The following is a 1132025-nucleotide window of genomic DNA, read 5'->3' on the forward strand; positions in this document are numbered from 1 at the left end:
ATTATTGTATTTTAAGGAAATCTTAGGACTAGCTCTACTGAAACTACAGTTTTACACTACCTCTGCATTATCTTAGCCTGGTCTTCTTTCTAGGATTGTCATAGCATACATTTGCATCAGAATGGGTAGGGGTAATATGAGGCATCCTTGTCACAGCTGTTACTGTACTTTCAAGGATTTATCAAAGACAGACAATGAACTAAGCAAAAAATTCATATCAGTGCTGTATACATGCCATCGCAATTCACTTATGTTCATTCCGTCTGCCTGTTCTTCACTTAGCAATATTAAGCATGAGCTAGTTACCATCTTCTGCAGCATCTTTCTCAGCTTTATCTTGAATCTTTACAACTGGCTTCTAAACACTTTTTTTTACTCTTTTATTTTTTTCTTAACCAAGCATCATTTAATACTTGCCTTCTCTTGGTCACTCATCTTGTTTCTGATTTATATTTAAGTAGCTGCCTCATGAAAGGCTCTTACTATCCCTACCTCTTTCATTTCCGTTTGTGTCTACCTCAATTGCCTGTCTTTCAGTTATAGGAAGTAAGTTCTGCTGGCCTTCAACTTAATTATTTTCCCTTCCTTTGTTTCTTTTCTAGGCATTTCCCCAATCTCTCTGTTATAATCAACTTCATTTTTTTGTACACCTCCTTGAAAAATTCCATTTTTAATCAGCTTTACCCTAACTTCCATACACATATTGGTCATATCAACTTCTCCACACAGTTCTTTGGCACTGACTTTATTATTGAGTTCCAGCCATGCAGTGTTTTCCTGTCAAATCCAATATTATCTTTCAAACCTGATGTTATAGTGTTTAACTCTAGGTCAAGTTTTCTCTAAAACACTATTTCATGATGCAGTGGGAAAATCATTATGACACACATACAAAAAAAGAAAAGATGCTGACATTTATCAACCTCGTCACCAGATAAGGTCTTATTTACTGTAATTAAGGTCAGACTATACTGAAAATGAATGTTTAAAATATAGGGGATGTACTTGACTATTAATACCAAACATCCAGAGCACTGCTGCAGTCAGCAATGTGAATTTAGGTGTTTCAAGCTACTGTGAACAGAAAAGATTTATGGGCAATAAAAGAAAATGTAGTCAAAATTCACAACTGGCCTGTGAGGCCAAGGCTCCGCTTTGGAGCAATAGGACAGTTCATTAGTTTCACTAAATAGCCCTGGAATTGAAACAGAATGGTCAGCCATCACTAATGTGATTAAGACTCTTAATTTCATGCTTTAAAAAGATAGATAGATAGATAGATAGATAGATAGATAGATAGATAGATAGATTAGTTGACCTAAATGTGATTTCAAAACTTTCTTTGTGTATGCATCAGGTGTCAATAACCAGTTGTTGACAACCTTAAAACGTTATCAAGAATGGAAGTCTAGAACTCAAAGGAAGGATTTGTGTGCTTATTTTTCCTCCACACTGAAAATAGAAGTTTCAAAAGCACATTTAAAACAATTGTCTAAAATGATGAAATAAGTCTATTTGGAAAAGGTAACCAATGTTAATATTTACATAGTGACTCACCATCTTCTCTCTTTCTTTTTTGAATGTTCGATGAGGCAAATAAATTTAATGAATGTGTCCAAGTGAAACATTTTACCATGCATTTTGCAACATTAGGATATGTTTGTGAAAGTGAAAGTGTTAGTCGCTCAGTTGTGTCCAACTCTTTACGACCCGCATGGACTGCAGCAGTCCAGGCTCCTCTGTCCATGGAGCCCTCCAGGCAAGAAAACTGGAGTGAATTGCCATTCCCTTCTCCAGGAGATCTTCCCAACCCAGGTATCAAACATTAGTCTCTTGCATTGTAGGCAGAGTTTTTACCATCTGAGCCACCAGGGAAGCCCAAGATATGTTTAACATATGGAAAACTTTGAATCTCACTGAACATTTTGGTTTTCTTTTTTATAAACTGCATAATAATTTCTTACATTCTATTAATATTTCTACTAATTTTCTTTTTTTTCTTTCATTTATTTTTATTAGTAGGAGGCTAATTACCTTACAATATTGTAGTGGTTTTTGTCATACATTGACATGAATTAGCCAAGGATTTACATGTATTCTCCATCCCGATCCCCCCTCCCACATCCTTCTCCACCCAATCCCTCTGGGTCTTCCCAGCGCACCAGGTCCGAGCACTTGACTCATACATCCAACCTGGGCTGCTGATCTGTTTCACCCTAGATAATACACATGTTTCGATGCTGTTCTCTCGAAACATCCCACCCTCACCTTCTCCCACAGAGTCCAAAAGTCTTCTATACATCTGTGTCTCTTTTTCTGTTTTGCATATAGGGTTATCATTACCATCTTTCTAAATTCCATATATATGTGTTAGTATACTGTAGTGGTCTTTATCTTTCTGGCTTACTTCACTCTGTATCATGGGCTCCAGTTTCATCCATCTCATTAGAACTGATTCAGAGGAATTCTTTTTAATGGCTGAGTAATACTCCATGATGTATATGTACCACAGCTTCCTTATCCACTCATCTGCTGATGGGCATCTAGGTTGCTTCCATGTCCTGGCTATTATGAATAGTGCTGCGATGAACATTGGGGTGCATGTGTCTCTTTCAGATCTGGTTTCCTCAGTGTGTATGCCCAGAAGTGGGATTGCTGGGTCATATGGCAGTTCTATTTCCAGTTTTTTAAGAAATCTCCACACTGTTTTCCATAGCAGCTGTACTAGTTTGCATTCCCACCAAGAGTGTAAGAGGGTTCCCTTTTCTCCACACCCCTCCAGCATTTATTGCTTGTAGACTTTTGGATAGCAGCCATCCTGACTGGCGTGCAATGGTACCTCATTGTGGTTTTGATTTGCATTTCTCTGATAATGAGTGATGTTGAGCATCTTTTCATGTGTTTGTTAGCCATCTGGATGTCTTCCTTAGAGAAATGTCTGTTTAGTTCTTTGGCCCATTTTTTGATTGGGTCATTTATTTTTCTGGAATTGAGCTTCAGGAGTTGCTTGTATATTTTTTAGATTAATCCTTTGTCTGTTGCTTCGTTTGCTATTATTTTCTCCCAATCTGAGGGCTGTCTTTTCACCTTGCTTATAGTTTCCTTTGTTGTGCAAAAGCTTTTAAGTTTCATTAGGTCCCATTTGTTTATTTTTGCTTTTGTTTCTAATCTTCTGAGATGTGGGTCATAGAGGATCCTGCTGTGATTTATGTTGAAGAGTGTTTTGCCTATGTTCTCCTCTAGGAGTTTTATAGTTTCTGGTCTTATGTTTAGATTTGTAATCCATTTTGAGTTTATTTTTGTGTATGGTGTTAGAAAGTGTTCTGGTTTCATTCTTTTACAGGTGGTTGACCAGTTTTCCCAGCACCACTTGTTAAAGAGGTTGTATTTTATCCATTGTATATCCTTGCCTCCTTTGTCGAAGATAAGGTGACCATAGGTTTGTGGATTTATCTCTGGGCTTTCTATTCTGTTCCATTGATCTATATTTCTGTCTTTGTGCCAGTACCATACTGTCTTGATGACTGTGGCTTTGTAGTAGAGTCTGAAGTCAGGCAGGTTGATTCCTCCAGTTCCATTCTTCTTTCTCAAGATTACTTTGGCTATTCGAGGTTTTTTGTATTTCCATACAAATTGTGAAATTATTTGTTCTAGTTCTGTGAAAAATACCATTGGTAGCTTGATAGGGATTGCATTGAATCTATAGATTGCTTTGGGTAGTATAGCCATTTTGACAATATTGATTCTTCCAATCCATGAACATGGTATATTTATCTATCTGTTTGTGTCCTCTTTGATTTCTTTCATCAGTGATTTATAGTTTCCTATGTGTAAGTCTTTTGTTTCTTTATGTATATTTACTCCTAAGTATTTTATTCTTTTTGTTGCAATGGTGAATGGTATTGTTTCCTTAATTTCTCTTTCTGTTTTCTCATTGTTAGTGTATAAGAATGCAAGAGATTTCTGTGTGTTAACTTTATATCCTGCAACTTTACTATATTTATTGATTAGCTCTAGTAATTTTCTGGCAGATTCTTTAGGGTTTTCTATGTAGAGGATCATGTCATCTACAAACAGAGAGAATTTCACTTCTTCTTTTCCTATCTGGATTCCTTTTACTTCTTTTTCTGCCCTGATTGCTGTGGCCAACACTTCCAAAACTATGTTGAATAGTAGTGGTGAGAGTGGGCAACCTTGTCTTGTTCCTGATTTTAGGGGAAATGCTTTCAGTTTTTCACCATTGAGGGTAATGCTTGCTGTAGGTTTGTCATATATAGCTTTTATTATGTTGAGGTATGTTCCTTCTATTCCTGTTTTCTGGAGAGTTTTAATCATAAATGGATGTTGAATTTTGTCAAAGGCTTTTTCTGCATCTATTGAGATAATCATATGGTTTTTATCTTTCAATTTGTTAATGTGGTGTATTACATTGATTGATTTGCAGATATTAAAGAATCCTTGCATTCCTGGGATAAAGCCCACTTGGTCATGGTGTATGATTTTTTTAATATGTTGTTGGATTCTGTTTGCTAGAATTTTGTTAAGGATTTTTGCATCTATGTTCATCAGTGATATTGGCCTGTAGTTTTCTTTTTTTGTGGCATCTTTGTCTGCTCTTGGAATTAGGGTGATGGTGGCCTCATAGAATGAGTTTGGAAGTTTACTTTCTTCTGCAGTTTTCTGGAAGAGTTTGAGTAAGATAGGTGTTACCTCTTCTCTAAATTTTTGGTAGAATTAAGCTGTGAAGCCATCTGGTCCTGGGCTTTTGTTTGCTGGAAGATTTCTGATTACAGTTTCGATTTCCTTGCTTGTGATGGGTTTGTTAAGATCTTATATTTCTTCCTGGTTCAGTTTTGGAAAGTTATACTTCTCTAAGAACTTGTCCATTTCTTCCACACTGTCCATTTTATTGGCATAGAGCTGCTGGTAGTAGTTTCTTATGATCCTTTGTATTTCAGTGTTGTCTGTTGTGATCTCTCCATTTTCGTTTCTAATTTTGTTAATTTGGTTCTTCTCCTTTTGTTTCTTAATGAGTCTTGCTAATGGTTTGTCAATTTTGTTTATTTTTTTCAAAAAACCAACTTTTAGCTTTGTTGATTTTTGCTATGGTCCCTTTTGTTTCTTTTGCATTTATTTCTGCCCTAATTTTTTTTTTCCATTTACTTTTATTAGTTGGAGGCTAATTACTTTACAACATTGCAGGGGTTCTTATCATACATTGAAATGAATTAGCCATGGATTTACATGTATTCCCATCCTGGTCCCCCCTCCCACCTCCCTCTCCACCCGATCCCTCTGGGTCTTCCCAGTGCACCAAGAGAACAGCATCGAAACATGTATATTATCTAGGGTGAAACAGATCACCTGTCCTAATTTTTAAGATTTCTTTCCTTCTACTAACCCTGGGGCTCTTCATTTCTTCCTTCTCTAGTTGCTTTAGGTGTAGAGTTAGGTTATTTATTTGACTTTTTTCTTGTTTCTTGAGGTAGGCCTGTAATGCTATGAATCTTCCCCTTAGCACTGCTCTTACAGTGTCCCATAGGTTTTGGGTTGTTGTGTTTTCATTTTCATTCATTTCTATGCACATTTTGATTTCTTTTTTGATTTCTTATATGATTTGTTGGTTATTCAAAAGCGTGTTGTTTAGCCTCCATATGTTTGAGTTTTTAATAATTTTTTTCCTTCAATTGAGATCTAATCTTACTGCACTGTGGTCAGAAAAGATGACTGAAATGATTTCAATTTTTTTGAATTTACCAAGACTAAATTTATGGCCCAGGATGTGATCTATTCTGGAGAAGGTTCCGTGTGCACTTGAGAAAAAGGTGAAGTTGATTGTTTTGGGGTGAAACGTCTTATAGATGTCAATAAGGTCTAGCTGGTCCATTGTGTCCTTTAAAGTTTGTGTTTCCTTGTTCATTTTCTGTTTAGTTTATGTATCCATAGTTGTGAGTGGGGTATTGAAGTCTCCCACTATTACTGTGTTACTATTAATTTCCTCTTTCATAAACGTTAGCGTCTGCCTTACGTATTGTGGTGCTCCTATGTTGGGTGCATATATGTTTATAATTGTTATATCTTCTTCTTGGATTGATCCTTTGATCATTATGTAGTGTCCTTATTTGTCTCTTTTCACAGCCTTTATTTGAAAGTCTATTTTATCTGATATGAGTATTGCGACTCCTGCTTTCTTTTGGTCTCGGTTTGCATGAAATATTTTTTTCCAGCCCTTCACTTTCAGTCTGTATGTGTCCCTTGTTTTGAGGTGGGTCTCTTGTAGACAACATATATAGGGGTATTGTTTCTGTATCCATTCAGCCAGCCTTTGTCTTTTGGTTGGGGCATTCAACCCATTTACATTTAAGGTAACTATTGATAGGTATGGTCCCATTGCCATTTACTTTGTTGTTTGGGTTCACCTTTATACAACCTTTCTGTGTTTCCTATCTAGAGAAGATCCTTTAGCATTTGTTGAAGAGCTGGTTTGGTGGTGCTGAATTCTCTCAGCTTTTGCTTGTCTGTAAAGCTTTTGAGTTCTCCTTCATATCTGAATGAGATCCCTGCTGGGTACAGTAATCTAGGTTGTAGATTATTCTCTTTCATTACTTTAAGTATGTCCTGCCATTCCCTTCTGGCCTGAAGGGTTTCTATTGATAGATCGGCTGTTATCCTTATGGGAATCCCTTTGTGTGGTATTTGTTGTTTCTCCCTTCCAGCTTTTAATATTTGTTATTTGTGTTTGATCTTTGTTAATTTGATTAATATGTGTCTTGGGGTGTTTTGCCTTGGGTTTATCCTATTTGGGACTCTCTGGGTTTCGTGGACTTGGGTGGCTATTTCCTTCACCATTTTAGGGAAATTTTCAGCTATTATCTACTCGAGTAACTTCTCATGGCCTTTCTTGTTGTCTTCTTCTTCTGGGACTCCTATGATTCGAATGTTGGGGCGTTTCACATTGTCCCAGAGGTCCCTAAGGTTGTCCTCATTTCTTTTGATTCTTTTTTCTTTTTTCCTCTCTGCTTCATTTATTTCCACCATTTTATCTTCTACCTCACTTATCCTATCTTCTGTCTCCGTTATTCTACTCATGGTTCCCTCCAGAGTGTTTTTGATCTCATTTATTGCATTATTCATTTTTACTTGACTCTATTTTATTTCTTCTAGGTCATTGTTAAACATTTCTTGCATCTTCTCAATCTTTGTCTCCAGACTATTTATCTGTAACTCCATTTTGTTTTCAAGATTTTGGATCATTTTTATTATCATTATTCTAAATTCTTTTTCAGGTAGATTCCCTATCTCCTCCTCTTTTGTTTGATTTGGTGGGCATTTTTCATGTTCCTTTACCTGTTGAGTATTTCTCTGCCTTGCCTTTACATCTTGCTTAGATTGCTGTGTCTGGAGTGGGCTTTCTGTATTCTGGTGACCTGTGGTTCCTTTTTATTGTGGAGGTTTCACCCAGTGGGTGGCTTTGGTCGATTGGTTTGTCAAGGTTTCCTTGTCAGGGAAGCTTGTGTCAGTGTTCTGGTGCATGGAATTGGATTTCCTCTCACTGGAGTGCAATGGAGTCTCCAGTAATGAGTTTTGTGATGGGTCTATGTGTTAGATGTGACTTTGAGCAGCCTGTATGTTGACACTCAGGTCTATGTTCCTGCGTTGCTAAAGAATTTGCATGGTATGTCTTGTTCTGGAGCTTATTGGCTCTTGGGTGGTGGTTGGTTTTGGTGTAGGTATGGAGGCTTTTGGATGGTCTCTTATTCCTTAATGTTCCGTGTAGTCAGGAGTTTTCTGGTTTTCTCAGGTTTTGGGCTTAAGTCTCCTGCCTCTGGATTTCAGTTTTATTCTTCCAGTAGTCTCAAGACTTCTCCAACTATACAGCACTGATAATAAAACTTCTAGGTTAATGGTGAAAAGATTCTCCACTGTGAGAGACAACCAGAGAGGTTCACAGAGTTACATGAAGAATAGGAGAGGGAGGAAGGAGACAGAGCTGAGCAGGAGGAGGAAAAGGGGGACTCAAGAGGAGAGAGACAGATCTACGCAGTTATCTGTTCCCAAAGTGTTCTCCGTAGCCCAGACACCCACAAAGATTCACAGAATTGGATTGGGAAGAGAAGGGGAAAGGAGGAAATAGAAGTGTTCTGAGGTAGAAAACAGAGAGTCAAATGTGGGAGAGAGTAATCAACACACTCCTGAATAGAAATGGGAACTGAATATTGGATTCTTAAATGTCCAAAATTTATATCACATACTGAAAAACAAAGATTAAAAATCTAGCATAGAGGTTAGACTCTTTGAAATACAATATTTAAAAACAAAAACAAAAACACACAAAAAATTTAGAAATATATATGAAGTTCAGTTTATGTGTTTTTTTTTTAAATGTGGTTTTTTGTTTGTTTGTTTGTTTTTAAGTTCAGTTTAAAAATAGGGATTCTCTCTCTTTTTTTTTGCAAGGTTATAGTGAAATGAAAATGAAAATTAAGGAATAATAGAGGAGTATTAGAGGACTTTAAAAGGAAATAGGAGAGAAAAACAGGAAAAAGAAAAAAAAGAAAAAAAAAAGAAAAAAAATTTTTTTCCTTAATTAAAAAAATCGTAAAAAATATATGAAAATGAAAGTTGAGGAGTAATGGGGGAGTAATAGGGAATTTTAAAAGAAAACAAAACAGGAAAAATTTAAAAAAGGAAAGAAAAAAATTTTTTTTAATTAAAAAAAATATATGCATATATATCTAGGAATTTCTCTGGAGCTGTTGCGGTCAGTGTAGGTTCAGTTCAATTTCAGATAGCTCCTCTTTCCAGCTTACACTTCTCGATATCTATAGGCCCCTTCTGGTGTAGTCAGTGTTACCTTCAGGGATTTTAATCTGTTGCACCGGTCCTTTCTGAAGCGGTTCCCTTTGTTTATTTGGCTTTTGTTTGCCGTCTCTTCGGTGTCTAATTTCCGTCATGACACAGGCGGGTGGAGGTGATCTCTTATTTTAGGTTCGCTAGTTCAGTTCAGTCCTGCTACAGGGAGGGCAGGGCGCTGCAGACATATATCGCTGTGTGTGAATAGCACTCACCATGTTCCGGCCACACTGGGTTTGCCCCGCTCAGTGGGTGTCTGTGCTTTCCCCGTCTACACTGCTCATGCTCCCGGCTGCTCTATATGGAGCGGGCCCTGCGTTAAGTGTGGTTCCAGTTTTCGGGTACTCCACAAAAGCGCAGATTTGGTTGCGCCTGCGTTTTGTGCCTTCCCTGGCCTGAGCAGTTCTGGCAGCCAGGGGCTTGGGCGCACTCTCCCCGGGTATGGCGCGAATTTTCCCTCCGCATCCCCAGCGCGTGAAGGTCGGGTGCCTGTAGCTTGTGTTTGTTCTCAGGAGCTGCCCTCTAGCCGCGACCCTCCTGGTGGCAGATGTCGACCATCCAGAATCTCAGGAAGTCTTTAGATAGAAACCGGAGGCCTATTTGCAGTGTGGGAGGGAGTGGCTTCTCTGGGGCTGAGTTGGCCCCTTTCCCCTCCCCCCTGCCTCCTACCTCCAGCGGGGATGGCCTGGCTCTTCTCTGGAGTTTCTCAGTCCCTTTGTTTTGCAAACGGCCAGCAGTGTGTTTGGGCCAGTTAATTTTCTCCCTTGCTATCCCACAGTTTAAAAGAGCTCCCTCCGATTGCTCTCAGGGCCTTTGGGCCCGGGCATCTGGGGTACTTTTCTGCTGGGAGTTGCTTTTAGGCACGTAATCTGTGGGCCTTATTTAATTTTTCCTCCCAGTTAGGTTGCCCTCCGAGATTTGAAAACTTCCCCCAGACCAGCCAGTGCGAGGGTTTCCTGGTGATTGGAAACTTTCTCTATTAAGACTCCCTTGCCGGGATGGGTCTCCGTCCCTAGCTCTTTTGTCTCTCTTTTTATCTTTTATATTTTGTCCTACCTCCCTTCGAAGACAATGGGTTGCTTTTCTGGGCGCCTGATGTCCTCTGCTAGTGATCAGAAGTTGTTTTGTGAAATTTGCTCAGCGTTCAATTGTTCTTTCTATGAATTTGTAGGGGAGAAAGTGGTCTCCCCGTCCTATTGCTCCACCATCTTGGCTCCTCCCCTCCTTCTACTAATTTTCAATGATCAGAACTATAAGTCATGATTACAACATATGTATACTTCAGTTCAATTCAGTTGCTCAGTCGTGTCAGACTCTTTGCGACCCCATGAATTGCAGCACACCAGGCCTCCCTGTCCATCACCAACTTCCGGAGTTTACTCAAACCCATGTCTATTGAGTCAGTGATGCCATCCAACCATCTCATCCTCTGTCATCCCCTTCTCCTCCTGCCCCCAATCCCTCACAGCATCAGGGTCTTTTCCATTGAGTCAACTCTTTGCATGAGGTGGCCAAAGTACTGGAATTTCAGCTTCAGCATCAGTCCTTCCAATGAATCCTTGCTATTTACTAACTGAACACTTGTTAGGACACAGGTAAGATTTCCATAGGTTACTAGAGAATTTAACCAACAATTACCTGGTGATAACCTGTGCTTTGCCTCTTTCCCTTCAAATTTGTATTGGAGATGAGATATGATAAAAATCAGTCTTCTAGAATTTGAATATAATGTATAAACCAGCCTGTGTAATATGTTATAGTAAATTCTCACAAAGAATTTATTCTATACTCCCAAAAGAAAAACTACCTATTATTTCAATTTTTAAATATATCTATTTTGCATAGCATGCCTATAAATGAGAAAATTCATCCATTCATTTTAATTTGCAGGAAAAAAATATGTGATCTTATACAACTGGCTCAGAGTTGTCTGAGGGAAAACCAGAGTGAGTGGACAATATAAGCTCACATGACAATCAGTGGCAGTGGTGGAAGTAGAAGACAAGACCCCATAATCTAGTCTTGTTGGTTTTAACTACAGTCACAGATCCTTTTTCCTTTTATGTAACATTTTTAGTAGAACTTTGACCATCACTTTAATAACAGCTCTTTTGATTCTTTGAAAGTAATGAAATATGCTGTAATTTGCAGTATTGTTTCTGTTTTGGGGCAGATTTAAAGTTGTTCATGTGGTGGGATTCTATGCATAAGGAATCACCATGTAGTGTAAGAGGACACCTCATCACACATGATTTTAGAAAAATTCCAGTACCTACTTCTTTGTAGAGTTCTGGACTTTCCTACTAATCACTTTTCATTCAACTACTTCCAGAAGAAGCCTTGCATATATTATTTTAATAATTGGATTCCAAAAGAAGCATAAAATGATAATATTAATTAAGGTAATAACAATACAAAGGAAGGGGTATTTTCTAAAAAAAAAAAAAAAACTAAATAAATAAATATAAATTTGGGCTCAGTTAAAATTTGCTATGGATAATTATATGTTGCTAATGAAAAATTAGAACAATGCAGCCACTCTTGAAAATTTTTTAGCTCCAATAAAACAAAACATGCAACTGTCACATTAACCTAATAATTGTGTTTTTGAGTATTTATCTAAGATAAATGAAAACTTTTATACAACACAGAAATCTGTATACAAATGTCCATAGCAGTTTTATTTTTAACAGTCAGAAATTGAAAAGAGCCAGATGTCCTTTAACAGACTATTGATTAAATAAAGAGTGTTACATCCAAATCTCAGAAAACTACTGAGCTATAAAAGTGAAAGGATTATTGATACATTCAACAATTTGGCTGCATCTCCGGAGAACTGTGACTAGTAAAAAATACTCCAGTCTCAAAAGGTTACCTACCGTATAGCTCCATTTGTATCACAGTTTAGGGATAATAGAGTTTCACTAGTGGAGAATGTAATGGATGTCATGCATTACAGATGAGAGTAAGAGGGGGAGACAGAAAGAAGTGTAGCTGTTATAAAAGAGAAATGCAAGGGATTCTTAGAGTGATGGAATTGTTGGTATTTTGACTTACAGTAGACACAAAAATATTCAGGTCAGTTCAGCCACTCAGTCGTGAGTGGTCTTTATGACCCATGGAATTCAGCATGCCAGGTCTCCCTGTCCATAACCAATTCCCGGAGATTACTCGACATCATGTCCACGGAGTCAGTGATGCCATCCAACCATCTCATCCTCTGTCATCCCCTTCTCCTCCTGACCTCAATCTTTCCCAGCATCAGGAACTTTTCAAATGAACCAGTTCTTCACATCAGGCAGCCAAAGTGTCAGGAGTTTCAGCTTCAAAACCAGTCCTTCCAATGAATATTCAGGACTGATTTCCTTTACTATTGACTGGTTGGTCTCCTTGCAGCCCAAGGGATTATCAAGAGTCTTCTCCAACACCACAGTTCAAAAGCATCAATTCTTCTCTACTCAGCTTTTTTTATAGTCCAAGTCTCACATCTGCACATGACTACTGGAAAAAACCATAGCTTTGACTAGATGGACCTTTGTCAGCAAAGTAGTGTCTCTGCTTTTTAATATGCTGTCTAGGTTGGTCATACCTCTTCCTCCAAGGAGCAAGCGCCTTTTAATATTATGGCTTGCAATCATTATCTGTAATGATTTTGGAGCCCAAAAAGCTAAATTCTTTCACTGTTTCCCCATTTCTTTGCTATGAAGTTATGGGATCAGATGCCATGATCTTATTTATCTGAATGCTGAGTTTTAAGCCAACTTTTTCACTCTCCTCTCTCACTTTCACCAAGAGGCTCTTTAGTTCTTCTTCACTTTCTGTCATAAGGGTGGTATCATCTGCATATCTGAAGTTATTGCTATTTCTCCCCCAAATCTTGATTCCAGCTTCTGCTTCACCCAACCTGGCATTTTGCATGAGGTACTGTGCATATAAGTTAAATAAGCAGGGTGACAATATACAGCCTTGATGTATTCCTTCCCTGATTTGCTGAAGCCTGACATGGAGAATTTTGAGCATTACTTCACTAGCGTGTGAGATGAGTGCAATTGTGTGGTAGTTTGAACATTCTTTGGCATTGACTTTCTTTGGGGTGGTAATGAAAACTGACCTTTTCCAGTCCTGTGGCCACTGCTTTGACTTCACATCCCAGGATGTCTAGTTCTAGGTGAGTGAGCACACCATTGTGATTGTCTGGGTCATGAAGATATTTTTTGTATAGTTCTTCTGTGTATTCTTGCCACCTCTTCTTAATATCTTCTGCTCCTGTTAGATCCATATCATTTCTGTCCTTTATCCTGCCTATCTTTGCATGAAATTTTCCCTTGGTATCTCCAATTTTCTTGAAGAGATCTCTAGTCTTTCTCATTCTAATATTTTCCTCTATTTATTTGCATTGATCACTGAGGAAGGCTTTCTTATCTCTCCTTGCTTTTCTTTGGAACTCTGCATTAAAATGGGTATATCTTTCCTTTTTGCCTTGTCTTTCACTTCTCTTCTTTTCTCAGCTATTTGTAAGGTCTCCTCAGACAACCATTTAAGCTTTTTATGTTACTTTTTCTTGGAGATGGTCTCAATTACTGTCTCCTGTCATGAATGTCATGAATCTCAGTCCATCGTTCTTCAGGCATTCTGTCTATCAGATCTAATCCCTTTAATGTATTTGTCATGCCCACTGTAAAATCACAAGGAATTTTATTTAGGTCATACCTGAATGGACTGTTGGTTTTCTCCACTTTCTTCCATTTAAGTCGGAGTTTGGTAATACGGAGTTCATGATCTAAGCCACAGTCAGCTTCCAGTCTATATATGTGCTAAAAATTATATAGAATAAAATATGCACATGTGTGTATACATACACAAATTATTACAAGTAAAGTTGAGTAAACCTGAATAACTTCAGTGAGTTATGTCAATGTCAAAATAAAGGTCATTATATTGTTCTATTATTTTGCAAATGATACTGTGAGAAATTGTAAAAAGTATACATGGTACCATTTTCATTATTTCTTATATAACTGTATGATAATTTATAATTATTTCAATAATAAATTTCACTTAAGATCGCTTGAAATGTTGATTTGCTGAAGTTATCTATGGTTATGTTTCTGCTATAAGTAAATATAATTATTTAATATATGTTTAATGAATATAATTAAATAATTTAAAAAGTGATTTCCAAAATTATTTTAATGAGAACAATACAATCTAGAACAATACAGATATACTGAAGTAGTGAATTTGTGAGTGAGAATCAGTAATAGTTTCAGGAAGCATGCCTCAAAAAATACTCAATTACAGCACAGGTCCTGATAGTTCAAGATGATGACAATAAGGAGTTAGGAAAGTCATGTCTGTATTAGAGCCCTAAGCAGTCTGGTTGATTATCATTCTAAATTGATGTTCTTAAGTCCACAGATTGGAAACAATCAACTCAATGACTAGTAAAAATCACAGCCAGTTGGAGCTTAAATGAGACCACTAAACTTGTGCAGAGAAACCATACAGATAGAGTTGACAGCGGTCGATAAGAAGTCCAGGGTCCCCAAGGAGGAGAAAATGGTCTGGAACTCTCCAGGAAGAGATAGGGTTTTAGAATTCTCAAGGAGGAGGAAAGGACAAACTTTTTTTTTTCCCTATGTTCCTTAATCTTAGTCACATAAAAGTTTTTTTTTTCTTTTTTTCTTTCCCTTTTTCAACTACTTTCAACTCTGTACTAAGGATTATATGACAACAAGGTATCCTGCTGAGGACAGTTTCTCCTCCTCGAAAACCTTCTGACTAAGATAACATCTTAAAATGTATATTATGGGAGTGGATCTGGTAAGATCTTTCTATTATTAGTTCTAATCCTGTCATCTTAAAATGTAAGTCTGAGAGTGGGTATAGTAAGACCTTTACAACCCTGAGACATTCTTTTGATTGATTGTAATAACCAATTTTAAAAGTATACAATTCCCTTGTTAAGATGAGTGAGGGGACACTCTCCATTCCCTTTCTGATGTCTGTGTCAGATACTTTCTCTGTCCCTTTTCATACTCTAATAAATCTCTGCTACACAAAAACTCTTGAGTGACCAAGCCTGGTCCCTGGTCCCGAAGTTAAATCTTCTGCTTCCAAGATCATGAATCTGACACCATTCACCATAAGCTATCATTTGTAAAATTGTTTCGTTTCTTTAAAAGGAAACTACTATTACATGTTAAGAAATTTCTAGTCAATAATTTGTTTCAGCGAAGCAGAGAAGAACTGTCCATGATGGCAGTGTTATAAAATTTAAGTCAGTAATTTGATTTAAGATATGAAATTTCCCAGAACTCATGTAAACCAAGATAAAAAACCCAAATATGCCATCATTAAAAAGTCTGCAAATAACAAATTGCTGAGAGAGGGTGGAGAAAAGGGAACCCTCCTGCACTGTGGGAATATAAATTGGTGCAGCCACTATGGAAAACAGAAGTTATACTTCCACTTATTTGTGGAAGTTAAAATATGATACAAATTAACTTACTTACAAATCAGAAACAGATTCACTGACATAGAAAACAAACTTAGAGTTACCAAAGGGAAAAGGGGGTAGTGAGAACAAATTAAGGCTCTGGTATTAGCAGATTCTGTAATAAACCAGAGCGGAAAAGAAAATGGATATAGATAAATATATAAATATATAGATATATACATATAAAGTATATAAAAGTGACCAAGTCACTTCGATGTGCACCAGAAACTAGTACAACATTGCAAATCCATTATATTTTACTCCAAAAGAAAAACAAATAAACAAACAAAAAACCTCAAGTTGTCTCCTCCTTCCTTTAGGTGAATCCTTGGAAAAATTTTCTAGACATGAAAAGTGCAATTTGCCTATCTGTGTCTCTCCAATCTAACTTAATAGAACACAGGGTAGGCAAGAGACATATTATTTAGCATAATAACGCCCAAAAGTCATCGTAGGAGGTGTCATAAATCTTTATACAAAACAGAAATAGAATTACTGGTAAACAATAAACTCCTTCAGTGAAATCTATCTGAGTTACTAAAATATCTTGACTCTAAAACTACACTTTCATAATATAGTGTTTGACATTACCTACAATTAATAAAATAAAAACACAGGAAGTACATAAAAATATTTCAACAGAAAGAGTATGTGTAGCAATATGTTTATATGTTGACAGAGATCAATAGTTTATACATCAAGTGTGTACAAATAATTAGAAAGTTTTCCCTACATAATTAGACAATAAAGTTTGGAGGATGAAGCAATTTTCATGCTCACTAGCAATCAATAACCAATATATGAGCAAAAACATAAGAGATAAATATGATCTTACTAATTACAGTGGTGGAACAACTAGGATATTATAAATTTGCTGTATGAAATCTTCCTTCAGGGCTACTTCAAACTGGTTGAACTTTTTGGAAAAGCAATTTGGTAATATGTCCAAACTGTTATGCATGACATTCACCCCAAAGTTTGTCTGTTAGCATCTCAACACAGAGAACTACAATGGAGCACATTGTCTGGTAACGTTTGATTATAGTCTATAGTTGGTAATAGTGACTTTATTTTTCGGGGCTCCAAAATCGTTGCAGATGGTGATTGCATCCATGAAATTAAAAGACACTTACTCCTTGGAAGGAAAGTTATGACCAACCTAGATAGCATATTAAAAAAGAGAGACATTACTTTGCCAACAAAGGTCCGTCAAGTCAAGGCTGTTTTTCCAGTGGTCATGTATGGATGTGAGAGTTGGATTGTGAAGAAAGTTGAGCACCAAAAAATTGATGCTTTTGAAATATGATGTTGGAGAAGACTCTTGAGAGTCCCTTGGAGAGATCCAACCAGTCCATCCTAAAGGAGATCAGTCCCGGGTGTTCACTGGAAGGACTGATGCTGAAGCTGAAACTCCAGTACTTTGGCCACCTCATGTGAAGAGTTGACTCATTGGAAAAGACCCTGATGCTGGGAGGGATTAGGGGAAGGAGGAGAAAGGGATGACAGAGGATGAGATGGCTGGATGGAATCACTGACTCGATGGACATGAGTTTGAGTAAACTCTGGGAGTTGATGATGGACAGGGAGGCCTGGCGTGTTGCGATTCATGGGGTCGCAAAGAGTCGGACACGACTGAGTGACTCAACTGAACTGACTAAATGTTCATTTCCTGATTCTGATAGTAATATTATGACTGTATGAGATATAAACACTTAAAAAAACTTGGATGAAGGACGCCTGGGAATTCTGTGTACTATTTTTTTTGTCTAATTTTTGAGTTTAATTATTTCAAAATAAAAACTTAAATAAAGAAAGAAAATCTAGACACAAGAAAGTAAAATAAATAAATAAAACAAGTGACAAATAAATATGGAAGATGAAGATTTTGTTATTTAAATACTAAGCTTTGTTGTTAAAGCAGTAAAATATATGAAGAGAGGAAAATATCCTTATTTGCAGACATGTTTCCTCATATAAAACCAAGAATTAGCAACTATATTTTAGTTGAAGTGACAGTTAACAGTAATGTGTAGATGTGAAATGAATAACCCCAAATAAAGAGTTTTCCTTGATATAAAAATGACAAATTGGAGACTTATGGGTGGTGGATGATCTGATTTCTAACAGAAACCAAAATAAAACAAAATAAAATGCCTAAGTATAGTATTAACAAAAAATTTAATGTGTATGAAAAATATAAAACAATGTACATGACAAATAAAATCATCAAATATTTGATCATATATCTATGATGAAAAAATATAAAGCAAATGAGCAAGATATTTTTTGATATGAAAACAAGTAAAGAACTCAACAGAAATTTGAGTAACTTAATTCATTAAAAATGCTTAATGGATATATAGTAAAATCTATGATATTATCAACAAAAGAAGCATGAACCTTCCCTCACTGAATCTTATGCTAATTTAGTACAAGACACAAATACAATTGTAATGCTTTATAGCATTAAAAAATTTTGGGGGCAAAATTAATAAAGGGCCTATGTTAATCTGTGTCCTTTAATTTGGAAGTGCCACAAATCCAGTTCCAAATTGCTTAAGACAAGAAGAAAATGATTAGCTCGTGTTGAAAATAAATAAGCCTTTACCGACACTAAGCAGTGTTATCAGGACTTACTCTCCACCATTAAATTTTGTTCCTCTCTTTGCAGGCTTTGTGGACTTCTCAGGTGGCTCAGCAGTAAAGTATCTGCCTGCAATGAAGGAGACACAGGATATGTGGGTTCAATCCCTGGGTTGGGAAGATCCCCTGGAGGAGGAAATGGCAACCCATTCGGTATTCTTGTATGGAAAATCCCATGGACAAAGGAGCCTGATGGGCTGCAGTCTTTGGAATTTCAAAGAATTAGACATGATTGAGCACTCATAGTTGATTTTTTGTGGGCTTTCTTATCATATTGAATGTCTGTGGTGGTAGGATAAAGAGCTCTAGAAAATCCAGTTTACATCCTACTGACATCAAATTCATGGCAAAAGCATTTTTATTTTCAATGGTTCGAAATAAAGGTAAGAAAGTGCATCTATGGGACAACTGGCATTGCCTCAGCTGCATGTCCATCCATTTTGTTCTTTGAAAACAATAATTTTCTGATTGACCATATCTAGGACATGAATATCTTGTAGCTGTGGAGTCAGTTCTACTGAAACCACATGGATTGAAATCATGTAAATACTAGAAAAGTGAAGAGCTAATACTAGACTGAATAGAAATTGATGTTTCACAAGTACAAACAGATTAAAAAATAACCACTATAGGAACTAATTTATTTTGGGATTGTAGGAAAGGATTTTGTCAATAAATCATGTATTCAATTGATCGAACAGATGAGTAAGTCTTAACTATATTTAATTAGCCAATCTTAACAAACATAAGGGAAGATTTAGAGGAATGAATTATTTAGGTCATATACTTTATCTTTGTTGAGTTTGTGGTATTTCTGTTTTTTATGGAATTACTACATTTATTCTAAGTCAATGAGTCATAAGTGTAAAGTTTTCAAATATCCCAATGTCTATCTGGCGGTTAATAACATATCATTTCTTTTAATTTTTCCAAGTTTACCAGAGGTTTTACTTTTTATTATAGTTTATTATAAAGTATTGAATATAGTTCCTGTGCTACGCAGTAGGACATTGCTGTTTATCTGTGTTATTGGCATACACACTGAGGAAACCAGATCTGAAAGGGATATGTGCACCCCAATGTTCATCGCAGCACTGTTTATAATAGCCAGGACATGGAAGCAACCTAGATGCCCATCAGCAGACGAATGGATAAGGAAGCTGTGGTACATATACACCATGGAATATTACTCAGCCATTAAAAAGAATTCATTTGAATCAGTTCTAATGAGATGGATGAAACTGGAGCCCATGATACAGAGTGAAGTAAGCCAGAAAGATAAAGACCACTACAGTATACTAACACATATATATGGAATTTAGAAAGGTGGCAATGATAACCCTATATGCAAAACAGAAAAAGAGACACAGATGTATAGAACAGACTTTGGGACTCTGTGGGAGAAGGCGAGGGTGGGATGTTTCGAGAGAACAGCATCAAAACATGTATATTATCTAGGGTGAAACAGATCACCAGCCCAGGTTGGATGCATGAGACAAGTGCTCGGACCTGGCGGACTGGGAAGACCCAGAGGGATTGGGTGGAGAGAGAGGTGGGAGGGGGGATCGGGATGGGGAAAGCATGTAAATCTATGGCTAATTCATGTCAATGTATGACAAAAACCACTACAATATTGTAAAATAATTAGCCTTCAACTAATAAAAATAAATGAAAAAAAAATTGTGTTATATATAGAAGTTTATATCTACTAACCACAAATCTAACTTTTCCCCCATCACATATGCCCCCCCACCCCCAAATCATTCATTTATCTTTGGTAACTGTAAGTTTGTTTTTTATGTCTGTGAGTCTATTTCTGCCTTATGAATAAGATCACTAGTATCATATTTTAGATTTCATGTGCAAATGATAGCATATGGTACCTGTCCTTTCTGTTTCACTTATTTCACCTAGATGGTAATCCACAAGTCCATCTACATTGCTGCAAATGGCATTATTTCATTCCCTTTTAAAGGTTGACTATCATTACAATGTGTATATATACAACAAATTCTTTATCATTTCATCTGTTGGTGGACATTTAAGTTGCTTTCAGGTCTTGGCTATTATAAATAATGCTTCAGTGAACATTGGGGTGCATATACATTGTTTCTGGTTATGTGCACAACAGTGGCATGGCTGGATAATAAAAAACATATTTGAAAAGCAGAGATAACACTTTGCTTAGAAAGGTCTGTATAGTCAAAACTATGTTTTTTCCAGTAGTCATGTATGGATGTGAGGGTTGGGTGGTTATGAAGGCTGAGTACCAAAGAAGAGATGATTTCAAACTGCGGTGCTGGAGAAGGCTTTGAGTGTCCCTTGGACTCCAAGGAGATCAAACCAGTCAATACTAAAGGAAATTAACCCTGAATATACATGGAAGGACTGATGCTGAAGCTCCAATAGTTTGGCCACTTGATGCAAAGAGCCAGCTCTTTGGAAAATAACCTGAGGGTGGGAAATATTGAAGGCAAAGGAGAAGGGAACAACAAATAGCATCATTGATGCTATGTGCATCACTGATTCAGTGGACAATAATTTGAACAAACTGTGGGAGATAGTGAAAGACTGGGAAGCCTGGTGTGCTGTAGTCCATGTGGTCACAATTTGACGATTTAGCAACTAAACAGTAATAATTGCAACTCTATTTTTACTTCTCATGGAGCCTCCCTACTATTTTCCATGGTGGATGCAACAATTTATATTCCCACCCACAGTATGGAAGGATTCCTTTTTCTCCATACCCTCGCTAACATTTAATATTTGTAGATTTTTTTAATGATACACATTCGGAGAGTCTGAAGAAATTCCTCATTCTAGATTTGATTTTTTTCACTAATAATGAGTGATGCTGAGCATCTTTGCATTTGCTTTTTGGCCATATGTAGTCTTCTTTGAAAAAAAAAATCTATTTAGGTCTTCTGTCCATTTTTGAGTGAATCTTTGTTGTTGTTGTTTTTTTTTTTTAATTGAGTTGTATGACCTGTATATTTTGGAAATTAAATCCTTACCAGTCACAATATTTGAAAATATTTTCTCCCTCTCTGTTGTCTCTCTTTTAGTTTTGTTTATGGTTTGCTTTGTTGTGCAAAAACTTTTGATTTTGATTAGTTTCAGTTAGGTTAAGTTCAGTCACTCATTCGTGTCCGACTCTTTGCAACTCCATGAATCGCAGCACACTAGGCCTCCCTGTCCATCACCAACTTCCAGAGTTTACTCAAACTCATGTCCATCGAGTCAGTGATGCCATCCAGGCATCTCATCTTCTGTTGTCCCCTTATCCTCCTTCCCCTAATCCCTCCCAGCATCAGGGTCTTTTCCAATGAGTCAGCTCTTTGCATGAGGTGGCCAAAGTACTGGAGTTTCAGCTTCAGCATCAGTCCTTCCAATGAACACCCAGGAATTATTTCCTTCAGGATGGACTGGTTGGATCTCCTTGCAGTCCAAGGGACTCTCAAGAGTCTTCTCCAACATCACAGTTCAAAAGCATCAATTTTTCGTCACTCAACTTTCTTCACAGTCCAACTCTCACATCCATACATGACCACTGGAATTTGTTTATTTTTGCTTTTATTTCCACTGCCTTGGTAGACCGACTTAAGAAAATCTTGCTACAAATTATTTCAAATTATTTTGCCTATGTTCTCTCCTAGCTAGCTCTCTTAGAAGTTTTATACAGTTATGCATTATAAGTCTTTAAGCCATTTTGAGTATATTTTTGTGTATGGTGTGAGGGAGTTCTGATGTCATTGATTAGACTGTCCTTTCCCAACATGAATTCTTGAAGAGATAACTATTTTTCCTCCACTGTATATTCTTGCCTCCTTTGTTGAAGATTAATCAATTGTAGATGTGTGGGCTTATATGTGGGCTTTCTCTTCTGTTCCATTGTTCCCTGTGACTGTTTTTTTATGTCAGTACCATGCTGTTTGATGGTTGTAGCTTTGTAGTATTATCTGAAGTCTGCAGGGTTATGCATACTGTTTTGATCTTTTTCCTCCAGATTGCTTTGGCAATTGCTTTTGGCAATTTGTTCCCATACAAATTTTGCAATTATATACTTTATATCTGTGAAAAATATCATGGTCAATTTGATATAGATTGCATTAAATCATAGATTGATTGGGTAGCATGCTATTTTTTTCAACCTAATAACAGAAGACATCTTTCCATTTCTTTAAATCATCTTCAACTTCCTTTATCAATGTTTTATAGTTCTCAGAATATGTCTCATTTCCTTAGTAGGTTTATTTTTGACTATTTTTCAATTACTTTTAATTTTTAATTGAAGTATAGTTGACTTGCAATATTGTGGTAATTTCTGCTGTACAGAAAAGTATTTCAGTTATACCTATATGTATACACTTTAAAAATATATTTTTCATTATGGCTTATCACAAGAGACTGAATATAGGTCTCTGTGCTATACAGCAGGACCTTGTTGTTCACTCATTCAATATATAAAGTAGCTTACATCTGCTAACTTCAGCCTTCCACTCCATCCCACACATGGCAACCACATGTCCCTTTTCTGTCCTTGAGTCTGTTTATGTTTCTTGAGTCATATTTTAAGTTCTACATATAAACAGTATCATATGTTTATCTTTCTCTTTAGGACTTACTCCATTTAGTATGTAATTGTGTCCACGTTGCTGGAAATGGGATTATTTTATTTTTTTTATGGTTAAGAAAATTTCCATTGTATAGATGCACCACATCTTCTTTCTTCATCTATCTCTTGATGAACATTTAGGTTGTTTCCATGTTTTGGCTATTGTGAATAATGCTGCTGTGAACATGGAGATACATGTATTTTTAGAATTAGAGATTTGTCTGGATATATGTCGAGGGGTGAGATTACTGGATCATATTTTTAGTATGCTCTATTTTTAGTTTTCTGAGGAACCTCATACTATTTTCTATAGTGACTGTACCAACAGTGTAGGGAGTTTTCCTTTTCTACACATCCTTACCAGAATTTGTTATTTGTAAAGTGTTCAATGATGGCCATTCTGACTGGTATGAGCTGATACTTCATTGTAGTTTTTATTTGAATTTCTCTAGTAATTCATAACACGAAGCATATTTTTGTGTGTTTATTGGCCATATTATTTTTTCTTTAGAGAAATGTCTAATTTTATCTTCCTTCTTTCAATGTTTGTTGTTGTTGAATTGTATATTTTTTATATTTTGGAATTTAAACCTTTTTATTGTTGTTGTTGCAACATTTGTAAATATTTTCTCACAATTTGGAAGTTGTTCCTTTTGTTGTTTTATTTTGTTTTATGTCTGGTTTCCTCTGCTGTGCAAAAGCTTTTAAATTTGATTAGGTCTCATTTTTATTTTGGTTTTTATTTCTATTGCTTTGGGAGAGTGATCTAAGAAAATATTGGAAAGATTTATGCCAGATAAATTTTATAGGATTTTTATAGTTTTGTGACTTATATTTAAGTCTTTAAGTCATTTTCTATTTATTTTTGTGTATGACAAGAGTGTGTGTTCTAATCTCTTTGATGTTCTAACTTCTTTACATGTGGCTGTCCAATTTTCCCAACACCACTTGCTGAATATAATTTTGTTTTCCCAATTGTATATTATTGGCTCCTTTTTCAAAGATTAACTGACTGTGTGGGTTTATTTGTGGGCTCTTTTCTGTTCCATTGATCAATATGTCTCTTTTTATGTCATTACCACAATGTTTTACAACTGTAGCTTTATAGTAGTGTCTGAAGTCTAGGAAGGTTGTGCTTTCTCCTTTGCTCTTTTTATTCAAAGTTCCTTTTGAAATTCTGTATTTTTTATAATTACATGTAAATGATAAGATGATTTATTTGAGTTCTGTGAAAAATATCATGGGTAATTTGATAAAGATCACATTAAATCTGTAGATTCCTTTGGGTAGTATGCCTATTTTAATAATATTAATTCTTCCTATTCAAGATCATGGGGTTTCTTTCCACTTCTCTGAATCATCATCACTTTCCTTTATTAACAATTTATAGTTCACACTGTATAAGTTTTTTACCTCTTTGGTCACATATATTCCTAAGTATTTTATTTTGAAGGGTGCAGTTTTAAGGGAGAAGGCAAAGGCAGCCCACTCCAGTGTTCTTGCCTGGAGAATCCCAGGGACGGGGGAGCCTGTTGGCTGCCATCTTTGGGGTTGCACAGAGTCGGGCATGACTAAAAAGACTTAGCAGCAGCAACAGCAGAAGCAGCAATTTTAATAGGTATTCTTTTCTTTTTACATTCTCTTTCTGATAGTTCATTGTTCGTGTAGAGAACTGATTTCTGGATGTTAATCTTATTTCCTGCTACCTTGCTAACATTTAAGTTAATTTTTGATAGACATGTATTTATTGCCACTGTAAACACAGTTTTCACATTGATTTGATACTTCTTTGTCCTTTTGCTTTTCCTTTCATTGTTTGATGATTTTTTGTCATAGTACAGTTATTGGCTTTTTCTTGTTTGTTTGTTTGTTTTTGTTTTTGTGAATGTATTGTGTTTTTTATTTCTCATTATTTTCTTTTTCAAATATGCTAATTTCTTCCTCTGTCTCCTTACCGTAGTCTGTCAGTCGTATGCTGCTGCTGCTAAGTGACCCCATAGACGGCAGCCCACTGGGCTCCCCCGTCCCTGGGATTTTCCAGGCAAGAGCACTGGAGTGGGTTGTTATTGCCTTCTCCGAATTCCTATTATGCTTTTCATTTATTATTTTATTGCCCTACCCATTTATGTGGATATGTTCTTGTCCTTTCAGAAGTCTGAGATCTTTTGCCAGCAATAAGTAGATATTCTGTGAGGATTGTTTCCCATGTACATGTATTTTTGTTATATTTGTGGGAAGAAGTGAGTCTCACAATCTATTATTCTGCCGTCTTAATTACTCCCTTCATAAGTATTGTATCTTTTGATGAGATTTTAAAATTCTTTTTTTTTTTCTCCTGTCCCTTTATATTATTTCATTGTTAGGGTAAAAAAATGAAACAGATTCCCTTATATTAATGTTGTATCCTGCTCCCTTGTTGAATTCATTCATCTGTTTAACAGTTTTCATGTGGAGTCTTTAGGGTTTTCTATACATAGATCATATCATCTGCATATAATGATAATTTTACCTCTTTCCTTATCATTTGGTTATACTTTATTTATTTTTCTCCTCTGATTGTCATGGCTAGGTCTTCCTTTACTATGTTGAATAGACATGGTTAGAGTGGGCATACTACTCTTGTTCCAGATCTTAGCAGGAAGCCTTTCAGCTTTCCACAGTTGAGTATCATATTGACTGTAGGTTTGTCTTAATAGTTGATATGATATTGGATATGGTCTTTTTATACACAATTTGGTAAAAGTTTTTTTTTTTTCTAAGTCACAAAGAGATGTTGAATTAGATCAAATACTTTTTCTGAGTCTACTGAGATTATCTTGTTTTTTGTCTTTCCTTTTATGAATGGGAGGTATCACATTGATTGATTTACATGTATCAAACTACCCTTTTGAACCTGAGGTGAATCCAACTCAGTCATGTCATATGATCATTTTTTATGTGTCATTTGAATCAGTCCACTAATATTTTGTTGATAAAATTTTGCATCTATATTCATTAAAAATATTTGCCTGTAACTTTTTTTTTTTTTTTTTTTTTTGGCTTTGCCTTTGTCTAGTTTTGTTATCAGAGTTATGGTTGCTTCCTAGAATGACTTTTGGAGTATTTCCTTCTCTTTAACATTTTGGGAAAGCTTCAAAAGGCTCAATAAATGGTCTTCTTTGTATGTTTAGTAGAATTTCCCAATGAAATAATCTGGTCCTGGAATTTTGTTTACAAGAAATTTATTTTAATTACAGATTATACTTTGCTTCTAGTGATTTTTCTGTCAAATTATCTGTTTCTTCTTGATTCAGCATTTGTGAACTGTATGCTTTTTGTCCTTTTCTAGTATACAATTTACCATAGTATTCTATTATTATTATTATTATTATTATTTTTAATTTAGGCAACTTTATTATCTCATCACTTTCATTTATTATTTAATTGTTTGGGTCCTCTCTCTTCTATTTTTGGTGATCCTGGCCCTGGGTGTGTCAATTTTGTTTATCTTTCAGAAAAAGAAAAAAAAAAATCCTAGTTTTAGTGATTTTTGCACTATTTAAAAAAAAACTCAACTGTATTTATTTCCTCTCTGATTTTATCATTTCCTTCCTTCTGCTGACTTTAGGTTTAATTTGTTCCTCTTTTTTTCACTCCTTTAAGTGGTAGTTTAGGTTGTTAAGGGAGCTTCCCTGGTGGTTCAGACAGTAAAATATCTGCCTGCAATGCAGGAGACTTGGGTTCAATCCATAAGTCAGGAAGATCCCTTGGAGAAGGTAATGGTTACCCACTCCAGTATTCTTGCCTGGAAAATTCCATGCACAAAGTACAGTCCATGGGGTTACAAAGAGTTGTATATGACTTGAGTGACTAACACTTTCACTTTCACTTAGGTTGTTTATTTGCCACTTTTCTTGTACATTTATGAAAGACTTTTTGCTATGAACTTCCCTTTAAGACTGCTCTTTCTGTTTCCCACTGACTTTGTATGGTTTTGTTTTGCTTTAATTTATCTCAAAATATATACAAAAAAATAAAATAAAATCAATGGGTCAGCAATAAAATAAAAAAGAATACAAATGAATACATACAATATGTGTATATATATATATATGAATTTATTTTCTTTTTTATTTTATTGCTGACTTTATTTTATTTATTTATTTATTTATTTATTTTAGTAACATGTTGCTTAGTTTCCATGTGGTCATTTATTTTTTTCCCTTCTCATTTATCTTTCTGTGGTTGATTTCTAGTTTCATGACATTGTGACCTGAAAAAGATGTTTAAAAAATTGTGTATCTTTTTAAATTCATTGGAAATTGTTTTGTGCCCTAGTATATGGTCAATCCTATAGACTGCACTTTTGAAAAGAATGCATATTAAGCTTTTTTTAATGCAATGTTTTAAAAATATAAACAAGATATATTCTGTCCTTTAGCATCTCTGCTGCCTTTTTGATCTTCTGTCTGGAAGAGCAGCTCATTGATGTCAGTGGGGTGTTAAAGTCTCCTAGTTTCATTGTATTTCCATTAATTTCTCCTTTTATATCAGTTAATATTTGTTTTATATATTTTAGTGCTCCTATATTGGATGCATTAGGTTAATAAATGTAATATCCTCTTTTTGTATTGATTTTTTATCATTGTATAATGTCCTTTATTTTTCTTTATTGCCTTTGTTTTAAAGTCTATTTTGTCCAATATGAGTATTGCTACCCCACTTTAATTTCTATTTGCATGAAATATCTCTTCTAGTCCTATAACTTTCAATCCATATTTGTCCTTTGTTCTAAAGTGGGTCAGTTTCATTAAAAAATAATAATAATCTATAGCCTGACTTAAGTGATTTATTTTCCTTTTTTTTCTTTCTTATTAATTCTTGCTTCTTTTTCACTTAAAAAACACCTTTCATCATTTATTTTAGGATATATTTAATATTGTTGTATTCTTTCAGTTTTTGCATCTATGAGAAATGCTCTATATTTCTTTCTACTCTAAATGATAACTTTGCTAGGTAGAATATCCTTGGTTGAAAGTTTTTCCTTTCAGGACTTTGAGTATATCTTGCCACCCCATACTAGCCTGGACTGTCTCTGCAGCAAAATAAATAAATAAATAAATAAATGCTTATAGACTTATGGGGATTCCTTAGTAACTAACCCTATGTTTTACCCTTGCTTATTTTAGAGATTTCTATCTTTTGCCATTTGAATTATGATATGTCTTAGCATAGGTTTGTTTGTGCTTATTTTGTTTGGGATCTTCTTGCTTCCTGTACCTGGATATCTGTTTCCTATATTTTAGGTTTGGAACGTTTTCATCCATAATTTCTTAAAGTACATTTTGACCCTTACATTTTCTCTTACTTTCCCTTCTGGAATACTTATTATACATAGGGATATGCTTTATGCTATTCCATAGGTCTCTTATATTGCTTTCTATTTTTCTTCATTTGGCTTTCTGTCCATTATCTGGATTGGATACTTACCATTATTTTATCTTCCAGATCACTTATTCATTTTATGCATTATTTACTTTACTACTTACAGCCTTTATGTCAGCTTTTGTCACAGCAAATGTTTTTTAAATATAATTGTCTCCTCTTTACAGTCACTATTTTTATAGTGATCTGTATTTCAATGAATAAACTTTCTTAATTCCTTCACTATTTTTATTACTTCAATTTTGAATTTGGGATCTAGTTTCATTGCTTGTTCTTTCAAAGGATTTATATTGTATTTAATTAGAAATGGTTCCTCTGCTTCTTCATTTTACTTGTGTTCTTTGGTTTTACAGGTTTAGGAAAAACAGTTACCTATTATGGTCTTGAAAGACTCTGATTATGTAGGACCATCTTTAAGTAACCTTTCCCAGGTGGTTCACTGGTGAAGAGTCCACCTAACAATGGAGGAGACACAAGAGATACAGGTTTGATTCCTGGGTCAGAAAGATACCCTGGAGTAGGAAATGACAACCTGCTCCAGTATTCTTTCCTGGAAAATTCCATGGACAGAGGAGACTGGCATAGCTTTTGCCTGTGGGGTCACAGAGTCAGACATGAATGAGTATAGCATTCATATCCCTGAGTAGACTGTGTGAGGCCAATATTTTTGGTGTGGGCTATTTTTAGCATGGATGACTAGAGTGTCTTTCCTCAGTATGTGTTGGCAAATTCATGAGTAGTGTGATTGGTGGTGTTGTGGCCAGAAACGCTACTAGATGTTAAACAGACTCTCTTCACTCTGTGGCTGTCACACCTTTGTTGGGAGCAGGGTCTTCTGCCCAGTTGTTGGAATAGATCCCCGAGATCTGTTTCTGAGGTCTGACATTGAGTAGGAAGGACTGGAATATTTCTGGTGGGAGAGGAGACTCTGAGTATTCCTCCATAGCAACTGCCCACAAGGAACTGCACTCTGTGGTATCATCTGTCACCTGTTCACATGATATACTGTTGTCAGCACTGTTCTCAGAACTTCCTCACCTGTGAGAATCCCAAGAATCACCCTAGATATCCCTCAGGTGCTGGCTCCACCTCTGCACACATGGACCCACAAAGTCTGCAGCTTCTAACTCAGTACCCACTCAAACCAGGGAAGCACCAGTAATCCACTGGGATGTCCCACAGACAATAATTTCTCAAAGTTGCTGAACATGGCTCTGATTTTAGCCCAGTTTCCAAAATCACATGACTTCTGGGGATCAGCTCTATTGCAACCTTGCCTCCTTCAGTATGTGGTCAACTACTCAGGCTTTTGTGCTCCCAGACCTGGTAAAAGGACATCAAGAATGAGTTTGCTATGGCTGGATACTGTCCCTCCTTTAACATGTGTGTTAACAATGGGATTTTTATTGCAGCCTTTGGTCTCCATCTTTCAAACAGTCTCAGCTACAAAGCATCCAACACTTCAGCCCCTCCAGGCTGTCTCTGTGTCTCTATGCCTTTCCTTAAATCTGTCAGCCAAAGTCTGACTTTCAACAGCCAGCTCCTGTGCTGGTTGAACACATGTGCATCTCAGGTTGTGGAGTGCAACAGGGTGACTAGGACCATCTATACTAGTTACTCTTTGTTCTGCCTGCACCAAGTGTATTTTACATTTTCCTTTGAGCCTCTGAATCTCCCTTTCTGACCCAGCAGATCTTCCCATAGGGAATCTTTCCTCTTTCATAGCTCCCTCCTGAGGGTGTAGGTCCTATCTTGATTCCTTTATTAAAAAATTTTGTCCTACCCAGTTGTAGGGTGACTTTTCTTACATTTTGGTTGTATGAGGTCTTCTGCCCATGTAGTAGGTATTCCATGAAAATTGTTCCACATGAAGAAGTATTTTTGATATATTTATGGGAGTATGTGTGCTCCATTTCTTTTTATTCCACTAGCTTAACCTCTCCCCTCTGTCAACTTTCTTGACTTTTGTATTAAGGACTAGTTTTTCTTGTTTGTTTCATTGACTTTATCTGTGGTTTTCCTATTTTTAATGTTGCCAAATTCTGCTTTTAACTTTTCTTTCTGCTTGTCATTTGTTTTCATTGTTCTTTTTTAATCTTTGCTTGAATTGGGAGCATAGATCATTCATATGAGGTATTTTCTTTTCTCTTAATGTTAGCATTCAGTGCTGTGCATTTCCCTTACAACACTGGTTTGGCTGAAACCCATATATTTTGATATTTTGTTTTTCCTTTATAATTTAATTATATTTTTTATTTCCTCAATCATTCTTTTAGATGCATGGATTATTTAGAAAGGTAAAATTTAACAGAGATATTCCCTCTGTTCTTATGTTATTAAATTATAGTTTCATTTCATTTTGCTCAGGGAATATGCTTTGAGCTAAGCTTTTTTTTGTTTGTTTGTTTTTTAGTATTTCAAGCTTGTTTCTGCAACTAAATATATGTTCCATGTTGGTGAACTTTCATGAGTATTTGAAAACAAAAGTTCATTTGCCAATATTGGGTGGAATGTTTATCATGTGTTATATCCCATTGGTCAATTGTATTTTTCAGATCTATGTTCCTCCTGAATTTCCACCTCTTCAAGCTCTTTCAGTTCTGACAAGAGATGTTAAAATTTCTAACTACAATTTTAGATTTGCATATATTCCTCTTGAATCTATTCATTTTTGTTTCATGTACTTTGACACTCTCTTGTTTGGTTTATATAAATTTATAGTTTTCATGGTTTGTTAATCCTTTGATCAGTGTGCAATCCCCCTTTTGTTTCTAGCAATTTTTCTTTCCTCAAAAGTGTATTATATCAGATATTAATATAACCACTTTTTTAAATTAATATTTTCATGGTGTATGTTTTCATCTTTTTACTCTCAACCTATCCATATAATTGAATTTGAATCACATTTCTTATAAAAAATATAGTTTTGCCACAATTGTATCTCTTCTTCCAATCTATGCCTTCTATGTGGCATATTTAGACTATTTGCAATCAAGTAAATTATTGATAAGTGTGTCTGTTTCTTCATCCTATTCACCTCACAAACCGGTAAAGATAGACAGTTATTTTTTCAGCACGTTGAAAATATTGTGTCCCTTCATTCTGGTTTCTGTGGTTTTCGATAAGAACTATGCTGTCACTTGAATTCATGTTCCTGTAGAGGTAATATATCATTTATCTCTAGGTACTTTCAAGGCTTTTCAATGGCTTTAGGTTTCAGAAGTTTAATTATATCTTGGGATAGATTTGTGGGGGTTGTTTCTCACTGTATTTTCTCTGCTTCGTCAATATGTTTATAATTTTTGACAAATGGGAAAAAAATGTCTAACTTTTATTTTTAAAATAATATTTCAATCCCACTCTCTTTATCCTTTTCTTCTAGTATCCAATGATATAAATGATGAAACTATCATTATTAGATCCCTAGAGATCTCTTTATTTACATTTCTATTAAACTGAGTAAATTCATTTCACTTCTCCTTCAATTCACTTAATTACTTTCTCTGTCACTCAACACTTGAGTTCATCCAGTGAGCTTTTATTAATTTATATTGTTATATTTTTCAGTTTTATAATTCTCATTTGATTCTTTACTATAGCTTTTAATTATCTGGAGTTAATTATTTGTAGTTCTATATTTTAAAAATTTGTTTAATAAGAATTTTAGCTATTTGGATGGTTTTCATAGTAACTTTATTATCCTTTGCACAGTTACATTATGATCCTTTGCACATAGCTACTTTATAATCCTTTTCACATAAATCCTACATCTCATTGTTTGTGTCACTTAATCTTCTCTTCCCATTTAAACTGTTTTCCTGGTTCCTTGTATAAGGTTTTTTTTTCTTTTTTTTTTAACTCTAGATATTTTAGCGTTATGTTAGGAACACTGCGAAAGTGAAAGTGTTAGTCCCTCAGTTATGTCGAACTCTTTGTGACCCCATGGACTGTAACCCACAAGATTCCTCTGTCCATGGACTTCTTCAGGCAAGAATACACAGAGTTCTATGCAATTTTGTTGATGTTGTTATTGCTGTTGTTATTTTAGCTTGCAATTCCCCTGCTTAGCTGTAAAATACAGGTCTTGAGCTTCTTTTGTGAACTTTTTTTAGTCTTTGTACTACCATGTTGGTCTTCTTCATTTATCTCATGTCACTGGGGTTCCTATTGTTCCTTTCTGGGTGCTGCATGAGAAATAGAGTTTTCCCAGTCTGGGAAAGCTGATATCTCTTGGTGGTAAAACTGAATATCCGACCCATGAATATAAGTTATTCCTAAGCAAGTACTGGTGTTGCAGGCTGCTGTTGTCTAGGCAGAGGTGGGTAATTTCAGGCCCAGAAGGACAAAGAAGTTCTCTACTTAATTTTGTTTGTTTTAGATTCCTCCCTGTAGCTTTCTCCCACCCACTTTCCCCCAGCCAACAGCTGACAAGTAACTCAGGTGGAGAAAGAGAACTTCAGGCCCATCAGGAGAGGACAGCATTTATAGAAAATAGCTCCTTATTGTAGCAAAATCTTATTTCTGGTCCCCCAACCACATATGTCCTTGAGTCAGGGAGGAAAGTTGTCTATAATTTTGCAATAAATAATATGTTTCTTACCAAAAAAAGAATAGAATCTTCATGTAACAGAAATAATTTTAATAAAAATCTCCAAAGAGTTGGCTACAATTTTAATAGGAGAAGAAATTTTGGCTTTTATAACTATCATCACAATGCTTTTTGTTTATGATTATTTTTCCTGGCATGTCTAAAGTTTTTAAATAGTCTGTTTTTTATAATTAAATCTGTTATACATATTTTCACCTGGCATACTGAAGTTTATAGAATTTCTTACTGGGAAACCACAACATATATTCAAGTTCTTACCAGAATTGTTTAGGGAAAACTGTAATTAAATGGTATGAATTTAAACTAGCTATTACAGGTGATGCTTCCTGTGTATGTTAGATAATTTGCATCTAACAAGCTTCTGTGCCTCCTGAAAGTTAAAACCCACAGGATTTTTCTGTCACTTTTAGTGTATAATTATACCAAAAAGAGCTGATCATGTGAAACCAGTATTCCAAACAGCTCAGTGGCAAAATAAATGACTAACAGCAACAACAACAACAACGAAAGAGCCTTATTCTTGTGGTTGCTACTGTAGTTTGTGATGTGGTACAATGACTTAAGACCTTACCAGTGCACATAAAAACTTACACAATTGAATTACAATTTGTTGAGTTTTTTTTTTTTTTTTTTTTTTCAGTATCTTAACTATAACATTACAGATACATCACACATTAAGACTAAAGTCAGGGGGCAGAACAAGATGGTGGAGGAGTAGGTGGATTACATCTCTCTCCACAGATACATCAGGGATATGTCTTCAACACAGAAGTGCATGCAGAACACCAGCTGAGAGCAGTCAGAAGTACCTGACCAATAGAAAAGAATACATAAAACCATGCAAAACTCGATAGGACGAAGGAACCAGGGGGAAAACAGGAGTGAGTAAGACTGGACCTGCCCTTGGCAGGTGGGGGAACTGAAGCAGGGGTCTGATCCCCACAACAGGGCAATTTTCTGAGTCAGAGAAAGAAATATTTAAGGCTGAAAGTGAAACAGCTGATCTGTGGCAGCGTAAATTGAATGAGAATCAGACAGACCTTGTTGCAGCCATACGTACCCCAGGCAGGGATGCAGGTCCCCTAGAACATGCAATGGTTGGGAGCTGTAACATAGGGACTGTGGAGCAATCCCAGGGTGAGGGCTCCTGTTGACTGTGGAAAGACAGACAGAGAGGATGTGAGGGAGACTGTGGTGGGAAATGCCTGTGGAGGAAAGCCAGGCAGCCATGGAAGCAAGGTGATACTGCTGAGTCATGCATAGTGGGTGGAGCCATCACCATAGCCTCTCTCTCCCCATGGGCCAGGAGCTGAACAATAGAGAGGCTGGCCCATCAGGCGCTGCTGAGAAAGACTGGCCAAAGAGACCGACTCATCTCCAGCTACGAGAGGGTCTAAAAAGACTCTGATAGGGGCATAGCTTCTGCTCTGAGACAGTCCATGTCCCTGCACACGTGGCACCACCAGGGTTCCTGCCACCAGAACAGCTGCACCACCTCCAGGCTTAACCTTTACGGGAGGAGAGCTGCCACAGGCAGAAAAAGAAAAGAGCCTCGCATCTATCCACCCTGCATGCTTCAGTCATGCACAACTCTTTGTGACCCTGTGAGCTGTGGCCTGCCAGGTTTCTCTGTCAGGGGGCTTCTCCAGGCAAGAATACTGGATTGTATTGGCCAATACTCATTGCCATACCCTTCTAGAGCACTGTTTCCTGCTTCCCTAGCTGTCAACTCCCCTGAGTACGTAGTGCTGCTAGAACCCTGCAACCCAAGCAACTGCACAATCTCCACACCTGGCCTCACCGGGGCAGACCCATGTCCTCCAGAGAAGGCTCATAGAAAACCCCAGTGGGTGACACGCATGCAGAGGTGGAAATAAAGCCACAGAGGAAACCCAGGGGCAGTGTGGCTAAGGAAGAAGACCCAAATCCTTCCCATCAGCTGTACAAGCTGTAGATAAAATCCACATGATCAACTAGGTAGACTCTGTCTATGGAATATATAAAACAACATTGAGGGCTCCCACAAAACAAACCACACTAGCTCTGATAGCTGTGGACCTGGAGGCAAGAATACACAGGAGTAGGAACAGATTAGAGTCTGAGCCACCCCCACAGCAGGTCCAGAGACCAGCACAGTGTTGGAGGGCATCCTAGGGACGTGACGTGGACTGTGACTCCCATCGAGGGAAAGGACCCTGACATCAGTGACTCAAGACAAACATTTATGGTTCTTATGTTCTGACTTCTTCTGTAGTTTATTTTGGATTTTTATTTTTTATTTTATTTTTCATTTTCCTTCCCCTCCTCTGTTGTAGTTGACAACCTTACTTCACTGTGAAGTCTAATTAAGCTTTTGAGTTTTTTCTTTTCTTTTCAATCACTTTTTATTGTTGTTATAAACCTCTGTCTCTCCATCAGGCTTTTGTAGTCCTGGGGAGTTTTCCTTTCTTTCTTTCTTCTTCTTCTTTTTTTTTTCTTTTCTTTTATCTTTTTCTTTAATTTTAATTTTTTAAACATTATTATTTATTCTCTTGTTTTCATTTCCTACTGTTCTTTTCCCCTTGGAGGTGATTTTAAGATATATAAATCTTTATCTACCTCTGTTTAACTTTGCATATCTATTCTTTCTTTCTTTTATTTCTTCCCTTCCCTCTCAACAAATTTGTTAGTTTTGTTTTCATTCCTTTATTTTCCACCTGGCACCTTGTTTTAGTTTTCTTTTCCATTTTGTGCTTTAGTTAGTTTTGTTCTCAGCTGGTAGACATAATTTTTGGTTTCCTTTGTTCTCCAGGTCAATCTGTTGTACTTTATTTTTGTCGCTTTTCTTCTGGATGTATATTCTTTTATACTAATTATCATTTGCCTGGTTTTGTAACTGCCATTTGTCTGGGGTTCATCTTTGGTTTCTCATTTTGGGGTATTATTTTAATCTCATTTATTGCCATAAAAACACATTTATGAAATCTTCATTCCTAACCAGAGATCAAGCCCTGAGCCTTTTGAGTGGGAGCACTGAATCCAAGACCCTAGACTACCACAGAACTTACCCTGCTGCTGCTGCTGCTGCTAAGTCGCTTCAGTCGTGTCCGACTCTGTGCAACCCCATAGATGGCAGCCCACCAGGCTCCCCCGTCCCTGGGATTCTCCAGGCAAGAACAGTGGAGTGGGCTGCCATTTCCTTGTCCAGTGCATGAAAGTGAAAAGTCAAAGTGAAGTCGCTCAGTCATGTCTGACTCTTAGTGACCCATGGACTGCAGCCCACCAGGCTCCTCTGTCCATGGGATTTTCCAGGCAAGAGGACTGGAGTGGGGTGCCATTGCCTTCTCCAGAACTTACCCTAGGGAGTATCACATAGTGAGAATTCCCACAAAGGAAATCACTTGAATACAAGACCCAGCATCACTCAACCACCAGTAGCCTCCAAACAGCAAACAAAGAAAAAATGCAAACACAATCATCGGCAGAGAGGATTACCACCTCACTCAGCCTTGCACATCAGATGAAAAAAAAAAAAAAAAAAAACTCAGCACAAATCTCACCCTATACAAACCTTACACAAACCAGTGGACCAATATTAGGAGGGCAGAAACCAAAAGCAAGATAGAACTCAGCCTTGATGCCTGGGAAAAGGAGACCTCAAACACAATAAGTTTAAACAAAATAGTGAAAAAGGAGAGAAATAGTCCACAAATGAAGGAACAAACTAGAAACACAGAAGTCCACATAAATGAAGAGGAAATAGTCAAACTACCTGAAAAAGAATTCAGAATAATGATAGAGGAGATGATCAAAAACCTTGAAGACAGATTGGAGAAAATGAAAAAAAAAAAAAAAAACAATTAACAAAGACCTAGAAGAATTAAAGAATAAACAAACAGAGACAAATAACACAATTACTGAAATTAAAAATACTCTAGGAGGAATCAATAGCATCAATATCTGAAGAAGAACAAATTAGTGAGTTGGAAGACAAAATGGTGGAAATAATTTATGAAGAGCAGAATAAAGTAAAAAGAATGAAAAGAACTGAGGATAGTTTCAGAGACCTCTGAGATAATATCAAATGCAACAACATTTGAATTATAGGGATCCCAGAAGAAGAAGAGAAAAAGAAAGTGCATGAGAAAATTTTTGAAGAGATTATAGTTGAAAACTGCCCCAACATGCTAAAGGAAATAGTCAATCAAGTCCAAGAGGCACAAAGAGTCCCATACAGGATAAATCCAAGGAGAAACCCATCAAGACACATACTAATCAAACCAACAAAGGATAAACACAAAGAAAGAATATTAAATACAGCAAGGGAAAAGCAACAAGTAACATACAAGGGAAACCCCATACATTTAACAGCTGATCTTAAGAAGAAACTCTGCAGACCAGAAAGGAATGGCAGGGTATATTTAAAGTGCTGATAGGGAAAAATCTACAACCAAGACTACTGCACCAGGCAAGGATCTCATTCAAAACTGATGGAGAAATCAAAATCTTTTCAGACAAGCAAGTTCAGTACAGTTCAGTCATTTGGTCGCATCGAATCTTTGCATGCGACCCCATGGACTGCAGCACACCAGGCCTCCCTGTCCATCACCAACTAAATGGTGCCTACTCAGACTCATGTCCATTGAGTCGGTGATGCCATCCAACCATCTCATCCTCTGTCATCCCCGTTTTGTCCTGCCTTCAATCTTTCCCAGCATCAGGGTCTTTTCAAATGAGTCAGTTCTTCACATCTTGTGGCCAAAGTATTGGAGTTTTAGCTTTGACATCAGTCCTTCAGGACTGATTTCCTTTAGGATGGACTGGTTGGATTTCCTTGCACTTCAAGGGACTCTCAAGAGTCTTTTCCAACACCACCGTTCAAAAGCATCAATTCTTTGGTACTCAGCTTTTTTTATGGTCCAACTCTCACATCCATACATAACTACTAGAAAAACAAAAGCTTTGATTAGATGGAGATTTTTCTTTGGCAAAAGAATGTCTGTGCTTTTAAATATGTTGTCTAGATTGGCCATAACTTTTTTTCCAAGGAACAAGCATCTTTTAATGTCATGGCTGCAGTCACCATCTGCAGTGATTTTGGAGCCCCACAAAATAAAGTCTGTCATATTTCCATTTTTTCCACATCTATTTCCAATGAAGTGATGGGATCAATGCCATGATCTTAGTTTTCTGAATGTTGAGCTTTAAGCCAACTTTTTCACTCTCTTCTTTCACTCTCATCAAAAGGCTCTTTTGTTCTTCTTCACTTTCTGTTCATAGGGGTGATGTCATCTGCATACCTCCCCCGGCAATCTTGATTTCAGTTTGTGCTTCATCTAGCCCAGCATTTCTCATGGTGTATTCTGCATAGAAGTCAAATAAGCAGGGCGACAATAGACATCCTTGACATATTCCCTTCACTAATTGGAACCAGTCTGTTGTTCCATATCCAGTTCTAACTGTTGCATCCTGACTTGCATACAGATTTCTCAAGAGGCAGGTCAGGTGGTCTGGTATTCCCATCTCTTGAAGAATTTTCCACAGTTTGCTGTGATCCACACAGTCAAAGACTCTGGCTAGTTAGTAAAGCAGGAGATTTTTTTTCTGGAACTCTCTTACTTTTTCGATGATCCAACCAATGTTTGAAATTTGATCTCTGGTTCCTCTGCCTTTTCTAAATCCAGTTTGAACACCTGGAAGTTCACAGTTTACAAACTCTTGAAGCCTGGCTTGGATAATTTTGAGTATTACTTTGCTAGCATGTGAGATGAGTGCAATTGTGTGGTCGTTAGAGCATTCTTTGGCATTGCCTTTCTTTGGAATTGGAAGGAACACTGAAATTTTCCAGTCCTGTGTCCACTGTTTAGTTTTCCAAATTTGCTGGCATATTGAGTGCAGCACTTGCATAGCATCATCTTTTTGGATTTGAAATAGCTCAACTGGAATTTCCATCACTTCCACAAGCTTTGTTAGTAGTGATGCTTCCTAAAGCCAATTTCTCTTTGCATTCCAGGATATCTGGCTTTAGGTGGGTGATCACACCTTCGAGGTTGTTTGGGTCATGAAGATCTTTTTTGTATAGTTTGTCTGTGTATTCTTACTACATCTTCTTAATATCTTTTGCTTCTCTTAGGTCCATACCATTTCTGTCCTTTATTGTGCCCACCTTTGCATGAAATGTTCCCTTAGTATCTCTAATTTTCTTGAAGAGATCTCTAGTCTTTCCTATTCAATTGTTTTCTTCTATTTCTTTGCACTGATTGCTGAGGGAGGCTTTCTTATCTCTCCTTGCTATTATTTGTAACTCTGCATTCAAATGGGTCTGTCTTTCCTTTTCTCCTTTGCTTTTTGCTTCTCTTCTTTTCACAGCTATTTATAAGTCCTCCTTAGACAGCCAGTTTGCTTTTTTGCATTTCTTTTTCTTAAAGTTAAGAGAATCCAGTACCACCAATCCAGCTTTACAAAAATGTTAAAGGGATTTATATAGTCAGGAAATACAAGAAAAGAAAAAAAAACTACAAAATCAACCCCCAAACAATTAAGAAAATGGCAATATTAACATGTTTATAAACAATTACTTTAAATGTAAATGGGTTAATGCTCCAACCAAAAGACACAGACTGGCTGAATGGATACAAACACACAGGACCCATATATATATATGCTCTCTATAACAAACCTACTTCAGACCTAAAGATACATATAAACTGCAAGTGAGAGGATGGAAAATATATATTCTATATAAATGGAAAGCAAAAAAAAAAAAAAAAAAAAAAACTGGAATAGTAATCCTCAGAGCAGACAAAATGGACATTAAAATAAAGAATATTACAAGTGATAAGGAAGGACACTACATAATGATCAAGGGATCAATACAAGACGAAGACATAGCAATTGTAAATATCTATGCACCCAACATAGGAGCACCTCACTACATAAGACAAACACTTACAAATATAAAAGGAGAAATTGACCATAATACAATAATAGTAAAAACTTTAACACCCCAATTACACCAATAGACAAATCACCAAATGAGATAATTAATAAGGAAACAAAAGTCTTAAATGATACATTAGATGAGATGGATCTCATTGATAACTTCAGGATATTCCATCCAAATGCAGGAGAATACAGCTTCTTCTCATGTGCACATGGAGCATTCTCCAGGATAGACCACATCATGTCTCAGAAATCAAACCTCAGTAAATTTTTAAAAAAAATTAAAATCATATCAGACATCTTTTCCCACCGCAATGCAATGAAACTAGATATCAGTTACAAGGGGGAAAAAAAACTGTAAAAAATAAAAACACATGGAGATTAACCAATACATTTCTAAATAAACAACAGGTTACTGAAGAAATCAAAAGGAAAATTTAAAAAAAATTCTAGAAACAAATGACAATGAAAACACAACAACTCAAAACCCATGAGATGCAACAGAAGCAGTTCTAAGAGGGAAATTTACAGCAATACAATCATATCAGGAGACAAGAAAAATATCAAATAGACAACCTAACTTTACACCTAAAACATCTGGAAATAGAAGGACAAAAACACTCCAAAATTAACAGAAGGAAAGAAATGATAAAGATTAGAACAGAAATAAATGCAAAAGAAAAAAATATGAAAAATTAATAAATCTAAAAGCTGGTTTTCAGATAAGGTAAACAAAATTGACCAATCTTTAGCCAGTTTCATCAAGAAAAAAAGAGAAAATAATCAAATCAACAAAATAGAAATGACAAAGGAGAGGTTACAGTAGACAATGTAGAAATAAAAAGGATTATAAGAAACTATTATGAACCACTATGTGGCAATAAAATGGATATCCTGGAAGAAATGAAAAGATACTTAGAGGAGTTCAATCTTCCAAGGCTGAACCAGGAAGAAATGGAAATTATGAACAAACCAATTAAAAACACTGAAATTGAAGCTGTGATCAAAAATTTTCCAAAAAACAAAAGCCCAGGACCAGATGGCTTCACAAGAGAATTCTATCAAACATTTAGAGGAGTTAATGCTTATACTTCTAGAACACTTTCAAAAAACTGCAGAGGAAGGAACACTTTCAAACTCATTCTACAAGGCCACCATCACCCTGAGAGCAAAACCAGGCAGTTCAGTTCAGTTCAGTTGCTCAGTCGTGTCCGACTTTTTGCGACCCCATGAACCACAGCACGCCAGGCCTCCCTGTCCATCACCAGCTCCCAGAGCCCACCCAAACCCATGTCCATTGAGTAGGTGATGCCATACAACCATCTCATCCTCTGTCATCCCCTTCTTCTCCTGCCCTCAATCTTTCCCAGCATCAGGGTCTTTTCAAATGAATCAGCTCTTCGCATCAGGTGGCCAAAGTATTGGAGTTGCAGCTTCAACATCAGTCCCTCTAATGAACACCCAGGACTGATCTCCTTTAGGATGGACTGGTTGGATCTCCTTGCAGTCCAAGGGATTCTCAAGAGTCTTCTCCAACACCACACAAAGACAGTATAATAAAAAAGGAAACTACAGGCCAATATCACTGATGAAGATAAATGCAAAAATCCTCAACAGAGTTTTAGCAAACAGAATTCAATAACACATTATAAAGCTCATACACCATGATCAAGTTATGTTTATTCCAGGAACGCATGGATTCTTCAATATACACACATCAATGAATGTGATACACCATATTAACAAATTGAAAGATACAAACCATGTGATAATCTCAATAGGTGCAGAAAAAACCACTGACAAATTTCAACACCCATTTATGATTAAAACTCTTCAAGAAATGGGCATAGAAGGAACTTACCTTAACATAGTAAATGTCATATAATAAGCCTACAGCAAACATTATTCTCAATGGTGAAAAAACTGAAAACATTTCCCCTAAGATCAGGAACAAAACAAGGGTGTCCACTTTCATCATTATTATTCAAGTTTTGGAAGTTTTAGCTACAGCATAAGAAAAAAACAAATATAAGAAACATAAGGAAAAAAAAAAATAAAAGGAATCCAGATCAGAAAAGATGTAAAACTCTCATTGTTGCAAATGACATGATACTGTATGTAGAAAACCCTAAAGATACTATCAGAAAATTACTAGAGCTAATCAGTGAATTTAGCAAAGTCACAGGATACAAAATCAATACAGAGAAATCACGTGCATTTCTATATACTAACAATGAAAAATCAGAAAGATGAATTAAGGAATTCCCATCACCATTGCAACAAAAAGAATATAATATCTAGGAATAAACTTACTTAAGGAGATAAAATAGAACTGTACATAGAAAACTATGAGACACTAAGGAAAGAAATCAAAGATGACAGAAAGAGATGGAGAGATATTCCACCTTCCTGGTAAGAAGAATCAATATTGTGAAAGTGACTATACTGCCAAATTCAATCTACAGATTCAATGCAATTTCTTTCAAATTACCAATGGCATTTTTCACAGAATTAGAATGAAAAAATTTACAATTCATTTGGAAACACAAAAGACCCTGAAAAGTCAAAGCAGTCTTGAGAAAGAAAAATGGAGCTAGAGGAATCAACCTTCCTGACTTCAGATTATACTACAAACCTACAGTCATCAAGACAGTATGGTACTGGCACAAAAACAGAAATATAGATCAATGGAACAGATAGAAAGCCCAGAAAAAAACCCATGCACCTATGACCTTGTTTTTGACAAAGGAGGCAACAATATACAACGGGCACAGACAGCCTCTTCAATAAATGGTGCTGGAAAAACTGGACAGCTACATGTAAAAGAATGAAATTAGAACACTTCCTAACACCATAGGCAAAGATAAATTCAAAATGGATAAGACTTAAATGTGAGACCAGAGACTGTAAAACTCTTAAGAGGAAAAGGGCAGAAAACTCAATGACACAAATCAAAGCAAGATCCTCTATGACTCACCTCCTAGAGTAATGGAAATGAAAATAAAATTAAGCAACTGGACCTGATTAAGCTTAAAAACTTTTGTACTGCAAAGGAAACTATAACCAAGGTGAAAAGACAGCATTCAGAATGGGAGAAAATAATAACAAATGAAACAATTGACAAAGGATTAATTTCCTAAATATAGAAGCAAAGAATAAAACGTTGACCTAGCAACCAGGGAGTTTGCATTACAGAAAGAGCAGTTCACCACACTGAATAGATTTGAGCTCTTACATCCTTTAATCCTCACAACAGCCCATACTGCTGCTCTTGCGAGTTTATAGAAGAGAAAATCTAGGTCCAATAAATGATTCAGATCTCAGCCACGTTCTTGCTTATAAAGCAACTTCTGAATTCCTTTGGGTTTTAGTCTATAAGCACGGTGACCTAAATGGGATGAACTCCAAAAAAAGAGGGGATATATGTATACAGGCAGCTGATTCACTTTGTGTACAGTAGAAACTAACACAACATTGTAAAGCAACTATACTCCAATTAAAAAAAAATAAAATTAAAAAAAAAAAGATCACAAGTAACAAATATTGGTGAGAATGTGGAATAAAGGGTAGCCTAGTACACTGTTAGTAGAAATGTGAATTATTGCAGTCACTGTAAAAAATATTGTAAGTTTCCTCAAGATATTTAAAATAGAACAATCCCTTGATCCAGAAATTCTATTCTTGGGTATCAGTTCAGTTCAGTTCAGTTTCTCAGTCATGTCCGACTCTTTGCGACCCCATGAACCACAGTACGCCAGACCTCCCTGTCCGTCACCAACTCTCGGAGTCCACCCAAACCCATGTCTATTGAGTCGGTGATGCCACCTCATCCACTCAACCATCTCATCCTCTGTCATCCCTTTCTCCTCCTGCCCTCAATCTTTCACAGCATCAAGGTCTTTTCCAATGAGCCAGCTCTTCGCATCAGGTGGCCAAAGTATTGGAGTGTCAGCTTCAACATCAGTCCTTCCAATGAACACCCCGGACTGATCTCTTTTAGGATGGACTCTTTGGATCTCCTTGCAGTCCAAAGGACTCTTGTGTATATATCCCCCCAAAATGAAAACTCTAATTGGAAAAGATACATGCACTCTAATGTTCTTAGCAGCATCATTTACTATTTTCAAAATATGAAAGCATCCTAAGTGACTATCAACCAGTGAATCTATAAAGATATGATATGTAAAGATATATTTATTACTCATATAAAAATGAATACAATTTTACTATTTGCATCAATATGGATTAACCTAAAGTGTATTAACTTAGTGAAGTAAGTCGAACAAAGAAAGACAAATGCTGAAAATTACCATTTAACTGTGGAATCTAAAAAAAAAAAAAAAAAAAAAGCAGAGCAAATATAACAAAACAGAAATAGACAGATACAGAGAACAAAATAGTGGTTACCTATGTGAAGAGGGAAAGGGAGAGGGGCAAGGTTGTGTTAGGCTATTAAGAAGTACAATGTACCAAGTATAAAATAAATGACTGCAGGGTGATATGTATATTTATTGTACAGCACAGGATGAAAAAGAAGGGTGAAAAAACTGGCTTGAAGCTCAACATTAGACAACTAAGATCATGGTATCTGGCCCCACTACTTCATGGCAATAGATGAGGGAAAAGTGGAAGCAGTGACAGATTTTTAATTTCTTAGGCTCCAAAATCACTGTGGATGGTGACTGGAGCCATGAAATTGTGACTTGCTCCTTGGAAGGAAAGCTACAACAAACATAGCATATTAAAAAGCAGAGACATATAAAAAGCAGGTCTGTATAGCCAAAGCTATTGATTTTCTAGTAGTCATGCATGGGGGTGAGAGTTGTGCCATAAATAAGTCTGAGCCCTGAAGAATTCATGCTTTCAAATTGTGGTGCTGGAGAAGACTCTTGAGAGACCCTTGGACTGCAAAGAGATCAAACCTGTCCATATTAAATGAAATCAACCCTGAGTATTCATTGGAAGGACTGATGCTGAAGCTGAAACTCCAATATTTTGGCCACCTGATAAGAGCTGACTCATTGGAAGAGACCCTGATGCTGGAAAAGACTGAAGGCAAAAGGAGAAGAGGATGGCAGAGGATGAGAAGGTTAGATAATATTACCGACTCAATGGACATGAATTTGAGTGAACTCTGTGAGACAGGAAAGCACAGGAAAGCCTGGTGTGCTGCAATCCGTTGGGTCCCAAAGAGTGGGACATGATTTAGCAACTGAATAACAACAACAAAAACAACAGGGAAAAGCCAATATTTTGTAATAACTTTAAATGTATTATAATCTATAAGAATATTGAATTACCAAGTTGTACCTCTAAAACTAACATATGATTGTAAATCAATTATACTTCAACAAAAAATACATATTTATGCAAGAGCACAAGACACAGCATTTAAGAAAACATAATTGTCTTTTCAGTGCAGCCTTTTGGAATCCATATCCTAATCCAAGTGATTCTTTCTAATAATACAATTTTAGTCAAATTTGCAGGTAATAAAACCGATCCTTTTGGACAGGGAGATATTTACTCTCCCTCAAACACATTTTCTTGCATAATTATTCACAGGAATATTTTTAAATTATAATGCATATTTTAAGTACTGATTTGCATTTAAAATTATAGAGAAAATCTGATAAGTAAATTACAATGCCTTATTTATTTTACTTTGTCAGTGAAATGATCCCATCCTGAGAATTTTGAATTCATTGGCAAATTTATTTTTTCTTACATTTAAATTTATCATTTAATATAGCAGGAAAGGTACAATCAACTCACCTGGCAGTAGGTACTGTAATATTTTTAATAGCATTTTATAGAAATGTCATGGTCAATTAGTGGTTTCACCATGCCACCTCAATAATTTGTGAACTAATCTATTAAATGCCAATAAAAATCACATCAAGGGATTTTTTTTCATCAGCCATTTAGAAGTTATTAATACACTGTCAAGTTTAGAACTCAAGCTGAATTCAAAGCAAATCCATGATCTTCAGATTTGCTCAGTGACTTTATAAACCAGTGACTATAAGTGAAAGACTCTATTTTCTTATTCCCTTTTATCTAAATTATAATCTTCTCATTTTTTCTGTGTCTCCACTGTTCTTCCTACATGACTAGAATCACGAGTTGTATTGGCACTGAACTGAGTCTCCTACTCAACTAGGCTTCTGCCTATTTCTATATCCAGTTAGATTATGGATTTGGCTGGAATTTCAAAGGCAGAATACGCCACTAATGTTGATTTTTTGTAATCTGTAATAGGATATTATGGTGACATCATTTCATTGAAATTTTAAATAGGTGTATTAATAAAAAACATATTATTCAGAAATACTGTATGATATTCATATGTTTTCATATATCAAAACTATATTGTGCTTTGTTCTCTCATTTGCCTTTTAAATTTTTTTCTCTTGTAATATGCAAATTTCAGGCAATTCCTGGTTGTTGCTTTTCATAAATTTCAAGATAAAACTAAGGACTGCTTTTCCTAGGACAGTATTTCAGAATAATTGCTTAGATATGTCCCTGCCACTAGTATATAAATTAAGCTATTTATTAACCAACCAATATTTTAAAGTGTCTACTTTAAGAAGAACTTAACGGAACACAGAGATGCCCACATTTTGTCCTTAAAGAGCTTACAATTTAGGTTAGAAGGAAATGCTCAGTCAAATGAAAAATCAATTAATAATAATGAGTTAATTTGGAATGCAATATTGGTTCAAAAGGTGTAACTCAATACTATACGACTGTTAAATGACTAGTGAAAATAGAATTTCTGTGGTCCAGTTAAACTTCAAAGCACTTTAGCTAGAGTTTGAAGGACAGCGTTAAAATTTAGAGATTTTTGTAGAGAATCCAGTCCTAGCTTCAAAATCAACACATAATTAAATAAACGTGATTCCCTCTTGGGATCATCTTACTTTAACTTGCCCTTAACTGACAATTCCAGGATACTAAACATCTGCAGGGAGCATAGACAATCCCTAATCCTGGCATGAGTAGCCACACCCAAGATGAACTACTCTATTGTTTCAGGTTTCACTGGCCTATTTTGCCCTTAAACTTCAATTCAAATTAAGCAAAGGCTATCTGTCAAAGTTTATGATGAGTCTTTCAAGGTTATAAAAATGAATATTATAGGTTGTTGTTTATATTTTCATGGGAAAGATAGTCACTCAGATTTCTCTTCTCTTTATAAAATGGCATTTGATGGAGAAAGTATGGGTTTAAATGACTTTGGGGATTTACTGGAAAAGGGATTCTCATAATCACAAGGCTCTTCAGGAACTCCACAGTATTTGAGTAGGTTGTCTGAGTGAAAGCTGAACTAGTAACAGAACTGAACCAGTGATTGATGAGCTGCAACTGGTTCTACTTGGCTCTTTTGGAGAATTAAATATTATTGCTACTACCTACTACAGTGGTTCTGATGATTTCTTCCTGATCTTAAAGCTCAAAACTTTATCAGCTTTTCATCTTGATCTACATTTCTGCCTTTATACACATACTCTCAAGCCAGACAGGAATTCCTTGGATTACTGTATAATAACTATGGATAACCAAAACCTCTGTTCCAGGACCGCCTGTTTGGATGCCTATCAATGAGTCTGTAAATAACCTCTTTTAAGAATGTCCCCAGAAATTTACTTACTAGTGTCCGAAGTAAAGTGTGAAACAAGTCCTTATGTTCTTGAACTACCCATCCCTCCCATCCCTCAATGACTAAAACACACCATTTCCTAAGTAGAACACTTGAGGGTCAGACAAGAAAAGTTATTCATAAGCATGTTTCTTTATCATATATTGTTGATACTCTTGAATAGAAAACTTCAATACAACTATGGGCAAAATGAATTTCTTATCTACACCTATAGAAGAAATTCTGTAACCTAAGCCTTTAGACGTGGTTATTATTATTGTTTTAAAAGATTTGGGGGACTCCTCTGATGTTTCAGTGGGTAAGAGTCTGCCAGTCAAAGCAGGGAACATGGGTTTGATCACTGGCCTGGGAAGATCCACATGCCTCAGAGCAACTAGGACCATGCACCACAAAATTTGAGCCCATGCTCTAGAGTTCATGCTCCACAACATGGGAAACCACTGCACTGCAGTGAAGAGTAGACCAGTTTGTCACAACTAGAGAAAGCCTGCATGTAGAAATGAAGACTCAGTGCAACCAAAAATAAATAAATAAGAATAAACATTTTGTAAAATTGTTTTGCTTATTGTCTAAACCTAATGATAATCTTGGTGTTTTGCCACAAACACGTCAGGTGCTTACAGTTGGCTCTGTCTGATTTATTACTTTTTTGTTTTAATTGCGCAATCATATCTGACTCTTGTCGACCCTGTAGACTGTAGCCCGCCAGGTTTTTCTCTCCATGAGATTTTCTGGGCAAGAATACTGGAGTGGATTGCCATTTCCTTCTCCAGGGGTCTTCCAGACCCAGGGATTGAACCCGGGTCTCCTACGTTGCAGGTAGATTCTCACCGGGAAAGTCCGTTACTTTTGAAATGATCCCAATTAATGAACATCTCCATCTATCCACTTGTGTAGATAAATCAAGCTGGTTACAGATGAAGTCTTGCATGCAAAAATGTAAATAAGAAATTAAAGTAATATTTTGCAAAATATTGCTCCAATTAAACTCTGGAAAAAGGTGATAAGGATACATATCAGTCAGAGTTCTATCAAATAGAACCCATAAGAAATTATGATCACCATAGTATGTAACAGACAGAGATATTACCAGGCTGGAATAGGAACTGTAGGGTAAGAGCTGATGCTTCAGTCCATCAACCAGCAGAATTTCTTGTTCTCTGTGGAAACTTGTTTTGCAATTGAAGATTTTTCAAATAGCTGGTTAATCTCTCATTTACTTAATACCAACTGATTGTAGATATAAGCACCATCTATAAAATAATTACATAATGTCTATATTAGTGTTTGATTGCATAAATGACTACCATAGTATAGTATAGTTAAAAAAAAAACACGAAAAAAACAAAAGGCAAAAATTATTGTTGTTTCTGTTATTCTGTCACTAAATCCTGTCTGACTCTTTGTGACCCCATGGACTCAGCACATCAAGTTTACCTGTCCTCTACTATCTCACATCTCATGAGTTGGTGATGCTATCTAATCATCTCATCTGCTGCCCTCTTCTTTTGCCCTCAATTTTTCCCAGTATCAGGGTAGTTTCCAGTGAATCAGTTCTTTGCATCAGGTGGGCAAAGTACTGGAGCTTCAGCTTCAGCATGTCCTTTCAATGCATATGCAGCATTGCTTTCCATTAGGAAAAAAATTGCTTTTTAAGAATATATAAAAGAATATCTTTATGACCTCATGGCTTGCTAAGTTATCTTTGACAGTAACACAAATGCACACACACAATTGTACATTGACCATTGATAAACTGGTCTCTCTCAAAATGAACAAATTCTGCTCATTAAAAGCCATCATGAAAAATAATCAAGCTATAGCATAGGTTAAATATTCACAAAACAAATGTTTAACAAGACACATATGTAGATGTGAAAAGCTCTTAAAACCAATTTTAAAAATCAAATAACCCAAGTAAATAGTGAACAAAGAGTTGGATATTTCACAAAGCAAATATACAACTAGACAGTAAGCAAATTAAAATGTGCTACAACTGCCATTAGAGAAAGAAAATTATCTGATACCACCACTACACTCTAACTAACATTGCAAAAATATAAAGAAATGAAAGCATGAATATCTGTGAGTTTCTGATGCAACCAGAAATTTCATTCATTGACAATGAAAATATGAAATAGAACCAAGTTAGAAAACCATTTGATAGCTTCTTATAAATTTCAATATGAACTTTCTATGACTCAGGAATTCCATTTTGTATTTATTGTTGCAAGAGAAATTAAAACAGGTATCCACAAAAAAATTAGTACAAGAATGTTCAAAGCTCTAAATATTTCCAACAAACTGGAAGCTTCTCAGCTGTCTGTAAACAGATGAATAATTTAAAAATGTATATATACACAATGTAACACTATTCTACAATTAAAATTAGTTTGCAACTCATATCCTCAACATAACAGATTAAAGAAAAAACAGTACGTAAAACAAAAGAAGATTTATGCAGAAGAGATCATTTGTGTGATTTGATTTATATAAACTTTAAGAAAAGGCAAACAAATTTGTGATGATAAAAATTAGATCTGATATCTCTTGTTGTAGGAGCATTGATTGGAAAAGGACATGAAAAAACTTTCTGGGATGATAAAAGAGTTCTAAATCTTGATTGTGATATTTGTTACACAAGTTTATGTATTTGTCAAAATATACTAAACTAATAAGGGAGATCTACATGCAAATTATACATTATAAAAATAAAAATAAAGTACTAGGATCTCTCAGTTTACTTAGCAGATGGCAGTGAGTGAGGAAGTGTTTATCAGATATTGGAAACATGCCAATTATTATAAAGGATAGTTATTTTGTAAAATCGTTTCCTTTGAAAATCTGGATAGCTGCAGAAGAAACGGTTATTCAGCAGACTATCAGTTATGTGTGCTGTTTTTAAAGCGACACAGTAAAGCATTGCTGAAAACAAAGAACTAAATAAAAAGAGAGATGAGCCTCAGGAAGAATTCGGTAGTTTGAAAGCAGAAGTGAATTTAAAGAAGAAATAAGAAAAATCTGAGACTTGTAGACTGAAAAAGTCAACTGCTTCTAGATCCCCACCTAGGAGAGGCTTACCTAGATCTTTTTGCTGAACAAAGGACTTAGATATAGGCAGAAGCTGAACTGTGGGGAGAACTGAACAACAGGGTTCAAATCATATGTCATTAATTTCAGAGGGAATGAAAAAAAAAAATCAAGGAGGTAAGACTCAAATAGATAGATCAAGCTAGATAATTAACATCTAGCAGAAAATTTGAGTATAGATTCAAATACGTGGTACTGACCAAGGTGATTAGATTCACTTATTCACTATTATCAAATAAACCATCAGTTCAGTTCAGTTCATTTGCTCCGTCGTGTCCTGACTCTTTGTGACCCCATGAATCGCAGCACGCCAGGCCTCCCTGTCCATCACCAACTCCCGGAGTTTACTCAAATCCATGTCCATTGAGACGGTGATGCCGTCCAACCATCTCATCCTCTGTCGTCCACTTCTCCTCCTGCTCCCAATCCCTCCCAGCATCAGGGTCTTTTCCAATGAGTCAACTCTTCACATGAGGTGGCCAAAGTATTGGAGTTTCAGCATCAGTCCTTCCAATGAGCACCCAGGACTGATCTGTTTTAAAATGGACTGGTTGGATCTCCTTGCAGTCCAAGGGACTCTCAAGAGTCTTCTCCAACACCACAGTTCAAAAGCAGCAATTTTTTGGCGCTCAGTTTTCTTCACAGTCCAACTCTCACATCCACACATGACCACTGGAAAAACCAGAGCCTTGACTAGACGGACCTTTGTTGGCAAAGTAATGTCTCTGCTTTTGAATATGCTATCTAGTTTGGTAATAACTTTCCTTCCAAGGAATAAGTGTCTTTTAATTTCATGGCTGCAATCACCATCTGCAGTGATTTTGAAGCCCTCAAAAATAAAGTCTGCCACTGTTTCCACTGTTTCCCCATCTATTTGCCATGAAGTGATGGGACCAGATGCCATGATCTTAGTTTTCCGAATGTTGAGCTTTAAGGCAACTTTTTCACTCTCCTCTTTCACTTTCATCAAGAGGGTTTTTAGTTCCTCTTCACTTTCTACCACAAGGGTGGTGTCAAATAAACCATAGGCCTGACCTAAAAATTATTTTACTTGCAGGATATGGCTATAAAATATGAATTCTCCAAGAAGGAACACTCCCTAATGCCCATTACAAATGTTGCCATGGATTGGGGGGGTGGGGGTGGGGGGAAGGGGAGACATTGAGAAAAGATTTGTTCCTAGAGAACAGAGTGAAAGTCTACTTAAATAACTTTCTCTGTTACCAGGGCAGAGAGTCCTTATAAAGTCAGTCCTGTGGGTTTTCATCATTGCTATGACTTTCCCACTCTTCACTCCCAAAATGAGACTTTCAGTGAAGTTTTCATTCCTCCCTGCTTCAGGGAAGGCATTTCACCTGTCTTTTCCATCGATTTTCAGAGTAGGATGACATACCCAATGAAGAGGACTGCACAACACCCACAAAACCCCCCTGGACTTTGAACTGACTATTTCCCGGGTGAGCGAGTGATGTTTAATGAGGCTTGAAGGCAGATTATGCAGAAATTTTTAGACAAACTCAGTGAATTTAACTTAAAGCAATGGTCAGCTGTTGGAGGGTTTTAGTGAACATTGCATGACCTGATGCATGTTTTGAGAATGTCTCTCTAGCTATAGGTAATATGTTGAGTGGATTAAAAGTGGATCTGAATGAAAAATAGGCAGCAAATTAGGTTTTACAGCAATTAAAGTAAAAGATGATGACAGCTTGTAATAAGCTTGTGGCAGAGGAGATTTAGGAGCATGAGTCAATCAGAAATATTTAAAAGATAGCTAATTGAAATTGGTGATGCATTAGTAATAAGTGAGAGAAGGCTGAGAGCAAGACAGTCTTTTTAAATTTGACATAAAAGTTTAGTTATATCATGGTGTTATTTGTTGGGTAAACAACTAAAAAATAACCAGGTTTGAAGGAAATATATTGAAATTGGACGGGTTGGATAAGGGGTGGTAATAGTCACCTGGAACTATCTAATTCCTTGAATTCAGGAGTGACATGATCTTTGAATACTCATCTAGGAATAAGTAAGATATAAAAGATGATTAAGAATCTTGCTTTAAATTAGTCTAGGAAGAAACTGTGGGCTTCCATCATAGTTCAGTTGGTAAAGAATCTGCCTGCAATGCAGGAGACCCTGGTTCAATTCCTGGGTCAGGAAGATCCATTGGAGAAGCTATAGGCTACCCACTCGAGTATTCTTGGGCTTCCTTATGGGTCAGCTGGTAAAGAATCTCCCTGCAATGCGGGAGACCTGGGTTCTATCCCTGGCTTGGGAAGATCCCCTGGAGAAGGGAAAGGCTACCCACTCCAGTATTCTGGTCTGAAGAATTCCATGGACTGTATAGTCCATAGGGTTGCAAAGAGTCAGACACTACTGAGTGACTTTCACTTTCAGGAAGAAACTGTAGAATAAAAAGACAAGACAGCCTAAGTCAATGGAAGGGGCAGCTTCATGAAATAATTATGTCTAATGAAAGCTTGGTAGCATTTAGATTAAGTTCAAGTTGAATTCCAAATACTTATCATATTCTACAACTCAATGGAATATGCTGCAGAAGCAAGAATTTGAGTCAAAATATCATTTTGTCACTTAATAGTTGTTGACATTCATCTAATAATTTAACCAGCCCAGGGTTCAGTTTGCTCATGGGAAAAGTAGGATAGAGACTGATTTGAAGAACTGTTGTGGAGGATTATAATTATTTTAAAAAGGTAAAGCACTTGATATGTATTGTGAGTTCAAAACAAAAGTATTTCTATATTGTCAACTCTGTGACCTTAGAAATATTGAAAAACTGCTACAATATTGTAAAGTAATTAGCCTCCAACTAATAAAAATAAATGAAAAAAAAAGAAATATTGGGAAAAAAACATATCCCTGTTTAAAATTTTACATGTGAATTCTTCTGTAAAAAATAATGTACTAGTAATTAGTATATAAAAGAATTATCAAAAATCTTCAAATTAATATTCCATATTAATTATTTATAATCACCATAGATTGAAAGTTTACTTTAAAATTTAATTGAAGAAAAGTGTGTTATTTTTATATCAGAGATAAAGAGGGAAATGCTCATGACTTTGCTGTGGCAATAATGGGACAACAGTAATATTAAGATGACTTTTTTCAGTACTTATCAGTATCACTTTTGCTCTCACATTATTTCCAAGATAAGAGAAAATTAGCAACTCTCAACCACAGTTACTCTGAAACATTTCATTAATGTGGCTCATATTATTTATATGTTTAATCATTCTCATTTTTCCCCTTTTGAAGATGAGTAATTAATCTGTTTTCTGGGCAAGGACTTAACAGATAGCAAATACTCACAAGGAGAAAAAGTTTTTGTAGCTCCTTTCAGTTTCTTTATTGCCATGTTAGAAAATAAACTTTTTGAGGGTATAGAAGTCTTTTATTCATTACAAAGTTTCTTTTCTAAAGAGATCTCTACCTAAAAACTCCTTTACATCAGTGAATATGTAATAAAGATTGCTGATTAAAACCAGAAAAAGGAATATAAAAGCACTTAGATATTTGATCATTTTATTTTCTAGTATTTTAGTTATGCTGCATCTACAAAGTTCTATGTATGAAATTTAATTTTGCAGAATTTTCCTGAAATTGCCTGTGGTGTGGACGTAAGGGAGAGGATCAGGTTGGAAACAGACTTAAGAATATGTAATGTGCTATTCATTAGCAGAGAGAAATATATTTAAAATTAACAATTGCTAGTTTATCATCGGAGCAGATTCAAGGGAAAGGGAAAGTTCATGGGAGCAAAGCTTCAGGCAAACTATGAAATCAAAAGCACTAATATTCTTGTCAAACAAGCAGCTACAGTCACCACTATGTGATCAACTTGAGAAAAAGATGCAAGGTTATTTTTCTAGCATTTTCACAAAAAAATCACTTTTTGTGCAAAGCAATAACTTCAAGCATGGCTGTGTGCTTAGATCAGAATTGGGTTTCATTACTTTCACTTTGAAATATCCAAGGATTTTCAATCTGATTCTGCCCTTCAGGACTCCCACCATTTCTAGACTGGTCACTAAAAGCATGGATTGCACTTTTTTTTTTTTTCCCAACAGGAGAAAGCAGCTTTATATGAATTTTATCTTGTCAAAGAATAAAGGATCACTAAATAAGTAGCAATTAGAACAGTTTAGGAGTGTCAATTATTCATTTTATATATTTTAATGTACATATATATTCACAAATATTTGTGTTTTCAGTTACTCTATTTTCTCCCCAGATTTGTTTACAAAAATTGGGAAGAGTGAACTTAGTTCCCATTTGCATTCTTATAGAAGAAAATAAAAAGATTAGAATAGCCCTGATTTTTACATTCTTTATATATATATGTGTGTGTGTGTGTGTGTGTGTGTGTGTTCAATTTAGATTTGTCAATTCTGGCTTTAAGAATTTTAATATTAAGATTGAAAAGTTTTCATTTCACTCTCTGTCTTAGGCTTTTTTATTAGGTTTTATTATCATTTTCTTATCCTCCTTTCAAATTCTAAATTCTTCTCAAACTGTGTTTGTCTGATTTAATCATCCACTTTGTTATTTCTTTGTTTGTTGTTCTTGTGGTGTCCCACTCTTTGTGACCCCATGGACTGCAGCATGCGAGGCTTCCCTGTCCTTCACCATCACCCAGAATTTTCTGAAACTCATGTCCACTGAGTCGGTGATGCCATCCAACCATCTCATCCTCTGTTGTCCGTTTCTCCTCTTGCCTTTGATCTTTCCCAGCATCAGGGTCTTTCCCAGTGAGTAGGCTCTTCACATCAGGTGGCCAAAGTGTTGGCACTTCAGCTTCAGCCTCAGTCCTTCCAATGAATATTCAGGACTGATTTTCTTTCTTTCTTTTTAATTTATTTATTCATTTATTTTTTCATTTATTTTTATTAGTTGGAGGCTAATTACTTTAAAATATTGTAGTGTTTTTTGCTATACATTGATATGAATCAGCCATGGATTTACACGTGTTCCCCACCTTGAACCCCTCTCCCACATCCCTTCCCATCTCTTCCCTCTGGGTCATCCCAGTGCACCAGCCCTGAGTACTAGCTTCATTTAGAATTGACTGTTTGGATCTCCTTACTTGTCCAAGGGACTCTCGAGTCTTCTCCAGCACTACAGTTTAAGGCCATCAATTCTTCAGCATTCAGCCCTTTTTTTTTTGTTGTTGTTGTTGTTCAGTTCTCATATCGATACATGACTACTGGAAAAAACATACTTTTGGATATACTGACCTTTGTAGGCAAAATGATGTCTCTGCTTTTTAACACACTATTTAGGTTTGTCACAGCTTTTCCTCCAAGGAGCAAGCACCTTTTAATTTAATGACTGCTGTCACTGTCCACAGTGATTTGGGGGTTTGAGAAAATAAAGTCTGTCACAGTTTGAATTCTTTCCCCATCTGTTTGCCATGAAGTGATGGAAAATGATGCCATTATCTTTGCTTTTTGAATGTTGAGTTTTAAGCCAGCTTTCTCACTTTCCTCTTTCACCTTCTTCAAGAAGCTGTTTCATTCCTATTCACTTTCTGCCATAGGGTGATATATTCTTCATATCTGAGGTTACTGATATTTCTCCCCACAATCTTAATTCCAGCTTGTGTGTCAATTCACATGATGTGCTCCGTGTCAATTCTATTCAGTGCAGTTGCTCAGTCATGTCTGATTCTTTGTGACCCCATGGACTGCAGCACTCCAGGCTTCCCTGTTCATGACCAACTCCAAAAGCTTGCTCAAACTCATGTCCATTGAGTTGGTGATGCCATCCAACCATCTCATCCTCTGTCATCCCCTTCTCCCACCTTCAATCTTGCCCAGAATCAGGGTCTTTACAAATGACTCCATTCTTTGCAGCAGGTGGCCAAAGTATTGGAGTTTCAGCTTTAGCACCAGTCCTTCCAATGAATATTCAGGACTGATTTTCTTTAGGATTGGCTGGTTTGTTCTCCTTGCCATTCAAGGGACTCTCAAGCGTCTTCTCCAACATCACAGTTCAAAAGAATCAATTCTTTGGCACTAGGCTTTCCTTATGGTCCAACTCTCACATCTGTATATGATTACTGGAAAAACCATAGCATTGTCTAGATGGACCTTCATTGTCAAAGTAATGCCTCTGCTTTTTAATATGCTCTTGAAGTTGGTCATAGCTTTACTTCCAAGGAGCAAGGGTCTTTTGGTTTCATGGCTGTAGTCACCATCTGCAGTGATTTTGGAACCCCCCAAAATAAAGTCTCACACTGTTTCCATTGCTTCCCCATCTATTTGTCATGAAATGATGGGACAGGATTCCATGGTCTTAGTTATCTGAATTTTGAGCTTTAAGCCAACTTTTTCAGTCTACTCTTTCACTTTCACCAAGAGGCTCTTTAGTTCTTCATTTTCTGCCATAAGGGTGGTATCATCTGCATATCTGAGGTTATTTATACTTCTCTGGGCAATCTTAATTCCAGCTTGTTCTTTATGCAGCCAAGCATTTCACATGATGTACTCTGCATATAAGTTAAATAATCAGGGTGACAAGATACTGTCTGAAGTACTTTCCTGATTTGGAACCAGTCTGTTGTCCCATGTCCAGTTCTAACTGTTGCTTCTTGACCTGCATACAGGCTTCTCAGGAGGCAGTATGGTGGTATGAAATTCTCATCTTTCTAAGAATTTTCCATAGTTTTTTGTGATATACACAGCCCAAGGATTTAAGGTAGTCAGTGAAGCAGTAGTAGATATTTTTCTGTTTACTGTGGTCCTAATTTTAATGAGGCATCCATGGTGGCTCAAATGTTAAAGAATCCATGTGCAGTGCAGGAGACCTGGGTTCAACCCCTGGATTGGGAAGTTCCCCTGGCGAAGGAAATGACTACCCACTACAGTATTCTGGCCTGGAAAATGAACAGAGGAGCCTGGCGGGCTTCAGTCCACCGGGTCACAAAGAGTTGGGCATGACTGAACATCTTCACTTTTATGTTTCACTTTCAATATTAATATAATTGGTTAAGATCAATTAGGCTATTCAGGCTTTTTATCTTCAGTGACATCATTGTATCCAGGAGATTTAACTCATAAAACTGAAACCAACTTATCACTTTTTTTTTTTCTCAATTCCCTGCTCCTTCCACACAGGAGATTCTTCCAGTGTTCATCAAGGCTGGCTGAATCCAGCTGGCTGTGTTGAGTTTTCAGAGTGGCTTGGGCACTGGGGACAATCTGGCTCATTTATTAGTATCTGAATTTTTGGTCCAAAGAACAATATCTCATAAACAGCACTTATAAAAGTCTCAGTTTTTCAGGATGTCAAGTTCTGTGCAAACCATCTTCTTGGAAAAGATATATTGTTTTTCCCTAGTCCACCTACCTATATTTTTACAACATTACATTTTGGAAAGAATATCTGTGGAATTTAGTTGAAAAACTAACAAAAAAAGCAAAACAAAACAAAAAACCCAAACCCCAAATGATCCAAATGGGAGTGGCACATGTGTGCTAAGTTACTTCAGTTTTGTCTGACTCTGCAACCCTATGGCCCATAGCCTTCCAGGTTCCTCTGTCCATGGAATTCTCCAGGCAAGAATACTGGAATGGGTTGCTATGCCCTCTTCCAGAGGCTACTCCTGACCCAGGGGATCAAACTGCTTCTCTTAAGTCTCCTGCCTTGATAGGCTTATTCTTTACCATTAGTGCTACCTGGGAAGCCCAAATGGGAGTGGAGATAGGATTAAACCAGCAAATCACTCAATTTCAACATCTACTTCCCATATAAAATTTTATAAAGTATATGCTGTGCAATTCCTATGTATTTAATGAAGTTGGATTTTGCTCTCACTAAAATTATAAACAAACAACAAACAAACAAAACAAAACAAAACAAAAACAAATATCCACTGGTTTAAATTCTAATTCTAGGTTGGCAAGAGGGCTTTGTGTTAAGAAAAATCTATTGCAGCTCAAATGCAAAAGATTATTTCCCTAAACTTTACACATAATTGCAGTGACAATAAGCTATGATTAAGCAATTTGAAGTGAAGTGAAGTGAAGTAAAAGTCACTCAGTCATGTCTGACTCTTTGCCACCCCATTGACTGTACAGTCCATGGAATTCTCCAGACCAGAATACTGGAGTGGGTAGCTCTTCCCTTTTCCAGGGAGTCTTCCCAACCCGGGGACCAAACCCAGGTCTCCTGCATTGCAGGCAGATTCTTCACCAGCTGAGCCACCAGGGAAGCCCAAGAATACTAGAGTGGGTAGCCTACCCCCTCTCCAATGGATCTTCCCAACGCAAAAATTGAACTGAGGTTTCCTGCATTGAAGCAGATTCTTTACCAGCTGAGCTACAAGGGATGCCCTTAAACAATGTAATAGCTTTCAAATATTGTTCCACGAAACACACGTTTCTTTCTTCATTGTTAAAAGGGTAAGACACAGTTCAAGTAGGTTGAAATAGAGATGGTATAGTGGTTATATCCAAAGCTTACTCGATGTAATTATTACTTAAAAGCTCCAAGGTGGGTATAGCAAGGCATAATTCAGGAGCCCAAGAGACCAGCTCTGAGTCAGCAGCAAATAAATACAGACACAGACATAGTATATTCCAGGGTCAAAACAGAGTTAAACAGCATATACCAACCGAAAGACAGAAAGTCCAAAAAAATAAGGTGACAAAGTATAGACCTGAATGACTAAATCAATAACCAGAAAGGTAAATGGGGTAGCAGAAGATGAGGCTCTCCAAAAGGAAAGCCAGATAGTACTGAAAAGTTGTTGCTGAACGATAAGACGCCGGGATTCTTCGCCTTCGGAGGAGGCGAATTCAATCCGGGGCCAGAGACGAGGCTGGACCGCGCAGAGCTTTTGTGTAATAAAGTTTTATTAAAGTATAAAGGAGATAGAGAAAGCTTCTGACATACGCATCAGAAGGGGGCAAAAGAGTACCCCCCTCCTAGTCTTTAGCTGTATGTTATATAGTCACTCACAGTCTGTTAATGAAAAGAAAGGAGTGTCATAAAATTTAGAATGGCACCAGATAATTCATCCCTGGCCATAAAACGATTGACTTGAATCTTGTAGAAGGGCAGGATACCAGCAAATAGTTTCATTTACATAGATTAGGGGAACAATACCTGAGTAAGAAAGTTAGGCCCTTTGGCAGAACCATCTTGAAGATAGAGTCTGGGGTACATTAACATAGCTTAAGACAACATTTCCATTAAAAAAAAAAAAAAAAAAAAAAAGAAATGTATTAGTTAACTCAAGGTTTGAGAGTAGTTAGCTTCAGGTGAAACCAGGTGTCTTGGCAACACAGCATTTTAGGAGTAACCTTCTTTTAAATTTGTAAAGAGAAGAAAAAATACCGCTGTTTTTTTTTTTTTTTTTTTCCTCCTGCTGCTTAAGAGAGATAAAAATGTCTGGCACCTGCAGCCTCTTTCCTCCATTTGGAGACCCCTGGCCTTCCTGCCTGTTATCCTCTCATTCCCCCCTTTTCTTTTAGGAGAATTATGTTGCCTAAGGAAAAGGGACGTCATTCTCATTCTATAACTGTTTCTGAGCTAAGAAGGGTCGTTGTCCCTAAATTGGTGAGGCAACATATTCTCCTAACCCTCATACTGAGGATTTCTGATCTAGGGGCCCCAAGTAGTAGTTGGAAGAAGCTGCAGCAGTAGCAAGAGTTTGAGCAACCATTTGTAACTTAAAAGCTTTTATGTGACTAGAAACAAATCTAGTTACACAGTTACAGATGCAGGGAGCATACAACAAAAACAAAACAATCAGAATTATTATAATTAAGATAGTTTTCCACCATGGGGAACTAGTTAATGTCTCCCAAAGTGAGGCAATTGAGGCTTCAGGAGTATCCATGGCCCCAATCATCTTGTTCATGTGTTTAGTAAAATGAGTAACAAGAGTGCTCATATCAGGTATATATGTACAGCATTGAGCATGAATGGTGGCACAAGTTCCTCCTTGTGCAGCTGTCAGAATATCTAAAGCCAATCTGTTTTGTAAAACCACCTTTCTAATTTGTGCTTGTTCAGCATTAAGAACTGAAATAGCTTTATGAGAATCTTGTAATGCCTGTTGAGTAAAATTAGTCAAAGCATCTACTCGTAGCATAACATCTGTAGTTTCCAAAGATGGGACAAACACTGCAGCCAAATAATCATACCAGTGAAATACAGACCTTGCCCACCGAGTTTTAAGGTGGGGTAAATTAGCAGACTTTTCTGGAAGCTCTGAATATATAAAGCCGTGAGTAAAGGTTAGACCCTGGGTGCATCTCCCTATCCAGCCAGGGGGAAGCCAAGCCCATAGGTAAGAGCCACATATCCAATAAGTCGTGTTTGGAGCAAGCCAGCGTGACTGAGCTATCCAGCCCCAATTAGTGTCTAGCCAGACAAAGGGAGATCTTGAACTGGGGTTAGAAAACACGGGAATGATTACGCTACATATTTCTTGAGGCAAAAATCCCAATTGTTTCCAATCATTGTAATTAAGTTGTTGGCTAACTTTGGGGGATGGCTCTGTTTGTTTCCAGCATATAGGGGCAGTAGATATTAGACATCCCTTTTCAGGAGTTAGCCATATAACCGTATCCCATATTTGATAAACGTCAGGTAAAAAACCATCAGATCTAGACCTATTTGTCTTGTGTGCAGCAAAATAGTCATTAAACTGAGACAGTGCATAATCAAAATTAAAAGTCATGTTATGTCCATAGTTAAGGTACAAAGTATTGCACCAGTCCATTCTAGGGTTGTTAGATGTCATCAGACGAAGAAGAGGCATCACATGTGATTGTTGTCAAAGGTATTTGCAGACTTGGAGAAAGTCTTTTCCTTAAAGTGGAGATGTCCACCACGGGAAGCCTTCCACTGATGAAGAGGGGAGTGTTCCGCAGACCCAGCAGTTAGACCCATTGTGGAATGCAGCATAGGAGTGAGTCTAGGACAGGAAGGCATTGTCTTGAGCATCAAATGGCAGACTCAGGATTTTTGGAATCAGCAGAAGTAGGCTCACATAGATTATCAGGCCCATTTGAAACATACAAAGTCAGAGCATAGAAAGTAAAGACATAAAATGACATCACTTAGTTTTGGTCAGGGTGCCATCTCTTGACTCGAGTGTGATGCACCCATGAATCAATTCCTGGCACTTTGACAGCTGTAGGAGAAGAAAGAATAACCTGGTAAGGGCCTTCCCAGAGGGGCTCGAGGGATAAGCCCCCAGATCCCAGTGTTTTTATGAGGACCTCAGTTCCTGGCTCAAATAGAGGCTTGCTGGATTCAGAGGCTGGGTCAGGAATCATCTCCTGGAGTTTTGTTAATGCCTGTTGAAAAGCTGAGAGCTGAGTTACATAATTAGTTAACTCCAAGGCTTCAGGATCTATAACAATGTCTGTGCTTTAAGAAAGGCCTTCTATAAATACATTTAAAGGGGGACTACCCCTCCTTTTTTGGGGCAGTTCGAGTCTTCATTAAAGCTATAGGTAGGACTTTGATCTAATTGTCTTGCGTTTTTTGAGTTAATTTGCGCAGATGTCTTTTGATAATGTCATTAGCTTTTTCAACCTTTCCTGAGGATTGGGGTCTCCAGGAACAGTGTAAGTGATACTCTATTCCTAGAGCTTTAGACACCCCCTGAGTTACAGCAGCTTTAAAGGCGGAGCCATTGTCACTCTGAAGGCTCCGTGGCAGCCCAAACCTGGGGATAATTTCATGGATTAAAATCTTTATAACCTCTTTAGCTTGTTCACTACGACAGGGGAAAGGTTCAGTCCATCTAGTAAAAGTATCCACCCAAACTTATAAGCAGGAATATCTATTAGCTTCTGGCATATGAGTAAAATCAATTTCCCAGTCCTCTCCAGGATACTTTCCCTTTCGTTGTAATCCAGATTTTGCTAGCTTTTCAGTCTTTGGGTTATTTTTTTGACAAACCTCACACCGTTTGATAAGGTTCTTTAAAGTTTTCATTACATTTTTACCTTCAAACAAATGAGAAGCCATCTGGTAAGTACTTTCTACACCCAAATGAAAACTGATGTAAACCCTTAAGAATTTTTCATTGAGCATTTTCAGGAATTATTAATCATCCATCCTAGGACTGTAACCATCCTCTCTCAGTAATCTTTGCTCTTCTTTTTTATATTTTTCTAATTTTTCTTCAGTATATTGTGGTTTTTCTTGTTCCACAGGACCTGTCCAGATCAAAGGCGTCTGTAGGGAGGGGTAAAGTGCCGCTTTTTTGGCTTGAGAGTCAGCTAACAGGTTACCAGCGGTTACTTTACTCCCATCCCTGCTGTGTCCTTTGCAATGCATAACAGCTACTTCTTTAGGACAGTAGATAGCAGTTAAAAGCCTCTTAATCTCTCTGAAATGCTTAATAGGTTATCCTGTTGCTGTTTTAAACTTTATTTCCATATTGCATCATGAGCATGTAAAGTTAAATAAGCATACTTAGAATCCGTGTAGATATTCACTCGCTGTCCTTTGCTTAACTCTAGAGCTCGGGTCAGAGCCACTAACTGGGCACTGGTTCTCTGGGGGAGAGATTTTGCTTCTAAAACCTGTTCAGCAGTCACCACAGCATAACCTGCTTTACGCTTTCTATCCCGAACAAAAGAACTGCCATCTGTAAATATTTCCATGTCAGGATTGTCTAATGGGGTATCCATTAGATCTTCCCGAGCTGCATAGTTTAAAGTTAGGAATTGGGAACAATCGTGATCAGGTGTTTTATTTTCTTTCTCAGGAAGGAAAGTAGCAGGATTTAAATTTCTACAAACTTTAAGCTTAGGTACGGGTCCTTCTAACAACAATGACTGGTATTTAAGAAGCCTACTGTCTGTCATCCAAATATTAACCTTAGAATTTAAGATTCTACTCACATCATGAGAAGTCAGTACAGTAAGGTTTTGTCCATTAATTATTTTTAAAGCTTCAGGTGCTAATAAAGCCGTGGCCCCAATTACTCTTGGGCAGTGGGGGCACCCATGTAATTACATCTAATTCTTTGCATAGACAAGCAATAGGTTGTTGGTGAGGCCCTCGGGGTTGTGTCAAAACCCCCAAGGCCATACCTTTTCTTTCAGGGACAAACAAGTTAAATTCTGACCCTGTGGGCAAACTCAAAGCCGGAGCTTGCAGAAGAGCAGTCTTAAGAACCTTAAAAGCCTTTTGAGTATCTGGAGACCAAATCAGTTTGTCGGTTTGGGCCTGCTGAGTTTTAGCTATAAGTTTATATAAAGGCCAGGCAAGTTCCCCATAGCCCAGAATCTAAATATGACAGTAGCCTGGGATTCCCAAAAATCCTCTCAATTGTCTTAAAGTCATAGGTAGGGGATGGTTTAGTATAGGTTTAATTCTCTCAGGGCCTATGGCCCTAGTCCCTTCTGATATGATTAGGCCCAGATATCTACCAGATTATTGACAAAGCTGAGCCTTTTCTCTTGATGCCTTGTAACCGCAGCCTGCCAGAAAGTTTAAGAAATCTTCTGAGGCTCGTGAACAAGCTTCCTCTGTCTCAGCACAGAGCAAAACATCATCTACATATTGTAATACTACCGCTTCAGAGCTATTAAAGTTTTATAGATCCCATGACAAACTTTGTCCAAATAAGTGAGGACTGTCACGAAATCCCTGGGGCAAGACTGTCCAGGTTAACTGAGAAGCTGGCTGCGTGGGGTCTTCAAAGGCAAATAGAAATTGACTTTCCTCCGCCAAAGGCACTGAATAGAAGGCATCTTTTAAATCAATTACTGAAAAATATTTGGCTCTTTCAGGAATTTCAGACAATAGAGTATAAGGATTAGGCACCACGGGGTGTAAAGGAGCCACAGCCTCATTTATTATTTGTAAATCTTGAACTAATCTCTTTTTATCATTTGATTTTTTTATACCCAAAATAGGAGTGTTGTATGGACTGTTACAGGGAACTAATAGTCCTTGCTCTTTAAAATTTTTAGTGATGGGTTTTAACCCTTCCTTAACCTCAGGTTTCAGTGGATACTGTTTCTTATGTGGAAACAATAGCAGGTCTTCGAGCTTGACAACTACAGGAATAGCATTTTGTGCTTGACCCACAGATTTTCCATCAATCCATACTCTAGGATTCACATTTTGTTCCACTAAAGGGAGAGAAAGGGAGGGCTCTATATTCATGAAAACAGAGGCATGGACCTTGCTCAGTATATCCCTCCCCAAAAGGGGTGAGGGTGATTCTGGCACGATAAGAAACTCGTGTGAAAATAGCACAGAATCCCAGTTGTAAGATAGAGAATAACTGAAATAATACCTTTTGGCTAGTCTAGACAGTCCCATTATGGAAGCGGATCAGGAAGAAAGTGGGCCAGGGGCTTCAGTAAGCACAGAGTAAATTGTCCCAGCATCTAAAAGGAAATTGACGGATTGGCCTCCCACCGCTATCAATACCCGGGGTTCCTCAGGTGTAATTAGGACGGAAGCTTGTGTGGGGCCCCCCGGGCACCTTCAGCCCTGATTGTCTTGAGAGTCAGACCCCTGAGACCTCCGCCTCTGGGGGCAGTCTCTCCTCCAGTGTGGTCCCTTGTAGATCGGACGTGGAGCCAGGGGCGGCTTAGATGCCTGAGGGCAATCTCACTTGAGATGCCCCTCCTTTCCACAGCAATAGCAAGCCCATCCCTTTCACCTGGGTCCCTCTGGGCATTTTTCTCAGGCTGTTTAACAACGGTTTTTATAGCCTTTTCGAGGGCTTCTGCCTTTTCTTCTGTCTTTCTCTGTCTTTCTTTTTCTTCCTCATATTCTGTACCATAATAGACTGTCTGATCCAGTTGTAATAGATTATCTAAAGACTGATTTGGTCTATACACCCGTTTTGATAACTTACGGCGAATATGTGGAGTCGACTGAGTGAGAAATCTATCCTTTAAGATTACTTTTTTCTCTTCACTTTCGGGATCAATCTCAGTGAATCTGCGAAGGGCTTCTCTCAGTCTATCTAGGAATTTACCAGTAGCTTCCTTCTCTTCCTGTTCTATGTCTGCCAGTTTGCCATAGTTTAAAGGCTTAGGACGTGCCTGTCTGAGTCCTTCAAGAATACATCTGACAAAATGACTCTGATCTCATCTTCTTTTAGCAGTGTTATAGTCCCAGTCTGGTTCTGTAGCTGGGACCGCCTGACTCCTAGTGGGGAGGGCAGTTATCTTGTCCTCCCTCTTTTTTACTGATTTATTACCAAGCAATTTATCTCTATAAGCAACCACTTTTCCCAAAACTCGAGCTTTTGAGTCGGGAGTCAACGTTTGTCCCAAGATATACATCACATCCTTTCAGGTAAGGTCATAATGCAGAGTAACACCTTTAAAAGCTCTAATATATTTTTCTGGGTCTTCTAAATAGTCTCCCAGATCCTCTTTAATTTTTTGTATCTCTTGATAAGAAAAAGGCTTATTAACTCTCATAGACTGATAATTTTTCCCGGTGGGTACTTCATGAAGAGGCAACAGCATGAGTGGCTGTCCCTCAGTCTCTCTGTCTGTTTTGCGCATATCTCAGGGATAGATTGGAGAAACCTGCTTTTCTTTATCTCTTTGTCTCCTGTCCTCCCTCTCTTACTTTGATGGTCTGAGTTTCTACTGAAACCAGAGTAGTCTGAAGTCATACTGAGACAGGAGTTGTTTGGACCTCTTCGTGAGCAGTTCAAGTCTCAATTTGGGTTCCCATTGAGACCGAGGCAGTTTGAATCTCAGCTTGTATTTCCACTGAGACCAAAGCAGTTTGAACCTCAGCTTGGAGCCCTGGATATGGGGACAAAGTAGGAGGACAGGGGGGAGCTGAAGGTTTTACACCCAAATCTACACACTTAGGACATAAGTCTGGCACATTTCGCAGAGAGAAAAGGGGCAACACATACGCTACTTCTACCCATTTCTGCTTTTTACAGAACCGGTCTAATTGTAAAACAGTATTTTAAGAGACCCTCCAACTGGCCACCGCTCGCCGTCTTCCTGTGGGTACCGTGGCCATGCAGTATCACAGAGGAAAACCAGGTGTGTCTTCTTTAAGCCCTGGGGATCAAATCTATCTCAGTTTTTCAGGATACAGTTCAAAGGAGTGAGGCTGGAATTGTTAGCTCCCATCTGTAAGAGAGAAAAAAAGCGACCAGCGCCATTTTTTCTACCAGAGGCGTCCCTCTCTGGTCTAGATGGGGGTGTAGACAGATGTTACACCAAAAGCTTTTCTTTCCTGGTCAGACTTAGTCTGTCCCTTACCGACGCAGGCGTCACACTCGTCCCTCCCGGTTCTACCACCGAGATGGGGTGGGGATGCACCAGGGGTAGACCTGATGGCATCCCTGACTGACGTCCAGCTCTTCACCTCGCTTGCCTCTGATGCCACCTGGGGTGAAATCAGAGTAACCTTCCGGAATGCTTCCCAAGCTAAGACCCCTGGGGGACACATTCGTCACCTGAGTGCCTGTGCACGACCCTGAGTATATTCCTGACCACAGTAAGACCAATGCAAACATGAAACTGAGATGTTCCTTCTAAGAGTCACCACATCGGTATAAGAGCCTCCTCTGGTCCACTGAGAGCCAGTGTTACCAGAGGAAAAAAACACTTCAGCTCCAATCCGAGTAACCTTTAACCTCAGAGATGCTCTTGGAGTTAGAGCCCCATCTAGCTTCCAAACTTTCCGTGCCTAGCGAGGCTAGGCACTTCCTGACTACCAATCTGAGTTTGAGACCTAGGCCACAGTAGAGTAGCAACATAGATCACAAGTCCCTTGAAAGCCTATGATCCGATAGATTAGGTTAGTACTTCTAATTCCCAAGGAGTTATGAAATGGTCAAAGAGACCGAAAAGTTTGACCGAGAAAGGAGAGTTTGGTCCACACGCTTTGCCCGTTTCTGGTCGGTTCCTGAAGGAGACATTGGTTGCCTTTTGGCATTAGCAGGTCGGTAAAAACCCCCAACAGGTTTTTGTGATAAGCCTTATGAGGTCGCCGCGGAACCACAGAGCAGGGCTCTTCACTTGCTTCTCACAGGGTGTTTTATTTATTTACACAAGTACACTGTAGAGTTGGTAAAGTACAGTGGAAAACATGTTCACTAGGAGAACAAAGAACTAGAGCTCCAAGCATCCTTACCTTGTCCTGAAGAATCCCAGATGAGCCCCCAAGATGAAAGGTTGTTGCTGAACGACAAGACGCCGGGATTCTTGGCCTCCAAAGGAGACGAATTCAATCCGGGGCCAGAGAGGAGGCTGGACCGCTCAGAGCTTTTGTGTAATAAAGTTTTATTAAAGTATAAAGGAGATAGAGAAAGCTTCTGACATACGCATCAGAAGGGGGCAAAAGAGTACCCCCCTCCTAGTCTTTAGCTTTATGTTATATAGTCACTCACAGTCTGTTAATGAAAAGAAAGGAGTGTCATAAAATTTAGAATGGCACCAGATAATTCATCCCTGGCCATAGAATGATTGACTTGAATCTTGTAGAAGGGCATAATACCAGCAAATAGTTTCATTTACATAGATTAGGGGAACAATACCTGAGTAAGAAAGTTAGGCCCTTTGGCAGAACCATCTTGAAGATAGAGTCTGGGGTACATTAACATAGCTTAAGAAAACATTTCCATAAAAAAGAGGAATGCATTGGTTAACTCAAGGTTTGAGAGTTGTTAGCTTCAGGTGAGACCAAGTGTCATGGCAACACAGCATTTTAGGAGAAACCTTCTTTTAAATTTGTATAGAGAAGAAAAAATATCGCTGTTTTTTTCCCTCCTGCCGCTTAAGAGAGATAAAAATGTCTGGCACTTGCAGCCTCTTTCCTCTGTTTGGAGACCCCCGGCCTTCCTGCCTGTTACCCTCTCAGTACTTGATTCTAGTAGACAAAGTTCTGACTCACGGTTTCTATCTAAAAACTGTATTTCTATCTAAACACTGGCTTTGAAGACAAACAGTTGAAACTTTAATGCCAAATGAGTATTCTCGTCAATGAATTGTCCTGAAGATTCAGTGGGTGCATGCTAAGTCACTTCAATCATGTCTGTCTCTTTTTGCACCTATGAACTGTAGCCCATCAGGCTTCTCTGTCCATGGGCTTCTCCAGGCAGGAATACTGGAGTGGGTGGCCATGCTCTCCTCCAGGATACCATCTCGACCCAGGGTCAAACCACATCTCTATGTCTCCTGCAATGGCAGGCAGACTCTTTACCACTAGCACTACCCCAGAAGCCCAGCCATCAAATTAATTTCAACACCTGAGTGTTCGTATGTATACGTTACTAGACGGTACTTAAAAATAATGTTAGATATTTATCTATTTTTTTTTATAACCTGCTACTAGAGTGGAATAAAAAAAGCATCCTTTTCTATCATGTTCATGGATATATGCCCAGCAGATAGCTTAAAATGGGCATGTATCAGTTGCTTTATAAATATTTGATGAATGAGTCATTAATAGTTTTTTTTCTTTTACCTTAATGCTCCTTTTTTAAAATTATGAATCTTGTCTCATGACATTCTTTTTCATACAGTTTCAATCTCTGTTTTATTGCATATGAAAATTGAAATCTTTACTATGTAGATATATTGACACTGCTCAGCAGCAACAGAAGTTAATGCCAAATACCATTTTCTGTTGGAAAGACATCCAAAATTCTAGGAGCTTATAAAACTGAAACAGTGTCATATGGTGTGATAAGATTAAGGAGGACAGAAGTATTCATAATATCATCTCTTTAAAAAAAAAAAACAGAGAAAACAGTATTTTGAGAAGAAACATATTTATCATAAAACATAATAAATGTATAGTACTAACAACATTTATTAGTTGGTAATATAATTTCTATCAATTACAAAGACTACTGCTTTAGCATACTTACCTTGCAATTTCTAGAAGATTATATATTTTGGAAAAACCTATTATATAATGAGCAAATAATACACATGACAAATCTGGGATTTAATATTTGCTTTTATTTTGTTCCATGTTACCTTATTATAAAGTAGAGAACTTCTTAAAGAAGTTCTGTGAGAGTTGACTATTGCCTATGTTAGGGCAGATTCCCAAACCTGTCTTCAAACTGGAAACCAAATCAGTCTAGCTGTGTGTTGTCATGGGGTTAGATCATATGATGCAAAACATGACAAAGGAATCACTGTCTCTCTAACAAGGCTGAGAAGCAGTTCCCTTCCTAGGGGACAGATCAGAATGTCCCCATAGACAGACCCTGCCATCTAAGAAAGTTTAGATGGAACTTAAAAATTCATCATAATTTTTCCAGAAATGAGATGTGAGAGTCGGACCATAAAGAAGGATGAATGACAAAGAACTGAGGCTTTAAAACTATAGTGCTAGAGAAGACTCTTGTGAGTCCTTTGGACAGCAAAAAGATCAAACCAGTCGATCTGAAAAGAAATCAACCCTGAATATTCACTGGAAGGACTAATGCTGAAGCTCCAATACTTTGGCCACCTGATAAGAAGAGTCAACTCGTTGGAAAAGACTCTGATGCTAGAAGAAATTGAGGGTATGAGGAGAAGTGGGTGACAAAGGATGAGATGCTTGGATGGCATCATCAGCTCAATGGCATGAGTGTTAGTGAACTGCAGGAGATAGTGAAGAACAGGGACACCTGGCATGCTGCAGTCCATGGGATCACAGAGAGTCAGACACAACTGAATGACTGAACAACAACAAAAACTCCCCATTGTACACTCCACTGTGTGTGTTTTTATAATTGGTAATAACTTCCTTATTTTCTTGACAAATGTAGAAATAATTGAGAGACCCAGGAATCACACAAATGGAAATCAAAATGCCAGAGTCAGATAAGACTGTTTGAGGAGCTTGGCCTAGCTATATGGCAACAGTGGGCCTCTTAAATGCTGTACTCCAAAATTAAATTTATCCTTCTAATTAAACATGCTCAAATACTCCAGAGTTCATTCAAAGTGGCTGTGCCTCTAAAGCCAATGAAATGTAGAAGCAAAGAAAACCAACTGGCAATGTGTAAGAATAAACCATTCATTTTCCCAAATCGATCATACACCTAGATCTATCGCTAACCAAGGGAGGAGGAGAGATGGAAAGGGCGCAGGGAGAGGGGTCAGGATTACCCTAGAGAGTCCTTCCTCACGAGAGGCCAAGCGGTTGAAACTTAGCATCGCTCTCTGACACCATTATTCCTTTAGTCTTTTTTTTTTTTTTTTTAGTTGGAGGCTAATTACTTTACATCATTACAGTAGTTTTTGTTATACATTGAAATGAATTAGCCATGGATTTACATGTATTCCCCATCCCAGTCCCCCCTCCCACCTCCCTTAGTCTTGCATGCGAGTGTCCTGTCCTAATAGATGCCTGTTAATATATGTTTCTACAGATTAATTCTTCCTTTTTTGCAACTTTACTCTTTTTTCACTCTTTCTTTTCTATCTCTTTCATTGTTTTTTTTCTTTTTACAATATAAACTGTATTATTAAATAACTATTCAAAAATAAATCTGCTATTTATGGAAATACATTAGGATACTTTCCATCACAAATGTCTCAATCAAAGGAAAATTGGGAAAAAAAAGCAAAACCACTTATAGTCTAGTGAAAGCAGAGAGGTTTCATTAAATGTTAACATGAATTGAATTGTCGTGGAGGGCAGAAGTATATGAAGAGCGACAAAGAGTTTACTGGGAAAACAGATGATAAGTAAACACAGAAAAAGAGCTTTCCCCTAAACACCAGTCTTGGTATTACAGTCAGGAACATAAAAAATGTATGATCAAGGATAATGAAGGCTATTTATGCCTAACTCTAATGGGATATTTCAGAAATGTAGTTCTTCATTTTTTCAGGCAGAATATATTTCAATAGAATAAAGCATTAGACATAGAAAGTGTGTAGCTTTGTAAAATTTTATTAGTAAATATTTCAAGTAATAAGAAATCATCTAAGAATAACAACTGAAAATATCAAGAAAAAATTGATTCTACTGTAAAACAGAACCTCATCTCCTACACATTTCTTGCAAAATATGATTTAAGTAATTGTGATTTTCTTATAATTTATGCAAAAGACAAATTTGCTTACTGACCATATAACACGTTTATCTTTGAAGACTTAGCCATCAGACAATAAACAAAATGTATACTACTCCAGCTATGCTAGATACCAAATTATACACTGTAAGAAGAAATGACCTCAAAAATTCTTCACCTCAATTCAGAAGTAGCAGGAGGCTTTTCCACTTGATATAAATATAAAAATCCAATTTCACTTTTATACTCAAATCCTGAAGAATAAATTAATAAATCTGGTCAGGAGTCAAACTGGGCAGAAACTCGGACTGAAAATTAACCAGCTAATGGTTAAGGACTTCAGCAGGTCATAAACAGTTAGAGATCTGGACCTCAAGTCCCTGAAATGGAAGTTATACAATTTCAGTTCTGACTAGTCTTAAGAAAGCTGAAAACATGAAAACAGGAATACATCAGGAGAGGATAGAAAGAGGTCAAGGCAGGCAGATGTCAGCAAATATGAAATAGCCTATATCCCAAGAAAACTAAAATCGCAAGTGTGACTAACTCTGATTAGATTGGATTGTTTAATCACTTCGTTGTGTCTGACTCTCTTGCAACCCCAAGGACTATAGCCACAGACAGAGGAGCCAGGCTCTCTGTCCATGGGATTTCCCAGTCAAGAATATTGGAGAGGATTGCCATTTCCTTCTCCAGGGGATCTTCCAGACCCAGGGATCACACCTGCATCTCCTGCATTGGCAGACAGATTCTTTTACATGTGAGGCACAGGGATGCCCATGACTGATTCCATATCTAGGCTTTTTCTTTGATTATTTTAATATATTTTTTTCAAGCGCAGGAGCCTATGACTTATGAATAACTATGAGAAATTTTTATTTCCTGGTTAAAGGAAATGTCAGCAATTCCACAAAACTGTCTAACCAATATCTTTCTTTAACCAACCAACAGACACACAGGCACATCTCTGATTTGTAGCTCCATTTTTTCAGAAATTAATGGAATATTCAATTGTAATTCTGGTACTCATTTTTTTCAATGTGTTTTACTGCATTTGTGGTCTCTGGATCTTCTAACTTTGATTCATTTTTGGTGTCAGATTTGAAAATAGCATCCAGATTTCTATAGTAGCTTGCCAGGACCACAAGGAAGTATCACAAAGTTGAGTGACTTAAACAATAGAATTTTATTATCTCACAGTTCTGGAGGCTAAGTTTGAGATCAAGGCGCTGACTGAGTTGGTTCCTTCTAAGAGTTGTAAGAAAGAATCTGTTCCACGCTGTTCTCCTAGCAATCATTAGCATTGGTTGAACTGTAGGTGCAACAATTTACTTCTGATTCATGTTTACATGGACTTAGCCTGCCTATCTGTGTCCAAATTTTGCCTTTTTGTAGCAACATCAATTCTGTTGGCTTAGGGGTATACCCACTTCAGTATGACCTCATCTTAACTAATTTACTGCAATAATTTTACTTCCAATAAGATCACATTCTGAGGTACTGGTAAGTACCTCAATGTATTAATTTTGGAAGAATAGAACCAATCTATAACAGTGCTTCTGATCATACTGATTGCATGCAAACCTTGTGTGTTAACCTTGTTTTAGACCTGCTCCTTCAAAGAGTTGTGATTGTTATAGTCACTAGGGAAAAATAGTATGAAGGTTCTTCAAAAGAAAAAATGGAACTGCCATATGGTATAGCAATCCCATATCTATGTATATATCTGAAGAAATTAAAATCACTATCTCAAAGAGGTAGATGCACCTTCACCTTTGGTGCAATATTATTGACAGTATCCAGACATAGAGACAGTGTAAGTATCCACAGAAGGATGAAAGCATTTTTTAAATGTAGTATATATTTACAGTGGAATAACATTTAGACCCCCAAATAAAGGAAAGCCTGCTATTTGTGTCCACATAAATAAACCTTGAGGACTTCCCAGGTGGCAAGGTAAAGAACTTGCCTGCCAGTGCAAAAATGGATCCCTGGGTCAGGAAGATCCCCTGAAGGAGGAAGTGGCAGCCCCCTCCAGTATTCTCGCCCGGGAAATCCCATGGACAGAGGAGCCTGGCAAGCTACAGTCCATAGGATCACAAGGAGTCAGATATGACTGAAACGACTTGACATGCACACATATAAACAGACCTTGGGAGCAATATGCTAAGTGAAATAAATCAGACAGGAAAACGAAAATACTGTATGATATCATATATGGTGGTGGTTTAGTCATTAAATCATGTCCGACTCTTGTGACCCCATGGCTCCTCTATCCATGGGATTCTCCAGGCAAGAATACTGAAGTGGGTTATCATTTCCTTCTCCAGGGAATCTTTCTGACCCAGGAGTCGAACTTGGGCCTCCAGCACTGTGGGCAGATTCTTTACCAATCGAACTACAAGGGAAGCCCATATATGAAATAATAAGAAACTCATAAAAAGAGAATAGAACAGTGCTTGCTAAAGGAAATGCTGATCAAAGGGTACAAACTTCTAGTTATAAGATTAATAAATTCTGATAATCTAATGTACAGCATGGTGACTATAGTAAAAATACTGTATGGTATTCTTGAAAGTTGTTAAGAGAGTAGATATTAAGTGTTTTAACTACACACATGCACACATACACAAACACATATTAACTATGTTAATTAACCTTATGGTGGCAATCCATTTTCTCAATATATATATACAAATCAAAACATATATGAAGCTATATGTCAAAATACTTTGATAAAGCTCAAAAATCTTACAACAAATAAACAAAATAAGAATTGATTGTGAAGATGAATAGAGAGCACTGAGTCAGTTAGATATGTTACTGGACAAGTTGTGTTATGGGGCTTCCCTTGTAGCTCAGTTGGTAAAGAATCTGCCTGCAATATAAGAAACCCAGGTTTGATTGCTGGGTTGGGAAGATTCCCTGGGGAAGGAAATGACAACACACTCCAGTATTCTTGCCTGGAGAATCCTATGGACAGAGAAGCCTGGAGGGCTACAGTCCATGGGGTTGCAAGAGTCGGACACAACCTAGCTACTAAACCACCAGCAAAGTTGTGTTATAACCAACAAAGCTTATTTCTTTAAAATAGTACTTTTTACTATTTCCATTTTTTTTTTTTTTTTATCACCTGCTGTCTCTCTACTCACTTTTTCCTGGCTTTATACTTAGCATTCACATAATAGTGATCACTTGAAGATTGCCTTCATGTAACTCTAAAATCTCCAAATTGAAAATTCTATTCTTTCCTCCAGTTCCATTCTTCTTTCTCAAGATTGCTTTGGCTATTCAAGGCTTTTTGTATTTCCATACAAACTGTGAAGTTATTTGTTCTTGTTCTGTGAAAAATACCGTTGATAGCTTGATAGGAACTGCATTGAATCTACAGACTGCTTTAGGTAGTATAGCCATTTTCACAATACTGAGTCTTCCAATCCATGAACACGGTATATTTCTCCATCTGTTTGTGTCCTCTTTGATTTCTTTCAACAGTGTTTTATAGTTTTCTACATATAGGTCTTTCGTTTCTTTAAGTAGATATACTCCTAAGTATTTTATTCTTTATGTTGCAATGGTGAATGGTATTGTTTCCTTAATTTCTCTTTCTGTTTTCTCATTATTAGTGTATAGGAATGCAAGGGATTTCTCTGTGGTAATTTTATATCCTGCGACGTAACTGTATTCACTGATTAGCTGTAGTAATTTTCTGGTAGAGTCTTTAGGGTTTTGTATGTAGAGGATCATGTCATCTGCAAACAGTGAGAGTTTTACTTCTTCTTTTCTTATATGGATTCCCTTCATTTCTTTTTCTTCTCTGACTGCTGTGGCCAACACTTCCAAAACTATGTTGAATAGTAGTGGTGAGAGTGGACACCCTTGTCTTGTTCCTAACTTTAAGGGAAATGCTTTCAATTTTTCACCATTGAGGATAATGTTTGCTGTGGGTTTGTCGTATATAGCTTTTATTATGGTGAAGTATGTTCCTTCTATGCCTGCTTTCTGGAGAGTTTTTCTCACAAATGGATGTTGAATTTTTTCAAAGGCTTTTTCTGCATCTATTAAGATAATCATATGGTTTTTATCTTTCGATTTGTTAATGTGGTGTATTACATTGATTGATTTGCAGATATTAAAGAATCCTTGCATTCCTGGGATAAAGCCTACTTGGTCATGATGTATGAATCAACCTGCCTGACTTCAGGCTCTACTACAAAGCCACAGTCTTCAAGACAGTGTGGTACTGGCACAAAGACAGAAATATAGATCAATGGAACAGAATAGAAAGCCCAGAGATAAATCCACGAACCTATGGACACCTTATCTTTGACAAAGGAGGCAAGGATATAAAATGGAAAAAAGACAGCCTCTTTAACAAGTGGTGCTGGGAAAGCTGGTCAACCACTTGTAAAAGAGTGAAACTAGAACACCTTCTAACATCACACACAAAAATAGACTCAAAACGGAATAAAGATCTAAATGTAAGACCAGAAACTATAAAACTCCTAGAGGAGAACATAGGCAAAACACTCTCTGACATAAATCACAGCAGGATTCTCTATGACCCACATCCCAGAATATTGGAAATAAAAGGAAAAATAAACAAATGGGACCTAATTAAACTTAAAAGCTTTTGCACAACAAAGGAAACTATAAGCAAGGTGAAAAGACAGCTCTCAGAATGGGAGAAAATAATAGCAAATGAAGCAACAGACAAAGGATTAATCTCAGAAATATACAAGCAACTCCTGAAGCTCAATTCCAGAAAAATAAATGACCCAATCAAAAAATGGGCCAAAGAACTAAACAGACATTACTCCAAAGAAGACATACAGATGGCTAACAAACACATGAAAAGATGCTCAACATCACTCATTATCAGAGAAATGCAAATAAACACCACAACAAGGTACCATCACACGGCAGTCAGGATGGCTGCTATCCAAAAGTCTATAAGCAATAAATGCTGGAGAAGGTGTGGAGAAAAGGGAACCCTCTTACATGGGAATGCAAACTAGTACAGCCACTATGGAGAACAGTGTGGAGATTCCTTCAAAAACTGGAAATAGAACTACCATATGACCCAGCAATCCCACTGCTGGGCATACACACGGAGGAAACCAGATCTGAAAGAGATACGTGCACCCCAGTGTTCATCGCAGCACTGTTTATAATTGCCATGACATGGAAGCAACCTAGATGCCCATCAGCAGACGAATGGATAAGAAAGCTGTGGTACATATACACCATGGAATATTACTCAGCCATTAAAAAAAATTCATTTGAATCAGTTCTAATGAGGTGGGTGAAACTGGAGCCAATTATACACAGTGAAGTAAGCCAGAAAGTAAAACACCAATACTGTATACTGACGCATGTATATGGAATTTAGAAAGGTGGTAACGATAACCCTATATGCAAGACAGAAAAAGAGACACAGATGTACAGAACAGATTTTGGGACTCTGGGAGAAGGCGAGGGTGGGATGTTCTGAGAGAATAGCATTGAAACAAGTATTCTATCAAGGGTGAAACAGATCACCAACCCAGGTTGGATGCATGAGACAAGTGCTTGGGGCTGGTGCACTGGGAAGACCCAGAGGGATGGGATGGGGAGGGAGGAGGGAGGGGGAATCTGGATGGGGAACACATGTAATCTATGGCTGATTCATGTCAATGTATGGCAAAAGCCACTACAATATTGTAAAGTAATTAGCCTTCAACTAATAAAAATAAATTAAAAAAAAAAAAGGAAGAAAATTCTATCCTTGATCTCAGGCTCCTCTGAACTGCAGTAATTTTCATTACAGCCATAGTCAGACTCTCTCTTCTACAGGATTTAATTAGATCCAATATCTGGCCTCTTACATCATGTCTCTGAACCACATTCTTTTTATTGTATTGTCTATCTCTCCATCTTTCTGCTGTTTTTATGAATATTTGCTGAATAATTGAGTGCACAGAAAAATGGATGAATGGACAGGTGGACAAATGAACAAATTTTGGGCTTATAGGAGATGGAAAGTTTTAATTAAGGGAATTTCACAACTAGATGTATACTTCCTTTCAAACAAAGAAATTATATTTTTGATAAGGTAAACATAACAATACAAATACCAAGTGAAATGATACCATATTCAACTTACGATATCATCCCTTCACATGGTTAACATTTTTTGTGTGTGATAAAAGTACATGAAATCTACCCTCTTGGCTATTTCCCATATGAAATACAGTATTTTTAGCTACAGTTATCATGGTGTACACTGAATCTCTAGATTTATTCATCTCTCATAACTTCAACTTTATAAACTTTGACAAGCATCCTTCAATTTTCCCCACCTCTTCACCCATGATAACCACCATTTTACTCTCTGTTTCTCTACATTCAACATCTTAGAAGCAAAATACAAGGGATAATATTGTTGCTGTTGTTTTTTTCTTTCTCTGTTTGATTGATTTCACTTAGCACATTTCTTGATGATGTTCCCATATTTTTTTCCCTAACTTCATTTTCCCCAACAGTTCTTTGTCAATTTACTATTTGCAAAAACTACCTTTATCTAGGACATCATTGGAATTAGTTATCTAATGAGTGATAATAATAAATACATTACTCCAGATTGAGGTCTTTTAATTTTCCATCAGCCCCACTCCCCACCATTTTCATGTAGGTGCTCTAAGATAGTTATCAAGTATTTCCAAAGCCTATATATTTTTAAATTTCTGAGATATTGCAACTACCACTCACTCTGCCTGGAACATCTTTTGGAAATGGATTATCCACTTATGTGTTAATGAAATTACCTTTAAATGTGTTATCAACTATTTCCTGGGGATTTTTTTTTTTTTTTTTTTTTTGCATATTATCTGACAGTTTTGTTTCCCAGAAGTGGAAAAGTCTTTTATTTTATTCTGGAAATTTCTCAGATTATAATTCTTCTTACAATTATTGAGAAGGATTAATATTACTTCTATTTCTCAGAACTTCTATGGCTGTTCATTGTATACTGATAGTCACATAGAACTTTACTTGTAAAGGTTATAGAATTCTATGATTTTAAATCGGTTCTATTTCTGGCTTACCTCGATTTTGCTACTCTTAGGTCAAGAGGAATTAATGTACATTAGGTTTATTTTTATAAATATTGTTTACTTGAAAATAATGAAAATGTTTAGATAATCAGCTCATACAAAGTTGCATAAGAGATCAAAGTCATTTTATTTTTAGTATGTTTCTGGACAGCATATTAAAAAGCAGAGACACTACTTTGCCAATAAAGGTCCATCTAGTCAAAGTTATGGTTTTTCCAGTAGTCATGTACGGATGTGAGAGTTAGACTATAAAGAAAGATGAGCACAGAAGAATTGATGCTTTTGAACTGAACTGTGGTGTTGGAGAGGACTCTTGAAAGTCCTTTAGACTTCAAGGAGTTCCAAGCAGTCAATCCTAAAGGGAATCAACCCTGAATATCCACTGGAAGGACTGATGCTGAAACTGAAACTCCAGTATTTTGGTCACCTGATGCAAAGAACTGACTCATTGGAAAAGCCTCTGATGCTGGGAAAGGTAAAAGACAGGAGGAGAAGGGGACGATAGATGGTTGGATGGCTTCACCGACTTGATGGACATGAGTTTGAGTAAGCTCCAGGAGTTGGTGATGGACACGGAAGCCTGGCGTGTTGCAGTCAATGGGATCGCAAAGGGATGGATATAACTGAGAGACTAAACTGAACTGAGGTTTATTATAGAAGAAGCTAGAAATTTAAATAGAAGAAAATTCATTTTCTTCAGTAATTTCTATTCTACCTTGTCTTGAAATGACCTGTTTCTATTAAGCCAATATCATTGTTCTTGGTTCCACTAACAAACTAAGAATACTGAGAATTCTTGTGCATAAAGTTCACTGTTACTCGTCCTTGAAAGCAGACCTTAAAATATCTTGAGAAAAGAAATTGTAACATTAAAATTACAGGAAAAAAAAAAAAACTCTCATTAAAGTTGTTTTTAAAAATTGCTAGACTTTCTCTCACATGTTGCTTATTGGAAAATATCCTCTGGATACAGGGCATCTGTAACTATATATTTTCAAAGAATACACACTAATTGAGGTTTATATTGATTTTTAGTACTGTGGAATTTGCCATAATCAAGAAATCCACAGATAAATTTTAAATGAAAATTTTTATTTTAGAGCAGTTTTGGATTTACAGAAAAATATCTAGTAGAAGTTACATTCTCAATTTCTCCTCTATATAATGTCTTACACTAGCATGCTATATTTGTTGCAATTAACAAACTAATTTTATACATTATTATGAACTTAAGGCTATAGTTTACTATTATTCCCTTTGTTTTTGCCTAATCTCCTTTTTCTTTTCCAATATAGCATGTTACATTTTATTGTCATATCCTCTTGGACTCCTCTTTACTGTGGCAGTTTCTCAGACTTTCCTTGCTTTTCATGGACTAGGAGTCATTTGAGGATGACCAAACAAGTACTTTGTGAAATGTGTTGCAGTTTTGATCTGTCAGATAGTTTTCTCATGGTCAGATTGAGTTATGGATTTGTGAGAAGAGGATCACAGAAGTGCTGTCTTAACCACATCACATCGAGGGTATGTATGATTAATAGGACTTACAATTATAATGTTGTCCTTGCTCACTTAGCTGAGGTGGAACCAGTTTTTCAGAATTTCTGCTACTTCTCCTCAACTCTGCTTTTTCATACTGTACTCTTTGGAAGAAATTCTCTATGCACAGCCCACAGTTAAGAAGGGGGGAGTTATATTCCACCTTGTTAAAGGTAGAGTGTCTACATAAATAATTTTAGATTTTTCTGCATGGAGTATTGGAATATTCTCCATCATTTATATATGTAGTCATTTATTTCTGTTGGTACAAACTCATGAATATTGATCATTTACTTTAGATTGTAATCTAATGATATTATGTTTTTTATTATTGTTGCTCCGAATATTCCAGGTTAGAAAACTGGGTGCTTTAGTTGTCTCCTGTGTACCTTTGATATACCTTATGCTTATTGTTTTTGGTTTTAGCTTTTCCCTACTTTTTGGCATGTTACAAAATCATCTTTTATATTTTCTGCCTTGAGCCCAGAATGAGCCATTTTTTCCCAAGTAGCCATGGTTCCTATTATGAAAGAATGACATTAGAAACCAAGATCTGGGTTTTATATGTGCTTACTTATTGCTATTAGGGCATTATGGCTTCTAGGATATCTTAGCTGACAAAGCAAGATTTCACACGTGCATATACAACCTATGTATATATACATATATGTGTGTATGTGAACTAAGTGGCTAAGTGGTAAAAGGATCCAGCTGCCATACAGGAGATGCAGGAGACTCACATTTAATCTCTGGGTAAGGAAGATCCCCTGGAGGAGGAAATGGCAACCCACTACAGTATTCTAGCCCAGAAAGTCCCATGGACAGAGGAGCTTGGCAGGCTACACTCCACAGGTTTACAAAGAGTCAGACATGACTGACAGGGTGTAAATATATATGGTATATATATACCATATATATATACACACACACACACATTCAAAAATGTGTCAGTGTGTAAACATGTATATGTATATTAACCTATACATGAGTTCATACTAGTGTCTTCCACCATAATCTCTTGTCACCTCGATTTTCATAGCATCCTCCTCTTGCTTTTCTGTAACCTTCCAATTCAGCAGTGAGAAATCTAAGTCCCACCATCTGTCATTTATTTATTTAATTCCAGGGTATAGGTACAGCAGTATCAGAATTTTTAACCAGTATCTTCATGGGAACAAGTTTTATACATCAGATTACCAGTCTCTGTACAGTTTTTCTGCCTTTAGTCTTAACAGACTTCAGTCATTTCCAAAACTACTTAGGTCAACAGCGGATCTCATCATACCCCTTCTGTGAAGTCATTTTATATATTTGTAAAACAGTTAGATTCTCTCATAGAGTCTATATTCTATCTTATATCCCACAATGCTCACATGATTTTTATAAATTTACATATGTTTAAGCTTAATATGTGTGTTGTAAAGTTCTATGGACTTATACAAATCCTTAGTGTCATGGTATCATATATAACAATTTTATCTCTATTTAAAAAACTCATGCTTTAACTCCAAAAAATTGCCTCCAAGTTTCTAGCAACCACATATATTTTACCGATTTTAGAGTTTTGTCTCTTTTCAGACGTAGTTTTCAAATTGGATTCTTTCACTTTTTGTTGTTCAGTCGCTCAGTCATGTCAAACTCTTTGTGACCCCATGGACTGCAGCACACCATGCTTCCATGTCCTTCACTATCTCCCAGAGCTTGCTCAAACTCATGTCGATTGAGTCAGTGCTGCTATCCAACCATCTCATCCTCTGTCGTCCCCTTCTCCTTCTGCCTTCAATCATTCCCAGCATTGGGGTCTTTTTTAATGAGCTGGATCTTTGCATCAGGTGGTGAAAGTATTGTAGCTTCAGCTTTAGCATCAGTCCTTCCAAAGGATATTCAACATTGATTCCCTTTGGGATTGACTAGTTTGACCTCCTCACAGTCCAAGGGACTCTCAAAAGTCTCCTCCAACACCACAGTTCAAAAGCATCAGTTCTTTGGTGCTCAGCTTTCTTTATAGTCCAACTCTCACGTCCATACATGACTGCTGGAAAAACCATAACCTTGACTAGATGGACCTTAGTTGACAAAGTAATGTCTCTGCGTTTTAATATGTCACCTACATTTGTCATAACTTTTCTTCCAAGGAGCAAGCGCTTTTAATTTCTTGAATTCAGTCTTGATTTTGGAGCACAAGAAAATAAAATCTGTCACTTTTTCCATTGTTTCCCTATCTACTTGCCATGAAGTGATAGGATCTGATGCCATGATCTTAGTTTTCTGAATGTTGAGTTTTAAGCCAGTGTTTTCACTTTTCTCTTTCACCCTCATCAAAAGGCTCTTTATTTCTTCTTTGCTTTCTGCCATAAGTATGGTGTCATTTGTATGTCTCAGGTTATTGATATTTCTCCTGGCACTCTTTATTCCAGCGTGTGCTTCACCCAGCCCAGCATTTTGCATGATGTACTCTGCATAGAAGTTCCATAAGCAGGGTGACAATATACAACCTCGATATACTCCTTTCACAATTTGGAAACAATCCATTGTCCCATGTTCAGTTCTAACTATTGCTTCTTAACCTGCATACAGATTTCTCAGGAGGCATTATAAGGTGGTCTGGTATTCCCATCACTTTGAGAAGTTTCCACAGTTTGCTGTGATCCACACAGTCAAAGGCTTTAGAGCAGTCAGTGAAGCAGAAGTAGATGCATTTCTGGAACTCTCTTGCTTTTTCAATGATCCAGCAGTTGTTGGCAATTTGATCTCTGGCTCCTCTGCATTTTTAAAATCCAGCTTGAACATCTGGAAGTTCTTGGTTCAAATACTGTTGAAGTCTATCTTTGAGAATGTTGAGCATTACTTTACTAGCTTGTGAGATGAGTGCAATTGTGTGGTAGTTTGAACATTCTTTGACATTGCCTTTCTTTGGGATTGGAATGAAAATTGACCTTTTCCAGTCCTGTGGCCACTGCTAAGTTTTCCAAATTTGCTGGCATATTGAGTGCAGCACTTTCACAGCACCATCTTTTAGGATTTGAAATATCTCAACTAGAATTTCATTACCTCCACTAATTTTGTTCAAAGTGATAGTTCCTAAGGCCCACTTGACTATACACTCCAAAATGTCTGGTTCTAGGTGAGTGATCACTCCATCGTAATTATCTTGGTCATTAAGAACCTTTGTGTATGGTTCTTCTGTGTATTCTTGCCACCTCTTCTTCATATCTTCTGCTTGTTTCTCGTAGGAATATGCATTTAGCTCTCTTCACATTTTTCTCTAGCTAAATATGTTTCATTGTACAGATGTTCTAGAGTGTAGGGTGTTTTGTTTGTTTCTTTCTTTAGCTAATTTTCTTTGGAGTATAGCGGCCTTACATATTGTCTTAGTTTCTACTGTATATGGCAGCATGTGTTTAATCCATTCATCTACTGAGGATAAATTAGATTTCTTTTTAATCTAATTTATCCTCAGTAGGTGAATGAAATGAAAATAAAGCTACTCTGAATGTGCAGATTTTTGTGTGAACATAAATTTTCAATGTGTTTGGGCAAATGGCAAAGAATATAATTGCTGGATTTTATTGTATGATTATATTTAGCTTCGTAAGAAATTGCCAATCTGTTTTCAAAGTGACTCTATCATTTTGCATTCCCACCAGCAATGAATGAGCATACCTGTTGCTCTTCATTCTCTCCAGCAATTGGTACTGTCATTTTATTTTTAATTCAGCCATTTAAATGGGTATTTTTTGGTATCTCATTGTTGTTTTAATTTGTAATTACCTGATGACAAATCCTTTTGAGCGACTGTCATACTGTCACATGCTTACTTCACATCTCTAGATCTTTTTTGAGAAAGTGTTCAGATTTCTTTTCTTCATTTTTTAGTTTCGCTTGTTTTCTTATTCCTGAAGATAAAGTGCTCTTTATATGACTGTGGCTGATCTTTTCACAACTTTAATATCATATGTGCAGAAGATTTTAATTGTAAAAAACCCAAATTATCAATTCATGAACATGTTTTCAGTTTTGTTTGTAAAAATTCATCACCAACATAAGACCACATAGCTTTCCCCCATGTTTTCTTCTAGAAGTTTTAGTTACACAGTTTTTATATTTAGGTCTATTTTTAGGTTTGTGATCCATTTTGAGCCAATTTTTATGAAAAGAGCAAGGTCTGTGTCTAGCTTTTTTTTTTCCTTAATGGAGTTCAGTTATTCCAGTTCTTTTGCTGAAGAAAAATGTCTTTTCTGTATTACATTGTTTTAATTTCTTTGTCAAATATCAATTGACTATATTGTGTGGGTCAAGTTTGTCCATCTATTCTGTTACAATGTTATGTTGTCTTGATTAACATAGCTTGATAATAGTTCCTAAAAGAACACAAATGAATCACCCAGCTTTGATTTTTTTCATTATTTTACTGGCTATCTTGGGATTTTACTTCTTATATAAATTTAGAATTAGTAATTTTATATCTAAAAGTAGTTTGTAAGGATTTTCACAGAAATTGAAATGAAACTATAAAGTTAAGATTAGCCTCTTAAAAATAGTGCCATTTAGACTATAAAATATCTCCACTTATTTTGATCTTCTTTGATTTATTTCATCAGAAGTCTATAGTTTTTTTTTATTTTGTACATTTTCCTTTAACATCATTAGTACAACATTTTTATTCTATTTATCTTAAAAAAAATCAAATGTCAGTGGTTTACTGGTATATAGGAAAGCAATTGACCATCTCTACATTCACCTTATGTCCTGCAAATTTACTATAGTCGCTAGTCAGTTACCAAAAGTTTTGGTCAATTCTCTGAGATAGTCTATGATAGACATATCATCTGCAACTAAAGATAGTTTTATTTATTCTATTACAATATTTTATTTTTTCTATTAAAATCTTTTTTTGGTCTTTTATTTTCAGTTTTATTGAAATCTCTTTGATAAATATCAATTTTATATATTTAAGATATGCAGTACAATGTTTTGCTGTATAGATACATTATAAAATTGTTGTCCCAATTAAACTAAATAGCATGTCCATCACCTCACATATTTAGCATTGGTGTGGATGTGGGGGCAAGGAGCTGAGGACATCTGATAGCTATTCTTTTAGCAAATTTCAAGTACATAAAACAGTATTAACTTTAGTCACCACCCTATAGATTAAATCTCCAGAACTTATTGTAGTAAGTTTATTACTTAAGCTTTAAAGCTTGTACCAATATCATTCCTTGTTCCCCATACCCCAACCTCTAGTAAGTACCATTCTATTCTCTCTTCTATAATGTGTTTCTTCTTCTTTCATTTATTTATTTATTTATTTATTAAGAATTTCCATGTAAGTGACAAGGCTTCCCAGGTGACACAGTGATAAAGAATCTGTCTGCCAATGCAGGAGATTCAAGAGACACAGCTTCTATCCCTGGGTTGAGAAGATGTCCTGGAGAAGGAAATGGCAACCCACTTCAGTCTTCTTGCCTGGAAAATTCCATGGACAGAGGAACCTGGAGGGCTACAGTCTATAGAGTCACAGAGTTGGACGTGATTGAGTGCACACACACACATATACAAGTGACACCATTCAGTATTTGTCTTTTTGTATTTGGCTTATTTATCTTTCAACAGTGTTCATCATTTTCATCTACATTACCTCAAGTGGCAGATTTTTCTTCTTTAAAAAAAATAAATTTCATTAAATTTATATTTATTGTTTTTATTCCTACTAAAAATGCTCATGGTTGGAGTTACTGGATATCATATGCTTTCAGATATTGATTAACATTTGCTGAGGAGGCAACACAGCACAGGGTTACACAGATTCTCAGGCCCTTTAAATCATACCTTTTGTATGGTTAGGAATTCATACAGCACAGTAGGAATGACTTCTTTTTACTCTAAAACATCTGGGACTTCAACTGGGAGACTCAATGGCTGGGAGCTTGTGTCATCTGAAGATGAATTGGATCATAAGACAGCATCTGAATTGACTCTCATTACCTAGCCTTAGAAACCCTCAGCACCATGATGCACTCCATTGGTTACAAGCCTATTAGTAAAGTCAGCCTGCATTCTGGAGAGACATATATTTTGAAGAGTGATAAAAAATCTGGAAATGTTGACAAATATAAACAATGACTTTAATAGACTTCTGAAAACTGACAGGATAAATGCCATCATTACATTTCATTGCTTAGAATTCCTCTATTCTGCTGTTCTCTTAAAATAGCTTAATTACAAAGCAATAATGCTCAAAGTTTAAAAACCTATAAAAATATGAGAATAGTTGTCACTGATCTTTATCTCATAGAGGATTAAAAGCAACAGGTTTCTTGTAGTCTTTTTTACATACCTTTTTCATTTCTTTAAACTTTTATTTTAATTGTGGTCTACTTGTCCTTTTAAAAATTTACTTTGATTTTTTTTCCATTTAATATTATCCTGCCAGAGATTTTAGCACCATCACAATGATTCCATGTGAAATATTCAGGAGGTATTTAAAGTCCATTTTATGAAAATAATATAATTTTTGAATTATCCCCGTGTTGTTGAAAATTTAGGTTATTTTCATTTCTGATAAGTAGATAAAGTGTTTTCCAAAATGTGTTTTATTACCTTGAAAGTTGGGTTCCATTTTTATATGAAAATTATATTTCATATAATGACTTTATTTATATGTTGTTTTCTAAGCACTATTCTAAACTTAGAAAACCTTCCCATATCATTTTTTAAATATGAATTAAAATTTTCAAGCTTTACATCTGAATATTTGCTATTTTTATTCTTTTGAGAGGAAAAGTACTAAGATGTATTTCTTAAGTCAGGAAGATCTAAGGTTATTGCAAGAAAATTGTCTCCATCATTTTTTTCTGTTTATTCAAGGAAAGCCATAAATCTTCTTTGCAATCAATATTGATTTTATCATCAAATAAAAATCCACAGAAGACTGAATCCTGTTGTCTCAATTAACATAAGTACAACTCAGAAAATTCAGAGCTCAAACTAATAATACTATATGAAAATTATAAATATAGACCTTGTAATGCTTAGGGAAAACAATCCTTTTACTTCTTTATTTAAAAGAATTTTATTGGAATAGCTGACTTAGTGCACAATATTGTGTTAATTACAGGCGTAGAGTAAAGTGACTCAGTCATCCAAATACATATATCAACTCTTTTTATAGATTCTTTTCCCATACATGTCATTACAAAGAACTGAGTAGGGGGTGGTCCTAAGATGGTGGAGGAATAGGACGGGGAGACCACTTTCTCTCCCACAAATTCATCGAAAGAACATTTGAACACTGAGGAAATTCCACAAAACAACTTCTGAATGCTGTCAGAGGACATCAGGCACCCAGAAAGGCAGCCCACTGTCTTCAAAAGGAGGTAGGAAAAAATATAGAAGATAAAAAGAGAGACAAAAGAGGTAGGGATGGAGATCTGTCCTGGGAAGGGAGTCTTCAAAAACAGAGAAGTTTCCAAACACCAGGAAACACTCTCACCGGCGAATCTGTGGCTAGCCTTGGAACCTCAAAGGGCAACATAACTGGGAGGAAAAATAAATAAATAATTAAAACCTAAAGATTATGTGCCTAAAGGCAACTCCCAGCGGAGAAGCAGTGCAGACGCTTGCATCCGCCACTAGCAAGCCGGGACTTGACAGGGAGATGCATTGCTTAGTGTAAGGACCAGGCCTGAATGCCACAAGGGCAATCTGAGGGAACTAACTAGAGATAGCAACCTAGACTGTGGGATAGCTCTCCCGTGAAAGGCCCTAACCTAAGACACCACCAGGCCTGTTCAGAGAACAAAGGACTGAGCAGAGCTAGCCGACAGTGGTCCATCCCCCACGGGAGACAGGCAGGCGAGAGAAGCCAGAGCCGGAAGGGGGCAATCAGCCCCACAGAGGCATCCTATACCAAACTGCAAGCAGACTTCTCTGCTAACCAAGACTTCTTGGGATTCTGGACGATCCACATCTGCCGAGAGGGTCGCAGCCAGAGACCAGCTCCCCAGAATTGACATGCGGCACACCTGAGAAGGCATGCCCATTTTCCACCCAGGAAACTGAGCGGCTGGGACGGGGACGTGATAAGCCGCAGCCCCAACTGGGGGCGACTGCACTCGCCAAGCACCTGGTCACCTGAGCGGCTTGGACGGGGGAAGGGCACAAAACGCAGGCCCAACCAAGTCTGAACCTCTGTGGAGAACCCGAGAACCTGAACCTGAGTGGCTTAGACCAGGGACGTGCACTCAACCCAGGGCCCGCCTCAGACAGTTCCCGGCAGAGCAACCTAGAGCTTGAGCAGTGTAGACCATGAAAGCACACATGCCATGAGCGGGGGCAAACCCAGTGTGGCCCAGACACTGCGAGCACACCCCACACACGCCAGTGATATTTGTTTGCAGTGTTCCTCCCTCCCCACAGCACGACTGAACAAGTGAGCCTAAAAAAAAAAAGTGAGCACTACCGCTCCCCTTGTTTCAGGGTGGAAATTAGACACTTAAGAGGCCAGCAAACAGAAGAAGCTAAAGTAAGCAGAGGGAACTGCTTTGGCAGTGACAAGTGCAATAGATTAAAACCCTGCAGTTAGCATGAACTACAAAAGAATGGGCCTATAGATCTTGAGAAGTGTAAGCCAGATCAAGGAACTATCTAAAAATGAACTGACCCCACACTGTCCACAACAACACCAGAGAAAGTCCTAGATATATTTTTACTATCATCATTTTTAAATTTATTTTTTATTTTTAAGTCCTCTATTACTCCTTTAATTTTCATTTTTATAACCTACTATTACTTGGGGAAAAAAAAGAAAGAAAAGAAAGACCCTATTTTTAAAGCAAACTTTATATATATATAAAGATTTTGTGACTTTGTTTTTTTTCTTTAATATTGTATTTCTGAGAATTTAACCTCTACTCTAGATTTTTATTCTTTGCTTTTTGGTGTTGTTATCAATTTTGTACTTTTAAGAACCCAATCTTCAGTACCCATTTTTACTTGGGAGCTAGATTACTGGCTAGATTGCTCTCTCCCGCTTTCAACTCTCCTTTTTCTCCACCAGATGTCCTCTACCTCCTCCCTCCCCCTTCTCTTCTCTACCCAAATCTGTGAATCTATTTGTGTGTTCCGGGTTGTGGAGAACACTTAGGGAACTGATTACTGACTGGATCAGTCTCTCTCCTTTTGATTCCCCTTTTATCCTCCTGGCCACCTCTGTCTCCTTCCTCCCTCTTCTCTTCTCTGTGTAACTCTGTGAACATCTCTGAGGGATCCAGACTGTGGAGAGCACATAGGGAAGTGATTACTGGCTAGCTTGCTCTCTCCCCTTTTGATTCCCCCTCTTCTCCTCCTGGTCACCTCTATCTCTCTCCTGCCTCTTCCCTTCTCCATGTAACTCTGGGTACCTATCCGGGTGTCCCTCACTGTGAAGAAACTTTTCATCATTAACCTAGATGTTATATCATCAGTGCTGTATAGATGTAGAAGTCTTGAGGCTACTGTAAGAATAAGACTGAAAACCAGAGGCAGGAAGCTTAAGTCCAAATCCTGAGAACACCAGAGAACTCCTACATCCAAAGAACATTAATCAATAGGAGCTCATCAAACGTCTCCATACCTACACTGAAACCAAGCACCACCCAAGGGCCAACAAGTTCCAGAGAAATACATACCATGCAAATTCTCCAGCAATACAAGAACATAGCCCTGAACTTCAATATACAGTCTGCCAAAGGTCACACCAAACCCACTGACATCTCAATACTCATTAATGGACACTTCAGTGCACCCCAGAGAGAAGAAATCCAACTCCACCCACCAGAACACTGACACAAGCTTCCCTAACCAGGAAACCTTAACAAGCCACACGTCCAACCCCACCCACAGCAAGGAATCTCCACAATAAAGAGGAACCAAAAACTGCCAGAATAAGGAATGGCCACCCAAACACAACAATATAAACAAGAAGAAAAGGCAGAGAAATACCCAGCAGGTAAGGAACAGGATAAATACCCACCAAACCAAAGAGGAAGAGATATGGATAAAGAATTATCCTGATAAAGAATTACAAAAAATGATAGTGAAATGATCCAAAATCTTGAAAACAAAATGGAGTTAAAGATAAACAGCCTGGAGACAAGGCTTGAGAAGATGCAAGAAATGTTTAACAAGGACCTAGAAGAAATAAAAAGGAGTCAATATATAATGAATAATGCATTAAATGAGATCAAAAACAATCTGGAGGGAACCAACAGTAGAATAATGGAGGCAGAAGATAGGATTAGTGAGGTAGAATATAGAATGGTAGAAATAAATGAGACAGAGAAGAAAAGAGAAAAAAGAAGAGAAATGAGGACAACTTCAGAGACCTCTAGGACAGTGGTAAATGGCCCAACATTCGAATCATAGTAGTCCTAGAAGAAAAGACAAAAAAGAAAGGCCATGAGAAAATACTTGAGGAGATAATAGCTGAAAACTTCCCTAAAATGAGGAAGGAAATAGTCACCCAAGTCCAAGAAACCCAGAGAGTCCCAAACAGGATAAATCCAAGGTGAAACACTGCAAGGCATATATTAATCAAATTAACAAAGGTCAAACACAAAAAAACAAATATTAAAAGCAGCAAGGGAAAAACAACAAGCAATAAAAAAGGGCATTCCCATAAGGATGACAGCTAATCCTTCAATAGAAACTCTTCAGGCCAGAAGGGAATGGCAGGTCATACTTTAAGTGATGAAAGAAAATAACCTACAACCCAGATTACTGTACCCAGCAAGGATCTCATTCAGATATGAAGGAGAATTCAAAAAGTTGACAGACAAGCAAAAGCTGAGAGAATTCAGCACTACAAAACCAGCTCTCCAACAAATGCTAAAGGATCTTCCCTAGACAGGAAACACAGAAAGGGTGTATAAACTCTAACCCAAAGCAATAAAGTAAAAGGCAACAGGGTTATACTTATCAATAATTATCTTAAATATAAAAGGGTTGAACACCTCAACCAAAAGACAAAGACTGGCTGAGTGTATACACACACACACACAAAACAAAAAAACAAAAACAAAAAAACAACCCTATATATGTTGTCTACAAGACACCCACCTCAAAACAAGGGACACATACAGACGAAAGTGAAGGGCTGGAAAAAGATATTTCACACAAATAAAGACCAAAAGAAAGTAGGAGTAGCAATACTCATATCATATAAAATAGACTTTAAAACAAAGGCTGTGAAAAGAGACAAAGAAGGACACTACATAATGATCAAAGGATCAATCAAAGAAGAAGATATAACAAATATAAATTTATATGCACCCAACATAGTAGTACCACAATATGTAAGACAAATGCTAACAGGTATGAAAGGGGAATTTAATAATAACACAAAAATAGTGGAGACTTTAACCACACTCACACCTCTGGATAGATCAACTAAACAGAAAACTAACAAGGAAACACAAACTTTCAATGATATACAATAGACCAGCTAGACCTAATTGATATCTATAGGACATTTCACCCCAAAACAATGAATTTCACCTTTTCCTCAAATGCACATGGAACCTTCTCCAGGATTGATCACATCCTGGGCCGTAAATCTAGCCTTGGTAAATTAAAAAAAAAAAAAAAGAAAGAAAAATCATTCCAAGCATCTTTTCTGACCACAATGCAGTAAGATTAGATGTCAATTACAGGAGAAAAATTATTAAAAATTCCAACATATGGAAACTGAACAACATGCTGCTGAATAACCAAAAAATCACAGAAGAAATAAAAAATGAAATCAAAATATGCATATAAATGAGTGAAAATGAAAACACTACAACCCAAAACCTATGGGACACTGTAAAAGCAGTGCTAAGAGGAAGGCTCATAGCAATACACTTACCTCAAGAAACAAGAAAAAAGTCAACTAAATAATCTAACTCTACACCTAAAGCAACAAGAAAAGGAAGAAATGAAGAACCCCAGGGTTAGTAGAAGGAAAGAAATCTTAAACATTAGGGCAGAAATAAATGCAAAAGAAATAAAAGAGACCATAGCAAAAATCAATAAAGCCAAAAGCTGGTTCTTTGAGAAGAAAAATAAAATTGACAAAACATTAGCCAGACTCATCAAGAAACAATGGAAGAAAAATCAAATCAACAAAATTAGAAATGAAAATGGAGAGATCACAATAGACAACACAGAAATACAAGGATCATAATAGACTACTATCAGCAACTATATGCCAATAAAATGGACAACTTGGAAAAAATGGACAAATTCTTAGAAAAGTACAACTTTCCAAAACTGAACCAGGATGAAATGGAAAATCTTAACAGACCCATCACAAGCATGGAAATTGGAACTGTAATCATACATCTTCTAACAAACAAAAGCCCAGGACCAGATGGCTTCACAGCTGAATTCTACCAGAAATTTAGAGAAGAGCTAACACCTATCCTCTCAAATTCTTCCAGAAAATTGCAGAGGAAGGTAAACTTCCAAACTCATTCTATGAGGCCATCATCACCCTAATACCAAAACCTGACAAAGATGCCACACAAAAAAAGAAAACTACAGGCCAATATCACTGATGAACATAGACACAAAAATCCTTAACAAAATTCTAGCAAACAGAATCCAACAACATATTAAAAAGATCATACATTATGACAAAGTGGGCTTTATCCCAGGGAAGCAAGTATTCTTCAATATCCGCAAATCAATCAATGTATTACACCACATTAACGAATTGAAAAATTAAAAAAACAGCAAAAACATATGATTGTCTCAAAGGCAGAGAAAGCCTTTGACAAAATTCAACATCCATTTATAATTTTAAAAAACCCTGCAAAAAGCAAGGATAGAAGGAACATACCTTAACATAATAAAAGCTATATATGACAAACCCTCAGCAAACAGTATCCTCAATGGTGAAAAATTGAAAGCATTTCCCCTAACGTAAGGAACAAGACAAGGGTGCCTGCTCTCACCACTACTATTCAACATAGTTTTGGAAGTTTTGGCCACAGCAGTCAGAGCAGAAAAAGAAATAAAAGCAATCCAGATTGGTAAAGAAGAAGTGAAACTCTCACTGTTTGCAGATGAAATGATCCCCTACATAGAAAACCCTAAAGACTCCACCAGAAAATTACAAGAGCTAATCAACGAATATAGTAAAGTTGCAGGATATAAAATCAACACACGGAAATCCCTTGTATTCCTATGCACTAACAATGAGAAAACAGAAAAAGAAATTAAGGAATTAATTCCATTCACCATTGCAACAAAAAGAATGAAATACTTAGGGGTGTATCTACCTAAAGAAACGAAAGAATTATATATATATATATATATATATATATATATATATATAACTATAAACCGCTGGTGAAAGAAATCAAAGAAGACAGAAATATATGGAGAAATATACTATGTCCATGGATCAGAAGAATCAATATAGTGAAAATGAGTATACTACGCAAAGCAATCTATAGATTCAATGCAATCCCTACCAAGCGACCAACGGTATTTTTCAGAGAACTAGAACAAATAATTTCACAATTTGCATGGAAATAGAAAAAACCTCCAATAGCCAAAACAATATTGAGAAAGAAGAATGACTTGTAGCAATCACCCTGCCTGATTCCAGACTATACTATAGGCTATACTATGGAGCAATATTCATCAAGGCAGTATGGTACTGGCACAAAGCCAGAAATATAGATCAATGGAACAAAATAGAAATCCCAGAGATAAATTCACGCAACTATGGACATCTTATCTTCAACAAAGAAGGCAAGAATATACAATGGAGAAAAGACAATCTCTTTAACAAGTGGTGCTGGGAAAACTGGTCAACGACTTGTAGGGAAAAAAAAAGAAAGAAACTAGAACATTTTCTAACACCATACACAAAAAATAAACTAAAAATGGATTAAAGATCTAAACATAGGCCAGAAACCATAAAACCCCTAGGGGAAAACATAGGCAAAACACTCTCCGAAATAAATCACAACAGGATCCTCTATGATCCACCTCCTAGAATATTGGGAATAAAAGCAAAAATAAACAAATGGGGAAAAAAGGGACCTAATTAAAATTAAAAGTTGTTGCACAACAAAGGAAAATATAAGCAAGGTGAAAAGACAGCTCTCAGAATGGGAGAAAATAATAGCAAACAAAGCAACTGACAAATAATTAATCTCTAAAATACACAAGTAACTCCTGCAGCTCAATTTCAGAAAAATAAATGACCCAATAAAAAATTAGACCAAAGAACTAAACAGACATTTTTCCAAAGAAGACATACAGATGGCTAACAAACACATGATAAGATGCTCAACATCACTCATTATTAGAGAAATGCAAATCAAAACCACAATGAGGTACCATTTCACACCAGTCAGAATGGCTGCTATCCAAAGTCTACAAACAATAAATGCTGGAGAGGATGTGGATAAAAGGGAACCCTCTTATACTATTGGTGAGAATGCAAACTAGTATAGCCACTATGGAAAACAGTGTGGAGATTCCTAAAAAAACTAGAAATAGAACTACCATATGACCCAGCAATCCTGCTGCTGGACATACACATCAAGGAAACCAGAATTGAAAGAGACACGTGTACCCCAATGTTCTTCACAGCACTGTTTATAATAACCAGGACATGAAGCAACCTAGATGTTCCATCAGCAGACAAATGGATAAGAAAACTGGTACATATGCACAATGGAATATTACTGAGCCATTAAAGAATACATTTGAATCAGTTCTAATGAGGTGGATGAAACTGGAGCCCTTTTACAGAGTGAAGAAAGCCAGAAAGAAAAACATTAATACAGTATACTAACGTATATATATGAAATTAAAAAGATGCTAATTATAAACCTGCATGTGAGACAGCAAAAGAGACACAGATATATAGAACAGTGTTTTGGACTCTGTGGGAGAGGGTGAGGGTGGGATGGTTTGGGAGAATGGCATTGAAACATGTATATTATCATATGTGAAAAGGATCAACAATCCAGGTTTGATGCATGAGACAGGGTGCTCAGGGTTGGTGCACTGGGATGACCCAGAGGGATGGGATGGAGAGGGAGGTGGCAGTGGGATTCAGGATGGGGAACACATGTACACTTGTGGTGGATTCATGTCAGTCAAGGGCAAAACCAATGCAATATTGTAAAGTAATTAGCCTCCAAAAAAAAAAAAAAAAAACTGAGTAGAGTTTCCTGTGCTATACAGTAGATCCTTATTAGTTATCTATTTTATATATGAGCCTTCTCAGGTGTCTCAATGGTAAGAAATCTGTCTGCCAATGCAGGAGAGGCAGGAGGCAAGGATTTCATTTCTGAGTTGGGAAGATTCCTTGGAGGAGGAAATGGCAACATACTCTAATATTCTTGTGGGGAATGCCATCGACAAAGAATCCTGCTGGGCTAAAATCCTGGTGCTGCAGAGTCGAACACAACTTAGTGACTGAGCATGCATGCATATTTTATATACCATAGTTGTATATGTCAATCCCAACCTCCCAATTTATCTCTCCTCACCTTTCACCCTTGACAATCATAAGTTCCTCATCTACATCTGTGACACTATTTTTATTTTGTAAATAAGTCCATCTGTACCTTTTTTTTTTTTTTTTTTGTAGATTCCATCTAGCATCACCAACTCAATGGACATGAATTTGAGAAAAATCTGAGAGGTAGTGAAGGATAGGGAAACCTGGTATGATGTAGTCTGTGAGTTCGCAAAAAATGGGACAAGACTTAGTAACTGAACAACAAAATGTGATATCACATGATATTTGTCTTTCTCTGTCTGACATACTACACTCAGTATGACAATCTTTAGCTACATTCATATTGCTGCAAATGGAACTATTTCATCTTTTATGACTGGATAATGTCCCATTATATACGCATCTCATCTTCTTTATCCATCCATCTCTTGATGGATGTTTAGATTGATTCCAGTTCAGTTCAGTTCAGTCGCTCAGTCGTGTCCGACTCTTTGCGGCCCCATGAATCACAGCACGACAGGCCTCCCTGTCCATCACCAGCACCCGGAGTTTACTCAAACTCATGCCCATCGAGTTGGTGATGTCATCCAGCCATCTCCTCCTCTGCCGTACCCTTCTCCTCCTGCCCCCAATCCTTTCCAGCATCAGGGTCTTTTTCAATGAGTCAACTCTTCGCATGAGGTGGCCAAAGTATTGGAGCTTCAGCCTCAGCATCAGTTCATCCAATGAACACCCAGGACTGATCTCCTTTAGGATAGACTGGTTGGATCTCCTTGCAGTCCAAGCGACTCTCAAGAGTCTTCTCCAACACTGCAGTTTAAAAGCACCAATTTTTCGGCTCTCAGCTTTCTTCATAGTCCAACTCTCACATCTCACACTGGAAAAACCATAACCTTGACTTTATTGGCAAAATAATGTCTCTGCTTTTTAATATGCTATCTAGGTTGGTCATAACTTTCCTTCCAAGGAGTAAGCGTCTTTTAATTTCATGGCTGCAGTCACCATCTGCAGTGGTTTTGGAGCCCAAAAAAATAAAGTCTGACACTATTTACACTGTCTCCCCATCTATTTCCCATGAAGTGATGGGACCAGATGCCATGATCTTAGTTTTCTGAATGTTAAGCTTTAAGCCAACTTTTTCACTCTCCTCTTTCACTTTCATCAAGGGGCTTTTCAGTTCCTCTTCACTCTCTGCCATAAGGGTGGTGTCATCTGCATAGCTGAAGTTATTGATATTTCTCCCGGCAATCTTGATTCCAGCTTGTGCTTCTTCCAGCCCAGCATTTTTCATGATGTACTCTGGATATAAGTTAAATAAGCAGGGTGACAGTATAGAGTCTTGACGTGCTCCTTTTCCTATTTGGAACCAGTCTGTTGTTCCATGCCCGATTCTAACTGTTGCTTCCTGACCTGCATAGAGGTTTCTCAAAAGGCAGGTCAGGTAATCTGGTATTGCCATCTCTTTCAGAATTTTCCATTTCTTGGCTACTGCCAAAAGTGTTGCAATGAACACTGGGGTGCACATATCCTTTCAAACTGTGCTTTCTCTGGGTAGAGGCCCAGGAGTGTTGCTGGATCATTTGCTAGCTCTATTTTTAGTTTTTTGTTGTTGTTGTTGTCACTGTTTTGTCTTGTTTTTAAGGACTCTCTGTACTGTTCCCCATAGTAGCTGTTATCAATTTACATTCTCACAACAGTGTTAGGAGGGTTCCCTTTTCTTCACACTCTCTCCAGAATTATGTTGTTGCTCTTCAATTTCTAGGTTGTGTCTCACTCTTTGCAATCCCATAGACTATAGCACACCAGGCTCCTCTGTCCTCCACTAATTAATGGAGTTTACTCAAATTCATGTTCTTTGAGTTGGTGATGCTATCTAACCATTTCATCCCCTAATGCCCCATTCTCCTATTCTTTCAATCTTTCCCAGCACCAGGATCTTTTCCAATGAGTTGGCTTTTGGAACCAGGTGACAAAAGTATTTCTCTCTAGCATCTATTGTTTGTCAATTTTATCATTTTTTTTTTCAAAATTCTGACTGCTATGAGGTGATACTTCATTGTAGGTTTGATTTTCGTTTCTAGCACAGGAGTGGTGGCCGAGAGGAGCTTCCCCACGTCCGAGGTCAGGGGCAGCAGCCGAGAGGAGCTACCACACACCTGAGGGCAGTGGCGGTGGCCAAGAGGAACAACCCAACCTCCAAACAGAGGCTGCTGCTGGGTGCAGGAGGACTGAGAGGACCTACTCCACGTTCAAAGTCAGGAGGGGCAGCTGTGAGAAGATACCCCTCCTCCAAGGTAAGGAGCAGAGGCTTATCTTTGCTGAAGCAGCCGTGAAGAGATACCCCACATCCGAGGTAAGAGAAACCCAAGTAAGACGGGAGGTGTTGCAAGAGGGCCTCAGAGGGCAGACACACTAAAACCATAATCACAGAAAACTAGACAATCTGATCACAGGACTGTAGTCGTGCCTAACTAAATGAAACAGCCATGCCATGTGGGGCCACCCAAGACGGTCGGGTCATGGTGGAGAGGTCTGACAGAATGTGGTCCACTGGAGAAGTGAATGGCAAAACACTTCAATATTCTTGCCTCGAGAACCCCATGAACAGTATGAAAAGGCAAAATGATAGGATACTGAAAGAGGAACTCCCCAGGTCAGTAGGTGCCCAATATGCTACTGGAGTTCAGTGGAGAAATAACTCCAGAAAGAATGAAGGGATAGAGCCAAAGCAAAAACAATACCCAGTTGTGGATGGGAGTGGTGATAGAAGCAACGTCTGATGCTGTAAAGAGCAATATTGCATAGGAACCTGGAATGTTAGGTCCATGAATCAAGGAAAATTGGAAGTGGTCAAACAGGAGATGGCAAGAGTGAATGTCGACATTCTAGGAATCAGCAAACTAAAATGGACTGGAATGGGTGAATTTAACTCAGATGACCAGTATATCTACTACTGTGGGCAGGAATCCCTTAGAAGAAATGGAGTAGCCATCATAGTCAACAAAAGAGTCCGAAATGCAGTACTTGGATGCAATCTCAAAAATGACAGAATGATCTTTGTTCGTTTCCAAGGCAAACCATTAAATATCACGGTAATCCAAGCGTTATGGCCCAACCAGTAGTGCTGAAGAAGCTGAAGTTGAATGGTTCTATGAAGACCCACAAGACCTTTTAGAACTAACACCCTAAAAAGATGTCCTTTTCATTATAGGGGACTGGAATACAAGAGTAGGAAGTCAAGAAACACCTGGAATAACAGGCAAGTTTGGCCTTGGAGTATGGAATGAAGCAGGGCAAAGGCTATTAGAGTTTTGCCAAGAGAACGCACTGCTCATAGCAAACACGCTGTTTCAACAACAAAAGAGAATACTCTACACATGGACATCACCAGATGGTCAACACCAAAGTCAGATTGATTATATTTTTTGCAGCCAAAGATGGAGAAGCTCTATACAGTCAGCAAAAGCAAGACCAGGAGTTGACTATGGCTCATAGTTATGGATCATAAACTCCTTATTGCCAAATTCAGACTTAAACTGAAGAAAGCAGGGAAAACCACTGGACCATTCAGGTATGGACTAAATCAAATTCGTTATGACTATACAGTGGAAGTGAGAAATAGATTTAAGGGACTAGATCTGATAGACAGAGAGCCTGATGAACTATGGACTTAGGTTCATGATTGTATAGAAGACAGGGATCAAGACCATCCCCATGGAAAAGAAATGCAAAAAGGCAAAATGGTTGCCTAAGGAGGCTTTACAAATAGCTGTGAAAAGAAGAGAAGCAAAAAGCAAAGGAGAAAGGAAAAGATATTCCCATTTGAATGCAGGGATCCAAAGAATAGCCAGGAGAGGTAAGAAAGCCTTCCTCAGTGATCAATGCAAAGAAATAGAGGAAAACAACAGAATGGGGAAGACTAGAGTACTCTTCAAGAAAATTAGAAATATCAAGGGAACATTTCATGCAAAGATGGGTTCGATAAAGGACAGAAATGGTATGGACCTAACAGAAGCAGAAGATATTAAGAAAAGGTGGCAAGAATACACAGAACTGTACAATAAAGATCTTCATGAGCCAGATAATCACAAAGGTGTGACCTGTCACCTACAGTCAGACATCCTGGAATGTAAAGTCAAGTGGGCCTTAGAAAGCATCACTACAAACAAAGCTAGTGGTGTGATGGAATTCCACTTGAGCTATTTCAAATCCTGAAAGATGACGCTGTGAAAGTGCTGCACTCAATATGCCAGCAAATTTGGAAAACTCAGCAGTGGCCACAGGACTGGAAAATGTCAGTTTTCATTCCAATCCCTAAGAAAGGCAGTCCGAAAGAATGCTCAAACTACCACACAATTGCACTCATCTCACAGGCTAGTAATGTAATGCTCAAAATTCTCCAAGCCAGGCTTCAGCAGTACGTGACCGGAGAACTTCCAGATGTTCAAGCTAGTTTTAGAAAAGGCAGAAGAACCAGAGCTCAAATTGCCAATAACCGCTGGATCATCGAAAAAGCAAGAGAGTTCCAGAAAAACATCTATTTCTGCTTTATTGACTACGCTAAAGCCTTCGACTGTGTGGATCACAATAAACTGTGGAAAGACATGGGAATACCAGACTACCTAACCTACCTCTTGAGAAACCTGTATGCAGGTCAGGAAGCAACAGTTAGAACTAGACATGGAACAACAGACTGGTTCCAAATAGGAAAAGGAGCACGTCAAGGCTCTATATTGTCACCCTGCTTATTTAACTTATATCCAGAGTACATCATGAGAAAAAGTTGGCTTAAAGCTCAACATTCAGAAAACTAAGATCATGGCATCTGGTCCCATCACCTCATGGGAAATAGATGGGGAGACAGTGGAAACAGTGTCAGACTTTATTTTTTTGGGCTCCAAAATCACCATAGACGGTGACTGCAGCCATGAAATTAAAAGACGCTTACTCCTTGGAAGGAAAGTTATGACCAACCTAGATAGCATATTAAAAAGCAGAGACATTACTTTGCCAACAAAGTCAAGGCTATGGTTTTTCCAGTGGTCATGTATGGATGTGAGAGTTGGGCTGTTAAGAAAGCTGAGTGCCGAAAAACTGATGCTTTTGAAATGTGGTGCTGGAGAAGACTCTTGAGAGTTCCTTGGAGTTGCAAGGAGATCCAACCAGTCCATCCTAAAGCAGATCAGTTCTAGGTGTTCATTGGAAGGACTGATGCTGAAGCTGAAACTGCAGTACTTTGGCCACCTCATGCGAAGAGTTGACTCATTGGAAAAGACCCTGATGCTGGGAGGGATTGGGGGAAGGAGGAGAAGGGTACGACAGAGGAAGAGATGGCTGGATGGCATCACCGACTCAATGGACATGTGTCTGAGTAAACTCTGGGATTTTGTGATGGACAGGGAGGCCTGGCGTGCTGTGATTCAAGGGTTTGCAAAGAGTCGGACACGACTGAGCCAGTGAACGTCACTGAACTGAACTGAGTGATTAGTGATGTTTAGTAACTTTTCATTTGCTTTATGTCCATCTGTGTGTCTTCTTTGGAGAGATGTCTATTTAGATCACATGTTCATTCTTTGATTTTTTTTTTTTATATTGACTTGCATGAGCTGTTTGTATATTTCGGAGATTACTCCCTTGCTGGTCGCTTCATATGCAAATATTTTCTCCGATTTTGTGGCTTGTCTTTTCATATTCTTTACGGCTTCCTTTGTTATGCAAAGGCATTTAAGTTTAATTAGGCTTCATTTTTAATTTTTTTTAATTCATTACTCTAGATGGTGGATCAAAGAATATCCTCCTGAAATTGTTATCTTAGTACATTCTTCACATTTTTTCCCTGAGAACTATATAGTATCAGCCTTATATTTAGGCCTTTAATTCATTTGTAAAGCAATTTTGTGTACAGTATCAGGGAGTGTTCTAGTTTCATCCTTTTACATGCTGCTGTCCAGTTTTCCCAATATCACTTATTGAAGAAACCATTTTCTCTACATTGTATGTTCTTGCTTCCTTTGTCATAGCTTAGGTGACCATAGGTGCTTGGGCTTATCTCTGGACTTTCTCTCCTGCTCTATTTATCTGCATTTCTGGTTGTTGTTGTTATTGTTGTTGTTTTGTGCCAGTATCATTCTGTTTTGATTACTGTAGCTTTGTAGTATAGAATGAAGTCAGCAAACCTGATTCACCTAGCTCCATTTTTCTTTCTCAGGATTCCTTTGTCTATTTAGGGTCTTTTGTGCTTTCATGTGAATTATAAAATATTTCTTCTAATTCAGTAAAAAAAAAAATAATACTATTGTTAATTTGAAAGAGATTGCATTGACTCTGTAGATTACTTTAGATACTATAGTCATTTTCCCAATATCAAGTTTTCCAATCCAAAAACACAGTATATCTCTCCATCTGATTATGACATGTTTAATTGCCATTATTAGTACCTTATTCTTTTCTAAATGCAGCTATTTGCCTCTTATTTATTTCTATATATTTTATTATTTTTGATGTTATGGTAAATGGGACTGTTTCCTTCATTTCTGCTTCTGATATTTCATTGTTAGTGTATAGTAATGCAAGAGATTTCTGTGTATTAATTTTGCATTATACAACTTTAACAAATATATTGGTGAACTCTAATAGGATATCTCTTGACTTAAAGATTTTACTGTTGAGGTTAACTTAAAAGAGATGGCTTTAATGAAGATGAAAGATATATGATGAAGTTAACCATACATGCTTAAATGAACTCTTATTCTTAATTTTTTGGTCTTTAAATTTTGAGGTAAAGTATTTGAAGAATTGATTCCACAGACAAGTTAGGTAAAGTCTTGGTAGCTTTGTGATTAGTTTTTCCAAGAGGAGTATTTCTTAGTGCTTGTAACTAAGACATGAATAAGTGCAAAATTATGCTTTAGTATTGGCCATTGTAATCAGAGAGGTTAATAAATTATATTTTTCCCCTTAAATGTGTGAGCTTCCAGAGCTGAAGATAGAATTTATCAATATATAATACAGAGCAATAGTTCTGGCCAGCTAAATTCAAGAAAAATATGTTTCAAAGGGGATAACTCTTCTTCTTCCCTGAGAGAGACATTTTATCTTCTTCCAATTAAAGAAAGGTGGATTTGAGATGATCTAGGGAATTTATAAAATATTTTAAAACATATGACACTAAACCTAAATGTGTAAATACATATGACATTATAAAACTATTACAGCTTTGGCCCCAAAGAAGCGTGAAATGTATTTAAAATACAGAGCACAGTGTAACTTTGGAGAGAGTAAAGAGTTGCATTCATCTAAATGATATAAATAGCTGCATTCATGTAAATGAGGCTATGAAATTAGCTTAGTTCTAGATCTTGAAGATCTTATCATATATTAGAGAAAAATTACACTAAGTCATAAGTATGAATGAACACAAATCTGGTCACTTTCTGTTAGAACTATCTCTATTGATTGCAGAGCCTATAAAAATGGTACAAATGGAGCTCACAAACCATAAGTCAAAATATTTAAAATTTATAAATTACTTTTTAAATTGATAAAATATCTCAAAAGTTCACTAAATAAAATGTCTAATCTTCTTCCCTAACAAAAATAAATTTGTTATGATGTACAAAGTCTTGACTAAGGAGAAATAGCTAAACCAGCCCCTGGTGCCCTAGTTCTGTTTTCCACTCACTTCTTTTTCTACCCCTGAATCTATCCTTCACTATAAGAGGCTAACTCAAATCCATATACACAAAAATAAACTTAAAATAAATTAAAGACCTAAATGCAAGGCCTGATATTATACAATTCTTAGAAGAAAACATAGGCAGAGCACGCTTGAACATAAATCACAGCCATATTTTTTTTGACCCACCTCATAGAGTAATAGAAATGAAAACAAAAGTAAACAGTGGAGCCTAATTAAATGTAAAAACTTAAGCACAACAGAGGAAACAATAAACAAGACAAAAAGATAATCCTAAGAATAGAAGGAAATATTTGCAAGTTAAGTAACTGAAAAGGGATTAATCTCCAAATATACAAATAGTTCATGCAGCTCAATATCAAACAACAAACACCCCAATCATAAAACTTGTGGAAGACGTAAATGTCTTCTTTTCTCTGAAGAAGACATACATGTGGCCAAGAGGCATATGAAAAGATGTTCAACATCACTAGTTACTAGAAAACTGCAAAACAAAACTCCACTAAGGTACCACTTCATACTGGTCAGAACGACCATCATTAAAAAAAAAAAATACAAACTATAAGTGCTGGGGAGGAATTGGAGATAATGGAACCCTGTTACATTGCTGTGTAATCTAAATTGATACAGCCACTATGGAGAACAGTTTGGAGATTCTTTAAAAAACTAAAAATAGAACTACTACATGACCTAGCAATCCCACTCCTGGGCATGTACTCAGAGAATACCATAATTCCAAAAGATTAATGCATCCCAACATTCGTTGCAGCACTATTTACAATGGCCAAGTCATGGAAACAACTAAAATGGCCATTAACAAAGGAAGAGATATAGAAGATGTAGCACATGTATACAAGGGAATATTACTCAACCATAAAAAATATTAAACTGTGCCATTTGCAAAGACATGAATGGACCTAGAGACTGTCATACAGAGTGAAGTAAGTCAGCAAGAGTAAAACAAATATCTTATATTAAGGCATATGTGTGCAATCTAGAAAAATGATACAGATAAGCCTATTTGGCAGAAAGGCAGAAATTGAGACACAGACCTAGAGGACAAATGTTAGGACACCAAGGGGGACAGAGTGATGGTAGGATGGGTTGGGAGATTGGGATTGACATGTGTACACTATGATGTATAATGTAGATGGCTGATGAGGGCTTACTGTATAACATAGGGGAAAAGTAAGAAAAACAATGTTTTTAGGACATATGTTAAAGTAACCTTAAAAATGCATTCCAATGTACCCTAGATGCAGACAAATACTGTTTGAGTCCACTTATATAAGGTACCTAAAATAGTCAAATTCACAGAGTCAGAAAGTACATTGGTAGATGCCAGAGGCTGAGGGGTGGGGGTCGGAAGGTGGGGTGGGTAGTTAGTGTTCAGTGGGACAGAATTTCAGTTTAGAAAGATGAAAAACTCAGGAGATGGATGATAGTGAGAGTTGCACAACAGTGTGAATGTACTTAATGCCACTGAACTATAGAGCTAAATAAATATGGTTAAATATCATGTTCAATATTATGTGACTTTTACCACAATAGGATTTTTTTTTTTTAATCTTGTGGGCACAGATGTATCAATTTCATCAGTTTCCTTTTAGAGGCACCATTTGGTCGCATTCTCTGTAAGCTTAGGGTTGATGCAGTGGTTATACTGTCTATTCTTAGAAGGACAAACCAAGAAGTGTTGAAGATGCTAGAAGGAGGTTCAGTTCAGTTCAGTTCAGTTGCTCAGTCATGTCCGACTCTTTGTGACCCCATGAACCACACAACTCCAAGCCTCCCTGTCCATCACCAACTCCCAGAGTTTACCCAAAGCCATGTCCACTGAGTTGGTGATGCCATCTAACCATCTCATCCTCTGTCATCCCCTTCTCCTCCTGCCCTCAATCTTTCCCAACATCAGGGTCTTTTCAAATGGGTCAGCTCTTTGCATCAGGTGGCCAAAATATTGGAGTTTCAGCTTCAACATCAGTCCTTCCAATGAACACCCAGGACTGATTTCCTTTAGGATGAACTGGTTGGATCTCCTTGCAGTCCAAGGAACTCTCAAGAGTCTTCTCCAGCACCACAGCTTAAAAGCATCAATTATCCTGTGCTCAGCTTTCTTTATAGTCCAACTGTCCCATCCATACATGACTACTGGGAAAAAAAACCATGGCCTTGACTAGATGGACCTTTGTTAACAAAGCAATGTCTCTGCTTTTTAATATGCTGTCCAGGTTGGTCAGACAAAGGTTAGGGTTGTTCAAACCAGAAATCCAGTTACCCAGAATGTTGTATCAAGGAAAAATGTAGAATCCATATGCTTCCATCTGTTGACCCTATAAACTCCTAGTCATGGGTTAAGGGATAATATCATGACCAGAGCAAGCTATCAGAAACATGACGTCCACTGCAGCAGGCCTCACCTGCCAGGATTTTTAAGGATTATGCTGCTTTCCATAAAGGAAACCAAGCAGACCCTTTGAATACATAAACACTTCATAACTATGTATTACTTTTAGTGAGTGTGAACAGATTTAATGGAAAGGTAAAATAATATCTCAAGCATATTTTCAATGTAGAATGCATATGAATTTTATATATGCCAATGTTTTATAGCTTTAGCAACATCAAAATGTATATAAATTCTGTTTTCAGTGTCGTGAATTATTATTTTATGACTTCTGTGAGGTTCCAAGCATTTTGCTAATCACTGTGGATACAAAATTGAACAAGACAGAAAAAACCTCAATAGACTTGGTGGGGTGGACAGATACTAATGTGTGTAATAATCATATTAATAAGAGGTAGGCCCCTGTGAAGCAGTGGATGCAGGTTTGGCAATTAAGGGAAATCCTCTAAGAAATGGGATTTGTAAGTTGCAATCTATGGGATAAGTAGAAATTAGCCAGACAGATAGAACCTATGAAAATTGCAAAGATTAGAGAAAATAAGGCAAATTCCAGGAATTAAAAGAAATTCACGATTCTATATAATTTGGGTAAGGATATGTGTCAGAGCTAAATCTGGAAAAGCATATTTGGACCATATCTTGAAGGTTTCTGTGTAACCAGATAACAGTGTAGACAGACTTGAGCATGATAAAAATAACGAATCATTGAACAATTTTAAAAGAGAATTACAAGATGAGATTAGATTTGTTTGTTTCTCTTTATAGTTCATTTTATCTTCAATACAGGAAAATGGACAGATTGATAAAAGACTGAATATAGGGATTTAGGTGAGAGAGTAAGTTGGGACTAGAGTAGTGTTTGTGATGATAAAGAGAAGTGAAGAGATGTAAGGGATATCTAGAAGATATACTGACAAGGCTACTGAATCATTTAGTATAGGCAATGGGAGAAAGAAGTAATCAAAGATGATAAATGTTAAATATAAATAAAAGGTGTCTGTTAGTGTCACTCACTGAGAATAGAACATAAGAGAGAAAAAAATCCCAGTAGTCATGTGTGAGGAACTGCCCTGTCCTTAACATGTGTGCGACCCACTATAAAAGTATCAATGGGCCCTTATTACATATGTCTGCACACATGAAAGTTATGAAGCAAGCAACAATTGGTTTAATAAAGGTGTTCTACTCCCTCACCTACATAACCAGTTACAAGTTTAGAACTCAAACTTTCCAAAATTTTGCCCTAGGATATGGTGACAGAAATAGCGTCATCCTTACCTTCTCTCTCTTCTACCAGTGACCCTTATCCTTTATTTGAAGCCTGCAGCCTACATATCCACATCCCCTGGAAACAGACATCCATTGAACCAAACTCCTTTACTGCAATGTCAGCATACCTGTAGGAGAGGCCTGCTTTCAAGAGGACAATCCTTGAGGAGAAAATCATGCAAGCTCAAGGGAGGGAATATTAATGTCCTGCAATAAGAACTATGGCTCAAAGGTAAGGATCCAGTCCCCAAAGACCACATCATTAGTCCTGCAATCTGTCAGCCTGGAAAAAAAAAAAAAAAAAAAAGGTTCAGCTGGAGAGTAACCAGAGAGGAGTCCTTTAAAGCTCAGGGCCCAAGGCATGCTATCTTATAGACTGTCTGTTTGGAAGATGATGTGGTGGAAGTTGGATGCAGACAAGAAGTAAAATGAGTTCATTCTGAGACAAGTTTATCTAAAATTGCTGGTAGAATATCTAAGCAATAATATTTAACAGTCAGTTAAAGTACAGGTACACATTTCTAGAAAACCAACTTATTAGTTTGCCAGTACTGCCATAATAAAACTACCACAGACTAGGTGGCTAAAACAAAAAAAAAAAAAAAAAAATCATTTCGTCATGGTTCTGGGAACTGAAAGTCTAAGATTAAGATGCCAGCTGGTGTTTCTTCCTCTGAGGCCTAATTCTTTGTCTTGCCAATGGCCACCTTTTTGCTTTGTCCTCACATAAATGACCCTCTGTGAACATGAGCCCAAGGTATTTCTTTGTGTGTTCAAATAACCTCTTCAAAGAACTTATTTGGTCATATTAGATTAGTATCCACCCTGATAGTCTTATTTTAAATTTAGCCTAATCTTTTAATTTCTTTAAAAGCCCTATCTCTAAATACAAGTTCCTATTTCAAAATATGAATTTGAGGGGGGAATATAATTCAAATCCCCAAAGTGCAGAGGCTGCGACGGACCACGCAGAAGCTCGGCTGCTGCAACAGAACACCCAGAAGCACAGCCTAGAGGAGCTGCCCCTCGCCCAAGGTCGGGGCGGAGGCCGAGAGGAGTAACCCCACGTCCAAGGAGTGGCAGCTGCACAGGCACAGGAGGGCCGAGATCAGCTACTCCACATTCAAGGTCAGGAGGGGCTGCTGAGAGAAGATACCCCTCTTCCAAGATAAGAGAAACCCAAGTAAGATGGTAGGTGTAGCGAGAGGGCATCAGAGGGCAGACAGACTGAAACCACAATCACAGAAAACCAGCCAATCTGATCACAGGACCGCAGTTTTGTCTGACTCAGTGAAATTAAGCCATGCCATGTGGGGCCACCCAAGACGGACAGGTCATGGTCGAGAGGTCTGACAGTATGTGGTCCACTGGAGAAGGGAACGGCAAACCACTTAAGTATTCTTGTCTTGAGAACCCCATGAACAGTATGAAAAGGCAAAATGATAGGATACTGAAAGAGGAACTCCCCAGGTCGGTAGGTGCCCAATATGCTACTGGAGATCAGTGTAGAAATAACTTCAGAAAGAATGAAGGAATGGAGCCAAAGCAAAAAAAAAAAAAAAATACCCGATTATAGATGTGACTGGTGATAGAAGCAAGGTCCGATGCACTAAAGAGCAATATTGCATAGGAATGTTGCATAGCAATATTGCATAGGAACCTGGAATATTAGGATCATGAATCAAGGCAAATTGGAAGTGGTCAAACAGGAGATGGCAAGAGTGAATGTTGACATTCTAGGGATCAGCAAACTAAAATGGACTGGAATGGGTGAATTTAACTGATGACCATTATATCTACTACTGTGGGCAGGAATCCCTTAGAAGAAATGGAGTAGCCATCATGGTCAACAAAAGAGTCTGAAATGCAGTACTTGGATGCAATCTCAAAAACGACAGAATGATCTTTGTTCGTTTCCAAGGCAAACCATTCAATATCACGGTAATCCAAGCCCCAACCAGTAATGCTGAAGAGGCTGAGGTTGAACGGTTCTATGAAGACCTACAAGAACTTTTATTTATTTACTTTTTATTATTTGTTAAGGCTGCATTTATTTTGTATTATTTTTTCATTTGTTTTTATTAGTTGGAGGCTAATTACTTTATAATATTGTAGTGTTTTTTGCCATACATTGACATGAATCAGCCATGGATTTACATGTGTTCCCCATCCTGATCCTCCCCTCCAACCTCCCTTCCCCCCAAAAAGATGTCATTTTCATTATAGGGGACCGGAATGCAAAAATAGGAAGTCAAGAAACACCTGGAGTAACAGGCAAATTTGGCCTCGGAGTATGGAATGAAGCAGGGCAAAGGCTAATAGAGTTTTGCCAAGAGAACGCACTGGTCATAGCAAACACCCTCTTCCAACAACATAAGAGAAGACTCTACACATGGATGTCACCAGATGGTCAACACTGAAATCAGATTGACTACATTCTTTACAGCCAAAGATGGAGAAGCTCTAAACAGCCAGCAAAAACAAGACTGGGAGCAAACTGTGGCTCAGACCATGAACTTCTTGCCAAATTCAGACTTAAACTGAAGAAAGTATGGAAAACCACTAGACCATTCAGGTATACCCTAAGCCAAATCGTTCATGACTATACAGTGGAAGTGTAAAACAGATTTAAGGGACTAGATCTGATAGACAGAGTGCCTGATAACTATGGACGGAGGTTCGTGACATTGTACAGAAGACAGGGATTGAGACCATCCCCATGGAAAAGAAATGAAAAAAGGCAAAACGGTTTTCTGAGGAGGCCTTACAAATAGCTGTGAAAAGAAGAGAAGTGAAAAGCAACAGAAAAAGGAAAGAGATTCCCATTTGAATGCAGAGTTCCAAAGAATAGCAAGGAGAGATAAGAAAGCCTTCCTGAGTGATCAATGCAAAGAAATAGAGGAAAACAACAGAATGGGAAAGGCTAGAGATCTCTTAGATATATCAAGGGAACATTTCATGCAAAGATGGGTTCGATAAAGGACAGAAATGGTATGGACCTAACAGAAGCAGAAGATATTAAGAAGAGGGGGCAAGAATACACAGAAGAACTGTACAAAAAAAGATCTTCACTACCCAGAAAATCACAATGGTGTGATTACTTATCTAGAGTCAGACATCCTGGAATGTGAAGTCAAATGGGCCTTAGAAAGCATCACTATGAGCAAAGCTAGTGGGTGTGATGGAATTCCAGTTGAGCTATTTCAAATCCTGAAAGATGATGCTGTGAAAGTGCTGCACTCAATATGCCATCAAATTTGGAAAACTCAGCAGTGGCCACAGGACTGGAAAATGTCAATTTTCCTTCCCATCCCAAAGAATGCTCAAACTACCACACGACTGCACTCATCTCACACGCTGGTAAAGTAATGCTCAAAATTCCCCAAGCCAGGCTTCAGCAATACGTGAACCATGAACTTCCAGATGTTCAAGCTGGTTTTAGAAAAGGCAGAGGAACCAGAGGTCAAATTGTCAACATCCGCTGGATCAGCAAAAAAGCAAGAGAGTTCCATTAAAAAAAAACATCTATTTCTGCTTTATTGACTACGCCAAAGCCTTTGACTGTGTGGATCACAATAAACTGTGAAAAAATTCTGAAAGACATGGGAATACCAGACTACCTGACCTGCCTCTTGAGAAACCTGTATGCAGGTCAGGAAGCAACAGTTAGAACTGGACGTGGAAACAGACTGGTTCCAAATAGGATAAGGAGTACCTCAGGCTGTAAATTGTCACCTTGCTTATGTAACTTATTATGCAGACTACATCATGAGAAACCCTGGGCTGGAAGACACACAAGCTGGAACCAAGATTGCCGGGAGAAATATCAATAACCTCAGATATGCAAATGAGACAACCCTTATGGCAGAAAGTGAAGAAGAACTAAAAGGCCTCTTGATGAAAGTGAAAAAGGAGAGTGAAATTTTGGCTTAAAGCTCAACATTCAGAAAACTAAGATCATGGCATCTGGTCCCATCACTTAATGGGAAATAGATGGGGAAACAATGGAAATAGTGTCAGACTTTATTTTGGGGGGGCTCCAAAATCACTGCAGATGTTGACTGCAGCCATGAAATTAAAAGACACTTATTCCTTGGAAGGAAATTTGTGACCAACCTAGATAGCATATTCAAAAGCAGAGATATTACTTTGCCAACAAAGGTCCGTCTGGTCAAGGCTATGGTTTTTCCAGTGGCCATGTGTGGACGTGAGAGTTGGACTATGAAGAAAGCTGAATGCTGAAAAATTGAAGCTTTCAAACTGTAGTGTTGGAGAAGACTCGCAACAGTTCCTTGGACTGCAAGGAGATCCAACCAGTCTATCCTAAAGGAGATGAGTCCTGGGTGTTGATTGGAAGGACTGATGCTAAAGCTGAAACTTTGGCCACCTCATGAAAAAAGCTGACTCATTGTAAAAGTCCCTGATGCTGAGAGGGATTGAGGGCAGAAGAAGGGGATGACAGAGAATGAAATGGCTGGGTGGCATCACCGACTCGATGGACATGAGTTAGTAAACTCTGGGAGTTGGTGATGGACAGGGAGGCCTGGCGTGCTGCGATTCATGGGGTCTCAAAGAGTTGGATATGACGGAGTGACTGAACTGAACTGATAATTCAAATCATGATAGTGATTGTGGCTAAAATATAGGTTTGAATGCTGTCAATCACTATGAGCTCAATTGTGTCCATTGAAAATTCATATATTGAAGTTCTGTTTCCCAATGTGACAGTATTTGGAGCTGGAGCCATTGAGAGAAATTAGATTTAGATAAGATCATCAACATAGGTCCCTCAAGAATTAATGCTCATGTAAGAAAACATACCAAAGAGCTTGCTCATTTTCTCTCTCTGCCAAGTGATGGCACAGTAAAACTTCAACCATTACCAATCGAGAAGAGAGGTCTCTCCAGAAACTGACCTTACTTATATATTGGCCTCAGACTTCCTGCATCCAAGACTGTGAGGAAATAATTTCTGCTGTTTAAGTCTCCCAAATGTATCATATTTTCTTTTTATAATGTAGTTAGACTGAAACATCAATGAAAGATAGATGAAGCCACATGGATAATGAGATTACCTGGGAGAGAAGGTTCAGGGAAGAACTGTGAGGAACACCACAAGGGGAAGCAGAGGAGATTATAACCAGAAAAATAAGACTGAAAAGGGAGAAAATTATTTCACTCAATGATAGTGGATTGAATAATTATGAATTTAAAAAAACTAAATATATAGAAAATTAATCTGTGATAGCTAATTTTGTGTATTAACTTGACTGGGTCATGGGGTGCCCAGATGTTTAGTCAAACATCTTTCTGAGTATGTCTTGAAGGTGTTTCTGGGTAAGTAACACTTCAAACCGTAGATTAAATTAAGGGGATCACACTCCACAAAGCAGGTGAGCCTTATCCAATCAGCTGAAAGCTTAAATAGCATAAAAGACTGACCTTCCCATGAGTAGGAGGAAATACCCTCTTATTTAACTGCTTTGAGTTGGGACACTGGATTTGCTTTGTTTTTGTTGTATATGTTTGTCTGTGCATCAGTCACTCAGTCGTGTCCAACTCTTTGTGATTCAATGGACTGTAGCCTGCTAGGCTCCTCTGTACATGAAATTCTCCAGGCAAAAACATTGGAGCCATGAAATTAAAAGATGCTTGCTATTAGGAAGAAAAGCTATGACCAACCTAGATAGCATATTTAAAAGCAGACATTACTTTTCCAACAAAGGTCCATCTAGTCAATGCTATGGTTTCTCCAGTAGTCATGTATGGATGTGAGAGTTGGGGACATAAAAAAAGCTGAGCACTGAAGAATTGATGCTTTTGAACTGTGGTGTTGGAGGAGACTCTGAGAGTCCCTTGAACTGCAAGGAAATCAAACCAGTCAATCCTAAAGGAAATCAGTCCTGAATATTCATTGGAAGGACTGATGTTGAAGCTGTAACTCCAATACCTTGGCCACCTGATGGGAGGAATTGACTCCTTGGAAAAGACCCTGAAGTTGGGAAAGATTGAGGGCAGGAAGAGAAGGGGACAATAGAGGATGAGATGGTTGGATGGCATCGCTGACTCTATGGACTTGAGTTTGAGCAAGCTCCAGGAGTTGGTGATGGACAGGGAAGCCTGGAGTGCTGCTGTCCACGGTGTCACAAAAAGTCAGACATGACGGAGCGAGTGAACTGAACTGAAAAATACTGGAATGAGTTGCTGCCATTCCCTTCTCTGGTGTTGTTTCCCTGAAAAATCCTAAAACTAAAAAATAGCTAATGTAAGTTAATACAACATTAATGACCAATACCCAAGTATTCCTAAACAGTAGGAAATTTCAGTAATAATTTTAAATGCATCCATTTTGTGGAAATCAGAAACAGTCACAAATTTAAAGAAGTTCTATTATCACAGTATCAAAGAAAATTTTAAAAGTCCATGGGAAAATATGAAGTAAATATGCATATATACACTATACTTTGGAAAATCTATCAAAATTTAGGAGAACATACTATTGACAGGATAACAGGCAGGAAGGCCAGGGGTCTCCAAATGGAGTAAATAAGCTGCAAGTGTCAGACATTTTTATCTCTCTTAAGCAACAGGAGGAAACAAACTAGAGATTTTTTTTTTCCTTCGCTATACAAATTTAAAAGGAGGTCTCTCTTAAAATACTGTGTTGCCATGACACCTGGTTTCACCTGAAGCTAACTATTCTCAAGCCTTGAGTTAACCAATACATTTTTCTTATGGAAATGTTGGTCTTATACTATGTTAATGTACTATGCACTTACCCCAGACCCTGTCTTCAAGTCGGTTCTGCCTAATGGCTCAGAACCTACTTGTCAAACCATTATGATATACTCAGATATTGTTCCCCTAATATATGTAAATGAACCTATTTGTTTGGTAATTTGCCCTTCTACAAGATTCAAGTCAATCATTTTATGGCATGGAATGCATCATCTTGTGCCAAGATTATCCCAAAATGCATCTTATGGATGAGGGGCCTGGTTCCATTCTGAGTTTTAAGACATTCCTTTCTTTGCATTAACAGACTGCTAGTAACTATATAACATCCAGCTGAAGACTATCAGGGGGGTACTCTTTCTGCCCCCTTCTGATGCCTATGTCAGGAGATTTCTCTATCTCCTTTATACTTTAAAAAACTTTATTACACAAAAGCTCTGAGCGATCCAGCCTCGTCTCTGGCCCCGGATTGAATTTCTCTCCTCTAGAGGCCAAGAATCCAGGCGTCTTATTGTTCAGCAACAACCTTTCACTATGATGCATAAACAGCTGTAAGTTTAACTTTACTGATTAATTAGTTCTGACAGAAGTAATTTCCTATAAAAGAAAAAATAATTTCTTAAAATTTTTCTTTAAACATAAATAAAATAAGAATAACAGAGAATATAGCTTATTCAGTATATTAATTCAGTTCGGTCGCTCAGTCGTGTCCAACTCTTTGCGAGTATATTAATTATTTAGTTCTAACCTAAGCCAGTCATTGTGCTGTTTGGTATCTCTGCAGAGAAGCAGGAGACATGCAGGAGAAGGAATATATATTATTAAATATACATGTGTTACTGTTTTAAACAACACTTAAGCACTTATTTTTTAACTCTTATCATACCTATATATCTACAATTATATATATGTATATAATATTTTAGTAATGAATAAATGTGTCTGTGTGCTTAGCTGTTCAGTCATGTCTGACTCTTTTGTGACCCCATGGATTATAGTTCTGCATAAAGAATGAAGTACCAATCAATATTTGTTGTCATTTACAAATATTAAGAGCTAAGTATTTTTAATGGAAGGAGAGTATTATCCTCTGTGTTATCATGACTCATTCTCCTATTCCATTTTGTATGATTATCTGAAAAAATTCCTTTGAATAATTTTCCTGTATAGATACACCTCACAATGATGATTAGCAGTTATCCTCCTAAACATTACAGTGAGGGTTGCAATTTTCATTTATAATATTCTATGTGCTGATTGATAATTATGCATTTATATGGGGGGGAATTCACAGTTTTCTATTAAAAGTTTATAACTTTATTCTCTTCACATTGAAATGAGTTACAGTTCAGAAACTGCCTTTTCTCTTTATCTATAGCTAGAATATCACCTTAGTCCTGTAATTTGACAGCTCAGAGAACTGTGTTTTGGTATTAAAAGGAAGCCAGCCTCTTTCTCATTTTTGTGCTTTACTGATACATATTAACGTCTTTCCTGACTTTCTCTCTTCAGAACTGACACTAATAGTCTGCCCAAATTCTGAGTCCCCAGAATGGGAAACATGATTGGCCTAGCAGAGGCAAAATATATAATCCTGATTAAAAGAGCTGGAACTAAGGATATAGATTTACATAATAGAATAAAAAGATTGTATGACCAGTGTGTAGTACATTCTTGACACTTCTGCAAATTAAATTAATAAATATTTAATTCATTGAGCATCTGTTTTGCAACTAGTTAATGTGTAGTCAAAATATTTAGCAAGATAAAGCTTAATTTAGACATTTTACAAATATTTTAAAAGTTTATTTTAGTCAAACATAATATTCTGGAAAAGACATTATAAAAATCCTTATAATTAAACTGAACACAAAACTAGCAAAACATTTCATCAGAGCAAAGTAAATAATAACAAGACCAGTCTGATCATAGGTAATTGTTGAACATAAATTTTAACATAATCCTTTATAGAACAATTTGTCAGAGCTACTCATATTATCCTCCTCATTTTTTACAGATGAGAAACTGAGAACAAAACTTTCTAAAAAACTATTTCCCAACTAGAGATTGATGGGGAAGAAACTGAACCCAGTCAGTTTTTCATCAGCATCTGGTCTCTAAAGCAATTTATTTAAGAAATAAACTCTATATAAATATTCAATTTAAAATGAATAATCCATATTGTTGAGATAATTAGTCAAGCTCAATGAAAAGTTTTCAAATATTTTTCTTTCTAAAGATTAAAATGAATGTCAAATTAATTTTAAAGTTAAATTCTATGAAAATATATATGAAAATAAAACCATAAATATTTAAATAAGATATATACATATATATAAATAGTGATTAAACCTGAGAAGAGAAAGATCCCTAAATTCTGAAGCAAAGGAATATCATAAAGTATGAGATGATCATATTTCAATATCATAAAAAACTGAAATCCTTTACAATGATGCTTTAATGATTAAAATGATGCTTTAATGAGTAAAAACAAATAATGAATACATTTGCAATAAATGCAAAAATCAAAAGCTACAATTTATTCCTAAAGAAGGTTTATAGGTTTAATCCAAAAGTCTAAATAATTAATATAGCTATCTATAAAAAGTGGAACAGAGCATTTGAATTGTGAAAGAAATGCTCAATACTTAAATAGGAAAGAGGAATAAATGCAAAACTGACAAAAAGATAAATAAAATAGGCTTAAAACCATAGAAAAATATCAACTTCCTTTTATGGTACCAGCATTATAAATTAATATATTATTTTCATCATTTAAGTTAACAAATATTTTAAAGACATTCAATGCTGCAAAAAATGAAATAAAAAAGATACTCTTAGCTACTGCTCATAAGAGTAGGAATTTAATATCAGATATTATCAGTAGCTTTATAATGTACATAGATTATGACAAAGAGATTTTCATTCATGGTAGCAGTCAATGGAAAAACCATTAGGAATAGAAGACCATGCACATGATAAAAGCTGAAAATAGTCTATCTAATTATTTGGTTTAGAATGTACCTATTCAGAGGAATGTTAGATAGCTCATCCTTTATATATAATATTATCTATTCAGTCACTCAGTCATGTCCAACTCTTTGCAACCCCATGAATTGCAGCACGCCAGGCTTCCCTGTCCATCACCAACTCCAGAGCTTACTCAAACTCATGTCCATAGAGTCGGTGATGCCATCCAACCATCTCAACCTCTGTCGTCCCCTTCTCCTCCTGCCTTCAATCATTCCCAGCATCAGGGTCTTTTCAAATGAGTCAGTTCTTCACATCAGGTGGCCAAAGTATCAGAGTTTCAGCTTCAGCATCAGTCCGTTCAATGAATATTCAGGACTGACTTCCTTTAAGATTGACTGGGTGGATCTCCTTGCAGTCCAAGTGACTCTCAAGAGTCTTCTCCAACACCGCATTTCAAAAGCATCAATTCTTCAGTTCTCAGGTTTCTTTATAGTCCAACTCTCACATCCATACATGACTACTGGAAAAACTATAGCTTTGACTAGATGGATCTTTATATAATATTATAGATATGTTGATATAATGTTAAATGGAAAGTACAGGGCATAATACTAAAAATTTACTACAAAAATGTTTGGTCTTCAAGACAAGGAGCCCTCTCTCACCATTCTTATTTATCACAGGTCTTGTTGTTGTTGCTTATTCACTAGGTCATGTCTAATTCTTTGCAATCCTATGGATTGCAGCAAGCCAGCCTAGTCCTAGCCAGAGCAATTAGACAAGGAAAAGAAATAAAAGGCATTCAAATTGAAAAAGAAAAAGTAAAACTGTCTTTTTTCCTCTCCTTAGAGATATTTGGTAGAAACAATCTCAATGCTCTGAAGCAGAGTTATAATGACTTTTTTAAATTAATTAATTAATTATTTATATTTTTTAATTGAAAGATAATTGCTTTAGAGAATCTTGTTATTTTCTGTCAAACCTATAGCTGATTCATGCTGACCTTTATTAATTTTTTAACTTATTTTATATTTTGTATTGGAATATAGCCAGAAAGGACATGGGATTAGTCTATATCAATGATTGGGTTGCACACACACACACACACAAAAGTAATAATAATAAAGAAAGAAAATGTAAAACTGTCATTGTTTTCAGCTAACATGATTTTACATTTATATTACTGTAAATATCCTACCAAAAACTACTAAAAATAATACACAAATACAATAAAGTTGCATTGTACAAAACCAATATACAAAAATGTGTTGCATTTTTACGTACTAACAAAAAATTAGCAGAAATAGAAATAAAGAAAATCAGTTCAGTTCAGTCACTAAGTCATGTCTGACTCTTTACGACCCCATGAATCACAGCAGGCCAGGCCTCCCTGTCCATCACCAACTCCCAGAGTTTACTCAAACTCATGTCCATCGAGTTGGTGACGCCATCCAACCATCTCATCCTCTGTCGTTCCCTTCTCTTCCTGCCCCCAATCCTTCCTAGCATCAGGGTCTTTTCCAATGAGTCAACTCTTCGCATGAGGTGGCCAATGTACTGGAGTTTCAGCTCCAGCATCAGTCCTTCCAATGAACACCCAGGACTGATCTCCTTTAGGATGGACTGGTTGGATCTCCTTGCAGTCCAAGGGACTCTCAAGAGTCTTCTCCAGTACCACAGTTCAAAAGCATCAATCTTTCTGCCCTCAGCTCTTTAGAGTCCAACTCTCACATTCACACATAATCCCATTTAAATTTCAATAAGCAAAGAATAAAACACCTAGATATAAATCTAGGTGAGGTAAAAGATGTATACTAAGAAAACTATAATATATTGTTGAAATAAATTAAAGAAGACAAAAAGAAATGAAAAGATATTTTGTGCTCAAGATTGGCAAAAACTAACATTCATAAAATGTCCATATTACCTAAAACAATCTACAGGTTAAATGCCATCCCTATTGAAATCCCAGCAACATTTTTCACAGATATAGAACAAATATTCTAAAATTTATTTGGAACCACAAAAGAGTATGGATAGCCAAAGCAATCCAGAGGAAAATAAAAGAACTAAGTTACAGGTATCATTGCCCCTGATTTCAACCTGTATTACAAAGCTTAGTAATCAGAACAACATGATACAGGTAGAAAAATAGACACATGGATTAATGGAACAAAGATGAGGGCACAGAAATAATCTCTCACATGGACAATTAATTTATGACAAAGGAGCAAAGAACATACAATGGAAAAACAAGAGTCTTTTCAGTCAACAACACTGTGAAAAGTAGACAGCTACATCAAAAGAATCAAACTAGGCCACCCACACCATTAACAAACATCAACTGAAAATGAATTAAATACTTGAATATACAAGCTTAAAGCATAAAATTGCTAGAAGAGAAAAAAAAAGTACAACTTTTGACATTGGTCTTAGCAAATCTTTCTGGATGTCTCTTCAGGCAAGGGCAACAAAGGCAAAAGTAGACAAATGGAACTTCATTGAACTAAAAAGTTTCTTCACAGCAACAGAAACCATGAACAAAATGAAAAGACAATTTACTGATTGGGAGAAGATATTTGCAAGTCATATATTTGAAAAGGGTTAATATTTAAAATATATAAAGAATACATATAACTCAACAATAAAAAACAAGCTGATTAATATATGGACAGAAAAGCTGAATAGACATTTTCGTAAAGAAGGCATACGAATGGCTAAAAGACGTATGAAAAATTTAAAACTACAATGTAATATCACCTCATGCCAATTAGAATGGCTATTACAAAAATGGAAAGAAATTACAAATGTTAGAGTGTGGAGAAAAAAGAATCCTCATACACTGTTGGTGAGAATGTAAATTGATGCAGCCACTATGAAAAACAGTATGGAAATTACTTTTAAAATTAAGACTAGAACCATAAGATCCAGCTATTTCACATCTTGTTATTTATTTAGAAACTATGAAAACTCTAATTCAAAAATATATGTGTACCATGAGAAAAACACAATTCAAAAAGACACATGTACTCCAGTGTTCACTGCAGCACTATTTACAATAGCCAGGACATGGAAGCAACCTAGATGTCCACCAGCAGATAAATGGATAAAGAAGTTTTGATGCAAATATACAAAGGAATATTACTCAGCCATAGAAAGGAATGAATTTGAGTCACTTGCAGTGAGGTAGAATGTCAGAAAGAGAATAAGAAGCATAGTATATTAAAGCATATATATGTAATCTAGAAAAATGGTACTAATGAACCTATTTGCAAGGAATGAGTGAAGGCACAGATGTAGAGAACAGACTTGTAGACCCAGTGGGGAAAGGAGAGGATGGGACAATTGAGAAGGTAGCACTGACCTACACACACTACCATGTATATAATAGATAGGTAGTGGGAAGCTGCTACATAACACAGGGAGCCCAGCTTTGCACTCTGTGACAACCTAAAGTGTCAGGATGGGGGTGCAAGGTAGAGAGGCTCAAGAGGGATATGTATATATATATATAGATAGATAGATAGATAGATAGTTATGACTGATTCACAATGTTGTACAGCAGAAACCAACACATAACAAAGCAATTACACTATAATTAAAAATGAAAAACTCAATTGAACAGAATAAAGATATATGCACCATTATGTTAATCACAGAGTTATTTACAATAAGCAAGATATGGAAGCAACCTAAGTGCCCAGTGATGGATGGATATAGTATATATACTACATACAAGGATGTACTATGTCTATATATGTACTATATATATGGATAAGCTATATCCATCCATCAATACACACACACACACACACATCTGTATATATCTTCCTAGGTGGCTCAGTGGGTAAGAAAGCAGGAGACAATGATTCAGTTCCTGGGTTTGGAAGATCCCCTGGAGGAGGGCATGGCAACCCACTCCAGTACTCTTGCCTGGAAAATTCCATGGACAGAGAAGCCTGGCTGTCTACAGTCCATAAGGGTCACAGAGTCAGACATGACTGAAATGACTGAGCATTCATGCATGTGAATCTCTGAATCATCATATATATTCACATGATATATATGAAGCTATATATCTATATCTATATAGATATATACATTGAAACTATATATATATATTTATATATAGATATATACATTGTATACATACATATATAATATATATATACAAATATATATATTGATATATACATTGAAACTATATCCAGCCACACAAAAAGAAGACAATTAAATATTGCCATTTGCAATAATATAGATGGACATTGAGGATATCATGCTAAGTTAAATAAGTCAGAAGGAAAAAAAGAGTGCATGATTTCACACATTTGTGGAATATAAAAATAGATATATAACAAATAAATAATAGACAACGAAGCAAAACAAAACAAACAGAAAACATGTAAATACAGAGAACAGAGTAGTGATTATGAGAGTAGTGAGTTGTTCAGTCGCTCAGGTGTGTCCTACTCTTTGCGACCCCATGGAGTGCAACATGCCAACCTTCCCTGTGCTACACCATCTCCCAGAGCTTGCTCAAACTCATGTCCACCGAGTTGGTGATGCCATCCAACCATCTCATCCACTGTTGTTCCCTTCTCCTCCTGCCTTGGATCTTTTCCAGCATCAGGGCCTTTTCTAATAAGTTAGCTCTTCGCATCAGGTGGCCAGAGTATTGGAGCTTCAGCTTCAGCATCAGTCCTTCCAATGAACATTCAGGATTGATTTCCATTAGGATGGACTGATTGGATCTCCTTTCAGTTCTAGAGACTCCCAAGAGTCTTCTCCAACACCAAAGTTCTAAAGCATCAATTCTTCAATACTCAGCTTTCTTCATGATCCAAGTCTCACATCCATATGTGACTGCTGGAAAAATCTTTGATTATGGTAATGGGTAATGGGAATTAACTGCATGGTGACAGATGGAAACCAAATTTTTGATAGTGAACATGCTATGAAGTATACAGAAGTCAAAATATAATCTTGTAAACATATAATTTATGTTATAAACCTATGTTATGTCAATAAAAATATACTCTTATGTATGTCAATGGTTATTTACCAAGATATAGATAAAAGCATGTACCTCTGTTTCTGTGTGTGTGTGTTTGTATATACAGAGAGGAAGAACCTGAAACAAAGTTGACCAAAATACTAAGTAATTTTTGTGAGTGACATTTCTGAATTTCTGGAACACATTTGATAACTATGAATTACCTTTACAGTGAGAAGGAGAAAAGTTACTAAAACAACAGAAATGGGTAGTGAAGTATCAAAAAGCTTCCTAATGAGATATTATAATTTAAAATGCATATTGTAATTTTCTCTAATACTTTGTCACTTTTGCATATGAAATATTTTACAGAGACAGTGAGTTTGGGGAAAATGCCAGCATAAGACCATAACTACTTTTCATCCTTTAGGAATCTGTTTTTCAGATGATCAAAAAAGAAGTTTAGTTTTAGTTTGCTTTTGTAAACTACTTCTTTAAACTGAAACAAAATCTTCAGGTCACAATTCAGTGATAAAAAATCTGAGAACACTCACCTGATTTGAAAATTAAATTCTTGGGGAATCAGTTCAGTTCAGTTCAGTCACACAGTCATGTCTGACTCTTTGTGACCCCATGAATCGCAGCACGCCAGGCCTCCCTGATCATCACCAACTCCCGGAGTTTACTCAAACCCATGTTCATCAAGTCGGTGATCCCATCCAGCCATCCCATCCTATGTAGTCCCCTTCTCCTCCTTCTCTCAATATTTCCCAGCATCAGGGTCTTTTCCAATGAGTCAACTCTTCGCATGAGGTGGCCAAAGTATTGGAGTTTCAGCTTCAGCATCAGTCCTTCCAATGAACAGTCAGGACTGATCTCCTTTAGGATGGACTGGTTGGATCTCCTTGCAGTCCAAGGGACTCTTAAGTGTCTTCTCCAACACCATGAATAATGGGTAATAAAGTCATCAAATTTTATTACCTATTAATAATAAGTCTGGTCAAGGCTATGGTTTTTCCAGTGGTCATGTATGGATGTGAGAGTTGGACTGTGAAGAAAGCTGAGCGCTGAAGAATTGATGCTTTTGAACTGTGGTGTTGGAGAAGACTCTTGAGAGTCCCTTGGATTGCAAGGTGATCCAACCAGTCCATCCTAAAGGAGATCAGTCCTGGGTGTTCATTGGACGGACTGATGCTGAAGCTGAAACTCCAATACTTTGGCCGCCTCATGCGAAGAGTTGACTTATTGGATAAGACCCTGATGCTGGGAGGGACTGGGGGCAGGAGGAGAAGGAGATGACAGAGGATGAGATGGCTTGATGGCATCACCGACTTGATGGGCATGAGTTTGAATAAACTCCAGGAGCTGGTGATGGACAGGGAGGCCTGGCCTGCTGCGATTCATGGGGTCACAAAGAGTCGGACACAACTGAGCAACTGAACTGAATTAAGTTATACTCCTGGAATTCTACCCTTTCCTTGAACTGTTTCCATTTCACAGTTATCCCCGTGAGGAAAAAGATGACAGTCATAATTATCCCATTGTAGGGCAGCATGTTTTCCAGAGATCAAGAGCAATGTGACAACTTTTGAAAACAGCAAACCTCTCTAGAGCCAAATAGCCTATGAATTCCAAGAGACAACAAGCTAATAGATTTGGGGGGAATTCCCTGGTGAACTAGTGGTTAGGACTCTCCACTTTTGCTACCAAGAGCCAGTGTTCAATCCCTGATTGTTAATCAGATCCCATAAGCTACATGACATGCGCCCCCCCAAAAAAGATTTTTTTTTCATATACTTCTCAAATTGACAACTATATTATAATATATTATTTTTAACCAAATTCTATTAAAGAATAATTCTGACAAATATTGTAAAGCCAACATTTTTTCTCTACCTTAGAATTTAAAAGTCAAGGAGCTGACTTCATAGTTAGGATGATTTTTAACTTTAAATGATTTTATTAATTTGGCTTTGCTCTAAGGTAAGATAAGAAGCTAAGGTACATTTATTTACCAAGGCACAATTTAGTAGTATATTAGTAATCTGTATTCTTTGAGCAAGTAGAGTTAAATCTAAAATGACATTTTTATAGAAACAGAAACAAAAAATAAAATCTTAACATGATAGGCAAAAGCAAAGGTAATTCATTCTTCCATTTTTAGGGTATTTCAGATAATTCTCATTTCAGGAAGCCTTAACATTTTTTCTCCCTTTTAAAGAATTTGGTGAGACTTCTGTCCTTTCTTCCTATACATTTCTAATCAACCTTTTTTCCACATTCCCATTAAAATTGCTAAATTACTTAATTTAGCAATAGTTTCATTCATTATCCCTATAACCATGAATTTCAGAGTCTTGGGCCATAAGTATGACAAATATGCCTATTTTGATGTAACTCCTGAAAGTATATTTTGTCCCACAAATTTCTTGAAAAGTGAATGATAGTTGCTTTTGTTTTGTTCTTTTTTCTTTCTTTCACCTTCTCATGGCCTTTTACATTTCTTGGGTGTAATTCTGTTTAACAGTTTAAGGTCCAAATATATATGTATATATATCACTGAAGTTGTTTCATACTATATAATGTATAATAAATATACCTTCTAATGATGTTAGAAGTTACTGTTTTAAGTTAACTCCATTAGCAGCCATTGTAAATGGCAATTCATTAGGTGCTAATTGAATATATATTTTAAAATATATCAACAAATTTTCCATTGTCATGTTACTATGACTGATTTCTTCAAGCTTGAAGTCACTTTGAAAATGCACATAGTTATCTTTTCAAAGTTTTAAGTGTTTCATATAAATAGGAAGTTAATATTTTTTGCAAAAACTATGTTAATTTTCTACTTTCATTGACTTTAAAATATAATAAAGTTAATCTTAGCCATACCATATGTTAAGGCCAAAATTATACAATGCAATTAAATGAGAAAACAATGGAAGTTAAAAAAATAGAGTTGACAATGATCCAGGTTGATAATTCAAAAATCACTGTACTATGTAGAAGGAAAAGAAAAAAAACAAAAACACAGATTTTAGAGTAAGTTTTCCCTTCTCCTTACTAGTAGTGAAAATTTTAAATTTATTCTATAGAACCCATTACATAGAGTACCAAATTTATTCTCTATAAAGGTGATAAGAAATGCAAAATACATACAATTTCCTCAAGTTTATAAGAATAACTCAATTTTAAAATCTTCATTGATATAATATTTTCATGATTTCCCCTAATTGAGTATTAAAGATGTTGAATTTCAACGTTGTGTAAGCAACACAGGTAGCTGATTATGTATATAGTTGGACAAACAATAAGAAAAACTCAAATACAACTACTAGCATATAAATTGCTAAAATTATATGTTGCCATTCATTTATTGGTTCATTTTATTGTTTTTAATTTTTTTCCAATTTTTATTGAGAAATAATTGATAGACATCTCTGTATCAGCTTAAGGCATAGAGCCTGATGGTTTGACTTGTATATACTGTGAAATAATTACCACACTAGATTCAGCTAACATCCATCTTCTCATATAGACACAATAAAAAGAAAAAAGAAAAGAATAAAGTAAAAAAAAAAAAATTCTCCTTGTGATGAGAACTCTTAGGATTTACTCTCTTAACTTTTCTAAATACAATATAGCAGTGTTAGTTATAGATGTCATGTTACCCGTGACATTCCTAGCACTTAATTTGTTTTTATAACTGGACATTTGTACCTTCTTCCAATTTTCTCTCCTCTTACCCACCCCAACAAACTTTTAAACAGTTCCCCTATCTTGCAATCAAGTATTTTCTATATATTCTTTCTCTTTTTAGCCATGACATGTATTTTCTATTAATGATCTGAGTGAAACGATGGGATGGGATGGAGAGGAAGGTGGGAGGGGGGATCGGGATGGGGAACACATGTAAATCCATGGCTGATTCATGTCAATGTATGGCAAAAACCACTACAATAGTGTAAAGTAATTAGCCTACAACTAATATTGGGTCATTTTAATGTATTTATTCAAAATCAACTCCAAACCTGGCACTAAATAATTGTAAATGTCTGTGGATGAAACAATCATCTCTGTCTTCATGGAGCATATGTTATTGGGTGGGGTCAGAAAAAGAATAAACATACTAAATAAGTAAATTAAACAGTATGCTTGAAGGTGACAAGTAATTTGGAAAATAGAAACAACAACAAGAAAATAATATGAGCATCTAAATTAGGAATAGGTTATGTTTGTCATTTTAATGAGATATTCAAGGTAGTCTAATTCAGGAAATGGCATTTGAGTAAAACTTGAAGTTGGGAATTCACTACACAGATACAGGCAGTGGGGAGAATGTTTCAAGCAGAGGAAGAACCAGTGTGAAGGTCTTAATAAGGGAGCATTTTTGTATACAAGGCACTGGAAGTAGGCTGATATGGTTGGATTGAGTAAAGGAGAAGCAAAAAATAACGGAAGATGAGGCTTAGGGAGGTTCATCTCATGGAGGACTTTGTTATAGAGGATTTGGCTATTGCTATGAATGAAATGCAAAATCATTGGAAGGCTTTGAACAGAGAAGTGATATAAGCTAATGAATCACTTAGATACTGTGAAAGGTAAAATAATGGCTGCTCAGAGATGTCTACATCTTAATACCTGGAATATACAAATGGTACCTTATATGGCAAAAGGGAATTTACAGATGTGATTAAGTGGTTCCAATTTGATCACCAAAGTGAAGAAATTTGGAAATAGAAGAGGAAGGTAGAAGGCTGCATCAGAGATGCAACATGAAAAGGGCTCTAATTGCCATTGGTAGGTTTGAAGATAATGAAAGGGAGCTATCAATTAAAGAATGTGGTAGCCTCAAGAAACTAGGAGTTGCTCTCAAGTTATAGCCAGGAAGATAATGGAGGCCTCAGCCCCCAAAAGACAAGGAACTGAATTCTTCCAATGGCTGGAATAAACAGTAGACATATTCTCCACTAGTGTTCCCAGAAAGGAAGAGTCTATCAACACCTGGATTTTTATAAAGAGGACTTTGCTAGGCTTCTGATCTATAGAACTATAAAATAACAATTCATTATTTTATACCACTAAGTCTATGGAAACCTGTTATAAGAGCAACAAAAAACTAATTCAATTACTGTGTTGATAAACTGCTTTGAAAGGTGGGGAGGAATGGTGAAACCAAGAAAGGTTAGGAAGATACTGCAGTAATCAGATTAAAAATGATAATTTGGATAAAGTTGTAGCCAAGAATGTGAAAAAGGATCCAATTCTAGCTATCTTCTGAGGTAGAGCCAACAAGATTTCCTGATCAAGTGGATGTGGAGGATGCTGCTGCTGCTGCTGCTAAGTCTCTTCAGTCAAGTCCGACTCTGTGAGACCCCATAGACAGAAGCCCACCAGGCTCCCCCGTCCCTGGGATTCTCCAGGCAAGAACACTGGAGTGGGTTGCCATTTCCTTCTCCAATGCATGAAAGTGAAAAGTGAAAGGGAAGTCACTTAGTTGTGTCCGACACTTAGCGACCCCATGGACTACAGCCTACCAGGCTCCTCCATCCATGGGATTTCCCAGGCAAGAGTACTGGAGTAGGGTGTAGAGGATGAAGAAGAATTAAATACAGTCTTACTAACTGAAAGGATACAGCTGTCATCAGTTAAGACTGAGATGTCTATAAGAGGGCCGGTTTTGAGGAAAGCCCAAGAGATCAATTGAAGTGTATATTAAATATCTGAGTAAAGTTTGAAAGTAAGATGTTGGCTATGCAATACTTAACACTTGAGAAAGGACTGGGCTGATTATAAAATTTGGGTGTAGATAGTACACAAACTGCTATTAAGATGTAGACTGAAAGGAAAAAATGTTGATAGAGCTCCATTTGGCTAAATATTATTTTCAAAAAATATTAAATTAAAAAATGTACATTTATTATCTAGGCCAATTGTCTGTGATAGCCTAAATAGGAAAATAATTTGAAAAAGAAAGATGCATATATATATATATATATATATATATATATATATTACTGGATCACTTTGTGGTACATCTGAAAATAGCACACTGTTAATCAACTGTGTTCTAATATAAAGTAGTCTATGGTATATTTGGAGAAGTCATCCTTTCAAGCTTTTCTTTTTTTTTTTTTCCCCCATCACAGGAAGTATACAAGACCCATTGAGTGTGTAGTTTTAAAACAGGGTATTTAGTGTAGATATAGAAGATACTGATCTAGACAGAAGCATATGTACATGCTTAGTCACACAGTCATGTCTGCTTCTTTGAGACCCCATGGACTGTAGTCTGCCTGGCTCCTCTGTCTACAGGATTATCCCAGCAAGAATAATGGAATGGGTTGCTATTTCATCCTAAAGGGCATCTTCTCGACCCAGGGATCAAATCTGTGTCTTCTGTTTGTCTCCAGCATTCGCAGGTGGATTCTTTACCACGGAGCCACCTGGGAAGCCTATCTAGACAGAAGAGGCAAAAAACAAAATTTTCTCACTAGGTTATTCTTCCTAATTCCTTCTCTAATTACATAAGCACATTTTTAAAAATTCTGACAACAGTCCATATTAGAAACTCTGTCATGCTCAGTATATTAATCTCTGGGCCATTGCTTGATTTGCCTTTGGAAAAAAGTGGCTGCATTACTTTGTCAGACTCTTCATTTCTTCAAATGCTACAATCCCTTAAGAAAGACTGACAATAGGTAAACTTTAAATAGGAAAGTCAATATGAAACAGAAATAAACAGACTCAGATGTCTGTCTTTCCCACAGAAAAAATGCCCACCTCACAAAAAAATGCTCATCCCACAAAAACGCTCAGAATGTGCCGGATGCCATGCTAAATGCTCTGCATATGTTATTTCACTTAACTCTTCACAACAATCTCATGAGGTGGCTCTATAATTATAGGTGAAGTGAATAAATTTTGGGGAGATTAGTAAACTTGTCAAGTATCATTCACTGAGTTAGATAATTTTACAATGAGAGTTCAAATACAAGTAACACCACCTCTAACAATTACTCTTGCAGTTTTCATGTTATTTATTAGTCAGTCACACATAATTCTACGTCTAATATTATCTTTAAATCTTCCCATTATCTCCATACCTACCATTAATGCTTATCTCATGCCCTCTTTATTTAATGCTATTTTATTTATGTTCCTTAATTTATATCACAATGCTTTGCTTCTCTTGCTCCTACTTCTGTTTTCTTCCAAAAGAGTCTCAATGAACTACCAGATTTATCTATCTCAAAACCAACTTTTTTACAATTATCTTGCCTAAAATGCTTTTGTGGTTGTTTCCTATATCTTATAAGATGAAGTGTATCATCTTTGTTTTGCTATAGAAACTCTTTGTTTTATATTTCCAACCTCACATATCACAAGCTTTACTGCCTGGCTTGTTATGTTCCAGTCATACCAACAAAATATACATCCCTGAATAACCCCTAAGCATCCAGCAACTCTTCCACAAACATGACCCAATGCTCCCTTGAATAACTTCTATTTAGCATTAAAACACTGTTGGAGTCTTTACATCTTTATAGTAATTTCCTTCTACAAAAAAAAACAAAAACAAAAACAAAAACACATTTATTGAGCATTTACTCTGTGCCACACACTATGTTAGACATTCTTGAATTTATAGATAGAGAATATGACTATTCTTAAAAAAAAAAAACTATAGCATATCTAGGAGAAAACCACATGAACAAAATGTGAATGTGATATTCAAAACAATAAGAGAGTTGAGCCTGGGAAATTCTAAATACACTCAGTAATCCTTTCTGCCCTCAAAAATGTATTATTATATCACTTTAAAATTACCTGTGAATGATTCTAAAGACAATATTATTTTAAATGATAAAGTGTTATATTTTTGATATGCTATTACTATCACACCAGAACTCATTTGAAATAAGTTTAAATTCATGTGTTGATTTACATAGGAAATCTGATTTCCCTTTATGAAAAGAATGTTCTTATACTATACATATAAAATTAAGAGTAAATATAACAAGCAAAATAATAATATAGTGAATATAAAGATTTGTATACAATATTTGTTAACATTTAAAATTTAAAAATAAATATGTCTAAAGCAAAGTGTTATTTTGGATCAATGCATATGGTTTGGACTTTTTGATAACATTTTTGTGAGTGTTATAAACACAACAGTTGACTCTACATATGGACTTCGCTAAATACCAAAATCAGACTGGTTGTATTCTTTGTAGCCAAAGATATAGAAGCTCTATACAGTCAGCAAAAACAAGACCTGGATCTGACTATGGCTCAGATCAACTTCTTATTACAAAATTCAGGCTTAATTGAAGAAAGTAGGGAAAACCACTACACCATTCAGGCATGACCTAAATCTAGTGTCTTAAGATTATACAGTGTATGTGACTAACAGATTTAAGGGATTAAATCTAGCAGACAAAGTGCCTGGAAACTATGGACAGAGGTTCATAATATTGTACAGTAAGTGGTGAACAAAGCCATTCCCAGGAAATGCAACAAGGCAAAATGGTTATTGGAAGAGGACTTAAGCAACTGAGAAAAGAAGAGAAGTGAAAAAGCAAAACAGAAAAGGAAAGATATATCCACTGAATGTAAAATTCCAGAGAAGAGCGTGAAGAGATAAGAAGGCATTCTTAAATGATCAAAACAAAGAAGTAGAGGAAAACAATAGAATAGGAAAGACTAGAGACTCTTCAAGAAACTTGAAGAGACAAAGAAAACATTTCATGTGAGGATGGGCACAATAAAAGACAGAGAAAATAAGGACCTGAGAGAAGCAAAAGAGATTAAGAATAAGTGGCAAGAATACACAAAAGAACTATATGAAAAAAGGTCTTAATGACATGGATAACCATGATGGTGTGCTTAATCACCTAGAGCCATATATCCTGGAATGTGAAGACAAGTGGGTGTTAGGAAGTATTACTACAAACAAAGCTAGTGGAGGTGGTGGAATTTCAGCTTAGCTATTTAAAATCTTTAAAAATGATGCTGTTAAAATGCTGTACTCAATATACCAGCAAATTTGGAAAAACTCTATAGTGGTCACATGACTGGAAAATGTCAGTTTTCATTCCAACCCCAAAGATGGGCAATGGCAAAAATGTTCCAGCTACTGAACAATTGCACTCATTTCACATGCTAGCCAGATTATGCTCAAAATTCTTCAAGGTAGGCTTCAGTAGTATGTGAACCAAGAACTTCCAGATGTACAAGCTAAGTTTTGAAGAGGCAGTGGAACCACAGATCAAATAATTGTCAACATTCATTGGGTCATGGAGAAGGCAAGGAGGTTCAGAAAAACATCTACTTCTGCTTCATTGCCTATGCTAAAGTCCTTAAATGTGTGGACTACAAAACACTGTGGAAAATTCTTAAAGAGATGGAGTATCATACTGCTTTACCTGTCTCCTGAGAAATTTGTGTGTGGGTCAAGAAGCAACAGTTAGAACTGGACATACAATAACTGAAAAGTTCAAAATTGGGAAAGAGTTTGACAAGGCTGCTTATTGTTATCCTGTATAGAAATAGCCTATACTTATAACTTTTATGCAGAGTACATTATTTTGACCTTCAGAACAAAAAACATAATCACAGAAAACTAACCAAAATGATCACAAGGATCACTGTGGTCTTGAAACTCAATGAAGCTTGACAGTGGTCTTGAAACTCAATGAAGCTAGACAGATGGGTCATGATATGGACAGTTTTGACAAACGTGGTCCACTGGAAAAGGGAATAACAAGCCACTTCAGTGTTCTTGCTTGATAACACCATGAACAGCATGAAAAGGCATAAAGATATGACACTGGAATATAAGTCACCAGGCCGGTAGGTATTCAATAAGCTAAGGGGGGAGAGCAGAGAAATAGCTCCAGGAAGAATGAAGAGACTGAGCCAAAGCAGAAACAGTGCCAAATTTTCAATGTGTCTGTCTGCTGGCGAAAGTCAAGTCCAATGCTGTTAAGAAAAATATTTCATAGGAACCTGGAATGTAAGGTCCATGAATCAAGGTAAATTGGAAGTGGTCAAACAACAGATGGCAAGAGTGAACATCAACACTTTAGGAATCAGTGAACAAAAATGATGGGAATGGGTGAATTTAATTTAGAATATCATTATACCTAGTACTGTGGACAAGAATCCCTTAGAAAAATGGAGTAGCTTTCATAGTCAACAGGAGTCCAAAATGCAGTACTTGGGTGTAAACTCAAAAACAACAGAGAGATCTCAGTTTGTTTCCAAGGCAAAGCATTCAACATTACAGTAACCCAAGTCTGTATATTATGTACAATAACTCTGTACAGTATGATAAGGCTGTATACTGTCACCCTGTTTTTTTAACTGATATGCAGAGTACATCAAGCAAAATGCCAGCCTGGATGAATCACAGGCTGGAATCCAGATTGCCAGGAGAAATATCAAAACTCAGATAGAGTGAAAAAGTTGGCTTAAAATTCAACATTCAAAAAACTAAGATCATGGCATCTGGTCCCATCATTTAATGGCAAATAGATGGGGGAAAAAATGGAAACCATGGTAGATTTTATTTTTTTGGACTTCATAATCATGGCAGACACTGCCTGGAGCCATGAAATTAAGAGACACTTGCTCCTTGCAAGGAAAGCTATGGCAAAACTAGTTAGCATAGTAAAAACTAGAAACATCACATTGTGACAAAGGTCTGTATAGTTAAAGCTATGATTTTTCAAGTGGTAATGTACAGATTGAGAGTTGGACTGTAAAGTAGGCTGAGCACTGAAGAATTGATGCTTTCAACTGTGGTGCTGTAGAAGACTATCAAGAGTCCCTTGGATTGCAAGGAGATCAAACCCGTCGATCCTAAAGGAAATCAATGCTGAAAAGTCTTTGGAAGGACTGATACTGAAGCTAAAGCTCCAATACTTTGGCTAGCTGACAGGAAGGGCTGATTCATTGGAAAAAACCCTAATGCTGGGAAAGATTGAAGGCAGGAGATGGAGGAGGCAGAGGATGAGATGGTTGGATTATATCACTGACTCAATGTACCATGCTATTTATAATCACACTTCTATATTCCCAATATATATTCTATATATTTTCATATATTGTATATTTTCAAATAATGTATTCTATACCCATATTATCTTTATGTAACAATTCTATACACATTTTATATATTTGAATTTAATATTGTAAGGACTCATGGCTCAGAAATTTTGAAAACCTTTCTCAGACTTCAGAGCTAACAAATAGAACTGGAATTCTGTTCTAAGGTTTATCTGACACCAAATGATTCTTTGATCCTGATAAAATGCATTAATAGCTCAAAGGATTTTCCCACATGTTAGTTATTTCTTAATATTGCCACCTTGATCAGAAACCTAGTTTCTTAATATTCTACTCTAGTTTTTTTTTTTTTTTTTTGTACTAATATGTTGACAAAATGGTACCTATTGATCAATTCTAGATTCCAGTAACATGAATGACTGAATTGTCATAGAACTCCTTCTCATTTTTAAAAATAAAATTCTTGAGAAAACACGATGCTTATAAAATAATAATACAGAGTCAGGTAATACAAAGATAACCTCCTATAACCAGAATAAAGCAGGAACTAAAATTCACACTGGTGAAAGTGATATAATACTAACATTGGTATCAGATCTGAAAAAGAGTCTCAGAAAACAGTACCTAGTATTTTAGCAGTAACACAGAGAAATAATACACAACTTTGGACTTGGTCAAATTCAGAATTGGAATTGAGAAAACCGCATCAACCTGGGGCCAAAATAGGCTATGCAGCCATGAAAAGTGCCTAAAGCATTAAAAAAAAAAAAGTTTGCTTTTTCTGGGACCTCTGGTAAAAAGAAGAAGGAGAAGAAACACAATCTTCTGTGAGAAATTAGGACCTCAAGCATATGAGTTATGCAAGTATGAAGTTAAATTTCCCTGAAGATATGAGACTCTTAAGATAAATGAAGTGACACACACATACACAAAAAAAGGTTTAGGACCCAAGAAAAATTGGTTTAGGTTCCAGAAGAAAAAAAATTAAAATAATGCCACTTCAATACCACCAATGCATGAGATTCTTGAAATATAAAATCAAACTCTCCCCAAAGGGGAGTTTTCAACAAACATTTCAAACAAATGTGGAAATCAGGATTAGAGAAAATTACCCAGCACAATCATAAGAAAACTGGGACATTAAGAACTAGAAATTACGAACTTGTCTATGGTACATTTAAAGTGTTGTAAGAGATATAAGGGAAATCACAATGAACACGAATACTGGGGGGAGTGGGGGAAGGATATTTGAAAATTTTATGAATATAACATCTTAAATATAAAAGCTAATGTAACAAATAAAAGTAGATTTTAAGTGGATAAAAAAGTAGATAACTTCTAACTGGATAACTAGACGATGCAGCTCAGGAAATTGCCCAAAAGAGAGAGAAAAGAAATAAAAAGATTGATCATATAAAAGTAAGATTACAAAATTTTGAAGACAAAAGTTGCAACATTTGTCTAATAAAAGTTTCAGTGAGGAACAATAAAAATAATGAAGGAAATGTGATACTTGGAAAGGCAGTACCCTGGATCTTCTACTTCCAGCAATAATAAATTAACATAATTTGACTATTAAGTATTATTGAGGGAAGCCACCATAACAGGGCAAAATACTTTTTAAAAATTATCTTTCAGGCAGAATACAAATAAAAAAGTAAATAATGAAGTCTATGGAGAGGTTCTGAAATTCTGAGAATGAAGACTGCATTTTGAAATGCTACTCCCTGGGAATGTTTGGTATAGCTTTGAGCAGTATATTTGAAAGACTCGGGTCTTGGAAATAAAGCTGGGATCTAGTTACTTGCAAAACCAAAAACGTGACCCTCTTCCTATCTGAAGGGCTATATGCTTGAAGTAAAGATAAACTAAACATAGCTCAGGAGTTGTCCAATTTTGGGCAAATACATTTCTAACTCAAAAAATCTGACTTTCTGAATTCAGGTTAAAGTGCTTCTAGATTGCTGGTGCCAACAAGTACTGTGATTAAAAAAATAAAATCCTTTCTTAAATAAATGATTCCTAGGACTCAAGTTATTACAACAATTATATTTCCAAATAGAAGAGATAATAGCTTAGACATTTCTTTTAAAATCCATAAAGTACAAGAAACCATGAATTAAAGAAGCCCTAAGATCCCTAAGAATGAAAAATGTAAAAAGAAATTTAACATAGAAACATCACAAGAAAGTTTCTGAAAACCAAAGTTAATGAGGATAAAGACATAATTCTTTTAAAGGAAAAGCAATAAAACTAACAGTTAACTTCTCACCAGAAAAAAGAGAAGCAAAGAGACAAATAACATTTTCAGTTCTTGGTTTCATACACAGCAAACAAAATAGAAATAAAAATTTCAGAAAAGAGTGAAAAAATATTTTTTTCAGAAATTAACAAGCAATAAATGAAATACCGAGTTAGTTCCTTTGGCCTAAAGAAAGCTAATTCAATATGTAAGATAAAAAATTAAAGAAGAAAAGTGTAGCAAACAATACAATGATAAATACATGGATAGATGAGTTTATTTTTTCAAGCAATATTTCTTGAAAAATGTTTTATTTTCATAATTGCATTGAGTCAATACTTGGGAAAAATCAGATGACTGTATTTGTGCTTGTTTATTTATTGATTCTATTGATTTTTTAATTTATTTTTTCTATTTATTTATTCCATTCTTCCACTATTTTGTCTCTCTATTCTAATACCATACTCTATTGGTTCCTGTTATTTTCAGCAAGTCATTAAAGTTTCCTCCCTTCAAATTGTTTTTATTTCAGGTAAAATTGAGCACTGTGTCAGTTTTAACCTACTGTCGTTAAAAAATTGTTTGAAGCTTTTATTATGATTGTATTCAATTTAAAGATCTTATGGAAATACTTGGTAACTTTAAAAATCCATAACAAGAATGTTTTATCTTAAGACTCTCTTTCATTTATTTTGGAAATTTTTGTTTTCAGTGTATAGATATTTAAACAATTTTATTTATTTCTAAGCATTTTAGGACTCTAATTTTGCTCAGGGAAAAAAAAATTTGCAATTTTCACCTTAGAGATCTTGGATTTCATTATTTGAAATATTTTGTATATTCTGATTTTATTAAAATGGCATTGCTTATGTCTTTTTCTAAGTGTTTGTTACTGATACATAAAAATAAGTATTTTTGTATGTTGGCCTGTGTTTAAAAAAACAGTTTTGGAAAATTTTTAATACCTTATATAGTATTTTTTAAATATACAGAATAAAAATCTTTCTTTGAAGAAAGATTACTCTCTTTCCAAACATTGTCTTTTATTTGAGTATGTCATAAGACTTTGAGAGTCTTTGGAGAAGACTGAGAGTCCCTTGGACTGCAAGGAGATCAATCCAGTCAATCCTAAAGGAAATCAACTCTGAATATTCTTTGGAAGGACTGATGCTGAAGCTGAAGTTTCAATACTTTGGCCACCTGATATGAAGAAGAGCCGATTCACTGGAAATGACCCTGATGGGAAAGATTGTAAGCAAAAGGAGAAGGGGGCAGCAGAGGATGAAATGGTTAGAAAGCATCACCAATTCAATGGACATGAATTTGAGCAAACTCTGGGAAACAGTGAAGGACAGAGAAAGCTGGCATGCTGCAGTCTGTGAGATCTCAAAGAGCAGGACATGACTTAGCAAGTGAACAACAACAACAACAAAGGTGGAGAGAAAGCAAGTTACTTAAGCATATATATATATATATATATATATATGTATATATATATATATATATGTAGTTCAACAATTCAAATTCTTCTGTATAAAATATTAGAAGAATAAAAATAGTTGCTTTACATATTAGCACATATTAAGCAAAATTAAAAGAATGAAAAAAAGTATTATGAGTAGCAGTTACCTATGTGGAAGAAGGGTGGTAATAAGATCAGTAAGAGTACATATTCATTGGAAGGACTGATTTTGAAGTTGAAACTCCTATACTTTGGTCACCTGATTCGAAGAGCTGACACTCATTTGAAAAGACCCTGATGCTGGGAAAAACTGAAGGCGGGAGGAGAAGGGGATGACAGAGGATGAATGGTTGGATGGCATCACTGACTAAATGGACATGAGTTTGAGTAGACTCCAGGAGTTGATGATGGCAGGGAGGCCTGACGTGCTGCAGTCCTTGGGGTCGCAAAGAGTCAGACATGGCTGATCGACTGAGCTGAACTGAACTGAAGGGTATAGTTCAATACAAGCTGGCTTTAATAAGAGTGTTGCAGTTTTAATCAACTGTAATAAATGGTAAGCATAGGCATGTTCATTATATTGCTATTGTTATATAAAAATTTTTTGCACTTAACTATATATATTCTTTAGTAGGTGTAACATTTCACAATAAAATAAATAAATAATGAAAATTAATATATTTTGAGAAGAGTAGATTTCAAAAGATATATAAATCATGATGACATTTAGGCATATTTCAAAAAATAAATGAAAATACTGTATTTCGGGATACATATATTAAAACATTGTGCAAGATTACATACATTTCTGCGTTTTTAGTGCTGTGTAACAAATCACCCTAAAACTTAATGACTTGAATAATTTATTTATTTTTTTTTGTCATGCTCTGTGAGTCAATTGGGCTCATTTAGATTGTTTATGCTTGGAGTTTTCTCAGAGCAAGGACGGCAGCTAGGTTGAAGTCACTAGAAAATTCTGTGCCTTGATAGTCCTTGGTCTTTTTTCTTCACCTTGTGACTCGTCCTCTAGGATCTCTCCATGGAATTTCACCTCCCACAACATGGCAATCTCAATTGTGCCAGACTTCTTACATGGTGGGCTTCAATTGTGGCTCAGCTGGTAAGAATCTGCCTGCAATGCAGAAGACCTGGGTTTGATCCCTGAGTTGGGACGATCCCATGGAGAAGGGAGAGGCTACCCACTCCAGTATTTTTGCCCTGGAGAATTCCATGGACTGTATAGGCCATAGGGTCGCAAAGACTCGAACACGACTGAGCAACTTTCACTTTCGCTGCTTTCACTTTCTTACATGGTTGCTTGCTCTTAAGAGTCAGGAAACAGAAACTGAAAGCCAGTGAAGACTGATCAGAACTGACCTAGCATCAAATCTGCCTTTGGTCAAAGTAGTTTCAGTTATTGCTCTGATTTAAGGGGAAGGAGCAATACGCTCCTTCTCTTAGCTGCAAGATTTCCACAGCTACATTGAGAAGCACATGTGAGATGTTGAACGCTCCTGCGGCCAGTTTTGGAAAATACATTCAGCGACAACACTTATTTCAGGCTAATGGTAAGCATTGTAGAGGCAGGAAGAGAAGGAATGAAACAGATAATGTTACAGAGAGAACTTTAGTCCCACCTGCATTGTTTCATCTCTTTAAAAAGGAATTATCTGAAGTCAATATGACAAATCAGCTTGTGAATACCCAGATATTTATGATGTTATTCTGTGAACTTCCTTAAGTTTAGAGTATTAAAGCATTTTGTAATTTTGAACAAAGTATATAATATTTCAGGGAAAAAATAATTCTAGCTTTCAGAAGATGGAAGAAACCTGTTACGTATTAATTTGTCCTGTATCTAAGCTGTCACAAGTCAGACATTTTAGTTTTGGATAGTTTTTAAACATTTTGGTTCTAGATTATCTTTTTGAAGAAGCTAAAATATCATTTTATATTCAAAATTATTTAAAATTTATACCTAAATTATTTCTTGAAGTTATGTTAAAAGTACTTTGACATCTCTATAAGATTTATAGATGGAAAAAATCACAGCCTTATACTTTTGTTATAAAAATAGAACTGCAATTTAAACATGTTCTGATTTAGAACACTAACAAACTGATTTTACTGTTTTCTAATTCTTTCATTCACTAATCACTCCAAGAATCTGAAGAACATTACAATTCTATGAGAAATGAAAAATCATATGTGTCATAAAATATGGAGTGCATTTTCATATAGTTTTGGTTTGGTAAAATTCTAAAACTAATTCGGTCTAAAATACTATGAATGTCACTAATTACAAGGGAAAGATTTAGTCATTTTATAAGCTATTTTTCTGATATTCACTGCTATGCTTTATTTGCCACATAAGCGAGAGTCAGTCTTATGGACACAAAGTATGGTTTTTGTGTCAGGCATACACAGTCCTGAGAACCCTGGTCAAAGAGGGATATGTGTTGGTCACCATTTCCCTTCTCATAGCCTTCTTCAAATAGATATACTACACTTAATTGTCAAATACAAATAGAATGTTTTGCTTCCATACAGGGAAATCCCTCATAGCTACTTACATATAGTCAGAAGACTTTTTAACAAAGACACAAAATTAGCAGCAGCATTTTGTCTTTTAGCACTATAATTTTCTCAGCCTTGAAATTTGATTTAAGCCAATATATGAACTTTAATTTGAGAAAGAAGCAAAGTAATAGCATAAACAAATAAATATTGCATTTTAAATTAAAAGATAAAGATTATGAAAACTTTCTCATAAAATGAGAATATCATCCATTTTCTCTACAATTTTATTCACAAATTCAAATGAGCAGGAAATCAAGGGCATTCTTCTGATGTAAATTCATTTCAATTTTAAGAGCTGTTTGTTAGAAGGAACTTGAATCTCATTCAGTTTCCATCTCTACTTTCCTCTGCCTTTGCTTAAATTTTAGTGGTCTTTACACAGAGCTGAGGTATTGGAGGAGGAGTCATTTTACATTCAAGTTCTTCATACTCAAAGGTATCTATAGAGATACCTGTCCTCCCATCTGAACTGGGATATTTACAGATTGTTTCTGTGATGCCCCTCATTTTCATAAATATCCTTCAGGTCTGGAAGATCTTATATACATTTCTTCATCACTGAGAGCTAGAACTTCCTCTGGTGCTTCTTTCCTTTGTTTTGGACCATGGATATCTCTGTGAGATCATCTATTGTCTTCATCTGCCTAGACTCATAGAGACAGAACCTATACCCAACAAATAGACAAAGAAATCCTATAAATTAGAAAAATATAGATAAAGCAGTACAAAATTGAACAAAAGCCTTCAAAAGAGGATGTTTAATGAAACATGTGCTGACATATTATTTATTGGAAAAATACAAGTTAAAATTATGAGATACTATTGCATGCATAAGATTTCCAGGTGGCTGAGTGCTAAGGAATCTGCCTGCCACTGCAGGAGATGCAAAAATTTCAGGTTTGAGCCCTGGGTCAGGAAGATCCCTCTGGAGGTGGAAATGGAAACCTGCTCCAGTATTCTTGTCAGAGAAATCCTATGAACAGAGGAACCTGGAGGAATATAGTCAATAGAGTCTCAAAGAGTCAGACACGACTGAGTGAGTACATAAGCATCACATATATACTGTAGACAATGTTTTTAATGTAAAAGCCATTGCATGTATAAAACCACCAACTTTCCTTTGACTGGTAGAAATACAGATTAGTGGTACTGTTTTTAAGATTAGGGACAATATCATCTATGAATAAATATATGCATAAACCATGCCACTGTGATTTTTATTTATTTACTAATCTATCTACTCATCCTAGCATACCCAAGCACATGTACACATGATCAGATATGTGTTATTCATAATATCCAAATTTTTATCAGGATTATAATAAACAAAATGTAGGCACATTCACAGAATATAGTACTATAGATGAATGAGCTTCAAAATGTAATTACTGGGTCAACAGTATCAGTAACAACTGAGACTCATAACAATTGATATAACTGAGAATTCTTAGTCCTCACAACAAATCTACTGATTTGAGGACTCTAGAGGTGGGGCTACAATTTTCAGTTTCTGACAAATGCTCCAGGTGGTTTGGATGCACGTCTAGCTTAGGAAACACTATTCTAAATGCAAATATGTATGTATAATATGTATGTATGTATATAGTATTCCTGCTTAGTAGCTCAGCCATGTTCAACTCTTTGCAACCTATGGACTATAGCCAGACAGGCTCCTCTGTAAATGGGATTTTCCAGGCAAGAATACTGCAGTGGGATGCCATTCCCTCCTCCAGTGTATCTTCCTGACCCAGGGATCAAACCCCTGTCTCCCTCATTGACAGGTGGATTCTTTACCACTAAGCCACCTGGGAAGCCCTCATCAGATGGTATTCAGGCATGCTCAGTCGTGTCCAACTCTTTATGACCCTATAGACTTTGGCCTCCAGGCTCCTCTTTCCATGAGATTTCCCAGACAAGAATACTGGAGTGGGTTGCCATTTCCCCCTCTAGGGGATCTTCCCAACCAAGGGATTAAACCTGAATCTCCTGGGTCTCCAGCACTGGCAGCCAGATTCTTTACCTTTGAGCCACCTGGGAACCCCACATCAGATGATACTGATGGCTTTATTTGTTGATCACTAAGGACAAACCTACAGAAGGTGATAGAATTCCAACTGAGCTATTTAAAATTCTAAAATGTGATGCTGTTAAATGCTGCACTCAATGTACCAGCAAATTTGGAAAACTCAGCAGTGGCCACAGAACTGGAAATGGTCAGTTTTCATTATAATCCCAAATATGGGGAATGGCAAAGAATGTTCCAACTACTGAATAATTGCACTTACTTCATATGCTAACAAAGTTATGCTTAAAATTCAAAGTAGGCTTCAGTGGTACATTAACTGAAAAATTCCAGATATACAAGCTGGGTTTTGAAGAGGCAGTGGAGCTAGGAATCAAATTACAAACATTTGTTGGGTCATGGAGAAAGCAAGGGAGTTCCAGGAAAACATCTACTTTTGATTCACTGACAATGCTAAAGTCTGACTCTGTGGATCACAACCAGACCACCTTACCTGTCTCTTGAGAAGCAACAATTAGAACTGGACATGGAACAACTGACTCATTCAAAATTGAGAAAGATAAAAGCTGTATATTGTCCCCCTGCTTATTTAACTTGCGTGCAAGAGTACTTTGTGCAAAGTACTGGGCTGGATGAATAACAAGCTGGAATCAAAATTTCCAGGAGAAATATCAACAACCTCAGATATGCAAATCACATCATTCTAATGGCAGAAACTGAAGAGAAACTAAAGAGCTTCTTGATGAGGGTGAAAGAGAAGAAAGAAAAAGCTGGCTTGAAACTCAATATCAGAAAAACAAAAAAAAACAAAAAAAAAAACTTAGAAGATGGCATCCAGTCCCATCACTTCAAAGTAAATAGAAGGGAAAAATTTGGAAACAGTGGCAGATTTTTTTCTTGAGCTCCAAAATCAATACTGATGGTGACTGCATCCATGAAATTAAAAGACGTTTGTTCCTTGGAAGGAAAACTTTGATAAACCTAGGCAGAATACTAAAATCAGAGACACTTTGTTGACAATGATCCATATAGTCAAAGCTATGATTTATCCAGAAGTCATGTAGGGATTTGAGAGTTATAATATAAAGAAGGCTGAGTGCTGAAGAACTGATGCCTTTGAACTGTGGTGCTGGAGAAGACTCTTGAGAATCCCTTGGACTGCAAGGAGATCAAACCAGTCAATCCTAATGAATATAATACTTTGACCAAAAAGCTGACTATTGGAAAAGACCCTTATGCTGGAAAAGATTAAAGGCAAAAGGAGAAGAGAGTGGCAGAAGATGAGGTGGTTATATAGCATCCCCAACTCAATGGACAGGAGTCTGTGCAAACATTGGGAGTTAATGTAGGACAGAGGACCTACAGCCCATGGGGTCTCAAAGAGTCAGATGTGACCTAGGACCTGAACAACAATAACAACCATATAGTAGGTACTTCACATATATCACTTTAGTAAACCTTGCTATGAAATAAAAACATTCTTATTTTGGAGATAAAAGTTCTGAGGCCTAGAGAAACTGCATAATTTCTTCAAAAAATAAGTGGCGAACCCAGGATTAGAAATCAAGTGTGGGCAGAGAGAAAATTAGCCAAGATAGCATGTTCAGGCTCTCTTGCCCCATGTTTTGTAAATAAAGGCCATGCAACGGCTGAGATCATTTATAGCACAGTGCATGTGCATCATGAGGTACTCATTTGGTCATGGGCTATGTGCTGTACACATATCTGAGATCCATCTCCAAAGTGGCACTATTACTGCTGTGTCCCAGCTGTGTCTGTTGAGTCAGCCACAAGAGGTGAGGATATTCATGTCTGCTGCTGTGGCTGCTGCACCAGACAGGAGAGAATAAACACATCTGCAGTTCCTACATCTCTCAAGTCTCCTTCCAGCCTCTTAGCTCATGCCTTTCCTTCTCCTGAGTTCAGCAAACAGTGTGAACAGTGAGACAATTGATGTCACAAACAGGATCAGTAATACATCATTTATCTAATTTCAAGTTCATAATTCTTCTACAGTATTATATGGTAATATCACAACAATAGCAGAGATTATTACATTGCCAGTAGATGCACAAAACAATTATTCAATCTACCTGGTATATGATTATGGGAAAGGCAAATGAGATTGATAATGCTAGGAACATCATAATATGTTTCTTTCTCCCTTAAAGCCAGTGGTTACAATTCTGCTTATTTTAGTGGTATGAAAAAGTTTATTTATATGACAGAATATCAAGCATTCAAAGAAGTCATATTTTTATTTATTTATTTATTTTGTTCCCTGAGTCTACTCTTTGTTTGGTCCCTCCTGCTTTTTTCAGTATTACCTGCTTTTTGTGTCACTTCATGATCTTACTCTTCCCCTTCTGACTGTTTCAATTTGTTTTATATATTTTTAAAAGAGTGGTCATACTTAGGTGTTGTCTAAGAAGCAAAGCAGAGCAGTAACACTACATTTATCTCTTTTGAAGTCTCAAGTGTTTTTCATTACACCAGAGAATTCTAAGAACTGAAAGGGCAGAAACTACCTATTTTTGTTTAATATATACTTCAGTTTAGATCAGGTCCTTGTAAGAGCTTAAGCAGAGGAAAGATTTTAATAATTATAACTGTAGTGGATAGAACTGCCTCATCCTCCGTTGTGCAAAGCAGTTTTATCAGAGTAATGAGATTATCCAGTATGACCCATATTAGATTCATAGATAGAATGCCTGACAGTTAATGTGTGTACTGGATAATTGTTTTCCCTTCTTTAAGTGAGTGTTCTTACTAACAGTGAGGTAACATCTCACTCTGGTGAGAATGGTCATCATCAAAAAGCCTACAAACAATAAATACTAGAGAGGGTATGAAGAAAAGGGCACCCTTTTACTCTGATGGTGGGAATGCAAACTGGTACAGCCACTATGGAGAACAGTGTGGAGATTCCTTTAAAAACTGAGACCACAACTGCCATACAAACCAGCAATCCCACTGCTGAGCATACACCCTGAGGAAACCAGAATTGAAAGAGACACATGTACCTCAATGCTCATTGCAACACTATTTACAATAGCTAGGCCATGGAAATAACCTAGATGTCCATTGGCATATGAATGGATAAGGAAATTGTGGTACATACACACAATGGAATATTACTCATTTATCAAAAGGAATGCATTTTAATCAGTTCTAATGAAGTGGATAAACCTGGCATCCATTATACAGAGTGAAGTCAGTGAAAAAGAGAAAGACAAACAATGTATATTAATGTGTATTAATTAATTACTGTGTTAATTAATTACTGTATATTAATATATGGAATTTAGAAAGACAGTAAGGATGATCTTACATGCAGGGTAGCAAAGGAAACACAGATGTAAAGAACAGACTTTTGGACTTTAGGAGAAGGCAAGAATAATATGATTTGAGAGAATAGCATTGAAACATTTACATTATCATATGTAAAATAGATGACCAGTGCAAGTTCAATGCATGAAGCAAGGCACCACGGACTGGAGCTCTGGAACAATCCTGAGGGACAGGGTGGGGAGGGAGATGGGAAGAGAGATCAGGATGGGGGGACACATGTATACCTATGGCCAATTCATTCCGATGTGTGGCAAAAGCCTTCAGAGTAAAGTAATTATCCTCCAGTTAGATCAATTAATTAAAAATAAAATATACAGCTTCTTAAATAAAAAAATTAAGGGATATCAATTATTTACTAATGTAGGAACCATAAATCTATAATTGGTCAGAACTATGTCAAATATACTCTCTCCTATCAAGTAAGAAAATAAAAATAATATAACTTAACTTATGATGAATATAACATTAAATAGATTGTCTGAACAAAAAGAAATGGCTTGAGTGGACTAAGTGGAAAAAAATTATGAAAGTGGTAGTGCTTAATACAATAGCTTCATTTATCTTTTCCACAGTTCCCAAAAAGACATAGAAATATAGGACTAGCTTATTCAAATGGCAAACATCATTACAACTATCATAACCATCACAGCCATACCTTTATCTTCATTATCACACATATTTGTTACATGCTCACAGTGTGCCAGACACTTTCACAGTCCTTTGCATACTTTATCTCATTTTATTAAACTCTTACATTAATCTCCTGCAGTAACTCTATGTATTATTCCTATTGTACACTTGAGGAAACTAAGGCACAGAAAAGTTAATAACAAAATGTCATTGTTTATACCAACATAGTAAATGACAATGTACAGTTCTATACTACAGATTCTAAGACCTTTGTGATTAAAAAAAAAAACATTAAATCTGTATCTTTATTAACAATATATTTGGTCATGCATGCTCACTTTTAATCAAAGACTTATGGACCACATTGCCATGGGCCAAGTATTTAATAAATTTCTTTAATAAATAAACAGCACTATGAAAAACTCATTTTTCTATGGAATTTGAACCTTAGAGGTGACAAAAATAGTGCAGTTGAACCAAAGAGCAAAAGGAAATTGAAAAGTGCTATGATATATCCTGAAAAATATTAGAAAGCTCATAGAAGGAGTTAATAATCAAGAATGGTTAAGAGACAAGTCTTTCCAAGAGGAAAAAAAAAAACCCATAAAACACAAATACCTATAACCTAGCAAAAATTTCAGATTTTAAGTAAGTTTTAAATTAATTTTATGTATATAAAATATAGAATTTTTTAACCCCCCCTCCCACATGTGATGAATATGGAAAGATATTTAGGGTTCAAATCTAGACATAATGCTTATAAGTTTTAGACTTATCCTAAAAGTGATGCAGAACTTAAAAAGATTTTTGTCATGGGTATAATGTAAGTAGTCTGAGGTTTTAGACAGTCTTTCAGACAGTGTTGTGGGAAAGAATGAAGAGAGAGAGAAAAAAAAATGAGAAAAGTGGTCTCAAAAAAGAATTAGTAATCAGTGGAATTTCTGCAAATTAAAAAAAAAAAAAGTGTGAGGCACTAAAGATGGAGGGTAGAGAAAAGGGGGCCAGAATGAGATATATTAACAAAAATGAACCAGTAAGACATGGTGTATGTGTTTGTGTGTGCATGTATGTGTGTATTTGAGGTGTGAGGGGGTGAAAAAAAATGGGAAAAAACAAAAAACAGAAATGAGTCTCATTTTGTTAAAATGCATCTCTCTTGATATGCCTTTAATCTTGTTTCCCTTCTTAAACGTAATAGCATATAGATATTAGCAGCCGTTGCTTTAATTTCCCCTATTTCTGTTTGTCTTCTTTCAAAGATTAAACTGCTTTTTTCCTACCTGAGTTTTACTGACTTTCAGAATAATTCCCCAATTTCCAGAATAAAACAAATTAGAGAAGGGAAATATTTAAGCAACATCAGACTCCAATTTAGGTCACTTTCCCATGCATACAGAATGTAAGTAAATTTATTAATAAAATCTCCATTATCCAAAAATGAACTGTATTTCCTGGGTCAACACCCTAGCAGGCTAACGGGGGACACCAGACCCCAGGACTCATCAGCGGGCTTTAGGAATTTTATCTCATTCCCTCAAACTTGGAGCACAGCCATTGCTGACCAACAACTTCTCTCAGGTCACACTTTTCATCTTTATGCTTTTATTCAGATAACGAGGTTCCTATACCTAAGATCAAGTACTTATGTTCACACATAATTCTTACTACTTGATTTTGATTTTGGCTCCTTTTCCCAGATGCTTATGTTTGTAACCTGCTTAGTATTTCAAACCTCTCCTAAAACAGTCACAGTTCTGCTATATTCACACCCTGGGAACTAAAACACTGCCAGTAATTTGTCATTTTGGAGTAAAGAATTAGTTACCTATTTTTCACATGTCTGCAAAACTATCTTTTCTGGAGCTCTTTATATATTCTGATTGCCTTTTCATTGATCTTCTTTTCCTGATGAAGTATCTTGGTATGCTTCCACTCCGTGATGCTGACCAAAGAATGAAATACCTAATTTAGAATTAGAACGTTCCAGGGACACAACATTGTCCATTGGCTGCTGACCTAGAATTTAGCCCTAGGTTCTTATCTTATACTGTTTCATCACCTTGTGACCATGTAGTCATGTCCCATCAATCCATTCTGAAATGTAGTAGGCATCATTCATAAATTTTCCTTCTTTTATGATAGGATATCAAACACATAGAATGTCTCTGAATTATAAAAAAGGAATAATGTTACTTGAATATATTACAGATAAAAATATTCCGTCACAAGAATCAGTAATAGCATTGTTATACTCTGCTTCTCTGCACTTATCTTAAAGGAAATTAACTTCATAAAACAGCTACAGTAAAGAGGGTTTGTTTTCAAAATAGTCCATTTTAAATGTAAATTTGAATTTCTCTATTATGTAATCTGAAAAAAAAATCCTATCCCTTCTCTCTTCTAAAACACATTCATTGATACGTCCAAAAATATGCTAGAGTAGAAAGGATATGGAGACGCTGGAACCATTATACATAGCTGATGGTAATGTAAAATGTTGCAGCTGCTTTGGGAAACAGTCTGGCAGTTCCTCAGAAAGTTAAGCATAGAGTTAAATAATCCTCAAATCTACACCTAAAAAGCCAATATTTACACAAAGACTCATGTGTTTTCATAGCAGCATTATTTATCATAGCCAAAAAAGAGGAGAAATTCAAATGCCCATTAGCATCTTAGTAGATAAGTATTAATCAAATGTCATATTCATACAATGGAATATTATTCAACCAAAAGGAATTGAATACATACATGCTACAATGTAGACAAAACTTGAAATCTTCATGCTAAGTGAAAGAAGCCAAGGCAAAGAAGAGGCACATGTTGTATAATTCCATTTATATTAAATGTTCATAATAGAGAAATCCATAGTAATTGAAAGTCAATTAATGTTTGTTCATGTATAGGATAAAGGGAGAGGAGAGTAACTGTCAAAAGGCACAAGGTTTATTTGGGGATTGATGAAAATATTCTAGAATTAAATAATGGTTATGATTGCACAAATTTGTAAATATCCTAAAATCAGTGAATTTATATTTCAAAATGGTGAATTGTTTATACATCAAATATCTGGAAATGCAATAAAAAAATCCACTTGATTAGAGAATTTAAAAAAAAAAATGGATACAAATTGGGCCATAAAGCCCTAAATCAGAATGTATTAGAATTCTCTGCTTTTCTTTTTTCTTTATAATCATATTATTTACTGAAACCTTAAAAGTAATTGCAAATTCCTAGAGATTCCAGAACATTTCAGAACTTCCTCATCTGAAAGATAATTTAAAAATTTAAAGACCACAGTGGTCCTACTTACTTTGTATTCATTTCTTTTTGCTGGATTTGAATTGCTGCTTTGATCTATAGGAATTTTCAGAGATGAAAAAAAAAGTACAATAATGCTATCCAATCCTTTTCTTAAAATGATAAACTAATATCTATCTTTGTTAACTGAGCTGCTGTCTACTAGTATAAGTTTAGCTAGTAGCACAACTAAATTGTGGCACTAAATCACAGTGAATTATTATATCATTCTTTAAGGCATAAGAAATATTTCCTACCTTTGGAAAGGCTAAAATTTGATAATCATTTATTAAAAGTTTTCTTCCAACTCCACCCACTGGGAGAAACCTCCACAATAAAAAAGGAACCACAGTCTACCAGAATACAGAAAGGCCACCCCAAACACAGCAATCTAAATAACATGAAAAGGCAGAGAAATACCCAGCAGGTAAAGGAACATGAAAAATGTCCACCAAGTCAAACAAAAGAGGAGGAAATAGGGAAACTACCTGGAAAAGAATTTAGAATAATGATAATAAAAATGATCCAAAATCTTGAAAACAAAATGGAGTTACAGATAGACTGGAAACAAGGATTGAGAAAATTCAAGAAATGTTTAACAAGGACCTAGAAGAAATAAAAAAAGAGTCAATTAAAAATGAATAATATAATAACTGAGATCAAATACACTCTGGAGAGAAGCAACAGTAGAATAACGGAGACAGAAGATAGGATAAGTGAGATAGAAGATAAAATGGTGGTAATAAATGAAGCAGAGAGGAAAAAAGAAGAAAGGATTAAAAGAAATGAGGACAACCTCAGGGACCTCTGGGACAATGTGAAACACCCCAAATTTCGAATCATAGGAGTCCCAGAAGAAGAAGACAAAAAGAAAGGCCATGAGAAAATACTCGAGGAGATAATAGCTGAAAACTTCCACAAAATGGGGAAGGAAATAGTGATGCAAGTCCAAGAAACCCAGAGAGTCCCAACAGGGTAAACCCAAGGCAAAATACCCCAAGACACATATTAGTCAAATTAACAAAGATCAAACACAAAGAACAAATATTAAAAGCAGCAAGGGAGAAACAACATATAAACACACAAGGGGATCCCCATAAGGATAACAGCTGATCTATCAATAGAAATTCTTCAGGCCAGAAGGGAATGGCAGGACATACTTAAAGTAATGAAAGAGAATAACCTACAACCCAGATTACTATACCCAGAAAGGACCTCATTCAGATATGAAGGAGAATTCAAAAGCTTTACAGACAAACAAAAGTTGAGAGAATTCAGCACCACCAAACCAACTCTTTAACATATGCTACAGGATCTTCTCTAGACAGAAAACACAGGGTTCATGAACGTGAACACAAAACAACAAAGCAAATGGCAACAGGACCATTCTTATCAAAGATTACTTTAAATGTAAATGGGTTTAATGCCCCAACCAAAAGACAAATACTGGCTGAATGGATACAAAAGCAAGACCCCTATATATGGTGTCCAAGAGACCCACCTCAAAACAAGGGACACATATGGACTGAAAGTGAAGGTCTGGAAAAAAATATTTCACGCAAACGGAGCCCCCCAAAAAGCAGGAGTTGCAATACTCATATCAGATAAAATAGACTTTAAAATAGAGGCTGTGAAAAGAGACAAAGAAAGACACTACATAATGATCAAAGGATCAATCCAAGAAGAAGATATACCAATTATAAATACATATGCAGCCAACGTAGGAGCACCGCAATATGCAAGGCAATTGCTAACAAGTATGAAAGGGGAAATTAACAATAACACAATAATAGTGGGTGACTTTAATACTGCACTCCCACCTATGGATAGATCAACTAAACAGAAAATTAACAAGGAAACACAAACTTTAAATGACACAATGGACCAGCTAGCCCTAACTGATATCTATAGGACATTTCACCCCAAAACAATCAATTTCACCTTTTTCTCAAGTGCACATGGAACCTTCTCCAGAATAGATCATATCTTGGGCCATAAATCTAGCCTTGGTAAACTCAAAAAAAATTGAAATCATTCCACTGATCTTCTCTGACGACAATGCAGTAAGATTAGATCTCAATTCCGGGGTCGGGGGGGGGAACTACTAAAAAATCCAACATATGGAGGATAAATAATACGCTTCTGAATAACCAACAAAACAGAGAAGAAATCAAAAAAGAAACCAAAATAGGCATAGAAAGGAATGAAAATGAAAACACAACAATCCAAAACCTATGGGACACTGTAACAGCAATACTAAGGAGAAGGTTCATAGTATTACAGGCATACCTCAAGAAACAATAAAAAAGTCAAATAAATAACCTAACTCTACACAAAAAGCAACTAGAGAAGGAAGAAATGAAGAACCCCAGGGTTAGTAGAAGGAAAGAAATCTTAAAAAATTAGGGTTTGTACTTTGCTGATGGGCATCTAAGTTGCTTCCATGTCCTGGCTATTACAAACAGTGCTGCGATGAACATTGGGGTGCACATGTCTCTTTCAGATCTGGTCTCCTTAGTGTGTATGCCCAGAAGTGGACTTGAAAAAATAAAGCTGCATTTCCTTAAAAATTAAAAAAAAAAAAAATAGGGTAGAAATAAATGCAAAAGAAACAAAAGAGACCATAGCAAAAATCAACAAAGCTAAAAGCTGGTTTTTTTGAAAAGGTAAACAAAATTGACAAATTTTAGCCAGACTCATCAAAAAACAAAGGGAGAAGAACCAAATCAACAAAATTAGAAACGAAAATGGAGAGGTCACAACAAACACTGAAAAACAAAGGATCATAAGAGACTACTACCAGCAGCTATATGCCAATAAAATGGACAACTTGGAAGAAATGGACAAATTCTTAGAAAAGTATAACTTTCCAAAACTGAACCAGGAAGAAATAGAAGATCTTAGCAGACCCATCACAAACATGGAAATCAAAACTGTAATCAGAAATCTTCCAGCAAACAAAAGCCCAGGACCAGATGGCTTCACAGCTGAATTCTACCAAAAACTTAGAGAAGAGCTAACATCTGTCTTTCTCAAACTCTTCCAGGAAACTGCAGAAGAAGGCAAATTTCCAAACTCATTAAGTGAGGCCACCATCATCCTAATACCAAAACCAGGCAAAGATGCCACAAGGAAAAAAAAAAAAAAAAAGAAAGAAAGAAAGAAAAGAAAGACGAAAGAAAGAAAAGAAAATTACAGGCCAATATCACTGATGAACATAGATGCAAAAATCCTTAAGAAACTTCTAGCAAACTGAATCCAACGACATATTAAAAAGATCATACATCATGACCAAGTGGGCTTTAACCCAGGAATGCAAGGATTCTTTAAAATCCACAAATCAATCAATGTAACACACCATTTAACTAATTGAAAAATAAAAACCATATAATTAGAAAAAATATGATTATCTCAAAAGATGCAGAAAAAGCCTTTGATAAAATTCAACATCCATTTATGATAAAAACTCTCCAGAAAGCAGGCATAGAAGGAACATATCTCAACATAATAAAAGCTATATATGACAAACCCACGGCAAACAGTATCCTCAATGGTGAAAAATTGAAACCATTTCCCTTAAAGGCAGGAAAAATACAAGGGTGCCCACTCTCACCACTACTGTTCAACATAGTTTTGGAAGTGTTGGCCACAGCAGTCAGAGCAGAAAAAGAAATAAAAGGAATCCAGATAGGAAAAGAAGAAATAAAACTCTCACTGTTTGCAGATGACATGATCCTCTACATAGAAAACCTTAAAGACTCTACCAGAAAATTATTAGAGCTAATTAATGCATACAGTAATGTTTCAGGATATAAAATTAACACACTGAAATCCCTTGCATTCCTATACACTAGCAATGAGAAAACAAAAAGAGAAATTAAGGAAACAATAGCATTCATCATTGCAACTAAAAGAATAAAATACTTAGGAGTATATCTACCTAAAGAAACCAAAGACCTATATATAGAAAACTATAAAACACTGAAGAAAGAAATCAAAGAGGACACAAACAGATGGAGAAATATACCGTGTTCATGGATTGGAAGAATCAATATTGTGAAAATGACTGTACTACCCAAAGCAATCTATAGATTCAATGCAATCCCTATCAAGCTACCAATGGTGTTTTTCACAAAGCTAGAACAAATAATTTCACAATTTGTATGGAAATACAAAAGCCTCGAATAGCCAAAGCAATCTTGAGAAAGAAGAATGAAACTGGAGGAATCAACCTGCTTGACTTCAGGCTCTACTACAAAGTCACATTCATCAAGACAGTATGGTACTGGCACAAAGACAGAAATACAGATCAATGGAACAAAATAGAAAGCTCAGAGATAAATCCATGTACCTATGGACACCTTATCTTTGACAAAGGAGGCAAGGATATACAATGGAAAAAAGATAACCTCTTTAACAAGTGGTGCTGGGAAAACTGGTCAACCACTTGTAAAAGAATGAAACTAGAACACTTTCTAACACCATACACAAAAATAAACTCAAAATGGATTAAAGATCTAAATGTAAGACCAGAAACTATAAAACTCCTAGAGGAGAACATAGGCAATACACTCTCTGACATAAATCACAGCAAGATCCTCTATGACTCACATCCCAGAATATTGGAAATAAAAGCAAAAATAAACAAATGAGACCTAATTAAACTTAAACGCTTTTGCACAACAAAGGAAACTATGAGCAAGGTGGAAAGACAGCCCTCAAATTGGGAGAAAATAATAGCAAATGAAGCAACAAAGGATTAATCTCAAAAATATACAAGCAACTCCTGCCGCTCAATTCCAGAAAAATAAATGACCCAACCAAAAAGTGGGCCAAAGAACTAAACAGACATTTCTCCAAAGAAGTCATACAGATGACTAACAAACACATGAAAAGACGCTCAGCTTCACTCATTATTAGAGAAATGTAAATCAAAACCACAATGAGGTACCATTACACGCCAATCAGAATGGCTGCTATCCAAAAGTCTACAAGCAATAAATTCTGGAGAGGGTGTGGAGAAAAGGGAACCCTCTTACACTGCTGGTGGGAATGCAAACTAGTACAGCCACTATGGAGAACAGTGTGGAGATTCCTTCAAAAACTGGAAATAGAACTGCCATATGACCCAGCAATCCCACTCCTGGGCATACACACAGAGGAAACCAGATCTGAAAGAGGCACGTACACCCCAATGTTCATCGCAGCACTGTTTATAATAGCCAGGACATGGAAGCAACCTAGATGCCCATCAGCAGAGGAATGGATAAGGAAGTTATGATACATATACACTCAGCCATTAAAAACATTTCATTTGAATCAGTTCTAATGAAATGGATGAAACTTGAGCCCATTATACAGAGTGAAGCCAGAAAGATAAAGACCAATACAGTATACTAACGCATATACATGGAATTTTAAAAAGATGGTAACGATAACCCTATATGCAAAACAGAAAAAGAGACACAGATGTATAGAACAGACTTTGGGACTCTGTGGGAGAAGGCAAGGGTGGGATGTTCTGAGAGGATAGCTTTGAAACAAGTATACTATCAAGGGTGAAACAGATCACCAGCCCAGGTTGGATACATGAGACAAGTGCTCAGGGCTGGTGCACTGGGAAGGCCCAGAAGGAGGGACGTGGGAGGGGGAATTGGGATGGGGAACACATGTAAATCCATGGCTGATTCATGTCAATGTATGGAAAAAACCACTACAATATTATAAAGTAATTAGACTCCAACTAATAAAAATAAATGAAAAAAAAATTTCTTATCCTAAGTTATTAATTAAATATTTATAGTTAGGTCAAATATTCCAGGATGGGGTCACTGAACATGCTCTGGCCTCTGTCCAGTTCTCTGACCTTCTCCACTGGTATTCTCCCCCTCACTCATCCTCCGGCCCACATTGGCCTTCAGTTTATCTTCTGGTATCTATTCATTTTCTACCATAGAAACTTAGAAACTATTTCTACTTAGAAACTATGAATTTAATATTTCATCCATCTGAAAAGTTGCTTGCCTAGAACTGTGTGCAGTGTTCATATCATCCATATCATCCATAGGCCTATTCAGAGGCCCTCTATGACCACCTAACTAAATTCAGTCCTTATCATTCAGAAACCTAATATTACCTGAAATGTTTTACATTTATCTGAAGGGGTGCTTTAGACTGGAGGATAATTGCTTCACAATGTTGTATTGGTTTCTGCTGCACAACAACCATCCATAAGCACACCCATCCCCCAGCCCTCTTAGGCTCCTTCCCCTCCACTCCCTAGCCCTCTAGGTCAGCATATAGCACTGAGCTGAGTTTGCTCTGCTCTGTAACTGCTTCCTGCTACTAGCTATCTATTTTACACACGGTAGTATATACATATCAATGCTAATCTCTCAATACACCTCACCTCTCTTTCCCTCACTGTGCCCACAAGTTCAATCTCTATGTCTGAGTCTCTCTTCCTGCCCTGCAAATAGGTTAGTCAGTAATATTTTTTCAGATTCACTATTTGTTTTTTCATTCTGGCTTATTTCACTCTGTATAAGAGGTTATAGGTTCATCCACCTGACATCAACTGACTTAGATTCATTCCTTTTTATGACTAATAATCCATTTTATACACACATACACACACACACACACACACACACATAATCATTTTTTAATACATTCATCTGTTGATGGACAACTAGGTTGCCTCCATGCCCTAGCTGATGTAAATAGTGCTACTGTGAACATTGGGGTGCCTGTGTCTATTTTACTTGGTTTTCTGAGGGTACATGCCCAGTAATGCTATTGCTAGGTTATATGGTAGTTCAATCTTCCTTACTTTAGGCTATACTACAAAGCTACAATTAATCAAGACCATATAAAATTGGCCAAAAAAAAAAAAAAAAAAAAGCTAGAAAGCCCAGAGGTAAACCCTTGCACCTATAGGCACCTTCTCTTTGACAAAGGCAAGAACAAACAATGGAGGAAAAGCATCCTCTTCAGTAAGTTGTGGTGGGAAAACTGGAGAACTTCATGAAAATGAATGAAACCATACACAAAAAGAATCTCAAAATGTATTAAAGACCTAAATCTAAGGCCAGAAACTATAAAAATCTCAGAAGAAAATGTATGCAGAACACTCTTTGACAGAAACCACAGCAAGATTCTTTTTGACCCACCTCCTAGAATAATGGAAATGAAAATAAAAATAAGCAAATGGGATCTAATTAAAATTAAAATCGTTTGGACAGCAAATAAAACTATAAACAAGACGAAAGGACAACCGTCACAACAAGATAAAATAATTGCAAATGAAACAACTGACAAAGGATTAATTTTCAAAATATAAAAGCAGCCCATTAAACTCAATATCAGAAAAATAACAACTCAATCAAAAAATGGGCAGAAGACCTCAACAGACATTTCTCCAAAATATATATATATATATATATGTATATATACATATACATATATACATATATATAGATGGCAAACAAACACATGAAAAGATGTTCAGCCTCACTCATAATTACAGAAATACAAATCAAAACTACAATGAGATATATAATTATTTTGTGCTATAAATTTAGTTTGTCGTTTCCATTCTGAAAGGGCAAGAAAAGAAAAGGCACTTAGGTTACGATCAAGATTTATTTTGTTTTGTTTTGTTTTTAAGAATTGGAAAGAGTTTTATTTGAGCCAAAGTGAGGAATATAGCCTGGGAGAGAGATTCAAGAAGCACTTGAATTTTGTCCGCCAGACTATAAAAATGGGGGAAGCTTATAAAGGCAAAAAAAAAAAAAAAAAAAAAAAGATAAAAGAAAACACCATGAAATCGCATAAGTTAATTGTGAATAATTGGGATTCTGGCAAGAAGTAAAAGTACTTCTTTTTTTTTTTTTTTTCTTGTGTTTGTCACACACATGCCCACTTTCTGTTGTGCTGAGAAAGAAAAGTACTTCTTTTTTATTGCTTTTTAATTTATTTATTTTTAATGGAAAGATAATTGCTTTACACTGTTGTGTTGGTTTCTGTCATGCAACAATGTGATCAGCCATAAATACAAGTATGTCCGCTCCCTCTTGAAACTCCCTCCTTCTCCCCCTCCCCATTCCACCCTTTAGGTTGTCAAAGAGTACCCAGTTGAGCTCCCTGCATTATTCAAAATTTACACTGGCTATCTATTTTACATATGTATATATGTCAATACTACTCTCTCAATTCATCCCACCCTCTCTTTTCTGCACTGTGTCCACAAGTCTATTCTCTCTGCACATGTTCTCACTGCCACACTGCAAACAGTTTCATCAGTACTATTTTTCTAGATTCCATATATATGCATTACTATATGATATTGTTTTTCTCTTTCTGACATACTTCACTCTGTATAAAAAGCTCTAGGTTCATCACTTCACTGGAACTGACTCAAACTTTTTTTTTTTTTTAATGGCTGAGTGATATTATAATGTATATATGTACCACAACTTCTTTATCCATTTACCTGTTGATGGACATCTGGGATGTTTTCATGTCCTGGCTTTTGTAAAAAGTGCTGCAATGAACAGTGAAGTACATGTGTCTTTTTGAGTTGTGGTTTTCTCAAGGTATATGCCCAGTAGTGAGACTGCTGGATCACATGGTAGTTATATTCCTAGATATTTAAAGAAATCTCCAAACTCCCTGTACAGATTAACATTCCCACCAATAGTGCAAGAGGGTTCCTTTTTCTCCACATTTGTCTACTGCACTTATTCTCTGTAGGTATTTTGATAATGACCATTCTGACCAGTGTGAGGTGATATACCATTGTAACTTTGATTTGCATTTCTCTAATAAAAAGTGATGTTGAGCACTTTTTTCACATGTGTATTAGACATGGTGGGTCATAGAGGATCCTGCTGTGGTTTATGTCAGAGAGTGCTTTGCCTATATTCTACTCTAGTAGTTTTATAGTTTCTGGTCTTATATTTAGATCTTGAATCCATTTTGAGTTTATTTTTGTGTATGGTGTTAGAAAGTGTTCTAGTTTCATTCTTTTACAAGTGATTGACCAGTTTTCCCAGCACCACTTGTTAAAGAGGTTGTCTTTTTTTTTTTTTTTTTAATTGTATATCCTTGCCTCCTTTGTCAAAGATAAGATGTCCATAGGTACGTGGATATATCTCTGGGCTTTCTATTTTGTTCCATTGATCTATATTTCTGTCTTTGTGCCAGTACCATACTGTCTTGATGACTGTGGCTTTGTAGTGGAACCTGAAGTCAGGCAGGTTGATTCATACATCATGACCAAGTGGGCTTTAGTCAAGGAATGCAAGGATTCTTTAATATCTGCAAATCAATCAATGTAATACACCACATTAACAAATTGAAAGATAAAAACCATATGATTATCTCAATAGATGCAGAAAAAGCCTTTGACAAAATTCAACATCAGTGTTTTATAGTTTTCTATATGTAGGTCTTTGGTTTCTTTAGGTAGATATACTCCTAAGTATTTTATTCTTTTTGTTGCAATGGTGAATGGTATTGTTTCCTTAATTTCTCTTTTATTTTTCTCATTATTAGTGTATAGGAATGCAAGGGATTTCTGTGTGTTAATTTTATATCCTGAAACATTACTGTATGCATTGATTAGCTCTAATAATTTTCTGGTACAGTCTTTAAGGTTTTCTATGTAGAGGATCATGTCGTCTGCAAACAGTGAGAGTTTTATTTCTTCTTTTCCTATCTGGATTCCTTTTATTTCTTTTTCTGCTCTGACTGCAGTGGCCAACACTTCCAAAACTATGTTGAACAGTAGTGGTGAGAGTGGGCACCCTTGTCTTGTTCCTGACCTTAAGAGAAATGGTTTCAATTTTTCACCATTGAGGATATTGTTTGCCGTGGGTTTGTCATATATAGCTTTTATTATGTTGAGGTATGTTCTTTCTATGCCTGCTTTCTGGAGAGTTTTTATCATAAATGGATGTTGAATTTTGTCAAAGCCTTTTTCTGCATCTTTTGAGATAATCATATTTTTTTTCTAATTATATGGTTTTTATTTTTCAATTAGTTAAATGGTGTGTTACATTGATTGATTTGTGGATTTTAAAGAATCCTTGCATTCCTGGGTTAAAGCCCAGTTGGTCATGATGTATGATCTTTTTAATATGTTGTTGGATTCTGTTTGCTAGAAGTTTCTTAAGGATTTGTGTGTCTATGTTCATCAGTAATATTAGCCTGTAGTTTTCTTTCTTTGTGTCATCTTTGCCTGGTTTTGGTATTAGGGTGATGGTAGCCTCATATAATGAGTTTGGAAGTTTACCTTCTGCACTTTTCTGGGAGAGTTTGAGAAAGACAGATGTTAGCTCTTCTCTAAGTTTTTGGTAGAATTCAGCTGTGAAGCCATCTGGTCCTGGGCTTTTGTTTGCTGGAAGTTTTCTGATTACAGTTTCTATTTCCATGCTTGTGATGGGTCTGCTAAGATCTTCTATTTCTTCCTGGTTCAGTTTTGGAAAGTTATACTTTTCTAAGAATTTGTCCATTTCTTCCAAGTTGTCCATTTTATTGGCATATAGCTGCTGGTAGTAGTCTCTTATGATCCTTTGTATTTCAGTGTTCTCTGTTGTGATCTCTCCATTTTCATTTCTAATTTTGTTGATTTGGTTCTTCTCCCTTTGTTTTTTGATGAGTCTGGCTAAAAGTTTGTCAATTTTGTTTACCTTTTCAAAAAACCAGCTTTTAGCTTTGTTGATTTTTGCTATGGTCTCTTTTGTTTCTTTCACATTTATTTCTGCCCTGATTTTTAAAGATTTCTTTCCTTCTATTAATCCTGGGGTTCTTCATTTCTTCCTTCTCTAGTTACTTTAGATGTAGAGTTAGGTTATTTATTTGACTTTTTTCTTGTTTCTTGAGGTGCCCTGTTATGCTAAGAACCTTCTCCTTAGCACTGCTTTTACAGTGTCCCATAGGTTTTGAGTTTTTGTGTTTTCATTTTCATTCATTTCTATGCATATTTTGATTTCTTTTTTGATTTCTTCTATGATTTGTTGATTATTCAGAAGCATATTATTTATCCTCTATATTTTGGATTTTTTAGTAGTTTTTTTTTTTTTTTTTTTTTTCCCCTGTAATTGAGATCTAATCTTACTGCATTGTGGTCAGAAAAGATGAATGGAATGATCCTTTCTTTTTTTTTTTTTTGAGTTCACAAAGGCTAGGTTTATGGCCCAGGATGTGATCTATTCTGGAGAAGGTTCCGTGTGCATTTGAGAAAAAGGTGAAATTGATTGTTTTGGGGTGAAATGTCCTATAGATATCAGTTAGGTCTAGCTGCCCCATTGTGTCATTTAAGGTTTGTGTTTCCTTGTTAATTTTCTGTTTATTTGATCTATCCATAGGTGTGAGTGCGGTAATAAAGTCACCCACTATTATTGTATTATTGTTAATTTCCCCTTTCATACTTGTCAGCAATTGCTTTGCATATTGTGGTGCTCCTATGTTGGCTGCATATGTATTTATAATTGGTATATCTTCTTCTTGGATTGATCATTTGATCATTATGTAGTGTCCTTCTTTGTCTCTCTCTCTCTTTTTTTTTTTTTTTTCATTTATTTTTATTAGTTGGAGGCTAATTAATTTACAATATTGTAGTGGGTTTTGTCATACATTGACATGAATCAGCCATGGTTTTACATGTATTCCCCATCCCGATCACCCCTCCCACCTCCCTCTCTACCCGCTCCCTCTGGGTCTTCCCAGTGTACCAGGCCCGAGCACTTGTCTCATGCATCCAACCTGGGATGGTGATCTGTTTCACCCTAGATAATATACATGTTTTGATGCTGTTCTCTCTAGGCAAAACACTCTCCGAAATAAATTCAGCAGGATCTTCTATGACCCACTTCCCAGAATATTGGAAATAAAAGCCCTCTTTGTCTCTTTTCACAGCCTTTATTTTAAAGTCTATTTTATCTGATATGAGTATTGCAACTCCTGCTTTCTTTTGGGCTCCATTTGCGTGAAATATTTTTTTCCAGCCCTTCACTTTCAGTCAGTATGTGTCTCTTGTTTTGAGGTGGGTCTCTTGGTGAGAACATATATAGGAGTCTTTTATTATTATTATTTTTAATCCATTCAGCCAGTCTTTGTCTTTTGATTGGTGTATTCAACCCATTTACATTTAAAGTAGTTATTGATAAGTATGGTTCCATTGCCATTTTCTTTGTTGTTTTGGGTTTGTGTTCATACAACCTTTCTGTGTTGCCTGTCTAGAAAAGATCCTTTAGCATTTGTTGAAGAGCTTGTTTGGTGGTGCTGAATTCTTTCAGCGTTTGTTTGTCTGTAAAGCTTTTGAATTCTCCTTCATATCTGAATGAAGTCCTTTCTGGGTATAGTAATCTGGGTTGTAGGTTATTCTCTTTCATTACTTTAATTATGTCCTGCCATTCCCTTCTGGCCTGAAGAGTTTCTATTGAAAGATCAGCTGTTATCCTTATGGGAATCACCTTGTGTGTTATATGTTGTTTCTCCCTTGCTGCTTTTAATATCTGTTCTTTGTGTTTGATTTTTGTTAATTTGATTAATATGTGTCTCGGGGTGTTTCACTTTGGGTTTATCTTGTTTGAGACTCTCTGGGTTTCTTGGACTGCTGTGACTATTTCCTTCCCCATTTTAGGGAAGTTTTCAGCTATTATCTCCTCAAGTATTTTCTCATGGCCTTTCTTTTTTGTCTTTTCTTCTGGGACTCCTATGATTTGAATGTTTGGGCATTTCACATTTTCCCAGAGGTCCCTGAGGTTGTATTCATTTCTTTTAATTCTTTTTGCTTTTTTCCTCTCTGCTTCATTTATTTCCACCATTTTATCTTCTACCTCACTTATCCTATCTTCTGCCTCCGTTATTCTACTGTCGCTTCCCTCCAGAGAGCTTTTTATCTCATTTATTGCATTATTCATTTTTAATTGACTCTTTTTTTTATTTCTTCTAGGTCCTTGTTAAACATTTCTTGCATTTTCTCAATCCTTGTTTCCAGTCTATCTTTCTGTAACTCCATTTTGTTTTCAAGATTTTGGATCATTTTTATTATCATTATTCTAAATTCTTTTTCAGGTAGATTTCCTCTCCTCTCCTCTTTTGTTTGGCTTGGTGGGCATTCTTCATGTTCCTTTAGCTGCTGAGTGTTTCTCTGCCTTTTCATCTTGTTTAGATTACTGTGTTTCGGGTGACGTTTCTGTATTCTGGTAGTCTGTGGTTCCTTTTTATTGTGGAGGTTTCTCCCAGTGGGTGGGGTTGGACAATTGGCTTGTCAAGGTTTCCTGGTTAGGGAAGCTTGCGTCGGTGTTCTGGTGGGTGGAGCTGGATTTCTTTTCTCTGGAGTGCAATGGAGTGTCCATAGTGAGTTTTGAGATGGGTCTATGGGTTTGATGTGACTTTGCACAACCTATGTAGTGACCCTCAGGGCTTTGTTCCTGGGTTGCTGGAGAATTTGCATGGTATGTCTTGCTCTGGAACTAATTGGCTCTTGGGTGGTGGTTGGTTTCAGTGTAGGTATGGAGGCTTTTAGATGATCTCTTATTAATTAATGTTCCCTGTAGTTAGGAGTTCTCTGATGTTCTCAGGTATTGGGCTTAAACCTCTTGCCTCTGGATTTCAGTCTTATTCTCCAGTAGCCTCAAGACTTCTCCATCCATACAGCACTCATAATAAAACTTATAGGTTAATGGTGAAAAGATTATCCACAGTGAGGGACATCCAGAGAGGTTCACAGAGTTACAGGAAGTAGAGGAGAGGGAGGAAGGAGATAGAGGTGAGCAGGAGTAGAAAAGGAGGGATTCAAGAGAAGAGAGACAGTTCTAGGCAGTACTCTGTTCCTCAAGTGTTCTCCACAGCCCAGAACACCCACAGAGATTCACAGAATTGAATTGAAAAGAGAGGGGCGAGGGAGGAAATAGAGGTGATCTGGGGGAGAAAAAGGAGAGTCAAAAGGGGGAGAGAGTAATAAAACCAGGAGTCACACTGCTGATTGGTGTGATGGGTGCAGATGGGTACTGAATGTTGGATTCTTAAATGTCCAAAATTGGTATCAAATACTGAAAAACAAAGATTAAAAACCTAGAGTAGACATTAGACTCTTAAAAATATAATATTGAAAAAAAGACAAAAACACAAAAAAATTAAGAAATATATATGAAATTTGCTTTAAAAATAGGATCCCCCCTTTTTTTTGCAAGGTTATAGTTTGTTATAAACACAAAATTAAAGAGTAATAGAGGACTTAAAAAAAAAAAAGAAAAAATAATTAAAAAATAATAATAATGGTAAAAATATATCTAGGAATTTCTCTAGAGCTGTTGTGGGCAGTGTGGGTTCAGTTCAGTTTCAGATAGCTCCTTGTTTCAGCTTACACTTCTCGATATCTATAGGCCCCTTCCAGTGTAGTTGGTGTTAATTCCAGGGGTTTTAATCTGTTGCACTTGTCATTTCTAAAGCGGTTCCCTTTGTTTATTTGGCTTCTCTTTGCAGGCCTCTACAGTGTCTAATTTCCACCCTGACACAAGTGGGCGGATGGTCTCTTGTCTAGGTTGGCTTGTTCAGTCGTGCTGTGGGGAGGGAAGGGTGCTGCAGACAAATATCACTGGCCTGTGTGGGGAGCACTTGCAGTGTTCCGGCCACACTGGATTTGTGCCCGCTCATGGCACCTGTGCTTTCCCAGTCTACACTGCTCAGTCTCCAGGCTGCTTTACAGGGAGTGGGCCCTGAGTTGCGTGGACTTTCCAGGCCTAAGCCGCTGAGGTTCCAGTTTTCAGGTACTCCACAAAGACGCAGACTCAGTTGGGACTGCGTTTTGTGCCTTCCCCAGCCCAAGCAGCTCAGGCAACCAGGAGCTTGACAAGCGCATTCTCCCTGGGTGCAGTGCACCTTATCCCCTCCAAGGTCCCAGCCTCAGTTTCCAGGTGTGCCGATCTGGTGCGCCTTGTGTCTCTTCTGGGGAGCTGATCTCTGGCTGTGACCCTCCTGGTGGATGTTAACCATCCAGAATCTCAGGAAGTCTTTGGTTAGAGACTGGAAGCCTGTTTGTAGTTTGGTAGGGGATGCTGTCTCTGGGGCTGAGTTTGCCCCTTTCCCCTCCCCTCTGCCTCCTGCCTCTGGTGGGGTACGGGTGGGTGTGCAGCCGGCTGGCTCTTCTCTGGAATTGCTCAGTCCTGCCTTTGTTCTGCAAATGGCCATCAGTGCCTTTGTTTAGGACTTTTTGTAGGTTAATTCTCTCTCTCTCTCTCTCTCTCTCTCTCTCTCTCTCTCTCTCTCTCTCGCTATCCCACAGTTTAAGTTGCTATCTCATTGTTAGCTCCCTCCGATTGCCCTCAGGGCATTCAGGCCAGGTCCTTACCCTAAGCAATGCTGCCCGCTCCTCTCCGTTCAGCCCCCACTTGCTGGTGACAGATGTGCGTTTCTGGGGTACTTTTCTGCTGAAAGTTGCTTTTAGGCATGTAATCTGTGGGTTTTATTTATTTTTCCTCCCAGTTAGGTTGCTCTCTGAGATTCGAAAACTTCCCCTAGACCCGCCGGTGATAGGCTTTCCTGGTGTTTGGTGACTTCCTCTATTAGGACTCCCTTCCCAGGATGGATCTCCATCCCTAACTCTTTTGTCTCTCTTTTTATCCTTTATATTTTGTCCTTCCTCCTTTCAAAGACAATGGGCTGATTTTCTGGGTGCCTGATGTCCTCTGCTAATGATCAGAAGTTGTTTTGTGGAGGTTGCTCAGCGTTCAAATGTTCTTTCGATGGATTTGTGGGGGAGAAAGTGGCCTCCCTGTCCTATTCCTCTGCCATCTTAGCTCCTCCTCCAGACCCTTTCTTTTACGCTTCTTCTGAGCCCTCATAATTTGAATGCTAGTGAATTGAATTTTGTCCCATAGATCTCTGAAACTATCCTCAGTTCCTGTCATTCTTTTGTCTTCATTCTACTATTCAACAGTTGTTTCCACCATTCTATCTTCCAGCTCACCTATTTGTTTTTCTTGTAGTTATTTTATTGACTTCTAGATTATTTTTCATTTCATTATTTGTGTTGTTCATCACTGTTTACTTATTCTTATTCCTTTTAGGTCCATGTTAAATGTGTTAAATGATGTTTGCATTTTATCCATTTTATTTTCAAGATTTTGGATCATCTTTACTAACATTACTCTTAATTCTTTTTCAGCTAGTTTGCCTATTTCCACTGCATTTACTTGGTCTTGTGTGTTTTACCTTTTTTCCTTCATGTGCACAATATTTTTTCTGTCTTTCATTTTATGTGACATACTGCGTTTGAAGTCTCCTTTCCTAGGGGTATATGACAGTAGTTCCTGTTGCTTTTGGTCTCTGTCCTTGGTCACTGAGGTTGGCCCAGGGGTTTCTGTAAGATTCTCGTCAGGAGGGACTCGTGCCTGTGTTCTAGTGAGAGGAGGTGAGTTTTACCCCCTAATAGCCAGGGTTGTGTGAGAGGGTGTGTTTTGAGGTGTCCGTAGGAAGTCTGCCTGCTGATGAATGGGTCTGTGTTCTTCTCTTGGTTGCTGTTTGGGTGATTTGTCTTTCTATGCTGGCCTTGGATACTGGTGCCAGTCTTCACTGGAGTTCTCACTAGTTAATACTCCTTCAGGTCAGGAGTTCTCTGGCAGTCTTGCATCTTGGACTCAGCCCTCCCACACCAGAAGCCCAGGCCTGATCCCTGGTCAAGGAACCAAGATGACACAAGTTGTTGGTATGATAAGAAAGGGGATTAAAACATACACATGAAACAAACAAACAAAAACAAACAAACAAAAGGAAACAAAAAATGAATCCCAGACAAATGGTAAATGAAAAATCAGACAAATAGAAATAAAAACAATGGTACACACACACACACACACAGACACACACACACATGCATATATATACACAAAACCCAAACATTCCAAGACAATTAAGTACAAGAGAGTAACCTGGTGGAAAAATGAAACCAAAAATGATATCAACCAATTAAAAACAAAATTAACTAAAACACAAACCAGGAAACAAGCCCAAAGCAGAGAGCTAACCGAGGAATAAAGCAAAGCAAACAAAACAAACTGAGAAATATACTGAAAAGAGAAAAAAGAAGAAGAAGAAGGTTTAAAAAATATATATTAAAACATTTAAATATCTTAAAGAATATTTATAGCAAGAAAATAAAAACAAAGGAAAAAAGAGAGCCAAAAAGAAAGAAACAAATGAACAAAAAAACAACAATAACACAGAACCGCAAAAAAGCCAGCATAAAAATAGAAGTATATAAAGGACATTGAAAGTGTGATTTAAAAATAAATTATCAAAGTATTAAATTGAAGTAATAATAACAACAACATAAAAAACAAGAAGAGAAAAAAATCTAGAACCAACCTCAGAATGAATCAAAGAACAACTGCTTCTCTAAGGTCTCAGTTGCCAGCATCCTTTCCCCCACTGTGAGCCACAGCCCCTCACCACTTCCCTAACAGACCCTCCGATACTGTGAGGGAGGAAGTGGTTTCATCTCTGGACCTGATGTGGGGACAGACCAGACTCTAATGTGACTCTGCTCTTCATTTTTGTGCCTTCAATGTCCACAGCTGCCTGAGTTACGGCATTTTCTTTTGTGCAAAAACTCGTCTTTTGATATATTCCATAGACAGAGTCTACCTAGTTGAACGTGTGGATTTAATCTGAAGCTTGCACAGCTTGTGGGAAGTTTTTTAACCCTCTTCCTTAACCACTCCACCCTTGGAATTCAACTGTGATCTTATTCCCACCTCTGCATGTGGGTCATCCACAACTTTGCTCCTAAGTCTGTCCTGGAAACTTGGGTCTGTCCCAGTGAGAACCAAGCATGTAGGTGGTGTGGCTGCTAGGATCATATGGACCCTGGTGGCATCAGGTGCACAAGGAAGCTGAGGGGCTTAGGTACAGGAGATATGGCATTATCATGACTCTTTTCTAGCTTCTTGCAGCTCTGTCCCAGTGAGAACAAAGCCTGGAGGTGGCATGACTGCTTGGATCACAGAAATCTCAGTGATACCAGCTGCACAGTGAAGCAGAAGATATGGTGCTCCTAGGATATTTTTATAGCCTCTGGCAGCTGGCATTCAAAGAACATCCCTGGCTGGTCCTTTTCTACTGCTCTGTTCATCAGGCACTCAAAGGTCCACCCTCTCTGGGGTCTTTCTCTGTTGATCATCTGCTGGTACCAGCATCAGGGGAGAGAGAGGCTACAGTGATGGTTGCATCTGTTGTGCATGACTCTGAAGTAGCACCCTACCTTCATTGCTGTCTAGCTTTCCTCCAAAGGCATTCCCCACCAATGTCTCCTTCCTCCTGTCCCCTCATGCTGCCTTCCTGCAGTCAACAGCTATCCTCACACTAGGATTTTTCTCCCATCTTCACACTATAGCTCCCAAATGCTGCACATCCGGTGGACTTTCATCCCTGTCCAGGGTGCATAGGAGTGATAATTGCTCAGTCATGCCTGACTCTTTGCAACCCCATGGACTGTAAGCCTACCAGGCTCCTCTGTCCATGGAATTTTCCAGGCAAGATTACTGGAGTGGGGGTACATATTTGTTTGGTTCTTCCTCCATTCAGACTGCCACAGATTAGCTACTTCACTGTCTGACAGTCTCAAATGCTTCCTCTCTGGCAACAAATTGCCCTGATGTGGGGATCTTACCTCTCTTCATCTCCCACACAACCCATGTGCAGATCTGGTCCCTCTTACACACCTCTCTTTTGACCTTCCTTTATAGGTCCTACCAAGTTTTGCTTGGATATATATTTCTTTCTTAAAATCAGGGACTCCTGCCATCTCTCAACTGGTGCTCTATGAGATCTTCTGCAGCTGAAGATATATTCCTGATGCAGCCTTGGAGTGAAATGCACTCCATATCCACCAAGTCTTCCATCACCTTGTCCCTCTATTTTGTTAATGTTTATTTAAAATTGAAACATGGTTGTTACCAATGTGTTAGTTTTAGGTGTATAACACAGTGATTTAATTATATATAAATACATGTGTCTATTCTTCTTCAAATGGTTTTCCCATTAGATTTTTACAAAATATTGAGCAGTGTTCCCTGACCTGTACAATAGGTCCTTGATTTTACAATAGGTCCTTTATTTTAAATATACCAGTGAGTACATATCAGTCCCATACTCCCAATATACCCTTCTCCCCAACCCTTCTTTATCCTGGAACAAATAAAACATTCCTGGGGTCTATTTTGTTTTGTAAATAAATTCACTTGTATCATTTTTTTTATTCCACATATTAAGTGATATCATATGATATTTGCCTTTCCCTATGTGACTTACATAGTGTGTTAATTTCCTGGTCCATCTATGTTGCTTCAAATGCTATTATTTCATTCTTTTTAAGGGCTGAGTAGCATTCCTTTGTGTATATGTATACACAATGGGATATATATATATAATATATATATACATACATATATTCTTTATCCATTCATCTGTCAATGGACATTTAGGCTGCTTCCATGTTTTCATTATTGTGAACAATACTGCAATGAACTTTGGGATGCATGTATCATTTTGAATTATGGTTTTCTCTGGGTACATACCCAGGAGTGGGATTGCTGGGTCATATTATGGTCCTATTTTAATTTTTAAAGAACTTCCATACTGTTCTCCATAGTAGATGTACCAATTTACATTTACAAAACAATGTCAGACAGTTCACTTTTATTATTCTTTTTGTTTTTTTTTTCATTTATTTTTATTAGGTGGAGGCTAATTACTTTACAATATTGCAGTGGCTTTTGCCACATCCTCTCCAACATTTATTGCTTGACAATATTTTGATGATGGTCATTCTGGCTGCTTGTAGGTGATAAGTCATTGCAGTTTTGATTTGCATTTCTCTAATAATTGACACTGTTGATCATCTCACATGCCTGATAGCTATCTGTAGGTCTTCTTTGAAGAAATATCTCTTCCTTCAAATATTTTTATTTGTTTTTGGCTTCCCTGGTGGCTCAGACAGTAAAGAATCTGCCTGAAATACAGGAGACCCGGGTTCAACCCCTGGGTTGGGAAGATCCCCTGGAAAAGGACATGGCTACCCACTCCAGTACTCTTGCCTGGAGAAGTCCATGGACAGAAGAGCCTGATGGGCTATAGTCCATGGGGTCAGAAAGAGTCAGACATGACTATATGACTAACAATTTATATTTAGGTTTTCTGTGCATTTTTTATTAGGCTGTTTGTTTTGTTTTTCATATTGAGCTGCATGAGTTATTTGTCACATCCTTTGCAAATATTTTCTCCCATTTTGTGGATTTGACTTTTCATTTTCTTTATGATTTCCTTAACACTTTTGAGTTTAATTAGGGGTCATTTGTTTATTTTGTTTTTATTCCCATTATTCTAGAAGATAGCTTGGAAAGGATGTTGCTGTGATTTAAAGACTGTCCTGACTATGTTTTCCTCTAAGAGTTTTATATTCAGTTTTATGTTTAGATCATTCATTCATTTGGAGTGTATTGTTGTGTATGATGTTAAAGAATGGTTTATTTGCATTCATTTGCATTTATCTGTCCAGTTTTCCTAGCATCAATTGTTGATTAGACGGCATTGCCTCCATTGTAACCTTTCTCATAGATTAATTGACCATAGGTGTGTGTGTTTATTTCTAGGCTTTCAATATCATTCCATTAATCTATATTTCTGTTTTTGTGCCTGTTTCATACTGTTTTGATTACTTTAACTTTGTAGTATAATCTGAGGTCAGGGAGCCTGATTCCTTTCTTAAGATTGCTTTGACTATTTGGGGTCTTTTGTTTCTCCATACATATTTTAAGATTGGTTTTGCTCTAGTTGTATGAAAAATGCCATTGCCAGCTTAATAAGTATTCTATTGAATCCATAAATTGCCATGGGTAGTATAAACATTTTGACAATATTGATTGGATGTGACAATTTAAGAACATACTATATTTTTCCATCAGTTTATAATATCTTCACTCCTTCCATCAGCAAATTATAGTTTTCAGGTACAGGCTTTTCTCTTATCCTTGGGTATGTTTATCCCTAGGTATTTATTCTTTTAGATATGACAGTAAGTGGAATTGCTTCCTTACTTTCACTTTATGATCATTTTAATTTTTTTTCTTTTTTGCCTTAGAAGATGTAGCTACTTTTTATACAGGTAAAGATGTTCTTACAACTATATATTGAGTATGCTCCTGCTCCCCTCATTCTACCACTCTAGGTCATATCAGAGGGCCATGCATATTCCCTGTGTTATATAGAAGTTTCACACTATATAAAACACACAGCAGTTTATATATGCCAATTCAATGCTACATTCTCAATTCATCCTATCCTCTCCTCCCCTCAATGTGTCCACACATCTGTTCTCTATATCTGTATCTCCATTCATGTCCTACAAATAGATTTATCAGTACCATTTTTCTAGATTCCATATAAATGTGTTAATATATAATACTTGTTTTTCTCTTTTTAGCTTATTTCGCTATGCATAACAGGCTATAGTTTAAACCACCTGACTTTAACTGACTCACTTTCATTCCTTTATGTGGCCAAGTAATATTCCATTGCATACATGTACCACTTCTTTTTTATCCATTTTTCTGTTGATGGATATTTAGGTTGCTTCCAAGTCCTGGTTAATGTAAACAGTGCTTTGCATTGAGGCATATGTACTTTATATGAGCTATGGTTTTCTCAGCATAGCTGAGATGGATGCCTCAGCAGTAAAGAATCTGCATGCAGTTCAGTAGCCGCAGGAGATGTGGGTTCATTCCCTGGGTAGAGAAGATCCCCTGGAGGAGAGTATGGAAACCCACTCCAGTATTCTTGCCTGGAGAAACCCATGGACAGAGGAGCCTGGAGGATTACAGTCCATAGGATCAAAAAGAGTCAGACACAACTGAAGCAATTTAGCACACACATGCATGCATGCCAAGAATGAAATTACACTGTCATATGATAGTTGTATTTCTAGTTTTTAAAAGAAATTTCTATAATGTTCTCCATAGGCTGTATAGATTTATATTCCCTAAATCAAGGAAGATAGTCTTCTTATTTCTACATCCTTTCCAGCATTTACTGTTTGTAGATTTTTTGGATGATGGTCATTCTGATTGGTGTAAAATGATACCTCATTGTACTTTTGATTTGCATTTCTCTGGTAAAGAGCAATGCTGAGCATATTTCCATGTGTTTGTGGCCATCTGTATGTCTTCTTTGGAGAAACTTCTGTTTAGGTCTTTCTCCTAATTTTTGATTGGGTTGTTTTTCTGATATTCAGCTGCATGAAATATTTATTTACTCTGGAAATTAATCCTTTCTCAGTTGTTTCAGTTTCCATTATTTTCTCCCAATCTGAGTCTACTTTTTCATCTTGCTAATATTTTCCCTTGTTGTGCAAAAGCTTTTAAGTTTAATTAGGTCTGACTTGTTTATTTATTTTAAAATTTATTTATTTTGACTGGAGGCTAATTACTTCACAATATTGTGGTGATTTTGCCATACATTGACATGATTCAGCCATGGATGTACATGTGTTATAATTCCATCACTCTAGGAGATGGATCATAGAGGATATTAGTGCAATTTTTTTCACAGTATTCGGCCTGTTTTCCACTACAAGTTTTATTGTTTCTCGACTTTAAGTTTCTAATCCATTTTGAGTTTATTTTTGTGTATCGTATTAGGGAGTATTCTGATTTCATTCTTTTACATGTAGCTGTCCAGTTTTTCCAGCACTACTTACTGACAAACTGTCCTCTTCATTGTTTACTCTTTCCTCCTTCATCAAATTTAAGATGCCTATAGGTGCATAGATTTACCTCTGGGCTTTCTAATTGTTCTCTTGTGCCAGCACCATACTGTCTTGATTACTGGAACTTTACAGTGTAGTGTGAAGACTGGAAGGCTAACTTCTCTAGCTCTGTTTCTCTTTCTCAAGATGTCTATGGCTATTTGGGGTCTTTTGTGTTTCAATACAAATAGTATAATTTTTTTTGTTCCAGTTCTGTGAAAAAATGTCATCGATAATTTGATAGGGCTTACTTTGAATCTCTAGATTGCTTTGTATAGTATAGTCATTTTCAGAATATCCATTCTTCCAATTCAAGTACGTGGTGTATCTTGCCATATGTTTATATGATCTTTAATTTCTTTCATCAATGTCTTATGGTTTTCTGCATACAGATCTTTGATCTCTTTAGGTAGGTTTATTCCTTTATATTTTATTCTATTTTTTGTAATGGTGAATGATATTGTTTCATTAATTTCTTTTTCTGAATTTTCATTGTTAGTGTAAAGGAATACAATGTATTTATGTTCATTAATTTTGTATCTTGTGACTTCACAAAATCAATTGATTAGCTCTAGTAATTTCCTGGTAACATCCTTAGGGTTTTCTGTGTTTAGTATCATGACATCTTCAAATAGTGACAGTTTGACTTCTTTTCCAAAATATATTCCTTTTATTTATTTTTCTTTTCTTATTGCTGTAGTTAGGACTTCCAAAAGTATAATGAATAATAGTGGTGAGAGTGAGCACATTTATCTTGTTCCTGATCTTAGAGGAAAAGCTTTCAATGTTTCACCATTGAGAATAATGTTTGTTGTGGGTTTGTCTTATACGTCCTTTATTATATTGAAGTAGGTTTCTTCTATGCCCATTTTCTAGAGAATGTCTTTTATCACAAATGTTTTTTTTTTTTTTTTAATTTTTTGGAGAGCTTTCTCTGTATCTAATGAGATATCAAAAGGTTTTTATCTTTCAAATTGTTAATATGATGTGTCATGCTGACTGGTTTGCATAAGTTGAAGAATCTTTGCACCTCTGGGATAAAACCCACTTGGTCTGGTATATGGTCCTTTTAATGTTTTGTTCAATTCTGTTTGCTAGAATTTCGCTGATGATTTTTAACTCTATGTTTATCAATGGTTTTGGCCTGTAATATTCTTTATTTGTGATAGCTTCGTGTTTTTGGTTTCAGGACGATGGCGATCTTATAATATCAGTTTGGGAGTATTCATCCTTCTGCAATTTTTTTAGAGTGAAAGAGTTTGAGTTGGATAGGTATTAGTTCTTTTCTAAATGTTTGATAAAATTCACCTACAATGCCATCTGGCCCTGGGATTTTGTTTGTTCCAAGAACTTTGATCACAGTTTCAATCCAATGCTTGTGATTGGTATGTCCATATCTTTCTTACTGTTTTAGTCTTGGAAGGTTATACTTTTCTAAAAACGTGTCTATCTCTTCCACATTGTCCATTTTATTGGTGCATGGTTGCTTACAGTAGGTTTTTTTTTTTTACAATAGTTTCTTATGATTCTTTGTATTTCTATGTTGTCTGCTGTAACTTCTTTTCCATTTCAAATTTTGTTGATTTGAGTCCTCTTCTTTTATTTATTTATTTATTTTTCTTGAAGAGTCTGGCTAATTGTTTGTCTATTTTGTTTATCTTCTCAGAGAACTAGCTTTTAGTTTTATTGACCTTTGCTACTGTTTCCTTCATTTCTTTCTCTTTTATTTCTCTTCTGATATTAATGATATCTTTCCTCCTACTCACTTTGGGGGTTTTGTTCATCTTTTTGTAACTGATTTTTAGGTGGAAGTTTAGGCTGTTTATTTTATGTTTTCCTTGTTTCTTGAGGTAGGCTTATTGCTATAAACTTCCCTCTTAGTACCTCTTGTTGGCTATGATAGATTTTGGGTTATCATGCTTTAGTTGTCATTTGTTTCTAGGTAATTTTTAATTTCCTCTTTGATTTCTTCAGTGTCCTCCTAGTTATGTAGTAGTGCATCATATTGTTTAGCCTCCACATATTTAAGATATTTACAGTTCTTTTTTCCTGTAATTGATATCTAATCTTTAAAGTTTTTGTCAGAAAAGATGCTTGCTATAATTTCAGTTTTCTTAAACTTATCAAGGATTATTTTATGACCCAAGATTTTATTTATCCTGGAGATTTTCTGTTTGCATTTAAGAAGAATTTGTATTCTGTCACTTTTGTGTGGAATGTCCTTTAAATAATACACTAAGCCTATTTGCTCTATTGTGTTAATTAAGGCTTGTGTTTTCTTTTTTTATTTTCTATCTGCATTATCTGTCCATGGGTCTAAGTGGGATGTTATAGTTCTCCACTATTATAGTGTAACTGTGGATTTCCCCTTTTATTTGTGTTAGCATTTGCCTTATATATTGCGGTGCTCCTATGTTGTGTGCATATGTTCTGATAATTGCTATATCTTCTGCTTAAATTGAGCCCTTTATCATTATGCAGTATCCTTCCTTGTCTCTTGTAACAGTCTTTATTTTGAAGTCAATTTCATATGAATAACTATCACTACTCAAGACTTCTTCTGATTTCCATTTGCATGGAATATATGTTTGTCCATTCCTGTACTTTCAGTCTTAATGTTTCCCTAGGTCTCAAGTGATCTTTAGTAGACAGCATGTGTATGGGTCTTGTTTTGTTTGGTATCCATTCATCCAGTCTATGCCTTTTGGTTGGGGCATTTAATCTATTTACATTTAAGGTAATCATTGATATATATGGCCTATACCCATTTACTTAATTGTTTGAGATTTATTTTTGTAAGTCCTTTCCTTCTCTTTCGTTTCTTATCTACAGAAATTCCTTTAGCATTTGTCATAAACTGATCTGGTGGTGCTGAATTCTCTTAACTTTTGCTTATCTGTTAAGCTTCTAATTTCTCCATCTAATCTGAATGAGATCCTTGGTTGTAAGTTTTTTCCTTTCACAATATAAGTATATCCTCTCACTCCCTTCTGGCCTGTATAATTTCTGCTGAAAAATCAGCTGTTAACCTTATTGGAATTCCCTTGATGTTATTTCTTGCTTTTCCCTCTGTTTATTCATCCTGATGAACTTCCTGAAATGTGGCTTTTGTTCTAGCTGCTGTGAGGTTGTGGATCTTATTGCTTCTTCTATCTACACTCTGATGCATGAGGATAAGGGGCATGTGCAAGCTTCCTGATGGGAGGGACCGGAGTTCAGAAAAACTGGATCTTGCCCTGGTGGGCAAGGCTGTGCTGAGTAATTGTCTGCTGATGAATGGGGTTGTGTGCCCTTCCTGTTAGTTTAGTCTGAGGTGACCTAGCCCTGGAGTCTGTGGGCTCTATGGCAGGGATAGCAGTGACCTCCAAGAGGACTTTCACCAAGAGGTCCCTTCCAGGACTGCTGTTTCCAGTGCCCCCACCCCCACAGCAAGTCACTGCTGACCAATACCTCCACAGGATACTCTCCAATACTAGCAGGTAGATCTGGTTCAATCTTCTGTAGGTTCACTGCTGCTTTCCTGGGTCTTGGTGCACACAAGATTTTATTTGTGCCCTCCAGGAGTGGAATCTGTTTACCCCAGTCTTGCGGAAGTCCTATAGTCAAATCCTGCTGGCCTTCAATGTCAGATTCCGTGGGGATACCCAGTTTGTTTGTTGAATCCCCATGCTGGAAAGTCTTATGTGGGGCTCAGAACCTTCACAAGAGTAGGAGAACTTCTTTGGTATTACTGTTCTCCAGCTTGTGCATCACCTATGCAGCACTTATTCTGCTTTTGGTTCTCTCTAGTGCATTTTTTTTTTCTTTCAGCTATTGTGTTGTTTATTGATGATGCCTGTCCTTTATTTCTTCTAGAGAAGTGAAGTCACTCAGTCATGTCCAACTCTTTGCGATCCCATGGACAGCAGCTTCCCAGGCTCCTCCATCCATGGGATTTTCCAGACAAGAATACTGGAGTGGGTTGTCATTTTCTTCTCCAGGGGATCTTTCTGACTCAGGGATTGAACACAGGTCTCCCACATTGCAGGCAGACACTCTAGGTCCTCTTTAAATATTTGCTGTATCTTTTCAATCTGTGTCTTCATTATCTTTATCTGTACATCCACTATATTTTTGAGTGTTTGGATCACCTTTACTATCATTATTCTAAATTATTTTTCAGGTAGACTGCTGATTTCCTCTTCATTTGTTTGGTCTTATAGATTTTTACCTTGCTCTTTCATTTGATGCATGTTTCTCTCTCTTTTCATTTTGTTTAACTTACTGTGTTTGGGGTATCCTTTCTTTAGGCTGCAGGGTCACAATATCTCTTACTTTTGGATTCTGCCTCCAGTGGGTGGTGGGTGGGATTCAATCTGGTGGATGGAGCTGGATCTTGTCTCTCTGATGGGCAGTGTCACATCCACTGTTGCATTTTGGGGTGTATGTGAGCTCCTTATGGCTTTAGGTGACCTATCTATTAATGGGTGGGATTTTCTTTTCCTATTTTGCTATGGCATGAGACATCAAGCACTGGAACTTGTTGAGTAGAGCCATGTCTTAGCATTGAGATGGAGGCCTTTGGGAGAGCGCTCACCAATTAATATCCATGGGGTTGGGAGTTCTCTAGTGGTCCATCATCTTGGACTCTGGTATATACCACCTTGGAGGTTTTGGCCTGACCCCTGGCTGAACCACCAGGACTCTACAAATTACATGACACAGAAGAGAATTTTAACAAGGGAATAAGAAAAACAAAAAAATAACATGTTGACAGAACCCTAAGACACATGGTAAAAGTAAAACTAAACAGACTAAAGCACACAAAGAAACTCACAGACTCACAATCACAAAGAGAAAACAAGAGGAAAAAAAAAGAAGAAACTAAAACTAAGAGAATACTCAAACCAGTATGAAAATAGACACTGAAAACTAAACTAGCAAAAACACAAAACTGAGATTAAGTTGAATGCAGAAAACAAACTAATAAAAGTTTAAAACAAATACGCTCAGGTGATCACAAGAGTACAAAAAGTAAAAACAAAAGAGAGATGAAAGCAAAATAAAAAATATAAAATAATAACTGAAGTAAAAATATACAAACATCAAATATAGTCAAAAGTAAGATAAAAACAAAAGGAAAAGCAAAAACTTGTAAAAAGGCAACATAATGAAAAAAGCACAGTAGAAATACGTAAAATAAATTTATTTTTAAAAAGCATGAAAAAATAAAACAAAAATAGTAAAACAGAACAAAAGAAAAGCAAAACAAAATATATTCATATTGAGTTTAAATAAATATACTATATATATAAAATATGATTATAAATTATATATTTGAATCATTATATATCATAATTATATGTATAATTTATATATTATAAACTGTATAATTTATATATATAATGTTTTATTAAAATTATATATTTATTAAAATTTTCTATATTTATTAAAAATATAGAATTTATATATTATGTAGCATATACCATAATTTATGGTATACATGGTATAGTGGTATATATATGGTATATATGGTATAGTATGTATATATACTATATAATATATAAATATATATATTTCAATTAAATATATTTTATATTTTAAATATGTATTTCATATTTAATATATTTATATAAATATATTTATATATTAAATATAAAATAATTAAGTGGTAAATATTTATTAAATATTTATTTAATATTAAATATATTTAATATATTTGTATTTATATATTTTAAATATAGCAGAGAATATATATAATATATCTATATATAATATAATATATACTGAATATATATTAATATAAAATATATATTAAATATTAACATATAATTATTTATATATTATAAAAAATGTACTATAATTATATTAAAAACTATGTAATGCAATATAGTTATGATTAATATACATTATATATGTATATGTATATGTATATACTATAATTATATTATATATACTACTATATAATAGATAGTAATACATTATATGTAATATGATTATATATAAAGTATTATATATAATTATATACAATATATAATTAATACATATAGTTAAATATATAATCTATTTATATATCACAATTATAAAAATAATTACTAATTGTATAATTTATAATTATATTAACAGTTTATACTTATATAATTATAAATGTAACATATAAAAATGTGATTATATGAATTCATAGTACAATTACTATGTAATTATTTTAAAATATTATCAATATAAATATACAATTATATAATCACTATTATATAATTATATAATTATTTATCATTATGATTATATAATACTCTATATAATTATACACTTTGTGCAATTATGCAAATAATTATATAATTAACTATCTAAATCATATAAATAATTTATTATTATTTAAGTACTTTATATAATCATATCATTTATATAAATAATTTAATATCTAATTATATATACAACATATTATATCAGCATAATTACATATACCATATAATATATAATACAATATTATTAATACTAATAACATATAATATTAATTATTATTAATAGTATTATATAATACAATGTCATATGTAATATATATGTATATAATATATATATTTATATTTAATTTTTTATATTTTAAAATTGTTTACGTTATATTTTAATTTTATATGAACATTTTATATTTTATAAAGTTTTACATTAATAAAATATTATATAAATTTATAAAATTTATTAAAAATTCATTAAAAATCTCATACTAAAATCAAATTTTATATTTATTTATTATTTTTTTTTCCATTTATTTTTATTAGTTGGAGGCTAATTACTTTACATCATTACAGTAGTTTCTGTCATACATTGAAATGAATTAGCCATGGATTTACATGTATTCCCCATCCCGGTCCCCCCTCCCACCTCCCTCTCCACCCGATCCCTCTGGGTCTTCCCAGTGCACCAGGCCCGAGCACTTGTCTCATTTGAATCAGTTCTAATGAGATGGATGAAACTGGAGCCCATTATACAGAGCGAAGTAAGCCAGAAAGATAAAGACCATTACAGTATACTAACACATATATATGGAATTTAGAAAGATGGTAACGATAACTCTATATGCAAAACAGAAAAAGAGACTCAGATGTATAGAACAAATTTTATATTTAAAATTCAAATTTATATTTTATATTTTATAAAATTATACCATTGTAATTTTTTTGATTTATAAATTTATATAAAGTTGATATATATTTCATTTTATATAAAAATTTTATATTTTATATTTTAAAATTTTATATATATTGTATTTCATTTAAATATATATTTAAATATATAAATAAATATATGATTAACATATAACATATATGTATTATATATTATATATGTATTTATATATGTATATATTATATATACAATATAATATACAATTTATATTATAATATATAACATAGTTATAAATTATAAATTTATATTCTACATAATATAATATATTCATATATAAGATATATATAAACTGATTATTATGTTGGTACTATGTGATATTTGATATTCATTTAATATTTATTTAAACTATATTTAAATATATTTAAAATGTTTTTAATTTTTAGCAAAAAGAATATTTTCCTGTGGCCTTCGCTTTCAGTGTCCTTGGCCCCAGCATGAGCTGCAGCTATTCTGCCTACTCAGGCAGTACTTCAGTCTTTCTAGAAAAGTCTCTGGACCTGAGGTGGGCACTGTGGTCCCGGTTCAGATTCTGATGTGGCCTTACTTCAGCTTGTAAGTTGCTTCCAAAGTCTGCAGTTGCTTACAAATCCCACAGTCTCAAATATAGGAACACTCATCATCTCCTCAGATACTTCACAAATACAGAATTCACCAAGTCAATTTCAGGAATTATTCCACTGGTCCTGCGGCTACATGAGCGACTCCCCCTCCTCTTCTCTGGTCACCCGGTCCCCAGTGCTTAACTCTGGTTTCACCCCACCTCTGTGCGCTGCCCTCCTGCATTGCTTCCCACACAGACAGGGGGTGAATTAGACAGCGGCTGATTAGGGCTCGGGGAACCGGGGAGGGGAGGGAATGGCAGACACATTTGAGAAGGCTCAGGGAGTGCCCGCAGTGGCAGCGGGTGGCAGGGAGCTGCTGCAGCCTGAGTCAGGCTCCGTGTCTCCCAGGGGAGTTGGCCCCAGGTGGTGGGTCCCTTGGCAGTGCCAGGGTGCGGGGGCTGCTGGGAAGGTATGAACAGTGACTGGCGTTTGCTTACAGCTTGTGGGCAGCAGCTGTCCTGTCCCCTCTGGGGCTGGATATAGCAGCTACAGTTTGCACTGCCTCTGGAGCCCACTAAGGCAGCGCCATGCCACATTTGAGCACATGGATTCAGAGGATATTTTGCTTGTCTGCCCTTCTCCTCACATACCCCAAGACAATGATCTCTTACCTCACTGGTAAGCCCAGATTTTTCCCTGGACTCCTACAACTTTATTGTGCTGTCCCTCTCAGACTATCTTTGTAGCAGTCAACCACAGTCTTCTCCCTGGATTTTGACCCCCAAAGCCGTAGCCTCAGTGCCCAGCCTGCACCCACCCTAGCAGGTCTGCAAACTTCTCAGACTAGAGGGTGCTGGTCAGCACTGATTCTGTGAAGAATTACTCTGCTTTGCTCTCTGCACATCTGTAGCTACACTCCTCTGAGGCTTCAAAGCCTCCCTCTGTCCCTAGCAATAAGGGTTTTCCCAGGTGTGTGGAAATTTTTCCTTCTTCACAACTCCCTCCCAGAGGCTCAGATCCCATTCTAATTCCTTTGTCTCTGTCTTTTCTTTTCTTTCCTTTCTTTTCTTTTTTTTTTTTTTTTGCTTATTTATTTTGCCAAACCCATTATGTGGAGATTATCTTGCTTTTTTGGAAGTCTAATGTCCTCCGCCAGCATTCAGTAGGCATTCTGTAGGAGCTGTTCCACATGCAGTTATGTTTTTGATGCATTTATGGGGAGAAAGATGATCTCCATGTCTTATTCCTCTGCCATCTTGAAAGTCCCCCCTGATCTTTTGGTTTAGTGTATAGGAATGCAAGACATTTCTGCATATTAATTTTGTATCCTGAAATTTTGCCAGATTTATTTATGAACTCTAGTAATTTTCTGGTAGTCTCTTTAAGATTTTTGTGTATTAGTATCATGTCATCTGCTAACAATGACAATTTTACTTCTTTTCCAATTTGCATTTCTTTAATTTCTTTTTCTTTTCTAATTGTCATGGTTAGGGTTTCCAAAACTATGTAAAATAAAAGTGTCAAGAGTGGCCACCCTTATATTTTTCCTTATCTTAAAGGAAATTATTTTAGGTTTTTGTTGTTGTTGTTGCTGTTGTTGTTAACCGAATGTGATGGTTTTATATCCATTGAATGTGATGAGTGAAGATCCAGGAGATTTTTGATGGTTGAACTTCAAAATGACTACTGAGAGCTGTTGTGGTGTGCAAATGTTCATGCCTATATCAGAAGTCTACTTGTAGGCTTCTTAGTTTGATAAATATGTTTATTATCTGATAAGACCATGCTTTCAAATGTCCCTTCCATGCTGTTAATTTAGTATATGTACTTTGATTCTTTCCCATAAATTAATGTGAGAGATAATGAAGCTGTTAGACACAAAAATAGTGCTTGATAAGTACAATTAAGAGTAAACCAAAATTCACCTTATTAAAGCATTTTATTATTCTCAGGTTTTTCCATAATGCAAATATGTCAAATGCTAAGTAGAGCTACTATTTCCTTATTGCTCAGTTGTCTCAGCCATGGTAATTTTACTGTTTATACGGAGCAGCAGGCTATACAATCTTTCTGTCAGTTTTTACCATGAGTGACTAAATGGACTATTTTTTTGGTTAAAATTAATTTATTCTCTAGTCTGTTCCAACTGAGTGTGTTTTAAATAAATATGCAAGCATTTATTTTGTATTACAAAGAGATTTTTTTTTCTCCCTGCAAAATTTGCCTTGAAATATTTCTTTAAAACCTGAGGTCTTGATCAATACTTCAGTACTGATCATAATTTTTACTTGAATTGGTTGAGTATTAGCAGAAATATCTTTTTCACAAAAAATGTCTTGACAATCACTGACACTGACAATTCTTAAAAATAAAATTTTTCAGATGATCTTTTTAAAATGCAAATTTCCTAAAATAGCTTGTTATAAATTAGTAGCTCATAATTCTCAAATGAGATATTCAGATTGTGTTAACAATTGGATACCTGTGGGCATAATGTCACTATGAAATTTGGAAATGGAAACAATGTTACTACCACATTAATTTTCCAGAGCTGCCATACCAAAATATCACAAATAGGTGGCTCATAAAAAAGTAAATTTATTGTCTCACAATTCTGAAGAATAAAAATTTGAAATCAAGGTTTTGTTTATTTCTGAGACCTTTGATAGAAGGGTTTGTTCTAGGCCACTCTTTTTGGCTTAAGTGTGGTTATTTTTTCTCTACATCTCTTAATATCATTTTCCCTCTACCATGTGCCCACCTCTAATTTTTTTTTTTTCTTTTTAATGAGAGCACCAGTTTATTGGATTAGGGGCCTACTCTAACTCAGTATGATTTTTTCTTAACTATTCACATCTGCAACAACCCTATTACCAAATAAAGTCACATCCCAAGTATAGGGGGATACATATGAATTTTGAGGAAACACAATTCAACTTATAACAACTACTAATAGTAATCACATCTTTTGTGCATAGTGTTATATTTAACCCTTTATAAGATAGATGGTATTAATACCATTGCTGTAGACGAGGCTAAAAGGGTGATTTTTTTAAAGAGTTTATTATAATCTGAGTTTGGAATTACTTCTGACTCCAAATTTATTGCTGGACACTTTTACTGAGTTTGACCATTTTGGCTATGGCCCCTTGTTGAACAAACTGATATTAAAAAAAAAAGTAATAATAAAGTGATGACTTATAATGTATTGAATTATTTACTTTTACTTTACTTTTGTGAAGCTACCCTAAAACCTAGATACTTAAATAGCCATTTTTTTTTTATTATAGCTCATGATTTGGGGGATACTCATATGGCTGGTTATTTTGTTCTACATGATGTCAACTGTATTTACTCAATAGTATTTAGCTGAAAGCTGGTCTGATCTGGAGGATCCAAGAAGACTCCACTCACATAGCTAGGATCTTAGTGGAGACAACTTGTAGCCTGAGTTCAGGACTTTCTGGTCCTCAGAAATTCTGTTCATCAAGTAGCTGAACTTCTATGATGCTCAAAGTTCCAACAGTGAGTATAACAAAAAGCTTTTCTTGAATGGCATTCAATTTGTTAAAAGTGACTGACTCAGAATTAGAGAATAGAAATACAAATTTTCTTGGAAGTATAGTTCCCTTGGAAGCCCCATTTGAAGATGACTAAAATATTAAGGACTTAAAAACCACCAAATTTAGTTTTCAATCTTGTTAAATACATCAGCAAATGAAAGTTTTATTTTTTTCATATTTGTGGCGTTAAAATATTATTATAAATTACAATAATTATTTGATAATAAACTCAATAATAGTTCATCTGCTCTTATATTCTAGTATTTATGGTTATATAATTAACAAATAAGAACTTGCTCCACAATCACTTATTTTTATTTCAGTAAACTAAAACATATTTATCTATTTGATTACAGTCTTCAAAAACAAAACTATTAGATACCAGCCATCTTCTAAAAGCATAGAGGAAAAAAGGTGGGTAATTTCTATTCCCAAATCTTGGTTTTGAGATATCTGAGGCAGGCCTGAAAGATGACATGATTTCTCAAAGATCACCTCTAGTCTAAAGAGTAGACCTCATAACTCCTAGATTGGTTCTTAATCAAACAGTATTGCTCTCTCTTGCTGCTTCAGTAGTAAATTTTGCGGAAAACAACCTTGTATAGTAGTTAAGCATAGGCATAAGATCACAAATATTTAGGTTCATAATTCTGGTTGTGGTCATTCAAAGTTAAGTTACTTTATATTCAGTACTATATATTTGGCATTATATAAGGTTAACATTAATATATCTTTTAAGGAGATGTGAGAATTTAGAGTAAATAAATGAAAAGCATTTAAACCAGTCTAGGACATGGTAAGTATTACATAAATGCTTACTAACATTATTGCTATGGTTGTTCAGTCTCTACGTTGTGTCTGACACCTTATGACCCTATGGACTATAGCAGGCCAGGCTCTTCTGTCCTTCACCGTCTCCTGGAGTTTGCTCAAATTCATATCTTTTGAGTAGTAATCTTATCTAACCATTTCATTCTCTACCACCCCCATCTCCTTTTGCCTTCAATCTTTCCAAGAGTCAGGGTCTTTTCCAATGAGTCAGTTCTTTACATCAGGTGGCCAAAATACTGGTGTTTCAGCTTCAACATCAATCCTTCCAGTGAATATTCAGGGTTGCTATCCTTTAGGATTGACTGGTTTTATCTCCTTGCTGTTCAAGGGACTCTCAAGACTCTTCTCCAGCATCATGACTCGAAAGCATCAATTCTTTGGTGCTCAGTCTTCTTTATGGCCCAATTCTCATTAATACATGACTACTGAGAAAACCATAGCATTGACTGTATGGACCTTTGTAAGCAAAGTGATGCTTCTGCTTTCTAATATGCTGTCTAGTTTTGTCAAAGCTTTTCTTTCAAGGATCAAGCATCTTTTAATTTTATGGCTACAGTCACTGTCAGCAGTGATTTTTGAGCCCAAGAAAATGAATCTGTCACTGTTTCCAATTTTTCCCTTTCTATCTGCCATGAAGTGGTGGCGCCAGATGCCACGATCATAGTTTCATCATAGTTTATTTAATGATGTTTCAAGCCAGCTTTTTCACTCTCTTCTTTCACCCTCAACAAGAAGCTCTTTAGTTTCTCTTCTCTTTCTTCCATTAGAGTAGTATTACCTGCATATCCACAGATATATACAGAGTGATATTATCTACATATCTACAGACACATATAGAGGAGCCTGTTAGGCCACAGTCCATGGGGTCACAAAAAGTAGGCTCTGATTGAGCAACTGACACACACACATCTGCATATCTGAAGTTTGTTGATATTTCTTCCAGCAATCTTTATCCCCATCTGTGATTCATCCAGTCTGACATTTCACAAGATGTTCTCTGCATATAAGCCAATTAACCAGTGTGACAATATTGTATTCTATACAAATTTTGAACCAGTCAGCTGTTTCATATCAGATTCTGTTGCTTCTTGACCCATATACAGCATCATTCCATTCACAAAAAAAGTAGTAATCATTGACACATGAATAGAAAGCATGTGTCTTTTCTTTTATACTTGATCTTAGAAAAAGTTGACATTTAAAATTATTTAATAATATTAATTAGGCAACTTTAATATGTAATGTAGTTTATATCCTTGATTTTTTTTTAAAATCTTAAAGATGATAACATATACCTGGAACCATGGACTTGCATGCATTCTAATAATAGCATTATTATTATTGGTATCACTTCAGTCATTCCCCACTGTTTGAGACCCTACAGACTGTAACTTGCCAGCCTCCTCTGTCCATGGGATTCTCCAGGCAAGAATACTGGAATGGGCTGCTGTGCCCTCCTCCAGGGCATCTACCTGACCAAGGGATCGAATGTGAGTCTCTGGCATCTCCTGCATTGACAGACTAGTTCCTTACCGCTATAGACCCTTTTAATTCTAGAACAACTTTTTTTTTTGTTTCTCCACTGACCAACACGATTTCCCTTTCACCCATTTCTTCAGCCTTGATCTGCCCCCATCTCTTTCTCTTCTACCTAACTATCTCAGTCATATTGGGCTCTATTTATTCAACCATCCCACACCCTACCCAATCTTCAGTCTTAATTCATCCTAGCTTTCCTGTCTAGAATGCTCTTCCTTCCCAGTTTTCATTAAATAAATTCTTTAGACCTGAGCCTGTTTATCAGCTACTTTAGGAATTGATTCTTTTGAACTGTGGTGCTAGAGAAGACTCTTGAGATTCCCTTGAAGTGCAAGGAGATCAAACCAGACAATCTTAAAGGAAATCAGTCCTGAATATTCATTGGAAGGACTGATGCTGAAGCTGAAACTCCAATATTTTGGCCACCTGATGCGAAGAATTAACTCATTGGAAGAGACCCTGATGCTCGGAAACATTGAAAGCAGGAGGAGAAGGGGACGAAAGAGGATGAAATGATTGGATGGCATCACCAACTCAATGGACATGAGTTTAAGAAGCTCTAGGAGTTCTTGATAGACAGGGAAGTTGGTGCATTGCAGTCCACAGTGTGACAAAGAGTCAGACATGACCGAGAGACTGAAATGAACTGAGAATGTTAAAGGGATAAACTGTTTTGAAGATTTCTGTTCCACTTTGACTCACATCCCTATAAACTATGACAAAGGATAAGGCTAAAGCTTGCTAAATCTCAATCTTTTTTTCTATAAAATGAAACAAGGGAAGAGTACCTTCTTCATAGAGATCAAATTGCCAATGCCTAACACAAACTACAAAATAGAAATGAGCCTAAAAACACCCCACCATATTCCTAGCTGTCATATGAAGTAGGAAGCAGAATAATTGCATGAAAAATAAAGTTAGGAAATTGCAAGAGTATTGACTGTGGTTAAATGTAGGGAATATCAGTTGAGTTCAGTCACTCAGTCATGTCCAACTATTTCTGACCCCTTGTACTGCAGCATGTCAGGCTACCCTGTCCACCAAGAACTCCCAAAGCTTGCTCAAACTCTTGTCCATTTAGTTGGTGATGTCATCCAACCATCTCTTGCTCTTTTGTCCCCTTATCCTCCTGCCTCAATCTTTCCTAGCATCAGGGTCTCTTCCAATGAGTCAGTTCTTCACATTGGATGGTCAAAATACTGGAGTTTCAATATCGTTCATCATTGCAACAAAAAGAATAAAATACTTAGGAGTATATCTACCTAAAGAAACAAAAGACCTATACATAGAAATCTACAAAACACTGATGAAAGAAATAAAAGAGGACACAAACAGATGGAAAAACATACCATGTTCATGGATTGGAAGAATCAATATTGTCAAAATGGCTATTCTACCCAAAGCAATCTATAGATTCAATGCAATCCCTATCAAGCTACCAATGGTATTTTTCACAGAACTAGAACAAATAATTTCACAATTTGTATGGAAATACAAAAAACTTTGAACAGCCAAAGTAATCTTGAGAAAGAAGAATGGAACTGGAGGAATCAACCTGCCTGACTTCAGACTATACTACAAAGCCACAGTCATCAAGACAGTATGGTACTGGCACAAAGACAGAAATATAGATCAATGGAACAGAATAGAAAGCCCAGAGATAAATCCACGAGCCTATGGACACCTTATCTTTGACAAAGAAGGCAAGGATATACAATGGAAAAAAGACAACCTCTTTAACAAGTGGTACTGGGAAACTGGTCGACCACTTGTAAAAGAATGAAACTAGAACACTTTCTAACACCATACACAAAAATAAACTCAAAATGGATTCAAGATCTAAATGTAAGACCAGAAACTATAAAAGTCCTAGAGAAGAACATAGGCAAAACACTCTCCGACATAAATCACAGCAGGATACTCTACGACCCACCTCCCAGAATATTGGAAATAAAAGCAAAAATAAACAAATGGGACCTAATGAAACTTAAAAGCTTTTGCACAACAAAGGAAACTATAAGTAAGGTGAAAAGACAGCCCTCAGACTGGGAGAAAATAATAGCAAATGAAGCAACAGACAAAGGATTAATCTCAAAAAACATGCAAGCATCTCCTGCAGCTCAATTCCAGAAAAATAAACGACCCAATCAAAAAATGGGCCAAAGAAGTAAACAGACATTTCTCCAAAGAAGACATACAGATTGCTAACAAACATGAAAAGATGCTTAACATCACTCATTATCAGAGAAATGCAAATCAAAACCACAATGAGGTACCATTACACACCAGTCAGGATGGCTGCTATCCAAAAGTCTATAAGCAATAAATGCTGGAGAGGGTGTGAAAAGGGAACCCTCTTACACTGTTGGTGGGAATGCAAACTAGTACAGCCACTATGGAAACAGTGTGGAGATTTCTTTAAAAACTGGAAATAGAACTGCCATATGACCCAGCAATACCACTTCTGGGCATACACACTGAGGAAACCAGATCTGAAAGAGACACGTGTACCCCAATGTTCATCGCAGCACTGTTTATAATAGCCAGGACATGGAAGCAACCGAGATGCCCACCAGCAGATGAATGGATAAAGAAGCCGTGGTACATATACACCATGGAATATTACTCAGCCGTTAGAAAAGAATTCATTTGAATCAGTTCTAATGAGATGGATGGAACTGGAGCCCATTATACAGAGTGAAGTAAGCCGGAAAGATAAAGAACATTACAGCATACTAATACATGTATATGGAATTTAGAAAGATGGTAATGATAACCCTATATGCAAAACAGAAAAAGAGACACAGATGTACAGAACAGACTTTTGGACTCTGTGGGAGAAGGCAAGGGTGGGATGTTTCGAAAGAACAGCATGTATATTATCTATAGTGAAACAGATCACCAGCCCAGGTGGGATGCATGAGACAAGTGCTTGGGCCTGGTGCACTGGGAAGACCCAGAGGAATCAGGTGGAGAGGGAGGTGGGAGGGGGGATCGGGATGTGGAATACATGTAACTTCATGGCTGATTCATGTCAATGTATGACAAAACCCACTGAAACGTTGTGAAGTAATTAGCCTCCAACTAATAAAAATAAATGAAAAAAAAAAAAAAAAAAAAAACTGGAGTTTCAGCTTCAGCATTAGTCTTTCCAATGAATGTTCAGGACTAATTTCCTTTAGGATTGACTGGTTTGATCTCCTCGCACTCCAAGGGATTTTTAAGAGTCTTCTCCAACACCACAGTTCAAAAGCATCAGTTTTTCAGTGATCATCTTTCTTTAGAGTCCAACTCTCACATCCATACATGACGACTGGAAAAGCCATAGCTTTGACTAGATTGACCTTTGTTGGCAAAGTGATGTCTCTGCTTTTTAATATGCTGTCAAGGTTTGTCATAGCTTTTCTTCAAAGGAGCACACATCTTTTAATTTCATGGCTGCAGTAACCAACTGCCAGGACTATGAAGCCCAAAAAATAAAGTCTGCCACTGTTTCCATTGCTTTCCCATTGATTTGCCATGAAGTGATGGGGCCATATGCCATGATCTTAGTTTTTTTGAATGTTGAGTTTTCAGCCAATTTTTTCACTCTCCTCTTTCACTTTCATCAAGAGGCTCTTTTGTTCTTCTTCCCTTTCTGCCATAAAGGTGGTGTCATCTGCATATCAGAGGTTATTGATATTTCTCCCAGCAACCTTGATTCCAGCTTGTGCTTCATCCAGCCCAGTGTTTCTCATGATGTACTCTGCATATAAGTTAAATAAACAGGTGATAACATACAACCTCGATGCTCTCCTTTCCCTATTTAGAGTCAGTCTGTTGTTCATGTCCAATTCTAACTGTTGCTCCTTGAGAGGCATGCAGATTTCTCAGGGATCAGTTTAGGTGGTCTGGTATTACCATCTCTTGAAGAATTTTCCACAGTTTGTTGTGATCTATACAGTCAAAGGCTTTGGTTTCATCAATAACGCAGAAATATATGTTTTTCTGGACTCTTGCTTTTTTGATGACCCAACAGATGTTGGCAAATTGATCTCTGGTTCCTCTACCTTTAGTAAATCCAGCTTGAACATTTGGAAGTTCTCAGCTGATGTACTGTTGAAGTTTGGCTTGGACAATTTTGATCATTACTTTCCTAGCATGTGAGATGAGTGCAATTGTGTGGTAGTTTGAAAATTATTTGGCATTGTCTTTCTTTGAGATTGGAATGAAAACTGACCTTTTCCAGTTCATCGTTTAGCATTTGAAATAGCTCAACTGGAATTTCATCACCTCCACTAGCTTTGGTCTTAGTGATGCTTCATTAAGTCCATTTGACTTCACATTCCAGGATGTCTGAGTCTAGATGAGTGATCATACCACTGTGGCTCTCTGGGTCATGAAATTTTTTTGTATAGGTCCTCTGTGTATTCTTTCCACCTCTTCTTAGTATCTTCCACTTCTGTCAGAGCCATACTATTTCTCTCCTTTATTGTGCACATCTTTGCATGAAATATTCCCTTGGTATCTCTAATTTTCTTGGAAAGATCTCTAGTCTTCCCCATTCTAATATTTTCCTCCATCTTTTTGCACTGATCACTGAGTAAAACTTTTTTATCTCTTGGCACTATTCTTTGGAACTCTGCATTCAAATGAATATATCTTTCTTTCTTTCTTTCTTTTTTTCTTTGCCTTTAGCATTTCTTCTTTTCTCAGCTACTTGTAAGGCCTCCTCTCAGAACCATTTTGCATTTTTTAATTTCTTTATCTTATGTATGGTCTTGATCACTGCCTCCTGTATAATGTCATGAACCTGTCAGTCCATAGTTCTTCAGTAATTCTGTCTATCAGGTATAACCCCTTGAATCTATTTGTTACTTCCACTGTATAAGCATAAGGGATTTGATTTAGGTCATATCTAAATGGTCTAGGGCTTCCCTGTTAACTCAGTTGGTAAAAAATCCACCTGCAATGCAGGAGACACTGGTTCGATTCTTGGGATGGGAAGATCCGCTGGAGAAGGGATAGGTTACCCCTTTCATTATTCTTGTGCTTACATTTTGGCTCAGCTGGTAAAGAATCCACCTGCAATGCTGGAGACCTGGGTTCAATCCCTGCTTTTGGACGATCCTCTGGAGAAGGGAAAGGCTATCCACTCCAGTATTCTAGCATGGATAATTCCATGAACTATACAGCATCTGGGGTCACAAAGAGTCCAACATGACTGAGAGGTGTTGACTTTCACTTTCATAATTAATGGGCTAGTGGTTTTCCCTCCTTTCTTCAATTTAACTCTGAATTTTGCAATAAGGAGTTCATGATGTGAGCCACAGTCAGCTCCCAGTATTGTTTTTGCTGACTGTATAGAGCTTCTCCATCTTTGGATGGAGAGAATCTAATCAATCTGACTTTGGTGTTGACCATCTGGTGATGTCCAGTTGTAGAGTCTTCTGTGCTGTTGGAAAAGAGTGTTTGCTGTCACCAGTGTGTCCTCTTGGCAAAACTGAGTGGTCTAGAACTTCCTTGATAGCTCAGTTTGTAAAGAATCTGCCTTCCCTGCTTCATTTTGTACTCCAAAGCCAAATTTTTGTGTTACTCCAGGCATTTCTTGATTTCCTACTTTTGCATTCCATTCACCTATGATGAAAAAGACATCATTTTGGGGTGTTAGTTCTAGAAGGTCTCGTAGGTCTTCATAGAACAGTTCAAATTCAGCTTCTTCAGCATTACTGGTTGAGGCATAGACTTGGATTACTGTGATATTAAATGGTTTGCCTTGGAAATGAACAGAGATCATTCTGTCATTTTTGAGATTGCACCCAAGTTCTGCATTTTGGGCCCTTTTGTTGAATATGAGGGCTACTCCATTTCTTCTAAGGGATTCTTGCCCACAGTAGTAGATATAATGGTCATCTGAATTAAATTATTCCATTCCAATCCATTTTAGTTCACTAATTCCTAAAATGTCAGTGTTCACTCTTGGCATCTCCTGTTTGACCACTTCCAACTTGCCTTGATTCATGGACCTAATATTCCAGGTTCCTAGGCAATATTATTCTTTTACAGCATCAGACTTTACTTCCACCACCAGTCACATCCACAGCTGGGCATTGTTTTTGCTTTGGTTTCGTCTCTTCATTCTTTTTGGAGTTATTTCTCCACTCTTCTCCAGTAGCATATCGGGCACCTACCAACCTGGGGAGTTCATCTTTCAGTGTCCTATCTTTTTGCCTTTTCATACTGTTCATGGGGTTCTCAAGGCAAGAATACTGAAGTGGTTTTCCTTTCCCTTCTCCAGTTGACCACATATTGTGAAAACTCTCCACCATGACCCATCCATCTTGGGTGACCCTACATGGTATGTCTCATAGCTTCACTGAGTTAGGCAAGATTGTACTCTATGTGATCAGTTTGATTAGCTTTCTGTGTTTGTGATTTTCATCCTGTCTGCCCTCTCATAAGGACAAGAGGCTTCTTTAAGCTTCCTGATGTGAGAGACTGACTGTGGGGAAAACTGGGTCTTGTTCTGATGGTCAGGGCCATGCTCAGTAAATCTGTAATCCAATTTCTGTTGATGGATGCGGCTGTTTTCCCTCCCTGTTGTTTGACCTGAGAGGAAACTATGGTGGAGGTAAGGAAGATAATGGCGACCTCCTTCAAAATGTCCTGTGCACTCACTACTGCATGCACTGCCCCGACCCTACACCAGGTCTCCATCCAGCCATGGCTCCACTGGAGACTCTGGGAGACTCACAGGCAAGTCTAGATCTGTCTTTTGTGGGATCACTGCTCCTTTCTCCTGGGTACTTGTTCCAAGAAACTCTCCACTATCACAGCTTGATACAATCAATTCTTCAGTGCTAAGCCTTCTTTATGACCTTTTCTCACATCTGTACATGACCACTGGTGTGCACAAGGTTTTGTTTGTGCCCTCCAAGTGTCTGTTTCCCCAGTTCTGTGTAAGTTATGTAATCAAGTCCCACTGACCTCCAAAGTCAAATCCCCTGAGGGTTCTCAGTTCCTTTGCCAGATTCCCAGATTGGGAAATCTGTTGTGGGTCCTAGAACTTTCTTAACAGTGTGAGAATTTCTTTGGTGTAATTGTTCTGCAGTTTGTGGGTCTTCTGCTTAGCGGCTCTATGGTGGGGTTAATGGCAACCTCCTCCAAGAGGGCTCATGACAAACGTTGTGTGACCTAGATCTGCTGCACCAAGAGCCCCGTCCCTGTGGTAGGCCACTGCCTACCCATACCTCCACAGGAGACACTCAAACACTCAAAGGCAGGTCTGGCTCAGTCTCTGTGGGGTCTCTGGGTCCTGGTCTGCACAAGGTTCTGTTTGAGCCCTCCAAGCATCTCTGGTGGAAATGGGGTTTGACTCTAAACTTGATTTTGCCCCTCCTACCATCTTGCTGGGGCTCCTCCTTTGCCCCTGAACATGGGGTATATTTTTTTTGGTGGGATCCAACATTCTCCTTATCAATGGTTGTTCAGCAGCGAGTTGTAATTTTGGAGTTCTCCCACAAGATGAGCACACATCCATCTACTCCACCATCCCTCGCCTGAGTCTGAGAAACTGTTACCAAGAGTAAATATTAAGCCTGGAAAGATTTATCAAGAGTAAATATTAAGGACCAGTGTTTCTCATTGTTTGTTCCATAAATAAATCATATTACCTGTATCAGAATTACGAGGAATATTTATTTACAGTTCAAATGTATCAGCTTTCCCCAAGAACTATTGGATAATTCTAGAACACAGGCTGTGCCTAGATGCTCAGTCATGTCTGGCTTTTTGTGACCCCATGGACTGTATAGTCTGCCAGGCTCCTCTGTTCCTGGGGATTCTCCAGGCAAGAATACTGGAGTGGATTGCTATGACCTTCTTCAGGAGAATACAGGCTAGAGACATTCATTTTTGCAAATATCCCCATGAATTTTACAAACACTAAGGTTATGAAATTCACTGTAATAAAACATGGCTGTGGACAATACATGAGAACATAAGAAAACAGATTGTTTTTAAAGCATGATTCATATGGCCAGGTTTCTTAGATAAAGTAGTAACTAAAACATCTTTATGTGATAATTTTGAGCTGAAAACATTATTTTGGAGGCACATAATTCCAGTTGTCATGTACAGATGTGAGAGTTGGGCCATAAAGAAGGGTTAGCACTGAAGAGTTGATTGTATCAAACTGTGGCCCTGGAGAAGACTCTTGAGAGTTCCTTGGTGAATAAGGAGATCAAACCAGTCAGTCAATCTTAAAGAAAATCAACCCTAAATATTCCTTGGAAGAACTGACGATGAAGCTGAAGCTCCAATATTTTGGTGAAGAGCCACCAATGTGAAGAGTTGGCTCATTAGAAAAGACCCTGATGCTGGGAAAGATTGAGGGCAGGAGGAAAAGGGGGTGACAGAGGATTAGGTGTTTCAATGGCATCACTGATTCAATGGACATGAATTTGAGCAAACTCAGGGGGATAGTGAAGGGCAGGGGAGCCTAGCATGCTGCTGCTTATGGGGTTACAAAGAATCAGACATGGCTGAGAGACTGAGCAACAACAGAAATATTGTGATACCAGCAAAGTAGAGGTTTTTCTGGACAAGAGATAGTGTAGGGTGAGAGGGTCTGTCATCGGAGGGATTAAGTATTAATTCAAATAGAAAGAATGAAGAGACAGGGAAGTTTCAAAGGAGTGCTTGCTACTTCTAAAAGCCATCAAGTTTAACTTAAAATTTAAGCTTTGTTGAAAATTTAGTCTATGTTTATTAAAAATGCTATATTAACATAATCTTTAATCATTTATTGTTACTGAATCAACACCAAAATCATTGTTATATTAAAGCCTATTTTTTTCAGAAATTAAAATTTTTCTCAACTCAACTCAGTGTCCATATTCAGGTGTGTTTTATAAAAATATAAACATAGATGGATATTGATGATTAGCTAGATAAATGATAGATAGGAGGGAGGACTACTTTTCTTTGTGTGTTGCTATTTGTAGAATTATTTCTTTCAGTTTAGTTCAGTTCAGTCACTCAGTCATGTCCAACTTTTTGCAATCCCAAGGACTGCAGCACACCAGGCCTCCCTGTCCATCACCAACTCCCAGAGCCTGCTCCTTCTTTTTAAATGCATGTAGAAAATGATGAATTTTATAGAGAAGTAGGAGTCACATCTGGCAAGCTATTTTTGTGATTTACTGAACTTGGAATAGATGCAAAAATATGTTATCTTACAAATTTGTATAATCAATCATTTGTTGCTTTCTTTGCACACAAAATTTAGTTTTATATTACTAAGCTTTCTCTCCATTATATAGCATTAATATAGGCCACAAAGCAATTCAATTCCATTTTAAATTCAATAAAATTAAGAATATAATTATGAGTAGCAGTTCTCTGCTAATGCCATTCTAATATATATACATAGAGTAGCCAAGCCCAAGTCTTTAACCACCACAAGCTCTTAACTCTTAACAAGCTCTTTACTCTTCCCCAAGTAAAATAAGAAATTATGGAGCAACAAAAGAGAGAATTCTAGCATTTGAAGGGAAAGAAAACTTTTGTAAAGGTTCAAAATTGGAAGGCAGCACTCAATATTGGTAGCAAGATCCAAAGGGAGCTTCATATTAAAGATGGACACATGACTTAAGTTTGGATAGACTTTGAATAATTTTTCACTACTTCCATGGCAAAAAATGTTTGAAAGCTGAAATGAGTGTGATTATGCAGGGATCAGTGAAGGGGTAGTTTATGATTTAGACCTTTGAATCCCAGACTTTTATATATGCCAGCTACTTAGTAAGAATGTAAGCCCTTTGATCATAAGGATTAGGGAGGTAAAATTGATAATGGAAAGGTTATAAACTATGGAGTCATAAAAACCTCACTTCTCAATCTTGTCAATAATCAGCAAGGTTATATCTGGAAAATTTACTGGCATTCTTTGAGCTTGGGATTGGCTTTTTTTTTTTTTTTTAATAAAAGTGGGAATGTGTGTTTTTTTGTTCAATCGTGTCTGACTCTTTGCGACCCCATGGACCACACCAAGGTCCTCTGTTCACGGGATTTTCCAGGCAAGAATACTGGAGTGGGTAGCCATTCCCTTCTCCAGGGGATCTTCCCCACCCAGGGATCAAATCCAGGTCTCCTGCACTGCAGGCAGATTCTTTACTATCTCTGACACTGGGAAAGTCAATGGGAATAATTAACCTTTTCTTGAAGGACTGTAGTAAAGATTTAATAAGAGTAATACTGTACAACAAATAATGAGTAAATATATATGAACTTTCTTGGTGTAAGTATGTATCATGAACATAATAAGGTTTCACTATGTGTGATGTGCCTTATAGAAAGATGATTCTGTAGGTAGTGGAACATCATTATATAATTTTTTCAAGAATGTTAGGTACTTAAATCATTAAAATGGATAAATTTTTATCACCAAGGGCTAACCATGGCTCAGATCATGAACTCCTTATTGCAAAATTCAGACCCAAAATGAAGAAAGTAGGGAAAGCCACTAGACCATTCAGGTATGACCTAAATCAAATCTCTTATGATTATACAGTGAAAGTGACAAATAGATTCAAGGGATTAAATCTGATAGACAGTGTACCTGAAGAACTGTGGACTGAGAGTTCCTGAAATTGTACAGGAGGCAGTGATCAAGACCGTCCCCAAGAAAATGAAATGCAAAAAGGTTGTTTGAGGAGGCCTTACAAATAGCTGAGTAAGGAAGAGAAGTGAAAGGCAAAAAAGAAAAGGAAAGATATACCAATCTGAATGCAGAAAAACCTGTCTTAAAACTCTACACTCAAAAAAAAAATTAAATCATAAAAATGGATAAAATTACACAAGGAGAACATGTGGAGGAAAATAGATTGAGGATAGAAACATGGAAAGAATCACAATTACAGGTTGGGAAGAGGAGGAAATTTTCAGGAAAAAATATAGAATAAGCGGTCAAAAGTATACAACTACATGTTCAGGAGGGCATGGAAATAGTGAAGGCAACAGAATAGAAAATACCAAAACATATAAGATGCTCAATATAGTCTAATGTGTTAGAGAAACTTGAAGTTGTAAACACTGAAAAGTTTCCATTTGGATGGAAACCATCATTAAATCTTCATGAGAGCAGGTTCACCTGTGTGGCTGGGGAGAGAGATCAAACTTCAGGAGGCTAAAGAAGGAAGGAAAGCAGAGGAAATACAGTGAAGTTCCTCTGCTTTTCAAGACTTTGCTGACAATAGAAGAGAAAAAGCCAGGTAATTAGAAGGGATGCTGTGTTAAAGGTGAAAGGAGAGTCAGGAGCTTGAAACAGAAGTGTGGAGCAAAAACTGGCCTCCTTGGAGTGAGCTGAGAATGTTTAGAGAGAATGAAGTAAAAAATGAATTGAGATATTTACAATCTGCATTGTTTAGTGGTAGGAAGTACATAAGATCTTTACCACTAACCACTCGAACTTTGATAAAATTTTATTAGACAAACCATGATCGTGGAGGCATGTAGGAAGAAAAGGAAAGAGGAAGAGAGAGATGCAGCTTGTATTCTTTGTTGGAATAAATACCAGCAAAAAAAATGTATTACATTGAGATTAATTGTAAATACAGACTATATTAAAATATTTAGTGCCTGCATAGTATCCATAGAAAAAAAATTAAAAATAAAATGGGAAAAGGAGGGAAATCAAGATGGAGAAATAAGAGGATCTGGAGCTCACTGTTCCCTACAAACCCACAAATACATAAAAGGCTCATCTATATGTGGAAAAAAAATCTCATAGAATATTAACGAAACTGACAGAAGAATTCCTGCAAAATCAAGTCTGTAAAAACTCCCACTTCCAGGTAATCTGGTAGGATGGGGGGTGGATCTAGTTGGGAACAGTCCCCTGGGAGGGGACTGCTGCTGCTGCTGCTGCTGCTGCTGGGTCGCTTCAGTCGTGTCCAACTTTGTGCGACCTCATAGACGGCAGCCCACCAGGCTCCCACGTCCCTGGCATTCTCCAGGCAAGAACACTGGAGTGGGTTGCCATTTCCTTCTCCAATGCATGAAAGTGAAAAGTGAAAGTGAAGTCGCTCAGTCGTATCCAACTCTTAGCGACCCCATGGATGCAGCCTACCAGGCTTCTCCATCCATGGGGTTTTCCAGGCCAGAGTACTGGAGTGGGTTGTCATTGCCTTCTCCTGGGAGGGGACTAAGAGGAAAAAGAAGATGACCTGGGAAGAGTAGGCAGGTCAAACCACAGACTGAGTTTCCCCGTCCTGGAGGTCCTAAGCAGAGTAGAGAAGATCCTGTGGCAGTTTGGAGAATGCTAGGGCACAGAGAAAGCCTGGAGAGGAGGAATATATGGGTGCTTGCTTGCTTGCCACCAAACAGGATAGAGAAAAAGCCTGCCCCAGTAGCTGCAGCCCTACTGCACTCCCCAAAGCAACCTGAGTAAATACTCAGATCTCACTCATTCCACACTACAGCTTCACACTGTATCTAGAAAGGCCGGCTCCTGGGAATAAGTTCAATCTAAAAATACAGAGGTTACCGCTGGGACCTGAGGGTTCTAGGTGGGATGAAGGTGGCTATTTTGGGTAATTACCAAAACAGTGTCTCAGAAGCCCAGACTTTTGAGGTGTCTCTTCAATTCCCATGAAAACAAAGCTCTGACTCACAGTTACAGCCAAGAAAATGCTCCAGCCCCACCTGCTCCATGACATAGCCTTGCCCTAGGTCTCAGAGGGACAGCAGGGGAATAGATGCAACCTTGGCCTGTGTCTGCGAGGAGCCACGGGTACCTAATTCAAACCTTTAAGTATATGAGCCACGCTTCAGCGCCCTCCTCCATTAGGTCAAGGTTCCAGTGTGCAAAGGATGGAAGGCACACACTTAAAGGGAACAGAGTCACCTTGAGCCTGAACCTAAGGGGTTCTTCTCCAGTAATATGGGCACAGAACCCACATGAGACAAGGCTGTGGCTGTCACTGAACAGAGAGCAAGTCTCACCTCACACACTGCGCAGGCTCTAGTTTCTTCAACACTGGACACACTCCCATCCAGGCAATGTGGCTACCAGTCACATCTTTTCTCAGGGTATGCTAGCCACTGTCACCTCTGTTGTCCCCTTCTTCTCCTGTCTTCAATCTTTTCCAGAAGCAGGGTCTTTTCTCATGAGTCAGCTCTTCCCATAAGGTGGTCAAAGCATTGGAGCTTCAGTTTCAGCATCCGTCCTTCCAATGGATATTCAGGATTGATTTTATTTAGGTTTGACTGGACTTGCTGACCAAGGGACTCTCAAGAGTATTACCCAAACAGTATGTTGAACTGTATGACCCCACAGTTCAAAAGGGTCAATTCTTCAGCACTCAGCTTTCTTTATGGTCAAGCTCTCACGTCCATAAATGACTACTGGAAAAACCATAGCTTTGGCTAGACAAACGCCTGTTGGCAAAGTAATGTCTCTGTTTTTAATACACTGTCTAGGTTGGTCATAAGTTTTCTTCCAAGGAGCAAGTGTCTTTTAATTTCATGTCTGCAGTCACTATCTGCAGTGATTTTGGAGCCCCCAAAAATGAAGCATGTCACTATTTCTATTGTTTCCCCATCTATCTACCATGAAGTGATGGGACCAGATGCCATGATCTTCATTTTCGAATGCTGAGCTTTAATCCAGCTTCTTCACTCTCCTCTTTCATTTTCATCAATGGAACTCTTTAGTTCTTCTTCACTTTCTGCCATAAGGGTGGTGTCATCTGCAAATCTGAGGTTGTTGATATTTCCCCTGGCAATCTTGATTCCAGCTTCTGCTTCATCTAGCCTGGCATTTCACATGATGTACTCTGCATGTAAATTAAATAAGCAGGGTGACAATATACAGCCTTGACATACTCCTTTCCCAATTTGGAATACAAGGATATTCCCACATAAAAATACACTTTCAAGATCACAATAGGTAACTACTTCACCTAAATTGACAAAGATAGAGAAAATTAAGTAAAATAAAAGGTAGAAGAGCTACTTTCAATTGAAAAAGCAAGAGAAAAAATAAACAAACAGATAATCAGTGTATAGACAATGAGTTCAAACTTCGGTAATAAAAATGCTAACATAATTAAGAGAGATAATTGATCTAAACACATATTTTAAAATGATTTTCCATTATGATGTATTATAGGATATTGAATATAGTCCCTTGTGTTATACAATAGGACCATGCTGTTTATCTGTTCTATATATGCAGTACTTTGCATGTGCTAGACCCAAACTCATAATCTAATGCTTCCCTAAATCCTTCTCCCCACTGGAAATAATATTCTCTATGTGTGTGTGAGTTTGTGTCTGTTTTTGAGGTAAGTTTTCATTTCTGTCATATTTTAGATTCCACATATAAGTGATATCATATGATATTAACCTTTCTCTTTCTGCCTTACTTTATTCAGTATAATTTCTAGGTCCATTCATGTAGCTGAAAATGGCATTACTTCATTCTTTTTTATGGCTGAATAATATTCTATTGTTTATAATATAATTATACATATTCTCTCTCTATATATATATGTGTGTGTATATATATTTGGCATCTTTATCCATTCAACAGTTAATGGACATTTAGGTTGTGTTTATGTCTTAGTTGAGTTCAGTTCAGTCGCTCAGTCATGTCCAACTCTTTGCGACCCCATGAACTACAGCACACCAGGCATCCCTGTCCATCACCAACTCCCAGAGTTCACCCAAACTCATGTCCAGTGAATCGGTGAGGCTACTATAAATTGTGTCTCTATGAACATTGGGGTGCAGGTAATTTTTTGAATTAGTTTTTATCTTTCCAGATAAATGCCCAGGAGAGAGACCACCAGATTATATGAACTCTTTTTCTTATTTTTTTAAAGGAACCTAGATACTATTCTCCATAGCAGTTGTACCAGTTTATATTCCATCAACAGTGTAGGAGCATTCCCTTTTCTTCACACCCTCTTCAACAGTTGTTACTGATAGATTTATAATGATAGGCATTCTATCCAATGCGAGGTGATACCTGAATGTAGTTTTAATTTGCATTTCTGTACTAATTACAATAATAGTCATCTTTTTGTATGCCTTTTGGCAATCTCTATGTTTTCTTTGGATCGATTAAACATAAATATTTTAACGTGGAATTAGAAACTATAAAGAAGACCCAATCAAAAATAGATAATTCAATTTCTGAGATAAAAGGCACTTTAGAAACAATGCTGCTCCTGCTAAGTCGCCTCAGTCATGTCCGACTCTGTGCAACCCCATAGACGGCAGCCCACCAGGCTCCCCCATCTCTGGGATTATCCAGGCAAGAATACTGGAATGGGTTGCCATTTTCTTCTCCAATGCATGAAAGTGAAAATGACGTCGCTCAGTTGTATTCAACTCCTAGCGACTCCAAGGACTGCAGCCTACCAGGCTCTTCCATCTATGGGATTTTCCAGGCTAATAGTGCTGGAATGGGTTGCCATTGCTTTCTCACTTAGAAACAATGAGTAATCAACTAAATGACACAGAATACATACTGGAGGACAGAATAATGGGAACCATCTAATCAGAACAGCAAACAAAAAGACAAATTAAAAATGAAAGCAACATAGGAGATCTATAGGATAATATAAAGTGTGCTAAACACATTATAAGAATTCCAGAGGAGGAGAGAGAGAAAGAAAGGAATAAAAAATGTATTTGAATAAATGATGGTTAAAAACTTCCCCAACATAATGAAGGAAACAGATAATCAGTTGCAGGACACACAAAACATATATTTTGGTCAGTCTCACCAAGAAGAACAAAGAGAGTACCCAAATAAGCAATATAAGGAATGAAAGAGGAGAAATAATAACTGATACCATGGAACTATAAAAATCATAAGAGAAAATTATAGTTATATGCCAATAAATTGAACAACCTAGAAGAAATGCACAGATTTCTAAAAGCATATAGCCAGTCAAGACTGAGTCAAAGAGCAGTAGAAATCACTAAAAGTGAAATAGAATCTGTAATTTAAAACTCTCTGCAAACAAATGACCGCTGGGGGAGGAAATGGCAACCCATTCCAGTATTCTTGCCAAGAGAATCTCATGGACTGAGGAGTCTAGATGGCCACAGTTCATAGGGTCATAAGGAGTCAAACATCACTGATTGAGCACACATGGAAACAAATGACCAGAACTAGATGGCTTCCTTGAGGAATACTACCAAACATGAAGAAGAATTTATGCCAATCCTTCTCAAACTGTTCCCAAAAATTTAAGCAGAAGAAAAACTAGCAAACTAATTTTATGAGTCCACTATTACCCTGATACCAAAGACATTACCAAAAAGAATATTACAGGTCAAATCTTTGGTGAATATATATGTAAAAACCCTCAACAAAATATTAGCATACCAAATCCAACAATACTTTAAAAGATCATATACCATAACCAAGTTGGATTAACTTCATGGTAACAAGGGTGGTTCAATATATATAGATTAAACAATGTGATACATGACACTAGCAAAAGGAAAGACAAAAACCACATGATAATCTCAATAGGAACAGAAAAACATTTTGACAAAATTGATGATAAAAACTCTTATCAAAGTGGGAATACAGGGAGCATACCATAATATAATGAACACACACAAATAAGTGCAGTCATTCAGTAGCATCTCACTCTTTGCTACCCGTGACTGTAACCTGCCAGGCTTCTCTGTCCATGGAGTTTTCCAGCAAGAATACTGGAGTGGATAGTCATTCCCTTCTACAGAGGATCTTCCTGACCCAGGGATCAAACTCGTGTTTTCTGCACTGCAGGCAGATTCTTTACCATCTGAGCCACCAGGTATGATACAATAAACCCAGAGCCAACATACTACTCAACAGTGAAAAGTTGAAAACCTCCCCACTAGATTTCAGAACAAGACAGAAAAACCCACTTGCAAAGCTTCTATTTAATGAAGTCCTAGCCATAGCACTCATGTTAAGAAAAAAAAAAAAAGCATTCATATTGGAAGGGGAGAGATAAAATTATCACTATTTGTAGATGGCATGACACTCTATAAAGAGAACTAGAAAATCTCCACCTAAAACTAAAAACTTGTAGAATTAAAAAAATTTCAGGAAGCTAGCAGGATATAAAATTAACATGCAGAATTTTTTTTTGCATTTCTATACATAATAATAAAATATCAGAAAGAGAATTCCAGTTACACTTTGTACCATTCATTCTCTCCCAGGGAAAAGGATTTTAAATGTTTTTGTGTATCTTATGTTGCCTGACATTTCCATGTAGTTCATTTAATCACTAATCTTATGAAAACATTTTGAATATGATATTAATAATCCCTTGGCCTATGGATTAAAAGTGTTGGTTTTAAAGCAGATTTCTGGATTCAAACTCTATCTTCATCATTAACTAGTATTATGACTGGGCAAATTAGCTTCATTATACTTCTATCTTCTCATTTATAAGGTGAAAGTAATAAAAAAAATCTATTCACAGAGATATTGTGTATTTAAAGTAATTTGTAACTTTATACCACTTAAAAGAGTAGTTGGTATTTTGTAAGCTTTTAATTCATGTTAGCTATCATATTGTATACATTATTTATTTTCTAAAATAAAATGCTTAAAGAGAATTTCTTCCCTATCCCAACCTTGAATACTTAAAAAAAATAACAAAAGAGAGTAGTTTAAAATTTTTTACAAAAATGGATGAACCTAAAAGCCATCATGCTAAGTGAAAAAAGTAAGTCATGACTACATGTCATGAAACTACATGCTCTGATCCCATTTATATGAAGTGTCTAAAAGAGACAGATTTACAGACAGAAAGCAGAACAGTGGTTTCCTAAGGCTCTGAGTAAGACAAAAACTAACAAAGTGGAAATGATGAAAATGTTCTAAAATTGTTTTATGGTGATGATTACATGACTCCATAAATTGAATTGTACACATATAAAGCTTATTTAAAGGAACATATTCAGAACATTTACTTTAATAAAACTTTAATCAGAATGGGTAAAATCTGATTAAACTCTCATATTTGAATATAGTAAAAAATTCAGCAATATACCATCATGTGTGGGTGGCAGAAATTATGTTTTATGTTAATTGGGAGAAAGCTGATTTTATTAAAACTTGTGTTCAAGAATACAGTATATCTTTTTAATTAAAAACTACAACTGGAGAAAGGGAGTTCAGTTCATTTCAGTCACTCAATTGTATCCAATACTTCAACCCCATGGATTGCAGCACACCGGGCTTTCCTGTCCTTCACCAACTCCTGGAGCTTACTCAAACTCATGCCCAATGAGCTGACAATGCCATCCAACCATCTCATCCTCTGTCATCCCATTCTCCTCCTGCCTTCAATCTTTCCCAGCATCAGGGTTTTTCCATTGAGTCAGTCGTTCATATCAGGTGGTCAAAGTACTGGAGTTTCAGCTTCAGCATCAGTCATTCCAATGAATATTCAGGGTTGATTTCCTTTAGTATTGACTGGTTTGATCTTCTTGCAGTCCAAGAGACTCTCAAGAGACTTATCCAACATCAGAGTTCAAAAGCACCAATTACTCAGCTATAAAAAAGAATGCATTTGAGTCCGTTCTAAAGAGGTGATGAAACTGGAGCCTATTATAGAGACTGAAGTAAGTCAGAAAAGAGAAACACCATTACAGTATATTAATACATATATATGGAATTGAGGAGGATGGTGACAATGATCCTATATGCAATGCAGAAAAAGAAACACAGATGTAAAGAACAGACTTTTGTACTATATGAGAGAAGGCAAGGATGGGATGATTTGAGAGAATAGCATTGAAACATGTATGTTACCATATATAAAATAGATGACCAGTGCAAGTTTGATGCATGAAGCAGGGCACTCAAAACTGGGACAACCCAGAGGGACAGGGTGGGGAGGGAGTTGGGGAGAGGAGTTCAGGATGGGGGATATATGTGCACCCATGACTGATTCATGTCGATGTAAGGCAAAAAATACCACAAACTCCTAAGGTATTTATCCTCCAATTAATTTTTTTTTAAAGCAACAATTTTTGGCACTGAGTTTTCTTTATGGTCCAAGCCTCATATCGATGCATGACTACTAGCTTTGACTAGACAGACCTTTGTTGGCAAAGTAATGGCTCTGTTTTTAATATATTGTCTAGGTATGTCATAGCTTTTCTGCCAAGTAACAAGCGTCTTTTAATTTCATGGCTGCACCCACAATCTGCAGTGATGTTGGAGCCCAAGAAAATAAAGCCTGTCACTGTTTCCATTATTTCCCCATATATTTGCCATAAAGGGGTGGGACCAGATGCCATGATCTTAGTTTTATGAAAGTTGAATTTTAAGCCAGCTTCTCACTCTCCTCTTTTGCTTTCATCAAGAGGCTCTTTAGTTCCTCTTCACTTTCTGCCATAATGGTGGTGTCATCTGCATATCTGAAGTCATTAATATTTCTCCCTACAATCTTGATTTTGTACTTCATGCAGCCTAGCATTTCCCATGGTATAGTCTGTATATGAGTTAAATATTCAGAGTGATAATGTACAGCATGACATACTCCTTTCCCAATTTGGAACCAGTCTGCTTTTCCATGTCCAATTCTAACTGTTGCTTCTTGACCTGCATACAGTTTCTCAGAAGGCAGGTACAGTAGTCTGCTATTCCCATCTCTTGAAGAATTTTCCACAATTTGATGAGATCCACACAGTCAAGTGCTTTGACATAGTCAATAAAGCAGAAGTAGATGTTTTCTGAAATTCTCTTGCTTTTTCTATGATCTACCAAATGTTGGCAACATGATATCTGGTTCCTCTTTTCTAAATCCATCTTGAACATCTGGAATTTCTTGATTTATGTACTGCTGAAGCCTAGTTTGGAGAATTTTGAGCATTACTTTGCTGCCATGTGAGAAGAGGACACTTGTGCAGTAGTTTGAACATTCTTTGGCCTTGCTCTTATTTGGGATTAGAATGAAAAGTAACATTTTCCAGTCCTATGGCCACTGCTGAGTTTTCCAAATTTTCTGGCATATTGAGTGCAGCACTTTCATATCATCATCTTTTAGGATTTGCAATAACTCAGCTCAAATTCATCCCCTCCACTAGCTTTGTTCATAGTGATGGTTCTGAAGACCCACTTGACTTCACATTTCAGGATGTCTGGCTCTAGGTAAGTGATCACACCATCATGGTTATCTGGGTCATAAAGATCTTTTTGTGTAGTTCTTCTGTGTATTCTTGCCACCTGTTCTTAATATCTTCTCTTTCTATTAGTTCCTTAGTGTTTCTGTCTTTTTATTGTGTCCATCTTTGCCTGAAATATTCTCTTGGTATCTCTAATTTTCTGGAAGAGATATTTAGTCTTTTCCATTCTATTATTTTCCTCTACTTCTTTGTATTGATCACTGAGGAAGGCTTTCTCATCTATACTTGGTATTCATTGGAACTCTGCATTCAGATGGATATACCTTTCTTTTTATCCATTTTCTTTTGCTTCTCTTCTTTTCTCAATTATTTGTAAGGCCTCGTCAGACAACCATTTTGCCTTTTTGCATTTCTTCTTCCTGGGATTGGTTTCAATCATGTCCTCCTGTACAATATCATGAACCTCTGTCCATAGCTCTTTAGGAACTCTGTCTGTCAGATCTAGTCCCTTGAATCTATCTGTCACTTTCACTGTATAATCACAAGGGATTTGATTTAGGTCATACCTGAATGGTCTAGTGGTTTTCCCTAATTTCTTCAATTTGAGTCTGAATTTTAAAAAAGGAAGTGTACTATTTGAGTTTAAATGAGACTAAATATTTTTTTTAATTATATGCTCTACTTCTCTACTCAACTAAGTTTACAAGATTAAAAACCCTGTCATCCAGGGAAGAACTATTACAGTATAGTTTTGAGGGAAAAAAAAAAAAAACTTTAGGTACAGTGACAAAATGATATATTACCTAAGATAATTTATATAGAAAGAGCTGTGAAACATAGAATTCTATTCTCTGAATGCTAAAATACACACACAAATCAAAATTCTGAAATAAAACAAGAGAAGTAAAATAATCATCACATTTGTAACTTCTCTCATATAAATTACAAAACAGACTTTCTTACCATTCATTTCTATTAAAGATCCAACTTCTTTTTTAGAAACAACTTTGACCCTGGACCTTGGGCAAGATTACACTTGGTTGATTACAGTCTGCTTTCCCATACACTAACTTTTATAAAAGTTCTTCACTTTCTGACATATCATGTTTTTCAGTATTTTGATACTCATTTGGAAATAGTTATTTTCCTACTGAAAAGTTGTTGCTGATTCTTGGCAACACCAGGATTCTTGGCCTCCTGAGGAGAAAAATTCAATGTGGGGCCAATGGTGAGGCTCAGTCACTCAGAGCTTTTGTGTAATAAACTTTTATTAAAGTATAAAAGAGATACAGAATGCTTCTGACATAGACATCAGAAGGGGGCAGAAAGAGTGCCCTCCTGCTAGTCTTTAGCAGGAAGTTATACAGCTACTAGCAGGCTGCTAATTACAAAGAGTAAATGTCTCAAAATTCAGAGAGTGGTCCCAGGCCCCTCATCCACAACGTGTATTTTGAGATAATATTGGCACAAGGTGAGTCATCCAGGCCATGAAACAATTGACATGAATCTTGAAGAAAGGTAGGTTTCCAAGCAAATACATAGTATCATTAACATAGTTTAAGAGACCATTTGCATGAATAAAATGTACTGGTTTGTTGAGTAAAACACACTGGTTTGTCAAGTCAGTTCTGAGTCTTAAGAGGAACTTGAAGAAAGAGTGTAAAGTAAATACATAGTTGTTTTTAACATAGCTTAAGGAAAACATGTCCATAAGAAAACTGCATTGGTTAGCTCAAGGTTTTGAGAAAAGTTAAGTTCAGGTGGAACCAAGAGTTGTCATGGCAACACATAATTTTAAAAGAAACCTGTTAATTTTGTATAGAGAAGGGAACAAAAACTGACAGTCATAATTTACTTCCTCCTGTCACTTAAGAGAGAGATAAAAAAAAAAAATGTCTGACACTTGCAGCCTACTTCCTCTGTTTGGGTTCCTCTAGCCTGCCTGTCTGTTATGCTCTCACTGGATTCTAATGACCTCTAATCCAGCAGCTGAAAGCTCACTGAAAATACAGCGAATGTGTATGGGCAGTACAAAATTCTTCAAACTACGGCTGCTGCTTAATTGGCAATTTTGCTGTCATATAGTATGACCAGTGCATTATTTAAAAATCTGAATTCCACAAATATGTAGATTTTTAAGAGTTTGTTAGAGTATTTTCATGTGAATTGAATAAAAAAGTTCATGTATTTGAGGGAAAAAAATCTGACTTAATTTTAATATTACTTTCTTAAACTACTTGAGCAGTCTTACAAGCTGGTTAAGTGTATCAGTACAGGAGTTAGAAATGGATAAGAATTCTGGTTACACATCTTGGAAAGTCATGTGATCTTAGACAAGATTTTTAAGCCATCTGAGCTTAGTTTTTCTATAAATAAAATGGGGATGATTAAAATATATAACTCTTGGGTTGCTTAAAGTTTAAAGGAAAAGATAAATAGTGATCACTCAGCACAGTGGCTATTAGATAGCAAGTTCTCAGTGAAGTCTAGCTACTATAAGTCAATGGCATGAAAAGGTTTTGGGTTTCTTAATGCTACATGTTATAAATAATAAATATTATTGAATTTAATTTTATCTCTTTAAAATGTACTTCAACTGATTTTAATGCCAGCTTAGAATAAAATGTATAAGTTTGATCTTTTCTCTTTTTGCATAAAATATTTGTGCAAATGGTTTTGTGCCTGGCTTCAGAATCCCTCTATTCCCTCTATAGATATAATTTGCAATCAGTTCTTTCTCTCCTTCCTTCCACACTGACTCCTCTTTGAACCTCTGTGGATACAAAGATGCTGATGGTGGTCAGGGTTTTTAGAAGCAGGAGCATTCACAACATTTCCTCAAGCAGTGGAATAATCACCATTTTTTTTTTTTATCTTATCTGCTACCACAAAACTGTCATGGTTTGATATTATTTTACTAGTCTAATCAAGATGTCAGTGCCACCACTGATGCTCTTTTCCTAACTAGGAGTTCACATGATTAGCTAATACTCACAAAAACGATAGTCAGAAATTATGACAATTACTAGTCATCCCCTGACAGAATTGTATTTTTCATCCAGCTGTTAAGACTTGATGAACCATGTTACCCCTTGGAATTTCTAGTGACTACTGTTCAATACTTGGAATCTCAGTAATCCTCAATATCTGTCTCTGAACTTTAAAAGTACAAATCTTCAACAATGACCCCACATCAACATCACCACACACACTATTGTTATCTTCACTATGGCAAAAGAAGAAATATGGAAAATGAAATGGATTGAAATGAGTATCCTCATTTGCTTAACCATAAAGGGATGAAAATCCACATTATTTGCTGATATAGAGCCCATCTAAGCCAGACATCAAGAACAAACCCCACAAGTTAATACAAAACTTGGCAGAATTTCCCAGATTTGCCTGTTATGTCTCATGATCTTAGGACCATTCTCATCATAAAAATTGTTGTGATTTTCAAAGAAATCAGAAAGACTGAGAAGCCATTTTCTATGTCTAGTGGAGGGAGAAAAGCTCACTTGAAGACTCATTCTAATACTAAGAAGGATAGATAATCATCTAATCCACCCCCCCCCATAAATGTTTGGTCCATATCACCTAAAACTCTAGAGGTATCTAGATGAAGATTAAAACTCTATGTTGAAAGTGAAAGTCACTCAGTCGTGTCTGACTCTTTGCGACCCCATGGACTATACAAGCCATGGAATTCTCTAGGCCAGAATACTGGAGTGGGTAACCTTTCCCTTCTCCAGGGGATCTCCCCAACCCAGAGATTGAACCCAGGTCCCCACATCACAGGAAGATTCTCCCCCCCCCCACAGGAAGATTCTTTACCAGCTGAGCCACAAGGGAAGCCCAAGAGTACTGGAGTGGGCAGCCTATCTCTTTTCCAGCAGATCTTCCTGACCCAGGAATCAAACCAGGGTCTCCTGCACTGCAGCAGATTCTTTACCAACTGAGCTATCAAGGAAGCCCAAACTCTATGTTAAGAAAGAAATAAGAGCTAATATATTGATCCCAAGCAAAGGGTGAGGGTTGCTGAACAGAAGGTCTGTGCTCAAATTTTCTGTCACCCAGAGTGTTTCTCAAGACTCTGCTTAGCTTCAAGAATAACAGTGTTTATCTTCTCTATAAAATTTTTATATGCAAGACAGCAGAAGAGATCCAGATGTAAACAACAAACTGTTGGACTGTGAGAGGTGAGGGTGAGATGATTTGAGAGAATAGCATTGAAACATGTATATTATCATATGTGAATCAGATTGCCAGTCCAGGTTCAATGCATGAGGCAGGGTGCTTGGGACTCTTGCACTGTGATGACTCTGAGGGATGGAATGGGGAGGGAGATGAGAGGGAGGGTCAGGATGGGGAACACATGTACACCCATAGCTGATTCTTGTCACTGTATGTCAAAAACCACCACAATATTGTAAAATAATTAGCCTCCAATTAAAATTTTAAAAAAAGAAAGCAAAAAAAAAAAAAACTGAATAAATAAATATATAAAACTTGACATCAGAGAAGAATAGAGGGAAAATGAGGGTAGAAATTATGTACATTGGATTTAGATCCTAAAAGCACTGTGTTTATTGACAATGGTTAAAAGATCAATTTATAACTATAATTACAAATTAATGGTGGGTAGGTGGAGAGAGAGATTGATTATTATTGCTGGAATAATTGGAAGTTTTCTTTATTTATTTATTTTTTAATTTTTACATTAAAAAATTTTCCAAAGTGTAAATTTGCATGTTTGTGCATCATTTTACAAAACGATAGATGACACTCTTCATGAACAAGCTTGAAAATCTCTTAACTGAGTGCTGTATTCCTACAACTGTCACCAGATAACATTACAAATAACACATGCAAAATTAAATCCTTTACAATATTCCCTTGAATACTATATGATACTCTAGCATGATTCTGAGTTTATTACATGTGATATTTGACCTTTTGAGATGTGAGAGTTATTTTTATGGAAATTTATATTATTTATTGTATTTATATTATTTCTTTTTAATATTTATTATTTAAGATTTATTTCAATTTTGATTTATATTATTTTTAAAGAAATAATAATAATTTTAAAGTCTTTATTGAATTTATTACAGTACTGCTTCTGTTCTATGTTTTTGTTTCACAACCACAAGGCATGCCAGATGCTAACTCCTCCACCAGGGATCAAACCCACAGCCCCTGTCACTGGAAGACTAAGTCTCAATCACTGGTCCACTGGGGAAGTCTCCTATATTGTTGCTTAACCTTTTCATATGAAGTCTTACTGCAGATGATGTACAAAAGCAGTTAACCTCACCTTTTTACACAAAATTACTTGACTTTATCCAAAAAAAATTCTTTAGAGCAATTAGCATTGTAAAACTTCTAGAGTTTACCCTATTGGTTACCCTCTACAGTCCCATGCTTTCCCTACTCTTTTCTAAAATACCCAGATTTTACTCAACTATCCAGCCCTTTATCAATATGAAAAGAAAGACCCCATTTAAAATATAATTGACCTGTTTCTTCTTTTTTTAGTTTTAATTACTTTATTTCTTTCTTTAAATTTTTTTAATGATAAAAGTATGATAATGCATTTACAGGAGACTTGGAAAATACAGAACAAAATTACATATAATTCCACAATATATTGCAATTATTTTTAAGTAGATAAATTAAATTTAATATTTAGTCAAAATGCAAATATCAAACTTTCAAAAACTAATAGAATGAATATATAGAAAAGTAGAAGGATATAGTAGATCTGAAAAGCACTACAAATCAATTCAACATAATTAAGACCATGCAATTTTCACACAAAGATAGTATACAAATTCTATTCAAGTGCCATAGACTATAAACTAGGAGACACTGGAACATATCAAGGGACATAAAATAAAGTGCAAACATTTCATGATTTAAGGTTATTGAAATCATACAGAGTCTGTTCTTTTATCACTGTGGAATTATGTTAGAAATGAATATCAAAAGATACTTGAAAATAATCCACATATTTTCAAGTGCAAAGTGACATTTACCAAGAGATATCTTTGATTAAGCATTGAAAACCTCAATAAAGCTAAAAGACTGAAAAACACAGAGGCTGATTCCTGAGAAGTATTTAAATGAGAAATTAATATCAAAGACACTTAAAAAAAAAAGCCCATGTATTTGGAAATGAAATCCCCACTTTTAAATGATGACTCAAAGAAGATAAAACAAGGAAAACTGGAATATTTTGAACGATAATAAAAAGTAAAACAGAATTTACCAGAATTTGTTGAATGCAGTTGAAACTGCTCAGTGCAACTAAATACAATGTGGAATCTTGAATAAGGGATGAAAACAAGTCATAGACATTAGCATAAAATTTTGTGAAATTTGGACAAGATCTGCACTTTACTTAATAATAGTGTACCAGATGCTAATTTCCTGTTTTTTAGACAATATGCTATTTCCTTGTATTATTAGAATTTAATTAAAAATCTAAAGCCACATTCACATATTTTAAAATCACTAATATAATAAGCTTTCAAGATTTTTAGCAGTAATGCCAGATGCCAGTAAAAAAAGGAGACACATGGAAATTTTGAGTGAATATAAATCAGAAATCTAGCATTAATTTCATATTTAATCAAACAAGTGGAATTAAACTGTCATAAATATTTTGGGCAAAAATTTGTCAGTTTTCTAAAGCACCTTACCTTCCTCCTGAGAAACCTGTATGCAGGTCAAGAAGAAACAGTTAGAACTGGGCGTGGAAGAATGGACTGGTTCCAAATTGGGAAAGGAGTATGTCAAGGCTTTAAATTGTCACCCTGCTTATTTAAATATTATTTACATCATATTTAACATGATGCAAAGTGTATCATGAAAAATACTTGGCTGGATGAATCACAAGCTGGAATCAAGATTGAAGAGAGAAATATCAATAATCTCAGAAAAGTAAATGACACCACCCTTATGGCAGAAAGCCAAGAGGAACTAAAGAGCCTCTTGATGAAAGTGAGAGGAGAGTGAAAAAGCTGGCATAAACTTAGCATTCAAAAATGAAGATCATGGCATCTGGTTCCATCACTTCATGGCAAATAGATGAGGAAATAATGGAAACAGTGAGAGACTATTTGAGGGGGGCTCAAAAATCACTGCAGATGGTGACTGCAGCCATGAAATTAAAAGATGCGTGTTCCCTGAAAGAAAAATTATGACAAATCTAGACAGCGTATTAAAAAGAAGCAGAGACATTACTCTGCCAACAAAAGTCCATCAAGTCAAAGCTATGCTTTTTCCAGGGTTTCCCTCATAGCTCAGTTGGTAAAGAATCCTCCTGCAATGCAGGAGACTCCGGTTCGATTCCTGGGTCAGGGAGATCCACTGGAAAAGGGATAGGTTACCCCCTCCAGTATCTTGGCCTGGAGAATTCCATGGACTGTATAGTTCTTGGGGTCACAAAGATTCGGACACAACAGAGTGACTTTTGCTTTTGCTTATGTATGGATGGGAGAGTTGGGCCATAAAGACAGCTGAGTGCCAAAGAATGGATGCTTTTGAACTGTGGTATTGGAGAAGACTCTTGAGAGGCCCTTGGACTGCAAGGATATCAAACCTCAATCTTAAAGGAAATCAACCCTGAATATTCATTAGGACTGATACTGAAACTGAAGCTCCAATACTTTGGCTTCCTGATGTGAAGAGCCAGCTCATTAGAAAAGACCTTGATGCTGGGAAAAATTGCTGGGAAAAATTGAGGGCAGGAGGAAAAGGGGATGACAGAAGATGAGATGGTTGGATGGCATTATTGACTCAATGGACACGAATTTGAGCAAGCTCCAGGAGATGGTGAAGGACAGAAAAGCATGGGATACTGCCGGCCATGGGGTCGCAAAGAGTTGGACAAGACTGAGTGACAAAAGAAATGTTTATGTATATATATATATATATACATACAAATAAAACAATTTTATATATTTGATTTATAAATTTTTAATACATATATTTATTTAATACATATATTAAGCATTTATATATTTGGTAAAAGACTGAGTGACAAAAGAAATGTTTATGTATATATATATACATACAAATACAAAAACATTTATATATTTGATAAAAGCTTGAGAAAGAACAATATCAAAAAAGAAAGAAGTTGGAAAATATGAAATGATATGGGAACACTGAATATGAAATAGAAAAAGTCTAACAAGCTAGTTAAAATTAAAATATCATCATATAGTCTAGTTTGTTTTAAACATGGCTGCTCATTAAAATCACATCTGGAGATTTCAAGAAAACAATACCTTAGCATTTGTATTTTTCAAAAAATTCCAGGATAAGTCTAGTGAACATCTAGATTTTAAAAAGTGATTACAGGTTTTTCTATTAAATTGTAGTTCTAGTGATATAGAATACTATTATTTTCTGTTGACCAATTCTAATACAATGGTATTAAAATCAGTAATAGTTACATAATCACAATCGTAAAAGATGTTGATCAGTTTTCACAATCAACAGCCAGACAAAAACTAAAAGATAATTACAAATGTAAGCCATAATGGAACCATGATTAATCTATCAATATCAAATAATTACATGAACTTTGGGGGGTTAAGTAGAGCCCCATGCGGTAAGTGGAAGCACATACATATGCTTGTTTTCATACACCCAGATATTCTGTGTCTCTTTGCTGTTGCATTTAATCCATTTCCCTGGGTCAGGAAAATCCTTGGAGTAGGAAATGGCAACCTGCTGCTGTATTCTTGCCTGGAAAACAACAGAACCTGGCAAGCCACAGTCTGTGAGGTCACCAAGATCTGGACATGATTGAGAAACTGAGAGCATGTGCACACACACACACACACACACACACACATGATTTAATTACCATTTTCTTAATTGTTTTGGGTTCATCCTTTGTAGGTCTTTTCCTTTTCTTGTGTATCCTATCTAGAGAAGTGTCTTTAGCATTTGTTGCAAAACTGACTTAATGGTGCTGAATTCTCTTAACTTTTGCTTGTCCGGAAAGCTTTTGATTTCTCTATCAAATGTAATCCTATATGCAAAACAGAAAAAGAGACACAGATGTACAGAACAGACTTTTGGACTCTGGGGGAGAAGGCGAGGGTGGGATGTTTCGAGAGAACAGCATCGAAACATGTATATTATCTATAGTGAAACAGATCACCAGCCCAGGTTGGATGCATGAGACAAGTGCTCGGGCCTGGTGCACCAGGAAGACCCAGAGGGATTGGGTAGAGAGGGAAGTGGGAGGGGGGATCGGGAAGGGGAATACATGTAAATCCATGGCTGATTTATGTCAATGTATGACAAAACCCACTACAATATTGTAAAGTAATTAGCCTCCAAATAATAAAAATAAATGGAAAAAAAAATCTGAATGAGAGTCTTGTTAGGTAGAGTATTCTTGCTTGGATGTAGGTTCTCTTCTTTCATCACTTTAAATATATTGCACTGTTCCCTCTGGCTTGTAGAGTTTCTGTTGAGAAATCAGCTGATAACCCTATAGGAGTTCCCTCATATGTTAAGCTGAACAACTAACCCACTACCACCATAACCACCTGATGGATATGGGATTTGAATTTTATGGTGATTACCTCTCTCCTACCATTTTGTAAAATTTAAAACTAATTCTTTTGGCCCTTAATAATGCAGTGGAATTATTAAAGATGGAAGACAAACTGGATTATGGAAGTAAGCATTAGCTATAATTAAGAATTTAAAGCACATTTAGCAAATTCAGTATAGCTACAATTTTTAAGTATTTATATCACTTTGAGGAGAAGGAAATGGCAACCCACTCCAGTACTCTTGCCTGGAAAATCCCATGGGTGGAAGAGCCTGGTGGGCTACAGTCCATGGGGTCGTGAAGAGTCAGACATGACCAAGCGACTTCATTTGCACTTTTAACTTTCATGCATTGGAGAAGGAAATGACAACCCACTCCAGTGTTCTTGCCTGGAGAATCCCAGGGACAGGGAAGCCTGGTGGACTGCCATCTATGGGGTCGCACAGGGTCGGACACTACTGAAGCAACTTAGCAGCAGAAGCAGAACTTCACTTTGATTTCAAGTTAGAAGTTAAAAAGCTACAGGAACACCTATATTGAGGTGCAGTCATGATAATAGATTATTGTATTATATTTATTAATTAAAATTTATTGTAGCTTCTGTTTTATATTTGGATGTGGGGTACTTTTGCTGTTGTTGTTTGTTTGTTTGTTTGTTTTTTGGTGAGTTCCAGCAACCTCCTGTCAAACGCTGTTCAACTGTTGCAATTTTGGTGCTCTCATATGAGAAGATGAGTGCATGTCCTTCTACTCCACCAAGTTGAATCAATCCCTCCAGAGAGTGGATTTTTATGAGGCCAAGAAAATTGTGGTAATCTCATTGCCCTCTGCAGCAATCAATTAATTGATATAGGTTTGAGTATGTCATTCTGATCAATGAGACAGAAGGGCATATTTATTAAGGTAAAATAAAAAGGTGTACTTCCTACTTAATAGAGAAGTAAAATATTAGAAAAACCTTCATTGTACATTGTTTATTATGCTATTTAGATGTGACACCTGAAACTGCTGAAATTAGTTAAGAAGAAAGCCATCTAATCAACACCAAAATCAGACTGATTATATTCTTTGCAGCCAAAGATGGAGGAAGTCTACACAGTCAGCAAAAACAAGACTGGGAGCTGACTGTAACTCATATCAGGAAATCGTTATTGCCAAATTCAGACATAAATTAAAGAAAGTAGGGGAAAACACCGGACCATTCAGAAATGACCAAAATCAAACCACTTACGATTATACAGTGGAAGTGACAAATATATTTAAGGGATTAGATCTGATAGACATAGTTCCTGAAGAACTATGGACAGAGGTTTGTGACATTGTCCAGGAGACATTGATCAAGAGCATCTCCAAGAAAAAGAGAAGCAAAAAGGCAAAAGGGTTGGCTGATGAGGCCTTACAAATAGCTGAGAAAAGAAGAGAACCTAAAGGCAAAGGAGAAAAGGAAAGATACACCCATTTGAATGCAGAGTTCCAAAGAATAACAAGTAGAGATAAGAAAGCCTTCCTCAGTGATCAATGCAAAGAAATAGAGAAAAACAATAGAATGGGAAAGACTAGAGATCTCTTCAAGAAACTTAGAGATATCAAGGGAATATTTCACACAAAGATGGCACAATTAAGGACAGAAAAGGTATGGACCTAAGATAAGCAGAAAATATTAAGAAGAGGTGCCAAGAATACACAGAAAAACTGTACAAAAAAGGTCTTGATGACCCAGATAACCATGATGGTGTGGTCACTCACCTAGAGCCAGATCCTGGAGTGTGAAGTCAAATGTAGCTTAGGAAGCATCACTCTGAACGAAGCTAGTGGAGATAATTGAAATCCAGTTGAGCTATATCAAATCCTAAAAGATGATGCTGTGAAAGTGCTGCACTCAATATGTCAGCAAATTTGGAAAACTCACCAGTGGCCACAGGACTGAAAAAGGTCAGTTTTCATTCCAATCTCAAAGAAAGACAATGCCAAGGCATGTTCAAACTATTGCACAATTGCACTCATTTCACACACTAGCAAAGTAATGCTCAAACTTCTCCAAGCCAGACTTCAACAGTACATGAACCGTGAACTTCCAGATGTTCAAGCTGGATTTAGAAAAGGCAGAGGAGCCAGAGATTAAATTGCCAACATCCATTGAATCATTGAAAAACCAAGAGAGTTTGAGAAAAACATCTACTTCTGTTTTATTGATGACACCAAAGCCTTTGCCTATGTGAATCACAACAAACTATGGAAAATTCTTAAAGAGGGGGGAACACCACAGCACCTGACTTGCCTTCTGAGCAGTCTGTATGCAGGGCAAGAAGCAGCAGTTAGAACCGGACATGGAATAAGAGATTGCTTCCAAATTGGTAAAGGAATATGTAAAGGCTATATGTTGTCACCTGCTTATTTAACTTAAACATAGAGCACACCATGCAAAAGGCCAGGCTGGGTGAAGCACAAGCTGGAATCGAGACAGCAGGGAAAATATCAATAAACTCAGATATACAGATGACATCACCTTTATGGCAGAAAGTGAAGAACTAAAATGCTTCTTGATGAAAGTGAAAGAGGAGAGTGAAAAAGTTGGCTTAAAACTCAACATTCAGACAACTAAGATCATGACATCCGGTCCCTTCACTTCATGGCAAATAGATGGGGAAATAATGGAAACAGTGAGAATATTTTGGGGGGCTCCAAAATCAATGCAGTTGGTGACTATAGCCATGAAATTAAAAGACACTTGCTCCTTGGAAGAAAAGCTATGACCAACCTAGACAGCATATTAAAAAGCAGAGACATTACTTTGCCAATAAAGGTCTGTCTAGTCAAAGCTATGGTTTTTGCGGTCATGTATGGATGTGAGAGTTGGACTATAAAGAAAGCAAGCGCCAAAGAATTGATGCTTTGAAACTGTGGTGTTGGAGAAGACCGAGAGTCCCCTGTACAACAAGGAAATCCAACTGGTCAATCCTAAAGGAAATCAGTCCTGAATATTGATTGGAAGGACTGGTGCTGAAGTTGAAACTTCAGTACTTTGGCCACCTGATGTGAAGAATTGTCTCACTGAAAAGATCCTGATGCTGGAAAAGATTGAAGGAGTGAGGAGAAGTAGACAACAGAAAATGTTTGGATGGTATCACCAACTCGATGGACATGAGTTTGAATAAGCTCCAGGAATTGGTGATGAACAGGGACACCTGGTGTGCTGCAGTCCATGGGGTCACAAAGAGTTGGACATGACTGAGTGACTGAACTGAGCTGAAAGCCATCTAATAGAGGAGTGATCTCCGATGTGCTGGACCTGGGACTCATATGTCTTCTTATATGAGATAACAAATTTTGGCATTACTTAAATCAGTTTCAAATGGGCTTTTGTTATAATTAAAAACCCCAATTCTTTGAGATTTAATAATTCAGTGAAAAAGCTGCTCAAATTGCAAGCACTAAAGAGTTTACATTTAGGTTAGCTGTAGCATAAAACAAATTGGATTATGAAAGTGAACATTAGCTATAATTAGGAACTCAAGGCACATTTGGCAAATTCAGTATAACTACAATTTGTAAGTGTTTACATCACTTTGACTTGAAGTTAAATGGTAAAAATCTACTGGAACATCTATATTGTGATATGGTGATGATAATAGGTTATTTTTTATATTCATTAACTAACTTTAGTCAAATCTTATTAAAAAGTTAAATAAGATTGGATTTATCACTCAGATATAAATTTAAGCATATTTAGACTATACATATCTATCATCATGAACCTGTAATCTTAGAAAACTTGCAAACCATTCATTTAACACAACAACAAATAAAATGCCATCGGACTATAATTACTCAAAGATGTGTCAATAAAAGTTATGGGAATACAAGATTTTCAACGAGAGATGTAGAACTCTCTGAACATGCCTGTCATGAACAGATATTAGACACTGCAAAGTGAAGCACTCACTGTAATTTGTGATACATGATAGAAAATATCTCAAGGGGTAGGAGTGTTTCTTATCAGTTTCTTTAAGCAAAACCAATATTTTCCCAGTCATACAGGCTGGGAGTCACTTCTCTCTTTCCTTAGTTTACTACAGCCAGTTTACTGAATTGTTCCAATCTTCTCCTGTGGTATCTTTAATTCTTCCTCTTTGTTTTCACAACAGATATTTCTGTTACAGAAAACTTACTAACTAGTATCAATGTTTTCACTCTAAATGGATTCTTCTGGTTACTTAAAATAAGTATTTCCAAAGTACTGATGTCATGCTGTCATGAGCTTGAGTAAACTCCGGGAATTGGTGTGCTGCAGTCTATGGAGTCTCAAAGAGTCGGACACAACTGAGCAACTAAACTGACTGACTGACTTATGTCACCTTATTTCTTTCTCCTCAAATCCCTGTATAGTCTCTATTGTCTTCAGGAAGGAATAAAGAAATGAAAAAACTTACCCCTTCTATTAAATTCTTCATACTGTGGTAGAAAATTACAGGAAAACATAAACATAAGTACAATAAATTATTAAAGAATTTCTGATAGAAGCTTGCTCTTAGTAGAAAATATCTGTATGGTTGATCAAATTAAAATCTTTATCCAGACAAAACTACTCAAAGTAATTTATACTTCTTCATCACCACATCTTTCCATAAAACATTTCTCTTGTCTGGAAAATTCATTGTACCTAATTTGTTCATTAATCCATAAATATCCCTCAAGGCTTATTTAGAATTTAGCTTTCTCACCATTTTATAAGCTTTTATTCTTTATGTGGATTCCACAAGCCTCTTTCTAGCCATTCTCTGTGGTGCAGAGCATTGTACTTTAGAGAACAGCATGTTCTATTTATAAACTGTGTGAATTATCAGCAAAAACTTGTTTAAAAGGAACAAAAATGTACTTTTTTCTGTCATTTTTAATAGAATACTATAATGCAGCATTAAAGAAAATATTTTTCTCTCATATATAACAATCATTTAAATATATGAAAATATTATCATGGCATCACTATATTTTCTCTTTTCTAGGAAAGCTATCAATAACAGATATGTTTCTCCAATATGTTATTTCTAGACATTCACCATTTTATTGATTTTATTTTAGGAATTAATTATTGAATTGTTAAAAATAAAATAAGAGTCCAGGATATCTGCTTCTGACTATGGTAAATGAGCTTATATTGCCACAATTGCTCCAAACATAAAAAGTAGGAAAACACAAAAATGTAATTTATTTGCCATATTTCAAGAATTCTGTTTCCTAAGAATGCAAAGAACTTAAGAGAAAAAATCAAAGACAGAAAGTAAATATAAAAAGATGAGCCAAAACTTTCCAGGGTCGTTACTCACCAAGGAAGATGTCAGTACAAATACAAGAAGTCAAAAGCTGAACAAAGGAAAAGACTTTTTGTAGCAACATGGTTGGACCTAGAGATTGCCATATTAAGTAAAGTAAATCAGAGAAAGATAAATATCATATGCTATCTCTTATCTGTGGAATCTATAAAATTGTTGTTGTTTTTCAGTTGCTAAATCATGTCCAACTCTTTGACCCCATGCACTGTAAGATGTCAGCCTCCTCTGTCCTCCACTGTCTCCCGGAGTTGCTCAGATTCAGATCCACTGAGTGGGTCATGCTATCTAACTATCTCATCCTCTGCCATCCCCTTCTCCTTTGGCCTTTAATCATTTCCAGCATCAGGGTCTTTTCCACTGAGTCAACTCTTCCCATCAGGTAGCCAAAGTATTGGAGTATCAGCTTTAGCAACAGTCCTTCCAATGTATATTCAGGGTTGATTTCCTTTAGTATTGACTCGCTTGATCTCCTTGCTGTCCAAGGGACTCTAAAGAGTCTTCTCCAGCACCACAATTTGAAAGTACCAATTTTTTTGGCATTCATCCTTCTTTATAGTCAAACTCTCACATCAGTACAGGACTACTGGGAAAAAAAAAAAAAAAAAATTGCTTTGACTATACACAGGTTTGTTGGCAAAGTGATTGTGGGGAGAGCAAATTATCCAAGATGTCATGGTCAGGTTCTCTCACCACACATTTTGTAAATACTGACTGTGTAACAGCTGAGATCACTTAGAGCACTCTGCAGGCATATCCCAAGACATTCACTTGGTCATGGGCTACTTTGTGCTGTAGGGATATGAGTTCCATAGAGAAAGTAGTGGCATCACTCCTGCACCGTGGCTGTGTCTGTTGAGTAAGAGGAGAGACTATAGCATTAACTACTGCCACAGCAGCTGCATGACTCAGGAGAGAACACTGTTACGGCTTCTGTGTCAGCCAGGAGAAAATAAATGTGTCTGCAGTTCCTACGGCTCCTTGAGTCTCCTTCCAGCCTCTTAGCTCATGCCTTGCCTACCCTGGGTTCAGTAAACAGTGTGAACAGTGAGACAACTGTCATCATGAGCAGGATCAGCAATACAGTGATGTTTCTGCTTTTTAATATGCTGTCTAGGTTTATTAGGGTTTCCCTGGTAGCTTAACGGTAAAGAATCTGCCTGCAATGCAGAAGACATGGGTTCAGTCCCTGGACCACGAAGATTCCCTGGAGAAGGAAATTGCAACCTACTCCAGTATTCTTGCCTGGGAAATCCCATGGCAGAAGAGTTGGACAAAACTTGGCAAAACAAGAACAAAAACAACTAGGTTTGACATAGCTTTCCTTCCAAGGAGCAAATGTCTCTGAATTTCAGGGCTGCAGTCATTGTCCAAAGTGATTTGGGAGACTAAAAAATGAAATCTAACAATTTCCCCTATCTATTTGACTTGAAGTGATAAGACTGGATGCCATGATGTTAGTTTTTTGAATGTTGAGTTTCATGTCAGCTTTTTCCTTCTCATCTTTCACCCTCATCAAGAGGCTTTTTAGTTCCTCTTCATTTTCTGCCATTAGAGCAATATCATCTGCACATATGATGTTATTGGTATTTGTCCTGGCAATCTCGATCCTAACATGTTTCATCCAGTCCAGTATTTTGTATGATGTAGTCTGCATATAAGTTAAATCAGAACAGTGACAATATACTGCCCTGTCATACTCCTTTCCTACTTATGAACCAGTCAGTTGTTCCATGTACAATGAACTTATTTGCAAAATAAGAAGTAGACTTACAGACATACAATGCAAATGCTTGAGTACTAAAGGGGATAGCAGCAGGTAGGAGGGAGATAAATATGGTGTTTGAGATTAATATACACATACTATTATATATAAAATAGGCCAAAAAAATGACCCATGTATATCTCAGGGAACTGCACTCAATATTTTGTAATAACCTGTAATGAAAAAGGAGTTCCCAGGTGACTCAGCAATAAATAATCTACCTGCAATACAGGAGATGTGAGCTTGATACCTGGGCTGGGAAGATCCCCTGGAAAAGGAAATGGCAACCTACTCCAGTACTCTTATCTGGAAAATCCCATGAACAGAAGAGCCTGGTGGGCTACAGTGCATGGGGTTGCAAAAGAGTTGGACAGAACTTAGTGATTAAACAACAAACAAAACACAATAATGAAAAGGAATGTGAAAAAAATGTATATACACATACATATATGTATATGTATATATGTATATGTATATATATATATATATACACACACACACACACACACACACATATATATGAGACTGCTAAGAGAAATGGAGTTTAGAATTAGCCAAGGAGGGGAGGTCTTGGTAAAATGCCAGTCTCTCACTTGAGACATCTAAAGGTTCACAAACAATAGTAATAACAGTTTAAATAGTCTGACTCTCACAAAAACTGAAATAAATAACCCCAATATAAACATGCTTTATAGTGATCTGCCTCTTCCTTAATAGACTTCTAAGAAGAAGAAATAAAACTAAAAAAAAAAAATTTAAATAAAACATAATAGCAAGACTAAAAGAATAGCAGACTAGCTCTCTAAATTTTCACAACAAATGGCTGACAATTAATAAAAAATAAAAATCACCAAGTATACCAAAAGACATAATTATGAAAAACTAAGAGGAAAAATATAAAATAGAAACATAAGATTATACATAAGATTAAATATATTTTTATAACTAGAAACAGACTTTAAAATAAAGTTGATCATTTTTTTCCAGATAAAGAATTACACTGTGAAAAGTTTAAGCAGAAAAATAAAACCTATTTAAAAAATAGACAATGAAAATACTAAAATAAAAATATAATGCCTTTTAAAATTAGTCAGGAACTCAAAATATTGTATAAAATATGTACAGTACTTGTATGCTGATTCATTATAAATGCTGATCAAGGAAATCAAAGAAAAGGTGGATATACGGAGAGGCACACTATGTTCATGGATTGAAAGACTCCACATGGAGAAATCATCTGTTGACTGCCAAGTTTTATACATTTAATGCAATTCCTACCAAAATATCAGCCCATCTTTGTAGGTACAGGCAAGATTATTTTATAATTTATTTTTAAAGTCAAAGGAACCAAAATAGTTAAAACAGTTTTGAAAAAGAAATGGTAAGAAGGAAGAAAAGTATTCTATCAAATTTAAAATTTTATTACACAACTACAATATCCAAGACCACATGCTATTGTTAAAGGAATAGACATATTAGTCAATGGAACCATAAAAAGAAATCAGATTCAACCACATATGTCCAACTGACTTTAGCAACGGCAAAGAAACAATTCAATGGAGGAAATGTAACTTTTCAACAAATAGTGCTGTTAGACATGGGCATCCATAGACAAAAAAACTGAACCTCAATCTAAGCCTCATACCGTCTAAAAAAGACTTAAAATAGAGCACAGGAATTAAATGTAAAACTATAAATCAGTATAAAAACGGGAGAAAATATTTGAGCTCTAGGTCTAGCTCAAGTCTAATTAGACTTGATATCAAAAGCATAGTTCATAAAAGGAAAAAAAAAAGAAAAAGAAAAAGAACTTGGACTTCAAGAAAGTCAAAAACTGTTGCTCAGGAAATACACTGTAAGAGTATGAAAAGACAAGCAGCAAACAGAAAAAAAAAAACAAAAAGCTGCAAAACACATCCAACAAAGTACCAATTTCTAAACTATAAAATAATTCTCACGCTAACAGGTAAAAAAATCAAATTAGAAAATGGGCAAAAGACATACAAAGACATTTCCTTGAAGAGAATATACTGATGGTAAGTAAACACATGAATAGATGCTCAACATCAGCAGCCATTAGAGAAATGCAAGTTATAAGCAAAATAAGGGTCTACTCTATAGCAGAGCAAACTCTACTCAATAATCTATAATAATCTATATGGGAAAAGAATCAGGAAAGGAACTAATATATGTGCATGTATAAATGAATCACTTTGCTATACACATGAAACTAACACAATACTGCTAATCAACTATTTTGTTGTTGTTGTTCACTAAGGCACGCTCCACTCTTTCGTGACTTCATGAACTGTCACCCACCTGTCTCCTCTGCCCATGGGATTTTCCAGGCAAGACTACTGGAGGGGGTTGCCATTTCCTTCTCCAGGGGATCTTTCAGACCTAGGCATGAAATCTGTGTCTCTGGCTTGGCAGGCGCAATCTTTACCACTGAGCCACCTGGGAAGCCCTATACTCCAATATAATTTTTTTTTAATTAAATTAAGAAAAAGAAAGTAAACAACAGCTTAAAAGCTTTAAACTGTTTTAAAGTAATGACCAATCTAGGAAGCATATTAACAAGAAGAGACATTACTTTGCCAACAAAAGTCCATCTAGTCAAAGCTCTGGTTTTTCCAGTAGTCATGTATGGATGTGAGAGATGGACTATAAAGGAAGTTGAACGCTGAAGAATTGATGCTTTTGAACTGTGGTGTTGGACAAGACTCTTGAGAGTCCCTTGGATTGCAAGGAGGTCAGACCAGTCCATCCTAAAGAAAATCAGTCCTGAATTTTTATTGGAAGGGCTGATGCTGAAGCTGAGGCTCCAATACTATGTCCACCTAATATGAAGAACTGACTCACTGGAAAAGACCCTGATGCTGGGAAAGATTGGAGGTGGGAGAAGGGGACGACAGAGAATGAGATGGTTGGATGGCATCACTGACTCAATGGGCATGAGTTTGAGTCAGCTCCGGGAGCTGGTGATGGACAGGGAGGCCTGGCGAGATGCAGGCCATGGAGTTGCAAAGAGTCGGACACGACTGATCTACTGAACTGAACTGACTGAAACAACAGCTTGCCAATTTATATACATAAGTGTATATTTCATGAATGAGAATGACTTTCATTTTAAAAAGAGCAGAATAAGTTGTCACTACACATTTATTCAAATGGCTAAAATTAAAAATAGAGACAACACTAAATCCTGGAGAGGATATAAGAAAAATGGAACATTAATACATTTCAGTAAGGATGTAAAATAGTGCAGCCATTCTGGAAAACAACTTGGCAGTTTCACAGAAAGTGACATACTGTATTGCTCCATTGGTTAACATTCTTGAGATGAGAATTTATAGAAATGGGGACCATATTACTGGTTGCCAGGAGTGGAAGGGATTGAGGTGGGAGAAAAGTGGATATGGCTACAAAAGGACAATATGAGACATTCTTGTATTGATGGAAATATTCTGTAACTTAATTTTATCATTTTCAATATTGTGGTTGTGATATTATACTATTGTGTTACAATATATAACCATGGGGAAAACTGGGCAACAGTACATTAGATTTAGTGTACAATAACAATTTATGTGAATCTATGATTGTCTCAAAGTAAACCTTTACAAAAGATAAGTACACTAATATTAATATAATTTAACAAGACATAAGATGTTACTTGAGATAAATATGATTATGAAGGGGAAATGCAGCATTCCTAATGGTCCATGATTCTATTTGACTAGTCTCAAAATACATGAAGTAAAAATTGAGATACTAGTAGGAGAAATAACTAACTCACTGTCACTGCAGATTTAACATGTAGTTCTCAATAACTGATAGACAAAGTAGACAAAAAAAAAAAGAATGTAAAATACTATATGATTAAAAATATAACATAATTGACATATAGTACACTACATAGGTGAACTACAGAAAACAATTTTTTCTCAAATGCATATGAAATATTTGTGAAAGACTATAGTATGGTGCCATAAAATGTCCCAATAAAAGTTATAAAATTACACAGAATGTGTTCTTGGATCATAAAAGAATTATTTTAGAAATTAATAAAAAATGAAACTATATAAAAAAATATAACCAGTAACTTCTAAGTATCTCATCATTCAAATAAGACAGCACAAAATATATAGTAAATATTTTGGATGGATGATACAAAAATAGAAATATTGAAATTCTTAGGATGCAGTAAAACTCTTTACAGAGGAATATTTTTCTGATTAAAATTATATATTTAAAAAAGAAAATCAGTGATTTAATGTCCACCTTAAGAATTTGAGTAGTACATTTAATGTAGTCACTGATGACAGAAATGTAGAAGAATCAGCAAAGCCAAAAATTACATTATTTGAAAAGGTTGATAAAATTGATAAACTCCTGACAAAGTAATTCACAAAAAATGAGAAAGAATAACTTGTTAGTTTTTCCTCTGTGTGGATCACAATAAACCGTGGAAAAATCTGAAAGAGATAGTAATACCAGACCACCTGACCTGCCTATTGAGAAACCTGTATGCAGATCAGGAAGCAATAGTTAGAACTGGACATGAAATAACAGACTGATTCCAGATAAGAAAAGGAGTATGTCAAGGCTGTATGTTGTCACCCTGCTTATTTAACTTATATGCAGAGTACATCATGAGAAATGCTGGGCTGGAGGAATCACAGCTGGAATCAAGATTGCTGGGAGAAATATCAATAACCTCAGATATGCAGATGACACCACCCTTATGGCAGAAAGTGAAGAAGAACCAAAGAGCCTATTGATGAAAGTGAAAGAGATGAGTGAAAATGTTAGCTTAAAGCTCAACATTCAGAAAGCTAAGATCATGGGATCTGGTCCCATTGCTTCATGGTGAATAGATGGGGAATCAGTGGCTGACTTTATTTTCTTGGGCTCCAAAATCACTGCAGATGGTGACTGCAGCCATGAAATTAGAAGACGCTTCCATGGAGTTACATGTACTCCCCATCCCGATACCCCCTCCCACCTCCCTCTCCACCCGATTCCTCTGGGTCTTCCCAGTGCACCAGGCCAGAGCACTTGTCTCATGCATCAAACCTGGGTTGTTGATCTGTTTCACCATAGATAATATACATGTTTCGATGCTGTTCTCTCAAAACATCTGACCCTCACTTTCTCCCACAGAGTCCAAAAATCTGTTCTGTACATCTGTGTCTCTTTTTCTGTTTTGCACACAGGGTTATCATTACCATCTTTCTAAATTCCATATATATGTGTTAGTATGCTGTAAAGTAATTAGCCTCCAACTAATAAAAATAAATGAAAAAAAAAAAAAAAAGACACTTCCTCCTTGGAAGGAATGTTATGACCAACCTAGATAGCATATTAAAAAGCAAAGACATTCCTTTGCCAACAAAGATCCATCTAGTCAAGGCTATGGTTTTTCCAGTAGTCAAGTATGGATGTGAGAGTTGGACTGTAAAGAAAGCTGAGGGCAGAAAAATTGATGCTTTTGAATTGCAGTATTGGAGAAGACTCTTGAGAGTCACTTGGACTGCAAGGAGATCCATCAGTCAATGCTAAAGGAAATCACTCCTGAATATTCATTGGAAGGACTGATGCTGAAGCTGAAACTACAATACTTTGGCCACCTGATACAAAGAGCTGACTCATTTGAAAAGACCCTGACGCTGGGAAAGATTGAGGGCAGGAGGAGAAGGGGATGGTAGAGAATGAGATGGCTGGATGGCATCACCAACTCAATGGACATGAGTTTGAGTAAACTCCAGGAGCTGGTTATGGACAGGGAGACCTGGCGTGCTGCGATTCATGGGGTCGCAAAGAGTCAGACATGACTGAGCGACTGAACTGAACTGAACTGATCCCAAGGAAAGCTACCCGTTCAATGCAAGAACGATGAAGTTTCCCATGGTATATTTCAAAGAACTAGATTTTTTTTTAACTCAAACTCAAAGGACCCAAAATAGCCAAAGCAATCTTGAGAAAGAAAAGTGGAACTGGAGGAATCAGGCTCCTTGACTTTAGACATATGATAAAGCTACAGTAATCAAAACAGTATGGGGCTGACACAAAACAAGCTTATAGATCAATGGAGCAGGATAGAAAACCCAGAAATAAACCTGGCCATATACAGTCAATTAATTTACAACAAAGGGGGCAAGAATATGCAATGGAGAAAAGGTAATCCCTTCAATTAGTGTGGTGCTGGGAAAACTGGACAGTTATATTTGAAAGAATGAAGTAGACCATTCTCTGTCACCATATACAAAAATAAACTCAAAATGGGCTAAAGACCTGATTTTAAAACTGGGTACTATAAAATCCATAGAGGGAAGCATAGGCAAAACAATTTTTGACATAAATCTCCATAATATCTTTTGAATCCGTGTCCTAGTGTAATGGAAATTAAAACAAAAATTAAAATATGAGATATAGTTCAACTTAAAATCTATTGGACAGAAAAGAAAGAAAGCCATAAACAAAACAAAAAGACATCTTACACAATGGGAGAAAAATATTTACAAATGATGTGATTGACAAAGGATTAATCTCCAAAATATACAAATAGCTCACATAGCTCAATATCAAAAAGAAAAACAATCCTATAAAAAAATGTGCAGATGACCTAAAAAGACATTACTCCAGAGAAATCTTCAGTTCAGTTCAGTTCAGTCACTCAGTTGTGTCTGACTTTTTACGACCCCATGAATCACAGCACGCCAGGCCTCCCTGTCCATCACAAACTCCTGGAGTTTACTCAAACTCATGCCCATCGAGTCGGTGATGCCATCCAGCCATCTCATCCTCTGTTGTCCCCTTCTCCTCCTGCCCCCAATTCCTCCCAGCATCAGGGTCTTTTCCAATGAGTCAACTCTTCACATGAGGTGGCCAAAGTATTGGAGTTTCAGCTTCAGCATCAGTCCTTCCAATAAACACCCAGGACTTATCTCCTTCAGAATGGACTGGTTGGATCTCCTTGCAGTCCAAGGGACTCTCAAGAGTCTTCTCCAACACCACAGTTACCAAAAGCATCAGTTTTTCTGGGCTCAACTTTCCTCACATTCCAACTCTCACATCTATACATGACCACTGGAAAAACCATAGCCTTGACCAGATGGACCTTTGTTGGCAAAGGAATGTTTCTGCTTCTTAATATGCTATTTAGGTTAGTCATAACCTTCCTTGCAAGGAGTAAGCATCTTTTAATTTCATGGCTGCAATCACCATCTGCAGTGATTTTGGAGCCCAAAATATAAAGTCTGACACTGTTTCCACTGTCTCCCCATCTATTTCCCATGAGGTGATGGGACCAGATGCCATGATCTTAGTTTTCTGTATGTTGAGCTTTAAGCCAACTTTTTCACTCTCCTCTTTCACTTTCATCAAGAGGCTTTTCAGTTCCTCTTCACTCTCTGCCATAAGGGTGGTGTCATCTGCATATCTGAGGTTATTGATATTTCTCCTGGCAATCTTGATTTCAGCTTGTGCATCTTCCAGCCCAGCATTTCTCATGATGTACTCTGCATATAAGTTAAATAAGCAGGGTGACAATATAGAGCCTTGGCATACTCCTTTTCCTATTTGGAACCAGAGATAACCAAATGTACATTTTAAGATGTTCCACATCATCAATAATTATAGAAATGAAAGACAAAATTTCAATGGTGTATCACCTTACACTGGCCAGAAAGTCATCATTAAAAGGTCAACAAATGATAAATGCTGGAGAGGGTGTGGAGGAAAGGAAGCCCTCCTACGTTGTTGGTGGGAATGTATAGTGCTGCAGTCACTATGGAAAACAGTATAGAATTCCTCAGAACACTACATATAGAAGTGCCATACAATCCAGCAAAACCACTCCTGGGAATATATCTGAAAAATACCATACTTCTTAAAGATACATGCTTTTCAAAGATCATAGCAGCACTGCTTACAATAGCCAATACATGGAAGCAACTTAAATGCCCATTGATAGATAAATGGATGAAGAAGATGGAGTTATTTGCATCCCCAATGTCTTTATACATATATATGGCATCTTTATATACATATATATATATATATATATATACACACACACACATACATATATATATATATATGTATTTACATATATATGTATACACACACATAGGATATATAATTTGTATATATAATTTATATTTATATGCATTTATATTTATATATTTTATACATTTATATTTCTTTATTTATAAATATATATAATATAATATATAATATAATATATATAATTTGTATATATATATAAAATTTGTTGTTATTGTTGTTCAGTCACTAAGTTATGTCTGACTCAGCAGGGCCATGAACTGCAGCAACCAGGCTTCCCTGCCCTTCACTATCTTCCTGAACTTGCTCAAACTCATGTCCATGGAATCAGGGATGCCATCCAACCATCTCATCCTCTACTGCCCCCTTCTACTCTTGCCCTTAATCTTTCCTGACATCAGTGTCTTTTCCAATGAGTTGGTTCTTTGCATCAGGTGACCAAAGGATTAAAACTTTAGCTTCAGCCTCAGTCCTTCCAATGAATATTCAGGATTGATTTCCTTTAGGATTGACTGGTTTGATCCACTACTGTCCAAGGGACTCTCAAGAGTCTTCTACAGCACCACAGTTCAGAAACATCCATTCTTCAGAACTCAGCCTTTTTTATGGTCCAATTCTCACATCCATATATGACAACTGAAAAGAAACATAGCTTTGCCTATTTAGATCTTCATCAGCAAAGTGATGCCTCTGCTTTTTGATATGCTGTCTAGGTTTCTTATAGTGGTTCTTTCAATGAGCAAGCACCTTTCAATTTCATGGCTGCAGTCACCATCTGCAGTGATTTGGGAGTCCCCATAAATAAATTATCTCACTGTTCCCATTGTTTTCCCATCTATTTGCCATGAAATGATGAGACCGAATGCCATTATCTTCATTTTTTGAATGTTGAGTTTTAAGGCAGCTTTTTCACTCTCCTCTTTCACCTTCATCAAGAGGCTCTTTAGTTCCTCTTCACTCTCTACCTTAATGGTGATGTCGTCTTGAGAAGGTAACAGGCAGGAAGGCTATTTTCGCCACATAAAGAGGGAATAGACTGCTAATGTCAGATGTCTTCTATCTCTCTGTTAAGCAGCAGGAGGAAACAAACTACAACTGTCAGATTTTTTTTTTTCCCTTCTCTATATAAATTAAAAGGAGGTTTCTTTTAAAATTCTATGTTGGAGCACCTTGTTCCACATGAACTTAACTTTTCTCAAACCTTGAGCTAGCCAATGCACTTTTTTTATGGAAATGTTTGTGTGAAGCTACGTTAGTAAACTATGTGCTTACTTTAGACCCTGTCTTCAAGTCAGTTCTGGTTCTGTCTAAGACTTGACAAATCAGTATGCCTACTCAACAAACCAGTATATTTTACTCATGTGAATGTTCTCTTAAGCTTTGTTAATGAGACTGTGTATTTGCTTGGAAACATGCCTTTCTTCAAGATTCATGTCAATCGTTTTGTGGCCTGGGATGACTCACCTGGTGCCAATGTTATCTCAAAATGCATGTTTTTGGTGAGGGGCCTGGTGCCACTCTGAGTTTTGAGACATTTCCTTCTCTAATCAGCAGTCTGCTAATAGCTATATAACTTCCTGCTTTAGACTAGCGGGGGTGGGGGGGAGGGGTAGGAGAGGGAGGAACTCTTTCTGCCCCCTTCTGATGTCTATGTCAGAAGCTTTCTCTATCTCTTTTATACTTTAATAAAACTTTATTACACAAAAGCTCTAAGCGATCAAGCCACATCACTAGCTCTGGATTGAATTCTTCTCCTCTGGAGGCCAAGAATCCCAGCGTCTTTCTTGGCTCAGCAACAACCTTTCAATCTGCAAATCTGAGGTTATTGATATTTCCCCCAACAATCTTGATTCTAGCTTGCACTTCATCCAGCTTAGCATTTCTCATGATGTATTCTGCATATACATTAAATAAGCAGGGTGACAGTATACAGTCTTGATGTACTCCTTGCCCAATTTTGAACCAATCTGTTGTTCTATGTCCAGTTCTAACTGTTGCTTCTTGTCCTACATACAGATTACTCAGGAGGCAGGTAAAGTGGTCTGGTATTCCCATCTCATTAAGAATATTCTATTGTTTGTTGTGATCCACAAAGTCAAAGGCTTTATCATAGTCAATGAAGCAGAAGCAGATTTTTTTGAGGGGATTCCCTTGCTTTTTTTTATGATCCAGTGTATACTCACAATTTGATCTCTGGTTTCTCTGCCTTTTCTAAATTCAGCTTATGTATAAATATATATGGAAGTTCTCAGCTCATGTACTGCTGAAACTTAGCTTGAAGGATTTTGAGCATAATCTTGCTAACATGTGAAATGAGTGCATTTGTACAGTAATTTGAACATTCCTTAGCATTGCCTTTTTTGGTATTACTGAGCCATAAAACAATGAAATAATGCCATCTGCAGTGACATGAATGGAGATAAAATATCATATGAAATTCAAATATATGATCTAATATATATGCTTAGAATCTAAAAAAAATACAAAGATGAGTGAACTTAATTATAAAACATAAGTAGGCTAACAGACATACAAAACAAATATATGGTTATCAAGACTTTGGCTACCTTATGCAAATAGCTGACTCATTAGAAAAGACCCTGATGCTGGGAAAGATTAAGGGCAGGAGGAGAAGGGGACGACAGAGGACGAGATGGTTGTATGACATCACCAACCCAATGGACATGAGTTTGAGCATGTTCTGGAAGATGGTGAAGGACATAGAAGCCTGGCATGCTGCATTACATGTTGTCACAAAGAGTTGGACATGACTGAGCAACTGAACAACAACATAGTTACCAAAGGAGGGGAGAGATAAATTGGGAGTTTAGAATGAAAATAGACACACTACCATACATAAAATATATAGTAAATATATAGTAGGTAGACAGAAAAATAGATAACCAATAAGGACCTACTGTATGTCACAGGAAACTACACAAAACACCTTTCAATAATCTACAATGAAAGAGAATGAAAAAACTTTTATATATATGTATACACACACACACACACACACACACACATATACATATATGTATAACTGAATAATTTGCTGTACTCTTGAAACTAATGCAACATTGTAAATCAATCATATTTCAACTAAAAAATGTAAAATAAAAACCATATGGTAATGACCCAAAAGCAGACATATAGATTAATGGAACAGAAGAGAGTGTCCAGAAATGAACTTTCACTTAAATAGTTATGGAAGGTTTCCCATTTGGCTCAGAGTTAAAAAACCCACCTGCCAATGCAGGAGAAACAAGCTCAATTCATGGGCTGGGATGACGCCTGAGAAAGGAGTTGGCAACCTACTCCAGTATTCTTGCCTAGGAAATCTCATTGATAGAGGAGACTGATAGGTTAAGTCCATGTGGTTACAAAAAAGTCAGACACGACTTAATGATGAAACAGCAACAACAAATCTATGATAAAACACCAGAAATAGACAATATGGAAATGAGAATCTCTTTTTAGCAATTTGTGTTGGAAAACTAAGCAACTGCACACAAAAAAATTAAACTGGACTACTTTCTCATATCATATGCAAAAATAAACTCAAAATGGAGCAAAGATTTAATTGCAAGAACTAAAACCATAAAACTTCTGAAAGAAAACATAGGCAGTACATTCTTTGAAATGGTTGTAGCAACATTGTTTGGACTATCTCTCACCATGCAATGGAAACAAAAGGGAAAATCAGCAAATTGGATTGCATCAAAGTCAACAGCTATCAATAAACAGAAAAGGCTGAGCACTGAATGGTAGAAAATATTTTCAATGTCTAATAAAGAGTTAATGTCTATACAGATGGCTAACAAACACATGAAAAGATTCTCAACATCACTCATCATCAGAAAAATGAAAATCAAAATCACAGTGAGGTACCTTTCCACGCCAGTCAGAATGGCTACTATCCAAAAGTCTACAAGCAATAAATGCTGGACAGGATGTAGAGAAAAGGGAACCCTCTTACACTGTTGGTGAGAATGCAAACTAGTAGAGCCACTATGGAGAACAGTGTAGAGATTCCTTAAAAAACTGGAAATAGAACTGCCATATGACCCAGCACTCCCGCTGCTGGGCATACACACTGAGGAAGCCAGAACTGAAAGAGACATGTGTACCCCAATGTTCATCACAGAACTGTTTATAATAGCCAGGACGTGGAAGCAACCTAGATGTCCATCAGGAGATGAATGGATAAGAAAGCTGTGGTACGTATGCAGAATGGAATATTACTCAGCCATTAAAAAGAATACATTTGAATCCGTTATAATGAGGTGGTTGAAATTGGAGCCTATTATACAGAGTGAAGTAAGTCAGAAAGAAAAACACCAATACAGTATACTAATGCATATATATGGAATTTAGAAAGATGGTAATGATAACCCTGTATGTGAGACAGCAAGAGAGACACAGATGTATTGAACAGTCTTTTGGACTCTGTGGGAGAGGGCGAGGGTGGGATGGTATGGGAGAGTGGCATTGAAACGTGTAAATTATCATATATGAAACGAATCTCCAGTCCAGGTTTGATACATGATAAGGATGCTTGGGGCTGGTGCACTGGGATAACCCAGAGTGATGGGATGGGGAAGGAGGTGGGAGGGGGGTTCAGGATGGGGAACACATGTGCACCCATGGTGGATTCAAGTCAATGTATGGCAAAACCAATACAATGTTGTAAAGTAAAATTAATTAATTAATTAATTTTAAAAAAATCTTGAGAAAGAAGTAAAGACATTTTCCTTAATAAAAACATAAATAAATAAATAAAGCCAGAAATGATGCTATCAACTGTTTCTCCTTTGCCTTAGATATCACTGTCTTCAAAATATAATGTACTAATTTGAAAAGCAAGAAACAATATGAATTTTATGATTTGTATTTCTTTGGTTATTAGTGATAATAAAACATTCTGTGCCTTACAAAAAAAAAAGTTAATTTCTAAAGTAGACTAAGAACTCACTCAACTGAACATCAAAAAACAAAAAAGATTAAAAATGTGTAGAGGATACAAATAGACATTTTTTCTAAAAAAGTGATACTGTCAACCAAAAGACACATTAAAAATTGCTTAACATGAATGATCATCAGGGAAATGCAAAACAAAATCACAATGAGATAGCACCTCATGCATGTCAAAATGACAACAGATAACATGAATTGGCAATAATGTGGGGAAAAAGGGAACCACTGTGTACTGTTAGTAGGAATGCACATTGATGCAGCCACTATGTAAAATAGTATCAAGATTCCTCAAAAATTATATATATATATATATATGATATATATATGATCCAGCAATCCCACTCCTGGGTAACTTATCCAAAGAAAACTCTAATTCAAAAATATATGTGTGCCCTCATGTTTATAACAGCATTATTGACAACAGCCTAGACATAGAAAAAGCCCAAGTACATCCAATAATAGATGAATACATAAAGATGATAAGCTATATATACACAATGGTATATTACTCAGCAAGAAAAAAAAAGAGAGAGAGAGAATTAAATATTGACAAATGTGACAACTTAGATGGACCCAGAGGGCATCATGCTAAATGAAATGTCAGGCATAAAAAGACATATACTGCATGATTTCTCTTATATATGGACTACAACAAGCAAAACAAATGAATAAATGTTATGAAATAGAAAGCTATAGATACAGAAAAAAATTAGATGGTTGCCAGAGCAGAGAGGTTGTTAGGGGGGAAAAAAATGGTAAGGAGATTAAGAAATTCACACAAAAATAAATGAGTCACAAGTATGCAGTTTACAGTGTGTGAAATATAATCAATAATTATGTAATATTTTTTATGGTGACATAATACAGTTAGAATTTTTGTGGTGATAATTTTGAAATGTATAGAAATGTCAAATCACTATGTTGTTTATCAGGAACTAGAAAAGTGATAAGATTTGTGGTTACCAAAGGCTAATGATGAGAGAAGTTTAAAATGAAGGTAGTCAAAATGTACAAACTTCTAGTTGTAATTATGTACTAGGGAAGTAATGTACACTCTAATAAATACAATCAACACATATACTATCTTATCTATGCAGTCTGTTAAGAATAAATCTTGAGTTTTCTCACATTTATTTTTTCTCTATTTTAAAACTATCATGTTAGTTTTTTGTGTGATAATAATTTCAAGACATAAGTCAAACTACCATACACATCTTAAACTGATACAGTGCTCTATGTCAATTATATCTAAATAAACTGGAAGAAACAATAAAATTAATTTTATTTCAAAAATGTAAGGTCCAAGAATAGCCAAAATGTTCTTTAAGAGAAAAAGAAAAAAGAAAGACGAACAATACTGAATGGAAACAATTGGTATAAAACTGTAATAATTAATATAATATGGTATTAGTACAAAGCTAGAGTAGAACCCAGAAACCCTAATAAGGATATACACATACAGATACTACATATGATAAAGATATCATTCTTGAGCAGCAGTTGAAGATCAATCTTTTTTTTTTTCAATTTTATTTCATATTGAAGTATAGTTGATTAACAATATTGTGTTAGTTTTTGGGTGGACAGCAAAGCGATTCAGTTATAGATTACTTGTATCAATTCTTTTGCAGATTCTTTTCCCATTTGCATTTTACAGAATATTCAGCAGAGTTCCCTGTGCTATCAGTAGGTCTTTGTTGGTTATCTATTTTAAATATATAGCAGTGTGTATATGTCAGTCCTAATCGTTCTGGGTTAATTCGCTGCCCATGCTGAAAACATATTTTCCAATATTTCACACAACAGAGAATAATCAATTCTAGGTGCATTGCAGATCCAAATGACAATGGTAAATAAGTCAAACTTTTAGAAGATAATTTTTTTAAAATCCTCAGTATTTCAAGGTAGGCATATATTTATTAAGCACTAATCATAAAAGAAAAGCTTGATAAATTGGGCAACATTAATACTAAGAACTTGCAAGACTAAGTAAAAATAAAAATGAAGGCCACTGATTGCTAAAGATATTTGCTATATATTTAATGAGGAACTCTTTTCCAGTATATAAATTTAAAAATTCGCCCAAGTTAATTTTTCTAAAAAAAGAAAAAAAAATCCATTTCCATTAGAAATGTAAAAAAAAAAAAAAAAAAAAAAGACTTAATACTTAACAAAAGAAAATCTCCATACATCCAATGAACAGGGAATCCATACATCCTAATTTTCCTGAAATAGTGCTGGTTTGCCTCTATTGACATTGTTTCCAATTATTGCCCCTTTCATTCTCTAAAGATATACATTATAGTATCTTAATATTATAATAAAATTTAGGGTCACTGATAGAGTGTTTTAAATGCTAGCAATACTTCCTATCCTTTCACTCACATGTCATTGAAATGTGACTTCAATTCCTCCTTTGAGTAGGAGCCATAGCCTTATTACCTATTACTTCATTTATCCCTTTGAATTTATCTGGATTTGTAACTGCAGTTGATAATTAAAATGCAACAGAAGTCACTTCAGAGGAGTGCTAGTGAAAAACCGAAGCTAGTCCCTATGAAAATGAAATACCACATAAAGAGAGAAGGCCCAGCTGACACCACAGACAAGACACTTTAGTGCTGCCATCTTAGATATCCAGCTCAAGCTGAGCTACAAAATGCTAATAGCAACAGGACCAGCCCCATGATGGAACATCTGATTACTGGCTGCTGGTTGCATAGTTCTGCTCAACTTTTGAAAATTCATTCAGCTCAACCATTATTATTTTTTTTTCTATTTATGTTATAATTCAATGAGTTTATTTTACAAATATAGCCCTGAAATCCAAATTCAAAATTCTTATAAGATGTAGTCATTCTAGTGTAACTATTATCTTCACTGTTTTGGACAAAGTCCTCATAAAATTCATATTAAAATTTATTTGATTTTAAGTAGCCAACCCATTGTTTCACTTTGCAGTCACTTTAAGGCACTTAAATTTTACCTGAACTACTACATAATGACTTTTTTCTTTCTAATTCTATGTTGACAAGGTTTTCTTTTTAGGCCCAAGTGTAACATATCCCTGTTAAGGGTCATTTGGTTACTTTTATGATTTAAGAATTATTTTAACTTCTGAAGGTACATTTAAATTTTCTTTCATAGTCAAAAATCAAGGGAAAGAACAAGATGGAGGAGGAGTACGTGAGCATGGCATGTATCTCTCTCCACAGATACATCAGAAATACACCTTCAGATGCAGTAGATCTTGCAGAACACCAGCTGAGAGCAGGCAGGAGTATCTGACCATCTGAAAGAATATGTAGAACCACACAAAACTCGGTAGGAAGAAGGAAGTAGGGAGAAAAAGGAGGGTTAACAGAACTGGACCTGTGTGTGTGTGTGTGTGTGTGTGTGTGTGTGTGTGTGTGTTGCGAGTCGGGGGGCGGGTTGGGGAACTGAAGCAGGGGTCTGATCTACATATCAGGGCAATTGTTTGGGACAAAGGAGAAACATTTGAGGCTGTGAGTGAAGCAGCTGACCTGTTACAGTCCAAACGGAACAAGAATCACACAGACAATCCTTGCTGCAGCCATGAATACCCCAGACAGGGATGCAAGTCCCCTAGAAGACACAGAGGCTGGGAGCTGGAGCGCAGGGATTGAGGAGTAACCCCAGGGAGAGGTCTGCTGTTGACTGTAGGGAGACAGCCCAAGGGGACATGAGGGAGGGGACTGTGGTGGGACAGGCGTGTGAAGGAATACCAGGCAGGCACGGAGGCAAGGCAATACTGCTGAGTCACGGGTAGGGGGTGGGGCCATCATTGTAGCCTGTCTCTGCCCACATTCCAGCAATGGCTGCTGAACAATAGAGAGCCTGGCCCTTTAAGCACCTGACACTGAACAACAGAATAGGACCCAAGCCGGAGAGCCCCTTTAAGAGCCCCAAAGCAACAAAGTAGAACCCTCGCCAGTGGAGCACTTTAAGTGCCTGAACGGGCAGAACAACACAGAAGGACCAGACAAAGAGACCCTCTGATCGCCAGCTGCCAGAGGCCAGTAAAAGACTACTAGGCCCATGGCTCCTGAGGCTGAGGAAATCAGTCAGTCAATTCAGTCACTCAGGGCATGTCCAACTCTTTGCAATCTCATGGACTGCAGCATTCCAGGCTTTCCTGTCCATCACCAACTCCCAGAGCTTGCTCAAATGCATGTCCTTAAAGTCAGGGACACCATCCAACAATCTCATCTTCTGTTGTCCCCTTCTCTTGCTTTCCATCTTTCCCAGCATTAGGATATTTTCTAATGAGCCAGCTCTTCACATCAGGTGGCCAAAGGATTGGAGCTTCAGCTTCAGCATCAACCTCCCAATGAATATTCAGGATTGATCTCATTTAGGATTGACTGGTTTAATCTCCTTGCAGTCCAAGGGACCCTCGAGAGTTTTTTTTTCCCAAAGCCACAGTTCAAAAGAATCAATTCTTCATTGCTCAGCTTTCTCAGCACTGTAAGGTCCAACTGTCACGTCCCTAAACGACTACTGGAAAAACTATAGATTTGACTAGATGGACCTTGGTTGGCAGAGTAATGTCTCTGCTTTTTAATATGCTATCTAGAGTTGCCATAGCTTTTCTTCCAAGGAGCAAGCGTATTTTAATTTCATGACTGCAGTCACCATCTGCAGTGATTTTAGAGCCTAAAACAATGAAGTCTATCAGTGTTTCCATTTTTTTTCCCACCTATTGGCCATGACATGATGGGACCAGATGCCATGATCTACATTTTTTTAATGTTAAAATTTAAGTCAACTTTTTCACTCTCCTCTTTCATTTTCATCAAGAGGCTTTTGAGTTCCTCTTCATTCTCTGCCATAATGGTGGTGTCATCTGCAAATCTGAGGTTATTGATATTTCTCCCAGCCATCTTGATTCTAGTTTGTTCTTCATCCAGCTCAGCATTTCACATGATGTACTTTGCATAAAAGTTAAATAAGCAGGGTGACAATATACAGTCTTGGCATACTCCTTTTCCAATTTTGAACCAACCTGAGGCAGTCAGTGTCCCTGTACTGTTAGCACCATCAGGGGCCCCAGGACCCAAGCAGCTGTTCCACTTTCATCCTCAATCTTCACTGGGACAGAGATGCCAAGGACAGAAAAAAGCCCTAATAATGCCATATCTCCTGTGACAATAGCTGCCAGTGCCCCTGCATAGCTGGCATTGCTAGGGTCCCCTTGATACAAGCAACCATGCCACTTCCATCCAGGATCACCACTGGGACAGAGCTTCCAGAGGCTAGAAAAATTCCTATGGACCTGTAGGTGAGGTCGCTTCAGTCATGTCCAATGCTTTGCGACCCTGTGGACTGTAGCCTGCCAGGATTCTCTGTCTGTGGGATTCTCCAAGTGGGAATACTGGAGTGGGTTGCCATGCCCTTCTAGAGAACCATATTTTCTGTTGGCCTAGCCACAGGCTCCCCTGAGTACCTGTTGCTTCCAGGCCCCTACAACCCAAGCAGCAGTGCCACCTTCACACCTGGTCCTCACTGGGGCAAACCCAAGTCCTTCAGGGCAGGCACAGGAACAAACTCATTTGGACGACTCACATGGAGAGACAGAGATAAAACCAGAGTTGAAAACCAGGGGCTGTGCGGCTAAGGAAGAGGACACAAAACCTCCTCACCAGCTGCACAAGCTGCAGATTAAATCCATATAATCAACTAGACAGACACTGTGTCTATGGAATACGTAAAAGGGCAATGAAAGTTCCCCAAAAGAAAATTCACTAGTTCTGATAGTTGTGAACATTGGAGGCAAGAGCACACAGAAGTAGGACCAGATTAGAGCCTAAGCTGCCCCCACAGTAAGTTCAGAGACCCACGCAGTAATGGTGGACATACTGGGGAGGCAAGTTGGACTGTGACTCCCGGGGAGGGAAAGGACACAGATCAAGAAAATCATTTATTATTCTTATATTTTACCTTATTCTACAGTTGCTTCTGGATTATTTTTTTCTTCTTTTCCCCTCCATTGTTATAGTTGTTGATTTCATTAGTGCTATCAAATCCATTAAGCTTTTGACATTTTTTTTAATGACACATTTTATTTCTTTATATATTTCTGCCTCTATGTTGAACTTTTGTGTTTCTGTGGGGTTTTCCTATTTTTTCTCCCTCTTATTTTACTTTAAATTTTTTAAATTCATTGCTATTCTTTCTATGTTTATTCTTTTGCCTGTTTTTCTTTTTTTTTCCATTTATTTTTCTTAGTTGGAGGCTAATTACTTTACAACATTGCAGTGGTTTTTGTCATACATTGAAATGAATTAGCCATGGATTTACATGTATTCCCCATCCCGGTCCCCCCTCCCACCTCCCTCTCCACCCGATCCCTCTGGGTCTTCCCAGTGCACCAGGCCCGAACACTTGTCTCATGCATCCAACCTGGGCTGGTGATCTGTTTCACCCTAGATAACATACATGTTTCGATGCTGTTCTCTTGAAACATCCCACCCTCGCCTTCTCCCATAGAGTCCAAAAGTCTGTTCTATACATCTGAGTCTCTTTTTCTGTTTTGCATATAGGGTTATCGTTACCATCTTTCTAAATTCCACATATATGTGTTAGTATACTGTAATGGTCTTTATCTTTCTGGCTTACTTTGCTCTGTATAATGGGCTCCAGTTTCATCCATCTCATTAGAACTGATGCAAATGAATTCTTTTTAATGGCTGAGTAATATTCCATGGTGTATATGTACCACAGCTTCCTCATCCATTCGTCTGCTGATGGGCATCTAGGTTGCTTCCATGTCCTGGCTATTATAAACAGTGCTGCGATGAACATTGGGGTGCACGTGTCTCTTTCAGATCTGGTTTCCTTGGTGTGTATGCCCAGAAGTGGGATTGCTGGGTCATATGGCAGTTCTATTTGCAGGTTTTTAAGAAATCCCCACACTGTTTTCCATAGTGGCTGTACTAATTTGCATTCCCACCAACAGTGTAAGAGGGTTCCCTTTTCTCCACACCCTCTCCAGCATTTATTGCTTGTCGACTTTTGGATAGCAGCCATCCTGACTTTGCCTGTTTTTCTGACTGTACTTTTCCTTATGTAGTTATTCTTTAATACATATAAATCTTCTTTATCTACCACTATTTAACTTTGCATTTCTATTCTTTCTTTCCTTTCTTCCTTTTTTTTTTTTCTTTTTCTCACAGTGATTGTTAGTTTGTTTTATTTTCATTGCTTTACCCCCCAGTTACCACGTGGATTTAGTTTTATTTTTCAGTTTGTGTTTTAGTTAGCTTCATTTTTAACTGGTTGATAAAAAAATTTTAACTGGTTGATATTTTGTTTCCTTTGTTTGCTAGGTCAATCTGTTGCACTTTATTTATTTTGGATTGCTTTGGTTTTGTTTATGGGTGTATACGTATGTGCATATATGCTGTTATTTTAGTTATTATTTGCCTGATTTTGTAAGTGCCATTTGTCTGGGCTGCCTCTTCTGGTTCTTGTGTCTGTGTGTTTGCTTTAATCCCATTTAATGCTATTTTAAACAAAGAAAAAAAATAAAAGTCTTTGTGGAATCTGTTTCCAGAGCCTTTGGAGTGGGAGCACTGACCCCAAACCCCTAGACTACCAGAGAACTCCAAACCCTAGGGTATATCAATTAGTTAGGGCTCCCACAAAGCCAGCCACCTGTATACAAGACCCAGCATCAACCAATTGCCATCAGCTCCCTGTGCAGGATGCCTCATGCAAACAACAAACAAGACAAAAATGCAAACTCAATCATCAGTAGATAGGATTACCAACTCATACAGCCCTGCCCATCAGAGGGAAAGAAAATAATAATAACATCCTCCCACAACAATGCAAGCACAACTCACACCCAACACAAAGCTGAGGCAAGCCACTGGTCCAACCTTACCCACCAAGGGCAGAAACTAAGACAAACAAAGAATTCAACCTCAAAGCCTGGGAAAAGGAGACCTCAAACAGAATAAGTTAAGGAAAAAAAAAAAAAAAAATACAGAAAAGGCAGAGAAATACGGAACAAAGAGGAAGGAACAACCTAGAAACACAAAACTCCAAATAAATTAAGAGGAAATAGGCAAACTCCCTGAAAAAGAATTCAGCATAATGATAGTAAAGATGATCCAAAACCTCAAAAATAGAATATAGAAAATGCAAGAATCAATTAACACATTTAACAAAGACCTAGAAGAAATAAAGAATAAACAAATACAGACAAACAACATAATTACTGAAATTAAAAATTAAAAAAAAAATACTCTAGAAGGAATCAATAGAAGTTCTGAGGCACAAGGACATGCAAGCGATCTGGAAGACAGAATGGTGGAAATAACTGCTGACTAGCAGAACTAAGTAAAAAGAGTATAAGAACTGAGGATAATCTGAGAGACCTCTAGGATAATATTAAATGCATCAGCATTCGAATTATATGGCCAAGAAGAAAAGAAAAAAAGGGGGGGTATGAGAAAATTTTTGAAGAGATTATAGTGAACTTTCCCCACATTGGTAAAGGAAATAGTCAATCAAGTCCAAGAAGTGCAGAGTATCATACAGGCTAAACTCAAGGAGAAAAATGCTAAGACATACTAATCAATCTGGCAAAGACTAAACACAAAGAAATAGTAAAATCAGGAAGGAAAAGCAACAAGTAATATACAAGGGAAACCCCATATATGTAACAGCTGATCTTTCAACAGAAACTTTGCAGGCCAGAAGAGAATGGCAGAATATATAAAGTACTGAAAGGAAAAATTCTGCAATGAAGATTGCTCTACCCAGAAAGGATCTCATTCAAAATTGATAGAGAAATCAAAAGCTTTAACTTTTAACACAAGCAAAAGTTAAGAGAATTTAGTACTAAAAAGTCAGTTTTACAAAAAAAGAAAACAAAAAGAAAAAAGTTAAGAGGACTGATATATACAGGAAATACAAGAAAAGAAATACAACAACAACAAAAACCACAAACAATTAAGAAAATAGGAATATATATCAATTCACTCACTCAGTCATGTCCAAATCTTTGCGACCCTATGAACCGCAGCAGGCCAGGCCTCCCTGTCCATCACCAACTCCCAGAGTTTACTCAAACTCATGTCCACTGAGTTGATGATGCCATCCAGCTATCTCATCCTCTGTCGTCCCCTTCTCCTCCTGCCCCCAATCCCTCCCAGCATCAGGGTCTTTTCCAATGAGTCAACTCTTCCCATGAGATGGCCAAAGTATTGGAGTTTCAGCTTCAGCATCAGTCCTTCCAATGAACACCCAGGACTGATCTCCTTTAGGATGGACTGGCTGGATCTCCTTTCAGTTCAAGGGATTCTCGAGAGTCTTCTCCAACACCACAATTCAAAAGCATCAATTCTTCAGTGCTGAGCTTTCTTCATAGTCCAACTCACATCCATACATGACTACTGGAAAAAACCATAGCCTTGACTAGACGGACCATTGTTGACAAAGTAATGTCTCTTCTTTTTAATATGCTGTCTAGGTTGGTCATAACTTTCCTTCCAAGGAGTAAGCATATTTTAATTTCATGGCTGCAGTCACAATCTGCAGTGATTTTGGAACCCAAAAAAATAAAGTCTGACACTGTTTCCACTATTCCCCCATCTATTTGCCAGGAATTGATGGAACCAGATGCCATGATCTTAGTTTTCTGAATGTTGAGCTTTAAGCCAACTTTTTCACTCTCCTCTTTCACTTTCTTTTTTATTTTTTTTACCTAACCTCTCTGTGCTTCCATATCTGAGCTTGGTGATCTTAGGCAAGTTGCCTGACATCTCTGTGCTTTCATGTTTAAGTTGTGTGATCTTAGGCAAGTTGTCTAAGCTCTCTGTGTTTCCACTTCTGAGCTCTGTGATCTTAGTCAAGTTGAGTGACATCTCTGTGCTTTCATATCTTAGCTGTGTGATCTTGTGCAAGTTGCCTGACTTCTCTGTGCTTCCACTTCCAATCTATGTGATCATAGGCAAGTTGCAAGAACTCTGTTTTTCCACCTAGGAGCTGTGTGATCATAGGCAAACTTGCCTAACCTCTCTGTGCTTCCACTTCTGAGCTCGGTCATCTTAGGCAAGTTTCCAACTTCTCTGGGCTTCAACATGTGAGCTGTGTGATCAGAGACAAGTCGCCTGACCTCTCTGTGCTCCCATGTAGGAGCTGTGTGGTCTTAGGCACATTGCCTGATATCTCTGTGCTTCCAATTCTCATCTGTTCAATCTTAGGCAAGTTGCCAGACCTCTCCGTTTTTCCACCTCTATGCTGTGTGATCTTAGGCAAGCTGCCTGACCTCTCTGTGCTTCCACTTCTGAACTGTGTGATCTTAGGCACATTGCCTGACTTCCCTATGCTTCCACATTTGAGCTGTGTAATCTTAGGCACATTGCCTGACTTCCCTATGCTTCCACATTTGAGCTCTGTGTCTTAGGCATATTGCCTGACTTCCCTATGCTTCCACATTTGAGCTGTGTGGTCTTAGGCAAGTTGTCTGACCTCTCTTTGCTTCCACTTCTGAGATTTGTTATTTTAGTCAAGTTGCCTGACTTATCTTTTTAGTTCCTCTTCACTTTCTGCCATAAGGGTGGTTCCATCTGCATATCTGAGGTTATTAATATTACTCAACCATAAAAAGGAGTGTATTTGTGTCAGTTCTTATGAAGTGGATAATCCTAGAGCCTATTATACAGAGTTATGTAAGTCAGAAATAGAAAATAAACATCATATATTAATGTATGTATATATGGAATCTGGAAGGATGGTACTGATGAAATCATTTGCAAGGCAGCAGTGGAGACATAGACATAGAGAACAGACTCATGGACATGAGGTGGGGAGCAGTATGGAGACCGTGGGATGTATGGAAAGAGTAACATGGAAACTTACATTACCATGTTGAAAATAGAAAACCAATGGGGATTTTCTGTATGACCCAGGAAACTCATGATGGAACATTGTAGCGAGCTAGAGGGGCAGGATGGGGAGATGGGAGGGAGGTTCCAGAGGGAGGAAACATATGTATACCTATAACTTATTCATGTTGCTGTTTGGCAGAAATCAACACAATTTTGTAAAGCAATTACTCTTCAAATAAAAAATAACTAAATTTAAAATACAAACAAAACAAAAAACAAAACACCATCCCAAGGAAACCAGAATTAAAAGAGACACATGTAGCCCAATGTCCATTGCAGCAGTGATTACAATAGCTAGAAGATGAAAACAACCTACATGTCCATCGCAGATGAATGGATAAGGAAGTTGTGATACATATACACAATGGAATATTATTCAGCTATAAAAATGAATGCATTTGAGTCAGTTCTAGTGAGGTGGATGAACCTGGAGTATATTATACAGAGTGAAGTAAATCAAAAAGAGAAACACAAATGCTGTATATGAATGCATGTATATGGACTTTAAAAAGAAGGTAACAATAATCATATATGCAGGGCAGAAAAAGAGACACAGATGTAAAAATCAGATTTTTCAACTCTGTGGGAGAAGATGAGTGTGGGATGACTTGAGAGAAAAGCATTGAAACATGTATATTACCATATGTAAAATAGATGACCAGTGCAAGTTTGATGCAGTGTTCTGAGACAACCCAGAGGGATGAGATGGCGAGGGACGTGGGAGAGGGGTTCAGGATGGGGGACACATGTGCCTGCCACTGATTCATTTCAATGTATGTCAAAAATCATCACAATATTATAAAGTAATTATCCTCCAATTAACACAAATAAAATGATAAAAGATCAAGCATAATTTCCTTTGAAATTGCTAATTTTCTGAGTTTACTTCTTACAATTGAGTAATCTGGAAATTTTATAAATATGTGTTAAAATGCTGGATGAAAAGTTATGTGAGATTACTGTAAATTGAATATTTCCAATGATATGATTTGATTTATATATAATGCATATATTGATAGGAAATGAGTTGATATACAAATGCAAATATGAAATAATTACTTATCTTTGCATATTTCTACTGAATGGCAATACAATGTAGAGATTAAGAAGTTTATATTTGGAACAAGACTAAGGTGATTTAAAACAATACCTGTGCTACCTCCACACCACAAGACATGAGGTAAGTTACTTAACATTTCCATGCCTAGGTAAAGGGAGAAAATGACAGTACCAGAAGTACCAGAGAAGATGACAGTACCATACACCATATAGGAATGTGAGAGTTAGACCATAAATAAGGCTGAGCACCGAAGAATTGATGCTTTTGAATTGTGGTGCTGGAGAAGACTCTTCAGAGCCCCTTGAACTCCAAGGACATCAAATCCTAAAGGAATCAACTCTGAATGTTGACTGGAAGGACTGATACTGAAGCTCCAATATTTTGGCCACTTACTGCAAAGAGCTGACCCATTGGAAAACACCCTGATGCTGGGAAAGATTGAAAGCAAAAGGGGAGGGGACAGCAGAGGATGAGATGGTTAGATAGCATCATCAGCTGAATGTACATGAATCTGAGCAAACTCTGGGAGATAACGGAGGACAGAGAAGCCTGGAGTATTGCAGTCCTTGGGGTTGCAGAATACGACACTACTTACCAACCAAACAACAATACATGCTTCAAACACCTTTTGTGATGATTAAAGGGTCTAATACATATAGATCACTCAGAGTACAATTGTGCAGTATAGCAGTTCTGCCTTAATACAGTAAATGCTCAATGATTGCTGCTGCTGCTAAGTCGCTTCAGTCATGTCCAACTCTGTGCGACCCCATAGACGGCAGCCTACCAGGCTCCTCCGTCCCTGGGATTCTCCAGGCAAGAACAGTGGAGTGAGTTGCCATTTCCGTCTCCCAATGATTGCTAGTTAGTAATTTTTATTTGGTGACATTATTGAGATGAAAATCAAAGCTGCTGAAACAAGAGGACTCAATCACATCGTGGCTCAAATAATATAAAATTGAATTCTTTTTTGCACTACTTTTCCAAGGTGAATGGTCCAAACTCAGGATATTCAGTGCCTCAAGTTCTTTCCACCAGGTGTTGCTTTGCCACCTCTCCTTAATTTTATCTACAAGATCACACAAAACCTCAGAAACGCCCATGCTCCAGGTGATGGGAGGGAAAGCATGCATGGAGCCCTGCATGTTCAAGGCCTTACGGTTCATGCTGCTGCTGCTGCTAATGCTTTGGTCATGTCCGACTCTGTGCGACCCCCATGGGCGACAGCCCACCAGGCTCCCCTGTCCCTGGGATTCTCCAGGCAAGAACACTGGAGTGGGTTGCCGTTTCCTTCTCCAATGCATGAAAGTGAAAAGTGAAAGTGAAGTCGCTCAGTCCTGACTCTTAGCGACCCATGGACTGCAGCCTACCAGGCTCCTCCATCCATGGGATTTTCCAGGCAAGAGTACTAGAGCGGGGTGCCATTGCCTTCTCCACTTATGGCTCATAATTTTATGTAATTTCCATTCACATCCCATGGTCAAAAAATATAGTTGCATCACTACATCTAGCTCTAGAGGAGTGTACTAAATGCAGTCTATTATTATTTGCTTACTCTGGAAAAAGGGGAAAGTGAAAAAGTAAAATGGTGGATTACAGTGACCTGGATAATACTTGATATTTGACATATGAGGTTGTTGCCTGTGAATGGTTACAATGGGTAGCTTTGATCAACACAATAAGAAAATGTCTCTTTAAATGGGTGTTTCCTAAATCATTGATATTAATGAACACTTCATATAGATGAAAGAAATACAGCAGAGATGCAGCCCAAGGTCAAATGCAACTTGCTCAATCTGTGCACAGTAGTATACTGACAATTAGAAAAATTCCTGCCATATAGAAAAACCATAGTATGTATCCATATAACAGTTTAAGTACAACTTTCTCAATTTTTTGTAAGTATAAAACCTTTCTCCAAAATGTAGGTCTAGAATTAGGACTTTGTAGAATGTTTTGGAAAATACACCTCTGGTTACTGCCTTGCTTCCAAATGTGCTTTATTTAGGTATAGTTTCTTAGAGATTTTAAATAAAAATTTTCTTTTATTTTTAGAAATATAGATTGCCAGGAAAAATATTAATAACTTTGCATATGCAGATGACACCACCCTTATGGCAGAAAGCAAAGAGGAACTAATGAGTATCTTGATAAAGATGAAAGAGAATATTGAAAAAACTGATTTAAAAGAACATTCAAAAAAGAAGATCATGGCATCCAGTCCCATCATTTCATGGCAAATAGTTGGAGAAACAGTGGAAATAGTGACAGACTTTATTTTTTTGGTCTCCAAAATCACTGCAGATGGTGACTGCAGCCATAAAATTAAGACACTTAGTCTTTGGAAGAAAAGCTATGACAAACTTAGTGTATTCAAAGCAGAGACATTATTTTGCTGACAAAGGTCCAAATATTCAAAACTATGTTTTTTTTTCAGTAATCATGTATGTATGTGAGAGTTGGACCATAGAAAAGTCTGAGCACTGAAGAATGGACACTTTCAAACTATGGTGATGGAGAAGACTCTTGAGAGTCCCTTGAACTGCAAGGAAATCCAACCAGTCAATTTTGAAAGAAATCAACCCTGAAAATTCATTGGAAGGACTGATGCTGAAACTGAAGCTCCAATACTTTGGTCCCCCGCTGTGAAGCATCAGCTCATTAGTAAAGACCCTCATACTGGGAAAGACTGAAGGCAGGAGGATAAGGAGATGACAGAGGAAGAGATGAATGGATGACATCACTTACTCAATGAATATGAGTTTGCGAAAACTCTGGGAGATGGTGAAGGACAGAGAAGCCTGGTGTGCTAGGGTTGTAAATGGTTGGACATGACTGAGTGACAGAGCAAGAACAATTGTGAAAATTTAAAGTGTAAAATATGTTAACTCGATATATAATATAATATGACTACCATATATACTTAATATATACCTATTTGCTGTATATATTTTGCTGCATTTGAATATATGGATACATCTGTAATACCATCATAGTCAGAGTGACAAATACAGCTATCATATTCAATAGAGTTCTTGCATCCCCTTGCTTGGTTTATTTATTTTGGTGGTAATGAGGCTGGGATCTGGGACCTGGGAACCTTTGCTATAGTGCTTGCATCTGGACAATCATCTCCTCAAGAAATAAAATACAAAGAACTATAATGGACTAAAAATAACTACTTGCATGCACAATTGAGGAAAATTATGGACAATAAGATACAAAAAGACAAAGAAAAAAAAAAAAAAAAAAACCCTGCCACTTCTAAATAGTTGAGAGCAAGAACAGTGCTTTGGGAACAAAATCAGGATGTTTTGCATGCCCCTGCATTCAACACCAGCCAAGTCACCATTCTAGCATGACCCCTTGACACAGCCCTAACTCAAGCCATGTAAGAAACAGGTTTGCCTTCCTTTAAGGAACAAACAGGGGAAACTTTACTCATTTTCACAGTGGAAGCACCAGGAAAGCCTAAATTTTTGGTTTGGCTTCTTTTCAATTTCTATTTGTTGGGGAAGGCTAAGAACCCTGGTTGGTTTCAGACTTAGTGGTACTCAACAGGGGATAGCTGTCTCCTCCGTGGAGGATCTGGTCACCTCCAAGACTATCAAATGCAGCATCCCCATGGGTGACAAATGACCATCTGAACCTCTTGTTTTAGTATCACCACATTTGGTAAGTCTGCTTTTCTGGCCCCGAGGAGCCACAGCACTCTCATTCAGGCAATATTTCTCTTCTCTCCGTAGTCTCTTTTCCTGTCCTGACATCTCTCTACTTCTCAGTTGTATCCTCCATGAGATGTCAGGCAGCTATAGTATCATTCCTCTAAGCATGTGAAAATATGCTCCCTGTGATCAGTTTTCACCCATCTCATTTTGATGGGTGAAAAACAGAGGTGGGAAAGGCTCACATTATACTGTGCAGACCCTGGTCCAGTAGGTTCAGGAGGTTTCTGAAAATGATAGAGGTTTAAAGCTCATTTTATCAGTTGACTAGAAATACTATCATCCCAGTTTTCTCACCTTTATTTTGTGCTTACACTTTATCTTTTCTCAATAACCTTCCTCCTATTTCACTCCTGAACCTTGTAACTTCACTCCCATCTTGTTTATGCTGAAACTTCTTGTGTCTTTGAGTCTTGGTCATTGCTGTCGTTGCTTTATGTAGTTTTTTGTTGTTGTTGTTTGTTTGTCTTCCTGTGCAACTGCTCCTGCAAGTCTCTGCTGAAATTGTAGGCATGGTGGAACACTTAAGCCTTTAAATACAAACACAGCAAACAGCCCATGCTGCCTGAGATTTCAGCCTTCGGTTACTTAGCAGGATTTTAAACAGGGAAAAAGGAGAGGAGCTTGCATCTCCTATGTCTTTTCATTGCAATTCACCTACTTGGGCTCAAGGAGCTTACATTTCTCTCCTTTGTCTTTGCAATGCAATTATCTTGCCTGCACTCTCAGGAACTATCTGATTCATCTATAGTTCCACAGACTGAGAGAAAAAAAAGAGAGAGAAACTTTCTTAAATTCAAGTTGGAAAACTATGAGATCTCTGGTTCTGTCTTTACATAATATTTAGTTTGTAATTTAGCTACATTTAATTGGCTTTAAAAAATTAAGTGCTTATACACATTATCAGAAATATAAAATAAACGCACCAAGATGTATTTCAGGTTCATGTGATCTGGGAGATATTCAATATTGAATTAATATCAGGTATTAAAGCTAGCTTAAGTTTGTAGATTAATTAATACAGACATATCTTTAGAATCATCAACACTAAGTATGGTGATTTTATTGTACTGATGGTTAGTGAAAGTCAGTAAGCACATGTTGTTTCTGTTATAAAATCTGGCAACAGAGAAAATAACCTGATGTGATCAAACTTTTAAGTAAATGTAACAGATAGCTTTTTGGTAAACTCAGTAGGAGTAATTATGTCTTGGAAATGTCCATCTAAAATAGTCCCTCCAAATTTTGGTGGCTTGAAGCAAAATTTAGTTAAATGATAGAAATGCACTGAACATCCAGGCCATTTCAACTAAGATGAAATACTTGAACATTTATTGCTAAACATATAAATTTACCTACATTTGTTTTCTTATGATAGAGAAATTAAAGATGTGTAGGTATATTAGACACAAGTCTGGTCCCACATACCATGTTAAGGAAAGAAATTGTGCTTTGGAAAGAAGCATGTTTCTAGAGGTTATGGGATATTCCAATCAGGGAATGCTAATGTAAAAGATAGTTTATGGATTTACTTACAGAAGGTAGGATGTAGATTTTCAGTAAAAGAAGATATGCAAAATGGAAATATATTTCATTAAAGGAAAAAGGGTGATTTTGCCTTAAAGATTATTTCTGAATAGAGGAAAATTGTATGGCTTCAGAAAGTTGCAAAAGGTCTGTGGAAAAGGAACACTGGGAAAAGAATTTTGTATGTGGTCAGGACTTTTTTTTTAAGATTGGATTACATTTAATTAGATAAGTAGATTTTATCAAGCATGTTTTCCTAGAATTCTGCTTTTGACAACATCATGTGAGTTTCTGTGTCTTAACTGATTTGTGTTTACTTTTGTAATCCTTTTTTCACCCTAGCGTGAGGATAAGTATTGTTTCATAGCGACCTATGATCTTATCTGACTTGATGTTTTAAAAATTTTTGAAATTTTTGACAGTCTTTACAAATATCAAATTTTAACTAAAGTTATTTTGATCACCATCTATCTTTGGGGTGTTTCAAAGGGCTCATGGAGCATCCAAAAGAGAGATCCTAAGTTAATTGTGCTCACGTGGTACATTAACTTACATGCAACGCACTGTTTAAATTCACTGTTGTTTTTATCAGATGAAATCATTGGGTTCGCTTCCTTTTTATTGTACTTGCCAAACAGATAGGGGAAATGGGTTTGGGCTCTACTGCTACCTAGTCACTTACCTTACTCTATGTACAAAAGTCCCCTGTGGGAATACGCCCACTGCTAGGTCTTCAGATCCTGACCTTCATGGGATCCTCCATTGAGCCCAGCTCCAATTCTTTCAGGAGTTTCTTTTTGAATCTCCAGGACCCCGTTCACTTCAGGACTTGGCAGTCCAAACAGTGTTGCAGAATACCAATTGGGCTGGCCACTTCAAAGCAGCATACATTCTAGGCTTTATAGATGCTCAATCTTGAGGAATACATCCCAACAGGGAAACTCATTGTAGGACATAAGCTTTATAGACAACAGATCCCCATCGAGGAGAGTCTTGGCAATGAACTGCTTCAAACTGCCCCTCCTGGGGACCCATTGGGCAATTGACTTTGTTGACCAGAGATGTCTGGTTATGTGATGGGAGAGTAGAGGACACTGAAAATCCCATTAAGTAAGAAGGGAATTTGGAGAACACTCCAACCCTCTTTCAGACAAAAGTCTCCTGGTAAATGTCTTTGGGATACCAGATTTCATTTCTAGGAACATTCTCAGTTGCAAGTTATTCAGTATGGGAGAATTCTCTTCTAAGTCAGAAGAAACCCCTCTGGAATGTATCCATAAAATTTGGAAATTTTTAAACATAGATAGGCTGAAAGGGAAAAATATAAACTTTAGTGTAAGAGTGCCTAGCTTTTATGTAATTTGGGGTATGGAGGGGGAAAAAAAAAAAAAAGCCCTGGAAATGGGTCTCTAAATTACAATCAGTTCAGTTCAGTTCAGTCGCTCAGTCGTGTCCGACTCTTTGCAACCCCATGAATCGCAGCACGCCAGGCCTCCCTGTCCATCACCAACTCCCAGAGTTTACTCAAACTCATGTCCATCGAGTCAGTGATGCCATCCAGCCATCTCATCCTCTGTCATCTCCTTCTCCTCCTGCCCCCAGTCCCTCCCAGCATCAGGGTCTTTTCCAATAAGTCAACCCTTCGCATGAGGTGGCCAAAGTATTGTAGTTTCAGCTTCAGAATCAGTCCTTCCATTGAACACCCAGTACTGATCTCCTTTAGGAAGGACTGGGTGGAGCTCCTTGCAGTCCAAGGAACTCCTGAGAGTCTTCTCCAACACAGCAGTTCAAAAGCATCAATTATTCGGTACTCAGCTTTCTTCACAGTCCAACTCTCACATCCATACATGACCACTGGAAAAGCCATAGCCTTGACTAGATGGACCTTTGTTGGCAAAGTAATGTCCCTGCTTTTTAATATAATATCCAGGTTGGTCATAACTTTCCTTCCAAGGAGGAAGCATCTTTTAATTTCACGGCTGCAATCACCATCTGCAGTGATTTTGGAGCCCAAGAAAATAAAGTCTGACATTGTTTCCATTGTCTCCCCATCTATTTGCCATGAAGTGATGGACCAGATGCCATGATCTTAGTTTTCTGAGTGTTGAGCTTTAAGCAAATATTTCACTCTCCTCTTTCACTTTCATCAAGAGGCTTTTTAGTTCTTCTTCACTGTCTGCCATAAGGGTGGTGTTATCTGCATATCTGAGGTAATTGATATTTCTCCTCGCAATCTTGATTCCAGCTTGTGCTTCTTCCAGCCCAGCATTTCTCATGATGTATTCTGCATATAAGTTAAATAAACAGGGTGACAGTATATAGTATACTTTTCCTATCTGGAACCAGTCTGTTGTTCCATGTCCAGTTCTAACTGTTGCTTCCTGACCTGCATACAGGTTTCTCAAGAAGCAGGTCAGGTACCATCTTGCAATTTGATCTTTTCTGTCACAAGATAGGAAAATAAGCTGAAGTTCCCTATGTTCAAGCCTTCATAGTCCTTTACCAAAATCCCACTCTATGTGGCACATATAATCAAAAGTTTGGGGAACCAGAAAACACTCCTGATGTTTTAGATGACCCCTTTGTAATCTTTTCCATCTCTCAGGGTGGAAACGAAGTTTCATCTGCTTCTCCAGAGTCACTTACTTTTCCAGAGATATCTACTCCCTGAAATCCTTCTGACAGATTCCAAACTCTGCCTTCCTATGTCACCATATAGCCTCTGCTACCCCACGAAGTGGAGGCTAGTCCCCTCATGGTAACTCATGTTGGAACTTGGATCAGAGAAGATGTTCCCTCTTAGTGAAGAGGTAAATTAGGGCACATGTGCCCTTCTCCTTAACCAATGTAGACAGACTGGGCTAATTTTCTGAAGACCTTAGTAAGTTAGCTGAAGAGTTGCAGGCCCTAAATCTTGCCTTTGATTTAACTTAGAAAGATGTCTACATAATTCAATCTACTTTGCTGTACCATTGAGGAAAAATAAATAATTTGGACATCATCCCAGCAGTACAGCAACCAGCTTTCTAGGGACCCAAACACAACATTTTGCTTTGGATGGAGTCACAGTCCCAAATCAGGAACTCCATTGGAATTATAATTCTCAGAAAGGAACAGAAGGAAGGAACCACATGATTCAGGGCATATTAGCAGGGGTGAGAAACTGTATCAAAACACCAGTTAACTATAAAAAGGCTAAAGCAATTCCCCAAGAAGAAGAAGAAGAAGAAGAAGAAAAAAGCCATCCCTTTCTCTGGGACAGATTATAGAAGCTTTTAGAAAATTGATCCTGAGGGTCAATGCCCTCTGGCATAGCATTTTATCAACCAGTCCACCCTTGATACTAGGAGTAAATTCCAAAAGTTACAATTAGGCCTCCAAACCTTCATGCCCCAACTCTTAGAGGTGGCCTTGGGAATATTTAATAATGGAAGTCAAACTGAGGAGGAAGGCAGAACTCAACATGAAAATAAACAGGCCAGAGCTCATACTAAACATGGCCATTGAAGTCAGCCATGCCTTGAAACCTCAGGACAACCCAAGGGGCTCAAGGAAATTTAACCACCCACATGGGGGTAAAGCCAGCAGGGGGGAATGCTTCAAGCACAAGTAAGCTAGCCACTGGGCCCATAAGTGCTAGAAAGATCCCCTAGTTCATAAGCAGTTTGAAAATGAACAGTTTATTGGACTGGGACTGTCTACAGTTCTAAAGAGTAAGAGGGGACTCCCATTCCTGATATGCCTATGCTAAACAACTGAGGTAGCCTGGGGATTCTGGCATCTTCCCTCCCCATTCCCCACCATGAACTGTCTCTCTCCTTCAAGGCGTGTCAAGTGGTCCTTGACATAGTAAGTAAGAAAATCAATTTTTCAATTGATTCAGAAGTAATTTACTCTGTCTTGATCTCTTATGCTGGGTTTCTCTCTCCTCTAAAAGTTCTATAACGATCAACGTCAACAGAAAGCCTCATACCTGTTACTTCACTGGGCCTCTCACTTGTCAATTTGAACAGTGTCAGGGAACATCACAGGCCTTTTTAGCTGTGCCTGAGTGCTCTGGAGAGATCTTCTGGGCTCCTCTGGGGCCATATTATGATTAGGAGACCCGAGAAGCCTCTTTTCCTGACTCTAAGAAATCAGCTAGAGGAACAAGAGTCTATTACCAGTCACATTCTGTACATAATAAACCCTGCAGTCTGGAACAAAGGAATCTCTGGGAGGGCTATAAATGTTCAATGTACAAAAATTAACATTAAGCCAGAAGTCATGCATCCTAGCAAGAGAGAATACCCCATAACTTTGGAAGCAAAAAAAGAAAGGGTTTGCAACCTCTCATAGATAAATTCTTAAAATATGGTCTCTTAATACACTTTCAGTCTCCATGCAATAACCCTTTTCTGCTAAATTTTCAGTCAAATGGAGGATATCAAATGGTATAAGACATTAGAGCAGTAAATGATGCAGTGATCCTTATATATCCCCTTCTGACCAATCCTTATATTAGCCTAGGTTCCTGGAGATGCCAGTTTACTATTCTCACCTTCTTTTGCATCCAACTTCATCTTTCATCACAATATCTGTCTCCCTTCAAAGGGACTGTCACCATTTGGGGCCAAATGTAACAATATACCTGTGCAGTGTTATTTCAGGATAGCCCACACTTATTGGTCCAGGACCTAGGAAAATGATTAAAAGGAATACACTTAAAAGAAGGAGCAATTCTACATGATATAGATGATTTATCAACTTGTAGCCCCACCATGGAGGCCTCAGATCAGAACCACTGTGGTTCTTAATTTCCTTGGGACCCAGGGCTATAGGATCTCTCAGAAAAAAAGTGCACATCTCAAAAAGTCAAATTAAATACTTGAGATATCTTGTAAACCCTGGAAGTAGACAATTATCTCCAGATAGAAAGCAAACTATGGTAGACGTAAGCACCTTAAAAACAAAGAAACATCTTCTCAGGCATGGAAGGATCTTGAAGAATTTGGTTTCCAGGATTTAGACTAATGACTAAGCTTCTATATGAAGCCACTAGAGGCCCAGATACAGAAACATTTCTTTGGACTAGGAAATAAGAGAAGATTTTATTCTATCAAACAGGGCTTAATCAGATCTCCTGCTCTGGGTCTCCCCAACTTAAAAAAAAGAGTAATTTTTCTTATACCTAGCTGAAAAGCAAGGGCAGCTCTGAGAATCCTCATACAAAAACTGAGAGAAGCTCCTCAACCTATAGGCTATTTTTCCAAAATTATATTTTATGACCCAAGTTTAGTCTCACTGTCTCTGGGTGGTAGCTGTCATCTCTTTACTAGTGGAAGATACTAAAAAGCTTACCTTTGAACAACCACTTGAGGAAGTATGGACTTAAGGAAGTCCAGACTCCTCATCAATGACAAGGAATTCTGGAGATTAAAGTCCACCACTGGGTAACTGGAGGCTGCCTTAACAAGTACCAGGTACTTAACAAGTACCAAGTACGCCTTGACTCCCCCAAGGTAATCCTCAAAATTTACCATATCCTTTATACCTGTCCATTCATTTGCTCAGTTGTGTCTGATTTTGCAACCCCATGGACTGCTGCCTGCCAGGCTTCCTTGCCCATCACCAACTCCTGGAGCTTGCTCAAACTCATGTTCATTGAGTTGGTCATGCCATCCAACCATCTTGTCCTCTGTCATCCCCTTCTGCCCCTTCCTTCAGTCTTTCCTAGTATCAGGGTCTTTTCTAATGAATCAGTTCTTCTCATCAGGTGGCCAAAGTATTGAAGTTTCAGTATCAGTCCTTCCAGTGAATATTCAGGATTGATTTCCTTTAGGATTGACTAGTTTGATCTCTTTCATTCCAAGTGACTCTTGAGAGTCTTCTCCAACACCATAGTTCAAAAGTCTGATCTATTAGGCCAGACCACAGAAAATCTTGAGGAGGAATGGTTTACTGATGGCAATCATTGTGTTAAGATAGGGTCATGAAGGCAGGTTATACTATTGTGAGCACACACAGTGTCATAGACGCAAAGCCTTTTCCACCCAACAAATCAGCCCAGAAGGCTAAACTAATGGCCCTAACCTGAGCCTTAACATTAGGGGAAAGAAAAATTAGAAATGTATACACAGACTCAAAATATAACTTCCTTCTTTTATATGCCCACACAGCTATCTGAAATGAAAGAGGATTTTTTTTTTTTTTTAATTAAAGGAGCATTGCTTTACAATGTTGTATTGGTTTCTGAAAGAGGACTTTTAAATGTAAAAAACTTCCCTGTAAAATATACAGCTGAGAGTTCACATCTAAGAGAAGCAGTTCAAAACCCAAAACAAACACAATTAACCACAATTCTCGATATTGAATATGGGTGGGGAAATTGAAAACAGGTCTCTAGTTTGTTCTCTTGGATTGCACAATATAAAAACTTTCTAGCAGGAGTTTTTCATTTACCCATAATAACCCTTTTCTTTTCAGTCATATTGATTGATGCTGTATTTTGTCTAGTACTCCATTGTTTCCCCTATCATTGTAAAACTGTGACTAAGACATTTTGATCCAAGAAGGAGACTTGGGACAAACTGGTCCAGTTCTTTCTGAAAATAGAAAAACATGTTAAGTTTTAAGCCTGAGGTTAACAAACATGAGTGTATCTCAAGACGAATGACTTCTTGGCAGAGGTGACATAGCCTCCTGTGTCTGGTCAGCCATAATGAAAACTCTCCCAAAATTAACTTGGTTGTTCCCTTTCTAGGCCCTTTAGTGGTTACTGTGGTTCCTTTCCTTTTTGATTCTCATTTCTTTAAGCTTTTGGTTAAGATTATGTCTTCCAGGCTCTGATAATTTGAAGTAAGGCTCATGATGGCTCTAGGAATTCAACCCCTTCCAGTTGAGAGTTGCCCAGGTTTCTACAAGTCCTTGGAAGTGTCAACAAGGAACTTGACTCTAGGATAGGCTATACCTCCAGGGTAGGCTAAGGTCTTCAGCCCCTGTCCAGCAAGAAGAAGGTTCAGATGAAGAAACTTTAGCCCCATACCCCATAGGAATAAGGGTACAGAATCTCTCAAAGGGAGATGAGATAGGCTGGAATCCAGTACCAGGGTTTGCACGTGGACACACCTCTCCTCAAGCAACAAAACAGAGGGAAAGTATGAAGAACTAAACAAACAAACAAAAAACTAAAAACTAAAAATAATTGCATACAAGCACAGTTGAGGCAAATTATGGACAATAAGATACAAAAAGATGAAAAGAAGCCAAATGTCATTTCTGAAGAGCCAGGTCAAAAACAGAATGTCAGGAGAAAAAGCAGGATACTGCATACATCCCCTGGACTTAACACCACAAAAAGCGTGGGAAAACCACCCAAGCCATTCCTCTGGCCTGACCCCTTGACATACCCTTAGCATCACCCTGTATAAAGGAAATATTTTCCCCTCCTTGGGGAGCAAGCAGGGGAACCTGGTACTTATTTTCACTTCTCCATGCTGCAGCAGGGTCCCGAATAAAGGCTTCCCTAGATTTTTGGTCTGGGCTTATCAATTTGTATTGATTAGGGATGATCAAGAACTCTGGTTAATATTGGTAACACTACTTAATGTAAGACTTACTGTCTTAAGAAGTTTAAAGTTTTAAAGTGCATCACATTGAATTGTTCACTATAGACACTATGCTGTATTGCTGATCTCTAGAACTTACTCATCACACATGACAGTAAATTTATACTCATTGAAAAATAAATTCTCAGTCCTTTACATTTAATGTTTCCTAGAATTCTAACCACCAAGCAGGGAACACACATAAGTAAACCCTTACAGGTTAATGGCTGGCTGCAGCAAACAGTGGTTTGTTATATTTTGTACCTGCCAGAGAAAGAGTTGGTGGAGAGTTCTGACAAAGTGTGATCCACTGGAGAGGGGAATGATAAACCACTTAAGTATTCTTGCCTTGAGAAACCCATGAACAGTGTGAAAAGGTAAAAAGATAGGACACTGAAAGATGAACTACCCAGGTGGGTAGGTGCCCAACGTGCTACTGGAGATCCCTGGAGAATTAGCTTCAGAAAGAATGAAAAGATGGAGCGAAAGCAAATACAGCACCTAGTTGTGGATGTGACTGGTGATGAAAGCAAAGTCTGATGCTGTAAAGAACAATATTGCATAAGAACCTGGAATGTAAGGCCCATGAATCAAGACAAATTGGAAGTGATCAAACAGGAAATGGCAAGAGTAAACATCAACATTTTAGGAATTAGCAAACTTAAATGGACTGGAATGGGTGACTTTAACTCAGATGACCATTATATCTACTCTTGAGGGCAATAATCCCTTAGAAGAAATGGAGAAGCCATCATAGTCAACAAGAGAGTCCAAAATGCAGTATTTGGATGCAATCTCAGAAACGACAGAATGATCTCTGTTCATTTCAAAGGCAAACCATTCAATATCACAGTAGTCCAAGTCTATGCCCCTATGGTAATGTTGAAGAAGTTGAAGTTGAACAGTTCTATGAAGACTTATAAGAACTTCCAATACTAACACCCAAAAAAGGTGTCCTTTTCTTTATAGAGGACTGGAATGCAAAAGTAGGAAGTCATGAAACACCTGGGGTTACAGGCAAACTTGGCTTTGGAGTACAGAATGAAGCAGGGCAAAGGCTAATAGAGTTTTGCCAAGAGAATGCACTGAATATAGCAAACACACAGTCCCAACAACACAAGAAGAGACTCTACATATGGACATAACAAGATGGTCAATACCAAAATTAGATCGATTATATTCTTTGCAGCCAGAGATGGAGAAGCTCTATACAAGAAGCAAAAGCAAGACCAGGAGCTGACTGTGGCTCAGCTCATGAACTCCTTATTGCCAAATGTAGACTTAAAGAAAGTGGGCAAAACCACAAGACCATTTAGGTATGACTTAAATCAAATCCCTTATGATTATACAGTGGAAGTGAGAAATAGATTCAAGGGATTAGATTTGATAGACAGAGTGCCTGAAGAACTACGGATGGAGATTTGTGACCTTGTACAGGAGACAGGGATCAAGACCATCCCTAAGAAAAAGAAACGCAAAAAAGCAAAACGGCTGTCAGAGGAGGCCTTACAAATAGCTGTGAAAAGAAGAGATGCAAAAAGCAAAGGAGAAAAGGAAATATATACCCATCTGAATGCAGAGTTCCAAAACTAGCAAGGAGAGATAAGAAAGCCTTCCTCAGTGATCAATGCAAAGAAATAGAGGAAAACAACAGAATGGTAAAGACAACAGATCTCTTCAAGAAAATTATACATACCAAGGGAATATTTTATGCAAAGATGAGCTCAATAAAGGACAGAAATGGTAGGGACCTAACAGAAGCAGAAGATACTAAGAAGAGGTGACAATAATACACAGAAGAACTGTACAAAAGAAATCTTCATGACCCAGATAATCACGATGATGTAATTGCTCACCTAGAGCCAGACATCCTGGAATGTGAAGTCAAGTGGGCCTTAGGAGCATCACTACGAACAAAACTAGTGGAGGTGATGGAATTCCAGTTGTGCTATTTCAAATCCTAAAAGATGATGCTGTGAAAGTGCTACACTCAATATGCAAACAAATTTGGAAAACTCAGCAGTGGCCACAGGACTGGAAAATGTCAGTTCTTTCCAATCCCAAAGAAGAGCAATACCAAATAATGCTCAAACTACTGCACAATTGCACTCATCTCACATGCTAGTAAAGTAATGCTCAAAATTATTCAAGCCAGGCTACAAAAGTATGTGAACCAAAAACTTCCAGATGTTCAAGCTGGATTTAGAAAAAGCAGAGGACCCAGAGATCAAATTGCCAACATCCCCTGGATCATCAAAAATGCAAGAGAATTCTGGAAAAAAAAAAAATCTACTTATGCTTTATTTATGACAAAGTCTTTGACTGTGTCGATCACCACAAACTGTGGAAAACTCTTAAAGAGATGGGAATACCAGACCGCCTGACCTGACTCTTGAGAAACTTGTATGCAGGTTAGGAAGCAATAGTTAGAACTGGACATGGAACAGCAGACTGTTTCCAAATAGCAGTACGTCGAGGCTGTATACTGTCACTCTGCTTATTTAACTTATATGCAGAGCACATCATGCAAAATGCTGGGCTGAATGAAGCACAAGCTGGAATCAAGTTTGTCAGGAGAAATATCAATAACCTCAGATATGCAGATGACACCACCCTTGTTGCTGAAAGTGAAGAACTAAAGAACATCTTGATGAAAGTGAAAGAGATTTGCACTTCTCTGATAATGAGTGATATTGAGCATCTTTTCATGTGTTTTTTAGCCATCTGTATGTCTTCCTTGGAGAAATGTCTGTTTAGTTCTTTGGCCCATTTTTTGATTGGGTCATTTATTTTTCTGGAGTTGAGCGGCAGGAGTTGCTTGTATATTTTTGAGATTAATCCTTTGTCTGTTGCTTCTTTGCCTATTATTTTCTCCCAATCTGAGGGCTGTCTTTTCACCTTGCTTATAGTTTCCTTTGTTGTGCAAAAGCTTTTAAGTTTCATTAGGTCCCATTTGTTTATTTTTGCTTTTGTTTCTAATATTCTGGGATGCGGGTCATAGAGGATCCAGCTGTGATTTATGTCGGAGAGTGTTTTGCCTATGTTCTCCTCTAGTTTTATAGTTTCTGGTCTTATATTTAGATCTTTAATCCATTTTGAGTTTATTTTTGTGTATGGTGTTAGAAAGTGTTCTAGTTTCATTCTTTTACAAGTGGTCGACCAGTTTCCCAGTACCACTTGTTAAAGAGGTTGTCTTTTTTCCATTGTATATCCTTGCCTCCTTTGTCAAAGATAAGGTGACCATAGGTTCGTGGATTTATCTCTGGGCTTTCTATTCTGTTCCATTGATCTATATTCCTGTCTTTGTGCCAATACCATACTGTCTTGATGACTGTGACTTTGTAGTAGAGTCTGAAGTTAGGCAGTTTGATTCCTCCAGTTCCATTCTTCTTTCTCAAGATTACTTTGGCTATTTGAGGTTTTTTGTACTTCCATACAAATTGTGAAATTATTTGTTCTAGTTATGTGAAAAATACTGTTGGTTACTTGATAGGGATTGCATTGAATCTATAGATTGCTTTGGGTAGTATAGCCATTTTGACAATATTGATTCTTCCAATCCATGAACACGGTATATTTCTCCATCTGTTTGTGTCCTCTTTGATTTCTTTCGTCAGTGATTTATAGTTTTCTATGTATAAGTCTTTTGTTTCTTTAGGTAGATATGCTCCTAAGTATTTTATTCTTTTTGTTGCAATGGTGAATGGTATTGTTTCCTTAATTTCTCTTTCTGTTTTCTCATTGTTAGTGTATAAGAATGCAAGAGATTTCTGTGTGTTAATTTTATATCCTGCAACTTTACTATATTTGTTGATACATGCCAGTCAGGATGGCTGCTATCCAAAAGTCTACAAGCAATAAATGCTGGAGAGGGTGTGGAGAAAAGGGAACCCTCTTACACTCTTGGTGGGAATTTTAACTAGTACAGCCACTATGGAGAACAGTGTGGAGATTTCTTAAAAAACTGGAAATAGAACTGCCATATGACCCAGCAATCCCACTTCTGGGCATACACACCAAGGAAACCAGATCTGTAAGAGACACGTGCACCCCAATGTTCATTGCAGCACTGTTTATAATAGCCAGGACATGGAAGCAACCTAGATGCCCATCAGCAGACAAATGGATGAGGAAGCTGTGGTACATATACACCATGGAATATTACTCAGCCATTAAAAAGAATTCATTTGAATCAGTTCTAATGAGATGGATGAAACTGGAGCCCATTATACAGAGTGAAGTAAGCCGGAAAGATAAAGACCATTACAGTATACTAACACATATATATGGAATTTAGAAAGATGGTAACGATAACCCTATATGCAAAACAGAAAAAGAGACACAGATGTATAGAACAGACTTTTGGACCCTGTGGGAGAAGGCGAGGGTGGGATGTTTCGAGAGAACAGCATTGAAACATGTATATTATCTAGGGTGAAACAGATCACCAGCCCAGGCTGGATGCATGAGACAAGTGCTCAGACCTGGTGCACTGGGAAAACACAGAGGGATCGGGCGGAGAGGGAGGTGGGAGGGGGGATCGGGATGGGGAACACATGTAAATCCATGGCTGATTCATGTCAATGTATGACAAAACCCACTACAGTATTGTGAAGTAATTAGCCTCCAACTAATAAAAAAAAATAATATAAAATAATTTAAAAAAATAAATAAATATGTATTATTTTTGAAAAAAAAAAAAAAAGAAAGTGAAAGAGAAGAGTGAAAAATTTGGCTGAAAACTCACCACTCAAAAAACTAAAATCATGGCATTTGGTCCCATCACTTCATTACAATTAGATGGAGAAACAGTAGAAACAATAACAGACTTGATTTTCTTGGTCTCCAAAATCACTGCAGATTATAGCTGCAGCCATGGAATTAAAAGATGCTTGTTCCTTGTAGAAAACCTATGACCAACTTGGACAGCATATTTAAAAGCAGAGACATTACTTTTCCAACAAAGGTCCCTCTAGTCAAAGCTATGGTTTTTCCAGTAGTTATGTATTGATGTGAGAGTTAGACCATAAAGAAATCTGAGCACCAAAGAATTGATATTTTGAACTGTGGTGTTGGAGAAAACTCTTGAGATTCCCTTAGAGTGCAAGGAGATCATTCCAGTCAATCCTAAAGAAAATCAGTCCTGATATTCATTGGAAGTGAGAGAGTCAATTCCTAGGCATGTTCATAAGAAGTCCAATGGTTCCCGAGGAGATAGGGGTCTGGATCCTCAAGCAGGAATAAGGGAAAAATGTGTTTTTGTTTTTGTTTTTCTCTACATCCCTTAGTCTTAGTCACATAAAACTTTTTTTTCTTTCTTTCTTTCTTTTTTTTTAATCCAGGAACTGATGGTTACACAACAAACAACTAAGTTTAAACTCTGTATTGGGATTATATAGAAACAATGTATCATGCTTGAGGACAGTTTCTCCTTCCTGAAAACCTGATTAATCTTGATATCTTAGAATATATTTTATGGGAGTGGGTCTGGTAGGATCTCTCTATTGTTAAATTCTAATCCTGTTATACTAGAATATAAATTTTATGGGAATGGATCTGGCAAACTTTTTATAACCTTGAATCATTCTTTTGATTTATTGTGATAACTAATTTTAAAAGTATACAGCTCCCTTCCTAAAGACTAGTGAGTGGGGTACTCTCCTTCTGATGTCTAAGTCATAAGTTCTCTCTGTCCCTTTTCTTACTTTAATAAAACTGCCACACAAAAGCTCTTGAGTGATCAGGTCTGGTCCCTGATCCCAAAGCTAAATCTTCTTCTGAAATCACGAATCCAGCATCGTTCACTGTAAGCTATCAGAAAGGCTGATGCTGAAGCTGAAACTACAATAGTTTGACCACCTGGTGTGAATAATTGACTCCTTGGAAAAGATCCTCATGCTGGGAAAGATTGAAGGGGGGAAGAGAAGGGGAAAACTGAGGATAACATCGTTGGATGGTATCACCGACTCGATGGATGTGAGTTTGAAAAAGCTTTGGGAGTTGCTCATGTACAGGGATGCCTGGCATGCTGCAGTTCATCGGGTCACAAAGAGTTGGACATGACTGAGTGACTGAACTGAAATTGATTCAATGCGCAGATTTAGAGCATTCCATTTAAGAGGTTGATTTTAGTGATATTTTCAGTTGTTTTAGAAATCTCTAGATACTTGGAATTTTCCAGAGAAGCAGCAAAAGAAGATCAGTTTCCTTTCTTATGTTAAAACTTCTGTGTCCCAAAACTTAGGAAACACCATGAGTGATCAGCACAAATTGTCACAAAACATTCATCTTCAATTTGATAAAATAAAATTTGTATTTTAAACCATGAGAAGATAAATTCAAACATGAAAATCTATTTTTAGGCATGATCATTCCCTCCCTCCCTTGTTTGCAGTGTTTCTGCTTTATATATTAAACCGAGCTCCTCAATGATGTTAGCTTACTGACTGCTTGAGCCTAAAGAACATATTTATTTATTTATTTATTTATTCTTCTGACTAGCAATGGAACTTAAAAAATAAAAAAATAGCAATCTTTCCCAACTCATATAGGGAATCATGATGATTTCTTTTCTTGCTTTCTATGTGCTTACATGGACTATATATCTTTGTTGAAATTTATGTAAAATTTCAGTACTTCATCCTGATGTAAAATCATTTGTATCAAAATGGATATGACTCTGCCCTTGACTTCTAAAAAATAGAACAGTTGGTGATTTTGATAGTCTGTCTCTCAGGTTGTATTGTTCAGGTTGGTTAGAAATAAATTTTCCTTTATTTTTTTCTTCTTAACATGTCTATTTCTGCTTTATTGACTATGCCAAAGCCTTTCACTGTGTGGATCATAATAAACAGTGGACAATTCTGAAAGAGATGGGAATACAGGACCACCAGACCTGCTTCTTGGGAAATGTGTATGCAGGTCAGGCGCTGTGCTTATTTAACAAATATGCAGAGTATATCATGAGAAACGCTGGGTTGGATGAAGCACAAGCTAGAATCAAGATTGCTGGGAGAAATATCAATAACTTCAGATATGCAGATGACACCACCCTATTGCAGAAAGTGAAGAAGAACCAAAGAGCCTATTGATGAAAGTGAAAGAGGAGAGTGAAAAAATTGGCTTAAAGCTCAACACTCAGAAAACAAAGATCATGGCATCCGGTCCCATTACTTCATGGCAAACGAATGGAGAAAGTAGAAAAAGTGGCAGACTTTATTTTTCTGGGCTCCAAAATCACTGCAGATGGTGACTGCAGCCATCAAATTAAAAGATGCTTACTCCTTGGAAGAAAAGTTATGATTAACTTGGACAGCATATTAAAAAGCAGAGACATTACTTTGTCAACAAAGGTCCTTCTAGTCAAGGCTATGGTTTTTCCAGTAGTCATGTATGGATATGAGAGTTTGACTATAAAGAAAGTTGAGAGCTGAAGAATTGGTGCCTTAGCACTGTGGTATTGGAGAGTCACTTGGACTGCAAGGACATCCAACCAGTCCATCTTTAAGAAAATCAGTCCTGAATATTCATTGAAAGGACTGATGCTGAAACTGAAATTTCCAATACTTTGGCCACCTGATGTGAAGAACTGACTCATTGAAAAGGACTCTGATGTTGGGAAAGATTGAAGGCAGGAGGAGAAGGGGACAACAGAGGATGAGATGGTTGGGTGGCATCACCGACTTGCTGGACATGAGTTTGAGTAAACTCCAGGAGTTGATGATGGACATGCCTGGTGTGGCGAGTCCATGGGTCACAAAGAGTTGGACATGATTGAAGGACTGAACTGAACTGATAAGCACATGAAAATACTCAACATCATTAAGCATGCTATTTATTAAAATAGAAATTGTAATGAGTCACTCCTAAGTTATAATTATCAAAATTCTGATAATATCAAAGCCAAAAGCTATCCTAGGTTGTGACAGTGGTAAAGAACTTGCCTGCCGATGCAGAAGGCACAAGAAATGTGGATTTGAGCCCTGGGTTGGGAAGATCCTTTGGAGGAGGAAATGGCATCCATGCCAGTATTCTCGCCCAGACAATTCCATGGGCAGAGCAATCTGAGCAGCTACAGTCCATAATGTCACAAAGAGCAACTTAGCTCTGTGAAGCAACTGATCATGTACAAAGTTTGTAGAGAAACGAATTCTTCCCCTGCTGGTCAGACTAGAAATGGTATATCTACTTTAATGTGTCTGTGTGGATGTGTGTGTTGGAGTTGGGCTTCCGTTGTTGTGGCTCAGATGGTAAAGAGTCTGCCCATAATGCAGGCGACCTGGGTTTGATTCCTGGATCAGGAAACTCCCCTAAAGAAGGGAATGGCTATCCACTCCAGTATTCTTGCCTGGAGAATTTCATGTACAGAGGAACCTGGTGGGATACATTCCATGAAGTTGCAAAAAGTCGGACAGCACTGAGCAACTAACACTTTCACTTTCACTTTTCATAGTTTATTTACAATGTTGTATTAGGTTCAAGTGTCAAACACAGTAATTTAGTTATACCTATATGCATACATATTCTTTTTCAGATTTTTTCCCCATATAGTTTATTACAGGATATTGAGTACGGTTCCCTGTGCTGTACGTTAGGTCATTGTTGATTTCCATCGATAGCAGTGTGTATATGTTAATCACAATCTCTAATTTATCCCTCCCCCAATCTTTCCTTTTTGGTAACTATAAATTTGTTTTCTAAGTTTGTTTTAGTTTTGCAAATAAGTTCATTTGTATCATTTTTGAATCATACATATAAGTGATATCATATAGTATTTGTCTTTCTCTGTCATACTTACTTTACTCAGTATAATAATCTCTAGTTCCATTCCTGTTACTGTATATGGAATTAAGTCATTCACTTTCTAGGTGTGAATTATATTCTGCTGCATATATGTACCACCTCTGCTTTGTCCATTCATCTGTCAATGTATACTTAAGATACTTCCATGTCTTACTCACTGTACATAGTGCTGCTATGAATACTGGGATGCATGAATCTTTTTAAGGAATGGTTTCTCCAAATATATGTCCTGGAGTGGGATTGTTCAGTAGCTTTACTTTTAACTTTTTGAATAACTATTCTCCATAATGTCTGCACAAGGCTGCATTCCAACTAACAGGATAAGAGATTTACCCCTTCTCCACACTCTCCCCAGCATTTATTGTTTGTAGACTTTTTGATAATGGTCTTTCTGACCAATGTGAAGTGGTACCTCGTTGCACTTTTGATTTTCATTTTGCTCTTAGTTATGTTGAGCATATTTTCATATGCTTTTGAGCCATCTGTATATCTTCTTTGAAGAAGTATCTATTTACATTTTCTGAATTTTTTTTTTTTTAGTTGCTCTTTTGATATTGAGCTGCATATGCTGTTTGTAATTTTGGAGATTAATCTCTTGTGGGTTGACTTGTTTCTAAGTATTTTCTCACATTCTATAGACTGTCTTTTTGTTTACTTATGGTTCCCATTGTTGTGCAAAGTTTTTCAACTCAGTTAAGTTTGATTTGTATATTTTTGTTTTTATTTTCATTACTCTAAGAGGTAGCTCCAAAAAGATATTACTGCTATTTATGTCAGAGAGTGTTCTATGTTTTACTCTAAGAATTTTATGTTATCCAATCTTACATTTAGATCTTTAATCCATTTTGAGTTTATTTTTGTGTAAGGGATTAAGGAATATTCTAATTTTATTTTTTGCATGTAGCCGTCCAGTTTTCCCAGCACCACTAATTGAAGAGAGTATCTTTTTTCCATTGCATATTATTGCCTCCTTTAATGTAGGTTAATTGACCGTAAGTGCCTGGGTTTATTTCTGGGTTTCCTTCCTGTTCTATTGATCTATAAGCCTGTATGTGTTCCGGCACCACCCTGTTTAGGTTACTGTGGCTTTATTAGATAGTCTGAAGTCAGGGAAACTGATTCCTTCAGCTCTGGTTTTCTTTCTCTAGATTGTTTTCGATATTTGGGGTCTTCTGTGCTTCCATACAGGTTTGCCACGTGGCAATAGTGGCAAAAAAAATCTTGCTTTCCAGTGCAGGAGACATAAGAGATACAAATTTGATCCCTGGGTGGAGAAGATCCCCTGGAGGAGGGCACAGCGACCCACTCCAGTATTCTTGCCTGGAGAATACCATGGAAAGAAGAGCCTGGCAGGCAACAGTCCATGGGATCACAAAGTACTGGACAAGAATGAAGTGACTTAGCACACATATTAATCCTAAATGAAAGTGAAAATGAAAGTAGCTCAGTTGTATCCAACTCTCTGTGACCCCATAGACTATACAGTCTATGGAATTCTCAAGGCCAGAATACTGAAATGAGTATCCTTTCCCTTCTCAAGGGGATCTTCCCAACCCAGGGATCAAACTCAGGTCTCCTGCATTGTAGGCAGATTCTTTACCAGCTGAGCCTCAAGGGAAGCCCAAGAATGATGGAGAGGGTAGCCTATTCCTTCTCCAGTGGATATGCCCAACCCAGGAATTGAACCAGGGTCTCCTGCATTGCAGATGGATTCTTTATGAACTGAGTTATCAGGGAAGCTAATTTTAAATGAGCATGTCATAAATAACATACCTTCAAATACATGAAGAAAATTTGATACATGGAGATTTATGACCACGTTCTCAGTAACTGGCAAAACAAATACAAATAAATAAAATTAATGGATAAACAACATCTGATCAACATTTTTGATGAACACTTTTAATCTTATTGGCAGGAGAGTGTGCATCATACCATAGAATGCAAATTATTTTCACATGAAACATTTACCAAGATATTTGAAACTATTGAGGGTATTGTATAAAATACCTGATCAGTATTCCTAAATATTATAAAGGTGATCAATAACAAAGAAAGTGTGAGAAGCTGAAGTTAGCTTAAAGATAAATGAATGTTAAAGGTAAGGAGGTATCCTGAAACAGGAAAGAAGACTAGGAAAATACTAATGATATCTGAATGAATTATAGACTTCAGTTAATAATAATGTACCACTATAAGCTCATTAATTATAACAACTGTAGCATACTAGTGTAAGACATTATAAGGGAGGAACTGAGTACAGGACATATGGGACTTTGTGTAGTAATCTTTGTGATTTTTCTATAAATTCAAAAATGTTACCAAAAGTATGAAATATTAAAATATACCCCCAAAAAAATACTAATGAACATCAACACATTGATTTTTTTAAAACTTGAAAATGACTAAAAAGAGTTAAAAAAATATTTTCTGTAATCTCACCACCCCAATTATAACCACTGCTAAGTTATGACCAACTTAGACAGCATATTACAAAGCAGAGACATTACTTTGCCAATAATGGTCCATTTAGTCAAGGCTATGGTTTTTCCAGTGGTCATGTATGGATGTGAGAGATGGGCTATAAAGAAAGCTGAGCATAGAAGAATTTAAACTGTGGTGTTGTAGCAGACTCTTGAGAGTCCCTTGGACTGCAAGGAGATCCAACCAGTTCATGCTAAAGGAGATCAGTCCTGGGTGTTCATTGGAAGGACTGATGCTGAAGCTGAAGCTCCAATGCTTTGGCCACCTGATGTGAAGAGCTGACTCATTTGAAAAGACCCTGATGCTGGGAAAGATTGAGGGCAGGAGGAGAAAGGGACGACAGAGGATGAGATGGTTAGACGGCATCACCAACTCGATGGACATGGGTTTGGGTAGACTCCGGGAGTTGGTGATGGACAGGGAGGCCTGGTATGCTGAGGTTCATAAGGTCAGAAAGAGTCAGACTCGACTGAGCAACTGAACTGAACTGAGTGGTCTAATGCATTTCTTTCACAATAATTTATTTTTAAAGAAGCATATATATTTTTGCCCAATTTAGATCTTGAATCCAAAACTTAATACTGTTTTGCCATCTTGCCTTTGCACCTAACTTCATAATCTAAATATTTTATCATGCCATTGCAGTCTTTAAAGCAAAATAAGTGCATAACATGAATTGAGTTCATGTATTATAGTCAATTTGTTTTTTAAAATAATATCAGACAATATATTTTTATTTTGATTAATTTTTAAGAGGATAATTATTATTCTAGTGGGGATTCCCAGGTAGTTCAGTGTTAAAAGAATCTCCTGTCAATGCAGGAGATGCAGGAGACACAGGTTCAATCCCTGTGTTGGGAAGATCCCCTGGAGGAGGAAATGGCAATGCACTGCAGTATTCTTGCCTGGGAAATCCCATGGACAGAGGAGCCTGATAAGCTGCAGTCCACGGGGTCTCAAAGAGTTGGACACGACTAAGCCCACAAACACATTATTTTGCTACATAGATATTTAAAATTACAATTATTTCTCCAGTACAAATTCTGGCAGTGTGTTACTACACCAGAGAGTAATAACATTATTTAGACACTTGATAGTTATTGTCAAGTTGCTTTATAGAAGATTTATTTCTACATTTACTCTTGCAGTTTATGAGCATTGTATAATTCTGTATGTTTTGCTAATGAGATCAATAATAATAACATCTATAGGTTCAATTTTCTTTCTTTGTTTAATGTTGATATATTTTTCATGCATGTATTTGTTTCCTCTGTAGAAACCCTTTGTTCTTTGTTCCTTGTGCTTTAACTAGAAACAGGCATCTTTCTTTGGGACTTTAATAATCATTCATATATTAGAGAATTTAACTCCTAGAAAGTCAAATATATTTCTAGTATTTCTATGAGTATTTTATTGTATGTAGTCAAATCTAAAAATGTTTTCCACTACCATGATATCCACTATTTGTGTGTTAATAAAACAGTTAATAAAATAGTTTTGTGTTGATAAAGTAGCAATGGCCAAAGGACGGGGAAAGGTCAGTTTTCATCCCAGTTCCAAAGAAAGGCAATATCAAAGAATGTTCAAACTACCACACAATTGCAATCATCTCACATGCTAGCAAAGTAATGCTCAAATTCCCCAATCCAGGCTTCAACAGTATGTGAACTGTGAACTTCCAGATGTTCAAGCTGGATTTAGAAAAAGCAGATGAACCAGAGATCAAATTGCCAACATCCCCTGGATCATCGAAAAAGCGAGAGAATTCGGGCGGGGGGGAATCTACTTCCACTTTATTGATTATGACAAAGTCTTTGAACGTGTAGATCAGAAAATACTGTGGAAAATTATTTAAGAGATGGGAATACAGACCACCTCACCTGCCTCTTGAGAAATCTGTGTGCAGGTTAAGAAGCAATAGTAAGTAACAGACATGGAGCAACAGACTGGTTCCAAATTGGGAAAAGAGTATGTTTAGGCTGTATATTGTTTATTTAAATTATATTCAGAGTACATTAGGCAAAATGCTGGACTGGATGAAGCACAAGTTGGAATCAAGATTGCCATGGGAAATATCAATAACCTCAGATACATAGATGACACCACTCTTATGGCAGAAAGTGAAGAGGAACTAAAGAGCCTCTTGATGAAAGAGAAAGAGGAGATTGAAAAAGTTGGCTTAAAACTCAACATTCAAAAAACTAAAATCAAGGCATCTGATCCCATCGCTTCATGGCAAATAGATGGGAAGACAATGGAAATGGTGACAGACTTTATTTTCTTGGGCTCCAAAATCACTACAGATGGTGAATGCAGCCATGAAATTAAAAGACTCTTGCTCCTTCGAAGAAAAGCTGTGACCAACCTAGACAGCATATTAAAAAGCAGAGACATTATTGCCAACAAAGATCTGTCTAGTCAGAGCTATGATTTTTCCAGTAGTCATATATGGATGTGGAAGTTGTAATATAAATACAGTTGAGCACCAAAGATTTGATGCTTTTGAAGTGTTATGTTGGAGAATACTCTTGAAAGTCCCATGGACAGCAAGAAGATCAAACCAGTCAATCCTAAAGGAAATCAGTTTTGAATATTCATTGAAAGAACTGATGCTGAAGCTGAAACTCCAATACTTTGGCCACCTGATATAAAGACCTGCCTCAATGGAAAAGACCCTGATGTTGGGAAAGGTTGAAGGCAGAAGGAGAAGGGGATGACAGAGGATGAGATGGTTGGATGGCATCACTGACTCAATGGACACAAGTTTGAGTAAACTCTGGGAGTTGGCAATGGACAAGGAAGCCTGGCGTGCTGCAATCCATGGGGTTGCAAAGAGTTGGACAAGAATGAGCAACTGAACTGAACTGAATTGTCTTTACAGTTCTTGTATTACATATGCATCCAATGTTGTATTCATCATATTGTGTTATACTTTATAACTTTATACATCTGTATCTTGTCTAAAACTAAGGACATTGTAAGGAAAAGCACTATGCCAGCTTTCCCTAATTATCTGTCAGGTTTAATACATTTTTGAAGTATCCTAGGTGTCACATTTTTCCACTAGGTAAGGAATCTCAGGATAAGAAGTTGTAAATCAGAAAGTCCATTTTTATGAAAACAGAAAAGTTGGAGTCTCTTCAAGACAGAACTTTCATTCATCCAAAATCACCCAAGCTGGTCATCTAGTTCTTTCTGAAAAGTTTTGAATAAGCTGACATAATTCCTCTATCTGTAAGGTTGTAATTTTCAAAACTTTAACAGACCCCCACCTGCAATCTGGCAAATTATTATCTCAGGAATATATTTACAAGTTAATTTATACACTTGTAGAGGTTTATTTTTGTAAATGTTTCATCCTTTTTCTTTACATACAGCCATTGTGTTAAAGAAATTCTACTATCTGGATTATACTAAGAAATATTTTGGTCTTCAGACTAAATTTAGAAATAACGTTTTTCTTTTCTTTTTTGTTGCACTGGGTCTTTGTTTCTGCATGTGGGTTTTTCTCTAGTTGTGGGGAGTGGGGCCTACTCTTCCTTGTGGTGCTTGGGCTTCTCATTGTGGGGGCCTTTCTTGCTGTGGAGCAAAGGCTCTAGGCACATGGGCTTCAATAGTTGTAGCACGTGGGCTCAGTAGATGCAATGGGCAGCTCTAGGGCCACAGGCTTCTCCTTCTGCAGCACACGGGCTCAGTAGGTCGTGGCTCCTGATCTCAAGAGCACGGACTCAGATATTGTGACACTTAGGATTAGTTGCTCTGTGGCATGTGAAATCTTCCTAGACCTGAGATCAAACCCATGGCCCCTGCATTTTCAGGTGGATTCTCATCCACTATGCCACCAAGGCAGTCCTTACCTCAGTAACAGAGGCTTGTTATTAAGTATGAACATGCATAAGTTATATATTTATTGTGTTTTCTTTTTCTTATTGTTAGGGAAATGTTTATTTTAGAATGTTGCAAAAGACAAAAATTTTATGACTCAGAAAAAAAATAAACACCCATAGACTCATCACTTCGACCAACTCTTTTAATGTACTCATAGTCTTTAATTCCTGTCTCTCTTTTCTTAGGTACTTTATTTGTGATCTGTAAAATTATTTGTTCTAAAATAAAAATATATGACAAAACTAGACAGCATATTAAAAAGCAGAGACATCACTTTGCTGACAAAGATCCATATAGTCAAAGCTATGGTTTTTTCAATAGTCATGTATGGATGTGACAGTTGGACCATAAAGAAGGTTGAGTGCCAAAGAATGGACGCTTTTGAACTGTGGTGTTGGAGAAGACTCTTGAGAATTCCTTGGACTGCAAGATCAAACCAGTCAATCATAAACAAAACCAATCCTGAATATTCATTAGAAGGACTGATGCTGAAACTGAAGCTCCAATACCTTAACCAGCTGATGCGAAGAGCCAACCCATTAGAAAAGACCCTGATGCTGGGAAAGATTGAAGGCAGGAGACGAAGGGGATGGCAGAGGATGAGATGGTTAGATGACATCACTGACTCGATGGACATGAGTTTGAGCAAGCTCCGGGAAATATTGAAGAACCTGAAAGACTGGTGTGCTGCATTCCATGGGTTCTCAAAGAGTTAGACATGACTGAGTGACCGGAAAACAATAGCAATATTCTTACATGGCTTCCCTTGTGGCTCAGACAGTAAAGAATCTGCCTGCAATGCAGGAGACCTGGGTTTGATCCCTGGGTTGGGAAGATCCCCTGGAGGAAGGAATGGCAACCCATTCCAGTATATTTGCTGGAGAAAACCATAGACAGAGGAGTCTGGCAGGCTACAGTCCATGGGGTAGCAAAGAGTTGGACACAGCTGAGAGACTAACACTTTCACTTTCATATTCCTACTAACAACCTAAGTTTATAAATTACATTTTACAAAAAATCAAATTTGGCTTATACCTACAAGGAAAGAAATGAATAATAGGAGCATGGTATTAGAATGACATAAATATAGTTTGGTTTACTATTAGTGAATGGCAATTTATTTTATTCTATTTTATATTTATTGAGTAGAATTGATGTACAATATTATATTAGTTACTATAGAGTGATTCAATTTTTTATAAATTAAAATCCACATATTTATTACAAAACAACTGTCATATTTCCCTGTTCTTTAGAATATATCCCTATAGCTTTTGTATTTTAAATAAAGTTTTGTACCTCTTAGGCCTATATCTCTACCTTGCCCCACCCCTATTTCTTCTCCCCACTAGGAGTTTGTTTCTGTATCTGTGAAGTCTCTTGTTTTATTTCTGGGCGCTCTATTCTGTTACATTGATTTTTGTGACATTAGCTTTTGATTCAGAGAAGGCACTGGCACCCCACTCCAGTTCTCTTGCCTGGAAAATCCCATGGACGGAGGAGCCTGGTGGGCTGCAGTCCATGGGGTTGCTAAGAGTTGGACACAACTGAGCGACTTCACTTTCAGTTTTCATGCTCATGCACAGGAGAAGGAAATGGCAACCCACTCCAGTGTTCTTGCCTGGAGAATCCCAGGGACGGGGGAGCCTGGTGGGCTGCCGTCTATGGGGTCGCACAGAGTTGGACACGACTGAAGCGACTTAGCAGCAGCAGCAGTAGCTTTTGATTACTGTATCTTTGTAGCATAGCTTGAAGTCAGAGAGAATAATGCCTCCAGTTTAGCCACTTTTTACTCACAATTGTCTTGGCAATTTTTATTTCTTTGTATCATTTTCATACTTCTTCATCAATGTTTTGTAGCAGCAGTTGGCAACTTTAACATATAGCCCATGCATGCAAATAACACAGACTATGCTTTTTCTGAACCTATATATATTAAAAATTTAAATAACACATTTAGAAGTATTTATTCTTCATTTATTCTCTTTGATAAGAAGAATTAAGATAAAGTATTCTTTAATTTTTTCATAGACTTTACCTAAAAAATTATCTCATTTTGAACTTTTTTGGGGAGAATTTTTTTAATTACTGATTAACCTCCTTGATAATTCTTGATCTGTTTAAATTTTTTATTACATCATGATTCAGTTTTGATGAGCTGAATAGTTTTAGGAATTTATTTTTTCTAAGTTATCTAATTTTCTGGCTAATAACCAATCATAACATACTCTCATGATCCTCTGTATTTCTGTGCCATCACTTGTTTATAATTTTATTAATTTGAGAAGTGTATCTTTTTCTTAACCTAGTTAGCACTTTGTCAATTGTATTTATCTTTTAAAAAACAACTGTCAGTTTATTGATCTTTTTTATTTTATGTCTTTGTTTCTATTTCTCTTATTTCAGCACAAATATTTATTATTTCCTTCCTCTACAAATGTACTCTTAGATTGTTCTTCCTTTCTTCATTTCTTCTGGAGTAAAGATGCTTCCTTTTTGAGGGTTTTTTTTTTTTTTTTCTTAATAAAGGCATTTATAAACTTTATTTTGCTTAGGACTGATTTTGCTGAATCCCAAAAGTTTTGCTTTATTGGATTCCATTTGTTCATGTCTCAAAATTCTTTTTATCTTCCTTTTGCTTTCTTTTCGTGACACATTGGTTGTACAGAAGTACACTGCTTAATTTTGATGTATTTATGAATTTGCCAGATTTCCTAACATATCAATTTCCATTATGGTTGAAAAATTAAATTAATTTAATCATAACAAACATATGTTTGATAAAACTTCAAGTATCTTCAGCTCAGTTCAGTTCAGTTCAGTCACTCAGTGATTTCTGGTTCCTCTACCTTTTCTAAATACAACTTGAACATCTGGAATTTCAGTTTGTGTACTGTTGAAACCTGGCTTGTAGAATTTTGACCATTAATTTCCTAGTGTGTGAGATGAGTACAATTGTGTGGTAGTGTGAATCTTCTTTGGCATTGCCTTTCTTTTAGATTAGAATGAAAACTGACTGTTTCCAGTCCTGTGGACACTGTTGAGTTTTCCAAATTTGCTGGTATATTGAGTGCGGCACTTCCACAGCATCATCTTTTAGCATTTGAAATAGCTCAACTGGAATCCCAAGCTTTGCTTATAGTGTGATGCTTCCTAAGGCCCACTTGACTTCACATTTCAGGATATCTGGCTCTAGGTGAGTGATCACACCATCGTGGCTATCTGGGTCATAAATATCTTGCCACCTCTTTTGAATATCTTATGTTTCTGTTATTTCCACACCAATTATGTCCTTAATTGTGCCATCTTTGCATGAAATGTTCCCTTGATAGCTCTAATTTTCTTGAAGATATCTCTGGTCTTTCCCATTCTATTGTTTTCCTCTCTTTCTCTGCATTGATCACTGAGGAAGACTTTCTTATCTCTCCTTGCTATTCTTTGGGACTCTACATTCAAAGGGGTATATCTTTCCTTTTCTTCTTAGTTTTTTTGCTTCTCTTCTTCCCTCAGCTATTTGTAAGGCCTCCTCAGACAACCATTTTGCCTTTTTGCATTTCTTTTTTTTTTTTTGGAAAGTGGCTTGATCACTGTCTCCTGTCCAGTGTTATGAACCTCTATCCATAGTTCTTCAGGCACTCTGTCTATCAGATCTAATCCCTTGAATCTATTTCTCACTTTCACTGTATAATCATAAGGGATTTGTTTTAGGTCATACCTGAATGGTCTGTTGATTTTTCTCCATTTTCTTCAATTTAAGTATGAGTTTTGTAATGAGGAGTTCATGATCTGAGCCGCAGTCAACTCCCAGTCTTATTTTTTGCTGACTGTATAGAGTTTCTCCATCTTTGGGTACAATCTGATTTCAGCATTGACCATCAGGTGATGTCCATGTGTAGAGTCATCTCTTGTGTTATTGGAAGAATGTGTTTGCTATGCCCAGTGCATTCTCTTGGCAAAACTCTGTTAGCCTTTGCCTTGCTTCATTTTGTACTACAAGACCAAATTTGGCTGTTACTACAGGTATCCATGGAGAAGGCGATGGCACCCCACTCCAGTGCTCTCGCCTGGAAGATCCCATGGACGGAGGAGCCTGGTAGGCTGCAGTCCATGGGGTTGCTGAGAGTTGGACACAACTTAGCGACTTCACTTTCACTTTTCACTTTCATGCATTGGAGAAGGAAATGGCAACCCACTCCAGTGTTCTTGCCTGGAGAATCCCAGGGACGGGGAAGCCTGGTGGGCTGCCATCTAATGGGGTCTCGAAGAGTTGAACATGACTGAAGTGACTTAGCAGCAGCAGCCAGTATCTACTGACTTCCTACTTTTGCATTCCATTCTGCTATGATGAAAAGGACATCTTTTGGGGCATTAGAACCAGAAGATATTGTATGTCTTCATATAACTGTTCAACTTCAGTCTTCGGCATTACTGGTTGAGGCATAGACTTGGGTTACTGATGTTGAATGGTTTGCCTTGGAAAGGAACAGAGATCATTATGTCATTTTTGAAATTGTACTCAAGTACTGCATTTCAGACTTGTTGACTATGAGGGCTACTCCATTTTTTCTAAAGGATTCTTGCCCACAGTAGTAAACATAATGGTCATCTGAATTAAATTCACCCATTCCAGTCCATTGATTCCTAAAATGTCAATGTTTACCTTTGCCATCTCCTGTTTGACCACTTTCAATTTACCTTGATTCATGGATCTAACATTCCAGGTTTCTATACAATATTGTTCTTTACAACATCAGATTTTAGTTCTATCACCAGTCTCATGCACAACTGGGCATTGTTTTTGCTTTGGCTCTGTCTCTTCATTCTTTCTGGAGTTATTTCTCCACTTTTCTCCAGTAGCATATTGGGCATCTACAGACCTGGAGAGTTCATCTTTCAGTGTCATATACTTTTGCCTTTTCATACTGTTCATGGGGTTCTCAGGGAAAGAATACAGAACTGGCTTGCCAGTTCCTTCTCCAGTGGACCACGTTTTGTCAGAACTCTCCACTGTAACCAGTCCATCTTGAGTGTCCCTACATAGCATGGCTCATAGTTTCATTGAGTTAGACAAGGCTGTGGTCCATTCGATTAGTTTGATTAGTTCTCTGTGAATGTGGTTTTCAGTCTGTCTGCCTGCTGAAGCACAAGGAAAAGAGGCTTATGGAGCTTCCTGATGGGAGAGACTGACTGTGGGGGAAACTGGGTCTTATTCTGATAGGCGGGGTCCTGCTCATTAAATCTTTAATCCAATTTTCTTTTGATGGGCTGGGCTGTTTTCCCTCCCTGTTGTTTGACATGAGACCAAGCTAAAAGAAGGGTAATGAAGGTAATGGTGACCTCCTTCAAAAGGTCGTGTGTATGCACTGTTGTATTCAGTGACCCTTACCCTTCAGCAGGCTACTGTCGACATACTTCTCCACTAGAGACTCCTGGACACTCACAGGCAAGCCTGGGTCAGTCTTTTATCGGGTCACTGCTCCTTTCTCCTGGGTTCTGGTGCACACAAGGTTTTTTTTTTTGTTCGTTTGTTTTTGTTTTTGTTTTTTTTTATTTTGATACCCTCCAAGAGTCTGTTTCCACAGTCCTATATAACTTCTGTAGTTAAATCCAACTGGCCTCCAAAGTCAAATTCCCTGGGGGTTTTCAGTCCCTTTGCCAAATCCCCAGATTGGGAAATTTATTGTGTTTCCTAGAACATTCTTAACAGTATGAGAATTTATTAGGTATTGTTGTTTTGCAGTTTATGGAATCATTTTACATTTGTTAATACTTATTTTTTGATTTAGATCTATCCTTAGAAGGTGCACTTTGGAAAAAAAATACAACTGTGTATTCTGCAGTTGTTGGATGGAATACTCTGCACGTGGCAGTTAAATCCATTTGTTCTAATCAATTTTTTTTTCCTATTGATATTCTGTCTGAATACACTATCTATTGTTTAGAGTGGAGCTTTGAGATGCTTACTATTATTTCATTACTGTCTATTTTTGCCTTCACATATAGCTCATTTTACAAGCCCAACATTACCCTGATAGTAAAACCAGATAAATACACAAGAGGAGAAAAGATATAGGCTAATATCCTTGATGAACATATATGCAAATATCCTCAATAAAGTACTAACAAACTGAATTCAAGAGCAAATTAAAAAGATTATGCATTATGATGAAGGGGCTTCATCCTTAATGCAAGGATCAGCTTATATATGCAAATCATTCAATGTGATTGATATACCACATTAACAAAAAAAAAAATGATAAGGTCATATCAGTCTTGTCCAACTTTTTGTGACCCCATGGACTATACAGTCCATGGAATTCTCCAGGCCAGAAAACTGGAGTGGGTAGACTTTCCCTTCTCCAGGGGAGCTTCCCAACCCAGGAATCAAACTGGGGTCTCCTGCATTGCAGGCGGATTCTTTACCAACTGAGCTAGGAGGGAAGCCCAGTCATCACAATAGATCCAGAAAAATCATTAGACAGAATACAACATTGTTTCATGATTAAAAACTCCCAAGAAATTGGATATAGAAAGAATGTGCCCAAATATAATAAAAGTCATATATGACAACTAATATCAAACTTATTAGTGAAAAGTAAAAATCTTTTCCTCTAAGATCAGGAATAATACATGGATGTCCATGCTCACCAATTCTATTGAGCATAGTACTGATAGTCTGAGCCATAGCAATCAGGCAAGGGGAAAAAAAAAGGCATCCATATTGAAAAGGAAGAAGCAAAATTATTTCTGTTTGCAGAATATGCAATCATATATATGGAAAATTATTGCAACTTTTTTAAAAAAACTGTTGAAATTACTAAGTGAATTCAGTAACGTTGTAGGTTACAAAGTTATCATACAATAATCAATTGTGTTTCTATATATTAACAGTGAGAAATGAATAAGCCAATCCTACTCACAATGGCATTAAAAAAATAAAATGCTTGAGAGTAAATTTACTCAAAGTGATGAAAGACTTTACACTGAAAAACATAATAGCTTGATCAAAGAAATTAAAGGAGAAACAAATAAATTGAAATATGTCCCATGTTCTTTAAAGGAAGAATCCATGTTTTGAAAATGTATATAGAACCCAAAGTGATCTATAGATTCAGTATAATCCTTATCAAAATTCTAATGGCATTTTTCACAGAAATAGAAAACAACTATACCAAAATGTGTACAGAAGCACAAAAGACCCCAAATAACCAAACCAATCTTAAGAAAGAAGGACAAACTCAGAGGCATCATGCTTCCTTGATTTTAAGCAGTATTACAAAGCAATTGAAACAGTGTGGTATTGACATAAAAATAGAAGCAGACCAGTGGAACAGAAGAGAGCTTATTTATATACCAATGTATATAAGGGAATTTAATTTTGACAAGGATGCCAAGAAAACATGCTTGAAGAATAATAATCTCTTCAATAAATGTTGCTGGGAAAACTGGTGACCAACATACAAGATAATGAAGTTAGACCCCTATTTTACACTACTCAAAAAGGTTAACTTGAAGTGAATCAAGACTTAAATGTAAGAAGCTATAAAATTCCTAGAAGATAAGTTAGGGAAACAGCTACATGGTATAGATCTTGACAATGATTTCTTAGATAAGACACATAATCACAGGCAACAAAAGCTAAAACAAGTAAATGGGACTACATCAAACTGAAAAGCTCCTGTACAGCAAAAGGAACAATAAATAAATTGAAAATGTGACTTACAGAATGGTAGAAAATATCTGCCACCCATATATCTTGATAAAGGGTTAAGATACTAAATAGATAATGAACTCATGCAAGTCAATAGCAAAAATGCAAATAATCCAATTAAAAGATGAAAATGATGAATCAGCCAGTTCAGTTCAGTTCAGTTGCCCAGTCATGTCCAACTCTCTGTGACCCCATGGACTGCAGCACGCCAGGCCTCTCTGTCCGTCATCAACTCCAGGAGTTTAATCAAAGCCATGTACATTGAATCGGTGATGCCATCCAACCATCTCATCCTCTGTAATCCATAGAAAACCCTAAAGACACCACCAGAAAACTACTAGAGCTAATCAATGAATATAGTAAAGTTGCAGGATATAAAATTAATACAAAGAAATACCTTGCATTCTTATACACTAGTAATGAGAAAACAGGGAAATTAAGGAAACAATTCATTTACCATTGCAACAAAAAGAATAAAATACTTAGGAATAAATTTACCTAAAGAAATCAAAGACCTGTGTGTAGAAAGCTATAAATACTGATGAACGAAATCAAAGATGACACAAATGGGAAAATATATCATGTTTATGGATTGGAAGAATCAGCATAGTGAAAATGAGTATATTCCCCAAAGCAACCTATAGATTAAACATAATCCTTATCAAGCTACCAATGGTACTTTTCACAGAACTAGAACAAATAATTTCACAATTTGTATGGAAACACAAAAAACCCTCAAATAGCCAAAGCAATCTTGGGAAAGAAGAATGAAACTGGAGGAATCAACCTGCCTGACTTCAGACTATGCTACAAAGCTACAGTCATCAAATATTATGCTACTGGCACAAAGACAGAAATATAGATCAATGGAACAAAATAGAAAGCCCAGAGAGAAATCCAAGCACCTATGGACACCTTACATTTGACAAAGGAGGAAAAAATATACAATGGAGAAAATACTATATCTTTAACAAGTAGTGGTGGGGAAACTGGTCAATCACATGTAAAAGAACGAAAATAGAACACTTTCTAAGACAATACACAAAAATAAATTCAAAATGGATTAAAGATCTAAATGTAAGACCAGAAACTACAAAACTTCTAGAGGAAAACATAGGCAGAACACTCTCTGAAATAAATCACAGCAAGATCCCTCCAGAGTAATGGAAATAAAAACAAAAATAAACAAATAGAACATGATTAAACTTAAAAGCTTTTGCACAATGAAGAAAACTAATAAGCAAGATAAAAAGGCATCCTTCAGAATGGGAAAAAAATAATAGCCAATGAAACAACTGACGAAGAATTAATCTCCAAAATATACAAGCGGCTATGAAGGTTAATACTGAAAAATAAAGAACCCAATCAAAACATGGGCCAAAGAACTTAAACAGACATTTCTCCAAATAAGACATACAGATGGCTAATAAACACATGAAAAGATGCTCAACATCCTCATTATCAGATAAATGCAAATCAAAATCACAATGAAGTATCCTCTCACACCGGTCAGAATGGCTGTCATCAAAAAGTCTAAAAGTGATAAACGCTGGAGAGGGTGTGGAAAAAAGGGAATCCTCTTAAAGTGTTGATGGGAATGCAAATTAGTACAGCCACTATGGAGAACAGTGTGGAGATTCCTTAAAAAACTGGAAATAGAACTGCCATATGACCCAGCAATTCCACTGCCGGGCATATACACCAAGGAAACCAGAACTGAAAGAGACACATGTACCTCAATGTTGATTGAAGCACTGTTTACAATAGTCAGGACATGGAAGCAACCTAGATGTCCATCCACAGATGAATGGATAATGACATTGTATATATACACAATGAAATATTACTCAGTGGAACACCTTACAGTCAGTTCTAATGAGATGGATGAAACTGGAACTTATTATACAGAGTGAAGTAAGCCAGAAAGAGAAATATCAATACAGTACACATATGTATGGAATTTAGAAAAATGGTAATGACAAATCTATATGCAAGACAGCAAAAGAGACACAGATGTTAAAACAAACTTTTGGATTATGTGATAGAAGGAGAGGGTGGGAAGATATAAGAGAAAAGCATTGAAACATGTATATTACCGTATGTGAAATAGATGATCAGTGCAAGTTCATTATAAAGCAGAGCACTCAAAGCTTGTGCTCTGGGACAACCCAGAGGGATGGCATGGGGAGGAAGTTGGGAGGGAGGTTTTGGGTTGGTGGGACACATGCACTCCCATGGCTGACTCATGTCAATGTATGGCAAAAACCACCACAATATTGTAAAGTATTTGCCTCTGATTAAAATAAATAAATCAATTTAAAAATATTAAAACCAACAAAGGAGCAGCAACAAATAATTTACAAGGAAATTTCTGTAAGGTTATCAGCTAATTTCTCAGCAGAAGCTCTGCAAGTCAGAAGGGAGTGGCACGATATATTTAAGTAATGAAAGGGAAGAATCTACAACCAAGAATGTCCTAAATAGCAAAGCTCACATTCTGATTTGATAGAAAAATCAGAAACTACAGACAAGCAATAGCTAAGAAAATTAAGCACCACCAAACCAGCTTTACAAGAAATGTTGAAGACATTTCTCTAGGTAGGAGGTAGAAAAAGGTCACAAGAAAACACGAAAAACACAAATGGGGAATCTCATTGGTGAAAGCAAAAATAGAGTAAAAGCAGGAAACGGTCCATACACAAGGCTATCAAAACCAGCAACTGTCACAAGAGAAGAGTACAAGTACAGGAAATGGGAATTTACTTTTGAAATTAAGAGACCAGCAACTGACCACAACTGTGTGTGTGTGTGTGTGTAATTATATTTATACATAGAGAGAGAGGGATTGCTATATCAAAACCTGGTGGAAAATGCAAACCAAAAAATACAATAGATAAACAAAAAAAGAAACAGCAATCCACTAAAGATGGTCATTTAACAAGAGAAGAGAACAAAAGAGGAAAGGAAGAAGAAAGAACTTAAAAAAGGAAAAAAAAAAAAACTCAAAACCATTAAAATGGCATAATTTCCTTAAATGTAAATAGATTAAATGCTCCAAGCAAAAGACATAGACTGGCTGAATGAATACAAAACAAGACCCATATATATGCTCTCTAGAAGAGATCCACTTCAGATCTAGGGACACATATGAACTGAAAGTGAGGGCATGGGAAAAGATATTCAATGCAAATGGAAAGTGAAAAAAGGTGGAGTGACAATACTTTTATCAGAAAAAAACAGACTGTGAAATGAAGACTGTTAAACGAGACAAGGAAGGACACTACATAGTGATCAAGGGATCAATCTAGGGAGAAGATACAACAATTGTAAATATGAATGTGCCAACATAAGAGCAGTTTAACATATAAGGCAAATGCTAACAGTCAAAAAAGGGGAAATTTACAGTAACACAATAATAGTGGGAGAATTTAACACCTCACATTCACCAGTGGACAGATCTTCCAGACAGAAAATTAATAAGGAAATAAACATCTTAAATGATAAATTATACTGGATAGACTTGATTGGTATTTATAAGGCATTCCATCCAAAAGTAGCAGAATACAATTTCTTCTCAAGCACACATGGAACATTCTCCAGCACAAATGACATATTGGGCCACAAATTAAACCTTAATACATTTAAGAAAACTGAAATCTAGTATCATTTTGGACCACAATGCTGTAAGATTAAAAATTAATTACAGGGAAAGAAAACTATAAAAACTTCAAACACATGGAAGCTAAGCATTATATTGGTAAATAACCATTTGATCATTGAAAAACTAAAAGAGAAAGCTAAAAAAACCCTAGAAACAAATCACAATGAAAATGTAACAATACAAAAACCTATGGGATGCAGCAGAAACAATTGTTTTGGAAATTGGGAAAAAGAAAGGAAAAGTTTATAAAAATAAAATCTTATCTCAATAAATAAGAAAAATCCCCAATAAAGGAACTCACCATATGTCTAAGGGAAATAGAAAAAGAAGAACAAATAAACCCAAAATTAGCAGAAGGAATGAAATCATTTAGACTGGAGCATAAAGTAAATGAAATAGTAACAAAGAAAACAATAGCAAAGATCAATGAAACTAAAAGTTCTTTGGGAAGATAAACAAAACTGATAAACCTTAAGCTGGACTCATCAATAAAAAAAATGGCAGAAGATTCAAATCAATAAAATTAAAAATGAAAAAGGAGATGTTACACTGACTTCACAAAAATACATAAGATCATAAGACACTACTACAAGTAACTATAACCAATAAAATAGGCAACAAAGAAAAAATAGAGAAATTCTTAGAAAGGTACAACCTTCCAAGACTGAACCAGGAAGAAATAGAAAATACAAAGAGACCAATCACAAGTACAGAAATTGAAAGTGTGATTAAGAAATTTCCAACAAACAAAGTCTAGCACCACCTGGCTTCACAAGGTATTCATATTAAACATTTAGAGAAGAGTTAAAACCTATACTTCTGAAACTATTCCAAAAAGTTTCAGAGGAAAAAATACTCCATAGTTCATTCTACAGGGCCAGTAACACCCTGATATCAAAACAAGACAAAAGTACCACAAAAAAGAGAAAATTATAGGCCAATATCACTGATGAACATAGAATCCAGCAACAGCAAACAGAATCTAGCAACACATTGAAAGGATCATACATCATGGTCAAGTATGATGTATCCCTGGAATGCAAGGATTCTTCAATATATGTAAATCAATCACCATGATACATCATGCTAGCAAATTGAATAAAAGTCATATGATAATGACAAAATTCAGCACCCATTTGTGATAAAAACTGTACAGAAAGTGGGTATAGAGTGAACCTACTTCAATATAATATAGGCCATATATAACAAACCCATAGCAAATATTCTTAATGCTGAAAAACTGAAAACATTTCCTGTAAGATCTGGAATAAGATAGGTTGTCCACTCTTGCCACCTTTCTTCACCACAATCTTAGAAGTCCTAGACATGTAAATAAGAGAAGAAAAATATATAAAAGGAATCCAATTTGGAAAATAAGAAATAAAATTTCACTCTTTGCAGATGATATATTTTATACAGGAAATCCTAAAAATGATACCAGAAAATTACTAGAGCTCATCAATGAATTTGGTAAATATGTAGGATACAAAATTAATACACAGAAATCTCTTGTATTTCTATACACTATCAATGAAATATTATAAATTGAAATTAAGGAAACAATCCCATTTTTCATCCCAGCAAAAGGAATAAGATATCTATGGAATCTATGAATAAAATGACTTAAGGCTGCAAAAGACCTGTAGTCAGAATACTGTAAGATATTGATGAAAAAAAAAAAATGACACAGATGGAGAGATATACCATGTACTTGGATTGGAAGAATCAATATTGTGAAAAAGATTGTACTATCCAAAGCAGCAGCAGATTAAGTGTAATCTGTATCAAAGTATCAGTGGAATTTTGCACAGAATTAGAACAAAACATTTTACAGTTTTTATGGAACTATAAAAGACCCCCAATAGCCAAAGCATACTTGAGAAAGAAAAATGGAGCCTGAAGAGATCAGGCTTCCTGACTTAAGATTATACTACAAAGCTACAGTAATCAAGACATTATGGAACTGGCTCAAAAACAGAAATATAGACCAATGGAATAGAACAGAAATTTCAGAGTTACTCTCAAGCACATATGGTCACCATAAGACAAAGGAGGCAACAATGGGCAAAAGGCAATCTCTTCAGTAAATGGTTCTGGGGAAACTGAACAGCTACATGTAAAAAAATGCATTTAGAAGACTCCCTGAAACCATACACAAAAATAAATTCAAAATGAATTAAAGACCTAAATATAAAGCCAGATAGCATAAGGACTTTAGTAGAAGATATAGGCAGAACATTCTCTGGCATAAATTGCAGCGAGATATGTTTTGATCCATCTCCTAGAGTGATGAAAATAAAAACAACAGTAAACAAGAGGGACCTAATTAAACTTAAAACCTTTTGCATAGAAATGGAAATAAAAAACAAAACAGAAAGACAATCCTTAGAATAAGAAAAAATACCTGCAAACCATACAATGGACAAACAGTTGATATCCAAAATATACAAACAGCTCATGCAGTTTTGATACCAGAAAAACAAATAACCCAATCCAAAAATGGCAGAAATAAACAAATATTTCCCCAAAGAAGATATACAGATGGCCAAAAAGCATAGGGGAAAAAAATGCTCAGCATCATTAATTAGTAGAAAAATGCAAATCAAACTACACTGAGATGTAATCTCACACCACTAAGAAGAGCCATCATAAAAAAAGTCTGCAAACAGTAAGTACTGTAGAGAGTGTGGAGAAATGGGAACCCTCCTACACTGTTGGTCAGAATTTAAAATGGTATAGCCACTATGGAGAATAGTATGACTGTTTCTTAAAAAATAGAGCTACCATATAATCATGCAATCCCTATTTTAGGTATATATCCAGAGAACACCATAATTCGAAATGATACATGCACCCCAATTTTCAACAATAGGTATGGAACATATGAATTTCTTTACAAAACAGAAATAGAGTCACAGATATAACAATAAATGTATGTTTACCAGAGGAAAAAAGTGGCAGGGGAAGAGAGGATAAACTAGGATGGATGGATATGTTGTGATGGATATGTGCACACTGCTGCTGCTGCTGCACTACTATATACAAAATAGATAACTAAAAAAATCTACAGTATAAGACTGGGAACTCAGTACTCTGTAATGACCAATGTGGGAAAAGAATCTTAAAAGAGCATGTTTGTGTATATGCACAACTGATTAATTTTGCTCTATAGCAGAAACTAACATATCATTTCAAGTCAACTGCACTCCAATACAAATTTTTTTAAAGAAAAATCATATGATTATCTCAACAGATGGGAAAAAAAAAAAAAGCTTTTGACGAAGTTCGGCATCCATTTATAATAAAGGCACTCAACTGAGTTCAGAGGGAACATACTTCAGGATAATAAAAACCAAATAACACAAACACACAACTATCATACTCAGTAGTGAAAAACTGGAAATATTTCCTATAAGATCAGGAATGAAACTAGGATGCTATTCTTTGTCATATCGCTTTGAAAGTCCTAGCTCCAGCCATCAGAAAAGAAAGAGAAATAAATAGAATGCAGGTTAGGAAGGAAGGAAGAAGTATTAATATAACTATTTTTTGCATGTGATATCATACTATATTTAAGAAATGCCAAAAACATCACCCAAAGCTCCTAGAATTCATCAATGAATTCAGTAAAACTCTAGCACTCAAGATTAATATATCTGCTGCATTTCTATACTTTCACAAGAAACTATAAGAAATGAAAATTAACAAAATAATATCATTTGCAATCACATCAACAAGAATAAAATACCTGGGAATAAGTCTCACTTAGAAGGTAAAAGACAGGTACTCAAAAGACACATTGGCAAAAGAAATTGAAGATTACACAAATAGATGGAAAATTATACTGTGTTCATGGATTGGAAGAATTAGTATTTTTAATATCAGTATACTTCCAAAGGCAATCTACAGGTGTCATGTAATGTTTACCAAAATAAAATTACTCTCCCCCACCCCGCGCCGGGACTAAAACAAATAGTTTTATGGAATCACAAAAGCATCTGAATAGCCAAAACAATTTTGAGAAAGATAAATAAAGCTGGAAATATCAGGCTCCCTGACTCCAAACTATTCTACAAAGTTACAATAATAAAACAAATATGATACTTGCACAAAACCAGACAGATAATCAATGGAACAGAATAGGAGCTCAGAAATAAATATATGAGAAAGATATCCTCTTAAGTGAATGTTGTTGGGAAAACTGGACAGTTACATGCAAAAGAATCTAACTGGACTACTCTCTGACACCATGCACACAAATCAATTTGAAGTAGAATAAAGACTTAAATGTGACATTTGAGATCATAAAACTTCTGGAAGAAAACATAAGCAGTACACTTTTTTATATTGGCCTTGCTAATAATTATGGATATATCTCCCCAGTCAAGGGAGACAGAAACAAAAGTAAACAAATGGAGCTACATCAAATTAAGAAGACTTTGTAGAGCAAAACAAGCTATCAATAGAAAGGAAAGGTCACCTACTGAATTCGAGAAGATATTTACCAACAATATATCCCATAAGGCATTAATATTCAAAGTATACGAAGAACTCACATCAGTCAACACGGAAAAGAAAACCTATTAAAAAGTGGAAAGAAGACCTTAATAGACTTTTTTTTTCCAGAAAATGCATGCAGATGGCCAAGAGGCATATGAAGAGACAGTTAATGCCACTAATCATAAGGGAAATCAAATAATCAAAACCACTATGAGATATCATCTCACACCTGGTAGAATTTCTATTATCAAAAAGACCACAAATAACTAGTATTGTTATAAAATGTACAGCATGAAGAATATAGTCAATAATCATGTAACATCTTTATTTGGTGACATTTCATAAATAGGCTTATCATAACCAAGTGGTCATTTTGAAATACATAGAAATATTAAAGCACTATATTATGTACCAGGAACTGGCATAGTACTTTAGGTTAATTTTACCAAAAAACAAACAAACCAACTCAGAATAAGATCAGATTTTCAGATACTAGAGGAGGGGATCAAGGGGAGGGGAAACTGAATGAAGGCAATCAAAAGTATAAACTTCCAGTGTCAAGATAATTAAGTACTAGGGATGTAATACATAACATGATAAATGCAAGTAACATTGCTCTGTGTTGTATGCGAAAACTGTTAAGAGGATAAATACTAAGAGTTCTCATAAAAAGAAAATTAAATGCAAGGTTTCAACACACAGAGTTTGAATAATTTGTTGGTTGGATCAATCAAAAAATAAATATGATGGGTGGATACAGTAAATAATACAGTAAACTTGTCCCATTTAGATCTGTATACATTTATTTTCAACTTTGCTGGCCATTAGAACCAGTACCAAAACAAACCAAAATTATAACCAGATCTTCAAATGCCTGTATCTCAAAGAATGAAAGCAAAATTTCAAAACTAATGAAATGTATTTGATCAAACTGCTCTCTCACAAGCAATTAATAAATAAAAACATGCTGGAAGATACAGAACATGCTACTAGATTTTATTAATTAATTACAAAAACATTATTTTAGGGAAAAATTAAAAGATTTTCCTCATGAAAAAATTAAATCAAAATATTCTTTATTTTCTGCTTTTTAATATCCAAATTTCCATGGTTTACCTAAGAATTGACATACACTCTGCTATTAGAAAATATGCAATCATTCTCTCACACATTGGCTTAGTCTGTGTGTTGCTCAAATTTCTCTACCCATCTGATATGTTCTTTCTCTGTCTTACCTGTCTTACCATGAATTTCACTTATTGGATATGGATTCTACTCCAACAAAGATATTCTATATATTTTTATGCTTCTTCTAGAAGTACTTGGTCCATTTCAATTATATACATTTTATTTCTTCCAATTACAAAGGAAGTTCAACAACTTTTTCCACTAATTGGTTTAATGTCCATATATATTAAACTAATAATATATAGCTAATGTTCAATCATATTTTGGGTCATAATAAATGCAAATTATTATAAATATCACTAAATTTACATTAGAATATGTTTTCTTTTTTTATTAATAGAAGAATGAAGAAAAATTTGGATACCACTATGATCACAGTATTAAAAGTCTTTCATAATACAACCATGTCCACAGGATGCTATGTGGTTCCTTTGTCTACCATCTGTCTGACCTATATCCTAGCTTTCTTTATATGTATAGAATAAACAACCTAAGAATGGATACAAAGCTCATATACAGAAATATTCACTAACAGCAAAGTATCAAAAACATAATACAATCTCATTTATAACTACATTGAAAGAATAAAATAAGGAATTAATCTAAGAAGGTATTATAAAAGAATTTTACTCAACAAACTATAAGACACTGGACAAAAGTAAGTTGAAGATGACATGAACAGATGGTAAGATAAAGCATGTTCAAGGACTGGAAAAACTGATTATTAAAATGACCATATTACCTCAGGCAATCTACAAATCAATGCAATCTCTATCAAAATACCAATGGCATTTTCCACAGAATTAGAACAAATATATCTACAGTTTGCATGGGATCACAAAAGACCCTGAATAACCAGAGCAATCTAGAGAAATAAGAACAGAGCTATAGGTGGTATGTGCTCTGACTTCAGACTATACTACAAAGCTATAGAAATAAAAAGAGTGTGGTATTAGCCCCCCCCCAAAAAAACCCATGTAGACCAATAAAACAGAGTAGAGAGACCAGAAATAAACCTGTGCACTTATACTTACAGTCAATTAATCTATGATAAAAGAGTTAAGAATATACAGTAGGGGAAAGATAATCTCTCCAGTAAGTGCTGCTGGGAAACCTGTGCATCTACATATAAAAGGAGGAGATTAGAACATTTTCTCATACCACATACAAAAATAAACTCATAATGGATTAAATGTAAGACTAAAATCATTAAAACTTCTAGAAGTAAGGATAGGCAGAACACTCTTTGATATTCAGTTCAGTTCAGTTCAGTCACTTAGCCATGTGTGACTCTTTGTGGCTTCATGGACTGAAGCATGCCAGGCCTCCCTGTCCATATGAATCAGCAATATTTTTTGGAACTGTTTCCTAAGGCAAAAGAAACAAAAGCAAAATTTAAAATGGGGCTTAATTTAACTTAAAAGCTTTTACACAGCAAAGGAAACCATCCAGAAAACATAAAGACAACCTACTGAGTGGGAAGAAATATTTGCAAATTACATGAATGGCAAGGGGTCATTATCCAAAATATATGAGCAGTTCATATAACTTAATATCAAAAACAACAATCCAATTGAAAAACGGGCAGAAGACAACAATGCTTTTCTTTTTTTTTTTTAAGAAGAGATAGATATGGCCAACAAGCATGTGAAAATATGCTCACCATTGCTATGCACAAGGAACCTACAAATCAAAACAAAAATGAGATATCACCTCACACCGGTCAGAATGGCTGTTATCAAAAAGAACACAAATAAAAAATATTGGTGAGTATATGGAGAAAAGGGAACCCTGTACACTGTTGATGGGAATGGTAGTTGGTATAGTAACTGTGGAAAACAATGTGGAGTTTCTTAAGAAGAGTAAAAATAGAACTAGTATATAATTCAACAATTCTACTCTGGTTACATATCCAAAGAAAATGAAACTAATTGGAAAATAGACATGCACCCCAAAATTCATAGCAACATAATTTTCATAAGCCAAGATATGGAAGAAACTTAAGTGTCCATCAACAAATGAGCAACATAATTTCCATAAGCCAAGATATGGAAGAAACTTAAGTGTCCATCAACAAATGAATAAATAAATAAGATGCAGCATACATGCAATGGAATCTTATGCAGCTTTAAAAAAGAATGAAAATTTGCCATTTGCAACAGCATGAATGACTAAGTAGGTATTAAATTGAGTGAAATAAATCAGCAGAGAAAGACAAATACTGTATGTTATAACTTAAATGTGGAATTAAAAGGGAAAAAAAAAAACCATGAATTTAATAAAAGAGAAGCAGACTCACAGACACAGGGAAGAAGCAATTGGTTACTAGTAGGAACAGGTAAGAGGGAAGGATGCAAGATGAGGGGAGGGGCTTAAGAGGTACAAACTACTATGTATAAAATAAATAAGGCACAAGGATATGTTGCACAGCAGTAGAATCTAATAAATGTTTTATAAAATTTTAAATGGAGTACAACCTACAAAAATGTTGAATCACTATGTTGTATACTGGAAATTGATATAATACTGTAAATCAACCATACCTCACTAAATCAATACAGACTAATTTAGAATATTTTGAAAGTATGTAAAATGTGTAAAAGAAGGTTAAAAATACTTATGATACCACATCCCCCAAATAACCATTAATAATGTTTTCTTTGGCTTCAAGTTAGATGACAGAGTAGAAGAATGCTGTTTGGGAGTCTTGGGGAGACGCGTGGGTTCACAGTGGCTTGCTGTGGGATCAGGACCACTGCCAGCAGCATTCCTAGGGAATGCAGTGTGCTGGCATAAGTCCTCTTGGAAGAGGTCGCCATTAGGCCTAACAAAGACTATAGCACTTCCATGAAGAGTACAAGACTCCAGGACTCGGCTGCCTCAGGACAAACTACAGGGAGGGAGCAAGCCCCGCTCATGAGCAGAAAATCGTATTAAAGATTTGTTGAGCATGGCTCTGTCCACCAGAGCAAGAACCCAGTTTTCCCCACAGCCAGACCCTCCCATAAGGAAGTTGGCACAAGCCTCTTATCCTCATCCGAGGGCAGACAGTATGGAAACCACAATCACAGAAAACTAACTAAAATTATTACATTGATCACAGCCTGTGTAACTCAATGAAATGGTAAGTCATGCAATGTAGGGCCACCCAATTTGGACAGGTCATGGTTGGAGACTTCTGACAAAACGTGGGTGACTTGAGAAGGAAAAGGCAAACCACTCAGCATTCTTGCCTTGGGAACATCATGAACAATATGAAAAGGCAAAAATATAAGACACTGAAAGATAGCGCCCCAGGTCAGGAGGTATCCAATATGTTACTGAAAAAGACGAGAAATAACTCCAGAAAGAATGAAGAGTGTGAACCAAAGTGGATACGATGCCCTCTTGTGGATGTGTCTGATGGTGAAAGTAAAGTCTGATGCTGTAAAAAAAAAAAAAATATTGCATAGGAACCTGGAAGATTAGGTCCATGAATCAAAGTGAATAGGATGTGGTCAAACAGAATATGGCAATAATGAGCATAGACATTTTAGGAATCAGAGAACAAAACTGGACGGGAATGGGCAAATTTAATTCATATGATCGTTGTATCTACTACACGAGGCAAAAATCCCTTAGAAGAAAAGTAGTATGGACTTAACAGAAACGTAAGACATTAAGAAGAGATGGCAAGAATACACAGAAGAATTATACAAAAAAAGATCTTAGTGACCCAGATAACCACGATGGTGTGATCACACACCTCCAGCCAGACATCTTAGAGTGCAAAGTCAAGTGGGCCTTAGGAAGCATTACTATGAACAAAGCTAGTGGAGGAGAAGGAATTCCAGCCAAGCTATTTCAAACCTTAAAAGATGATGCTGTAAAAGTGATTCACTCAATATGCCAGCAAATTTGGAAAACTCAGCAGTGACCACAGGACTGGAAAAAGTCATTTTTCATTTCAATCCCACAGAAGGGAAATGTCAAAAATGTTCAAACTACCACACAATTGTGCTCATTTCACATGTTAGCAACATAATGTTCAAAATCCTTTAAGATATGCTTCTAAAATGCATGAACTGAGAAATTCCAGATACAAGTTGGATTTAGAAAAGACAGAGTAACCAGAGATCAGAATGCCCATCAGCAAACGAATGGATAAGGAAGCTGTGGTATATATACACCATCGAATATTACTCAGCCATTAAAAAGAATTCATTTGAATCAGTTCTAATGAGATGGATGAAACTGGAGCCCATTATACAGAGTGAAGTAAGCCAGGAAGATAAAGACCAATACAGTATACTAGCATATATATATATGGAATTTAGAAAGATATTAATGATAACCCTATATGCAAAACAGAAAAAGAGACACAGATATACAGAACAGACTTTTGGACTCTGTGGGAGAAGACGAGGGTGGGATGTTTTGAGAGAACAACATAGAAACATGTATATTATCTAGGGTGAAACAGATCATCAGCCCAGGTTGGATGCATGAGACAAGTGCTCCGGCCTGGTGCACTGGGAAGACCCAGAGGGATCAGGTGGAGAGGAAGGTGGGAAGGGAGGTTAGGATGGGAATACATGTAAATCCATGGCTGATTCATGTCAATGTATGACAAAAACCACTACAGTATTGTAAAGTAATTAGCCTCCAACTAATAAAAATAAATGGAAAAAAAAATTCAACATCCATAGGATCATAGAAAAAGCAAGGGAATCCTAAGGGGAAAAACTACTTCCACTTCATTGACTATGCTAACACCTCTGACAGTGTGGATCACAACAAACTGTGGAAAACTCTTAAAGAGGTAGGAATACCAGACAACCTTACCTGCCCCCTGACAAATCTTTATGAAAGTCAAAAAGCAACAGGCAAGAATACTGGAGTAGGTATCCATTCTCTGCTCCAAGGGATCTTCCTGACCTAGGGATTGAACCAGAGTCTCCTCATTGAAGGCATATTCTTTACCATCTGAGACACCAGGGAAGCCCCAGAATAGGCATGTGGTGGTGCAGTCACCAAGTGGTGTCTGGTTCTTGTGACCCCATGGACAGTTGCCTGCCAGGCTCCTCTCTCCGTGGGATTTCCAAGGCAAGAATACAGGAGTGGGTTGCCATTTCCTTCTCCAGGGTATCTTCCAAGCCAGGGATCAAACCTGGGTCTTCTGCACTGCAGGCAGATTCTTTACCAACTGAGGTACCAGGGAACTCACAATAAGCATGGGAATATTCAGAAAACAAAAAGATGGTGTCATAACAATAGCTCCAAATGTCCAAAGATGGACTGATGTAAGCAAAAAACAATACACAAAAGGACTAAGCAAAAGAGATCTTCATGACCTAGATAACCACAATGGTGTTATCACTCAGCTAGAGCCAGACATCCTAGAATGTGAAGTCAAGTGGACCTTAGGAAGTATCACTATGAACAAAGCTAGTGGAGGTGATGGTAATCCAATTGATTCATTTCAAATCCTAAAACATGATGCTGTTAAAGTGTTGCACACAATATGCCAGCAAATTTGGAAAACTCAGCAGTGCCCACAGGACCAGAAAAGGTCAGTGTTCATTGCAATTTCAAAGAAAGACAATGCCAAGGAATGTTAAAACTCCACACAGTTGCACTCATATCACACACTAACAAAGTAATGCTCAAAATTCTCCAAGTCAGGCTTCAACATTATGTGAACTGAGAACTTCCAGATGTTCAAGCTGGATTTAGAAAAGGCAGAGGAACCAGAGATCAAATTGTCAACATCTGTTGAATCATTGAAGAAGCAAGAGAGTTCCAGAAAAACACCTACTTCTGCTTTATTGAATATGCCAAAGCCTTTGACTGTGTGGCTCACAACAAACTGTGGAAAATTCTTCAAGAGATGGGGATACCAGACCACTACACCTGCCTCCTGAGAAATCTGTATGCAAGTCAAGAAGCAACAGAACTGGACATGGAACAACAGACTGGTTCTACATCGGGAAAAGAGTATGTCAAGGCTGTATATTTTTACCCTGCTTATTTAACTTCTATGCAAAGTACATCATGCAAAATGCTGGACTGGAATCAAGATTGCCAGGAGAAATATCAATAACCTCAGATGCACAGATGGCAGAAAGCTTATGGCAGAAAGTGAAGAAGAACTAAAGAGCCTTTTGATGAAGGTGAAAGAGGAGAGTGAAAAAGTTGGCTTAAAACTCAACATTCAAAAAACTTAAGATCATGGCATATGGTCCCATCACTTCATGGCAAATATATGGGGAAACAATAGGAACAGTGACAGACTTTATTTTCTTGGGCTCCAAAATCACTGCAGGTGGTGACTTCAGCCATGAAATCAAGACATTTGCTCCTTGGAAGAAAAGCTATGACCAACCTACACAGTGTATTAAAAAGCAGAGACATTGCTTTGCCAACAAAGTACTGTCTAGTCAAAGCTATGGTTTTTCCAACAGTCATGTTTGTATATGAGAGTTGGACCATAAAGAAAAGCTGATAGTCAAAGAATGGTGCTTTTGAACCGTAGTGTTGTAGAAAACTCTTGAGAGTCTCTTGGACTGCAAGGAGATCAAACCAGTCCATCTTAAAGGAAATCAGTCCTGAATATTCATTCGACTGAGTGATGCTGAAGCTGAAATGCCAATACTTTGGCCACCTGATGCAAAGAACTCACTCCTGATGCTGGGAACAAATGAAGGTGGGAGGAGAAGGGAATGAGAGAGGATAAGATGGTTGGATGGCATTGCCAACTTGATGGAAATGAGTTTGAGCAAGCTCTGAGAGTTGGTGATAGACAGGGAGACCTGGCATGCTGCAGTCCAAGGGGTCGCAAAGAGTTGGACATGAATGAGCGACTCAACTGAACTGAACTGAAATAACAAAATAATTAGTAAATAATTTAATTTTTGATTGTAGCCCAAAGTATAAAATGAATATATCACTCAGCTGATAAAGAATCTGCTTGCAAGGTGGGAGATCCAGTTTGATTCCTGGGTTGGAAAGGTCTGCTGTAGAAGGAATAGGCTACACACTGCAGTATTCTTGGGCTTCTCTGGTTACTCAGAGACCCGGATTTGATACCTGAGTTAGGAGGATCCCCTGGAGAAGATAACAGCTATCCACTCCAGTATTCTGGTCACAAAGACTCAAACATGACTGAGTGACTTTCACTTTCACTTTTCTTCATATTTATTTAACAAAAAAAAAATTAAATTTAAGAATGAAGATATAAGAGACAAATCTTTTCTACAAAATTCCAAGTAATACATGTAGATATCCTCTCATCCTGGAGAGTGAACCATACTTCATGACTCATTTCTTTGGACTAGATTAAGGAATGGAAAGACTGTAACCTTACAGTGGAGAAACCTTGCAAACACTTTACCTGTCAGCAATTTTTTTTTTTTTTTTTACCATCCAATCTTATTTTATTTCAATAAAATAAATTTAGACAAAAAAAGAAGACATGCACTATGATTTGTTTTCTTTGGAAATTGACAAGAAGTACATAAAATTTGGGGAGTTTTTAACATGAAGAATTTCTGTGCTCAGGGAGATACATATATGTAATATTGTCATACAAGTGAAGGGACTTTGAGCTTTAATAACAGAGGCAATAGGAGCCTCTAAATTAAAGAACTGAAAAAAGTGTGAAGGTACTACTAAATAATGAATTAGTACTACTAATAATGAAAAGTACTACTAATAATGAGTTTTTCCTATGCATATGTATATGTGACAGTAGTGATCATAGATACTATTTTTTTAATTTTATTGAAGTATAGTTGACTTACAGCTTATTTTATTTTTTTAATTGATTACCTCATTTATTATATCACTGCATTACATATCAAAGTTACATATACATGAAATTTCAACTTTGCCTAAGAACAATCACAATGCAACAGTCTGCTAATACTTTTAACATTTTTACTGAGGAAGATAAACACGTCAAATAGAGTTTATAACATAGAAGACAAATATATATTGTTCACAAGCATGAATTTGAATCTATACCTTTTGATCTTTTTTTTTTAATGGCTTGGGTTTGTTTGTTTGTTTGTTTTTTTCCCAATTATTTTCATTAGTTGAAGGCTAATTACTTTACAATATTGTAGTGGTTTTTGCCATACATTGACATGAATCAGCCATGGATTTACATGTGTTCCCCATCCTGATCCTCCCTCCCACCTCCCTCCCCACCCCATCCCTCTGGGTCATCTCAGTGCACCAGCCCTGAGCACTTGTCTCGTGGAAGCAACCTAGATGCCCATCAGCAGACGAATGGATAAGAAAGCTGTGGTACGTATACGTAATGGAATATTACTCAGGCATTAAAAAGAATTCATTTGAATCAGTTCTAACGAGGTGGATGAAACTGGAGCCCATTATACAGAGTGAAGTAAGCCAGAAAGAAAAACACCAATACAGTATACTAACGCATATATATGGAATTTAGAAAGATGGTAACGATAACCCTATATGCAAGACAGAAAAAGGGACACAGATGTATAAAACAGACTTTTGGACTCTATGGGAGAAGGCGAGGGTGGGATGAACTGAGAGAACAGCATCAAAACATGTATGTTATCAAGTGTGAAACAGATTGCCAGTCCAGGTTGGATGCATGAGACAAGTGCAAACAATTTCACCAGATGATGAAGATTATCACTAGCTATTTAAATGGGAATAGCATGGAACCCTGGTATGATGTGATAAGAAGGGCACTTCAATTCTATGGTATTCTTACCAAAATTCTATAGTCTCAATTAGCATGAAAAAAGCATCAAATCCAAACTGGAGGACACTCTACAAAACACGTTTTGTATTCATCCTAACGTTGAGGTCATGAGAAACAAAGATGATGAAACTTGCAGAGCAGCAGAGACACAAAGAATCTCCCTGCAATGCAGGAGACCCGGGTTCAACTAAATGCATTGAAGTATTCTGAATTGACTTATGCAGCAGAGTAAAACAGTAATGGAAAAACTAGTAAAATACAAAGTCTGGATTTTTTTTTTAACAGTAACATGCTAGTGTCAGTTTCTTAGTTTGGATAAATGTACCAAAGTAATGTAATCTAACATTATGTTAAATAAAACAAACTAAGTGAGAGGTATAGGGAAACTCTCCATAGTACCTCTCCAACTCTTCTATAAATCAAATATCATGCTAAAATGAAAAGTTTATGTTAAAAATTTACCTTATAAAGTAGACCAATAAAGCCTCTATCTCTTTTTAAAATTATCACTATGATGCCATGTATTTAACAGTGATGTATTGTAATATACCTTTTGATATCCAAATTATCACATATTCAACAAATGGAAAGATCTTCCAGTTAGCTGCTGAAAACGCTCATCATGAACTCAGTAACTATAATATCTTCATTTCTTTCTGATACAACACATTATTTCAAGTGCATTTGTGCTGTTTCTTCCATAGACCTGAAATGAGTCATTCCCTACACTTGAAATGTCTTTTAGGTAGGTATAGTATTAGATACCATAAAATGTGCACAAGAAATGCTGATTTTTATAGATTAGTCATTGTTTCTAAGTCTTTAGTATGTGGAACTAGAAAATACATATTTCATTGAAAATATAAAATAAGTCATTAATCCATGCAGACATTTCCAGTTCTAAACTGCCAGGTGTTTTACTTACTCTCTTTGATCTTAAGTAATTAGTCTCCAATTAAAATAAATTAATTAACTTTTTAAAGTTACAAAAAAAAATCATCTTTCTCTAATGCTTTTTACAAGAACACCAGCATAATAATTCATTTGCTTTGTGTAACAATATATACAAAACATTTTCCGAACTGTGATATCAGTATTGGCATCAACAATGTGTGTAAATCAATCATCAACAATTAGTGAAAGTAGTGCAAATTTTTGTATTTAGGAGATATCCCACTACAGAAAATGCCAGAATTATCTGCTTTTAAATAAATTAAAATAATGAAAACCCGAGTACCCATAGAAGGTTTATTGCTTCTTCCTCTTCACCTTGACTTCCTGTCCCTATAGTAAATACTCCTTCTTTTAGATAAATGGTAGTGTGCATATATGTGTCTCTGCCTTCCTTTCTCTCACATAATATATCCTTGAGGTCACTCCACAGAGGTATATAGAGGCACTTCTATTTCACTGAATAACTCACAGCACACCAATGTTTAGCACACCAATGGTACAAACTCATACCATAGTTTGTAAAATAGTCTCCTCTCAAAGGACATTTGGGTTGCTTTGGGTTTTGCTATGATAAACAGTACATAGCTTTGTACCTGCAACTTTTGTAACTCTGTTAGTGTATATCTGGGTTTCCCTGGTGACTCAGTGATAAAGAATCTGCCTGTCAATGCAGGAGACACAGGTTTGATCCCTGGGTCGGGAAGAGTCCCTGAAGAAGTAAATGCCAACCCACTTCAGTGTTCTTTCCTGGGAAATCCCATTGGCTGAGGAGTCTGGTTGGTTATAGCCCATGGGGTTAAAAAGAGTTGGACATGACTTAGACACTGAAAAACAACATATTAATATTTGGGGCAGAAACCTAAAATATGATTTCAGGTAAATTGAATTGTGATTAGCTTTAGTTACACAATCATTTTTTCACCTAGACTATTTCTACAGCTTTCAAGTTGGAGCTTGTTGCCTCCAGCTTCATCATATAGCATTGCTACACATTTCAAGATTTTAGATTTGGGGATCTAAAATGCAAATCTGATCATTTTATACCCTTACTGACAACTTGGTTTCTCTATCTCTACGAGATTCAGACAAACTACTGAATGAAACATTTCATGACTATCCTTTGCTTTGCTTTCCAACCTTACTTCCAGTACTAATCCCAATCCAACCTTACGTCCAGTAATACCTAGATTCTAGTAGTTTATAGAAAGGCCCGTGCCTACTCATGTCTTGCATATAATCTTTTCTCTATACCTAATCCATAAAACACACCCATAAAAACTCAGTTCAAATTATCTTTCTTTGTGAGTTCTTCCCTGATTCCCTCAAAGTCAGAATTAGACCTCCTATTTGCTCACACGGTACTCTATGCCTCCCTCTATTAGAACTTAGATCACATATTTTTTTGATAATTCCTTATTAATGAGAACTGCCAGAACTGTAAACAGTTCTTTATTAATGAGGTCTGTGCCAGAACTGTGCTGGAAATTTACATATATTCTATCAGAATAGAAAGTTAAGTAGTGTATCTATACTAATGCAACCATGACACTAGTCTCCTAAAATCTCAACCCACTTGCTTTACTCTAAAAGCCTGAGGTCTCTGAACTCATTACCACATTACTTTTAATGTAGATATACTACATTACTTTTCTAAATATTACATTACTTTTCTAAATATTGTGGATTCTTCCAATTTACTTTTTATCTTCCAGACCCCTTTTTGCACCTTAACTTTCACCTTAGCTCATTAACTCAGCAGGTTTTAATGAGGAAAATATGGTCTATGAAATTAAACAGATCTGAGCTTTATCCCTAACTCTTGGTTTTGTCAGTTACTAGAAAAATAAACTTGTGTCAGAATTTTAATCTTTAGACAGGTTTTCTAATCAGTTTAATAATATCTAAATTTTTCTGTAGATCAAATTATATATGTAAGGCAGGAAGAAAAGAGGACAACAGAGGATGATATGGTTATATGGCATTACCGACTCGATGGACATGAGTTTGAGCAAGTTCCAAGCATTGATGATGGACAGGAAAGCCTGGCATTCTGCTGTTCATGGAAGAGTCAGACATCAATGAGCGACTGAACTGAACTGAATTGAGGTTCACAAATATTAGGAATCTTACAGTAATAGCCAGAATTTTGTTTGTTTATCATTATATCTCAAGAACTTACATATCCTAGGTACTCAATATATAACTATTTTAGCATGAATTGTTTAATAAAAAGACTATTTCCCAGAAAACTTGCCTTTCTTTTAAGTTCCTTTTCTCAACTGAAAACCTGCTGAAAAACTTTTTAGAATAATCAGGTTTCAAACTTGAGGTTACCTTTGATCCTAACTCTTAAATATGTGCCACACTCCCATGACTCCCCAGCAGGTGACGAGTGTGCCCTGTCAGTTTTATCTTGGCAGTAACTTTTCTACTTTGTTTATCCTGTTTCTTTTTATGGTTTTATTCCAGATATTTGAGCCATTTCACTTTATTTTCTGAAAGGGCTGCCTATAAACTAAACTACTCTCAGCTTCTGCCTTTCCCATTTTTACATCACCAAACCACTTCACTATCACCAATGTCCCCTTTCTATATGTGTACATTCTAGACACCGCCTCATAGAATATATTAAGTACTTCCTTCCATATGCTCTCTTTAATGGTCCAACCTGACTTTCTGTCTTATCATCCTCTATAACCCCAAATATGTACCTCAAAACCACTCAGCAGTGTGTGTTTTATACCATCAGGCCTTGGCCACCATTTTTTTTTTTTACTTAGAAAGCTATACCTATCTATCAATATATATTTCTTCTCACTGGAAGTTCTCTACAAAAGCTTCACTGATACATTCTAGGTGCTATTTCTCCTCTCCTCTTTGACAGTGATTCACTGATTCTATGTGATCACATTCTGCACACCAAGTGAATGTTGTTGCTGTTTCTATTTTTAAAATATTTTTTTAAAATTTACAATGTTGTGTTGGTTTCTGCTACACAACAATGCAAATTAGTCATAATTATACATATATCCCCTCCCTCTCTATCACCTCTCCCTTCTCCTCATCCCATCCCTCCAGGTCATCACAGAGTGCCAGATTGGGCTCCCTGTGCTACACAGCAACTTCTCACCAGCAATCCATCTTACACCTGACAGGGTGTGTATGTTGATTCTATTTTATCCATTTGTACCACTCTCTCCTTCCCCCATAGGTCCACAGGTCCATTCTCTACATCTTTGTCCCCATCGCTTGAGTATGAGGTTGTGGTACATTAATCCATGGATTGCCCACAACATCAGGGCATTTCCCACAGTAGAACTGTCCAAATCCTGGCTGAATGGACATCTTAAGATAAAAGATTTGAGTAACTATAAGAAATTTTAGAAATCTTCAGGCTTGATACCTTCTTTTAATATATTAGTAAATTGTATTTCAGAAACTGAAAATATTTACTTAGAATAACCGCAAAGCAATAAAGTCAAAACATATGTATGTTTGATTTTCTCAGCTAGCAGCAACACTTTGAAATTTTGGTAGTGATATAGCAGGACCTTTTACCTCTGTTACAAAGAGAGGATCAAGAAATTGTTTTCTATACATAAATACGTACCTGCAATAAAAGGAGCTGTGTGACAAAATTTATGACAATGTTTGTTGTTGCTCAATCTCTCAGTCATGTCCAATTCTTCGCAAGCCCATGGACTGTAGCACGCCATACTTCCCTGTCCTTCACCATCTGCCAGAACTTGCTCAAACTCATGTCCCTTGAGTTGGCGATGCCATCCAAAAATTTTATCCTCTGTCACCTTGTTCTCCTTTTTCCTTCAATCATTAGTGTGTTTTGTTGTTGTTGTTGTTGTTGTTGTTTTTAATGAGTCAGCTCTTCGCATCAGGTGAGCAAAGTACTGGAGCTTCAGCTTCAGCATCAGTCCTTCTGATGAATATTCAGGGTTGATTTCCTTTAGGATTTACTGGTTTGTTCTTCCTGTAGTCCAAGGGACTCTCAAGAGTCTTCTCCAACACCACAGTTCAAAAGCAGCAATTCTTAAATGCTCGGCTTTTTTATGGTCCAACTCTCACATCCATACATGACTACTGGAAAAACCATAGCTTTGCCAAGACAGACCTTAGTTGGCAAAGTAACATACCTGCTTTTTACTATGCTTTCTAGGTTGATGATAGCTTTTCTTTCAGGGAACAAGCAGCTTTTAATTGCATGGCTGTAGTCACCATCTGCAGTTATTTTGGAGCCCAAGAATATAAAGTCTGTCACGGATTCCATTATTTCCCCATCTTTTCACCATGAAAGGACGGGACTGGATGCCATGATGTTCATTTTCTGAACATTGAGTTTTAGGCTGGCTTTTTCAGTAAGCAGGGTGACAATAAACAGCCTTGACAAACTCCTGTCCCAATTTTGAATCAGTCTGTTGTTCCATGTCTGGTTCTAACTGTTGCTTCCTGACATCCATACAGATTTTTTAGGAGGCAGGTAAGGTGGTCTGGTATTCCCATCTTTTGAAGAAGTTTCCACAGTTTGTTGTGATCCACACAGTCAAAGGCTTTAACACCATCAATGAAACAGAAGTAGATGTTTTTCTGAAACTCTATTGCTTTTTCTATGATACAATGGATGTTGGAAATTTGATCTCTGGTTCCTCTGCCTTTTCTAAATCCAGCTTGAATATTGTAAGTTATCGATGCATGTAATGTTGAAACTTGGAGAATTTTGAGCATTACTTTGGGCTTCCCTGGTAGCTCAGTTGTTACAGAATCCACCTGCAATGCAGGAGGCCTGGGTTCAATTCTTGGGTGGGGAAGATCTGTTAGAGAATGATAGGGTACCCACTCCAGTATTCTTGAGCTTCCCTTCTGACTCAGTTGGTAAAGAATCTGCATGAATTGAGGGAAACCTGGGTTCGCTCTCAGGGTTGGGAAGATTCCCCTGGAGAAAGGAAAGGCTACCCACTCCAGTATTTTTGCCTAGAGAATTCCATGGACTGTATAGTCTATGGGGTCACAAAGAGTTGGACACCACTGAGCAACTTTCAATTTCACTTTCACTTTGTTAGCATATGAGATGATTCTTTGGGATTGGAATGTAAACTGACCTTTTCTAGTCTTCTGGCCACTGATGAGTTTTCCAAGTTTTCTGGCATTTTGAGTGCAGGACTTTGACATCATCCACTTTTAGGAACTGACATAGCTCAGCTGGAATTCCATCTCTTCTGCTAGCTTTGTTCACAGTGATGCTTCCTAAGGCCTACTTGATCTCCCACTCTAGAATGTCTGGCTCTAGGTGAGTTATCACATCATAATGGTTATCTGAGTCATTAAGACCTTTTTTTGTTATAGTTATTATGGGTATTCTTGCCACCTCTTCTTAATATCTTATGTTTCTATTAGGTCCATACCATTTTTGTCCTTTATTGTGCCCATCTTTGCATGAAATATTCCCTTGGCATCTCTAATTTTCTTGAAGAGACCTCTAGTCTTTCCCATTCTATGGTTTGCCTCTATTTCTTTGCATTGATAACTTAGGAAAGCTTTCCTCTCTCTCCTTGCTATGGTATGGAACTCTGCATCCAGATGCTATTCATACAAAACTAACCATAGTGATCACATGGATCACAGCCTTGTCTAACTCAGTGAAAAAATTAACTATGCCATGTAGGGCCACACAAGATGGACAGGTCATTGTCGAGAGCTCTGACAAAATGTGGTCCACTGGAGAAGAGAATGGCAAATCCCTTCAGTATGTATGACACTGAAAGATGAATTCCCCAGGTCAGTCAATGCCCAGTATGCTACTGGAGAAGAGTGGAGAAATAGCTCAGGGAAAAGTGAAGAGACAGAGCCAAAGCAAAAGCAAAAACCTTCTGTGGATGTGACTAGTAAAGTCCAGTGCTGTAAAGAACAACATTGCATAGGAATCTGGAATGTTAGATCCATTCATCAAGGTAAATTGGAAGTAGTCAAACAGGAAATGGCAAGAGTGAACGTAGACATATTTGGAATCAGTAAACTAAATGGATGGGAATGGGAAAAATTTAATTCAGATGACCATTACATCTACTACTGTGGGCAAGAATCCCTTAGAAGAAATGGACTAGCTCTCATAGTCAACAGAGTCCAAAAGGCAGTACTTGGATACAATCTCAAAAATGACAGAATGATCTCTGTGTGTTTCCAAGGCAAACCATTCAATATCACAGTGATCCAAGTCTATTCCCCAACCAGTAATACCAAAGAAGCTGAAGCTGAATAGTTCTATGAAGACCTACATGACCTTCTAGAATGAAAACCAATATATATATATATATATATATATATATATATATATATATATATCCTTTTCATCATAGGGAACTGGAATGCAAAATTAGGAAGTCAAGAGGTTCCTTGAGTAACTGGCCTGTCTGGCCTTGGAGTACAAAATGAAGCAGAGCAAAGGCTAAAATTTTTGCCAAGAGAATGCACTGGTCATAGCAAACACACTCTTCAAACAACACAAGAGACAACTCTACACATGGACTTCACTAGATGGTCAATATGGAAATCAGATTGATTATATTTTTTGCAGCTGAAGATGAAGAAGCTCTATACAGTCAGCAAAAACAAGACTGGGAGCTGACTGTGGCTCAGATCATGAACTCCTTATTGCCAAATACAGATTTAAATTGGAGAAAGTATGGAACATCACTAGACCACGTATGACCTAAATGAAACTACTTATGATTATACAGTGGAAGTGACAAATAGATTCAAGGGATTAGACCTGATAGAGTGCTTGAAGAACTATGGATGGAGGTTAGGAACATTGTACAGAAGGCTGTGATCAAAACCATCCCAAAGAAAAAGAAATGCAAAAAGGTAAAAAGGTTGTCTGAGGAGGCCTTAAAAATAGCTGAGAAAAGAAAAGAAGCAAAAGACAAAGAAGAAAAGGAAAGATATAGCCATATGAATGCAGAGTTCCAAGCAATAGTAAGGAGAGATAAGAAAGCTTCCCTAAATGATCAATGAAAAGAAATAGAGGCAAAAAAATAGAATGAGGAAGACTAGAGATCTCTTCAAGAAAATTAGAGATATCAAGGGAAGATTTCATGCCAAGATGTGCACAATAAAAGACAGAAATGGTATGGACCTAACAGAAGCATAAGATATTAAGAAGAGGTGGTAAGAATACCCAGAAGAACTATTTAAAAAGATGTTGATGATCCAGATAACCACGATGGCGTGATCATTAACTAAAGCCAGACATCCTGGAGTGTGAGGTCAAGTGGATCTTAGGAAGCATCACTACGGACAAAGCTAGTGGAGGTGATGGAATTCCAGTTGATCTATTTCAATTCCTAAAACATAATGTTGTGAAAGTGCTACACTCAATATGCCAGCAAATTTGGAAAACTCAGCAGTGGCCATAGGACTGGAAAAGGTCAGTTTTCATTCCAATCCCAAAGAAAGGCAATACCAAAGAATGTTCAAACTACTATTCAATTGCACTCATCTCACACACTAGCAAAGTAATGCTCAAAGTTCATCAAGCTAAGCTTCAGTATTATGTGAACTGAGAACTTCCAGATGCTCAAGCTGGATTTAGAAGAACCAGAGATCAAATTGCCAAAATCTACTGGATCATAGGAAAAGCAAAAGAATTCCAGAAAAACATCTACTCCTGTTTCATTGGTGATGCTAAAGCCTTTGACTATGTGGATCACAGCAAGCTGTGGAAACTTCTTCAAGAGATTGGAATACCAGATCACCTTACCTGCCTCCTGAAAACCCTGTATGCAGGTCAAGAAGCAACAGTTAGAACCAGACATGGAAAAACAGACTGATTCAAATTTGGGACAGGAGTACATCAAGGCTGTATATTGTCACTCTGCTTACTTAACTTAATATGCAGAGTACATCATGTGAAATTCTGGGCTGGATGAAGCACAAACTGGAATCAAGATTGCCTGGAGAATATCAGTAATCTCGGATATGCAGATGACACCACCCATGGCAGAAAGTGAAGAGAAACTAAAAGCCTCTTGAGGAGAGTGAAAAAGACAGCTTAAAACTCAACATTCAAAAAATGAAGATCATGGCATCCAGTCCCACCACTCCATGCAAATAGATAGGGAAAACATGGAAACAGTGACAGGCTTTATTCTCTTGGGTTTCAAAATCACTGCAGAGGTGATTGCAGCCATGAAATTAAAAGTCAATTGTTCCTTGGAAGAAAAGCTATCACCAGCCTAGAAAACATAGTAAAAGGCAGAGCACTACTTTACCAACAAAGGTCTGTCTAGTCAAAGCTATAGTTTTTCCAGTATTCATGTATATGTGTGAGAATTCACCATAAAGAAAGCTGAGCAATGAAGAATTGATGCTTGAACTGTGATGTTGGAGAATAATTTTGAGAGTCCCTTGGACTGCAAGGAGATCCAACCAGTCCATCCTAAAGGAAATCAGTCCTGAGTATTCATCAGAAGGACTGATGCTGAAGCTGAAACTCCAATACTTTGGCCACCTGATGTGAAAAACTGACTCATTTGAAAAGGCCCTGATGCTGGGAAAGATAAAAGTCAGGAGAAGGGGATAACAGAGGATGAGATGGTTGGTAACATCACCAACTCCATGGACATGAATTTGAGCAAACTCTGGGAGTTGGTGATGGACAGGGAAGCCTGGGGTTGCAAGCAGTTGAACATGAATGAGCACCTGAACTGAACTGAACTGATTCAGATGTGTATATCTTTCTTTTTCTCCTTTGCCTTTCACTTCTCTTCTTTTCTCAGCTATTTGTAGCTCAGTTGGTAAAGAATCTACCTGCAATACAGAGACCAAGGTTTGATTCTTGGGCTGGGAATATTCCCTGGAGAAGAAAATGACAACCCATTCCATTATTCTTGCCTGGAGAATCCCATGGACAGAGAAGCCTGGAGGGCCACAGTCCTTGGAGTAACCAGAATTGGACACAGCTTAGCAACTAAACCACCACCACCTCTGAAAACCATTTTGCTTTTGTGTATTTCTTTTTCTTGGGCATGATTTTGATCACAGCCTCATGCAGAATGTTACTAACCTCTGTCCATAGTTCTTCTGGCACTCTGTCTCCCGGTCCAGTCCCTTGAACCTATTTGTCACTTCCACTGTATCATCGTAAGCAATTTGATTTAGGTCATACTTGAATGGCCCAGTGGTTTTCCCTACTTTCTTCAATTTCAGTCTGAATTTTGCCATAGGGAGTTCATGATCTGAGCCACAGTCAGCTCCCAAACTTGTGTTTGCTGACTGTATAGAGCTTCTCCATCTTTGGCTGCAAAGAATGTAAACAATCTGTTTTCAGTATTGACCATGTGTAGAGTCATCTCTTGTGTTGCTGCGAGAGGGTGTTTGCTATGAATAGTGTGCTCTCTTGGCAAATTTCTGTTAGCCTTTGCCCTGCTTCAAGTCCAAATTTTGTACTCCAAGTCCAAACAGACCAGTTACTCCAGGTATCTCTTGACTTCCTACTTTTGCATTCCAGTTACCTATGATGAAAAGGACATTTTTTTTTTTTTTTTTTGGTGTTCGTTCTAGAAGATTATGCAGGTCTTCATAGAACCATTCACCTTCAGCTTGTTTGATATTAGTGTCTGGGGCATAGACTTGGATTACTGTGATATTGAATGGTTTGCCTTGGAAACACACAGAGTTCATTCTGTCATTTTCAAGATTGCACCCAAATACTGCATTTTGGACTCTTGTTGACTATGAAGGCTAGTCCATTTCTTCTAAGGGATCCTTGTCCATGGTAGTAGATATAATATCATAGTAGTATATATATATAACATAGTTTGTAGTAGTAGTAGATATAATACTATTTGGAGGGCCAAAAATTCAAGATTAAAAGTGTAGGTGTTAGCTGTACCATTAGCAAATCCATTTTTATTTTTCACTTCTTTGTCTTCAGCATTGTTGATTATCATTTCTGATATATGAATGCACAACATTTGCCGCCGCCTCCACTTGCTGTCCTTCCTAGCCAAATCCAAACTCATTTTCTTTTGTTAAATCTTAACAAAAGAATTTGCCTTAAAGACAGGCATGACAGGAGGCTATATCTATATGTATATCCATGTAGGTATCAATATAGAGAAAAATATCTAGGTCTATATATTGGAAAATATAGCCAAGGTCATATAGCCAAGGTGCCATTATACTGGTTAGATGAAAAATAAAACTTGTTTTGCACCTCTATTGATAGTGGCATTTCATCCTATGAAACCTCAACTCTTCATTTTTGAGAACAGAAGTTAATAATTGCCTCTATGCATTAAGGAGAGGTAGACTATTTGCCCAGAAGGTGATGAATTTAATGGCTTTCTGGGTCTTGCAATTTTAATTTCAGTTAACTTCAACTTAAATTTTATGTGATCTATTTTATTATCTTCTTATAAGAGAAACAATAATATTATTACAGTTTGGCTTTTACACTGACAGAAAAGACAAAAAGGAAAACATTTCAAATCCCACTTGACTTGAAAAACTAAAGCCTTATCAACTAAATGACAAATGTATGATTTGTGACATCCAGTTACTCACAATTGTTTAAGTTGTTTTTTGTTGTGACAATTTGTAGTGAAATATAACAGAAAAGTGGAGGAATAACAACAAAAAGATGTATTTAAAAGCAAAATTCAGAACTTAGAGAAACACTCTGAAGAAAAGCACTCTGATGTTTTAGCAGGGATTATCAAATGTCATCCTCAAACTCCAAATACAGGCATTTGGTGACATCTAATAAAAGGATACTTGAAGTAGTAAAAGTAATACATATTTCAAGAATTCTTTACCAATTGGGCCCTTGTAAGAACTCCCCATTAATCAATTCTTTCTCTTCTTTTCCCAAATGTTAGATCAAATAAACACAGGCACTTCCTATATTCTTTCCTAAAATATAATAGAAGACAGTACTTTAAGTATAAAAGATACCAATACATTAAATGAAGGCATAATACCACTAGATTTCTAAAATTTCTTACAGTTAACCTTAAAGGAGAATCCTACCCTCTAACCATTCTTCAGAACCTTGGCTTTAGCTGATGTGACCCAGTCTTGCAGACTCTAAAACAATATGATTCAAGCAATGGCACCCAAAGACCTGTAAAGATTTAAAACACGTTTTCTTTCACAACTTAATGGAATTCGGGGACTGAATATACTGTCTAGGTCAGGAGACCTCAGATGGTAGAGAGGAAATCAGAAACCTTTCATCTATTGCTTCTGCAGTGGCTCTCTGGGTGTGGCACAGACTCCATCCAACACAGTCAAGTGAAAGGAAGTCTTAAAGATGACCTATGAATAGGCAGGGACACCATAGCTCTAAAACTTTCCAGGACAATTCATTTTCTTCTACCCTTTTAAAGCAACTACTGACATCATCATTGCAGTGCTTAAGCATTCCTGGGGTGACATGGAGTAGAGCTGAGTATTCTGGAGCTCCAGTTAAGAAAAGATGTGCATGAAAAACACCCATTTTTCTATTGGGCACATAGTCACTTGTGCACGCTAACCCAAGCGCTGCTCTTTTGGTTCTCTTTCCTCGGCCTCTGAACTATGTGCTTCCTAAATCCTGAGGCAGGACCAGCACAGAGGAAACCTGTCACCTGAAAAAGAGCCTGCGAAGAAAGGACTCTTTAACTCCCCTTCTTACTCTGTAGGTCAAGCGGTTCTTACTCCTAGTTCCCTGACTGTCAAAGAACAACGTATAGGCCCTAATCAGTTTTCATTTCTTAGTCCCTGCCCCACCTTGCTCGTTACCCTTCTTTGTTCTTTAGATTAACTTTCTTTCCTTGCTCTCTTTACTAGTCTGTTTCGGCCTCGCTGTGTCTCTTCCGCAGCCTGACCTTCCCCACTTCTTCGCTCGCTGGTGCCGGGCTCCTAGGCTCGCCGGCGGCTGCCCTTTGCGCCGTTCCTCACCCTTGCTCTCCCTGAGCCCCTCATCTCAGCCAGCCCCTTCTCAGGCCCCTCAGATTCCCTGGGCTGTTCGCGGATGAGAAGCATTCGCTGCAGCGCGGACGGGAGTCCTGTGCGCAGCCCAGCGGCAGGAGAGGGCGAGGCCGAGAGAAAGGCTGAGCTGGCGACGGAGGCAGCCGGTCCTCCCCAGAGCCTGCCAGAATGCGGCAGCGGGCCGGGAGCACCCGGAGGGACCAGCTCCCGGGGGCTCTGGTCGGGGCTTGAGGACCTGGCCCGCGGGTGGATTTCCAGCCTCACGTGGCCGCGGAACAGGGGCGCCTGGAGAGCAAAGAGAGGGGCCCTGGGGGTGCCCACCCTCAGAGTGGAACCTCCTGCCACCGCGGGAAGGAGAGAGGCGGGAGCGGTGACAGGGAAAAACCTGCCTCCACTGGCTGCGGAGCGTCGGAGAGCCTGGGGCGCTCCGGTGAGCAGCCGGGGGCGAAGCCCGCCGTGCGGTGGGCGAGGGACTTGCGGAGCTAGCGCTCGGCGCCCTCGGAGGGGCCGCCGGGGGGCGCGACGCGCGGGGCGGCGGGGGCCCTAGGTGGCCGGTGGCAGACCCCAGCCGCGGAGCGCGCGGCGTCCGCGGCGCCAGTGTGTGTACCCGTGTGTGTGTGCGCGCGCGTGCGTGTGTGTGTGTGTGTGTGTGTGTGTGTGTGTGTGTGTGTGTGTGTAGGTGAGAAAGCGAGGGCCGAGCGTGAGTGTGAGCTAGGCAGAGATAGAGCGCATGTCTCTTCCCTGAGAGCAGCCAGGAGCCGCTCCACCACCATCTTTTGCATGTGCAATATTTGCAGCCGGACAGCAAACCTCTCCCAGGGCTATGGAGACTGCGGGAAAAATCTGGCAGCTCGGGATGGATTGCTAAGGGAAGTCATAACCCTAAACCGTCCAAACCTCTTTTCGTTTTTTTTTTTTTTTCCCGGTTGTTTTTAATTTTAGCGCCATAGACCTCAATGCCTCTCTGAACGGTCTTTAGGAAGAGTGCGAGAGAAAGAGCGCGCGCCAGGGAGAGGAGAAAAGAAGATGAGGATTATTTGCAGACAGATTGTCTTGTTGTTTTCTGGAATTTGGGGACTCGCCATGGGAGCCTTTCCGAGCAGCGTGCAAATAGGTAAGCTCTGATCCTGTGGGGTATGCATGTAGGTGGCTGTAGCAGATACCGAAAGTGAGTTAAATGAGTTGCTGATAAGCAATTTAAGGGAACCGTCGGCGTCTCCTTCCCCCTCTTCTCTCGTCCTTTCTTCCCTTTATAAGGACTGCCTGCTTGGTGCTGGTTGAAACAGCACAGAGCGGTTCTCAGTCTATACTCCATCCATCCTCAGTCTATACTCCTATTTGCCTCATGTCGCTGAAGTAGGATTGCAATAAGTTGGGAGAAAATCTCCATAGGGTTTGATTGAATTTTGTCTAATATCTCTGTTCATTTCTTTCTCTGGAGTGTGAAGGGATCTAGAGTTTGCTTAAACAAAACAAAACCCATCCACTCTTCTTCCCGTGCTATAGGCAACAGCTTTCGCTATTACAAGAAGACATTGTTTAGGTAAAAAAAGAAAAAAGACATTTACACCCCGACCTCCTTGCCTTTGCTTGCTACCAGTTAACCGATTCCAAAATTATATCCCTTTCCTGGAACCTTTTCTTCTTTTGTTTTCCTCTTGAATTTTTTGCCCCTAATCCTCCCTCTGGACTTTATTTCTAGGGACCCTATCCGTCCTGTCCTTGGCTTTTTTTTTTTTTTTTTTTTTTGCTGTTCTTCCCTGTCTTTTGATGGGACGCAGCTATTGAATTCCTTCCAGCTAAGCCCAGGCTCACACTGCATCATTTCTTGTGGACAGTGCACAAACCGGGGCTAATTAGGCTGGGTCCAGGAACTGCATAAAAACAAAGTTCAGATCTCCCTTCTGATTTCCCTCTCACCTGCATGTCACCACAAACCTTCATTTCTGTATTTTAATGCAAATTGTCTTTTCTGCTTATCTGCATGCATCTTAGAAATGCCTGGAGCTGGTTTCTGTAGCAGTGTGCTGGGAATCTTAGGGAGGGCAAGAGAGAGAAGGCAAAACAGATTAAATGGTCTGTCTCAGAGGCCACTGTGATCATGACAAATTGGGACAGTAAAAAGCTGAGCTGTCCTAAAGACTGAAATACTAAACATACTCTTTAGAGACAAAGGGCAGTCTCCCAAAATGTGGCAGGGCTAGCTGCCTTATGTGTGTATTGGTGAATGGCCGTGGATTTCACAGTGCTTGGTGCGGGTGTAATAAGAGTTACAAGAGGAAACACTGAACGGGCTTTATCTGTTGTTTTTGATAGGTGGTCTCTTCATCCGAAACACAGATCAGGAGTACACTGCTTTTCGATTAGCAATTTTTCTTCATAACACTAGCCCCAATGCGTCAGAAGCTCCTTTTAATTTGGTTCCTCATGTGGACAACATCGAGACCGCCAACAGCTTTGCTGTAACAAATGCTTGTAAGTAAAACATAAGTTGAAGATATGTGAGAAGAGAGTTAAGATAGGGCAATAGAGTCCCTTTCCTCTGTATTATCACTGTTATTATATTTTAGAAAGGCATTCAAGCTCTCCACAGTTTGCTGGTTAGAGAAGAAATCAGAGTTACAGTCAAGATACAGTCTCAGGGATATTTGGCTGGTCTTTCCTTCTCTTCCTTCCTCCTTCCCTCCCTTCATCTCCCCCTCCCTCCTCCTCCCTCCCTCCCTTTCTTCCTTTCTTTCTTCTTTACTTTTTCTTGAAATTACTTTCTCCTTTAACGTTTCAGTATTATTCCTACAACCTGAATATCAGGTTAGTGAAAATTGTACTCAATTTTGTTTTTTATTTCTTTTTGTTTGGCTTGTATTTGCTTTTCACTTGAGTGAGCATACATCTTGCTTTTAAAGAAGACACATGCTCTGTTAAACTGGTAAAGGCAATGGAAGGTTTGTTAACAGTGAGAAAGCGGGGAGTGGTGGTGTGGAGGATGTATATTCCACTAGGTTGGTTGACACTGCAGATGATCTGCTGATGTCACTTGAGGCTGCCCTGCTCTTATATTCTGGGTTGTAAATGTCTCTTGCTATCAGGTAATGTATATATCCTATGGATATAACTCCATGGATTCTTACCTCGGTGGCAAATCATGTTAATCTCCAGTCCACTGAATTCATATGCTAACCCAGCTGGATCTGTTATCACCACAGAAAATTAAGATTTGGTGATCTTACCTAATGCTATAATTAAACAGTTTTTTAGAGCTCCCCTGTGAAAATACTGTATAACATAAAGTAAAAATATAAGCAACTGTGTATTAATTTAAAAATCAATAAAATATGATCAATAGAGCATTTAGGTTACGTTTCACTCTTGAGGGAAATACATGTTTTCCATACCTCCTTATTTTTAGATGCTAATTTACTGCTTCTTAAAATTTGTGTGTTAAGATAATTGTTATAGTTTATGTAAGACATGTAGGAATAGTTTCTATATAAAGTTTTGCACAACAATAATAAAATATTCAGTCTGCATTGTATAATATTTTTAGTATATCAAGCTGAGTATATTTTTATTTTGAAAGTACTCTTTCTAAGTACAAGAAAGTGTATTTTGAACAAACAAATGAACTTGAAAACAGAGTTTTTATGTGTTAGGAGCATATCTGTTTCATTTAATTCATATATATCTGCGATTAATTCATCTAACAAATAACATGATCATGTTTCCTTAATTTTAGGCACCTAATTAGTACTTTATTTTTGAATTTCATTTCATAAGGAGGTTAAAGCATTTGACTTTTTTTTAATCTGCAGCAATTGTATTAATTTGCAGGAATGCTTTAGTGCCTTTGAGTATTACTTAATCTGAAAAATCACTTCTTTTATTTAATAATAAAATCAATATTCATTATAAAGATAATTACATGGGAATTGTTTTTAAGCAGAAATGGACATAAATTAGAGCTAAGTTTATGGATAGTTATTTCTTTTAATGTCTTGTTATTATTTTATGTTCCAAGTTTTGATAGAGATGTCAACGTTTCAAATAGTTCTAGGTATAAAATATTTTCCTTAGGAGATGAATATTATCTGTTGATTTAGGTATTTTCCTTATATCTCTCTTAGGATTTTGGCAACAAAAACACTACTAAGTTTAAAAATAATTCATGATTCAAATACATCTGAAGGTACTTTGTCTACAGTAAATTGCTATTTAAATATATATTTTTATTATTTAATTTTGAAAGACTTCCGTAAAAGTGGAGCTATATTAATTTTATTTTTTCCAGATTAGGTTCTTAAGTATTCTAAAGTTTGTATTATGGCTTCCAGTTTTATAAACTACAGTAATAATTCTTTCTTTTCTCCTTCCGTATAATTTGTTAATCTCATTCAGGTTAATTTTAGTTAATATCATATAATTTATGTGATAAAAATGTTATATAGAATAAAATGTTAGTGGCAAAGAACCTGTAAACATAAGAAATTGATAAGAAACTGTACACATCATAAAAGGTAGAAACAGGTATAAAATATAGACAGTACACTCTTCTTTAACATGTTACAATTGAGAAAATTGAAGGTAAGAAAACAAAGTCTGCTTATTTTGATTCCAAGTGTAATGTAATGTTAGTGGTATCACGTTTTTCATAATCACTTGTAATTGACTTTGTGTACATGTTTAAAGTATTAAAAAAAAATAAGTTGTAAATAAGGGAAATACATTTTCTAGTGAAGAAAGGAAAATTTTTTGACAAATGAGTATGCCAAATGTCCTTAAGGTGAATATAAGCAGAATCTGGGGAAAATCAACGGTCAGAGAGTATGGGTCAGGTGACTGGTGTTTGTTAAATGAACTGACCAAAAGCCTGTACACGCATGATTTTCCAGTCTAATTAAAGGTGAAACATAAGCAATAAGCATGAGGCAACCTCATATATCAAGTGCTATGCCTTTGGGTGCAAAAGGTAAAAATAATGTTCTAGAGAATTAACATTAACTTATTCCTCACAGTGAGACAGACTAGATTTAAAAATTTTTCATGTTGTATTAAATATAAAGGTATAATAAGTGTTAAAGTAGGTTTATTTTAAATATGATTTTCCTAAAGTGAATCCTTGTAAAACTGCATAACCTAGTGTCTTTGTGAATGAGAACAACTATGCAGGTTATATTTATTTTATGAAATATACACTTAAAAACTAAAAAAGGCAGATTAAGGAATAAAGAGTATTATTGGTCATCTACTGGATAAATGTAATTTAAGGTTGATTCTTCTGTCTCAAAATTAAACTTTAAAGAATATTTTAGACAATCTAAATATTCTGTGTATGGAGTTTACATACTACTTAAGTGTCAACCCCAATAAACTCAAAATTTGCACTGTTGGGGTAAATCTCAAGTTTCTGAAGGAGAATGGGGTTTATTTTGGCTTGTAACTTTTTTTTTAACTGCATTTGTGTAAGATTAAATTAAAATACTGTTCTATTTTTAAACTATTCCCATTGTTGAAAAATCATACTTTGCCTAGTATAAAACTGAAATTATAAGAAATACAGATAATATAGAATTATGGCATATTTCAATAACAAAGTAAAGGTGTAATAGGTAGTCAAATTTCAAAATGTAATTAAAGATATACATTTTTTTTTGCTGTAATCTATTCAAAGTATGGGCTTTGCCAAAATAGATATTTAAAAAATAATTTGATGTGGACAATTTTCTTTAACAAAATATTATGCATTTGACTCCAAATAGCTATCTTCACAAGCAAACATGATAGGTAAATTGAGTATGCTCTCTGCAAAACATTTAAGACAACCTAAAATGAGGCTGTGTTCTTATATTTTTCTAATAGTTAATAAAGATGTTTTTGTTTGGAGGATGATATATCTTAAATTTGGTCAAAGCAATAATAACCAAAATACTGACATAGTCTATCATCAAGGTTTCTAAAAGATAAAAAAATGAGATATTGCAATTATTCCTTTAATTCAGTTATATTTGAAATCCTGTGAAAGAGGCAGTCTCTTTACAATAAAACACAGAGATGTTCAGTTTCTCAAATTATTCTTTCAATTTCAAATGGGTAGTAGGAAATACATAATGAGATAGATTAAGTAGTCATGCAGATTAAGTAGTCACTTAGGTGAAATAGAATTTTTGTTGAATATTTCCAACTTTTTAAACTTGGATAGGAAAGACTAACTGGTTAATATTTTTGTTGTCTTTTATTTGTTTATTTTTTAATGATTTGTTTATCTTACTCTCCTTTTCTGTCTAAAATCTGTCTACTCAGTGGTTTGCAATATGACGGATTGGAAAGTTGTAAATCAAGAATAGAATGCATATTATACCCTAGTAGTGATGAAAAAGTTGTTCTTTTTTACCTTAAATATTAATTTTATTTGAGAAGGGTTTAGTTATCAACCCTAAATATCCAAGTTGAGTGCTACTTGTAAAAGTAGGTTATTATGTAAAATATACTTGTTTAGTTAATCTAAATATGTTTTAAATGTGACAGTATATGCAATAGGGTCTGCAGGCAGTTTTGTTTATATACTAGGGACTTAATTCAAACATGTTAAATTTAAGGGTGCTGAATTAATAAGGTCTTTTGGCTTTAATAATGTTTAAATATTATATAAGAACATGAAACCCTAAAAAGGCATTCTAAGAGTATATATTGGACTGATATAATATCTTAAAAATGCTAAAATTAAAATTCTGATATTTTGACTTTTATAGGTTGTTATAAGAAATATATTAGAATATTGAATTCTATTGAATTGAACTGAATATTGTTTGACTTCTGATTGTTTTTAGGAAAATGAGTTACTGTAATTAGGTTTCCTTATTTTGAGTTGATAGCAAGATTCTATGTTGATTTGAAATAATTACTTAGTTTTATGATATTATTTCCCCCTTTTATCTTAATTTTCCATCATGAGATTGATGACAAAGATGAGTCATATTCGTGTGGCTTGGACCTTTCTTAAATGATGAACAATTTGTATTGATGTATTTCAGAATTGTCACAGGATTAAATTTCCATAAAGCCATTTGAAAAAATTCTCTTTACTTTTTTCTAATGAATTCTCCCAAGAGGTATTTATTTCTCAAAGAGGAACAATTTTTACTTTCTGACTTTAGGAATTATGTATATATCTTATTAACAGAATTTTACTGGTGTTCAGGAATTTAAAATGAAGAATAAATTCCATATACCTTACATTTTATTATAACACAGATTTTAAACTGTTTTTGCATACATGATTTTATTTGACCTCAACTAGTCTTGGAGTGAGCCTGTCTGAGAAGATAGTCATTATTTTTTAGGTAAGCCAGATTTGGCTCAAAGAAATCGCTTAATTTGCCAAAGACCATGTAGCTAATAAGTCACAGAGCTGAGATTTGAACCCAGTTGTTCTAGTCACTATCCTAGCACTTTAACCAGGAGACCATGGATGTGAAAAATACATCTGTACTGAGATTACTTGAATCAAGAAATAAAATAACTGTCTTTTTTTTCCCTAATTTTATTTTAATATTTTGAAGAAAATAGGGCAAGACATTTCTGGGCAACTTATTCATTAATCAGATGACAGTGACCGATGCAGCAAAGACTGAAGTCATATTTTGTAATGACTCTGCCCATTCACTCTCTAGATTAGATAATAAACATAGTCACTTATTCATTAAACATGTTTATCAAGGACAACTGTATTTAAGACATTCTACTGGAGAAGGAAATGGCAACCCACTCCAGTATTCTTGCCTGGAAAATCACATGGACTGAGGAGCCTGGTAGGCTACAGTCCACAGGGTTGCAAAGAGTCGGACACGACTGAATGACTTCACTTTCACTTTCACTAGAAATGAAGATTGATGTTTAGCCACTAAATCATATCTGACTCTTTTGCGACCCCATGGACTGTAGCCCACCAGGCTCCTCTGTCCCATGGAATTTCCCAGGCAAGAATACTGGAGTGGGTTGCCACTGACTTCTCCAGGGATTGTCCTGATGCAAAGATCTAACTCGTGTCTCCTGCATTGAAGGCGAGTTCTCTACCACTGAGCCACCCAGGAAGCCCAGAAATGAGGATACTGAAAATTATAAGTAGTTGCTGCCCTCAAGGAGCAGTGGGAGATATATACAAGCCAGTTATCACAGTTCAGTAAGACAAAGTGTTATGACAGAGAAATAGAGTGCTGTGACAGAGATTAACGCAGGAAGGAACATCAAACTTGGCATGCTCTCCTATGGGAGTTATTACCTGATCTGGGCTTTAAGGCTCTAGTTATTTGAAATATAGGCAGGAAGGAAGGCACCCCTCACCAAAGTAGCAGCACATGACAAGTCATCAAGGGATGGCGAGGCCAGGTGTGACTGAGCCTCTGACTATGGTTTAGTCTGACCGTAGTACTGAGTGTGAAGGGAAGGATAGGTGTGCTAAGGGATGAAGCTTTGTGCATCCACCCGGGGGCTTGAAGCTCTTGTAAGGAAACTCTTTTGAATAAAGGGGGGACCCATAAATGATTTAACACAACAGTGCCATAGTCAGATTTATGTTTTATAAAGAACAGGATGATTTCAAGAAGGAAAATGTATCAGAAGGGGGCAAAATGGGAAGAAAAAAACAGTTGTCTTGAAGTAATACAACTTAGGATGATAAGTTCTTGAATAAAAGTGGAAGCTCTGAGACAAGAGAAAAGTAAATAGATCCATACAGAACTGTTGACAGAATGTAGTGATGGATTGGATGTCTGTGTAAGCTGGTGAAAAGAAGTATGGTAAAAATTAAAGATGATTTCTTCAATTTTTAGTTCTGACAAATTATCAAAACCAAACCAGGAAGGGGCACACCAAAGAAGGAGCAGATTTGAATGAGGAAGGTGAGTTTAGTGTGGATATATGGATAAGGAGGCATTTAAATGCAATAGAGTTTTGGACATATGTATCTGGAGCTCTTGGGCTCACTCTGAACTGAAGAGAGACACTGAATAATGGCTGAAACCATGATGTGGATGATATCATCCAGAGAGAGTAAAAGCAGTGAAAAGAATGCTGAGGACAAAATCCCAGGAAATACCAGTACTTCAGGGACAAGGAGAGAAAAGGAAACTGAAGGAAATGGGTCAGAGTTCAGAGGAAAGTGAGGTAAGAATAATTCACGGGAGCCAAGAGATAGGAAGAATTTCAAGTAAATAGTGATCAATCATGTCTTTGACTGACAAATTTTAATAACAAGTTACAAGGGTAATTGATCTTTAACATCAGTCTTTTCTTCTCTTTTCTTTACTGTTTTTTTGTATTTTGACTAGAAAAAGAAAAAGCAACCTTTATTAATCCCACATAGATTCTATTAATTCATACTCTTTGTGTATAGTGGCCTAGAATATTCTTATAATTAGTGACAGGGATAATCTTTTCTGGACTTTTGATCCAGATGGGCTTGGACTTACAACCTGATAGTAAGCCAGTTACTTGAACTTTTGAGCCTCAGTTTCTTCATTCATTAACAAAAGACACATGCATTTTATGAGTATTGGAAAAGTTCTTGGAAAATATTTAGCCTATAATTATAACTCAATTAAATTTAGCTGTATTACATTTTCTGTGTCATATAGAACATTTATTTCTGAATCAGTGCAAAAATTTCAAGTTTATATTTTCTGTTTATATTTTGAAAAGCAATTTGTGTTTTGAATAAATATATTTTATTTATATTTCATAGGAATTTTTGACCTCTAACTTAATTTTAATTTATACACAAACCTAAATGCGTATTTGTCTAAACTATTTCTAAGTCCTACAAGAGGGTAACTTTCTTGGAAATCGGTGGACCATTTGGAGAAAGAATTGGTTCATGAATGGATTAAAGGGATTCATGGATTCTCCTAATTGTATGCAAAACTGTACATTCTTGAGTGTGGCATGTATGTATGCATGTATGTGTGTGTAAACAGAAAGTCTAAATTTTTGAATAGTTTATCAATGAATTTCAGTCACACACACACACACACACACACACACACACACAGCCCACAGCCCTAAAGGAGTTACACATAGATTAGATAAACAGTACTCCATTCCCTATCTTCTTCATTTCAAAAGCCAGTTGGATTTCATTTTTTAATCTAACCAAGAATTTTTCCATAAACTTCATCCCTAATAGCTTCTTTCTCATTATAGAAAATAATCAATGTGCCCTAGCTGGGAAAATGCTTGGTTTGGTCTTCTGCCTATTAAACTATCATCATATTATTTTTATTTCTTCTCAACTATCAAAAGGTCTACACATTCCACATCAACTCCTCTTATTTTTATCATGATTTGCCTTTTCCCTTAACTATAACCACTCCTACAGCAGTGTTCTTGAAGGTCATTAGTGATTTACAAATTAGTAAATTCCATTGTTCCTTAGTCACAGTCTTTTAATAATTTGCAGGATTTGACATAGCTGATAACCCCCTGTTCTTGAAACTCATTTCTCCTTGATACTATAATTAGCTAGTGATTATATGCCAAGGGTCTGTATTAACTACTTAAATTCTTACACAACTGTAAGAAACAGGCATGACTATTATTTTTATTTTATATATGGAGAAACTAAAGATTTGTAGTTAAGAAAATATGCCTAACCACAAAGCATTCAGGGCATCAGATCCTAAAGTTGGTTTTGCCTTCCATTCACACTAAAGTCTCCTGATTAGTATAGTATTTGTAAGATAGCCATAGCTCTGTGTGACAGTGGTTAGCTAACTCCTAATTTGAATAGAAAGATGTTTGCCTCAAAGTTACTCCTTTAACAATTTTCATTTACCCAGTGAATAAAATGCCACCACGTGTAAAAATGAATAAATACCACCAGGTTTAAAAATGAATAAATGAGTCTTTAAATGCTGCACAAACATTGGATACTTCATCATTTGGTCAACTACATAATCTTTACAGGAATGTTATTTGATGACTAGTGGTCAGCGAGTTCATTTCAGGTTTTCCCTTACATGTTTTTGGATTCCAATAAATATAATGAGGAATGTCTTAAAGATCATTGACTTTAAGTCAAAATTTCTGCAGTCTTCATAGCATCCTTTCTTGCCTCTAATTTAATAAAACTAGTGCACTGGGAAGACCCAGAGGGATCGGGTGGAGAGGGAGGTGGGAGGGGGGACTGGGATGGGGAATACATGTAAATCCATGGCTGATTCATTTCAATGTATAACAAAAACTACTGTAATGATGTAAAGTAATTAGCCTCCAACTAATAAAAAAATAAATAAATAAATAAATAAAAATAAAACTAGTACAGTCATAAATAAAAAGTTCAATGTTATCTTAGAAATGAAAGGTAAAAAATTGTGATGCAATAATTTTCTTTGAGCAAGCCATTATACTTCTCCAGCAAAAATTACACCTAAGCTATAACCATTGTTTGCTTATTTTTGCTTATTATGTCCTTATTTTTAAAAAAGCAGTTTCTCATTGTTGCTGCTGTTCAGTTACTCAGTCTCTTTGCAACCCCATGGACTGCAGCTCACCAGGCTTCCCTACCCTTTACCATCTCCCGGAGATTTCTCAAACTCACGTCCATTGAGTCAGTGATGCCATCCAACCATCTCATCCTCTGCCATCCCCGTCTCCTCCTGCCTTTAATGGTTCCCAGCATCAGGGTCTTTTCTAATGAGTTGGCTTTTCACATCACGTGGCCAAAATACTGGAACTTCAGCTTCAGCATCAGTCCTTCCAATGAACATTCAGGATTGATATCCTTTAGGATAGACTGGTTTGATCTCCACGCTGTCCAAGTGACTCTCAAGGGTCTTCTCCAACACTACAGTTCAAAAGCATCAGTTCTTCAGTGCTCAGCTTTCTTTATAGTCCAACTCTCACATCCATACATGACTACTGGAAAAATCATAGCTTTGACTGTATGGACCTTTGTCGGCAAAGTGATGTCTCTGCTTTGTAATATGTTGCCTAGGTTTGTCATAGCTTTTATTTCAAGGAGCAAGCATCTTTTAATCTCATAGCTATAGTCACCATCCGCAGTGATTTTGGAGCCCAAAACAATAAAGCCTGTCACTGTTTCCATTGTTTCCCCATCTATTTGCCATGCAGTCATGCATGCCATGGGACCGGATGCCATGATCTTCATTTTTTGAATGTTGAGTTTTAAGCCAGCCTTTTCACTTTCCTCTTTCACTTTCATCAAGAGGTTCTTTAGTTCCTATTTACTTTCTGCCATAACTGATGTCATTTGCATATCTGAAGTTATTGATATTTCCTACGGCAGTCTTGATTCCATCCTGTGCTTCATCCAGCCCAACATACTCATGAATAACTTTCTCATCAGTAACTTTAAATATATTACATATTGTGTTCTTTCCACTCATATTTTTATCATCTAAGTTCACCCATGAAAATTTCAAGTGATTTAGAAATCTTAAAAGCCAAAATATAATTTCAGTCTCACCACTAAGGGATAATCACAGTAAATAGATCTTTCTGGACTTTTCCTTTTATGTGTATAGGCCTAAAGTGAGCAGTAGAATACTATGAACATAAAATACCTATATATATATATATACATATATGTATGTATGTATATATATATACAACTTTTTAATAACTATTAATCTATAAGTGTATTTTATTAATGTTTTATTTCATGAAAAGTTTTCTCTCAGTATATAGACCTATCTTATTTTCTTTTACTGCTATGTAATGCCATTGTGCAAAGTTGCTGTTAAATGTAGCCAATACCCCTGGATCAACATTTATGTTGTTTCCCATTTTTTATGTTGCAAACAGAATAACAGTAAAACTATCTGAGTACCTGTGTGAATATCCCTATAGGATTAATTCCTGGAAATGAAATTACTATAACAAACAATGTGTATTTTTGCTTTTAGTCCATATTGTTAATGCCCTTTCCTCAAAAAGTATTATTTAAATTTACAGCAACCAAGATGTAAGAATGATTGGTTTTCTATGACATGCTAATACTAGTCATTATCAGTCTCTTGAATCTTCACTTGTCCTAATGGGTAAAGTTCAGTTCAGTTCAGATCAGGACTGCAACATGCCAGGGTTCCCTGTCCATCACCAACCGCTGGAGCTTGTTCAGACTCGTGTCCATCAAGTCAGTGATGCTATTCAACCATCTCATCCTCTGGCATCCCCTTCTCCTCCTGCTTTTCATCATTCACAGCATCAGGGTCTTCTCCAATGAGTCAGTTATTTGCATCATGTGGCCAAAATACTGGAGCTTCAGTTTCAGCATCAGTCCTTCCAAGGAATATTCAGGACTGATTTCTTTAGGATTGACTAGTTTGATCTCCTTGCAGTCCAAGTTACTCTCAAGAGTCTTCTCCAGCACCACAGTTCAAAAGCATCAATTCTTTAGCTTTCTTAATGGTCCAAATCTCACATCCACACATGACTACTAGAAAAAACCATAACTTTGACTAGACAGAACTTTGTTAGTAAAGCAATGTCTCTGTTTTTTTTTTTTTTTTTTAATTAATGCTGTCTAGGTTGGTCATAGCTTTTCTTCTAAGGAGCAAGCATCTTTTAATTGCATGGCTGCAGTCACCATCTGCAGTGATTTTGGAGCTCAAGTAGAAAAAGTCTGTCACTGTTTCCATTGTTTCCCCATCTATTTGCCGTGAAGTGATGGGACCAGATGCCAAGATCTTAGTTTTCTGAATTTTGAGTTTTAAGCCAGCTTTTTCACTCTCCTCTTTCACTTTCATCAAGAGGCTCTTTAGTTCCTCTTCACTTTCTGTCATGGAGTCATCTCCATATATGAGGTTATTGATATTTCTCCCAGAAATCTTGATCCCATCTTGTGGTTCATCCAGCCCAGCATTTCACATGATGTAGTCTGCATATTAGTTAAATTAGCAGGGTGACAATACACAGCTTGGACATACTCCTTTCCCAATTTGGAACCAGTCCATTTTTACATATCCACAGGACTGAGGAAACAGACTCTTGGAGGGCAGAAATAAAACTTTGGTCCAACCAGGATCCAGGAGGAAGGAGCAGTGTCCCCACAAGAGACTGAGCTCGACTTGCCTATGAGTGTCTGGGAGTCTCAGGTGGAGGCATGGTTCAACAGTGGCCTGCTGAGGGGTCAGGGGCACTGAATATCAGTGTGGGCATAAGTCCTCAGGCCAAACAACAGGGAAGGAACACAGCCCAGCCCATCAACAGAAAATTGGATTAAAGATTTACTGAGCATGACCCCACTCATGAGAACAAGACCCAGATTTCCCCACGAACAGTCTCTCCCATCAGGAAGCTTCCAGAAGCCTTTTATCCTTGTCCATAAAAGAGCAGACATAATGAAAACCACAATCACAGAAAACTAACCAAACTGATCACATGGATCACAGTCTTGTCTAACTCAATGAAACTATGAGCCGTGCTGTGTAGGGCCACCCAAGCCGGACAGGTCATGGTGTAGAGTCTTGACTAAACGTTGTCTACTGGAGAAGGAAATGGCAAACCACTTCAGTATTCTTGCCTTGAGCCCCATGAAGTGTATAACGGGTGAAAATGACATTTAATTGCTGCCTTAATTAGCATATTTTTTTATTAATAGTGAGGTTAAGAATATTTTCCTGTATCTATAAGACCTTTAATCTCTTTCTGTGTGAACTGTTCTTTCACTTTACCAATGTTTTCTTTTTTATTTGAGGAAGTGTTTTACAAACTATAGAACTGAACCGTTTGTTGTGATGTTGAAGATTATCTTTCTACTATGTTTCTCTGTGCCTTTGGCTTCCAGCTTCATTTATGATTCCTTTTACCATACAGACATTTACAATTTTTATATAGTCAAATCTGTGAGTCATTTTCTTCATGACTTCTAGATTTCATGCTATGCTTATAAAGGTATTCCTATCCTTAAAACTGTAGAATATTGTTCCACATTTTTTTTTTAGTATACTTTATGGTTTTATACTTTATATTTATAAGGCTAACTCTTTTGGAATTTATTATGTGTGTTAAGTACTAATCTTTATTTTTTTTCTGTTCTATTTATTTGAAGCTTTTTTCTTTTTTTTTTTTTTTTACTGTTTCTTTAAACTGATACATTTGTGCAAATCTCCTGTAATCATGACTGAATTTGAGCTTGAACAGTTCTGTGTTTTAATTCTTCCCAGGTTCTCCTCTTTGCTGTTCTTCATCTCCCTGTCCTGACAGTCTCACATGGTATACTTGCTAGTTTTGATGTTTTTATTATCTGCTTTCTTGCTCCACCTATTACTTTCCTAGGTTTCCCCCCTGTTTGTTACCATCTGATCAGCTCCTCTTGTTTCTATATTCAAAGTTCATTACAAATATTTCCAACTTTCACCATTTCTAGCCCACATTTCTAGTGCAAGTCAATGATACTTTTCTAATAATTTAGAACTGAATATCCCGCTTCTGCCATTTCCTCTCCCCACCCACTTTACATACCAGAGCCAGTGGTTCCCTTCAGAATTGAAGCAAAATACTGTTTCTTCTTACTTAACACCCTCCAATGGTTTTCAGTTTCTTGGAATAAAATTGCAACTCTTTTAACAGACTTTGACTCTAAGCATGATCTGTCTCTTGTCCATCTTTTTGCCATGCTCCACCATGTTGGAGTCCACTCAGTCTTCTTTTTGGTTCCTACACATGATTTAATCCTTTCTTTTTTCTATGCCTTTGCATTTTCCATTCCCATTTTTTGGGGTGGGGAGTCCTCCAACGCAGTTTTTGTTGAGTAGCTTTTTCTGGATCTTCAGGACTCAGGTCAAAGTCATTGCCTAAGAGAAATCTTCCATGCCAACCTCTGTAGATTAAGCTCTCTCACACCCAAACTCCATTTACTTTGTACTTCATTGCCAACCCTATGATAATCTTTGTTTTGTTTTTTTTTAAACAATCTATAATTGTTATTTTCATTTGTTAACATATTTATCATCTATATTTCCAGTAGAATAAAAACTCCCATAACCAGGACTTTATTTACCTTGTTAAACAATATATCCTCATAGCCTTGCTCAATTCCTGGTACAAAGCAAGAATCAGTATGTATCTTTGAATATATGAATGAACAATGTGCGATGAGTTTTCTCTTCACTTATCTTTGGGGCATTCTTAAGATAGCTAAGACTTTTCATGTATTTTAGAAGAAAATTGAGCAGAGGATCTAAAGACAATAAGGTAGTGGATTCATCCCTTATCTTAAGCATATATATATATATATATATATGTTTTTTTTTTTTTGTCTCATTTGTTTTCATTAGAGTCATTTGTTTTGATGGGTTAGGTAAGGAGGAAAATAAGTCTTACAAAGAAGAAAATGGGAGTATTGATGCAAATTGATTTATATCACATTGGCCTGATGGCACTTTGATTAATTTAAATCTGATAGAAAAGAATTTCTAGGTATTTATAACATATGGTCTTTGCTGACAAAAGAACTAGAAAATGCTGATTCAGTACTCTTTTAGAGTAGAAGAAAACACACGTGGGAAGCCCAGTTGTATTAGTAAGCATGCTCAGGAGAATCATTTGTTCAGATGATCTGTTTGTTGGCTACTTCCTTGAGTGAGTGAGTGAGCGAGTGAAAGTCAGTCATGTCTGACTCTGTGCAACCCCATGGACTGTAGCCCACCAGGCTCCTCTGTCCATGAATTCTCCAGGCAAGAATACTGGAGTGGGTTGCCATTTCCTTCTCCAGCGAATCTTCCCAACCCCAGGGATTGAACCCGGGTCTCCTGCATTGGAGGCAGACACTTTACCATCTGAGCCACCAAGCACTGCTTCCTTAGCACTTCTTAAAGTTCATGAAATTAGAAGACATGTGAAAGAAGGCATCTGTAGTCAAATGTATAATGAAAACCTATCAATTCTTGATTACCTGCACTGCATATTCTATCAGTTTCACAATTTGCCAGTTTCTATAGCCCTTATCCCTCCTGTTTGAAATTAATTTATCCTTGTTTAAATTGCTTAAATTTAAGCTATGTATATAGTCTTACCTCAGCAAGTTGGAGAAGCATTTCACTATTTCTCTGCTCCAAAGATATAAAATCAAGATAAATACATATTTTCTGAAAAAAATATATGCATGCTTTCTTTTTTGTAAAGAAAAACCTGACGGTCCAAATGTTTTCCTTCTTGCTCTGATTACCAAGGAGCTCAATTTTCACATTTACTGATCAGTAACAACATTGATCCCCAGTTGGAAAAAAAAAAAAAAAAAGCTTTGTATCATTTTTCTAGATTCCAATATATTTTAGTGCATATTTTTTTTTATCTTTCTGACTTACTTTACTATGTATAATAGACTCCAAGTCCATCAACATCTCTACAAATTATCTATCTCTTTTATGATTGAGCAATATTCCATTGTATATATGTACCACATCTTCTTGAGCTTTCCAGGAGGCCCTAGTGGTAAAGGACCTGCCTGGCAATGCAGGAAACTTAAGAGATGCCTGTCTATACCTGTGTTGGGAAGATTCCTTGGAGAAGAGCATGGCAACCCACTCCAGTGTTTTGCTGGAGAATCTCCTGGACAGAGGAGATCCATCGGGTTGCATAGAATTCATAGAGTCCATAGGGTTGCAAAGAGTCAGATATTACTGAAACGACTTAGCATGCACACACCACGTCTTCTTTATCCATTCATTTGTTGTTTGACTTTTAGATTGTCTCCCTGCCCTAGCTCTTGTAAATACTACTGGAATTAACACTGGGCCAGGGCAGGAATAGAGATCCAGGCATAGAGAAGGGACATATGGACACAGCAGGGGGAAAGGAAGGCTTGGACGAATTGGGAGTGTAGGACACAATCTTGTGTAAAATGCATGTTGGGAATCTGCTATAAAGCATAGGAAGCCCATCTTTGTGACCTGTAATGACCTATATATGCAAGATGGGGGTTGGGGGTGAAAGGGAGGGCTTACATGTATACATATAGCTGTTTTACTTCATTGTAATGCAGAAGCCAGCACAACATTGTGAAGCAATTAAAATCCAATAAAAAATGAGCCTTGTTTATATATTTTGGTTTTTCTAAGCTAATAAATAATATATGAGTTTTATATATGATATGATGTAGATGTCAAACATTGTATACATAAACAATGTATAAACACTGTATATATAAGATATATAAATATATCTTATAAGACTGTACATATCATTTTAAGAAAGAAGCACAAAGGTACAGTATCTAAATTAAGAGTGTAGATGATACCCCTTTCAACGAAGGTGTTGATCAGCTTTTGCTTGAATAGTTAACTTCCCTATATAGTACTTTCTGTATATTGTATATGCCTTGGAAGATGATATATCAATAGGTAGATAATCTGTCAATTCCGTTAGATTGTGAGTTCTTTGAGGACAAGTGTGGTAACCTTATCTATTCCATGAGTCTATCACTGTACTAAAATTATGTTCTATGATTAATGAATGTCTGCTGACTGATTGTGGGGCAAGAGGAAGGAGGGAAGGAATCCATTTCTTGGTTGGCTATTATAACAACTAATTCCTATCCAGAATTGAATTAACATAACATAAATTAACTTCTTCTGCACATGAATCAAACCCTTCACAATTCTGAAAACAGATATCACAAATCCCTTTTGGACTTTCCCAGGCTAAATAACACTTCCTTATATGATATACTTTCTAAAACCTTTAACATCCTAGTTCTGGTATTTTGAATATCCCATGGATTTATCATAATTTTATTAAAATATATTCACCTGAATTAACCCATTCTCCTGTCATAAACTGTCCAGAATTAAACCACATTTTTGACACAGATGATTATTATCTGACATCATCTATCTAGGTGAGAATATTAATTCCAATTATTTAGGCATTATACATATAAAGTGTAGACCAAGATTATTTGACTTTTAATTAGCCTGTTGTATCACTCTGTTCTTGTTAAATTCATGGTCAATTAAAACTTAAAACTTTGCTGTTTATCCTACCTGAATTGCTACAAATCAACCTCTCCATAAGGCAGTTTTTAAAATTCAAAATGAAAGTTACACATTCAGTTCAGTTCTGTCCCCAGTCGTGTCCTACTCTTTGCCACTCCATGGACTGCAGCACGCCAGGCCTTGCTGTCCATCGCCATCTCCTGGAGTTTATGGAAACATCAAGACCATCTTGAGTTATAATTAAACTAGCTATAAACTATTTTCAACTCCATGTGACGCTTTGCTGTATGATTATCCTTATTGATGATCAAAATTAAAAACAAGCTGTGGAAGCAACTCATGAATCAATACTCTTTAGGTATGTTGGTAGTTAAATGTGAATTATCCTAAAATAATGTATGATCAAATTTCTCCATGTTGTTTATAAAAATTGTCATTTCACTGCACTTGTACTTTTTAAACATTAAAAAATACAAAGGCCATCAACTTTAATTGAAAAGGAAAATTTTAAATCCCTCAAGATGGCTGGGGCATTTAAAATTGATACAATGCTTTTGAAAATCAATTGGTCACAATAGATCAAAGACATTAAAAATTGTGCATCATTTGAACTCATGAAAAGAAGGAAATCTCTACTCATGAAAATGCTCATTAAAGCTTTACTTAGCAATATTTAGTTGGGGGAATGGTTAAATTAATTAAAATCCATCCCAGATTTTTTAAGGAAGAATGTCAATCATAATCCTCTATCTTGTCCCAACAGTCCTGATTTAAGAATTTTTTTCTGTGTCTATAGAGACTCTCTATATGTTTGCTTCCTTTCTTTGTATTATTTTTGTTTTGTTTTCTTACTGAAAAACCAGTGTCATAATAGGAAAGAAGAAGTGTTCTAGTCAGATATAAACAAGATGTTTTCAAAATGTAATAATGACTACTGGAGTTGGATAGAGCTATTTGAATGAATTTTTAAAAGCATCAGCTATTTTAGAAGACATAGATTTTCCACACCAGTCCTGACTCGTGTCAGGTAGGTACATTGTCCTGGAGGGGGTGTATCTCATGGTTCTGTGCAGATATATAAAAATTCTAGTCAATGACTGATATGAAAAATCACTATCATTGGCTTTGCTCAAATTCTTCTCTAATCTCCCCCCTCACCTCTCATTTTCCCAAGCACAGAAGATATTGAGGGAGATTCAGAAATTATGTGATAATCTACTTGGGTCTGAAAGATGCCTGAGATTTTGGCATTCTGTAAAGAGAAAAATATTTCTACAGACAAAAGAGTATCATAGGAAAAAAGTGTAAAGGTGTATGGACAATTTTGGGGAGCAGAAATGCAGAAGGAAAATAGAGGTAGGGGTGGGAAAACAGAGGGTCAAGTGGAAGGTTTGCAAACTTCACTACACAGGCAGGGAGGAGTCTTCAAATTGACTTTTAAGTTAGGATAAGGATTTTATTTCTCTTATTCTGGATCAGAAGACAACAAGAATCATTTTAAGCAGTTTATCACATATGTGTGTTCTAGGAAGAATTCTTGCACCACTCTTCATCATTCATGTATATAGTTTAGTGGAATTCCTTTCCATACCAAATACACAAAGAAATCATTTCCTAGGCATGAAATGCTGTTTTGCTACTTCAGTTGCTCTTTGTAAAACTCATTACTGTATGTGATTCTGCTCACTGTTTTCCATCAAGAGCTGGTACTTCCAGAAAAAAAAAAAAAAAAAAGCACCTCAGGTTATCATTTCAACCATGTACCTTCAAACAGAAAATCAGGTCTTTTATAATATGCAGGTTGGAAAAGAGTTGATATCTACAGGAGGGGAAAAGTGAACAAAACATCATCTGTAATGTGTTTAAAGGCAAATAAGTCTCCTTAAAGTTTGATATAGATGCTGATAGAACACTGCATATGCATTCCAGGTTAAATTTCAGACTGTCTTCCCTCTTTTAAATTACTGATCTTGGAAGAGATTTATTACTTACTTTAGTTGGCACAGATGAGCATCTATACTAAAATTGTGACTTGTCACTCAGTCACATAATGCAGAGTTATAAGAACTGGTTTTTAAAAAGTAAGCTGAAAAGTTGTAAGACTAGAATAATAATTAGTACAGTTATAAATAACTGTACATAACTTTATGCTTTTATTTATAGATATAAAAATATGTAGCATATACATCAGAATTTGTTGTGTACACATATAATATATTCATGACTTTAGCATTTAATTCTAATTATTTTTACAAAATTTGGTTATGACTGTATATTATGAAAACATAACTGGTTATGAAAATAAGCCTCACTTTACAGAAATGATAAAATCATAGATTAGAAACCAAGTGTGAATATTTTATTGAGAAGGAAGTTTTGCTAAACTTTTACCTTTTTTTTCTCAAAATAGAAGTATCCTTACTTCTCCTGCACTTTATTTCAAGGGGTAATTTTGCATTTCGTGATAGTAATACTCCAGTGCTTTTATGTTAATAGAGTGCAACCAGTGTGCTCAGTTTGGCAGAAGAGCATGTGCATCTGTGTATGCTCAGTCGCTCAGTCATGTCTGACTCTTTGTGACCCCCATGGACTGTAGCCTGCCAGGCTCCTCTCTTCATGGGATTTCCCAGGCAAGAATACTGGAGTGGGTTGCCATTGCCCTCTTCAAGGGATCTTCCCAACCCAGCGACTGAACCCGCATCTCCTGCAACTCCTCCATTGGCAGGTGGATTCTTTACCACTGAACCACTCAGGACCCCCAGAGTAGTATATAACTAGAGACAATATATAGGATATGACTTCAGTGAAAAAATAGACTCTTTGATTCCATTTTCATAAGAACCATAATACATACAAGATATTTAAAGTTACCATACCAAAGTTTTGGTAATGATTGTTTTTCTTTAATGCTATTATGCATAATTTTTGTTTTTAATTTACATATTTCTGAGGTTTTTATGTTTACAAAAAGCATACATTTAGAGTTTTCTGATTAACAATATTTAACTGAAAGAACATATTGTGCTCTCACCACTAAGTATTCTGTTTATCTTGCTCTATTCAAATGTGGCAGATAACCTAAGGAGATGTTTAGACATTTAAGCCAATATCAGATCTCAATGTCAGAATATCATGTCCACTTAGCAGTTGCCATGTTTGATCTCTTTGTTTACACACATTCATTATTTTAAAATGGAAATAGCTTGAATTAATTAAAAGTATTAAAATTAAGTCATTATGTTCCCTTTAAAAGAACCAAGAGAACATTTGGTGATTACAATCATTTTTTTCATTGCCAATTAAAATATGTAACTTACCAAGTCTAATAGTATATATTATTTTCAGTTCTGTAGAAAGCATAGTAACTGCGTGCCTGAGTTGATAGCTTTTGAATATCTGGTCACTGTCTTTCCTGAGTTGATAGCTTTTGAATATCTGGTCACTGTCTTTCAGTCATCTTTTTTCATTACCCTGGGCTTCTCCTGTGGTTCAGTTGGTAAAGAATCTGCCTGCAATGTGGGAGGCCATCCTGAAGGCAATGTGTTTATACAACTATAATAATTGTAGTAATATTTGCAATCATGCATGAGTCATCTATTCATATGAGGATGTCAATAAAGAATTGTTTTCCATGGTTTTATAGCATCTACATTCACATTGCCTTCAGAATGTTCACATTCTCCCCCTGGAAAGTAAACTCCTGGTTGACTAGGTTCCCATTGTTTTTGTGAATGAATCCCTAGTGCTTGGTTCATGGAACAATGCCTAGCATATATCACAAAATTACTGCTTATTGAGTTTATGGCTATGAGAATGGAGGGATTTATGATGAGATACTAGTGGTTTTTTGTTTGTTTTTTTGGCTTCATTTTTTTTCAAACGTTAGACTTTTTATTTCATATTGGGGTATAGCCAATTAACAATTGTGCTAGTTTCAGGTGAACAGCAAAGGGACTTAGCCATCCTAGATACTAGTGTTTTAAATCAATTTTTTGATCATGCAGTTAAGAACTGTGGCAGAGTTTATTTTTGTGTATGGTTTTAGAAAGTGTTCTAGTTTCATTCTTTTACAAGTGGTTAACCAGTTTTCCCAGCACTACTTGTTAAAGAGGTTGTCTCTTTTCCATTGTATATTCTTGCCTCCTTTGTCAAAGATAAGGTGTCCATAGGTTCATGGATTTATCTCTGGGCTTTCTATTCTGTTCCATTGATCTATATTTCTGTCTTTGTGCCAGTACCATACTGTCTTGATGACTGTGGCTTTGTAGTATAGTCTGAAGTCAGGCAGGTTGATTCCTCCAGTTCCATTCTTCTTTCTCAAGAATACTTTGGCTATTTGAGGATTTTTGTATTTCCATACAAATTGTGAAATTATTTGTTCTAGTTCTGTGAAAAATACCTTTGGTAGCTTGATAGGGGTTGCATTGAATCTATAGATCGCTTTGGGTAGTATAGCCATTTTGACAATATTGATTCTTCCAATCCATGAACACGGTATGTTTCTCCATCTGTTTGTGTCCTCTTTGATTTCTTTCATCAGTGTTTTATAGTTTTCTATGTACAGGTCATTTGTTTCTTAGGTAGATATGCTCGTAAATATTTTATTCTTTTTGTTGCAATGGTGAATGGTATTGTTTCCTTCATTTTTCTTTCTGTTCTCTCATTGTTATTGTATAGGAATGCAAGGGATTTCTGTGTGTTAATTTTATATCCTGCAACTTTACTATATTCGTTGATTAGCTCTAGTAATTTTCTGGTAGAGTCTTTAGGGTTTTCTATGTAGAGGATCATGTCATCTGCGAACAGCGAAAGTTTTTCTTCTTTTGCTATCTGGATTCCTTTTACTTCTTTTTCTGATCTGATTGCTGTGGCCAAAACTTCCAAAATTGTGTTGAATAGTAATGGTGAGAGTGGGCACCCTTGTCTTGTTCCTGATTTCAGGGGAAATGCTTTCAATTTTTCACCATTGAGGGTAATGCTTGCTGTGGGTTTGTCATATATAGCTTTTATTATGTTGAGGTTTGTTCCTTCTATTCCTGCTTTCTGGAGAGTTTTTATCATAAATGGATGTTGAATTTTGTCAAAGGCTTTTTCTGCATCTATTGAGATGGATTAAGTATCTAAATGTAAGACCAGAAACTATAAAACTCCTAGAGGAGAACATAGGCAATACACTCTCTGACATAAATCACAGCAGGATCCTCTATGACCCACTTCCCAGAATATTGGAAATAAAAGCAAAAATAAACAAATGGGACCTAATGAAACTTAAAAGCTTTTGCACAACAAAGGAAACTATTAGCAAGGTGAAAAGACAGCCCTCAGATTGGGAGAAAATAATAGCAAATGAAAGCAACAAAGGATTAATCTCAGAAATATACAAGCAACTCCTGCAGCTCAATTCCTGAAAAATAAATGACCCAATCAAAAAATGGGCCAAAGAATTAAACAGACATCTCTCCAAAGAAGACATACAGATGGCTAACAAACATATGAAAAGATGCTCAACATCACTTATTATCAGAGAAATGCAAATCAAAACCACAACGAGGTACCATTACACGCCAGTTAGGATGGCTGCTATCCAAAAGTCTACAAGCAATAAATGCTGGAGAGGGTGTGGATAAAAGGGAACCCACTTACACTCTTGGGGGGAATGCAAACTAGTATAGCTGCTATGAAGAACAGTGTGGAGATTTCTTAAAAAACTGGAATTAGAGCTGCCATATGACCCAGCAATCCCACTGCTGGGTGTACACACTGAGGAAATCAGATCTGAAAGAGACACGTGCACCCCAATGTTCATCGCAGCACTGTTTATAATAATAGCCAGGACATGGAAGCAACCTAGATGCCCATAAGCAGACAGATGGATAAGGAAGCTGTGGTACATATACACCATGGAATATTACTCAGCCATTAAAAAGAATTCATTTGAATCAGTTCTAATGAGATGGATGAAACTGGAGCCCATGATACAGAGTGAAGTAAGCCAGAAAGATAAAGACCAATACAGTATACTAACACATATACATGGAATTTAGAAAGATATTAATGATAACCCTATATACAAAACAGAAAAGGAGACACAGATGTACAGAACAGACTTTTGGACTCTGTGGGAGAAGGCGAGGGTGGGATGTTTCGAGAGAACAGCATCGAAACATGTATATTATCTAGGGTGAGACAGATCACCAGCCCAGGCTGGATGCATGAGACAAATGCTTGGGCCTGGTGCACTGGGAAGACCCAGAGGGATTGGGTGGAGAGGGAGGTGAGAGGAGGGGATCAGGATGGGGAATACATGTAAATCCATGGTTGATTCATGTCAATGTATGACAAAAATCACTACAGTATTGTAAAGTAATTAGCCTCCAACTAATAAAAATAAATGAAGGAAAGAATAAAAGAACTGTGGCAGATTCTGTATTAGTGACTCTATACACTATAAAATCATGAAAAACAATTCTTTATTGACATCCCCATATGAATAGATGACTCGTGAATGATTGTAAGTATTACTACAATTATTATATCTGTATAAACACATTGCCCTCAGGATTTAGAGGCTAAAAGTTCTATATTTAGAATCTCCAAGTGAGAAAGGACAGCCTAACAAGTGGCCTTCCCTCTGAGTTCATATATCTCAAGAGGATTGTTTCACCTGAATTATTGATACTTCCAGGATGCTCACCCATAACAGGGATATCTCAGCTTTCCATTTAAAATTTTGATCCAAGTGACAATGGTTTATTCTCATTTCTACTCCAAACTTTGTTTTTTACACAGCATCCATAAAAGTTTAGATGCCCCAACATTCTCACATTTCTACCTGTCTTCCAAGACAAATTTTTGTGTGTCTAGTGTGCCAAGAGATATTCCATTCTGGAGACCTCTTTGCTCTTAAGTGAAATTCTATCTAGGGATGACCACTGAAAATCTCAATGAAATGTGACAGATACTATGATTACATTAGGGAGGAATCAGCTAACTCCGCATGTGTGAGTGTTTTCTATAATGTACTTTTAAAGGCATTTTCTTTTTTTCCTCCCCAAGGGGAGTGGACAGTTTGACTGTCTCTTATAAGACCAAGATAATAGATTCAAGAAAAAGATTCAGCATAATACATACTAATTTGTTTAATGAAGTAAGATTGGGTGATCTATTCAGATGCCAGAATTCATATGGAATATAAAATAATACCAAATATAAAATACAAAACCAATATAAAATAAAACCAAATTATTTGTCAGTCCCAGATTTTACTCAACACCTATGAATCTGAACGACTCATGTTGTCTTATAGTCGTCAAATTACTTATCATATACTTTCTATATACATACGTACTTTCTATATGCTGTATTCCTTAAGCATCTGCATGTATTTGCCACCAAGTTATTCTGCCCCTGTTAATATGCAGCTTTTTAAGTGTTCAGTTATCAGTTTAGTTAATTGACTGTTCATTTGGCAACTGTCTTTTTCCTTCATTGTGCCACACATTTTATTGAAAAGAAATATTAGATGTGTATTGGATGTGATGTTGTGATATTTATGGCTTATAATTTGCTGGAAAAGTATAAATAACTTGATGTGAAATAAGAGAATAGGATGATGCTAAATTAGAATATGGTTAATCACCAAAGAAGGAATAACAGAAGAGGCCATACTTTATAAACATAAAGTTTAATAAGGCATAATTTAACATCTTGTCATAAAAGTAATTGGCAGGAAAAATAGAGGCATAAGTAAAAGAGAATTGAACAGAGAAAGCAGGCATACTGACCTCTTGAAAAGGCAGTAGGACAGTGCCCAGAAAAGTGTCTCATTGGATCCAGGTGGAGTTAGAGTGAGGGGAGATAGTTAGAGGAGCCCCTTGTAAATTCAGGACTGTAGAAGCCAAGAAACGGAGCTGATAACAGGGAACATCTCAAGTCTTGGCCAGGAGACTGGCATTATGAAAAGTAGAATTCAGGGTTCATTGTTTTGGCATGATATGCAGGATCAACTAGAGAGAAAAAAGGATAGATGCAAGAACATAAAATGAAACAGTACAAAAATGTCACTTATCTCTGATTACCTCTCATGGTTCTGGGTTCCCTTCAATCTATAGTTTTAACTGACTTTTCATCTTATCTCCTTATAAGAATCTACTCTTAGAAAGATGGTAGTGATAACCCTATATGCAAAACAGAAAAAGAGACACAAATGTACAGAACAGACTTTTGGACTCTGTGGGAGAAGGTGAGGATGGGATGTTTTGAGAGAACAGCATCGAAACATGTATATTATCTAGGGTGAAACAGATCACCAGCCCAGGTTGGATGCATGAGACAAGTGCTCGGGCCTGGTGCACTGGGAAGACCCAGAGGGATCGGGTGGAGAGGGAGGTGGGAGGGGGGATCGGGATGGGGAATACATGTAAGTCCATGGCTGATTCATGTCAATGTATGACAAAAACCACTACAGTATTGTAAAGCAATTAGCCTCCAACTAATAAAAATAAATAAAATTTTAAAAAAATCTACTCTAGACACTTCTGTTTACTTATACTTCTCACTTTCCAACCTCTTTGCTTTCTCAGTTCTATCCAACTTCAAAGACAATAAATAGCACTGCTTTAAATGTCTTTCCACCTTCTTTGCATAGGTAGAAACACTCCTATCCTTTTAATCAAGGTTCTTGTGGAGGGAGAAAGTATAGACTTGAGGTAGACATAGATTCAGTTCCCATCACTGTCACTCAACTGTGAATTTTTGATGAGCTAATCAACCTCTTTGAGTTTCAGGAGCCTAAAGGATAAATTAGGAGGAAAATTAATTTTTTAATTGGAAACATAAAACAGTGTGCATTAAAATATGTCATATAAATTGTTTAGGTATTGTCCTCTGAGGATTTGTGTAACTGCAGTAATCATTGAAATAATAATATGTATCATTCACTCAGCCTCATGTGAAGAAAATAAAATTCTGACTTTAATGGCTGATGAAAGTAAACTAGAAGGTGTCTCTACTATTTAGAGTTAAAAGATAGTAGAGAGTATTGTTGCTAAGTAGGATATGGAATGGAGATAGAATTAAAGGTCCTAGAGCAATTTCTGCTTTCATTTTATAGCTAATTAAATTACAAATTTCTGTCTGCTGGAGGAGTCCTGTAGGCATTTGGGTAGTCAAGTAGCTGCAGAATGGTCTGAGGTGAAGATATGGATTTTAGAATAGTCTGCATGTAGGTGACCATTAAAATATTAACAAGAAGGAGATTGCTGGAATGTATGCAGTTAGCTTAAAAAAAAGAAAAGGATTCCTGGGGAAGATCAATAGCAGGAGGAAGACAAAAGCTGTCATATTTGGTTCACAAGACTTTAAAAATGTAATTTATTTCCAACCTAAAAATCAGTAAATTGTACAAAAAATTTTGTATTTCTAACTTCTATGGAAACTTACAAAATCCTTATTACAATGTATTGGAATTTCCTAATGGCAGCAATAGTGTGAAGATTAGTGAGTGCCCCAGTTAAATAAGATCTGCTCTCTCTAGTCAGGTGATAGGAACCCTGAGGCCTACTTCCATTTAGGCCTTATATGCATTTGACTAGATGACTCCTGAGAAAAAAAACAAATAATCAAGAACAGTTTCTCAGAGATTCACAGCCCTGGCATATGTCTCAGAGAGGTGTGGGACTAAAACTGAAATATCTGTGATTAGGGAGCGACTGCTCAGCTTTAAAATCATTTAAGAAAGCAACCTCCCCAATATCTTGCAGTAATTAGAACAAATCAGAACATAAACATAGAAACTCCTTGAAGGTAGTTGTTCCATTGTGTTCTATGTTGTATTTTATATATTATGAGAAATATTAGTTCTGTATGTGCTTAGTAATTGCTAAATGTCCTTAATGAAAAGTGCAATTTAAATAGAAGAAATTTACTATTACACAGATGTGTATATCTGCTTGAAAATTATCTTAAAGTCAAGGTTGATTTTTTTTGGGGAGGGAGTGTCAGGAGTCATTGATTTTCACAACTGGTAGTATCGTCATTTCTTTTTGAAAGTTAGTTACTTGTGCCTCTCTGGGTCTTGATTGCCGTTTGTGAGCTTTCTCTGGTCATGGAGAGTAGGGGCTACTCGCTAGGTGCGGTGCATGGGAGTTTCATCGTGGTGGCTTCTCAGGTTGTGGGGCATGGGCTTTAGGGCACACGGGCTTCAGTGGCTGTGGCTCACGGGCTTAGTTGCCCTGCGGCACGTGAAATGCTCCTGGACCAGGGGTCAAACCCGTGTCCCCCCAGCTGGCAGACAGATTCTCAACCACTGGGCCACTGTGGAAGTTCAGTATTGCCATTTCTTAGAAGATTTTTATATGTCTATCTAAAACAGGAGTCCCCAACCTCTGGGATCTAATATCTGATGATCTGAGGCAGAACTATACAATAATAATAGAAATAAAGTGCAAAATAAATGTAATGCACTTGAATCATCCTGAAACCACCCCCTTCACCATGGTCCCTGGAAAAAATTGTCTTCCATGAAACTGGTCCCTGGATATTTGGGACCAAAATGTTGTGAACCACTGATCTAAAGTATGTATTATCTAAAGTATGTAAATTCAAGTGAACAGATTCCAAAGTATAAATTTACAAATTCTGTAGCAAGTTGTAAATCTTCTCAGTAGAGTATAAGCTTCTCATGGACAGAGTCTCCAGCTATGTTGTTTTATCACCTGAACATAGAACATAGCACAGTATGCAAATTGTAAAAACTCAGGAAATATTTTTGAATATGGATTTGCATTATTACTCAAGCTGTGAGTCCGCAAATTAAGTGTAATTGCACTGGAGTTTTTAAGTGGAGTTTGGAAATCTCTTGAGCCACAGAAATTCAGACTCTTTAAGTCAAAGAACTGTATTCCAGACCTAGTTCAATAACAAAATCAGAATCCAAACCTGGAAGACATTTTTTGAAATCGCATAAATGGCAACAACATTATAATTTATAAAACCTCTCGTATAGCTTATGTTATTTTATTTTTAATACAACCCTGAGAAATAGCTAGAAATATTAATCTGGAACCTGGGACTCCTAGCACTAACCTGGAGCAGTGCTCTTTGGCTGCAAATGGTTTCTGCCACTTCCTGGACATCATGACCTTAAGCAAATTGTTGAACGTTTTTGAGTCTCAGGTTCCTGATCTGCAAAACAGGGAAAATAGTAGCAACCTGAAGGGCTCCTGGGGGCTTTGATTAAGATTTCACTTGTGAAGTGCCTAGCATAGTACCTCCTGTGTGGATCAATCCCACTGTGACTATGATTATTTTGCTACTTGATTGTTTTGCTACTTGCCCAAGGTCCCTCAGCCACTAAGTGGACTCCAAACTGAAATCTCCTTACTTCAGATTCTATGTTTTCCATTCCACAATACACTACACAGGCTTAAAATTTCCACTATTTAATATCTCAGATTATAGACAGCCCCCAAATTTCTTAGGTTGCTTTTGTATACATACATAATACCATATGTGAGAGGGAGGTGGGAGGGGGGATTGGGATGGGGAATGCATGTAAATCTATGGCTGATTCATGTCAATGTATGACAAAACCCACTACAATATTGTAAAGTAATTAGCCTCCAACTAATAAAAATAAATGAAAAAAATAATAATAATACCATATGTGAAAAATAATCTTTTGGACTGGCTGCATGATTGTGAAACTAAAACATTGCTAGATATTCTAGGTATAGGTGAATGTTGGAAAAGTTTTCATAAAAACTAATTTTAAAAAGTGCATACTCTATAGTCCATGCACCAGAATTTTTACTAAGTGATTTTGAGGGTGTGTAATTTTGGAGTGAGACTTGAAGAATATGCATACCTTTGTCTGTAGAGCTGTGATAATACCTCACACATGTATAGTATGCCACAATGTTTCAAAAATTAGATATACAGAGTTTCTGATAAGTGTGTTGCCAGTTAAAACTACACCTTGAGTCTTTTTCTTAAATATCTACAATCAGATACAGGGGTCATATTTAAATATTCTATAAAAAAGCACTGTCAGAAACTTCAGAAATAAAGTATCTTTAATTTTCTTTAGAACACAAAATAGAAGCAGGGGAATTAACCTCTCCACGGGAAATTAACTGAGAAAAGTAAGATACAATGTCAGTATTTGAATTACAACTATACTAAGAAATATATAATTTGTGACTTAGGAGAAAGAAAACAATATTGTAAAGGGAAAGATAATATAAAGAAGAGCTGTAATAGTGCTGATAAATGATGCTTTCACAGTTAAGTGTCAAGCATAAAAATATGCATTATAAATTTCTTTGGTTTTACTCTAGGAGAAGTGGCTAAGTAAAACTGACATAGGAATTATGGACATTACAGTTCTGACAAAGAAAAAACTATGAAGGACATTTTGCAATTTCTGTAGGACTCACGGAGGTGAGCCTCATTCTGGGTTCATGCCATTTCACAGATCATTAGAAGCATGAGAAGAGCCTTTTTGCCTGGCTGAGCTGTGGCAGCATTCCACACAGACTCCCAGCCAGAAAATTCCCTCAAGTGGCCCTCACCATCACTGCACCTGACATTGTATTAGTGGCTAATGGCAGATTTTGGCCTTGAATATGAACCAGTATGAACTATTTCTCACATTTTTATTTGCAAGAGTTAAATATCAGAGTAGAATCTAACCTTATTTCAACTACTCTCCATAAAATCAAATCCTAAGAAAAGCATATATACATTATTGCATGTACTAAGAAACAGGAAGGAACAGCACATCTTCTCTCCCATCTGAGAGTGCTTCCAGAGAACCTGAGAGCCGAGTGATACACACCAGAGTAGAGGGCCCCTGCTTCATGCTTCTGTTACCATGAGTGCGTGCAGTGCTAAACACGGGCTCTTATTTATTGGAATCCTTTAAATGTGAAGGCATTTAAAGGCAGTTTTGGAATACAAAGTGAGCAGTTTTGGAATACAAAGTGAGCATCTTCTAATACATAGAAAGTGAAAGACAAAGGCCTTCTTGTGATTCTAGTTTTCTATCAGTTATTTTCATTAGATGAGTCCCCACATGGCATGTCTAACAGTGTAAAATTTTCATGTTTCTAAAAGAAGATAATAATCATGAAATGCACATTTTAAGGCAATAGTGAACAAAATTTGCAGAAGTATAAATAATATAATTTTCTAGGTTTTTTCCTAATAACCTGGTCCCTTCATTTTATCCCTCAAGTGTACTTCACCATTTTTCATCACACCTTTCATTTTCAAAGTGACTTTTTATTCAGAGTCTTGCATTCCTTACCCCACCTGACCTACATACCAAACCAAAATGTCATATATTTTTGTCCTTTTCTCTTCTTTATAGTAATCTACATAGGATTAACCTGGAAATCTATATAGGGCTAACCTGTAAAAGAGTGCCCCAGCCATTTTCTCTGGTGTTCCAACGTTTTGGAAGTCTGTGGTCTAAAATCCACCCTCATATAATGCACACCATATGGTGATGCTTCCCCACTGTTTTGACAATGTCATTGTAAACATATGCTTAGGAGAAAGGATGCTTATTTAAGCCATTAGATCTTTGTAAAGAAAAATTCTAAAATGATGACCTGGGATGACAGTATCTCTCAACAATGAGTCACTTCAAATAAGCCACAGAGGCAGAGGTGCTGATTTCTAATAGCACATGGCTAGAATTGAACCAGCTCATTACCTGAGATCCTGAATTCTTATAATGGTATATTTTTGTTACCATCATGTAAGTTTAAACTAATTTCACTGTCACCTTTTAGATGATATAGGTTGATTTTTCTGAAAGAACTAGAGTAGCTTTTATGCCGAGTTGTTATGCAAGAGTGAAATTGTGCGGTTCCTCTCCCAAAGAAATCCTGAAGCTGAAACACTATTGATGGTGAATTGATGTGAAACCAAAGCAGCAGACAGATCATGCTGATGTGAATAGGGGGAGATAAGGTGGAGAAGATGGTTCAGAAATACTGTGTTACTAGAGGCTATCCAGGCCTGCGGGCTTCCCCGGTAGCTCAGCAGTAAAGAATCCTCGTACAATTCTCCTGGGTTTGATCCTCGGGTCATGAAGACTCCCTGGAGAAGGAAATGGCTACCCACTACAGTATTCTTGACTGGAGAATTCCATGGACAGAGGACCCTGGTGGTCTGCAATCTATGGGGTCACAAAGAGTGGGACACGACTGAGCAACTTAGCACCACCATCAATGCCTAGAGTATGCACAAAAAAAATACCCAATAAGCAGAGTGTATACGCAGATCCCTTGAATTTGCTGAACATCTATTGTTCTAAATCTTATTACTTTATTCTGTAAAAACAAAAAACAAAACAAAACAAAAAACATAAATTCATTTTTTAAATAAATGCAATAATTACAAAGTAATGATATTATCAAATAGTTTTTCTCCTCAGGAGTCTACACCTTTGAGAGTATGTATATATCTATATCTATATATCTATATCTATATATATATATATAATTACTGCAAGTATTTGTACCACTTTGAAATAACATCTTCTATTATTCAGCCTTTTTGTTTGTTTGTTTTAATAGTGAAAACTCACTATTTTCATTTACCCTAATCTTTCAAAGTCTCTTTGTTGACCTTAGGTTTTCACACTTTAGCCTCCATAACTTATAGTGAACTACCATTTTCACTTCATCTCTATTTCTGGAGGGAAGTACTTTCTTTCTTTATCCACCTTTCTTTGAATTATTTAAACTCACTTTCTTTAGCTTTTTCAAGGTAAAGGAAAACTTTTTCAGTCCTCATTTTTCTGCTTCCTCATCTTTTACCTTTCCTATTAGTGAAGTTGCCCACATATTCTTTTCTATTATATACTATCAGTTCTCAAATTAAAGTACTACATGTAGTAGATAATCAGAAAATATTTACATGAACACTCAGTATTTCACTAACCATGCCTTCATTTTCCCTTAAAACAATAGAGCAACAAAGAAAGAGACAAATCTTCATAAATAAAGCAGGAAATATATCTTATCTCACACTTAATGGGAAAGGGAATACTTATTTAATCATAGTAATGATTAAGTACACTGATTCTCTTTTTTTAAATTTTTTGAAATGTTATTTATAATACCTACAATATTATGCTAGCTCCAGATCTACAACATAATCATTCAGTATTTCTATACATTACAAAATGATCTCAATAAGTCTAGTTATCATTGTCACTATGCAAAAATATTGCAATATTGTTCACTATATTCCCCATGCTTCACATTTCATTTTGTTACTCATGTATTTCATAACTTCAAGTTTGTGTCTCTGAATCTATCTAACCAATTTTACTCACATCCATCTTCTAATCCTGCACCTCTGGCAACAGAGGTGAAATGAAATGATATGGTATTTTGCTTTCCTTGACTTATCTCACTTGATATGATACCATCTAGGCCCATCCATATAGTCACAAATGGCAAGATTTCACACTTTTTTATGGATGAGCAATATTCCATTGACTAGGTATAAATCCATTGTCATAGATTAATTGACCATAAGTGTGTGGGCTTATTTCTGGGCTCCCTATGCTGTCCCATTGATCTATATGTCTTTTCTGTACCAATACCATATTGTTTTGATGACTGTAGCTTTGTAGTATGGTCTGATGTCAGGAAGCATAATGCCTCCAGTTTTACTCTTTCTTCTCAAGATTATTTTAGTTATTACAGGTCTTTTATGCTTCTCTATGAATTTTCAGATTATTTTTTCTAGTTCTTTATAAAGTTTCATGGCATTTCCAGGGAATTGCATTGAATCTGTGGGTTCTTTGGATAGTATGGTCATTGTAATAATATCAATCATTCCAATCATGAATTTGAGATAGATTTACATTTTTTTGTGTGTCACCTTTAATGTTCTTCATCAGTGTTTTATGTTTCAGAGTATAGGTCCTTCAGATTCCTTGGTTAAGTATCAGTTCAGTTCAGTTCAGTTGCTCAGTAATGTCCCACTCTTTGCGACCCCATGAATTGCAGCACACCAGGCCTTCCTGTCCATCAGTATAGTTTTATCTATTTTATTTTCTCTGATGTAATTTTGAACAAAATTGTTTTCTTGCTTTCTCTTATAGTTCATTATTAATGTATAGAAAACTAACAGATTTATGTATATTTATCCTATATCCTTCAACTATACCTCATTAATTTCTGAGTTCTAATAGTTTTTGGTGGAGACATTATGCTTTTTACATATAATAGCATACCATCTTCAGGTAGTGACAGTTTTACTGTTTCTTTTCCAATTTAAATACTTTTTATTTCCTTTCTTGTTTTGAATGCTGTGGCTAGGACTTCCAATCCTTTGTTTAAAAAGTGATAGAAGTGGGCATCCTTGTCTTTTTCCTGATTTTAGAGGAATAATTTTTTTTTTTTTACTTTCAATGTTAAATTGAATTTCTTTTTTTTTTTTACTTTTCAATGTTAAATTGAAGACTGTTAAATGTAATGTTAGATGTAGATTTTTCATAAAGTCTTTATTATTTTGACACATGTTCCCTCTATAATAGCTTTGATGAGAGTTTTTATAATGATTGAGTGTTGAATGTGTGTGGGTTTTTTTTCCATTTATTTTTATTAGTTGGAGGCTAATTACTTTACATCATTGCAGTGGTTTTTGTCATACATTGAAATGAATTAGCCATGGATTTACATGTATTCCCCATCCCGGTCCCCCCTCCCACCTCCCTCTTGAATGTGTTTTGTCACATTTTTCTGGTGCATCAACTGAGATGATTTTTATCCTTCCCTTTGTTAATGTGCTATATCACATTCGTTGATTTCCAGATAGTGAACCATCCTTATATGCCTTGAATAAATTCCACTTGATCATGTTGCATGATCCTTTCTATATATTGCTGAATTTGGTTTGCTATATTTTGCTGAGTATTTTTGCATTTATATTTGTCCAAGATATTGGCCTATAACTTCCCTTTTCTTATGTCTTTGGTTTTGATATCAGGGTAATGATGGGCTCATCTTACATAATGAAGTTCAGTTCAGTTCAGTCACTCAGTCGTGTCTGACTCTTTGCAACCCCATGAATCGCAGCACGCCAGGCCTCCCTGTCCATCACCAACTCCCGGAGTTTACTCAAACTCATGCCCATCAAGTCGGTGATGCCATCCAGCCATATTATCCTCTGTCGTCCCCTTCTCCTCCTGCTCCCAATCCCTCCCAGTGTCAGGGTCTTTTCCAATGAGTCAATTCTTCTCATGAGGTGGCCAAAGTATTGGAGTTTCAGCTTCAGCATCAGTCCTTCCAATGCACACCCAGGACTTATCTCCTTTAGGATTGACTGGTTGGATCTCCTTGCAGTCCAAGGGACTCTCAAGAGTCTTCTCCAACACTACAGTTCAAAAGCATCAATTTTTGTGGGGGTGATCATTTTCTACAAATTTTTGGAATAGTTTAAGAAAGATAGACATTAGCTCCTTATATGCTTTGTAGAATTCCCCTGTGAAGCCATCTGGTCCTGGACTTTTATTTTCTGGAAGATTTTTGGTTATCAGCTTAATTTCACTACAAGCGATCAATCTGCTGGGATTGTATGTTTCTTTCTGAATCAGTCTTGGAGTATTGTATGTTTCTAGAAATTTACCCATTTCTTCTAGTTTGTCCAATTTGATGGAATAACTGTTCATAGTATTTGTTTTCTTAAGATTTTTTTGTATCTCTGTAATATCAGTTATAATTTCTCCTCTTTTATCTTCTTATTTATGTCTTTTCTCTCTTTCTCTCTCTCTCTTTTTTTTTTCCTTGATAAGCTGGTCTAGAGGCTTAGCAATTTTTTTAATTATTAACAAGACAGCCCTTGGTTTTGTTGATTATTTCTATTGCTTTTTGTTTTAATATTTCTTTCTTTCTGCTGAACTTTTAGCTTTGTTCTTTTTCTAATTAATGATAGTTATGTTGTTTATTTGAGATTTTTCATATTTGTTGAGGTAATTCTCTATACATACATACATATATATATGTGTATATATGTGTGTGTGTGTGTATATATTTTGAGGTAAGTCTCTATACATATATATGTATATTTCTTGAGGTAATGTTGACTTATAGCTACATGTTGATCTATATTTACTTGTTTTAATTGATAGTCATTTAAGTTCAAACATTCTGAAAGATTCACATTTTTATTCACCTTCCCCACAGTTCATATATTTAACGTTGTATTTAAAATCTTCATGTCTAACTCTTAACCATTCATTGTATGTGCAGGTTATTTCACACTTCCTTATAGTGTGATTTCTATTTGGTTTGAAAATCATTACCAGGGGGCTGTAAGAAACTGAATGTGCATATGCTTATTCCTGGGAACAAGTCCAATAATTAATGTGTCATTTAAGATTACTGTTTCCTTATGGATGTTTACGTCCCCAGATATTGTTGTATGATTGTCAGTTTTCATTTCTATGTATTCTTCTTCCTGTAGCCTTTTATTTTCAATCTGAAGAAGAGCCTTTAACAATTCTTGTAAGGCTGGGTTAGTGTTAATGAAATCTCTAATCCTTGCATGTCTGGTAACTCCGCTCTCCCCTTCAGCTCTGAATATGATGGCCATGGTGCACATATCATAGGCCCTGGGTGTTCCCTCTCAGGACTCAGTACATCATGCCACTCCCTTCTGTCCTGAAAAGTCTCTTTTAAAAATAGGCTGGTGGCCTTTTGGGGGTCCCCTTGTACATGCCTGTGTGCTCCCTTTAAAAGTCTCTTTATCTTTTGATTTTGCCATTTAGGAAGTGTCTACAGGTCTCTTTGAGTTCATCTTGCTTGGGATTCTCTGCTTCCTATATCTGGAAATCTGTTTCCTTGTGCAGTTTTGGGAAATCTCAAGTCACAATTTTATAAAATACACTTTCAACATTTTTTTTCTTTTTTTAATTTTCTTCTCCTTCTTGGACCCTTAGAATAAGAATGTTTGTATGCCTGATGTTGTCCAAACAATCTGTACAATATACTTATTTTTGTAAATGTCTTCTTTTTGATGTTCTGATTGAGTGACTTCTATTAGATTTTCTAGCTCTTATGCATTTCTCTGTATCACCTCCTTTGCTGTTAATGCCTTCTAGTGTATTTTTCATTTCAGTTAGTGTTTTCTTCAGCTCTGACTGTTTCTTTTAGCATTTTTGTTACTAAATGCTTTGAACTCTTTATCTGGTAAATTATCTATTTTTATTAGGATTTTTCAGGGATCTTTATTACTCTTTCATTTGAAACGCATTTTTCTGTCTTCTCATTTTTTTAACTTTCTTTCCTTATGAAATAAGATAATAAGATAAAATAGTTACCTATCCTGATCTTGTAGGAATATCCTTTTATGTGGGGACCAGTTTGTTGTCTGCATGTGTCCAGTAGCTGTGGTAAGAGATCTGGATCTGAAGTTAGCACAGGTAACGTCTTCCCCCAGAACGTTCTGACAGCTACCACTTTGTTGGGAGGCAGGTAGTAGACATGGAGAGATTAGAGCCAGAGCAAGGTTTGACCCAGGGCTTTTCCTATGCTCCTTAGCAGTCACCCCTTTATTGGGGTGGTGGCAAGACCCAAGGAGCTGGAGTAGAAACCCTCAGAATCACCTCTTGCTCCTTCTAAGTTGGGCGCTCTCCTTGCTAATGACAGTGTTCCCTCTAGTGGAGAGCAATACCTGAACAAGAGGGATGAAGTGGGCGCCCTGTGCAGTCTGGGGTACAAGCTGTGGTGGTCCTGGCCAGTCATTCAGAGTCCCAGGCAGTTTCCAATACTGCTTCTGTGTAAGTACTGCTAATGTTTTCTTTTGTTTTTTCTTTTTTTCTTTTTTTTTCTTTTTTTGCCGTATTCAGAGACATTATCTAGTGCAAATTAGCTCTATCCCTTCTAGTTCTGCACACTCTCATTTGCAATGTCACCTGTGCCCTAGTTGAGAACAATGCTGGAGGAGGTGCCCAGAGGGGCTAAGCTTTGGGCTGGAAGGATCGTAACAAGTTGGTCAGACCAGTTTTCAATCTACTGCATCTATGTTGTTCCCAGGAATAAGGATATGCACATTCAGTTTCTTATAGCCCTCTGGTAAGCTCTCAGTGATTTTCTTATTTTTTTTTAAATTCCATAGTTATCAATTTTTTATTATATAACTGACTGACATATGTTTAAAATGAGATTCTGAAATGCCAATTTAATTTGCATATTGTGAGGAGATTTTTTCTTCCCATTTATTTTTATTTGTTGGAGGCTAATTACTTCACAATACTGTAGCGGTTTTTGTGATACATTGACATGAATCAGCCATGGATTTACATGTATTCCCCACCCTGATCCTCCCTCCCACCTCCCTCTCCACCTGATTCCTCTGGGTCTTCCCAGTGCACCAGGCCCAAGCACTTGTCTCATGCATCTAACCTGGGCTGCTGATCTGTTTCACCCTAGATAATATACATGCTTCGATGCTGTTCTCTCAAAACATCCCACCCTCGCCTTCTCCCACAGAGTCCAAAAGTAGGTTCTGTACATCTGTGTCTCCTTTTCTGTTTTGCATATAGGGTTATTGTTACCATCTTTCTAAATTCCATGTATATGCGTTAGTATACTGTATTGGTGTTTTTCTTTCTGGCTTATTTCACTCTGTATCATGGGCTCCAGTTTCATCCATCTCATTAGAACTGATTCAAATGAATTCTTTTTAATGGCTGAGTAATATTCCATGGTGTATATGTACCACAGCTTCCTTATCCATTCGTCTGCTGATGGGCATCTAGGTTGCTTCCATGTCCTGGCTATTATTATAAACAGTGCTGCGATGAACATTGGGGTGCATGTGTCTCTTTCAGATCTGATTTACTCAGTGTGTATGCCCAGCAGAGGGATTGCTGGGTCATATGGTAGTTCTAATTCCAGCTTTTTAAGAAATCTCCACTCTGTTCTCCATAGCAGCTGTACTAGTTTGCATTCCCACCAACAGTGTAAGAGGGTTCCCTTTTCTCCACACCCTCTCCAGCATTTATTGCTTGTAGACTTTTGGATAGCAGCCATCCTGACTGGCGTGTAATGATACCTTGTTGTGGTTTTGATTTGCATTTCTCTGATAATGAGTGATGTTGAGCATCTTCTCATGTGTTTGTTGCCATCTGTATGTCTTCTTTGGGGAAATGTCTGTTTAGACCTTTGGCCCATTTTTTGATTGGGCCATTTATTTTTCTGGAATTGAGCTGCAGGAGTTTCTTGTATATTTCTGAGATTAATCCTTTGTCTGTTGCTTCACTTGCTATTATTTTCTCCCAATCTTAGGGATGTCTTTTCACCTTGCTTATAGTTTCCTTTGTTGTGCAAAAGCATTTAAGTTTCATTAGGTCCCATTTGTTTATTTTTGCTTTTATTTCCAATATTCTGGGAGGTGGCTCATAGAGGATCCTGCTGTGATTTATGCCAGAGAGTATTTTGCCTATGCCCTCCTCTAGGAGTTTGATAGTTTCTGGTCTTACATTTAGATCTTTAATCCTTTTTGTGTATGGTGTTAGAAAGTGTTCTAGTTTCATTCTTTTGCAAGTGGCTGACCAGTTTTCCCATCACCACTTGTTAAAGAGGTTGTCTTTTTTCCATTGTATATTCTTACCTCCTTTGTCAAAGATAAGGTATCCATCGGTTCGTGGATTTATCTCTGGGCTTTCTATTCTATTCCATTGATCTATATTTCTGTCTTTGTGCCAGTACCATACTGTCTTGATGACTGTGGCTTTGTAGTAGAGTCTGAAGTCAGGCAGATTGATTCCTCCAGTTCCATTCTTCTTTCTCAGGATTACTTTGGCTATTCGAGGATTTTTGTATTTCCATACAAATTGTGAAATTATTTGTTCTAGTTCTGTGAAAAATACCGTTGGTAGTTTGATAGGGATTGCATTGAATCTATAGATCGCTTTGGGTAGTACAGCCATTTTGACAATATTGATTCTTCCAATCCATGAACACGGTATATTTCTCCATCTGTTTGTGTCTTCTTTGATTTCTTTCATCAGTGTTTTATAGTTTTCTATGTATAGGTCATTTGTTTCTTTAGATAGATATACTCCTAAGTATTTTATTCTTTTTGTTGCAATGGTGAATGGTATTGTTTCCTTCATTTCTCTTTCTGTTTTCTCATTGTTAGTGTATAGGAATGCAAGGGATTTCTGTGTGTTAATTTTATATCCTGCAACTTTACTAAATTCATTGATTAGCTCTAGTAATTTTCTGGTAGAGTCTTTAGGGTTTTCTACGTAGAGGATCATGTCATCTGTGAACAGGGAGAGTTTCACTTCTTCTTTTCCTATCTGGATTCCTTTTACTTCTTTTTCTGCCCTGATTGCTGTGGCCAAAGCTTCCAAAAATATGTTGAATAGTAGTGGTGAGAGTGGGCACCCTTGTCTTGTTCCTTATTTCAGGGGAAATGCTTTCAATTTTTCACCATTGAGGATAATGTTTGCTGTGGGTTTGTCATATATAGCTTTTATTATGTTGAGGTTTGTTCCTTCTATTCCTGCTTTCTGGAGAGTTTTAATCATAAATGGATGTTGAATTTTGTCAAAGGCTTTTTCTGCATCTATTGAGATAATCATATCTTTTTTATCTTTCAATTTGTTAATGTGGTGTATTACATTGATTGATTTGCAGATATTAAAGAATCCTTGCATTCCTGGGATAAAGCCCACTTGGTCATGATGTATGATTTTTTTTAATATGTTGTTGGATTCTGTTTGCTAGAATTTTGTTAAGGATTTTTGCATCTATGTTCATCAGTGATATTGGCCTGTAGTTTTTTTTTTTTTTTTTTTTGGTGGCGTCTTTGTCTGCTTTTGGAATTAGGGTGATGGTGGCCTCATAGAATGAGTTTGGAGGTTTACCTTCTTCTGCAATTTTCTGGAAGAATTTGAGTAAGATAGGTGTTAGCTCTTCTCTAAATTTTTGGTAGAATTCTGCTGTGAAGACATCTGGTCCTGGGCTTTTGTTTGCTGGAAGATTTCTGATTACAGTTTCTATTTCATTGCTTGTGATGGGTCTGTTAAGATTTTCTATTTCTTTCTGGTTCAGTTTTGGAAAGTTATACTTTTCTAAGGATTTTTTCATTTCTTCCAAGTTGTCCATTTTATTGGCATATAGCTGCTGGTAGTAGTCTCTTATGAACCTTGTATTTCAGTGTTGTCTGTTGTGATCTCTCCATTTACATTTTTAATTTTGTTAATTTAGTTCTTCTCCCTTTGTTTCTTAATGAGTCTTGCTAACGGTTTGTCAATTTTGTTTAGTTTTTCAAAAAACCAGCTTTAGCTTTCTTGATTTTTGCTATGGTCACTTTAGTTTCTTTTGCATTTATTTCTGCCCTAATTTTTAAGATTTCTTTCCTTCTACTTACCCTGGGATTCTTCATTTCTTCCTTTTCTAGTTGCTTTAGGTGTAGAGTTAGGTTATTTTTTTGACTTTTTTCTTGTTTCTTGAGGTAAGCCTGTAATGCTATGAACCTTCCCCTTAGAACTGCTTTTACCGTGTCCCATAGGTCTTGGGTTGTTGTCTTTTCATTTTCATTCATTTCTATGCATATTTTGATATCTTTTTTGATTTCTTCTATGATTTGTTGGTTATTCAGAAGCGTGTTATTTAGCCTCCATATGTTTGAATTTTTAATATTTTTTTTTTTTCCTGTAATTGAGATCTAATCTTACTGCACTATGGTCAGAAAAGATGACTGGAATGATTTCATTTTTTTTTCAATTTACCAAGGCTAGATTTATGGCCAAGGATGTGATCTATTCTGGAGAAGGTTCTGTGTGCACTTGAGAAAAAGGTGAAGTTGATTGTTTTGGGGTGAAATGTCCTATAAATATCAGTTAGGTCTAACTGGTCCATTGTGCCATTTAAAGTTTGTGTTTCCTTGTTAATTTTCTGTTTAGTTGATCTATCCATAGTTGTGAGTGGGGTATTAAAGTCTCCCACTATTATTGTGTTACTATTAATTTCCCCTTTCATACTCATTAGCATTTGCCTTACATATTTTGGTGCTCCTATGTTGGGTGCATATATATTTATAATTGTTATATCTTCTTCTTGGATTGATCCTTTGATCATTATGTAGTGTCTGTCTTTGTCTCTTTTCACAGCCTTTATTTGAAAGTCTATTTTATCTGATATGAGTATTGCAACTCCTGCTTTCTTTTGGTTTCTGTTTGCATGAAATATTTTTTTCCAGCCCTTCACTTTTAGTCTGTATGTGTTCCTTGTTTTGAGGTGGGTCCCTTGTAGACAGCATATATAGGGGTCTTGCTTTTGTATCGATTCAGCTAGTCTTTGTCTTTTGGTTGGGGCATTCAACCCATTTACATTTAAGGTAATTATTGCTAGGTATGGTCCCGTTGCCTTTTACTTTGTTGTTTTGGGTTCTCATTTTGGGCTCGTGTTTCTGTGTTTCCTGTCTAGAGAAGATCCTTTATCATTTGTTGGAGAGCTGGTTTGGTGGTGCTGAATTCTCTCAGCTTTTGCTTGTCTGTAAAGCTTTTGAATTCTCCTGCATATCTGAATGAGATCCTTGCTGGGTACAATAATCTATGTTGTAGGTTATTCTCTTTCATTACTTTAAGTATTTCCTGCCATTCCCTTCTGGCCTTAAGGGTTTCTATTGATAGATCAGCTGTTATCCTTATGAGAATCCCTTTCTGTGTTATTTGTTGTTTCTCCCTTGCTGCTTTTAATATTTGTTCTTTGTGTTTGATCTTTGTTAATTTGATTAATATGTGTCTTGGGGTGTTTTGCCTTGGATTTATCCTGTTTGGGACTCTCTGGGTTTCTTGGACTTGGGTTGCTATTTCCTTCCCCATTTTAGGGAAGTTTTCAGTTATTATCTCCTTGAGTATTTTCTCGTGGTCTTTCTTTTTGTCTTCTTCTTCTGGGACTCCTATAATTCGAATGTTGGGGGGTTTCACATTGTCCCAGAGGTCCCTGAGGTTGTCCTCATTTCTTTTTATTCTTTTTTCTTTTTTCCTCTCTGCTTCATTTGCTTTCACCATTTTATCTTCTACCTCACTTACCTATTTTCTGCCTATGTTATTCTACTTTTGGTTCCCTCCAGAGTGTTTTTTATTTCATTTATTGCATTATTCATTTTTAATTGACTCTTTTTTATTTCTTCTAGGTCCTTATTAAACATTTCTTCCATCTTCTCAATCTTTGTCTCCAGGCTATTTATCTGTAATTCCATTTTGTTTTCAAGTTTTTGGATCACTTTTATTATCATTATTCTAAATTATTTTTCAGGTAGATTCCCTATCTCCTCCTCTTTTTTTTTTGACTTGGTGGGCATTTTTCATGTTTCTTTACCTGCTGGGTATTTCTCTGCCTTTTCATCTTGTTTAGATTGCTGTGTCTGGAGTGGGCTTTCTGTATTCTGGTGGTCTGTGGTTCCTTTTTAATGTGGAGGTTTTACCCATTGGGTGGGGTTGGATGATTGGCTTGTCAAGGTTTCCTGGTTAGGGAAGCTTGTGTCGGTGTTCTGGTGCATGGAATTGGATTTCTTCTCTCTGGAGTGCAATGGAGTGTCCAGTAATGAGTTTTGAGATGGGTTTTTGTGTTAGGTGTGACTTTGGGAAGCCTGTATGTTGACGCTCAAGGCTATGTTCCTGCGCTGCTGGAGAATTTGTGTGGTATGTCTTGCTCTGTAACTTATTGGCTCTTGGGTGGTGGTTGGTTTCAGTGTAGGTATGGAGGCTTTTGGATGGTCTCTTATTCCTTAATGTTCCATGTAGCCAGGAGTTTTCTGGTGTTCTCTGGTTTTGACCTTAAGTCTCCTGCCTCTGGATTTCAGTTTTATTCTTCCAGAAGTCTCAAGACTTCTCCAACTATACAGCACTGATAATAAAACCTCTAGGTTAATGGTGAAAAGATTTTCCACTGCGAGGGACACCCAGAGAGGCTCACAGAGTTACATGAAGAAGAGGAGAGGGAGGAGGGAGGTAGAGATGAGCAGGAGGAGAAAAAGGGGGACTCAAGAGGAGAGAGACAGATCTACGCAGTTCTCTGTTCCCAAAGTGTTCTCCATAGCCCAGACACCCACAGAGATTCACAGAATTGGATTGGGAAGAGAAGGAAGAGGGAGGAAATAGAGGTGATCTGAGGGAGAAAACAGAGTCAAAAGTGGGAGAGAGTAATCAACACACTCTTATGTAAAATGGGTACCGAATATTGGATTCTTAAATGTCCAAAATTTATATCAAATACTGAAAAACAGAGATTAAAAATCTAGAGTAGAGGTTGGACTCTTAAAAATACAATATACAATATTAAAAACAAAAACAAAAACACAAAAAAATTTAGAAATATATATGAAGTTAGGTTTAAAAATATGGCTTCTCTCTCTTTTTTTTTTTTTTTTGCAAGGTTATAGTGAAATGAGAATGAAAATTAAGGAGTAATAGACGAGTAATAGGGGACTTTAAAAGAAAATAAGAGAAAAAAATTAAAACAAGAAAAATTTTTTTCCTAATTAAAAAAACTAGTAAAAATATATGAAAATGAAAGTTAAGGAGTAATGGGGGAGTAATAGTGAATTTTAAAAGAAAATAAAAGAGAAAAAATAAAAAAAGAAAAGAAAAGAAAAAAATTTTTTAATTGAAAAAAAAAAAGTAAAAATATATCTAGGAATTTCTCTGGAGCTGTCGCGGTCAGTGTGGGTTCGGTTCAGTTTCAGATAGCTGTTCATTCCATTTTACACTTCTCAATATCTATAGGCCCCTTCCGGTGTAGTCGGTGTTATCTACAGGTATTTTAATCTGTTGCACCAGTCCCTTCTGAAGCGGTTCCCTTTGTTTATTTGGCTTCTGTTTGCCGGTCTCTTCAGTGTCTAATTTCCACCCTGACACAGGAGGGTGGAGGTGGTCTCTTGTTTAGGTTCGGTTGTTCAGTTGCACTGTGGGGAGGGAGGAGTGCTGCAGGCAGATATCACTGGCACGTGTGGGGAGGACACACAGTATTCCGGCCACACTGGGTTTGCCTCCGCTCACCGGTGTGTGCACTCCCGTCTACACTGCTCAGGCTCCCGGCTGCTCTATATGGAGAGGGCCCTGCATTGCGTGCGGTTCCAGTTTTCGGGTATTCCACAAAAGCACAGACTCGGTTGGGCCTGCGTTTTGTGCCTTCCCCAGCCCGAGCAGCTCAGGCAGCCAGGAGCTTGACGGGCACACTCTTCCTGGGTATGGTACACTTCTCCCCTCCGTGGTCCCAGCCTCAGTTTCTGGGCACACCGGTCGGGTGCGTGTGCCTTATGTCTATTCTTGGGAGCTGGCCTCTAGCCTCGACCCTCCCGGCGGATGTCGTCCATCCAGAATCTCAGGAAGTCTTTGGTTAGAAACTGGAGGCCTGTTTGCAGTTTGGCAGGGGATGCCGTCTCTGGGGCTGAGTTTGCCCCTCCCCACCCCCACCCCCCACCCCGCCTCCTGCCTCCTGTGGGGATGGGTCAGTCTGCAGCTGGCTAGCTCTTCTCTGGAATTGCTCAATCCCTTTGTTCTGCGAATGGGCTGACAGTGTTTGGGCCGGTTAATTTTCTCTCTTTCTCTTGCTATCCCACAGTTTAAGTTGCTATCTCATGATAGCTCCCTCCAATTGCCCTCAGGGCATTCAGGCCCAGTCCTTACCCTAAGCAATGCCGCCTGCTCCTCTCTGTTCCTCCCCAACTTGCTTGTGGCGGATGCGGGCATCTGGAGTACTTTTCTGCTGGGAGTTGCTTTTAGGCATGCAATCTGTGGGTTTTATTTATTTTTCCTCCCATTGAGGTTGCCCTCTGAGTTTCAAAAACTTCTCCCAGACCCACCAGCGAGAGGGTTTCCTGGTGTTTGGATACTTCCTCTATTACGACTCCCTTCCCGGGATGGGTCTCCACCCCTAGCTCTTTTGTCTCACCTTTTTATCTTTTACATTTTGTCCTACATTCTTTTGAAGATGATGGGCTTCTTTTCTGGGCACCTAATGTCTTCTGCTAGCGGTCAGAAGTTTTTTTGTGAAGTTTGCTCAGCATTCAAATGTTCTTTCGATGAATTTGTAGGGGAGAAAGTGATCTCCCCATCCTATTCCTCCGCCATCTTGGCTCGTCCCCTCTCATTGATTTTCAAACAAGCTAAGAGGACTCATTTTCCCTGTGTCAGACCCCAGGCATGGAGTACACAATATGTGGCTTGAATCACTCATTCCCTGAGCCTATGATATGTCCCTCCTCTTTCATGTCCTCTGCTAGGGGTATGGGACTTGACCTCCTCCCTTAAATTACTTGGTTTCATATGAATCTTTCTTTACAGTTTTGGCTGTAGAAAAGCTTTACTGACAGTCTCCAGGTTGTTTTCAATGTTGCTCGATATGTAGATGTATTTTTTCATGTCTTCCTACTCCTTCATCTTGATCTCCCTTACAATTGATAATTTTTTTAAATAAAAAAATAATGTATTTGTTTTCAGTTCAGTTAAGTTCAGTTGCTCAGTCATGTCTGACTCTTTGGGACCCCATAGACTGCAGCATGCCTGCCTTCCCTGTCCATCACCAACTCCCAGAGCTTGCTCAAACTCATCTCCATCGAGTCAGTGATGCCATCCAATCATCTCATCCTCTGCCATCCCCTTCTCTTCCTGCCTTCAATCTTTCCCAGCATCAGGGTCTTTTCCAATGAGTTGGTTCTTCCCTTCAGGTAGCCAAACTATTGGACCTACAACTTCAGCGTCAGTCCTTCCAATGAATATTCAGAACTGATTTGCTTTAGGATGGACTGGTTTGATATCCTTGCAGTCCAAGAGTCTTCCCCAACATCACAGTTCAAAGGCATCAATTCTTTTGTGCTCAGTTTTCTTTATGATCCAACTCTCACATCCATGCATGACACCTGGAAAAACCATAGCTTTGACTAGATGGAACTTTGTCGGTAAAGTAATGTCTCTGATTTTAATATGCTGTGTAGGTTTGTCATAGCTTTTCTTCCAAGGAGCAGGTGTCTTTAAATTTTATGGCTGCTGTCACCACCTGAGGTGATTTTGGAGCCCAGGAAAATAAAGTCTCTCACTCTTCCCATTGTTTCTCCATATATATGCCAGGACGTGATGGAACTAGAGGCCATGATCCTCATTTTTTGAATGTTGTGTTTTAAGCCAGCTTTTTCACTCTTCTCTTTCACTTTCAACAAGAGGTTCTTTAGTTCTTCACTTTCTGCCATAAGGGTGGCATCATCTGCATATCTGAGGTTATTGGTATTTCTCCCAGCAATCTTGCTTCCAGCTTGTGCTTCATCCAGTCTGGCATTTCACATGATGTACTCTGCTTGTAAATTAAATAAGCAGAGTGACAATATACAGCCTTGACATACTCCTTTCCCAATTTGGAAATTTTCTCATGGGTTTCCTGGGTTCTGGTGTGTACAAGGTATTGTTTGAGTCCTCCAACCATCTCTGGTGGGTATGTGGTTTGATTCTAAAGGCAGTTTCACCCATCCTTCTGTCCTATTGGAGCTTCTCCTTTGCTCTTGGATGTGAGGTATCTTTTTTGTGGTGAGAATCAGCATTCCCCTTTAGAGGGTTGTTCAGCCGTTAGTTGCAATTTTGAAGTTCTCACAGGAGAAGATGAACACACATTCTTTACTCTACCATCTTGGCCAGATCTTCAATTCACCTGTTAGGCAATTTTTGAAAATCAGCTATAAGAAATAAAACAATTAAAATCACAGTAATTAGAGTACTAAAAAATAAATCTATGCATACTAGTTTTACTGTTTTAAAAACACTTATTTTGTAAACTATGTTGTGCTGCTTTGGATTAACATTTTGTTTTAGACCTTTTCCCAATAAATTATCCAAAAATATTGTTTTAATGATCAACTAATATTTCAAACTATAGAAGTTAATAGTATATTTAACTGATATTTTTAAATGGTTTAATTTTTCCAGTTTATAACAAATTTAAGTAACAATTTGGTCATATTCCTGCTTATTTCCATTGGGTTTGTTTATAGAATTACTTCATTAAGGAGCATGCATATTTAAAGGCTCTTGATACTTACTGTGAAATTGCTTTCCAGACAGACAAATATGGCCATCACTAGTGTATTATGACATACTTTTTGTCACACTATATATTAATTTTTATTTATTTTTTAACTGGATGACTTTTCATAGTTAAATATTTTCATTTTGTTTTGCTTTCTTTGTTATGTATTTTAAACTACATTTCCTTTGCTCAGTTTTTACATTTTCCTTAATCTAGCATGAAAAAACAAATTAGATTAAATTAATCTGTTTCAACTCAAGCAGAACATATTTTATAGCATTATTCTTACCCTAATTATTATTTTTATTCATGATGTTTAAAATTATGCAACTTTGCTATATAAGCTTTTAATGAGCACTTACAAATGTTTATGAGTGTCTATCCAGTGTTGTCATGATAATATTGAAGAAGCTAAAAGTAAAATAAAATAGAACTTTGATTTATCATTTAAATCTAGAAACTTATTAGCATTTAATAAGTAATGTAGAATAACTATTAAGTTTATATGCATAGTAAAATTCTGAAATTAGCAACTATGTTAATTTTTAATTAGAATTTAATTTCTATCAAATCTAGATCTAGTGGTCGTTTAACCTAAATTGTTGTATTATATTTGGCTTTTGCTTTCTACTTACCCTAGCCATTATCTTCTCTTTGATGTTATTTCCCAGTTCAATCTGGACACTGATGTTTATTTTGGTAATTATATGAACAGAAAATTGAGAAGAATTTTTATGCTTAATGGTTTAGCTGAGGCTAGTACTGAGAGCATTAATATGGTAATAGACTTGATAGGTAAGATATGTCCAATATGGGAAATTGTTTTTAATATCCAAAGAATACTTACATATAACAAAATAGAGCATATCTTAACAAACATATGGGCCAGCATATGATATCATTCTATGTCATCCCTCATTTCAGTCATGTGGATCCTATGGGCCCTATGGTGATGTCATTCACCAATTTCACTTCTAGCCCATATAAAATTGACACCTGTCTATCCTTCAGTACTTTGCTGTATTGAAAAAAGTTCTCCAGTGAGTGTTCTGCTAGTGGTCCACAAAGCAGTGTTACCTGTATTTCATTCCTTGCAAGATATAAAATTGCCCTTTCCGACCCTCCTTCTGTGCTTTCACAGAAATGCACATTTGTAGGAGGAGGCGTGGGCAGCAAATAAGAGCCCTCATTGCATTAAACAGTCACCCGTCCATCCTGAGGGATACTCATTATTCACAAAACAAAATTGAACACTCTGACTATGTTAAATGGTATGCTGAAATTTCACCCATACAGATGGATCACATCCAACAATCCTTGGGGTGTTAAGGGGTGATTTAAGGGGTGATCCTTATTCCAAATTAGGGACCTAAACCTTGACAGTCATATAAAAACTTCAAAGGTATTAATTAAACTATGCCATCAATAGTCTTAATTTTTAAGCAAACATATAACTGGCAAAAGAAGCCTTCCTCCCCTACTTTACCAGTCACTAAAGTTCCAGAAAAGAATAGATGAATCTAAATTGATCTAGACCACATGTCTTAGATCCTAGGTTTAGGCTTTCTATTGGACTCTATTAATGCAAGATAAGTTTTATTATATAGTTTAATCAGAGACATCTAGCTTAAAATAAGGTTTGTTTTTAATTCTGATTCAAATCCAGGTCCTACACATTCTATAAACATTTAGGTAATTTATTTAGGTACAGTATTTCATATTTCTTCTATGACTTTTGTTTTGAGTACTGGTCATAGTTCAATACAATACAGTATGTTTGATATATTCACCATTCTATCTACTTCTTAATTCCTAAAAATATTCTAAACATTCAAGGGAATGATGGTAATATCAGTGTAGTATAGGAACATGAAAAAGATGACACTGTAGAATTATTTTAAAAAATCTCTCCTTTAGAAAATGCTTATGTCTGTCAATGGTCAATGTTATATAACCAGTTAAAATGTCCCTGTCTTTTGTATTTTGATCCTATGTTTCCTTTTGATTTAATTAGAGATTTTAAAAAGATTCTAAAATATGTTCTGCTGAAGTGCCAATAAATTAGATGTACCTCATTTTCCTGATCTCCTTCATTGGAATTGGTGGGAATCATCCTCATAGCAGTAATGTAAATACTACTAGTAGTTGTAGATGTGAAAGTAACAGTACTTGTAACATTGTGTTACATGCAATTATTCCTGCTGTGGTTTGACTAACTTAGTTATACCAATATAACTTAGTCAGATATAAAGCTCAGTAAGAGAAGAGCTCTGCATAGAAAGATTTTTCAAAGTAAGTTGCTGAAAACCTGATTGCTTTTGCCAAAGCTGGAAAAATGGCAAAATCCAGAAATGCTCCTTGACAGGAGGTCAACTGATTTGGAAAGAAAGTGGGAAGAAATAAACCCAAAATGCAGCTGTGCTTTGCCTCAGGCCCTATTTACAGCTTCCTTCAAGCAAGTGAATAACTAAAGCATCCAGTTTAAAGAATCAGGAGAGGATTCCAATGGCATCTGTTTAAACAGGGAGAAGAAATAAAATACAAGCCATCAACATTATTTTGTAGCAGTTAAAAAGAATTAATGGAACTTCTCTAAGTCATAATTAAACAGTATAAAAACAACAAAAGCAGCAAATAATCATAGTAACTCTGTAAAGTTTCTGTTAAATTGACAAAAAACAGATATAGCATGCAAAGGACAAATGGGTATTTATTTAAATGTATAATCTAAGATATTAGGGAAAAAAACTAAAAAACAGGTATCGAACTTATAAAAAAATTAGACTATGATATCTATGAAATGAATTATAAGAGTGAAAAAAGAACATAAAGAGTTTAAAGGGAGCTGGAAAAATTAAGTAAAACATTTGATCAGAAAAGCAAAATCACCTCAAAGCTTAAACCTACATTAGCAACATCAATAAGTAGAATCAGCATTTTTAAAGAAGGATAGAGTGGAGAATATATCACACAATGAAGAGTTGCAGAACCAGAACCTAAGAAATGATGGATTAGCTATTATAGGAAGATAATTATAGGTTACCTAATTATAGGAAGATAATGTTGGTCAAATATATAAATAATTGGCATTTTTAAAGATGAGGAAAGAATGAAAAAATGAATATAATGAAGTTCCAGATTTGGAACAATGTTCACTTTTAAGTTCTGTGTAGTAAAATCTTGTTATATTTTGTGAAATAAAGCTCATGCTTTATGGCAAGACAAAAAAAAAAAAAACATAAAAAAAGTTTTCTCTGCCTTTTGGCTTCCTCTATCCCCTGTGCTCTGCACAGTGTATCTGCCTTATGCATTGACCAGATCTCTCCCATCAACAGAAATACCTGTGTGCTGAGGTATGTTTAATCATTCAGTCATGTCCGAATCTTCACGACTCCATGGACTGTAGCCTGAGAGGCTCCTCTTTCCACAGGGATTCTCCAGTCAAGAAGACTAGAGTTGGTTGCCATAACCTCCTCCAGGGGATCTTCCTAACCCAGGTCTCCTGCACTGCAGGCATATTCGTTACCATCTGAGTTTCCAGGGAAGCCCATGAATACTGGAGTGGGCAGTCTATCCCTTCTCCAGGGGATCTTCCTGACCCAGGAATTGAACTTGGGTCTCTTGCACTGCAGTTGAGGGGGGTAAACAGTTAACCATGTGTACTTATGTGTACTTTTCATACTGTTCATGGGGTTCTCGAGGCAAGAATACTGAAGTGGTTTGCCATTCCCTTATCCAGTGGACCACGTTCTATCAGACCTCTCGACCATGACCCATCTGTCTTGTGTGGCCCCCCACGGCATGGCTTAGTTTCACTGAGTTAGACAAGACTGTGGTCCTGTGATCAGATTGGCTAGTTTTCTGTGATTGTGGTTTCAGTGTGCCTGCCCTCTGGTGCCCTCTCGGAACACCTACTGTCTTACCTTGGACATGAGGTATCTTCACGGCTGCTCCAGCAAAGCGCAGTGTTACTCCTTACCTTGGATGAGGGGTATCTCCTCATGGCCGCCCCTCTTGACCTTGAGTGTGGAGTAGCTCCTCTTGACCCTCCTGCACCTCCAAAATCACTGCAGATAGCAAGTGCAGCCATGAAATTAAAAGACTCTTCCTCCTTGGAAGGAAAGTTATCACCAACCTAGACAGCATATTAAAAAACAGAGACATTACTTTGCCAACAAAGGTCTGTCTAGTCAAGGCTATGGTTTTTCCAGTGGTCATGTATGAATGTGAGAGTTGGACTGTGAAGAAAGCTAAAAAATTGATGCTTTTGAACTGTGGTGTTGGAGAAGACTCTTGAGAGTCCCTGGGACTACAAGGAGATCCAACCAGTCCATCCTAAAGGAGATTAGTCCTGGGTGTTCATTGGAAGGACTGATGCTGAAGCTGAAACTCCAATACTTTCGCCACCTCATGCGAAGAGTTGACTCATTGGAAAAGACCCTGATGCTGGGAGGGATTGGGGGCAGGAGGAGAAGGGGACGACAGAGGGTGAGATGGCTGGATGGAATCACTGACTTGATGGACATGAGTTTGAGTAAACTCTGGGAGTTGGCGATGGACAGGGAGGCCCGGTGTGCTGGGATTCATGGGGTTGCAAAGAGTGGGACATGACTGAGGGACTGAACTGACTGACTGATACTTTTTCAATGGTTACTAACAATAGAAAGGTCTTACCAGACCCACTCCCACAACATAAGAAGATTAGTCAGAGAGTTTGTGTTAAGAAGGAGAAACACATTCTCAAGCAAGATACATTGTTGTTATATATTAGTACACAGCTTAATGAAAAACATACCCTTGAGCAAGAATATGTTCTTTTCCTGTGTAATCATTTGCTCTGAGCTTAAAGAGAGTTAGTTTTAGGCAAAATAGATTGTTGCCATAACAACTCAGAGCTCAAGACAAAAACTGTCTTATGTGACTGAGACAAAGGAATGTAGGAAAAAAAAAAAAAAGGCTTGTCCTTTCCTCCTCCTCGAGGGCCCTGCACTCCTTACCAACCTACCTAAGAATCAACTCTCTCACTAACTGTATGTGTTGCGTGCTAAGTTGCTTCTGTCCTGTCCAACTCTTTGCAACCTTGTGGATGGTAGCCAGCCAGGCTTCTCTGTCTATGGAATTCTGGCAAGGATACTGGGGTGAGTTGATGTGCACTCCTCCAGGAGATCTTCCTGACCCGAGAATCGAACCTGGGTTTCTTAAGTCTCCTGCATTGGCAGGCAGGCTGTTTACCACTAGTGCCAATCTGGGAAGCCCATACTAATTGTATGGTTACTTATATATAAAAACAATATCAAAAATGCAATGAATCAAGACATAAATCACAACTTTGCTCTTTCTAAAAATAATATTAGAGGATAAATTTCAATAGACAAACATTTTATAAAATAAGTAAGCTTATTTGGAAATTTATGATATTGAATATCTGGAGATAAATGTAATTATTTAAACAATATTAGTCATAAACTCTAATAATTACTATTGAAAGTGGAAGAAGCTTTAATTCTTAAAATAAAGTGTAATAGTAAATTAAATTAAATTCACTGTTACCATAAAATAATTTGTTTCAAAAGTGGAGATTAGTAAGTACATTTCAGAGTGGAGTGAGTTATAGTAGACACTGTTAACAGCTGAAGTTGGTACATTAAGAAATGAGCACATTATTTAGAGTGACAATTTACACTCTAAATTACTAGAAGGCTAAATAATATGCAAATTGTAACATAACTGATAGAAATTAAGGAGAATATTAAGGAAATCAAGAAAATAAAAAAATATAAGATGGAAAATTGTTATAATAATATAATTTGATAGCCTCAATTATTAGCATATAATGTTTATGTTGTATAAAATGTTTTGTATTCTGAAGAAAACATGGTCTATTCAATTGCCTCAGAGAGTTTAAAAATATATATATTTGCAGAGATCTTAAAAAATACCAAAAAGAAGGCATAGAAGGAGGGAGGGAGAGAGAGAAAGATTCTGGAATGAAAAAGGAGGGAAGGATAGAGCCAAAAAGGGAGAAAAAATTTCTAGGTTTCAACAACCCCTTGAGTAGGTACTGTTATTATGGCCACTTTATACTCATAGATTGCAGAACAGAGAGTTAACAGCTTTGCCTAAGGTGTCACAGATTATGAGAGGCAGGTTTTGGGTTCCACCTTGGGTGGCCTGGCTCCATAGCCCATGATCTTCACTGCCATACTCATGCTGTACTGCTTATCAAAAAAAGTTGATGTTAATGTGAAAAGCACTAAATAAGTTAAGAAAGGTCACTTGCTACCTCAGTTAAGTTCAGTTCAGTCGCTCAGTTCTGTCCAACTATTTGTGACCCCATGGAGTGCAGCACACCAGGCTTCCCTGTCCATCACAAACTCCCGGAGCCTGTTCAAACTAATGTCTATTGAGTAGGTGATGCCATCCTACCATCTCATCCTCTATCATCCCCTTATCCTGCCACCTTCAATCTTTCCCAGAATCAGGGTCTTTCCCAATGAGCCAGTTCCTTGCATCAGGTGACCAAAGTATTGGAGCTTCAGCTTCAGCATCAGTCCTTCTAATGAATATTCAGGGTTGATTTCCTCTAAGATTGACTTGTTGGATCTCTTTGCTGTCCAAGGGACTCTTAAAAGTCTTCTCCAACACCACTGTTCAAAAGCATAAATTATTTGGTGCTCAACTTTCTTTATGTTCCAACTCTCACATCCATGCATGACTACTGGAAAAACCATAACTTTGACTAGATGGACCTTTGTTGGTAAAGTAATGTCTCTGCTTTTTAATATGCTGTCTAGGTTGGTCATAGCTTTTCTTCCAAGGAGCAAACATTTTTTTTTTTTTTTTAATTCATGGCTGCGGTCACCATCTTCAGTGACTTTGGAGCCCAAGAAAATAGAGTCTGTCACTATTTCAATTGTTCCCTATGTATTTGCCATGAGGTGATGGGACCAGATGCCATGATCTTAGTTTTTTGAATGTTGAGTTTTAACCCTGCTTTTCCACTCTCTTCTTTCATTTTCATCAAGTGGCTCCTCAGTTCCTTTTCATTTATTGCCATGGAGATGGTGTCATCTGTGTATCTGAGGTTATTGATATTTCTCCCAGTAATCTTGCTTCCAGCTTGTGATTCATCCAGCCCAGTGTTTCACATGACATATTCTGCATAAATTAAATAAGCAGGGTGACAATACACGGCCTTGACGTATTCCTTTCCCATGTCCGTTTCTAACTGTTGCTGGTTGACTGGCATACAGATTTCTCAGAAGGCAGGTAAGGTGGTCTGGTATTCCAATCTCTTGAAGAATTTTTCATAGTTTGTTTTGATTAACAGTCCTGAGTATGAACTATCATCTGACCTGTACATTTAAGAAGATTGTTTTATCTCTGCAGAAAAAAAAAAACCACAACAACAATATAAGTTAAATGAAATGCAGGCTTTAAACCTAGTGGCTAGTAGGGGCCATAGAAAATATATAAAGAACCAAGGAAACAACATTGGTGAGTGTGATAACCCTCAATTCCAGTAATTAACATTGGAATAAACACATTTATGCTAAGGAAACAATTATTGTTAATTGATATAAGTTTGAGCTTTCCCCACCCTTTTTTATGAGCAGCAGTTAAACTTTTCAGGTTACTCATAATATTCAAAATTATTTTATAAATATTGGAATACATTTTCTTTTCCTTAGTTAACAAAAGAAATATCATGATTCTTAGATGTGTTATACATCTTCCATTTATTTGCCCTTAGTAATGTTGACTGGGGGGCTTCCCTGGTGGCTTAGATGGTAAAGAATCTGTCTGCAGTGTAGGAGGCCCGGGTTCAATCCTTGGTTTGGGAAGGCCCCTTGGAGAAGGGAATGGCTACCCACTCCAGTTTTCTTGCCTGGAAAGTTCCATGGACAGTGGAGCCTGGCAGGCTACAGTTCATGGGTTGCAATGAGTCAGACATGACTGAGCGATACTGCTAACCTAGTGTTAGAAGTGATGCCAAAATCTTAAGAAAAAGATGAAGGGGCTGGTCCATATACTCTTGACGAAAGTCATTTCTAAGTTTCTTTAAATTACTGTTTAACTGTCTTTCCAAATCCATTGGTAAATCTGCTCTGATGTGACTTAGTGTTCTGAATGTTGTAATACGTTTCCAGTTTTCATCTCCTCATGATAGTATTCTCAACTATCAGGTTGCCTGAGACATAAATATATGATTTTACACCATTTATAGATTTTTCATGTGGACATAGCAACCTGAAGTCAAATCAAAGTAACAGCACAGGAGTTTTGTTTTGTATTTTTTTTTTTTTTTAATATGGCACTTAGAATTTAAAGGCCCATATAGTTTAAAAAAAAAAATGAAGTAAACAAAACAAAACCAGAAGGATGTTTTACAATAGCAGTAAATAGAATCATAAATAGAGTCTAACACTATAAGGATAAAAACTTAAAAATGGATTCTATTGCCTAGGAAATAAGCAGTACATTTCATTGTGGCTTTATTGTCTTTGCAAATCAGTTTGACATGACATATTTAGTGTAGACTTTTAAGAGCCAACAGTCTTCACATTTGACCTTGACAATTTGCATGACTAGGATGATACTTTAGAATAATTAGAATTGCTTTCTGTTGTTTCCTTCCACTTTTCAACTATCTTTGATCTTCATAAAATCTCTTTGCTATAAATTTGATATATATTTGCAACTTTACACTAAATAGTAACTAATATTCTCAGAAAATTAGTTCATCTATCCTACTGAAAAAGATATAATAAGATATTATAAGAAGATATTATATCCACTTCATTGGAACAGTGGATGTTGTCACCTATGCAGCTCAAAGGCTATGTGAACTGAGAACTAGAAATAAAAATGTACCTCTTTTGCTGTCTTGCATACTCAGAGGGATGGGGTGGGCAAGGAGGTGGGAGGGGGCTCAGGATAGTGGGACACATGTACATCCATGGCTGATTCATGTCGATGTATGGCAAATACCACTACAATATATTAAAGTAATTAGCCTCCAATTAAAATTAATTAATTAATTTTAAAAAGTGTACTTCATGTTCAATACAGACACGACTACTCTCCTTCAGGAAAGACAGAATTTTCTTTTGAATATGTGTGTCCATTTCAAGACTCAGCAAGTTTCTCCTGGATTTATATCTTTATTTGGAGATTAAAAATAGTTCCTTTATTTATAGCTAGTAAATATTGATGTTTCAACAATAGAGTTACTTTAGAATTATATGGTATTATTGAATCTATGCTTAGAAGGTATGGAAAATTCCAGAAGATAATATGTATTGCATCATAACCATAACACTTTATTGTGTCTCAGACAGCCACATAAAGACCAGTGATAAGAAGCAATGGATTACAGGACATAGAGAAAATATCGACTTCATTCTTAGAAATATTGGAATCCAGTTTACTATTTGCTGCTATAAAACTCTTAGTCTATGTGGAAATTTCACCTTCAAAAGTTGTAACTTAAAGAAACAGTTATGGAGTTAATGATTAAATATTGGTACATACACTACATGATGGATGCACAACATGAAAAATATACAATTGCATACTGGACTTTCTGATTGAAGTTTGACATTTTTTTTTTTTACTTTATTTAGTATCTACATTAATTTAAGAATCTAAAATAGTCTGTTTGAAAGGAATATGTTTTGTTATGTATGCAAAATTAGATAAACTTCTAGATGAAAAGGAAAAATAAAATTTATATATTCAAAGAAAGTGCAGATGGGAGGCAATTTCATTGCCGTGAAATATAATTTTAGATTTTTATTATATCTTTTAATTTAGTCATTTGTGTTTACACATATTTTATCATTAAGTTCCTCATTTTAAATATTATTTTTACAGAAAATGTTAACATAGTTTATAAATAGAATGTTAAGAAGTTGAAGACTATTAATATGAATATCATGTAGTCTAAACTTGCAAAATATTTGGTTATATTGCCTTTCTTAGGTTCCAAGTAATCTGTAGTATCACTTAAATATATATATATAGATATTCAAGTTATGTGGTGGACATTGTCATCATGTACCAAGAAAGGTTACATTTATTGAACAATTTATGTACTTATATACTTAAATTTGCAACTTAGTACCTATAGAGAGAAATATGTCTAGTAATGAAACATTTTACCAATTTGAAGAAAACGAGCAAACAAAATATTTCAAGGCACAAAGTGAATTTTCTAATTTAAAGAATGTTGAATCTATTATTTTTAGTGCTTTACTTATGATTATAACACTGTCTTAAAAATTATACTTTCTGTTCTGAATGTATCTAGAAATCTGAAACATTTATGCAGAGGTAGGATGCTGAGCTTGGACTACGCCTTTTGTAAAACAGCATCACAATTTTTCAAAGACTATTACAGTGAATACAATATGTTTTAGAATAAATTACAAATATTTGGGATTAATAAATATTTAAGTGTGTCTTTTTGAGGTTTAAAATATCTTTAGATGAATTTGCTATATGCTATGAGTTTATAGGATAAAGAAGATGAAAGGACTGAATTTTTATTTTTTATCCTGGATAGATTTCCTCCTTTAAAACCTGCAGTCTACACTGTAAAAATGAAGCCCAGAAAACCAAGTAGCTGATCTTTAAATGGAGTGTTTTTAATGCAATTCATAAAATGATCTGTTGTATCATAAAGGGAATACCTGATCACCTTATCTGCCTCCTGAGAAATCTGTATGCAAGTTAAGGAGCAACAGTTAGAAGTGGACATGGAACAACAGACTGGTTCCAAATTGGGAAAGGAGTACGTTAAGGCTGTATATTGTCACCTGCTTATTTAACTTATATGCAGAGTACATCATGCGAAATATCAAGCTGGATAAAGCATAAGTTTGAAGCAAGGTTACTGGGAGAAATATAAATAACTTTCAAAGTGCAGATGACATTCCCCTTATGGCAGAAAGAAAAGGACTAAAGAGCCTCTTGATGAAAGTGAAAGAGGAGAGTGAAAAGTTGGCTTAAAACTCAACATTCAGAAAACTAAGATCATGGCATCTGGTTTCATCACTTCATGGTGAATAAATGGGAAAATCATGGAAACAGTGAAAAAGTTTTATTTTTTTGGGCTCCAAAATCACTGCAGATGTTGACTGCAGCCATGAAATTAAAAGATGTTTGCTTCTTGGAAGAAAAACTATGGCCAACCTAGACAGCATATTAAAAAGCAGAGACATGACTTTGCCAACAAGGGTCTGTCTGGTCAAAGGTATGGTTTTTCCAGTAGTCATCTATGTATGTGAGAGTTGGACTATAAAGAAAATTGAGCACGGAAGAATTGATGCTTTTGAATTGTGGTGTTGAAGACTCTTGAAATTTCCTTGGACTGCAAGGAGATCCAACCAGTCAATCCTCAAGGAAATTAGTCCTGAATATTCATTGGAAGGATTGATGCTGATGCTGAAGCTCCAATTCTTCAGCCACCTGATGCAAAGAACTGACTCTTGGAAAAGACTCTGATACTGGGAAAGACTGAAGGTGGGAGAAGGGGATGACAGAAGATAAGATGGTTAGATGGCATCACCAACTCCATGGACATGAGTTTGAGTAAGCTCTGGGAGTTGGTGATGGACCAGGAAGCCTGGCATTCTGCAGTTCATGGGGTCACAAGGAGTCAGACACAACTGAGTGACTGAACTGATCACAAAGGAAAATCTGAAGGGTGTCTAAAAAAAGAAAAGGTCACTTTTCTAGATAAAAATATGTGGGTTTAAGAGGGGTGATTTCTGTGGGGACCAACTGGTGAGGTCTATGAATTCAATATAAGTAAATTCATGCAGAAAGGCATGAGGGTCTGAAAGAAAAATATTGACAAATAAAACAACAGGTGGCAGAAATTATTTTGGTTGTGATATTTTGACATCAACAAAAAATATTATAAGGATATAGACTCAAATGTGAGATGAACAGAGATTACCCAAATCATTACTGAAGCTTTGGAGGATGTTTCTAAGAGATGTTGTCTATGGAAAAGTAGCAGGATGTAATAAACTTACAATTCCCTCCATAAATGTGATTTGAAAAGTAGGTTAGTAGTTAAAACTCCAACTGAACTTGAATTTAAAATTTTTAAGTCAAAATAATAGATGGAAATCACCCCTTTATCTCTTCTTCTAAAACCCTAAAAAAAAAAAAAAAAAAAAAAGGCATTCAAGTGATTAATCTCAAAAACATGCGAGCAACTCCTGCAGCTCAATTCCAGAAAAAATAAATGACCCAATCAAAAAATGGGTCAAAGAACTGAACAGACATTTCTCCAAAGAAGACAACAGAGGCTAACAAACACATGAAAAGATGCTCAACATCACTCATTATCAGAGAAATGCAAATCAAAACCACAATGAGGTACCATTACAGGCCAGTCAGGATGGCTGCTATCCAAAAGTCTACAAGCAATAAATGCTGGAGAGGGTGTGGAGAAAAGGGAACCCTCTTACACTGTTGGTGGGAATGCAAACTAGTACAGCCACTATGGAGAACAGTGTGGAGGTTTCTTTAAAAACCGGAAATAGAACTGCCATATGACCCAACAATCCCACTCCTGGGCATACACACAGAGGAAACCAGATCCGAAAGAGACACGTGCACCCCAATGTTCATCGCAGCACTGTTTATAATAGCCAGGGCATGGAAACAACCTAGAATTCCTTCAGCAGACGAATGGATAAGGAAGCTGTGGTACATATACACCATGGAATATTACTCAGCCATTAAAAAGAATTCATTTGAATCAGTTCTAATGAGATGGATGAAACTGGAGCCCATTATACAGAGTGAAGTAAGCCAGAAAGATAAAGACCAATACAGTATACTAACGCATATATATGGAATTTAGAAAGATGGTAACGAAAACCCTATATGCAAAACAGAAAAGGAGACACAGATGTACAGAACATACTTTTGGACTCTGTGGGAGAAGGCGAGGGTGGGATGTTTTGAGAGAACAGCATCGAAGCATGTATATTATCTAGGGTGAAACAGATCAGCAGCCCAGGTTAGATGCATGAGACAAGTGCTCAGGCCTAGTGCACTGGGAAGACCCAGATGGATCGGGTAGAGAGGGAGGTTGGAGGGGGGATCGGAGTGGGGAATACATGTAAAACCATGGCTGATTCATGTCAATATATAACAAAAACCACTACAATATTGTAAAGTAATTAGCCTCCAACTAATAAAAAATAAATGGGAAGAAAAAAAAAAGATATAAATCCACATTGATGGAGGTAGTGGGGAAAGGCCATTAGTAGTTCACAAAAAATTCACAGAAACAAAGCAGAAAGTGAAGCAATGAATTTGAACAAACTAAGAAGGTTCATGTCACAAAAATACATGGAAGTTTCACAATATTAGTTCATTCCTCACCTAACCCCTGTATGACAGCTGCTTGGGATTAGTAACCCAAATGTTATCCATATTAACTTTCAAACTTTTCTTTTTTGAAAGAGATGACTGACACTATCAAGGTTAAAGTGCCAAATATTCCTTTTTGAAGACTTATACATCTTGGTCATGAGCCTTTCACCCATCCCTGATAAGTTGATTGGATAGGAGGAAGTCTTGAGAGACTTCTGGGGAAGGTATGTCTCACTAAGATAAAGAATGTTAGGAGAAAACATCCCTTTACTTCATCATATTTGCCATGTCTACTTAGGATATCTGGATTGCCACAGATTTTTTTGTTAGTAAAGGACAAACCTATAACCCTCTTTTCTGAATAGAACCATTGCATTTATGATTAACCCTGGAATAACCTACCTTCATATTTATAGATTTTCCACAGCTTAAGGCATTTTACTTAATCATTGTGTTATTGAGGCCAAAATACTTCCAACAGACAGCCTCACAAAAAGCTTTCGACTGACAAACCCCTACCCTATCCAAAGTCCCAGTCAGTTTTTATTAGCCAATTCTAAAGTATAAGCAAATAGGCAAGAGGCACCAGACTTTTGAGGAAAGCCCATAATGTGGTACTAAATGAATACTTTAAAAATACCACAGAAAAGAAAAATAATTCAATGAAAAGAACATAAATTTAAGGCTGAAACCGCTAACCATATTATCAGCAAGTTTATTGTCCCTAGCAACTTCTAAAAGATAAGAGATTGAAGTCACAAAAGAACTAAATGCAATTTGTAATATCTGGATCCTGTTTAGATTCTGATTCAAACAGCTTTTTGAGAGACAAATAACATTGAGATAAATAGGAAAATAAGAATATAAGCTGGATATTAGATGAAATCAAGGAATTAATTGTGTTAGGTAATAAAAGGACATTTACTAGATGATGAAAATTTATGTGCTTTTAAAGAAATTTATGCTTAATTCCTTGTACAAAAAGATATATAAAAAAGATGGGATAGCATTATGTCTGGACTTTGCTTTTTAATCAAATCTACCTGAGTTGGGAGGATCAAGGGAAAGGGAAAATATAAATAGAATGGTAAATTATTGATAATGATTAATTTTGGGTGATGGCATATGGTGATTAGATATTTTTTGCAAATATAGTTGCCCCTAGAGAAGACTTGGTTAAAGAAAGATGAGACAACAGATTTTTTTGTCATTATAGGACTTTCTACACCACTTGATTTTTTTTTTAATCATGTCCATATATTTCAATTTAAAAAAGTAGTGAATTTATTCTTCTAGTATAACCATTAAGGAACTGTAAAGTTGAGGTAATAAGGCTTTAAACTGTGCAAAGTATGTGTGAATGTGTGCGCACACACCAAATGTATATTAAAAATATGGGCTCAATAGTATCTGACAAGGTTAAAGGATGTGATGTGGCAAGTCAGGCAAGACTTAACAAAGTAGATGAGATTTTATTTGTTACGGAATAATAGTAGGCCATATACATTTATTCTACCTTATACACAATTAGAAATTTGACAGTCCACTATAAAATGAACTCCCCAGGTCAGTAGGTGCCCAATATGCTACTAGAGAAGAACAGAGAAACAGCTACAGAAGGAATGAAGAGAGCGAGCCAAAGTGGAAACACCCAATTGTTAGTGTGTTTGGTGGTGAAAACAAAGCCCACTGCTGTAAGGAAAAATATTGCATAGGAACCTGGAAGGTTAGGCCCATGAATCAAGGTAGATTGGAAGTGGCAAACAGGAGATGGCAAGAGTGAACACTGATATTTTAGGAATCAGTGAACTAAAATGCATAGGAAGGGGTGAATTTAATTCAGAGGACCAGTGTATCTACTACTGTGGGCAAGAATCCCATAGAAAAAAATGGAGTAGCCCTGAAAGTCAATGAAAGATGCCAAAATGTAGTACTTGGGTGCAGTCTCAAAAAAGACAGAGTGATCTCTGTTTGTTTCCAAGGCAAACCATTCAATATAAGAGTAATCCAAGTCTATGCCCCAATTAAAAATGCCAATGAAGCAGAAGTTGAATGATTCAATAAAGACCTACATGACCTTCTAGAACTAACACCCCCCAAAAATGTCCTTCTCATCATAGGGACTGGAATGCAAAATTAGGAAGTCAAGAAACACCTGGAGTAACAGGTAAGTTTGGCCTTGGAGTACAAAGGCTAACAGAGTTTTGCCAGGAGAAAACACTGATCATAACAAACACCTTCTTCCAACACACAAGAGACAACTCTACACAAGGACATCACCAGACAGTCAATACCAAAATCAGATTGATTTTATTATGTGCAGCAAAATATGGGAATGCTCTATACAGTCAGCAATAACAAGACGAGGAGCTGACTGTGTCTCAGATCATGAACTCCTTATTGCCAAATTCAGGCTTAAATTGAAGAAAGTAGGGAAAACCACTAGGCCATTCAGGAGAGACCTAAATAAAATTACCCTTATGATTATACAGTGGAAGTGAAAGTATCAAGGAATTAGATCTGACAGTGTGCCTTAAGAACTATGAACAGAGTTTCATAACATTGTATGAATGGAGTTAGTGATCAAAACCATCCTCAAGAAAAAGAATGCAAAAAAGCAAACTAGTTGTCTGAGGAGGACCTAAAAATAGCTGAGAAAAAAGAGAAGTGAGAGGCAAAGGAGAAAAAGAAAATGTATACCCATGAGATGTATACCCATCTCAATGCAGAGTTTCAAAGAGTAGTAAGAAGAGATAAAGCCTTCCTCAGCAATCAATGCAAAGAAATAGAAGAAAACAATAGCATGGGAGAGACTAGAGATTTCTTCAAGAAAATCAGAGATACCAGGGGAACAGTTCATGCAAAATGGGCACAATAAAGGACAGAAATGGTATTGACCTAACAGAAGCAGAAGATATTAAGAAAAGGTGACTATAATACAAAGAACTATATATAATACATCTTAATGACCCAAATAACCATGATCACTCACCTAGAGCTAGACATCTTGGAGTAAAAATTCAAGTGGGCCTTAGGAAAGTATTGCTATGAACAAAGCCAGTGGAGGTGATGGAATTCCAGCTGAACTATTTCAAATCCTAAAAGATTATGCTGTGAAAGTACTGCATTCAATATGCCAGAAATATGGAAAACTCAACAGTGGCCCCAGGACTGGAAAAGTCAGTTTTCATTCCAGTTCCAAAAGAAGGGCAATGTGAAAGAATTTTCTAACTGTTGCACGATTGCACTCATTTCAAATGCTAGCAAAGTAATGTTCAAAATTCTCCAAGCTAGGCTTCAACACTGCATGAACTGAGAACTCCCAGTTGTTCAAGCTGGAATTAGAAAAGGTAGAGGAACTGGATATCAAGTTGCCAACATCTGTTGAATCACAGAAAAAGCAAGATAATTCCAGAAAAACATCTACTTCTGCTTCATTGACTACACTAAAGCTTTTGACTGTGTAAATCAAAAGAAACTGGAAAATTCTTCAAGAGATGGGAATACCAGAGAACCTTACCTGCTTCCTGAAAAACCTGCATGCAGCTCAAAAAGCAACCGTTAGAACAAATCATGGAACAACAGACTGGTTTCAAATTGGGAAGGGAGTATCTCAAGGCTGTATATTGCCTTCTGGCTTATTTAACTCATATACATAGTGCATCATGCAAAATTCTGGGCTGGATAAATCTTAAGTTGGAATAAAGATTGGTGGGAGAAGTATCAATAATCTTAAATATTCAGATGACACCAACCTAATGGCAGAAAGCAAGGAGGAACTAAAAAGTCCCTTGAGGAAGGTGAAAGAGGAGACTGAAAAAGCTGGCTTAAAGCCCAAGGTTCAAAAAGTGAAGATCATGGTATCTGGCCCCATATCTTTATGAAAAATAGATGGGAAAACAATGGAAACCATGACAAACTTTATTTCTTGGGCTCAAAATCACTGCAAATGGTGACTGCAGCCATGAAATTAAAAGATGCTTGCTTCTTGGAAGAAAAGTCATGATGAACCTAGTTAGCATATTAAAAAGCAGAGACGTCACTTTGCTGACAAAGGTCCATATAGTCAAATTATGGATTTTCCAGTCATCATGTATGGATGTGAGAATTGGAACTTAAAGAAAGCTGAGAGCTGAAGAATTGTTTCTTTTGAACTGTGATGTTGGAGAAGACTCTTGAGATTCACTTGGACTGCAAGGAGATCCAACCAGTCCATCCTGAAGGAAATCAGTTCTGAATGTTCATAGGAAGGAGTGATACTTGAGCTGAAGCTCCAATAATTTGACCACCTGATAGAAAGAACTGACTCATTGGAAGAGACTGAAGGTAGGAGTAGAAGAATCGACAGAGGATGAGGTGGTTTAATGGCATCACTGACTCAAAGGACATGAGTTTGAGCAAGGTCTGGGAGATGGTGAAGAACAGGGAAGCCTGGCATGCTTCACTCCATGAGTTCTCAAAAAGCTGGACATGATTGAGTGACTGAACAACAACAAAAACATCATTTTATAGAACACTTATAAGATATATATTTCATGGGTGGATAGGAAGGGAAATGACAATGCTAATAGTTCAAACAGAGGAGGTTAAATTGAGATGGAAAAGGGGATCTGTCAGATCAGTAGGCCATAGTAAAGTGACAATACTTAATTTTTAGAGAGAAAAAATGTTTTACTCTTGACTCATTCTGAAATAGAGTTTTTAGAAAGATGGGGAATACTATCTGACAAAGCAAATACTATGTAATTAGAAAGGCATCTGTAGAAAGGTGAAAGTAAATTATGTAGGAGAAAGCTAAATATTTCAGAAAATATAATGGTTGAAAGCAGAAAAAGCAAGTTCCAGCCTGAGGCTGAGAATTCCTCAGCGTTGATGAGAAGAAAGATAGAAGGGCATATCTGTTCTTTAACTACAAGTGAAGATTTCATTGTAGTTGCACTCATACACTCTCACACTAAATTGTCTGCTGCTTTAGAGCTATGACAGAGAAAGGGAAATACTACATAATAACATATTCTAGAATATAAAATATTCTAGAAATTAGTTGACAAAATAAATTTTGCCAAACACACTTATATAGCAGATAATCCAAAATGTCCTTATATCTTTATGAGGAAACATTGTTATTGGATACCAGTAATTATAAACTCATGTCTCTGAGAAAGGAAAAAATTAAAAAGTATAACTCTTGAAAACTATGAACTCTTTTTATCTAGTCCATCAATTTACTCAGCCAATTTTTTATATTGAAAGGTTTATATATCTAAAGTGCGTAAGATTTCCAATTCAAAGTTACTTGGTCAAGAAAATTTTGTCATATTATAAAGCTCTCTAGAATACACAGTTCAATGACAACAAAAATCTCATTATAGTCGTAAGTAATGCAGATTATCTAAATTCATCTATTTCTTCAACAGGCATTTATTGAAACTCTACTATATTCGAGGCATAAGGGCTATATAGATAAGAAGGCAGTCATTACTCTCATGGAACTCATACTCTTATGTGGAAAATCAACATGGAAATATGTTTTCAAGTGACAAGTGTTGCAATATACATCTGTATAACATAATATGCAAGCAGAGATGATGGCAGAACTCACAGTGCTCAAGTTTTTATTCATGTTTGCTAGTAGCTTAGTCAAAATATAAGAGTTTTGGAGCCAGACAAACCAGACGCCCTTATTGGTTATAAATCATAATAATATTTACCTCACAGGGTTGGTAGGAAAACTGAATAAGAAGTTTTATGTATCACTAGCAGCACACAGAGAATCATGTAAAAAGTGATATCCCACTCTTCAACAAATAATTTATGTGTCTAGTGTATGGAGTGAACTAATCAAGCCTTTGTGGATACCTTAGAGAAAAGGTAGCAAAGCTGTTGATTTCTTGAATACTAGATTCTAGTAATGGGGTGATTAGATGTGTTTTCTCATTTGAAATTCATCTGTGGTCAGGATGTAAATAACTGAGTGTCAGACAAGTGAGGATCAGGAAAAAGAAAGTCCAAACCAGAGACTTATGATCAAAATGAGCTTGTCAATTTTGAAGCAGAAAGTAAACCAACATTTCTATCGTGAAGACAGGGTGGCAAGTAATAAAGAAAGTGAAACAAGATGAGATCCAAAACATATGTGCATGTAAGGACTTTGAAAACCAGAATAAGGAGTTTTTATTTCTATCCTTAGTTGGGATAAGAAACAAAAAACATAACCTGATGTATAAATGAAAATGAAAACTCTAACTACTCAGATAGGTATTTTGTAGCTTTGATGTTCAGTTCAATTTCGTCACTCAGTTGAGTCCGACTGTTTGGAACCCCATGGACTACAGCACACCAGGCTTCCCTGTCCATCACCAACTCCAGGAGCTTGCTCAAACTCATGTCCATCGAGTCGGTGATACCATCCAACCATCTCAGCCTCCTTTGTCCCCTTCTCTTCCTGCCTTCAACCCTTCCCAGGATCAGGGTATTTTCCAATGAGTCAGTTATTCGCATCAGGTGGCCAAATATTGGAGTTTCAGCTTCAAAATCAGTCCTTCCAATGAATATTCAGGACTGATTTCCTTTAGGATTGACTGGTTTGCTCTCCTTGCTGTCCAAGGGACTCTCAAGAGTCTTCTCCAACACCACAGTTCAAAAGCATCAATTCTTTGGCACTCAGCTTTCTTTAAGGTCCAACTCTCACATCTATACATGACTACTGGAATAACCATAGTTTTGACTAGATGGACCTTTGTCAGTCAAGTTATGTCTCTGCTTTTTAATATGCAGTCTAGGTCGGTCATAGCTTTTCTTCCAAGGAGCAAGTGTCTTTTAATTTGATGGCTGCAGTCACAATCTGCAGTGATTTTGGAGCCCAAGAAACTAAAGTCTGTCACTGTTTTCATTGTTTCCCCGTTCATTTGCCATGAAGTGGTGGAACTGTATGCCATGATATTAGTTTTTTGAGTGCTGAGTTTTAAGCCAAATTTTTCACTCTGTTCTTTCAGTTTCATCAAGAGGCTCTTCAGTTCCTCTTTACTTTCTGCCATAAGAGTAGTGTTATCTGCATATCTGAGGTTATTGATACTTCTGGCAATCTTGGTTCCAGCTGTGCTTCATCCAGCCCAGCGTTTTGTGTGATGTACTCTGGACATAAGTTACATAAGGAGGGTGACAATATACAGCCTTGACGTGCTCCCAGTTTGGAACCTGTCCGGTGTTCCATGTCCATTTCTAGCTATTGCTGGTTGACCTGCATACAGATTTCTCAGAAGGCAGGTAAGGTAGTCTGGTATTCCCATCTCTTGAAGTATTTTCCACAGTTCATTGTGATCCACATAGTCAAAGGCTATGTTATGTCAATAAAGTAGAAGTAGCTGTTTTCCTGGAACTGTCTTGCTCTTTCAATGATCTAACAGGATGTTGGCAATTTGATCTCTGGTTCCTCTCTTTTCTAAATCCCACCTGAACATCTGGAAGTTCTCGGTTCACGTACTGCTGAAGCCTCACTTGGAGAGCTTTGATGTGATTTATATTATCTAGCACATCTGTTGAAGAATCAGTAGTCTTTTCTATATGCAAAATAACTTGCTAAAACAACCAATTAAAATCTTACTTTGTTAGACTAGTGTGACTTAATTAGTCCTCTGTAAAAGACAGCAATATTCTGGCCAAGCTTCAGAAGATAAAGTATTGTGAGACCAAGATGTCAAAGGTGACTCCAATCAAGATGGTGGAATAGAAGTTGTTAAACTCACCTCCTCCCACAAATACATCAAAAACATACCTACATGTGGAACAGTTCTCACCAAATACCTGCTGAACACTGGCAGAAAATCTCAGAGCACTAAAACTGAAAGAAAGATCTCCACATAACTGGATAGGATAAAAGAGAAAGGATTCAGTACAGGCCAAGCACCTCCAGGAGAGAACTGTGAAAGAGAAACGGTTCCCTCACCTTGGTAAGCCTCTTCACCAGTGGGGAGACCAGGTGGGAGAGAAAGGTAGCTTCAGAGACTCAGAGGCCTGCAGTAGCCAGTTTGCAATAGCATAGAGGGCTACCTCCTTTTACTCCTCAGTCCACGATGTGCATCCACTGGTGTGGGCAGGGGCTGAGTGCTAAAACTTGTGCTTCAGACTACAGACCCAGGGAAAGGACTGGAGTTGACTATGTGGAGAAAACCTGAAAGGGCTGAAGTGTGATACAGGCTGCAACTGGAGGTGTACATGAGAGGAACCCAGGCCCATCACAGAGGGCAAGCATCATTATTAGCAAGTTCATGAAGAAAAGGACAAGGCCCACCATAGCATCCTCTTTCTCAGCACAATTTCAACTAGCACGGCAACAGTTCTATGGGCTCTGGAACCCTACAAGCACGAGAGTGTTGCCCATATATGGAAACGGGGCTGAAATCAAAGCTGATTTCCTGGGACCATGTAACTTAGGAAGCTGGACTGAAATCTGAACCCTCTCCTTTCAGGTGTGGCTTCCACAGGTTTACAGCTCAGCCCCTGGGGCTTTGTAAACTCTGGGACTCTGGGTCATCCCAGTGGACTATGGGTGCTCCTGTGCCTGGGGTGAGTCCAGCATTAGCAGCCACAGGCGTAGTGGTGTGCATATGGGGAGGTTAGGCCTAGGCCAGACTGCTTCTGTAGCTCCCAGTGAAGGTCTGGATGCACAGCTGCTGTGACCCTGGTGCCTGAATTCAGTGGAAGTGTGCTTGTGGTCTGCTCCGGTGGACCTGTGAACACAGCATCTGCATTCCCACATCTGAGGAGCGCCAAGGGCAGTGCTAACAGCAGTGCACTTTGTGAGCCTGCACAGTGGGCAGCACCACAGAACGCACTCCTTAGTTGACGGCTCCAGCAGACGAGTGCTCACGGGCTCGTCTCAGAGTAGGAGTTTTCCAAGCCTACCTACTTTGCATCACAGCTCAGAAATACATCTTGGGGCTTCCACTCCAACAACTAAAAAGCAGAGCCTACTCCTGACAGAGCTGTGACAAACACAGAGCAAAGGGGAGGCCCCATTCAGTATCCAATGCAGGCTGTGGTAACATCACTAATCACACCCGTGATCAAGGAGATAAAGGCTAGCACACACTGAGGAAAGATACAAAAGGCATCCACACTAAAAACAGTCCTCACATCAAAACTAGTAGCCCACTCAGCCTACACAGGAGTGGGCTCACGTAAAAGTGGCCTTCCGAGAAAACAGTGTATAACTATTTCCCTGAACCTATAGGCTTAAAGACATATAGATAAAATGAAGAAACAGAGAAACTGTTTTCAATTAAAATATCAAGAGTATTCCCCTGAAAGAACAATCAATGAAAGAGACATGTTCAATCTAATAGACATTAAGTTCAAAAAGGAGGAAATGAAAATACTGAAGGAATTAAGAAAGACTATCAATAGAAACTGGATTCCTAGGTGGCTCAGTGGTAAAGCATTTGCCTAGCAAAGCAGGAGCCACAGGAGATGTGGGTTTAATCCTTGGACTGGGAATATTCCCTGAAGGAAGAAATGGCAACCCAGTCCAGTATTCCTGCCTAAAATCTCCTATGGACAGAGGAGCCTGGCAGGCTACAGTCTAGGGTATTGCAAAGAGTCAGACATGACTGATCAACTGGCCACATGGTCATCAATGGAACAGCAAAGTACTGTAAAAAGGAATGAGAAACTGTAAGAGGAAACAAGAATATTTAGAAAACTCTTTACCAAGACAAAAGCCACGCTAAAGACAAAATAGCAAATTGAATAATATAGAAGAACAAATAAGTGATCTGGAAGATAGAATAATGAAAATCAACCAATCAGAATAGCAGACAGAAAAAGAAATGGGAACAAAAAAAAAAAAAAAAACAGTACAAGATAACTAATATGACATGTGCCAGTCTATACATGATAGGGATCCCAGAAGGAGAAGAAACAGAAAAGAGGATCAAAAAATGTATTTGCAGAAATTATGACTGAAAACTTCCCAAACCTAAAGAAGAAAGCACAAAATATCTAGGTACAGGAAGCACAAAGCTTCCCCCAAAATATAAACCTAAATAAATCTATAAGACATGTTGTAATTAAAATGACAAAGTTAGATAAAGAGAAGATTTTGAAGATGAGAAAAAATAGTTAATTACAAAGCAACCCACAGAGGACTATCAACTGATTTTTCTACAGAAACATTGCAGGTCAAAGGGGAGTACAAGATATTTTGAAAGATTTGAAAGGGAAAATTCTGCAATGTAGGATACTCTAACCAGAAGGATTATCACTTAGAACAGAAGGATAAATTAAAAAATTCTCAGACAAGCAAGAAAACTAAAAGAATACAGCAATACCAAACTTATCCTAGAATAAATATTAAAAGTTCTTCTTTAAATAGAAAAGAAACAAAAATCTGACGGACAGAGAAAATCACAATGGGAAATTAAATCACTTCAATAAGTCAGTATATATGTTTTAGGAAAAAAAATGTGAAAGAAATGGTAACCACACTGAAGAGCACAATGATAAAAATGAAGATGTGCAAGTGGACATCAAAATCATAAAATGTGGGGAAAGAGAGTAAGAAAGCATGGATTTTTAAAAATGTGTTTCAGCCTGTATGACTACTAATCTAAAGCGAGTAGATACAGGACAGGGTTAACATACTTGAAAAACAGGGTAACCACAAATCAAAAACATACAATAATTTCACAAAAATCAAAAAGAAGAGAACACAAACATAATAAAAAAAGGTTTGGGGGGAGAATGGATACATGTATGTTTATGGCTGAGTTGCTTTGCTCTGAACTTGAAATTATGACAACATTGTTAATCAGTTATATTCCAACACAAAATAAAAAGTTAAAAAAAAAAGAAAAACATCACACCACAAAAGGAAAAACAAAAAGAAAAAGAAAGGAACATAGAAGAAATACAACTGGAAAACAAGGTTTAAAATGGCAATAAATATAAATCTATCAATAGTTACCTTAAAGGTCAATAGACTGTTCCAATAAAAAGATACTGAGGGGCAGATTGGATAATAAAATAAAAGCCTATAATATGCTGCTTACAAGTGACCCACTTTAGGGGGAATGACACATATAGATCGGAAGTAAAGGGATGGAGAAAGATATTTCATGCAAGTGAAAACGTCAAGAAAGCAGGGGTAGTGACAGCATCAGACAAAACAGAGTTAAAATGCATGCCATAAAGGAAGATAAAGAAGGATACTGTATAATGATAAAAGTATCAATAAAAGATAATATTACACTTGGTAACATATATGTACACAATACAAAAGCACTTAAATACATAAAATAGATACTAACTGACTTAAGGGAGAAACTGGCAGAAATACAATTGTAGTAGGATTGTAGTAGGATTTCAACACCCAAGTCATAATAGACAGATATTTGAGACAGAAAATCCACAGAGATGACAGGACTTGCCTTTTAAGAGGAAACAGAGACCCTAAATAAAACAACAGAGTGGCTAGACTTAATTGGTATTTTCAGCATATTATATATTTTTAAAAAAACCATAATACACATTCTTTTCAAATACACATAGAACATTCTATAAGATTGACCATGTATTGGGTCACAAAATATGCCTCAACAAAATTAAGATAGAAATTAGTTAAAGCATTTGTTCAAACATCTTTTCTCACCATGACAGCATGAAACTAGAACTCAAGCACAGAGAAAGAAATGAGAAAAAAACAAAACAAAACAATTACATGAATACTAAGCAACAGGTTTCTAAAAAAAAATCAGCAAGTGATGCAATCAAAGAGGAAATTAAAAAATACCTTGAGACAGATGACAATGAAAACACAAAAACCATACAAAATCTATGGGATGCGACTAAAGTAGTTCTTAGTGGGATACATAGTGATACATGTCTTTCTCAAAAAAAAAAAAAAAATAGAAAAACAAAATTCAAATAAACAACCTAACCTACCACCTAAAAGAATTAGAAAAAGAAGAACAAACGAAACCTAAAGTCAGCAGAAGGAAGGAAATAATAAAGATCAGAAAGGCAGTAAGTAAAACACAGAAAAAGAGACATAGATATACAGAACAGACATTTGGACTCTGTGGGAGAAGGCGAGGGTGGGATGTTTCAAGAGAACAGCATCGAAAACATGTATATTATCTAGGGTGAGGCAGATCACCAGCCCAGGTTGGATGCATGAGACAAGTGCTCGAGCCTGGTGCACTGGGAAGACCCAGAGGGATCGGGTGGAGAGGGAGGTGGGACGGGGGGGGGGTCAAGATGGGGAAGCCATAAACAAAGCAAAAAGACAACTCCATTTATTTGGATCTACACATGCTGACTCTTATTCCAGGTTTTTAACCATTGCTCTGTGTCAATGTAGAATTCTTCATGGAGAATGGCATTAGGACAGGACCAGACGGAATACTTCACAGAGCTAGGGCATAATACTAGGTACTGGGAACTGGAAATGAAAGGAGTCCAGAAAGTAGAAAGCACAAGTGTGAAGCAATTTGTCTGAGTGTAACATACAAACAAAACATTAATTCATATATAAATAGTGCACACACACAACTGAATCAGTTTTCTGTACACTTGAAACCAATATAACATTGTGAATTAACTATACTTCAATTTAAAAATCTGAAAATATTAAAGAGCTAAAAGTCTCCTTTGATCTTGGTTTAAAAAATAAATGAAGGGAATTTCCTGACAGTCCAGTAATTAGGACTTACTGCTTTCACAGCAGTGGTCCAGGTTGAGTCCCTGGTCAGAGAATTAAGATCCCACTGGCTGTGCGGCATGGTCAGAAAAAAAGAAAAAAGTGAATAAAACCTGAAGTCTAAATTCCAGTACTTTTCCTGAGCTTTGCTTATCTGTTTCTAATCTTCTTCTGCTGGACATTGCCAGCTAGATTCTCCTGGCACAATGTCCAAAAAAAGAAAATAATAATAATAATAATACTTTTATCCTTTCATCATTTGCTGCATTTCTTAGAGTACATACATTTCAGTTATATATGCCAGAAAACTAGGAGCCACATTTATATTTCCTACACTTGCTACATTAATTAGTTACCAAACCCTTATTATTCCTACCAGGTATCTCCAGAATTTCTCTCTTATTCCATGTCCTCTTTTCCAATTTTACAGCCTCTGTTCTAATTTTATCTTCTCCCTGAATCACTAAAATATTCTTTTTTGCATGTACCAGCTTTACACTAATCTCTTTGGATTTCACTCTATCTTCCATACCAGAATTAAAACAGAATTAAAGCATATATAATTAACATATAGATATAATATATATAATCTCGTCATATGTTCACTTTCAATATTCTTTATCACTTTCAAATTCAGTCACACAGGATGTGCAGCCACTGTTCATTTATTCATACTGCTCTTTCCGACTGGGTATACTTTAACCAAACCTTTATACAAACGAAATCTCATAATCTCTCTCCCAAGACCAGCTTCACTTTTTTACTCAGAATGTATAATGCTGTGATTTATTTTCTCTCTGACCTATTTCGTTCGATCCTTTATCACAGATAGTCACAATGCATTTTTCTTTATGGTTAATTTGTTGATCTCTCGAACCCTATTGCCTTTTTAAACTTGGCAACTGGAGACTTCTTTTGGCTGTGTTGGGTCTATGTTGCTTTGTGCCAGCTTCTTCTAGCTGTGATGAGCGGTGCTGCTCTTCACCACTATGCACAGGCTTGTCACTGTCGTGACTTCCCTTGTGGAGCACCAGCTCGAGGCGCATGGATTCTGTTGGGGCACACAGGCTCAGTAGCTGTGGCGTATGTGCTTAGTTGCTCCATGGCATGTGGAGTCTTCCTGGAGCAGGGATTGAACCCCCGTCCCCTGCATTGGCAGGCAGTTTTCCATCCACTGCACCGCCATGGAAATCCAAGATCAGAGACTTAAAAGATGAGTATATATTCTTGGTATACCGGGTACCCAGCAGAGTGTCTCTTCACATTAAGGAAGTTTGGGAGTGCATGAACATCATGTGTTTTGTATCCACATGATTCTATATCGTCGTTCTTCAGTCCTTCCCAAAGCGCTACCTTAAGCGGGACCAAAAGTGTATATCTTGCAAAATTGTTTCTGCAGGCTGCTGATCCTGTATGAATACACTTGTTTTACATATTTTAAATAGATAGCGAATGGGAAGTAGTGAGCTCAACCTGGCGATCTGTGGCAACCTAGAGGGGTGGGATGGGGTAGGAGGTGGGAGGAAGGTTCAAGAGGGAGGTGATATATATACATACATATATATATATACACACACACACACACACACACACACATATATATGTATATATATACACACACACTTAGAACTGATTCACATTGTATGGTAGAACCTAACACAACATTGTAAAGCAATTATTCTCTATTTATTTTATTTTATTATTATTATTATTATGGTTTATTTTTTGCATACAGCCAATTTTATTCCCAGAGTCCCAGAGTCTTGTCCTATCGAAATAAAATTATCTTTGTCTTGGAAAAAGTCTGATGAAGGCACCAAAATCCTATTATTCACGTTCCCCCAATGATACTTAGAATGCTCTTATCATCCTTTCAAGATAACTTCAACTTATTAAGAGTTAACATTCTAAAGATGTATAAGGAAGTGCCAGCCTCATCTGCATTAGCAAGGTCCTTTCTATTAATATAGCATGGGTTGGCCTGTTCATTCACCATTGACTCTTTGCAACCCCATGGACCATAGTCCACCTGGCTCCCCAGTCCACGGAATTCTCCAGGCAAGAATACTAGAGTGGTTTGCCTTTATTCTCTGTTTAAAAATAAGTATGCCAATAGGGCTTCATCCTTTTCCAGCAGCCCAGGTCTGTTATATCAATTTCCTTGCCTTTTCCAGCTTCTAGGGGCCCTTTGTGTCCCTTGGCTCCTGGTCTCTTTCTACCAACTTAAAAAAAAAAAAAAATAGCAACAGTGAATTTTTTTGTTGTTGTTGAGGGCTTTTTTTTTCAGTTGAAATATAGTTGAATTACAATGTTGTGTTAACTACTGTTGTACAGCAAAGTGACTAATACATATTATTTTTCATATTGATTTCCATTATGATTTATCACAGAATATTGAATATAGTTCATCACTAATTATTAGAGAAATGTAAATGAAAGCTACAGTGAGGTACCATCCCGTACTGGTCAGAATGGCTATCATAAAATACCTACAAATAACAAATGTCAGAGAGGGTGTGGAGAAGAGTGAACCTTCCTACACTGTTGGTGTAGCCACCATGAAAAACAGTATGGACATTTCTCAGAAAACTATACAAATAGATAATACATACAAATATATAATCCAGCAGTCCCACTCTTGGGCATATATCCAGGCAAAACTATAATTCAAAAAGAAAGATACACTATAGAAGCACTGTTCACAATAGCCTAGACGTGGAAGCAACCTAAATGTCCATCAGCAGATGAATGGATAAGAAGATGTGGTACATATATACAATGCAGTATTACTCCATCCTAAAAAAAAATAATAATAATGCCATTTGACAAATGTTCTTCTTTATGCCTTTCTACCATAGTCACTTCATCCTCTCTGACCACATCTGGTAAAGATTATTTACTTTCATAGGTTCATGTGGTTACATTAGTCATTCTTGGATAATGTAAGATAATCTCCTCATCTCAAAGTCATTAGTCATTTCTGCAAGACCCCTTTAGCTCCATAACCTGTATTCAATTGATCCCAGGGATTGAAACGTGAATGCCTTTGTGGAACCATTTTTCTACCTTTTCTACCTTGCCTTGTTTTCAGAATGGATAAATGGTTTGGGGATCTGTGAGAGGGAGTTAAAAGGACCATACAGAGGAAGTGATCAAAACAAGTTTCATTTCTGATGTTGATAATGGATCAAATGAGTTTCAAAATCAGAATTTATGTAACTATGGATTTAACTGTATGGTCCATATAATATTAGAGAAAGAAAAATTAAACTGAAAATCTATTCTTAAATAAATACCTATTAATATTCATAAAGTTCTATTCCATTTTTACAACTGATATTTAGGGACTCTGTAACAATGTACATCCCAGACTCCACCCACTATGGATGCTGACTCAATAGGCCTTTGATTGGGTGTAGACTTTCACTTTTTAACATTCATATCAGGTGATTCTGATTGTGTACATTTACTACAATGCTCTTACTGAAAGTGAACCACTGCTTTGGAGAATGTATATATTATTCAAAAGTGACATTCAGTATGAAATAGAATAGTGTGATATAGAGTTTTAAATTAAAGTAAATATAATGACTAAGGTCTATGAAAAATACAACATTTTAACAAGTTATTACAATTCTTTTGTCATTTAATAATTGTATACAATTAAAATGAGTTGAATTATCATAAATTTTGGTTTTATTCAAAATAAATTTATTTATTGGTCACCCTACACATATATATGGGCTAACTGCTATGTGAGGATCGAAGTAATCACACCTTTAGAAAGCACGTTAGTCTTACCCATTCTACTTTAAGGTAAAGAGGAAAGAAGTTCTTTATAATAATGGAAAAATAAGGTAATTGTAGCTCATAAATTACCAAAGAAAATGTTTGTTTTAATATTACTATATTTAGTTTACTTTAAATATAATACAAATTGAAGGATACTTTCTAACACTAAGGCCCAAGAATGGAACTTCCTGAGAAAGACAAGTCTGGTAGCCCCAGTAGAAATAAACTGACTTTTTAACATAAAATTCAGAACAACTTTCCAATGTAGAGCTTAATATTGACCTGTATTGGCAAGAATAATGGCATCCTCACAGCCAAATAATTGGACATATTTTTATTTTACTGCATTATCACCTGTTATTTACTTCAGAGATGCAGTCATTTCCATAAGGTAGTTCAGCTGTGAGTGCTATAAGAAATGATACATGTTAATTAAAGAATTAATTAGGAAAATTAATTTTTCTAATTTTTGATTATTTTTACAAATCTAGAATTTGTTGTCTAATCCTATAGTTTCCTCATCAATTTTCGTGCACACATACATATTATAGCTATTTATTAAATACCAGAATTCATTTAAAATATGTGTTTTCAGAATAGGTCATTTGTGTCCTTGTAGCTGATTTGAACTTACCTAATTGAAAATCAGATTGGATAGTTCACTTAATTTTTCTAATTAAACTCTTCTAATCTATCCCCTTTGCTTTTAGGATAACTCTAAATACCTAAGCAGGGCTGGAAAGATCAACAGTATCTGACTCCTACTCACCTCTCCAGCCTTACTGCATATATTTACCTCCACCTACCAAAGTTACAGCTATTATAGTTCAGCTGCTGGGAGTCACATTTTCTGTACTCTCTTTGAACATGTTAGCACGTTTTTCTATTTCAAGAACACTCCACTCTCTCCACATTCTGCCTGAGTACCTACTAATATTATTAATACATCCAAACTAGCACTATGAACTAAGTGCAAGTTATCTTATTTATCTAACTGTATTGTATTTGCTTACATTATCCCTGAACTATAAACCTGTTGAAAATAGAACCCAAAAATAAGTTAACTGAAAGAAGTGTTGTCCTGGTGCTGAAAAGGTGATTGAAACTAGGTACCTGGCTCCACAGAATAATGGAAAAGCAAACAAAAAAGATTGAAAACACATATTAGAGTGTTTTATGGTAAGTAACATTGACATGCACTATACATATTTAAGGGACTTCCCTGGTGGCTCAGAGAATGAAGAATCTGCCTACAGAGGAGGAGACCCAAGGTTCAATCCCTAGGTGGGGAAGATACTGTGGAGAAGGGAATGGCTACCCACTCCAATATTATTGCCTAGAGAATTCCATGAACAGAAATGCCTGGCAGGCTGCAGTCCATGGGGTCCCAGAGTAGAACACAACTGAGCAACTTTGACTGTCACATGCTATGTAAAACAAAGTGTACAAATCAAAATGTTTTCTGACCTTTGCACTGGAGTTGGCAAAATGTAAAACTAGAAGGAATCCCTTTACAAGTTGATGCAAATAAATGTTTTCTTCCAAATGAAAAAGAAGCACCCACTCTCATTTTTTCCACATTCATCTCTCATAAAATAGCTCTATTGTATTTAAAGTTCCCATGTTTCTATATTACTTAGAAATAAAGATTAAAATTTTAATTAACTGGTGTTTAATTAATTAAAGACAAGAAAGTACTTAAAACAGGTGCATGGATTATTTTTCTTACATTCAGAAACTTCATTACTGATAAAACTATTTCTTAAAATTATCTATATCAAATTATAAAATCAACTTATAAGATTATAGTTTTAGTGGCAATTTTTTTTTCAATAGTAGAATACATCTAATCTTTTTAAAATGTAAGTGGATTTTCAGGTGTTCTTAGATGTTTAAATGTAGTGATACTTAAGGAAAGGACTACTTCACCACTTGCATACTCAATCCATTTAAAGTTACGTCTGTATTTGGAAAAAAACCACTACAATATTGTAAAGTAATCAGTCTCCAACTAATAAAAATAAATGAAAAAAAAAAAAGAATATCTAGTTGGAATATAATGTGCTACTTACCTGAATGACATATGAATCATGAAGAATGTGAAAACATATGTAGAAATGGAGAAATAGCACTTTAAATGTTTACTTATTTTATCTAGTAGTAAAATATTTTATGAGTTCCTTGTAGTCATGTTATGAAATATGTATGCATTTTGATAACATGTGTATTCCATGATATATTTACATTTTTCCATGCAAGTAAATCAGTTTCAAATTTTGAGCAATGTTGAATTAAAGCAAGTTTAGCAAGGTAATGATGTGTATGTATGAGTGTGTGGTGAAAGAATTGGTTAATTTTTATTCAAAGAAGTCAGGTCCACATCTCTTATAACTTGACATCTACCAGATGTTTTAGAAACCTATTTGCCAAAGATGATCTCTGTTGAAAGAAAAAGGATGGAGTAGACTTCTGAAGACAGTAGTAATGCTGTGGCCAAATACATGCTATATTACAATTCAGTCATGAGCAAAAATTATGAGTTTCTATCTGTTGAACCACATTGTTTTGGTGTGTTTGCAAATTTGAAATCATATGCATAAGTAGAGAACCCAATTATTTCAGCATTTCCATTAACATATACTTATATATACTACTAAGATATGCATACTACCTAGGATGTAAATATATGTATATATATATGTATTGTGTTATCACAGTTATTACTACTGGGCATTAAAAGTGTGCATCAAAAGGAAAACCTAGCTTCCAAGTTTAAGAAAAGGAGTATTGCAAGAAGAAAATGGAAGGTTATTTTAGTATCCCTATTTATAAATATGAAATAATCTTTTACTCCATGAAAAAATAGAACAAATTCAGGTGAGAAACTCAGTTGTAAGATCAAAAACTCAGTAGCACTAGGCCATCATCTTACAGATGAAAGTATTAACTATCTCTTAGTCCTCAGGGACTTGTAAAGAATTGAAGATGTAAGTGCTATGTAAAAAAGGAAATCTCTGTGTGGAGAACATTTTTAAACTACTAAAAGGGTTCCTTGGGGGATAGGTTCTTATTGTAGCTGACAGGCAGAATGTTCATGTTCTTTTCAAGAATTTTCACTGTAGCTGAAGCTCAGGAAAGCTAGTCAATTAATGGCACAGACTTTGAGTTGGTTTCTTTCTTTTTTTTTTTTTTTTTTCTATTTTCAAGTAATTAGGTATGAATTGATGGCAATATAGGAAAAAATTTCCATGATTCCCCTTTGTGTGTGATTCTGACTTTGTAAAAAGCTATCTGCTGCTTATTTGTAGAAAGCATTTCTAATGTATGATTTTTGTGACCTAGGTAATTTTTAACTGAAATATTCTGTACATTTTAGCAATACATTTCATAAGAATATAATTACTTGAGCCATCTACTTATTGACATGATCAGAATTACAGTTCTAACATTTAGGAGTCAAAACACAGTTTATTGACCAAGAGATTTAATTAATCCTTAGAGTATCTTTCTTGCTTAATTTTTAATAGAAAATATAGATAGTCAAAGGGAATTTGCTGTATATCTCAGGAAACTCAAACAGGGGCTCTGTATCAACCTAGAGGGGTGGGATGGGGAGGGAGATGGGAGGGAGATTCAAGAGGGAGGGGAAATACGTATACCTGTGGCTGATTCATGTTGAGGTTTGACAGAAAACAAGAAAATTCTGTAAAGAACCATCCTTCAATTAAAAAAAATAAAAATAAATACTGAGGCATTTAATAGTAAACATAACTTGACACTTAAAACTCTATCTCAGATGTCACAGTCTTCCCTAATTAGAATTCAGTTTGAATTTTTGAATTGTTTTCTTAAGAACAATATCTATAAGAACTGTCAAATGTTACAGTTATTACCTAATTAATTTCAGTGATTTTTATAATCTTGGATGCAGAATATCTACCTCCCTGTATGTAGTATTTGATTGCCTATAATGGTGATTTTTTTTATTATTTCAAAAATCATTTTTTTTTTTTAGATTATGAATCAGTTTTTTGGCAAATGTATTTCTGCATTCTTGTATTTATACTATTTTAATTATGCAATTTGAAAAAATATGTAGCTATACTCCAGATATATCTAGTCATTTTATTTGCTCCCAGACTAACTATAATGATTCTAAGAATACCCACAAGATATTACCAACATGCCTTTGATCTTTTCACATCAGCCTTTTCACATTTATAAATATATTACTTTATTCAACAAGTATTTAATAAATACAAACTAACCAAGGTAAGTATTTAAGCACAGGGTATATGTTAATAAATAAATAAAATGGAGAATATTCTTTTTTAAAATGTAGCATATAAGTATTGACTTCCTAGGTGGTTCAGTGGTAAAGAATCGGTTGGTCAATGCAGGAGATGTGGGCTCAGTCCCAGAGTCAGGAAGATACCCTGCAGAAGGAAATGGCAACCCACTCCACTATTTTTAGCTTGGGAAATCCCATGGACAGAGGAGATTGAAGGGCTATAGTCCATGGTATCACAAGAGAGTCGGATATGACTTAGCGACTAAAAGAACAAAATAGAAGTCTTGGAAAGAATAAGAGGAAGTAGGTGAGTTCTTACACTACTGATACATAAAAATTTGTTATACCAACTGTATTAGGGAATTTGGTAGTAAATAGAATTATTAATGGAACAACAAACTGATTCCAAATTGGGAAAAGAGTGTGTCAAGGCTGTGTATTGTCACCCTCCTTATTTAACTTATATGCAAAGTACATTACATGAAATGCTGGGCTGGATGAAGCACAAGCTGGCATCAAGATTGCTGGGAGAAATATCAGTAACCTTAGATACACAGATGACACCACCCGTACAGCAGAAAGTGAAGAGGAACTAAAGACCCTCTTGATGAAAGTGAAAGAGGAGAGTGAAAAAGTTGGCTTAAAACAGCATTCAAAAAACTAAGATCATGGCATCTGGTCACACCACTTCATGGAAAATAGATGGAGAAACAATGGAAACAGTGACAGACTTCATTTTCTTGGGCTCCAAAATCACTGCAGATGGTGACAGCAGCCATGAAATTAAAAGACACTTGCCCCTTGGAAGAAAAGCTATGACCGACTTAGACAGCATATTAAAAAGTAGAGACATTACTTTGCTGACAAAAGTCCATGTAGTAAAAGCTATGGTTTTTCCAGTAGTCATGTATGGATGTGAGAGTTGGACTATAAAGAAAGCTGGGTGCCAAAGAATTGATGCTTTTGAACTGTGGTGTTGGAGAAGACTCTTGAGAGTCCCTTGGACTGCAAGGAGATCAAACCAATCAATCTTAAAGGAAATCATCCCTGAATATTCAATGGAAGGACTGATGCTGATGCTGAAACACCAGTACTTTGGCCACCTGATGCGAAGAACTGACTTGTGGGAAAAGACCCTGATGCTGGGATAGGTTGAAGGTGGGAGGAGAAGGGGATGACAGAGGAAGAGGTAGTTGGATGGCGTCACTGACTCAATGGACATGAATTTGAGCAAGCTCCAGGAGTTGGTCATGGACAAGGAAGAATTGTGTGCTGCAGTCTATAGAGTCGATAAAAGTTGGACAAAACTGAGTGACTGAACTGAGCTGAGCATTATTAAAAATTCATGCATATTTTTTTCAAACAAGCTTTTGGTATCTACTCTAGAAAAATACCTACACAAATATACACAAGGCAGTTTCAATATTTTACAACAAGATTGTTTTCATTAGATGAAATAGAAGAACAAATCAAATGTCTTTCCATAGGTACTGGCTAAATAAACTTCCCTGTAATTTCTTTCTTTCTTCCCTTTTTTTTCATTTATTTATGTTAGTTGGAGGATAATTACTTTAAAATATTGTAGTGGTTTCTGACATACATTGATATGAATTTTTCCAAGATTGTTTGCATTAGAAGTAGAGGAACAAACCAAATGTCTTTCCATCAGTAATGGCTAAAAAACCTTCCCAGTAATTTATACAATGATTTGAGTGAATAGGACAAAAGTTCCATTTGGTTTGTAGAACATATTTACTAGATATATTTAAAAATATCTATATAAATAAATCAAGATATTTGCCAGGGTGTGTGTGTGTGTACATGTATATTTATAAATGCATAGAAAGAAGTCACAAAATGTATACATGAATTGATAATAGTAATTACTTATGGGGGAAAAACTGGCTATGTGGTGATGGTAAAGGTGGATTTTAGCATTATTTCTCATATTCCATATACTTAATAATTGTAAAATTAAAAATAAATAGCAAAAAATGAATTTAATGTGATGCATGCTATAGAAGCATGCTTGAGTAAAGAGCTGCTGCTGCTGCTGCTGCTGCTAAGTCGCTTCAGTCGTGTCCGACTCTGTGTGACCCCATAGACGGCAGCCCACCAGGCTCCCCCGTCCCTGGGATTCTCCAGGCAAGAACACTGGAGTGGGTGGCCATTTCCTTCTCCAGTGCATGAAAGTGAAAAGTGAATGTGAAGTCGCTCAGTCGTGTCCGACTCTTCACGGCCCTATGGACTGCAGCCCACCAGGCTCCTCGGTCCATGGGATTTTCCAGGCAAGAGTCCTGGAGTGGGGTGCCAGTGCCTTCTCCAAGTAAAGAGCAGTAAGTAACTAACTTTAGGTGTGTCTAGAACAGGGAAAGCTCACATGATTGAGTTCAACAGGTATTAAGTGCATGTGTTACATTCCAAAGTGTGTTTTACCAATTTATATCTTAAAGTTTTCATGGATTTATAGCATAGATTTTGTGCAATTTTTCCAATGGCAAAACTTCCTACAATGCCATTACATACTGTTTACCTCAAAGGCTCACATTTAGGATGGCTCCTCCCTCTCCACTGCCCGCCCCACACTGACTATGCTGTCTCCTCTTTCGTGTCCTCCTCCTTGGTCCTATGGATCTCATGCAGCCTTTTCCTCCAGAAGTCTTCTAGATATCCCTCATGACCCTCCCACCACAGTGCATTCCCTAATCTGTTGCTTTTCTTGTGAGGAAAAGCTCTCTATTGAATTCTAGCTGCTGTAATATTTCACCTCATTATGCATTGTATCTACTAATCATTGTACTGGGTGCTGTGAGTACCAAATGAGTCTGGTAAAGTCTCATCTTCAAGAAGATTCATTTTTAGAAGGGGAAAAGATTCAGGTTGATCAGGAAGTGTGCTGCTGCTGCTGCTAAGTCGCTTCATTCGTGTCCGACTCTGCGCGACCCCATAGAAGGCAGCCCACCAGGCTCCCCTGTCCCTGGGATCCTCCAGGCAAGAACACTGGAGTGGGTTCCCATTTCCTTCTCCAATGCATGAAAGTGAAAAGTGAAAGTGAACTCGCTCAGTTGTGTCCGACTCTCAGCGACCCCATGGACCGCAGCCTACCAGGCTCCTCGGTCCATGGGATTTTCCAGGCAAGAGTACTGGAGTGGGGTGCCATTGCCTTCTCCGAAGAAGTGTGCTAACACCATGTAAATGTAGAGTTGCATATGTGTGCTCAGTTGTATCCAACTCTTTGCAGCCTCATGGCCATAGAATTTTCCAGGCAAGAATACTGGTGTGGGTTGCCATTTCCTACTCCAGGAGATCTTCCCAACCAAAGGATTGAACCTGTGACTCCAGGCATTTTTTTTTTTTCTCTCCACTGCACCACCTGGGAAGCCCCAAATGCGGAGATAGTAGTATGTAATGAGGACAATGATCACCAAGGGAAACAATTAAATTTAAAAGGCAAGGATAGAAAAAAAATTTCACAAAGAAGGTGAAATTTTGAGTGAACATTGGAAGAGCAAATTGTGCTCTTTCTGGAACCTGAAGGATGATTTTAATGATTCAGCTTAAGAGGATATATTTTAATAACCACAGAAATGTTCAAATACTTTGGAATTGCTAGAGAAAAGAATTATTGGGGAGCAGATTAAGCAGGTGAAAATTTCTCTTTGCATATTTACTATTGAATACTTGGCAATTACATAGTAATAAAAATGGCTCAAGCAGTAGACAATCTGCCAGCAATCCAAGAAGCTCATGATACTTGGTTCAACCTCTGGATCAGAGAGATCCCTTGGAGGAGGAAATGGAAACCCACTCCAGTATTCTTGCTTGGAAAATCCCATAGACAGAGGCTCCTACTGAGCTACAGTTCATAGGGTCACAAAGAGATACAACTGAGCATATGTGCATAAGTAGATTACATAGGTCACATATTTTAATAAGAAAAATGAGCAATTTTCAAAATTCAGTTATACTAAGTACAGAATTTGTAAAGCACAAAAGTAGTGTTACTATTAATGCATACATGTGAAAAAATAAGACTTAAAATTATTTTCACCATTTCTAAAGGAGTGACAAGTGATGAAATCTCTAATTTTTATTTATCTCTAGAATAAATAATAAGTCAGTAATTAAGCTATAAAACCTTAAGTACAAAGTGCATTTGGTGTGTCTTCTGATGAAGTAAAGAGAAGGGCAAAGTGATAAGCACAGTCAAGCAATAAACCCTTGATGCTTGTGGCAAAAGAATACTGGAGTAGGTTGCCAATTCCTCCTCCAGAGGAATCTTCCCAACCTAGGGATTGGTCTGTGTCACCTATGTCACCTGCATTGAAGATGGATTCTTTATCCACTGAGCCATCAGGGAAACCCAATTAACAATTAGTTAACTGGGCAAAAACAAGTTGAGGTAGCTTTCTCCTGTTTTCCTGACCAAGGAACATTCCTAATGAACTGCATGATTGGTTAATAAAGTATCAACAAAGAAGACAATGTCAGAAAACATGAAATAGGCAATGCAATAGAACTAGAGATTTTTTTCAAAAATAATTTAAAATTCAAACAAAAAGAGTTTATCCAGGTACTCCCTCCCTAACCAAAACAAAGCAAAATTTCAATTCAGATCTTGAGAATTTGTAGTATATTAAATTTTTAAATGTATTTTATGTTGCCACCTCTCAGATTCTTTCTTGTCTAGTATACCTCATATTCCTTTTGAAATTAAAAAGTAGTATAGACATGCAGCAATTTCAGTCTAGAAAGAATATAGTTTTTGAGTTGAGCCCTGAATGAGAAAACTAGCCAAGCAAACACCTACAGAAAGAAATGCAGGTTCAGGAAACAGCCATTGCAAAGCCAGTCTGGCTAGTGTGCATGAACAATGGTGGTATTTCTATTAGTAAATGATCAGGTCACAGAGGCAGAAAGACTAAACAAATCCTTGTAAATTATGATAAGGAATCTGGATGTTTCACACTGTAATCTTTATATGTCTGTGTCTTCTATAAACCTGTTCAGAGACTAACTCCATCTCATCACCCAGTGAAGTTTGTACCACACCTAGCACTAAGCAGACATTCAATAAATATTTTTTGGATAAAATCATATTGGAATTTGATATTTCCATGTGAAAGTCGCTCAGTCCAGTCCAAGTCTTTGTGACCCCATGGACTACAGTCCATGGAATTCTCCAGGCCAGAATACTGGAGTGGGTAGCTGTTCCCTTCTCCAAGGGATTTTCCCAACCCAAGGCTCAAACCCAGGTCCCCGGTATTGCAGGTGGATTCTTTACCAGCTGAGCCACCAGGGAAATTTCTATTCAAGTAGGTACTTTAAAAAATATTATAGTTTGTGTATTTCAAAGTCTGGGAGCAAGCAATATTTAAGCTAGGATTTGGGTCACTAACAATAAGAAACTTCTGTATGAGTAAATGTAAAGGTCATGCAGGGGCCCAATTAGGTAGATATTTTAAGCTTAATCTATTTCAGCATTGACTATGATGTTTCCTTTCTCACTTAGAACTCTAATGGGCTTTACCCATTATCATTATCTTGCTCATTAGTGAGCAAGCATTTCAGAAGATTAAAAGAGAGTGGTAGGAGTTGAAAATTGTTCCCACTTGTCTTATTCACTCTAACTCTACATTTAATTGGGGGAGCTAATGCTTTTCTATTTCACCTTTCTATTCATAACTGTTTATGAATAGAAATGCAGTATGGTTTTTGACATTTCATGTAAGCCACACCAAATTTGTATTCTACACTTACTTAAGCAAGTTGCATAACCTGTTGCTGCATGAATAAGCTCTGTGTTTAGTATCCAAAGTTCATCTCTGAATTTCAGCTTTTGAAATTAATTTCTGAGTGTTTTTCTACAGGAACTTGTCTTTGAAATTGCCATTGATACTGATGTCAGTGAAGTATATCAAGAAATTATAAGATGAGACTCTGAATAAGCCATTCTGTATAATTTTTTAAAAAGTTAAGCTAAAAGCATACTAAATGAGCCAATTGTTTGTAGAAATAAATAAAATGAAGCAAGCATTTCATCATAAAGGGTAGGATGTAAGGTCTTTTGGGGTTCAAGGGGATAATTTAGGAGAGGATTGTAGTTAATTTTTCCACTTGAAGAGAATTCAACCTTGAATGGAATGTCTTAGAGAATTTCTTTTTTTTTTTTACTGAAAAGAAAAAGACAAGGACAAGATTTGGAGGTTCAACTAAGGAAATTTTGATCTAGTGAATGATTTGTCAAGGTTCCCTAGAGAAACAGAATCAATATAATGTGTATTTATATATACATACACATATATATATGTGTATGTGTGTGTGTGTGTGTGTGTGTGTGTGTGTGTGTGTATATATATATATATATATATATATATATAGAGAGAGAGAGAGAGAGAGAGAGAGAGACAGAGAGATTTATTTTAAGGAATTGGATTACATGATAATAGAGGCCAGCAAGTCCAAAATTTGCTAAAGTATTGGCAGGCTGGAGACCCAGGGAAGAGCCATGTTGTAGTTCAAGTTTAAAGACCATCTGCTGGCAGAATTTCTTCTTGATTTGGGAAGGTCAGTTTTTGTTCTATTAAGGCCTCAATTGATTAGATGAGGCCCACTCACATACAACAGAGGCCATGTGCTTTACTCAAAGTCCACTGATTTCAAGGATAATGTGATTCAAAAATACTCTCATAGAAACATCCAGAATAATGTTTGACCCAGAATCTGGGCACCATGGTTCAGCCAAGTTCACACATAAAATTAACCATTACAAATTACCCATTGTCACCTTGGCACCTATATGCATCTCCTAAAGCATACTTAATGTTTCAGTAAAGACAATAATTAAGTCATAATTCTGCCTAACATGATACAACCACAACCATCCTTCATACTACTGAAAATGGCTAATCTTTTTCCAAGTAAGAAACAAAGTCCTTACGTGATGCTTACTCTTTTCCTTGACATCCTGTAACTTAAATATGATGATGTAAAGTTAATAATACTTAAATATTATGATGCAAAGTAAATGCACTTTGTGTTACATGATAGGAGAGGACAAAAAACAAATATATATATTTGTGTGTATATATATGCAAACTCATGTATAACAAAATAAAGAAAATATTCATGATAATTATAGTCATGGTTTCTATAACTACCCTTGTGATCACAGCTGGTATGACCTCAGCAAGCATCTCATCTCAGCTGGTCATGGTTCATTAGCTGGTAAGGAACCCCATTCAGTATCACAGTAATCTAAATCTATGCCCCCACCAGTAACACTGAAGAAGGTGAGCCTGTCCTTTTCATTATAGGGGACTGGAATTCAAAAGTAGGAAGTCAAGAAACCCCTGGAGTAATAGGCAAATTTGGCTTTGGAGTACAGAATGAAGCAGGGCTGATAGAGTTTTGCCAAGAGAATGCACTGGTCATAGCAAACACCCTCTTCCAACAACACAAGAGAACACTCTACACATGGACATCACCAGATGGTTGGCACGAACATCAGATTGATTATATTCTTTGCAGTCAAAGATGGAAAAGCTCTCTACAGACAGCGAAAACAAGACCAGAAACTGACTGTGGCTTAGATCATGAACTCCTTATTGCCAAATTCAGACTTAAATTGAAGAAAGTGGGGGAAACCACTAGGCCATTCAGGTATGACCTAAATCAAATCCCTTATGATATACAGTGGAAGTGAGAAATAGATTTAAGGGACTAGATCTGATAGACAGTGTGCCTGATGAACTATAGATGGAGGTTTGTGACATTGTACAGGAGACAGGAATCAACCATCCGCAAGAAAAAGAAATGCAAAAAAGCAAAATGGCTGTCTGAGGAGGCCTTACAAATAGCTGAGAAAATAAGAGAAGTGAAAAGCAAAGGAGATATACCCATTTGAATGCAGAGTTCCAAAGAAGAGCAAGGAGAGATAAGAAAGCCTTTCTCAGCAATCAATGCAGAGAAATTGCAGTAGAATGGGAAAGACTAGAGATCTCTTCAAGAAAATCAGAGATACCAAGAGAACATTTCGTGCAAAGATGGGCACAATAAAGGACATAAACAGTATGGACCTAACAGAAGCAGAAGCTATTATGAAGAGGTGGCAAGAATACACAGAAGAATTGTACAAAAAAGATCTTCACAACCCAGATAATCACAATGGTATGATCACTCACAGTCACCTAGAGCCAGGCATACTGGAATGTGAAGTCAAGTGGGCCTTAGGAAGCATCAATACAAACAAAGCTAGTGGAGATGATGGAATTCCAGTTGACCTATTTCAAATTCTAAAAGATGATGCTGTGAAAGTGCTGCACTCAATATGTCAGCAAATTTGGAAAATCCACCAGTGGGCACAGAACTGGAAAGGGTCAGTTTTCTTTCCAACCCCAAAGAAAAGCAATGCCAAAGAATGCTTAAACTACCACACAGTTGCACTTATCTCACACACTGGTAAAGTAATACTCAAAATTCACCAAGCTGGGCTTCAGCAATATGTGAACTGTGAACATCCAGATGTTCAAGCTGGTTTTAGAAAAGGCAGAGGAACCAGAGATCAAATAGCCAACATCTGCCAGATCATCGATTAAGGAAGGAAGTTCCAGAAAAAAACATCTATTTTTGCTTTATTGACTATGCCAAAGGCTTTGACTATGTGGATCACAATAAACTGTGGAAAATTCTGAAGGAGATGGGAATACTGGAACACCTGACCTGCCTCTTGAGAAACCTGTATGCAGGTCAGGAAGCAACAGTTAGAATTGGACATAGAACAACAGACTGGTTCCCAATAGGAAAAGGAGTATGCCAAGGCTGTATATTGTCACCATGCTTATTTAACTTATATGCAGAGTACATCATGAAATATGCTGGGCTGGAAGAACACAAGCTGGAATCAAGATGGCAGGGAGAAATACCAACATCCTCAGATATGCAGAGGATACCACCATTATGGCAAAAAGTGAAGAACTAAAGAGCCTCTTGATGAAAGTGAAAGAGGAGAGTGAAAAAGTTGGCCTAATGCTCAACATTCAGAAAACTAAGATCATAGCATCTGGTCCCATCACTTCATGGAAAATAGATGGGGAAACAGTGGGAACAATGGCTGACTTTATTTTGGGGGACTCCAAAATCACTGCAGATGGTGACTGCAACCATGAAATTAAAAGACGCTTGCTCCTTGGAAGGAAATTTATGACCAATCTAGATAGCATATTAAAAAAACAGGGACATTACTTTGTCAACAAAGGTCCATCTAGTCAAGGCTATGGTTTTTCCAGTGGCCATCTATGGATGTGAGAGTTGGACTGTGAAGAAAGCTGAGTGCTGAAGAATTGATGCTTTTGAACTGTGGTGCTGGAGAAGACTCTTGAGAGTCCCTTGGATAACAAGGAGATCCAACCAGTCAATCCTAAAGGAGATCAGTCCTGGGTGTTCATTGGAAGGACTGATGCTAAAGCTGAAACTTCAATACTTTGTCCACCTGATGTGACTCATTGGAAAAGACTCTGATGCTGGGAAAGATTGAGGGCAGTACGAGAAGGGGATGACAGAGGATGAGATGGTTGGATGGCATCACCGACTTGATGGACATGGGTTTGGGTAGACTCTGGCTGTTGGTGATGGACAGGGAGGCCTGGCATGCTGTGGTTCATGGGGTCACAAAGAGTCAGACATGACTGAGTGACTGAACTTAACTGAACTGAAGGAATCCCAAACTCTCATTCCTAAGACATAGGTGTTAGGATGTTGTATGATACAACTGTTCAGGTTTCTTAGGTGTTCTAAATGAAGACAAATTTCTCTTTGACTTTCTTAAGCACTATTTCTAAAATATTGAAAAGGAAATACCATTAATGGTATAAAAGAGTAAATATGCTGAGCTAGTCCATGCTCCATTTCTCTTCAGTTTGGAACCCCTCAGTGGTCAAAAATGGACACTTTTTTTTCAAATGTATAATTAGCAACAAAGCTTCTACTTAATGTCATTTTTTAGTCATTAAGTCATGTCTGACTCTCTTGCAACCCTGTGGACTATAGCCTGCCAGGCTCCTCTGTCCATGGGATGTCCCAGGCAAGAATACTGGAGTGGATTGTCATTTCCTTCTTCAGAGGATCTTCCTGACCCAGGGACTGAACCTGCATCTCCTGAATTGGCAGGCAGATTCTCTTATCACGGACCTGCCTGCAAAGCCCTTTCAGCACAAAGTGCAAACTAGTTAACTCCATTAAATTTTATTTGCCTTACAAAATAGTACTTCTTGATTACTTTCTATCAAGTAAAAGGAGCATTTCAAGGATCATATGATGCTCTTTTCGTTGGAGACCAGTTTAAGCAAGATTTTCAGAAGGCTGTTAGGATCTGTCTACTTGGCAGTGGGATTTAAGCAAATAGCAAGCAATGCACTTCTTGAATAGAGATGTCATTAGCCCAGCAATGAGTATTATGTAACCCTGTGTACAAAAACAAGTCAGGATCAGATTTTTTTTTCTATTTTGCTCTCTTATTTTAACCCAGCACTGCAGTTGGCTCAGATGACTAATTAAGCAACACTAAAATTTAAAGAAGAGTGGATATTGGAACCCCAACACTAATCTCTTGGAAATGGCAGTCACCTTCACAGTAATAAATGATTGGAATAGTGATTGTACTTGTCTTTAGCAAAAACCATATGCTTGAACTGATGGTGCATCCTCCGATGTGAAGAATGTCAAAACCTTCACCCATCATATAAAAATGCCCCGTAATCTAGTCATTATTTTTAATGCATGAAATCCTCTCAGATAGAAAAAAAATCTAATATTAATAGTAACTTTGAAATACAAAACCCATTTATAATAATGTATGTCTTGGATTTTTTCTAGTCTTAGAGCTCTAAGGAATAAATTGGAAAGCTATGATTAAAACATTTAAGATAGAGTGCAAGTATAGGAAATTTAAAACTTTTTCTCTGTGTATATTAAACCATATGTTACTTTAACAGGCATTTTGGTCAAAGATATTAAATAATAATTATATTCAAGTTTTATGGCATTTGATATTTTGCAAATAAATCATTGTATATGGTGACCTCTAAGATGACATTAATTAATATTAATTAATTACTTTTTCTTTACTCATACTCAGAATCAATCTGAAGCAGTCAATTGCTAATATTTTTGACATTTTAAAAAAATCAATATTTTGATTAGGAAATGTATGGTAACAGACAATATTTACTTAAACTTCGAACTAAGCTTAAAACCAAGGTTTCTGAAGGCAGAATTTTTTTTTCCAAATATAAAATAATATAGAACCAACTTTTTAGACACTTCTTAAGGCTTTCATTTATGACTCAATTATGGAGTATATCATCAAAGAGTATATATACAATGTTTCATTAATTTGTTATTTATGGCAATATTTGGTTCTACTTTCTAATTCTTCTTTGGTGTGAATAATAAGATATAAAAAAAACTTCTATGTGATTACCATTAAATTTCTCAAACGATACATGATATGTTGATCTGACTATTTGATCATAATTTTTTGATAATACGGTGTTATTTAATAACATAGGATTAAGAAAAAAAACAGGGAGGGGGAAAATGAAAGTTGTGAAAGAGTGAAAATGGGGAAAGAGGAAGATAGAGAAGAAATAGAAATAAACGCATATTATTGGAATGGGGGTGTGCCACACAGAATGTTTCAAGGGAAGCTTAGTTTCAGTATGACATATTTTATGTCTTTAGGATATCCTTAGCTTGAGAATACCCTGGATGATATTATACAAATAGGGAACAGACATTGTATGATTTGTTCATCATTATACCATGTATCCATTACAACTGTATGTGTAACCCTAATTCTTGGCATCTGGTCCCATCACTTCATGGGAAATGAATGGGGAAACAGTGGAAACAGTGTCAGACTTTATTTTATGGGGCTACAAAATCACTGCAGATGGTGATTGCAAGCATGAAATTGAAAGATGCTTACTCCTTGGAAGGAAAGTTATGACCAATCTAGATAGCATATTAAAAAACAGAGACATTACTTTGTCAACAAAGGTCCATCTAGTCAAGGCTATGGTTTTTCCAGTAGTCATCTATGGATGTGAGAGTTTGACTGTGAAGAAAGCTGAGCACTGAAGAATTGATGCTTTTGAACTGTGGTGCTGGATAAGACTCTTGAGAGTCCCTGGGACTGCAAGGAGATCCAACCGGTCCATTCTAAAGGAAATCAGTCTTGGGTGTTCATTAGAAAGACTGATGCTGAAGCTGAAACTCCAATACTTTGGCCACCTCATGCGAAAAGTTGACTCATTGGAAGAGACCCTGATGCTGGGAGGGATTGGGGTCAGGAGGAGAAGGGGACGACAGAGGAAGAGATGGCTGGATGGCATCACCAACTCGATGGACATGAATTTGAGTAAATTCCAGAAGTTGGTGATGTACAGGGAGGCCTGGCATGGTGTGATTCATAGGGTCGCAAAGAGTCAAACACGACTGAGCGACTGAACTGAATGAATGCTTTATGCCTCCATCATTTGTATGTGTTAATGAGTTGCTTTTGTTTAAATTGCTAAACTAAAATGATGTGAAGATTATGTCGGCTTACAGTGAACACAGTAAACAAACAAAAAACAAACAAAAAACAGGTGATTTTTGTTTCTGAGGAAAAGTAGGATAAATTGAGACCCCATGTACTGCAGCACACGAGGCTTCCCTGTTCATCACCAATTCCCAGACTTGACTCAAACTCATCCCCATTAATTCGGTGATGCCATCCAACTATCTCATCCTCTGTCGTCCCCTTCTCTGGCCTTCAATCTTTCCCAGCATCAGGGTTTTTCAAATGAGTCAGTTCTTCGAATCAAGTGGCCAAAGTATTGGACTTTCAGCTTCAGCATCAATCCTTCCAATGAATATTCAGGACTGATTCCCTTTAGTATAGACTGCTTAGATCTCCTTGCAGTCTAAGAGACTCTCAAGAGTATTTTCCAGCACTAAAGTTCAAAAGCATAAATTCTTCTGTGCTCAACGTTCTTTAGAGTCCAATTCTCACATCCATACATCACTACTGTAAAAACCATAGCTCTGACTAGATGGACTTTTGTTGGCAAAATAATGTCTCTGCTTTTTAACATGCTGCCTAAGTTGGTCATAACTTTTCTTCCAAGGCACAACATCTTTTAATTTCACGGCTGTACTGATCATCTGTAGTGATTTTGGAGCCCACCTCCCCCCCAACAAATAAATAAATAAATAAAGTCTTTCACTGTTTTCCCATATACTCTCCATGAAGTGATGGGACTGGATGCCATGATCTCAGTTTTTTGAATGTTGAGTTTTAAAACAACTTTTTCATGCTCCTCTTTCACTTTCATCAAGAAGCTCTTTAGTTCTTCCCTTTCTTCCATAAGGGTTGTGTCATCTGCATATCTGAGGTTACTGATATTTCTCCTAGCAATGTTGATTCCAGCTAGTGCTTCATCGGCCAAGCATTTCTCATGATGTACTCTGCATATAAATTAAATAAGCAGGGTGACAATACAGAGCCTTGACATACTCCTTTCCCAATTTGGAACCAGTCTGTTGTTCCACGTTCAGGTCTAACTGTTCCTTCTTGACCTGCATACAGATTTCTCAAGAGGCAGCACAAGTGGTTTGATATCCTGATCTCTTTAAGAATTTTCCACCGTTTGTTGTAATCCATACAGTCAAAAGCTTTGGTATAGTCAATGAACCAGGAGTAGATGTTTTCTTGGAACTCTCTTGCTTTTTCTACCATCCAGCGGATGTTGGCAATTTGATCTCTGGTTCCTCTGCCTTTTCTAAAGCCAGGTTGAACATCTGGAAGTTCATGATTCACATACTGTTAAAGTCTGGTTTGGAGAATTTTGAGCATTATTTTACTAGCGTGTGAGATGAGTGGAATTGTGTGGTAGTTTGAGCGTTCTTTGGCATTGCCTTTCTTTGGGATTGGAGTGAAAACTGACCTTTTCCAGTCCTGTGGCCAAGGGTGAGATTTCAAACTTGCTGGCATATTAAGTGCAACACTTTCACAGCATCATCCTTTAGCATTTATAATAGCTCACCTGGAATTCCATCACCTCCACTAGCTTTGTTCATAGTGATGCTTCCTTAGGCCCACTTAAGTTCACAATCCAGGATGGCTGACTCTAGGTGAGTGATCATACCATCATGATTATCTGGGTTGGGAAGATCTTTTTTGTACAGTTCTGTGTATTCTTGCCACCTCTTCTTGATATCTTCTGCTTCTGTTAGGTTCAGAGCATTTCTGTACTTTATTGTGCCATCTTTGCATGAAATGTTCCCTTGGTTTCTCTAATTTTCTTGAAGAGATCTCTAGTCTTTCCCATTCCATTGTTTTCCTCCATTTATTTGCATTGATCACTGAGGAACACTTTCTTATCTCTCCTTGCTATTCTTTGGAACTCTTCATTCAAATGAATATACCTTTCCTTCTTTTCTTTGCCTTTTTCTCTTCATAGCTCCTCAAACAACTATTTTGCCTTTTTGCATTTATTTTTTCTTGGGGATGGCCTCAATCCCTGTCTCCTATACAGTGTCAGGAACCTCCGTCCATAGTTCTTCAGGCACTCTGTCTATCAGATCTGATCCGTTGAATCTATTTCTCACTTTCACTGTATAATTGTAAACAATTTGATTTAGGTCATACTTGAATGATCTACTGGTTTTCTCTAATTTCTTTTATGTAAAACTGAATTTGGCAATAAGGAGTTCATAATCTGAGCCACAGGTACCTCTGGGTCTTTTTTTTTTTTGCTGACTGTTTAGAGCTTTTCCATCTTCGGCTGCAAATAATATAATCAATCTGATTTTGGTATTGACCATCTGGTGATGTCCATGTGTAGAGTCTTCTCTTGTGTTGTTGGAAGAGGGTGTTTTCTATGACCAGTGTATTCTCTTAGCAAAACTCTGTTCGCCTTTTCCCTGCTTCATTCTTTACTCCAAGGCCAAATTTGCCTGTTACTCCAGGTATCTCTTGACTTCCTACTTTTGTATTCCAGTCCCCTATAATGAAAAGGACATATTTTTTTGTGTGTTAGTTCTTGAAGGTCTTGTAGGTCTTCATAGAACCATTCAACTTCAGCTTCTTCAGCATTACTGTTTGGGGCATAGACTTGGATTATCGTGATATTGAATGGTTTGCTTAAATGAATGGAGATCATTGTGTCATTTTGAGATTGCATTTCAGACTCTTTTGTTGACTATGATGGCTACTCCATTTCTTCTAAGGAATTCTTGCCCTCAGTAGTAGATATAATGGTCATGTGAGTTAAATTCACCCATTCCAGTCCATTTTAGTTCACTGATTCCTAAAATGTCAATGTTCACTCTTGCCATCTCCTGTTTGACCACTTCCAATTTACCTTGATTCATGGAGCTAACATATCAGGTTTCTATGCAATATTGCTCTTTAAAGAATCAAAATTTACTTCCATCACCAGTCATATCCACAACTGGGTGTTGTTTTTGCTTTGGTTCCATCTCTTCAGTCTTTCTGAAGTTATTTCTCCATGGATCTCCAGTAGCATATTGGGCACCTGCTGACCTGGGGAGTTCATCTTTCAGTGACCTTATCTTTTTTCCTTTTCATGCTGTTCATGGGGTTCTCAAGGCAAGAATACTGAAGTGGTTTGCCATTCCCTTCTCCAGTAGGCCACGTTTTGTCAGAACTCTCTACCATGACTCATCTGTCTTGGGTGGACCTACACAACATGGCTTATAGTTTCATTGAGTTAGACAAGGTTGTGGTCCATGTGATCAGATTGGTTAGTTTTCTTTGATTGTGGTTTTCAGTCTGTCTGCCCTCTGATGGAGAAGGATAGGAGGCTTATGGAATCTTCCTGATGGGAGAGACTGACTGAGGGGAAAACTGTGTCTTGTTCTTATGGGTGGGACCATGCTCAGTAAATCTTTAATCCAATTTTCTTTTGATGGGTAGGGCTGTGTTCCCTTCCTGTTATTTATCTGGGCCAAATTATGGTAGAGATAATGAAGATAATGGTGATCTCTTTCAAAAGCTCCCTTGTGGGCAGTGGTACCCTCAATGCCTCAATTCTGCAGCAGGCCACCGCTGACCCACGCTTCTGCCAGAGACTCCTGGACACTCACAGGCAAGCCTAGATCAGTCTCTTGAGGGATCACTGCTCCTTTTTTCCTGTGTCCTGGTGTGCACGAGGTTCTTTTTGTGCCCTCCAAGAGTCTATTTCCTCAGTCTTGTGTAAGTTCTAAGAGTCCTCAATAGAACATAGTAAATTGACAGATATTCTCATATAGAAAGTGTACTTTTCTAAAAAACCCTTTATCTTAGTTTCATTAAAAAGATTGCTCAATATTTGATGTATGCCTTATTTCCCATAAGTCATGTAAAGAATTGGAATCTTGAACAACTATTTGCACTGATTCTTTTTGTGAATAAAAATAATATGATTGATCTGTCTACAAAAGAATAGTATTCCTGGTATGTCTGGGTGATAGCATTTATGATCAGGTAACACATCTATGTATCAATTACCTGCCTCCTAGATTCCTTTAAGTCTGGTTTTGCCACAAAAATCCTAGCTACAAAAAGAAAGGGAGTGAGAGAGAGAAGGAAGGAAAGAGAGACAGAAGCTAGGAGAGAGGGAGGGAGAAAGGAAGGAAGAAGGGAAGAAAACAGAAAAATTCTTCACATACTCATAAAACTGAAATAAAACTGAAAAATATCCAATGGCTGCAGCCTATTTTTCAGAAGTAGATGTCACTTCAGAAATAGAGGTCACTTCATTATAGTGAGATTTTCAGTCAAAACTCTAAGCTTAAAATGTAAATTTTAAAAAATGTTGTGTTCAAACATACCGGACTTAGTCCCTGGTTTGAAATCACTGCCAAACTGGTTCTGTAATAGCATGAAAATATAATGTAAAATCATATGGACTTGCCATTTTAAAGGTCAAAACTGGCAAGATTCAACACTTTATTATATTTCAACCTGATAGAAGAGTAATAGTCACTACAGGGTATGTGGAGAGAATACAAAATATAAGTGTTGACCAATAGCTCCTAATTACATAAAAGAGAAAAGTATGAAAATTATGATTTATATATGATTGGAAAAAAATTTAAAGTGGATTAGATTGGATTGAGGATGAAAGTAAGATGGAAGACATCTTAAGAGAAAAGAGAAATACCAACAAATTTATGAAAGAGGAAAAATGTAGAGTGTATCAGGAGAGTTATAACAGAAAAAGTAGCCTTCTATGTGTTGCATGTGAAAGAACAGAAAAAGGCTAGAATCTAAAGGTTAACAATAGCCAGATTTTAAAGATCTTTGACACTACATGAAGAATTTATGAATCTAGTATATTACAGAAAAAATAACAAAAGTTTCTCATTCACATATGCTGTCCTGAAATTTTTAAAGATAGATAAGGCAATGGCATGGATATTGGACAAAAGGAGTATGAGAAAACCCTTAAAGCTGAGAAATAAAATTGAAACTATTGCAGCAATGATATTCTGGCAGTAAACCTAGACCAAAATTAGTAAAAAAAAAAAAAAAAAAAAAACGGGGAAAAAAAAAAAAAAAAGGCTTGAAAAAATGTTAGGAGTTAGTTGAAAATTTTTGCTGTCTTCTGTGGACAAGACTGGGACTTTCCATTGGCTCAGCAGTAAAGAATCCAGCTGACAATGCAGATGTGAGTTCAATTGCTGGGTCGTGAAAATTCCCTGGAGAAGGAAATGACCAAAGTATTGCAGCTTCAGATTCAGCATCAGTCCTTCCAATGAATATTTAGTGTTGATTTCCTATAAGCATGACTGATTTGATCTCTTTTCTGTCCAAGAGACTCTCAAGAGCTGTCTTCTCTTATACCGTCATCAAGAGGCTCTTTAGTTCGTCTTCGTTTCTTCCATTAGAGTGGTACCATCTGAATATTTCTTCTGGTAATCTTGATTCCAGCTTGTGATTCATCCAGCCCAGCATTTATCACGATGTACTCTGTGAGTTAAAAGACGCTTACTCCTTGGAAGGAAAGTTATGACCAATCTAGATAACATATTCGGAAAAGGCAATGGCACCCCACTCCAGTACTCTTGCCTGGAAAATCCCATGGACCGAGGAACCTGGTAGGCTACAGTCCATGGGGTCGCTGAAGAGTCAGACACGACTGAGCGACTTCACTTTCACTTTTCACTTTCATGCACTGGAGAAGAAAATGGCAGCCCACTCCAGTACTCTTGCCTGGAGAATCCCAGGGACGGGAGCCTGGTGGGCTGCTGTCCATGAGGTCACACAGAGTTGGACACGACTGAAGTGACTTAGCAGCAGCAGCAGCAGCAGCAGCAGCAGCAGCAGCAGATAACATATTAAAAAGCAGAGACATTACTTTGCCAACAAAGGTCAGTCTAGTCAAGGCTATGGTTTTTCCAGTGCTCATGTACGGATGTGAGATTTGGACTGTGAGGAAAGCTGAGTGCCAAAAAATTGATGCTTTTGAACTGTGGTGTTGGAGAAGACCCTTGAGAGTCCCTTGGACAGCAAGGAGATCTAACCAGTGCATCCTAAAGGAGATCAGTCCTGGGTGTTCATTGGAAAGACTGATGATGAAGCTGAAACTCCAATACTTTGGCCACCTCATATGAAGAGCTGACTCATTGGAAAAGACCCTGATGCTGGGAGGGATTGGGGGCAGGAGGATAAGGGGATGACAGAGGATGAGATGGCTGGATGGCATCATCGACTCGATGGGCATGAGTTTGAGTAAACTCCAGGAGTTTGTGATGGGTAGGGAGGCCTGGCATGCTTCGATTCATAGGGCCGCAAAGAGTCAGACACGACTGAGCAATTGAACTGACTGTACTGACTGACTCTGCATAGAAGTAAAATAAGCAGGATGACAATATATAGCCTTGACATACTCCTTTCCCAGTTCTGAATAAGTCAATTTTTCCATGCCTGGTTCTGACTATTGCTTCTTTACCTGCATATAGGTCTCTCAGGAGACAGGTTACGTGGTCTGGTATTCCCATCTCTTTAAGAATTTTCAACAGTTTGTTGTGATCCACACAGTAAAAGGCTTTAGTGTAGTCAATGAAGAAATAGGTTTTTTTTTTTTCTCGAATTCCTTTGCTTTTTCATGATCCAACAAATGTTGGCAATTTGATCTCTGGTCCCTCTGCCTTTTCTAAACCCAGCTTGTACATCTGAAATTTCTTGATTCGCATACTGCTGAATATTAGTCTGAAGGATGTTGAGTATAACCTTATAATATGTGAAATGAGTGCAATTATATGGTCTAAATAATATAACGAACTAGTGAGTGTATGAGAAAAGAAAAATGAAGAAAACACATATATAGATAGAAAATTAATGGTTACTAGTTGGGGGGAGGTAATACAGTAGTAGGGGAGTGTGAGGGAAAAATTATTGGGTATAAGCTAGGCTCGAGGATTTATGCTACAACATGGGGAACATAGCCAATATTTTTCAATAATTTTGAATGAAAGTAACATTTCAAATTTGCAAAAAATATTTTAAAGTAACAAAATAAAATTGTTATAATTATTTTTAAGGAGAGTTAAATTTTATTGCCAAAATATTGCTCTATAATTTGCAGAAGTAAATCATAATTGATACCAAAAGAGTACAACTTTCAAGAGAAAGTTTTTCAAAACATTGAATGAAACCCTTAGTTTCTAATTGGTCTAGTTCACCTTCATTATGATCTTATTCTCGCTCCTTTACTTCCGTTATCAGCAAGTCATGTGATAGAATCCTCTCATGCAGTCAGCCCAAAACTTTGCACTCCAAATTTCAACCTCTCTAGAAACTAACTTTTGTGCAGTAGGGCTTCAGGAGGTTGTAACCAAAGCACGATTATTCTTTAACTTTGAAGCTTTGCCCATCTTTGCAGAAAGGCTTTCAAGTTCCTATCAGCAGCTTCTGGTCTAGTCCTTATACTATAGCTATACTTCATTAGTTCTTATCCTTACACTTCAGCTAACTCCCTTTTCTTGGAGCAGCCTTCTGCTACCCCTGACAGAAGAAGCATTTTACTTGCATTTTCCCCTTGCACCTAAAGAAATGCAGTGTTTTCATCTCTCTTGATCTCATGACTTTTCTGACCTTTCAGAAGAGGAGTATAAATTGATTTCCATGGCAACCTCAATGCCGCAGCCTTTAGCAAGTTTATACTTCACTTTCCCTTATATTTGAGTTGACATTATTTTTCTTAACTGAGCTCATGTTCATTTGCTGGCAGAAGCTGCATTTTTTTTAAAAAGATCTTAGAATGTCACTCCGAAATAAGTCAGTCATATTGAGAAAGACAAATATCATATGATTATTGTTTATATCTGGGATCTAAAGACACGGTACACATGAACTTATTTACAAAACAGAAATACAGCCACAGGTGTACAAAATAGAGTTGTAACCAGAGGCTGAGATTGGAGAGGGATAAATTGGAAGATTGGGATTGACATATACTCACTACTGTATATAAAGCAGATAACTAATAATGACCTACTGTAGTGCATAGGGAACTCTTCTCAATACTCTGTAATGATTTATATGGTAAAAAAATCTAAGAAAGAGTAGGTATATGTACATGTATAACTGATTCACTTTACTGTACCCCTGCAACTAACACATCATTTTAAATCAACCATACCCCATTTAAAATTTTAAAATAGTAAATAAATAAGTCACCTTTTGTGGGCAGCTTTAATATTTCACCAGTCTGCAGTACATATGTGGCTAAATTAGCTCTGTGCAGGTTAATCAGTCACTTTTACCTTAATGGAAATTAACAAATTCTGATAGGTTTACTCTTAACAGAGTTAGGGAAGAGTAGGGTCTGAATAGGGATATTAACATAAAAGGGACAGTCCTAAAATAAAGATTCAAAAACAAAAGGATCAGGGATAAACATAAATCTTATTTTACAACATTCTCACAACTTCTGTGATAAAGTTGGTTAAATAACAGAAATATGTATGTATTTTAAGTAAAAAGATATATGCACATCTATTTCAAAATTTTGAAAATATTCAACCACCTACTGTGGATAGATATTTTCTTGCCCAGGGTGGAGATCAGTCCAAGTGATTTTTCCAGGGATTTTTAAATAATCACATTTCAGATACCACTTATATTTAATAAAAACAAAGTTACTAAAGAATTGCCATAACTTCAAGATCAAATATTTAAACTATGTGGGTTAATTAATTTTCCCATTGGTCTTTTTTGTGTTCTTTCTCTATGTGCCTTTTATATTCAGTTTTTATTTGAAACTGTCATAAGGACCTAAGGTTTACTTGGAGATTAGTCAGAAATGGCTTTTTATAATGCTGTGTAGTTTCTGTGTATGTGTGTTTGTGTGTGCTTCTGTATTTGTGCACTCATGTGGGGAAGGAATTCTTGTTATACCATTATCCTATACACAAATAACTGATTATATTGTATCAATTTTCTTTAATATTAAGGGCTTCTTAAAATTTTGAAATAGAAAATAAATGAACGCTTTTCTTGAGTAGATCTTGCCTTCCCTTTGTGTTAGTACTTCACTGAGTAGTCAAGGGCAGAGAATGGAATATATATATATATATATATATATATAGATAGATAGATAGATAGATAGATAGATATAGATATAGATATATAGATATATGTATATTTATATTTATATATGTATGTTTCCAGATTGTGTTGTTTAAATACAGAAAATAAAAGGGAAGAAATAAGAACAAGACAGAATAAGGAATTTCTTAGGAAAAAAAATATACTATACTTCCTTCATAAAATTTTCCAATAAGGAGAAATTAAATTGTCTGATGAAAATCATATGTAATATCTATTGATCCTGGATAATATTTCACTTAGATTAATTAAAAGTTAGTTTTAAATCATTGAATCTCAGTTTTCCCACGTATAAAATAAAGATGATAGTAGTAAAGTCACAGGACTATTTTGATGATTAAATGGATAATCTTACTGAAGCCTATTTTGAAACGCTGTCACATACTATTAAATAGTAGATATACAAACACATATTGCTAAATTCTAAAACCATACACCTAAGAGAATATCTAAAATCAGCAAAAACTGAGTTACAAGTTAACCCCATGGTGGTAATCATTTTGAAATATACATTTCCTAAGATATACAGGGAAACTACTGCACAATAGCACTCATCTCACACGCTAGTAAAGTAATGTTCAAAATTCTCCAAGCCATGCCTCAGCAATACATGAACTGAGAACTTCCAGATGTTCAACCTAGTTTTAGAAAATGCAGAGGAACCAGAGATCAAATTGTCAATATCCGGCTGGATCATCAAAAAAGCAAAAGAGTTCCAGAAAAACATCTATTTCTGCTTCATTGACTACGTGAAAGCCTTCGACTGTGTGGGTCACAATAAACTGTGGAAAATTCTGAAAGAGATGGGAATACCAGACCACCTGACCTGCCTCTTGACAAACCTGTATGCAGGTCAGGAAGCAACAGTTAGAACTGGACATGGAACAACAGACTGGTTCCAAATAGGAAAAGGAGTATGTCGAGGCTCTATATTGTCACCCTGCTTATTTAACTTATATGCAGAGTACATCATAAGAAACACTGGGCTGGCAGAAGCACAAGCTGGAATCAAGATGGCCTGGAGAAATATCAATAAGCTCAGATATGCAGATGACACCACCCTTATGGCAGAAAGTGAAGAGGAACTAAAAAGCCTCTTGATGAAAGTGAAAGAGGAGAGTGAAAAAGTTTGCTGAAAGCTTAACATTCAGAAAACTAAGATCATGGCATCTGGTCCCATCATCTCATGGAAAATAGATGGGGAAACAGTGGAAACAGTGTCAGACTTCATTTTTGGGGGGCTCCAAAATCACTGCAGATGGTGACTGCAGCCATGAAATTAAAAGACGCTTACTCCTTGGAAGGAAAGTTATGACCAACCTAGATAGCATATTAAAAATCAGAGACATTACTTTGCTAACAAAGGCTCATCTGGTCAAGGCTATGGTTTTTCCAGTGGTCATCTATGGATGTGAAAGTTGGACTGTGAAGAAAGCTGAGTGCCGAAAACTTGATGCTTTTGAGCTATGGTGTTGGAGAAGACCCTTGAGAGTCCTTTGGACTGCAAGGAGCTCCAACCAGTCCATCCTAAAGGAGATCAGTCCTGGGTGTTCATTGGGAGGACTGATGCTGAAGCTGAAACTGCAATACTTTGGCCACCACATGCGAAGTGCTGACTCGTTGGAAAAGACCCTGGTGCTGGGAGGGATTGGGGGCAGGGGGAGAAGAGGATGACAGAGGATGAGATGGCTGGATGGCATCACAGACTCGATGGGCATGAGTTTAAGTAAACTCTGGGAGTTTGTGATGGACAGGGGGGCCTGGTGTCCTGCAATTCATAGGGTTGCAAAGAGTCGGACATGACTGAGCGACTGAACTGAACTGAACTGATAAGTTTGACGGTGTTGTGATGTTGATGATGGCAAAGATGATGATGATGATGATGAAAAACAGGATAATAGCCATCATTTACTTAAGTACATTACATGGATTAGACCTGTAAGAGAAACATTGCATATGTAATCATATAAATTTCTTTAAGCTGGTATTTATTGAGTGATTTTTTAAGAATTATTGGGTACACAAATACTCCAATGGTACCTCTCATCTCCAAACACCCAGTGCTATTAGAAAATAATGATATTGACTGGGGCAAATTAAATGTCAATGAAATATGTGTTATCCCTTCAAACTCCAATAGATCCATCCCTTTGATTGGAAAGTATTACTGTGTTCAAATGTAAATCCCTCATAAAACCAACTGGGAAAAAAGAATCCATCTTAACATGTTCCATTAGAAACCAAAATCAAAGAATGGACTTGTACCCATTTAACTATAGCTAGACTCAAAATAGTCACTTGTATAACTATGCTTTTACATAACCTTTTGATAATTCATTAGTTCAGCTTTAGATATGAAAGATATTTGGATATCTGAGATAGATATGGAATTCTGTATTGTAATCACTCAAAACTACAATGATGTAATATGAAACAACATATCAGTTGAGTATTTTTTCCCTTAGAGATTAATGCACATAATTTAACAAAAATTATTAAATTAACTTTGGTTTGGTAAAGTCACTAATTCATGTCTGACTCTTTGCAACCACCTGGACTGTAGCCCATGAGGCTCCTCTGTTCATGGGGATTCTTCAGGCAATACTACTGGAGTGGGTTGCCATTTCCTTCTCCTGGGGATCTTGCTGACCCAGGAGTCAAAACCAGGTCTCCTGCATAGTAGACACATTCCTTACCAATTGAGATATAAGGTAATTGTAGTATTTTTTATCTCAGCTAAATGATGCAGTTTTGAACATTGCTAAACATGAATAGATATGAAACATGTGAAAGCATATTGTAGCATTTTTGACATACACTGTACTTCTTGGGGGTGGAATATATTAGATTCTGTATTCATAGCATTTTGCCACTAAGTCGCTTGGTCATCATCTGTCAGAGACTTCACTGAAGGGAGGGAGTTGAATGCTTCAACTACATCTATACCACTATAGTCATATCAGTCACTCAATCGCATTCGGCTCTTTGCGACCCCATGGACTGCAGCACACCAGACTTCCCTGTCAATCACTAGCTCCTGGAGTTTGCTCAAACTCATGTACATCAAGTAGTGATGCCATCCAACCATCTCATCCTCTATAGTCCCCTTTTCCTCCTGCCTTCAATCTTTCCCAACATCAGAATCTTTTCCAATTAGTCAGATCTTCACATCAGTTGGCTAAATTATTGGAGTTTCAACTTCAGCATCAGTCCTTCCAATGAATATTCAGGACTAATTTCCTTTATGGTTGACTTGCTTGATCTCCTTGTTGTCTGAAGGGGCTGTCAAGTGTCTTCAACACTACAGTTCAAAAGCATCAATTCTTCAGTGCTCAGCTTTCTTTATAGTCCAGCTCTCACACCCATTTAGGACTACTGCAAAAACTATAACTTTGACTGGACAGATCTTTTTTTCCAAAGCAATGTCTTTGCTATTTAATATGCTCTCTAGATTGCTCATAGCTTTTCCTCCAAGGAGCAAGTGTCTTTTAATTTCATGGTTGCACTCATCATCTGCAGTGACTTTGGAGCCCAAGAAAATAAAGTCTCCCATTATACCCATTGTTTCCCCATCTATTTGCCATGGAGTGATGGGACCAGATACCATGATCTTAGTTTTCTGAATGTTCAGTTTTAAGCACTCTCCTCTTTCACTTTCATCAAGAGGCTCTTTCATTCCTCTTCATTATCTGCCATAAGGATGGTGTCATCTGCATATCTGAGGTTATTGATATTTCTCCCAGCACTCTTGATTGCAGCTTGTGCTTCATCCAGCCTGATATTTTGCATGATGTACTCTCCATATAAGTTAAATAAGCAAGGTAACAATATACAGCCTTGATGTACTATCTTTCCAATTTGGAACCAGTCTGTTGTGCCATGTCTGGTTGTAATTGTTGCTTCTTGACCTGCGTACAGATTTCTCAGGAGGCAGGTAAGGTGTTCTGGTATTCCCATCTCTTTAAGAATTTTCCATCATTTGTTTTGATCCAAAAAGTCAAGGAATTTGACGTAGTCAATAAAGGAGCAGTAAACATTATTCTGGAACTCTCTTGCTTTTTCAATGATCCAAAGGATGTTGCCAATTTGATTTTTGGTTCCTCTGTCTTTTCTAAATTCAGCTTGAACATCTGGAAGTTCACAGTTTATGTACAGCTGAAGCCTTGCTTGGAGAATTTTGAGCATTACTTTACTAGTGTGTGAGATGAGTGCAATTGTGTGGTAGTGTGAACATTATTTGACATTGTCTTTCTTTGGGATTGAAATGAAAACTGATCTTTTCCAGTCCTGGGACCACTTCTGTGTTTTCCAAATTTGCTGGCATGTTGAATGAAATACTTCCACAGCATCATCTTTTATCATTTGAAATAGCTTAACTGGAATTTCATCTAGCTTTGTTTGTATTGATGCTTCCTAAGGCCCACTTGACTTCACATTCCAGGATGTCTGGCTCTAGGTGAGTGACCACACCTTCGTGGTAATCTGGGTCATGAAGATCCTTTTTGTGTAGTTATTCTGTGTATTCTTGCCACCTCCTAATATCTCCTGCTTCTGTTAGGTCCAGACTATTTCTGTCCTTTATTGTGCCCATCTTTGCATGAAATGTTCCCTTGGTATCTCTAATTTTGTTGAAGAGATCGCTAGTATTTCCCATTCTATTGTTTTCCTCTATTTCTTTGCATTGATCACCGAGGAAGACTTTCATATCTCTCCTTGCTATTGTTTGCAACTCTGTAATCGTATGGATATATCTTTCCTTTTCTTTTGCCTTTAACTTCTCTTCTTTTCACAGCTATTTTCAAGGCCTCCTCTGACAACCATTTTGCTTTTTTGCATTTCTTTTTGTTGTGATGGTCTTGTTCACTGCTTCCTGCACAATGTTAAGAACCTCATCCATAGTTCATCAGGCACTCTGTCTATCAGATCTAATCCCTTGAATCTATTTGTCACTTTCATGTATAATCATAAGGGATTTGATTTAGGTAATAGCTGAATGATCTAGTGGTTTTTCTTACTTTCTTCAATTTAACTCTGAATTTTGCACTGAGGTGGTCATGATCTAAGCCACAGTCAGCTCCCCATCTTATTTACACTGACTACATAGAGCTTCCCTGTTGGCTCAGCTGGTATGGAACCCACCTGCAATGAGGGAGACCTGGGTTTGATCCCTGGATTGGGAAGATCCCCTGGAGAAGGGAATAGATACTCACTCCAGTATTCTTGCCTGGAGAATCCCACGGATTGTATAGTTTGTGGGGTCACAAGGAGTTGGACGTGACTGAGTAACTTTCACTTCACTTCACTTCACATAGAATTTCTCCATCTTTTGACTGCAAAGAATATAATCAATCTGATTTCAGTATTGACCTTCTGATGATGTCCATGTGTAGAATCTTCTCCTGTGTTGTCAGAAGACTGTGCTTTCTATGACCAGTGTGTTCTCTTGGCAAAACTCTGTTAGCCTTTGCCCTTCTTCATGCTGTACTCCAAGGTCAAACTTTCCTGTTACTCCAGGTGTTTCTTGACTTCCTACTTTTGCATTTCAGTCCCCTTTGATGAAAAGAACATCTTTTTTGGGTGTTAGTTCTAGAAGATCTTGTAGGTCTTCAAAGAACTGTTCAACTTCAGCTTCTTCAGCATTATTGGTTGAGGCATAGACTTGGATTACTGTGATATTGAGTGGTTTGCCTTGGAACCGAACTGAGGTCATTCTGTCGTTTGTGAGATTGCTCCCAAATACTGCATTTCAGATTGCTTTGTTGGCTATGAGGGCTATTCCATTTCTTTAAGCGATTCTTGCCCACAATCATAGATACAATGGTAATCTGAATTAAATTCACCCATTCCAGTGCATTTCAGTTCACTGATTCCTAATATGTTGATGTTCACTCTTGCCATTCCCGGGTTGGCCACTTCTAATTTACCTTAATTCATGGACTTAACATTCCAGGCTTCTATGCAATATTCCTATTTATAGCATCAGACTTTGCTTCTATCACCAGTCCCATCGACAACTGGCTGTTGTTTTTGCTTTGATTCCATCTCTTCATTCTTTCTGGAGTTTTCTCCACTTTTGTCCAGTAGCATATTGGGCAGCTACGGACCTGGGGAGTTTATCTTTCAGTGTCCTATCTTTTTGCCTTTTCATACTGTTCATGGTGTTCTCAAGGCAAGAATACTGAAGTGGTTTGCCATTCCCTTCTTCAGTGGGCCACATTTTGTCAGAACTCTCCACCATGACCCATCTGTTGGATGGCCCTACACGGCATGGCTCATAATTTCATTATATTAAACAAGGACATGTGATCAGTTTGATTGGTTTTCTGTGATTGTGGTTTTCATTCTGTCTGCACTCTGCAGGATAAGGATAACAGACTTATGGAAGCTTCCTGGTGTGAGAGACTGACTGAGAGGGAAACTGGGTCTTATTCTGATGGATGGGGCCATGCTCAGTAAATCTTTAATCCAATTTTCTGTTGATGGGCAAGACTGTGTTCCCTCCCTGTTGTTTGACCTGAGACAAAGGTATGGTAAGAGTAATTAAGGCAATGGCAGCATCCTTTGAAAGGTCCTGTGCACACACTTACACACTCAGTGCCCCTGATCCTGCAGCAGGACACTGCCAACCCACGCATCCACCAGAGACTCCTGGACGCTCCTGGGCAAGTCTGGTCCAGTCTCTTGTGGGGTCACTGCTCCTTTTTCCTGGGTCCTGGTGTGCACAAGGTTTTATTTGTGCCCTCCAAGAGTCTGTTTCCCCATTCCTGTATAAATTCTGTAATCAAATCGCACTGGCCTTCAAAGTCAAATTCCCTGAGGGTTCTCCGTCCATTTGCCAGATCCCTAGGTTGGGAAATCTGTTGTGGGTCCTAGAACTTTCTTAGCAGTGTGAGAATTTATTTGGTATAATTGTTCTAAAGTTTGTGGGTCATCTGCTCGACACATCTATCATGGGGTTAATAGCAACCTCCTCCAAGAAGGTTTATGCCACATGCTGAGTGACCCAGGTCTGCTGTAGCCAAAGCCCTGCCCCTGCGGCAGACCACTGCTGAACCATTCCTCCACAGGAGACACTCAGACACACAGAGACAGGTCTGGGTCCTGGTGCACACAAGGTTTTGCTTGAGTCCTCCAAGCATCTCTGACAGGTATGCAGTTTGTTTCCAAATGTGATTTCACCCCTTGTACCATCTTGCTGGGCTCCTCCTTTGCCTTTGGACATGGGGTATCTTTTTTTGGTGCAATCCAACATTCTTCTGTTGATGGTTGTTCAGCAGCAATTTGTAACTTTGGAGTTGCCACAGGAGAAGATGAGCTCACAGCCTTGTTCTCTGCCATCTTGTAGAGACTATATCACTTTATGTTATTAATATTAGTAGATTGTATTTTTTAATATTGTCACTCCCACAGTCATGAAAAGTCACAACTAAATAAAATAAATGAGTGAAATAAAATAAAAGCTCAGAAAAAAAGGAGTGAACATATAACTAATAATAATGTCTGCTATTTAGTCCCTTGCAGACAAATATTTGTGCATGTTATGAAAATAATTCTTGCATATCACTCCATTCTTGCTTCTGATAAATATGCAGTTTATCAGCAAACTGGCAAATGACCTCTGACCAAAGGAAAAATAAAACATTGATGGGGTTTAGGATTTCTAAAATCAATTATTAAGAAGCCCTAATCAGTGTTTTTGACCTTTAGGAAAAGAAAAAAAAATAATGTTTAATTTCTAAACTTTACAGGATTTAAAAGAGAAGATGTAAATATTCCTAGAGACTGTGAATTCTGTGCTGTGCTCAGTCGCTCAGTCATGTCCAATTCTTTGCAACCCCTTGAACTGTAGCCTCCAGGCTTCTTTGTCCATGGAATTTCCCAGACAAGATTTCTGAAGTGGGTTACCATTTCCTACTCTGGGGATTTTCTCAACCCAGGGATAGAACCTACGTATCTTTCATCTCTTGCATTGGCAGGTGGATTCTTTACCACTGTGCCAGCTATGAAGCTCATTCCTAGACACATGCTGTCCCTAATGGCCAGAGGGAGATCTGGCATTTCTTCCTGTGTCCTCACACAGTGTAATATTCTTTCTAGCATGTTATTATACTTTATTATTATTATTATTAGTAGTAGTAGTAGTAGTATTGTCTTACCTGTTATTCATTGTAAACCCTTGAAAAGTGCATATTTTATATTCATTTTCTTCCTTCCTTCCTTCCTTCCCTCCCTCTTTTCCCCTCTTCCCTCCAGAAGCATGTTCTTAAAGTCTACCAAATCCAGTCTACCAAATCTAGACCCTAACTCTCTTGTTTTTATCTTCTGTATGTGTACTTTGTGCTGTACATTCAACCACAGTTTAGCCATCACTTTTTTTTCAGTGAAAGACCCCCAGTTTGCCTCTTACTCCAGGCTAGTCCAGTGTCTGAATGTGGTATCCTACAACATAAGAATTTAACTAAAATTTAACTACCTGTGGAAATCACAAAAAAAATATTTAATAGGAACAACTATGTGTCAGGTATTCTTTAAGATACATCAATGAACAAAACTGAAATCCTTGTCTCCTATAGTTTATATTTTATGTTTTGCCTAGAAAAGTCAAACTCATAGTAAACTCTTCTTTATATTGCCTCTTGTGTTTGTTTCTGATTCAATTTAGAGCACTTTTTAAAATTATAAAACATTTTTAAGTTCTCACACCCATTGATTTTTTTTCTTTTCTTTTTTTCCATTTATTTTTATTAGTTTGAGGCTAATTACTTTATAATATTATAGTGGTTTTTGTCATACATTGACATGAATCAGCCATGGATTTACATGTATTCCCCATCCCGATCCCCCCTCCCACCTCCCTCTCCACCCAATTCCTCTGCATGAGACAAGTGCTCGGGCCTGGTGCACTGGGAAGACCCATTGATTTTTGAAACTTCTATCTTTATGTTTCAACTAAACTAATAAACTAAAGAATTAAATTAACCATGCCTTAAATTGAATGTTGCATTCTTAGAAATAAGATACAATATATGTATCTTATGTGTGTGTGTATATATATATATATATATATATATATATATACATGCATACATACGTGTGTGTGTGAGTGTGTGTGTGTATTTGTGTGTATACACACACATATACTTTTCTCTTAGGAATTTTTCTTTTACTTCTAAGTGTTCAACTTTGGGTAAAATTTTAAACTTTTACTAAGTATGTTTTCTTTTTTTCAAAATGTATATAATAAGGTTTTATTTGATCATCTATCATGATGTTCAGAAATATTGTAAGAAAATGGTCATCAAAAGGCCACTTATACGGTCACAAAAGTCTAAACAGATGTGGAATTTAGGGATTAAAGTTAACAAAGTAATTTGCCCAAAAGTATAACTTGCCTAAGTGTCATTGTTGCTAAATTGTATCCAACTTTTTGTCATATCATGGACTGAAGCATGCCAGGCTCCACTGTTTTCTATCTTCGGGGGCTTGCTCAAATTCACATCCATTCGTCAGTGGTGCTATCTAATCATCTCTTCCTCCACCACCCTCTTTTTCTTTTGCCTTCAATTTTTCCCAGCAAAATGGTCTTTTTGCATCAAGTAGCCAAATTATTGAAACTTTGGCCTCAGCAACAGTTCTTTGATGAATATTACAAATTTATTTCCTTTAAGATTTACTGTTTGGATCTCTTTGAAATCCAAGGCACTACCAAGAGTCTTCTACAGCACACCACTGTTTAAAAGCATCAGTTCTTCAGTCCTTAGCCTACTCTATGGACTAACTCTTTTCTTGACCTGCATACAGGTTTATCAGGAATTGGGTAAGGTCGTCTGGCATTCCTATTTTTCTCAGAATTTTCTACAGTTTCTTGTGATCCACACAGTCAAAGGCTTTAGATTAGTCAGGAAAGCAGAAGTAGATGTTTTTCTGGAACTCCCTTATTTCTTCCATGATCCAACGAATGTTGGCAATTTGATCTCTGGCTCCTCTGACTCTTTTGAAACCCATTTTGTACATCTGGAATTTCTCAGTTCACATACTACTGAAACTTAGCTTGAAGGATTTTCAGCATAAACTTGCTAGTATGTGAAATGAGTGCAACTGTACCATAATATAAACATTCTTTGGCAATGTTCTTCTTTGAAGTCGAAATGAAAACTGACCATTTCCAGTCCTGTGGCCACTGCTGAGTTTTCTATATTTGATGACACATTGAGTGATGCACTTTAACAGCATCATCTTTTAGGACTTCAAATAACTTAGCTGGAATTCTGTTACCTCCATTAGTCTTGTCCATAGTAATGCTTCCTAAGGCCCACTTGACTTCACATTCCAGGATGTCCAGGTCTAGGTGAGTGACCACACTTTCATGGTTATCTGGGGCGTAAGATCATTTTAGAATAATTCTCCATATTCTTGGCACCTCTTCAAAATCTCCTCTGTTTCTGTCAGCCCTTAACAATTTCTGTCCTTTATTGTGTCCATTTCTGTGATTGTGGTTTTCATTCTGTCTGCCCTCTGATGGATGAGGATAAGAGGCTTGTGTAAGCTGTATGGAGATGAAAAAGCAACAGTTAGAACCAGACATGAAGCAACAACCTGTTTCAAAAATTGAAAAGGAAAGGGGTACATCAAGGCTGTATATTGTCAGCCTGCATATTTAACTCCTATGCAGAGTACATCATGCAAAATATCAGGCTGGATGAAACACACACCGGAATCAAGATTTTAGGGAGAAATATCAATAACCTCAGATATGCAAATGACACCATCCTTATGGCAGAAAGCAAAGAGAAACTGAGTAGCCTCTTGATGAAAATGAAAGAGGAGAGTGAAAAAACTGACTTAAAATTCAGCATTCAAAAACCTAAGATTATGGCATCTGGTACCATCACTTCATGGCAAATAGATGGGGAAACAGTGAAATTTTCTTGAGCTCTACAATCACTGCTGATGGTGGCTATAGCCATGAAATTAAAAGACGTTTGCTCCTTGAGAAAAAAGCTATGACCAACCTAGATGGCATATTACAAAGCAGAGACATGACTTTGACGGCAAAGTTCTGTCTGGTCAAAGCTATGGTTTTTCCAGTAGTCAAGTATGGATGTGAGTTGGACCATAAAGAAGGCTGAACACTGAAGAATTGATGCTTTCTTTGTGTTGCTAGAGAAGACTCTTGAGAGTCTCTTGGTCAGCAAGCAGATCAGTCTTCTAAGGGAAGTCAAACCTGAATATTCATTGGAAGGACCAATACCTCTTTACTTCCTAATTTGCATTCCAATCCCCTATGATGACAAGGATTTTTGTTTGTTTATTTGTTTTGATTTTAGTTCTAGAAGGTGTTGTAATTCTTCATAGAATCATCACCTTCAGCTTTTGTAGCATCAATGATTGGGGCATAGACTTGGATTACTGTAATGTTGAATAGTGTGTCTTGGAAATGAACCAAGATTGTTGTGCTGTTTTTGAGACTGTAACCAAGTACTGCATTTTGGACTCTTTGGTTGACTATGAGGGGTAAGGGATTCTTGCCCACAGTGGTAGATATAATGGTCCTATGAATTAAATTTGTCCATTCCCTTCCATTTTACTTCATAGATTTCTAACATTTTGATGTTGACTTTTGCCATCTCTTATTGACCACGTCCAATTTGCCTTGAATCATGGACATAACATTCCAGGTTATGTTCCATGCAATGTTGTTCTCTACAGCACTGAACTTTACTTTTACCACCAGACACAACCACTTGAGCATAGATTCTGCTTTAGACCAGCTGCTTCATTCTTTCTGAGGCTATCCATAATTGCCCTCTGCTCTTCCCTAGTGGCATATTGGACACCTTCCAAAATGAGGGTCTCATCTTCCAGTGTCATATATTTTGCCTTTTTATACTGCCCATGAAGTTTCCCAGGCAAGAATACTGGAGTGAGTTGCCATTTCCTCCTCCAGAGGACCACATTTTTCAGAAGTTTTCACTGTGACCCGTCCATCATGGGTGGCCCTACACGATGAGGCTCAGAGCTTAAGTTAGTTTTGCATACCCCTTTATCACCACAAGGCTGTGATGCATGAACGGGCCCAAGGGAGTAGCAGATCTGAACTCAAGATTGCTTTGTCACACTTTTTCTTCAGCTTTACACTTATAAGGCTATTTAGACAAGGCTAAAGTACTGTTTATTTGTTCATTTAATCTGAGCTAAAATTCTTTATGAAACATATTAACTACACATTTCCCATTTGTGTCTTGCCGAGCACTGCATTTATGTCACTGTGTTTTATGTTGTTTTGGTGAAGGCCAATTACGTTTGCCATCTATTCCCAAGTGATTTTCTTCTCTGCTATGACAGTCAGTCATTGCTCAATCAGTCTTTTTCAGTCCATGGAGTGGCTCCATAGCCAGCCTCACTGCTGCTCTTTGGCACTACCTTCTTTTCTCTTCTTAAGTTTTCATTCTAGGAAAAGGAGGAAGTGATGGGAGGAGCAATCTTTCTTCTTCCCTTTTTCTTACTTTTTTTTTTTTTAAACAGTGGCCTTTCCTGAAAAAGTCATTAATCAGTATTTTTCTCCTAACGTTTGTTTGGAGGACAGCTTTAAAATCTCTTAATTTTATAGTCACATGTATTTCTTTGTTGTGTGCTAAATGGTAGTTTCTTTGAAGTATTTGAACTAATTTCAATCAACTGATCTGCCTCTTGAGAAACCTGTGTGCAGGTCAGGAAGCGACAGTTAGAACTGGACATGGAACAACAGACTGGCTCCAAACAGGAAAGAAGTACGTCAAGGCGGTATATTGTCACCCTGCTTATTTAACGTCTATTCAGAGTACATCATGAGAAACACTGGGCTTGAGGAAACACAAGCTAGAATCAAGATTGCTGGGAGAAATATTAATAACCTCAGATATGTAGATGACATCACCCTTAAAGCAGAAAGTGAAGAAGAACTAAAGAGCCTCTTGATGAAGGTGAAAGAGGAGAGTAAAAAAGTTGATTTAATGCTCAACATTCAGAAAACTAAGATCATGGCATCCAGTCCCATCATTTTGTGGCAAAGAGGTGGGAAAGAGTGGAACAGTGGCTGACTTTATTTTTCTGGGCTTCAAAATCACTGCAGATGGTGATTGCAGCCATGAAATTAAAAGACGCTTGCTCCTTGGATGGAAAGTTATGACCAACCTAGATAGCATATTAAAAATCAGAGACATTACTTTGCTAAAAAAGGCTCATCTGGTCAAGGCTATGGTTTTTCCAGTAGTCATGTATGGATGTGACAGTTGGACTATAAAGAAAGCTGAGCACCAAAGAATTGATGCTTTTGAACTGTGGTGTTGGAGAAGACTCTTAAGAGTCCCTTGGACTGCAAGGAGATCCAACCAGTCCATCCTAAAGGAGATCAGTCCTGAGTGTTCACTGGAAGGACTGATGCTGAAGCTGAAACTCCAATACTTTGGCCACCTGATGCAAAGAGCTGGCTCATTTGAAAACACCTTGATGCTGAGAAAGATTGAGGGCAGGAGAAGGGGACGACAGAGGATGAGAGGGCTAGATGGCATCATCAACTCCATGGACATGGGTTTGGGTGAACTGTGGGAGTTGGTGATGGACAGGGAGGCCTGGCGTGCTGTGGTTCATGGGGTCGCAAAGATTCAGAGACGACTGAGCAACTGAACTGAACTGAACTGATTTACTTCTAAACACTTTAAATGTTGACTAGCATTGCGTTCTTATCTCCAATTTGCATCACCTCCGTTTTAAAAGTCTTTAGTGGATCCCCATTGCACCATGAATAAGGGAGAAGTAAAGTGTTGGCTCTGATGGTAAAAAGTCTGCCTGTGATTCAAGAGACCAGCGCTCGACCCCTGGTCAGCAAATCCCCTGGAGAAGAGAATGGCTTCCCACCATAGTATTCTTGCCCGGAAAATTCCATGAACATTTTACTGAGTCTAAGTTCACTCTGCCGGCTGCACAACAGGCCAGTGAATCCAAGAGATGGGATGTTGAGGCGAGGAATATGACTAAGTCAGAAAGCTGCCTGACCTAGAGGATGGCAGACTAATGTCTCAAAACGACCATTATCCTTGGGGTCTGGATGTCAGGTTCTTTTATAGAACTAGGAAGAGAAGAGGTGAGGAAGTAAAATAGGAAAGGCAGAATAGAGAGAGAGGTGGGGAAGTAAAAAGGGCCATCAGTTTTGCAAACATCTCTGGCAATCAAGGAAGCATCAAGGAAGGGAGGGATGTCTTAATATCTTTTTGCTTTTAGCATTTCATAGATGGACAGGATCAGATTATCTCTCTAATATCTGAAGAAAGACCCTTTAAATGTATGACAAAACCCACTACAATATTGTAAAGTAATTAGCCTCCAACTAATAAAAATAAATGAAAAAAAAAAAAAAACTGACAGAGGGGTCATTATGTATGACTATACAAAAGCAACAAAAAGCAAGTCAAAGAAACACTTCCAACTTAGAATCGGAATTGGTTCTTCTCTGCAACAGACAGAGGAGCTTGGTAGCCTACAGTCCATGGGGTCACAAAAAAATCAGACACAATGGAGTGACTCAAGGTATTTAAGATAGTTCTTTTTTATTTTTTTGCAATTTTTTTGTTTTTTAAAAAAATATTTTTCTAGATCGCTTACATTTGTGTTAGAATTCAATATTCATCTTTCTCTTTATGACTTACTTCATCCTGTAGAATAGACTCTAGGTGCATCCACCTCATTAGAACTGACTCAAAGGCCTTCCTTTTTATGATTGAGTAATATTTCATTGTATATATGTACCACGACTTCTTTATCCATTCATCTCTCGATGAACATCTAGGTTGCTCCTATGTTTTAGCTATTGTAAATAGTGTATCCAATGTATGAAGTGGATACAATCCAATGAACAATTGGATACATGTGTATTTTTCAATTTTGGTTTCCTCGGGGATTATGCCTAGGAGTGGGATTGCTGGGTCATATGTGGTTTTATTCCTAGTTTTTTTAAGGAATCTCCATGCCGACTTCCACAGTGGCTCTATCAATTTGCATTCCGACCAACAGTGCAAAAGTGTTCCCTTTTTTCACACCCTTTCCAGCATTTAATGTTTGTAGACTTTTTGATGATGAACATTCTGACAGGTGTGAGGTGATATCTCATTGTAGTTTTGACTTGCATTTCTTTAATAATGAGAGATGTTGAGCATCTTTTCATATGTTTGTTAGCCATATGTGTGTCTTCTTTGGAGAGATGTCTGTTTAGGTATTTTTCCCACTTTTTGATTGGATCTCTTTCTTCCTGGTATTGAGCTGTATAAGCTGCTTTTATTTATTTATTTTTCCATTTACTTTTATTAGTTGGAGAGTAATTACTCTACAATATTGTAGTGTTTTTTTCCATACATTGGCATGAATCAGCCATGGATTTACATGTGTTCCCCATCCCAATCCCCTCTCCCACCTCCATCCCCATCCCATCCTTCTGGGTCTTCCCAGTGGACGAGCCCTGAGCACTTGTCTCATACATCCAGCCTGGGCTGGTAATCTGTTTCACCCTTGATAGTACACTGGTTTAAATGCTACTCTCTCAGAACATCCCACCCTCGCCTTCTCCCACAGAGTCCAAAAGTCTGTTCTGTACATCTGTGTCTCTTTTTCTGTTTTGCATATAGGGTTACCATTACCATCTTTTAAGATTCCATATATATGTGTGAGTATACTGTATTGGTCTTTATCTTTCTGGCTTACTTCACTCTGCATAATGGGCTCCAGTTTCATCCATCTCATTAGAACTGATTCAAATGAATTATTTTTAATGGCTGAGTAATATTCCATTGTGTACATGTTCCATAGCTTCCTTATCCATTCGTCTGCTGATGGGCATCTAGGTTGCTTCCATGTCTTGGCAATTATAAACAGTGCTACGATGAACATTGGGGTGCACGTGTCTCTTTCAAATCTAGTTTCCTTGGTGTGTATGCCCAGGAGTGGAATTGCTGGGTCATATGGCAGTTCTATTTCCAGTTTTTTAAGAATCTCCACACTGTTCTCCATAGTGGCTGTACTAGTTTGCATTCCCACCAAGAGTGTAAGAGGGTTCCCTTTTCTCCACACCCTCTCCAGCATTTATTGCTTGTAGACTTTTGGATAGCAGCCATCCTGACTGGCGTGTAATGGTACCTCATTGTGGTTTTGTTTTGCATTTCTCTGATAATGAGTGATGTTGAGCATCTTTTCATGTGTTTGTTAGCCATCTGTATGTCTTCTTTGGAGAAACGTCTGTTTAGTTCTTTGGCCCATTTTTTGATTGGGTCATATTTTTCTGGAACTGAGCTGCAGGAATTGCTTGTATATTTTTGAGATTAATCCTTTGTTTGTTGCTTCATTTGCTGTTATTTTATCCCATTCTAAGGGCTGTCTTTTCACCTTGCTTATAGTTTCCTTTGTTGTGCAAAAGATTTTAAGTTTCATTAGGTCCCATTTGTTTATTTTTGCTTTTATTTCCAATATTCTAAGATGTGGGTCATAGAGGATCCTGCTGTGATTTATGTCAGAGAGTGTTTTGCCTATCTTCTCCTCTAGGAGTTTTATAGCTTCTGGTCTTACTTTTAGATCTTTAGTCCATTTTGAGTTTATTTTTGTGTATGATGTTAGAAAGTGTTCTAATTTCATTCTTATACAAGTGGTTGACCAGTTTTCCCAGCACCACTTGTTAAAGAGGTTGTGTTTTTTCCATTGTATATCCTTGCCTCCTTTGTTGAAGATAAGGTGTCCATAGGTTCATGGATTTATCTCTAGGCTTTCTATTCTGTTCCATTGATCTATATTTCTGTCTTTGTGCCAGTACCATACTGTCTTGATGGCTGTAGAACCTGAAGTCAGACAGGATGATTCCTCCAGTTCCATTCTTCTTTCTCAAGATTGCTTTGGTTATTCGAGGTTTTTTTGTATTTCCATACAAATTGTGAATTTATTTGTTCTAGTTCTGTGAAAAATACCATTGGTAGCTTGATAGGGATTGCATTGAATCTATAGATTGTTTTGGGTAATGTAGTCATTTAAACAATATTGATTCTTCCAATCCATAAACACAGTATATTTCTCCATCTGTTTGTGTCCTCTTCGATTTCTTTCATCAGTGTTTTATAGTTTTCTATATATAGGCCTTTCATTTCTTTAGGTAGATATACTCCTAAGTAATTTATTCTTTTTGTTGCAATGGTGAATGTTATTGTTTCCTTAATTTCTCTTTCTGTTTTCTCATTGTTAGTGTATGGGAATGCAAGGGATTTCTGTGTTTTAACTTTATATCCTGCAACATTACTGTATTCATTGATTAGCTCTAGTAATTTTCTGGTAGTGTCTTTAGGGTTTTCTATATAGAGGATCATGTCATCTGTGAACAGTGAGAGTTTTACTTCTTCTTTTCCTATCTGGATTCCGTTTATTTCTTTCTCTGCTCTGATTGCTGTGGCCAAAGCTTCCAAAACTATGTTGAACAGTAGTGGTCAGAGTGGGCACCCTTGTCTTGTTCCTGACTTTAAGGGAAATGCTTTCAATTTTTCACCATTGAGGATAATGTTTGCTGTGGGTTTGTCATATATAGCTTTTATTATGTTGAGGTATGTTCCTTCTTTGCCTGTTTTCTGGAGAGTTTTTATCATAAATGGATATTGAATTTTGTCAAAAGCTTTTTCTGTATCTATTGAGATAATCATATGGCTTTTATCTCTCAATTTGTTAGTGTGGTGCATTACATTGATTGATTTGCAGATATTAAAGAATCCTTGCATTCCTGGGATAAAGCCCACTTGGTCATGATGTATGATCTTTTTAATATGTTGTTGGATTCTGCTTTCTAGGATTTTGTTAAGGATTTTTGCATCTATGTTCATCAGTGATATTGGCCTGTAGTTTTCTTTTTTTGTAGCATCTTTGTCTGGTTTTGGTATTAGGGTGATGGTGGCTCCATAAAATGAGTTTGGAAGTTCGCCTTCTTCTTGCTTTTATATTTTGGAAGTTAACCCTTTGTCAGTTGTTTCATTTGCTATTATTTTCTCCCATTCTTAGGCTTGTCTTTTCACCTTGCTTATAGCTTCCATTGATGTGCAAAAGTTTTTACTTTAATCAGGTCCCACTTTTTTACTTTTGTTTTTATTTCCATCACTCTAGGAGGTGGTCCATAGAGGATCTTGTTTTTATTTATGTCACAGAGTGTTCTCCCTATGTTTTCCTCTAAGAGTTTTATAGTTTCTGGTCTTACATTTAGGTCTTTCATCCATTTTTAGTGTATCTTTGTGTATGGTGTTAGGAAATATTCTAGTTTCATTCTTGTACATGTAACTATCCAGTTTTGCCAGCACCATTTATTCGAGAGGCTGTCTTTGCCCCATTGTATATTCTTGTCTCCTTTGTCAAAAATAAGGTGGCCATAGGTTCATGGGTTTATTTCTGGCCTTTCTATCTTGTTCCATTGCTCTATGTTTCTGTTTCTGTTCCATTATTCTGCTGTCTTGATGACTGTATCTTTGTATTATAATCTGAATTCAGGAAGGTTGATTCCTCAAGCTCCATTCTTCTTTCTCAAGACTACATTGACTATTCAGGATCTTTTGTGTTTCTGCATCAACTATTAATTTTTTTTCTAGTTCTGTGAAAAATGCTATTGGTAATTTGATAGGGATCACATTGAATCTGTAGATTGAGTTTGGTAGGATAGTCATTTTCACAATATTGATTCTTCTTACCCAGGAACATGGAATATCTCTCCATTTGTTTATGTCATCTTTGATTTCTTTCAACAGTGATGTTATAAATTTCAGTATACAGTTTTTTTTTTTGTGTCTCCTTAGGTAACTTTATTTGTATATATTTTCTTCTTCTTCCTCATTATTATTATTACTACTACTACTATTATTTTGCAATGGTGAATGTGATTCTTTAATTTCTCTTTCTGATATGTCATTGTTAGTATATAGACATGCAAATTGTTTCTGTATATTGATTTTGTATCCTGTGACTTTGCTAAATTCACTAATTAGCTCTATTAATTTTATGATAGTGTTGTTAGGGTTTTATATATACAGTATCATGCCATCTGCAAACACTGAGAGCTTTCATTCTTGTTTTCTGATCTGGATTCCTCTTATTTCTTTCTCTTCTCTGCTTAATGTAACTAGGACTTCCAAAACTATGTTGAATAATAGTTATGAAAGTGGACACCCTTGTCTTGTTCCTGATCTTAGAGGGAATGCTTTCAGGTTTTCACCATTGAGAATAATGTTTGCTCTAAGATTATCATATATGGTCTTGACTATGTTGAGATAGATTCTTTCTATGCCCATTTTTTGAAGAGTTTTAATCATAAATGGGTGCTAAATTCTGTCAAAGGCTTTTTCTTCATTTGTTGAGATTATCACATATATATTTTAATCTCTCAAGTTGTTAATATGGTGTATAACATTGATTGATTTGCAAATATTGAAAACTCTTTGCATTTCCTGTTATAAACCCAACCTGATCATGTTGTATGAGCTTTTGGATATGTTGCTGAATTCTGTTTGCTAAAATTTTGTTGAGGATTTTTGCATCTATGTTCATCAATGATATTGGCCTATAGTTTTCTTTTTTGTTGGTATCTTGTCTGGTTTTGGTATCAGGGTGATGGTGTCCTCACAGAATGAGTTTGGAAGTGTTCCTTCCTCTACAGTTTTTTGGAAGAGTTTTAGAAGGATAGGCATTAGCTCTTCTCTAAATGTTTGATAAAATTCTGCTATGATGCCATCTGGTTCTGGGCTTTTGTTTTTTGGGAGATTTTTGATTACAGCTTCAATTTCAGTGCTTATAATTGGGTTGTTTATAATTTTTATTTCTTCCTGGTTCAGTCTTGAATGACTGAACTTTTCTAAGGATCTTTCCATTTCTTCTATGTTATCAATTTTATTGCCATATAGTTGTTCATAATCCACGTGCAATGTGGGAGACCTAGGTTCCATCCCTGGGTTGGAAAGATTCCCTGTAGAAGGGAAAAACTACCCACGCCAGTATTCTGGCCTGAAGAATTCCATGGATAGCCCATTGGGTCACAAAAAGTCAGACAGGACTGAGCAACTTTCATGTTCACTTGCAATAATCTCTTATAATCCTCTCTATTTCTGTATTGTCTGTTGTAACTTATCCTTTTTCAATTCTAATTTTGTTGATTTGATTCTTCTCTCTTTTTTCTTGATGAGTCTGGCTAGAAGTTTTGTCAATTTTGTTAATCTTCTCAAAGAACCAGCTTTTAGTTTATTAATCTTTACTATCATTTCTTTCATTTCTTTTTCACTTAGTTCTGCTCTGATATTATGATTTCTTTCCTTCTGCTAATTTTGGGGCTTTTTTGTTCATCTTTTTCCAGTTGTTTTAGACATAAATTTAGATTGTATATTTGATGGTTTTTGTTTGTTTGTTTCTTGAGGTAGGATTGTATTGCTATAAACTTCCCTCTTAGAACTGCTTTTTCTGAATCTCATAGGTTTTCAGTTGTTGTGTTTTCATTATCATTTGTTTCTAGAGAGTTTGTTTGTTTGTTTTCTTTTGATTTTTTCAGTATCCTGCTAGTTCAGTCTTGAACTGAAACGTATTCTTTAATCTCATTGTGTCCGTATTTTTTACAGTTTTTTTTTTTCTCATAATTGATATCTAGTCTAATAGCATTGTGGTCAGAAAAGACAGTTGACATGATTTCAATTTTCTTAAATTTACTGAGGTTTGTTTTGTGACCCAAGATGTGGTCTATCCTGGAGAATGTTCCATGTGCACTTGAAAAGAAGGTTTATTCTTCTGCATTTGGATGGAATGTCCTGAAGATATCACTGAGATCCATCTCTTCAACTGCATCATTTAAGACTTGTGTTTCCTTATTAAGTTTCTGTTTTGATGATCTGCCCATTGGTGTCAATGGGGTGCTAAAGTCTCCTACTATTATTGTGTTACTGTCAGTTTCTCCTTTTGTGTCTGTTAGCGTAGGTCTTATGTTCTGAGGTTCTCCTATTTTGGATCAGTCAGTCAGTTCAGGTGCTCAGTCGTGTCCAACTATTTGTGACCCCATGAATCACAGCATGCCAGGTGTCCCTGTCCATCACCAACTCCCACAGTTCACCCAAACCCATGTCCATTGAGTCGGCGATGCCATCCAACCATCTCATCCTCTGCCATCCCCTTCTCCTGCCCTCAATCTTTCTCAGCATCAAGGTGTTTTCAAATGAGTCAGCTCTTTGCATCAGGTGGCCAAAGTATTGGAGTTTCAGCTTCAGAATCAGTCCTTCCAATGAACACCCAGGACTGATCTCCTTTAGGATGGACTGGCTGGATCTCTTTGCAGTCCAAGGAACTCTCAAGAGTCTTCAACACCACAGTTCAAAAGCATCAATTCTTGGGTGCATAGGTGTTTACAATTGCTATGTCTTCCTCTGGGGTTGGTCCATTGATCATTGTGTAGTGTCCTTCCTTATCTCATGTAATCTTTATTTTAAGGTCTATTTTGTCTGATATGAAGATTGCTACTCCAGCTTTCTTTTGCTTTTCACTTGCAGGGAATATATTTTTCCATCCTCTGACTTTCAGTCTATATGTGTCATTATGTCTGAAGTGGGATTCTTTTAGACAGTATATATATATATATATATATATATATATATGGGTCTTATTTTGTATCCATTCAGCCAATCTTTACCTTTTTGTTGGAACATTTAATCCATTTACATTTTAAGTTATTATTGATATATATATGTTCCTATTGAAATTTTCTTAATTGTTTGGGCTTTCACTTTGTAGACTTTTTTCTTCTCTTGTATTTCTTGACTATATAAGCCCTTTTAACATTTGCTGTAATGCTGATTTGGTGCTACTGAATTATCTCAACTTTTGCTTGTCTGAAAAGTTTTTGATTTCTCCATCAATTCTGAATGAGATCCTTGCTGGGTAGAGTAATCTTGTTTGTAGGTTTTTCCCTTTCAATACTTTAAATATATCCTGCCATTCCCTTCTGGCCTGCAGAGTTTCAGCTGAACGATCAGCTGTTAAACATATGGGATATCCCTTGTATGTTACTTGTTTCTTCTCTCTTGCTGCTTTTAATATTCTTTCTCTGTGTTTAATCTTAGTTAGAGTGAATAGTATGTGTCTTTATCCTTGGGTTTATGCTGTATGGGACTCTTTGCACCTCTTGGACTTGATTGATGATTTCCTTTTCCTTGCTGGGGAAATTTTCAACTGTAATCTTTTCAAAAATTTTCTGATACTCTTTTTCTCTTCTTTTCCTGGGACCCCTATAATTCGAATGTTGGTTCATTTGATATTGTCCCAGTGGTCTCTGAGACTATCCTTAGTTCTTTTCATTCTTTTTACTTTTCTCTTGTTCTTCAGAAATTATTTCTACCATTTTATCTTCCAGCTTACTGATTTGTTCTTCTGCTTTAGATATTCTGTTATTGTGTTCTTATTGAGTATTTTTAATTTCAGTAGTTGTGTAGTTTGTATTTTTATGTTTATTCTGTAATTCTTCTATGTTTTTGTTAATTGGATATTCCATTTTCTCCATTCTGTTTTTAAGGTTTTCTATCATCTTTACTATCATTATTCTGAATTCTTTTTCAGGTAATTTGCCTATTTCCTCTTCATTTATTTGGACTTCTGTGTTTCTAGTTTGTTCCTTAATTTGTGCACTACTTTTCTACCATTTCATTATTTTTCTTAAAATTTATTGTGTTTGAGATCTCCTTTTTCCATGCTTCAAGGTTGAATCATTTATTTGTTTTGGTTTCTGTTCTCCTAAGGTTAGTCCAATGGTTTGAATAAGCTTCTTATAGGGTGAGATTTGTGCTGTTGTTGCTGTTTTGTTTTTTTTTTTTCCTCCCCCCCTCTGATGAGCAAGGCTGAGTGAGGTGGTAGTCCCGTCTGCTGATGATTGGGTTTGTATTTTTGTTTTGTTTATTGTTTGGATGAGGTGTTCTGCATAGGGTGTAACTGGTGGATGGGTGATGTTGGGTCTTGTATTCAAGTGGCTTCCTTTGTGAGAGTTCTCACTATTTGATACTCCCAAGGGGAGATCCAATCATTCCATCCTAAAGGATATCAGTCCTGGGTATTCATTGGAAGGACCGATGCTGAAGCTGAAACTCCAATATTTTGGCCACCTCATGCGAGGAGTTGACTCATTGGAAAAGACCCTGATGCTGGGAGGGATTGGGGGCAGGAGGAGAAGGGGACAACAGAAGATGAGATGACTGGATGGCATCACTGACTCGATGGACATGGGTTTGAGTAAACTCCGGGAGTTGGTGACGGACAGGAAGGCCTGGCGTGCTGCAGTCCATTGGGTCAAAGAGAGTTGGACACGACTGAGTGGCTGAACTGTACTGAACTGAACTGACTGAGGCTTAGTTCTCTGGTAGTCTTGAGTCTTAGAGTCAGAGCTCCCAATCCAAAGGCTCAGGGCTTGACCTCTGGTCAGAAATGAAGATTCCACAGGTGGTTTTTATGGCATTAAGTGAGATTAAAACAAATACCCAATAAATGAGCAACCAAAGATAAACCTCAGACAAATCACAGTTACAAAATCAAGCAAATAATAATAATAATAATTAAAGTAACCAAATATACACATATGCATATACACTTATAGACAAAATCAAATAGTCCAATAAAAATAAAGTATAATAGATTGACCCAGTGAACAAAGGAAGCCAAAAATTATATCTACTATTTGAGAACAAAACTAAGTAAAGTGCAAACTGGAAAACAAAACAAAAGCAAGGTGCCAAGTGGGGATTAAAACAATGAAAATGAAACTAACAAATATGTGGAGAGGAAAGGAAAGAAAGAATAGATATGCCAAATTAAGTTGAAGTAGATAAAGAAGATTTATATATACTAAAGAGTAACTGCAAGGGGAAAAGAACAGTAGGTAAAGCAAATGGAGAAAGAAGTGTAGGAAAAAATATCAATAGGTTTTAAAAAATTAAAATTAAAAGAAAAGAAAAAAGGAAGAGGAAAGGAAAAAATGGAAAACTCCATAGAACTGCAAAATCCCAGTGTAGAAGCAGAGGTTTATAACACCCATAAAAAACGTGCAATTAAATTTTAAAAACTCAAGAACTGAATGAAATTTCATAGCACCAATAAAATCAACAGCTACAACAGAGGGAAGGGGGAAGAGGAAAAAAATGTGAAAGAAAAATAAATCATGCAAAAGAAACTGCAGAACAAGTGAACACATAAGAATAATATATACATATATATGTATTTTTTCCCTTTAGTCACTCCTGTCAATATCCTTTCCCTCACTGGGAGTCGCAGTCCACCTCACATCCCTAGGATGCCCTCCATCCCTCTGCTGGTCTCTGGACCTGCTGTTGGGGTAGCTGAGATTCTAATCTGGTCCTACTCTGGTGTGCTCTTGCCTCCAATGTCCACACCTATTAGAACTGGTGCATTGTGTGTGTGTGTGTCTGTGTGTGTTGGGGAGCTCTCAATGTCCTTTTACATATTCCGTAGACACAGTCTGCCTAGTTGACCATGTGGATTTAATCTGCAGCTTGTACAGCTGGTGGGAAGATTTTGGGTCTTCTTCCTTAGCCACACTACCTCTGGGTTTCAACTGTGGTTTTATTCGCACTTCTGCATTTGGGTCGTCCACTGCGGTTTGCTCCTGAGGTTGCCCTGGAGGACTTGGGTCTGCGTCTGTGATGACCAGGTGTGGAGGTGGTGCAGCTGCTTGGGTCACAGGGGTTCTGGCAGCACCAGCCACTCAGACGAGTTGGTAGCTAGGGCAGCATTGCTCTAGAATATAGTGCTCTAGAAGCGTATGGCAACCAGTATTAGCCAATACACTCCAGTATTCTTGACTGGAGAAACCCTCTGACAGAGAAACCTGGCAGACCACAGTCCACAGGGTCAAAAAGAGCTGAACCAGCCTGAAGTGATCTGGTGTGCATAGATGCAAGACATTTTATTTTTTTTTTTTTGCCTGTGGCAACTCTGCCGCAGTGAGGGTTGAGTGTGAAGATGGCACAGTTGCTTGTGTCACTGGGACCCTGGCAACGCCAAGTGTGCAGGGACAAGAACTGCCTCAGCCACAGGAGTTATGGCCCTCTCAGAGTCTTTTTTTGAACCTCTGGTAGCTGGTGATCAGAAGGCCTCTTTGGCTAGTCTTTCTCCGTAGCTCTGCCCATTCAGGCACTCTCTTGCCTGGGTCCTTCTCTACTGTTCTGTTCTTCAGGTTCTTAAAGGAGCACTCTGTGTGGAGTCCTACTCTGTATTTCACTGTGTCAGGCATTTGATGGGCCAGCTTCTCTATGGTTCAGCTGCAGACTGTGGCCTGTCGGGAGAGAGGCTATGATGATGGCTCCACCCCCTTCATGTGATTCAGCAGTATCGCCTTACTTCTATGGCTACCTGGCTTTCCTCCACAGCCATTTCCCACCACGGTCTCCTCCCTCACATCCCCTCAGTCCGTCTCTCCGCAGTCAATAGCAGCCCTCGCTCTGGGATTGCTCCACAGTCCCAGCTACAGCTCCCAGCCGCTGCGCCTTCTAGGGGAACTGCATCCCTGTCTGGTGTACATATGACTGTGGCAAGGACTATCTGATTCTCATTCCATGTAGGCTGCCACAGATCAGCTGTTTCACTCAGCTTTAAATGTTTCTCCTCTGACTCAGACAACTACCCTGATGTGGAGATCAGACCCCTACTTCAGTTCCCTTAGCCCCAGAAAGCAGGTCCAGTCCTAGTAACACTCCTCTTTTTCCTCCTAGTTCCTTCATCCTATGGAGCTTAGATACTTTCCTGCTAGTCAGGTACTCCTATCTCCTCTCAGCTGGTGTTTGGCATGCACTCCTGTGCCTCAAAGTGTATTCCTGATGCATCCATGGGGAGAGATGTATTCCACATCCACCTACTCCACCACCATCTTGTTCTCTGTGCTCTTTCTTGAGTCTTGACTTTGTAAACATTATTCCCCATACTTGGTAAAAGTTCTCTCACATTTTTGGTCTGATGTATTCACTGTTCCTGGCTTAAGTTTGGAGACTATCATATTCAGAATTTTCTTCATCCTCTGGGACTGAATTAGGTGTCTTTCCTCTGTGCTTCCCTGGTGGCTCAAATGGTAAAGAATCTGCCTGCAATGAAGGAGACCGGGGTTCGATCCAGGGAAGGTACCCTGGAGAAGAGAATGACTACTCACTCCTGTATTCTTGCCTGGAGAATTCCATGGACAGAGGAGTTTGGGGAGCTACAGTCCACGGGGTCACAGAGTCAGACAGGACTGAGCAACTAACACTTTCATTTTTATCTGTGCTTATATGTCACACAGTGATCATCTCTATCATAAGATTTAAAACACATGGTACTGAAATTGCCTATTTACATTCTTGCTTACCCACTAGCCTACTATCTAGTAGATAGCCACTACCTACTTACCCACTAGCCAAATATCTAGTAGATAGTATATAGTCACTACTATCATTTGTGTTAAACACAGTGCTTAACACATAGTATTTAGCATCATCTGTTGAAAAAGTGCTTAACTACTATGAAAATATTTATATTCATGCAGGTAGTATGCTTCCATAATATCTATCTAGAAGTCCCTTTTGGAAGTTCACAAGTCCTCCAAGACGATCAGAGGCTTTAGAATATATACAAATGTGTTTTTAAATTAAAACTTTTCCTTATTTCAAAGCAGAATGTACCTATTACCTGTTGGTCAAGAATTCACTTCCATTATTGAACAGAGTATGTATGTTCATATGAGTATGAAACAAGGTTTATTTAGGGTATTGGGTAACATTTTCTGCAAGTGTAAGGCAAACATAATTTTGAACCTCCTTGAATGAAATTAAAGTGTGGAGAAATCATGGATTAATATCTTCACTTAGTTTCTTCCACCTGAAAAGTGTTAACTGCTCAATTTGTGACAACATTAGAAAATGAATAAGAAGAAGTTAATAAACATAATACACATTCAAATCTGATACTATCAGACTTTAAAATGACTTCCCCTGAAGTTAGGTGTGTGACTTAAAACTATAAAATGTTTCATTTTTATATTTTTGCTGGAGAGTAAATATTTGACCATAGTTATATATATTAATTTTTCTCAAGCCATTTTTATTCTTACACACTTTTTTCCAGTCATTTATGAAAAATGAACTTGTAGCTACATATAGCTTCATACAACCCACAATAAAATTCCAATTAAAAATAAAGTAAAACAATTGAAAATAAAATTTAATATCCATCCAACCTGGGCTGGTGATCTGTTTCACCATAGATAATATACATGTGTGAGACAAGTGCTCAGGCCTGGTGCACTGGGAAGGCCCAGAGGGACCGGGTAGAGAGGGAGGTGGGAGGGGGGATCGGGATGGGGAACACATGTAAATCCATGGCTGATTCATGTCAATGTAAGACAAAAACCACTACAGTATTGTAAAGTAATTAGCCTCCAACTAATAAAAATAAATGGGAAAAAATTAATATCCAAGTCATTCAGAAGATTCTAAAGTAATACAGGAAAATACAGAGGTAAACTGATCAATATACTGTAAGTAACATATTTAATCTCTCACACACACATGTTATATACATATACATAATTAAAAAATATTAAAAATAATAATAAAGATAATAAGAAAACTAGGCATGGGAAACATATAACTTATGGCTGAAAACAAGAATGGGAAGAAATTCATATAATAAAGATATTTTTTAAAGTATTAACAAATCACAAAAATAATACTAAATAACATATATAGTATTTTTAAATTTAAAATTTTTATTGATATATCAATATAATTTAAACAAAACATTGTGTAAGTTTAAGGTGTAAAATGCAATGTAATATATTCATATATTGCAATATGATATCCCTAATAGTATTAGTTAAACCTGTATCATGAGAGAGAATGAGAGTGAAAGCCATTCAGTCATACCCAACTCTTTGCCACCCCATGAACTATACAGTCCATGTAATTCTCCAGGCCAGAATACTGGACTGGGTAGTCTTCCCCTTCTCCAGGGTATCCTCCCAGCCCAGGGATTGAACCCAAGTCTTCCACATTGCAGGCGGATTTTTTATCAACTGAGCTATGAAGGAAGCAGAAAATTTGTATCATGCCTCGTAAGTATAATATTTTTGTGATGATGAACAACTAAAATATAATCTCTTAACTGTTGGTCTTTTAATGGACTGGAACCTGGTGGTCCGGTGTCTACGATAAGAAAGTAAGAGAGCGCTTGTTGGTCCTTTAATGGACTGGAACCTGCTGGTTCCGAGAGTGAGAGAGAGAAAGAGGCTGATATCCCCTGGTTTACATGGAAAGCCAATAGAGCCCTGTTCTCAGGGCTCGCGCTGCTGCGCGGAGGCACCAGGCGCCCTCTCGAGTGGGTGAAGGCACAGTGCGCCTTCTCCAGAGGGTCTTAGAAGCCCAGGCAAGAAAGTGAGCTCAGCGGGCCTCTGTGCTCCAAGGAATTAGCCAGAAATAGAGAGAGAGAAGGAATAGAAAGAAAGACACGGGGACCAAAGCTCTGATGGAGCAAAGGTGTTTTAATCAACATGGCGTGGGCGTATATACTGTAGTAATTCCCAGCAAAGATAAAGATTAAAATTCCAGACTTACAAAACATAAGATGATCGCTATCAAAGAGAGAGAGTTGCAAACAATCATCTTTTACCATTTGGCTCATAATAAGGAAGAGGGTACTTATCAAGGTAATGAGAAATGCCTGGATTCCTCAGCCCTGGGGAAAGGCGTGCCTCTCCTCTGAATTCCTGAATATTCAGGAATCAATAAGGGCCAGAGGGTTCCTGACAGATCCAAAACTGCACACAGGAAGCCTCTTGTTAAATCCTTCCTCACAATTTCCTTTTATTATATTTGTAAAAAAATAAAGTCTTGACCAAATGAGTTTTGTTAGTATTAACCAACCTTATAGAAAGGCAACGATAAACAACAAATACAATTATCAACACAATCACCAAAGTTACAGTTCTAGATGCTGTGGGTAATACTTTGAAACCATCCTTGTGGGTCTAGCCCAGATAATTTGTTTAGCTAAAGTTTAGTGGAGGAGAAAGTTTCAAAGATTTCCTTTTGCAGTAATTGTACACTCAGGGAGACATTATCATGTGAATGAAATTTGATTTGTTCCCAGCTGTAGGTACTATGATTGAAATGAACATGAGTAACACAAAATTGGCAATTAATGCAAGTTACAGATCAAGTTGTAAATTCCTTATGTCTATAACAAAAGGAAGTGGGACACAGGCCTATATAATATGACTGATTATAGCGAAAGAAATAGTTACTATGACCACGACTGGTCTCTGTGAAATGTCTGGTCCGAGTCCCAAGTTCTTTGGTGCTGGCAGCAAGTTTCCATATGTTTTATATGTCTCTAGTTCAGGCCCAATTTGTTTATTGAGGATGATTCGAGGAGGAGGAGGATGTCAGCAAAGAAGTCCTTTGTCATGGTAATGTTTCAACACTGTGTTAGTAACCTTTTATATAATGTTTTTTTGTTCTTTCCCTAAAGTTTCAGTAGTAAACATGGTTCACAGACAAAGGGCAGCAATGTCCGATAGTCTTCTTTTGGAGGCAGGACAAATGCCCAAGTTTGTCAGCTGACATTTATGCATAATTCTGCTGGGCCCATACACAAAGGAAGGACTTCATAACCTAAAGAAATGTTAATTAGTTTTCCCTCCTCCCCAGGGTGTAAGGGTTCCAGGGAGGGGGCATATGGGTGGAGTCATTGGTTGATATGATGGGTCTTGCCTCCGTCCACATTATGACCTGAAATAAACTGGGGTTGGGTAAGTAAATTAGTTAATCCGGCTTGAGCTGGGTGTCTCAGGCCAACGGAGCATAGCGATAAGATTTCAGGACTCTGAGGCATCCCCTGTTGAGAAATCAGATTCTTAACTTGATTAGTGAGGGTTTTTATTTACCCCCAAGTGGGGAGATCATAGGGTTGATGTCGCTGAGGGTGGTGCTTTCTGGAGGTCTTTAGAGCAGCCATGGCCTGTATTGGAATTTCTTCCTCCCAGGGTTCTTGTTGTTTCCATTTTGAATGTCAGGGGCCCCCTTGGGTCGAATTTTCCGAGGAAAAAGTTTGTTGGATCCACCTGGGGAAATGCAAGCATATCCCTTTCCCTGTAAGATTAATTTCTCAGATTTCCATTGTTTCATTAACCTGTCTTGGTACCAAATGGGCAGGGGAAGAGAAGTGTCCTTCAATTCCTCGAAATGCCTTTCTGCCCTTGTTAAAATATTTCCCTGTGGCAGGTTTAAAAAATTTAAAACAAATAAAATTGTATTAACAATAGTCATGGGTTTAGAAAATATCTTATGTTGGAATCTAGTAAAGTCTGCTTTAGATAAGGAAGACAGTAGTGTATCTGTGTATTCCCCTTTCTTTAATTTTTTTATTTGTAACTTTAGTGTGTGATGTGTTCATTCGACTATGTCTCATGTCTGTGGATTATAAGGAATACCTGTAATATGTTTAATAGAAAAAGATGGTAAAAAATTGTTTAAAGTATTTAGAAATATAGGCAGGGCCAGTGTCTGTTTTAATAGAACTAGGAGTTTATGGTGGAGGTTTCTGTATCTATTAATACAAAAACTGAATATTTAGAATCAGAGACTATATTAATGGGGTAAGGATATAGGCAAATAACTTGAATAAGAGCATATAACTTATTTTGTTGAGCAGAATGAAATTTAGTGTAAAAGACTTTGTATTTTTTAAGAGACCAGAAAGAAGTTTTGGCGTTTTTAATCCTATGTAAAAAACCTCAGCTTGTGGTATAGGCTGTGAGAAATAATAAATTTAGTATTTTTGAAGAAATTCTACAGCTTACCAGAAGGATAATGATATGAAATTTTTCCAAAATATTTTAGAAAAGCTATTTGGAAATCAGTATATGTTTGTAATGTGTTCAAATTGAGACTTATTTGTAATAAAGATTTATTAAGGTATAAAGGATATAGAGAAAACCTCTGGCATAGGCATCAGAAGGGGGCGGAAAGAGTGCCCCCCTGCTAGTCTCTGGCCAGATATCATATAACTACCAACAGTCTGTTAATTAGAGAAAGGAAATGTCTCAAAACTGAAGAGAATAGCACCAGGCCCCTCACCTACAACATGTACTTTGAGATAACCTTAGCACCAGGTGATTTGTCTCAGGCCACAAGATGATTGACTTGAATCTTGAAGAAAGGCAGGTTTTCAAGCCAATACACTTTCATTAACATAGCTTAAGAGAACATTTGCATGAGTAAAACATACCGGTTTGTCAAGTCTGTCCTGAGTCTTAGGCAGAACCAACTTGAAGACATAGTCTGGGGTAAATGTATAGCACATTAACATAGCTTAAGACAAACATTTCCATAAGAAAAATGCGTTGGATAGCTCAAGTTTGAGAAAAGTTAAATTCAAGTGAAACCAGGTGTCATTATGGCAACAGAGTATTTTAAGAGAAACCTCTTTTTAAATTTGTATGAGAAGACAACACAAATATATATATATCTCGCTAGTTTGTTTTTTCCTGCTGCTTAAGAGAAATAAAAATGTCTGACACTTGCAGCCTATTTTTTTCCATTTGGAGACCCCTGTCCTTTTTGCCTGTTAATTCAAACTAGATTGGCCAATAAAAGACTGAAAGTTTGGGGGCCGGGGCCCAAAAAGTCTAGTAGGTATTCTAGAGGGGACTGCTTGAGGGTAAAGGAGTTTAGCACTGGTATAATCGAGGGCAGCACTGCCGGATATTGAGGGTTTGAGGGAAAAGATGGAATTTGCCCCTGGTTTTTGTTGAAGGGGATCTGGGAGGTCTCCTGCTTGGAGTTTCCCGGAATAGGTTTTTCTTTAATATCAAATTTAGATTTACACTCTTTGGCCCAAAGCATTCCTCTACAGCAGTGGGGGCAGACTTTTGGAGGTTTTTTTATTAACGTTCTTAGGGCAGTCCCTTTTTAAATGGTTTTTATCTCCACATGTAAAACATCCTTCATTTCCCTTTTTAAAGCAAATAGCCATTGTCTCAGCTAACATTTGCATTCTTTGAGTTACTGATCCTAGATTGCGACAAGCCTTCAAATAATCAAAAATTGTCCCTGTATCACGAATTGGGCTATTGCTCTTTGACATTCCTAATTTGTATTTTCATAAGCAAGTAATTTTTCTAGTTGCCTTTTAGCTTTTTTTTTTTTTTTTTACAATTACTGTACGAGAAATAGCAGTTTCTAATCTAGCTAAGAAATCGGCATGTATTTCATTAGGTCCCTGTAATATTTTAGTGTAGCTACCCGTAGGCTCCCCTTGAGGAGTAATTCCATCCCAAGCTTCAAGGGCCACTGTTTTTAATTGATCATGCAAGAAAGGAGGACATCGTATTTGAGCTTCTATAGCGTCAAATTGTCCGGTGTCAGTTAACATTTCAAAAGTAATTTGGTTTTGGGGAGCGCCAGCTCGAACATTTCTGTTAGCATGATCTCTGGCTCTATCTTGAAACCACATTGTCCTTGAAGATACTCTCCTGGTTTAAGGAGAGCTTTTATTAAAATTCGCCAATCAAAGGGAATAAAATTTCCAATATTAGACGCCAGAGCATTTAGAATCTCTCTAGTAAAAGGCGAATGTGGCCCATACAAAGTTACAGCCCTTTCACTTGTTGTATGTGAAAAAGGTTAATACCTTCATATTGTGGTGTTATTTGCCTCTGAGCGTCAACATTTTTTAAATCTGGAAAGGGGGAGAAACCTTCAGCTTCAGAGACTTGCAATTGCAAAGCCAGCAACTCAGAGAGCCTCCGTAGGGAAGCAGGTAGATTACTGTTATTCAGAAAGATGTTGTCAGTTTTAATGTTAAAAGGTGTCTTAGGGGAGTCTTTGTCAAAATCATTAGCTTTTATCGAGGGAGAGACTTTGGGATATGTGCCCTCTGGCAGGGGAGGAGCGCTTGGAGCAACCGGGGCAGGGTTAGTAGGAAAATCTTGAAATATCTTTTGTTGTTCTAATTGGGCCTTTTGTAAGGTATCATTGTCTAATTTATATTCATGTAATAAGTGTTCTGCCTGTTGCCAAATATCAGGAAGTCTAGAATTACCTTGAAATGACAGAATCACAGTTTCAATGAGAGCCCATAGGGGCCTGAAATCTATCGGAACTACCTTCATAGGGAACCAAGGGTTACATTCAACCACTGTCTGAAGGCAAGCCTCTATTCTCTGGCCTGAAACCGAAAATCCCTGAACTTTAAATAAGTGCTGAAGTAAAGTAGAAAAGTGAGGGGCCTTTCCATCCAATTTACCCGTGTCTTAGTACTTACCAGCCTCAATAGGCCCTGGGGGTCACTCTGTCCGAAGCCACGTGTACCAGAGTCCCTGTTTCTGGGCGCCACTTGTTGGTCCTTTAATGGATCGAAACCTGGTGGTTCCGAGAGTAAGAGAGAGAAAGAGGCTGATATCCCCTGGTTTACATGGAAAGCCAATAAGGCCCTGTTCTCAGGGCTCGCGCTGCTGCGCGGAGGCACCAGGCACCCTCTCGAGTGGGTGAAGGCGCATTGTGCCTTCTCGAGAGGGTCTTAGAAGCCCAGGTAAGAAAGTGAGCTCAGCGGGCCTCCGCGCTCCAAGAAATTAGCCAGAAATAGAGAGAGAGAGAGAGAGAGAGAGAGAAGAAAAAAAGAAAGACACGGGGACCAAAGCTCTGATGGAGCAAAGGTGTTTTAATCAACATGGCGTGGGCGTATATACTGTAGTAATTCCCAGCAAAGATAAAGATAAAAATTCCAGACTTACAAAACATAAGATGATCGCTATCAAAGAGAGAGAGTTGCAAACAATCATCTTTTACCATTTGGCTCATAAAAAGGAAGAGGGTACTTATCACTGTAATGAGAAATGCCTGGATTCCTCAGCCCTGGGGAAAGGCGTGTCTCTTCTCTAAATTCCTGAATATTCAGGAATCAATAAGGGCCACAGAGTTCCTGACAGATCCAAAACAGCACACAGGAAGCCTCTTGTTAAATGCTTCCTGACTTAACAACTCTGAAATTTATAATATAATGTTGGTGTCCATAATCACTATTCTGAGCATTACAGTTCCAGGATTATTTATCTTCTAGTTTTTAGTTTAAACAACATCTTCCAATTTCCTATACTCTCCAACCCTTTCTATCATTCTACTATCTATTTTTATGAATTTGGTTTCTTAGATTGCATGTATAAGTGATATCATACAGTACTGTCTTTCTTTGCCTGACATCTCACTTTACATAATACTCTCAAGGCCCAGCCATATGTGCAAATTACAAGATTTCTTTCTTTTTTGTGGCTGAATAATATTCCTGTGTGTATGTTTGTGTAATACCAGCATATCTCATTTTACTACTCTTCACTTAATTGCCCTTCACTGATATTGCATTTTTTATGATTTGAAGGTTTGTGGCAACCCTATGTCAAGCAAGTCTGTTAACATTTTTCCAACACCATTTGCTCACTTTTTGTCTCTGTGTTGTATGTTGGTAATTCTCATAATATTTCAAATTTTCATTATATAATATTTATTAAGATGATCTGTGATCTAATGTTACAAATGTGATTGTTTTGGTGTACCATGAACCTTGCCGATATTAGAAAATACACTTAATTGATAAAAGCTGTTTGTGTTCTGACTGTTCCATTAATCGACCAACTATTACCTCATCCCTCTTCCTCTCCTCAGACCTGCATATTCTCTAGGACACAAAAATGCTGAAATAAGTCAGTTGGTAATCCAACAATGACCTCTAAGTGTTCAAGTGAAAGGAAGTCACACATTTCTCACTTTAAGAAAAAAGTTAAAAATTATTAAGCTTAATGAAGAAGGCGCGTTGAAAGCCTAGATAGGCAGAAACCTAGGGCTCTTGCACTAAACAGGTAGCCAAACTGTGAATGCAAAGAAAAAGTTCTTGAAGGAAATTAAAAATACTATTCCAGTGAACAAGTGGTAAGAAAACAAAACATTCTTCTTACTAACATGGAACAAGTTTTACTGGTCTATATACAAGATCAAGCTAGCTACAATATTCCCTTGAGTTAAAGCCTAATCCAGAGCAAGACTCTAAACTTTCTTCAGTTCTAAGAGGGCTGAGAGAGCTGGGGAAGCTACAGGAGAAAAACTTGAAGCTTAGTAGAGGCTAGGTTTAAGGAGATAAGCCATCTTCATAATATAAAAGTACAAGGTGAAGCAGCAAGTTCTAATGTGGAGGCTGGAGGAGGTTATCCAGAAATCTATCTAAAATAGTTAATCAAGATAGCCACACTAAATAATAGATTTTCAATGTAGATGAAACTGCCTTATGTTGGAAGATGATATCTTTTAAGACTTTCAAAGCTAGAGAAGACTTCAAAGCTTCAAAGAACAGACTCTCTTGTTAGATGCAAACTTCAAATATAAGTTAAAACTAATGTTTATTTACCATTCCAAAAATCCTAGGTTTCTTAAGAATTATGATGAATCTACTCTGCCTATACTATATACATGAATCAACAAAGCCTGGATGACAGAACATAAGTTTACAACACGGTTTATTGAATAGTTTAAGCCCACTGTTGAGACCTACTGCCTAGGAAAAAAATTCCTTTGAAGATATTACTGCTCATTGACAGTGTATCTGATCACCCAAAAGCTCTGATGGTGAGGTACAGTGAGATACATGTTGTTATCATGCCTGCTAACACAACACATTCTGCAGCCAATGGATCAAGGAGCAATTTTTACTTTCAAGTCTTATTGATGGTGATTCTGCCAGTGGATCTGGGCAAAATAAATTGAAACCCATTCGGAAAGGATTCACCATTCTAGATGCCATTAAGAACATTAATGCTTCATGGGAAGAAGGCCAAAATATTAACATATAAAGGAATTTGGAAGAAGTTGATTTCAATCCTCATGGGTAACTTTGAAGGGTTGAAGACTTCAGTAGAGGAAGTAACCTCACATGTGGTGGAAATAGCAAGAGAACTAGAAGTGGAATCCAAAGATGTGGCAAAATAAACTGCTTAAATTTCATGATAAAACTTTAGCAAATGAGGAGTTGTTTCGTATGGATGAGCAAAGAAAGTGGTTTTTTGAAATGGAATATAATTCTGGTGAAGGTGCTGTGAAGATTGTTGAAATGATAACAAAGGGCTTAGAATATTATATAAACAGTTGAAATAAAAGGACTTGAGAGGGCTGATTCCAATTTTGAAAGAAGTTCTATTGTGGGTAAAATGCTAGCCAACAGCAATGCATGTTGCAGAGAAATTGTGAAAAGAATAGTCAATTGATGCAGCAAATCTCAGTGTTGTTTTATTTTAAGAAGTACCAGAGCCATGTCAGCCTTCAGCAACCATAACCCTGATCTGTTAATAATCGTCAACATCGAGGCAATATCCTCGACCAGCAAAAAGATTACCACTTGCTTTAGGTTCAGATGATGGCTAGCACTTATTAGCATTAAACCATTTGTAATTAAGATATGTACTTTTTTTTTTTTTTTTTTTAAGATATAATGCTGCATGTGTGCTAAGTCACTCAGTTATGCCTGACTCTGTGACCCTATGGACTGTAGACTGCCAGGCTCCTCTGTCTATGGGTTTCTCTAGGCAAGAGTACTGGAGTGGGTTGCCTTGCCCTCCTCCAGGGAATCTTCCTGACCCAAAGAACAAACCCGCCTCCCTTATGTTTCTTTCATTGGCAGGCGGGTTCTTCACCACTCACACGTTTTGGGTAGCCCACATATAATGCTATATTTCACTTAATAGACTGCAATATAGTGTAAAGATATCTTTTATCTGCATTTAGAAACCAAAATGTTTGCGAGACTTGCCTTGTTGATATATCCACTTTGTTGCAGGGATCTGGAACTGAACCATCAATAGCTCCAAGGTTTTCTGTATATCCAAAAATGGAATTGCTGGATCAAATTGTAGTTCTGTTTTGGGGTTGCTGTATCCTCCTCCAGGGGATCTTCCCAACCCAGGGATCAAATCCAGGTCTCCCACATTGCAGGTGGATTATTTACCATCTGACACCAGAGAAGCCCAAGAATACTGCAGTGGGTAGCCTATCCCTTCTCTAGGGTATCTTCCCAACCCAGGAACTGAACCAGAGTTTCCTGCATTGCAGTTGGATTCTTTACCAGCTGAGTTACCAAGGAAGCTTTAACTTCGTAAGGAGCTTCCATATTGCTTTCCTTAGTGACTGAACAAGCTACATTCCCACCAATAGTAAACATCTTCACATTCCAACCAACACTTGTTATCTCTTGTCTACTTGATAACGACCATTTCAACAAATGTAAGGTTATACCTCATTGATTTTTGAATTGTATTTCCCCGATGACTAGTGAAGTCAGTCATCTTACTTTATTTGGAAAATGTCTATTTAGTTCTCATTTTTTAAACAGTTTCTTAAAAACAGTTGTATGAGTTCTTTATATGTTTTGAATGTGAAACACCTTATATGTTTTTCAAATATTTTCTCCCATTCCATGAGTTGTCTTTTTCATTTTGTTGTTTCTTTTGCTGTGCAGAATCTTTTTAGTTTGATGTCATCCCACTTGTTGACTTTTATTTTTGTGCTTCCAGTATCATATCTAAAAATTATTTCCAAGACCAATGTCAAGGACTGTTCTTTATGTTTTCTTCTAGGAGTTTTACCATATCAGGACTTATATTTAAGCCTTTAACCCACTTTGAGAAATTTTCCTGAGTGGTCTAACATAGGGGTGCAATTTCATCTTCTTCATGTGGTTATCAAGTTTTTACAACACCATTTGTTGAAGATCATTCTTTCACCACTGAGTGTTCTTGGCTCCCTCACCAAATATTAGTTATAAATTTGGAAGTTTGTTTCTCTGCTTTTGATTCTGTTCTATTCATCTATGTACCCATTTTTATGACAGTACCATACTGCTCTAATTAATTACTATAGCTGTGTATAGCATGAAATCAGAAAATGTGATACCTGCAGCTTTGCTCTTATTTTTCATAATTGTTTTGGCTATTTGGAGCCGTGGATACACACAAATGTTAGGATAGTTCTTTTTCTATTTATGTGAAAAATTCCACTGGAATTTTGGTTGGGATTGCATTGGTTGGGCAGTTGTACATTTTAGCAATATTAGTTCTTCTGATCCATGAATGCAACAATTTTTCCATTCATGTGTGTCTTCTTCAATTTCTTCCATCAAATCCTCATAGTTTTCATTGTACAAATCTTACACTTCTTTGGTCAAATTTATTCATAAATATTCTATTGTTTTTGAGGCTATAAGCATAGACATCACTTTGCCAACATAGGTCCATGTAGTTAAAGTTATTTAAGGTTTTTCCAGTAGTCATGTACAGATATGAGAGTTGGACCATAAAGAAGGCTGCATATTGAAGGATTTATGCTTTTGAAGTGTGGTGCTGGAGAAGACTCTTGAGAGTCCCTTGGACAGCAAGGAGATCAAACCAGTCAATGCTAAAGGAAGTCAACACTGAATATTCTTTGGAAGCACTAATGCTGACGCTCCAATACTTTGGCCACCTCATGTGATGAACTAACTCTTTGGAAAAGATGTTCATGATGGGAAGGATTGAAGGCGTGAGGAGAAGAGGATGGCATCACTGACTCAATGAACATGAATTTGAGCAGATTCTGAGAGATAATGAAGAACGGGGAAGCCTGGTGTGCTGCATTCCATCGGGTCACAAAAAATCAAACACAGCTAAGTGACTTATCAACAACATGATAAGTTTTCTTTAGTTAATTTTCAACTGTTTTGCTGTTTGTGTACAGTTGTTAGAGCAATTGATTTCTGTATGGTGATTTTATACAATGTGCTGATACATACATTTATACTGATAGCCTAATGGAAGTTTCTTTGTAGGGTCACTATCAATCCTTAGTTGCTGTTGAAATTCTTTATCTTTGATTTTTGACAGTTTCTTTATAATGTGTCTTGGAGAGGTCTTTTTTAGAGTGATCTCTCAACTTCGTGAACTTGGATGTCCAGTTCTCTCCCAGGTTTAGGACATTTTCTCAGCTATTATTTCTTTTAAATAAAATTTGTGTTCACTTTGCCCTCTCTTTTTCTGGACTCTGTTTATTCTATTCGTTCTTTTTATGGAACCCCATAGAGCACATTTTTCTTATTTTTTCCATTATTTTTTCTTTATTCTCTTCTAAGTGAGTTATTTCAAACTCCCTGTTCTATAACTCATTTATTGCATATCCATTTGTCCTGCTCTACTGCAGATGCTCTTTATTATATATTTTATTTCATTCACTGAATTTTTAAGCTCCAGAATTTCTGTTTAGTTCTTTTATATAATTTCTGTTCTTTTGATAATTATCTCATTTTGATCACTAATTTTTTTTTTCAAGATTTCATTGCAAAGTCTTTCTGAGTTTCCTTATAGCTTGTTGAGTTTCTTTAAAAAAATTAAAAACTATTTTGAGGTATTTATCAATTAGATCATGTACTTCAATGATCCTTTCAGCTCAATTATTGGAGAATTACTTTTAATGATAATATTATGTTGACTTTTTTAAGTTCTTTGTAGGTTTACATTGCTTCTCTTATATTTGATGTAGCAGACATCTCCTTAAATATTTGCTATTTTCCTTCAGATGGGTTTTTCTGTTTGGAGCTGTATCTTATACTCATCCATGTGTGCTCAGTTGAGTCTGACTCTTTGCGACCCCATGGGCTGTAGCTTACCAGGCTCCTTTATCCATGAAAATTTCCAGGCAAGAATACTGGAGTGGGCTCCCATTTTTTCCTCCATGGGATCTTCCAGACACAGGGATCAAACCTGCATCTCCTGAGTCTCCCACATTGCAGGCAGATTCTTACCTGCTGAGACATACAGGAGCTGGAAGCTCCTATATCTTTTACAATATGAGACCAAAAAAAGCAAAAAAAATCTAGGGTTTTCTCTTTTTCTCTATAGGTACATTATAATCTTCTCCTTCTTGTGGTATAATTCTTAAGCTTTGTTGTCTATCTACTCTGGTTCTTAACAACTAACCAGGATGCTACTGGAAACTTCTGTTTTGCAAAAGGTGGCACTATAGCTCGTTTCTACCTTCTCCCTTGTTCACAGATCCTGGCACATTTTCTGAATGTACTTTCTGTCTACTGTATCTTGCCCTTCCCTCTACACAATAAGCTGATCAGTGTGGCAGGTGGTGTGTGTTTAGCACCTGTGGCCTGCAGACCTAGTAAGGAGATACTCAGATGAGGTATATTTGGAAGCTCACCAGTGTGGACTTCCTGGGGAAGTCTACTGTGCAGACTGCAGGAACTGTATTCCTTTAATGTACTCTGCTATTGTTATCTGCCTCTTTCTTGGTCATCCCTCTCCTTCAAATCATAGATATCCTGCCTCAGTACGCTGTGTGCTGCTGGAGAGAAATGGGTTCACTGATCTCCCTTGTCATTACAAGAAAGTGTTGCCAGTGAATTTAAAGTTCTTTCTTCATCACGAAATAACTCAGAAATGAAGCAGAAGTTAAGAAAGTAAAACGAAAGTTTATTTATTAAAAAAAATACACTCTCAGGAGGAAAGCTGGCACACAGGTGAGGAGCTACAACCCCTGCTCTTTTTGTCAAGCTGGTCTTGTTATTGCTGCTGTTTAGTTGCTAAGTCACATCCTACTCTTTCTCAGCCCCATGGACTGTAGCCCCCTAAACTCCGCTGTCAGGGGATTTCCTGGGCAACAGTACCAGAGTGGGTTGCCATTGCTTTCTTCAGGGGGTCAGCATACAAATAAAGGGGAGAATAATTTACTGGGGGAGGAGGAGTTTCTGGTTCAAGTTCCCTGATTTTTCATCCCAGCTCTATTTCCTTAGGGGAGGAGGGATTTTGTCCTTATTTAGCTTAGATCAGAAGTATCATGGTGTCAGTGAATGATGAGTACTTCTTATGTGTAAGGTTAAGTTTATTGTAATGAGAGCATAAAGAACAAAAAATTACATTCAGATGCAAGACATTCCTGCCTTTCCCTACTTTTCGTTGCTACCAGGACACTTATCACCCAAAATATGTGGTTTCTTGTTTCTTGTCAGTCTTGAGGTTCCTGCTTTTCGTCTGCCTATAGACTCCCTCTGTTTACAAGATCTGTTATTTCCTGGATCCTGGTCTCTGCCCCCATTTCTTTGCTCACACCTAGCTACCTGCCTCTGTAACAAAAGATGGCCACTGTTGGATAGTTCAGTCACATGAGGTATTGCATGAGGTGGGTGTGGGGAGTGGAGTGGGGATAACAATGGTAAAGTTCTCACTGTCTTCACTGCATCCTAGCTAGTATATTTTTTTCTCCAATTGTCTGCTAGAATTCCCCCTCAAGAGAAATTTCGCTTCTGCAGTTTGGCTCTTAATTATGCATATCTTCCCAGGTCAGCTCTAATCAGGTTTTTTCCTGACTTTGGTAGGCGATGGAGGCAGCTTGGCTGCTCTGCCAGTTCCACAGCCTGTACTATCTGTCTGCCTGTGTTGGATACACAAATGACAAGACTTTTCCAAGTCCCTTGTCATGTAACATTGGATCCCATTACTCCCAGAAGGGTATCTAATTTTTTGTTGAAAAGGGGACAAAAGTAGAAACTTTCCTTGTGACAATGATGCTAATTTCACTCATATATAGTGTTTGAGGTGTGCCAGCCATTGTTCTAAACCTTTTTTTCATTTTTTAAAGCATTTACTCCTATGAGAGATGTGATATTATCTTCACATGAAATAGGTAACTGAAGGACAAATAGGATAAATGACAACACAATGTTAGCTAACTAGAAAATGACAATGTCTAGATTGAATGTGGGCAAGGATTCCTTTCCATATAAAATCAGGTAAATATTTAAAATAAGGACAAAGCTACAATTATGAAGATAAAATAGAGCACAGAAACTTATGAATAACCATCAATTAAGTAGTGGGTTTTTATTGTTCTCTTGAACAGTTTGATATTCAAACAAAATGATGTCATTAAAACTTCTGATGTTAGTTCTTGTAATTTATATCAAAGAAATAATTCAAAAATTAAATAGTGAAAAGGTTTTGTGCAAAGATATTGCAATATTTGCACAGAAAGCTTAGTATGGCAAGTCTGAGTAGTTGAAATAAAGTGAAGTGAAGTCACTCAGTCGTGTCTGACTTTTTGTGATCCCATGGACTGTAGCCTACCAGGCTCCTCTGTCTATGGAATTCTCCAGGCAAGAATACTGGAGTGGGTTGCCATTTCCTTCTCCAGGGTATCTTCCTGACCCAGGATCAAACCCAGGTCTCCTGCATTGCAGGTAGACGCTTTACCACCTGAGGAAAATAATGTCAAAAATTGATGAATTGTTAAATAGATTGGAGATATTGTAATAAACTTGATATTGCCATTAAAATTATATATTTCAAAAATATAAAGCAATACCAACAAGTATCTGTGAAATAAAATTACATGGAAGGAAAAAATACATTTTTTGGAGTACAGTAGTTTTACAATGTTGTTAGTTTCAGGTATACAGTAAGGAGAATCTATTAAATATATGCATATATCTACTCACTTTTAGATTATTTTCTCATATAGACCATTACAGAGTATCAAGTAGAGCTCCCTGCGCTATACAGTAGGTCCTTATTAGTTACTTATTTTATGTAATGTGTATATGTCAACCTCAAACTTCCAATTTATACGTCCCTCATTTAAACCTGGTAATCATAAGCTTATTTTCTACATCTGTGACTCTATTTCTGTTTTGTAGATATGATTATTTATATCCTTTATTTTACATTTTGTATATAAACAGTATCGTGTGGTATTTGTCTTTCCCTCTCTGACTTACTTCACTGAATATGACAACCCTACCTCCATCCATATTGCTGCAAAAAGCATTATTTTGTCCTTTTCTAAGGCTGAGTAGTATCCCATTGTATATATGTACCACATCTTCTTTATTCATTCCTGCATTGACGGACATTTAGGTTTCTTCCATATGCTGGCTATTGTAAATAGTCCTACAATGAATACTGGGGTGTTTGTCTCTAAATTATGGTTTTCTACAGATACATGCCTAACAGCAAGATTACTGGATCATATGGTATCCCTGTTTTTAGTTTTTTAAGGAACCTCTGTATTGTTCTCCATAGTGGCTCTATTAATTTGCATCCCCACCAACAGTATAGAAGAGTTCCATTTACCCCATAATTTCTTCAGCATTTACTGTTTGTGCATGTTTTGATGATGGCCATTCTGACTCATATGAGGTGATACCTCACTGAAGTTTGAAGTTGTGTTTCTCTAATAATTAGTAATGTTGAACATCTTTTCATGTGTTTTTTAATCATCTGTATGTCTGGAGACATACATGTATGGAGAAATCTGTATTTAGGTGTTCTGCCAATTTTTTTATTTGATTTTTTTGATGTTGTTACCAAGTCCAAGCTCTCTCTGCTTGCTGCAAAACAGGCCAATGAATCTGAGAGACAAGATGTTGAGGCAAGTAATACACCTTTATTTGGAGAGCTGGCTGATCTAAAAGACGGAATAATAATGTCTCAAAATAACCATCTTGTTGGGGTCTGGATGCCAGGTTCTTTTATGGATCAGAGATGAGGGGGAGGTGAGGAAACAAAGTAATAAGGTCATTAATCTTGCAAATATTTCCTAGAATGGCAAGCCTCAGACAGGGTGATGTGTTCATTTCTTCCTTCCTGTCATCTACAGGTGGATAGAGTACTGAACAAAGACACTTTAATTTAAAGGTCTGGCAGTGGGACAGGATTCTGAGCCAGGCCATTATGCATGATCATAATAACAAAAACAATGGAAAGCAATTCAAAGAAACAGTTCCAACATGGATTCTCAATTGACTTCTCCCTGCACCAATTCCCCACTATAAAACCCCTACAATCCTGTAGAAAAGGGGCAATGGCCCTTCTAATTGCTACATCAGAAGGATCTTTCTGGGAGTGTCCAACGTCAGTGCCTGTGTTCCAAATGTTGAGATTTGTCTTAATTTTTTCCCCTTGGAAAGTATCAATTTTACAAGAAAAGACTTAGAAAAACCCATGAGGCAGCATCTAAAGTTAAGGAGTTTAGCACTTTATATATGGGAAGATGCAAGGACTCACTAAAATCACTTCATTGATAGTACCTCAGCTATTCAGGGCCTGTAGTCCTCTATTCCTAGAGTTTCCTCAGGGTTCACCACAGGGTGTGTCCGCAATCTGATGATTGCCTCATAGCAAGTATTCTCCTTTCCTTGGGGCTCACCAGCTCACACGCAAGGGCTGGACTTGCTGATTCCATTTCTCGGAGCTTACCTTCTTGTCAGGAATTTGACCAATATTTGGGAGGCACTTCATAATCAAATTTTGTCCCATGGTGCTGGGAAGCTCATGGCATATCAGGCAAAAATTCTTGATATGTCATTTCAGTTCAGTTCAGTTCAGCCACTCAGTCATGTCCGACTCTTTGTGACCCCATGAACTGCAGCATGGCAGGCTTCCCTGTCCATCACCAACACCCAGAACTTACTCAAACTCATGTCCATCAAGTCGGTGATGCTATCCAACCATCTCATCCTCTATCATCCCTTTCTCCTCCTGCCTTCAATCTTTCCCATCATCAGGGTCTTTACAAATGAGTCAGTTCTTTGCATCAGGTGGCCAGAGTATTGGAGTTTCAGCTTCAACATCAGTCCTTCCAAAGAATATTTATGACTGATTTCCTTTAGGATGAATTCGTTGGATCTCCTTGCATTCCAAGGGACTCTCCAGATCTTCCACAACACCACAGTTCAAAGGCAGATATTCTTCAGTGCTCAGCTTTCTCTATATTTCAACTCTCACATCCATACTTGACTACTGGAAAAACCATAGCTTTGACTAAATGGACCTTTGTTGACAAAGTAATGTCTCTGCTTTTTTTTTTTTTTTTTCCATTTATTTTTATTAGTTGGAGGCTAATTACTTTATAATATTGTAGTGGCTTTTTTGCCATACATTGACATGAATCAGCCATGGATTTACATGTGTTCCCCATCCTGAACCCCCCTCCCATCTCCCTCCCCATCACATCCCTCTGGGTTATCCCAGTGCACCAGCCCCGATCACTTGTCGCATGCATCACCAATACAGTATACTAACGCATATATATGGAATTTAGAAAGATAGTAATGATAACCCTATATGCAAGACAGAAAAAGAGACACAGATGCATAAAACAGACTTTCGGACTCTAAGGGAGAAGGCGAGGGTGGGAGTATCTGAGAGAACAGCATCAAAACATGTATATTATCAAGTGTGTCTCTGCTTTTTAATATGCTGACTAGGTTGATCATAACTTTCCTCCAAGGAGCAAGTGTCTTTTAATTTCATGGCTGCAGTCACCATCTGCAGTGATTTTGGAGCCCCCAAAATAAAATCTGTCACTGTTTCCATTGTTTCCCCATCTATTTGCCATGAAGTGATGGAACCATGAACTTAATTTTCTGAATGTTGAGCTTTAAGCCAACCTTTTTCACTCTCCTCTTTCACTTTAATCAAGAGACACTTTAGTTCTTCTTCACTTTCTTCCACAAGTTTGGTGTCATCTGCATATATGAGGTTTTTGATATTTCTCCCAGTAATCTTGATTCCAGCCTGTGCTTCATCCAGTACAGCATTTGTCATTATATACTCTGCATATAAGTTAAATAAGCAGGGTGACAATATACAACCTTGACATACTCCTTTCCCAATTTGGAACCAGTTCATTGTTCCATGTCCAGTTCTAACTTTTCCTTCCTGACCTTCATATAGATTTCTCAAGAGGCAGATCAGGTGGTCTGTTATTCCCATCTGTTGAAGAATTTTCCAGTTTGTTGTGATCCACACAGTCAAAGGCTTTTGTGTAGTCAATAAAGCAGAAATAGATGTTTTCCTGGAATTATCTTGCTTTTTTGATGATCCAGCAAATGTTGGCAATTTGATCTCTGGTTCCTCTGCCTTTTCTAATCCAGCTTAAACATCTGGAAGTTCATAGCTCATGTACTGTTGAAGACTGTCTTGGAGAATTTTGAGCAATACTTTGCTACCATGTGAGATGAGTGCAATTGTGCAGTAGTTTGAACATTCTTTGGCATTGCCTTTTTTGGGGGTTGGGATGAAAACTGACCTTTTCCAGTCCTGTGGCTACTGCTGAGCTTTTCAAATTTGCTGGCATATTGAATGCAACACTTTCACAGCATCATCTTTTAGGATTTGAAATATCTCAACTGGAATTCCATCACCTCCACTAGCTTTGCTCGTAGTGATGCTTCCTAAGGCCCGGTTGACTTCACATTCCAGGATGTCTGCCTCTAGGTGCCATGATATGTCATGGCAAGTGCTAAACTTTGGACCCCATCAATAAATTAAAGGTTCTTTGAAGGTTGTCTAATTATAATCTGGGAGACATTTTCCCTTGTTGCTTCTTCCAGTTCCTAGATTCACACTATTCCAATTATTTTGTTATAAATGTGATCTATTTTCTCAAGACATTTAGCTGTAGAAGTTTTGTTAAAGGCCTGATTATATACTCAGAGTCTCTAGTGATAAAGGACCTGCTTGCCAGTGCAGGAGCCATAAGAGTATAGGTTTGATCCCTTGGTTGGGAAGATCTCCTGGAAGAGGATACAGCAACTCACTCCAGTATTCTTGGGAGAATTTCATGGACAGAAGAGCCTGGTGAGTTACAGTCCATGGAGTTGCAGAGTCAGACATGACTGAACCGACCTAGGATGCAAGCACTGTCAGAAGCAGTAACCTTGTACATTTGACAGGATGCAAGTAACACAGCTAGTAACCCTGACAAAGACATAGTGCAAAGAGGAAACACAAAGCACTTGAAAATTAAGAACAAATTTAAATAATGATTAGTATAACTAGCTATAGTCCAGTTGTAATAACTGATTTAATGTATTATCTGCAGTTTCGCTGTAATGGCCATACATACTTATGCGTGGCTTAACCTTTGAGATAAGCATGTGCCACTGGCAGAATAATCAGGTAGAGAGAAAAAGATAAGTGTTCCAATTCTACTCACAAAAGACATAGTCTACCAAACTACTGAAAGTCACAATTAATTGAAGGAGATTTTCCTCACATCTGGAAAGCACATATTTAGACCTTTTTAAGTAGAAACCATAGAAAATTACAGCCATATTTACCAGTTTACTGAGTCCTATGTAACTAGTATGTTTTGTTAACAGAATTATGAGGTCATCAGTTTTCTCATTAGAATTCTTCAAGTTTTTACTTAGTTCAGTATTATGATCTGAAAGACAGAAACGTGTAAAAATCCAAATGTCCTTTTTATAAATCTTGAAGAAGAACACTTTTCCAAAGGCATCTGAATGAAAACAGAACTGTCTGTTTGACAGTTAATGACAAAAAACTTAAGAAGGCACGTTTATATCTAATGCAATTGACAAAGTAACCTGGTCACTACTGTGACATACAACACTTTCAGAAAGAAACTAGAATTATGGACAGCAAGGAGATCAAACCAGTCAATCCTAAAGAAATCAGTACTGAATATTCATTGATCCTGAAGCTGGAGCTCCAATACTTTGGCCACAGAACTGACTCATTGGAAAAGACTCTGATCCTGGGGAAGATTGAAGGCAGGAGAAGAAAGGGATGACAGAAAGTGAGATGGTTGAATGGCATCACTGACTCGATGGACATGAGTTTGAGTGAGCTCCGGGAGATGGTGATGGACAGGGAAACCTGGCGTGCTTCAGTCCGTGGGGCCGCAAAGAGTTGGACACGACTGCGTGACTGAACTGACAGACAGATGACTGATATTATTCTACCAGGATATATCAGATTTTTAGGATCTTTATATAATCTCTAGAATATCTTTATCATTTACCACATTATAAAACTTAAATTTTATTACTCATTTGATAACGTTTCACATGCAGTTTAACACACCAAGTGAATCAGTTAGTTTAATCCCTCCCTCCCGTTGGGCCCCTCAGGGGCCCTTTGAAGCATCCCAAAGTTAGCAAGAGGACAAGGGAGCTTTATTAGAATTTGATTTGGGAAGTTTTGTCAAAAGAGCAACAAAACAAAAACATTTTAAAGTACAGTAAGATCATAGATCACTGTGAAACAGTAGTTATTTACTTAACCGAAGTGACAATAAAAGATTTCAAAGGCAAAAACAGATTATTTAAAAGGTAAACAAACTTGAAATCTCTTATTAAAGGCAGTTTAACATCTTCAGAAAACTTGTCTTTTCTAACAGAGAGGTCAAGTTTAAGCTTTGCACCAACTTACTTTAAAGGTTCATTTACTCAATTAAACTTGTTTAAACTTGGTCAGTCCTGGCTGGTCATGTACAAAACTCCTTCCTCGGCGTCTACTTTTCACAAACTTCCTATCACTTTATTTTAGTACAATATTAACTTTCATGTTGTTGAATATCACAAGAGATCCTAAAATATGATTATTTCTAAAAGTTCACTCAAAACTCTTATCACATTTGCATTTTCTTTCCTCAAAAGTTACATTATATCGAGTTACTTTCCTTGCTTGGATGTATGTATGTGATCCTTGGATCCTTCTATGATTTGAGAGTTGGACTATAAAGAAAGCTGAGCACCGAAGAATTGATGCTTTTGAACTGTGGTGTTGGAGAAGACTCTTGAGAGTCCCTTGGACAGCAAGGAGATCCAACCAGTCCATCCTAAAGGAGATCAGTCCTGGATGTTCATTGGAAGGACTGATGCTGAAGCTGAAACTTCAATACTTTTGCCACCTGATGTGAAGAACTGACTCATTGGACAAGATCCTGATGCTGGGAAATATTGAAGGTGGGAAGAGAAGGGGACGACAGAGGATGAGATGGTTAGATGCCATCACTGACTCAATGGACATGAGTTTGAATAAGCTCTGGGAGTTGGTGATAGACAGGGAGGCCTGGCATGCTGCAGTCCATGGGGTCACAAAGAGTTGGACACAACTGAGTGACTGAACTAAACTGACTTTCTTGCTGACAAATTTGCAACAAATATAATAAGATCTTATTTAGTTTATATTAAACCTAGGTACAATGAAAATATTGTATTTCATGTTGATGACCCAGAGGTATCTATATTAATTATATTAACAAAACTGAACATTATTACTAGTACCAATTTAATATTGAGCATTTCCCAGTTCATGTGAACCTGAAATTAATTTAGCTTAATTTTTCTTATATTCAGAATTATTTGGTTTGTAAGCACTAACTTTTGTTTAAGCCAATTAAATAGAGCTTTCACAAGTCAGTCACATCAATGCTATCCTAAAAAAATATATATAAACACACAAACAGTGAGTCTTCAGTTCTTATTTCAAAATTTCAATCATAAATCAGGTGCAGCAATGTAAATCCCATAAGTTTACGAGAAGTTAAATTAGAATTGTGTTGCTCACAGATGGAACAAGTCAAGCCCACTTGCCTAGAGGGCTAATATTTGCATAAAAAGAAATTTCTAATTACCTTGGACAAGCCAACTTCTAAATTATATTCTCCTCTTGAAAATTTGCATTCTAAAAAAGACTACAGAAATTAGGGTTCATGAGAAGACCAGGTAAGATATTTGCATCTCAAAGATACAGACTAGTTCTTCCTAGGATGGCTTTGTTTTCCCCTTGTTTAATACTGAGAGTGAAAGATGTGAAGGTAAGCCTAAAAGACAGGCTTAGGAATTTGCCTTATAGTCCTGCCAGGAGTGCAGCAGCCAGAGGCGAGTGGGCTCAGTGTTTTTGCCTGAAACAGTATATGCCTAGCAATGCCCATGTGTGCCAAGTCGCTTCAGTCATGTCTGACTCTTTGGGACTCCATGGACTGTATCCCACCAGGCTCCTCTGTTCATGTGAATCCATCAAACAAGAATACTGGATGGAGCTGCAATTTCCTTTTCCAGAGCATCTTCCTGACACAGGGATCAAACCCGCATCTCTTGCATTGGCAGGCAGGTTCTTTACAACTAACACCAACTAGGAAGCCCATAACAATGCACAGAAGTTGTCTTGTTGGGGGCAAACACTAATGGTCTGCTCCATTCCCTGACTCCCTTATCCTGTCATGGGAGTCTTCAAGCGGAAGGTGCCCTAATGGCTTTTAAGTGCCTGACCCATGCTTACACAATTTTAATTGGTCTGGTCCTCAGCTTAAGGGACAAAGAGGAAAAGAGGGTCCTCACCCATTTGGGTAGTAATTACTGGGGACAGTGGATTATAGGGCCTTTGGAACACTCCACAGTGCAACCCTGGCCAGAGTTCCCCAACTGCTTCCACAGGCACTAGCCTGTTTGCAGAGGGTTCAAGGAGACAGAAATGAGAGTAGGGGGAAACTTTATAGAAAGTACTTCTCATTTTAGCTTGAGCAGTTAGTACCAGATGTTTGTGTATTACCAAAGTAGCCAGATGAACCAAAATCTAACCACCCAGAAAATCACACTAACCTGACTTCCCAGTCTCATTAGATCTGTGACCTTTGTCCAAATTGCATTATAAATGGAATTTTCCTTAATGGGGAAGCTCCCCAAGTTGAAGCTAAAACTCCTCACTATCAAAGTTACCTAGGCCTCCTGTAGGAAAAATTAAATCAGATGTCTCAGGTCCAAGGGAGCCCCTGGGTCTCTTCATTCATTATCAAAGTGTTCCTCTCCTTTGCAAGGTGTTTGTGAAATTGTGTAATTGGGTGCCATTTAGAGACCATCACTTTTCTGTTCCTCACATATCTAACATAGGTCTAAAGAGGTTTCCTTCAATACAGATGAAATATTTGTCATCTTTATAAGTTTGATAACACCAAAGCATAAAAGACATCAGCAAATTTCATGATACACACACACACACACACACACACACAAATAAATTGCATTGATGCACAGATGAACCAGTTCCCAAATCAGGTAAATAAATTTTCTGTATAAAAGTGAACTGCTACAACTTGGGTGGGCTTAAACCCCCCTATGAACTAGTTCCCAATGAACCAGTTCCAACTCAGGTAAAGTCTAAAACCTTCCCCTGCCATCAGGATACACCATCCAAATTGGCATGCCCCATAAAGGAAAAGTCCAAATTGAGGGGATAATATATTCCCAGCACACCAGAGAGACATAGCTTACAAAATCAAGTCCATAAACTCATAGCACAAAGGGGCACACAAAACTGCAAACAAACTGGCTATTGAATTGGGTAGACTTACCCCATGAAATTGATTCCATTGATTAATAGAAGCTTGTCAGTTCCTTGCTTCAACTGAAAAGTGTAGGGACAGCCAGTGCAGCTGGAAGGAATCTTGAAGGAAGGATCTGCAGGACAGACGGACCTGGCAGCTGCTAGGGCCTTGCCCCATTATTTCCTGACTGTGTTGGCTAGCCATAAGGAGCAGGGCTGATGTCTGGCTGAACCAAATTTGTTACTGAGTCCAAGCTTGCTCTGCTTGCCACGTGACAAGCCAATGAATCTGAGAGAGGAGGTGTTGAGGCAAGGAATATGCTTTTATTCAGAGAACCAGATGACTGAAAAGATGCCAGAGTAATGTCTCACAATAACCATTTTGTCAGGGAGGGTCTGGATGCCAGGTTCTTTTATGGATCAGAGATGGAGAGGGAAGTGAAGAAACAAAGTAAAGAGGCCATTAATCTTCTAATGGTTAAATCTGTAGGCTGATGTGTTAATTTCTTCCTTCCTGTCATCTACCAGTGGATAGAGTTCTGAACAAAGGCACTTTAATAGTGAGTCAGAGGGGCAGGATTCTGAGATAGGCCATTATGTGTGATTCTAATAACAAAAGCAAAGGCAAGCAAGTCAAATAAACAGGTCAACATGGAGTCAGAATTGACTTCTCCCTGAAACAAAATTGAGCTCCATGAGCTGTCTGTACATTTTGGAGATTAATTCCTTGCCAATTGCTTCATTTGCAAATACTTTCTCCCATTCTGAGGGTTGCCCTTTTGTTTTGTTTTTAGTTTCCTTTGCTGTGCAAAAGCTTTGACACTTAATTAAGCCCCCCCCCCTTTTTTTTTTCATTTTTCTTATTTGCCTTACTCTAGGAGGGAATGGGAAAAGATTTTTTTTTGTAATTTATGTCACAAATTGTTCTGCCATTGATTCCTTCTAAGATTTTTATAGTATCTGGCCTTACATTTAAATTATCACTCAATTTAGAGTTTATTTTTCTGTATGGTGTTATGCAGTGTTCTAATTTCACTGTTTTACATGAAGCTGTTTTATTTTCCCTGCACCAACTTATAGAAGAAACTGTCTTTTCTCTATTTTATATTCTTCCCTCTTTTGTTAAAGATAAAGTGACTATAGCTGTGTGGGTCTATCTCTGAGCTTTCTATCCTTTTCCATTGATCAACAAATACTTCTTTTTTTATGCCAGTTTCATACAGTCTTGATGATTGTAGCTTTGTAGTATAGTGTTAGGTCAGGGAACTTGATTCCTCTAGCTCCATTTTTCTTTCTCAAAGTTGCTTTGGCTATTTGGGGTCTTTTGTGTCTTCATACAAATTGTAAAACTTTTTGTTTTAATATTGTGAAAAATTCCATTGATAATTTGATAGGGATTGCATTGAATCTATAGACTGCTCTGAGTGGCATAGTCATTTTGATAAAATTAGTTGTCCCAACCCAAGAAAATGGTATGTTTTTGCATCTGTTTGTGTAATCTTATATATATTTTCACCAGTATCTTACAGTTTTCAGGCAAAAAAAACAAAAAAAAAAAAAAAAAACTCAAATGAGTAACACACCAGGAAACACATTAATCAAACTAAAAATAAATTAAATACAAAGAAAAAAGTGTTAAGAGCAGCAAGGGGAAAGCAGCAAAAATTACACAAAGGAATCCCCATAAGGCAATCAGTTAATATTTCAGCAGAAACTCTGCAGGTCAGAAGGTAGTAGCAGGGTATATTAAAAGTGATGAAAAGTAAAAAAAACTGAAATCAAGATAACCCAACAATGCTCTCATTCAGATTTTTCTTTTATTTGTTAAAATTATTTTAAATTATTTATTTTAGTTAATAAAATGTAATTATTTATTTTTAACTGCAAGATACTTGATTTACTTTGTTATGCTGGCTTCTGCCATACATCAACATGAATCAACCATAGTTATACACATGTCCCCTCTCTCTTGAAACCCACTCCCCCTTCCCACCCCACCTCATCCCTCTAGGTTGTCACAGAGCTCCAGACTGAACTCCCTGAGCTATACAGTAACTTCCCATTAGCTATGTTTTACACATGATGATGTATTTATCTCAATGCTATTTGCTCAATTCATCACACCCTCTACTTCCTTCCCCAGTGTCCATAAGTCTGTTCTCTATTTCCAAGTCTCTATTCCTGCCCTGCAAATAGGTTCATCAGAAACATTTCTCCAGATTCTGTATATATGCATTAATACACAATATTTGTTTTTCTCTTTCTGACTTAACTTCACTCTGTATAACAAGCTCTAGGTTTATCCACCTCACTAGAACTGACTCAAAAGTGTTACTTTTCATGGCTGAGTAATATCCCATTGTTTATATGTACTTCAACTTCTTTATCCATTCATCTGTCAAAGGCATGTAGGTTGCTTTCATATCCTGGCTATTGTAAATAGTATTTTAATGAACATTGGGTACATGTGTCTTTTTCAGTTATGGTTTTCTCAGGGTGTATGGCCAGTAGTGGGATTGTTGGATTTGGCTGAGAACTCAGAAGCTTACAGACAAGTAAAAGCTAACAAAATAAAGTACCACTAAAACAGTTTTAAAACAAATGCTAAAAGGAGTTTCCCTAGGCAGGAGACAGAAGAGAAGGGAACAAATGAGAAAGAGAAGAAAAGAGACCTACAAAAGAAACCCAAAACAATTAAGAGAATGGCAACCAAGGAACATACATGATCAATGATTACCTTAAATATAAATGGATTAAATGCTATAACCAAAAGACATAGATTGACTGAATGGATACAAAACCAAGATTAGATATATGCTGTCTACTATATACCCACTTCAGATCTAAGGACAGATTCAGACTGAAAATGAAAGGATGGAAAAAGATATTTTGTGGAAAAGGAAATCAAAAGAAGGCTGAAGTAGTAATAGTAATATAAATATACAGAGTTTAAGGAATAAACAGGAAACAAGGAATAACACTGCATAAAGATTAAGGGATCAATCAACAAGGTGTAACAACTGCAAATATATATGCACCCAACATGGGAAAGTCTCAATATACAAGGCAAATTCCAACAACTATCAAAGGGGAAATCAACAGTAACAGAGCAATAGTAAGAAACTTTAGCACCCCTCTTATATCAATTGGCAGATTATCTATACAGACAACTAACAAGGAAACACAAGCCTTAAGTGACAGATTAAACTTCATAGGGCATTCCATCTGAAAGCAGAAGAATATGTTTTCTTCCCAAATGCACACAAAACCTATTTCAGGATAATCACATCTTGGTTCACAAATAAAACCACAGTAATTTAAGAAAGTTGAAATCATATCACGCATCTTTTCCAACCACAACACTGTGATTAGAAAACAACTACAAGGGGAAAAAATAGTAAAAAAAAAAAAAAAAAAAAAAAAAAAAAAACAAGAAACAAATGGAGGTTAAACAATATGTTGCTAAATAATCAATGAATCATGAAAGAAATTAAAGAGGAAATTAAAAATACCTATAGACAAATGACAACAGAAGCGTAGTCAAAACCTATAGAACATAACAAAAACAGTTATAAGAGGGAAGTTCATAAACAATGCAATCTTACTTTAAGAAAACAAATCTCAAATAAACATCCTACCCTTACATATTAATCAACTAGAGAAAGAAGAATAAACAAAACCTAAAGTCAGTAGAAGGAAAAGAATCATAAAGATAAGAGCAGAAATAGATGAAATAGAGATAAAGAAATAACAGCAAAGATCAATGAAACTAAAAGCTGTTGTTGCTCCTTTTTTTTGAGAAGATAAACAAAACTGATAAACCTTAAGCTAGACTCATCAAGATAGAAGGAAGAGGATTCAATTCAATAAAATTAGACACAAAAAATAAGAAATTACAACATACACCACAGAAATATAAAGAATTTGAAGACATTACTACAAGCAGCTATACATGAATACAAAGAGCAACCTAGAAGAAACAGATTTTTAGAATGGTATAAATTTCCAAGACTGAAACAGGAAGAAACAGAAAACATGAACAGACCAATCAGAGTTTAAAAAAAAAAAAAAAAGCGAAGAAAACATAACAATAATCAAGAAACAAAAAAGCTGAAAATCAAGCATAAAAAAATAAAAAATGTGTAATAGAGAAATAAAAATATATTAAAAATGTAAGAAGTAAAAATAATAAAACAACAACAAAAATTCCCTGGGGCTTCTGCTACGGATATCCTTGCCTCCATGGTGAACCACAGCTAACCCCTGCCTCCTCTAAAGGCCCTCAAGACCCTAGGCAGGTCTCTGGACCCACTGTGGGCACTGTGGGGGCAGCTCAGACTCCGACCTTTCCCAGCTCCTGCATGTATGTGCCCACAAAGTCCATAGATGCTAAAGCTAGACTGATCTCGGTTGTGGAAGCATTCATTGTCTGTTCAGATGCTCCGCAAGTGCTGGGTTTACTGGGTGATTGTGAAGTTTAATCCACAGCTTGTGCAGTTGCGAGGAGAGATTTCAGTTCTTCTTCCTTAGTCTTGCAGCCTTTGGTGCTCACCTTTGGTTTGGGTCCCACCTCTGCATGTGGGCTACCTTCAGGTGTCTGCTGAGGTGTCTGCCCCAGGATAAGGGGGCAAATGTTGGGACTGGAGGCATGCTGTTCCATTTTGGCTGGGTGGGGTGGGGCACCAATTGACTGGGGCACTCTTGCTAACTTAGGTGGGATGGGCAAGAGGTGGCGACCGAAAGGTGGATACTCACTCAGGTTAGAGAAGAATAAGGCAGCAATTAGTGGGACACTCGTGCTTGCTCTGGCTGGAGACCCTCACAGTGCCCAGGGCAGGGGCTTGCATGTGGGGAAAGAGGCCTCAATTGCAGCCCTGACTTTGCATGTCACTCAACATCAGTGCCTGTCTTCCATGGCAGTTTGTGCTTCCTCCTGGGGCATTCCTGGCTTCAAAACTCCCCACTGCCAGCCCCTGAAGCTGTCTGCACACAGCCAACAGTAGTCCTCTCTCTGGGTAGACTCTCTAAATCCCATGTTTAGCACCTAGCCTTTGCCAGCATCAGCAGACACTTATCTGTTGCTCAGATATGAAAAACTGTGGCGTGGACCATCTGTGTAAATCTTGTTCTGTCCTGCCTGCTACAGACTGACCTCTGCAATTTCCTCTGATAGCCAGCCCCCAAGGCTTCCCTTCTATTTCGGCTGGTCTCCCAGCTAGTGAGGGGGCTTCCCTGAGTCCAGTAACTCTCCTTTCCTTCAGGTTACTGCAAGCAGACAGGGCTGTGGGTCCCCTCCCATTTCCTCTTTTCTTTTTCTTCCTTTTCTCTTTCATTTAACCTGGTTACATTGGGATTTTTCTTGTCGTGGTAGGTGCCCGAAGTCCTCTGCTAGTGTCCATGAGCCGCTCTGTGAAAACTGTTCTACTTGTAGATATATTCTTAATGTGCCTGTGGGGAGAAGTGAAACCTAGGTCCTCCTATTCCACCAACTTGACCCAAACTCTAGATGACTTAAAAAAAAAAAAAAATTGTTAAGTATACTGTTACTAGGACTCTATTAACCCTATGTATACCAAAAAATAAACATTGGTAAAGAGAAAGACAGCAGTTATTGCATAATGGAGATAAAGCAATAGATGATTTTTAAATGTTTCCTTTTTAATGTTTTACATTTCTTAAAAAAATAAATTCACTTCTCAATGCACTTAAAAACATAAAAGAAAATTAAGACTATAGTTTTGTTTTTAATTTGCCAAATTCTCAAACCTATTACCTTCTGCCTTTTCTGCATTAGATTCCAAAGTCTAATGGGATATGTAAAGAATGAGTAGTTTCTTGTGAATTTTTAAAATATTAATCTACTTCATTTAACATTTTAGTCATTGTACATTCAAGTGCTAACAATACTTTTCTGTAAAAAATAAAATTAACAGTATTTCATTTATTTTGCAAATATACACATAAGAGTAAATAAGAGGATCTAAAACTCTCGATATTTTAGAATTATAAGTGTATCTTCTTTATCTAATTTATTTCAAAGTCTCACAGATATTTCCAGCTCTATAAATACAGTAAATACTTATTCAATACAATTTAAAGTGTGTTTGCTTAAAAGGATAGGTTTATTACCTTCATTCAATAAGAGTCTGTAATACAGAATAGTCTGTGGCAGCCACTAAAGAAAAAAATTCTTTCCCCATAAGTTTTTATTAATCAATTTATAACCTAGTTAACCATTAAATTCAATTTCAGGGAATGCTAATGAAAAGTATAGATTCTATGAGACCTTGTAAGAAAGAAACATGATAGTGTGGCTCTAAGGACCAGAAGTTAGAAGTCTTATTAGGCCTACCTAGGAACTTGGTCTTCATTTCATGTAAACGTTTTTTAATGACTTCAGAAAAAAAAAAAAAAGAACAAATTTACACTTTTAGAAAGATCACCCTGGATCCAATGTAGAGAGAGAATTGAAGGAAGATATGAATGATTGCTGGGAGTTTATTAAGTAGCCTAAGAAAGATATGGATGGGTACAAAAAAAAAAAAAAACTATAACAACTGCAGCAAAGAAGATTAAATATTTCAAATAAACCTAAAAAGAAATATGCATTACTTTTATAAGAGAAACTTTAAACCATACCTGAGAGATACAAAATTAGACCTGAATAAGTGGAAAGACATTCCATCTTCTTGTGTGAGACTATTCAACTATAAAGATGTCAATTTTCCCTTAAACTTATAAACTTAACTCAATCTTAGTCAAAATATTAACAGACTCCTTTATGCTATAAAACAAGTAAATAATGCAGTTCGTATGGAAAAGCAAACATACAAGAAAAGGCAGGAAAACACTGAAAAGGAAAATGTATGAGAAGATATTAGCTGTGGCAGATATAAGGTTATAAAGATTTACTTCAAACTTTCTGTTAAGAGAACAGAGGAACAGAATGGAAAACCCAGAAATAGATCTAAGTACATAAATAAATTTATTATATGATAATATATTTAGAACAACAATGACTCAAAGATGGAGTTTCAAATTAATGATCATTGACCAACTGGGAGATCACTTGGAAAATATAATATTTGATAAATATCACACACCATATACCAGAATAAATTCCAAATAGATCAGGAATCTAAATATAAAAGTGAAAATAACACAAGAACTAGAAGAACACTGGGATGAATTTCTTTTTATCATCACAATAAGAAAATACATTTTATTTCTCAAACTGTAGAAAAATGAAAGAAAAAACACTGATAAATTTGACCTCATGAAAGTGAAAGTTAAAAAAAAAAACTAAATAACTTGAAGTATCACAGATAATTGATGAACTTGGAGAAAATAATTGTAATGTGTAACACAGACAGCAACACTATTGATACACTGTTCTTGTTCACTCACTAAGTTTTACACAACTCTTTGTGACCCCAAGTATTTCAGCCCACCAGGCTCATCTGTTCTCCACTATCTTTCAGTTTTTGCTCAAATTCATGTCCATTGAGTGGGTGATACTATCTAACCATTTCCCCCTCTGCTGCCCATTTCTTCTTTTGCCTTCAATCTTCCCCAGCATTAGGGTTTTTTTTTTTTTCCCCAATGAGCTGGCTCTTCACTTCAGATCCCCAAAGGATTGGAGCATCACCTATGGCATCCGTCCTTACAATGAATAATCAGTATTGATTTCTCTTAGGATTGATGTGTTTGATCTCCTTCCAGCCTAAAGTACTCCCAAGTATTTTCTCCAGCACCACAATTCAAAAGCATCAATTCTTCTTCAGTGTTTAGCTTCCTTTATGGTCCAACTCTCACATTGTACATGAATACTGGCAAAAACACAGCTTGGACTATACCAACTTTTGTTGGCAAAAGTTGCTTTATAATGTGCTGTCTAAATTTGTCATAGCTTTCCTTCCAAAGGGCAAGCATCTTTGAATTTCATGGCTGTGGTCAATAATGCAACTGCTTTATAATGTGTTGTCCAAATTTGTCATAGCTTTCCTTCCAAACAGCAAGCATCTTTGAATTTCATGGCTGTGGTCACTGTCCTCAGTGATTTTGGAAACAAAAAATAAAATCTGTCAGTGTTTTCATTTTTTCCTTTTCTATCAAAGTGGTGGTGCCATGATTTTAGTTTTTTTGTTTTTTTTTTTTTAATGTTGAATTTCAAGCCAACTTTTTCACTTTCCTCTTTCGGTCTCATCAAAAGGCTCTTTAGCTCCTCTTCAGTTTCTGAAGAGTGGTATCATCTGCATATCTGAGATTGTTGATATTTCTCCCAACAATCTGGATTCCATGTTGTGATTCATCCAATCTGAGATTTCAAATGATGTACTCTGCATACAGGACTTCCCTAGTGACTCAGCATGTGAAGAATCTGCCCATGATGCATAAAATGCAGGAGACTCGGATTCAGTCCCTGGGTCAGGAAGATCCCCTGGAGGAGGGCATGGCAACCCACTCCAGTGTTCTTGCCTGGAGAATCCCACGGACAGAGGAGCCTGGTGGGCTACATACCAAGGGGTCACAAAGAATAAGACATGACTGAAATGATGGAGCATGCACATATGGACTCTGCATATAAGTTAAGTATGTGGGGTGACAGTATACAGCCTTATCATACTCCTTTTTCCTATTTTGAGCCAGTCAGTTGTTCTATGTATGGGTTTAACTGTTGCTTCTTGACCCTGTTTTAGGTTTCTCAGGAGAAAGGTAAGGAGGTCTGATATTCCCATCTCTATAACAATTTTCCCAGAGCTTGTAGTGATCCATACAAAGGATTTAGCATAGTCAATGAGGCAAAGGAAATGTTTTTCTGGAACTCTTTTTCTTTCTCTATGATTCAGTGACTGTTGGCAAATTTATTTCTTCCCTCACTTCAACTAGCTTTACTCTTTGTAATGCTTTCTAAGGTCCTCTTGACTTCACACTCCAGGATATCTGGCTCTAGGTGAGTGACCACATCATCGTGGTTATCCAGGTCATTAAAATCTGCTTTGTATTATTCTTCTGTGTATTCTTGCCGCCTCTTCTTAATCTCTTCTGCTTCTGCTGGGTCCCTACCTTTTCTGTTCTTCATCATGCCCATTGTTGCATGAAATGTTTCCTTGATATTGCCAATTTTTCTTGAGAGATCTCTAGTCTTTCCTATTCTGTTGTTTTCCTCTATTTGCATTGTTCATTTAAGAAGGCCTTTTTATCTCTCCTTGCTCTTCTCTGGAGTTCTGCATTCAGTTGGGTATGTGCATGTTTGTTAGTCGCTCAGTTGGGTTTGACTCTTTATGATCCTTGGACTGTAGCCCGCCCAGCTACTCTACTCAATACTGCAGTGGGCTGCCCTTCCCTTCCCTAGAGGATCTTCCAAACCCAGGGATCTATCCTGGGTCTCCTGTACTCCAGGCAGATCCTTTACCATCTGAGCCACCAGGGAAACCCCCATTTGGGCATGTCTTTCCCTTTCTCCCTTGCTTTTTTCTTCTCTTCTTTCCTCAGCTATTTGTAAAACCTCCTCAGACAACCACTTTGCCTTCTTGCTTTTCCATTTCTTGGGGATGATGTTAGTCACTGCATCCTGTACAATGTTATGAACCTCTGTTCATAGTTCTTCATGTACTCTGTCTACCAGATCTATTCTCTTGAATCTATTTGTCACCTCCAATGTATAAGGGATTTGATTTAGGTCACACCTGATGGCCTAGTGGTCTTTCCTTATTTTCTTCAATTTAAGTCTGAATTTTCCAATAAGGAGCTCATGATCTGAGCCACGGTCAACTCCTGGTCTTTTTTTTTTCTGACTCAATAGAGCTTCTCTGTCTTTGGTTGCAAAGAATATAATCAATCTGATTTCAGTATTGAACTTCTGGTGATGTCCACATGTAGTCTCTTGTGCTGCTGGTAACTGGTGTTTGCTATGACCAGCACATTTTCTTAACAAAACTCTGTTAACTTTTGCCCTGCTTCATTTTGTACTCCAAGGCCAACCTTGCCTGTTACTCCAGGTATCTCTTGACTTCCTACTTCTGCATTCTAATCCCCTACTATGAAAAAAACTTTCCAGGTGGCATAGTGATAAAGAATCTGCTCCTGCCAATGCAAAAAAAAAAAAAAAAAAATGCAAGAGATGCAGGTTTTATCCCTAGGTCAGGAATCCCCTGGAGTAGGAAATGGCAACCCACTCCACTTTTCTTACCAGGAAAATTCCATGTAGAGAGGAGCCTGGCCGGCTACAGTCTATGAGGTCACAAAATGTCAGAGACAACCAAGTAACTGAGTACACAAACATGCTGAAAAGGCTATCTCTTTTTGGTATTAGTTCTAGAAGGTGACTAGGTCCTCATAGAATCTGTCAACTTCACCTTCTTCAACATCAATGCTTGGAGCATAGACTTCGATTACTGTAGTGTTAAGTGGTTTGCCTTGGAAATTAACTGAGCTCATTCTGTTGATTTTGAGGTTGCACCCAAGTACTGCATTTTGTACTCTTGTTGACTATAGTGCCTACCCAATTTCTTCTAAGGGATTCTTGCCCACAGTGATAGATATCATGGTCATCTGAATTAAATTCACCATTCCCATCCATTTTAACTCACTGATTCCTAAGATGTTGATGTTCAGTTTTGTCATCTTCTGTTTGACGAGTCCAATTTAACTTGATTGATGGACTTAACATGCCAGGTTCCTATTCAATATTGTTCCTTACAGCATTAGACTTTATTCAATACCAGAAACATCCACATTCACCATCAGATACAATTGAGCATCATTTCCACTTTGGTTCAGCTGCTTCATTCTTTGTGGAGCTGTTAGTAACTGACCTCTGCTCTTCTCCAATAGCCTATTGGACACCTTCCAACCTGAGGGGCTCGTCTTCTAGTATCATATCTTTTTGCCTTTTCATACTGTTTATGGGCTTCTCATAGCAAGAATACTGGAGTGGGTTGCCATTTCCTCATTCAATGGCCCACTGTTTGCCAGAACTCTTCACTACAACACATCCTTATTGGGTGGCCCTCCATGGTATGGCTCATAGCATCATTGAATTACACAAAGGGAGGTGTGATCTTTTATCCTAATACATACAGTCCTCTTAAAACTAAAATAAAAAATAAAAATAAAAAGATCAATATCCCAAAAACAAAATAAGAAAAAGACCCAAGAATAAATTCACACACAGGAAAAAAAGATAAAACATACCCTTAAATAAATTATTTTAAAATTTCATTTGTTTGGAAAAATTTAAAAATATGACAGCACATCCTCTTGGTGGTGAACAGGGACTCACATATTGTCAGTGAGAATGCAAACTGGTAGGACCCTTCTTATGGAAAATTTAACAATATGTAACAAAACTCTGTGTGTATGTATATATATATATATATATATATATATATATATATATATATATATACTCAAAGGTGTATCTTTTGATACACTTATCTTTTGATCTTTTGATTTTTTTGATCTGGTCATCCCACTTTTAAGAATCTATCCTGAAGATACACCTCCAGCAATACGTATGCATAAGGTTCTTTGCAGTACTGTTTGAATTGCAAATTATTGGAAATTACCTAGGTGATCTTACACAGCAGAGTGCCTGAATACAATAGAGTACATTACCATGTTTTAAATGAGATAGCTGGTAAGAAGTTGCTATATAACTCAGGGCATTCTGTGATGACCTAGAGGGGTGGGATTAAGGGAGGGGAAAGAGGGAGGTGATATATGTATAATTATGACTGATTTGCATTGCTGTCTGGCAGAAACCAGCACAACATCGTAAATCAATTATTCTCCAATTAAAAAATAAATTTAAAAAATGAATAAAGAAGACCTCTACAAGATAAAATGAAGTAATTTCCAAGCTATATTGTTAAGTTTTTCCTTTTTAATCTTCTTGCACACAGATTGTCACACACGGGAAAACAGGAAGGGGATGAAAGCTGCTGCACAGACTATGCCAAAGTGCAGAGAGAACAATGGAGAGAGGGCACGTGGGTTCTTTGCTGTGTGTGCCATGCAGGTTGTCTCTCACTTCACCAGTGCATGCCTCACTACCCCTTACATAAATTATTTGATGGCCTGCAGCCTCACCAGATTAGGCCAGTATCAGAGCATTGCATCCTCATCTTACTCAGGCTTATGCCAAAGGTGAAGACAGTGTCTTTGGCGAAGATACTAATGCTTCAGGGTGTATTAGACCTGTTAGTTGATGCTAGAGTCATACCAGGTGGCTAAAAGAAGAACAGTGTTTGAAAAGTCCCAAAATAACAAAAGATGGTGTAGCTACTGCAAAGTCAATTGCAATACTGAAAAAATATAAAAATATTGGAGCTATACTTGCTTAAAAATGTTGCCAATAATACAGATGAAAAGACTGCAGACCCACCACCACTGCTGCAATACTGATATTCTCTATTACCAAAGACAACTTAGAGAACATTGAAAGTCAAGTGACTGTGCTGGTCGCTCAGTCATGTCCAACTCTTTGTGACTTTATGGACTCTAACCCACCAGGCTCTTCTGTCCGTGGAATTCTCCAAGCAAGAATACTTGAGTGGGTAGCCATTCCCTTCTTTAGGGTATCTTCCCACTCCAGGGATCAAACCTGGGTATCTTGTATTGAAGGCAGATTCTTTACCATCTGAACCATGAGAGAAGCCCAAAGACAGCTTAGAGAAGATTAGCAAAGATGTTAATCCAGTGGAAATCAAAAGAGATGTGATCTTAGCTATAGATACTGTAATTGCTAAACTTAATATGCAGTCTAAAACTGTATTAGCCCTTGAAGAAATTGCTGATTGCTAAGATTTCACCAAAGAGATGGGCTATATAAAATGATGGATAAATCCTGAATGAGAATTATAAATTATTAAATGGAAGTTTATTTCTTCATATTTTTATGCATCAGAGATCAGAAATGTGAATTTCAGAATGCCTGTATTCTATTTAGTGAAAAGAGAGTGTCTAGTCCATTATTCATGCCTTTGAAACCGCCAATATTCATTGTTGTCTTTGATAATGATTGCTGAAGATATTAATGGAGAAGCCGTAAATACTTGCCTTTTGGATAGGCTAAAAGTTGGTCTTCAGATTGTAGCAAAGTTCCAGATGTTGTTGATAATATGAAAAACCTGCTTAAGGGCATGCCTGTCACTGCTGGTGGGCTTCCCAGGTGTCTCAGTGGTAAAGAATCCACCTGCAAATGCAGGAGATACAGGTTCGATCCCTGCATTGGGAAGATCCCTGGAGGAGGAAATGGCAACCCACTCCAGTATTCTTGCCTGGACAATCCCATGGACAGAGCAACCTGGCAGGTATGGTCCATAAGGTCATAAAGAGGAGGAAACTAGTGAGAAACAGAACTCACACATCACTGTTTGTGATTCAGTGCTTGGAGAAGAGAGTTTGACCTTAAATCTTGATGCTAATGTTCTCACTCATGACGTAGATGAAATTGGGTAGGTCATGGTGACCAAAGATGAAGCTCTGCTCTTAAAAGGAAAAGGTTGACAGTCTCAAATTTAAAAGCATGCTCAAGAAATCAATGAGAAGTTAGATATCATAAGAACACTCTAAATTCTTGTCATGATCATTGTTTAAAAAATATAGATGTACAAAAATTATTGATAATTGACAAAATCATGCTAAGTTTCTCAGTAGTTTGTTGTGATGCTATGCTTGGAGATTTTGTGAATATGATGAAGAAAGGAATTATTGATCCAACTAAGATTGCAAAAGTTTCTTTATTGGGTGGTAAAGAAGAGAAAGATCCTGGAAATCAGTGGAATGGGGGATGATATGTTCTAATTATCAATGAACTAAGACAGGATGTTTGAGACAATGTTTCTCACCAACAATTTCAGAGAAGTCAGTTGAAGAAAGTGACTGTAGAAAATGCTGTCTGATATTTAAGAGATTTGTTATAAACATCAATTATGAGTGTCAGTTGACTATGTAATGATTTACTACTGTCATTGTCCATACTTATTGATATTAATAATTATTTTGTATTTTAAATAAAAAAGTCATTTGTACAATCATGAAAAAGGGACATGTGAAAGAGTATCTGCATTATGCTATCCTTTATGTAAGGAAAGGGGGCAATGATAGAAAACATATTTATCCACTGATCTCTTCAAAAGAAATATCAGAAAGATAAAGCAGAAACTCATGAAATTGGTCACCAGTATTAGGTGGATAGGAATGGAAATGAAAGAATGTGAAAGGAACCTCTAAGTATAATTTCCTGTGTAGCACTGTCTTTTAGGATGTACCCTACAACAAAAATATATGATAAAACTGTTTTAATTTTTAATTTTTCATACTTAATTTCATATTTAATTTTTCAGCACTGCTTTATTATAAGACATAGATTGCCAAAAGTAATAAGCTATTTGTATTGTAAGCTGAAAAGAATGAGAATCATAGAGTAGATGTGAAGCAGTCTCTTCTGAGGATAGCAAGAAAAATAGAGATTTCAACTGTGCCTTTAGATTCGCAGTCAGGTTGATGGAAACAAATAGCCCCATTAATTCACCTTAAAACCTAAATGAAGCAAACAATTGGCCAACCAGAGGTGTAGAACCAGTATAGAATTCAAAGACTCAAGAGACAGTTTTCTATAACAGGTTAACCTGAAGTATCCTTTAATGCACATTAATGAAGTCTCCTTTATGTACATTTGGGAAGGTCCCCTGGAGGAGGAAATGGCAACCCACTCCAGTATTTTTGCCTAGAGAATCCCATGGACAGAGGAGCCTGGCGGGCTACAGTCCATGGGTTCGCAAAAAGTTGGACACAACTGAGTGAATAAAACCAGATGTAGAGGGAGACCAAAATGGAATACAAGAATAGCAGTAGTACAAAATACCTAGCTACTAATATATTACAAGTAAATTATATAACCATACTTAAAGGGGTAGAGAAAAAAGAATTCACTTAGTAATTTTGGGAAACAATATTTTGCTTGGGGAACAAAATTTAATTTGTGTATACAGTACACAAATATATACTACTGTTGACTTAAAAAATAGTCACAACCTAAAAGCAAAGTTTAGGACTTCAAACACAAGAGGCAGCATCTCAAGTAACCCTGAAAGCAATACTTCAAGGAGATGAGAGGGGAACCAAGTTACATTGAAGTTTTGCAATAAATGGTAGGTCAAAATGTCAAAAGATTAATTAATTAAAGAAAACTAGATATCCCAATTTAAAGACTTCAGTTCTTTTCTAGGAATGGGACAATGCAACAGTCTGGGCTCACTGAAATCATTCTTATGATATGATTCTCAGCTATCTGTGGCCAGTATCCTTTGTTTTCACATCCTTAGTTTCCTTGGGACTCACCAGCTCACGTTGGAAGGCTGTAATCACTGGTGACTGTGACACCCTTTGTTTATAATACAGTAGGCAATACAGTAAGTCCCCTACATACAAATGAATTCCATTCTGAGAGCATGGCTGTGAATTCAATAAAGTTAGCCTAGGTATCCAACTAGCACAATCTGCACTATAATAGATTTATAATACTTTTCACACAAATGAGTTCAGTTCAGTTCAGTTGCTCAGTCGTGTCCAACTCTTTGCGACCCCATGAATCCCAACACGCCAGGCTTCCCTGTCCATCACCAACCCCCGGAGTTTACTCAAACTCATGTCCATCTAGTCAGTGATGCCATCGAGCCATCTCATCCTCTGTCGTCCCCTTCTCCTCCTGCCCCCAATCCCTCCCAGCATCAGGGTCTTTTCCAACGAGTCAACCCTTCACATGAGCTGGCCAAAGTACTGGAGTTTCAGCTTCAGCATCGGTCCTTCCAATGAACACCCAGGACTGATCTCCTTTAGGATGGACTGGTTGGATCTCCTTGCTGTACAAGGGACTCTCAAGAGTCTTCTCCAACACCATAGTTCAAATCAAAGGCATCAATTTTTCGGCACTGAGCTTTCTTCACAGTCCAACCCTCACATCCATACATGACCACTGGAAAAACCGTAGCCTTGACTATACATACCTTTGTTGGCAAAGTGATGTCTCTGCTTTTTAATATGCTATCTAGGTTGGTCATAACCTTCCTTCCAAGGAGTAAGCATCTTTTAATTTCATGGCTGCAATCACCATGTGCAGTGATTTTGGAGTCCAATAAAATAAAATAAAATAAAGTCTGACACGGTTCCCATTGTTTCCCTATCTACTTGCCATGAAGTGATGGGACCAGATGCCATGATCTTAGTTTTCTGAATGTTGAGCTTTAAGCCAACTTTTTCACTCCCCTCTTTCACTTTCATCAAGAGGATTTTTAGTCCTTCTTCACTGTCTGCCATAAGGGTGGTGTCATCTGCATGTCTGAGGTTATTGGTACTTCTCCTGGCAATCTTGATTCCATCTTCTGTTTCTTCCATTCCAGCGTTTCTCATGATATATTCTGCATATAAGTTAAACACGCAGCATGACAATATACAGCCTTGATGTACTCCTTTTCCTATTTGGAACCAGTCGATGTTCCATGTCCAGTTCTAACTGTTGCTTCCTGACCTGCATATCGGTTTATCAAGAGACAGGTCAGATGGTCTGGTATTCCCATCTCTTTCAGAATTTTCCACAGTTTATTGTAATCCACACAGTCAAAGGCTTTGACATAGTCAATAAAGCAGAAATAGATGTTTTTCTGGAACTCTTTTGCTTTTTCGATGATCCAGCGGATGTTGGCAATTTGATCTCTGGTTCCTCTACCTTTTCTAAAACCAGCTTGAACAACTGGTAGTTCACGGTTTACATATTGCTGAAGCCTGGCTTGGAGACTTTTGAGAATTACTTTACTAGCGTGTGAGATGAGTGCAATTGTGCAGTAGTTCCAGCATTTTTGCTATTGCCTTTCTTTGGAATTGGAATGAAAACTGACCTTTTCCAGTCCTGTGGCTACTGCTGAGTTTTCCAAATTTGCTGGTATATTGAGTGCAGCACCCTCACAGCATCATCTTCCAGGATTCGAAATAGTGAAACTGGAATTCCATCACCTCCACTATCTTTGTCCGTAGTGATGCTTTCTAAGGCCCACTTGACTTCACGTTCCAGGATGCCTGGCTCTAGGTGAGTAATCACACCATGATGATTATCTGGGTGGTGAAGATCTTTTTTGTACAATTATTCTGTGTGTTCTTGCCACCACTTCTTAATGTCTTCTGCTTCTGTTAGGTCCATACCATGTTTGTCCTTTATTGAACCCATCTTTGCATGGAATGTTCCCTATGCTATCTCTTATTTTCTTGAAGAGATCTCTGTCTTTCCCATCCTGTTGTTTTCCTGTATTTCTTTCACACAAATAATACATCACAAACACAAAGAGTGAATAAAGCATATCTAATATCATAGTACAGTACCTTGAAATGCACAGCACACAGCAGTACAATACACTAGCCCAACAGCTGACAGAGAGGGGCGGGCATCGAGCATGCAGGCAAGAAGTGTTGCTGAATGGAGGAGACACGGGGTTGGAAATGGCAGAGCTGAAGGAAAGTTAGCAATAGAGTACAGAGAGCAAGCTTCAATTTCACTCACACTCAAGTTTATGACACAGGTTCTGGTTCCTCACTGGATTCAGTTCTATCTACCCTCTTGGAAAAAAAATCCAGTGGTGTCTGAGTAGTAGTTGCTTTTTTCCTCATCATGGATGACATGGTAGCATTGAATTGCCTTCTGATCAGCTGCTGCAACTTCATGTACCATTCCACATTTAGTTCCTGTGTCTCAAAAACTAATAGTGCCTCCTCAAACAAAGAAAAATCCCTTTGCCATTTCTTGTACCATGAATCTCTTCAGCTCTTCAGTTACTTCTTCTTCCTCTTGTCTGTCTTCATCCTTTCTCTGGGCCTCCAAATCCATCAGGTCTTCATTAGTAAGTTCCTTGTGTTGCACATCAAGGAGTTTAGTGGTTTTCCTTTTGCAGATCTAGCTCCAGCTTCTTGCTGAGGGTCAAGTTGCAGAGAACATCTTTGAACTACTCATCCACCTTCTCGAATTCATGAAAATTGTGAATGAGCTGCAGGCAAAGTTTCTTCCAAACTCCACTCATGGTGACAGCCATAATCTCACACCAAGGAAAGTCAATGCTTGTTATGGCCTTGTAGATGCTATAGTTCTTCCAAAATTGTTTCAAGGTTGTTCCTGATTTGTCACTCATCTTTACTCTGACTAAAAGTGTGACATAAATAATATTTCTTGAAAGTCACTATAACTCCCTGACCCATAGGTTGAATGAATGATGTAGTATTCAGTGGTAGATGCACTACTTTGATGTTGGGATGAAAGGCATCAATGATGGGAAGTGACCTGGAGCATTGTTGTGCAGCAGAAGAATGTTGGGTGGGATGTTCTCTAAGCAACATTTCTCTATCTCCAGGATAAAGTGGTGTAAATAACAGTCCTGGATTACAGCCTGTGTAACTGAGGCTTTGGGGTTATCTTCCCCACAACAGAAAGAGAGCTCCTGGCTATGTGTTTAAGGTCTCATGGGTTCTCTGTGATAAAGTAAGAGAGGCTTTATCCTTTTTTTTTTCTTTTAAAATGTTATGTTTTATTAAAATTGTAAGGATAGTTTTTCATGTTTAGTTATAAACTACTGAAACACTATAATAGTCACAGTTCACTCTTTTGTAGTCGTAAAAATCCAGGGATACAAATTTCTTTTTCAAGACACTATACAGAAAAAAAAACAGAACCCAGGGAAATTGCAAATATTTGTGTTAAAAACTTTTAAAAAATAAACATTTGCTTAAAATATTTGCCAGAAAAGCAAATATTTGTCTTAAAACTTAAAAAAAAAAAAATTCTTTCATGTATTATACTAAAAATGAAGGTGTTTTTCTCCCTTTCTTTCCTTAATTGACAAGAATAACTTCACAGAGGTAGTGTGCTTGAAGAGAATTTCTCAATGACAGCTACCTTTCAGCAAGGTTGCTCTGGTGTTTGTCACCCATGCTATAGTACTCTAAAGCATTCTCTTTACTAAGAAGGTGTTGCTTTGGCAAAGGATTTAGTCTGCCTGACATGTAATGAATTTTTATTTTCCTGTTTATGATTTTTTATTTTATATATATATATATTTTTTTCCACTTATTTATATTAGTTGGAGTCTAATTACTCTACAATATTGTAGTGGTTTTTGACATACATTGATATGAATCAGCCATGGATTTACATGTGTTCCCCATCCTGAACCCCCCTCCCACCTCCCTCCCTATCCCATCCCTCTGGGTCTTCCCAGTGGACCAGCCCTGAGCATTTGTCTCATGCATCAAACCTGGACTGGCAATCTGTTTCACAATTGATAATATACATGTTTCAATGCTATTCTCTCAGATCATCCCACTCTCACCTTCTCCCACAGAGTCCAAAATTCTGTTCTATACATCTGTGACTCTTTTTCTGTCTTGCATATAGGGTTATCATTACCATCTCTCTAAATTCCATATATATGTGTTAGTATACTGTATTGGTGTTTTTCTTTCTGACTTACTTCACTCTGTATAATGGGCTCCAGTTTCATCCACCTCATTAAAACTGATTCAAATGTATTCTTTTTAATGGTTGAGTAATATTCCATTGTGTATATGTACCACAGCTTTCTTATCCATTCTTCTGCTGATGGGCATCTAGGTTGCTTCTATGTCCTGGCTTTTATAAACAATGCTGTGATGAACACTGGGGTACACATGTCTTTTTCAGTTCTGGTTTCCTCGGTGTGTATGCCCAGGAGTGGAATTGCTGGGTCATATGGTAGTTCTATTTCCAGTTTTTTAAGAAATCTCCACACTGTTCTCCATAGTGGCTGTACTAGTTTGCATTCTCACCAACAGTGTAGGAGGGTTCCCTTTTGTCCACACCCTCTCCAGCATTTATTGTTTGTAAGCTTTTGGATAGCAGCCATTCTGACTGGCGTGTAATGGTACCTCATTGTGGTTTTGTCTTGCATTTCTCTAATAATGAGTGATGTTGAGCATCTTTTCATGTGTTTGTTAGCCATCTATATGTCTTCTTTGGAGAAATGTCTGTTGAGTTCTTTGGCCCACTTTTTGATTGGGTCATTTATTTTTCTGGAATTGAGCTGCAGGAGTTGCTTGTATATTTTTGAGATTAATTCTTTGTCTGTTGCTTCATTTGCTATTATTTTCTCCCATTCTGAAGGCTGTAGAGGGGCTTTATCTTTATATGACCAGGAACATTGCCACTAAACAGTAGAATTTTTGATCCTTTGCTTCTTTACAGCCTGGTATCAACTTTTCCTCATTACTGATATAACTTTAGTCTGGCATTCTCTTCTAGTACAGTTCTGTCTCACCCACATTAAAGACTTGCCTGAATAAAGATGTGCCTTCATTATTAATTTCTTAAAGAGTTTCAGGAAATTCCTGGGCAGCTACCATATCTGCACTCACTGCCTCACCATTTACTTTCATGTTGTGAAGGTTGGCTCAAGCCTTAAACCAATGAAACCAGCTATATCTGATATTAAAAGATGTGTCCTCTAATCTTTTGCTGTATTTCTTCTTCATGTCTTTATAAAGGCTTTAGTCTTTCTCTCAAAACAGCAGTAAGCTGAGCAGGACTGAATACTGGATGCTGATCCTGCATCCACATGCTGAGAAGTTTCTTCATCTCTACCACTTTTCCAAACTTCTTCAATATTGTTGTAAACATCATCAGCAGAGCAGACTTTACATGTGCCATGATCTTGTTCTTCTGAATTGTGCTGATGGTTGAACAATTCGTGTTATAAGAACAAGCAACATCTACCATCTTTTAACTTTGCTTCATTCAATCATTTTCACTCTTTTTTCTCAATCATTACTGTTTAGCATGTCTTAGCAGTACTAGCTATCTCATTGCTGCTTTTGTCCTTGCTTCCAGACATTCTGGGCTTGAAATAAAGATACTGCAATACTGTATAGTACTGTGTAATAAATACACAAAAGCACAACGACTTGTAGAGGATGCTGCATGTGACAACATATACCAGACATGTAAACTAACATGTGATTGGGCATGTGAACACATGTTCATCTTTGAAAGTTTACAACTTGAAGTTTTGTATGTGTGGGACTTACTGTATTCCATTTATCAGTCACATTATTAAGCCAACATTAGTTAATCTACTTATTTGATGATCATACATATCAATATAGTGGATCATTGCTAAAGCAGACAGATTGTTAACGTATGCACAATACACTTTTGACCTGTGTAATGTAAATGTATTCACCTAATTTTGTTCAAAGCAACATTCCAAAACTAAATTTATGAAGAGGAGAAAAATTATTCCTTCATTAGTTATAGGAGACAGCAGTGGCACCCCACTCCAGTACTCTTGCCTGGAAAATCCCATGAGGAGCCTGGTAGGCTGCAGTCCATGGGATCACAAGGAGTTGGACACTGAGAAACTTCACTTTCACATTTCACTTTTGCTTTGGAAAAAGAAATGGCAACCCACTCCAATATTCTTGCCTGGAGAATCCCAGGGATGGGGGAGCCTGGTGGGCTGCCGCCTATATGGTTGCACAGAGTCGGACATGACTGAAGTGACTTAGCAGCATGTGTTATAGCATACTTGTATTTTACATTGTCCAGATTTTTTCTCATTATATAGAACTTGATTGCTACGGATTACAGCCATATACTTCCTTTGGGGAAAAAACCTGAAAATGAACAGAGTAGAAACCACTCTGAAAATAAAACTGTTGACTCAGAACACTATTTCTGTAAGAGTGAATTTTTTTTTTTTTAAGGGCAACTTTAAGAAGAAATTTCAGGGATGATGGTATAGGAAAGTAGGCTGTTTAGTGAAATCAACATTGATTAAGAACGGTCTATGTCCCAGACAGTATAAGAAATTTTATTGATATAATCTTTTTAAGATGTGGTATATGCCCTTAAGGGTTTAGAACCAGATAGGCCTTGACTTGAGGCTCAATTTTATTCTAGCTCAGCAGTTAACTAAACTATACTATTTGGACAAGCTAAAAACCTCTCTAAACTATGGTTTCACCCTCTTAATATGGGAATACCACAACACTTATTTTGAAAACCTGTGAGAATTAAATGTAAAATATTGTGAAGGTAATTTGCCTGAAAATAAATGTCAGTGTTTCTTTCCCTTACCCTTTATTACAGCATTTTTTTAAAGAAGATTCAGCTTTAAAATACATGGATGTTATAGGTTATAAGTCATTATATAAATGAAAACAATTGTTATTAAGAATAATTAGAAAAATGGCCTTGATTTACTCTTATCAATCTCATAAATGAATACACATTTTTGTGCATTTTCAAGGTCAACATCTAGTCATAGGACATTGGAAAATAGGATGGCTTTTTCCTGTATGGTAAAGATCTGGTGTATCTAATTCATGTTAAATTGTCCAAGAGATTTATGTCGTGAATATTTAGGTATAAAAGTAAAATCTTCAGACAGCAAAAATAAACTCAAGGGAAATAAAAAGGTATATAGGCACATTACTTATCATGCTATGTCAGCTGTATAATTCAGTAAATTTCTATCTTATTCAGAATAAGAAAATACCATGAAATGGAAATGGGATAAAAAATACAAAATTCTGCCACATACAGGAAGATTTCAAAGTCAATTCATATTTGCTTCTCAACAAAAACATTATTTCAATACTTCAACTCATCTTATTTTTGTGCATAATTTAAAAATTACATTACTTTTTCCCCTTATTAAACTTAGTGATCTTTTTCATATAGCTTTTTGTTAACACTAAAAAAATTTGAGTGAATTATCTATAAGCAAATCATTGAACTCCAGATATAAAGGTATGTTTGGACCAGACCATTCCTCAAAACTAGTGAATGTTCCAAAAATGTGAGCATAGTGTTAAAAAGGCACTGGAAAAATTATTTCATTAACAGACATCATATAATAAATTTAAACACATTTTAGAAATGGAAATATCACTCAATATTTTTGTATATGATAATATATTTAATTTCATGATGGAGATATAAAAATAGGGTTTATCTTTAGAAATCTGAGCAAAACTCTTCTACTAATAGGTTACTATTGCAATATAGAACACAAAAACATTCTGAATGCATTTAATTTTATTCCTATGGACACACACTCAAAGGAAATTTATAAAATGAAATTACTTATCAAAATGATAGCATTATGGGAATTATTCAATTCTTTTCCAATGCTTTAATAAATAAAACCCATGCTTGGTTTATGAAAATCCCATCATGCATTATACATTCCAATTTTAACTGCAAGTGTTTGCTCTTTCCTGAATGATCGATGGGAATAGATGCTTTCAATATATTTTCAACTACCTGTTTCTCTGTTTTGTACAAGAAGCTTTTTTAATTTAGGTTTATTGTTGAATTACTCAGGGAAATGAGTTCATGAATTACTAATTAATATATTCTAATTATGAGCATAAAATATTTTAAAGATGCAGAAACACAAACCAGAATGGAAACTTAAATTAACTTGAGGCCATTAGTAACAAAAGGACAATTTAATAACTATTAGCAACTGATCCAGAGAAGCAATAGTAGGTACAGCTGTTGGCAAACCAATTACTTGTGCACTGGCAGACTTTGGAACTTGTAGATGCTTCAGTGAGCACAGTTATGCTACACTAATTTTATCTGTTATAATGGTATTATTGAAACCACTAAATTTAGAAAGGCCTTGGGACAGCCTGTGATTAGGTTTAGGGTTTATATGACTTAGGTTTTATAAAATATTTTTTGAGTTTCTTGTATGTGAGAATTAGAGAATTTTTTTGTCAACTTCCAAATTCAATTTACAAAAATATTACTAGAGGCTATATTTGATAAACCAAAATTATATTTTTTACTTTTTTTAGGAATTGATCTCAATCTTATTTTAGCAATTTTTATGCTGAAAATTATAAAAATTTATCGTGAAATACTTTAAATTCTAAAAAAAGACAAATAGAAACCAAATAAACATATAATTGTGATTTAAAAGCTGTTGGGTCAACTTTTACATAAAAGAAATTATTTTGGAGAATATATGTCACAAAATTAGACCATGTTCAATTTCTTGATATTTTAATAGTGCATTACCACTTCTACATAACCTTGTTGAAGTCTCCCTGTAATAAATGATGGACAAGTCACCATAGAAGAATAATGTGTCACAAATCAACAACCTCGATCGACAGTAGAACCTAGTATGTTAATATTATTAGTCATAAGACTAGCATAGTCTACTATGAAATAACATTAATTGTCCTTCAAGATGTAATTGGTTCATTTTTAAATAAATCTACCTTAATGGATGGACTTCCAAATAATTATTTTATTCAGATTCATCAGAAATCTATATTGCTCAAATTAGATATGTCAATGCAGGCATTTATTGAACTACAATGATAACATCTGCTTTAGAATATAATACAACTTTACTGCACCGAATGTTTCTGTGACTTTAACCAAGTTGGAACAGACCCAGAGATCTGTGAGTGTTTGTGTGTTTATGTGTATGGTATTCTGACTGTTTCAACAGGCATCTTTGAAAGTTTTCTATTAGTAAAGAGTCTAGTTTACATTTCTTTATGTCCACAAAAGGATCGTAGTCAAACCATATACTTTTCTGCTCTCCAATGTAATTGATTCCCCATCAACATACAACTCAGAACTTTCTGCCATCAAGATCAGAATTGATATAACCATAATCACAATTGATTGCTGTGCAATTCTTTTTTTTTTTTTTTAATCTGGCACACAGGTATTGTATCTTATGGAGAATTTCTAAAGACTGTGCTATTAAATAAGTCTAATCTTCAGTTTGAGGCAGGAAAATATCAATTACCTATTTACTATGTATCACTTTGACACCCAGCAGAGCTGCCAACCATGACAATCAGTAGATGCCATAATTTATCATATTATTGAATCTATTAATTACATTTCTTGCAGACAAGTTGTTGAGGTCATTTTCTATTATGTCTATGTCTTCTCTATATGAAGTTCCATGTTTAAAATATATTTTAGAATTTAACATTGGAGAAATCTTTCTTTCCATCTCTGGAATGTTTTTACCCACTAGAAGGAAGAGTAATTAACTTTCCATTTTTCCTTTTTTTTCCTTTGATGGCCAAGAAGCCTACAGACAGATGTTTCACTCTAATTAACAGTCAATTGATTAGCATATGAAATCTGATAAGGATAAGACCATTTACATCAAGATAAAAGTAATAGGAAGTCTGCATAGAAGATAGCTACTTTGAGCCAAGTCTGAGAATATAGACTATATTTAGACATTAGACAGGCAGAATTAAATACAGGATTAAATATAGCTCTGTTCTGTTTAGAAAAGGAAAAGTTGCTATGACAAAAAGACCTAAATATTTCAAAATCAATGAAAGAGAAGTCATAACTCTATAATGCGTGTTTAAGTCAACAGAAGAAGAGTTTTCCTCTATGTCACTTATGGGCACCAAGGATCCTTTCATTTTATGGTGCTGGCATCCCATAAATCCATCCCTGCCATCTGCCTTCAGCTAGCAGGAAAAAGCACAAAGTACATGTGAGAGGTGAAATGTGTCAAGCTAGAAAGTGGCTCATATCATTCTACTCAATTTTCATTGGGAAAGACTTATTTGCTCAGCCACCAGCAACTGCAAATGAGACCTGGAAATGTGACGGAACTGAGTGATAGGAAGCAAAACAGAGTAGATGCTAGTGAACTCTGACACAAATATTAAAACAATAAATTACTTATAAAATACAAATATTCTTGGGGATACTAATAAGTGTATTTTTCCCTTAGCCATGTCTATAATTTCTCTATAAATTTCTTAGCCATTATAGCTATTTGTTTTTCCACACATACAAAAACTTTATCTATATACTAAAAGGTTTTGAATCTATTGAAAAATTCTATATTTACAGGCTACTATCCTATACTTCAGAACATTTATTAGTTGTGATTAAATGCAGATTTCATTGAGAGCACAGAAGAAAGAACAAACATCTGTTGACATAAAAAGTAAAATAATTTGCTTACTTTTACAGTCTATTAGATAATATATACATTTCAAAAGATTTTTAAAGATTTTATTTATCACTGGATTCTCAACTTCCTCAATTTCAATAATTTTGAATGATCATGAAGTTGTTTAGAACCTTAGTTTTCTAAATTAAAATTTACTGCATCACTGAAAACCTAAAATATCTATGCTATATCAGAACATGATGCCTAGATACTCTGATTAGAAAAGGATTGATAGACAGTTTCCCAAAACCTCTGTACTATACACCTTCACTGTACAGATGAGTATATTCTGGCTGTATGCTATTAGCAGCATATCAATGTACCCTAGTACAATTTTCTAGAGTAGAGTTGTTGTGTTTAACATCAATACCACTTTCTATAGACATATTATGTGTCTATAGACATATTTCTATGTGATATAGTATTATGAGGTTTCATAACAGTAGAAATATTCATATATAACAGCAAAATTCTGTAAAAAGGAGGAATTATTGAAAAATCTACACTCAAATAGACTACAATTCAGCACTGAACTAGATAATATACTACATTATAATGTAAATTACTTTGCTGCCTTATATTCAGAAGAGAAAAATTTCTCACTTTCTACCACTTGATAAGCAGTTGCTCTAAATCAGAAAATAAGAAACTCTAAAACTGTGCCTTTCCCTACTTTCCATAACCCTTATATCTTATATCAATTCAGTTCAGTCACCCATCATGTCTGACTCTTTGCAACCCCATGGACTGCAGCATGCTGGGCTTTCCTGTCCATCACCAACTCCAGGAGCTTGCTCAAATTCATGTCCATCGAGTCAGTGATGCCATCCAACTATCTCATCCTCTGTCGTCCCCTTCTCCTCCCACTTTCAGTCTGTTTCAGCATCAAGGTCTTTTCCAATGAGCCAGTTCTTTACATCAGATTGTCAAATATCAGAACTTCAGCTTCAACATCAGACCTTCCAATGAATATTCAGGACTGATTTCCTTTAGGATTAACTGGATTGATCTCCTTGTTATCCAGGGACTCTCAAAGAGTCTTCTCCAACACCACAGTTCAAAAGCACCCATTCTCCAGCTTTCTTTATGGTCCAAATCTCACATCCATCAGGACTACTGGAAAAACCACAGCTTTGACTACAGGGACCTTTTTGTGGTAAAGTAATGTCTCTGCTTTTTAATATACTGTCTAGGTTGGTCATAGCTTTTCTTCCAAGCAGCAAGCATATTTTAATTTCATAGCTGCAGTCACCAGCTACAGTGATTTTGGAGCCCCCCAAAATAAAGTATCTCACTATTCCCATTGTTTCCCCAGCTTTCACCATGAAGTGATGGGACCAGATGCCATGATCTTAGTTTTCTGAATTTTGAGTTTTAAGCCAGCTTTTTCACTCTGCTCTTTCACATTCATCAAGAGGCTCTTTAGTTTCTTTTCACTTTCTATTAAAGGGTGGTGTCATCTGCATATCTGAGGTTATTGATATTTCTCCTGGCATTCTTGATTCCAGCTTGTGCTTCATCCAGTCTGGCATTTCACATGATGTACTCTGCATATAAGTTAGGTATGCAGGGTGACAAAACACAGCCTTGATGTAGTCCTTTCCCAATTTTGAATCAGTCCATTTTTCCATGTCCAGTTTTAACTGTTGCTTCTTGACCTGCATTCACTGTTCTCAGGAGGTAGGTAAGGTGGTATGGTATTCCCATCACTTAAAGAACTTTCCCCAGTTTGTTGTGATCCACATAGCTAAAAGATTTGGCATAGTCAGTAAAGCAGGAATATATGCTTTTCTGGAATTCTTTTGTTTTCTCTATGATTCAATGGATATTGGCAATTTGATCTCTCATTCCTCTGTATTTTCTAAACCTGGGTAGCTGCTCCCTTCTCCAGGGGATCTTCCCAATCCAGGGATCAAGCCCAGAACTCCCACATTGCAGGTGGATCTTTACCAGCTGAGCCATAGGGACACCCAAGAATACTGGAGTGGGGAGCCTATTCCTTGTCCATGGGATCTTCCTGACCAAGAAATCAACCCAGGGTCTCCTGCATTGCAGGCATATTCTTTACCACCTGAACTACCAAATCCAGCTTTATACAGATGTTTATTTTAATAAAAATCTTTCATGAAATTTTACCTATTTATCTATAAATATTCAAGAAAAGTGAATATTTTTCTTCTTATTTTGAAGATTAAACTGACATTATCTTAAACTCCATAGGCTGACACATTAGAAAGATTAGAGCTCAGAATTCCTTAGATGCCAGTCCAAATGTGCCCTGTCCATAAGTCATCTTTTTAAAATTCATTTTCCATGTCAGTTCAGTTCTGTTCAGTCCCTCAGTCATGTCTGACTCTGCGAGCCCATGGACTACAGCATGCCCGGTTTCCCTGTCCATCACCAACTCCTAGAGCTCACTCAAACTCATGTCCATCGAGTTGGTGATGTCATGCAATCATCTCATCCTCTGTCGCCCCCTTCTCCTCCCACCTTCAATCTTTTTTTCCATGTCAGATTATGACAAATCCCATTATAGGTAACTTTCCTATGTGACTATAAATAGAGCATATTTGCTTAACAAAAGGAAGAAAGAAAAATATTAAGGGAAGAAATTCTCCTCTTACCTGAGCTACTGTAACAGTTACTATTAAAGAACTCGTATTGATGGGCTTTTTAGAGAATGTGAAATAAATCTCAACTTTATTCTCTACTAAAGCAAGATTCCACCTAAGACAAAGTCTTTGACTAAGTGACACAGTTCTGAATTCCTAAAAGCATATCATTACCAATTCGTTTTTGTTTTTTTTTTTTTCTTGCAAATAAGAATTAGTCATACTGGGTGAGAGAAATACAAATACCAATGAGAATAAGCCATCTGGCTAAGATTAACAATGATCTTAGAGGATCTTAGAGGATCTCAATCATCTCAGAGGAAAAGCAAAATGGAGTGAAACTGACTACAATATGCAATTGCAGGATTTGTTGTTATGAAAAATGAATGAATCATTGCTTAACTATGTACTAAAGTCAAAATCAAGTTATGTACTATGGTTCACCTCAAATATATACCCCATATGAGAACAGAATACATATAATCTTAAAAATCCTAAGAGCCATAGTACCTGTGAAACTCATGTACAAAATTCATTGTTATCACACAAGTATATAGAATATATGTGAAACACAGCTGAGCTTTTCTAATATTTCACTAGTTTGTAAATGGATCTATGGTATAATTAGCAGATGACTTATAGCTATATGAGACTCTAGGCAGCAGTACAAATTGTATATTGCATGTACAATAAGCACACTCTCTCTTCCATCTCGGTTGTCGTGATGCTTTTTAACAAACCTCATTGTTAGGGTGAATGGATGGGCAGATGACTATTTGAGGCAGGTGAAGATTTCAAAGATTTTGAAGCCTATATAAATAACAATAGAAAATTATTGCTGAACCATGATAACATATCTAGAAAAGAATGAGGAAACTTTAGCTTACTATAGATGGAATGATTATCTAACACAGGCAAACATGCCTATTAACACACATGATGCAAGGCAAATATTAGCTATTAGAATCATCCTTTTAAGAATCTGGGAGATCTCACAGGTTGTGATGTGACGGAGTGCCAATATTCACAAAGATCTATTAATAGAGTCTTCAGAGATAAAATATGTGTCTCTCTGAGGGAGGGATTCTCAATTAAAAATGTTTAGCAATTCTCTTTACAAGAAAATTTGCATACCTTTCACTACAATAAAGGAAACTTGATAGCAGAGAGTTACAAAGATCAATCACCTAAAAATAGCATTTATTTATTATCAAAGATATGCATACTCAGAGTCTTAAATCTTTTTTTGTTTGTTTTGGGTGGCAGTGATTTTTTTTATTGTTTGTTTACCTAGTTAACTAATATCCCTTGAAAGGAGGTAAAACAGAAGCCTGAGTAACTGTTAGTGTGAGCACTGATAACAGGAGAGCTGCCATCCATTGCTCCATCAGCAGCTGTTTCCTTAGACTCATCAGAGCATTGAAATGGAAAAGATTAGTGCTTGCTCAAACTCCCAGAGCGGAATTCTTGTGGATTTCAATCAGTGGCCTACTTAAGAGTTTGGAACCAGAAAAGAGACACAAGGTGAGGAATTACACATGAATGAACTTACATCCCAGGTATGTCTGTTGAGCTCCATATTTAAGGCATTGACAGCATTGCAGCCTTTACTCGTAAAACATCGATCTTTCTCTATCTCACAATCTCTCTTAACCTTTCTCTCTCTCTTTTTTTTTCTTTTTGATATGAAGAATAATGTTTTGAATCATTTTTAAATTTAAAAGGAAGTCAACTGATTATAGTTTAGCTGCATGGTACATACAAGCTTAATCTCTTCAACCATTAGTACCTGGTCTTGGTGCTCAATTTTTTAATTCGAAGTTTAGAAAGTGCTATAAAGAGGTCTAGTTTTCACCCAAAGGATATTAATGAGTAATAGAATTCTCCATTTTTCCTATTACTGTGTTTGCTAGAGAGAATTGTGATTGGTATTAGGAATTATCAAGATGATTAGGTAATTACAGTATAGTTTTCCCATGAGCCACTATGTTTTGGCAGATTATGATTCCTGACCTGTTATGGACATACCTGTTACCAAATCAGCAGTTCTTTGTGCATGGGCATGTTTTTAAGCTTTGTAAACATTAGAAACAAGTCATTTGGAGAATTCTTAGCAGGTAGAGAAACTTGTATAATTATGAACCCCTTTAGAACAGGAACCGAGTTATGTAGTCCTCAGGACATGGCATAGTGGGCAGCAGGAACAAATAGGCACTCAGCATAGAGTTTATTTAAAATAAACAAGTATGATCAGTTTATTCTGAAAACTAAGTGAAGAAACCCTCATCACTCATTGGGCTTTTCTTCTTCAGGGCCTTGAGTAAAAGGATGCAAATATATAACACAAAGATGTTGTGTCACTTTTTTCTTTGCAAATGATTCAGATGGACTTTGACTAAGTGGGAAAGAAAAAAATTGTTGATGGAGAAAAGGAGCCTGACTTGGCATGGATAATATTCCAAGTAATGACTATTGAAACTGTAAATGTGGATGGTTTCCTATTCTAGATTGCATTCTTCCCAGCAAATATAACATCCTTCAAAATTACATTGCTCACATAATTGCTAATTAGTCTTTCAGTCAGCATATTTCATTCTCAGATTCCTCATAAACAGTACTATTGAAATTTATTTATGTTTTCATTTGTTATTGTGGTAAAATTTATGTATAGTGAAATGAATAGATATTAAGTATTCAATTTAATGAGTTTTGGTAACTGCATTGATCTATGGACCCATGATCCTATAATTCCAGAAAATTCCTTAATGATTCCTTCCAATCAATCCTCACATCTATAGACAATTATTGTTCTCATTTCTTTCACATAGATTTTACTAACTTGTTCTTAAATTTCATGTAAATGAGTCACATGAAATATACTCTTTTTTCTACTGAACGTAGTGTTTCTGAGATTCATCCATGTTGTTAAATGCATCTCTGGCTCATTCTTTTAAATTGGTGAATAGTACTTATACAGTGATTCATCTATTCTATTGATGGGCACTTGGATTATTTCGAGTTTAGGTGATTATGAATAAATCTACTACTTTTGTACAAGCTTTTCAGTAGTCATGTGATTTCAGTTGTCCAAAGGGTAGAATTGTTGGACTGCAGGGGTAAATGGCTTTTAATTTCATAAGAAACAAACAATTTTCTGAATTATTATACAAATTTACACTCCCATCAGCAACATATGAAAGTTTCAGTTGCTTCTTTACTTAAGCAGAAGTGTTAGTCGCTCAGTGCTGTTGGACTCTTTGCAACCCCATGAACTGTAGCCCATCAGGCTCCTCTGTCCATGGAATTCTCCAGGCAAGAATACCAGAGTGGGTAGCCATACCCTTCTGCAGGGGATCTTCCTAACCCAGAGATTGAGCATGGGTCTTACACATTGCAAGCAAATTCTTTACCATCTGTGCCACCATAATGCTGTAGATGTGACGCTTCAGTTCAGTTCGGTTCAGTCACTCAGTCGTGTTTGACTCTTTGCATCTCCATGGACTGCAGCATGCCAGGCTTCCCTGTCCATCACCAACTCCTAGAGTTTGCTCTATTTCATGTCCATCAAGTCAGTGATGCCATCCAACTACCTCATCCTCTGTTTTCCCCTTCTCCTCCTGCGTTGAATCTTTCCCAGGATCAGGGTCTTTTCCAATGACTCAGTTCTGCACATCAGGTGGCCAAAGTATTGGAGTTTCAGCTTCAGCATCAGTCCTTCCAATGAATATTCAGTACTAATTCCCTTTAGGATTCCTAAAGGAAGCTTGCATAGTTATAAATTAATGTTACCTCAATAAAAACATTTTTTAAAGAAAATAATTAGGGGCCTCTCTTATTTACATTAAATTTAATTAATTAATTTAATTAATTAATGTACAACATTATATTGAGTTGATCAGAAAGTTCATTTGAATTTTTCTGTAACATCTCATGGAATAACCCAAATGAACTCTTTGGCCAATCCAATATTTTTACTTCTATGTAAATTACAGCAGGCACCCCTGGTAGTTCAGCTGGTGAAGAATCCACCTGCAATGCAGGAGACCCTGGTTTGATGCCAGGACCAAGAAGATACCCTGGAGAAAGGATAGGCTACCCACTGCAGCGTTCTTGGGCTTCTCTGGTGGTTAAGACAGTAAAGAATCCATCTGCAATGTGTGATACCTGGGTTCCATCCCTGGGTTGAGAAGATCCCCCTGGAGGAGGGCATGGCAACCACTCCAGTGTTCTTCCCTGGAGAATCCCAATGAACAAAGGAGCCTCGAGGGCTACAGTCCATGGGATCGCAGAGTCAGACACAACTGAGCAACTAAACACAGCACAGCACAAACTATGGCATCCTTATCAACAAAAGTTTAGTTATACTAGTGACCATAAAACTGATCTCCTTTACTCAATCCACCTACTCAGTTCCTGCCTTGCCACTCAGGTAAATATTATTCTGTTCTGTGTCTATGCATTGCTTCTTGTTTTATTTGTTCATTTATTTTTTGTTTGTTTATATTTTTATATTTTACATATTAATTAAATAATATCATTTGTCTTTCTCTCTCTGACTTATCAAAATGAAAACACAACTTACTGAATGAAAGAAAATATTTGCAAATCATATATCCAATAAAGGGTTAGCAGCCAAAGTATATAAGGAACTCACACAATGCAACAAGAGAAAAACAAACAGCCCACTTAAAAAGACAAAGGAGCTGAATAGACATTTTTTCCAATAAGACATACAGATGGCCTACTGGTACATGAAAAGATAGCATCACTAGTTATTAGGAAAATACAAATTAAAACCACAATGAGATAATACCTCATGGTTATTATTCAAAAACTGAAGAAATAACAAATGTTGGTAAAGAAGTGGAGAATAGGGAACACTCATACGCTGTTGGTAGAAACTCAAATTGGTTCAATCACTATGGAAAACAGTATAATGATTCCTCAAAAAGTTAGGAATATAACTAACAAATAGCTATGTCACTGCTGGGTATTTATCCATAGAATATGAAAACACTAATTCAAAAGCAAACATTCATTTTTATGTTCGTCAGGGCATTATTTACAATAGAGAAGACATGGAAATTACCAGATGGATGAATCCATCCATCACTAGATGGATGAATAAAGATGCAGTCTTGCCACTTGTGACAATGTAAATGGACCTTGAGCATTATGTACTTTAGTCTTTAAAGTGTTGGAAAATATATTCACCTGCTATCTGTGAAGAGAATATCTGCTGATTTTCTACACCAAAGGTGCAAAATTGTGTCAACATGCCAAATTTGGTCTCTAGACTACTATTTTCTTTAGCCAACAGTAATTTTAAAATTTTAACTATGACAAACTATTTTCAAATTTTGAAATAACATAAAATTCCAAGTTTCTGGCTTTCCCAGAACATTTTAAGATTCAACATTCCCAACCCTATATGTCTGTGTAGCAATCATTTGTTAAAGCAGACAAGCAGCAAATTGTTTCAGACAGAGAAGCACTTTTCATTTTGCCGGGAGCCTGATGTCACTCTTCATCATCTCAAACTTTTTTTTTTATAAAGTAGACTTACCAAAAATGAAATATTTCATGTACCCATGGTCATGTCTAGTGTGAGAAAATAAAATATAAGGCCTAAAAAATTATGAAGTTTTAAAAAAATTAAAAAAGCATATATCTTCATGAAAATGAAAAATGTTTAAACAGAATGCTTTTAATAAGGACAAAGAGTACAATGTGGGCTTGTCTTAACTTACAACCAAATTGCTTGACTCACTTTAACTGCTCCACCTCTTGGGCATTTATGTTTTAAAGTAACACAAACTATTAACACATGTCTTGGTGCCTATTCTATCAAGTGTCAACTCACATTTTTGAGAAGTGCACAAAAGTTTCAGTACCTAAATCTCGTCTGTCATATCACAGAAATACCACAACATCACAGACTGAGTCTGCAGAAGAATTGGTTGCTCTTTTGGAATATTATTCCAATCCCTCTAGAGATATCAGGAATAAAGTATATTTGGGAATTAACTAGATAGGATCTATGCAGTGCTCAACAGCCTCCAAGTTTTATCTAAAGTTGTAAATTGCAAGAGTCGCTGGTTTCCAGAAGTCAAGTGGGATTGGAGCAGTCTGACTTGAAGAATTTCCACAGACAGTATCATATTGTTTGATTCCTTCTTCTTGAGACTGGAGTCTTGTTCTTGGAATTGGGGGCTGCTTCCTATATTTCATCTGGTTGATTATACTGTGACTTGGGCTCCATGTTTAAGGGTTTTAACATCTAGATAATTTCCTTTGCTAATTAAAGAACCCCTTAAGCTTCATTGAAAAAAAAAATTATGTATATATATGGGGCAGATGGCTCCCAAAGATAGAACAGTTTTAAAGAGGGAGAAAATTCTAGTTCTTCTGTTAGTGGTTTTGATTTATTTCTGAGTACCACCTAAAACCCAACAATGTCCCTTTCCTTCTATTGTTGTATTCTGCCTGAATTTTCATTTCCCTCTCACATCTTTTCTCCATTCTCACAAACTGGTTAAGGAAATCACCAGATTCAAGGACTCATGTTTAATTTCTATTCTGACCATTAACATCTGGGAATATTTTTTTTGTTATTTATAAAAATAATTTATGAACCTGTACTCCAAGATGAAGGAATATGCTATTATTTGATTTCTTGCACTGATTATACAAATATTTATTGAGGATGCAAAGCACTGTAAAAATTGCAGCAGATAGATTCCTGTAGAAGGTCCAGCTCTAGTGGGTTTTACAACCAAAGAGAAAAGAAATTTCATTAAACTTGCAATTGCACAATTATTAATCTTGACCTTTATAATTTTCTCCCTTCTTCCTGGAGCATTTTGCCCTCAGCTATTCCCACTGCAGGATAAATCTTACCCTCCCAATCATTAATATTGGACATGAAGAGCTTAAATAGCCCAAGACAAATTGCATTAGAGATGTGGGGAGAACTTTGATCTTCAGCTCAAAAATAGTTTACTCTTTGCAGAAGACCAGTCATGATCTTCATACATTCAAAATAAAATTTATTTTTCCTAATTATAAAAGTAATGAATTTTGAGTATAGCAAGTTTGATATAGCTGGACATTATAAAAGAATATATAAAAATTCTATATACTTCCCTCTCAGTGACAGCTCTTCTTAATATATTGACACATATTCTTCTATTCTCCTAATCTGAAATCATGTTGTATATTCAACTCTGTAACTTCTCAATATTGGGAAATTAAGTAGTTTCCAATTTCCCTGTACTGCTATGCTATCGATATTAGACATCTTTGTGTATTAGTCTGATACTTCCTCCTGATGGTGGGCAGTGGCAGTGACCTACAGCTCCCATTCAGTTACTCAGGAGGATAAAAGTATTGTCTACAACTATTCTGCTTTTTACTTTCAGAACCGCATTCAATAAATTAGATAAGATATTGCACAATTCTTGATTTTGCCCAACTGTAGATAAATGTGAGTGTTCTGAGCAGACGGAAGGTCAAGAAAGTTCAGCTATGATATTCCATAGGTTCAGATCAGTTCAGTTCAGTTCTGCTGCTCAGCTGTGTCCAACTCTTTGTGACCCCATGAACCACAGCACGCCAGGTCTTCCTCTCCATCACCAATTCCTGGAGTCCATCCAAACTCATGTCCATTGAGTCGATGATTCCATCTAACAATCTCATCCTCTGTCATCTCCTTCCTCTCCTGCCCTCAGTCCTTCCCAACATCAGGGTCTTTTCAAATAAGTCAGCTCTTCGCATCGAGTGGCCAAAGTATTGGAGTTTCATATTCAACATCAGTCCTTCCAATGAACACCCAGGACTGATCTCCTTTAGGATGGACTGGTTGGAACTCCCTGCAGTCCAAGGGACTCTCAAGAGTCATCTCCAACCCCATAGCTCGAAAGCATCAATTCTTCGGCACTCAGCTTTCTTTATAGTCCAAATCTCACATCCATACATGACCACTGGAAAAACCATAGCCTTGACTAGACAGACATTAGTTGACAAAGTAATGTCTCTGCTTTTTAATATGCTGTCTAGGTTGGTCATAACTTTCCTTCCAAGGAGTAAGTGTCTTTTAATTTCATCACTGCAATCACCATATGCAGTGATTTTGGAGTCCAAAAAAATAAAGTCTGACACTGTTTCCCCATCTATTTGCCCTGAAGTGAAGGGACCAGATGCCATGATCTTAGTTTTCTGAATGTTGAGCTTTAAGCCAACTTTTTCACTCTCCTTTTTCACCTTCATCAAGAGACTCTTTAGTTCTTCTTCACTTTTTACCATAAGGGTGGTGTCATCTGCATATCTGAGGTTATTAATATTTCTCCCAGCAATCTTGATTCCAGCTTGTGCTTCTGCCAGCCCAGCATTTCTCATGATGTACTCTTCATATAAGTTAAATAAGCAGGGTGACAATATACAGCCTTGATGTACTCCTTTTCCTATTTGGAACCAGTCCATTGTTCCATGTCCAGTTCTAACTTTTGCTTCCTGACCTGCATACAGGTTTCTCAAGAGGCAGGTCAGGTGGTCTGGTATTCCCATCTCTTTCAGAATTTTCCACAGTTTATTGTGATCCACACAGTCAAAGGCTTTGGTATAGCTGATATAGGAGAAATAGATGTTTTTCTGGAACTCTCTTGCTTTTTCAATGATCCAGCAGATGTTGGCAATTTGATCTCTGGTTCCTCTGCCTTTTCTTAAACCAGCTTGGACATCTGGGAGTTCATGGTTCACATATTCCATAGGTTAGGAGACATTAAATGCATTTTCAATTCTCAGTATTTTCAACTTAGAGTGAGTTTATCAGGATATAACCTCTCAAGGGTGATCAGTATGTATATATTCCTTTAAATTATATGAATTCTTCAAAAAAATATTTATTTGGCTGCATCTGGTCTTAGTTGTGGCACATGAAATCTCTCACTGTGTAGCATAAACTCTCTAGTTGTGGCACTAGGGCTCAGTATCTGTGGCTTGTGAGCTTAGTTGTTCTACAGCATGTGTGACCTTAATTTCCCGATCAGGAGCCAAACCCCTGTCTCCTGCATTGTAAGGTGAATTCTTAACTACTGGACTACCAGGGAAGTCCCAGTTATATGAAATCTTGTTTCTATCAGCAGTAAATACAAGCTCCAGTTTTATCATGCTTTTACCAATATTGATTTTTTTTTTAAACAGACTTCTCTAACTTCAAAGGTTAAAATAGTATCACTAACCTTTATTTCCTTGAAATTATATTTCAGCTTATATCTATACATCATCTGATATATATCTTATATTAAGATGTTGTAACTATGATATATATTGCATTAGTAGTTCAGTCATGTCTGACACTTTACAACCTCATGAGCCCGCCAGGCTCCTCCATCCAGGGATTTTCCTGGCAAGAATACTGGAGTGGGTTGCCATTCTCTTCTCCAGGGGATCTTCTCAACACAGGGACTGAACCCAGGTCTCCAGCATTGCAGGCAAACTCATTACCAGCCTAGCCACTAGGGAAGCCGTATAATATATATATACACAATAATAAAGTAGAGTAAATAAATATTTATTTAAGTACTTATTTAAGTAAATATTAAGTATTTATTTAAGTAAATATTTAAAAACTTAAGTTCACAACCAAATTTCCATGCTCAAGTTATTTTTATATTGAAATCATATTATAACCAAACTAATATAATCACATGCTTAGAATTTGTCACTCCTATAAATCACCTTATTTTATTTTATTTTTTCATTTATTTTTATTAGTTGGAGGCTAATTACTTTGCAATATTGTAGTGGTATTTGTCATACATTGACATGAATTAGCCATGGATTTACATGTATTCCCCATCCCGATCCCCCCCCACCCCGTCAACCTCCCTCTCTACCTGATCCTTCTGGGTCTTCCCAGTGCACCAGGTCCGAACACTTGTCTCATGCATCCAACCTGGGCTGGAAATCACCTTATTAAAAAAAAAATTATTTTTCTTTTAAATGATTTTTCACTTAATTAAATATTAAGACTGTTAGAGATGTAATAGCTCAGACTTAATGACCCCACAATTCAATTCCAGGAAGAAAACAAATGGACACTGAAATCTGGCAAAGAATAAGATTGAGAGATACTTATTTTAAAAGGAAAGAGGGGGATAAAACGCTCCTAATTATATACAAATGTCTCAGCAGTGAGCAATCACGAGAAAGGAAGTGTTGGAAAAGTACTTGACATTTAAATGTCAATTTAATCAAATTATGCAATTTTTAAACTGCAGTTGAGTGCAATGGGCTCTTTAAATTTTTTAAGCCATATCTCTTCCTAAAATGGTCCAGGAGCATTTGGTTGCTTAAGCTGTGTTTTGAAATTATGTAAAGAATGACTGACCAAACTACCTCCTTACACTTTAAAAATAAACATGTAAATTTAAATTTTGCATTTCTCAAGAATAAAATACATCAACATATCTAATGAACAATAATGATTTGTTAACTTCTGTGGTAAATTAATAAGGTGATGTTCCAAAGAATAGATTAGAGAGTTCAGTTCAGTTCAGTCGCTCAGTCTTGTCTGACTCTTCCCAACCCCATGAACCGCAGCACGCGAGGCCTCCCTGTCCATCACCAACCACCGGAGTTTACTCAAACTCTTGTCCATCAAGTTGGTGCTGCCATCCAGCCATCTCACCCTCTGTCGTCCCCTTCTCCTCCTGCCCCCAGTCCCTCCCAGCATCAGGGTCTTTTCCAATGAGTCAACTCTTCTCATGAGGTGGCCAAAGTATTGGAGTTTCAGCTTCAGCCTCAGTCCTTCCAATGAACACTCAGGACTTATCTCCTTTAGGATGGACTGGTTGGATCCCTTTGCAATCCAAGGGACTCCTCAAGAGTCTTCTCCAACACCACAGTTCAAAAGCATCAATTTTTTGGTGCTCAGCTTTCTTCACAGTCCAACTCTCACATCCATATATGATTAGAGAGTTAGGGTGTGTAAATTCTAAGAAGGAAAATAATTCCTACAATGAGGAGAAAAGGATATAAGATTCTTACTCCCTACTAACTTATTTACATTGTCTTTGATAGGAATTAACTTTAACCCCAAGTCCCTTATCCTCCCTAATCTACACCATTCACTGGATAGAGAATTAATAATTATCTTAGATTTCCCACAATATCAGGTTATAAGGAAACTGTGATGAGTGGGTAAAAAATGATTAGGAAATATCTCAAGGAAATGTTAACTCAGTTTGGCCCCGAAGTGCAATAAAATTTGAGCTCTGAATTGAGCACTAATGATACAGAGGTAGCTTTTTCTCTCTAGCTTGACTGTCAAATGCTAATTCCTGTTGTTGGGGAAAAGTAAAACTCTGTGTTTCATCACGCATTATTGTCACAGAAGGCTTCCTTCCGGTAAAGAATCTACCTGCAAGGCGAGAGACCCAGGTTCGATCCCTGGGTTGGAAATATCCCCTGCAGAAAGGAATGGCAACCCACTCCAGTATTCTTGCCTAGGGAATTCCATGGACTGAGAAGCCTGGCGTTCTACAGTTCATGGGGGTCACAAAAAGTCAGACATGACTGAGTGACTAACACTTATCGCCACAAAAGTTATAAAGGTGTCTGCCAGTGTAAGTAAGAGCACAGGATTTAGAAATCAAATGACAATTTGACTGTCATTTTTACTATTTAATTCTGTGACTTTGGACAAATCTTTTCTCTCTGAGCTTTAGTTTTATAAAATATGGATAATCGCTACTTTATCAGATTTTTTAACAGGATTAAATATAATACACATATATATAGTTATTATAAAATACCTAAACAATGTAAGTCCTTAGTAAATATTAGCTATTTCTAACAGTGTTCTTAATGCCAAGCCATAGAAACTAATTCTAGCTCACTGAAGTCAAAAACTAATTCATTAGAAATTTACTAATTACTTTTCATAAATTTCAGGCTGACTAGTTAGCTAGATCCAGAAATAAGATATGAACATTGCACAAACCAACCACAAAATGATCCAGCGAGGACACGTGTGTGCTGTACACAGAATATAGCCTCTTGCACCAGAAACTCCTTAGGACTGAAACCTGACTGCCACCACAGAAAGCACCCTGTGATTGCTACGCATCATTAATACCTACTTGGATTGGCAAAATTCAGATCATGAGCTGTACCAGTTAGAATCTAATCATGACTTAGAAGCCACATAATTTATTTGTTAGGAGTAGGGGCTGGGAAAGGGATTTATTATATAGAATCATTAATACAATGAAATTAAGTACTAAAAGGCATACAACACTGTCCAGAATTAGCAAGTGCAAAAGAATAGCTACAATCCTAGAGTGAGGAAAAGTGAACAATAGGAATTAAAAACAGAGGAAGGTTCCCTGACAAGGAAAGAAATTCAGACTTCTGTGAAGAGAGTGTAGTTACCATGGGAAAGTGCAGTCTGCAGGTAGCAAAGAAACCTTCCAGAAATTGCAGGCAAATCTTGATTTCTAGAAATGATCCAGAACAAATCTGTTGAATGAAGGGTTTGAGTTAGCAGAGTTCATATCTTCAGGAGCATTTGAAGCTGCTATTGTGGAGGGTGTATAGGTTTGTAGAACAGCTGTGTGTTGCTAGTATATTCTAGTGTGCTGGAGAAGCTTGGAAGCCTCTAGTGGGGAGAGTGTGGCCTGGGGTGCTGTTGGAGCTCATCAGAGGGAGCTGTTGGACACCTGCTTGGGAAAATAATAATGGAGGGCCAAACCCTAAAGAAAATATCTACCTTATACTATCACTTTGTGCCCTCTGTGAAAGCCTCACATTCCACCAGCTGGCAAAGGGAATATTCACAGGATCCAGCACCAGTGTTACAAGGCAGGATCAAGAGCCAATATCACATGAAAACACAGATTTGGAACAGAGGGGAATGAGTCACAGAAGTTCACAGGTGAGTTTCCAGGAAACTGGGAAGGAAGGCTGTTTTCCAGTAAGGCTGGGAAAAAAATACCTGGCATTTTCAGGCTTCAAGATTCATGAGGTGGTAAATTTCCTGTACACAGGCAAGCATTTCCAATATCAGGCAGTCAAAAATATTAACATGCATTGCACTATCATTAATTGCACAATTTACACATTGCTTTCACATTTGTTATCTCATTTGATGTAGCTTTAGCTACATTTATGTCCATATTGTAACATAAAAACATCCTCTTTATATATTATGTTTCATATCACCTTTTTTCTTGTGTGCAGATTGTGGCTAGATGTAAATTCAGTGTATAGGCAAACCAATTTTGTTAGATAAATCATGTACCTTTAAGGCATAATAGTTGAAAAAGTTGATACAGCTTAATAAATGTCTATCTCATTGTCATAAAGTTACCAAACTCCAAGAAAATAATTATAACCAGTAATATCTTTAATATCACATTATTGGATGAAATAACACTTCATATAAGATACTGTGTTAATAGTATTAATATACCCACACATTTAGATAGAAATGATAAGGGTGTATATATGATACATATAAGAAACAGGCATTTATTTACAAATAGACATTGATGGACTCCCACATAAATATAGAATGGATGTATTCTTTGCATCTGTAAGTAGTTTTTTCTCTCATTCCTTGGTTTCTCTTTGGTTTCCAATGACTTCTATTCTTATCCTGCTTTTAATGTCCCCATTCTGCCCAGGCAGCCTTGGAAACTAATGACCCCTTATCTTTTATGAATCACTTTTTTCTATTATTATTCTAGGATTATTCTATGATATCACATTGTACTGACTTTATTTTCATTCTCATACCTTTCCTACTAGGGCTAGCCTCAATCTGTAAGTTTTTTTTCTAAAATTTTCACCTCCCCTAAATTCAAAGGGCATTTATTTTTAATATGATCAAATATTCTATCACCAGCTCTAGATGTATGAGTTGAACTGCCTAATTGGCATTTCTCTTTGAACTTCTTCTAGGCATCTCAAACTCAGTATGTACAAAACTGGACTCACTAAACTTTCTACAGCTTGTTCTGCCTCAGTGAATGGTGAATACCCCAGCTATCTTTCAACCAGTTGCTTTCACAGGAAACTGGGGCATGAATTTTCCTAATACTCACATATCATTAATTACAGAAGTTGATTACTTCTACTTTCTAAGTATAGCTTGAGTCCGTGTATTTCCCTCCATCTTCACAGCCTCTGAATTCTAAACTATCATCAGCTATTGTCTGGATGACTGCAATGGGAGATATCAAGTTTCCCAGACTCTAAGATTTGTTGTTCAATTGCTAAGTTGTGTCTCTCTACAACCCCATGAACTGCAGCACACCAGGTTTCCTTGTGCTTCACTATCTCCCAGAGTTTGCTCAAACTCAGGTCCATTGAGTCAAGGATGCCATCCAACCATCTGATCCTCTGTCACCCCCTTTTCTTCTTGCCCTCAATCTTTCCCAGAATCAGGGTGTTTTCCAATGAATTGACTCTTCACATCAAGTAGCCAAAATATTGGCACTTCAGCACCAGTCCTTCAAATGAATATTCAGGGTTGATTTCCTTTAGGATTGACTGGTTTGATCTCCTTGCAGTCCAAGGGACTCTCAAGAGTCTTCTCCAACACCACAGTTCAAAAGCATCAATTCTTCAGTGTTTAGCCTTCTTTACGGTGGAACTGCCATGTCGATATATGACTACTCGAAAAACCATAGCTTTGACTACTATATGGCTCTTTGTCAGCAAAGATACATGATTAGCCTTGTTTAAATTTTCCACATAACAGTTAGTATTCTAAAAACACAAGTCAGAGTACTTTACTCTTCTACTTCCCAATAAGAGAGTGATTTCCCATTGCCCTTAGGATAAAGTCCAAAATCCACATTGTCCTTACACATCTTCTCAAAGACCTGTCTTTGTATTTCTTCTTCAGATTTAACACTTTCTGTTTCCCCTCTCTCTCTAGGAAGCAAATGAAATAGACTCTTTAGTTTTTTTATAGCTTTTTGCAATTTACATTTGTTGTCTCCGACAAAATTTTCCTCACTTTGTGACTGACATATGCCTAGTTAACACTGAGATTAAATATATATGCTTTACTAATCTCCCCTTTTGTTGGGATCGAATTTTGTAGTCATCATTTAGAGGACATTAATATTAGGTGAATAATCAGGAAGACTATATATATAGCTAGTGAAGTCGCTTAGTTGTGTCTAACTCTTTGCAACCCCATGGACTGTAGTCTACTAGGCTCCTCCCTCCATGGGATTCTCCGGTCAAGAATACTGGAGTGGGTTGCCATTTCCTTCTCCAGGAGATCTTCACGACCCAGGGATCGAATCCGGGTCTCCCACATTGCATGCAGACTCTTTAACCTCTGAGCCACCAGGGAAGCCCATAGATAGATAGATAAATAGATAGATAGATAGATAGATAGATAGATAGACAGACAAACAGGCAGACAGAAAGAAGAGCAAAACTAAAAAGAAAAAATTCATTATTGTTCACTTCTCTTAAAAAAATTTGCTTATGTTAGAAGATTATTATATTTGAAAATTTTATGATTTTTCAGAAAACAATGAATCTTAGTATATAACTTCTGAAATTGTTATTTTCTTTCACAGCATTCCAAATAATCAAATTATTTAGAAAAAATTTAGAATCTCCTTGTGTAATATATTGTACAAAAATTGTGTCTATCAGTCTTTCCAACATTTGACATAAATTTACTTAAACATAATTAAATCTTATATTTCAAAACTTATTTTCCTTCAGATAAAATGAATAAATGGTTCCTCATTTTATTGGCCAAGAAACAGCTGTACATAAATTTTGACTTTTTTTTTTCAAAAATCTATGTTCCAATACAAAGTTTGATGATTTTTGTCATAAATAATTTTAATTTTAATTATTCTAAGAAAAGTTATTAGAAAAAAGGTTTTAGTATAAAAGCAAGAAGATATAAACTTTCAATTTTAATGCTATATGTGAGACAGATGTAAAGAACAGACTTTTGGATTCTGTGGGAGAAGGAGAGGGTGGGATGATTTGAGAGAGTAGCATTGAAACATGTATATTGCCATATATGAAACAGATCGCCAGTCCAGGTTCGATGCATGAGACAGGGTGCTCAGGGACAGTGCACTGGGATGACCCTGAGGGATGGGATGGGGAGGGAGCTAGGAGGGGGGTTCAGGATGGGGAAACATATACACCCATGGCTAATTCATGTGAATGTATGGCAAAAACCACTACAATACTGTAAAGTAATTAGCTTCCAATTAAAAAAAAAAAAAAGATTGCAATCATAGTGATTTTACACTAGGGTCTATTCTGATTTCTCAAAACCCAAAAATATTTTCTGTTTTCATTACACACACACACTCAGACACACACACAGAGATTCAGTCAGATAAAATAGTATTCTTTGAATGATATATCATGATTTAATATCATAGGGAATGAAATAGCATTTTCATTAAACACTATTCTGTTCTATAATATTCTAATAGTTTCAGTTCAGTTCAGTCGCTCAGTCATGTCTGACTCTTTGTGACCCCATGAACCGCAGGACGCCAGGCCTCCCTGTCCATCACCAACTCCCAGAGTTCACCCAAACTCATGTCCATTGAGTCAGTGGTACCATTCAACCATCTCATCCTCTGTCGTCCCCTTCTCCTTCTACCCTCAATCTTTCCCAACATCAGGGTCTTTTCAAATGAGTCAGCTCTTCGCATCAGGTGGCCAAAGTATTGGAGTTTCAGCTTCAACATCAGTCCTTCCAATGAACACCCAGGACTGATCTCCTTTAGGATGGATTGGTTGGATCTCCTTGCCGTCCAAGGGACTCTCAAGAGTCTTCTCCAACACCACAGTTCAAAAGCATCAATTCTTCTGCACTCAGCTTTCTTTACAGTCCAACTCTCACATCCATACATGACTACTGGAAAAACCATAGCTTTGTAAGAACTTTTTTAACTATGAAAACTCTGGAAGTAATCCTAAGACTTCACAAAAGTTAAAAATATAACTTTGATAAAGTAACTGAAGTGTCTCATTATTTCTATTTTGTGTTTTCCTTCTTAGTGCACAATTCAGATGTTTGAAAGTTGTTCTTGAAGTTTGAGTATAGGCAAAACTATGTACCATCACACACAAGTAAACCAACCATTTTATGGCCATTACTAACATTTGACTACTGGTTTTAAAATTATATTCTAGAATGGGAAAAATGTAGATGCTTTTATAGTTGAACTAACTACCCTGAAAATATTTAGTGGCTCCATCTAGTCATGTTTACTTGTAAATTATCTTTCAAGATTTTGTTCAGGGTGATTTGCAAATGCACAATTAAAAAGGAAAAAAATTTGAACAGTGAATACTGCATCTTACTTGTCTGAGTTATGTATGTGTTGTTCTTTTTAAATTGACAGTTAAAACTTGGTTTGCTTTAAGATGTGGCTTTTTAACACAAAAATCAATTTTCTATAATCTCTTAAGACCTACTTCTATTTCCATGAAGTATAAGTATATTTATCATGCATAAAGGTATAATGGCCAACATCCCTTCAGTAGAACAGAATGGAAGAAGTGCTTAACCAGTGATTTTCCTTTCAAGCAGTATAGTAGAATGAGCATGAATTTTGGAATCTGATGGGTTAAAAATTTCTCTTTTATCACTTAGATGAAGAAACTTATACAAGTTACATAGCTTTACCAAATTTCACTCCTAAAAAAGAAAAAGAAAAAGCATAATGCCTACCTTGCAGGGTGGTCAGGAAGTTTGAATGATATAATCAATGCAAAATGACTATTACAGAGCCTGACACACGTAGGTATTTAATAATTAAGCTGTTTTACCTTTTGCTTCTCCAGCTAGCTGTCTAAATGGCTCCCTCATGCTGTGCAATGGCATTAGAACATTTGTATATGTATCCTTAGCCTAAAGCACAGAGTTGGCAGTCCCATTAAAAGTATGTAAGCTGTAAGTTCCAAACAAGCTATATGTAAATTAGCTTTGGTAAAATTGTGTCATCTTAAATACAATACATAAATATACTTTGTGAAAATACAATTTTGCATGTTAGATTTGCTTGAAATGGCTGCTTGTATTATTCAAAATATTAGTTAGAGCCAAATATCTTAATGAACCACAAATACTTTTCACACATGATCTCTTCTTTTTCTCCATTGGCTTGGTTATTCATTCAGCAAATATTTACTGACCACCAACTATGTGCCACAAACTATGCTGGATGCTGGAGGAAAAAACTTTTTTGATTAAAGCAGCCAGAATCCTTGCTATCCAAGAATTATGTCTAGTAGTACCAACATACATTAAACAAATGTCACAAATTCTGCATTTAAAATAAGTATTGACACTTCAGTTATTCAGGAAGCATAATATTCATGAGAATAGTTGTTTCTAAAACCAACTATTGAGTAAAAGCTATTGAGGAAAACCTACTCAAATACCTAGCTAATACTATTCTATTCCACTTTTGATTGATATTATCCACTTCTACAACATTCAAATCTTTTTAGGAAGACAGTTGTGTCTCCTCAAATGAAGAAAAGCTTTCAACATATTATTTAGATCTTTGAAAAAAAAGTCTATCCAGCACAAAAAGAAGCTACTGAAATTATGCTACTGAGTTATATAGTATAAAATATAGATGATGAATCAAAATTTTCCATTAAGGGGCCACTTAAAGGTAAAACTATACTCAAAATCCTTGAATGTTAAGCAGTAAATTACTGGCTACCCTTCTCTCTACCCTTTCTTCATGATTGGAAGCTAACAAAGAACCAAACATATTTGTTATGATTTAGTTGCTTTTTAGAATTAGTTTCTTCCTCTCCTTTTACCTTCCTTCCCTCTAAAGGCTTACTTCTTGAGTCCTTTAGTCATATATTAGTAGTATAAAAAAAGGACTGATCTTCTTGGCACCCAAACTATTGCCAAGGAAGCCATCTTACACTAACTGGTATCTTGCTTCACATGCTGAGTATTGCAGATATTCTTCTGCTTATTCCTTTATAGGCCTTGAAAGAAAAAAAATGTGCCGTTGGTTTCCATTATGATGGCCTGACTCCAGAAAAAAAAGTGCAAACAATTTGGATATTTTTGCTAAGCTTTCAATTAGTTTAATTTGAATTTAGATGTTCTTTCTAGCTGAGTCATCATAACAATGAAGGGGAACATGTACAGTGCTGTGCAAGTGCAGCTCATGATTATATCTCATTGTAATGTTTGATGGCCTTGTCCAGAGCATCTTCAGAGAAGACATCTGAGAAAATAAAAGAATTTAATTGTGATATAATTAAAGTGAAATATTTTTTCTGTAATTTGAATTTTAACTTGTCATTTAAAGTGATGAGCTTCATACAGTTTATGTACTGTAGCTAACCACCACTTAGATATCTAACAAAATTAGCTTTTACATATTAATAAACTATAATAATGCCTTCAAGGCATAAATTGATGAATTCTGGGTCTACCATGTGCTAATCACCATCTTTTTTAACCTTTTCAAATCTGAACGTGAAGAGTTAATCATTTTAAGAGCAAGTAATTAAAGAAAGAGTAAAATGCTTAATGAATACTTGCTGACTTTTTCAAGATTTCATATAAACTGTTAGTGCTTTAAGAGAAATTATTTTAAAGATTCAGATGGGAGATCACATTTCTTTTAAAAGAAAAATAAATGGAAGGAATCTAAAAATTAACAGGTAGAAACTAGGTGAATTCATAGTGGAATAGAGTAGTCAAGAAAGTCTAGGACCAGGAGCTATACAGAGTGAAGTTCAGGAAAGCATACAAGACTAGGAATAAATAAAATTTCACATGCAACTTCAGATTCTGTGCTGTAGGTATACCTGTAGTCTCATCATCTCCTAGCTAGTAAAAATTAAATATATAAAAATGAAATTATAGGATCACTCTGATAAAAATATAAAAGTATAGTTTTGGTCAATGGTGAAGAAGAGGATCATTCTATTGACTGAATTTTAAGTTGTTAAAAATTAATATATAAATTGATAATTACATAATTATAGTTATATAATATATTAATATTATATATTATATATTAATGGTATGTGTTAATTATATATTATATTTATATATTATATTAATTCATTATAATATTATAATTAATTAATATATTAGTTATATTGATTGATTATATTAATATAATTACAGTTATAATTATATAATTAGATTGTATATGGTATCAGATATATAATTTGATGATTATATATTTGATAATTTGATAATAATTATATGACAATTACTATATAATTTTGTATAACTGATTTCCTTATAATGAATCATTACATTTCTATGTCATAAGAGCTCACAGTTTTGGGGTTTTTTTTAATTTATTTATTTTACTTGGAGGCTAACTACTTTACAATATTGTAGTGTTTTTTGCCATACATTGATGTGAATCAGCCATGGGTGTACACGTGTTCCCCATCCTGAGCCCCCCTTCCACCTCCCTCCCTATCCCATCACTTGGGGTCATCCCAGTGCACCAGCCCTGAGCAGCCTGGCTTATGCATCAAACCTGGGCTGGTGATCTGATTCACATTTGATAGTATACGTTTCAATGCTATTCTCTCAAATCATCCCACCCTTGCCCTCTCCCACAGAGTCCAAATGATTGTTCTATATATCTGTGTCTTCTTTTGCTGTCTTGTATATAGAGTCATCATTACCATCTGTCTAAATTCCATATATATGCATTAGTATACTGTACTGGTGTTTTTCGTTCTGACTTACTGACTTACTTCACTCTGTATAATAGGCTCCAGTTTCATCCACCTCATTAGAACTGATTCAAATGTATTCTTTTTAATGGCCAAGTAATATTCCCTTGTGTATATGTACCACATCTTTCTTATCCATTCATCTCCTGATGGACATCTAGGTTGCTTCCATGTCCTGGTTATTATAAACAGTGCTGTGATGAACATTGGAGTACACATGTCTCTTTCAGTTCTGGTTTCCTCAGTGTGTATGCCCAGCAGTGGGATTGCTGGGTCATATGGCATTTTAGTTCCAATATTTTAAGGAATTTCCATACTGCTCTCCATAGTGGCCGTAATATTTCACATTCTCACCAACAGTGTAAGAGGGTTCTCTTTTCTCCACACCCTTTCCAGCACTTATTATTTGTAGACTTTTGGATACCAGTCATTCTGACCAGTGTGAGTTGGTACCTCACTGTGGTTTTAATTTGCATTTCTCTGATAATGAATGATGTTGAGCATCTTTTCATGTGTTTGTTAGCCATCTATATGTCTTCTTTGGAGAAATACCTGTTTAGTTCTTTGGCCCACTTTTTTGATTGGGTCATTTATTTTTCTTGAATTGAGCTGTAGGAGCTTCTTGTATATTTTTGAGATTAATTCTTTGTCAGTTCCTTCGTTTGCTATTATTTTCTCCCATTCTGAAGGCTGTCTTTTCACCTTGCTTTTAATTTCCTTCATTGTGCAACAGCTTTTAAGTTTAATTAGATGCCTGTTGTTTATTTTTGCTTTCAGTTCCATGACTCTGGGTGGTGGGTCGTAGAGGATCCTGCTGTGATTTATGTTGGAGAGTGTTTTGCCTATGTATTCCTCAAGGAGTTTTATACTTTCTGGACTTACATTTAGATCTTTAATCCATTTTGAGTTTATTTCTGTGTATGGTGTTAGAAAGTGTTTTAGTTTCATTCTTTTACAAGTGGTTGACCAGTTTTCCCAGCATCGCTTGTTAAAGAGACTATCTTTTCTCCATTGTATATTCCTCACTCCTTTATCAAAGGTAAGTTGTCCATAGGTGCGTGGAATTACCTCTGGGCTTTCTATTTTGTTCCATTGATCTGTATTTCTGTCTGTGCCAGTACCAAACTGTCTTGATGGCTGTAGGTTTGTAGTATTGCCTGAAGTCAGGCAGGTAGATTCCTCCAGGTCCATTCTTCTTTCTTAGGATTGATTTGGCTATTCAAGGTTTTTTGTATTTCCATATAAATTCTGAAATAATTTGTTCTAGTTCTCTGAAAAATACCGTTGGTAGCTTGATAGGGATTGCATTGAATCTATAGATTGCTTTGGGTATACTCATTTTCACTATATTGATTCTCCCAATCCATGAACACGGTATATTTCTCCATATATTTGTGTCCTTTTTTATTGGTTTCATCAGTGCTTTATAGTTTTCTATATATAAGGTCTTTTGTTTCTTTAGGTAGATTTATTCCTATGTATTTTGTTCTTTTTGTTGCAATGGTGAATGTAATTGTTTCCTTAATTTCTCTTTCTGTTTTCTCATTGTTATTGTATAGGAATGCAAGGGGTTTCTGTGTGTGAATTTTATATCCTGCAACTTTACTGTATTCATTGATTATCTCTAGTAATTTTCTGGTGGAGTCTTTAGGGTTTTCTATGTAGAGGATGATATCATCTGCAGACAGTGAGTGATTTACTTCTTCTTTTTCAATCTGGATTCCTTTTATTTCTTTTTCTTCTTTGATTGCTGTCGCTATAACTTCCAAAACTGTGTTGAATAGTAGTGGTGAGAATGGGCACCCTTGTCTTGTTCCTGACTTTAGGGGAAATGATTTCAATTTTTCAATATTGAGGATAATGTTTGCCGTGGGTTTGTCATATATAGGTTTTATCATGTTGAGGTATGTTCCTTTTATTCCTGCTTTCCAGAGAGTTTTTATCATAAATGGATGTTGAATTTTTTCAAAGGCTTTCTCTGCATCTATTGAGATAATCATATGGTTTTTATCTTTCAATTTGTTAATGTGGTGTATTAAATTGATTGATTTGCAGATATTAAAGAATCTTTGCATCCCTGGGATAAACCTCAATTGGTCATGATGTATGATCTTTTTAATATGTTTTTGGATTATGTTTGCTAGGATTTTGTTATGTATTTTTGCATCTATGTTCATCAGTGATATTGGCCTGTAGTTTTCTTTTGTCTGGTTTTGGTATTAGGGTGATGGTGGCTTCATAGAATGAGTTTGGAAGTTTACCTTCCTCTGCAATTTTCTGGAAGAGTTTGAGTAGGATAGGTGTTACTGCTGCTGCTGCTAAGTCACTTCAGTCATGTCTGACTCTGTGCGACCCCATAGACAGCAGTCCACTAGGCTCCTCCGCCCCTGGGATTCTCCAGGCAAGAGTACTGGAGTGGGTTGCATTGCCTTCTTAGCTCTTCTTTGAATTTTTGGTAGAATTCAGCTGTGAAGCTGTCTGGTCCTGGGCTTTTGCTTGTTGGAAGATTCCTGATCACAGTGTCAATTTCAGTTCTTGTGGTGGGTCTGTTAAGATTTTCTATTTCTTCCTGGTTGTTTCAGAAAGTTATACTTTTCTAAGAATTTTTCCATTTCTTCCATGTTGTCCATTTTATTGGCATATAGTTGCTGATAGTAGTCTCTTATGATCCTTTGTATTTCTGTGTTGTCTGTTTTGATTTCCCATTTTCATTTCTATTTCTGTTGATTTATTTTTCTCCCTTTGTTTCTTGATGAGTCTGGCTAATGGTTTGTCTATTTTATTTATCTTCTCTAAGAACCAACTTTTGCTTTGTTGATTTTTGCTCTGTTTCTTGTGCTTCTTTTGCATTCATTTCTGCCCTAATTTTTATGATTCCTTTCCTTCTACTAAGCCTGGGGTTCTTCATTTCTTCCTTTTCTTGTTGCTTTAGGTGTAGAGGTAGGTTATTTGACTTTTTTGTTGTTTCTTGAGGTAAGCTTGTACCTATGAACCTTCCTCTTAGCACTGCCTCTACTGAGTATCAGAGGTTTTGGGTTATTGTGTTTTCATTTTCATTCTCTTCTATGCAGATTTTGATTTATTTTTTTTATTTCTTCTGTGATTTTTTTTGGTTATTCAGAAGCATGTTGTTTAGCCTCCATATGTTGTAATTTTTAATACTTTTTTTTTCCTGTAGTTGACATATAATCTTATGGCATTGTGATCAGAAAAGATGCTTGGAATGATTTCAAGTTTTTTTTTAATTTACTAAGGCTAGATTTATGGCTCAGGATGTGATCTATCCTGGAGAAGGTTCCGTGTGCACTTGAGAAAACAGTGAAATTCATTGTTTTGTGGTGAAATGTCCTATAGATATCAATTAACTCTAACTGATCCATTATATCATTTAAAGTTTGTGTTTCCTAGCTAATTTTCTGTTTAGTTGATCTATCCATAGATGTGAGTGGGATATTGAAGTCTCACACTATTATTGTGTTAATTTCCCCTTTCCTACTTGTTAGCATTTGCCTTACATATTGTGGTGGTCCTATGTTGAATGCATATATATTTATAATTGTTATATCTTTTTCTTGAATTGATCCTTTGATCATTATGTAGTGTCCTTCTTTGTCTCTTTTCACAGCCTTTATTTCAAAGTCTATTTTATCTGATATGAGTATTGCTACTCCTGCTTTCTTTTGTTCTCCATTTGTGTGAAATATCTTTTTCCAGCCCTTCACTTTCAGTCTGTATATGGCCCTTGCTTTGAGGTGGGTCTCTTGTAGACAGCATATATAGGGGTGTTGTTTTTGTATCCATCCAGCCAGTCTTTGTCTTTTGGTTGGGACTTTCGACCCATTTACATTTAAGGTAATAATTGGTAAGTATGATCTTGTTGCCATTTACTTTGTTGTTTGGGGTTCAAGTTTCCTGTCTAGAGAAGATCCTTTAGCATTTGTGGAAGAGCTGATTTGGTGGTGCTGAATTTTCTCAGCTTTTGGTTGTCTCTAAAGCTTTTGATTTCTTCTTCATATCTGAATGAGATCCTGCTGGGTACAGTAATCCAGGTTGTAGTTTTTTCTCTTTCATCACTTTAAGTATGTCCTGCCATTCCCTTCTGGCCTGAAGAGTTTCTATTTGAAAGATCAGCTGTGATCATTATGGGAATCCCCTTGTGTGTTATTTGTTGTTTTTGCCTTGCTGCTTTTAATATTTGTTCTTTGTATTTGATCTTTTTTAATTTGATTAATATGTATCTTGGGGTATTTCACCTTGGGTTTTGTCCTGCTTGGAACTCTCTGGGTTTCTTGGACTTGGGTGGCTATTCCCTTCCCCATTTTAGGGTAGTTTTCAACTATGATCTCCTCAAGTATTTTCTCACGGCCTCTCTTTTTGTCTTCTTCTTCCGGGACTCCTATGATTCTAATGCTGGGGCATTTGACATTGTCCCAGAGGTCTCTGAGGTTGTCCTCATTTCTTTTAATTCTTTTTTCCTCTCTGCTTCATTTATGTCTACCATTCTATCTTCCACCTCACTTATCCTATCTTCTGACTCAAGCTATTCTACTGTTGGTTCCCTCCAAGTGTTTTTTTGTTTTAAATCTCATTTATTGCATTATTCATTATTGATTGACTCTTTTTTATTTATTCTAGGTCCTTGTTAAACTTTCTTGCATCTTCTCAATCCTTGTCTCCATCATACAGTTATCTGTAACTCCATTTGGTTTTCAAGATTTTGGATCACTTTTACTGTCATTGTTCTGAATTATTTTTCAGGTAGACTCCCTATCTCCTCCTCTTTTGTTTGGTTTGGTGGACATTTATCATGTTCCTTTATCTGCTGAATATTTCTCTGCCTTTTCATCTTGTTTAGATTGCTGTATTTGGGGTGGACTTCCCCCCACTGTGGGTGGGCTTGGGCAAGTGGCTTGTCAAGGTTTCCTTGTTAGGGAAGCTTGTGTCGGTGTTCTGGTGGGGGGAGCTGGATTTTTTCTCTCTGAAGTGCAATGAAGTGTCCAGTAGTGAGTTTTGAGATGTTTATGGGTTTGGTGTGGCTTTGGGCAGCCTGTATATTAAAGCTTGGGGCTATGTTCCTATGTTGCTGGAGAATTTACATGGCATGTCTTGCCCTGGAACTTGTTGGCTCTTGGGTGGAGCTTGGTTTCAGGGCAGGTATGGAGGTTTTTCAGAGAAGGCAATGGCACCCCACTCCAGTACTCTTGCCTGGAAAATCCCATGGACAGAGGAGCCTGATAGGCTGCAGTCCATGGGGTCGCTAAGAGTCGGACACGACTGAGAGACTTCACTTTCACCTTTCACTTTCATGCGTTGGAGACCGAAATGGCAACCCACTCTAGTATTCTTGCCTGGAGAATCCCAGGGGTGGGGGAGCCTGGTGGGCTGCCGTCTATGGGGTCGCACAGAGTTGGACACGACCGAAGCGACTTAGCAGTACCAGCAGCAGCATGGAGGCTTTTGGATGGAGCTCACAGTTTTTAGAAACTAAGATTTAATTAAAAACTAATAGTGAGCTGGCACACAGGTGAAAGGGAAGAGAGAACACACATAAATGCATTAAGGTTTTATATGGCACTTACCAAGTGCCAGTTATTGTATTTCATGTGTTGTGTTGGATACTGTTGTGAGAAAAGTAGGCGTGATTCTTTGTCATCACAGAATTCATAAACTCTTTTATGTTTTCTTGGTTAGTTTCCTCTCCTACCCTCTGCAACCACTTGAAACGTGCAGTTTTAAACACCAGTCTCAAATCTCACTGATACAACTTTACCTTTTATATCAGTGCAACTAGAAAATTATCAGCCCACATCTTACCTAATCTTTTCATGTGTGGAATCTATGGAATGAGGTCCCCTTCACACACATGCACATTTCATTCAAGGTCAATCTTATATTGACCCCTGACCCAAAAGATTCTGCTTTTCTGGGGCCTTACTTAATTACTGTCCCTTTTCTCTTCTTTATTCTATCTTCCTCTCTCCTGGCTCCACTTCTTCAATCCATAAGCATGTTTAAGTTTCTCCTTTCCTCCCTCAAGGGTGTCCCAAGATAATATCAATGTTACCACTTGATATTCTGTAAAATAATATTCCTTTGAAGATAGATTCAGCATTACATCATTAACAAAGACAAGAGTTTATTGGTATCTAATCCTATTGTTGATGGGATCATGCATCTGAAAAAGTATTATTGGGAACTTTCTAATACTCATATTGCTGATTATCTACTAGAAGTTATTATGTACAAGAAATTTGATCAGGAGTTCCTGGATGAGAAGTCATGTCTCTCCTACAGTGACAAGAACCTCATCAACCCCATGGACCAAACAGCATACTTTGGCTGTGTCACTCTCCTCTTTTTCCCTCTCCTCTTTCACCTTCATCAAGAGGCTCATTAGTTCTTCTCTTTCTGCCATAAGGGTGGTTTCATCTGCATATCTGAGTTTATTTATATTTTTCCCGGCAATCTTGATTCCAGCTTGTGTTTCATTTGGATCCAGTCTGCTGTTCCATGTCCAGTTTTAACTGTTGCTTCTTGACCTGCACACAGATTTCTCAGGAGGCAGGTCAGGTGGTCTGGTACTCCCATCTCTTGGCACAAATTGTTGGGATCCACACAGCCAAAGGCTTTGGCATAGTCAATAAAGCAGAAGTAGATGTTTCTCTGGAACTCTCTACAATAGCCTGCTTATTGATTTCTATGTCTTCAACCTTAACCTTCATAGACAGGTGTCATTTTCTCCTGTCTGCCTTCTCTATGTCACCCTGACTTCTTTTGTGCTTCCTCATTCCCTGTACCAATTCTTTATTGCATTCACCATCCTGAATATCAATTTATATCTCTATCTTGTCCTCTAGCCTGTGAATTCTCGGTGAAGATATCTTATTAACTGTACTTTATTAAAAATGTTTAACACAATAACTAAGCAGTATGTAAGCATCTGTTGAATGACATAGTAATAGTGTTAAGTCTACCCTTTTTGCAGTGCATTCTTTCTGCTACAAATGGAACATTAATGCTTTTTCAATATTTTATACAGTTTGCCCAAACCAAGAAACAGTTATGTTTATGTAGGAAAATGGATAGGTTAGTCATCTAAATTCAGGTATCTACAAGACTGGGCTATTACCATAAATATCTGAAATATCCTAGTAGTAGTAATAAGAAGTGATTTATCTTGCAGCTTACTAAGGAGTGCACCCTCCACCATAAAACATTCATACTCAACTGAAAAAAAAAAAAAACTGGGGACAAATAAAGCTCATATTCTCTAGATTCATGGGTTCAAGTTGGTGATACCTGCTATAGATGTACTACAACAAATAACCCCTGTCACTTTAGCTCAGAAAATGGCAACACGTGGAGGAGGAAATGGCAACCCACTCCAATATTCTTGCCTGGAGAATCCCAGGGACCGGGGAGCCTGGTGAGCTGCTATCTATGGGGTCGCACAGAGTTGGACATCACTGAAGCGACTTAGCCTGCATACATACATACATATAAATGTATTTTATATATTATTTACAAATTGGATAGTACAAAAGATAATGTAGCTTTAATAGTTTTATATTTTCTGTTCTGCTTTTTTGACAGATCCAGTGTGTCCACATATCATGCATTACACTTCTCAACTTTTTCATAATGTTTCCAATTTTTATTGATTTCATCATAGTGACATATTTTCTATCTGCAGGTTCCAATCTTACTTTTGTTGCTATAAATACAGTAAATTTCCAAAAAGAGTAATTAAGATTTTTATAAGAAAAATGAGTAACGTTTTTTCTGTACTCTGATAATATCTGAGCATTGTTGTTTTTGTTGTTTAATTGATAAGTCATGTGGAACACTTTTGCAACCCCATGGACTGTAGCTGACTAGGCTCCTCTGGCCATGGAATTTTCCAGACAAGAATACTGGGGTGGGTTGGCATTTCCTTCTCCAGGGGATCTTCCCAACCCAGGGATTGACCTGCATCTCCTGCATTAGCAGGTGGATTCTTTACCACTAAGCCACCAGGGAAAATGAAAGCACTGATTCAGAAAGATATGTGCTCCCTAGTGTTCATGACAGCATTATTTACAGTTATAGACTATGGAGGCAACCTTGGTGTCTATCAATGGGTAGATGGGTAAACAAGATATAGTGTATGTATGTGGTGCAATGTCACCCAGCCATAAAGGAGACTGAAGTTATGCCATTTGCAACAAACGTGCATGAATTTGGAACATATATTGACCTGGATAGGGTGGTTCAGACACAAAAGGACAAGTACAATGTGGTTGAGTGGAATCTAAAAAATAAACTAGTGAATATAAAACAACAGAAACAGATTCATGGATACAGAGAACAGACAGGTGGTTGAAAGTGGGACTAGGTAAGGGCAAGGTAAGGATAAGGAAAGATAGATAAAATAAATAAAAGACAAGGATATATTATACAAAACACGGAACATAGTCAATATTTTATAATAACTAAAAATTGAATATGTTTTACAAGTTGTGAATAACTATGTTGTACACCTGAAATGTATGTAATACTCTACATAAACTGTACGTCAGTCAAAATAAAAAATAAAGAATGAGTATAGGGAGAAATTATCAGTTCCAAAGAGAATAATTTTAACATTAGATAAATTTCTGTGACCTATATTTTCATGTACTAAGGAATAACTAATATTTTTCTTCACATAAAATGTAAATGATAATAGTAACAAAAATAAAATAGCAATAATAGTAAATGAAGTAATATATGTTAATGTTCTTAGTAAAATGTAAAGACCTATCTAAATGAATAAGCTGTTATCTTTAATTTTTTAATCTTTTGCCTACACATCCTAGCATTTCTGTAGCAGAAAAGGCTGGAAAAATTACTCACTGCAATAGATTTTCACAAATGTTAACAACGTCAGCTACTTTACCAAAGCCATCAGAGTGGATAATTTGTTTACTTCTTGGGTATCTACCGATGTCATAATGACCAGCAGGTAGAACAAGTGAAGTAACACATAAGCACAAATACCTATTATGTTTACCTTGACTAATCAATGAGAAGGAAGAACCAACAGATCTAAGCCAATATCCCCAGCATAATAATGCATTTTACCTTACAATCCTTATAAGTTCACCTATATCTGGCTCACAAGTTCTTCCCTAGCTCTATCTGCAAAATGTAAGAACTACTTCAATTGTTGTTCTAACTAACCATTTGTAACATTATTTGCATTGGTAAATATTAGTATAAAGTAGAGGTCTATCACCATAGCAGCTAGCAATGAGACTTGCATAGTTCAATTTATGTTGAGACCCGTGTCCAACATGGCCTTGTTCCAACACATTCTTAAGTTACCTCACTTCTGTGATCATAGGAATATAAATATCCTTTAGTCTCCTCTTTTTTAGCTTACCTCCTTTTCCTAAATGTTTGTCTTACTGTTCTTCTTCCCCTGAACTTACAGACTCATCACATTCTATTTCTGATAACCAAAGTTAATATATTCCCCTCCTCCAATATTAATAGATGCAATTTGTATTAATATTATCAAAAATTATTATTGAAATATGTCTATAAACATTTATGCAATATGTCTACAACATGTAATATCTAATATTAATTGTATACATAAACCTAGTAGCTGAGAGAAACAAATAACTTGATTACAATATAATAATAGAAAGAAAGTAATAAAGTTTCTGAGAGAATGATAATAGATTATATAAAATGATAAGCTTGCTTAAAATATTATTGTTTTTTTTTTTTTTAATTGGGCTTCCCAGGTGGCACTAGTGGTAAAGAGTCTGCCTGTCAATGCAGGAAACACAAAAGATGTGGGTTCAATCCCTGGGTTGGAGAGATCCCCTAGAGTAGAAAATGGCAACCCACTCCAGTAATGTTGCCTGGAATTCCATGGGCAGAAGAGCCTGACCAGCTACAGTCCATGGGGCCACAAAGAATTGGACATAACTGAGCACACATTATATGAGTTACAGATGTGCAACAGAGTGACATATTTATTCACTTGTTCACTCAACAAAATATCCACTGGGGAATATAAGATGACTAAGACTCCCAGGAATCTCATGGTTATTGCTAGGGATAGACAATATGAAAAATAATTATAACAAATATAGCTTAAAAAGTTCAGTGTTTTAAAAAATGCATAGAGTAAGGAAGAACAAAAGAGGAGGGGCCTCTAATTCAGCCTAAGGAAATCAGGGAAAGTTTGTGAGACAATAAAATTTCTGCATTATTAGGATTGATAACTCATAGGAAGGCCAAAATATATCAAGGGTTATGCCAAACATAAGTTTGGATGAAATTACTAGTTTAGACCACAACACCTTAGTAACATATACAGCAAAGACTTACAGAATTATTACTAATTCTATAATATGAAGCATACATTTTAAAAACAATTATAGATATATATATATATAGATATAGATACTATGTGTAAAATAGATAGCTTGCAGGAAACTGCTGTAACACAGGGAGATCAGACTGGCACTCTGTGATGACCTAGAGTGATGGTGGAGAGGGGTGGATGGGAGGAAGGCTCAAGAGGAGGGGATATATTATAGTTGATTCACGCTGTTGTGTGGCAGAAGCCAACAAAATATTGTAAAGCAGTTCAGTTCAGTTCAGTCTCTCAGTCGTTTATGACTCTTTGCGACCCCATGGACTGCAGCATGCCACGTTTCCCTGTCCATCACCAACTCCCAGGGTCTACACAAATTTATCTCCATTGAGTCGGTGATGCCATCTAACAATCTCATCCTCTGTTGTCCCCTTCTCCTCCATCCTTCAATCTTTCCCAACATTGAGTCAGCCCTTCACATCAGGTGGCCAAATATTGGAGTTTCAGCTTCAACACCCAGGACTGATCTTCTTTAGGATGGACTGATTGGATCTCCTTGCAGTCCAAGGGACTCTCAAGAGTCTTCTCCAACACCACAGTTCAAAAGCATCAATTCTTCAGCACTCAGTTTTCTTTATACTTCAACACTCACATCCATACATGAACTACTGGAAGAACCATAGCCTTGACTAGATGGACCTTTGTTGGCAAAGTAATGTCTCTGCTTTTTAATATCTTGTGTAGGTCGGTCATAGCTTTTCTTCCAAGGAGCAAGCATTTTTTAATTTCATGGTTGCAGTCACCATCTGCAGTGATTTTGGAGCCCCAAAAAATAAAGTCTGTCACTGTTTCCATTGTTTCCCCATCTATTTGCCCTGAAGTGATGAGACCAGGTGCCCTGATTTTAGTTTTCTGTATGTTGAGCTTTAAGCCAATTTTTTCACTCTCCTCTTATGTTTCATTGAGTGACTCTTTAGTTCTTCTTCACTGTCTGCCATAAATGTGATGTCATCTGCATAGTGGAAGTTATTGACATTTCTCCCAGCAATCTTGATTCCAGCTTGTGCTTCATCCAGCCCAGCGTTCTCATGATGTACTCTGCATATAAGTTCAATAAGCACAGTGACAATTTACAGCCTTGGTGTACTCCTTTTCCTATTTGGAAACAGTCTGTTGTTGCATGTCCAGTTCTAACTGTTGCTTCCTGACGTGCATACAGATTTCTCAAGAGGCAGATCAGGTGGTCTGGCATTCCCATCTCTTGAAGAATTTTCCACATTTTGTTGTGATCCACACAGTCAAAGGCTTTGTCATAGTCAATAAAGCAAAAATAGATGTTTTTTCTAGAACTCTATTAAGAAGAGGTGGCAAGAATACACAGAGGAACTGTACAAAGAAAGATCTTCATGACCCAGATAATCAGCTTCATTACTTAAGTCATTCCATAAAGCCTAGTAAAGGAATTATGTGTTTATAATGTACAGACACCTACACAAGATTTCATGGATCACAAAGAATCCGGGAAACATTACAGCACAAAAGGAACACAGTAAATACCCCATAATTGACCTCAAGGAAATGATGATCCATGAATTGCCTCACAAAGAATGCAAAATAATTGTCTAAACGTTCTCAACCACAGGAGAGGACAGATAAGCAATTTAAAGAAATCAGGAAAGCAATACCAAGAAATGGGAAGTTCAACAACAACAGCAACAAATAGAAATAGAAAATATAAAAAGAACTAAATAGGAACCTTGGAGTTCAAAAATATAATGACTCACTGGAGGACTCAATAGAAAGTTTCACCAGCAGGCTGAACCAACAATAGAAAGAATCAGTGAGCTTAAAGACACACTACATGTAAATATCCAATTGGAGTAACATTAAAAAAAAAAAAAAAAAAAGGAGGAAAGAAAGAAAATGAAGAAAACCTACAAGACTTAAGAGATACCATAAGATAAACAATCTATGCATTATGGGAGTTCTGGAAGAAGAGAAGAAAATAGGAACTGAAAAGTTGCTTAAAAAAATAATGGTTGAAAATTTCCTAGATCAGGGACAAGATTGGGACATTCAACATCATTCAAGATCATAGGTCACTAAATTCAACTCGAAGGGTTCCTGTCCTTTTGCATGTTTATTGAATTTTCACCATTCTTTTCTGATATCTTGAAACGTCTTTATTATCATTGCTCTCAGTTCTTTTTCAGATAGGTTGCCTATTTTCTTTTCATTAATTCGGTCTTAGAAGTTTTTACCTTGCTCCTCCATCTGTAACATATACTTTTGTCCCTTCATTTTTTTGTATGAATAAGATTGTGTTCCTGTCTTACTAGTTGTTTGGCCTGAGGTTTCCAGCAGTGAGATTTGCAGGCAGTTGGGTAGAGCTGAGTCTTTGTGTTGAGATGTGAATCTCTGAGATACCTCACTTGGATTAATATTCCCCGGGTCCTGACATATTTTGTCACTCCAGCAGTTCGGATTCAGTACTACCACCTCAGGGCCTCAGGCATGATTTCTGCACTGCAAATGGGGATGCCTCAAGTTGTGGAGTGTGGGGGAAAAAAGAGAGAGAGAGAGAGAGAAAGGAGCATCAACATATATACACTATCATGTATTAAGTGGCTAGCTGTTGAGAAGTTGCTGTGTAGCACAGGAAGTCCAATCTGGCACTCTGTGATGACCTGGAGCAATGAGATGTGGGGAGGGGAAGGAGGTTTGGGAAGGAGGGACGTATGTATACTTATGGTATACATAGACGTATACATATGTATACTTTGTGTTGTTGTATGGCAGAAAACAACACACCACTGTAAAAAAAAATAGAAAAAAGAAAAAGAAAAGACTTGAATAGGCATTTCTCTAAAGACAAACTGATATATGAAAAGATGCTCAACATTAGAGAATCAATCAATCTGGGAAAGGCAAATCAAAACCACAATGTGATATCACTTCACACCTGTTAGAATGACTAATATCAATAAGACAAGTGATAACTGTGTAAAAAGTAAAACTGTAAAAGATGTGGAGAAAAAGGAAAGCTCAAACTTTGTGAGGGGGATGGAGGATACAAATTGGTATAGCCACTATAGATAACAATATAGAGGCGCCTCAAAAAATTAAAATGGCACTACCATATGATACATTAATGCCACTTTTGGGTGTATATCTGAAGGGAATTAAATCACTATCTCAAAGAGATATCTACATAGCCGTGTTCACTGCAGCATTATTGTACATGATTGTTATACAGTAGCCAGTGCAAGGAAACAACATAAGTACTCACTGATAGGTGAATAAATAATATAGATAATTCATATTTTTATGAAATTTTATGAACGGATGCAAAAGTATAATTTTTAGCACCAAACTGAAAGCCAGTATCTTAGATTGGAGTTCCAAATCTCTGAAACTCTTTTTTTCAGTAAAGTATAAATTAAGATTAATTGAAGCAGATTAACAGATTAGTTCGTACATAAAGACTGAGAGTGGGCCAACTTGCACGAAAAATCCACTTAATTTTGCATGAGAATCAAAGGAACAGGAAAGCATGAAATAAGAAACTCACTTAGTAACTCCAAGCTATATACCAAATTAATAGTACTTACAACAGGTCAGTTCAGTTCAGTCGCTCAGTCGAGTCTGACTCTTTGCGACCCCATGAATCGCAGCACTGCCAGGCCTCCCTGTCCATCACCAACTCCCGGAGTTTACTCAAACCCATGTCTATCGAGTCGGTGATGCCATCCAACCATCTCATCCTCTGTCATCCCCTTCTCCTCCTGCCCTCAATCTTTCCCAGCATCAGGGTCTTTTCCAACGAGTCAACTCTTTGCATGAAGTGGCCAAAGTATTGGAGTTTCAGCCTCAGCCTCAGTCCTTCCAATGAACACCCAGGACTGATTTCCTTTAGGATGGACTGGTTGGATGTCCTTGAACTTCAAGGGACTCTCAAGGGCCTTCTCCAACACCACAGTTCAAAAACATTAATTTTTCGGTGCTCAGATTTCTTCACAGTCCAACTCTCACATCCATACATGACCACTGGAAAAGCCACAGCCTTGCCTAGATGGACATTTTTGACAAAGTAATGTCTGTGCTTTTTAATATGCTATCTAGTTTGGTCATAACTTTCCTTCCAAGGAGGAAGCGTCTTCTAATTTCATGGCTACAATCACCATCTGCAATGATTTTGGAGCCCCCCAAAATAAAGTCTGACACTGTTTCCACTGTCTCCCCATCTATTTCCCATGAAGTGATGGGGCTGGATGCCATGATCTTATTTTTTCTGAATGTTGAGCTTTAAACCAACTTTTTCACTCTCCTCTTTCACTTTCATCAAGAGGCTTTTTAGTTCCTCTTCACTTTCTACCATAAAGGTGGTGTCATCTGCATATCTGAGGTTTTTTATATTTCTCCCGGCAATCTTGATTCCAGCTTGTGCTTCCTCCAGCCCCGCGTTTCTCATGATGTACTCTGCATATAAGTTAAATAAGCAGGGTGACAATATACAGCCTTGATGTACTCCTTTTCCTATTTGGAACCAGTCTGTTGTTCCATGTCCAGTTCTAACTGTCGCTTCCTGACCTGCATACAGGTTTCTTAAGAGGCAGGTCAGGTGGTCTGGTATTCCCATCTCTTTCAGAATTTTCCACAGTTTATTGTGATCCATACAGTTGAAGGCTTTGGAATAGTCAATAAAGCAGAAATAGATGTTTTTCTGTAGCTCTCTTTTTTGATGATCCAGTGGATGTTGGAGATCTGATCTCTGGTTCCTCTGCCTTTTCTAAAACCAGCTTGAACATCTGGAAGTTCACAGTTTATGTATTGCTGAAGCCTGGCTTGGAGAATTTTGAGGATTACTTTACTAGTGTGTGAGATGAGTGCAATTGGTGCAGTAGTTTGAGCATTCTTTGCCATTGCCTTTCTTTGAGATTGAAATGAAAACTGACCTTTTCCACAAATATATCCAAATCTTGGTGGAACTTTCATGAGGTTAAGGTCCAATCCAGCAATACTTCTATTAGATGCTTTAAATCAAAGAATTTAATTGAATTCAAACTGAAAATATACATGTTAAATTATGATGTTTCTCATAACTTCCAGGAAAATTATAGCAAGTTACATAGTCAGAACAAGCTTTCTAGGTTAGTGAATCTACTCCGTTAATAAAATTTTAGTTCCTAATGAATATAGAATTAGAATTGAATATTCTTTCTAGGTAGAATTTCTTTATAAACCCTAATGCAAACATTCATGAAAATAATTGGTATTTGTTATACAGAATCTGAATACTTGGTTTTCGATGAACTGTGGAATTTTACTCTCTAATCCTTTTGTGTTCATATTAAACACTAAAACTACTTAAATTTATACACAAATATAGAAAATTTGTGTTCATAAGATCAACTACTTACTAATTGCCTCATATATATAGACTTACATGCATGCTCATTTGCTCAGTCCTATTCAACTCTTTGAGACCTCATGCTCTGTGGACCATCAGGCTTCTCTGTCCATAGATTGTTCTGGGAAAGAATACTAGAGTAGACTACCATTTTCTACTCCAGGGGACCTTTTCAACACAGGGATCAACCCACCCATGTCTCTTGTGTTTCCTGCATTGACAGGTAGATTGTTTACCACTGAGATACCTGGGAAGTCCAGTCTTACATATATTATCTCATATGATCCTTGGCATTTTGTATATTCATTGTTGTGGTTGTTCAGTTACTCAGTCATGCCTGACTATTTGAGACCCCATGGACTGCAGCATGCCAGGCTTCCCTGTCCTTCACTATCTCCTGGAGCTTGCTCAAACTCAAGTCCATGGAATCAGTGATGCCATCCAACCATCTCATCCTCTGTCATCCACTGCTACTCCTGTCTTCTATCTTTCCCGGTCTTCTTTTTTTTTTTTTTAAATGTTTAAAATACAGTTTTTTTTTTGTTTTTTTTTTGTTTTTTTAATTTTTTATTAGTTGGAGGCTAATTACTTTACATCATTACAGTAGTTTTTGTTATACATTGATATGAATTAGCCATGGATTTACATGTACTCCCCATCTTCTAATGAGTCAACTCTTCACATCAGGTGGCCAAATTACTGGAGTTTCAGTTTCAGCATCAGTACTTCCATTGAGTATTCAGGTCTGATTTCCTTTAGAATTGACTGGTTTGATCTATCAGTTCAAGGGACTCTCAAGAGTCTTCAACCACAGTTCAAAAACATCAATTCTAGGTGCTCAGCTTTCTTTATGGTCAAACTCTCACATCGATACATGACTACTGGAAAAAGTATAGCCTTGACTAGATGGACCTTTTTTGCAAAGTAATGTCTTTGATTTTCAATACACTGTCTAGATTTGTCATGGTTTTCTTTCAATGAGCAAGCATCTAAATTCATGGCTGCAGTCACCATCTTCAGTGATTTTGGAGCCCAAGAAAATAAAGTCTCTAATTGTTTCCATTGTTTTACCATCTATTTGTCATGAAGTGATGGGACCAGATGCCATGATCTTGGTTTTTTGAATGTTGAGTTTTAGACAGACATTTTAACTCTCCTCTTTCACATTCATCAAGAGGCTCTTTAGTTCCTCTTTGCTTTCTGCCGTAATACTGGTGTCATATTCACATCTGAGGTTACTGATATTTCTCCTTGCAATCTTGATTCCAGCTTGTGCTGGATTTTTGCATATATTCCAGCTTATGCTGAATTTTGCATAATATACTCTGAATAAAAGTTTAATAACCAGGGTGACAATGTACAGCCTTATAATACTCCTTTCCCAATTTGGAACCAGTCTGTTGTTCCATGCCCAGTTTTAGCTGTTTCTTCTTAACCTGCATACAGGTTTCTCAGGAGGCAGGTAAAGTTGCCTGATATTCCCATTTCTTAAAGATTTTTCCAGTCTGTTGTGATCTACACAGTCAAAGGCTTTAGCATAGTCAATGAAACAGAAATAGATGTTTTCCTGGAATTCTCTTGACTTTTCTATGATCCAAAGGATGTTAGAAATTTGGAATCTAGTTATCTAATCTAATCTAATTTCTAATCTAATTTAGAAATTTAGAAAATCTGCCTTTTCTAAATGCACTTTAACATATGGAAGTTCTTGGTTCACATCCTGTTGAAGCCTAGCTAGAAGAACTTTGAGCATTACTTTGCTAGCATGTGAAATGAGAGCAATTGTGAACTGGTTTGAACATTCTTTGACATTGCCCTTCCTTCGGACTGAAATGAAAACTGACATGTTTCTGTCTTGTGGTCAGTGCTGAGTTTTCCAAATTCCCTGGCATACTGAAGGCAGCACATTCACAGCATCATCCTTTTAGGGTTTGAAATAGCTCAGCTGGAATTCCATCACCTCCACCAGCTTTTTTTGCAGTGATGCTTCCTAAGGCCCACTTGACTTCACACTCCAAAATATCTGACTCCAGGTGAGTGATCACACCATCGTGGTTATCTAGTCTTTATGATCTTTTCTGCATAGCTCTTCTGTCCTTGCCACCTCTTCTTAATATCTTCTACTTCTGTTAGGTCCATACTGTTTCTGTCTTTTATTGTACCCATCTTGCTTTAAATGTTCCCTTGGTATCTCTAATTTTCTTGAAGAGCTCTCTAGTCTTTCCTATTCTATTTTTACCCTCTATTTCTTTGCACTGATCACTTAAGAAGGCTTTCTTATCTCTCCTTCCTATTCTTTGGAACTCTGCATTCAGATGGGTGTATCTTTCCATTTCTCCTTTACCTTTCACTTCTTCCCCCCCGCCCCCCTCCCCCAGCTATTTGTAAGGCCTCTTCACACAACCATTTTGTCTTTTTGCATTTCTTTTTCTTGGGGATGTCTTTAATCCCCACTTTCTGTACAATGTTATGAACCTCCATCCATAGATCTTCAGGCACACTGTCTATCATATCTAATCCCTTGAATCTATTTGTCACTGTCCCTGTATAATCATAAGGGATTTGATTTAGGTCATACCTGAATGGCTTTTTGGGTTTCCCTAATTTCTTTAATTTAATTCTGAATTTTGCAATAAGGAGTTCATGATCTGAGCCACAGTCGACACACCTGATTTTTTTTTTTTTTTTTTTTTTTTTTCTGACTGTATAGAGCTTCTCCTCCTTCCACTACAAAGAATACAATCAGTCTGATTTCAGTATTGACCATCTGGTATTGTCCTTATGTAGAGTCAACTCTCATGCTGTTGGAAGAGGGTGTGTGTTATGACCAGTCCAGTGCATTCTTTTGGCAAAAGTCCATTCGGTTTTGCCCTGCTTCATTTTTTTACTCTAAGACCAAACTTGCCTGTTACTCCAGGTATCTCTTAACTTCCTACTTTTTCATTGTGGTCTTTACGATGAAAAGGACATCTGTTTGGGGTATTATTTATGGAAGGTCCTGTACATCTTTATAAAACCATTCAAATTCAGCTCCTGTTCATTAGTGTTTGGGGTATAACCTTGTGAACTGTGACATTGAATAATTTGCCTTGAAAATGAAAGAGATCATCCTGTTGTTTTTGAGATTGCACTGAAGTACTTCTGTAGCCAGAGCCCCTGTGCCCTGGCAAGTTACTGCTGAACAGTGCCTCCACAGGAGATCCTCATATACTCAAAGGCAGGTCTGGCTCAGTCTCTTGTGTAGATCACTTCTCCATTCTCTGGGTCCAGTTGCACAGAACGAATTGTTTGCACCCACCAAGAGTCACTGGTGGGTCTGTGATTTGATTTTAAACATGATTGTGCCCCTTCTCCTGTCTTGTCTGGACTTCTCCTTGCCCTTGGAGTGGGGTATCTTTTTTTGGTGGGATCCAACATACTCCAGTCGATTGTTGTTCAGCATTAGATGCAATTTTGGTGTTTTTACAGGAGAAGATGAGTGCAAATCCTTCTACTCCACCATCTTATTCATCTCAACTGTGACAAATAAGAATAAGGAATTTATCCCAGTCTGGGATTAGTATAAGATGACACCACTCTTATGGCAGAAAATGAAGAGGAACTAAAGAGCCTCTTGATGAAGAGACACTTATTTATTGGAAGAAAATCTATAACAAAGCTAGACATTACTTTGCTGACAAAGGCTCTTATAGTCAAAGCTATAGTTTTCTCAGTAGTCATGTACGGATATGAGAGTTGAACCATAAAGAAAGCTGAGCACTGAAGAACTGATGACTTAGAACTGTGGTGTTGGAGAAGACTCTTGAGAGTCCTTTGGACTGCAAGGGGATCAAACCTTAGTCAATTCTAAAGGAAATCAACTCTGAATATTCACTAGAAAGACCGATGCTTTAGCTTTAGCTAAAGCTCCAGTACTTTGGCCACCTGATGTGAAGAGCTGACTCCTTAGGGAAAAAGAAAAAACAAAAAAAAACTGATGCTGGGAAAGGTTGAAGGCAGGAGGAGAAGGGGACGACAGAGGATCAGATGGTTGGATTGCATCACTGACTCAATGGATATGAGTTTGAATGAACTCCAGGAGATGTGGAGGACAGGGAAACCTGGTGTGCTGCAGTCCATGGGGTCACAATGAGTTAGACACGACTGAGTGACTGAATAATAACAAACTGGTTATAAGTAAAAACACTATGGTTTTAACTTATTTGCAAAGTTTGCAGACTTTCCCCTACATCTTAATGTCAAGCCTATCTTAGTCTTATTTATATGAACTTAAACTGTGGTCCCTTAGTTGGGCTTTAATTTTTATGGAACATGCATGCATCTCTTAGAGAACATCATCTAAAGAAAATCAATAGCACTTTTATTTTTTCATTGTTACCCTCTTCTGATTCAATTAAATATCTTAGACTCTATCCCCAATTTCAAGACACATAATAGAAAAGGACAAAGGAAACATTTCCAGATTTTATTAATTTATCTTATCTAATTATTCTTCATAATTTCCTATGTCCCAGATATAGAAAATAGATATAAATGTTACCAGGATTGCCATTTTCTTCAAGCACCTATTACTGCAAGTTTCTTATGTTTCACAAGGAACTATTCCACTATCCAACATTCTAGGCTTCTTAATGAATTTCTCAATTGAAGTTGTATGTAAGTCTTTCTATAACTAAAAAGTTCTTAAGCTAGCTATATAAACCCAGGAGAAATAGGCCTTTAACCATATGTGATTAACTGTTAAGAACTTGGAGTTCAAACATTCTTGATTTACTGTATATACAATAAAGAGCACCATTTAATTCAGGTCTATATCCATTAAATTTTATTTTAAAAGTCACCCAAGTTTGAAATCAGTCATGTCAAAAGAGGATCAAAATATGATTTTGCAAGAATCTTGAGAAAAGTTTTCTTTGTTTTTTTTTTTTCCCCTCTCTTTATGAATTTGCTTTCTTGTCCTTGTAACAACTGGGAGCATGGGAAAGAAAGATCAAGATCAAGATCATTTGTTTACCTGAAGTTCTTTTAAATACTTCAGGAAAATTTGGTTCCATTGGGTTTGAGAATTGCTTCCACCTAGAAGATAAAAACTGTGGAAAATTCTGAAAGAGATGGGAATATCAGACCACCTGACCTGACTCTTGAGAAGCCTGTATGCAGGTCAGGAAGCAACAGTTAGAACTGGACATGGAACAACAGACTGGTTCCAAATAGGAAAAGGAGTACATCAGGGCTGTATATTGTCACCCTGCTTGTTTAATTTATATGCAGAGTACATCCTGAGAAACACTGGGCTGGAGGAAGCACAAGCTGGAATCAAGATTGCCGGGAGAAATATCAATAACCTCAGATATGCAGATGACACCACCCTTATGGCAGAAAGTGAAGAGGAACTAAAAAGTCTCTTGATGAAAGTGAAAGAGGAGAGTGAAAAAGTTGGCTTAAAGCTTAGCATTCAGAAAACTAAGATCACGGCATCTGATCCCATCACCTCATGGGAAATAGATGAGGAGACAGTGGAAACAGTGTCAGACTTTATTTTTTTGGGCTCCAAAATTACTGCAGATGGTGACTGCAGCCATGAAATTAAAAGACGCTTCCTCCTTGGAAGACAAGTTATGACCAACCTAGATAGCATATTAAAAAGCACAGACATTACTTTGCCAACAGAGGTCCATCTGGTCAAGGCTATGGTTTTTCCAGTGGTCATGTATGGATGTGAGAGTTGGACTGTGAGGAAAGCTGAGCACCGAAAAATTGATGCTTTTGAACCGTGGTGTTGGGGAAGACTCTTGAGAGTCCCTTGGACTGCAAGGAGATCCAACCAGTCCATCCTAAAGGAGATCAGTCTTGGCTGCTCATTGGAAGGACAGATGCTGAGGCTGAAACTCCAATACTTTGGCCACCTCATGCGAAGTGTTGAGTCGTTGGAAAAGACCCTGGTGCTGGGAGGGATTGGGGGCAGGAGGAGAAGGGGACGACAGAGGATGAGATGGTTGGATGGCATCACCGACTTGATAGACATGGGTTTGAGTAAACTCCGGGAGTTGGTGATGGACAGGGAGGCCTGGCGTGCTGCGATTCATGGGGTCGCAAAGAGTCGGACAAGACTGAGCGACTGAACTGAACTGAGAATCTACACAGTAGCTCCGCTGGTGAAGAATCTGTCTGGAATGCAGGAGACACCAGTCCTATTCCTGGGCTGGGAAGATCTCCTGGAGAAGGGACAGGCTACCCACACCAGTATTCTTGGGCTTTCCTGGTGTTTCAGATGGTTAAAGAATCTGCTTGCAGTGAGGGTAGACCTAGGTTCTATCCCTGGGTTAGGAAGATCCCCTGGAGGAGGGCATGGCAACCCCCTCCAATATTCTTGCCTGGAGAAGCCCCATGGACAGAGGAGCCTTGGCGGATGGCAGTCCATGAGGTCACACACGACTGAGCGGCTAAGGCACGCACGTACACAGAAGCTACGCAACGGGCCACAGTCCCACTCACCTTCTAGGACAGCACAATAATGACTTTCCAGATAGCATAACCTCTTGTTTTTCAATGTAAACCAAGAGAACTCTAACGTTGTGGTAAAAACTGAAACTGACTTTGCAAAAGAAAACAAAAAGTAACAATTTAGACCAAGTAGCAAATGCAATCCAATTCAAAATAGAAAAGATAAATAAATGCATATAGCTTAAGAAGGATAGCACTGAGGTAATTTAAATGCTACTCCAATTAATAATCATACATTTTTAAGTATAATATCATATTTTTGCATATAATAAAAATACAGAATAAAATGAGGATTTGTCATACTTAAAAATTTCTAGCATTGGATTTGTCACATTATCATGGAGAGCTATATATTACTTCATTTTAGTCAAAATTTCCTTAATTCAAATTGGTTTCTTGAGTAAACCTCTTGTTATCTCATTCATTGCAGGGCATTGAGTACAGCCTCAAGAGTTCATTAATTATTTATATGATTGATTGCATACTTCACTTTTTCTCTTTCTTCATATTATATTCCTGACATATTAATGATTTAGAATTTTTTTCATAAACTGTAGATGTGGAGTCAACAATTTTAAAGTTTGCTAATAGTTTTTTTCTTCCTCTTCTCTTTTAGTCTGTTCCCAGTATTCCAGAGGAGTATTTGCCATTTTTGGACTCTATGATAAGAGGTCAGTACATACCTTGACCTCATTCTGCAGCGCCTTACATATCTCCCTCATCACACCAAGTTTTCCTACTGAGGGGGAGAGCCAGTTTGTGCTGCAGCTAAGGCCTTCCTTAAGAGGAGCCCTCTTGAGTCTGCTGGATCACTATGAATGGAACTGTTTTGTATTCCTGTATGACACAGACAGGGGTAAGTTGAAATTCCACATCTACATAAGCAAAAGTCTAATTTTCAGTTTAAATGGCTTTGCATCACTTGTGTGATTTAGCAATATATTTTGATCCCTAATATGGCTTAAATGAGAAAATGGTCAATATGAATTCTTACTGTTTTTATCTTGACTTGGGGAAAAGTTTCTAATTAAATGAGCTTCAAATTCACAAGGTCACTCAAGCAATGTCTTCTCTGTTACTTAGTTTAAATTGAATTAGATTTTTTTTTTTAAATTTTCATGATGCTATTTCAGGTGCAGTCATAAAATAAGTGTGTGTGTGGTTTATTTATTTATTTTTTATTTTTTTACCTCAAATGCATACCCCTTAATATTTCAGAAGATTTTAAAACAGTATCAGGTTGAGTTAAATGTGTAATTGAAGGGTCATGACAGTGAGAATAAAGATTTAGTGGTAAGAGCTCTGCTTGCTGGCAACCTTTCACTTTATCTTTTCTATAAGTCTATATAGATTAGTAACTGATAAAATATGATCCTTGTATTGAATAAACAAGATAGATAACATTAAATTATTGAAATACATACAATTTTGTACAATGCTGAAATATTTTGACTTTATTTGGAGGTATATCTTAAAGAATTCCAATTTTACTCAGTTTTGCTCTTTATTTGTTGACCAAAATCATAGCAATATATTATGTTTCAAAACGAACATCCGGGAAGCACCTATAGGGTTTTGTCCAGTCTATTTTCCTTAAAGCATAAGATTTATGAGCAAACAAGAAGTTATAGTAAAAGTTCAACCAGACAACATTTTAAGAATATACTTGAATAAGTCCATCTGTAAAATAAATTTAAAATAAATGTAAAAATAATAAACAAGCAAAATAAGTCATTTGAATATATAATTATCTTCAAAATCCAATTATCCAGAATCTTATATTCAAAGATGAAAATTCATTAAATGAATTCATTTCTCATTAAAATTTGCATATTTTATGATATTTAATTTACACACCAATTTAAGCCATTCTTGGTAAACTTGCCATTTGGAAACAAGCTCAGAAAATTTAATATCATCAGTGTATTTTCTTCAGGATTGTAGCATGCACTTTCTCACTTGAAAATTTGGGAGCACATCTATATTTCATAATGTCATTTTCCAATAGCTGGCAATTGGAAAGCATTGCAATTCAAAGCACCCTGGTGATGGTGGTTTAGTTGCTAAGTCATGTCCGACTCTTGAAACACCATGGACTGTAGCCTGCCAGGCTCCTCTGTTCATGGGATTCTCTAGGCAAGAATACTGGATTGGGTTGCTACTTCCATCTCCAGGAGATTTTCCTGACCTAGGAATTGAACCCAGGTCTCCTGCATTGCAGGCAGATTCTTTACCAACTGAGTTACAAAGCATCCTAGAGGATAAACTATGGATTAAAAAATTACCACTCTGTTCATGTCTAACTTTTGGAAATATCCTTAAACAAAAGGACATGAAAATGGAATCATAATACAAATTAAAACAACGAGATACTACTATATATCTAGCAGATAACCAAAATTCAGATCACTAACAATATCAAAGGATGATTAGGACATGGAGAAACAGGAATTCTCCTTCATTGTTTGTGGGAACACAAAGTGGTATAGTTACTTTAGAAGACAATTTGACGATTCCTTACAAAATTAAGTTATTCCTGCTATACAATCCATCAGCAATGCTCCTTAATATTTTCATCCAAATCACAGAAAAATCATCACACAAATGTTTATAACAGTTTTATTCATAATAGTCACAACTTAAAAGCAACCAAGATGCCCTTCAGTAGGGGAAGAGAAGATTAAACTGTGGTTGCTGTTCACTCATTAAGTCATGTCAAACGTTGAGCCCCATAGACTGCAGCATGCCAGGCTTCCCTGTCCTCTGCTATGTCCCAGAGTGCTCAAATGCATGTGCATTGAGTCAGTGATGCCATCCAACCATCTGATCCTCTGTCATCCCCTTCTCCTCCTGCCCTCAATCTTTCCCAGCATTGGGGTCTTTTCCAACAAGTCAGCTCTTTGCATCAGGTGGCCAAAGTACTGGAGCTTCAGCTTCAGTATCAGTTCTTCCAATGAATATTCAAGATTGATTTCCTTTAGGATTGACTGGTTTGATCTCCTTGCTGTCCAAGGGACTCTCAAGAGTCTTCTCCAGCACCTCAGTTTGAAAGTATCAGTTCTTCAGCACTCAGTCGTATTTATGGTCCAACTTCTCACATCTGTACATGACTACTGGAAAAACCATAGCTTTGACTTATATGGACCTTTGTTAAAAAAGTGATGTAGCTAATTTTTAATATGCTGTCTAGGTTTGACATAGCTTTTCCTCCAAAAAGCAAGTGTCATTTAACTTTTTGGCTGCAGTCACTGTCTGCAGTGATTTTGGAGTCCAAGAAACTAAAATCTGTCACTGTTTCCACCTTTTTGCCACTTATTTCCCATGAAATGATGGGACTGGATGCCATGAGCTTGCTTTTTTTTTTAAATTGAAGGATAATTACAGCATTGTGTTGGTTTCCGCCATACATGTACATGAATCAGCCATCGGTGTACGTATGTCCCCTCCCTCTTAAGCCTCTCTCCCACCCCACCCCATCCCACTTGCTTTTTGAATATTGATCTTAAGCAGGTTTAAATGAAAGCGTTAGTCACTCGGTTGTGTCCAACTCTTTACAACCCCCTGAACTGTAACCCACCAGGCTTCTCTGTCCATGGAATTCTCCAAACAAGAATATTGGAGTGGGTAGCCATTCCTTTTTCCAGGGGATCTTCCCCACCCAGGGATCAAACTCGCATTTCTTATTCTGATTTGTGTTGTTGTATGGCGGAAACCAACGAGACTTCTCAGTCACTCAGTCCTGTCTGACTCTTTGCAGCCCTGTGGACTGTAGCCTGCTAGGCTCCACTGTCCATGGGATTTTTCCCAGAAGGAATGCTGGAACGGATTTCTATTTCCTTTTCCAAGGGATCTTTCCAACCCAGGCATTGAACTTACATCTCCCATGTTTCCTGCACTGGCAGATGGATTCTTTACCACTGAGCCACCTGTAAATCAATTATCCTTCAATTAATACATAAATAAATATAAAAAAATTATGCTTTGATTTGCACCTGTTTATACTTTTTAGGATATTCACTTCTGCATAACAATTCAGATGCTCTAATCTTAAACCAACTCCCATTACTTTTACCATGAGATCACTATAATGTAAGCAAACAATACTTGGTTACTTAAAGCTTCTTTTTCCTAGCTAAATATCTGCCGTCAAAGGATTAAATTCATCATGGTACAAACACTATTTCTCCTAATAAGCATCTTGAAATCATTAACCTACTTATTAGCTTGCTGCACAAAATGCCTCCTTTTTCTTGTTATCACCCAATAATTGAACTGGTTTACTTCTAACCAACTGATGCAAGTCACTCTCTAGAATCTCTAGTTTCTCTTCAGTAACTTACTTTGGGATGAATAGCTAGTCATTTGAACTGTATTCCGTGGTAGTAACTCAGAGCTTCCAAGGTGGTTCAAGTGTTAAAGAATCTGCCTGTTAATGCAAAAGCTGCAGGAGACATGGGTTTGATCCCTGGGTTTGGAAGATCCCCTGGAAGAGGAAATAGCTTTGCACTCCAGTATTCTTGCTTGAATAATCTCATGAACAGAGGAATACAGAGTTGGACATGATTGAGTGACTGAGCACACACACACATAGTAACTCAACCCAACTTTCAAGTATACACCTTTATTCCAGGTGGTAATTATATGAATTAAAAAATAACATGTTTCTTATGTTCATTTGATTCACTCTGCCATGATATTAACATTTTTCTCAATATTCTGGGTCTTACTCAAGCACTTCCAAAGGACAAGAATAACTTTCCCCCTTTGAAATTATTATACTTATTTTATGATTTTAGGATCACAAACCCAGTTTAACTCCTCTTAGATACTGTGTTTAAAATTATGCCTCATTATCACAAACTGAAGTATGAACCTCAGTTATGAAAGTGTGATTAACTTTTATCATAACATTGTTGGCTAAGAGCCATCTATATTTTTACATCATTAAGAATTAAAGGAAAAAAAGTAATTAAAGGAACATTCACACATCAACATTAGAGACCAGAATTTTTAAAAAATAGTGCACAAAACCAAATGTAAAGAAATAAGGTAGCATGGTATATTTTAGTACTTTTATCTAATCCTCCACTGTCATTATGAACTGCTCATCGAAACATTTCATCTATTAAAAGTAACTGCCTTAATATGATCCTGAATTTCTCTATGAACTTGAGTGAAACATAACTTACTTTTATTTTTTTAATTTATTTATTTTACTTGGAGGCTAATTACTTTACAATATTGTAGTGGTTTTGCCATGCATTGACATGAATCAGCCATGGGTGTACATGTCTTCCCCATCCTGAAACTCTTCCCTTCTCCCTCCCCATCTCATAACTTTCTGATGTCTCATAAGTTCTTATTTTGGAATAAATTATTTCATTGATCCACTGAGTTATTTCTTAAATTGTCATCACTTATTCTATTCTTTCCGTTGAAATGGTGGAGGAAAAAATAAAGATAATAGGTGGTGTAAGTGATCTCTTTACCCATTTAATGATTCAGTGTATCTATTTATCCATTTAGCATTCAATAAACCTTTGTTGCTCAGATTTCATCAGGTAATTTGATAAGTATTAACAATGCAACAATGAACAAGACACTACTGAAAATACACTCTTGCTATGACTTCATTAGGAAATAGTACACAGCATTCTACTCGACAGCTAGAAACTTGCCTTTGATTCATAGCTTGGTGTTTTTACAATTTTAAATTGGAACACAATTACTTTCCATAAAAATCATTGCCTTTTGAGGAAAAAAACATGGAACATCATTTAAACACAAACTTTGGTAAGATTTTTGTGCTAATAAAGATGACATTATTAAGTGCTTTAAAACATGGCTTATGTACCTACCTGAGAAACTGAATTTTAAATTTTGTTTAACTTTAATTGATTAATTTGAATGGTTACATTTGCCTAAAAGCTGCCATATTGGAAAACACAGCATATCTAACCAGTGAGCTCATTTATAATAATTTATTTCACTTTGAGTGAAATTTCCAAATCTCTTTTTGATTCATATTTTACTGTGTAAGAAAAGAACTTAGAGAACATCCTGTGCATAATCCTTTTATAGTAACTTTCACACTGCAATATGTATACATTTACATATCTTTTCTTCCTTTAGAAATGAAAGTTCTCCAGTTATTGTTATATCTTTTTATATCTATACCTTTCATTTTTAACATAGTAATGCCTGTTAGGCATACTATAAATATTAAATACATGAATTAATCAAATGAAGTCATTGGCAATAAGTATCAAATAATTTCAGAGCTCTAAAAACTAATCATGTAACTCATTTTTTATTAAAAGGCTTCCTAGGTGGCTCAGCAGTAAAGAATCCACCCTCAAGGCAGGAGACCCAGGTTCAATCCGTGGGTCAGAAAGATCCCCTAGAGAAGGAAGTGGCAATGTACTCCAGTATTGTTGTCCAGAGAATCCCATGGACAGAGTCTAGTGGGCTACTGTCCATGGGATTGGGTATCATATTTTAATGGACCGGACAGTTCATAGAATAGTCAAAATGAAAAATTCTCTTGTAGGAATGGTACTTGAATTGAATGCAATTTTATTATCATGAAAAAATAGTGAGAAAGCTGAAAAATAATGCTCTTAATTTAGATACATTAAATATTTTTAAAATTTTTAAATAATATTTTCAGTAATATAAAATCTTGAATTTTTTTCATATTTCCTTGAGTGAAAAAGACATTAATTTAAATATTTATAAAATAAATAATGGTCAATCTTCAATAAACCTTTTCAAAATAAATATTTTTACCTGGGTCTGTTGCCCAAAATTTTAAGTATTTATGATGTGTTTAAGGCCATTTCTAACACCATTGATAATGAGGTGAAGTTATGATCAGTGGAAAAAAGAAGAAACATAAACCTCACATTTTTTTTTTAATTCCAATGAACTCTGTCCATATTTTTCATAAGTGTTATACGATGGCCATCAACTTTGATCTCATGTCTAACCTAAGCAATAACTGACACGGACCTTATTTTACTTAATCTTGGTTCACTTTAAAGTTTAATGCTCAATGTTTTACCTACACCAGTACTTTCCAAGCTATTGGTGTTGTTTCACCAGTTACTAAATATCTTTTACCCATTATCTTAATAAATATTATATTTTTATGTAAATTATGTCTAGAAGAGATATATGTGACAACGCATGGAGGATAAAACTTTACTTTGTTAGTTTTGGCTTGTTTCCTTTTGTCTTTCATGGTTTTTTGGGGAGGTGAGCTTTTCTTTTGTTATAAAAATATGTTCTATACATCGCATAACCTATGTAATGAGAAGCTTAAAAAACAACACTGTGGATGGCATAATATGCATATGCTGATTATCCTTTGCTGAAGCCAGTGCAAGTGATGAAGGGATGGAAAAAGAAATAGGTTTGCCTGGGGAGGGGAGGCATTCTTGCTATTTTATTTCTGCTTCTTAGTTTTCACCACATACATACCATTTACTTTTAAACTGCCTTAAATCCATTTGCAACAAAGTTAAGATCTAAGTAATAGAAAAATGAGTAAATGAAGAAGCATGAGATACCTCTTAGTATCCCTTTTACTCACCTCAAATTAAACCTGTATAAATCACTCCAAAAACTCTCCTGTCTTTCTTTTGGGTTCAGCTCCAATTTTGTTTTCTACTTTTTTCTCACATTGTTTCATTTTATTGTTCTTTCCCTCTTTCTCTCCTTCCCTCAGAACCTAGAGTGGGTAGGCAACATGAATGATTTCAATCACACTGAGAACCTTAATCTTTCTCTCATCCATTACCAATTATGGACTCCTACAATCCCCTTAAACTCAAATTTATAATAATGTAGAGGGATGACAGAGCAGATAACTCTAAGGAATACAGTCTAATGACTTCAAGTCACACAAAAGTAAAATTACTGATATCTACTCCTTCTTTGAAATCTTTTTCAAATAAGAGTGAGACGGGAAAAATCAAGGGTAATTATGCAGTTATATAACCTGTCTCCTGGACTTAGAGTGCTTAGCATCTACAGTACTGATCATAAGCACCTTTTTGTTTTTTCTCATCCCTGACTCATCCCAAATTTTTAATTACCACACATACTGATACTCTGCTAACATACATCTACTATTAAGTGTGCCCCTTAAAATGCTTCAGGACCATTTTTCTGATTAAAAATAAAATTAGAAACAATATCAAGACAGTTAATTGACATACAAAGTTAGGAGAAGTAAGAATCTTATAAGTTATAACTGGGTATTTTTATGACCCCATAGACTGTAGCCCACGAGGCTCCTCTGTCCATGGGATTATCCAGCAAGAATCTGGAGTGGTTGCCATTTCCTCCTCCAGAGCCCTTCCTGACCCAGGGTTTGAACCCCACATTTCCGTCAGTTCCTGCACTGGTGGGTGGATTCTTTATCACTGAGCCACCTGGGAAGCCCTATTATCCAAGAAAGGATGAGTAATTTATCTTTAATTATTTATGGCATTAAGCCCTATTGTCAACTTATTTTCTAGCCCCCCCAAAAAAATCTTTGTCTAAAGCACTTACCAGGATGAAAATTAATTCTCTTTTGTAAACCTCCCATGACAACTTTCAGGCAAATATCTGTTTATAGTGAATACATTAGGATTTAGACTATATTTTATATCTCATCCAAACTTGCTTGCTGACTTTTATTACATGTAAGGTCAGACTGATGTGCCAAATACTCACCTATTGCAAATTGCCAAGTGTGAGGAAAACCCATTCCAACAAGAGGGAAACAATACAACTATATCTTTCAAAAATATAGTCCTGCCTTCCTGCTGGATCCAGGTCACTGGAAGAGCAAAGGAAAATACAGGTGTAACAATGGAGCTTACTATGGAGATTCTAACTTGTATCTGAGGGGGAAATAGTACAGTAGTCCCCTCTTATCCTTGGAGAATATGTTTCACCCCTAGTGGATGCTTGGAAACATGGATAGTGCTGAATGTTTCATATGTTGTTTTTCTAGTGATAAACTTTAATTTACAAATTAGGCACAGGAAAGACTAATAACAATAACTAGAAACAGAAAGTTATAAAAATGTACTATAATAAAACTTATGTGAATGTAGTCTCTCACTCTAAAAGTATCTTATTGTAAAAACGTGATGCCTTTTCTATCTTAACTGAGCATTTATCACAGAATATGCCCATACTTTTACAGTTTGTACAACAGCAAAACTAGTACAGATTTCTATTTTCTTCTTCATACTTTCATGGATAGAACATTTGTTCCAACCATGGACCTTAGCAATTTCATCATACTATTTTTTTGCTTTCTTATCAAGAATTTTCACTTTTATACTTAAAGGAAACACTTTATGACTTCTCTTTAGTATATCCAGATTTGCCATAATCACTGCTCTTATGCTTTGGGACCAAACTTAAGTAAAATAAGAATGACTTGAACACAAGTACTGCAATACCTTGACAGCTAATCTGGTAACCAAGCCAGCTACTAAGTGAATAAGGTGCAGGATAGCTAGACAAAGGGAGGATTCACATCTCAGGCAGAATGAAGCAGGAACAGTAGGAGATTTCATCACACTTCTCAGAAGGTCACATAATTTAAAACATAAATTACTTATTTCTACACATTTTCATTTAGTATTTTTAGACCATGGTTGAGCTAAATGTTGCTGAAACCATGGAGAGTAAAGCCTCGGATAACAGAAACTAATGTGATCAGAAAGAGGCAAGGCATTCCCTGCTGCCTGCATAGCCTCTCCGGTTGTTACTGCAAAATGTATTGGGGCTTCTCAGGTGGCGCTAGTGGTAAAGAACCTGCCTGCCACTGCAGGAGGCTTAAGAGATGAGGGTTTGATCCCTGGGTCAGGAAGATCTGCTGGAGGAGGACATAGCAACCCACTCCAGTATTCTTGCCTGGGGAATTCCATGGACAGAGAAGCCTAGTGGGCTACAGTCCATGGGTCACAAAGAATTGGACACGACTGAAGCAATTTAGCATGCATGCATGTGATGTTTATTCCCTGTCCCTGTTAACCCAGAGTCTATAGGCTGTTGTCACTGTGGGCTAAAAGGGGGAGAAGTGTACTAAAGGGTGAGTGGATAGAATTAAGGAATATTGATGGGTATTTTTACAAAGAGGATTTGTGTCCAATCCCTTTTCACTGTGAGAGAAGTCAAAAGAGCTGCACACCTATCTGTCATCTCCCACTCTCCCTGGCCATGGAATGAAAAGTTGAGGACAAATACTGGCAGTGGCAACCCACTCCAGTACTCTTGCCTGGAAAATCCTATGGGAGGAGCCTGGTAGGCTGCAGGCCATGGGGTCGCTAAGAGTCCTACACAACTGAGCAGCTTCACTTCACTGGAAGTTAAATGCTGAAAGAATGCTGAAATCTGGCAAAGAGAATGAATCAGAATAGGATTGCCCAACAAGGCAGAGATTAGCAAAGAACAATGATATGAAGCTAAAACAAGGGGAGTCAAAGAAGAAAGAAGAGCCAGGAGCAGCAAAATAAGTAATGGGTTGGCAGAATGAAGAAATTCTAAGGTGAAATATAGATGCTTACAGTTGCTTTTGTGGTGCCAAAAGACTTTCGAGCATTCATTTGAAAGGTTAAAGATGTCTGAGTGGGAGGGCAGAGGAAACAAGTATGCACTTTTCATGAATATTTGAGCTTAATTTGAATATTAAATTGTTAATAAATTAATAATTTAGTTGTTGCTTAGTAGGCACTTAGACACACATTGTTGAGTGACTGACAGATCACCTTTCTGGACATTCTTCCTTTGTCACTTATTCCCACTGTGTGCTCAGTCTCTAAACAAGAAAATAAGAACATAACTGGGTGGGGGGAGAGATCATGGAGGCAGAGTTGAAGGACACAGAACTCGCTTCCCTCAAAGTACACATCAAAAAATACACCCACCTGTGGAACAGTACTCACTGCAAACTCACTGCCAGTGGAGACTGGAAGAAACAGTGTACAAACCAAGTGTAAGAAAGATACACACAGAATCAGGTAGGAGGGGAAGAGAAGCAGTCAGGTTGGGACAGTGCCCTCAAGAACGGACACAGAAGAGGAGCCTGCCGGGCTGGTTGGAAGGCCAGTGGCAGTGAAGGCAGGCTGTGGGGAGCCTAGACTCCACTCCTGAGGAGCACACACGCACTCCTGAAACAGGGCAGATTGAATCTGTATGGCCAGTTTCCCAGGATCACCCCTGCACAGACCCTACCCTAAACTGAGTGACTGCCTCAGTCCCAGTTGCTTTAGGACACAACTCCATGCTGGGGTGAAGGCTGCTGCAGCTGGGGCTAGCTCAGCTGTGAGGGACAAAGGCAGCTCAGGATCTGAGCAGGGCAAGGGCAGCTGTGATGGTGCTTACACAGGCAGTGTATCAGAGCCACCTTGGGGTTCCAGCTATGGTGGGACTGCCATAGCCCATGCCCAGATCCACGTGGGCCTCCCGCACCAGCCCTTCTACCCAAACACTGCTCCCCTTAGGGGCGAGGGCACAAGTGCTATGGGGTGGCAAAGCACATACTTAAAGGGAATGCAGCCAGCTCAGATTTAACCATCAGAACTTATGCTCCAGCAACTTAACACCCACCTCCAACCCAGATAGAGCAGTGAAGGCCTGAGCATAGGAGATGCCCCAGCTACACCTGACTGTGGTGTGGCCACTGCATGTCAAGGTCCACCTCCTTCCAAGGTGATAGCTACTAGCACATCCTGGGAAAAGGCAAGTCTTTTATGTTCACATCAGATCCAGCTCTACTGACAAAGTCAGTGGGCACATGCAAACTAAACACAGACACTCCCACACAAAGACATCCTCCTGCAAGATTGCAATAGGTAAACCCTTCACTTAATTTCATAAAGGCAGAGAAAGTTAAACAGAATGAGAAGACAAGTTTCAATGGAAAGATTAGGAAAAAACAATGAAAAAAACTAATGAAACAAATAATTTGCAAGATAAAGAGCTCAAAGCATTAGAATAAGGATGCAAACTGAATTAGGGAAAAGAGTAGTAATAAAAATGTTAACTGAAATAGGGAAGTTTGGTGAAAATTATAACAAGAAACTAGAAGATATATAAAAAAAGAAGCAGTCAGAATTGAACGATGCAATAACTGAAATGAAAAACACATTAGAAGTAATTGACAGCAAACTAGATGATAGTTGATAGTTTTTCACTTTCACTGATCTGGAAGACAGACTAATGGAAATCACCCCATTAAAACAGCAAAGAGAAAGGCAAAGTTTTAAAAATAAGAACAATTTAAGAGGGCTCTGAGACAACATGAATTGTACCAGCATTCACATTACAGTCCCCAGAGGTAGAGAGAGGGAAGAGAGTCAGAAATATACAGGAAGCACAGAGGGTTCCAAACAAGATGAACCAAAACAGCTCACACCAAGACACAACATAATTAAAATGGCATAATTTAAAGATAGAACTCTAGAAGACATCAAGTGGAAACAGCCACATACAAGAACTGTCATGGGGCTATTTGCTGATGTTTTTGCAGAAAATTTGCAGGCCAGAAGGCAATGGCAGTGTATATTCTAAGTCCTGAGAGGTAAAAACCTGCAACCTAGGATACTCTTGGGCTCTTCTGGTGACTCAGATGGTAAAGAATCTTCCTGCAATTCAGGGGACCTGGGTTCCATCCCTTTGTGGGGAAGATCCCCTGGAGAAGGGCATGGCAACTCACTCCAGTATTCGTGCCTGGAGAATTCCCATGGACAAAGGAGCCTGTTGGGCTACCATCCATGGGGTTGCAGAGTCACATACAACTGAGCAACTAAGCACAGACTGACAGGATACACTACCCAGCAAGACTATCATTTAGAACAGAAAGATTTTCTCTCAAATCAGGAACAAGACAAGAAGGTCCATTCTCACTCCTTCAATTTAACTTAATATTGGAAGTCCTCACCACAATTCTGGTGGCTCTATGGTGGGCTTAATGAAGATCTCTTCCAAGATGGCTTATGCCACACCCAGCTCTGGCACCCAGAACCCCTGCCCCTGCAGCAGGCCACTGCTGACCCATACCTCCACAGGAGACACTCAAACACTCAACGGCAGATCTGACACAGTCTCTGTGGGGTCTGCTGGTGCGCAATGTTTTGTGCCAAAACTTACAATTTACACAGGACTAGGGAAACAGACTCTTGGAGGGCAAAAAAAAAAAAAAAAAAAAAAAACACAAATCTTGTACATGCCAGGAACCAGGAGAAAGGATCAATGACCCCACAGGAGGTTGACTCAGACTCACCTGTGAGTGTTCAGAAGTCTCCAGCATAGGTGTGGGTTGGCAGAGGCCCACTTCAGTGTCAGGGGCACTGAGTGCTTCAGTACCTGCATGGGGCCTTTTGAAGGAAGTCCCATTATCTTCATTACCTCCACCAAAGTTTGGTCTCAGGTCAAACAACAGGGAGGGAACACAGACCCACTCATCAAGTGAAAATCTGATTAAAGATTTTCTGAGCATGGCACACCCATCAGAACAAGACCTAGTTTTCCCCAGAGTCAGTCTCTCCCAGCAGGAAGCTTCCATAAGCCTCTTATCTTATGCTTCAGAGAACAGACAGAATGAAAACCACAATCAGAAAAAACTATCCAAACTAATCACATGTATCACAGCCTTGTCTAACTCAGCGAAACTGTGAGCCACCCAAGATGGATGGGTCATAGTGGAGAGTTCTGAAAAAATGTGGTCCACTGGGGAGGGAATGGAAAACCACTTCAGTATCCTTGCCTTGATTATCCCATAAAGACCATGAAAAGGCAAAAAGATATATCACTGAAAGATTAATTTCCCAGGTCCGTAGGTGCCCAATATTCTACTGAAGAAGAGTGGAGAATTAACTCCAGAAAGAATGAAGAGATGGAGCCAAAGGAAAAACAATGCCCAGTTGTGGATGTGACTGGTGATGGAAGTTAAGTCTGATGCTGAAAAGAACAATTATGCATAGGAACCTGGAATGTCATGTCAATGAATTAAGGCAAATTAGAAGTGGCCAAACAGGAGATGGAAAGAGTGAGCATCAACATTTTAGGAATCAGAGAACAAAATGAACTGGAATGGGTGAATTTAATACAGATGACCATTATATCTATTACTGCTGGCAAGAATCCCTTAGAAGAAATGGAGTAGCCATCATAGTCAACAAAAGAGCTCCAAATGCAGTTGGTGGATGCAATCTCAAAATGACAAAATGAACTCTGTTCATTTCCAAGACAAACAATTCAGTATCACAGTAATCCAAGTCTATGCCCCAACCAGCAGTATTGAAGAAGCTGAATTTGAAAGGTTTTAGAAGACCTACAAGACTTTCTAAAACAAACATCCAAAAAAAGATGTCCTCTTCATTATAGGGGACTGGAATGAAAAAGTAGGCAATCAAAAGATACCTGGAGTAACAGGAAAATTTGGTCTCAGAGTACAAAATGAAGCAGGGCAAAGGATAACAGAGTTTCACCAAGAGAACACACTAGTCATAGAAAACACCCTCTTCCAATAACATGAGAGATGACTCTACACATGGACATCACCAGATTGTCAATATCAAAATCATATTGATTATATTCTTGGCAGCCAAAGATGGAGAAGCCCTATAGAGTCAGCAAAAACAAGACCAGGAACTGTCTATGGCTCAGATCATGAACTCCTTATTGCAAAACTCGGACTTAGATGAAAGAAAGTAGGGGAAACCACTAGACCATTCAGGTATGACCTAAATCAAATATCTTACAATTATAAAGTGGAAGTGACAAATAGTTTCAAAGGATTAGATCTGATAGACAGAGTGCCTGAAAAACTATGGATGGAAGTTCATTACTTTGGACAGGGGGCAGTGATCAAGACCATCCCCAAGAAAAGGAAATGCAAAAAGGCAAAATGGTTGTCTGAGGAGGCATTACAGATAGCTGAGAAAATAAGAGAAGTGAAAGGCAAAGGAGAAAAGGAAAGATACACCCATTTGAATGAATAGTTCTAAAGAATAGCAAGGAGAGATAAGAGAGTCTTACTCAGTGATCAATGCAAAGAAAAAAAGGGAAATGATAGAATGGGAAAGACTAGAGATTGCTTCAAGAAAGTGACAGATACCAAGGGAGCATCTCATGCAAAAATGGGCACAACAAAGGACAGAAATGGTATGGACCAAACAGAATCAGGAGATATTAAGATGAGGCAAGAATACACAGGAGAACTATACAGAAAATATCTTCATGATCCAGATAACCATGATGATGTATTCACTCACCTAGAGCCAAACATTATTGAGTGTGAAATCAAGTGGGCCTTAAGAAGCATCACTACAAGCAAAGCTAGTGGTGATGGAATTCCAGTTGAGCTTTTCAAATCCTAAAAGATGATGCTTTGAAAGTGCTGCACTCAACATCTCAGTAAATTTGGAAAACTCAGCAATGGCCACAGGACTGGAAAAGTTCAGTTTTCATTCCAATCCCAAAGAAAGGCAATGCCTAAGATGCTCAAACTACCACACACTGTACTATTCTCACATACTAGTAAAGTAATGCTCAAACTTCTCCAAGCCAGGCTTCAACAGTATATGAACTGTGAACTTCCTCAAGCTGGATTTTAAAAAAGGCAGAGGAACCAGAGATGAAATTACCAACATCCTCTGGATCATCAAAAAAGCAAGAAATTTCCAGAAAAAAAAAATCTATTTCTGCTTTATTGGCTATGCCAAAGACTTTCACTGTGTGGATCACAACAAAATGTAGAAATGTCTTAAAGAGATGGGAATACCAGACCACCTTACCTGCCTCCTGGGAAATCTGTATGCAAGTCAAGAAGCAACAGTTAGAACTGGACATGGAACAACAGACTGGTTCCAAATCAGGTAAGGAGTATGTCAAAGCTGTATATTTTGTCACCCTGCTTATTTAACGTATATGCAGAGTACATTATGCAAAATGTCTGGCTGCACAAATCACAAGCTGGAATCAGGATTTCCAGGAGAAATATCAATAACCTCAGATATGCAGATGAGACTACCCTTATGGGAGAAACCAAAGAAGAGCTAAAGAGCTTCTTGATGAAAGTGAAAGTGAAGAGTGAAAATGTTGGCTTAAAAGTCAACATTCAGAAAACTAAGATCATGGAATCCGGTCCCATCACTTCATGGCAAATAGACAGGGAAACAACGGAAACAGTGAGAGACTTCATTCTGGGGGGGGGGAGGGGGGCTCCGAAATCACTGCAAATAGTGACTGCAGCCATGGTAAAAGATGCTTGCTCCTTGAAAGGAAAGCTATAATCAACCTACACAGCATATTAAAAAGAAGAGACATTTCTTTGCTGACAAAGTTCTGTCTAGTCAAAGCTATGGTTTTTCCAGTAGTCATGTATGGATGTGAGATTTGGACTTAAAGAAAGCTGAGCGCCAAAGAATTGATGCTTTTGAACTGTGGTGTTGGAGAAGACTATTGAGAGTCCCTTGGACTGCAAGGAGATCCAACTAGTCTATCCTAAAGGAAATCAGTCATGAATAGTCACTTGAAGGACTGATGCTGAAGCTGAAACTCCAATAATTTGGCCACCTGATGTGAAGAACTGACTCATTTTTAGAGACCCTGATGCTGGGAAAGATTTAAGTCAGGAGGAGAAAGGGATGACAGAGGATGACATTGTTGGATGGCATCACCAACTCGATGGACATGAGTTTTTGCAAGCTCTTGGAGTTGATGATGGACAGGGAGGCCGGGTGTGCCACAGTTCGTGGGGTTGCAAAGAGTCAGACATGACAGAACAGCTGAACTGAACTGAGCTGAATTCACCACAATTCTCAGAAAAAAAAAAGGAAATAGGAGCATTCAAACTGGAATGTAAGGAGTAAACTGTCACTCTTTGCAGATGACATCATTTTAAAAGAAAATCCTATGGTCTGTGTCAAAAAAAAAAAAGAACTGATAAATCAGTAAATTTACAAGATAATTATATATTATAGTATCCATTCCTTTTCCATACATGAATCATGAGGTATCAGAAAGAAAATTTAGGGGGACAAATTCCATTTACAATCAAATAAAAAGTATAAAATGCCTAGAAATGAAGTTAGCCAAAGAGATGAAAGACATACTTTGAAAGCTGAAAAACATTGATGAAAGAAATTGAAAACAATACAAAGAAATGGAAAGATATCCTGTGTTTTTAGATTGGAAGAAATAATTTTGCTAAAATGCTCATACCAGAGAACTTTACATATTAATGCAATCCCTATAAAAATATCCACCATATTTTTCACAAAGCTAGAACAAATAGCCCTATAATTTATTTGCTGTTGTTCAGTCACTCAGTCGTGTTTGACTCTTTGCCACCCCATGGACTGCAGCATGCCAGGCTTCCCTGTCCTTCACCATCACACAGAGTTTGCTCCAACTCATGTCCATTGAGTTGGTAATGCCATTCAACCATCTCGTGATGCCATGCAACCATCTCCTATAATTTATGTGGAACCACAAAGACCCCAAATTGTCAAAGCAGTCTTGAGGAAAAAGAACAAAGCTGCAGGGATCATGCTCCTTGACTTCAGACTATCCTACAAAGTTGCATTAATCAAATCAATATTTTATTGACACAGTAATAGATGCATAGATCAAGGGAATGTAGAGAACCCAGAAAAAAAAGAACCCAGAAATAAAAGAACCCAGAAATAAGTTCACACTTATGATGTGATAAAAAAAAAAAAAAAGAGGCAAGAATATACAATGTGAAGACTGTTTCATCAATAAGTGGAAATCAGATAGCTACATGTGAAAGAATGAAATGAGAACATTTTTTCACATCACATACAAAAATAAGCTCAAATTGGATTAAACACCAGAATCCATAAAGTTTCTAGAAGAATACATAGGCAGAACCCTTTACATAAATCATTACTAAATTGTAACTATAAATCACAAACATAGTTACATAAAATATAATCATAAGCATAATTACATAAATTATAACTATAGTTTTTTGGATCTGTCTCCTAAGGCAAAGAAAACAAAATGAATACTACAAATGAGACTTACTTAAACTTAAAAGGTTTTGTGTAGCAAAGGAAATCATCAACAGATCAAAAAGACAGCCTACTAAACTTGAAAAAATGACATGCAAATAATATGATTGATACAGGGTTAATATCCAATATATATAAACAGCTCATATAGTTCACTATCAAAAAAAAAAGTCTAATTAAAAATTCAACAAGAGACATGAATAGATATTTTTCCATAGAAGACATACAGAGAGCCATACAGGCATACAGATAGACATACAGGCACATTTTTCAAAAATGCTTCACATTGCTAATAATTAGAGAAACACAAATTCAAACCATAAGAAGGTATCATCTCACACCTTTCAGAATAACTTTCATCAAAAATTCCACAAATACATGTTGGTGAGGATATGAACAAAAGAGAACCCTGGTACACTGTTGGTGAGAATGTAAATTGGTGCATCATTATGGAAAATAGTATGGAGGGTTCTCAAAAAACTAAAAATAAAGCTACCATATGATCTAACAATTCTACTGCTGCAATATGTCTGAAGAAAACAAAAACATTAATCTGAAGAAATACAAGCACTCTGTTTATAACAGAATTATTTACAATAACAAAAATGTAGAAACAAACTAAGTGTCCATCAATAGGTGAATTGATAAAGAAAATGTTACTCAGCCACAGGGGAAAAAAAAAAAAAGAAAAGAAAGAAAATTTGACATTTGCAACAACATGGATGGATCTAGAGGATATGCTTAGTGAAATAACTAAGATAAACACAATACTATATGTTATCACTTATATGTAGAAAATAAAAAGTGAAACAAGCCAATGTATATGACAAAACATAGACAGACTCACAGATATAGAGAACAAAGTAGTGGTTACCAGTGGGGAAAGAGTAAGGGTGAGGGCAAGATAGTGGTGGGGAGTTAGGTACAAACTGCTATGTACAAAATAAATAAGCAACAATGATTTGTAGTACCACACAAGGAAATATAGCTATTATTGCATAATAACTTTAAATGGAGTATAATCTAAAAAAAGAAAAAGAAAAATACTGAATAACTATAGTGTACCCCTAAAAATAATGTAATATTATAAATCAGATATACATCAATAAAGTATACAAATAAGTAAAGTATTAACAGATAAAATATTTGGAGGCCCTAGTCACTGGAAAGGTGATTATGCCCTGCCAAATAGAAATTCAACAAATTACAAAATACATGTGTAGGGATTGAAAAGAGTTCTAATTTTCTCTCATGGTGACCACTTTAATGTTTTTTTAAAAATATATTAAAAGCTTTTTAAAGCCTTTGCTGTGATAGAACCCTGAGCATATGCTAAAGCTGTCAACAGAGTTATTCAGCCACATCTGAGGGGCAAGGGGAGCAAACACGCTCCATGAGAGTCCTTAAAGTGATGAAACGTGGGTATAATGCTTTAGCAACTTTTTTATCCTGAAAGGTCAAGCTGCATGAGCTTTCTCTTGGTTCCACCTTTTCAGTGACCCATAACTTTCTAAAGCAGTAAGTTGGCAAATGAGTTGCAATTTCCTGACAACTTCTTCATTTAAAAAAATGTTGCTTAATTAAAAATCTGAGAGGAAAAGTTAGAGCTCTGATTGAAGACAGGGCCTCAAGATAATTTGAAGTGAAGTGCAGTTGTTCAGTCGTGTCCAACTCTTTGTGACCCTGTGGACTCTAGCCTTCCAGGATCCTCAGTTCATGGGATTTTGCAGGCAAGAATATTGGAGTGGGTTGCCATTTCCTTCTCCAGGGGATCTTCCCAACCCAGGGACCGAACCTGGGTCTCCCACATTGTAGGCAGACGCTTTACCCTCTGAGCTACCAGGAAGCCCCAAATAATCTTCCTTCTATTATGAAAATGAAACAAAATGTGCATGTAATGACAATGCATAATTAAGGCTAAAATACTTACAATGTAACGCTTATGTCAGAGGTGAGCTTTACTCAACTGTGTTTTTATGGTTTATTTGCCATGTTATAACACATATGCTATTAGAACTATGGAAAGCACTAACTTATGATGTGAAGCAATGGAAAAGAGTTCTTAGATATAACTTCCTTAGTTTAATCTATGATAGCCCTGATAATCTTTTGCATGCTTAAATAGAAATAATTCCAATATTATTTCAGTTCTATAGCCCAGATTTTGCCCGTGGAGGACAGTCCTAAGACTATAATGTTGTGTCTGAATTCAAAATCAAGCTGTGCTACTTATTAGGTGTTCCTTAATACAATCAAATCTCAATTTCCTAGCCTGAAATATAATATTAGTAATCAAATCTACCAGGCTACTGAGTTATATACAAAGTGATAATAAGTTATATATAAAGCTACATATAACTACATAAGTTATAAGTTAGTCCCTCTGTTGTTGCTGTTGTTACTGTTTTTATTCTTGGTAATAATAATATACTAATATCATAATAATTTAGGCTTAAATTCCTATAAACATTTAAAGTTTTAATATTATTAGCCATCAATCAAAGGAGTTTAGTTAATTTTTATATAATATTTTATAAGACAAATTTTATTATAAGATAGTAGCTTATGAGATAAAAACCTTGAAGATAAAATTCTTAAAGAGATGGGAATAGTATACCACCTTAATTGTCTCTGAGAAACTTCTCTGAAGATCATAAAGCAACAGATAGAATCAGACATGGAACAACAGACTAGTTCAAAATTGGGAAAGAAGTACGACAAGGCTGTATATTGTCACCCTGCTAATTTAACTTATATGCAGAGTACATTATGTGAAATGCCAGGCTGGATGAATCACAAACTGTAATCAATATTGGCAGGAGAAATATCAACAGCATCAGATACACATTTGATGCCACTCTAATGGCAGAAAGTGAAGAGAAACAAAAGTGCCTCTTCATGAGGGTGAAAGAACTGGCTTGAAATGCAGCTTTAAAAAAATTATGATCTTTACATCTGGTCCCAACACTTCAAGCAAACAGAAAGGGGAAAAGAGGCTGCAGTGACAGATTTTATTTTGGGGGGCTCTAAAATCACTGTGGATGATGACTGTAGCCATGAAATTAAAAGATGCTTGCTCCTTGGAAGGAAAGCTATGATAAACCAACACAGTGTATTAAAAAGCAGGAACATCATTTCACCAATGAAAGTCCATGTAGTCAAAGCTATGATTTTTTCCAGTAGTCATGTACAGATGTGAGAGTTGGATCATAAGGAAGTCTGAGGGCTAAAGAATTGATGCATCTGAACTGTGGCACTGGAGAAGACTCTTGAGAGTCCCTTGAACTACAAGGGAATCAAACCAGTTGATCCTAAAGGGAATACTGCTGAATATTCTTTGGAAGGACTGATGCTGAAGCTGCAGCTCCAATACCTTGGCCACCTAATATGAAGAGCCACCTCATTGGAAAAGACTATGATGATGGAAAAAAATGAAGGCAAAAGGAGAAGGGGGCAATTGAGGATGAGATGATTAGATAGTATCATGGACTCAGTGGACATGAATTTGAGAAAACTTTGGGAGGTAATGGAAGACAGAGGAGCCTGGCATGCTGCAATACATGGAATCACCAAGAGTCTGACATGCCTTAGCAACAAAACAACAAAAACAACAATACATAGGACAGTTCTGATTATAAATGCTAAATTGATGACTGAATCATAAATTTGTGATTTTCTTTTTTCATTTCCTTCATGGACTTCCTCTAACTTCTCTTAAAATGCTGGCCTTCCCCCATGGGGTCTTGCCTCAGCCACTTTTCCTCTGTAAATTTCCATTCATGATTAGAATTTACTTAATGATTTTTTATTATTACCTTCTTTTATGAAGTTCAAATTTCTTAAGTGATACTTTATAATACATCTCTTGACTGCTTGTCACACACCATTATATAGTCCACTTCTCCTGAAATACCAAGCCCCATTGAAAATGGCCTTTCTAAAGATTTTCAGTCCTAGGTTCTCTCACTGGCCTTGACAGCTCTTCAAGTGCCATTCCCTCAACTTCAAACATTTATTGCATATCTGTGGAATAAATCATTCATCCTTCAGGTATGAACATAACTATAATAGCTTCAAGAAGTCTTTTCCTACATCTACATCAACCCTCTAGTGAGTTAACCCCTCTTTCGTGTACTCTGATAGTATTTTGCATTATCTCTATTGTGCTCAATTGCTAAGTCATATCTGACTCGGTGCAACCCCATGGACTATAGACTGCCAAGTTCCTCTGTCCATGGAATTCTCCAGACAAGAATTGGGGAGTGGGTTGCCATTCCCTTCTCCAGAGGATCTTCCCAACTCAGGGATTGAACTCACATTTCCTGCGTTGCAGGCAGATTCATTACTATCTGAGCCACCAGGGAATCCCTTTATTATCTCTATCAAACCTGATACTTAACTCTTTGTTTAATTCTATGCCTTTGTCATTGGATTGTTTAAGGTCAGTAATAGCAGGAATTCTGTCTTACTGAGTTTCCCTAAGCAAGGACTGGACCAGTTATTTAGTCACACTCAAAAATACAAATCAATGAATCTTATAGTCTTGTCCTTAGTTTTGTGACACGTTTACATGGTAACTATTGAATTTCCCATTTGTATCTAAAAGCTCAGCATTGTAAGAGTGAAGCTACCACCATCCCCCTCAAACATGTTCCTCTTCATACATTCTCTATCTTGGAAGGTAGTTCTCTGCCTTGCATGCTAGACTTGCTTCTCTCTTCTCCAAACCAATCATCAACCTTGCCAAATGTGTTTTACATAAAATGATGCCAAATTCATCCTTTCTTCTATGTAAATGCACAAAAGAAAGATTTGAGGAGGATAGTAGTGAAGACTTTGCTCAAGCCTTCTTCATTCTCCTGCATCAATCAATGTCTCTCCTTGGCTCCAAGACTGTTCTTAAATCCATCTTCCATTCACTTGGAAGGGTGAATTACTTGCAATACAGACCACAAATTGTCACTTTTCTGCTTTAAAATCTTCAAAAGTATTAGGAAATTGTGCAAGGAAAGCCCAAGAATACTGGATCGGGTAGTCTATCCCTTCTCCAACATATCTTCCCGACCCGGAAATCGGAATTGAACCAGGGTCTCCTGCATTGCAGATGTACTTTTTACTAATCGAGCTATCAGGGGAGCCCAATTCCTTGTAGTCCACACCAAGACAACTGGGGGCCTGGCCCACGAACTGTAGTTTGCAAACTGTATGTAGATCGCCTTTTTAAAAGCTCTTAACTTTTAAACATTGTGTTGTTGTTTAATAAGATTAACTATATTAAATTAAAAGTTCACTAACATGTTAGAAGTGGTTCTTCAATTATACAGCTAAATGGAGTGTTAGGACACATGTATGAGCCTGCAAACCTTCCCAGCACATCTCTTACACACACTCCTTTAGAATGTCATAATATTTAAACTCAATAGGACTAAACAAAATACTCTTTGTTAAATTTTTGCTTAGATTCCAAGTAATAGCTTTTCTGACAATTATTTTCTTGATGATTTTGTCTCTAATTGGTTAATTAGAATAAACTGATCTCTAACACTGAAATCCAAATTTCCAAGCTATGAATTATTAGTTTGTTTTGTAAATATGTATCTGCCATAAATATTTTTGTTTGCTTGAGGAATTTTTACATCATAGTGCATTGTATACTATATGCTAACAGATTACAGAAAAAAGCTATTTGAGACCAACTTCAGAAGCAACTGTTGTCTCAAATTTAAGGACCATGTTTCAAAGTAGAGCAGTGGATGAAATACAAAATAAACAGAGGATATGGGTAAATATCAGGTTCAGAGTAATAGGAGATTCTAATACCTTTGCTGACTGACAAGTGATCAGTCATTTCCAGCTGTGCAATCCTGTAGCCCTCGTGGATCCTCTGTTCGTGGGATTTTCCCAAGCAAGGAAACTGGAGGGTGTTGCCATTTCCTTCTCCAGGGGATATCCCCAACCCAGGGATGGACCGAACCCATGTCTCCTGCGTCTGCTAAATTGGTAAGCAGATTCTTTACCACTAGCGCCACCTTTAGGGGAGGACAAAAGAGTCTGGAGAAATAAGATTTTTCTAGAAGAAAAGGGAGTGAAGAAAGAAGACACTCTTGGTAGAGTAGGCAGAGTAAATCAAGATGTGAAAGTGAAAAAGCTCACGGAGTGTTTTTCAGATGCTAAGAAGTCTGGTTTGGTTAAATCTTTGGCGTATGGGATTTACAGTTGAGGCCAGTGATGTAGTTGTGGTGACTATGCTTCACTAATATTATATGTTGGCCCTGTGCCATTGTGTATTTACTAAAGCTTTTTAAACTCCTGAGAGAGTATGGAATGTAACTAGAATCATCAATTCATGGAAGAAGAGATAAAACCTACTAAACAGATGGAATATACCAGAAGAGATGGTGACTAAACACAGTAATCATTGTCATACAAAAGATTACATTCTAACTATTTTTCAAAGTTTATTTTCAGGTTTTATTCTGTTTTGATAGTTTCCAGATTAAGACCAATAACAAACAAGCATTCTTTCTCTACTAGAGGAAAATAGCATAAATGTTCTCCTCTATAACATCCTGCCACTTCAATTTGGAAAGTAGAGAATAGAATTTTCAGGGATATTGCTCTCTGGATCATTTACATTTTTGTTTACTATACCTTGCCAGAAATGATTCCATGTCATAGGATATTTTATGTGAATGCACATGTTAACTTTGTTTCTCTCTTACTTCATTGGGAATCACTTAGCTCTTTTCATATGGATTTTAGAAAATGATATTTGGAAGGGGCATTTCTATCAATTCTAATAAGAAAAGAGTTGAGCTATAAGTCATTTAAAAATTTTATTTACTTATATCTTAAAATCCCCCGAGCATAACCTTAAAAGTCAATTTAGAAAAAGATGACAGTAGAGTATAAAATTAAACTAACATTTTGTCACTGATAGATCCTGAAGAGATTATTTTTCTGCAGTTTTATATTAAATTTTATAATTTATGTTATTATTTATATTTTTACCTGAAATATGTTATTTGATAAAGTAATTAGCCTAATTACTAATAACTAATAACTAATAAAAAATAAATGGGGAAAAAACAAAAAGAATCTTCACTGAAAATAGATTCGGTTCAGTTCAGTTCAGTCACTCAGTTGTGTCTGACTCTTTGTGACCCCATGGGCTGCAGCACGCCAGACTTCCCCATCCATCACCAGCTCCTGGAGCTTGCTCAAACCCATGTCCATCGAGTAAGTGATGCCATCCAGCCATCTCATCCTTTGTCATCCCCTTCGCCTCCTGCCTTCAATCTTTCCTAGCCTCAGAGTCTTTTCTAATGAGTCAGTTCTTCGCATAAGGTAGCCAAAGTATTGGTGTTTCAGCTTCAGCATCAGTCCTTCCAATGAATATTCAGGACTGATTTCCTTTAGGATGGACTGGTTGAATCTCCTTGCAGTCCAAGGAGCTCTCAAGAGTCTTCTTCAACACCATAGTTCAAAAGCATCAATTTCACAAGTAAATCCATGGCTGATTCATGTCAATGTATGGCAAAAACCACTACAATATTGTAAAGTAATTAGCCTCCAACGAATGGAAAAAAAGAAATCAATTCTTTGGTGCTCGGCTTTCTTAATAGTCCAAATCTCATACCTACACATGACTACAGGAAAAGTCATATCTTTGACTAGATGGTCTTTTATTGACAAAGTAATGTCTCTGTGTTTTAATATGCTGTCTAGGTTGGTCATAGCTTTTCTTCTAAGGGGCAAGTGTCTTTTAATTTCATGGCTGCAGTCACCATCTGCAGTGATTCTAGAGTTCCCCACTTCCCCCAAAATGAAGTCTCTCACTGTTTCCATTATTTCCCCATGTATTTGCCATGATCTTAGTTTTTTTAATGTTGAGTTTTAAGCCAACTTTTTCACTCTCCTTTTTCACTTTCATCAAGAGGCTCTTTAGTTCTTCTTTGCTTTCTGCCATAGAGTTGTATCATCTGCATATCTGAGGTTATTGATATTTGTCCCAGAAATCTTGATTCCAGCTTGTGCTTCATCCAGACCAGCGTTTCTCATGATGTACTCTAAGTTAAATAAGCAGGGTGATACAGACTTGACATACTCCTTTTTCAATTTGGAACTAGTGCATTTTTCCATGTCCAGTTCTAACTGTTGCTTCTTGAACTGCATACAGATTCCTCAGGAGGCAGCTCAGGTGGTCTGGTATTCCCATCTCTTTAAGACTTTGCTACAGTTTGTTGTGATCCACACAGTGAAAGGCTTTGGCATAGTCAATAAAGCAGAAACAGATATTTTTTTTCTGGAACTCTCTTGTTTTTTCTATGATCTTATGGGTGTTGGCAATGTGATCTCTGGTTCCTCTGCCTTTTCTAAATCCAGCTTGAATATCTGAAAATTCTACATTCACATACTGTTGAAGTGTGACTTGGAGAATTTTGAGCATTACTTTGCTATTGTGGAAGATGAATCCAATTGTGTGGTGGTTTGAACATTCTTTGGCATTGCCTTTCTCGGATTGGAATGAAAACTGACCTTTCCAGGTGTGGTCACTGCTGAGTTTTTTTTTTTTTTTTTAATTTGCTGGCATATTGAGTGCAGCACTTTCACAGCATCATCTTTTAGGATTTGAAATAGTTCAGCTGGAATTCCATCACCACCACTAGCTTTGTTCATAGTGATGCTTCCTAAGGCCCACTTGACTTCACATTCCAGAATGCCTGGCTCTAGGTGAGTGATCACACCCTCGTGGTTATCAGGATTATTAAGATCTTTTTTGTACAGTTCTTCTGTGTATTTGTGCCACCTCTTCTTACTATCTTCTACTTCTGTTCAATCCATACTATTTCTGTCCTTTATTTGCCTATCTTTGCATGAAATATTTCCTTGGTATCTCTAAGATTTTTGCAGTTATCTCTACTCTTTCCCATTCTCTTGTTTTCCTCTATTACTTTGCATTGATCACTGAGGAAGTCTTTATTTTATTGATTATGATTATGAAATTTATTATGCAATAGAATCATCATATGTGAAAAAAAGTTTGTTTCGGTTTGTTCTATATATGTTTACATTGCCAAATAAACTGAGTTTGCAGAATACAAAAATACATTTTAAAAATCATTCTTAAAAGTAAGTAAGTATTTGACAAGCTGATTTAAGTATAATTGCTATTTCCTTGCTACAAATGTAAGTATGAGTAGCATGGAAATAGCGTTTATTATAAGTCTATTTACACCATGAATAGAGGTATTACACCTGATATATTGCATTTCTGACCTAACAAAGTTTTAGTTTTCATATCTTTCACAGTAATAAGGAACCATTCCTACCAATTACTAGTCTTTCTTTTTAAAGAAAGATATTTTCTATTCTTCAGGGTACATTATAATCACAAGACAAATATTATCAAAGACTCTAATGTGATATATCCAACTAGGGATTATTTTTTTGTTTGCTTTTATGCATGTAATGTCTTTGAAAAATATTTCTCAAAGGCATCTAAGTGTGTAGAAGTGATATATATATATATAAGTGTAGATTAATAAAAACAACATAAAATAAAGTTATTTATCTCGAATCATATGTAGTTTTTTTGTTTGTTTTATGCTGCCTTATATCATTTGTAAAGTAATATATATATATATATATACATATATATATATAAATTAAACTTGAACCAATTGTAACATAGCACTAGTACTTTTAATGGATTTACACATATTTCCAAACTCTTAATTGGGCATACATATATATATGTATGTATATATATATATGACTTAGCTTACTAATTCAAATAAAAAGTAGATCAAAGGCAGAGGCACCATCATATATAAGCTGTGTTGCTACTATAGCTTCTTTTGTTGTTATCCGGCCTGCCCTTTTCTATTTTGGTATTCTTTATTATTATTATTTGACAAAATAATAATAATAATTGGTATTATTTGTTATTTTGGGTATTTATTATTGTTTTTTTTTAATTTTTATTTTATACTAGAGCATAGTTGATTACCAAAGTTGTGTTAGTTTTAGGTGTACAGCAAAGTGATTCAGTTATACATATATATGTATCTATTTTTTTACAAATTCTTTTCCTATTTAGTTTATTACAGAGTATTGAGGAATGTTCCCTATGCTATAGAGTAGGTTCTGGTTGTCGATTGCTACCATAGCTTCTTAAATGATTTCTCTGCTTTTGTCCTTATGCCTAACCTTGGTGAATTTAGAACAAAACATATGACTTGAGATAAGTACATTGTTCTAAATTCATCAGGGTTAAGCATAAGCCCAACGTGTTTTTGATGATTCATGAATTTTTATAAACAAGAAGAATATGCTACAAAATGCAAGTGGAAAAAATATGAACACTGAAAAAGGTTAATTATAGATATTAGAGGACTGCTGCTTTCTAGTGGTGTCTGAGGTCTTTCAAAAATTAGAATCCAATAATAACAAGCACTCATTTAAGGCATAAAATATGCAGGCATAATTCTAAAAACTATATATGTAAACTCATTTCATAGTCATAGCATTCTGAAGTGACTAATATTATTTCTATTTGTAAAGATCATAAATTTGAGACCTACAGAGGTTGCATAACTTGTCCAAGATAATACAGCAAGTCAGTGGAAGATCCAGGCTTCAAATCTGGGTAGCTGGACTTCAAAATCTGTGCTCAACACACTACACTATGCTACTAATGAAAACCTCCACCTTTAATTTGAATCAGAGATAGGGAATTCTCTGAAAATCCAATGGTTAGGGCTTGGTACTTTCACTGCCCAGGCCCACATTCCATCCTCAGTCAGAGAAACTAAGATCCTGCAAGCCCAGTGTCAGGAAGAAATAATAATAATAATAATAGTAATAATAATCAGAGATAGCCAAAGAAGATGGCAGAGTAAACAGACTCTGGACAGTTTGTATATATCACTACGCCTCACTGGGAAATCCCAACAATCTCTGAATTGCTCAAAAAAGAACCAGTCACAGATCCAAATATTTCAGCTTTAGAAATTTATTTCGGCATGGACATCTGAGTCCTGCAGCTGCTGTGTATGGTCTTTTGTGTGGTCACAGGTGTTGGCTGTACCACTAGAGCACACAATGGAGAATGACAAGGCAAGCATAGTAGGGACTGCCAGCCCCAAGAGGTAATGTGCCAAGTTTAGTACTGAAAGTCAAAGATATTCCTGTGCCGGTTTTCTTCTAAATGCATTTTTATTTAAGAAAAACAAAGCTGTCTTCTAAAAACATCATCTGTGGATGGATAAAGGATGGCACTGCTTTAAAAAGAGTAGCATTAACAGGCTTTGAAAATTAAAATTTTATTTTAATTAAAATTGAATGTAATAGAGTAATGAAATCAGACAGTTATATCAAGGAATAACCACTTGAATATCAAGTAAACAATAAGAATCTATATATTTTTATTTTAGGAAGTCAAAGTGTTGCTTATGTTTTCATGGGGAAAAAAATAAAACAGTGAAAAATAAACCATAACCAGTGCTTAAAAAACAAACAAACAAACAAAAAACAAAAACACCTGGAACTTTCTATAAATAGAGGCTTCAATGACTGTATTAAGTGGTGTTTTGGTCAAAGGGGACTAGAGCCTTCCTTATATGAGTTGAGTCATCCAACTGACTTAAACAAATATCTGTGGATGATGATTAATCATGTGTACTATTGCAAGATGAATATACACATAAACTGTAGCTCTTGATAGCAAAAAAGAAAACAGAACACAAGTCACTGTAATATAAATGCATGAAGAAAGTAACATAATAAAATTACAAAGAAATCTTAGGATTCAAAGGAAGAAGACCCCCTTATCAGATTTGAGACTAAGATGGTCCTAAGTAGGAAGTAGAATTTGAGTTGGTACCTAAGAAGTTAAAGCATGCTTTCAACTAGAGAAAAAGGAAGGCATTCCGAGGGAGGGGGGGGGGATTGAATGAATAAAGGGGAAGAGATGGGAAGATAAAATTTCAACATGAATGGAGATCTGTTCACATTTTCTTGGGCAATGTTTCAGTAACCTAGAAAAGATTAATGTCTAGTAAGAGAACTGTGAACCAAAGGACAAGTACTAGGTCTTGTTCAAACTCCTCAGACCAGTGGTTGGATGTATAACAGGCATTTGGAATTTAGGTGAAATTAAGTGGCTTGTAAGTGAAATGTTAAATGAAACAATATGTGTAATAATATCTATGTAGATAACCATTATGTAATTAATGTAAGTGTGTGTGTGTGCTCAGTATTGTCAAACAAACTCTTTGAGACACCATAGACTGTACTTAAGCTCCTCTGTCCATGGAATTTTCCAGATAAGAATACTGGAGTGGGCTGCCATTTCCTACCCCAGGGGATCTTTCAGACCTAGGGATCGAAGTGGCTTCTCCTGCATTAGAAAGCAGACTCTTTCCCACTGCACCAATGTAAACCATACAAGGCACATTAAGGCACATACAAGACTGTGCACAGAAACAAAGAATGCAGATTAATTTGCCTAGACAGTCAGAGAAGACTTCAAAAAGGATAACATTTAAGCTAAGCAGATTTTAAGGAGTAACTAGGGGACTTCCAGATGAAGTGAGGGAAGAATGGTATTGTTTAGAGATGACAGGATATACAGCAGCATGATATATTATGCAAATGGTAAATTGTTCAGTATGGTTCAATAAAAAGGAAGTGGGAGATGATTGGCAGGGAGGATGTGACTGACTGAGAATGTTTGGGACATATGAAAACAAATGATGTTGGATTGTACATGCCCTCCTGAGAATATGGACTCTGTGTCCTAGATAAGGGGGTGCTAATAGTTATTTTAGAATATTGATATTATAAAAGATTTTGCTTCAAAAATATGACACTCAAACAATACGGAGAATAAGGTGAAAGTGGTAAGTTTCTACAAACTAGACAAAGCAACCATGAAAATTAGAATGTGACACATAAATAAGTAAAAATGAGCATAGGAAAGCCTATATACATAAATGCTAACACATAAAAGTAAAGTGAAGTCGCTCAGTCGTGTCCAACTCTTTGCGACCCCATGGACTGTAGCCTGCCAGGCTCCTCCGTCCATGGGATTTTTCAGGCAAGACTACTGGAGTGGGTTGCCATTTCCTTCTCCAGGGGATCTTCTCAGGAGAAGAACCCAGGGATAGAACCCAGGTCTCCCACACTGCAGGCAGACTCTTTACCGTCTGAGCCACCAGGGAAGCTTACATAAGTGCTAGGAAGGTGTTATATTCATGAATCATCAGAGTAGGCTGGTTTCAGACAAAATTTATCATTTGGGATTTGGATTCAGATTTTTTTTTTAAGTTCTTGCATTTTAATTTTTATCTTACTTTTAAGTAACAAAAAGCAAAGTAATACTTTACCTCATGGGTTCCAACATGAATTCTGTATTTCAATATGTACTAAAGATGCTAGTAACATCAATATATACATTTTCTTCATGTCATAAACATCAGTTATATTGCTAATTGGTGTATTTATTTTATTATTTGGTGTAATAGTAATACACATATAGAATATGATAAACTGCTCTAGCTTGCTATAGCCTTATACTGTATGTAGCATCCTGGTGCAATGAGAGTTTGACTGTGATGACCTGAATATTTCATATATTAAGTATTAGAGTGCATGACTTAGCAATACCCTCCAACTTAACAAAATTTTTAGAAATAAACCCAATCATTCAATCTTTCCCTATTTCTAAGCTTCCAATTAGTCCTGAGGATAGACATAAAATGGTATCACTTTGTACCATTACAAGCTGATCTAGGCTCTCACTTCTGCTAAGTGATTTCTGCTTATCCCTACTTAAAATCTTGTTATTTTGCCCAAAGTTCTTATTTAAAGTGTTTTTATATTTCTCACAGATATCAAGCTGGCCTTTTCTTTTCTCCCTTAATTCTCTGGAGATCAAGTTGTTTTTATTGAGGCCATTTAACATGAGTTACCTCAATATTTATCCACATCAGAATGATCTGAATACTCCTCGTATGTTCTTTCTGCCTTCAAGAAATAGTCTTTGAGGATATTTCTCCAAATATTCAAGGGTAACTCTCTAAACATTATCTCTCATATTACCCTTTGATCATCTATCTACACAACCATTTTGGCCTTCAGTTTTCCCTCTTTGTCTATACATAAGACCAAAATCTTCCCAACTGTAAGCCAACTTTCAGCACTCTTTGTAACCTGAACTCTCCTGAGCCAGAATGCTAAGTCCCTCATCATCACATTCATTACAACAGAGTCTACAAAATTCTTCCTACATTTTCACACCTTGATCCTTTGCAATTTGGGTTCTACTACCACCACTCTACCCTACAGATTTAACCTCTTCAAAAATTAACCTTCATCTTTCCAAATCCAAAGATGTTCCAGATATTTCACATTCTTATATGCTTCTTATTCTTTATCCTCTTTAATTGCTCTTTGGTATCTGATATTATTTTGCACTAGTTTTGAAACAGTATATTTCCATGATCATCCTCAGTACAGTCAGACCTCCATAGCCATAGGTTTCACACCTGAAAATTCAACAAACTGCAGATCAAAAATATTCAGAAAAAATTCTAGGAAGTTCCCCAAATCAAAATTATTTACATAGTATTTGAGAATATTGGAGGATGTACAGAGATTTCATGCAAATACTACATTTCATATAAGGGACTTGGGCAACTGTGGGTTTTGGAATCTGCAGGAGTCCTGAAACTGATACTCTGCAGATGCTAAGGGACAACGGTGCTGTTTGTTCTCTGCCTTATGTCCCTCATCCTAAGCATTAGTATTCTCCACATTCAGTCCTTACTGCTCAACTCTGCTCTCTCAACATACTCTCTGGAGCCAATGCTGCTTGTACCATTGCTTTCAATGGTAATTTTTTTTTTTTTAATAATTTTGATCTGAATGATTCCTGAATCTCTACCTCTGTATGAGGTCACGCTAAAACTTCAGTCCCTTTTTTTCAAACAAATTCCTCTAAGAAGGTATAATCAACATTTTAAAATAGACTAGCTATTGATTGACTTGCACAGCTAATATTTAAGAAATAGACACTGAAATGATTAGGATTAAGGGATCATAATATATACATTTTGCGTCAAAAAAAAGTATGTATAACCATGGAATATATACATGTACATGTATATATAGATAGACAGATAGGTATACACATTTCTGTGTAAAATTGATAACTCTAGGTAAATTTGTGTATATGGATTTTTCTTGTATTATTTTTACACTTAAACTTTCCTGTAAGCTGAAATTATTTCCAAATGTAAACTAAAAAAACATGTGCGATGTAATTGAAATTGCACTGAGAGGTAATTTTATACTTTTGAAGAAACAACATAAAACAAGAAAATTAGATACAAATAAATTAATCTTTCAACTCAAGATGATTAAAAAACAAAAAGACACACTTTATATATCTAAGTTAAACATGTAGAAACAATTAAATAATGTGGTCAAGGGCAAAAATTAATGTGTGTGAGTAATATATATGAGTATCCCTGTTTTGGGAAGATTCCCCTGGAGTAGGAAATGGCAACACACTCCAGTATTCTTGTCTGGAAAATTGCTTAGACAAAGAAGTCAGACAGGCTACAGTCTGTAAGGTCAGAAAAGAATTGGACAGACTTAGTGACTAACCAACAGCAACAATAAAACTGCAGGTAATTTTCACCTACTAATTTATTGCTAAATAGGTCCTCATTCACTCCCCATTGAGATGAACCATTCTATTTAATATTCATATGTCTTTCCTTACATCTGGTTAAAATAAGTCCTTACTCCTTTTAGTGCATAAGCATTGAGGAAAATCTTTACCATTGTTTCAATGGTGACCTAAATAACACATTAATCAAATAACATCTTTTTTTTTTATGATTTCAAATACCATCAGGATGAAGTGTTCATAGTTCATGGAAATATGAAAGAATGCCTGGAAAATTTCACTTTCTAGAGTCCAGTTTACATATTAGAATGGCAGCCATTCATCTCAGTAATTTTATGTGAATAATTAAAGTGAAATAATAGTCCCCAAAAGAAGTTACTTCTTCCAACCACTCACTTGAAAGTAACAGGAGTGTGCTGTAACAGGAATGCAAATAAACAGGAATGTAAGTAACAGGAATGTAAATAAAATCTTTAAATAACTAAGTAAAAAGGAGGATGTTTAAGACACCAATCAAGTAAAACATTATTAAAAGTCTCATCACTGTTAGAGTACAGAGCTCAGCTCATATGTAAGTTATCAAAATATGACAAATATCCCCATTTATATTCAATAGCTCACATTTATGGCCTTTGCTTCATTGGTGGTGCTTCCTGGTCCCAAAGTCAGGACACAGAAAGGTCTCAGTAAGGGAAAAGGGTCAGGAGCTGAAAAGTCACCTGGCCGGGTAGGAGGATGCTTTTCTGGTTCATGTTTTCACTTCATAGTTTCTATACTTCAAGAATGGCTCATATACTCATTCACTCCACAGATACTGATTCATGAGTCTAAGCCAGACTGAACTGTATTTTCTCTTCTTAGTTTTTATTCCAAATTTCTGTTAAAGGGAATTCTTGGCCAAGATTTGGTAAGGAATTCCCCTTGAACTAAGGATAGTGGGCTCCTCATGTTTCCTAAAGTTTCCCTGATGCTTTTAAAAGCATTTTAGCTTCTATTACTGAATGTTATTTTGTTATAAATTTAGGGATTCCATCTTATAGATTGTATATTAAGAAAAGGAGATCATTAATGCCTTGTGGAAATCCCTAAGTATATATTTTTTGCAAAGATGCACACACTTTTTCAAAATGACCTTCTTGTTTTACTAAGTGAATGCAAATAAAATATTTAAATAACTAAGTAAAAGGGAGGATGTTTAAGACACCAATCAAGGAAAACATTATTAAGTCCCATCAATGTTACAGAGTACAGATCTCAGCTCATACACTATATCTATGATCATAGTAAATCACCCAAATCAGACAGATACCTACATTTATATTCAATAGCTCACATTTATGGACTTTGCATTTTAAATGAATAGCAGTTACTTGAAAACTATGGAATGTCTACTTTCAGTGGGGCATTGATTGACTCAAGGAGTTACTTGAAAGAATAAATGCATTAGAATAATGTAAGTACAGAGCTGACTAGCTGACTTACTGACTAGCTCTCAAAAAAGATAAATGTATCAAACCTACCCTACTGTCTGCTTACAGAAGTTTCATCATGTGTAGCATGATGAAATATATATATATATATATATATATATATATATATATTTAAATCAAAGATGAAGTTTCTAGATATATAAAGTGAATAAGGTTTTTTTTTTTTCATTTTTGTTTCACAATTTCTGGGGTATACTTCATTTTATATTGGTGATTATATCATACTTCATGCAAAATAAAATTTAAAGCTTCTATATAGAATTAGATCCTACAGAAAAGAAGCACTGTTTACTCATTAGTACTCTTTCAATTTATTTATATTCAGTCGCTGAGTTGTGCTCAACTCTTTGCAACTCCATGGACTGCAGAATGCCAGGCTTCCCTGTCCTTCACCATCTCCCAAGGTTTATCCAAACTCATGTCCATCAAATCGATGATACCATCCATCTCATTTGATGCCATCCCCTTCTCCACCTGCCTTCAATTTTTCCCAGCATCAGGGTCTTTTCTAATGAGTTAGCTCTTCGCATCAGGTGACCAAAGTACTGGAGCTGCAGCATCAATATTTCCAATGAATATTCTGGGTTGATTTCCTTTAGGATTGACTGGCTTGATCTCCTTGCAGTCCAAGGGACTCTCAGGAGTCTTCTCCAGCACCACAGTTTGAAAGCATCAATTCTTCAGCACTCAGCTTTTTTTATGATCCAACTCTCACATCCATAAATGACTACTGGAAAAACCATATATTTGACTATAAGGACTTTTATAGGCAAAGTAATGCCTCTGCATTAAGTAGTTCATGATCTAAGCCACAGTCAGCTCCTGGTCTTATTTCTGCTGACCAAAGAGAGCTACTCCATCTTCAGCTAAAAAGAATATAACCAATCTGATTTTAGTATTGACCACATAGTGATGTCCATGTGTAGAGTTGTCTCTTGTGTTGTTGGAAGAGGGGGTTGCTATGACCAGTGCATTCTTTTGTACTCCAAGGTCAAACTTGTCTGATACTCTAGGTGTATGTTGAGTTCCTATTACTGCATTCCAGTTCCCTATAATGAAAATAACATCTTTTTTTGGTGTTAGTTCTAGAAGATCTTGTAGGTTTTCATAGAACCATTCAACTGTAGCTTCTTTGGCATTGGTGGTTGGGGTATAGACTAGGATTACTGTGATGATGAATGCTTTGCCTTGGAAACAAACCAAAATCATTCTATAATTTTTGAGACTGCCCACAAGTACTGTATTTCAGACTCTTTTGTTGACTATAAGGGCTGCTCCACTTATTCTAAGGAATTCCTGCCAACAGTAGTAGATATAATGTTTATAATGTTTATGGGAGAATATAAATTCACCCATTCCTATCCATTTTTGTTCACTGATTCCTAAAATGTTGATGTTTGCTTTTGCCATATCCTGTCTGATCACATCCAATTAATTTAACCTGATTTATGGACCTAACATTCCAGGTTCCTATGCAATACTGTTCTTTACAGCAATATTGCACTTTTCTTGGAAGAAAAGCAATGACAAACCCTGACAGAATATTAAAAAGCAGAGACATTACTTTGCCTACAAAGATCCAAAGCTATGGTTTTTATAGCTGTCATGTACAGATGTGAGAGCTGGATAGTAAAAAAGGCTCAACACTGAAGAATTGATGCCTTTGACCTGTGGTGCTGGAGAAGATTCTTGAGAGTCCCTTGGACAGCAAAGAGATCAAACCAGTCAATCATAAATGGAACAACACTGAATATTCACTGGAAGTACTAATGTTGAAGCTGAAGCTCCAATACTCTGGCCACCTGTTGGGAAGAGCTGATACATTGGAAAAGACCTTGATGCTGGGAAAGATTGAAGGCAGGAGGAGAAAGGGAAAACAGAGGATGAGATGGTTGAATGGCATCACTGACTCAATGGATATGAGTTTGAGCAAGCTCTGGGAGCTGGTAAAGGACAGGGAAGCCTGGTGTGCTGCAGTCCATGGGTCTCAAAGTATTGGAACTGCAACAACTGCTTTCTAAAATGCTGTCTAGCTTTGTCATAGCTTTCCTTTCCAAGGAGCAAGTGTCTTTTAATTTCACGGCTGCAGTCATCATCCAGAGTGATTTTCAGCCCAAGAAAATAAAGTCTCTGTTTCCACTGTTTCCTCATTTATTTGCCATAAAGTGAGTGGACTGGATTCCATGATCTTAGGTTTTTGAAAGCTGAGTTTTAAGACAGCTTTTTCTCTCTCCTCTTTCACTTTTATCAAGAGGTTCTTCAATTCCTCTTCACTTCCTGCCATCTGGGTTGTGTCATCTGTGACAGGTTGTTGCTGAACCACGAAAGACGCCAGGATTCTTGGCCTCCAGAGGAGAATACAATCTGGGGCCAGAAATGAGGCTTGATCTCTCAGAGCTTTTGTGTAATAGAGTTTTATTAAAGTATAAAAGGGATAGAGAAAGCTTCTGACATAGACATCAGGAGGGGGCAAAAAGAGTACCCCCCCTTGCTAGTGTTAGAAATGGAGTTATATATCTTTTAATTAGTTATTACAATGAATCAAAAGAATGTCTGGAAGTTGTAAAAAAATTTACCAGACCCACTCCCACAATTTACATTCTAAGATATCAGGATTAGTCAGAAGGTTTTCAGAAAGAAGAAACTCCTCAAGCAGTATATATTGTTGTATAATCCCTAGTACAGAGTTTAAACTGAGTTGTGTAATTGACTAAGACTAAGGAATGCAGACCAAAAAAAAAAAAAAAAGCTTGCCCTTCTTTCCCCTTCCTTGAGAATTATAGACCCTTCTCGCCTTGGGGACCCCTGGACTTCTTATCAACCTGCCTAGGAATTGACTCATCTGCATATCTGAAGTTATTGATACTTCTCCTGGCAATCTTGATTTCAGTTTGAGCTTCATCTACCTTGACATTTTGCATGATGTATTATTCATATAAGTTAAGTAAGCAGGGTGACAATATTCAACCTTGACATACTCCTTTCCCAATTTGGAACCAGTCCATTTTCCATGTCCAGTTCTAACTGTTGCTTCTTAACCTGCATACAGGTTTCTCAGGAGGCAGAAATGGTGGCCTCATATTCCCATCTTTTTAAAAATTTTTCCAGTTTGTTGTGATGCACATAGTCAAAGGCTTTCCCATAGTCAATGAAACAGAAGTAAATGTTTTTCTCAAATTATCCTGCTTTTTTTATGATCCAGTTGATGTTGGCAACTTGATTTCTGGTTCCTTTGCTGTCTCTAAATCCAGCTTGTACATCTGGAAGTCTTGGTTCACATACTGTTGAGTCCCAGCTTGGGTAATTTTGAGCATTACTTTGCTAGCATGTGAAAGGAGTGCAAGTGTTTGAACATTCTTTAGCAGTAGCCCTCTTTGGGATTGGAATGAAAACTGACTTTTTCCAGCCCTGTGGCCACTGCTGAGTTTTCTAAATTTGCTGGCATACTGAGTGCAGCACTTTAACAGAATCATCTTTTAGGATTTGAAATATCTCAACTGGAATTCCATTATCTCCACTAGCTTTGTCCATAGTGTTGCTTCCCAAGGTCCACTTGATATCACATTTCAGGATGTCTGGCTCGAGGTGAGTGATCACAATATTGTGTTATCCTGGTCTTTAAGATCTCTCTTGTATAGCTCTTCTGTGTATTTTTGCCACCTCTTCTTAATATTTCTGCTTCTGTTCAGTCCATGCCATTTCTGTCCTTTACTGTGCCGATCTTTTCATGAAATGTTCCCTTGGTATGTTTAATTTATTTGAAGAGACCTCTAATCTTTCCCATTCTATTATTTTCCTCTATTTCTTTGCACTGTTCACTTAGGAGGGCTTTCTTTTCTTTCCTTGTTAGTCCTCAGAACTCTACATTCAGATGGGTGTATCTTTTCTTTTCTTCTTTGCCTTTTGCTTCTCTTCTATTCTCAGCTATTTCTAAGGTATCCTCAGACAATCATTTTTCATTTTTTGCATTTCTTTTTCTTGTGGATGGTTTTGATCACTGCCTCCTCTACAAACCTCCATCTATAGTTCTTCAGGTACTCTATCAGATCTAATCCCTTGAATATATTTATTGCTCCCACTGTATAATCGTGAGGGATTTGATTTAGGTCATACCTGAATGGCCTAATGGTTTTCCTTACTTTTTTTTTTTTAAGTCTGAATTTTGCAATAAGGAGATCATATTCTGAGCCACAGTCAGCTCCCAGTCTTGTTTTTGCTGATTGTGTAGAACTTCTCCATCTTTGGCTGCAAAGAATATAATCATTCTGATTTCAGTATTGACCATCTGGTGATGTCCATGTGTAGAGTCATTTCTTGTGTGGTTGGAAGAGGGTGTTTGCTATGACCAGTGAATTCTTTTGGCAAAACTCTGTTAATCTTTGCTCTGCCTCATTTTTTACTCTTAGGCTAACATGGCTATTACTCCAGATATCTCTTGCCTTCCTACTTTCGCATCCCAGTCCCCTATGATGAAAAGTACATCCTTTTCCTTGTGTATGTTTGTTCTAGAAGGACTTGTATGTCTTCACAGAACCATTCAACTTCAGCTTCTTTGGCATTAGTGGTTGGGACATAGACTTGGATTACTTTGATGTTGAATGGTGTGCTTTGGAAACAAACTGAGATCATTCTGTCATTTTTCAGACTGCCCCAGTTACTATATTTTGGACTCTTTTGTTGATTTAATTTCTTCTAAAGGATTATTGACCAAAGTAATAGATATAATGGTCATCTGATTTACATTTGCCCATTCCCATCCATATCAGTTTACTGATTCCTAAAATGTGGATGTTCACTCTTGCCATCTCCTGTTTGACCACTTCTAATTTACCTTGATTCATGGACCTAACATTCCAGATTCTTATGCATTATTTTTCCTTACAACATCAGAATTTACCTTCACCCCCAGACACATCAACTACTGAGTATTGTTTCAGCTTTGACTCAGCCTCTTCATTTCTCCTGGAGCTATTTCTCTGCTCTTTTCCAGTAGCATATTGGCACGTACTGAACTTATGAGTTCATCTTTCAGTGCCATACTTTTTTGTTTTTTCATACTGTTCATGTGGTTGTAAAGACAAGAATGCTGAATCCCTTCTCCTGTGAATCATGTTTTGTCAGAATGTTCCATCAGGACCAGTCCATCTTGGTTGGCCCTGCACAGCATGGCTGATAGTTTCATTGAGTTATCCATGTGGTCAGTTTGGTTAGTTACCTGTGGTTGTGGTTTTCATACTGTCTGCCCATAAAGATAAGAGGCTTGTGAAATCTTCCTGATATGAAGGACTGGCTGTGAAGAAAACTGGGTCTTGCTCTGGCCATGCTCAGTAAATCTTTAATCCAATTTTCTGCTGATGTGTGGGTCTGTGTTCCCTCCCTGTAGTTTGCCTTGAGCTCAAACTATTGTAGGGTTAATGACGACCTCCTCCCAAAGGATTTATGTCAGCATACCATGCCTCCCAGTATTGCAGGAAGGGGGACCCCTTCCAGGGCCTGAAAGTGGGCTCTTGTCTAACCCTCAGAAATGAATTGTCCAAGGAGACACATGTGCTGACAAAGCAAGAGATTATTGGAAAGGTGGGCAGATAAAAGTAGGGTAGGGGAATCCAGGAAAAGGGCTCTGCTACATGGCTCACTTTTATAGTGATGGGATTAGTTTCTGTGTTGTCTTTGGCTAATCATTCTGACTCAGAGTCTTTCCTGGTGGCACACGCATTGCTCAGCCACAATGGATGCTAATGAGAAGGATTCTTGGATGTGGTTGGACAATTGATGTCTTCTTTTGACCTTTCCAGAACTCTTCCAGTTGGTGGTGGCTTATTAGTTCTGTGTTCCTTAGCAGGACCTCTTATCATAAAACAATGTAAAAGGTTACTATGGTGCCTGGCCAGGGTGAGTGGTTTCAGTCAGTATGCTTCCACTAACACCAGAACTGCTACAGTCAGTGTCCCTGGCCCTGTAACAGGCCAGTGTTGACCCATGGCTCCACCAGAGACTCCAGAACACTCACAGGCAAGTCTAGCTCAGTCTCTTATGGGGCCACTGCTCCTTTCTCCTGGGTCCTGGTGCACACAAGGTTTTGTTTGTGCCCTCCAAGAGTATATTTCTCCAGTCCTGTGGAAGTTCTGTAAACAAAATCCATTGACCTTCAAAGTCAAATTCCTTGGGGGTTCTCAGTCAATTTGCTGGATCCCCAGGTTGGGGAATTTGTTGCGGGCACTAGAACTTTCACAACAGTGCAAGAACTTCTTTGGTATAATTGTTCTACTGTCTGTGGGCCACCTGCTTAGTGGCTCTAAAGTGGGGCTAATGGTGATCTCCTCCAAGAGGAGGAGGCATAAGTCGATGCCACTCACTGAGCCTCTCAGGACTGTTGCTGCCGGAGCCTTGTCCCTGTGGCAGGACACTGCTGATGTGTGCCTCTGCAGGAGACCCTCAAACACTCACAGGCAGGTCTGGCTCAGTCTTTGTGAGAATCACTGTTCCTTTCCTTGGTTCTAGTGCACACAAGGTTTTGTTTGTTCCCTCCAAGCATCTCTGGCAGTATGATATTTGATTTTAAATGTGATTTCACTCCTCCTATCATATTGTTGCATCTTCCCCTTTGCTCTTAGACAGGGAGTATCATTTTTGGTGGGATCCAACACTCTCCCATTGATGGTTGTTCGGCAGCTAGTTGCAATTTTGGTGCTCTCACAGGAGAGGATTAGCATAAGTCCATCTACTCTGGCATCTTGAAGGCTCACTCTTTCTATTTATAAGTAGGATCAATTCAACTCAGAGTTCTTATAGAAATCACTTACAATCTCCCATCACTTAGGCAATAATACATAGTGCAACTTCCATTCACTTTTTTTTTTTAAGGTTGAACACTTTTTACTATATTAGGTGAATTTCTTTTCTGGGAAACTCTCTTTAACCTCTATTTTAAATACATATGCATTTTAAAGTGTATATTGCTCATTTGCATGACTATGGTATGATCATTCACCTAGAGTCAGACATCCTAGAATGCAAAGTCAAGTGGGCCTTAGGAAGCATCACTATGAACAAAGCTAGTGGAGATGATGGAATTCCAGTTGAACGATTTCAAATCCTAAAACACAGTCCCATTAAAGTGCTGCACACAATACGCCAGGAAATTTAGAAAACTCAGCAGTGGCCGCAGGATTGGTAAAGGTCAGTTTTCATTCCAATCCAAAAGAAGGGAAATGCTAAAGATTATTCAAACTGCAGCACAATTGCACTTATCTCACACACTAGCAAAGTGATACTCAAAATTCTCCAAGTCAGACTTCGACAGTATGTGAATTGAGAATTTACTGATATTCAAGATGGATTTCAAAAAGGCAGAGGAACCAGACATCAGATTATCTATATCCTTTGGATCATATACAAGGCAAGAGAATTCCAGAAAAACATCTATCTGTCTAATTGAGTATGCCAAAGACTTTGACAGTGTGGATCACAATAAACTGTGGAAAATTCTGAAAGAGATGGAAGTATCACATCACCTGACCTGTCTCCTGAGAAATCTGTATGCAGGTCAAGAATCAACAGTTAGAACTGAACATGGAACAACAGACTGGTTCTAAATTGGGAAAGGAGTATGTCAAGGCTCTATATTGTCACCCTGCTTATTTAACTTATATGCAGAGTACATCATGCAAAATTCAAGGCTGAATGTAACAAAAGCTAGAATCAATGTTTCCAGGAGAAATATCAATAACTTCAGATATGCAGATGTCACCACCCTTATGGCAGAAAGTGAAGAGTAACTAAAGAACCTCTTGATGAAAGTGAAAGAGGAGAGTGAAAAAGCTGGCTTAAAACTCAATATTCAAAAAATGAAGATCATGGCATCTGGTCCCATCACTTCATGGCAAATAGATGGGGAAACAATGACAACAGTGACAGACATTATTTTGGGGGGCTCCAAAATCACTGCAGATCGTGACTGCATCGATGAAATGAAAATATGCTTGCTCCTTGGAAGAAAATCTGACAACCTAGACAGCATATTAAAAAGTGGAGACATTACTTTGCAGACAAAGGTCCATACAGTTAAAGCTATGGTTTTCCCAGTAGGCATGTATGGATGTGAGAGTAGGACTATAAAGAAAGCTGAGCGCCAAAGAATTGATGCTTTTGAACTGATGTTGGAGAAGACTCATGAGAGTTCTTTGGATGGCAAGGATAACAAACCAGTCAATCCTAAAGGAAATCAGTCCTGAATATTCATTGGAAGTACTGATGCTGAAACTGAAATTCCAATATTTTGGCCTCTTGATGCAAAGAGCCGACTCACTGGAAAAGACCCTTATTCTGGGAAAGATTGAAGGCAGGAGGAGAAGGGGACAACAGAGGATGAGATGGTTGAATGGCATCACTGACTCAATGGACGTGAGTTTGAGCAAGCTCCAGGAATTGGTGATGGACAGGGAAGCCTGGTGTGCTGCAGTCCATGGAGTCATAAAGAGTCAGAAACAACTGAGCGACTGAACTGAACTAAGCCAGGAAGAAATAGAAAATATGAACAGATTGATTATAAATGCTAACTGAATTTGTAATTTAAAAACTCCCAACAAACAAAAATTTAGGACAAGGTGGTTTCACAGGCAAATTCTAACAAACATTTAGAGACGAGTTAACACATATTCTTTTGAATCTATTTTAAAAAAAAAATTGCAGAGGATGGAACACTCTTGAACTCATTCAATGAGGTCAACAGCACCCTAATAACAAAACCAGACCCAGATACTATAAAGGAAGAACATTACAGCCAATATCACAGATGAACATAGATTCAAAAATCATCAATAAAATATCAGCAATCTGTGTCAAACAAGACATTAAGAGATCATATACCATGATCAAGTGAGATGTAATCCCAGGGATGCAAGGATTTTTTCATTATCTGCAAATCAATCAGTGTGATACACCATGTTACCAAATTAAAGAATAAAAAAGCATTTCAATAGATGCAGAAAAAGCTTTTGATAAAATTCAGAAATAATTTATGACAATAACTCTCCAGAAAGTGAGCACAGAGGGAACATATGACATACCCACAGCTAACATCATACCCAATGGTGAAAAGATGAAAGTATTTCCTCTGAGATCAGGAACAAGACACAGATGTCCACTCTCTCCACTTTTATTCAACATAGTTTTGGAAGTCAGGCTCTTCTGTCCATGTAATTCTCCAGGAAAGAATATTGGAATGGGTAGCCATTTCCTTTTCCAGGGAATCTTCTCAACCCTGGGATCAAACCTGAGTCTCCTGCATTGCAGGCAGATTTTTTTTTACCATCTGAGTCATCAGGGAATCCGGATACTATACATGGAAAATCCTAAAGATGTTTACTTTTGAAGTTCTAGTGAACCCAAGGGTAAATTATACACAATAACCTAGAAAAAATAGTTGGAAAAAGAATGTCTTCCTACCTCCCAAAAGAGAAGCATTTATTTCTACACTGCAGATTTATTTTGCAATAAGTAAGAAGATATTAAGCTTTTTGAGTAATGTTTGCTTAAAGATTCAGAGGAGAGAGTAGACTTTTGTTAATTGTAAAATAAATAAATCTGAAGCAGAAGCAGGAGATGATGCCTAAGAAAAACTCAATATGTTTTCTAAAGCATAAAGATAAGCTTGCAAGCTATTCCCCTTACTGAATTTAGCACCACTTGTAACCAGGTCACACATAGTGTATCTGGCCTGGGACTAAGTTCTCTATCAGTTGTAGTAACAATAACCCTTGACCTATGCAGTTTAGACCTTTTCCCACCAGGAAACTTATCTGACCTTCACCTCATTCCCTCAGGATATGTCTAGATATTTACTAATTAATCTCACAAATTCATCAGAACTAATTTTTTAATGAATGATTCTGAATAAAAATGCATTCTACCAAGATATGCATTTGATGTTAACATAGTTTCTTAGAAAAAAAATCTCACAACCCAAAGTTTTCATACCAAGAAATTTTCAAGTTTTGAGACTTTTTAAGCATATGCTTTTGTTTCAGTGATAATAACCACAAAAAATTAGTGAAGGATTATTGAATATCCTTTATAACTAAGGGGTGTGTCATTTTGGTTTTTCTATAAATGTGTGAATTTTTACTCTCCATCTTCCCAAACCAGAGATTGAACCTAGGTCTCCCACACTGCAGGTGGATTCTTTACCATTTGGGTGACCAGGGAAGCCCAAGAATACTGGAGTGGGTAGCCTATCCCTTCTCCAGGGGCTCTTGCCCATCCAGGAATCCAACCAGGTCTTCTGCATTGCAGGCCGATTCTTTACCAGTTGAGCTACCAGGGAAGCCCCCATTACATGGCATCAAACAATAAAGCAAAGGTATAGGGCTTAGTTTTTAAGGTGATGTTTTTCACATTAGCATTCACAGACTCTGAGAGGTCTGAAGATAGTCTTTTGGGTCTGTGATTTCCCAAGTTTGAGAAACACTACCTTAAATTCAAGACTGAATCAAATGCATAAGCGGCAGGATGAAGATTAGGCACTGTTGTGAGTAGATCTTTATGTCCTTCTCAGATCACACCAAGGAACTGCCCACTTCTCATCAACAAAATCCCAACAGGACTTCATCGTGTGCTATGGAAAGGTCAAGGGTTCAAACAGAACTGGCTCGAGTTTAGATTCTGGCTTCAGCATTTTCTAGCTGCTTATCAGACTTTCCAATCTTCTGGTAGGGCTGAGGATAGAGTGAAATAATAAATGCAAAAGTGTATTGGTACTCAAATCAATACTAGGCCCATAATAGCTGTTTAATAAAGGTTTCCCCCACTTAACTCAGAATTTAGCATGAAATTGAGATATTCTGACACTAAATTCAGTGGTTTTACCTTTTTAATGCCAAAGTAAAAGTGTTACATCGCTCAGTCATGTCCAACTCTTTGCAACTCCATACTCTGTCCATGGAACTCTCCAGTCAAAAATACTGGAGTGGGTTGCCATTCCCTTCTCTAGGGGATCTTCCCAATCCAGGGATCAAACCTAGGTTCCTGCATTGCAAGCAGATTCTTTACTCTCTGAGCCACCAGGGAAGCTCTTATAATGCCAAGTTGCCCTTGAAAGAAAACTAAAAGTAAAATAATTCAAGGATATTTTTTTTTACTGTGATTCTTTATTGTTTCCAATGAAGAGTAGAAAATATATGTATTAATTGTATCATTACCATGGATTAGAAGACATTTTGAACTAATCTAATCTGAAACAATTTACTGTGTGTCGTTCTCAAACATTTGGGGAAGTTTAAAACCAAAATAAAGGAACACAAAGCCCCACAATCTTCTCATTTTTAGAGTCACTTTCAGTCTTAGCCTCACACAGCTGTTATACTGGGAATTATCCAACTGCAGAGATACATCTCTTTCCACTCATTTGCATAATTCTGAATTCCTTTCAGAGGATACTTAATACCAGTGCAGAAATATAAAGACTCAACAACAGTCATTTAAGGAAGAATTCAACCAACTAGAACAGCTGTTCATCAGAAATGTTGCAAAGCTTCCTTTATCAACCATATGTTTCTTCCTGGCAGTTGTAATTCCAAAATTATATTGGTTACCTTTTATTCTGGCATAGTATTAAAATATTTCTCAGTTGTGCCATTCAAAACATGGCAGGCCTTGAAATAGGAAAACATAAAATAGCTTCTTGGTTTGTGTGCATGTGTATAAAAGAGAAAAAAAGAATTATGCACCAGTATTTAGCTTCACCTTACTCAGTTTTGTGAAGTTGCATTGTAATACATTGATCATATACATGTTGATTTAGATGTAGCAAAATTATTAGAGCATAATCATCTTCAATGCCAGCCTACCTGGGTTTACATCCCGATTTTACCTCCTATGTTATGTGACTTTGGGTTGCTCATCTCTCTGTTCCTCACCTTAACATGTCAAATGGAGATAATAATACTACCTTCCCTATATACTTGTTTTGAAAGATTGAGTGCATTTATGAAAAAGCTTAGAACAATGCTTGAATCATCATAAGTATTACATAAGTTATAGTTTTCATAATTAGTATTATTTAACATTATCCCATAAATTTATCCCTATGTTGGTTTAGCAAGTTAATTGCAATATAATTTGGTTACGTTAAAACTGGACTTCCCTAGTGGCTCAAATTGCAAAGAATCTGCTTGCAATAAAGAGATCCAGGTTCAATCCCTGGGTTGGGCAGATTCCCTGGAGAAGGGAATGACAACTGACTCCAGTATTCTTGCCTAGAGAACTTCATGGATGGAGGTGCCTGGCAAGCTACAGTCCATGAGGTCATAAAGAGTCAGCTATGACTGAATGACTAATCAGATTTAATTTGGAAGACATTTACATTGGAAGATAAAAGAAACATTTTCTGTAGTCTGTTAGACATCACATTTTCATAATTTGCATACAGACTAGACAGCTATTAAAAATTTAATTATGTTATTAAAATAATTATTTCACTATTAATTCTTGAATATGAGCATGTCATCGTTTAAATGGCATGAGTACAGGAGTCTGCCCCAACTTGCTCATCTTTGTAACCCTGGTAATTAGCACAGTACTGGACATGTATTTGCACTCAATCAGTATGTGCTGAGATCTATTTAGTAAATGAGATCTATTTAGTAAATAGTGGAGATTGGTTTATACTTGTTGAATTTTTGTGATTTTTTGCACAAATCATATTTTCTATTGTATCACAATAAAGTACCAATTTTCCATTTTTAAGTCATGCAAAGTTTAAACTTTACAAGTATTTCTTCCAATCAAAGATTTAACCATACTCCTTTTTCTGGCATAAATCAGATTTGTGTTGTTAAAAAGAAAATGAAAGTGAAAGTTGTTCAATGGTGTCTGACTCTTTGTGACCCCATGGACTAAACAGTCCGTGGAATTCTCCTGGCCAGAGTACTGGAGCGGGTAGCGTTTCCCTTCTCCAGGGAATCTTCCCTCACCCAGGGATCAAACCCAGGCCTCCTTTATTGCAGGCGGATTCTTTACCAACTGAGGTAACAGGGAAAGCCATTGAAAAGAAAAGAGCTCTTAAAACGTAACTGCTTTTCCAAGGAAAAAATAATTTAAAAAAAGCATCACTTAATTGGATGGACTATAGTTGTGGTTCTCAATAGAGATTCTGATTTGGTGGATATGGGATGTATTTCAGAATCTGTAGAAATTCACCAATACATACTGAAAGTCATTTGCATATATGTGCAAAATGTGCATATGTTAATTATTGCTATTATATTGATTAATCATATCAGTCTGAAAGGCAATAAATGTTGTTTCCAGTATCAAATGGGGAATAAGTAAGATATTGCAGGGAGGATAGAATGAAAAAAATATATAAATATTTAATTTATTTCTATAAGGTACCACAGAGACATAAATTGTTTCTCGGGAAGTTGCAATTAGCCATCACCTTTAGACATTTCTAATAAAGCATGAACTAAGCATGTGCTGATATAGCTTAGACCTTTAATATTTTTTCAAATGATAGTACTTTCATAGGAAATTTACAATATAAATAATCAAGTTATGCTCACATCTTTACAGTTATATAGCATCAAAAAGTCACTTGTTCCATATTTAACTAACATCTATCTAATCTCTCAACTTCTGTATTGTGTCTTTTAATCTAGTACTAAAATCAAATAATTGAAACATAAAAATATTGGAGAACTCTTGCCAATGGTAACAATTGCCTACAATAAAAGTGTTCAAACCTAGACTAAAATGTGTGCTATTAATCAGCAGTTTATTACAATGCTTTTTTAAAAATATGAATGACCTTGTTACAGCACTTAAGATCATGTCATTGAGTTGCATCTACTATTATAGTGGTTTATCACAAGTCATGATGAAAGTGAAGCATAATTTTTTTCTTCTTTAGGTTCATTCCTTATGACAAATTTCAAAATCTAATCATTAAGCAGTGTAGATTTTACTCCTCAATATATTATTGATTTATGAAACATTTATCTTTATAATGCTTTACTATCTCCTTATGAGAATTTTTTAGGTGAAAGCATACTAAACAGAATCCAAGACTGGATTAGTTATACTAATTAATTTTCTAATTCATTCATTGAACCAAGAATTTTCAGGTGCTGGTGTTGTATCATATACTGTGATAGATTCTGGTGATTAAATGATAAATAAGATATAGTATATATTAGTCTTTCTCTTGTAATTCAGTGTGGGGAAAATCTTGCTCCATAGCCAAGGTCTTTTATTAAATGAGGTTCTTTTGATTTTTTGTAAGGTAAGCTTAAATGCAATGTGAGCATCACTCTGCAGGAGCAGCTCTGTTTAAATATTTAGCCACAAAACAGTGGTTTAATTGAATCACTAACAATTCCACCATGAATTAGGCTGTAAACATGCTGTTAAGGTACATCCTGGACTTTCAGATAAGAGAAATGAACTCCTTCACTCAAAGAGAGAAATCTCCTTCAGAGAAGAGGTAAAGGAAAGTTACCAGAGCTAGTACTCACCCCCACGGAAATGGAAGCATTGTCCTCTGACTCCCCAGCTTCTCCTCAGAAAACAGAGTGAAAAGCATTCTTTTCCTTAGTGTATGTTTTAAATATTACAGTGATTGTCATTCATTCCATGCTGGTGAAAAAACAGAGAGATTCTAATCTGGTAGTTCAGACCAAAGACAATTTCAGAACTGTTCAAAAATCCATCTTTTTTCTCTACATAAAGGAGTCAAAAAGCATTTGGCTCTACTAGACTATAGCCAAAGCAATTCATAAATGATTTTATAATACTTTATAATGTAAATTTGAACAGACATAGTGAATGAGCAATAGTGATTGTCTTTCCCCAATAGTACTTGAAGCCCCATTGTTTATGTAGAGCTTTATTAGACAACCCCACCCCTTGAAGAACATAAAAACTGTAACGTTGTCCCTATAGCCATGGAGTTTAGAGAAATCTAAGACTAAGGAAACATTTTATAAGCAACATAAGACAGGCTGTACGAGGTGAAGAATTCTGTTCATTGAGTTTTTCTTGAAGTTCAGAAACAGAAAAACAGAGTTGGAGAATTGTGCAAGCAATATTGATATCATATGTCATACAAGTTTGGTGCTTTAAAATGTTGTTTAAATACTGTTTGTAGTAAAATAAAAAGGTGAATTGACAGTATCCCTAGTTTGAGGCTTTATCCCTAGTTCCATTAGTGTTTTATTAGCATCAACAATGATAATATATTGTCTTTACAATAGTCTACTTCTATTTATTAAATATTGTTATTTAAATATTGTTAATTAAATATTAAAAATAAATAATAAATAATATTATTAAACATTGACTGTTCATTGTAAATAAGAGATTCTCCCCATAAATCAAAGAAAGAAAAGTGAATGGAACTAGTCCATGCTTTATCAGTAACACTAATACTAAAAACTATTGTTGAAAATAAGACAATGTTCAATATAAAATTGAAATTGAATGACTACATGACAAGAAATATCATTCTAGAAATCAAAATATGATATATTGAAATGGCATTAAAATATCCTCTAAAACTCTATGTGATGTTTCTAAAATTAATAGAATTAAGATACTCTACAATATCATTGTTAATTTCAATAAGCAGCTGGAAATATCTATGCAAATAAAGAGTGGAGGAAAAAAAAGGCTTTCCAACCACTAGTCTATACTTTCAGGACTAGATGGATTGAAAACTAGAAGTCAGGAATGAAATAAGGACAATCTCTTAAAGCCTTTGAAAATTATGATAATTTTTGGTAAAATATATTCATATAAAAATAGACAGTGACATGAAGATTATGCTTAAAAATGTTGAATGATGAAATCTGAAACTCTCGAGTCAAAGGAAATCAGGGCTCATGACTAAAATATCTACAGTCAAATGTGGGAGTTAGACATTTCTAGCCACACACAGGGAAATGAAAGCATTTAATGGATTCTACCCTCATTCTGAAGGAAAATCGAACCAAAAGGTAAATAAGCACTTTTTGGGGAATAAAGAACACTAGATTTGGTATAATTACAAATAGAACTAATAAAAACCAGGAAACATAAAAGTGTACAAGACAAATTAAGATACTAATCCCATGATATGATGAAATACAGATCTATAAAAATAGTAATAGGCTTCTAGTTCTGTGAATTGCAACTATAAAAGGTGCTTGATATTCGAATTTTACCAATGGTTCAAGGTTTATATTAGATCTCAAAGTGCTGATCTCAAACTACCCAAGCCCCTACTAATTTTTATTTTCTCTGAACTCACCTAGATCATGAAGAGACTAACACCAATTGTAGTATGTATTTGTGACAATTTCTGAGCATTCGGAGACATGATGCATGTGTCCTCCTGCAGTCTTCTTTGCAACATAATCTGACTCAGTGCTGGACTTGAAGGGCCCTTTGCTTTACTTGCTCTGTGACCCTGAGCAGTTTTATCTTTTTTTTTTTTCTTTTTTCATTTATTTATATTAGTTGGAGGCTAATTACTTTACAATATTGTAGTGGTTTTTGCCATACATCGATATGAATCAGCCATGGATTTACATGTATTCCCCATCCTGAATCCCCTCCCACCTCCCTCCCCATTAAGCCTTGTTTTGTGGGTTTTTTTTTTTTCAGTTGGAAAATTATTAGAGTCAATCATACTCTAAACTGTTTACAGCACCAGTTCAAATCCTGTTATCTTATTTGTGTTGACATTGCTTCAGAGAAAAACACAGAAGGTAATATTCAGACATGCTGAAGTGAAATTTAAGCTTAGATAAGCAGATTTTCTAAATGATTATCTTTAATTTCGTTGTGTTTCAGGATGACTTTACTGACCAAAAGCAGCGTGTGCACACACACACAAATGCTGAGTGAAATCATTGTGATATTCTTAACAGTCCTAAATGTCAAATTGAAAAATAGTCTACTTCTGAAGCATTCCCCTTTAGAACATAAGTAGACTGCAACACTGATGGATGATCAAGGCAGTCTGAGTCATACAAGTGGACTTTTTGCTTCTGCAAATTAGGAGAAAATACAGAATTTTTTCTATCACTCTCACAGCCATGAAATGCTGTTAGCTATTCAAAATGCAAAATTGACTACCCAAACCTGAGAGAAGATAATCATTTTTTTCCTACCACCTGCATGGGTAAGACCCACAGGCTGTGTGGGAACTTCTCCAAATTTCTTTCTCCTTTTCCACATCCTTTTTGTATACAAACTGTTTCTCTAGCTAACCTGTAGAAGAGACGTCTGTTACCTTTATGTAAGCCAACATACGTTGGTGTATGCCACCTTTTGTTTTTTCAGTGCCTGCATGCTGCATCAAACCTTACTAAGTTTCATCTGGAAACTGTTTAGCTGTGTCAATCACTAAGGGCACATGTGTTGCCCATCCTCAACTTCAGACACTGGCAGCAGGCATCTGTGAGCTTACTTATCTGTTCACATGCTGCAGAAATGACATGCAACCTCTATCAATTGGCAGCTTTTAAAATACTCTGTCAAGCACAGAAAATTAAGAAAAAACAAAATTAAGCATCCCTAATATAACCTTAATGCCCTTGTATACCATTCTTCCATTACATTTCCTCTTTCTGTCTCAAGTCAGGGAACAAAAAGGATTAAGTGTAATGTTATAAATTTTAAAAAATGTGACAGTCTGTGGAGGTCTTCATAGATGTTTGCAGGATACAGAAGCTTACTGTGCTACTATTGACAGTTTAAATTAAATGCTTTTATTTATTTACTTTTGCCATTCAGTAATTTTATAAAAAAAAAAAAAATACTGGACTGCAAGTCTCTTGGACTGCAAGGAAATCCAACCAGTCAATCCTAAAGGAAATCAGTCCTGAATATTCATTGAAAGGACTGATGCTGAAGCTGAAACTCCCATACTTTGGCCACCTGATGCGAAGAACGGACTCATTGGAAAGGTGCTGAGGAAGACTGAAGGCAGGAGGAGAAGGGGACAACAGAGGATGAGATGGTTGGGTGGCATCACTGACTTGATGGACATTAGGTTGAGTAAGCTCCAGGAGTTGGTGATGGACAGGGAAGCCTGGTGTGCTGCGGTGCATGGGGTCACAAAGAGTCAGACAGGACTGAGTGACTGAACTGAAATGACTGAATTTTATTTAGTGTGTTTCTTTTATTGAAATGTAGTTGGTTTACAATATTGGGTTAGTTTCAGACATACAGCAAAGTGAGTCGGGTATATATGTGTGTGTGTGTTTGTGTGTGTGCACTAAGTCACTTCAGTCTAACTCTTCGGGACCCCAAAGACTGTAGCCCACCAAGCTCCTCTGTCCATGGAATTCTCCAGGCAAGGACACCGGAGTGGGTTGCCATGCTCTCCTCCAGGGGATCTTCCTGACGCAGAGATCAAACTTGTGTCTCTTATATCTCCTGCATTGGCAGGCGGGTTCTTTACCACTAGCGCCACCTGGGAAAAGTGTGTGTGTATATATTATTTTTCAGAATCTTTTCCCTTATAGGTTATTACAAATATAAATATAGATCTCTGTGCTATATATTAGAGATCTTGGCTTTTATCTATTATATATATATATATTAGTATGTATATGTTAACCCCAAATTCCTAATTTATCCCTCCCCACTGTTTCCCCTTTGGTAATTGTAAGCTTGTTTTCTATGCCTGTGGGTCTAATTGTGTTTTGTGTATAAATTCATTTGTATCATTTTTTTAAATTCTGCATATAAATGATATCATATGAAATTTGTCTTTCTCTGTCTGGCTTACTTCACATACTATGATAATTTCTAGTTCTATCCATGTTGTTGCAAATGATATTATTTCATTCTATTTTATGGCTGAGCAATATTCTATTATATATATATATATATATATATATATATATATATATATATATAGTTTCTTACTATATAAAATGGGGCTAGATAGTGCCTATTCATAAAATTACTATCAAGATTAAATGAGAAATTGCACTTTAAACCCTAGAACTGTGCCCAGTCCACAGTAAAAACTACATGTCAGTTGCTGGCACTGTGGCATCCTATCACCATATCATCTCCACCATCTTGGTTCAGTCAATTCTAAAGTTCAGGGGTCAGCAAGTTATGCCCCTTTACCTATTTTTTGTCAGTAAAGTATTGGGATACTGCCACACTCATACTGCATCTTCTTTATGCATTCATTTGTCAGTGTGTATTTGGGTTGTTTCTATGTCTTGGCTATTGTAAATAGTGCTGCGGTGAACATTGGGGTGCATGCATCTTTTCAAATGATGCTTTTTCTGTATATATAACCAAGAGTTGAATTGCTGGATCATATAGCAATTTTTAATCTTTTTAATTTTGGGGAGAACCTTCATACTGTTTTCTATAATAGCTATATCAATTTGCATGCCTAACAACAGTGTTAGGACAGTTCCTTTTTCTCTAAACTCTCTCCAGTATTTATTATTTGTATACTTTTTAATGATGACCATTCTGACTGGTGTGAGGTGGTATACCTCATTGCAGTTTTCATTTACATTTCTCTAATAGTTAGCTATTTTGAACATATTTTCCTGTGCCTTTTGGCCATCAGCTTGTCTTCTTTGGGCTTCCCAGGTGATGGTAGTGGTAAAGAACCTGCCTGCCAATGTAGGAGACATAAGAGACATGGGTTCAATCCCTAGGTTGGGAAGATTCCCTGGAGAAGGGCATGGCAACCCACTCCGCTACTTTTGCCTGGAGAATCCTATGGACAGAGGAGCCTGGTGAGCTATAGTCTAAAGGGTCGCACAGAGTCAGACAGGACTGAAGCTACTTAGGCATGCATGCACATTTGTCTTCTTTGCAGAAATATCTCTTTAGATCTTTTGCCCAGTTTTTTTTTATTGGGTTTTCAGATTTTTTGATATTGAGCTGTATGAGCTATTTGTATATTTTTTAAAGTTTTTTTTTTTTAAGATCTGAAAAAGGTAGTGAAAAGAGCTAAGGCCTAAGGCAAATTAAAAGATGACCATTGCATGTAGAATAATGTATATTTTCATTTGCATCTTATGTGATTTGATAATTTGCATATCTTTCTACCCTAAAGAACCTTGCCTGTCCATTGAAAATCCCTCTTCATGTTGATAGCATTCTACCCTATTTATCATCACCTAAAGTCTTTGTCAACAGATTCAGTGTTTTCTGTGAGTGTTGCCCTCTCACTTGGTGGATGACTAGTTTGAGTATTCTATCCCTTTACATGCTGAAGGACTTTCAGCCCAGATGACCTTCTTGCTGATTAAGCCTGAGGATTGTTTTTTGTTATTTTTGCTTGCTTGTTTGTTTGTTTCCCACCTAAGTTGGCTCATTTAACATAGGGTTTAAATGAGGTGGTTTGTTCTGATCCAACAAAAAAGCAATAATATGTTTGAATTATGCATGACAGTGCTGCTTTAAAAACTAAAGACAGTAAAGGTATTTTCCATAATGTCAAAGGAGAAAAAAGTTGTGATATGTGCTTATGCGTATCATTACTAACGGGTTCAAGTATACTCAATTTTGTTGCTGGGTCTCAAAAAACAATGTGAATTTCAAACATATCCTATAAAAGACATCAGAATTGTTTTTATAATTCACTTTTTAAAGCTTAAAAATATTGCACATTCAATATACACATAAGCCTGTCATCTTCATTGTTAAGGCACAGTGCCCCCATTTCATTCCTAAATTCTTAGTGTTTATTTTTCTTCACCAATCAACCAATGTGCCATGGAGTGCCATGTCCTGTCTTATCAGCTACCTGGAACATGTGTCTGCACAAAAAACTTGTTCCTAGTTATATTAACCACTTATAATTCTTCTATCTGTTAAAAAGGAGTGACCTTGTCCAGCGAATAAAGACTGCAGGAATATAAAACACCCAGAGGCACAAAGATGACTGAGCAGTACAAATTTTGTCATTAGTTGAATATCCATTTGAAATTAACATTAGAGATTTAATTCCAAAATGAATTACATTTGGGCAATATCATCAATGGTCATTCCCAGTGGCTCAGCAGTAAAGAATCTGCCTGTAATGCAGGTGATGCAGGAAACATGGGTTTGATCCCTTGGTAGGCAAGATCTGCTGGAGGAGGGCATGGCAACCCTCTCCATATTCTTGCCTGGAAAATCCCATGAAGAGTGAAGCCTGGCAGGCTACAGTCCATAGGGTCACAAAGAGTTGGACACCCCTGAAGTGACTGAGCATGCAAATGTCATCAGTGTTTTAGAAGAATAAATCTTAGTGAAAGGATTTATCCCCATATGATCAATAAGAGATGTAGAAGGTTAAAAAGATTTTCATGGAAGGTCATGTAAGAAAGCTGGCTCACATGGAACCAACCTAATGTTGGCTAAATGAAAATAGAAAAACAGAACCATCACTTTCCCTTATAAGAGTAGCTGAATGCTCTTAAGATATTATTTATAAATGTCACATGTTAAAGACAATAGAAAAAACTTTTAAGAATGCCAAAAATTAAATCTATACTTGATTCTTCTCAAATGACAAATAAAAATAAAATAGTTCTGAACTTCATATAGCCATTAAGTCTGTAGGATGACAGTCAATGCTAGGCTATGGAATTTGAAAAATTAGACATAAAATACAAGAAACAAACCTACATCCAAAGAACCTATATTTTAAAGTATTTTAAATATATTCAGATATAAAAAGGAATGTGCAGGGGAATGGCCACAGTCAAATATGCAATTTCTTTTGCCTAAGTTGAGTCAAAAGAGTTCCTATAAGAAAGTTTTTTGATATCAGTAGAGAAATAAAATCTTAACACCTAACAATTAAAACTTTGAAATTTATAAGATATTTATATCATAATCTTTCTACAGATTTCTTGTCAAGAATACATCAAATCCTTTTCATATGAAAAACAAATTCAACTCTTAATAACAAATTTGATGATCAAACATGTTCAATTTCCCCAAAATAATTTTGTATTCATTAACTATATTTTGACTTATATATTAAGTATTATATATTTAACTTATATATATTAACTTATATAGTTTTTAAATTAAAGAACACACATTTTAACATACCATGATATTTCTTCAATTCTTTCCATAAGAATTTTTAATTCTTATACATGATTTTGGTCAGCACCTCCTGTACAGTGTTATGAACCTCTGTGCATATTTCTTCAGGCACTCTGTCAGATCTAATACTTTTAATCTATTTATCACTTCCACTGTATGAGGGATTTGATTTTTTTTTCATTTGTTTTTATTAGTTGGAGGCTAATTACTTTACAATATTGTAGTGGTTTTTGTCATACATTGACATGAATCAGCCATGGAGGGATTTGATTTTATTTAGGTATAAATTAAATTAGGTCATACCTGAAAGTCCTAGTGGATTTCCCTACTTTCTTCAATTTAAGTCTGAATTTTGGATAGGGAGCTCATGATCTGAGCCACAGTCAGCTCCTGGTCTTGTTTTTGCTGACTGTAGAGAGCTCCTCCATCTTTGGTTGCAAAGAATATAATCAATCTGACTTCAGTGCTGACCATCTGATGATGTACATGTAGAGTCAACTCTTGTGTTGTTGGAAGAGGTGGTTTGCTATGACCAGTGCATTCTCTTCTCAAAGGTTTGTTAACCTTTTCCCTGCCTCATTTTTAATTCCAAGGCCAACTTGCCTGTTACTCCAGATATCTCTTCACTTCCTACTTTTTCATTCCAGTCCCCTATGATGAAAAGGACATCTCTGTATGTATGTGTGTGTGTGCATGCGTGTTAGTTATAGAAGGTCTTATAGGTCTTCATAGAACCATTCAATTCATCTTCTTCAGCATAAGTGGTTGGGGCACAGACTTGGATTACTGTGATGTTGAATGGTGTGCCTTGGAAATGAAGCAAGATAATTCTGTCATTTTTGAGATTGCACCCATGAACTGCATTTTGGACTCTTTTGTTGACTTTGAGGGCCACCCCATTTCTTGTAAGGGATTCTTGCCCACAGTAATAGATATAATGGTCATCTGAATTAAATTTGCTCATTTCCATCCATTTTAGTTCACTGATTTCTTAAATTGTGATGCTAACTTGCTACCCCCTGTTTGACCACTTCCAGTTTACCTTGATTCATGGGCCTAATATTCCAGGTTCCTATTAAATACTGTTCTTTACAGCATCGAGCTTTACTTTCATCACCAGACACATTCACAAATGGGTGTTGTTTCTGCTTTGACTCAGCCTCTCCATTACTTCTGGAGCTATTTCTCTGATCTTCTCCAGCAGCATACTGGACATCTGCCAACCTGGGGAGTTCATCTTTCAGTGTCATATCTTTTTGCCTTTTCATACTGATCATGGGATTCTCAAGTCAAAAATGCTGAAATGGTAGCCATTTCCTGCTCCAGTGGACCACATTTTGTCAGAACTTTCTGCCATGACAGATCTGTCTTGGGTGGCCCTATATGGTACAGCTCATAGTTTCATTGAGTTACAAAAGGCTGTGATCCACATGAAAATTGCAGCTAGCTTTCTTTGATTGTGGTTTCTATTCTGTCTGTCTTCTGATGAATGATGATAAGATGCTTGTGCAAGCTTCCTGATGGGAGGAACTGGCTGTGGGGAAAATTAGGTCTTGCTCTGATGGGCAGGGTCAAGCTTAGTAAATCTTTAACACAAATTTCTGCTGATGGGTGGGCTTTACTCCCTTCCTGTAGTTTGGCCTTAGGTGCCCATTCCTGGAGTCTTGTATTCTCTATGGAAGGACTATAGTCTGTGTTAGGCCTAATGGCAACCTCCTCCAAGAGCACCTGTGCCAACACACTGTGCCTCCTAGGAATGCTGCTGCCAATGCCCCTGACTCTGTGGAAGGCCAATTTCGACCTGTGCCTCCACTGGAGAGTCCTAGAGCAAGGCAAGCTGACTCAGCCTCTAATGGGGTCACTTCTTTCTCCTGGGTCTTGGTGTGCACAAGGTGCTGCTTGTGCCCTCCAAGAGTCTCTGTTTCCCTATTCCCGTGGAAATTCTGCAATCAAATCCCACTGACCTTCAAAGTCAGATTCCCTGGGGATTCTCAGCCCCTTTGCTGGACCCCCTGGTTTGGAAGTCTGTTGTAGGGCTTAGAACCTTTGCAACAGTTTAAGAACTTCTTTGGTGTAACTGTTCTTCAGTGTGTGGATCACCCGCCCAGCAGCTTTATGGAGGGAAGAATGGCGCCCTCCTCCCAGAGGACTTGGGCCACACGCTACACCTCCCGGAAGTGTTCTGCCAGAGCCCCTCCCCCTATGGCAGGCCACTGCTGACCAGCCTTTCCACAGAAGACCCTCAAACACTGACAGGGAGGTTTGGCTCAGGCTCTTGGGTTGGTGGGGGGAGGGAATCACTGCTCCTTTCCCTGGGTCCCAGTGCACATAAGAAACGCAAGGGGAAAACAATGGGAAAAAAAGAATTGCAACAAGGCAAAATAGTTGTCTGAGAAGACCTTACAAATAGCTGAGGAAAGAAGAGAAGCAAAAGGCAAAGGGGACAAGGAAAAATATACCCATCTGAATGTAGAGTTCCAAAGAATAGCAAGGAAATAGCAAGAAAGGCTCCTTAAATGAAGAATGAAAAGAAATAGAGGAAAACAATAGAATGGGAAAGACTATAGATCTCCTCAAGAAATTAGAGATACAAAAGGAACATTTCATGCAAACATGGGCACAATAAAGGACAGAAACAGAATGGACCTCGCAGAAGCAGAAGAGATTAAGAGGTGATAAGAATACATAGAAGAAATATAGAAAATATCTTAATGATCCAGATAACCACTATGGTGTAGTCACTCACCTAGAGCCAGACATATTGGAGTGTAAAGTCAAGTGGGCCTTGGAAAGCATTATTACCAAAAAAACTAGTGGAGGTGATGGAGTTCCAGCTGAGCTATTTCAAGTCCTAAAAGATGATGTTGTGAAAGTGCTGCACTCAGTATGCCAGCAAGTTTGGAAAACTCAGTAGTGGCCACAGAACTGGAAAAGGTCAGTTTTCATTCCAGTCCCAAAGAAGGGTAATGCCAAAGAATGGTCAAACTACATTTGCTAGCAAGGTAAGGCTCAAAATCTTTCAAGCTCTGCTTCCACAGTATGTGTGAACTGAAAACTTCCAGATGTACAAGCTTGATGTAGAAAAGACAGAGGAACCAGAGATCAAATTTCAAACATCCATTGGATCATAGGAAAAGCAACTGAATTCCAGAAAAACAACTACTTCTGCTTTGTTGACTATGCTAAAGTTTTGACTGTGTGGATCACACCAAACTGTGGGAAATTCTTTAACAAGTGGGAATATCAGACCATCTTACCTGTATTCTTAGAAACCTGTATGCAGGTCAAGAAGCAACAATTAGAACCAGACATGGAACAATGGATTGACTCAAAATTGGAAAGGAGTACATCAAGACTGTATATTGCCACCCTGCTTATTTAACTGATATGCAGAGTACATCATGCAAAATGCCAGGCTGGATGAAGCACAAGTTGGAATCAAGATTGCTGGGAGAAATATCAAGAAATTCAAATATGCAGCTGACACCACCTTTATGGCAGAAAGTGAAGAGGAACTAAAAAGCCCACTGATGAAGATGAAAGAGGAGAGTGAAAAAAGTGACTTAAAAGTTAACATTTAAAAAACTAACATCAGAAAAAGTATCTAGAACAGTAAGAGCCAAGCCTCGAAAGAATGAACGACCATTAACCCGACGAAGGCCAGTAGGATCTTCGAGTAACTGCAGAGCAGAACCTAGAACCGGGAATTAGCGTCCGGTGTTACATCCCCTGGCCTTGGCCGAGGGCAGCACAGAAGACAACTCCGGGGCTCATTTGGACCAACCCCAGGATACCCAGAGAAAATCTGGAAAAGTTGTAAACAAAGCATCATTTCTCTAAGAAAATTTTGGATAGCAGAAATTCTGGATAACAGGGAGGACCAATTTAGTCACCATGAGTTGGAGCTTCCTCACCCGCCTGCTAGAGGAGATCCACAACCACTCCACGTTTGTAGGGAAGATCTGGCTCACAGTCCTGATCGTCTTCCGGATCGTCCTCACAGTCGTGGGAGGGGAGTCCATCTATTACGACGAGCAGAGCAAGTTTGTGTGCAACACGGAGCAGCCCGGCTGCGAGAACGTCTGCTATGACGCCTTTGCACCCCTCTCTCACGTGCGCTTCTGGGTGTTCCAGATCATCCTGGTGGCCAGCCCCTCCGTCATGTACCTGGGCTACGCCATTCATAAGATTGCCAAGAAGGAGCACGGCGACGCGGACAAGAAGGCCACTCGCAGCAAGCCCTACGCAATGCGCTGGAAACAGCACCGGGCTCTGGAAGAAACAGAAGAGGACCATGAAGAGGATCCCATGATGTATCCAGAAATGGAATTAGAAAGTGAGAAAGAAAATAAAGATCAGAACCAGTCTAAACCTAAGCATGATGGCCGGCGGCGGATTCGGGAGGATGGGCTCATGAAGATCTACGTGCTGCAGCTGCTGGCGAAGACAGTGTTCGAGGTGGGTTTCCTGGTTGGGCAGTATTTCCTGTATGGCTTCCAGGTCCACCCGTTTTACGTGTGCAGCAGACTCCCTTGCCCTCATAAGATAGACTGCTTTATTTCTAGACCCACTGAAAAGACCATCTTTCTTCTGATAATGTATGGTGTTACAGGCCTTTGCCTATTGCTTAACATTTGGGAGATGCTTCATTTAGGATTTGGGACAATTCGAGACTCACTAAACAGTAAAAGGAGGGAACTGAAAGATCCGGGTGCTTATAGTTATCCTTTCACTTGGAATACGCCATCTGCTCCCCCTGGCTATAACATTGCCGTCAAACCAGATCAAATCCAGTACACCGAACTGTCCAACGCTAAGATTGCCTACAAGCAAAACAAGGCCAACATCGCCCAGGAGCAGCAGTACGGCGGCCATGAGGACAGCCTCCCACCTGACCTGGAGACTCTGCAGAGGGAAATCAGAATGGCTCAGGAACGCCTGGATCTGGCCATCCAGGCCTACAGTCACCAAAACAACCCCCATGGTTCCAGGGAAAAAAAAAGCCAAAGTGGGGTCCAAAGCTGGGTCCAATAAAAGCAGTGCTAGTAGCAAATCAGGGGATGGGAAGACCTCCGTCTGGATTTAGTCTTGGCTGGGCTTAAAGCTTGTGCTTTCATAGTTCATGGTAAGCAGCGGCTGGCTGAATAATGACTTCCGTGGAGTAAACATTTGGCTCTGCTTCTCTTCAGGGATGCTGTTGGCTCATGATCCAAGCTCAGGGGACTCTGAAGGTGGGGCTGGGACAAGGGGGAGAGAACGGGAAACACAGCGTTCCTGGACACGAGTTCCAGCAATAATACAGTTGCAGAACTTTACATTTGTGTCTTCCAGATCTGGAAAAGAACAGATATATTTAAATCATTCTTGTTGAACAGTTTTTGTATGTACAGTATTATGGTACTTTTTTTTTTTTAGTATGAGAACTTTTTTTTGTATTTGTACATTGGACCACTGTAGTTATACTTTTATATTAAAGGGGAAAAAAATCCTTAAGGTAAAAAAAAAAAAAAAAGAAAAGAAAAATAAAAAACTCACATCATGGCATCCAGTCCCATCACTTCATTGCAAGTAGATGTGGAAACAATGGAAACAGAAAGATTTTATTATTTGTGCTCCAAAATCACTGTGGATGGTGACTGAAGCCATGAAATTAAAAGATGCTTGCTCCTTGGTAGAAAAGCTGTCATGAGCCTAGACAGCATATTAAACAGGAGAGACATGGCTTTGCTGACAGAGGTCCATATAGCCAAAGCTGTGGTTTTTCTGGTAGTCATGTACTGATGTGAGTGTTGAACCATAGAGAAGGCTAAGCACCAAAGAACTATCTTTTGAGTTGTGGTGTTGGAGAAGACTCTTGAGAATCCCTTGGACAGCAAGGTGATCAAATAAGTCAATCCTAAAGAAAATCAACCCTGAATACTCATTGGTAGTACTGATGCTGAAACATTTGGGCACCTCATTAGAAGAGCTGACTCATTGGAAAAGACTCTGATGCTGGGAAAGACTGAGGGCAGAAGGAGAAGAGGACGACAGAGGAAGAGATTGTTGGATGGCATCATCAACTCAATGGGCATGAGTTTCAGCAAATTCCTGGAGATATTGGAGAACTGGGAAGCCTGGCGTGCTGCATTCCATGGGATCACAAAGAGTTGGACACAACTGAGCGACTGAATAAAACAACAATGTAAGACAGAAGACACATAATGCTTATGAGTATCTTTTGAGGAGGATTTTACCTATAGTGTTCATTTAAACAAATATACTTTAATGAGTAAAGGCATTTCCTTCAAGTGGCTTATAGTCTAGAATAAGACATAGATACTATAGTGACATGTTAAATGTTTTTCTTCTAGTTTTATTGAGATGCAATTGATATACAACACTGTATGAGTTTAAGGTGCACAGCATAATCATTTGAATTGTATGCATCATGAAATGTTTACCACGTGAATTTCAGTTCAGTTCAGTTCAGTTCAGTCGCTCAGTCATGTGTGACTCTTTGCAACCCCATGAATCGCAGCACGCCACGCCAGGCCTCCCTGGCCATCACCAACTCCCGGAGTTTGCTCAAACTCATGCCCATCAAGTCGGTGATGCCATCCAGCCATCTCATCCTCTGTCGTCCCCTTCTCCTCCTGCCCCCAATCCCTCCCAGCATCATGGTCTTTTCCAACGAGTCAACTCTTCGCATGAGGTGGCCAAAGTATTGGAGTTTCAGCTTCAGCATCAGTCCTTCCAATGAACATCCAAGACTGATCTCCTTTAGGATGGACTGGTTGGATCTCCTTGCAGTCCAAGGGACTCTCAAGAGTCTTCTCCAACACCATAATTCAAAAGCATCAATTTTTCGGCCCTCAGCTTTCTTCACAGTCCAACTCTCACATCTATACATGAACATAAGTTTAGTGAACATCTATCACCTAATACAGATACAAGATTTACAAAATAGAAAAAGTATATTTTCCTTGTGATGAGAACTCAGGATTTGCTCTCTTAACTTTCATTTATAACATGCAACAGTGTCAATTATATTTATCTTGCTGTGCATTACATCCCTAGCACTCATTTACTTTCTAACTGGAAGTTTGTACCTTTTGACTGGTTTGTTCAGTTACCTCTTCCCCTGCCATCACCTTTGGTACACATAAATCTGATCTCTTTTTCTAGGATTATATTTGTTGCTTTACTTAAGTTTGTAGTATAACTGACCTAAAATACTATGCTAGTTTCTAGTACACAACATAGTGATTCAATATTTCTATGCATTTCAAAATGATCACCACAGTAACTCCAGTTACTGATTGTCAATACAAAAATATATTACATAATTATTAACTATATTGCCAACACTGTAAATTTTATACTCATGACTCATTTATTTGCAACCATAAGTTTGTAACTCTTAATTTCCCTCACCTATTTCTATTATCTCCCTAAACCCATCCTTCTGGCAACCACCTGTTTTTTCTTTAAATCTGTGACTCATTTCTATTTTTCTATGCTTATTCATTTGTTTTATTTTTTTAGATTCCACATAAGACAAATCATATACTATTTATATATCTCTTTCTGAACTTATTTCATTTAACATAATACCCTCTATGACCTTCCATGTTGTCACTGAGAACATGATTTCATTCACTTTTATATCTGAGTAATAAATCATTGTGTGTGTATATATATGTGTGTGTGTGTGTGTCTATATATATATATATGCACATACAACATCTTTATTTTTAATTCATCCATTTATTGGCACTTAAGGTCCTTCCATATCTTATATATTATAAATAATGTTGAAATAAACATAGGGGTGCATATATCTTTTTGTATGATTGTTTTCATTTTCTTCAGATAAATGCTCGAGTGGAGTTATACTAACTCTGTTTTTAACATTTTGAGGAATCTCCATAATGTTTTCCATAGTGGCCACATCAATTTACATTCCCATCAAGAGTGCACAATAGTTCCCTTTTTGCCAAATTATTGCCAACACGTTATTTGTTGTCCTTTTGCCATTCTGACAAGTATGAGGTAACATTTCACCATGGTTTTAACTTTACATTTCCCTGTTTATTAGTTATGTTGAGTATGTTTTCAAGTCCCTGTTGGCCATCTCTCTGTCTTCTTTGGAAAAATGTCTATGTAGATCCTCTGCCCCTTTCTTCATCAGATTATTTATTCTTTTTATGTTGAATTGTATGAGTTCTTTATATGTTTTATATGTTTTTATGTTTTATATGTTCTTATAGCATGTGTCATTTGTAGATATATTCTCCCATTAGTAGGTGACCTTTTCTTTTCTTTTTTTTTTTTTAATAGTTTCTCTCACTGTGCAAAAGCTTTTTAGTTTGATGTGATCTCATTTGCTTATCTTTGTTTTGGTTTCCCTTGCTTGAGGATACATAGCCATAAAATCATTGCTAAGGCCAATGTCAAAGAGAATACTGCCTATTTTATTCCAGAAGGTTTAGTTTAATGTCTTACATTTAAGCCTTTAAAGTATTTTGAGTTTATTTTGTATATGGTGTAAGAAAGCAGCCCAGTTTGATTACTTTGCATGTAGCTGTACCCAACAACATTTATTTAAGAGTCTGTTTTTCCTCATTGTATACTCTTGGCCCCCTTGTCATAGATTAATCAAGCATGTAACTATGGACTCATTTCTGGGCTCTATATTCTGGTCCATTTATCCACATGTCTGTTTTTGTGCCAGTACCATACTGTTTTGATTACTACAGGTTTGTTGTATAGCTTGAAATCAGAGAGCGTAATGTCTCCAGATTTTGTTCTTTCTCGAAGACTGTTTTGACTATTTGAAGTATTTTATGTTTCCAACAAATTTCAGAATTATTTGTTCACTTGTGTGAAAAATGTCATTGATTTTTTGATAGGGATTGCATTAAATCACTGATTGCTTTAGGTAGTATGATCATTTAAACAATATAAGTTATTCCAATCCATGAGCATGTTGTCTCTTGTCGTCTCTTTCTGTGGTCTTCAATTTCTTTCTTCTGTCTTATATGTTTCCAAATACAGATCTTTTACCTCCTTTGTTAGATTTATTCCTATGTATTTTGTTATATTTGTTGCAATTAGAACTGTTCTTTTAATTTATATTTCTGACAGTTTGATGTTAGTGTATAGAATGCAGCAGATTTCTGCATATTAATTTTGTGCCCTGCAACTTTACCAAATTAATTTATTACTTCTAAACTTCTTGATGATGTCTTTAGAATTTTATATTTATAGTGTAATGTCATCTACAGTGACATATTTATTTCTTGCTTTCCAATTTGGAGAAATTTCTTGCTTTTATTTCTCTTTTTTGTCTGATTGTTGTGGCTACAAATTCCTATATTATGCTGAGCAAAATTGTTGAGAGTGGCCATCCTTGTCTTATTCCTGATATTAGAGGAAATTCTTTCAGCTTCTCACCACTGAGTATGACACTAGCTGTAAATTTTTCATTTGGACTTCATTATATTGAAGTACGTTTCCTCTATACCCACTTTATTATCTGTTTTTTAATCATAAATGTTTGTTAGATTCTGTTGAAAGATTTCCCCACATCTATTGAAATGCTTATATTATTTTATTCTTCAATTTGTTAACACGGTAAGCATTGATTGACTTAGGGATGTTGAACTATCTTTGTATCCCTGAAATTAATCCAATTTGATTATTTTGTATGATTTTTTAATGATCATTGAATTGGGTTTGCCAATATTTTATAGAGAATTTTTACGTCTATGTTTATCAGAGATATTAGCCTAGAACTTTCTGTTTTGTGATATCTTTGGTTTGACATCAGGATGATGCCCACATGTTACAATGAGTTTGCAAGTATTCCTTCTTTTGCAGTTTTGTTGGCTAATTTGAGAAGGATGGGTAGTAATGCTCATCTAAATATTTGGTAGAATTTCCCTGTGATGTCAATAAACACCTGTGATCTTTGTTGGAGATTTTTTAAAATTAATGATCCAATTTTATTGGTAATTGATCTCTTCATATTTTCTATTTCTTACTGATTTAATCTTGGGATATGGAACATTTATAGGAATTTGTCCATTTCTACTAGGTTGTCAATCTTATTAGCATATGATTATTTATAATAATCTTTTATGATCCTTTGTATTTCTGTGACATCAGTTGTAATGTCTCTTGTTTTTAACTTCTGACTTTATTAATTTTGAACCTCTCTTTTTTATTTTTTATTTTTTAATTTTCCTTGATGAGCCTGTCTACAGGTTTTTCAATCTTGCTTCTTGTTTCAAATAACCAGTTCTTGGTTTAATTCATATTTTCTTTCTTTTTTTTTAGTTCTTATGTCATTTATTTCTACTATTTATTTATGAATATGATATTTATGAATGTTTTTCCTTCTATTGGGTTTGTTCTTTACAGCACTGGACTCTACTGCCATCACCAGTCACACCCAAAACAGCACATTGTTTTTGCACTGGCTCTGCCTCTTCAGTCCAATGCTGTAAAGAACAGTATTGTGTAGGAATCTGGAATGCTTGGTCCATAAATCAAGCTAAACTGGAAGTGGTCAAACAGGAGGTGGTAAGAGTGAGCATCAACATTTTAAGAATCAGTGAACCTAAATGGACTGGAATAGGTGAATTTAACTCAGATGACCATTTATATGTATTACTGTGGGCAAGAATCACTTAGAAGAAATGGAGTAGCTCTCATAGCCAACAAAAGACTCCAAAAGCAGTACTTTAGGGTAATCTTAAAAATGACAGAATGATCTCTGTACATTTCCAAGGCAGACCATACAATACCACAGTAATCTAAGTCTATGCCTTAACCACTAATGCTGAAGAAACTGAAGCTGAACGGTTCTGTGAAGACCTACAAGATCTTCTAGAACTAACACCACAAACAGATGTCCTTTTTCATCACAGGGGACTGGAATGCAAAAGTAGGAAGTCAAGAGATGCCTAGAGTAACAGACAAGTTTGGCCTTTGAGTAAAAAATGAATCAGGGCAAAGGCTAACAGAGTTTTCCAAGGAAAAACACTGATCATAGCAAACACCCTCTTCCAACAACACAAGAAACGACTATACACATGGACATGACCAGATGGTCAATACAGTAAACAGATTGATTATAGTTTTTGCAGAAAAAGATGGAGAAGCACTGTACAGTCAGCAAAAACAAGACCAGGAGCTGACTGTGGCTCAGATCATGAACTCATTATTACAAAACTCAAAGTTAAATTGTAAAAAGTAGGGAAAACCACTAGACCATTCAGGTATGACCTAAATCAAATACTTTGCAATTACTCAGTGAAAGTAGTTAGATCTGATTGGCAGATCTGATAGGCAGAGGAATTAGATCTGATAGGCAGAGTGCCTGAAGAACTATGGATGGATGTTCCTGACATTATACAGGAGGCAGTGATTCAGACCATCCCCAAGAAAAATAAATACATAAAGGCAAAAAGGTTGTCTGAGGAGGCCTTACAAATAACTGAGAAGAGAAGCTAAAGGCAAAGGTGAAAAGGAAAGATATACCCATCGAATGAAGAGTTTCAAAGAATAGCAAGGAGAGATAAGAAAGCCTTCCTCAGTGATAAATGCAAAGAAATAGAAGAAAGCAATATAATGGGAAAGACTAGAGATCTCTTCATGAAAAGTAGAGATACCAAGGGAAAATTTCATGTAAAGATGGGCAAAATAAAGTACTGAAATGGAATGAGCCTAACAGAAGAAGGATATATTAAGAAGAAGTGGCAAGAATACACAGAACACCTATACAAAAAAGATCTTAATGACCCAGATAACCACTGGTTAACCCAGATGGTATGATCATCCAGACATCCTGGAATGTAAAGTCAAGTGGGCATTAGGAAGCATCACTATGAACAAAACTAGTGGATGTGATGGAATTTCAGTTGAGCCATTTCAAATATTAAAAGATGTTACTGAGAAAGTGCTTCATTAAATATGCCAGCAAATTTGGAAAACTCAGCAGTGACCACAGGACTGGAAAAGTCAGTTTTCATTCCAATCCCAAAGAAGGGTAATGCCAAAGAATGTTCGAACTACTGCACAATTGCACTCATCTCACATGCTTGCAAAGTAATGCTCAAAAGTCTCCAAGCCAGCCTTCAACAGTATATGAACTGAGAACTTCTAGATGTTCAAGCTAGATTTAGAAAAGACAGGAGAACCAGAGATCAAATTTCCAACATATGTTGGGTCATACAAAAAGCAAGAGAGTACCAGAAAATATGTATTTGACTGTGTGAATCACAGCAAATTGTGGAAAATTCTTAGAGATTGAAATACGAGACAACCCTACCTACCTCCTGAGAAATCTGTGTGCAGGTCAAGAAGCAGCAGTTAGAACTGGACATGGAACAGTGGACTAGTTACAAATTAGGAAAGGAGTGTGTCAAGGCGGTATAATGTCACCCTGAATATTTAACTTACATGCAGAGTACATCATGCAAAATGCTGTACTGTGTGAACCACAAACTGGAATCAAGATTTTAAGGAGAAATATCAATAAGATACACAGATGACTCGACCCTTATGCCAGAAAGCAAAGAACTAAGAGTCTCTTAATGAAAGTGAAAAAGGAGAGTGAAAAAGTTGGCTTAAAACTCAACATTCAAAAAATTAAGGTTATGGCATCCGGTCCTATCACTTCATGGAAAACAGATGGGGAAACAATGGAAATAGTGATAGACTTTAGTCTCGGGCTCCAAAATCATTTCAGATGGTGACTGCAGCCATGAAATTAAAAGATGCTACAGCCATACCACCCTGAACGCGCCCAATTTCATCTGATCTCGGAAGCTAAGCAGGGCCAGGCCTAACCAGTACTTGGTCGGGAGGCTGCCTGGGAATACCGGGTACTGTAGGCTTTTCTTTTGGGGCTTCCCTGGTGGCACAGACAGTAAAGCATCTGCCTGCAATGTGGGAGACCAGGGTTCAATCCCTGGGTTGGGAAGATCCCCTGGAAGGAAATGGCAACCCACCCCAGTACTCTTGCCTGGAAAATGCCACGGACTGAGGAGCCTGGTAGGCTAGAGTCCATGGGGTCACAAAGAGTTGGAGATGACTGAGTGACTTCACTTTTCTTTTCTTTCTTTGCTCCTTGAAAGAAAGGCTATGACTAACCTAGATAACATATTAAAAAGCAGAGACTTTAATTTGCCAACAAGGGTCTGTCTAGTCAAAGCTATGGTTTTTCCAGTAGTCATGTATGGATGTGAGAGTTGGACTATAAAGAAGACTGAGCACCAAAGATTTGATGCTTTTGACCTGTGGTGTTAGAGAAGACTCTTGAGTGTCCCTTGGACTGCAAGGAGATCCAACCAGTCAATCCTAAAGAAAAGAAGTCCTGAATATTCATTGGAAGGACTGATGCTGAAGCTGAAACTTCAATACTGTGGCTATCTGATTCACAGAACTGACTCATTGGAAAAGATTCTGGGAAAGATTGAAGGTGGGAGGAGAAGGGGACAACAGGAAATTAGATGGTTGGATGGCATCACAGACTCGATGGCCATGGGTTTGAGCAAACTCAGGGAGTTGGTGATGAACAGGGAAGCCTGGTGTGCTGCACTCCATGGGGTTGCAAAGTTTCCGACATGACTGAGAGACTGAACTGAACTGAACTACTGGGTTTTGTCTGGGTTTTGCTTGTTCTACTTTTTCTACTTTAATGAAGTATGCAATTAGGTAATTTACTTGAAATTTTTCTTATTTCCTGAGGTAGGCTTCTATCACCATAAACTTCTCACTTACAACTAATTTGTTGCATCCCATAGATTTTGGGTCATTGTGTTTTTATTTTTCTCCAGATATTTTTTGGTTTCCTCTTTGATTTCTTCAATGGTCCACTAGTTGTTCTTAGCATGTTGTTAACCCTCCATATATTTGTCATTTTTGCATTTTTAATGCAAACTATTAATAAAATAGTTGATTTCTAGTCTCTTAGCAATATAATCAGAAAAGATGCTTCTCATGAATTCAATTTTCTTTTATTCATTGATTAATATTTTATGGCATAGCACCTGATCTTTCCTAGAGAATGTTCCATGTGCACTTGATGAGAATATGTGTACTGCTGCTTTGGATGAAATGCTCTGTTATCATTTAAGTACACTGGCTCTATGTGTCATTTAAGATCAGTGTTTCCTTATTGATTTGGATGATTTGGCCATTGATGTAAGTAAGGGGAAAAAGTCCACTATTATTATTGTGTTACTATAGATATCTTACTTTGTGTCTGTCGATGTTTGCTTTATGTATTTAGGTGCTTCTATGTAAGGAGAATATATATTTACAATGTTATATCTTTTCTTAGATTGAGCCCTTTATCATCTCGTTACAGTCTTTGTTTTAATGTCTGTTTTGTCTTATATAAGTATTGATAATCCAGCTTTCTTCACTTTCATGGAACATCTTTTCTCATCTCACATGCAGTCTGTGTGTATTTATATTTTAAGTAAGTCTCTTGGAGGCAGCTTCTGTATGGGTCTTATTTATGTATACATTCAGCCACTCTATGTCTTTTCTTTGGAGAATTTAGTCTATTTACATTTAAGGTAATTATTAATAGTTTTGTACTCATTGCCATTTTGTTAATTGATTTTGGATTATTGTTGAGTTGTTTTTTGGTCCTTTCTTTTCTTTTGATATATTCCCCTGTGATTTGATGACTATCTTTAGAGATATAGTCAAATGTCTTTCTCTATTCTGTAGGTGTATTTATGACAGATTTTTGGTTTGTGATTACCGTTGTTGTTATTGTTCAGTCACTAAGTTATGTGCAGCTCTTTGTAATCCCATGAACTTCAGCACATCAGGCTTCCCTGCCCTTCACCAGCTCCCAGAGTTTGCTCAAACCCATGTCAAATGAGTCAGCAATGCCATCTAAGCATCTCATCCTCTGTCACCTTCTTCTTCTCCTGCCCTCAGTCTTTTCCATCATCAAGATCTTTTCCAGTGAGTCAGCTCTTCACCACAGATGGCCAAAGTATTGGAGTGGTTACCATGAGGTTTATATACGCCATCCTATGTATACATGATTATTTTAAGTTGCTATTCTAAGTACAAATGCATTTTAACAGCCCACTCCCATTTACTGTTATGGCATCATGTTTTACATTTTCTTGCTTGTGTATCTCTTAATTATGTACTGTGCATATATATATAATATTCCTACTTTGACCTTTTAAGCTTCCTGCTAGCTGCATATGTGGTTGATTTATTAACTTTACTGTATATTTATCTTTACCAAAAAATCTTTCCTTTCATCCATTTGATATTTCTAGTTGTGACTTTTTCTTTTCTACTTAGAGAAGGCCCAACAACATTTCGTGTAAAACTCTTTGCTAGCTTGTGGAACTCCTTCAAATCAGAATGAAATCCTTGCCAGGCAAACTTCTTAAATGGAAACCTTCTAGGTTGTGCACGTCTCCCTTTTGTCGCTTGTAAACATATCATGCTATCCCCTTGCGGGGTCTCCCCTGGTGGCTCAAACAGTAAAGACTCTGCCCACAATGTGGGAGACCCAGGTTTGATCCCTGGGTCAGGAAGATCCCCTGGAGAAGGAAATGGCAACCCACTCCAGTATTCTTGCCTGGAGAACTCCATGGACAGAGGAGTCTGCCAGGCTATAGTCCATGGGGTTGCAAAGAGTTGGATACAACTGAGCAACTAACACATTCCCTTATGACCAACAGAATTTCTGCTGAAAACTGCTGATAGGCTTTTGGGAGTTCATTTATGCTTAACTTGTTGCTTTTCCCTTGCTGATTTTAATAATCTCTCTTAATTTAGTTTTTACTGTTTTGAATATGATATGCCTTGGTGTGTACCTCCAGTTTGATCCTGTTGGAGACTCTCTGTGATTCCTGTACCTGGATGTCTGTTTCTTTCCCAGGCTAAGGAAGTCTCCAGCTATTTTGTCTTCAAATATAATTTCTGCCCCTTCTCTCTCATCTCTTTCTGGGACCCCTAAAATGTTAATGTTAATATGCTTGATATTGTTCCATAATTCTCCTAACTGTCCTCATAATTTTGCTGTTTTTCTCTTTCTTCTTTTCAGCTTCTACTTTTCTTCCAGTTCACAAATCTGTTCCTTCATATCATCTAATCTACTGTTAATTCCTTCTAGTATATATTTTATTTCAGTTGTAGTATTCTTCAGCTCTGTTTGAATCTTTTTTTATATTTTCTAATTCCTTATTAAAGTTCTCAATGTTTGTCCATTCTTATCTCAAGTACTTTGAGCATCTTTATGATCATTATCTTGAAGTCTTCATTGGATAGATTGCTTATTTCCACTTAGTTCTTCTTCTAGGGATTTATTTTGTTTCTTCATTTGGAACATATTCTTTGTTTTTTCTCAGTTTGCCCAGTTTCCTGTTTTAGTTTTTGTATTAGTTATGTTGGTTAAATTTGCTGATCTTGGAGAATTGGTCTTTTCTATGGACATCTCATGCATTGGAGGAATCCACTCCTCTAGTCACCAGGGTTATATGCTCTAGGGGAGCCCCTTACATGAACTTCTTGTACCTTTCTATTGTGAAAGACCAACTGTTGTGGGTAGTCTTTTAAGTGTGGTTTTCCTATAGTTTCACTGGTTTCCAGACCCTGACTTGTGCAGCAAATGTTGGCCATTGTGGCCAGGCCTCAAGATGGCAGGCTGTGTACCTTCAGGCTATTGCTGGCCCAGAAGTAAGAGGAGTTGAGTCCCAGAGTGACTAGTGCTGGCCAGGGGATCCCAGATTTAGTGTTGGCTTGTTGATGGTGGGGTCAGTTCCTAACACAGTTGGCAACAGCTTCCAGAGTATCCCAAAGGTGGTGCTGCCCTGCTGGTGAGTAGTACCAGATCCTAAGGTGAGTGGATTAGGAGCCAAATGAGTCTTGGACTGAATGCAACATGCTGGTGAGAAGCATTGGGGCCCAATGGGGTGCTAGGGCTGGTGTCAGCCTGCTGGTGAGTGGGACAAGGGCCCAGAGTGTCACAGGACTAGTACTGTCTCACTGATGGGTGAAGCCATTTCCTGGGTCTATTGCCAACCCAATGGTAAGTGGTGTTGGATTCTTGAATCTGTTGCTATAGAGAGCAAATGTCTCAGAGCTGGTATCAGTCCACTGGTGTGTGGGGCAGTAGCCTAGGGAGTCCAGAGACTAGTTCCAGCCCACTTGGGTATGAAGCTGGGACCCACAATTATTGCCCTTGCAATAAGACTCAGGGGTCCCTGAGCTGGTGCTAGACTGCTGGTGAGAAGGGCTGGATCCTGGCCCCTCTGATGAGCAGGGCTGGGTCTCAGAGTGAAGCAACTGTCCTGGTGGCACATGCAGCTGTGGTCTCACCCCGATAGCTGCTTGGCCTGAGGCATCTCGGTACTAGTGCCATGGTTGGGTTTGGGTTGGGTTTGGGGTGCTTGGGTTTTCATGCTAATCAGCTTGAGTGAGGACTCTGAATTGGTGCTTGCCAGTACCAGTGTCCTCATGACAGAATGAGCTTCTGAAAATGGCTGCTTCCAGTGTCTCTATTCCCAGGTTGAGCTCCATTTGCCTTCTGTCTCTCTGAGTCTCAACAATTACATCTAACCCAGGCTCCCTTCAAACTACTGCTTATTCCCTGGGTCCTTGAGCATGTGAGATTTTGTGTGTGCCATTTAAGAGTGCAGTCTGTTTCCTACATGTCTCTGGCTCCTCTGAAAGTAAGCCTCATTTGACCTCCAAAATCAAACATCATCAATTTTTTGGTCCATGATCCCCAGTCTGGGGTGCCTGCTGTGGGGCTTGGACCCATCGCTCCTTGGGGAGAAACTCTAATTATCCTGTTTGTGGGTCACTGACTCATGGGTATGGATCTTGAATATACCTTATTTATACCCCTTCTAACCATATAATTGTGGTCTATTCTCTACATCTTTAGTTGTAGAAGACCTTTTCTTTTCCTTGTTTTCCTTTTTGCTGGTCTTCAGATCTCTCTCATCACTACTTGTTCTGTTAAGCTCAGCTCAGTCACTCATTCATGTCAGATTCTTTGTGACTCCATGCACTGCAGCACACCAGGCTTCCCTGTCCATCACCAACTCCCAGAGCTTACTCAGACTCACGTCCATCGAGTCAGTGATGCCATCCAACCCTCTCATCCTCTGTTGTTCCTTTCTCTTCCTGCCTTCAATATTTCCTATCTTTAGGTTTTTTTCCAATGAGTCAGTTCTGTGCATCAGGTGGTCAAAGTGTTGGAGTTTCAGCTTCAGCATCAGTCCTTTCAATAAATATTCAGGATTGATTTACTTTAGGATTGACTGGTTTGATCTCCTTGCAGTCCAGTTGTAATTTTATTGTGCTCATGTAAATGTGTTAAGCTCAGGGTCTTCACCACCAACTTCCTATATTGATATTTAAAGTCCCAGTCAGGGATATGGTCAAGTCTATGGCAGTTTACCAACTGGTTGATCCACAAACACAAATAGGCTACATATTTGTCTACTCATAAATTAAATTATTGACATTTTTAAATAATGCATTCAAAATCATGTTAGGTTTTCACAGATTCCCTTTATTCTCTTATTTACGGAAAAGTGAGAAGAAAATGGCAACCCACTCCAGTACTCTTGCCTTGAAAATCCCATGGACAGAGGAGCCTGGTAGGCTACAGTTCATGGGGTCGCAAAGAGTCAGACACGACTGAGTGACTTCACTTTACTTTACTTTATGCATCACCAACAGGAAAACAATTTCTTGTGGCAGCAGTCTAAAAACCTCATAATTTCATTAAAATCACTTTGGTTCAGTTCAAGAATCATTTATAGCTAGCTACCATACACTGAACACTGTGCTAACTCCTGGAGATACAAATAAAAGTAAGACTGGGCTACTACTCCATGGGATTTTAGGTTAGAGAAAGTAGATTTAAGTGAGGATCAGCAAGTCTCTTGAAAACACACCTGAAGCCAATGTCATTTCCTATACTTTTAAAGATATAGACAGTAATAAGGATACTACACATACATGAATACATAAGATTGTCCACATTCTACATCCTCCTCAGGAATAAATAGAGAGTGAGGGATAATGCCGGTCAGGTATTAGGATCACAACATCTTGACACAATCCCTTTGGAGTTTTGAGAACCCCAAAATGCATGCATTCTGCTACTTTTCATAAAATTGACCTTTAAAGATTCTTAGTAAAGCAAGAATGAATGTTCTCAGATTTGAAGGGTTTTCTTTCCCACAGGGAGTTCAGAAGCAGTGTTTCAGTAGAGAGAGTGATATGTCAGCTTTACTGAGGTCACATAATTTAGAGGAAGTAAAACAGAGATATGCAATTACACGCAGTTAATTTAATTCCTGTCTGTCAGCTGTTCACAAGTATGGATATACCCAAAGTACTACTTAAACACCAAGGAACGATTCCAAACCAGACTGGTGAAGCTATGTGGAGAGGAATGTAGAAAAATCTTCCCAGAGTAAGTGATATCTCAGTCTTGAAAAGTTAGTAGTTACCAAAAAGAATAGGATCTCAAGGGAGAATTGCATAAACAAGGGTATGAAGATGTAGAAATTATAGCTCTATATCAAGAAGCCCTAAATAAGCAGACTGTTATGAACATGTATATTTTAAATGGTAATAACAATTTCTTTCTACTTTTAATGATCTCTTTATTATCAGCCAATTAATTCAGAACTTCAATACCTGACTAAAAACTGCTATGGCTGATTCATGTTGAGGTTTGACAGAAAACAACAAAATCCTGTAAAGCAATTATCCTTCAATTAAAAAGTAAACATTTTTTTAAACTGTTATTGTAGGTGTTTCTATACACTTATTGATCTCAGAAGAGGTCAAAGCAAAAGAGAAACATTCTATTCCATGAACAATACGAGTGTCTTGGCTGTGCTTCCTTCTACCATAAAAATTAAAATTTTGTGAAGCATACTGCTTTTGTCTTATTATTCACAGCTCTATCTCCAACACATAAAACAGAAGTTGTTATGTGTGTAGTTATGTTATAGTTGTATAATTATATAGTCAAAAAGTGAGGATTCAATGACAAGCAGGACAGATCTAGTGACTCTCCTTACTAAGTTGACAGGCTAGTAGACAGGCTTTAGCCTAGGATAGCTAGAGGGCATTGTAAACTTGTATGAAAAATTGGCATCTTTAGTTTTCCTTACCTATAACTGAAAATTAGCATTAATTATTAATATAGGCCAGAAATCACAGAGGTATTAGTAGTAAATGTGACTCTGTTACCATTACAAATCACAGATAATGCCTTTCAGTCTTGCAGATATCTGAAAATATCATTTTTACTGCTCATATTTTTAATTAATTTGCTTTTTATTTAAGGATAATTGCTTTACAGAATTTTGCTGTTTTCTGTCAAACCTCGACATGAGTCAGCCATAGGTATACATATCTCCCCTCCCTTTTGAACCTCCCTCCCATCTCCTTCCCCACCCCACCCCCTCTAGGTTGATCCAGAGCCCCTGTTTGAGTTTCCTGAGCCATGCAGCAAATTCCAGTTGGCTATTTTACATATGGTTATGTAAGTCTCCATGTTACTCTTTCCATACATCTCACCCTCTCCTCCCATCTCCCCAAGTCCATAAGTCTATTCTCTATGTCTGTTTCTCCACTGTCACCCTGTAAATAAATTCTTCAGTACCATTTTTCTAGATTCTGTATATATGCATTAGTATATGATATTTATCTTTCTCTTTCTGACTCACTTCACTCTATATAATAGATTCTATGTTCATCCACCTCATGAGAACTGATTCAAATGTGTTCCTTTTTATGACTGACTAATATTCCACTGTGTGAATGTACCACATCTTTATCCATTCATCTGCTAGTGGACATCTAGTTTACTTTTATGTTCTAGCTATTATAAATAGTGCTTCAACGAACAGTGGGATAAAAAGACAGTCCTCAGAATGGGATAAAATAATAGCAAATAAAACAACTGACAAAGGATTAATTTCCAAAATATACAAGAGGCTCATACAACTCAATACCAGAAAAACACTCCTCATGATTTTTAAGTTGTTTGCTATTGACTTACCACTAGGTAAAAATCAGGAATCTTAGTATGTCATCAGTTTAGTTATTGATGTCTCAAATATAGATTTTAATATTACAGGTTTCTCTTTGTTATTCTAAGTAATCTGTCTTGTGCCTTTAAAAGCATTGTTCTGAGAAGGAAGCTAATAGACCTCACAAGAATACTAATTAGGTTCATGATACCAAAATTTGTTAAGAACTTCAAGTCTAGGGGTATAAAAGAAATTAACTAAAAATTAATTATTGTTCAATGATATGGCAAGTGTACTGATAGGGGAAGAATAGAATGCTGTCACATATGTAGGATACATGGGTGTCTTGCAAAGATTTTCATGTCCTGCTTCATCTGAAAAATTAGTAGGAGAGTATACATGTACAGACCCTGAAGGAAGTTTATTGTGAAAGGAACCAGACTGTGACCGTGTGGGTAGAGGAGGTGAGTGTTTACAGGATAAGAGATGCACTTAGGCTAAGTAAGACAAGACTCAGAAGACTTTGCACATTATTCCAAGGATAATACGAAGCTATTCATGAGTTTTAAACATAGAGTAAAAGATCACTGTGGAGTGAATTTATATGGGGAGAGGTAAGCATTAAGCAGGGATAATTCAGGATCATTGTCTGAGTCCTGCATTGTCATTGGAAAAATACAGATAAAGAAAATCAACATGGTGCTAGAACATCAATGTTTACTACATTTTCATATTCAATTTCACTAATGCGGGACACCTGAGTTCAATCACTGACTGGGTGGAGAAGATCCCCTGGAGAAAGGAAATGCTACCCACTCGAGTATTCCAGCCTGAAGAATTCCATGGACTGTATAGTCCATGGAGTCTCAAAGAGTCTGACACGACTGAGCAACATTCACTTTCAGTTTCGCTTTCAAGATGATTTTGGTTTTTTTGGTTTTTTGTTTGTTTTTGTTTTTTATTTTTTTTTTACATTTATTTTTATTAGTTGGAGGCTAATTACTTTACAATATTGTACTAGTTTTTGCCATACATTGACATTAATCAGCCATGGATTTACATGTATTATTAGTAGCATAAACTTTCAAACTACCACAAAATTGAACTCATCTCCCATGCTAGCAAAGTAATACTCAAAATTCTCCAAGCTACGCTTCAGCAGTACATGAACCAAGAACTTCCAGATGTTCAAGCTGTATTTAGAAAAGGCAAAAGAACCAGAAATCAAATTGCCAACATCCACTGTATCCTAGAAAAAGCAAGAGAATTTCAGAAAAAAACATCTATTTCTGCTTCATTGACTATGCTACAGCCTTTGACTGTGTGGATCACAACAAACTGTGGAAAATTCTTAAAGACATTGAAATACCAGACCACCTTACCTGCCTCCTGAGAAATCTGTATGCAGGTCAAGAAGCAACAGTTAGAACAGGACATGGGACAAAGAACTGGCTCCAAATTGAGAAAAGAGTATGTCAAGCCTATATATCGTCACCCTGCTTATTTACCTTATATACAGAGTACATCAAGTGAAATTCTGATGCTTGACAGAATTTGCTTGAAATTCTGACTGGATGCTGGACAAGCTGGAATGAAGATTGCAGGGAGAAATATCAATAACCTCATACATGCAGATGATATCACCGTTATATCAGAAAGTGAAGAGGAACTAAATAGCCTCTTGATGAAATTGAAAGAAGAGAGTAAAACAAACAAACAAACAAACAAAAACTTGCTTAAAACTCAACATTCAAAAAATGAAGATCAGGGCATCTGATCCCATCACTTCATGACAAATAGATGGAAAAACAATGGAAACAGTGAGAGACTTTGTTTTCTTGGGCTCCAAAATCACAGCAGATGGTGACTGAAGCCATGAAATTAAAAAACACTTTCTCCTTGGAAGAAAAGTTATGACAAACCTAGACAGCATATTAAAAAGCAGAGACATTATTTTCCTGACAAATGTCCATATAATCAAAGCTATGGTTTTTCCAGTAGTTATATATGGATGTGAGAGTTGGACTATAAAGACAGCTGAGCACTGAAAAATGATGCTTTTGAATTATGGTGTTGGAGAAGACTCTTGAGAGTGCCTTGGACTGCATAATCAAACTAGTCATTCCTTAAGGAAATCAGTCCTGAATATACATTGGAAGGACTGATGCTGAAGCTGAAACTCCAATACTTTGGTCAACTTATGTGAAGAACTGACTCATTTGAAAAGACCCTGATGCTGGGAAAGATTGAAGACCGGAGGAGAAGGGGATGACAGAGGATGAGATGGTTGTATGGCATCACTGACTCGGTGGATATGAGTTTGAGCAAGCTCTGGGAGTTGGTGATGGACAAGGATGCCTTTGTGTGCTGCAGTCTGTGGGGTTGCAAAGAGTCAGACACGACTGAGAGACTGAACTGATCTAAACTGAGCATAAACTTTTTTGCTCTCCAACCAGTCCATCCTAAAGGAGATCAGTCCTGGATGTTCATTGGAAGGACTGATGCTGAAGCTAAAACTCCAATACCTTGGCCACCTCATGCGAAGGGTTGACTCATTGGAAAAGACCCTGATGCTAGGAGAGACTGGGGACAGGAGGAGAAGGGGATGACAGAGGATGAGATGGCTGGATGACATCACCGACTTGATGGGCATGAGTTTGAGCAAACTCCAGGAGTTGGTGATGGCTAGGGAGGCCTGGCGTGCTGCGATTCATGGGGTTGCAAAGTGTCGGACACGACTGAGTGACTGAACTGAACTGAACTGAATACAACTAATTCCATTTCATTTGGTGGTTAAAAAAAGTGATGTTCAGCAATGGACAAATGCCAATGCAGCAGTAAGTCCATGCAGGAAAGAATACCAACCAACTGCCTTAAGTAAAGCCTATTTTAGTCACCATCCAAAGCCTTCATTTGGATGTAGTGATTTCTTGATGAACTCTATCATTTTAAAGGACACATATCAGTTGCTTTAATTTTAATTTTATCTTTAGCCAAGTTCTCTCTTTGCTGTGCTGCTTGTTCCCCAGGATAAATTTCAATATTTTCACTGATTCCATCCAACTAATTTATTGATATAAAATCAAATGCCCTATGTTGTTCAGCAAGATTATTCAAAAATTTGATCTTTTTAGCATGCATTCATATATTTGGATGTTTCCTGCTGATTAAATGCTAAACCTGTTGTTTTCTTTCTAAATACATTGAAGCATGATACAACTTTTATTTTGTTTATACACAATCATTTTACACATGATTTTATATAAAGTATATAAAATTTATATATGATTTTTTAAGTTATTTATGTTGGAGACAATGAGTGAACTCTGGAAATGATGAGCTGGGCTATTAAAGGATTTAGTGTCTACTCTAATTAGTCTCATCAATATCAGTGATAATTGTAGTCAAAACCTTCAATTGTTTGATAAATATTGTGTCATTACTGTATTTACTTTCAAGCAACCTCCTGTATAAGCTGATTTCCATCAATGTTCTTGTTCTTCCATCATCCTGTGAGGTACAAGAGAAGGCAAATAGGTAGTTATTTAGAATGTAAACACATGGGGAAATAAGAAAAAGTATCTTCTTTATAAAATAAAGAGACTCTGTAAATAAATAAAATAGAATTTATTTTCCTCTGGACATTTTTTAGATAATTGTACCAAACTTACTTCTAAGCAATAAATTAATACATTGGTAAATACTGATGATTTTTCTTATAAAGAGCTCATAGAAGATTTTGTCATTTGTCTTTCTTTTCCATACAATGTAAACTTTAATATCTTATTTTGTTAATGAGAAGAAAGAAGCCCAAATAAATCAGAGACTATCCATAAGGCACTACATTAGGAGCAAGAAATGACATATAACAAATACTAAAGATTTTGTGTTTAGATGACAAAATAGATATACATAAAACTCATTGTCAAACACAGTTATAGAATGAAAGCTTAATGGGTTGCATGCACCTTTTAGAAGATAATATGGTATATACGTGCACAAAGTTGCTTCCGTCCAATTCTTTGCAAACCTATGACTGTAGCCCTCCAGGCTCCTCTGTCCATAGGATTCTTCAGGCAAGAACATTGGAGTGGGTTGCCATGCCCTTCTCCAGGGGAATCTTCCCAACCCAGGGATCATAACCATGTCTCATGTCTACTGCATTGGCAGGTGGCTTCTTTCCCATCAGCACCATCTGTAAAGCCAATCATTGTATATACATAACAAGGAAATTTTAAACTGTTTTGGTTCTAGAAATATGAATGATTAGGAAACTTGATTATATAGTGAGCTTGGGGGTCTATGATTGCACTCTAACTCTCAATTTAACACTGCATGTTTCTGTATTTTTCTTGGAATACCATCACCAAATTAAAATTCATTCCCTTAAATCATCCTAATTAATCAGTTCTCCAACATCCTTCAATCTAACTTATGCTTTATCCCTGTTATCTCACCAAATATTACCCACTGCTTAAATCAGCTTAATTATACCACTTTTGGAAACCATAGTGGATTCCTGTATATTGTATTCGTCTCCCCTTCTTGGGATTTGTAATCAGTACCACACCACTTGCAAATAATTATAGGCCAATTTCTGCTACTTATTGTTGACTTCAACTGCTTTCCAACAAGAATGTAAACTTTTTGTCACCATGTCTTCTAATACACAGCATAGAGCTCAATGTATTTGCTGAGTGGCTGACTACAATTTAAATGGGCTTCCCTGGTGGCCCAGATGGCAAAAATCCGTGTATAATGCAGGAGACCCAGGTTTGATCCTTGGGTCAGGAAGTTCCCCTGGAGAAGGAAAGGACTACCCACTCCAGTATTCTTGCCTTGGAGAACTCCATGAATTTAGGAGTCTGCTGGGTTACAGTCCATGAAGTCACAAAGAGTCAGACACGAGTGAACGACTAACACTTTCACTTTCACAATTTAAATAATAGAAATTATGTGAATTTTTAGATGAAATGCCCTATAAATATCAATTAGATCCGTGTAGTCCAATGTATCATTTAAAGCTTGTGTTTCCTAATTTTCTGTCTGGATGATGTGTCCATTGGTGTGAGTCCAGTGTTAAAATCTCCCATTGTTATTGTCAATTTTCCCTTTTATAGTTGCTAATATTTGCCTTATGTATTGAGGCTCCCATGATGACTCAGTTGGTAAAGAATCCACCTGCAATGCAGGAGACCCTAGTTTGATTCCTGGGTCAGGAAGAGCTCCTGGAGAAAGGGTAGGCTACCCACTCCAGTATTCTTGGGCTTCCCATGTGGCTTAGCTGGTAAAGAATCTGCCTGCAATGCGGGAGACCTGGGTTCAATCCCTGGGTTGGGAAGATCCCCTGGAGAAGGGAAAGGCTACCCACTCCAGTATTCTGGCCTAGAGAATTTCATGGACTGTATAGTCCATGGGGTCGCAAAGAGTTGAACACGACTGAGCAACTTTCACTTTCAAGTTTTTAAATAAAATAGGGGTTAGGTCATCTGCTGAAACTGAGCATGTGAAAAAATTTGAGAAAAGATTTAAAAATCACCTGCCATATGACCCAGCAATCCCACCGCTGGGCATACACACCAAGGAAACCAGATCTGAAAGAGACACGTGCACCCCAATGTTCATCGCAGCACTTCTTATAATTGCCAGGACAAGGAAGCAACCTAGATATCCATCAGCAGACGAATGGATAAGGAAGCTGTGGTACATATACACAATGGAATATTACTCAGCCGTTAAAAAGAATTCATTTGAATCAGTTCTAATGAGGTGAATGAAACTGGAGCCGATTATACAGAGTGAAGTAAGCCAGAAAGAAAAACACCAATACAGTATACTAACACATATATATGGAATTTAGAAAGATGGCAATGATAACCCTGTATGTGAGACAGCAAAAAAGACACAGATGTATAGAACAGTCTTTTGGACTCTGTGGGAGAGGGCAAAGGTGGGATGGTTTGGGAGAATGGCATTGAAACATGCATGTTATCATATGTGAAATGAATCACCAGTCCAGGTTCGATGCATGATACAGGGTGCTCGGGGCTGGTGCACTGGGATGACCCAGACGGGTGGGATGGGGAGAGAAGTGGGAGGGGGTTTCAGGATGGGGAACACATGTACACCCGCGGTGGATTCATGTCAATGTATGGCAAAACCAATACAATATTTAAAGTAATTAGCCTCCAATTAAAATAAATAAATTTATATTGAAAATAAATAAATTTATATTGAAAATAAATAAAAATAAAAATCACCTGAGATAGTAGGAAAGAGATTAAATTAGGGAAATAGTGTACACTTTCCAGGAACAATTAAGGGTACATTAATTTGCATGACTGAGTTTTTATCCAATCACATTCAAGTATATGCATGTAGGCTCCACATGATGAAGAATTGAATTTAATCTGGGTTAGATTTTTTTCATATAAATACAATAAACTGGATAGAGTTAAAAGAATTGAGAGTGTATGCAAGTGTAAATTCCATGAATTTTAGGCTAGTTTAAGAGACAAGAAAACAGACAAAGACAATGTGGGCTAGAGTAAAAACAATAGGACCAATTGACCAAGGATTCTAATTGGGGTCAAAGAATTGTTGGAATATGGGTCTGAGGGGAGTTGGTTGGAGGAACAGGAAATGAAGTTTAAAGGGTAACTGATTATGTAAGGATTGAAGTTTCTTTCAATGTCACAGCTGTAGCTGTGGGTATGAGTGGCTACAGTGTGTTGGGTGAAATTAAGATAGCTTGAAAATAAGAAACAACAAAATTGGAAAAAAAAAAAAAAATAAGCCTAGGACCACAATCTACTAACTATAACTTTCGGAAGTTACTTAACAGTTTCTGAACTGTGGATTTTTGCTTCCACTCTTATTCTCCATGGGGAGAAAAATATTTTAATTGAAAACTTTGAGCTATAAATAATAATAAACACTATATTTATTATCTTCAGCGCATAAGCTCAATGCCCTTTTTAAGGTCCACAAGGGATAAAACTACAGAGAGGTTGAATTTGACTCAAAATAAGAAAGAACTTTCTAACAAAAAATAATGAAGATGGGATTGAGTTCCTTCTGATCACAGAGGTGTGCAAGAAAATATTTTATATTAGTAGTCTATGATGCTAATGGTGTGATACCTAGGTATGAGTCACAAAGAAAAGATATGAAGCAAGTCAGTTTTATAGACAACATTGAAGATAACTGGCATCTGGTATGCCAATTCTAGTAGAATGAGGCAGCAAAATCAGTGGAAATTGAAGAAAAAGAATAACTTAACAAAGACAATCTGCTTAGGTCCAGATAGACAGATGCTTCCACTTCAAGGAGATTCATCAGTTTGCTCAGTGACCCAAAACAAGCTTACCAACCCAGAACAGCTGAGTTCCAGGAACTGGCAGTGGGAAAATAGAGCATAAGAACAGAAAAGCCAAATGGAAGCTGGAGTTCAAGAGCAAAAATCCTTCTGCTAGTGCAATATCAAAAGTAAAGCCAGAATGGCAGTGCTAGACAAGATGTTGAAATAGAGCTTCTATGCATTCCTATTTAAGAGCTAAGTCAATCACTCTTAGAAAAATCTGAGATGCATAGATACTTGCAGTATGAAGATGAGTAGACATACATTAATCGCAAATAAAATCCAAAGATTTAGTTAACCTCATCAGTGACTCAGACTGTCAAAATGTAGGAAGTGTTAGCTAATTGAACTGTAGGCACAAAATGAGGAAAATGGTTTGATATACAAACAAGCCTATCAATAAAGGTAATTATTAATATTTCTGATCCTGTTATAATAGGTGAGATATTCTCTTTCTTCTCAACAATTAGTAAAGTTTTATAAGGTTTTCTAGATATTGCTTATTAAATCAATCCAAAATTCTTATGGGTAAATACTGATTATTTCTTTAATGTTTACCAAGAATTGTTTTTCTTTACAAGCATATTTAATACAATTTTTCTTACTAAAATTTATCACATAATTTCAAAGTATATCTTTGAAATATCAACATTTATTTTTACTTCTTTCAAAGAGTATTTATATCTATATTCTATTAATTTACATTTACATTTGCATTTAATATTATATGCATTAAATTTATATACATCATAAATATATGTATACATATCTATGTATATATATGCATATATACATTATATATAAATTTTATGTACATTAAACTTACATTTAATATTCTATTAATTTACATTATTCTATTAATTACATTTACATGTAATGTAATTTACATTTATATTACATAACATTATGTTATGACATATTAAGAATATAAATATTATACCCACTATATACCTCCATAGACACACCACGTATACATATACAAACAGAGACACAAACACACATACTAGAAACTCATAATAATAGTATTCACTATATAGTGATACTCTAATTTTTTTGAGAAAGTATAACAAAACAGCTGGGCTTTGCAACTCAGATAGAAAAATAGAGATGAATTCTGGCACTATTTATCAGCTGTACAACTTTTGAAAAGTTTCTTACCTTCACTGAAACTCAGTTAATTTATCTATTGAATAGATTAATCACTCCTTCTTTATTGGGTTGTTGTCAGGTTTGGTAGTTAATGCATTATGTACCAAACATGTGTCAATAAATTTTAGGCATTTTTCCCTCTCTGGAAATCCCTCTTGAGGGCTCAAGATTTGAATACATATCACCTATCTTGTCTAGAAGCATTTTGTTTTTCTGAATTGTTCTATGTTTCTTATCTAAGTATATGCAAACATGTTCAAATCAACTGTCCTCCTCTGGCTTTAGTTATTGCTCTTCTTTCTACCACTTGATCCCATCCATCCATTTCTCCCACCCACTGCTTCCAGCAAAAACCACCAATATGTTCTTTGTATAGATAAACTTGTTTTGTTTTGTTTAGACTCCATATTTGAGAAAGATCATACCATATGTCCTTCTCTGTGATATCTCACTTAGCATAAAACCCTCTAAATCCATCCATGTTGTCACAAGTGGCAAGATTTCATTCTTTTTTATGTCTGAAAAAATATTCCAGTTTGTGTTTGCATGTGTATTTATCATAATTTCTATATTAATTAGTCCATTGATGGAGGTCCATTGATTGATCAATTCATTCACTGGGTTGCTTTTATATCTTAGCTATTGTGAATAAATGCTGCAACACACACTGGAGTGCATGTATTTTTTTTTTAATTAGTATTTTTGTTTGTTCAAGTAAAAACCCAGAGACAAGTTTACTGGATTGTATGGTAGCTCTATTTTTAATATTTTTAGGAATGCCTATGTTATTTTCCATAGTGGAAAATTTCCAATTTCCATTCCCATCAACAGTGCACAATGTTTCCCTTTTCTCCACATCCCTACCAACATTATTACATGTTGTCTTGTTGAAAATAGCTATTCTGACAGGTGTGAAGTGATATTTCATTGTTGTTTCAATTTACATTTCCCTGATGACTAGCAATGTTGAGCATCTTTCCATTTGCCTATTGATCATCCATAGGTCTTAATTAGGGAAAATGTCTATTTAGATTTTCTGCCTATCTTTTCATCAGGCTGTGTATTTATTTATTTTTGATGTTGAATCCTGTGAGTTCTTCATATGTTTTGGATATTAACCCCTGATGGCTTTTATCATTTATAAACACTTTGTTCCATCAGTTGGCAGCTTTTATGTTTTGTTTATAGTTTCCCTCACTGTTGAAACTTTCATTTGATGTAATCCCATTTGCTTATTTTTGCTTTTGTTTCTCTTGTCTGAGGAGACATATCTGAAAGAATATTGCTAAGACTGATGTCAAAGAGTGTACTGAGTATATTTTCTCCTAGGAATTTTAAGGTTTCAAGTATTACATTATTTGTTTTAGTCCTGTGAAAAATGCCATTGGTATTTGGATGGGGATTGCATTAAATCTGTAGATTTTCCTTGGAAGCATGGTCATTTTAACAATAACAATTCTTCCAATCAATGAGCATAGTATATACTTTCACTTGCTTTGTTATCTTCAATTTCTTTCATTAATATAGTTAAAGGAGTACAAGTCTTTCCCCTTCTTGGTTAGATTTTTTCCTAAGTATGTTACACTTTTAGATGAGATTATTTTTAATTTCTATTTCTGATAGCTTGTTGTTAGTATATAAAAATGAAACAGATTTCTTCATGTTAATTTTTATCTTTCAACTTTATATATTGAATATATGAATTGAATAAATGTACTTAATTTATTGCTTGTAATTGTTTTATTGGTGGCATCTTTAGGATTTTCTATATGTAATATCATATTATCTGCAAGGAGTGACAGTTTTACTTCTTCCTTTCCAATCTGTATCCTTTTTATTTATTTATTTATTTTGTTTCTTAGACTTTTATTTCCTTTTCACAGAAAATAATAACCTTATTAAAACCATATTTTCGGGTATAGTGGAAGATACATATATATATTTTTTATTTTAATTGAAGACTAATTATAATATTGTAGTGGTTTTGCCATACATTTACATGAACCCACCACGGGTATACATGTGTTCCCCATCCTGAACCCCATCCCACCTCCCTTCCCATCCCATCCTCCTTTTCCTTGTCTGATTGTTGTGACCAGAACTTCCAATACTCTGTTGAATAAAATTGGCAAGAGTAGGCATTCTTGTCTTGCTCTTGATCTTAGAGGAAAGTCTTTCAGCTTTTCACTGTTGAGTATAATATTTCTTTTCTTTCTTTCTTTCTATTTTTTGTCCATTAATATGTTGAGGTATGTTGTCTTTATACCTACTTCATTAAGAATTTTTATCATAAATGAATGTTGAATTTTTCTCAAAGGAGTTTTCTATATCTATTGACATGATGATATAATTTTTTATTTTTCATTGTTTCTGTGGCATGTCACGCTGATGTGTTCACAGGCTTTGAATTATCTTTGCATCCATGGCATGATTCCCACTTGATCATGGTTTTATGATCCTTTTATCATTGAATTGGATTTAACGTTAGTTCCATAATATAAAGAAGACTGAGGCTCTAAGATTTTGAGTATTGACACTTTGAAGTCTAGGTTATTTTCTAGCTAATAATACATTTAGGCCAATGTGTAAAAAATAAACACATCTTTAGTATACATATATAGAAGTATACATGAATTTAGATTATAATATGACAGGGTTATGTATGATATTATGCTTCATAAAGCATAACAAAAGTTATTTATTCATGTTAATGTAAAGGAAAATTTACACTGACAAATTAATTATTTGTTTTAACTGTTTTAAGGCATAATTGAGGTAATTAAACCCATAGATTTTTCTGAAAAATATTTTTAAACAATATTCATTCCCAGCTAAATGAATTGAACTGCTATTTCTCTCATAATTTTAATTGGTTAAGCAATATACATTGTAAATCTTTCAGTTAAAGAACATTTTATGAGCTCTTAATGAGCTTTATTTTAGGCTTCAAAATTATAGATGTGGAGCTAGTCTCAAAGTATGCTTATAATGCAGTTGGTAAATTGAATAGATAAGTGATGCTAATTGGTGCTATAACAAAAAAATTAAATATCAAGATACTGATAACTTGAATTTGCAATTAAGAAGAGCTCTCTCTTGTTTGTTTCTTATTTCCTAGATTTGAAAAATCCAAAGGTAAATTTGAGATAAGAGGAATGAGGTATTTGGACATAGAAAATTACAAAACATGTTTATTTTCTATCTTTGGAAACTTTGTTATAGAATGCATTGTTAATTATTTGTTTTTGATGTTGCTTTTATTTAAAGTATAGGTTAGTAATCTAGTGAATCACTCTTTCATTACACACTTATGAAATGTTAACTAAACATCCTAATTTATAAATATGAATGATAGTGTTACCAATTTTCAATGGGTCAGTGATCACACAATGGGTCTTTTGCCCACTGTAGTCACAAATGCTAATCAAATGAAGCTAGGTTCAATATAAGCAAATCAGGAACTTTATTCATTGATCAAGAAATGAAAAAGAGAGAGCTCATACTCTAAAAACACCTTCTTAAAGAAAGGGCAGTAGGGAACTCTACTGAATACTTGGCAATGATCGACATGGGAAAGGAATCTTAAAGAGTGGACAAGTATATATGTATAATTGATTCACTCTACTGTACTGCAGCAATTAGCACAATATTGTAAATCAAGAATGTTCAAAAAAAACTTGAAGAAAATAAATACATAAACCTGAATATTAGCAATATCATGTCATATTAGTCATTATTAGTCATATTATGATTGAATACAAACTTTAGTTTCTCCTGGGCTTCCCTGAATTTGATTCCAAATTGGGAAAGGAATACATCAGGGTTGTATATTGTCACCCTGTTTATTTAACTTATATGCAGAGTACATCATAAGAAATGCTGGGTTGGATGAAGCACAAGCTAGAATCAAGATTGCCAGGAGAAATATCAATAACTTCAGATACACAGATGACATCACCCTTATGGAAGAAAGTGAAGATGACCTAAAGAGCCTCTTGATGAAAGTGAAAGAGAAGAGTGAAAAAGTTGGCTTAAAACTCAACATTCAGAAAACTAAGATTAGGACAACTGGTCCCATCACTTCATGGCAAATAGATGGGGAAAAAATGGAAACAGTGACAGACTTTATTTTGGGGGGCTCCAAAATCACTACAGATGGTGACTGCAGCCATGAAATTAAAAGACACTTGCTCCTTGGAAGAAAAGTTATGACCAACCTACACAGCATATTAAAAAGCAGAGACAGTACTTTACCAATAAAGGTCCATCTAGTTAAAGCTATGGGGTTGCTAAGAGTCAGACACGACTGAGCAATTTCACTTTCATGTTTCACTTTCATGAATTGGAGAAGGAAATGGCAACCCACTCCAGTGTTCTTGCCTGGAGAATCCCAGGGATGGGGGAGGCTGGTGGGCTGCCATCTCTGGGGTCACACAGAGTTGGACATGACTGAAGTGACTTAGCAGCAGCAGCAGTTAAAGCTATGGTTTTTCCAGTAGTCATGTATGGATGTGAGAGTTGGACTATAAAGAAAGCTTAGTGCCAAAGAATTGATGCTTTTGAACTGTGATGTTGGAGAAGTTTCTTGAGAGTCCCTTGGACTGCAAGGAGATCCAACCAGACCATCCTAAAGGAAATCAGTTCTGAATATTCATTGTAAGGACTGATGCTGAAGTTGAAACTCTAATATTTTGACCACCTGATGTGAAGAACTGACTCATTTGAAAAGACCCTAATACTTGGAAAGATTAAAAGCGGGAGGAGAAGGGGACAATGGAGATGAGATGGTTGGATGGCATCACCGACTCAATGGACATGAGTTTGAATAGGCTCCAGGAGTTGGTAATGGACAGGGAAGCCTGGCATGCTGCAGTTCATGGGATCATAAAGAGTCGGACAGAACTGAGTGACTCAACTGAACTGAACTGGGCTTCCCTGGTAGCTCAGATGGTGAAGAATCTGCCTGCAATGTAGGACACCCATGTTTGATCCCTGGGTTAGGAAGGTCCCCTGGAAAAGGGCGTGGCTACACACTCCAGTATTCTGCCTAGGGGATTCCACGGGCAAAGAATCCTGGCAGGCATTAGTTCATGGGGTTGCAAAGACTTGGACATGAGTGAGCAACTAAAACTTTCACTTTTCACTTAGTTTCCCCTCCCCTTCATGGACCACAGCTTTGTCCTTGTGAAGGGGCTTGTATAAATCAAAGAAACTATGAGCCATGCTATGTGGGGCCACCCAAGAGGGTAATAATGAAGAATTCTGACAAAATGTGGTCCACAGGAGAAGGATATGGGAATTCACTACAATATCGTTGCCTGCAGAACACACAGACAGTAATAAAAAGACAAAAAGACATGAAACCAGAAGATGAGCCTCTAAGTTTAAAAAGTATCCAGTAGACTATTGGGGTAGAGTGGAGGGCAATTCTAATAGATCCAGAAAGAATGAAGGGTTTGGGTCAGTCAGAAATGATGCTTAGTTGTGAATGTGTCAGGTGGTGAAAGTAAAGCCTAATGCTGTAAGAACAGTATTGAATAGGAACCTGAAATGTTAGACCCACGAATCAAGGTAAATTGGACATGGTGAAGCAGGAGATGGCAAGATTGAACATCAAAATTTTAGGAATCAGTGAACTAAAATGGATGGGAATGAGATAATTTAATTAAAATGACCATTATATCTGCTATTTTGAGCAAGAATCCCTTAAAAGAAATGGGGTAGCCCTTATTGTCAACAAGAGTCTGAAATGCATTACTTTGACCTCTAGGATAGGGATAGTTTTTATTTAGCTTCGCTTCACGGCTTTCATCCATTCACTCTAGAGTTTAGCTTGTGACTTCCATTTTTTTAGAACATTTCTTCTTTTTTGCATTCAAACAAGTAATATCTGTAGGTTTTTATTTTCCACCTGAAATAATAAAAATGATAACCACGTATATTATAGAATGGGGTTAGATTCCTTTAAAATAGCTACATAATGAATATGAAGCCCTATATGATTGTTACTAAAGCATTTCTTTAAAAAAACTAATAATTCAAGAGATACACATTTGTTTTATACAAAGAAAAAAAACTATTTGTTCTACACTGTTGGTTAATAAATTAACTAAGTCATATAACAGCAGCCTTTTTCAGTGACAGCTGCAGTCAAGTAACATAGTTTTCTCCGTTGCCTTTAGCTTCTCTTCTTTTCTCACCTTGTAAATAGGCAAAGGAGAAAAGGAAAGATATTCACATTTGAATGCAGCATTCCAAAGAATAGCAAGGAGGGATAAGAAAGTCTTCCTCAGTGACAAATGCAAAGAAATAGAGGAAAACAATAGAATAGGAAAGACTAGTGATCTCTTCAAGAAAATTAGAGATACAAAGGGAACAATAAACTTGGGCACAATAAATGACAGAAACTATGTGGATCTAATAGAAGCAGAAGATATTAAGAAGAAGTGGCAAGAATACACAGAAGAAATATACAAGAAATGTCTCAGATAAGCATGAAGGTGTGATCATTCACCTAGAGCCAGACATTATGTAGCATGATGTCAAGTGGATCTTAGGAAGCATAACTACGAACAAAGCTAGTGGAGGTGATGGAATCCCAGTTGAGCTATTTAAAATCCTAAAAGATGATGCTGTGAAAGTGCTGCAGTCAATATGTCAGCAAATTTGGAAAACTCAGCAGTGGCCACAAGACTGGAAAAGGTCAGTTTTCATTCCAATCCCAAAGAAAGCCAATGCCAAAGAATGTTCAAACTACCACACAATCATGTTCATCTTACACACTAGCAAAGTAATGTTCAAAATTCTACAAACTAGGCTTCAATAGTACCTGAAACAAGAAATTCCAGATGTTCAAGCTGGATTTAGAAAAGGCAGAGGAACCAGAGATCAAATTGCCAACATATGTTGAATCACTAAAAAAGCAAGTTTTCCAGAAAAATATCTACTTCTGCTTTATCAACTGCACTAAAGCCTTTGACTGTTTGGACCACAGCAAACTGTGGAAAATTCATAAAGAGTTCGGAATATCAGGCCACTTACCTGCCTCCTAAGAAATCTCTTTGATGATCAATAAGCAACTGTTAAAACTGGATAAGGAACAATAACTGGTTCTAAGTTAGGAAAGCAGTATGTCAAGGCTATATGTTGTCACCATACTTATTTAACCTATATACAGTGTACATCATCTGAAATGCTGGACTGGATGAAGCACAAGCTGGAATCAAGATTGCTAGGAGAAATATCAGTAATGTCAGATATGCAGATGATACCACCCTTATGGCAGAAAGTGAAGAAGAACGAAAGAGCCACTTGATGAAAGTGAAAGTGAAGAGTGAAAACATTGGCTTAAAACTCAATATTCAGAAAACAAAGATCACAGCATCCGGTTCCATCACTTCATGGCAAATAGATGGGGAAACAGTGAGAGACTTTATTTTATTGGGCTCCAAAATCACTGCAGATGGTGACTGTAGCCATGAAATTAAAAGACAATTGCTTCTTGGAAGAAAAGCTATGACCAACCTAGACAGCATATTAAACAGCAGAAATATTACTTTGCCAACAAAGGTGCATCTAGTCAAAGCTATGGTTTCTCCAGTAGTCATATATGGATGAGACAGTTGGACCATAAAGAAAACTGAGTGCCGAAGAATTGATGCTTTTGAACTGTGGTGTTGGAGATGACTCGAGAGTCACTTGGACTGCAAGGAGATCAAACCAGTCAATCCTAAGGGAAATCAGTCCTGAATATTCATTGGAAGGACTGGTGCTGACGTTGAAACTCCAATACTTTGGCAACCTAATGTGAAGAACTGACTCCTTAGAAAAGACCCTTATGCTGGGAAACATTAAAGGCTGAAGAGGTGGATGGATGGTTAGATGGCATCACCAACTCGATGTACATGAATTTGAGCAAGCTCTGGGAGTTCATGATGGACAGGGAAGTGGGGAGTGCTGCAGTCCATGGGGTTGCAAAGAGTCAGACACAACTGAGTGACTGAGCTGAACTGAACTTAGTTTTAGCTCTGGAAGAAAGCTTGACAATGTTAACCTCTTTCTTTCCTCTTAATGGAAGGGCAATAGTAGGGATCTAGACTGCCACTTGACTGAGAACCAGAGTCTGCAGAACTCACTAGCCATCTGGCTACCTAGTACATGTGATTTAAAGGACTCCAGGCAACGTCACTTGCCAAGCAATTCAGCTAAGTGAAACTTTCACAGTAAAAGCCCATGTTTAAATAGTTTATTCCATTAGGCCCTAGAGGAATTAGTCTTCAAGGGGATTTAAATGGGGGACCACCCCTGTAAATCTGTAAATATAACTAAACAGAATTTTTTGACTATCGGTGGCCAAGATGAGGAAGAAAATAATTCCCTGAGCAACTTTTCCAGAATATACCTGTCTTCAACCTTCTCCCTGAGACCTAACTGATTCTCTAAAGAAGAGGTTGTAGGTAAATATTAAAGCTTGCTTGGATATTCAGGTAAACTTCCCTTACTATCTCCATAGCACTTAGAGAATTTCACCTGATACCTGAAAACAAGAATAAGCAGACTTTTTTGCATAAGCTACAATAAGGGAATAGGCAAATGTTTGTTGACTTCTTTTTTCAGAATTATTTTTATAAGAAATTGCAATATTTGTGACTGTGTTTAAGCATTTTTTCAAAAAATTGATTACTGTTTCCTTTTTTTAAAGCCTGCTATTTCTGAAATTGTCTAGCCTGCATTGCAATACTGATTGCAGTGCTACAACTTTTAGCAAACTATGTGCCAGATAGGATTCTGTATACTTGAGAAGAGGTAGGAGAGGGATGATTTAGTTAGAAGCGATGAATTGAATTTTTATTAGAATGCAATCACCCCTCCTCCCAATTATAAAATTACCCATGCAGGAAGTCTTAAGTGGTAAGAGAAGAAAGGAAGTCACAAGTGTGAACCGTGGTTGAGATAGAGCTGCAAGGAGAGAGTGCATGGTGAGGAAATTGTACTAAATGTGTTGGGACTTTCAGACTTACTTCAAGAGCCTTAGGCTGTAAAGAGAAATGAAAATCCTTACTTCAATCTATCTGGGAACCAGAGGGAGGGAGACCTTTAATCTATCTCTTCAGTTCCTTTTTCTCTCACTCTATCTCCAACATTCCTTGCTATGTCAAGTCCCAAATGTCAAGTCCTCAAAGGCAGCTTCTGATGTCAGCAACTTCCAAACCCCAGCCTGGCAGTACACAAAGGGTTGGCTAGAATTACTCAGTCTCAGGAGGATTTTTTTTTTTAAATGATCAGTTACTAATGAAAAAGTGATATTATTGGTATGTTTATTGTTTTTAAAAAATGAAACTCAAACTGGACTGTCTGACAAAATACAGGATACCAAGCTAAATTTGAATTTCAGATAAACAATGAATAAATTTTTTGAAAGGTATATTCCAAACATTGCATGGAATACACTAAAATTATTTGATGCTCATCAGAAATTGAAATTTAACTGAGCATCTTATATTTTTACTTACCATATCTGACAATCTTAGATCACATCACAAAGCTAGGCCATGATAAAGCATCACTTGATGGCAAATAGAAAAGGAAAAGATGGAAGCAGTGACAGATTTTATTTTCTTGGGCCCTAGAATTACTGCAGACTGTGACTGCAGCCATGAAATTAAAAGACTGTTGCTTCTTGGAAGGACAGCTATGACAAACCTAGACTGCATATTAAAATGCAGAAACATAACTTTGCCAACAAATGTCACTATAGTTAAAACTAATTTCCCAGTAGTCATGGCCAGATGTGAGAGTTGGGCCATAAAGAAAGCTGAACACCAAAGAATTGATGCTTTTGAGTCGTGGTGTTGGAGAAGACTCTTGAGTCTCTAATCCTAAAGGAAATCAATGCTGAATATTTATTGGAAGAACTGATGCTGAAGCTAAAGCTCCAATACTTTGACCACCTGATGCAAAGAGCAGATTCATTGGGAAAGACCCTGATGCTGAGAAAGATTGACAAAAGAAGACAAAAGAAGGGAGTGGAAGAGGATGAAGTGGTTAGATAGCATCACTGGCTCAGTTTACATGAATTTGAACAAACTCCAGGAGACAGTGAATGACAGGGGAGCCTGGCATGCTGCAGCCCATAGGGTCACAGAGTTGGAGAAGACTTAGTGACTGAAAAACACCACCACATTCTCCTTAGTAAGTGTTTCTGCTGGGTTAGAATTCGCAGATTAGTATCCTCGTGGCATTCATTTGTTCCCTTCTATTCCTATTATCATTTGCTTTACCCTTCCCTCCCTTGCTTTTCAAAAAGGGAATCCATGGACTCTGATTTTAGAGCAAGATGGTTCCATTAGTATACCCAGAATGAACACCTGGACAGGTGGGAGAGTGTTGAAGAGAAAGGAAAATACCTGAAGTAACCATGAATATCTCAATTTTGCTGAGGATTCTCTGTTATCTTAGAATTGATTCATTCAACCACAATGCTTTTGGGTTTCTACTGTTCTCTGTCCTTTCTCATGTATTGGGTTGGTCAAAAAGTTGATTTGGATTTATCTGAATGAAATTTTTGTCCAACTCAATAGCATAATGGGAGTATTTCACATTTATTTGTTAAGTACTTAAGGACCAGTGAGTAAAAGTCTATCATTTGTGTACAACTCTTTGCCTCAGCATGGACTATAGAGTCCGTGGAATGAATTTTAATATTTGATACATACTTACTGTTCAATGAATGTTAGCAATTAATATTTTAGTGTTGTTGTGTTGGTGTTCAGCTGCTAAGTCATGCCTGACCCTTTGAAACTCCATGGACTGCAGCATGCCAGGCTTCCCTGTCCTTCACTATCTCCCAGAGTGTGCTCAAACTCATGTCCAATGAGTTAGTGATGTCATCCAACCATTTCATTCTCTGCCACCCCCTTCTCCTCTTCCCTTCAATCTTTCCCAACATCTTTTCCAATGAGTGAGTTCTTTGCATCAGGAGGCCAAAGTGTGGGAGCTTCAACTTCAACATTAGTCCTACCAACGAATATTCATGGTTGATTTTCTTTAGGATTGACTGGTTTGATTTCCTTGCAGTCCAAGGGACTCTCAAGAGTCTTCTCCAGCACCACATTTCAAAAGCAGCAATTTTTCAGCGCTCAGCTTTCTTTATAGTCCAACTCTCACATCTATACATGACTACTGGAAAAACTGTAGCCTTGACTAGATTGACCTTTGTTGGAAAAGTGATGTCTCTGCTTTTTAATATGCTGTCTGTGTTTGTCATAGCTTTTCTTCCAAGGAGAATGTACATCTTTAATTTCATGGCTGTAGTCACCATCTGCAGTGATTTTGGATTCCAATAATATAAAATCTGCCACTGTTTCTATTTTCCATCCCCTCTTCTTTGACATGAAGTGATGGGACTGGGTGTCATGATCTTAGTTCTTTGGTTGTTGAGTTTTAAGCCAGGTTTCCATCAAGAGATTCTCTAGTTCCTCTTCTTCTTCTTCTTTTTTTTTTTTTCCATTTTGGTGGTATCATCTGCATATCTGAGGTTGTTGATATTTTTCCTGACAATCTCAATTCCAGCTTGTGATTCATCCAGCCTGGCATTTTGTATAATGTACTCTGCATATAATTAAACAAGCAGGGTTACTTTTTAAATAAAATCTGCTAGTTATTATAGTTGATATTACTCTAAGTGTGTAAGCAGATTATTAGTGACCTTGTCATGTGCTTGATAACCATTAAAGAAATTAAAATGTTTTGGTCTCTATTATTAGGCTGGATAAATTATTTTATGCATATTTTGGTTTCTGTGTAGCCTTGAGCAAATTATCTCACTGAAAATTCAGTGTTTTGGCTTGTAAAATGGTAACAATGGTAAGGTGTTAGGATTCATATAAGAAAACATAAAATGCCTAGTAGAGAGGCAAATAATAGGAAAATAACAAATGCCACTTATTATTATCATTTTAAGTGTATACACAAAGGGGAAAACAAATTTGGATATATCTTCAGCCTCATATCCATAAGAACATATGCAATATATACAGAAACAAAAGCAGAGAAATTCATGTAAACATCTATTGTCATAATATTCCTGGCAGACCTTCCTCTTATTCCTTCTGCTACAGGGAGTCCCAACCAATTCATGGAGTCCCTTCCAAGGATGGGGTAGATCCTATTCATTAGTAACCTCCTGAGCTTGCACACAAGCTGACACTTCAGTCATGTCTGATTCTGCAACTATATGGACTGCAGCCACCAAGCTCCTCTGTCCATGGGGATTCTCCAGGCAAGAATACTGAAGCAGGTTGCCATGCCCTCCTCCAGGGCATCTTCCCAACCCAGGAATGGAATCTGCATCTCCTGTGGCTCCTGCATTGCAGGCAGATTCTTAACCTCTGAGCCATGGGGATAAGCCCTGCCCCCCCCCCATTAACACATAACAATATAACTCATTATAATATCACCCCCTCCCCCCAATCCAGAGTGATAGATTCAAAATGGACATGTGATCCAAGCTTTGCTAGTCAGGAACTTCTCAGCAAGTCAGGGACAGCAATACAAAAAAAAACAAAACAAAACAAAAAAAAAAAACCTTTTGTTGCAGTGAATACATAGATAAATTGTTTCTGGGACTATAAGCAAAAAGGCTCAATTTTGCTCATTGAGAAATAGACCACTAATGACAGTGTATATATCTCTAAATCAACTAATACATAAAACCAGACTTCCCACTGGACATCTCCAGTTACATGAGTCAATAAACCTCCCACTTGTTGCTTAAGTCAGTGTCATGAATCAGATTCTTATCTAATATATCAAGCAATATATTCACCTATTTGGGGCACAAGTTTAATGTTTTCCAAAGCAAATATTTCACTCTGTCTTGAAAAAGGGATTTAGAAATATAACCAGCTAAGACAAGAAATGTGGCTAAAATTATTTCACCTCTCAGAAAGTAAGTGGAAATGTCTTTCCCTTCCCAGAGTCTTGTTGTTCCTCCCACTCTTAATCTGTTCTTTTGCCTGACTTCTGACTTCCCTCACCTACCAGGTCATCCTCAACTCTGAAATCTCTCTGTCCTTTTTGTTGCCTAACCTAATGATGTTGCTCCAGCTGATATTGCCAAAGGCTGACTAAAGCTTTTAGATACACTGACAAGTATGTATTTAAGGAGTTTATATAAATGAAAAAGAGCTTCCCTGGTGGCTTAGATGGCAAAGAATCCATCTGTAATGTGGTAGACCCGGGCTTGATCCCTGGGTTGGGGAGATTCCCTGGAGGAGGGCATGGCAACCGACCCCAGTATTCTTGCCTGGAGAATCTGCATAGACAGAGGAGCTGATGGGCTGCAGTCTATGTTGTTGCAAAAGAGTTGGACATGACTGAGGGACTAAGCATATAAATGAAAAATGACAAAACAAAACAAATTTGTATGAAACAAATCTTGTATTTCTTCTTTCTTATTTCCAAACCATTAGCAAAGTAGTTAGATTTTGGAAATAATTTCTGCTACATCTATTTTTTTTAATTAATTAGTTTTTTATTAAAGGATAATTGCTTTACAGAACTTTAATAAAAACTTTAGGAAGTAAGATAGCTTCAGGGAGCATATGATTTCAATAGGAAAATGTCATAATTTCTTATGAAATTTCTCAGTCACTTTAAGGTTGATTGAATTTATTAATGAGCCAAGATTCATTCATTTTTCTACATGCTTCCAGGAAATAATTAATTAAGATACATCTCCTTATTGCCCAGTAACCCACCTGATACCATACCTACCATTCTGGGTGTATGTGATATAACATGAGATGGCATAGCATAATAGAGAAAGCACAGGCTTTATTTATTTATTTATTTATTTTGACTCATATTTTTTTTTCCGCCTCATATTTTTTTTTCCATTTATTTTTATTAGTTGGAGGCTAATTACTTTACAACATTGCAGTGTTCTTTGTCATACATTGAAATGAATTAGCCATGGATTTACATGTATTCCCCATCCCGGTCCCCCCTCCCACCTCCCTCTCCACCCCATTCCTCAGGGTCTTCCCAGTGCACCAGGCCTGAGCACTTGTCTCATGCATCCAACCTGGGCTGGTGATCTGTTTCACCCTAGATATACATGTTTCGATGCTGTTCTCTTGAAACATCCCACCCTCGCCTTCTCCCACAGAGTCCACATGTCTATTCTGTACATCTGAGTCTCTTTTTCTTTTTGTGCATATAGGGTTATCATTACCATCTTTCTAAATTCCATATATATGTGTTAGTATACTGTATTGGTCTTTATCTTTCTGGCTTACTTCACTCTGTATAATGGGCTCCAGTTTCACCCATCTCATTAGAACTGATTCAAATGAATTCTTTTTAATGGCTGAGTAATATTCCATGGTGTATATGTACCACAGCTTCCTCATCCATTCGTCTGCTGATGGGCATCTAGGTTGCTTCCATGTCCTGGCTATTATAAACAGTGCTGCGATGAACATTGGGGTGCACATGTCTCTTTCAGATCTGGTTTCCTCAGTGTGTATGCCTAGAAGTGGTATTGCTGGGTCATATGGCAGTTCTATTTCCAGTTTTTAAAGAAATCTCCACACTGTTCTCCATAGCGGCTGTACTAGTTTGCATTCCCACCAACAGTGTAAGAGGGTTCCCTTTTCTCCACACCCTCTCCAGCATTTATTGCTTGTAGACTTTTGGATAGCAGCCATCCTGACTGGCGTGTAATGGTACCTCATTGTGGTTTTGATTTGCATTTCTCTGATAATGAGTGATGTTGAGCATCTTTTCATGTGTGTTTTTGCCATCCGTATGTCTTCCTTGGAGAAATGTCTGTTTAGCACAGGCTTTAGATTTCCTATGGCTGGGATCTCTGCTAACTCATCCTAGGTCAGTAACATTGGGCAAACCAGTTCTCTGAGCATTAGTTTCCTGTTCAGTAAAATAATACCTACAATGTAAGGTAACTCTCATGGTGGCTCAGTGGTTAAAAAAAAAAAACAATCTGCCTGCTATTCAGGAGATGCAAAGAGGTAGGTTTGATCCCTTTGTCAGGAAGATCTCCTGCAGGAGAAAATGACAACCCACTCTAGTAATATTGCAGAGAAAATTCCTACAGGCCATTGGGGTTGCAAAAAAGTCAGACACAACTGAGCAGCCAAACAACAACAAAACAGGTTATTTTATGTTTAGAAATAGTACTTGTATGATTCCTAATAAGGTATTGCATATGGTGATAGGCACTTTAAGTATTATGTGACTATTTTATTTTCTGCCCAGTTCCAGTTATTTTGCAAACAAACCAAATACCTATCAACTAATGAATGGAAAAACAAAATATGGTCTGTTTATATAATGAAGTAGTATTCAGCAATAAAAAAGTCTTAATACATCATCAATAAACCTAGAAAACATTGTGCTAAGTAAAAGAAGCCAGAGAAAAAAGACTGCATGCATACTATATGACTCTATTTACAGTAAATGTGCAGAATAGGTAAATCTGTAGGGACAAAAAGTAGATTAGTTGCCAAGAGTTGTGAAGAAGTTGCCAGGTGATGACCACTGAAGTGTCCAAGGTTTCTTTTTGAAGTGATTAAAATCTGGAATTAGATAGTGGTGATAGTTGTACAACATTGTGAATACACTAAAAACCATTGTACACTTTAAAATAGTAAATTTTATGGCATATGAATTACATTTCTTTTTTTTTCTTAAGATAGCATATCTAAGAACAACACAACTCCAAAGTTTGGGTAACCAAAATCTTGTGGAATACCTATAGAGTTTACTTTAAAAACATTTATCACATTCAAATCATAATCACAATCATAAATATGGTAAAATGAAGCTAGCTACTTCACCTCTTGGAATTTTCCACAATGACAAATGAGAAAATTAGTAACAATCCTAAAGGCCATCATTGGTGAAACTAGAAAACAACAGGAATCTTTTAAAAAAAGAAAAAAACAAACAATTATTGATTTATTTATGAAAAAGTTGCTTGATTCCAAAGCAGTGTCAAGTAGGGTTGTAGTTGAAGGCAATATACAAATGACATTGAGACAGGTTTCAGAAGAACTGGAAAGTTGCATCTTAAAGTGAGAGGCGCAATCTGAGGTATAAAACTTAAATTTCATGTCAGTGACAGTAATAGATCATAGTGGTAGGAGCGTCCCTGGACTGTTTTGTTCCAAAAAGTAGAGGAGCTATAGCTAAGGAAGGACTATCAAAAACAATATGTACTTGCAAGTAGATAAATCCCAATATCTGGCAGAAAAGAGAGTGTTTACATTGCCAACAATCTGGCATCCGTCTTTCCCCACTGGATGGGGAGCAATAAAAGTGAAACACACTTATCAGCAAAACCCAAGTTCTGAATAAAAATTTGTTTCCATAGAAAAGAGCTACATCCATCCCTCTTCAATATATATTGCTTACTAACAGATATTTCAGGAATAACTCGACCTCCTTCAAAAGTTAAAAATAGAAAAGCATGGGTCAGAAGAGGTAGGAAGAATGTAAACGAATGGAGAAAACAAGCAACTAAAAAGCATATACTAACAAACTGAATCCAGTGAAACTTGTGGTAAACCTCTTTCTGGGAACATTTATTTTTAATTTTATTTTCTTAGTTTTACCGAGATTTAATTGACATAAAGCACTGCTGTTTTAAGTATGTAACATCACGATTTGGCTTGCATACATCATGAAATAATTATAGCAATAAGTTTAACTTAACAAGTTTAGTTTAGAACATCCATCATCCCATAGAGATACAAAATAAAAGAAAAAATGTGTATAATGAGAACCCCAAGGAATTTTTATCTTAACAACTTTCATATACAACATAAAGCACTGCTAATTATATATATCATGTTTTGCATTATATCTCTAGCACTTATTTATCTTATAACTTGAAATTTGTAGTACCTTTTGCCTGCCTTCGTCCAGTGTTCCTTTTCCATACCCACTGCCTCTGATAACCACAAATTTGGTCTCTTTCTATGAGTTAGTTAGTTTGTTTGGCAAGCATTTTAATTTAATGATGCAAGAACTTAAATGAAGAAATAATACAAGCAGAGACACAAATGCTCAAGAAAATAAAGGGATAAAAAAGAAATAAAGATAAAATTAGAACTACAGGAGAGAATTAGCATTACTAAAAGCACAGTATGATTCATCAAAAATCAGACAAATAAACAGATTAGCTAAAGACTTTGAGGGGCTTCCTTGCTGGCTCAGTGGTAAAGAATCTGCCTGCAAGGGAGGAGATCCAGATTTGCTCCTTGGGTCTGGGAGGTCCCCTAGAGGAAGGCATGGCAACCCACTCTAGTACTCTTGCCTAGAGAATCCCATGGACAGAGGAGCCTGGTAGGCTGCAGTCCATAGGGTCACACAGTGCTGGGCATGATTGATGCGATTAAACAGCAGCAATAGCAGCCAAGACTTTGAAGAGATAATATAGTAAATCGCAGTTATGGAAGACAGGTCCAAGAAATCTGCTCAATGCAGAATTATAGTCCCTAGAGTTAGTAGGAAAAGATGATGTTTAGTTTAGCACCTAATGACTTAAAGTGCCATGCCACCCCCATATGGAGATGTCCCATAGAAAGTTGGAAGAATGGATCTGTTATTCAGGAGAAAGGTAGATGCAACTTCAGAACATTGTTTTCACACTGAGAGTCTGGGTAATCTACTGCACTCCGAAAACTTGGATATATGACTGGTGATAGTTCCAACCATTATAATCAGTGATATTTACAAAGAACTAATCTCCATCCTCCTTTGCTTGTTATGTTATATGCTCCAAATATTCAGTTTATGGTTTGTTATACATAATAATAGTGAAGGAGATTATGCAGATGAATGACATTCTTAGAATGGCACAAACTTCGTCTGAGTGAAACTTTTGTCACCTTAGAGCACAAAATGCATGCTGAGAATAATTTTGTGACAGATGCAACTTTTACAGACTGACTTCTTCCCTTCACGTGCATAGAGGAGAGCATAATGGGACCCAAATGACTGAAGGGCAAGCAGCAGGATAGAGAATGTAGCAACAAAGGGCTTCTGCTAATAGCCAAACATAAGTGACATTTACCACACGATGCCGACATAACTCTGAAAATAGTCACAGGTTTGATATGGGATTTTAGAAGTCATATGTTTTAAACCTAAATATTTCCTCAGCTTTTAATCAACTTTTTATGATGGTATATGAAAATCAAGATATATAAATTGCTAGATTTTAGATCATCCATTTTAGATAAGGAAATTAGGACAATGGAAGAAAAATTTCCCTTCATTTTTCTGAGGCACATGGATTAAGGACCTAAAAAGCAAGCTTTTAAGTTTGAGCACTATCAGTGGTTTTTTTTTTTTTTTTGTATATAATTTTCCCCTTGAGTCACTGTAAAACATTTTATGGTTTCAGGAAGAACTAGGGCCTCCAAGGATAGAAAATTGGAACTGCATCTTTATTTATCTGCATGCCATATTGCTATGCAATATTGCTCTTTACAGCATCGGACCTTGCTTCTATCACCAGTCACATCCACAATTGGGTATTGTTTTTGCTTTGGCTCCATCCCTTCATTCTTTCTGGAGTTATTTCTGCACTGATATCAAGAACCTGCAGAATTAAAGAACCTGTGGTCTAAACATTATATCTGGTTTTGGATCCTGGCTTCCCCTCTTACATTTTATGTGACTTTCTGCAAGGCTGTTTACACCTTTGTGCCTTACTTTTCCCATCTGTTAAAAGGAGGATGATCATGAATCTATTTGGGTGACAGCTATTTCATATAATTTCACAACAGTGATCAGCATATAACTAATAATGCACTCAATTAATTTTATATTTTATAACCAGCTTACATTATTTTACCCTATCATATGTAAGCCTCTCAACAATGCAATGAAATATGCATACATTACAGTGCTAAGGTAAGGAACAGCAGCTGTGCTTTGCTGGAGAAACCGTAAAGAGATACCCCACGTCCAACGTAAGAGAAACCCAAGTAAGACAGTAGGTGTTGCAAGAGGGCATTAGAGGGCAGACATGGTAAAACCATAATCACAGAAAACTAGCCAATCTGATCGCACAGACCACAGCCTTGTCTAACTCAGTGAAACTAAACCATGCTATGTGGGGCCACCCAAGACAAGCAGGTCATGGTGGAGAGGTCTGACAGAACGTGGTCCACTGGAGAAGGGAATGGCAAACCACTTCAGTATTCTTGCCTTGAGAACCCCATGAACAGTATGAAAGGCAAAATGATAGGATACTGAAAAAGGAACTCCCCAGGTCGGTAGGTATCCAATATGCTACTGGAGATCAGTGGAGAAATAACTCCAGAAAGAATTAAGGGACAGAGCCAAAGCAAAACAATACCCAGTTGTGTATGTGACTAGTGATAGAAGCCAGGCCTGATGCTGTAAAGAGCAATATTGCATAGGAACCTGGTTGTTAGGTCCATGACTCAAGACAAATTGGAAGTCAAACAGGAGATGGCAAGAGTGAATGTTGACATTCTAGGAATCAGCAAACTAAAATGGATTGGAATGGGTAAATTTAACTCAGATGACCATTATATCTACTACTGTGTGCAAATCCCTTAGAAGAAATGGAGTAGCCATCGTGGTCAACAAAAGAGTCCGAAATGCAGTACTTGGATGCAATCTCAAAAATGACAGAATGATCTCTGTTCATTTCCAAGACAAACCATTCAATATCACGGTAATCCAAGCCTATACCCCAACCAGTAATGCTGAAGAAGCTGAAGTTGAACGGTTCTATGAAGACCTACAAGACCTTTTAGAACTAACACCCAAAAAAGATGTCCTTTTCATCATAGGGGGCTGGAATGAAAAAGAAGGAAGTCAAGAAACACCTGGAGTAACAGGTAAATTTGGCCTTGGAGTACGGAATGAAGCAGGACAAAGGCTAATAGAGCTTTGCCAAGAAAACGCACTGGTCATAGCAAACACCCTCTTCCAACAACATAAGAGAAGACTCTACACATGGACATCACCAGATGGACAACACCAGAATCAGACTGAATATATTCTTTGCAGCCAAAGATGGAGAAACCGTATACAGTCAGCAAAAACAAGACCGGGAGGGGACTGCAGCTCAGATCATGAACTCATTATTGCCAAATTCAAACTTAAATTAAAGAAAGTAGGGAAAACCACTAGACCATTCAGGTATGACCTAAATTAAATCCCTTGTGACTATACAGTGGAAGTGAGAAATAGATTTAAGGGACTTGATCTGATAGACAGAGAGCCTAATGAACTATGGACAGAGGTTCATGACATTGTACAGCAGACAGGGATCAAGACTATCCCAATGGAAAAGAAATGCAAAAAGGCAAAATGGTTGTCTGAGGAGGCCTTACAAATAGCTGTGAAAAGAAGAGAAGCAAAAAGCAAAGGAGAAAAGCAAAGATATTCCCATTTGAATGCAGAGTTCCAAAGAATAGCAAGGAGAGATAAAGCCTTCCTCATTGATCAGTGTGAAGAAGTAGAGTAAAACAACAGAATGGGAAAAGCTAGAGATCTCTTCAAGAAAATTAGAGATATCAAGGGAACATTTCATGCGAAAATGAGTTTAAGGACAGAAATGATACGGACCTAACAGAAGCAGAAGATATTAAGAAGAGGTAGCAAGAATACAAGAACTGTAAATAAAGATCTTCATGACCCAGATAATCACAATGGTGTGATCACTCACCTAGAGTCAAACATCCTGGAATGTGAAGTCAAGTGGCTTTAGAAAGCATCAGTTGAGCTATTTCAAATCCTGAAAGATGATGCTGTGAAAGTACTGTACTCAATATGCCAGCAAATTTGCAAAACTCAGCAGTGGCCACAGGACTAGAAAAGGTCAGTGTTCATTCCAATCCCCCCAAAAAGGCAATCCCTAAGAATACTCAAACTACCACACAATTGCACTCATCTCACACACTAGTCAAGTAATGCTCAAAATTCTGCAAGCCAGGCTTCAGTAATACATGAACCGTGAGCTTCCAGGTGTTCAAGCTGGTTTTAGAAAAAAGGCAGAGGAACCAGAGATCAAATTGCCAACATCCATTGGATCTTCGAAAAAGCAAGAGAGTTCCAGGAAAACATCTATTTCTGCTTGATTGACTATGCCAGAGCCTTTGACTGTGTGGATCACAATAAACTGTGGAAAATTCTGAAAGAGATGGGAATACCAGACCACCTGGCCTGCCCCTTGAGAAAACTATATGCATGTCAGGAAGCAACAGTTAGAACTGGACATGGAACAACAGACTGGTTCCAAATAGGAAAAGGAGTACCTCAAAGTTGTATATTGTCACCATGCTTATTTAACTTATATGCAGGGTACTCATGAGAAACACTGGGCTGAGTGAGGCAAAAGCTGGAATCCAGATTGCCGGGAGAAATATCAATAACCTCAGATATACAGATGACACGACCCTTATGGCAGAATGTGACCAGGAACTAACAAGCCTCTTGATGAAAGTGAAAGAGGAGAGCGAAAAAAAAAAAATTGGCTTAAAGTGCAACATTCAGAAAACGAAGATTATGGCATCAGTTCCCATCAATTCATGGGAAATAGATGGGGAGACAGTGGAAACAGTGTCAGACTTTATTTTGGGGGGCTCCAATATAACTGCATATGGTGATTGCGTATCTTATCAAAGATAAGATAGCAATCATCTCAGCTATCTGGAGCCAGTATCCTGTGCTTTTACCTCCTGAGTTTCCTCAAGACTCACCATTAATGAGTGGCTATAGTCTGATGGCCATACAGACTTCTGTAGGCAAAGTAGTGTCTTTGCTTTTTAATAAGCTGTCTAGGTTTTTCTAAATGTTATATATTTACCTATTTAAATATCATTTTATGTTATTTCTTTAAGTTTTTTTGCTAAACAATATTTAGTGATTCCCACTAAGAAAGATGGAGATTTAGCTCCATCTTAAGGACCTTATTCCACTAACAGAAATCCACATCTTATACACATTTCACTTCTCTCATCTTTACAATATAAGTTCATCATTCTATTTGGTGCTTTCATTTCTATGATTACTGAAATATTAATCACACTTAAGCCACATAGAGCTCCATGAGTATAATTGGATAATATTCATTTTCCCTGGAGTTAATAATTTCCTTACAGATTGAACATAAATAACAAGTCAGTTATCTTTTCAGGAAGATCTCCCAATAACCAGGGGTCTCCTTATTTATTTATTTATTTATTTATTCATTTATTCATTCATTCATTCATTTATTTATTTATTGAAGAATAATTGCTTTATAGAATTTTGCTGTTTTCTGTCAAATCTCAACATGAATCAGCCATATGTATACATATGTCCCCTCCCCCATGAACCTCCCTCCCATCTCCCTCCCTATCCCACCCCCATAGGTTGATACAGAGCCCCTGTTTGAATTTCCTGAGTCAGACAGCAAATTCCCATTGGCTATCTATTTTACATATGGTAATGTGAGTTTCCATGTTACTTTCTCCATACAGCTCACCCTCTCCTCCCCTCTCCGCATGTCCATAAGTCTGTTCTCTATGTCTGTTCTTCCATTTTTCTAGACTCCATAAATATGCGTTAGTATATGATATCCATTTTTCTCTTTCTGACTTTCTTCATTCTGTATAATAGGTTCTATGTTCACCCACCTCATTAGAACTGACTCAAATGTATTCCTTTTTATGACTGAGTAATATTCTATTCTGTATATGTAGCACAATGTTGTTATCCATTCACCTGTCGATGGACATCTAGGGTGCTTCCATGGTCTAGCTATTGTAAATAGTGCAGCAATGAACATTGGGGTACAAGCATCTTTTTCAATTTTGGTCACTTCAGGGTATATGATAGGAGTGAGATAGCTGGGTCATATGGTGATTTTACTCCTGGCTTTTTAAAGAATCTCCATACCTTCTTCCATAGTGGCTGTATCAATTTACATTCTCACCAACAGTGCAAAAGTGTTCCCCTTTCTCCACACCCTTTCCAGCATTTATTGTTTGAAGATATTTTGATGATGGACATTCTGACTGGTATGAGGTGATATCGAAGTTTTGTTTTGCATTTCTCTAATAATGAGAGATTCTGAGCATCTTTTCATGTGTTTGTTAGCTATCTGTATGTCTTCTTTGGAGAAATGTCTGATTAGGTATTTTCTGCACATTTTGATTGGCTTGTTTTGTTTTTCTGGTATTGAGTTGAATGAGCTGCTTGTATATTCTGGAAACTTATCCTTTGTCAGTTGTTTCATTTGCTATTATTTTCTCCCATTCTGAAGGTTATCTTGTTTATAATTGTTTATGGTTTCCTTCACTGTGCAAAAGTTTTTAAGTTTATTTTATTTTTTTTTTAAGTTTTTTGCTTGTTTTCACTACTTTATTTTTTTCCCCATTTATTTTTATTAGTTGGAGGCTAATTACTTTACAATATTTTAGTGGTTTTTGTCATACATTGACATGAATCAGCCATGGATTTAAATGTATTCCCCATCCCAGTCCCCCCTCCCATCTCCCTCTCCACCTGAATCCTCTGGGTCTTCCCATTGCACCAGGCCCGAGCACTTGTCTCATGCATCCAGCATGGGCTGATGATCTGTTTCACCCTAGATAATATACATGTTTCGATGCTGTTCTCTCGAAACACCCCACCCTCGCCTTCTCCCACAGAGTCCAAAAGTCTGTTCTGTACATCTGTGTCTGTTTTTCTGTTTTGCACATAGGGTTATCGTTACCATCTTTCTAAATTCCATATATATGTGTTAGTATACTGTATTGGTCTTTATCTTTCTGGCTTACTTCACTCTGTATAATGGGCTCCAGTTTCATCCATCTCATTAGAACTGATTCAAATGAATTCTTTTTAATGGCTGAGTAATATTCCATGGTGTATATGTACCACAGCTTTTTTATCCATTCATCTGCTGATGGGCATCTAGGTTGCTTCCATGTCCTGGCTACTATAAACAGTGTTGTGATGAACATTGGGGTGCACGTATCTCTTTCAGATCTGGTTTCCTTGGTGTGTATGCCCATAAGTGGGATTGCTGGGTCATATGGCAGTTCTAATTCCAGTTTTTTAAGGAATCTCCACACTGTTCTCCATAGCGGCTGTACTAGTTTGCATTCCCACCAAAAGTGTAAGAGGGTTCCCTTTTCTCCACACCCTCTCCAGAATTTATTGCTTGTAGACTTTTGGATAGCAGCCATCTTGACTGGCATGTAATGGTACCTCATTGTGGTTTTGATTTGCATTTCTCTGATAATGAGTGATGTTGAGCAATGGAACAGAACAGAAAGCCCAGAGATAAATCCATGAACCTATGGACACCTTATCTTCGACAAAGGAGGCAAGAATATACAATGGAAAAAAGACAACCTCTTTAACAAGTGGTGCTGGGAAAATTGGTCAACCACTTGTAAAAGAATGAAACTAGAACACTTTCTAAAACCATGCACAAAAATAAACTCAAAATGGATTAAAGTTCTAAATGTAAGACTAGAAACTATAAAACTCCTAGAGGAGAACATAGGCAAAACACTCTCTGACATAAATCACAGCAAGATCCTCTGTGACCCACATCCCAGAATATTGGAAAAAAAGCAAAAATAAACAAATGGGGCCTAATTAAACTTAAAAGCTTTTGCACAACAAAGGAAACTATAAGCAAGGTGAAAAGTTTTTAAGTTTAATTAGGTCCCACTTGGTTGCTTTTGTTTTTGTTTCCATTACTCTAGGAGGTAGGTCATAGAGGATCTTGCTTTGATTTATGTCATTGAGTGTTCTGCCTATGTTTTCCTCTAAGAATTTTATAGCTTCTGGTCTTACATTTGGGTTTTAATCCATTTTTACTGTATCTTTGTGTATGATGTTAGGAAGGGTTCTAATTTCATTATTTTATAAGTAGCTGTTCAGTTTTCCCAGAGTCACTTATTGAAGATGCTATCTTTACCCCATTGTATATTCTTGCCTCCTTTGTCAAAAATAAGGTACCCATAGGTTCATGGGTTTATTTCTGGGCTTTCTATCTTGTTCCATTGTTCTACATTTTTGTTTTTGTGCCAGTACCATACTGTCTTGATTACTGTAGCTTTGTAGTATAATCTGAAGTCAAGAAGGTTGATTCCTCCAGCTCCATTCTTCTTACTCAAGACTTCTTTGGCTATTCAGGGTCTTTTGTGTTTTTAGTTCTGTGAAAATTCCATTGGTAAGTTGATAGGGATCACATTGAATCTGCAGATTGCATTTGCTAGCATGGTCTTTTTCACAATACTAATTTTCCTTACCCAGGAACATGGAATATCTCTCCATCTGTTTACATCATCTTTGATTTCTTTCAGCAGTGTCTGATAATTCTCTATATACAGTCCTTTCATCTCCTTAGGTAGGTTTCTTCCTAGATATTTCATTTGTTGTTGTTGCAATGATGAATGGGATTGATTCATTGATATTTTTTCTTTCTGATTTTTCATTGTTGGTATATAGGAATGCAAGTGACTTCTGTGTATTGATTTTGTATCCTTTGACTTTGCTAAATACACTAATTAGCTCTAGTAATTTTCTAATACTGTCTTTAGGGATTTCTGTGTATAGTACTATGTCATCTGCAAACAGTGAGAAGTTTGTTTCTTCTTTTCTGATCAGGATTACTTTTATTTATTTTTCTTCTCTGATAGCTGTAGCTAGGACTTCTGAAACTATGTTGAATAATAGTGTTGAGAGTGGACACCCTTGTCTTGTTCCTGACCTTAGGGGGAATGTTTGCAGTTTTTCACCATTGAGAATGATTGCTGTGGACTTATCATATATGGCCTTTACTATGTTGAGGTAGGTTCCATCTATGCCCATTTTTGGAAGAGTTTTAATCAAAAATGTGTGCTGAATTTTGTCAAAGGCTTTTTCTTCATATATTGAGATTATTGTATGGTTTTTATCTTTCAATTTCTTAAAATAGTATATTACATTGATTGATTTGCATATATTGAAGACTTCTTGCATCCCTGGAATGAACCCAATTTGATCATGGTGTATGAGCTTTCTGATCTGTTGCTGAATTCTGTTTGCTAAAATTTTGTTGAGGATTTTTGCATCTAAGTTCATCAGTGATATTGGCCTGTAGTTTTCTTTTTTCTGTTGTTTATGTCTGGTTTTGGTATCAAGGTGATGGTGGCCTCATAGAATGAGTCTGGAAGCATTTCTTCCTCTGCAAATTTTTAAAAGTGTTTTAGAAGGATAGGCATAAGCTCTTGTCTAAATATCTGATAGAATTTACCATCTGGTCCTGGGCTTTTGTTTTTTGGAAACTTTTGATCACAGTTTCTATTTCAGTGCTTATAATTGGGTTGTTCATAATTTCTATTTCTTCCTGATTCAGTCTTGGAAGATGGAACATTTCTAACAATCTGTCCATTTCTTCCAGGTTATCCATTTTGTTGCCATATAGTTGTTCAAAATAGCCTCATAATCTTTTGTATTTCTGCATTGTCTGTTGTAACTTCTTCTTTTTCATCTTTAATTTTGTTGATTTCATTCTTCTCTCTTTTTTTCTTGATGAGTCTGGCTAAAGGTTTGTCAATTTTGTCTTCTCAAAGAACCAGCTTTTAGTTTTATTAACCTTTACTATTGTTTCATTTCACTTTCATTTATTTCTGCTCTGATGTTATGATTTCTCTCCTTCTGCTACTGTCATTTTTCTGCCTTTTTTTTTCTTTTTCCAGTTATTTTTGGTGTAAAGTTAGGTTGTCTCTTTGATGGTTTTCTTGTTTCTCGAAATAGGATTGTATTGCTATATACGTCCCTCTTAAAACTCTTTTTGCTGCATCCCATAGATTCTGAGTTGCTGTGTTTTTTGTTTGTTTGTGGGTTTTTTTGGTCATTTTTTGTCATTGTCATTTGTTTCTAGGATTTCTTTTATTTCCCTTTTGATGTCCTCAGTAACCTGTTCACTATTTAGAAATGTATTGTTTAATCTCCAAGTGTTTGAAGTTTTTTTTTGTTTTTGTTTTGTTTTTTAACAGCTTTTTTCTTGGAATTAATATCTAGTCTCATAATGTTGTGGTCAGAAAATATGCTTGATACAATTTCAGTTTTCTTAAATTTACTGAGATTTGATTTGTGACCCAGGATGTTGGTCTCTCCTGGAGAATGTTCCATGTGCACTTTAGAAGAAGCTACATTCTGCATTTGGATGGAATGTCCTGAAGGTATCTATGAGATCTATTTAGTCTAATGTATCTTTTAAGACTTCTCTTTCCTTATTAAATGTCTGTTCTGATGATCTGTCCAATGGTGTAAGTGGGATATTAAAGTCTCCTACTATTATTTTTACTGTCAATTTCTCCTTTTATGTCTGTTAGTGTTTGTCTTATGCATTGAGGTGCTCCTATGTTCAGTGCACAGATATTTACAATTGCTATGTCTTCCACTTGGATTGATCCTTTGATTGTTATGCAGAGTCCTTTCTTATATCTTGTAATATTCTGCATTTTAAGGTCTATTTTGTCTGATATGAGGATTGCTACTCCAGCTTTCTTTTGATTTCCATTTGCATGATATATATTTTTCCATCCTCTCACTTTCAGTTTATATGTATATGTAGGTCTGAAGTGAGTTTCTTGTAGACAGCATATATATGGGTCTTGTGTTTGTATCCACTCAACCAGTCTGTGTCTTTTGGTTGGAGCATTTAATCCATTTACATTTAAAGTAATTATTGATATATATGTTCCTATTGCCATTTTCTTAATTGTTTTGGGTTTGCTTTTGCAGCTCTTTTTCTTCTCTTCTACTTCCTGACTATATAAGTCCCTTTAACATTTGTTGTCAAGCTGGTTTGGTGGTACTGAATTCTCTTAATGTTTCCTTATCTGTAAAGGTTTTTATTTCTCCATCAATTTTGAATGAGATACTTACTGGGTAGAGTAATCTTGGTTGTAGCTTTTTCCCTTGCAGTATTTTAAATATATCCTGTCATTCCCTTCTGGCCTGCAGAGTTTCTGCTGAAAGATAAGCTGTTAAGAACATGGGGTCTCCCTTGTATGTTACTTGTTGCTTCTCCCTTGCTGCTTTTAATATTCTTTCCTTGTGTTTAGTCTTTGTTAGTTTGAATAGTATGTCTTGCATGTTTCTCCTTGGGTTTATCATGTGTGGGACTCTTTCTGCCTCTTGGACTTCATTGGTTATTTCCTTTTCCATTTGGGGGAAATTTTCAATTATAATATCTTCAAAAAATTTCTCATACACTTTCTTTTTCTCTTCTTCTTCTGAGACCCCTATAATTTGAATATTGGTGCAGTTAATATTGTCCCAGAGGTCTCTGAGACTATCCTTAGTTCTCTTCATTCTTTTTACTTTATTCTGCTCTTCAAAAGTTATTTCCATCATTTCATCTTCCAGCTCATTGATCCATTCTTCTGCTTCAGATATTATGCTCTTGATTCCTTCCAGAGTATTTTCAATTTCAGTAATCGTGTTGTTTGTCTCTATATGCTTATCTTTAATTCTTCTAGGTCTTTGTTAATTGATTCTTCTATTTTCTCCATTTTTTTTTTCAAGGTTTTTGATCACCTTTTCTATCATTATTCTGAATCCCTTTTCAGGTAGTTCGTCTATTTCTTCTTCATTTATTTGGACTTCTGTGTTTCTAGTTTGTTCCTTCACTTGTGTAGTATTTCTTTGCCCTTCTTTATTTTTTAAAAACTTCTTATATTTGAAGTCTCCTTTTTCCAGGCTTCAAGGCTGAATTCTTTCTTCCTTTTGGTTTCTACCCTCCTAATGTTGGTCCATTAGTTTGTGTAAGCTTTGTGTACGGTGAGATTTGTGCTGAGGTTTTTTTTTTTTTTTTTCCTCTGATGGGCAAGGTTGAGTGAAGCAGTAATCTTCTCTGCTGAAGATTGGGTTTGTATTTTTGTCTTGTTTGTTGTTTGAATGAGGCATCCAGAACAGGGTTCTACTGGCAGTAAGGGTGATGCCAGGTCTTCCATACAAGTGGTTGCCTTTGGGGGAATTCCCACTATTTTATCCTCCCAAGGTTAGGAGTTCTCTGGTTGTCTAGTGTCTTGGAGTCAACGCTCCCACTCCAAAGGCTCATAGCTTGATCTCTGGCCAAGAACAGAGATTCCACAGGTGGTTTGTTATGGCATTTAATGGAATTAACACAAATACCCAAAAAGGAGGAACCAAAGATGAACCTCAGACAAATGGCAGTTACAAGATCAAGCAAATCATAATTAAAATAATGGAATATACACACAGACATATAATCCATAAGCAAATCAAAACGGTCCAACCAAAATAAACTACAGTAGCTTGGCCAGGCAAACAAAGTTCCACCAGTTAAGAACATAACTAACTAAAGCACAAACTGGAATACAAAACGGAAGTGAGGTGCCAATTGGGGAGCAAAGCAATGAAACCAAAACTAACGAATATGGTGAGGAAAGAAAACAAAAGAGAAAAAAGAAAGAATACAAATGCAAAGTTAAATAGAGGTATATAAAGAAGATATATATATTAAAGATTAACTGCAAGGAGAAAAGAACAGTGGGAAAAGCAAACAAATCAATAAATGTAGAAAAATAATAATATGTTTAAAAAGTGAAAAATTAAAATTAAAAAAGAGGAAAAAAGAAAAAAGGAAAACTCCACAGATCTGCAAAAGGCCAATATAGAGGCAGACATTCATAACAGCAGTAAAAAGTGTGATTGAAAAAACAAAAAACAAAAAAACTCAAAAGCTTAATTAGATGTCATAGTGCTAATAAAATTGGCAACTAAAACAGAGGCAAAAGAAAGGGGGGAGAAAAAAAGAAAAAGAAATTGTAAAAAACTACAGAACAAGTCAAAATATAAGAAAAACAAATGGTTTTCTGGAGTCACTGCTGTCAGAGTCCTTTCCCTCGCTGGGAGTCACAGTCTACCTCACCTCCCTAGGATGCCCTCCAACACTGCACTGGTCTCTGGACCTGCTGCGGGGGCAGCTCAGACTCTCATCTGGGCCTACTCCTGTGTGTTCTTGCCTCCAATGTCCACAGCTATCAGAACTGGTATGCTTTCTTTTGTGGGAGGTTTCAATGTCCTGTAATATGTTCCATAGACACAGAGACTGCCTAGTTGATCTTGTGGATTTAACAACTAATGGGAAGGTTTAGGGTCTTCTTCCCTAGCCACACTGCCCCTGGATTTCAGTTGTGGTTTTATTTCAACCTCTGCATGTGGGTTGTCCACTGGGGTTTGCGTCTGAGACTTCCCTGGAGGACTTGGGTCTGCCCCAGTGAGGGCCAAATGTGGAGGTGATTGCAGCTGCTTGGGTTGCACTGTGTCTGGCAGCACCAGTTACTCAGTGGAGTTGATGGATAGGGCAGCTGGAAATACAGTGTTCTAGAAGGCTATGGCAACCCACTCCAGTATTCTTCTTGGAGAACCCCGCTGACAGAGAAGCCTGGCAGGCCACAATCCACAGGGTTGCAAAGAGTTGGACATTACTGAAGCAACTCCCCGTGTGGCAGCTCTGCTCCACTGAGGGTTGAGCAGGAAGGTGGCCCAGCTGCTTGAGTCACAGGGACCCTGACAGCACCAAGTGTGCAGGGACACAGAGTGCATCAGCTGCAGAAGCTATGGCCCCATCAGAGTCTCTTTTTGAGCCTCTGTTAACTGGCAATCAGAAGGCCTCTTCAGCTAGTCTTTCTCTGTAGCTCTACCCGTTCAGGCTCTTAGAGGGCTCCCTTGCCTGGGAGCCTTCTCTGTCCTTCAGCATGGCAGGCACATAGAGGGGCCTCCCTGACTGGGGTCCTACTGTGTTGTGCAGCACATCAGGCACTTTAAAGGGGCACCCTGGGTTGGGTCCCACTCTGTTGTTCCCTGAGCTTGGTGGGCCGGCTGCCGATGCTGGCATGTGGGGAGACAGAGACTACAGTGATGGCAGGCACCTCCCATGACAGTCTCCCCCATCACGTCCTCTCAGTCCGTCTCTCTGCAGTCAACAGCAGCCCTCGTCCTGGGATTGCTCCACAATCCCTGAACTCCAGCTCCCAGCTGCTGCACCTTCTAGGGAACCTGTGTCCCTGTCCGGGGTACATATGGCTGTGGCAAAGACTGTCTGATTCTCATTCCATGTAGGCTGACACAGATCAGCTGTTTCACTCTCAGCCTTAAATGTTTCTCCTCTGACCCAGACAAGTGCCCTAGTGTGGGATCAGACCCCTGTTTCAGGTGCCCCACATGCTGAGGGCAGGTCCACTCCTACTAACACTCTTATTTTTCCCCCTAGTTCCTTCATCCTACTGAGTTTTGCATGAGTCTATGTATTCTTTTCCGGTGGTCAGGTACTCCTTTCTGCTCTTAGCTGATGTTCTGCAAGCACTTCTGTGTCTGAAGGTATCCATTAAGGTATACATCATGGTATACTATGAAGGTATACACAATATGGTATACCATATCATGAAGGTACACATCCATTCCTGATGTATCTATGGACAGAGATGTACTCCACGTGCCCCTACTCCTCCACCAAATTGTTCCTCCTGTCTCCCCATTTAGAACAGTTTGCCACAGTCATCTGAAGGCAGGCATTTCCTTTAACACTGGGACTCTTTATTTTATGCCCAGTTGATGATGATGGCTGTTTTGTCATGACCAGTACGATAATGCATCCAGGGAGCAATGGTGGCAATCTGAGTAGTGTAGTCTCAATCAGCCTTTGATTCCAGTCTTATTCCAGAGAATGGGTTCATTCCCATTGTTAGTCACTGAAAAAAAGTAAATGACTCAGTTCAATAAGCAACCACAATTTTTTCTCACAATTTGTGGTCTCAAAGAGAGTATCACTATTCTGCCAATTTATAGGTCTCCAATTTTCAAGCCAAAAAGCTAAGGCCTTTGGCAATCACCTATGAGTCAGTAAACATATAATAAGGTTCATGAAGGTATGAAGGTAGCCAGAGGTATGGAAATAGACTTGAGTTCTGCTCACTAAACAAAATGACCACATCCATTTTCAATTGTGTGGTTGGTAAAACCTGCAGTATTTCAGTGGACATCACTAGACTTCAGCCTAGCTGAAACATCAATAACCATCAGTAAACTAGGTCCAGGCATTCAGAAGAATTGTAAATTAGAGATATCACTGTGCCAGAGACAGTTCAGGCAGTGCAATTTCTTTACCTAAAATTGATATGCTTCTGTGTCTATGCCAGTGACATTCTTTGCTGTCTAATAGTTGAAGCTTGCTGGTCACTTTGACCTTATTATACATTGAGTCCAAGTTGACTTACCCCAAGATAGGAATGTCAGGTCAGAGTCTAAAAGCTACTATCCTTCAGACACTTGATTTCAAAAAGAACCCAGCAACAAAAGCTCCTTTACAAAAGCATGTACCTGGTAGCTGTGTCAGGGACACAAAAGATTTATGTCAATGTATGACAAAAACCCAGCCCAATATTGTAAAGTAATTAACCTCCAACAAATAAATTAAAAAAAAAAAAAAGAGTCCCAAACCACAAGGGTATCTCTCAATAGAAATTGCCTTCTTTTGCCAGATGTTTCAATTGGCAAAATCATCAGTCACAGAGACAATTATCTCAAAGGGTCGTTAAGATTGAGGAGTCCCCAAGTTACTTACTATCACTTCTCCAACTATAGCTCTTCCCATTTGGGAACATCCCTCTGTGGTATTTGTGAGCATTCATAGTATAGGCATACAATACCAGTGATGTGTGTTTTACAGTAGAAGCCACAAAAATAACAGTGAATTAGCACAAAAGACCTGACTCACAAGGTCATTTCAGCTTCTCTCCTCACTGGGAACTCTGTTTAAATCTTATCAGTTAAACGTGGTGTTTCCTCTTCTGAGCAGGAAAGAGTAGGTAGGATAATGGGCACCTATACACAACAGAGCTGTAAAACTTAATTCCCTTCCCTCCTTGACAAACTCAGATATGTGTATATAACCTTCATTTCCCCTAAAGGATACCCAACCCCTATCATTTAATATCTTTATCCTTCAAGCAGCTGACACTGGGGTCACTGGGAAGGAGCTGCAGAGAAAGGAGAGCACTTGAGGAAGAAAGCAGCTCTGAGGCAGCTAGGTGCTGCTTTCATTTTCCATCTCAGGTTGTGGTCGGTTTCTCGTTCTTCCGTGTGTCAACTGCACAACATTACAGCCAAATCCAGGGCACTGAGAGCCGCCAAACTACTCAGTGCTTCATCTGTAGTTTCTGATTAAAGTTTATCTAATTCAAGGAAATATGCCCAAAAGGGCAAAAGCTCCCATTTAGAAAGCAGCATCCACTACAAAAAAAAAAAAAAAAAAAACCTGAGATCTTCTGTTATCTTCTGTGAATGGGTTAGAGTTTGTCAGGGTAGACTGCAAGAAAGGCTAAGCCTGATGATGGCCTTGCTGTTAACATACTTCCTTAAAAAAATTATCTAACCCAGCTCCATTTTGCAAACAAATTCTTAGTCAGACTGCAAAATCCTGAAACTATTATCTGAAATGTAGGAACACCTTCTTACCCCACAAAATGAGCAGTGTGCATGCCTACATGCTAAGTCGCTTCAGTCGTGTCTAACTCTTTGCAGCCCTATGGTCTGTAACACTTTGGACAGTCTCCCCCATTGAAAGGTTGTTGCTGAATGATAAAACGCCGGGATTCTTGGCCTCCGGAGGAGATGAATTCAATCCGGGGCCAGAGACGAGGCTGGATCGCTCAGAGCTTTTGTGCAATCAAGTTTTATTAAAGTATAAAGGAGATAGAGAAAGCTTCTGACATAGGCATCAGAAGGGGGCAAAAGAGTACCCCCCTCCTAGTCTTTAGCTGTATGTTATATAGTCACTCACAGTCTGTTAATGAAAAGAAAGGAATGTCATAAAATTTAGAATGGCTCCAGATAATTCATCCCTGGCCATAAAACGATTGACTTTAATCTTGTAGAAGGGCAGAATACCAACAAATAGTTTCATTTACATAGATTAGGGAACAATATCTGAGTATGTAAGCTAGGCCGTTTAGCGGAACCAACTTGAAGATAGAGTTTGGGGTACATTAACATAGCTTAAGACAACATTTCCATAAGAAAAAGAAATGCATTGGTTAACTCAAGGTTTGAGAGTAGTCAGCTTCAGGTGAGACCAGGTGTCATGGCAACACAGCATTTAAAGAGAAACCTCCTTTTAAATTTGTATAGAGAAGAAAAAAATATCGCTGTTTTTCTTTCTCCTGCCGCTTAAGAGAGATAAGCTTAAGAGAGATTAAAAATGTATGGCACTTACGGCCTCTTTCCTCCATTTGGAGACCCCTGGCCTTCCTGCCTGTTACCCTCTCACTCTCCATGGGATTTTTCAGGCAAGAATACTGAAGTGGATTGCTATGCCCTCTCCAGGGCATCTTTCTGACCAAGGAGTCTAACTCACATCTCCTGTGTCTCCTGCATTGGCAGGAATGGGTTCTTTACCACTGAGCCACCTGGGAAGCCCAGAATGACCAGTAGTAATGCTTGCTACAATAAGGCAGACCTGAGACTGCATATCACACTGGCAAAGAAGTCCTCTGTCTGGGACTCTGTCAGGGAAGATTGGGGCTTCCCTGGTGGTTCAGATGATAAAGAATCTGCCTGCTATGCAGGAGACATGTGCTCAATATCTGTGAGTTTAATCTCTGGATCAGGAAGATCTCCTAGAGAAGGAAATAGCTACCCACTCCAGTACAACTGAGTGACTAACATACACACAGGGCACTCTTTGGGCAGCTGTCTTTGAACCCACATCTCGTTACTCAGTCAGCAACCATGTCTTCAATTCCTCCTCACTAATAGGCATGGGATAATTTACTGCCTTGCATGTCAACAATTTTGCTACTGATGCCTATGGATTTCCTTTAAAGCTTGCAAACCAGCCTTTGGTTGAAAGACCCTTCTGCTCTCAGAATGCCATTACCTCTCCACATCTCATCCTCACTGTCAAAACTGTCAAGAATTAAAATGGATCTCAGATTGCACCCTGTCTGTAAGCTAAATAGTTATCCTGATATTGTTTTATGAAAGCTGGAAGAAGACAAAATTCTCCTGGATCAAAGATGAAAGACAGTTTATTACTCATAGCAATCACAGCAGCTAGAGTATCATCATTTTTATGTCCATTTCCCGAGCTCCAATTTCCAGAAGATGAAACAAAAAGGGTCAAGTGACACCTGCATACACAGTATATTACATCTAAGAAAAGGAACCCTGGGCTGAGGGATCCTGAATCTTTTTCTTGGGCAATAGGCATGCCTAACCCTGTGCACCAGAGGAGACACTCTTTTACTTCCAGAGCATTAAGCAAACCTACTCTTTGCCCCAGTAGTGAATTTTATTTCTATTTTTCAAGGCTGTTTGCTATACAACAATCTATGAAAAAATAGCCTGGAACAAAGGTAGTTCTCCAAAATATGCATAATTATGAAAGGTCATGAAGAATTGTCTCCTGATGATAGGTGTGAGATAAACATTTATTATTAAACTACTTGTTTAGAGTAAATTGTTTCAAAATTCTTACCTTTTATTTCTGAGAAATTTTCTTATTGTTTCTTTGGTAATTTTTTCTTCTCTGTGTTCTGTGCTTTCCTTTATAAAAGTCTCATCATTTAATCTAGACTTATCTTCTAATTTTTCTTATGTTTCCTCTCTTGTTTCTATTTGTGTACTTTAAGACATTTTTCTTAACTTTTTCTTCTAACTTGGTTACTAAATTTTTAATTTCTGCTGTCATATTTTTTTTCCAAATTTAAGTTCTAAGTTTGTTCTTTTAAATTTCTGAATGTTTCTTCTCAAAAACTTACTCTTTTTTGCTTCATGAGTACAGTACTTTGTCTTAGCTCTGAGTCTTCTTCTGTTCCAAGAATTTCTGTGTTCCCTTTAAGTTCTTTTTTATTTTGATCTCCATCTTTAATCTTACAGACTTTTTTGACTGTGATATTTCTTGTCTATTTGTCCTTATTTAAAATTGAGATAATAACAACAACCAAAAAAAAAAAAAAAGCCTAGAAGCTTTGTAACAATGGCTGAAGCTTGTCAAGTGATTTGCATCATTACAGAATGAGTAGGGAAGAATCTACTGTTTCAACTCCTCAGATCTTGGATTAAGGACTAAATCTTTAAGTTCTTGGACTACTCAATATCCCCAGGAAGAATCATCAGTCTCTTGTCTATTGTATGCAACCTTAATGGCCACAATTCTTGGAAATGAGTTTGAAAAAGGGACTGAGATTCTTCACCTTTTTTTTTTTTTTTTTCACCTTTTAACATATAGATTTTCACCTTATCCCTTCTGTTTAATACAGTGCCCTTACCCTCAGTTTTGCTGTTATCCTCCACATGCAGTAAACTAACTGTTTCCTGGCAGGATTAAAGAGAAAATCTGGAAGACTAACCCACTCTATTTCTGTTATTTAGTCCTACTGATTGTCCATCCTTCAGAATTAACTGACACCTCCAAATCCTGAGACATTGATGTTTTGCAGCATTATTTGTCTTGATTCTTGCTTCCTCCATTTCAAACACACAGCTTTCATCTGCCTCTGCTTGTCTAAATAAGTCACTATATTTTCAGCTTCCAATACGTTATTGATATCTCAAGTGTGCTCTCATATCTTATCCAATTTTCTGTACTCCTGTGGGTTTTTCCCTTAGTGCAATGTCATTTTAGTTGAATTTCAGGAGAAAGCAAAATAATTATCTGTATTCAGTCTGCCATGTTTAACCAAAACAATGATAAAATTTTAAGGAAGGGAAGGCCTATGGAGATCCAAAATAGGAAAAGACTTTTACATTCTAAAGATGAAATGGAGGTTTGTTCATATGTTAATTGAGCAACATTGTTTGCAAAGCTCCAAAGATTCCAAAACAGAAGTGTTTAAGCTTAGTGATTACTTTCAAATGACCTAACAAAATATCTAGGCTTCACTTGAAAATATTGAATAAAATGGGTTTCAAGCTTGGGAAATTCTAAAATGTCTACTTGAAATTTGAACAGATTCCAAAAATATGCATTAAACAAATAATTCATAAAATATTGCAATAAAAATAATAATTTGTTATACACAAATGTTTAAGATGATTAAGGAAGAAAATTTACAAACAAACTTTATCTAACACTTCCTAAAGTGAGCAGTCTTTGTTCCCAACTTCCAGAGAACTGCAAAATGAGGCAGAAGGCAGAAAGCTTTTACAGGATTAAGGATAAGAAATAAGAAAGAACTATACTACAAAGCCACAGTCATCAAGACAGTATGGTACTGGCACAAAGACAGAAATATAGATCAATGGAACAGAATAGAAAACCCAGAGATAAATCCACGAACCTATGGTCAACTTATCTTCGACAAAGGAGGCAAGGATACACAATGGTAAAAAGACAAGCTCTTTAACAAGTGGTGCTGGGAAAACTGGTCAACCACCTGTAAAAGAATGAAACTAGAGCACTTTCTAACACCATACACAAAAATAAACTCAAAATGGATTAAAGATCTAAATGTAAGACCAGAAACTATAAAAGTCCTAGAGGAGAACATAGGCAAAACACTCTCCGACATAAATCACAGCAGGATCCTCTATGACCCACATCCCAGAATTTTAGAAACAAAAGCAAAAATAAACAAATGGGACCTAATGAAACTTAAAAGCTTTTGCACAACAAAGGAAACTATAAGCAAGGTGAAAAGACAGCCCTCAGATTGGGAGAAAATAATAGCAAACGAAGCAACAGACAAAGGATTAATCTCAAAAATATACAAGCAACTCCTCCAGCTCAACTCCAGAAAAATAAATGACCCAATCCAAAAATGGGCCAAAGAACTAAACAGACATTTCTCCAAGGAAGACATACAGATGGCAAAAAAACACATGAAAAGATACTCAACATCACTCATTATCAGAGAAATGCAAATCAAAACCACAATGAGGTACCATTACACGCCAGTCAGGATGGCTGCTATCCAAAAGTCTACAAGCAATAAATGCTGGAGAGGGTGTGGAGAAAAGGGAACCCTCTTACACTGTTGGTGGGAATGCAAATTAGTACAGCCACTATGGAAAACAGTGTGGAGATTTCTTAAAAAGCTGGAAATAGAACTGCCATATGACCCAGCAATCCCACTTCTGGGCATACACACCGAGGAATCCAGATCTGAAAGAGACATATGCACCCCAATGTTCATGGCAGCACTGTTTATAATAGCCAGGACATGGAAGCAACCTAGATGTCCATCAGCAGACGAATGGATGAGGAAGCTGAGGTACATATACACCATGGAATATTACTCAGCCATTAAAAAGAATTCATTTGAATCAGTTCTGATGAGATGGATGAAACTGGAGCCCATTATACAGAGCGAAGTCAGCCAGAAAGATAAAGACCATTACAGTATACTAACACATATATATGGAATTTAGAAAGATGGTAACGATAACCCTATATGCAAAACAGAAAAAGAGACTCAGATGTATAGAACCGACTTGTGGACTCTGGGAGAAGGCGAGGGTGGGATGTTTCAAGAGAACAGCATCGAAACATGTATATTATCTAGGGTGAAACAGATCACCAGCCCAGGTTGGGTGCATGAGACAAGTGCTCGGGCCTGGTGCACTGGGAAGACCCAGAGGAATCGGGTGGAGAGGGAGGTGGGAGGCGGGACCAGGATGGGGAATACATGTAAATCCATGGCTAATTCATTTCAATGTATGACAAAAGCCACTGCAATTATGTAAAGTAATTAGCCTCCAACTAATAAAAATAAATGAAAAAAAAAAGAAATAAGAAAGAGAAAAAATAGAAAATGAATAAAGAACACAGAAATAAGTATAAATCCCAGATTTGGCTTGATGTTTGAAGAATGACTAGGCGTTTCAAGAATGTTTTTTCAAACTAGATGTTTGAAGAATGACTAGGCTTCCAGTTAAATAGAGCATTTACAGGGACTAAAGAGTGTTGATTGAAAAAAAAATAAAATAAAGCACAACCTAAACACTAAGGATTATGTTTATGAACTTGCTAAGGACTTAAACCCTGGATGCAGCCTCTCAAAGAGCTCTGAGGGACTACCCCAAAGAGGTGAGGAATGAGCCAGGATATACAGGTAATTTTACAACAAAAAGCCAAGTAGTCAGAACATCAAAAGATACTGTTAATTAAAGAAAACAAGACATCTCAAGTTAATGAATTTAGGGCTTTCCGATATGTGACATGATGCAAGTCTGGGCTTACTGAAATCATTTGATAGACACCTTGACTGTCTAGGGCCACTATCATGTTTTTCTCCATCCTGAATACTTTCAGGGTACACAGCAGGGCTGGCTACAGTGGCTGATGACTTGATGGCCAAAACATCCTTTGTTTACTAATATGACAAGTGACATATTTTCATCCACAAAAGTTATCTAAGTTTCAGTCTTCTGACATGCCCCCAACCCACCCCCTAGCAGGAGTGGCTCTATCCTGGGCCTACCAATTTAATTCAATATAAGATACCAATGTCAGTGACATAGTATTTGCTAAATTACATTGCTAACTGATCACAATAAAGCAAATTATAAAACATATAGAAGAAAAAACAGCAAACTGGAGAAATAACCTAAAGTTAAATTTCTATTTTTGGAAAAATTTCTCATGTTAAAGCAACTTATCTTAAAATCAATCCTTTTCATTTCATGGATTTACTAAATTATTGTAATTTTAATTAGTAATCAGGGGATGAGAAAAAGAATGTCATAGATAGTCTTGGTATAACTGTCTTTCAAAAAGTAAAAGAAAATGAGAGCTAAAAAATAAAAAAAAAATTTTCTGTAATTCTCTTCTTTCATCAGTGTTACAAAGCTTGAGAGTAAATAAAGCTATATGATATTACTGCTGATTATTTTATAATCTTCATCATCAAAAGAACAGAGGGGAAACTAATGGTGATATCCAAAAGCAAAAATATTCACTTATTGAGTCTCCTTACGTTCTAGTAGACTGCACAAATATTTTTAAATTAATAATTTATATTTAAATCAATGTTTATTAACTGAATTTGCTTTCTTATATATACAACAATTCAATAGTGAGTCCCAGATTCTGTCAAACTACTTGATATGTTTCTGAATTTTAGTGCACATAATTTTAAAAAAATGCAGCAAAAAATTCTAATATGTTGTGCCTTCTTAAGATATCATCAGTGAAGTAGGTCTGCTCTTTCAGTTAGAATTTTATTGTAACACTATTTTTAGCCATTAAAACAGGTCCACAAGATTTTATTTCTACCTGACAATTGACATCACAAATATGAATTAGATAGGATTAGTCACTTTAAAATACAGATGAAAGGTAACAGCTATGGATATTTCAAATATATTATTGTTACTCCTCCACAAAATTTAATTTATTCTTCAACTGATCAAGTGCTTCTTGGTGTTGTTGAGGGAAAAATAAAATCTCCCTAGCTGTTTTGGTCTATTTAAGAGACACAGTATTCATGCTGAGTCCAGACAGAATTTTAAATGTGGACAGATAATGTAGCCAAGCATGCATCTTTTATGCATGAGAAACTGTGGTTGGCACAATAGCCACCTCCAACTCTGTATGTGGTATGTAACCAGATGATTCCATACATTGGAAATGTGGCTAAGCACTGTTGCTAGTGCTTAGCAACACTGAGGCTGGCAGTACAGGGTAGAGAGACTACTAAAATAGATGAAAATCATATTTAAAGAAGCTTGTATCTCCTGATCACGATTCAAAATAAGGAGAAATTTAAACATGACATTTTGCCAGTCAACAGACTTTCTAGAAGATGAAAGACTGGTGAGGCAAATCTATGTTTTCAATAAGTGTTAGGATTTCAGATTTTCAATTTCTGTGTGCCCCATGATCAGATTTTTCACACATGGTGTAACAAAACTTTTGAAGATCTGTAGTACAATTCTTGAGAAATGGTTTATCTGAAAACATTATAGCCTCATGTCATAGGGGATTACCTCCTGTTCTAAGCAGAGTCTCAAGATGTGATTTTTGACATGAGATTGCTTATATTCAGCATCTTAAATGTATACAGACAATTTTCAGATTTATCTCAGAGAATAGCTTATTGATGTTACAAACTGAAATTTTCTCCTTAATGGGAAGGAGGACATAGAGTTCCCAGTATTCCCGGACAGACTTACAATAGGGAAAAGAGTCATAGAGTCACCTAAAAATAATAGCTCTATTTATTGGGTACTATGTCAGTGATGTTCACATATACACACTTACACAGGCTGATAACCTCTAATTATTCATGGTATAAAGTATAATGGTATAAAGGAGGTACCACTATAACTCTTTTACAGATGAGAAGAGTAAAACGCATTAAGGTTTAGTAACTTATGGAAAACCATCCAATTTGCAAGTAAGAGAGAGATTTTAACTGAGGACATGTCTAAAATTAGGAATTGAAAAATCAAGTCCATTTTAAGTTGATGTCCTGATTTCTGACAATGCAAGAACTAATTCTTTAACAGGAGCGACATGGAGTCAAGAAATGTCTCCTAATATGTAATCTTCTTACTCAGTGAATCTGTTAAAAATTGAGAAGACTTCAGAGAACATCTGTAGAATGATTTTATTTACAAACCTCATCAGCCAGTGACAAAGTAGCAATGACTGCTGGCTTCTGGAAATAAATCATGCAGTTGTCACTGTGGAAAACAAAAGGACTGTGCCAGGTAATTTAAACTGAAACATGACCAATTAGCCACATTTAGTCCTCATACTAGCACATGCATATGCTCAGACACGCAGTTGTGTCCAACTCTTTGCACCTCTATGGATTGTTCCCTTCCAGGCTCCACTGTCCATGGGATTTTCTTAGCAGGAATACTGGAGTGAATGCCGTTTCTTCATCCAGGGAATTTTCCCAATCGAGAAATTGAAACAGCATCTATTTTGTCTCCTGCATTGGCTGGTGTGCTGTTTACAACTAGCACAACCTGGGAAGACCTTGCTACAAAGACCACTTAAAATGACTCAGTTATAAGATATATTCCCTATTTCACGTAAACATATATTGACAGAGGTCCTGATATTTGTTTCAAGAGATGTTCAAAGAAAAGGGAAATATTTTCCAATCCACTGAAATTGTTTCCACTTTCATTCACTTCAATTCAGTTCAGTCGTTCAGTCGTGTCCGACTCTTTGTGACCCCATGAACCACAGCGTGCCAGGCCTCCCTGTCCATCATTAACTCCCAGAGTTGACTCAAACTCATGACCATTGTGTCCCTGACACCTTCTAACTACTCATCCTCTGTTGTCCCCTTCTCCTCCTGCCCTCAAACTTCCCCAGCATTAGGGTCTTTTCAAATGAGTCAGTTCTTCACATAACGTGGCCAAAGTATTGGAATTTCAGCTTCAACATCAGTCCTTCCAATGAACACCCAGGACTGATCTCCTTTAGGATGGACTGGTTGGATCTCCTTGCAGTCCAAGGGACTCTCAAGAGTCTTCTCCAACACCACAGTTCAAAAACATCAATTCTTCTGTGCTCAGCTTTCTTTATAGTCCTACTCTCACATCCATACATGACCACTGGAAAAACCATAGCCTTGACTAGATGGACATTTGTTGACAAAGTAATGTCTCTGCTTTTCAATATGCTATCTAGGTTGGTCATAACTTTCCTTGCAAGGAGTAAGCATCTTTTAATTTCATGGCTGCAATCATCATCTGCAGTGATTTTGGAGCCCAAAAAAATAGTCAACCACTGTTACCCCATCTATTTACCATGAAGTGATGGGACCAGATGTCATGATCTTAGTTTTCTGAATGTTTCATGTACTCTGCATATAACCTAAATAAGCAGTGTGACAATATACAGCCTTGACATACTCCTTTTCCTATCTGGAACCAGTCCAGTCCAGTTCTAACTGTTCCTTCCTGACCTGCATACAGGCTTCTCAAGAAGCAGGTCAGGTGGTCTGGTATTCCCATCTCTTTCAGAATTTTCCACAGTTTGTTGTGATTCACACAGTCAAACGTTTTGTCATAGTCAATAAAAGAGAAATAGATGTTTTTTCTGGAGCTCTCTTGTTTTTTTCGATGATCCAGTGGATGTTGGTAATTTGATCTCTGGTTCCTCTGCCTTTTCTAAAATCAGCTTGAACATCTGAAAGTTCACAGTTCACGTATTGTTGAAGCCTGGCTTGGAGAATTTTGAGCATTACTTCACTAGCATGTGAGATGAGTGCAATTATGAGCATTCTTTGACATTGCCTTTCTTTGGGACTGGAATGAAAACTGACCTTTTTCAGTCCTGTGGCCACTGCTGAGTTTTCCAAATTTGCTGGCATATTTAGGGCAGCACTTTCACAGCATCATCTTTTAGGATTTGAAATAGCTCAACTGGAATTCCATCACCTCCACTAGCTTTGTTCATAGTGATGCTTCCTAAGGCCCATGTGACTTCACATTGCAGGATGTCTGGCTCTAGGTGAGTGATCACACCATCGTGATTATCTGGGTCATGAAGATCTTTTTGTACAGTTCTTCTGTGTATTCTTGGCTCCTCTTCTTAATATCTTCTGCTTCTGTTAGGTCCATTCCATTTCTGTCCTTTATTGAGCCTATCTTTGCATGAAATGTTCCCTTCATATCTCTAATTTTCCTGAAGTGATCTCTAGTCTCTCCCGTTCTGCTGTTTTCCTCTATTTCTTTGCATTTATCCCTGAGGAAGGCTTTCTTATCTCTCCTTGCTATTCTTTGGAACTCTGCATTCAAATGGGAATATCTTTCCTTTTCTCCTCTGCTTTTTGCTTTTCTTCTTTTCACAGTTATTTGTGAGACCTCCTCAGATAGCAATTTTCCATTTTCCATTTCTTTTTTGTGGGGATGATCTTGATCCCTGTCTCTTGTACAGTGTCATGAACCTCCATCCATTGTTCATCAGACACTTTGTCTGGAAGATCTAGTCCCTTAAATCTCTTTGTCACTTCCACTGCATAACTGTAAGGGATTTGATTTAGGTCATACCTGAATGGTCTAGTGATATCCTCTACTGTCTTCAATTTAAGTCTGAATTTGGCAATAATGATTTCATGATCTGAGCCACAGTCAGTTCCTTGTCTTGTTTTTGCTGACTGTATAGAGCTTCTCCATCTTTGGCTGCAAAGAATATAATCAATCCGATTTCAGTGTTGGCCATCTGGTGATGTCCATGTGTAGAGTCTTCTCTTGTGTTGTTAGAAGAGGGTGATTACTATGATCTGTATGTTCTCTTGGCAAAACTATATTAGCCTTTGCCCTGCTTCATTCTGCACTCCAAGGCCAAATTTGCCTGGTTCTCCAGGTGTTTCTTGACTTCCTATTTTTGCATTCCAGTCCCCGATAATAAAAAGGACATCTTTTTCTGGGTGTTAGTTCTAAAAGATCTTGTGGGCCTACTTTCTTTAGATGACGTAAATTGGGAGTAGAGAAGCAGAAAGCTTTTTTATCTATTTGTAAATATGAATTTAAAGTTGTAGACTCAAACAGAGATAAGTAAAGTGGCGGTGGGGGATTGAGTTAGGGAAACATGGGACTATGAAAGTGAATTGGAGCATGAAACATGTGCAGATTAAAGTGGAAAAGGACATAAAATAGACCTGCCAAAAAAAAATAGTTGCTATGACTTAAAACTAGGAGCTTTGTTAAAATCAAGAGAAATTAATGGATCTGATACTGGAAGACATTTTTGAAACACTGCTTTAATTATTTTACTCCCTCCTGAAAAATTATTATACTTATTCCATATTAAATAAAATCCAAACTCCTTAGCCTAAGATCTAGGATCTCCCATCTCTGTTGCTCTTAACAATTACTCCATTCTGTGTGTTGAGAAATTCAATGGCACATTTTCTAATTGGGCAGTAAAGTGACTGATTTGTGTTTTAAAAGATCACTGACAGCAGATGGTGTGTTAGTGGAAGGAAATAGAAGCTTGATGGTGCTAGTGGTAAAGAATTCACCTGCCAATGCAGGAAACACGGGTTCAACACTTGTATCAGGAAGATCCCCCAGAGTAGGAAATGGCCATTCACTCCAATGTAATTGCTTGGAAAAATTCCATGGACAGAGGAACCTAGCAGGCTACTGTACATGTTTCAAAAAGTTGAACATGACTGAACACACACACACACACACACACACATTGAAACTATAGACAAGGTAATGATTTAGGAAGCTAATGTAGTGGTTTAGTCTTAAAGATAAAAAGACTATAAAATAGTGTAAGTAGAATGGGAATTGCATCGGACTTGAATTTCAAAATACTAAGATTTATCTAAGTTTCCTCAATGAACATTGTGTTGTCTCAAGGTCATTTATACAAAATTCAAAAGACACATGAGATAAGGAGTGGGAAGAGAAAAGCAAACTTCTCCCTGCTGGTTCCTAGTTCCCATGGAGGTGATGATGTTTCCAGTCAAGTATATAACAAGCTACATCTCAGCAGGTTTTCAAATCTTATAGACAAGTCAGCAGATTGTAGAGACTCCATTTATGGAATTTAAAAGTAGAAGAAATATTGAGAACTTCTCAGTCTTCACTTGCTTCACTTTCATTCACTTACTTGAAGTTTTATCAACTTAGTTAGGTAGACATAGGTATGACATATAAAGGACTTTCCAGGTGGCACTAGTGGTAAAGAATCTGCCTGAAATGCAGGAGACATAAGAGATACAGATTTGACCCCTGGGTCAGGAAGATCCCTTGGAGTAGGGCATGACGACCCACTCCAGTATTCTTGCCTAGAGCATCCCATGGACAGAGGAACCTGGTGGGCTACAGTCCATGGTGCCATAAAGAGTCGGACATGACTGAAGCGACTTAGCACGCATACACACATTACATGTAAAAGGATAATCAGAAGCTTAGATCATGAGACTCATTGTCCACATTTTTCCACCCAGGATCAGGCCTGTTCTCCTCACCTCTGGGGCATTCTTCTCTCTTTTCTATTCTTTATCCCATGGCTGTAGCAGGTGGTTTTACTGAATATTGCAGATAACTGTTTCTGAAACTGTTTCCACCAAAAGTATGCATACTACTTTTAGCTCATGGTGTTATTTGCCTTTACCTTAGGCTCCTTAAAGAGATAAATTAAATACACACTCATGTACACATACAGACACACACACACACACACACACACACATACTGTCTTACTTACCTATCCCTGGGTAGCAACCACCATAAATTAAGTGAATAAAAGGAGCAGTTATTATTTCTAATGACTCTCTTTGGAGACTTGTTCAGCTGGTCAATGCTTCTGCTCCTGGGCCAATCCTATGACTATAAATAGGACTATAGTCTTTTGAGGACTTGACTGAGCTATAATCTCCAAGGTAGCTAGTTGACATGACTATCAAATTGATACTAATATCAGTTTGGATCTCAGCTGGATCTGTTAACCAACATGCCTTTTTGTATATTTCTCAAACATGGCAGTTAGGTTCTAAGAAGGAGTGTTTCAAAGGACAAGGTCCAGTGTTCGTGCACTGCTTTCAAGACTTGGCAAGTCTTCAGTTGTATCTCTTTTAATAATATTCCATAGGCCAAGGGTAGTAATGAAATCATCACCAGATTTAAGAGAAAGGGAAATAAGTACCACCTCTTGATGTGAGGAGCAACATTTGCATACAGGGAGAGGGGATTGTTGAGGCTTATCTTTGGATACTCTCTACTAAACACATATGCACACAGCTACACACCACACTTATCTGTATGCAGGGTTAAAATGTATATGTTTAATACAAAATCCTCCCTGCATTATCATTTTCACCTATAACAATCTATACTCAAAATATTGTCCCTTTAGAGCTCTTGAGAGGAGTATAACATGGCAGAATAACTGCCATGCTCAGTTATTCAAGCTGTACACTGTACATTTGGCTCCATTCACAGAGATTACTATATGAATAGCATCCTTCAGAGTTATGCAGTGCAAAACCATCCAACACATCTTTTGTTCTATAATTTCAAAATTAAGAGACGAGTAGATTCATATGTAACCAATTGAGATAAAAAGCCTAGCAGAAGAAGCAAGTGTAGTAAGGAAGACCATAAATTCCATTTTAGTCATTCTGGGTTTGAGGTGACCTATTGTTCAGTCACTAAGTCGTGTCCTACTCTACAACTCCATGGACTGTAGATGGCAAGCTCCTTTGTCCTCCACTATATCGTGGACTTTGTTCAAATTCATATCTATTGAGTCAGCGATGCTATCCAACCATCTTATCCTTTGCCACTCTCTTCTTCTTTTGCCCTCAGTCTTTCCCAGTACCAGGCCTTTTCAATTGAGTCAGCTCTTCACACCAGGTGGCCAAAGTATTGGAGCTTCTGCTTCAGCATCAGTCCTTCCAATGAACACTCAGTGTTGATTTCCTTTAAGATTGACTAGTTTGATCTCCTTGCAGTCCAAGGGACTTTCAAGAGTCTTCTTCAGCACCCCAATTTGAAAGCATGAATTATTTGGCACTCATCCTTTTTTATGGTCCAACTCTCACATCTGGACATGACTACTGAAAAAAATCATAGCTTCGACTATATGGAGCTTTGACAGCAAAGACTGTTGGCAAAGTGATGTCTTTGCTTTTTACTCTGCTGTCAAGGTTTGTCATAGTTTTTCTCCCAAGGAGCAAGTGTCTTTTAATTTCATGGCTGCAGTCACCATCCACAGTGATTTTGGAGCCCAAGAAAATAGATAGATTAGTCATACAAATTCAAGTATCTACAAGGCTGAACTATTACCATAAATGCCTGAAATGGCATAGTAGGAGTAATAGGAAGTGGTTTGGCTTGCAGTTTACCAAGAAGTGCACACTACACAATAAAACATTCATATTCAACTGAAAAAGAATTGGGGACAAATAAAGCATATATTCTCTGGATCCATAGATTCAAGTTGGTGATATTTGCTATTGATGTACTGCAACTCATAACCCCTGTCACCTTAGCTCAGAAAATTGCAACTCAGAGAAATGTATCCTAATATTATATACAAATTGGATAGTATAAAAGACAATTTAAAATAGCTTTTGTAGTTTTGTCTGGTTTTAACTTGGGATCTGGTGTGAATTGGTGAGTTTTGTTTCATTATCTCTTGCTCTTTCAATTGAGAGTAATTTCTCTGTCTTTTCATTTTACTTAACTTATGCTGTCTCTGCATTTTGAAGAAAGAGTTATATACTGTGATCTTGAAGGGGTCTTTTTCTGTGGGAGCATCTCTGTTTAGACTGTGTATCTGATGTCTTTGTTATGAGTCCTGGTTTTAATATGTATGCCAGCCACATCTTTCCTCAGTGTGTGCTGGTTGTTATCCCCTTAAAGGGTGTGTGGTTGGTGTTGGGGAGTTTAAAACCTGTGCAGGATGTGAGGTGAGACTTCCTCCCTGCTCCATGGCTATTGCTGCACTGTCAGGGAAGGGGTCTAATGAAACAAGTCAGGCTCATGCAATCACAAAGGACTGCCTATCGAAATGTCTTTGTTCTACCCAGAACCAGCTCAAAGTCATGTCTCTTTCTCTGTTGTGTGTATCCCCAATCTAGAGTATGACTGTAGTGTGGAGTGAGTGGGCTATTGTGTTCACCCCATTCAGGCTGGGGATTGGGGTGAGTTGGCAGCCACCAGTGCAAGGCTCTCTCTGCCTTGATTGTTGGCAAAGCAGCTTTCAGGTGGTCCTCACAAATACAGTCTAGTATTCTCTAGCTCTTGTCTCCATCCCAGTGGTTCTCCCAGCAGACAAAGTACTAGCAGGACCTCAGGACTGTGATGCAAGATTGTGGCTTGACCTAATCACTCCTAAGGGCTAGGGTCTGCCCATACAGACTACTTTGTTGTTACATATCCCTCCCAGGTCCTGATTTGATGCCTTTTTTCCCATCCTTCTTGGTTATGTGGAGATATTTCTTGAAGTTTTGATTGTATAGAATGTCTTCTGCCAGTTTTTAGTTAGTTCTCTGTGAGAATTGTCTACATGTGTATTTATTCTTTATGTGTTTTGGGGGAGGATGAGTTCCATTTCCTCCTACTCTACCATCTTTCTCCCCCTGTATGTTTCATTTTAAAAAATGCTGATCAGTTTTGTGCTTTATAAGATATGGCATACAGTGCCATTCTATTGTCTCCTACCTATGTTCAAACATCTTTCATTTGTATTTGTTTGTTATGTTACAATTTTTACATGACCAATATTTATTAAATTTATTTAGTATTTCTATAAGCATGCTGCTGCTGTATAAGCATAATCCCTGGCTATTGTCTCAATTATTTATTTTAAGGAAAGCAACATTCATCAACAATCACTTTACCATGCCTTTCTATTTCAAAACTTTTTATTCTTACTGATATGTTGATTAGTTGTTTCAAAACAGTCAATGTAAAGGATGGTTATAATAAACTATTGTAATTCTCCTAACTTTGGAAAAACAGGAACATCTGAGCCTATCATAGTTAGAAAAAATTATCAGAGGGAAAGAAGAGCTCACAGTTCTAGAGATTTCTGTCTTTATACTTATACACATACACACACACATACATATTCCATCTGCCATATCTCAATTCTTCAATCTTTTCATAAAACCCAAATTATCCAAAATAGTAACTATTCACATGGTAAATTAATCTGTGCAAATATAATAGAAAATCAGTGAGAAAATGTTTAAGAACAAATGATATCTTAGAGCCCAAATTATCCCACATATGCTGCTTATACACTTGGCACTATCCATTATAAAGCCCCAACCATTCTGTGTTAAAAATCAGCAGACTTGAATATAGCATCACTAAACAGAGAATGACATGGTAGCATGCTACTACACTTTGGCCACACTAATGAAATGTGTTTGGGAAGAGCAATGCTAGTATTGTCTATGGGAAACACAGTAGCATTTTACAGACAAAGATATAAAAGATAATAAGTGAATCAAAGAGCTATGGAAAATATGCTTTTTACCTAGAAATATGCAGCAAATCATAAAATTATTGAAAGAAATTTGCAGGTGTAAGTATTATTTTCCTGCTACATAAAGACCTGTTTTAGCTTCCACACTGATTGGCCTTAAGGGATAAGTTCAGTTTCTTGTGTATTGAAACAGATCTCCCAGCCTTGAGCATCCCAGCAGCAAGCTGATGTACTATCAAAGAGAAAACATATCCAGACTGATTGTTTAAATGTCAGCTTGCTGCAAATAGTCTTCAATAAATTTTAATATCATTCTAATAAACACAACTCATTAATATAGTGCACTTGATTCAAGAGTTTCTTACCAATATATGCATGAGATTAAGGGATAATTAAGACAATTATTCATTTTTTTCATAAAATACAAAGTAATCCTTTCTATTTCTAGAAATGTTAATATTAAATTGAAAATCTAAAAAACTGAAGCATGTTATTCTCTATTCCAATATTCTATAATACATTTTAACTTTTTAATATTTTTTAATTTCATTATTAAACTTTGTACATATTTTGTAAGATTTGAGCAAAGCAAATCAAAAACTTTTTTTTTTTATGTTTTGACAAATTTTAAGTAGAGAATTTTCTTCATCAGTTAAAGTACTCTATGATCAGATATAGCAAACTTGACTGACACATGAGGGATGCATCCATTACACGACATGGATTTTACTAATATGCATATTTTACTAACATATACTAATAAATATTTAACTTGCAAATGCTTACAAATGAGTATATAGTATATGAAAGTGAAAGTTAAGCTGCTCAGTTGTGTCCGACTCTTTGTGACCCCATGGACTGTAGCCTAGCACGCTCCTCCATCCATGGGATTTTCCAGGCAAGAGTACTGGAGTGGGTTGCCATTTCCTTCTCCAGTATATGGTATATAAATAATACAAAACTGTATTATACACTGTATAGTAGTGTAAGTCACCCAATCATGTCCAACTCTTTGGGACCCCATGGACTGTAGCCCACCAGGCTCCTCTGTCCATGGGATTATCCAGGCAAGAATAATGGAATGGGTTTCCATTCCCTTCTCCAGAGGATCTTCTTGTCCCAAGGATCAAACCCATGTTTCTTGCATTGCAAGCAGATTTTTTACCATCTGAGCCACCAGGGAAGCCCTCTTCCACACTGTGAAGAAAATGTTAATATTTCAGTCATGTCCAACTCTTTGTGAACCCATGGACTGTAGCCTGCCAGGTTCCTCTGTCCATGGGATTCTCCTTGTAAGAAAACTAAAGTGACTTGCTTTGCCCTCCACCAGGTGATCTTCCCAACCCAGGGATCAAACCCAGGTCCCCCACATTGCAGGCAGTTTCTTTACATTCTGAGCCTTCAGGGAAGCCCATTCAATTGAGTCAGTTCAGTCACTCAGTTGTGTCCAACTCTTTGCGACCCCATGAAATGCAGCACGCCAGGCCTCCCTGTCCATCACCAACTCCCGGAGTTTACCCAAACTCGTGTCCATTGAGTCGGTGACACCATTCAACCATCCCATCCACTGTCGTCCCTTTCTCCTCCTGCCTCAATCTTTCCCAGCACCAGGGTCTTTTCAAATGAGTCAGCTCTTCGCATCAGGTGGCCAAAGTATTGGAGTTTCAGCTTCAACATCAGTCCTTCCAGTAAACACCCAGGATTGATCTCCTTTAGTATGGACTGGTTGGATCTCCTTGCAGTCCAAGGGACTCTCAAGAGTCTTCTCCAACACCACAGTTCAAAAGCATCAATTATTCGGCATTCAGTTTTCTTTATAGTCCAACTCTCACATCCATACATGACCACTGGAAAAACCATAGCCTTGACTAGACAGACCTTTGTTGGCAAAGTAATGTCTCTGCTTTTTAATATGCTGTCTAGGTTGGTCATAACTTTCCTTCCAAGGAGTAAGTGTCATTTAATTTCATGGCTGCAATCACTATCTGCAGTGATTTTGGAGCCCAAAAAAATTAATTCAGCCACTGTTTCCACTGTTTCCCATTATACACTGTACAAATGTCTGAATCTATTAAATACAGAGTATATGACTTTTTATTTAGATTATGCTAAGCTATTATTTTTAATTCTCATCCTTCATTTTAATAAATAAGAAATAAAGCTATGAATTCAACAGTGGGAAGAGTCAAATGCTGATGAAATGTAACCAATTATGTCCAAATAACAATTGACAGATCAATGGGCTTTTATCAAATATTATATTAATACTGGTGATTAATTAACTATTTGGCCAATGGATTCCCAGAGGATACATATTAAACTCCATAATCCTTTTATAGCTTTTAATCAACATGAAAAAGAGTAAAAGTCATTTGATTTGGAAAATCAGACTATCACTGATGTTTGAGAGTGGTGTCTTTAGTGTGGAGCTAGAAATAAAGGGTTGCAAGAAAATGAGTTCAGCAGATAAACACTAGTTATTTGAGAAGTTTGATAATGAAAGAAAGAAGAAAAACAATACAGTAATTAATTAAGGTGAGAGAAAGTGAAAGTGAAAGTTGCACACTTTCAAAAAGCTGGAAAGTGTCCGACTGTCTGAGACCACATGGACTGTATAGTCCATGGAGTGCTCCAGGCCAGAATACTGGAGTGGGTAGCCATTCCCTTCTCTGGGGGATCTTCCCAACCCAAGGATCAAACCCAGGTCTCCCATGTTGCAGGCAGATTTTTTAGCAACTGAGCTATCGGAGAAGCCCTAGGGGGAGAGAGGGTAAGGATAAACAGTTTATCAAGATGGAAGGGTCTAGGTGCATTTGAAGATAGAAGGTAAGAGCTGATCAAAGGAGATTTTGAGTATGAGAGAGAAAAAGAGGACAAAAGTGGTAACAAAAATATATTTTGAATTAATAGAACGTCAGCTCAATAATATTCTCTTTGCTTTCCTCAATAATGAAGAGTGACGCTCGTAGGCTAGTAGAAAGGTAAGGTAAATAGTCACAGTAACATGGGACTCTTTAAGCAGCAACTTTCTTATATTCCTTTCCCCTCCTCCTCTCCACCAGATCTGGAGCACAAAAAAGAAAGGAAAAGTACTGGATGCTAACTTGCTCTATTTGACTCAATTATTTTGTGAACAATGGGGGTAGAAGCCAATATTGGAACCACCTCACAATTTCAGTGGGAAGACTGTCTGAATAGATGGAGTGGTGACTGAAAACTTTTAGCCATTTAGCTGAGTGTAATCATGAGGTGATATAGTGTTATGAAGAGTACAGACTAGCTGATTGGTGGAGTTACTATCCTCCCCGTTTGCATGTGTGCATGCTAAGTCACTTCAGTTGTGTCTAAGTCTTTACAACCCTATGGACTCTATGAACCAAGCTCCTCTGTCCACGGGATTCTCCAAGCAAGAATACTAGAGTGGGTTGTCATTTCCTACTCCAGGAGATCTTCCCAATCCAGGTGTCTAACCTGTGTCTTTTACATCTCCTTCATTGGCATTTGGTATCTTTACTACTAGCTCCATCTGGGAAGCCCTTGCCCTTTCTTTGTTCTGTATTTCTTGCTTTGGCAAATCTTCCTTCCTTCATATTATGAACTCTTCACCTTAGGTTTCAACTCCAGAGCCTTCATAGTTTACACCGTCTTTGCCATCATATTAAGCCAACGACTCTCAAACTTTATTTTCCATAATAATCACATGATAGTCATGTGAGTTTGTGAGTCACATACTCAGAAGTTCTTATTTAATGGGTCTGGTATACAGCCCAAGTATGCTCTTTTTAACAAGCACAATGTGTAGTTTTGATGTAGATTATCTAAAAATAACATTTTGAGAAGTAGTCTTAAGTAGTATACAAGAATAAATTTACTATGTGTGTGTGTTACTTCTAATATTAAATTTGCTTTTATATTTTTTATGTGTGTGATTATCCATATTCAAAAAATATTTGTGTAGTGTATTGAACTAGCAACAGGATTCAGATGACATAGTTAAAATTAGTGATTCCCCCTGATGAGGATGTTCCCAGACACCTTAGAAACACATTGGATCTCTATTTGCTACATCCAAGACCAGCTGTAGTCATTGGCATGAGAGAGCAAGAGGAACACCTTCCAACTGTCCTTCCATTATTGAGGAAAGTGGAGAAGTACAATCTAGACTGAAGTGTTAGGGAATGTTTTAAGGACATCCTTCCGGATGTCTTTCATCTTTCTGTCAGGTAGAGCAGCAAGACCAGCTACGGAAGGTGGGACTCTGGCTTCTCTTCAGATCACATAAATATAGGACAAAGGGAGACTAAATCTACAAATATAAAGGGAAAAGAGAAGCATTCAGTGGAACCCAATCCAAAATCAATGTTTATTCCATACTACCATGGAATAGGTTCTCATAGTATGAAGAAATGTTTTCAATCAGGAATTCCTGGATTTTGCCTGATTTTTTAAGTTTTAATATAATATTTATTATCTTTTGTGTGTATGTGTGTGTGGTATGTGTGTGCTCAGTCATGTCTGACTCTGTGACCCCATAGACTGTAGCCCTCTAGGTCCCTTTGCCCATAGGATTTTCCAGGCTAGAATATTGGAGTATCTTGCCATTTCCTACTCCAGGGGCTCTTTCCAACCCAGGAATCGAAACTGCATGCATCTCTTGTGTGTCTCCTGCATTGGCAGGCAGATTCTATATCACCTGGGAAGCCCTATATTATCTTTTAATTAAATAAAAAAATATGACATATTTAAGTATTAGTATACTATGGTTTCCAAATAAGAATTATATATCATTATGAACCACAGGGCTAAGTGAGAAGATAAAACAGAGTAATCAACTCCATTCTATTACAATCACTTATGTTTTCAATATACTTGTGAAGGAACTAAAGAGCTAAAGTCTACTCTTCCTCTCATCTGAAGACATTTTATTTAAATTGGTTTCAAAATGAATGACCTATTTCAGGCAATTTTCAAAATCACAGTAAGGTTTTGATCATTAAAATAAATTAAACTTTGATTATTAGTTGATTACAATGCTCAATAAAAGGTAAAGGTTAAAGAAAATGAGTATTTAACACCAACATTATTTTCTAATAAAGATAAAAATCATCAACCAAATAATCACAGTTCTCTTTTTGTGAGTTAAAATGCTTTAAAGTTTTAAATTAAATCCTGTAATTTCCATTTCTATAAATTAAGGCATAGTATGAACCTTTCTAACATGATGATATGGCAAGTGTGAATAGGCACAGACATTTTCATTCTGTATAAAGTAATGTGGTTTCTTCTGCTGTGGGGCTAACAGTCCCAGCCTACTACTCTATAGATACATATCTTACACTCAGGTAAATATTTGCCTATGGAGTTCTGGCCATGCAGAGTGATCTAAGTGGTATTGACTAAAATGATGTAGAAAAGTTGACCCTCATCTTACCCCTGGAATAGTCTCAAATCTGCCTGATGCAGAAACACTGCTTCCCAAGTCAATCTGAAAAGTATTTTTATGTTTTGAAATAATTTGACTTTTATTTCACAAGTTTATAGATTGATAATATTACAACATGTCAAACAATTCTTATTTACTTTGAATAGTAGATTAAAATCCCTGAAGGCTTCTGTTCATTTTTTCTTTCTTGTTTAATTGAAGTATAGTTGATTTACAATATTGTCTTAGTTTGGGGTATACAACAAAATGATTTGGTTATATAATTTTCAGATTATTTTCCATTATTGATTATTATAAGATGTTAAATATAAATAAGTCTCTATACTCTATAGTAAATCCTATTTTATGTATAGTAATTTTTATCTATTAATCCCATACTCTTCATTTATTCCTCTTTTCTTCACTTTCCATTTTGGCAACTGTAAGTTTATTTCTGTTTCTATTTTATATATAGATATATTACGTTTCAGATTCCACATATAAGGGATAACATATAATCTTTGTCTGTCTTACATATGCCATTTAGTATGATATTCTCTAGGTCTATCCATGCTGCTGCAAATAGCAATATTTCTTTCTTTTTTGGACTGAGAAATATTTCATTATATTTCACATCCTCTTAAACTAATCATCTGTTGATGGGCACTTGGGTTGTTTTCATGTCTTTACTATTGCAAATAATGTTGCTATGAAAATTGGGGTGCATTTATTTTGTTGAATTACACAAGTCAGGTGGTTATCATCAAAAAGTCTACAAATAATAAATATTGGAGAGGATGGAGAAAAAGGAACCCCTCCTACACTGTTGGTGGAAATACACAATGATGCAGCCTGTATAGAAAACAGTATGGAAGTTTCTTTAAAAACTAAAAATAAAGCTATCATATGATCCAACAATCCCCACTCTTGGGGATTTATCCATAAGAGATGAAAACTCTATTCATTTTTTAAGTCAATAAATTTTTCTTTTCATAAACTAAAGCTTTCTCCCATTATAAATTGCTGAACACAAGCCTTTTCTCATAGATCTTGTTTAAAAATCTTTAATCACCAAATTACTACCCATGTCAAACTGGATCACCCTGTTATTGGCACTAAAACATATGCATTCTTCCACAATGTATAAACCACTAATAGGTAGTCCATAAGTACATTATTCTGTTTCAAATTCCAATACTGTCCCTCAAAATTGACAACATAACTCATAGGGGAGGTTAATAAACATAATGTGATAGGTGAATGTGAAAATAATTGTTTTAACAGAAATTTCCATACATACCTGCAGCATGTACCCACAGTATTTAGAATGCCTTATTAATGCAGTATAATGGATGTTGATGTGTTATAGAGTACTGGTGGTGATGTGCTGTATTCACATATATGCAGAAGGTTTGAAAGCTGCATTTTCTTACATTATAACATACCCCAAAATTGCTTCATGGAAGCTCTCAATTTCAGTCTATTGTGTGTAAGTTTAACATTTGACATCAAAAAGGAGAAACATCTCACAGATTCAAAATGTGCTGAAAAATGTGCATCAGTTAGAAAGCTGGTCTCATAAAGAAATTGGAATCTAAACTTCTCCTCATTTTATTATGCCTGTGGTTTCATAAATTGCTCATTATCATCTACTATTAACCAGGAGGTTTCACCTTTTTTTGCCTTTTAGACCTTTTCATAATCAACCATCTTAAGACCTCAAAAAATATACTGTTACCCCACCCCCACTCCGACAAAGCTCTAAAAGCAAGCAAGGGGTCAGCCTCTGTAGAAATGACTTTATTTAGAAGCCCTAATAATTTCCAATTTTGTTTTCAGCTTCTCAAGCTTCCAGTCTGTTCCATGGCAAAATTCAAATGATTAACATTCCTCCTTTAGGTTTTAATAGTTTCTCTTTAACTCTCATTTCTTAATGATACAATTTCTCCTGGCTAAAATCAAATAAGTCAGCGCTCAGATGCTTGAACTGAAAAAGGAATGTAGGATGGGCATTTAAGTCTTAAAATTTTCACTCTTGTTTCTGTATACAACATCTTAACCCCTAATTTTTTTTATTAAACACTTAGTTTTGTCTTTTGATGATAACATGAAGAAACAAGCACCATTCTGTCTGCCACCTTGTGGGAGGGAGTTTGCTGTCTGCAAACTGTGACACAGTCACAGCAGAATAGCAAGTCTAGAGTCCAGAGCTCGTGTTTTTTATGGACCGACCTTCCAGAGTTAACAAAGAGAGAAAATCAAGACAGTGTAGAGGGTTTCTGTGAAGCCATTTTCTTTTTTTAATTTGGAGAAATGTTCCTTATTCTAAAGCTATATCTTTCCTACTCTTTTAGAATTAAAATGTTATCTTCTATAAAATTATGCAGATGTAGATGGTAAAAATCAGTTTTTTTTTTATTTTTTATCATCCTGACTTTTTAAAATAAAAACAAAGTGAATACTTCCACTTTTGTTGTTGCTGTCATTCCAAAGACTGTAGAGTCTTTTTTTTTTAACTTTTTTTTCCATTTATTTTTATTAGTTGGAGGCTAATTACTTTACATCATTGCAGTGGTTTTTGTCATACATTGAAATGAATTAGCCATGGATTTACATGTATTCCCCATCCTGGTCCCCCCTCCCACCTCCCTCTCCACCCGATCCCTCTGGGTCTTCCCAGTGCACCAGGCCCGAGCACTTGTCTCATGCACCCAACCTGGGCTGGTGATCTGTTTCACCCTAGATAATATACATGTTTCGATGCTGTTCTCTTGAAACATCCCACCCTCACCTTCTCCCAGAGTCCACAAGTCAGTTCTATACATCTGAGGCTCTTTTTCTGTTTTGCATATAGGGTTATCGTTACCATCTTTCTAATTCCATATATATGTGTTAGTATACTGTAATGGTCTTTATCTTTCTGGCTGACTTCGCTCTGTATAATGGGCTCCAGTTTCATCCATCTCATCAGAACTGATTCAAATGAATTCTTTTTAATGGCTGAGTAATATTCTATGGTGTATATGTACCTCAGCTTCCTCATCCATTCGTCTGCTGATGGACATCTAGGTTGCTTCCATGTCCTGGCTATTATAAACAGTGCTGCGATGAACATTGGGGTGCACGTGTCTCTTTCAGATCTGGTTTCCTCGGTGTGTATGCCCAGAAGTGGGATTGCTGGGTCATATGGCAGTTCTATTTCCAGCTTTTTAAGAAATCTCCACACTGTTTTCCATAGTGGCTGTACTAATTTGCATTCCCACCAACAGTGTAAGAGGGTTCCCTTTTCTCCACACCCTCTCCAGAATTTATTGCTTGTAGACTTTTGGATAGCAGCCATCCTGACTGGCGTGTAATGGTAGCTCATTGTGGTTTTGATTTGCATTTCTCTGATAATGAGTGATGTTGAGCATCTTTTCATGTGTTCTTTTTGCCATCTGTATGTCTTCCTTGGAGAAATATCTGTTTAGTTCTTTGGCCCATTTTTTCATTGGGTCATTTATTTTTCTGGAGTTGAGCTGGAGAATTTGCTTGTATATTTTTGAGATGAATCTTTTGTCTGTTGCTTCATTTGCTATTATTTTCTCCCAATCTGAGGGCTGTCTTTTCACCTTGCTTATAATTTCCTTTGTTGTGCAAAAGCTTTTAAGTTTCATTAGGTCCCATTTGTTTATTTTTCCTTTTCTTTCTAAAAGTCTGGGATGTGGGTCATAGAGGATCCTGCTGTGATTCATGTCAGAGAGTGTTTTGCCTATGTTCTCCTCTAGGAGTTTTATAGTTTCTGGTCTTACATTTAGATCTTTAATCCATTTTGAGTTTATTTTTGTGTATGGTGTTAGAAAGTGTTCTAATTTCATTCTTTTACAGGTGGTTGACCAGTTTTCCCAGCACCACTTGTTAAAGAGGTTGTCTTTTTTCCATTGTGTATCCTTGCCTCCTTTGTCGAAGATAAGGTGACCATAGGTTCATGGATTTATCTCTGGGCTTTCTTTTCTGTTCCATTGATCTATATTTCTGTCTTTGTGCCAGTACCATACTGTCTTGATGACTGTGGCTTTGTAGTATAGTCTGAAGTCAGGCAGGTTGATTCCTCCAGTTCCATTCTTCTTTCTCAAGGTTACTTTGGCTATTCGAGGTTTTTTGTATTTCCATACAAATTGTGAAATTATTTGTTCTAGTTCTGTGAAAAATGCCGTTGGTAGTTTGATAGGGATTGCATTGAATCTATAGATTGCTTTGGGTAGTATAGCCATTTTGACAATATTGATTCTTCCAATCCATGAGCATGGTATATTTCTCCATCTGTTTGTGTCCTCTTTGATTTCTTTCATCAGTGTTTTATAGTTTTCTATGTATAGGGCTTTTGTTTCTTTAGGCAGACATACTCCTAAGTATTTTATTCTTTTTGTTGCAATGGTGAATGGTATTGTTTCCTTAATTTCTCTTTCTGTTTTCTCATTGTTAGTGTATAGGAATGCAAGAGATTTCTGTGTGTTAATTTTATATCCTGCAACTTTACTGTATTCGTTGATTAGCTCTAGTAATTTTCTGGTAGAGTCTTTAGGGTTTTCTATGTAGAGGATCATGTCATCTGCAAACAGAGAGAGTTTCACTTCTTTTTTTCCTATCTGGATTCCTTTTACTTCTTTTTCTGCCCTGATTGCTGTGGCCAACACTTCCAAAACTATGTTGAATAGTAGTGGTGAGAGTGAGCACCCTTGTCTTGTTCCTGATTTCAGGGGAAATGCTTTCAATTTTTCACCATTGAGGGTGATGCTTGCTGTGGGTTTGTCATATATAGCTTTTATTATGTTGAGGTATGTTCCTTCTATGCCTGCTTTCTGGAGAGTTTTAATCATAAATGGATGTTGAATTTTGTCAAAGGCTTTTTCTGCATCTATTGAGATAATCATATGGTTTTTATCTTTCAATTTGTTAATGTGGTGTATTATATTGATTGATTTGCAGATATTAAAGAATCCTTGCACTCCTGGGATAAAGCCCACTTGGTCATGGTGTATGATTTTTTTAATGTGTTGTTGGATTCTGTTTGCTAGAATTTTGTTAAGGATTTTTGCATATATGTTCATCAGTGATATTGGCCTATAGTTTTCTTTTTTTGTGGCATCTTTGTCTGGTTTTCAAATTAGGGTGATGGTGACCTCATAGAATGAGTTTGGAAGTTTACCTTCTTCTGCAATTTTCTGGAAGAGTTTGAGTAAGAGAGGTGTTAGCTCTTCTCTAAATTTTTGGTAGAATTCAGCTGTGAAGCCATCTGGTCCTGGGCTTTTGTTTGCTGGAAGATTTCTGATTACAGTTTCGATTTCCTTGCTTGTGATGGGTTTGTTAAGATCTTCTATTTCTTCCTGGTTCAGTTTTGGAAAGTTATACTTCTCTAAGAACTTGTCCATTTCTTCCAAGTTGTCCATTTTATTGGCATAGAGCTGCTAGTAGTAGTCCTTTGTGATCCTTTGTATTTCAGTGTTGTCTGTTGTGATCTCTCCATTTTCGTTTCTAATTTTGTTAATTTGGTTCTTCTCCCTTTGTTTCTTAATGAGTCTTGCAAATGGTTTGTCAATTTTGTTTATTTTTTCAAAAAACCAGCTTTTAGCTTTGTTGATTTTTGCTGTGGTCTCTTTAGTTTCTTTTGCATTTATTTCTGCCCTATTTTTAAATATTTCTTTCCTTCTACTAACCCTGGGGTTCTTCATTTCTTCCTTCTCTAGTTGCTTTAGGTGTAGAGTTAGATTATTTATTTGACTTTTTTCTTGTTTCTTGAGGTAGGACTGTAATGCTATGAATCTTCCCCTTAGCACTGCTTTTACAGTGTCCCATAGGTTTTGGGTTGTTGTGTTTTCATTTTCATTCATTTCTATGCATATTTTGATTTCTTTTTTGATTTCTTCTATGATTTGTTGGTTATTCAGAAGCGTGTTGTTTAGCCTCCATATGTTTGAATTTTTAATAATTTTTTTCCTGTAATTGAGATCTAATCTTACTGCACTGTGGTCAGAAAAGATGACTAGAATGACTTCAGTTTTTTGAAATTACCAAGACTAGATTTATGGCCTAGGATGTGATCTATTCTGGAGAAGGCTCCCTGTGCACTTGAGAAAAAGGTAAAGTTGATTACTATGGGGTGAAACGTCCTATAGATATCAATTAGGTCTAGCTGGTCCATTGTGTCCTTTAAAGTTTGTGTTTCCTTGTTCATTTCCTGTTTAGTTGATCTATCCATAGTTGTGAGTGGGGTATTAAAATCTCCTACTATTATTGTGTTACTATTAATTTCCTCTTTCATACTCGTTAGCATTTGCCTTATATATTGCGGTGCTCCTATGTTGGGTGCATATATATTTATAATTGTTATATCTTCTTCTTGGATTGATCCTTTGATCATTATGTAGTGTCCATCTTTGTCTCTTTCACAGCCTTTATTTGAAAGTCTATTTTATCTGATATGCCTATTGTGACTCCTGCTTTCTTTTGATCTCCGTTTGCGTGGAATATTTTTTTCCAGCCCTTCACTTTTAGCCTGTATGTGTCCCTTGTTTTGAGGTCGGTCTCTTGTAGACAGCATATGTAGGGGTCTTGCTTTTGTATCCATTTAGCCAGCCTTTGTCTTTTGGTTGGGGTACTCAACCCATTTACATTTAAGGTAATTATTGATAGGTATGGTCCCATTGCCATTTATTTTGTTGTTTGGGGTTCACGTTTATACCACCTTTCTGTGTTTCCTGTCTAGAGAAGATCCTTTAGTATTTGTTGAAGAGCTGGTTTGGTGGTGCTGAATTCTCTCAGCTTTTGCTTGTCTGTAAAGCTTTTGAGTTCTCCTTCATATCTGAATGAGATCCTTGCTGGGTAGAGTAATCTAGGTTGTAGGTTATTCTCTTTCATTACTTTAAGTATGTCCTGCCATTCCCTTCTGGCCTGAAGGGTTTCTATTAATAGATCAGCTGTTATCCTTATGGGAATCCCTTTGTGTGTTATTTGTTGTTTCTCCCTTGCCGCTTTTAATATTTGTTCTTTGTGTTTGATCTTTGTTAATTTGATTAATATGTGTCTTGGGGTGTTTCGCTTTGGGTTTATCCTGTTTGGGACTCTCTGGGTTTCTTGGACTTGGGTGGCTATTTCATTCCCCATTTTAGGGAAGTTTTCAGCTATTATCTCCTCGAGTAACTTCTTGTGGCCTTTCTTTTTGTCTTCTTCTTCTGGGACTCCTATGATTCGAATGTTGGGGCATTTCACATTGTCCCAGAGGTCCCTGAGGTTGTCCTCATTTCTTTTGATTCTTTATTCATTTTCCCTCTCTGCTTCATTTATTTCCACCATTTTATCTTCTAACTCACTTATCCTATCTTCTGTCTCTGTTATTCTACTCATGGTTCCCTCCAGAGTGTTTTTGATCTCATTTATTTCATTATTAATTTTTAATTGACTTTTTTTTTTTATTTCTTCTAGGTCCTTGTTAAACATTTCTTGCATCTTCTCAATCTTTGTCTCCAGGCTATTTATTTGTAACTCCATTTTGTTTTCAAGATTTTGGATCACTTTTATTATCATTATTCTAAATTCTTTTTCAGGTAGATTCCCTATTTCCTCCTCTTTTGTTTGACTTGGTGGGCTTTTATCATGTTCATTTACCTGTTGGGTATTTCTCTGCCTTTTCATCTTGTTTAGATTGCTGTGTCTGGAGTGGGCTTTCTGTATTCTTGTGGTCTGTGGTTCCTTTTTATTGTGGAGGTTTCACCCAGTGGGTGGTGTTGGACGATTGGCTTGTCAAGGTTTTCTGGTTAGGGAAGCTTGTGTCAGCATTCTGGTGAGTGGAATTGGATTTCTTCTCTCTGGAGTGCAATGGAGTGTCCAGTAATGAATTTTGCGATGGGTCTATGTGTTAGGTGTGACTTTGGACAGCCTGTATGTTGACACTCAGGTCTATGTTCCTGCGTTGCTAAAGAATTTGCGTGGTATGTCTTGTACTGGAGCTTATTGGCTCTTGGGTGGTGGTTGGTTTTGGTGTAGGTATGGAGGCTTTTGGATGGTCTCTTATTCCTTAATGTTCCGTGTAGTCAGGAGTTTTCTGGCTTTCTCAGGATTTGGGCTTAAGTCTCCCGCCTCAGATTTCAGTTTTATTCTTCCAATAGTCTCAAGACTTCTCCAACTCTATAGCACTGATAATAAAACTTCTAGGTTAATGGTGAAAAGATTCTCCACTGTGAGAGACAACCAGAGAGGTTCACAGAGTTACATGAAGAATAGGAGAGGGAGGAATGAGATAGAGGTGAGCAGGAGGAGAAAAAGGGGACGCAAGAGGAGAGAGACAGATCTATGCAGTTATCTGTTCCCAAAGTGTTCTCCGTAGCCCAGACACCCACAAAGATTCACAGAGTTGGATTGGGAAGAGAATGGGAAAGGAGGAAATAGAGGTGTTCTGAGGTAGAAAACAGAGAGTCAAAAGTGGGAGAGTAATCACCACACTCCTGAATAGAAATGGGAACTGAATATTGGATTCTTAAATGTCCAAAATTTATATCACATACTGAAAAACCAAGATTAAAAATCTAGTGTAGAGGTTAGACTCTTTGAAATACAATATTTAAAAACAAAGACAAAAACACAAAAAAAATTTAGAAATGGATATGAAGTTCGGTTTAAAAATAGGGTTTATCTCTCTCTCTCTCTCTCTCTCTCTCTCTCTCTCTCTTTTGGCAAGGTTATAGTGAAATGAAAATGAAAATTAAGGAATAATAGAGGAGTATTAGAGGACTTTAAAAGGAAATAGGAGAGAAAAACAAGAAAAAGAAAAAAAAAAAAAGAAAAAATTTTTCTTCCCTAATTAAAAAAATATATGAAAATGAAAGTTGAGGAGTAATGGGGGAGTAATAGGGAATTTTAAAAGAAAATAAAAGAGAAAAAATAAAAAATAAATAAAAAAGGAAAGAAAAAAAATTTTTTAATTAAAAAAAATATACATATATATCTAGGAATTTCTCTGGAGTTGTTGCGGTCAGTGTAGGTTCAGTTCAATTTCAGATAGCCCCTCTTTCCAGCTTACACTTCTCGATATCTATAGGCCCCTTCTGGTGTAGTCGGTGTTACCTTCAGGGATTTTAATCTGTTGCACTGGTCCTTTCTGAAGCAGTTCCCTTTGTTTATTTGGCTTCTATTTGCCGTCTCTTCGGTGTCTAATTTCCACTCTGACACAGGCAGTTGGAGGTGATCTCTTATTTAGGTTCGCTAGTTCAGTTCAGTCCTGCTACGGGGAGGGCGGGGCGCTGCAGACAGATACCGCTCTGTGTGGATAGCGCTCACCGTGTTCCGGCCACACTGGGTTTGCCCCGCTCACGGGTGTCTGTGCTTTCGCCGTCTACACTGCTCAGGCTCCCGGCTGCTCTATATGGAGCAGGCCCTGCGTTGAGTGCGGTTCCAGTTTTCAGGTACTCCACAAAAGCGCGGATTCGGTTATGCCTGCATTTTGTGCCTTCCCCGGCCTGAGCGGTTCAGGCAGCCAGAGGCTTGGGCTGCACTCTCCCCAGGTACGGCGTGCTTTTTCCCTCCGTGGCCCCAGCGCGTGCCGCCAGTCGGGTCTCAGGAAGTCTTTAGATAGGAATCGGGGGCCTGTTTGCAGTGTGGGAGGGGTTGGCTTCTCAGGGGCTGTGTTTGCCCTTTTCCCCTCCCCCCTGCCTCCTACCTCCAGCGGGGATGGGCCGGCTCTTCTCTGGAGTTTCTCAGTCCCTTTGTTTTGCGAACCACCGGCAGTGTGTTCGGGCCGGTTAATTTTGACCCTTGCTATCCCACAGTTTAAAAAAGCTCCCTCCGATTGCTCTCAGGGTCTTCAGGCCGGTCCTTACCCTAAGCAATGCGGCCCGCTCCTCTCCTTACCGCCCCCGCTTGTTGCTGGCGGGTACAGGCGTCTGGGGTACTTTTCTGCTGGGAGTTGCTTTTAGGCACGTAATCTGTGGGCCTTGTTTAATTTTTCCTCCCAGTTAAATTGCTGAAAACTTCCCCCAGTCCCGCCAGTGCGAGGGTTTCCTGGTGATTGGAAACTTCCTGTATTAAGACTCCCTTCCCGGGACGGGTCACCGTCCGTAGCTCTTTTGACTCCCTTTTTTATCTTTTATATTTTGTCCTACCTCCCTTCGAAGACAATGGGCTGCTTTTCTGGGCGCCTGATGTCCTCTGCTAGCGATCAGAAGTTGTTTTGTGAAATTTGCTCAGCGTTCAAATGTTCTTTCGATGAATTTGTAGGGGAGAAAGTGGTCTCCCCGTCCTATTCCTCCGCCATCTTGGCTCCTCCCCCGACTGTAGAGTCTTGAGTCCAAGTCCACAAGGAGATTTCACCCCAGTTCTGGATTTGCACCCCTCAGATCTCCACATGTTAATTTATGCTACCCAAGAGAAAGTAGAAACAAGAAGAGATCTATGTGAATATCACAGCTAATGGGTCACAAGCCATAGTCCTTTCTTTCACTGAATTAATATTTACTGAGTCCCTTTCACATGCTAACCACTGGAGATACAGGTTTGACTTTGTAAATTTTTTAACTTTAATTTTTAAATGTGGTGCTCTGGGAAGTCCTCATGGAGAAGGTACTTTTTGAGTGAAACTTGGAAGAAATGAGAAAGCTGTGTGTCTTTCTGAGGAAAAGCATGGGAGATGGAGGCAACAGCATGTACAAAGCCTTGAAGAGAGAGAGTATACCTTGTATAATTAAGGAATATCAATGAGGTCAGTTTACTAGAGCAAGGTAAGCAAACAGCTGACGAAAGGTAAAGAGGTTAAAGAAGTACAAGAGTGGGCTAAAAGTGCCATTGTGAGAGGTTAATGAAAAAAAAAAAAAACTTGTATTTAATTTAAATATGTATCAATGTATGTATGTCTGTATTGCCCTAGTGTGTTAGTCACTCAGTCGTGTCCAATTCTTTGGGACCCCATGGACTGTAGCCCACCAGGCTCCTCTGTCCATGGAATTATCCAGGAAAGAATACTGAGGTGGATTACCATTCCTTTCTCCAGGAGATCTTCCTGATCCAGGAATTGAAACAAGGTCTCCTGCATTGCAAGCAGACTCTACTGTCTGAGCCACCAGTATTGCCCTAAATGATATGGAAAGCTATCAAGATTGTGAGCAAAGTTGTACGATGAGAGCAGGTTTCCCAGGTGGCACTAGTTGGGGAGGGGGACCCACCTGCTAATGCAGGTGATAAGACCCACTCCAGTACTCTTGCCTAGAGAAGCCCCATGAACAGAGGAGCCTGGGGATCTACAGTCCATGGGGTCGCACAGAGTTGGACATGCTTGTCAACTTAGATTGAATGCACTCATGTAGGATCAGAACAGGATCAATCTGACTACTGTGAGGAGAACAGACTGAAAGAAGTCTGGAGCCAAAACAGAATAACTTATATGAGAGATTATGGTGATTTAGACCAGAACAATAGTAATAAAGATGTTGAGAAATGTCCACATCTATTTTGAAGGCAGAACTAAGAGACTTTAGAGAATATAAGATCTAACAATAGTAGATCATACTTCCTTGAAATGTATGGGTAAATGACCTCCTAGAGCATTCTACCAACAAATATGTTAACTATAAGTTTACTTAAATAGACCATGAAACAATCACATGATAATTTTCAATCCATACTCTCTTGATCTCTTCTGAAGGCAGCCACTCCTTTTAAAGAAGAAATGAAAGGGTGAAAGCACTGAGATACAAAGAAAAGTGGAATTTCAGGTCCACAGAGTCTGGAACTAACCAATCATTGAATGATTCTTGAATTGTTGATGCAAATATTTTCTTTCCTGAGGAGAAAGAAAATCAAACTGGGGATAAATCTTAAGAATCTTCTTAACTCTTTATTTCAATAGGAGCTCAAAAGTCACATACTTCTTTTTTCCTCTTTTGTTTTATTCTGCCCAAAGCTAATGGAAGTCCAAATCCTTTTGAGAACTGCTGACATTCTTAGCTTTCCCCATCCATATTTCCTCAAGGACAAGGACAATATTCTCAGAGACACAGGAATTTGTTTTTTTAGATCATTCTCTACCACCAACCAGCTTCCTATAACTAGCCCTTTGCCTTGGGCAAGTCATGTAAGCACTCTGGCTTAGCTTTTGTCTTCACATCAAAAGTTTTATTAAACTGCATTGTAATTCCTTCCAGCTATAAAATCCTTTGATTCAACACAGATTAAAATTTGAAGTGAAATCTGTTTGCCTGATAAGTTCACTTGATCTTCAAATTTAATAAGATATTTTGTTTTGTTTAAAATAAATAGCATTATGTTTATTTGTTAACACTTCTAAATTCATTTGGAAAGTTTTGATATAAAATATGATATATAATAAGCAAAAACTTAAGTAAATAAAGTACTAGGCTTATGTTTAAATTCTCTCATATGTATAAAAGTTAATTTAGCTTTTCAGAAATAGAATCCATTCTGTTAACCCAAAGGTATCACCCTTTTAATATTTTTCCAAACTGAGAAAGCTTGAATTGCTTACTTTGGAATTCTTCTCTAGGAAATTCCATGGACAGAAGAGCCTGTCAGGCTACAGTTCGTGGTGTTACAAAGAGTAGGTCATGGCTAAGCAACTGAGCACACATACATATATATGTACCTTCTCTTAAAAAAATAAAAAAAAAAAAAGAATGTTGATAGGTTCACATGTAAGTCCTCAAAGACATGGATTAGTTAACCTTTGGCCAAATAAAAACAAGAGAACTTAGAGATTCAGAGATTACCTAGACAGCTAAGACCTCTTCACAGATAATACCTCTGGACTTTCTTTTTTAAAAAATTAATTTGTTTGAACTTATTTTAATTGAAGGCTATTTATTTATACATATTGTGGTGGATTTTGCCATACATTGACATAAATCAGCCACGGGTTATACATGTGTCCCCACATCCTGAGCCCCCTTTCCACTTCCCTCCCCACCCCATTCCTCATGGTTGTCCCAGGCTTTGAGTGCCCTGTTTCATGAATCAAACTTGCTCATATATTATATACATGGTAATATATATGTTTCAATGCTGTTCTCTCAAATCATCCCACCCCCACCTCCTCCCACATAGTCCAAAAGTCTGTTCTTTACATCTGTGTCTCTTTTGCTGTCTTGCATATAGGATCATCATTACCGTCTTTCTAAATTCCATATATATGTGTTAATATACTGTATTGATGTTTCTCTTTCTGACTTACTTCACTCTGTATAATAGGCTCCAGTTCTATCCACCTCATTAGAACTGACTCAAATGTATTTTTTATTATAGCTGAGTGATATTCCATTGTGTATATGTACCACAACTTCTTTATCCATTCATCTGCCAATGGACATCCAGGTTGCTTCCATGTCCTAGCTCTTATAAACAGTGCTGCAATGAACATTGGGGTACATGTATCTCTTTCAATTCTGGTTTCCTCAGTGTGTATGTCCAGCAGTGGGATTGCTGGGTTGTATGACAGTTCTCTTTCCAGGATTTTTAAGAAATCTCCACACTGTTCTCTATAGTGGCTGTACTAGTTTTCATTCCCACCAACAGTGTAAGAGGGATCCTTTTTCTCCATACCATCTCCAGCGTTTATTATTTGTGGATGTTTGATGGCAGACATTCTGACTGGCATGAGATGGTACCTCATTGTGGTTTTGATTGCATTTCTCTGACAGTGTTGAGCAACTTTTCATGTGTTTATTAGCCACCTGTATGTCTTCTTTGGAGAAATGCCTACTTAGTTATATGGCCCAATTTTTGATTGGGTCATTTATTTTTTTCTGGTATTGAGCTGCATGAGCTGCTTGTATATTTTGGAGATTAATTCTTTGTCAGTTGTTTTGCTTGATATTGTTTTCTCCCATTCTGAAGGCTGTCTTTTCACCTTGCTTACAGTTTCCTTCGTTGTGCAAAAGCTTTTAAGTTTAATTGGGTCCCATTTTTAAATTTTTGTTTTCATTTCCATTACTCTGGGAGGTGGGTCATAGAGTATATTGATTTGATTTCTGTTAGAGAGTTTTCTGCCTATATTTTCCTCCAAGAATTTTATAGCTTCTGGTCTTTCATTTAGATATTTAATCCATTTTGAGTTTATTTTTGTGTATAGTGTTAGGAATTGTTCTAGTTTCATTCTTTTACAGGTGGTTGACCAGTTATCCCAGCACCACTTGTGAAAGAGTTTGCCCTTTCTCCATTGTATATTTTTGTCTCCTTTGTCAAAGATAAGGTGTCCATAGGTACATAGACTTCTCTCTGGGCTTTCTATATTTTTCCATTTATCTATATTTCTCTATTTTTGCCAGTACTATACTGTCTTGATAACTGTAGCTTTGTAGGATTGTCTGAAGTCAGGAAGGTTGATTCCTCCAGTTCCATTCTTCTTTCTCAAGTTTGCTTTGGCTATTCGAGGATTTTTATATTTCCATACAAATTGTGAAATTTGTTCTAGTTCTCTGAAAGATACGTTGGTAGCTTGATACGGATTGCATTGAATCTATAGATTGCTTTGAGTAGCATACTCATTTCCACTATATTGATTCTTCTAATCTAAGTGTAGATTGTGTAGATTGAAGACTTGTTCAAATGGAAGTGGATGGAAGGTAGCCATCACCGTAGATAACTGTAGTATGAACTAGATGTACACAAAGGGAAGTGAAGTAAAGATATTCAGTCGTGTCCAACTCTGTGTGACCCCATGGACTGTAGCCTACCAGGCTCATTCATCCATGGGATTTTCCAGGCAAGAATACTGGAGTGGGTTGCCATTTCCTTCTCCAGGAGATCTTCCCAACCCAGGGATTGAACCCAGGTCTCCTGCACCGTAAGCAGATGCTTTGCCGTCTGAGCCACCAGGGAAGTCTCTTCTAATCTAAGAACATGGTAAATTTATCCATTTATTTGTGTCATATTTGATTTCTTCCCTCAGTGTTTTACAGTTTTCTATATATATGTTTTTTATTTCTTTAGGTAAATTTATTCCCAAGTATTTTATTCTTTTTTTTTTTTTTCATTGCAACAGTGAATGGGATTGTTTCCTTAATTTCTCTTTCTGTTTTCTGCAAGGGATTTCTGTGTATTAATTTTATACCCTGGAAATTCACTATATTTATTGATTAGCTCTCATAATATTCTGGTGGTGTCCTTAGGGTTTTCTCTGCAGAGGGTCATGTCATCTACAAACAGTGAGAATTTTGCTTTTTCTTCTCCAATATGGAATCCTTTTATTTCTTTTTCTTTTCTGATTGCTGTGGCTAGGACTTCCCAAACTATGTTGAATATTATTATGTTGACATATGTTCCTTTTATGCCTACTTTCTGGAGAGTTTTTACCATAAATGGGCGTTGAGTTTTTTTCCAAGGTGTTTTCTACATCTATTGAGATAATCATATGGTTTTTATCTTTCAACTTGTTGATATGGTGTATCACATCAATTGATTTGCAAATATTGAGCAATTCCTGCATCCCTGGGATAAAGCCCACTTGGTCATGATGTATGATCTTTTTAATATGTTGTTGGATCCTGTTTGATAAAATTTTGTTGAGGATTTTTGCATCTATGTTCATGAGTGATGTTGGCTTATAGTTTTCTTTTTTTTTTTTTTTTTTTTGTGGCATCTTTGTCTGGTTTTTGCATTAGGGTGATGGTGGTCTCATAGAATTATTTTGTGGGTTTTCCTTCTGCTGCAATTTTATGGAAGAGTTTGAGTAGGATAGGTGTTAGCTCTTTTTGAAATTTTTGGTAGAATTCACCTGTGTAACCATCTGGTCCTGGGCTTTTGTTTGTTGGAAGATTTTTTATTACAGTTTCAATTTCCATGCTTGTGATGGGTCCATTAAAATTTTCTATTTCTTCTTGGTTCAGTTTTGAAAGATTATGCTTTTCTAAGAATTTCTTCCAAGTTGTCCATTTTATTGACATATAATTGCTCATAGTAGTCTCTTATGATCTTTTGTATTTCTGTGTTGTCTCTTGTGATTTCTCCATTTTCATTTCTAATTTTATTGATTTGATTCTTCTCCCTTTTTTCCGTGATGAGGCTGGCTAACAGTTTGTTTATTTTATTTATCTTCTCAAAGAACCAGAGTTTAGTTTTCTTGATTTTTGCCATAGTCTCCCTCATATCTTTTTCATTTGTTTCTTCTCTGATTGTTATGATTTCTTTATTCTACTAATTTTGGGATTCTTCTTTTCTTCTTTTTCTAGTTGCTTTAGGTGTAAAGCTAGGGTGTTTATTTGATGTTTCTATTGCTTTTTGAGGTAGGCTTTTGATGCTATGAACTTACCTCTTATCACTGCTTTTACTGAATCCCATAGGTTTTGGGTCATCATGTTTTAATTTTCATTTGTTTCTCTGCATATTTTGATTTCCTTTTTGATTTCTTCTGTGATTTGTTAGTTATTCAGAAGCATGTTGTTTAGCCACTGTATGTTTGCATTTTTAATTGTTTTTTTTTTTCCTCTGTAGTTGACATCTAATCTTACTGCATTGTGATAAAAAAAGATGCTTGAAATTATTTCTTTCTTTTTTTTAATTTACTAAGGCTACATTTATGGCCCAGGATGTGACCTATCCTGGATAATGTTCCACGTGCATTTGAGAAAAAGATGAAATTCATTGTTTTGGAGTCAAATGCCCTATAGATATCACTTAGATTTAACTGGTCCATTGCATCATTTAAAGTTTGTGTTTCCTTCCTAATTCCCTCTTTGCTTGATCTATCCATAAGTGTGAGTCAGGTATTAAAGTCCTCCACTATTATTGTATTACTGTTAATTTCCCCTTTCATATTTGTTAGCATTTGCTTTATGTATTGAGGGGCTCCTATACTGGGTGCGTATATAACTGTTATATCTTCTCTTTGGGTTGATCCTTTGATATTATGTAGTGTCCTTCTTTGTCTCTTATTGCAGTCTTTATTTCAAAGTCTATTTCATCTGATATGAGTATTGCTGTTCTTGCTTTCTTTTGGTCTCCATTTGAATGTAATATCTTTTTCCAGCCTTTAACTTTGAGTCTGTATGTGTCGCTAGGTTTGAGATGGGTCTCTGCTAGACAGCATATATAGGAGTCTTGTTTTGTATCCATTTGGTCAGTCTCTGTCCTTTGTTGAAGCATTTAACCCGTTTACATTTAGGGTAATTATTGATAAATATTACTCAGTTACCATTTACTTTTTTTGCTTTGGGTTCATTTTTATAATTCTTTTCTGTGTTTCCTGTCTAGAGAAGATCCTTTATCATTTGTTGAAGAGCTGATTTGGTGGTGCTGAATTCTCTCAGCTTTTGCTTGTCTGTAAAGCTTTTGACTTCTCCTTCACATCTGAATGAGATCTTTGCTGGGTAGACTAATCTTGGTTGTAGGTTTTTCTCTTTCATCACTTTAAACATGTCCTACCTATCCCTTCTGGCCCAAAGAGTTTCTATTAAGAGATCAGCTCTTATCCTTATGGGATAAGGATCCCCTTGTGTGTTATTTGTTGCTTTTCCCTTGCTGCCTTTAATATTTGCTCTTTATGTTTTATATTCATTAATTTCATTAATATGTGTCTTGGGGTGTTTTGGCCTTGGGTTTATCCTGTTTGGGACTCTCTGGGTTTCTTGGAATTGGGTGGCTATTTCCTTCCCCATTTTAGGAAAGTTTTTTGACTATTATATACTAAACTATTTTCTCATGCCCTTTCTTTTTGTATTCTTCTTCTGGAACACCTATGATTTGAATGTTGGGGCATTTAACATTGCTCCAGAGGTCTCTGAGGTTGTCCTCATTTCTTTCAATTCTTTTGTTTTTCTTTTCTCCTCTCTGCTTCATTTATTTCCACCATTCTATCTACCACTTCACTTATCCTCTCTTTTGCCTCATTTATTCTACTACTGATTTCCTCCAGAGTGCTTTTAATGTCAGATATTGCTTTGTTCATTATTTATTGACTCTTCTATATTTCTTTTGGTCCTTGTTAAGCAATTCTTGCATCTTCTCAATCCTTGTTTCTAGTCTATTTTTCTGTAACTCCATTTGGTTTTCAAGATTTTGGATCATCTTTACTATCATTAGTCTGAATTGTTTTCCAGATAGACTCCCTATCTCCTCCTCTTCTGTTCAGTTTGGTGAGGCTTTATCATGCTGTTTCACCTGCTGAATATTTCCCTGCCTTTTCATTTGCTTAGATTGCTGTATTTAGGGTGCCCCTTCTGAAGGCTTGAATTTCATTGTTCCTCTTAATTGTGAAATCTCCTCCACGTGGGTGGGGTTAGACCAGTGACTTGTCAAGTTTTCCTGGTTGGGGAGCTTGTGTCTGTGTTCTGGTGGATGGAGCTGGATCTACTTTCTGGAGTGCAATGGAGTGTCCAGTAGTGAACTTTGGAGTGTCTATTGGTTTGTCATGTATTTGGGCAGCCTATCTTTTAATGTTCAGGGTTGTGTTCCTGTTTTGCTAGACAATCAGTGTGCTGTGCCTTGCACTGAAACTTTCTGGCTCTTGGGTGGAGCTTGGTTTCAGGGTAGGTATGGAGACTTTTGGGTAAGCTCTTGTCTATTAATATTCCCTGGAGTCAAGAGTTCTCTGATGTTCTAAAGTTTTGAAGTTAATCCTCCTACCTCTGGCTTTTGGTCCTTCTCTTGCAGTAGCCTCAAGACTTCTCTATCCACACAGAACAGAAGGTAAAACCTCTAAGTTACTGGTGAGAGAGTTCTCCACAGCCAGGAACACCCAGAGAGATTCATAGAGTTATGTAGATAAGAGAAGAGGGAGAAGGGAGATAGTGGTGACCATGAGGAGAAAAGGGTTAGTCAAAAAGGGAGAGACCAATCAAGCCAGTAATCAAATCCCTAAGTGAAATGGATACTGAAGACTAAATTCTTAAAGGTACAAAATTGATAACAAATATCAAAAAGCAAAGACTAAAAAGCTAGAATAGAGGTTAAACTCTCAAAAATACAGTACAAAAAATATGAAACAAAGTCGAGCACAGAAGTTTTTTTTTTTTTAATATGGAATTTTTTTAATAATTTTTTTGAAAAGTAATAGTAGGCTATAAAAATTTAAGTTAAAGGAGTAATAAAGAACTATTACAAGAAATAAAAGTGATAATATTAAAAATATGTTTAGGAATTTCTCCAGAGCTGTTGTGGGCAGGGTGGTGTGAGTTCAATGTTGGATAGTCCATTGTTCCAGCTGGTGCTTTTTCTCAAGGTCTACAGATGCTCGTCAAATGCACAGTCTCAGTATTAACTGCAGAGTTTTAATCTGACAGCACCTGTCACTTCCAGAGTGGTTTCCTCTTCTTCATTTATCTTGGCTTCCTCTATTTGCAAGTCTCTTCAGTGTCTAATTTCCACCCTGACACAAGAAGGTGAAGGTGGCCACTTACTTAGGCTCACTTGTTCAGTTGTGTTGTGGGGAGGGAGGGACACTGCAAATACTACTGGCACGTGTGGGGAGTGCTCACAGTGGATGGCCCACACTGGGTTTGCCACAGCCCAAGGCGGCATGTACTTCCCAGGTCCACACTGCTCAGGCTCCAGGGTGCTCTGCAAGGGCACTGTCCCAAGTGGGCCCTGTGTTTCGTGCAGCTCCCCAGTCTAAGCCACTCAGGTTCTCAGGTGCTCCTCAAGGACACAGACCCATATGTTCTATTTGTTTGCCCTTCCCAGGTCCAAGCAGTTCAGCAACTGGGTCCAAGACCCAAGCAACTGGGTCCTAGGACCCAGGGCAGCACTCACACTGTCCCAGGTGGGCCGTGTGTCTTATCCACCTCTTCAGTCCTGGCCACTTGGTTTCCCGGGTGTGCTGTGAGAGCACAGTCCCAGGAGTGTTGTGTGTCTCCTCTTGGGAACTGATGTCAGGTTGTGACACTCTTGGCAGATGTCAACTGTTCAGGATCCCAGGAAGACATGATTAGCAACTGGAAGCCTGCTCACAGTTTGGAGGAAGATGCAGTCTCTGGGGCCAAGATTGCATCAACCCTTCCAGCTCTGGCTGTCGCATGCCTGCCACTCTGCCTCCAGGGAGGGAGGGCCCTATATGGCAGCTGGCTTGCTCTCCTTTGGTACTCATTCAGCCCTTTCTTTTGTGAGCATGCCAGGGATCACCGTGTGATGTAGGAGCCTTCCATGGGAAAGGTCTTTGTGTGTGTCTCTCTGGTGATCCCATGGTTTGTGTTGTTATCTCACATTAGCTCCCCCAGGTTGTCCTCAGGGCATTCAGGCCCAGTTCTTACCCTAAGGACCAATGATGCAGCCCACACCTCCGTGCCCAGCCCCCACTCACTGGTGGTGAATAAGAACATCTGTGTCACCTCTATTTCCACTTGTAGTTGTGGTTAGGCACATATTCTGTGTTTTTTTTTTCCCCCAGTTATGTTGCCGTCTAAAATTTCAAAACTCCCCACAGACACACCTGTGAGAGGGTTTCCTACTGTGTGAAAACAACTCCTGCTTCACTACTCGCTCCCCAGGGTGGGTCTCCATCCCAAAATATTTTATCTTTTTTTTTTTCTGTCTTTTATATTTTGTCCTGCCTCCTTTTGAAGAGAATGGGTTGCCTTTCTGGGTGCCAGGTGTTCTCCATCACTGTTCAGAAGTTGTTTTGTGGAAGTTGCTCAACTTCAAACGATTTTTTGATGAATTTGTAGAGGAGAAAGTGGTCTCTCTGTCCTATTCCTCCACCATCTTGTGGCTGCCTCCTCTACCTCTGGACTTTCACATGACATCTCCCATTGGTCATTTTTTTCTGCCAGTGCTTCTTATCAGTTCTCAATTACAGCATGGGAGAAATTTGAGAATTAAGAGCTGCCTGTGGGCAATACCTTCTTTATCTCTGCTGTCCCCAGAACCTAGATTGATAGCTAACTCTTCATTTAGGTTTGCCTGCAAGGTTCTGGTTTATATCTGACACTCCAGTGTAATATACACAGTGCCCCTTTTTACTTTTTAAATATCTCAGTTTGCATGATAAATTTAACAGCCATCATACTTATTAAAATAATGAGCAAAGCTAAATATTGTTGGGCTAAGAAATGATCAATCCAGTCTGAATAAATTTGAGATGCAGATCACCTTCGGCCATGCTTGAAAAAATTTCAGATTATTCAGTGAATGAATAATTTATTACTGGTGATCAAGAGGGCAAACTAAGAAGATCACGAGATTAACCACTTCCTAAGGACAAATGAAGACTACAGCTACATATTAAACAACTATCTGTGAAAGCTACATGAAGACTAGCAGAACAACTCTTCTACAATTAAGGACATCAGGAACAAAACTTAGCCAGAATGGCTAGGAGAAGACAGTGATCTAGTAAGGATCCACATCCCATAACAGGTAACCCTAAAGAGGTAGGGACTATCACAAACTCAGAGGTCCTCCACAAGAAGCAAAGGATTCAGGCTCCACACTTGGCACCCTACTACCAGGATCAACACTAGAAAGATGAGCCCCATTACTGGTTTCAAAGACCAGTTTACCTGGTTTTTGACAATGGCAAACCATATCAGTATTCTTGCTTTAAGAACCCCATGAACAGTATTAACTAGTCATGATGTGTTTACCTATAAATGAGTGATAGGAATAAATTCCTAGTGACAATATGTAAATACTTTTGAAATCTGCATATACAATATTTCTTTGTTAATAATTCTAAAAATTAGGGAACTTGGGTATTTTGAATTTGGAAAACAAAGTCCATTTTAAAATTACTGATTTTTCTAATTCCATTGCGTGTAAACTGTCTTAACAGTACCTATAGTTAATTTTGAAGAAGAAAGGAGGAAATTATTTTTATATGTATTTGTATGAAATTTCAGAAAGTATTTTCATAGGTATTTATAACTAAATTTTTAACAAATTGGAATTGAGATTGTTTTACAATATAATGAAAATTTAAGTACATAATATAGTATAGAATGCATATATATGGAATTGTATATATATATAATTATATACCTATATATTTAAGCATTATACATATATCTGAATATCACACACACACACACACACACACACACACATATGTGTATATTACTTTAAAAGAAATAAGAGACAAATACATGAAAAAGAAGGAAGAAACAACTATGAAAACACAGGGCTAAATCTAGAAGACCTCCTAGAACTAACACCAAATAGAGATGCTCTATTCATCACAGGATTGGAAGGCAAATGTAGGAAGTCAAGAGATACCTAGAATAACAGGCAAGTTTGGCCCTGGAGAACAAAATGAAGGGGAGTAAAGACTAACTGAATTCGTTCAAGAGAATGTGCTGGTCATGGCAAATACTCTTTTTCAACAGCATAAGTCATGACCTTACACAAGGACATCAACAAATGATCAATACCAAAATCAAATTGTTTACATTCTTTGTAGATGAAAATGGAGAAGCTGTATACAGTCAGCAAAAACAAGACCTGGAGCTGACTGTGGTTCAGATCATCAGCTTCTCATAGCAAAATTTAGGCTTAAACTAAAGAAGGTGAGGAAAACCACTAGGCCAGCCACATATGACTTAAATCAAATTCCCTATGAATATGCAGTTGAGGTAATGAATAGATTAAAGGGATTAGATCTTATTAACAGTGGGCCTAAAGAACTATGGGCAGAGGTCCATAATAATGTGTAGAAGGCAGTGAACAAAGCTATCCCAAAGATAAAGAAAAACAAGAAGGCAAAGTGGTTATCTGAGGAGACTTTACAAACAGCTGAAGAAAGAAAAGAAGGGGAAGGCAGGGGAGAAAGAGAAAGGCACAGCCAACTAAACACAGAGTTCCAGAAAATAGCATGGAGAGACAAGAAGGCCTTCTTTAATTAACAGTGCACTAAACTAGAAGCAACAGAAAGAGAAATAGAAATTTCTTCAGGAAAACTGGAAATATCAAGGGAACATTTTACCCAAAAATGGGTACAATAAAGGACAGAAGCAGTAGAGACCTAGTAGTTGCTGAAGAGATCAAGAGATGGAAAGAATACATGGAAGAACTATTATACACCAGATTATTTATATATATATATTAATATATATACATTATATACATATATATACATATATAATGTGTATATATATTATATATAATATATAATATATATATATATTAATGAACCAGATTACTGCGATGGTGTGGTCAGTCCTCCAGAGCCAGATATTCTGGAGTATGAAGTCAAGTTAGACTTAGGAAGCACTGCTGTTAATAAAGGTAGTGGATGCAATGGAATTCCAGTTACAGCTATTCAAAACCCTAAAGGATGATGCCATCAAGTTGTTACATTCAACACGTCAGCAGATTTGGAAGACCCAACAGTGGCCGCAGGACTGGAAAATGCATCCCAATGCTCAAGAAGGGCAGTGCTGAAGAATGTATTGACCACTGGACAATTACATTCATCTCCCATGCTAGTAAGGTCATGCTTAAAATCTCTGACACTAGGCCTAAGCATTATGCGAACCAAGAACTTCTAGATGGCCAAGCTGGGTCTAGAAAAAGAAGAGGAACCAGAGGTCAAATTGCCAACATTCGCCGGATCATATAAAAAGCAAGGGAACTCCAGAAAAAAACATCTACCTCTGTTTCATCAACCACAATAAAGTCCTTGACTGTGTGAATCATAAAAACTGTGGAAAGCTCTTAGAGAGATAGAAACACCAGACCATTTTACCTGTCTCCTGAGAAACCTGCATGTTTTCAAGAAGCAACAGATAGAACCCTGTATGAAACAAATGATAGGTTCAAGACTGAGAAAGGAGTACCACAGGACTGTCTGTTGTCACCTTATTTATTTAACCTATATGCTAAGCACACCATGAGAAATGTCAGGCTGGATAAATTATAAGCTGGAATAAAGATAGACAGGAGAAACATCAGTAACCTCAGATACGCAGATGATGCCATTCTAATGGCAGAAAGCAAAGAGGAACTAAAAACTCACTTGATGAGGGTGAAGGAAGAGAGTGAAAGAGCTGTCCTAAAGCTCAATATTAAAAAAAAAAAAAAAAAAAAAAAAACCTAAGATTATGGCATCTGGCCCCATTACTTCATGGCAAATAGAAGGGGAAAAGGTGAAAGTAGTGACAAATTTCCTCCTCTTGGGCTGTAAAATCACTCCGGAGGGTGACTGCATTCATGAAATCAGATGATTGCTTCTGGGCAGGGAAGCTATGAAAAACCTAGACAGTGTGTTGAAAATCAGAGACATTATTCTGCCAACAAAGGTCCATATATCTTCCCAGTGGTCATGTTCTTTAGTGAGAGCTGGACCATAAAGAAGGCAGAATGCCAAAGAACTAATGCCTTCAACTGTGATGCTGAAGAAGACTCCTGAGGACAGCAAGGATATCAAACCAGTCAATCTTAAGGGAAATAAACTCTGAATACTCATTGGAAGGACTGATGCTGAAGCTGAAGCTGAAGCTCCAGTATTTTGGTCATCTAATGTGAACAGCCAACTCATTGGAAAAGCTCCAGAAGCTGGGAGAGATTGAGGGCAGAAAGAGAAGAGGGCATCCGAGGATAAGATGCCTGGATGGCATCACTGATGCAATAGGCATGAATTTGGGCAGACTCCAGGAGATGGTGAGGGACAGGGAGGCCTGGCTTCCTGTAGTTCTTGGGGTCACAAAGAGTCAGTCACGACTGTGCCACTGGACAAAAACAACAACAACACACACACACATATGTTTATTATTTTAAAAGCAATAATAGACAAAGACATGAAAAAGAAGGAAAAAAACAACTATGAAAGCACAGGCAGGGCTAATTCAGTTGTAATAGCTGAACATAGCATTTTTCCTGAACTGCTTGGTAATCAGTGGAGGAAAAAAGGAAAATTATTGATGGTATAATTCATGTTACCATAAAATATCTAGTTTACCAGTTCTCCACCAAGGGTCATCTTGACGATGAAGTCAAAAAAATACATTAAATGTGAGACCTTGTTTGGAAAGAACTAGGTTAAATATTTTTTTCTTTAGAGATAGTTTACAATAAATGCAGAAACTAAATAGTGTTATTCAATAAAAGTTGAATACATAACATTATAGGATATTTGTCAACTTAATTCTGCAGGTGGGGCTGAGCAGGTGTCATCCAATAACCTATTTTGACATAGTCTGTGGTATAAAATGAGTAAACAACTAAAGAGCAAAATTAATCAACTTTCTTTTCTCTATCAGCACTTGATGAAAGGATACCAGATTATTCATTAATATATTTAAAGATGTCCTAAAACAGTGATTTTTTTAAACTACTGACTGAGTCAGCATCTGGATGTTTTGAGAATCAGATAATCAGGTGCAGAATAATACATTTTATTATTTTTAATTAATTTTAATTTTATTTTATTTTATATTTTTAATTTATTTTTGTGTATGGTTTTAGGGAGTGTTTTAATTTCTTCTCTTACATGTGTCTGTCCAGTCTTCCCACCACCATTTATTGAAGAGACTATTTTCTCCATTGAATATTCTTGCCTCTTTTGCAATAGATTAGGTAACCACAGTGCTTGGGTTTACCTCTTGGCTTTCTATCCTGTTCCATTGATATATATTTCAGTTTTAATGCCAGTATCATACTGTTTTAATGACTGTAGCCTAGCAATATAATCTGAAGTCAGGGAGCCTGATTCCTCCAGCTTCATTTTCCTTTCTCAAGATTGCTTTGGCTAGTCAGGGTCTTTCATATTTCCATACAAATTGTAAAAATGTTTATTCTAGTTCTGTGAAAAGTGTCATTGGCAGTTTGATAGAGATTACACTGAATCTGTAAGATCTGTAGATTGCTTTGGATAGTATAGTCATTTTGACAATATTGATTTAATCCAAGAACATGATATATCTCTCCTTACATTTGTTTCATCTTTTATTTCTTTCATCAATATCTTATACTTTTCCAAGTACAGGTCTTTGGCTCCTTAGGTATTTTATTCTTTTTGATGTATGGATACATGGGATTGTTTCCTTAATTTCTCTTTCTGATTTTTACTGTTAGTATATAGAAGTGCAAGAGATTTAGTGTATTGATTTTGTGTCCTGCAACTTTGCCAAGTTTATTGATGAGCTCTGGTAGTTTTCTGGTAGCATCTTTAGGGTTTTATATGTACAATATCATGTCTGTAAACACTGATGACTTTACTTCTTTTTCTAGTTTGGATTCATTTTACTTCGTATTTGTCTCTGATTGTTTTTGTGTCTAGGACTTCCAAAATATGTTGAATAAAAGTGGTTAGAGTTGACATCCTTGTTTTGTTCCTGATCTTAGAAGAAATACTTTCATGTTTTAACCATTGAGAATGTAGTTTGGTATAGGTTTGTCATATATGGCCTTTATTATGTTGAGGTAGGTTCCATCTAATAGCCACTTTGTAGAGAATATTTTTTATCATAGTTGGGTGTAGAATTCTGTCAAAAACTTTTTCTTCGTCTATTGAAATGATCATATGATTTTTATTATTCAATTTGTTAACATGATGTATCACACTGATGGATTTATAAGAATCCTTGCTTTTCTGGGATAAATCCCACTTGATCACAGTCTATGATTATTCTAATGTGTTTTTGGATTTAGTTTGCTAGTCTTTTGTTGAGAATCTTTGCATCTATGTTCATCAGTGGCATCTTGTGTGTTATATCTTTATCTGATTTTGGCATTTTTGGAAATTTCAGAAGGGTGGTTTTTAACTCTTCCTTGAATGTTTGATAGAATTAGCCTGTGAAGCCATCTTGTCCTGGACTTTTGTTCATTTTTACTCACAGTTTCAAGTTCAGTACATGTGAATATTCTATCCATATAATCTATTTCACCCTAGTTTCATTTTAGAAGGCTGAACCTTTCTAAGAATTTGTCTATTTCTTCTAGGCTGTCCAATTTATGGGTATATAGTTGCTTGTAGTAGTCTCTTATGATCATTTTTATTTTTATGGTGTCAGTTGTAACTTCTCCTTTTTTACCTCTAATTTTATTAATTCAAGTCCTCTCCCTTTTTTTATGGCTCTGGTTAAAGGTTTATCAATTTTATTTATCATCTCAAAGAACAAGTTTTAAATTTATTGATTGTTGCTATTGTTTTCTTTGTCTCTATTTCACTTATTTCTGCTCTTAATTTTATGGCTTTTTTCCATCTATTAACTTTGGGTTTTGTTGTTCTTTCTTTAGTTGCTTTAGGTGTAAGATCAGGTAGTTTGAGACTCTTCTTGCTTCTTGAGGTAAGATTGTCAGTGTCCTTCTTAGAACTGATTTTGCTATGTTCCACAGGTTTTAGCTCATCATGCTTTCCTTGTAATTTATCTCTAGGTATTTTTTTTTAATTTCCTCTTTGATTTCTTCAGTGATTTAGTGATTATTTCGTTACATTGTTTAGCTTCCATGTGTTTGCTTTTTACAGCTTTTTTTTTTTTTTTCTGTAATTGATTTCTAACCTCATAGCACTGGGTCATGAAAGATGCTTGATATTATTTCAATTTTCTTGAATTTATCAAGACTTGATTTGTGACCTAGAATGTGATATATTCTGGAGAATGTTCCATGTGTTATTGGGAAGAAAGTGCATTCTGCTGCTTTAAGATGGATTGTCTTAAAATTTTCAATTAAGTCTATCTGGTCAAGCCTTAAGTTTGATGTAAGGCTTGTGTTTTCTTATTAATTTTCTCTCTAGATGATCTGTCCATTGGTGTAAATAAGTGTTAGAGTCTCCCACTGTTAATATATTACTGTTGATTTCCTCTTTTATGGCTTTTAGCATTTGTCTTATAAATTGAGGTGTTCCTATGTTGCATGCTTATTTATTTACAATTGTTATATCTTCTTGTGGGATTGATCCCTTAATTATTATGTAGTGTCCTTCCTTGTCTCTTGTAATAGCATTTATTTTGAAGTCTATTTTTTCTAATATAAGCACTGCTACCTCAGCTTTCTTTTGATTTCAATTTGCATGAAATATCTTTTTCCATCCCCTCATTTTCTGTCTGTGTGTATCCCTACATTTGAATTGGGTCTCTTGTAGAAGCATATATAAGGGTCTTGATTTTGTATCCATTCAGCCAGTCTGTGTGTTTTGGTTTGAGCATTTAATCTATTTACATTTAAGATAATTATTGATATGTAGCATTGCCTTTTTCTTAATTGTTTGGGATTTGGGTTTTCTTATAGTTTGATGACAATCTTTATTGTTGTGTTTCAGTAGCTTGTGTATGTGTTGTATTATATTTTGGGGGACATTGCATTTCTCATAGCTTTTGATAAAGCAGTTTATAAAGCAGTATACAAAGTTGTTGTCAGTTGATGGCCTCAATTTCAAATGCCACTCCCATTTCCTGCATTCACACTGCTTTCTTTCTCATTGTTGCTGCTTTTGACATCATATTTGTGTATAAGTGATTTCTTATTCTTATTGTGTTTGCCTTTACCAGTGAGCTTTCCCACTTGTGATTTTCTTGTTTCTAGTTGTGTCTTTTCTTTTTTTTTTTTTCCTACCTTGGGAAGTTCTTTTAGCATTTGTTATAAAGCTTGTCTAGTGGTGCTAAAGTCTCTTAGTTTTTGCTCTTAAAGCTGTTATATTCTTTGCCTAATCTTAATGAGATCTTTGTGGGATAGAGTAGTCTTGGCTGTAAGGTTTTCCTTTTCATCACTTTCAATATATCCTGCCACTTCCTTTTAGCCTACAGAGTTTTTGCTAAAAAAGAAGCTGATAACCTTATGGGGATACTCTTGTATGTTATTTGTTGTTCTTCTCTTGTTTCTTTTAGTATTTTTTCATTGTATTTAATTTTTGCTAGTTCAATTAACATATATCTTGGTATGTTCCTCCTTGGGTTTATCCTGTATTGGACTCTCTGTGCTTTCTTGACTTGGGTGATAGTTTCCTTCACCATGTTAGGGAGTTTTTCAAATATGAAGTGAAGTGAAAGTCACTCTGTAGTGTCCAACTCTCTGTGACCCCATGGACTATACAGTCCATGGAATTCTCCAGGCCAGAATACTAGAGTGGGTAGCCTTTCCCTTCTCCAGGGGATCTTCCCAACCAACGGATCAAACCCAGATCTCCCACATTGCAGGCAAATTCTTTACCAGCTGAGCCACAAGGGAAGCCCGTGAATACTGGAGTGAGTAGCCTATCTCTTTTCCAGCAAATCTTCCTGACCCAGGAATTGAACCAGGGTTTCCTGCATTGTAGGCAGATTCTTTCCCAAATGAGCTACCAGGGGAGCCCTTTTCAACTATAATCTCTTCACATTTTTTTTTTCAGATTCTTTCTCTTCTGGAAAACCTATAATGCTTATGTTGGTATGTTTAATGTTGTCCCAGAGGTTTCCAAAACTGTCCTCATTTCTTTTTATTCTTTTCTCTTTATTCTGTGTCATGGCAGTAACATTCACCACTCTGTCTTCTAGCCCTTTACTTGTTCTTATGCTTAAGTTATTCTGCCATTGATCCTATCTAGTGCATTTTTCATTTCAGTATTGTGCTTTCACCTCTGTTTGTTTCTTCTTTAGTTCTTCTAGGTCTTTGTTAATCATTTCTTAGAACTTCTTAATTCATGCCTTCATCCTTTTTCCGTAACCTTGGATAATCTTTACTATCATTATTCTGAGTTATTTTAATAGTAGATTGTCTCTTTTCTCTTCATTTACTTATTCTTATAAGTTTTTATCTTCCTCCTTCATCAGTAACGCATTTCTTTGTTGCTTCATTTTGTCTGACTTACTGTGTTTGTGGTCTCCTTTCTGCAGACTGCAGGACCACAGTTCCTTTTGCTTCTGGTGTCTTCTTTCTGGTGGGTGGAGCTGATCCAGAGGCTCATGCCAGTTCCTCTTGGATAAGGAGTTCAACTGGTATTTTGGTGACCAGAGCCTCCCCTGGCTATTGATGGGGCCTCCCCTTTATTCTGTGTGTTTCAACGCCCTGGGAAAGATGGCATCTGCTCCTTTGCTGTTGAAGTAGACTGCCCTCCACCCTCTATCTCTCAACAGCATTTCTGACCAATGGTGCAAGATAGGCAGGACTGGAGCACTCTCACCAGGAGAGAAGCCACTGAGTATTTCCTCCTCTGGACCTGTTCACCTGTTAATGTGCTCTGTTGTGTTCCTTTCACCTGTTGTGTGGGCTTACAGAGTACAGTTTCTGACACTGCTCTCAGTCCCGCCTTAATTATGGGTATGCTGACAGTTGACCTAAATGACTCTCAGGCATTATTTACACCAGGTCACCAGCACAAATCCACTGAAGTCAGGTCCCACACAGCACTAGTCATTCACCTGGACCTACTTGGAAAATATGGAGGCAGGTTAGACTATGGGCTGGCCCAACTCCCATGTTACATGCCCACAAAGCCCACAGCTGCTAAAGCCAGAGCAGTATCAACTGCAGGAGCACTTGCTGTCTGTTTGGCTGTCCCAAAGTTGCGGAATTCAGGAAGCTGTCAGTGGAAGTGTAACTTTGAGGTTCGTGCAGTTGCAAGGAGATTTCAGCTCTTCTTTGGCAACATCAACCCTGAGCTTCACTGTGGTTTCAGCCTTAACTCTTCCTGTGTTCTTCCCACTGGAATCTGTTCCACAGGTTGTCAGAGCATAGGAACCTGTCAGGCAGAAAGGGGCCAAGGTGGTGATCGGGATGAGCAGGCCACCCAGACAGGATGGTTCTGGGGTAGCAGTTGAAACATGAGAGCCTATCAAGCAGGAGGAAGCCAAGGGGGACACTGGGGCAAGCAAGTCACGGGTGAGGGTTCACTGGGGAGGCGATGGTGGGGACACAGGAGCCAGCTGCAGTTGGAGCCCTTCCTAGTGCCCATGGAGGGAGGGGTCAGTGCACGAGGCAGAGAGGCTGTAATGCTGACTCCTCTTCTTGCACGCCACTCAACAGTGGCACTTCACTTTCACTTCTATGGCTGTCCCAATGATGGATTTCCTCACTTTCATGAGGAAAGCTGTCTCCTCAAAGTCAACAGCAACCCCTTTCCCTGATCTGCACTGCAGACTCCTTGTTCCAGCACCTGGCCCTTGCACCCTGGTGGACACCTGTCTCAGGCTGGGGTGCTCAGGGTTGCGGTACAGACCATCTGTGCGGGTCTTGCTCTGCCCTGCCTGCCAGGTAACAGTTGCTGTGCTCTCCCTGGAGCCCCTGAAGCTCCCCTCCTGTCCCAACTGACCTCCCTACACGTGAGAGAGCTTCCCCAGATGTGGGAACCTCTCCCCACCTTCAGTTTCCCACCTGGGGTGCAGGTCTCACCCCCATTTCCTCTCCTATTCCTTTTTCCTTCTTCTTTATTTCATCCTACCCGGTTATGTGGGGATATTTCTTGCCCATTTAAGAGTATGAGGTCCTCTGCTAAGGCTCAGCAGATGCTCTGTGGGTATTGTTCCATTTTTAGATGTATTCTTGTTGCATTTGTGAGAGTTGAACTCCACATCCTCCTACTCCTCCACAGTGTTGAACATCTATATGGTTGACTTTTAAGTTGTTTCATCTGAATGCATATTTTTCACTATCTCTATCTCTCTCTCATTAGACAGATAGGTAGATAGATAGATAGATATAGATATAGATATAGATAGATTTGGATGAATTATTTTTATAAATAGGAAAATGCTAAATAGCTCCAGTTTTTAAAAATTAATGAAAACTAAAATTTTATTCAAGTATCAGAACTTTGCAAAAGTGTGCCTACTTGAGCACAGGTTTTTTTTGTCTTTGTTTTTGTTTTCCTATATTTTGTGCTGATTTTCAATCTGAGACATTTTTGAGTGATAAGACAAATGTTTTAATCACCTGATCAAGGTTTATAGTCAAGAAATACCTGAAACAGATATTGTCATGGAAGAGAAGTTAACTCACATTGCACTTTTACCTGCCCTCAGCTCTGTGTGGTAACTCTACAAGATTAGTAAATTTCCAGACACAAGAAAAACAAATAAGCAACAAAAACATTTATTTATATGGTTGCACCTCTGAAGTGGCACATTTGGTTTATCTTTGAATTTAAGATATTCTTTGTTCATTTGCATTCCCAGATACTACATTATTTGTGTGTGTTAGTCACTCAGTCATGTCCAACTCCTTGCAACACCATAGACTGTAGCTCTCCAGGCTCTTCTGTCCATGGGATTCTCCAGGCAAGAATACTGGGTTGCCATTTCCTTTTCCAATTATTTAGGATCCTTTAATATTTTTAGACAAATTTTTGAATTTAAAGACCTAAGTAAATGCATGCATGCATGCACAAACACAATAAAGAAAAAAAGAAAGCAGTTTCATTTTATATGCAGCTTTTTGGGGAGGGAGTCTCTCCTTGTCCTTCATGTATAGGGCAGGTTTCAGATTACACAGGGGAGCTCTGGAGGACATTGAAAGCAAATGTCGTTACAAAACAGAAGCACAGAAGACACCTAGGAATCCTCTAGCATTCTTTGTTTTTTCCTCTTTTTTCTTTTAATATTTAACCTTTTTAAATGTATTTTTTAATTAGAGGATAATTACTTTCCAATACTGTGATGATTTTTACCATACATCAACATGAATTGGCATTAGGTATACATACGTCCCCTCCCTATTGAACCCCCCTCTCAAGGACTTAGAAGAATTATATGCAGGTTTAAATGTACATGAAAGGCATGTTGACAGAAAGAGAACACTTCAGTGCTATTTGGTTTCTCTTTGTAAACACCAGAAAGCTATATGCAATTTAGTAATTGCAGGCTATTTATTGAAAATAAAAATGATTTGAAATATTTTAGCCTGTTTTTTATTCTTCATAAAGCTATCAGTGAACTGGATTTGATCTGAATTACATTAAGTGAACGATGGTAAGTGTAAATAATATTAAAAGTAGTAGTAATAGTAGTGTCAGTCACTCAGTCATTCCCGACTCTTTGCAGCCCCATGGACTGTAGCCATCCAGCCTCCTCTGTCCGTATGATTCTCCAGGCAAGTATACTGGAGTAGGTTACCATGCCCTTCTCCAGGGGATTTTCCTGACTACGGGATCAAACCCAGATCTCCTGAATCGCAGGCAGATTCTTTACCATTAAAGCTAAAGGGATGCTCTTAAATAATGTTAAGGGTAGTAAGATAAAACGAGAGATAAAGAAGAGAGGATGGGATAGATGGATGGGAAGAAAAAAAACAGAGGCAAAAGAGAATGAGAGGAAGTGGAGAGAGAAAGAAAGAGAGACTTCTGTATCTCCATCTTATGTGTAATATTTCATAGTCTGAATTCCACAGCTACCACTTGTGCTTCTGACTTCTATAGGGTTGTCTATTGTTTCTTCAACTTAAGGCTCAGTTCCCTTATCTATAAAGTAAGGGTTGAGCTTTTCTGTCTATAAAATTTCATGATTGCTAATATGAATAGCACTCAACCACATTCAGTAAACTACTCAGTGATATTCAATGATTTCAAATTATTTTCTTCAGGTTTCCTACATTTGCAAACACACCTTCCCATTCTCTACCCTGTGCTACTTGTGAAAATTAACTTATATTTTGCTGTGCACTCGCTAAGTCATGTCTGACCCTTTTCGATTCCATTGATTGCAGTATGCCTGGTTCCTCTGTCCTCCACTGTCTCCCAGAGTTTACTTAAATTCATGTCTGTAGAGTCAGTAATACTATCTAAGCATCTCATCCTCTAACTTCCCCTTCTCCTTTTTCCTTCAATCTATCTTAGCTTGAGGGTCCTTTCCAATAAGTCACCTCTTTGCATCACATGAACAAAGTACTGGAGCTTCAGCTTCAGCATCAGTCCTTCCAGTGAATATTCATGGTTGATTTCCTTTAGGACTGACTGGTTTGTTCCCCTTGCTGTCCAAGGGACTCTCAAGAGTGTTCTCCAACACCACAGTTCAAAAGCATCAATTATTCAGTGTTCAACCTTCTTTATGGTACAACTCACATCTGTGCATCACTACTAGAAAACCCATAGCTTTGAGTATAGGAATGTTTGTCAGCAAAGTGATGTCTCGACTTCTTAATATGCTGTCTAGGTTTGTCATAGCTTTCCTTCCAAGGAGCAAGCATCTTTTAATGTCATGGCTGCAGTCACTGTCCGCAGTGATTTTGGAGCCCAAGAAAATAAAATCTGTCACTGCTTCCACTTTTTCTGTTTCTATTTGCTATGAAGTGATGGGACCAGATGCCATGATTTTAGTTTTTTGAATGTTGAGTTTTAAACCAGCTTTTTCACTCTCTTTTCACTTTCATCAAGAGGCTGTTTAGTTCCCCCCTCACTTTCTGCCATTAGAGTGGTATTATCTGCATATCTGAAATTATTGATATTTCTACAGGCAGTCTTGATTCCAGCTTGTGACTCATCTAATCAGCATTTCATATGATGTATTCTGCATATAAGCTAAATAATCAGGGTGACAATATACAGCATTGTTATGCATCTTTCCCAATCTTGAACCAATCAGTTCTTCCATGTCTGGTTCTAACTGTTGTTTCTGAACCACATATAGCTTCCCAGGAGACAAGTAAGGTGGTCTATATTACCATCCCTTTAATAATTTCTCACAGTTTGCTGAGATCCACACAGCTAAAGGCTTTTGCATACTCAAAGAACCAGAAGTAGATGATTTTCTCAAATTCCCTTGCTTTCTCTATGATCCAATGAAAGTTGGCAATTTGATCTCTGGTTCCTCTGCCTTTTCTAAACCCAGCTTGTACATCTGGAAGTTCTCAATTCACAATTGCTGAAGCCTATCTTAAAGGATTTTAAGCATTACCTTACTAGCATGGGAAATGAGCATCATTTTACATATTTTGAACATTGTTTGGCACTGCCTTTTTTGGGATTGTAATGAAAGCTGAATTTTTCCAGTCCTGTGGCCACTCTTGAGTTTTCCAAATTTGCTGAAATATTGATCATAGCATTTTAACGGCATCATGTTTTAGGATTTGAAATAGCTCAACTGGATTTCCATCATCTCCACAGCTTTGCCCAATAAAGTTTCCTAGGGAAGCATTGAGTTCACACTTCCAGACGTCTGGCTCTAGGTAAGTGACCACACCATCATGGTTATCTGGGTCATTAAGACCTTTTTGTATAACCCTTTTGGATATTCTTACCACCTCTTCTTAATCCTTTCTGCTTTTGTTAGGTCTTTTTAAAGTCTGTCCTTTTTCAAGCCCAGCCTTGCTCAAAATACTCCCTTGGTCTCTTTCTCAAAGAGATCTCTAATCTTTCCCATTCTATTGTTTTCCTCTGTTTCTTTGCATTGTTTATTGAAAAAGGCCTTCATATATCTCCTTGCTAGTCCCAGAAATTCTGCATTCAATTGGGTATATCTTTCTCTTTCTCCTTTGCCTTTTGCTTCTCCTCTTTCCTCAGCTCTTTTTAATGCCTCTTCAGACAATCATTTTGCATTCTTGAATGTCTTTTTCTTTAGGATGGTTTTGATCACCACCTCCAGTACAGTGTTAATGAATTTCTTTTCATAGTTCTTCAGGCACTTTGATTGCCATATCTTATCCCTTGAATCTATTTGTCACCTCCACTCTATAATCAAAAGGGATTGGCTTTAGGTCACATGTGAATAGCCAATGGATTTCCCTACTGTCTTCAATTTAAGCCTGAATTTTACAATAAGGAGCTTATGATCTGAGCCACAATCAGTTCCTGGTCTTGTTTTTGCTGACTGTACAGAGCTTCTCCATCTTCAACTGCAAATAATATTGTCAATTTGATTTTGGTATTGACCATCTGGTGATGTCCATGTATAGAGTCATCTCTTGTGTTGTTGGAAGAGGGTGTTTGCTATGGCCAATGCATTCTCTTTACAAAATCCTGTTAGACTTTGCCCTGCTTCATTTTGTACTCCAAGGCCAAACATGCCTTCCAGGTGTCTCTTGACTTTCTACTTTTGCATTCTAATCCCCTATGGTGAAAAGGCCATTTTTTTTTCTTTCTTTTTCTTTGGTGGGGTGGTGGGGAGACTCGGTGGTGTTAGTTCTAGACAGTCTTGTAGGTCTTCATAGACCCGGACAACTTCAGAATCTTCAGTACTAGCAGTTAGGCCATAGGCTGAGTTACTCTGATGTTGAATAGTTTGCCTTGGAAATGAACCAAGATCTTTTTGAAGTTGCACCCAAGTACTACATTTTCAACTCTTGTTGACTATGAAGGCTGCTCCAATCCTTGTAAGGGATTCTTGCCCACGGTAGTAGATATAATGGTATTCTGAATTAAATTCGCCCATTCCCATCCATTTTAGTTCACTGATTCCTAAAATATCAATGTTCACTTTTGCCATCTCCTGCCTCACCACATGCAATTTATGCGTTGATTCACTGACCTCACACTCCAGGTTCCTATGCAATATTGTTCTTTACAGCATTGGACTTTACTTTCACCACCAGATACATCCACAATTGAGCATTGTGTCCACTTCATTCTTTCTGAAGCTATTGGTGACTTCCCTCTGCTTTTTCCCAGTAGCCTATTAGACACTTCTAAGCTAGGGATTCATCTTCTGGTGTCATACCTTTTTTGCCTGTTCATACTGTTCAGGGGGTTCTTGTGGCAAGCATACTGGAGCGGTTTGCCATTCCCTCTTCCAGTGGACCAAATTTTGTCAGAACTTTTCACTACAACCTGCCCATCTTGGGTGGCCCTGCAAGACATGGCTTATAGCTTCATTTCATTACACAAGCCTGTTCACCACAACAAGGCTATAAACCATGAAGGAGAACTTACACTTGGTAACATAATAATAGTTGCTTTACGTTTAGCACAATAATATATGAAAAATGGTACAGTAGAATAATACTCATCTGAGAAAGATATACCATAATTTTAGCTTTTACTCTTATCTTTCTTGGATCCAAAGCAAAACAGGAGATATGATTAATTAGATTTTTATTCATACTGTTTTGCAAAAGGATCTAAATTAGGAGGATCTAGATTAGAATCACGATTTGGAGAAACAAACTCTTTCCTGGTTTGAATAAAAGGAATTTATCAAGTTTTTCCTTATACAAGGGTCATCAAGAATGTTTTATTACCTTGCAAAATATCTGATGCTGAGATCCAAATTAATAAGTATAATATAAATATTCATATCTGATAATTAGATCTTTGGTAAATAGCATATTCTTTAGGTGACTTTCCTCAAATAGTAATTGCTAAAAATAGCTGGAACTTTATAGCAGGAATCTGAAACAGTGATATACAGGTAAGTTTACTATTTAAAGTCAGGAGCCCTCTGTTTTAGCCCCTGCCATACTTAGCACTTAGATCTTGGGAAGTCATTTTTTGAGAAGTGCTTTCACTCTTGCAAGAATTTGTACTACATTTTTCCTAAAGTCTCTTTGGGTTGCAAATAGTCAATGAGATCTTAGATTTGCTAGGGGAGCAGGATTGCATTCCCAATTGCAGAGAGAATATATATATATATATATATATATATATACATATATACCTTATGTAAAAGATATACAGATGGCAAAGACAACATTCTGTTACAAAATACAGAAACCCAAATTATACTCTCTTCTGGACACAAAACCACCACACCCTACAAAGAGATGAGTTCCAGGGAAAAAATAATTTTTTTTTAAACTCTAGAGATTTTGAATTTGATTAAAACACAGACAATAAAAAGAAATCTTTTCTTTCCAGATTGTTCTGAAATGGTGCAATCTACAAAAATTGATAGAATTAATGAAAGAATATCATTAAAAGCAATTGAGGGCCTTCCCTGTTGGTCCAGTGGTTAAGAATTCACCTGCCAATGCAGGCAACATGGGTTCAATCCCTGGCCCAGGATGATCCCACATGCCATGGAGCAACTAAGCCCATGCACCACAGCTACTGAAGCCCACACATCTAGAGCTGATGCTCTGCAACAAGAAAAGTCACCACAAAGAGAAGCCCAATTACCACAATGAGAGTAGATCCCACATGCCTCAACTAGAGAAAGCCCAAGCACAGCAACAAGGACCCAGGGAAGCCAAAAATAAATACATGAATAAATGAATAAAAATTTTAAGAAAGCAACCCATGTTTAAGGAAGGTAGAATTATTTGAGGAAATATTGCATATAGGCTCTCATTTACCTCTACCTATCTATCTACAAATGGGTATAATTTCACACATTGTTGTTGTTCAGGCACTCAGTCCTATCTGACTCTGGGATTCCATGGACTGAAGCATGCCATGTTTCCTTGTCCTTCACTGCCTCCCAGAGTTTGTTCAAACTCATGTCCATTGAGTCCATGAGGCCATCCAACCATCTCGTCTTCTGTTGCCCCCTTCTTCTCATGCCCTCAATCTTTTCCAGGATCAAGATATTTTCCAATGAGTCAGTTCTTCACATCAGATAGCCACAGTACTGGAGCTTCAGCTTCACCATCAGTCCTCCCAATGAGTATTCAAGTTTTATTTCCTTTAGTATTAATTGGTTTGATCTCCCTGATGTCCAAGGAACTCTCAAGAGTCTTCTCCAGCACCACAGTTCGAAAACATCAGTTCTTTGGTGCCAGCCTTCTTTATGGTCTAATTCACATCTGTACATTACTACTATAAAAAACATAGCTTTGAGTATACAGACTTTTGTTGCTGAAGTGATGTCTCTGCTTTTTAATATGCTCTCTAGTTTTGTCATAACTTTTCTTCCAAGGAGAAGGCATCTTTTAATTTCATGGCTGCAGTCACTATCTGCAATGATTTTGGAGCCCCCCAAAAAAAAATTCGGCCACTATTCTTTCCCCATCTATTTGCCATAAAGTGATGGGACCAGATGCCATAATTTTAGTTTTTTGAATGTTGAGTTTTTATTTTTTCACTCTCCTCTTTTACCTTCAGCAGGAGGCTCTTTAGTTCCTCTTCATTTTCTGCCATTAGGGAAGTGTCATCTCTTTATCTGAGGTTATTGATCTTTCTGTGAGCAATCTTGATTCCAGCTTCTGATTCATCCAGTCCAGCATTTCACATGTTGTTGTTGTTGTTGTTGTTGTTGTTGTTCAGTCACTCAGTCATGTCCAACTATTTGAGACCCCATGGACTGCAGCATGCCAGGCTTCCCTTTTCCTTGCTATCTCCCAGAGTTTGTTCAAACTCATGTCCATTGAGTCAATGATGCCATCCAACCATCTCATCCTTTGTCTCATGATGCACTCTGAATATAAGTTAAATAAGCAGAGTGACAATTTACAGCTTTGATATAATCCATTCCCAATTTGGAACCAGTCCATTGTTCCATGTCTAGCTCTAACTGTTGTTTCTTGACCTGCATACAGGTTTCTCAGGAGGCAGATAAGGTGTTCTGGTATTCCCACCTCCTGAGGAATTTTCTAGTTTCTTTTGATCCACACAGTCAAAGGTTTTAGCATAGTCAATGAAGCAGAAGTAGCTGTCTTTCTGGAATTCTCTTACTTTTTCTACCACCCCATGGTTGTTGGCAATTTGATCTCTGGTTCCTCTGCTTTTTCTAAATCCAGCTTATACATCTGGAATTTTTTTGTTTCACATATGGACTATACTATATTTTCAATAAGAGCACAAAAAGCTTCTTAGAAAAAAAGACAATAGTTGATTTCAAGCATTATAAATATCAATATGTTAACAACATATTTGGAATATTTAGTGTTTAAAATATAATATAATATATTCCAAACTTTATGTTTTAAAAGCATATAATGAAGAAATCTGTATTATCTTTATGAAGTAATTCATTGGATGCTTTATAATTGCTAAACTAATAAAAATAAAATTCACAAACACAATTAATTTGGCAGGGACTTATTGGCTTTTTCAAAATGAACCTTGGAAACCTTGAATTTCAGTCAAGATGTCAATGATACACAGACTATCTATAGATTATTGATTTATAAAGCAAAGTATACACTGATTTACTCACTTATTGCCATATTGCAAATAGTTGATTGAAAAAATGAATAGCATGATCTGACTTTTCATCCTGATTATACAAACTTGGTTCAAATTTGTTACAATAATGAAATGGTATACAATTGTTTCCAAATCCGCAACAATTTTCAGGCAAACTTAATCTAATTAAAAATGCAAGTACTTTTTGGTTTTATTGTCTTAGTACCTATTCCAATAAATCACGTACATTAATCCCTTCATTAGAAAGTTTAACTTATGAAATAGTCCTATAGGCTTTTGTGACCCCTCTGGAAGGAAAGAACTTGGGCAAGCATACAGATAGATATAAATAGTAATTCAAAGACTTTTTCACCAGAGTGACCTAATTCTATAATTTAATGTTTGATGTCCTTACAGAGAGAAAGTAGTTGATAGTATGTCCTGAGCAATGCCAAGGATGACATCATTAATCAAACTCGATCACAGGGCAGCATTCACATGCTATTGTCAAAGAAGAAACTTTGTTCATTATTGTAATCTTTTCAGTGAAGGGAAGGTACTTCATTTCTCTGTGAACCTGGAATTAAAGAAGCAAGCATCCCCCAACTTAAATAGAAGGCACAGTGCTCTGTGTATATGTCGATGGTATCTAGAAATGCTTCACAATCAGGGATACTTCTGTGGCAAAAATTAATTCTTGAAAAGGGGATAAAACTAATCCAAACAGAATAGAATTAAATGTCCATTGTACTATAGGCAATATCATAGAGGAGAATAGAAGGCATCCTTCAGGACAGAAGGAGGCTCTACCAATTAACAGCTAGGTAATTTTGGCCAAGAACTTAACTTCTCCATCACCAGTTTTCTTTATGCAAAGTGAAGACAATAAAACTAACACCATGCACACAAAGCAATTAACACAGTCTACTATAGATTTGGCAGACCATCAATGATTGTTAGTTATTTTATTATTATCTTTAACATTGTTGACCTTGATCAAGTAAGGAAGGGTTTATATAAAAAAGCAGAATTTTTACCCTGCCATTCAATTCAATCTAACTCATACTGATCTTATTCTTTCCTGAGTGTTGGGAAAAAAAAAAAAAAAAAACTAGAGAAACAAAAATGAATAGGAACTCATGCTTAAAGATAATTATACAGGTAAGCTAGACATTGCAAATATTTTAATTCAACATTCTTGAAATCAATAACTGTGACTCGCTGCATATTTAGTACTTTCAAATGTAGCATATAGTGCTTACTTCATAAAAAAAAAAAAACTATTTCAGTGAGACGTGAGGTATAATTATTTTACAGAAAAGTTTGGAAATATAAAGCAAAAGCACTATTCAATATAATAAGGTTAGAGATGTCTTCTCAAATGGTCTAAAACTAAAGCTAAATCTTAAAGTAGGATTATAAGTTGCAACTGAGCATAAAGAATAGATTTCTTAGCATGAGGAACTGCCATTGCAATGCATTAAGACAATAGAGGACCTGGTTTATTCAGCACACTATCAATCTGTTGTATGACTTGAGTGTTGCATACTGACAAAAGATTGGTTTGGAAAGATAAGCACCCTTCCCACCATCATCTTCAGTCTTTTCTGTCCTGCTTTTCCTTCACATTTCTTCATATCACTTACCACTTCTTGTCATTATACTATAAATATATTTGTGTATTTGTTTGTTGTCTGGCTCAGCCACTGGAGGGTAAACTTCGTGAAAGTAGGCACATTTTGCTATTTTTATCATTTGTATATCTGCAGTCCCTAGAGCAATCACTTGACATATAGTAGCCACTCAATAAATATTCTTTGAATGGAAAACGAAAGCATAATAAGGACTTGCTTATGAAAGACTTTAAATATATTATTTAGAAAGAAATATCAGGCTTGACTTGATATAAGTGTAGAGAAAAGTGACAAGTCTGAGACTATTACCTTAGTTTCTGACTAAAGTGACTGAGTAAATGGCTAATAACTAAATATTAGTTCAAGAATAAGAGTTAAGGATTTGTTTTCTTTCATTTTTGAGATGGACTATGATGTTGAGTCGTATATTATGATTCTCCCAGAGTTATAGAGAAGAATCCCCTCACCTATCAAAAATTCACAAAGTATTTCCCTCAGATGTACAACAGTATTCTAAATTTACTCTACCATAAGTAATGAAGCTGATTTTTATTAACAGCTATAGAGCAAAGTACTATAACTAATAAAATCTTACATTTTGAGCTTCATTGCATAGAAGTCAAAAGTGGACAATTAAAGAATTCAAATAACCTGCCACAGAACTGTATATTTGAAGTGGGAAACACAATTTTTGCAGTTGAAATTAACTGAGTCTATCCATCAACCCACAGTTTGCCACCTGGCATGTTGTGCAAGAAATCACTCTTTATTTAGATGGTAAACTCAGCATCATTTCCCTACTAAAGAAATTTAATAGTGAGTAATCAAATGTACCCATTCTCATTGTCACTGACATGAGTTTACAATTACTTCTTGGAGTTGAGTTTGCCTCAGTGGGATATAAGAATTAGGATAATCATATGGTAAATACTTACTTCATCTTGTGTGCGTCTCTGCTAAAAACAGAAATTGTCTCACTAACTCTATGCAAATCCTTTCCCCAGAAACACCACAGAAAATTATGTATTGCTATTCCTTTTCTCAAGAAATGACAAAAGTAAAATTTTAAAACACTTTCAAATCAACAAAAATGAATTGTGTTGGCTTTGTGCATAAAATATAGATCCAAATTAATATTATTTACAGTATATAATTTGAAATTTGAATACAGTTAACTGATATTTAATATGTTGTAAAACACTTCTGTGTGTTTCATTGCTAGTGATGTTTTCATGACTAATTAATGAGATATATTGACCTCAAACTTCAACTTAGGATAGAATAAATTAATTGATCTTTTAAGAACCAGAATTCTATGTAGAGCATTTGCAATGTTGCATCTTCAACCAATAAACTGACCTTTCAGAGTTAGCTGAAGATTTTCTTTTTTATAAACCAAAAGTATGCCTGTTTCTATCGTTTAGAGTATAGTTCTTTCTAAAATGAAAAATTTCACACTTCCTTTAACTCTAAGCTTCTCGAGACTTATTTTAACTTTTATTAATGACTCAAGAAAGCTACTCTGAAGACTGATCATGAAAACTCGAGCAATTTCCAGGGACAACCTAAGGACTTGCTGAGGTGTGCAGAGCTCTTAGCTCATACATCTCGTGACTGCCCTCTGCTCCAGATTGGGAGTTTTTGCACTGTCACATTTTTAGGGTCTCACTATATAAATTATTTTCATGTCACTATAATTCCACTGAAAATTATTTACTATAGATTCAGAAATTATCTCTAGATTGAATCATAAGACATTTGCTGAAATTTGGTTACTTTAGACTAACAGTAATGTCAGTTTCATATGATTCCACCTGATATAATGAAAAATATCTTGGCTCTTACATAGTTAAGCACAAAATGACAAAAAACGTATTGGACTTAGGGGCTTCCCAGGTGGCACTAGTGGTAAATAACCTGCCTGCCAATGCAGGAGATATAAGAGTTGTTGTTTCAATGCCTTGGGTTGGAGAGAGCATACCAAGACAAAAGACTGAGATAGATTACCACCCATCAGGTTACTGCAACTGCAAACAGGCAAGTTTACTGGTGATGTCTGAGAGTGAGAGTAGATGAGGTCAGAGATGTGGCAGGATACTATATAAAGAATCAATTGGAAGCTATGGAACTGTGAGTGATATGATTTGGCTTGCTTGCTATGGAGAGTTTGAAGAAGGCAAAGGCAGAGCATGGGAACTTGTAAGGACATAATTGTAATAATCCAAATGAGAGGAGATACTGTTTGGACCTAAATGTTGACAGTGGATACAGGAAGAAATGGCCAGATTCTTGACATCTTTTAAAGATAACACTGACAGAATATGTTACAACATGAGATGTGTTTATGAAACAGAAGAGTTGATGATGACTTGTTTAAAGGCCTTCACAGCACAGCTTCAACCTCCCTTTCTAATTTTATCTTCTGCTTTCCCTATTCATTAAAGTGCAGTGGAAAATCCCCTAGATGTGAAAATGGAAGGCTTAAGTTCAAACTGTATCTCTGCCACTTATTAGTGTAATGATTTGATATAAATCACATAATTATCTTTATTGCTGTCTCTTCACTTACAAGGCAGGGAAAATAATACTAACTGGTCAATACCAAAATCAGATTGATTATATTCTTTGTAACCAAAGATGGAGAAGTTGTATATGGTCAGCAAAAACAAGCCGTGGGACTGACTTGGGCTTAGACCATCATCAGCACATCATAGCAAAATTCAGGCTTAAACTAAGAAAGCAGGAAAGCCACTAGGCTTATCAGGTAGGACTTAAATCAAACCCCCTGTGAATACAGTGGAGATGACAAATAGACTCAAGGGATTAGATCTAGTAAACAGAGTGCCTGAAGAACTATAGAGAGAGGTAAATAATATTGTAGAGGAGGCAGTGACCCAAACAATCCCAAGCAAAAAGAAATGCGAGAAGGCAAAGTGGCTGTTTAAAAAAGCTTTTCAAAAAGCTGAGGAAAGAAAAGAAGTGAAAAGCAAGTACACCCAACAAAATTCAGGAGACAAGAAGGCCTTCTTCAATGGACAGTGCAAAGAAATAGAAGATAACAACAGAAAGAGTAAGACTAGAGATCTCTTCAAGAAAATTGGAAATATTGAAGTAACATTTCATCCAAAGATGGGCACAGTAAAGGACATAAACAGCAAAGACCTAATAGAAGCATAAGAAATCAAGAAGAGATTTAAAGAATACACAGAAGAACTGTACAAAAAAGACCTTAATCTTAATAACCCAGATAACCATGGTGGTATAGTCTCTCACTCAGAGCCAGACAGTCTGCAATATGAAGTCAAGTGAGGTTTAGGAAGCACTGCTTCCAATAAGGCTAGTGGAGGTGATGGAATTCCCACAGCACTATTTAAAATCCTAAAAGATATGCTATTAAAATGCTGCATTCATTATGTCAGCAAATTTGTAAAACGCCGCAGTGGCCACGGAATTGGAAAAAGTCGATCCTCATCCCAATTCCCAAGAAGGGCAATACTAAAAAATATGCAAACCACTGGACAGTTGCACTCATCTCCCATGCTAGGAAGTTTATGCTCAAAATCCTCCAAGTTAGGCTTCAGCATTACATGAACCAAGAACTACCAGATGTTCAAGCTGAGTTTAGAAAAGGAAGAAGAACCAGAGGTCAAATTTCCAACATTCAAAATTTAGAGAGGAACTAACACCTATCTTACTCAAACTCTTCCAGAAAATTGAAGAAGAAGGTAAACTTCCAAACTCATTCTATGAGGCCACCATCACCCTAATACCAAAATCAGACAAAGATGCCACAAGAAAAGAAAACTACAGGCCAATATCACTGATGAATATAGATGCAAAATTCCTTAACAAAATTCTAGCAAACAGAATCCAAAAACGTATTTAAAAGATCATACATCATGACCAAGTGGGCTTTATCCCAGGAATGCAAGGATTCTTTAATATCTACAAATCAATTAATGTAACCACATTAACAAATTGACAGATAAAACCATATGATTATCTCAATAGATGCAGAAAAAGCCTCTGACAAAATTCAACATCTATTTATGGTTTAAAAAAAAAAAATTCTCCAGAAAGTGGGAATAGAAGGAACATACCTCAACATAATAAAAGCTATATATGACAAACCCACAGCAAATAATATCCTCAATGGTGAAAAATTGAAAGCATTTCCCCTGAAATCAGGAACAAGACAAGGGTGCCCACTCTTACCTCTACTATTCAACATAGTTTTGGAAGTGTTGGCCACAGCAATCAGAGCAGAAAAAGAGATAAAAGGAATCCAGATAGGAAAAGAAGTGAAACTCTCACTGCTTGCAGATGACATGATCCTCCACATAGAAAACCCTAAAGACTCTACCAGCTCTACTAGAGCTAATCAATGAGTATAGTAAAGTTGCAGGATATAAAATTAACACACAGAAATCTCTTGCATTCCTATACACTAACAATGAGAAGACAGAAAGAGAAATTAAGGAAACAATACCATTCACCATTGCAACAAAAATAATAAAATACTTAAGAGTATATCCACCTAAAGAAACAAAAAACCTATACATAGAAAACTATAAGATGGAAGAAATCAAAGAGGACACAAATAGATGGAGAAATAAACCGTGTTCATGGACTGGAAGAATAAATATTGTGAAAATAAGTATACTACCCAAAGCAATCTATAGATTCAATGCAATCCCTATCAAGCTACCAAAGGTATTCTTCACAGAACTAGAAAAAATAAATTCACAATTTGTATGTAAATACAAAAAACTTTGAATAGCCAAAGCAATCTTGAGAAAGAATGGAACTGGAGGAATCATTCTGCCTGACTTCAGCCTCTACTACAAAGGCACAGTCATCAAGAGAGTATGGTACTGGCACAAAGACAGAAATATAGATCAATGGAACAAAATAGAAAACCCAGAGATAAATCCATGTACCTAAGACACCTTATCTTCGACAAAGGAGGCAAGAATATACAATGGAAAAAAGGCAACCTCTTTAACAAGTGGTGCTGGGAAAACTGGTCAACCACTTGTAAAAGAATGAAACTAGAACACTTTCTAACACCATGCACAAAAATAAACTAAAAATGGATTAAAGATCTAAATGTAAGACCAGAAACTATAAAACTCCTAGAGGAGAACATAGGCAAAACACCCTCTGACATAAATCACAACAAGATCCTCTATGACTCACCTCCAAGAATATTGGAAATAAAAGTAAAAATAAACAAATGGTACCTAATGAAGCTTAAAAGCTTTTGCACAATGAAGGAAACTATAAGCAAGGTGAAAAGACAGACTTCAGAATGGGGTAAAATTATTGCAAATGAAGAAAGAGACAAAGGATTAATCTCAAAAATAAACAAGCAACTCCTGCACCTCAATTCCAGAAAAATAAATGACCCAATCAAAAAATGGGCTAAAGCTCTAAACAGACATTTCTCCAAAGAAGACATACAGATGGCTAACAAACACATGAAAAGATGCTCAACATCACTCATTATCAGAGAATTGCAAATCAAACCTCAATGAGGTACCATTATACATCAGTTAGAATGGCTGCTATCCAAAAGTCTACAAGCAATAAATGCTGGAGAGTGTGTGGAGAAAAAGGAACCCTCTTACACTGTTGGTGGGAATGCAAACTAGTACAGCCACTATGGAGAACAGTGTGGAGATTCCTTAAAAAAACTGGAAATAGAACTGCCATATTACCCAGCAATCCCACTTCTGGGCATACACACCAAGGAAACCAGATCTGAAAGAGACACATGTACCCCAATGTTCATCGCAGCACTGTTTATAATAGCCAGGACATGGAAGCAACCTAGATGCCCATCAGCAGATGAATGGATAAGGAAGCTGTGGTACATATACACCATGGAATATTACTCAGCCATTAAAAAGAATTCATTTGAATCAGTTCTAATGAGGTGGATGAAACTGGAGCCCATTATACAGAGTGAAGTAAGCCAGAAAGAAAAACACCAATACAGTATACTGACGCATATATATGGAATTTAGAAAGATGGTAATGATAACCCTATATGCAAGACAGAAAAAGAGACACAGATGTATAGAACAGAGTTTTGGACTCTATGGGAGAAGGCAAGGGTGTGATGATCTGAGAGAATAGTATTGAAACAAGTATATTATCAATGGTGAAACAGATCACCAGCCCAGGTTGGATTCATGACACAAGTGCTCAGGGCTGGTGCACTGGGATGACCCAGAGGGATGGGATGGAAAGGGGGATAGGAGGGGGGTTCAGGATGGGGAACATGTAAATCCATGGCTGATTCATGTCAAAGTATGGCAAAAACCACTACAATATTGTAAAGTAATTAGCCTCCGACTAATAAAAATAAAGGAAAAAAAATAAAATAAATAAGCTACAAGGATACATTGTACAGCACAGAGAATATAGCCAATTTTTTATTATAACTATAAATGGAATAAAATCTTTAAAATTTTTGAATAAAAGAAATTCCAACATTCACTAGATCATAGAGAATACAAGGGAATTCCACAAAAACATCTACCTCTCTTTCACTGGGTCTTCCCTGGTGCCTCAGAGGGTAAAGCATCTGCCTGCAATGCAAGAGTTCAACCCTGGGTTGGGAAGATCGCCTAGAGAAGGAAATGGCAACCCACTCTGGTACTCTTGCCAGGAAAAATCCCATAAACGAAGAAGCCTTGTAGGCTACAGACAATGGGGTCACAAAGAGTCTGAAAGGACTGAGCGACTTCATTTTCACTTTCTCTTTCATTGACTACTCTGTATGGACCATAACAACTGTGGAAAACTCTTAAAGAGATGGGAATACCAGGCCATCTGACCTGTCTCCTGAGAAATCTGTATGCGTGTCAAGAAGCAACAATTAGAACCCTGTACGTAACAACTGACTGGTTGAGGATTGAGAAAAGAGTAAGAAAATGCTGTTTATTTTCACCTTGTTTATTTAACTTATACACAGGGCACATCATGTGAAATGCCAGGTTGGATGAGTTAAAAGCTGGAATCAAGATGGCCAGGAGAATATCAACAACCACAGATATGTGGAGGATACCACTCTAATGCCAGAAAGTGAAGAGGAACTAAAGAGTCTCTTGATGAGGGTGAAGGAGAAAAATGAAAAAGCTGGCTTAAAACTTAATATTAAAAGAAAAAAAAGAAAAAAAAACCTAAAATCATGGCATCCAGTTCTGTCACTTCATGCTAAATAGAAGGGAGAAAGGTGGAAGTAGTGACAGATTTCCTCTTCTTGGGCTCTAAAATCACTGTGGATGGTGACAGTAGCCATGAAATTAGAAGATGAGTGCTTCTTGGCAGGAAAGCTATAACAAACCTAAACAGTGTGTTAAAAAGCAAAAACATCACTTTGCTAACAAAGTCTGTATAGTCAAGTCTCTGGTCTTTCCAGTAGTCATGTATGGATGGATATAAGAGCCAGACAATAAAGATGGCAGAGCACCAAAGAATTGATGCTTTTGAACTGTGGTGCTGAAGAAGACTCCTGAGAATCCCTTGGAAAGCAAAGAGTTCAAACCAGTCAATCGTAAAGGAAATCAACCTTGAATATTCTTTGGAAGAACAGGTGCCGAAGCTGAAACTCCAATACTTTGGCCAACTGATTCTGGGAAAGATTGAAGGCAGAAGGAGAAGAGGGTGACAAAGGATGAGACAATTGGATGGCATCACTGATTCAATGGACATGAACTTGATAAAACTCCGGGAGATGGGGAGGGACAGGGAAACCTTGTGTGCAGCAGTCCATGGACTTGTGAAGAGTTAGACACAACTTGGAGACTGAACAAAACGATAATACCTACTTCACAGGGCTTTTATGGTATCCAATTGTATTGTAAAATGATAATAAAACAGAAAACTAGTCTATTCAATATTGATAATTTATTAAGTATTCTTTAAGTTTCTTGCCTCTCTGTCTTTGCCTTATGCTGTAGTAGTAGTTCATTTTTCTTCACCATCTCCACCCATTAAATCCTGTCTTCTAAGAATCAAATCATAGTACAGGTCATTCGCTTTGCAGTGAAGTCCTCTCTGAGGGGCTTTATTGCTCCTTTCAATTCAGCACTCTGCTTTCCCAAAGTGTTAGCATATATCTTTAACATTCAAGTTTAGATCTTAAGTACTTTAAATGCTTAATATGAGACAAACATTATTCAGGTAACTGTTAATTCACAAATTTATACTATAATCTCCTTATGAAGATAATCATTGCATTTTATGCAAATTTGAACTGCAAACTTTATATATTTTGATATTAAAAATAGGTAAAATCAGAATTGTGAATTTTTTATAGTATGTATAAAAGTAGATAAAATCTCAACCTAGCAAATTATGCTAGATATTTGTTTTTTAGAAAGTAATCTGTAGTTAGATTTTTTAATTATGCAATATGCAAAAATGTTTTTCTAGCATAAAAAGGGATTTCATTATATTATAAAAAGATGCTGATAAATACCCCTAGTGCTGAGGAAGTAAAATGCTAGAGATAAATTTTAAAAACTACCCAATTATTCTTAGGGAATGTTCAAAATCTACAGAGATGGTGTCTAGAAAAATTGATGTTAATAGTAAGAGAGAAAAATGGGTTTCTTAAATCTTTGGCTGATGAAGGACGTGACTGTAAAGACCATATCATTAGAAGTTATTTGACGTCTGAAATAAAATAGAAAAATACTTGCATCTTCAGAAGATTAAAAAAGACCTAGGAGTTTCTTCCAAAAACAAATAAAATTACTACCAGTGGAACAGACTGTCATTATGCTCAAATATTCCATCTCATTATTTCTTATGTTTCACAATAACCAAGTTGATTTACTCTGTCACTTTAATCTAGAACCTACTTGTCTTATTACCTCTTCGCTGAATTACTTCATTTTGGACCCCCAACTGGTTTTCCCATTTTTATGTTACCTCCATTGTATTCTTTACACCTTGGCTAAATGATCCCTCTAAAACATGTTCAATTTTGTTTATCTCTCTTTTCTTAGGCACTTATTTATTTCTTCATTTATCTATTTATTTATTATTTTCACCACACTGGGTCTTTGTTGCTGCGTGTGGGCTACATGCTAGTTGCAGTGTGTGGGTTTCCGTTATTTTTTTCTTTCTTTTTTAATTTTCAAAATTTTATTATTGAAGTATAATTTCTTTACAATGTTGTGCTTCTGCTAGTTGAAGCTCCTCTCCCCATGTTCTGTTTTATTATTTTCTTTTTTAATTAATTTATTCTTTGAAGGATAATTGCTTTACAGTATTTTGCTGTTTTCTGTCAAACCTCAGCATGAATCCGCCATAGGCATGCATATACGCCCTCCCTTTTGAACCTCCCTCCCATCTTCCTCCCCATTCCACCCCTCTAGGTTGATACAGAACCCCTGCTTGAGTTTTCTGAGCCATACAGAAAATTCCCATTGGCTATTTATTTTACATATGGTAATGTAAGTTTCCATGTTACTCTTTTCATACATCTCATCCTCTCCTCCCCTCTCCCCATGTCCATAAGTCTGTTCTCTATGTTTCTCCACTGTTGCCCTGTGAATAAATTCTTCTGTAAATTTCTTCTAGATTTGGTATACATGTGTTCAAATACAGTATTTATTTTTCTCTTTCTGACTCACTTCACTCTGTATAATACGTTCTAGGTTCATTCACCTCATTAGAATTGACTCAGATGTGTTTCTTTATATGGTTAAGTAATAGTCTATTGTGTATATATACCACACCTTCTTTATCTATTCATCTGTCAATGGACATCTAGGTTGCTTCCATGTTCTAGCTATTGTAAATAGTGCTGCAATGAACAATAGGATGCATGTGTCTCTTTCAATTTTTGTTTCCTCGGGGTATATGCCTAGGAGTGGGAATGCTGGGTCATATGGTGGGTTTATAACTAGTTTTAAGGAATCTCCATACCGTCTTTCATAGTTGCTGTACCAATTTACATTCCCACCAACAGTGCAAGACTGTTCCCTTTTCTCCACACTCTTTCCAGCATTATTCTTTGTAGACAATTTGATGAGGGTCATTCTGACCAGTGTGAGATAATATCTCATTGTAGTTTTGATTTGTGTTTCTATAATAATGAGCAGGGGATAGGAATCAAGACCATCCCCCCCCCCAAAAAAAAAAAAAAGAAAGAAATGCAAAAGAGCAAAATGACTGTCTGAGGAGGCCTTACAAATAGCTGTGAAAAGAATAGAAGTGAAAAGCAAAGGATAAAAGGAAAGATATACCCATTTGAATGCAGAGTTCCAAAGAATAGCAAGGAGAGATAAGAAAGCCTTCCTCAGCGATCAATGCAAAGACATAGAGGGAAACAATAGAATGGGAAAAACTAGAGATCTCTGCAAGAAAATTAGAGAAATCAAGGGAACATTTCATGCAAAAATGGGATCAATAAAGGAGAGAAATTGTAGGGACTTAACAGAAGCAGAAGATAATAAGGGGTTGATCCAACTAATAAAAATAAATGAAAAATATTTTTAAAAATAATAATAAAATACTCATCTAAAGAATAAGAAGCAGTGGCAAGAATACACAGAAGAATTATAGAAAAAAATCTTCATTACCAAAATAATCATGATGGTGTGATCGCTCACACTCACCTAGAACTAGACATCCTGGAATGTGAAGTCAAGTGGGCCTTAGGAAGCGTCACAACAAACAAAGGTAGTGGAGGTGATGGAATTCCAGTTGAGCTTTTTCAAATCCTGAAAGATGATGCTGAGAAAGTGCTGCAGTCAATATGCCAGCAAATTTGGAAAATTCAGCAGTGGCCACATGACTAGAAAAGGTCAGTTTTCATTCCAACCCCAAAGAATGCTCAAACTACCACACAAATGCACTCATCTCACACACTAGTAAAGTAATGCTAAAACTTATCCAAGCCAGGCTTCAGCAATACATGAACTGTGAACTTCCAGATGTTCAAGGTGGTTTTAGAAAAGGCAGAGGAACCAGAGATCAAATTGTCAACATCCGCTGGATCATCAGAAAAGCAAGAGAGTTCCAGAAAAACATCTATTTCTGCTTTATTTACTTTGAATTTGACTGTGTGGATCACGAAAAACTATGGAAAATTCTGAAAGAGATGGGAATACCAAACCACCTGACCTACCTCTTGAGAAACCTGTACACAGGTCAGGAAGCAACATTTAGAACTGGACATGGAACAACAGACTGTTTCCAAATAGGAAAAGTAGTATGTCAAGGCTGTATATTGTCACCCTGCTTATTTAAATTATATGCAGAGTACATCATGAGAAACGCTTGGCTTGATGAAGTGCAAGATGGAATCAAGACTGCCAGGAGAAATATCAATAACCCCACATATGCAGATGACACCACCCTTATGGCAGAGAGTGAAGAAGAACCAAAGAGCCTCTTGACTAAAGTGAAAGAGGTGAGTGAAAAAGTTGGCTTAAAGCTCAACATTCAGAAACCACCATCATGGCATCCGGTCCCATCATATCATGGCAAATAGATGGGGAAACAGGGAAACAGTGGCTGACTTTCTTTTGCGGGGCTCCAAAATCACTGCAGATGGTGATTGCAGCCATGAAATTACAATATGCTTACTCTTTGCAAGGAAAGTGATGACCAACCTAGACAGCATATTAAAAAACAGAGACATTACTCTGCCAACAAAGGTCTATCTAGTCAAGGCTATGGTTTTTCCAACGTCATGTATGGATGTGAGAGTTGGAATATAAAGAAAGCTGAGTGCCAAAGAATTGATGCTTTCAAACTGTGGTGTTGGAGAAGTCTCTTGAGAGTCCCTTGGATTGCAAGGAGATCCAACCAGTCCATCCTAAAGATCAGTCCTGGGTGTTCACTGGAAGGACTGATGCTGAATCTGAAACTCCAATACTTTGGCCACCTGTTGTGAAGAACTGACTCATTTGTAAAGACCCTGATATTGGGAAAGATTGAGGGCAGGAAGAGAAGGGGATGACAGAGGATGAGATGGTTGAATGGCATCACTGACTCAATGGACATGGGTTTGGGTGGACTCTGGAATCTAGTGATGGACAGGAAGGCCTGGCGTGCTGCAGTTCATGGGGTTGTAAAGAGTCAGACACGACTAAGCAACTGAACTGAACTGAACTGAATAATGAGCTATGTTTAGCATCTTTTTATGTGTTTGTTAGCCATCTGTATGTCTTCTTTGGTGAAATGTCTTTTAGGTATTTTTCCCACTTTTATTTTTTCTGGTTTTGAGTTGTATGAGCTGCTTGTATATTTTGGAAATTAAACCTTTGTCAGTTGTTTCAGTTGTTATTGTTTTCTCCCATTCTGAGGGTTTTCTTTTCACCTTGCTTATAGTTTCCTTTGCTGTGTAAAAGCTTTTAAGTTTAATCAGGTCCCACTTGTTTACTTTTGTTTTTATTTACATTACTCTAGAAGGTGGGTTATAGAAGAGCTTGCTTTGATTTATGTCATCGAGTGTTCAACTTATATTTTCCTCTAAGAATTTTATAGTTTCTGGTCTTCCAATTGGGTCTCTAATCCATTTTGAGTTTATCTTTGTGTATGGTGTTAGTAAGTGTTCTAATTTCATTCTTTTACATGTAGCTGTCCAGTTTTCCCAGCACAATTCAATGAAAATGCTGTTTTCAGCCCATTGTATATTCTTGCCTCCTTTGTCAAAAATAAGGTACCCATAGGTGCATGGGTTTATTTCTGGGCTTTCTATTTTGTTCCATTGGTCTATATTTCTGTTTTTGTGCCAGTATCATACTGTCTTGATGACTGTAGCTTTGTAGTATAACCTGAAGTCAGGAAGCTTGATTCCTCCAGCTCCATTTCTCTTTCTCAAAACTGCCTTGGCTATTCAGGGTCTATCATATATGGCCTTTACTATGTTGAGGTAGGTTCCTTCTATGCCCATTTTTGGAAGAGTTTTAATCATAAATAGGTTCTGGATTTTGTCAAAAGCTTTTTCTTCATCTATTGAAATGACCATATGTTTTTTATCTTTCAAGTTGTTAATCTGATGTATCATATTGTTTGATTTCCGTATATTGAAGAATCCTTGCATCCCTGGAATAAACCCGACTTGATCATGGTGTAGGAGCTTTTTGATGTGTTGCTGAATTCTGTTTGCTAAAATTTTGTTGAGGATTTTTGCATCTATGTTCATCAGTGATATTAGCATGTAGCTTTCTTTATTTATGTTGTCTTTGTCTGGTTTTCATATCAGGATGATGGTGGCCTCATAGAATAAATTTGGAAATATTCCTTCCTGTGCAGTTTGTTGAAAGAGTTTTAGAAGGATAGGCATTAGTTATTCTCTAAATGTTTTATAGAATTCTCCTGTGAAGCCATCTGGTCCTGGGCTTTTATTGTTTGGGAGATTTCTGATCACAGCTTCAATCTCAGTGCTCGTAATTGGATTGTTCATAATTTCAATTTTTTCCTGGCTCAGTCTTGGAAGATGGAACTTTTCTAAGAGTCTGCCCATTTCTTCCAGGTTTTTCTTCTATTTTATTGCCATATGGGGTTCAAAATAGTCTCTCTTTTTTTTCCAATTATTTTTATTAGTTGGAGGCTAATTACTTTACAATATTGTAGTGGTTTTTGCCATACATTGATATGAATCAGCCATGGATTTACATGTGTTCCCCATCCCGTCCCCCTGGATTATCCCAGTGCACCAGCCCCAAGCACTTATCTCATGCATCCAACCTGGAACTGCGATCTGTTTCACACTTGATAATATACATGTTTCGATGCTGTTCTCTCAGATAATAGTCTCCTATAATCCTTTGTATTTCTGCATTGTCTGTTGTAATCTCTCCTTTTTTATTTCTAATTTTTTTTATTTGATTCTTCTGTCTTTTTTTTCTTGATGAGTCTGTCTAAGGGTTTGTCAATTTTATTTATCTTATCAAAGAACCAGCTTTTAGTTTTATTAATCTTTACTATTGTTTCTTTCATTTTTCATTTATTTTTGGTCAGATCTTTATGATTTCTTTCCTTCTACTATTTCTTTTCCTTCTTTTTCCAGTTGCTTTAAGTGTAAAGTTAGGTTTTCTAGTCAATGTTTTTCTTGTTTCTTTAAGTAAGATATTATTGCTATAAACTTCCCTCTTAGAACTGCTCTTGCTGCATCCCATAGGTTTTGAGTTGTCACATTCTCAATGTCATTTGTTTCTAGAAATTTTCTTGATTTCTTCATTAACCTGTTGGTTATTTAGAAATGTGTGTTTGTGTTTCTTTCAGTTTTATTCTTATAATTGACATCTAGTTTCATAGTGTTGTGGTCAGAGAAGATGCTCATATTTCAATTTTCTTACATTTACTGAGGTTTGATTTGTGACTCAAGATGTGGTCTATCTTAGGGAATGTTCCATGTACACTTGAAAAGATGTATTCTTCTGCATTTGGATGGAATGTCCTGAAGATATGAATGAGATCCAACTCATCCAATGTATCATTTAAGACTTGTGTTTCCTTATTAATTTTCTGTTTTATTGATCTGTGCATTGGTGTGAGTGAGATGTTAAAGTCTCCTATTATTATTGTGCTACTGTCAGTTTCTCCTTTTATGTCTGATAGTGTTTTTCTTATGTATTGAGGTGTTCCTATGTTGGGTGCATAGATATTTACAATTGTTATGGCTTCCTCTTGGATTGATTTTTTTTCTATAATATTTCTACTTTATTACATACACCCATCTATGTGACTCAACATGTAATACATATATATATGTGTATTTTGGAACCTTTTTTGTATGGTATTACCAATTTCCCACACAATTTTAAATTCTTCTGCACCATTATTTTGGCTGCCCAATACTCTAACTTATGACTAAGTGGATGTTTATTTAAGCAACTCCCTACTGTTGAACATTAAGCTTATTTCCAACATTCTGTATTATAAACAGCATCGTTATGACCATCCATGAAACTAAAGTTGTCTTTCTTTCCCATAGCATATGGGTTTTCTCAAAACTGAGAAGCCTAGAAAGAACAAGTTACTTTCGTATAGGTTTATATTTTCCAAAGTATTTTTATATTCAATGTCTCTTTTGACCTTCAAAATGACCTTTTGAAGATGATCAGGTTGCTGCTATTAACTCTAATTTTTAGGTGAAAAAACTAAAGATTACAATTTGATTGGCTTTCCTAACAACTAAGCTAATATGTGGTATATTATTTGAGGCTTTTGTTTTACTCTGAATTGTAGTATCTTGCATCTTTCTTTTCTTTTTATCTTGATTTCTTGATCATTATGTAGTGGCCTTCCTTATCTCTTGTAGTCTTTATTTTAAGGTTTATTTTGTCTGATATGAGGATCGCTGTTCCAGTTTTCTTTTGCTTCCCATTTGCATGTAATATATTTTTCCATCCTCTCACTTTCAGTCTATATGTGTCTTGAGGTCAGAAGTGGGTCTCTTGTAGACAGCATATATATGGGTCTTCTTTTTGTATCCATCCAGCCAGTCTGTGTCTTTTGGTTGGAGCATTTAATTCATTTACATTTAAAGTAATTACTGATATATATGTTCCTATTGCCATTTTCTAATTGTTTGGGGTTGATTTTGTATATCTGTTATCATCTATTGTATTTCTTGACTGTAGAAGTCCATTTAGCATTTGTTGTAAAGCTGGTTTAATGGTACTGAATTCTCTTAACTTTTGCTTGTCTGAAAAGCTTTTGATTTCTCCATCAGTTTTGAATGAGATCCTTGCCTGGTACAGTAATCTTGGCTGTAGATTTTTCCCTTTCAGTACCTTAAATATATCTTGCCATTCCCATCTGGCCTGCAGAGTTTCTGCTGAAAGACCAGCTGTTAAGCATATAGGGTTTCGTTTGTATGTTACTTTTTGCTTCTCCCTTGCTGTTTTTCATATTCTTTCTTGGTGTTTAGTCATTGTTAGTTTGATTGGTATGTGTCTTGGAGTGTTTCTCCTTGGGTTTATCCTGTATGAGACTCTCTGTGCCTCTTGGACTTGCTTGGCTATTTCCTTTTCTATGTTGGTGAAATTTTCAACTATAATCTCTTCAAAAATTGTCTCATACCCTTTCTTTCTCTCTTTTTCTTCTGGGACCCCTATAATTCGAATGTTGGTGCATTTGATATGGTCCTGGATGTCTCTGAGACTGTCCTCAGCTCTTTTCATTCTTTTTAATTTATTCTGCTCTTCAGAAGTTATTTCCATCCTTTTATCTTCCAGTTCACTGAATTGTTCTTCCGCTTCAGATAGTCCACTATTGATTCCTTCTAGAGTATTTTGAAGCTGATACTCCAATACTTTGGCCACCTCATGCAAAGAGTTGACTCATTGGAAAAGACCCTGATGCTGGGAGGGATTGGGGGCAGGAGGAGAAGGGGACGGCAGAGGATGAGATGGCTGGAGGGCATCACTGACTTGATGGGCATGAGTTTGACCAAACTCTGGGAGTTTGTGATGGCCAGGAAGGCCTGGCGTGCTGCAATTCATGGGGTCGCAAAGAGTTGGACATGACTGAGCAACTGACCTGACCTGAGAGTATTTTTAATTTCAGCAATTGTGTTATTTGTCTCTGTATGCTTATTCTTTAATTATTCTAGGTCTTTGTTGATTATCGGATTTTCTCCATTTTGTTTTCATGGTTTTTTATCTTCTTTGCTATCATCATTCTGAATTCTTTTTCAGGTAATATTCCTATTTACTCTTCATCTGCTTGGACTTCTGTGTTTCTACTTTGTTCCTCCATTTGTGCAGTATTTCCCTGCCTTTTCTTTTCTTTTCTTTTTTTAAGTTATTGTGTTTGAGGTCTCCTTTTCTCAGGCTTCAAGGAAATTTGAGTGCTTTCCTTGAAGAAGGTTGAATTCTTTCTTTCTTTTGGTTTCTGTCTTCCTAAGGTTGGTCAAGTGGTTTGTGTGAGCTTTGTATAGGGTGAGATTTGTGATGAATTTTTGTTTGCTTGTTTGTTTTTCCTCTGATGGGAAAGGCTGAGTGAGGTAGTACTCCTGTATACTGATGATTGGGTTTGTATTTTTGCTTTGTTTGTTGTTTAGATGAGATGTCCTGCATAGGGTGCTACTGGTTGGGTGGTGCCAGGTCTTGCATTCAACTGGTTTCCTTTGTGTGAGCTCTCACTATTTGATGCTCCCTAGGGTTGGTTCTCTGGCAGTCTAGGGTCTCGGAATAAGTGCTCCCACTCCAAAGGCTCGGGGCCTGATCTCCGGTCAGGAATGAAGATTCCACAAGTGGTTTATTATGAGAGAGTAAAACAAATATCCAAAAATGAGAAACCAAAGATGAGCCCCAGACATTTACAAAACCGTGAAAATAATAACTAAAATAATATACACATACACATATACATATACACACATGAGCAAAATGAAAACAGTCCAACAAAAATAAAGTATAGTAGATTGATCTGCTGAACAAAGGAAATCAAAAGTTATATTTACCAGTTAAGGATAAAACTAACTTAAGCACAAACTGGAAAACAAAACTAAAGCAAGGTGCCAAGTGGGGAATAAAGCATTGAAAACAAAGCTAACAAATATGTTGAGAGGAAAGGAGAGAAAGAAAAGAAAGAAAGAATAGATATGCAAAGTTAAATGGAGCTAGATAAAGAAGATTTATATGCATTAAAGAGTAATTGCAAGAAGAAAAGAACATTAGGAAATGCAAACAAAGGAATAAATGCAGAAAAAATATAATAGATTTTTAAAAATTAAAAATTAAAATTGTAAAAAGAAAAAAACAGAAGAAGAAAGAAAAAGGGTGGGGGGAGGAAAACTCCACAGAACTACAAAAGCCCAATGTAGAGTCAGAGGTTTATAACAACAATAGAAAGTGTGACTAAATATACACATATACATATACACTCATAAGCAAAATCAACACAGTCCAACAAAAATTAAGTAGAATAGACTGACCCGCCAAAAAAAGGAAACTAAAAATTATATTGACCCAAACAAAACTAATTAAAGTACATATTGTAAAACAAAACTAAAGCAAGGTGACAATTGGAGAATAAAGCAATGAAAATAACACTAACAAATATGCTGAAAGGAAAGCACAGAGAGAAAAGAAAGAAAGAATATAAATGCAAAGTTAAATAGAGGTAGATAAAGAAGAGTTAAAATCACTGCAGATGGTGACTGCAGCCTTGAAATTAAAAGGCACTTACTCCTTGGAAGGAAAGTTATGACCAACATAGACAGCATATTAAAAAGCAGAGACATTACTTTGCCAACAAAGGTCCATCTAGTCAAGGCTATGGTTTTTCCAGTGGTCATGTATGGATGTGAGAGTTGGACTACAAAGAAAGCTGAATGCTGAAGAATTGATGCTTTTGAACTATGGTGTTGGAGAAGACTCTTGAGAGTCCCTTGGACTGCAAGGAGATCTAATCAATCTATCCTAAAGGAGATCAGTCCTGAGTTTTGTTAGAAGGACTGATGTTGAAGCTGAAACTCGAATACTTTGGCCACCTGATGCAAAGAGCTGACTCATTTGAAAAGACCCTGATGCTGGGAAAGACTGAGGACAGGAGGATAAGGGGACGACAGAGGATGAGATGGTTAGATGGCATCACCGACTCAGTGGAGACGAATTTGGGTAAACTCTGGGAGTTGATGATGGACGGGAGGCCTGGTCTGTTGAGGTCCATGGAGTTGCAAAGAGTTGGACATGACTGAGTGACTGAACTTAACTGATACACATTAAAGATTAACTGTAAGGGGAAAAGAACAGTAACAAAGCAAACAAGGAAATAAATGTAGAAATAGTAACAATAGGCTTAATAAATTAAAATTTAAAAAAGAAGAAATAGAGGAAAATTCCACAGAACTGCAAAAGCCCAATGTAGAGGCAGAATTCAAAAAATAAGAATAATGAAGGTTTTTTTTGAGTCACTACTGTGACTCAAGAAAGTGATTCTTAGTCCTTTTCCAGCGCTAGGAATCACAGTTCACCTTACGTCACTAGGATGCCCCACAACGCCGTGCTGTGGGCCAACTCAGACTCTAATCTGGTCCTACTCCTGTGTGTTCTTTCCTCCAATGTTCACAGCTATCAGAGCTAGTGCATTTTCTTTTGTGGGAGCTCTCGATTGCCTTTTATATATTCCATAGACAGAGTCTGCCTAGTATATTGTGTCAATTTAATCGGCAGCTTGTACAGCTGGTGGGAAGGTTTGGGTTCTTCTTCCTTAGCCACACTGCCCCTGGGTTTCAATTGTGGTTCTATTTCCACCTCTGCATGTGGGTCGTCCACTGGGGTTTGCTCCTCAGGCTGCCCTGAAGGACTTGGGTTTGCCCCTGTGAGTGCCATGTCTGGAGGTGGTGCAGCTGCTTGGGTCTCAGGGGTTCTGGCAGCACCAGGTACTCAGGGGAGTTGGCAGCTAGGGCAGCAGGAAGTACAGTGCTCTAGAAGGGTGTGGCAACCAGTGTTGGTTGATACACTCCAGTATTCTTGCCTTGAGGTACCCCTCTCTGACAGAGAAGCCGTGCAGGCCACAGTCTACAGGGTTGCAAAGGGTCAGATACTACTGAAGTGACCCTGTGTGCATAAACACAAGACTTTTTTTCTTTTTTGGCCTGTAGCATCTCTGCTCCAGTAGGAGTTGAGCATGAAGGTGGTGCACTTGCTTGGCTTGCAGGGACCCTGGAGGCACAGGTGTGCCAGGACACAGACACAGACTGCCTCCGTGGCTGGAGTCATGGCCCTATCAGAGTGTTTTCCCAAGCCTCTTGTAGCTGGTGATCAGAAGACCTCTTAGGCCAGTCTCTCTCCATAGCTCTGCCTCTTCAGGCCCTTCTTTTTTTAATTGGAGGATAATCGCTCTACAATGTTGTATTGGTTTTTGCCATACAGCAACCTGAGGTGTGTGGGCTTCTCTTCGTGGTGGCTTCTGTTATTGCAGACCATGACTCTAGGCACTTGGACTTCATTGGTTGCAAAACATGGGGTCAGCAGTTGTGTCACACGGGCCCTAGAGTGTGCAGGCTTCAGCAGTTGTGGCACAGGGCCCAGCTGCTTTGTGGCATGTGAGATCCTCCCATACTGAAAGGTTGCTGCTGAGTCGTGAACTACACCTGGTTTCTTGACCCCCGGAGGAGAGGAATTCAATCTGGTGCCAGTGACGAGGCTTGATCACTCATAGCTTTTGTGTAGTAAAGTTTTATTAAAGTATAAAAGAGATAAAGAAAGCTTCTGACATAGACACCAGAAGAAGGGGTCAGAAAGAATGACCCCCTGCTAGTCTTAAGCAAGAAGTTGCATACCTACTATCAGCCTGCTAATTAGAGAAAGGAAATGTCTCAGAACTCAGACAGTGGCACCAGGCCCCTCACCCACAACATGTGCTTTGAGATGATGTTGGCACAAGGTGAGTCATCCCGGGCCATAAAACAATTGACATAAATCCTTCAGAAAGGCAGGTTTCCAAGCAAATACATAGTCTTATTAACATAGATTAGGAGAACAATTGTATGAGTAAAACCTACTGGTTTGTTGAGCCATTATTGGTCTTGAGTCTTAGGTGGAACCGACTTGAAGAAAGACAAAGCCTAGGATAAATAACATAGCTTAAAAAAAAAAAAAAAACATAGCTTAAGAAAAAATAGCATAGCTTAAGATAAACTAACATAGCTTAAGAAAAACATTTCCATTTGAAAAACCCATTGGTTAGCTCAAGGTTTGAGAAAAGTTAAGTTTAGGTGGAACCAGGTGTTGTCATGGCAACACAGAATTTTAAAATAAACCTCCTTTTAATTTTCTATAGAGAAGGGAAAAAAATCTGACACTTGTAGCTTGTTTCCCCCTGCCACTTAAGAGAGAGATAAAAATGTCTGACATTTGCAGCCTATTTCTTCTGTTTGGGGGCCTCTATTCTTCTTGCCTGTTACCCTTTCAAAACCAGGGACCCAATCTGCATCCCCACACCTGCAGGCAAACCCTCAACACTGGACCACCAGGGAAGTCCTGTCAAACTCTTCTTAAAGTCCATGAGAAATAAAGTCCAAACTTTACAATATGATAAAGAATGTTCTTGTGCGATGTCCCTTGCTTGATTTTATCTCTCCAGTCCTTGAAATTCTTCCCACCAATTTTCCACACATCTTCCTTGCTTTCCCAAACACACAAAATAATCTGAAGAATTTGAAGTTCCTAAATGTGACCTGTCATGCTCCTTCTGAGCCTTCTGACATCCTGATTCCCCTGTATGAATTTCCCATTAATTTATTTCTTCATTCAGACAACTCTTTGCTGAATATTTACTGAGAACCAATAGACTATGTACAGAATAAAGAAATATTACTTTCAGAGAGCCTACAATATGGGCAGGGGGAGAAGGAAGTCACTAATCGGATTATCATTCAAATATATGTTTAGACTGGTTAGAAAATCTCTGAAAGAAATGTATGGAAAGCTATAAGAGGTTATATGAGGGAGCAGTGACCTAGTTAGAACATAAGTGATATCTGAGATGAGGTCTGGAAGATGAAGAGAAGACAAAAGTGGAAGGAAATAAGTCTTTTGAAGGGAGCAATAACTAGTATGTGCAAAGGCACTGAAATACCTGGTACTTTTTATAACATCTGAGGGGGGCAATGTTGATAGAGGGAGAAAGCAAGGAAAGTAGTGGTACAAAATGAAACTACAAAGAGAGGGAGGAGTCACATATGACCTGATTTTGGTTTGCTTCATAAAAGAATAGGAAAACATTGAAAGATTCATTCAAAGAAGTACCATAGATTTTCCAGTTAAAGATGAAGCAGACAAACATCAGTCTAGTTGCCATGTAAACAAGTGAAATAAAATACTACAGTGATCTAGTTCTAGAAAACCCCAAGAGAAATGAGAAAAAAATGCATGGCTGAGAGGAGTTCAGTGCATGAACCTGCGACAAATAGTTGAAAATATTTGTTATATGCCTGTATAGATAAGATTTATGTTGCAACTGACAGAAACTTTAAAGATTTAAAGTATCAAATTCTCCTATATCACTGAAGTAAATATGGACACTGTAATGAACAGATCAAGAAACAATAAACACTACTGTCAGAAAATACAAGAGGACTTAGGGAAAATCTAAGACCCCAAACACCCAAAATAACCATCTTTGAAGATTTTTTTTAATTTTTACTCTTATTCTTTGTAAAAAAAAGAAAAACTTGAAACATTCTATCTTACTTCCAGGTTTACATGTGTGGGCTTCAAACTGTGTAAGTTGGAAGATCTTTGCTTATTCTCACTATGCCTTTCTTGAACTAGGACCTAAATAAATGCTATAGTCACAGCAGCAGATAATTTTAACCAAGCTACAATGTTGAACTCTTTCTGTGTTCAGAGATCTTAGAGTCCAGACTGTAACTTTTGAACATGTTATTTCAGTACCTAAGCTGTTTTGGAAAGGGTCCAAACTAAATGGTTACTAAATTGACTCTTAAGTTCTAATATGATGGAATTAAATGCTGTTAAGATTACAGAACCTTATTCCTTTCTATGACTAAGATTTAAACACATAAAGTGGTCCTTCAGACATACACATCTTTCTCTTGGAATATGCTAGCTTTGGATGCTAGTAATTGTGTCAAATCAGAGAAATCTGGCAGTAGGTGATACCTGCATAGCAATTTATAGGATTAATAAAAGAGACTCTAATTTGAGTAAGTATTGAATACAAGCTTCTGCTATATCCCTTTCTTACTTCTTTTTAAGCTCAACAGTGTCCCATGGGACAGACCAGTCCTCTCCTTAGCAAACCAGTTCCCAGGGCCTCACTGTTTATCTCATATTTATCATAATGGCATATGCCTTGTTGCATTTAATTAATTATTCTGATGATATTCCTTCATAATTACTATATTTTCACTTCTCACTTTCTCTTCAATTTCTTACTTCTCTGCAATATGACTCCTATATTCAGCATTCCATTGATGCTACTCCTATTGTGTGTACCAGTGACCTTCTAATTAAAAAGCAGTTCTCTGTTCTTATCTCAGTGGAGGATTTTTTATAGCACACAAATAATTCTCTCTTTTTTGAAATTATATCCACTCTGACATACACTAATCCTGACTCTCCTCCTTCTCTTCTGTGTGCAGATAGCTGAATCAAATAAATCTTGCAAAAGAGAACATCAAACAAATAAGCCCAGCTTGTGTTGCTAGCAGCTGTATATCTGGAATGTACTACTCATCCAAAATAGGTCATTATTCATAAGTTATATAAAAAAGTGTTGATGCGTAAAGATACAGTAGCTCAAAACTGCTTAAACTGCCATGAATTTATTTAGGATAATTAGCAATATCATTATATAATTTAACATTTTTAAAATATTTATATGTATAATTGATTGTATTCTCTAATAACCATGAAAAAGCCTTTAATTACTCATTATAATCCAACAATGTGATCTTGTCCATCATATATTTTCATTACCATTCTAATAAAATTATTTTGGTTATTTTGAAGCTTTTGGTTCATTACCATTCTAAGAAAATTATTTTGGTTCTTTTGAAGCTATTTATACAATACAATGCAATTTTCATAATAGTTAGTTTACCTAAATATCAGTTTTGCTAGTTAAATCCTTTTAAAGAATCATAACTCTGCTTATACTGGCATATATTAAAGAATTTTGGACATCTTTACTTTTAACAAATTAAATTAAAATGTTAGCTTTAAATAAAAGAAAGATTTTTTTAAAAATTCGCAGTAGTGAACTCCCCATTAGTCTTGTGATATTTAAGAGTAGCATTCATGTTCTGACCAACAATATTTCACTACAGATTTTCTAATAACTAGGTGATACGAATCATAGCCAGATTTAGAATTAAATGACTTGACGCGATTTTCTAGTTTATATAACAGATAAGTTACACAATCATAGATTTAATGACAGTATTTTCTTTGAGTTACAATATATTCCCAGAAATCTTGGCAAATAAATAAGACAAGCACATCTGAGTTGCAGTGAATAAGAGAGGATATTAAAATAAAACACAACTTATAAAAGAACTCAAATTTTCAACTGGGTTCTGAAACTATAATTGTGTGTCCTCTGCACTGTATTGAAAAGATGCCACTTATTTCTGACAGTGGTTAATGATTATTTTTAGGCATGCAACTTTCTTTTCCACTTAACAAAGATTGTGTCTTAGGGTTTTGTTTTATTTCAATTCTATAGTCACTTCTAAATCTGAAAACTCAGATAACAAAATGTTGAATTTTAATTGTGTTTTATTAATGTGAATCTTTCAATATCTGTCATGCAACTGGAAGCATATATAAATTTCATCAGAAAGTATGTAGATCTATATTCTGTAAAATACCTGTAGGCAGAAAAATAACAGCCTAGCACTGACATGAAGCAATGATAGCAAACAAAAGCAATGTCTAAAAAACTGTGCCAAGCTATGGTCATAGGAGGATGTGGGTGGAAATCAGTTATTATTTTTACAACAAACAAGAAAATCAAACCAAATTTTTTTTGTTTTTTAATTACTTTGATATAACAGTAAATAAAATGAGAAAAAGGAAAAGCTGTTAATTGACATTTTTAAAAGGAACATGTTAATAGGTGTCAAAAATGAATGAAAGAACACTGATTCACTGCTTCTGCTGCTGAATCACTTCAGTCATGTCCAAATCTTTGCCACCCTAGGGACTGTAGCCAGCTAGGCTCTGTCCATGAGGATTCTCCAGGCAAGAATAATGGACTGAGTTGCCATGCTATCTTGAAGGGATCTTCCTGACCCAGGGATCAAACCCGCATCTCTTACATCTCCTATATTGGCAGGAGTGTTCTTTAACAGCATTGCCACCTGGAAAGCCCCTCAGTTCAGTTCAGTTCAGTAGCTCAGTCGTGTCCAACTTTTTGCCAACCATAGATGGCAGCACACCAAGCCGCCCTGTCTATCACCAACTCCTAGAGTGTACTCAAACTCATGTCCATTGAGTCAGTGGTGCCATCCAACCATCTCATCCTTTGTCATATCCTTCGCCTCCCACCTTCAATCTTCCCAGTATCAGGGTCTTTTCAAATGATTTAGTTGTTCATATCAGGTGGTCAAAGTATTGGAGTTTCAGCTTCAGCATCAGTCCTTCCAATGAATATTCAGGACTGATTTCCTTTAGGATGGTCTGGTTTGATCTTCTTGCATTCTGAGAGATTCTCAAGAGTCTTCTCCAACACCACAATTCAAAACCATCAAATCTTGGGCACTCAGCTTTCTTTATAGTCCAACTCTCACAATACATGATTACTGGATAAACTATAGTTTTGACTAGACAGATATTTGTTGGCAATATAATATCTCTGCTTTTTAATATGCTTTCTAGGTTGGTCATAACTTTTCTTCCAAGGAGCAAGCATCTTTTAATTTCATGGCTGAAGTCAACATCTGCAGTGATTTTGGAGCCCCAAAAAATAACATCTGTCACTGTTTCCACTGTTTCTCCACCTATTTGCCATGAAGTGATGGGACCAGATGCCACGATCTTAGTTTATTGAATATTGAGTTTTAAGCCAACATTTTCACTCTCTTCTTTCACTCTCATCAAGAGGCTCTTTAGTTCTTCACTTTCTGCCAAAAGGGTGGTGCCATCTGCATATGTGAGGTTATTGATATTTCCCCCAGCAATCTTGATTCCAGCTTGTGCTTCATCCAGCCCAGCATTTTTCATGAGGTACTCTGCATATAAGTTTAAAAAGCAGGGTGACAATATACGGCCTTGACATACTCCTTTCCCAATTTGGAACCAGTCTGTTGTTCCATGTCCAGTTCTAACTGTTGCTTCCTGACCTGCATATAGATTTTTCAAGAGGCAGGTCAGCTGATCTGGTATTCCCATCTCTTTAAGCATTTTCCACACTTTGTTGTCATCCACACAGTCAAAGCTTTTGGCATAGTCAATAAAACAGAAGTAGATGCTTTTCTGAAATGCTCTTGCTTTTTTTGATGATCCAGTAGATGTTGGCAATTTGCTCTCTGGTTCCTCTGCCTTTCTAAATCCAGCTTGAACATCTGGAAGTTCATGGTTCACATACTATTGAAGCCTGGCTCAGAAATTTTGAACATTATTTTCTAGCATGTGAGATGAGTGTAACTGTGCAGTAGATTGAACCTTCTTTCTCATTGCCTTCCTTTGGGATTGAAATGAAAACCAACCTTTTCCAGTCCTGTGGCCAATGCTGAGTTTTCCAAATTTACTGGCATATTGAGTTCAGCACTTTCACAGCATCAATTTTTAGAATTTGAAATAGCTCAGCTGGAACTCCATCACTTTCACTAGCTTTGTTCATAGTGATGCTTCCTAAAGCCCATTTAGCATTCCAGGATGTCTGGCTCTTGGTGAGTGATCCTACCATCATGATTACCTGGGTCATGAAGATCTTTTTTGTTAAGATATTCTGTTTATTCTTGCCACCTCTTCTTAATATCTTCTGCTTCTGTTAGATCCATACTATTTCTGTCCCTTATTGTGCCCATCTTTGCATGAAGTATTCCTTTGGTATGTCTCATTTTCTTGAAGAAATCTGTAGTCTTTCCCATTCTATTGTTTTCCTCTATTTCTTTGCATTGATCACTGAGGAAGGCTTTCTTATCTCTCCTTGCTATTCTTTGGAACTCTGCATTCAAATGGGAATATCTTTCCTTTTCTCCTTTGCCTTTCACTTCTCTTTCTTTTCTCAGCTATTAGTAAGGCCTCCTCACACAACCATTTTGTCTTTTTGCGTTTCTTTTTCTTGGGGATGGTCTTGATCCCTGCCTTCTGTACAATGTTACAGACCTCTATACATAGTTCTTCAGTAACTCTATCAGATCTAATCTCTTGAATTTATTTGTCACTTCCACTGTATAATCATAAGGGATTTGATTTAGGTCATACCTGAATGATCTAGTGGTTTTCCCTGCTTTCTTCAATTTAAGTCTGAATTTTGCAATAAGGACTTCATGATCTGAGCCACAGTCAGCTCAGATTGGTAGACACTGGAGTGGCAGCTATCCCACATCCAAGGGCAAAGTAGGAGCCCCAGCAAGATGGTAGGAGAGGCGAAATCACATTTAGAATGAAGAGTCATAGGCACCAGAGATGCTCAGAGAGCTCAAACAAACCTTGTGCGCACCAGGACCCAAAGACCCTACAGAGACTGAAACAGAACTGTATTTGAGTGTCTTCAATGAAGGTACGGGTCAGCAGTGGCCTGCCACAGGGACAGGGGCTCTCGGTTCAACAAACTTGTGTATGGAATAAGCCCTCTTGAAGCAGATCCCATTAACCCCATCATAGAGCTGCCAGAACTTACACAGGGCTGGGGAAATAGATTCTTGGAAGGCACAAACAGAACCTTGTGCACACAAGAACCCAGGAGAAAGGAGCAGTGACCCCACAAGAGACTGACCCAGACTTGCCCGTGAGTGTCCAGGAGTCTCCGGTGGAGGTGTGGGTCGGCGGTGGTCTGCTGCAGGGCTGGGGGTACTGAGTGTAGCTGTGCCTGCATGGGACATTTTGAAGGAGGTCGCCATTATCTTCATTACCTCCACCATAGTTTGGCCTCAGGTAAACAACAGTGAGGGAACACAGTCCCACCTTTCAACAGAAAATTGGATTAAAGTTTTACTGAGCATGGCCCCACCCATCAGAACAAGACCCAGTTTCCCCCTCAGTCAGTCTCTCCCCTCATTAAGTTTTCATAACCCTCTTATCCTTCTCCATCAGAGGGCAGACAGACTGAAAAACACAATCACAGAAAACTAACCAATCTAATCACATGGACCACAGCCTTGTCTAACTCAAGGAAACTATGAGCCATGCCATGTAGGGCCACCCAAGACAGACAGGTCGTGGTGGAGAGTTCTGATAAAAGATGGTCAACTGGAAAAAGGAATGGCAAACCATTTCAGTATTCTTGCCTTAAGAACCTCATTCACAGCATGAAAAGGAAAAAAAGATAGGAAACTGAAAGATGAACACCCCAGGTCAGTAGGTGCCCAATATGCTACTGGAGATCAGTGGAGAAATAACTCCAGAAGGAAAGAAGAGATAGAGCCAAAGCAAAAACAACACTCAGTTGTGGATGTGAATGGTGATGGAAGTAAAGTCTGATGCTATAGAGAACAATGTTGCATAGGAGCCTGGAATATTAGGTCCATGAATCAAGACAAATTGGAAGTGGTCAAACAGGAGATGGAAAGATGGAATGTCAAAATTTTAGTAATCAGCGAACTATAATGATCTGAATGGGTGAATTTAACTCAGATGACCATTAAATCCACTACTGTGGGCAAGAATCCCTTAGAAGAAATGCAGTAGCCATCATAGTAAACAAAAGAGTCTGAAATGCAGTACTTAGATGCAGTCTCAAAAATGGCAGAATGATCTCTGTTCATTTCCAAGGAAAACCATTCAATTTCACAGTGATCCAAGTCTGTGCCCCAACCAGTAATGCTGAAGAAGTTGAAGTTGAATGGTTCTGTGAAGACCTACAAGACCTTCTAGAACTAACACCCAAAGAAGATGTCGTTTTCACCATAGGGAACTGGAATGCAAAAGTTGGAATTCAAGAAATACCTGGAGTAACAGGTAAATTTGGCCTTGGAATACAGAATGAAGCAAGGCAAAGGCTAGCAGAGTTTTACCAAGAGAACACACTGTTCATAGTAAACACCCTCTTCCAACAACACAAGACAAGATTCTACACATGGACATCACCAGATGGTCAAAACCAAAATCAGATTGATTATATTCTTTGCAGCCAAAGATGGGAAGCTGTATCAGAGAGGAAATCCCAGGAACAGAATAAATGAGAAATGAACATGTACACTAATGTCTAAACCAAGTTTGTGTGCTAGATGCGTAGTGAGGCCAAACAAAAAGAAAAATCAGAGCTTGCAGCAGAGAAAATTTTATTGAACTGGGGCACTGCCCTCCAGAGAAGACAGGAGATGGCTGTTCTCAGATTCATCATGCTGGCTGGCCAGGGTGCAAGGTTTTTAAAAGCAAGAAGGGTAAAGCGGAGGAAAGGGGGCTTTGTAATTTTAGCTTCCCACAGATCTCAATTGCTGACTTACTGCCACTGTCTTGTGACTCAGTGTGATTTTGATGATTTTTCCTGCAGAGCAAATTAGTAAGCCTTCAACTCTTATTCTACAGAGAGCAAAAACAATAGTTGAGACATTTTATCATTTACTTAGAGTATTATGTGTTGGTCAAGAATGTCCATTTGCAATGGCTCCTGATTTTTTTTTTTTAAGACCTTTTGAGATTTCTGTTTCCTACAAGACCATTAGGGTTTGCTCCACTTGTGTCCCCTCACTTTCCTAATTATAGTAATTGTAAATGAGTCCACTCTTTGGAACCCAGGGAAGTCCTACAAGACTTAAAACCTTTCTCTTAAAATAAGAAATGGGGGACTCTGAGGGACTTTTGAACCCAGGAAGATTCCTCAAGTACTGTTTGATTTCATTAAGGCAGAACACAAATCTTCATGTTACATATGATAAGGTAGGAAATAAGGGAAAGAGTACTTGATTAGGGGCAGGGAAGGAGGGAATCTAGGTAAGACTTGAAAAGATAATTACAGCCATGCATTACAAAAAGAAAGATTAAATGGATCAATAGGTATACTAGAATAATTATATAGTAATCAACAAGCCCTTTTTATTCTTCCTTGGGAATTTTTTTTTTCATTTAGATAAAAATAAATCCTCACTGCCACAGTATTTCATTTGGCAGAATATCAGGTAATTCATATTCCAAATTTTATCTCATCATCAGTTCCATGTGTTGATACTAATTGAACATCTTTAATGTTTGAAGCTCTGGCTTGTAGAAAATATACCCAAAAATCAAAATCCTTAAATCTTAGAGACTCATATAAAAATTAGAAAACTGAGAAAAGGTGTTCTTATCCAGAAAATGCTTTGTACTCATCTTAAATCTTCACTTTTAGTCCACCCAGCTCTTCAATCTAACTATAGGGAGCAAGTTCAGTTCAGTCACTCAGTCGTGTCTGACTGTTTTTGAATTCATGGACTTGCAGCACACCAGGCTTCCCTGTCCATCACCAACACACAGAGCCCCCTCAAGCTCATGTCCATCGAGTCGGTGATGCCCTCCAGCCGTCTCATCCTGTTTCCTCTACTCCTTCCTTCAGTCTTTCCCAGCCACGGGGTCTTTTCCAATGAGTCAGTTCTGGGGACCATCTGTTGGCCAAAGTATAGGACCTTCAGCTTCAGCATCAGTCCTTCCAATGAATATTCAGGACTGATTTCCTTTAAGATTGACTGGCTTGATTTCCTTGCAGAAGACTCTCAAGAGTCTTCTCCAACAGCACAGTTTAAAAGCATCAGTTCTTTAGCACTCAATTTTATCTATGATCCAACTCTCACATACATATAACTACTAGAAAACCCATAGCTTTTACTATACGGACTTTCTCTCTTCTTTTTCATATGCTGTCTAGGTTTGTCATAGCTTTTTTTCTAAGGAGCAAGCATCATTTAACTTCTTGGCTACAGCCACTGTTTGCACTGATTTGGGGCCAAAATAAAGTCTGTCACTGTTTCCAGTGGTTCCTCTTCGATTTGCCATGAAATGATGGGACCAGATGCCACTTTTTTGAATGTTGAGTTTGAAGCCATCTTTATCACTCTCCTCTTTCACTTTGACCAAGAGGCTCTTTAGTTCCTCTTCACTTTCAGCCATTAGGGTGGTGTCATCTGCATATCTGAGGTTATTGATTTTTCTTCCTGCAATCTTGATTCCAGCTTTTACTTCATCAAGCCTGGCATTTCACATAATGTATCTGCATGTAAGTTAAATAAGCAAGATGACAATACACACCTTTCATGTACTCCATTCTGAAATTGGAACCAGTCCATTGTCCCACATCCAGTTCTAACTGTTGCTTCTTGACCTACATACAGGTTTCTCAGGAGGCAGGTAAGGTAGTCTGGTATTCCTATCTCTTTAAGAATTTTCCATTTTTTGTGATCCACATAGTCAAAGACTTTAGCATAGTCAATGAAACAGATGTAGATGATTTTTTTTTAATTCTCTTGCTTTTTTGCCAATGAATGCTGGCAATTTGATCTCTGGTTCCTCTGCCTTTTCTAAATCCAGCTTGAACATCTGGAAGTTCTCAGTTCACATACTGTTGAAGCCTTTCTTGGAGAACTTTAAGCATTACTTTGCTAGTGTGTGGGATGAGTGCAATTTTGTGGTAGTCTGAACATTGCCTTTCTTTGGGGTTGGAATGAAAACTGACCTTTTCCAATCCTGTGGCCCCTGATGAGTTTTCCAAGTTTGCTATCATATTGAGTGCAGCACTTTCACAGCATCATCTTTTAGGATTTGAAATAGCTCAGCTGGAATTCCATCACCTTCACTAGCTTGTTCACAGTGATGCTTTGAAGGGAGCAAGGGAGGAAGAAACTATAAGATACTGTAACTGGCATAGAATAAGCTCAAATAAGAATTATACCTTTTTAAAGGCTTATGCTTACCTTTAAGAAGCATAAGTACCACCTTACCTGCCTCCTAAGAAATCAGTACGCAGGTCAAGAAGCAACAGTTAGAACCAGACATGGAACAAAGGACTGGTTCCAAATTGGGAAAAGAGTATGTCAAGTCTGTATATTGTCATCTTGCTTATTTAATTTATATACAGAGGACATCATGTGAAATGGTGGGATGGTAGAAGCACAAGGTGGAATCAAGTTTGTTGGGAGAAATACCAATAACCTCAGGTATGCAGATGACACCACCCTTATGGTAGAAAGTGAAGAGGAACTAAAGAGCTTCTTGATGAAAGTGGAAGAGGACAGTGAAAAGGATGGCTTAAAACTCAACATTCAAAAAACAAAGATCATGGCATCTGGTCCCATCACTTCATGGCAAATTGGTGGGGAACCAATGGAAACAGTGGCAGACTTTCTTTTGGGGGGCTCCAAAATCATTGCAGATGGTGACTACAGCCATGAAATTAAAAGATGCTTGCTCCTTAGAAGAAAAGGTATGACACACCTAGAGAGCATATTAAAAAGCAGAGACATTACTTTGCCAACAAAGTTCTGTATAGTCAAAGCTATGATTTTTCCAGTAGTCCTGAACTGATTTGAGAGTTGCACCGTAAAAAAGGCTGAGCATTGAATATTTGATGCTTTTGAACTGTGGTGTTGGAGAAGACTCTTGAGAGTCCCTTGGACTGCAAGGTGATCCAACCAGTCCATTCTAAAGGAGATCAGTCCTGAATATCATTGGAAGGACTGATGCTGAAGCTGAAGCTCCAATACCTGGGCCACCTGATGTGAAGACCTGACTCATTGGAAAAGACCCTGATGCTGGGAAAGATTAAAGCCCAGAGGAGAATGGGACAACAGAGGATAAGATGGTTAGATGGCATTATTGACTCGATGAACATGAATTTGAGCAAGGTCTGGGAGTTTCTTATGGACAGGGAAGCCTGGTGTGCTGCAGTCCATGTGGTCCCAACGAGTCAGACACCACTGAGTGACTGAACAACAACAAAAAGTCTTATGCCAAAAGCTATACATAGATTCAAAGTTTCATTTCCTTTTTTTTTTTTTTTTTTTTCCACATTCCACTTCAAAACAGAGCTGGAAAAGGCAAGATTTCACGGCAATATTAACATGAAGAAATATTCTAAAGGCTGGTTTCATGAATCTGACCCTTCTTCCTTTACCAAGATATTAAGATCCATACTTCTCCTCCATATGGAGAGAGATCTGGATCAAGAATAAAGACCATTCCACCCCCTGGAAGGCTGTCTCCAGCTAATAAACACTCTTTCCTCAGCAATCTTAGAGGTACCTTCTCAACCTTCAAGACCCAATTCAAATTGTTTCTTCTCAGGGCATTTTCCTTTGTCTCATCAAGGCAGATTTAACCAAACTTTCCCTTGGGCCAAAATTTTTCCTTGCCTGCAGCAATCATTACAGTTTTAAACTAAGTTGCCTTTTTTTTTCCTTTTTGTAATTGAATGTCTTTTTCTTCTACTAGATTATGAGTTTAAGAGGCCATTCCTTCACCTGGCTTTCATTCAGTTCTCTCCCTCCCCCGCAGTCCACTTAATTCCCCTGTCAAGACAGAAAGAGTTAAATAATGCTTCCTCAACTTATAATAATGGGTCTTCAATAAATACTGTTGTAATGTTTATTTTATAACTTACCTTCCACAGTTAACCCAAAAATGTTATTACTTGTTCAAGAGGGGAGTCAATACAGATGTTCAAAATTAATTCTGTTGAGTGAGTAAAATTAGCATAGATTTTTGAAATTGTTCTTGACTACAGAGTTTACTAGATTTTATTTTAGGTTTATCTCATCAAAAATGTCTCCAAAGCAATATCTTTGGTAGAAGAATTTTGAGAACTTTTTCAAGGTATGATTTGATACTTCATTCAAGCAATATTTTTTAAGGAATGTTTATTCAGTAGAGGGAATTTGAGAGCGCTTACTCAAGGTATGATGCTGTTACTTCATTTCAGGCAATATTTTTAAGGAATGTCTTTGTCCTGAATAAAGAAATTAAAGAGGTTTCCTCGGCAGCTCATAGATAAAAGACTCTGCCTGCAATACAGGAGCCACAGGAGATGAGGATTCTATCCCTGGGTGAGGAAGATCCCCTGGAGGAGGGCATGGCAACCCACTCCAGTATTCTTGCCCGGAGAGTCCCATGTATAGAGGAGCCTTGTGAGCTACAGTATATAGGGTTGCGAAGAGTTGGACGCGACTGAAGTAACTTAGCACACACACATGCAAAGAAAGGGAAAATGAATGATTCAGAAATAACTACTCGTGTTTTTCAATTTCTAAGAATTCATTTTAATACAAAAATAATGATGTAGACTCCGTGCCTGTATAAGTTATTTAAGGGCATGTTTTTAGTAAGCACTCTGAATTTTTTCCCCACTAGGATACTCGATACTTCAAGCTATTATGGAAAAAGCAGGACAAAATGGTTGGCACGTCAGCGCTATATGTGTGGAAAATTTTAACGATGTCAACTATAGGCAACTTTTAGAAGAACTTGATAGAAGACAAGAGAAGAAATTTGTAATAGACTGTGAAATAGAGAGGCTTCAAAACATATTAGAACAGGTAAGTGTTGGATTTTATGTTGTTATTATTAATCTAGATCTTCTACAAATATGGTTGACCTTTTTTGGTCCATAAATATGTTCTCTCACTCATTTAGTCAAAGTGTGAAGTTTGGGAGTTTTTGCTCCATGATCTATTTATTTCTAATATTAAGTCATGGGGCTTCCCAGGTAGCTCAGTGGTGAAGAACCCACCTGTCAATGCAAGAGACATAAGAAATGTGGAATCATTCCGAGGGGTGGGAAAAGATCTCCTTGAGGAGGGAATGGCAACCCATTCCAGTATTCTTGCCAAAAGAATTCCATGGACAGAGGAGCCTGGCTAGCTACAGTCCATGGGGTCACAAAGAGTTGGACACAACTTAGTGACTGAGCACACACACAGGCAAGACTAAATCATAATTTTTTAACACCAAAGGCCGTTTTGGTTCTCAATGTACTTAGAAGCACTATTTATCATACATTTTTAAGCTGTACAATAGAAAGGACTTTTCATGACTCAAGAGCTCTTGATCTCCTATTTTCATAAACACTAATTCTAAAGATAAATGCTTTCTAGAATATTACAAAATGTGGCTCTGTACTTTTTATAACCTTTAGAGAACTAGCTATGTGAGAAATATCCAAATGAATTATAAAGCAAATAAATAAAAGAAAATTAAGTGACATACTGTGTGTATTTTCTTCTAAATATTTTAAGTAAATACATTACCACTATAGTGAAGATGGTTTTCAAATCTTCTCGCAAGGAAGAATCCTTTAATAAAGATTTTCAGTGCTTTTTTATTTGATTTAAAGCATACAGGAAAAGGTAAAATTGAACTCTGTCATTGCGTTAAATGATAGAAAAATATCATCAAATAAGGGATAATACTTGCTCCTAATCCTGTATATCATGATAAAGCTTTAAAGGCTGTATTTGGCCAAAATTGCAGTGAATGAATGCCATCTAGTGGTTTTATAAATGTTTGCTCATATTTACCTACAATATGTTAGTCTTGCTAAACAATATTGTAGCACATTTCATTGGTTAGTTTGCTACATACAGTGTATTTGCATAAAATGATTTGATTTGATTCCTATGATTTGATTCATAGTAATAACTTACCAATTTGGAAGTTTATTTATAAGAACAACTTAAGTACTCAATTTTACAAATCAAAACCAAGACATGTTTCAAAGATTTCTCCTCAATATCTGGGGACACTAAACTAGATGCCATAAGTTTCTTTCTTCAACAATAATTAGCATTTGTAAAAGTCAAAAGCAAAAAAGCATGTAGAATTTATTTTAAAGTTCTTTGAAGCCAGACCATACTGTAAGAAAAAAATAACAGTATTCTCCACCTGTTACCGTTTTATAGAAGAAGGGAGAAAAAATAACAGTTGATTGATGAATTGCTATTATTCTATTAGAAAATGTTAATTTTAACCTTCATATCACTCAGGTTTATTCCTCAGGGAGTCCAAGAAATCATTAAGGTTGTAATTACATATAGTATATGAAAGTTTTAGTATGCATTTATGGAATTCAAGAAATAAGGTTACCTCCTCTTTTGAGCAAGACCTAGTCACTTCAGCTCAAACTCCCATTTCTTCCTTCTCCCACTTCACTCCTATGCTGAGAGTTTAAGTTGTTTGACATGAATAACTGAAACTTTGTAAATAACTCTTCACAAATCCTACAGGACAGTCAATTGTAAGAACTTCAGGGATTACCAAGTTCCTGTCAGTTGGTGAATAAGGCTCAGGCCCTCTAGTTGCTAAAAGACTTGTGCTATGAAAGACCATATCTGGAAAAGGCAATTGAGTGCCTAGAGCATACTGACCCATTTCAGAGGCTTGACAGGTTTCTAAGAAGAAAATCAGCACACCCAGGGGCTATGGATAATTGTTGAATAAATAAAGTTAAATAAACGCTTGCTAAGGAAACCAGGCATCTTATTTTTGTCACAGTTTCAAAGAAATTAATTTTTTCCAGCTTTATTGAGATATGATTAACATACAAGAGAAATACATTATACTTTGATACACAAATATATTATGAAATGATTACCACAGTAGGGTTAACTAACACCTCCATCGTGTGCTGAAATCTGTTGCTCAGTCTTGTCTGACTCTGTGACTGTGTGGACTGTGGCTCACCAGTCTCCTCTGTCCATGGAATTTTCCAGGCAAGAATACTGTAGTGTGGTTGCCATTTCCTCCTCCAGCACTTCACATAATGACTTTTTTCTTCTTGCATACCTTTGATGACTACACAAACTCTACAAATTTTTAAGATCTATTTTCTTAGCAACTTCTGAGCATATGATACAGTGTTGTTAACTATAGTTACCAAGCTGTGCATCAGATACCCAAAACATAGAAAAGTTGAGTGTTTACCATTATCAACTCTATTTTAATTATTCCAGAATTCTAAGAGTTATTATTTTTACTATGCATGCACATTAATAATGAGACTATTAACAAATCTTTGTCTCTTTAAAATACCACTCAAACATAAATCTCATAAATTGTAACAAAGTCCACTCTAGTGTAAGAATACATTATATGTTCTTAATTGTCCTATAAAATTTCTCCCCCAAGAAAAGCTGTTCCTATCCTGAACATTTTTTTTCACTGTCTATATTTTAATTCTTGTGGCTCTAAGCAAAATCACTTTTAACGTCTCTTGATTTCATTTCTGATTCATATAAAAACAAAAGCTAAACCAAACTTTGTCAGGAATTTGTACATGCACTTCAATAACTCTATTTCAACATCCTCTTTAGTAAAATAATAGAAAAAAGTTTCAGAGAATCAAGCATTCTTTTTTACAAAATAAAATGCTAAATAATCTTGATCAGAAAAGTGTCTCTGAGTTTTTTCTATTAAAATATAAATGATTTTCAGGTATACAACTTAGTCAATATTTTCATAGATTATATTCCATTTAGAGTTATTATAAAATATCAACTATATTCCCTGCACTGTACAGCATATCTTTGAATCTTACTTACTCTATGCATAGTAAATGGTACCTCTTAATCCCCTACTCCTATCTTGTCACTCACCCCTTCCCTCTTCCTGTTGGTAACCATTAGTTATTTCTGTGTTTGTGAGTCTGTCTTGTTATGTCAATTTCTTTAATTTATTTCTTAAATTCAGCATATAAGTGATTATAAACAGTATTTGTCTTTCTCTGACTAATTTCACTAAGTAAAATACCCTCCAGTCCTATCCATGCTGTTATAAATGGCAATTTTTTGTTTCTTTATGGTTGAGTAATATTTCATGATATACCACATCCTCTTTATCCATTAACCTCTTATCCATTATCCATTATCCATTATCTGCTTTATCCATTATCCATTTGTTGTAGGAAGGGGGACCCCCTTCCAGGGCCCGAAGTTGGGCTCTTGTCTAACACTCGGAAAAGAATTGTCCGAGGAGACACGTGCTGACAGAGCAAGAGATTTTATTGGGAAGGGCACCCAGGTGGAGAGCAAGAGGTAAGGGAACCCAGGAGAACTGCTCTGCCACGTGGCTCACAGTCTTGGGTTTTATGGTGATGGGATTAGTTTCCGGGTGGTCTTTGGCCAATCATTCTAAATCAGAGTCTTTCCTGGTGGCGCACGCATCGCTCAGCCAAGATGGATGCTAGCAAGAGAGATTCTGGGAAGTGGACGGGCAGGTAGTGTCTCCTCTAGACATTTCCCGAACTCTTCTGGCTGGTGGTGGCTTATTAGTTCCGTATTCCTTATCAGGATCTCCTGCCATAAAACAACTCATGCAAATGGTTACTATGGTGCCTGGCCAGGCTCGGCGGTTTCAATCAGTGTGCTTCCCCTAACAACGCCCCCCTGAGAGACTTCATACTCAAGATGCTTCTTGGGAATTGGGGCGGAGGTCTCTTTCTTCTGTAACTTCTTCCTACTGTGTCTGGGCGTAGGCCTGCCTAGCAGAGCAGAAGTCTCTCTCTACCTGATCTAAGTTGGGGTGTTCTATATTTGAAACCAGCTCCCACCCTTGTAGTAACATCAATTTGGCCTGGAACTGCTGGAGTCTGCTGGAGATAAACTTTGTAAGGAGTTGGAGTATACAGGGGCCAAATAGGAGGCCTAATAGGATAGTTATCACTGGACCCATGAATGGTAAGAGCCAAGAAGGGAAAGAAGGAGAATGCCATACACCTGTTGAACTTAAATCCTGGATCTTTGTAGCCTGTCCCAAAAGCCCCTTGATATCTTCTTGGACCTGCCCAGACTGGTTATAATAAAAACAGCATTCTTCCTTTAGATATAGACAAGTGCCTCCCTGTCCTGCAGTCAATAAGTCTAGGGCCCGACGATTTTGTAGGACCATTGCGGCTAGGGAGTCTAACTAGGATTATAGGTATTGGAGGGTCCTCGCTGTTTTTTCTATGGATACAGCAGTGTCGGTAGAAAGCTGCTGAAGTTTATGTAAAGAAGTTCCCCCCACGGCAACTTCTGTTAAACCGGCAGTCAGTCCTAATGCCAGGAAAATAGGGGTAAGTATTACCGCACGATGTATCCTCTGGTTGGTATATACTGGTAAAGGCAAGGAGGTATTACTCCAGGCCAGATCTATGTGGGGCGTGACATACCCTAGGGAGCAAGTTCCTGACCAAAAAGGTGGTAGGGATAAATAAGCTCTATCCCCACATATGAAATAGACACCATGACTACGTTTAAGTTGGGCAGCAAAATGGGTTTGCCAAAGAGGAACAGGATTTCCATCTGCCTTACAACTGGAACACGCCATAATGGAACAGGGGCAGTACTTTAGCAGCTGGGAGGAGACTGTCACTCCACTTGCTGCAAAACCGGCAGCAGTGAGGGCATTTAGGAACGGATTTAAGTGTTGTGAGGCATCCTGGGTTTGGTCCTCAAGGTAGAGAGTATTTCGTTTGGGCTCCCACCATAGGGTTAGGTTTTTAGGGGTGGGTACCCCTACAATGGAATAACAGGGGTCAGAGTTGCCCGTCCGGTTTAGAAACCAGGATGAATGGGTGTGGTTCTTTGGTCGTCCAGAACAGAACATGGATTTTCGAGACTGGTTAATGGCATCTGAGGAGAGCCTCATGTTCGGGGATAGGTATACTGTGTCGGTTCTGCCAGAACCTCTAGTTCCCAAACTTTGGGCTAAATCGTAATGCCCTAGTGAAATTTCTAGGTCCCGGTTTTTCCCATAAGTTTCAACAGTGAAGGTCACCCCACATTATGAGTTATCTAGATTTCCCACTGACACCCCTGTTAGGGAGTGACTTTTTAGACAGATAGGGAAGGTCACTTGGGGGATGTTAGTCAAGAGAGAAAATAAGGGCTCAGGTGGGATTGCAGATGTCATCGAGGGGGTAAATAGAGACAGTTGTTGCTGGTACCAAGGCATGAAGTTTTTTCCCCTTTTTCCCAAAAGGCCATACTACGACCAGATGGGGTGCACTGAGTAACAGCCCGTAGCTCAGCTGGAAGGGTGGGCCATTGATACCCTGGGATAGGTTGGACATACCCCCCAACTTCTGCCATTAATGCAGATCCAGCACGGGCTGGTTAGGTTGAGTTGAGAAGCAGTGTGGTTTGCAAGTGTATATGCCTCGTTTAGGGAGAGATCAATAGCCATCCAGGGAGATATGATTAGAAAGAGGAAGAACATCATATGATGCATTTTACTTATCTGAGGGAGAGTTGATGGGGTTCCGCTTGAACAAGAGCCTGAGATCTTCAAAATGTTCACAGGAATAGCTGTCCTCTGGCTTTGGAGTCTCAGTTTCTGTCTCCCCCTTCTGTAGGCCATAGGGTTTTATTCTAGAATTGTGGACCCAGGCAGATAGACCCTTCACTTTTACGGTAGTTGAAGTCACTAGAACAACCTGATATGGCCCTGTCCATTTCTCGGACAGCTGGTTTGGACTCCCTTTTTCTTGCCAGGTCTTTACTAATACTTGATCCCCTGGCTCTACCTGGGGATTTTTCAAGTCTTCCTGTGATTTAGGGAGGATCTGTTCTCCATACCGTTGGAGTTCTTGTTGAAACCTTCCCAGGTCAATTATATGTTTTAAGAGTGTATTGGCATCCTCATCAAAAAACAAATCAGAAATTAAGAATGGACGTCCATATATCATTTCAAAAGGACTTAACAATAGTGGCCGTTTGTGGGATGTCCGTACCCTCATGAGGGCTATGGGTAGCATATGTGTCCACTTATTATGTGTTTCTTGACATAGCTTAGCCAGAGCCCTTTTAAGAGTCTGGTTGGCTCTCTCCACCTTTCCTGAAGCTTGAGGCCTCCAGGATGAGTGGAACCGGTATTTTATGCCTAAGCATGTGGCTAGGTTCTGGGATATTGTGGCTGTAAATGAGGGCCCATTGTCACTCTGAAGTGACCGAGCAGCCCAAACCTAGGCACTATCTCTTTCAGCAGAGATTTACAGACTTCTGTAGCTCTCTCTGTCTTAGTAGGGAACGCTTCGATCCATCCTGTGAATGTGTCAATGAAGACTAGCAAAGAAGAAAACCCTTGGGTCTTTGCATGGCTGTAAAATCTACTTGCCAGTCCTCTCCTGGGTACGATCCCTGATGTTAGACAGGTTTAATTAGAGGAGGTGGCAAGGGTCTGGTTTTTGGATTATTTCTTAGACAGGTATCACAATTCTGTGTGACCTGTCTAACAACCTTAGCTAACTGGGGATGGCAGAGAATAGACTTAAGCAAGATTTCTAGATTATCTCTTCCAAAATGGGCGCTCTTATGTAAGGAGTTAGTAATTTTCCAAACCTGAGAATCGGGGGGTATTATTTGGGCCTGATCAGTCTGAAACCACCCATGTGACCCAATCTCTCAGCCCTGCTCAGCATATCGGGAATGTTCCTCTGGGGTATAATCTGGAGTCAAGGTTTCCTTGGGGAAAAGGGGGCAGATAGCAGTGGCAGAGGTAGCTTCCCTGGCAGCTCGTCTTGCCTCTTGATCAGCTTTCCTATTTCCCTGGGCCTCTTTTTCTTGCCCCTTTTGGTGACTCTTGCAGTGGATGACAGGTAATTTTGCAGGAAGTTTGACTGCCTCCAGGAGCCTGAGAATGAGCTCTTTGTGTTTAATAGGAGAGCTTCGGGCACTGAGCATCCCTCTTCTTTTCCAAATTGCTGCATGGGCATGCAGAATGAGGAAAGCATACTTAGAGTCTATATACATATTAATCCTCTTTCCTTCTCCTAACTCCTTCTCCCTCTTGTCAGGGCAAAAAGTTCAGCTTTCTGGGCTGAGGTGTCTGGGGGAAGAGACCCACTTTCCTTAGTTTCTTCTAGGCTCACTACAGCATATCCTGCTTTCCTCTCTCCTTTTTCTACAAAACTGCTGCCATCTGTGTACCAATTTTCCTCTGGGTCAGATAAAGGTGTCTCTGATAGGTCCGGGCGAGAAGAGTATAACTCGTCTATGATTTGTATGCATTGGTGATCCAGAGGGGAAGTAGGGGGATCTGGCAGTAAGGTTGCTGGATTTAAAGTCTGGCAGACCCTCAACTTTATTTCTGGAGTGTCAAGGAGGAGTGCTTGGTATTGGGTGATCCTTCCCCCTGTCATCCACCTGTCCCCTTTAGTTTCCAAGACTGCTTGCACCTGATGAGGCGTATACACTGTGGTGGGCTGACTCAGGGTCAGCTTAGATACCTCCTTAACCATAAGAGTGGTGGTTGCTACTGCCCGGAGGCAAGTGGGCCACCCTCTGGCCACCTCGTCTAGTTGTTTTGAGAGATAAGCCACGGGTTGTAATACAGGCCCCATCATCTGTCCTAACATCCCAAGAGCAGTTCCTATCCTTTCAGAAACAGAGTCTAAAAGGCGTCTCCAGGCTTGGGAGGCCTAAAGCTGGGACTGTAGTGATAGACTCTTTTAGGGCATTAAAGGCCACCTTGCAGGTCTCATCCCAGTCGAGTGGCTCTTCCTCTTTCCCCCTTAGCTTTTCATATAGGGGTCTGGCCAGATTGCCATAATTAGGAATCCAGACCCTGCAAAACCCACTCATTCCTAAATATCCCCTAAGCTGTTTTTTTTGTTTGGGGGTACAGGGTATTTAAGATGAAGGATTTCCTCTCGGTGTCAAGCATTCTTTTTCCTTCCGTAATTATAAATCCAAGGTATTTTACTTGGGTTAAGCTAATCTGAGCCTTCTTGGGGGATACTCGATAACCCTTTCCATATAGGAAATTTAGAGTTTTAATAGTGTCCATTTGAGAGCTGGTAAAATCTGGACTAGCTATGAGCAAGTCATCCACATACTGTATTAGACTACTGTTTGTTAAAGTTAATTCCCTTAGTTCTGTCCCCAAGGAAGTCCCAAAGATATGAGGGCTATTCCTAGCAAGAGGGATTCTGGGAAGTGGACGGACAGGTAGTGTCTCCTCTCGACCTTTCCCGAACTCTTCCGGCTGGTGGTGGCTTATTAGTTCCGTATTCCTATCAGGATCTCCTGTCATAAAACAACTCATGCAAATGGTTACTATGGTGTCTGGCCAGGCTGGGCAGTTTCAATCAGTGTGCTTCCCCTAACACATTTATCCACTTAGATTACTTCTTTACCTTGGGTTTTGTAAATAATGCAACTATGAACTTTGAGGTACATATATCTTTTAAATTAGTTTTTACTTTCTTTGAATGTATACCCAGGAGTGGGATTCCTAACCAATATAGTAGTTCTGTCTTTTCATTTTTTAAAGAAACTTTTGTATTTATTTCCACAGTGGCAGCACCAATTAACATCCCCCCTAACAATGTAGTAGTGTTCCCTTTTCTTCATACCCTTGCCTATATTTGTTATTTGTTGGCTTTTGACAACAGTGGTCATTCTGACAGTTGTGAGGTACTATGCTATTGTGGTTTTTTATTTGCATTTGGCTAACATAGTGGCGTTGAGCATCTTTTCATGTGACTGTTGGCCATTTCCATCAAAAAAGAAAAATGTTAATTCAGGCCTTCTGCCAATGTTTTAATCAGATTTTTTTTTTAATCTTAAGTTCTATGTGTTGGTTATATATTTGGGATATTAATACTTTTTCACTCATATCATTTGTTAGTAATTATTCTCAAGTTGTCTTTCTATCTTGTCAATGGTTTCCTTCACTATGAAAAAGCTTTTAAGTTTGATAAGGTCCCATTTGTTTACTTTTGCTCGTTTCCTTTGTCTGAAAAGAATGGTCCAAAATATATTGCTATGATTTACATCAAAGATGGTGTTCTGAACGTTTTCTTCTAAGAGTTTTATGGTTTCCAGCCTTTAATACTTTCCAGTCTTTAATACTTTCTTTGTGTATATGGTCTGACAAAATGTTCTAATTTCATTCTTTTACGTGTAACTGTCCAGTTTTCCCAGCACGACTTGATGAAAAGACTGCCTTTTCTCCATTATATATTCTTGTATCTTTATTGTAGCTTAATTGACCATAGGTACATGGGTTTGTTTCTGGGGTCTTTAGTCTGTTCCATTGATCTATGTGTCTTTTTTGTGCCAGTACCATACTGTTTTGATGACTGTAGCTTTTTAGTATAATGATGCCGAGGAGTGTGATTACCTCCTGTTTTATTTTTTCTCGACTGTTTCAGCTATTCAGGATCTTTTTTGTTCCATGTAAATTTTTGGATTATTTGCTCTAGTTTTGTGAAAAATATCACTGCATTTTGGTAAGAATTGCATTAACTCTGTACTAAATCTCTAGGATGGCCATTAAAAAAAAAAAAAAAAAATGGCCAGAATCCCAGGGAATTTTCAATCTGCTTCCTTCCCATTTCCCCAAAACAAGCAGGTGTGTGTGCATTCTTCAAAAGTAAAATCTCAGTTTCTTACAACCATATCTTAAGTCCAACTAGTTTTCAAACCAGCTAAAGTGACTTGTCTTCTCAATGTAAGACCCCAGGAATGAGGTGTTCAATGTGTAGTTCAAACCCTGATTTCTTTTTTTTTTTTAATTTTTAATTTTTTTTTTATTAGTTGGAGGCTAATTACTTTACAATATTGTGGTGGTTTTTGTCATACATTGACAAGAATCAGCCATGGTTTTACATGTATTCCCCATCCTGATCCCCCCTCCCACCTCCCTCTCCGCCTGATCCCTCTGGGTCTTCCCAGTGCACCAGGTCCACGCACTTGTCTCATGCATCCAACCTGGGCTGGTGATGTGTTTCACCCTAGATAATATACATGTTTTGATGCTGTTCTCTTGAAACATCCCACCCTCGCCTTCTCCCACAGAGTCCAAAAGTCTGTTCTATACATCTGTGTCTCTTTTTCTGTTTTGCATATAGGGTCAAACCCTGATTTCTTTGCTTCCTTTCTTACCTATCTCTGTCTGGGTTTTTCTTACAATCTTGCTTATGGAAGAGCTTTCTGCCAGTTTCCAATTTGTTTACAGCTAGAGTTGCTCCACATGCAGATATATTGTTGATGTGTTTGTGGGAGTAGGTGAGCTCAAAGTCCTCCTTCTCTTCCATCTTTTTTTCCCTTAAAAAAAAAAAAAAAAAGGCTTTGACAAGTTAGCCCTTTCTCAGATGGAGAAATTAATATAATAAGGATAAGAGAATGTGTTATTAAATTTCTAGAAGGATAGGCACACTTCATATTGTGGTGGCAGGCTGTCAATAATTACTTCATTGACATTTTAATTTGTGCCAACTTTCAAAAACATGATGGAAATACCTCAAAATTTTCTTTCAAAATACATTAATAAACAACTATTTTGGAAGCATTTTATCTTCTGTACACTTTTCCAAATTATTTTTATGCTATGAACTAATTAGTTCTCATAAATATCTGATAGTTAAAATAGCACTTAGCTATACATTCATTCAAATATCTCAAAACATGAGCTTCAAAACAAATATTTGAAAATTAGCTTTAAAGATATATTGATTTTTCCACTCTTAATAGACACACAATAGGAGAAAAAATGAAAGAATTTATATATGAATAAGTATCACCCACTGAGCTGTAAGAAATATAAAATAGAGAGATTTTATATATTACATATCTATAAATATATAAAAATATATTAAAAATCCTATAAAAGTAGAAATATACTTCAATAAAAACTACCAAGTTAGGTTTATTGTATTGTTTGTATCATAATCCCAGCAAAACAAATTGCATTATTGTCTCTCTGAATCCCACAGCAATTTGGTTTACTCATAAAGTTAAAAATAGTTTTTTGGTATTTGTTGAATTTGTGATTAATTAATGATAGAAAGTTTCAATTTTTACTTATAATAGTATACAATTTTGAACACTAACACTACTCATTATTTATCTTAGTTTATCAATTGTTTTATGGCATAGCTTAATATGACAATATTATATAGTCATATTATATTATATAATATAGGAGCTTACTATAACTCCTTATTGCCAAATTCACACTTAAATTGAAGAAAGTAGGGAAAACCATTAGGCCTTTCTGGTATACAGTGCAAGTGACAAGTAGATTCAAGGGATTAGATCTGATAGACAGAATGCCTGAAAAACTATGGACAGAGGTAAATGAGGTAAATGACACCGTACAGGAGTTGGTGATCAAAAACATTCCCAAGGAAAAGAAATTCAGGAATGCAAAATGGCTGTCTGAGGAAGCCTTACAAATAGCTGCAAAAATAAGAGGTGAAAGGCAGAGGACAAAAGGAAAGACATATCCATTTGAATGCAGAGTTCCAAAGACTAACAAGGAGAGATAACAAAGTCTTCCTAAGAGAACGGTGCAGAGAAATAGAGGAAAACAATGGAATGGGAAAGACGTAGAGATCTCTTCAAGAAAATTAGGGATACCAAGGGAACATTTCATCAAAGGTGGGCACAATACTGGACAGAAATGGTATGGACCTAACAGAAGCAAAAGATATTAAGAAGAGATGGCAAGAATACACCAAAGAACTATACAAAAAAAAAAAAAAAAATGACCTTAATGACCCAGATAATCACGATGGTGTGATCACTCACGAAGAACCAAACAATGTGGAGTGTGAAGTCAAGTGGGCCTTAGGAAGCATTACTATGAACAAAGCTAGTGGAGGGTATGGAATTCCAGCTGAGCTATTTCAAATTCTAAAAGATGATGCTGTGAAAGTGCTGCAGTCAATATGCCAGCAAATTTGGAAAACTCAGCAGTGACCACAGGACTGGAATAAGTCAGTTTTCATTACAGTCCCAAAGAAAGGCAATGCCAAAGAATGTTCAAACTACAGCACAGTTGCACTCATTTCATATGCTAGCAGAGTAATGCTCAAAATTCTCTGAGCCAGGCTTCAACAGTACATGAACCAAGAATTTCCAAATGTTCAAGCTAGATTTAGAAAAGGCAGAGGAACCAGAGATCAAATTGCCAACATCTATTGGATCATAGAAAAAAAATCCAGAAAAACATCTACTCCTGCTTTACTGACTACGCCAAAGCCTTTGACTGTGTGGATCACAACAAACTGTGGGAAATTCTTAAAGAGATAGGAATACCAGACCACTTTACCTGCCTCCTGAGAAAGCTGTACGTAGGTCAAGAAACAACAGTTAGAAATGGAACAACAGGCTGATTCCAAATTGGGAAAGTGTCAAGGCTATATATGATCACCCTGCTTATTTAACTTATATGCAGAGTATGTCATGTGAAATGTCAGGCTGGGTGAAGCACAAGCTGGAATCAAGATAACTGAGAGAAATATAAACAACCTCAGATATGCAGATGACACCACCCTTATGGCAGGAAGTGAAGAGGAATTAAAGATCCTCTTGATGAAAGTGAAAGAGGAGAGTGGAAAAAAATGGCTTAAAAATCAGCATTCAAAAAATGAAGATCATGGCATCCAGTCCCATCACTTCATGGCAAATAGATGGGGAAACAGTGGAAACAGTGACAGACTTTCTTTTCTTGGATCCAAAATCACTGCAGATGGTGATGGCAGCTATGAAATTAAAAGACACTTGCTCCTTGGGGAAAAAAAGCTATGACAAACCGAGAGAGTGTATTAAAAAGCAAAGACATTACTTTTACAACAAAGATCCGTAGAGTCAAAGCTATGGGTTTTTTTCAGTAATCATGTATTTATGTGAGAACTGGACCATAAAGAAGGCTGAACACTGAAAAAATGATGGTTTGAATTGTGGACTTCAAGGATATCAAACCTAAAGGAGTCAATCCTAAAGGAAATCAGTCCTGAATATTCATTAGAAGGACTGACGGTGAAACTGAATCCAATACTTTGGCCATCTGATCAAAGAGCTGGCTCACTAGAAAAGACACTAATGTTGGGAAATATGGAAGGCAGGAGGAAAAGAGGACAACAGGGGACAAGACTGTTGGATGACATCACCTATTCAATGAACTTGAGTTTGAGCAAGCTCCAGGAGATAGTGAAGGACAGGGAAGCCTGGAGTGCAACCAGTCCATGGGGTCAACAGAGTCAGACATGACTAAGCAACTAAACAACAGCAATGTAACTTGAAATAAGTGAATTATTTTTATATCATATTTATATGAATATATTTTCATATATTATTTTATTTCTACACATATCCTTTGATTTTAAATTTTTAACTTAATTACTTGAAAAATTCCTAATAATTTATCTCATGCTTTATCAATCTTCTACCTCTTCCTTTGGTCTATTGACTTATATTCATGAAATTATGATGTTTACAAAAATGATGAATACTTTCATTTTCTGAGAGATGGATAAGAAATCCCCAATTGTTAATTTTTTTAATTAATTTATTTATTTTAATTGAAGGCTAATTACTTTACAACATTGTAGTAGTTTTTGCCATACATTGACATGAATCAGCCATGAGTGTATTTGTGTTCCTCATCATGAAGACCCTCCCACCTCCCTCCCCATCCCATCCTTCTGGGTCATCCTAGTGCACCAGCCTTGAGCTCCCTGTCTCATGCATTGAACCTGGACTGGCGATCTATTTCACATATGATAATATACATGTTTCAATGCTAATCTATAAAATCATCCCACCCTTGTCTCCCACAGAGTCCAAAAGTCTGTTCTTTACATCTGTGTCTCTTTTGCTGTCTCGTATATAGGGTCATCATTACCATCTTTCTGAATTCCACATATATGCATTAATATACTGTATTGGTGTTTTTCTTTCTGACTTACTTCACTCTGTATAATAGGCTCCAGTTTCACCCACCTTATTAGAACTGATTCAAATGCATTTCTTTTAATAGCTGAGTAATATTCCATTGTGTATATGTATCAAAGTTGTCTTATCCATTCATCTGCCGTTGGGCATCTAGGTTGATTCCATGTCCTGGCTATTGCAAACAGTACTGTGATGAAATTGGGGTACATGTATCTCTTTCAATTCTGGTTTCTTCGGTGTGTATGCCCAGCAGAGGGATTGCTGGGTCATATGGCAGTTTTATTTCCAGGATTTTAAGGAATCTCTTCTTTGTTCTCCATTGGAGAAGGAAACGCAACCCACTCCAGTATTCTTGCCTAGAGAATTCTGTGGACAGAGAAGCCTGGTGGACAGAGAAGCCTGGTGGACTGCTGTACATAGGGTCCCATACAGTCGGACACAACTGAAGTGACTTAACATGCATGCATGCATTGGATTAGGAAATGGCAACCCACTCCATATTCTTGCCTGGAGAATACCAGGAATGGAGGAGCCTGGAGGGCTGCCATCTATGGGGTAGCACAGAGCTGGACAAGACTGAAGCAGTGTAGCAGCAGCAACAGCTCTCTGTTCTCCATAGTGGTTGTACTAGTTTCCATTCCCACCAACAGTGTAAGAGGGTTCCCTTTTCTCCACCCCCTCTCCAGCATTTATTGTTTGTAGACTTTTTGATAGCAGCCATTCTCTCCGTCATGAGATGGTATCTCATTGTGGTTTTGACTTGCATTTCTCTGATAATGAGTGATATTGAGCATCTTTTCATGCATTTGTGTTTGTTAGCCATCTGTATGTCTTCTTTGGAGAAATGTCTGTTTAGTTCTTTAGCCCATTTTGTGATTGGGTCATTTATTTTTCTGGTATTGAGCTTCAGGTATTGCTTATACATTTTTTAGATTAATTCTTTGTCAGTTGCTTCATTTGCTATTATTTTCTCCAATTCTGAAGGCTGTCTTTTCACCTTGCTTATAGTTTCCCTCGTTATGCAAAAGCTGTTAAGTTTGATTAGGTCCCATTTGTTTATTTTTGCTTTTACTTCCACTACTCTGAGAGGTGGGTCATAGAGGATCCTGCTGTGATTTATGTCAGAGAGTGTTTTGCCTATGTTTTCCTCTAGGAGTTTTATAGTTTCTGGTCTTGCATTTATATCTTTAATCCATTTTGAGTTTATTTTTTGTGTATGGTGTTGGAAAGAGTTCTAGTTTCACCCTTTTACAAGTGATTGACCAGTTTTCCCAACACCACTTGTTAAAGAGATTGTTTTTTCTCCATTGTATATTCTTGCCTCCATTGTCAAAGATAAGATGTCCAGAGATGTGTGGATTTATCTCTAGGCTTTCTATTCCATTCCATTGATGTATATTTCTGTCTGTGCTAGTACCATACTGTCTTGATGACTGTAGCTTTGTAGAATAGTTTGAAGTCAGGCAGTTGATTCCTCTAGTTCCATTCTTCTTTCTCAAGATTGCTTTGGTTATTCGAAGTTTTTTGCATTTCCATGCAAATTGTGAAATTATTTGTTCTAGTTCTCTTAAAAAATAGCGTTGGTAGCTTGACAGGGATTGCATTGAATCCATAGATTGCTTTGGGTATTATACTCATTTTCACTATATTGGTTCTTCCGATCCATGAACGTGGTATATTTCTCCATCTATTACTGTCATTTTTCATTTTTCCATCAGTGTTTCACAGTTTTCTATATATAGGTCTTTTGTTTCTTTAGGTAGATTTATTCCTACGTTTGTTATTCTTTTCGTTGCAATAGTGAATGGAGTTGTTTCCTTAATTTCTCTTTCTGTTTTCTCATTGTTAGTGTTTATGAATGCATGGGATTTCTGTGTGTTAATTTTATATCCTGCAACTTTACTATATTCATTGATTAGCTCTAGTAATTTTCTGGTGGAGTTTTTAGGGTTTTCTATGCAGAGGATCTTGTCATCTGCAAACAGTGAGAGGTGTACTTCTTTTCCAATCTGGATTTCTTTTATTTCTTTTTCTGCTCTGATTGCTGTTGGTAAAACTTCCAAAATTATGTTGAATAGTAGTGGTGAGAGTGGGTACGCTTGCCTTGCTCCTGACTTTAGGGGAAATGCTTTCAATTTTACACCACTGAGGGTAATGTTTGCTGTGTTTGTCATATATAGCTTTTATTATGTTGAGGTATGTTCCTTCTATGCCTGCTTTCTGTAGAGTTTTTATCATAAATGGAAGTTGAATTTTGTCAAAGGATTTCTCTGAACCTCTTGAGATAATCATATGGTTTTTATCTTTCAATTTGTTAGTGTGGGGTATCACATTGATTGATTTGTGGATATTAGAGAATCCTTACATCCCTGGGATAAAGCCCACTTGGTCATATGATGTATGACATTTTAAATATGTTGTTGGATTCTGTTTGCTAGGATTTTGTTAAGGATTTTTACATCTATTTCATCAGTGATATTGGCCTGTAGTTTTCTTTTTTGTGGCACCTTTGTCTGGTTTTGGTATTAGGGTGATGGTGGCCTCATAGAATGAGTTTGGAAGTTTATCTTCCTCTGCAATTTTTTGGAAGAGTTTGAGTAGGATAGGTGTTAGCTCTTCTCTAAATTTTTGGTAGAATTCAGCTATGAAGCCGTCTGGTCCTGGGCTTTTGTTTGTTGGAAGATTTCTGCTTACAGTTTTGATTTCCATGTTTGTGATGGGTCTGCTAAGATTTTCTATTTCTTCCTGGTTCAGCTTTGTAAAGTTATGCTTTTCTAATATTCCATCCATTTCTTCCAAGTTGTCCATTTTATTGGCATATAGTTGCTGATATAATAGTCTCTTATGATCCTTTGTATTTCTGTGTTGTCTGTTGTGATTTCTCCATTTTCAGTTCTAATTTTGTTGATTTGATTTTTCTCCTTTTTTTTTTTTTTTCTGATGATTCTGGCTAATGGTTTGTCTATTTTATTTATCTTCTCAAAGAACCAGCTTTTAACATTGTTGACTTTTGCTATGGTCTCCATTGTTTCTTTTTCATTTATTTATGCCTTAATTTTTATGATTTCTTTCCTTCTACTAACCCTGGGGTTCTTCATTTCTTCTTTGTCTAGTCGCTTTAGGTGTGGGGTTAGGTTATTTCTTTGATTTTTCTCTTGTTTCTTGAGGTAAGCATGTATTGCTATGAACCTTCCCTTTAGCATGGCTTTTAATGAATCCCATAGATTTTGGGTTATTGTGATTTCATTTTCATTCGTTTCTATGCATATTTTGTTTCTTTTTTATTTCTTCTGTGATTTGTTGGTTATTCAGAAATGTGTTGTTTGACCTCTATATGTTTTTATTTTTAATAGTTTTTTTCCCCTGTAATTGACATCTAATCTTACCACATTGTGATCAGAAAAGATGCTTGTAATTATGTCATTTTTTTTTTTAATTTACCAAGGCTAGATTTATGACCCAGGATGTGATCTGTCCTGGAGAAGGTTCCATGTGCACTTGAGAAAAAGGTGAAATTCACTGTTTTGGATTGAAATGTCCTATAGATATACTTAGGTCTAACTGACTCATTGTATCATTTAAAGTTTGAGTTTCCTTGCTTATTTTCTGTTTAGCTGATCTATCCATAGGTGTGAGTGGAGCATTAAAGTCTCCCACTATTATTGTGTTACTGTTTTTTTTTTCTTTTTTTAAATTATTTTTATTAGAGGCTAATTACTTTACAATATTGTAGTGGTTTTTTACATTAATCAGCCATAGATTTACATGTGTTCCCCATCCCAATCCCCCCTCACACCTCCCTCTCCATCTCATCCCTCTGGGTCTTCCCAGTGGGAAGCCCTGAGCACTTGTCTCATGCATCCAACCTGGGCTGGTGTTAATTTTGCCTTTCATACTTGTTAGCATTTGCCTTACATATTGTGGTGGTCCTATGTTGGGTGCATATATATATTTATAATTGTTATATCTTCTTCTTGGACTGATCCTTTGATCATTATGTAGTGTCCTTCTTTGTCTCTTTTCATGGCCTTTATTTCAAAATCTATTTTATCTGACATGAGTATTGCTACTCCTGCTTTCTTTTGGTCTCCATTTGCATGAAATATCTTTTTCCAGCCCTTCACTTTCAGTCTGTATGTGTCCTTAGGTTTGAGGTGGGTCTCTTGTAGACAACATATATAGGGGTCTTATCTTTGTATCCATTCAGCCAGTCTTTGTCTTTTGGTTGGGGCAATCGACCCATTTACATTTAAAGTAATTATTAATAAGTATGATCCCATTGCCATTTACTTTGTTGTTTTGGGTTTGAGTTTATACAACCTTTGTGGTTCCTATCTAGAAAAGATCCTTTAATATTTGTTGAAAAGTTGGTTTAGTGGTGCTGAATTCTCTTAGCTTTTGCTTGTCTATAAAACTTTTGCTTTCTCCTTCATATTTGAATGAGATCCTTGCTGGGTACAGTAATCTGGGTTGTAGGTTTTTCTGTTTTATCACTTTAAGTATGTCTTGCCATTCCCTTCTGGCCTAAAGAGTTTCTATTAAAAGATCAGTTGTTATCTTTATGGGAATCCCCTGCGTGTTATTTGTTGTTTTCCCTTGCTGCTTTTAATATTTGTTCTTTGTGTTTGATCTTCATTAAATTGATTAATATGTGTCTTTGGGTGTTTTTCTTTGGCTTTATCCTGTTTGAAACTCTCTGGGTTTCTTGGACTTAGGTGGCTATTTCCTTCTCCATTTTAGGGAAGTTTCCAACTATTGTCTCCTCAACTATTTCGTCATGGCCTTTCTTTTTGTCTTCTTCTTCTGGGACTCCTATGATTCGAGTGTTGGGGCATTTGACATTGTCCCAGATATCTCCGAGGTTGTCCTCATTTCTTTTCATTCTTTTTTCCTCTCTGCTTCATTTATTTCCACCATTCTATCTTCCACCTCACTTATCCTAACTTCTGCCTTATTTATCCTACTGTTGGTTCCCTTCAGAGTGCTTTTGATCTCAGTTGTTGCATTATTCATTATTGATTGACTCTCTTCTATTTCTTCTAAGTCCTTGTTAACATTTCTTGCATCTTCTCAACCCTTGTCTCCGGACTATTTATCTGCAGCTCCATTTTGTTTTCAAGATTTTGGATCATTTTTACTATCATTATTCTGAATTATTTTTCAGGTAGACTCCCTATCTCCTCCTCTTTTGTTTGGTTTGGCAGGCATTTATCATGTTTCTTTACCTGCTGAATATTTCTCTGCCTTTTCATCTGGTTTAAATTGCTGTGTTTGGGGTGGCCTTTCTGTATGCTGGAATTTTGTGGTTTCTCTTTATTGTGGAGGTTCCTCCCTCTGAGTGGAATTGGACGAGTGACTTGTCAAGATTTCCTGGTTAGGAAGGCTTGCATGTGTGTTCTGGTGGGTGGAGCTGGATCTCTTCTCTCTGAAGTCCAATGAGGTGTCCAGTAGTGAGTTTTGAGGTGTCTGTGGGTTTGGTGTGACTTTGGGCCACCTGTATTTTATTGCTCAGGGTTATGTTTCTGTGTTGCTGGAGAATTTGTGTGGTATGTCTAGCTCTGAAACTTGTTGGCTCTTGGGTGGAGCTTGGTTTCAGTGTAGGTATGGAGGCTTTTGATGAGCTCTTGTCTATTAATTTTCCCTAGATTCAGAAGTTTTCTGGTGTTCTTGAGTTTTGGATTTAAGCTTCCTGACTCTAGTTTTCAGTCTTATTCTTACAGTAGCCTCAAGACTTCTTTATCCATACAGCACCAATGAGAAAACATCTAGGTTAATGATGAAAGTTTCTCCACAGTGAGGGACACCCAGAGAGGTTAACAGAGTTACATGGAGAAGAGAAGAGGGAGGAGAGAGATAGAGGTGACCAGGAGGAGAAGAGGGGGAGTCAAAAGGAGAGAGACTGATCTAGTCAGTAATAAGTTCCCTAAGTGTTCTCCACATCCCAGAATACCCAAAGAGATTCACAGAGTTGGGTAGAGAAGAGAAAGAGGAGAGAGGAGACAGAGGTGACCTGGGGGCGAAAAAGGAGAGTTAAAAGGCGGGGAGAGCAATCAAGTCAGTAATCACACTCCTAAGTAATAATGGGTACTGAAGATTGGATTCTTAAAGGTATAAAATTGACCACAAATACCAAAAAGCAAAGATTAAAAATCTAGAGTAGATGTTAGACTCTCAAAAATACAATATATATATATATATTTTTTTTTAATCAGAAAAAATATAAATACATATATTTGAAATTTGCTTTAGAAATAGGGTCTCTTTTTGCAAAGTAATAGTAGGTTAAAAAATGAAAATTAAAGGAGCAATAAAGAACTTAAAAATTTTAAAATATTCAAAAAAGGATAATAGCAAAATATATCTAAGAATTTTTCTGGAGCTGTTGAGGGCAATGTGGAGTCTGTTCAGTTTCATATAATTCTTTGTTATAGCTTATACTTCTTCTCAAGGTCTATAGGTCCCTTCCAATGTAGTTAGTGCTAACTATAGGGTTTTAATCTACTGTACCTATCACTCCCAAAGCAGTTCCCTCTTTGTTTATTTGGGCTTCCTCTGTTTGCAAGTTTCTTCAGTGTCTATTTGCCACCCTGACACAAGGGGGCGGTGGTGGTCACTTATTTAGGCTCACTTGTTCAGTCGTGCTGTGGGGAAGGAGGAACACTGCAAACAAATATCACTGGCGTGTGTGGGCTGTGCTTGCAGTGGGCTGTGCTCGCAGTGTTCTGGCCACACTGGGTTTGTCCCTGCTCACGGTGTGTGTGCTTTCTCTGTCTACACTGCTTAGGCTCCAGGTTGCTCTGCAGGGGAACTGTCTAAAGCTGGCCCTGGGTTGTGTGCACTTCCCAGGTCTAAGCCGCTCAGGTTCAGGTTCTTGGGTACTCCACAAAGGCACAGACTCAGTTGGGCCTGCGTTTTGTGCCCTTCCCAGGTCTGAGCATCTCAGGCGACCAGGTGCTTGGTAATTGCACTCTCCCAGCTGGGCAATGTGTCTTATCACCGCCTCCATCCCAGCTGCTCAGTTTCCTGGGTGCACAGTGGGAGTGCCATCTCAGATGTGCCATGTGTCTCCTCTGGGGAGCTGATCTCTGGCTGTGACCTTCTTGGCAGATGTCAACTTCCCAGGATCCCAGGAAGACTTGGTTAGCAACTGGGAGCCTGCTCATAGTTTGGTGGAGGATGCCGTCTCTGGGATCGTTTTTGCCCCTTGCATTCTGGCTTTGACAGTTGCCCGCCTGCCTCTCTGCCTCCTACAGGGGGTGGGCCAGTGCACAGTGGGCTAGCTGTCCTCTGGTATTCTCTCAGTCCTTCGTTCTGTGAATGGGCTGGCAGTGCCTTAGGTTAGAGCTTTTTGTAGGAAAGTTCTCTCTCTCTCTCTCTCTCTCTCTCTCTCTCTTTTTCCTCTCTCTGGCTATCCCTGTTTGAGTTGCTATCTCACATTAGCTCCCTCATATTGTTCTTAGGTCATTCAGGCCCAGTGGTTACCCTAAGCATGCAGCCCAAGCCTCCCTGTTCAACTCCCACTCACTGCTGGCAGATGCGAGCATCTGTGATACTTCTCTGCTGGTACTTGTGGTTAGGCCCCTAGTTGTGGGTTTTTTTTTTTTTTTTTTCCTCCCAGTTATGTTGCCCTCTGAGATTCCAAAACTCCCCACTGGTGAGAGGGTTTCCTGTTGTTTGGAAACTTCTCCTCCTTCACGACTCCCTCCCTAGGATGGGTCTCCATCCCTAACTCCTTTGTCTCTCTTTTTATCTTTTATATTTTGTCCCACCTCCTTTCAAAGGGAATGGGCTGCCTTTCTGGGTGCCTGGTGTTCTCTGCCAAGTTTCAGAAGTTGTTTTGTGGAATTTGCTCAGTGTTCAAATGATCTTTTGATGAATTTGTGGGGGGGAAAGTGGCATCCTATTCCTCCACCATCTTAACACAGCCCCTCTCCAATTGTTAATTTTTAAAAAGTAAGTAGAGTAACAGTGCCAATGACTCTTACTCTCCTCACTTTAAATAAGGAGCATTGGGCTGAGATGATCTTGAAAAACCTTGCTCACTCTCAAAGTCAATAATGCCATTTCCAATGAAGATTTCCTGATAATTGTCATTGATCCTGAAGCAATATATAATTTTACAAGTAAGCTATACCTTGAAATTTGGAGAAGGAAATGGCAACCCACTCCAGTATTCTTGCCTAGAGAATCCCATGGACAGAGAAACCTGCCAGGCCACGGTCCATGTGGTCACAGAGAGTCGGGCACAACTGAAGTCACTAAGCACAAAGCATGCCTTGAAAAGAAGCATGAAATAAAATGTCAATCAAGTGGCCTTTTCTGTATATTCATTCATTTTACAGATATTTATTTAATCTCAACTTTATTTAGGTGAGTCACTATGCTCTGCAGAAGGTAAACTGATGAGCAAAACTACTATAATTAGTAACTCTTATTGGTGAACTAAGGCTCAAATCAAAAGCATTTGCTAAAATCCTACTAAAATTTATTCTTTTTTTTAGAAGTACAATACATAAAACATGATCAAGCATCTCAGGGATTTGGCTATGAGTGCCAGTTCTTATTCAATAGATGATGGTAGAAAAAGCTCTGGATAGAAAAATGGAACTATATTGGCCTTAGTACAATTTATTTATTTGGCCATAGGATGTATATAAGGAGTCTAAACAAGTATTTTTGGCTCACAGGTATCTCAAACTGTCTCTTTATTGCATACCTCAAGCTAGTTGGTAAAAATGCTTTCAACAGTATTCTCACTTGCACTATACAAAAGGGAAATTCAGTGTCCCATTAGATATTCAGATAATTGGCAAACCCAGTGACATTTTCATACTGTTTGCAAATTAATTTTTTAAAAAAGCCTAAAAACAATGACTGACCTCTCAGAGGTTTGTTACATCACCAAAAGAAGCCAATAATTCTATGTAAATTAGATCGATTAGAAAAAGGAAAATTCTTCACAAACAGAAATTTGGCTGTTTGCTCATAAGTAATGAAATGTTACCAAGTGTAAATGTTAACCCCAACTTAACTTATTCAAAATTCAAGATTACCTCCTTATCTAGCATGACCTAATTGAAGTGTCACACCCCAGGTAGGATTTTTAGCAAGTTACTCAATGTGTGACAACAGATAAGATCTGATTATTTGGAGTCTGCATTTACAAATTTTCAGAATTCTCTAACATAAAGAATTGCACTAAATGTAGAACCCTACCCATTACATCTCAACTTCCAAAAACATCTCTGATCTCTGAATAAAACAGAAAAAAAGGCTTATGTAGCCTGCCTTCTTATACCATAATTAATTATATCATTATCTAGAAGGAAATAAGCATTTTAGTTACCAGCTAATTGCCATAAGGTCATTTTTTCACACTTTTTTCACATTTTTAGAAAACATCAAAAACAAAAGAGTAAGGGATAGAAGACACAAAAAGAAGCACAAAGAAAGAGAAAATCTAGTTTCAGTTATAAGAAGTGGTCGCTTAAGAAGAAATCTGATAATTGGAGATAAAATTTTCTATTATTTGAATAACCTATAGAATTAAACAGCACACATTCTAATAGTGAGAATGAATCAACAGCAGTAGAGTAGAAAATTCTTCACTATATTCCTATTATATTAATTCACCATTTATGTGCCAGACATCACTGTAGGCACTGCAGTGCTGTATGTACAAAGATAAACAAAGCAAGGTCCCTACACTGAGAATGCTTATACTGAAACTGGAAACCCAGAAACATGAATAAATAATTACAAGACAATTTAATGGGTTTAGAAACAGAGATATTACAAAATATATCAGGAACCCAGGAGATATGACTGAATATAATCAAAGCACTCCGATATACTTCACAAAACAAACCAGACATTTAAATTGAAAAGGCATTGTGTTTTCCCAAGAATAGAAAAAAGGTAATGCTCAGTAGGAAAGAATCCATCTGCCAATGCAGGACATTTCATCACTGGGTTAGGAAGATACCCTGGAGAAGGAAATGGCAACCCACTCCAGTACTTTACCTGGGAAATCCAATGGACAGAGCTTGGTAGGCTACAGTCCATAGGGACACAAGAGTCAGACATGACAGTGACTAAACAACAAAGAGTATTCCAGATAGAAACAAGTGCAAAAAGAAGGAGGTCTGAGACAGCTCAGAAGACAAATACTAGTTCAATCAGATAAGTATTGAGCAGGAAGCAAATGTAGAATTATAGTAGCACAGTAATTCAAGATGAAGTGATAAAGACTGGAGATAGCGGGAAAATGGATTCTTTGTATTGCATTAGTTCAGCTGTCTTTGCTCTTGAAATAGCTCCATTAGATCATGGGCTATGGTTATTATTTACCAATATATTCCCAGTGATACGAAAAAGGATCAAAAGATTATTGTCAAATAAATGAGAGCCTGAATGAGTTTTTATATGTTCAAGGGAAGAGCATACAGTAGGACCTGGAGTTTCTGAAGGTAAGCTCTCAGTTACCTGAGAAACTTTGCTATCCAGAATGTTTCCTCCACCAAAGATGATGGGAAATCTGGTAGTTCTATGGTTTGTTGTATAAGCTGAAAAAGACATAAGAGTTTCATTTCTATATATTAAAGTAACAATGCATAAGATTAAATGGAAAAAAGTTGTCACCAAAATCTTGACCTGCTGCTTGAGAAATCTATATGGAGATCAGGAAGCAACAGCTAGAACTGGACATGGAACAAGAGACTGGTTTCAAACAAGGAAAGGAGTATGTCAAGGCTATATATTGTCACCCTGCTTCGTTAGCTTATATGCAGAGTACATCATGAGAAATGCTGGGCTGGATGAAGCACAAGCTGGAAGCAAGATTGCTGGGAGAAATATCAATAACCTCAGATATGCAGGTGACACCACCCTTATGGCAGAAAGTGAAGAAGAAATAAAGAGCCTCTTGATAAAAGTGAAAGAGGAGAATGAAAAAGTTGGCTTAAAACTTCAATAAACTAAGATCATGGCATCTGGTCCCATCACTTCAAAGCAAATAAATGGGGAAACAGTGGAAACAGTGACAGACTTTATTTTGGGGGGCTTCAAAATCACAGCAGATGTTGACTTCGGCCATGAAATTAAAAGACGCTTGCTCCTTGGAAGAAGAGTTATGACCAACCTAAACAACATATTAAAAAGCAGAGACATTACTTTGCCAACAAAGGTCCGTCTAACCAAGGCTATGGTTTTTCCAGCAGTCATGTATGGATGTGAGCGTTGGACTGTAAAGAAAGTTGAGCACTGAATAATTGATGCTTTTGAACTGTGGTGTTGGAGAAGACTCTTGAGAGTCCCTTGGACTTCAAAGAGATCTAACCAGTCCATCCTAAAAGAGATCAGTCCTGGGTGTTCATTGAAGGACTGATATTGCAGCTGAAACTCCAATGCTTTGGCCACCTGATGGGAAGAGCTGACTCCTTTGAAAAGACCCTGATGCTGGGAAAGATTGAAGGCAAGAGGAGAAGGAATGACAGAAAATGAGATTGTTGGATGGCATCACCGACTCAATGGACATGAGTTTGAGTAAACTCCAGGAGTTGGTGATGGACAGGAAGGCCTGGCATGCTGCAATCCATGGGGTTGCAAAGAATCAGACACGACTGAGTGACTGGACTGAACTGATAAATTATATCAGCAATTTCTCTCACTGCAGTGCTGGCAGAGTTTTCCAATTTTGCTTCATTATAAAGCTACTTTTGCAGCTTTATATAGTCAGAAGATTTGCTGTCAGATGCTGCAAAAAAGTAAGCGAAATTTAAAGGACATTAGGTTACATCCAAAAAAAGGAGAATTGTACTTAATCTTACTTTCTAGTAAATTGATTTGAATGTACAAGTCCCATTTCAATGCATGGGTTTTGTTGTTTTCATAAAAAATGAAAATACTTTTACAGATCTCAGTCAAACTAGTATAAACATAATTTTGGGTGTTAGAAAGGAGTCTCTAATTACCTTTTATCCACTGCTGCCATGGTTGTAGCCATTTCTAATTTTCTTACAAATTTTTAAAAGATAAAAAATAAAGAAAACAAACAATACATTTTTTAAAAAGGAAAAATATAGTTTTGTCTTAAAATAATTGCAAATTCTAGAATTACAGTGTGATCTGCTAAATTTGTTTTAGTTGATGCTGTAGGAACATTTATTTGAATAGTTTTCTTTATTGTCAGAAACATTCAAAACCTCAGTTTACAAGTAGATTAAAATATCTTCTTTATAACTTCAGAAATATAAAATAGTTTTGCTTTACTAGTCTGAAATGGAAAACAGCTGCCTAGAAGTATCAATATGGTTTAGGGAAAAGCAAATAATATTTCTCTTTAAATAGTAAGGGGAAGATAACCTCATAGTTCAGTTCAGTGGAAGAATGTTAAATAAACATTCTTCAAATGTTTAAAAAGCAGTGCAATTAACAAAAAAGAAGCAAAACATTCAACAATGCCCTTGAGAATACTTTTCTGAATATTTTAAATCTTGTAAATACAGATAAATACCCTTTATAAATTCTAGAGTATATTAAATATTTCAGCGATAAAGTGTACTAGTGAACCAGTGAAGTTACTCAGTCGTGACCGACTCTTTGCCATCCCATGGACTGTAGCCTACCAGGCTCCTTCTTCCATGGAATTTTCCAGACAAGAATACTGGAGTGGGTTGCTATTTCCTTCTCCAGGAAGTCTTCCTAACCCAGAGATCGAACCCAGGTCTCCTGCATTGCAGGCAGATGCTTTACCATCTGAGCCACCAGGGGAGCCCAAACTACCTGACAGTAAATGAACTGATGAATTTATTTGATCACTTTGATTCAGTCAGAAAGGTAAAGGAACAAATTCACTTCTAATTCTCCCCTTAAGATTAACTATGTGATCATTTAATAGTCCCTTCCTGGTTTTTGGGGTTTTCTCTGAGTTTATATACAAGTAATGCCAAATTTAAGATTGGATCATGACAGGAAATTAAAGTGATCTTATTCTTACAATAAAAGAGAAAGAGAGAGAGAGAGAGAAATAATAGAGATTCACACAATCCCTAACAAATGGAAGAAAGATCAGGATTAGACACAGGGAATTTATTTTCTGTTTTTTAAGGTTTTTTCAAGGTCACATACCAAGTTATTGTTACATGCTTCCAAAGTCTAGGCTTAAATTGTATCAGTACTTGCCCAAGGACGTTTCCTTTAAAATCATAAAACGTATACTAGGAATATATATTTGACTTCTATTTTTATAATTAGCGGGTTTTTTATTGCTTTCACAAGATAAACTTAAAAGTAAAATAGTCTTTGTAATACAATAATACAAATAATTTGCAGCTAACAAATGAGAAACAAACTTATCTGCATACCCCACCCCATCATTTTTCTTTCTTTCTTTCTTTCTTTCTTTTCTTTACTTTTATTGAGGTATAGCTGATAACAATGTTGTGATAGTTTCAGATGAACAATGAAGGGAACTAGCCATACATATACATATATTCATTCTCCCCAAGCTCTCCTCCCATCTAGGCTGCCATGCAACATTGAGCAGAGTTGCATGTGATATACAGTAGGTCCTTGTTTGTTATCTGTCTTGAATATAGCTGTGTACATGTCCATCCCAAACTACCTAACTATCCCTTCTTGTGCCAATCATAAGTTCTCTGTATGTGAATCTCTTTCTGTTTTGTAAATTCATTTGTATCATTTTATTATAGATTCTACATATAAGAGATATCACATGATATTTCTCCTTCTCTGTCTGACTTATTTCACTTAGTATGACAATCTCTATGGACCATGACAACATGGCCCATCCATGTTGCTGCAAATGGCATTATTCCATTTTTGATGGTTGAGTAATATTCCCTTGTATAAATATACCACATCTTCTTTATCCATTCCTCCATCTATGAACACTTAGGTTTCTTCCACGTTTTAGCTATTGCAAACAGTGCTGCAATGAACATTAGAGTACCTGAATCCTTTCGCATCATATTTTTCTCCGCTTTTTCTTTCTTATACACGTATACAACACTCATCCATTTGTTCGTTTATTCAACAATCATTTATTCAATACCTACTAATTTCCAAGCACTGTTTAGAAATTTAAATTGATTTCGATTCAGGGATGAGGACAAGATGGCAGAATAAGAAGAGCCTTGACTCACGCCCTCCCACAAACACATCAAAATTACAACTACATATAGAGAAACTATCTCTGAGACCAATCTGAAGCCTAACAGAAAGATTTTCACAAGTAAAAAGAAAAAGAAAAAGCCACATTTAGATGGATAAGAGGGACAGAGACATGGTCTGGTCAGAATCCACACTCCATCACTACAACTCATAGCTGGGAGGAGTATCATATGCTCGGCAGTCCTCCTTGAGAAATGAGGGGTGCAAACACCATACTGGGCTCTCCAATCTGGGAACCTGCTTTGGGAACATGAGCCCCCATAATCTCTGATTTTGAAAACCAGCAGGGCTTATTCCCAGGAGAGACAGAAGACTATAGGAAACTGAGAATCTGCTTTTATAGAGTGCACGCTTAAAAACTTACTCTCTCCCAAGTCCCAGCACAGAGATATAGTTTGAAAAACATGTCAATCATGGATAAGATTAATTGACTAATTTTAAGACATATGTCTGCAGGGCAGAGGTCTCTTGGAACTTTTTCTGAATACAGAGGAACTGGTGGATACCAGTTTGGGGCATAGAGATTGAGGGGAGGTTTTCCTACCTTTTACCTTGCTGGCCTAGCACTGTCAAATGCCATTTCTGATTCTCCCATCTAATCAATACCATTCACTTCACCTTAAGCTCACCTACAAATCAGATCCAACCAATAATCCTCCAAAACAGATCCAGTGGGCTCCCTCAGCAGTCACTGGAGCCCCTCCGAAGTGGCTCCCCACTCCACCAGTCCTTTTATGTACCCATGGATGGCACCAATGCCCTCAAAGTGACTCCACAGAAGGGGCCAATTTTGCACATGAGAGCTTTCATAACCGTTACAGTTGGGCCTTAGAGCCAAACTCACCAAAGGCAGCTCCACAAACTAACTCTCACACAGAAAGCCACAACAGAAGGGAAAACACAGCCAACACACAGGATGCTCCTGGAGGACCTGGGTCTAGTGACTAGGGAGACCATTCTACTGAATTCCAAAGGCTATCTTCTATGTAAGGCTACTATTTCAAAACAGTGGCCAAATGCATAAAAACAGACAGAGTTAGGTAAAATGAATAAACAAAAGAATATGTTCCAAATGAAGGAACAAGACAGAACTTCAAGAAAAGAACTAAGAGAAATGCAGATAAGCAATTTCCATTTAAGAATTCAAAGTAATTATAACGGTGCTCACTGGACTTAGAGGACGAATGAAGAAACACAGTGAGGACTGTTTTTACAAAGAGAACTGTGTACAAAGCAATTATTGATGAGAAAGACCCAAAGACTATCAGGAAAGATCCTTTACAACTAAAGATATAAAGAAGAGATCACAACAAGACTAGTAAAAAGGGTGGAGACACAATATAGTCAAATCCCATATCCTTAGTCGGTGATCCACAAACAGGACAATAGTTACACTTATGGCAGAAATTTTGGGAAGTTTCTTCTCCCACATGGATACTGATGCTGGCAAGTGCCATTTTGGAATTCTCTTTCTAGCTTGTTCCAGGACCTGGCCTTGCCCACCAGTCCATTGACAGCAATACTGGGATACTCAGGCAAAGAAGCTATCCAGGCAGAGACATAGACCAACCTATTAGCAGGCTGGCTGGGTCCTCTGAGCCTCCAGCTACCCTAGGACCCGAACCTGCCCACCAGAAAGCCCAAGACCCAGACCCATTCACTGGTGTGCTGGCACTAGCCCCAGCATTCCTGGAGCCCTGGAGCCCACAACCCCAGGACTTAACTCAACCCACTAGTAGGCGAACATTAACTCTGGTACCTCCCTAACCCACTGCTGGGCAGGCATCAGCCCCAAGGCCCCTGGGTCTTGGCTCTGATCACCAGCTGGCTGAAATCAACTCCAGGACATCCAAAACCCTACAGCCAGAAATTCTGGGACTCCATAAGACTGCTCTACCTGCCAGCAATCACCTCTATCCCTAGAACTACCTGGGCAACACAAGTCTGGGACCAATGGAGCCTGAGTTAGAGACCTAAGGACTCAATCAGCAGATCAACATCAGTTTTGGGACACCATACAGATGACAGTCAGTTGTGTCAAGAATTGTCTATGCCCACCAGTGGGCAGATACTTGTCCAGGATCCACAGGGCCCTGTAGCCAGGGACTCTGGGACAAAACTCCATCCATCAGCAGGCCAGCAGCATCCTTAAAACCATCTGACTCCAGCTCTGGCAGTCAGTAGGCTAATAGCAATTTTAAGACAACTTGGACTCCTCAACCACCCACCATAGGACGCAGCCCCACTCACCCTTGAGCCAGTGCCAACTTTGAGACCTCCTAGATCCAACAGTCACTCACTATAGGAGGTGACTTTTCCCACAAAGAGGCCAAAATTAGGTGAAGGACACTTGGTCCCATAACCACCCACCCCAGGCCTTGAATCCACCCACCAGTGTGCCAGCACTAGCCCTGAGAGTCTCCCCCAACCAGCCAGCCAATTCATGACCAGGCCCCACTCACCAGGAGCTGGCAGCTTCTAAACAAGTCCAGGACCTGGAAACCAACTGGAATAGGTGCCAGCCATGCTTACCAGATCACCCACATTAGTTAGCCCACAATAGAAGAGCCCATGCAGCCCACGGTAGGGAATGTACTGCTGGGATACATAGGACATCTCTCACAAAAGATCACTTCTCAAAGACTGAGAAATGTAACCAACCTACCAAGTACATAGAAATAGAAACATAATTAAACAAAATGAGGTGGAAAAGGGATGCATTTCTAAAGAATGAACAAGATAAAACCTGAGGAGAACCTAGTGTAATGAAGATAAGCAATGTACCCAATAAAGATTTTTAGGTAATAATTATAAGAATGCTCAAATAATTCAGGGTAAGAATGGTTAAACACAGTGAAAATTTTTTAAAAGAATTAGAAAATATAAAATGAAACCAGTCAGAGTGGAGAATATAATAACTGAAACAAAAATATATCAAAAATAATCAACAGTTAATTAGATCATGAGAAGAATGAGTCAGAAAGACAGAGTAGTGGTTATCACTGAAACTGAACAGAAAAGTGTTTTTTGTTTTTGTTTTTATTTTTTTAATAAGCACAGTTTAAGAGACTCTAGGGCAACATCGGGCTTACTAGTATTCACATTATAGGAGTCCCAGAAGAAGAGAGAAAGGGACAGGGGATAAATTTGGAGACACAATATCTGGAAATTTCCTTAACCTAAGAAAGGAAACAAACATTCATGTCCAGAAATTACAGAAGGCCCAAATGTGATCAGCACAAAGAGGATTACATTAAGACACACTGAAATTAAAGTGGCAAAAATTAATAATAAATAATATTATAAACAGCAAGTGAAAAGTTACAAATTATGAGCAAGGAATTTCCATAAGGTACCAGCTGACTTTTAAATAGAAACTCTGCAGGCCAAAAGAGAGTAATGCAGTATATTTAAAATGATGAAAGAGTAAAACATGTGACCAAAAATACTCTACTCAGTAAGGCTTTCATTCAGGTTTGAAGTAGATATCAATGGTTTTACATCACAGTTTGGATCACATGCTGCTGCTACTAAGTCGCTTCAGTCGTGTCTGACTTTGTGCAACCCCATAGACGGCAGCCCACCAGGCTCTGTCATCCCTGGGGTTCTCCAGGCAAGAACACTGGAGTGGGGTGCCATTTCCTTCTCCAGTGCATGAAGGTGAAAAGTGAAAGTGAAGTCACTCAGTTGTGTCCGACTCTTCGTGACCCCATGGACTGCAGCCCACAGGCTCCTCTGCCCATGGGATTTTCCAGGCAAGAGTACTGGAGTGGGTTGCCATCACCTTCTCCAGGATCACATGCTAGGGCATAAAATAAGCTTCAGTAAATTTAAGAATTTTTCAAGTATATTAAATATATTTTCTAACACAATACTATGAGACTAAAATTCAATTACAAGAAAAAAACTGCAAAACACACACACACACACATACACACACACACACACACACACACTAACTGGTGTAAGCTAAAAATATGCTACTAAACAACATATGCATCACTGAGTCAATGAAAGAAGAAATAAAACACATCCAGAGACCAAAAAAAGAAAAAGAAAAAAAAAACGAATGAAAACACAATGATCCGAAACCTAAGGGACAAAGCAAAAGTAATGCTAAGAGGGGAACTTATAGCAATAATAGCCTACCACAAAGAAAAATCTCAAATAAACTACCTAATCTTACACCTAAGGGAACTAGAAAAGAAAAGGAACAACTAAACACAAAGATAGTTAAAAAAAAAAAAAAAATCACACACAAAGATCAGAATAGAAATAAAGTAGACACAAACAAACAAAAAGTACAATAGCAAAGATCAATGAAAATAGAAGGTGGTTCTTTGAAGAGATAAACAAGCTGATAAAACTTTAGTGAGTTTCATCAAGGAAAAAGATAGTGGGTCAAAAATCAATAAAATCACACATGGAAAAGAGGAACTTACATTTAACACCACAGAAATTCAAAAGCCCATAAGAGATTACCACAAGCAAATATATATCAATAAAATGCACAACCTAGAAGAAATGCACAAATTCCTAGAAATGTACAATCTCCCAAAACTGAACCAAGGAAAAATAGAAAATATGAGAACACAAGTTACCAGTAATTAAATTAGATCAGTAATTTTTCAAAAATTACCAACAACCAAAAGTCCAGGAGCAGATGACTCCTCCAAACATCTAGAGAAGAGGTATTACTTCTCCTTCTCAAACTTTCCTAAAAAATTGCAGAGGAAGAAATGCTTCTGAACTCACTCAACAAAGTCAGCATCACCCTGATACTAACCAGACAAAGATATCACATGAAAAAGAGAATTACAATGTTCCTGATGAATATAGATGCAAAACTTCTCAAAGACAAATGATGCAATGATACATTAAAAGATTATACACTATGACAATGTAGGACTTCTCCCAAGGATTCAAAGATGGCTGAACATACACAATTCATTCAATTTGATACACCTATTAACAAAACAAAGGATAAAAATCATATGTTAAGCTCAATAGATGCAGTAAAAGCTTGTGACATTTATGATAAAAACTCTCAATAAAGTTAGTATAGAGGGAATACACCTCTACTTAATAAGACCATAGCTGTCAAGCCACTAGCCGATTTCATACTCAAAGATGAAAAGCTCAAAGCTCTTCCTCTAAAATCAGGAACAAGTCAAGGATGTACATTCTCACCATTTTTATTTAACATAGTATAAGAAGTTCTACCACAATAGTCAGACAAGAAAAATTAAAAAAATCCAAATAAGAAAGGAAAACAGTCACTTTGCCAATGGCATGATTATAAATAGAAATCCAAAAGACACCACCAAAAACTCCTAGAACTCATCAAAGAATTGAGTAAAGCTGTAGGGTATAAAGTTGATATAGAAATCTGTTACATTTCTATACACTAACAATGAACTATCAGAAAGAGAAATTAAGAAAACAATCCAACTTATAAGACAATGAATAAAATACCTAAAAACAAATTTAATAAGGTGATAAAGACCCATACTCTGACAACTTTAAAATACTGATGAAACAAACTGAAGACAGCACCAATAAACTGAAAGATATATGTATGGTGTTCGTGGATTGGAAGATTTAATGTTGTTAAAATGTTCATACTACTCAAAGCAATCTACAGATTTAAAGTAATCGCTATAAAAATACCTAGTACTCACAAAACTAGAACAAGCAGTACTAAAAGTTGTACGGAACTACCAAAGATCCTGAATAGCCAAAGCAATAGTAAGAAAAAATAACAAAGCTGGAAGGATCATGCTCCCACACTTCCAACTATTAAACAAAGGTATAGTTAATCAAACTATATGATAGTGACACAAACAGACAAAGAGATATATGGAACAGAATAGAGAGCCTAGAAATAAACATACACAATACAATCAGCTAATATATGACAAAGGAACAAGAATATACAATGGGAAACACAGCTGCTTCATTAAATTGTGTTGGGAAAAGTACATAGCTATATGCAAAAGAGGAAAATTGCATCATTTTCTCACACTCTACACAAAAGTCAACTCAAAAAATGATTAAACACTTAAATGTAAGATCCCAAACTATAAAAAGAAATCAGAGACAGTATGCTCTTTGAAAACGGTGTCAGCAATATTTTTTTTTTTAATTTGTCTCCTTAGGCAAGGGCAACAAAAACAAAAATGAACAAACAGGACTGCACAAAACTAAAAATCTTGTAGAGTGATGGAAGCTATCAATAAGATGAAAAGGCAACTACTGAATGGGAAAACATATTTGCAAAGCACAAATCTAGTAAAGGGTTAATATGCAAAGTATATAAAGAAATCATACAACTCAATTCACTCAGTTCAGTCCCTCAGTTGTGTCCGACTCTTTGCGGCCCTATGGACTGCAGCATGCCAGTCTTACCTGTCCATCATCAACTACCAGAGCCTACACAAACACATGTCCATTGCATCAGTGATACCATCCAACCATCTCATCCTCTGTCATCCCCTTCTTCTCCCACCTTCAATCTTTCCCAACATCAGGGTCTCTTCAAATGAGTCACTTCTTCTCACCGGGTGGCCAAAGTATTGGAGCTTCAGCATCAGCCCTTCCAATGAACACCCAGGACTGATCTCCTTTAAGATGGACTGGTTGGATCTCCTTGCAGTCCAAGGGACTCTCAAGAGTCTTCTCCAACACCAAAGCTCAAAAGTATCAATTCTTCGGCGCTCAATTTTCTTTACAGTCCAACTGTCACATCCATACATGACTACTGGAGAAACCGTAGCTTTGACTAGACAAATCTTGTTGGCAAAGTAATGTCTCTGCTTTTTAATATGCTCTCTATGTCGGTCATAGCTTTTCTCCCAAGGAGCAAGCATCTTTTAATTTTGTGGTGGAAGTCACCATCTGCAGTGATTTTGGAGACCCAAAAAATAAAATCTGTCACTGTTTCCACTGTTTCTCCATCTATTTGCCATGAAGTGACAGGACCAGATACCATGATCTTAGTTTTCTGAATGTTGAGTTTTAAGCCAACTTTTTCACTATCTTTCACTTTCACCAAGAGGCTGTTTAGAACTTCTTCAATTTCTGCCATAGGGGTGGTGTCATTTGCATATCTGAGGTTATTGATACTTCTCCCTGCAATCTTGATTTCAGCTTGTGGTTTATCCAGTCCAGCATTTCTCATGATGTACTCTGCATATAAGTTAAATAAGCAGAGTGACAATATATAACCTTGACGTACTCCTTTCCCAATTTGGAAGCAGTCTGTTGTTTGATGTCCAGTTCTAACTGTTGCTTCTTGACTTGCATACAGACTTCTCAAGAGGCAGGTCAGGTGGCCTGGTATCCCCATTTCTTGAATAATTTTCCATAGTTTGTTGTGATCCACACAGTCAAAGGATTTGGTGTAGTCAATAAAACAAAAGTAGATTTTTTTTCTGTAACTCTCTCTTTTTTTTTTCCCGATGATCCAACTGATGTTGGCAATTTGATCTCTGGTTCCTCTGCCTTTTCTAAATCCAGCATGAACATTTGGAAGTTAGTCTAGTGGTTTTCCCTACTTTCTTCAACTTAAGTCTGAATTTGTCAATAAGGAGTTCATGATTTGAGCCACAGTCAGCTCCCAGTCTTGTTTTTTCTCACTGTATAAAGCTTCTCCATCTTTGTCTGCAAAGAATATAATCAATCTGATTTTGGTATTGACCATCTGGTAATATTCATGCGTAGAGTCTCCTCTTGTGTTGTTGGAAGAGGGTGGTTGCTATGGCCAGTGTGTTTTCTTGGCAAAACTCTATTAGCCTTTGACCTGCTTCGCTTTGTAATACAAAGCCAAATGTGCCTGCTACTCCAGGTATCTCTTGACTTCTACCTTTGCATTCCAGCCCCCTATAGTGGAAAGGACATCTTTCTTGGGTGTTAGTTTTAGAAGGTCTTGTAGGTCTTCACAGAACAGTTCACCTTCAGCTTCTTCAGCATTACGGGCCAGAGCATAGGCTGGGATTACCGTGATATTGAATGGTTTGCCTTGGAAATGAACAGAGATAATTTTTGAGGTTGCATCCAAGTACTGCATTTTGGACACTTTTGTTGACTATGATGGCTACTCTATTTCTTCTAAGTGATTCTTGCCACAATAATAGACATAATGGTCATTTGAGTTAAATTTACCCATTCCAGTCATTTTAGTTTGCTGATTCCTAAGATGTCAATGTTCACTCTTGCCATCTCCTGTTTGACCACTTCCAATTTGCCTTGATTCATGGACCTAACATTCCAGATTCCTTTGAAATATTTCTCTTTACAGCATCAGATTTTACTTCCATCACTGGTCTCATCCACAGCTGGGTGTTGTTTTTGCTTTGGCACTGTCTCTTCATTCTTTCTTGAGTTATTTCTCCACTGATCTCCAGTGGCATATTGGACACCTACCAACCTGGGGAATGTATCTTTCAGTGTCTTATCTTTTTTCCTTTTCATACTGTTCATGGGGTTCTCAAGCAAGATTATTGAAGTGGTTTAGAATTGCCTTCTCCAGTGGACCACGTTTGTCAGAACTCTCCACCATGACCCACCCATCTTGGGTAGCCCTACATGGCATGGCTCCTAATTTCATTGAATTAGACAGTGCTGCGGTCCATGTAATAAGATAGATTAAAATTCTCTGTGATTGTGTGCTTCATTCTGTCTGCCCTCTGATGGAGAAGGATAAGAGGTTTATGGAAACTTCCTGATGGGAGAGATTGACTGAGGGGAAAACTGTATCTTATTCTGAAGTGTGGAGCCATGCGTGATAAATCTTTAATCCGATTTTCTGTTGATGAGCGGGGCTCTGTTCCCTCCCTGTCGATCTGAGGCCAAGTTATGGTGGAGGTAATGAAGATAATGGCAACCTCCTCAAAAGGTCGCTTGCAGGCACTGCTGCACTCAATGCCCCAAATGCTGCAGCAGGCCACCACCAACCCACACTTCTGCTTCAGACTCCTGGACACTCCCGGGCAAGTCTGGATCAGTCTCTTGTGGGGTCACTGCTCCTTTCTCCTGGATCCTGGTGCACACAAGCTTTTGTTTGTGTCCTCCAGGAGTCTGCTTCCTCAGTCCTGTGTGAGTTCTGACAGCTCTATGGTGGGGTTAATGGGGACCTCCTCCAAGTGGGCTTATGCCATACCCAAGTCAACTGCACCCAGAGCCCCTGCCCCTGCAGCAGTCCAGTGATGACCTGTACCTCCACAGAAGATACTCAAACACAGTTCTGGTTCAATCTCTGTGTGGTCTCTGGGTCCTGGTGCACACAAGGTTTGTTTGAGCTCTCTGAGCATCTCTGGCTGGCATGGAGTTTGATTCTAAATGTGATTCCACCCCTCCTACCATCTTGCTGGGTCTTCTTTGTCCTTAAGATATCTTTTTTGGAGGGATCCAACGTTCTCCTATTGATGATTGTTCAGCTGAGGGGTGTAATTTTGGAGTTCTCACAGGAGAAGATAAGCACACATCATTCTACTCCACCATAGAGCTGTAGATGTAATTACCAAGTCCACAACATGAAGCAATTTCTGTGTGACTGCTCCAACATCATTTGGGTAACTTCACATTCAAGGGCTCTACATCTTGAAACAATCTCCAGTGGATTCTCTCTCGGGACTGCCCTCAGGGCACAGGGCCAGGATAACCTCCCTTTCCGAAGGGGCTCCAGCTCAAGCACAGCTTTCCAGAGCACAGCCCAGATTCGGATCCACGTCCCCACAACTCTGTACACAGCTGGGAGATGCGCCGGGACTCTGGCTCCCATCTTGTGCCCCGATCCAGTTTACCTCAATATAACTCAATATCAAAAAGCAAACAATGTGATTTTTTAAATGGGTAGAGAACATGTATAAATGTCCCTACAAAGAAGATATACAAATGGTCAACATACACACAAAAAGATATTTAACACCATTAAGTATGAGAGAAATGCAAATTAAACCCCAATAAGATATCATCTGACATCTGTCAGAATGGCTATTATCAAAAGTGTTTATGAGGATTTGGAAAAGGGGGAAATCTCATGCACTATTGGTGATCTGTAGATTGGTACAGCTACAATGGAAACATGTTTACAGTAATGCTATTTCTCAGTATTTTTCCAAAGAAAACAAAAACACTAATTCAGATAGACATAAGCACTCATATTCATTGGAGTTTTGTTTACAATAAACAAGATATAGAAGTAACTTATTAATAAATGTCAACCAATAGATAAATGGAAGAAGAAAATGTGGTATGCATATATGCTGAATGTTACTTACTCCAGCCATAAAAAGGAATGAAAACTCAAATGGTATTGTGAAACTCAAATGGTCCTGTACATTTTATGCTAAGTGAAATTAAGTCAGACAAAGAAAGACAAGTAATGTATGATCAAACATGTATAATCAAACAACAGCAAACAAACAAAACAACAGAAGCAGACTATAGATACAAAGAGCAAATAGGGAGTTTCTAGAGGGATGGGGTTGAGAGATGAAGGATGGCTGTGAGATTTAACCATGATTATTCTTGTTATTTTTCAGTTGCTCAGTCATGTCCAACCCCTTGCAACCACATGGACTGCAGCATGCCAGGTTTCCCTGTCCTTTACTATCTCCTGGAGTTTGCTCAAACTCATCTCCATTGAGTCAGTGATGCCATCCAACCATCTCATGCTCTGTTGCCCTCTACTCCTCCTGCACTCAATCTTTCCCAGCATAAAGATCTTTTCCAATGAGTTGGCTCTTCATATCAGGTGGCCAAAGTATTGGAGCCTCAGCATGAGTCCTTCCCATGAATATTGAGGGTTGATGTCCTTTAGGATTGACTGATTTGATCTCCTTGAAAACCAAGGGACTCTCAAGAATCCTCTTCAGCACCACGGTTTGAAAGCACCAATTCTCCAGTGCTCAGCCTTCTTTATGGTCCAATTCTCACATTAATACATGACTACTGGGAAAACCATAGGTTTGACTAGATGGACCTTTGTTGTCAAAGTCATGTCTCTGCTTTCTAATACTCTGTCTACCTTTGTCATAGCTTTTCTTTCAAGGAACAAGCATCTTTTAATTTCGTAGCTGCAGTTAGTGTCTGCAGTGATTTTGGAGCCTAAGAAAATAAAGTCTGTCACTGTTTCCACTTTCTCCCCATCTACTAGCCATGAAGATATGGGACCACATGCCATGATCTTCATTTTTTGAATGCTTTTCACTCTCCTCTTTCACCTTCATCAAGAGGGTCTTTAGTTCCTCTTCACTTTCTGTCACTGGGGTGGTGCCATCTGTGTATCTGAGGTTATTGCTATTTCTCCTGGCAATCTTGATTCCAGCTTGAGATTCATCCAGCCTGACATTTCACATGATGTAATCGGCATATAAGTTAAATAAGCAGGGTGACAATATACAGCCTTAACATAATCCTTTCCCAATTTTGAAGCAGTTCGTTGTTCCATGTCTGGTTCATTTTTTAATGTATTTTAATGTCAATTCACTAAGTTGTACAGTTGTCAGTCAGTTTGATCTCTCAGTCGTGTCTGATTCTTTGCAACCCCATGGACTGCAGCACGCCAGGCCTCCCTGTCCATCACAATTCCCAGAGCCTACTCAAGCTCATGTCCATTGAGTTTGTGGTGCCATCCAACCATCTCATCCTCTGTCATCCCCTTCTTCTCCTGCCTTCAATCTTTCCCAGCATCAGGGTCTTTTCCCAGGAGTTGGTTCTTCGCATCAGGTGACCAAAGTATTGGAGTTTCAGCTTCAGCACCAGTCCTTCCAATGAATATTCAGAACTGATTTCCTTTAGGATTGACTGGGTGGATCTCTTTGTTATCCAAGGGACTCTCAAGAGTCTTCTCCAACACCACAGTTCAAAAGCATCAGTTCTTTGGCACTCAGCTTTCCTGTACAGCTTAAATCACTGTAATACTGTATATACATTATACTTCAATTTCAAAGAAAGAAATTTTAATCTATCCCTTGAGGAAATTCCCATGGAAACAAAAAACTAAGGAACCCAAGCAAATACTACAGCAGAATATGGGAAATATATAGTAAAGATGAAAGCAAATTGCTGAAAAATGATTCACAATCCACTGGGAAGAAAAACTGGGAAATGACATTCAAGGCACATAGAATATGCCAGAGCAGAGCACCAGGAAGGAACTGCATGTATAGGGAAGTAAGTGAGTGTGTTTGGAGCATAGGGGAAATGAGAAGATGATCAAGGAAAGTTGGATACAGATTACAAAGGACCTCATAGGGTTTACTAAGTAGATTTTTTAAAAATTTTTTCATTTACTCATACATTTTTGTAAAATATTAGGGCTTCTCTGGTGGCTCAGATGGTAAAGAATCTGCCTGCAATGCAGGAGACCCAGGTTCAGTCCCTATGTCAGAAAGATCATCTGCTGAAGGAAATGGCTACCCAATCCTGCATATACAAAAGTTGCATGATTATTTGATAATACATACACAGTGCAAAGATTACTGAAGTCAAGCTAACTAACATATTATCATTTTACATGGATATAGTTTTGGGGGTGTGATAGATAATTTCAATATATTCCTTCGGTTCAGTACAATGTGGTTAAGTGTAGTCCTTATGCATAGATGTGAAATCCCTACATAGCTTCAATTTTGTGTCTTTGACTCACATCTCACCATCTTCTCTGTCCCATCTCCTGGTGACCACCATTCCATCCTCTGCTTCTAAGAGTTTGATTTTTTTCAGATTCTACATAAGTGATACCATGTAGTATTTGTCTTTCTCTGTCTGACTTATTTCACTATGTATAATATCCTCCATATTGATACATACTATCATAGAAAGCAAGATTGATAAAAATCCATCATGGAATACAGTATGAAAATTTCTCAAAAAATTAAAAATAGAACTTCCATATGATCCAGCAATCCTACTATTTGTAAAGAAAGTCATATTAGGGTTTCAGAGAGATAACTTCACTCTCATGTTCATTGCAGCATTATTCACAAGAGTCAATATATGGAAATAACTATCCATTTATGGGTTAAAAAAATGAAGAATATGTTACTTAAATAACTGCTATACTACCCAGCCATGAGAACCTGTGTATGTGTTCAGTCACTAAGTCATGTCTGACTTCATGACCGCATGGACTGCAGCACTCCAGGTTTCTCTGTCCCTCACCATCTCCTGGAGTTTCCCCAAATTCAAGTCCATTGCATTGGTGATGCCATCCAAACATCTCATCTTCTTTTGCCCTATTCTTCTCTTCTTTCAATCTTTCCCAGAATCGGGTCTTTTTCAATGAGTCAGCTCTTGTCATCAGGTGGCCACAATATTGGAGCTTCACCTTTGGCATCAGTGTTTCCAATGAGTATTCCAATTCCAATCGGTTGATTTCCTCTAAGGTTGACTGCTTTGATCTCCTTGAAGTCCAAGGGAATCTCAAGAGTCTTCCCCAGCACTACAGTTTGAAAGCAGCAGTTCTTCAGTACTCTGCCTTCTTTATGTTCCAGCTTTCACAACCATGAGAGCCAACTAATTTTAAATTCATCATAGCATTTAGATACCACTGGATCTTTTTAACCTCGTGAGCTTTGTATTTTAAAATTATCACTCTTATGACAACTTAGAGAATGGACTTGAAAGGTGGATGGACTGGTGACTAAGTAGAGTAACAAATGAGTTATTGTTCCTAATCTTTATTTTTTATGTTTCTTGTATACCAGCAAATGATTTCATTTACCTGACATCTACATAACAAATACTATTTTTTTATTGTCCTGTACGTTCTAAGCTCAGTAAAAGCCTCTGCACCATGAAGCTTATACTTTAGTGGGAAAACAACACAAAAAACAAGTAATTATGCAATGTGATACTGCGAAGTTGTTTATCAAGTGTACTTACACTTTGATAAGAAACATGATGTGAACTTAATTTAGGAATTCATAGTCTTCTTTTCTTTTTAAAAAAATTTCAAGAAGTTTAACTGATTGACTGCAGTCTAATTTTTCTTTCCTTTTGGAAATTTTCACAGTATTGTTAGTTACTAGAATGACAGTATTTAAATTTTGACTGCCCTATGTAAAATAGGGACAAATACCAATCCAGTGAATTTGCTATTGCATGTCAACACCAAAAAGGGGACTCTAACTTCATCAAGAAAGGCATATTTATCCTGTCTTTTCTCTTATTTAAGACACTTCAGTTTTTCTATTCTTAAAAATAATTTTAAAGTTAATCATTTGAACAAATGTAAAGGGTTTACTCAGAAAAACAATCCTTAGTTATGAAGATAGAGTGTCTGCTTAGATCTGTGTTATCTCTCTGAATCTACTTGGTAGAAATCTGGTACTCCGAAACCAAACTGTTTGAAGTATGTTGAATGAAAGGTAAAGAAAATAAATCAGTTCGGTTCTGTTCAGTTCAGTCACTCAGTTGTGTCTGACTCTGCAAACCCATAGACTGCAGCACGCCAGGCCTCCCTGGAGTTTACTCAGACTCGATCAAGTCCATCAAGTCCGTGATGCCATTCAACCATCTCATCCTCTGTCGTCCCCTTTGGCAAAATAATGTCTCTGCTTTTAAATATGCTGTCTAGGTTGGTCACAACTTTTCTTCCAAGAAGCAAGACTCTTTTAATTTCATGGTTGAAGTCACCATCTGCAGCGATTTTGGAGCCCCCCAAAATAAAGTCTGCCACTCTTTCCCCACCATTTTTCATAACGTGATGGGACCAGATGCCATGATCATAGTTTTCTGAGTGTTGAGATTTAAGCCAACTTTTTCACTCTCCTCTTTCACTTTAATCAAGAGGCTCTTTAGTTCTTCTTCACTTGCTGCCTTAAGGGTGGTGTCAATTGCATATCTGAGGTTATTGATATTTCTCCTGGCAATCTTGATTCCAGCTTGTGTTTCATCCAGCCCGGCATTTCGCATGATATGCTCTGCATATAAGTTAAATTGACGGTGACAATATACAGTCTTAGCATACTCCTTTCCTTATTTGGAATCAATCTGTTGTTGTTATTTATGTAAATAAGTTTACATATTTAGTTAATCACAATTTTATCTGTAGAATATAATTACAAACATGCAAATTTTAAAACACATGATCAAAAATATTACTAACTGAAGTTATTAGACAGTGAGATGCTATCACAAAAATTATGGCCATAGTTCTCTTAAATATGCCTCAAGTAGTTTCAGTTCAGTTCAGTTCAGTCACTCAGTCGTGTCTGATTGTTTGTGATCCCATGGCCTGCAGCATGCCAGGCCTCCCTGTCCATCACCAACTCCTGGAGTTTACTCAAACTCATGTCCATTAAGTCAGTGATGCCATCCAACCATCTCATCTTCTGTTGTCCCTTCTCCTCCCACCTTAAAACTTTCCCAGCATCAGGGTCTTTTTCAAATGAGTTGGTACTTTGCATCAGATGGCCAAAGCATTGGCATTTCAGCCTCAGCATCAGTCCTTCCAATGACTATTCAGGACTGATTTCCTTTAGAATGGACTGGTTGGATCTCTGTGCTGTCCAAGGGACTTTCAAGAGTCTTCTCCAACACCACAATTCAAAGGCATCAGTTCTTCGGCACTGAGCTTTCTTTATAGTCTAACTCTCACACCCATACCAGCGAAGGCAATGGCAATGCACTCCCATGTTCTTGCCTGGAAAACCCCAGGGACGGTGGAGCCTGGTGGGCTGCCATCTATGGGGTCCCACAGAGATGGACATGACTGAAGCAACTTAGCAGCAGCAGCACATTCGTACATGACTACTGGGAAAACCATAGATTTGACTAGATGGATCTTTGTTGGCAAAGTAATGTCTCTGCCTTTTAATATGCTGTCTAGGTTGACCATAACATTTCTTCCAAGGAGTAAGCGTCTTTTAATTTCATGGGTGAAATCACCATCTGCAGCAATTTTGGAACCCAAAAAAATAAAGTCTCTCACTGTGTCCATTTTTTCCCCATCTAACTGGCATAAAGTGTTGGGACCAGATGTGATGATCTTAGTTTTCTTTTCTTTCCTTTCTTTTTTTTTTTTTTTTTTTCCATTTATTTATATTAGTTGGAGGCTAATTACTTTACAATAGTGTAGCATTGAAACATGTATGTTATCAATTGTGAAACAGATAGCCAGTCCAGGTTTGATGCATGAGACAAGTGCTCAGGGCTGGTGCACTAGGATCTTAGTTTTCTGAGTGTTGAGTTTTAAGCCAGCTTTTTCACTCTCCTCTTTCACTTCCATCAAGAGGCTCTTTGGTTCTTCTTTGCTTTCTGCCATAAGAGTGGTGTCACCTGCACACATGAGGTTATCTATATTTCTCCCGGCAATCTTGATTCCAGCTTGTGCTTCATCAAGCCCAGTGTTTCTCATGATGTACTCTGCATATAAGCTAAATAAGCAGGGTGACAATATACAGCCTTGATGTAGCCTTTCCCAATTTGGAATCAGTCTGTTGTTAGATGTCCAGTTCTAACTGTTGCTTATGGACCTGTATACAGGTTTCTCAGGAGACAGGTAAGGGGGTCTGGTAGTCCCATCTCTTTAGGAATTTCCCACAGTTGGTTGTGATCTACACAGTCAAAGGCTTTGGCATAGTCAATAAAGCAGAAGTAGATGTATTTCGGGAACTCTCTTGCCTTTTTGATGATCCAACAGGTGTTGGCAATTTGAGTTTTGGTTCCTCTGACTTTTCTAAATCCAGTTTGAACATCTGAAAGTTCACGGTTCACATACTGTTGATGCCTGGCTTGGAGAATTTTGAGCATCACTTTGCTAGTGTGTGACATGAGTACAATTGTCTTGTAGTTTGAGCATTCTTTGGCATTGCCTTTCTTTGGGATTGGAATGAAAACTGACCTTTTCCAACCTGTGGCCACTGTTTTTCCAAATTTGCTGGCATTCTGAGTGCAGCACTTTCACAGCATTATCTTTTAAGATTTGAAATAGCTCAACTGGAATCCCATCACTTCCACTAGCTTTGTTTGTAGTGACGCTTCCTAAGGACCACTTGAGTTTGCATTCCAGGATGTCTGGCTCTAGGTGAGGGATCACACCATCATGATTATCTGAGTAGTGAAGATTTTTTTTGTACAGTTCTTCTGTGTATTCTTGCCACCTCTTTTTAATATCTTCTGTTTCTGTTAGGTCCAGATCATTTCTGTCCTTTATTGATCCCATCTTTGCATGAAATATTCTCTTGGTATCTCTAATTTTCTTGAAGAGATCTCTAGTTTTACCCATTCTATTGTTTTCCTCTATTTCTTTGCACTGATCAATGAGGAAGACTTTATTTTCTCTCCTTGCTATTCTTTGGAACTCTTCATTCAAATGGGTGTCTTTCTTTTTCTCCTTTGCCTTTCACTTCTCTTCTCTTCTCTTCTCAGCTATTTGTAAGGCCCCCTTATACAACCATTTTGCCTTTTTGCATTTCTTTTTCTTGAGGATCATCTTGATCCTTGTCTCATGTACAATGTCACAAACCTCCGTCCATAGTTCTTCAGGCACTCTGTCTATCAGATCTAATCCCTTGAAACTATTTCTCACTTCTACAGTGTAATCATAAGGAATTTGATTTATGTCATATCTGAATGGTCTAGTGGTTTTCCCTACTTTCTTCAACTATGTCTAAATTTGGAGATAAGGAGTTCATGATCTGAGCCACAGTCAGCTCCCAGTCTTGTTTTTATTGACTGTATAGAGCTTCTCCATCTTTGTCTGCAAAGAATATAATTAACCTGATTTTGGTATTGACCAGCTGGTGATGTCCAGATATAGTGTCTTCTATTGTGTTGTTGGAAGACAGTGTTTGCTATGACCAGTTTTCTTGACAAAACTCTATTAGCCTTTGACCAGCTTCATTTTGTACTCCAAGGTCAAATTTGCCTGTTACTCCAGTTGTTTCTTGACTTCTACTTTTGCATTCCAGTCCCCTATAATGAAAAGGACGCCTTTTTGGTGGGTGCTAGCTCTAGAAGACCTTGTAGATCTTCATGGAACCATTCAGCTTCAGCTTCTTCAGGATTACTGGTCGGTGCATAGACTTGGATTACTGTGATATTGAATGGTTTGCCTTGGAAATGAACCGAGATCTTTCTATCATTGTTGAAATTGCATCCAAGTACTGCATTTCAAACTCTTTTGTTGACTATGATGACTACTCCATTTCTTCTAAGGGATTCTTGCCCACAGTCATCTGAATTAAATTCACCCATTTCAGTACATTTTAGTTCACTGATTCCTAAAATGTCGATGTTCATTCTTGCATCTCCTGTTTGACCACTTCCAATTTGCCTTGATTCATGGACCTAACATTCCAGGTCCCTATGCAGTATTGTTCTTTACAGCATCAGACTTTACTTCTATCACCAGTCACGCCCACAACTGGGTGTTGTTTTTGCTTTGGTTCTGTCTCTTCATTCTTTCTGGAGTTATTTCTTCACTGATCTCCAGTAGCAAATTGGGCATGTACTGACCTGGGGAGTTCTTGTTTCAGTAGTTTAGGTGAGTTATTATTGTGGATAAAATTATTAACACTGAAGAGAAATAAGAAAGTGCTGCTGAAATGCCTGAAATCTCTAATGTATGTGGAAGTTAAAGAGACGAGTGAAGAGTAATGCTATAGGAAGGATACCCTTAAACAACTTATAAAACTCTACAGAACTTCATACTGTATTTTGTTCTTGGGATTTCAGTGCACATGTCTGTGTGTTTAGTCACTCAGTCATGTCTGACTCTTTGCAACTCCATGGCCTGTATCCTTCCAGTCTCCCCTGTCCATGAAATCTTTCAGGCAAGAATACAGGAGTGAGTTTCCATTTCCTCTTCTGGGTTATCTTCCCGACCCAGGGATGGAACCCAGGTCTCCTCTGTCTCTCTCCTTGGCAGGCAGATCCTTTACCACTGGGTCACATGGGAAATTGGTTCAGTGGAGGTTAGCATAAAGTCTCTAAAATTTCCTACAACAAAGAAACCTCTTAAATCCTATTTAACTTAGTCTTTCCAGCAAAAGTTGCCACGGAATTTTTTTCAATCACTTCTTTACATTTCACTTCACAAGAAAATAAGGGAAAATAAAATATGTCCAAAAGCATAAGGCAAGTTTTTGTATTAAGAAAAATAAAAGAGGAAAAATGTTCACATGATAATATTTCAAATGAATATGATAAAAGAGATATAGAAGTAAGTGGTTGGTGGTTCACACATGGACAAGTTACACAAGTATCTCTTGATCAGTGGTTCACACAATCTCAACACTACAGAGTCACAGACTCAGACCTTCAGGTTGGGTGGATTTAAAGGCCATGCATTCTATGAAAACTATGTTCTCATGTTGCTTCCTACTAAGCAGAATATCTCATTTCTTGAGATCTCCCTAACTAGACATATCACCAATGAATAAATATATAACTTGAGGGGGCAGTGGGGATGGGAATAAAATTTATATTCAAACTCACATATTTTCATATATATATTACAGGGATATGTGAAGGAATATGAGGGAACCTATATGCAGATCAAGAAGCAACAGTTAGAACTAGGCACTGAACAACATGAAGGAACATTTGATGAACTGCATATCAAATATGTTTAAGATAAAACCAAGCTATTCAAACACAACCTGCATAAACAACACAGGTTTGATCCCAGGGTTGGAAAGATCCCCTGAAGGAGGGCATGGAAACCCACTCCAGTATTCTTGCCTGAGAAATCCCATAGACAGAGGTGCCTGGCAGGCTACAGTCCATAGGGTCACAAAGAGTTGAACGGGACTGAAAGCATTTAGCATGAGTTAGATTTGCATTAACTAACATTCAAAGTCAGGTCTGGCTCAGTCTCTTGGGCAGTCTCTGGGTCCTGGTGCACACAAGGATTTGTTTGAGCCCTCCAAGCATCTCTGAAAGGTATGGGATTTGATTCTATACACAATTTCATCCCTCCTACCATCTTGTTGCAGTTTCTCCTTTGCCCTTAGACCTGGGGTATCTTTTTTTATTGGGATCCAATATTCTCCTGTTGATGGTTGTTCAGCAGTGAGTTGAAATTTTGGAGTTCTCCCAGGAGAAGATGAGCGTACGTGTTTTTACTCCACCATCTTTTGATTGAGCTAGACCTACCTTTGAGTGTTTAAGTGTCTCCTGTGGAGGCACAGGTCAGCAGCGGCCTGCTGTGAGGACAGAGGCTCTGGCTGCAGCAGACTTGGGAGGCCTGGCATGTGGCATAAGTCCTCTTGGAGCAGGTTGTCATTAGCCTCACCATAGAGCCACCGAGCAGATGACACACATAATGGAGAACAATTATATCAAAGAAGTTTTCACACTGTTGCAAAAGTTCTAGAGCCTACAACAGATTCCCCAAACTGGGGATCTGACAAAGGGACTGAGAACCCCAAGAGTTATTTGAAGGCTAGTGGGATTTGATTACAGAACTTCCACAGGATGGAAGAAACAGACCACTGGAGGGCAGAATCAAAACCTTATGTGACAAGGACCCAGGAGAAAGGAGCAGTGACCCCACAAAAGACTGAGCCAGACTTGCCTGTGAATATCCAGGAGTCTCTGGCTTGACTTGGGTATACAGTGGCCTGCCACAGGGTCAGAGACATTGAATGCAACAGTCCTGGGGGCTGTGGGACATGCTGGCATAAGTCCTTTTGAGGAAGGTCACTATTATCATAACTAGTCCTACCATAGTTTGGCCTCAGCCAAATTACAGGGAGGGAATACAGCCCCAACCATCAACAGAAAACTAGATTAAAGATTTACTGAGCATGGCCCCACCCATCAGAGCAAGACCCCACAGCCAGTCCCTCCCATCAGAAAGCTTCCACAAGCCTCTTATCCTTTCCCATCAGAGGGCAGACAGAAAGAAAAACACAATCACAGAAAACTAACCAAACTGATCACAATGATCACAGCCTTGTCTAACACAATGAAACTGTGAGTGATGCCATGAAGGAGTACGCAAGAGAGATGTGTCATGGTGGGGAACTCTGAGAACACATGATCAAAAACAAAACTTGAGAGGGGAATGGCAGACCATTTCAGGATTCTAACCTTGAGAACCACATGAACAGTATGAAAAAGCAAAAAGATGAACTCCCCAGGTCGGTAGGTGACCAATATGCTACTGGAGAAGAGTGGAGAAATAGCTCCAAAAAGAATGAAGAGGCTGAGCCAAAGCAGAAACAACACCCAGTTGTGGATGTGATTGGTGGTAGATGTAAGGCCCCATACTGTAAAGAACAATACTGCATAGGAACCTGGAATGTTAGGTCCATGAATCAAGGCAAATTGGAAGTGGTCAAACAAGAGAGGGCAAGAGTGAACATCGACATTTTAGGTATCAGTGAACTAAAATGGACCAGAATGGGTGAATTTAATTCAGATAGCTATTACATCTACTACTGTAGGCAAGAATCCCTTAGAAGAAATGGAGTACCCATCATAGTCAACAAAAGAGTTCCAAATGCAGTACTTTGGTGCAACCTCAAAAATGAAAGAATGATCTCTGTTCATTTCCAAGGCAAACCATTCAATATTACAGTAATCCAAGTCTATGCACCAATCACTAATGCCAAAGAATCTGAAGTTGAACGTTCTATGCAGATGACACCACCCTTAAGGCAGAAAGTGAAAAACTAAAGAGCCTCTTGATGAGAGTGAAAGAGGAAAGTGGAAAAGTTGGCTTAAAACTCAACACTCAGAAAACTAAGATCATGGCATCCTGTCCCATCACTTCATGGCAAATAGATGGGGAAATAGTGGAAACAGTGGCAGACTTTATTTTGGGTGGCTCCAAAATCACTGCATATGGTGACTTCAGCCATGAAATTAAAAGACACTTGCTCCTTGGGAGAAAAGTTGTGACCAACATAGACAGCATATTAAAAAGCAGAGACATTACTTTGCCAACAAAGGTCCATCTAGTCAAGGCTATGGTTTTTCCAGTAGTCATGTATGGATGTGAGAGTTGTACTATAAAGAAAGATGAATGCCAAAGAGTTGATGCTTTTAAACTGTGGTGTTGGAGAAGACTCTTGAGAGTGCCTTGGACAGGAAAGAGATCCAACCAGTCCATCCTAAAGGAAATCAGTCATGAATATTCATTGAAAGGACTGATGCTGAAGCAGAAACGCCAATACTTTGGCCACCTGATGCAGAGAGCTGACTCATTTGAAAAGACCCTGATGCTGGGAAAGATTGACGGTGGGAGGAGAAGAGGATGACAGAGGATGAGAAGGTTGGATGGCATCACTGACTCAATGAGTTTGAGTAAACTTCGGGAGTTGGTGATGAACAGGGAGGCCTGGCATGAGTCAGTCCATGGGGTGGCAAAGAGTCGGACACGACTTGTTCTTCAATAAAAGTTTTCTTCAAGAAAATTAGAGATACCAGGGAACATTTCATGCAAAGGACACAATAAAGACAGAAATGGTATGGACCTAACAGAAGCAGAAGATATTAAGAAGAGGTGACAAGAATACACGGAAGAACTATACAAAAAAGATCTTCATGACCCAGATAACCATGATGGTGTGATCACTAACCTAGAGCCAGACATTATCAAGTGTGAAATCAAGTGAGCCATACAAAGCATCACTATGAACAAAGCTAGTGGAGGTGATGGAATTCCAGCTGAACTATTTCAAATCCTAAAAGATGATGCTGTGAATGTGCTGCACTCAATATGCCAGCAAATTTGAAAAATTCAACAGTGGCCACAGGACTCTAAAAGGTCAGTTTTCATTCCAACCCCAAAGAAAGGTAATGCCAAAGAATGCTCAAACTACCACACAATTGCACTCATCTCACACACTAGCAAAGTAATGCTCAAAATACTCCAAGTGAGGCTTGAACACTATATGAACCAAGAACATACAAATGTTCAAGCTGGATTTAGAAAAGGAAGAGGAAACAGAGATCAAATTGCCAACACCTGTCAGATCATAGAAAAAGCAAGAGAATTCCAGAAAAACATCTACTTCTGCTTCCCTGACTACGCTAAATCCTTTGACTGTGTGGATCACAACTAACTGTGGAAAATTCTTAAAAAGATGGTAATACCAGACTCCCTTACCTGCCTCATGAGTTACCTGTATGCAAGTCAACAAACAACAGTTAGAACTGGACATGGAACAATGGACTGGTTCCAAACTGGGAAAGGAGTACGTCAAGGCTGTATATTGTCACCCTGCTTATATAACTTATAAGCAGAATATATCATGGGAAATGCCAGGCTGGATGAAGCACAAGCTGCAATCAAGATTTTAGGGAGAAATATCAATAACCTCAGATTCTCAGATGACAACTCCATAAAGGCAGAAAGTGAAGAGCAACTAAAAAGACTGTTGATGAAAGTAAAAGAGGAGAGTGAAAAAGCTGGTTTCAAGCTCAACATCAAAAAAACACGAAGATTATGGCATCCAGTCCCATCATTTCATGACAAATAAATGGGGAAACAAAGGAAATAGAGACAGACTTTCTTTTCTTGGGCTCCAAAATCACTGCAAATGGTGACTGTGTCCATGAAATTAAAAGATGATTGCTCTTTGGAAGAAAAGCTATGACTAACATAGAAGGCATATTAAAAAACAGAGACATTACTTTACCGTCAAAGGTCCATATAGTCAAAGCTATGGTTTTTCCAGTAGTCAGGTATGTGAGAGTTGGACCATAAAGAAAGCTGAGCACTGAAGAATTGATGCTTTTGAACTGTGGGGTCAGAGAAGACTCTTCTGAGTCCCTTGGACTGCAAAGAGATCAAACCAGTCAATCCTAAAGAAAATCAGCCCTGAATATTCATTGGAAGGACTGATGCTGAAGCTGCAATATTTTGACCACCTGCTGTGAAGAGCCAACTCATTGGAAAAGACCCTGATGCTGGGAAATTTTAAGCCACTGCAAGGGAGGGTGACAGGATGAGATGTTTGGATGGCATCATCAACTCGGTGGACATGAGTTTGGGCAAACTCTGGGAAATAGTGAAGGACAGGGAAAACTGGCATGCTGAAGTCCATGGGGTCACAGAGAGTTGGACATAACTGACTGAACAACAACAAAAATTAATGGAAGCTAGTGAAGAATATATCTATAGATATATATGTATCTCAGAATCTTCTCACTTATGGGGAAGAGGAGTTGAGAGTATCTGTCCAGCTCCTTTCAGTCATTGTATGAGGCCTGCCAAGGGATTCCTTATTTTCCTCTCCCCATCTGTGCATCATGATAAGAGCTTGCTGTTCTTATAGTTACATTTTAAGTCTGCAGGTTGATTACTGAAGTCCTTTGCTTTATGTCTTACTTTGATGGAACTGAAGTAAACCAAACAAACTAAAGTTTTTGTTTTTATCAATAATAGTGTATTTTGAAGCATCTTAAAAATCAACATTCAGAGGACATTTGGGACTTTGGGATGTCTACTTAAAAAATGTTAGTGACAGTGCCTGCTTTCATTATAATGCTTCCTACATTTACTAAGTATCATGTCCCTATCACCACCAAATACACCTTACTGTGTTATCCATTGGAGAAGGCAATGGCACCCCACTCCAGTACTCTTGCCTGGAAAGTCCCATGGACGGAGGAGCCTGGTAGGCTGCAGTCCATGCGGTCACCAAGAGTCAGACATGACTGAGTGACTTCACTTTCACTTTTCACTTTCCTGCATTGGAGAAGGAAATGGCAACCCACTCCATTGTTCTTGCCTGGAGAATCCCAGGGATGGGGTCGCACAGAGTCAGACACCACTGAAGTGACTTAGCAGCAACAGCAGTGTTATCCATGTCACTGAATTCTCTGGAACATGGTAACAGCTAATTCCCAAGAGAGGAACTTACAGCTGACTTATGAAATCAAATCAAAAGAGAAACCAATATCATTCATACTTGAGTGTGCCATTGCAGATCTTTAGCTTAAAGAGAGTGCTCAATATAATGATCACTGGTTTGTAATAGTAGTTTGAGGTAATATACATCTGCTTTTATTCAGAAAGACATCTGAGTGCTTTATAAGTCATTGATATATAAAGAATTACAAAATTAATCAAACTGTGGATTGAAGGCCAAACTATTATTCATTTGGAATACTCAAATTAATCTCAATATATTAGTGTTTCTGACATTTATATCCTCATAAACTTCTTTTGCCATCCATTCAGTCAATATTTGTTTAGTACCTGTTCTCTTTATTTTTTTTCTGTTCTGTCTTTAAAGCTACCTTATTGTCTTAACCAAATGATGCCACTTCTGTTTAAAACACAAGCACTTCCTTTACTCCGCTCTGCATTTCAGTCATTTTTGTCTTAAGCCTTATACCCTTATGAGATATTTAGAAGTCTTTGGTGAGGGTCAAATAAGTCAGTTCTAAAATTGAGCTTATGCATATTAACCTGATAAAACCCAGGTGCAATCCCAATAATTATTTTGTTAACAAATTATGGCATCTTTATGAACATGACATCTAAGTATTTATTTATTTATTAAACTTAGGGGAAAATGGATACAGGATACTTCCATATTGATCTCACTTTTAAATACATTTAATTTAATAAATGTTACCTGTGTGCAAGGACTATAAAGTAACTCAGTGCTGCTGTTAAAAGGATATTCTTTTTAATGGCTGAGTAATAAAAAAGAATATCCTTTTAACAGCAGCACTGAGTTACTTTATAGTCCTTGCACACAGGTAACATTTATTAACTTAAATTTATTTAAAAGTGAGATCAATATGGAAGTATCCTGTATCCATTTTCCCTGAAGTTTAATAAATAAATAAATACTTAGATGTAATGTTCATAAAGATGCCATAATTTGTTAACAAAATAATTATTGGGATTGCACCTGGGTTTTACCAGGTTAATATACATAAGCTCAATTTTAGAACTGACTTACTTGACCCTCACCAAAGACTTCTAAACAATTGTTTGCTTCCTAAAAAACAATCAAATATAACTAAAGGAACTAATTAATCATTCTGGTGGCTCAGATGGTAAAGAATCCACCTGCAATGCAAAAGACCTGGGTTCAATTCCTGGGTTGGGAAGATACCATGGAAGAGAGCATAGCAACTCACTCCAGGATTCTTGCCTGGAGAACCCCCATGGGCAGAGTAGCCTGGTGGGTTACAGTCCATGAGGTCACAAAGAGTCGGACATGACTGAGCTACTAGGCACAGCACAGCACATAAGCATGCTATTCTTGTAAAGATGGACTTCTTTGAAAGAATATGATTAATATGACTTGTATATGCTTCAGAACACAAACAGACTCAAACGGTTCATTATTCTTTATTTGCTTCCTCTATGTCTTTTAAGAAGATGAAAAGAATGGAAATAAAGATCCTCTACTTACATTTTTCTGTCCCTATGAAAGCCCATAATAAATCATTGCAACCAAGTTCTCACCCTAGGCATTGTTTTCTCTTAACAACTTGGCCAAGCACACTTGTATGAAAGTAGAGCCAGTTTATATTGATATTGTTCACCTCAAACTGTTTATTTTCCCTCATTATAAAAGAATAACATCAGAAATGCAGAGCTATGATATTTAGTCTGCATCCAACATCAAATCACTCAGATTTGTTTTTGTTTTAAGAGATAGTCTTCACTTTGGTTGTGATGATGAAATTCATGAAAAACCATACTCATGATATTGTCAGCCTTACAGAATCATTAAAAAAAAAAAAAAAAAAAAACCCTTAGACAAATGACCGTCTAGATGTAGGACACTTTACTAAGGAGTATAACTTAGGCTGTTTTCCACAAAGATATTTTCCTCTAGTTCTAGATTCTTAGCAGAGAGACCAAAATCTGACCTTATGTTATGGGCACACAAGCTTAGGGAGGTGAGTGTTCAAAGGCAATGAGGTGTTTGCAACAGTTTGTCTAGAACATTTGTTTTTTTCTCAGCCAGGATCTGGTTCAGCAAAAACTCTCTAGCATCATCAGCCAAGTAAATAAGCAGATTTCTGCTCCTTGAGCTCTCAGCTTCCAGATTATTGGTGCACGTCAAGCTCTACAAGGTCTTTTCTGCCAGGACTTATGTCACTTTCAGTTCTTTGTGGTTTTGTTAAGTCTTCACCTCTTGAAAATATATTACAAAAGCTTTTATTTATTATAGATCTTTGCTAGGCAGTATAGAACTGACAGTGACTTTTTTCATGAAGACACCTAGTGCAGAATTTCCACTGGTCTCATATCTTTCTAACATTTATAAGTGCTTTTACTTTAAAATGAATTTAATAGAAATAAGAAGTTATTGACTAAAGTCACACAGAGATTGCAAGCTGAGAAACAAGAGGCAAGATGATATGTGGGTTTAAAGAGATCGTGTAAAATGCTTAAATAACCACACCAGACAAAAGTTATAGTGAATCAGCAAGAAATAAATAACAGGTTGCTAAGTGGCAACAAACCATGCTGAGATTAAATAGCAGGAATCTCTAGTAAGAGTTGGTAATAGATTATACAGTTTCCCAAATGAATATCAACCATCCTTGATAATTATCTTTGTACAGGCTGTACATGAAATTCCCAGAGAATAAGAGCTCTCCAGTCTGCTCTGCTGCTGCTTCTGCTGCTAAGTAGCTTCAGTCGTGTCTGACTCTGTGTGACCCCATAGACAGCAGCCCACCAGGCTCCCCCATCCCTGGGATTCTCCAGGCAAGAACACTGGAGTGTGTTGCCATTTCCTTCTCCAATGCGTGAAAGTGAAAAGTGAAAGTGAAGTCACTCAGTCGTGTTCAACTCATAGCGACCCCATGGACTGCAGCCTACCAGGCTCCTCCATCCATGGGATTTTTCAGGCAAGAGTACTGGAGTGGGTTGCCATCGCCTTCTCCTCCAGTCTGCTCAACCCATGCTAAATCACTCAGGTTCACATTACCCAATAACATGAGTAATTAAATTGCTTATTTACTGAACTTTTTTATGCTCCAGTATATCTGTTGCATGATCTTATCTTAATGGTGATACTGTCAAGAGAAGTTCTGTTTTAGATAAACTATGGACTACATAAATTTGGCAATATAAAACAGAAATGCTAAGTAAAATATTATAAATGCATAGTTGAATTTCCAAGAAAGTAAAGAAAATCTTTAAGAACCAAGAATGAAAGATGACTGTGCTGAAGGAAGTTGTTAGATTGGGTAGCTTGACTGAGGATTTAATGCTCACCCAAGAATAGGAACTTTGTGTTCAGTCAAGGTAATAAGTTAGATCTTAAGTCCCTTACAAAGCCAGACTATTGAAGGGCTACACCTTAATAAAGAGAAAGAATAGGGGGGAAAAATCTACTATTGAAGTATTTTCTGTCTTGGCCTGGGCTTAAAGTAGGGAGGGAGATATCTTTGTGAGAATTTGTCTTCACAGCTTTCTTAAGGCAGAGTATAGTTTGAATTTATAGGACATACTGTGATCTGGGAATCTGGAAACTGAGAAATTATCATAAAAGTGGCCCTAAGGCTACTGATGGTGTTGGAGAAGACTCTTCAGAGTCCCTTGGACTGCAAAGAGATCCAACCAGTCCATCCTAAAGAAGATCAGTCCTGGGTGTTCATTGGAAGGACTGATGCTGAGGCTGAAACTCCAATACTTTGGCCTCCTCATGCGAAGAGTTGACTCAGTGAAAAAGACCCTGATGCTGGGAGGGATTGGGGGCAGGAGAAGAAGGGGACAACAGAAGATGAGAAGGCTGGATGTCATCACCAACTCAATGGGCATGAGTTTGAGTAAACTCCGGGAGCTGGTGATGGACAGGGAGGCCTGGCGTACTGTGATTCATGGGGTCGCAAAGAGTCGGACACAACTGAGCTACTGAACTAACTAACTAAGATTACTGATACCAACATTGCAATATCAGTTAGAAACAAAAATAAAATATAGTTGAATGGATAGTGTATGTGATATTGGCTGAGAATTTCCCAGAATTGTTGAAATACAATCCTCAAATTTAAGAAACACAAAAATGCTGAACAAATTAAACAAAAATTAAAAAATAAAAATTCAACCTCATTGTAATGAAACTGTAGAATCTTTAATACAAAGAAAAAGGTCTTAGAGGTAATCAAAAAGAAAAGGGATGAGCAGAGACCCCATTTAACCAATAACCATGTATGCAAAACTGTTTTCCAACACAATTTATATATTCTGGATTTAAAATAAAAGGGTTGAGGAGTCAAGATAGTGGAGAAGTAGGAGGACCTAGTTTTTTCTTTCCCCACAAATGCATCAGGAATGCATCTACACATGGAACAATTCTCACAGAGCACCTGATAAATACTAGTAGAGGAGCTCAGACACCAAAAGGGCAAGAAAGCTCCCCATGTAAACATGTAAGATGGAAGAAATAAGAAAGGACAAAGAAGGGGAGAGGAAGTGAGATAGCACCCACACCCTTGAGGGAGTAGAAGGAGAGGAGTGGGTCCCCCATATGGGAAAGCCCCCTGAGCAGAGAGAAAATGAGCTAGGACAGAAGGGAAGATTCAAGAGCTTGGAGGTGAGCACAGCAACCAGTCTTTTGTAGGCAGGGTAGAATGAGACCTACACAGAGGGTGTGAACACAGCCCTGCATATCCCAACCTGAGACATTTGTCCCCAGTGTGGTCAGGGCCTGGGTGCTGAAAAATGGGGTCTAGGGAGCAGACCCAAGGGGAGGACTACTGTTAGCTCAAAGGAGACAGACTGAGGGAATGGGAAAGAGGAGCTCTGCAACTGAGAATGCTTCTGGAGGATATGCAAACCACCATAAAAAAGGAAGCACTATTGTTGTTGTTCAGCTGTTCAGTCATATCCAACTCTTCACAATCCACGCATGGACTGCAGCACACCAGGTTTCCCCGCCCTTCATCATCTCCTGGAGCTTACTCAAACTCATGCCCATTGAGTCAGTGATGCCACCCAACCATCTCATCCTCTGTTGTCCCCTTCTCCTCCAGCCTTCAATCTTTCCCAGCATCAGGGTATTTTCTCATGAGTCAGCTCTTTTCATCATGTAGCCAAAGTTTTGGAGTTTCAGCTTCAGCATCAGTCCTTCCAATGAATATTCAAGGTTGATTTCCTTTAGGATTGGCTGGTTTAATCTCCTTGCAGCCCAAGGGACTCACAAGTGTCTTCTCTAACACCACAGTTCAAAAGCATCAGTTCTTCAGTGCTCAGCCTTCTTTATGATACAATTCTCACATTCATACATGACTACTGGAAAAACCATAGCTTTGACTAAATGGACCTTTGTCAGCAAAGTAATGTCTCTGCTTTTTGGTATGCTGTCTAGGTTGATCATAGCTTTCCTTCCAAGGAGCAAGTGTTGAGTGATGCACAGACAGAAGGGCTGCCACTGAAGCCTCTCTCCCCACACACTGGCACCTGCCTCTCCCGGGCAACAGGAAGGGATCTTACCAAGGCCAGCTCCCTCTTGCCTGCAGCCTCTGAAATCCCACATATCTCATCCCTACTATGGAAGGATCTTGAGCTCTGGAACATCCTTGAGAGTATACATTTGTGGGTGGCCCACTTGCAGAGATTGAACTGAAACCCCAGCTGAGCCGCAGGGACATTGCAACTAAGGAAGAAAAGCTGAAATCTCTCCTCATAAATTGTGGAATTACTCCCCTGTGACTGTAAACTCAGTGCCTGCAGAACATCTGAAGAGTCAATGAGTGCTCTTGCAGCTAAGATGGGTCTAGCTTTAACAGTTGGATTTTGTGAGTATGTATATGCAAGGGATGGGCCAGGTCAGAATCTGAGCTGCCCCCATAGGCCCCACAGTGGGTCCAGATCTATGATTACTGCAATCCTAGGACCTGACTTCAGTGTATCTATGCTGGTGTCCTGGTGAAAACAATACCTGAGAGGCACCAGGGTCAATTGCCAGCATACACATGATTAAAGTGGAGCCAAGAGCATTGCCAACAATAGACTAACTTGTGAGCTCATACAATGGGTAAAGGTGACAAAACAAAACACACTTTCAAGTAAACAGCTCCAGAGAAGGAATTCTCAGTGGCTTCCCTCCCAGGGGGAGTGCTCCAAATGAACCTACCTCACACTGCAGATCAGAAACTCAGCTAAAAGACAGATCTGAGGGCCTCTATTCAGCCGACTAGGGAGCAAACACTACCCTTGATGGGTGCTAACAAACAGAGCAAAGGGGAAGTTCCGCTCAACATCCAGGGCAGGCTCTGGTCACCACAACATTAGTCAAACACCCTATCAAATTAATAATGGCCAGCGTATGCTGAGGAGAGGTTGTGGACATCCATACTATAAACAGCTCTGTCACACACACACAAACACAAAGTTAAACCCAAGCAGCCTTCACAGGGATGCTCCCACGTAAAAATAACCCATCAAGACTGTCTGAAGGTCTGGAATTACAAGAAGGAACCCCTGAAGCATTTAGCTTTGAAGACCAGCAGGATTTGAGGACAACAGACCCATAGGGCTGGGGGAAAGAGATACTCAGCTTTTGGAGAGCACACAGAAGTTATCACAGACACTGGGACTCAGCACAAAAAGAAAATATCTCCAGATGAACTGGTGTTAGATTAATTTATGTGAATTGGAAAGTCTCCTGGAGAGGCTGAATTTGGCTGTAGTTCACCAGGGAATTGAGGACATTGGTAGCAGAGGCTCTAGAGGATTACCTGGGATGACATCTCCAGGAGGTCCCCATTTTGATGCCAACACCCGACCCTGCCCAACAGCCTACAGGCTCCAGTGCTGGAATGCCTTACACCAAACAACTAACAAGATAAGAAAACGTGTCCATCATTAGATAGGCTGCCTAAAGTCTTACTATACTCACAAGCACACCAAAATGCACCTCTTGACATGTCCTGCCCACCCATGGGACAAGACTCAACTCCACCTACAAAAAGGAAAGCACCACCCCCCAACCCCATCAGGAAGCCAACACAAGTCCCTGGACCAACATCACCTACCAGGGGTCAGTCACCAGAAGCAACAGGAACTATAACCATTCAGCCTGTGGAAAGGAGACCGCAGTTAAGGTGATGACAAAATTAAATGACAGAGAAATGTGTTGCTGATGAAGCAGCAAGATAAAAACCTACAAGAAAAATGAAATTAAAAGGATATAGGCAATATACCAAGGAACGAATTCAGTGTAATTACAGTGAAGATGATCCAAGATCTCAAAAAAAGAATGGAAGTACAGACCAAAGAGATAAAAGAAATTATTAACAAAGAAATAAAAGATTTAAAGGAGAGACAAAAAGAGATGAATGACACAATAATAGAAATTGAAAAATGCATTATAAGAAATCAATAGTAGAATAACTGAGGCAGAAGAATAAATAAATGAGTTAGAATTCAGAGTGGTGAAAATAACTGCCATGGTATAGAATTTAAAAAAAAAAAGAAAGAAAAGAAATGAGAATAGTCTCAGAGTCCTCTGGGACAACGTTAAATACAACATTCATATTATAGGGTGCCCAGAAAAAAGAGGAGAAAGGGCCACAAAAAAAATCTGAAGAGATTATAGTCAAAAACTTCCCTAACATGGGAAAGGAAATAGCCACCCAAGTGCAGGAGGGGCAGAGAACCCTATAAAAGATAAGCTCAAGGATGAACATGTCAAGATTCATATTAATCAAACTATCAAAAATTAAACAAAAGGAAAAATATTAGAAGTAACACGAGAAAAGCAACAAATAATATAAAAGGGAACAACTATACTGTTATCAGTTTATTTTTAAGCAAAAACTTTACAGGTCAGAAGGAAGTGGTGTAATACGTTTCAAATGATGAAAGAGAAAAACCTACAACCAAAAATACTCTACTCAGCAAGGCTTTCATTCAAATACTACAGAGAAATCAACAGCTTTCAACATAAGCGAAAGCTAAAAGAATTCATCATCACTGGAATAGCACTACAAATCCTAAAGGAACTTCAGTAGGAAGGGAAAAAAAGAGTCCACAATGAGAAACAAGAAAATTACAAATGGAAAAGCTCACTGCTAAAGGAAAAATTGTATAATAAAAGTAGGAAATCACAAACACCAAATATGCTATCAAAACAAGCTATCATAAGTAAAGCAGAGTATAAATGTAGGAAATGGGAATTGCACTTGAAATTAAGATATTGGCAACCTAAAACAATCTTATTTGTATATAGACTGCTAAACCAAAACCACATGGGAAATGCAAACCAAAAAACTACAACAGGTACATATAAAGAAAAAACAACCCAAACACAGCACTTAAAATGGCCATCAAACTGCAAGAGAAGAGAACAAAAGAGAAATGGAAGGAAAAACACCTACATAAAGAAACCCAAATCAGTTAAGAAAAGTGACAGTAGGAACATTCTTATTGACAAGTACCTATAATGTGAATGGATTAAAGGTTTCAACAAAAAGGCTGAATGGATACAAAAATTAGGCTCATATATATGCTGCCTACAAAAGACCCACATCAGACCTGGAGACACATACAGACTGAAAGTGGGAGGGTGGGAAAGTATTCCATGCAAATGGAACTTGAAAAAAAAACTGGAGTAGCAATACTCATATCAGAGAGAATAGACTTACAAACTGTTGCAAGGCACAGGAAGGACACTACATAATGATCAATGGACCAATATAGGAAGAAGATATAACAATTGTAAATATATATGCACCCAAACAAGGAGCACTTCAATAAAGAGGGCAAAACCTAACATCCATAAAAAGAGAAATTGACAGTAATACAATAACAGGGGGAACTTTAACATCCCCTTTACACTAATGGATAGATCATCCACAGAGAAAATTTAATAAGGAAGCGCAAGCCTTAAATGCCACATTAGACCAGATAGACTTTGATATTTATAGGACATTCCATCAGAAAGCAGCACAATACACTTTCTTCTCAAGTGCACATGAGATATTTTCAAGGATAGACCACACCCTGGGTCACAAATCAAGTTTAAGAAAATTGAAATCATATCAAACATTTTTCTGACCACAACACTATAAATATAGAAAACAATTACAGGGAAAAGTTTATTTATATATATATAAACATAGAGGCTAAATGATATGTTGTAAACAACCAATGGATTACTAAAGAAATCAATGAGGAAATTTAAAAAAATATACCCACGAATAAATGACAAAACCTCTGGGACACAGCAACAGTAGTTCCAAGATGGAAGTTTATAGCTATAGAATATTACCTCAGGAAACAAGAAGAATCTCAAATAAACAGCCTGCCTTATACCTAAAGCAACTAGATAAAGAAGAAGATGAAAAATAACAAAAACCAAAGTTACTATTAAGGTTGGTGCAAAATTGTGGTTTTTGACCTTGAATTTTAAATCATCAAAACTAGGCTCAAATACATCTTTATTAATCAAAATAGGAACCATTACGATCAACACAATTTTGCTAATGAGAAATAAGCTTGTTTCTTCCTGTAGCATATAAGTCCATGCTTTAGGAATCAACAACTCTTGGAAAGAATTTTCTGCATCCTGTGGTTATAGAAGTTTTTTCCCTGAAAAAAAAAAAGATGTCCAGATGCTTGAAGAAGTGGTAGAAGGTTGGCAAGAAGTTAGGTCAATATGTCGGATGAGGCAAAAACTTGTAGCCCAATTTGTTCAAATTTTGAAGCACTGGTCATGTGATGTGTGGTCGGGCATTGTAATGGAGAAGAATTAGACCCATTCTGTTGATCAATGCAAGCTGTAGGCATTGCGGTTTTCAGTGTATCTCGTCTATTTGCTGAGCATTCTTCTCAGATGTAGTGGTTTCCCTGGGATTCAGAAAGTTGTAATGGAATCAGACTAGCAGCAAACCACCAGTGGCCATGACCATTTTGGGGGGTGGGGGCATGGTTAGCTTTGGGAAGTGCTTTGGAGTTTCTTCTTGGTCCAACCACTGAGTTGGTTGTTGTCAGTTATCATAAAATTCATTTTTCATCACACATCACAATTTGATTGAGAAATGGTTCATTGCTGTTGTGTAGAATAAGAGAAGACAACACCTTAAAGCAATTTTTGTTTGTTTGTTTGTTTGTTTGTTTGCTCTGGTCAGCTCATGAGGCACCCACTTTTATTGCACTTTTTCACATTTCCAATTTGCTTCGAATGCTGAATGGCTATAAAACAGTCAGCACTGAGTTCTCCAGAAACTTCTCATGTAGTAGAAAGAGGATCAGCTTTGATGATGATGACTTGCAGTTCACCATTGTCAACTTCCAATGGCTGGCTACTATGCTCCTCATCTTCAAGACTCTTGTCTCCTTTGCAAAACTTCTTGAACCACCACTGCACTGTTAAGTTCGTTAGCAGTTCTTGGGCCAAATGTGTTGTTGATATTTCCAGACACGAGAAAAAAAAGGAGAGAAATCAAATTAGCAAAATATAAATGAAAAAGAAGTTAGAACTGACACTGCAGAAATAAAAGATAATAAGAGAATACTACAACAAACCATATGCCAGTGAAATGGACCACCTGGAAGATATGGACGAACTCTTAGAAGAGTACAACCTTCCAAGACTGAATCAGAAAGAAATAGAAAATATGAACAGACAAATCAAAAGCACTGGCATTAAAACTATGATTAAAACCTTTCAACAAACAAAAGTCCAGGACCAGATGGCATCACAGGCTAATTCTATCAAGTACTAAGAGAAGAGCTAACGCTTATCCTTCTGAAACTCTTCTAAAAAAATTGCAGACAAAGAAACACTCTGAAGCATATTCAAGGAGGCCACCATCACCCTGATACCAAAAGCAGATTAAGATATCACACAAAAAAGAAAATTATAGACCACTATCACTTATGAACATAGACACAAAAATCCTCAACAAAGTACTAACTAACCAAACCCAAAAACACATCAAAATAATCATACATAATGATCAGGTGGGATTTATTCCAAGGATGTGAGGATTCTTCACTACACACAAATCAATCAATGTGATATGCCATATCAACAAATTAAAAAATGAAAGCCATGTGACTATTTCAATAGATTAAGAAAAAGCTTTCAACAAAATTCAACACCCATTTATGATTAAAAAAAAAAAAAACTCTTCAAAAAGTGGGCATCAAGAAAACATACCTAACAGAATAAAGGTTGTATATGATAAAAACCACAGCCAACATCATTTTCGGTAGTGAAAACCTGAAAGCATTCCCTCTAGGATTAGGAACAAGACAAGGATATACACTTTCACTGCTTTTATTCAACATAGTTTTGGAAGTCCTAGACATGACAGTCAGAAAGGAATAAGAAATAAAAGAAGTCTAAGTTGGAAAAGAAGTAAAAATGTCAGTGTTTGCAAATAACATGATACTGCACATAGAAAAATCCTAAAGATACTAGTAAAAATTACTAAAGCTCATCAACGTATTTGGGGAGGTTGTAGAATGCAAAATTAATACATATATATGTATTGCATTTCTATATACTAACAATAAAAGATCAAAAGGAGAATTTACAACCCCATTTGTTCTTGTATTAAGAAATAAAATACCTAGGAACAAACTTACTAAATAGGGCAAAAGAACTATACTCAAAAAGTTGTAATATATTCATAAAATAAATCAAAAATGATACTAATAAATGTAGAGAAATATGTTCCTGGATTTGAAGAATCAATATTGTTAAAATGACTATAGTACCCAAGGCAATATACAGATTCAATGCAATCCCTATTAAATTACCAATGGCAATTTTCATAGACTTGGAGCAAAATATTCTACGATTTTTACTGAAATACCAAAGACCCTAAATAGTCAAAGTAATCTTGAGAAAGAGTGACAGCTGGAGGAATTACTCTCTCTGACTTCAGACTATACTCCATCAAAACGGTATGTACAGAAAGATAGAAATATAGATCAATTGGACAGTATAGAAAATTCAGAGATAAACACATGCACCTATGGTCACCTAATCTATGACAAAGAAGGCAAAAATATGTAATGGGGAAAAGACAGCTTCTTCTATAAGTGGTGCTGGAAAAACTGGACAGATACATGTAAAAGAATGAAATTTAAACACTCCCTAACACCACACACAAAAAGAAATTCAAAATGGATTAAAGATCTAAATGAAATACTAGACACTATAAAACTCTGAGGAAAACATAGGCACAACACTCTCTGACTTAAAAATGCAAGATTTTTTGTTTTTTATCCACCTCTTAGAGTAATGGAACAAAGCTTGTGGAGGTGATGGAATTCCAGTTGAGCTATTTCAAATCCTATAAGATGATGCTGTGAAAGTACTGCACTCAATGTGTCAGCAAGTTTGGAAAACTCAGCAGTGGCCACAGGACTGGAAAAGGTCAGTTTTCATTTCAATCCCAAAGAAAGGCAATGCTAAAGAATGCTCAAACTACCACACAATTTCACTCATCTCACACACTAGCAAAGTAATGCTCAAAATTCTCCAATCAGGCTTCAGCAATATGTGAACCGTGAACTTCCAGATGTTCAAGCTGGTTTTAGAAAAGGCAGAGGAACCAGAGATCAAATTGCCAGCATCTGCTGCATCATCGAAAAAGCAAGAGAGTTCCAGAAAAACATCTATTTCTGCTTTATTCACTATGCCAAAGCTTTTGACTGGGTGGATCACAATAAACTATGGAAAATTCTGAAAGAGATGGGAATACCAGACCACCTGACCTGCCTCTTGAGAAACCTGTATGCATGTCAGGAAGCAACAGTTACCACTGGAAATGGAACAACAGACTGGTTCCAAATAGGAAAAGGAGTACATCAAGGCTGTATATTGTCACCCTGCTTATTTAACTTATATGCAGAGGACATCATGAGAAACGCTGGGCTGGATGAAGCACAAGCTGGAATCAAGATTACCGGGAGAAATATCAATCACATCAGATATGCAGATGACACCACCCTTATGGAAGAAAGTGAAGAAGAACTAAAAAGCCTCTTGATTAAAGTGAAAGAGGAGAGTGAAAAAACTAAGAAAACTAAGATCGTGGCATCTGGTCCCACCACTTCATGGCAAATAGATGGGGACACAGTGGAAACAGTGGCTGACTTTATTTTGGGGGGCTCCAAAATCACTGCAGATGGTGATTGCCACCATGAAATTAAAAGATGCTTACTCGTTGGAAGGAAAGTATGACCAATCTAGACAACACATTAAAAAGCAGAGACATTACTTTACCAACAAAGGTCCGTCTAACCAAGGCTATGGTTTTTCCAGTAGTCATGTATGGATATGAGAGTTGGACTATAAAGAAAGCTGAACACCAAAGAATTGATGCTTTTGAATTGTGGTGTTGGAGAAGACTCTTGAGAGTCCCTTGGACTGCAAGGAGATCCAACCAGTCCATCCTAAAGGAGATCTGTCCTGGGTGTTCACTGAAGGACTGATGCTGAAGCTGAAATGCCAATACTTTGGCCACCTGATGTGAAGAACTGATTCATTTGAAAAGACCCCGATGCTGGGAAAGATTGAGGGCAGGAGAAGAAGGGGACAACAGAGGATGAGATGGTTGGATGGCATCACCAACTCAATGGACACGAGTTTGGGTAAACTCCGAGAGCTGGTGATGGACAGGAAAGCCTGTGGTGCTGCAGTTCATGGGGTCATAAAGAGTTGGACACGACTGAGTGACTTAACTGAACTGAATTTAGAGTAATGGAAATACAAATAAACAAATGAGACCTAGTTAAACTTAAAAGATTTTTCACAGCAAAGGAAGCCATAAGCAAAATGAAAAGAAAACCCTCAAAGTTGGAGAAAATATTTGAAATGAAGTAAATGACAAAGGATTAATCCTCAAAATTTACAAAGAGCTCTCACAGTTGAATATCAAAAGAGAAACAGCCCAGTCAAAATAGGGGTGGAAGATCTAAATAGAAATTTCTTCAAAGAAGACATACAGGTGGCCAAAATCATACAAAAACTTGCTCAATATCACTAATTATTAGAGAAATATAAATCAAAACTACAATGAGGTATCATCTCACAATTGTCTGAATGGCCATCATCAAAAAAATCCACAGACAGTAAATGCTGCAGAAGATATGGGAAAAGGTAATGCTCCTACACTGTTGAAATGAAAATTGGTGCATCCACTGTAGAAAACAGTAAAGAGGCTTCTCAAAAAATTAAAACTAGAGCTATCATATAATCCAAAAATCCTGGGGCATATACTCAGAGATAAATTGCAATTCAAAAAGATACATGTACTCCAGTTTTCATTGCAGGATTATTTACAATAGATAGGACATGGAAACAATCTAAATGTCCATCAACAGAGGGATGAATAAATAAGGTGTGGCACATATGCAATGAAATATTACTCAGCCAAGAAAAAGAACAAAATAATGCTATTTGCAGTAACATGGATGGACCTAGAGATTGTTATACTGAGTAAAGTAAGTCAGAGAGAGGAGGGTAAATACCGTATGATATTGCTTATATGTGCAATCTGAAACAAAAAATAGTACAAATGAACTTTTTTACAAAGCAGAAATAAAGTGTAGAAAATAAATTTATGGTTACCTGGGCTTCCACACATGCAGGGGAGGGACAAATAGGGAGATTGGGATTGACATAAACACACTACCATATATAAATAGTAAAGACTTACTGTGTAGCACAGGGAACTCTTCTCAGTACTCTGTATCGACCTATGTGGGAAAAGAATCTAAAGAGTGGATAAATATATATGTATAAATAATTCCCGTTGCTGTACAGAAAAGACTAACACAACATGTTAAATTACCTATACTCCATAAATTTTTTTTAAAAAATGGATTAGACTTTGCAAAATAGAAAGTAGATTTGGAAAATAGATTGGTAGGAGAGGAAAGAGCAGGTGGGAGTTTAAAACAGAAGGGACTTATATCAGGTCAACTTGGCTCTGGTTAAAAGCCAACAAAGGGTTGAAGTAGAATGCAAAGTCTCATTTAGTGTATCTTTGGCTTCCGATGCTTTCTTTTGCAACCCTTAAATATGATAAGTTGTTTCTGGTGCTGGCCAGCTTGTAATGTGTCAGTCCTGCACAAATTAACCCCAGTCTCTCAGGAATAAGCTTTACATCTGCATGAAAATGTGGTTATGTGGAATGAATAAGAATGAAAATGAGAACTATATCATAGCTCCCTAGTTCAAAAATACTATATGTAATAAGCTGGTACTTACTAACAGTAATTTTCACAAGAATGTCTGATTGAAGTTTTGCTCAAACATTTCAGGGATTATCTAAACATTTCATTAAATATTTTAGTAATTAGACTTGTAAAACTCATATAGAAACTTTTGAAATACTGGATATAACCAATGCTTTATTCTGCAATGCTGTGCAAGCTTCAGAATAAAGCTACTTCTGCCATCTTGAAAACTATAATAAATACAATAAAATAGCTTTCCTGTGTTTCATACATATCACTAATGTTTTTAAATTATTTTAAAAGATATTAAACTACCAAAAAATTCAGTTTTTTTCTTTAATGATAAAATTACATGAAAATATATTTTATTGCTACCTTTGAAGATATCAATGATTCTACAAAGCACCTCATTAGTAACTGCTAAAAGATTTTTCTCTAAAAAGGAATTTCAGCATTGCAAATTAAGAATTTTAATTTCTAATATAGAAATAAACTTATACTTTTTTAAAAAATTGAATTACTTTTTCCTAAAATTTCTTATTCCTAATTTTCTAAACATTTCCAAAAACATTCATTGAAAAAAATAAATCTAGCAGAAGTAAAGATCTTTTGATGTTGTTTCATCCTTATTCTTTTTATTATAGTAAACTATTGCTACATCCACAGGTGAGTGGGTTTTAACTAAGTATTCACAGTATCTAAAGAGAGATACTGTGCCATAGAAAAATCTTTACTTGATTTTCAGGACAACAATCCAATCTACTCATAGACAATCATTCTCATCAGTTGAAAATATCTAACAGTCTATCATGAATTCCTGTAAATTATCAGTAAATTAAGTACATCTAAATTATTTAAACCAAAATAATCGTTCTTATGTTGAACTATTCTTTTTTAGAAATATATGCAAACTATTGTCATTCTCATTGAGGGAATTACAGCATAGTAGTTTTATGAATAATATATAATGAAACTTTTGGCATTTATACAGTGTGAATGAATTTTTTTTTACTCAAACCACTTAATTTCTAAAGTGGCTTATGAATTTCTTTTTATTAGAATAAATCATTTTTATAAGAAAAATTATTAATATATTATTTTCTTATCATGTGAAATTATGCTGCAATAGTTAAAATTCTTCCTTTTTAAAAATATAATCATTCAGTAGAGTTAAATTTATTGCCTCATATTTTCTTATATCTTCACAGATTGTGAGTGTTGGAAAGCACGTTAAAGGCTATCATTATATCATTGCAAACTTGGTAAGAACTCTTTATTTCTATTTTTCATAAGAATTGTTGAGACAGTCAAGATCATGTTAACTGCACCATAAAATAATACTGTAATAAATTGTTAAACTACATTCCATTAAGCTTTTTTACAACACATAAGATGATACTTGTATGTGTTCACAAAAAAAAAATTATTAAGAAATGGAGAATTTTATTTAAGACTACCTGAAGGATAATAACCTAGAGGATAGTACTTCAGAAATCTTTGAGGACTGTTCTTCCCATTGGAGGTCAAAGTAACAAGATTTTCTGCACAATTAAGAGGTAAAAGTATAAGTATTTTAGTTAAAGAGTTATGCATCCAACTAACATAGTGACATGAGCTTCCCTTGTGACTCAGTGGTTAAGACTCTGCCTGCCATTGCAGGAGATGGGGGTTCAATCACAGATCTGGGAAGATCCCTTGGAGAAGGAAATGGCAACCCACTCCAGTGTTCCTGCCTGGGAAATCCCATGGACAGAGTTGCCTGGTGGGCTACAGTCCATAGGGTAGCAAGGAGTCATACACATTGGCAGTTTGTTTTTTGTTTGTTTGTTTGTTTTTGTTTTTTTAATATGTTTATTTATTTTATTTGGAGGCTAATTACTTTACAATATTGTAGTGGTTTTGCCATACACTGACATGGATCCGCCACGGGTGTACATGTGTTTCCCATCCTGAACCCCCCTCCCACCTCCCTCCCCATTCCATCCCTCTGGGTCATCCCAATGCACCAGCCCCGAGCACCCTGTCTCATGCATTGAAACTGGACTGGCAATCCTTTTCACATATGATAATATACATGCTTCAATGCCATTCTCCCAAATCATCCTACCCTCGCCCTCTCCCACAGAGTCCAAAAGACTGTTCTATACATTTGTGTCTCTCTTGTTGTCTCGCATACAGCATTATCATTACATTTCTAAATTCCATATATATGCATTAGTATATTGTATTGGTGTTTTCAATTCTGGTTTCTTCAGTGTTTATGACCAGCAGTGGGATTGCTGGGTCATATGGTAGTTCTATTTTCAGTTTTTTAAGGAATCTCCACACTGTTCTCCATAGTGGCTGTACTAGATTCCATTCCCAACAACAGTGTAAGAGGGGTCCCTTTTCTCCACACCCTCTCCAGCATCTATTCCTTATAGACTTTTGGATAGCAGCCATTCTGACTGGTGTGAAATGATACCTCATTGTGGTTTTGATTTGCATTTCTCTGACAATGAGTGATGTTGAGCATCTTTTCATGCATTTGTGTTTATTAGCCATCTGTATGTCTTCTTTGGAGAAATGTCTGTTTAGTTCTTTTGCCCATTTTTTGAATGGGTCATTTATTTTCTGGATTTGAGCTGCAGGAGCTGTTTGTATATTTTTGAGATTAATTCTTTGTCAGTTGCTTCATTTTCTATTATTTTCTCCAATTCTGAAGGCTGTCTTTTCACCTTGCTTATAGTTTCCTTCATTGTGCAAAAGCTTTTAAGTTTAATTAGGTCCCATTTGCTTATTTTTGCTTTTATTTCCAATACTATGTGAGGTGGGTCATAGAGGATCCTGCTGTGATTTATGTCAGAGAGTGTTTTGCCTATGTTTTCTTCTAGGAGTTTTATACGTTCTGGTCTTACATTTAGGTCTTTAATCCATTTTGAGTTTATTTTTTGTGTATGGTGTTAGAAAGTGTTCTAGATTCATTCTTTTACAAGTGGTTGACCAGTTTTCCCTGCAACACTTGTAAAAAAGACTGTTTTTTCTCCATTGTATACTCTTGCATCCTTTGTCAAAGATACTGTGCCCACAGGTGGGTGGATTTGTCTCTGGGCTTTATATTTTGTTCCATTGATCTATATTTCTGTCTTTGTGCCAGTACCATACTGTCTTGATGACTGTAGCTTTGTAGTAGAGCCTGAAATCAGGCAGGATGATTCCTCCAGTTCCATTCTTCTTTCTCAAGATTGCTTTGGCTATTCGAGGTTTTTTGTATTTCCATACAAATTGTGAAATTATTTGTTCTAGTCCTGTGAAAAATACCATGGGTAACTTGACAGGAATTGCATTGAATCTATAGATTGCTTTGGGTAGTATATTCATTTTCACTATATTGATTCTTACAATTCATGAACACGGTATATTTCTCCATCTATTTGTGTCCTCTTTGATTTCTTTCATCAGTGTTTTATAGTTTTCTATACATAGGTCTTTTATTTCTTTAGGTAGATATATTCCTAAGTATTTTATTCTTTTCATTGCAATGGTGAATGGAGTTGTTTCCTTAATTTCTCTCTGTGTTTTCTCATTGTTAGTGTATAGGAATGCAAGGGATTTCTGTGTGTTGATTTTATATCCTACACCTTTACTATATTCATTGATTAGCTCTGGTAATTTTCTGGTGGAGTCTTTAGGATTTTCTATGTAGAGGATGATGTCATCTCCAATCAGTGAGAGGTTTATTTCTTCTTTTTCAATCTGGATTCCTTTTATTTCCTTTTCTTCTCTGATTGCTGTCGCTAAAACTTCCAAAGCTATGTTGAATAGTAGTGCTGAGAGTGGGTACGCTTGTCTTGCTCCTGACTTTAGGGGAAATGCTTTCCATTTTTCACTACTGAGGATAATGTTTGCTGTGTGTTTGTTATATATAACTTTTATTGTGTTGAGGTATGTTCCTTCTATTCCTTCTCTCTGGAGGGTTTTCATCGTAAATGGATGTTGAATTTTGTCAAAGGCTTTCTCTGCATCTATTGAGATAATCATATTTTTTTATCTTTCAATTTGTTAATGTGGTGTATTATGTTCAGTGATTTGCAAATATTAAAGAATCCTTGCTTCCCTGGGATAAAGCCCACTTGGTCATGATGTATGATCTTTTTAATATGTTGTTGGATTCTGTTTGCTAGAATTTTGTTAAGGATTTTTGCACCTATGTTCATCAGTGATATTTGCCTGTAGTTATCTTTTTTTGTGGCATCTTTGTCTGATTTTGGTATTAGGGTGATGGTGGCCTCATAGAATGAGTTTGAAAGTTCATATTCCTCTGCAATTTTCTGGAAGAGTTTGAGTAGGATAAGTGTTAGCTCTTCTCTAAATGTTTTGTAGAATTCAGCTGTGAAGCCATCTGATCCTGGGCTTTGTTTGCTGGAAGATTTCTGATTACAGTTTCAATTTCCATGCTTGTGATGAGTCTGTTAAATTTTCTATTTCTTCCTGGTTCAGTTTTGTAAAATTGTACTTTTCTAAGAATTTGTCCATTTCTTCCAAGTTGTCCATTTTATTGGCATATAGTTGCTGATAATAGTCTCTTATGATCCTTTGTATTTCTGTGTTCTGTTGTGATTTCTCCATTTTTATTTCTAATTTTGTTGATTTGATTCTTCTCTCTTTGTTTCTTGATGAGTCTGGCTACTGGTTTGTCAATTTTATTTATCTTCTCAAAGAACCAGCTTTTTAGCTTTGTTGATTTTTGCTGTGGTCTCTTTTGTTTCTTTTGCATTTATTTCTGCCCTAATTTTTAAAATTTATTTCCATCTACTAACCCTGGGGTTCTTCATTTCTTCCTTTTCAAGTTACTTTAGATGTAGAGTTAGGTTTTATTTATTTGACTTTTTTCTTGTTTCTTGAGGTATGCCTGTATCGCTATGAACCTTCTCCTTAGCACTGCTTTTACAGTGTCTCATAGGTTTTGGGTTGTTGTGTCTTCATTTTCATTCATCTCTATGTATATTTGATTTCTTTTTTTATTTCTTCTGTGATTTGTTGGTTATTCGGCAGCATGTTGTTCAGCCTCCATATGTTGGATTTTTTAATCGTTTTTCTCCTGTAACTGACATCTAATCTTACTGCATTGTGGTCAGAAAAGATGCTTGGAATGATTTTTATTTTTTTTAATTTACCAAGGTTAGATTTATGGCCCAGGATGTGATCTATCTTGGAGAAGGTTCCATTTGCACTTGGGGAAAAAAGTGAAATTCATTGTTTTGGGGTGAAATGTCCTATAGATATCAATTAGGTCTAACTGGTGCATTGTATCATTTCAAGTTTGTGTTTCCTTGTTAATCTTCTGTTTAGTTGATCTATCCATAGGTGTGACTGGGGTATTAAAGTCTCCCACTATTATTATGTTTTTGTTAATTTCCCCTTCATACTTGTTAGCATTAGCCTTACATATTGTGGTGCTCCTATGTTGTGCGATATACATTTATAATTGTTATATCTTCTTCTTGGATTGATCCTTTGATCATTATGTAGGGTCCTTCTTTGTCTCTTTTTGCAGCTTTTATTTTAAAGTCTACTGTATCTGATATGAGTATTGCTACTCTTGCTTTCTTTTCGTCTTTATTTGCATGAAATATCTTTCTCCAGCCCTTCACTTTCAGTCTATATATCTCCTTTGTTTTGAGGTGGGTCTCTTGTATACAACATAAATAGTGGTCTTGGCTTTGTATCCATTCAGCCAGTCTTTGTCTTTTGGTTGGGTCATTCAACCCATTTTCATTTAAGATAATTTTTGATAAATATGATCCCATTGCCATTTATTTTGTTGTTTTGGGTTCGAGTTATATGCCCTTTCTGTGTTTCCTGTCTAGAGAAGATCCTTTAGCATTTGTTGGAGAGTTAGTTTGGTGGTGCTGAATTCTCTCACTTTTTGCTTGTTCATAAAGCTTTTGATTTCTCCTTCATATTTGAATGAGATCCTTTCTGGGTACAGTAATCTGGGTTGTAGTTTTTTTTCTTTCATCACTTTAAGTATGTCCTGCCATTCTCTTCTGGCCTGAAGAGTTTCTATTGAAAGATCAGCTGTTATCCTTATGGGAATCCACTTGTGTGTTATTTGTTGTTTTTCCCTTGCTGTTTTTAATATTTGTTCTTTGTGTTTGATCTTTGTTAATTTGATTAATATGTGTCTTGGGGTATTTCACCTAGGGTTTATCCTGTTTGGGACTCTCTGGGTTTCTTGGACTTGGGTGGCTATTCCCTTCCCCATTTTAGGGAAGTTTTCAACTACTATCTCCTCAAGTATTTTCTCATAGCCTTTCTTTTTATCTTCTTCTGGGACTCCTATGATTCGAATGTTGGGGTGTTTACCATTGTCCCAGAGGTCTCTGAGGTTGTCCTCATTTCTTTTAATTCCTTTTTTTTTTTCTCTTTTCCTCCCTGCTTCATTTATTTCTACAATTCTATTTCTACCTCACTTATCTTAACTTCTGCCTCTGTTATTTTACTGTTGGTTCCCTCCAGAGTGTTTTTTATTTCATTTATTGCATTATTCATTATATGTTGACTCTTTTTTTATTTCTTCTAGTTTCTTGTTAAACATTTCTTGCATCTTGTCAATCCTTGTCTCCAGGCTATTTATCTGTAACTCCATTTTTTTTCAAGATTTTGGATAATTTTCACTATCATTATTCTGAATCCTTTATCAGGTAGATTCCCTATCTCTTCCTCTTTTGTTTGGTTTGGTGGGCATTTATCCTGTTCTTTGCCTGCTGGGTATTTCTCTGCCTTTTCATCTTGTTTAGATTGCTGTGTTTGGGGTGGCCTTTCCATATTCTGGCAGTTTGTTGTTCCTCTTTATTGTGGAGGTTCCTTGCTGTGGGTGGGTTTGGATGCGTGGCTTGTCAAGGTTTCCTGGTTAGGGAAGCTTGTGTTGGTGTTCTGGTGGGTGGAGCTCGATTTCTCTCTAGAGTGCAATGAAGTGTCCAATAGTGAGTTTTGAGATGTCAGTTGATTTGGTGTGACTTTGGGAATACTGTATATTGAAGCTCAGGGCTATGTTCCTATGTTGCTGGAGAATTTGTGTGGTATGTCTTGCTCTGAAACTTGTTGGCTCTTGGATGGTGCTTGGTTTCAGTATAGTTATGAAGGCTTCTCATGAGCTCTTATTGATTAATGTTCCCTGGAGTCAGGAATTCTCTGGTGTTCTCAGGTTTTGAACTTAAAACTTCTGCCTCTGGTTTTCAGTCTTATTCTTAGAGTAGCCTCAAGACTTCTTCATCTATATAGCATTGATGATAAAAGATCTAGGTTAATGATGAAATGTTTCTCTACAGTGAGGGACACCCAGAGAGGTTCACAGAGTTACATGGAGAAGAGAAGAGGGAGGAGGGAGATAGAGGTGACCAGGAGGTAAAGACGGGGAATCAAAAGGGGAGAGAGCAATCTAGCCAGTAATCACTTCCCTATGTGCTCTCCACAGTCTGGACCCCTCAGAGATGTTCATGGAGTTACACAGAAAAGAGACGAGGGAGGAAGGGGACAAAGGTGGCCAGGAGGAAAAAAGGGGGAATCAAAAGGAGAGAGACAGATCCAGCCAGTAATTAGTTCTCTAAACAGTCCAGAAAGTGATTCACAGAGTTGGGTAGAGAAGAGAAGGGGGAGGGAGGAGCTAGAGGTAAACTGGTGGAGAGAAGGGAAAGTCAAAATGGGGAGAGAACAATCAAGCCAGTAATCTCACTCCCAAGTAAAAATGGGTACTGAAGATTGGGTTCTTAAAGGTACAAAATTGATAACAAATACCAAAAAGCAAAGATTAAAAATCTAGAGTAGAGGTTAGATTCTCAAAAATACAATATTAAAAAAAAAAAACAAAGTCACAAAAATTATAATATATATATATATATATATATATATATATATATATATATATATGAAGTTTGCTTTAAAAATAGGGGTTTTTTTGGCAGGGTCATAGTAGGCTATAAAAATGAAAATTGAGTAGTAGAGAACTTAGAATTTTTTTTTTAATTTAAAAAATGATAATAGTAAAAATATATCTAGGAATTTCTCTGGAGCTGTTGCGGATAGTGTGGGGTCAATTCATTTTCAGATAGTTCCTTGATTCAGCTTATACTTCTTTTCAAGATCTATAGGCCCCTTCCAATGTAGTCGGTGCTAACTGCAGGGTTTTAATCTGTTGGACCTGTCACTTCCAAGGCAGTTCTTTCTGCTTATTTTAGCTTCTTCTGTTTGCTGGTCTCTTCAGTGTCTAATTTCCGCCCTGACACAAGGGGGCGGTGGTGGTCACTTATTTAGGCTCACTTGTTCAGTCGCGCTGTGGGGAGGGAGGAACACTGCAAACACATCACTGGCGTGTGTGGGCTGTGCTCGCAGTGTTCTGGCCACACTGGTTTTGTCCCTGCTCACAGCGTGTGTGCTTTCTCTGTCTACACTGCTCAGGCTCCAGGTAGCTCTGCGGGGAACTGTCTGAGGCGGGCCCTGGTTTGCATGCACTTCCCAGGTCTAAGTCGCTCAAGTTCAGGTTCTCCAATACTCCACAAAGGCGCAGACTCAGTTGGGCCTGCGTTTTGTGCCCTTCCTAGGTCTGAGCAGCTCAGGCGAGCAGGTGCTTGGACAGCACAGTTGCCGCCGGGTTGGGGATGTGTCTTATCACCTCCCCCATCCCAGCCGCTAGGTTTTCTGGGTGTACAGTGGGAGCACCTTCTCAGGTGTGCTGTGTGTCTCTTCTTGGGGGCTGATCTCTAGTTGTGACACTCCCAGCGGATGTCAACCATCCAGAATCCCAAGAAGTCTTGGTTAGCAACGAAGCCTGCTTGCAGTTTGGTAGAGGCTGCCTCTCTGGGGCCATGATTACCCATTTCCAGCTCTGGCTGCCCCCGCCTGCCTGTCTCTGACAGGGGATGGGCTGGTCCACAGACAACTAGCTCTGCTCAGTCCTTTGTTCTATGAGTCCTTTGTTCTATGGCCTGGCAGTGTCTTAGGTTAGGGCTTTTCACTGGATAGTTCTCTCTCTTTTCTCTCTCTCTCTGGCTATCCCACAGTCTGGGTTGCTATCTCATGTTAGTTCCCTCAGATTGCTCTCAGGACATTCAGGCCCAGTCCTTACCCTAAGCAATTCATCCCGCACCTCCCTGTCCAGTCCCCTCCCCACCTTGCTAGTGGCACACGCGAGCGTCTGGGCTCCTCCTTTGCTGGGAGTTGCTGTTAGGCACATAATCTGTGGGGATTATTTATTTATTTTTCCTCCCGGTTATGTTGCCCTCTGAGATTCCAAGACTCGCCACAGACCCACCGGTGAGAGCATTTCCTGGTGTTTGGAAACCTCTCTTTTTTAAGACTCCCCTCCCAGGACGGATCTCCATCCCTACCTTTTTTGTCTCTCTTCTTATCTTTTATATTTTGTCATACCTCCTTTCAAAGACAACAGGCTGCCTTTCTGGGTGCCTGATGTCCTCTGCCAGCACTCAGTAGTTATTTTGTGGAATTTGCTCAGCATTCAAATGTTCTTTCGATGAATTTGTGAGGGAGAAAGCGGTCTCTGCATCCTATTCCTCCACCATCTTAGGACCACCCACATTGGCAGTCTGTTGTTGCTCAGTCACTAAGCCATGTTCCAACTCTGCCACCCCATTTACTGCAGCACACCAGGCTCCTCTGTCCTTTACTATCTCCCAGAATTTGCTCAAATTCATTGTGTCCATCTCATAGTCCAATAAGGCAATGAGTCATTATGACCTTCCATAGACTTGAGAAAGGAATGTTATCTCTTAATCTCCTAAGTAGTTACCTTGCTGGTTGCCAGGTAGAAATTGCTTTTATTCTTTTTTTCTTGGTGATTGGGCATTCCTGTGTATTCTAAGGGAATCTAGTTTATTAATGTACAATGCAGATGCACAGTGCACATTAAATTGGAGGAAGTAGTACTCAAGTAGCAAAGAAAATTTTAATTGAAGTGATCATTTTATTTCTAATTTAATATTTTTTGATGGAGTTTAGCTTTGTATCTGCCAAAGTCACCTTCAAAACTAATTATAATGCTTGTTTTACTATGATGTTACTTGGCAAATTAAATAATGGCCTTTTCTCTGTGTAAATGATAAATGTGCTACTCTATGGATAAAGGTTGCCAATACTTTGGGGGTATTATAAGAATGATTAAAACTGATGACCCATGCTTTCTAATTTTATTTTTAAAAAAAGTTTGAAATGGCTATTTAAGGAACACTTTTGTTGAAAGGAATCCAAATTATTTTACTTATGTCAACTTTTCATGTATATATAGATGTTTACTGAACAAGATACAGGTACTAGTATAAAATTCTTAAAGATGTAAGGCAAGTTCTTTTAGATTTCTTGGCAAAGCTCAAGTACTGCTAATTTTGGAAGTGTGGGGGAAAATTGACAGTGCAGAGGGTCAGTCTCCTTGAATTATTTAGTATCATCTACCCCTAATGTCTTAATCTCAAAAGTGGTTTATCCTAGAGAAGTTAAGAATGTGTTTTCTCTTTTTCCACTGTATATTTCCTTGATGAGGATCTTGTGCTTAAAGCAGGAAAAGAACTGAAGACTACAAAAGGGATACAAATCTACTCTTTTCATGTAGCAAGGAATCCATCACACTTTGAGATAGGAATTTAAAGTCTTTAATGAACTAGGTTTCACTATGGATTTGAGCCATTAAATGAAGCCATAAACTTTAAAGTCTTATTGTATTGTGTTTCTTGAATAAAGTATAATTTTGTTACTTAATATTATCATGAAAATACTGGGAAATTTTGACGTTTTTTCATTGCTTTTAGTAGGCCCATAGCCAGGATGCTTTAATATATTTTATAAAAATGTAAATCTTAAAGCAAATAAATCTTGATATTAATCACCATATGAGAAAAAGAGAGACATTTATTTATGTGACATATAATGTCACAATGACAATATAGAAGGAGATTCTAGCAAATAGAGGGTTTAAATAACATCCATTCTTTCCAAACAGTGGAATTCAGAAGGGAAAGTAGACAACAATAGGCTGTAAATTATCATGTCAGAAAGAAATTTCTGACATTGACAAACCAATAAAAAATTAAAAGAATTAATAATTCTCCTAATGGGTATAACAGCCTATACTAAATAACCTTAGTAGATGACATCATATTCAAGTCATTGTATGATAGCTTCCCTGGTAACTCAGTTGTAAGGAATCCACCTGCAATGCAGGAGACACCTGTTCAATTTCCAGGTTGGGAAGATCTCCTGGAGAAGGGATAGGCTACGCATTCCAATATTCTTGGGCTTCCCTGGTGGCTCAGACAGTAAAGAATCTGTACGAAATGCAGGAGACATGGGTTCAATTCCTTGGTTGAGAAAATCCCCTAGAGAAGAGCATGGCAACCCACACTAGTATTCTTGCCTGGAGAATCCCCACAGACAAAGGATCCTGGCAGGCTACAATCCATGGGGTTGCAAATAGTCAGACACAGCTGAGGGACTAAGCACAGCACACGGCAATAATATAAAAAGTAGAAAAAAACAATTTAGTTGGAGGGATTAAGATGGAGACTCAGGAAACCACTGAACTCCCTTCCTCCTACAGACACACAAACAGAGCTCTTCCTCTGAGGGAAATCCACAAACTAGCTGAGTGACTCCTACACATCAGGCAACTGGGAAAATACTGACATAGATATAAATTGAAAAGGGTGAGACACACTCTTTTCATAAACACTACCCTCAGTGTAGTCCATACATAGAATCAGGAGGAAATCCCCAACTCTCAGTTTCTACATAAAGAGGGAAAGATTTGGAGCACATATTTAGTACACCAGTTTTTAAGGCTGTGATTCAAGAAACAACCCTCAAAAAAACCTAGGTGCAAAAGACAATGGAGCATGCATCCACATGATCCATAGGTCTATGGGAATCAAAGAAGTCATTATTAATAGGCACATGAGTACTCACTGCACCTACCACCACAGGCCTCAGCACAAAGAGAGCAGGCAAACTCCTATCTCCCAGTTTTCCCTGGAAGGGGATTTACTTTACAACCTGCAGCCTAAGAGTTTCTCCTCCTCAAAGGATCTGGCTGCAAGCATCTGGCGTTTGACTGTGATCATCCACAGGGCCCAGTGGAGTCAATAGGCATTTATGTCACCTATCCCTCCTTGTTCCAAGTGTAAAACCAGGTTGTCAACAGGTCTCTAGAAGGAGGTTGTACACATGCCTGTTACTCCATCTTTTGCTGCTCCCATCAACAGGAATACTCAATCTGACAGCTAACAGACCTTGCATTCACAAATTATACAGGACTTCAGCAGTCAATAAAGAAGGTCTTAACACGTGTACATAAGAGTACTCACTGGGCTACCCCTTCAGGACTCAACATAGAGGGTATAAGAAAAATACTCATTTCCCAGTCTTTTCCCTAAAATGAATTTGACAGCATACTTATAAGGCACTGCCTAAAGGTCAGACTTACAATTGGACTGCATGTAGGTGCTGACTATGATATTCTTCTTTAAGACACTGGCAAGTATTGTCAAATCCCCAACTACTTGGGACCGCTAAGAAAAAAGAAGGCAGCTAGGGCAATTACGTGGCTTTGAGAGACAATAAGCTTAGTCCAGGCTGATTGACTAGGCTCATCTCCTACACAAGATGAATTTTTCTAGACTAGGAGAGGTGACTATTTTATCTAGTGAGCAGAAACCAACAGAGAGGATCAAGAAAATAAAATAAAAGTAATATTTTCCAAACAAAAGAACAATATAAATCACTAGAAGAAAATCTTAATAAAATGGAGATAAGTGATTTACTGAATAGAGAGTTCAAAATAGCAGTTATAAAGATGCTCACTGAGGTCACAGGAATAATTAATGAACAAAATGAGAATTTCAACGAGGAGACAGAAAATACTTAAAAGTACCAAAGAGAAGTCACAGATATGAGGAAATACAACAACTGAAAAAATTCACTTTAGGAGTTAAACCGCAAATGTGATTAAGTGGAAGAAAATGTCAGCTAACTTGAATACATGGCAGTGCAGTTCACAATCAGAAAAAGAAGAAAGCATGAGTATAGCTTAAGGGACTTATGATACACCATCAAATAAACCAATATTTATATTATCAGTTCAGTTCAATCGATCAGTCGTGTCTGAGTTTTTGCGACCCCATGGACTGCAGCACGCCAGGCCTCCCTATCCATCACCAACTGCCAGAGTTTACTCAAATTCATGCCCATTGAATTGGTGATGCCATCCAACCATCTCATCCTCTGTTGTCCCCTTCTTCTCCTGCCTTCAATCTTTCCCAGCATCAGGGTCTTTTCAAAGAGTCAGTTCTTCGAATCAGGTGGCCAAAGTATTGGAATTTCAGCTTCAACATCAGTCCTTCCAATGAAACCCAGGACTGATCTCCTTTAGGATGGACTGGTTGGATCTCCTTGCAGTCCAAGGGACTCTCAAGAGTCTTCTCCAACACCACAGCTGAAAAACATCAGTTCTTGGGTGCTCAGCTTTCTTTATAGTCCATATATACTTTCACATCCATACATGACCACTGGAAAAACCATAGCTTTGACTAGACGGACCTTTGTTGGAAAAGTAATGTCTCTGCTTTTTAATATGTTGTCTAGGTTGGTCATAACTTTCCTTCCAAGGAGTAAGCGTCTTTAATTTCATGGCTGCAATCACCATCTGCAGTGATTTTGGAGCCCCCCAAAATAAAGTCTGATACTGTTTCCACTGTCTCCCCATCTATTTCCCATGAGGTGATGGGACCAGATGCCATGATCTTAGTTTTCTGAATGTTGAGCTTTAAGCCAACTTTTTCTCTCTCCTCTTTCACTTTCATCAAGAGGCTCTTTAGTTCTTCGCTTTCTGCCATAAGGGCATTGTCATCTACATATTGAAGGTTGTTGATATTTCTCCCAGCAATCTTGATTTCAGTTTGTGCTTCAACCAGCCCAGTGTTTCTCATGATGTACTCTACATATAAGTTAAATAAACAGGGTGACAATATACAGCCTTGAGGTATTCCTTTACTGATTTGGACCCAGTCTGTCGTTCCATGTCCAGTTCTAACTGTTGCTTCCTGACCTGCATACAGATTTCTCAAGGGACAGGTCAGGTGGTCTGGTATTCCCATCTCTTTCAGAATTTTCCACGGTTTATTGTGATCCACATAGTCAAAGACTTTGGCATGGTTAATAAAGCAGAAATTGATGTTTTCTGGAACTCTCTTGCTTTTTCAATAACCCAGCAGATGTTGGCAACTTGATCTCTGGTTCCTTTGCCTTTTCTAAAACCAGTTTGAACGTCTGGAAGTTCACAGTTCACATACTGTTGAAGCCTGGCTTGGAGAACTTTGAGCATCACTTTACTAGCTTGTGAGATGAGTGCAATTATGTGGTAGTTTGAGCATTCTTTGGCATTGTCTTTCTTTGTGATTGGAATGAAAACTGACCTTTTCCAGTCCTGTGGCCACTGCTGAGTTTTCCAAATTTGCTGACATATTGAGTGCAGTACTTTCACAGCATCATCTTTTAGGATTTGAAATAGCTCAACTGGAATTCCATCACCTCCACTAGCTTTGTTTGTAGTGATGCTTCCTAAGGCCCACTTGCCTTCACATTCCAGGATATTTGGCGCTAGGTGAGTTATCATACCATCGTCATTATCTGGGTCGAGAAGATCGTTTCTGTATAGTTCTTTTGGGTATTCTTGCCACCTCTTTTTAATATTGTCTGCTTCTGTTAGGTCCCTACAATTTCTGTCCTTTATTGTGCCCATCTTTGCATGAAATATTCCCTTGGTATCTCTAATTTTCTTGACGAGATCTCTAGTCTTTCCCATTCTACTGTTTCCCTCTATTTCTTTGCATTGATTGCATTGATCTCTATGGAAGGCTTTCTTATCTTACCTGGCTATTCTTTGGAACTCTGCATTCAAATGGATGTATCTTTCCTTTTCTCCTTTGCTTTTCACTTCTCTTTTCTGAGCTATTTGTTAAGTCCTCCTCAGGCAGCCATTTTGCTTTTTTGCACTTCTTTTTCTTGGGGATGGTCTTGATCCCCATCTCTTGTACAATGTCATGAACCTCCATCCATAGTTCATCAGGCACCCTGTCTAGCAGACCTAATCCATTGAATCTATTTGTCACTTGCACTGTATAATCATAAGGGATTTGATTTAGGTCATACCTGAATGGTTTAGTGGTTTTCCCTACTTTCTTCTGTTTAAGTCTAAATTTGACAATGTAGTTCAGGATCTGAGCCACAGTCAGCTCCCAGTCTTGATTTTGCTGACTGCATAGAGCTTCTCCATCTTTGTCTGCAAAGAATATAATCAATCTGATTTCGGTATTGACCATCTGGTGATGTCCATGAGTCTTCCCTTGTGTTGTTTGAAGAGGGGGTTTGCTATGACCAGTGCATTCTCTTGGCAAAACTTTGTTAGTCTTTGCCCTGCTTCATTCCGTACTCCAAGGCCAAATTTGCCTGTTACTCCAGGGGTTTCTTGACTTCCTACTTTTGCATTCCAGGAGTTCGAGAAAGAGAAAAGGAGAGAAAAGGGGTCAGAATACATATTCAAGAAACAATGACTAAAAACTTTCTTAGGCTGAGGAAAGAAACGCATATCCAGATCCAGGAAGATGGAAGACAAAAAAAAAAAAAAGATGAATCTAAAGAGACAGTGAGATATAGTATAAAACTAAAGTTTTCAAAGAATAAAGAGAAAGAATCTTAAGAGCATCAAGAAAAAGAAAAACAACTTTATGTACAAGGGAACTACTACATGACTATCGTACTTTCACCAGAAATTTTACAAGTAAAAATAGAGTGGGACAATATAAAGTGCTGATAGAAAAAACTATCATCCAATCATATTCTACCTGACAAAATTGTACTTCATAACTGAAGGAGGGTAAAAAGTTTTGCAGCAAGCAAAAACTGAAAATGTTATCACAATAAGTTGCATTACAAAATACATTAAAACTTCAAGCTGAATAAAACACAAAATTAGAAACATGAGAACACATGGAAATACAAAATCCATTGGTAAAGGTAAATAAACAAACAAACAAAAAAAAAAACTCCAGAATACTTCAATATTGGCTTCCCTGCTGGCCCAGTGGTTAAGAATCTGCCTGCCAATGCAGGCTTTATCAGTTCAACCCCTGGCTCAGGAAGATGCTACATGCTTGGGAAACCATGCCCATATGCCGCAACTTCTGATCCCAGGTGCTTCAGCCCTCTGAAGTTCATGTGCTTAGAACCTGTGCTCTGCAACAAGTGAAGCCGTCATGAGAAGCCCTCACTCAACAACTAAAGAGCAGCCCTCACTCAAGACTTAGCAATCAAGGCTCAGTGAAGCCAAAAATAAATACATGTTTGTTTGTTTGTTTGTTTTTAAGAGAGGTTACCATATCACTTAGCATCACTGAATTATGCAAGTATACATGGAGACTTCTGAGATTTGTCCAGAAACAATCTTCAAAAAAATAAAGTCTTTAATATTGTGATGGTGATGAGTAAATCACTTCTAAGGTTAAAGGAAAAGAGTAATGAAAATAATTATAACTACAATCATTTCCTAATGGATACACATTATAAAAATATGTAAATTTTGACATAAAAAAACATGAAAAGTAGGAGGGAATGTGTAAAGTTGTAGTTTTTTTATGTGTTAAAAGTTTAGTTAACACAATATAAGTTATTATCTTAAAGTGAACTGTTACAAGATGTAAACCTCGTGGTAATCACAGTGCAAAATCCTAGAGTAGAAACATTAAAAAAAAAAAAAAAAAAAAAAGGAACCTAACCATGTCAGAGAAATATATCAAATCATAAAATCAGGGATCAAGAATGAGAGAAAGTAACTATAGAACTGTAAGTTGTCTAGAAAACAATTAACAAAATGTCAAGTTTAAGTACATCCCTACCAATAACTATTGAAAGGAGTGCCCGTGTGCATGTGTGCTCAGTCGCTTCAGTCATATCCAATTATTTGCAACCCTCTGGACATGACTGAAGTGACTGAGCCCACCAGGCTCCTCTGTCCATGAGAATCTCCAGGCAATAATACTAGAGTGAATTGCTATGCCCTCCATGGGACCTTCCCGATCCAGAGATCGAACCCACAACTCCTGCATTTCAGGAGGATTCTTTACCCACTGAAACACCTGGGAAGCCTAGCTGAAAGGTAAATGGACTAAATCCTCCAATGAAAATCATAGCATGCATGAGTGGATAGAAAAAGAAGACCCAGCTATATGTTGCCTATATGAGAATAATTAAACTTTAAGGGCACACATAGATGCAAGTGAAGGAATGGAAAAAAAAAAAAAAGATAGCCCATGCAAATAGCAACCAAGAAAAAAAGATCAAATCAACTTTAAATCAAAAACTATTATAAGAGAAGATCATTATACAATGATAAAGGGGTCAATGTATCAATAGAATATACATTGGGTACAGAATCAATTTCTGTACCCAACATAACAGCATGTAAACACATAAAACAAATAGTAAGAGATGTGAAAAAAGAAATAAACACTAATGCTATATTAGTATAGAATGTCAATGCCTTATTCAGCAATAGATAAATCCTTGAGCAGAATATCAGTAAGAAGATATTGGACTTTATACTACCCATTAGACTACATGAACCTAACAGACAAATACAGAATATTCCATCAAACAGCAGAATAAAGTCTTCTCAAGTGTACATGGAATATGCTTCAGAATAGATTATGTGATAGGCCATAGAACAAGTCTTAATCAATTTAAGAAAATCAAAATAATATAGAGCATCTTTTATTACCACAGTGGTGTGAAATTAAAAATTAATTACAAGAAAAAAATGGAAAATATACAAATATGTGGAGATCAGCCAAATGTTCCTGACAACCATTGGATCAAAGAAACATTCAAGATGGAAATCAAAATACCTTGAGACAAATGCGATTAGAAATGGAAACATACCATACCAGAACACATGGAATATACCTAAAGCAGTTCTAAAAGGAAAGTTTATAACAACTGAGTTTCAGTTCAGTCACTAAGTCGTGTCCAACTCTTTGTAACCCCATGGACTGCAGCATGCCAGTCTTCCCTGTCCATCACCAACTTCCGGAACTTGCTCAAACTCATGTCCATCGAGTTGGTGATGCCATCCAACCATCTCATCCTCTGCCATCCCTTTCTCTTCCTGTCTTCAATCTTTCCCAGTATCAGAGTCTTTTCCAATATACCAGTTCTTTGCATCAAGTGTCCAAAGTATTGGAGTTTCAGTTCAGCATCTGTCCTTCCAAAGAATATTCAGGACTGATTTCCTTTAGGATTGACTGGTAATAGATGCCTGCTGCTGCTGCTGCTAAGTCGCTTCATTTGTGTCCAACTCTGTGCGACCCAAAAGATGGCAGCCCACCAGGCTCCCCCATCCCTGGATTTCTCCAGGCAAGGATACTGGAGTGGGTTGCCATTTCCTTCTCCAATGCATGAAAGTGAAAAGTGAAAGTGAAGTCACTCAGTCGTGTCCCATGTCCGACTCTTAGCGACCTCATGGACTGCAGCCTACCAGGCTCCTCCATCCATGGGATTTTCCAGGCAAGAGTACTGGAACGGGGTGCCATTGCCTTCTCTGAATAGATGCCTACATTAAATAAAACTAGAGAAAGCAAATAACAGTTTTATACTTCAAGGTACTAGAAAATGAGAACAAACTAAGCTCAAAGTTAGGTGAAATAAGGAAATAACAAAGATCACAATAGAGATAAATGTAGTAGAAACTACAAGACAATAGAAAAGATTAATGAAGCTAGATTTTTGTAATGATAAAGCTGACTTCATGGGAAATAGATGGGGAGACAGTGGAAACAGTGTCAGACTTTATTTTGGGGGGCTACAAAATCACTGCAGATGGTGATTACAGCCATGAAATTAAGAGACACTTACTCCTTGGAAGGAAAGTTATGACCAACCTAGATGGCATATTAAAAAGCAGAGACATTACTTTGCCAACAAAGATCTGTTTAGTCAAGGCTATGGTTTTTCCAGTGGTCATGTATGGATGTGAGAGTTGGACTGTGAGGAAAGTTGAGCACCAAAGAATTGATGCTTTTGAACTATGGTGTTGGAGAAGACTCTTGAGAATCCCTTGGACTGCAACGAGATCCAACCAGTCCATCCTGAAGGAGATCAGTCCTGGGTGTTCATTGGAAGGACTGATGTTGAAGCTGAAACTCCAATACTTTGGCCACCTCATGTGAAGAGTTGACTCATTGGAAAAGACCCTGATGCTGGGAGGGGTTGGGGGCAGGAGAAGAAGGGGACGACAGAGGATGAGATGGCTGGATGGCATCATCGACTTCATGGGCATGGGTTTGAGTAAACTCCGGGAGTTGGTGATGGACAGGGAGGCCTGGCGTGCTGTGATTATGGGGTCACAAAGAGTCAGACACGACTGAGCAACTGAACTGAACTGAACTGAAAGCTGACAAATCTTTAACTAGACAAGAAAGAGAGAAGACTTTTAAAACATTGTAAAGGTAAGATTGATTACAGCTAATACCACACAAATAGTAAAGATCGTAAGAAATTACTATGAACAATAGTACCAACAAACTATATACCCTAGAAAAAATGAACAAATTCTTAGAAACATTAAACCTATCAAGCATGAATTATGATTAAAAGGGAAATCTGAACTAACTAATAACAAGTAAGAAATTTGAATCACTAACCAAAAAACTCCCCCACAAAAAGTGCAGGATCATATGACTCCATTAATAATTTCTACCAAATATTTGAAGAAGAATAAACCCCAAAACTTTAAACATTATTCCAACAAATATAAGCAGAGAGAATATTTTTAAATTTATTTTCATGTTATCATTACACTGATACCAAAGCCAGACAAGGATACTACAAAAAAAGTAAATCTCAGACTGAACAGATGAAAAATCCTCTACAAAAGTATTATTAAATTAAATTAAACAGTACATTAAAAGAGTTGTACCAAGACGATATCAAGATCGAAGGACTTTCCAAGAATGCAAAGATGGTTCAATATCAGTAAATCAACCAAAGTAATGCACATTACCAAAAGAAAAAAAAGTTGTATGATCATCCTGAAAGAGGTAGAAAAAGTTTTTTACATAATTCACATCATTTCCTGATAATTCTGTACTCAAGAACCAAAGTACAGAAGGAATGTACCTCACTGTAACAAAGATCATGTATGAAAAGCCTACATCTATTAATAACATATGTAATATTGAAAAGCTGAAAGCTTTTCCTTTAAGAAATAAACCCCAGTATATATGGCCAGTTAAGTTTCAACAAAGGAACCAATAATATACAATGAGGAAATATAATCTCTTCATTAAACGATGTTAGGAAAACTGAATATTCACACACAGAATGTCTATTTTTATTCCAATATCATATTGATTTGATTACTGTAGCTTTATAATAGAGTTTGAGGCCAGGAAATGTAATGCCTCTAGCTGTTCTTAATTTTTCTTTCTGATAGTTTGTTTATACTGTTTAGAAATTCAACTGGGTTTTATATATTGATATAACATTAAAAATGGCTGGAGGCATTACATTTCCTGGTTTCAAACTTAATTATGAAGCTCCAGTTATCAATATGATATTGGAAAAAAAAATCACATAGATAAATGGAACAGAATATAGAGCCCAGGAATAAACCCCAGCATATATGGACAGTTAGCTTTCAGCAAAGGAGCCAAGAGTATACAATGAGGAAAGGATAATCTCTTCAGTAAATGATGTCAGGAAAACAGTATTCCCACACAAACGAATGACAATGGGCCTTTATACCATATACAAAAGTTAATTCAAAAATGGACTATTGAAAACAAGATCTGAAACTGTAAAACTCCTTGAAGAAAAACTAAGGGGAAATCCCCTTGACATTGGTACTGGCAATAAGTTTTTGGATTTGAGACCTAAAGCACAAGCAACAAAAACAAATAAACAAGCGGGACTATGTCAAATGAAAAAAAGCTATTACACAGGAAAGGAAACCATCAACAAGTCAAAAAGACAATCTACTGAATGGGAGAAAATATTTGCTAACCATCTATTAAATAAGGGATTAATATACAAAATATACTAGGAATTTTTACAACTCAATAGTGAGAAAACAACTCAATTTAAAAATGATGTTTGGCAGAAACCAACACAATTCTTTAAAGGAATTATCCTTCAATTAAAAAATAAGTGAATTTAATTATTTTTAATGGGCAAAGGACCTGATAAGACACTTTTCCAAAGGCAAACAAGTTATCAACAATATGAGAAAATATGCTAAACATCAGTAATCATCATGGAAATGCAAATCAAAGCCACAATGAGATATCACCTAAGATCTGCTAAGGAGGTGATTACCTAAATAAATGGAGATATAGATTTAGGTGAAGATGTAGGTGCAGGCGCAGGTGCAGATGCAGATGCAGAGATAGAGATAGAGGTGGAGATGGGGCTTCCCAGGTGGCACTAGTGATGAAGAAACTGCCTGCCAATGTAGGAAACATAAGAGACACAGATTTGATCCCTGGATTGGGAAGATCCCCTAGAGGAAGACATGACCACCCACTCCAGTATTCTTACCTGGACAATCCCATGGACAGAGGAGCCTGGCGGGCTATAGTCCATAGAGTCACACAGAGTTGGACATGACTGAAGCAATTTATCAGGCATGCACCTGCATAGATATAGATATGTGTATATTACATGGACACACATACAGGCATATTATGCAACCTTTAAAAAAAAGAAAGAAATCCTGCTTTTTGTGGAAACAGTGACAAAACTGGAGGGCATTATGGTAGGTGAAATAAGATAGACAGTGTAAAATAATATGACATGGTATCACTTATGGGCTCCCCAGGTGGCACTAATGGTAAAGAACCCGCCTGTCAATGCAGGAGACTCAAGAGAGGAGAAAAATGGCAATCCGCTCCAGTATTCTTGCCTGGAGAATCCCATGGACAGAGGAACCTAGTGGGCTACAGTCCATAGGGTTGAAGAATCAGACACAACTGAAGCAACTTAGCACACACGCAGGCATGGTATCATTTATATCGGAATATTTTTTCCAAATCAACTCATAGAAACAGAATGATGGTGGATAGGGCCTAGAGGGTGGGCTCAATAAGAAGTTAGTAAATTATTACAAACTTCCAGTTATGAGGTGAAAAGATCTTAGGATTTAGTCTATAACATGTTCAATATTATCCATAATAGTATAATACTGAAATCTGCTAAGAGAGTAGAACTTCTGTTCATCAAAAAAAAAGGAGGAAATGTGAATTGGTGGGTATATTAACTAAATCCATGGTGGGAATCTTTCACAGTATATTCAAATATAAAAGCATCACTGTACAGTTTAAATATATTACAATTTTATTTGAATTTATCCCTCAATAACAAATGAAAAAACTGATAATAGTAAGAACTGATTCCTAAAATAAAAATTCTTACTGGTTACTTATGACTACAAATATTTCAGCAAGTTTCAAATATTCTATAGTCATAAAGTTGAAAATCAAAGCAGAAAATATGAAGTCCAATTCATACATAACAAAAAGAGAAGAGTGAAGCAAGGCAAAGATCAGTACACAGTGTTTAAAATTATGCCAGGAATTTACAAACATATTTATTTGTAACTGTAGTTGATTTACAATGTTGTGTTAATTTTGTGAATTAAAGATGTGAGTTCAGCATAGTGATTTAGGTATGGGGTTTCTTGCAGGTTATATTCCACCATAGATTATTATAAGTTATTGATTGTAATCTCTTGTGCTATAAAGTAAATGCTTGCTGCTTACATATCTTATATATAGCAATTTGTATCTATTTATCCCATTGTTGTTTCATCACTACATCTTGACCAATTCTTTTATGACTCCATGGCCTGTAGCCCTCCAGGCTCATCCATCCATGGAATTTTCCAAGCAAGAATACTGGAGTGGGTTGCCACTTCCTTCTCTAGGAGATATTCCCTGCCCAGGAATTGAACTCCTAGTGCTGTATGAGAGGCAGATTCTTTACCACTGAGCCCCACTAATCCCATTATACCTAATTTAGTTCTTCCCCCTCCCTCTTCCTTTTAGCAAACTTAAAGTTTTTCCTATTTATGTGAATCATTTCTATTTGTATTATTTTTATTCATTTGTATTATTTTTTTGATCTCTCATATAGTGATATCAGATAGTATTTGTCTTTGTCTAACTTATTTCACTAAGTATAATATTCTCTAGGGAGGTTCCCAAGTGGCTCTGTAGTAAAGAATTCACCTTCCAATGCAGGAGTCACAGGAAATGTGAGTTTGATCCCTGGGTCTGGAAGATCTCCTAGAATAGGAAATAGCAACCCATTCCAGCACACTTGCTGGAAAAACCCCACGGACAGAGGGGTCTGACCCCTTACTTACTACCTACTAAATATTCTCTGTTACATCTGTGTTGCTGCACAGGGAGAGGTAGATATAGATACATATCAAAAATTTTAAGCCAGCTGTCAGTTGATGGATACATGGATTGCTTCCATCTCTTGACTATTGGAAAGAGTACTTCCATATAAACATTGGGGTGCATGTATCTTTTTGAATAGAGTTATCTCTTCTGGATATGTGCCCAAGAGAGCAATTTCTATATAATACGATAGCTCAATTTTTAATTTTTCAAGGAATGCTTGTTTTCCATAGTGGCTGCACCAATTTACATTCCCATCAGTGTCCAAACCCTCTCTAGCAATTATTTGTAGACTTTTCACTGGTAGCCATTCTGACTGATGTAAGGTGATCCTTCATTGTGATTTTGATTTGCATTTCTCTAATTAGTGGTGCTGAGCATGTTTTCATGTGCCAATTGGCCATCTGTATATCTTCTTTGGAAAAATGTCTATTTTAGGTCTCCTGCCCATTTTTTATTGGGTTGTTTATTTTTTTTTAGATATTAAGCTTATGAATTGTCTGTATATTTTGCATACTAACCCCTTGCCAGTTGCATCATTTGCAAATATTTTCTCCCATTCCATAGGTTGTCTTTCCATATTGTTTATAGCTTCTTTGCTACACAAAAGTCATTAAGTTGATTAGGTGCAATTTGTTTATATTTTCTTTTAAATCTTGCTGTTTTGGGAAACTGATCAAAGAAAATATAACTATGATTTATGTCAAAGAATGTTTTGTCTATGTTCTCTTCTAGGAGTTTGTAGTGTCCTGTCTTTAAACCATTTTGAATTTATTTTTGTATATAGTATAAGTAGTGTTTTAGTTTCATTAAATTACATGTTTAGTTTTCCCATCACTTTTTAAAATTAATTTGTATTGGAGTGTAGTTGTCTTACAATGTTGTGTTAATTTCCACTATACAGCAGCATGAATCAGGCATAGATATACATATATCCCCTTGCTTTTGGACTTCCTTCCCTTTCAGGTAACCACAGTGAACTAAGAAGAGTTCCCTGTGTTATACAGTATATTCTCATTAATTGTATACTTTATACATAGCATCAATAGTATATATGTTCCAATCCCAATATCTCAATTGATCCCACCCCACATTTCCCTCTTGGTATTCATGTATTTATTCTCTAGTCTGTGTCTCTATTTCTGCTGGACAAACTATCATCTACACCATTTTTCTAGATTCCATGTATATGTCATAATAAATGTTTGTTTTCCCCTTTTTAACATACTTCACTCTTTATGACACTCTCTAGGTAAATTCACATGTCTACAAATTACTTGAGTTCATTCCTTTTATGACTAATATTCTATTGTATGTATGTACCACATCTTTATCCATTCCATAGTTGATAGACATTTATGTTGCTTCCATGTTCAGGCTATTATAAATAGTGCTGCTATGAACATTGGGGTGAATGCTGCTTATTCGCTCAGTCGTGTTCAGCTCTTTGTTACCCCATAGACTGTAGCCAGCCAGGCTCCTCTGTCCATGGGATTCTCCATGCAAGAATATGATCAAACCCCCATGTTCTGCATTGCAGGCAGATTCTTTACCCACTGAACAACTGGGGAAGTGAATATTTTTAAATTATGGATTTCTTTGGTATATGCTCAGGAGTTGAGACACTGGGTCATCAGTTCAGTTCAGTTCAGTTCAGTCCCTCAGTTGTGTCTGATTCTTTCTGGCCCCATGAATCACAGTACGCCAGGCCTCCCTGTCCATCACCAACTCCTGGAGTTTACTCAAACTCCTGTCCATCGAGTCGATGATGCCATCCAGCCATCTCATCCTCGGTTTTCCCCTTCTCTTCCTACCCCCAATCCCTCCAAGCATCACGGTCTTTTCCCATGAGTCAACACTTCGGATGAGGTGGCCAAAGTACTGGAGTTTCAGCTTCACCATCAGTCCTTCCAATGAACACCCAGGACTGATCTTTAGGATGGACTGGTTGGATCTCCTTGCAGTCCAAGGGACTCTCAAGAGTCTTCCCCAACACCACAGTTCAAAAGCATCAATTCTTCGATGCTCAGCTTTCTTCACAGTCCAACTCTCACATCCATACATGACCACTGAAAGACCAGAGCCTTGACTAGATGGACATTTGTTGGCAAAGTAATGTCTCTGCTTTTTAATGTGCTATTTAGGTTGGCCATACTTTCCTTCCAAGGAGTAAGTTTCTTTTAATTTCGTGGCTGCAATCACCAACTGCAGTGATTTTGGTGTCCCCAAAAATAAAGTCTGACATTGTTTCCACTGTTCCCCATCTATTTCCCATGAAGTGATGGGATCAGATGCCATGATCTTAGTTTTCTAAATGTTGAGCTTTAAGCCAACTTTTTCACTCTCCTCTTTCACTTTTATCAAGAGGCTTGTTAGTTCCTCTTCACTTTCTGCCATAAGGGTAGTGTCATCTGCATATCTGAGGTTATTGATATTTCTCCCGGCAATCTCGATTCCAGCTTGTGCTTCTTCCACTCCAGCATTTCTCATGATGTACTCTACATAGAAGTACATCGTGAAGTTAAATAAGCAGGGTGGTAATATACAGCCTTGATGTACTCATTTTCCTATCTGAAACCAGTCTGTTGTTCCATGTCCAGTTCTAACTGTTGCTTCCTGACCTGCATATAGGTTTCTCAAAAGGCAGATCAGGTGGTCTGGTATTCTCATCTTTTTCAGAATTTTCCACAGTTTATTGTGATCCACACAGTCAAAGGCTTTGGTGTAGTCAATAAAGCAGAAATAGATGTTTTTCTGGCACTCTCTTGCTTTTTTGATGATCCAGCAGATGTTGGCAATTTGATCTCTGGTTCCTCTTTATTTCTAAACCCAGCTTGAACATCTGGAAGTTCACAGTTCATGTATTGCTGAAGCCTGTCTTGGAGATTTTTGAGCATTACTTTACTAGTATGTGAGATGAGTGCAATTGTGCAGTAGTTTGAGCATTCTCTGGGATTGCCTTTCTTCGGGATTGGAATGAAAACTGACTTTTTCCAGTCCTGTGGACACTGCTGAGTTTTCCAAATTTGCAGGCATATTGACTGCAGCACTTTCACAGCATCATCTTTCAGGATTTGAAATAGCTCAACTGGAATTCCATCACCTCCACTAGTTTTGTTCGTAGTGATGCTTTCTAAGGCCCACTTGACTTCACATTCCAGGATGTCTGGCTCTAGGTGAGTGATCACATCATCGTGATTATCTGGATCATGAAGATCTTTTTTGTACAGTTCTTCTGTGTATTCTTGCCACCTCTTTCTAATGTCTTCTGCTTCTGTTAGGTCCATACCATTTCTGTCCTTTATCAAACCCATCTTTGTATAAAATGTTCCCTTGGTATCTCTAATTTTCTTGAAGAGATCTCTAGTCTTTCCCATTCTGTTGCTTTCCACTATTTCTTTGCATTGATTGCTGAGGAAGACTTTCTTATCTCACCTGGCTATCCTTTGAAACTCTGCATTCAAATGGGAATATCTTTCCTTTTCTCCTTTGCTTTTCACTTCTCTTCTTTTCACAGCTATTTGTAAGGCCTCCTCAGACAGCTATTTTGCCTTTTTGCATTTCTTTTCCATGGGGATGGTCTTGATCCCTGTCTCCTGTACAATGTCATGAACCTTCATCCATAGTTCATCAGGCTCTCTGTCTATCAGATCTAATCTCTTAAATCTATTTCTCACTTCCACTGTATAGTCATAAGGGATTTGATTTAGGTCATTCCTGAATGGTCTAGTGGTTTTCCCTACTCTCTTCAGTTTAAGTCTGAATTTGGCAATAAGGAATTTATGATCTGAGCCACAGTCAGCTCCCAGTCTTCTTTATGCTGACTGCACAGAGCTTCTCCATCTTTGGGTGCAAAGAATATAATCAATCTGATTTCATTGTTGGACATCTATTTTGTTACATTGATCTATATTTCTGTCTTACGCCAGTACCATAGTGTCTTGATGACTTTGTAATATAGTCTGAAATTAGGCAGGTTGATTCCTCCAGTTTCATTCTTCTTTCTCAAGTTTGCTTTGGCTATTTGGGAATTTTTGTATTTCCATACAAAGTATGAAATTACTTCTTGAGTTCTCTGAAAGATACCTTTCCTGTCAAGTTAGCTTGACAGGGATTGCATTGAATCTTTAGATTGCTTTGGGCATTATACTCATATTCACTATATTGCTTCTTCCGATCCATGAACATAGTATATTTCTCCATCTATTTGTGTCCTCTTTGATTTCTTTCATCAGTGTTTCATAGTTTTATATATATAGGTATTTTGTTTCTTTGGGTAGATTTATTCCTAAGTATATTATTCTTTTCATCACAATGGTGAATGGAATTGTTTCCTTAATTTCTTCATTTCTAATTTTGTTTATTTGATTCTTCTCCCTTTCTTGTCTTGATGAGTCTGGCTAATGGTTTATCTATCTTATTTATCTTCTCTAAGAACCAGCTTTTAGCTTGTTGATTTTTTCTAGTCTCCTCTGTTTCTTTTTCATTTATTTCTGTCCTAACTTTTATGATTTCTTTCCTTCTACTAACCTTCAGGTTCTTCTTCTTTTTCTAGTTGCTTTAGGTGTAAAGTTAGGTTATTTATTTGATTTTTCTCTTGTTCGGTAAGGTAAGTTGTATTGCTATGAACTTTCCCTTTAGCACCGCTTTTACTGAAACCCATAGATTTTGAGTAGTCATGTTTTCATTTTCATTTGCAGCATATTTTGATCTCTCTTTTAATTTCTTCTGTGATTTGTTGGTTATTCAGAAGCGGGTTGTTTAGCCTCCATATATTTGTATTTTAATAGTTTTCTTCCTGTAGTGGACATCTAATCTTACCAGACTGTGATCAGAAAAGATGCTTGCATTACATTTTACATTTAAAGTCGCTCAGTCGTGTCCGACTCTTTGTTATCCCATGGACTATACAGTCCATGGAATTCTCCAGGTCAGAGTACTGGAGTGGGTAGCCTTTGCCTTCTCCAGGGTATCTTCCCAACCCAGGAATCAAACTGGGGTCTCCCACATTGCAGGAGAAGCTTGAAATGATTTCAACTTTTTTAAAATTATCAAGTTTAGATTAATGATGCAGGATGTGATTTACCCTGGAGAATATTCTGTGTGCACTTGAGAAAAAGGTGAAATTCATTGTTTTGGGTTGTAATGTCCTATAGATACCAATTAAGGCTAACTGGTCCATTGTGTCATTTAAAGTTTGTGTTTCCTTGCTAATTTTCTGTTTGGTTGATCTATCCATAGATGTGAGTGGGGTATTAAAGTCTCCTACTATTATTGTGTTACTAAATTTCCCCTTTCATACCTATTACTATTTGCCTTATGCATTGAGATGCTCCTATGTTAGGTGCATATATATCTATAATTGCTATGTCTTCTTGAATTGATCCTTTGATCATTATGTATTGTCCTTCTTTGTCTCTTATCACTGTCTTTATTTCAAAGCATATTTTATCTGATATGACCATTACTACCTCTGCTTCCTTTTGGTCTGCATTTGCATGAAATATCTTTTTCCAGCCCTTCACTTTCAGTCTGTATGTGTCCCTTGATTTGAGGTGGGTATATTGTAGACAGCATATATAGAGGTCTTGTTTTTGTATCCATTCAGCCAGTCTTTGTTTTTTTGGTTCAGGTATTCAACCCATTTACATTTAAGGTAATTATTGATAAGTATGATCCCATTGCCATTTACTTTGTTGTTTTGGGTTCGAGTTTATAAACCTTTTCTGTGTTTCCTGTCTAGAGAAGATCCTTTAGCATTTGTTGAAGAGCTGGTTTGGTGATGCTGAATTCTCTGAGCTTTTGCTTGTCTGTAAAGCTTTTGCTTTCCTCTTCGTACTTGAATGAGATCTTTGCTGGGTATAGTAGTCTGGGTTGTAGGTTTTTCACTTTCATCATTCTAAGTATGTCCTGCCATTCCCCTCTGGCCTGAGAGTTTCTATTGAAAGAACAGCTGTTATCCCTTAGGGGATAACAGAACAGCTGTTATCCCATGTGTTTAATTTGTTGCCTTTCCCTCGCTGCTTTTAATATTTGTTCTTTGTGTTTGATCTTCATTAATTTGATTAATATGTGTCTTGCAGTATTTTGCCTTGGGTTTATCTTGTTTGGGAATCTCTGGATTTCTTGGGTTTGGGTGGCTATTTCCTTCCCCATTTTAGGGAAGTTTTCAACTATTACCTCCTCAAGTATTTTCTCACGCCCTTTCTTTTTGTTTTCTTCTTCTGGGGCTCCTATGATTCAAACGTTGGGGCTTACCATTGTCCCAGATGTCTCTGAGGTTGCCCTCATTTCTTTTATTTCTTTTTTTTTCTTTTTTCCTCTCTGTTTCTTTTATTTCCACCATTCTATCTTCCACCTCACTTGTCCTATCTTCTACCTCAATTATTCTACTGTTGGTTCCCTCCAGAGTGCTTTTGACCTCAGTTATTGCATTATTCATTGTTGATTGACTCTTTTTCATTTCTTCTAGGTCCTTGTTAAACATTTCTTATATCTTCTCAATCTTTGTCTCTACACTGTTTATTTTGCTTTCAAGATTTTGGAGCATCTTTACTTTCATTGTTCTGGATCATTTTTCAGATAGACTCCCTATCTTCTCCTTTTCTGTTTGCTTTGGTGGGTATTTACCATGTTCCTTTACCTGTTGAATATTTCTCTGCCTTTTTCATTTTGCTTACATTGCTGTTTAGGGGGTGGCCTTTCTATATGCTGGAAGTTTGTGGTTCCTCTTTATTGTGGAGCCTGCTCCCTGGGGGGTGGGGTTGGACTACTAGCTTGTTTCCTGGTTAGGGGAGTTTGTGTCTGTGTTCTGGTGGGTGGTGCTGGGTCTCTTCTCTCTGGAGTGCAATGAAATGTCCAGTAGTGAGTTTTGGGGTGTCTATGGTTTTGGCATGTCTTTGGGCAGCCTGTATTTTAATGCTCAGGGCTGTTTTCCTGTGTTGTTGGAAAATTAGCAGGTATATCTTTCTCTGGAACTTGTTGGCTCTTAGGTGATGCTTGATTTCAGTGTAGGTACAGAGGCTGTTGATGAGCTCTTGTCTATTAATGTTCTCTGGAATTGGGAGTTCTCTGGTGTTCTTAAGTTTTGGATTTAAGCCTCCTGCCTCTGACTTTCAGTCTTATACTTAGAGTAGACTCAAGTCTCCATCCATACAGCACAGATTATAAAACATATAGGTTAATGGTGAAAAGACTCTCTACAGTCTGGGGCACTCAGAGAAATTCACAGAGTTGCATGGAGAAGAGAAGAGGGAGGAGGGAGATAGAGGTGACCAGGAGTAGGAAAGGGGGAGTCAAAATGGGAAAGACCAATCTAGCAAGTAATCAGTTCCCTAAGTGTTCTCCACAGCTGGGAAAAACCAGAGAGATTCACAAAAGTTAAGTAGAGAAGAGAAGGGGGAGGGAGGAGATAAAGGTGACCTGGGGGACAAAAGGGAGAGTCAAAAGGGGAGAGAGCAATCAAGCCACTAATCACAACCCTAAGTAAACATAAAAGAGGAGAATGAAAAAGTTGGCTTAAAGCTCAACATTCAGAAAACTAAGATCATGGCATCTGGCCCCATCACTTCATGGCAAATAGATGGGGAAACAGTGGAAACAGTGGCTGACTTTATTTGGGGGGGGGGGGGCTCCAAAATCACTGCAAATGATGATTGCAGCCATGAAATTAAAAGACGTTTACTGTTTGGAAGGAAAGTTATGTCCAACCTATACATCATATTAAAAAGGAGAGGCATTACTTTGTCAACAAAGGTCCGTCTAGTGAAGGTTATGGTTTTTCCAGTAGTCTTGTATGGATGTGAGAGTTGAACTATAAAGAAAGTTGAGCGCTGAAGAATTGATGATTTTGAACTGTGGTGTTGGGAAAGACTCTTGAGAGTCCCTTGGACTGCAAGGAGATCCAACCTGTCCATCCTAAAGGAGGTCAGTCCTGGGTGTTCATTGGAAGGACTGATGTTGAAGCTGAAACTCCATTCTTTGGCCACCTGATGTGGAGAGTTGACTCCTTTGAAAAGACCCTGATGCTGGGGAAGATTGAGGACAGGAGGAGAAGGGGTCGACAGAGGATGAGATGGTTGGATGGCATCACCGACTCAATGGACATGGGTTTGGGTAGACTCTGGCAGTTGGTGATGGGTAGGGAGGCCTGGCATGCTGTAGTTCATGGGGTCGCAAAGCATCAGACACGACTGAGCAACTGAACTGAACTGATCTGAAGTAAACATGGATACTGAAGATTAGATTCTTAAAGGTACAAAATCGGTAACAAATACCAAAAAACAAAGATTAAAAGTCTAGAGTTTAGAGTCTCAAAAATACAATATTAAAAATATAAAACTAAATCAATCAGAAAAATTGTAAAAAATATACATATGAAATTTGCTTTAAAAATAGGGTCTTTTTTTTGCAAGGTAATAGTAAGCTATAAAACTGAAATTAAATATGTAATAAAGAAGTTAAAATAAACAAAATTAAAAAATGATAATAGTAAAATATACTAGGAATTTCTCTGGAGCTATCGAGGGCAGTGTGGGGTCAGTTCAGTTTCAGATAGTTCTTTGTTTCAGGTCATACTTCTTCTCAATGTCTATAAGCCCCCTCTAATGCTTAGTCAATGTTAACTGCAAGGTTTTAATCTGTTGCACCTGTCACCTGCAGAGCAGGTCCCTCTTCTTTGTTTATTTTGGCTTCCCCTGTTTGAAAGTCTCTTCCATGTCTAATTTCCACCCTGACACAAGGGGGTGAAGGTGGTCACTTATTTACGCTCACTTGTTCAGTTGTGTTTTGGGGAGGAGGAACCCTGCAAATATCACTGGCGGGTGTGGGGAGTGCTCGCAGTGAATGGACCACACTGGGTTTGCCCAAGCTCACGGTGGGTGCTTTCTGGTTCTACACTGTTCAGGATGCAGGGTGCTCTGCAGGGCACTGCCAAAGCGGGCCCTGGGTTTCATGCACTTCCCAGGTCTAAGCCGCTCGGATTCAGGTTCTCGGGTACTCCGGGTACTCTGCAAGGGCACAGACTGTTGGGCGTGTGTTTCGTGCCCTTCCCAGGTCTGAGCAGCTCAGGCGACCAGGTGCTTGGCCAGCACACTCTCCCAGGTGGGCCTTGCGTCTTAATCACCTCTCTGGTCTCAGGTGTGCCATGTGTCTCCTCTGGGGAGCTGATCTCAGGCTGCGACTCTCCTGGCAGATGTCAACCATCCAGGATCCCAGGAAGATGTGGTTAACAACTGGGGGCCTGCTCACAATTTGGTGGAGGATGCCGGTCTCTGAGGCCGAGATTGGAGCAGCCCCTTGACTTCTGGCTCTGGATGTCACCCACCTGCCTCTCTGCCTCTGGCAGGGAGGGGACTGTATGCAGCTGGCTAGCTCTCCTTTGGTGATCACTCAATCCTTTGCTCTGTGAGCGGGCCAGGCTGCACATTGAATTAGAACTTTTTGCAGGAAAGTTCTTGTTTGTTTGTTTGTTTTCTCTCTCTCTCTCTCTCTCTCTCTCTCTCTCTCTCTCTCTCTGGCTATCTCACAGTTTGGGCTGCTGTCTCACATTAGCTCCCTCAGATTGTCCTCAGGACATGCAGGCCTGGTCCTTACCTTAAGCAGGCAGCCTGTGCCTCCCTGTCCACCCCTGGTGGCTGATGTGAGCAACTGGGCTACATCTATGCTGGGAGTTGTGGTTAGGTGTGTATTCTGTGGGTTTTTTCTTTTTCCTCCCAATTATGTTGCTCCCCACAGACCCGCAAGTGAGAGGGTTTCCTGGTATTTGGAAACTTCTTCACGACTGCCTCCCCAGGATGGGTCTCCATCCCTAATTCTTTTGTCACTCTTTTTGTCTTTTATACTTTGTCCTACCTCCTTTTGAAGAGAAAGGGCAGCCTTTCTGGATGCCTGGTGTCCTCCACCAGCATTCAGAAGTTGTTTTGTGGAAGTTGCTCAGCATTCAAATGATCTTTTGATGAATTTGTGGGGGAATGTGGTCTCCCCATCCTATTCCTCCACCATCTTGGGACCACCCTCCCAAGTCAAATTTTAACCTAACATTTAAAAGCTGTTGAAAGGAATTTCTCCCATTCTATTTGACACTCTTTCTTTTAACTGCACCTGAGCTGTCTCAGTATGATTTAGTCAACCTGTAAACCTGAAATGCAAAACAGTAGATATTCTATCTTAATTAGAAAAATACAAAATAAGTATTTATTAAACACATATGATATGATGAACCTATAGATTTACATCAGTAATCATTAGGATATCTGAAGTTCTCTAATTTATTAATTTCACTTTCCCTCTTCCCAGATGTATTAACTCTAAATGAAAATTAAAAGGAAAGCCAAGTTGGAAATTAATATTTTTCTTAGGATGTCATTAACTATTGTGAAATGCAGACATTGTTGAGTAGCCCATTTCAGTAAGAGAAACTCTCTCACTGGTCTCCCCTCTGCCCTCTGGGGCATTATTTACTAGTTATTTAACCACTAACCACCTCTCCCTTCACTGCTCTAGGACTGTAGAGAAGATTGTATTACAATGTTTTCCACACTTTCAGTTCCACAGTCAGTTCAGTTTGGTTCAGTAGCTCAGTCATGTCCTAATCTTTCTGACCCCATGGCCAGGCTTCCCTGTCCATCACCAATACCCAGAGCTTGCTCAAACTCATGTCCATCGAGTTGGTTATGCCATCAAACCATCTCATCCTCTGTCGTCCCCTCCTCCTCCCACCTTCAATCTTTCCCAGCATCAGGGCTTTTCAAATAAGTCAGTTCTTCACATCAGGTGGCCAAAGTATTGGAGCTTCAGCTTCAGCATCAGTCCTTCCAAAGAATATTCAAGACTAATTTCCTTTAGGATGGACGGGTTGGATTTCCTTGCAGTAGAAGGAATTCTCAAGAGTCTTCTCCAACACCACAGTTCAAAAGTATCAGTTCTTCAGAGTTCAGCTTTCTTTATAGCCAACTCTCACATCCTTACACAACTACTGGAAAACCATAGCTTTGACTAGATGGACCTTTGTAGGCAAAGTAATGTCTCTACTTTATAACATGCTGTCTAGGTTGGTCATAGCTTTTCTTCCAAGGAGCAAGCATCTTTTCATTTCATGACTGGCTGCAGTCACCATCTGCAGTGATTTTTGGAGTCCCCCAAAATAAATTCTCTCAGTTTCCATTGTTTCCCCATCTGTTTGTCATGAAGTAATGGATCGGATACCATGATCTTTGTTTTTTGAATGTTGAGTTTAAAGCCAGCTTTTCACTCACCTCTTGCACATTCATCAAGATGCTTTTTAGCTCTTCACTTTCTGCCATAAGGGTGGTGTCATCTGTGTATCTGAGGTTACTGATATTTCTCCCAGCAATCTTGATTGCAGCTTGTGCTTCATCCAGCTTGGCATTTCACATGATGTACTCTGCATATAAGTTAAATAAGCAGGGTGACAATATACAGCGTTGATGTACTCCTTTCCCAATTTCAAACCAGTCTGTTGTTCGATGTCCAGTTCTAACTGTTGCTTCTTGACCTGCATACACGTTTCTCAAGAGGCAGGTAAGGTGGTCTGGTATTCCCATCTATTGAAGAATTTTCCACAGTTTGTTCTGGAAACTGTTCCACAGTTCCACAATATCCTGTGGCTAAAAACTAAAACCTACTTAGTCATCAAAGTAACCTTCCATGAAAACTTTCCAGTTACAGCCTACCAATTTTCTATATGAAATTAGTTCAAAATATGAAAGAAAAAATATTGCCTATACTCAAATAGACATAGCTAAAATTAACTGAGTCACCTACCATTCTTTAGATTATAGCTAAAAGAAGCTTATAATCAGATGTGGTAATATTTTTTCCTTTACCTTCAGCATAACAACAGAATGGAATCAGAGAAATGTAAACAATTATTTATCAGTTAGGCTTTACATCAGATGATTTTTCTGAAGGCTGCAGCTTTGCCTGCATGTGTGGGAAAACTCTATCAAAAAACAAACAAACAAACAAAAAAAAAAAACACTTGGCAGGCATTCTATTTCACCCACTGCTAAAATAAAATAATAATGTTATCAGTTAGCAACTAATGCAATAGTTGAATCACTGTAGCTTTTGGAAAATTGAAATTATTTGCCTATCTCTGGGTCTGCCCTATCTTCTCATTTTTATGAATGAATGTTCAACTGACATTTAACTAGCTAGAGATTGATAGTGTTTTTCCAGTTTCAAAATCATATATTTGATTTCTGATGTCTTTTTTCCCAGTAAAATGAGAATATTACTGATGAACTGTCAAATCAGCTAGCATATAATAGACATGAAATAAATATTTATTGAATTAATTAATTAACAATGGCCATTATTTACTAAATTCAAACCAGATGTCCTAGCTGTGTTAGCATTATCATTCTTATTTTGCATGTGGGAAACCTAAGGCTAGAAAGTTGCAGAAATGAGATTCAGAGCCTGAATTGCTTTCTACAGTATCTCCCTGCCTTTCCTAGGAATATTATGATAAATATCAAAATTGAAAACACATGAAAAGTGAAAGTGAAAGTAGCTCAGCCATGTCCAACTCTTTGCAACCCCATGGACTGTATAGTCCATTCAATTCTTCAGGCCAGAATACTGGAGTGGGTAGCCATTCCCTTCTCCAGGGGATCTTCCCAACCCAGGGATCAAACCCATGTCTCTCACATTACAGGCGAATTCTTTACCAGCTGAACCACAAGGGAAACCCTATTTCTTCAAGGGAAAACACATATTTGTGTAAAAATACACAAGAGCATAATTTTAAAAAGGCAAAGTTGGGAATCTTTTGGTTCTAATATGTATTTGCTGGGAGATCTTGAATAGTTTTGTTTTAACCCACTGACACTTGGTTTCCTTATTTGTAAGATAGGATCTATCTCATAAGTTTGTTGTGAGAACTAGATTGATAATCAGTGGAATGTGCTTACCACAATGCCTGATACATAGTCAGCCCAGCATTAATATTAACTATGAATACACACTCCTGGGTCTTTCATTGTCCCTTACATGCCAGTAGCCAGACAGTAGCATGTATATATTGGCTAGTAAGAAATTCCTCTTTGTTATTAAAATAAAAAGTTTCCAAAATCATGGCTGAGACACATGCAACAGGATAGGTAACACTAGGTCTTCCTCTTCTTCTTGATTCCTACTATAACTGTAGGGTCACTGTTGCATAATTTATGTTGACCAAAAAAAGGAAAAAGATAAAATTTTTCTCAAGACTACTGAATCAAATTCACATTTAAAAAAAGATTTCCTAAATACCTAAAGGGGACAGACAGGAAAGCAAGTGCAGATGATTCAAACTCTGTGTGGTTTACTTTTGTCTGAGTTAATATCTTTGGTTATAATAATTCACTTTTGTAATATACTTTTTTGTCTTTTTCCTATAATTGTTTGCTTACAAAATTGGGCATGTATTTTTGCAAGTTACCTCAAATTTCTAGTGGAAAAATAGAGCCAGGTATGGAATACATATGTAAAAGATAGAGAGAAATGAGAGATAAACAGATAGGTGATAGAACGATATAGCTAGAAAATAAATAACATTTTTTCCATAATTTTTTTAACTTAGTTAACTACCTCTGAACCAAATGAGGTGACACCTTCCTGTCCACCTTCCTCACTCCACCTGCTGGGGCTTGAATTTTTCCCTACCACCTGTGAATGGCCTATTTGCTCTCTTCTCATCCACTGCCATTTCCCAAAACTATGAGGACTGTAGTGACTGATATAATCAAAACCTTCACCTTTTCTGTCTCAAAACTTTATCTTCTTTTAAACCACTTTGTAATTAAGCTGAACTGCCGTGAAAAGTGTTACACATCACAGACTCAGAATACCATAAAACCTTAATATTAATATAAGACATTTTCACATAAAACACGTATCTGTTTAGGTGTCTTATGTTTGATGCTTTTCATTCATCTCCTGTATCCTCCTCCATGCTTCATAAAAGGCACTCAGAGGCATTTCAGAAATATTGATGCTTGTTAAATTGAGTTGAATTGAACTAGAAACATTTATATCCTTTTCTCATGTGTTATATTTTTTAATTGAAATATACTTGATTTGTAATGTGTTAGTTTCAGATGTAGAGAAAAGTGACTCAGTTATACACATACTCATGTGTGTGTGTGTGTATGTATTTATATATATATATATATATATATATATATATTCTTTTTCAGATTATTTTCCATTATAGATTATTAAAAAATATTAAATGTAGTTCCCTATTATTATATATGTTAGCATATTGTTTATCTATTTTGTATGTAGTAGTATAGATTGGTTAATCCCAAATTCTTAATTTATCCTTCCTAGCTCTCCTCCTTTAGTAAACATAAATTTGCTTCCTATGTCTGTTAAGTCTGTTTTGTAAATGAATTAATTTGTATTCTTTTATTCTAATTCTACATACAAGTGATATCATATGATATTTGTCCTTCTCTGTCTGACAATTCATTTAGTAAGATAATCTCTAGGCCCATCCATGTTACTGCATGCATTCATCCTATTACAGTTGAACAATATTTCATAATGTGTATGTGCCATATCTTCTTTATTCACTCATTTGATGATGAACATTTAGGCTGTTTCCATGTCTTGGCTATTGTAAATAGTGCTACTGTGAACACTGGCGTTCAGTGTTTGAAAAGATGCCTTTTTAAATTTGAATTTCCTCCAGATATATGCTCAAGAGTAGAACTGCTGAGTCATATGGCAACTCTATTTTTAGTTTTTTAAGGAACCTCCACACTCTTCTCGGTAGTGGTTATACCAATTTACCGTCCCATCAAACAGTATCAGGGGGCTCCCTTTCCTCCACATCCTTACCAGCATTTATTATTTGTAGACTTTTTGAAGATGTCTATTTTGACTTGTGTGAGGTGATCCCTCATTGTGATTTTGATTTGCATTTCTCTGATGATAAGCAATGTTGAGCATTTTTCATGTGCTTTTTGACCATCTGAATGCCATCTTTGGAAAAATGTCAATATAAGTCTTCTGCCCATTTTTTTTTTTTGATTGGTTTGTTTGTCTTTTCTATATTAAGCTGTATGAGCAGTTTGTATATTTTGGGAATTAAGTCCTTGTCAGTCACAATATTTGCAAATATTTTCTTCCACCCCGTAGGTTGCCTTTTCATTTTGTTCATGATTTCCTTTGCTGCTCAAAAGTTTCTAAACTTGATTAGTTCCAATTTGTTTATTTTTGACTTTATTTATTTGGCTTTGGGAGACTGACCAAGGGAATATTGCTCAATTTATGTCAGAGATGGTTTTGCCTATGTTCTCTTCTAGGAGTTTTATGGGGTCAGGTCTTGTATTTAAATCTTTAAGCCATTCTCAGTTTATTTTTATGTATGGTGTGAGGGAGTGTTCTTAGCTCATTGATTTATATGCAGTTGTCCAGCTTTCCCAAACCACTTACTGAAGAGACTGACTTCCTTTTCTCCATCATATATTCTTGCCTCCCTCATTGAAGATTAACTGACTGTAGGTGTGTTGGTTTTTTCCTGGGCTCTCTATTCTGTTCCATTAACCCATATGTCTGTTTTTGTGCCAAGATCATGCTGTTTTGATTACTGTAGCTTTATATTACTGTCTGAAGTATGAGACAGTTAGACCTCCACCATTGTTCTTTTTCTTGAAGATTACTTTTTAATTCTGGGTCATTTGTGGCTCCATATAAATTTTAGGATTATTCTAGTTCTGTGGAAAATATAAATTTTATAATTATTCTAGTTCTGTGAAAAATGTCATGGGTTTTTGATAAAGATCTCATTAAATCTGTATATTACTTTAAGTAGTTGGCCATCTTAATAATATTAACTCTTCCAATCCAAGAGCATGTGTTATTTTTCTATTTCTTTGAATCATCTTCAGTTTCCTTTATCATTGTTTTATAGATCTTAGCATTTAAGTCTTTCACCTCTGTGGTGAAGTTTATGCCTAGGTATTTTAAGGTTTTTTTTTTTTATGTATTTAATGATTTTTTACATTCACTTTCTGATATGTATTATTAGTGTTAAAAATGCAGCAGATTTCTGTATGTTAATCTCATATCCTATTACCATGCTAAATTATTTTATCAGTTCTAGTAGTTTTTCTGTGGAATCTTTAGAGTTTTCTATATATAATATCATGTCATCTGCAGATAATGACAACTTTACCTTTTCCCTACAATTTGAATAATATTTTGTTTCTTTTTCTTGTCTGATTGCTGTCGCTAGGACTTTCAATAGTATGTTGAATAGAAGAGGTGACAGTGGGCATCCTTGTTTTATTCCAAATTTTAGCAAGAAGTCTTTCAGCTTTTCACCATTGAATATTATGTTGGCATTGGGTTTGTCATAAATAACTTTTATTATGCTGATATATGTGTCCATTATATCCACTTTGATGGGAATATTTATCATGAGTGGATGGTGAATTTTGTCAAATGTTTTTTCTGTATCTGTTGAGATGATCATGTGATATTTGTCTTTTTTGTTGTTGATGTGGTGTCATGTATTAGATTTTGAATGACAGAGTTTAACAGCTAAATTGACATAATTGTTACTATGTCAACATTGACATAATCTTCCAGCTGTTTATAGCCATCACTTTTAAATCATATTGGTTATCAATTCACATTAACATTGAGGAGCCAAAATGTTAGCTATTAACTCAAATAATTAATTAAGCTTAACAAACTGTCATACTGATTTTTATAGGGATTCAAGGATATTTCTCTTGAGAGATTTATACACGGTGGAGCCAATGTTACAGGATTCCAGTTGGTAGATTTTAATACACCTATGGTGACCAAATTAATGGATCGCTGGAAGAAACTAGATCAGAGAGAATATCCAGGATCTGAGACACCTCCAAAGGTATTTGTTCATTTTTATTTTATGTATTTTTAATACTTTTTAAAATTTAAGGTAGAAAATTCATTATGCAGTTCTTCTAGTAATATTTTGTCAGGCACAGTGTGGCATGAGGCAGAAATACTTTGTCACTATTTGTCACACAAATCAATATTTTCCAAATTTTTATATTTTATGGATGAAATGTTAGTCATTTACTCAAGTAGTTTATTATTATAATTAATTTGCATATGAATGTCCCTGAATAAATTATATACTTTTTTTTCCATTTATTTTTATTAGTTGGAGGCTAATTACTTTACATCATTGCAGTGGTTTTTGTCATACATTGAAATGAATTAGCCATGGATTTACATGTATTCCCCATCCCGGTCCCCCCTCCTACCTCCCTCTCCACCCGATCCCTCTGGGTCTTCCCAGTGCACCAAGTCTGAGCACTTGTCTCATGCATCCACCTGGGCTGGTGATCTGTTTCACCCTAGATAATATACATGTTTCGATGCTGTTCTCTTGAAACATCCCACCCTCGCCTCCTCCCAGAGTCCACAAGTCTGTTCTATACATCTGAGTCTCTTTTTCTGTTTTGCATATACTTTTAAAATTTTTTATTAACTAAATATTTCAAACGTTAATAGCCACTAGTAACTATTCCACTCAGAAAACAACTATATTTGCAAAATGATTTACAATGAGTAAGGAAAGTGGTAAAAAATGTAAAATATGTAGCTTCTGCAAAATTTCTCTTTCAAATTAACAGTAAAATGTCAGATTGTTCAATTTTACCTGACAGACATTGAAGTATGTTATTGATATTTGCAAAAGGAGTTGGTAAATTTCTGATCATAAGCACATTTTTTTCTCTCCTGAAAAGATAGATATCATGTAGATAATGGAATAATGTTTCTTAAACTCTAACTTAGTGGTTTTGAGCTTCTCCAAAATAAGACGTTGAGTCAGTGATGCCATCCGACTCAATGGGCATGAGTTTGAGTAAATTCCAGGAGTTGCTGATGGACAGGAAGGCCTGGCATGCTGCAGTCCATGGGGTCGCAAATAGTTGGACATGACTGAGTGACTGAACTGAACTGAACTGATAATAAGACATCATCGTTTAGACAACTTTTACTAATCTCTCATTGACAGTGTATTCAAGTAAAAAGTTTTCAAACATAATTTGGAAATTCAAGCCTAGAAAACTATAATCTATGGTAGAGAATCTCAGTTCTGCCAACTTTGTCAATTTCCTCCATGTAGTATAGCAGTTTGGCTAGTCATACCATTTTTACTACTTTCAAAACGAAGCATTTATTGAGTATCCACTATGTGTCAAGCACTGTAGCCCGCCCTCTGATTTTACAAATTTCTAAATGCAAGATATTAAATGGTATGTTAACCTATTGTTCTCAAGTCAAGGCCCAGATTTGTGAAATGTTTGCCCAGGACCAAATTGTGAACTCCTTGAGCCTTAGACAAGTGCATTGTCCACTATATTACACCACTTTGCAAGCTTAGGTAATACATATGAAAGCATATTAAAAAGCAAAAATATCTTCAAGATGCACACCACCTTCAGGATAAAAAGAAACTTAAGAAGTCTTTTAGTCTGCTTTTCCTTCAAGCTGGCTCAGAGGAAAATTATCCCCAAAGCTCAATTATTTAAAATACTAACACACAAGTAAAAACAAGCATCGAGCTTCCTTCCAAACTCATCTGAATAATTTGCTTTACAGCAAGTTCCTCTCATTCTTCATCAGTGTATGTAGAGACCCTCTTGCCCTTCTCTTTCGTCTGTTTCTTCCTCACATATTTTTAAGCTATTTTTTTTTTAATCTCAGCATTTCTTCTATAAACCATCTCTTCAAGTCCTTGTTATCCTTAGAGTTTTAGTATATAGAATGGGCTTCAAACTTCTTGGCAGTGTTTTGTAGTTCCTTGTAACTATTTTTTTTTTTTTTAATTTCAGTGATAATATGTAGTAATATGTGTCCACTGTGGTCCTTCTGTCCAGATACACTGGTGTGGTTATTCCTTCCCTCTCTTGCCTTTAGCCTATCACAAGGTTTACTATTTGATAATCTCCAACCAGACTTATCTATATCATAGCTTGGGGCACTTTGTTTTGTCTTTTACAACTCTCTTAGTATGCTAGGCATCCAGTGACCATTTAATAAATACATGTAGTCAGTTCTAATTATTTATGGTAATTACATTCTATAAAGCTGCCATGAACACTGAATTAGTGAATATTGAATCCTTACTCCTAGGGAAAATTACAAAATTAGGTCACAACAGTTTTGTCTACCAATCAACACATAACACTTTGTTCTATGTGTGTTTCTGTTTAAACATATCTTATTTAAGATATTGTTGATCAATTAATATTAATTGAATTCACAGCCAGTAACACTATAACTCAAGCCTGAACAAAGCTTATCAAACATATTTTTTCTATAAAGCACAGCACAGCCTCCTTGCACTCAGGAACAATAGACAGCACTTTAACGCTACACCTTTGGGCCATCTTTGTAGGCTTTTCAGGTGGCGCTAGTGGTAAAGAACCTTCCTGCCAATGCAGGAGACATTAGACACATGAGTTTGATCCCTGAATCAGAAAGATTCCCTGTAGGAGGAAATGGCAACCCACTCCAGCATTCTTGCCTGGAGAATCCCATGGTCAGAGGAGCCTAGTGGGCTACAGTCTGTGGGGTTGCAAAGAGCAGCACAGGACTGAAGTGACTTCACACACATGTAGTTGTCACAGTTCCGAGCCAGTGTCTAGCACACTTTTCAAAGAACTCTCAGATATAATATGAAATTTTATCCTCACAACTACACAAAAAATAGTCATTATTTTATTTTGTTCTGTTTTGTGCTTTGTAACTGGAAAACATACTGCACATTTCCTTAAACCTATGAATAGAAGTAGAATTCATGTAGTTCTTTCTTCTCAAAACCTAGACTCTTTGTTACTGCACTATGATTCCACCAAACTATACCTTTTTATATACAATCTTGGATAAACAGAATTCATTCCATCATTCTAATCACTGCTTAAAGCAATAAATAGTTCTAGGTCAACACTTAGTTTCAGTTATTGTTAGTTGCTCAGTCCAACTCTTTGCAATACCGTCTACTGTAGCCCACCAGACTCCTAAGCCCATGGAATTCTCCAGGCAAGAATACTGGAGTGGATTTCCATTTCCTTCTCCAGGGAATCTTTCCAACCCTGGGATCAAACCCAGATCTCCCTCATTTTAGGCAGATTCTTTACCATCTGAGCTACCAGGGAAGTTCTATCTTACCTCCAAAATGAAGAGTATGTTTAATAAGAATTTTTAGATGAAATCTGGAAATGTATGGGCATATGTGCCCATAAATATGATTTCTTGGACTTTAGTACAGTAGGACACATAGAAAATAATAAAATCCTTTTGAAAAGTAAAACCAGTTTTAACTACTGCCTCTTTCCATTTATCAGCTCTGTGACCTGTCAAAAGGCTTTGCCACTGGCTTTGCTCTGCTACAGCCTGCACGGCATCTGTTCTCTCTTGTAGTTCACTTGTTTCATAAAAATGAGTGGACTTTTTAAACACAGCATGTGCTCTGGCTTTTTTGGTGTCATATCTTCTCAGCTTTTTTCTCCTATTTAGAAAAGCAACAATAGTTTTCTTTTTTTGCTCTTGATCCTAAAATGCTAGCATTGCTTTTTTTTTTTTCTTTCTACATCAATGCTTGTTTTTATTTTCTTGCCATCCAGAAAGATGATTTGATGGCTTACCATACCACTACAATTATGAGTGTGGATGCTTATCTTTAAGTCCATTTTTTCCATGCCCTTAAAGAATATATAGCAAGACTTATAATTTATATGTCACATATAAATCTTTCTGATGAAGCTTTAATTAGATTCTTTACCATTGAAAAGTTCTTTGTTAGAGTTTGTATTCTTTATCTTATCTGTATTTCAGTCCTTCCCTAGAAAACTGACTGCTATACTTAATAGTCATATTGCCTAAGTTTACTTTCTATAATTTAAATTTCTAATGATTTTTCTTAATTTATAAGCAGCAAATCAAGATCATCTTCCATGTTCCATGTCACAAAACTACCCTTACTATAAGCTTGGAATGCGTTAATCATATAGAATTGTGCATATATGAAATTCTTTTTTTTTTTTTTAGTGGTTATTGGTTGCTAGTCATTTATTCACATATTCACTTATCTTTTTCCTCATATATGAAATTCTTGAAAGAGAAAAAATAGTTTTTCATCATGATCAGCAGTTGATGCTTTGCCACACTTCAAGAAAATTGTACCATATTTTTCATATGATTAGGAATTCTGTAAACAGATTTTACAAGTATTCCCTGTTCTCTTGATTTTCAGCTTAAACAAACCACATTTTCTTCTCATTTTCTCTCTTAACCTTAATAAATCTTTTCCTGATATTATTTCTCTTTTCTCAAAGAGAAGCATAGGAGATCATCAGAAAACAGATGATCTATATTTCATTTCTCCACTTTGATCCTAAGTTACAATAGAAACAGAGAAATGATTTAACCTTCCTGAGCACACTCTGCAAGCATGGGCATAACAGTGCTCATGTTTATTTAGCAATGTGTATATACATTTGGTAAATAAGTAGATGTTACTTCTGTACCCTATATTTAAAGTAACAATAAACATTCCCATTCATTCTTCTGAAAAACTAGACAGAGATATACACTCTAAGTCAAAAAACATATATGAAATCTAACAAACACCTGATGGACATTGAGAGAAGGAAAGAGTGAGATATCCCAGCCCTCCTGAGGCTCACCCACAGCAAGGGACTATAAGGTAGATTGTGGAAATACTGCATTTAGCCTTTTTTGAAAAAAAAAAAAGTACATTCGCTGTTTCTACTTGGACACAACAGAAAGACCTTACCTAGAGGGCTTGCTTCTCCCAACTGATGGAAAGCTGTGCAATAAAAATCATAGTGGTAAGAACTGATATACAGTCTTTGTAATAAAGCAATAGTAGAAATTCCTGCAGCTAGAGGAAATTAATTAAAGTTAAATTAAAGGAATTTAATTTAAGGGGAAGTTAAGTTAAGGGCAATAATTTATCTGCCCTTCAGACAGCATGGTACTTTATGTCACAAACCCACATAGTCCCCGGACAATTCCTAAAGATTGGTAAGAATTTAACATTTTACCATTATATTTACTTTAATTTTGTTAGTATACGTCTGCTCTGACTTATGATGGAGTCCTTGTGATGGCTGAAACATTCCGAAGTCTCAGAAGACAGAAAATTGATATTTCCAGGAGAGGAAATGCTGGAGATTGTCTGGCAAATCCAGCTGCTCCATGGGGCCAGGGGATTGACATGGAGAGGACACTCAAACAGGTAACTCACAATTTTATTTATGTTCAGTTTGTTTTACACGTGCATGTGTGCTAAGTCACTTCTGTTGTGTCCAACTCTTTGCAACCCTATGGGCTGCAGCCTGCCAGGCTCCAGTGCCCATGGAATTCTCCAGGCAGGAATACTGGAGTGGATTTCCATGCCCTCTCCCAGGGCATCTTCCCAACCCAGGGATCAAGCCTGCATCTCTTATGTCTCCTGCATTGGCAGGCAGATTCTTTACCACTAGAACAACCTGGGAAGCCTTCAATTTATTTCATTGTCCTTTTTAAATGGAGTATTCAGGAAAACAAAATAATCTATCAGCAAAAACCTATATATTACAATTTCCATTTTAACATATTAAGCCATTATCATTTCTGAGACATTTCTACGTAGGATACTGGATAGAATGGTGGAGGTAGTGGTTTAGTTGCTAAGTCATGCCCAACTCTTTGCAAACCCATGGACTGTAGTCTGCCAGGCTCCTCTGTCCACGGAATTTCCCAAGCAAGAATACTGGAGTGCTTTGCCACTTCTCCCCCCAGGGCATCTTCCCAACAAAGGAGTTGAACCCGCATCTCCTGCTTGGCAGACAGCTTCTTTACCACTGAGCCACCTCGGAAGTCCACTAGATGTTTACTGGTGTTTATATGTCATGTAGATGCTTAGCCAGGATAAGCTAGGTTATGTCACAGTAATAAACAACCCCAAGCTTCAGTGGCTTAAAACAACAAAAGAGGATTTCACACTCACAGACACACACCAGATTAGTAGGGGAGCTCTGCTTTTTAGAATAACTCAGGGACCCAAGCTGACATAGCAGCTACCATCTTGAATGCTACAAAAGGAAAAGAGTTGTAGGGAAGTTTCTAATTGGCAATTAAATGCTTTAGCACTCATTACATCCATTTACAACTCTTTTGTCAGAAAGACTCACATAGACCTAGCTAACCAAAAAGGGTCCAAGAAGAACAAACCTACCTTAGACCCAGAATGAGGAAGAACCTGAAATATTTGGCATGCACTCTCATTCTACTAATCTACTGACTGCCTCAATAGACCTTCAAATTGCCTTGTAACCTTGGATTAAGTATTTATTTTGGTCTTTTATAGTTATACTAACACTGTTTTTCAAATGATTACTGTAATATGTGTGTATTCTTAGTAATACATTTTAAATGTTCTGAAATGCCATAGGTTTAGAACATAAGTTTAAATGAATTAAAAGGATTTGGAATAAAGTACACTTGAATATTTTCAAAAATATGTTTATCTTTCTGAATGTCTTAATTTTGACATTAGCAAGGAGAAATATGATCTGCTGTAGTTATCATATTTAACCTATTATGTGGATGTGTAGATAAAACTGAAAAGTAACTATAAAGGGAACCATATTTCTATTCTTATAAATAATATTTCACAATTGAAGAAGTACAATGGAAACTTCATAATAAAAAAAACTTATTTATCTTTCAAGTACATAACAGAATTGCTTATATATTTCTTTGATAGTCCTCTATCCAATTCTATCCCAGTAGCTCAAATACCCCATGGCTTTTTTGAAGAGTTGCTTATAGATTATAGTTCCACACCCAAGTGTAGTCATAAGCCTAGCAGATGAAGTAAAGATTTCTGTAAGTAAAATGGCAAATGATTACATGTGTAGATTTTCTTTTTCATTCCTAGGTTCAAATTCAAGGACTAACAGGAAATGTTCAGTTTGACCACTATGGACGTAGGGTCAATTACACAATGGATGTGTTCGAGCTAAAGAGCACAGGACCGAGAAAGGTCAGTCACACTTGAACTGTTTTCTTACTTTGAATTTGACATTTTAAAAATCTTATAGGTGAAATATAGACAGATAGTCTACATTTTTTAAAAAATTGTGAGTATGGCTAACCCTTGAACAAAGTGGGATTTAGGGGATCTGACTCTCCACACAGTCAAAAATCTGTGTCAAAATTATAATGGGCCCTCCATATATGTGGTTCCTCCATTGCTGCAATTCCACATCTGAGGCTTCAACCAACACAGATTGTGTAGTATCATGGTATTTACTGTGAAAAGAATCCATGTAAAAGTGGACCTGAGCAGTTCAAACATGTGTTGATAAGGGTCATCTGCACTTACAAGTAATATTTTCCTGGTAATTCATCCTGAAATAAATTCTTGTGTCAATGATTGATATTTAATGGTGTACCAAAGCTGAAATGAAATATTTACCCACTGTTTATATTCCTTATCCAAAATAAAAGCAATTTTTTAAAGGCTTAGCAAAAATAATCCCAGAAAACCCATAATATACTCTTCAGGAAAGCACACAATATAAGTAAAAGACTTATTCATTTTCATGTAGTCATTTCTGAAACCACTAGAAACAGAACAAGAAAACTACTTCTAATGGATAGGCATATCATAGAAGGCTAAATGTTCCTTAAATAAACATTCAAAGAAAAGAGATGATGGAAGATAATATTATTAAGATTACCGTTAGGTTGAAGAGAGTGAGAGATACCTAAGAACTTCAACTGAGGGACCAGGAAGGTGGTTCAGAAAGCTGCTGGTGATAGCCTTTTGGATTTCAGAAGATAATTGCTGGTCTTGTGATGTGACTAAGCATAATAAGCATCAGCAATGCTCTCAACATCCAAAAAGTGCTTTGTATATTGAAGCAATACAATTCCACCACATAAATTGACTATAAACATTTTATACCTAACATATAACTTTTTAACATTCTTTTTCTCTATCATTAGCTAAGATGCTTAAGAAAAATAGGTTCAACTTACTTTATCTAAAAATTATCTGTCTCAACACTTGGATGCTAAAAAAAAACTTTCCCAAATATACTTTCCTGTGTTAATATAGTAGTGATAGTTACCATTTATGAAATGCCTGCTATGTTCCAAGCACTGAACTTGGTGTAATTTAATCCTCACAATGAGCCTGTAATGGAGTACTATTTTCTCCCTTTTCCCAGTGAGAAAATTATAGTGCAATTGTTGTTGCTGTTCAGTCGCTCAGTCATGTCTGACTTTTTGCAACCCCATGGACTGCAGCATGTTAGCTTCCCTGTCCTTCACCATCTCCTGGAACTTGTTAAAATTCATATCCATTAAGTTGGTAATGCCATCCAACCATCTCATCCTTTGTCATCCCCTTCTTCTCCTGACTTCAATCTTTCCCAGCATCAGGGTCTTTTCCAATAAGTTGGTTCTTCATATCAGGTGGCCGAAGTATTGGAGTTTCAGCTCTAGTATCAGTCCTTCCAATGAATATTCAGGATTGATTTCCTTTAAGATGGACTGATTGGATCTCCTTGAAGTCCAAGGGACTCTCAAGAGAGTTGTCCAACACGACAGTTCAAAAGCATCAGTTCTTCAATGCTCAGCCTTCTTTATGGTCCAACTCTCATATCCACACACAACTCCTGGAAAAACCATAGCTTTGACTAGATGGAACTTTATCAGCAAAGTAATGTCTCTGCTTTTTAAGACACTGTCTAGGTTTATCATAGCTTTTCTTCCAAGGAGCATCTTTCAATTTCATGGCTACAGTCCCCATCTGCAATGATTCTGGAGCTCAAGAAAATAAAGTTTATCACTGTTTCCATTGTTTCCCCGCCTATTTGCCATAAAGTGATGGGACCAGATGCCATGACTTTAGTTTTTTTGAATGTTGAGTTTTAAGCCAACTTTTTCACTCTCCTCTTTCACCTTCATCAAGAGACTCTTTAGGTCCTCTCCACTTTCTGCTATCATGCAATAGATTACAGCTATTTGTCTAAGGCCTATAAATGATAAAACAAAGATTTAAATTCAGATATATCTGAATTCAGAAGCTTTCTACTCATAAACCCACTTGAGTAGACTCTGCCCTAAAGGAGTTTATTTTCTAGCTAGATAGAAATAGGATAGAATATAGTAAGTTCAATACAGCAGTTAAAGAGAAAGCATCTGGAAAGCCTAAAGCAGAAGAGATCACTTCCTGGTGGAGGAAAACAAATCAAAGAAGGTTGCATGGAGGAGCTGAGATTCAAAGTGAGGGTGTGAAGTTTAGAGTTTGAATAGGTAGAAATGGTAAAGGCAAGATCCAAGGACAGGCTGGAGGCAGGATAATTAAAGTCACACATCAGAAGACGGTAAAAGCTTTCAAAGTTGTGTTTTGCTCCAGACTGTCATAGTGTGTGCTCCTCGATTTGAAGCTGCCATGAAAACCATGAAAGACTCACCCTTTTAGTGACATTGCTGTGAGTGCACACTGCCAGCCGATACAGAGCAGGCAGAAGCCTACATGATGCAGATCAAGTAGGGTAGAACACAGAACATCAGTTTGAAAGCCAGGCTCTATGATGAGCCCTTTCAAGGGTACTTCCTGAAGAAATGGACTGAGATACGCTGCCAAGAAAAAATTTAATGTAAACACTGATTCTACTCACTCTGTCACCACACAGTTTGCAACAAGAAAGAAAGAAGCCCGTTTTAAGCTAAGTCCCTCTGCTAGTTATGGAGCAGACAGAATATTCTACAAGTCCCTAAGAATATTGACTAACTGGTAATCAGATTGTCACAAATCAAATTCTGCAAAATTAACCGGTTAAGTAGAACCTTTCTAAAATGCAAAAGACAATTCCATATTTCCCAAAACAGTAAGTACAGAAAGTAAAATGATCTCCTCATTAAATAAAGAATAGTGGAAAAAGGAAGCTGGTGGTAACTAGTGATAACATCAAATGAGTTATTTAAAGCAGTGAATTTTTTCATGGCCTATTGAACTACGATGGTAACAAAAATTAAGGTTTTTAGAGGAGAAATTTAAAGAATAAGTTGGGAAAGTAATGAACAGTACATCTTCACTCTCAACTGATATTTGTCTAAAACTGTTAAAAGAAATATGAAGTGTGAATTGGTGTAGGCTTATCTATCCTTGTTTTTCTTGGGCATTCTCTCAGGAATATCAAACTTAAAAATGAACTACTGTGAGAAACACTAAACTGGTGAGTCTCAGCAGTATGTCTGAAAAGCCAGCAGTCATTCTTATAAACTGAACACTTGCCTATAAGGGAGCTATCTTTGAAAATAGATCAGAAAGTTAACAGATCAATTTGTCTGGATTCTGTAACAGAAAATTGAGCAGAGTCTCATTAAGTAGAAGCCACAAAGCTCTTTTTGAAGTCTCAGCTCCTAAGTATTGTGGAATCTTCTTGGAATTCCATTGATCTTACAAAAATGCTCTAAAACCAGGCTTCCATGCTTTCAGTAATTCTTCAGGTCAGTTCAGTTCAGTTGCTCAGTCATGTCTGACTCTTTGTGACCCCATAGACTGCAGTACGCCAGGCCTCCCTGTCCATCACCAACTCCCAGAGTTTACTCAGACTCATGTCCATTGAGTTGGTGATGCCATCCAACCATCTCATCTTCTGTCACTCCCTTCTCCTGCCTTCAATCTTTCCCAGCATCAGAATCTTTTCAAATGAGTCAGCTCTTCATATCAGGTGGCCAAAATATTGGAGTTTCAGCTTCATCATCAGTCCTTCCAATGAATATTCAGGACTGATGTCCTTCAGGATGGACTGGTTGGATCTCCTTGCTGTCCAAGGGACTCTCAAGAGTCTTCAACACCACCGTTCAAAACATCAATTCTTTTGTGCTCAGCATTCTTTATAGTCCAACTCTCACATCCATACATGACTACTGGAAAAAACATAGCTTTGACTAGATGGACCTTTGTTAATCATAAATTTTATATTTATTGAGAGCAGATTACATGCCAGACATATGAAGGAAAATTTTTGCACATTTTAATTTTTAATCTTACAGCAATCTGAAAACTAGACATATTTTTCTCATTTTATATAAGAGAAAATTAAGGTCCAGAGAAACTAAGTAACCTGCACAGGGATGTTCAGCTAGAAAGAGATGGAGCTGGGGTGGAGACCAAGGCTCATTATCTAGCTTCAAAGCTACTCTCTTAACTGCCACAAAATATTATCAGTCCCAGGGCCCATAACTTTTCTCCTCAAGGTTGGTATAAGGATTAAGCCATGTTTTTCAGGACAGGTCTGGTCAAATCATCTCTCCCAGGAACCAACTTTGAGTAAAACAGAGGCTTCTCACGGCCCCTCAATCCCTACATTGCAGGCAAAGTCTACCGTAAATAGAGATATTTGTTGTGTGCAGTGCTTAGTCACTCAGTTTTGTCCAACTATTTAGCAACCCCATGAACTGCATCCCACCAGGCTCCTCTGTCCATGGGGATTCTCCAGGCGAGAATACTGGAGTGGGTTGCCATGCCCTCCTCCAGGGGATCTTCCCAACCCAGGGATTGAGCCCAGGTCTCCCACATTGCAGGTGATTCTTTACCATCTCAGTCACCAGGCAAGCCCAAGAATACTGGAGTGGGTAGCCTATCCCTTCTCCAGGGGATCTTCCTGACCCAGGACGGGGTTGCTTGCATTGCAGGCAGATTGTTTAACAGCTGAACTATGAGGGAAGCCCCTACTATAAAAACAGAGATATTTACTCATACATTATATTATGGCTATGTTTGTGTACAATTCATCTTTAGGAATCCAAAGAACACAAATATTTCTCTGACATTTCCTACAGTTTAGCAATTTAAATTCTTCCATATTTTTACATTACATTTTTACATTACAAGAACATTACAAAACTCTTGTTCACCCAATTTCTGTCTCTAGGGGAAAAAACATGCCTACTTTCCTACTTAAATGAGATCAGGCATGGGAAGAGTTCTTAGAGAGAAAAAATATCTCATATGAGGTTCTAGGTACAAACTTTAATATCTTTTACTTTAGGAAATGACTTTTGAGCTATTGTTCACGCTGTACTGTCTTTCTTCCCAGTAAGTCCATGGCCCACACATCTATGTACAAACCATGGTTCTGTATCACAAAACTTGGATTTCTTTTTCACTAGAATTCCAAGGAGATTTAAGATAAATAGATACAGTTGGGTAAAATTTTGGTTATTATTTTAATTTTCTATTACTTCTAAATCATTTGTCTTGGGATGCAGGGAGATACTCATGAACTCACAGATTGTCCTTGAATACAAAATATCAAGGTCTTGTCAACATCTGAAGGCTCTCCAGAATGTGTCTCAGATATATATAGTTTTTCTGTTGTGGGAACTCACTAAATCATTAACAAAGAAAATTTGCTTTCCCAGAGAATGGGCTGCTGAGATCTGGAAGGTGGCTGCGTTTTAATGGAGTACTAAACTGTGAAACCTATTTTTATGTTGTATAACTGTCATGTACAAAGGTGAATTAACTGACATGCTTTTTAAATTATTTAAATTATTTTATTTAAATTATTTAAATTATATTTTAAGTACATATAGAATTTGAGGAGAGGGTAGGTCTCAAAGGTATATTTATTTAGCTTTAATTAAATTTTTCACTGATGTTAAATGTGTTAGCACAAATTCCCTTTTTCAGTTGATAAAGAATCCACCTGCAATGCAGGCGACCCCAGTTCAATTCCTGGGTTGGGAAGATCCGCTGAAGAAGGGAAAAGCTACCCATTCCAGTATTATTGGGCTTCCCTTGTGGCTCAGATGGTAAAGAATCTGCCCACAATGTGGGAGAGCTGGGTTTGATGCCTGAGTTGGGGGGATCCCCTGGAAAAGGGAAAGGCTACCCACTCCAGTATTCTGGCCTAGAGAATTCTGGTCTGGGTTGCAAAGAGTCAGACCAACTGAGTAACTTTCACTTTCACTTTCAAATTCATATGGGCAATTAAAAATAACTGCTGAATTGATTTATACTCATAATTTTTTATCAAATTAAGCAATGTAGCAAAGCATATTAATGAAAATTATTTTTATATATTCTGTTAATTATATATGCAATATTTATAAATTATATAGTGTTTCTTTTTGATATGCTAATGCTTATTTTATTTTGATATGTTCATAAATACTAACATGACAGTAAAAAATTGAAGGAAACAAGGCTTTCAAAACATTACAAACAGTGAATACAGACCAGTGAGCAACCTGTTGTTGCTATCCAGTCATTCAGTTGTGTTCGACTCTTTGTGACCCCATGGACTGGAGCGCACCAGGCTTCCCTGTGATCAATTGCATATATTTTATTGAAAACATGAGTTTTATCAACTGCATCTGGGAATTCAAGAAAGAAGTTTGGCAAGCATTAAATGAACACTCATATGGGTGTATGTAGCATAACAGTAAAGTATATGTACCGTAACAGTAAAGTATATGGACTTGTAATTGCACCTACATTTATATTTGCTGTGTGTATAAACTTTAAGATGTATGTATTTTTTTTTAAAGTATTGATTACAGTGTCTGTCAAAGAGCAAGCAGTAAGGAGGTAGTCTGCATGCTGAAAAGAATCCTAAATTTCCTTTAGGAGCCCATTTTAGTTTGTTATTTGTATAGTGCTCAACTAATTACTTAATATATTTTATAGAAAAGAGTTTGCTCCAAGTCTAAATGAGAAGTAATATAAGGATTTAAAATTTAAAAATACAAATTTAAAATTTTCAAAAGTAAAAATATTAAGGAATCATTAACATTTTATATATTTAGCATTTTAGAAATGGTAAGATTGTTATCTAGTGGCTAGGTTATATGAAACTATTTCTATATTGTTTTAAAATACACAAATCTAATTTTTTTAAAACATCCTGTACATGTGTCCCATGTAAATCTATTCTCTTTACTATAAAATCTGTAACATTATTGATAAAAATCATGTAAATTAAGTTTAGAAGTTTCCAATCAATCTCACTACAAGAGCATCAGAACAAAATGGTATTCCATCTGTATCCATATTCCTTTTTGAACCCATTCATTCTCAATGTCTTAGCTAGTCCATGAGTGTATTAATAAATTGCAAAGTTGGCAAATGTATAAGTAGGTAGTATCATTAACATTAGGAAAACTGGCTCACCATGAATTAAGAAAACTTCCAAACACATTTTTTGTGTGTGCTTCATAAATTTGTTTTGTTTTCTTATTAATAATTCTCATTTTTCCAATAAGAACTAGAGAAAACTCTTCTTAAATGTGTTTTCAAGAATTTTCTCTATTTGGCAGGTTGGGTACTGGAATGATATGGATAAATTAGTCTTGATTCAAGATGTACCCACACTTGGCAATGACACAGCAGCTATTGAAAACAGAACAGTTGTTGTAACCACTATTATGGTAAGTTTTGGCCTGTGCTTTATGATGTTTCATTTTGCCCACAGGCAATTTTAATCCCCAGCTATGGTGAACGGGGAGGGTGAAGATTGCATCTTAGTGATGGTGGCATTGGTGTTCTGATCAACAAAAGTCTGTTGAGGCTTTGAATAAGTTTGTCCTGAACTCATTTCAGTACTTTTATTTGTATTATGTTTTGTTGCATTATTGTTCTTGGAAAAATGCCCAAATGTTAAAAAACTGAAACTCTTTCATTGGAAATCAATCAAATACTAAGATTTCAAAGGACAAAAGAATGAACATGGAAAAGATCAACAACATGAAATACCCAGTAGTAAACATCATATATTGTTATTATGCTTTTAAAACATCAATGTAATAATAGCTAATAGTGCTCAAAATTATAATTTTCAGGTGCTTTATTAATTTAATAATGATTTGCATTGTCTTTATAATAGAGATATGAATGTTAAGATTTTAATCAGCATGTTTTACACAACTGTATGCTTTAAAAACAAATTTTGTTTTATATCTACTTCACAAAGGAGTTTTTGTACCGATTATTTTTCTCATTGACCTGTGGGAAAAAATGCATTAAAATGTATTGAAATTCTCCTAAATTAATAAAAATATGGTCTTCATTTGGTCACATTATAAAATAAAAAATGCTCTAAATCTTGTCTGCTTTTTCAAAGAGATTCTTATGAAATTATCTTTTAAATAGTGTATCTCATATTTTTCTCTAGTAAATTCAAACATGCATTTTAGAATCAATGTTAGTCAAAGGAGATCAACAATCGGTAATTATTTCTATCTAGTTTTAAGTTATATATCCTCAGCTCACTGTCTCATTAGGCAGGAAACATTTTTAACTTTTATAAAGCCCTTACTCTAAATAAAGAGAAACTATTTTCTGTAATTTAATTTTTAGCTTATGTAATTTTAACTTTATGTTTTTAGTAATGTCAAGTTATTTCCAAAATTTTGACATTGAGGCCAAAGCATGAAAATGCCAGAGAAAAGCTTTCACATGTTGCAATTAATTTCATCAGTGTTGCGCCACCAGCTAGCTACTTAATGTTAATGTCAAGCCTTAATTGGAAGTTTATAATTTTAGAATTCAAACCAACCAACAGCAATTTTTGTGTATGAATGAAAAATATATATCTTCTAACTTAATTGTGTAATGCATGGAACTTAAATATATATATATATGTATATGGACATATACATATATATATATTCCTAAAAAAGACACAGTAATGGAAAGTCATACTTCAGTACAGTCCTCCTCTTTTCAGCCTCTGATGAAGAATCCTATTTTAAGAAATTGATCAAGAAAGAAATGAGCTCCACGTTGTTCAACTATTCCTAACTAAAGCTCAAGTCTTGTTCTTCTGTGTAATAAATTTAAACTAATTGTTCATGTGGGATTCTTCTTGGATGATCAACTCTGGACTACCAGAAAAAAAAAACACTTATTTTTAAGTTCTGTGACTTTCCTGAGATATTAGAACAAAGAAGAATTAATCCTCATCTTTTTCAAGAAACTAAATGTTGAAAAATAATACTTAATTCTGATGTATCAATTCCCATATCTTGAAATGAGGTCATTGGACATAAATGATGGAATTTTAACACTTCTAATTCCAAGAGTAGATTTTCTAAAAGTAAATATCTATGAATCTGCATCCTTCTTTTCTGGATACACATAGTTGCTTTCTTTAAATTTTTTTTTTAAATTTTGCCTGTTCTACATGAAATAAGGTGTTTTAGTGTTCATTATAGGTATAATGTAGATTCTGTTATTAAAGGGGGTGGAGACACAATTCTTCAGGCCACAATATTGAATTAGTTTTGCAAGCATGGCTATTTTTCAGAAAGCACGCTGTCAAAAAATGAGTAAAGTTATTGAAAAATCCAATTGTTTCCTATATATATAAAGACTATTCTGTATAGTTATCTTTTCTTTGACAGTGATGTCACCAATATTTTTGCAATGAAAATAGTGCAGTATTAGTATCTGTCTTTTGTATAAAAATGTAATCTCTATATAAATAATACCTATGATCTTTGAAACTTCAATAATTCAAAAACAAAAATGCTAGCATCCTTTTGCTAAAAATGTTCCTTGTATTTGTTTTTGTTGATACTTTCCCAGGACCTATGACATCTCCATCACCTCTTTCATTTTGAAAGAAATGTGCTTTTTTGTAGATGAATGAGATATTTACACTGGTGTATTATAATCCCTTAGATTAACTTGAAAACTTTCAACAGGAATGGAATTGGTTAGATGTTAAACTATGTGCAAGACAGATATCTAGACATAAAAAGAAGACTGTGTGGCACTGGAACTCATTCATTTTGATCAAAATTGTTGTGACTTTGCTGTTCTACCATTTGTCTTTCCTTTGTGTATGTTGTTATTTACATGTTGATACACTGTAATAGTACATGGTATTGTTGAATAAAGTTGATTGAGAAATTTATTTATTCATTCACAAATATTTATTAAGCGTCTGTTATTTGCTAGGCACAGTTATAAGCCTGGGATATGTTAGCCAAGAAAACAGACAAAAATCCTGCATTTTCAATTGAATTTTAATTCTAATAAGAAAAAGTAGACAAGAAACATAATAAGTATAGTAGATACAATTTTTTAATTAAAATGTGTCTTTAGCTTTTTTCATTGCTGAAATCTATTTATTTTATGTCTTCATTTTAATGACTAATTTATTCTTCCTGAATATAGTCATACTGAATATAACTTAGCTAAATCTAAATAAAATTAAGTTTGACACTATCATCACATGAGAATCACAGCTACAAAATTGAAAGGTCTAAAGTTTTGTATTCAGATGCTCAACGTTTTTTCTCTTGAAGTCTTAGTGACTAAAAATTTTATAAAATTTGTAAAATTTCTGAGACTGTGACCATGTTAATTTAACATTCTACATTCAAAATAAACAACCTAAAGAAGCCAAATCTGTGCCACATGGTTTAGCTAAGGTAGCAATTGAGGAAAATGTGGTTTGCAGTAGACATTGGGGTGGTGGTTTCCTCTGTAATTTCACTACTTTCTTTGGGTGAACTCCCTGGAAAAGGAGAGATACAATTAAATTTCAGTGAATCTCATTTTTCCCCAAATCCTTCACTGAAAGTAAATGAAACTTATAACTCATTATGAAACTAAGAATGCATTTCTTACCATCTCATGAACACAACAATCGTTTTGGAAATTTTTCCACAAAATCCAAATTTATTCAGTATCAAAATTACTTTATAAGCCTTAAAACAATTTTACTTATAACAGTCTTTCCAGGATAATTTTTTATTCTTTTTATGAGTTGTTTGACAGTTTATCTTTTTTACATAGAATTTTGTAAATGCACTGCACATAGATACAAGTGTATATACAAGTGCATATTTATACATACATATAAATATCTATACAGATTTTTTAAATTTTCTTTCTTGTACAAAATATTAATCTTCCCAATACATGTGCCTGCTTCCAAAGAGTTTATAACTCAATGCTTTTAAATGTTATTTCTAATAAACTTAAAATTATGCCACTATTAAATTCACTCATTTCTTATAAATTGAATAATAACATTTTAATGTTCACTTTTAAGAATTTTACCCATAGGATAAATTATCCACATTAAGATTCTTTGGATAAAAGCAAATATCCACATAGCAAATTACTTTTGATATTACTGATGTTATTATTTTACCTGTTTTCAACTAGTGATTTCAATGATTATATTTGTGATGTTTAGAAAATCTTAAAGCTTTTCCAATAAATATACACTTTGACAGTTTTATTTTTGCTAAATATCAAGACAAATATTCCAAACAAAAGTTTCCTCAGTAGGAAAATGATACTTTATTTATTGAAAACCACCTTAATTCATTTATATAGACATTTTCATAAGCAAACCCTAGTGCCATAGCTTTAGACAGAGATTGATTTCTTTCCTGAAATAGCAGAGCAGATGTAGAACACTATGCATTATGGAAATTGTACTAATAAAGTCATAATTACTAAGAAGTAATGCATTTCAAATAACTTCTAAGGAATTGTTGTCCCAGAGAACACAGCAGTTGATAACAAAGGTGGTGGGTTATAGTCTTCCATTTTAATTCACAGTTGAGCACCTGGGGCTCCATAAGGTTGCTTATTAAAGATGGGCCACAAACACCCTTTAATGATTGACTATAACTCATTTTTTACTATACTGAAAAGACTTGGTATTTTCTTCACCACAATTTTGTATTGAGTCTCCTCAAGTATGCAGTGTTTGAAGGGCTACTTGTACATAAATTATCAGGTTCGAAATGGGACAAATGAAAAGGTTGAGAGCGTTTTGAGGATTTGCTGCTAATTTGGATTTAACATGAAAGAAAAGGAAAATGAGACAGACTCAAAGTAACTGGAAAGAGCTGAGCAGCTCTGAGAGATCTTGTTCGAGAAACGCCTAGCTGTTCTCTCCTTTCGTTCTTCCATCTTCCTGAGTGTGATCATCTTATTTCTCTTCATTTGCATGCACCAATATTTGAATCTCAACAATTACTCATGCCCCTAAGAGTCAGGCATGACTTAGTGACTTAACAGCAACAAACTTCTAATCAACATTTTCAGTAAACTGAAGTCTTCTCTAGCCTTTGTTGGTTTGTTTGTTAGGAAAACAAAAATCTGATGGGTGTTGCTATCCAAAAAAGAAAGTGAAAAAAATCAAAGACACTAAATAAATTTGTATTTATAGAAACATATGCCTATTTCAGAAGAGATGATCTGAGAACTCACTAATATTTACTTTCCTTTTGAACCCCTGAGCCAGAAGTTCTAACATAAATACCTTGCCATGATATTCTTATTTAGGAAGCATTGATAGACCAGGAAATCTTTATATTTATTGAATACCTTATATTTATTGAGTACCAGACACTATGAGGAAATATGGAAAGGTTTTAATACATTGTTTTTTCAAAAATTTCATTCACTAAAAACACAGAAATCATTTGTTTAATCTTGTCTTCTCTCTTAATCTTGTCTTCTCTTGTTAAATCACATGAAATCTCAAATAGTTGCATATATTTTGACACGTGCTACAGTAGCTTCAAAAATATCCAGACATTTCAAATTATGGGTTAAACTTCCACTCCTGCTAGTTCTGTGAAATTGAACAATTTGTTGAAATTCTTTAAGCTTAAATTTTACATCTGCAAAATGGGAAGTGCCTACCTCAAAATGGCAGTGTGGAAAGTAAATAAAAGGATACCATTAAAGAACAGTTAAATAACTTTGTACTTGATGTACAGCAAGCGCTAAATAACTGAGGGCTTGTATTATTTTTTACTACATATGATATTATATATGGTGGTTTCCCACCATTTTCACTCCTGTACCTTTATTACAAAGAATTTAATCATAATCATGAGAGGATAAGGAGCATATATAATTTATTTGTAAACCCAGTTCCCAGCAAGCTGCCTGGCACACAGTGGGTATTTATCAAGTATTTGAGTAAACATTGAAAATGCAGCTTTTAATGAAACAAATTATTCACTGTATAATGTAGAGGGGATTTTGCAAGCTAGGTGATAATACTAGCTAAAGAAGCTTCTGTACACAAGCTAATACACAAGAAGAAAAGAGACAAAATGAAAGCATTGGTTCATTTTAAGTAATATTCCATAACATATCTTAGAAATTAACAGTCTTGCAACAACTTACCAATTTTTATAACCACATTCATATTTTTCAAATGATTTATATCTGGAGAATGTTTTCTTTAAGCTAACAAATAATTCTCTTCTATCTAAAGAGATAATTAGCTGCCTTTATTTTGTAGGTGAAGAAATTTCTTAACCAAGTTCAGTGTTAGAATATTCATCAAATTCAAGGAAGAAGTGAGAGATTTCTGGTTCTTTTGACCATGTCTACCTAAGGCAGGATTTAAGAAAATAGTACAAGAGCCAATCCTATACAATTGCCCACAACAGTTATTTAGGTCATCTCTATGAAAAAATCACATACTATATAATTTACACTTCTATTGTTTTTTGAAATAGTTTCTATAGTTACAAAGTACTTTAAAACAAAATCAGAATTAGTGTAGACTGTCATGTAAAATGCAAAGTAAATCATCTTCTAATCCAGAGTTTTAAGAGCAAGTTCAACTTTCTCAACTGCAGATTTGCTGGGAGAAAAGAAAAGATACATATTAAAATTACTAAGTGGATATTATGGTGCTATTTTATAAAATATAAATCATGACTTCAATAACATTGTAGTCAAAAGTGGTCATTCCTTGTCTGCAAATGATTAAGAAATCTGAAGTGTGACCAGGAGTTCTGTATGTACTGCATGTTCACTGAGCCTATCTTTTAGTTGGTGGCATTAGGTTTTATTTATAAAATCAAGTGCTTTTCTGCTAACCTCTATTTAGTTTCACAGACTTGGTTTAGGGATGCGTGTGTGTGGGAGGGTGGGTGGGTGGGTGTGTGTGTGTGTGTGTGTGTGTGTGTATGTACTGAAAACTGTTCAGTTATTACTAATTAGCAGTAATCTTTTCATTTCACAATAATTCTTCATCCTATTTTATCTTATTGCTTCAAAAACTAAATGAGAATATTACTAGAAATATTACTTGAAGAGTTAATGATTTTCACAATTGGGAAAAAATTATTAGCTTTGTTTGGGAACATATTTTTATAATAGAATAAAAATTCTTGGATCACAACCTTAATTAAAGCCAAGATACAGGACAATTTTAGGAAAGCCAATTTAATGCAAATTAGTATATAAAATGTTAAGGACTGCTAATTTGTTTCTTTTTTGCACTTGCTAATACCTGCTCTGACTAAGGCATCTTGCTAAATCCCAGAGAACAAAGAAAAATAATATGGCTCTTTTCCTGAAGGAAGTCTCAGTTGAATGTGGCTAAAAAAATGCAGAATACAGTGACCTATGGCTTTGAATAAGTCTTTTATTGTACAAAGTTGACTCCTAAGTAGTCTTCAGGTCATGAGATGCTTTGAAAATGGTAATCCCATTGTCATAGATGATAATTTATGCTTCTCTAGTCAATTATTAACATATATTTTTCCTATCACAGTCACAGTGCTAAGTATGTAATAATCATTCAAAAGAAATTTATTTATTTTAAAGATTCTATTTTTAGTATAAAAACAGAATCTATAAAGCAACTTAATATACTTCTAAGCATAGTTTTATTTTCATTTGTTTTATTATCAGTTTCTTGCCACACAAAACCAGTGTGTGTATTAATACTAAATATAATCTATTTTTTAAGTTCTGAAAGTGAAAGTTGCATAAAATTTTTGAATGTTTCATAATTTCTCCTTTACAGTTCTACTTCTCTCATTATAGGAATCCCCATATGTTATGTACAAGAAAAATCATGAAATGTTTGAAGGAAATGACAAGTATGAAGGATATTGTGTAGATTTGGCATCTGAAATTGCAAAACATATTGGTATCAAGTATAAAATTGCCATTGTCCCTGATGGAAAATATGGAGCAAGGGATGCAGACACAAAAATCTGGAATGGGATGGTAGGAGAACTTGTTTATGGGGTAAGCAAATCAATCTATTAGAAAATTTACTTACATAAACCTGAAAGTTTTATTCACTTGGACACATATCAATTGTTAAATGTCTATTGTTGTTTTTTAAAATTTGCAGTTACATTCAAAGAAGCATATATGATGTCAAATGTTTCTCTATTTCATTAGTAGTATAATTTCCAAACAATTGGGGAAACTAATACTTGATAACTTCAAAAAGATAAAAATTCAGAATATGATATTCTATTTTAAAAAAACACTAACTTCAGTATCTATGATGATTATTCTCTTAAGCTTGATGCTGCTATACCAGAGACATGTCTTGAGAGCTACAGAACAGCTCCATTACTTATCTGTTACTTGATAATTGTAGGGGCAGATTTCCTTTAACAGCATAAAGTTGAGCCCTATTTTAGCTAATTATCTATATTTCTATTGGTTGTATTTACAAATAAACATGTTTTAAACTATTAAGGAAGCAATCAGCAAACTCGCTAGCGTATATTCAAGACTCACCAATAATGTGAAATTCTTACAACTCTGCTGAACACAATAAATTTAAACTTATATGCAATGACATCATTTTTTCCAACATAGTAAACACAAAAGTGATAATTTATTCCATAGCAGGCCTCACGTGAAAGCATGTCAGGCCCTTCGCTTTGAGTTCACCAGATTTTTAGTGTATATATTCAAAGTGAAAGTGAAGTCACTCAGTCGTGTCCAACTCTTTGTGACCCCATGAACTGTAGCCTACCACGCTCATCCATCCATGGGATTTTCCAGGCAAGAGTACTGGAGTGGGTTGCCATTTCCTTTCCCAGAGGATCTTCCCAACCCAGGGATCGAACCTGGGTCTCCCGCATTGTAGGCAGACGCTTTACCATCTGAGCCACCAGGGAAGTCATACATATTCAAAGTCAAGGGCAAATTCAGTGTAGACATTCCTGCCTGAACTAGAACAAGATTGGTTTCTTCAGCTAACATTGCAGTGTTAAAATCAAGCCAGCATTTATCAAATGCCAGTGACGGTATATTTCCAAAGTCCAGAAATCAAACCTAGAGTCCACAGTGAGTTCTGTTCATCAAGTAACCACTAAAAGTCATATACACTTGAACTGTATCCTGAAATTTCCTATAAGCCAATTTACATTTCACAAATTTCATGTTCAAAACACATTCTGTTTGATTAATTCTTCAAGACTCCCTTTACAAATTAAGAATTACACAAAAGTAATCCTTCCCCAGGAAAGAGTAAAAGTAGAACAAGTTAGAACATTGGGCTTCCCAGGTAGCTCAGTGACAATCTGCCCACAATGTGGAACACTGGGGTTTTACCCCTGGGTCGGGAAGATCCCCTGGAGAAGGGCAAGGCAACCCACTCCAGTTACAACATAACTGATGTATACAGAGCAGCTCACTTTTGAGCCAGAACTGCAGTTCAAGACTTTTGTGTTTCTACATCCTGCTTTCAGACCATGAAACAATGAACATTCTCTGCACAGAACAGCTATAGCAGTAAGAGGAAATTATTTGGCATTAAAAAGCAATTAGTTAGCTTTATATTCATTTGAAAGAACTGCTGACTAGTTAGGTGCCCTAAATGAGGAAAACAAAATTTTCAGGCTTAAAAATTCAAAAAGTATTTTACCACTGGGCTCATCATCAGTTTGATATTGAGCTTTAATTCTCAAAGAAAAAGAATTCTTAAAGCATGTGTTTGTTGGTAATACATTAAACTTTAAAATTTTAAATGTGAACCCTAACCTAGTGCCTAGAACTACACTGATTCACTCCCTTCAGAAAGCACTACTGAGTCAGTCCAGTTCAGTCGACTCTTTGCGACCCCATGAACCACAGCACACCAGGACTCCCTGTCCATCACCAACTTCCGGAGTCTACCCAAACTCATGTCCATTGAGCCAGTGATGCCATCCAACCATCTCATCCTCTGTTGTCCCCTTCTCCTCCTGCCCTCAATCTTTCCCAGCATCAGGGTCTTTTCAAATGAGTCAGCTCTCTGCATCAGGTGGCCAAAGTATTGCAGTTTCAGCTTCAACATCAGTCCTTCCAGTGAACACCCAGGACTGATCTTTAAGATGGACTGGTTGGACCTCCTTGCAGTCCAAGGGACTCTCAAGAGTCTTCTCCAATACCACAGTTCAAAAGCATCAATTCTTCTGCACTCAGCTTTCTTCATAGTACACCTCTTAGACATCCATACATGACTACTGGAAAAACCATAGCCTTGACTAGATGAACCTTTATTGGCAAAGTAATGTCTCTACTTTTTAATATGCTGTCTAGGTTTATCATCACTTTCCTTCCAAGGAGCAAGTGTCTTTTCATTCCATGGCTGCAATCACCATCTGCAGTGATTTTGGAGCACAGAAAAATAAAGTCAGCCTCATTTCCACTGGTTCCCCATTTATTTCCCATGAAGTGATGGGACCAGATGCCATGATCTTAGTTTTCTGAATGTTGAACTTTAAGCCAACTTTTTTACTCTCCTCTTTCACTTTCATCAAGAGGTTATTTAGTTCTTCTTCACTTTCTGCCATAAGGATGGTGTCATCTGCATATCTGAGGTTATTGATATTTCTCCCAGAAATCTTGATTTCAGCTTGTGCTTCCTCCAGCCCAGCCTTTCTCATGATGTACTCTGAATATAAGTTAAATAAGCAGGGTGACAGTATACAGACTTGATGTACTCCTTTTCTTATTTGGAACCAGTCTGTTGTCCCATGTCCACTTCTAACTGTTGCTTCCTGACTTGCATACAGGTTTCTCAAGAGTGCAGGTCAGGTGGTCTGGTATTCCCATCTCTTTCAGAATTTTCCAGAGTTTATTGTGATCCACACAGTCAAAGGCTTTGGCATAGTCGATAAAGCAAAAATAGATGTTTTTCTGGAACTCTCTTGCTTTTTCAATGATCCAGCAGATGTTGTCAATTTGATCTCTCTTTCCTCTGCCTATTCTAAAACCAGCTTGAACAACTGGAAGTTCACATATTGGTGAAGCCTGGCTTGGAGAATTTTGAGCATTACTTTGCTAGTTACACTAATGAGTATTTCATCTCAAAAGTGTATCATTGAATTCAGTTAATTTCGGACCAGATGACTAATCAGAGTTATTTTCTACATTTGTTGCACATCTCTCCTCTGGAGTCCTTACCAAGTTGGTAACCCAGGCTCACTCTTGTGCGAGTGTTCTGATGACATTTTATTGGGAGAATATTGTTTAAATAGTGAAAACAAGTGATATGAAGGGAGTAGTATAATTAAAAGCAACAAAATTGTATCACTAGTACATGTGTCACATGGCACAAAAAAGTCACAAAGTCAGGCTGTTCTCAGAGAGAAAAGGTAATGTAATGGTTATTACTTTTTATTGATTCCTCAGCCAGCTTGCAAGGATTTAAATAATCTGATTTTTGCCACTTGAGTTGTCCAATTTTTTCCCAAAAGGAATCTTTGTTCACATCTCATATACTTTCCACAGATTTTATATTTTCCATTCTCATGTCTGCAAAGTCTTTACTTGCCCCTCAACTACATTTTTTTCCCTTTCTTACTGCTAATGCACACATGAATTCTCAGTTTACAGGCCCTAAGTAAAACTCTGTGTATATTCTTCTACTCAACAAAGTCATCAAGATGATTAACTTTGAGTTCATTATTTTTTTTTTTTACTTTATTTTTTGCAAACCTTGTTACTGTAATTGTTAGGAATAGATTATCTGCCAGACATTTAGATGTGACCTCAGCACACCACCAGGTGGTTACCCCAAAGTTCAAAACCGCCCTTACACTTTCAGATTCTTTCTGCCTGTCACTACTGCACACTGCAACAAATTCCTAACAGGATCTTCTGTGGTATACTGCACCAGGGCCTCTTCCTGTGCCCTGTTGTGCTTCTGTGTGTATATTTTAACCAAAGAGATTTTTCTAGAGCAAATCCCATGTCCTCCCAAGACTAGAATTACTTGTGATATGTGTTAAAATGCTGGTTCATCAGCCTCACTCCAGAAGTCATTGAGAATCCAAATATTATGAAGCTCTTGCAGGAGACATTTCTCACAATTTGGGGAATCACTGAGAACTAATGGAACATGGCAAATGCAACATCTGCAAAGATAGCAGAGAAAACTCAGATGTATCTTCTGTTTCACGACCTCTTTCAGAACTTCGAGTGTGTTCTTACTGAGCATTGTCGTCACCACTGTTATCTAATGTTTGCATTCCATTGCACCTAGTTTTATGTGCTGGAGACTCCTTTATTTCTCTTCATGCTTCTCTACCTTTAAGGAGTTTACTCTCATTAATGGCCACTTGTATAAGTAAAAAATTTCAGAAGATACTACACAGAACAGTGTAGTATTCGAAAGGTGGTATTTCACATCAGTTAAAGGAAGCATTATCCATTTATCCCTACTGGTAAAGCAGGACAATTTTGTAATACATTATCATGTAATATGCTAGATAAATTATAGGGGGATTACAGGTACTAGAATAAAGTGTATATTGAGGTTGATCACATGCTATGAGAGGGATTTTTCTAAGCATGAAACTAAAGCCTGAAAATAAAAAAATATAATTTTATATGGCTACAACAAAATTTTAAAACATGTATACTAAAATAAAGTATCACAAATCAAGTAACATAAACAAAACAATTGAGGACTAGGAAGAATATTTAAAATATCTATATGGAAAATAATATTTTAACATATTTAAAACACATAAATTAGTGAGCGAAAACAGAATAGCCCATATGGAAGTGGGGAAGATTATGACAAGTAATATATAAAAGGAGTAAAATTGTCTGTTTTTTACAAAAATTTTAAAAATTCAAATCAGTACAATGAGATTAGCAAATTGGTGAAGATAAATGAGAATAAATGAAAAAAATCCCCTGGAAATGCACAGGGACTATCCAGGGTTCAAAGCTGAAGGTGCTTTCACACAGTGCTGATGACAATACAAATTTGCATGATCTTTAGTGAGAAAAATTGTGCAAAATATGTAATAAGCATTAAATAACAAAGTTATATGTGAGGATTTGTCTTCAAAGTTGTTTATATCACCATTGTTATAAACTGCGTAAAACTGGAAAAAATACAGATATCCCCCCAAAATAAATTGAATGAATAAATTTTGATATGTTAGCATGATAAAAGATTTGCAATCATTAAAACTTATTTTTACTATATATGTTGAAATAATGTTGAAATACCTCATCATATTCTCTTGAGAAAAGGAGTTATAAAATATGGTGCTCTATATTACCCAATTTTAAAACAAGAAAAATAATATTCATGAAATAATTTATGATAGGGCATATTTAAAAAATAAGAGTAATGAAGGAAATGAAGATAACTTTTCATAATTTTCTCTTTCTGTTTTTATATTCTATATCTACTTCATGTATCACTGTATAATAAAAATTATACAAATAATAGTAACTATGGGGAAGTAATAATCTCTCAAAAATGATTCTGACTTTTGTATTACATATAGGCATTTTTGATGTGAACTAAATTTATTCCCACTTGAAAGCATATGCAGTTACTTTTCAGACACTGAGTGGAAAGCATGACAACAAGAGCACATTTCCCATTCTAACCCTCCAGTTGACTTTGCACCAAGCTGCTGGCCATCATAACAATCCAGGGGCCTGAAGATACATAAAGTGAATATAAAACTGGCAGCCACTCTGTAAGAACATATATGTCTGTGTTTCAGATTCCATTTTAATACCAAATATTTTCCTTCTAAAATAAATTATCAAAAAAACTTTTCTCATTTGTAGATCATGTAACAATTTACAGTTTTTTCACCATACTTCATTTCATTTGATTTTAGAGATGGCATGATTTAACAGAAATACAATCTCAAATTGCAGAGCTGCTATGATGTGTAAAACTAATTCAAGTTTCAGTCTCAACCATCTGTAAAATAATGATAAGTGTAATATTGTTTATGTTTAAGATGGCTAAGTGAGAAGCCATTCAAAACAGTTAAATCCACATAGACATAAAATCCCTCAGTAACTGTTCAGTAAATGTTTTATTGTTTTATTAAGATTTGTTTAATAATCACAATAACGTAATGAGGTAAACAAGAAAGAAAATGTCTTAATTTTGAAGATATGGAAATAGATTCAGAAAAGTTACTCAGAATCAAAACATAAAAATGGAAGCTGGTATCTTATTAATAAAATTTATAAGAATTGACTGTGCTATTTCCAAAATCTTTTTTAGAAATTGAAAGTAGAAATCGAAGTATGTAAATAGGAAGAAGTAAATGCCAATTTCCAGATTTTTGTCTGTATTCTGAGTTGAAAAATGCTATCAAACAACAGGTTTCTTCTATTTTACAAACACAAGCTTCATGCTAGGTTTTCTCATAACTGGAAAAGACTAAAAAAGAAAAGGCTATTTGAAATTTGAAATTCATAATTTTAAGAAATGGCCAAGTAATGAATTAGTGACCACATTCCAAATAAAATAGAAAAGACTGCAAAATATCAGTAATTCTGGCCAAGAAATTCAGAAATTCAGCCATATGGGAAAATTTTCAAGTGTCCTCCTCTGCACTGTCAGACCCTTAAAGACTAATGCAGTTATTTGAGTTTAAGCTATTTTTGCTATGCCTACTCCTTCTCTTTTTCTCTCCCTCTTATCTAATTACTAGCACAAATAAAAATATATTTGCAATTAAAGTGACATAATATCTTATAAAAAAAATCTACTGTTCATCTTTGTCACTGGCCTTATTTATTGTAGGTATTCCCCAAAAAATGTAGAATAAATACTAACAGGTTAAAATCTGAGTGAATCAATCCGGTACTAAATGGTTCATGAAATCTATTAACCTACATTTTTTTCATGTGTCTTTTCTTTTATAGAAAGCAGAGATTGCTATTGCTCCTCTGACAATCACTTTGGTCCGAGAGGAGGTCATTGACTTCTCTAAGCCCTTCATGAGTTTGGGCATATCTATTATGATCAAAAAGCCTCAGAAATCTAAACCAGGAGTGTTTTCCTTCTTGGATCCTCTGGCCTATGAGATTTGGATGTGCATAGTCTTTGCCTACATTGGTGTCAGCGTGGTCTTGTTCCTGGTTAGTAGGTTTAGTCCTTACGAGTGGCACACAGAAGAGCCGGAAGACGGGAAGGAAGGGCCCAGTGACCAGCCTCCCAACGAGTTTGGCATCTTTAACAGCCTCTGGTTTTCCCTGGGTGCTTTTATGCAGCAAGGATGTGACATTTCACCCAGGTTAGTTTCAAAGCACTTAAGTACTTCACCAACTCCCTAGCAACTCTAAATATTGTGCATAACACCTCTCTACCTGTTATTTTTCTAGAGGCAGAGCATTGCCTAAAACAGAGAAAGACGTTGTCCTCCCCAAATTAATCTAAGTACACTCATAACCAATTTTTCCAGATTAGCACAAAGTATGGATACATCATAAAGGTTAATTTCCCAATGGAAAAGGAACATACGTAACCCATCAGAACTCTCAAAAATCATTTAGTATTAATATTTCCTATGGTGACTTGACAGGTGGAAACTAAATCTAAATTCTTAAGAAAGGAAATTTATTTTCATGTTATTTCCTTTACAAAATCAAATGTTTTTGTCATTGTTGTTCATTTTTGAGAATTAATTTTGAACTCAACTTAAATCCTGTGTAGCTTAATGGAAATTTCTGCCATGAAATCACCTAAAACCTAAGTCAATATAGTAGGTTCCAGATATACTTTTTTCTAAACAATCATAAACAGGCTAAGCAGTACACAAAGTCAGAAATGTAAATACTATATATGCTTTATCTATGGAGTCACAGCTCATGTCAGTTAAGACGTAGTTTAGTTAAGTTTGCCAAAAATGCAGCCAAACTACTGCTACAAGAAAAATACCAAATTTCTCTGAGAAAAGTAGGCGAAGGCAAGAGAAGCTAAGAATTACACTTAAATAGTGACATATTATCATCATATATATGTGTATCATCTCAAGAAATATAATGCTTTCTTAAAAAGAGACATTTTAGCTACAATGCACTTTGTATTCCTTATGACCCCGGAACACTATAAATGTGCATAAATTCCAATAACATAGGAATTTGAATAAATAATTCTCAATTAATGAACAGAAATCAAAACAAATCAAGAAATAATTTTATGGTTTTTAAAATCAGGATTAAGTAAATGCTAAGTTAAAATCAATAGGTGCCACTTCTATAGTAACATTAAGAAGGGAGCATTTTAGGCTAGAAATGCCATGGAAAATATTAAGAAAATATTTAAAATAAATTGTCACAGGAATTTTAGATGGTCCAATGGTCCTATGGGGTGAAATCAATCATGACTATGTTCTGAATTTTTTATATATTTCATTCTCACTTTTCCTCTGCTCACTCACACATCCTTGATAGCCAGAGAAAGGGTGAGAGGAAACATTTTTTGATCTCCAGCATCAGTTTTCAGTGCTGTCATACTGCACATTGACCAATCACATGCTTTGGTCTCATGTGGGCAGTGGCAAAGAGAACATTTTTATACCAGTGTGGAAAGCACTTTAAGACACAGCTCATTGTCCACTCAGATAAGAAATAGAATATTCCTATCCAACAAACAAACAAAATGTTCTCAACTATGGTTCCTTGGAGACCAATCCTAGATATTTTTCTGATCAAGCCCCACCTTGGCATACTTCCCATCTATCCCTGCATACCTCTGACTGAAGGTAAAAACAAGTTCTCTCACAAAAGCATCTACCACCTTGTATCAAATCTAAGAGTTTACCCATTGTTAAGATGTATTGTTATTTCATAACAGTGCTTCCAATCAAACTGTGATACTGTGGTTTATCTCATCACACATAGGCTGCATCCTAATTCAGAGATACTAAAGTGTAAGAGGGGAGTCAATGAATTTAAGCAAGTGTTCTTCCTCTGAATCTGAAGGAAAGGCATTTGGTTCCACATTTCTGCCAAGTAAACAATTAAAAGGAAAAGTATTTTTAAACTGCATTTATACATTCAGTATAGCATGAAAGATATCAAATGATACAGAAATACTAGAATCATTCTTGAGTAGACCATTTAGAACACAAAATGACACTTGCAATTATTTTTAAACATACACAATGGTATGTCTTTTCTTTATGTTGATTATAGAAAGGAAAATGTACATTATCTTATCCATGTTTAGATCCCTCTCAGGACGAATTGTTGGAGGTGTTTGGTGGTTCTTTACACTCATCATTATATCATCTTATACTGCAAATCTTGCCGCTTTCCTGACGGTTGAGAGAATGGTCTCCCCTATAGAAAGTGCAGAAGATTTGGCCAAACAAACAGAAATTGCCTACGGAACACTGGATTCAGGGTCAACAAAAGAATTCTTCAGAGTAAGTTGAGGGGAAAACTAAAAAGCAAATGTTCATAACTTTGAAATTTAAGCAATTTTGCAAATAATTATACTATGGGCTCTAGCTACTATAGGCTTTGCAAGCACAATGGTAACTGCTATATTTAAACATAGCTATGCTGTATATTTCTACTTGGATTTTAGTCATTTTAAGTTACAAAACCTATTGATTTACTCACATTGCAAGAGGGACCCTCACTAAGGAAGAGTAACAGTAAAAGGGTAAACAAAGCAACTTCATTTAATCCCAAAGATTCCAAAGTTGATAATGCCATGATGATACTTCATCTGGTAAGATCTGGATTTGTCTATGCTTTGGGACTTAGAGCATAAAAATGAAAACAGGGCACAAAAAAAATAAAATACAATTACCTTACTGTGTTTGAGTCTCAAAGCCTTAATAGCATGCTATAGTGTTTATATGAGGTTTATTGTTCCATAATGTATTCTGTAACAATGGATTTCAAAGCAATATATTTGCTTTCTCACTAGATAAAGAGAACAATAACTACTAAGTTCTAGCACCCTTGTAAAGCGTTGTGTGGTATTTCATTTGAGGTGACTTCTCTGCTTTTGCAAATAAAATTGTTCAAACTGATATAATTGCATTTCACATATGGATATTATTCCTTTGGCTTGCCATCAGGATGGCAAGTATTTTGGATGTTTTTGGTTTTCAGCTCTAAGTGCCACTCAGGATGAATTTTTTGATCAGAGAATCTCTTTTACTCTGGTTTTACTTAAATTTCATAAAATCTGATCAGAGAGAAAGGTTCATTTTGTGACTTCAGAACCAAAAAACTAAAAAGTAATAAGGGTAACATTTTCACAGATATTTAGCTAGGTAATAATTGCATCTTATATTAGTATTAAACATCAATTGCTTAGAGACTAGATATTTAACAATTTAGAAGGCAAGATATATTTCACTATTTCCTAAACTATTGTGTAAAACTAATGATAGCCCCCTAAAGCAAATTCACTCTTATATATAGTACTTAGGAAATTATACTTTCATTTTAAATGTATACATTTTTTCTTTTCTCATTCAGGTTGCAAGTTAAAAACAACAGAAGATGTTACTCCTTAAGCCAGGCTTAATTTTCAAGCACTTGAATTTCAATAAGATATTTCTCTTTTTAAAAAAAAATAATTATAGTATTCTTATATACTATAAATGCTGATGTAACACTAAATCACTGATATAACACAGCAGATCATTCAAAAACTGTCAAACCCGTCACTGCACATTGTGTTTTTAAAAAAGAAAAAGACAGTGAACATATTTGTCAACAATTTGGAACTTGACAAATAGATATAAAATTTTAAGTTAATTATAAAGTATTTGTACATTTTTCTAAAACTGTAAATAATAGTCATGAAAATCTATTTTATTAACAATATTCTATGAATAAACTTAATTAGTCAAACTTTTTTAACTTACTAAGTTCATTCCAGTCTCTCAAGCTTAATATAATAGCATACTGCTCTAATACACTTGAGCATAACTTCAAAACCTTGCTAGAAATCTAAAAGATGAAAGTGTTAGTCACTCAGTTGTCTCCAGCTCTACAAGCCCAAGGACTATAGCCTTCCAGGCTCCTCTGTCCATGGGATTTCCCAGGCAAAAATACTGGAGTGGATTGTCATTAAAGTTTCACCCGAAAGAAAGTAGGTAAAATGTAGTGATTTGCCTAAAAATCAGTGTGTATATGCAATAAGATAGTATACAAATTTGTGCTATTCATTGCATTTTACTGAAAAAGGATGGCTGATTTTCATGTAAATAAAGCAAATGTTTATAGGTTCATCATTCTGCTTTGAGTGAAAAAAGAGAAAAGAAACATCATAGTGATTTTCTGAAAATATTTCAAAGCTAACTCTCTGTAAATCTCATTGTCATCAAGTACATTGAAAATATTATTTCTAATCTTTATAGAATTTTTAAAAACCGCTCAAATTTAAAAAACTAATGAGGTAGATAAGAGAATATATTGATTAAAAATATAGGAATAAAGAAAGCTGCTTCCTAGACACAGAGTCTTCCATTTAAGTTGTGCAGTCACCATGCCCTATCTCCTTTCTGTCCTACCCAATTCCAATTTTAAAATTGAAAGAGTTTTATAAGTATAGGTATTTATGCTGTAGAAAAGTTGAACCCACATGGGACAAGACAATCATCTTCCCTGGAAGCACACTTCCAGGAGTGCATTAGTTTCAGTTCTTTGATAAAAACCTCATTCATTTCCTACCCTGTGTTCTCCCTCTTCTCTCATACGTGATAACCTGGTTTAAATAAACTATTTGTCTGATAGATTGAGGAAACAAACCTTGAAAGGTACTTTTGTCCCTATCAAAATGTTTTCTTATAGGAACACAGTAATGATACATCTATCAGCTTCACTAAATTGCCTCAGGCAGTTATCTGTACTGGGAACTTCAAAAAATGTTGCCATTATTGTTCTGGAAAAAGATTTAAGCCATGGGGAAAATAACGTCTGAATTCAACAACTGCCTTGGTCTTGCCCCATTAAGAAACTTGATAAGTCTCTTGCTCTGTGCTCATTGTTAAGCATATACATAGAGGCATTTAAAGAAATTTTGTGTTTGTCACTTAATGACTGGCTTTTGTTAAGGCACTTTTACATTATACCTGATTTGAACACACTGATCTTCATTTCAGTGCGATTTTATCCTGTGCCTATTTGTCATCAGTGAAATTATGAATGCATAAATGAGGCAGATTAGTATCTCAGTTGTTATAATATGATCATTGTGCATTGATGAGCTCTTACTGGAACTTCAGTCTTCTGCATAAGCTACTAAAAGCAGAAAATAATTCACATGATAACAATGTATGACATTTTTATATTTATATTAAAAGCAGAAATGGCAAAATACTTAATTTTGAGAAATTAAAAAGAAAGCACATTTTTAAATCTCCAAGAATTATTTTAAATAATAAAATAGTGTTCTAAATTAAATAGCTTCCCATATATAGTGTTTCATAATAAAGATGAAGCTGAACTTAATTTTATAATTTTAAAAAATAGTGACATATTACCTTTGCTTATTACCTTGAGCATATTCACTCCCCAAACCTGATCTTTATAGCTGAAGATGAAGATATTAAAAGTGCTATTATCTTTACATTTATGAACTTGCTGGGTCGGCAGAAATTTCCCCAGTTTAGCCTGTCTTATCAAATTTATAACAATTACCTTGCCCTCCTTCATTAACAACACCCTCTTACAGTGACAGGTAAGGCACAGCAATATTATTTCCAGTGCTACTTCTTGAATCTCCCACCTCACCTTCTCCACCATGTGAATTTGATTTTTTCTAAACCATGCCCCTTTTAAATCAGAATCAGAATTTTTAAACATTAATAGAGTACACATTTACACATCATGTAAATCTTTTTTCTAAAGAGTTTCTTTCATCATTCCTAATTTATATTATACTGATACGTAAGAACTGTTAAGCATAATTACACTAAAGATTCCTCTTTCTTCAGGATTTTAAAGGAGTTAGTTTCTTTTGCATTTATGGTATATGTAATTCAATATGATTTAAACAAATACAGCAGTAATTTCCCTCACATTAATATTATGGAAATGGACTACAATAAAATATCAATAACAAAAGTATTTTATTCCTTTACAAAAATCACTTGCTTTAATGTTCTGTTGCATTTATATTGTAAAATTACTTGCATAATTATCAAGCCCTAAAATTTTTCTTTTTTTCTATTTTGCTATGTTAGTTTTGTTTACTTGTTTCTTGTTCCTGTAACAAGATACTGAATAATAAGAAAGTTGGCAAGTAACAAGCATGATTCTTGTATTCTTAAATTTTTTAAAAGAAATTTTAATCAAAATAATACTCAGATTTTATTTCTTCTGGTTTCAATTTAGTATATATAGTGAAGCAAATATATATATATTTATTACTATATGGTTAATAGATGTTTACCAGCAATTCTCTAAATTGGAATAACCAGAATAGATGTTTAAAGACAATCAGTATTAAGTGATCCAGGGAGTTTATAATTTTCAGAGATTGGAACTCACTGTAAAATGGAATAGTTCATTCTCTGGAAGAGAACTTCATTATTAGAGATGAAACGAATGAGGCCCGGCAATATGGCCTCCCTAGTGGATCTCATTAATTCAGATAGTCTTCTGCCCTGGAACCACATAGAATCTTTGCAACTGAAATATAGTTGGCATAGAATGTTCCTAATATGAGGATTTCTGTAGCGAGAAGTAACCTGTAATTACCTGAACACACATACACAAACATATCAGATTTTCTGTATCATGAAATATTTTTAAGTGTTAATAACATAAAAACATTTTAGATAACTATTTCTTCAAATAAATAATTTCTATTTCCTGAAACTTTTCAGGATATCTATTTCCCATCTGATATTTATCACTATTTGAATATATATTAACATAAAATATCTGGAGTTTGGTTTTTTAGGTATGCAAATATCTTCTGTGGCTTATTTTATGTTTATTGATTGCTAAATTTCTGTCTTATGAAGCCAAAATTTTGAACACCACTTTTAATCAATTGTCTGAGTAATTTGCTTTTGCCCAAAACATGTATTCTTAAGTTTGCTATTTGGGTTGCTTGTTGATTATTGAATATCTGCTTCCTGTTGGATTCTATCTTCTGATAACCAAACAAAGTTGGCTTAAATAAGTATACATGATACTCAGAATTTGACCTCATGCATAGAGTCAAGTTTGGTGGAAATCTCCATTACTTTTAGTTTTTTGTTTTCTTTTTTTTTTTTTTTACTTTTAGTTTTGACCCAGGTGCAAAATTCCTCCACTTTGCTATTGAACAAAAATAACTGCACCAGATAAAAGTCTATGTGTATCATTGTATTAACAAACACCAAACAGGATTCAGGCTTTTCTACTTTGTTAAACACATCCTTAGGGACATTTGCATTCATTTGGATATATTTTCACATAAAAAAAAAAAAAGAATGTGTGGATAAAAAAATTAATATGAATGCAGATACCCACAAAAGGAATTGAATAAATTAAGTACAAAAAGCAGTGTAGATCGAGCCAATAAATAAAAAAATTAAAGTTTCTTTACTGAAGTCAAGGGATTAGAAAAACTAACTTCTCAAAAATAGAAAGTGGAAAAACAGGAATCACTTCTCTTTAAGTTTAATGTATGTTCTATTTGGAGATTTTGTTAGAAAAGGTCTAAAAATGCTTTGGTGGACCTAAAATTTGATTCTTGTTTTATAGATATTTAGTTTACAAACTAAGGCAGATTTCTCCTCCTCCTTTGGTGTTCATCTACTGACTTGATAGGGACTGCATATTTTGTATGTATCTTTTTAGAATGGTTCTCATTAAAACTTGGAGACATGGAAAAATATAAAAATAAAACAATATAACAATTCTCCTTGTTTGCTATAATTCAGTACAACTCTCTCTATGGATGTCTATATTTTATAAAAATAATAAGTTCTTTAAGAAGTTAACTAGGGTAATTATGACATGAGGTACCTATTTCATCAAACTCACTTTTAAATATCTTTCATTTCAGTGATTTTCTTAAACAATGGTAAAAGGCATTTTTCTAATTGAAAAAAAAAAATAGTGTTATTATGACCAATTGGAATTAGGGGGTATTGTCAAAGGCTTTATCCTGATTCCAGTTCAGTCAATATTAACATCTTGTTCCCTTCTTTCCTGTATTTAATTTTATTTTAATTTCCTCCAGAGATCAAAAATAGCAGTGTATGAAAAGATGTGGACCTACATGCGATCAGCAGAGCCATCAGTGTTCACTAGGACTACAGCTGAGGGAGTAGCTCGTGTGCGAAAATCCAAGGGCAAATTTGCCTTTCTCCTGGAGTCCACTATGAATGAATACATTGAGCAGCGAAAGCCATGTGATACAATGAAAGTTGGAGGAAATCTGGATTCAAAAGGCTATGGAGTAGCAACGCCCAAGGGCTCTTCATTAAGGTGGGTGGAATAGTATAACAATATAACATGTGTTGTTATAGTATTCCACCTTCCCTGATGTCCCTGAGAGAATTATTTTGTTTTGTGTGTGAACATGGTATGTTTGTTTGTTTTTCTTTCTTCCATTTCATATTTTTTGGTCAACAATCAGGTAATTTTTTAATTTTAGAATAATTAATCATGATCAGCATATATCTTTTAAGGCCATATAAAAACCAAACTGGTTGAACACTAGCTGCTTCCAGTGGGCCTAAAACATGGGTAGCATATGCTTCTATATCTCATCAACTTTTTTTGGTCACTGAAATCTACATTCTCATTGTGTCAGTAATAATTCTACATTTTTCATTATTTTTTAAAATTATGCCTGCCCACTAGTTTTTATGAAGAAATCAACATCTTCTAGAAAAACACTTTTTTTTCCATTTCAATGTTTCATTTATTATGACATCATTATATTTTTAGAAAATCCTGATGTTGTACTGATGCTAACTTTGCAAATCACATTTATTTAAAAATGCAGGAGGGAAAATCGGGCTCTGATTTTATGGTGCTTACTCAAGTCACACTCTCATCTGTTGCAAAGGGAGTATGGCATAAGTAAGATCTGTAAAATTAGACCCAATAGCAATGCAAAATTGTTAACACATAGACCCCTAAAATATGACTTACAACTAAAGCATCACACATGTGGTTAACAGCCTACAAGTGTTAAAAGTGGCACTTTAATTCTTGAGGAAATGTTGGTTAAACCTGCCCTTTTTACCCTTTTGGTCCTGGACATAGAAAATCCACATGTTTATGTCCAGGAGGCAGCGTTTCCTATTTTCCTTAAGTAATAAAGGCTGCTTTTGTGTTACTGGGGCTAGAATAAAGCTGGGGTCAAAAGTGACAACTGACAAATTACTCTGGTCTCAGTGCTGTTTAGGAGAGATTCATACAAAGCACAGATTCAAGAGGAAATCAGAATCTTTGCTAAAGGAATTAACCAAGAACCTGATCTTGAGAAATGATGTTTCTGGTAAGCCTCTGAAAAATTAAGGTAATAAGACCTGCACTATTGCCTAGTTAAGAGTGAACACAATATAATCATATATGATTGGTTTCGAAAGGGGAACTGCAAAGTGCTTTGGGTGTGTGTATTGGGTGGTTGGAGGAGCTGAGACAAATATAAAAAACAAATACTAGTACTGAAAAGTTGTGTTAAACCAATATTTTGTGCTTGCAAACAACACTGTAATAATTAGAAAGTGGTTTCATGTTATGTTCAAAAGGGATGGTTTTTAAACAGAGAAAAAATGTTAGCCAGTAAAGACAAATTTGAGTGTAAACTTTGGCAATTGTGAAGTCAGGTTTATTTGAACATACTTCCCATGTGAAATTGGAGAAATGTGCAAGGGGGAAGTAAAACATAAATTATCCATGGGAATCTTCTCACTATAACAGAGGAACCTGTAGTTCTTAAATAATTCTGGGCAAAGTATAGATCAATAAATAATGTTAAATATCAAAATAAATAAATCAATTATCCATGATAAAATTCTACCCCCCAAATATTTAGCCATTCAGAATCAGGCATCAGGATATTTGGTCTTTAAAGGGTTTATTTTGTTTAATGAAATATAAAAAAGATGTAATCTCAATGAGGCCATGTGGCAAATACATCTCCATCAAAATAGTAATTACAAGAGTACAAAGTATAAATAATTTTTAAAAAACCCAAAGGGAGATAGCTATGGTGGTTGATATGTAGATCACTGTTCAGACTATTGATTACATTCACTGGATGTAGCATTTGCTCTTAGTTAATTCTCTGTGGATGTGGCTGCCTTGTCCTCTGTCTTGTGTCTACTGATAAAAGTCAAGTTGCAGGGGCTGAATTTGGCCCGCAGATACTGGTACGCCTGACTCCCATTGATAGCAACAGTGTTCCGTCTTAAATGTGCCACTTTGTCAAACCCACACTACAGGGCTTGTTTGGGGGGAAGTTGAAGGACTTCATCTGTCTAGAACTGTATAATGATCAGCTCTGGCCTCCCCCCGCTTTTCCTGTCTTTCCCTGGATCTTGTTAATGAGGCAGTTGTTAAACTCAGCTTCCCGGGTGAAGAGTTTGTTTACGTGCTTTGCTTTATACATGCCACAATTTCCTGAGCAAGCTGGCCCCTGCATGACAAAAACAGTCATTTTGCCCTGCCTTTGAGAATACTGGAAGGGTGCTGACAGCTAGCCAGCATTCACCTTACCCACACCTCTTCACTCCTTCACACTTAGCCCTACTGAGCAGGAGGCTCAGTAAGCTTAAATTCTTGTTCTTATTCAACCAGTAACCTTCTGCTCCAAAACAGGGAAACTAACGTAGAGAAGAATGTAAAGATGGACTAATAGGCAGTTTCTGTAGAAATGATAAAATGCAAAAGAATTGCAGTCCTTGGAGCAAAATCCAGAGGCTATACCTGCATCAGAGAATCTTTGAAAGCTTTCTTCCTTATTTGTTCAGTTGAGACTAAGTCTGTTTTCCTGTAAGATCTTTTTTAACCAGATTTTTGGGTTAATAGTTCTGGATACAGTGAGACTGGTCTATTTCATTGTCATTAATTATGACTTTCTTTCAAATGCTGCTGTTTTGATTTAAGAAAAGGAAAAAAATCTTCCTTCTATATAAGTATACATAGTAAAGTTGTATACTTTACTATCAAAATAGTACTTTCTTTTGTATATTATCTATATTACACTAGTTTCCATACTCTTAACTTTTCCATGCAATAAGTAAACTGATAAAGATTCCTTAGAGTGAATCATAATTTAGCTAATACAGATTTATTGGCTATTAAATGGTTTTTAAATGAGAAATACCCTTTTTAAAGATATTCATGGTATCTAGAATCTTCAAGTATCTCTAGGGAGCCTAGAGGTAGGTCATATCTTCAGAATTCTCCTGGCCTTTGTAAGAATGTGTATACTTGACCTTAAGGTTTGAAGTCAAGTTAAAGAAGTAGTCTTCTGGGAATTCCCTAGAGGTCTGGTGGTTAGGACTTGTTGCTTTCACTGCCCTGGACCAGTGTTCAGACCTTGGCCAGGGAACTAAAGTTCTGCAAGCCACACAGTGCAGCTAAAAATAAAATTTTTAAAGAAAAAAAAACAAATTTCCTGTACTTTTATTATTCAATAGTTATAATCCCTATTCAAATGTTGCCTTCTCTAAAGATATGCAGTATTTGTGTAACTGTTGCTAGCATAAGACTAATGATCTGTCACAAAAAAATAAAAAAAATGTCTTCCAAGAGAAAGCAGCCCCAAAAGAACTTCATCAGTGTTTGAAATCTGGAGGGAAAAGAGGTCCAGTTGGACTTGCTAATGCCACAGAAACCTGTGGCAGTGGGAGCTGATCCTTTGAAACCAAGCACATCACTCTCAGTTTAAAAGAAGCCAACTTAGAACCCCCACAGCAATAGCGTGGCAGAAGGGGAGGAAGTACTAAGAATGGGAATAGCAGGGCATATCTTCATTGGACCTTTTGAGTGTTTAACACAGTCACTGCCCTCATCAGACACTTGGCTCAATTCTAAATCTGTATCAGGGTAGGTATCGATCTCTGTATGCCAAATTATGTTTCTTCCACTTTGGAGTATTTTTTAGAGCAGATGTATTCATTTTAAAATTTAAATTCATCTGTGAAAAATATATTATCTGTAAACAACCACTTTCCTATGTAAAATTTGTGGGACATACTTAGTCATCAGTTCAGGAGTTCCTAGAAAGTTTAGAAAGGAGGAGTTTCTTGATATTGTTTGTGAGAATAAAGTTATCTATTTTTGGTGTTAGTAACAAGTCAATTGTTAACACTTAATGTAGACACTAGTAAAACTTAAAAGTGCAGAAATTTAAAGCTGAGTACTTATTAGTACTCAGCCTCAAGTATATATGCTTTTAATTTGTTTTATGGAAATGAATTATAGATTAGTACACATTTTTTTTTTAACCATTATGGGATTCTCATTTATAAATATTCTTCATTTTATTTGGTGTCATATTAAAAAATGCTACAGATAACTTATATATTAAAAAATGTTACAGATAACTGAAATATTTAAAAATGCTGCACAAAAACTTAGTTTCTGTGATCTCTTTATGTTTTGAAACTCAGTCTGATAGCCTAGCCTTGGGATTAGAAAATGCACTCATACAGACATCAATAGCACCTCTCAGCATACATGAACACAAACACATGCAATTCCCCTGTCTGTGATATGCTTAAGCACTTACCCTGCTTGCTGTTAGAGATGTGGCAATACCAAGTATTTCACATTCACATGGTAAAGGTATCAATGTTAAATATGTCCCAAGGGGAAATACTCCTCTTTAGCATTCATACATTCCATCCTTCTCTTGCTTGATATTGAGTACAGTAGGAAACATAAAACTTTCCACTGCCATTTAAAATTTTAGGTTTTTCAGTTAGCTCTTTTCCTACAATTAAAAGATGATTAAAATTACAACTTTCCATGCAAAGGAAAAAAATCTTGCATTTTTCTACATTTCTTTAAGATTCATCAAGCATTAACATTTTCCATTCTTCCCTCTTATTAAAAAAAATGCTAATACAATTTGCCTTCATTCACTTGCCAATTTATTCAACAAATGGTTGTTGAGTTCCAACTGAGAATTTACCAAATAGATTTCAAGTTGTTCGCTCTAGGGATGTATTGTGGCTAGCTAGGTAACATTAGACCCTTTCTAAATTCAGTATTCAGCTGTTTTTCTAAATTCAATATTCAGCTCTCCATTACATTTAGAAGCTATATTTTAGTAACTTGCCTGAGAAAAGTGAATAATATGTGGCTGTTTTATACTACCTCAAAGAAGATTAAATTTAACAAGATAAAATTGCTAAAAAAAGAAGTTCAACAGGTAAACCTTCACAAACTGATTTAACAAGAGATCTAAGACTAGATCTCCATTTTGACAGTGCAGTGAAAAGCCAGAATTCCACACTGCTGTTCTTTCATCCCACACTATTATCTTGTAAACAAATACTCTTAAGTATAAAGAATTCCCCCAAAGAATATCTATATCTTATAAAATGCAAGTTAATTCAATTTCAACACACAACTAATGTGAGTGCAGAATCTATAACCTTGAGTTACACATGCTACATATATTGAGGAAACATAAAGTTGTCTCTAAGATGAAAGTTCATTACCTGATATGTATAAATATGCTGTAGATGTGTCTCCTCTTGCTATATGTCTAATAGCTGGACAAGTTCCATATTATGTCATTCATCTTTATAGATCATCTCACTACAAGAATTGGTTTCCAGAATTGCAGTACTAGTATTCAGCTTACAAAGGGGACACAGAGAAACAAGAAAGCAAGTGAACAATGGGTGTGTTCAGCCAAGATAATATCAGTCAAGTTTGTTTGGCCTGGTTTGTTATTCATGTTTAAGAGAAGGAAGATAAAATACTTTGACAGTCATTTGAAATGAACTGGAAAATAGCAAAGACTATGGTTTAGAGTATATATTCTCTTTAAAGTAAAAATAAGAAACTGTAACCTGTTTATTTTATAAATGTTTATTTCTCCCCAAAAATCAGTCCTATAACTTTTGTTTTCAAAATGATATGACATTTTTTGAGATAGCTTTGCTACAAGCATAATATCATATGCACCTGGCAACACCTGAATAGAAAGTCACCATTCAACTCTCCAAAATACCACACCTGGCCTTAAACTTTCTCATAAATGTCATTATATTGACTCTAAGAACATTTTATAAATAATAATATACAAACAGAAGTTAAAAATACTATGAATACATTGTCTATCCTCCATTAATACCACAAATGGCTTTTTCATGATTGCTGCTGCTGCACAGTCACGTCAGTCGTGTCCGACTCTATGCGACCCCATAGACGGCAGCCCAGGAGGCTCCCCGTCCCTGGGATTCTCCAGGCAAGAACACTGGAGTGGGTGGCCATTTCCTTCTCCAATGCCGGAAAGTGAGAAGTGAGCGTGAAGTCGCTCAGTCGAATCCGACTCTTAGCGACCCCATGGACTGCAGCTTATCAGGCTTCTCCACCCATGGGATTTTCCAGGCAAGAGTACTGGAGTGGGCTGCCACTGCCTTCCCCTTTCATGATTAAAAGTAGTTTATTTTTAATGAACAGGTATCATACTTTCTGAAAACCTAAAACATTGTTAGGACTCATTCAAAGAATGAAATACACTTTCAAAAACTTTGTAAAGCCATTTTAACACGTTTCTCTACCATCACACAACTCAACAATGAAAAAAACATTGAAGGCATACAAATATTCTTAGAATTAAATTGTGCCTTGCAAGTATACTATGCCAAAATGTGCAAGAAATCTATTGCTTTAAACTCCACTGACCAAAATCATGATATCATATTGAAATAACTATGGTTTTATTTATATTGCTTTTTCTCTAAGCTTCTCTATGAAGAAAATGCACAAGTATTTTTTTACATAAATGTTAAAAATTCAATCTGCTTTCTCTAAGTGTTAAATCTTTGGGAGATTACCAAAATAAACATCAAACTGGAGTCAATCAAACAAGTATAACACAAGCAACTCACTTTCAAAGGCGATATGAGTATATGGATCCCTCCCCATTGTTGCTTTACTATGCAAGTTTATATAAAAACTGTCAAGAACTATCTGCAAGGCCACTGCTATTATAGAAGCCTAGTCATTTTATATTTGGAGCTGAGAGATATGCAAGTTCTAAACATCTTTTTGATAGAGTTACAGGCCAGAATACTATTAGTAAATAAGAGAAGATATCACCAGATCCCCAGTCACCAGTTGCCTCTCTTTTCAGGTGCTTGTAACTAGGACCTAGTTACAAGTATTATCAACAAGTCATTGCTACTGACTTTAGGATGAAAGGCAAATGCTTTTTAAAAAGCATGAGAAATAGAAAACTTAAAATTAAACCAATATCCAGAACCCTAAATCAATACCCTAACCTTCGGCTTATGTTCGAGGCTAGGCTAACCAGACGTAAATAGGACCCCAAAAAATGGACCTGATTGTCTTCCAAAGTAAATATGAAGGGCATAGACTAAAAAAAAAAGAATTACTTTCTATGAAATGATAATGATAATATAAGGCAAAGAATCAGTCTATCATTTAATTAATATTTTTAATTTGTTCACTTTTAAGACATAATGTTTGAATTTAGCTTCACGTATAACTCTAAAAATTTCTGGGCAGGCTGTTTCAAAAGTGAAATAATATTAGTAAAAATACAGCATTATAGCTTTCAAACCACTTTCATATATGCATATACATATTTACCTTCTCCTTTTAACACTCTTATGATGTCATTTTATTATAAAGGAATATATTAATTAGAGATGTTAAGTGACTTGCCCACAGTCCCACACAGCTGAGATTGGAAATGAGATCTTCTGACTCTCTCCAGTGCTCTTATGGGAAAAGAACAACAACAGCAAAAACCTATTTACTATAACTATAGTTTACTTTGAAAGGTTATTGAACAAATTCTATGATTATTCCATGTTGTAGTTTCATCAATATTGATAATTTCAAGGTTTATTGAAAATACCCATATAAGAGCTCAAGAAATTATAATGTTTAATTCATATTATAAATTAAAGAAACTCTTGCTAAGTTAACTAAATTAGACAGAGGTAGGTTTCAGGTCAACACAAAGAAAAATTTTATAACAATTAAAATTGGTTCAAATAATGGGGGAAAATTAGCTATGTTTCTCAAATAGAATGTTGTTCAAATAGAAGAGATTCTCACATCTCAGAGAGTACAGACAGTGACATCTAAATTCTCATCTCATTTTGAGAGTCTGAGATTCTGGGTCATGTCCTGAACTGTCTTTTGTAAAACAGCCAAAGAATTCTGTTATACCTCTTTGAAGCTGTGGACACTTAATAACACTAGCGGAAAATTCACTCCCAGAATTTTAATAGAAGCTCATCAGGTTTGGGGATTAAGTAATTAACTAGTTTAGTAAATAGCTGCTTTTATCATAGTCCGTCTACAATGTGAAATGGAAAAGTATTTAAGGAAAACACTTCTCTGAGAGAACCAGAGAGATGCAGTTTTTGTATAATTATACAGAGTTTTAAAATTAGATACTGACATCAAATTTTTGGCAATATGCAAATCTGACAAAATCCTTTGAATTATAAGAGTGGTAGTAAAACAGCTAAAGTGAAGCACATGCATGTAGAAGGACTTTCTTTGTTTTTTAAGAATGAAACATATTTTTCCATATCTACATATGATTTTTAAAACTGATCTATATAATATTGTATCCCATATTGTTTCAGTATGTAGTACTTGAGAGTGTTGATTTTTAATGGCACCATAACATCCCCAACAGCTTTATTACTATTTAATTTCTTTTCCATTTTTTTCCTTCATCATAAATAGCAATCAGTTAATATCTGAAGCAGGAAGACTGCACAGCCATTGTGATTGTAACCAAGCCTGGCAGTGTACCTACAGTTTTTCTTATTCATAGATTCTCAGATTATTTGGAATATAAAGGTATTTCTGTCAAAACTCTATCATATAAGTGGGCTCCATGGATGAAGTAGGTGTTTCATAATACTCTTTTTTCTATTTGTAGCGTAGATTTATGATTTCTGAATGTATCTTTTTCAGAAAAAAAAGGAAAGTATTTCTGTATATTTTCTTTAGAATTTATAGAGTATATTGGATAAAGACAGGTTTTTCAAAAGAGCCATTCTTAGAATATTCATTAAAGAGATGACATTAAAGTTTCTAAGTATGAGAAAAATGTGTGTATTTGTAGTTGGAAGAGTTTTATTGTGCCATAGAAATATTATGGAACTTTAAAGTGATTAAAGATCATAGGGTGACTCTAATGCCAAATAAGTGGTAATAGTAATAGATGTATAATACAGAATCTTCCATAGTGTTTTTTCCCTGCATATATTCATAATAGCCATTTGAGTAACAGCTACAACATCTTTCATTTTGATGTCTCTGGAATATATTGTGACAACCTGAGCTTCCAAAAGTACATCCATTTTCTCACTTGATGTTATTTTACTTGATAAAGAATTTTAATAAGTTACCCAAAGTTAAATAACAATAGCACATGATCTTGTATGGGTTCAGGCTCATTCTTGGTCTCCACTTTCCTCCATGTCTCACAGAATTTAATTAACTGTCTGGTATTTGATTTTTTATGGGAGCCAGTCACTATCTCTGAAATTATGTCAAGGGGTATCCAGGAATTGGCTCAAAGGTCAATTAATTAGACAGTGGTCTCTGAAGAGATGAAGTCATTCAAGTAAGAAAATAATATATCATGTATAACTGACTTACTTAGTCATACAGCAGAAACTCTAATTTTAAAAAAAGACCATATCAGAGACCATATAAATGAAAAGAAAAAAATTAATATCTACTATATATCAAGCATACACATATGAATATACTTTCCCCCACAACCCTTTGATGTTGGTATCTTCATCTGGACAGATGATGTTGTGGAAATTCAAGTCAAATAACTGAGAAATGACAGAACTGGAATAGAAACCCATTATTGTATAATTACCAAATCCATGCTTATCTCACTATGCTATCTTGTTTCTCTCCAAAGAAGCCAAGAATCCTAGTGATTTAGACACATTAAGAAAAAAAAAATCCCATATTTATCTTACCAAAATGATTCCCTGTTTTGAAAAATTAAATCATACAGTTTGCAATCATACTCATCTCCCAGACTTTTTCTTAATCTTCCAATCAAATGACCTATTAAGGTGTTTTTTTTTCCACTTTTACAATAATTCTAGTTCATATCAGATTTAGTGCTGCTCCAAATATGATGTTGCTTCTAGCACTATCATTTTACCCTCAAAAGACATGAACATCAGGGAAATGGGTTGAAACATCACAGCGTGCCTCTTCCTACCTGGGAAACTCTAGGTACTCTCATAGTACTCCCTACATAATTCACTCCAACTGATGAAAATTAACAAGTCAATGCTCTTCCATGAATTACTTTGCTCTAAGTCAGTATTCAATTTATTGGAGCTCAAATAAAATAGACTGACTAAAGAGCAGACAATTTTGTCCCCCTTACACAGCTAATGTTGGTTTAATCCTTAAATGGATCTTAAGTTCAATTCAGTGAATGCTCCAGTATATCAGATAGTTGGTAGTGTCTTGTGAGACATGAGAAAAGGATCAGCCAGAACTGAACTTGACTTTAATACAAGACCATGTTCTATTATTGTTTAACTTTGGGTATTTCTCCCCTAGGAGGAGGACAGAGGAGAACTAACCAGCTCCAGGACCAAGGTAAGAGGGGAGTTTTCTTTCAAAAGAATGGGTTCCATTTATTTGAAGGAAACCCCTCCCCCACCTATTTTTAATCCTCTTTTCTTTATACATTTATATTTTTTAACTTAACAGGATTAAGAAACCAGCTTGCCACCTGTGCATAATAGTTATTTGAATACCCACTTACAAATGTAATAGCAGAATAAAAAACCTTCACACGTCTTATCAGTTATATGCTAAGGTTTTTCATCATCACTAAACATCAGTGCCAGTCTTCTATTAAGGATTAGATTCTTATATAGGTCTTAGGAAATTGTCATCTGTTTGGAATTTTATTACATGTAAAATATGGATGGTAACTGACAATCAAACCGTAATGGATATTAAGGTTGCAAAAATTTTGGTAAATTCCAAAGTGTTTCTCTAGAAAATATATTATTAAAATTTTTAATTTAAATAAGCAGCTGATGTAATTTAAATGATATATAATTGTAAATATGGTCAGGTTAGACTTGGTGTGAAGTAATATATATTAGTGAAATTTTAAGGTACCTTTTGAAAGCTGTGGTTAGAAAAATCTAAGAGGAAAGGGAGGTAATATTTCAGCCAGTATTTCTCCATGCTTATAGAAGCACTTACCAGGCCTCTTGCATTGCTATTAATGGTTTCCAGTGTTACTTCTCATGTTTTATGTAGTTATCCATAAGCATAACATCAGTATTCCCTGAATTTAATACCCTATTTCAAAATTGTCCCTCCATAGGGGAGAAGTACAAAGTGAAAAACAAGTGAAATCCAAAGTGAGAATTTATAAAACATCCAGAATTTGAGATATTTGAAGAAGTCTTAAGGATTATGGAAGGGTTAGCTCCCAGATTCTGTCCAGCAATATTTTTTTTGTTACTCTCAAGAAGGCTAGATCTTACATGACTCAGATTTTAAGAAAGCTCTAGCATCATATAACTAAGACACTTGGAGATCAAGAAGGAAATTTTAGGAAAAAAGAAGAAATGTGCAGAAAGAATGAGAATTCAAGCAGTGAGTTGCTAGTAAATAATCATCTCTCAGAAACAGTTTTTTCTTTGTTACAGATATGTTTAGAATCTTGGTATCAGCTTAAAATTGGATTTTGGGGGTTTTAGTGAAAGAAAGTCATTTCAGAAGGATATATTATTGTTAGAGATTGTTGCCTTCTGAGCAGGAACCATAGTAGTCATGTAGCTAGGAATGTACATGAGAGGACACATACAAACTAGAAATTTGATTTTATACCAACATTTATGTAGATTAATGATATTGCCTTGTCGTGCTAAGTCGCTTCAGTCATGTATGACTCTCTCAATACTATGGACTGTAGCCCACCAGGCTCCTCTATCCGTGGGATTCTCCAGGCAAGAATACTGGAGTGGGTTGTGATGCCCTCCTCCAGGTAACCTTCCTGACCCAGGCAATCGAACCCAAGTCTCCTGTGTCACACACATTATAGGCAGATTCTTTACCACTGAGCCACTGGGGAAGCCCAATGATATTGCAATGGTCACCAAATCCAGAAGCCTAATCACTGAATAAAGATAAAGCATTTTGTCAGACAGAACTTAACTTTGGCTTTCTCACTCACTAACTCTCTTAGTGAAAACTATAGGCTATATTTAAGGTACATTATTTATTCCTAATGTATTTATTCCTGAATTTTATCATTTTGCTTAAGCAAAAAAAAAAAAAAAAGAAAAAAAGTCACAATATTTTTAGTGAAGTATTGATGTGTTAGAATTTGACACCCACACAGACATTGGTTATGTCAGGCAGATCTGTTATATACTTTGAATTCTTATAAAATATATCATGATAATCTCATTCTAAGAAAGAATCAGTGGTTCTGCAATGATTTCTAGTTCTTTTGGATAACCTGAAACTGAGATAAAATATCATTTTTTTCTTTTTTCAGTTTCTCAGTAAAGTGAAAGTACTGATCTCATGTTACCTGCATTTGATTTATTAAATATATTAAGACTAGATGGTGAAAGTGCCCAACTGGTAATTTAAAACATATCCAACCCCTGATGTGAAGCTAATAGCTAAAAGACTGTGTGATATTGTTCTAGTATTAACATCAATAGGAACAATGGCAGGTGAGACTATTTTAATAATTTAAACTTTCTTCCTATTTAAATTTTAATAAAAATAAATGAGAGAATACGTTTCTGTTTTGAAATAGGATTGTATGCCCTGTCACTCTCAAAGATAAGAGCTTTGTATTTCACTTAGGATGGCATAAGGTTATTATATTCACAGAAAAATGTATTTAGAAATCCAAGTCTTCAGTTCTTTTCAGAGAATAATGGAAAAGCCACATGTTCTCCTAGTTATGAGCCAACTTTGAATGGCAAGTTCAGATAGCTTCTTTTCAAGACCCTATTTTTACCAAACAATTTCCTTTTTCTGTTTGTGCTCTTCTCCCACCTAACCAAAATCTGAATCAAAACTTAAAGATAGATGAAAGAAGATCACTTAAAAGACACTTTAAACTATATATTTTAAGTTATATTTAAAGACTGTGCATGCATGCTCTATCACTTCAGTCATGTCAAACTCTTTGCACCCCTATGGACTGTCAGTTGCCAGGCTCCTCTGTCCATGGGATTCTCCAGGCAAGAATACTGGAGGGGGTTGCCATGCCTTCCTACAGGGATCCTTCTGACCCAGGAATCAAACCAATTCATGTCTCCTGTACTGGCTGGCCATTCTTTACCACTAGCACCATCTAGGAAGCTAGTCTATTACTAAAAACCAGAAACTTTAAATGAAAGAGAAAAATTAAAACTTTAATATTTTCTTTCAAGAACTTGATAGGAAATTTAAAGTATTTGTATATAAAGATTAAGTAGATGTATTTAGTGAATTAAATACATATTTATATATACAACAAAATAACTCTTAATCAAGTTAAGTCAAATACAGTTGACATTTAAAATCTGTTTATGATAAATGAAATTTTTAATTTCTGAAATATGCTGAATTATATTGTTCTAAGTATAAAAAATATTTTTAAAGGTAGTATGTTTTATTTGCTACACTAAAATAGATTAGAACTGAACTATAGAAATACTAGTATCTGTGATTTTTATCTTTGAGTTTCATTGAAAGTATCAGATTTCCCTTGATATTCATAAACAAACTTATATTTGATTTTATCTTTTAGTATTCTTTCTTTGTCTGGCTACACAAACTGAACTGGTGATCCCTTTATTTTAACTATCTATAATGGAATACCTTCTTAGATTATTTTGTTTATACAATGGACAAAAGTTCTAGAGTGAGTAATTTCATATGCTCCTCTTGCCAATATTTAACAGACAGTTTTGAAGCCTTTTGCTTTATTTTATTTTGTTTTTTTAAAACATTCTTCATATCAGGTCTTCCCAAAATTTATCAGGTTCCATGGTTGAAAGATTCTCTTTCATTGTATAACACACTATGCTTTCATTTGAATGGTTGCTTGAAAATTAGCACCTTAAGTCAACTCATTGAGATATCATCCTACATTTAGTTATTGCATGCCTACTATATTTCTTTCCCTGCACTGGGACTGAGAATGTTATAAAGTATCACAAGACACAGCTGCTGCTTTCCAAGGAGAAAAAAAATGTACAGCTAACATTGTAATGAAATGTTTGACTCAGAGCAAATTTGAGTGCGCTACATAATATACAGATAATTTAAAGAAGCAGGAGGTAATTAGAATATCTGGGAAAGATGTGATAAAATAGGTTCAGATGTACTTGTTGAATGAATAAGTCAATGAGTGATTACTGGAAAATTATAAGAAATTTAGAAAAGCTAAGAGATAAAAAAAGGAATTCCTGGTGAACTTTCTATCATGAGACTGGAGTTGATTTGAATAAAATATATTTGAGACTATAAGAAAATAAGACTGGCTAGAGGAAGAGAAGTTCTGTTTGGTGAATTAGTGCTTAAGAGGCTGGGCTTCTGTTTTGGAGATACCCAGGTTCCATTTCCATTTGCCATTTACTAGCTATGTGGATTCAATGAGGATTCAGTGAGAATACACATAACTTGACACAGAGTCTGTCTTAATAAAATTATATTGCAAAGGTATATGTAAAATGAATTGTTGGAAAGCCATGAATACCAGAAAAATTAGAATCGTATTTTAGAGGCAATCAGGAATCACTGAAGATTTTTGACAGAGCACTACATATGAGCAGAGAAGCAAGGTTATTCTGATGGTGAGCATCTGAGAAGGGACTGAGTCAGTGGATTAGTTCACTCAGTCAGTGGACTGAGTCAGGGCAAGGAATATGAGTAAAAGCTTAACCAAAATGTAACCCCTACCAAGCATGCAAAACTTCTCAGGAAAAGGGAAAGTTTCCTTAGAAAGTCTTAGGAAAGATGAGTAAACAGTTTAACTTCACAGGATGACAGTAAGCAAAGACACCATAGTACTGTGGGAAAGAGCACTGGACTAGAAGGCAGAAGAACTTTGTCCCAGCTGGGCTTTGTTGAGCAAGTCACCTAACTTTCATTAGATCCCAGTGACCACATCTATAAAATGAGAAAGCCGGAGACAACCTCTAAACCACATTTTGACTCAAATATTATAGGATTCTAGTTCTTTAAACAATCAATGAAAGCTTTTAAGAATTGGCAAAGGATAGAAGGAGGAAACACGGTCAGGGTACATGGAATGGAAGAGTTTAGAATTCTGGAAGGTGTGTAAAGAGAGTAAAGAGAATGGTCTAGGAGATGAAAGTATTTAAAGTTGGGGATGGGACAGGGTCCACATAGAAAATGACAGTCCAGACAAAGCATCTTTGTGAAAGGCCTAGTATTTTTAAAGTTTTACTTTAGAATGATGATAATCACAACTTTAAAAAGTGAATGATAACCTGAGGTAACTTGAAGCACTTTATCTAGACAGTTATGATCTCATCTTGAAATAAAATCCTCTTTTGTACAATTTGGTCATGGATAATGATAACAATGGGTGGCTTAGGGCAGGGACTTTATCTCATATAATCTCAAACTGCACACTCAAAAGGCCACCATAAATAAAATAAAATTTACATTATTTAATATGATTATATTTTATAAATATTATGTAAGGAAAAATAAAAGTATCTTTTGACAACATTTATTTTAAATTTTTATTGATTTAACAGACAGTCCTTTAAAAAAAAAAACCCATATATGATGTGTTTTCAGAATGATCACAAATGGAGTTAATATCTTGGAAATTCATTTCTGCCAAATCATAGTCTGAAAACCTCTTCTCTATTAAAATTCTGAGCCAGTATGTGTCACAGACATATTTTTTTCTTATCTTTAATAAGCATACTTGAAAATAGTCATTAATTAATTTTAAAATAGGTTTATTAGAATTGTTAGAGAGAGTTACACACCCTTCCTCTACCCCAGCCAGGCTAAGAATTAAATTGATATGAGACAGATTACAGGTGAAAATCAAACAAAAGTTTAATAACATATACAGGGAGAGACCCAGGAAAACTGAATAACTCACCAAATGGCCCAAACCCTCCCCTTAAATGCCATCTTCAGCTAAAGACAAAAGAGATTGCCAAGAGTAGTGATTTGGTACCTCAAAAGGGGAGAAATGCAATTCACATAGAGATGGAAAAGGAATATTTGCAAAAGAAATGGCTTGGGCCACGGGGAAAGAGTGGGATGCTGAGTAGACTGATCTCTAGTTTTCCCAACACACCTAGCCCATATTCTCTGGTGTTAGTTCTATTCCTATAAAAGTCCCTCTACCTAAACTCTTAAGGCAGTTAGCAAGGTCAAAGTTTCTTCCCGAGCCTTTCAAGCCTTGTTTTCAATTTGAAATAATTTGCATGGCAGAAATATTTGGGGGCAACAGATTTTGTTTGCCTATAGTCTTGTCTTTGAAATTTCTTCTACAAGCTTCATAGAACAGAATTTGACTTGATATGTTGCTTTATAGCTCATCAAATCAGCCACATAGTCTGACAATAAATCAGTTTATTTCCGGAGGCCATGATGCAGGTGGGCTCTCAAAGTTAAGGGTTTTATGGCTCCAAAGAGTCTATCTTAATTCCTTAAAGCTGTCTGGTCATATCTGATTCTATGGACATCTTTAAATATGACATTCTAGTCAAAGCCTTGATAATATAACCAGTGTTTCCAATTGTCTTCTAATACAAGAATACAAACTCTTAGTGAAAGTATGTAAATAAATATATTGCCATGAAAATAAGAATACTCACTAAGAGTTTCTAAATTCTGAGGGGATCAGGTAGGAAGAAAAAGATGTTTCAATTCTATTTACAAAGGTACAATTTGCCAAATTGCTATGTCATAGTTAATAGAACAGAAAATATTTCTTTGTATCTGGAAAGCAATGATGAAAAGGCCAGTAATGTTTCAGATAAAAAGTTATAAAAATTATAAATTGTATTCATCAGTTCATTCAATTCCATATAATTAATTCTTATTGATCTTGATCTTTTATTAGCAGTTTTATGAAGCCATTAGGTTTTTCATTAGAGTTCTATAGTTTCTTCCCAGTTTAGTGTCATGATCTAAAAGTTATCACAAACTTATATTTGCCCAAAAATCATTTCTATGAACATCTTCATTTTTCTAAGAGCATTTTAGTAAAACAAAACTATCTATGAATGACAAAAACTTTAAATCACATGGTTAAAGATCTAATTGCAACGCAATTGACATGGAAATGTGTCTATTTCTGTGACATGTAACATTTTAAGATAATAACTAGAAATATGACTGATAACATACCAGGACACATCTGAATTTTAGAAATTTCATATAACCTCTAGAACACCTGTATTAATAGCATTTACATACAATACGCCTAAGAAGGTTTATCATTGCTTATTTAACAATAATTTCCATATAATTTAAAGTACCATGTTTTTTATTTTAATTTATTTATATTTTAATATCTCTCTTTGAGATGTTTCAGGGGCCCTATGAAACATCTCAAAGTTAAGTAGAGGCTCAAGGGACTTTATTTAGAATTTTTATTTGGGAGACTTTGTCAAAGTTATCAAAATGTTTTAAATCATTTGGTCAAATAGGTCACTGTAAAGCAATACTTATTCAATTAACCAAAGTAACAATAAAAGATTTCAAAGGCAAATACATATATATACAAATATTCCAAGAAAACTTTGTCTCTTAAAACTTTGTCCCTTACAGCATAATTTTTTCAATGTGATCCATGACATGTTTTAATAAACCCAAATATCTTTAGTTCTCTGCAATAAGAAGACAAAAAATAGATTTACTTAACAATTAATGTTTCAGTACTTTATCTTCTCTGGAAATGATCTAAACAATCAGGAATTCCCATCATTTAACTTAGCAAAACTCTAAAGTTTCAAGTTACCAAAACAAATTTGAGGAAACTATTTTTAAGTAGCTATGCCATAAAACATTAAGGATTTCACCTAGAAACTTTTGTTTCATTTAAACTTATTTAATTACTTATGAAAATTTTATCATACAAATTTATCATTTTTTGCTGGCAAATTTTGTAACAGAGATAGCTGAATGTATTTAACTTGTGGTAAACCTAGTAGAATATAAGCTTTATAATTAATGCTAGTAACTCTTGAGATAGGCCTATTTAATTAAACCAACAAACTTAAACTTGCTTTTATTTACCAGAGATTAACCTTAAATCAGGTACACTGGAAAACATTTGGGTTAGTTTCTACTACATTTAGAAATATTTAATTCATAAGCACTTACTTTTAAGGCAATTAAAAAGAGCTCTTTTGCAAATTAATTTTGATAATATCATTTGGAGATAAAAAAATGCCGTATCAATAATGCACACACATAAACATAAACACAACCAGAACTCTCATAGCTTTCACTGTAAAACTTAAGTCATGAATCAGGTATATCACAAAACTCACTAGTTTATAAATAACAATTGGAAAAAAATTATATATGCTCAGATTGTTACGGCTTTTTACTATTTGTGGAAACAACTTATATATTTGTCTTTGATAAATCTTTAAGGAGGCTGTGAATTAGATTTCCTGTGAGGGAGCACTTCCACATACCAGTTCACCCTTGGGAGAAAATCTTCCACTATTGCTTCTTTTAGCCCCTAAATATCAGCCCCCAGTTTCCAAGTTTCCATCTCATATTATGTGGGCTCAGCAGTATCAGCTTCCTTTATTCAGTTAACACTCCCTAAAGGATGGGTTTACCTACCCCATCTTACACCACCAGGCAAGGGAAGACAAAATGCTCATCCCTACAATATCATCAAGGCAAAAGAAATGCAACCATCTTACATAAAGTCCACTCAAATACACAATTTTTTAATAAACTTCCATCTCAGTTCTGTAACCTTAGTTTCCATTAAAATGCCATCAAGTCTCAGTCTTGCAAGGAGTCCTAGAAACCTTTTTACCCCCCAGCCATTTGCTTCATTCCTATACAAAGATTCTGATGACCCCAGTCAGGAGTAGACCCAAGGGACCAAGGCTCTTTTGTCAATATTTAACTCGATTAATTGGCCTGTTGGCCCCAAACAGTTGCAGTTTTCTCAGTGTGGAATCTTTTCCTTCCAGCTTTTAAAATTCATCTAAACTGAAGTAACTAGAGTAGACTTGTTTGGGATCTTTACTGTTGGGGAGAACCAACATGGGGTCCTTTGGGCTCACACAATCTTAAGTAGTGCTGTATTATAAAACCTTTGTTTTGATCCCACAAATGCTCATTTTATTTATCTCAATTCTTAATAACCATCTAAAGATTTTCATCCTGCTTTGATTAATCCCATGACTCTTTCCTTTCTGATTCCTCTTTATTCCCACTTTCATTATTTGTTTTATTTACTTTATTATTTAACAACTCTTTAGAATTTTTTTCTTTTTGGGAAGTCTTTCCCTTCCATTCTCTTATTAATAAACAATGTTTTTGTTAGCACCTGTAAGACCCATTTAGAATATGAATTTAATAAGGCTTCCTTAAAAGATTTTCTTTTATTTTTAAAACTAAGAGACTCTTTAAGATTAGCTGCTATATTTCTTTGCATCCAACTTTTAATTTGGTCTTTCCATAGATACTAGTAATACAACTATCTATTATGAGAGCTTTGCAAATGTTGACCAATTTAGAAGCTTTTCCAATTCAAAAGATCCATCACCTGATCATTGATGTTATTGTCATTTGTTGTTCGCTTGCTAAGTCGTGTCCACCTCTTTGCAATCCCAGGGACTACAGCACGCCAGGTTCCTCTATCTCCACTATCTCCCAGAGTTTGCTCAAATTCATGTGCATTGAGTTGATGCTGCTATCTAACCACCTCATCCTTTGCTGTTACCTTCTCCTTTTGCTTCAACCTGTCCTAACTAGTCGGCTCTTCTCATGAAGTGGCCAAAGTATTGGAGCTTTAGCTTCAGCAACAGTCCTTCGAATGAATATTCTGAATAGATTACCTTTAGGATTATCTGGTTTGATATCTTTGCAATCCAAGGGGATTTCAAGAGTCCTCTCCAAGCACCACAATTTGAAAGCATCAATTCTTGGTGCTCAGCCTTCTTTATGGTCCAACTCTCACATCTGTACATGACTACTGGAAAAACCATAGTTTTGACTATACAGACCTTAGTCAGCAAAGTGATGTCTCTACTTTTTAATATGCTGTCTAGGTTTATCATATCTTTCCTTCCAAGGAGCAAGCATCTTTTCATTTCATGGCTGCAGTAACTTTGCTCAGTGACTTTGGAGCCCAAGAAAATAATATCTGCCACTGCATCTACTTTTTCCCCTTCTATTTGCCATGAAGTGATGTGACTGAATGCCTTGATCTTAGTTTTTTGAATGTTGAGTCTCAAGCCAGCATTTTCACTTTCCTCTTTCAGCCTCATCAAGATGCTCTTTAGTGCCTCTTCATTTTCTGCCATTAGAATGATATCATCTGCATATCTGAGAATGTTGATATTCTTCTGATAATCATGATTCCAGCTTGTGATTCATCCAGTCCAAAATTTCACATGATGTACTCCACATATAAGTTAAATATTCAGGGTGACAATCTATAGCCTTGTCATGCATCTTTCCCAATTTTGAATCAGTCAGTTGTTCCATATGAGGCTCTAACTATTGCTTCTGAACTGCATACAGATTTCTCAGGAGACAGGTAAGGTGGTCTGGTACTCCACATTCCCTAGTAGCCTATTGGGCACTTTCCAACTTGAGGGGCTCATCTTTGGTGTCATATCTTTTTGCCTTTTCATACTGTTCATGGGGTTTTCATGGCAAGAATTCTGTAGTAGTTGCATTTTTTCTAAGGACACATTTTCAGACTTTCTTCTATGACCATCCATCTCGCAACCTGCATGAATGTCCTCTTGGATTCATTGATTATGCTAAACCTTTACACTGAAATATGTTCTGAAGGTCACTATGATGATTTATATGTAACATGCCATATTTTGGAAAGAATCTGAAGATAACCTTTCTAGACATGGTAATGAACACAACGTGTCCTAAGTAAGCTGGATAGTTTAGTCAACATTTCATTCCCAAATTAGCCAAAAAGTTGGAGGAGGAGAGCCTGAATAGACTGACCTCTTATGCCAATTCCTGTGAGAGCTCACAGTGACAAAGTAACTGTCCAAATTCAGCTATTTATGGTAGCCTAAAGAACAGGTTATGTGTACCTTTTAATGCAGAAACCAGAGAGATTTTTCATTATATATAACCAAACCTCAGCACGAAAAGACAAGCAAAATTAATCACACATGTTTTCTTTCCTATCAACATAATGACAAAGACACAGGTACAAGTACAATCAGTACATCTCTGGGAAAATGATGAAAACAAGGTTGTCTTTATGAACTTTAAACCAAGGGATTCCAAGTCCAAGGACTACTCACAAGTTTTTCTCCTGTTAATCTAATTTTTACGAAAGAGCAAACTCTTACAATCTCTTTCAACAGTACCTGCACGGATTTGTTAATAACCACATGGTAACACATAATACTTTTGCGGCTTTCGACAGTTCCCAGGTCTTAATGGCCGCAATTATAGGATAGTGTTCAACAATAAGTTATCCATCTGTTGGGAGAAACATTTTCTTTATCTTATAGTTCTTCTGGTAGTTAAATAATTGACATATGGACTAACAGAGAAATCAACAAATGTTTAATAACATGTATAAATGCAAGACCAAAACTTAGTACTAGCCAGTGCCAATCCTACATTAATCCATCTTCTAGCAAATGACAAAAGGATCGCTTGAGGTAAGTTTGGATTCAAAGGTGAAGAATCACTGAGAGAAGCATGTTGACAAGTTTTACAGGGCAGGAGTAGACAATGTATATAAATGACCTGATCTCTAATTTCCCATGATACTACTACATTTTTTAGCGTTCCCTGGTAGTATACTCTCTTCTATACATGAGGAATCATCTCATTCTTATCAGTTGCAGGTAGATCAATTTCTTCTTATCTTTTGGCCATGATTATTTTCTCTGATATCCATGCCAGATTTTTGCCATGGCAGATTTGTTTCCATGCAGCTTCCTACAATTGTATATCATCCGCGTTTACATGTTTGCATTTTTTTTCCTAGGAGTTACATGTTCATTGACTCTAATAAGGTTATGAACCCAAGTGAGGCAAAATTCTATCTAGACACTTAAACTGACAAAATCAAGAAACGCTGATAAATATTGTAAGATTACATTTAAACCCAATTATTAAATATAAGTATTTTGTTGTTTATCACAATTCTGCTAGTGTGCTACCTAACTAGTGCAGATTATCCTCACAAATATATGTTCTTTCTTAAAACTCACATTCTTGGCTAGTTCTCAAATAGGAATTAGCATGCAAATCCAAGAACACAAGTTAGAGACAAATTCTTGGAATTCTAGCCAGCTGATTACTCTATTGTCAGTTCTCTTTCATTCAATTGAAATATGAAATACAACATTCATAGACTAATCTTAATTATGTTATATATGTCATCCAACTCGTAATAGACAGAAATCCTGCTCATTATCAAAGTGGTTTTCAAATGTCATTATAAAATCCTGCATGTTTGAATTGCCTTTCACATAAATAATTTTCTTGAATTTTGATCATAGTCCATGTTATGCAACTTAACTGTAATCACATAAGCAAACTGGAGTGAACTTATATTTTTCTAAAATGTCTGCATATACATATAGACACTTGACCAGTCTCTTTGTGATCCAACCCCATATGATGAAAAAGACATTTTTTTTTTTTTTTTTGGTGTTAGTTCTAGAAGGTGTTGTAAATCACTACAAAACTGGTCAACTTCAGCTTCTTCAGCATCACTGGTTGGCATCTAAACTTGGATTACTGTGATGTTTAATTGTTTGCCTTGGAAACAAACAGAGATCATTCTGTCCTTTTTAAGATTGCACACAAGTACTGCATTTCTAACTCTTTCATTGATTATGAGAGTTCTCCATTTCTTCTAAGGAATTCTTGACCACAGTAGTAGATATAATGGTCATCTTAATTAAATTCACCCATCCCCATCTATTTTAGTTCACTGATACATAAGGTGTCAGTGTTCACTCTTGCCATCTCCTGCTTGACCACATCTAATTTACCTTCATTCATGGCCCTAAGATTCCAGGTTCCTATGCAATATTGTTCTTTATAGCATCGGACTTCACTTTTACAACCAGCCACCTCCACAATGGAGTGTCATTTCCACTTTGTCCCAGCCACTTCATTCTTCCTGGGGCTATTAATAATTGCTCTCTGTTCTTTCCTAGTAGCCTATTGGACACTTTCCAACTTAAGGGGCTCATCTTTGGTGTCATATCTTTTTGCCTTTTCATACTGTTCATGGGGTTTTCATGGCAAGAATTCTGTAGTAGTTTGCCATTCTCTTCTCTAGAGGATCACATTTTTTCAGAACTCTTCTCTATGACCCATCCATCTCGGGCAGCCCTGCATGACATGTCTCATGGATACATTGAGTTATGCAAGCCCTTTCACCATGAAAATACTGTGATCCATGAAGCAGGGTCACTGATGAGTAGGAATTTAATAGTGATTTAAACCAATAAGCCAATTTATGGAAAGACCCTGAAGTAACTTTCTAGACATGGTATCATGGACACAACACGTGTCCTAAAGTAAAGCCATGGATGATTTAGTCCCCATGTTCCATGACTCCCAAAATAGCCCAAAAAGTTTGAGAAGAGAAAGGTCCCTTATAGACTGGACCCCTTATGACAAAACTCCCTGTGAGAGCTGGCACAGCTGAACAAAGGAACTGCTCAGAATCTCAGCCTATTTAACTGGCTGCTAAATGAACACTGGTATGTGTACCTTTTAGATGGCAGAAACCAGAGGGATTTTTCTCATTAATATATAAACCAAACCCTCAAGACACAGAACAAGACAAAAGCAAAACTTAATCACACCAATGGTTTTCTCCTTATAACAAATGACACAAAAGACAAAGACAAAGACAATCAGTGACCATCTCTGGGGGAAAATGATCAACAAACCAAGGGTAGTACTTTATGAAACTTTAAACCAAGAGTCACAAAGTCCAAGGAGCTAGCCTCACAAGTATTTTCTCCTGTTAATCTAATTTTAGAAAAGAGCAAAACTCTTACCAATCTCTTTTCCAACAGACCCTGCAGCCGGAGATTTGTGAGACTAACCCAAGTGGTAACAAATAATACCTTTTGCTGGCTTTTGTCAGGTGCCCCAGGGTCTCTTAACTGCAGCAGCTTTATGAGGAATAGTGTTCAGCCAATAAAGTTGAATCCTATCTGTTGGGGAAGAATAAATTTTCCTTTATCCTTATAGGTTCTTCTGGCTAGTCTAAAAATTAAATTGACATGAGATGGATTAACAGGAGAAAATCAAACAAAAGTTTAATAACATGTATAAATGGCAGAGACCCAAGAAAACTTAGTAACTAGCCAGTGGCCCAAATCCTCACATTAAATACCATCTTCAGCAAAAGACAAAAAGGGATGCTGTGGGTAAAGGTTTGGAACTTCAAAGGGGAGAAAGGCAATTCACATAGAGATAGAAAAGCAAATGTTTGGGAACCAAATGTTTACAGGGCCAGGCAGAGACAATGGGATATAAAATGGACCCTGATCTCTAAGAGTTTCCCCCATGATACCTACCTAGCCAATATTCTTTGCAGATATCCCTGGTAGTAACTCTATTCCTATAACAGAGGAATTCTATCTCAATTCTTAAGTCAGTTAGCAAGTAGATCAAAGTTTCTTCTTGAGTCTTTTGGGCCATGATTATTTTCATCTTGAAATAATCCACATGCCAGATATATTTTGCCATGGCAGATTTTGTTTCCATGCAGTTCCCTACAATTGTATATCAGTCCGCGTTTTACATGTTTGTGCATTTTTCCTGAGGAAGTCTACATGCTTTCATTGACTTCTAAAAGAGGCTTATGACCAAAGGAGGGCAAAAAATTCTAATCTGAGACCTAAAACTGACAAAAATCAAGAAAACAGGCTGAATAAAATATTTGTAAAGATTACATTTAAAAACCTCAATATTAAAATATAATTTTTTTGTTGTTTATCACAATCTCTAGCTAGTGTGCTACCTAAACTAGTGGCAGATATCCTCACAAAAAGTAATAGTGTTCTTTCTAAGAATCACATTCTTGGGGCCTAGTTCTCAAATAGGAATTAGCCATGCAAATCCCAAAGAAAACAAGTTAGAGAAAATTCTTGGAATCTAGCCCAGTGTTAACTCTATTTGTTCAGTTCTCTTTCATTCAATTGAAATATGAAATACAAACATTTCTATAGACTAACTTAATTATATATATATATGTCATCCAAACTCTAAAATAGACAAGAAATCCCTCATTATCAAAGTGGTTTTCAAATGCTCATTATAAATCCTGCTAGTTCTGAATTGCCTTTTCACATTAAATAATTTTCCCTCTGAATTATTGATCAATAGTGCCATGTTATGCAAACCTTAACTGTCATCACATAAGCAAACTGGAGTGAAAACTTAATATTTTTTCTAAAAATGTCTGCATATACATATAGAGCAACTTGACCCAAGTTCTTCCTTTGGAAATGAGTGCACAAACCCAATAAAGCAAAAAAAGGCTTGTGCTTATTTACTGGAAGGAATAATTTGTGGGAAAAATAGTAAGAGCATAGCTACAAGTTAAACTGAAAACAGTGGAACGTTGATAAATCCTGAGAATTAGCTAGTCTTCCAGGCCTACATAGCAGCTAAAGGGTAGAACTGTGAAAGCAAATATCTTTCCATAAGTCAGATATATTTAGTTATTTGATAGCCTATCGATTTTTATTCACTTTCTATATTTCTTTGAGTAATAAAATAGTTCTTTTTCTCAGTTAGTTATTAACTGCCTGTATACAAAGTTCTGGGATTTGTTGTAAATTCTCAGTTTTCCTGCTAATTTCCTCTCGCTACCTTTATGTAAGGGTGGGGAGTGAATGGGAGGACATGATTAAACCACAAAAGTAAAATCCTCTGTGACATTTGCTCCTGTCTACCTATCTCATCTTCCATATGGGATGAACTCTCATGTACATAACACTTGTTAAAATACTGAGAATGCAGCCATTTAAATATCAGAATGAATAGTCTATACAGAGTTGGTTATTATTTATATTTTATGAAATTACTATTTTCCTATTAGAGTTGCTCTGGAAAAACTTCTGCATATGTTTACCTGCTGCACAACAAAATTTAAATCAAATGAGCTTTCCAATCTGCAATTTTAGCATGATTTCAAAAAGAAGGATAGACAAAGTATGTTGTATGATGACATTTTTTTTTAATTGCCTTTTTTAAAACCCCTGAAAAAAAGTTTTTTCTTAGAGTTTAATACCCATTTGGAAAAGAACATAGCTTCCAAACATATAATCTTTTTCTGAAGACAAAGCTATATATACATATACACATGCATATTATATATTATGGCCCACTTAGCAGGACTCAAGTTTATTCACAATCACCTTCATTTAATCTGTCCCAAGGGAAAAAGTTCTCCTTATCTATGTAATGTTATGCAAGGTTATGTAAATCTATGCAAGGCCTCCCTCTAGGCCGCTGAGCGTTCCACTAACCTCCTGAAGATCTTTTCTGTTGGACAGACTCATGCCTGACAGACCTGCTCCCCTCGAATAAAGTAGAACTTTGTAGAAGCCAAATGTATCACATGTTCTCCATCCAGCCTTGACTAGAGACACAAAACCAAATGAGCCACAGCAAACCATACTATCAGAACAATGAATGCTTTTTGAGATCCTTAAGAAAAATTTCTAAATTCTAACTTCCTTAATCTTTCTTGATCCAAAATTGAACATATATTTTAACTTGCATGAAACAATTCTAAGATGCATATTATAAAATAATTAAGAGAGTAGTTTTGTTTGTTCTTTACTAAAGTGTCACTTTTCATTGAAGAAAATTTTGAATGAGTGGGAAAGCACAAAGAAAAATATGCAATCCAAATCAATCATACTCCTACTACCTACAGATAGCAACTTTCATTAACATTTATACACACAAATAAATAACATTTAAATAAATATTTAAATATATATAAAAATATATGCACATATATATATACATACATACAAACATTATATATCTTTTCTAAAATTAAGATCACAATGAATATACAATTTATTTCTTTTATTCACTGAACATTAAGCATTTCCTTTGTCATTAAAATCCTGTAATGATTGTTAAACATTCAGTCATATGGATTATTGGTGCTTATCATTGCTATCACCTAGGGAGCTTTCTAAAAATGTATACACGCTGCCCCCACGTCAGAAGATTCTGATACAGCAAGTTAGTCCTGAGCATCTGTATTTGTAATAAATGGTTCTAACATTTAAATCAATATTGAAAACCACTGTTGTACACTAAATCTACTTAATTCTCCCTTTCTGTTGGGCATATAGGTTGCTTTCAATGTTTTGTTATATAAACATGCTATAACATTTATCATATTACTTTGTCAACATCATTGATTTATTTCTTAGGATTGATTCCTCAAAGGGGAATTGTTATTAATAATTTGCAAGGGTAAGAACTGGGTTTTTCTGTTTTATAAAACCATATTATTTTCTTTCTATTCTATTTTCAGTGTATTCTAATTTCAGGACAATATTAAATCCTTGGCTATATTGAATATTATCCTTACTTTTATCTTTTCTAATATGAATAGCAAAAAATTTGCATTTCTTTGGTTCACATTAGTTTAATTCCAAGTAAGAGTAAATCATTTTTATATGATTTATACTTCTTCCTGCATAAGCAATCTACCAATGTCTTTTGCAGATTTTAAAGGATTTTCTAAGGTATTTTACACAATTTCTTGTTGAGTCATATAATATCAAAATTTACTAGGATTATGAAAACATTTTGTAGCATCATTCAGGTAAATATTCTGGATATTGTAACACCTGATATTTAAATTTTATAGAGAATTAAGTATGAAGAGAGCAATCAAGTTAAAAGAGTACAGGCCTAAAACTACGGAGACTTTTTCATGTGCACATAATTAATGAATTCTTCTTTATAAGGATAATAGAGCATTGGCAAAATTACACAGTAGTTTAGACAAAAAAAAATACATTAAGCCCATATATTATTGATATCAGAGACAATAGTGAAGTGTTCATCCTAATAAGTAAAATGTAATTGAATTTGCTTTAACTAGACTAAATATAATATTGCTATTTGTTTTAGAAATTACATATACCCTAAATATCTTGTGTACAAACAATATCTAAAGCTTGTATATCAGTCCTTTATGATAATATTCTCAAGTCCAGGAAATCATGAGTACTTTATTAACAAATTTTTCAAGTTTTCTCTGTAGGAATGTTAATATCTCACTAACAGAAAAAAATATACTATAAGAATTATGGTCTAGAAGTAAATACAATCAGTAAGGCATAAAGTAAGCATAAAGGAATATCTAAATCTATAGATTAATAATAAATTATTTATGGAAGGATAGAGAAGAAAATATAAATTTCTTAGCCTGAATTAAGCATGCTTTCAACAAGAAAATCTTAATTTGCACTAGATTAATTTATACAAAATTAATAAATGGAAAAAGTTTAAGTCTATTAGTTCCCATTCTACAACTTTTGTTTAGTTAACAAAAGTGGGTCCCAAAGGCTTGGGCAATGAGAGATAGATTTCATAATCTCAAACTCAATTGAACAACAACTCAGGAATAAAAACCCTTGAAATTTTTCCGGAGTTTCTGGAATTTGTCTGGGTGAAAATTTTTGTTTCAACCCTGAATCGCGTTCCCCATCTTCTCATCACCATGAAAAAGCTATCTGATGAGGGGTTTTTCTTACCTAGGATTCTGCTAAGTCATAAAAGGACAAGGCCCTATTGTAGTCTATAAAAGGTCATGGTCAACATACCTGGGTTCTCAAATGTGGTTTACATTTCTAGCAAAAAATGTGATCGCTTGTTGTTTCTTCCTCTCCTTCCATTTTTAAATGAAAGCAATTTATTTCATTTGTTTATTCTGTAAATGCTGCATTTAATAGAGTGAAGGGAATAATTAATGTAAAACATAACCCTCAATAATTTTCTTTTTTCTGATCTGCTTGGCAGATCACTACTACAACTCCTCTAATGCTTGATCAAGACAAGAATATTCTCATCATCAATTTTAGTTTGTTGACATAGATTTCAAAATCTATGTCTGAAATGTATGAAGGGAATTTCAGCAAGGATCTGCTTTCTATGTCTTTTATTTTCCTGACTCCTGAGTTCCTTAGGCTTGCTTGTAATTATGTCTTCAGCATTCCTTTCCCTTTTTACCTGGATTTAAAAAAAAAAAAAAAGGTTTTTAATCTAATCTAGAAAACTGAGTAAAGTAACTTCAGGTGTGTGCATGCTCAGTTGTGTCCTACTCTCTGTGACCCCAGGGACTATAGACCATCATAAGTAACTTTACCTATATTTTAAGTCAGTTAATGATTCTTATTAACAATATGTAAAAGTGATGCATTCCATAAAGGAGAGCAGATGTTCAAGTGGCCCTTACAGATGTGGTTTGTACTGTATTATAAATAGCAGTCTAAGGAAACCTTTAGACCTAAACTGATTACACAAAGAAATTACATCTTTAGTCAGACAATTACAGAAAATAGCAAGCCTTTTTAAAAGGCAAAGAAATCTTGAAATCCTAAAGTGAAAGTGAGAGTCAAGTCGTGTCCGACTCTTTGTGACCCAATTGACTGTAGCTTACCAGGCTCCTCCGTCCCTGGGATTCTCCAGGCAAGAATACTAGAGTGAGTTACCATCTCCTTCTCCAGGGAATCTTCTTGAACCAGGGTTCGAACCCATGTCTCCTGCATTGTAGGCAGATGCTTTACCATCTGAGCCACCAGGGAAGTCCTCAAAATCCTAAAGACTGTCCCTAAATATTAATTACATTTATTTATGAAAAGTACATTTTGCATGTGATAGTATTAAGTGAATTCTGCTGAGGAACCACAGGAAAATGTGGGTTAATTGTGAACTGGGCAGTGACTTAACCTACTGGTCAAGAATGTTATATTGACCAATATAGATATACATACGTGCACATATATGGATCGCAGTGTGAAACTGAGCTGTTTTTACATGGCCTATTAAATGTTATTAGAAAGACAATGTCTTAGAATAACTTTGTAGAAAGCTTTATTCCAAACAATTTTCTCAACATAAAGCTTTTTTTCCTTATCCATTTTTTAATTTTGCTTTTTTGTTTTCTATTGTGCTGTGAAACTGTCTTTGGATATGGCTAATAACCCTGTTAAATAACCCTCTCATGAAATGATTATAGTTTTATCAAAGGAATGGTCTAAACCAACATATAAAATAATTGGAATACATTTTACTAAAAAAGATCTGATAGAAATGTTTAATACTAAAATAAAATGGATTATAAAAACAATTTTCTCCAAAATAGAAAACTTTAGTTGTTAGTTTCAATTCATTGAAAGACAAATTTAGTTTCTGTGGACAATAAAATAAAACGATTTTTTTCTCCTAACAGCATTTTTTTAAAAATAGATGTCTCTAGCCTCACTGAATTTTCATTTATTCCTACATTTCAGTCTAGACACTTTGCTGATTAAACTGACAACTTTTCACTCCAGGAAGTCTATTACTTATTTTACACCACTAGTGTGGGACTTACTTGGGAATGTGGGAACAGCTAACTATTTAATTAGCATTTAGTAAATGGCAATCTAACTCTTGGAAAGTGTCCATCCTCTCAAAGTATGTGGTTTATATTGGAAATATTTACTCTCCAAGTGAATCAGATCATTACAACACTGGAAAATGGACTTAATTTACCTGAAATATTACAAACACATTTTAAGAGAATAAATATTTTAATAAGCTGATTTGTGGTGAAACAAACAGTGCATTTTATTAACCAACTAAATGATATTTCGCTTGCAAATCAATGTTCAAATGCTGTCCATTAACATGAGGTTGTTTTAGTTTTATAGTAATTAATTATTAAGTATAATAATAAATTAAGTATTTAATATAATTATAATTAATTTATCATTAATCAATCACAAAACTGGGCAACTATCAAACAGAATGGCACAAACTGAACCCAAAGTCTCTCAGTATATAAGCCACTCACTAGATTTAAAAGACATTTCATTAAATGCTGGGAAAACTTTAAAAGAGTTAATGGTTCAATCAAAACCTGTACCTTGAAAGTAAGAAAGAAACCAAGCATTTGGGAAGCAAAACCCATGACACATTTTTTTAATCCTCTTAGAGAATAATTAGAATATGCCACCCTTATCCTCTAAAGAGATACACATGGAAGAAATCTAATCTAGTGTTTGTTTGCCCATATCACATGCAGCATATTTTCCTGGGGTTTAATTATATAATTTAAGCAATCAAATTGGATGTATGATCCTGTTTTCTAAATAGCATCTAGTGACTTTAAAAATCAACACAAAATTCAAATATAATTTCCCTGAGAGCTGCTACTACCTTTCTTTTGACCATCCTATGACTTCCAGACCAGAAAACTGAACCAACACAAATAATGAAAGGAATAATAATTAAGCCATACTCTTTGTTAGGAAATCAGTAGCAAAACTTAGTTGCTTATTTGTTGATTTGTTTGTACAATTATATTTTTCCTTCTGGGAATGGATTTTCATTTTTTTTCCTATTAGTCATTGACATTCTAGAAGCAAAGGAATTCAAGACACAGTTCTTTCTGAATTACTAGTAAATTTAAATTTATTACTGTTTTGCAAGAAAAAAAAAATCATGTAATTGGTTGATGTTGATGTCAGTTACTTGATAATAAATGAACTGTGAAAGTGAATAGCACCAAATACCATAGGTTTAATATACTTTGAAGGAAATTACGTTTGCCTGGTAGAAGGGGCTGCAGGATGACAAAATGAGAGGTTTATTTAGCATCTGGGAGAAGCTTATAAAAGAGCTTAAACCCTCATTCCTTCTAACATCTTAACAGCTGTGCAGTTTCTTACAAGATATGTTTTATCGTTTCAAGAAATGCTGTTAACCTCGCAGTTTTAAAACTGAATGAACAAGGCCTCTTGGACAAATTGAAAAACAAATGGTGGTACGACAAAGGAGAATGTGGCAGCGGGGGAGGTGACTCCAAGGTTAGCCTCAATGTCACCAAGAGCGGGTAACAGTGTGTGAAGTAATAGGTGCATCTGCTAGGAGACGCAATTCAGACCTGCGAATACCACGGCAATTGCCAGTCAAGTCCCTTCACAAACTTAAGTATGCAATTACTGTCAAAGCAAAAATATTTGCAAACAACATCAATTTGGGGACACACTAACAAATCCCACTAAAACAGTTGCTGTAAATCTCCAGCTTGGAAGAAGGTACGGCTTGGACATAGTCCTAGGGACCTTGGTGTTAGAAAGCAGGCTTTTGAAAGTGATGAGGAGAGAGAACAGAAAGGGTCCGTCTGTCCGGTTTTCTTCACCAAAACTGCCACAAAATATTTTTGAATAATAGCAATAGTCTAGCCTCACGTAGACCAGGTACCTTCCAGAAAGACATTTCTCCACGTAAAACTGTCAGGCTTCCATTAAATAGCAAATTACATAACAAATCAAAAGAAATTATATGAACTATACGCTTTTGCCTTCCATAAATGAATCCAACTAAAGAAAGATCAAGTTATAAAAACAAGATCAACTCAGCATTATGTTTATCGCATCCATGTCATATTTCCAGCTTCATAAAGTAATGTTTTATTTTTATTTCTAAGCAGTGTCTTTTTAAAAAAGGTATACAGTTAGCAGAAATTATTAACCAGTGTTTCAGAACTCTTCTTCACTGTAGATAGGCTTAAAGCAATCTAGAGATGGGAATATTCTGACTGAATTTCTTTCCTCACATATCTTCAACTGGTATGTAAGAACATTGAAAATTTTTAAATATACATTCTTGTCTTTCTTTTAAATTCTAGAGAACTGCCAGAAACAAGAAATCCTGCTCTTCTTCAGGTTCTTCACTGGGCTACAAATTCTCTCACTTGGCTGGCCACCAAGCCCAGAGAATGATGCTCTATTTAAAAAGAGTATCTGTCTATGTTACATATGGTAATGTAAAACCATCACAGTATTGTAAAGTAATTATCCTCCAATTAAAGTAAATGAATTTTTTTTTTTAGAGAAGGAGTATCTGTCAAGGAAACTGCCAACCTCACGCTCTTTCTATGCTGATAACCTCTCCCTTGATCCTGATCTGAAAAGTCTTTCAAATCAGCTCCCTTGTGCATCCTGCCAGCCCTGTTGCAAGAAGAGAAAGAATAAACTTTGTCAAATGATTATTTTGGCAATAGAAGGAGGCATGGAAGAAGATGAAAAAACAAAATGGTGTGGACACGATTCTCATCATTCATCGACTATCCCGATGGAGAATATGAGCCCCCAAGAGAGTCATCAGGGTTCTTCTGAGATGATTCCCCTTTAAGGCACCTCCATTCAAGACACCAACTGTTTGTTTTCTTTAGGAGTGTTAACTCTTTTGTATTTTGGTGCCCCAACTTGCCTAGAACATTCTGGTCATTTTCATAAAATATAAATACATACATATATACACACACAAACAGAAAAGTACTCATTTACAATAATAACTACTCCTCTATACAAATTAGAAATGTAAGAAAATGTACTCTTATAGAACTAGAGAAAACAAAAATTGAAGATATTCTATTCAATTAGAAAAAGAAATTGTTTGCAAATTTATATTTTTTGTCACAAATATAAACAAAGTATAACATTGCTTAACAGATAAAGTTTTCCATAAAAGTAAATAATGAATTCCTGTTTTAGTGTACATTAAAGACTCTTTCCACAGAAAAATAAGCAAACAGAAGCAGAAATGTACACATAAAGGAAAAAAATCTATGTAACAAAAGTTATTTTAATTTATTTAAATAAGGGATTGGACAGCTCAATTGAATTTAATCTATTTGCATCCAACACATTGTTTGGTACAGAGTGGACACGAAGTATATATCTGTCATCTAAAGAAATAAATATGAAGCTAACCTTGTAGTTTTCAAAATCAAACTGCTTTCCCCTGTTACTTTCACCAAACATAAACTCTAAGATAATATTCTAAAATTTTATTTAGATACAAATTTAAGATATGAAAATATCATTTCATATCCTAATAAGTCATTTTCTAAAATGCTGTAAAAATTAACATAAAATGCATGTTAATTATTATGTTCTATTTTCCCTCAAAACTTTTGATTTCATACTACAAAAATAATTTTGGTAGGTTTTATACTGATATAATATTTGTCACCAATAGAATGAGTAGTAATAATACAACCCTCAGGAGATGGTGAGGACAGGGAGTCCTGGCATGCTGCAGTCCATGCAGTCACAAAGACTCAGACACAACTGGGTAACTGAACTATGATTCTGCATCTATTTTAAAAGATGATATTTTAAATGGCCTGACCTAACTTAGAATCAAAGTAAACTACTAGGAGGCAGTTGCTGCTTTTTAATTTTTGTTCTGTACCTTCTTTGGGTGACTGATTTTCTTTTTGAACTTACCTCACCCCTTCCATTTGGTCTGATCCTTATTGAAAAAGGTAAAAGGAGGAAAAATGCTGAATTGGAAGATGATGCTGGCTTGTGGGCTTTGATAAGTATTAAGCCAAAGCAGAAGAGAAAATTAAATGCTGCCAGTTTATCTACAATGCACGTTGTGTACAGTGCACACTCAGAGATCTCATCACAAGTGTACAGTTATCTGATGTGATCTGATTTTGAGATATACAATCTTAGTAGGAAAAACTTACCTTTCCTAACAGTGACTCATCTGGTGAAGGGGAGAAAGCATGGAAAGCTGTACCACACGTGAAAGGTTCCAATGAGGAGCCAATTGATCCACTTGTTATTTACAGGACTGTAACAAGGAAAGACATCTCCAGACTTTCATACAGTGGCATAATAGTAAAGTTATGCTTTACTACCTATGCATGGCCCAAGTATGAAATCTACCTGGGCCATGCACCAGTATCTGTGGGTAAAAAAAAAAAAGTACTATTCTTTCCATCAAGGAGCTTATGATTTAATATAATCAACAACTAAATTATTTAGAGTCACAGTGACAGCTTCCATTTGCACCCCATGGCTACAAAGTAATCAGTTCAACTGATAGCCATTCCTGGAGCATGACCAAAGCAGCCCTCAACCAGAGGCTCCACAAAAGAAATAAGGAAAAAGTCTGATATGTAAAATGAAACAGGATGGAAATGATTTGGGAAAAGATGAATTTGTTTGTTTGAAAAATTACTCATTTGAATGTTTTTGTGCTTTGGCCATTTTTATGGTCATAAGAAAACCATACTCATTTTTGTGAATAACAGAAATTCGCTAATTGACAATCAGCCAAATTATAAGTTTCATTGCAGTGTCTAAGACTCATATCCCCTTTGATTAATCTGATATGATTTAGTCTGAGCAAAAACCATACACAGAATTTTATTCCTATTTCTGTGTGAATTGTTTAAACCAGGTTCTAATAGGAAATTTTGGCAATGTTTGTAATCATTAATGACCCATAATGCTAATGCTATCTATAAAATTATTGATTTTTTGCTTGTTTTAAACTTTATTCTCCTCATATATGTATACATATATATACATATATAAAATAGACATACTCATAGATATAGATATTTATATTAAAGCCATTTTATAAATGTGATTACCAAATAATGAGTTCTTTAGGATTATAGTAAATCCCATAATATCCAGTTTTTAATTTGCCACTTTAAAGAATACAGCCTGACTTTTAAAATATGTTATACTTGGAAATGGCCTTATCCACAGCCATGTAAACCAATGCAATAATAAAGGAATTATTATGGAAAACATGCATTCATAAGCAGGAAAAAATGTATTAAACAAAGATCAGTCAGGAAAGCTAACCCTTAGAGAAGGACTCTCCTAGTAATGAATTCCTTGCTCAGTATCTGACATTCCACCACTTGACCATTAAGTTTGGTTATTGATAAATATCTTATACTCAAAATTCTAATCTAATTTTATCCTCTAAAACCAGACTACTGGAGTGAATAGCAGAAAAGACAAAGAGGCAAGGGAAAAATGAAGCAGGTAGGAGAAACGATACTTTAGGAAGGGAGAGAGGTAAGTCAAAGGCAGTCTTCATTTAATCCATAGTTTTGCATTCAGCTGTCCCTTCCATAAGAAACTTTAAGGAAACTGCTTTCAGTTTCCTTCTCTTTTCAGCATTAAATCTTTCTCTTCCCACCACAATGCATTCAAGAAGTGCAATGTGGGCTAATATAATGTACTCTATGCTTTCGTGCTCAGTCCTTAAATCATGTTCAACTCCTTGTGCCCCCAAGGACTGTAGCCTGCCAGGCTCCTTTGTCCATGGGATTCTCCAGGCAAGAACACTGGAATGGGTTGCCATTTCCTACTCCAATAATGTACTCTGTACATGTGTTAAAAAGGCTTTAGTGGGCTAGCTTGATGACCAAAAAACCCTTAGTATCAGTTTTAAAAAGTGCTTGTCCTGGATTCAAAATAATTCAAATGTAATCATTTTACAGAGCACCTAACCTGAGTCAGATACCCTTGTAAATATTTTACAAAGATGAATGATGTATGTCTTCATCAACACACGGGTGTGATTTTATAACAATCACTTAATAAATGGAAGTGGTAGATGCATGTGGAGGTGGGGAGGTTATAGATAGTAAAATCTAGATTAACCGGGGCTAACCAAGGACTCCAGTTAACCATAATCCTCACCTCACCCCACCCCCAAACTCAGTTTTTAGTACAAAGTTTTAAATCATGCTAACATTAGATTTTAATCCAAAAAATAATATAATATTCTAGGAATGTGGCAATTGCATATTTTTAATTGACCAATAAACCTTGTAAGATCTTATAACATTGATACAAAAATTAAACTGAATTCAAAAACCATACAAATAAAAAGAAAAACATATTTTAGAAACTTTTTTCAGAACCAACAATACCTTTAAAAAGTGAATTTTAATTTAACTGTTAATCACAAAACTTGATAAACCAGAAATTCCTACTTCTTGAGTCTTCTGTTGTTAATACTTTTAATTACACAGGCTATGAAAGTAGACCATTACAAACCCTGATTCAGCTCCTTCCTAGATGTGCCTAGATGACTTAACCTTTCTGTGTTTTGATTTCCTCATTTGTAAAATACAGGTGATAATAGCAACTAAACATGTAAAATACTTTTAATAGTCCCTTGGTATGTAATAAGTGCTCAGTGAGTGTTAGGAATCATCATCAGCATCATTATTAGTGCATTACCTAGTTGTGTAGATAGGTTTGTGGAATTAATTCCCTTGTATCCAAATAGATACATACTGTGTTTCTCCAAATGGATTCAACATTTCCTAGAAGTGAGGCATTAGGTGATACAGCCAGACAAAATGATTGTGGCAGTCTTAAAAAAGTCAAGAGAAATGCAAGCAGTCGCTCTTTGAATGTTTGTAAAAAGCAAAAAGAAATGAAAACCAAACAACCACAAAAACAGAATAATAATATCTGTTGTTATAATAATAACAAAAGGTCCTACGTGTTACTGCTTGCCATATATCTCCTTAGCCTTTATTCTACACACACAGAGGTTAACATGGGAATGAAAGAAGAATTCTTAGATTCCTCAGAACACTGATACTGACTAACCAGTGAACATTTCCTCTCTGAGACTCCTTGTATAATATTTAGGATTGAAGGACTCAAAGATGATAGAAAAAATTAAAGAAATTTTATAGTATGAGGAGTCTGTCTATTTGTAAAAATCTTGTTATTCCTCATCTATCATATATTTGTTGGCAAGAATTTATAGAGTATAAAATAGTCACCACACTTCAGAGTATATTCATATGGTAGATTTAAGATAGGTGAAAATTATTTCTGGTGATATTTAAGTTAAATACTGCAATTCAGAAGGAAAGTATCAGCACTGGCTTACACTTTAAAATAAAGATTTACGTATTTGTCTTATAAGGACTTGCCTCTGCATGAGGTGGCTCTGTCAGTAACACTTGAATCAGAATCACCCTCCTATTTAAATTAGGTCTTGGTTGAGAGTGGCAGAGGAGTCAATTTAATGATGGATACTGTAGACAAAGTTTTAAAGCATAAAGCAAAATTCCACTAGCTGAATAATAATGCCTGCAAGAAACCAGTCCTATCTAGCTTCTATTTTTTTAAGTCTGTCAACCGATAGCCACTTTTGAAGAGAGATTCTAGATTTTGAATAACTCTACATTTATGGTGGGAAAATTGAAAATGCTGAAGAAACCCAATCCAGGCTAATAGTTTTGGATTCACAGTAATTGCATACATTTTATTTAAAAATCCTCCCTAGCAGTATGTGCCTGTTACCTAAAGCGATGGAGCAGGCCCCAGTTTTATGTCTGATTCGAAACCTGGGCCTACAGTACAAGACATAACACCTACTGTGGCCTCTGCTCTGTCACTTTGCCATGCGATTCTAATGTAGTTTTACTTGAATAACATAAAATAACATATATAATGTTATTTATGTTATTTTCCACGTGAAGAACTCCTGTAAACCTTGCCGTTTTGAAACTCAGTGAGGCAGGCGTCTTAGACAAGCTGAAAAACAAATGGTGGTACGATAAAGGTGAATGTGGACCCAAGGACTCTGGAAGCAAGGTCAGTCACTGCAGTTCGGGGCCTCCTCTTGTGTTCACAAAGCAGTAAATGGGAGCAATTGTCAGGAGTATATGGAAACAGTAAAAACTAAATGTTTCTCTATACCTATCTAAACTAGAAACTAATGCAATGATTTAAGCCACAGGGGTTATCTTTTCAGAAAATTGCAAACTGCTCCCCAATATTAAGGCTTTTAAATAACCTTAAATTAACTGTAAAAATATATAAAATAATAAAATTCCTATATTATTCTCAAATATACGTACCACTAATAACAGTAGTGCTTTCAGGTTTGATTTTTGTTTATTTGTTTTGGAGGCAAAGAACATCAAATCTATTATTTCAAGAACTGATATATTCTCAAAACAGGAAATGGGAAATTAGTCAGTAGTCTTCTACAGAAAGAAAATTTTAAATATTAAATGTTTCTTATTCAGAAGTTCAGTCTTTTGTCACTGTTTTGCCAGTCATTCCACTTTAGTTTGAAGATGACCTGTTATATTTTTGTTCTGACAGATAAACAGAGTAAAATTTTCCAATTCTGTTCTATCAAAATTATTTTAATAAATCAATGTTTATGAATAATACTCTCAACTTCTAAGATCTCATTCATGCAAAGATCTTATATCAATAATTTTTAGAACAATACAGGAATTTATAAGTCTGATTCTGTTAAATACAAATGAAAATAGTGTTACAGTTATGTTTTCATTTAAAGAACAAAATGTAGAAGTTTATCAGTGAATCTAAATACCTTATAAATTAATAGGACATAATGCCTGAAAGCTTTGGTTGAGGATTTTTGAAATATTTTTTCTGTATCTTCTTTTAGAAAGAAAAAAATTATTAGCTATCCTATGACATTAAATAAGTGACTTACAAATATAGGAAAACTTCAGTTAATTTAAGAAAGAGATAAACTAATATTAACTGATCTCCTTTCAAGCATCTCCCTGTTTTAATCACTTTTGTCTGCCTTTGAACCAGAGTGGAATGAGACAAGCTTGGCCAAATAATGAAAAAGCTATTTCAAACCCTTATGTAAAGTCAGAGAAGCACAAGTACTTAATTTTTAAAATGAAGTTACCCTAAATTTTTGGTCTGATCATTTGATATCATGGCTAAGTTGATATAGTGTACATAATACTTATTTAAGTTAAACATTCTCGTAATAAAACCAATTAAGTTTGCAGAAGACACAACTGAGATGATGGCCTCAGGGCATTCTTCAGGTAGTCAACCTAAAATACCTACTCAAATAATTTTATATAATATATATTTACAATTTATGAAAAATATGAATTATTGTATAATTTTAATATCTTCCAATAATATGCTTGACTATTTCTGAATTTATTATAAAATAATATGTATATGAAAGCTCTGGAGAATATATGTCTAAAATATTAACTGATTAAGCATTTTAAAGTGAAATAGAATCATATTTTAAAATCAATAAAAATAGTTTTAACTCTGTCCACAAATGACTTATTTCTCAATTGATCATGGAAATATTTGTATATTTTTTTAAAGTTACCAATGTTCTGCATACATAGTTATTCCTAAATAGTATATAATATGTTAAAGTGCCACTTTCCAGCAGATTTCCCAAACAAATGTGACTAAAACAACAAATAACATGTACCTACACTATTTGCATATATTTGGTGAATTCATGATGAACAAGATGTGAAACTGCTAGCTTAAAGTCCCTCACTTCTTTAAGTAGGAAACATAAAGTTAGCTTTATGCAAGAGAAATATCAAACATTAAAAATGGCTTAATGGAAGGAAAGGGAAAATTTTCCTTTCTCATGTAATTGGGTTTTAAGCATGTCATTTTCAAACTTAATAATAAGCCCACCTCTGCTACCCTATGCTTATATATGGTTAAGTATAGTGCTCTTCTTTATATAGTTAACAATGATAAAATGTTACAGATTTTATTGAGTGTAATTACACACAATTTATTGGTTATCATCATAATTTCATTTCTCTCAAGAACTGTAAGCTTAATGTTTAAATTCATAGTGTTACACTAGTGACTTATACATGTTAAATAATTTCAGGTTAAATTAGGCGTTGACTTTAATTAGCTGTTTGGATTTCATGTGTTCTTTCACCTTCTGGATGTGACTTTCCACAGTTAACTGAGATGTCTTTATCCCCCCAGGACAAGACGAGTGCCTTGAGCCTGAGCAACGTAGCAGGCGTCTTCTACATTCTGGTTGGCGGCTTGGGCTTGGCAATGCTGGTGGCTTTGATAGAGTTCTGTTACAAGTCCAGGGCAGAAGCGAAGAGAATGAAGGTGGCAAAGAGTGCACAGACTTTTAACCCAACTTCCTCGCAGAATACCCAGAATTTAGCAACCTATAGAGAAGGTTACAACGTATATGGAACCGAAAGTATTAAAATTTAGGGGTAGGACGTAGGGCCACTACAGTGAGTGGGTGATGCATTCTGTAAATGGAGTGTTGTGACCTGTCTGTCCAGTGATGGTACTGCTTGCTTCTAATTTAGAGCTTTATATTTTTGAAAACTTCAGTGCAAAGTGGTTCAGTTTTCTTTGGCTGCAGATGTACTGTTCAAAACTTTATGTTACCAATAGATATCTGCATTGGAAGGGTTTGAAAGATAAATAAACATCCAGAATTGCTCTGTAAAATGATTTAAATAGTATATTCTATGAAAATTGGGAGAAATTTGAAATTAGATCTGAATTTTCTTGTACACAGAACAGGCTTGTCTTCTCTGGAACAATCTGATGCTAACAAAATAAGCATGAATTTTTTTTCAAATTATCAAAGCCTAGACAGTTGCCTATTTTGATAAGGGTGTGTTGTTCTCTGAGAAAATACATGTAAAATCTCCAAGGCACATAGTAAGCACTCGGTGAGTTTTATCTCCTCTTCTGGTTTCTTTTACATTAGCCATCTTTCTATATTTTTAGAGGGAAACCCCGAAGTTTGTTCATCTGGCAGTAGTCCTTGAACCAGACCTTTAGGCAGGAGTGACCATCAGAATACTGACTACAATTCACATTTATTAGATGAAAGTCAACTTTCATTTTCACAACATCACTAACGTGAATAAACATTTCAGGCAATTTATCCATCAAAAATGTCAGCAACATATTTTCTTTAGGAGAGACACAGTAAAAATAAAACTTGCAGTGAGTTTTTATTGACTTTTGTTTTCATTTCAACTGCTTTTGAGTGAGCCAGATCTTCTCACCATGTGACAATAAAAAAATTATAAGCATTCAGTGAAACACAAGATGAAGTTCATTTTTTAAGACTCTAAATGTTCAGTGCTTTTTCCTTTTGATGATAGAAAATGAATTTAAAATAAGATCTAGAAGCATTTGTTGTTGCTTTTCTTAAAATCAGGCCTCTAAAACCCATTTTCTGAAATTGTATATAAGAGCCATTCTATTACAATGATAAATGAAAATTTGAACCTGCAGAGACATTTAGTGCCTGAGGTATCCTAGAGTCAAACCCAAGAATTTTTCTAAGAATAAGATGTACACCTGAAGTTATGCCAGATAAATGTGCTCAATTTTTATGTTTATATATTTAAAAAAGATATTGAGAGAGTTCCCTGGTAGCCTAGTGCCTAGTAATTAGGATTCCAGGCTGTCACAGTGGTGGCCCAGCCAGGTTCAGTACCTGGTAGGTGAATTGAGATCCTTCAGGTCAGGTGAAGGATCAGCCCAAAAAAAACTACTGAAATACTTGTTAGTATCTCAAAGCAAAGAACAAAAGCTATGCCTTTAAATCAAGATCTAATTGCTTTTATCCATAATCTAGAAAGAGAAGAGTAACTGAGTACAATTGCACATAGACAACCCCTAAGTTTTTCTTTCAAAATTTTGTGGAAAGAATCAATCATGAAATTGTCAATTCACTCAGATCAGAATGTTTAGAGCATGTCTTTTCTAATATCAGAAAAGCAAACTGATAAGGTCAAGGTTTCTTAGTCATTATAGTAATGCTTTCATCTTAATATTTACAGAACTGAGAAGAGATTTTTCCAAACAGAAAAATGATATGTGACAACTTTAGAGCCAATTATTTGGACTTCATTCTGCAATGAATTTCATAAGATGTATTTTTAAAGTTTCCTTTAGCATAGCAAATGCATTCTAGAAAAATTCTAGATATGCTCACATATGACAGTTCAATACAAAGTCCTGGGGAATTTCTAGAAAGAGGTATGCATTTTTATAGGGAAGACTTAATGGCATTCAGAGCAAATTAAATGATATGCGCTTGTAGGGATTTGAGAGTAAGCATTTTTAACTGTACTCCCATATTACATGGCTTTTTCCTTTCAAAAATTCTACTGAGCATAATTATGAAAATGACTGATAATTTAGATAATATTTAGTGTCAGAATTTCAAAAACAAATCTGAATGTCTACTCTAAAAGTAATCATCCCTCAAGGGAACACATAAAGTTACAGCTGTTGCCACAATGATCCAGCCAGACTCACTATATGATAAATTTATAAGAAAATTTTCTAGTTTGAGTAGTCTCAACAAGGTCACATAAAGATGAACAGAAATGACATTTTATATAAGAAGCAGGAGATTTAAGTGTAGAATATAAAAATGCTGAGAACTAAGAACATGAAGATTTAAATAGAGAATAAGCAGTTGGCAGAATTATCAGCACTCAATTGCATTAATCCATAGAGAAGGAGAGATTACTTGAGAGTATATGGAATCCTTCCCATTTTTTATATTTTCATTTCCTTATAAAGGCAATCAAGAAAATAAAAGGAAGAAACAGATTTTATGACAAATCTTCCTGAAAAGTCACAATGCTTTTATTATGTATTAATTAGTATTAATAAACACTAAATTCCCTCTTCAAAAAATCAAAACTAATAGATTTTTTACATAATTGTTTTACTTAATATTAAATTTTGAAAAGGAATCTGAAGAAAAAAATTCAGACTATCATCTTGCTTGGTTTGTTTTAATTTAGTGATGAGTAGTTTCTAGAGAGATTGTCTCCTGACTCCTGATTATAAAGATAAATAGATTTTAAGTTTTGAGACTGTTCACTAAAGGCAAACTATAATAATAACCTTGGTGTTTATCATAGATATGTCAGTAGCATTTTGACTTCAAGTTTCTGAAATTATCAGGGTAAATGATCATTAAACATTTTCATTATAACATTTTTAATCCAATTTTTATTTCATATTTAATATATCATTATTCTAATATTTAAGGTACAAGGCAGAATAAATACAAGGGTGGAACTTCCAAAAGAACTGGGTAAACTTAAATTCACAGCAAAGAATTAAGATATAATATGAATTATGAGAGAATTATGATCTAAACTACAACAGACTTAGGGAATATCTCCTTTACCTTATTTTCTCTTGAGTTAACATTAAAATTCAGCAACCAGAAAGGATTTAAAGGCATGAATGAACAGTCAGTAGATTTCAATAATAATGCTGCCTGTTTCTCCTCAGTGTAGTATTATTACCTGCTACCTAATATGACAGAGCAAGAATATAATGAGAATTTCAAAAACCTGACCCCATAACATCAATCTGGGAAGTTTCCCAGTGATGACCATTCAATGAAGCATTGAAACATGCCCCCTTTCAGTGCACTTCCCTTTAAGCACTTAAAGCTTCTTAAAATATGAGACTTAGCTTCCATTATAGGCATCGAATGAACTTTATGTGACTGATTTGCCTTTCTATAGCAGCTTTAGTGAATGAGTGAAAGCATCTGTGGATAGATCTGTGTTCTAAAAACAAGATCTGTTATAGTCTACATAAAGTTCCCTTAGACAATTCATCATGATTTTAAGAGTACAATCATTTAACTGTTAAGATATTTTCTAACAGAAAAAAAGAAAAGATACAAAGAAAGATTATTGTCAAACCTAAGGGACCTTCTAAGTTCAACTGGAAATACTAGGGTGTAGAGTGCAGCAAGTTAAAAGATGTGTCCTGCCCAGATTTGCCAAACAAAATCTTGCAGGATTTTAGAAAATTAGTTCTTAAACAGGACCAGTAACTCTGAGTGATTTATTCTTCCAGGTCGTTGAGCTTCTTTTTCCTGTGAAAAGTAGTTTTAATATGACCAAAAGAGTATGGGGAAAAAATGCAGATGTCTAATTATTGATATTTTGGTGTTTTTTGTGTCATATTTTGCTGAAAAGACAGAAATATTGTAACACTCCGCATTCTTTCTGTTTCCTTTCCATGCAACCCAGCTGACCTTTTCTGAAGCCATAAGAAACAAAGCCAGATTATCCATCACTGGGAGTGTGGGTGAAAACGGTCGCGTCTTAACACCCGACTGCCCAAAGGCTGTACACACTGGAACTACAATTAGACAAAGTTCAGGATTGGCTGTCATTGCATCGGACCTTCCATAAAAACCAAAAAAATAATTGAGTGCCTTAATTAAACTATGTTTGTGACTGATGGAAACGCAGCCCTGAGGGACAGGCTAAGCGCAGGTCTTCGCTCAAACAATCCTTTGGCTGAGAGCGGGAAGTTCGTCCTAAGGCGCCAAACATCAGCAACGTGTGCATGAGCTCAGCTCGGAAACCCAAACTCAGATTTTATATCAGGAAAACTCACAATTTAGATTTTTTTTTTCGGGTAGTGGGGGTGGGTGGGGAGCTGGGATGGGTGTATCAACAGCAACAAATTTCACCTGAGTGGACTTAAAAACTAATCAGACATGCAAATTAGCACATTAAAGTGTGAAGTTCTTGCTCAGAAAGGCCTCAGTCTTCACTTCAAGGCATAAAATAGTTATAGAAGTCAATGAATGTGCTAACCTGTGTCGCCAGAACACCCATATATTCAATGGAAGACTATCCAGCTGAGAAAACAAATCACTATACTCTGACAAGAAATAATAAACAAACATGTAAATCCTGTGAAAAAAAAAACTTAAAGAAAGTAATTACACTTACTTTGGAGAAAACAAATACTGAAACATGCTTGCTTTTTAACTGACATAAATTCAGTAGAGGACAACACAATTCTTTTTTCTAACCATCTTAGGGAAAAATACATTGCAATAATTGAAATAAATGCCATCACTGTAATAAACTTTAGAGACTTTTTTTAAAATAAAATTTGTTGGTCATTTTGTTTGCCGTAACCTTCACTCTGTCACATGAGTCAGTGTCCACAGATTGCATTTGTCTCACTACCAGGAACAAAATGAAGACAACATTAACGTAAAATCATCAGTCTACAATGTAGAATCAGAAGATACTATGGGTCATTTATGTTATCAATATTATTTATAATCTTGTTCTGTGTACAAAATTGTGGTTTTTGTACCCACCAAAAAGAATAAACAATATTTACATTCTTACAATATTTACAGAGCTTAAAGTTTTTTCTTATCATTATAAAAGTTATTTGAGAAATTATGAGATTATGGGTGGAATAGTAAAAGTAAACTGTGGGCCATATTGGAAAATGTATCTAGCCCTTATTATTTTTGCATAATAAGCTAATTTTTTACACAGATCTTTGCCTCATTAGCAGTTGAATTGTCAAAGATGGAACGTTTGAATTGGGGAATTTAATCATTGTCATAATAACAGCATACCCCATAATCATGTACTGAAATTTTACTTGGCTGTATTTTGCTGCATAAAATAATGTGTCTCTTGAGCTTCTCTCCCCATTCCATTTAAATCATTTGAAGGCACTGATCATAGTTTGTGGTACAAACATAAGAAGAATTAGTCTTTGTTTTCAATTGAAAATTGTGAATAAAATTATACATGATTATTTACAAAAATCACCTTAGTTATGTAGGGATTAAATTAACTCAGTTCAAAAGAAAACTTAGATCATTTGAAATAATAAGTACAATATGGATAAATATTGCAACACTTAGAGATCTTGGCAGAAAGCACAAGATAAGATGATTTTGGAAGTTTGGTCTTGAAGGATGAGTTGAGATTCATAGGTGTTGAAAGCCTTACAGGTGAGCAATGACCCAATACATAGCTTGTCAATGGACTGTTTAGAGAGTATATGCAACAGGAAGGGCTGGAGAGAAATGGTTGTGATATCATGGAAGATAAAATTGGAAAAGGTGAAAGACTGATCACCTTGCTTCAATTCTCAAGAGTCCCACCCCCCATTCAATTCCTGTGCTGCAGTAAGAGCAATCCTAAAAAGCGCAAATCTGATAACGCATGCACACGCATGCGTGTGCACACACATACACACACACAGAGATCCCTCAGGAAAAATTGCAAGCTCTTGAGCAAAGCAAATGAGTCACTTTATAACCTGACCCTTACTTATTTCTTCCATGAACTCTTTCACCCCCTACCAACCTCTGCTGCCCATGAAAAACCTCAGAAGCAGGGACACTGCATTTACTATTTCCTCAATCTATAACACTTTCCTACCTTCTCTTTACCTGACTGACTAGTACTCATCCTTCAGTACTCATATCATAGTTTTACCTGTCATGGGAAGATTTCCATGACTGTCTACCAGCCCCTGCCTATGAGACTGAGCTAGGTGCCCTTTTGATGTTTTGTCACCATCACAGCACTTACCATACTGCATTGTAATTGCCTGTGTACTTGTCTGTTTAACTACTAGACTGTAAGCCCTTTGAGGGCAGGGACTGTGTCTATCTTGTTCACAGTTGTATCCCCAGCACCCAGCACAGTGCCTGGCATATTGTAGGTGCTTAATAAATATTTGTTGAATGAATGAACTGAACTGAATTGAATCAAATTAATTTAGTAGAAACAGAAAAGATATCTTTCCTCATTAACAGTCTTTTTCTCATTAACAATGTGTATTAAGTACACAGTGAGTTAAAAAGAAGAGTGAAGTTTGACTGATTCCATGACATTGCCTACTTCATTGTCTACCACACAAAAAGAGTTGATCTGATGAAATCTCTGACCAGATGAGAAGGTATTCCATGTGATTGTATCTACTTGTGGAATAATTTGTTTAATTAGAGAAATTGTCATAGATAATTAAGGTTTTAGCCATACTTCTAAAAGTAACTTTCATTTAAGTCACTGAGTGGATTAGTGGTGTACATTTAAGAACATATATTTCTTACAGTTTTATTTCTATATCAATAATCCTATTATATAGTTGAATTTCTGTATTTTGTACAGAATAATTTTGCCAAAAACAAAATTTTTAATTTGGCTTTATTAAAAAGTGATATCTGTCTCGACTCCAATCTGAGAAAGTGCTATAAAACTAGGAAATGTTGTTTAAAAACACTTAAGTTGAAACTCTTAGTTCTATAAAGCAAAGAACCTTATTACCAAGCAAGCATGATCACCATCTAGGGCAGAACTTCCTGAACATATTAGGAAAAGCCAATTTTGAAACTACATCAGCAAGTACACGATGACTACGTTTGAAAGATATAGAGTCCTCAGGAGAACCACTTTATTAAACTCAGTTCAATAGCTACTAATTGAAAATGGCACATTGTTTACACTTGCTTCAAGCTTGCTGCAGGCGGCTGCCTGGTCATCCACCCACTGGCTGTAAGCTCATTCCATTTCCCAAAGGCATAGCACATAGTAGGTGTCCAATACATTTCTCAATGCATAAGCATAACTTAATATAGTCAGTATCATTGAAAAAATGGTCTGTTTTCCTGGAAAATAGAATATCCATTTTGGACAAACCAATAAAGTGTCAGTAAGAGTAAAAGCTAAATGAAAAGTTATATCCAGGAGAGTTTTGAAAAGACAAATTGAAATTGCAGTTTCATTTTCCTTATACTTATGAATGTAATGCTGCATGAAAAAAAATGTGCCTTTTTGTGCACATTCATAAATAGGCTTTAATTTCAGATAGTCCAGCAGGCTAGAGTACCTGGCATTTGTAATACCAAATGTAAATGTAATCAGTGGTATGTGTATATATTTTCTAAACAGCTACTACCAGAAATCTTTTCAAAAGAGAACTGCTCTTTAAGAAAATATTTTGATAAATTATGAAGAGCAAGAGATGAGATTTGGAAATTGTATCTCAAAAAAAAAAAAACAAAGAGCTAAATTACTTTCCATGAAATAAGAATAAACCTGTTTATTTATTTATCTTGCTTTGATTTTATTTCCTTTGGGTGAAAAAATGGACTGAGAAATGAAGAAAAATTAAAGATAAGGGGAAAAAGGAACATTAAAAGAGTAGAAAGTTAGATAAAAGGCCAATAGGAATCCCCTGGGTGGCCAAAAATTCTTATGGGAACAGGAATGTCTGGCATATGATTTTTCCATTGTAGGTATTTAATTTTTGATGTATTTCTTCTTCTCAAGACCTGCAGATTAAAATTTCCTACATGCCCCAGACTGGTATTTGTGGTTGGATTAAAGGAAGGAGTCAAAGAGAAAATTCTAAATCCTGTGTTTGGTTTCATGCTAGGCCAAAAGTAACCCTAACAATATGTCTCTTTCCCACAAAAAAAAAGTGCAGAAACCTAGATTGAGACTTGTCCTTCCACATGGCAAAGAATGAAGGTTCATTTTATTTTTTTCTGAATTTGAAGAAAATTGTAGGCCAGAACACATAACTGTTTTTAGCCACCTGTGCTAGCTTAAAAGTATCATAAACAACAAAATAAAGCATAAAACATGGATCATTATTTAATTATATAATAACATCATTAAGTAAATAATCTGTTAAGTTATAATGTCCAATTCATGACTTGAGTGAAGAATTTATTTACAAGATTTGTGATTCTGTAATCCTAAACACAAAGAGAATCTACTTAAATAAATTATTATAACTTCCCTCTCAGAGTTTATACATTTGACCAACACTTCTAAAGTTCCTAAACATTTAGTAGTAGCTGAAATCTGTGTCACTGGCAATCACTGTTTCAGTATATGATTGATTGAGCTGATTGAATAAAGGAATTAATGAGTGAAGACCCACTAAAGATATTCATGATCATTGCCTATACAGAAATTTCTGCCATCTCCTTAGTACTTTTCTGCATAAATGTGAATGCTTTCAACATTTTCTAACAAAGAAGGTATTAGAAATAATTTAGACCATATTTGTCTCCATCTAGAGATTGACATTAGTCACTGAAAACTGATGCTGTTTCAAACTTTTAAAATGTGGGGGTTGATTAATTCTATCTGCTTAAGACTTTCTCAATGTCATCCTTCCCAGCAATATTCTGTTTCTAACTCTAAATACAATAAAAGTCTATCAGCATCATTAATCTTCTAAGACCACCACCAGAGAAAGGCAAAGCTTCCAGATCTTTGGGCCTTAGACATGTACAGGAACTTCTGATACTTTGACTTGAGCTTCAGTTGAAACATTCAACCCACTAGGCCTACATCCATGCCATTCTTGGTCACAGCTACACTTTGAAGTTATCCCAATATTCCCTTTCTCTCTCATTCCACATTCTCCTCCCAGCATTATCCTGTGCTTCTCATACTTCTCCCAATTCATCTTCTCACTGTTTCTCCCTCTCCCTGACTTTGCCATTCTTCTTCCTAGTGTCCTTATTAGAAAGTCAGGAAACTCCTGACAGCCACAGTGTCTCCCCAGAGCACTGCCCGATATCCTAATAATATCAGTCTACATAGAGCAATGGAACTTAGAAGGAAAAGGAAATGGCAATCCTTACAATTGCACATCTTCTCCCATGCATAAAAAACCCCTCCTCTTTGAACTGTATATCATGTAAACATGCTGTCACAATGGGCTGCCTACTTGGCTATTTTGTCTATTGATATCTCTGTCATTGCCTCATCAAAGGCTATGGCATTTGGCTTATTCTTCCTTTCCAAGTTCTACTATCATCTTGAACAACTTCAAGGTATGTATGGAAGCCTTGTCTCTGCAGTTCTTTTACTCTGTGTTAAGTCACCCACACCAATAGACATGTAGCAGACCTTATGATCATTTACCTTCCCATCTTCCTCCAGATAATGACTCAATTCTCTCTTTCCTTTCATACCCTAGTCACGGAAAAGAGTGGCCTTTTATCCCTTATTTAACCTCTCTATATAGTTTTCCCTTAATCCCCTGTTTATTCCTTCTCATTCTATTTTATGTTCCTTATTACCTCCAATCAAAACCTGTTGATATTACCCAGGGTTGGGTTGTATCCTCTTCCCCTTTTTCTTCTCAGGACATAAATCACCCAGCTGATTTCACCATCATTAAGATATCCACAAACATCTATATATTAACTCAGAAATCCTTATCTTCCATTCCAGCCTCACATATCCAATTTTCTAGTGGTTAGCTCTTTTTTACTTAATTACAACTTGTCAAACTTTCACTCTACATTCCTACCTCCTTTTATATTCCCTGTCTCAGTGAGTGACACTAACATTTATCTCATCTCCCAAATTAAAAAAGTGGGAATGATTCCAGAATGCTTTTCTTCATCATTCTCACATATAATTAATCGACATCTTAACTTTCTTGCATACTCTAAATATCTCCTTACTCTGTCCCATGCTCTTCATCCATACAATGACTGACTTAATCAAAGACTCGGTCTCTCACTGTTACTACTACAGTTGTATCCTATTAGGTTTCCTTGCTTCCTTTCTCACTTATATCTTCCTTAGTCCATTTTCTATGTGGCTGCCAGAGAGAATTTTCCAAAACATAAGTATGATTCTATCACCTTCCTGATTAAAATAACTCCGTGTCCATTCTGTGAAGGCTATAAATATCTCAGTATGTTCTCTCATCTACACTTCATTCCATTAACACCAAATTACTGTAACAGCTCCAGTTTTCAGAATACTTCATGTTCTTTCCCTTTTAAGTTTTGCCAACTATTGCTTCTATCTGAAATGTGTCTGTTTCAGAAAGGATTCCTAATTATGACCAACAGAACCACTTTCATCCAGTTAAACAAAAAGTGAATTTATTAACAAATACTAGAGAATTCACAGAACTTCTGGGAAACACAGAGAGTTGGACCTGAAGGAAAAGCAGCCAGGAAAAATGCACAAATTATATCTCCAATCTGCCCCTAACCACCAGTGGACACATATATCAGAACAAGGACACTGGACAAAGGACACTGTTGTTAGGACTTCTGTTTCATTTGCCTCTGAAGATGAGGTGCCTCCCAGCATATTGCTACTTTCTTAGGAAATAGGCCCCAAGTATGATCTCTTTCCAATTAAAATTTCAGGCATGAACATCTAACTGGTGGTTTTAGGTGACAACTCGGTTCTCTTCTTCCTTTTGCACCTTAGGGAGACAGGGAAACCAAACACTGGCTTCCACTTTAGGGAAACATATTATGGAAAATAAATGTAGGAAGATATTCAAAAGAAACTGAGTGGGCACAAAGTGTGGAATATATCATCTGTCCCTTTGTGTCTAATTCCGACTCATCCAACAAGGATGATAGTTGGATTGTAGAAATCATATATTTGGGTATACATTCCTGATTATCTCAGTTTGGAGACCTCCCTTTTTTATTTACTTATGTCCTATGTGTACCTCTGTAATAGGAATTATGCCACTGTTGTTGTTCAGTCACCAAGTTGTGTCCAATTCTTCACGATTCCATGGACTGCAGTACGCCAGACTTCCCTATCCCTCACCATCTCCCAGAGGTTTCCCAAGTTCATGTCCATTGAATTGGCAATGCTATGTAACCATCTCATCCTCTGTCACCCCCTTTTCCTCCTGCCCTCAGTCTCTCCCAGCATCAGGGTCTTTTCCAACGAGCCAGCTGTTCACAACAGGTCACCAAAGTAGAAAATAGCCACTGTTACATCGTTTTTTTATAAACTTATTCACTTTATCTTTCTACACTCTGGTTCCAGAGGCAACGAGTATACACCCTTGTGTATACCCTTTTAGGCATTTACTTCTCTAACCTTTGGGGGGGAAAAGCCTATTGTTTCATATATAAAATGGAAACAAGAATACCTAACATATGATGCTGCTGTGAAGTTGAGAATGTCAATTACAAATTGGCACATGGTTGCTGGCCACCTACCTCGACAAGAATTAGATCATGTGCTGCTGTAGCTGCTGACCTTCCACACCCCCTGGAGGAGTTCAAGGTGGAGAGCAGAAATGAGCTGCTCTGTGCTCAGGGGATAACTGGCAGTACAGGTCTTCAGATACCTAGATATATGCAGGAGCTGATTTTATAAGCCCAACTCATATCTCCTCATATCTAGAAAAGCACTAAAATCCTTCATGGTAACAACTGTTTCTCATGCCTAGCAGAAGCTTCATGGGATTAGTAGAAATCTTTTGGAAAAACATGTGCTTGATTGCATATATTTCTCCCTTTACCAAAATCACATATATACTGACTTTTCCCTTGCCTCTTTAGAACAGTTTCTCAGAACTATCTTAGGTCCTATCTCCTGGGATAGTCCTCATATTTCCCCAAATAAAACTTAACTCACAGCTCTCATATTGTGCTTTTTTTAGTCAATAAGAATAAATGTTTACAAATTGCTTATTACATATCCAGTAACAAGAGCTCGATAAACAAAACTATATTTATTTCATCTCCATAGCCTTGGCTTTCTGCTTCTGCCTAAGAAATAGAAAGCTGCAAAAATATCACTTTCACCTTAATAATAAGAAAAAGCCAAATAATTTTTTAAAAATCATAGCTTTTCTTGCACAAGTCTTCTCATGGCATTCAAGTAATCTGAATTTGGAAGGAGGACAAATCCCTTCAGAGAGAAATGGGATACAAAAAGTTTCACATTTGGTACAGTAAAGAGGAGGTGATACTGTTCTTGCCAGCACAAGTTGATAAGAAGAATTTAGCTAAAATGTCAAAAAAAATCTGTGAAGGCCAAGTGTTGACTAGTCAGTTTGAAATAGCTAAGACCCTGGATCAAGGCCCTGGATCAAATATACTTGCAAGCTCTTTCTCCTTACCCTTTACTAAGTATTCAGAAGAAAGATTGGGGGCAGGGTGAGAGACTCCTTTGATGGAGCTGGTGTGCATGAAGTGAATACCATCTACTGGGGGACACTCAAAATGTCCTGCCTGATTTCCCAGACCCTTTTGTTTTACAAATCAAAAGTCTCAAGCTACTGGAGGAGGAGCAACAAATCCTTTTGTTTCCAAGACACAAAGAATTATGGTTCCTAGAGAAAAACTTGAACTAACTGAACAGTTGAAATAATGAAGCCCCTCAGCAAGAGGTATTGGTATCTATCATGGGCCCAAGACTCTATACCAACACTCTGCAGACATCTACTTCTACTGCCAAAGGCAAGAATTTCTCACCCAAAATAGGCTGCAGTCTTGCTTTTAAGACATAGAAGGGCAGAAATACTGAGAAAGTCTCACTTTCAATGCCAAAATAAAAACTGCCTACCTATGACTGATCATGTATGGTCATGTATGAATGTGAGAAATGGACTATAAAGAAAGCTGAGAACAGAAGAATTGATGCTTTTGAACTGTGGTGTTGGAGAAGACTCCTGAGAGTCCCTTGGATTGCAAGGAGATCCAACCAGTTTATGCTAAAGGAGATCAGTCCTGGGTGTTAATTGAAAGGACTGATGCTAAAGCCGAAGCTTCAATACTTTGGCCACCTGATGCGAAGAGCTGACTCATTTGAAAAGACCCTGATGCTGGGAAAGATTGAGGGCAGGAGGAGAATGGGACAACAGAGGATGATATCACTGACACAATAGACATGGGTTTGGGTGGACTCCAGGAGTTGGTGATGGACAGGGAGGCCTGGAGTGCTGAGGTTCATGGGATCACAAAGAGTCAGACATGACTGAGTGACTGATCCTGTGACTGATGCTGCTGCTGCTAATTCTCTTCAGTCATGTCCAACTCTGTGTGACCCCATGGAATGCAGCCTACCAAGCTCCTCCATCCGTAGGATTTTCCAGGCAAAAGTACTGGAGTGGGTTGCCATTTCCTTCTCCGTGACTGATGCTAGACAAGCATACAAGAAAATCCTAGTTTTGAAAGGTTGTTGCTGAATCACACAAAGACGCTGGGGTTCTTGGCCTCCGGAGGAGAAGAATTCAGTCCAGGGCCTGGACGAGGCTGGATCACTCAGAGCTTTTGTGTAATAAAGTTTTATTTTTTATTTTTATTTTTTTTTTAAATAGTACCATTTATTAAATATTTTAATAAAAGCTGGCAATCCACTATAGTAATAGCTGATACAGTGAAATAGCTTGAATTTATTTATTAGTTTTTAATTAATTTATTTTAATTGGAGGCTAATTACTTTACAATATCGTGGTGGTTTTGGCCATACATCAACACAAATCAGTCACTGTTGCACATGTGTCCCCCTCATCCTGAACCCTCCTCCCCCACCCCATCCCTCTGGGTTGTCCCAGAGCACCAACTTTGAGTGTCCTGCTTCATGCATTGAACTTGCACTGACCATCTATTTTACATATGGTAATATAAATATTTCAATGCTATTCTCTCAAATCATTCCAGTCTTGCCTTCTCCCATATAGCCCAAAAGTCTGTTCTTTACATCTGTGTCTTCTTTGCTGTCTTGCATATAGGGTCGTCGTTACCATCTTTCTAAATTCCATACATATGCATTAATATACTGTATTGGTGTTTTTCTTTCTGACTTACTTCATTCTGAATACTAGGCTCCAGTTTCATCCACCTCATTAGAACTGACTCAAATGCGGTTCTTTTTTAATAGCAAAGTAATATTCCTTTGTGTATACGTACCACAACTTGCTTATCCATTCGTCTGTCAATGGACATCTAGGTTGCTTCCATGTCCTGGCTATTATAAACAGTTCTGCGATGAACATTGGGGTGCATGTGTCTCTTTCAGATCTGGTTTCCTCGGTGTGTATGCCCAGAAGTGGGATTGCTGGGTCATATGGCAGCAATTGCTGGTCGTATGGTCGTAATAAAGTTTTATTAAAGTATAAAGGAGTTAGAGAAAGCTTCTGACAAACATCAGAAGTGGGTAGAAAGAGTACCCACTTGCTAGTGTTAGCCATGGAATTATATACTCTCAAATTAGTTATTACAGTGAATCAAAAGAATGTCTGGAGGTTGTAAAGACCTCACCAGACCTACTCCCATAATTTACAACTTGAGATAACAGAATTAGCCAGAAGGCTTTTTTAGAGACTGTCCTCAAGCAGGATACATTATTGTTATATAATCCTAAGGAATGTAGAGGGGGAAAAAAGTTTGTCCTTTCTTCCTCCTTGAGAATTCCAGACCTCTCTCTCCATGGGGACTCCTAGACTTCTTATCAACCTGCCTAGGAATTGACTCTCTCAGTTTGCTCCCACAACAAGCCTACTGATTAACGAGCTACATCTGTCTGCTACTGAGGGGAAGGAAAAGAGTGTGGAAAGAGACTTCCACTTTGGCAAAGGTGAGAAGGAATCACTGAAAGCCTATGTGAGGAACAGGAGCATAGAGAAAAACCCTCTTGCATCTCCATCTACACATCATGAACAGGGTAACAGCAAACCTGGTGGCTCAGACAGTGAAGAATCCATCTGTAATTCAGGAGACCTGAGTTTGATCCCTAGGTCAGAAAGATCCCCTGGAGAAGGAAATGGCTACTCACTCCAGTATCTTGTCTGGAGTATTCTAAAGACAGAGGAACCTAGTGAGCTACAGTCCATGGGGTTGCAAAAAGTCAGACATGACTGAGCAACTATCATTTTTCACTTTCAGTTTTCTTCAACAGCAGCCCACCTCTAGATGACTTTGAAACCTATAGTATACTGGAAGTTTTGCTAATAACAGCAAAGCAGCACAACTCTTAACTAGATTTATGCAACACTCTGAAAATAAAGTCCTGACCAAAAAATAGAAGTTCCTTTTACACAAGTAAATACTACTCACTTCAGTTTCTATTGTTCAGTATTTCAGCCTGTAATGTTCAGTATTTGATTTAAAAAAAAAAAAATACAAGGCGCACACAAACACACACAGAGAGAAAGAAGGAAAAATCCCATAATCAAGAAATAAAATAAACAGAACCATACACAGAAGTGGGAACTATAATACAGGGTCTTTAAGCAAATTGGAAAAGACCCTAATGCTGAGAAAGATGAGAGCTGGAGGAGAAGGAGGCGACAAACGTTGAGATGGTTGCATGGCATCATTGACTCAATGGACTTGGTTTGAGCAAACTCCAGGAAATAGTTAAGGACAGGGAAGCCTGGTATGCTGCATAGCGTCACAAAGAGTCAGAAATGACTGAGTGACTCAACAACAACAACAAACAGATGCATTAGGCAAATTAGGCAAAATTCTAAGATGACCCCTAATGATGCAAGCTCTTATATAATCTCTTCTTAAGTGTGGGCAAGACTGGTTGATTTGAGAGCATGACACACCCTTGCTTATTACATGTTTCCATTACATGGAAACATGAATTTTTTTTTCAGATGTTATTAAGGTCTCAAACCAGCTGATTTCATCAAAAGGGAGATTGTCCTGGGTGGGCTTAACCTAATAAAGTGAGTTCTTAGAGGGAAGTACAAAGTTAAAAAAAGAAATAAGAGATGAAGTGCTGCTGGCATGAAAGAATATCATCTTGTGAACAGTCAAGGAACTGAAGGGGTTAAAAGACATTAAAATGTTAATGATGAGAATGTTACAAAAGAAGGGAGGGAGAAATTGAAGATATACTATGTGAAGTTTCTTGCACTATGCATAAAATACTGTATTATTTGACTGTAGATTTGATAAATTGAAGGTTCAGTTCAGTCGTTCAATCGTGTACGACTCTTTGTGACCCCGTGGACTGCAGCATGCCAGGCCTCCCTGTCCATTATCAACTCCCAGAGTCCACTCAAACACGTGTCCATTGTGTTGGTGATGCCATCCAACCATCTGATCCTCTGTCATCACCTTCTCCTCCTGCCCTCAATCTTTCCCATCATCAGAGTCCTTTCAAATGAGTCAGCTCTCCGAATCAGGTGGCCAAAGTATTGGAGTTTCAGCTTCTACATCAGTCCCTCCAGTGAATACCCAGGACTGATCTCCTTTAGGATGGACAGGTTGGACCTCCTTGCTGTCCAAGGGACTCTCAAGAGTCTTCTCCAACACCACAGTTCAGAAGCATGAATTCTTTGGTGCTCAGTTCTCCTTATAGTCCAACTCTCACATCCATACATGACTACTGGAAAAATCACAGCCTTGACTAGACAGACCTTTGTTGACAAAGTAATGTCTCTGATTTTTAATATGCTATCTAGGTTGGTCAGAACTTTCCTTCCAAGGAGTAAATGTCTTTTAATTTCATGGCTGCAATCACCATCTGCAGTGATTTTGGAGCAGTGATTTTGGAGCCCCCCAAAATAAAGTCTGACATTGTTTCCAATGTCTCCCCATCTACTTCCCATGAAGTGATGGGATCCGATGCCATGATCTTAGTTTTCTGAATGTCGAGCTTTAAGCCAACTTTTTCACTCTCCTCTTTCACTTTCATCAAGAGGCTTTTTAATTCCTCTTCACTTTCTGCCATAAGGGTGGTGTCATCTGCATATCTGAGGTTATTGATATTTCTCCCGGCAATCTTGATTCCAGCTTGTGCTTCTTCCACTCCAGCGTTTCTCATGATGTACTCTGCATAGAACTTAAATAAGCAGGGTGACAATATACAGCCTTGACATACTCCTTTTCCTATTTGGAACCAGTCTGTTGTTCCATGTCCAGTTCTAACTGTTGCTTCCTGACCTGCATACAGGTTTCTTAAGAGGTAGGTCAGGTGGTCTGGTATTCCCATCTCTTTCAGAATTTTCCACAGTTTATTGTGATCCACACAGTCAAAGGCTTTGGCATAGTCACTAAAGCAGAAATAGATGTTTTTGGAACTGTCTTGCTGTTTTCATGATCCAGTGGATGTTGGATTCCTCGCTGTGGCTTCGACGGCATACCAGCACGGCCAAAAGGAGCTACCCCAAGTCCAAGATAAGGAGCAGCGGCTGCACTTTGCTGGAGCAGTGGTGAAAGATACCCCACATCCAAGGTAAGAGAAACCTAAGTAAAACCGTAGGCATTGAGAGAGGGCATCAGAGGGCAGACAGACTGAAACCACAATCACAGACAACTAGCCAATCTGATCACATGGACCACAGCCTTGTCTAACTCAATGAAACTAAGACATGCCATGTGGGACTACCCAAGACAGACGGGTCATGGTGGAGAGGTCTGACAGAATGTGGTCCCCTGGAGAAGGGAATGACAAACCACTTCAGTATTCTTGCCTCGAGAACCCCATGAATAGTATGAAAAGGCAAAAACAAGACACTGAAAGAACTCCACAGGTTAGTAGGTGCCCAATACGCTACTGGATCAGTGGAGAAATAACTCCAGAAAGAATGAAGGGATGGACCCAATGCAAAAACAACACCCAGTTGTGGATGGGACTGGTGATAGAAGCAAGGTCCAATGCTCTAAAGAGCAATATTGCATAGGAACCTGGAATGTTAGGTCCAGGAATCAAGGCAAGTTGGAAGTAGTCAAACAGGAGACAGCAAGAGTGAACATCAGCATTCTAGGAATCAGTGAACTAAGATGGACTGGAATGGATGAATTTAACTCAGATGACCGTTATATCTACTACTGTGGGCAGGAATCCCTTAGAAGAAATGGAGAAGCCATCACAGTTAATAAAAGAGTCCAAAATGCAGTACTTGGATGCAATCTCAAAAGCGACAGAATGATCTCTGTTCATTTCCATGGCAAACCATTCAATATCACGGTAATCCAAGTCTATACCCCACCAGTAATGCTGAAGAAGCTGAAATTGAACGGTTCTATGAAGACCTACAGGACCTTTTAGAACTAACACCCAAAAATGATGTCCTTTTCATTATAGGGGACTGGAATGAAAAAGTAGGAAGTCAAGAAACACCTGGAATAACAGGCCAATTTGACCTTGGAGTACAGAATGAAGCAGGGCAAAGGATCATAGAGTTCTGCCAAGAGAATGCACTGGTCATAGCAAACACCCTCTTCCAACAAGACAAGAGAAGACTCTGCACATGGACATCACCAGATGGTCAACACTGAAATCAGATTGATTATATCCTTTGCAGTCAAAGATGGAGAAGTTCTACACAGTCAGGAAAAACAAGACCAGGAGCTGACTGTGGCTCAGATCATGAACTCCTTATTGCCAAATTCAGACTTAAATTGAAGAAAGTAGGGAAAACCACTAGACCTTTTAGGTATGACTTAAATCAAATCCTTATGACTATACAGTGGAAGTGAGAAATAGATTTAAGGGACTAGATCTGATAGAGAGTGCCTGATGAACTATGGACAGAGGTTCGTGACAATGTACAGGAAATAGGGAACAAGACCATCCCCAAGAAAAAGAAATGCAAAAAAGCAAAATGGCTGTCTGAGGAGGCCCTACAATTAGCTGTGAAAAATTGAAGGTATATATTGCAAATCTTAGGTGAAGCATTATAAGAAAATTTATTTAAAAATGCACAATTAATAAGCCATTACTAGAGTTGAATAGAATTACAAAATATAATGTAACATAAGGCAGGAAAAGAAAAAGAAGCAAATAATCAATCAGTACACAGAAAACAACTAGCAAGATAAATTTAAATATGATCACGTTAATAAATATAGCCAGTGTGAATAGTCTAAATGCATCCAGTAAAGGAAGAAAGAGATTGAGGATCACAGAATAAAGCAATACTCAACATTATACCATCTATGCACAGCTATATACAAGAAAAACACTTAAAATATAATCATAATCACAAATATGGCAATTAGCATATTAAAATATGGATTCAAATTACTGAGTGAATGAATGAATATTTCTTTTACTTCTTCTTCTTGTCTGCTTGCTGTGGCTAGGATTCCCAAAACTATATTCAATAAATGTGGTGAGGGTGGGCATCCCTGTCTTGTTCCTGATCTTAGAGGACATGCTTTCAGCTTTTCAATATTGAGTATGATGCTAGTTGTGTGCTTGTCATATGTGACCTTTTTTATGTTGAGGTAAGTTTTTTGTTTGTGCAGGCATGCTGTCATGTCTGACTCTTTGTGACCCCATGGACGGTAGCAAGCCAGGTTCTTCTGTCTGTGGAATTTTTCAGGGACGAATACTGGAGTGACTTGCCATTTCCTACTCCAAGGATCTTCCTGACCCAATGATCAAACCCGCATTTCCTGTATTGGCAAGTGGATTCTTTACCACCACCTGAAAGGCCTATTATGTTGAGGTAGGTTCCACCTATGCCCAATTTCTGGAGAGTTTGTTATCATAAATGGGTGTTGAATTTTATCAGAAGCTTTTTCTGAATCTCTTGAGATGATCATATGTTTTATGCTTCAAGTTGCTAATGTGGCATGTCACAGTGATTTGTGGACATAAAATCACTTTTGCATCTCTGAGTTCAGTTGAGTTCAGTTCAGTCACTCAGTCATGTCTGGCTGTTTGTGATCCCATGGATTGCAGCACGCCAGGCTTCCCTGTCCATCACCAACTCTTGGAGCTTGCTCAAACTCACGTCCATCCAGTTGGTGATGCTATCCAACCACCTTATCTTCTGGCAGCCCCTTCTCTGTCTTCAATCTTTCCCAGCATCAGGGTCTTTTCCAATGAGTCAGTTCTTCACATCAGGTGGCCAAAGTATTGGAGTTTCAGCTTCAGCATCAGCCCTCCCAATGCTAATATTTTGTTGAGGATTTTTGCATCCATATTCATCAATGAATTGGCCTGCAATTTTCTTTTTATGTGTGATAACTTTTTTGGTTTTGATACCAAGGTGATGATGGCCTAGTAGAATGCATTGGGAAGCACTTTGAAGGGTAGAGTTTGAAAAGAATTTGTGTTAACACTGCTGTAAATGTTAAATGTAAAATTTCCCTGTGAAGCCATCAGGCCCTGGACTTTTGTTTGTTGGGAGTTTTTATTTATTTCTTTATTCATACTGATTCAATTTCATACTGGTAATTGTTCTGATCATATATTCTATTTCTTCCTCATTTGGTCTTTGGAGCTTGTACATTTCTATGAATTTTTCCACTTCTTCTAAGGTTATTCATCATATATATATATATATATATACATATATGTAGTTTTTCATTGCAATCTCTTATGATCCTTTATATTTCTTTGGTGTCTATTGTAACTATTCCTTTCTAATTTCTAACTTTATTGATGTCGATCTTCTCTTTTTTCTTGATGAGTCTACTTTAAGGTTTATCAGTTTTTCTTGTCTGTAAATCTTGAAAGAACCAGCTCTTAGCTTCACTGATCTTTTCTATTTTTTTTTCAATCTCTATTTCATTTATTTCCACTCTGATCTTTATGATTCTTTTTCTTTTACCAACTTTGGGTCTTATTTGCTCTTCATTTTCTAGCCCCTTTAGTTGTCAGGTTAAGTTGTTTATTTAAATTTTTTATTTTCTGAAATAAGCTTGTATCACTTTAAACTTTCCTCTTAGAACTGCTTTTGCAGCATCCCATAGATTTTGGATCATGTTTATGTTTTCACTTGTATGCAGATTTTTTTTTCTTTCCTCTTTGATTTCTTCAATGATCCTTTGATATTTTATGTAGCCTCCACATGCTTGTGGGCTTTTTTACAAGTTTTTCTTGTAGTTGATTTATAGTCTGATATCATTTCAATTTTCTTAAATTTACCAAGGCTTGTTTTGTGATCTAGCATGGAGAATGTTCCACATGCACTTGAAAAGAATTTGTGTTCTGCTGCTTTTGGATAGAGTGTTCTACATGTCTTACATGTTCATTAAGTCTTTTGTCTAATGTGTCATTTAAAGCCAATGTTATTTTCTTAATTTTCTCTCTGAGTGATTTGTCCATTGCCATAAGTTGTGTGTTAAAGTCCCTTATTATCATTGCATTACTGTCAATTTCTCCCTTTTTGTTCATTAGTATTTGCTTTATGTATTGAGATCCTCCTATGTTGGGTATATGTATATTTACAATTGCTATATCTTCTGCTTGGATGGATCCCTTAATCATTATGTAATGTTCTTCTTTGTTCCTTATAACAATCTTAATTTTTAAACAGATCACCAGCCCAGGTTGGGTGCATGAGACAAGTATTCGGGCCTGGTGGACTGGGAAGACCCAGAGGGATCGGGTGGAGAGGGAGGTGGGAGGGGGGACTGGGATGGGGAATACATGTAAATCCATGGCTAATTCATTTCAATGTATGACAAAAACTACTGTAATGATGTAAAGTAATTAGCCTCCAACTAATAAAAATAAATGAAAAAAAAAAAGACAATATTGTCTGAGATAAGTATTTCTACTCCAGCTTTCTTTTGATTTCCACTTGCATGAAATATCTTTTTCCTTTTTATGATTGGAGTATAATTGCTTTTGATGAAGTTGGATGAAGCAGAAGCTGGAATCAAGATTGCCAGGAGAAAATCAATAACCTCAGATATGCAGATGACAACACCCTTATGGCAGAAAGTGAAGAACTAAAGAACCTCTTGATGAAAGTGAAAGAGGAGAGTGAAAAAGTTGGCTTAAAGCTCAACATTCAGAAAACAAAGATCATGCCATCCAGTCCCATTACTTCATGGCAAATAGATGGAGAAACAGTGGAAACAGTGTCAGACTTTATTTTTCTGGGCTCCAAAATTACTGCAAATTGTGACTGCAGCCATGAAATTAAAAGACGCTTACTCCTTGGAAGAAAATTTATGACCAACCTAGACAGCATGTCAAAAAGCAGAGATATTACTTTGTCAACAAAGGTCCATCTAGTCAGGCTATGGTCTTTCCAGTAGTCATGTATGGATGTTGAGAGTTGGAATACAAAGAAAGCTGAGCACTGAAGAATTCATGCTTCTAAACTGTGGTGTTGAAGAAGACTCTTGAGAGTCCCTTGTACAGCAAGGAGAACCAACCAGTCTGTCCAGTCCTGAATATTCATTGGGAGTACTGATGCTAAAGTTGAAACTCCAATCTTTTGGCCACCTAGCATGAAGAGCTGACACATTTGAAAAGACCCTGGTGCTGGGAAAGATTGAAGGCGGGAGGAGAAGGGGATGACAGAGGATGAGATGGTTGGATGGCATCACCGACTCAATGGGCATGAGTTTGAGTAAACTTCGTGAGTTGGTGAAGAACAGAGAGGCCTGGTGTGCTACAGTCCATGGGGCTGCAAAGAGTCAGACACGACTGAGCAACTGAACTGAACTGAACTGAACTGAACTGATAGTTGCTTTAAACGGCTGTGTCTGTTTCTGCTGTGCAGGGAAATGAAGCAGCCCTACATATCAGCCCATCTTTTTTGTATTTCCTTCCCATTTTGGTCACCACAGAGCACCAAGTAAAGTTCCGCCTACTGTACAGTACCTTCTTATTTTATACATGGATAAATATATATATACCCATCCCAATCTTCCAATTCATCCCACCATTCCCCTAGCCCCTTGGTGATCATACATTTGTTCTCTATGTCTGCCTCTATTTCTCCTTTGCAAATAGGATCATCTGTTCCATTTTTCTAGATTTAACATATATGTGTTAACATATATGTGTTATATAATATGATAATTTTTTTCTCTTTCTGACTTACTTCACTCTGCATGACAGTCCTAGGTCCATCTATGTCTCTGTAATTGATACTATTCCATTCCTTTTAATGGATAAGTAATATTCTACTGTATATACACACCACATCTTCTTTATCCATTCCTCTGCTAATGGACATTTAGGTTTCTTCCATATCCTGGCTAATGTAAATAGTGCTGAAATGAATATTTATATACATGTATATTTCTGAATTATGGCTTTCTCCAGGTATATGTGCAGTAACAGGATTCCTGAGTCAAGATAGTCCTACTTTTAGGTTTTTAAATATCCCCCATACTATTTTCCCACTGTTTCCATTGTTCCCCCATCAGTTTGCCATGAAGTGATGGGACTGGATGCCATGATACTACTTTTCTGAATGTTGAGCTTTAAGCCAACTTTTTTGCTCTCCTCTTTAATTTCATCAAGAGGTTCTTTAGTTCTTCTTCACTTTCTGTCATAAGGCTAGTGGCATCTGCATATCTGAGATTATTGATATTTCTCCCGGCAACCTTGATTCCAGCTTCTGCTTCACCCACCCACACATTTCGCATGATGTACTCTGCATATAACTTAATTAAGCAGGGTGACTATACACAGCCTTGATGTAATCCTTTCCTGATTTGGAACCAGTCTGTTGTTCCATGTCCAGTTCTAACTGTTGCTTCTTGACCTGCATACAGATTTCTCAGCAGACTGGTCAGGTGGTCTGGTATTCCCATCTCTTTAAGAATTTCCCACAGTTTATTGTGATCCACACAGTCAAAGACTTTGGTGTAATCAATAAAGCAGAAGCAAATGTTTGCTTCCAGAAAAACTTCTTGCTTTTTCAATGATCCAGCGGATGTTGGCAATTTGATCTCTGGTTCCTCTGCCTTTTCTAAAACCAACTTGAACATCTGGAAGTTCATGGTTCACATACTATTGAAGCCAGCTTGGAGGATTTTGAGCATTACTTCGCTAGCATGTAAAATGAGTGCTATTGTGCAGTAGTTTGAACATTCTTTGTCATTGCTTTTCTTTGAGATTGGAATGAAAACTGACTTTTCCAGTCCTGTGGCTACTGCTGAGTTTTCCAAATTTGCTGGCATATTGACTGTTACACCTTCACAGCACCATCTTTTAGGATTTGAAACAGCTCAACTGGAATTCCATCACCTCCACTAGCTTTGCTCGTAGTGATACTTTCTAAGGCCCACTTGACTTCACATTCCAGGATGTCTGGCTCTAGGTGAGTGATAACACCATCGTGGTTATCTGGGTCATGAAGATCTTTTTCGTACAGTTCTTCTGTGTATTCTTGCCACCTCTTCTTAATATCTTCTACTTCTGTTAGGTCCATAACATTTTTGTCCTTTATTGTGCCCATCTTTGCAAAATGTTCCATTGGTTTCTCTAATTTTCTTGAAGAGAACTTAGTCTTTCCCATTCTCTTCTTTTCTTCTATTTCTTTACATTGATCACTGAGGAAGGCTTTCTTATCTCTCCTTGTTTTTCTTTGTAACTCTGCATTCAAATGTGATGCATTCCTTTTCTCCTTTGCCTTTCTTTTCTCTTCATTTCACAGCTATTTGTAAAGCCTCCTCAGACAACCATCTTGCCATGTTGCGTTTCTTTTTCTTGGGGATATCTTGATCCCTGCCTCCTGTACAATGTCATGAACCTTTGTCCATAGTTCTTCAGGCACTCTATCTGATGTAATCCCTTGAATCTATTTCTCACTTCTATGGCACAATCATAAGGGATTTGATTTAGGTTATACCTGAATGGTCTAGTGGTTTTCCCCACTTTCTTCCATTTAAGTCTGAATTTGGCAGTAAGGAATTCGTGATCTGAGCCACAATTGAAAGGCTGTTGCTGAACAATAAGAAGCTGGGATTCTTGGCCTCCGGAGGAGACGAATTCAATCCGGGGCCAGAGACGAGGCTGGATCGCTCAGAGCTTTTGTGTAATAAAGTTTTATTAAAGTATAAAGGAGATAGAGAAAGCTTCTTACAAAGGCAACAGAAGGGGGCAGAAAGAGTACCCCCCTTCTAGTTTTCAGCTGAATGTTATATAGTCACTCACAGTCTGTTAATGAAAAGAAAGGAATGTCTTAGAATTTAGAATGGCACCAGATAATTCATCCCAGGCCTTAAAATGATTGACTTGAATCTTGTAGAAGGGTAGATTACCAAACAAATAGTTCCATTTACATAGATTAGGGGAACAATATCTGAGTAAGTAGGTTAGGCCATTTGGCGGAACCAACTTGAAGACAGAGTCTGGGGTACATTAACATAGCTTAAGACAAACATTTCCATAAAGAAGAAAGGTATTGGTTAACTCAAGGTTTGAGAATAGTTCGCTTCAGGTGAACCCAGGTGTCATGGCAACACAGCATTTTAAGAGAAACCTTTTAAATTTGTACAGAGAAGAAAAATATAGCGCTGGTTTCTTTCCTCCTGCTGCTTAAGAGAGATAAAAATGTCTGGCACTTGCAGCCTATTTCCTCTGTTTGGAGACCCCTGACCTTCCTGCCTGTTACCCTCTCACAGTCAACTCCTGGTCTTGTTTCTGCTGATTGTATAGAGCTTCTCCATCTTTGGCTGCAAACAATATAAGCATTCTGATTTTGGTATTGACCATCTGGTGATGCCCATGTGTAGAGTCTTCTCTTGTATTGTTGGAAGAGGGTGTTTGCTATGACCAGTGCGTTCTCTTGGCAAAACACTATTAACCTTCATTCTGTACTCCAAGTTCAAGTTTGCCTGTTACTCCAGGTAGCTGTTGACTTCCTACTTTTGCATTCCAATCCCCTGTAGTGAAAAGGACATCTTTCTTGGTGTTAGTTCCAGAAGTTCTTGTAGGTCTTTCATAGAACTGTTCAGCTTCAGTTTCTTCAGAATTACTGGTTGTGGCATGGACCTGGATTACTGTGATACTGAACTGTTTGCCTTGGAAATGGAAAGAGATTATTCTGTCATTTTTGAGATAGCATCCAAGTACTGCATTTTGGACTCTTGTTAACTATGAGGGCTACTCCATTTCTTCTAAGGGATTCTTTTCCACAGTGGTATATATAATGGTCATCTGAGTTAAATTCACCCATTCCAGTCCATTTTAGTTCCCTGATTCCAAAAACGTCGATGTTCACTCTTGCCATCTCCTAATTGACCACTTCCAATTTGCTTTGATTCATGGACCTAAACATTCCAGGTTTCTAGCCAATATTGCTCTTTACAGCATCTTGCCTCCATCACCTTGCTTCCATCACCAGTGACATCCACAACTGGGTGTTGTTTTCGCTTTGGCTCTGTCTCTTCGATCTTTCTGTAGTTATTTCTCCACCTTTCTCCAGTAGCATATTGGGCACCTACCGACCCAGGGAGTTCATCTTTCAGTGTCCTATCTTTTTGTCTTTTCATAGTGTTCATGGTGTTCTCAAGGCAAAAATACTGAAGTGGTTTGCCATTCCCTTCTCCAGTGTACCACATTTTGTGAAAATCACCGCAGATGGTGACTGCAGCCATGAAATTAAAGACACTTGCTCCTTGGAATATAAGTTATGACTAACCTAGACAGCATATTAAAAAGCAGAGACATTACTTTGCTGACAAAGGTCTGTCTTGATTTTTCCAGTAGTCATGTATGGATGTGAGAGTTGGAGTATAAAGAAAGCTGAGCACCAAAGAATTGATGCTTTTGAACTATGGTGTTGGAGAAGACTCTTGAGAGTCCCTTCAACTGCAAGGTGGTCAAACCAGTCAATCCTAAAGAAATTCAGTTCTGAATATTCGTTGGAAGGACTGATACTGAAGCTGAAACTCCAATACTTTGGCCACCTGATGGGAAGAACTGACTCATTTGAAAAAAACCTGATGCTAGGAAAGATTGAAGGTGGAAAGAGAAGAGAATGACAGAGGATGGCATCACCAACTCGATGGACATGAGTTTGAGTAAGCTCTGGGAGTTAATGATGGACAGGGAGGCCTGGTGTGCTGTAGCCCATGGGGTCACAAAGAATTGGACACAACTGAGTGACTGAATCTGAACTGATACTGTTCTCCATTGTGCTTATACCAATTTGAATTCCCACCAACAGTGTAGAAATGTTCCCTTATCTCCACACCCTTTCTACCACTTATTGTTTATAAAATTTTTGATAATGGACATTCTGATGGGTGTGAGATGACACCTCATGGTAATTTTGATTTGCATTTCTCTATGAAATACCTTTTTCCATCCCCTCACTTTCAGTCTAGTGTGTCTTTAGATCTGTAGTGAGTTTCTTGTAGGCAGCATGTATATGATTCCTGTCTTTATATCCATTCAACCACTCTGTCTTTTGATTGGAGCATCTAGTCCATTTACATTTAATTACTGATTTCTATGTTCCTATTGCCATTTTGTTCATTGTTTTGGAGTTTTGTAGGCCATTTTTGTCTCTTTTTCCTTCTTTTGTTCTCTTGTGATTTCACAACAATCTCTAGCTTTTTGGATGGATTCCTGGATTTCTTTTTTGTGTATTACCTATTATAGACTTTTAGTTTGTGGCCACCATGAGATTTTTGAATAAGAATCTATGTTTATATGGGTTTGTTTTAAGTTGCTTATCTCTTAATTTCAAAAGTATTTTAGCTATCTTAAATTTGTCCTCATCTTCCCTCAAATTTAGTGTTTCTGATACTGTGTTTTATATCTAATTATTTTGTGCATCTCTTAACTGATCATTGTGAATATTCATGGTTTTACTACTTTTGACATTCCTACTAGATTTGTGGGTGCTTTCCTACCCTCACTGCATCTTTGCTTTTACTGATGAAGACTTTCCTTTTATAATTTTCATGTTTCTGATTATGGCCTTTTCTTTTTTTATTTAGAGAAATTCCTTTAGCATTTCTTGTATAACTTGTTGTGGTGCTGAACTCTTAGCTTGTGTATGTCTGTAAAACTTTTGATTTCTCCATGAAACCTGAAGGAAAGCCTTTCTGGGTAGAGTATTCTTGACTATAGGTTTTCCCTTTCATCACTTTAAATATATCATGCTGTTCTCCTTGAGCCTGCAGTTTCTGGTGAAAAATCAACTGATAGCCTATGGGAATTCCCTTGTATGTTATTTGTTTATTTTCCCTTGCTACTTTTAACATTCTGTGTTTATCTTTAATTTTTCTCATTTTGTTTGCAATATGTCTTGGTATGGTCCCTTTGGGTTAATCCTATTTAGGATTCTTTGTGCTTCTTGGGCTTTTATGACTGTTTCCTTTCCAAGGTTAAGGACATTTTCAGCTATTATGTCTTGAATATGTTATCAGCCCATTTCTCTCACTTTTCTTTCTGGGACCCGTACCATTCAAATATTGATGTGTTTGATGTTGTCCTTTAGGTGTCTTGTCTTGTCTTCATTTCATTTTTTTTTTTTTTTTTTTGTCCAGTTTCAGTGGTTTCCACTACTCTGTCTTCCAGTTCACTAATGTGCTCCTCTATATCATTTAGTCTACTGTTGATTCCTTTCAGTGTATTTTTCATTTCAGTTATTGTATGTTTCATCTGTTTGATTGCTATTTATATTTTCTTACTCTTTTTATTTGAAACATCTAACTTCTCACCCTGTGCATCCATTCTCCTCCCTAGTTATTTGATTATCTTTATGATCATACCCCGAATTCTTTCTTTGGTAGATTGCCTATCTCCATTTCACTTAATCTTTCTTCTGGGGTTTTATCTTGTCCTTCATTTGGAACATGTTCCTCTGTTCCCTCATTTTCCCTAAGTGTTGCATTTCTTTTTATGAATCTGGTAGGTTGCTTACATTTTCAGGCTAAAAGATCTAGAAGTGGCCTTTGTAAGAGATGTTCTATGCTTCCCTCCACTTTCAGCACTTGAGCTGTATGTTCTAAGGGATTCCTCCTATAAGAGCTGCATGGATTCTTCATTTGGTTTGCAGGAGGGAAGGGAGCATGTCAACAGGCTGTGGCTGTAATGTTTCCTTGTGACTGGAGTCTGCCCCAGATAGGTGAGACTTGTCTAGAAGCTAGAGATTCTAGGGTGGTTACTTGCCCACTAATGGGTGAAGCTATTTCATGGTGCTCTTGCTGGTGTAATGGCTGGCAGAGCTGGGTCCTGGAGTCTGATTGCAGCACCCAGGGATCTCTAAGCTGTTGTAGATTGTTGGTGGGTGAGGTGTTTTCTGACACAGTTGGTTATAGTTTCTGGGGTGTCCTGAAGTTTGTGGTGGCCTGATAGTGGGTAGGGTCAAGACCCAACCCATTCCACTGCAGGATCTGGCCTGTTGTTAGAGCAGAATGGGTCCACAGGCTCTGGAGCTGTTGCATTCTTGAGACTAATGTCTGTCCCTTGGTAGGTTCAGCTTGTCTAGAAGTTAGAAAGACTTCCTGGAGGGTGGGACTACATACTTGTTCTTTACATAATGATGTGATATTGTAATTTATAAATATATATTTATATATAAATTCATCTCCATTTCTGGTATAGGGCTCTTGAAACCCTTGCAATTTTCTGAGTAATAAAGATATCTTTTGTTCTAATGAGGAGACTCGGAGTGGGCTCCTGGACAGCTCCTGGATGAATTTCCATTGACCAGAAAGACCAAACCATCATTAGAAGCTTGGAATTCTCAGTCCCACACTTATTCTCTTGAGACAGGCTGAAAATGGAGTTGATAATCCATCATGTCTGTGTGATAAAACCTCCATAAAAGTCCTAAAAGTGTCTGTTGAGTTTCTAGTTCTTTGAATATCCATATGCTGAGAGTATGATACACCTTCCACAAGGCAGAAGCTCTTGTATTCAGGAGTCTCCCAGCCCTTGTCCTTTGTATCCCTTCATCTGGCTGTTCATTTGTATTTATTATCATATCCTTTGATAAACTGGTAAAGATAAGCATTTCCTTGAGATTATGAAATGCTCAGCAAATTATGAAGTTCAACTGGAGCAGGCAATGGGATGACCTCATTTGTAGCCAAGTCTAACAGAAGTTATGGGTAACTTGGGAGCCTACTATTTGCCATTGGCATCTGAAGTAGGGTGGTAGTGGTCTTATGGGGCTTAGCCCTTAGACTATGGGATCTGATACTCTGTCAGAGTTGAGTCAAATTATAGGATGCCAGCTGGTGTTGTGGAGAGTTGCTTGGTGTGGGGGGAAAAAAACCTGAATATTTGGTGACCAGATTGTCAGAAGTAAAGTGTTCTGTGTGAGGAGTGAGAGAGACACATAGAAGGAAGACCACTAAGTTTTTCTAACACATTGGTTGTCAGTTTCAGTAAAGTATTACCAATTAAATTCACTCATCAAAAAGCAATTTCTAGTGAGTATGAACTAGGAATGTGTGCTCTTTTAAATGAATATACCTCCTTTTCCAAGACCAATATTAGATTGAGATCAGTGAGGCATCTGCTTTAAGAGCAAAAATTAATAGGAAACCAAATAATTCAGTATTCAAGTTAAATAATATTTTATTGCAATATTATTTAAAAATTACTGCAACATATTTTGATAAAAATATCAAAATTTCAAATAAAGACAATATTCAGAAAGTTCCATGCCAAACAATTAGGGACTCTGAGATAAGGAAAAAATGTCCCACCACACATGTTTTTTATTTGAATTGGCTACCTTTATTATAAAATATTAAGGTAGTTTAAAAAATCAAAAATTTAGATTATAGATATATTAAACCAACAGTATTATTTTAGATTTAAATATTTTATTCATTTCAATATTCAATTCATTTCAATGTATTCTCTTTTTACTTTCATCATTTTAATAAAGGCAAACATATTTTCGAAATCAACTTCTTTATCTTCTTATCAATTGGGGAAATTGACATTTTTGGTACTTTTAAAAAGTAAGTAAACAGTAATTTTTAATCAATTTCATCTTACTGAAACTTCTTTTGCAAGGTGGCAAAGTACCATTTGTTTTACTATGTCACTTTTTAAATTTCAAATTTTCATATTTTGTTTATCAAGAATTTTGTGTGAATTTTTATAAAAAGACTGCATTAAAATAAATGTATCAATTACTTATGTTTTTGGTTCCCCATTAAATTTTGCACCAGACCAAGTGCCACATTCTGTGCAACAGTGATAGAAAATCATTGTTCGACACCAAAGCATGCCAAGGGTTAAGCTTCTGAGTCTTTCTCCACACAGTAGTCTCTGGCTAAAAGCTTCTCTATGCTCTGTTTTCATCTTTCATTAAAAACTCCAAGACCCACTCCTTCTAGGAAACTTCCTGAACACTAGAAAAACCAATCACTCTCTTCCTCAGGCACCACTAAATCTTGTATATGCTTCCATCATACGTATCATCTGCTTACTCCAAATGTATTCATTGCAAGCCAATTTTAAGGGTAGGAATGGTATCATATGATTCTGCAACATTTATGCCAGCACAGGCACTCAACAATACTTCATAAACATTGAATTAAGGAAGAGATGGAAACTAAAAGTGAGGAAGAAATGAGGGAGAGAAGAATGTAAGAGAATAAAGTTGTCTAATAAAAAAGAAAGAAGTGGACAGCTATCTGATAAGAATATCACTAAGGTGACTTACTTTTTTATTAAAGTTACCTGGATAAATAAGTTTTAAAACATGTTTTAAGTAACAAAAACTCCAAATCAAACAACTTAGTTGAACTACCCTCCAAAACAAAGGAATAGGGGGATGGGAGTGCTCTAAAATTATACCTGGAATTTAATTTACAGAGATATGGCTGAGTGACAACATGAAGAGGGGAAAGACCTCAAAGAAGATTTTTATTTCTTACATTTCCTAAAAGAAGGGAGCACGCCACACCATGCAGGGTCACAGAAGAAGTGTCAGGCCTTTGGCTGGAGGCAGAAGAGCAATTGAAAAGCCTGGTCAACGTTTTTATTGGAGTTTCCATGGAAAAGGCATGGCAGGGAAGGTTAAACAACTTTGGATTGGCCAGTTTGAATAATGTTGCTTAGCTGGTCCTGGATTTAAGGCAGAGAAATTAGTAGCTTGTTGTATTATAGCTTGATAAACAAGGTCCCTGAGACATATAGACTCAAGATTAGTTGGCTTATATATGAAATGCATATGCAAGGCTATCTCTAAGAATTCACTAGTACTGAGAGAAACAGTCTCTACCCAGTCAAAGAGGTAACAAAGAGACCCTGTGATGAATGTATCCCAAATAGACAAATGTAGAATCCAGGAAAGCACAGAACAAGGAGAAATTCTCTGGTTCATAAAACTAAAAATTCAGAATTAGTCTCATTACCAAGTGAGGTTTTATTTGGGAGTTCAAGTAATCTCATTAACAGCTCAACTTTACATTCTCATTTCTTTCTTCCCTGATAGGTTGCTTACAGAGACTTCCCAACTGTGCCATTCAATATAATAAAATGGCTTCAAACCTCTGCAGACGTCTCTTCTCCATGGGAAACAGATGTCAAGAGGAAGAAGAAGGTTTCTTTCTCAGAAGTTTCAACAAATACCTTCTTCAGTTTCATTGGCTCTGAATGAGTTATGTGTCTGTCTCTGAAACAACCATTGTAGAAAGAGAATGAAATATATGGATAATTGAACCCATCCTACTACTTTCCTAGAGCTTGGGATCAAGTCAACTTTACTTGGACTATGAAAATGGGAAATATAGTGAATTCTAGAAGAAAATCTATAAAGTCAGGAAGGGATAAGAATTCTGGGTATACCAAAATATGCCTGCTAGTCAGAATTTTTCATATTTCTGGTACTAGTTTGCAAAAGTGCCAGATTACTCCACTGGTAAACAGTAGAAAAAGATGGGCGATTCCCCCTTCCTTTCAGGACAAAAGTGCATGGCTTTACCAGAAAGTAACTGAAATAATTTGGGAATATTTAGAAAAAGACACAATTTATTAAAATGTGTTTTAATAAGTGGAGAAACATATTATTAAAACCATTTTGATTAAACTGATTACTTTAAACTGATTGATTAAACATTACTTTTATTAATGCAGTCTTAATATGTTGGTCTACATCAAAGTGCTAACATTGTATCGAATATTGTTTTCTCCAGATATATGCCAGGAATGAGATTATAGGGTCATATGGTAGCTCTATTTTTAGTTGTTAAGGAACCTCATTGCTGTTCTCTAAGAATGAAGGGATGGAGCCAAAGTAAAAACAATACCCAGTTATGGATGTGATTGGTGATAGAAGCAAGGTCCAATGCTCTAAAGAGAAATATTGCATAGGACTCTGGAATGTTGGGTCCATGAATCAAGGTAAATTGGAAGTGGTCGAACAGGAGATGGCAAGAATAAACGTCGACATTCTAGGAATCAGCGAACTAAGATAGACTGGAATGGTTGAATTTAACTCAGATGACCATTATATCTACTACTGTAGGTAGGAATCCCTTAGAAGAAATTGAGTAGCCACCATGGTCAACAAAAGAGGCAGAAATGCAGTACTTGGATGCAATCTCAAAAATGACAGAAGGATCTCTGTTCATTTCCAAGGCAAACCATTCAATATCACGGTAATCCAAGCCTATGCCCCAACCAGTAATGCTGAAGAAGATGAAGTTGAATGGTTCTATGAAGACCTACAAGACCTTTTAGAACTAACACCCAAAAAAGATGTCCTTTTCATTATAGGGGACTGGAATGCAAAAGTAGGTAGTCAAGAAACACCTGGAATAACAGGCAAATTTGGCCTTGGAGTATGGAATGAAGCAGGGCAAAGGCTAATAGAGTTTTGCCAAGAGAATGCACTGGTCATAGCAAACACCCTCTTCCAACAACACAAGAGAAGACTCAACACATGGACATCACCAGATGGTCAACACTGAAATCAGATTGATTATATCCTTTGCAGCCAAAGATGGAGAAGCTCTACACAGTCAGCAAAAACAAGACCGGGAGCTGACTGTGGCTCAGATCATGAACTCCTTATTGCCAAATTGAGACTTAAACTGAAGAAAGTAGGGAAAACTACTAGACCATTCAGGTATGACCTAAATCAAATCCTTTATCACTATACAGTGGAAGTGAGAAATAGATTTAAAGGACTAGATCTGATAGAGAGAGTGCCTAATGAACTATGGACGGAGGTTCATGACATTGTACAGGAGACAGGGATCAAGACTATCCCAATGGAAAAGAAATGCAAAAAGGCAAAATGGTTGTCTGAGGAGGCCTTACAAATAGCTGTGAAAAGAGAAGTGAAAAGCAAAGGAGAAGAGGAAAGATATTCCCATTTGAATGCAGAGTTCCAAAGACTAGCCAGGAGAGATAAGAAAGCCTTCCTCAGTGATCAATGCAAATAAATAAAGGAAAACAATGGAATGGGAAAGACTAGAGCGCTCTTCAAGAAAATTAGAGATACCAAGGGAACATTTCACGCAAAGATGGGTTTGATGAAGTTCAGAAATGATATGGACCTAACAGAAGTAGAAGATATTAAGGAGAGGTGGCAAGAATACACAGAAGAATTGTACAAAAAAGATCTTCATGACCCAGATAATCACAATGGTGTGATCACTCACCTAGAGCCAGACATCCTGGAATGTGAAGACAAGTGGGCCTTAGAAAGCATCACTACAAACAAAGCTAGTGGAGTTGATGGAATTTCAGTTGAGCTATTTCAAATCCTGAAAGATGATGCTGTGAAAGTGCTGCAGTCAATATGCCTGCAAATTTGGAAAACTCAGCAGTGGCCAAAGGGCTGGAAAAGGTCAGTTTTCATTCCAATCCCTAAGAAAGGCAATCCCAAAGAATGCTCAAACTACCGCACAATTGCACTCATCTCACACGCTAGTAAAGTAATGCTCAAAATTCTCCAAGCCAGGCTTCAGCAATACGTGAATGGTGAACTTCCAGCTGTTCAAGCTGGTTTTAGAAAAGTCAGAGGAGCCAGAGATCAAATTGCCAATATCTGCTGGATCATTGAAAAAGCAAGAGAACTCGAGAAAAACATCTATTTCTGCTTTATTGACTACACCAAAGCCTTCGACTATGTGAGTCACAATAAACTGTGGGAAATTCTGAAAGAGATAGGAATACCAGAGCACCTGACCTGCCTCTTGAGAAACCTGTATGCAGGTCAGGAAGCAACAGTTAGAACTGGACATGGAACAACAGACTGGTTCCAAATAGGAAAAGGAGTATGTCAAGGCTCTATATTGTCACCCTGCTTATTTAACTGATATGCAGAGTACATCATGAGAAATGCTGAGCTGGATGAAGCACAAGCTGGAATCAAGATTGCCAGGAGAAATATCAATAACCTCAGACATGCAGATGATACCTCCCCTATGGCAGAAAGTAATGGGGAACTAAAAAGCCTCTTGATAAAAGTGAAAGGTGAGAGTGAAAAAGTTGGCTTAAAGCTTAGCATTCAGAAAACTAAGATCATGGCATCCGTTCCCATCACCTCATGGGAAATAGATGGGGAGACATTGGAAACAGTGTCAGACTTTATTTTTTTGGGCTCCAAAATCACTGCAGATGGTGACTGCAGCCATGAAATTAAAAGACACTTACTTCTTGGAAGGAAAGTTATGACCAACCTAGACAGCGTATTAAAAAGCAGAGACATTACTTTGCCAACAAAGGTCCGTCTAGTCAAGGCTATGATTTTTCCAGTGGTCATGTATAGATGTGAGAGTTGGACTGTGAAGAAAGCTGAGCACCGAAAAATTGATGCTTTTGAACTGTGGTGTTGGAGAAGACTCTTGAGAGTCCCTTGGACTGCAAGGAGATCCAACCAGTCCATCCTAAAGGAGATCAGTCCTGGGTGTTCATTGGAAGGACTGATGCTGAAGCTGAAACTCCAGTGCTTTGGCATGGGAAGAGTTGACTCATTGGAAAAGACCTGATGCTGGGAGGGATTGGGGGCAGGGGGAGAAGGGGACGACAGGATGAGATGGCTGGATGGCATCACTGACTCGATGGGCATGGGTTTGGGTGGACTTCGGGAGTTGGTGATGGACAGGGAGGCCTGGCGTGCTGGGGTTCATGGGGTTGCAAAGATTTGGACATGACTGAGCGACTGAACTGAACTGAACTGAACTGATAGTAGCTGTACCAATTTACATTCCCAACAATAGTGGAGGAGAGTTCCTTTTTCTACACATCGTCTCCAGCATTTATTGTATTGACTTAAAAAAAAAATGTACAGTGTGAAAGCTGCAAGTTAAGTTTTGTTGTGGTTCATTTACCAAGTCATTTACCAAATCTTTGCAAGCCTGTGAACTGCAGCATGCCAGACTTCTCTGTACTTCACTATCTCCCAGAGTTTGCTCTCATCCTCTGTTACTCCCTTCTCTTCTTGTGCTCAATCTTTATCAGCATCAGGGTCTTTTACAATGCGTTGGGTCTTTCCATCAGGTAGCCGAAGTATTGCCCTCCACCAAAGCAGTGTCTGCCGGTACACCCTAGGAAAGTTAAAATCCATGCTTCAAATCCTGGTCTCCCACCAGAATTTTTGGTCTCTCAAAACCAGTGGGCAGCTTCAGACTACAAGGGGAATGCTTCCACACAAGGACACACCTTCAGGATCAGGATAGGTAACTGTTTTGCCTGCTTTCAAGAATAAAACCACAGAAAGTCAAGCAAAATGAGACCAGAGGAATATGTTCCAAAGGAAAGAACAAGATAAACCCCACAGGGGAAAAATAATGAAATGGAGATAGCTAATTTATCTGATAAAGACTTCAAAGCAGTAGTGACAAAAATTCTCACTGAATTTGGGAAAAGAATAGAACAACACAGTGAGAACTTCACCAAAGAACTAGAAAACATCAAAAAGATCTGATCATAACAGAAAAATACAATAAACTGTCAGAAACCATCCAATTCAGAATGTCATATAGAAGAAAATTTTACTTAGGATAGTTTAAGAAACCTCTAGGATAGAGTCAAGTTACAAATATTTGCATTATAGGGGATCCAGAAAAAAAGAGAGAGAGAGAGAGAAAGGGGCAGAAAATGTATTCCATGAAAATATGGCTGAAAACTTTCCTAACAGATATTAAGAGCCCCAAATAGCATGAATTCAGAGAATCACAAAAATACATACCATAATTTAAAAGGCAAAAGTTAAAAATAAAGACAGAATTTTAATGACAACAACAACAAAACAAACAAACAAACAAACAAAAAAACAGAGTTACATACAAAGGAAACCCCATCAGGCTATCAGGGAATTTTTCAGTAGAAACTTTGCAGGCTAGAAGGGCATGGCATGATACATTTCAAGTATTAAAAGGAAAAAGCCTACAACCAACTCTTCCAGGCAAGGTTATCATTGAGAATTGAAGGAAAGATACAGAGCTTGCTAAGAAAGCAAACAAACAAACTTTATTACTACTAAATCAGCCCTACAAGAAATGTCAAAGGCTCTTTAGAGAAAAAGAAAAAGCCTTTTAAAAAAATAAGAAATATCTCACTGGTAAATGTAAATACATAAGAAATTCAATGGATCAACCTCTTAAGTCAGTGTAAAGGTTAAAAGACAAAAACTGTAAAATCAATTACAACTACAATCAACAACTAAAGGATATACATAGAGAGTAAAATATTACACCAAAACCTAAAATGTAGAGGAGAAAGCAAAAAATATAGAGCTTTTATAATGTGTTTAAACTTAAATGACTATTTCAAACAAGTAGATATATTTATAGATCAATATACATGAAACTCATAGTAACCACAAATAAAAAAGCTATAACAGACACACAAAAACAAAGAGGAAGGAACCCAAACATAAAACGGAAGAAAAGCATCAAACCACAGGGAAAAAGAAGAAAAGAAGAAGAAAAAAGAGAATTAAAAGAAGAAAAAAAAAAGAGAATTATGAAAACAATAAGAACACAAGTACCAAAATGACAATACGTGCATACCTGTCAATAATCACTTTAAATGTCAATGGACTAAATGTTCCAATTCAAAAAGTCTTAAAAGACAAAGTAGGACATTGTTTAATGATAAAAGGGCCAATTCAAGAAAAGGATTTAACATTCATAAACATACATGCAACTAATACAGGAGCACCTAAATATAAAGAAAATATTAACAGACAAAAGAGAGAAATTGACAGTAATGCAAATAGCCACCTATATCAATAGATCATCCAAACACAAAATCAATAAGGAAACAGTGGCTTTAAGTTATATGTTAGATTAGATGGTCTTAATACATATCCATAGGACACTCCATCCAAAACCAGTAGAATACAAATTCTTTTCAAATGCATATGGGTGTTTCTCCAGGATAGATAATACACTAGGCCACAAAACAAGTCACAATAAATTTAAGATGATTGCAATTATACCAAGCATTTTTACCAACTATAATAATAAGAAACTAAAAACAAATAACAGGAAGAAAGCTGTGGGGAGTGGGAGCACAAAAATGTGGAGACTAAGCAACACTACTAAAAAACCAATGAAGCAACAAAGGAAACAAACAAAAAAGTACCTTGAGAAAATGAAAATAGAAACAAGTTTTTCCAAAATCTATGGGATATAGCAAAAGGTGTTCTAAGAGGGAAGTTTATACAGATACAGGCTCACCTAAACAGACAAGAAATATCTCAAATCCTTTCCATCTAATGGAATTATTTTTTTTAAAAAAAGAAAGAAAGAAAGCCTAAAATCAGCAGAAGAAAAGAAATAATGAGAAGAAGCAAATAAAATAGAGATCAAAAACAAACAAAAAAATCAGTAGAACTAAAAGTTTATTATTTGAAAATATAAACAGAATCAATAAACCTTTAGGGAGACACATTAAGAAAGAAAGAGGGTCCAAATAAACATAATTAGAAATGAAAAAAGTTACAACCAATATCAAAGAAATATAAATAATTATGAGATTACTATGAACAGTTATATGATAACAAATTGGTTTAATTTAGAAGCAATGGATAAATTGCCAGAAGCATACACTTGTCCAAGACTTTATCAGGAAGAAATAGAAAAACTGAATGTACTGAATACTAGCATTAAACTGAAGCAGTAATCAAAAAAATCCCAACAAAAAAGTCCAAGACAGTAAGACTTCACAGAAGAATTTTACCAAATATTTACAAAAGAGTTCATACCCATTCTTCTCAAAGTTCTGCAAAAGCCTGAAGGAACTGTAATACTTCCAAAGGTATTCTACTATGGTCAGTATTACCCTGATGCCAAAAACATACAAAGAAACTACAATAAAAGAAAATTAAAAGCCAACAACTCTGATTAACACTCACAAAATTCCTCAACGAAATAGTAACAGACAAAATTCAACCATACTTAAAGAGGATCATAGATCATATTAAAGTGGAATTTATTCCAGGGATATAAGGATTATTCAATATCCATATCAATCAACATGACAGAATAAAATTCACCTGATTACATCAACAGATGCAAAAAAAGTATTTGACAAAATGTAACATGCATTTATGATAAAAATTCAACAAAGCTTATATTAAGAGAACATATATAAACATATGTTGAGGGAAGAGCAGAGAAATAGCTCCAGAAAGAATGAACAGGTTGAACCAAGGCAGAAACGATGCCCATTTGCAGATGTATCTAGTTGTGGAAGTAAAGTCCGATGCTGTAAAAAAAAAAAAAAAAAAAAAACAATATTGTATAGTAACCTGGAATGTTAGGTCCATGAATCAAGGTAAATTGGGTGTGGTCAAACAGGAGATGGCAAGAGTGAAGATCAATATTTTAGGAATCAGGAAAACAATAGAATGGGAAAGACTAGAGATCTCTTCATGAAAATTAGAGATATCAAGCAAATACTTCATGCAAAGATGGGCACAGTAAAGGACAGAAACAGCAAGGACCTAACAGATGCAGAAGAGAATAAAACATGGAAGAACTGTTTTTGTTTTTGTTTTTGTTTTTAAAGTCTTGATGATGCAGATAACCACAATGGTATGGTCATTCACCTAGAGCCAGGTATCCTGGATTCTGAAGTCAAGTGGACCTTCAGAAACATTACTACAAACAAAGTTAGTGGAGGTGGTGGAATTCCAGCTTAGCTATTTCAAATCTTAAAAGACGGTCCTGTTAAAATGTTTCACTCAATATGTCAGCAAATTTGGAAATCTCAGCAATGGTCACAGGACTGGAAAAAGTCAACTTTAATTCCAACCCTAAAGAAGGGGAATGGCAAAGAATGTTCAAACTACCACACAGTTGTGCTCATTTCACATGCTAGCAATGTAATGCACAAAACCCTTCAAGCTAGGCTTCAACAGTATGTGAAAAAAGAACTTCCAGATATATAAACTGGATTTTAAAAAGGCAGAGGAATCAGAGATCAAATTGCCAACATTTGTTGGACCATAGAAAAAGCAAAAGAACAGGAAAACATCTACCTCTGCTTCATTGACTATGCTAAAACCTTTGACTGTGTGGATCACGATAAACTGTGGAAAATTCTTCAAGAGATGGTAATACCAGACCACTTTACCTGGCTCCTGAGAAACCTTTATACAGGTCAAGAAGCAACAGTTAGAACTGGACAAGGAACAACAGACTGGTTACAAATCAAGAAAGGAGTATGTCGAGGCTATATATTGTCACCCTGCTTTTTTAACTTATATGCAGAGTACATCATGCAAAATGCTAGGCTGAATGAATCACAAACTGGAATGAAGTTTGTGCAGAGAAATATCAATAACTTCAGATATACAGATGACACCACCCTAGTAGCAAAAAGTGAGGAAGAACTAAAGAACCTCTTGATGAAGGTGAAAGAGGAGAGTGAAAAGGCTGGCTGAAAATTTAACATTCAAATCACTAAAATCATGGCATCCAGTCCCATCACATCACGGCAAATATATGGGGAAAAAAATGATAACAGTGACAGACTTTATTTTCTTGGGGTCCAAAATCACTGTAGATAGTGACTGCAGCCACAAAATTCAAAGATACTTACTCCTTGGAAGAAAAGCTAAGGTGAACCAGAGACATCACTTAGCCAACAAAGGTCCATATAGTCAAAGTTACAGTTTTTCCAGTAGTCATGTACAGATGTAAGAGTTGGACCATAAAGAAGGCTGATAGTTGAAGAATTGATGCTTTCAAAATGTGGTGCTAGAGAAGACTCTTGAGAGTCCCTTGGACAGCAAGGAGATCAAACTAGTGAACCTTAGATGGCATCACTGACTCAATGGGGATGCATTTGAGCAAACTCTGGGAGACAGTGAAGGACAGGAATCCTGACGTGCTGTAGTCCATGTGACCACAGAGTCAGACATGGCTGAGTGAACAATAACAATCTCACCATAATAAAGGTCATTTATGACAAATCCATATTTAACATCATATTTAATAATGAAAAACAAAGTATTTTCTTAAAGATCAGGAACAAGACAAACAAGCCCAATTTGACTGCTTTTATTCAATATGTAATTGAAAGTCCTAGTCACAACAATCAGACAATTAAAAAAAAATTTTTTTAAGCAAAATGGAAAAAAGCTCACTGTTCACAGATGATATTACACTATATATAGAACCTGAAACTGTCATGATATTTTTTGTTAATTGGCTATTTTTGGTGTTAGTTGCTCAGTCATGTCTGTCTCTTCACAACCCCATGGACTGTAACCCACCAGGCTCCTCTGTCCATGCAATTCTCCAGGTAGGGATAAGTTTTTCAGGATATGAGATTAATATACAGAAATTTATTGCTTCTCTATACACTAATAATTAACTACCAGAAGGAGAAATCAAGAAAATAATGTCACTTACAACTAAATCAAGAGGAATAAAATACCTAGGATAACTAAAGAGGCTAACTAAGGAGGTGAAAGACCTATACTCTGAAAACTAGAAAACACTGATGGAAGAAATTCAAGACAATGCAAATAAATAAATATCCTATGTTCATAAATTGGGAGAATTATTATTGTTTAACTAGGTAATCTACAGCTTCAGTGCAATTTCTATCCAAATACCCATAATATTTTTTTACAGAACTAGAACAAATAATCTTAAAATTATATGGCACAACAAAATACCCTGAATAGCAAAAGCAACCTTGAGGAAACAAGGAAAAAGCTAGAGGTATCAGGCTCCCTGGCTTAAGACTATACTACAAAGCTACAGTAAGCAAAACAGTATAGTACTACACAAAAATGGACATATAAATCAGAAGAACAGAGTAGAGAGCCCAGAAATAAACTCATGCACCCAAAGTAAAAAAGGCAAAAGTATACAATGGAGAAAACACAGTCTCTTCAATAACTGTGCTACGAAAACTAGACAGCTACATGTAAAAGAATGAAACTAGACCATTTTCTCACACTGGGTACAAAAATAAAATGGATTAAAGAACTAAGGGTAAGACCTGTAACCATAAAACTCCTGGAATAAAATATGGGCAGTATGCTCTTTGACATCAGTTTTAGTCATAATTTTGAGGTACTCTGTCTCCTTAGGCAAGAGAACAAAAACACAAATAAATGGGACCTAATCAAATGTGAAAACATTTTCACAGCAAAGGAAACCTATCAAAACTAAGAGGCAACCTATTGGATGGAAAAAGATATTTGCAAATGACATGTCTGATAAGAGGTTAATATTCAAAATATATTTTAAAATTATACAAGCAAATATTAAAAAATGAACAATTTAATTAAAAAAACAGTCTGGCACCCAGCCTGCCATGTCCCCAGAGCTCCAGCCCAGGTGTGCAGCCACGGCTCAGAAGCATCACCTAGGCGGGCAGTCATTAAAGTGCGAAGATGTCTCTGTACAATGACCTGGGAGTGAAGACCAGTGACTCAAACACACAAGGCTGGTCCAAAACTTTCAAATTTCTGCAGTCTCAGCTCCAGATGAAGAAGGCAGCTCTCACTCAGACCAAGACCCAGAGGACAATATAAAGTGCAGTCTTAGGTTCAGTAATCGATCTGAAGCAAGGTGATCCTTCAGATGAGCAGCAGATCCCCCTCTGCACTTAGCCACGGGACTCAAGAATCTTGTTCCCAGGTTGTTTTCTGCAGAAGGTTTGATCCTCTTATCTGATGAATATGAGCCCAGCTTTCCTAACGATTATGAGAAAGAATGAAGCACCAAAGAGAGGAGCAACAGATACAGTGGGAGCTGGAAAGACAGAAGGAAATAGAAGAGAGAGAAAAGAAATGTAAAGACAGGCATGAAGCTGGTAGGTTTTCCAGGTGACCAGAACCAGATTCTGATGAAGGTTATGACCAAGAGAGGAGCAAGATGGGTGGAGCTGCCATCACACCATCCACTTCTCTTATAGAGAAGGACAAAGAGTTACCCTGAGACTTCCCCATGAAGAGGATTCAAGACCTCGCTCACAGTCTTCCAAAGATGCTATTCCTCCCCCTGTGTACAAGGAACAAGACAAACCCAGATCCCCAGTCAGCCTCAGCAACTCCTTCCTCATCAACATGGGGGTAGGGTAGCATATAAAATCGTGAATAAGTTCAGCTTCTGGGAAGGCCACAGTCTTAGGAAGCACCAGCAAGGCCTGAGCATCACACTGTCAGTGGAGACCAGAAAGTGGGAGGTGGGGGGAGGCACGACAAGATCATATGCCTGACACCATCAAGAAAGATTCAGCCAAGAAGTTGGATTTAAATCCACTAACTAAAATACTTGTGCCCTACCAAAGTGGGCCCACTCAAGAACATGATTGGTACAGGAGAGGTGGATGAAGACTTGGAAGTTGAAATCAAGCAAGAGTGTGAAAAATATGGCAAAGTTAGAAAATGTGATATTTGAAATTCCCAGTACCCTTGATTGTAGGAGATAGGAAGAATAAAAGAAAAGCAGGCCCCTGCAAGGGCTGCAAAATAAATTTATAATTATTGATAAACTGGGTGCTATAAGGCATGAGACTCTTGAAACAAGTCAAGAGGGAACAGTTCATAATCTCAAAAACAAGATATGATCCTGGGGTTGGAAAACCGACCCCAGACTGTTTCTCAACTGGCGTCTCAGAGCCACATGTTTTACGTATCTGGTGGAAAATCTATAGATAAGAATATTAGTCTTAGTTATTGATTTGTTATTGATTACTTTTTCCTAATTACTCAATGGTTAATGATCATTTTGTTCTTTGGCCCTGAAGGCCACATGAGTTATAGTTTCATTCACAACTGAAAGTATAATAAAGTATAATAAAGCTGGCTTGGATTCAGTTTCAGCACCTTCACCTCGGAGTGGTGTTGGTCCCCTGATCCTCGCTTTTCTCTGAATTCTTGTGTCTTGTTTCTCGTTCTCTTGCCGTGTCACGCTTTGGAAACCCTGTTTGTCGAGCAGGTCTTGACACTTGATAATGAAGCAGTCTGAATATTTTTAGAATTCCAGAGGGTTGAGTCTGTTGGTGATCCGAATGGGAAGTATTTGGGTGGACAGGTACTCAAAACATGTTCCTAAAATTTAGATAGATTCAGGGCCTTGGATTTTGTAGAACAAGTTTGATTTAAAAAACTAGAGGCTGAGTCATCTCCAGTGAGCTGCAGACTGAGCAGAGGAGAACAAGGTAACAGGAAGCCTTCATAGCTGTGGGCACAGGGAAGGACTTCTAAGACATATGTTGACTGATTCTTCTTTTATTTTGTGGTTTTTTAATACAGCATAAAAATCCTTCTAAAACACACACACACACATATAAATATATATATATGGTCAATATGGCTATGTTCAACATCACTAATCACCCAGAAACAGACATAAAAAGCATGATGAGAGGAGAGCAGAAGAAGGCAGAGGAGTAAGATGGGGATATTGCCAGCCTCCCCACAACACATCAAAAACTCATCAAGATATAGAACAACTCATACAAAGCAACCTCTAGGTGACAGCAGAAGACCCCAGGCCTCCAGAGGGGTAGGCTAAGCTCCCTGGAATGAAGTAGGAGAGTGGATGGAGACATAAAAAGGGAAAACGTGGAGAACTTCTAGATGGTTCCCATCCAGATGGTGCCCTGAAGGGAGGGAGGAATCATGAATCAGGAAGAGTTCCTGATGTACTAGGAAACTCCCTCACAGGCGGGCCAAAGGGGGAGCTGCAGAATCTTGGAAAACTGGGCAAAGCAGGGACTTGGAGGGCAGAGAACAGAGAAAGCTGCACTTCTCAGCCCATAAACAGCTCACAGACTGTGCCCCCTGCCCCAGACAGTGGGTTTGGGGAACCAAGAAAGGCCCAGAGAAGCCCCGTGGTGCAGAGGGCGTGACCAGGGTGCCGAGAGAGGCGTGGCATACAAACCTCTCCAGCGCACACAAACCTCACGGCATGAGGGGGCAGGGTGGAACGGGGGGGGGGGGGGGGGGGGTGCGTGAGCCTAAATAAGTGCACATAAGCCCTGTGACATAAAGGGTAGGCCTGGGGGGCCAGGACAAGTGAACACAAGCCTTGCAACACAGAGGGCGGGCTCGGGGGGCTGAGGGAAGCCCACAAAAGCCTCCACAATGTAGAGGGCAGTATCGGGGAGAAAAGAAAAGATCCACACAAGCCCCTACCTAGCAAGATTTTGGCCTGCAGTGCAGGGTAGGACCAGGGAACAGAAGCACCAGCAAAGATTCCAGGGACAAGTAGGGGGCTGGTGGCAATGAAGATATGCTGAGCGGGCGGCTTTGATGCGGCTGCAGAAATAGAAGTGTCTAAAACTGCCAAAGCCAGAAGGACTCCCCAGAGACATGCTAAACCCATGGATATCCCAAAACCTGCTACTGAACACTGCAATGCCCTTCAGAGAGATGAGATCCAACTCCACCAACCAGAAGAACACAGTCACAAGCTCCCCAAACCAGGAAAACATCACAGGATGCTAATCCAACCTCATCCGCGGAGGCAGACTCCACAACCAAAAAGAATTATGACCTCGAGAAAAGAATTTTTTTTTCCTTATAAATAATGCTGTTTATTCCTCCTACGGATTTCTACCTTCACATTAGCCTTTTGTGGTTCTATGGAGTTTTCCTCTTTGTTTTTCTTCTTTAAAAAAAAAATTCTCTTTAAGATTATTTTCTTTTCTTTTTTTCTGATTCACCCTTTTCTGTGATTTTTTTTATTTTGCTTTTTATACATTTGACTGCTTTTCTTATAGTTCTTTACTGGCTAAACCTATTCCTGAATATATATAAATCTTTTTTGCATACATCTATTTATCTTTGCTTTTCTAATTTTTCTGTTCTATTTTTTTACCCTCTTTTCCACCCCTTCCTTTTATCTCCCTTCTCTTTTTTGTCCCTCTCTTTCTTTTCCATTTTTTCCTTCACTCTTTCTTTTTCATCATGTAAGTTAAATTCTCGAGCTCTCTTTGTTATATTGCCCATTGGCACTCTGCTCAGGCTCAGTTTTCCTGATTGAGCAGTAGCTAACTCACTTTTGGTTTCCCTTGTTCACCCAAATCAATCTCCCATACTTTTTTCTTTAGAATACTTTGGTTATAACTGTGTGTGGAAATGTGTGTATATGTTCTATTATTTCTGTAATTACATACTTGATCTCCTTCCACTAGAACACAGACACAAGTCACCCCTAATAAGAAGTCAACAGAAACCACTCAACCAACCTTTGCTTCCAAGGGCAAAAATCAAAAGGAAGAAGGGATACAACCCTAAAGCCTGGAAAAAGGAGACCTCAAGCAGAGCACGCTGGGGGGGGGGGGGGGGGCAGAATTAAAAGATAGAGAAATACAACACAAATGAAAGAACAAGGTATAAATTCATAAGACCAAATAAATGAAGAGAAAGTAAGTAATCTACCTGGAAGAGAATTCAGAATAATGATAGTAAAGATGTTCCAAGGACTTCAAAAATAGAATGGAGAAAATGAAATAAACAATTCACACAATTAATAAAATCACTGATGGCATAGATGAAAGAAAGAATAAGCAAACAGAGATGAATAACAAAATTACTGAAATTAAAAATATTTTAGAAGCAACCAATAGCAGAATAATTGAGACAGAAGAATGAATAAGTGAGCCAGAGATAGAATGGTGGAAATAACTGCTGAAAGCAGAATAAAGAAAAAGAATGAAAAGAATTCAGGATAGCCTCAGAGACTTTTGGAACAATGTTAAATGCACCAAAATTTGAGTTATAGGGGTCATAGAGGAAGAAAAAGGCACTGAGAAAATTTTTGAAGAAATCATAGTTGAAAACTTCCCCAACATGGGAAAGGAAATAGTCAATCAAATCCAAGAAACACAGAGAGTCACTTACAGGATAAGCCCAAGGAGAAACACATCAAGACACATATTAATCAAGCTAACAGAGATTAAACACAAAGAATATTAAAAGCAGCAAAGGAAAATCAACAAGTAACGTACAAGGGAAAACCCATATGATTAAAAGCGTATCTTTCAGCACAAACTCTGCAGGCCAAAGGGAATGCCAGGATATAGTTAAAGTACTTAAAGAAAACAATCTACAACCAAGATTACTATACCCTACAAAGATTTCATTCAAAATTGATGGAGAAATCAAAAGCTTTACAGACAAGCAAAAGTTAAGAGAATTTAGCACCACTGAACCAGTCTTACAACAAATACTTAAGGGACTTACATAGCTAATAAACATTAGAGAAAGGAAAGACCTACAAAAACAAATACAAAACAATTAAGAAAATGCCGATAGGGACATTTAAATCAATAATTACTTTAAACAGATTAAATGCACCAACCAAAAGATACAGACTAACTGAATGGATACAAAAATAAGACACATATACATGCTGCCTACAAGAGACCCACCTCAGACCAAGAGACATAAGCAGACTGAAAGTAAAAGGACGGAAAAAAATATTCCATGTGAATGGAAACCAAAAGAAAGCTGGAGTGGCAGTCATTATCTCAGACAAAATAGATTTTAAAATAAAGAATATTTTAAGAGACAAAGAAGGACACTACATAATGTTCAAAGGATCAATCCAAGAAGAAGATGTAACAATTATAAATATTTATGCCTCAAATATAAACAAAGAGCACTTCAATACATAAGGCAAACAATAACAGTCATAATAGGGGAAATTGACAGCATCACAATAATAGTAGGGGACTTTACTACCCAAATTACACTGATGGACAGATCACCAAAACAGAGAATCATCAAGGAAACACAAACCTTATATGAATCATTAGACAAAATGGACCTAATTTGTATCTTCAGTACTTTACATCCAAATGCAGAAGAATACACTTTCTTCTCAAGTCCACAAGGAACATTCTAGAGGATACACTACATCCTGGGCCACAGATTAAGCCTCATTAAATTTAAGAAAATTGAAACTGTATAAAGAATCCTTTCAGGCTACAACTCTGAGACTAAGTATCAACTACAGGGGGAAAAAAACTGCAAAAAATACTAACTCATGGAGATTAAACAATACATGACTAAATTAAGAAGAGATTACTGAAGAAATAAGAAGGTAAATCAAAAGATCCCCAGAAACAAATGACAAAGAAAACATGATGACCCAAAACTTAATTCAGCAAAAGTAGTTCTAAGAGGGAAGTTTATAGCAATACAATCTTACCTCAAGAAACAGGAAAAGCATCAAATAAACAACCTAACTCTGCATCTAAAGAAGGAGTAAAAAGAACAAAAAGCACTAAAGTCAGCAGAAGGAAAGAAATCATAAAGATCAGAGCAGAAATAAAATGAAATGAAGGAAATAATAGGAAAAATTAATAAAACTAAAAGCTGGCTTTTTGAGATGATAAACAAAACTGACAAACCTTTAGTCAGACTCATCAAGAAAAAAAAGGATAAAAATTTTAAAAAATGAGAAATGAAAAAGGAGAGGTTACAACAGACAACACATAAATACAAAGGATCATAGGATCATAAGAGAATATTATGAGCAACTATATGCTAATAAAATAGACAACCTAGAGGAAATGGATAGATTCTTAGAAAAGTTCAACTTCTCAAGGCTGAACCAGGAAGAAGTAGAAATTAGGAACAAACCAATTACAAACACTGAAATTGAAGTTGTGATCAAAAACTCCCCAAAAACAAAAGCCTGGGGCCAGATGGCTTCACAGGGAAATTCTAGCAACCATTAGAGAAAAGTTAATGCCTATTTTTCTGAAACTCTTCCAAAAAAATTATAGAGGAAGGAACACTTCCAAACTCACTGTATAAAGCCACAATCACCCTGATACCAAAACTAAGCAAAGACAATACAAAATACAAAACTACAGGGCAATGTCACTGATTAACATAGATGTAAAAATCTTCAACAAAGTCCTAGCAAACAGAGTTCAACAACACATTAAAAAGCTCATACACATGATCAAGTTGGGTTTATTCCAGGGATGCAAGGATTCTTCAATATACACAAATCAATCAATGTGATACACCATATTAACAAATTGAAAAATAAAAACCATATGATCACCTCAATAGATGCACAAAAAGCCGTTGACAAAATTCATTATGCATTTACGATAAAAACCACTTCAAAAAATGGGCATAGAATGATACAACTTCAACATAGAAAAGGCCATATATGATAAATTCACAGAAAACACTATTCTCAATGGTGGAAAACTGCAAGCACTCCCTCTAAGGTCAGGGAGTCAACGGTGTTCACTCTCACCACTATCATTCAACATAGTTTTGGATGTCCTAGCTAAAGCAATCAGAGAAGAAAAAGAAATAGAAGGAACACAGATTGGAAAAGAAGAAGTAAAACTCTCACTGTTTACAGATGACAAGATACTACACATAGAAAACCCCCAAGAAACTATCAGAAAAGTACTAGAGCTAATTTACTAGATTCAGTAAAGTCACAGGATAAACAGTCAATATACAGAAATCACTTGCATTCTTATATACTAACAATTACAGATCAGGAAGAGAAATCAACCCCATTCACCACTGCAACAAAAATAATAAAATATCTAGGAATAAACCTACTTAACACAGAAGGCAATGGCACCCCCTCCAGTACTCTTGCCTGGAAAATCGCATGGAAGGAGGAGCCTGGTAGGCTGCAATCCATGGGGTCGCGAACAGTCGGACACAACTGAACGACTTCACTTGCACGCATTGGAGAAGGAAATGGCAACCCACTCTTAGTGTTCTTGCCTGGAGAATCCCAGGGATGGTGGAGCCTGGTGGGCTGCCATCTAGGGGTCGCACAGAGTCGGACACAACTGAAATGACTTAGCAGCAGCAGCAAACCTACTTAAGGAGAAAAAAGAACTGTAAGTGGAAAATTATAAGGCAATGGTGAAAGAAATCAAAGATGACATAAACAGATGGAGAGACATTCCATGTTCCTGGGTAGGAAGAATCAATATTATGAAAATGACTATACTACCAAACTCAGTCTACAGATTCAATGCAATCCCTAAATTATTACCAATGGCACTGTTCACAGAACTAGAACAAAAAAGTTCAAAATTCATATGGAAACACAAAGGACCTCAAATAGCCAAAGCAGTCTTGAAAAAGAAGAATGGAACTGGAGGAATCACCCTTCCTGACTTCAGGCTGTACTGTAAAGCTACATTCATTAAGACAGTACAGCACTGGCACAAAAGCAGAAATATAGACCAATGGAACAAGATAGAGAGCCCAGAGATAAACCCATGCCCTTATGTGTACCTCATTTTTGACAAAAGAGGCAAGAATATAAAATGGGGAAAAGATAGCCTTTTCAATAAGTGGTGTTTGGAAAACTGGACAGCAAAAGAAAAAAATTAGAACATTTCCTAACATCATACACAAAGATACACTAAAAGTGGATTAAATACCTAAATGGAAGACCAGAAACTATAAAACCTTAGAGGAAAACATAGGCAGAACATTCAATGAAATAAATCAAAGCAAGATCCTCTATGACCCACCTCCTAGAGTAATGGAAAGAAAAACAAAAATAAACAAGTGGGACCTAATCAAATCTAAAAGTTTTGCACAGCAAAGGAAATTATAAACAAGGTGAAAAGACAACCCTCAGTTAGAATGGGAGAAAATAATAGCAAAGGAAACAACTGACAAAGGATAAATTTCCAAAATATACAAGCAGCTCATACAACTCAATACCAGAAAAATAAACAACCCAATCAAAAAGAGGGGAAAAGACCTAAACAGACATTTTTCCAAAGAAGACATACAGATGGCTAACAAATACATGAAAAGATGCTCAACATCGCTCATTATTAGAGAAATGCAAATCAAAGCTACAATGAGATACCACCTCACATCAGTCAGAATGGCCATCATCAAAAAGTCTACAAACAATAAATGCTGAAAAGGATGTGTTGAAAAGGGAACCCTCTTGCATTGCTGGTGGAATGTAAATTGATACAGCCACTAAGGAAGATGGTATGAAGATTTCTTTATTAAAAAAAAAAAAAAAAAAAAAAAACTAGAAATAAAACCACCAAATGACCCAGAAATCCCACTCCTAGGCATATGCTCAGAAGAAACCAAAGCTGAAAAGGGCAGGTGCCCACTGTTCATTGCAACACTATTTTTACAACAGCAAGAACATGGAAGCAATCTAGATGTACATTGACAGATGAATGGATAAAGAAGCTGTGGTACATATACACAGTGGAATATTACTCAGCCATAAAAGGGAACGTATTTAAGTCAGTTCTAATGAGGTGGATGAACCCCGAGTCTATTAAATAGTGTGAAGTAAGTCAGAAAGAGAAAGATATAACACATATATATGGAATCTAGAAAGATGATACTGATGAATTTATTTGCAAGGCAGCAATGGAGAAACAGAACAGATTTCAGGGAGAGGGGAGGAGAGGGTGAGATGTATGGAGGGAGTAACATGGAAACTTACACTACCATATGCAAAACAGACAGCCAATAGGAATTTTCTGTATGACTCAAACAGGGGCTCTGTAACAATCTAGAAGGGTGGGATTGGGAGGGAGATGGGAGGGAGTTTTAAGAGGGAGGGGACATTCGTACACTTATGGCCAATTCATGTTGATGCTTGACAGAAAATGATAAAATCCTGTAAAGCAATTATCCTTCAATTAAAAAATAAATAAATTTTTGAAAAAAATCATATAGTCAAGAAAATAATAGCAAAAATCCTTATAATTCAGTAGATTCTTAAAGTAGGAGAGACAGAATTATTCAGCAATCTTGTTAATGAGATTGCAAGTGAAAGGAAAACAAAGACAAAGACCCAAACAGCTTACTTGTCCTGTTAAAGTGGCAAAAACTTTGTGCCTAGAGCACTGTGGTGAAGGTGGACAGTAGCAGGAGAGGATATAAAAAGAGATTATGGAAGACTTAGGGGAAAGCAAGAAAAATGATAGTTCTAATGGAATATCACTCAACCATAAAAAAAGAATAAAACCCTGCTATTTACAATAAACATGGATAGACCTTGAAAGTATTATGCTAAGATAAATCAGAGAGAGAAAGAAAAATGCCACTTGATTTCACCCATATGTGAAATCTAAAGGCAAACAAATAAACAAACAAAAATAAACAAAAAACAAACAGAACACATTAGTGATTGTTGTTGTTCAGCCATGCAGTCATGTCCAACTCTTTGCGACCCCATGAATCACAGCACGCCAGGTCTCCCTGCCCATCACCAATTCCCAGAGCTTGCTCAAACTCATGTCCATTGAGTCAGGGATGCCATACAACCATTTCATTCTCTGTTCTCCCCTTTTCCTGCCTTCCATCTTTCCCAGCATCAGGATCTTTTCCAATGAGTCAGTTCTTCACAACAGGTGGGCAAAATATTGGAGCTTCAGCTTTGACTTCAGTCCTTCCAATGAACATTCAGGACTGATTTCCTTTAGGATTGACTAGCTTGATGTCCTTGCAGTCCAAGGGACTCTCACGAGTCTTCTCCAATGTCCCAGTTCAAAAGCATCAATTCTTCGGCGCTCAGCTTTCTTTATAGTCTAACTCTCACATCCATACATGACGACTGGAAAAACCATAGCTTTGACTAGATGGACCTTTGTCGGCAAAGTAATGTCTCTGCTTTTCAACACTATGTCTAGGTTTGTCATTGCTTTAGATTAGTAGTTACCAGAGGGGAAATGAAAGAGAGTGGGTAAATTGGGTGAAGGAGATGATATATGGCAACTACATTTGTGGTAGTGATCACTCTGTAGTGTACATAGATGTCACATCATAATGCTGTACTCCTGAAACATCTTTTAAAAAGATAAAAATAAAATTTGCAAAATAATAAAAAAGAAATCATAAAATGTTTTGCTGAAGTTCTGAGAAAAGGGCATTGGTAATTTGATAAAGATTATATTGAATTTGGGAGTAATGTATTCATTTTCACAATATTCATTCTTCAAATCCAAGAGCATGGTATATCTCTCCATCTGTTTGTGTCATCTTTGATTTCTTTCATCACTGTCTTATCATTTTCTCCACAGGTATTTTTTTCTCCCTAGGTAAGTTTATTCCTAGGTATTTATTCTTTTTGCTGCAGTGGTGAATGGGATTGTTTCCTTAATTTCTCTTTCTGATTTTTTGCTGTTAGTGTATAGGAGTGTAAGAAATTTCTGTGTATTAATTTTATATCATATGACTTTACTAAATCCATTGATTTACTCTAGCAGTTTTCTGGTGGCATCCTTAGGATTTTCTATAGTATCATGTCATCTGCAAACAGTGACAGAAGTTACAACTGATACTGCAGAAATGCAAGGATTCATAAGAGACTACCACAAGCAACTATGCCAATAAAATGGACAACCTAGAAGAGATGGACAAATTCTTGGACAACCTTCCAAGACTGAACCAGGAAGAAATAAAAAATATGACCATACTGTTCACAAGTATTGAAACTGATTAAAATCTTCCAACAAACAAGAGCCCAGGGCCAGATGACTTCACAGGTGAATTCTATGAAACATTTAGAGAAGATATAACACATACCCTTCTAAAACTCTTCCAAAAAATTGCAGAGGGAGAAACACTCATTCTATGAGGCCACCAGCACCCTGATCCCAAGACCAAAGAAACCATACAAAAAAAGAAAATAATAGGCCAATATCATTGATGAACATGGATACAAAAATCCTCAACAAAATACTAGCAAACAGAATTCAACAATATATTAAAAGGCTCATACTCTATGGTCAACTGGGATTTATCTTAGGAATGCAAGGATTCTTCAATATATGCAAATCAATCAATGTGATACATCACATTAACAAACTGAAGGATAAAGGCATATGATATGATATGATATGATATGATAATCTCAATAGATGCAGAAAAAGTTTTAGACAAAATTCAACACCCATTTATGATAAAACTCTCCAGAAACGTGGCATACCTTTATTTAATAAAGGCCATATACAAGCACATAGCAAACATTATTCTTAATGTTGAAAAACTGAAAGCATTTCCTCTAAGATCTGGAACACAGCTAGGGTGCCCACTCTCACCATTATTATTCAACATAGTTTTGGAAGTCCTAGCCATGGCAATCAGAGAAGAAAAAGAAATAAAAGGAATCCAGATTGGAAAAGAAAATGCAAAACACTTTTTTTATCTTATATTGAAAATGCAACTTTCATATGGAGGCAGGGTTGCTAAAAGAAAGGCATATCTGACTCTAATATGAGTCAAGGAAAAGGAAAACCATTACATGACGATTTAAAGCAAGCACGTGATGGATCTAAAACTGGAGAATTTAATGCTAGCAAAGGGTGGTTTAATAATTTGAAAAAGAGGTTTGGCTTTTTTTTTTTTTTTTTAATGTCAAGACCATAGGAGGAGAACCTTATGCTGAGTGTGCTGGCTTGTTCTCAAATGCCATTAAGACAAGTTCCCAAATGCCATTAAGAACGTCATTGAGGAGAATGGATGTCTTCCTGAATAGTGGTTTGTTTTTTTTTTTTTTAATACAGATAAAAGTGCCCTATTCTGGAAAGAAATTCCATGCAGGACATTTATTAGTAAGGAAGAGATATGAGCACTAGGATTTAAGGCAGGGAGGGATAGGCTAACTACTGACCTGTGCAAATACAATGGAGTTTACAATCAGCACTGCTCTTATTTATAAAATTGCTAACACTTGTGCCTTGAAGGGAAAAGATAAACACCAGTTGCTAGTAGTCTTTTAGTTGTACAACAAGAAGGACTGAAAATGAGAACAGTTTTTCTGGATTGGTTCCACTGAAGCTTTGTCTTGAAGTTAGAAAGTATCTTGCCAGTAAGGAACTGCCTTTAAAGTTATTTTGTTATTGGACAATGCCACTGGCCACCCAGAACCCCGTGAGTTCAAATATTGAGTTCAATATTGAAGGCATCAAAGTGATCTACTTCCCCTCAAACACAACATTTCTAGTTCAGCCTCTAGATCAGGGGACCCTAAGGACTTTTAAGACTCATTACACATGGTACTTTATGGAAAGAACTATTAACGCAATGGGCAAGAACCCTGATAGAGAGAATATGATGAAAGTCTAGTAAGACTGCATCACTGAAGACACCATGGTTATTTTAGAAAAAGCCATTAAGCCTGAAACTGTAAATTCCTGTAGCCAAAAACTGTGTTCAGATATGTTACATGACTCCACAGGATTTATGATAGAGCCAATCGAGAAAATCATGAGAGAGATCGGGGATATAACCAAAAAAGGTTGGGGGTGTGTGGAGGAAGGGTTTCAAGATAAGGATCTTGGAGAAATTCAGGATCTGATAGACACCACATTCAGAGGAATTAACAGAAGACAATTTGAAGAAGATGTGTGCTTTTGAACTAGATGAGAAAGAAGTTGTAGAAGCAGCAGAGCTAGAAAACAAATTGACATTAAACAATCCGGCAGAAGGGCTCCAATTATGCAAAACTGCATTTGACTTCTTCAACATGGACCTTTCTATAATATGGGCAATGAAACTAAAGCAAATACTGGAAGGATTGATACCCTGTTAAAACATTTTTAGTAAAAAGAAAAAGTAAAAAAGACAGAAATTACAATGTATTTCCATAAAGTTACACAGAATGTGCCTGCCTCTCCTGGCTTCCCTTAGACCTCCTCCACCTCTTCTGCCTCTTGCTACCCTGACACAGCAAGATTAACTTTCTCTTCATCCTCCTCCTCAGACTACTCAAGGTAAATACTATGATAATGAAGACCTTTATTATGATCCATTTCACTTAATGAATAGTAAATAATCATCATGCTGTTAATAAACATATCTGTTGTGTTTATATGTCTTCATGTGAAAATCTAATAACTGTTCAGCAAGAACTGTAAGAGATATTTCCGTGTCATGATCATCTCCTAAGTATTCATTATATAGAATACCATATGCAAGATTTGTATTTAAGTGGAAAGCCTATCTGTCTATAGGCATAAAGAGATATTTCATAAGATTCATAATGTGTTAATGCCCTTGCTACTTTATACCTTGTTTTCAAAATATTATATTACTGTAGAGTATGCCTCTCTCTCATAACTGGGGAAACAGTATCAGCCTATCATAAGTGATTTTTTTAATGTAATGTTTCCAATTTGTACCATGAATATGACTGTATACTATATGCCATAAAATTCTTATAATCATTCACTTTTAATTTATTTTTATTGAAGAATAATTGGTTTACAGAATTTTGTTGTTTTCTGTCAAAACTCAACATGAATCAGCCATAGGTATACATATGTCCCCTCCCTTTTGAACCTCCCTCCCATCTCCCTCCCCAGCCCACCCCTCTAGGCTGATACAGAGCCCCTGTTTGAGTTTCCTGAGCCAGACAGCAAATTCCTGTTGGCTATCTATGTTACATATGGTAATGTAAGTTTCCATGTTACTCTTTCCATACATCTCACCCTCTAATCACCTCTCCCCATGTCCACAGGTCTATTCTCTATATCTGTTTCTCCATTGCTGCCCTGTAAGTAAATTCTTCAGTACCATTTTTCTGGATTCCATATATGTGTGTTAGAATACAATATTTATCTTTCTCTTTCTCATTTACTTCACTCTGTATACTAGATTCTAGGTTCAACCACCCCATTAGAGCTGACGCAATGGTGTTCCTTTTTATGGCCGAGTAATATCCATTGTGAATTTCCTCTCTGAACTTAATGATTTCTTTCCTTCTAATTTGGGCGGGGGGGGGGGGGGATGTTCTTCTTTTTCCAGTTGCTTTAGGTATAAAGTTAGGTTTTCTATTCATTGTTTTTCTTGTTTCTGAGGTAGGATTGTATTGCTATAAACTTCCCTCTTAGAACTGCTTTTGCTGCATCCCATAGGTTTTGAGTTGTCGTGTTTTCACTGCAATTTGTTTCTAGAAACTTTTTGTCTCCCTTTTGATTTCTTCAGTAACCTGTAGGTTATTTAGAAATGTATTGTTTAATGTTCATGTGTTTGTATTTCTTAGTTTTTTTTCTTGTAGTTGATATTTAGTCTCAGACCATTGTGGTTGTAGATGTTTTACTTTCAGTATTTTAAATATATCCTGCCATTCCTTCTTGCCTGCAGAGTTTCTGCTAAAAGACCAGCTGTTAAACATATGGTGTTTCCCTTGTATGTTACTTGTTGCTTTTCCCTTGCTGCTTATAATATTCTTAGTCTTTGTTAGTTTGATTAGTATGTGTCTTGGCATGTTTCTCCTTGGGTTTATTCTGTATGGGACTCTGCACCTCTTGGACTTGGTTATTTCCTTTTCCATGTTGGGGAAATTTTCAACTATAATCTCTTCAAAAATTTTCTCATACCTTTCTTTTGCTCTTCTGGGATCCCTATAATTTGAATGCTGGTGCATTTGATATTGTCCCAGAGGTCTCTGAGACTGTCCTCAGTTCTCTTCATTTTTCTTACTTTATTCTGCTCTTCAGAACTTATTTCCACCATTTTATCTTCCAGCTCACTGATTTATTCTTCTGCTTCAGATATTCTGCTATTGATTCCTTCCAGAGTATTTTTAATTTCAGTAATTATGCTGTTTTTCACTGTATGTTTATTCTTTAATTCTTCTAGTCCTTTGTTAATTGATTCTTGCATGTTTTCCATTTTGTTTTCAAGGTTTTTGATCACCTTTACTATGATTATTCTGAATTTTTTTTTTCAAGTAGTTTGCCTATTTCCTCTTCATTTATATGGACTTCTGTGTTTCTAATTTGTTCCTTCATTTGTGTAGTATTTCTCTGACTTTTCATTATCTTTTTTTTAACTTATTGTGTTTGAGGTCTCCTTTTCCCAGTCTTCAAGATTGTATTCTTTCTTCCTTTTGGTTGCTGCCCTCCTAAGGTTGGTCCAGGGGGTTGTGTAAGCTTCATATAGAGTGAGATTTGTGCTGAGTTTTTGTTGGTGTTTTTGTTTGTTTTTCCTCTGATTGGCAAGGCTGAGTGAGGTGGTAATCCTGTTTGCTAAAGATTTGGTTTGTACTTTTGTTTGTTGTTTAGATGCAGCGTCCTGCACAGGGTGCTACTGGTGGTTGAGTGGAGCCAGGTCTTGCATTAAAGTGGTTTCCTTTGTGTGAGTTCTCACTATCTGATGCTCCCCAGGGTTAGTTCTCTGTAGTCTAGGGTCTTGGAGTCAGTGCTCCCACTCCAAAGGCTCGGGGCCTGATCTCTGGTCAGGAAGGAAGATTCCACAAGTGGTTTCTTATGACATTAAGTGACATTAAAACAAATACCCAAAAATAAGAAACCAAAGATGAACCCCAAACAAATGACAGTTACAAAATCAGGCAAATAGTAATTAAAATAATGGAATATACACATATATACACACACCCATAAGCAAAGTCAAAACATCCCAATAAAATAAAGTACAGTAGATTGACCTGGCAAACAAAGGAAATAAAAAATTATATTTACCAGTTAAGAACAAAATTAACTAAAACAAACTAAATCAAGATGCCAAGTGGAGAATAAAGGAATGAAAACAAAAGTAACATATATGTTGAGAGGAAAGGAAAGAAAGAAAAGAAAGCAAGAATAGATATGCAAAGTTAAATAGAGGTAGATGAAGAAGATTTATATACATTGAAGATTAACTTCAAGGGGAAAAGAACAGTAGGAAAAACAAAGGACTAAATGTAGAAAAAGAATAATAGTTTTAAAAAATTAAAAGTTAAAATTATAAAAAAGAGAAGAAAAAAAAAGGAAGAATAAAGAAGAAAAGGAAAACTCCATAGAACTGCAAAAGCCCAATGTAGAGGCAGAGGTTTATAACAACTATAAAAAGTGTGACTGAATATACACATATACATATATGCCCATAAGCAAAATCAAAACTGTCCAATGAAAATAAAGTACAATAGATTGACCCCATGAACAAAGGAAACCAAAAAGTATATCTCCAGTTAAGAACAAAACTAACTCAAGCACAAACTGGAAAATGAAACAAAGGCAAGGTGCCAATTGGGGAATAAAACAATGAAAATAAAACTAGCAAGAGAGGAAAGGAAAGAAAGAAAGAAAGAAAACTGATATGCAAAGTTAAATAGAAGTAGATGAAGAAGATTTATATACATTAAAGTTTAATGGCAAGGGGAAAAGAAAAGTAGGAAAAGCAAACAAATGAATAAATGTAGAAAATAATATGATGGGTTTAATTTTTTTTTTAAGAGAAAAGAAAATAAATAAATAAATAAAAAGGTAAACTCCACAGAACTGCAAAAGCCCAATGTAGAGGCAGAGGTTTATAACAATAAAGTGTGACTGATATACACATATACATATATACCCATAAGCAAAATCAAAACAGTCCAACAAAAATAAAGTATAACAGATTGATCCAACGAATAGAGGAAAACAAAAATTATATCTACCAGTTAAGAACAAAACTAACTAAAGCACAAACTGGAAAACAAAACTAAAGCACGGTTCCCAGTGGGGAATAGAGCAATAAAAATAAAACTAACAAATATGTTGAGATGAAAGGAAAGAAAGACAAGAAAGGATTGATATGCAAAGTTAAATAGAGGTAGATGAAGAAGATTTATATACATTAAAGTTTAATGGCAAGGGGAAAAGAACAGTAGGAAAAGCAAGCAAAGGAATAAAAGTAGAAAAAATAATAATAGGTTTAAAAAACTAAAATTAAACATAAAGAAAAAAAAAAGGAAAACTCCACAGAACTGCAAAAGCCCAATGTAGAGGCAGAGGTTTATAACAATAAAAAATGTGACTGAGAGGGGAAAAAAAAAGCTCAAAAGCTTAATTAGATTTCATAAGATCTCAAAGTACTAGTAAAATCAACAACTGTAATGGGGCGGGGCAGGGGGGGAAGAAAGCAAAAGAATCTACAGAACAAGTCAAAACATAAGAATAATAAATGGCTTTCTGGAGTCACTGCTGAGAGTCCTTTCTCTCGCTGGGCGTCACTGTCCATCTTATCTCCCTAGGATACCCTCCAACACTGTGCTGGTCTCTGGACCTGCTGTGGGGGCAGCTCAGACTCTAATCTGGTCCTACTCCTGTGTGTTCTTGCCTACAATGTCCACAGCTATCAGAACTAGTGCGTTTTCTTTTGTGGGAGCTTTCAGTGTCCTTTTATATATTCCACAGACACAGAGTCTGCCTAGTTGATCATGTGGATTTAATCTGCAGCTTGTACAGCTGGTGGGAAGGTTTTGGGTCTTCTTCATTAGTCACACTGCCCCTGGGTTTCAACTGTGGTTTTATCTCCAACTCTGTATGTGGGTCATCCACTGGGATTTGCTCCTGAGGCTGCCCTGGAGGCCTTGGGTTTGTCTCTGTGATGACCAGGTGTGGAGGTGGTGCAGCTGCTTGGGTCACAGGGGTTCTGGCAGCACCAGGTATTCAGGGGGGCTGGTGGCTGGGGCAGCAGGAAATATAGTGCTCTAGAAGGGTGTGGCAACCAGTATTGGCCAACACACTCCAGTATTCTTGCCTGGAGAACCACCCTCCCTATCAGAGAAGCCTGGCAGGCCAGTTTACAGGGTCTCAAAGATTCAGACATGACTGAAGCAACCCTGCATGCATAGCTGAAAAAATTTTTTTGCTTGTGGCAGTTCTGCCCTAGTCAGAGTTGAGCGTGAAGGTGGCACAGCTTGACTTGCAGGGACTTGACTTGGCACAAAGTGTGCAGGGACATGGACTGCCTCCACCCCAGGAGTTATGGCCCTATCAGAATCTTTTTTTGAGCTTCTTGTAGCTGGCCATCAGAAGGCCTCTTTGGCCAGTCTTTCTCTGTAGCTCTGCCTGTTCAGGCACTTAGAGGACTCCCTTGCCTGGGTCTTTCTCTGTTGGGTGCATCAGGCACATAGAGGGCACCCTCCTCTCCCCGCCAGCTGGGGTCCTGCCCTGTAGATCAGTGCATCAGGCACTTAAACAGGCACCCTGGGTGGGGTCCTACTGTGTGGTTCAGGGCATCAGGTGTTTGGCTGGCCAGCCTCTCTATTGTTCAGCTGCTGATGCTGGCATGTGGGGAGAGAGACTATGGTGATGGCTCCACCCCCTAGGCATGACTCAGCAGTATCGCCTTACTTCATGGCTGCCTGGCTTTCCTCCACAGGCATTTCCCATCACAGTCTCCTCCCTCACATCCCCTGGATTCACCTCTCCACAGTCAACAGCAGCCCTCATCCTGGGATTGCTCCACAATTCCTAAACTCCAGCTTCCAGCCACTGCGCCATCTAGGGTACCTACGCCTGCAGCAAGGACTGTCTGATTCTCATTCCATTTAGGCTGCCACAGATCAGCTGTTTCACTCTCAGCCTTAAATGTTTCTCCTCTAACCCAGACAATTGCCCCAATGTGGGAATTGGACCCCTGCTTCAGTTCCCCCACCTGCTGAGGGCAGGTCCAGTCCTACTAACAGTTTTTCCCCCTGGTTCCTTCATCCTACCAAGTTTTGTGTGGTTCTATATATTCTTTTCCACTAGTCAGGTACTCCTGTCCGCTCTCAGCTGCTGTTCTGCATGCACTTCTGTGTCTGAAGGTGTCTTCCTGATGTATCCGTGGAGAGAGATGTACTCCATATTCATCTACTTCTCCATCATCTTGTTCTTTCTAATGATTCGTTTTTTTTTTTTTTTTTTTAATATATAGGCTAGGCTACCATGAAGTAATTATATTGATTACACTAAGCTAGCATAAAGCAATCACATTGCTGCTTCTTTATTGTCAATACATGAATCATTATACCTGTAAATAAAATTTTCACATAATATTTACACTTTTGATATCCAGTACTAATACATACAACATCTACAGTGATTTCTATTCATAACAAGACAATATTGATGGAGATACTGCCAAGACAGATAACTCATCTTGTATGTAGATGATGTAAACTTATGGTATAGATACATACAATGTGGTACTGTTAAATGTATTTTCTTTTTCTCATTATTTTCTCAATAACATTTTCTTTTCTCTAGCTTACTCTATTGTAAGAACACAGAACATAATACATGTATAAAATATATTAACCAACTATTTATGCCATCAGTAAAGCTTCCAGTCAAGAGTACATTATTAGTAAAATTTTCAAGGAGTCAAAAAGTATATGCAAATTTTCAGCTGCATGGGCAGAAGGGTGAGTGCCCCTAACCTCCAATATCATTTAAGGGGTCATCTGTATTTAAAAAATTAATTTACCAGGGGGAAGTATAATGTTAAAGCAACTGTAGAGCAAACCAATAAAAATAATGTTTGTTTCAAAAAATTAAGGAGAGATAGGAAAGGTAGCTATCAATTTAAAATAAGATATTCTGGAAACGCTATGATCTGCTTTTATTTTCAGGATTAAATGACAAAGCATGAAGAGGTAGAAAAATGAAAACACAGAGGTAAAGTAATTTTTTTAAAAAGGACAAATTAAGTAGAAAACAAAAAAAAAAGTAAAGAATTCTCTTTTATGAGAAAATTTATAAGAAAAAGCCTGAAAGCACACTTTGTTTTTCTGCAAATTTATGGCCCCTATCTTCTTTTAAATCAGCATCCTTACAAAAGGTATTCTTCATGATCAGAATGACAATATAATTTAATGCCCATATTAGGATGTTTCTGTCTAGAACAAATGCTAAACCACATAAACTACCAATACCACTGATATAATCAGGAGCATCCAGATAAACCAGAATGCTCATGTAGTAGGTTATGAGAATGAACACAATTCCTCACCCCTCTCTGTATCCCCATCTTTTCAGAGAGACTTTCAGTTCAGTTCAGTCACTCAGTCGTGTCTGACTCTTTGCGACCCCACAAACCCCAAGCTGCCAGACCTCCCTGTCCATCACCAACTCCCGGAGTTTACTCAAACTCATGTCCATTGAGTCAGTGATGCCACCCAACCATCTCAGCCTCTGTCATCCCCTTCTCCTCCTGCCCCCAACCCCTCCCAGAATCAGGGTCTTTTCAAATGAGTCAGCTCTTCACATCAGTTGGCCAAAGTACTGGAGTTTCAGCTTCACCATCAGTCCTTCCAATGAATACCCAGGACTGATCTCCTTTAGGATGGACTGGTTGGATATCCTTGCAGTCCAAGGGACTCTCAAGAGTCTTCTCCAACACCACAGTTCAAAAGCATCAATTCTTCAGTGCTCAGCTCTCTTTATAGTCCAACTCTCACATCCATACATGACTACTGGAAAAACCATAGCCTTGACTAGACGGACCTTTGTTGGCAAAGTAATGTCTCTGCTTTTTAATATGCTGTCTAGGTTGGTCATCACTTTCCTTCCAAGGAGCAATCGTCTTTTAATTTCATGGCTGCAATCACCATCTACAAAATGCAGCAGTGAAGTTTCCTACTACACTGAACCAACTGAATCCATCTATACCTGGGACAGTGTTAAGAAGTTCAAAACTCTTCAACCGAAGCCCTGGAAGATAGTAAGCTGATGCTTTTATTTTTTTAGGTCTCTTACTTTTAGGAACCAAGAATGTTCCATCCATAAATAATACTGGCTATCTTCAATGCTTACTTCTAGGAAGTTAAAAATCTATTCATCTTAAATGTTAACACTAATATCAACTTGCCTTTAAAACAGCATTTTACTTTACATATTATTAACAAAAAAAGAACTATGAAGCATACACAGAGCAGATATCATTACATTCATTTTACAGATGAGAAAATCAAATCATAGTGTAAGTGAAATGACTTTCACAAGTAGCAAGTGACCAAGCTACAATACTTATAACTACATATATAAACTCTCAGTACTCCTTTTCCTTAGAGCATTTATGCTAAAATCTTGGTCAGTATTGGCATTATCACTTTTTAATGTATTCTTTAATTAAACTGATGAAGTACTGTTTCCTTCCTTATAAAAGTCAGGCCTAAATGACTCAAGGCTTAAGAAACAAAATAATGCATGAAAAGCAAATAGCATAATCCCTAACACAAATGTTAGGCCCCTTGCCCCCACTCACCATGATACAGCTCTCTTCCAGACTTGACAATCTCAACCCTCACGGCATTAAGCATCACTTGAAATGATAAACGTTCACACAATTAGTATCAGCAAATTCATTTCTATGGTAGAAGCATTTATTTCAATTATACAAAAATAACACTATTCCAAACTCAAGGTAACTAAGATGTATATTTTTGCCTTATATACCCATACTCAATGTTACATATGGTTTCAAGACATTCTTAAATTAACAAGAATCAATTTAGAATCAAGGTAGTATCTGTCAATAAAAGAGACGTACTAAGGCTACATATACTGGAAATGGGGAAATACAAAATGATTTCATGCAGTGATTCTCAATTTTAGTGTGCATCAGAATCATCTGGACAGTGGAAAAAGTACCTTTAGGAGACTGAAGGCAAATCACCAGATTAAGTAAACCCTCAGTCTCAGAATAAATACCAAAACGACTGACTAAAGATACAAACTTTGCTTCACAGGGAAGAACAAAGACAAAATACATCATGGTATATGAAATCAGTCATTTAAGTGAAGTGTGAATTCTCTAAGCCTCAGGTTCAGGAATACTACTACTCTCAAGACTTTTTCTACAGATTAGATCAGATAGTGTGCAATAGTGCTTCCCTAATTCATAAAACACCACTACTATCATTATTTCATCACCATCAATACTATTGGATACAGAGGACATTCTCCCCCACCCCCACTCCCAGTTCCAAATAGTTATTATCTATTTTAAAAATCAAATGACTACTTACTGGGTTCCAGTTCATTGACTACTGGCACCATTTTTAAACTGGTAACATTCTTACTAGCTTCAACCAAGCATATTAAGATTTCAGTACACGGTTGAAATGACAATTTTTGTCTAAACTACTGGCTTAGTCAATGGAGTCACAGAAGAAAGCATAAAGTTTACAAAAATGTGTGCTGTTTCTAAAGCACCAAAGGCTAAACAAATGAACTGCTTTGGAAAGTAACCCACTTTAGACAACCTCTGATGTTGCCTATATCGTTTTCTGACTCTCATATTATATACAGATGGAAACAAAGGAATAAAACATCTATAATCTTCATCACTTCCTATAGTCGATATACTATACAGACTCGATGGGCATGAGTTTGAGTAAACTCCAGGAGTTTGTGATGGACAGGGAGGCCTGGTGTGCTGTGTTTCATGGGGTCGCAAAGAGTCGGACACGACTGAGCAACTGAACTGAACTGTTTCATAGTTAAAGTTTTGGGCCACTTAAGTAATTCCCACATAAATACCTGTGGTTTTAACATTCTGAAACTGAAACATAGCTAAAGAGGTGCTCAGTCAGGCTAAGACAGGGTTCTTCCATTTCAGCAATATTGCTATTTTGATCTTTTTTTTTTTTTTTTTTTTTTGGTGGAGAGGAGGGTGGAAACTGTCCTATGCATCGCAGGATGTAGGCATCCCTAGCCTGTACCTACTGCATGCCAGGAGCAATGTGCCCAACTTTCCAATTCTGACAACCAAAAATTGTTGCCAGATATTGCCAAATGTCTTCTGGGGGCCAAAGTCACCCCCAGTTGACAACTACTGAGCTAGAATTTTATACAGACATAATTGTAAACTCTGAGTCCATAGATTATGCAAGACTGTGTGTAATTTTACTAATTTAAAGAGTATAGTACAACAATTTCTACTATACTGTTTATGCTAGGGCACATAGTTTTCCTAGAAGACTTAAGCATATAATTACCCACAAATAATCATCTCTTTCCTATGGAAAACACTAATGTTAAACAGGGGAAAAAAACAACAATACAGCTAATCCTGCAACCATTTTTAAACCTAAACCTATGGTTTACAAATATTTGATTAATGGAGACCTAGATAAATCACTGCAAGTGTCCTTCCTTCTGAATTCGTAGTCTCTCTTTCTCTACTTGTAAGCGTTCCTTTTCAATCTGCAGCTTCTCTGATTCAAATTTCAAAAACTGCAGCCTATCTTTTTCCAGTTGTAAGCGTTCTCTCTCAAGTTTTAACTTCTCGGTTTCTATATCCTGTGGTTGATGTATGGACTTTTCCCCTTGACCAAGTTCACTTTCCAAAGATGGCTTCTCTGAGTTGACTATCTGTAACCTCAGCTTCTCTCTTTCAATCTGCAACCGCTCCTTTTCCAGCTGAAGTCGCTCATGCTCCATGTCTAAATGTCGCAGCCTCTCTTTCTCAATCTGTAGGCGTTCCTTCTCTACCTGCAGTCTTTCAGCCTCAATATCAAGCCTTCGTTTTTCCAATTCTAGTTTCTGTTTCTCTATGTTTACAAGCAAATGGGGCTCATCATATGCAGACCTAGACGGTGTTGAGTTCAGAGTAAAAAATTCATCAATGTGGGGGAAATCAGGAAGTTCATTTTCCCTCCTGGAATCTGGTATGACTGATGACAACATTTCTTCTTCCTCTTCAATCTCAAACTAAAAGAGAAAAGTAGTTCTCAGTATTTATTAATATTCATGGTTGTTAATTTGTCTAGGCATTTCTTTAAAGCGTTCTGTATTTGAGCACACAAAACCATTTACTTTGAATTTTGAAAAATACTTACAATTGTGTGACATCATTAATATGTACAGTTAAAAGAGTACATTGAGGTGAGAAGAAATTAATTACAGTAAGATAGTAAAAAATGGAGTGACTCTGTTATGTACTATTTTTAAGTTAGCTTGAAAATCTGGGAATTTCTTAACTGTTCTTGGTCTATAACAAACTCTCATATCAGAAATGAAGAAATAAAAAAGAGGGTTCACATAGGCTAATACTTACTTCAGGACTCTGGGGATCTCTTTCTTCCTCTTCCACCTTGACCTCAGTTAAGGAACCACCTGCATCCCTGAAATCTGCCACATTTTGCCAATCAAAATTTGTATCACTTCGGAATCCAATCTTTTCATCTATCTCTTCAGTGAGAGAGTCATCTAAATCAGATGTGGGAAGGGGAAACCCTGAACCAACTAGCTTAATGTTCGCCTTCATCTTCTTTCTCTTCATAAGGGCTCGCCAGTCAAGGTACCTTCTTTTCACTTCTGTCCCTGTTCTCTGCTCTCCTTCTCCTACAGCATTCACACACTGTGCAATCTCCTCCCAAGCCATTCGCTTCATCACATTAATTGTTGTATTGAGTTGCTTGGAAAAAATTACTTCTTTCCTTTTCGTAATTTCTTTCAAAAGGGTCTGAGTTTCTTGTACACTGAAATTGCTTTTCCTTTTCCTCTTCAATTGCTTCATTTTCTAACTTAAATGTAGTTTTTACAGTAAGGAAAAATGTGAAAAGAATTTGAGGAATGCTACAAAGAACAAAAATCAAGGACAATTCCTTGTAAGTACTTTGTTTAAATCAGAGTTTTCCATTCATCTAGTAGCACAGGCAGGCTGGATGATTCCTAAAGAGAAAAAAGTAAAAATCAATCAACCTGCAACTTTTGCAATATACTTCAACCCAATAAGTTATGTAATTTAAAAACAAACAAAAGCCCTCTTAATATGGCTCAAAACTGACTACATTTTCTGTCTCTGCCAGCACTACCACAGTCCAAGCTACCATCTTCTCTTACCTAGGCTGCTGTAAAGGTTCCTAACTAACTGCCAGTATTCACTCTTGATCTGCTCCCTACTTCTGCTCTCCCCAATTCATCCTCTGTACTTTAACTGCAAAGGCCTTCTTTAAGTCACCCACTGTTGTCAATCTCTTTCCCTATTCAGGGTTTTTGTACACACTATTCCCTCTGCCTAGAAAATGGATTGTTCCCTGCTTGGCCTACTTAATCCCTCCTCATCTTTCAGCTTGCAGATTAGACATCTGCTTCTCAGTGAATCCTCTTCTGACAAGTAAATTACTCATTTTCCTCACCTAAATGTTACACTGTGCTGATATACAACTAAGACTCTCTTTCCCATTTCACTAGAAGTTCTAGGAAACAGCAACATTTTTGCTCACCATCATGTCTCGAGAGTCTAGCAGAGATTCTGGCATGTGGCAGGCATACATACTATAAACACTTTTGAATGAATAAATGAGTCAACCTGCCAAAGTGACCACTAAACATTAAAAACCAAAAAAAAATAAGACTGAAAGAGGGTGTACCTGAAACTTGTTAGAAAGGTAAACTTTTCAGGCCCCACCCCAGACCATTTGAATACAGCACTCTGGGGGCAAGATCTGGCAATCTATGTTCCAATGTCTTCCAGATGATCCTAATACATGCTAAAGTGTGAAAACCATGGTGCTGACCCACACCAATAAAACAAATGCTTTACACACCTGATTCTATCACACACTTTGATTTCAAGTCTTAGGTATCTCTTTGGTGGAATCTAAAGCACATTCAGATCCTCAATACAATAGCTGGGAAATGTAGTTTTTCTGCTATCTAACCTTTGCATTATGGGAAGGCACACAAACAAACTGGAAAAGAGATTTTAAAAGTATGTAATGAGGAACAAGGGCTTCCCTGGTGGCTCAGCAGTAAAGAATCTGCCTGCCAATGCAGGAGACAAAGAGATGTGGGTTTGATCCCTGGGGTGGGAAGATCTCTTGGAGAAGGAAATGGCAACCGACTCCAATATTCTTGCCTGGAGAATCCCATGGACAGAGAAGCCTGGCGGGCTAGTCCACAGGGTCACAAAGTTGGACAAGACTGAAGTGACTTTGCACGCACGCATTCACACAAACCACATTTTCTGACTTCAAATTTACTCACTGATCACTGCTACAGAGCTTCTTTTTTCCCTCCTTTACAAAATGAGAAGGTAGGCTGAGGAGATGCCTTCCAGCTCTATCATTGTAGGATCATAAACATTTCCTGCCAATAGAAAGAAAAATACAAATATCCATTAAATTCCATGTCCCATCATTAAGTCTGAACAAAGTTCTATATGTAGCCAGAAAACTCTCCAAAGTTTCAACCAGTTATGTTTCACTCTACCACAAAAACTTTAATATTTGCCAGTTTAAAATTTTACTAGTAGAGTGAAAAATATTTCTCTGGTAATTGACAATATAAATAGTATTTTCTACTGAAGCAAAAGTATGGTAATTAAGGTAACTAAATTTGATCAGTAAATGCACAAGTCTTTTCTATCACTGTTAATACTCTTCTCTCTGGGGTTTAAAAGTGGATGCAAATCCCTTATTTCTAAACTCTAATAACAATATATTTTTTATTAAGATTTCACTCTTGTACGCATTTTTCAAGTTTCCAGTAATACTTATTCAACTGATCTTGTGTGTGTCTAGTAACATCATCAAAAAAATGCCCACCAATGCATCTTCTTGTTTCTAACCATTGATGTACAGTAACCATCTCCTGAACTACTCCTTGATGCTAAAATGAAGACCAGAGAGAACAAAAACTTAAAAGAGCAGAAAATAAACTCTCAAAAAGTCACTGTCAATTTTGTACACCCACAAAAAGAGCAAAGCAGGAGAAAATGGGGGGGGGGGGGAGACTGCAGCAAACTATTCTAAAGCAGACTTCCAATTACTTGAGACATTTAATAATAAAATTGAAATCCACTAAATTAGAATGTATAATCAAATAGTGGCAGCACTTTTGATCTTCTCTCAGGCAAATACTGCCATTATAGTCAAATATAAGCCTCTTGTCACTAGAGTATAAGCAAACATATTCATACATTAAAAAAGCATCAAAACAGGCTGTGGCTCAGTGGTAAAGAATCTGCCCACCAATGACCCCCTGGAGGAGGAAATGGCAACCCACTCTCAGTATTCATGCCTGGAGAATCCAATGGACAGAGGAGTCTGTCAAGTTACAGTCCATAGGGTTGCAAAGAGTTGGACACGACTGAGCATGCACACATTCAAACACACAGTGTAATGGTTATAAGCACAGGTTGTGCAGTCAGATGCCTGGTTGGAATCCTGGCTCTGGAACTTCCATGCTGCGTGCCTTAGTTATTTAATTTCCCTACATGCAATTCCATTTGTAAAATAATATTATTACTTCATAGAGATACTATAAGGATTAAAGGATTTAGTAAAATATGGAGAATAGTTCCTGGCACACAGCAAGTTACGTTCACTATTGTTGCAAGAAAGGCAAATCTCTAAAGGAAGAGAAAGACCACAATAATATTGGTGTTGTTCTAGTTCATAGGTCAAATGGTAAGTCTGTTGGTCTTTATTACTATGCTTTATAACATTAGGAGTATATTGGAACCTGCTGATATGAGCTGGTGAAGATCACTGTACACTCCCCAACTACATATTCAGTAATGTCATGTTGGGAACTAGAAACTGGCCAAGATGGCAGTATTTCCAACACAGAAATGGACAAATGTTACAAACTAGAATGTTCTTCTTTTCAGTGGTCAAGGAGCTGGTTTACTAGTATACTTAAAGCTACATGATTTTTCCATATTTCAAATACTACCTAATAAAAAACAAGAAAATGGAATGTTTTAACATCTGATCCTACAACAGTTTAGTGAACATTCCAGATGCCTTGTAATTTTAGAGGATCTCATTTAATTAGCACTGACCTAACATGGGAGTTGGTGATGGACAGGGAGGCCTGGCGTGCTGAGATTCATGGGGTCACAAAGAGTCGGACATGACTGGGCGACTGAACTGAAATGAACTGAACATTCCTTATGTAATTCAAGTTCTCAGTTGAGCTGGGCAAGTATACTGCTTTTCTCTAGAGGCAACTGAAGAATAATCATGAAATACTATATTTATGGGGCTTCCCTGATAGCTCAGACAGTAAAGAATCTGCCCACAATGCAAGAGACCTGGGTTCGATCCCTGGGTCAGGAAGATTCCCTGGAGAAGGGACTGGCAACCAACTCCAGTCTTCTTGCCTGGAGAATTCCAAGAACAGAGGAGCCTGGTGGGCTACAGTTAATGGGGTTGCAGAGTCAGACACAACTGAAAGACTAATGCTTTCTTTCTTCACTATATTTATAAGCAACATAAAAAAGGAACTGAAGAAAACTGATTTACACATCATTTGCACATCATTAAACCAGCACCAATATACTTCTCTTTAGTACCTATAGAGCCACTGCATCACATTTCAAAGAATTAGTGCAGTCAAACTTCATTTCCTCCTTCCTCTACCATTTGCTCCACCATTATGAGGATCTAGAAGATGGTACCCCACCTGCTCCAAAAGCAGTATCTTCAATACATCACACTGTGCCTAATAGGAGGTAAAAATACAACGTAAAGTAAGAAAGTGGGGGAGGAGAAAGAGCAGAAAATGAAACAGACAATAACTTAAGTAAGGTAAGCTACAAAACAAACCGCTATGGGCAAAGTATATATTTAAAAGAAAAAGGCAGCCCAAGTCAATACAGGCAAGAAGCAGTTTATGAAATTAAGTGAAGACCTTAAACTACCTACCCTATGACTATACTAAAGAATATAACAGTTAACAAATTATACAAAATTCTGAAAAGAAAATTTTAAATAAATAGGCTATGAAGAACTACTTAGACAGTATGAACCAATGAGGAGCAGATTGTTAAAAATATATTTTAAAAACAGAATCAGCAGGTCAGATGCCCTTAAAAATAGAAAAGATTACTAAAGTTACATCAAATTCCATATCAAATTAAGGATGACTTTTTGTTTCCAAAAGATACAGAAATGTTTCAGATATTTAAATAGCTTCTTGAACAATTTTAAAAGCACTGTCATATTTAAAAGGTAGAAGTATGGTAAAAATATAAATATTCAATAAGGGATTAGATGAATAAACTGCAGTACAGCCACATAATGGAATATAATACCCATTAGAGTATGAATATGACTTAGCATAACATTATTAGTATGTTAATGCAAGCCGACAAAATCAGAAAAGGAATATGTATGTATGTCTATGCTGTATACATATTTACAGAAGCTCAGTTTTCAACCTAAGAACATTTCTAGACAGAACATGCTATGCCCTACAACAAGTTCACTCACTCTGTCCACCATCATTCACCAGCTCTAGAGATCACATCTATAGTCATTTATTTTGGTCATATAGCTGTTTGTTGGCCTAGCCACATGCTTCCACTAACAGGCTGTTATAATCACTTACTTTACATTAGAAGCAATAAGGGATCAAAGATGAATATACTGTTTCTAACAAATAACCTATAATCTATTAAAACATATATGCATAAAATTTATATGAAAAACTTATAATGGAGACTATAAAGTTTTGAATAGAGACTACCAAGGCTTGTATATTAACTCCACTACTTAGAAGTTCTATGATCTGAATACATTACTTAACCTTTTAAATTGATTTACTAATTTATAAATGGGAAAAATAATAGAATACTATAATATTTTGAGGTGTAAATGAGACAACCCAAACAAAAAGCTTATAATATCTAAGACATAATAAGCCCTTAACAAATATCAGCTATTATCCACTTCCTAACATAGTCTGGCGGAGAAGGCAATGGCACCCCACTCCAGTACTCTTGCCTGGAAAATCCCATGGACAGAGGAGCCTGGTAGGCTGCAGTCCATGGGGTCGCGAAGAGTCAGACATGACTGAGCAACTTCACATTCACTTTTCACTTTTATGCATTGGAGAGGAAATGGCAACCCACTCCAGTGTTCTTGCCTGGAGAATCCCAGGGATGGGGTCGCACAGAGTCGGACATGACTGAAGTGACTTAGCAGTAGCAGCAGTATAGTCTGGACATAGTAAATGAATAAGTCTTTACTCGATAAATAATGTGAATGTAAGAAAAGTGCACAAAGAGAAATATTAACAAAATAACCTGGGTGTTCAGAAGGCGTAATCTTTGGTGGGATCAAGGAAAGTTGTCAGAAGGAATTGGCATTTGATTTGAACGGACAGTAATACATGGCAGAAGTATCAGGAATCAAAGTTAAATAACTAGGCTGGGGCCAAATGTCAGGTTGACTTGAAAGGCCCTACTCTTTGCTAAGAAACTTACTGTAAGAGGCAAATATATCTGAAAATTCATATTTTTTTTAAATTCAAGCAATATGCCTTTTATATGGAACCACTGTTACATAAACTACAACATACAAAATATAAGTGCATAATAAACGACATTGCAGTTGCCAACAGAATCCTAACTTAGACAAAAATCTGTAATCAAATTTTGTTGCTCCCAGAATGAGAGATCAATTTTGTAATGATAGAAATAACAATCCTCCTAAAACTATGCCTGAGTCAATATATTCCTAAAATTTGGGCAGCAGTTTCTATTATTTGCATATTCTGTGCACCCCCAACAATTTGCAACTCCATATCTCTATCCTACAAAAGTGGTATCCCTTTGTCTTTGACCTATGTTCCTAACTCTTTGCTCTATGCCAAACTGATGAACTAGTTCACTGATAAAATGCACTTTTAAAAAAAAATTTTGGGCTGACAGGCATGGCTTGTGGGAATTTCCCAACCAGGGAATTCTGGGCCACAGCAGTGAAAGCACAGATCCTAACCACTAGACCACTGAGGAATTCTAGACAAAAGGCATTTGCATTTTAACACACATTTTCTACCTCACTGAAATTGATATCAAAATGTATCTTAGACTTCCAGTCAGCCATGGCTTAACTGTGTGAAAATCTTTGACACCTTCTGATTAATGTAAGATAGTACCCAAATCAAAGCAACCTTGAGTTGACATTTGGTAGCTATGCTTGCGTGAATAGAAACTAAGCTATGTTTCCAGGAATTTTTTTTCTCTCTTCTCCTTTACATTTTTGTACTCATGTAACCGTTTGGGTTTTCATCATCCATTACCCAATAATTTTACTCAAATATATCAAGCTCCTACTATGTGCCAGGCACGTATTCTTGGTGCTGGGGCTGACTACCTCACAAAATATTTTAAAAAGCCGTTTTAGATGTGAAATACTATCCTTTTCATATTGGTTGTCTTCTTTATCTATATAAAAGGGAATTTAGTAGTTGCAACCTCTAAAAATTCATAGTTTTTCCACGCCCAATCACAGAGAACAGCCATTTTCCTGAAAACCCATTTCACAATCATTCTTTATTGGGTGGAAATAGGTGTAAGTAGTTCACTTACATAATCCTTGTGAAGATGGTGTACCACCAAAGGCGTATTACACCTGGGCAATTTTTTTCCAAGGACTAACACTTGAGAATGAAGTTCCTAAATACTGCACGATAAGACAGAATTAAGAGGTCTAAGGAAAATCGGGTATAAATTCTGGGTCCAAAATTTTTTTTTAGATAAATTCATTAGATTATTCAAGAAGAAAAACATCACAAAATCTACAAACTTCCCCCAATCCTCTTTGAAGTGGGCTTCCCACCTCCCACCAACACCGGGCCCTACTGTCGCCACTATACTCTTAGAAGACATTCAACTCCCTGCCTATAACTTGTGGTAGGTAAATGACTAAAGTTTACTTAAGCGTCCCCTGTTATCACATTAATAAAGTACCTCTCACTCCCGTCCTCGCTCTTTGGAACGGCCCCTTGGGACAATCCAGGAAGGCTGAGTTCCCAGGAGGCCAGCCAGGAGGAGGGGGCGCGCCGCAGACTCCGCCACAGCCACGGCTGCACCTGACAGGCTACAGGGCAACCAGGAAGAAAGTGCTCGCTCCGCAAATCAGAGCCCTAACAGGGGCCCGGAAACTTTGCCAGCCTTGCTGCAGAGGCCTGAGCCCTCCCCACCCTCCCAGGTCAGGCTGCAGAGACGACTGCGATCTCTCCTGAGCGTTGTGGTCCGCGACGTTGCGAAGTCAGGTCCAAAGCCAGCGGTGAGGTGACCGCGGCCTGACGCCGCCCCGCTGACACCTACCGTCCGCGGAGACACCGCCCCCCTCACAGCCTCTTCCGCTGCACCGCCGCTCACCTGCAGGTCGGGCGGTGCCTCACCGCCGTCGCCTCTGGGGTGTGTGTGGGGCGGGGTGGCAGAGATGCTTTATCAATTCCCCGCCCACGGACTCGGCCCGCCCCTGCGTCTACGCCATTGGCTACCGCGGCAGCCGCTCGTCTAACGACGCTCGCCCGTTGGCCAGGAGGACGCTGCCGTTCTGGCTGAGGGCCCGCCCGGGTCCGGCCTCACAATGGAAAGCGCGTCCCAAGCCGTTCCGGGTTAGTGCCCTGACTCCGCCCCCCGTGACTCGGCCTCCCGCCGGAGCTCCTTGGCGCCGGGACCCGTCAATCTAGAGCGCTATGGGGAAGGATTGGCCCCTCGCGGTCGCACGCTGCGCCGTTCTGTGCGATTGGAGCACAGTCAGCTTCATCTCCAAACCGTTCCTGTCCTTGACCCAAACCTGTTAAAAGGGCAAAGAGGAAGTGGAACCTTCGCATTTCCCAGCTGGTTCCGAACTCAGCATCACCTTCTGCTCAGCCAACGGTGACCTAAGTTTGCCTCAGTCAATCCCTCTAAAGCTACCCCGCCAAAGGTCACTGGTGATTCCCTTTCGGCTGAATCTAGTCATCACTCAGCGCTTATCTTACCTCCTCATAAAATATTTGACTTACTAACGCATATATATGGAATTTTAAAAGACCGTAACGATAACCCTATATGCAAAACAGAAAAAGAGACATAGAACAGACTTTTGGACTCTGTGGGAGAAGGCGAGGGTGGGATGTTCTGACAGAATAGCAATGAAACAAGTATAGTATCAAGTGTGAAAGAGATCACCAGCCCAGGTTGGATGCATGAGACAAGTGCTCAGGGCCGGTGCACTGGGAAGACCCAGAGAGATGGGATGGGGAACACATGTAAATCCATGGCTGATTCATGTCAATGTATGGCAAAAACCACTACAATATTGTAAAGTAATTAGCCTCCAACTAATAAAAATAAATGAAAAAATTAAAAAAAAATAAAATGAAATATTTGACTTGTTGACCTTTCTTCATTTGATTTCCATAATGCTTCCCCTGGTTTTTCTCCCTCTCAGTTCTCTTCTCTATCCCCTTTGCAATTGCCGAGGCTTTAGCTGCCATCTCAAGTTCTAGTTCTGGTGTTACTAATGGGTCTGTCTTTCATTGCCTTTGTTCAGGCCTCCATTGAAATCCTCAGTTACAGCAGTAGCATCCTTACTGGGCTGTCAATCATACTGCCAAGAGGACTGTAGTCTATTCTTCGTACTGTAGCTAGGACAAGCTGCTTACAGGTCTCTAGTGGAACCATACTCATGATAAAGTACAAACTCTTTACAAGAGTGTCTTCTATTTTTTTCTCAGGCTTCATTTTTCATCAACATTACCCCTCTTTCATTTACCTTCTTCCTTACCCTAATTACTTTGGCTTCTTTCAGTTCCTGGACTTAACAGTGGCCTTGAGACTTTTAGTTTGCATTGCTTTGTTTCTACCCAGAATGATTTCTCCCTGCCTATTCCCTGCTATGCCCAGAATTTGTTTTAGAAATTATTTTCCAAGTAAGCCTTCCTTTCTCTCCATTCACCCTATCTCCACTTACAAGTTGTCCCTCTAATATAGGTTTACCAGATAAAAGACAGGATACTAAACTAAATTTGTAGTTCAGATATGTAACAAATAATTTTTAGTATAATCATATCCTATGTAATATTTGATATCCTATATTTTTATTTGGTAAATCTGCCAACCCTACTTCAGAATGCTTTCCTCTGACAGCTCTTATCACATATTCCAGATGGGTAGGTCTTCCTTATCCACTGCTGAAATTTCTTTTCAGTGCCTAAAATATAATAGGCACTCAAAAGACTTTTGGTAAATAAATAAAGGAATATTCTGGGTGAATTGTGAATACTTGCTCAATATTCCTTAAGGAATTCTCTTCCATAAAATAGAAGTACTTATGAAATAATGCTCTTTTGAAATGTAAACAGTTTTGTTTTGTGGAAATATGACATCTTGTGTTTTATAGTCTGGGGTTTTGTCTGTAGTGGTCATTTTCTGTGTGAGTGTAGTGAAAAGGTAAAAAGAATTATCCATCCTTATTATGACCAGACTCTTTCTGTCCTTTTCAGAGTCTGTCTACTATGTAAACCTATTTATTTACATAAGTAAAAGGGTTAAGGCCTAGTAAGTCAGTAAGTATTAAGAACTTTCTATATTTATGTCATGAACTCTTTAAGCTTCCTCCGATTACTTCAGTCTCTTTGCTGATTGAGAGCTCTTTTCAGATACCCTCTCTTTTTTTGTTCACATCTGTATCTTGCCTGAGTAGGCACAGATCAACAAGGTAGAGATGAAAGGTAATCCAAAATGCCTAACAATATTAGTACCCCAATTACTAACCTGATAGTCTCCTTGCGAGCTTGATTTTTGAGATAGTAATTTCAGGCTAAAAAATTGACCTAATACTTATTCTAGAACTGTGTTTGTTCTGCAGCAGGAGCCACTTGATAGATGAGCCCTTGAGATTTGGCTACTAAAACTGAGTAACTGAATTTTAATTGTATTTACTTTTAATGTAAAAACTGATACTCAATTCAGTTAATGCATAATGTCTAAATATGTTTGGGAAACTTGAGTGATGTGAATCTACTTTTTCAATTATAACCTTTTTGATACATAAGTACAGATTGAATATTGCTGATAAAGAATAACTGAATTGAGATGTGCTCTAAGTTTAAAATATATACATGATTTTGAAGATCTAACATAAAATGTAAAATGTCACACTGATCATTTTATACTGATTATATTGAAAAGTTGGAATTATAATATATTGCATAATTATGTTAAGCAAATATATGATTAATTATACCTTTGAAATTTTTTTTTACTTTTTAAAATGAGTCTAATAAGAAATTTAAGTGTATATATGTGGATAGCATTATATTTCTCAGAAAATGCTGTACTAGACTGTGCCTGACCATAGCTTATCAAAAATTTCAAAATGGAAATATAATTGTTAACTAGAATCTATTTCATTCTGTATTATTTAACAAAAAAACACACTTTTCCTGTCTCTTCCAAACATGCCGCTGCTGCTGCTGCTAAGTCGCTTCAGTCGTGTCCGACTCTGTGCGACCCCATAGATGACAGCCCACCAGGATTCTCTGTCCCTGGGATTCTCCAGGCAAGAACACTGGAGTGGGTTGCCATTTCCTTCTCCAATGCATGAAACTGAAAAGTGAAAGCAAAGTTGCTCAGTTGTGTTCAACTTTTCACAACCATTTGGACTGTAGCCTACCAGGCTCCTCCATCCATGGGATTTTCCAGGCAAGAGTACTGGAGTGGGTTGCCATTGCCTTCTCCTTTCCAAACATAACTTAAGATAAAAAGCCAGTGAACATATTATATATGTTGTTAACTATACTTAACTGTATCAGAGCTGTTATCAGTCTCCCTTTTTGCCTTTGCACACGCTATTTCCTTTTCCTTAGCACATGTACTGCTTCCTCCTTGTCTTGTCCTTATGACATACTCTTATTACCCTTTAAAATGAACTCTTCCCTGACAATGTTAGGGGTCAACATTTCATTTTTCCTATGAGTTTTACACTTATACTGTTGCTATTACTGTTGTTCAGTACCTAAGTCCTGTCCGACTCTTTGGACCCCATAGATTACAGCAAGTCAGGCTTCTCTGTACATCACCATCCCCTGGAGTATGCTCAGATTCATGTCCATTGGGTCGGTGATGCCACCCAAGCATCTCGTCCTCTGTTGTCTGCTTCTCCTCCTGCCTTCAATCTTTCCCAGCGTCAGGGTCTTTTGCAATAAAGCTCTTCACATCAGGTGGCCAAAGTGCTGGAGCTTCAGTTTCAGCATCAGTCCTTCTCATGAATATTCAGGGATGATTTCCTTTAGGATGAACTGGTTGGATCTCCTTGCAGTCCAAGGGACTCTCAAGAGTCTTCTCCAACACCACAGCTTAAAAACATCAATTCTTCTGCACTCAGCTTTCTTTAGAGTTCAGCTCTCACATCCATACATGACTACTGGAAAAATCATAGCTTTGACCATGTGGACTTTGTCGGTAAAGTAATGCCTCTGCTTTCTAATATGCTGTTGAGGTTTGTCATGACTTTTCTTCCAGTAAGCAAGCATCTTTTAATTTCATGGCTGCAGTCATTTTGGAGCCCAAGAAAACTGTTTCCAATGTTTCCCCATCTATTTGCCATGAAGTGATGGGACCAGATGCCATGATCTTAGTTTTTTGAATGTTGAGGTTTAAGCCAGCTTTTGCACTCTCCTCTTTCACCTTGATCAAGAGGCTTTCTAGTTCCTCTTTGCTTTCTGCTGTAACGGCAGTGTCATCTGCATATTTGAAGTTATTGATATTTCTCCTTGCAATCTCGCTTCCACCCTGTCCTTCATCCAGCTTGTGATTCATCCAGCCCAGCATTTCTCATGATGTACTCTACACATAAGTTAAATAAGCAAGGTGACAACATACAGCCTTGACATACTGCTTCCCCAGTTTGGAACCAGTCCGTGTTGCATGTCCAGCTCTAACTGTTGGTTCTTCACCTGCATACAGGCTTCTGAGGAGGCAGGTAAGGTGGCCTGGTAGTCCCATCGCTTTAAGAATTTCCCACAGATTGTTGTGATCCACACAGTCAAAGGCTTAGCGTAGTCAATGAGATAGAAGTAGATTTTTTTTTTCTGGAATTCTGTTGCTTTTTCTATGATCCAATGGATGTTGGCAATTTGATCTCTGGTTCCTCTGCCTTTTCTAAATCCTTCTTGAACATCTGGAAGTTCACAGTTCTTGTACAGTTGAAGCCTAGCTTGTAGAATTTTGAGCATTATTTTGCTAGTGTGTGAGATGAGTGCAAGTGTATGGTACTTTGAGCATCCTTTAGCATTGCCTTTCTTTGGGATTGGAATGAAAGCTGACCTTTTCCAGTCCTGTGGTCACTGCTGCATTTCCCAAATTTGCTGGTATATTGAGTGCAACCCTTTCCCAGTACCATCTTGAAGGATTTGAAATAGCTCAGCTGGAATTTCATCATCTCCACTAGCTTTGTTCATAGTGATGCTTCCTAAGGCCCACTTAACTTTGAACTACAGGATGTCTGGCTATAGGTGAGTGATCACACCATCATGGTTATCTGGGTCATTAAGAGCTTTTTTGTATAATTCTTCTGTGCATTCTTGCCACCTCTTCTTAATATCTTCTGCTTATGTTAAATCCATACAGTTTCCATCCTTTATTGTGCCCATCTTTTCATGAAATGCTCCCTTGGTATCTTTAATTTTCTTTAAGAGCTCGCTAGTCTTTCTCATTCTATTGTTTTTCTCTATTTCTTTGCATTGATCACTTAGGAAGGCTTTCCTATCTCCTTGTCATTCTTTGGAACTCTGCATTCAGATGGGTATATCTTTCCTTTTCTCTTTTGTCTTTAGCTTCTCTTCTTTCCTCAGCTATTTGTAAGGCCTCCTTAGACAACCATTTTGCCTTTTTGCATTTCATCTTCTTGGGGATGGTTTTGATCACCGCCTCCTGTACAATGTTACAAACCTCCATCCTTAGTTCTTCAGGCACTCTATCTATCAGATCTAATCCCTTGAATCCATTTATCACTTTCACTGTATAATCATAAGGGATTTGTTTAGGTCATACCTGAATAGTCTAGTGGTTTTCCCTAGTTTCTTCAATTTAAGTCTGAATTTTGCAACACAGAGTTCATGATCTGAGCTATAGGCAGCTCCTGGTCTTGTTTTTGCTGACTCTATAGATCTTCACCAACTTCGCCTGGAAAGAATATAATTAATCTGATTTCAGTATTGGCCGTCTGGTGATGTCCATGTGTACAGTCTTCTCTTGTGTTGTTGGAAGAGGGTGTTTGCCATGATCAATGCATTCTCATGGCAAAACTGTTAATCTTTGCCCTGCTTCATTTTGTACTCCAGGGCCAAACCTGCCTGTTACTCCAGGTATCTCTTGACTTCCTACTTTTGCATTCCAGTCTCCTGTGATGAAAATGACATCTTTCTTTGGTGTTAGTTCTAGAACACCTTGTAGGCCTTCATAAAACCATTCAACTTCAGATTCTTCAGTATTAGTAGTGTGAACATAGACTTGGGTTACTGTGATATTGAATGGTTTGTCTTGGAAATGAACAAAGATCATTTTGTCATATTTGAGATTGCAACCAAGTACTGCATTTTGGACTCTCTTGTTGAGTATGAGGGCTGCTCATTTCTTCTAAGGGATTTTTGCCCACAGTAGTAGATACAATGATCATCTGAATTAAATTTGCCCATTCTGATCCATTTTAGTTCACTGATTCCTAAAATTTGGTGTTCACTCTTGCCATCTCCTGTTTGACCACTTCCAGTTGCGTTGATTCATGGACTTAACATTCCAGGTTCCTATGCAATATTGTTCTTTACAACATCGGACTTTATTTCCATCACCAGTCATATCCACAACTGTGTGCTGTTTTTGCTTTCACTCAGTTTCTTCATTCTTTCTGGAGATATTTCTGCACTCTTCAGCAGCATATTGGGCACCTACCGACCTGGGGAGTTCTTCTTTCAGTGTCATATCTTTGTGCCTCTTCATACTGTTCATGGGGTTCTCAAGTCAAGAACACTGAAGTGGTTTGCAGTTCCCTTCTCCAGTGGACCACGTTTTTGTCAGAACTCTGCACCATGACCTCTGTCTTCGGTGGCCCTACACAGCATGGCTCATAGTTTCATTGAGTTATACAAGGCTGTGATCCAAGTGATCAATTTGGTTAGTTTTCTGCAATTGTGGATTCCATTTTATCTACCCTTTGATGGATAAGGATAAGAGCCTTGTGAAAGCTTCCTGATGGGGGGACTGGCTGTGGGGGAACCTGTGTCTTCCTCTGATCTGCAGGGCCATGCTTAGTAAATCTTTAATCCAGTTTTCTGTTGATAGGTGAGTCTAAGGGTAATGGCAGTAATGGCTACCTCCTTCAAAATACTTATTCCAAAACTGTTTTATTTGGTGTCCCTTACCCCACAGAGGCCACTGTTGACCCATGCCTCCTCTGGTGACTCCTGGACACTCACAGGGAAGACTCCAGGACACTCACTGACTCAGTCTCTTGTGGAGTCATTGCTCCTTTCTCCTGGGTCCTGGTACACAAAAGGTTTTGCTTGTGCCCTCCAAGAGTCTGACTCCCCCATGCTGTGGAAGTTCTGTAATCAAGTACCGCTGGCCTTAAAAGTCAAATTCCCTGAAAATTCTCAGTCCCTTTGCCAGATCCCCAGGTTGGAAAATTTGTTTTGGGACCTAGAACTTTCACAACAGTGTGACAACTTTTTTGGTATAATTGTTCTCCAGTTTGTAGGTTGTCTGCTCAGTGGCTCTGTGGCATAGCTCGCATGCCATACTCAAGATGGTATCTTTTAATCTCCATTTTCTAAAAAAGAAAACATGTCCAGAGTGATTTGTGACTTATCTAATAGCTAATTAGTGGGTAATCTGAGACCAGCTCAGAAGTTTGGCAGCTCCTGCTATATTTTCTCTCTACTATATAATTTCAGAGTCATACTCTGCCTCTTCAAGTAGCATGTTCTTCTATATAAAATTTTGATTTTTCAAAATCTTTGCAATTGAGAAACAAAATACAGACAAACATAAAATAGACCCACGTTATGTCTTGAGAAACCCATATGCATGTCAGGAAGCAACAGTTAGAACTGGACATGGAACAACAGACTGGTTCCAAATAGGAAAAGGAGTACGTCAAGGATGTATATTGTCACCCTGCTTATTTAACTTGTATGCAGAGTACATCATGAGAAAGGCTGGGCTGGAGGAAGCACAAGCTGGAATCAAGATTGCTGGGAGAAATATCAATAACCTCAGATATGCAGATGACACCACCCTTATGGCAGAAAGTGAAGAGGAACTAAAAAGCCTCTTGATGAAAGTGAAAGAGGAGAGTGAAAAAGTTGGTTTAAAGCTCAACATTCAGAAAACCAAGATTGTGGCATCTGGTCTCATCACTTCACGGGAAATAGATGGGGAAACAGTGGAAACAGTGTCAGACTTTATTTTTTTTTGGGGGGGGGGCTCAAAATCACCACAGATGGTGACTGCAGCCATGAAATTAAAAGACACTTACTCCTTGAAAGGAAAGTTATGACCAACCTAAATAGCATATTAAAAAGCAGAGACGTTACATTGCCAACAAAGGTCCATCTAGTCAAGGCTATGATTTTTCCAGTGGTCATGTATGGATGTGAGAGTTGGACTATAAGGAGAGCTGAGCACCAAAAAAATGATGCTTTTGAACTGTGGTGTTGGAAAGGACTCTTGAGAGACCCTTGGACTGCAAAGAGATCCAACCTGTCCATCCTAAAGGAGATCAGTCCTGGGTGTTCATTGGAAGCACTGATGCTGAAGCTGAAACTCCAGTACTTTGGCCACCTCATGCAAAGAGTTGACTCATTGGAAAAGACCCTGATGCTGGGAGGGGCTGGGGGCATGAGGAGAAGGGGACGACAGAGGATGAGATGGCTGGATGGCATCACCTACTAGATGGACATGAGTTTGAGTAAATTCCGGGAGTTGGTGATGGACAGGGAGGCCTGGCATGCTGGGGTTCATGGGTTTGCAAAGAGTTGGAGATGACTGAGAGACTGAACTGTACTGAACTGAACTGATGTCCTTTCTGAATTCTTTCCATTTCTATAGTTCCCAGCTAGAAAATGTAACAACTGCTAAAATTGCTAGATTCTTACTAAATATTATGGTCTTCCCTCATGGTTCAGATGGAAAAGAGGGCACCTGCAATTCAGGAGACCCTGGTTCAATCCCTGGGTCGGGAAGATCACCTGAAGAAGGAAATAGTGACCAATTCCAGTATTCTTGCCTGGAGAATTTCATGAACAGAGGAGCCTGGCGTGCTACAGTCCATGGGATCGCAAAGAGTTGGACACGACTGAGCAGCTTTCGCTCATTTTTAAGTACTATGCCTACATCATCTCTTTAAAGGGGTTTATAGTTAGGAAGAATAAGTCAGGGGGCTTAGTTTATATTGAGCTGTGTAGGCCATTTTGGATATTTTGGAAACTAATCCCTCAGTGGTTCATCATTTACGAATAGTTTCTCCCATTCTATACTTCATCTGATTTGTGTTGATTATGGTTTCCTTTGCTGCACAAAAACTTTTAGGTCCGTTTAGGTCCCATTTTTTTTTAATTTTTGTTTTTATTTCTGTACATCTAAAAAAAAAATAGATTCAAAACAGTATTGCTGCAATTGGTATCAAAGAGTGATCTAAATATGTTTCCCTCTAGAAGTTTTATAGTATCTGGTGTTACATTTAAATTCATAATTCATTTTGAGTTTATTTTTATGTGTAGTACTAGAGAATGTGCTTTTGCATGTAGCCAGATTCTTGCTCCCATCGTCATAGATAAATTGACCATAGACTCAAGGGTTTATTTCTGGGATTTGTATACATTCCGTTTACCTATGTGTCTGTTTTTCTGCCAGTACCATTGACTATTGTAGCACTGTAGTATAGTCTGAAGTCAGAGAACATGATCCCTCCAACTTTATTCATTTTTCTCAGAATTTTTTTGACTACTTGTGGTGTTTTGTGTTTCCATACAAATTAAAAACTTGTTTGTTCTAGTTATATGAAAAGCACCATTGGTAATTTGATTGGGATGGCATTGAATCCGTACATTGTCTTGGGTAATATACTCATGTTAAGAGAATTGATGCTTCCAATCCAAGAACATGATATATCTTTCTATCTGTTTGTGTTGTCTTCACTTTCTTTCATAAGCATCTTATACTTTTTGGAGTACAGGAGTCTCAGCCTCCTTGGGTAGTTTTAGCCATAGGTATTTTACTCTTTTTGATGCAATGGTAAATGTGATTCTTTCCTTAATTTCTCTTCCTGATAGTTTGTGGTCAGCATATAGAAATGCATTTCAGATTTCTGCATAATAATTTTCAATTTGCTATGTTACTGAATTCACTGATGAGCTCTAGTAGTTTTCTGGTGGTGTCTTTAGGATTTTTCTGTGCATAGTATCATGTAATCTGCAAACAGCGATAGTTTTTTTTTTTCCTATCTTTTAAAGATCTTTTTAAAAAAAGAAATACATTTCAATTTTCTTCATTTTTTATTGGATTATAAATGATATACAATATTGCATTAGAATTTCAGGAGTACGGCAAAGTGAATATGTTATACATATATGTATATCTACTTGATGTTAGATTCTTTTCCCATAAAGGCCATTGCAGAATATTGATTAAAGTTCCCAGTGCTATACAGTAGGTCCTTATTAATTATCAATTTATATATGGTAGTGTGCATATGGGGCTTCCCATGTGGCACAATGGTAAAGAATCTGCCTGCAATGCAGAAGACACAAGAGACATGAGTTCGATCCCTGGGTCGAGAAAATCCCCTGGAGTAGGAAATGGCAACCCACTCCAGTATTCTTGCCTGGGAAATCCCATGGGCAGAGTAGCCTGGAGGGTTACAGTCCAAGGGGTCACAAAGAGTCAGACATGACTGAGTGACATGCACAGTATGTATATATGTATATACATATATGTCAATCCCAATCTCCCAATTTATTCTTCCTCTTCTCTCCCCCTGTTCTGCTAACCATAAGTTTGTTCTCTACATCTGTGACTCTATTTCTGTTTGGTAAATAACTTCATTTGTGCCATATTTTTTAGATTAAGCATAAGTAAGATATGATATTTCCCCTTCATTGCCTGACTTACTTCATTCCATATGACAGTGTCTAGGTCCATCCATGTTGCCACAAAGGGCTTTATTGCTCTTTTATGACTGAGTAATACTCCATTGTATATAGGTACCACATCATCTTTATCCTTTCCTCCATAGATGGACATGTAGGTTGCTTCCATGTCCTGGATAGTGCCACGATGAATATTGGGGTGCATGTATCTTTTCAAATTTTGGATTTCTGCAGATACATGCCCAGGAGTGGAATGGCTGGTTCATATGCTAGCTCTATTTTTATTTTATTGAGGAACCTCATTACTGTTCACCATAATGGCTGTACCAAGTTACGTTATCACCAAAGTGTAGGGGGCTTTCATTTTCCACATTTCCATTTCTCCACATCCTCTCCAGCTTCTCTAGTTTGTAGAATTTTTGATAATGGGCATTCTGACCTGTGTGAGGTCATACTGCATTATAGTTTTAATTTGCATTTCTCTAATAATTAGCAATGTCAAGCATCTTTTCATGTACATTATGCCATCTATATGTCTATTTTGGAGAAATATCTTCTGCCTTTTTATTTTGACACTTTAGTTTTTTAATTGAAGGTTAATGATTTACAGAATATTGTGGTTTCCTGTCCCATTTTGTTTAGTTTGTTTGCTCTTTTGATGTTGAGCTCCATAAGCAGTTTTTATATTTTGGATATTAATACCTTGTCATTTGCAAATATTTCTCACATTCTGTGCTTTCTTGTTTTCTTTTACCTGTGGTTCTCTTCACTGTGCAAAATTTTGATGCTTAATTAGGTTCCCATTTGTTTATTTCTGTTTTTATTTTCATTACTCTAGGAGGTGGATCAAAAAAGATCTTGCTGTGGTTTATGTCAAAAAGTGTTCTGCCTACTTTTTTATGTAAGATTTTTAACTATCCAGGCTTACATGTGGTCTTTAATAAATTTTTATTTTATATTTACTTATGCCATTATGGAGTGTTCTAATTTCATTCTTTACATGTAGCAGTCTAGTTTTCCTAGCACCACTTATTGAAGAGACTGACTTTTTTCCATTTTATATTCTTGCCTCCTTTGTCAACTAGGTTACCATAGTTGTTTGTGTATATCTCTGGACTTTCTGTCCTATTTCAATAATCTATATTTCAGTTTTTGTGCCAGTACCATACTGTTTTGATGGATGTAGCTTTGCAGTATATTATGAAGTCAGCTAACTCCTCAAACTCTATTTTTCTTTTGCAAGATAGCTTTGGCTATTTTTGATCTTTTATGTTTCCATGCAAATTGTAAAGTTTTTTGTTCTAATGGTGATTGTTTTTGTTCTTCTTTTCCAATATGGTTTCCTTTTATTTGTTCTTCTTCTCTGATTGGCATGGCTATGACTTCCAAAACTATGTTGGATAAAAGTGGAGAGACTAGGCATCTTTGTCTTCTTCCTGATCTTATAGGGCATGCTCAATCATACATCCTTGGGTATGATGTTAGCTGTGGGTTTCTCATATATGACATTTATTATCTTGAGTTATGTTCCTTTTATGTCCACTTTCTGGAGTTTTTGTTATAAATTGGTGTGAAATTTTATCACAGGCTTTTTATGCATGTATTTAGTTGATCAAATGGTTTTACCATTCAGTTTGTTAATGTGGTATGTTAATTTGCAGATACTGAAAAATATTTGTCTACCTAGGACAAATCCCACTTGATCATGGCATATAACACTTTTAATGCACTGCTGAATTCAATTTGCTAGGATTTTCTTGAGGATTTTTACATCCATGTTATACTTGCCTGTACTTTTGCATTTTGTGTTATTTTTCTGGTTTTAGTATCAGAGTGATGGTAACCTCCTAGAATGCGTTCAGAAACATTCCTTCCTCTGAAATTTTTTGGACTATTTTCAGAAGGGTAGAGAATTTTATTCTCTAAATGTTTGGTAAAATTCCTCTGCAAAGTCATCTGGTCCTGGATTTTGAGGGTTACTAAAGTATTAATTCAGTTTCGGTACTAGTAATTATCCTGTTCTTGTTTTCTATTTCTTCCTGTTTCAAACTTAGGAGATTGTGCCTTTCTAAGAATTTGTCCAGCTCTTCTAGGGTGTCCATTTATTAGTGTGTAGTTACTCATAGTAGTCTCTTATGATCCCTTGTATCTTATCTCTTATGATCCTTTATGATCCCTTATGATCTCTTATGATCTCTTATGATCCTTCTGTGGTATTAATTGTCACTTCTCCTTTTTCATTTCTGACTTACTTGATTTTGGCATTCTCCCTTTTTATTCTTGAAGAGACTGGGAGGGGTCCTAAGATGGCAGAGGAATAGTATGGGGAGACCACTTTCTCTCCCACAAATTCATCAAAAGATCATTTGAACTCTGAGCGAATACCACAAAACAACTTCTGAACACTGGCGGATGACACCAGGCACCCAGAAAGGCAGCCCATTATCTTTAAACGGAGGTAGGACAAAATATAAAAGATAAAAAGAGAGACAAAGAGTTAGAGATGGAGACCTGTCCCTGGGAGGGGGTCTTAAAAGAGAAGTTTCCAAACACCGGGAGACCCTCTCACTGGCGGGTCTGTGGGGAGTTTTGGAATCTCAGAAGGCAACATAACTGGGAGGAAAAAAAAAAATAAATAAAACCCACAGATTACGAATCTAACTACAACTCCCAGAGAAAAAGTTGCCCAGACACTAGCGTCTACCACCAGCAAGCAGGGGCTGAATGGGGAGGCGCGGGCTGTATTGCTTAGGGTAAGGACCGGCCCGAATGACCTGAGGGCAATCTGAGGGAGCTAACAGGAGATAGCAACCCAAACCGAGGGATAGCCAGAGAGGGGGGAAAAAAAAAGAAGAAGGAAAGAGAGAGAATTTTCCTGTGAAAAGCTCTAACCTAAGGTGCTGCCAGGCCCGCTCACAGAACAAAGGACTGAACGAATATCACAGGAGAGCTAGCCGGCTGTGGACCGACCCATCCCCCTCCAGAGGAAGGGAGGCAGGCAGGTGCCAGCAAGAGCCAGCAGGAAAGGGGCAAACTTGGCCCCAAGACAGCATCCCCTACCAAACTGCGACCAGTGTCTCAGTTGCTAACCAAGTCTTCCTGGGATCCTGGACGCTTGACATCCATCAGGAGGGTCGCAGCCAGAAATCAGCTCCCCAGAAGAGATACACAGCACACCTGAGATGCAGCTGCACACCCAGGAAACCGAGCAGCTGGGACCGGGGAGGTGATAAGACGCACCACATCTAGGGAGTGTGCACTCAGCAAATACCTGGTAGCCTGAGCTGCTCGGACCTGGGAAAGGCACAAAACGCAGGGCACAAAACAAAGCCCCAGCTGAGTCTGTGCCTTTGTGGAGTACCCAAGAACCTGAACCTGAGTGGTGTAGATCTGGGAAGTGCACGCAACCCAGGGCCCACCCAAGATAGTTCCCTGGCAGAGCAACCTGGAGCCTAAGCAGTGTAGACGGGGAAAGCACACACGCTGTGAGCGGGGGCAAACCCAGTGTGATCCAGACACTGCGAGCGCTCCCCACACCCGCCAGTGATATTTACTTTCAGTGTTCCTCCCTCCCCACAGCACAATTGAACAAGTGAGCCTAAATAAATGACCACCTTCGCCCCCTTGTGTCAGGGAAGAAGTTAGATACTAAAGAGACTTGCAAACAGAGGAAGCCAAAATAAACCAAGAAGAGGGAATGGCTCTGGAAATGACGGATGTAACAGAATAGATGTAACAGATGTAACCCTGTAACACTGACCACATTGGAAGGGATCTATAGACTTTGAGAAGAAGTATAAGGTGGAACAAGGAACTATCTGAAACAACTGATCACACACTGCCCTCAACACCTCCAGAGAAATTAATAAATATATTTTACCATTATCATTTTTAAATTTCTTTTTAATTTTTTTAATTTTTAAGTTTTTTTATTAATCCTTTAATTTTCTTTTTTAAAACCAACTATTACTTTGAAAAGTAAAAGACCTCACTTTTAAGGCAAACTTCATATTTTTTTAATACAACTTTTGGGATTTTGCTTTTTTTTCTTTTAATATTGTTCTTTTCAGAGTCTAACCTCTACTCTATAGATTTTTACTCTTTGATTTTTGGTAATTGTTATCAATTTTGTACCTTTAAGAATCCAATCTTCATACCCACTTTTACTTAGGAGTGTGATTATGGGTTTGATTGCTCTCTCCCCTTCTGACTCTCTTTCTCTCCCCCAGGTTACCTCTATCTCTTTCCTCCCCCTTCTCTCCTCTACTTAACTCTGTGAATCTTTTTGGGTGTTCCGGACTGTGGAGAAAACTTAGGGGAATGATCACAGGCTAGATTGGTCTCTCTCCTTTTGACTCCCCCTCCTCTCCTCCTGGTCACCTCTATCTCCTTCCTCCCTTTTCTCTTCTCTATGGAACTCCATGAACCTCTCTGAGTGTTCCAGACTGTGGAGAGCAAATAGGGAATTGATTACTGGCTAGACTGCTCTCTCCCCTTTTGATTCTTCCCTCTTCTCCTCCTGGTTACCTCTATATCCCTCCTCCCTCTTCTCTTCTTCATGTAATTCTGTGAACTTCTCTGGGTGTCCCTCACTGTGAAGAATCTTTTCACCATTAACCTAGATGTTTTGTCATCTGTGCTGTATGGATGGAGAAGTCTTGAGGCTACTACAAGAATAAGACTGAAAGCCAGAGGCAGGAGGTCTAAATCCAAAACTTGAGATCACCAGAAATCTCCTGACTCCAGGGAAAATTAATCAACAAAAGCTCATCCAAAAGCCTTCATAACTACACTGAAACCAAGCTCCACCCAAATCAACAAGTTTCAGAGCGAGAAATACCAAGATAATTCACCAACAAAGCAGGAACATAACTCCGAGCACAAAAATGCAGGCGGCCAAAAGTCACACCAAACCCACAGACACCTCAAAACTCACTACTGGAAACTTCATTGAACTTCAGAGAGAAGAGCTCCAGCTCCACACACAAGAACACTGACACAATGTTCCCTAACCAGGAAACCTTGACAAGCCACTCATCCAACCCCACCCACAGGAGGAACCTCCACAAAAAAGAGGAACCACAAACTTCAAGCACACAGGCCACCCCAACGACAGCAACCTAAACAAGATGAAGAGGCAGAGAAATATTCAGCAGGTAAAGGAACATGATAAAAGCCCACCAAACCAAACCAAAGAGGAGGAGATAGGGAGTCTAACTAAAACAGAATTCAGAATAATGATAGTAAAAATGATCCAAAATTTTGAAAACAAAATGGAGTTGCAGATAAATAGTCTGGAGACAAGGATTAAGAAGATGCAAGAACAGTTTAACAAGGACCTAGAAGAAATAAAAAAGAATCAATCAATAGTGAATAATGCAATAGCTGAGATCAAAAGCACTCTGGAGGGAACCAACAGTAGAATAACTGAGGCAGAAGATAGGGTAAGTGAGGTGGAAGATAGAATAGTAGAAATAAATGAAGCAGAGAGGAAAAAAGAAAAAAGAATTAAAAGAAATGAGGACAACCCCAGAGACCTCTGGGGCAGTGTTAAACTCCCCAACATTCGAATCATACAAGTCCCAGAAGAAGAAGACAAAAAGAAAGGCCATGAGAAAATACTTGAGGAGATCATAGTTGAAAACTTCCCTTAAATGGGGAAGGAAATAGCCACCCAAGTCCAAGAAACCCAGAGAGTTCTGAACAGGATAAACCCAAGGTGAAACACCCCAAGACACATATTAATCAATTTAACAAAAGTCAAATGCAAAGAACAAATAGTAAAAGCAGCAAGGGAAAAACAACAATTAACCCACAAGGGTATCCCCATAAGGTTAACAGCTGATCTTTCAATAGAAACACTTCAAGCCAGAACAGAATGGCAGGACATACTTAAAGTGATGAAAGACAAAAATTTACAACCCAGATTACTGTACACAGCAAGGGTCTTACTCAAATATGAAGGAGAAATCAAAAGCTTTACAGACAAGTAAAGCTGAGAGAATTCAGCAGCACCAAACCAGCTCTCCAACAAATACTAAAGGATCTTCTCTAGACAGTAAACACAGAAAAGGTTTATAAACTCGAACACAAAACAACAAAGTAAATGGCAACAGGATCATACTTATCAATAATTACCTTAAATGTAAATGGATTGAACGCCCCAACCAAAAGACAAAGACTGGCTGAATGGATACAAAAACAAGACCCCTATATATGCTGTCTACAAGAGACCCACCTCAAACCTAGGGACACATACAGACTAAAAGTGAAGGGCTGGGAAAAGGTATTTCACACAAATGGAGACCAAAGGAAAGCAGGAGTAGCAATACTCATATTAGATAAAATAGACTTTGAAATAAAGGCTGTGAAAAGAGACAAAGAAGGACACTACATAATGATCAAAGGATCAATCCAAAAAGAAGATATAACAATTATAAGTATATATGCACCCAACATAGGAGCACCGCAATATGTAAGGCAAATGCTAATGAATATGAAAGGGGAAATTAACAGTAACACAATAGTAGTGGGAGACTTTAATACCCAACTTACACCTATGGATAGATCAGCTAAACAGAAAATTAGCAAGGAAACACAAACTTTAAATGATACAATGGACCAGTTAGACCTAATTGATATCTATAGGACATTTCACCCTAAAGCAATGAATATCATCTTTTTTCTCAAGTGCACACAAAACCTTCTCCAGGATAGATCACATTCTGGGCCACAAATCTAGCCTTGGTAAATTCAAACAAATTGAAATCATCTCAAGCATCTTTTCTGATCACAATGCAGTAAGATTAGATGTCAACTACAGGAAAAAAAAAAAAAAACCTATGGAAAATGAAAACATGTGGAGGCTAAACAACACACTTCTGAATAACCAACAAATCACAGAAGAAATCAAAAAAGAAAACAAAATATTCATAGAAACAAATGGAAATGAAAACACAATAACCCAAAATCTGTGGGATTCATTAAAAGCCATGCTAAAGGGAAGGTGCATAGCAATACAAGCCTACCTCAAGAAACAATAGAGAAATCAAATAAATAACCTAACTCTACACTTAAAGCAACTAGAAAAGGAAGAAAGGAAGAATCCCAGGGTTAATAGAAGGAAAGAAATCACAAAAAATAGGGCAAAAATAAATGCAAAAGAAACAAAAAAGACCATAGGAAAAAATCAACGAAGGTAAAAGCTGTTTCTTCTAGAGGATAAATAAAATAGACAAACCATTAGCCAGACTTATCAAGAAACAAAGGGAGAAGAATCAAACAAACAAAATTAGAAATGAAAATGGAGAAATCACAACAGACAACATAAAAATACAAAGGATCATAAGAGGTTACTATCAGCAACTATATGCAAATAAAATGAACAACTTGGACGAAATGGACAAATTCTTAGAAAAGTATAACTTTTCAAAACAGAACCAGAAAGAAATAGAAAATGTTAACAGACCCATCACAAGCACAGAAATCAAAACTTTAATCAGAAATCTTCCAACAAACAAAAGCCCAGGACCAGATGGTTTCACAGCTGAATTCTACGAAAAATTTAGAGAAGAACTAACACCTATCCTACTCAAACTCTTCCAGAAAATTGCAGAGGAAGATAAACTTCCAGACTCATTCTATGAGGCCATATCACCCTAATACCAAAACCAAACAAAGATGCCACCAAAAAAGAAAACTATAGGCCAATATTACTGATGAACCTAGATGCAAAAACCCTTAACAATATTCTAGTAAACAGAATCCAACAACATATTAAAAAGATCTTACATCATGACCAAGTGGTCTTTATCCCAGGGATGCAATGATTCGTCAGTATTCGCAAATCAATCAATGGGAAACACCACATTAACAAATTTAAAGATAAAAACCATATGATTATCTCAATAGATGCAGAAAAAGCTTTGACAAAATTCAACATACATTTATGATTAAAAAAAAAAAAAAAACCCCTCTGGAAAGCAGGCATAGAAGGAACATACGTCAACATAAAAAAGGCCATATATGATAAAACCATTTCTGTCCTTTTTCGAACCCATCTTTGCGTGAAATGTTCCCTTGGTATCTCTAGTTTTCTTGAAGAGATCTCTAGTCTTTCCAGTTCTGTTGTTTTCCTCTAATTCTTTGCATTGATTGCTGAGGAAGGCTTTCTTATCTCTCCTGACTATTCTTTGGAACTCTGCATTCAAATGGGCGTATCTTTCCTTTTCTCCTTTGCCTTTCACTGCTCTTCATTTCACGCTATTTATAAGGCCTCCTCAGACAACCATTTTGCCTTTTTGCATTTCTTTTCCGTAAGGATGGTCTTCATCCCTGTCTCCTGTACAATGTCATGAACCTCCATCCATAGTTCATCAGGCTCTCTGTCTATCAAATCTAGTCCTTTAAATCTATTTCTAGTCCTTTAAATCTATTTCTCACTTCCACTGTATAGTCATAAGGGATTTGATTTATGTCATGCCTGAATGGTCTAGTGGTTATCCCTACTTTCTTCAGTTTCCCAGACCACCTGACCTGCCTCTTGAGAAACCTGTATGCAGGTCAGGAAGCAACAGTTAGAACTGGACATGGAACAGCAGACTGGTTCCAAATAGGCAAAGGAGTACGTCAAGGCTGTATATTGTCGCCCTGCTTATTTAACTGATATGCAGAGTATATCATGAGAAACGCTGGGCTGGAAGAAGAACAAGCTGGAATCAAGATTGCCGGGAGAAATATCAATAACCTCAGATATGCAGATGACACCACTCTTATGGCAGAAAGTGAAGAGGAACTAAAAAGCCTCTTGATAAAAGTGAAAGAGGAGAGTGAAAAAGATGGCTTAAAGCTTAACATTCAGAAAACTAAGATCATGGCACCTGGTCCTATCACCTCGTGGGAAATAGATGGGGACACAGTGCAAACAGTGTCAGACTTTATTTTCTGGGGCTCCAAAATCACTGCAGGTGGTGACTGCAGCCATAAAATTAAAAGACAGCTACTCCTTGGAAGAAAAGTTATGACCAACCTGTATAGCATATTAAAAAGCAGAGACATTACTTTGCCAACAAAGGTCCGTCTGGTCAGGGCTATGGTTTTTCCAGTGGTCACGTATGGATGTGAGAGTTGGACTGTGAAGGAAGCTGAGTGCCAAAAAATTGATGCTTTTGAACTACGGTGTTGGAGAAGACTCTTGAGAGTCCCTTGGACTGCAGGGAGATCCAACCAGCCCATCCTAAAGGAGATCAGTCCTGGGTATTCATTGGAAGGACTGATGCTGAAGCTGAAACTCCAGTACTTTGGTCACCTCATGTGAAGAGTTGATTCATTGGGAAAGACCCTGATGCTGGGAGGGCTTGGGGGCAGGAAGAGACGGGGGTGGCAGAGGATGAGATGGCTGGATGGCATCACCGACTCAATGGGCATGAGTTTGAGTAGATTCTGGGAGTTGATGATGGACAGGGAGGCCTGGTGTGCTGCAATTCATGGGGTTGCAAAGAGTTGGACACTACTGGGCGACTGAACTGAACTGAACTGATGATAAAACCACAGCAAACATTATCCTCAATGGTGAAAAATGGAAAGCATTTCCCTAAAGTCAGGAACAAGACAAGGATGCCCACTCTCACCACTACTATTCAACATCGTTTTGGGAGTTTGGGCCACAGCATTCAGAGCAGAAAAATAAACAAAAGGAATCCAGATTGGAAAAGAAAAAGTAAAAGTCTCACTATTTGCAGATGACATGATCTTCTGCATAGAAAACCCTAAAGACTCCACCAGAAAATTACTAGAGCTAATTAATGAATACAGTAAAGTTGCAGGATATAAAATTAACACACAGAAATCCCTTGCATTCCTATACACTAACAATGAGAAAACAGAGAGAGAAATTAAGGAAACAATTCCATTCATCATTGCAATGAAAAGAATAAAATACTTAGAAATAATTCTATCTAAAGAAACAAAAGACTGATATATAGAATTCTGTGAAACACTGATGAAGGAAATCAAAGATAGCACAAATAGATGGAGAAAGTTCATGGATTGGAATAATCAATATAGTGAAAACGAGTATACCATCCAAAGCAATCTATAGATTCGATGCAATCCCTATCAAGCTACCAATGATATTTTTCAGAGAATTACAACAAATTTCACAGTTTGTATGGAATTACAGAAAACCTCAAATAACCAAAGCAATCTTAAGAATGAAAGATGGTACTGGAGGAATCAACCTGCCTGACTTCAGGCTATACTACATAGCAACAGTCATCAAGACAGTGTGATATTGGCCCAAAGACAGAAACACAGATCAGTGGAACAAAATAGAAAGCCCAGAGATAAATCCATGCACTTATGGACACCTTATCTTTGACAAAGGAAGCAAGAATATACAATAGAGAAAAGAAAATCTCTTTAACAAGTGGTGTTGGGAAAACTGGTCAACCACTTGTAAAAGAATGAAACTAGAACACTTTCTAACACCATATACAAAAATAAACTTAAAATGGATTGAAGATCTAAACATAAGACCAGAAACCATAAAACTCCTAGAGGAAAACATAGGCAAAACTCTCTCTGACATAAATCACAGCAGGATCCTCTATACCCAACTCCCAGAGTAATGGAAATAAAAGCAAAAATAAACAAATGGGACCTAATTAAACTTAAAATCTTTTGCACAACGAAGGAAACTCTAAGCAAGGTGAAAAGGCAGCCTTCAGATTAGGAGAAAATAATAGTAAATGAATCATATGACAAAGAATTAATCTCAAAAATATACAAGCAGCTCTTGCAGCTCAATTCCAGAAAAATAAGCAACCCAATCAAAAAATGGGCTGAAGAACTAAACAGACATTTCTCCAAAGAAGACATACAGATGACTAACAAACACATGAAAAGATGCTCAACATCACTTATTATCAGAGAAAAGCACATCAAAACCACAATGAGGTACCATCTCAGGCCAGTCAGAATGGCTGCTATCAAAAAGTCTACAAACAATAAATGCTGGAGAGGCTGCAGAGAGAAAAGGACTCTCTTACACTGTTGTTGGGAATGCAAACTAGTACAGTCACTATGGAGAACAATGCAGAGATTCTTTAAAAAAACTGGAAATAGAATTGCCATATGACCCAGCAATACCTCTTGCTGGGCATACATACTGAGGAAACCAGAATTGAAAGAGACACGTGTACCCCAATGTTCATCACAGCACTGTTTATAATAGCCAGGACATGAAGCAACCTAGATATCCATTGGCAGACGAATGGATAAGAAAGCTGTGATACATATACACAATGGAATATTACTCAGATATTAAAAAGAATGCATTTGAATCAGTTCTAATGAGGTGGACGAAACTGGAGCCTATTATACAGAGCGAAGTAAGTCAGAAAGAAAAACACCAATATAGTATATTAAAGCATATATATGGAATTTAGAAAGATGGAAATGATGACCCTATATGCGAGATGGCAAAAGAGACACAGATGTAAAGAACAGACTGTTGGACTCTGTGGGAGAAGGCGACGGTGGGATGATTTGAGAGAATAGCATTGATTTGAGAGAACAGCATTGAAACATGTATATTAACATATGTGAAATAGATCACCAGTCCAGGTTCGATGCATGAGGCAGGATGCTCAGGGCTGGTGCACTGGGATGACCCTGAGAGGTGGGATGGGGAGAGAGGTGGGAGGGAGGATCAGCATGAGGGACACATATACACCCATGGCTGATTCATGTGAATGTATGGCAAAACTACCATAATATTGTAAAATAATTAGCCTCCAATTAAAATTAAAAGAAAAAATTTTTTTAAAAAGAAAAGACTGAATAATAGTTTATCAATTTTTTGTTATTTTTACAATGATATTTAATGTTTCTTCTAACTCAAATGATTGTTTTATTTGAACACATTTTTTGATTGGTCAGAAATACTTTTTACATTGAATTTACTCCAGATAAATTGAAAATTGAAACTATTAAATATTCTAATTCTACTTGCTTTGTTTTTTATATTTATTTTTGTGAAGAACAAACTTTTAGTTTCATTCATCTTTTCTATTACTTTCTTAGTCTCTATTTTACCTATTTCTTTTCTGAGCTTTATAATTTCTTTCCTTTTATCAACTTTGGGTTTTGTTTTTTCTTCTTTCTCTAGTCACTTTAGGTGTAAAGCTAGGTTAACTTCAGATTTTTCTTGTTACCTGAGGAAAGCTTCTCTCTAGAAACCTCCCTTTTAGAACTGCTTTTCCTTCATCCCGTAAGTTTTGGTTTTCATTTTCATTTGTCTCTAAGCAGCCATTAAATTAAAAGATGCTTGCTCATTGGAAAAAAAGCTATGACCAACCTAGACAGCATATTAAAAAGCAGAAACATTACTTTACCATTAAAAGTCCACCTAGTCAAAGCTATGATTTTCCCAGTAGTTATATATGGATGTGAGAGTTGGACTATAAAGAAAGCTGAGCACCAAAAAATTGATGCTTTTGAGCTGTGGTGTTGGAGAAGACTCTTGAAAGACCCTTGGACTGCAAGGAGATCCAACCAGTTCATCCTAAAGGAAATCAATCCTGAATATTCATTGGAAGGACTGATGCTGAAGCTAAAACTCCAATACTTTGGCCACCTGATGTGAAGAATGGACTCATTTGAAAAGACCCTGATGCTGGGAAAGATTGAAGGCGGGAGGAGAAGTGGACAACAGAGGATGAGATGGTTGGATGCTATCACTGACTCAATGGACATGAGTTTGTTAGGTAGTTAGAATAGGGAAAAGGAGTCCAAAATGGTGGTGGCTAAAAGACAAGGAAGGGAAAAGCCTGCAAAAATAGAACAGAGGAAGGTCAAAGGAAGGTCCAAGGACTGGAGTGAGGACTTCAGGTAGAACAACACTCCTGGCCAAGCCCAATTTGCATAGAGCAGGCCCAGGGGGGTAGAAATAAAACATAAAAAGAGGAGCCAAAGTGCTCTCTCTCTCCCCCACGCGTGCATATGCTCTTTCTCACTCTCTCTCTCTCTCTCCTACGCGTGTGTACACTTTTTCTCTCTCTCTCCCACGTGATGGGGTGCTCTTCTCTTCACATCTTTGGACTGACGTGCCCTCACACCTCAAAGATGGATTTTCCTGCTATCTTCTAAATAAAATAGAACTGTAACACTGACTTCTCTAAGAGCTATAACACGGTCCATTTGAGACCTGAGAGCTATAACATGGTCTGTCCAAGACCTGAGAGATGTGACCTGCTGAGGGGGCTTTAATGTTCGTCACTCCAAATCTTTATTGTGACGAGACAAAGAACCGAGGAGTATACACTTGCCTGACAAGTTTGAGTAAACTCCAGGAGTTGGTGATGGACAGGGAGGCCTGGCATGCTGCAATCCATGGGATCACAAGGAGTCGGACACGACTAAGTGAATGAACTAAACCAAACTGATTTTTTTTTTTATTTTTCCCTTTGATTTCTTCAGTAACCCATTGGTAGCTTAGTAGCATATTGTTTAGCCTCCACGTGTTTGTGTTTTTTGCAGTTTTCTGTTTGTTGTTGGTTTCTAGCCTTAAAGCATTGTGGTAAAAATATTGCTTGATATGACTTCAGTTTTCTTAAATTTACCAAGGTTTGCTTTGTGGCCCAGCATGTGATCTATCTGGGAGAATGTTCCATGTACACTTGAAAAGAATGTGTATTCTGCTGCTTTCAGATGGAATGCTCTATAAATATCCATTAATTCCATCTGGTTTAAAGTATCATTTAAGTCCTGTGTTTCTTTGTTGATTTTTCTGTCTAGATAATCTGTTGCTTGATATAAGCAGAATGCTGAAATCCCCCACTATTATTGTGTTGCTATTGATTTCTCCAATGTTACATCTGTTAACATTTCCCTTATATGGAGGTGTTCTTCTGTTGCATGCATATGTATTTACAATTGTTATAGCCTCTTTTTAGACTGATCCTTTACTTATTATGTAATGTCCTACTTTATGCTTACCACAGTCTCTATTTTTTTCTAATATACGTATTGCTACTGCAGCCTTTTTATGATTTCCATTTGTATGAACAACCTCTTTCCAACCCCTCATTTTTCAGTCAGTGTGTATCTCTAGATCTGAAATGAGTCTCTTATAGACAACATACATACAGGTCTTGTTTGTTGTTGTTGTTGTTGTTGTGTGTGTGTGTGTGTTTGTCTATTCAACTTGTCTGTCTTTTGGTTGAAGCATTTAGTCCATTGCATTTAAGATAATTATAGATATGCATGTTGCTATTGCCATTTTGTTATTTGTTTTGGATTTGTTTTTGTAGGTTCTTCTTTTCATCTTTCCACTTGTGATCTTTTCTCTTGTAATCTGATGACTATCTTTAGTGTTATGTCTGGATTCCTTTTTCTTTTTTCTGTGTATATCTACCATAGATATTTGGCCTGAAATTACCATGTTTTACTATAAGAGTCTCCCTCTCTCCTTTCTCTGTCTCTTTCCCTCTCTCTCTTTCTCCCCTTACTCTCCCTCTCTCTCTATATATATATATAGAGAGAGGGACTATATATATATATTTATTTATATATGTTGCTAATCTCTTAATTTCAAATACATTTTAAATATCCTGCATTTGTACTCTCCTCCACTCATGATTGCTGTTTTCGATACCATATTTCCTTCTAATCATTTTGTGTATGCATTAACCACTTATTGTGGATACATGTGATTTTATTACTTTTGTCTTTTAAACTCCCTATGAGTTATTTTGTGGATGATTCCCTGTCTTTATAGTAAAGACTGGTGACTTTTTCATTCTCTAATTTTCTTGTTTCTAGTTGTGACCTTTTTCTTCCACCTAGAGAATTTCGTTTAATATTTTTTGTAAAGCTGGTTTAGTGGTGCTGAAGTCTTTTAGCTTTTGCTTATCTATATAGCTCTTGAGTTCTCCTTCAAATCTGAAGAGCCTTGCTGGGTAGAGTATTCTTGGTAATAGAGTTTTCCCTTCATTACTTTAAACATATTGTGCCATTCTCTTCTGGCCTGCAGATTCTATCTTGAAAAATCAGCTGATAGTCTTATGGAAGCTCCCTGTATGTTATTTGTTGTGTTTCTTTTGTTTCCTTTAATAGTCTCTCTTTATCTTTATTTTTTTGTCATTTTGATTATAAGCTGCCTTGGTATGTCTCTCTTCGGGTTAATCCTGTATGATATTCTCTGCATTTCCTGGACTTGGGTGACTGTTTCCTTTCCCAAGTTAAGGAAGTGTTCAGTTCATTATCTCTTCAGGCATTTTCTAGGGTCTTTTCTCTCTCTCTTCTCTTTTTTGTACCTTATAATGCAAATATCAGTGTGCTTGATGACCCAAAGGTCTCTTAAACTGTCCTCTTTTCTTTTCATTCATTTTTCTTTTTTCTGTTCTGCAGTAGTGATTTCTATGTCTCTGTCTGCCAGCTTGATGATCCATTCTTCTGCATCAGTTAGTCTTCTATCGATTCTTTCTAGTGTATTTACACTTTGCTTAGTTCTCCTGGGGTTTTGTATTACTCTTTCATCTGAAATATAATCCTCTGCCACCTCATTATATCTAAGTTGCTGTTTGCAATTTTATGTATGTGGTGAGTTAGTTACATTTCTCAACCTTGGAGAAGTAGCCCTCTTCTGGAGATGTCCTATGTGTCCCCAAAATACACACCCTTTTCACCCAAGAGCCAGGGGCCAGGTGTTTCTAACGTATGTTCTAGTCTGCATTTTTTTTCCGACAATCTGTTGTATTTTACTTTTTTTTTTTTTTCCTTCTGATGTCTGCCCACTGGTGAGTGGGGTGGTCTAGAAGCTTGTGAAGGCTTACTGGTTGTAGGGCCCACTGGTGTGTGTAGTTGGGCCTTGTCCCTCTGGTGAGCAGGGCTGTGTCTAGGGGCACATCATGAAATGGCTGTTGGCCCAGGATAACTTTAGACAGCTTATCTGCTTATGGGTGGGGCTGTGTCCCTGTCTAGTTAGTTATTTTTCCTGATGCATCCTAGCACTGGAGATGACAGGCTGTTGGGTGGGACTACATTTTGGTGTTAATGACCCAAGATGTCAGCCACTAGGAGGGTGCACACACATAAAACTTCCTAATATGTCTCTCATCAGAGCCACAGCTTCAACACGAGACCCTCCAACAGGTGGTTCTGGTCCATATTCCCACCAAATTACTCTTTTGTCCCTTTTCCCTTTGCATGTGACATTTCTTGGGCATCTCTTAAAGGTAAAGTCTCTCTTACCCCCTAGCCTTTTGGAGTTCCTGCAATTAAGCCCCACTGTCTTTCAAAGCCATATTCTTTGGGAGTTCCTCTTCCTGGTGCTGGACAGTCAAGCTGCAGAAGCTGATGTGGGGCTCGGAGCTCTCCCTTTTATGGGAGAACCTCTGCAATATAATTGTTCTCCAGTTTATGGGTCTCCCACCTGGATTTATGGGGTTTGATATATCATAAGTCCACAGTGCCTACTTGTCTTATATGGCTTTAGTTGTAGAAGATCTTCTCTGGTAGGTTCTAGTATCTTTCACTGATGGTTCTTCTTCAGCTTTTTGTGATGTTTTTGTGCTCGTGGGAGAAGCTGAGCTCAGAGTGTTTCTACTCCCCTTTTTGCTTCTCATTTTTCAGGCCAAATGTGTTGCTGAAATCTTCAACTTTTATATTTCATACCCTATGTTCCATCCATCAGGGATTCTTGTAGACTCTCCCTTCAAAAAATAACCAGCAGCATCATTTCTTCTGCTTTACCTGGTCCACAGTCATATCCCGTATAAATTAGTTGTAATAGCCTCTTGATTATTCTCTCTGCTTCCACTCTTCCACCCCTGAAATCTGTTCTCAACACAACAGCCAAAGTGGCATCGTTAAGATAAATGTAGATCAGATCTCATTTTTCTGCTCAAAACCTTCCAATGACTCCAAATTTCTCTAAGAAAACCAAAGGCCATACAGTCGACCTTTTCCTTCTTATCTCTCTCACCTTCTCACTTACTGTTTTCTGCTCACTCAGCACAGGTAGTTCTTAAGGGCTTTTATAGTGGCTGTTTCCTTTGATTGAAATAGTCTTCTCCCAGTTTTTTGCATAGCTAAATCCTTCTCTACCTTCAAAGGTAAGTCAAATGTCACCTTCTCAATGACACTAACTCTAGTACACTGTTTAAACCTACAATCATCTCAGTTTCCCTAAAGGTTCCAGTCTCTCACCCTCTGCTCTTCCTTTACCCTTGGCACTGCTCAACTTTTAACACACTATATAGTTATATTTTATACCTCTGTCAAATAAATTTTAAGTTCTGTTAAGGTCAGTGTTCTTTGTCTATTGTTTCACTGATACATCTCAAGTACCTAACAGCTGGTACACAACGGGTGCCTAAGAGATATTTGTTGAGTAACTAAATGAGGTTTTAGAAACTGCATATTTTACTTGTTTCAGAATCAGAATCAATGCCAAAATGAATTTAAATACATCATAGAGCAGTATAACAATCAACATTAACTATTCTAGGTGATGACTTTATTTTCTGAATGTAAATCATATCTCACCTAAGGCCAGTTCCAGGTAAAATTGTCAAGAGAGATTAACTAGTGTTTTTCCCTCTACTAGTCTTCCCTCCTTTTCTTATTTTTACAATCTATATCCCATTTTGGACACCTACAAATCTGGGGGGCTCATCTTTCAGTGTCATGTGTTTTTTTAATTTTGTACTCTTTGTGAGGTTCTCAAGGCAAGAATACAGAAGTAGTTAGCCATTCACTTCTCCAGTGCATCACCTTTTGTCAGAAACTCTCCACTATAATCCATTCGTCTTAGGTGGCCCTACTTAGCATGGTTCATAGTTTTGTTGAGTTGCACAAGGCTGTGATCCATATGATCGTTTTGATTAGTTTCCTGTGATTGTGATTTTCATTCTGGAGGCTATGGGGTTGAAATTCTTGCTTCTTCTGTTTCCCTTCTGATGAATGAGCATAGAACAGATGATCCCATTGCCCCTGACTCTGCATCAGGCCATTGTCAACCCACACCTCTACTGGATATTCCCCAGCAGGCAACACTCGCAGGCAACTCTGGCTCAGTCTCAAAAAAAAAAAAAATGTAAAGGCTGAGCCAAAGCCAAAACGATGTCCAGTTGTGGATGTGTCTGGTGGTGAAAGTAAAATGCAATGCTGTAAAGAACAATATTGCATAGGAAACTAGAATACTAGATCCACAAATCAAGGTAAATTGGATGGTCAAGCAGGAGATGGCGAGAGTGAACATCAACATTTTAGGAATCAGTGAGCTCAAATGGATGGGAATGGACGCATGTAATTCAGATGACCATTATATCTACTACTGTGTCAAGAAGCCTTTAGAAGAAACTGAGTAGACACCATAGTCAACAGAAGAGTCCAAAATGCAGTACCTGGGTACAATCTCAAAAGGAACAAAATGATCTCGGTTCATTTCCAAGACAAACCATTCAATATCACAGTAATCCAAGTCTGGGCCCCAACCACTACTGCTGAAGAAGCTGAAGTCAAATGGCTCTATGAAGATGTATAAAACCTTCTAGAACTAATACACCCCCCCCCCCCCAGAAAAGATTGTCCTTTTCCTCATAGGGGATTGGAATGCAAAAGTAAGAAGTCATGAGATACCTGGAGAAACAGGAAAGTTTGGCGATGGGTACAAAATGAAGCAGAGCAAAGGCTGACAGAGTTTTGCCAATGGAATGCACTGCTCATAGCAAACACCTTCTTCTAACAACACAAGAGATGACTCTACACATAGAATTCACCAGATAATCCATACTGAAATCAGATTGATTATATTCTTTGCAGTGGAAGATGGAGAAGTTCTATACAGTCAGTAAGAAAAGACTGAGAGCTGACTGTGGCTCAGATGATGAACCCCTTATTGCAAAATTCGGGTTTAAATAGAAGAAAGTAAGGAAAGCCACTAGTCCATTTGGGTATGACCTAAATAAAATCTCTTATGATTATACAGTGGTGGTGATGAGTAGATTCAAGGCAACAGATATGGTAGACAGAGTCCCTGAAGAATTATGGACAGAGGTGCATAACATTGTACAGCAGGCAGAGACTGAAATCATTCCAAAAGAAAAAAAAATGCAAGAAAACAAAGTGGTTGTCTGAGGAGGCCTTACAAATAATTAAGGAAAGAAGAGAAACAAAATGCAAAGGAGAAAGGATACAATATACCCAAATGAATGGATAGTTCCAAAGAAGAGCAAGGAGAGATAAGAGGGCCTTCTTAAATGAACAATTCAAATAAAGAGAAAACAATAGAATGAGAAAGACTAGAGATCTCTTCAAGAAAATTGGAGCTATCAAAGGAATATTTCATGTAAGGATGGACACGATAAAGGACAAAAACAGTAAGGTCCAAGCAGAAGAGATTAAGAGGTGACAAGAATACACAGAAGAACTATACAAAAAAGGTCTTAACTGGATAACCATGAAGATGTGGTCACTAACCTAGAGCTAGACATCCTGGGTTGTGAAGTCAGGTAGACCTTAGGAAGCATTACTATGCACAAAGCTAGTGGAATTGATGGAATTCCATCTGAACTATTTCAGATCCTGAAAGATGATACCGTTAAAGTGCTGCACTCAATATGTCAGTGTTTGGAAAACTCAGCAGCATCCACAAGACTGGAAAAATTCAGTTTCCATTCCAATCTTAAAGAAGGGTGATGTCAAAGAATGTTCCAACTACCATATGATTGTACTCATTTCACATGCTAGCAAACTATGCTCAAAATCCTTCAAGCTATGCTTCAGCAGTATGTGAGCTGAGAATTTCCAGATGTGCAAGCTGCGTTTAGAAAATGCAGAGGAATCAGAGATCAAATTGCCAAATTCATTTGATCACAGAGAAACCACGGGAATTTCAGAAAAATATCTATTTTGGCTTCATTGACTATCCTAAAGTCTTTGACTGTGTGGATCACAACAAACTGTGGATAATTCTTTAAAAGAAAAAAATATCCTACCACCTTGCCTATCTCCTGAGAAACCTGTATGCAGGTAAAAAAGCAAGTTAAAAGCAGACATGGAACAACAGACTGGTTCAAAATTGAGAAAGGAGTATGACAAGTCTGAATATTGTCACCCTGATTGTTGAATTTATATGCAGAGTACATCATGTGAAATGACAGTGTGGATGAATTGCAAGCTGAAATCATTACTGCTGGGAGAAACATTAACAACCTCAGATATGCAGATGATTCCATTTTAATGGGAGAAAGTGAAGAAGATCTAAAGACTATCTTGATGAGGATGAAAGAGGGAAATGAAAAAGCTGGCTTGAAACTCAACATTCAAAAAACTAAGCTCATGGCATTTGGTCCCATCAATTCATGGAAAATAGAAGGGGAAAAAATGGAAACCACAACATATTTTATTTTCTGGGGCTCCAATATCACTGTAGATGGTAGCTGCAGCCATGAAATTAAAAGATGCTTACTCCTTGGAAGGAAACTTATGACCAAACTAGACAGCATATTAAAAACCAGAGAAATTACCTTTCCAACAAGGTCCGTGTAGTCAAGGCTATGGTTTTTCCAGTAGTTATGTATCGATGTGAGAGTTGGGTGATAAAAAAAGCTGAGTGCTGAAGAACTGATGCTTTTGAACTGTGGTGTTGGAGAAGACTCTTGAAAGTCCCTTGGACTGCAAGGAGATCCAACCAGTCCATCCTAAAGGAAATCAATCCTGAATATTCACTGGAGGGACTGATGTTGAAGTTGAAACTCCAATACTTTGGCCCCCTGATGCAAAGAACTGACTCATTTGAAAAGACCCTGATGCTGGGAAAGATTGAAGGCAGGAGGAGAAGGGGACGACAGAGTGTGAGATGGTTGGATGGCATCACCGACTCAATGGACATGAGTTTAAGTAAACTCTGGGAGTTGGTGATGGACAGGGAGGCCTGGCGTGCTGTAGTCCATGGGGTCGCAACAAGTCAGAGATGACTGAGAGACTGAACTGAACTGATTGAGCTTTTCCACCTTCGGCTGCAAAGAACGTAATTATTCTGATTTTGATATTGACCATCTGGTGATGTCCATGTGTAGAGTCATCTCTTGTGTTGTTGAAAGAGGATGTTTGCTATCACTAGTGTGTTCTCTTGGCAAAAGTCTTAATCTTTGCCCTGCTTCATTTTGTATTACAAGTCCAAACTTGCCTGTTACTCCAGGTATCTCTTGACTTCCTACTTTTGCATTACAGTGCCTTATAATGAAAAGCACATCTTTTTGGGGTTTTGTTTTTGTTTTTTTTGGTGTTAGTTCTAGAGGGTCTGTAGGTCATCATAGAACTGTCCAGGTTCATCTTCTTTGGCTTTAGTGATTGGGGCATAGACTTGAATTACTGTGATATTGAACTTTCTGCCTTGGAAAAAAACAGACATCATTCTGTCATTTTTGAGACTGCACTGATGCAATAGCTATCATAAACAACAAAGGAGTCCAAAATGCAGTACTTGGATGCAATCTCAAAAACGACATAATGATTTCTGTTCATTTCCCAGGTAAACGTGTCAATATCACGGTAATCAAAGTCTATACCCCAACGAGTAACGCTGAAGAAGCTGAAGTTGAATGGTTCTATGAAGACCTACAAGACTTCTAGAACTAACACCCAAAAAAGATGTTCTTTTCATTATAGGGGACTGAAATGGGAAAGTAGGTAGTCAAGAAACACCTGGAGTAACAGGTAAACTTGGCCTTGGGGTACGGAATGAAGCAGGGCAAAGGCTAATAGAGTTTTGCCAAGAGAACACACTGGTCATAGCAAACACCCTCTTCCAACAACACAAGAGAAGACTGTACACATGGACATCACCAGATGGCCAACACCGAAATCAGATTGATTATATTCTTTGCAGCCAAAGATGGAGAAGCTCTATACAGTCAGCAAAAACAAGACCTGGAGCTGACTGTGCCTCAGATCATGAACTCCTTATTGCCAAATTCAGACTTAAACTGAAGACAGTAGGGATAACCACTAGACCATTCAGGTATGACCTAAATCAAATCCCTTATGAATATACAGTGGAAGTTAGAAATTTAAAGGACTAGATCTGATAGACAGAGTGCCTGATTAACCACGGACAGAGCTTCTTGACATTGTACAAGAGACAGGGATCAAAACCATCCCCAAGGGAAAAAAAAAATGCAAAAAGCAAAATGGCTGTCTGAGGAGACCTTACAAATAGCTATGAAAAGAAGAGAAAAGAAAAGCAAAGGAGAAAAGGAAAGATATTCCCATTTGAATGCAGAGTTCCAAAGAATAGCAAGGAGAGATAAGAAAGCCTTCCTCAATGATCAGTGCAAAGAAATAGAGGAAAACAATAGAATGGGAAAGACTAGAGATCTCTTCAAGAAAATTAGAGATATCAAGGGAAGATTTCATGCAAAGATGGGCTCAATAAAGGACAGCAATGTTATTACCTAACAGAAGCAAAAGATATTAAGAAGAGGTGGCAAGAATACACAGAAGAACTATACAAAAAAGATCTTCATGGCCCAGATAATCACGATGGTGTGATCACTCACCTAGAGCCAGACATCCTGGAATGCAAAGTCAAGTGGGCCTCAGGAAGCATTACTATGAACAAAGCTAGTGGAGGTGATGGAATTCCAGTTGAGCTGTTTCAAATCCTGATAGATGATGCTGTGAAAGTGCTGTACTCAATATGCCAGAAAATATGAAAAACTTGTCAGTGACCACAGGACTGGAAATTTTTCAGTTTTCATTCCAATCCCAAAGAAAGGCCATGCCAAAGAATGCTCAAATTACTAGACAATTGCACTCATCTTACACACTAGTAAAGTAATGCTCAAAATTCTCCAAGCCAGGCTTCACCAATAGGTGAACAGTGAGTTTCCAGATGTTCAAGCTGGTTTTAGAAAAGGCAGAGGAGCCAGAGATCAAATTGCCAACATCAGCTGGATCATCAAAAATGCAAGAGAGTTCCAGAAAAAGATCTACTTCTGCCTTATTGACTATGCCAAAGCCTTTGACTGTGTGGATCACAATAAACTGTGGAAAATTCTGAAAGTGATGGGAATACCAGATCACCTGACCTGCCTCTTGAGAAATGTGTATGCAGGTCAGGAAGAAACAGTTAGACCTGGACATGGAACAACAGACCAATTCCAAATAGGAAAAGTATTACATCAAGGCTGTATATTGTCACCCTGCTTATTTAACTTATATGCAGAGTACATCATGAGAAACGCTGGGCTGAATGAAGCACAAGCTGGAATCAAGATTGCCTAGAGAAATATCAATAACCTCAGATATGAAGATGACACCACTCTTATGGCAGAAAGTAAAGAACTAAAGAGCCGCTTGATGAAAGTGAAAGAGGAGAGTAAAACAAGTTGGCTTAAAACTCAGCATTCAGAAAACTAAGATCATGGCACCTAGTCTCATCACTTCATGGCAAATAGATGGGGATACATTGGAAACAGTGGCAGACTTTATTTTGGGGGGTTCCAAAATCACTGCAGATGGTGACTGCAGCCATGAAATTAAAAGATGCTTACTCCTTGGAAGGAAAGTTATGACCAAACTAGACAGCATATTATAAAGCAGAGACACTACTTTGCCAACAAAGGTCCATCTAGTCAAAGCTATGGCTTTTCCAGTAGTCATGTATGGATGTGAGAGTTGGATGATAAAGAAAGCTGAGCACTGAAGAATTTATGCTTTTGAACTGTGGTGTTGGAGAAGACTCTTGAGAGTTCCTTGGACTGCAAGGAAATCCAACAAGTCCATCCTAAAGGAAATTAGTCCTGAATATTCATTGGAAGGACTGATGTTGAAGCCAAAACTTCAATACTTTGACCACCTGATGCAAAGAGATAACTCATTTGAAAAGACCCTGATGCTGGGAAAAATAGAAGGAGGGAGGAGAAGGGGACGACAGAGGGTGAGATGGTTGGATGGCATCACTGACTCAATGGACATGAGTTTGAGTTACCTCCGATAGTTGGTGATGGACAGGGAGGCCTGGTGTGCTGCATTCCATAGGGTTACAAAGAGTCAGACATGACTGAGCAACTGAACTGAACTGAACTGAACTGTCTGAAGACAAACAACTAGTAAGATGAACAGCTCAGGATAGAACCAGGAAGCATTTTCTTGAAACCACACTGCCTCTGAATAAAAGTTTTTATTAACCAGATCACTAAATTGACTAGAACACTCAATTCCAAGATGCCATAGTTGGAAGTAGCACAGTTGTGAAACTTCATTTCATCAACATTTTCTACTGTATTACCAGAAAAAATTGGCTTTTGTTCAACATTGTAAGGTTATTATCCACCTAATTATTGAAATGTGAGCCCTTCTGTGATTAACTAAAATGGCTCAAAGTTTGAGAATGATTGAATTACATTATTGACCAATTTTACAGACTCTCACTCAGCTTACTATAAATTAGAAATATGCTTGCTCTGTAGAAGAAAAATAACCAATACAATTTTACTGATGCTTTGATTTCTTCTTTGTTTATCCACTATTCAGAGAAGCAGAATTGATTTTTTATTTCCTCTTTCAAATTACCTTAGTCAAGAAACAATGAAACATAGAATTCCTTTAAGAGTTTGTAACTTGTTTAAAGAATTAGAAAATCATTTTTATAATTTAAAAATGTAGGATACTTTCTAATCATATTGAAACAAAATGCATAAGTTTGAATGAAAAACAGTAATATTGCTTAAAAATTGTTATTAAAATAGCTTAGTAGGATAATATCTCCATTTTTTAATTTTTTAAATTAATTTATTTTAACTGGAGGATAATTACTTTACATTATGGTGATGGTTTTTGCTATATATCAACATAAATTGGCCTTGAGTATACATATGTCCCCCATCATGAACCCCCCTCCCACCTCTTTTCCCACTTTGTACCTCTGGGTTGTCCCAGAGCACTGACTTTTGCTGTCCTGCTTCACACATCAAACTTGCACTGGTCATCTATTTCACAAATGGTAATATACATATTTCAATGCTATTCTTTCACATCACCCCACCCTTACCTTCTCTCACAGAGCCCAAAAGTCTGTTCTTTACATCTGTGTCTCTTTTGTTGCTCTGCATGTAGGATCATTGTTGTCATCTTTCTAAATTCCATGTGTATGCATTAATATACAGTGTTTGTCTTTCTCTTTCTGACTTACTTTACTCTGTATAATAGGATCCAGTTTCATCCACCTTATTAGAAGTAACTCAAATGTGTCCCTTTTTCATAGCTAAGTAATATTTCATTAGGTATGTGTACCACACCTTCCTTATCCATTCATCTGCTGATGGACATCTAGGTTGCTTCCATGTCCTAGCTATTACGAATAGTGCTGCAATTAACATTGGGGTACATGTATTTCTTTCAGTTCTGGTTTCCTCAAGGTGTATGCCCAGCAGGGGGATTGCTAGTTTGTATGGCAGTTCTATTTCCAGTTTTTTAAAAGAATTTCCACACTGTTCTCCATAGTAGCTGTACTAGTTTACTTTCCCACCAACAGTGTAAGAGGGTTTCTTCTTCTGTACACCCTCCCCAGCATTTATGGTTTGTACACCTTTTAAAAATGGCTATTCTGAGCACTGTGAGATAATACCTCATTGTGGTTTTGATTTGCATTTCTCTAATGGTGAGTAGTGTTGAGCATCTTTACAGGTGTTTATTAGCCATCTAAATGTCTTCTTTGAAGAAATGCCTGTTTAGTTCTTTGGACCACTTTTTGATTGGGTTGTTCATTTTTCTGATAGTGGGTTGCTTGAGATACTTGTATATTTTGGAGGTTAACCCTTTGTCAGTTGTTTCATTTTCTATTATTTTCTCCTATTCTGAAAGCTGTCTTTTCTCCTTGCTTATAGTTTCTATCATTGCACAAAAACTTTTAAGTTGAATTAGGTCGCATTTATTTATCCTTGTTTTTATTTCCATTACTCTAGGAGGTGGGTCATAGAGGATCTTGCTGTAGTTTATGTCAGGAAGAGTTATGTTTTCCTCTGAGAGTTTTATAGTTTCTGCTCTTACATTCAGGTCTTTAATCCATTTTTAGTTTATTCTGGTATATGATATTAGAAAGTGCTCTAGTTTCACTGTTTTACACATGGTTGACCAGTTTTCAAATTTTATGATGAAAAGGAAAAAAAAAGATGTCCTTTTCATCATAGGGGACTGGTATACAAAGGTAGAAAGTCAAGAGATGCCTGGAGTAACAGACAAGTTTGGCCTTGGAGTACAGAATGAAGCAGAGCAGAGGCTAACAATTTTTCCAATTTTTCCACACTGGTCATAGCAAACATCCTCTTCCAAGAACACAAGAGAAGACTCTACACATGAACATCACCAGGTGGTCAATAGTGAAATCAGATTGATTATATTCTTTGCAGCCAAAGATGGAAAAGCTCTATACAGTCAGCATAAACAAGACCAGGAGCTGACTGTGGCTCAGATCATCAACTCCATATCGCGAAATTCAGACTTAAATTGAAAAAAGTAGGGAAAACCACTTAGGTATGACCTAAATCAAATCCCTTACATTATACAGTGGAAGTAACAAATAGATTCAAGACATTAGATCTGACAGAGTGCCTGAAGAACTATGGATGGAGGTTTGTAACATTGTACAGGAGGTGATGATCAAGACCATCCCCAAGAAAAAGAAGTACAAAGAGGCAAAATGGTTGTCTGAAGAGACCTTACAAATTGCTGAGAAAAGAAGAGAAGTGAAAGGCAAAAGAGAAAAGGAAATCTATATCCATCTGAATGCAGAGTTCCGAAGAATAGCAATGAGAGATAAGAAAGCCTTCCTAAGTGATCAATGCAAAGAAATAGATGAAGAGAATAGAATGGGAAAGACTAAAGATCTCTTCAAGAAGATTAGAGATACAAAGGGAACATTTCATGCAAAGGTGGGCATACAAAAGGATGGAAATGGTATGGACATAACAGAAGTGAAAATGACAGTTGCTCAGTCATGTCCGACTCTTTGTGACTCCATGGACTGTAGTCTATGGAATTCTTCAGACCAGAATACCGGAGTGGGTAGCCTTTCCCTTCTCCAGGGGATCTTCCCAACCTAGGGATTGAACCAAGGTCTCCCACATTGAAGGTGAATTCTTTAACAGCTGAGCCACCAGGGAAGCCCAAGAATACTGGAGTGGGTAGCTTATCCCTTCTCCAGGGGATCTTCCCGACCAAGAAATTGAACTCGAGTCTTCTGCATTGCAGGCAGATTATTTACCAACTGAGCTATCAGGGAAACTCTGAGCATAACAGAAGCAGAAGATATTAAGAAGAGGTGGCAAGAATACACAGAGGAACTATGCAAAAAAGGTCTTAATGACCTAGATAACCATAATGGTGTGATCACTCCCCTAAGCCAGATATTCTGGAGTGCAAGGTCAAGTGGGCCTTAGGAAGCACCACTACAAACAGAGCTAGTAGGGGTGATGGTATTCCAGCTGAGCTATTTCAAATCCTAAAAGATGATGCTATTTAAGTGCTGCACTCAATATGCCAGCAAATTTGGAAAACTCAGCAGTGGCACAGGACTGGAAAAGGTCAGTTTTCATTCCATCCCTAAGAAAAGTAATGCCAAAGAATGTTTGAACTACCGCACAATTTCACTTATTTCTCACACTAGCAAAATATTGCTCAAAATTACTAGTAAGTGAAAGAGAACCAAGAACTTCCAGATGTTCAATCTGGATTTAGAAAAGGCAGAGGAACCAAATTGCCAACATCCGTTGGGTCATAGAAAAAGCAAGAGAACCCCAGAAAAACATCTACTTCTGCTTCATTGACTACACTAAAGCATTTGACTGTGTGTATCACAACAAACTGTTGGAAATTCTTCAAGAGCTGGTAATACCAGACTACCTTACCTACCTCCTGAGAAATATGTATGCAGGTCAAGAAGGTCAAGAAGCAATAGTTACAACCAGATATGGAATGATGGACTGGTTCAAAATTGGGAAAGTAGTATGTCAACTCTGTATATGGGAACAGTGCTTATTTAACATATATGCAGAGTACTTATTGTGAATAGACAGGCTGGATGAAACATAAGCTGGAATCAAGATTGCCAGGAGAAATATCAATAACCTCAGATATGCAGATGGCATCATGCTTATGGCAGAAGTTGAAGAGGAACTAAAGAGCCTCTTGATGAAAGTGAAAGAGGAAAGTGAAAAAGCTGGCCTAAAGCTCAACATTCATAAAATAAACATCATGGCATCTGCTCCCATCATTTCACTGTGGATAGATGGGAAAACAATGTAAACAGTTACAGACTTTCGTTTCTTGGGTTCAAAAATCACTGCAGATGGTGATCGAAGCCATGAAATTAAAAGACAGTTGCTCCTTGGAAGAAAAGCTATGACCAAGCTAGACAGCATATTAAAAAGCAGAGATATTACTTTTCCAACAAAGGCCCATCTAGTCATAGTTATGGCTGTTCCAGTAGTTATGTACGGATGTGAGAATTGGACCTTAAAGAAGGCTGAACACTGAAGAATTGATGTTGGAGAATATGGTGTTGGAGAAGATTCGAGAGTCCCTTGTTCTGCAAGATCAAAACTGTCAATCCTAAAGGAAATCAATCTTGAATATTCATTGGAAGGACTGATGCTGAAATTGAAACTCCAGTTCTTTGGCTACCTGATGCTAAGAGCCCACTCATTAGAAAAGATCCTGATGCTGGAAAGATTGAAGGCAGGAGAAGGATATGATAGAGGATGAGATGGTTGGATGGCATCACCGACTCATGGACATGAGTTTGAGAAAGTCCTGGGAGATGGTGAAGGCCAGGGAAGCCTGGCATGCTGCAGTCAATGGGATCACAAGGAGTTGGATATGACTGAGCAGTTGAATATGAGCAACTTGTTGAAGAGATTATCTTTTTTCCATTGTCTATATTTGCCTCCTTTGTCAAAGATAAGGTGTCCATAGATGTGTAGATTTATTTGTGGACTTTCTATGTTGTTCCATTGATCTGTATATCTATCTTTGTGACAGTAACATACTGTCTTAATGACTATAGCTTTGTAGTATAGTCTGAAGTCAGGATGGTTGATTCCTCCAGTTCCAGTCTTCTTTCTCAATATTGCTTTGTATATTCAAGGTTTTTTGTGTTTCCATACTTCCATGGATGAGCATGGTGGGCTATAATCCATGGGGTCACAAAGAATTGGACACGGGTAAGTGACTAACTTTCACTTTCATACAAACTGTGAAATTATTTGTTCTAGTTCTCAGAAAAATACCATTGGTATTTTGATAGACATTGTGTTGAATCTGCAGATTGCTTTGGGTCATATATTTAGTTTTCAAGAATCAATATTGATTCTTCCAATCCACGATCATGGTATATTTCTCCATCTATTTGTGTCATCTTTGCTTTCTTTCACCAGTGCTTTATACTTTTCTATATACACGTCTTTTGCTTCTTCATTAAATTTATTCCTTATACTCTATTCTTTTCATTGCAGTTGTGAATATGATTGCTTCCTTAATTTTTCTTTCTGATTTTTCATTGTTAGTGTATAGGAATGCAAGGGAATTCTGCATATCAATTTTATCTCCTGAAACATTACTATATTCATTGATTAGCTGTAGTAGTTTCTGGTGTCATCTTTAGAGTTTTCTATGCAGAGGATCATGTCATCTACAAACAGTGAGAGTTTTATTTCTCTTTTCCAATATGGATTCCTTTTATTTCTTTTTCTTTTCTGATTGCTGTGGTTAAGACTACCACTATGTTGAACAGTAGTGGTCAGAGTGTGCACACTTGTCTTGTTCCTGATTTTAAAGGAAATGCTCTCAGTTTTTCATCTTTGAGGATAATGCTCTTTGTGGGTTTGTCATATATGGCTTTTATTATGATGAAGTATGTTCCTTCTGTACCTACTTTCTGGAGAGGTTTTTCTTTTTCTTTCTTTTTTTTTTTTTTTAATTATGAATGGGTCTTGAACTTTGTCAAAGGCTTTCTCTACATCTATTGAGATAATCATATGGTTTTCATCTTTCATTTTTAATAGGGTGTATAATATTGATTAATTTGTGAATATTGAAGAATCCTAGCATACCTGGAATGAAGCCCACATAGTCATGGTGTATGGTCTTTTGAAAGGTTATTGCCATGAGCTGTGAACAAAGCCAGTATTTGTGACCTATGGAGGAGAAATTTTTGATCCAGGACCAGAGATGAGGCTTGATCACTCAAGAGTTTTTGCGTGGCAGAATTTTATTAAAGTATAAAACTTTTTATAAAGCTTCTGAGGTAGACATCAGAAGGGGGCAGAAAGAGTACCCCCTTGCTAGTTTATAGTAAGGCATTATATACCTGTTAGCAAGCTGCTGATCATAAATAAAAGAAATACCTCAAGGCTAAGAGAGTTGCACAGGCTCCTCTCCCAACACATGCATTTTGAGATAGCATCAGCACAAGGGGATTCATCTCTGGCCATAAAACAATTGACATCTGTCTTGAAGAAAAGGGGCTTCCCTGGTAGCTCAGTTGGAAAAGAATCTGCCTGCAGTGTAGGAGACCCAGGTTCGATCCCTGGGTCAGGAAGATTCCCTGGAGAAAGAAATGGCAAACTACTCCAGTGTCCTTGCCTGGAAAATTCCATGGACCAAGGAGACTTATGGGCTGCAGTCCATGGGGTTGCAAGGAGTTGGCACAACTGAGCTACTAAAAAAATAAAAAAATTTAAAAAAAAACAACTTTGCAGAAAGGCAGATTCTCATGCAAATACATAGTTTCATTAACATAGCTTAAGAAAAACATTTCCATGAGCAAGATATATTGGTTTGCTGAGCCATTAGCAATTCAAGATTTGAGAAAAAGTTAGTTTCAGGCGGAACAAAGTGTCATTATGGCAACACAGGATTAATGGAGCCACCTTTAATCCTATATAGAGAGAAGAAGGTAGAAAAGAAACGAAGAAGAAAAAATGTCTGCCGCCTGCAGTTTATTTCTCCTCTCACTTGGGGGCCCCTGGCCTCCCTACTGAGGCCTACCTGACAATTAGCTCTTTCACTTTTTGCTAAGTTGTTGGATTCTGTTTGCTAGAATTTTTGAGGATTCTTGCATGTGTGTTAATCAGTGATATTGACCTGTAGTTTTCTTTTTTTGTGACATCTTTGTCTGATTTTGGTGTCAGGGTGATGGTGGTCTCACAGAATGAGTTTTTGGAGTTTTCCTTCCTCTGCAATTTTCTGGAAGAGTTTGAGTAGTATAAGTGCTAGCTCTTCTCTAAATTTTTGGTAGAATTCACCTGTGGAGCCCTCTGGTCCTGGGCTTTTGTTTGTTGGAAAATTTTTTATTATAGTTTCAATTTCTGTGCTTGTGCTTGGTCTGTTAAGATTTTCTATTTCTTCCTGGTTCAGTTTTGGAAGGTTATACTTTTCTAAGAATTTGTTCATTTCTTCCAAGCTGTCCAGTTTATTGACATATAGTTGCTCATAGTAGTCTATTATGGTCATCTGTATTTCTGGGTTGTGTGTTGTGACTTCTCCATTTTCATTTCTAATTATATTAATTTGAGCCTTCTCCATTTTTTCCTTAATGAGTCTGGCTAATGTTTTGTCTATTTTGTTTATATTCACAAAGAATCAGCTTTTAGTTTTTTTGATCTTTGCTATAGTCTCCTTCATTTCATTTTCATTTATTTATGTTTTCTTTTTCATGATTTATTTTCTTCTACTAACTTTGGGGAGTTTTTGTTCTTTTTCTAGTTGTTTTAGGTGTAAAGTTAGGTTGCTAAATTGATGTTTCTCTTGTTTTTTGAGGTAGGGTTTCTATTGCTATGAACCTCCCACTTAGCACTGCTTTTGCTGAACCTCATAAGCTTTGGGTTGTCATGTTTTCATTATAATTTTTTTCTGTGCATATTTTTATTTCCTTTTTATTTCTTCAGTGATCTGTTGGTTATTAAGAAGAGTGTTGTTTAGCCTCCATTTGTTTGTGTCCTTTATAGTTTTTTTTCCCTGTAGTTGATATCTAATCTTACCGCATTGTGATCAGAAAAGATGCTTAAAATGATTTCAATTTTTTTAATATACCAAGGCTAGATTTGTGGCCCAGGATGTGATCAATCCTGGAAAATATTCCATGTACACTTGAGAAAAGTGTGAAATCCATTGGTTTTTGGTGAAATGTCATGTAGATATCAATTAGGTTTAACTGGTCCATTGTATTGTTTAAAGCTTGTGTTCCCTTGTTAATTTTCTGTTTGATTGATCTATCCGTTGGTATGAGTGGGGTATTAAAATCCCTGACTATTGTTGTGGTACTGTTGATTTCCCCTTTCATACTCGTTAGCATTTGCCTTATGTATTGAGGTGTTCCTATGTTGGGTGCATATATAATTGTTATATCTTCTTCTTGGATTGATCCCTTGATCATTATGTAGTGTCCTTCTGTGTCTCTTATTACAGTCTTTATTTCAAAATTTATTTTATCAGATATGAGTATTGCTTACTCCTGGTTTCTTTTGATCTCCAGTTGCATTAAATATCTTTTTCCGGCCCCTCACTTTTAGTCTGTATGTGTCCCAAGGTTTGAGGTGGGTCTCTTGTAGACAACATATACAAGGTTTTTTGTTTTTGTTTTTATCCATTAGGCTAGTCTTTGTCTTTTGATTGGTGAATTTAAAACATTTATGTTTAAGGTAATTTGCTTTGTTGTTTTGGGTTTGTTTATAAATCTTTTCTGTGTTTCCTGTCTAGAGAGGATCGTTTAGCATTTGTTGAAGAGCTGGTTCGGAGGTGTTGAATTCTTGGCTTTTGCTTGTCTGTAAAGTTTTTAGCTCCTCTGTTGAATCTGAATGAGATCCTTGCTGGGTAGAATTATCTTGGTTGTAGGTTTTTCTCTTTTATCATTTTACGTATATGCTGTCATTCCCTTCTGGCCTGAAGAGTTTCTATTGAAAGAGCAGCTGTTATCCTTATGGGAATCCCCTTGTATGTTATTTGTTGCTTTTCCCTTGCTGCTTTTAATATTTCTGTTTAATTTTTGTTAGTTTGATTAGTATGTGTCCTGGCATGTTTTGCCTTGGGTTTATCTTGTCTGGGACTCTCTGGGTTTCTTGGGCTTGGGTGGCTATTTCCTTCCCATTTTAGGGATGTTTTCAGCTATTATCTCCTCAAGTATTTTCTCATGCCCTTTCTTTTTTCTTATTTTTCCGGGACCCCTATCATTCAAATTTTGGGGCATTTAACATTGGCCCAGAGCTCTCTTAAGTTGTCCTCATTTTTTTTTTATTCTTTTTTTCCTTTCTGCTTCATTTATTCCCCCCATTCTATCTTCCACCTCACTTATTCCTTCTTCTGCCTTGGTTATTCTACTACTGGTTCCCTCCAGGGTGTTTTTAATCTCAGTTGTTGCATTGTTCATTATTGATTGACTCTATTTCTTCTAGGTTCTTGTTAAACATTTCTTGCATCTTCTCCATCTGTGTCTCTAGTTTATTTATCTGTAACTCCATTTTGTTTTTAAGATTTTGGATCATCTTTACTATCATTATTCTAAATTCTTTTGCAGGTAGATTCCCTATCTCCTCCTCTTTTGTTTGGTTTGTTGTTTTATCATGTTCCTTCACCTGCTTGATATTCTTCTGTCTTTTCATTTTGTTTAGATTGCTGTGTTTTGGGTCCCCTTTCTGAGGGCTAGACGGTTGTGGTTCCTCTTAATTGTGGAGTCTGCTCCATGTGGGTGGGGCCGAGCCAGTGGCTTGTGAAGGTTTCCTGGTTGGGGTAACTTGTGTCTGTGTTCTGGTATATAGAGCTGGATCTCTTCTCTCTGGAGAGCAATGCAGTGTCCAGTAGTAAGTTTTGGGGTGTCTATGAAGATTTGGTATGGCTTTTTGCAGCCTATTTTTTAATGTTCAAGGTTATGTTCTTGTTTGGGTGGAGAATTAGCATGGTATGTCTTGCACTGGAACTTGCTGGCTCTTGGGTGGAGTTTGGTTTCAGTGTATGTATGAAGACTTTTGGGTGGGCTCTTGTCTATTAATGTTCCCTGGGGTCTGGAATTCTATGTTGGTCCAAAGCTCTGAAGTTGAGCCTTCTGCTTCTGGGTTTCAGTCTCCCCACTTCCAGTACCCTCAAGGCTTCTCTATCCACACAGCACAGAAGACAGAACACCTAGGTTAATGGTGAAACAACTCTCCACAGACAGGAACACCTAGAGAGACTCACAGAGTTTATATAGAGAAGAGAAAAAGGGAGGAGGGAGATAGAGGTGACCAGCCAGAGGAGAAGGAAAGTCAAAAGGGAAGGGAGCAACCAAGCCAGTAATCAAATCCCTAAGTGAAAAGGATACTAAAAATTAGACTTTTAAAGTTACAAATTTGATAACAAATATCAAAAAGGAAAGACTAAAAAACTGGAACAGAGACTAGACTCTCAAAAGTACAGTAAAAACAAATACAAAACAAAATTGATCACAAAATTTAAAAATATGGAATTTGTTTTAAAAAAATAGGGTTTCTTTTTTGACAGGTAATAGTAGACTATAAAAATGAAAGCTAAAAGAGTAATAGAGAACTAAAGTTTTTAAAAACTAAGAAATGATAATAATAAAAATATATCTAGGGATTTCTCTGGAGCTGTTGTGGGCAATGTGGTGTCAGTTCAGTGAAAGATAGTCCCTGTTCCAGCTCGTACATGTTCTCAAAGTCTATAGTTGCCCCTCAAATGCATATTCTCAACTTAGCTACAGGGTTTTAATCTGTTGAGCCTGTCACTTCTAGGGCAGTTTCCCCTTCTTTGCTTATTTTGGCTTCCTCTGTCGGTAAGTCTCTTCAGTGTCTAATCTCTGCCCTGGAGTGAGGGGTGAAGGTGTCCACTTATTCAGACTCATATGCTTAGTTGTGCCGTGGACAGGAAGGGACACTCCAAACACTGCTGACATGTGGCGGGGGGTTGAGGGGGAGGAGGTTGCCCACAGTGCAGGGACCACACCAGAATCGCCACAGCCCTAGGCGGTATATACTCCCCAGGTCCACACTGCTCAGGCTCTTGTGTGCTCCAGGAGGCCACTGTCCAAAGTGGGCAGGTGTTTTGTGCACTTCCCAGGTCCAAGATACCTAGGCTCTAGGGTACTTCACAGGGACACAGACCCAGGTGGGCTGTGCATTTGTTCCCTTCCCAGGTCCAAGACTATTCAGGTGGCCAGGTACTCAGCAAGCACACTGTCCCTGGTGGGCTGTGCATCTTGTGCACCTCCCCGGTCCAAGCTGCTCTGTTTCCTGGGTGCACCACAAAGACATTGTCCCTAATGTGCCATGTGTCTCCTCAGGGAAGCTGATCCCGGACTGTGACACTCCTAGCCAATGTGAATCATCCAGGATCCCAGGAAGACATGGTTTGCGATCGGCAGCCTGCTCACAATTTGGCAGGAGATGCCGTCTCTGGGGCCGAGATTGCAGCGGCCCCTTGCCTTCCATTTCTGGTTGTCACACACCTGCCTCTCTACCTCCATGGAGGGAGGGTTGTAAACTGCAGCAGGCTTGCTCTCCTTTGGTATTCGCTAGGGTGCGATCTTTTGTTCTATGAGTTCACCAGAAGTCACCATGGGGCATTAGAGCCTTCTCACATGAAAGATCCTGTTTCTTTTTGTCTCTCTGGTGTTCCTATGGTTTGGGTTGCTATGTCACATTAGCCCCCTCAGACTGTCCTTAGGGCATTCAAGCCCACAATTCCATACCCAGCCCCCACTCGCTGCCAGCAGTCCAGAGCATCTGAGCCACTTCTCTGCTGGTAACTGCAGTTTGGAGGGAATTCTGCGGTGATTTCTTTTTCTTTTGGTTATGTTGCCCTCTGAGATTCCAAAGTTCCCCACTGACCTGCCTGTGAGAGGGTTTCCTATTGTGTGGAAACTTCTCCTCCTTCACGACTCCCTCCCCAGAACGGGTCTCCACCCCTAAATTGTTTGCCTCTCTTTTCATCTTTTATCTTTGCCCTGCGTCCTTTCAAAGAGATCGGGCTGCCTTTTTCGGTGTCTGGAGTCCTCTGCTACCATTCAGAAATTGTTTTGTAGAAGTTGTTCCACATTCAAATGATCTTTTGATGTATTTGTGGGGGAGAAAGTGGTTTTCCTGTCCTATTCCTCTACCACCTTGGGACCACCCCTCAATTTCTACGTTTAATGAAAGATATTTCACCTAAATTGAAAGCTACCACAAAGGAAATACAGTGATCTAGTCTCAAATACCTTCACTTATAATTGGACAGAATAATCATGAGGTAATGAAAACACGTACACGGGCAGACACAAATCAGTAATATAGACACATAGACATTTTTCAAGGAACAATATTATTTTGCTTCCTCCACACTTCAACCTATTTATCCTCTTTGAACATCACAGCAAGTATATGAGGAAGATATACAAGAGTTAATGTTTACATCTTGTAGAGGTAGGTGAAAAACCTCTTCGGCCACTGGATTACTAAATGACAGAAATGAAACAAGAATCTTATTTTGGTTACCTATTGCTGTGTAATAAAACACCCCCAAATTTATTGGTTTAGAACCAACATTGCATCTGCCACTCCCTCCCATTTTGTGGATGAGGAATTTCAGAAGTGTTTGGCTCTGTGGTTTGTTTCTAATCTGTGAAGCATCAGTTGTGCCAGTGGGTGAGGATTCAGCTTCCAAAATGGTTTCTTCAAGTACATGTCTGCTACCTCAGTGCTTCATAGTGCCTTTTCATCTCCACGTCATATTTTATCCTCCAGGATCTCTCCATGTGTGGACTTCTCAGAGTAGTCAAACATATATGGTGGCTGCCTTGCAAGAGGCAGAAATGAAAGCTCCCGTACCAGTTGAGTTATGTCTGGAACTTGCATAACACTGCTTCTGGTGGTTTTCTTATTGCTGTGATTGGGGATTTTTGTTTCTTGTTTTTGGTCAAAAACAGGACCTGCCCATTGATTCAAGAAGGAGAAATAGACTCCCTCTCTTAATAAGAAAGTGGCAAGGTCACACTGTAAAAGAATGTGGGGACTGGGAGATACTGTTGTGGTCATCTATGGAAATATAATCTTCCATTTTTTAATATTTATTTTTATTTATTTGGCTGCACTGGGTCTTAGCTACAGCTTGTGGGATTTCTAGTTGCGGCATGAGAACTCCTAGTTGCACCATGTAGCATATCATTCCCCTACAAGGGGTTAAGCCCAGGCCCCCTGTATTGGGAGCATGGCATCTTAGCCACTGGTCTATCAGGGAAGTCCCTCAGATCTCCCTTAATTTCTATCCAGTGATGTCTCCACCACATCAAATTGCTCCATAGGGAAACAACAAAAAAGATTCAATAAGTGTATATGGTTTTAAACTTACATTATAATGGCTTTTAAATATATCCATGTAATTAAATTTCTAATACAATAATGGATTGTACAGTAGTTGGCACTGTTTGGCCTAACCAAGATGATCTAATTATGCTTAGATAAATGACTCAAGCCTGTTTTTTTATATCAAACTTTTTATTTTGATATATGAATACTGTTATAAACTTTTAAATCAGAAAAATATTCTCCTGATAAAATAAAATAATTTGCTTATTTTCATCAATATATAGAGAGGTTATTTGAATTCTTCTTCTAGTACCTTGCATTTTTTTGTTAATCCATCATATGCTTGTTACATCCTAGTGATAGTTTTTATTTTTAAGGCTTCAAAGATTACATCTCATCCTTTTACATAATCATATTCTTATGAGGAAAACATATAATAGTCCATATGAAAATTGCAACAACACAGCAAGTTAAGCTTCTGAAGTATGGAGGTGAGGAGGATACAGAGTCCCTTTTAACTTTTACTTTGCATAAAAGTAAAAGAGACATTTGAAGTAAACCTTGGATAAATAAGGGCCCTCAAGACCAATAAAGAGATGAAAGATGCCTACTACAATACCTGGCACAAGATTGATTTTATTAATATTTGTTGTGTAAATCAAGGTAAAGGAAGCTGATTTCCCTTCTTATGACTGGTAATTCCCTTATTAACTTAATGCATGTTTATTTTATGCCAATGATTGTGCTTACTGTTAAGGATTCACATATATTCTCACAATATGTGAAACATATATGTATTTACTGGAGACAAGCAATAATTGTGGTGTATGAACCTTCTTCAAGAGAAGATTTTATACTTTCTCATGTGAATCATTATATAACAAACATAGAAGAGATTCTATTGCCTTTATTCATTAGTTTGGTAATGTATTGATGTGATATGCAATTTCCAAAAACTTTGAGCTAAAGAATTTCATTATGACACACTCATGCTATAATGGAAAATAAATAAATTTTAAAAATTAGTTACAGAGTTCAGAGTATGCCTTGTTGAGGAAAATAACATCAAAGCTGAGAAATGGGCAAACTTGGGAAGCTCCAGAGAAAGAGCATTCCAAGCTAACAAAACCACAGTGAAGCAAGTAGCTTTGTGATGTCAAAACCACAGTCTCTTGTTCTATTCCTATTTTACACAGAAGTAAACAATCTGTAAATTGCCCTAGGTTTTTCTGCTAGGAGTTTGTATTTGAACCCAGATTTTGGGACTTCAATTCGCATAAACAAAGGGCAAAAGATCCATCATTATGGACAAGTCACAGTACAATGAGAAGAATCAAGAAAAACTTTATGCATCCTGACTGGCACTGGGATGAACCAGAGGGATGGGATGGGGAGGGAGGTGGGAGGGGGGCTCAGGACGGGGAACACATGCAAATCCACGTCTGATCCATGTCAATGCACGTCAAGCCTATTTTTAACACAGCCTCTACTGTAAATCCTTGTGTTGTTGTGATACTGACACACATTCATCTAACCAGGCCCAAATTATCAGCCAGCAGACCTACAACTCTATCTGCTCTTCCTTCACCATTTCTCACCTGAACTCCTCCTTCTGTGTTGTCAAAAGGTTTTCTTTTTTTCTTTTCAGGCAGAACTTTACTGTCCTGTCTACTATTCTCATCATTCAATGTTTGTCCAAGATATTGTAGATGAAAAATTAAATAATAATTAATCTAAAAAAATAGAGAATTTTATTAGAGCCATCCTGAAGTTTATAATTTGATGGTCTTTCAGAAAGCTCTTAGGACTGTTCTACCACTAGAGGTCAAAGCACAGTTATATACATTTTAAGACAAAGGATTATATATCAAAGTAACATATTGACACTTCATATAGTCCAGATCTGCACATACAAGGTGCGTAATGGGATCATCATGACCCTTTACAGGATTGAGAAAGGAATGTTGCTATTTCCTAAGGAGCTACCTTACTGGTACCAGAAGAAAATTGCTCTTTTCAGTTGAGCAAACATTCCTATGTCTTTTAAGGTTTGGTTAATGTATAATGCACATGCACAATGCTCACTAAAGAGGAGGGAGGAGGCCCAATAGGGGAGAGAGAAAATTTTATGTTTACATTTTTCTTACCTTGCCATAAAATATAAATTTTATTTCATTAATACTATTACCTACCTTCTGACAGGAAGAGACAGGAATGTACATACTCATTAGGATGTACCACAGCCTAAAAACATATAGACTCCTCACTTTGCCTCACTCTATTTATTTTCCCTAGGAAAAGACAAAAATCCAAAATATGAAATCCCAAATAAAAGATAGAAGTATGGTAAAGAATTTGTCAGTGATAAGAAAACAAAATAAAAATTATCTTGTAAAAACTCAGAAGATATTAATGAGATTTTGGTATGGAAAAGAAAAACAGGAAGCAGGATGAGGGGTAGAGATTTTTGAGAAAGAGGGTAACTAGATGGAATCTGTTTCAAGATGAGACTCCAGACAACAGTGAACAGGATGGATTTGTTCAGGAGGATTACTGAGGAGAGCATACTTTTCTATAGGCAAAAGATGTTGAGAACCACAACACAGAAGAGATAGAGTGAAATAGTTTTGAAAAAAACACTGAAGAAAGAAAACATAAAAGACTGATTAGTTTTGGGAGTGAGGGAGAAATACAAGCAGTCATGTTAGACTGTTCCTTTCCTTTGTTAGCTGTAAGAAACTCCTGGTGGATAAGTGTATGCTGAGTCAAATGACTTAAGGGATTCTTGCTTCCCAGCAAAAGTAGTAACTCATGCTTTTGAAAAGTGCCTTGAAATAAGTTATTACTTTAGTTAGTGATGCTGCAAAACCATTTTGTTTCCTGCATAAAATAAAAAGAATGTTAAGCTTTCTTTATGGTATAATTTTAAAATATTTAAATTCCACATGCATGAGTGAAAACATGGGTAATCAAATAGCCAACATAGAGAATGCCAGGTGATGTGCTTCTTAATAATTGTCCTCAGTAGTGTGCTGTTTTTCTTTTTGGCAGTTAAGTATTTATGCATAGTTTCTATTTATTTTCATTATTCTCAAAGTGTTGAGGTTGTATCTTTTGGATTTTTTTTTTTTTTTTTTTTTTGCTATTGTTGTTATGCTTAGTTTTCTATGATACCTCACTGTTGTTCTGCTTATTCTCACTTGATGTTATTGTTTTCAGGAAGGAAAGGACATAGTAAATAATTTTGAATTAAAGGTTAAGTGTAAAAAGTGAATAAAGATATTTTCATTCAAATATCTGTTTATTGTGAAAGAACGGCAATTCTTACACATGGTAAGCTGTGAAAACTTTGAAAAATAAAGCAGAAGCAAACATCTCATGACAGTTATTTAAACTGACAGGAACCTGGTGGATAGAATTAAAATAAATTCAAAATAAATTTAGGACTTATGTATTTATAAGTCATGATATAGATCATGTAGTATAAACTTCATGAGAATAGGGATTTTTCTTGCTGCTATTCACATAGTAGATTCTCAATACATTTTTGTTGAATGAATAAATGTAGTAAATAAACAGCAGATAAATGTAATATTGAAAGTGAAAGTCACTCAGTCATGTCCAACTCTTTGACACCCCATGGACTATAAATTCCATGGAACTCTCCAGGCCAGAACACTGGAGTGGGTAGCCATTCCCTTCTCCAGGGGATCTTTCCCAATCCAAGGATTGAACCCAAGTCTCCTGCATTGCAGAGGGATTCTTTACCAACTGAGACATCAGGGAAGCCCAAGAATCCTGGAGTGGGTAGCCTACCTATCCCTTCTCCAGTGGATCTTCCCAACCCAGGAATTGAACTGGGGTCTCCTCCATTGCATGCGGAATTTTTTATGAGCTGAGCTACCAGGGAAGCCCCTTAGCCTTCATTAATAAGGAAAATGATGGTTTGATTGTTCTACTATGGGGAGATCCCATTTTATATGATATAATATAGGATATAACATATCACATTTTTAAAAAAGAATGATAGACTATTCTAAAAGACCAAGGTGAAGAGGTTTGAAATCCTGTTTTGAAAATTAATTAAAACAATTGGGGATGTTTAGGTAGAAAGATCTTTGTCGGGCTGGGCAGATAAGACTCAAACATCTATTAAGTTATTCGAAGTTGGTCACTTGTAGAGAACATTTCACTCTTGTGATTCAGTGACTCCCATCTTAATATCTGGAATGTCTGCTATCACTTTTCTATGGAGCTTTCTGAAAATATAGCAATCAAATTATTTTTTTTCTGGTAGGGTAGCTCTAATATCTGTGTTAGGGGAAACACACGGATTGAAACACCCTTATGGCAGAAAGTGAAGAAGAATTAAAGATCCTCCTGATGAAAGTGAAAGAGGCAAGTGAAAAAGTTGGCTTAAAGCTCAACATTTAGAAAACTAAGATCATGGCATCTGGTCCCATCACTTTATGGCAAATAGATGGAGAAACAGTGGCACTTTATTTTGGGGGGCTCCAAAATTACTGCAGATGGTGACTGCAGTCATGAAATTAAAAGATACTTACTCCTTGGAAGAAAAGTTATGACCAACCTAGACAGCATATTCAAAAAGCAGAGATGTTACTTTGCCAACAAAGGTCCGTCTAGTCAAGGCTATGGTTTTTCCAGTAGTCATGTATGGATGTGAGAGTTGGACCATAAAGAAAGCTGAGCACCGAAGAACTGATGCTTTTGAGCTGCGATGTTGAAGAAGACTTGAGAGTCCCTTGGACTGCAAGGAGATCCAACCAGTCCATCCTAAAGGAAATCAGTTCTGAATATTCATTGGAAGGACTGATGCTGAAGCTGAAACTCCAATACGTTGGCCACCTGATGCGAAGAGCTGACTCATTTGAAAAGACTCTGATGCTGGGAAAGATTAAAAGCACGAGGAAAAGGAGACGACAGAGGATGAGATGGTTAGATGGCATTACTGACTCAATGGCCATGAGTTTGAGTAAACTCCAAGGGTTGGTGATAGACAGGGAAGCCTGGCGTACTGCAGTCCATGGGGTCCCAAAGAGTTGGACACACTGAGTGACTGAACTGAACTGATTGAAATAGCCCACCCTGGCCAGACTCCATTAGAAAGTAATCATTTGTGTGTTATTTTACAACAGGAGGTCCTGGTAAGGAACACAGCACTAACAAGCCAACATCAACTGTAAGAATTCAGAAAAGTTCAAAAGGAGATGCCACATGTTCTACTACCTCCCAGAATCCCTCTCCCTGGAACTCATCTTGGCTGGGCAATGAATGTGATACCAGGAAGGAACCTGAGTCAAAATGATTGGTCAGAGACAACCCAGAAATGAATCCCATCCCCATAAAACTGGTGACTGTGAGCCACATGGCAGAGCAGTCCTCCTTGGTTCCCTTACCCTCCTGCTCTTCACCTGGGCACCGTTTTCTAATAAATCTCTTGCTTTGTCAGCACGTGTGTCTCCTTGGACAATTTCTTTTCTTTCTTTTTTTTTTTTTCCATTTATTTTTATTAGTTGATGGCTAATTACTGTACAATATTGTAGTGGTTTTTGTCATACATTGACATGAACCAGTCACAGATTTACATGTGTTCCTCATCCCAATCCGCTCTCCCACTTCCCTCCCCATCCCATCCCTCTGGGTCTTCCCAGTGCACCAGCCCTGAGCACTTGTCTCATGCATCCAACCTGGGCTGGTGGTCTGTTTCACACCTGGTAGTATACTTGTTTCAATGCTATTCTCTCAGAACATCCCACCCTCACTTTCTCCCACAGAGGCCAAAAGTCTGTTCTGTACATCTGTGTCTCTTTTTCTGTTTTGCATATAGGGTTATCGTTACCATCTTTTTAAGTTCCATATATATGCGTTAGTATACTGTATTGGTGTTTATCTTTCTGGCTTATTTCACTCTGTACAGTGGGTGGATAATTTATTTCCAAGTGTTGAACAAAAGCCCACTCTTGGGCCCTGGGAAGGTTCTTCCTTCCTGCAACACTAGATTAAACTGTAACAATTATTAATTGATAAATATAGATTAAGTTGTCATAATATCATATACCTTATATTCTAGAGATACATTGTGAAACATGATGAATAAGTAAATGAAAAATGAAAGTTTAAATCAAATTATTCAAAGAAAAAGAATCAGTTTATAATGATCTACAAAATGAATGGGATCATCTCTCAGGAATCAAAATTTAAATTATTTTCTTTCATGTTCTTTCAACCCTCTTCACAGTTTCTCACCATAAGGTGAGAAATAAGTATTTCTCACACAATAAGTATTTCCTCTCCAACACATTATGAAAAAGTTCCAGGAAGAATTATTGTGTATTGTTTGTCAACACTTGATCACCTATTATTAGTTTTACAGATATTCCAAATCAAGGGCTGACTTTTGGTTCTTAAGGGTCCATTTCAAAAGCCCTATTTGTATGGATAAGGGCTAATTTTCATACAGATAAGGGCTAATTTTAAGTATACCTAGTATGTTGTCTATGTGTGTTTGCTCAGTTATGTCCAACTTTTTGTGACCCCATGGACAATAGTCCACCAGGCTCCTCTGTCCATGGAATTTTCTAGGCAAGATTACTGGAGCAGGTTGCCATTTCCTACTCCAGGGGATCTTCCCAACTCAGAGATTGAATCTGCATCCCTTGTGTCTCCAGCATTAGCAGGTAGATTCTTTACTACTGCACCACCTGGAAAGCCCCCCACCTAGTATGTTATTAGTGAAAGTGAAAGTGAAGTCGCTCAATCGTGTCCGACTCCTTGCAACCCCATGGACTGTAGCTTACCAGGCTCCTCCATCCATGGGATTCTCCATGCAAGAATACTGGAGTGGGTTGCCATTTCCTTCTCCAGGGGATCTTCCCAACCCAGGGATTGAACTTGGGTTTCCCACATTGCAGGCAGATGCTTTACCCTCTGAGCCACAAAGGAAGCCCCAAGGAAGCCCCAAGGAAGCACCAAGGAAGTATGTTATTAAGGGTTAATAAAATCTGATCCTCATAAACTAAAACTAGCATCATCTTGAGTTCACTGAGAGTCTGATTTCACATAGTTCTTGGTAACATTACAAACTTATTCTTTGTGTATGGGCATATGCAAATCATTAGAATTCCCAACACTTTCTAGAGGGAAATTTGTTACTATTAAATTATCTGTATTGGTTTAATCTGGTTGTGGATTTTGTTTGTTGTTAACCTAATCATAAAATTTTTACTTCTGCTGATTTTTTTGTCTTTTATTAAGACAAAGTTTATTTTATTTTGCTACTTCTCATTTTTATTGTTACTTTATACATTTTCTATATGATTAGAGTTATTTGCTCATACAGCATAGCTGAGGTGGGTGAAGGAAATTTTTTAAGTGGAATTTAAATGGACCAAATCAAAAGCAATTCAAAATCACTGCTCTTTGAGAGCTCTTTCCTTTATTTAGGTGTGGAATTTTCACTAATTTTTCTACAGCTGCTTTAATAAAAACATAAACTTGGTGACAACACAAATTTATTCTCTTATAGTTCTAGAGGTCAGAATTGCAAAATTGGAGTCACTGGCTTAAAATTCAGTTCTTTGCCTTTTCCAGCTTCTAGAGGTTGCCCACATTCTTTGGCTCATTATTCCTTACTCTCTCTTCAAAGTCAGCAATGTCTTGTTAAGTCTTATGACACTGCATCACTATCATACTCTCCTCCTCCATTTTACTTATCAGGATGCTTGTGATTAAATTGGACCCACCAAGATAATAGAGAAATATTTCCCCACCTCAAGATTCTTAGTCACATGTGGAAAATCCCTTCTGCCATGTAAGATAACATAGCTTATTTGGGTGGTGGGTTAAAACAACATCTATTTATTCTCTCACAATTTGAGGGGGCTAGAAGTTTGAAATCAAGGTGTTGGCTCCTCTGACGTCTCTAGCAGAGAATCCTTCCTGGCTCTTGTAGCTTCTGGCATTTGCCAGCTGTCCTAGCTTGCAGGAGGGCTTTTTGGGTGACTGAGTGCGAAGAATCTGCCTGCAATGCAGAAGACATAGATTCAATCCCTGGGTTGGGAATATCCTCTGGAGAAGGAAATGGCAACCCACTCCAGTATTCCTGCCTGGAAAATCCCACACAGAGGAACCTGGAAGGCAATAGTTCATGGGTTGCAAAGAGTCAGACACGACTGAGCACACACTAACTTGCAGGGACACCACCCCAGTCACAGGACCATTTTCTTCATGTGTGTTTTCACATCGTGTAAGATCACATATTTATATATCCTGGGAGTTAGGATGTGGATAGCGTTCATGGGATATTGCCATACCTACTACAGAAATATAGTTAGCCAACACATTACTGATACCTAGGAATGCTTTTTATTGCCAGAACTACCATTACTGGCTGCTGGGCACAAGTTCCTGAAATGAAAATGAAAATTAACTTTTAACAATTGAAACAATTTTATAAAAGGGATTAGAAATTATGAAAGTGAGGCTATTATTTGTATAGCTCAGGCACATTTGGTATTGCATGTATTTTGGCTGGTCAGCCCAGAAACTTAACTACCATTTCACACATTGCTTCTGTAGAATAAACGCATGTTGATTTCTCAACTTGCAAAAGAGTCAGGCATAACTTAGCGACTAAACACACAGACATATACATACCACTACTTCTTTATCCATTTATCTGCTGGTAGACACTTAGGTTGCTTCAATATCTTGACAATTGTAAATAATAATGATATGAACACTGTAGTGCGTATATCTTTTTTAACTGGTGTTCCTGGGGTTTTTTTTGGTTTGTTTTTTTTTTCTTTTTTTGAGGGGTATATAGCCAGTAGTGGACTTGTTGGGTCATGTGACAGTTTTATTTTTAGTTTTTGGAGAAGTCTCCATATGGTTTACCACAGTGGCTGCACCAATTTACATTCACACCAACAGTGTATAAGGGTACCATTTTCTCCACATCTATGCCAATATTTGTTATTTGTGTTCTTTATGATGACAGCTGATTCTGACAGGTATGAGGTGATATCTCATTGTGGTTTTGATTTGCATTTCCCTAATAATTAGTGATGCTGAGCACATTTTCATGTGTCTCAAGCCATCTGCATTTTCTCTTTGGGAAAATGCTCAGTTATATTTTCTAAAAAAAAAAGAAAGAAAAGCAAAAATTTAAAAATTGGACCTGATTAAACTTAAAAGCTTTTACACAGCAAAGAAACCATTGCCAAAATGAAAAGGCAACCTACTGAATGAGGGGAAACATTTGCAAATGGTAAGACCAAATTGGGGTTAAAATTCAACATGTATAAGCAGTTCATACAACTCAACATCAAAAATATAAACAACCCAGTTTTTTAAAAAAGGAACTGCATTTTCAAAGGTAAAAGTGAGCACTGTCCTCCATAGGTTTAGTCTAGTGGAAATAATTTAGGGAAAATGTAGAGAAAGGTACAAATCAGGGTCATCAGGAAGTTGCGGGATGGGAGAGGGCCTTGATGAGTTACTATAATGAGAATGCTTTCTCAGCAAAGGAAGGAGGCTGCTGAAAGAAAAAGGAAAAGATAATCAAAGGAGCTAAAATAAATCCTTGCTTGCTTTAATAATTCTGTCTCAGGTTCAGCTGTCTGGCAGGCATATGCCCTCTTCAAGTCTACTGCTTAAAAAGTCATCCATTTCAATGTGGCAGAATTCCCTATTCTTAGAAGTTCAGAAAAAAACAATTTGAAATAGCATGAAATGACAATACAGACATGCTTTTGACTGCATGCTTCAATTTCTCTTACTGCAAATAGAACAGAATTTGAACAGAATTGATTGAATATTTGAACAGAAATGATTAGTTCTATTTACCCTGTAGGATTTCTGTGGACTATGGCTTTTTACTAAATAATGGATAGTGAAATAAATTGCCTTCATCTCTTAAAGGAATTTTCTCTGTCTTAAATCATTTTCAACTTTTTCTCCCTTTTGGAACGTTCATATAGATAAGCATATTTAAAGTGTGGAACCAAAATGTAACAGTAAACATATTTGGTAAGGCAACTGATTGTCGCTATGGCAACAATGAATCTGCCTGACATTTAGTCTTTCCATTACTTTTTGTTGCTATAGTAATGAAACCTTGGATTTCTGACACCATTTCCAAATTTTACTAAAACAAAGCCTCTTTTACCCTGAAAGAAGGAGGAAAGGCCAGTATTATTAATGCACAAGATGTATGAGGCTCTTTTCTAGCACTAAGACATGGACAACATTTTGCTACATGTTCAGTTCAGTCGCTCAGTCATGTCTGACTCTTTGCGACCCCATGGACTGCAACACTCCAGGCCTCCCTGTCCATCACCAGCTCCCGAAGTTTACTCAAACTCATGTCCATTGAGTCAGTGATGCCATCCAACCATCTCGTCCTCTGTCATCCCCTTCTCCTCGTGCCTTCAATCTTTCCCAGAACCAGGGTCTTTTCCAATCAGTCAGCTCTTCACATTAGGGGCCCAAGTATTGGAGCTTCAACTTCATCATCAGCCCTTCCATTTCAAGACTAATTTACTTTAGGATTGACTGGTTTGCTCCCCTTACTGTCCAAGGGACTCTCAAGAGTCTTCTCCAACAGCACAGTTCAAAAGCATCAATTCTTCAGCTCTCCGCTTTCTTTACAGTCCAACTCTCACATCCATACATGACTACTGGAAAAACCATAGCTTTGACTAGATGGACATTTGTCATCTACATGTTAATCAAACTAAAAAACATTCTTTAAAAGTAGAAAAATATCTAGCAAAACACTAAGAAAGTAGAACAAAAGTAAAGCAAAAATTTTGTTGTTGTTAAGACTCAGCCTTTTATACTAGACCTGTACAAAAGCAGCCTTAATTTATGAGATGTTGAATTTAAATCAAATAGTAATGGATAAAGGAGAATATTTTTGTTTCTTTTTAGAGGAAATGAACGGGAAAATAATGGCAATTAAGAGCCACAAAAATTATTAAGAAAATTTCTTGGAGTTTTTGAGGGGCTTTTGTGTTTAAGAAAATATTATATGAAGAATGGCCAAGATGGCAGAGTGGAAAGACCCTGAGCTCACAGTCTCTCACAAACACACAAAACCACAACTAACCACAGAACAATTATTGATGAAAAATCTGGCACCTATCAGAAAAGATTTCCTACAGCAAAAGATATAAAGGAGGAACTTCATTGAGATGGTTCAGAGGGGCAGATTCACAATAATCAAATCCCATGCCCTGCTGGTGGATAATCCACAAAATGGAGAATAATTATATTGCAGAGCTTTTCCCACAGGAGAGAGAGTTCTGAGCCCCACACCAGGCTCTGCAGCCTGAGAATCTGGACAAGCCCCCAGAGCATTTGACTCTGAAGGCCAGTAGAGTTTAACTGCAGGAGCTCCACATGACTGAAGCTAATAGAAAAGTCAGTCTTAAAGGGTACACACAAAACCTCACACACAAACACAAGAATGCAGGGCAAAATCAGTAATTTGATAGCAGCCTGGACCAGATCTACCAGCTAGTCTTGAAAAGTCACCTGGAGATGCAGGAAGAGAGAAGTGTGGCTTACCCTGGAGACACAGATGCTGGTGTCAGACATGATGGGGAAGATTCAATGACATTAGCACTTCTGCTGTAACCAGCTGACATTTTGGCTCATTAATGCCAAAACCTAGCAACACCCAACAGCCTAGTGGTGACAGTGCTGGGACACCTAGGGTCAAACAACTAGCTGGGAAGGGACACAGGCCCACCCATCAGCAGGCAGGTTGGCTAACCACTAAAGAGCTCACAACCACCTCTGGACACATCCCTAGACAGTGCTCAGCCCACAGAGGTATAGGACCCAGCATGACTCACCAGCGGACAGGTATTTTATCCTCCCATCAGGAAGCCAGATAGTCTCTAGACCAGCTTTGCCCACCAGGAGGCAACCAGAAGCAATAAAACCATGATCCCACAACATGGGGCAGACTCTACCCTGGGAACAGATGGACCCTGGCCTGCCCACTGGTAGGGCAATACCATATTAGGACAGTAAAGACACCATACTCGACTGTGTCAGAAATTAACACCCCCTACCAAGGATCTGAACTCCAAGGATCCTGCACCAAGACTCTAGGAAATGGCTCTGTGTTCCAGAGGTCTGGAAATAATGCAAAAATATTGTTTCACCTGCTACTGGGTGGGCAACAAATCTAGAGTCTTTGGAACCACGACTCTGCCCATCAGTGAGCCAACACATTCCCTGAGGACATGAGGGTGTCTGCATCCAGCTACCTCACAATTAGGCAGCCAGAAATATCTGCATAAGGCAGGATCCATTAATGAACTAGACTAGGGCCCAACAAAGCGTATCAGGCCACTCACATCATCAGCCCACAACAACAGAAGAATCCATGAAGCCCTGTTAGTGGGAACCTCTAGAGGATATAGTTTGAGTGACAAGAGGGAAGTGCACTGCTAGGACACATAAGACATCTCCTACAGAGAGCCACTTCTCCAAGATTGAGAAGTGGAACTAACTCACCACATACATAAAAATACAAACAGTATTTAGGCAAAACAAGGTGGCAGAGGACTATATTCCACATGAAAGAGCAAGGCAAATCTCAGAAGAACCAAGTGAAGTGTCTGCCTGAGAAAGATGAATGACCACAAAGATGATCAAAGAACACAGGAGGAGAATAGCTATACAGAGCAAGAAATTAGAAAATTTAAACAAAGAGTTATAAAATATAAGAAGCAACCAAGCAGAGTTGAAAAATGCAATAACTGGAATGAAAAATACGCTAGAAGGAATCAATAGTAGGCTAAATGATGCAGAAGAACAGATCATCAAGCAGGCAGAGTAATGGAAATAGTACTGCAGAAAAGAAAAAAGAAAAACGAATGAAAAGAAATGAGAACAGTTTAAGAGACCTTTGGGACAACAGCAAGTTCACTAATATTTGCATTGTAGGGGTGCCAGAAAGAGACAAGAGAAAGGCCTGAGAAAATATTTGAAGAGATAATACCTGCAAATACTTCCCTAATGTGGGAAAGGAAACAATCACAAGTCCAGGAAATGCAGAGAATCCCATAGAGAATTAGCCCAAAATGAGATGCACAAAGGCACTTTATATACAAAATGACAAAAGTTAAAGAGAGACTACTAAAGGCAACAAGAGAAAAGCAGCAAATAACATACAAAGGAATTACCATAAGGCTATCTGCTGATTTTTCAGCAGAAAATCCACAGACCAGAAGAGAATGGCATGATATATTTAAAGTAATGTAAGGGGAAAACCTACAACCAAGGATACTCTGCCTAGCAAGGCTCTACTTCAGATTTGATGGAGAAATCAAAAGTTGTGGAGAAAAACAAAAGCTAAAAGTCTTCAGCACCACTAAGCCAGCTTTACAAAAAATATAAAAGGAAATTGTCTAGGTGAAAATAAAGGCTGCAACTAGAAACAAGAAATTTATGGAATGAAAAAGCTCATCAGTAAGGCAACCATACGGTAAAGATAGGTAATCATCCACATACAAACTAGTAGGAAGTTTAAAAGACAAAAGTAGTAAAATTATCCTGATCCACTATAAGAAGTTAAGGAGTACACAAAACAATTAGAAGGAAATATGATATCAAAAACAGCAATCACGAGTGGAGGAGAGTACAAATGTGGAGTATTTAAAACGCATTTGAAAAAATAAAATACATTTGAAATTAAGAAATTAGTAACTTAATACTATATATATATAGAGAGAGAGAGAAACAGAGCGAGAAGGGAAGAGACAGAGAGACAGTGAGAAAGACAGAGGGAGGGAAACTGATATACCAAAACCTCATGGTAATTGCAGGCGAAATATCTATGATAGATATATACACAGACAAAGAAAAAGGAATCTAGACACAACACTAAAAATATTCATCAAATCACAGGATGAAAAAACAAAAATAGATAAGAACAGACCTACAAAAGCAAATCTATAACAAAAAACAAACTGGCAATAACAGCATACAAATTAATAATTACCTGAAATGTAAATGGACTAAATGCTTCAACCAAAAGACAGACTGGTTGAATAGATTAAAAAAAAAAAAAAAATCAAGACCTGTACATATGTTGCCTATAAGAGACTCACTTCAGATCTAGAGACACATACAGACTGAAAATGAGGGGTTGGAAAATATTGCTCCAATATAATGGAAATCATAAGAAGGCTGCACTAGCAATATATATGTATATATCAAAAAAACAAAACAAAACAAAAAAACAAGAATTTAAAAGAGACTATTGTAAGACACAAAAAAGGACACTACATAATGAGTTAAGGATCAATTCAAGAAGAAGCTATAACAATTGTAAATAGATGTCCATGCAATGTAAGAAACTACATATATAAGAGAAATTTTAACAGACTTAAAAGGAGACATCAACATTAATGCAATAATAGTGGGGGATTTCAGCACTCTGCTTATATCAATGGACAGATCAGCTAGATAGAAAAATCAACAAGGAATCACAGGCTTAAAATGACACTTTAGACCAGATGGAATTAATGGATACTTATAGAGCATTCCTAATTTTGCATTCCAGTCCCCTATGATGAAAAGGACATCTTTTTGGGGTGTTAGTTCTAGGTCTCGCAGGTCTTCATAGAACCGTTCAACTTCAGCTTCTTCAGCATTACTGGCCAGGGCATAGACTTGGATGACTGTAATATTGAATGGTTTGCCTTGGAAACGAACAGAGAGCATTCTGTCGTTTTTCAGATTGCATGCAAGTACTGCATTTCAGACTCTTTTGTTGACTATAATGGTTACTCCACTTTTTCTAAGGGATTCTTGCCCACAGGAGTGGATATAATGGTCATCTGAGTTAAATTCATCCATTCCAGTCCATTTTAGCTGATTCCTAAAATGTCAATGTTTACTCTTGCCATCTCCTGTTTGACCACTTCCAATTTATCTTAGAGTAGGAAGTCAAGAGAGCTTCCCTGGTGGCTCAGAGGTTAAAGCACTTGCCTGCAATGTGGGAGACCTGGGTTCGATCCCTGGGTTGGGAAGATTCCCTGGAGAAGTAATGGCAACCTACTCCAGTATTCTTGCCTGGAGAATCCCATGGACAGAGGAGCCTGGTGGGCTACAGTCCATGGGGTCGCAAAGAGTCGGACACGACTGAGCGACTTCACTTTCACTTGTATTTTCAGGAAGTCAAGAAACACATGGAGTAACAGGCAAACTTGGCCTTGGAGTACAGAATGAAACAGGGAAAAGGCTAATAGAGTTTTGCCAAGAGAACGCACTGTTCATAGCAAACACTCTCTACCAACAACACAAGAGAAGACTCTACACATGGACATCACCAGATGATCAACACTGAAATCAGATTGGTTATATTCTTTGAAGCCAAAGATGGAGAAGCTCTATATAGTCAGCAAAAACAAGACCTGGAGCTGACTGTGGCTCAGATTATGTACTCCTTATTGTCAAATTCAGACTTAAATTGAAAAAAGTATGGAAAACCACTAGACCATTCAGGTATGAACTAAGTCAAATCCCTTATGATTATACAATGGAAGTGATAAATAGATTTAAGAGGCTAGACTTGAAAGACAGACTGCCTGATGAAATATGGACAGAGGTTCATGACATTGTACAGGAGACAGGGATCAAACCATCCCCACAAGAAAGAAATGCAAAAAAGCAAAATGGCTGTCTGAGGAGGCCTTACAAACAACTCTGAATAAAAGAGAAGCGAAAAGCAAAGGAGAAAGGGGAAGATATACCCATTTGAATTCAGAGTTCCAAAGAACAGCAAGGAGAGATAAGAAAGCCTTCCTCAGTGCTCAGTGCAAAAAAAAAAAAAAAAAAAAGAGGAAAATAATAGAATGGGAAAGACTAGCGGTCTCTTCAAGGAAACTAAAGATACCAAGGGACATTTTATGCAAAGATGGGCTCAATAAAGGACAGAAATGGTAGGGACCTAACAGAAGCAGAAGATATTAAGAAGAGGTGGCAAAAATACATAGAAGAACTGTACAAAAAAGATCTTCATGACCCACATAATCACGATGGTGTGATCACTCACCTAGAGCCAGATATCCTGGAATGTGAAGTCAAATGGGCCTTAGAAAGCACCACTGTGAACAAAGCTAGTGGAGGTGATGGAATTCCAGTTGAGCTATTTCAAATCCTAAAAGATGATGCTGTTAAAGTGCCACACTCAATATGCCTGTGAGAGGGTAACAGGCAGGAAGGCCAGGGGTCTCCAAACAGAGGAAATAGGTTGCAAATGTCAGACATTTTTTATCTCTCTCTTAAGCAACAAGAGGAAACAAACTCTTGATATTTTTTTTCCCTTCTCTACAAATTTAAAAAGAGGTTTCTCTTAAAATACTGTGTTGCCATAATGACACCTGGTTCCACCTGAACTTAACTATTCTCAAACCTTGAGCTAACCAATGCATTTTTCTTATGGAAATGTTTGTCTTAAGCTATGTTAATGTATTATGCATTTATCCCAGACTCTGTATTCAAGTTGGTTCGCCTAAAGGCTCAGAACTAACTTGACAAACCAGTATGTTATACATTGTTCACTTAATCTATGTTAATGAAACTATATATTTGTATGGGAATCTGCCTTTCTTTAATATTCATGCCAAGTGTTTTATGGCCCAGGATGGCTTGCCTGGTGCCAAGATTATCTCAAAATGCATCTTGTGGGTGAGGGGCCTGGTGTCATTCTCTGAGTTTTGAGACGTTTCCTTCCTTTAATTAGCAGACTGCTAGGGTAGCTATATAACATCAAGCTAAAGACTATCAAGGGGGTGGGCATTCTTTCTGCCCCCTTCTGATGTCTATGCCGGAAGCTTCCTCTATCTCCCTTATACTTTAATAAAATTTTATTACACAAAAGCTCTGAGCAATCAAGCCTCGTCTCCAGCCCCAGATTAAATTCTTCTCCTCCAGAGGCCAAGAATTCTGGCGTCTTTTCGTGGTTCAGAAACAACCTTTCACCAGCAAATTTGGAAAATGCAGCAGTGTCCACAGGACTGGAAAAGGTCAGTTTTCATTCCAAGCCATAAGAAAGGAAATGCCAAAGAATGCACAAACTACCTCACAATGGCACTCATCTCACATGCTTGTAAAGTAATGCTCAAAATTCTCCAAGCCAGGCCTCAACAACATGTGAACCACGAACTTCCAAATGTTCAAGCTGGTTTTAGAAAAAGCAGAGGAACCAAAGATTAAATTGCCAACATCTGCTGGATCATTGAAAAAACAAGAGAGTTTCAGAAAAACATCTATTTCTGCTTTATTGACTATGCCAAAGTTTTTGACTGTGTGGATCACAATAGACTGTAGAAAATTCTGAAAGAGATGGGAATACCAAATCACCTGACCTGTCTCTTGAGAAATCTGTATGCAGGTCAGGAAGCAACAGTTAGACATGGACATGGAACAACAGACTGGTTCCACATAGGAAAAGGAGTATGTCATGGCTGTATATTGTCACCCTGCCTATTTAACTTATATGCAGAGTACATCATGAGAAACGCTGGGCTAGATGAAGCACAAGCTGGAATGAAGATTTCTGGGAGACATACCAGTAACCTCAGATATGCATATGACACCACCCTTAAGGCAGAACATAAAGAAGAACTAAAGAGACTCTTGATGAATGTGAAAGAGGAGAGTGAAAAAGTTGGCTTAAAGCTCAACATTCAGAAAACTAAGATCAAGGCATCTGGTCCCATCACTTCATGGCAAATAGATGGGGAGACAGTGCAAACAGTGTCAGACTTTATTTTTTGGGGCTCCAAAATCACTGCAGATGGTGACTGCAGCCATGAAACTAAAAGACACTTACTCCTTGTGTTTCAGGAAGGGGGACACCTTCCAGGGCCCGAAACTGGGCTCTTGTCTGACACTCAGAAATGAACTGTCCGAGGAGACACATGTGCTGTTAAAGCAAGAGATTTTATTGGGAAAGGGCACCCGGGTGGAGAGCAGGAGGGTAAGGAGAACTGCTCTGTTGTGTGGCTCGCAGTCTTGGGTTTTATGGTGATGGGATTAGTGTCCGGGTGGCTTTGGCCAATCATTCTAATTCAGAGTCTTTCCTGGTGGCGCATGCATCACTCAGCCAAGATGGATGCTATCGAGAGGGGTTCTGGGAAGTGGACGGATGTGCGGTGTCTCCTTTCGACCTTTCCCGAACTCTTCCGTTTGGTGGTGACTTATTAGTTCCGTGTTCCTTATCAGGATCTCCTGTCATAAAACAACTCATGAAAATGGTTACTATGGTGCCTGGCCAGGGTGGGCGGTTTCAGTCAGTGTGCTTCCCCTAACACTTGGAAGGAAAGTTATGACCACCCTTGACAGCATTTTAAAAAGCAGAGACATTACTTTACCAACAAATGTCCGTCTAGTCAAGACTATGGTTTATCCAGTAGTCATGTATAGATGTCAGAGTTGGATTATTAAGAAAGGTGAGTGCTGAAAAATTGATGCTTTTGAACTGTGGTGTTGGAGAAGACCCTTGAGAGTCCCTTGGACTGCAAGTGTTAGGGGAAGTACACTGATTGAAACCGCCCACCCTGGCCAGGCACCATAGTAACCATTTTCATGAGTTGTTTTATGACAGGAGATCCTGATAAGGAACACGGAACTAATAAGTCACCACCAAACGGAAGAGTTCGGGAAAGGTCGAAAGGAGACACTGCACATCCGTCCACTTCCCAGAACCCCTCTCGATAGCATCCATCTTGGCTGAGTGATGCATGCACCACCAGGAAAGACTTTGAATTAGAATGATTGGCCAAAGACCACCCGGGACTAATCCCATCACCATAAAACCCAAGACTGAAAGCCACGCAGCAGAGCAGTTCTCCTGGGTTTCCTTACCCTACTGCTCTCCATCTGGGTGCCCTTTCCCAATAAAATCTCTTGCTTTGTCAGCACATGTGTCTCCTTGGACAATTCATTTCCGAGTGTCAGACAAGAACCCAGTTTTGGGCTCTGGAAAGGGTCCCCCTTCCTGCAACACAAGGAGATCCAGTCTATGCTAAAGGAAATCATTCCTGAATATTCATTGAAAGGACTGTTGTTGACGCTGAAACTCCAATATTTTCGCCACCTGATGCAAAGAATTGGCTCATTTGAAAAGACCCTGATGCTGGGAAAGACTGAAGGCGGGAGGAGAAGAGGATGACAGAGGATGAGAAGATTGGATGGCATCACTGACTCAATGGACATGAGTTTGAGTAAACTCCGAGAGTTGGTGATGGACAAGGAGCTCAGGAATGCTTCAGTCCATGGGGTGACAAAGCGTCGGACACAACTGAGTGACTGAACTGATATGATACTGATGGACCTAACATTCCAGGTTCCTATGCAACATTGCTCTTTATAGCATCAGAGTTTACTTCCATTACCAATCACATCCACAACTGGGTGTTATTTTTGCTTTTGCTCCGTCTCTTCATCCTTTCTAGAGTTATTTCTACAGTGATCTCCAGTAGCATATTGGACAGTTACCAACCTGGGCATTTCATCTTTCAGTATCATATCATTTTGCCTTTTCATACTGTTCATGGGGTTCTCAAGGCAAGAATACTGAAATGATTTGCTATTTCCTTCTCCAGTGGACCACATTTTATCAGAATTCTCCATCAGGATGCGTACGTCTTGGGTGGCCCTACATGGCATGGCTCATTGTTTCATTGAGTTAGACAAGGCTGTTATCCATGTGATCAGTTTGGTTAGTTTTCTAAGATAAGAAAGACTTCCTCAGTGATCAGTACAAGGAAATACAGGAAAACAGTAGAATGGGAAAAATGAGAGATCTCTTCAAGAAAATTAGAGATACCATGGGAACATTTTATGCAAAGATGGCCACAATAAAGGATAGAAATAATATGGACCTAACAGAAGCAGAAGATACTAAGAAGAGGTGGAAAGAATACACAGAAGAACTGTACAAAAAAGATCTTCATGACCCAGATAATTACAATGGTGTGATCACTCACCTAGAGCCAGACATCCTGTAATGCAAAGTCAAGAGGGCCTTAGGAAGCATCACTACCAACAAAGCTAGTGGAGGTAATGGAATTCCATTTGAGTTATTTCAAATCCTGAAAAATGATGCTGTTAAACTGCTGCACTCAATATGTCATAAAATCTGGAAAACTCAGCAGTAGTCACAGGACTGGAAAAGGACAGTTTTCATTCCAATCTCAAAGATAGGCAATGCCAAGGAATGTTAACACTACCACACAATTGCACTCATCTCACACACTAGCTAAGTAATGTTCAAAATTCTCCAAGCCAGGCTTCAACAGTACGTGAACCATGAACTTCCAGATGGTCAAGCTGGATTTAGAAAAGGCAGACAAAACAGAGATCAAATTGCCAACATCTGTTGCATCATGGAAAATGCAAGAGAGTTCCAGAAAAACATTTCTGCTTTATTGACTACACCAAAGCCTTTGACTATGTGGATCACAACAAACTAAAAAATTATTCAAAGGATAAGACTAACAGACCACCTGACCTGAGAAATCTGTATGCATGTTAAGAACCAATAGTTAGAGCTGGACATGGAACAACAGACTTATTTCAAATCAGGAAAGGAGTACGTCAAGGCTGTATAATGTCACCCTGCTTATTTAATTTATATGCAGAGTACATCATGTGAAATGCCAGGCTGGATGAAGCACAAGCCAGAATCAAGACTGCCAGGAGAAATATCAATAACCTTAGATAGCAGATGACATCACCCTTATGGCAGAAAGCAAAGAAGACCTAAGAAGCCTCATGATGAAATGAAAGAAGAGAGTGAAAAAGTAGGCTTAAATCTCAATATTCAGAAACCTAAGATCATGGCATCTGGTCCCGTTACTTTATGGCAAATAGACAGGGAAACAATGGAAACGGTGAGAGACTTTATTTTGGGGGGGCTTCAAAATCACTACAGATGGTGACTGTACCCATGAATTTAAAAGATGGTTGCTTCCTAGAAGAAAAATCATGACCACCCTAGACAGCATATTAAAAAGCAGAGACATTACTTCGCCAACAAAGGTCTGTCTGTGCAAAGCTATGGCTTTTCCAGTAGTCATGTATGGATGTGAGAGTTGGACTATAAAGTAACCTGAACACCGAAGAATTGATACTTTTGAACTGTGGTGTTTGAGAAGACTCTTGAGAATTCGTTGAACTGCAAGGAGATCCAACCTGTCAATTCTAAAGGAAATTAGTCCTGAATCTTCATTGAAAGGACTGATGCTGAACCTAAAATTCCAATATTTTGACCACCTGATAAAAAGAACTGACTCATTGGAAAACAGCCTGATGCAGGGAAAGATTGAAGGTGGGAGGAGAAGGGGACAACAGAGGATAAGATGGTTGGATGGGATCACTGACTCAATGGACATGAGTTTGAGTAAGCTCTGGGAGTTGGTGATGGACAGGGAAGCCTGGCTTGCTGCAGTCAGTGGGGTTGCAAACAGTCGGACATGACTGAGCGACTAAACTGAACTAAATAGACCATTCCATCTGAAAACATATTATTTCCAAGTGCAAGTAGAACATTCTCTAGGAGAGATCACATGCTAAGCCACAAAGTAAGGTAAATTGAAGAACTGAAGAACACTGAAGTCATATTAAGCATCTTTTCTGACCATAACACTCTGAGAAACCAACAACAAACAGAAAAACTGGAAAACACACACACACACACACACACAAACACAACAACATGGAGGCTAAACGAACAATGGCTCACAACAACAAACAGAAAAACTGAAAACACACACACACACACACACACAAACACGTGAAGGTTAAGCAAACAATGCGTCATTAAAGAAATCAAAGAAAAAAATCAATTAGATTTGAACAATTAGAGATGAATTGAAATGAAAATAAGACAATCCGAATCCTGTAGGATGAAAACAAAAGCAGTTCTAAGAAGGAGTTTCTAGAGATAAAGCTTACTTTAGGGAACAAGAAAAATCTCAAATAAACAACTTAACCTTACACCTAAAGTGACTAGAGAAAGAAGAATAAACAAAATCCAAGGTTAATAGAAGGAAGCAAATCATAAAGATTGGAGAAGAAACAAATAAAAAGAGACTAAAAACTTAATAATAAAGAAGGAACTCTTCTGAACTCAAGTATTCTAGGCTACTATCACTTTGAAACTGAAACAAGACAAAGATAATACACAAAATAGAAAACTATAAGCAAATATAACATAGAAACAAAAATCCCAAGAAAATCCAAGCAAATTGAATCCAACAATACAATAAATGGGTCATACACTATGATCAAGTGGGATTTATTCCAGGGATGCAAAGATTTTTCAATATTTCCACATTAATACACTACATTAACAAACTGAAGGGTAAAAACATTTGATCAACTAAATAGATGCAAAAACTTTTGATAAAATGCAACACTCATTTGTGATTAAAGAAAAAAAAAAAACTCCAGGAACTGGGCATAGAAGTAAAAACTCAACATAATAAAAGTCATATATGACAAACCCAGAAGTAGCAGCAATGATGAAAATCTGAAATTATTCCATCTGTGAACAAGAAAAATACACCCACTCTCACCACTTTTATTCAACATAGTTTTGGAAGTCTCAGACATAGAAATCAGAGAAGAACAAATGAAAGGAATCCATATTGGACACAACTGAGCATCCACATGCACACATGCTGCATGTTGGATAAAAACAAAACAGTCACCATTAAAACAAAATCTTTACAATTTGTATGGAAACAAAAAAAAAATCACAAATAGCCTAAAGAATTTTGAGAAAAGAAAACAGAGTTGGAGGAATAAGGCTTTCTGACATCAGAGTACACTACAAAGCTGTCCATGGAATTCTCCAGGCAAGAATACTGGAGTAGGGAACCATTCCCTTCTCCAAGGGATCTTCTGGATCTAGTGATCAAACTCAAATCTCCCACAACATGGGTAGATTCTTTACTGTTTGAGCCACCTGACAAAATGTGGTCCACTGGAGAAGGAAATACCAAACCTCATCAGTAATCTTGCCTTGAGAACCCCATTAACAGTATGAAAAGGCAAAAAGATATGGCACTGAAAGATGAGCCCCAAGTTGGAAGTTGTCCAATATGCCATTGGGGACGAGCAGAGAAATAGCTTCAGAAAGAATGAAGAGACTGAGTCAAAGCAGAAATGATGCCCAGTTGCAGATGTGTCTGGTGGTAAAAGTAAAGTCAAATGTGATAAAGAACAATATGGCATAGGAACCAGGAATGTTAGGTCCATGAATCAAGGTAAATTGGATGTGGTCAAACAGGAGATAACAAGAGTAAACATCAACATTTTAGGAATTAGTGAATTAAAATGGGTGGGAATGGGCAAATTTAATTCAGATGAGCATTATATCAAATACTGTACACAAGAATCCCTTACAAGGAATGGAGTAGCCCTCATGATCAACAAAAGAGTCCAAAATGCAGTACTTACGTGCAATCTCAAAAATGAAAGAATGATCTCGGTTCATTTTCAAGGCAAACCATTCAGCACTACAGTAGTCCAAGTCTGTGCCCCAAACATTTAAGGCTGAAGAAGCTAATGTTGAACTTTTTATGAAGACCTACAAGACCTCCTAGAATTAACATCCAAAACATATATCCTTTTCATCAAAGGGGATTGGAATGCAAAAGTAGGAAGTCAAGTGATACCTGGAATAACAGGCAAGTTTGGCCTTGGGTACAAATAGAAGCAGGACAAAGGCTAATAGTTTTGCCAAGAGAACACACTGGTCATAGTAAATACCCTCTTTCCACAACACAAGAGATAACTCTACACATGGACATCACCTGATGGTCAATACCAAAATCAGATTGATTATATTCTTTGCAGCCAAAGATGAGAAACTCTACACTGTCAGCAAGAACAAGACCTGGAGCTGACTGTGGTTCAGACCATATGCTCCTTATTGGAAAATTCAGACAAATTGAAGAGAGTAGGGAAAACCACTAGGCCATTTTGGTGTGACCTAAATCAAATCCCTTATGATTATACATACAGTGGAAGTGACAAATAGATTCAAGAGATTTAATCTAGTAGATAGGGTCCTGAAGAACTATGGATGGAGGTTCATAACACTGTACAGGAGGTGGTGACAAAACATCCCCAAGAAAAAGAAATGCAAGAAGGTAATTGCTTGTCTGGGGAGGCCCTACATATAGCTGAGAAGAGAAGCGAAAGGCAAAGGAAAAAGGGAAATGTATACCCAACTAAGTTCAAAGTTTCAGAGAATAGCAAGGAGAGATAAGAAAGCCTTCTTAATTGAACCATGCAAAGAAATAGAGGAAAACAATAGAATGGGAAAGACTAGCGATCTCATCAAGAAAATTGTATAGGGGCTTCCCTGGAGGCTCAATGGTAATGAATCCGCCTACCAGTGCAGAAGACACAGGTTTGAACCCTGGTCTGGGAAGATCCCACAAGCCTCAGGCCAGCTGAGCCTGTGCACCACACCAATCAAGCCTGTGTCCTGGAGCCTGAGAACCACAACCACCGAGCCTGTGTGCTGCGACTACTGTAGCCATGCACCTAGAGCCCATGCTTCACAGCAAGAGAAGTCACCGCAATAAGAAGCCTGTGCACTGCAACAAAGAGGAGCCCCCACTTGCCTCAACTGCAGAAAAGGCCTCAGAGCAATGAAGACCCAGTACAGTCCAAATAAACAAATAAATAGTGCCCCAAAAGAAAAAGAAAATTGGAGATACCAAGGGAACATCATGCCCTGATGGGCACAATAAATGACAGAAACAGCAAGGACCTAACAAAAACAAACAAACAAAATTTAAGACGAGGTAGCAAAAATACACAGAAGAACTGTACAAAAAAAAAAGGTCTTAATCAGGTGGATAACCACGATGGTGTTCTCACTTACCTAGCACCAGTCATGCTGGAGTGTGAAGTCAAGTGGACGTTAGGAAGCATTACAGCAACAAAAGTAGTGAAGGTGATGTTATTTCAGCTGAGCTATTTCAAATCCTAAAAGATGAAGCTGTTAAAGTGGTGTGGTCAATATGCCAGCAAATTTGGAAAGCTCAGCAGTGAATACAAGACTGGGAAATGTCACTTTTCATTCCAATCCCAAAGAAGGCAAAGTCAAAGAATGTTCAAATCACCGTACAATTGCACCCATTTCACATGTTAGCAAGATTATGCTCAAAATCCTTCAAGCTAAACTTCAGTAGCATGTAAACCAAGAAATTCAAGATGTACAAGCTGGATTTAGAAAAGGCAGGGGAAACAGATCAAAATTGTCAATATCTGCTGGATCATAGTAAAGCAAGGGAATCCCCCCAAATACCTACTTCTGCTTCATTGATAATGTTAAAGCCTTTGAGTCTGTGGGCCAGAACAAAATTTGGAAAACTTATTAAAGTGATTGGAATACCAGACCACCTTACTTGCCACTCAAGAAAACTCGTATGCAGGGCAAGAAGCAATAGTTAGAACCAGACATGGAAAAACTGACTGCTTCAAAATTGGGAAAGGAGAATGTCAAGGTTATATTTTGCCACTCTGGTTATTTAACTTCTTTTTTTTAATTAGTTAGTTTATTTTAATTGGAGGCTAATTACTTTACAATATTGTAGTGGTTTTTGCCATATATTGACATGAATTAGCCATGAGTATACATGTGTTCCCCATTCTGAATCCCCCTCCCACCTCCCTCCCCATCCCATCCCTCAAGGTCATCCCAGTGCACCAGCCCTGAGCACCCTGTCTCATGCATCAAACCTGGACTGGCGATCTATTTCACATATGATAACATACATGTTTCAATGCTACTCTCTCAAATCAACCCACCCTCGCCTTCTCTCACAGAGTCCAAACGACTGTTCTTTACATCTGTGTCTCTTTTGCTATCTCACATATAGGGTCATCAATACCATCTTTCTAAATTTCTAAATGTGTTAGTATACTGTATTGGAGTTTTTCTTTCTGACTTACTTCACTCTGTATAATAAGTTCCAATTTCATCCACCTCATTAGAACTGATTCAAATGCATTTTTTTTAATGGCTGAGTAATATTCTGTTGTGCATATGTACCACAACTTTCTTATCCATTCATCTTCCAATGAACATCTAGGTTGCTTGCATGTCCTGGCTATTGTAAATAGTGCTGCGATGAACACTGGGGTACACATGTCTCTTTCAATTCTGGATTTCTCACCATGTATGCCCAGCAGTGGGATTGCTGGGTCATATGGCAGTTATATTTCCACATTTTTAAGGAGTTTCCATACTGTTCTCCATAGTGGCTGTACTAGTTTGCATTCCCAACAACAGTGTAAGAGGGTTGACTTTTCTCCACACTCCCTCCAGCATTTAGTGTTTGTAGACTTTTGGATAGCAGCCATTCTGACTGGCGTGAGATGGTGCCTCATTGTGGTTTTGACTTGCATTTTTCTGATAATGAGTGATGTTGAGCATCTTTTCATGTGTTTGTTAGTCATCTGTATGTCTTCTTTGGAGAAATATCAGTTTAGTTCTTTGGCCCATTTTTTGATTGGGTCATTTATTTTTCTGGAATTGAGCTGCAGGAGCTGCTTGTATATTTTTGAGATTAGTTCTTTGTCAGTTGATTCATTTGCTATTACTTTCTCCCATTCTGAAGGCTGTCTTTTCACCTTGCTTATAGTCTCTTTCGTTGTGCAAAAGATTTTAAGTTTAATTATGTCCCATTTGTTTATTTTTGCTTTTATTTCCATTACTCTGGGAGTTGGGTCATAGAGGATCTTGCTGTGATTTATGCCAGAGAGTGTTTTGCCTTTGTTTTCCTCTAGGAGTTTTGTGGTTTCTGGTCTTACACTTAAATCTTTAATCCATTTTGAGTTTATTTTTGTGTATGATGTTAGAAAGTGTTCTAGTTTCATTCTTTTACAAGTGGTTGACCAGTTTTCCCAGCACCACTTGTTAAAGAGATTTTCTTTTCTCCATTGTATATTCTTGCCTCCTTTGTAAAAGATAAGTTGTCCATAGGTTCATGGATTTATCTCTGGGCTTTCTATTTTGTTCTTTTGATCTATATTTCTGTCTTTGTGCCAGTATCATGCTGTCTTAATGACTGTATCTTTGTAGTATAGTCTGAAGTCAGGAGGAACATTGATTCCTCCAGTTCCATTCTTCTTTCTCAAGATTGCTTTGGCTATTCTAGGTTTTTTATATTTCCATACAAATTTTGAAATTATTTGTTCTAGTTCTGTGAAGAATACCATTGGTAGCTTGATAGGGATTGCATTGAATCTATAGATTGCTTTGGGTAGTATACTCAGCTTTGGGTAGTATACATATTTTCACAATATTGATTCTTCCAATACATGAACACACTATATTTCTCCATCTATTTGTGTCCTCTTTGATTTCTTTCATCAGTAGTTTAGAGCCTTCTATTTATAGGTCTTTGTTTCTTTAGGTAGACTTATTCCTAAGTATTTTATTCTTTTCATTGCAAGGTGAATGGAATTGTTTCCTTAATTTCTCTTTCTGTTTTCTCATTGTTAGTGTATACGAATGCAAGGGATTTCTGTGTGTTAATTTTATATCCTGCAACTTTACTATATTCATCGATTAGCTCTAGTAATTTTCTGATGGAGTCTAGGGTTTTCTATGTAGAGGATCATGTCATCGGCAAACAGTGAGAGTTTTACTTCTTCTTTTCCAATTTTTATTCCTTTCCTTTCTTTTTCTTCTATGATTGCTGTGGCTAAAACTTCCAAAACTATGTTGAATAGTAGTGGTGAGAGTGGGCACCCTTGTTTTGTTCCTGACTTTAGGGGAAATGCTTTCCATTTTTCACCATTGAGGATAATGTTTGCTTGGGTTTATCATATACGACTTTTATTATGTTGAGGTACGTTCCTTCTATGCCTGCCTTCTGGAGGGTTTTTTTTTTTTTTATCATAAATGGTGTTGAATTTTGTCAAAGGCTTTCTCTGCATCTATTGAGGTAACCATATGCTTTTTATCTTTTAATTTGTTAATGTGGTGTATCACATTGATTGATTTGTGAATACTGAAGAATCCTTGTATCCCTGGGATAAAGTCCACTTGGTCATGATGTAAGATCTTTTTAATATGTTGTTGGATTCTGTTTGCTAGAATTTTGTTAGGGATTTTTGCATCTGTGTTCATCACTACATATTACCCTGTAGTTTTCTTTTTTGTGATGTCTTTGTCTGGTTTTGGTGTTAGGGTGATGGTGGCCTCATAGATGGCTATTCAACTTCTATGCAGAGTGCATCAGGCAAAATGCCAGGTTGGATACTCCCAAGCTGGAATTGACAGGCAAAATATCAACAGCCTCAGATATGCAGATGATACCACTGTAATGGCAAAAAGTGAAGAGGAACTAAAGAGCCTCTTTATGAAGGTGAATGATGAGAGTGAAAAAAACTGGCTTTAAACTCAACATTCAAAAAACTTCCAGTCCATCACTTCATGGCAAGTAGATGGGAAAAATGTAAACAATGACAGATTTCATTTTCTTGGGCTACAAAATCATTGTGGACAGTAACTGCAGCCACAATATTAAAAGATGCTTGTTCCTTGGAAGAAAAGCTATGACAAAGCTAAACTGCATATTAAAAGGCAGAGACATCACTTTGCTGACAAAGGTTCCTCTAGTCAAATCTATGGTTTCTCTGGTAGTCACATATGGATGTGAGAGTTGGACCGTGAAGAAGGCTGAACGCTGAAGAACTGATGGTTTTGAAGTGTGCTGGAGAATACTCTTGAGAGTCCCTTGGACTGCAGGGAGATTAAACTAGCCAATCCTTAAGAAAATCAATCCTGAATATTCATTGCAAGGACTGATGCTGACCTGCTGCAAAAGGCTGACTCATTGGAAAAGATCCTGATGCTGGGAAAGATTGAAGGCAGGAGAAGGGGACAACAGAGGATGAGATAGTTGGATGGCATCACCAATTCAATGGACATGAGTTTGAGCAAACTCAGGGAGATAGTGGAGAACAGGGAAGTCTGACGAGCTACAGTTAATGGGGTTGCAAAGAGTTGGATACGACTTACGGAATGAACAACAACATAACACCATACACAAATATAAACTAAAAATGGATTAAAGACAAAAATTTAAGGCTAGATACTATAAAACTCTCAGAGGAAAACATAGACAGAACACCCTTGGACATAAATCATAGCAAGACCATTTTTGATCCACCTCCTAGACTTATGTAAATAAAAACAGAAATAAACAAAGGGGACATAATTAGACTTCAAAGTTTTTGCACAGCAAAGGAAACCACAAGCAAAAAACAACAACCCACAGAATGGGAGAAATGTTTGCAAATGACAATGGATTAACCTCCAAAGTCTACAGACAACTCGTGTATCTCAATATCAATAGAAAAAAGACCCAATGAAAACAAAAATTGTTAGAAGATCTAAATAAACATTCCTTAAAAAAAAGTCCAGTTGAATAAAATCACATGAAAAGATGCTCAATATTGCTAATTATTAGAGAAATGCAAGTCAAAACTACAATTCATATCAACTCACACTGGACAGAACAGCCATTATCAAAAAGTCTACCAACAGTAAAACCTGGAGAGGGTGTGGAGAAAAGGAAGCTCTCCTACACTTTTGGTGGGAATGTAAGCCACTAAAAAGAAGAGTAATGAGGTTCCTCAATAAACTAAAAATAGAGCTTACATAAGAAGCCACAATCCCATTCCTGGACATATATCTAGAGAAAAAACATAATTTGAAAAGATACATGCACCCCAATGTTCACTACAACACTGTTCCCAATAGCCAGGACATGGAAGAAACCTACATGTCCATCAATGGAGGAATGGATAAAGAAGATGTGGTGCATATATACAATGCACTATTACCCAGCCATAAGAGAGAATCAAATAATGCCATTTGTAGCACCATGGATGGACCCTGAAACTTTCATACTGAGTGAGGTTAAATCAGACAGTGAATGCCAAATATCATAACACATATGTGTAATCTAAAAATGGTACAAGTGAACTTATTTATAAAAGAAAAATAGGGTGACAGATATAGAAAACAAACTTTTCATTAGCAGTGTATATGGAGGGGAAGATGAGGAAGGATAAATCAAGAGATTTGGATTGATATATATGAACTGTGCTGTGTTGTGCTAAGTCACTCAGTCACATCTGACTCCTTGCGATCCCTTGGACTGTAGCCCACCAGGCTCCTCTGTCCGTCGGGATTCTCCAGGCAAGAATGCTGGTGTGGATTGTCATGCCCTCCTCCAGGGGATCTTCCCAACCCAGGGATCAAACTCATGTTTCTTGCATTGCAGGTGGATTCTTTACCATCTGAGCCACCAGGGAAGCCCATACATGGACTACTATGTATAACATATATAACATAACTCTTAGATCCCTACAGTATAGCATAGGAAACTTTATTCAATACTCTTTAATGGCCTCTATGGGGAAATAATCTAATTTTGAATGGATATATGTATACGTATATCAGATTCACTTTGTTGTACACTTGAAATTAATACAACATTGTAAATGACTTATACTCTAATAAAAAACTTTAAAAAATAAAACGAAGAAGGGGAGACAGGTAAGTTACTAGGTAAGTTGGTGGATAATCCTTACCTTCCCATGCCCCCATCCTTAATTCCATTCCATTTACCGTCTCCTTCCATGCTTTATGGGGTCTTCCCTGGTGGCTCAGATGATAAAGAATCAGCCTGCAATACAGGAGACCTGGGTTCTATTCCTGGGTCAGGAAGATGCCCTGGAGAAAGGAATGACCACTCCAGTATTCTTGCCTGGAGAATTCCATGGACAGAAGAGCATGGTGGGCTACAGTTCATGGGGTTGCAAAGAGACGGACATGACTGAGCAACTAACACTTTCAGCATACTCTGAAGTCATTGTGAATGTGAGGAAATTTAGGATTCAGGGGTGGGGGAATTGCTTGTGAAGTGATACTGTAAATAGAAATGTGAAGAAATTTTAAATGTATTCTTCTTTTAAAAAAACCTTTAAAGACAGGGAAAAAAATAAAACTGTCACTGTTTGCAGATGATATGATACTATACACATCCTAAAAAATACTACAAAATCCTAAAGATACCACCAGAAAACTAAGAGCTTATCAATGAATTTGGTGAAGTTGCAGGATAAAAAGTTAATATACAGAAATCTGTGCATTTATACATGTAACAACAGACTATCAGAAACAAAATTAGGAAAGAATCCCATTTACCATTTATTTCTCCAAAAAGACTAAAACACCTAGGACTAAAACTGCCTAAGGAGCCAGATAGTCTTGTACTCTGAAAGTATAAGATGCTTATGAAAGAAATTGAAGATGACAAAAACATATAGAAAGATATACCATATTCTTGGATTGGAAGCATCAATATTGCTAAAATGACTATGTTACCCTAGACAATGTACAGATTCAGTGCAGTTCTTATCAAATTATCAATGGTATTTTTCACAGAACTAGAACAAAATAACTTTAAATTTGCATGGAAACAAGTGCATGCTGGTATGCTAAGTTGCTTCAGTCATGTGCAACTCTTTGCAACCCTATGGATTATAGCCTGCCAGGCTCCCCTGTCCATGGGATTCTCCAGGCAAGATTTCTGGAGTGGGTTGTCATAGTCCTCCTCCAGGGGCTCTTCCTGAGCCAGGGAGTGAACCCACGTCTCCTATGGCTCCTGCATTGCAAGCGGATTCTTTACTGATGAGCCACTGAAGAAGCCAGTGAAAACAGAAAGGATGAAAATAGCCATTTTTTTGTTTTTTGTTTTTTAGAGAGAAGAATGGAGCTGGAGGAATCATGTTCCCTGACTTCAGACTATACTACAATGCTATGGTAATATGAAAGTATAGCCTAACAATAAAACAAACACATAGACCAGTGGAATAGTATAGAAAGCCTGGGCTTTCCAGGTGGCACTAGTGGTAAAGAACACACCTGCCAATGCTGGAGATGTAAGTTGTGGGTTTGATTCCCGGGTCAGAAAGATTCCCTGGCACCCCACTCCAGTATTCATGCCTAGGGAATCCCATGGACAGAGATCCATAGTCTTGCAAATAGTTGGACACTGAAGCAACTTAGCACACATGCACATAGAAAACCCAGAAATAAACCCACACAGCTATGGTCAATTAATTTACAACAAAGATGAATACACAATGGAGAAAAGGCTATGTCTTCAATAAGTGGTGCTGGGAAAACTTGACAATTACATGTAAAAGAATGAAATTGGAACTTTCTTGAATACCATATATAAAAGTAACCTTTAAATGGATTAAAAATTTAAGTGTAAAACCACACCATGAAATATTACTCAGCCATTAAAAAGAATTCATTTGAATCAGTTCTAATGAGATGGGTGAAACTGTAGTCCATTATACAGAGCGAAGTAAGCCAGAAAAATAAAGACCATTACAGTATACTAACACATATATATGGAATTTAGAAAGATGGTAATGATAACCCTATATGCAAAAAAAGAAAAAGAGACTCAGATGTATAGAACAGACTTGTGGACTCTGTGGGAGAAGGCGAGGGTGGGATGTTTCAAGAGAACAGCATCGAAACATGTATATCTAGGGTGAAACAGATCACCAGCCCAGGTTGGATGCATGAAACAAGTGCTCGGGCCTGGTGCACTGGGAAGACCCAGAGGGATGGGGTGGAGAGGGAGGTGGGAGGGAGGACCGGGATGGGGAATACATGTAAATCCATGGCTAATTCATTTCAATGTATGACAAAAACCACTGCAATGTTGTAAAGTAATTAGCCTCCAACTAATAAAAATAAATGGAAAAAAAATAAAAATAAAAATATAAAAATATAAAAATTTTTAAAAAAAAACATATACTATAAAACTCCCAGAGGAAAACATAAGCAGAACACATTTTGATCCAAATCACAGCAATACATTTTTGGAGACATCTTCTAGAGTAACAGAATTAAAAACAAAAATAAACAAATGGGATCTAAACAAATGTAAAAGCTTTTGCACAGCAAAGGAAACCATAAACAGAAGGAAAAACAACCAACAACATGGGAGAAAATATTTGCAAATTATGTGCCCAACCAAGGACTAATTTCCAAAATATACAAACAGCTCACACAGCTTAATACAAAAGAATATATAACCCAATCAAAAACTGGGCAGAAGTCCTAAATAGACATTTGTCCAAAGAATACAAAGACATGGTCAACAGGCACATCAAAAGATGCTTAATATTGCTAATTATTAGAGAAATCCAAGTCAGTATTACAATGAGGTATCACACTTGTCAGAATGGCCAGAATCATCAGAAAGTCTGCAAATAATAAACCTTTGAGAGGGTGTGGAGAAAAAGGAACCCTCCTTTTTCTCCCTACACTGTTGATGGGAGTGTAAATTGTTATAGCCAGTATGGACAATAGTTTGGAGGGTCCTTCAAAACTAATAATATGATTACCATATGATCCAGCAATACTACTCCTGGCATATATCCAGAGAAAACTCTTATTCAAAAAAATACACACTCCCCAATATTCAAAGTAGTGCTATTTACAAAAGCCAAGGTATGGAGAAACTTAATTGTGTCCACTGATTGATGAATGGATTAAGAAGGTGTGGTATGCATATGTGTGTGTGTGTGTGTGTGTGTGTGTGTGTGTGTGTCTGGAATATTATCCAGTCTTAATTAAGAAAAGAATAAGATAATGCTATTTGCAGCAACAAGAAGTTACCTAGATATTATCATACTCTATGATGTAAATTAGACACAGAAAGACAAATATCATATGACAACACTCATACCTGGAATCTAAAAATAATAATACAAATGAATTTATTTACAAAACAAATAGACTCACAAATGTAAAACAGTGGTGGGGAGCAAAGTGGGAAGGGGGGAGGGATAAATAAGGTATTTAGAATGAGCACACTGTTATATATAAAATAGATTAAAAAACAAGGACCTGTTGTATACAGAGGGAATTATGCTCAATATTTTGAAATAATCTGATCTAAAACCTAATTTTAATTCAACCCTTTGTAAATGATGGGCTTTATATTGTTTTACCTGAAATTTTGAAATGGGAACTATGAGATCTCTGTGTTTGTGTATCTATATGTGTTATAGATGTATGATGTTGCAAAAATTAATTAATAAGAGTTCTGTGTAATTAGCCTAATTAAATAGATTGGCCTAAAGGAACTTAAGTTCTTATGTAAGCACTCATAAATGTGAAGAAAATCACCCAAAATGAATTTCAGGTTCACAGGATCTAGGAAATATTCAATATTAAATTAATATCTGATATTAAGGCTGGCTTAACCTTATTGGTTTGATTAATATAGACATATCTTTAAAGTTATCAATGTTAAGTATAATAGTTCTGCAGTACCTAGGTTTACTGAAAATCAAATTTATGTTATTCTCGTTACAGAGTTTGTCAGCAGAAAGAGAAACACTGAATTAACTAGAATTATTTGGTATGTTAAATGTAGTCATTTTTGATCCTGGTTATTATAACTGAGTTTATCCATGTCAACTACAAATTGGCACTTACCAATAGCATTGCCAATGACTAAACAACAAAGGCATTTGCCATCTGCCTCTATGGAGATTAAACCCCATGCTGCTATAGCTGTTGACCTTCAACAAACCCTGAGGGAGTTCATTCAGGGTGGAGTGAGGCACTCTGTGCTTCAGGGAATCTGGTTGGACAGGTCTTTAGATAGTTGGATGTTTTTAGGAACAGATTTTATGATCTAAATCCTTGCATTTCCTCATATCTAGAGAAGCACTCAGTCCTTTCATGGTGACATCAGACCCTCATGACTCACAAAAAACCTTTTGTAAAATGAGTGCTTCATGGTATTGAACTCCCCCTTCACCAAAACCTTATATATTGACCTTCCCCACTGCCGCTTTGGAGCATCTCTCAGAGCTGTCTGAGATGCTGTCTCCCAGGCTGCAGTCCTCATTGTGCCCCAAATAAAACTTAACTCGCAGCTCTCAAGTTATACATCTTTTTTAGTCGACATCCATTACACTGTAATCAGATATTTAACCATGCTTTTTAAGTCTTTTGCCATTTATAGACAGTTATCTTTCACTCTGATGCAGTTACAAAAGTGCTTAATCATCAAGAAGATTCATAGGAAGGCTAAAGAAACAGTAACAAGTGTTGCACATCAAGATGATGGCTCTGGAAGGATTCCAGTCCATACCAAATTACAACTGTCAACTACAGATTGGCACTTGCCTGTGAACTATGAACTGGTACTTGCCAAGAGAATTGGCTAGTGACTGAATAGCAACAACAAGGGCATTTGTCATCTGCCTGTGCTGCTGCAGCTAATGACATTTGATATTCCCTGAAGGGAATTCAGGATGGAGAGTGAGGTGCTCTGTGTTCCAGAGAAGCTGGTGGAACAGGTCTTTAGACAGCTAGATATTTTCAGGAATTGATTTCATGATCCAAATCCTTTCATCTCCTCATATCTAGAAAAGCACTAAATCCTTTCAAGGTGACATCAGCTCCTCCTGACTAGCAGGAAACCTTTTGTAAAGTAAGCTTGATTTTTTACTTTACCGAGATCTTATATATTGACCTTCCCCCGCTGTCTCTCTGAAGCAGTCTCTAGAGCTATCTGAGGTGCTGTCTCCTGGGCTGCAGTCCTCATTATACACCAAATAAATGTTAACTCACAACTCTCACACTGTCCATCTATTTTAGTCGACAAATAAAAGGAATTGTCCTGCCTTGGAGGCCCTAGGTCCGGCATCCAGAGATTTTCACTCCTTGATAGGCAGGGTCAACATCCCTACTCAGCAGAAGACAGATCTTTGCCCCTCTACTTCTTATAAGAATATGGAGATAAAGTCCCTGAGGAGGAATGAAACAGGAGGGAAGGAGGCAGGGCACAATTTTTAAGAGTAACATAACCATTGTTGTTGTTCAGTTGCTAAATCACGTCCAACTCTTTGTAACCCCAAGGACTGCAGCATACCAGGCTTCCCTGTCCTTCACTATCTCCCAGAGTTTGCTCAGATTCATGTCTGTTAAGTCGGTGATGCTATCTAAAGATCTAATCCTCTGCCACCCCTTTTCCTTTTGTCTTCAACCTTTCCCAGTATGAGTCTTTTCCAATGAGTTGGCATTTCACATCAATTAGCCAAAATACTGGAGCTTCAGCATCAGTTCCTCCAATAAATATTCAGGATTGATTTATTTTAGGAATGGTTTATTTTGATCTCATTGTATTCCAAGGAACTCTCAAGGGTCTTCTCCAGGACCACTATTCAAAAGCACAAGTTCTTCAGTGCTCAGACTTCTTCATGGTTCAGCATTCACATCTATACATGATTACTGGAAAAACCATAGCTTTGACTAGACATACTTTTGTCAACAAAGTGATGTCTCTGCTTTTTAATAAGTGTCTAGGTTTTTCATCACTTTCCTTCCAAGGAACAACCGTCTTTTAATTTCATGATTGCAGTCACTGTCCAGAGTGATTTTGGAGCCCAAGAAAATAAAATTGTCACTGTTTGCACTTTTTCCCTTTCTATTTGCCATGAAGTGATGGGACAAGATGCCATTATCTTAGTTTGTAAGGGTGAGTTTTAAGCAGCTTTTCCATTCTTTTCTTTCACCCTCATCAAGAGGCTCTTTAGTTCCTCTTCAATTTCTGCCATTAGAGTAGTGTAATCTGCATATTAGAGTTTGCTGACATTCTCCTGGCAATCTTGATTCCAGTTTGTAATTCATCCAGCACAAAACTTCACACATGGTACTCTGTGTAGAAGTTAAATAAGGAGGGCGACAATTTACAACCTTGTTGTACTCCTTTCCAAATTTTTTTGTTGTTCCATTTCCATCATTCCATGTTCAGTTCTAATTGTTGCTTCTTTATCTGCATTACAGGTTTTTCAGGAGACAGGCAAGATGGTCTGGTATTCCTATCTCTTTAAGAATTTTCCACAGGTTGCTGTGATCCACATAGTCAAAAGATTTAGTGTAGTCAATGAAACGGACATAGATGTTTTTCTGGAATTCCCTGATTTCTCTATGACCCAACATATGTTATCAATTTGAGCTCTGGTTCCTCTGTCTTTCCTAAATTGAGTTTATACATCTGAAAATTCTCAGTTCCTGTACTGCTAACACCTTGTTTGAAGGATTTTAAGCATAACCTTGTTAGCATGAAAGCTAGCATGAAAAGAGCACAAATGTATGGTAGTTTGAATATTATTTGACATTGCTTTTTGGGGTGACTGAATGAAAACTGACCTCTTCCAGTCCTATTGCCACTGCTGAGTTTTCCAGATTTGCTGACATATTTAGTGTGGCACTTTAATGGCATCATCTTTTAGGATTTGAAATAGCTCAGCTGGAATTCCATCATTTCCACTAGTTTTGTTCATAGTATTGCTTCCTAAGACTCACTTTACTTCAGAATCCAGGATGCCTGGCTCTAGCTGAGTGACCATACCATCATGGTTATGAGTCATTGAGACTTTTTTTGTATAGTTCTTCTGTATATTCTTGCCACTTAATCTCTTCTGCTTCTGTTAGGTCCTTACAATTTCTGTCCTTTATTGTGTTCATCTTTGCCTGAAATGTTCCCTTCATATCTCCAATTTTCTTGAAGAGATCTCTAGTTTTTCCCATTCTATTGTTTTCCTCTTTTTAATCTGCATTTTTCATTTAAGAAAACCTTCTTATCTCTCCTTGCTATTCTCTGGAACTTTGCATTTAGTGGGTATATCTTTCCCTTTCTTCTTTACCTTTCACTTCTCTTCTTTTTTCAGCTATTTGTAAAGCCTCCTCAAACAATCACTTTGCCTTCTTGCATTTCTTTTTCTTTGGGAAGGTTTTGGTCTCTACCTCCTGTAAAATGTCACAAACCTTCATCCATAGTTCTTCTGGCAGTCTGTCTATCAGATCTAATCCCCTGAATCTATTCATCGCCTCTACTGTATGTATAATCATAAGGGATTTGATTTAGGTCACATCTAATGGAAACCCACTCCAGTATTCTTGCCTGGAAAATCCCATGGACGGAGGAACCTGGTAGGCTACAGTCCATGGGATCACAAGAGTCGGACACGACTTAGCGACTTCACTTTCACTTTCAAATGACCTACTGGTTTTCCCTACTTTCTTCAATTTAAGTCTGAATTTTTCAGTAAGGAACATATGAACTGAGCCACAGTCAGCTCCTGGTCTTGTTTCTGCTGACCGTATGGAGCTTCTCCATCTTTAGCTGGAAAGAATATAATCAATCTGATTTTGGTATTGACCATCTGGTGATGTCCATGTGTAGAGTCATCTTTTGTGTTGTCAGAAAAGGGTGTTTGCTATGATCACTGTGTTCTCTTGACAAAACTCTGTTAGCCTTTGTCCTACTTCATTTTGTACTCCATGGCCAAACTTGCCTATTACTTCAGTTATCTCTTGATTTCCTACTTTTTCATTCCAATCCTATATGATGAAAAGGACATCTTTCTTTGGTGTTAGTTCTAGAAAGTCTTATAGGTCTTCATAGAACTGGTCAACTTCAGCTCTTCAGCATTAGTGGTTGGGGCATAGACTTAGATTACTGTGATATTGAATGGCTTGCCTTGGAAATGAACAAAGATTGTTCTGTCATTTTTGAGATTTCACCCAAGTACTGGATTTTGGACTCTTCTGTTGACTATAGGGGCTACTTCATTTCTTCTAAGAGATTCTTGCCCACAGTAGTAGATATAATGGTCATCTGAATTAAATTTCCCCATTTCCATCCATTTTAGTTCACTGATACATAAAATTTCAATGCTCACTCTTACCATCTCCAACTTAATCTTATCCAATTTACCTTGATTCATAAACCTAACATTCCAGTTCCTATGCAATATTGTTCTTTACAGCATCAGACTTTACTTTCACCACCAGACATATCCACTACTGAGCGTCATTTCCACTTTGGCCCAGATGCTTAATTCTTTCTGAAGTTATTAGTAATTGCCCTTCTCTCTTCCCAGTAGGCTATTGGACACCTTCCAACCTGGGGGCTCATCTTCTGGTGTCATATCTTTTTGCCTTTTCATACTGTTCATGGGGTTTTCACAGCAAGAATACTGGAGTGGTTTGCCATTCCCTCCTCTAGTGGACCACGTTTTGTCAGAACTCTCCACTGTGGCCTGTCCATCTTGGGTGGCCCTGCATGGCATGGCTCATAGCTTCTTTGAGTTATGCAAGCCCCTTCACCATGACAAGTCTGAGATCTATGACAAGGGACAGCCACAGGACATGAGAAAAACTGGTTAGAACCAACTAGGTCCAAGATGGTGGAAGACGTGACTTCCAATAGACTTTGGGCCTCATTATACGCTCATTGTAATACACTAACATGCTAAATTACATACCCACAGACACCATGACAGTTCAGAAGCTAACCATAAAAGACCAAAAAGTGGGCGACAGCCCAATTCCTGGAAATCCTCACCTCTTCCCCCAAATAACTGGAATAATCCTCCCACTCATTAGTTCAGTTCATTTCAGTTGCTCAGTCGTGTCCAACTCTTTCCAGTTCCATGGACTGCAGCACGCCAGGCCTCCCTGTCCATCACCAACTCCCAGAGTTTACTCAAACTCATGCCCATTGAGTCGGTGATGCCATCCAACCATCTCATCCTCTTAGCCTATGTAATTACCTAGATCATAAAAACTAACCATACCATATTTCAGGGTATCTCACCTTCAAAGATGGTTCACACTCTGTCTGCAAAGTGTATTTCTCTGTAAATAAATCTATTTCTTACCTGAAAACAATAAATAAACATATATATATATATATATATATATGTGTGTGTGTGTGTGTGTATATATATATATAATCATTCACCTTTTTTGTAGCCCTGAAACTAACACAAAGTTATAAAGTAAGTATACTTCAAGTAAAAGAGAATAAAAAGAAATAATACAGCAACAACAAAAAATAAGCAATTTGTCCCCCCCAAAATAGGATAGAGATGCCATTATAGAGTTTTAAGAGAGTATAGTAGTTTAGTGGGCTTCCCAGGTGAAATGTGTTAGTTGCTCAGTCGTGTCCATGTCTTTGGGACCCCATGACTGTAGGCCCCCAGGTTCCTCTGCCCATGGAATTTTCCAGTCAAAAATACTGGAGTGGGTTTCTATTTCCTTCTCTAGGGGATCTTTCTAGCCCAGGAATCAAACCTGGGTCCCCTGCATTCAGGCAGATTCCTTACCTAATCTGAGCCACCAGGGAAGTTCCTCCCAAGTGGCACTAATGGTAAAGAACCTGCCTGACAGTGCAGGAGACATAAGAGATGCAGATTCATTCCCTGGAGTAGGAAATGACAACCAACTCCAGTATTCCTGCCTGGAAATTTCCATGGACAAAGGAGCCTGGCAAGCTACAGTCCATGGAGCCAGTCATACTCAACTGGGTGACTGAGCACATGCTACTTTTATTTGGCTTCCCGACAGGCTCAGCCTGGATACATGATGGTACCAGAGGCCATTATCTTCATTTTTTGAGTGTTGAGTTTCAAGCCAGCTTTTTCATTCTCCTTTTTCACCCTCATCAAAAGGCTTAGTTCCACTTCACTCTCTGTCATCAGAGTGATATCATCTGCATATCTGAAACTGTTGCTATTTCTCCCAGCAAACTTGACTCCAGCTTGAGCTTCATCCAGCCTGGCATTTCCCGTGATGTACTCTGCATAGAAGTTAAATAAGCATAGTAATAATATACAGCCTTGTTGTACTCCTTTCCCAATTTTGAATCAGTCAGTTGTTCCATGTCCAGTTATAACTATTGTTTCTTTACCCACATACAGGTTTCTCAGGAGACAGGTAAGGTGGTCTGGTACTCCCATCTCTTTAAGGATATTCTACAGTTTATTGTGATTCACACAGTCAAAGGCTTTAGCATAGTCAATGAAGCAGAAGTAGGTGTTTTTCTGGAATCCCCTTGCTTTCTCCATGATCCAATGAATGTTGGCAATTTGATCTCTGGTTCCTTTGCCTTTTGTAAACCCAGCTTGTAAATCAGGAATTTCCAATGTGGTTGGTGATAAGAGTTAATAGAAGTCCCCTCAGATCAGTTCAGTTTTGGTTTTGTGAAGTAAGTATGACGAAGCAAGAGAGGGGCAAAGGATTTGAGCATGCCATGTATGCATGGGAGTGATTATAAAGTTTGACAATGGAATGTAAGCCTTTTTTACCTTATGATGTAATTTTATCTTACAAAGGTAAGAGAGAAAGACAGGATACAGAGGGAGATGTTTGAGGAAATATGAGTGCCAAAAATAGTACAGAGTATATGAGTAAAGAGAAGAAGCCCAAAGAATCCAGATTCTGACCTATGAGTACTTACTTCCTAGAGAGAACTCAGAATTGGATTCAATATATTGGTAAATTGTTAGAAATGATACCCAATAAACCATACCCTTTTTCTGTAGCCTTTGAAATATGTGTTTGCTATATGCTATGGAGTCTATTTCCAATGCCTTAAATCTGTGTTGTTTTGTGAATTGCTCTGATTAGCAAAATATAGAAGTGGTGTCTGAGATGTCTCAGTCCAGGTCTTGAGGCTCTGAAGCTATGCTATCAGTTAGAGAGAAGCCAGGTACCATGAAAAGAAGTTCAGCTCCTGCTGGAGCCACATGAAGAGAAAGGCCCTAGAATAGTGCTTTCCAACAGAAATTTCTGCTATGATGAAATGCTCTACATTGTCCAATGTGACATCCAGTAACCTCACATAACTACTGTGTACTTGAAATGTTACCTGTGATTGAGAAACTACATTGTTAGTTTAAAAAACTTTTTGACTAACACAATTTTTGATGTAAAAAGCCACATGTGGATAGTGTTTACCATACTGGACAGTACAGCCCTAAGAGGAAAGACACCACATAAAGAGAGGCCACATGAAGAGAGCTGAGCTGCCCCACTACCTGCTAGCACCAGAGCACCAGGAGCGTGAGGCCTCCAGCCCTCCCACGTGAACCTATCCAGCCCATGTGGAACAAAGACAAGCAGTCCCTTTGTAGAGTTCTGCTCAAATTCCTGACCCACAGAATTATGAGCAACGGAATTTTCATATGCAGATATATGGAAGACTCATTGGGTCTTTATATGCAGGCTTGTCACCTCTTCTCAGAGAGATCTCTATGATATAATGGAAGTTTACAACAAGGAAATCTGGGCCCCAGTCACTGGATTTGAGTGTTTATTCTTTGGGCTCAACAAAATAAGTAAGTCCAGATCCCTCCTACTCCCCATAGGATACCCTTCTGCCTTTACCCCCTACTCAAAGATGCACACTGTCATAATTCCTGGCCATATGTAAGTGTAGTCTAGTTAAGGCAAGAGATGTTGACTGAGCAGAAAAGAGTCAAAGAATGACAATTTACAGCAGTTGCTGACCTAATTTTTCTTACACAGTCTCTAGTTTCTATCCTTCAGTCCTCCCATTACTGCTGAGGTCCTGACTGCACTGTATCATCAGTATTCTTGGTCACATGGAATTTATACTACTTGCCTCTGCTTTCATTTACTCTGCTGATGCTGTATTACTTGCAAGATTGAGCTGGACTCTTAAATGATTAATGAGAAGGATCATTATATGTAAGTGGAATTTTTTATGACTGACTATACTCATTTTGTATTTCTAAATACCAATAAGCTGACCTCTGCACATATTCTTAAGTCTGTTATTTTGGGGAGGAGTATGCTTGAGGAACAAGTGAGAAATTCTTACCAGGTGAAAAAATATTAAAGTAGTACTGTACCTGGTATAAGAGTTTGTCAACCTGACTTTTTTTTTTAACTTTTAAAAAAGTTTAATTTATTTTATTTGGAGGCTAATTACTTTACAATATTGTGGTGATTTTTGCCATACATCAGCATGGATCAGCCACGGGTGCACATGTGCTCCCTCATCCTGAACCCCCCTCCCATATCCTTCCCCACTCTATCCCTCTGGGTTGTCCAGTGCACCAACTTTGAGTGCCCTGCTTCATGCATCAAACTTGCACTGGCCATCTATTTTACACAAACTTGCACTGGCCATCTATTTTACACATGGTAGTATACATGTGTCAATGCTATCCTCTCATATCGTCCCACCCTCGCCTTCTCCCACATAGTCCCAAAGTCTGTACTTTACATCCGTGTCTCTTTTGCTGTCTTGCAAATAGGGTCATTGTTACTGTCTTTCTAAATTCCATATATGTACATTAATATACGGTATTGGTGTTTCTCTTTCTGACTTACTTCACTCTGTATAACAGGCTCCAGATTCAGTTTCGGCCAACCTCATTAGAACTGACTCAAATGTGTTCTTTTTTTTTATAGCTGAGTAATATTTCATTGTGCGTATGTACCACAACTTGCTTATCCATTCATCTGCTGGTGCACATTTAAGTTGCTTCCATGCCTTACCTATTATAAACAGTGCTGCAATGAACATTGAGGTACATGTGTCTCTTTCAATTCTAATTTCCTCAGTGTGTATGCCCAGCAGAGGGATTGCTGGGTCATATGGCAGTTCTGTTTCCAGTTTTTTAAGGAATCTCCACACTGTTCTTCATAGTGACTGTACTAGTTTGCATTCCCACCAATACTGTAAGAGGGTTCCGTTTTCTCCACACCCTCTCCAGCATTTACTGTTTGTAGACTTTTTGATGGCAGCCATTCTGACCAGTGTGAGATGTAACTCATTGTGGTATTTATTTGCATTTCTCTGATAATAAGTGATGTTGAGCATCTTTTCATGTGTTTGTTAGCCATCTGTATGTCTTTGGAGAAATGTCTGTTTGGTTCTTTGGCCCATTTTTTGATTGGGTGATTTATTTTTCTAGCAGTGAGCTGCATGAACTACTTGTATATTTGGAGATTAATTCTTTGTCAGTTGTTTCATTTGCTATTATTTTCTCCCATTCTGAAAGCTGCTTTTTTACCTTACAGTTTCCTTCACTCTGCAAAAGCTTTTAAGTTTAATTAGGTCCCATTTGTTTATTTCTCTTTTTTTGCCACTACTCTGGCATGTGTGTCATAGAGGATCTTGCTGTGGTTTATGTCAGAGAGTGTTCTGCCTATGTTTTCCTGTAGTTTCTGGTCTTACAGTTAGATCTTTAATCCATTTTGAGTTTATTTTTGTGTATGGTGTTAGTGTTCTTGTTTCATTCTTTTACATATGGTTGACCAGTTTTCTCAGCACCACTTGTTATAGAGATTGTCTTTTCTCCATTGTATATACTTGCCTCATTTGTCAAAGATAAGGTGTCCAAAGGTGCATGCGTTTATCTCTGAGCTTTCTATTTTGTTCCAGTGATCTATATTTCTGTCTTTGCGCCAGTACCATACTGTGTTGATGACTGTAACTTTGTAGTATAGTCTGAAGTCAGGAACGTTGATTCCTCCAGTTCCATTCTTCTTTCTCAAGATTGTTTTGGCTATCTGAGGTTTTTTGTGTTTCCATACAAATTGCAAAACTGTTTGTTCTAGTTCTGTGAAAAATACCCTTGGTAGCTTAATAGGGACTGTCTAGAATCTATAGATTGCTTTGGGTGGTATCAGTTCAGTCACTCAGTCATGTCCAACTCTTTGTGACCCCATGAGTCGCAGCATACCAGGCCTCCCTGTCCATCACCAACTCCCGGAGTCTACCCAAACCCACATCCATTGAGTCAGTGATGCCATCCAGCCATCTCATCCTCTGTCGGCCCCTTCTCCTCCTGCACCCAATCCTCCCAGCATCAGGATATTTTCCAATGAGTGAACTCTTCACATGAGGTGGCCAAACTATTGAAGTTTCAGCTTCAACATCAGTCCTTCCAATGAACACCCAGGACTGATCTCCTTTAGGATGGACTGGTTGGATCTTCTTGCAGTCCAAGGGACTCTCAAGAGTCTTCTCCAGCACCACAGTTCAAAAGCATCAATTCTTCGGTGCTCAGCTTTCTTCACCATCCAACTCTCACATCCATAAATGACTACTGGAAAAATCACAGCCTTGACTAGACGGACCTTTGTTGACAAAGTAATGTCTTTGCTTTTAAATATGCTATCTAGGTTGGTCATAACTTTCCTTCCAAGGAGTAAGCATCTTTTAATTTCATGGCTACAATTACCATCTGCAGTGATTTTGGAGCCCCCCAAAATAAAGTCTGACACTGTTTCCACTGTCTCCCCATCTATTCCCCATGAAGTGATGGGACCAGATGCCATGATCTTAGTTTTCTGAATGTTGAGCTTTAAGCCAAATTTTTCACTCTCCTCCTTCACTTTCATCAAGAGACTTTTTAGTTCCTCTTCACTTTCTGGCATAAGGGTGGTGTCATCTGCATATCTGAGGTTTTTTGTATTTCTCCCAGAAATCTTGATTCCAGCTTGTACTTCTTCCAACCCAGAATTTCTCATGATGTACTCTGCATATCAGTTAAATAAGCAGGGTGACAAAATACAGCCTTGACGTACTCCTTTCTCTATTTGGAACCAGTCTGTTGTTCCATGTCCAGTTCTAGCTGTTGCTTCCTGACCTGCATACAGGTTTCTCAAGAGACAGATCAGATGGTCTGGCATTCCCATCTCTTTAATATACTCATTTTCAATATATTTATTCTTATGATCCATAAACATGGTATATTTTTCCATCTATTTGTGTCATCTTTGATTTGTTTCATCAGTGTTTTACAGTTTCCTATACATGGGTCTTTTGTTTCTTTAGGTAGATTTACTCCTAAGTGCTGTATTCTTTTTGTTACAGTGGTGAATGGGACTGTTTCTTTAATTTCTCTATTTTCTCATTGTTAGTGTATATCAATGCAAGGGATTTCTGTGTATTGATTTTATATCCTGCAACTTTACTATATTCATTAATTAGCTCTAGTAATTTTCTGGTGGCATCGTTAGGGTTTTCTGTGTAGAAAATCATGTTACCTGCAAACAGTGAGAGGTCTTCTTTTCCAATCTGGAGTCCTTTTTGTTTTTTTTGTTTTTGTTTTCTTTTCTGATTGCCGTGGTTAGGACTTCCAAAACTATGTTGAATAGTAGTCATGAGAGTAGGCACTCTTGTCTTATTCCTGAGTTTAGGGGAAATGCTTTCAATTTTTTGCCATTGAAGATGACGATTGCTGCAGGTTTGTCACATAAGGCTTTTATTATGTTGAGGTATGTTCCTTCTATGCCTGCTTCCTGGAACGTTGTTATCATAAGTGGGTATTGAACTTTGTCAAAGGCTTTCTCCACATCTATTGAGATAATTATATGGTCTTTATCTTTCAATTTGTTAATGTGGTGTATCACATTGATTTGAGAATAATGAGGAATCCTTATATCCCTGGGATAAAGCCCAATTGGTCATGATGCATGATCTTTTTAATTTATTTAAGGATAATTGCTTTACAGAATTTTGTTGTTTTCTGTCCAACCTCAACATGAATCAGCCATAGGTAAACATATATCCTCTCCCTTTTGAATCTCCCTCCCATATCCCTCCCCGTGCCACCCTTCTAGGTTGTTACAGAGCCCCTGATTGAGTTTCCTGAGCCATACAGAAAATTCCCATTGGTTATCTATTTTACATATGGTAATGTAAGTTTCCACATTACTCTCCATACATCTCACCCTCTACTCCCCTCTCCCCATGTCCATAAGTCTATTCTTTATGTCTGCTTCTCCACTGCTGCCCTGTAAATAAATTCTTCAGTATCATTTTCTAGATTCCACATGTATGCATTAGAATACGGTATTTATCTTTCTTTTTCAGACTCACTTCACTCTGTATAATAGGTTCTAGGTTCATTCACCTCATCAGAACTGACTTAAATGTGTTCCTTTCTATGGTTGAGTAATATATCATTGAGTACATATACCACGACATCTTCCCCCCCCCCCACCTCAGGATAATTATTTATTTATTTATTTATTTTCATTTTGAGGGAATCTTTATTAACATGATCTTGGAGCAGGGCTAGAATGAGTCTTAGAAGTTGATGTTTTATCACATTCCTTTCCTTTTTTTTTTTTTTCCATTTATTTTTATTAGTTGGAGGCTAATTACTTTACATCATTGCAGTGGTTTTTGTCATACATTGAAATGAATTAGCCATGGATTTACATGTATTCCCCATCCCGGTCCCCCCTCCCACCTCCCTCTCCACCCGATCCCTCTGGGTCTTCCCAGTGCACCAGGCCCGAGCACTTGTCTCATGCACCCAACCTGGGCTGGTGATCTGTTTCACCCTAGATAATATACATGTTTCGATGCTGCTCTCTTGAAACATCCCACCCTCACCTTCTCCCAGAGTCTGTTCTATACATCTGAGTCTCTTTTTCTGTTTTGCATATAGGGTTATCGTTACCATCTTTCTAAATTCCATATATATGTGTTAGTATACTGTAACGGTCTTTATCTTTCTGGCTTACTTCGCTCTGTATAATGGGCTCCAGTTTCATCCATCTCATTAGAACTGATTCAAATGAATTCTTTTTAATGGCTGAGTAATATTCCATGGTGTATATGTACCACAGCTTCCTCATCCATTCGTCTGCTGATGGGCATCTAGGTTGCTTCCATGTCCTGGCTATTATAAACAGTGCTGTGATGAACATTGGGGTGCATGTGTCTCTTTCAGATCTGGTTTCCTCGGTGTGTATGCCCAGAAGTGGGATTGCTGGGTCATATGGCAGTTCTCTTTCCAGCTTTTTAAGAAATCTCCACACTGTTTTCCACAGTGGCTGTACTAATTTGCATTCCTACCAACAGTGTAAGAGGGTTCCCTTTTCTCCACACTCTCTCCAGCATTTATTGCTTGTAGGCTTTTGGATAGCAGCCATCCCGACTGGCGTGTAATGGTACCTCATTGGTACCATGACTTCTTTATCCATTCATTTGTCGATGGACATCTAGGTTGCTTCCAAGTTCTAGCTATTGTAAATAGTGCTGCAATGAACAATGGGATACATGTGTTTTTTTTTCAGTTTTGGTTTCCTCGGGGTAAATGCCTAGGAGTGGAATTGCTGGGTCATATGGTGGTTTTATTCCTAGTTTTTACGGAATCTCTATTCTGTCTTCCTTAGTGGCTGTATCAATTTACATTCGCACCAAAAGTGCAAGAGCATTCCATTTTCTCCACACCCTCTCCAGCATTTATTTTTTTGTAGACTTTCTGATGATGGCCATTCTGACTGGTGTGAGATAATATCTCACTGTAGTTTTGACTTGCGTTCCTCTAATAATGAACAATGTTGAGTATCTTTTCATGTGTTTGTTAGATATCTATGTCTTCTTTGGAGAAATGTCTATTTAGGTCGTTTTCCCACTTTTGGATTGGGTTGTATGTTTTTCTGGCAGTGAGGTGTATGAGTTGCTTGTATATTTTGGAAATTAATCCTTTGTCAGTTTTTTCATTTGCTATTATTTTCTCCCATTCTAAGGGTTGTCTTTTCACCTTGCTTATAGTTTCCTTTGTTGTTCAAAAGCTTTTAAGTTTAATCAGGTCACACTTGTTTACTTTGTTTTTTATTTCCATTACTCTAGGAGGTGGGTCATAGAGATTATTGCTTTGATTTATGTCATCGAGTGTTCTGCCTATGTTTTCCTCTAAGAGTTTTATAGTTTCTGGTTTTACATGTAGGTATTTAATCTATTTTGAGTTTATCTTTGTGTATGGTGTTAGGAAGTGTTCTAATTTCATTCTTTTACATGGAGCTGTCCAGTTGTCCCAGCACCATTTACTGAAGAGGCTGTCTTTGCCCCATTGTACATTCTTGCCTCCTTTGTAAAAAATAAGGTACCCAAATGTGCATGGGTTTATTTCTGGGCTTTCTATCTTGTTCCATTGGTCTATACTTCTGTTTTTGTGTCAGTAGCATACTGTCTTGATGACTGTACCTTTGTAGCATAACCCAAAATCAGAAACTTTGATTCCTCCAGCTCCATTCTTCTTTCTCAGGTCTGCTTTAGCTATTCAGGGTCTTTTGTGTTTCCATATGAATTGTGAAATTTTTCTTCTAGTTCTGTGAAAAATGCCATTGGTAATTTGATAGGGATCTCATTGAATCTGTAGGTTGCATTTGGTAATATAGTCATTTTCACAGTATTGATTCTTCCTACCCTGGAACATGGAATATCTCTCCATCTGTTTGTTGTCTTCGATTTATTTCATTAGTGTCTTATAATTTTCTGTGTATAGTTGTTTTGTCTCCTTAGGTAAGTTTATTCCCAGATATTTAATTCTTTTTGCTGCAATGGTGAATGGAATTGATTCCTTAATTCCTCTTTCTGATTTTTCATTGTTGGTATATAGAAATGCAAGTGATTTCTGTGTATTGATTTTGTATCCTACAACTTTGCTAAATTCACTGACTAGTTTTAGTAATTTTCTGATACTATCTTTAGGGTTTTCTATGTATAGTATCATGTCACCTGCAAACAGTGAGAGCTTTACTTCTTTTCCAATCTGGATTCCTTCCATTTTTTTCCTTCTCTGACTGCTTTGGCTAGGACTTACAGAACTATGTTGAATAATAGTGGTGAAAGTGGACACCCTTGTCTTGCCCCTGATCTTAGGGGAAATGCTTTCAATTTTTCACCATTGAGAATAATGTTTGCTGTAGGCTTATCACATATGGCCTTTACTATGTTGAGGTAGGTTCCTTCTATGCCCATTTCTTGAAGAATTTTCATCATAAGTGGGTGGTGAATTTTGTCAAAGGATTTTTCTGCATCTTTTGAGATAATCATATGATTTTTATCTTTCAATTTGTTAATATGGTGTATCACATTGATTGATTTGCACATATTGAAGAATCCTTGCATTCCTGGAATAAGCCCAATTTGATCATGGTGTATGAGCTTTTTGATGTGTTTCTGAATTCTGTTCACTAAAATATGGTTGAGGATTTTTGCATCTATGTCCATCAGTGATATTGGCTGGTAGTTTTCTTTTTTAGTGTTGTCTTTGTCTGGTTTTGGTATCAGGGATATGGTCACCTTGTAGAATGAGTTTGGAAGTGTTCCTTCCTCTGAAATTTTTTGAAAGAATTTTAGAAGGATAGGCATTAGATCTTTTCTAAATGTTTGATAGAATTCTCCTGAAGCTACCTGGTCCTGGGCTTTTGATTTTGGGGGATATTTTTTATCACAGCTCCAATTTCAGTGCTTGTAATTGGGTTGTTCATAATTTTTATTTCTTCCTGGTTCAGTCTTGGAAGAGTGAACTTTCCTAAGAATCTGTCCCTTTCTTCCAGGTTACTCATTTTATTGCCATATAGTTTTCATAATAGTCTCTTACAATCCTTTGTGTTTCTGTACTGCCCATTGTAACCTCTCCTTTTTCATTTTTAATTTTGGTGACTTGATTCTTCTCTCTTTTTTTCTTGATGAGTCTGGCAAAGAATACTCAAACTAGTGCACAATTGCACTCATCTTACACTCTAGTAAAGTGATGCTTAAAATTCTCCAATCCACGCTTCAGCAATACCTGAACCATGAGCTTCCAGATGTTTAAGCTGGTTTTAGAAATGTCAGAACCAGAGATCAAATTGCCAACATCGGCTGAATCATCAGAAAAGCAAGAGAGTTCCAGAAAAACATCTATTTCTGCTTTATTGACTATGCCAAAGCCTTTGATTGTGTGGATAACAATAAACTGTGGAAAATTCTTCAAGAGATGTGAATACCAGATCACCTGACCTGCCTCTTGAGAAACCTGTATGCAGGTCAGGAAACAACAGTTAGAACTGGACATGGAACAACAGACTGGTTCCAAATAGGGAAAGGAGTACATCAAGGCTGTATATTGTCACCATACTTATTTAACTTATATACAGAGTACATCATGAGAAACACTGGGCTGGAGGAAGCACAAGCTGGAATCAAGATTGCTGGGAGGAATACCAATAACCTCAGATATGAGGATGACACCACCCTTATGGCATAAAGTAAAGAACTAAAGAGCCTCTTGACCAAGGTGAAAGAGGAGAGTGAAAGAGTTGGCTTTAAGCTCAACATTCAGAAAACTAAGATCACGGCATCCAGTCCCATCACTTCATGGCAAATAGATGTGGAAACAGTGGAAACAGTGGCTGACTTTATTTTGGGGGGCAACAAAATCACTGCAGATGGTGATTGCAGCCATGAAATTAAAAGATGCTTACTCCTTGGAAGGAAAGCTGACTGCAAGGAGATCCAACCAGTCCATCCTAAAGGAGATCAGTCCTGGGTGTTCATTGGTAGGACTGATGTTGAAGCTGAAACTCCAATCCTTTGGCCACCTGATGTGAAGAGCTGACTCATTTGAAAAGACCCTGATGCTGGGAAAGATTGAGGGCAGGAGGAGAAGGGGACAACAGAAAATGAGATGGTTGGATGGCATCACTGACTCAATGGACATGGGTTTGGGTAGACTCCAGGAGTTGGTGATGGACAGGGAGGCCTGGAGTGCTGTGGTTCATTGGGTCACAAAGAGTTGGACACGACTGAGTGACTGAACTGAACTGGCTAAAGGCTTGTCAATTTCGTTTATCTTCTCAAAGAACCAACTTTTTTTTTTTTTTTAATCTTTACTATTGTTTCTTTCATTTCTTTTTCACTATTTTTGCTCAGATCTTTTGATTTCTTTCCTTCTATTATCTTGGGGGTTTTTTGTTCTCCTTTTTCCAGCTGTTTCAGGTGTAAAGTTAGGTTGTCTATTTGATGTTTTCCTTGTTTCTTGAAGTAGGAGTGTCTTGCTATAAACTTCCCTCTTAGAACTGCTTTGGTGCACCCAATAGGTTTTCAGTTGTTGTATTTTCATTGTCATTTGTTTATAGAATTTTTTTTATTTCCCTTTTGATTTCTTCAGTAACCTGGTGGTTATTTAGAAATGTGTTTAATGTCCTTGTGTTCCTGTTTCTTACAGTTTCTTTCTTGTAACTTATATCTAGTCTCATAGCGTTCTGGTCAGAAAAGATGCTTGATATGATTTCAATTTTCTTAAATATACTGAGGCTTGATCTGTGACCCAAGATGTCGTCTATCCTGGAGAATGTTTCATGTGCACTTGAGAAGAAGGTGTATCCTTCATTTGGATGGAATGTCCTGAAGATACCAGTGAGATCCATCTCATCTAATGTATCATTTAAGACTTGTGCTTCCTTATTAATTTTCTTTTTTGATGAACTGTTTTTTTGATGTGAGTGGGATGTTAAAGTCTCCTACTCTTATTGTGTTACTGTCAATTTCTCCTTTTATGTCTGTTAGTGTTTGTCTTATGTATTGAGGTGCTCCTATGTTGGGTGCATAGATATTTACAATTGCTATGTCTTCCTCTTGGATTGATCCCTTGGTCATTATGTACTGTCCTTCTTTATCTCTTATAATATTTTTTATTTTAAGGCCTATTTTCTCTGATAAGATTGTTACTCCAGCTTTCTTTTGCTTCCCAATTGCTTTCTTTTTCTTCCCTATTTGCTTCCCAGTTTTTCCATCCTCTCACTTTCAGTCTATGTGCGTCTTTAGGTTTGAGGTAGGCTTCTTGTAGACAGCGTATATATGGGTTTGCTTGTTTGATTTTTGTGGTTTTTTTTGGTATCCTTTCAGCCAGTCTGTGTCTTTTGTTTGGAGCATTTAATCCATTTACATTGAAAATAATTATTGATATATATGTTCCTAATGCCATTTTCTTAATTGTTTGGGGTTGATTTTGTAGATCTTTTTTCTTCTCTTGTATTTCTTGACTATATAATTTCCTTTAACATTTGTTGTAAAGCTGGTTTGATGGTACTGAGTTCTCTTAACTTTTGCTTGTCTGAAATTCCTTTTATTTCTCCATCAATTTTGAATGAGATCATTGCCAGCTACAGTAATCTTGGTTGTAGGTTTTTTCCTATCAGGACTTTAAATATATTCTGCCATTCCCTTCTGGCCTGTAGAGTTTCTGCTGAAAGATAAGTTGTTAAGCACATGTATATTGCTTGTTGCTTCTCCCTTGCTGTTTTTAATATTCTTTCTCTGTGTTTAGTCTTTGTTAGTTTGATTAGTATGTGTTTTGGCATGTTCCTCCTTGGGTTTATCCTGTATGGGACTCTTTGTGCCTCTTGGACGTGACTGACTATTTCCTTTACCATGTTGGGGAAATTTTCAACTATCATCTCTTCAAAAATTTTCTCATAGCCTTTCTTTTTCTCTTCTTCTGGGACCCCTATAATTTGAATATTGGTGCCTTTCATATTGTCCCAGAAGTCCCTGAGACTGTCTTCAGTTCTTTTCATTCTTTTTACTTTATTTTCCTCTTCAGAACTTATTTCCACCATTTTATCTTCCAGCTCACTGTATCGTCCCTCTGCTTCAGATATTCTGCTCTTGATTCCTTCTAGGTTATTTTTAATTTCAGTAACTGTGCTGTTTGTCACTGTATGTTTATTCTTTAATTCTTCTATGTTTTTATTAATGATTCTTGCCTTTTCTCCATTTTGTTTTCAAGGTTTTTGATCATCTTTCCTATCAGTTTGCCTATTTACTCTTCATTTATTTGGACTTTTGTGTTTCTAATTTGTTCCTTCATTTGTGTAGCATTTCTCTGCCTTTTCATTATTTTTTTAACTTATTGGGTTTGAGGTCTCCTTTTCCCAGGTTTCAAGGTTGGATTCTTTCCTCCTTTTGGTTTCTGCCCTCCTAAGGTTTGTCCAGTGGTTTGTGTAAGCTTCATATAGAGTGAGATTTGAGCTGAGTTTATGTTTGTTTGTTTTTCCTCTGATATGCAAGGCTGAGTGAGGTGATAATGCTGTCTGCTGATGATTGAGTTTGTATTTTATGTTTGTTTGTTTCTTATTTAGATGAGAAGTCCCGCACAGGGTGCTACTGGTGGTTGGCTGTTGCTGGATCTTGTACTCAAGTGGTTTCCTTTGTGTGGTTTCTCACTATTTGATGCTCCCTGGGATAGTTCACTGGTAGTCTGGGGTCTCGGAGTCAGTGCTCCCACTCCAAAGGCTTGATCTCTGGTCAGGAATGAAGATTCCACAAGTGGTTTGTCATGGTATTAAGTGAGATTAAAGCAAATATCTAAAAACAAGAAACCAAAGATGAACACCAGACAAATGGCAGTTACACAGTCAGGCAAATAATAATTAAAATAATAGAATATACACATATACATATGCACCCATGAGCAAATTCAAAACAGTCCAACAAAAATTAAATACAGTAGATAGACTTGGGAATCAAAGTAAGTAAAAAATTGTATTTACCAGTTAAGAACAAAACTAACTAAAGCACAAACTGAAAAAAAAAAAAAAAAACTAAAGCAAGGTGCCAAGTAAGGAATAAAGCAATGAAAACAAAACTACCAATTATGTTCAGACAAAAGGAAAGAAAGAAAAGAAAGCAAGAATAGATATGCAAAGTTAAATAGAGGTAGGTGAAGATTTATATACATTAAAGATTAACTGAAAGGGGAAAAGAACAGCAGGAAAGGCAAACAAAGGAATAAACATAGAAAAAAAATGTAGTTGGTTTTTTAAAAACTTACAAATTAAATTATAAAAAATGGAAGAACAAAGAAAAAAACAAAAAAAAGGAAAACTCCAAAGAATTTCAAAAGTCCAAGTAGAGGCAGAGGTTTGTAACAACAATATAAAGTGTCACTGAATGTACACATATGCATATACACCCATAAGCAAAATCAAAACAGTCCAACAAAAATAAAGTACAATAGATTGACCCAATGAAAAATAGGAAACCAAACAGAACAAAATTAACTAAAGCATAAACTGGAAAACAAACTACAACAAGGTGCCAATTGGGGAATAAAGCAATGAAATTAAAAATAACAAATATGTTGAGAGGAAAGGAAAAAAAGGAAAGAAAGAAAGAACGGAAATGCAAAATTAAATAGAGGTAGATAAAGAATATTTATATGCATCAAAGATGAACAGCAAGGGGAAAAGAACAGTCAGAAAAGCAAACAAAGGAATAAATGTGGGGGGAAAAAACTAACAGGTTTAAAAAAATTAAAATTCAAAAAAAGAGAAATAAGGGAAAAAAAAAAAAAAAGGAAAACTCTACAGAACTGCAAAAGCCCAACATAGAGGCAGATGTTCATAACAACATTAAAAATGTGACTGAGGAAAAAAATAAAATCTCAAAAGCTTTAATTAGATTTCACATTGTGAATAAGATCAACAACTACAAGAGAGGAGGGGAAAAATGAAAAAAGAAATCCAAAATAACCTACAGTCATTTCACTTCAGTTCAGTCACCCAGTCATCTCCAACTCTTTATGACCCCAGGGGCTGCAGCACGCCAAGCTTCCCTGTACATCACCAACTCCCAGAGTTACCCAAACTCATGTCCATTGAGTCGGTGATGCCATTCAACAATCTCATCCTCTGTCGACCCCTTCTCCTCCCGCCTTCAATCTTTCCCAGCATCAGGGCCTTTTCCAATGAATCAGTCCTTCGCATCAGGTGGCCAAAGTATTAAGTTACAACTTCAGCATCAGTCCTTACAATGAATATTCAGGACTGATTTCCTTTAGGATGGACTGGTTGGATCTCCTTGCAGTCCAAGGGACTCTCAAAGTCTTCTCCAACACCACAGCTCAAAAGCATCAATTCTTCTGTGCTCAGCTTTCTTTATAGTCCAACTCTCACATCCATACACGACTACTGGAAACACCATTGCTTTGTCAAGGCGGACCTCTGTTGGCAAATTAATGTCTCTGCTTTTTAATATGCAGTCTAGGTTGGTCATAGCTTTTCTTCCAAAGAGCAAGCGTCTTTTAATTTCATGGCAGCACTCACCATCTGCAGTGATTTAGGAGCCCCCCAAAATAAACTCTGTCACTGTTTCCACTGTTCCCCATCTATTTGCCATGAAGTGATGGGACCAGATACCATAATGTTAGCTTTCTGAATGTTGAGTTTTAAGCCAAATTTTTCATGCTACTCAATCATTTTCATCAAGAGGCTTTTTAGTTCTTCATTTTCTGCCATAAGGGTGGTGTCATCTGCATATCTGAGGTTATAGATATTTCTCCTGGCAATCTCGAATCCATCTTGTCCTTCATCCAGTCCCGATGATACCATGAGAGTGGTGTCATGTGCATATATTAGATTGTTGATCTTTCTCCTGGCAATCTTAATTCCAGCTTATAACTTATCCAGTCCAGTATTTCTCATGATGCACTCTGTATATAAGTTAAATAAGCAGAGTGACAATATACAGCCTTGACGTATGCCTTTCCTGATTTGGAACCAGTCTTTTTCCAAACAGCTCTAACTCTTGCTTCCTGACCTTAATACAAACTTCTCAGGAGGCAGGTTAGGTGGTCTGGTATTCCCATCTCTTTAAGAATTTTCCACAGTTTGTTGTGATCCACACAGTCAAAGATTTTGGCATAGTCAATAAAGAAAAAGTAGATCTTTTTCTGGAACTCTCTTGTTTTTTTGATGACCCAATGCATGTTGGCCATTTGATCTCTGGTTCCTCTGCCTTTTCTAAATCCAGCTTGAACATCTGTCTGGAAGTTCGCAGTTCATGTACTGTTGAAGCCTGGCTTGGAGAATTTTGAGCATTACTTTACTAGAGTGTGAGAGGAGTGCAACTGTGTGGTAGTTTGAGCTTTCTTTGGCACTGCCTTTCTTTGGGAATGGAATGAAAACTGACCTTTTCCAGTCCTATGGCCACTGCTGAGTTTTCCAAATTTGCTGGCATATTGAGCACAGCACTTTCACAGCATCATCTTTCAGGATTCGAAATAGCTCAACTGTAATTCCATCACCTTCACTAGCTTTGTTAATAGTGATGGTTCCTAAGGTCCACTTGACTTCACATTCAAGGATGTCTGGCTCTAGGTAAGTGATCACACCATCGTGATTATCTGGGTCATAAAGCTCTTTTTTGTATAGTTCTTCTGTGTACTCTTGCCACATCTTCTTAATATCTTCTGCTTCTTTTAGGTCCTTTATTGTGCCCATCTTTGCATGAACTAATCCTTTGGTATCTCAAATTTTCTTGGAGATCTCTAGTCTTTTCAATTCTATTTTTTTCCCTCTATTTCTTTGCATTGATCACTGAGGAAGCCTTTCTTATCTCTCCTTGCTATTCTTTGGAACTCTGTATTCAAATGGGTATATCTTTCCTTTTCTCATTTGCCCTTAGCTTCTCTTCTTTTTTCAGCTATTTGTATGGCCTCCTCAGACAACCATCTTGCCTTTTTGTATTTCTTTTTCTTGGGGATGGTCTTGATCACTGCCTCCTGTACAATGTCATGAACCTCTGTCCATAGTTCTTCAGGCACTCTGTTTATAAGATTAATCCCTTGAATCTATTTGTCACTTCCACTGTATAATCATAAGGGATTTGATTTAGGTCATTTCCATATACATATATTTTTAATTTCTGGGATTGATTTGTTTTGTATTTTTTATATTGTATTTTTGAGAGTCTAACCTCTGTTCTAGGTTTTTAATCTTTGAGTTTTGGTATTTGCTATCAATTTTATACCTTTAAGAGTCTAATCTTCAGTATCCATTTTGATGCAAGGATTTGATTACTGGCTTGATTGCTCTCTCTCCTTTTTGACTCTCCCTTTTCTCCTCCAGGCCACCTCTATCTCCTTCCTCCCTCTTCTCTTCTCTATATAACTCTGTGAATCTCTCTAGGTACTTTGGACTTTGAAGAGCACTTAGGGATTTGATTACTAGCTAGGTTGCTTCCCCCCTTTTGACTCTCCTTTTTTTTCCTCCTGGTCACCTCTATCCCCATCCTCCCTAGTCTCTTCTCTATATGACTCTTTGAATCTCTCTGGGTGTGCCTGACTGTGGAAAATTGTTTCACCATTAACCTAGTGGTTTATCTTCTGTGCCATATGGATGGAGAAGTCTTGAGGCTACTGTAAGTGAAGGACTGAAAACCAGAGGCAGGAGGATTAACTCCAGAACTTTAGAAGATCAGAGAACACCTAACTCCAGGAAGCATTAATAGACAACACCTCACACAAAAGTCTTCATATGTACACTCAAACCAAGAGTCACACAAGAGCCAACAAGTTCCAGTGCAAGGCACTCCATGCTAATTTTCTAGCAAACAGGAGCACAACCCTGAAAATTGAAAGACGGCTGCCAAAAGCCATACCAAACCCATAGACTCATTACTGGACACTTCACTGCACTCCATAGAGAAGAGATCCATCTCCACCCACCAGAACACAGACACAAGTTCCCCCAACCAGGAAACCTTGAGAAGGCATTGGTCCAACTGCACCCACAGGGAGCAGACTTCACTATTAAGAGGAATCACAAACTTCCAGCCTATAGAAAGGGCACCCCAAACACAACAATCTAAACAAAATGAAAAGGCAGAGAAGTATACAACAGATGAAGAAACATGATAAAAACCCAACAAATCAAACAAAAGAGGAGGAGATCGGGAGTCTACCTTTAAGAGAATTCAGAATAATGATAGTAAAGATGATCCAAAATCTTGAAAACAAAATGGAGTTATAGATAAACAGACTAGAGGCAAGGATTGCGAAGACGCAATAAATGGTTAACAAGGACATAGAATAAGTAAAGAATAGCCAATCAATAATGAACAATGCAATAAGTGAGATTAAAATCACTCTGCAGGGAACCAACAATAGAATAACAAAGGCAGAAGAGTAGATGAGTGAGGTGGAAGATAGAATGGTGGAAATGAATGAAGCAGAGAGGAAAGAAGAAAAAAGGAATTAAAAGAAATGAGGACAACCTCAGAGACCTCTGGGGCAATGTTAATTGCCCCAACATTTGAATCATAGGAGTCCCAGAAGAGGACAGAAATAAAGGGCATGAGAAAATACTTGAGGAGATAACAGTCAAAACGTCTCTACAATTGGGAAGGAAATAGACACCCAAGTCCAAGAGACCCAGAGACAGGATAACCCCAAGGCAAAACACTCCAAGAAACATATTAATCAAATTAACAAAGATCAAACACAAAGAACAAACATTAAAAGCAGCAAGGGAAAAGCAGCAAATAACACACAAGGGGATCCATAAGGATAACAGGTGATCTTTCAATAGAAACTATTTAGGCCAGAAGGGAATGGCAGGACATACTTAAAGCGATGAAAGAGAAGAACTGAAAACCAAGATTACTCTACCCAGCAGGGATCTCATTCAGATTCAAAGGAGAAATCAAAAGCATCATAGACAAGCAAAAGCTGAGAGAATTCAGCACCACCAAACCAGCTCCTCAACAAATGCTGACGGATCTTCTCTAGACAGGAAACACAGAAAAGGTTTATAAAAACGAACACAAAACCACAAAGTAAACGGTAATGGGATCATATTTATCAATAATTACCTTAAATGTAAATGGGTTCAATGCTCCAACCAAAAGACAAAGACTGGCTGAATGGATACAAAAACAAGGCCCCTGTATGTGCTGTCTATAAGAGACCGACCTCAAACCTAGGGACACATACAGACTGAAAGTGGGGGGATGGAAAATTATATTCAATGCAAATGGAGACCAAAAGAAAGCAGGAGTAGCAATACTCATATCAGATAAAATAGACTTTGAAATAAAGGCTATGATAAGAGACAAGCACACTATATAATGATCAAAAGATCAATCCAAGAAGTAGATATAATAATTCTAAATATTTATGCACCCAACATAGGAGCACCTCAATACAAAAGGCAAATGCTAACAAGTAAAAAAAGAGAAATTAACAGTAACACAATAATAGTGGGGGACTATTATATCCCAGTCACACCTATGGATAGATCAACCCAATAGAAAATTAGCAAGGAAACACAAGCTTTAAGTGATACAATGGACTAGTTAGACCTAATTGATACCTACATGGCATTTCACCAAAAACCAATGAATTTCACCTTTATCTTAAGAGCACATGGAACATTCTCCAGGAAAGATCACATCCTGGGCCATAGATCGAGCCTTGGTAAATTTTAAAAAAATAAAATCAATTCAAGCATCTTTTCTGATCACAATGCTTTAAGATTAGATGTCAACTATGGGGGAAAAATACTATTAAAAATACAAACATACAGAGGATAAACAACATACATCCAAATAACTAACAGATCACAGAACAAATCAAAAAGGAAATCAAAATATGCATAGAAACAAATGAAAATGAAAACATGACAACCTAAAACACATGTGATTCAGTAAAAGCAGGGCTAAGAGGGAGATTCATGGCAATACAAGCTTACTTCAAGAATCAACCAAATTTTACAAATTTTACAAATAAACAACCTAATTTTACATCTAAAGCAGCTAGAAAAAGAACAGAAAAAAACACCAAAGTATATACTGAAGGAAACTCATCATAAAAATCAAAGCAGAAATAAATGAAAAGGAAACGAAGGAGACTATAGGAAAAATCAACAAACTAAAAGATGGTTCTTTGAGAAGATAAATAAAATAGACAAATCATTAGCCAACTCATGAAGAATAAAAGGGAGAAGAATCAAATCAATAAAATTAGAAAAAAAATGGAGAAATCACAGCAGACAAGACAGAAATACAAAAAATCATAAGAGACTACTATGAGCAACTATACGCCAATAAACTGGACGACTTGGAGAATGGACAAATTCTTAGAAAAGTATAACCTTCCAAAACTGAACCAGGAAGAAATAGAGAATCTTAACAGACCCATCACAAGAACAGAAATTGAAACTGTAATCAAAAATCTTCCAACAAACAAAACCCCAGGACTAGATGGCTTCACAGGTGAATTCTACCAAAAATTTAGAGAAGAGCAAACACCTATCCTACTCGAAACCACAGATGAAACCCAGGGCAGTGTGGCTAAGGAAGAAGACCCAAAACCTTCCCAACAGCTGTACAAGCTGCAGATTAAACCCACACAATCAACTAGGCAGCTTCTGTGTCTATAGAATATATAAAAGGTCAAAGGCTTCCACAAAAGAAAATGCATTAGTACTCATAGCTGTAGACATTGGAGGCAAGAACACATAGGAGGAGAACCAGATTAGAATTTGAGCTGCCCTCACAGCAGGTCCAGAGATTAGCACAGTGTTGGAGGGCATCCTCGGGAGGTGAGATGGACTGTGACTCCCAGTTCAGGAAAGGACTCTGACAGCAGTGACTCAAGAAAAACATTTATTATTCTTCTGTTTTGATTTGCTCTGTAGATTATTTGTAGACCAGAGATCAAATTGCCAACATCCGTTGGATCATCAAAAAAGCAAGAAAGTTCCAGAAAAATTTCTACTTCTGCTTTATTGACTATGCCAGAGCATTTGACTCTGTGGACCACAACAAACTGTGGAAAATTCTTAAAGAGATAGGAAAAGCAGACCACTTGACCTGCCTCTTGAGAAATCTGTATGTAGATCAGGAAGCAACAGTTAGACCTGGACATGGAACAACAGACTGTTTCCACATCAGGAAAGGATTACATCAAGGCTGTATATTGTCCCCCTGCTTATTTAACTTATATACAGAGTACAAAATGAGAAATGCTGGACTGGATGAAGGACAAGCTGAAATCAAGATTGCTGGGAGAAATATCTATAACCTCAGATATGCAAGTGACACCACACTTATGGACAAAAGTAAAGCACTAAAGAGGCTCTTAATGAAAGTTAATGAGGAGAGTGAAAAGTTGGCTTAAAGCTCAACATTCAGAAAACTAAGATCGTGGCATCTGGTCCCATCACTTCACGGCAAATAGATGGGAAACAGTGGCAGACTTTATTTTCCTGGGCTCCAAAATCACTGTAGATGGTGATTGCAGCCATGAAATTAAAAGATGCTTGCTCCTTGGAAGAAAAGCTGTGACAAACCTAGGAAGCTTATGAGAGGGTTATCCTACTCCTTCACAACTCCCTCCCTGGGACAGGTCTCCATCTCTAAGTCTCTGTTTTCATCTTTTATATTTTGTCCTTCCTCCTTTCGAAGAGATTGGGCAGCCTTTCTCAGTGCCTGGTGTCCTCAGCCAGCGTTCAAAAGTTGTTTTGTAGAAGTTGCTCAAAATTCAACTGATCTTTAGACGAATTTGTGGGGAGAAAGTGATCTCCCCATCCTATCCCTCAGTCATCTTGGGACCACCCCCTCAACATGACATATTATATAGGGTTGAATATAGATACCAGGATGGGAAATTAATAAGAAAAAAGTTTTTGAATTGTGTTCAAAATTTTGAATCGTGTATACATTCTACATTGCAGTTTGTGAAAATAAAACACGCAATAGATTTGAAATTCCTTGTAGACTTCTAATAGCTCTTACCCATTTTAGGGTTCTGTAACCTGGT

General features: G+C 37.1%; 3 protein-coding genes, 1 non-coding gene and 2 pseudogenes across 18 annotated transcripts; 4 read left to right on the forward strand and 2 right to left on the reverse strand.

Annotated features, from left to right (window-relative positions):
• Positions 1-313269: 313269 nt before the first annotated feature.
• On the forward strand, positions 313270-952624 carry GRIA4 (glutamate ionotropic receptor AMPA type subunit 4). Of its 7 annotated transcripts, none has more exons than XM_070473691.1 (17): positions 313270-313669; positions 314182-314353; positions 315556-315714; positions 541624-541863; positions 758619-758803; positions 828422-828475; positions 867444-867602; positions 872826-872993; positions 874680-874784; positions 882086-882196; positions 889596-889802; positions 896703-897073; positions 899011-899209; positions 904990-905237; positions 943759-943873; positions 946046-946314; positions 950122-950185. In XM_070473691.1, the coding sequence occupies exons 1-16, from the start codon at positions 313283-313285 to the stop codon at positions 946289-946291; spliced, it is 3126 nt and encodes a 1041-aa protein (XP_070329792.1). In that variant the 5' UTR covers positions 313270-313282; the 3' UTR covers positions 946292-946314; positions 950122-950185. The 7 variants fall into 7 exon arrangements, with proteins under 7 accessions (XP_070329792.1, XP_070329789.1, XP_070329791.1 ...); XM_070473688.1 differs by lacking the exon at positions 943759-943873 and adding an exon at positions 937174-937288 and having other exon boundaries at positions 313271-313669; positions 946046-946180; positions 950122-952624; XM_070473690.1 differs by lacking the exon at positions 943759-943873 and adding an exon at positions 937174-937288 and having other exon boundaries at positions 313271-313669; positions 946046-946293; positions 950122-950209.
• On the forward strand, positions 601942-603802 carry LOC139037041 (gap junction gamma-1 protein-like). Its single transcript, XM_070472883.1, has one exon. The coding sequence runs from the start codon at positions 602210-602212 to the stop codon at positions 603347-603349; it is 1140 nt and encodes a 379-aa protein (XP_070328984.1). The 5' UTR covers positions 601942-602209; the 3' UTR covers positions 603350-603802.
• On the forward strand, positions 611084-611202 carry LOC139037275 (5S ribosomal RNA; annotated as a pseudogene).
• Positions 890624-890695, reverse strand: TRNAC-ACA (transfer RNA cysteine (anticodon ACA)). The gene has a single exon. It is a non-coding gene; the product is annotated as a tRNA-Cys (tRNA).
• Positions 952625-989131: 36507 nt separating the features above from the next.
• Positions 989132-990842, forward strand: LOC110142489 (splicing factor 45-like; annotated as a pseudogene).
• An 18201-nt stretch (positions 990843-1009043) lies between these two features.
• MSANTD4 (Myb/SANT DNA binding domain containing 4 with coiled-coils) lies at positions 1009044-1021728 on the reverse strand. 9 transcript variants are annotated; one of them, XM_070473695.1, is made up of 6 exons: positions 1021148-1021500; positions 1020767-1020860; positions 1017746-1017894; positions 1015432-1015533; positions 1013498-1014114; positions 1009044-1013151 (listed from the first exon to the last, which is right to left on the reverse strand). In XM_070473695.1, the coding sequence occupies exons 5-6, from the start codon at positions 1013957-1013959 to the stop codon at positions 1012576-1012578; spliced, it is 1038 nt and encodes a 345-aa protein (XP_070329796.1). In that variant the 5' UTR covers positions 1013960-1014114; positions 1015432-1015533; positions 1017746-1017894; positions 1020767-1020860; positions 1021148-1021500; the 3' UTR covers positions 1009044-1012575. The 9 variants fall into 9 exon arrangements, with proteins under 9 accessions (XP_070329796.1, XP_020757348.1, XP_020757350.1 ...); XM_020901689.2 differs by lacking the exons at positions 1020767-1020860; positions 1021148-1021500 and adding an exon at positions 1021562-1021728; XM_020901691.2 differs by lacking the exons at positions 1020767-1020860; positions 1021148-1021500 and adding an exon at positions 1021508-1021728.
• Between the last annotated feature and the right edge of the window lie 110297 nt (positions 1021729-1132025).

Source organism: Odocoileus virginianus, chromosome 10 (genome assembly GCF_023699985.2).
Source record: "Odocoileus virginianus isolate 20LAN1187 ecotype Illinois chromosome 10, Ovbor_1.2, whole genome shotgun sequence".
Classification (NCBI taxonomy): domain Eukaryota; kingdom Metazoa; phylum Chordata; class Mammalia; order Artiodactyla; family Cervidae; genus Odocoileus; species Odocoileus virginianus.

Excerpts from the sequence above, each read along its gene's own strand:
- GRIA4 (XM_070473688.1), top strand. The coding sequence starts at position 313,283 with ATGAGAAGCATTCGCTGCAGCGCGGACGGGAGTCCTGTGCGCAGCCCA. Across the intron at positions 872,994-874,679 it reads TGGAGAGGACACTCAAACAG|GTTCAAATTCAAGGACTAAC; the intron begins GTAACTCACAAT and ends TTTCATTCCTAG. Across the intron at positions 946,181-950,121 it reads CAGAAGCGAAGAGAATGAAG|CTGACCTTTTCTGAAGCCAT; the intron begins GTGGCAAAGAGT and ends CATGCAACCCAG.
- LOC139037041 (XM_070472883.1), top strand. The coding sequence starts at position 602,210 with ATGAGTTGGAGCTTCCTCACCCGCCTGCTAGAGGAGATCCACAACCAC.
- MSANTD4 (XM_020901692.2), bottom strand. The coding sequence starts at position 1,013,959 with ATGAAGCAATTGAAGAGGAAAAGGAAAAGCAATTTCAGTGTACAAGAA. Across the intron at positions 1,013,152-1,013,497 it reads GAGATCCCCAGAGTCCTGAA|TTTGAGATTGAAGAGGAAGA; the intron begins GTAAGTATTAGC and ends TTTCTCTTTTAG.